General features: G+C 39.0%; 10 protein-coding genes across 18 annotated transcripts; 4 read left to right on the forward strand and 6 right to left on the reverse strand.

The window, feature by feature from the left end:
- Positions 1-3,331: 3,331 nt before the first annotated feature.
- Positions 3,332-195,493, reverse strand: FBXL13 (F-box and leucine rich repeat protein 13; the record flags this gene model as incomplete). The annotated part of the gene is given in 25 exon segments (XM_081244099.1): positions 3,332-3,365; positions 3,367-3,441; positions 9,512-9,675; positions 14,816-14,950; positions 26,587-26,624; positions 26,627-26,666; positions 49,141-49,267; positions 50,164-50,283; positions 55,168-55,291; positions 55,294-55,329; positions 55,421-55,538; positions 56,278-56,376; positions 90,177-90,306; positions 101,731-101,831; positions 105,251-105,303; positions 127,948-128,080; positions 130,539-130,634; positions 165,865-166,032; positions 168,281-168,390; positions 169,531-169,645; positions 169,648-169,686; positions 170,801-170,866; positions 177,945-178,035; positions 179,116-179,219; positions 195,419-195,493. Coding segments are annotated over 25 exon segments (2,391 nt in total).
- LRRC17 (leucine rich repeat containing 17) lies at positions 89,771-122,131 on the forward strand. Its single transcript, XM_081244107.1, has 4 exons — positions 89,771-90,236; positions 108,626-109,530; positions 117,607-117,762; positions 121,327-122,131. The coding sequence occupies exons 2-4, from the start codon at positions 108,762-108,764 to the stop codon at positions 121,722-121,724; spliced, it is 1,323 nt and encodes a 440-aa protein (XP_081100233.1). The 5' UTR covers positions 89,771-90,236; positions 108,626-108,761; the 3' UTR covers positions 121,725-122,131.
- A 318-nt stretch (positions 195,494-195,811) lies between the features above and the next one.
- ARMC10 (armadillo repeat containing 10) lies at positions 195,812-230,929 on the forward strand. Its single transcript, XM_081244112.1, has 6 exons — positions 195,812-196,098; positions 216,437-216,585; positions 218,898-219,032; positions 222,379-222,555; positions 227,643-227,714; positions 229,101-230,929. Exons 1-6 carry the CDS (start codon positions 195,960-195,962, stop codon positions 229,350-229,352), a joined length of 924 nt encoding a protein of 307 aa, XP_081100238.1. The 5' UTR covers positions 195,812-195,959; the 3' UTR covers positions 229,353-230,929.
- Positions 230,930-232,988: 2,059 nt separating this feature from the next.
- On the reverse strand, positions 232,989-310,853 carry NAPEPLD (N-acyl phosphatidylethanolamine phospholipase D). Of its 4 annotated transcripts, XM_081244104.1 has the most exons (6): positions 310,685-310,853; positions 310,401-310,487; positions 259,034-259,340; positions 242,430-243,076; positions 238,660-238,774; positions 232,989-233,651 (listed from the first exon to the last, which is right to left on the reverse strand). In XM_081244104.1, the coding sequence occupies exons 3-6, from the start codon at positions 259,322-259,324 to the stop codon at positions 233,523-233,525; spliced, it is 1,182 nt and encodes a 393-aa protein (XP_081100230.1). In that variant the 5' UTR covers positions 259,325-259,340; positions 310,401-310,487; positions 310,685-310,853; the 3' UTR covers positions 232,989-233,522. The 4 variants fall into 4 exon arrangements, with proteins under 4 accessions (XP_081100230.1, XP_081100232.1, XP_081100229.1 ...); XM_081244106.1 differs by lacking the exon at positions 310,401-310,487; XM_081244103.1 differs by lacking the exons at positions 310,401-310,487; positions 310,685-310,853 and adding an exon at positions 275,600-275,975.
- A 40-nt stretch (positions 310,854-310,893) lies between these two features.
- PMPCB (peptidase, mitochondrial processing subunit beta) lies at positions 310,894-326,694 on the forward strand. Its single transcript, XM_081244102.1, has 13 exons — positions 310,894-311,037; positions 312,109-312,249; positions 312,968-313,054; positions 313,416-313,545; positions 318,977-319,175; positions 319,545-319,624; positions 322,194-322,306; positions 323,175-323,318; positions 324,842-325,002; positions 326,011-326,096; positions 326,180-326,268; positions 326,426-326,501; positions 326,591-326,694. Exons 1-13 carry the CDS (start codon positions 310,930-310,932, stop codon positions 326,653-326,655), a joined length of 1,479 nt encoding a protein of 492 aa, XP_081100228.1. The 5' UTR covers positions 310,894-310,929; the 3' UTR covers positions 326,656-326,694.
- Positions 326,695-326,856: 162 nt separating this feature from the next.
- On the reverse strand, positions 326,857-355,622 carry DNAJC2 (DnaJ heat shock protein family (Hsp40) member C2). Of its 2 annotated transcripts, none has more exons than XM_081244100.1 (17): positions 355,396-355,622; positions 353,114-353,304; positions 350,212-350,287; positions 341,656-341,754; positions 340,460-340,601; positions 338,917-338,997; positions 337,732-337,797; positions 337,137-337,228; positions 336,937-337,058; positions 336,377-336,526; positions 333,079-333,167; positions 332,935-333,004; positions 331,086-331,270; positions 330,219-330,319; positions 329,989-330,096; positions 327,276-327,430; positions 326,857-327,010 (listed from the first exon to the last, which is right to left on the reverse strand). In XM_081244100.1, exons 1-17 carry the CDS (start codon positions 355,457-355,459, stop codon positions 326,936-326,938), a joined length of 1,866 nt encoding a protein of 621 aa, XP_081100226.1. In that variant the 5' UTR covers positions 355,460-355,622; the 3' UTR covers positions 326,857-326,935. The 2 variants fall into 2 exon arrangements, with proteins under 2 accessions (XP_081100226.1, XP_081100227.1); XM_081244101.1 differs by having other exon boundaries at positions 353,114-353,215; positions 355,396-355,481.
- A 2,731-nt stretch (positions 355,623-358,353) lies between these two features.
- Positions 358,354-373,159, forward strand: PSMC2 (proteasome 26S subunit, ATPase 2). Its single transcript, XM_081243893.1, has 12 exons — positions 358,354-358,510; positions 360,186-360,223; positions 360,808-360,889; positions 361,604-361,703; positions 367,878-368,009; positions 368,417-368,489; positions 368,867-368,962; positions 369,627-369,791; positions 370,688-370,775; positions 372,360-372,562; positions 372,659-372,755; positions 372,842-373,159. The coding sequence occupies exons 1-12, from the start codon at positions 358,441-358,443 to the stop codon at positions 372,997-372,999; spliced, it is 1,302 nt and encodes a 433-aa protein (XP_081100019.1). The 5' UTR covers positions 358,354-358,440; the 3' UTR covers positions 373,000-373,159.
- A 5,153-nt stretch (positions 373,160-378,312) lies between these two features.
- SLC26A5 (solute carrier family 26 member 5) lies at positions 378,313-408,416 on the reverse strand (the record flags this gene model as incomplete). Of its 5 annotated transcripts, XM_081244632.1 has the most annotated exons (18): positions 378,313-378,827; positions 380,053-380,107; positions 380,712-380,912; positions 381,579-381,686; positions 382,396-382,488; positions 384,101-384,170; positions 388,076-388,182; positions 388,427-388,522; positions 389,203-389,280; positions 390,072-390,185; positions 391,235-391,382; positions 395,625-395,707; positions 398,631-398,783; positions 400,717-400,881; positions 401,428-401,594; positions 402,683-402,793; positions 406,347-406,486; positions 408,259-408,416. In XM_081244632.1, 18 exons carry the CDS (start codon positions 408,408-408,410, stop codon positions 378,643-378,645), a joined length of 2,226 nt encoding a protein of 741 aa, XP_081100758.1. In that variant the 3' UTR covers positions 378,313-378,642. The 5 variants fall into 5 exon arrangements, with proteins under 5 accessions (XP_081100758.1, XP_081100756.1, XP_081100757.1 ...); XM_081244630.1 differs by lacking the exon at positions 402,683-402,793 and having other exon boundaries at positions 408,259-408,410; XM_081244631.1 differs by lacking the exon at positions 388,427-388,522 and having other exon boundaries at positions 408,259-408,410.
- A 26,885-nt stretch (positions 408,417-435,301) lies between these two features.
- Positions 435,302-967,920, reverse strand: RELN (reelin). The gene is made up of 64 exons (XM_081244879.1): positions 967,472-967,920; positions 890,409-890,519; positions 817,588-817,723; positions 740,083-740,153; positions 711,072-711,104; positions 708,322-708,400; positions 691,817-691,913; positions 686,379-686,430; positions 662,684-662,780; positions 659,724-659,964; positions 640,817-640,962; positions 621,090-621,241; positions 614,845-614,957; positions 613,289-613,497; positions 612,404-612,532; positions 611,617-611,726; positions 607,959-608,025; positions 599,096-599,329; positions 598,269-598,430; positions 593,666-593,902; positions 560,709-560,901; positions 559,801-559,913; positions 554,064-554,201; positions 553,010-553,196; positions 546,314-546,519; positions 543,515-543,686; positions 542,826-543,026; positions 537,891-538,123; positions 529,667-529,824; positions 528,245-528,452; positions 526,496-526,572; positions 520,829-520,987; positions 520,454-520,642; positions 519,648-519,921; positions 516,945-517,085; positions 516,662-516,839; positions 512,749-512,833; positions 511,733-511,915; positions 509,095-509,266; positions 508,891-508,993; positions 504,831-505,060; positions 499,611-499,831; positions 497,852-497,999; positions 495,331-495,589; positions 493,994-494,243; positions 490,081-490,249; positions 475,043-475,183; positions 473,366-473,543; positions 470,827-471,020; positions 466,893-467,149; positions 464,323-464,477; positions 463,049-463,263; positions 460,160-460,337; positions 459,290-459,465; positions 459,037-459,143; positions 457,702-457,944; positions 456,923-457,098; positions 453,201-453,274; positions 452,220-452,381; positions 451,322-451,479; positions 449,058-449,277; positions 447,082-447,279; positions 446,314-446,412; positions 435,302-436,409 (listed from the first exon to the last, which is right to left on the reverse strand). Exons 1-64 carry the CDS (start codon positions 967,695-967,697, stop codon positions 436,313-436,315), a joined length of 10,377 nt encoding a protein of 3,458 aa, XP_081101005.1. The 5' UTR covers positions 967,698-967,920; the 3' UTR covers positions 435,302-436,312.
- Positions 967,921-1,074,603: 106,683 nt separating this feature from the next.
- ORC5 (origin recognition complex subunit 5) lies at positions 1,074,604-1,149,172 on the reverse strand. The gene is made up of 14 exons (XM_081244896.1): positions 1,149,022-1,149,172; positions 1,144,829-1,144,921; positions 1,141,114-1,141,314; positions 1,135,738-1,135,812; positions 1,132,126-1,132,237; positions 1,126,616-1,126,746; positions 1,124,046-1,124,094; positions 1,123,868-1,123,958; positions 1,120,575-1,120,627; positions 1,118,699-1,118,811; positions 1,116,927-1,116,974; positions 1,110,827-1,110,937; positions 1,085,003-1,085,115; positions 1,074,604-1,076,926 (listed from the first exon to the last, which is right to left on the reverse strand). Exons 1-14 carry the CDS (start codon positions 1,149,091-1,149,093, stop codon positions 1,076,881-1,076,883), a joined length of 1,308 nt encoding a protein of 435 aa, XP_081101022.1. The 5' UTR covers positions 1,149,094-1,149,172; the 3' UTR covers positions 1,074,604-1,076,880.
- Between the last annotated feature and the right edge of the window lie 4,261 nt (positions 1,149,173-1,153,433).

Consider the following 1,153,433-nt stretch of genomic DNA (forward strand, 5'->3'; position numbering starts at 1 on the left):
TTCCAGGAACGATTCTACAGCTAAATGATACTACCTACTTCAAAAACTTTCAAAACCAACCTAAGAAAGGGGAGAATTACTAAAAGCATTTAGCTGATATCAGAGTACCCTATAATAATACCTTGTAAAATACCTTTTAAAAAAATAAGACCTTTCAAAACTTTTCAAAATAACTTTCATATCTTTTACCTTAAGTTTTATCCTTACTTCACATTTTTGGGTACAAAAGACAGTAACCTCATTTAAGAGATGAATAATGGAGGAAATAGAAAAGTTAAAAGACTGATCTAATATTACCAACATTGTTTGTGGCAGTCAGAACAGATTTCTTCCTTTCCTGGACTCTATAAACATCAGTGTTACATAGTATCAAATAATGATACACTGGCATGTGATAATTTGAATTCTGTTAAAATCCAAAGAGAGTTATCTTTTACCAGAATGGTAAAAATTCATAGGTTAAAGCTTTTAAAAATTAATCTGTAGATACACAATCAGTAACCCATATCTCCTAGCATAAAATTGGGAGCTTTTTTGATATAGCATAGTTTGAAAAATTCTCCCATAGTGCAAATTTGATTAAAAGAAGATCTTTCTGTTTTTTAAGGAGCCTCCATACTGTTCCATAGTGGCTGTACCAATTTACATTTCCACCAACCGTATAGGAGGGTTCCCTTTCTCCACTCCCTCCCCAGCATTTATTACTGTAGCCATTCTGATCAGAGTGAGGTGATACCTCGTTATAATTTTGATTTGCATTTCTCTAATATTTAGCGATGTTGAGCATTTTTTCATGTGCCTGTTGGCCATCTGTATGTCTTTTTTTGGAGAAATGTCTATTTACATCTTCGCCCTTTTTTTTTTTTTTTCGGTACGCGGGCCTCTCACTGCTGTGGCCACTCCTGCTGCAGAACACAGGCTCCGGACATGCAGGCCCAGCGGCCATGGCTCACGGGCCCAGCCACTCCGCGGCATGTGGGATCTTCCCAGACCAGGGCACAAACCCGTATCCCCTGCATCGGCAGGCGGACTCTCAACCACTGCGCCACCAGGGAAGCCCATCTTCTGCCCATTTTTGGATTGGGCTGTTTGGGTTTGTTTGATATTGAGCTATATGAGCTGTTTGTATATGTTGTATATTAATCCCTTGTCTGTTGCATCATTTGCAAATATTTTCTCCCATTCTGTAGGTTGTCTTTTCATTTTGTTTAAGGTTTCCTTTGCTGTGCAAAAGCTTTTATGTTTAATTAGGTCCCATTTGTTTATTTATTTATTTATTTATTTATTTGTGGTACACGGACCTCTCACTGTTGTGGCCTCTCCCGTTGAGGAGCACAGGCTCTGGATGCGCAGGCTCATCGGCCATGGCTCACGGGCCCAGCCGCTCCGCAGCATGTGGGATCTTCCCGGACTGGGGCACGAACCCATGTCCCCTGCATCAGCAGGCGGACTCTCAACCACTTTGCCACCAGAGAAGCCCCCATTTGTTTATTTTTTATTTTATTTCCATTACTCTAGGAGATGGATCCAAAAAGATATTTCTGCAGTTTATGTCAGAGTGTTCTGCCTGTGTTTTCCTCTAGGAGATTTATAGTATTTGGTCTTACATTTAGGTCTTTAATCTACTTCGAGTTTATTTTTGTATATGGTGTTAGAGAATGTTATAATCTCATTCTTTTATATATAGCCGTCCAGTTTTCCCAGCAGCACTTATTAAGGAGACTCTTGTCTCCATTGTATCTTCTTGTCTCCTTTTTCATAGATTAATTGACCATAGGTGTGTGCATTTATTTCTGGGCTTTCTATCCTCTTCCATTGACCTATATTTCTGTTTTTGTGCCAGTACCATACTGTCTTGATTACTGTAGCTTTGTAGTATAGTCTGAAGTCAGAGAGTCTCATTCCTCTTGCTCTGTTTTTCTTTCTCAAGATTGCTTTGGCTATTCAGGATCTATTTTGTTTCCATACAAATTAAAAATTTATTTTTGTTCTAGTTCTGTGGAAAGTGCCATTGGTAAATTGATAGGGATTGCATTGAATCTGTAGATTGCCTTGGGTAGTATAGTCATTTTAAAAAATATTGATTCTTGCAATTCAAGAACACGTTACATCTTTCCATCTGTTTGTGTCATCTTCAATTTCTTTCATATGATCCAGCAATCCCACTCCTGGGCATATATCTGCAGAAAACTATAATTCGAAAAGATACTTGCACCCCAATGTTCATTGAAGCACTATTTGCAATAGCCAAGACATGGAAGCTACCTAAGTGTCCATCGACAGATGAATGGAGAAAGAAGATGTGGGGGGGGTGTGTGTGTGTGTAATGGAATATTACTCTTAAAAATAATGAAGTAATACCATTTGCAGCAACAAGGATGGACCTAGAGATTATCACATTAAGTGAAGTAAGCCAAAGACAAGTATCATATGATATCTCTTATACATGGAATCTAAAAAAAGAAAAGATACAAATGAACTTATTTCCAAAATAAAAATAGACCCACAGACATAGAAAGCAAACTTACGGTTACCAAAGGGGAAAGGTGGTAGGGGGAGGGATAAATTAGGAGTCTGGGATTAACATGTACTGACTACTATATGTAAAATATATAGAGATCCTTAAAGTCATTGCCCTTACTCAAACTCTTACTCTGATTTATATAGCCTTCTGCTTTCTTTTCTAAAGAGAAGCTTCTAAATTCCTTGTCAATAATATCACATCTCTCAGGATTGTTTCATACAACTGTAACCTTAAATTTGATAATCTCATCAAAACGATTGGTTTGATTAAGATAAATTTAAGTGGAAAATTTACATAGTAGCAGTGCTTGATTTGGCTTTTAATCATGACTGTGAGACAGAAGAACTTATAGATGTATTTAGAAACATTTGTAGCTGGAATAAGAACCTGGAGATGATTTGCTGCTTGTTTACACAGTTAAGATCCAGCTAGTAAAAATACTTGGACAAAATGAAGTTGCCAAGTTCTACATTTTTTGTTCTTCCTGCTTGAGGTTGAAGGTCATACTGCTTCCTCTTGACTACTGTATGTTGACTCTTCCGCCATCAACTCTGAATCTTTTTTTTTTTTTTTTTTTTTTTTTTGTGGTACACGGGCCTCTCACTGTTGTGGCCTCTCCCGTTGTGGAGCACAGGCTCCGGACGCGCAGGCTCAGCGGCCATGGCTCACGGGCCCAGTCGCTCCGCGGCATGTGGGATTTCCCCAGACTGGGGCACGAACCCGTGTCCCCTGCATCGGCAGACGGACTCTCAACCACTGCGCCACCAGGGAAGCCCTCAACTCTGAATCTTTAAGTTGTGTTATATCTTATTGCTCTGGAAGAGGCTTGCCTTCGCAATCAGCCAAACCAAAGTGGAGGGTCAGTAGCACTATATTCCTGCTGCTGAACTATAGATGACATTCTCTTAGCTGCTTCCCTGTAATAACAGTGATGAGCATTAGCTAGTTGCAGAAGTAATCACTAGTGCAGAATTTTCAAACTAGATCACAATTTGGAGTTAAAGAACTCACTGTCACAACTTGAATTCCTTTCACATCTCTCTTGCCTTCCTGAGGGGGAGGGTGTGGGTAAATTGTGCTAATAATCAGGATCCCAAAGCTTAAGTAGCTCAATAGTTCTCTGGTTCAGCCAGTTCAGAGATTAACAGATACAGTAAATGGGTAAGGAAACTGCATGGCCGTGGCGTAGGAACACTGAGGGCACTCTATAGCACTGTTAAATGAGCCCTCTGCCTGATATTTCCAGTTTCTTTGATGAGGGAGTATCCTAACCAGCCAACCTGTGAAGGCTGGCTGTGTACCAGAGCAGGAGCTCTTAACCTAGAGTCCGCAGATCCCTGTTGGATACATGGATGAACTTCAGGGAAGCCCATGAACTTCCTGAAAATTCATGCAGTTTTGTATCTACTATGCATTTTTTTGAGGAGAGGGTTTGTGACTTTTCATCAAAGTCTCAAAGGTGTTCCATGGTCAGAATGACTAAAAATATTGTTACTGTCTCTCTTAGGAGGAAGGAAGCAAAGAAGTCATCTAAAAGTTGTTCAGGACCCCAATTCCAACATGGCGGGAGGAGGGCATTCCCGACACCACCAAGCAATTCTCAGATACCAGCTGGATGTCCTATAATTCAACTCAATTCTGAAGCTATCTACCTGGAAATAGCTTTAGATTCCACAAATTAAGGGCTCAGTTCCACAGATCACCCTCCACTTCAGATACCAGGTTGTTAACCTGGGCTTCTGATCTACCAGCTAGAGCTGCTCACAGGACACAGAAACATTTTACTTGCTAGATCACTGGTTTATTAAAGGATATTACTCAAGAACAACCAGGTATCAGAGATGCATAGGGCAAGGTATAGGGAAAGGATGCTGAGCTTCTGTGCTCTCTCCAGGCATACCACTCTCCAGATATATATGAGAAATATATTTTGATCATCTGAATGACCAAATGTATATGTCTTATAAAGCACAATATTGCAGCATCAGAAAAAAAAAGTATATCTAACTTGAAAATAATGTCATTTCCAAGACAGAAGGATTTTCCTAGAAAGTTCGTTTGAATCTTGAGACCAGTACCAAACAGGAAATGAGTAATTGGCAGCTTCCCTAGGATCAGAAATGAGTAATAATGTTTGCCCATGTAGGGGCTACTGTGCCTGTTTTTGCTGTGTATTACGTTGAGTTATTAATTGCAGCAGTTTGGAAACAGTCATTGATATGGAGGCTGGTATTATCATATACTTTGACTTAAGTTTGTGCTCAATGGCTATATGAGTTCTGGTAGGGTAATGAAATCAAAAAGGCTAAGATACATCAGTAGTTTGAAATACTGTTTCACTTGAATCAAATCTTAGGTGTTTTAAAATAACTGTAAGCGGGCTTCCCTGGTGGCACAGTAGTTGAGAGTCTGCCTGCCGATGCGGGGGATGCGGGTTCGTGTCCCGGTCCGGGAAGATCCCACATGCTGCGGAGCGGCTGGGCCCGTGAGCCATGGCCACTGAGCCTGCGTGTCCAGAGCCTGTGCTCCGCAACAGGAGAGGCCACAACAGTGAGAGGCCCATGTACCGCAAAAAAAAAAAAAGTGTGATCCTATGTTTTAAACTTCTTGTATAATCTTTCTATGTCTCTAAGTAGGATATTATTTTTGCATAATGTAAACACAAGCATTTTTTAAAAGTATCAGGAAACTTGAAAATGTAGAAACTGAATGCTCCTGCCAGAAACACGTCTGTCTGTCTGTCTCAGACTCCCTCTGTCTCTTTTTAATAGCTTAATGCTCTAGTATAAATGACAGCTGGGAAATAGTGAAAAGAAAATGTCTACTTAGGAATCACTGTGTGTTCTAAGTTTCTTCAAGTGCATGTGGAATCCTTTGAGTACCTTCTACTCAGGTACTTAGGTCTGAGTGACTCCAAGAACTTTTAGGAAATGATTTGGGAATTGAAGCCGTCTACTGCAGTGGTTAGTCATTACACATTTAACCTGGCGAGAGAGGTTTCTTTGGATCAGTATAGAACAATGATTTTCAAACACGATATGCCACACAGTTGTAAAGTATCATATGGTTAATAATAATGATATTTTGAAGTTTGTGATTTTTGTTTTTTCTAAATTAAAGGGGATTCAATGTTATCCCTGTAATAACGTCACTTGCCCTCACATTTCCTTCTAGTTTCTTGAGTAAGCTAAAAGAAAGGGGAATTTGGAGCCTACACCAAAGACTACTTGTAATCAGCCTCTTATTTATGCATCAGCAAGTAAATTGGGCAAACAGTACTTGTCTCCCCTTATTGATCAAATCTCTTGAATGTTAGAGCTTTAAAAAACTTGAAAACCACTAATCTAAAGATAAAAGAGCAGCATAACAATGATAAGACCTAGGTACAAAGTATGGCTCTGTCTTTTATTTGTATGACTTTGGGTATGTTATTTAAACTGTTTATACCAGTTTCCTTATTCATTTTTATGGTAATAGGGTATTTGTGAGGATTAGATAATAAACATAAAATAGGATTTAGCACAGTACATGGCAAATGATAATTGTTAAGTAATATTATTTGTTCATATTAATAATAAAATTCAGTAGATCCAAATTACAAAGGCCTTTCCACAAAGACCTTTCCGTGAGCTAGAGAGGAGAACTCTGAGTTTTATTTCCTAACAACACAGACCTTAGAGTACCTAGGTAGTAATTTATGCTGCCAGGAACTGCTAAATAAGGTCTTCAAGGAATCTCTATACTGCTGTTTGGGGCTCTGAAGACCACCTAGACTTTCTCTACTCATCTCTCTAAAGTTTAAAGTTTTGGACTCCAGACACAAAAATATCAGAAAGGTTCCTTTGCTCTTTGCTAATTATAGACTTAATGGCTCTTCTGCCTCTGTGGTTCAGACCCTCCTGGGTTGTGGAGACCATTGTTTGGGTCTTTCTCCCTCTTTTCCACTATGCTTTTCTTCATCTCCATTGACTGTCTTGCTTTCCCCACAGAGGTCCATAAATTGAAAGGTTAGTTGAATACAACTGCTTCAAATGTAGACAGCTAGATTTTCCCATCAAATTTATCATCTCAGTTATTATTTCTCCTTGAATTAAAGGAGCCTTATTATGTCTCCACATGAGACTTCTGGAATCACTTCCTGGAATCCCTTCAGGCTCTGGGGTTGTAGAATGACAGCATATCTCATGCTGGAAGCGCTTCAGCCAGTTTGCTCATTGACCAAAAGTTTGCTACTCCCCTAGTTCAGATAGGGTGGGCTGAACAGACCTCTTTGATTTGTAAAGCTGGTGCAGTGTTTTCAGATTCCATTGAATATGGGGGAAATTGTATATAAAACAGTTTCTTCTGAGGGCTATAATTGGATTTTAAGGGCTGCGTCGTACACTTTTATGTTCAAATGGAATCAGATGTGTGGGAATACATTGCTTTGTGATTCAAAGTCGTTGAACCTCTTCCCAAGAAAAATCTCCTATATCCTAACTACCAAATGTTCCTTTTCACCCAGACAAAACAAAGCTCTTGCTGTTGAGGGAGCAGGTGCAAACAACTGTGCTTTTTTAGAGTGAACATAGGTAAGGGATTAGATGTCATCATGAGCTTGTGTCTTGAAGGGTCCACATTATCTGCAGCACTTCCAGTTCCACCCAAGGATCCCATGGATCTAAGTGGAGAAGAAGATGCTCTACAGTCTCTAGAGCTGACCCCAAACAGCAGAATGTGGCCAGGCCTTACCACTTTTCTAATCAAAGTTTTGAAGCCCAAGTATCTTGGGAGCTCTTTGACTGACAAACAGCATCCTCTCCTAGAAGCAGGATGTCAAGACAGATGCTCCTGGAGCCTAACTAGTCTAGCCACCCTGCTGTGGGGATAGCCCTTCTCCATTGCTAGACAAGGATAGAATCAGAGAATTCTAGGCCTCTTTCTTGCTGGATCTTAGCAGGAGTGGAGCTATAAGGGAGACTACAGTGGTTTGGCCTCTTTAGACAATGAGATGGGCAGACAAGCCAGCTCCCTTCTAGGTATCAGGGCCAAGTCTCTGTCTGCTTCTTGCCGATAGGGACAGGCAGGCTTGGTGGTAGAAAACAAAATAGGCCTTTTGGCTGTCCTGGATTAGGTAAAGGAATTTCCCGTAGATTCAGTTAGTTAACTCGAGTTTTGCATTGGGTTTTGGGGGCCAACCCCTAGTAGTAAAATCTTATTTGTTTTATTTTCTTTGCATATTTTTATCTAAGGACCTTGCAAGAGGAGTGGGTAGTCAAAGGCAGGAATTGGAAATTACTAGATATCTTGGGTCTTCTTGACCAAGCACCATATTTATTACACTTTAACATCCCATACCATGATTACATCCACCATGTTTAGGATCAGAGAGGCCCTGGCTAGAAAGTCTTCATTCATTCTACTTAAAATCCTACGTTTTAGAAGTTCAATAATATTACCTCCCCAAAATAATGATTGGCAAAATAAAATCAAAAGATTAGAAGTGCTACACTTGGGCTTCCCTGGTGGCGCAGTGGTTGAGAGTCCGCCTGCCAATTCGGGGGACACGGGTTCGTGTCCCGGTCTGGGGGGATCCCACGTGCCGCGGAGCGGCTGGGCCCGTGGGCCATGGCCGCTGGGCCTGCGTGTCCGGAGCCTGTGCTCCGCAACGGGAGAAGCCACAGCGGTGAGATGCCCGCGTACCACAAAAAAAAAAAAAAAAAGATTAGAAGCTAAACTCCTTTGTGTAATATATTAATTCATTTACTGTCATCTTGACCAAAGTTGGCTGTTTAACGATATGACAGGGTCAGCAGGGACTCGTAGGACCTCATTTCATGGTACACACTTTAAATGAAGTTAATAATATCCATGTCAGTCATCTCCATACCTATCAAGAAGGGCTGAGTCTCCACTCCTCTCCAAACATTTTTAAGAACCTGCCCCCTTTTTTCTGATCCAGCTTCAGTTGGCTGCCCTCCTCCCCGGCAAGCCTGGGCCCAGTGGGAGTGCCTATTTTACAAGTAATAGTTTTGTTTTTGTTTTGTTTTTCATTTCATTTTAGCACACACATCCTTAGATCAGAAATCATTTTCTTCCTCAGGCATCAAGTGACCAGATCTCATGGTTCAGCTCATGCCAGGGCTGCTTAATTAAGAAAGTTCTTCTGTGAAGTCTACGTGCTTAGAACACATTATGTACTTTGTACTTTGATAATATTAATTCTTAGTATTCATTTTTCCAACCTTCAGAAAAGAACCTGACCTTCAGGGATGGGTCAAGAATTCTCATTTGAACACTCCACAGGTTACTTCAAGAGGTCAGTTAAAATACTTGCACATTTTTACTTTCAGTCAATAGGAAACAAAAATGAGCAATGGAGCAAATAACTGCTTTCTATCTAAAAACTCACAGGGTGGACACCCAATACCTTCCACCTTTATAGATTGCTTATTTACCCAACAGTTATTTCACTGGAAACATTTTGTAAATTGAGTAAATAGACATTTGGCCTGTAGCATCAGAATACCTTACTCTGAGCTCTAGATCTTAGTTAAATAACAACTGTTAAACAAATAGCGTTGGGAGAGATGGGGCTCTTAGGATAACTGTTAGTAATTTGTCCATAATTGTGAACTAGTTTAGTCTGATTAGTTTCTTAACCCCTAGAGGAGATTAACTGAATGGAAATATTTTGGGAGAGTAGTAGAGGAAGAGCTAGTGATTATTCTATGAGGAACAGAGTTAAGGCTTTGAGCATCTGCATGGTCAAAGAAGGGGAAGTACTAAGAGTAGAAGGGCTACTGGGAAAGGAATGTGAAGCCACAAAGACTATTTTAGAGGGAGCTTCCCTTGGTTCAGCCCGAAATATTGGCTTCAATTAGTTAAAAAATAAAATGAAACCTTCCTAACTCTGAAAGCCACCATGTATTATGAATGCCGTGGTGACATATTCTGTTTTCTCAGAAAGTAGTTCTCAACGTTTTTCATATTCAGGTACATACTTACTTGGAAATAAGTCTGCAGTATAGCATCTTTAGGATCCGGAGTTGTTTGCAGCCCATCTGAAGGTTCACAAGCATTTGGTCAGTAAGCAGGATACAGCTGGAAACATCCAAAATGTGCAGGTAATGGCATTTTGCCGATAACGTCTCCAATGCTGAGTCAGTGATCTAAACACACAGCCAACGTAACTCTGATGATTCCAACAAACTCCATCTCAGGGAAGAATAGTGTATTGGTCAGTTTGGGCTGCTATGACGAAATACCACGGACTGGATGGTTTCAATCGCATACATTTATTTCCCACAGCTCTAGAGGCTGAGGAGTCCAAGATCACGTTACCCACAGGTTCAGTGTCGGGTGAGGGCCCTCTTCCTGGTTTGCGGACGGCTGCCTTCTGGCTGTAGCCTCACGTGGCCGAGAGTGCGCCCTAGTTTCTTCCGGTTCTTCAGGGACACTGATTCCATCATGGGGGCTCTGCCCTTGCGGCCTCGGTCTAACCCTAATTAGCCCCCAAAGCCCCTCCTCCCAAGACTGTCACATCAGGGATGAGGGTTTCAACATAGGGAGTTTGGAAGGACGTAAACACTCAGTCCATAACAAATAGAATCACAACCCTTGCAGATTCCCTTTAACTAGCGTGTCACGTGATGAGCCTGTATAACTCAAGTTAGTGATTTAAGTCTGTTTCCAGAACAGTAAGATGTCTGTTTCAAGTGGCACTAATAGAATGTGTGATCTTGCTGTTAGTTTCATTGTAGAGTTGTCTGTTTGGCATTGGAAACGTCATCAAAATTTCCCTACTAATACCTGTCACACCAATATGAGCAATTTATGAAATGCTGCAATAATGGGATTTAACTTTAAACTTGAAATCCACTGTAAGGCATCATCAGTTGGAGAAACATAAGTTTAATGACATCACACGTTACAAAACTAGAAAATATAGATATCCACTGAAGTTAACCTGCAGACAGGATCAGATTGCTGTGAGAAGGGATCTGGGCATCGCTGATGATGTGTGTATGGAGTAATTGGCTCTGGAAAGGGACAAGTAGGTAAGACAGATGTTTGTAGGCAGCAGGGGAGAGAAGAGTAGAAGCCACAGAGACTGCATGAATCTCACTCTGAGAATTTCTGTTCAGGGTTCCAGTATCTTGAGAGTTTGCCCAGACGTTCCGCAGAGGTAATTCAACTCCACTTCTTGGATTACTTCACTTACTCAAGGTTTAGCTTTTGAATTTATAGCTGAACTGGGACTTGCTGCAAAATCAACTAGATTACTCTCCCCAAAGGAATTTTTTTCCAACTGGATTTAATTTCTTATTTTAAATGTTTGAACATTCTAAAAAACATGCCATGAGGCTAAGCTCTTGTTTTTAACATAAAATTGAGAGAATTATGCCAAAAAACCCTTCAGTTTGAAATGTATACTTTTTTTTTTTTTGCGGTATGCGGGCCTCTCACTGTTGTGGCCTCTCCCATTGCGGAGCACAGGCTTCGGACGCGCAGGCTCAGCGGCCATGGCTCATGGGCCCAGCCGCTCTGCGGCATGTGGGATCTTCCCAGACCGGGGCACGAACCCGTGTCCCCTGCATCAGCAGGCGGACTCTCAACCACTGCACCACCAGGGAAGCCCGAAATGTATACTTTCTATGTTTCGAAAAATAGATGTCATTATCTAAGCATGCCCTGTTTCCAGAACTTGCTCAGAACCAAGGTTTAACATTGCATCTGATTCTCACAAAAATGCTTCAGACATTCTTGCTATTCTTTGTGGGTCTCTGAGGATCTGATGTCACTGGGGGCGGGGGTTAACTCTCAGAATTGTAGAGAAAAGGAAAGACAATGAGATGATGGAAAAATCCTGGATAGGTAGAGCTCAGAATACTAGGTTTTATTGATACTGTGAGAACTGAAAAGGAGCCCAACATTTCCTGTAGATCAGAATCCCAAATGTTCAGTGACTGAGGTGATGTTTTGGGGACTTATGGGAGCTGGAAACTGGAGGTGAAGATGACTGGCCATGCTCTTAACTCCCAGATACATGGTCTTGATCTCAGTCCTACTGAGCAGAGATTATGTTGTTCTCATTTTAGTGCTGGGTGGGATGAGGTCACAGTACTACTCACTGACCTTGGTGGTGAGCTGGTTGAAGGGACCTTCCAGGAGATGGACAAGATGGCCATTCAAGATTGACCCATGGGCTTTTGGGAAACCTAGCCTAGAATGATGAGCCAGACACTAATGTGTTTCATGGCTCATCAGAAGCAATGGAACTGAAATATATTAGGACCACAGCCTTATGATTTCTGAGGCTGTGAGGAGTGTTCACATTGGCCCAACTTATGGTCACTACATCTTCTGAATCAGGATACTCATTTCACCTGCATAGATGGTAAAGCTAAATCCTTCTCCCTTACATTGAGGTTCTGAAATAACTACTCTCCTTCCTTTTTCTCAGCGTAGATCTTCAGTGTAGGTATTCATTTTATAATATCTCACTTGTGTGATATCCTCCTTAGTTTCTAGGCTGCAAGGCAGTATCCACCGCACGATTTATAGAAGGAACTCTCAGTTTTTCCTTACCAAAAAAAAACCAAAGTGAAATGAAACAACAACAAAAAATTCCCTGCCTCAATTCCTGTTCTCATTGGAGTCTTTCCTTTTCTCATTCTCCTACTTTCCTCCCTTATTAGTGGAGCCTCTTAAAAGCCCAGTCGACATCTGTGCCTGCTTTACAGCCAAGGCAGTTCCCAGTGAGCCATGTGTTACCCATGTGTCCGTGTGCAGTGGAAGCAAGGACCCTGCGAACCATGACTGCTCAAGCTGCAGAGGGTTCATGGTCGGTGCTGCTAGTGTCCTGAGTTCCTTGACCCAGCTCACTTCTAGAAAAAGATGATGTTGACCGGAAAGGCATCTGGTTTCCCTAGTTCTAAACAAGTACACTACTGTACAAAGAGAATTTTACTGTGACTTTTTTAGATTAATGTCATGATTCACCATGTCTTTCCCACCACTGCCTCCTTTTCCTTATTGTGGCACAGTTAATGATGGAGGAATCAGGAGTTCCTAGCATCACTTTCTTAATCTACTCACCACCCAGACTAAACAACTGAGAAGCTGAATTTTTAGACTAGCTAGAATGAAGGCATCTTGAAAGTTCAGGTGTTGCTTTGGTAAACAGAAGCCCATCAGTGTGCACAAGAGAAGAGGACAAGGTTGTTAATAACCTTGCAATTTCTGAGGATTTTTTTAAAGTTTTTTTAGTTTTCTTCCCTCTGAGTATTTTACTTCCTCTAAGTTTTTCCTGTTAATTTGATTTGGTCTTTATCTTCCACTTTAGAGGCTTTTCTCTTAAGTCTAGTCTCTTATGTCCTAGATGTCTGCTCATGATTAATAGTGGAGAGCTAAAAGCTGATTGGAAGGTCTGAGTGCATGATAGGAGCCTTCTCTACATTAAACTTCAATGGTTTGGATGGGTTATTTGTTGGAAAATCCACGTATGTTAGTATTTTTCAATCTTTCATCTTTGGCTAGTCAGAGTCCCCAGAAAAGAGGCTTCCAATCTGCTGCCTGGAGGCAAAGATCTGGCAACCAAATTCTGAATGCTCTGTTGGAAGAGTGCTGAATGTCTCTGTGTTCAGCATTTAGTCACTTAATTCCCATTTTCACTTTTGTACCCAAGCTCTCAATTATACATGAGTCTCCCAGCTCGGCAACCTTCTGTTTTATTATCTAGAGAGCAGATAGTAGAAAGATTTCACTCCCCCGCTCCCAGAGGACATTTAGCAATATCTGGAGACATTTTTTATTGTTATGACTGGATGTGTGGGGGGCTAGGTGCTACTGACATATAGTGGATAGAGGACAAGGATGCTGTTAAACATCCTACAGTACACAGAAAAATCCCCCACTACAAAGAATGATCTTGTCCAAAATATCAATAATGCCAAGGCTGAGAAATCTGGCTGTAGGAAATATATCTCAAATCTGGTGAGAGTGGGGAGGGGCAGTTGCCCAGAGGTATGTAGAGGAGGAGATCTAGAGATCTGTCTACTTCTCAAGAACTTTTAACCCAGTCTTCCTTACTTTAGCCACCCTCTTAACCTAGTTCCAGAGGTACACAGTATTGCCAAGTTTGAAGATTATGGTGTAAATCCACTTTTTTCCCAGCTTTCTCTATGTTGTCTTAGGATTCAAAGCTATCTCTGGTATGCTGAATTAGTCCATCTATTTTCAAGTTTCCAAAATTTCGTTGCTCTTGTCTCCTCTACTGTTTTCCCTATCAAAGTGGCCCCTCACCCTTCTTCTGCAGTTTTGGTAGGGTTTCAAGAGGGAACAAAATTGTATGTGTATATTCAATCTGCCATATTAATCCATAACCAGAGATCTCTATTTCTTGACATGGGGATATATGCATAGTATATTAAGAGAAAAGAAAGTAGGTTACAATGTATTTTAGAAAGTATGATTCTGTTCTTTAAAAAAACAAGACAAAACACAAACCTGTAACTATTTATAATCTCTGTACATAGAAAAGAATTCTAGAAGAATAAGTATAAAATGCAACAGTGGTTGTGTCCTGGTTGGTGGTATGACTTTTGAATTTTTACTTTCTCCTTCACACTTTTATATGTAGTCCAAAGATTTTGCAATGAGTATATATTCCTTTCAGAGACAGATGTCAAGAAAAATTATCCAACACTTGAAAATAAGACAAAAGATGATTGCATATCCTTTCAGTGTCTTACTGGAACACTGTTTTAACAGGTCCAACTGAGAAATTCTGTAAGAAATTATGCTCTTGTTTGACATACTGTTTAGTATTGATTAGGGCCCAAACTCTGTTATATTTTTGCCCAGGAGAGATGCAAATTATTTTTGTCTGGTAGAAACTATAACTCCAAGGTTATGAATTTGTTACCTTGTAGGACATTAACCAATTTTGGATTTAACCTAACAATCATATTCCAACATTCTTTCTTCAGTTCCTATAAATACCCAGTTTGATCAAATGCTCTATGAACTGACTTTACCATTTTGCTGGTTCTCTCATTGAATTAAATAATATTTGACACATTTTTATATTTGTATAAGAGTTGTCTTTAACTTCTTGCAGATTCTACTTTGACACAAATGAAATCATAAAGCTATTTCCAATTTGGGGAAAGAAGAAAACTCTAATGAATACCTCAGACATGGCAAAGAAAACAAGTTCTCTGGTGAGTCCAACTGCTAATTGCTACCCTGCCTGGGTTCTTTGGCAATACTTCAATCTGATATGTCTGAGCTGACTCCTGCACATACCTTTGGACAGCCAGCAATGCTGAGAGATGTGAGATTAATACAATAAATGGCCAGTGCTTTAATAATCTCATCTGACAGCTGGGGGCAATAAGAGACATCCATATGTTCCAAGATCAGTGAGACTTTGCAGAATGCCTGCAAGAAATTCCAAAGTTAAAGGTTTTTTTTCTTTTTCTTTTTCTTAGTCTTTATTCAAATGTTGTGTACATCTATAGCCATCTTACCCATAGCAGTTTACCTAGTATGCATTTCAGTTTCTGAAATATAGATGTGTTACATTTTGTTGCAAACAAAAGCCATTATGTCCAGAATTTCTTTATAACAAAAGACACTCACACACCAATTAACAGTTCAGTAATATTCAAATTCCTGCTAACAGAATTTGGTTTTCCTGAGGTTAGTGCTAATGGAATTTTACCCATGTGGTTAGTAATTATTACAGTTATATTCAGTCCAATGAGTGGAGGAAAAGAAATCTGGAGGTGAGAATTGGAAGGCAAACACTCTGGGGTTGACAGTATAATATAATGGAAAAAGCACAGTCTTTGGAACCAGGCCAACCTGAGTTTTAATTTCATTCTACCACCTTATTTGCTTTGAAACCTTAGCAAGTCACTAATATTTCTGAGCCTCAGTGTCCTCTTCTTCAAATTAGGGAAAATATCTACCCTCCAGCATTGTTCTGAAATGCCAAAATGTTCATCTGAAATTTTTAGGGCTAGAAAAGATCTGGAAATCATGGAAATTCTTCCTTTATCTCAGTAGTTCTTAATTTTCATTCCTACTTTTCAGTAAAAACAAAAAACAAACAAACAAAAAACCTGAGTGATAAGAAGAATCCATGAGGAAATAATGGTCAAATTTTTATAGTTCAGCAGTTACACAAGAACAAAATGATCCGCAGAAGTAAACTAACAGTAACTGTAAAAATATCTTAAGTCAAGATGAGTAGAAATTGGAAACCATGACCAATTCAAGATAACATTAATACTAATAAGAAAAGTCCATCCCCCAAATTACAAGAATTACAACTATCAACATGTGCTCAGTCACTCTAAAGGTTTAGCCTCATTGTGAAGCAGCTCAAATTCTTAGAGTACTAAATTAGAGACTTCGGTATATGATAGTTTACCATTTTTAGTTATAGTTATCAGATTTTAGTAATCCTAGAGGATGACTAGTAAGGCATTCCTTATTTATATGTAAAACTGGATGTCTATCAGACATTTTCCTCTCAGACCTGAGGGAAGGACCTGGGCTGATGGATCAGTAATGGCCATCAGGATGACTCCAGAGGTAAAACCACCAGTGGGCTTCCCTCCCATTGAGTATGCCAATTTCCCCTTATTTTAGCCCTAAGGAAGACTGGAAAGAACTAGTCAGCCACCTGTTTTCTTTAGTAAGTTAATAGAAGAGGGAAGGTTTCCTGGAGGGGCAGTTTAGCACAGTAGATAAGACTAGGACGGTGGCATCAGATATAGTGGGTTTAGAAGCCTTGCTCTGCCACTATGGGTTACTGAAATTCACTGAGCCACAGTGTCTCTTTGGGTAAAGTGCCAATGATAACACCCATATCAAAGTTTAGTTGTGCAGATTATATGAAATAATATACGTACCTGATATGGTTCCTAGAACAAAGTAGATTCTCTAGCTAGCTATAAAATTGTATATACAGTGTTACTTGAGAGACAGTATAACATGCTTGGCATGTAGTAAGCACTCAGTAACTGTTAACTGTTATTGGGATTTGCATATGATACCAGTAATAATAAAGATGCACATTTATATTGTACTTCAGAGAAAACTAAAAGATATTGGTTATTTTACCCTAAATCATCCTTTTCTGACCACAGCAACCAACAGTGATTCCTCTTTCCTTTGACCTCATACAGAACTTGTCTTTTTCAACTGATTCAGCACTTATAGTACTTGACTCATTCCTGTTTTGTGGCAAATTTATATGGAGATTTGTTTCCTCTAGCAACTAAGTGATGTCAGAAATTGGAAGGAGCAGTTTGTCAGGAAATATTGAGGTCCCTGTCACTGGAGATAATCAAGCATAGCGGGCACAACTAGTGTGGTGCAGAGGGAAATCTAGCTTTAAAGGACTGGAATTGGTGGTCTTGAAGCTCAGCTCAGATTCAACAAGTTTTTCAACTAGAATGCAATAAGTCTCTCAGAGGTACTGTCTGGAGCCCTGCTAGTTTTTTATACCCCTTTCACAAGCATCATATTTAGAATACAGTAAGTTCTCAATAAATACTAATTGCTTGCTCAACCCTTTATGGGTATCTTCAAGGATATAAAGAATTGTTTTAATAATACAGGAATTCTTATGTTGCAAGGGGTAGGATAACATTGTTTCCTGCTTAGAGAATGGTTAGAGTTCAAGGAACCAGAGAAAATGTAAAGCAAGAAGGAATATTTAAACAATAAGAATAGTTTATTGAAAGATGAAACAAGCTTCAGAGGGAGATTCAAGGCTCTTGGTGTCTGCAGACCCTTTTCAGTAGCATCTGTCAATATCTTGGACTGCTTGAATCACTTCTGATTTAAGCCTTTTTTAAAGCTCTGATATTTTTTGAAGTTAAACTTTCTCAGAGGTTTTAAATTAAGAATAACTTATAAAAATGATTACAAGGTCTGTGATACATTCATGGTAGCATTCTCACTCATGGAAAATCTGAGGAACAAAGATGAGTCCAAGGCATTATGCTTGGCATAAATCAGGGCAGATCTGAGAAATAAGTCAGAACTTTTCCTCTCTTATAATGCATATTTTCCTTTAGAGACATGTAAGTCGTATTAAGTACTTAAGTCTGCAGGCATGTTTCAACATAATCATTCATGAATTTCCATTTCCCCCCTACTGATAAGATTATTATATGCTCTTCTGGCTACAGTGTTACAGAATCACACATATATCAGTGCTGTTGATTTTCTTTTCTCGGAAAATGTTAGACTGAGATTCTTAATCTTTTATAGTGAAAATGGAGAGAAAGTAAAAAATTACCAAGTTTGACTTCCATCCCATGTATCAACCAATTTTGCTGTGGGTTAACAATCTTGAAGACAACTTCCAAATCACTTAGTGAGTTGAATAATTTCTTCTCTGTATCTTATGAGCTGAGTCACAGTATGGGGGCTTAATGACTGCATTCCTAAGTTGGGTATGTAGAGGAAACTGAGTTTCACTAACATTTACTGACTGTCACAATAATGTGCTTCTCCCAAAATCCTGATTTAAACCACCTCGACAGGTGGCAGCTCCCAGTCTCAAAAAAGCTCACCTCATGGTGCATACTCATAACACCATCTCTTGACTATTTGCCTCATTACATTCTGATTAATTCTGCTACCAACTTCTGTTTGGGGGCGGGGTGGGGTTTCCTGTTGATAATTACAGAAAAATCTTGTGCTACCAAGAACCATTTTCTATAATGAAGACTATTTTGTGCTGCTTCAAAGGCTGAAATATGGGCTTCCCTGGTGGCACAGTGGTTGGGAGTCCGCCTGCCGGTGCTAGGGGACACGGGTTCATGCCCCGGTCCGGGAGGATCCCACATGCCATGGAGCGGCTGGGCCCGTGAGCCATGGCCGGTGAGCCTGTGTGTCCGGAGCCTGTGCTCCGCAACAGGAGAGGCCACGGCAGTGAGAGGCCCGCGTACAGCAGAAGAAAAAAAAAAAAGGCTGAAATACAACTTCCACAATTCTAAGTTATAAACTGAATTCATAACTACGGTATCTCAAATATCCTTTCTGACCACAACACTATGAGACTAGATATCAATTACAGGAAAAAAACCTGTAAAAAATATAAACATATGGAGGCTAAACAATACACTACTAAATAACCAAGAGATCACTGAAGAAATCAAAGAGGAAATCAAAAAATACCTAGAAACTAATGACAATGAAAACACGACGACCCAAAACCTATGGAATGCAGTAAAAGCAGTTCTAAAAAGGAAGTTTATAGCAATACAATCCTACCTCGAGAAACAAGAAACATCTTATGTAAACAACCAAACCTTACACCTAAAGCAATTAGAGAAGGAAGAACCAAAAAACCCCAAAGTTAGCAGACAGAAAGAAATCATAAAAATTAGATCAGAAATAAATGAAGAAGAAAAGAAGGAAACAGTAGCAAAGATCAATAAAACTAAAAGCTGGTTCTTTGAGAAGATAAACAAAATTGATAAACCATTAGCCAGACTCACCAAGATTTTTCTTGAGTCTTGGAGAAGACTCAAATTAATAGAATTAGAAATGAAAAAGGAGAAGTAACAACTGACACTGCAGAAGTACAAAGAATCATGAGAGATTACTACAAGCAACTATAGACCAATAAAATGGACAACCTGGAAGAAATGGACAAATTCTTAGAAATGCACAACCTTCTGAGACTGAACCAGGAAGGAATAGAAAGTATAAACTGACCAATCACAAGCACTGAAATTGAAACTGTGATTAAAAATCTTCCATCAAACAAAAGCCCAGGACCAGATGGCTTCAAGGTGAATTCTATGAAACATTTAGAGAAGAGCAAACACCTATCCTTCTCAGACTCTTCCAAAATATAACAGAGGGAAGAACACTCCCAAACTCATTCTATGAGGCCACCATCACCCTGATACCAAAACCAGACAAAGATGTCACAAAGAGATAAAACTACAAGCCAAAATCACTGATGAATGTAGATGCAAAAATCCTCAACAAAATACTAGCAAACAGAATCCAACAGCACATTAAAAGGATCGTATACCACGATCAAGTGGGCTTTATCCCAGGGATGCAAGGATTCTTCAATACATGCAAATCAATCAATGTGATACACCATATTAACAAATTGGAGGATAAAACCCATATGATCATCTCAATAGATGCAGAAAAAGCCTTCAACAAAATTCAACACTTTTTATGATAAAGTAGGCATAGAGGGAACTTACCTCAACATAATAAAGGCCATATATGACAAACCCATAGCCAATATGGTCCTCAATGGTGAAAAACTGAAACCATTTCCACTAAGATCAGGAACAAGACAAGGTTGCCCACTCTCACCACTGTTATTCAACATAGTTTTGGAAGTTTTAGCCACAGCAATCAGTGAAGACAAAAAAAGAAAAGGAATCCAAATCGGAAAAGAAGAAGTAAAACTGTCACTGTTTGCAGATGACATGATACTATACATGGAGAACCCTAAAGATGCTACCAGAAAACTACTAGAGCTAATCAATGAATTTGGTAAAGTAGCAGGATACAAAATTAATGCACAGAAATCTCTTCCATTCCTATACACTAATGATGAAAAATCTGAAAGAGAAATTAAGGAAACACTCCCATTTACTATTGCAACAAAAAGAATAAAATACCTAGGAATAAACTTACCTAAGGAGACAAAAGACCTGTATGCAGAAAACTGTAAGACACTGATGAAAGAAATTAAAGGTGATACAGACAGATGGAGAGATATACCATGTTCTTGGATTGGAAGAATCAACATTGTGAAAATGACTGTACTACCCAAAGTAATCTACAGATTCAATGCAATCCCTATCGAAGTACCAATGGCATTTTTCACAGAAAAAAATTTCACAATTTGTATGGAAATACAAAAGACCCTGAATAGCCAAATCGATCTGGAAAAAGAAAAACAGAGCCGGAGGAATCAGGCTCCCTGACTTCAGACTATACTACAAAGCTGAAGTAATCAAGACAGTATGGTACTGGCACAAAAACAGAAATATAGTTCAACGGAACAGGATAGAAACCCCAGAGATAACCCCATGCACCTATGTTCACCTTATGTTTGATAAAGGAGGCAAGAATGTACAATGGAGAAAAGACAGCCTCTTCAATAAGTGGTGCTGGGAAAACTGGACAGCTACATGTAAAAGGATGAAATTAGAACACTTCCTAACACCATACACAAAAATAAACTCAAAATGGATTAAAGACCTAAATGTAAGACCGGACACTATCAAACTCTTAGAGGAAAACATATGCAGAACAGTCTATGACATAAATCACAGCAAGATCCTTTTTGACCCACCTCCTAGAGAAATGGAAATAAAGACAAAAATAAACACATGGGACCTAATGAAACTTCAAACCTTTTGCACAGCAAAGGAAACCATAAACAAGAAGAAAAGACAACTCGCAGTATGGGAGAAAATATTTGCAAATGAAGCAACTGACAAAGGATTAATCTCCAAAATTTATAAGCAGCTCATGTAGCTCAATATCAAAAAAAAAACCCAATCCAAAAATGGGCAGAAGACGTAAATAGACATTTCTCCAAAGAAGATATACAGATTACCAACAGACACATGAAAGGATGCTCAACATCACTAATCACTAGAGAAATGCAAATCAAAACTACAATGAGGTATCACCTCACACTGGTCAGAATGGCCATCATCAAAAAGTCTACAAACAATAAATGCTGGAGAGGGTGTGGAGAAAAGGGAACCCTCTTGCAATGTTGGTGGGAATGTAAATTGATACAGCCACTGTGGAGAACGGTATGGAGGTTCCTTGAAAGACTAAAAATAGAACTACTTATGACCCAGCAATCCCACTACTGGGCAAAGACCCTGAGAAAACCATAATTCAAAAAGAGACATAGGGCCTCCCTGGTGGCGCAGTGGTTGAGAGTCCGCCTGCCGATGCAGGGGATACGGGTTCGTGCCCCGGTCCGGGAGGATCCCATATGCCGCGGAGCGGCTGGGCCCGTGAGCCATGGCCGCTGAGCCTGCGCATCCGGAGCCTGTGCTCCGCAACGGGAGAGGCCACAACAGTGAGAGGCCCGCATACCGCAAAAAAAAAAAAAAGAGACATGTACCACAGTGTTCATTGCCGGTCTATTTACAATAGCCAGGACATGGAAGTAACATAAGTGTCCATCGACAGAAGAATGGATAAAGAAGATGTGGCACATATATACAATGGAATATTACTCAGCCATAGAAAGAAATGAAATTGAGTTATTTGCAGTGAGGTGGATGGACCTAGATTCTGTCATACAGAGTGAAATAAGTTGGAAAGAGAAAACTAAATATCATATGCTAACCCATATATATGGAATCTAAAAAAAACAAATGGTTCTGAAGAACCTAGGGGCAGAACAGGAATAAAGACGCAGACGTAGAGGATGGACTTGAGGACACGCAGAGGAGGAAGTGTAAGAAGGGACGAAGTGAGAGAGTAGCACTGACATATAAACATTACCCGATGTAAAATAGATAGCTAGTGGGAAGCAGCCGCCTAGCACAGGGAGATCAGCTCAGTGCTTTGTGACCACCTAGAGGGGTGGGATAGGGATGGTGGGAGGGAGACGCAAGAGGGAGGCATTTTGGGAATATATGTATACGTATAGCTGACTCACTTTGTTATACAGCAGAAACTAACACACCATTGTAAAGCAGTTATACTCCAATAAGGATGTTAAAAGAAAAAAGGAAAAGAAAAAGAATGTATATATAAATTTATCACTGTCATATTGCTGTAAAACAGAAATTCACACAACATTGTAATTCAACTGTACTTCAATAAAATTTTTTTGTTTGTAAAAAAAAATTATTTCTTCTAAGAGCATATTCTGAATTTCCTTACCATAGGAAATAGAGCCTTGCCATTTACATAGATATTTAATTTTTAAAGTTAAAGTATAAACAAAAAGATAATTCTTTAACAAACTAATTTTATTTGTCTTGAATATTGACCATCATTTATTTGGTGTTAGCCCAGAAATAAATAATCTTATAACATCTCTATACACAATTTGGGCATAATAATTTATCCACACACATTGACATATTCAGGTAGTCTAACAACCACTAAGATGTGTACATATATTTAATTTACACACATGTACTAGACAATTAGTTATATACTTACATGTATTTACATGTAAATATATGTAATCTAACGTGCTAAAACTTGTAAATATTTAATTTGCACACATATACTACACATAGGTATACACTTACATACATACTTACAATGTAAACACACACAGGCATATTTTCAGTGCGTACATACATGTGTAAGTCCTTGTGGTGAGACATAACTAAACCTGATTTTCTCCTCTTTAGTGCTGTTTCTTAATCAACTACCTCAACATATGAAAACTGAAATAATAAAAGATTTTTGTCAATCTCCAAGATTTTCACTCTCAAATAACCTGCATAAAGAAAAATATGCACATTCATATGTATGGATATTGCATTAATGTATTTATAGCATACTTCATTCCCCAAAAAAGGGGATGAGAAATAAAAGCTAGATTAAGGGAATGTAAAAAGCAACTAGAGTAAATAATTTTATTTATTCCTTTGGTTCTACCCAAACAACTTAATAAGACAGGGCTTCCAATTTATTTGTATTGTAACATCCCAGTTAGACCAATTTTTTGCCAAACTTGACAGTCTTTTATTTAAATTCGCAAAATGCTCAAGGAAAAAGTTTCTTAAGAAACGCTCAATTATGACTGTATCAAACATTGCTTCCAAAATAAATGTGTCTTTCAAGAGCACCAAATAATTTTAGTTTAACATGATCGTTGAATGCCTAACGTTCTCAGAACAAAACTAAAGTTGGGGAAAGTAATTAAAACCAGATCCTAAAAAGTCAATACATCTGAGGCTCCAGACACTCAAACTGCATGTGCTGTGGTTTCCAGTAAAACTAAAATGAGGTAATTTTTTATTCCTATAATGTTCATGATTCGTGCAAAACCAAATCAGGGTAACAATGCTCATCTCCTCCTTTTTCTCATTAAATCATTATGTAGTTTTCAATGTTTTAAGCTAAAAAGAAAGTCTCCTATAGTTATCTTCTAAAGTAATAAGAAACAATGTCCTGGTAAATTTAGGATAACCTAAACATCTCAGTTTAACCACCTTAGGTTATTCTCTTCCCCCTCTCTTGTAAATCCAGATAAGGAATTGTGAAATTGGCTCAAGTGTCACTTTCACCTCCCCCTTCTTTGTTTCATCTCTTTTGGAACTTAAGTCATTGGGCTGGAGGAGGGAAGGAGGAGGAGGATTACCACATGCCCATAAGTGTGAACCTTGGAAACTTGGAAGAGGTAAAAGGAGGTTAAATGCCACGACACTCGAGTGTGCGCACACACACACACACACACACACACACACTCCAAAAGCAGAGAGGAGAAAAAGAGGGATGATGAGAAAGAGAAAAATTTTTTTTCATGAACTTGAATAGAACAGCTGATCTTATGCAACTAATAATTAAATAATTCTGTATTTCCATATGCTTGTATTCCCCCTGTTTTATTTTAGGTCACTGAAAATCAATACATACCAGTTTTTAAAAGGTTCCTTTTTTTTTTTTTTTTTTTTTTTTTGCAATACGTGGGCCTCTCACTGCTGTGGCCTCTCCCGTTGCGGAGCACAGGCTCCGGACGCGCAGGCTCAGCGGCCATGGCTCACTCACGGGCCCAGCCGCTCCGCGGCATGTGGGATCTTCCCGGACCGGAGCTCGAATCCACGTCCCCTGCATCGGCAGGCAGACTCTCAACCACTGCGCCACCAGGGAAGCCCCAAAAGTTTACATTTTTTAAAACTAGGCCAAACTCAGCTGTATGATCATATTCTTAGCATATGGGTAAACGCTTTAATCTAAAATCTCAGAGCACCTAAAAATAGTTTGATTTTTCAGGCTCCAAAGAATGTAAATAAAAAGGCCTGGAACCTGTAGACTCAAAGATAAATGGCAGAAAGCACTGGCTTCCTGATACGTAGCCTCAGACTTTGGTCAGCCCTCTCTCATCCAAAGAAGCATCTTAAAATTAATAAGTGATGGATATTAAGAGGCCATGTATGTCATCACCATGGTAGCTTTTAATACTTTTGAATGATTTGTAGTTGTTGATCAAATGTGACTGATCACCATATAAGAAATATAACCCAGTATTAGAAATGTTAACACTTAACCGTTTTATTTTAATAAACTTTATTCTATCACTTTGTCAGAGACCTTTTGAAAGCCTGACTAGATCATATTCATGGATAAAGTTTTAGGTAAATGCATGTTTAATCCTTAAATGAACTGCAGTAGGTAAACCATGGTTTAGCCTTACAGGAACCTCTTGACTTTTTCTTCTAGTGGGTTACATGCATTATAACCCCTTTTGTTATTGTAGAGTTACAATCTTGTCCTATATGCAAGTTGTTAGTCCTCTCTGGGATCTTTGTTTTGAAAGATAGTGTTTGTTCTTTTTAACTCTTTATACAATTGAATGTACTACTAGGTAGATTTCTTAGGAACCTGCTAGAACCTTTGGAACCAGGGTCTGAAACTGGGGGAAATTGACATTGCTTGACACTAATGCCTCTAAAAGGAGACTTCTTAATGGTGTTACATTTTCCTCTTAAGTACCAGTACATTGTCCAGATGCAGTGAAATACAGCAAAAATCATTTGAAAACAATTTTTCCCACTGTCATGTTGCCAATCAACCATTTAGAACAGCAATTCTCTACTTCTACTCTTTGTTTCTGTAAAACTAGATGAGTTAGATTAGTTTGCTGAGATGGCATAGGACTTTGGACTAATCATTTAAGACCTCTGGGCCTTAGTTTCCTCACTTGTAAAATTACAGAGTGGTTTAAATGGTTCTAAGATTCCTTGAGCTTCAGAACACTAGAATTCTATGCTGAAGTCTAGGGCACCGTTTGGCCTGGCCCTCTCTATAGCCCACCAGTTCATATAATATTTTAACATTCTCCTATTAGTAATGTTAGAACTTGCAAAGTCCATTTCAAATTCATGGAAGAGAACTTAACTTCAAGTCTGCCATGCTCTGGTGGACTTCTCAGCTATCATTTGCAGTATCTTTCCACATGTGAGATAAATCCTTTTACCTCAATAAGGGTTTCTATTTAAAAAAATTTTTTTCTGAGTTTAGCCCCAGATTTTCATAAATGCTTGGGGTTTTGAACTCTCAGGATACTTTAAACGGAGTTTCTGATGCATTTAACAGTTTCCGCATCCCTAGATTATTGGTTCCCTTTAAGAATGTTATCATCCATTATTTTACTAATAAGTAACCAGATTTTGCCCTAGTTCAATACATGTGTGACATATGATTGTAACTTTTCTTCTTTTAACAGAAAATTGAGTTGCTTAATGTTGTGATAAACATTACATGTGGCTTACTCACAATAGCTACTTTATGACTTCCTATATATCACTCAACACCAGGTCTAGGAAATGTACTTCTCATGAGTTCTTAAAGTACCATTTGAGCACATAATCATTTATCCTATCCAGTTACTTATCTCACGCTTTCCATCCGGGTAAACTATGCTACCAACTATGTTTGAGTAACTTAAGTCCCTAATTGTTAAGTACCTGGTATAGGTTTTCAAAGTCCCCCAATTTTTATGGTTAGATGATATAACACAGAATATCTACAGAACACTTCCATTATATGAGAAGACTTTTACCACATTGCAGTTTATCATTCTACAAGTAAAATGTCAACCTATCCCTAGTTATCCTGTAAGTCTGACATCTGGAAGGGAGAGAGTAGACAAGAAAAGTGGGAAAGCAAACCTCTCAGTCACCTTGGGCTGTGGAGACCTGACTATTGGCAGATGTTGATCTTGGCTCAACCGAGATCACATATGTATTGTTACAGTTCCAATCCACTTCTTTTTTCTGTTGTTACCTACAAAGATTATTTGATTTGTGCTTAATTTTCTATCTTAATTCTTTAACAAAAAACTGTAATTATCTTACCTGAATTCCAATATCGGTGATTTTATCACACTCAGAGAAAGTTCCTTTAATTTTTTATGCCTGGAAAGTGTCATCAAACCCTAAAAATGTTTAATATAAAGATTATTTGATGATTATAATTTAGTATGGAAGGTATATTTCCAATAAGGTAACAATTATGCAAACTAAAAAAATTTAGCTTCTGTCTTCTATTTCTTTACACTTAACAAATCATAAAATCACTTTGGTTAGACAACATTGTTAAATAAAATTTTCAGGTTGTCTCTAATGTTTTACAAAAACTATTAGAAATCCCAGAGCCAGGAAACTTCTTATCTTGCCTTCTGTTTCCAGGTAAATGTTATACGAATCAATATAAAGAAACCTTAAAGACCCCTAAGCTTACAGCTTTGTTTTGAAGACACTTCATGTAGCTAATGAATCTATTTATCAATAAATTCTTTTTTATGCCTAGCCTAAACATCTGAAAATCTTTAGCTCATTTTATTATGTTTAACTGCTTGGAGGGAGAAGAAACATCTTTATATAAAGGCCTATAGACAGATAATCATTCATCAATAGCTCACTTCTTTTTTCAGGCTAAAAGCTTTGTTTCTTTTTATTTAAAAAAAATAGATTGTACTTTTAGCCCTTCATTTTTTTATGTGTGGTTTTGCTGGCCCATTTCTCCATACCTTACCGCCCTAAACTGGCACAACATTCAGATAAGGAACTGACTAATGTGCATTATAGATGCCATCCTCCTGTTTTGCATTCAGGATCATATTACTTTTCAATTTCTGTTAGATATGCTTCCTAGACCATTTTCCTCATTCTATGGTCCCAGAGCTGGCTGGCAGGGAAAATGCCAGAAATGGTATATGATTTGTCCTTTTTACTTTTTTCATTTTTATTTTTTTTTTGTGGTTCGCGGGCCTCTCACTGTTGTGGCCTCTCCCGTTGCGGAGCACAGGCTCCAGACACGCAGACTCAGCGGCCATGGCTCACGGGCCCAGCTGCTCCGCGGCATGTGGGATCTTCCCGGACCAGGGCACGAACCCGTGTCCCCTGCATCGGCAGGCGGACTCTCAACCACTGCGCCACCAGGGAAGCCCTGTCCTTTTTACATTTTATTTGCAGGACTGGTTTACATTTTATTGATCGTAAAAACCACATTTGGATTGTAATTGAAAATGGGTCCTGCAAATATTATATCCCGCTTTTTTCACTGATGTACATATTAGGCCCTTTCATTTTTCAAAAACAAAAGCCAGATCAAGGAGAAAAGTGCTTGAAATTCTGCTTCATTGAAGTCACTGTTTAAATTGCAGTTTCTAATTTCATTTAACAGTCCTGTATACCACACAAAAATAAAATCACTCCATTTATTCTTTTAATTTTATTGCAAATGTGGATTCTTTTGCTAGGAGCACATTATGTTTTCCTGTCTCCTTATTTCAAAACAAAGAATGGTCAAACCCTGTAAAGCCATCACACGTGGTCTGGGTTCCAGATGTGGATGCTGTTTTATTCATGTTAGAAGAATTGGAGTTTAGATACTACCCCAACAGAAACTAAATTGTTTGAACAAAAATATCAAGTAAGAGATGCAAAGTTTTCCTCTTTGCCCTGTACTTGATAATAGCTAAATATGTTTTATTATTCTATGTGGAATTTGTCTTATGAAACTATCTCTGAATAGTTTCTCTGAAGTTTTCACTTTTTTTTGTCTATGTAGCCATGTTAGAATTTTTTAAAGATGAGCTGTAATGAAGTATACTTGCTAAGTATGACATTTAACAGACTATAATATCTTTACCATTTTGTTCAAAATTATTTTAAAATATTATTAATTAGTATTAAAATGGAGTGCCACATTTCATCACTGTGGTTGTTCATTAAAATGTATGGCCTCAAAATTTAATTAGTTAAATATCATTAGCCATTAAGTAAATACAAATCAAAACCACAGTGAGATACTAAATACTACATACCTACTAGGATGGCTATAATTAAAAGGACAGATAATAAGATGCCTTGGCATTTTGAAGCTTATAAATAAATGCTCCAAATTAGAAGGTGAAGCAAGTGATGGTTCCAACATTTTACAGTCTTTCTTTATACCTTAAAGAGTCTTAAATCTCAGGTCTAGGTAAAATTCATTCATTCTTAATTCATCATTCAATAAATATTTATTTAGCATGTATTATATTGTTCAGGCTCTGGGATAGAAGCTGGGAGTATAAAGGTCAATGAGGTGCAGTGTTTACTGTCAAGGAGCCCATAGTCTGGCATTAAAGACAGACATGTACACTAGATCATTACAACCCTGTGAAAGGTAAATACTGGGCACAGTGGTCGAACCAAAGAGGAAAGATGAGGGCACTACTTTGGATTAGAGAAGACTGCATGGAGGAGAGTCGTGAGTGGGGAAGTGTAAATTGCCAAGAAAGCTACAAAGGGAAGGACATTCCAGGCTGAAGGAACAGAATGTGCAAAAGCATTGAGGTATGAAATAGTATGGCATGTGTATGGAACTATATAGCATGGCATGATTAGATTTACATGGATTTTTAAAAAATCTGAAAAGCTGATCTAAGAATTTCTCTTAAGGAAGAAACTGCAGGGTTTTGTTTTTGTTTTGTTTTGTTTAATACCTTGTTAAGTGCTTGCGGGGGAGAAGTCCTGGGGGTTGGCTGTGCCAAGCTTTTACTTCTGGGAGGGATAAAAAGAGGAAAGTGGGAGGACAAGACAAAGAAAGAAGCACAGAGGAGCCAACCAGATGGAGTGACTGGGCCTCAGTGGGGCAAAGAGCAGGTGGGTACTTAAATTTTCAGGGAAGTTGTAGCATCATGAAAATGTAAATCCTCCTTCATCTCCCTCAGAAGTCAGCCAAACTCACGAATGCTTTGCAGGAGAGGTTCTGGTTTATTTTCCCCAAATTTAGAAGGGGCTAAATTTTGTAATCAGGTAAAATACAAAGGAAAGCAGATGGTGTGGTAGCCTGGAGAAGTCACTAGCATTGCAGGTTGTATGAGAATGCGAAGCTCTAGGAATTCATAGGAATCCTGGGGAGCACTTTGCTCCTTCATAGGCCATGGAATTGAGAGACCTGGATCTTAGGGGTCCAGGCGTCCCTAGTGAAAAATTGGCTTATACTGTAGCTCTGGTCCATTGAAGGGAGTGTCAAGACTGAAGACTCAGAAGGAAGCAGGCACCAAGCCATGAGAGCCTCGTACATTATTCTGGAATGTGGATTTTATCCTATGCAACATTGTTAAACAAAACTTTCCCTCTTTAGGGAATAGGTGACAATAATGCAAAAAGAATGAGGATGTGTTTCAAAAGAGGTATAGAGATCACAGGGCAGGGGGTGATTGCTTTTAGTTGGAAGGAATAGGTGACGGTCTAGAAGAGACTTTCACAGAGGAAGAAGAATCTGAATTAAGCCTTAAAGTCTGGGTAAGATTTTGACAAAGGAATAGGAACAGTGTTTCAAGCATGAAACACTGGAAGCAGCATGAACAAAGGCTTCATTTGGAAAGTGTGAGTTGTTTGGAAAATAGTTCAGACTGGGGTCACTGGGAGTAGTGGGTGGGAATACTGCATGCTGCCAGGAACAGATAGACGTACACCAGACAGTTGGGAGCAAACCAATACTTTGAAAGCTATTCTTTTTTTTCCCCCAATTTTACATCTGGAATTGTTCAGCTGATGTAGATAGACATCAGCAATGAACGAGTTACCGAATATTGGAATGGTATGTGTGTCTGTGTGTACTTACTATATGACTGAGTCATACGACGCCAAGCTTAGAATATCACCAACATAAACATCAAACATACTTCCCCCAACTCTTTATTTTGAAAATCTTCAAATCTACAGCCAGGTTCAAAGAATGGTATAATGAACACATATATCCTTTACCTAAATGCACCAATTATAAATACTTCGCCACATTTTGCTTAATTGGTGTGATAGCTTTACTTTTATGGGTGAATATAGTTTTATATGTATATATAATATATTTTTAAAAAATTCATAGGGCCTCCCTGGTGGCGCAGTGGTTGAGGGTCCGCCTGCGGATGCAGGGGATACGCGTTCGTGCCCCGGTCCGGGAGGATCCCATATGCCGCGGAGCGGCTGGGCCCGTGAACCATGGCCGCTGGGCCTGCGCGTCCGGAGCCTGTGCTCCGCAACGGGAGAGGCCACGACAGTGAGAGGCCCGCGTACCGCAAAAACAAAGAAAAAAAAAAAAAAAAAAAAATTCATATGTGTAGTGTGAACCAAATGAAAATAAGTTTCAGCTATCATGATGCTTTACCTCTGAATATTCTATATGCATCTTCCTAGGAATAAGGACATTTTCCTATGTAACTATATAGGATTATGTATATGTAATATGATACTGAAGATTAACAGTACGACCCTACTATATAATATACAGTCAATATTCAAATTTGCTTTTTATCCAGTCCTCAAGAGTTCACACGTTGCATTTGGTTGCATGTCTCTTTAGCCTTTTTTTTTTTTTCTTTAAATGTTGTCTTTCAAGATCCCAGGCCAGCCATTACATAAAATGTCCCACATTCTGGATTTGTCTGACTGTTCCTTATGATTAGATTCTAGGTAAACATTTTCTGTAAAACTACTACCTAGGTGCAGTTTCATTAGAACTGTATTTTTCCTGTTTATTTAATAAATAATCCAAGATGTGATCCTTTGAGACCACGTGAATTCCCTGTTTCCCAACAACGTTTCAGTCAATGATTTGAGCATTAATTGATGATCCTTGCCTAAATCAGTTATTTTGTTGCAAGTTGCAAAATGCTGAGTTTTCTGATTCTATCCTTCCTTCTAAATTTAGAATCTGTTATTTATTTAAACCTTTTTTCCCATCACTCTTTCTCTTATTTCCTGCTGAATAATTTGAGAGGTACTTTGAACAAAAGATTATTTTAGACATAACAACTAGCTGTCCCAGTTAATTTGTTGTGTTACCTATTAACAGTCTTTTTTATTAAGATATAATTAACATACAACATTATATTAGTTTTAGGTGTACATATAGTGATTCAGTATTTGTATATATCGTGAAATGACCGTCACAATAAGCCTGTTTAACATCTGTCAACATATATAGTTACAATTTTTTTTTCTTGTGATGAGAACTTCTAAGATCTCTCTTAGCAACTTTCAGATATACAATACATTATTATTAACTGTAGTCACCATGCTGTACTTTACACCCCATGACTTATTTATTTTATAACTAGAAGTTTGTACCTTTTAGCCCCCTTCACCCATTTTGCCCCCACCCCCCAACTCCACCTCTACCAATTACCAATCTCTTCTATGTGTCTATGAGGTTTTTGGTTTTTTTTAGATTCCACATATAAATGAGATCATTCAGTATTTATCCCTCTGTGTCTGACTTTTTTCACTTGGCATTGTGCCCTCAAGGTCCATCCATGTTGTCACAAATGGCAAGACTTCCTTCATTTTTTTTTTTTTTTTTTGCCTGTGTTGGGTCTTCGTTGCTGCACGTGCGCTCTCTCTAGTTGTGGCGAGCGGGGGCCACCCTTCGTTGCGGTGCGTGAGCTCCTCATTGCAGTGGCTTCTGTCTTTGCAGAGCACTGGCTCTAGGCGCACGGGCTTCAGTAGTTGTGGCTCGCAGGATCCAGAGCGCAGGCTCAGCGGCCATGGCTCACGGGCCCAGCCGCTCCGCGGCACGTGGGATGCTCCCGGACCGGGGCACGAACCCGCGTCCCCTGCATCGGCAGGCAGACTCCCAACCACTGCGCCACCAGGGAAGCCCGATTTCCTTCTTTTTTATGGCTGAATATATATATACACCACATTTTCTTTACGCAGTCATCATCAGTGGACACTTTGGTTGTTCCCATGTCTTGGCTATTGTAAATAATGCTGCAATGAACAGGGGGGTTACATATATCTTTCTAAATTAATGTTTTCATTTCCTTTGGAAATGCTAGATCATATGATAGTTCTATTTTTAATTTTTTGAGGAACCCTCATACTGTTTTCCATAGTGGCTACACCAATTTACATTCCTACCAACAGTGCACAAGCAGTCCCATTTCTCCACATTCTCACAAACACTTGTTATTTCTTATCTTTTTGGTAATAGCCATTCTAACAGGCAACAGTCTTTTAATTTTCCCAAACTCCTGTTAAGTGCATTTACAAAATGGAGTTACTGTTTTGCTTGGTGTAATTATGTTGTTTGTTGGCAAAAGATGACACACTGAGGAAAATAAAAACATCAGTATTTCGCCCTATTATAAGACTAAATATTTGGTCATAATTAAAAAACAAGTTTTATATATTGTTGAGGAAACCTTGTTAATCGGCTTCACAATCTGAAAGATTTAGTCTTTACAACTTGCACGTGGCTTTTCTTCTGAGAGTCTGTGCTTTTAGAAAAAGTCTGGAAGATGGTCTAGGCATTATGGAATACTAACTTCAGAATAAAATACAATGTAGTTTATCTGATAGCCACAAACCATCCTTGTTTATGGTATATTTCAGTTTGGAAACTGTCAACACTTTAATACAGGCACACCAGAACAGTAAATAAGCATAAATAAATTTTATAATCTGTTCTGCATATGACTAAAGAAAGTCTCTTGAAAAATCTGTATAAAATTACATAAGATTGCATAGTTTGTCCAACTTTTAATTCATTTTTTCTTGAATACTCTTTATAAGCAGCAGCTTGTAGGCTTTCAATATTAAAACACTAAAACAAACCTCTCTTCCATAGTCATGACATAAGCCATTGTAAAGTATGGAGAAAATATGAAAATATGACAAATGATTAATAACTACATTATTATAAGGAGTTCATACAAATTGGCAGGAATATTGAGACCCCTCAATATATAAATGACTAAAGAACATAAACAAAATTCACATAAGATAAAATACAATCACAAATATAAACAAATATAGGGGGAAATTAACTGAGAAATCTATAAATATAATCTATACAATTTAGGATATTTAATATTTGAATATAGGCTGTTGGAAAATACATTCTATGAAATAAGATGGAATGAGGTACCCAGGAGTCTAGGATGACTGAGTACTTTGATGTAATTATTGGGGGTGTAGATCATGAGAAATCTAAAAAGAACAAAAGGTCCCTAACAGCAAACATGAGAAGCCTCCTTTCTTGCTGCTTTTTTTTTTTTTTGAGGGTAAAATGGGATATAAGTTGTTGTGATAGAGGGGATACAGTTAGAAGGTGTTGCTGAATATCCTTTGTGTAAATTTTCTGCTTTCAGTAATGCTTAAATTGTAATATATGGAATGCTTATGATTCCTTGTCAAACATACTGAGAAACAAAAGGGAAGATTCTGAAGTCAAATGGGTGTCTGTCTTTTTTGTCAACCAGGACCAAATGAGCTCTTAGTCAGGAGAGGTGTGTCCTGGTACTGGATTGAAACATGTTGAAATGGAATTCAGCATCTTGTGTCCAAGTCCTAATCCTTTTCTTAGGATTCTTTGCCTGGTTAACGGTACCACCATGTCCACAACTGACCAAATAAAAACCTGGATATTATCTGTGTCTACTCCTCTCCCCACTGCTCCCCATATCCAATCAATCACCAAGCCCACCCTATCTATACTACCTCCTAAAAATCTCTTATGCATGCCTCATCTGCCACCATGATCAAAACCTCATTCTTTCTAGTGTCATTGCAATACCTTTCCCATTCTTAAATAGAACCCCCTTACTGTTATGTCTGTGTACACAAATCTGTATGAGTCCTACTCAGAGTTCTTCAGTGGCTCCCACTGCATATAGCACAGTCTGAACCGCTTTGCGAGGCCATACGCATTCTGCCCTCCACCTCTTTCTCCATCCTCATCTCCTGCCACATCCTCTGTCTTCTCAGGCCATGCTATGACAATACAAAGTCACCTGTGGATCCCCCAACATATAACCCTCTGTCATGTCTCTGTGCCTTCCCCCCTGCTTCTTCCTACATTGAGAATGCCCTTCTCTTCTTTACCTCACAAACACCTACTGAAGCTCTTAGCTGCACCTCAAAAGCTGAAGAGCATCTCCTGACTCCTCCACAGAGACAACAGAGACAAAAGCACTCACTTTCCAACTCATCCATGCTGCCAAGATGCAGTGCAGTGCACATATCTCCATAACAGCAGATATACCTCATTATGTCATAATTCCAATAAATTATTGCTAAGATGCATTGAGTGTTTACCGTGTGCCAGACACTTACGTTAAGCAGTTTACAAATCCTCACGACACTATGAGGAAAGTAATATTATAATAACTGTTTTAAAGAGAGGGTAATGGAGGCACAGAGTAACTTGCCTGAACTCTCATAGTGTTGTGACACGAGGAAGGATGTGAAGCCACACTCTGAACTCATGCTTTTAGTAACTTTTAGCCATGTAATGTTGTTACTCTTGTTGTTGTTGTTGTTTTGCCACTAAGCTGTACCTTGAGACCAGGACTGTGTAAGTTTAGTACTCCTATAACCTTGCATAACATTTGACACACAGTTGACAATGAATAAGTATTTGTGAATGAATGAGTAGTCTATAAAATTATTTTTATGGACCCAGTTTTCCCTTATCTTGCTGGCATACTCTCAGAATACTTGGATGAGATCTAGTTCCCTTTGTAATTGTGTGAATCAGTTTTACATTTATATAATGTTTCTTTCTGAAAGATTCGCTCTGTTTGGTGTTGCCTACCACATTCTCTTAGGAGTAAAGAACAAAACTTTTATCAGAAATATGTTTTATCTCAATTAACACATCCTCTTTCTAAAATCATTGATAATGCTATCTTGTACAGTGTCCATGAAAATGTATCTTAACCTCACAAGAGATCTTCCCTCTTATACTCTGGTTAGCAATTACAATTTTATAAAAATAATTTACCTTTTCTTCTTAATTATTTTTATTTATTTTTACTTACTTGATTATTAGTATGAATTTTGTATCATACTTCTTTTTAAAACGTGTCAACCTTTCCACCCTAATTTACCAACCTACAAGTCTAAAGGAAAGCAGGCTTTGGTCAATACACAGAAATTGGTCCTCTATATGTTTATGGAGGGAAGGAAAATAAGCATCTCTGTTACCTGGAAATAGAACAAGTCACCTTGAGTCTACTTGCCTCCTACCTGATGGAGGTTGAGAGGAAAGTTATATCAACCAGATCTTCTCCTTGAGGGAAAAAACAAGCTCAGGTTGGTCACTTCTTTTTGCAATGATTTTAGTAGGCATTTTGCTGGAAACAGGAGAAAATTGACTGGAACTTCTATGAGGAAAACCACTATTGCTAGTGATGGAACCAGCAGACTCATATAAGGCCACTGGCTGGGAAGAAGGTCCTGGAATGGACTAAGGAGAGGTCCAGCTTCATATGAAAAAGTTCAGTAAGGCAGACTTCTAATGTGGTTTTTGTTTTTAATCCAAGGCAAATCCATTTGTCTCTGAGTTACTCTGCTTTCTTTTAACTCCCATTCTTTCTATTTCTTAAATCTCAAGTGATTTCATGTGCTTCCTCCTTTAGGGGTTGTGCTGCACTAAACCTCAGGCTTTATTTGTATGTGTGTTCCATGCAGATGGGTGGTCTCTTGAAAGCATATCATCAGATTAAGACATGCAACTGTAAGCTTTCCCACTCCAGCTCAGATCATAGCTAAGAAAATGTGGAATTTTTAAAAGTCTAAGTGTTTGGTTTATAGGAAGGAAATGGTACCAGATCCATTCATTCCCTCACTCACTGACTCACTGATCAAATATTTTACACGCCTCTATGTACTAAGCATTATGCTGGGCATCCCAAAGATAGGATGATCCAGCCTCTACCCTCAAGAAACTTACAATTTGTAAGGCGACAGACATGGAAAAAATATTAAAATATATTGAGCTGATTGCTTTATTAGAGGCATTATAAAGTACAGCAGAAGCACAAGGTAGGTAGATCCTAAGCCTGCCCAGGAATTCCAGAAGAGCTTCACACAGCTGAAACTTGAGGGATAAGCAAGAATTTACTAGGTGGACAAGAAGAAAGGCTGTTTCAGACAGAGAGATTAACTCACAGAAATGGGAAGGCAAGGAGAGCATGACATGTTTGCGGAGCTGTAGGAGAGTCAGTTCTATGTCTCTGGAGCAAAGATGAAAGGTGGGAGTCATCTGGAAGTGAGGCTGCACAAGTAGGCAGGAACCACTTCAGGAAGGACTTGGCTCTCCACACTAGACTATTTAGACTTTATGCTGAGAGCAACGTAGAGCTCCTGAAGAAGTCTGAGCAAGGAAGTGAAGGGCTCAGATTTGCATGCTGGAAGATCACACCACAGCACAGTGGAGAACAGATTTGAGGACAGTGATACTTAAGGCAAGAGAGGTTAGTAAGGAGAAATGGTGCTTGAACTATGGCAGTGGCAGCAAGGTTGGAGAGGAGGCAGGGGACAGATATAGGAGATATTGTTAAAGTTCTCACATTGGCTTCTTTTTTTTTTTTTGGCTAGAAATATCTGAAACTAAATGACCTTATAACATATACAATTAAAATTAAGATGGAAACCACACGCCAATATTCAGTTAGGATTACTGGGTTTTTTTGTTTGTTTTGCAGTTCAATTTGAAAATAATTTGGGTGCTACCCAAATGAGGCCATCTAAAAGCATAACACCCCTCTAGGGGGCTATGCTGTAATGTGGCAGAGATAAGATACAATATATTAGGAACTAAAGAACGCTTACTTATTTAGGAAACCATCTAAAGTAATTAATCTCACCATGTGATTTATGTTTTCTTAAAGAGAGAATGCATCAATAAAATAAAACCTATTGATATTGCATTGAAATGACGTAGGTTGAGTGTGATTTTTTAAAAATTTTATTTAATTAATTTTTTTATACAGCAGGTTCTTATTAGTTATCGATTTTATACATATTAGTATATACATGTCAATCCCAATCTCCCAATTCATCACACCACCACCGCCATCCCCCCTGCCACTTTCCCCCCTTGGTGTCCATACGTTTGTTCTCTATATCTGTGTCTCAATTTCTGCCCTGCAAACCGGTTCATCTGTACCATTTTTCTAGGTTCCGCATATATGTGGAACAAATGACTCAATTTCATTCCTTTTTATGGCTGAGTAATATTCCATTGTATATATGTACCACATCTTCTTTATCCATTTGTCTGTCGATGGGCATTTAGGTTGCTTCCATGACCTGGCTATTGTAAATAGTGCTGCAATGAACATTGGGGTGCATGCGTCTTTTTGAATTATGGTTTTCTCTGGGTATATGCCCAGTAGTGGGATTGCTGGGTCATATGGTCATTCTATTTTTAGTTTTTTAATGAACTTCCATACTGTTCTCCATAGTGGCTGTATCAATTTACATTCCCACCAACAGTGCAAGAGAGTTCCCTTTTCTCCACACCCTCTCCAGCATTTGTTGTTTGTAGATTTTCTGATGATGCCCATTCTAACTGGTGTGAAGTGATACCTCATTGTACTTTTGATTTGCATTTCTCTAGTAATTAGTCATGTTGAGCAGCTTTTCATGTGCCTCTTGGCCATCTGTATATCTTCTTTGGAGAAATGTCTATTTAGGTCTTCTGCCCATTTTTGGATTGGGTTGTTTGTTTTTTTAATATTGAGCTGCATGAGCTGTTTATATATTTTGGAGATTAATCCTTAGTCCATTGATTCGTTTACAAATATCTTCTCCCATTCTGTGGGTTGTCTTTTCATCTTGTTTGTAGTTTCCTTTGCTGTGCAAAAGCTTTTAAGTTTCATTAGGTCCCATTTGTTTATTTTTGTTTTTATTTCCATTACTCTAGGAGGTGGATCAAAAAAGATCTTGCTGTGATTTATGTCAAAGAGTTATCCATTCTTCCTATGTTTTCCTCTAAGAATTTTACAGTGTCGGTCTTACATATAGATCTCTAATCCATTTTGAGTTTATTTTTGTGTACGGTGATAGGAAGTGTTCTAATTTCATTCCTTTACATGTAGCTGTCCAGTTTTCCCAGCACCACTTATTGAAGAGACTGTCTTTTCTCCATTGTATAACCTTGCCTCCTTTGTCAGAGATTAGTTGAACATAGGTTCGTGGGTTTATCTCTGGGCTTTCTATCCTATTCCTATTGATCTATATTTCTGTTTTTGTGTCAGTACCATATTGTCTTTATTACTGTAGCTTTGTATATAGTCTGAAGGCAGGGAATCTGATTCCTCCAGCTCCGTTTTTTCCCCTCAAGACTGCTTTGGCTATTTGGGGTCTTTTGTGTCTCCATACAAATTTTAAGATTTTTTATTCTAGTACTGTAAAAAATGCCATTGGTAACTTGATAGGGATTGCATTGAATCTGTAGATTACTTTGGGTAGTATAGTCATTTTCACAATATTGATTCTTCCAATCCAAGAACATGGTATATCTCTCCATCTGTTTGTATCATCTTTAATTTCTTTCATCAGTGTCTTATAGTTTTCTGCATACAGGTCTTTTGTCTCCTTAGGTAGGTTTATTCCTAGGTATTTTATTCTTTTTGTTGCAGTGGTAAATGGGAGTGTTTCCTTAATTTCTCTTTCATATTTTGCACCATTAGTGTATAGGAATTCAAGAGATTTCTGTGCATTAATTTTGTATCCTGCAACTTTACCAAATTCATTGATTAGCTCTAGTAGTTTTCTGGTGGCATCTTTAGGATTCTCTATGTATAGTATCATGTCATCTGCAAACAGTGACAGTTTTACTTCTTCTTTTCAATTTGTATTCCTTTTATTTCTTTTTCTTCTCTGGTTGCTGTGGCTAGGACTTCCAAAACTATGTTGAATAATAGTGGTGAAAGTGGACATCCTTGTCTTGTTCCTGATCTTAGAGGAAATGCTTTCAGTTTTTCACCATTGAGAATGATGTTTGCTGTGGGTTTGTTGTATATGGCCTTTATTATGTTGAGGTAAGTTCCCTCTATGCCCACTTTCTGGAGAGTTTTTATCATAAATAGATGTTGAATTTTGTTGAAAGCTTTTTCTGCATCTATTGAGATGATCCTATGGTTTTTATTCTTCAGTTTGTTAATGTGGTGTATCACATTGATTGATTTGCATATATTGAAGAATCCTTGCATCCCTGGGATAAATCCCACTTGATCATGGTGTATGATCCTTTTAATGTGTTGTTGGATTCTGTTTGCTAGTATTTTGTTGAGGATTTTTGCATCTATATTCATGGGTGATATTGGTCTATAATTTTTTTTTGTAGTATCTTTGTCTGGTTTTAGTATCAGGGTGATGGTGGCCTCATAGAATGAGTTTGGGGTGTTCCTTCTGCGATTTTTTGGAAGAGTTTGAGAAGGGTGGGTGTTAGCTCTTCTCTAAATGTTTGATAGAATTCACTTGTGAAGCCATCTGGTCCTGAACTTTTGTTTGTTGGAAGATTTTAAATCACAGTTTCAATTTCATTACTTGTGATTTGTCTGTTCATATTTTCTATTTCTTCCTGGTTCAGTCTTGGAAGGTTATACCTTTCTGAGAATTTGTCCATTTCTTCCAGGTTGTCCATTTTATTGGCATAGAGTTGCTTGTAGTAATCTCTTAGCATGCTTTGTATTTCTGTGGTGTCTGTTGTTACTTCTCCTTTTTCATTTCTAATTTTATTGATTTGAGTCCTCTCCCTCGTTTTCTTGATGAGTATGGCTAATGGTTTATCAATTTTGTTTATCTTCTCAAAGAACCAGCTTTTAGTTTTATTGATCTTTGCTCTTGTGTTCTTTTTTTCTATTTCATTTATTTATGCTCTGATCTTTATGATTTCTTTCCTTCTGCTAACTTTGGGTTTTGTTTGTTCCTCTTTCTCTAGTTCCTTTAGATATAAGGTTAGATTGTTTATTTGAGATATTTGTTGTTTCTTGAGGTAGGCTTGTATTGCTATAAAATTCCCTCTTACAAACTGCTTTTGCTGCATCCCATAGGTTTTGGATCATTGTGTTTTCATTGTCATTTGTCTCTAGGTATTTTTTGATTTTCTCCTTGATTTCTTCAGTGATCTCTTGGTTATTCAGTAATATGCTGTTTAGCCTCCATGTGTTTATGTTTTTTATGGGTTTTTTTCCCTGTAATTGATTTCTAGTCTCATAGTGTTGTGGTCAGAAAAGATGCTTGATATGATTTCAATTTTCTTAAATTTACTGAGGCTTGATTTGTGACCCAAGATTTGATCTTTCTTGGAGAATGTTCCATGTGCACTTGAGAAGAAAGTGTAATCTGCTGTTTTGGGATGGAATGTCCTATAAATATCAATTAAATCTATCTGGTCTATTGTGTCATTTAAAGCTTGTGTTTCCTTATTAATTCTCTGTTTGGACAATCTGTCCATTGGTGTAAGTGAGGTGTTAAAGTCCCCCACTATTATTGTGTTACTGTTGATTTCCTCTTTTATAGCTGTTAGCAGTTACCTTATGTATTGAGGTGTTCCTATGCTGGGTGCATATATATTTATAATTGTTATATCTTTTCTTGGATTGATCCCTTGATCATTGTGTAGTGTCCTTCCTTGTCTCTTGTAACATTCTTTATTTTAAAGTCTGTTTTATCTGATATGAGTATTGCTACTCCAGCTTTCTTTTGATTTCTATTTTGCAAGGAATATCTTTTTCCATCTCCTCACTTTCAGTCTGTATGTGTCCCTAGGTCTGAAGTAGGTCTCTTGTAGACAGCATATGTATGAGTCTTGTTTTTGTATGCATTCAGCGAGCCTGTGTCCTTTGGTTGGAGCATTTAATTCGTTCACTCTTAAGGTACTTATTGATATGTATGTTCCTATTACCATTTTCTTAATTGTTTGGGGTTTGTTTTTGTAGGTCCTTTTCTTCTCTTGTATTTCCCACTTAGAGAAGTTCCTTTAGCAATTGTTGTAGAGCTGGTTTGGTGGTGCTGAATTCTCTTAGCTTTTGCTTGCCTGTAAAGCTTTTGATTTCTCCATCGAATCTGAATGAGATCCTTGCCGGGTAGAGTAATCTTGGTTGTAGCTTCTTCCCTTTCCTCACTTTGAATATGTCATGCCACTCCCTTCTGGCTTGTAGAGTTTCTGGTGAGAAATCAGCTGTTAAGGTTATGGGAGTTCCCTTGTATGTTGTTTGTCATTTTTCCCTTGCTGCTTTCAGTAATTTTTCTTTGTCTTTAATTTTTGCCAAATTGATTACTGTGTGTCTTGATGTGTTTCTCCTTGGGTTTAACCTGCCTCGGACTCTCTGCGCTTCCTGGACTTGGGTGGCTATTTCCTTTCCCTGTTAGGGAAGTTTTCGACTTCCCTAACATGGGAAATATTTTCTCGGGTCTTTCTCTCTCTCTTCTCCTTCTGGGACGCATATAATGCGAATGTTGTTGTGTTTAATGTTGTCCCAGAGGTCTCTTAGGTTATCCTCATTTCTTTTCATTCTTTTTTCTTTATTCTGTTCCGTGGCAGTGAATTCCACCATTCTGTCTTCCAGGTCACTTATCCATTCTTCTGCCTCAGTTATTCTGCTACTGATTCTTTCTAGTGTATTTTTCATTTCAGTTATTTTATTGTTCATCTCTGTTTGTTTTTTCTTTAAATCTTCTAGGTGTTTTTTCTTTAATTCTAGGTCTTTGTTAAACATTTCTTGCATCTTCTTGATCTTTGCCTCCGTTCTTTTTCCGAGGTCCTGGATCATCTTCACTATCATTATTCTGAATTCTTTTTCTGGAAGGTTGCCTATCTCCACTTCATTTAGTTGTTTTTCTGGGGTTTTGTCTTGTTCCTTCATCTGGTACATAGCCCTCTGCGTTTTCATCTTGTCTATCTTTCTGTGAATATGGTTTTTGTTCCACAGGCTGCAGGATTATAGTTCTTCTTGCTTCTGCTGTCTGCCCTCTGGTGGATGAGGCTATCTAAGAGGCTTGTGAGAGTGTGATTTTCTGATCATTACAGATAGCATGCCTAATGTTTAGTATTTATAAAATTATATCCAGAATATCTTAAAAGGCATTATCAGCTTATGTCAAGATGCTACAGCTATTGTCGGGAACATCAGGGATTACTTGCTTAGCATCTACCTACTCAAGCACAAGGATGGGAGGAGGAGCATCCCAAGCAGAAAGTACAATATGTATAAAGATCCTGAGGTAGGAGAGAATTTGGCTTGTTTGAGGAGCTTGAAAGTGGCAGTGGGGCTGGAGTAAAGAGAATGAGAGGAGCAGGCACATGAAATGATATCAGAGGAGTTGGCAGGCATCTGTTTAATTAATGGTAAATGTTCTTTCAAATTTTGGTCTTTCTCCAATTTTATTTTTGTTTCTTGTTTTTTTTTTTTTTTTAGTTTCTGCTTTATAACAAAGTGAATCAGTCATACATATACATCTGTTCCCATATCCCTTCCCTCTTGCGTCTCCCTCCCTCCCACCCACCCTCCCTATCGCACCCCTCCAGGCAGTCACAAAGCACCGAGCTGATCTCCCTGTGCTATGCGGCTGCTTCCCACTAGCTATCTACTTTACGTTTGGTACTGTATATATGTCCATGCCTCTCTCTCTCCCTCAACATTCCACACATGACTACACTCACTTGATTCTCTTACAACATTTTCATCTTCTATCTTTAGTATCCTTCATGGATTCATCTTCTTCCCGTTCTTTAAATATTGATGTTCTATTGTGTTCTTCCTGGGTGCACATATCTCCTTACTCTCTACACTGTCTCTCAAGATCTTGGCCACATTCATACCTCCATGCTGATGACTCCTAAATCTGAGTCTTCCTTCAGGATCTCTCTCCCAAGCCTTTGGCCTGAATATCCCACACATTCTAACTCAGTCTGATAAAACTGAAATCACCTTTCCCTCAAAACCTGTTACTTTTCCTACATTACCTAACTTTCTTTCAGGTAGGACTTTCATCTGCCCAAAGCCAGATTTTGGAATCATTCTTATCCTCCCCCTCACCCCCATGCTCTTATCTTCCACATCTAATCAGTCATCAAGTTCTTTCAATTTTACCTTCTAAGTAGTCTTGAATATGTTCTTTCCATACTACTTCTGTCCTCTGACCTAGTTTATGAACTCCTCATCTCTTTCTTTAACTACTGAAGTAACGCCCACTGGTCTCCCCTCCAGTCTGTCACCCAGAGAATAACCCAAATAATCTAAAATGGGAGGCTGACTCTGACTGTGGCTCCCCTTCTAGATGCTACTTCATCATCCATTGATTCAAGTCCAGGCTCCTTGGGGATAACATGATATTCCCTCAGTGACATCTCCTTTCACAGTATATTCTAGCAGTACTAAGCTACATAAAGTTCCTTGAACAAGCATGCATTTGCATGCTTCTATGTTAGACAGACTGAGTTAATAGATCCTTTTCTCTGCTTCCTCTACCACTACACCATATTTAAATTAGTCACACCCTTCCAAACTGAGCTGCAGGGAACAGATCTTAATCACATTTGGTGCCCTAGAGCTCAGCATTTGTTCCTTCATTCAATGTGTATTTATCAAGTGTCTACTACCCCCAGGGTTCTGGGAAAACAGCAGTGAACAAAACAAAGTCTCAGCCTCATGGATCTCACATTCTAGTGAGGGGACTCCAGGAGATGGCCTACACAGTAGGCACTCATGGCGAAAACTTTTGAAAATCAGGCAAATGAAAGAGTCTTCTTAAACTTCTGACTGAGCATACTGTCTGGAACATTGCTCTGACTCATTTTTCCTTTAAACAAGTATGGTGGTGACTAAAACAGTTTAAGCAACAGATTGAACTGCCCTATCTGTGGATCCTGTGGTCTTCAGCAAATGAGAATTCTCCTAACTAGAGTAGAAAACATTTTCCTGTATACATGGAGATATAACCTTATATTCAAACAATCCTCTGGGGTAAGTAGAGAACAGATAACATCCCACTGAGTTAGACATTAAGAAAAAGTTATAGAAAATTAAAGAATTTTAAAGATAGTTTAAAATACCATCACATTAATAAGCTATTTCCTTCACTTACAAACCCTATCCTGTTTATATTGGAAGAGAAAAATTGATGTTTTTCCTCTTTCTGTAAAATATGCTTATTAGATAACTTCCTAAACAACTTTTATTCATGGATGATGTATGTAATACATTAGTCACTATTCTCCACAAAAGGAATGGCTGAAGACAATAAAATAATTATAAAAAATGTATAAAGTTTGAAATAACTGTGTTCTCTTCTTGGCTTCCCCCATTTAAATTAGCTCTCTCAATTGAACATCTTTTTGGATTTCTAAACATCTATAGTTTTGCCTTTGCTGATTAACTTCCTCATAAGTATCCATGATTTTCTGAACACAATGCCCCATCACCCACTGCAACCCTAGAGAGCTTTTCTACCTCCAAGGAGTAAATTTCACTGATTTCCCTGCTTATTTCCGGAGCTCTTATACATCTCTATAAAGCTGTCTTGCAGGTGACTCAAACTAAACATGCCTATTTTCCCAACCTGTAGCCAACCTGTTCCTCCCTCTATGGCAGGGACACAGCTCAGTAAAGGACACCACCATCTATACAGATGCTCAAGCCAAAAATCTGGCATCATCCGTGATTCCCTCCCTCTCTTCCTTACCCCCATACCCCTTCTATCCCTAGCTCCCGTTGATTCTTTCTTCTAAATGTCCCTCAATCTGCTGTGCCAGCCCTACTATATTCTCCCTGGTTATCGCCCTAATATAGACCCTCATAATTTTTCACCTGGATTACTGCTTTATAATTGGTCACTAGTGCATCTATCATCCCCATGTCTATCCAGCCGATAGAGTGACCTTTTCAAAATGTCAGTCTGACTGTGTTACTGTCTAATTGACAATACTGAATGTCCTTCCATTGCCAACAAGGCAGAGAGCAAATTCTGCACTGTGGCTTCTGGGCCTCTTATGACCTGGCCCCCGCCTACCTCTCAAACATCATCTCTCACCACTCTCCTCCTAATCAAGCTATACCTAAATGTGCAGATTTCCTTGATACGACCATACTTTCAACCCCTTTACCTTTGTGCGAGCTTTTTCTTTGGCTCACCACATACTCTTTCTCCTTCTCTCGTAAAAGATCTTCTCTGACTCTCTGAGCCAGGTTAAGTTTCCCATCTGTTTGTTTCCCACACCCATCATGTTTTGTAACCACTTGTCTCACACCTGTCTTCCACTAGAATGTAAAGGCTAGGAGGAGGGACCCTGTCTGTTTTGTTCATTCCAGTATCCCCAGCACCAAGCACAATGTAATTAGAGTAAATATTTGTTAACTAAGTAAGTAGTGTGATTGTAACTAAAAACTCACTATTGAAAAGAATTGTGAGTGAACATAATTATTAGAAAACATAAATTGTTTTTTTCCCAAAGGCGTAAGTGGTCACATTTGATCTCTGGTGAATATCTGTAACATTCCAGAGTTTAAATCTTGAATGTTAAGTCTACAGTCATATTTGCACTTCATCAGACCTATAATCCAGGCTGGTGTTTAGCTGCCTGAGTTGACATCTGGGCTGACTCATTTTTTTTTTTTTTTTTTTTTTTTTTTTTGCTGTACACGGGCCTCTCACTGCTGTGGCCTCTCCCGTTGCGGAGCACAGGCTCCGGACACACAGGCTCCGCGGCCATGGCTCGCGGGCCCAGCCGCTCCGCGGCATGTGGGATCTTCCCGGACCGGGGCACGAACCCGTGTCCCCTGCATCGGCAGGCGGACTCTCAACCACTGCGCCACCAGGGAAGCCCTATCTGGGCTGACTCGTTTTAATTTGACTGTTTGAGGTTAGCTTCCACAGCTGTCGTAGCACTACGTTGTCAATCATTTGACTTTTAGATCACAATTTAACCTACTTGGAGGAAGAAAACAACAGCCTTCAGTAGACTTATTTCTCAGTCTTTTAGCAGAAAACAACTAGCTTTCTTCTCCATAGGTGCTCTTTCAGATTGTGTGTATTCTTTACAAGAAAATTAAAACAGTGAATGGGACTTCAGGCTATATTCCTAAGTTTTTAACTTTTCCTCAGTTAAAAATTGTAATATATGGTCTTCGAAAATAAAAACTGAGCTTTTCACAAATGCTAAAAACTAGCATAGAGCATCTAAGCCTACCTTCGTTAATTCAACAAATGTTCACCAGATACTTCAGGCTTGTGATGAGTGCTGTGGTGGAATTATATTTTGATGTACTTTGTAATGTGCTTTGATCCTTCTTGTTACCCTGTGACCCTTCAGACCCAACAGCCAGGCCTTCTACTTATATGTGTCAGGGAAGGGTTTTTACAGAACAACACAGGAGAAAAACATCCTAGACTTGTAAGCTTTAAATTCTAAACCCTGAAAGACTTGGAACATGACATTTTTAAAAACCATGTAATCAGTTGGCACATTTCTTCCACCCTCAGATTAGACAAAGAATCTATGCCAAGAGAAGAGATGGGGAGCAAAGAAGAGAAGAGGGGAGAGAAGCAGAGGGGGAAGGAGAAGAGAAAGGAGAGAGAAGGGGGGACGGGGGGGAGGGTGGAGGAGGAAGAGGGGAAGGGAGAGCAGGAGGGAAGCAAAGGAATGAGGTTCTGGGATACAGGGCCCTGTTGCAGACCTCCCTGGACTCTATCTCCTGGTAGGCTTGGGGGTCTAAGAGTACATGAGAACTCATTCTACCTTTCCCTGGTATGGCTGTGCAGAGCAACAAGGCAGGAGAGTTTTCCTGCGCTCATCATTGTACCAGCTAAGATCTAATGAGGAAAATAAAAACAACTCTAATTTCAAACTGAGGAAATTTAGTTGTGAAAGAGAATTGACGACCTAGGTGTTAGAGAACTGAGGAGCCTAATGGAATAATGACAAATCTAGAGATTTAGCAGCAGGAAACCACTACCACCCCTATGCTGGAAGGACAGTGGGAAGCAATGGTGTTTATCAGAGCCCAGAGTCCGAGGTCACGAGGGAACCTAGAACCACAGCAGTTCTGACTAAAGGGACTAGATCACAAAAGACGTGCAGCTGATGGTAATAATGAAAAGAAAGGTGGAGGAAAACCCTGGCCTCTCCCTCCTTCTGACCCTCCCATTGTGCACAAATGCCTCGTAAGCACCAAACCCAACTGGAATCTAACGGACATGAATCAGCCATTCTGTAGGAGAGTGAGAAGGGTGAGGCATGGGTCTGAGGGCAAATACACCCAGATGTAACAGCAGGAAAATGTCTGCAGGGGATGTCTGGGATTGTGGACCTAAGAAGGGCCTCACAGAGTCCCCATGCCCCAGGATGACCCAGAGGGGCCCAGAGCAAGGGCCCCTATGACAAAGGAGCCTGAAGACTTGAAGGGGGTCTTGGAGCCAAGAAAGGGAAGACACATCAGGAATTTACCAGGAAGGAAACCAAGTGGGCCCTCAGACATCTCACTGGATTCCACCTTGGACAAAAGACAGCATTGAGAAGACCAGGCTTGATTCCACCATGAGTTGACTCCATGTAACTGCCCTGAGCTCCCACTCCCATACTACATTTAGACAACACTCCAGGGAAGGAGAGAGGAGACCACCTAGCAGAATGGAGGCTGAATCTAAATTCAGTCTTAGATAAAGAAAGGAAAGAACCTGAACGAATGAACAGACATAGGTATTTAAAAGAGCCCACTGAATATGTAGGGCAGGATGGACATATAACACAGGTATCAGTAATGCAGTGAGAAACAGAAACAGGTCGTGTTAAAGAATGCACTGTGGCTGGAGACGTACATAGAGAAGTTCCTGTACTTGCCTGTAAGGTAGGACTTCTCAGAGAAGGCCTCAGAGACAGGTGATATTTGATGAGCTTGAGGGATGAATAGGGATCTAGCAAGCAGATGGAGGAGAGATCCTCACCTCTGTTGTCTTCTTCTATCCCTCCCAAAGCTCTGATTTTTAAGAGAAGCCAGTACATTCCTTATCTAACTAGAGTCCATTAAAGTCTTTCAGAAACATGACAGATCTCTGGGTTTATCTTCATTTTCATTAGTAAATGGGGCAGTGCTGGAGTGATAGGATAGGTGTGACCTGTGTTTCAACTCTGACGAGTAGCCACAGCAGCTTGCAAGAAATGAGTTTCTTAAAATGTAGCCTCTTATAGATTTGTAGAGGCCATTTCTAGACTTCAGTTTTGAACTAAGGACTTGGATCTCAAGGCACTCAGGTAGTCTTATAGAATATACAATCCACAGGAAAAATATACCTAAGCCATCCAAAATATATCTCCACAATAAGCAAATGTCTATAATTGAAACACGTTTCAGATCTATCACATAAAACTCTGATCTCTCAGGACTTTCCTCAAAATATTGTGTTTTGCCAATTTTTAAAGCAGAGAAACAAGACCATTGATTTACAAATAACCTCACCTATCGCTATTCCAGAAACAATATTCCCAAACTTGCCCTTTATAATCCAATATTCTAAGAAATAAAAATAATTGTTGTTCTCTCCATTGTTTACACAATGGAAAATGATTATATTACAGAAAGCAATAGAAGTCATTGAATTGTTTGAACACTTTTTTTTTTTTACCTCATTAGAGATGTCTGTTCCAGAGAGATCTACTGATACCAAAGAAAAGATGTTTACAATAAATTCAACTCCTAGGTCAGTCAGATGTTCACAATTTCGTAAACTCAAGTAGTTTAAATTAGAGCAGCTGAAAGAAAGTAGCATGAAGAGTTCATTTTAGCTTTTAATCACACTGTCAGTAGAAATTTCTTCATATTAAAAACTACTTGGGGAAAGCAAATGCTATTGAAACAAGGATTTTCCTTTTCTTGTCACAAAAGTAAGCTTAAACGTGTAAATAATTGGGGCTTCCCTGGCTGTCCAGTGGTTAGGACTCCACGCTTCCACTGCACAGGGCGCGGGTTCGATCCCTGGTCGGGAATTAAGATCCCACATGCTGTGGGCAGCACGGCCAAGGAAAAAAAAAAAAAGTGGGAATAATTGACATTACAAAGTTGAATGAAAGAGAGGTGGATTATTTTATAAAACATTCTGTGATTTCATTTCATATTGCAATTTCTAATAAGAAAAAATATATTACATGCATACAAAAACTATCATGTAAATACCACGGTGAATGACCACTAAAAGTGCAAAGTTAAATTTCTCACTTATCTTTACAAGATTGTTACAAGAATTGTACTTAACCTCTTAGTGTACACAAGACCTTTTACAAGTAAACAGGATCAAGAATAAACCCACCAACTAGAATAACCCTTGGGAAACACTGTAAAGGTTTACATAGAGATGATATCCTTGAAAAGTACAGAGAAGTCACCCAGGTATAGTTATTCATAACTTCATGAGTGATTCCATCTCAGACTTTCTCCAAGTTGAAATTTAATTAGAAACGTCTTAGATATAGTCAAAAGATTAATTCATTCCATGACTCCAATGTCTTATTTTGTTTCGCTGAATATTAGACCAGCTTCTGGGCATCCCTTATGTTTTCCAAATGGCTTCAAAAGTCTGTCTCTGATCTGTCCTATTAACAAATATACAATTACTAATAGCATGATGTAAAATATTATTGTTTTATCATACCGCACTGATAGTTTTGCAATGGAGGCATCACCCAGGTGGATACAGTTACTTAAATTTAGCTCTCTTATCTTTGTGCTTGCAGGACCATCAAGAAACTGCTTTAGTCCCATGTCACCAATTCTGTAGGAAAGAGTAAGAAAAGCTCTGCATGTGATTTTATGTATAAATATGTAGAATACTATTAAAATAATAGTTACTAAACCCAATACATTCCAAAACAGCAAGGTGATATCTATATCTGGTATTTTGCCAACATTTGTAAACCAAATTTGATTATATAGCTTTTATTTTAATAGAAAATATATAAATGATAATAATGGGAGAAATATTACTAAAAATGCTATTCCTATTCATTTGTTCATTTAATTAGGTGGCCTAATTATTAATAAAACAGATAGCCTATAAGGTTTCTTCCCTGGGGTTAAAATGTGATCATGTTAAACAGTGCCTGATGCAATCTGCAAAAGAAAAAGACAAAAACATAGGATAGGGAGAACCAAGCCTAACAGTCAAACTACTGTCAAAATCTTGGAGGAATTTCCACTAAGTACAAGTCAATTTAGCTGGACTGGAAACCTAATAAGTTACCTAAAGGTCCTTTCTTTCTGAAGCAGAGAAAATCTGATGCTGTAAGAAGGTCTTGACCTCAGTCTTCCCATACGTTCCTTAATCATAGACACCTATGTGTCAGTGCCATCCCTTCCACCCCTCCCATGTAAGTCCACATTTATAAATGATTCTCTAAATTATAGTCAACCAGAAACACAGTTATAATAAAATGACAACAAAAACAAAGAAAATTGTGCAGTGGTATTAGGTAAAGGTAAATAAAATTAACACAGGGGTGATAGTTTTACATAGAGTTAGAATACTATACTAGTAAAAATATTAAACAAGACTAACAGGGTAATTTTACATTGATTAGGTATCACCCCAATGAAGATAATATGGTTGGGTATAGAATTTGGGGATCATATTCTTTACTGCCATGAAACTGCATACAGTGAAATGGTGTAATGATGTAACAATTTAAAAATATATATATACATGTGTGTGTGTGATCAAAAAAAATCAGACTATCCGTAGAAATTAACACAACATTGTAAATCAATAAAATAATTTTTTTAAAAACTCAGGGTGGTTAAAACTCCATGCTTCCAATGCAGGGGGCACTGGTTCGATCCCTGGTTGGGGAACTAAGATCCCACATGCTGTGCAGTGCAGCCAAAAAAAACCAAAAAACAACCCCCCCAAAAAAAACCCCTAAAAAATCAGGCTGGCCTTGGATTTCTCCTCTGCAACAGAAATACCGAACATAAAAATGTATATATATTATTTAACAATATAAACAATATTAATAAAAATATCAATTATAAATATATTTTCTGTTACAGAAGAGAAATCCAAGGCCAGTCTGGCTCCTTTTTTTTTTTTGGTAATTTTAGTCATGAACTTTTATGCAACATATAATATAGCATAAATCCAAAATGAAAGAAAAATAAAAATTCAAAAAGAACTTAAGATATAATTTTGTATTAGACTTAGCTTTTGACAAACAAAAAAGGGGCCTAAAGTTTAAGTAATATAATTAATGTAATTTAAGTTCCATGGACTATTCATATATATTCAACATGATAAACAACATAACCATCATCTTTTTCACCAGCATTACCCCTAAATAAAGATCCCAAAAGACAGAAGTTGTGCAGGCTGTATTTTTATACCATGATGTCATAAAATGAAAAATAAGTAACAATGATAATTAGATATAAACTACATGGATATCTGAATACATTTTTAATAAATAATTCTTGGGTAGAGAGAAAATCAGATAAGTATTATAAAACTATATATCTTTCCAAAATTTATATATTTAACATAATTTCAATTAATATCTCAATAGGATTTTTTTCTAAAATATGACAAAATTATTCTAAAGTTCACTTGGAAGAATAAACTGGCAAAAATATCTAATAACTTAAAAGAAGACTACTAATAAAGAGAGTCTCATTCTATTAGATATTAAAACATATTATAAAGCAGTAATAATAATAAAGGGTAACATTTCTTGAGTGCTTATTATGTGCCAGACACTATTCTAAGTACATTACATGAATTAACTTATTTGATCCTCACAACAATCCTGAGTATATACTCTTTCTTTTCCCCATTTTACAGATAAAGTACTGTGCAAGATTAGACAGAAAATAGATAAGTGAATGGAACAGAAAAGATAGCCTGAAAACAGACATTTATATACTAACACACACACATATACTGACATGTGTATGTGTATATATATGGATGTGTATATATAGATGTATATATACATTTATATGATAATCCTGGAGGCATAAAAGCCAATAGAAAAGGACTTTTCAGGTAATGGTCCAAGTTAATGGGTTAATGCAGTTAATCCTAAACCTGGCTGTGCATCAGAAGCACCCATGTTGTTTTTTTAAAAATATATAAGCTAGTGTTCCATCCCTAGATATTCAGATTCAGTAGCTCTGGGGTAGGGCTTGGGCATATGTAGTTTTATTCAGCTCTTCAGGTGATTCTGCTGCCCTGGAATTTTCACTTTTAAATCATATATATTTTTGAAATTTATCTTTTTATTACTGATTCCTAATTTAACTGCATTGTAGTTAGAAAATATAGTTTGTTTGTTACCAATACTATGAAAGTTGTGGGAACTTGCTTTAAAACTTCATACATAGGGGCTTCCCTGGTGGCGCAGTGGTTGAGAGTCTGCCTTGCCGATGCGGGGGACGCGGGTTCGTGCCCCGGTCCAGGAGGATCCCACATGCCGCGGAGCGGCTGGGCCCATGAGCCATGGCCGCTGAGCCTGCGCGTCCGGAGCCTGTGCTCCGCAACGGGAGGGGCCACAGCAGTGAGAGGCCCACGTACCGCAAAAGAAAAAAAAAAAAAAGAAAACACAATAAAACTTCATACATAGTCTATTTTTTGAAGGATTGATATGTGGTTGAGAAAAATGTATACTTTGACTCTCAAACTTCCTGTTTTAGGTGTATCTCTTATAGATGAATTTAAACAATCTAATCTGAAACGCTGATATTAAACCTTCTCTGTCTTTTGTTATACTCTATCACATTTTTCTTTTTCTTTTTTCACTCTACTGTCATTTCTTCAGTTATCTTCCAGCTTTGTACTTCTCTCTTCAGTGAGTTCTAATCTGCTGATAAGCAATTCATTTTCTTTATGTCAATAACTATATTTTTTATTTCTAAAAGTTCGTTTTTCAAGTAAACCTAGTTATTTTTATCACATTTTGTTGTCTGCTCATGTTTCTGGTTCCATTATTTATTTCTTCAAATATTTCATACATAGTTACTTAATATTCTCTGATAATTCTAATATATGAATTATGGAAGTTCAAATTTATTTTGCTTCATGGTGACTCATATCTTTGTACATTTGATGGTCTTCAGTTGTGAGCACCTATTTATTTGACTTTAACCTATGGGAACTTTGGATGCCTAAAGAGAAGGTGCTTTCCTTCAGAAAAGCTTTGAGCTAACTTCTTCCAGGGGCCTCGGTACTATCTACCTGAGACCACTTTGTCCCCCTTGAAGAGGTCCAGAGACTGCAGAAGTCTCATCCTGCTTCCCTATCTTGAGTCTCGCTAAAACTGATTGTCTCAATGCCTATGTTGAAATGAACATTTATGCTCATAGCAGCTCTATCTTTTATGTTTGCTTGGTATTCACTGTTCGTCTTAGAGAGTCTACTCATTGAGAAGGTGGTGAAGAATCATGATATTGGATATTGAATATTTCTCGTACTCTTTGTGGGCTCAGCAATGTATTGAAAGTATGTTTCATCCAAGATCTAAATTGTTTGTAGCGAGGAGTCCTTTGAGGTGTTTTGTCAACTATGCTGCTGGACGCAGAAAAACCTCCATTTCTTTTTAAAATTAGGTAACCTGCAGAAGCCTGAGTGAAATATATGAATGCAATTCAATTTTATTTCACATGTTAATACAGATAGGGTTAGCTGTTAGACACACACACACACACACACACACACACACACACATCCTGCTTGCATTATGGTGCCAGCTTGCTCATGCGCTTGCAACCAAGATGCCAGCTGGAACTTTAATCATCCGAAGGACTGACTGAGGGTGGAGGGTCTGCTTCGAAGTTCACTCACATGGCTGTTGACAGGAGGCCTCAGTTCCTTGCTGGCTGTTGACTGGAGGCTTCATTTTGTAATCCAGGTTTTTCCCATTTCAAATCCTGTCTTTACCTCCCCTCCACAACCCATGGTGCCTCCCCATTTTAATAATAGGGAACATGGGTTAAGATTTTGTGTAGCTTAGCTTATTACTCTGACTTGTCTTATGTTTTCCCAAATATTAACCAATTTCATTATAAAGCAAATGCTATTTTGTTATCATCTGGGCCTTTAATATTATAAGAAATTTATACAAGCAAGAGGCTGAGATATCCACCAGGGAAGAAATTTTAGCAAGAATTTGATCCTTGCCCACCTGAGAATACCAGGATAGAAGCCCATTTGTAACCCAGCTAAAGAAAGGGTTTCAGTAAGAACTTGCCATCTGTCCATCTGTGAGCAAACCCACACAGAGGAGAAATATAACTAGTACCCAAGAGGAAACACTTCAGTAAGATTGGTTCTTCATAAGCAAGTTGGAAAGTCCATTTGGGAAAAAGACCTATTAACTGAACTAGCTGTGAGAACCTTCACTAGGAAAGGTAGCCCATAAGTGTTCCAGCAAATTCATTTAATCTTACAAGGGCCTGTGTTCCACATATCCTGAGCATTCCCTGACAATCTCCCCATGCCCCTACATAACTAGTCTGGGTTGGGTGCCCCTCCTTTGTTTTACTGCAGAACTCTGCATTTACCTCCACTTGGACTCCTGACTTTCATGTTTACTCTCCTAACCAATGAGCATCTTGAGGAAGTCTGAAACATTCTAGATAATCAGTGTTTCTTGACTGAATGACTCATTACCTTACACAATTTGCCAGATTCAACACAGTAAGCTGCTTCAGAGCTGAGAGTGACTTGAGGCTACCATCTGTTATTCCCTTGCAGTCCACCATGTAAATGTGACTGATATTTGGAGAATTCTTGTTATAAATTTGAAGCACACATCGGTAATCCTTTTATTTCCTGTTTTTTTTAAAAAAAGAAGTATTGTATTTGAATTGCCACAAGATTAAAAGTAAAAATTAATGCTAAACCACTTTTTAACATCACAGACCTTCAAATCGGATCTTTCTGAGGTCACAAGTAGAAGGAGCTTTGAAAGTACAATTGGAAATATGTGGTGCACCAATGAAAACTACTGATGTAATTCGATGGCATTTTTCAATTAAAGCCTTTAGAAGAAAAAAAAAAAGATTAACCAGAGTATAGAGAACAAGCTTATGAAAGTGATGAGGTTATTTTTTTCCTCTCAATATTTTCAGAAACAGACACATTAACTATTAAATTGTCCTAATTTCAAAGAAAATGGGACGTTTTTTCAATATATTTTAGTACACTTTCATTTGATTAATGCATAGGAATCAACTAAATGATGTTACAAAAGTAAGGGAGGGCTTCTCTGGTGGCGCAGTGGTTGAGAGTCCGCCTGCCAATGCAGGGGACACGGGTTCGTGCCCCGATTCGGGAAGATCCCACATGCCGCGGAGCAGCTGGGCCCGTGAGCCATGCCCGCTGAGCCTGTGTGTCCGGAGCCTGTGCTCCGCAATGGGAGAGGCCACAACAGTGAGAGGCCTGCGTACCGCAAAAAAAAAAAAAAAAAAAGGAAAACATGAGAAAATGGAATGCTGAAAAGAATCACTACATTTAGAAGCTTGACATGTAGAATTAGACTTAAAGTTTATGCTTAAGCTACAATATCACTGAAATAAAAATATCCTAACTGTGAAACGAAGCTTCTCAGGGTATTTAAGGATTCAAATGTTCAAATGTGTGTGTATAAATTTCCTAATGATTTTCTTATATAAAAAGACTAAAATGAAAAACCCATTCATATTTTTCAATAATTCAAGCTGCTAGAAAATGTGCCAACCAAATGAGACTGAAAAGAAAATATAGTTTCCAACTACGTACTTTTACACAGTTGTCCATCAGAGTTGGCATGTCATTGATGGTCAGATGCCTAATCCCACTGCAGCTGTTTGCAATGTTCCTGAAGCCTTGGACTGAAATCTGAATTGTACAGAGTTGGTGAAAATGTGGGAGAACCCATTAGTATGACCTCTAATAAGACCCTAAGATAGTAATAGCCAAAGTTATGTCATGATTTTGCTACTGTGTTTTAAAATTGAAACCATAAAATATTGCAGACATAAAAGGAAACAAAGAATCTAATCTTGATTTCTTTAATTTTATATGTATGTTTTGTGAAATTATCATCACAGTTAGTCTAGTTAACTTGTTATTCTATTTTTTATTGAGGTAAAATTCATATAACATAAAATCAGTCACTAAAAAGGTCATTTAACCATTCATAATTTTGTATAACCACAACTTCTACATAGTTCCAAAACATTTTTATCACCCTAAAAAGAAAGCTTTTACCTATTAAGCAGTTGCTCCCCATACTCACCTTTTCCCAGCCCCTGGCAATCACTAATCTGTTTTCTGTCTCTATGGATTTACCTATTCTAAATATTTCATTTAAGTGGAATTATACAGTATGTGGTCTTTTGTATCTAGTTTCTTTCACTTGCCTTAATATTTTTGAAGTTCATCCACAATGTGGTATATATCAGTACTTTATTCATTTTTTATGGCTGAATAATGTTCTGTTTTATGGATATACCACATTTTGTTTATCCACTCATCTGTTGATAGATATTTTGTATATTTTGAATAGTGCTGCTATGAACATATATGTACATCTATTTGTTTGAGTACCGGTTTTAAATTCTTTTCAGTTTATACTTAAGAGTGAGATTGCCAGATCATACGGCATTTCTATGTTTAACTTTTTAAGGAACGACCAAAGTATTTTCTACACTGGCCGTACTATTTCACATGCTCATCAGCAATCTACAAGGGTTCCAGTTTCTCCACATCTTTGCCAAAACTTATTTTTTATTTTTCCATATTTTCCTTTTTCAAAAAATTTCCTAATGAGTTTGAGGCGGTACCTCATTGTGATTTTGATTTGCATCTCCCTAATGACTAACGAGATTGAACATCTTTTCATGTGCTTATTAGTCATTTGAATGTCTTCTTTAGGGAAATGTCTACTCAAGTCCTTTGACTAATTTTCAATTGGGTCATTTGTCATTTTGTTGAGTTGTAAGAGTTCCTTATATATTCTGGATTCTAGACCCTTAGGTATATGACTTACGAATATTTTCCCCATTCTTTGTCTTTTCACTTTTTAATAATGTCCTTTCATGCACAGTTTTTAATTTTGATGAAGTCCATTTCTCTGTTTTTTTCTTTTGTTGCATATGCTTTTTTTTTAAGCAATGAATTTTTTTTAGCGTTTTTTTTTGAGAATTTTAATTTTTTTAATTAGTTTCTGCTTTATAACAAAGTGAATCAGTCATACATATACATCTGTTCCCCCATCCCTTCCCTCTTGCATCTCCCTCCGTCCCACCCTCCCTATCCCACCCCTCCAGGTGGTCACAAAGCACCGAGCTGATCTCCCTGTGCTATGTGGCTGCTTCCCACTATCTATCTAGCTTACGTTTGGTACTGTATATATGTCCATGCCTCTCTTTCGCTTTGTCACAGCTTACCCTTCCCCCTCCCCATATCCTTAAGTCCATTCTCAAGTAGGTCTGTGTTTTTATTCCTGTTTTACCCCTAGGTTCTTCATCACATTTTTTTTTCTTAAATTCCATATATATGTGTTAGCATACGGTATTTGTCTTTCTCTTTCTGAGTTACTTCACTCTGTATGACAGACTCTAGGTCTATCCACCTCATTACAAATAGCTCAGTTTCGTTTCTTTTTATGGCTGAGTAATATTCCATTGTATATATGTGCCACATCTTCTTTATCCATTCATCCGATGATGGACACTTAGGTTGCTTCCATCTCCGGGCTATTGTGAATAGAGCTGCAATGAACATTTTGGTACATGTTTCTTTTTGAATTATGGTTTTCTCAGGGTATATGCCTAGTAGTGGGATTGCTGGGTCATATGGTAGTTCTATTTGTAGTTTTTTAAGGAACCTCCATACTGTTCTCCATAGAGGCTGTACCAATTCACATTCCCACCAGCAGTGCAAGTGTTCCCTTTTCTCCACACCCTCTCCAGCATTTATTGTTTCTAGATTTCTTGATGATGGCCATTCTGACTGGTGTGAGATGATATCTCATTGTAGTTTTGATTTGCATTTCTCTAATGATTAATGATGTTGAGCATTCTTTCATGTGTTTGTTGGCAGTCTGTATATCTTCTTTGGAGAAATGCCTATTTAAGTCTTCTGCCGATTTTTGGATTGGGTTGTTTGTTTTTTTGCTATTGACCTGCATGAGCTGCTTATAAATTTTGGAGATTAATCCTTTGTCAGTTGCTTCATTTGCAAATATTTTCTCCCATTCTGAGGGTTGTCTTTTGGTCTTGTTTATGGTTTCCTTTGCTGTGCAAAAGCTTTGAAGTTTCATTAGGTCCCATTTGTTTATCTTTGTTTTTATTTCCATTTCTCTAGGAGGTGGGTCCAAAAGGATCTTGCTGTGATTTATGTCATAGAGTGTTCTGCCTATGTTTTCCTCTAAGAGTTTGATAGTTTCTGGCCTTACATTTAGGTCTTTAATCCATTTTGAGCTTATTTTTGTGTATGGTGTTAGGGAGTGATCTAATCTCATACTTTTACATGTCCCTGTCCAGTTTTCCCAGCACCACTTATTGAAGAGGCTGTCCTTTCTCCACTGTACATTCCCGCCTCCTTTATCAAAGGTAAGTTGACCATATGTGCGTGGGTTTATCTCTGGGCTTTCTATCCTGTTCCATTGATCTATCTTTCTGTTTTTGTGCCAGTACCACACTGTCTTGATTACTGTAGCTTTGTAGTATAGTCTGAAGTCAGGGAGCCTGATTCCTCCAGCTCCGTTTTTTGTTCTCAAGATTGCTTTGGCTTTTCGGGGTCTTTTGTTTTTCCAAACAAATTTTGAAATTTTTTGTTCCAGTTCTGTGAAAAATGCCAGTGGTAGTTTGATAGGGATTGCATTGAATCTGTAGATTGCTTTGGGTAGTAGAGTCATTTTCACAATATTGATTCTTCCAATCCAGGAACATGGTATATCTCTCCATCTATTTGTATCATCTTTAATTTCTTTCATCAGTGTCTTATCATTTTCTGCATACAGGTCTTTTGTCTCCTTAGGTAGGTTTATTCCTAGATATTTTATTCTTTTTGTTGCAATGGTAAATGGGAGTGTTTCCTTAATTTCTCTTTCAGATTTTTCATCATTAGTGTACAGGAATGCCAGAGATTTCTGTGCATTAATTTTGTATCCTGCTACTTTACCAGATTCATTGATTAGCTCTAGTAGTTTTCTGGTAGCTTCTTTAGGATTCTTTATGTATAGTATCATGTCATCTGCAAGCAGTGACAGCTTTACTTCTTCTTTTCCGATTTGGATTCCTTTTATTTCCTTTTCTTCTCTGATTGCTGTGGCTAAAACTTCCAAAACTAAGTTGAATAAGAGTGGTGAGAGTGGGCAGCCTTGTCTTGTTCCTGATCTTAGTGGAAATGCTTTCAGTTTTTCACCATTGAGGACGATGTTGGCTGTGGGTTTGTCATATATGGCCTTTATGATGTTGAGGAAAGTTCCCTCTATGCCTACTTTCTGCAGGCTTTTTATCATAAATGGGTGTTGAATTTTGTCGAAAGCTTTCTCTGCATCTATTGAGATGATCATTTGGTTTTTCTTCTTCAATTTGTTAATATGGTGTATCACATTGATTGATTTGCGTATATTGAAGAATCCTTGCATTCCTGGAATAAACCCCACTTGATCATGGTGTATGATCCTTTTAATGTGCTGTTGGATTCTGTTTGCTAGTATTTTGTTGAGGATTTTTGCATCTATGTTCATCAGTGATATTGGCCTGTAGTTTTCTTTCTTTGTGCCATCCTTGTCTGGTTTTGGTATCAAGGTGATGGTGGCCTCCTAGAATGAGTTTGGGAGTGTTCCTCCCTCTGCTATATTTTGGAAGAGTTTGAGAAGGATAGGTGTTAGCTCTTCTCTAAATGCTAGAATTCGCCTGTGAAGCCATCTGGTCCTGGGCTCTTGTTTGTTGGAAGATTTTTAATCACAGTTTCAATTTCAGTGCTTGTGATTGGTCCGTTCATATTTTCTATTTCTTCCTGAGTCAGTCTTGGCAGGTTGTACATTTCTAAGAATTTGTCCATTTCTTCCAGGTTGTCCATTTTATGGGCATAGAGTTGCTTGTAGTAATCTCTTATGATCCTTTGTATTTCTGCAGTGTCAGTTGTTACTTCTCCTTTTTCATTTCTAATTCTATTGATTTGAGTCTTCTCCCTTTTTTTCTTGATGAGTCTGGCTAATGGTTTATCAATTTTGTTTATCTTCTCAAAGAACCAGCTTTTAGTTTTATTGATCTTTGCTATCGTTTCCTTCATTTCTTCTTCATTTATTTCTGATCTGATCTTTATGAGTTCTTTCCTTCTGCTGACTTTGGGGGTTTTTTGTTCTTCTTTCTCTAATTGCTTTAGGTGCAGGGTCAGGTTGTTTACTCGAGATGTTTCCTGTTTCTTAAGGTGGGATTGTATTGCTATAAACTTCCCCCTTAGAACTGCTTTTGCTGCGTCCCATAGGTTTTGGGTCGTCGTGTCTCCTTTGTCATTTGTTTCTAGGGTTTTTTTTTTTTTTTTTGCGGTACGCAGGCCTCTCACTGTTGTGGCCTCTCCCGTTGCGGAGCATAGGCTCCAGATGCGCAGGCTTAGCGGCCATAGCACACGGGCCTAGCTGCTCTGCGGCATGTGGGATCTTCCTGGACCGGGGCACGAACCCGTGTCCCCTGCATCGGCAGGCGGACTCTCAACCACTGCGCCACCAGAGAAGCCCTCTAGGTATTTTTTTATTTCCTCTTTGATTTCTTCAGTGATCACTTCGTTATTGAGTAGTGTATTGTTTAGCCTCCATGTGTTTGTATTTTTTACAGCTCTTTTCCTGTAATTGATGTCTAGTCTCATAGCATTGTGGTCAGAAAAGATACTTGATACAATTTCAATTTTCTTAAATTTATCAAGGCTTGATTTGTGACCCAAGATATGATCTATCCTAGAGAATGTTCCATGAGCACTTGATAGAAACGTGTATTCTGTTGTTTTTGGATGGAAAGTCCTATAAATATCAATTAACTCCATCTTGTTTAATGTATCATTTAAAGCTTGTGTTTCCTTATTTATTTTCATTTTGGATGATCTGTCCATTGGTGAAAGTGGGGTGTTAAAGTCCCCTACTATGATTGTGTTACTGTCGATTTCTCCTTTTATGGCTGTTAGTATTTGCCTTATGTATTGAGGTGCTCCTATGTTGGGTGCATAAATACTTACAATTGTTATATCTTCTTCTTGGATCGATCCCTTGATCATTATGTAGTGTCCTTCTTTGTCTCTTCTAATAGTCTTTATTTTAAAGTCTATTTTGTCTGATATGAGAATTGCTACTCCAGCTTTCTTTTGATTTCCATTTGCATGGAATATCTTTTTCCAACCCCTTACTTTCAATCTGTATGTGTCTCTAGGTCTGAAGTGGGTCTCTTGTAGACAGCATATATATGGGTCTTGTTTTTGTATCCATTCAGCCAATCTGTGTCTTTTGGTGGGAGCATTTAGTCCATTTACATTTAAGGTAATTATCAATATGTATGTTCCTATTCCCATTTCCTTAATTGTTTTGGGTTCGTTATTGTAGGTCTTTTCCTTCTGTTGTGTTTCTTGCATAGAGAAGTTCCTTTAGCATTTGTTGTAAAGCCGGTTTGGTGGTGCTGAACTCTCTCAGCTTTTGCTTGTCTGTAAAGGTTTTAATTTCTCCATCAAATCTGAGATCCTTGCTGGGTAGAGTAATCTTGGTTGCAGGTTTTTCTCCTTCATCACTTTAATTATGTCCTGCCACTCCCTTCTGGCTTGTAGAGTTTCTGCTGAGAGATCAGCTGTTATCCTGATGGGGATTCCCTTGTGTGTTATTTGTTGTTTTTCCCTTGCTGCTTTTAATATGATTTCTTTGTGTTTAATTTTTGACAGTTTGATTAATATGTGTCTTGGCGTATTTCTCCTTGGATTTATTCTGTATGGGACTCTCTGTGCCTCCTGGACTTGATTAACTATTTCCTTTCCTATATTAGGGAAGTTTTCAACTATAATCTCTTCAAATATTTTCTCAGTCCCTTTCTTTTTCTCTTCTTCTTCTGGAACCCCTATAATTCGAATGTTGGTGCGTTTAATGTTGTCCCAGAGGTCTCTGAGACTGTCCTCTGTTCTTCTCATTCTTTTTTCTTTATTTTGCTCTGCATCAGTTATTTCCACTATTTTATCTTCCAGGTCACTTATCCATTCTTCTGCCTCAGTTATTCTGCTATTGATCCCATCTAGAGTATTTTTCATTTCATTTATTGGATTTTTAATTGATGCTTGATTCATCTTTAGTTCTTCTAGGTCCTTGTTAACTGTTTCTTGCATTTTGTCTATTCTATTTCCAAGATTTTGGATCTTGGAAATAGAATCTTGGATCATCTTTACTATCATTATTCTGAATTCTTTTTCAGGTAGACTGCCTATTTCCTCTTCATTTGTTAGGTTTGGTGGGTTTTTATCTTGCTCCTTCTCCTGCTGTGTGTTTTTCTGTCTTCTCATTTTGCTTAGCTTACTGTGTTTGGGGTCTCCTTTTTGCAGGCTGCAGGTTCGTAGTTCCCGTTGTTTTTGGTGTCTGTCCCCAGTGGCTAAGGTTGGTTCAGTGGGTTGTGTAGGCTTCCTGGTGGAGGGGACTAGTGCCTGTGTTCTGGTGGATGAGGCTGGATCTTGTCTTTCTGGTGGACAGGTCCATGTCTGGTGGTGTATTTTGGGGTGTCTGTGGACTTCTTATGATTTTAGGCAGCCTCTCTGCTAATGGGTGGTGTTGTGTTCCTGTCTTGCTAGTTGTTTGGCATAGGGTGTCCAGCACTGTAACTTGCTGGTCGTTGAGTGAAGCTGGGTGTTGGTGTTGAGATGGAGATCTCTGGAAGATTTTCGCCGTTTGATATTATGTGGAACTGGTCTGGGAGGTCTCTTGTGGAACAGTGTCCTGAAGTTGGCTCTCCCACCTCAGAGGCACAGCACTGACTCCTGGCTCCTCAATTTGGCATGATTCGTTGTCTATTCATGTATTCCACAGATGCAGGGTACATCAAGTTGATTGTGGAGCTTTAATCCACTGCTTCTGAGGCTGCTGGGAGAGATTTCCCTTTCTCTTCTTTGTTTTCACAGCTCCCGGGTCTCAGCTTTGGATTTGGCCCCACCTCTCCGTGTAGGTCACCGGAGGGCTTCTGTTCTTCGCTCAGACAGGACAGGGTTAAAGAAGCAGCTGCTTCGGGGACTCTGGCTCACTTAGGCCGGGGGGCAGGGAGGGGCACGGAGTGCGGGTGGAGACTGCAGCGGCAGAGGCCAGCGTGACGCTGCACCAGCCTGAGGCGCATCGTGCGTTCTCCCAGGGAAGCCGTCCCTGGATCCCGGGACCCCCGCAGTGACGGGCTTCACAGGCTCCCTGGAAGGGCGGCGTGGACAGTGACTTGTGCTCGCACACAGGCCTCGCAGCGGCAGCAGCAGCCCCAGCGTCCCACGCCCGTCTCTGGGGTCCATGCTTTCAGCCGCGGCTCGTGCCCGTCTCTGGAGTTCCTCCAAGCAGCGCTCCTAATCCCCTCTCCTCGCGCACCAGGAAACAAAGAGGGAAGAAAAAGTCTCTTCCCTCTTCGGCAGGTCCAAACTTTTTCCCGGACTCCCTCCCGGCTAGCTGTGGCGCACTAGCCCCCTCAGGCTGTGTTCACGCCGCCAACCCCAGTCCTCTCCCTGCGCTCCGACTGAAGCCCGAGCCTCAGCTCCCAGCGCCGCCCACCCTGGCGGGCGAGCAGACAAGCCTCTCGGACTGGTGAGCGCCGGCCAGCACCGATCCCCTGTGCGGGAATCTCTCCACTTTGCCCTACCCAGGTACTTCGGGAGTTTCTTGCCTTTTGGGAGGTCTGAGGTCTTCTGCCAGCATACAATAGGTGTTTTGTAGGAGTTGTTCCACGTGTAGCTTTATTTCTGGTGTATCTGTGGGGAGGAAGGTGATCTCCGCGTCTTACTCTTCCGCCATCTTCCCCGGAAGTCTCCTTTTTAGCATTTTTATTGGAGTATAATTGCTTTACAATGCTGTGTTAGTTTCTGCTTTATAACGAAGTGAATCAGTTATACATATACATATATCCCCATATCTCTTCCCTCTCTCCCACCCTCCCTATCCCACCCTTCTAGCTGGTCACAAAGCACTGAGCTGATCTCCCTGTGCTAGGCGACTGCTTCCCACTAGCTGTCTATTTTACATTTGGTCATGTATATATGTCCATATATACACTACCACTCTCTCACTTTGTCCCAACTTACCCTTCCCCCTCCCCATGTCCTCAAGTCCATTCTCTAGTAGGTCAGCATCTTTATTCCCATCTTGCCCCTAGGTTCTTCATGACCTTTTTTTTTTTTTTTAGATGCCATATATATGTGTTAGCATATGGTATTTGTTTTTCTCTTTCTGACTTACTTCACTCTCTGTGACAGACTCTAGGTCCACCACCTCACTACAAATAACTCAATTTCGTTTCTTTTTATGGCTGAGTAATATTCCATTTATATATGTGCCACATCTTCTTTATCCATTCATCTGTCGATGGACACTTAGGTTGCTTCCATGTCCTGGCTATTGTAAATAGAGCTGCAATGAACATTGTGGTACAAGACTATGCTTTCAGGGATCATTTCTATAGTTCGTTGCATATGCTTTTGATGTCATATCTAATAATCCATTGCCAAATCCAAGGTCATATAGATTTACCCGCAGTATTTTCTTGTAATTTTTATCATTTTAGCTCTTATATTTAGGTCATTGTTCCCTTTTCAGTTGATCTTTATATATGGTGTGAGGTAGGGATCCAATTTCATTTTTTTTTGCATGCATATATCTAGTTGTCCAGCACCAGCTGTTGAAGAGAATATTTTTTCCCCCACTGAATGGTCTTGGCACCTGTGTTGAAAATCAATTGGCCATAACAGTATAGGTTTATTTCTGGACTCTCGATTCTATACATCTGTCTGTATGCCAGTACCACACTGTTTTGATTACTATAGCTTTGTATACTGATTTCTTTCTTTCAACTATCATTATCCACATTAATGGAAGCAGCAGTGGTAGAGTATTCAAAGTAATTACTGATCAAAAGATCAAATATCTTCGCCTATGAATGAATTACCTTAAAATAACATGTTATTTAGGCTCCATTTCCTAACAAATGGTCATGGATGGGAAATGACGTACCGATTCAGTAATGGGAAACTGAGACTCTATCCAGAAACAAACATCAGGGGGATCTCTCCCACAGAGTCATCTTCACAACAGCATGACAGTGAGAACGAGGAACAGCAGTTGTATATATTATGATCTTAATCTTGTTTTAAAAAAGTATGTGTTGGTACTTCCCTGGCAGTTCAGTAGTTAAGACTCCACACTTCCAATGCAGGGGGCATGGGTTCAGTCCCTGGTCAGGGAACTACATGCCACATGGTGCAGCCAAAATTAATAAAAATAAATAAATAAAAAAGGTATGTGTCACAGACAAATGGACAAAAACTAGAAAGACACATTTCAAAATATTGTTTGTTATCTTTGGATGCTAGGAGTATGGGTTATTTTTATTTTCGTTTATGTTTTTAAAATTTTATATAATGAGTGTATAATTCTTCTGTAATCAGAAAGCAATTTATATCAAAGGAAAGAAGGAAATTCAGTCCTCTTCTTCACACAGTAGGCTTGCAGTCACATACCTAAAGAAAGTGCTGCTGAAGTAAGCTGAAAGTGAGCATCTACTGAGAACTTCTGCTCCAGGACATGGTCCTTTTAACTTATTGAAAAGCCAAGACACTGGGTGATACTTGGCCTAAAGGTATCTTGTTAGATGATTTCAAAGACTTCCTGGTAAAGCTCAGGAAAACATCTGTGGAATTCCTCTTCCTCCCACTCCTTAGTCAGTGACTGGAAGAAAAAGTTGCTGATCAGAAGATCCAAAATGTTCTATGAGAGACTGTGGTGAGCTCAGTGAGTCCAGGAGGGTTTATAATAACTACCATTTAAGTAACACTTATTGTGTACCAGATACTCTTTTAGGCAATTTTCATATACTGGTCTGTATGATCCTCACAACCACCTATTGAGAGGTTTTTTTTTTTTTTTTTTTTACAAATGAGAAAAATGAGGCCCAGAGCAGTTAAGTAATGTGTTCAAGGTCATCTAGCTCATAAATAGTGGAGCCAGGATAAGAATCCAGGCAGTCTAGTTCCAATGTAGTCATTAAACTACACTACCTCTTAAGAAGATCAGCTTGCATTACTGTGCTTAAAAGGACACAAAAGACCTTTCTTTTTTTTTGAATTTTATTTAATTAATTTTTTATACAGCAGGTTATTATTAGTTATCCATTTTATACATATGTCAATCCCAATCTCCCAATTCATCATACCGCCACCACCACCATCCCCCAGCCACTTTCCCCCCTCGGTGTCCATACGTTTGTTCTCTATATCTGTGTCTCAATTTCTGCCCTGCAGACTGGTTCATCTGTACCATTTTTCTAGGTTCCACATATATATGTTAATATATGATATTTGTTTTTCTCTTTCTGACTTACTTCACTCTGTATTACAGTCTCTAGATCCATCCACGTCTCTACAAATGACCCAATTTCATTCCTTTTTATGGCTGAGTAATATTCCATTGTATATATGTACCACATCTTCTTTATCCATTTGTCTGTCAGTGGGCATTTAGGTTACTTCCATGACCTGGCTATTGTAAATAGTGCTGCAGTGAACACTGGGATACATGTGTCTTTAAAAGGACACAAAAGACCTTTTGCCACTGGACTCTGAGGGAAACCTGCTGCCTTGTTCCTTCACTTTTGGATCCAGATGCTAATGCTACTGTGTTAGTCAGGGTTCCCCAGAGAAAGAGATCCAATAGGAGATAGATGGATGGATGGATGGATGGATAGATAGATTGGTAGATATATAGGTAGATAGATAGAAACATACATACATACATACATACGTAGATACATAGAGTTATTATAAGGAATTGGCTCATACAACAATAGAGACTAAGAAGTCCCAAGATCTGCAGTTGGTAATCTGGAGGCTCAGATGAGCTGAAGGTATTGTTCCAGTCTGAGTCCAAGTCTGAAGGTAGGAAAAGACCAGTGTTCTAGCTTGAAGACAGTCAGGCAAAGAGAGTGTATTTTCCCTTTCTCAGCCTTTTTGTTCTATTCAGGTCCTCAACAGATTGGATGATACCCCCACACTGGGGAGGGCAATCTGCTTTACTTAGTCTACTGACTTAAATATTGATCTCATCCAGAAACACCCTCACAGACAAACCTAGAAAAATGTTTATCCAAAACACTGGGCACCCCATGGCCCATTCAAGTTGACACACTAAAATTAACATCACAGCTTCCTTGAAGACTCTGGACATTGACTTTTCCTAAGACTCATGGTTGATGCTCTTTTTGCTCTTGCCTGCTTTGTCCTGGCTGATCATCTGAGCTTGCCTGGCCACATTTTTTTTTTTCCAGATTAGCATCTTTGAGACCATTGATCCTATCTGGCACCACTAACTCTCTGAATCACACACAACTGAAAAGAAAGCCCTAAGACCTTATTGTTGACTCACATTTTCAAGTTAAAACAGAAACTCTCTAGCCTTAAAGTTTTAATTCTAAATATTTAATTAAGGAACTTTAGTGTCTTAAAGTTAAATTATGAAATTGGTAGGGTAAAAATTCCATTTTTAATATTTTATTGAAGTATAGTTAATTTACAATGTGTTAATTTCTGCTATACAGCAAAGTGATTCAGTTATACATATATATTCTTTTTCATACTCTTTTCCATTATGGTTTATCACAGGATATTGAATATAATAGTTCCCTGTGCTCTACAGTAGGACCTTGTTTATCCATCCTATATATACTAGTTTGCGTCTGCTAATCCCAAACTCACGATCAAAAATTCAATTTTTAATGCATATGTATGAGTATTATTTAACCTGTGTAGCCTGATTTCATTATTTAAATTGTATAACTTCATTTTTATTATTTAACTTGTGTACCTTTGTGAGAAATCATGTTTTTTCAGCACTGTGAGCGTTCTCACAGAGTACATGTGATTATACCATGTTGTGAAAGGGCTTAGCTCATAACTGACTCCTCACACGTAAAGACATACTATAAAATGGCTGGAGGTGGGAACAGTAGAAGAAGAGACAGGCTATTCTAAGGAGCTTGGACTTCTATAGACCGAGGTAGCCCCAGGAGATAAGGAAATGGAGACTCGGGTCTCTTGATCAATTTTCTCCAGATTACAAATTGATCAGGCAAGAACACAGATGTGCAAACTCTTAATCCAGTACTCCTTCTGATTAACACTCTTCAACAATAACATCTAGTTCAAATGTTCCATTCCAGCTTCCAGAGTTCTTCAAACCTAGTCACTCCAGCCAGAAAGACATCCAACTTCTTCAATACTCAGTGGACCTCTCTGCTCTTTGTCTGACCATCTTACGTTTCCCTGCCTCTTTCTCTTTTCATCTAATCAAGCCTTAACTATTCCTCAGGTTCCAATGACTCCAGCCCTATTCTGCTACCTTCCTTCTCTTTCCCTTACAGGTCTATAAGTATTTTAGCCTATAACTTTCCTATAATCTGTGCATATCTTATTTCCCCCAAGGAGATGATCTTATACTCTTTTTTTTAACTTCTTACTGTGTTGGATAACTATTAGGGGGTGAATGAATTAAATTTAGGAGTAAGACAAAGTCTGGGAAAGAGTACAGAATTTGGCTGAAGACAAGATTGAAAATGATTCCAAGCTGAAAGTAAAGCACAAGCAAAGGCAAAGCAGTGGAAGCACTGGGCTTAAATGAAGTGGCAAGATCACCCTTGAGATGAATAAGAAAACTTAGTAGGTAAAGAGGGAAGGAAAACTAATGGAAGACCCATAAGGCAAAAGTTACGTATTTCATATTGTACTGCCATGGATTCTTGAATAAGTTTTCCATAAATATTCCCAGAGAAAAGTCCAGGGGAGATGAATTAACATTATAAATCTGGAGAACAGAGGAGGGGGAAAGAATGCTGGGCTTGGAGTCAGCAGAGCTGGGTTTGAGTCTGGCACTGCCTCTTTCTCACTTACAACAAAAGGTAACTCAACCTCTCTGATGCTTTATAGATGTTTTCTCATCTATCAAATGGATATAATAATGCTTATTTTAGGAGTTTCTTGAGAAAACAAGTAGAGTAATGTATATAAAAGTGATTAGTTAGCACAATATCTGGCATGTGCTTTGAGAACCAGTTTTCCTGTTACTGTTCTTCTGGGCACATTGTGAGCCCACAGAAAAATAAAGATTCAAGGCCTTGAACGATCATTCTAGTCCATCCCTCACATTGTAAACATAAAGAAAAGGTATTTAGAGACGTTGTGTGATTTGAGAACAGGTTCCTTATCTGTTCCTCACTGTGCATCCCCAGTGCTGGACATAGTGTCATACACAGAGTGGGTGCTCTGTACGTGCTGAATGAATGAAAGTGTTCCTGAGTCACATCGTCGATGACAGAGCCAAGGATAGAGACCATTTCTCTCGTTGTGACTCACAGCTCCAGGGATGGAAACAGTTGTTTTTCACAACATTTCTAAATTCCTCCCCTTTATCTCAGCCCTAGTCTATTACCCTAACACTAGCCTCTCCAATAATGGCTTCCCCAAAACAAGCGAAAACCTTTTTCTGTCTTGCTTTCTTGGAAACATGCTCATGACAAGATTTCTGGAACAAGGGGAAAAAATGAGAGCAGTAATCAGCCACAGCTGAGTGGTTCCTTGCAATGCAGCCAAAAACTGGGTGCTATCAACCAGTAAGATTGTATACAGAAAAGTGGGGGCAGGGAGACTTCTGAGAAAAGCTTTTTAGTTTTGTCCTGGCATGAAACACTTAGTTCTCTACACAGTTTATTTTAGAATATCCAAAGAGTTGCTTGGCTAATATTTCATGACTCAAGTATTCCTGCCAGAATCCTTTGGGGTAACCAACTATTAGTTGTCCTTTCTCTTCACTGAAAGAATGGTGATATAAGCCTGAAATTAAAGATTCCTCTCTAGGAGGAAAAAGCAAACTATTTTACCACGTTAAAATAACGGGTTTCACCACATCTGGTATCTGTGCATTTTCTGTATAGGATTCTTACAAAACTTGGGATCTAATCTCTTGTTGTTCCGTTTTGAGGTGATTTGGGCTTCAGTTTGGGCACCAACTGGAGCCCTGCCACTCTGCTATATTCTGGTTTAAGTTCCCATTGATTTAGGAACTTGGGGAAGTTGGCCACACCAGTGGTGTTCCAGTCTCAAGTCCCAGCAGACTGCTAATGGGGGAGAAACCTTGGTGATCACAGGGAAATTCTCTCCATATGCCTCATGTGTCTCAACCCATCAGCACAACAGGACAGAGCTGTCTGTGTGGGAAATGAGCTATCAGTGAACCATACAAAATGAAGACGAAAGTGCTGTACATCAGGGTCTAGCTCAGATCCCTCCTAGCCACTCCAAAGTGGTAAAAAGAAGGAAGAGACTTACCTCAGTGAGGATGGCATCTTACCAAGCTCCCACTTTCCACTTCTTAACAACAGTGTCTTTGAATCAGTTAGCTCAACAGCACAGAAAAGAGGTATATATAGGGCCAGACCCTCTATGACAGCTAGAAATATCCATCTTAGGTAGACATGGCCCACATTGTGTTCCTGTACCATTTCCAGCTGTTTCTCTCATTCTAACCAGCACTGCAACCAGTGACTAATGTGTAATGTGATGACTTTAGTCATATCCATATATCCTTCATGACTTCTTGGTGACCTCAGAGAAGCCTGGCTTAGCAAGTAGAATGAATTGTTGGAGAGAAAGACAAAGATTTCTCCCAAAACATTATGGAATATTATGTTTTATTCCATTCAAATGTGCCACAAGCTTCAATAGCAACACTTCCCAGGATCTGTGTTAACAGGGCTTGACAGGCTTTCAAATATTGTGTCCTCTGTGGCGACAGGAAGAGAGGTCTAATTATTATCCCTGCCAATCTCTCTCTTTGGATGATGCTGTACTTCCCAGTCTATATATTCTTCATGGCCACCCCCTCCTCTATGTTCACTAATGCACTTCTCCCAGGTAGCCCTGGAAGAAGCTTCAGATAGAGCTGTCTCTTTCTGTTACATCTCAGAGCACCAACGACCAGAGCCCTCACTTTGCATTTTGCATCTTCTGCCTTATATGCACATGTCTAATATCTAAACAGCATCTTATCCCTCATGTCCTTTACAGTACAGCACCGTGCTTAGTGCAAAGTATGATGCAACAACCACTTGTTAGTAGACCAAGTAGTTGTCAAACAAGTTGTTTGTAGAATGTAAATTTGTAGTTCCAAAGTGTGGGGGGGGGGGGCATAGTCAATACGGTCATTTGTTAAAGATTGCCATATATATCTAAAAACACTGAACAGGGCTTCCCTGGTGGCGCAGTGGTTGAGAGTCCGCCTGCCGATGCAGGGGACACGGGTTCGTGCCCCGATCTGGGAAGATCCCACATGCCGCGGAGCGGCTGGGCCCTTGAGCCACGGCCGCTGAGCCTGCGCGTCCGGAGCCTGTGCTCCGCAACGGGAGAGGCCACAACAGTGAGAGGCCCGTGTATCACAAAAAAAAAAAAAAAAAAAAAAAAAAAAAAAGAACCCCAAAACACTGAACAGCCAAACATGAAAAAAAACCTTTCATTTTCCAATGTGAGTAAGGAACTAGAACACAAGATTATTAAAGCTTGCAGATGCCAGGAAGGCAAACATGCGTGCCAACTCTGCATGTACTCACCGCGCAATGACTCAGAGCTGCGATCTGCAGAAGCAGGCTGACCCTTCCTAAACTTTACCGTTCTTGTCTAGAGTATACTATGTTATTCTCTTCCTCACCCACTGGCCAAATTAGTTATAGTTTCCCCTGTATTATAACGGAGCTTTATCTCCTTTTTTTTAAAGATTTTTTTTATGTGGACCATTTTTAAAGTCTTTATTGAATTTGTTACAATATTGCTTCTGTTTTTTATGTTTTGGTTTTTTTGGCTGTGAGGCATGTGGGATCTTAGCTACCCGACCAGGGATCAAATCCTCACCCCCTACACTGGAAGGCGAAGTATTAACCACTAGACCACCAGGGAAGTCCCTATCTCTTTTTTAACCAAGAGAATCACAACTAGAATACTTTATTTTTACAACACAGTGATCCATAGAGCTACTTGGTTTGTCTAGATTTATTGAGCTAGATGGTGGCTTTACAGCTACAATCCTAACTACAGGCTTCAACCAGGTCCAGAGACCTAAGTAGAGTTTTATGATCAGTTCATGAAATTCTGTGTGTAAGTCATTTCCTATGATAGGGAACAGAGGAGAAACTAAAATAAGTATGTTTTTTCAGAAAGCATTAAAATTTTTTTCAAACCTTTTCTCCAGAGGGGTAAATATGATCTTAGTGCCCTGAGACTCATCATTTTGTCTTCTGATTCTTCAAGATCTAAAAATTGTTTCCAGATGTTTTATTTTTTACTACTTAATGTAATAAACATCCTTATACATTTTGGCTACAAAGAGATTGCCTTAATCTATGGATGTTAAACGATGGGTGTTTGTTATATTTCTTTATATTTTATTTTCAATATGGCTAGTATAAAGTTATAGTCAAACTAATAATAACAACCATTTAAACTTCCATGAGTCCTGTCTACAAGAAACGTAAAAAGATGTTAATAACTTCTTCTTATTTTTTTTCCCAACACGGGTTGAAGTGCGATTCAAACAGGACACAAAGCATTCCTTTAACAAAGGGAAACTCAGGCACAAGAACTGACCCAGAAAAGCAGAAATTGCGCTGTGACTTTTCTGATTCATGGCTGCTTTTCCACTAGAACCCCTCCTTATTGATGACACTTAAGACCACATAACATTTTTTTCAGATACGAAATGCAGCAATAATTTTTTACCATACACAGTATATATAGCACTTTATAGTTTTACAGATGATAGTCTAGTGGTTAAGAGCCTGGTCTTCAGAATTAGGTGGATCAAGGTTCTAATCTTGACCCCGACATTTTCTATGTGACCTTAGGCAAGTTACTTCCTCTGTCTTAGCATCATTTTCAGTGGTGTGTGGAGCCAGCTTATACTATCTTGCAAGAGCAGATTGTTAAAATGTTAGGAGCTATGGAAGCCAGTTGTTAAACACAGCTAGTTAAAAGATTAAATCATATAAACTTAAATAAACTATATTAACAAGTGTAGTGAATACCCAAACTCATGACCTTCTAATTATTTTACCACATGTTACCATTATCTATGCTCTTGAAGATATGTATGTTTATTATATCTGTATGGTGACCGTATTACATAAGGCACATTTCTTCCTATCTCTCTGTTCAGTGACCTCTTGTTGTTAGCTTGAAATAGGCCATGGTGAGAGTTTTTACACCATGGAAGTCAACAACCACTGTAACTCCGGGATTTGCATGTTCCTATCCAGTTGTTAGATGTTTACCAACTGACCAGTGTTCAGTTTCCACATCTCAAAAATGGGAATAGTGATACTGACCTCATGTAGTTATTTATAAATATTAAATGAGACAATAAATGTAAAACACTTTCTTCAACACCTAGCTCATAGCCAATACCCAACAAATGGTAGCAGTTATTATTACCATCCATTAAAATACAGAATAAGGGAAAATGTAATCAAATAAATATTAACTGAATGATAATTTTGAATTTGGCTGTTACCAATTTATTTTGGTACAGAACCTGTTCATTCACAACTGGTTTAGCTGGTCACATAACTCTTATTGTTCCGTTTACCTCCTGCTGATAAAGTACCGGATCTGTACCTCCACTCCCAGCTGTGCTCCAAGGACCAGACTTCCACTTTCAATTAGTTCTTGTCATTGACAACCAGGAATATCACAGGAACCTCAAATTCAGCTTTTCCAAAATAACATTCATTATTCTTTTCCCCCAATCTTACTCCTTCTTTAGTTATCTTGGTTAGTCATCATACAGAAACACAAAATCCTAAAGCTGAAAAATATCTCAGAGATCATCTAACTAACCTAGCCATTCTACAGAAGAGAGAACTGAAGCAGAAAAAGCAAGTAAATGTCCAGGGTTGCACAAGTGCTTAGTGGTATAGCAAGGACTAGATCCCGGGTCTCTTAACTTCAGTTTGGGGCTCCTTTCACCATCCCACTGCTTTCTGCTGTATGAGAGAGAGAGTGAGAGAGATTGCTCTGCTTATGCAGTCTCTGTTCCATTTGGCTAATACATTCATCCCTGGATGTGCCTCCGTGGCTTTCTCCCACCTCCACCACAAAGCCCAGGGGTGAATAAGTAAGACCTTCCATGATCTTTGCCTCTCTGAAAGGGGAGGTTGGAATTTATGTAGCCTAGAGAGAACTGAAATGTCCTTAGAATCTTCCAGTTTGCAGTTTACACAGTGTACCTTTAAGATTCATGGGTCCCAGAGAGATTTAATAGTACAGGAACTACTGATAAACCATTATTACTATATTGAGTGTTCCAATCATTTGAACATTTCTGGGATGCTGTCCCTTTTCATTGCTGTTGACTTGTGTAGTAACTGAAAAATAATTGATGAAAACATACTTTCACTTTAGTATTTTGTAGTTTCCTAGGCTCTTTTCTCCCTGTAAATTGAAAGAAATGTCAGACCCAACTCTTACCAAGAAAAGATCATCAGACCTTGCTGTAGCAAGTTGCCAACTTCTCAGATACCTAACAAGCCTCCTGAGCGTCCACCTGAAGAACCTGGCTAGCCATACCCTGAAATTGGCTGCAGTTTCATTCATTCATTCATGAAACATTGATCAAAGTCCTACTATGTGCCAGGTATTTATTATGCACTGAGGATACAGATACAGGTAAATAAGGCACCATCCTGACCATCAAGGAGCTCACAGTGGGGCGGAGAGCAGACAAATTAAGCAGACCATCAAATACATAGAGGATGCTTAGTGGAGGTGGAATGAAGGGATCTTAACCCAGCTTGGGTTAGGGGAAAGGAGGGGTCAGCGAGGGGTTCCTAGAGAAGGTTGTGACTGAGCAGAGCCTCAAAGGGTATGTGAAAGTTAACCTGGTGAATGGAAGAAAGGGAGAGTATGCCGGTGTTTAGTCAGAGGGCAAAAAGTGAGCCTAGTGGAAGTACTTAGGCTGGAAATGAAGAGTACGGGAACAGAGAGGCAGAAACTGTTGTAAGCTCTCTTGCTCTCTGGTTTAACTGAAATCTTAAATCTGAACATGTAAATCTGTACCTTGGCCCAAACTCCCCACTCTTCATCTGGCTCCTTTTCCCACTTCATGTTCAGAGTTACTGGTTTCTGGGCATTTGGGTTTCAACCAGAGATTGGCTTCAGCCTAGCCTTCCTTCCCAGCATAGCTGTGGTTATTCCATGCTTAGCTTCCTACATAATGGTATAACCCACTGCTAAACACAATTGGAGATACATGCATCTCTAGGAAAAGTGGCTACCCAAAGGCAATATCAACATGAGAACCCTTGGAGTTACACACAAACAGAGCAGAGGGTAAAGGAAAAGCATAACCAGGAATCACTGCCCTCCTAATTGGCACTTTCTCATGTACGTGTAAGATAGACTTATCCTTTCCATTAAAACTCTTAATCCTACCCGTATTTTCTTCTTTGAGATTTTGAAAGAAACAAGACCATATGTTAGAGAGCTCTGATATGAACATGGAACTAATATGGATCTCTTTGGAGCATTTTAGCTGATGTATTTTTATCCACTTATTCATTCATTTGGGGATATGTGAGAAAGACTTAAAGGAGGTGAGAAAGCCATACAGGTAGCTGCAGAAAGAGTGTTCCCGGCAAGGAAAACAGCCAGTGCAAAAAAACCCGAAGGCAAGAGCTTGTGTGTTGAAAGAACATCAAGGAAGCCAGTGTGGCTGGAGCAGAGTTGGCAAGAGGAAGAGTAGTAGGAAGTGATGTCAGAGAGACAATGAGGGAAGGAGGCAGATTATATGGGATCCTGAAGGTCCTTCCAAGGCTTTTGTTTTATTGAGTAAATAGGAAGGCTTGCCAGGTATTTGAACTGAGGCAGACCGTTGACTTGGGTTTTCAAAAGACCATTCTAGATGCTACTGTGTTGCGAGGAAACTTAGAGGTTGAAGTGAAAGCACAGAGACCCGTTAGGATCCCAATAATCTGGGCAAGAGATGATGGTGACCTGGACCTGGGTAGTAACTGTGACAGTGGTGAGGGGTGGTCAGATGCTGGAGGGATTCTGAAGTGATAGTCAACTGGACCTCCCGACAGAGTGCCTGTGGAGTGAGAGAGAGAAAGTCAAGAATATTGTAATAGTTGGCTAGGTCTGCTGGAACTAAGTACCACAACCTGGTGGCTGAAACAACAGAATTTTGTTGTCTAACAGTTCTGGAGGCCAAAAGGTCCAAGATCACAGTGTTAGCAGGGTTGGTTCCTTCAATGTGAGGGAAGGATATGGTTCAGGCCTCTCTCATTGGTTTGTAGATGGCTATCTTCATGTTTACATGGCGCTCTCCAGTATGCATGTGTCCCTGTCCAAATTTCCCCTTTTTATGAGGACATCAGTCACATTGGATTAGGGCCCACCCTAATGATCTCATCTTAACTGATTACATCTGTAATGACCTTATTGCCAAACAAGGTCACATTCTAAGATACCAGGGGTTAGGAATTCAACATATTAATTTGGAGCGGATACAATTCAGTCTGTAACAAAGGACTCCAAGACTTTTGGCCTAAGCAGCTGTAAACATGGAGCTGTCATTAACTGAGATAGGAAAGGCCGAAGGTGGAGCAAGGAGTTACATTTTCGAGCAGGGATTTTTTTTTTTTTTTTTTTAAGATTTAAGAGTCTAGGGACTTCATTCGTGGTCCAATGGTAAAGAATCCACCTTGCAATTCAGGGGACGCAGGTTTGATCCCTGGTCAGGGAAGTTAGATCCCACGTGCCGTGGGGCAACTAAGCCCATGTGCCACAACTGCTGAGCTTGCGTGCCTCAACTAGAGCCCTCGTGCTGCAACTAAGACCCGATGCAGCCAAAAATAAATAAAATAAATGAATAAATTTTTTAAAAGATATGAGTCTAAAATTCGAGAGAGAACTCTGGGTTGAAGATATATATTATCTATCATATATATGTGTCTGTGTATGTATACATAATATGTGTATATGTATATATATGTACATGCATGTATACATATATTACTTCTCTCTATATATAACATATATAAGTACTCCTATATACATATATACTCCTATAAACACATATACATGCACATGTATATATGCATATATAAACGTACTCCTATGTGCATACATTACATATATATGTATGTGTATATACGTATGTGAGCATATATTCGTGTGTGTATATTATGCATATACATATGTAATGATTTTATATATACACTATATATTTTTTTATATATATACATATATGAGTGTTGTTGGGTTTTTTCGTCATAATTTTAGATTTATGGAAAATTTGCAAAGATAATACAGAGATTTCCCACATACCTCTTACCCAGCTTCTCCTGATGTTAACATCTAAAATAACCGTGGTACATTTGTCAAAACTAAAAAATTAACATTGTTACAGTGCTATTAACTAAACTACAAATTCTATTCCTGTTTCACCAGTTTTTCTAAAATGTCTTTTTTCCTGTTCTAGAATCTAGTCCAGGATACCATACTACATTTAAAAATTTCTAATTGACATGTGTTGAATTTTTGACATCAGATGGTACAAAACTAGATACAGTCCAGGATTTATATATGATATAAAGCAAGGATTAGCATTCTCTGAGGCCTGTATATTAAAGATTTCTATGATTATGAGGGCTGGTTGGCTGCACCATATTTCCTTCCCTTCCATTTTTAAGTCGCTGTCCATTGCCATACTCTGTAGCCCCAGTTAAAGAACAGGAAATAAAACCATATATCCTACTTTTGAAACGCTAGTGACCTCTGGTCTGAAGACATGCATGGCACAGACCAGTGTCCTCTAAAGAAAGAGGGAAAGTCAAACTGACCACAAGCCAGAGCTGACAGGTCACGTGAGAATGATGGGTTTGTCTGGATATTCACTACTCAGTCTTCTGCTCTCATTGGAACTGCAGATCTTGGCTTTGTAGAGCCCATGGCAACAGTTTTCAGCTAGGGTGCTTCTGTAATTCTCACTACCCACTTTCAATAGGGCACAGCCTTGTTGTCATAAAAGGACCCGAGACACCCACATGAACAGATTCGTTGGTATTGTAGAGTGTCTCTGGGGGAGCATCTCAGACAGGAAGTGGAAAGTTGGACCTTACATTCTGGTCAGGAACCTGTCCTCTGAGCCTTCTCCCAGTGATGGCTGTGTTCCTGATGCTGAGTGCTGCAGCAGAGGTTGCTGGAAGCAGGTGGCTAATTCTGTATGGGTTTCCGGGCTTGTCTGAAGGAGGGGTCCCTGAGGACAGGAGGCTGATGGTTCCTCTCTCACCACGGTTTGTCTAGTCAGGGATTCAGTTCCCTGGCTCCAGCTCTGGTGATAGTATACTGAAATTCCACACCTTTGCCTTACTCTTTTCTGCTAACTCTGCTCATAGCAGTTCACACACTTCCTTTGACTGGCTAGGAAGGCAGAAAAGAAGGAAGCCACTGCCGAAAAAGGTCAACCTGAGCCCTACAGAGAACAGAAAATGAGTATAGATAAAGGAAAATTGTTCTGCTGCTGGAAGGCAGTTGAGAATGAGGACATTATTACTGGACTATCTCTATTGTACCTAGATGCTGTTAATACCTTTTTCACACTGTTGTTGATGGTAATTGTTGGTCTTCCATCTCTACTTTGCTGTGATAACTCTTTATTGGAGTTCTTTTTCTTGATTTAATGTAAGAACGCCTTTGGGTTTCCACTCCAACTTTTTTTTTTTTCTTTTGTACACAGAGGAGTTTCTTCCTATTTCTTCTTTATTAGAACCTGTCTTCCCAAAGTCTCCTGCTTACTGATCCAGTGGTCTTCCCTTTCTCTGTAGATGTCTTGTGGCAAGAAGGAAAGGCCTCCGGAGCGGTGTACAGTAGTGAGAAGGAGCTCACTGACCTCCTTGTGAAGGCGAGTGAGTGCCCAGTACTTGAAGGGAGTGTGTGGCCCTGCCACTTTAGATTACCGCATTTTTTCCTCCTTATTTTTGTAATTAAAAAAAATTACTTAATGAAAGTTTATTGTTAAAATAAAACTAAAGAGGTTTAGAAAGTGTCTCTTTACCCAGACATAGGCGAATATGCGTAATATTGTCAAAGACATCTTCAATCTGTAAAAAAGTAAAATGTTACTTATGTTTCCAGGCTTCATAGACGCCCTGTGTAGAAGGCAGATTTAGATATCTTGTCTTAATGACAAGATATGTTTTGTTGGATCAGAAGAGACAAAGGATGGAAACTGGGTCATAATTTCCTGTACTACCTGAGTCTCAAATCACATGATCTGAGAATGAGCAGTGGTCTCAATTATAATTCAAATAATTCTCATTTTTTGTTGACTTTAAAATTGCCTTTAGCTTTTTCCATTTCTAATCAAATTTATTTTTTAAACCCCACTTTGTCATATAAAATTGGCATTGGACTGCTGGTCTCTAAGGTCTTTGTGTTTGATCATTGTAACTATGAAACTGCCCATACCTTACTAAATATTGTAGGTTTTGCTCAGCTGTATCTTGACATGATACCCGACCTTACTTCTATGCTTAAGAATCTTTCAGTGGCTTCCCATTATCTACAGGACAAAACTCAAGCTGCTTATGCAGCAGGAAATACAAGTCCCTTCGTGAGCCAGCTCCCGTCTATTTTTTTTCAACCATTCCTGTTATTTTCCCACATGCACACTAACTACTGCCTTTCTCTTTACAGAGTATACCTTGCTCCTATGTTGTTTTCCTTTCCCTCCTGTTCTTAATGATGAATTCCTATTCATGTCTCAAGGTTCCACTCAACAGATAACCTCCAGACCACTCAGGATGTTTGTTATTCCCTCTTTAAGGCTCCTTACCCTCATGTACAGATGTACATCTGGTATCGCACTTAAAATAGTTGTTCCAGACACTCTACTAAGTGGTTCACATGCGTTATCTTATTTACTTATGGCTAGAACCCCATCAGGTAGGTACTATGATTATCCCCTTTAGCATATGTGGAAACTGAGCCTTAGAGAGGTTATTTGACCTAAGAATACACAGCTAGAAGTGATAGGTAAAGCTAAGATTTCAAACTGGGTCTGTTTGGTGTTTTAGTCTGTGCTTTTAACCACATTTATACTTCCTCTCTTACCACATTGTAAAATAATTTTTATGCCTGTCTGTCTCCTCCACTATATTTTGATCTTCTTTAGATTAGGGAACATATCTTACCAATTTTCCAGTTTCTACTGTTGTGTCTCATACCTAGAAACTTTTGTTTGTTGCGTGATTCTTTTTTTTTTTTTTTTTTTTGCGGTACGCAGGCCTCTCACTGCTGTGGCCTCTCCCGCCGCGGAGCACAGGCCCCGGACTCGCAGGCCCAGTGGCCATGGCTCACGGGCCCAGCCGCTCCGCGGCATGCGGGCTCCTCCCGGACCGGGGCACGAACCCGCGTCCCCTGCATCGGCAGGCGGACTCTCAACCACTGCGCCACCAGGAAAGTCCACGTGATTCTTTTTTTTATATGAGTGTTTGTTGTTGTAGGTGATATTTAAAGCCATGATCTAGGTAACATCACCAAGTGCGTGATGAGAAGAAAAGGAGACCAAGAACTGAACCTTGGGGCTCTCTATGATTAAGAGATTAAGGGGTTCGAGAGAAGAGGTGACTGAGGCACCTTTAGAAACATTGTCAGAAATAAGAGAAAGAGCCAGAGCTATAGCACAATATCGTTTATGAGGATTAAAACCCACACACAGAACCACAATATAAGAATGCAAGAATACATTGATATATATATTAATATATTCCTTTTTGTTGCTAGAGAAAGACTTTTATGTTTTGCTCATTTTTTGAATTGAAGTATGGTTGAATTACAATATTGTGTTAGTTTCAGATGTACAGCATAGTGACTCAGTTTTTTTGCAGATTATATTCCATTATAGGTTATTATAAGATATTGGGTATAATTCCCTGTGCTATACAGTAAATCCTTGTTGCTTATCTATTTTATGTATAGTAGTTTGTATCTGTTAATCCCATACTCCTAATTTGTCCCTCCCCCTCCCGTTCCCCTTTTGTAACCATAAATTTGTTTTCTATGTCTGTGACTCTGTTTCTCTTTTGTATATACATTTGTTCGTATTATTTTTTAGATTCATATCATATGTCATATCATATAGACTTGTCTTTCACTGTCTGACTTATTTCACTAAGCATAATATTCTCTAGGTCCATCCACATTGCTGCAAATGACAATATTTCCTTTTTTATGGCTGAGTAATATTCCATTGTGTATGTGTGTGTGTATTTGTGTGTGTGTGATATATATGTGTGTAAATATATATATACACACACACAACAGATGATTGGCTTAAGAAAATGTGATATATATATGTGTGTGTATGTATATATATATATATATGTATATATGTATATCTCATCTGTTGATGGGCACTTGGGTTGCTTCTGTGTCTTGACTATTAAATAGTGCCGCTATGATCATTGGGGTACAAGTATCTTTTCAAATGAAAGTTTTAAGAATATATTCGTATATGGGACCACATAAAACAAATTAGAGGGTTTGCTTGTGTAGAGAAAGGGGAACATGAGTGGGAAATGTAGATAAAAGGGAATAAATAAAACAAGAGATCAGCCTTGCATGGACTGATGATGAAAGTGTGCCATGAATTGAGGAGTGTGATTAAATCTGTTACTGGTACCTGAGTTCCAAAATAAGGAAAATAAAATAAATCTAGTATGAAATAAAACAGAAATCCCTGGTTATGTTTCTTCCCTTGAGTACTTTTCCTCTCCTGAAAAATACTGCAGAGAACACACAATATTTTTAAACCTCTCTTCTTATTTTCTTTTATTGAAAGTAGTCACCAGTGATGGATTCTAAATGTTTGATTAAAATAGTTGAAAAGAGGGAAGTTTAATGAAACCGGCTTGCTATGGAAGTGTATATAAGGTGACTTAAATACTTACTGCTAATTTCTGAGAAGGGAAGAGTACTCATCAGCATAGAAGCCCACTCTAGGTTTGAATGTTGTTCTCCTACCTCTCCTGTACTGCACTTTAATAATAGTGTTGCTATGAAAATAAATTATGTGGGTAAATATAGGGAGTAAGTCTGTGGAGCCACAGCATTAGCTTTCTTGCAGAAATCACATCCACATGAGTTTTCTAAATCATAATCATTAGGATTGACACAGCCAATTTAGGAAACTAACGATGATATCAACAAAAGCCAAACATACACGTACTTCACACCCAGCCCATTTGATTCCTATGTGTATACTCAACAGAAATACATTCTGTGTTCACCAAAGGACATGTATATAGCACTTTGTGCACTTTTCTGTATATTACACTTACCCTCAAAAAAGTCATTAGGGAATGCCTTTGCTCAGTATGTCCCAGCTGTCAGTGCCAGCAAAACAGGAAGCAGATTTAATTCGGTTTCTTGGGTGTTAAGGATTGCTTTGTGGTCAGTCACAGGCATGCTCAAAGCAACAAATTCAGGTACATGGTAGAATACAAGCATGTGAAGAGCTATGAGAAACCTTCACAACTTCCTCTCTTGGGCCTTAGTTTTTTCCTTGAGAAAGGCTTTCCATCAAAGTATTCAGTACCCCAACTAAAAGCTAAATAAGAATCACATCCTCAACAGTTGTACCAGTCAGCTTCCTTGAGTCACAATGACCCAACGTAAACTAGCGTAGGTAAAAAGGGAATTGGTGGTATCTCTAACTGAAAGTCCAGCCAAGCAAACATATACCATCTCTCCTTCTCCAATACAGCATCTCTCCCTCTTGAAGGTCAGCCTCTTTGTGATGATTTTATTCTTTCCCACTGCAGACAAATTTCCTCCATGTTCCTGAGCAAGAGAACCACAAACCAGCCTAGACGTACACATTCCAGGCCCTGGAACCTCAGAAAAAACTGAATTTATTTTTCCCAATGTTGAGCACCTAAAAGAGTTCTGAATAGTTCTGCTAAGGTCATGCTCTTCCTGGAAAAATCATAGCCACTGCACATGGAATTTAGGAATGTCTAGGCCTGGGCCAAATGATAGCGGCCCTTGGAAAAATACTAATAGTAATCTAATAATAATAGCTAATGGTGGCTAAGCATTTGCTATATGAAGCCATCATTCTAAGACTCTTTTATGTATCAAATAATTTCATTCACACAACACACTTAGGAAGTTACTAGTATTTTCCCCATTTCATAGATAAGGAAAGTGAGGTATACAGAAAGCTTAAGTAACCTGCCCCTGTCCCATACCTAGTAAATAGCAAACTCAAGATTAAAATGCAGGTGCCCCAGAACCAATGCTTCCAATTACTGTAGTGTGTTGCTTTCAAGGTGCCACGACTGACAGCTCCCCAGAACCACAAGGGAAGGGAGAGGAGTGGTTCCTTGAAGCAGAGTATGAGATGCAAAGGAAAACTACCAACATCTCATACAGTGGTTCATTAGTTTCACTCATTTAACTAAACATTAATCCAAAAATTCAACAAATACCTGACAAACGTCTACCATGAGTTAGGTCACACATCATTCCTTAGAGCATAGAAAAAGATGGATCCATTCACTGTCGCCAAATGTCTCCCAGATTATAGATGACAAAGGAGCACAGGAAAGAGTACCTTCTTTACGTGATAAAACCATTTTGTCTCCAGAGTCTTTCCAAATTGTATTTAAACATGGTTTTTAAAAAATTATTTTATGGCATAAGGTTAGATTTTATAACTTTGAGTAAGTAGCAAATATAAAAGCAAACAAATTAAATTTGTTCAACGGATTCAGCCAGAATCATTTTGTTAAATGAATGTAGATTTTTTTTTCTTCTGAAACTACTATAATGAAAATGTTGCACTCAGGCTCTGAAGAAATTTTTTTAGAGAAATATACTAATAGGTTTTCTTTTTTTATCACCAACTGTGTCAGGCACTTAACTTACATTATCTCCAATATTCCCCAGTTTGAAAGAGATTTTTTAATTAATTTGAAAAATATTTTAACATTGGCGCCCTGTTGGGATAAGAATGCTGTCATTCAACAGATATTTATTAAATGCCTGTGTATGGTTTAACTTTGCCTGGTAATCAAAGAAATACAAATTGAAAATATAAAATATCATATTCAATGTCAAATTGGCAAAATTTTTTTATATATAATATATTTATGAAGAGAACAAACTATTTTACATTTATTGTAAGTGTAAACTGACAATCTTTGTAGGGTATGTATGGCCTTAAAAATAACTATATCCTCTGACCATTTCACTTCTAAAAATTTGTACCAAAAAATTGCATAGACATATGCAAAGATATGGCTACAATAATTTTCCTCACAGGTTATTTATGATAGCAAAAACAATGGTAGGCCAAAAAAAAAGAATTGTAGGCCAATAATGAATGCTTAAATACATATTGGTATTTTGATACAATGAAATACTATATAGCTATTAAAAGTAAGTTACAGGGGGCTTCCCTGGTGGCGCAGTGGTTGAGAGTCCGCTTGCCGATGCAGGGGACACGGGTTCGTGCCCCGGTCCGGGAAGATCCCACATGCCGCAGAGCGGCTGGGCCCGTGAGCCATGGCCGCTGGGCCTGCGCATCCAGAGCCTGTGCTCTGCAACGGGAGAGGCCACAACAGTGAGAGGCCTGCGTACCGCAAAAAAAAAAAAAAAAAAAAAGTCAGTTACAGGAAAAATATTTAATGGAATAAAGAGATATTCACTTTATAAAACATTAAATGAAAGATATGTGTACTATATAATCCATTTCAGTTTTTTAAAAGTCTAGACAGGCATAGAATAAAGACCCTGAATTCTAGTAGTGTTTATTATTTCTGGTGATGAATTTTCAGGTAATTAAAATTTTTTTCCCCTGTTTTTTTTTTTTAATTAATTAATTAATTTATTTATTTATTTTTGGCTGTGTTGGGACTTTGTTGCATACGGGCTTTCTCTAGTTGGGGCGAGCAGGGGCCACTCTTCATTGTGGTGCGCAGGCTTCTCATTGCGGTGGCTTCTCTTGTTGCAGAGCAGGGGCTCTAGGCACGCAGGCTTCCGTAGTTGTGGCACGTGGGCTCAGTAGTTGTGGCTCGCGGGGTCTAGAGCGCAGGCTCAGTAGTTGTGGCGCACGGGCTTAGTTGCTCCGCAGCATCTGGGATCTTCCTGGACAAGGGCTTGAACCCGTGTCCCCTGCAATGGCAGGCGGATTCTTAACCACTGAACCACCAGGGAAGTCCCTTTTTCTCCTTTTTTTCTTGTATTTTTCTGCATTTAGCATGTAATAAGAAAAAAAGCAGGTTTTTTAAAAGTGAAAAAAGAAAACTCAAAGTGGCAAGTATATGAGTCGAAATTTGCAGAGGATAGTGAGAGCTCAGTGGAGCAGCCCTCTCCCAGTTCAGGCCACGTGTGAGCGGAGGCTTTTTCAAGGAGGAGAAACTGGGCATAGGCATCACCTCAACCCCATCCAAGAGGATGACATGCAGGGGAACGTGCAAGTACTGGTCCTCATTAGGAAATCGGTCCTATTACTTCGGGCACCCTACCGTGTTTATCCCATCCCATAAGAATGCAGAATATTTCTAAAACCTATGTAATTGATTTTCACTTTTCTTTGTAGTTCTCCATCATCCACTTATTTATTTTCTCTAACACATATGGTTCACATTCTTTCACAATGCTGTATACATCTCTCCTTTTTCGGGCAGCTGTGACTGCCTGAACATTTAGCCCTTAACATAATTCACTTCTGTTCATCCAGAGCTTCCAAAAGACAGAGATGCTATGTGACTCGTCATTGTGCCCCGTATGCAGCAGGCACTCAGTAAAGACCAGTGTAAAGCATTTAGTTGTACGCTTCTATTCTCAACTTTTTGTTTTCTTAGGGCCTTTTTCCTTGATCAGACACACTCACACATGACTTCATAGTGCAGAATTCCAAACATAAAAAGAAACTACATTTTACTTTCCAAGGGAAGAACCTGAAACCCCTGTGAATAGTCAACCTTCCTTCTTTGAAACCAGTTTATACTGTCGTAGCAACGCGAGTAGGTCTGGAAGGGTGAGACTATTCTCACGCCCAGAGCTAGGGAGGTAGATGGAGCCTCCTCAAAAGACTTATTTAATAAGTCCCTCAGAAGCAGTAACATCCAAGATTCACTGATTCTCTGAAGTTACAACAGCAGCCATTATCAAGATAGCTGTGGTTCATAATGAGCCCGTTTCTTACAAAGTTTCAAATGGTACAGTTTCCAGTGCCGGACACCTAGGGCTAAATCTCTCAAGTAATTAGATTATTATTATTTTTTTTTTTTTTTTTTTTTTTCTTTTTGCGGTACGCGGGCCTCTCACTCTTGTGGCCTCTCCCGTTGCGGAGCACAGGCTCCGGATGCGCAGGCCCAGCGGCCATGGCTCACGGGCCCAGCCGCTCCGCGGCATATGGGATCCTCCCAGACCGGGGCACGAACCCGTATCCCCTGCATCGGCAGGCGGACTCTCAACCACTGTGCCACCAGGGAGGCCCCCTAGTAATTAGATTATTAAATGAACAAATGCAAATGGAAGACGGATGAACAAAAAAAAAAAAAACCTAACATTATTTTGCATAAGGATGTGAAATACTAAATGTCACTGTGGTTTGAGACTTACAAATTAAGGGTCAGTTAGGAAAAGAAATCTATTCTTTAGAAATTCAGACCAAACTCAAATACCTACTGAGGCAGGCAGGCAATGCAGGGAATTGGTAACAGTCCCAGAGTCAGTGCATGTGTGGACGTTACTGAGTGGAGGAGAGGGCGGCATACTGAGGAGGGGGCTCCATCTCAAGGGGGTGAGGCTGACTCAGCTCCAGCCTGTTGTTGCCATGTGGGAAAGCAGGCCCAGTTTTGCTAGTTCTTCTGGTTTTTTAAGAGAAGCTTGAAGTCTAGATTTTTATTTGAAAACTCCAAAATTCCAACTGTTGGCTCAAAATTTAAAGACAGGCTGTGTCTATATGTTTTGCATGTATATCTAGCCAGAGGGTCATCAATTTGAAACCTCTAATTTTGACCTTAGTGTGTCTGAAAATATTTAACCTTAGGACATGTGTATGTGTGTTTGTGTGTCTGTGCATGTGTTATGTGTTTTTGCTACAATAGTTACCTGGTGGAAACTGAGAAGAACAAGGAGGTAAGTCACACTGTACAGACGGTTCTGAAGCGCTGAGGCAAGCTAGGCACGACTGTATGTAAAATAGATAACTAGTAAGGACCTACCGTATAGTACAGGGAGCTCTGCTCAGTACTCTGCAATGGGCTATATGAGAAAAGGATCTAAAAAGGAGCACATATATGTATATGTATAACTGATTCACTTTGCTGGACAGCAGAGACTAACACAACATTGTAAATCAACTAAACTCCAATAAAAATTAATTTTTAAAAAAGTACTGGAGCATGTATCTTTAGGGGAGAGATTGATCAGTTAGATGTGTCAAGCACATTATTTCTGAATTTGAAGGTATTCTTCCTTTGTGATTAGGCCGTCTGTGTTGGCTAATTGACATCCATGTGGAAGTCAGGCTCCCATCCTCCCACAGAGATGGGGAGATACTGATGCTCTCTCTCTTGATGATTACATATTAAAGGCCGGCTCCCAGGTCTTTGAGGAAGACATTCCTGGGTTGTAAAACTGGCAAGAAGCTTCTTAAGGGCTTTACATCTCCGCAGGAGCAGAGAAAGAATGTGCAACCACAAGTTTTCTAAAGTAAACGCTCTAAGAAAAGGGAGGTCAGGGGTCCAGAGTCAAGAAGAAGCCTGTCTGAAGTTTTGTCCATCTGGAGGGAACATTAAGCCCATCTTGGCCACAGAGTGATGGTAGATGTTGATGCTCAGCAAGCTATATCGCAGTAGATTGGATGTTAAACAAATGCAACTTCTAGCCATTTCAGCCCTAGCTTAACGTCCCCCCCCCCTCCCTTACATCCTCTCCACTGAGTGGTGTACCAGGAAACCATGATATACCAGTAGTAGTGCTATGTAAGATTTCTGTCTGTTCAAGAACTTGGAGGAGAAATCTGTTCTGTCCTTGTCTTCCTTCCAGGGAATCTACCTGCTTATAACTGTACCAGTACCATGTGCTTTCACCAGCCGTGCAGCCCTGGGATCCTTGGTCTTTTCATGTCTAACTGGGCATGATAAATACATACTGCACAGCATTTATATGAGCAGTAAATTTGATCTGTATGAAACAGTCAACATGGTGCCTGGCATATAGTAACAGTTCTCATTTGTGTTATTAGTCTCATAGAATGATGAACATTCTATGACACAAATATCAATAAAATACACAGAGAGGTGAAAGAAAAATTAAAAGAATCATGACTGAAATCAAACAAAACAGAGCAGAAGAAACTATCAAGGAGGTAGTAACTGCTTCCGAAGTGCCATGCCCTACCCTCCACAATTCCACTCTTTTCTGCCCAGTTTTCCTTAGTCTTGTTCCTTCAAACTTAAATATTTCCCCATATAGACCTCAAATCGTCATTTAGCCCAAGGATATAATGCAGTTTTTAAAATCATAATCTTTTTGGGCTTCCCTGGTGGTGTGGTTAAGAATCTGTCTGCCAGTGCAGGGGACACGGGTTTGATCCCTGGCCCGGGAAGATCCCACATGCCACAGAGCAACTAAGCCCGTGTGCCACAGCTACTGGGCCTGCACTCTAGAGCCCGCGTGCCACAACTACTGAAGCCTGTGTGCCACAACTACTGAAGCCCGTGTGCCTAGAGCCCGTGCTCTGCAACAAGAGAGACCACTGCAGTGAGAAGCCCGCGCCCTGCAACGAAGAGTAGCCTCCGCTCGCCGCAACTAGAGAAAGCCTGCGCACAACAACAAAGACCCAGCACAGCCAAAAATAAAAACAAATAAAAAATAAATAAATAAAATCATAATCTTTGTGTCTTTCCTTTCATGCATTTATCACTTGTAGCATCTTACCCAATACTATTTACTCTCTGAGAGCCCACGTGAGAGCAAACTGACTTTTCAGGAAGTTCTTTGCAAATTCTCCCCACAAAAGGTTTTTCTTTGTTTGTATCTTGGTATCAATTCTAAAAAGTTTTCAAGATTTGGACTCTGGTATTATAACTGTGCTCAGATTATCTACAGAGAAGTGTTCTGTCTGCTTCATCATCCAGTGAACTCTGCCTGTTAGTGGATGTGGCACTCCAGTGGAAGGAAGCCAAGAGCCTATAGTAGCGATCCTGGGGAAAATTTAAGCAGCTGTGGCCATGTAATTTAAAACCTCCAAAAAGTGTGCTGCGGTCCGTGCACAGCGTTAGTATAACATGAGGGCTGGATATAGCCCGTTCTCATTCTCTGGAGGACTTCTTCGCCTGCTGCAGGAAAGAGAAGGCTGAAAGACAAACCTGGGTGCAGCCGGAAAGGTCCAGATAGATGAGCTTGTGGCATCCATTCCCCAAGTTCAGGTACTGTAAACCTTTGTCTGTAAACTTTCTGCAATAAGCCAAACTAAGATTCTGTAAATTGTGGAAGTACCTGAAAAGACAGGGCGAGAGAAGAGAGGAAGGAAAGTGATTATACTTTCGTTGTTTTCTCACATCTTTGTTAAGCCACTATGACAAAGAGAAGTAAAACTGTAAATTAATCTTTTCTCCTTACAGATATTCAAGAGTTGAACTTTATTGTTAATACTCTTACTGTTAAGTAAAGGAGATTGCAGTAGCATATCAGATAATGCATAATCACATTTCAAATGAAAATAATTAAAGATTTGTCTAGATTTTTAAGAAAGCTGATTGGGATAAAGCTTTGGGGGTGGGGGAGGTTTGTGCATTCCTATTGTTTGGAAGTTAGTGTTTGAAAGCAGTTTCAGAGTTTGTGTTATTGTTGCATTTAGGTTTTATCTTTGGAGCACCAAAATAACATGCAAAATGTCTAGGAGGACAAACCCTTTGTAAACATTTAAGTGGCGATCAACTGTTACATGAGAGTTAGGATTTGGGGCAGAAAGGAGGCAAATTGAACATAACAGGCTCTTAAAATGGACATGGTAAGCAAATGGCTTGAAAAAAAAAGATTTTTTTTTGTAACAGTGCATGATTTTGTATGTAACAGTTTCATTATTATGGATAAAGAAAGACATTGATATACAGAGCTTAAAAATGGGTTAAGAACAGTCTACAAATGAGTGGGCAACATATGAGAGGAATAAAAACTACAATCAGAGGCTATCGATCTCACTGGAGTTGAAACAGATTAAATATGGCATTACCACCGTGACCAAAATGAGTGGACGATTTTCAAAGCCCTCCTAAGCCTGGCATTTTACAAAAGTGCAAGAATTCCCACTACTGCCTGCTCTTGCAATGGAATTAAAAACGTGCTTTTGGTTTGTGATCTGCAACAGTTTAACGGCAAATTAGAAAGCAAAAAGAATGAAAAGTAGGAAGAAAACTCCTCTCTGTGCCTCAAAAGCCCACAAATGACTAATAAAGTTTACCTTCACATAAATGGGAAATTAGATATGCAAGCTTTGACCATTAATCAGATTTATTTCCCAAATCTGAAAAAACACAACTATATGATATGATTCACATTCCATAGCAAATTATTTGACTCAGAACACACATTTCCCTCTGGTAATGGCTGTGTCCATGAGATTCAGGAGAACGGAGAGGGAAGCCTTCTGGATTCCCCAGTGGCTGGGTGGGCAGGGTTCTGAAGGAGAAAGGAGCACTAACATCCCAAAGAACGTCCCTTCTCCTGGGGCCCTTGAGTTAGCTAAGAGCATTGCCAAAGTTTTGGAAATGCTCCATCTTCTTCTCCCTGAAGCATACCCTTGTGATTCAGCTGAGTAAGTACAATTTTCTTGGGGGTTGTCATTCCTAACAACCCTTAACTCTCTAATTTGGAGAAAGGAATAGTGAGGCAGGCAGCATGACACAATGGAAAATACACAAGGGTTTGGAATCTGACGAAATTGGATTTGAATCCCAGTCCTGACACTTACTGCAACTTCTCCTAACCTCTCAGAGATTGTTTCTGCATCTGTTAAGTGGATATTTTAACATTATCTTTTTTTTTTTTAACCCTCACCAACTGTGGGGCCTCCAGCTTTCCTGAACCTCAGTTTACTCATCTGTAACATGGATGTAATCCTATCTGCTCTTTCCTCTTAGAGATGTGACAATTACGTAAGCACATAGATGTCATAGTATTATAATGAGGGTGATCTTTTTTTTTTTACATCTTTATTTGAGTATAATTGATTAACAATGGTGTGTTAGTTTCTGCTTTATAACAAAATGAATCAGTTATACATATACATATGTCCCCATATCCCCTCCCTCTTGCATCTCCCTCCCACCCTCCCTATCCCACCCCTCCAGGCGGTCACAAAGCACCGAGCTGATCTCATGAGGGTGATCTTTGATGATAAATATTAGCAGGGATATGGTAAAACCTTTAAATATATATATATATTGTTATTGTCACTACTACCTCAAATAATAATTACATATGAATTATTCTTATGGAGTTTGTACTATCTTCCTTCCATTGAATGGAATAAGTACTCACCTGACAAGAGTGGTGCATACAACTGATACTAAGAGTTTGGGGGGCCTCATATGCCATCTATACCCTCATTTTGGTCATGGTGGTAATACCATATGTAATCTGTCAACTCTAGCGAGATTGATAGCCTCTGGCATAGTTTCTGTTCCTCCCATGTGTTGCCCACTCATTTGAAGACTGTTCTTCCTAACCTATTTCTAAGCTCTGTATATCAGTCAATCTTTCTTTAGATATAATACTCAAACTGTTACTTATGAAATCATGCATATTCAAATATATTCAAATCTGGTCCAAGCCTATTGTTCAATTTCTTTAAGTGCATGTGGTCAGTTAACAAATACCAAAAATGAGAATTGAGCGAGGAGTTCTTAATAGATACCTATGGATACCTAATAGATACCTTTGTCAGCATAATGTTTTTTTTTTATTGGAGTATAGTTGCTTTGTGATGTTGTATTATCAACATAATGTTTTTGGACAGTAAGGGAAGAGTCTAGACCTTAAGGATATCAAAGACGTGATACGACTAAGTTCAGGATGATACGTCTCGCAGCATAAGGCAGAGCATATTGAAGGGAAGAGAGACCAAGAGTGAACCATCAGGATGCTGCACCAAATGAGGTGCTGAGAGTGCCACCTAGATTGTGGCAATGGGAATAAATGGAGAGGGTTTAATTCAGGAAATATTTAAAAGCAAAAAATGTTTTGGAATGGGCATGAGCTGTGGGCAGCCCTCATTTTCAACTTTAGAAAACTGAGCAAGTTCCCAAAGAAGTGAGGAAAAATATTGAACTAAAAAAGCGGCAAATCACTTTTGCTAAGAAAGGCAAACAGGGGCCTCCCTGGTGGCGCAGTGGTTGGGAGTCCGCCTGCCGATGCAGGGGACACGGGTTCGTGCCCCGGTCCGGGAGGATCCCATATGCCGCGGAGCGGCTGGGCCCATGAGCCATGGCTGCTGAGCCTGCGCATCCGGAGCCTGTGCTCCGCAACGGGAGAGGCCACAACAGTGAGAGGCCCGCTTACCGCAAAAAAAAAAAAAAAAAATTAAAAAAAAAAAAAGAAAGGCAAACAAATTACATTTTTCTTTGGAAGGAAACACTAAAGACACAAGAGAGACAATGAGAACAGCAACAAATAACACATCTCTGATTATTTACAGCTTAACAAATGCTTTTGCATACCCAAGCATATTTGAAACAATAGAAAGCAGAGCAAAAATAGAGAATCGTTATGAAATGTATTTTTATTATAGGTAAGAAAGTCAATGTACATTTTTTTCATATGGCGAAAAACATCAATATCAAGTAGTTTTATCCTAAGTGTTGTCTCAATAGCAAGAACTAGAAGTTAAAATCAAAACAGAATTCTCATTTTGGGTCCTATTTTTCTATCTGTTGCCCACTAAAGGTATAGCTTCATTTGTAAAATAAACGTCCTTAAAAAATTATGCAGAGCTGTAGTGTTATTTTAAATTTCCTAGGAGAAATGTTTATCTCAAACTATGATTGGAAGGGATGTTTTAAGTTAAAACAAAAATTTGTACTGTGATATATGCTACTCCCAAATCATCTACATTGAGAGTTCAGATTTTCACATATGGATTTTTTAATATATATATTTCTCTCTTCCCTCTTCACCCCCCACTCTCTTTCTATCTATAGATACATACACACATACATACATAGACACAGGCACATATATTCTCTCTATATATATAAACACACACATTCATACACATTCATGCACATATATTCATCACATATATATCTTAATATGAAAGGTCTAAAGAAAAGTACTGAGTGATGTTCTATATTGCAGGACAAAGAATCCTACAGAATTCCTGAAACGGTCAGGGGCCCTCCACAGTGGTGCTTCTGGAGCTGGCTTGTACCAGCCCATGAGAACCAACTGTTAGCATCTATTCCCAATTCCACATTCAGTGGCATCACGTTGGTAGCTTAAAGTTGGCCATGATGGAATTATTTATATCACAGAAATCAATAAACCCTACAAATCAAAACACACTTTTAGGGCTTCCCTGGTGGCACAGTGGTTGAGAGTCCGCCTGCCGATGCAGGGGATGCGGGTTCATGCCCCGGTCCGGGAAGATCCCACGTGCCGCGGAGCGGCTGGGCCTGTGAGCCATGGCCGCTGAGCCTGCACGTCCGGAGCCTGTGCTCCACAATGGGAGAGGCCACAACAGTGAGAGGCCTGCGTACCGCAAAAAAACCACAAACAAAACAAAAAAAAACACACCTTTACTCCCTACCCCAGCCAGTTATTAAACATTTATCGGGACACTGCTGTCCTTGGAACACACTTTCAGAACTACTGACATAGAGAATGCAGTATGCTGAGAAATGTATACAGAAATAAAAATGATGAGAGAGAAGATGACAGCTTTGAAGGACAAGAATAAAAATCGATCTAAAAATAAAAGGGGATTCTTAAGATAAAACCTGAACAAATGGAATAGAAGCATTTAAAAAGAAAAATATCCATCAGATAAACCCAAATTGAGGGACATTATATAAAATAAATAATTAAACCGTATTCTTCAAGTGTCGAGGTCATGAAATACAAGGAACTGCTGAGGACTGGCACAGATTTGAGGAGACTAAGGAGAAATGACAACTGAATGCAATATGGAACCCTACATTGGATCCTAGAGCAAAAATAAAAGGACATGAGTGGACAACTTGATGAAATTTGTATAAAGACTTTAATTAATAGAAAAAAAAAAAGAGGGCTTCCCTGGTGGCACAGTGGTTAAGAATCCGCCTGCCAATTCAGGGGACACAGGTTCGAGCTCTGGTCCAGGAAGATCCCACATGCTGTGGAGCAACTAAGCCCTCGAGCCACAACTACTGAGCCCGTGTGCCACAACTACTGAAGCCCACGCACCTAGAGCCTGTGCTCTGCAACAAGAGAAGCCACCACAATGAGAAGCCCACGCACCGCGACGACGAGTAGCCCCCGCTCGCCACAACTAGAGGAAGCCTGTGCGCAGCAATGAAGACCCAACGCAGCCAAAAGTAAATAAATAAATAAATTTATTTTAAAAAAAAAGAAGGAAGGAAGAGAAGAGCACCTTCCTTGGCTGAGAAAAATCTAAGTTTTAATGTTCAGAAGATTTACTATGTTCCAGGAAAAGTTAGTTGAAACAACACAGTTAAGTTTGGAAGATGTTTTTAATTTCTCAGAGAAAAGGAAGTTCATGCCAGCATCTTGGCAGAAAAAAATAGGTTATCAGCAAAGGAAGAGAAAAATCAGGCTGGCTTTAGACTTCTCTTTAACTTGAAATGGTAAAGATTATGGAGCAACATTTGTAGGGTTTTAAGGATAGAGTAAGGGACATGATTCAAGAACCATACACCAAGAGAATTTGTTGTTCATCTTTCAAGACAACAGAAAGTCATCTTCAGAAAGTAATGACTGAAAATCTAATACTTGCACATCTTTCCAGATAAAGAGTTTTTAAAACTATATTTCCAGTCATCCTAGGGTGAATCAAAATCGAAATTAAAGAATAAGGAAATTGTGGAACAAATGGACCATCAATGAATGATAAAACTAGAGTTAGGACTACATAATCATTATAAATATGATTACAATGTTGAGTTCAAACACCAAAAATCAACATTAAAAAGAAAGTTAAATGATTAACAAAAATCACAATTAATAGGTATTTACATATAGGTGAGTGGAAGTAGAAGAACGTCAAGTTCAAGGGAGAATTAAAGTGTATCGTATCTCTTGCCTAACACGGGGGAGCCAAAGTTACTGTTTTATCGTGACTTTGATCATTAGAGAAATGCATGTTTTTAAAAAACATACAAATATCCACTAGCAAGAATACACAAGAGAATATGCATATATCTTTGAAATGCATTCAGATTATAGAAATAACACTTTTTAACACTTTTAACACTTTTGCAAAAGGCAGAAAAGATGAGTACAGTGCAGTAACATAAAAAAAATCTAAAACATAAAGCAAGATGATAAAAATAAGACCATACACTCAGTTTTGACAAGAAATATTAGTCTTTTAAACTTCCCTCTTAAAAAGGCAAAGAGATGGAAATTTTTAAAAATAGAAGTTAGCTATGTGCTGCATGTAAAAGATAAACCTAAAATACAGCAACACAAAGGTTAAAAATATGGGTATACATAAAGTTATTCCACAAAACCACAAAAGAAACCAAAGGTGACTGTATAAATAACAGATTAAAAAGAATTTAAGGCAAAGAAATATCAACCAGGATAAAAAACATAATTTTATGTGAACAAATGCTACAATCTGTAATGAAACATACTACTTATTAATCTTTATGTGTAAAATAAAAAAAATAAATTAATAGAAGCTTTATCATAATAGGCAACTAATATATCACTTATCTATGACATATCAAGAATTTATACCTATATGTGCATATACACCTAGAAATGTTGTTCTCTGAAAGAAACTCTCTTGTTTTAAACATTCATGGATGATTTACTGAAATTGATTATATAAACTAGTCCACCAAGAAATCTCAATAAATTTCAAAAAGTAGAAATAATTCAGTCCACATTTCTTGACGACAGTGTAAGAAACTATAATTAAAAACATAAGCTTAAGAAACTTCAACAATTTGAAACCAAAAATCTTCTTCTAAATAATTATTAGGTCAAAGTGGTAGTCAACATATAATCAAATATACAAGTTTGTTTAGAAAACGAGAACAATATTTATCAAATCTTATACGCTTTGCCTAAGTTCTTCTTTAGAAGTAATTTCATAGCTCTATTTTTTATTTTAAAAGGAAAGAAATCAATTAAATCATACAAATGAAAAGTTTAAAAAGATACATGTACATCATGCCCAAGTCCAAAAGTAACCATTTAGAAAATATAATGAGAAATCATAATCAGAAAGGATACTATTCACAATGGCAATGAAAAAGACACCACAGACTATCCATATGAATAAAACAAAATTTTGAGACATTTAAGAACATTTGAAAGAAGTATACTATGTTCCTGATAGGGAGACTAAATATTATAAAAATATGGATTAGTTCCCAACTTATTTTACCTTTAATTATTGACATACTGGTAAATATCTTACAGCTGGTTCTTCAAAAACATGTATGCATATAAATGTACATATGTTTACTGTAAATTTGTACATCTTACTATTTTCTTAAATACATTTTTTAATTTAATTTTATTTATTTTTGGCTGCATTGGGTCTTCGTTGCGGTGCATAGGCTTATTGCAGTGGCTTCTCTTATTGCAGAGCACGGACTCTAGGTGCACAGGCTTCAGTAGTTGTAGCACGTGGGCCCAGTAGCTGTGGCTCGTGGGCTCTAGAGCGCAGGCTCAGTAGTTGTGGCTCACGGGCTTAGTTGCTCCGCGGCATGTGGGATGTTCCTGGACCAGGGCTGGAACCCGTGTCCCCTGCATTGGCAGGCGGATTCTTACCCACTGCGTGACCAGGGAAGCCCACATCTTACTATTTTACATTAACTATTTTACATATATACAAGATGTACAGCACCCAAATTACAAATAATAACATACACAGTAGTGTTTATTGCTAATTTCATATAGTCAGTTGATTCTCACACAAGGTTTTCATCCATTGACTTTTGCCAAACTCATAAATATAGCTAGTACTTTTGTCTTCTCCTTTGTGCACACAAAGGAAAAATAAAATTGTTCACTCTGATGCATTTCTTTTCTTTAAACAAAAAATAAAAAAAAAGTTCAACAGCTTGAGGAACGGGTATAATTCCAATAGAAATATTTTTATTTATGTTAATGGGTAAGACAAAAGTAAAACCACAAAGATTTATGTCCAGATCTCACTCATCCATCAGTGACGTGACAGTTTTCAAGTACTGAGAAGATATTTCCTCAACTGTTTTGTGCTAAAATCGTAGTGTTGCAGGTACAGACATGACATACTTTTTTTCAGTAGTTTTTATTGAAGTATAGTTGATTTACAATGTTGTGTTAATTTCTGCTGTACGGCAAAATGATTCGCTTATACATATATATACATTCTTTGTTAATATTATTTTCTATTATGGTTTATTATAGGATATTGAATATACTTCTCTGTGCTCTACAGTAGGACCTGGTTGCTTTTCCATTCTATACATAAAAGCTTACCTCTGGGGCTTCCCTGGTGGCGCAGTGGTTGCGAGTCCGCCTGCCGATGTAGGGGACACGGGTTCGTGCCCCGGTCCGGGAAGATCCCACATGCCGCGGAGTGGATAGGCCTGTGACCCATGGCCGCTGGGCCTGCGCGTCCGGAGCCTGTGCTCCGCAACGGGAGAGGCCGCAACGGTGGGAGGCCCGCGTACCGCAAAAAAAAAAAAAAAAAAAAAAAAAGCTTACCTCTGCTCACCCCAACCTCCCACTCCATCCTTCCCCCAACCCCCTGCCCCCTTGGCAACCACAACTCTGTTCTCTATGTCCGTGATTCTGTTTCTGTTTCATAGATAGGTTCATTTGTGTCATATTTTAGATTCCACATATAAGTGATATCATATGGTATTTGTCTTTCTCTTTCTGACTTACTTCACTTAGTATGATCATCTCTGGTTGCATCCATGTTGCTGCAAATGGCTTTATTTCATTCCGTTTTATGGCTGAGTAGTATTACGTTGTATTATGTATCTTCTTTAACCATTCGTCTGTCAATGGACATTTAGGTCGTTTCCATGTCTTGGCTATTGTGAATACTGCTGCTATAAAATAGCGATGCATGTATTTTTTGAATTATAGTTTTCTCTGACTATATGCCCAGGAATGGGATTGTTGGATCATATGGTAATTCTATTTTTAGTTTTCTGAGGAACTTCCATAATGTTTTCCACAGTGGCTGCACCAACTTACACTCTCACCAGCAGTGTAGGAGGGTTCCCTTCTCTCCACACCCTCTCCAGCGTTTGTTATTTGTAGACTTTTTAATGATGACCATGCTGACTGGTGTGAGATGATACCTCGTTGTAGCTTATTTTTTTTAATTGTTGACTTCTGATAGTTACCTTTTTAAAAAATTTTTATTTATTTATTTATTTATCTATTTTTGGCTGTGTGGTGTCTTCATTTCTGTGCATGGGCTTTCTCTAGTTGTGGCAAGCGGGGGCCACTCTTCATCGCGGTGCGTGGGCCTCTCACTGTTGCGGCCTCTCTTGTTGTGGAGCACAGGCTCCAGATGCGCAGGCTCAATAGTTGTGGCTCACGGGCCTAGTTGCCCCGCGGCATGTGGGATCTTCCCAGACCAGGGCTCGAACCCGTGTCCCCTGCATTGGCAGGCAGATTCTCAACCACTGCGCCACCAGGGAAGCACTCATTGTAGTTTTGATTTGCATTTCTGTAATAATTAGTGATGTTGAGCACCTTTTCATGTGCCTATTGGCCATCTGTATTTCTTCTTTGGAGAAATGTGTATTTAGGTCTTCTGCCCGTTTTGGGATTCGGTTGTTTGTTTTTTTTGTTGTTGACTTGTATGAGCTGTTTGTATATTTTGGAAACTAAGCCCTTGTCGGTCACATCGTTTGCAAATATTTTCTCCCATTCTGTAGGTTGCAGACACGACACACTTCTAATCTGCTATCTTGTCTTCTCCAGTCTAAACAATCAACAAAAAAATAAATCAAACCCTAATTTGTATCATATGGCATTTTTCATGGTACGGAGCACTCCCATGTTGGCTGGTTCTGAGCTACCAATGAGAGGTCACTGAACATGGAGTTGGGAAGAGATGCACAGTGCTGTAATATTTTAACCATACAGATACAATGGACATAACCTCTAGAACATAGAGAATAGTAACATGTACAAAAACATTAGAAGGTGATGAGTTTTTAGTATGTACTACCTATATAAAAATTTTAGAGATATAAAGAGGTATCACACATCACTTAAGAAAAGTTTTATTCAATAAATGATGCTGGAATAATTGGTTAGTTATTTAACAACTTTTTTTTTAATTGCTGAAGTATAGTTAATTTACAATGTGTTAGTTTCGGTGTACAGCAAAGTGATTCAGTTATACATACCAGTATACATATATATATTCTTTTTCAGATTCTTTTCCATTATAGGTTATCACAAGATATTGAATAGGGTTCCCTGTGCTATACAGTAGGTCCTTGTTGTTCATCTGTTTTATATATAGTAGTGTGTGTATGTTAATCCCAAACTCGTAATTTATCTCTCCCCCTCCCCTGCCCTGCCCCGCTATCCCCAAGAGTTTAACAACTCTTGATGTGAAAAAAAAATATTCTTAGCTCATGGACTGCACAAAAACAGGCTTTGGGCTGCACAAGTCATAGTTTGATGAACCTGTTAGATCACTGCTTCATTTATCTACCAGAATTAATTCTAGGTTGATTATAAATTTAAATAAAAACAAATCATATAAGAAAAAAAATAAATGTATATCAAATGCCTGGAAGGAGGAAAACCCTCTGTTTTTTAAAAGACTCGAGAAATTTCAAAGGAAATGTTTGATAGATTTGACTGACTAGAATATGGAAAGTCAATTAATGAGATAAAGCAAATATGTTACCACCTTTTTTTAGTCTTGCATATTTCCAGAAAATGGTTAGAGAGAAAAGATAAGGAAAATTACCACCTATAATTTTCTCTGTTTAAGCTTCTCTAAATGCCTCACTGTTATTTTTCGAAGGGTCTCAAAAAAGTTACATTCTCAAAAATGGTTCATTCTTTCACAGTAGTTTGAAAACTGTTTTGAATCTCTCCCAATATGAGCATATACTCTTCCTGATTAGTCTTTCCTTGGTGAAAATAAAGAATAATTGAATGACAAATTTTTGATAAAATTGAATATTCTGTCAACTCTTAGTGATGTCTTATATTCTTTCCCTTCTTCTCCAAAGAAGTGCTGGCTTGTCAACAGTCCATAGATCAAAAAAAACGCAAGCATCAGGTTTCCTGGAGGTGATGGGGGTCCCAACAGGTAACCAGAGCATGGCAACAGGGAACCTGGCTCTGCAGTGCTCAGGGTCTAAGAAGGCAGGATATTGGGGTCCTGTTGTAGAGAAGTCCAAACACTGGACTGGGATTGATGGGCCAGGCTCCAAAGCCCAGGAACGAGGACCAGAAAGAGATAGGCAGAGCCTAACTCAACCTACTGGGCAAACTGCTACAAGAGTGACCCCCAAATACCGGCCAAGGCAAGGCTAAGGAGGGAGAGGTTAGGCACTAGCTTGGGGACTTGAAAGCAGTCCTGTTATCAGAATAGGGGTACCAAGGTGGTGGGGTGTTAGTAAAAGGATCACTGCCTTTGGGGAATACTAGAGCAAGTCAGAGCCTAGAGGAGCATAACTATTTTCAGTGTAATACAGATGACACAAGCATTACCTCGGCAGGAGTCGCATCGTCCTGTTGGTGATAGTTGTGTTAGATAGATTGAGATACAGGACTCCAGGACAGCTCTCAGAGATGTATCTCATTGATTCATCCTGCATAAAAACACAGGGAAGAATCTTATCAAAGTCTAACAGGCTTTGCTCTTTCCCCATTATCTCTCTAGTATCTCACTCCCTGCTCCAAAAAAGTATATGCAAGTCTTGGTCTCTTCATAGTCTTTGTTATCATTTATAAATCAAATTAAGTAGGGCTTCCCTGGTGACACCGTGGTGGAGAGTCCGCCTGCCGATGCAGGGGACACGGGTTCGTGCCCCGGTCCGGGAAGATCCCACATGCCGTGGAGCGGCTGGGCCCGTGAGCCATGGCCGCTGAGCCTGTGCGTCCGGAGCCTGTGCTCCACAGGGAGAGGCCACAACAGTGAGAGGCCCGCGTACCGCAAAAAAAAAAAATTAAGTAGAAGGTGATGGCTTTGCTTGAAGGTTCATTACTCCCTCCCGTTCCCTTTCTTTGGAAATAAAGTCCCATTGCATCACAATGACACTTCATTAAAATCTGAACCCTTGCCAGTTCAACCCTTTAAGCTCGTGCCAAAGTGTCAAACACTACTGACTGGTTAGATACATGAAAATGATTAAAAATGGATCCATTTTTAAATTTACTAAAATCATTCTGAAAGACAGGATGAAACTCTTTCAACTGGACTTCATTAAAAAGTGAGTCCATATTTATACATGTATATTTATACAGAGGTGTGTGTGTGTGATTGTTTCTGTGGTTCTGTTACTGAAGATATTAAAACAGCTAAACAGACTTGCACCAAATTTATGGTAAGTTTGAGATGTCCTGAAGTAAAATATAGGCTGCATACATGTTGGACATGAAATTCAATGCAGAGGGTACTGTAGCGGAGAATATCAAAGATTCAGGGAACCCTCTCCCAGGGAGTTGAAATCTAGTACAAGAGAACAGTATGACTGCAACATGAGAAAGACAGAAAAACAGAGAGTGATTTCAAGCATGAGCCCTAAATTGACATTTACAAGACAGATGTGTTTCAAGCTTTGATTGCAATGGTGTGCTTCTTGTATTGGTAACTATTTATAAAATGTTCTAGAATGAGTAGCAGCGGGTTTGTATTTATTTAATGATTTATGGTTATTTAATGATTTATGAGTCTCCCCAGGAACACTGAAGAAGTCTGCTAGTTTTAAATATTTGTGGTACATTGTCCTGGAAGAATAAGCCTTTGCAGGAAGAGGGAAACTGGCACTAGGCTAGGAGATGAGGTTCGGGGAAGAGTTCTGCATGGTCAATATGGCTTCCCCGAACTCCACTAAGGATGGCAAAGGTTTACTTACAGCAGGCCCATCAATGCCTAACATTCTGTTCCTAGCTACTTCCTGGAATCATGAATATTAAAATAACAAAATCCTGTAGGTCAGAGCATCTTGCACATGGGATAAGAATTGGTTGATTTACAGGGGAAGCAAACCGCACCTTAAAGAGAACACAAGGGTTTTTTTTAAGTTGTAAAACTGTAGTTCTGTTGTCTAAAGGTTCTATGTGCCAATGACGCATGAGAACAAGTGCAGGGCTTTCAATAAACACTGTACTCTTGCCACTGCATTCAAGATACCAGCAATTTTTCTAGACACTCCACCACCAAAATGTAGGATTTGGATATACATGTACAGATTAAAAAGTATACAGTACACTTTTTCCCAGCAGGAATGGAGAGAACAAACATAATGTGTGGCATTATAGTTCAATACAAAGAATCTATCTTCAAAAATGTTCATGGTGTCAATCAACCGTCAAAGTGATTGTGCACCTGGTGGAAGACACCAGCAAAACTGCAAATGAAATGGGACAAGGAGGAAGATAGAAAGCTGGTTTACACCCTAGAGAGGTGGCCACACAGATGAAAATATATGGGAGCCAGCAAGAGGAAGATGAAGTAGGCATTATGTAACATAGAATAATCTGATTTTCCCTTTGAGATGAGGAGGAAGTTCAAAGGAATTTTGTTCTCAATATTTAAAAGAACTCAAATTTCAATCCCCAAATGTTTGAGCACATAAATGCAAAAATTGTTTCAGTGTCTACATTGCAGGATGGTCCATGAATTTGTCCATGATGCACTCAAAATCTTTCCAGATGTAATATATCCATAAGGCAAGCTTCTTAGAAATCAGAGCTTTTTGAATGAATGTTACTCAACTCCTTAAATGTAAGCCTGTCTCTCAGTCTTTGTCTCAAAGGGAAAGACAATAGTAAAATGTAGCTGGATAAAGTTATCAGCCCTGTACATTATTAAACTCTAAAACTGGAAAAGACTTTGATGTTCACAAATTCAACACAGATGGAATTCTTTTGACTTTCCTATTAGAAAGCCAAATTAAAGAATATGATCTTTTATTCAAGTGAGAACTAAAGCTCCCTGAGAGCAAGAACTGAAACTTAATTCATCTTAAATTCCCTATAAAACCTCTATTTTATAACATGTAAGTTCCCTATATATCTTTATATATAAAGATAAATATATCTTTAACATAGTAGGTGCTAAAAATATCCACAGAAAGAATGAAATCGAGTAGAAATCTGAAAGAAAGAACTGTTAATGATGAGTCTGGGTAGGTAGCAAGGAAGAGCCAATTCACAAAGTCTTTCCACCTGTGCCGAGGGGCATGGACTTCATCCTGGAGCTGGTGCTTAATGAGGAGGGGGAAGCAATCAGGCTGTTCATTCTTTTCCCTCCTCTCTCCAAGCAAAGAGCACAGCTGGAGCAAAGGCAAAACAGCAAGAGGAGCTTGGTGCATGCAGGAAAGAAAGCATAGCAGCTTGTGGCTGCTGAAACTTAATGTGCATGTAGGATTTATAAGAAGATGAGGCTGGAAAGGGAGGCAGAGACAAGACGACCGAGGGTCTCCAAGGTACAGTAATGTTAAAGAGCTTTGTCTCTATCCAATAGTGTAGATGATAAGTGTGTGTATAAATGATGGCAGATGGTGGTGAAGTGGTCAGATCTGCCTTTAAGAAGGAATATTCTGCGTCCACAGGGTGTAAGACAGATTGGAAGTAGAGGAAAGCCTGGAGACAGGGACCAGGAAGGAGTTGGCTAGAGTTACATATTCATTTCCATCTTCTTTGGCGCCACAGTTGATAGCCATGAAGACTTATAAATTGAGCCTATTGTCTCTGCTGGGGCCCAATTTTTTCTGTCTCATGCACACATGGCCTTAAACATAAATATAGTTCATTTTTGTCTAATTGTTGAATAGTTTCCACTTTCCAGAGACTCCAACCTTGGACATATCTACAGGAATAATAAGAGCATTACATAAGTTGGATAAAATTTCTTGCCAGTGTCTAACATAGTTTGCTTTTCTCCATATTTAATCCTAAATGAGCACACAGGCATGTATTTTGGCAGAATCTCTGTGTATTAGTGCTCCAGTGGAGCAAGTCTGAATCTATATAAACAACAGTAAAATAAGCTTCTTATACTCACCGTGAGCATTGGACAGTCAGAAACATTCAGCTCTTGCAAGTTTCTACAGAGGCCTAAATCAAACAAGTTACACATTATTAAACACCATATTACAAATGTTTAAAGTTTTTCCATCCTACATTCACTGCTGTGTATTCATCAGAAAACAAACAAAAACCCTGGCAAATAACTTGTTCCAAGTATATGGGTTCCTTTCCCCCCCCAAAAATGATTTATTTTGGCTTTAAAATTAAAAAGTATGCACATGTTTATTATTGTTTGAGGATTAAAGAAGGAAGGAGGAAAGAGAAAACTACTATTTTGGGAAGAAACTGTATATACTTAGAGCTTTCAGCTTTGAAGCACTTGAAGAAAACCAGTCTGCTTTTTTGTGGCATGACTTTTTTGTTAATTTGGGGGATTTTGTTTCCTTTTAACATTCAGACATACAAAAGAGTTGAGAGAATTGAAGAATTGTACAGTGAATGTACCCATCACCCACCCATATTCTACAATTTATATTCTACTATATTTGCTTTATCACATATCCACCTGCACATCCATCTCTCTGTCCCTCAATCCATCTTAATTTTTTATGCATTTTAAAGTTGCAGACATCAGCACACTTCTTCCCCACAAATAATTAAGCATGAATATCATGAATATCATCATGCATAGTAATTAACAAAATATTTCTATTTTAGGTTAGATTTACATACAGTTTACAACGAGTTGCAGATTGAGATGTGGAGAGTCAGAAAGGTCAAGTGCCTGATTAGTTCTGGAACCAGAGACACCTGCACAGCTTGTGATCTGGCAGGGGAAACAAGACTTGTGTTATACAATCAGCTCTCTGGGTCTAGACTAACAGTAAGTAAAACTCCAAATCTGAGACAGAAGAGAAGCAGTGAGGGGAGGGGACACAAAACAGTGAATGGGAGGAATGCTTGGGGCAAAGAAGGGGAAAGGCATTCTAGATGGAGGAGACCTGTACAAGCAGGAAACTCCAGGTAAGGGGGTGATCCTGGCATTCACACGGTTACAATGAATAGGAAACACATCTGCCAGTTATAACCAAAGAGCCCCACAACAATAACAACAGAAATGTTATTAATTATAAATCCATTTTGAATATTTCTGTCTCTGCCAAGAATGAGCTATGTCCTAAGTAATAAGTGCAAACCAAAACCAATTTCAGAATTTTAAAGATGAAAACAATTCTTAAAAATGTACAGCTCTTGACAGCAAAGGAAACCATAAACAAGACAAAAAGACAACCCTCAGAATGGGAGAAAATATTTGCAAACAAAGCAACTGACAAAGGATTAATCTCCAAAATATACACGCAGCAGCAGCTCATAGAGCTCCATATCAAAAAAACAAACAACCCAATCCAAAAATGGGCAGAAGACCTAAATAGACATTTCTCCAAAGAAGACATACAGATTGCCCACAAACACGTGAAAGGATGCTCAACATCACCAATCATTAGAGAAATGCAAATCAAAACTACATTGAGGTATCACCTCACACTGGTCAGAATGACCATCATCAAAAAATCTACAAACAATAAATGCTGGAGAGGGTGTGGAGAAAAGGGAACCCTCTTGCACTGTTGGTGGGAATGTAAATTGATACAGCCACTATGGAGAACAGTATGGAGGTTACTTAAAAAACTAAAAATAGAACTACCATATGACCCAGCAGTCCCACTACTGGGCATATACCCTGAGAAAACCATAATTCAAAAAGAGTCATGTACCACAATGTTCATTGCAGCACTATTTACAATAGCCAGGACATGGAAGTAACCTAAGTGTCCACCGACAGATGAATGGATAAAGAAGATGTGGCACATATATACAATGGAATATTACTCAGCCATAAAAAGAAACGAAATTGAGTTATTTGTAGTGAGGTGGATGGACCTAGGGTATATCATACAGAGTGAAGTGAGTCAGAAAGAGAAAAACAAATACCGTATGCTAACACATATATATGGAATCTAAAAAAAAGAAAAAAAGGTTCTGAAGCACCTAAGGGCAGGACAGGAATAAAGACACAGACGTAGAGAATGGACTTGAGGACAGCACGGGGAGGGAGGAAGGGTGAGCTGGGACGAAGTGAGAGAGTGGCATGGACATATATACACGACCGAATGTAAAATAGATAGCTAGTGGGAAGCAGCCACATAGCACAGGGAGATCATGTCGGTGCTCTGACCACCTAGAGGGGTGGGATAGGGAGGGTGGGAGGGAGACGCAAGAGGGATAAGATATGGGGATATATGTATATGTATAGCTGATTGACTTTGTGATACAGCAGAAACTAACACACCATTGTAAAGCAATTTTACTCCAATAAAGATGTTAAAAAAAAATGTGCAGCTCTTGGAAGTCATCAGTAATACTTAAGGGAATAATAGATACCAAAAAATATAATAACTAAATTTATGAGATTATTAATATTTTTATAGAGTGGTTACCTGAATTCATGCAATTCAACAAATATTTATCAAGAACCTGCTATGTGCTAGAAACTCTACAGGTGCTGGAAATACAGCAGTGAACAAAACAGAGAAAAATATCTGCCCTTACGAAGTTTACATCCTAGTTGAGGGAGAAGGACAATAAACAAAAGAAGCAAAATATCTGTTTTGACAGATGGTGATACGTGCCCTGGAGAGAAATAAAACCAGAAATGGACTAGAGGGCAAACAGCGAGTGGGAAGGGGTACTACTTTTAAATAGAGCAATCAGAGAAGGTTTTGCTGAGAAGGGGACATTTAAGCCAAGATGTGCAGGAAATGACAAGGACAGTTGCAGTTTACCCTGAGCATTTCTGGAGCCCACATTCGACATGATTGGTGATTGGGAGACAGCAAAGGAAAGAAAAAAATAAGCTCAGGAGAACATTCATTGGAGCCCTACTCTTAATTGCGCATCTCAAAGCTGTAAGGAGAATCCCTTTAATTTCTTGAATCCAGTTTCAGTTTTCATAACGCTAAGTCCTAACAGTGTGGAGTACTTCCCCTGGATCAGGCACTGCGAAGGGTCTGATGCACATGAGCCTGTTTCATCTTCCCAGCAATACTAGAGGTATCCTCAGTCCCACTTTACAGATGCTGGAGATGAGGTTAAATAATTAGCCTGAGGTCACACAGTTCAGCAAGTAGAAGAGTCTTGATTCACACTCAGGGCCCAAACATTTAGCCACTAAACCAGGCAAGTAGGAGGGTGTGGAGCCTTCTACAGCACTCTTCTCTACCACTCTTCTGCATGTGCCTTTATTAACGGAATGCCTTTGCTTAAAAATAAAAGTAACTTGAAAACGTGCACTTATTTGTCAATTGAGGTGCTCACAATGGTCTCAATATTTTTTCCTCCTGCAATCTAGGGACTCCACTGTACCTCAGCTGGGTCTCATGGTTCCTGAACTGCGTTAGTTAGGATTACCCAAACGTGGATTTCAAAGGAATACTTTCATTGTTCCATCTGTCACACCAAGTAATTGGGGCCAGCTGGATGTCAGGATGCGCGTGGTTACCATCTTAATCCTGCTCTTCTTTTGTAAAGCCGCTGAGCGCAAAGGAAGCCCTGGGGGTGCGAAAAACCGAGTGAATCACAGCCGGGCTGGTGGGAGCCGGAAAGGCTCCAGCCTGGTCAAACGCTATGCTCCAGGCCTCCCCTGTGAAGTGTACACATACCTTCATGAGAAATACTTAGATTGTCAAGAGAGAAAACAAGTTTATGTGCTGCCGGGCTGGCCTCAGGATTTACTGCACATGCTGTTAGCAAGAAACAAAATCCGCATACTGAAGAACAACATGTTTTCCAAGTTTAAAAAGCTGAAAAGCTTGGATTTGCAACAGAATGAGATCTCCAAAATTGAGAGTGAGGCTTTCTTTGGTTTAAATAAACTTACCACTCTCTTACTGCAGCACAACCAGATCAAAGTCTTGACAGAGGAAGTGTTCATTTACACACCTCTCCTGAGCTACCTGCGTCTTTATGACAATCCCTGGCATTGTACTTGTGAGATGGAAACGCTTATTTCAATGTTGCAGATTCCAAGGAACCGGAATTTGGGGAACTACGCCAAGTGTGAAAGCCCACAAGGACTAAAAAATAAAAAACTGAGACAGATAAAATCTGAACAGTTATGTAATGAAGGAGAAAAGGAACATTTGGATCCGAGACCCCAAGTGTCAGGGAAACCCCCAGTCATCAAGCCCGAGGTGGACTCTTCTCTTTGCCACAACTACGTGTTTCCCATACGAACACTGGACTGCAAAAGAAAAGGTTTGTAAGTTTCTTACTTTTTCATTTTCATGGATGATTAAAAATGCTTTTTGAATCTTAGGAATCTCTGCATCCCACCATGACTTAGAATTTTGGGAGCATTTCCACCAGAAATCTTTCCCCAATGACAATGGAATTTACTCCGAGCTCAAGGTGGTTAGTGATTTGGGGAACATTAGAGGAGGGTAGGAGGTATGCTCAGGAGGGGCAGCCATTTGGGTCCTACTTTTATTTGCTCATCGCAAGCTGTGGCTGTAAGAAATTTCTTTAGTCTTAAATCCAATGTAATTTAACTTATGTAGGTAAACCAGTGGGTATGAAATCAAGTGCCAGTGTGCTGTCCGTATAACCTGATTTACACCAGTTAAATTCAAAACATGGTGTGCATCTGTGGGAAGATAGTAACCTTAAGGAAAACCATGTGCAGAGCAGGACAGGTGAGAACACCACGAGAAGGAAGCCAAGTGGGCTGTAGTGATGGTGTGTCTGTAGTTCTTATAATTTAGTCTCAAGGTTTTCAAAAACACTTGCTACCATCCTGTATCTTAATTGTTCCCAAATTATCCAAAATAAAACATAAGAATATTGAAAAAAAACTAAGTTGAAAGTATCAATCCAAGAACTGTGAGACTAAGAATAGCTTTCTAGAATATTACTTACTTTCTGCAAATCATTACTGGCTTTTACATCACACACAATCTTGGGCTAGTAGTGTGCAGGATTTGTGCATACAGGACAAATTCATGAAATAAGAAAACAGATGGGAGATTTCAGTAAGGCTCTTGACACGTGAAGACATTCTCAAAGTGTGGTCTGGGCACCGCTAATCTACCCTAGGACAACAAGGCATTTGAGTGTCTGTTTCATTTCTGGCATGGGTTAATAACTTATATGTAATATTAAATTAAAGCCAGATGTCATTGAATTAGGGTCATATAGAGCATAGTATCATTCCTTCCAGTTATTTTAGGAGGGTTTGTTTTAAGAACAGAAAGAGGAACATGGAGACTGGCTTCTCTCAAGGAAACCCTAGGCAGGAATAAATTTGTTCATTTATCAGCGAAGCATGCTCAAGACTTGCTCCCTCTCTCTGACTGTGGAAGGTGGCACCTGGTTAGATCACACCACGACTACATGACACCAGAAGGTTTGCTTACGATGACACTCTGTGAATTGTATATCGTTGATGCTACAGTAGAGCAATTACAGTATCATAACCTGGGAGATTCCGTTATGGGATCCTCTGAGTTTGAGAGAAAGTGCTCATTAATTGAGAACCTACTATGCTCCAGGTATTCCACACACATGCTGTCTACAGCTGCCAGCAAGGTAGTATTGATAGTATCCCCATCTACAGTTGAGGAAAATGAGGCTAAGGGAGGTTCAGTCACTTGCTCAAGGTCTCACAGGTAAGCAGCAAAACTAAGATTTGAAACTTGGTCCACCTGAGCCTGCTGGCATCCAGAATTAATCTAACCATGTTCAAACAAGCAGCTGGAACAAGGAAAGCATTAAAGAGTTGCAGAAAAGTCAGTACATGAAGTTTCTCTGTAGCCAGACTGGGTGGAATTTCCCTAACACGGTTAACGGTGGGTACTTGGTGCTTCATGCCAAAGGGCATGTTTTACTAGGATTTCCTTTGTGATGCTTAAACACTTGAATTATATATTTTAAAAACTAATACAAAGCTCCTATTCCTAGACTTGAGTTAGAAAAACTACTTGATATCGCTAAGGTTCTATCCTCAAGCTAAAGTTAATTTGCACTTGCTGCATCAGGTAACAAAGAGAAAATAGTAGAGTTAAGCTCATTAATTATCTGAGAAAAATGCTATTAACACAAAATTGAAGATTTCTACAGCTATGCCACACTGTAATTTAAGAAAAGATAACACAGTAGGAAATAGCTTTCTTTTTTACTGCTTTTCTCCTCTTTGGCCATTCCCTCTCCAGTGAGCCTATTTCTGCCTTTGTCTTTTTTTCCATGATATTTTTCTCTTTTTTCTTGGCAAAAATCAACTTATAAGAATACAAATATATATTTTATTGCTTTCCTTCCTCAAGTTACTGTTGTCTACACACAACCTTCCAGATATGCCCCATAAATTCATTCCTCATGCTTTAAAAACACATGATTTACTGGGAAATGGTATAAATAAAGTTTATATGACATGCACAGTTAGTACATCTATACTAACACTAAAGGACAACTCAAGTTCCTCCACTTGTTAATGACGACGTAAATCAGAGCCTATACTTTTTAGATTATAAAATGAAGGGTAGTTGTGTCTTTTAGTATCATCAATATAAATCACTCTCACTATGGTTGATATCAGTCTATTGATTCAGCTGATAATTTACTTTTCATTTTTTGATATATTGTTGATTCCCATAAGTTTAAAGTCAAAGGTCTTCTCTATTAAATTCCCTTTGGTACTGCCTGGCACAGGGCCATGTTCTTTAGATTGATGATAATAATTGAGCTGCTTTCTTTGCTCTTACAAAGCAGTAATTTAAGCAACTTTTAAACATAAAAATACATAGAAGTTAAAAATCATGGCTGGAATTCAAATATGACACTGAATTTTATCCATTATAGTTTTCCTTATCCCATTCTATAACTAGATAATAAATGTCAAATACTGAGAATAAATGTTCAGCACTGTTCATCTCTAACTCCCTGCCAGAGGGTAGTAATACTTTTGATTGTGCTCACACGTTGGACACTATGGAGGATCCAAAGAAGCCTAAAACATGCCATCAAGAGTGGAACTAGCAGTGATATTCATGAGAGCTGCCATCTAAATGCTCTGTGTGCCTAAGACATAGCAGTTTCATACATTGTCATTTACTCCTCAGAACCTTAAAAGAAATACTAGTATTCTCCTCATTTTAGGAAGGAAGAAGTTGAGGAGTAGAGAAGTTAGGTTGCCCTTTGAAGATCACATAGGCAATCCCTAAGCAGTTCCCAAGCCATTGGCCACCATGCACTGTCCTCTCTTCCTTCAAGATTCTGGTTATGCCTATTAACCAAGAAGAATATATAAGAGCCTTCTGGGTGCTTCCTTCCAGTATTGAACCCTCCTCTTAGGCTCTGTACAATTCATCATGTACATGATCACACTCAAGGAAGCCAAATACAGATTCCCTTAACTCGGGAATTAGTTGTGCCTTTCCCAGCTGACAGATGATGAGTCAGATGGTGTGTGTAGGGTACCTAATACATGCCAATTTGACCACATAGACCTCAGAGATCACTATTTTTGACTTAAACATCTGACAGCAAGAGAAGGAAACAATAGCTTTATTCACTGGGTGACAGGCACTTTGCCAACAAAACTTAGTCTTTCAAAGGGAATAGATGTGAGATTAGTTGAAAGCCATGTTTATGCCATATTGAGATGGATGGATTTGCCAAAAATACATGAGAGAGTTTTAAAACTGCTTTTTAGCTTCACATTTACCAGAATAATTTACCATTTTAAGGATTTATTTTACTTCTAAGATTAGGGCTGGGGAGAATTATGACCATAAATTGCTCCCAGCTGCCTCTGAAGATAATTTCACCATTAGTTTGAACACTAATTAAGAATCTTTTATTTGCAATACACAGGGCCATTTATATCTCTTTACCTACCACTACCAAGCCTTCAGAGTAGTTCTGACATTGCTGACAATCAAGGTAGCCTACTAAATGAGAAATTACATGGAAAAAATTTCCCAACTTCCTCCTCAAAATCAGCAAGGTTTGGTTGGGGGAGAGGCAGTGCTTGTCAGGGGTGATAATCAAGTAAATACGATATTTGTTGAAGGTTTACCAAAAATCTCAGCAGCAAATAACCATGTGGTGCCTGGTCTAGAAATGGGGGCATTGACCAAATTTGACTTCTGGTCTGGGGAAATTTGTATTTGTGTAATATTTATCAAAGACAAACCTACTTCACATCAACATTTGCACTTCTCATTCAAGTTTAAGGTTAAAAACTAAAGAACCGTTTTTACTCATCAATACAACAAATAAGATTTTTCCATGTTTTTCTAAGCCTACTAGTAAAGGCTTTGATTTGCATTTCCTGGTATTACTTGTGGATCCTATTTTTACTCAAGTCTGCTGGTAACAATGCCAAAGTTGATTCTGCAGTTCATATTCCTCTTCCACAGGTCTGCCACATTGCTTAAGCTGGGTTTCAGGGTGTTCTCATAAGCATTTTTTCCTACCCATTTATTTGTGGTTAACCCACTTTAGCTTGTCCTACAGTGGTTGCTTGGGAGGTCTCTGTCATTCACCCTCATGTGCAGCCCAGCAGATGTGGGTTCAGCAAGCAAGTACTGATAAATAGGCTGTTTTCCAGGACCTAGGAGATACTAACTCTGGTGGCAAGCAAGACCTACAGCCCTTAATGGCTTTGTAGGACCTTGGTGAGGACTTGGGCTTTTATTCATAGTGAGATGAGAAGCAAAGGGTTCTGCCATCTGGAGGATGGCAAGCCATCTGGTAAAATGACAGGATCTCACATGTTTTAACATGATCACCTGGGCTTAGGACAATATTGGGATAATCCAGATAAGAGGTGATGGTGGCTTGGACCAATGTGGTAGCAGTGAAGGAAGAGAGGAGAGGTGGGATCCTGGGTATTTTGAAATAAAACTCTATTCCTTTTTTAAAAATCTTCTAAGAAAATGCCACAGCCATTCTCAATAATTATTCCAAATGCTAAATGTCAAGAAATTATTTCTTCTGCCTGTCCTCAAGTGTCTCTGTGGTTTTCAGTTTTTCCTGGGATATCCATCTCCTTGTTTACATGTAGTGCCCAAGAGAGAATATAGATCTCCAGTCAGGGTCTTGCTGGTCCTAAAGGGAGGATTACCTCAGCGTTGCAATATTATAATAAGTTCAAGTCTTAAAACCTTTCACCTTTCTATATGTTGGCAGACACAACTCTAGGTCAAACAAAACAATGTCTTATCAGAGGGTGGAAATAAAATCAATCCAAATTGTCGAAGCATTTTTATTACAAGAGGGCTCAATATTCCTGAATCATTAAACTCAACACATTTAATGAGCTCATTATTTCCCATATGTTAGTTAGATAACTTTGTTGCTGCCTAAGAAACTACCCCAAAACTTTGTGGCTTAAAACAACACACTTTATTATCTCACAGTTTCTGTAGGTCAGGAAACCAGACATGGGTTAGCTGGGTCCTCTACTTGAGGATCTCTCTCACAAGGCTGCAATTAGATGTGGTTTCACCTGAAGGCTCAACTGGAAAAATATCCTCTTCCAAGCTCATATGACTGCTGGTAGGATTCAGTTCCTCAAGGACTGTTGGACTGAGGGCCTGAGTTCCTTGCTGGTTGTTGGCCAGAGGCCAACCTTAATTACTTGCCATGTGAGCCTCTCCAGAATGGCAACTTGCTTCATCAAAGCCAGCAAAAGAGAGTCTGCTAGCCAGACAAAAGTCACAATTTCTTATAACCTAATTATGGAAGTGAGCTCCTATCATATTTGCTGCATTCTATTATTAGAAGCAAGTCACTAGGTTCAGCCCATACTTAAGGGGAAGAGTTTATACAAGGGCATGAATATCAGTAGAGGAGATTGTTGGATGACATTTTAGAAGCTGGCTGCCACATACCACTTATTTATTTAATGATATATTAGGCACTGTTCTAAACTTCTCTCAGGAAGCTTCCATGGCAAGGAGGGTGCAAAAATGAAAAAAATCAGTAAGATGTACACTGTGCCTGATGCTGATAACTGCCATTGAGAAAAAGCAGGAAATGGTATTAGCATTGCTGTTGTTGCCTACTTGAAAGCAGGGAGATGTCATTTTAAATACAGAGCCAGAAAGGTCTTATGGCCATTCCAATATATTGACCCCCACCCCAGTTGCTCCCCAATCCCCACTTAACCCTACGTGACAAGCTTGAGGATTCTAAGCAGAAGGAACAGCATAAGTGAAGCAGAAAGGTACCATGAATAGGCAGCAGAGCATAGTTATTAGAAGCATAGTTCTGGGGGCTAGCATGTCTGTGTTTAAATCCTAGAGTGTGTATTAAACGTAAAATAGATAACTAGTGGGAAGCAGCCACATAGCACAGGGAGACCAGCTTGGTGCTTTGTGACCACCTATATGGGTGGGATAGGGAGGGTGGGAGGGAGGGAGATGCAAGAGGGAGGGGATATGGGGACATACGTATATGTATAACTGATTCACTTTGTTATAAAGCAGAAACTAACACATCATTGTAAAGCAATTATACTCCAATAAAGATGTTAAAAAAAAAACCCACTCAAGGCAGAGATACAGCAGCAAAATTGTCAGCTGCTTCCCTTTATACCTGCTGAGCCTGAGTGTTATTAAAAAAAAAAAAAATCCTAGAGAGTGACTATGGGCAAGTTGTGACTCAGTTTCTTCATCTGTAAAATGGGGATAATGTACTTAGCTCATAGGGTTCTTGTCACATAATACTTGTTAGGGCACCTAGAAAAAGTTCTTGTACATAGGTACTAAGATACCAGATCCTATCAAGAAGAAAAAGCAAATTTAACAGTAATAAGTATACCAAAGAAGGAACTACCAATACCATCCCATTAACCATGGATTCTGAGCTGTTAAAAGAAGGGGGGATATAAGACTGAGTCTTTATGAAAGTAAACATACTATGAGTTAAGAAATCATATATACCAGAAGGGGTTTTAAAAAGATATTTGGAAAAAATTATCAGTAAGTCAATTATTCTTTAGCAAAAAGGGAATTATGGATAAATGGATACCACCTTTCATAAACTTACTGTACCTAGTTCAAGGAATTCCTACTTATTCAGAAAGTCTTTGGGTCATGCTGTTTCTCAGGTGTGAACTAATCTGGACATTTTATTTGTTGCTTCTAATTTTCTTTTGTCTGAACAGCTTTGTTTCTCTTCACAGGCTTCACTTGCCCTACTTAAAATTGAATAAAACCTCTTCAGAATATTTTGCTAAAGCTTAAAAGAAAGGGCAAGTATTATGCTAAAATATAAAATAAACACACTTTATAGTATTTTAAAGCATGATTTAAAGACAAATATAAATAGTAAGAGATAAATTAGGTGAAACTTGATTTCCTATTAACCAATGAAAAATAACCGGACTCCTCTTCCAGAGGCTTTTTTGTAGTAGTAGTCATTGTCGTCTCAGCAGTAGTAGTAGTAGTAGCAGCAGCAGCAGCAGTAGTAGTAGTAGTAGTAGTAGTAGTAGTAGTAGTAGTAGTAGTAGTAGTAGTAGTAGTAGTAGTAATAGCAGCAGCACTATTGTTATTACTGTTTTTCCTGAGGAGTCCAGTTACTTCAGTACCTTGGGAAGAGTCAGGGAGGAGTGGTGGAGTATAAATTAAGTCACAAGGATTCAGGGAATAAGTGGGTGATGAGGAAGCAGGGGGAGCAAATGAGGACTATTCTTCCTGCAATTTTAGCATCCAAGGAAAGGAGAAATAAGGTAACAGCCTGAGGGTCATCAAGGTCGAGGGCTTTTTGTTTCTTTCTTAGGATGGCAAGATCTGAGCTTATTTGTTGACAGAAGGAGTCTGAGGAGAGGGATAAAAGGAAGATGCAACAAAGAGGCAATAATTAATAGTGAAAGCTCTTCAAGGAGTGGGAAGGGAATGGGAGGAGATGCAGGTAGAGTGGTTTGATTTGTGGGTTTCATTTTGTTTCAGCTTTCTGTTTTTAAGAGTGTCCCAGGTGATTCTAACAGGCGGCCAGGCTTGAGCCCCACCACCCCGCCTGATGCCCAGCCAGCTGAGCTGCACTGCCTGCTGTCCTGCTCTTGATTTCTTGCCGCCTCTAGGACGTTTCTCAGAACAGTTCAGCAAGGAGTGATATCTGCTCCTCTAAGTGTGATGCACTTGGTTCTCTGGGCTTTGGTGGAATTTAGCATATTCTGAGGCTTGTTCATATAGTAATGTTCTTCGGCTTTAGATGGGATATCCTTTTCCCCTTCAAGAGCTGACTCTTCAGTCACACACGGATAAGAGTGATAGAGCAAATGGGGGCAAGAGGAGAGCTTGATAACCTGAACATTTTAATTTTTTCCAGAGTTGAAGAAAGTTCCAAACAACATCCCTCCAGACATTGTTAAACTTGACTTGTCACACAACAAAATCAACCAGCTTCGACCCAAGGAGTTTGAAGATGCTCATGAGCTAAAGAAATTAAACCTCAGCAGCAACGGCATTCAATTCATAGATCCCGGTAAGTTCCACAGAATAGCCCTTTAAACAGGTGACAGGTGTTCTCTGTTTTTTTATTATGGCAACATTTATAGTAAATACAATTTAGTTTTTAAAAAACTAGTAAGAAGTTTGAATTTAAATTAAACATGATGCTTATAGTAGAACTTGCTTGGCCCTCAGAAATATTTGCCAAACTGCTGCTTTATGAAGTATGTAATAAGCAACAGTTATTCAGTTGGTCCAAATAAAAGAAGTGTTTTGTAGAATATATTTTAAAAATAAGAGTGTATGGCTAGGGCTTCCCTGGGGCACAGTGGTTAAGAATCCACCTGCCAATGCAGGGGACACGGGTTCGAGCCCTGGTCCAGGAAGATCCCACGTGCCGCGGAGCAGCTAAGCCCCTGAACCACAGCTACTGAGCCTGCGCTCTAGAGCCCACACGCAACAACTACTGAAGCCTGCACACCTAGAGCCCATGCTCCGCCACAAGAGAAGGCACCACAATGAGAAGCCCGCATACTGCAACAAAGAGTAGCCCCGGCTCACCACAACTAAAGAAAACCCGCACGCAGCAATGAAGACCCAAAGCAGCCAAAAAAAAAAAAAAAAAATAGGGTATGTGGCTAGTGGTCAATAATATGCTAAACATGTTGTGATTTTTAAAAGGAAATTCAGATCTGGCATTTTCATTGCTTTTCATTAAGTCCAAACTTATTTAAAATAAGGCTTTAACTTGTTTAAAGTAAATTTGATACAATCTGCTAAGCAGAATAAATTAAGCTCATAAAATTAAGATCTAGTGTGCTCATAAATTAAGATAAAATGTGCTTTAAAAAAAAAAAAAGATAAAATGTGCTCAAACTAGAGCCAGATGGATTTTATCTAATCCTAGATCAAGATCAATTCTCTTTTTCATCCTTCAAATCTCTTCTCCCTTTGCTAAGCAAAGCCTCTGACAAAAATGAGCATGGTAAGTTAACTCACTGAATTTTAGAAAGAACTGAGAATTACTGCAATGTTGATCAGATTTGTAACGTACATGATATTTGTGCCTTCGCAGTGCCTTCATAATTTGAAAAGCTCTGTCTTTAAAAATGTGTATTACTACTATTAATAGTACAATGTTAATGTCATAAACATTTTGAGTACAATTGTTTCTTGTTTTCTCAAAGGTAATTTAATACCATTAACAGAACATTAGGATTTTAACATTGTAGAAGTAAAAACTGAAAATGAATATTCTAGAGCTACCAAGGCATATTTTAGTATTAATAACATTTTTAAGTATTAAGAAATCATAATTTTTAAAAATTTTGAAAGGAACAGCAATATGCTACGCTCATACCTTAGCCTGTACAGATAGTGTAAACTTGGGAGTATCTTCAAATTTTGAGATCAAAAGCAATTTTCATTTTACATTGAATAAGAATACTGTAGAGATACTCTTCTCCCAAATGAAGCGGTCATTGTATTAGTGCTCAGGTCAGTCACTGGTAGTCGGTCTCCACAAAGCCAGGCCACAGGGTGAAGAATCTGGAGGTGGAGATCCTCTTTTGCTCAATGAGAACCAAAGAACTGCAAGACAAGCATGCCTGTCTCGGGTCCCTGGGCAAGTGTCTAATTTCCCCCCGGGCTCGCCTGCATGCAGCAACAAAGACCCAACGCAGCCAAAAATAAATAAATAATTTTTTAAAAAAAAAAGAAAAGAGGGCTTCCCTGGTGGTGCAGTGGTTGAGAGTCCGCCTGCCGATGCAGGGGATGCGGGTTCGTGCCCCAGTCCAGGAAGATCCCACATGCCGCGGAGCGGCTGGGCCCGTGACCCATGGCCGCTGAGCCTGCGTGTCCGGAGCCTGTGCCCCGCAACAGGAGAGGCCACAACAGTGAGAGGCCCGCGTACCGCAAAAAAAAAAAAAAAAAAAAAAAGAAAAAATTGTGAGATCATTAACTCACAAAATGTCAGCAAATCTTTGAAAATGCAGTGTCTTCAGAACTATCATTGCAAGGGCTGACCTTTTGCTCCTCCCCAGCCACCTGCTCCCCTCTCCCAATGACCCAAGTCATTGCATTGCAACAAAATAGACTTCTTTTAGGGGGAATTAAGGGTTTTGTCTGAGAACAAATAATATGAAAATAGTTAATGGTATTAGTTTGAGAGCATATTTTTCAAATTCAAAATAAGGGCAATGAGAAAAAGGTCAATGAGAAAATGTTTGAAACAGAAACAAAATATTTGAAATCAGCATTGACCTGTAAATTCTAGAGTACCTGGTCATTTTACATCAACTGAAGTAGGGATAATTTAGGTTTAGATTTCTTTACTCTCAGAGGGAGGAAAAAAGCTTTTTGTTGTCTTATTTTGTGTTATGTGTTTGATATTTGTTTTAATTATCCACCCTCCAGCAGAATTAAATACATATGAATTCAAAGCTGATAGCTACCATAGCTTGCCAAAATACAACCAGATGTCTTCAAAATGTTGATAAAAATTTTTTTGGTTTTGGGCAATACAAGAATATAATTCCTTCCCCCTGGGAAGGAAACTGGGAAACGGCTATTTTCTAGGCATTTTCAGAGTTATATCCCAGAGAGCTGTCAAATCACCCCCAAACACATTTCTCATTTTTTATGCACTTATGTCTTACATTTGAGATATTTTCCTAATTCATGCCTTTTTTGTGGCATCTTTCCAGTGAGTATTAAAAAATGCACATGAGCACAAAGTACATTTTTAGAAAGCTAACTTCAAACTGATTTTTCAAATAAAATATTGTATTCTAGTCAATTTAATCAAGGGCAAAGCTTTGTCTGAGTAAAAACATATTTCAGAATTTTGCATTTAGACACGTATACTGTTAGGGACATATAATTAAAACCGAAGTCTTCACTCAGCACAGAAATCCTCTCCACCATGGTAATAGAGAAAGAAGATGCTTTTATTATTGAATAAGCATTAAACCAGAATGTGATGTACATCACAGGCAATCTGCTAAGAGATTGCAGAAACAGAAAGAAATCTCACCCTTCGTATAGCCAAGCAGATACAACCTAATACATACGTGTTTTCAGGATAAATAATAACTAGTTCTTAAGTAAGAAGACTTTACAGCACCGTTTGTCAAACATTGTTCATTCTAACCTTACTTCGCAAGAGAGTTGGCATCTGTGTTAGCTAATTGGCTTTATCAAGAGGAAAACAAACTTCTATCTTTGTGACAAGAGGTAATTTTGTGACTTGAAAGAAGGCTCCTATCCCCCCACAGAAGCTGGGAGACAGGTGTTATCTCCCTTGATGTTTCCATTTCAAAGAGATGGCTCCCAGGTTCTTAAGAAGGACGATCCTCAGAAAGCTGAAAAAGGCCTCTTTAGTCTTCTAAAGGATATGTACACATTTCAAAGAGAAGAGAAAGTACTTGCAAGTTTTCTAAAGTAAGAACTCTGAGAAAAAGGAGGGGAGGGAAATCTTTTCCTTTATTTTCAATAGAGAGAATTAAGTCTCTTATTTTTAATTTAAATTTGTCCTTATAAGATACAGTGCACTTAACCCAATTACCCAATTGGTTTAATAAATATTTTCTGTTTCTAGCTGCTTTTTTAGGACTCACGCATTTAGAAGAGTTAGATTTATCAAACAACAGTCTGCAAAACTTTGACTATGGAGTATTAGAAGACTTGTATTTTTTGAAACTCTTGTGGCTCAGAGATAACCCTTGGAGATGTGACTACAACATCCACTACCTCTACTACTGGTTAATGCATCACTACAACGTGCACTATAATGGCCTGGAGTGCAAAATGCCCAGAGAATACAAAGGGTGGTTTGTGGGAAAATACGTTCGGAGTTACTATGAAGAATGCCCCAAAGACAAATTACCAGCGTACCCTGAAACATTTGACCAGGATACAGAAGATGATGAATGGGAAAAAATACATAAGGATCACACAGCAAAGAAACAAAGTGTAAGAATCACTATTGTGGGATAACTTAGAAATTGTTCTGGTTGCAGCTAATTTTGTATTTGCTAAACTGGTGTCGGAAAACCGCATGTTTAGATTTTGATGAACTGTTTTACCTATTTAGGCAAGGTTACCCAGCTGAAGGAAGGTTCCCTTAATTATTATTATTGTTGTCACAGTATAGTAATCGAGGGAATACTCTCATGCTGCTTGCCTGCCTCTTTGCAGAACAGCTTTTGACGGTGACTCCACACTGGTAACCTGCAGGAGTTGGGTCCTAATGATGGCGTTAGGAGGTCATAATGTTCTGTATAAATGTTTTTACTGCTTTTTGAAAATTAAAAAAAACCTGGTTCATTTTTACATGCTTTTCAAGAGCTGCTTGCGTATACCTAAAGATGATCAAAATGAAGAGATACAAATGCTTAGTAATAATAAAATGTAGTTCTCTCCCCTCTGCCCGCCAACTTTTTTTTTTTTCAGTAAGTCAGCTTATGCATTGAATAAATTTCCATTTCTGATTCCTGTGCACTCCAAAATGAGGTCCTGGTAAACCCAAATTCTCAACTACTTTTCACTGATCCTTGCAAAAAACTGTCAAGCTAGACCTGAAGGAGAATTGCCACCGGCAATAAGCCAAGAATCTGAGAATTATATTAGAGACCGCTCAGAAGATGGGACTCTCAGAAGCAGTTGTAGATGATGCGGACATGAGCTCTGAACAGGTATAAACACTAGTAAATGTGGAAACAGCACTGTTTTTTTAACAGAGTTCAGACTAGGAAGCCACCTGTCAGTGGGAAGGATCTGAGAGCCCTTCCGGCTAAACTAATATGTCAAGGAACATAAAACAGGATGAAATTAGGATTCAGGGTCAGGAGCTGGGATGAAAAAGAAGCAAACAAAAAGGGAAGTGATATCAGAAGCAACTGAGGGCAGAGGTGGTACCCAAGAGAAGCCCCATGATTTGCATTGCAGGTTAAAATTAGCTCACCTGGAGAAACAATCACCAGAAAGAGAGGAAGTGTCTGGAGACTGACCCCATCAGTTTGTATTTTGATAGTACTGTACTATTAGAAAAATAAAATGCAAAGAAATACGTACCTATCATTAGAAATACCACTTTTTCCTTTTTATGCAGATTTTCTTTTCACTGAGTTGAATGTATTTCCATTTCTTATATCAAGGTATTCATACAAAGTTTAACAACTGGTCTTATCTGATACTTGTACAAATTTCCAATGTATAGAACATGGTAAATAACAAATAGTATTGAGCATTTCTTTTTTTTTTTTTTTTTTTTGGCTGCACCATGCAGCTTGCAGGCTCTTAGTTCCCCAACCAGGAATTGAACCCAGGCCACAGCAGTGGAAGCACCAAGTCCTAACCACTGGTCCTCCAGGGAATTCCCTTGAACATTTCTTAAACACCTATTAGAGGCCAGACACTGTGCTAAGAGCTTCATGTATTCTATTTCTAATTCTCACAAGATCCCTCTGAAGTACATAATATTATCTGCCTTTTCTAGATGAGGAAACCAAGGCTTAGAATGTAGATAGCCTGGATAGAGCCACAAAGCTGGCAGGTGGCAGAGCCTGGATTCAGGTCCGCCTAAGTCCTTTCTACTGTGCAAGGCTACAGAGCATTCTAAACGTTACCTTTAGTCATGGCTGCCTCACATCAGAACTTCCAGAAACAGACACTAAAAGAATAGTAGGTGCTTTTTCTCCTGAAACACCTATGAGGGCAGGGGATAATCTTTGGGTCATGTCAGTTAATTCTATTAATATGTATAGGAAACCAAGAGGGTGGGAGGCTGGAACAATTGCTGGAGCTGGTGGTTCAGGAAATGATGCTGGATTGTAAGGTCCTAACCGCTATGCGCATTTTGTCAATGGCTTGGGTCAGGGTGGAGACTTAGAAATACTGGTTCTCAATGCAAATTCTCACATTGTTCAACATGAGGTATTGAAGGTAGCTGTTAAGTTTGAAGTGTTACCAGAGAGATGTAATAAATTCACTTATTGTTGATGAGCACTCAGAGTGGAATATTAAAGAAAACCTCCAAGATTTGATGGTGGAGAAAGCCAGGTGGGACCTCAGTGGAAGACAGAGGCACACAATGGGAATGTGAGGGTTCTGGAAAGAAATAAGGGCATTAAATCTGATTCAGAGAAAGGACCCAAGTTACTCTCTGGTTTAATTTTTGGAGGCTAGCTGGGAATTTTATTGGTTTATTTTTATATTCAGGATCATTCCCAGGGATCTATTTGAAAATAAAGCTCTGGAACACATCATGATAGAAATTGATCCAGACCATCCAAAAGTAAGTCATTTAGAATTGCTAATATCTCCCAGGGTCAAAATTTAAATACATTTTTAAAACCTTAAAATTTGCTTTTTTTTTTTGTATCAGAGTTTATATTTTTTCAGGGAAGCATAGTTGATCAGTGATGGAATTAATAATTAGATACCGGGGCTTCCCTGGTGGCGCAGTGGTTGAGAGTCCGCCTGCCGATGCAGGGGACACGGGTTCGTGCCCCGGTCTGGGAAGATCCCACATGCCGCGGAGCGGCTGGGCCCGTGAGCCATGGCCGCTGAGCCTGAGCATCCGGAGCCTGTGCTCCGCAGCAGGAGAGGCCACAACGGTGAGAGGCCCGCGTACTGCAAAAAAAAAAATAATAAAAAAAAAATAATTAGATACCTCCTCTTCTGCTAATTTCTTTTTTTAGTTAATTTTTATTGGAATATAGTTGATCTATAATGTTACGTTAGTTTCTGCTGTACAGCAAAGTGAATCAGTTATACATATACATATATCCACCCTTTCTGCCAATTTCATACTTGATTGATTAATAACTTGCCTTTGCAACTTCCTTCTGTTCAATAGGTGATGAAATTCAAGAGATTTTTTAAAAGTATATTTTATGGTAGTCAAAAATAATACAATCCTGAGATCTACATATTTGAACATAAATGTTTAAATACCACTTGAGTTTTTATCCAAATACCCAAGTGTTTTTTTTTTTCAACTAGTTCTAAGATTCTTTGATTTTTCTGAAGTAAATAAGATTTACTACAAGCTGAGTTCTCCTGAGTCCTAAGCCTGAGTCAGCTCTGACCTAATTTTTGATTATTTGGGAAATATATTTAACATTAAACAGTTCAGATTATTCATTTACTAACCATCCCCTCCTCTGGAGTTAACGCCCTGGATCAATTAAGGTCTGTTTCTGAGAAATCTGAACAAGTCTCCTGCTCTAGCAAATAGAAGCGATTCAGTAATAAGAATCTACTTGCCTAAATTCTGTGAGATGTTGGGGCTTCTTTCTGCAGGAGGTGGAGTGTTGGTGAATGATGGGGAGATGTAATATGTATCAGTCAGCAGTGTAACAAGAGAACTCCTATGAGACCATCAGCTGCCTTTTCAGCAGAAACTCTTCACGCCAGAAGGGAGTGGCATGATATTTTTAAAATGATAAAAGGAAAAAGAATAATCTACTCAAGGCTATCATTCAGATTCAAAGAAAAGATCAAGAGTTTTATAGACAAGCAAAAGCTGAAAGAAACAGGGTTTACAAGAAATGTTAAAGGGACTTCACTAAGTGGAAAAGAAAAGGCCACAACTAGAAATACAAAAATTACAAAAGGAAAAAAATCTCATCGGTAAAGGCAAATATACAGTAAAGATAGCACATCAACCACTTATAAAGCTAGTAGGAAGTTTAAAAGACAAAAGTAGTAAAATCATCTATATCAACAATAAGTAGTTAAGAGATGCACGAAACGAAAGATGTAAACTATGATGTCCAAAACAAACTTGGGGGCTTCCCTGGTGGCGCAGTGGTTGAGAGTCCTTCTGCCAATGCAGGGGACATGGGTTCATGCCCCGGTCCGGGAAGATCCCACATGCCACGGAGCGGCTGGGCCCATGAGCCATGGCCTCTGAGCCTGTGCGTCCGGAGCCTGTGCTCCGCAACGGGAGAGGCCGCAACAGTGAGAGGCCCGCGTACCGCAAAAAAAAAAAAAAAAAACTTGGGGGAGTAAAAATGCAGGGTTGTTAAAATGCATTCAAACTTAAGAGATTAGGAACTTAATCAAATATGTATAAAGATTGCTGTATATACACCTCATGGTAACCACAAACCAAAAATTTATAATAGATACACACACACAAAAAAAGAAAAAAAATCCAAACAAAACACTAAAGATAGTCATCAAATCACAAGGAGAGAGAGCAAAAGAAGAAAAAAGTAACAAATTGGTTTAAGATGGCAGACTAAGCACATGTTTCAGTTTTCCTCTCCTACCTAAATTACAAGAAATAAATGATTTGTAATCTATAATATCCTTGGAAAACAAAAAGGAATGGTCTTGGTGGATCAGAAGTTAATAGTTCCTAAAAATCCAAAGGCAGACATGACCAGATTGAATGAGGAACATGCATAAGATGGCTACTGTAAAAGATGGAGAAGCATTATATCTTTATGAAGCGTGTGTCCCAGAAATTAAAAGATATAATAATATTAACACCATTCTCTTTAACAATATGAGAAAAGGACTCAAGAACAAGACAAGATGGCTACATATCCTTGCTACTGAAAAAAAGAAGTAAAAGATACAAGAATAGGAATGAATGGAAATAAAACTGTTAGTATTTCCAGATGACATGATAGGCCACCTAGAAAACCTAAAAGGTTCAACCAACAAACTTAAAACCAAGAAGATGGTTTAATACATGATCGGGTAAAATAACATCATATATAAAGCTACTGCTTTCTTCAGCACCAGCAATCACCAATTAGAATTATTCCATTTTGTATTTTTTCTTTTTTCAATGAAAAAAATATTACAGTTAACAGTTGAGAACCCTTGTGAACCTCTTCCCCATTTCATTCAACCCTCTCCACCTCAGAGGTAACCACTATCTTGCATTTGGGGTTTTTGATTCCCATGCATGCTTTTTATATTTTACTGTGTGTGTGTGTATGTACAAGTGCCCTTGAATACATAGTATTGAAATTATTTCCACATATAAAGTATATAGTATTATTTTACACATTGAAAAGTTGTATACAAATGGTATTAGATTATATATATCATTCTGCAACTTGCTTTTGCCCATTAATATCTTTAGACTCATCCATGTTGATATTTACATGTGTTTAGGGCATTCTTTCTCATTATCTGAAGTCAACATGGATGTATACTTTTTGAAATCTATTTTTTCTCTCATTTCCAGAAATACATATGGAAACTTAAAAATGTACCTCAAAGGACATAGGGGTTAATGCAATGGGCTGAATGTGTTCCCCCACAATTCATATGTTGGAATCCTAACCCCCAGTGTGATGGTATTAGGAGGTGGGGCCTTTGGGATGTAATTAAGGTGGAACTCTCATGAATAGGATTTGTGCCCTTACACAAGGGATTCCAGAGAGCGCTCTCTCCTGCTCTCTACAATGTGAGGATACAGGGAGAAGACGGAAGTCCATGACCCAGAACAGGGCCCTTACTAGAGCCCAGCCACGTTGGCACCCTGATCTTGGACTTTCAGCCTCTAGAACTATAAGAAATAAGTTTTTGTGGTTTATAAACCACCCAGCCAAAATGGAACTTTATTATAGCAGCCTGAACTAAGACAATTAAATACAGACTTCACAAAACAGCTTGGAAAAAACTGGAAATAACCTCAATGTCCATCAATAGGAAGAAAGTTAAATAAGTTACAGTATAGCCATAGTATGGGAAAATAACTTAGTAGTTCTATATGTACTGACATGAAAAGATTTCCAAGACATAATAGAAAATATAAGTATGATCCCTTTAATGTTAAAAATTAAAATTGTGTGTTTTTAATCACAAATACATAAATGTATTTTAGAAAAACAAAGACTGATAATGTTGAGTACCATGGGGTAAGTGAATGGGTTTGAGGGAGACGAAGGTAGATTTCTGCTTCTACCGTCTATTGTTAGAATTTCTTTAATGAGAAGTTCTTATATTGTGTTTTATTAGTGGATAAACTAATGACATATAGATAGAAAAATGTTAGACAAAAAAAAAAAAAAGCAGTCAATAAGAATGACCAAAGGACCAACTCCCAAGGCATACAATCCAGCAAGAGCTGGCTATATTATAGGACTTTTAAATAGTTTTAATAGGCATTCTTATGGCCTAAGGTGGTAATTGAAGTTTCCATTTTAAAATACAGGAAAGCAAGACAAACAGTTGTAATGAACATACTTACTGATAGATCTCAAAGTTTTCAATCGGAGAACACAACCACGAAAATTCAAGCACAGCACATTTAGACGCCACCTTTGCAAAGTAGACACTATGTGTTTATCTGTGATTATATTTTTTACTGCGGAAAAATCAATCTGAAAAGGATAAACAAAAACATTAAGAAATGAGAGATCTTTTGCATGTAAAACTTTAAAAATATTTTTAAAGCATCAAAGAACTACAATTTCTTCATCTCACCACTCTTTTTTTTTTTTTTTGGTTTGGGTTTTCTGTGGTCATTCCCAGGTTTAATTACAAATAGATTTTTTTTTCATGGTCATTCCTAGGTTTAATTAAAAACAGATTCCAAATGTCCAGTCCAGGTTGACAGCTGGGAGGGCAGGGGTCTCACATCCACCCCTCAACAGAGTCAACTGTCTTAGAGTGGCCTGGATGCCCCCCTATAATTCCAGGTGAGCCCCAAGGCTTCCCCCTTCTTCAGTGTCAGTGAACCCTCCTGGGTTCATCATTAATGTGTGCCTGCTTCTTTTTTCATGAGCACAAACTATACATTGAGTCCTTGACTACGGGAAAGACAATTTAGAGTGTGTGGTCTGTAATGGCCTTTTCATAACTCATAATTTGAAGGGGATAGTTCTAGAGAAAAGGAAAGATGACCTGAGTGTACCTGGCTGATTATATGTAAAACTGAAGAGCACAGAGGTTTAGTGAGCTCCGAATGGCCAGGGCTGGTTGATAAACAATTGCATAGTATTTTTTAAATTGAAGTATAGTTGATAATAATAACATAGTATTAATACTGTCTTTCAGCTAAAAGGTTAAGTATATGAACATTCACTTTCTCATTGCCTTCTGAACAAAACTATTCTTTGTGCTAAAATGTTTGTTATAGTTGCGCCACATTTGAGCACTCACAAATAAAGGAAAAAATAACAGCAAATGAAGGACAACGCATAACTGAGGAAAGAGAAATTTGCTGAACATAAAGCAGCTTAACTTCCTATCCTGGCTTTGTTCTTCACTGCCATATGCTCATATTTTCTTCATCTTTACCCAGTGAAGTCTTGGCAGAAGAGCTGGCTTTTTCTTCCAGTTTTCTGCAAGATTTGTCCTGATTTTAATATTTTACATATTCTTTCTCTTCCAGATCATTTGGATTTATTTATTTTTCTTCTTTATGGGTTTTCCAAAGGAAAAGGTAACACCTAATCTGTCACATAAGTAAGAGATTTATTACTTTAAATCAGTGGTTCTTAGTGTGGTCCTGGGACCAGCAGCATCAGCACCACCCAGGAACTTGTTGGAAATGCAAATTCTCAAGCCCGACCCCAGACCTACTAAGTCAGAAACTCTGGGGGTGGCAACCATCAATCTGTCTTAACAATCCCTTCAGATGATTCTAATGCATTCTAAAGCTTAAGAATCACTGCCTTCAACTAAAAATACATCTACGACAGGAATACTAAATTTGGTAGCTAAGAGGGGTTAACTAAGACAGAAGCACGTTTTCTTATTGCCGTTGCTGCATAAGGTCAGAGTAGAGCAGTATAGCCAAGAATGGGGTGGTGTTCTGATGAGATGTAAAGATTCTGAGTTGACTTACGGAGCTAGAGTCCCTGTACCTTGTCAACTCCTCTTAGTTTCTTTGTCAAAGTTTCTGCAGAATGACCCCGACCACCTATTCATAGATCAGTCTGAGCACATGATATCATTTGTCCTTCACTCAATAGCAATTAAGGAGGGGTGGTGAAGCCAGCTATTGACTGGACTTAGGCAACAAGGAAAATGTTACTACTCCAACATTTGTTGATGGCATAAATGATCACAGTTGTTAAGATTAAATCAATCAACCAAGAAAAAGAAAAGAAAGGTCATCAGGGATAACACATGCTTATTTTCTGTTGTTGGCTAAGACCTACCACCCAATGTCTCTTTGGAATGAAAAATATAAGCTTGTTCTAGTTTATGAGAATAGTACAAAAATAGTGCAATGACAAGAACAGTACAGAGGCATGAGCCTAGGAGTCTGCATTAGAAACTTCCTGAGTGTGTGTGTGTACATGTGCATGCAAATACACTAAGAATTATCAAATAAGCTTTGCTTACATGTTATATATTTTAGCCCTATTTCATGCTCAGTAATTTTTTCCTTTACTCCATATTTTGTGCTGCTTTGTTGTATTTTTTGAACCAACAATAATAGCTAATATTTATTGAGTGCTGCCTACATGCCAGGCTCTACAGTAAGCACCTTGCTTGCATTTTCTCAATATATCTCTGGAGCTCCTTGAGTAAGGCAATGTTAAGCTTAACTCAGATATAATGGAGCTTTGTTTCAATCCAAAAATAATATTCAATTTATTTCTGTCATGTAAATTAGAAAATACTCATATTGAATCTCTTCAAATAACATTTTTTTATCTTGTCCTTCAGTCTTGTGCCTGGACAAAAGAGAAACAAATGCACCTACTTTTTGTGGCCCCATGTTGTGGAGCAGGGAAGAAGGTATTCCCCATTACAGGTGGCTTTATAGCAGTCTCTTCTCCTTTGAGAACTAGAATAAAGACATAGCTTCAGGTCGTGTCTACTTACACCATTCCACAATGAGCTCATTTGTGTCATCAACAACCAGGAGCGATTAACTTGACCACATATTACCACATCTCTTAAACTGAGGTAGGAGAAAACCTAAACACAAAGAAAAACATTCACGATTTTGAAAAAATATGGGAATTTTGATCTAACTCTTTAATTTACCATTTTGTGTGAGTGTGTGTGTGTGTGTGTGTGTATATATAATGGTAATGTAATCTGTATATTGTAGCAGGGGTTTATGTGCTTGAATTTTATCTGAAGTTAGGAATTTTATCTAGAGTTCTAGAACTTATCTGATGCTGCCTTTGATATAATGTGATCAAATTGATAGCTGCAGAAGGATGGTGAGGAAGATAGATAGATTTATTTTATTTTCTGAGTGAAAGTGGTATTCTGCTAGAAAGTGAATAATTTCCCTAAATAGTAGCTGGTACTACATAGAAAGCATTCAATAATTATTTGCTGAACTGGATTCTTTTTAAAGTTATAGGATTCCTGGGAAAGATCAATAAACCCACTTTGGCTTCTATTTCTAGAATACTGGTAGACTAGAAAATCTGGAAATCCTCTTGATACAAAACATCAGTAAATGCTAAAACAAACATTTTTAAAAATATTTCCTTTTTAAATTTTTTAAAATTTCAGCTTTATTGAGGTATATTGACATAAAATTGTAAGATATTTAAAGTGTACATCATAGTGAGTTGATTTATGTACACATTGTAAAAGGATTCCCCCATCTAGTTAAATTAAACATATCCAACATCTCACATACTTATCTTTATTTATTTTTATGAGAACATTTAAATTCTACTCTGTTAGCAAATTTCAATTATACAACACAGTGTTATCAACCATAGTCATTATTTAGATTACTTTTAATCTAAAGTGTATTAGATTATTTATCTCCATGTATTACTTTAGATTCTCAGACCTTATTCATCTTATAGCTGAAAGTTTATACCCTTTTTCCAAACTCCCTATTTCCCCTACCCCATAACCCCTAATAATGACTTTTCTACTCTCTAAAACAAACATTTGTTTTTAAAAAATAACTGAGTTTTCAAGAAAGTAAGGAAAATACCCAGGGCCCCAGTCTTTGTAAACCCAGACGCACACTAAGATATCCATGCCATAGTTGCTTGGGATGGGAGAACGGTGGAGGTGGTTGCTGCTTTTCATAACAAATAAGTTCAGATTTTACTGGCCATGCAGGGACAGAAAAAGTTACCAGGCTTATACAAAGCTGGAGGTCATAACTGAGTCAGAGAGAGAAAGAGAAGGAGACAGAGAAAGGGAGAGAGACAGAGAAATCCAGGATTATAAAAAAGAGAGATGTAAAAACAAAACAAAAAACTGCTATTGACAGGAGAAAAACTAAAGTACCTAGCCTGGGATGAAAAAAATTTCCCAAAGAATTTGTAACCAAAGACCACTTATTGTGTGCATTGGAATTTGAATTTTAATTATTTGTGGAATCTAACGTGAATTTATTACCTTTGTAATTGTATTTGATACATTAACATGAAAAGAGTTTTCAACTTGGTAGTAACTATGGGGCATTTGGCAGAAATGAATACCCTCTCTCTAAAGAAACACACCCTCAAACCTGGCCTTGTAGAATTCCTACAGATTAAGCCACAACAAAATGAGCTCTCAATAAAAATTACAAAACACAGGAAGGAAAAAAAGTCCAATAAGAGTCAACAACAGAAAAACAATAACTTCATGAATAAAATTGTCAGTAATCATGAAAACATTAAGGTGATGAAGACAAAAAAATTCTTGAGAAAAGCTGTTGTTGGGCAGATTTATAAAGAAACCAAATAAAATTCATGGCAGTTAAAAACATAATGATTGAAACTAAAAACTCAACAGATGAGTTAAATAGCAGAAGAAACCCAGCTAATACAAGAAATAGCAAACTGGATGATGTATAATGAAATTACACAGGATAAAGCACAGAGAGATAAAGAGATGGAAAATATAAAGGAGGCTAAGAGACACATTATATAACATAAAAAGGTCCAATATTTTATATATCTTTATAGAACTTCCAGAAGGAAGGAACAGAGCAAATGGAATCAAAGCAAACTCAAAAATATTACAGACAAAAATGCTTTAGAAGTGATGAAAAGCAACAATTCTCAGACTTAAGAAGCACAAGAAATCCCAAACAGGATAATCAAGATACTATGGGTTTGTAGTGAAATTGCAAAAGACCATAAGCAAAGGAAAACCTTAAATGCAGCCGGAGACAGATTACATACAAAAGAATGTCACTTAGCAGTCGCAGAAAGCATAGTCAGCAGAAAATACTTACCAATCTCAGATACCACATGCAAGTAAATTACAACTCAAGGATGAGTATTAAGTAAAGACACTCTATGACAAAGACTGAGAGAGTTTGCCTCCAATAGACCCATCACAAAACAACTTCTAAAGGACACTGAAATCAGAGGAAAGGAGTGAGATGAAATAGTAATGATGGGCAAAGAAATTTAATAAGCATAAGGGTAAACCCAGCAACCTTATAAAAACATATAAGGGGGCTTCCCTGGTGGCGCAGTGGTTAAGAGTCCGCCTGCTGATGCAGGGGACATGGGTTCGTGCCCCGGTCCGGGAGGATCCCACATGCCGCAGAGCGGCTGGGCCTGTGAGCCATGGCTACTGAGTCTGCACGTCTGGAGCCTGTGCTCCGCAACAGGAGAGGCCACAACAGTGAGAGGCCCGCGTACCGCAAAAAAAAAAAACAAACAAAAAAAACATATAAGGATGATGACACGTGGGAGTACAAAAAACAAGGGACAAAACTGCTGGAATATATTCATATTCTAAGACTGGAGAAAGTAATCAGAATTTAAATGTTCTAAATTCCATTAATTAGGAAGAAAATATAGCTATTAATTTACTTTAGGCTTTATTAAGGTAAATGCACATGTCAAAAATATTTAAGAGAAGCCACCGAAATAGTGGAAATAGAATGGATATCTTCTAACACATGAAAATGGGGACAAGGGGGTAGCTTTTAAAATTCAATAAATAAAGGCAGGAAAGGACAAAACAGAAGCACACAAAAGAGAATAAATAATATAAAATAAGATGAGAAAAATGAATCTAAGTATATCTAATAATAATAAATTTAACAAAATTCACTGCTTGGAAGACAAAGATTATCCCTAATAATGCTTTTGCTTTAAAGTTTTCCCCTCTGATATCAATATAGCTATCAAATTTCCTTTCAGTTGTGTTCATCTTGTTCAGTATTGTATTTTAGGTGGATTTTTAAAATTTGTCTGATAAAGAGGGTCACTACATTATAATTAAAGAAAACAATTCAAATAGTTTACTAAATATATATACTAATTCTAAATGAAAGTATCCAGTAGTATAGCTGCAAAGATACAAGGAAAAATTGACAGATCCCAATCATGATGAAAGATTATATCAGAACTCTCAATTGTTGATAAATCAGTGTGAGGAAATAAAAATCTTTCCTAGATTCCTCAATGCTCCTGTAAAAAGCTCTAGCCTCTGGAGACAGAAATCTATATGATAAAAAGGTAATGTTTTGTCTTCACTTCCTCTATAAACATTTTACTTTCCACATACTGTGGAGATTAGATCTGTAGCTTTCTGTCTAGTTAATTTCTCTGATCTAAAAGGATAATAAAACTTCTCTTTTCTCCCCAAGAAGGTCAAATGTGTATAATCTGGCCTAGTTCCCTAGGTCAAGCTCCCAAGATGTCAGGAAGATCCCTAATAATTTACATTCAAGGAGATATGTGTTGCAGGACCTGGGAGACATCTATAGATCATAAAAGCTAGAGACACTGGTGCTTATCTGGCCCTTGGAGAGATGTATTTACAAGGAGTCCTACCTCCCTCTTTTACTTACAAGGACCCTTGTGATTACGTTGGATCCACCCAGATAAACAAGGATAATATCACCATCTCAAGATCTTTAACTTGAGTCTGCAAAGACTTTTGCCATGTATTCACAGGTTCTGAGGATTGGGGTGGGGGTGGGGGGCGGGTAGCACGGGGGACTATTATTCTGCCTATCAAACTATGTAAGGAAATGATAAACATTTAATTTAAGAGAGCAGTTACCTTTTTTTTTTTTAAGATCTTTATTGGAGTATAATTGCTTTACAATGTTGTGTTCGTTTCTGCTGTATCACAAAGTGAGTCAGCTATACATATACATATATCCCCATATCTCCTCCCTCTTGCGTCTTCCTCCCACCCCCCCATCCCACCCCTCTAGGTGGTCATAAAGCACCGAGCTGGTTTCCCTGTGCTATGTGGCTGCTTCCCACTAGCTATCTATTTTACATTTGGTAGTGTATATATGTCCGTGCCACTCTCTCACTTGATCCCAGCTTACCCTTCCCCCTCCCTGTGTCCTCAAGTTCATTCTCTACATCTGTGTCTTTATTCCTGTCCTGCACCTATGTTCTTCAGAACCATTTTTTTTTTTAGATTCCATATATACATGTTGGCATGCAGTATTTGTTTTTCTCTTTCTGACTTACTCTGTATGACAGACTCTAGGTCCATCCACCTCACTACAAATAACTCAATTTCATTTCTTTTTATGGCTGAGAAATATTCCATCGTATATATGTGCCACATCTTCTTTATCCATTCTTCTGTCGATGGACACTTAGGTTACTTCCATGTCCTGGCTATCGTAAATAGAGCTGCAGTGAACATTGTGGTACATGACTCTTATTGAATTATGGTCTTCTCAGGGTATATGCCCAGTAGTGGGATTGCTAGGTCATATGGTAGTTCTATTTGTAGTTTTTTAAGGAACCTCCATACTGTTCTCCATAGTGGCTGTATCAATTTACATTCCCACCAACAGTGCAAGAGGGTTCCCTTTTCTCCACACCCTTTCCAGCATTTACGTGTTTGTAGATTTTTTGATGATGGCCATTCTGACCATTGTGAGGTGATACCTCATTGTAGTTTTGATTTGCATTTCTCTGATGATTAGTGATGTTGAGCATCCTTTCATGTGTTTGTTGGCAGTCTGTATATCTTCTTTGGAGAAATGTCTATTTAGGTCTTCTGCCCATTTTTGGATTGGGTTTTTTGTTTTTTTGATATGGAGCTGCATGAGTTGCTGCTGCTTGTATATTTTGGAGATTAATCCTTTGTCAGTTGCTTCGTTTGCAAATATTTTCTCCCATTCTGAGGGTTGTCTTTTTGTCTTGTTTATGGTTTCCTTTGTTGTGCAAAAGCTTTGAAGTTTCATTAAGTCCCATCTGTTTATTTTTGTTTTTGTTTCCATTGCTCTAGGAGGTGGGTCACGAAAGATCTTGGTGTGATTTATGTCATAGAGTGTTCTGCCTGTGTTTTCCTCTAAGAGTTTTATAGTGTCTGGCCTTACATTTAGGTCTTTAATCCATTTTGAGTTTATTTTTGTGTGTGTAAGAGAGCAGTTACTTCTGAGAGAGGGGGAAAAATGCAGTTAGAGAGGCTTTGATTGTATTTGTTAAGTTTTATTTCTTAAACTGAGTAGTGATTACACATGTTCATTACATTATATTTCTTTTCATGCCTAAAATATTTTATTTTAAAAACCTCACTTTTGAATAAAGTACCCAGGAATAAATTTAACTAAGGAGGTGGAAGACTAGTACACTGAAATTTCTTTCTTTACTGAAAGAAATTAAAGAAGACCTAAATAAATGGAAAAATATCCCAAGTTAATAGATTGGAAGACATAACAACAATAACAATAAAATAAATTTAATTAGACCTTGAAATTTGCCTATGAATAAACACCAAAAACAAACAAACAAACCCACAGGCTCAAAGAGTTTACAAGACTATTCTATCAAATATCCAAGGAATAGGTAATACTAACACGAATAATATTAAGATGTCAGTACTACCCAAAGTGATCTACAAATTCAGTATAATCCCTATCAAAATGCCAGTGGTCCTTTTTTTTTCCCCAGAAACACAGAAAAGCCAATCCTCAAATTCATATGGAATTGCAAGGGGCCCCAAGTAGCTAAAACAATTTTGAAAAAGAAAAGCAAATTTAAAGGAGACACACTTCCCAATTTTGAAACTTATTGCAAAGCTACAGTAATCAAAACTGCATTGTACTGGCATAAGGATAGGTAAATAGACTGTTGTAGTAGAATTAAGAGCATAAAAATAAACCAATACATCTATGGTCAATTGATTTTTGCAAGGATGCCAAGAACATTCAATGTGTCAGGAACAGTCTCTTCAACAAACAGTGCTGGGACAACTGGATATCAAAATGCAGAAGAATAAATTTTGGACCTCCTACCTCACATCATACACAAGATTTACTCAAAATGGATCAATAACCTAAATATAAGGCTAAAATCTATAAAACTCTTAGAAGAGAACATAGGGGTAAATCTCCATGACCTTGGGCTTGGCAATGGACTCTTAGATATGACAACAAAAGCATGAGCAATAAAGGAAAAAATAAGTTAGGATTCATCAAAGTTTAAAACTTCTGTGCATCAAATGACTTTATTAGAAAGTAAAAACTCTACCTATTGTCTGTATGTGCTGCAAAGGGAAAAAATGTGCCACAAATTGTCAGTCATTGAAATGGCCTAGAAGTACTGGAAAGGTATTATGGTCAATCAGATGGCCTGAAAAGTGTACCTGTACAGTTTTGCACATATACTATACTTGAGGAGGTATTATAATAGACAGGGTTTATGCCCAGGGGTAAAAGCAACCTAGAAAAGAGAAGTAGCAGCACAGAATGGCAGTAAAAGTGTAGGGCCAAATTTCTGAGACACTAAGCAATGTGAGAACAAGTGACTTGTGTAAGAGTTGGGTAAGAACAACTTGAAGTAAGAGGGGGCCAGAAAGCAAAGCCCTAAGGGTAGCAAACTGTAATAGAACTAATGAAGACATAAAGTCACTGAAGAGAGCACCTCTGAGTCTCCTCAACACACAAGGAAATGGACACGCCACTGCTCAGGGTGGATTGAGCCTTTATTCCAGAGTCACTGCTACTCCTTGGAAGGTTACTGTCTTAGTTTCCCAAGGCTGCTGTAACAAATTATCACAAACTCTGTGGCTTAAAACAACAGAAAAGGGTACAAGTCTGAAATCACAGTGTTGGCAGGGCCATGCTCCCTCTGAAGGCTCTAGAGGTGGCTCCCTCCTTGCCTCATTCTAGCTTCTGCTGTTTGCTGGCATTCCTTGGCATTCCTTGGCTCATAGCTACATCACTCCCATCTTTTTCACATGGCCTTCTTCCCTCCTGCGTGTTTCTGTGTATCTGGATCTCCCTCTCCTTTCTTTTATGAAGAAACCAGTCATTAGATTTAAGACCCACCCTAATCCAGCGTGATGTTTTCTTAGCTAATTACATCTATTTTCAAACAAGGTCACATTCTGAGGCTCTGGTTGGACATGAATTTTGGAGCGATACTACTCATTTCAATTACCTAACTTCCCTGAGTCCATTTCCATATCTGCAAAATGAGGGTCTTTGATGAGCAAATCTCCCATAGCCTCTTCCATACTGAAAATTTTATGATTACTGTTGTGATTCATGGCCAGATAGTTAAAACTAGACTTCTAATTGTATTGCCATTGTGTGATCTTTAATGTTAAGTTTAAAAGGTTGATTTTTCCCATATCATGTAATTAAATTACTTTTAAATGAGAAATCTAACAGAATATTAATTATAACCAAAAGAAAGTCCATTTCTAACTGGATTGTACCCATCATCCAGGTGCAAATTCTTGCATAAATGGAGACAGACTTTTATATGAAAGGCATTCCTGCATTCTTGTCTACCTAGTAGAAAAGCAAGGGGCTAATAGAAAAAGACCATATAATGCCATTTCCGATATGTGGTATTAATTTATTCACTAGTTCATTTAACACTTATTGTTAAGCACCTGCTCTATGACAATCATACCTCACTAATCCTATAGAACATTACCCAGAAATATTTAAGAGGCAGGTTTTCCACATCTCAGTGTGGAATAAATTTTTGTAAAGAATTTAAGTGCAATTACCATAAACTTACACTTTCTCCTAGGGAGTCATGCCATTGTTGTGCAATACATATTGAGAGTTCTAAAACATTCATATGCGTTTATACTTGGAAAAACGGAAAATAACTCCACAAGGAACAGGGGCTGTTGCCAACATGGAAACCTGGGAAGAACATCAGGGCAGGTGAGTGTGGATTTCTAATTCAATTCCATAGAAAATTATTGTGTGGTTATTCTATGCAAGGGATTCTAACAACAACAGCAAAAAAAACTGACAAGATGTGACAGAGAATAAAAAGCGAAGTTTTAAGAAAACTTAATACCATGAAACTATATATAAGTATCAAGTATGAGGCTATTCAGTCTTCCTATTTTATATGTATCAGTCAGTACCCACTATGTGCCAGGTGGAGTTGGGATCTTTAGGAGAAGAAAGAACATCTAGTGGTCGTGAAAACATAGTGAGGTGAGCTAGAGAAATGAAAGCCCATATCACAAGGGAATTGGAGGGATGTAACAAAGAAGACAAAATAGGAGAGAAGAACCTTGCACCCCTAGTAGGGGGAGAACAAAAGAAAAAGAATTCACAAGTTCAAGGAAGCCTGCTTTGCCCCTAAGAACTCAAAAAACAGGTGCTGGTGGTATATGATCCCAGCTAAGGAATATGGCAGCAGCTGGAAGAAGAGTCTACCTAGAGTCTGAGACCTTTCACACTTAATGCCCACTCCTCACTCCTCCTGACTCATGTGGTAATGAATGACACGTGCAAGAGACCAGGAATGGTTCTTGGGTCGGGGAGACTATGAAATGCTGACAGTAAGCTGAAGCACCAGGTGTACAACAGATATTTTCATTTTGACCTCAAATGATAGAACTAGGATCCCTGGGGGGAAATCAATCGCTGACAGATTTCAGCTTTATGTAAGGAAAGTCCTCTAGGCTAGTCCCTTCTAGCACAAAGACTCTATGGTTTTAGGATTTTATAATTCTCTGCTCTCCCAAGCAAGCAAGTTCCAGAAGAAAAGAATGTATAATGGTCATGGTGAGAATTAAATATATTCTCTAACCCTCTGTGGTGTTCGATTGGTATTGGAACACATATCAGCACATGTGTTCCACATAAGAGCAGGGAGAAGGATCAAGGAAGAGCTGAAGTGAAGTGGGCTGACTAGGAAGGCTGTCTGCTCACTGACTGTGATAGAACATTGAGTGTGTTACCGAGGAGATACTGACTTGGGTAGAGGAGCCTGTTGGAAAAGATGAACTTTAAGTTCCTCCTAGACAAAGATCCTATTATTCTAAGATTTTGTAATTCCTTGCTTTCCAAGACAAGCCAGCTCTTAAAAAAAAAAAAAAAAAAAAAAAAGAACTTCATGAGAATTAAATCTATTCTCTAGTAACACCAGCACTCCCTACTTATTTGTTAGGTTGCCTGGATAGTAATGCATTTCATGTGGCAGTTCTTGCTGTAAGCACAGTGGAAACCAAACAAAAATAAGTCCAGACACTATTGGCACTGGAGGGGGAAAATGTCACAGTATAAATCTTCTAAATCAGACACAATTTATGCATCACAGAATTATGCGACAGTGTGCACCATCAAATAACTGTAGCAAAGCCTCCTGAGCAACTGTATAGCACTCGGTTTACAAAATGCTGTTACGTGCATGCTGGCCAAGTCATTCTGCAAGGCCTGTATATTCAAGTTGCTTGGTAAAGCTGAAGAGGGATTCCCTTCAGGTCAAGATATCTGTATTTCTCGAGGTTTATGAAAGAGAAAAAGTAGAAATGAGAAAAACATGCCTGTGAAAGGCTGATTTCCACTAAGCTAAGTCAGGTACCACTCACTGGTACCTCTATCCAATGACTGAGTAGGTGAGTCTGTCAGTGAGTTCTAAACCAAGAGACCATACCTCAGAGCTGGAGAAATGGAAAAGGTCCTTTCTCTTGATGGAAATAAGATATAATACAAATTAAAGGTTCAGTTTTGGTCCATTACACATAATGTGCCAAAGCCTGTATCACAACCGTCAGGTAGGCCTGGTCCTCTGCCCAGGACTAAAAGAACAAGGGAGGGATGTGAAAACCCGAACCCATCATCTTTCTAAACCTATTACGTGGGACTAACACAGTAGGCCTCTGAGTGGAATGTGAGTAATAGCCACTCCCAGAGGAGGGTGTCCACTTAGGACGGCTACCCAGTGCAGATGTTGGAGCTTCACTGGGGGAGGCGGGCATCCAAGTGAGGCAGGGGTGAGGGGTGAGGGCATAGTGTCGGAGGTGGGGCACCAACAGCATGAGGAAGCTGGCCTGGCGCAGGGCTTAGAGCCCAAGTGCACAGGAAAGGGATCTAGTCAAGCAATGGGGACCCCAGGAGAGATAAGGCAGGTGGTCACCCTGGGGTGGGGGGGTGGGGGGGAGATGGAGCTTGGTGGTGTGAGAAGCACATCGAATCTTGAGATGAGGGACTGGCCTGTGTGGAATGTCAGAACCAGAGGAGTGTAAGGGGGTGGTACTTGCACAGGAAAGGTGGCCGTGACGGTAGGAGATCAGTACATATGGGGAAGAGGTGGATTGATCAAGTAAGTTAAAAGGCTAGGAAATTGGGAGCCGGGTTTCTCCCTCTAGGAGAAGGTAGTTATGAGTGTGGAAAGGAAGAAAACTAGAATGAGCCCTGTGGTGTTACACTGGAATTGGGTGTTGGTGGGAAGTCGTGGTTTTCGATTATACACAACTAGATAAATAGGGGAGGCTAGGAGCAGGAAAATCATCCCCTGAAGCTCATGCAGAGTGGACTCTTGAACCAAATCAAGGTTCTGTTAACAAGAAAGAGGGGAGGGATTGACTATTAAGCAGCATCTTGCCAGTCCACCACCCAACAGATCGTCAAAGTAGGGAGCAAACACCCTTGGCTTCAGGACGCTTTCACCACCTCTTTGATTTCCTGGGTCATACTCACTAACCTATAGTATTTCTAGGTTATTGCTAGACCAGGGGTCAGCAAACATTTTCTAAAAAGGGCCAAAAAGTAAATATTTTGACTTTGTGGGCCAAGAGGAAATGTCCTCAACTCACTGAACAACAAATCACCAAAAGATGAATGGTCTTTTTTATTTTACATCTGAAAATGTAAAAACTATTTTTAGTTAGAAATTCATACAAAAATAGGTGGTGGTGGGCAGGTTTGTCCCATAGGCCACAGTTTGCCACCCTTGCTGTAGACCATCCCCATCCTCAGCACTCCCAAGATGGGCCCAGCTTGGTGGCTCTTCTGGGACTTGACCTAAAAGAGCTGTGGCAAGATCCCTGGGGGCAAGCCAAATTCTTAACCCTATATGTTTCTTGTCACCCCTGTCCTGAGGGCAACCTGTGTCCTGAAACACTCATGTCATCAGAACAAATAGACCCAAATTTAGGGGCAAGAAATGAAAAATCCCCAAAGATCTTTTTTGGCAACACTGCTTTGCCTCAGAAGGGCCAGTTTTCACAATTCCCAGAGATTAAAAATAGAGTTCTGTTAGAATGTGAATATATTTAAACATTCACTAGTAATCGAGGTCATCATTAGGCAGCTTAGGCATAAGTGCTTTTTAAATGTCAGAGTAGTCCTCTTGGGTCCATTCCACCATTGACTGTCTACCAGTGGGATTGTTTAGTATTGGTTTAGTCATGTTTAGTATTGGTAGGCTCATTCACAAACATTATAGTTCACATCAGCTTTATCCCCATTATACAAATCACGAAACTGAAGATCTAAGAGATTAAATTACATGCTGTAGGTTACACAATGTCTCAGTCAGCTCAGGCTACTATAACAAAATACCATAGACTGAGTGGCTTGAACAACAGACATTTATTTCTCACAGTTCTGGAGGCTGGGAAGTCCAATATCAAAGTACTGGCAGATTTGGTTCTTGGTAAGGGCTTTTTTCCTGGCTTGTAGACAACTACCTTCTTGTTGTGTCCTCACATGGTAAAGAAAGGAAGCTCTGGTGTCTCTTTCTCTTCTTCTAAGGGCAGCAATCCCATTATGGGGGATAATTCTAAACCTAATTATCTCCCCAAGATCCTACTTCCTAACCATCTCATTGGGAGTTAATACTTCAATGTATGAATTTGGTAGGGGCACAAACATTCAGTCCATAACACACAGTTATCCAGAGCTCAGATTCATACTTTGACTTTCTACATTTAGGATTCATTTCCCTACACAATTTCCACTGAAACTTTACCCCATTCTAGAATGATATATTGTTCTCACCTGACTGCCACCTGCCTAGAACAGAGTGAGTCATAAAACACCTTTCAGCATAAATTTTAATCCTCACCATATAACCTCTATTTTGAATATTTTTCCGAAGCCTCATAGTTATTGGACATTTTCCAATAATAAACTACTTGACAGTATGAAAAGACTTACATCATTTTGCTGACAAATTGTCCTAACAGGTATTTGTGTCAAAATTCTGCAAACACCCATTTACTTGAAGAAGAAATTTGTTCGAAAGTAAACCTCAATTGTTTAATGAAATCATTCTCCTCATCCAAAATCAAAATGGAACTTTTACCAGTACAAGGTCAAGAGTTTTCTGTTCCCTGTTTAAACTAACCATTCCTTTTTGCACAACATCTAATGTCAAAAAATATAACAACACTTTCCCTTCCAAACAGAGGAAAATTTAACCATATCCCATTAGAAATAGAACTCCCAAGAATAGAACACTTAACAATTAATCTGCTTCCATGGCTAAATTGCATGTTCTATTTTAACTTAATCTTAAAAAAATTTAAATATTATTTCAATTCCTGGACCATTCATAGCAACTATCTTGTTCTGCTTACCCAAAGTAGGACATTCTAGAGAAGTTATTTTTGTTTTTAATGCAGTATTTCTGATGTATAAAATGGTAGATATTCTAAAAACTTAACTGTGAGCTTCTTCTCATGTATATAGAATCTTAAGGAAAAATAAATTAATGTGAGTTTTTCACTCTGTATCTTTCTTCTATTTCTCCCTAACTTAAACTTATTCTCAAAGGAGACATATGCTCTCTAGAAGACAGTATCCTAAAAGCAATTCTATATGATTCCCAAATGCCATTAAAAGTCAAAATATTGTTTTGGATATAATAAGTTCCATATGGGTCTGAACTATGGTTTGGTGGTTATAGCCTGACATTCACGAGTTAGATCCCAGGGACATATAGACCAATATTTCCACAAGTGTTACTTAAAATATTAAAAAATATTTGGTAGGAAAAAATAATTATGTGACCAAATAAGTTTGGGAAGTTCAGATCAAAGCAAAGTAAAATATTATGAAACATTTAAGCATCTAGAGGAAGAAAGAAATTAATAATAAGCACATATCCATTAATCACATTTAACAAATATTACCCTTTTAGAAACTAAAGTCAAGAACTTTTTTCTTTAGGACCTTCTTTTATCTCCAGAAAGACAGTGACGTTAACCACTTACTGTGAACCTCATTTTTGTTTTTTTAATGTAAATTCTCTATTCTCACAGCTTCCAAGATGCCACATGATCCTGGTTTTTCCCTGACTCTCCACCCTGGTTCTCTGCTCTCTCCATTTTTCTATTAGTCTAGGGAAACAATAGGATATATACATATGCGTGCACGCGCGCGCGCGCGCGCACACACACACACACACACACTATAAGGAATTGGCTCCCACAATTATGGAAGCTGAGAAGTCCAAGATCCGCAGTTGGCAAGCTGGCTATTCGGCCTTCAATGGCTTGGATGATACCCACTCACACTGGGGAGGGCCATCTGCTTTACTCAGTGTACTAATTCAAATGTTAATCTCATCCAAAAACATCCTCACAGACACACCCAGAAATAAGGATTAGCTAAATATCTGGGCACCCCATGGCCCATTCAAGTTGACACATAAAATTAACCATAACAGTCCCCAGTTGGCTTCCCTGCCTTTTCTTGAATCATGGGTATTTCCCAAGGCTCACCCTTTGGCACCAGCAAATTTTTAAAAATTCTCTCCCTCAAAGAGTTTGCTCACTCTTACGGCTTATATGATATTTTATTTATGACAACTACCTAATCAAAATTTTAATGCTAGACTTTCAGTAAGAAGGGAAAGAAGCTTGTGTGAATGTGGGAAGGGCATTTACATTTATTGTGCACTTCCTCTGTGCTAGGCGTTTCATTTTAATTCTTAGAAGACCCCTGTTATGTGTCCATTGTTATCCTAGTCTAAAGACAGAGGGACCTAACTCTACACCATTTTCCAGGATTAGGCTTTTTTTTACCTGGATTAGGCTTGCTACATAAAATACAGGATGCCCAATTAAATTTGAATTTACATAAACAACTAATAAATTTTTAGTATAAGTATATGCCACATATTGTACAGGACAAAGTTATACTACAAAGAAAATGAAAACTTTACCTGAAACTTAAATTTAATTGAGCATCCTGTATTTTTACTTGCTAACTCTGGCAACCCTCACCTGAATTGGGGTCCTCCATTGCTTGTTCTGGTCCCTTAGCTCTGTATACAGACTCTCAGTGTCTGCCTGACCACCCGTCCCTCACCACCTGCCTGTTGCCATGGTCACCACATGTAGACAGCTGCCATACCCCGATCCCTGTGTTCTACACACCTGCAGACTCTCACCAGATGGGAATTCTTCCATGCTCACTACCTGGCCTGGCTGTGGCTGTTTGGCCAAATCCTCTGAAGACCATTCTCTACCACAATCAGCTATGGAACAGTCTTCCCCTCACTCCACCCAGAACTAGCACCACCCTGGTGGTCGTGATCCTGGTTAAGTGTCCCACCAGCATATAAACCACGCCCACTTTCCATACAATACAAGGTCTTGTGGGAAGGGGGAAAATATGGATAGAAAACTGATTTTAAAAACACAAAAAAGCAAAGCCAGAGAGGCATCTTACAGCTCAGGGCAGCAGAATGAGCCCCAGAAAGGAAGAGTAGACAGGATTTTTGTTCAACATTTTTTCACCATTGATAAAACTGTAAGCATCATGTTTATCAAAGCAGTGAATTCCACAGGCTGTACGACATAGCTAACTCACTGAATATTGGAATTAGAACCAAAATCAACAAGATGAAATTGAACAGGAATAACAGGAACTGCTGTGTTTAGGTTGAGAATAGCAGTGACATAAGGTAAAACTGCTGGCCAGCAGTTCAGATAAAAAAGACCTCAGCATTTTTGTTCAACACAAGTTCGTTCAAGGATAGGCATTATGATGTAGTAGATGAAAAAACAAGACTTAGATTCAAACATACCCTATCTCAATTCCTGATTTCACCACTTAGGGAAAGAATGGGAGCTTATGGCAGACATCTGTGCTGGATTCCCATGCCAACCCTCCTAAGAGGTGACAGGCCCCGTAATGGGAGCCCTCTTAAGGCCACAGCAACTGACCACTAAAAAGCCTGCCTTGAGCGCCATGGTAAAAATCCCTGTGTCCAAGCTTGGTTCAGAAACTGTGGAGCCTCTTGCCTTCAAGGGACTGAATCAACTTAGGAAGCACAAGTGTGGTGGCCAGCACTGGACTTAGTGGGCTCAAGTCCAGTGCTCTTCTTGGGTACTTGAGCTCTAAGAGACCTTTAAGACTCTTGCACAACCAAGGAGCAGGGGCCAAGGGGGATTAGGATTACATTTCATGATTGAGATTGACTTTACTGGCTGCCAAATGGGTGGGGACATGTAGCAGATGGACCTGACATAGGGGAATAAATAAATATGACATTTATTTTCATCCAAATATTAGGGAGTATAATTCACACTCTACAAAGTTTAAAGGACTTGTTCAGTCAGACAGACTCAGACCAATCCCAACCATACCACTGCGATTTAACCTACTTTCCAAGCATCATTTCATTTATTTGCAAAAAAGAAAAAATAATGCCAAATTCACAAAGCTTTTAGGAGAATTACATGAGATAACTTGTGGTAAAAACCCTAACATATTTCTTAGTGTGGTATGGTTTCATTTTATACAAATATGAATTCTGTGGATTTAACATAGTGCAATAAAAAATATGAGACCCATTACATGGCAAAATTTGAAAAAAACGTGAATCCCATTTTATATTTTTATTCTTATGTGGAAAAACATCTTGAATGGGTATCATTTGCTAATCGCTAATTGGATGTGGAGAATAAAAATAAAAGGGGATGTTTAGGATGACCCTCACAGTTAAGATTTGGGTGACAAGTGATGATGCTGTTTACCAAGAAAGGCCAGGAATATGGAGGGGTGGGGAGAAGTCCCCCAAGGGCAGTAGGGAGGTGATGTTTTTAAGTTGGACAAGCTAGGGGTAGATTCTGTGGAACATTCAGGTAGAGGTGCTCAGCAGGTATTGCTGATAGTGGCCTGGGTGTCAGAAGAGAAAGCTGGCTGGAGATACATAGATTTGAAAGTCAGGAGTAAACAGCATATAACCTAAAGCATATATTTGAAATCACCCAGGGATTGAGGATGGAATGAGAAGATCAAAGAAGCAATGATGTAGCCTTTACAAATACTATCATATAAGAAGTGAATAGGAACACATTATCTCTAGAGGAATCTTAAAAGGAATGTTCAGAGAGGTGGACAGAAAACCAGGAGGGAGTGTTGTCACTGAGGCTGAGTTTAAAGAGAGATTTTTCTTCAGTTTTTTAATTGAAGTATAGTTTTTTTACAATGTTCTGTTAATTTCTGCTGTACAGCAAAGTGATTCACTTATACATATAAATACATTTTTAATATTCTTTTCCATTATGGTTTATCATAGGATATTGAATATAGTTCTCTGTCCTATACAATAGGACCATGTTGTTTATCCATTCTATATAAAATAGTTTACATGTGCTAACCCCAAACTCCCAGTCCATCCCTCCCACACCCTCCTGCCCCTTGGCAACCACAAGTCTGTTCTCTTTGTCCATGATTCTGTTTCTGTTTCATAGATAGGTTCATTTGTGTCATTTAGATTCCACATATAACTGATATCATATGGTGTTTGTCTTTCTCTTTCTGACTTCACTTAGTTGATAATCTCTAGTTGCATCCATGTTGCTGTAAATGGCATTATTTCATTCTTTTTTATGGCTGAGTTGTATTCCACTATATATATGTACCACATCTTCTTTATCCATTCATCTATCAATGGACATTTAGGTTGTTTCCATGTCTTGGCTATTGTGAATAGTGCTGCTATGAACACAGGGGTGCATGCATCTGTTTGAATTACAGTTTTGTCTGCATATATGCCTAGGAAGGACTGCTGGATCATATGGTAATTCTGTTTTTAGTTTTCTGGAGAACCTCCGTACTGTTCTCCATAGTGGCTGCACCATCTCACATTCCCACCAACAGTGTAGGAGGGTTCCCTTTTCTCCACACCCTCCCCAGCATTTGTTATTTGTAGACTTTTTAATGATGGCCATTGTGACTGGTGGTGGTACCTCATTGTAGTTTTGATTTGCATTTACAGAGAGATTTAATGCTAAAGAAGTTGTCATCCATGTCAGGTCACAGAAAGGTCAATAAAGTCATAACATTTTCATCAGCTGTTGAAGGTCAATGGAGAGTCTAGCTAGCACAACTTCAGTGGAAAAGTGGGAGCAAAGATGGGCTTCAGGAATGTCCAATTTAAAGGAGGTGATACTTGCACTGGATGCTGCCCTGATCAAATCACACTTGGAATATTTCTTCTAACTTTGGCACTGTTGAGTGTGAAGTACTGATTGGAGGAGACAGCCATTGCATAGGAGAAGAGAGGCAGGCAGGCATCAAGATTAGGTAGTGAAAGAGAAAAACAAATATCATGTATTAACGCTTATATGTGGAACCTAGAAAAATGGTACAGATGAACTGGTTTGCAGGGCAGAAATAGAGACACAAATGTAGACAACAAACGTATGGACAGCAGGGGGAAAGTGGCGGGGGGTTGGTGGTGGTGTGATGAATTGGGAGATTGGGATTGACATGTACACACTAATATGTATAAAATAGATAACTAATAAGAACCTGCTGTATAAAAAATAAATAAAATTAAAAAAAATTAAGTAGTGAAAATAGAAGATAAATTAGAAGGCTCAGGAAAAACCAAACTGATAAGCCATGTTGTATGGAAATTAGACAAAACGAAGGGGGCAGAGGCAGGAATATGGAGTGATGTATATTTTTTAAGCACAGAAGTAACAGCAGCCAGGAACACAGTGTGGATCAGACCCCATGGGGTTGAAGGTCTCAGCATGGTGCACATTCCACACCCTATGACTCCAGCAAAGGATGCCTTCATGATGCAAACAGCATTATGAGGAAATCCTCAAGCTCTAAATAAACCCATAACTGGTCAGAGCCTTAAATGACCTGGATATCTCTATCTGGGAGATAGAGCTTTCCATATAAAAGGATTAACTTGAACCTGGGTGCATGAGACCCACCCTGGGTGCTGTTACTCCCACTGATTCTCATCTGACTCAGTGTTGAGTAGTACGTCACATGAGTGAATATTCACATTGTCTAGTGTCGTTTTCTCTCACACTGCTACTTGAAGGGAAACCTCAGGACCAGGATAAGGAGGGAGCTGAGTATAAAAGCACAGAGCGATCCAGGCCACCTATTACCTGGAGAGCTCCCCTGTATTTAGAAAGTTGGGCCCATTCAGGGTGGGGAGAAAACATGGTCCATACCACTCTATGAGGGACCTACAAATAGAGAATTCTCAGAAAATGGCAACCAAGCCAGTAGCAGGAGTGGAGGAGGGAAGAGTTGAGACTAGAAACTGTGAGAGAAGAATAGACAGTTGACTGAACTGGGAATTTGTAACCACATAAGTACTAGAAAATAAAATCATAGCTATGTTTAATAATTGACAAATGTGTCCTTATTCCTTGTGGATGCAGCAGAAAGAACTAGGGACAAAGGGTGCTTGAGAAGCTGCTTTCTCTGCTTTGATATGAGAAACAACTTGCTAATTACATACCTACTCCTCCCCAAAAGGGAACAGAATGCGCCCCAAAGTCAACAGCCTCTCAAGCACAGAAAGCGTTAGACCAGAGGCTGGATACACATTACTATTACTGGAGATGCTTCATTTTCTTGGCCTCCTATTCCCGTCTGAAAGCACTTCAGCAACACTCCAGGGCTCTGTCTCCACCCCTCCCATCTCCCCAGGAGAAGAGGAGGGATGTCCCTGACTGGCGACTTTGGGAGAAATAACCAGGCCTACAGTTCAGCTCCCGGTCCAGTCTGCCCTGACTCAAAAGCAAATGCATGCATCGGGGCTTCCCTGGTGGCGCAGTGGTTGAGAGTCCGCCTGCCGATGCAGGGGACACGGGTTCGTGCCCCGGTCTGGGAAGATCCCACATGCCGCGGAGCGGTTGGGCCCGTGAGCCATGGCCGTTGGGCCTGCGCATCCGGAGCCTGTGCTCCGCAACGGGAGAGGCCACAACAGTGAGAGGCCCGCATACAGCAAAAAAAAAAAAAAAAAAAAAAAAGCAAATGCATGCATCCTGGCTTCCCCCGGCAGCCTGAGGGAAGGCTGCGGGCGTCCAGGCTGTGCAGTGACTGAGGGTGAGTCTGTCTGATCCAGGTGTAAAGTACTGGCAAGTCACCTTGGTCAATGCCTTAAGCCCTGGTTTCCCACCATCTGTATCAGATGATATTTAGCGCTCCAGCTGTCTACTTCCCAACTGTTTCCAAACTCAGACAAGGAAGAGGGGGTTATTATATTGTCCCTTAAGACTCTAAGAGTATCTGTGAGGAATACCGTCCTGGGGGAAATGTTAGACCATAGAACTCAGAAGTTGTTCGAAATGTAGGGTTCTGTGACTTAGCGACTTCTCAGATACTTCTACAATCTTCTAACGTAGTGTCCAGTTGACACTAAATTCAAATTCAATGAATCTAAAATTAAATTTCCCTTCCCCCCCACACCAGCTCACTGCCCCAACATTGCAGCACATCAAAAGTACACCTAGGGCTTCCCTGGTGGCACAGTGGTTGAGAGTTTGCCTGCCGATGCAGGGGACACGGGTTCGTGCCCCCGTCCGGGAAGATCCCACATGCCGCGGAGCGGCTGGGCCCGTGAGCCATGGCCGTTGAGCCTGCGCGTCCGGAGCCTGTGCTCCGCAACGGGAGAGGCCACAACAGCGAGAGGCCCGCGTACCGCAAAAAAAAAAAAAAAAAAAAAAAGTACAACTGGCCTCACATTCATTGAGATTTAAAAGGTTAAAGTTCCCAAATGGTAGGGAAGTTGAAAACATCCCTATCATGATTGCAAATCAATACTGACATAACCAAGTGGTGTTTGAAAATCTGTGATTGCCAAGATCTAGTGAGAGTATGGAGAAAAGAGAAGGGGCCAAGGTCAATATCCACAGGTGCTGTGAGGAAGCTGGGGGAGAGGGAAGAGCAAGAAACCTAACATGAGGACAAAGAATTCCCAGAGCAAACGACTAGGACGTGTCATGCTGTAGAACCACCCCCCTCCAAAAAAAGAGCATTTCAAAAAAGAAGCATAATCAAATGCTACTCAAAGAACAGGGAAGAAGTGAGCATAAGCTATTGGATTTGATTATTAAGAAATTCCTGGGAGGGGCTTCCCTGGTGGCGCAGTGGTTGAGAGTCCGCCTGCCAATGCAGGGGACACGGGTTCGTGCCCCGGTCCGGGAAGATCCCACATGCCGTGGAGCAGCTCACCCCATGAGCCATGGCCGCTGAGCCTGCGCATCCGGAGCCTGTGCTCTGCAGCGGGAGAGGCCACAACAGTGAGAGGCCCGCGTACCGCAAAAAAAAAAAAAAAAAAAAATTCCTGGGAATGAGACCAAGTTTGTGGCACTGGGGCTGAAAGGGGAAACATCATTTCCCATTCATTTATTCAACCAACATTTATTGAGCATCTAGGGGTTATGAATTCAAAGCATGTAAGCCACCGTCCCTGTCCTCAAGGCACTTACAGTCCAAGAGGAAAACAGAAAATAGCCAGTTATAACAGACAGTAAGAAATGCTTTAGGGGCTCTGGGAACACATATGAAGAGTAACTAACCAAGACTAGGGCAGAGGACAGAAGATGAAAGGTAGCCTTTCTGGAAAAGATGGCATCTGAGCTGTGCCTAGACAGGAGGGAGCCAGTCAAAGAAGAGAAGGGGACCCTATACAGAAAGGGCATAATGGCTGGAGAGAGTGTCTTACACTTGAGTAGTAGGCTAGGTAACTCAGTATGGCTAGAGCCAGAGAGTCCTGTGGAGAAATGGTGCAGAATGAAGCTGAAAGGTAATGAGGGGGACAGAAAGGGCTTTGTGGGCAATGATAGAGCCGATGGGGAGTCAAGGAGAGATTTTAAGCAGGAAAGTAACACGAATAAATGTGACTTTAGAAAGACATCTCTGGTGGGCAAATGAAGAATGAGTTGGAAGGTCAAGGTCAAGAATAGATGCTGGAAGACCCAACTAAGGGTTGGGTCTTTATACATAGATATAGATATAGATATAGATATCTAGATATATCTAGATATCTATATATATATCACATTTTCTTTTATCCATTCATCTGTCGATGGATACTCAGGTTGTTTCCATGTCTTGGCTAATTGTAAATAATGCTGCAGTGAACACGGGGCATCTTTTTGAGTTAGTGTTTTTGTTCCCTTCAGATAAATCCCCATAAGTGGAATTGCTGAATCATATGGTAGTTCTGTTTTTAATTTTTTGAGGAACTTCGATGTTTTTCATAGTGGCCGCAACAATTTACATCCCCACCTTTGCTTTTGTGGTTCCTTTTAGTAAAGGTGTTCATCTTTTACCCTGATATATTTTCTTCATAGCATTTAATTCTATATGACATGTCCTTGTGTATTTGTTTCCTTGTTTGCTATCTGATTCTTCACACTAAAATATAAGCCCCTTGAGAGCAAGGTATTTGTCTAATCCACCACTATTTCCCCAATACCTGCAACAAAGCCTTGTACATTGTAGGCGTTCAACATAGTTATTAAATAAATAAAATAAAATCTTTATTGAGCACCTGCTTGTGCCAACCTCCTAGGTGCTGAGGATAAAGAAATGTAAACAATCAATAAACAGAAACTTCAATTAAATAGATTTGGGAGACCAGAAAGGAGAGCTCTTACACCTGCAAGGATAGCAGAGCCCAACAGGAAGAACTCTTCTTTCCATGGCAAAGACTCAGGCAGGGAGAAGCCATGGGATCTTTGTTTACTTAGCCCTCCCAACTTCCTTTTCCTTCTTATAAAAGCGCTCTCCTTCCCTTGCCATTGGGGGACTTGCGCTGGACTCATAATGGTTACAGACCTCCAACTGCAATTCTCTTCCGCTCCTGAATAAACACATCTTTGCTGGAGAATTGCCTGACAGTATATTTGTTTTAGGTCAACAGAAGTAATCAAAACAGATGTAATTCCAAAACCCCCAAAGCATATAATTTAGTGGGAGAGACAGACAAAAAAAACAAGAACACTATTAAAAATAATAGTTATGTACAATGAGAAGTGCTATGAAGGAAAAGAATAGGCCTTAGAGCAAGGATTGATTTTAGATTGAGTAATCAGGAGAGGTCTTTCCAATGGGGAACATTCTGAGACGTAAACAGAGACCTAGTCAAACTAACAGCAGATGGAGAAGAGTTCCCTATGGGATATGAGCACGGGCAAAGCCCTCTGTAGGATTTTCTGCGTTCAGTTCTTACATTTTCCTCTACTGGGATGCTTGTTTTCATCCAAGGAAGGGATCCTAGAAGCTATCTAGCCCACCCTCATTTTACAGAAGAAACTACGAACACATACGTACTTTTTGCTGGGAATTTTCAAAGTCTTTAAACTGAGGGCAAGAGAACTTAGATGCCCTGTGGGAGGTCAGCAAGCTGACAGAACCAGCAGGGCTACGATTAGAATCCAGTCTTCCTGACTTTCTCTTCAGTGGCTTCCTGTCATTCAGCCATCTAAATTCAAAAAAAAAAAATTCTCACCAAATCCTCCCAGGTTGGGACATGCAATTGTGAGGGGCATGAGCCTGCTGTTTCCCCCTTTCCCTGGCAAAACAATAAAGCTATTCTTTTCTACTTCAAAAAAAAAAAAATAGTAACTTCTACTGAGAAATTAGGTGTGCTGGGCATTGTTCTAAGCACTTTGTGTGTATTAACTCATTTAATCCTCACAATAGCAAGTGCAGGAGATATTATTATTATCCTTTCATTACAAATGAGACAGCTTAGAAACAAAAAATTAAGCAAGATGCCCAAGGTCATGCAGCTAGTGGTGGAATCAGCTATCCAGACTCCAGAGCACACTCTCAATTTCCATGTAGCTGCCTCTTTCTGTGCTGTAGTTTTTCATCTTACAAATGATGTATCATTTTGCAAGGGTGGTTCCTGCTAAAATTAATGTAGCATCTTCTAATTTAAAAGTCATGAAAACTTTATATCAAAATCATTTGTAAACTTCTTAACTTAGGTAGTGTTACTGATTAGGGCTGAAGTGATGAAAGCCAGGTCTATGGGCACAGCAATCTTATACCCAAAATAAACTGATCCTAAAGCAATTTTTAGATGTTGGGCTTCATCTGCTTTTTCACCCACACCACAGATTGAGCCAACACACACATAGTTCTTTGATGGAGCAGTGTGGTTTTGGAAGCTCCCTTATCTGAAGTTCACGCAGTACATGCCTAAGAAACTTGGAACCACTCTGCTTTAGTGAATTGAGGTCAGACTGACCTCTGAGGTTATCAAAACATAAACTCAAAAAGTCATTGAGACCACTCTTTTGTTTTAGAATTCCAAGTAATTTAATCTAACAGGCCTGAACCATCTGGTTTCTCTCCTGCAACATGGTACAAGTTTTAACGTTTTTCCAGGGACTTTATTCCCCAAGTGAGATGAGTCATCAACACTATAAAATCTGAAGGTGATTTTACAAGTCTTTGCAAGTCCACACACTATTATCTTTCACAAACAAACAAAAAGTTACAGTTGTTTAAAATGAAAGACAGCCCTAAGATACTACTTATATTATTAAACTAATCAAGCACTTTTTCATTTTAGGACAACTGCATTACTTGACTAGATTATTTAGACTTTCCAAATTCATCAGCATAAGGGTTTTCTCTGTATTGCTTGTCAAACTACACACATACAAAAAAAAAAAAAACGTTGCATTTTCATGGAAAATGATCTTTGCCAAACTTCCCAAATAGCTCTGAGTTTGACTGATAGTGTATGAGCTCTACCATCTAACAAAGCAGCCTTTCGTAATGGGTAAATGTTACTAAGGAAACTGATTGTGAAACAGAACCTGACTTGTTTTCATGAGTTGATGCAACTGAACCTAAAAAGCAAGCCTACAGTTTTCCAAGTTAGGTTCAAATTGTATCACAATAATTGAAACTGATTGCTGTTTTCAATTATTCCTTCAAAACATTAGGCAGTCTAAATATACAAATCTCTATTTTGAAAACTAACACTTCCAAACACTTTAAAGTTTAGATCCAACTCACGTTACATTTTTATGTTTTGTTTCTTAAGTCCCTGAGAATTCATTGACCAGAGAAGTCACCAAATTAAATGCCATTTTAAAACTATGATTTAAAAAATTAATTCTGCAAATCTATTGCATTAATAAGCTTAATAAACCCAACTGTTTAAGACAGGAGTGTTAGAATCATTAATTTCCAATTTTATAATATTATATAAATTCACTCTTTTATTACCTATACATCTTAATGGATATTCTTGACAATTTATTTGATTGGGAAAAATTTGAGACTATCTCCAAAAATAATTCTGTGCTTTAGTGTCATGTCAAGATTGAGTAATTTTTAAAAGTTCCTCTTGTATTTTTTTAAGGGTAGTACAACTAAACAGATGTATTGAATATAATGGTTCTTTTTTTTAAACATCTTTATTGGAGTATAATTGCTTTACAATGGTGTGTTAGTTTCTGCTTTATAACAAAGTGTGTCAGCTATACATATACATACATCCCCAAATCTCCTCTCTCTTGCGTCTCCCTCCCACCCTCCCTATCCCACCCTTCTAGGTGGTCGCAAAGAACCCAGCTGATCTCCCTGTGCTGTGCAGCTGCTTCCCACTAGCTATCTATTTTGAATATAATGGTTCTTAATTATTGTTTTTTGTTTCACAATTATTTTACTCATATGTACACATATTATAAATGATTATTTTACATATATCAATATAATTACATATATATGTGTGCGTATATATTCTTATTCTATTTCTTTAGAATTCTCCAAGAGGAAAAACCAGAGTGATATAGAGGCTATAATTTTACCCAAGTAGTCAGTAAAACCAGATTCTGGTCTCAGTTTTGTAGTTGTCTGGCTTTGGGGATGTCATTTAATTTCTCAGATCCTCAGCTGTCCCTCCTGAAAAAGGTCATAGCTCAGCACAAAAATCTCTATGTTCTTTTCTAGATCATGCTGTGGTTTGAGCACTCTGGTAGACTCTATAAATCTGATCCCAAAAGGCCTCAATATCATTCCACAAAGAGGTGGGGGTGAGAATTAGGGTGGAAGGAGGGACAGGAAGGCTGATCATAACCCATGACATGACATCATAAAGAAACATTTAAAATGCAAAAACTGGCAATGATTTTCATTGTCCTGAGCAAAATCCCCAGTAATTCTACATGTTTCCCATATCCTGATATGAGATTTTTCCAAAGTGAATCCAAACGTCAATTAATTCAACATAAACTCGTCTCTGTAAGTTTAGAGTTTTGTCGGGGTGATGAGAATGCGGAAGTCTTAAAAATCAAGGGCCAAGAGGGTTGAAACTGCCCAAGGTCGTATTGCTAGTGAGTAGCTAAGGCAAGATATGAACCTAGTTCTCCTGAGCCCTATGCCTGGACTTTTAATCATATTATCAAACCAAAAGACTTCTTATGAGAAAGCATGCAAGTTCATAGCTCATCATAACTGTTGAAGTTTCCATGTACAAGTTTCTGTTAGGGCCCGGATCACATTATAAAGTGGTTTACTGGCTCTGGGTTCTGTGGTTCTTTATTAGTTGACATTTTTGTTTCTCTGAACTGGAAGACAGAAGAATATTAAACCAGAGTTCCTCTGCAGCAACTATGTAAAACATCTTCTTGTTTCTTATCTGTTGTAATTGCTATTTTGCTTTTTACTGAAACCGACATTTTTTTCTGACAAGGAGGAACGCCCTTTTAAATACTGTCTGATGACTGGCAGTTCAAATGCACCTTCAGTGAGGCTGATTGCCCAATTATCTCACCCAATCCCCCACTCAAAGTCCCCTCCTGCCCACAGCAATCTTGCAGTTAGACCTGGCCTAGTGACAAAGTTCTAACCTAAAGCACGTCACTGAAATTCTTGACTGTGGGGTCTTGGGGAAACTTTGGCTTTCCTAATAAACAAAGGTAGGGAACCATTTGCCTTCTACCACTGTGATTTTCCCCCTTCTCCTGGCCTGGTGAATGAATATGAGGCTGGAAGAGGAGTAGCCATATTGGAACCATGAGACAATAAGCAAGAGGATACTAAGGACTGTGGAGTGAAAAGACAGAAAATTTCCACTTTTATTGGCATTATGGAGAACCAGGCCTGGATTGCCTTCCTCTGGACTTTGTGTTATAGGAGAAAAATAAGCCCTTATTTCTTTAAGCCCCACTATCAGTCAGGTTTTCCTATATTGGTAGGTGAAGGCAGTATAAGCTGATACCTTAGAGAATTACTAGACCCAGAATATTGTGCATAAAATAGCTACTTTGAAGCACACCGAAGTGTCTGCATCCAATCAGCTTCTGAGACTAGGGACTTAAATGTTTTTATGCTCTCCTTAAGTCATCTGTATGGAGGCCCATAAAAAGAAAGGTGCTGTGTTCTTAAGACCTAAAGATCTTTCAGAACCTTACCCCTTTTCTCTTCTGTTTCAATCAGCCCTAGGATTATTTTTCAGTGACTGAAAGCTTACCTTTTATGTCTATTCATCAATAATTGTTTAGAGATTTGACTGTCACAAGCACAAGAAACAGCCTGAGGAAAACTTTGATGTTTTTATTCTAGATCTGCACCATCTTTCTTAACCTTGAATTGGAGCAGCACAGTATAATTTCTTAAATGACATATTCATTCACTTGATAAATATTTAAAAATATTCTGTATGCTTGTAAATCAGGGAATATAATATGAATAAGACATACTCCTAGACATCCAGGAATAATCTAGTATGTGTATACCACTGAGTGCCTTGACTAACAGGCAACAAAACCATGTTGAGAAACTGTGTTGTATTTGAAGTTCATTATGCAACTTTCTGTCGACTACTCCTCACTGACTCAAAACTGATATTAATAACGGCCTGATAATAGCTTTCATCACTACCCATGGCAGAAATTAGAGAAAAACATCTAATATAAATATTCTACATTATATAGGCAAAATGCCCTTAGAACAGAAGAGGAAGCAAAGATGGGCATGGTTGGTACATTTGAAAAGAGGGTAGAGAGATCAGGAGAACAGGATTGAGGAAAGGGGTCAGGAAGTAAGTTGAAGGAGTTCCTACCTGATGGCATGTATTTTCTCAGTGAAGAAAGATGGAAAGTGAAGGTGAAGGTCAGTGAAGTGGGGGATTTAGCATGAAAAACTGAAGAGTGGTCATAGTCTGCTCAGGGTACCATAACAAAATACCATAGATGAGGTGGCTTAAACAACAGAAGTGTATTTCTCATAGTTTTGGATGGTGGGAAGTCCGAGATCAAGATTGTGTCCAGTTTGGTTCCTGGTGGGAGTTCTCTCTTCTCTGCCTTCTTGCTGTGTACTCACATGGCGGAGAGAGAGCGCTGGTGTCTCTGCCTCTTCTTATACAGGCACCCACCCTATTGGATTAGGACCCCAACCTCATGATTTAACCCTAATCATCTCTTCACAGGCCCTATCTCCAAATACAGTCACATTGGAAGTTAGGGCTTCAGCACAGGAATGGGGAGGGGAGGACACAAACATTTAGTCCATAAATAAGAGCTGAAACAGTCTCTGTAAGCAATGGAAGGAAGAGACCCATAGAAGGATAGACAGGCATTGTTTGGAGCGACTGAAGTTAAATACCACTCAGGAAAACCATCAACAGTCTTCCACTTCCAGCCACGATAAGGTAATGGTATGAAACTATCCTTCCCATCATATATAACTAGAGAAATGGACAAAATATGTGAAACAACTGCTTTCAGATGTTGGACAACAGTCATCACAATATTCGGATCTGTGAAAGAAGGAAAATAAATGAGATGAGACTTATGATAGCCCAGGCTTTCTGCATGGAGACATTTTTTGGCTACTTGTGAGAGAAAGAGTGCCAGGCAGTCTCACTAAGCCAAGGAGATAGAACTCCAGTGGGATTCAAGGATGTTGAGGTTGCTGGAATTTATCGGCAAAGTACTGGAAAAGTGGGAGTTACACAGAAAAGATAGCTTGAGAAGTCTGCATAGGGATCCTTGCATCTTTGCATTTTAAACAATGTGTGTGCAGGGGACACTCCATGAGGCTGAACAAAAAAATGACTACTGGGGACAAAACATCTGTGGGGAATCTGTAAGCAGAACAACTACTATAGTTTGTACAGGATTGAAAATTTGCAAATTGAGACAAATCAGAGTACAGACATGCCACAGAACACTTGGGGCATTCAGTAAAGACCCAGGAAGGTCACATGATAGGAGTAAGGAAAAACTAGCCTAGAGTATAAGTTATTCTAGTCTTTCCTTAACAAAGCTTAAGTAAAAGCTGAGAAAAGATGAAGCTTAGGGCTTCCCTGGTGGCTCAGTGGTTAAGAGTCCACCTGCCGATGCAAGGGACACGGGTTCGTGCCCCGGTCCGGGAAGATCCCACATGCCGCAGAGCAGCTGGGCCCGTGAGCCATGACCGCTGAGCCTGCGCGTCCGGAGCCTGTGCTCCGCAATGAGAGAGGCCACAACAGTGAGAGGCCCGCGTACCACAAAAAAAAAAAAAAAAAGATGAATTTTATCTTCAAGTAAGTTAACTGACTACCAAAACCACTTCAACATTCTTAAAAATAACAACATAATATACTCAACAATGTAACTTACTAAACATCCAGCATATAATAAAAAAATTACTATATCTGTAAAGAAGGAAAATCTGACACAACACATAACCAAGAGAAAAATTTAGAATGTAAACACACAGAGAAATTACAGGGATAATAAAACTAGTAAACAAGTTCTTTAAAACAGCTGTTATAAAAATGCTCAAGGATTTCAAAGAAAAATGAGAGAGAAGTGGAGATTTTTTTTAATGAACCACATAAAACTTCTAGAGATGAATACAACATCTATAGTGAAAAAATTCACTGGAATGGCTTAATAGCAGATTAGACACTGACTTTTTTTTTTCCCTAAACAAACACTGTTTAATTATTTTGGAGGGAGGCAGTCAATAAAAACAAAAAAATCCCTACTATAAAACTAGGCAAATGCCACTAACGACCAATGATTTCCTTGCTGTACATTATGAGGAAGTTATCGTTTATTGTGCCCTTCCTCTCTGCATCTTTCTGAGATGTTTCTTAACTCAGAATTGACTCATGCATTTTTATCCCCTTTTAAGGTAGTTGAAGAAAAAGGAGGTTAACAAAAGCTAGTAAGAATTTTAAAATGTGCTGTTCATCTTACTTACAAAATTCAGCAGTATGTTGCAGGCTATCTATTATGCAAATGGTTGGTGCCCTTTTTTTGCCAGTTTTGGTGAGTAATTAAACAGAAGTTAATGGCTTTTTAAAGACAGTTGCATATTTACTGTGCTGAACTTGAAGACATAGCAATAAACACTATTCATAATGAAGCACAGAAAGAAAAAAAAAGGCTTAAAAAATGAACAGGAACTCAATGAAATGTGGGACAATATTAAGTTGTTTAATATATGTGTAATCATTCCAGAAAGAGGAAGAAGACAGAAAAATATTTGAAGAAATAATGGCTGAAAAATATAAACATGTATATCCAAGAGTTCAATGAATTCTAAGAAGGATAAACACAAAGAAAACTACAAGGCATATCAAAATCAGATTGCTAAAGATTCAGTAATAAAAAGAAAAATCTTCAAAGCAACCAGAAAGAAAAAGACACATACATACAAAGGAAGAAAAAAAATATTCCACTGATTCCTCATTTAAAATAATGCAATCCAGGAGACAATGGAATGACATCTTTTAAATAGAATGAATGAAATTTTTAAAAACCTGTCAGTCTAGAAGTCAATGTCTAGAGAAAATCTCTCTCAGAAACAGAGTAAAAATAAAGACTTTTTCAGAGAAATACAAGTTGAGAAAATTAAACACCAACAGACAGACCTGTGCTTCAAGAAATGTTAAAGGAGGTTCTTCATGCTGAAGGAAAATAGTTCCAGATGAAAACTCAAATCTAAACCAAAAGAAAGAAGACCAGAATCAACCTATCTGTGGAAAAATAGAAAATACTTTTTTCTGAGTTTTAAATTTCTTTAAAAGATAATGAACCCAGGGCTTCCCTGGTGGCTCAGTGGCTAAGAATCCACCTGCCAATGCAGGGAACACGGGTTCGAGTCCTGGTCCGGGAAGATCCCACAGGCCACGGAGCAACTAAGCCCGTGCGCCACAACTACTGAGCCTGCGCTCTAGAGCCCACAAGCCACAACTACTGAAGCCTGCTTGCCTAGAGCCCATGCTCCACAACAAGAGAAGCCACCACAATGAGAAGCCTGTGCACCGCAACAAAGAGTAGCCCCCGCTCTCCGCAACTAGAGAAAGCCCGCACACAGCAACGAAGACACAACCCAGACAAAAATAAAAAAAATAAAATAAATTTATATTAAAAAAAAAGATAATGAATCCCTTCCACTACCCTTTCGCTTTCTTCTTTCAATACAATTCAGTCCTAAAGCCATTAGATTGGTCCAAGCAAAGCAGGCATCCATGCCAGGGTAAGGGACGCAGAGGGGGCTCTTTTGGCCTAGAACAGGGCATCAGAACTAGGGTACATAAAGGGGAGCATCCACTCAGTGGAGCAGCCTTCCTTGCACAAAACAGGTGAGGAGGGTGTCCCCAAGGAGGAATGTCCCAGAGGAGACTATCAGAGCCCCAGTGGAAAAAGGAAGACAGATGAGGAAGCATGGCTCACTGTGGGATGCTGGAGCCCAAAGTAGATGGAGCCCAAGAAGAGGACATCTGCCCAGCACAGGCAGTCAGAGAACAAGCAGACTGAGAAGGGCCTTCGTCCACATAGAAGTATAATGTAAGATGTCGAAGTCTGCAAGGAACGAGGAGGAAGTCCCTAAGGAGGGGCAGCCACTGTGGGATGTCAGAACCTGAGCAGGACAAGGAGGGGGAACCAAGGAAGTGAAACCCTGTGTAACATACCAGGAGCTAAGTGGGATGTGGAGAGTGGCTCTACTGGGGGAGGAGGGGGGCATGTGGTGACAGAGCCTATTCAGTATAAGGTGGGCATCCCCAAAGAGGGGCAGCCCATGCATGGAGCGTCAGAGCCTGAGTAGGGTAAGGAGGGCACCTACATAGGAAGGTACTCAGTGCAGGACGTGTTAGCCCAAACAGTTAGAAAGGCAACTACGTAGGAGGAAAAGCAACTGGCATAGGATGTCAGAGCCCAAGCAGCGTGAGGAGGGCCTCTGCATGGCGAGGGATGTCAAAGCCTGAGCAGGATGAGGAAGGTAGCCACACAGGGAGGGAACAGTGGCAGCCACGTGTGTGACTGCTTACACACAGGGGGAGTGATCAAATAAGTAAATACATGAGGAATAATGAGAGCTGGGATTCTTACTGTTGGAGAAGGACATTGCAGATATGTAACAGGAGAAGACTAGTATGAGCCGTGTGGTGCTAAATTGGACCTGGAAGTATCCACATACAGTTTAGGTTTAGTTTAGGTTTTTTTTTTTTTTTTTTTGCGGTACGCAGGCCTCTCACTGTTGTGGCCTCTCCCCGTTGCGCTCCGGCCGTGCAGGCTCAACGGCCATGGCTCACGGGCCCAGCCGTTCAGCGGCATGTGGGATCTTCCCGGACCGGGGCACGAACCCATGTCCCCTGCATCAGCAGGCGGACTCTCAACCACTGCGCCACCAGGGAAGCCCTATTTTAGGTTTTTTAGGTATATAGAGGTACATAGATACGGGGGAAAATATGTATATGTGTGTTCCTACTTACAGTCTCTAGTTCTGTCTACTGAGAAGGCATGGGAGAAGTAACACTTCAATGGTGATGAACACAGATGGAGTTCAAATCTTGGTTCCTATGTGCAATTCTCCATTAAAAAGGATTCAAAATAAATAAATAAATAAAAGGATTCAAAGAGTCCTAGAGAAATGACCTATCCAGGGGGGAGCACGGCAAGTACAAGAGGAGCCTGGGACATCATGCTGTGCTATAAAGTAAGGAAGTGCTCAGAGGGTGATAGTTATACATCAAAGGGACAGAGAAGACAACCTGAAAGGACTCCCACTGAATCTGGAACAATTTGAGCACCAAAATAAACAGTGATAGTAATGGGTTATAACCCATTGAATAAAATAGAAAACCATGAGTCCATACTGATATAAATAAACTAAAAGTTTGATGAGGAATGGGTATATTTGTATAATTGTAAAGTACCTACCCACGAAATGCACATCCATTACAAAGGGGGCAACTGAATAGTGGAGAAGCCTAGCAGACACCACTTTCAACAAGCAGCCACCGTGAAATCACCAATCCTGGGCAAATCCAAATCCTGTGCCACTGATAGGATGCAGTGAGAAGAGCACGGCATGATGTCTGTGGTATTTCCAGCAAAAAGGCAGAACCCGAATCTATTCTTGAGGAAACATAAAACAAGCTCAAATTAAGAGATCTTCTACAGTAAACCTGGCCTGATCTTCATGTCAAGGGAATGAAAATTAAAGAAAGGCAGACTAAAGGAGAGGAAAGGCCATAATAATCAACTGTTCTGTGTGATTCTGGACTGCATCCTTTTACATTATTGGGACAACTGGGGATACCCAGATTAGGTCCGAGGATTTTGATGGCTGACTGTAAGAGGATGCCCTCGGTTTTTTTTTTTGTTTTTTTTTTTTGTTTTTTTTGCGGTACGCGGGCCTCTCACTGTTGTGGCCTCTCCCGTTGCAGAGCACAGGCTCCGGACGCGCAGGCTCAGCGGCCATGGCTCACGGGCCTAGCAGCTCCGCGGCACGTGGGATCCTCCTGGACCGGGGCACGAACCCGCGTCCCCTGCATCAGCAGGCGGACTCTCAACCACTGCGCCACCAGGGAAGCCCGATGCCCTTGTTTATAGTAAATACACCAATAATATTTAGGGGTGATAGGGCATCATGTCAGCAACTTACTCCCAACTAGTTCAGGAAAAAAAGTTCTTTGTGTTGTACTTGCAACTTTTCTGTTTGAGATTGTTAAAAATGAAAAATACATGCTGAATAAAATATAACTGACCGTTTAAAGCAAAAATAAATTCTAATGTAGGGTTTATAAATGCATAGAAATAAAATGCATCAATAATAGCATGAAGCACAGGAGGGGGGCAGTGAAAGCATACTCTTGTTAGGTTCTTACATCCCATGTAAAGGGATAAAAAATTATTCTAAGGCATAATGTGCAATAAATTAAAAATGCAGCTGCTTACAGTGTAAATAAAGAAACAGCAGTCAAAACGTAGGAGTTCAAAGACAAAAAGCAGCTGCATAAGTGTAGGAAGGAGTGTGATATGGCTTAGAAAAATAGCTAAGAATGACATATTAATATGACACAAAAAGAGAAACAATTAGGGAAACAGTAATAGACTCTGTTACTTAAAGCTTTAAAATTTATCTCATCAAAAGACTCCATGGGGGCTTCCCTGGTGGCGCAGTGCTTGAGAGTCCGTCTGCCGATGCAGGAGACACGGGTTCGTGCCCCGGTCCGGGAGGATCCCACATGCCGTGGGGCGGCTGGGCCCGTGAGCCATGGCCGCTGAGCCTGCGCGTCCAGAGCCTGTGCTTCGCCACGGGAGAGGCCACAACAGTGAGAGGCCCGCGTACCGCAAAAAAAAAAAAAAAAAAGACTCCATGGGCAAAATTGAAAGCAAGCATCAAGTGTAGGGGAAAAAATCTCAAATACATTCCAGGCAAAGGGTGAATATTACCAGTATATAAAGAGCTATTATGAACTGTTAGAAAATTATAAGAATTCCAATTTAAAAACAAGCAAGAGATGAGCAGACAATTTATAAAGAGGAAACAGTGGACAAAAATGTCCTCATCCTAACTCTATACCATACATAAAGTGCAAGATTAGATATAAATATAGGTATAGATATCTTGTTTCCCAAAATAACCTGAGGTCAAGTCTCTACATTTAGAAGGATGGATTTAATACATGGAATTTTATAATGTAAATCTGCCATCAACCAGAATAAGACGATATTTTACAACTATTCCACCATTTATCAGGTAGTCCCACAAAGTAGAAATTGCTTATTTATCAAAATAGGAAAGAATATAACCAGTAGTTGGAATTATGGCTTATATTTCAGCGATCAATTCAATGAGTTGTAAGCTATAGATACATGATTCTTGTTGTTATGAACTCATGATCTATGGAAGAAAGATGATAGGCATAAATATTTTAACTAACTGAAAGGTGCAATATGACAAGCCCCATTTATATTCTGGGGTGTAGGTATAATGTAAAGATTAAAAGATTAGGGGGCTTCCCTCATGGCACAGTGGTTGGGAGTCTGCCTGCCAATGCAGGGAACATGGGTTCGTGCCCCGGTCCGCGAAGATCCCACATGCCGTGGAGCGGCTGAGCCCGTGAGCCATGGCTACTGAGCCTGCACGTCTGGAGCCTGTGCTCCGCAAAGGGAGAGGCCACAGCAGTGAGAGACCCACATACCGAAAAACAAACAAACAAACAAACAAAAAAAGATTAAAAGATTAGGGATTAGAGATTAAAAGCTAAGCATTGGGTTATCTAAAATCTATTGTACCTTAAATGACAATATATGCTTGAAGGAGGAAGGAAGGCATTCCTTTCATTCTTATTTACTATAGCTTTAATTTCTCCATTTTTGATTGTTATAACAATTTACCATCCAAATTGATGACTTCCAAAAAATGAAATAGCCCAAAGCTAGTTGTAAAAAATATTTTTCTTCAAAATATGGCTTCCATCATTCATGCAAGGTTCATAAAACCACTCTTTAAACAAACATTGTGAAAATAACTAGTTAAGACATATGAATTCATACGAACCTGTAATACTGTTCTTTTGGGTAACTGTGAAACGTCAAATTCAGTATTCTCACCTACAAGAAAGACTTCAGACACATTTTGTTCAGGAGAAATGTATTCTTCTTTAGAATTTACTCTGAGTTTTAACTTGCTTCTCCATTTTTTTAATTGAAGTTCATGCTTTAACATCTGCCATGAAAATAATTTACAAATTCCATGGAACTCTTGTAAGGATTAAATGAGATGATACATGTAAAACACAATGCTTGATACAATCATAGCACCAAGTAAACATTATTTATTATCATCGTTGTCATTATATAAATTATCATTACATAGCATGTGTAATAATGTGTAGTCTCTGAATCACTATTATAGATCATTTCCACCAGTTGTCATACAACATTGGCATAGGCAGTCACCTTGAAGGTGTGGTCCAGCCTTCTCTTTTAGAGATGAGGAAGCTGAATCCCAGAGAGTCAAGGTTCTGGTAATGCCAGAACTGGTATGTGGGGCATGGAAGGGTGAGGGTTAGCATGGAGCTGTAGAAGGAGAGTTAGGGGAATTCCCCAGTGGTCTGCTGCTTAGGACTCTGTGCTCTCACTGCCTAGAGCCTGGGTTCAATCCCTGGTCAGGGAACTAAGATCCCACAAGCCACATGGTGTAGCCAAAGATGAAAAAAATAAATTAAAAATAAAAATAAATAAATATTTTAAAAACGAGAGAGAGTCAGAAGGAAAGAATTTGGAGAATTGCCTAATCTATCATTACAGGAAGTCCCCATTTTAACTTTCAATACATGCCTTAAAACTGCATAATCAAGAAAACACCCAAAGGGTAAATAAGTGTTGTACCCATACAAACACACACACACACACACACACACAATTTTGGTGTAATATATGGATATATTAGAGCCTAAGGAAGAGCATACATTGGAGAGCTAGCACATACAAGTGTTCCCTGCCTCTCCTCCCAGCAGACACCCGCGATCCTCACTCCACCCTAGTGAATACTGGCCTAGTAATATTGTTAGACCAAGATATCACATAGCTAAAAGAAAATATTTTCTCTAACTATTTAATACATATCTATATTGAGGATATTATTATCATATATATTAATATATATCAACGACTACAAAACATTATGCTCAGTGTATGGGGATGATTAAGAGAACAATACGGCCTGCTCTCAGGGATGTTCAGTTTAAGGGGATGGAAAAGGGGCAGGCTGGTCATGCACAGTTACCTTTTCACCATTAGACAATCAATGACCAGGCTAGGGGCCAGGTCAAAACATTAGCTTAGTACAAAAAGTGGTGGAAAACACAGAACGACCAGACTAAAACAGTGGTACCCAAAGTACAACCATTTAACTGGCAACGTTGAAAATGTAGTCCACAAAAGGCAGGTGCTAGAGGACATCCGGTAAGAACACCAGTTCAATACCAGGGGATGATAAACTTTTAGAGAGCAAGAATGATCAGTGCTTTATGCGTCTCAGTCTCCTCCGCAGACTCTAGCACTGTTTCAAGCATTATGTGAGTAATAAATCTTTTCTTACTCTCTTGGTACATACGTAGTATCGTCAGTGTCAATATCTGAAACAATCTGGGGTGAGAGGCACTGATCTTCCCCTCCACAGGGCAACCATAAAACAGGGGGGTTAATTTCTTCCTATTTTTCTCTTTCCTATTTATCCCAACTTTGTATTTCAAAGAATATTAATAAAACGTTACCTACTAAATAATGTAACTACAAAAAATTCCAGCATGTTTCTATGTCTGTTCCTACTAGTTACTATGAATATTCTAAAACAACATTAAATGATAATATACTGTACTGATAGCTAAAGCAAACTAGAGATACTTTTAAGTTTGGAGGAGTTTGCTTGGATCCTCTGTTTTGATTGATTTAATTCCTAATGGGTGTCCCAGTTAAGAATGATCCTTTAAATTTAGCAATTTAGTAGTTTAAAAAATAATTTAGTATTAAGATTATAATTTATTAAATTGAATGTTGAAAAAGAATAAATAGCAATTTAATCTTATCTAGAAAAGAATAAATTTAGTCTTTATCATTTATTTCTCTGTTATAATCATATCAAACAGTTTCTCTTCCACTTTAGACATCTATATGCACCTAAACACTTGCTTAAACAAAAAATCTTGGTGTCTTTATCAATAAATTTAAACAAAATGTTAAAAAGATTTTTCCTTGATGTTCATAGTTCAAATGAAACAACAAAATTTTTTAGGAAATATTTTGGGTAGCTGAGGTGACATTTAAATTACTAAGTTAAAAGAACAAGGACCCCATTAAAAGTATATAATATTCAGGACTTTAGTGTTTTCCACACAGCATTATTATCTGAGGCAACATCAATGTAACAGCAAAATTCAGTTTCTAAAAAAATTGTTTCCAATATGCCATGCCAGCTCATCGTCTCTCTTTTTATACTTATGTCTTGCTTTATCCCTCCATTTAGTTAGGATAATTATCAGCTTGTAGCAGTAACACATCTGTTGTACCCGCAGTAGTGTATCTGAAGAAAGTGCATTAGATTACTGTATATAGTTAAAGCTGCTCTAAAAAAACAAAGTGTTTAAGACTCTATCATGTTTATAATATGAACCAATGTTGCATCTGATAGTTTTTTATTTTAATTACATATGAAATTACTTTTGACAGCAGTAGATAGTACTCCTGAGACTTTATTAACCTGTAAACATCACCTTTGCCCTTATAAATTAAGATATAATAGATGCAATAAAATGTCAAGATATATATCATTTCTTTTTTAACAAATCTGTTCTTTATAAAACCAGAACTTCCAAATTTATTCATAGAAATACAATCAAGAGGTAGTATTCTGATTTAGTTAAATACCCTATGATTAAATAGATTGTTCCATATATATATATATATATATATTTTTTTTTTTTTTTCCTAACCAGGGGTCCAAAGCTTAAACATAGGAGCCAGGCTGGGAAGGAGGATGATTAAGGCAGGCCCTGGGGACACCACTCTTAGATAATTGTTTCCTCTCAGAAATAGAGACCCACTACCCTTATGTTAAAACCATCAGAGGGTCCACTCTGAGATACCAACAGGAGCCAATCAACAGGAAATGATTCTCTGATTTGCAGCAGCCATAAACAAATCAGTATCTAGTGAGCTGGATAAAATCTCTATTCTTGCTCCTAAGAGCACATACATGCGCTGTCCACTCATTACAACTATCAAGGGTTTAAGTAAAACTTAAACTTATTTTTCTTTAAGTTTTCTTAGGTATTCATTAAATGAAATATCTATAAAGAATGAAGAGCTCTCTACAAAAAATAGTCAGTTTTGATATCTATCTATCTATCTATATGTATACCAGCTCTCTGTTATGTAAAAAAGTTAATAGTAGATCCCTATTTATATTGAAACTTGTATATATATATATCACACAAATACATATAGAATTTTATTTTAAATATGCCTGTTTTCTATTACGCTAAAACCCTTTGAGACATATCTCATTAAATATTTTAAATTAGTGGCTTTATATTTCATGACCATCCTCTAGACATAAAAATAATAAAAAATTCTTTAGTACAAATTATGTTTAACTGTTACGTTTGTTGAAACTTTGGATACATGAAAACAAAAAACCAATTGTTACTATGTAAGGATTTACCTTTAAGTCGTTCTTTTCGACCTTTCACATAAGAGTGCCAGTGATGAAATACACATTTTTTAAGTCTGAAATTGTCATATTCTATTGCTTTTTCCATTTTTTCAGCCAGAAATGTTCATCTTCATTTGTAGGAGGTATTGCTATCTCTCTCCATGTTCTGTAAGGAGAAAATACAGAAACATAATATTTTGATGTTATGGCAATACATTAGTAAATAAATTGAGAGAGAGAAGAAGAAATACACTGGGCTTCCTTTACCTCCTCAAAAACCACAGCATGAAAGAAATTGTTATTTTTATTGTTTTATTTATAGCCAGTCCTTGCATTTCCTTTAAGCTTGCACTTCCCTTGTCTACATTTCTAAAGCCCAGAAAGCTCTGAAATCCAAAAGTTTTTTTTTTTTTCATAACCTATTTAAGGGCAAAGCTAGACCTGACCTAAACTAATTTTGCAACAAAACCTCTCTGAATCTGACACATAGCTGTTCATAGTCTTTCTTCATTTTACTTAGTAAGAATATGCATATATGTTTTACTGTTGAAATACTAATATGTTCAGATATGTTTGGTTCCAACGTGCCATCCCAGACACCACTGAACATGGTATACAGTACACAGTATGTGCAGAGATTTCCTTTCTAAAAATTTTTCTTAGAAAGGGAATCTAGATTCCAAAACATGTTGTCTCCAAGGGCTTCAGATAAGTGGATTGTGGACCTATACTTTCAATTTTGAAGTTCTATTAAAAAAAAAAAGTGACACCTCAAAGAAGTAAAGAACATCTTTTAAGTAAAAACCAATTAAATATAAGAGAAATATATAATACAAAATTGTGGAAACAAGATTAAATAGGTAGGGACTTCTGTGGTGGCACAGTGGTTAAGAATCCGCCTGCCAATGCAGGGGGACACGGGTTCGAGCCCTGGTCCAGGAAGATCCTACATGCCGTGGAGCAACTAAGCCCATGCGCCACAACTACTGAGCCCATGCACCCTAGAGCCCCTGCTCCACAACAAGAGAAGCCACCGCAATGAGAAGCACGTGCACCACAACGAAGAGTAGCCCCCGCTCGCTGCAACTAGAGAAAGCCCACCAGCAGCAATGAAGACCCAATGCAGCCAAAAATAAACACATTAATTAATTAATTTTAAAAAAAGATTAAACAGGTAAAATCAGCACAACTGGCCAAAAGTGATGTTCTTCACATGGAGAATGTCAAGAATAAGAACACAAAGAGGAAGAAATAGTGTATAAAAATCATGTTCTTACTAAAAGTGGGTCTTCAGTAAACGTCCAGTATAAAAAGTACATGCTTTTATCATTAATTCTGGAGTCACCTAAAATAAAGAAATGAAATAACAAGCATTAGAAATAAATGGAATGCACAGGCTACCTCTGGAAGATGTACAAGAGAATGAGAGCGATGGTTGCATTTGGGAAGTAGAATAAGGCAGTAGGGAGACAGGAACAGACTAGAAGAACTACATACCATGTATATATTCTGGAATTTTATTGTGTATGCCTATTACCCATTTTTTTAAGTTAAAATCACAGCTTAAAAATTTCCCATTATATTGCACTTACTTTAAAGCATTTTCAGATAAGTACTATGACATTATTATTATCAAGTATATTGATAGGAAATATTGATAGTTGTGGGTTGGCTGGTCACTATTAAGCTGAATGATTTTGCCTTCTCAAGGGTAGAAAATGAGGGAGGGATAAATTGGGAGATTGGGATTGACATATACACACTACTATATATAAAATAGATAACTAATAAGGACCTACTGTACAGCACAGGGAACTCTACTCAATACTCTGTAATGGCCTATATGGGAAAAGAATCTAAAAAAGAGCAGATATATGTATATGTATAACTAATCCACTTTGCTGTACACCTGAAACTAATACAACATTGTAAATCAACTATACTCCAATAAAAATTTTTAAATAAAAATAAAAATAAATAAATAAAATTAGGGGATGAGCCCAAACTCAAAAAAAAAAAAAAAGAGTAGAAAATGAAATTCTCTGTTTAAAAAAATACAAGAATGCCTCACTTGCCAAGCAGGAATAGGAAAACTATATAAATTAAAAGTCTAAACTGTGGAATATGCTGAAAGAGATGCAGATATCACCTGCAATTATTCACAATAACACACATTAAGGTGGGAATGGCTCACTGAGGATTGCTGAAATCGTCTGTACTTTCTGTACATTCTTTAAAGAGTAAAGATAGTATTATATTAACAGTAGGTTAACATAATATAGGTATCTTTACTCCACCTCAATTGGACATCAAAGCTCTTAGGAAGGCAACAGCAGCAGCACTAAGCCTCCACCTTCAGATGGCTTCACAGGTTTGGGACAGAGACACTTGGATTTCTTGAATTCACACAGGACAGCTTTGAGATTCCCAGAAACAACTGGTTGGAACTTTAAGGAGAAACCAACCTCCTGTGTTACGAAGATAGGGGCTAGAAGCAGTGAAACTTGGGATACTACTATCAACACTGTTACTATCCCAGAATGGTGAGACCTGGGGAAATTTTGTAATAAATGAAAAGCTAATGAAACACCATTTACAAATCATTAATGCTAACTTACAAACAGATAGCGAATTTATGGCTCTTTAATGTCAGTAGTAATTGGTCCCATTACTTTTCTTTTCTTTTTTTTTTTTTTTTTTTTTGGCTGTGATGGTCTTCATTGCTGAGCATTTTCTCTAGTTGCGGAGAGCGGGAGCTACTCTTTGTTGCAGTGTGTGGGCTTCTCATTGCGGTGGCTTCTCTTGTTGCGGAGCACAGGCTCTAGGTGCGTGAACTCAGTAGTTGTGGCTCGCGGGCTCTAGAGCGCAGGCTCAGTAGTTGTGGCACATGGGCTTAGTTGCTCAACAGCATGTGGGATCTTCCTGGACCAGGGATCAAACCCGTGTCCCCTGTATTGGCAGGTGGATTCTTAACCACTGTGCCACCAGGGAAATCCCCCCATTAATTTTTAACTTTGTAAGATACTCATTTTATTATATATGAGAAAATGGATATATTTAAATAATACCTATAGAAAAAAGGTTTTACTTCTATAATACTTGATGTACCTAGTATAGTATAAGTTAATCATTAACTTCAGATTATAATTTTTGGTTTCTGGCATATTATAACATAATTTTTCTTCTGGTGGGCAATTCCTCTTTTTGCTCAGTTAATCCTTGAAACAAGAAATTATATATTAATTGTCTTAACATATCTTACCATATTTTAAAGCACCATGCCTTTGTTTCATTCGTGAGCTTTATTAATATCGCATATAGTATCATTCTAGAATAATGCTAGCAAAATAGTATGGAGTTTGCTATAGATTGAATGTTTGTGTTCCCCAAAATTCATCTGCTGAAACCTAATCCCCAGTGTGATGGTATTTGGAGGTGGGACCTTTTGGAGGTGATTAGGTCATGAGGGTGGAGCTCTCATGAATGAGATTAGTGCCTTTAAAAAAGAGACCCCCAGATGGGCTTCCCTGGTGGCTCAGTGGTTAAGAATCTGCCTGCCAATTCAGCGGACGTGGGTTCGAGCCCTGGTCTGGGAAGATCCCACATGCCGTGGAGCAATTAAGCTCATGTGCCACTGCTACTGAGCCTGCGTTCTAGAGCCTGTGCACCACAGCTACTGAGCCCACGCGCCACAACTACTGAAGCCCACGTGCCTAGAACCCATGTTCTGCAACAAGAGAAGCCACGGAAATGAGAAGCCCACGCACCGCAATGAAGAGTAGCCCCTGCCCGCCGCAACTAGAGAAAGCCCACATGCAGCAACGAAGACCCAACGCAGCCAAAAATAAAATAAATAAATAAACCAAAAGAGACCCCAGAGAGTTCCGTCTCCCCTTCTGCCGTGTAAGACTATAGCAAGAAGATGGCAGTTTATGAACTAGGAAGCAGGCTCTCAAGACATCAAATCTGCCAGCACCTTGATCTTGGACTTCCCAGCCTCCAGAACTGTGAGAAATAAATTTCTCTTGTTTGTAACCACCCAGTCTATGATATTTTCATTATAGCATCCTGAGCAGACTAAGAGTTTGTAAATATGTGTTGAATGCATTAATTTAAATCCCTCCCAACTCTGAATTGTTTATTTTTCATAGGCTATAAAAGCTAATAGTAATAACAACAATAGTAAAAAGAAACCATGTCTTTAATGCAGAGGTGAGCACAGTCTAACATACAGTACCATGGCCTGACATAAGTATTGGATTTTTCATGCTGAGTAGTTTTCTTATTTTTTGACCTTCTGCAAATTATTGACAGACCATTTAATGCTCAAGGAGTTTTTGTGCATGGAGGGAAACACTCACTGCTATTTGTATTTTAGAGCTCTGTTTAATAAACACATAGTTAATTCAGTACAACTTGGAAAAATCAATTTTTCTTAAACATGTAAATGTTTATTGCAAATTTCATTAGGTAAAGTCCCTGAAACAACTTAAACTAAATTAAAAACTTACAAAGACGTTCCTTAGAACTCTCAAATGCCGTACACAGCAGACATACATACATAAATGCTATATCATTAACTATTATTACTTATTTTATATTTAAACTTATCCTAAAGTAAACAATATGAATCTAATTTGTATCTTCACTATTTCTATACTGCATTATTTTTATTCCTTCCAGATTACAGTAACACTTATTTTGATTCCTCCTCAGGAAACAATAATCTACCCAATCTCAAAAGACTACTTTGCAAACCAGCAAGGATATAGGATGTGGTTGTCTTGTTTAGGGCACAAGATCTGTCTGCTTCTCCCAAATTATTAAAACCCCAGCCCCTGGGTTCATGAAGTTAAGTTTCCTTTTCATAGTTAAGCTTTGGTTGTTATATCAGTAAGACTTTTTAAGTCCACATCTTTCATTTAGATTTTAGAGTTTGTTACTCAGTGCTCTCTCTGATAGCATCATTTTAAAAGTCGTATAAGGGAGTGATCTCTAGGACATACTGAGTGAGAAAAGCAAGAAGCAGAAGGCTATATGTAGTCTGCTACTTCTGTGTAGGAAGTCAAGGGGGAGGGGAATACATGTATTTGCTCATATTTTTTCAAAAAAAAAACAATGGAGAGATAAACTAAACGGTACTAAAATTGGTTACCTAGAGAAAAGGATGGAATAGAGTAGATAAAGAGGCAGGAAAGAGAGCAATACTTCTCTGCGAACTCCTCATTTATTGTTTTGATTTTTGCTCTCATGTAATGTTACAAGTAATTGAAAAAGCATAATTATATCAAAGAAAAAAAAGATGACCATCGACACACAAAAAAGTATTATTTTAATGAAAACACTGGGTAAGATATATATATCTTAAAAATCAAAAAGAATTGCATAATTTTCTTAAACTGCTTTCCATAGTTCTTTGGTTAGTGGTCTTGTGGTATTGTTATTTCAAAACCATCATATGGGTGTTGTAGGATGAAACTAATAAGCACTTAGTTAATGTCAGGCAGACCATGGGTGCCTCCTGCTGCGATGCATTAGAAGGAACCCAACATCTCCTCTTCATTATTCTTGTCATCAGAGAAAAAGAAGGAAAAAAGAGCCTGAATATCGAGTTTGTAGATCTAACTGCAAACTTGCAGGAAATACAAGAAACAGAACAAATGAAAGGATTCTAGAGGAAATGAGAATGTGGGACATTTTACATGACAGATGATCTGTTTTCTTCAATAAATAAGTGGCGTGGGAAAAAAGAAGAAAGGAGAACTATTGCAGATGACAAGAGACATTAGATACATAACAACCAAGTGTAATATGCGGACCCTGTATGGATTTCAACTTAACAGAGCCATATGTGAAAAGGCATTTTTGAGGCAATTTGGAAAACCCAAATATGGACTGAATATGGAGTCTATATGTATCTGAATGTAATCATCACTAGATGATATTCAGGAATTATTACTCATTTCATTACATTTCATAGACAATTACCCTGTGCTATGTTCTCTAAAAACACCATTTGTTGTTAAAGATGCACACTGAAGTATTTACTGGTAAAGTAATACAATTCCTGGGATTTACTTTCTAATACTCCAGCAAAAAGGGGGAGGGGAAGATAATTAACAAGATGGGCAAAATGTTGATTATTGTTTAAGCTGAATGAAGGGGGCTCATTATACATTCTCTCTACTTCTGAGTCATATTTAAATTCTTCTGTAATCAAAAGATGTTTTTAATGTTACAGATGCCTTTTCTTCTTGTAATTAGTAGGCCCATCTGGAGATTTCTTTTCCTAAGAAATGAGAATCAAGTCTTTGAATTTAGTTTCCTCCTTACAATGGTTGATTCTTTAATCTTGGAATACACAGTTAAACTGTCTTTCTGTCTACTGTCATGAGAGTAGTTTCTCTCTTTTTGTTTTTTTTTGTAACTGTTTGGCTTACAGTTTCTTGTATTCAATCTTCTCTGTTTGCACAAATAGAAACAAATACATATTTATAAATAGACATGTCCTTGCTGTGGAGGACTTCATAGCGTGAGCCCATAAAAATGACTGCACGCTGAAACCATGCGAAGCAATCTTAATAATCCATGGGGAAAATTACAATTGTTTGTGATCTGTAAAATATTTTATCAAACCATTAAAAACTCTCTGACTGGCAGTTATAACTATAGGAAAGAAAAATGGGGGGTGGGGAGCAAAGCTAATGTTTATTTAGTATACTGTAATTTAAAATATTAGAAACATTGAGGATTAAAGTGTTTTACGTCTTTGTGGGGAAAAAAAAAAACCTTCATTTTTCTCTGAGGGTGAAAGAGAAATGAATTATCTATCCAGCCTAGGTTAAGCCCTCTAAGCAATCCTAGGCACCTAGAGATTTACAATTTGCAAAGTCATATCTAGTTTCTGTTTTTTCTAACTTATGAAGTGGGCAGCCTTTCTATGCCTTGATGAATTGTCATACTCCTTTCTAAATCTGGATCAGCTTCCAATATTTTGTGCTTTTAATGTCATGAAATATCTCTATGAATTCCTTTTCAAATAAAACTTTAGATTTGAAGTAGCTACAGTGTCTCTTAGAATTCTGTGCAAACTTTTAAAGATTCTCTATAGGCTTCTAGCTAGACATTGGACACAATCTGATAGTTTTTTAAGGTCATTTTCAAAATATTGACAATATTTACCCCTCTAGATCAGTGGTTTTTAATAATTTTAGTATCTTATAGCAATGGTTTTCAAGTGTTTTTCATGTGACATTATACTCAGTGCAGTACTATTCTAGAGGATAAGGGGTGAGGAGGGGAGGACCAAGAATCCCATGCCCTGGGGCTTCTCTCCCCAGCTCCTGAGGTTGCCCCCAAACACCTCCAAGAACACAGTTTGCAGATATCTGCACTCCATAGTGGATCAAAATTCTGTGGTTGATAAAGTCGTTAAGACACCCACACACCATGATGCAGATCAACTATGATCAAACATAAGGGTTCTTCCCAGTGTATTGGTGCCTCTGAATCATCCCAGGCTTGGCAGAAATATCCCATCCCTCTATTTCTGTCTCTCTGTCGTAGATCACTGATTAGGATCTGGTGTTACTCTCCACCCATCCTTCTAAATGATGCTTCAGGTTGTTCCTGGCTCTCAGCACCCACCGTGACCTTGGCTTTGATTCTACTTTGCAGTGCCTGATGTCACCAGCAACTAGCCCTGCCTGTGCTCACTGAGACACCAGCCTGGGATCTAGAGGTATGACACATGGTCCCACACACATCTAATTCGTGTTGCCCTTTCTCTCCGCACATGCCTTTTGCTATTTTAGCTTCTCTCAGGTGCACAGTCTTTGTTCTGAAAGTCTCCATATTCTGAATTACTTCCTTCCCCTCTTTACAGGATCAAAACCAGTTGTTGGAGCTGGTTGTTCCTTTCATTAACTTGGTCTGGTTTTTAAGTTAGGTCTCATTAATGTTTCGGCCATATCTTTGCGAGCATAATTCCCAGGCAGATAGCAGAGAGAATGGAGGGGGCGTGGAATACAGAGGAAGTAGATTAGAACGGAAAGAAAATATCCTCCTTTAAAAAGCTTTCCATAATGCTATTTTTGTCATTATAAAGATACAAGAGAGGAGGAGAAGGAGAAAGGGGGAGATTTAGTAGAGAGATTTTGTCAGAAAGAGAAAGAATAACTGCCTGTCCAAACGCTTCTTGGAAATTTGGGGAGGTTTCTATGAGTGTGGCTTTGTGCATATGTGTGTAGGGGAGTGGGGTGGGATGTTTGTATATGTGTATGTGATGTTCTTTCATGTTTCTGAGTGGCCCCAATTTCAAAAACAGTGTGACCTCACACCTCTCATGAAATCTAAAATCTTTTTGAGAGCTTCCATCCAAACTTAAGATGTATAGTGTAGAGTGTTTGGTTAATAATACTTACCAGATGATCATCCAGTCCAAAAAGTTGTTCCACGTAAGTTTCCAACAGTCTCCGAATTTTGGGTTTCATTGATGGATCAATGCACGTATCCCTTTAATAAAATCATAAAATGCAGTCAAAAATTAATTTCATTTCATGGTAATTAGTTCCATAATTAGTGATTTTAATGGGTGGAGGGGAAGGGAAGGGAAGGAAAAATACTTCCTCTTGGGAGAGGCATGTCAGAATCACCTGGAGGGCTTTTTCAAACTACTCCCCCTCAGGATCCTGCTGTGCTCCCCAAGAAGGCATAACCTCCCTGTCCTCATCCTCAACTTGAAATAAACTGCCCTATGAGCACACGTTGATGAGAGTGTGCTATGTTTCTAACTTAAGAACCAGTGGAGAAATTGTTCCTATTGAAGTTTGGGGGACTAAAAAGCCTGTGGAGGGGGACTCCCCTGGTGGCACAGTGGTTAAGAATCCGCCTGCCAATGCAGGGGTCACGGGTTAGATCCCTGGTCCAGGAAGATCACACATGCCGTGGAGCAGCTAAGCCCACAACTACAGAAAGCCCGGGTGCAGCAACGAAGACCCAACACAACCAAAAATAAATAAATAAATAAATTTATATATATATATAAAAAAATAATAGACTGAAAACTACTTGGGGTAACAATGTCCTAGCTCAATAAACAATCATGATGGTCATGAAGAACCTAGGGGTAAAACAGGAATAAAGACACAGACCTACTTGAGAATGGACTTGAGGATATGGGGAGGGGGAAGGGTAAGCTGTGACAAAGCGAAAGAGAGGCATGGACATATATACACTACCAAACGTAAGGTAGATAGATAGTGGGAAGCAGCCGCAGAGCACAGGGAGATCAGCTCGGTGCTTTGTGACCGCCTGGAGGGGTGGGATGGGGAGGGTGGGAGGGAGGGAGATGCATGAGGGAAGGGATGTGGGAACAGATGTATATGTATGACTGATTCACTTTGTTGTAAAGCAGAAACTAATAAAAAAAACAATCATGATGATTATATGTATATATAAAAGCCTACGGAGGGATTCTTGGACAATCTTAAGATTGGAAACATTTATTAGCAAGACCTTTTTTTGATAGTATACAATGAGTGTTTTACCTTCAAAATAAAATATCTCCCTACCATAAATCAAAACAATACTTACCAGAGAAGACTTTCAAGACCATTTTCCATTACAGCAGTGATCATTTCCTCTAAATACCTCAGGGGATCCTCAGGACATGTAACAAGTAGACCACAGAACAGAGCCTGGGAAAATGAAATGGAATCAGTGTTTCTGGATTTGCATGTTCTTACTAAGCAAGAGACTTTCTGTCAGACAAGGTCCAATAATGTGACAGTTTTTAAACTAAACGTGCTTTATAGATACCCCTCTGTATTTATTCAATGTTACCAAATAACCAGAGCAACATGCAGTTTACCTTTACTCCTAAAAATCTTCCATTGTAAATGGCGAGTTGTTGCACAGTGTTTTGCATTATGTGAGGAGTACTTTACAGTCCAATTGGAGAAATAGTTGTGATTACCTTAGATCAATTTTTAAATTGATTTTACCATTTTTAAATATGAGGAACTCCTTTTTTATTGAAGTATAGTTGATTTACAATGTTGTGTTAGTTTCTGTTGTACAGAAAAGTGATTCAGATATAGATATAGATATATTCTTTTTCATTATGGTTTATTATAGGATATTGAATATAATTCCCTGTGCTATACATTAGGACCTTGTGGTTTATCTTTTTTATATATAGTAGTTTGTATCTGCTAATCCCAAACTCCTAATTTATCTTTTCCCCCTCCTCCTTTTCCCTTTGGTAACCATAAGTTTGTTTTCTGTGTCTGTGAGTCTGTTTCTGTTTTGTAAATAAGTTCATTTGTATCATATTTTAGATTCCACATATAAGTGATATCATATGGTATTTGTCTTTCTCTTTCTGGCTTACTTCACTTAGTATAATGATCTCTAGGTCCATCATGTTGCTGCAAATGGCATTATTTCATTCTTTTCTTATGGCTGAGTTGTTTTCCATTATATATATATAATGGAAATTGAATCAGTGATTTTAATGGGTGGAGGGAAAGGACCCTCCACATATATATATATATATATATATATATATATATGTTCCGCACACAGCAACGAAGACCCAATGCAGCCAAAAATAAGTAAATAAAATAAAATAAATTTTAAAAATGTATTGGCGAGTCATATATTGAATACCTCTCCATCTGAGATAGAGAAAAAGATTTACAGCACACATCCCACAGAAACCACCTGGAGTGCTTAGACATTTCTCTTTGCCTCTTTGGTTCACTGGTGGGTCTCCTGGTACAGGTGTGGGGATGTGTATGTGTGTATAGTGGGTGAGGCACTCTCTTTGGCCCTCCCTCCACATAGGGCCTCCTCTTGCTGGCTTTTTTCCTACTCCTCTCTCTCATGAACAAAATAATTCCACCTCTGAGTCATGCAGAGTTCTTCCCACCTACCTCCATGAGCCAAGTGTCAACAGATCCAGGCCTGGGGGTCCTGGGTTTTAGACTCTCAGCAGTTCTCATAGTGTTCCTCCACATAAGAGGATAATTCTCCTGACTGAACCTGCACAACACATTTTCCCATTTGCAGTAGCTCCATGTCCCCCCCCCACCTTAGTGTGCAGCCTGCGGGCTGGGAACCTAGCCCCTAGGGCTATTGCCAAAGGGTAAGACCTCGATGTCTCTCCCTTCCCAGCTCTGCCTGTGATGTAGCCCCACCCCAGCTGCTTACAGTGAGCACTCAGCCATCTGCAGACTAATTTCCTTCTCCCCCAAACCTAAAGAATATAGTGATACAGGAGATCAGTGTTCTCACCAAAGTTGTCAAGCTGGATTTGAATAGTCTTCTATTACCTAAGGCCTGAAGTTGTCTATTCCCTGGAGGCTAGACTTCAGACAGCTCCCTAAATAGCCCTGATGAAAAGCCCATCTGCTTTCTAGCCCTTCTGTGCCTCGATCACTAGAGTACTGAGTTTCTCCACATCCTCCCCTTCATCCTAGTCTGGTACCCAGAGGACATCTGCAGCAGAACAACCTGGGGAGTGAATTGGTCTCAGAGGATGAGGTCTAGGAACCTGCATTTTGATCGGCTCCCCAGTTGATTCCTATCATGCTGAAGCCTTACTGGAATTCAGCTTTAAAGTAAATTATTGAGAAAATTGGGATCTGATAAATGAGTATGAGAAGTTGCTTATTTCTTTATATTTCCAAGCTCCACAGATCAGAAAACTACTTTTCCTGAAAAGTTATCCCGCAGAAATCAAATCAAGTTGAAAGGATAAGTCTATGGAATGCTAATAAAGTCATATGGAACTAGCATAGTTCAAATGTTCAGTTCTTGCATAAGAAATCTCACTGTTCATAGTTTCCCACTGGGCAAAATAAAATATCCTGAGGTTTCACATCTTAATGTGTGAACAGTGCATAGCTCCATGCAAATAGGAAAGCATAGTTCGTGAATCAATAGATTTTTTTTTCTGCTATAAACCATTATTAGCTTGGTCTTTATAAGGAGAGACAAAATATGCAAACATGCCCGCAAAAGGAATGTTTGACTCTCAAAAACAATGAGTAGGGCTTTATTATTGGTAGCCTTCTTAGTAAAAACTTACATGGTCAAGGACAAAAGAAAGACCATGACTTCCTTGGCTTTCTCAGTCTTGTAAATTCACAAAACAATTGTGCAATCCTCCAGTGTCTTTCACTCTGCCTCCCTGATCTCAGTCCAGAATATTTCTCAAATATTCTGAAAAATGTCTGGGTGCTGAGGACAAAGAAGGGTTTATCCAAGACGGTTGCTTCTACTCCTTTCCAGTAACCATCTTACAAGAAGCAAGACAGTGCAGTGAATGGAGGCCTCTGGGTTTAACTCCTGGATCTGTAATTTTCTGGTACGTAACCTCTGACAAGCTACTTCTCTTGTGCTTCTGTTTCCTTAACCATACACGGGATAATAAAGGTATATATGTCATAGGGCTATCATGATAATTAAATGAATTAATATACGTAAAGTACTTTGAATTGTTTTCTAGCACAAATAAGTACTCAATAGATAATAATGAGAGCAAGCCATCATCTTTTTTTTTTTTTTTTTTTTTTGCGGTACACGGGCCTCTCACTGTTGTGGCCTCTCCCGTTGCGGAGCACAGGCTCCAGACGCTCAGGCTCAGCGGCCATGGCTCACGGGCCCAGCTGCTCTGCGGCATGTGGGATCTTCCCGGACCGGGGCACGAACCCGTGTCGCCTGCATCGGCAGGCGGACTCTCAACCACTGCGCCCCCAGGGAAGCCCCATCATCATTTTTTAAATGATTCCACTGCTAATTATCACTTCCATTACAGGAAAAGACTTGGACAAAGAGAAAAGAAATTTTAAAATATTCCCTTGTACCATTCAAAGGCCCGTGTAATGACAGAGAAAGAGAGACTTTATACCAAGTCTATTGGAAGAGATTAAGACCAATGCATTTGGTCTTGGTTAGGAGAGAGAAATGGTTAGGAGAGAGAAGTTAATAGAACAATAGTTTAAATATAAATAGCAAGGTAAGAACTGTATATTAGAACTATGGGTAGATATAAGACACTTGAGAGAGCAAGTCTTGTTTATCTTTTTAGATACTCAGATAAACATAGGAAAAATGCTAAGGGCCTAAATAGCAATATAGAAGATAACTGCTTCATGAGGGCAGAGATAAAAGTGATTACCAAATGCTTGTGGGGTCCTCAGCAGTTGGAGAAACTTTCAACTGATAAGGAGAGGGCAGGAGTCTTCCTCTTGGCAAGAACAGAGCCTCAGGGGCACAGACCAGTTGGGCTGGAATGGAGGATAAATGTAAAAGAGAAGCAGACAAAGTCACTCTGTGACGACGTCAGAATTCCATACCGGGACCCAGGGCTGGATCCTCCTCTAGACACGATAGGCCATTTGTGATCAAACCCCTGCAAGATCAATCACATGGCCAAGGTCACAGATGGCCATACAACAGAGAGTCGCAGCTCAGTGTGTTTCCAAGGTCCCTCTAGGGTTGACCTTGGCTTTTAGAGGGTATATTCTTGCTTCTGGATTTCACAGATGAGGCAAAGAAGGGCCAAGTGATTCACAGAGCCAGCATGTTCTTAAACTACAAACCTAGGACTCCCCTCTGGCCCATACCATGCACTCAAACAAAATTGTGTGCGTGGGGCTTCCCTGGTGGTGCGGTGGTTGGGAGTCTGCCTGCCGATGCAGGGGACATGGGTTCGAGCCCTGGTCTGGGAGGATCCCACATGTGGAGCGGCTGGGCCCATGGGCCACAGCTACTGAGCCTGCGCGTCTGGAGCCTGTGCTCCGCAACAAGAGAGGCTGCGATAGTGAGAGGCCCACGCACCACGATGAAGAGTGGCCCCCACTTGCCGCAACTAGAGAAAGCCCTCGCACAGAAACGAAGACCCAGCACAGCCAAAAATAAATAAATAAATTAATTAATTTAAAAAAAAATTGTGTGCGTGTGTATCTTCCTCCAGAACTCGAGAGGTTTTTTTTCACGTTATCTATTCCAAAATATTTTATTCATATGCCAACCCCCAAACACATTCTTCTTTCAAGTAGACGGTAATCAACATATAGTTTACACCTTGTTTTTTTCCCAAATGAGATTGCTTTTATTTTAATTTTTTTTTTTTTGCGGGTACATGGCTCACGGGCCCAGCCGCTCCATGGCATGTGGGACCTTCCCGGACCGGGGCACAAACCCGCGTCCCCTGCATCGGCAGGCGAACTCTCAACCACTGCGCCACCAGGGAAGCCCGAGATTGCTTTTAAAATTGCAATGTCAGCACCACATAGTAACAGAAACCCCTTTACTTAGGAAGAGGCTTAAGTTTCTAAACATTGTCCAAAGTCCCTTCAACCTCCCTACCCTCCAACCCCTAAAACAAGTCCAAAGTGACATCTCAGAAATGCTCACCATCCCCATCTGTAGTAGAGACGGTGCTGGCATGCTGTAGTTCTAGGTGTCTTAATTTTTTTCTATGGAAGTTAGTAAGTTAAAAATTTGTAAATAAAGGGGGTTCTGTGTCTTGTCAACATTTAAATAGAGGGTGCCAAATTTTTATTTTAGAAACTCTATAACTAAAAAGATATTGAAGATTATCGAAAAGGATCAACTGGATTTAGCCATTAAGGAGGGACCCCAGGGACAGGAAGATGCCCCCAAGGCCAGAACTTGAGGGGTTTTAAGGCAGACTGGACAGGAGAGGAGACGAGATCTTTATGAGGTGCGAGCAAGACAATAAAAGCAGGATCCTAATACCTGTGGGATTGTGCCTGGCCCAGCAGGGAGGTGGTCACCAGCCATGTAATCCCTAGATGAGTAGGTGAATTTTTACTGGAGAAATAATAAGCCTTTGGGGTTGTCATATGCCTTTGGGTTGTTTACGTGTACCATGGGTTTGCCTCTGGAACTGCGTCTATGAAATGGCTGGCTGGGCTAAGGGAACACAGCAAACATAACTGCCCTCAGGGGAAGCCACAACCTTCTAGTCCCAGGGTCCAGCAAAATGAGTTAGTGTGACCAGTTCCTTCTCATCTACATAAGCTTGTGGTCTCTTGCTCATATATGTAGTAATTCCTGATTCTTGCATCTCTGGCAAGTATTTGCAGCTATTAGTCTCTAAAAAAAACTTCTGATAGTAGAGTCTATGTGATTTAGAAATAAATACTTTTTTTTAATACAGATTGGAAACAATCATGAAAGAAACACAAAGCATAAAAACTGCATAAGAATTTTTTAAAACATGTATTTATTTATTAATTTCTAAAAATAGAAAACCTTGCATAAAGATCATGGTTTGTAACTTAAATATGCCCTCTGCTGGGCAGATCTAGTTTTGCAAACTCCTTTAATCTTTCCTATTTGTTAAACCGAAACCTGAGCTAACACTTTCTCACTCGCAGATGCAATCTTTATATGTAGGGACTAAAGAGTTTTGTAGACATTTTACCCTTAACATCTTGCCCATCTTTGGTCCCTATGGGGCAGGCCTTGTTTGTAGACAGTGTGCTGACTTCTGCCTAGTATGTAGAAAATTGAGAGAGAAACAGATTTCTAAATACTTCTGATAACCTACTGTTTGATATTCTACCAATAGGGCTTCATTGTATGGACTCCTAGCTTAGTGATAGCTTTTAAAATACAAATGTCTTTTGGAAGGAATATCTCCAAGGAAAGCGATTCCAACAGTGGTGGGATGAGTATTTCAGAGTTCTCAGAGAGAGAAACAATGAATATAGTGAGAGTGAAGAATTAGAAGGATTAGAAGGCAATATTCAGTTTCCCCACAATTGTATCGAGGCACAGGCTCTCAGTGTCTACATGTAGATAGTTTTTTAAAAAACTTTGAATTTCTGAAATATACTTTTGCCAAATCTTAGAATAATATATAGAAAGTAAATATTTTATTGCCCAAATTCCCAAGTCTTTGATCATTTAGTTCACTTTTTTTTTTCAAATCTAAAATTAAAGTTTAAAACAATACTTGACTCCAAGGTCTAAAAAAAGGTCTCTATGTTTATATCTGTTGTATAAATAATACACCTAGGTTGCATGGCACTGTGCTAGGTGCTGATGGTCTATGAGGTCTACTCACTTGCTGCAACATGGAGGACATGAACCATGAAGGAAGAGATTATTTCCTGTGATTGATCACAGTGGTTTCAAATTTTGTTTTTTAAATCAGAAAAAAAAAATCTTAAAAAAACTCCCAAACTCATGAGAATCGCCAAATATAATCTAGATACTTTCTTAACCTCTAGAGCATCCCCCATAGGAGTCCTTAGAACCCTGGGATTCTGCTAAAAAAGCAAAAAAAAACTTTGGAAATCTATCAGTATGCAATTACTCACACACAGGCATACCTGAAAGCAGAGTGAGAAGATTTTATGAAAGTGCCATCGTAAGCAGGAAAAGAGGCTGACCCATCTAGGAAAGAGGGTGTCCAGGAGATCTCAGCTGGCACAGCAGCCAGAGGAAAAGGGCTCTCATCCCAGGGAGACCAGACACAGGCCTGCAAACTGGCCAGCCAGCTGGTTTCCTAGGATGAGAAACCAGCACTTGCCAGCAATGAGTGTTTTTATGCTTCTTATGCTTTCTTTGTATGTTTTTTTTCTAATTCTCCATCAATAAATTTCACTTGATAATAGTATGGGAAAGCAAAAAAGGAGGCACTTTTCCCTACACATAAGCCTGTTTTTATTATTTTGTTTAAATATATTTTCTGATTATAAATATAGTATATGTTCTATGTAATTTGGAAAGTTGAAAAAAAATACAAAGAAATAAAAAGCAACCATCATCCTGACAACCAGAAATAGCCTCTAATAAAAATTTTAATTTCAGTCTTTCCTCAATACATATATTTTTACAAAATTAAAATTAGGATCATACTACATATAGTTTTTTTTTAAATACATTTATTTATTTTATTTTTGGCTGCGTTGGGTCTTTGCTGCTGCGTGCGGGCTTTCTCTAGTTGTGGTGAGCGGGGGCTACTCTTCATCGCAGTGCATGGGCTTCTCATTGCTGTGGCTTCTCTTTGTTGCGGAGCATGGGCTCTAGGCATGCCAGCTTCAGTAGTTGCAGCATGCAGGCTCAGTAGTTGTGGCTCGTGGGCTCTAGAGCACAGGCTCAGTAGTTGTGGCGCACGGGCTTAGTTGCTCCACAGCATGTAGGATCTTCCTGGACGAGGGCTCGAACCCGTGTCCCCTGCTTTGGCAGGAGGATTCTTAACCACTCTGCCACCAGGGAAGTACCTATATATACCTTCTTTTAGTCCTGGCTAGTTATTACATTGCGAACATTTTTCCATGCCACCAAAAATTCTTCAAAACATCACGTATTGAGGTTGGTTGATAACCTATTGCATAAAATTATACCATAAAAGTTTAAAATTTATAAATGGTTGGGCATTTAGGTGTTTTTAACTTTTTCCCATTATTAAAAATTATATGATATACATATTATCACTACTAATGATGAAATGTACATATCTTCACCTCTATTTCCTTAGAAATAGAATATAGAATCAAAATGTATATTTTGAAGATCTTCATACATTTCTCAAAATTGCTTTTCTAAAAAGATATTATCAGTTTATACTTTCATTGATAGCCAGTGGGAGTGTCCCATTCACCTTGCCAACACTGAGAATTAAAACATTTTTATATTTGTTGATTTGATGAAAATAATTCATTTTCATCTACATTTCGTTTTTTTCAGTACAGTTAAATTAGTTTTCTTACATTTACTAGCTGCTATAGACTGAACCGTGTCCCTGCAAAATTCATATATTGAGGGGCTTCCTTGGTGGCGCAGTGGTTAAGAATCCACCTGCCAATGCAGGGGACACAGGTTCAAGCCCTGGTCCGGGAAGATCCCACATGCCACGGAGCAACTGAGCCCGTGCGCCACTACTACTGAGCCTGCGCTCTAGAGCCCGCGAGCCACAACTACTTAGCCCATGAGTCACAACTACTGAAGCCCGCACACCTAGAGCCCATGTTCCACAAGAGAAGCCACCACAATGAGAAGCCCACACCCTGCAACAAAGAGTAGCCACCGCTCGCTGCAACTAGAGAAAGCCCGCATGCAGCAATGAAGACCAAATGCAGCCAAAAATAACTAAATAAATTTATTTTTTAAAATTCATATTTTGAAACTCTATTCCCCAGTGTGATGGTATTTGGAGATAGGGCCTTTGGGAGATGATTAGGTTTAGATGAGGTCCTGAGGGGAGGATCCTCACGATGGGATTAGCGCCCTCATATAAAGAGACACCAGACAGCTTGCTCTCTTTCTTTCTCTGCCAAGTGAGGACACAGTGAGAAGGCAGCCATCTGCAAGCTAGGAAGGGAGCCATCAACAGAACTCAGCCATGCTGGCACCCTGATCTTAGACTTGCAGCCTCCAGAACTGAGAAAATAAATTTTTGTTATTTAAGCCACCCAGTCTATGGTATTTTATTATAGCAGTCCAAGCCAACCAAGATACTAGCCATCTATGATTTTCTATACATTCGATATGTCATTTTTGGGGACAGGCTTTATTTAGATAAGGATGCAAGATATAACAGTAACCAAAGAGAGAATCTCAAAAGGATGGTAAAATTGAGAAAGATAGCAGGGCCACTTGTTGAATCTCTACTTATGTCCCCCGAAGTCTCCCCTGGAGTCTTTCTCAGCTAAGGGTTTAAAGGGTTTTGTGGTTTGAGACAAGCCATGGCAGCAGTTAGTCCATGACTTACTCTCTGTCTTAGTCCATTTGGACTCCTATAACAGAACACCATAGACTGGGGGACTAATAAACAACAGAAACGTATTTCTCACAGTTCTAGAGACTGGGAAGTCCAAGATCAAAGTGCAGGAAGATTCTGTGTCTGGTGAGCACCACTTCCTGGTTCATAGATGGCCATCTTCTGACAGTGCCCTTACATGATGAAAGGAGCAATGGAGCTCTCTGGACTCTTCACTGTAAGTATTCTAACCCCATCCATGATGGCTCCACCCTCATGACCTAATCACCTCCCAAAGGCCCCACCTCCTGATACCATCACATTGGAGATTGGGGTTTTGTTTTTGGTTTTGGTTTTGTTTTGCGGTACACGGGCCTCTCATTGTTGTGGCCTCTCCCATTGCGGAGCACAGGCTCCGGATGCGCAGGCTCAGCGGCCATGGGTCACGGGCCCAGCCGCTCCGCGGCATGTGGGATCTTCCCGGACCGGGGCACGAACTTGTGTCCCCTGCATCGGCAGGCGGACTCTCAACCGCTGCGCCACCAGGGAAGCCCTGGAGATTGTTTTTTTTTTTTTTTTTTTTTTTTTTTTTGCGGTACGCGGACCTCTCACTGTTGCGGCCTCTCCCGTTGCGGAGCACAGCCTCCGGACGCGCAGGCTCAGCGGCCATGGCTCACGGGCCCAGCCGCTCTGCGGCATGTGGGATCTTCCCGGACCGGGGCACAAACCCGTGTCCCGTGCATCGGCAGGCGGACTCTCAACCACTGCGCCACCAGGGAAGCCCAGAGATTGGGTTTTAACATATGAATTTTGGGGAGACATAAACGTTCAGTCTATAGCATGTTCATATCACTTTGTTCATTTTTCACAATATGAAACTAATCACTGTGATTCCTGAAGATTTGAAAATAGGTATCAATTTATTTCGGTGCATGTGAGAACAACTGTCCCATGTGTGACTCTGATTGCAGGTGACCAACCTGACTAGACAGCCTCTCCACCCTCCCTGTGCCACTCAGACTCTTCCTGAAGTTCCAGAAGCTTGGTGCCTGTGAAAGCAACAACCTTCTCAAAGACACAATGATCATATCTGGGTCAAAGGTAATTTTCTCTGGCTTATTAAATATATTAATGCATTCTAGACCTGCACTAATATGGCAGCTACTAATTTCATGTGGCTGTTGAGCACTTCAAATGTGGCTAGTCCAAATTGAGATGTGCTGCAAGTGTAAACTACACACTCAATTTTGAAGACTTAATATGATTTTATATTGAGTCCATGTTGAAATGATTATAGCCTGGATAGATTGGTTTGTAGAAAATCTATTGTTAAAATTAACTTCGCCTATTTCTTTTCACTTCTTCAGTGTGTCTGTAGGACACCCAAAGGGATAATGCACAGAACACTCAGGAGAAAGTGTGAGCTAGAGACAGCTTCAGAGTCATAGCTGCAAATGGTTGAAGCTGTTTTCTACTAGCACATGGTAGATTCCTGGTAAATGCCTGCTGATGAAATGGTCAAATGTACCCTTCTTAGCTGACCACTCTTGTCATCCCTTCCAAGAAAAAAAGGCTGGCTGGTGTCCAGAGCCTAATCTGTTGTTAAAAGAAAAAAAAAAAAAAAACCTTACTTGAATTGAACATAAAATCCAGCAGATTTTAAGCTGGTGTGCAAACCTCTAGAAGTCCACAAAGGCTTTCCAAGGGATGTGTGAGAGTGAATACTATAAAGGACTCCATTTCCAGGTCCTCACCTTTCCCATGTATTCCTTCCAGAACCTGATTTGCCTCAGGACACATTTTGTGATTTTCTTTTCCCGTTCTTCCCATTCACAATTGCTTTCTCCCACTCTAGAAACTAAAGGCCTGTCTCTCATCCATCTGGAATCTCACTACACAGAAAACTGAGGCAGAGAGATTTAGAAACTTGCTCAAAGTCACACAATTAGTAATTGGCAAAGCCAAGAATCAAACCTAGGCAATCTCGTAATAATAGATAATCCTCTTGTATTGCTTTACACACTTTAGGGTTCAAGTAATAAGCCTCAACTAAACATGGAGTTTATTGGCTCCTACACTAGAAATTCTAAAGGTAGATCATGCTTTGGATGAATTTAACCCAGTGACTTACTGATGTCACTAGAGGCCTGATTTCTTTCCATTTCCTGACTCTACCTTCCTCAGAATCCACTCACCCTAAAACCATCTTTCCTTGTGGACACAGGAGAATTGGCAATCGCTCCCAGGGCTACATGCTTCCCCACAAACATCCAGAGATCCATCCAGATCCATCTCTGTCCCAGCATTCCAACCAAGCAACCTGATCTAAACTGGTTTCGGTCACATCTTGCCCCGTCCCACGATCCTCACCACCACCTGTCATAGTCACAAACGTTGTGGCCAGGGAACTTGAATGTGCTGGTTGTCATAAGCCAATCAGGGTCCAATCCCAGAGATAGGGATAGTCAGTTTCCCTGAAGCATATGGGCTATACGGGGAAGAGGTAGTTTATGGAATAAGAGTGTAAGAAATATTAGGAAGAGGGAAGTAGATGTTGTGTAGGCAACTTGTTAATGTCCAGTATACATCTGCTCCTGGGGAACACAGAAAAGAAAGAAGAAGGGATATTTATAGAAGGGTTGAGACCCACTTACTGGGTGATAGTGTTGTAATCCACATCTTATTCGTTCAGATAATACTTTGAGATCCAACTTGATCCCAGATGCCCCTTGAATGAACAAGCCAGGTATATAGCTGATTGTATTTCCTTAAATGGCCATAACAATATATCCCATCCCATGAGCTCTTTTTGCAATGTGACTTTGATACACTTCCCATCAAGAAGTGGGGTATATGTTCCCTCCTCTTGAATCTAGGTGAAAATAATGTTATGTTGACTTCCGAGCCTAGGTCATAAATGGTGATATAACTTCTACCTAGTTCTCTATGGGGACACCTGCTCTTAGAACTCAGCCACCATACCGTGAGGAAGTCCAAGCAGCCCATGGAGAGGCCCAAGCTCTCCCTAAAAAACCTTGCAAGAATTTCAGATTTTTGAGCAAACTAAATCAGTCATGTTGTTTTAGGCCATGAAGTTTTGCAGTTGTGTTACACAGAAATGAATAATTGATACAGCAAGCTAACAGAAAATGACTACACAGCCAAATCAAGCCTGTCATTTCATCCATCCCTAGCTACATACATTATGAGAAAAAACACCCAGCCATGACTATCATTTATTTTAACTTTTTATTATGGAAAACCTCAAACGTATATAAAGTAAACAATAGTATAATGAACCCCTATGTGCCCATCACCCAGTTTCAACAATTATCACCATTCTGTGATCTTTGTATTATCTACATATTCACCCATTTTTCCACCTGTTCTCAATTATAATTTTTTTAGGTAAAGTTTACATGAATTCAACACAAATCCTAGCTGTATAATTCTGACAATGGATACACCTACACCTCAGTCATTTTCCAACTCCCCAGAAAGTCCCCTGTGTAGCGTTCCACTTAAGCCTTCTGTATCAGTCAGCGTCCAGTCAGGAGACAGAAATCACACCAGTAAGTTGAGTAAAGAACATTTATTCTATTCTAATAACTAAATTCTAATAATTTAATTCAAAGTTATTCATTTTAACAGACAATGGTTTTAAATTAATAATAACTAACATGTTAAAGAAAACAGGAAATGATAGACAAAATGGATGAAAAGATGCAGAATGTTAATTGGTATGTATAAAAAAATCAAATGGACATTCTAGAACTGAAAAATATGCCATCTGAAATTAAGAACTCATTTGATTCATTTGATGTATTTAACAGTAGACGAGACTCAGCATAAAACAGAATCTGTAAACGTGAAGACAATCAATGAAAAATATCCAAACTTAAGCACAGAAAAGAGAATGGGGAAAAAAACAGAATAGAGCAAAAGAGGCATAGACATGTAGGACTAAATTAAAAAAAAAACCCTAACATATTTATGATTGGAGTCCCAGAGGGAGAAGAGAGAATTAGGTAGAAGCAGAATTTGAAAATGACCAAGAATTTTCTAAAACAGATGAAAAATATCAATCAACAGATTCAGTAAGCCCAGTGAATCAAGCAGGATTGAAAAAAAAAATCAGCCTCTATTCAAAAGTTGGCAGGGAAATGATATCCTAAGTAGACAGCCAGGTTTTATTCAGGACAGGTAGGTGGAATTCAGAAGAGGTTAAATATACATAGAAATCTGTGTTGAAAGATGATGTATTCCAAAACTTGCAGAAGATGGGTTTTAGAAGAGTGCTAGGCATGGAAAATTGGGTCAGGCGAATACATGTACAGGGATATGAGACACAATGGGATTCAGCCTGATAGTCTCTTAGGGGAAGCAGGTAACCAGGTTAAGGTGGGTGTCTGAGGCTCTCTCGCACCTGCTGGTAACGTGGTAGCAGAGGTGAGTGAAGGACTCCTCGGAAGACTATCGTCTTAGGCAATGGGGAGCACTTCTAAGGGCCTCTTTTCTCTAGGGGCAAAACAGTATGGTAGGCTGGTGAGGAAGAGGAGCTCCCATCCAGAGGAGGAACCAAGGATGCCTCTTGCAGCCATGTAGTGTTATGGCAAGTGGAGAGCAAGGCAAGGAGAGGTTCCTACTTTCCTGATGTTCCCTGACCCTCACCTTGAGTCCATTTGTGCTGCCTGCTCCATGGCCAACTTGGACTGAGTCATCACTCAGAATGGCTTTAGCCTGAACCTTAAATAGCCTTCTGTATCTGCAGGTTCTTCATTCGTGGATTCAACCAAATGTGGATCCAAAATGTTTGGGGAAGAATTCTATTGTTTCAAAAAGCAAAAGAGTTCACTATGTGCCGGCAACTATTTACATAGCATTTACATTGGATTAGGTCCTATAAGTGATCTAGAGATGATTTATTTAGAGGTGACTTATACAGTGGCATGTATGTATGCAAATACTATGCCATTTTATATAAGGTCCTTGAGCATGCACAGATTTTAGTATCCACGGCGGGTCCTGGAACCAACCCTGAGGATACTGAGGGACAACTGTATTAGGTCCTTTGAGGAGGCTCTTTCTCCCCAGGATAGTTTCACCCCTCCAGGCCTACTTGCATTCATATGATAGTACAAAAATGGTTTCAAAGAGGGAAAATTGATGATCCACAGATTTTTCAGGTTCTCCCCTTGGAAACTAAGTCCATTGCCTTTTTATAAGTTTGGAATTTTGCACTATGAAGTCATGTGTTAATACATCTGACCAAGAAAAAGGTCTAAGGAAACAAAAAGATGAAGATACTGAGAGAGAACTATACAAACATTCCACTTTCTGACCCCCATCTCCTATTTTCCAGCTCCCTCACTCGATTACTCCTTCTACCCCTCTTCATTCTCCTCTTACAAACTTCTGCTTTCTACCCACATATCAGTATTATGTCTTGTTCTCATTCCCTCCCAGTCCTTAGAGTCCTTGGCCCATCACTTCAGGCACTCTCAAAAGCTTAGCTCCCTCACTATTGCCCTTCCATTATATATGTCTGGCAAACTCCTATCCTGGATGAAGTCAACTCTTATTTGTGTACCTGCATCTGATTTACTGAGTGCTGCTTGAGAAAATCATATAACTGGGAAGATGAGTCCCATGCTTTCTACACATTTTCAAATATAATTGTACAGAGGTAAAACATGAATGAAACTCATCATAAAAAAATTAAAACAATACAGACGTATATGGAGTAAAAGATGAGAGTTCTCTCCTAAAACCATTCCCCAAAACATTGCTGTTAAGTTTGCCATATGTTCTATGCATGTATTATTGTCTTAAATATAGATATATATATGCATGTACATATATATACATATAAACACACATATATGCACATATACATACATATATGAAATCAGATAGGTAGCTAGATTGTAGTAGACACTTTGTTAAGCAGTTTGCAGTTTTTTCTTTTCTTTTTAAAATTTAATATGTCACGGAGAGCCCTTCTTCTCAAAAGGTACTGGTGTATTTTATTCTACATAATATCCCATTCCCTTACTTACACTTAGGTAATAACCATTTTCACTATGAACAATGTTATAATGAATAGACTTGTACATCCTTCTGGCTACATGTGCAAATATGTCTCTAAAGTGGATCCTCAGAAGTGGAAATGCTTGGTCAAAGGGTGTTCATATTTAACATTTTAATACATATTTCTAAATTACCGTCCAAAAAGGAGGAGCTATACCGAATTGCCCTCCCACCTGCGTAGGAGAGTTACTACCCCACGCTGGGCTCTCAACACTGCCTGGCTCTCCTTCTCTTTCCTTCCCTAGACTTCTAACTCTCCCTCCTTCTCCGCATAGCTTAACTACTCAAAACCTCTTCTGCACCCTCCATCCCCACCCAAACATACTCATTCTTGGCAAATATTTCACCTAATATGAGCAGAGAAAATGGAAGTCACCAGAAGAGAACTTTGTTGACTTCCTGTCCCCAAACCTACAAAACCTATCCACCCCTTGTCCTCCTTCCCTCCTGTTACAAGGCGGGTGGATGAGGACAGTCCTTCCTCCCGTGTTTAAGTCCTGGTTGTGTCGTCCTTCCCTTCACAAAGGGCTAACTACCTTCCATCTAAAGGTCTCAGCTTCCACTCCTCAGCCAACTTAAATCTATTTTCTGCCTTCATCGCTCTACTGAAAACCCAAACTCACCTTGGGTCAAATCCACTACACCTTTTCAGGTCCTTATCTTAGGTGACACTATTGCCCACTCTCTTCATAAAGCCACACTCTCCTGCTTTTCCTTCTCTGTCTCCACAGCACTTCATTTTCACTCCTCTAGTCTTCAGGCTCCTCTTTCCAAAACTTAAAAGTTGGAGTTTGGGGTTTCTGTCCTGAGGCCCTTTGTTCCTTCTCTCTGGGACATGTCACCCATTCCCCCCTTTCAGCCACTGTCACCCCTCTGTCTTCAACTCTCTGATCTGTATGTTCAGCCCAGACCGCCGACCTGCCCAAATCTGACTTCATCCTTTTCTTTCTCGCTCCTCTGAACCTCCACTCCCTCTCTCCACCAAACCCCAGTCCCTCGTCTGGCAAATCTCCTCCAATTCCTTTCTCTTCTAATTCCGGCGCCACTTGGCTCCAGTACCTCGCAGACCTGAGGAATGTAGTTCTCCTTGAAGTAGTTCCTCAGCCTGGGGCTGGCAAGGCGCAGCGAGGCCATGACCAGAGGCCCTGCTGAAACTCTGCGCTTCCAGCCTGCTCTTCACGCCCCGCGCAGCAGGAGCCGCGCCTGGCTAGGGGCTAGCGCGTCTCGGCGTTGCCCCGGCAACCACGCTGCGTGGAAGGGAGGGGCTAGGCGCTGCGTTACCCCGAGCGCCCACCTTGGGGCCGCGGATTGCCGGGAGGGAGGTGAACCTTGGGCCGGCCTGGGGGAGGCCCCTGGTGTGTGCTCTTGGGGCGTTCAGTCCTTGCAGCTCTTCACCGAGTCTCGCTCTCCTTCACCCGCGCCCCGCCCAGACTCGAGGAAGCCGCCGGGAGGCGTCCGGGCCGACAGGGCGGTTTCCGAGAGGCGGAGCTCAGTCTCCCATTTCCTTTCTCCGTCGGCTAGAACCCGGACGGCGACAGCACCCTCTGGCTTCGGACCATCCTGCGCCAGGCCCAGCGCTGCGCGTGGCCCCAGCGGCAGCATGGGCGGCGCCCGGTATGTGGGCTGGGTGGCGGCGGGCCTGGTCCTAGCGGCCGGCGTCTGCTACTGCTTCTACAGGCTGACGCGGGGCCGGCGGCGAGGCGGCCCCGGGCTACGGCTTCGCCCCTCGCCGTCTGCAGGTGAGACCACGGGGTGCCTGGCAGGTGGGTGGGGACTGGGACTGTGGCTTTCCCAGAGTGGGGGTTGAAGACGCCACAGGTGCTCGTGGCTTTCCAGTGCTGGGAGTAAATAAGGAGCCCAGCCAGGGAGGGAGGCTGATGAGAAGGGCAAAGTCGGGAAGCCCAGGTGCAAAAGACGGGTCTTCCACTTGACTGGGTGAGTGTAGGGTTCACAGCTGGTTCCCTGCCTCCATTTCTTTGTTCAAAATTCCGGGATGAAAAATTGCCCAGACTTTCTTGTCTGAGTCTGACGTCACAGCGGAGGACTGTTTCTCAAAAGCGTGTTGATTGCCTCTCAACGTTAAAGCTTGCTCCCGGCCTTTGTGTTACCAGGGGGATTCTGGGGCGATAGATGAAATTCTGCGTGCAGTTAGCCTGGAAGAAGGGACGCCAGAGGGGGCAGTTCTGAGGGCAGGTACTTTGAAGTCGCCGTGGTCTATATATACATGCAAAGTATGCGAGAGGTCCTGGAGATACAGATATAGCTATGTGTATCAAATTAGAACAATTGTCTACATGGAGGACACCCTCCTGGCGGACAAGTGCATGGTTAGGTTTTGGTCCAAAAATTGATTGCTGCATTCAGGATTCTAACAACTTGTTGAATGTTTTGGCGGGTATTTCAGGTCATGGAAGCTGTTACAGAAATAATTAAAAATAAAATCTCCTGCCAACCAAGAAATTCCTCTCTACAAATGTAGGAAAGAAGTAAATAGCTTTATTAGAGAATAAGCATTAAACCAGATTGCTACGCCCATCACGGGCAATCTGCTAATGGGATTGCAAAGACAGAATTCTCACCCCCTTTATGTATCCAGCCAGATGTAACCTATAACTTATTTCATATTAAGTACATGCCTCAAGATAAACAGTAATTTGTCCTTAAGAGGACTTGACAGAACCCTTTGCTGCACATAGTTCATTCTAAATTCACAGGTAGTTGGGGTAGTATTTGTGTTAGCTAATAGCCGTTATGTAGAAGAAAAATAAGACTTCTCAGTATCTGTGATAACCGCGTAGTTACAACACAGAGCCAAGAACCGAGCTCTGACTCACACAGAGACAAGGAGATGGGGACTCCATCTTCCTTGATGTTTACACTTCAGATGACACCAAAGCCGCTAAGAAAGATTTTTCTTGGGTTTTAAACCGGCAAGAGGCTTACTTAGCTTTTAAAAAGATGTATATTTATATCAAAGGGACAAAGGATTTACAATTACTAGTTTGCTCAAGGAAATGTTCTCAGAAAAGGGAGTGGGTGAAAGGTTTCTTTCCCTTTTGTCACAAGGGGAAAAAAATTCATTTTAAAAAAGATTTGGACTTACCCTTACTTCCAGAGACTACTTAGTTGTCTTTGTGTCAGAGATATTTCTGTATAAGTAGTCAGGTGACCTGAAGTCAGATACCTTCTCGCTTATACTTACTCAACATGATGAACACTGACAAAGTCTTACTACCCCCCGCAAAATCACGAGTACCTTGGCCAGGCAGCTTACAAAATACGTTGCTCACAGCCCCTTCCTGAAGCTACACTTTTTTCTTTGAAGAAGACTCGAGAAATACCCATTTTGTCAGCATCACCCTTATGTTTTGGGGGGTGATTTTTTTTTTTTTTTTTTTTTTTTGCGGTACGCGGGCCTCTCACTGCCGTGGCCTCTCCCGTTGCGGAGCACAGGCTCCGGACGCGCAGGCTCAGCGGCCATGGCTCACGGGCCCAGCCGCTCCGCGGCATGTGGGATCTTCCCGGACCGGGGCACGAACCCGTGTCCCCTGCATCGGCAGGCGTACTCTCAACCACTGCGCCACCAGGGAAGCCCCTCTTTTTTTTTTTTTAATTGAGATAAACACTGTATTAGCTTTAGGTGTACAACATAATGGTTTGATATTTGTATGTATTGCAAAATGATCACCATAGTAAGTTTAGTTGACATCCATCACCACAAATTTTCTTGTGATGAGAACTTTGAAGGTCTACTCTCTTAGCAACTTTCAAGTGTACAATACAGTATTGTTAACTGTAGTCACCAAGCTGTACTTTACACTCCTAGTACTCATTGCCCTTGTAACTGGAAGTTTGTACCCTTTGACCCAGATCTTCCCATTTCCTTCAGCCCCCAGCCCCTGGCAACCACCATGACACTCTTTCTATGAGTTGAGTTTTTTAGATTCCACATAAAAGTGAGATCATTGTGTATTTGTCTTTCATTGTCTGACTTATTTCTCTAGATATGATGCCCTCAGGATCCATCCATGTTGTCACAAATGGCAGGATTTTCTTCTTTTTTATGGCTGAATAACATTCCATTGTGTGTGTGTGTGTGTGTGTGTGTGTTATCACATTTTATTTATACATTCATCCGTCGATTGACACTTAGGTTGTTTCCATGTCTTGGCTATTGTAAATAATGCTGCAGTGAACATGGTGGTGCAAATATCTTTACAAGGTGGTGATTTCATGGAATCACGAAGTGGAATTGCTAGCTCATGTGGTAGTTCTATGTTTTTAGAATTTTTTAAAAGTTTTTTTTGATGTGGACCATTTTAAAAGTCTTTATTGAATTGTTACAATATTGCTTCTGTTTTCTGTTTTGGTTTTTTTGGCCACAAGGCCTGTGGGATCTTAGCTCCCTCACCAGGGATTGAACCTGCACCCCCTGCATTGGAAGGTGAAGTCTTAAATCACTAGACCGCCGGGAAGTCCCTGGTAGTTCTATTTTTAATTTTTTGAGGAACCTCCATATTTTCCATAGTGATTGGAAATTTACATCCTCACCAACAGTGCACAAGGGTTCCCTATTCTCTACATCCTAACCAACACTTGTTATCTATTGTCTTTTTTTTTTTTTTTTGCGTTACGCGGGCCTCTCACTGTTGTGGCCTCTCCCCCTTGCGGAGCACAGGCTCCGGACGCACAGGCCCAGCGGCCATAGCTCACGGGCCCAGCCGCTCCGCGGCATATGGGATCTTCCCAGACCGGGGCACGAACCCGTATCCCCTGCATCGACAGGCGGACTCTCAACCACTGCGCCACCAGGGAAGCCCCTATCTATTGTCTTTTTGAGGCTAGCCATGCTAACAGGTGTGAGGTGATAGCTAATTGTGGTTTTGGTTTGCATTTCCCTGAAGATTAGTGATGTTGAGCCCCTTTTCATGTACTTGTTGGCCATTTGAATGTCTTTGGGGAAAGGTCCATTCAGAGCCTCTGCCCATTTTATAATTAGATTGTGTCTTTTTTTTTTTTTCCTATTGAGTTGCTTGAGGTTTTTACTATATTTTAGATAGTAACCATTTATCAGATATAGGATGTACAAGTACTTTCTCCCATTTCATGGGTTGCCTTTTTATTTTGTTGGTGGCTTCCTTTGCTGTACAGAAGATTTTTTCATGTAGTTCCACTTGTTTATTTTGCTTTTGTTGCTTTTGCTTTGGTCAAATCCAAAAAATCATGTCAAGACCCATGTCAAGGAGCTTACCATTTATTTTTTTTTTAGGAGTTTTAGGTTTCAGGTCTTGTTTTTTCTTTTAAGAATTTATTTATTTATTTATTGGCTGCTTTTGGGTCTTCGTTGCTGCACATGGGCTTTTCTCTAGTTGCGCCAAGTGGGGGCTTCTCTTTGTTGTCGTGCGTGGGCTTCTCACTGCAGTGGCTTCTCATTGTGGAGCATGGGCTCTAGGCGCAGGGGCTTCACTAGTTGTGGCCCGCGGGCTCTAGAGCGCAGGCTTAGTAGTTGTGGTGCACGGGCTTAGTTGCTCCGTGGCATGTGGGATCTTCCCGGACCAGGGCTCGAACCCGTGTCCCCTGCATTGGCAGTCAGATTCTTAACCACTGAGCCACCAGGGAAGCCTCTAGGTTTCAGGTCTTATATTTAAGACTTTAATCCTTTATGAGTTGATTTTTGTGTATTGTGTGAGATAGTGGTTCGGTTTCCTTCTTTTTTGTGTGAATTTTATTTTATTTTTTATACAGCAGGTTCTTATTAGGTACCTATTTTATACATATTAGTGTATATATGTCAATCCCAATCTCCCAATTCATCCCACCACCACCCACTGCTTTCCCCCCTTGGTGTCCATACATTTGTTCTCTACATCTTTGTCTTTATTTCTGCCTTGCAGACTGGTTCATCTGTAGAAAAATGGTACAGATGAACTGGTTTGATTCTTTGGCTTGTAGCTGTCCAGTTTTTCCAACATCATTTATTGATGAGACTCTTCTTTCCCCATTGTATAGTCCTGGCTCCTTTGTCATAAATTAATTGACCATATATGTGTGGGTTTATTTCTGGGCTCTCTGTTCTATTCCACTCATCTATGTGTCTGTTTTTGTGCCGATACCATACTGTTTTGATTACTATAATATAGTTTGAAATCAGGAAGCATGTGAGTTTCTGTTGTGGATTTTTGGTTTGCAGTTACCATCCATGAGGTTTTTTTTTTTTTTGCGGTATGTGGGCCTCTCTCACTGTTGCGGCCTCTCCCATTGCGGAGCACAGGCTCCGGACGCGCAGGCTCAGTGGCCATGGCTCACGGGCCTGGCCGCTCCACGGCATGCGGGATCCTCCCAGACCGGGGCATGAACCCGCATCCCCTGTATCGGCAGGCGGACTCCCAACCACTGCACTACCAGGGAAGCCCCCATGAGGTTTTGATATAGCAGTATATATATATATAAACAAGATAGTTTTGATAGTTTTGAGTTGCTGGTCTCTTAATCTCAAATACATTTCCAGTGTCCTGCATTTCTACTCTCCTCACAGTTGATGTTTTTGATATTTGTGTGTGGATGATTTCCTAACTTTACTGTATGTTTGCCTTTACCAGTGAGCTTTACCCCTTCATAATTTTCTTGTTTTTAGTTTTGGGCTTTTCTTTTTCACCTAGAGAAGTTCCTTTAGCATTTGTTGTAAAGCTGGTTTGGTGATGCTGAATTCCCTTAACTTTTGCTTGTCTGTAAAGCTTTTTGATTTCTCTGTCAAATCCGAACGAGAGCCTTGCTGGGTAGAGTATTCTTTTTTTAAAAAAAAATATTTTATTATTATTTTGTTGTTGTTTTGTTTTGTTTCGTTTTTCACACACACACACACACACACACTGTATTTTATTTTCACAAGAGATAAATAGACTGACACCAAGCATTGTAAATGGATGACCACAACAAAAGCAACAATGGTTGCAATTACCAAACACGAAACACACTCATACTATGTCATAATATTGACATTCAGTCCAGTAATCCTCCACTGTAACAGCTCCGTTACTTTGCAGTGAAAATTGATTGGTATATTTTTTGCCTCTGAGTCCTTGTGGGATTTTTTTTTTTATTCAAACAGAAAGTCACCAAAATTATAATCATCCTCATCAGTTCCCTCAGTCCCGTGTAATTAATTTTTTTTTATTTTGATCTTTTGTTAGCACTTTTATGAGTTCATCAGTTTTCCACTAAAGTTCTGAAAATGCTTATTCATTCAGTTCAGCAGTATAGTCAGTTACCAGAAACCTGTATTTGTCAGAGTCTTTTCCATGAATTCCTTGAAGATGAAACCCTTTTATAGGAACATATTAGCAAAAGCATCAGAGTACACCCAGAACTGTCTGTAAATGACAAAAGACTTAAAAGTGACCACGGTTAAAGATTTGATGAAAGTTCATAATAATGCAGTTGACAAAGAAATTTAGTTCTTTCTGAGATATACATTTTAAAGTAATAACTAGAATTATGACTTATAATACCAGAACATGTAAGATTTTTAGAAATTTCATGTAATGTCTGAAACATTTATATTAACATATTTCCATACAAATAACCCAAAGAAAGTTTAGTATTAGTTGTTTGTTTGTTTTTTTATGCTGCAGGTTCTTATTAGTCATCGATTTTATACACATCAGTGTATACATGTCAAACCCAATTGCGCAATTCAGCACACCACCGTCCCCACCCCCCCAACGACTTTCCCCCCTTGGTGTCCACACGTCTGTTCTCTAAATCTGTGTCTCAACTTCTGCCCTGCAAACTGGCTCATCCGTACCACTTTTCTAGGTTCCACATACGTGTGTTAATATACGATATTTGTTTTTCTCTTTCTGACTTACTTCACTCTGTATGACAGTCGCTAGATCCGTCCGCGTCTCAACAAATGACTCAGTTTCGTTCCTGTATATGGCTGAGTTATATTCCGTTGTATATATGTGCCACAGCTTCTTTATCCATTTGTCTGTCGATGGGCATTTAGGTTGCTTCCATGACCTGGCTATTGTAAATAGTGCTGCAATGAACATTGGGGTGCATGTGTCTTTTTGGATTATGGTTTGCTCTGGGTATATGCCCAGTTGTGGGATTGCTGGATCATATGGTAATTCTACTTTTAGTTTTTTAAGGAACCTCCATACTGTTCTCCGTAGTGGCTGTATCAATTTACATTCCCACCAACAGTGCAAGAGGGTTCCCTTTTCTCCGCACCCTCTCCAGCATTTGTTGTTTGTAGATTTTCTGATGATGCCCATTCTAACTGGTGTGAGGTGGTACCTCATTGTAGTTTTGATTTGCATTTCTCTAATGATTAGTGATGTTGAGCAGCTTTTCATATGCTTCTTAGCCATCTGTATGTATTCTTTGGAGAAATGTCTATTTAGGTCTTCTGCCCATTTTTGGATTGGGTTGTTTGTTTCTTTAATATTGAGCTGCATGAGCTGTTTATATATTTTGGAGATTAATCCTTTGTCTATTGATTCGTTTGCAAATATTTTCTCCCATTCTGAGGGCTGTCTTTTCGTCTTGTTTATGGTTTCCTTTGCTGTGCAAAAGCTTTGAAGTTTCATTAGGTCCCATTTGTTTATTTTTGTTTTTATTTCCATTACTCTAGGAGGTGGATCAAAAAAGATCTTGCTGTGATTTATGTCAAAGAGTGTTCTTCCTATGTTTTCCTCTAAGAGTTTTATAGTGTCTGATCTTACATTTAGGTCTCGAATCCATTTTGAGTTTATTTTTGTGTATGGTGTTAGGGACTGTTCTAATTTCATTCTTCTACATGTAGCTGTCCAGTTTTTCTGGCACCACTTACTGAAGAGACTGTCTTTTCTCCATTGTATATCTTTGCCTCCTTTGTCATAGATTAGTGGACCATAGGTGTGTGGGTTTATCTCTGGGCTTTCTATCTTGTTCCATTGATCTGTGTTTCTGTTTTTGTGCCAGTACCATATTGTCTTGATTACTGTAGCTTTGTAGTATAGTCTGAAGGCAGGGAGTCTGATTCTTCCAGCTCCGTTTTTTTCCCCTGAAGACTGCTTTGGCTATTCGGGGTCTTTTGTGTCTCCATACAAATTTTAAGATGATTTGTTCTAGTTCCGTAAAAAATGCCATTGGTAATTTGATAGGGATTGCATTGAATCTGTAGATTGCTTTGGGTAGTAGAGTCATTTTCACAATATTGATTCTTCCAATTCAAAAACATGGTATATCTCTCCATCTATTTGTATCATCTTTAATTTCTTTCATCAGTGTCTTATAGTTTACTGCATACAGGTCTTTTGTCTCCCTAGGTAGGTTTATTCCTAGATATTTTATTCTTTTTGTTGCAATGGTAAATGGGAGTGTTTCCATAATTTCTCTTTCAGATTTTTCATCATTAGTGTATAGGAATGCAAGAGATTTCTGTGCATTAATTTTGTATCCTGAAACCTTACCAAATTCACTGATTAGCTCTAGTAGTTTTCTGGTGGCATTTTTAGGATTCTCCATGTATAGTATCGTGTCATCAGCAAACAGTGACAGTTTTACTTCTTCTTTTCCAATTTGTATTCCTTTTATTTCTTTTTCTTCTCTGATTGCCATGGCTAGGACTTCCAAAACTATGTTGAATAATAGTGGTGAGAGTGGACATCCTTGTCTCATTCCTGATCTTAGAGGAAATGCTTTCAGTTTTTCACCATTGAGAATGATTTTTGATGTGGGTTTGTCATATATGGCCTTTATTATGTTGAGGTAGATTCCCTCTATGCCCACTTTCTGGAGAGTTTTTATCATAAATGGGTGTTGAATTTTGTCAAAAGCTTTTTCTGCATCTATTGAGATGATCATATGGTTTTTCTTCTTCAATTTGTTAATGTGGTGTATCACATTGATTGATTTGCGTATATTGAAGAATCCTTGCATCCCTGGGATAAATCCCACTTGATCATGGTGTATGATCCTTTTAATGTGTTGTTGGATTCTGTTTGCTAGCATTTTGTTGAGGAGTTTTGCATCTATATTCATGGGTGATACTGGTCTGTAATTTTCTTTTTTTGTAGTATCTTTGTCTGGTTTTGGTATCAGGGTGATGGTGGCCTTATAGAATGAGTTTGGGAGTGTTCCTTCTTCTGCGATTTTTTGGAAGAGTTTGAAAAGGATGGGTGTTAGCTCTTCTCTAAATGTTTGGTAGAATTCACCTGTGAAGCCATCTGGTCCTGGACTTTTGTTTGTTGGAAGGTTTTAAATCATAGTTTCAATTTCATTACTTGTGATTGGTTTGTTCATATTTTCTGTTTCTTCCTGGTTCAGTCTTGGAAGGTTATACCTTTCTAAGAATTTGTCCATTTCTTCCAGGTTGTCCATTTTATTGGCATAGAGTTGCTTGTAGTAGTCTCTTAGGATGCTTTGTATTTCTGTGGTGTCTGTTGTAACTTCTTTTTCACTTTTCCTTTTTGCCTAGAGAAGTTCCTTTAGCATTTGTTGTAACGCGGGTTTGGTGATGCTGGATTCCTTAACTTTTGCTTGTCTGTAAAGCTTTTTGCTTTCTCTGTCAAATCTGAACGAAAGCCTTGCTGGGTAGAGTATTCTTGGTTGTAGGTTTTTCCTTTCATCATTTGAAATACATTGTGCCACTCCCTTCTGGCCTGCAGAGTTTCTGCTGAAAAATCAGCTGATAACCTTATGGGGATTCCCTTGTATGTTATTTGTTGCTTTTCTCTTACTGCTCTTCATGTTTTCTCTTTGTCTTTAATTTTTGTCAGTTTGATTAATATGTGTCTCAGCCTGTTCCTCCTTGGGTTTATCCTATATGGGACTCTTTGAGCTTCCTGGACTTGAGTGTTTCCCTTCCCATGTTAGGGAAATTTTCAGTTACTATCTCTTCAAATATTTTCTCAGGCCCTTTCTCTCTTCTCTTTCTGGGACCCCTATAACGTGAATGTTGGTGCCTTTAATGTCGTTCCAGAAGTCTCTTAGACTGTCCTCGTTTCTTTTGTTTTTTCTTTGTCCTGTTCTGCAGCACTGATTTCCACCAGTCTGTCTTCCAGCTCACTTATTCATTCTTTTGAGCCATTTATTCTGCTACTGATTCCTTCTAGTGTATTTTTCATTTCAGTTATTGTATTGTTCATCTCTGTTCTTTAAATCTTCTAACTCTTTATTTAACATTTCTTGTATCTTCTCAGTGTGTGCCTCCATTGTTTTTCCGAGATCTTGAATCATCTTTACTATCATTGTTCTGAATTCTTTTTCAGGCAGATTGCCTATCTCCACTTCAATTAGTTGTTCTTCTGGGGTTTTATCTTGTTCCTTCGTCTGGAAGATATTTCTCTGCCATTTCATTTTTTTCTAACTTTCTGGGTTTGTGGGCTCTGTTCTGCAGGCTGCAGTATTGTAGTTCTTCTTGCTTCTGATGTCTGCCCTCTGGTGGGTGAGGTTGGTCCGGGAGCTTGTGCAGGCTTCCTCGTGGGAGGGACTCATGTCTGCCCACTGGTGAGTGGAGCTGAGTCTTGTCCTTCTGGTGGACAGTGCCATGTCAAGTGGCATGTCTAGAAGTGGCTCTGGGCTCACGACAACTTTAGGCAGCCTGTCTGCTGATGGGTGGGGCTGTGTTCCCACCCTGTGGGTTGTTTGGCCTGAGGCATCCCAGCACTGGAGTCTGCAGGCTGTTGGGTGGGGCCAGGTCTCAGTGCCAAAATGGTGACCTCCAGGAGAGCTCACACTGAGGAATATTTCCTAGGGGCCTCTGCCACCAGTGACCTTGTCCCTTTATTGGGCCACAACCAACCCCCACCTCCCCAGGAGTCTTTCTAAGATCCGCAGGTAGGTCTGGTCCAGGCCTCTGTGGATTCACTGCTTTACCCTGGGTCCCAGTGTACATGAAACCTTGTGTGCACCCTCTAAGAGTGGAGTCTCTGTTTCCCCCAGTCCTGTGGAGTCCTGCACTAAAGCCTCACTGACCCTCAAAGCCAAGTGCTCTGAAGTCTCCTACTCCCAATTCCAGACCCTCAGGCTGGGGAGCCTCATGTGGGGCTCAGAACCCTAATTCCTGTGGGAGAACCTCTGTGATATAATTATTTTTCAGTTTGTGGGTCACCCACTTGGCAGGTATGGGATTTGATTATATCACGGAAGCACCCCTCCTACTGTCTTATTGTGGCTTCTTCTTTGTTTTTCGGTGCAGAATACCTTTTTTGGTAGGTTCAAGTCTTTTTTTTTTTTTTTTTTTCTGTATGCGGGCCTCTCACTGTTGTGGCCTCTCCCGTTGCGGAGCACAGGCTCCAGATGCGCAGGCTCAGCAGCCATGGCTCATGGACCCAGCCGCTCTGTGGCATGTGGGATCTTCCCGTACCAGGGCACAAACCCGTGTCCCCTGCATCGGCAGGTGGACTCTCAACCACTTCCCTGGCGCCACCAGGGAAGCCCAGTTCAAGTCTTTTTTTTGTCGACTTGAACAAAAAACGTGGTTATTCGGCAGTTAGTTGTGTTTTTGGTGTTTTTGTAAGAGAAGGTGAGCTCAAGTCCTTCTACTCTACCATCTTGTCTCCCATCACCTCTACAAGAATTGTTAAAATGACTATTTTATTTTTATTTTTTTTACAACTTTATCGGAGTATAATTGCTTTACAATGGTGTGTTAGTTTCTGCTTTATAACAAAGTGAATCAGTTATACATATACATCTGTTCCCAAATCCCTTCCCTCTTGCGTCTCCCTCCCTCCCACCCTCCCTACCCCACCCCTCTAGGTGGTCACAAAGCACCGAGCTGATCTCCCTGTGCTAGGCGGCTGCTTCCCACTAGCTATCTATTTTACGTTTGGTAGTGTATGTATGTCCATGCCTCTCTCTCACTTCGTCCCAGCTTACCCTTCCCCCCCCGTATCCTCAACTCCATTCTCTAGTAGGTCTGTGTCTTTATTCCTTTCTTACCCCTAGGTTCTTCATGACACTTTTTTTTCTTAAATTCCATATATATGTGTTAGCATACGGTATTTGTCTTTCTCTTTCTGACTTACTTCACTCTGTACGACAGACTCTAGGTCCATCCACCTCATTACAAATAGCTCAGTTTCATTTCTTTCTATGGCTGAGTAATATTCCATTATATATATGTACCACATCTTCTTTATCCATTCATCCGATGATGGACACTTAGGTTGTTTCCATCTCCAGGCTATTGTAAATAGAGCTGCAATGAACATTTTGGTACATGTCTCTTTTTGAATTATGGTTTTCTCAGGGTATATGCCCAGTACTGGGATTGCTGGGTCATATGGTAGTTCTATTTGTAGTTTTGTTTTTTTTTTTTTTTTTGTGGTACGCGGGCCTCTCACTGTTGTGGCCTCTCCCGTTGCGGCACACAGGCTCCGGACGCACAGGCTCAGCGGCCATGGCTCATGGGCCCAGCCGCTCCGCGGCATGTGGGATCTTCCCAGACCGGGGCACGAACCCGTGTCCCCTGCATCGGCAGGCGGACTCTCAACCACTGCGCCACCAGGGAAGCCCTATTTGTAGTTTTTTAAGGAACCTCCATACTGTTCTCCATAGTGGCTGTACCAATTCACATTTCCACCAGCAGTGCAACAGTGTTCCCTTTTCTCCACACCCTCTCCAGCATTTATTGTTTCTAGATTTTTTGATGATGGCCATTCTGACTGGTGTGAGATGATATCTCATTGTAGTTTTGATTTGCATTTCTCTAATGATTAATGATGTTGAGCATTCTTTCATGTGTTTGTTGGCAGTCTGTGTATCTTCTTTGGAGAAATGTCTATTTAGGTCTTCTGCCCATTTTTGGATTGGGTTGTTTGTTTTTTTGTTATTGAGCTGCATGAGCTGCTTATAAATTTTGGAGATTAATCCTTTGTCAGTTGCTTCATTTGCAAATATTTTCTCCCATTCTGAGGGTTGTCTTTTTGTCTTGTTTATGGTTTCCTGTGCTGTGCAAAAGCTTTGAAGTTTCATTAGGTCCCATGTGTTTATTTTTGTCTTTATTTCCATTTCTCTAGGAGGTGGGTCAAAAAAGATCTTGTTGGGATTTATGTCATACAGTGTTCTGCCTATGTTTTCCTCTAAGAGTTTGATAGTTTCTGGCCTTATATTTAGGTCTTTAATCTATTTTGAGCTTATTTTTGTGTATGGTGTTAGGGAGTGTTCTAATTTCATTCTTTTACATGTAGTTGTCCAGTTTTCCCAGCACCACTTATTGAAGAGGCTGTCCTTTCTCCACTGTACATTCCTGCCTCCTTCATCAAAGATAAGGTGACCATATGTGCATGGGTTTATCTCTGGGCTTTCTATTCTGTTCCATTGATCTATCTCTCTGTTTTTGTGCCAGTACCATACTGTCTTTATTACTGTAGCTTTATAGTATAGTCTGAAGTCAGGGAGCCTGATTCCTCCAGCTCCGTTTTTCATTCTCAAGATTGCTTTGGCTTTTCGGGGTCTTTTGTGTTTCCATACGAATTGTGAATTTTTTGTTCTAGTTCTGTGAAAAATGCCAGTGGTAGTTTGATAGGGATTGCATTGAATCTGTAGATTGCTTTGGGTAGTAGAGTCATTTTCACAATATTGATTCTTCCAATCCAGGAACATGATATATCTCTCCATCTATTTGTATCATCTTTAATTTCTTTCATCAGTGTCTTATAATTTTCTGCATAGAGGTCTTTTGTCTCCTTAGGTAGGTTTATTCGTAGATATTTTATTCTTTTTGTTGCAATGGTAAATGGGCGTGTTTTCTTGATTTCACTTTCAGATTTTTCATCACTGGTGTACAGGAATGCCAGAGATTTCTGTGCATTAATTTTGTATACTGCTGCTTTACGAAATTCATTGACTAGCTCTAGTAGTTTTCTGGTAGCATCTTTAGGATTCTCTATGTATAGTATCATGTCATCTGCAAACAGTGACAGCTTTACTTCTTCTTTTCCGATTTGGATTCCTTTTATTTCCTTTTCTTCTCTGATTGCTGTGGCTAAAACTTCCAAAACTATGTTGAATAAGAGTGGTGAGAGTGGGCAGCCTTGTCTTGTTCCTGATCTTAGTGGAAATGCTTTCAGTTTTTCACCATTGAGGACGATGTTGGCTGTGGGTTTGTCATATATGGCCTTTATTATGTTGAGGAAAGTTCCCTCTATGCCTACTTTCTGCAGGCTTTTTATCATAAATGGGTGTTGAATTTTGTCAAAAGCTTTCTCTGCATCTATTGAGATGATCATATGGTTTTTCTTCTTCAATTTGTTAATATGGTGTATCACATTGATTGATTTGCGTATATTGAAGAATCCTTGCATTCCTGGAATAAACCCCACTTGATCATGGTGTATGATCCTTTTAATGTGCTGTTGGATTCTGTTTGCTAGTATTTTGTTGAGGATTTTTGCATCTATGTTCATCAGTGATATTGGCCTGTAGTTTTCTTTCTTTGTGACATCCTTGTCTGGTTTTGGTATCAAGGTGATGGTGGCCTCCTAGAATGAGTTTGGGAGTGTTCCTCCCTCTGCTATATTTTGGAAGAGTTTGAGAAGGATAGGTGTTAGCTCTTCTCTAAATGCTTGTTAGAATTCGCCTGTGAAGCCATCTGGTCCTGGGCTTTTGTTTGTTGGAAGATTTTTTATCACAGTTTCAATTTCAGTGCTTGTGATTGGTCCGTTCATATTTTCTATTTCTTCCTGATTCAGTGTTGGCAGGTTGTGCATTTCTAAGAATTTGTCCATTTCTTCCAGGTTGTCCATTTTATTGGCATAGAGTTGCTTGTAGTAATCTCTCATGCTCTTTTGTATTTCTGCAGTGTCAGTTGTTACTTCTCCTTTTTCATTTCTAATTCTATTGATTTGAGTCTTCTCCCTTGTTTTCTTGATGAGTCTGGCTAATGGTTTATCAATTTTGTTTATCTTCTCAAAGAAACAGCTTTTAGTTTTATTGATCTTTGCTATCGTTTCCTTCATTTCTTTTTCATTTATTTCTGATCTGATTTTTATGATTTCTTTCCTTCTGCTAACTTTGGGAGTTTTTTGTTCTTCTTTCTCTAATTGCTTTAGGTGCAAGGTCAGGTCGTTTACTTGAGATGTTTCCTGTTTCTTAAGGTGGGATTGTATTGCTATAAACCTCCCTCTTAGAACTGCTTTTGCTGCATCTCATAGGTTTTGGGTCATCGTGTCTCCATTGTCATTTGTTTCTAGGTATTTTTTTATTTCGTCTTTGATTTCTTCAGTGATCACTTTGTTATTAAGTAGTGTATTGTTTAGCCTCCATGTGTTTGTATTTTTTACAGCTCTTTTCCTGTAATTGATATCTAGTCTCATAGCATTGTGGTCGGAAAAGATACTTGATTAAATTTCAATTTTCTTAAATTTACCAAGGCTTGATTTGTGACCCAAGATATGATCTATCCTGGAGAATGTTCCATGAGCACTTGAGAAAAATGTGTATTCTGTTGTTTGGGGATGGAATGTCCTATAAATATCAATTAAGTCCATCTTGTTTAATGTATCATTTAAAGCTTGTGTTTCCTTATTTATTTTCATTTTGGATGATCTGTCCATTGGTGAAAGTGGGGTGTTGAAGTCCCCTACTATTAGTGTGTTACTGTCAATTTCCCCTTTTATGGCTGTTAGTATTTGCCTTATGTATTGAGGTGCTCCTATGTTGGGTGCATAAATGTTTACAATTGTTATATCTTCTTCTTGGATCGATCCCTTGATCATTATGTAGTGTCCTTCTCTGTCTCTTCTAATAGTCTTTATTTTAAAGTCTATTTTGTCTGATATGAGAATTGCTACTCCAGCTTTCTTTCGATTTCCATTTGCATGGAATATCTTTTTCCATCCCCTTACTTTCAGTCCGTATGTGTCTCTAGGTCTGAAGTGGGTCTCTTGTAGACAGCATATATATGGGTCTTGTTTTTGTATCCATTCAGCCAATCTGTGTCTTTTGGTGGGAGCATTTAGTCCATTTACATTTAAGGTAATTATCGATATGTATGTTCCTATTCCCATTTTCTTAATTGTTTTGGGTTTGTTATTGTAGGTCTTTTCCTTCATTGTGTTTCTTGCCTAGAGAAGTTCCTTTAGCATTTGTTGTAAAGCTGGTTTGGTGGTGCTGAACTCTCTCAGCTTTTGCTTGTCTGTAAACGTTTTAATTTCTCCATCAAATCTGAATGAGATCCTTGCTGGGTAGAATAATCTTGGTTGCAGGTTTTTCTCCTTCATCACTTTAAATATGTCCTGCCAGTCCCTTCTGGCTTGTAGAGTTTCTGCTGAAAGATCAGCTGTTAACCTTATGGGGATTCCCTTGTGTGTTAGTTGTTGTTTTTCCCTTGCTGCTTTTAATATGTTTTCTTTATATTTAATTTTTGACAGTTTGATTAATATGTGTCTTGGCGTATTTCTCCTTGGATTCATTCTGTATGGGACTCTCTGTGCCTCCTGGACTTGATTAACTATTTCCTTTCCCATATTAGGGAAGTTTTCAACTATAATCTCTTCAGATATTTTCTCAGTCCCTTTCTTTTTCTCTTCTTCTTATGGAACCCCTATAATTCGAATGTTGGTGCGTTTAATGTTGTCCCAGAGGTCTCTGAGACTGTCCTCTGTTCTTCTCATTCTTTTTTCTTTATTTTGCTCTGCATCAGTTATTTCCACTATTTTATCTTCCAGGTCACTTATCCATTCTTCTGCCTCAGTTATTCTGCTATTGATCCCATCTAGAGTATTTTTCATTTCATTTATTGGATTTTTAATCGATGCTTGATTCATCTTTAGTTCTTCTAGGTCCTTGTTAACTGTTTCTTGCATTTTGTCTATTCTATTTCCAAGATTTTGGATCATCTTTACTATCATTATTCTGAATTCTTTTTCAGGTAGACTGCCTATTTCCTCTTTATTTGTTAGGTCTGGTGGGTGTTTATCTTGCTCCTTCACCTGCTGTGTGTTTTTCCGTCTTCTCATTTTGCTTATCTTACTGTGTTTGGGGGTCTCCTTTTTGCAGGATGCAGGTTCGTAGTTCCCGTTGTTTTTGGTGTCTGTCCCCAGTGGCTAAGGTTGTTTCAGTGGGTTGTGTAGGCTTCCTGGTGGAGGGGACTAGTGCCTGTGTTCTGGTGGATGAGGCTGGATCTTGTCTTTCTGGTGGACAGGTCCACGTCTGGTGGTGTGTTTTGGGGTGCCTGTGGCCTTATTATGTTTTTAGGCAGCCTCTCTGTTAATGGGTGGGTTTGTGTTCCTGCCTTGCTAGTTGCTTGGCGTAGGGTGACCAGCACTGTAGTTTGCTGGTCGTTGACTGAAGCTGGGTGCTGGTGTTGAGATGGAGATCTCTGGGAGATTTTCGCTGCTTGATATTATGTGGAGCTGGGAGGTCTCTTGTGGACCCGTGTCCTGAAGTTGGCTCTCCCTCCTCAGAGGCACAGCACTGACTCCTGGCTGCAGCACCAAGAGCCTTTCATCCACATGGCTGAGGATAAAAGGGAGAAAAATTAGAAAGAATTAATAGAAGAAAGAAAGAAAGAAAGAGAGGGAGGGAGGGTGGAAGGAAGGAAGGAGGAAAGAAGGAAAGAAAGGGAGGGAGGGAGGAAGGAGGGAAGGTAGGAAAAAAGAAAGAGAAGATAAAGTAAAATAGAATAAAAGTATGATAAAATACAATAAAGTTATTAAAATAAAAAATAATTGTTTAAAAAAATTAAGAAAAAATCAGACGGCTAGAACCCTGGGACAAATGGTGGAAGCAAAGCTATACAGACAAAATCTCACACGGAAGCATACACATACACATTCACAAAAAGAGGAAAAGGGGAAAAAATGAAAAATCTTGCTCTCAGAGCCCACCTCCTCAATTTGGGATGATTCGTTGTCTAAAGGAGGGAAGGAAGGAAAGAAAGAAAGAAAGAATATAAAGTAAAATAAAATAAAGATAAAATAAAATAATTTAAAAAAATAATTATTAAGAAAAAAAATTAAAAAACAAAACAAACAAACAAAACGGACGGATAGAACCCTAGGACAAATGGTGGAAGCATAGCTGTACAGACAAAATCTCCCGCAGAAGCATACACATACACACTCACAAAAACAGGAAAAGGGGAAAAAATCATAAATCTTGTTCTCAAAGTCCACCTCCTCAATTTGGGATGATTCGTTGTCTATTCATGTATTCCACAGATGCGGGGTACATCAAGTTGATGTGGAGCTTTAATCCGCTGCTTCTGAGGCTGCTGGGAGAGATTCCCCTTTCTCTTCTTTGTTCTCACAGCTCCTGGGTCTCAGCTTTGGAATTGGCCCCGCCTCTGCGTGTAGGTCGCCGGAGGGCGTCTGTTCTTCGCTCAGACAGGACAGGGTTAAAGGAGCAGCCGCTTAGGGGACTCTGGCTCACTCAGGCCGGGGGGTGGGGGGGAGGGGCACGGAGGCGGGGCGAGCCTGCGATGGCAGAGGCCGGCGTGACGTTGCACCAGCCCGAGGTGCTCCGTGCGCTCTCCCGGGGAAGCCGTCCCTGGGTCCCGGGACCCCGGCAGTGGCGGGCTGCCCAGGCTCCCCGGAAAGGGGTCGTGGACAGTGACCTGCGCTTCCACACAGGCCTCTTGGCGGCAGCAGCAGCAGCCCCAGCGTCCCACGCCCGTCTCTGGGGTCCGCGCTTTTAGCTGCGGCTCGCGCCCGTCTCTGGAGCTCCTTTAAGCAGCGCTCTTAATCCCCTCTCCTCGCGCACCAGCAAACAAAGAGGGAAGAAAAAGTCTCTTGCCTCTTGGGCAGGTCCAGACTTTTTCCCGGACTCCCTCCCGGCCAGCCGTGGCGCATTAACCCCTTCAGGCTGTGTTCACGCCGCCAGTCCCAGTCCTCTCCCTGCGCTCTGACCGAAGCCCGAGCCTCAGCTCCCAGCCCCGCCGGCCCCAGCGGCCGAGCAGACAAGCCTCTGGGGCTGGTGAGTGCTGCACCGATCCTCTGTGCGGGAATCTCTCCGCTTTGCCCTCCGCACCCCTGTTCCTGTGCTCTCCTCCGCTACTCCAAAGCTTCCCCCCTCCGCCACCCCCGTCTCCGCCCGCGAAGGGGCTTCTAGTGTGTGGAAACCGTTCCTCCTTCACGGCTCCCTCCCACTGGTGCAGGTCCCGTCCCTATTCCTTTGTCTCTGTTTTTTCTTTTTTATTTTGCCCTACCCAGGTACGTGGGGAGTTTCTTGCCTTTTGGGGGGTCTGAGGTCTTCTGCCAGTGTTCAGTAGGTGTTCTGTAGGAGTTGTTCCATGTGTAGATGTATTTCTGGTGTATCTGTGGGGAGGAAGGTGCTCTCCGCATCTTACTCTTTCGCCATCTTCCAAAGAGCTTACTTTTAACTTACTTTTACTTTTAACCACATTGCACTTCCTTCCTTCAAGTGAAAAGTGTATGATTTAACAATTTTCCCTGTCAATTTTTATTTGGCTATTTATAAATTATGTATCTATAAAACTTTTTAATGGCCTTGTGGGAAAATGTATAAGGGAGTTATAGGATTTTGAAATGTTTTGGAAGTATGAATGAGTTAAATTTATCCTGTTTTTGTCATGTGTATATGTATAAAATTACACAACTTCAGGGCTGTACAGGAAGTTTTGGAACCAGTTATAGTGTTTGACCAACCTTATTTTACATGTGAGAAGACTGAGACCCAAAAGAGGTTAAGTGGTTGTCTGTAGCTTTGTATTTTCATTTCTCTGGTCTCTGCTACTAACTCCTTTGTGACATTAGGCAAATCCTCAAATGATCCTGGTCTCAGTTTCCTAGTGTGTAAAGTAAGAGGTTTGGATGAACCCCCCAAAAATCTTTCCATTCTAAAAATCTGTGTTTTTGTCATTGTTTCACTTACCTTTTCAAGTATTCTTTGGGTGAAATTCTTTTATAAGGTGTTAATGAGGCAGGTAGTGGATTCAGGCGTAAAAGCATGGTAACGAGGTTCTGATTATAAGACATGGGAGTGAGAATCTGCTGGCTTTTTGGCTTTTAGATTTTCCTAATGATTGATTTCTTGTTTGGCTTCTTCAGGACATCATATCACTTATTGGCTCCCATAATCTAAACTTGTCTGTTTACCTCATATTTGTCTGTGTTTCCTCTTTAAGTAATATACTCAATTATTTTAATAAAGTGTACATATTTACTGTAAAAAAATCAGAAAGTACTCATGAGCACAGGGGTAGAAAATAAGTCATTCATAATCCCAGCATCCAAAGATAACTTTTAATAATTTGAGAGACATTTTTAAAAACAAAAAGCACAGCTGTGACATCATACAGCACCTCTTGTTATAAACTGCCCCCTCAGCCCCACCCTGGGCAATGTACGGTGGACACTTGCACTGTCTGACCTATTCTCATAGTTTAATTTGGAGAGAATCATGTTCTATGTTTATAACACAATTATATCATTATACAAATGGTTTCTGTTTTTCCTGTGGTGATTTCTATAAAGAGGATTTTTTTTTTAAAGGTTAGAGCTATAAATTTCAAATGTTCCTGAGCAGATACAGCATTTGACTACTTGACCTATTCCTCAGAACAACAGCTTTTGTCATCACCCCCAGGTGGACTGCTGTTCTTGCGTCTCGGTCATCATGCCTTGCTCATATAAACCAAACAAAAGCTCCCCAGTAGCAGCATGATTGGGCCACTCCCATAGCTTTTGCTCCAGCCTGAGGCACTCTTAAAACTGTGATCAGAACAGTTCTCCCTAATGCAAATTCTGTTTCTTAATAATCTATGTCTGTAGGGAAGTGTTCCACTGGATGGGTGTACCTGATTTTTAGAAAGGAGAAATAGAAAATGCTGTTGGCATGCAATGCCTTACTAAAAAAGAAATGCTGTTGGCGTGCAGTGCCTTACTAAAAGAGAAAAGTAACCATTGGCTAATTTCTTAACTTCTATAAGCCTCAGTATTCTGTCTGTAAATTGAGAATTATAATAGTATCTTCCAAGGGTCACTTGAAGATTAAATGAGATAAGGCATTTGAAGTGCTTAAAATTGTGCCTGGTATCGGAATATGCATTCAGTATTGTTCCTAAAAGAAATTTGTCTCATTGATTTTAAATGAACTTTAAATGACTTTATTCTTATGCAGAAGACTTAACCAATGACTCATATGATGATATCCTAAATGCTGAACAACTTCAGAAACTCCTTTACCTGCTTGAGTCTACTGAGGATCCTGTCATTATCGAAAGAGCTTTGGTCACTCTGGGTAACAATGCAGCCTTTTCAGTCAACCAAGTGAGTACCCTAGTCTCTGCAAACACGTTCCTCCTATTCTCACACACCAGCACTAATTGTGACCCTGTTAAGTTACTTAACCTCCCAGAGAGCCTCAGTTTTTTCATCTATATAGTATGGCTGTGGATACCTACATAATAACGTTTGTGTACTTCTGAAAAGCACAGCCTAATAGTAATACGATTAGTAATAGGATTCTAGATCAAGATCCCTATGAAGTTGGTCACTGGCATCACATTTGTAATAAGTGTATCTAATCAACACTTAGCATTGCATGACCTTTTTAATTATTTAAAGTTCAGCAGTGCTGCAGTAGAGCAACAAAAGCATCTGACATTTAAGTACATGCTTTACATTGTGCACAGGGCTTATGAGGATGGTTCTGATGCAGGTGCTCCCTAGACCACACGCTGACAACCACGGACCAATGTAAATGGCCTCTGTTTCCTCCCCCCACTACCCATGGAGAAAAGTAAAACAGTTTTTGTCATTATTTTCAGCTAATGCCCTTTCTTAACATTGTCATGCATGCACAGTTTTGAATTTATACTTCATTTTAGTCCGTATTTATCCATCATGTCAAGGTTTACTCTAAAGCTCTAGAGATTTATAGGGAGATACAAGGAATATTTGTCTGTTACTCACATTTCAGTTGTAAATGACAGAACCCAACTTAAATTATTTCAAACCAAAAAGGGAAAATATTGAGCTCAGTTAACTTGGACGTCCAAGGGTATCATTGGTTTCAGGCACAAGTGTGAATATAGTTCAAGGTTACAGAAAGCATTATCAGACCTTCTCTTTCTCTGTCTTTTGGCTGCTTACCCCTGCTTCTTTTTGTGTTTTGATCTCTGTCTCTCTGGCCACAAAGAGGTTTTCTTCACAGGGATGGAAAGAAAGCCACTGGCCTCTCAAGCCTTCATCATTGTAGCTCATGATCTGAAAGGTGGAGTTGCTCTGCTTGGATAAGTGCCAACCCTTTTGACTGATTGTTGGGCCAAAGCACCCTGGACCATGATTAGCAAGGCCTGGCTCACATGTGCATCCTGCAGCCAAAAACAACAGGGATGGGTGTAAACACAATTGACCAGCAGTCCCACCAGGGACTATATAGGATAGAGGAGGTGCTGTGTCTGCCCCATTAGAAAGAGGGGTGCCAGGCAGACAAAAACAACAGATGGTGACTAGCTTATTAGCATGTCTGTATTGGGGTTATTTATGATGCCATAGTTTTATATTCCTCTGAAACAAACTGTAGTCAGAGTGAGTGGGTCAGAAGCCACTGGTGAACAAGTACTTTCTTCAGTAATGGGAGTTGGTGTCCCTCGTCATCTATTATAGTGCCTTCATCTGCTTTAACAGTACAGTTTTTTGTTGTTGTTGTTTTTAAAAGGGCTGTTTTCTAGTAACCACACATTCTTTGGAAGAACCTGGAATTGCAGAGGGAAAACTTCTTTCTCTCTTTTTCTGATAGAACGGCATGTTTTGGCCTGACAGGAATCATTTTCAGCTTATTTTTCTTGTAAGAAATGAAAGTTTATGTCTCTTTCAATGTTGGGACAAAGGCACATAGTATTTAGTGTTGCAATTGATTGTGAGAAATCTCCAGATTATTTTTCCTCTGAAAATTTGGGCACCATTTCCAAACTGTGTGGAACTTTAATACTTCAAGATGTTAATAAGTTTTCTTCCTCTCCCCAACTGAAAAATGATCTTCTTTATGGATAAAGTTTATAGAAGTACTATATTCAATACTCCCCTCTCAGAGATTCCAATGCACACGAACATAGGATTGCATCAAAATAAAGAGACAGGTTTAGTCTTGTTATACCCAGAGTTTCTCAAAGTTACTTATCCATGAAAGCTCCCTTTTTTTTAATGGAGCATCTACTAAAATCTTGAGGGATTAGTGTTCCAAAGTATTCATTTTAGCAAAACACTACTATAGTGTTCTAAATCTTAATGCATTTCCAAATTGGCCTGTAATAGAGATATAACTTATTTCAAAGTAAAATAATTTTGTTTGTAAATTGCTTTGAGATCATCGTAGTAGCTCTTGTAGTAGATATAAATCTTCATTGTATATCTCCATGCTATAGTTTAAATATTACATATATTAATAATTTATTTTCAATTGGTTTCTTTACCTGTAAAATTTGGGTCGTAAACTTTTTAAAAAAATAGGAATTAGAGGTTGTATATGGTAACAGTATTTCCAAAGAGTCATTAGTTTTTATTTGTATTTGTAGATGCAAAGAATATAATGAAGGGGGCTGCATATTGAAGTCATGGTCCTGTTTTTTCCCTCTTAGGTCATGATTCGTGAATTGGGTGGTATTCCAATCATTGGAAGCAAAATCAACAATCCCAACCAGAGTATTAAAGAGAAAGCTTTAAATGCACTGAATAACCTGAGTGTGAATGTTGAAAATCAAATAAAGATAAAGGTAAGTTATCTGAAATCACAAAAGGTAAGGATTTCTGTAAATGAAAGAGAAAAATAACAAAAAGGTAAGTAATGAAATTTTAGTAGGCCATACTTTATAACTTTATAGCCAAGAATTATTTTTTTTCCAGCTTTATTGAGATATAATTGACATAAATATTGTGTAAGTTTAAGGTATACAACATGATGATTTGATACACATACATATTGCAAAATGATTACTGCTACTGTATAGCATTGGCAAACACCTCCGTCACCTCATAATTACCTGTGCATGCATGTGTGTGTGGTGAGAACATTTGAGATCTACTGTCTTAGCAACGTGCAAGTATACAATGTAGTATTGTTAACCAGTCACCTTGCTGTACATTTGATTCCACAACTTATTCACCTGATAACTTGAAGTTTGTCTGCTTTGATCACATCTCCCCATTTCCTTCACCTGAACATTCTCCTCTCTGTTTCTGTGAGTTTGGCTTTTTCAGATCCCACATGTAAATAAGATCATTCATTGTTTGTCTTTGTCAGACTTATTTCACTTAACATAATGCCCTCAAGGTCCGTCCATTTTTCACAAATAGCAGGATTTCCTTCTTTTTTATAGTGAATAATATTCCATTGTATATACACACCACATTTCCTTTATCCATTTGTCCATTGATTGACACTTAGGTTATTTCTATGTCTTGGCTATTGTGACTAACGCTGCAGTGAACATGGGGGTGCAGGTGTCGCTTTGAGATAGTGATTTTGTTTTCTTTGGCTATATACCCAGAAGTGGGATTACTGGATCATATGGTAATTCTATTTTTAATTTTTTGAAGAATATCCATACTGGTTTCCATAGTGGCTGCACCAACCACCAACAGTACACAAGGGTTCCTTTTTCTCCACATCCTTGCCAGCACTTGTTACTTCTTGTCTTTTTGATAACCACTCTACTGGGTGTGAGGTGATATTTCACTGTGGTTTTGATTTGCGTTTCCCTGATGATTAGTGATGTTGAACGTCTTTTCGTGAACCTATTGACCATTTGTATGTCTTTGGAAACATGTCTATTCAGGCCCTCTGCTCATTTTTATGGAGACTAAGTCAGAGGAAGGAGGGACCTGAACCAGCCAATAAGAAGTGCAGTGGACTTTTGAATTTGGGGTTCAGTTTAATCCAAATGTGGTAAAGGAACCAGGCCAAAGTCAGATAACATCAGCAGGAAGACACAATAAATGAGGAAATTATGTTAATTCAACATTTATTGAGCTCCTGCTCTGTGTTACAGAGTTTAGAAATGAACATGATTAGCTCTTGTTTTAAGAAAGCTAGAAGGAGGGATAAGGCAAGTCCACAAATAGTTGTAATTCAAGGCAGAACATGATGAAATACTTTAAGGAAAAATACAAGTAAAATATCGTTGAATACACAGAAAGGAGAGATTTCATTCAGAAGTTTCTGTAAAAGCTAGAGCCCAGGATGGCTCTTAAGACTGTCTAAGCTTTCTACGGGCAGAGTTGGGGAAGGAGGGAATCACAAGAGAAAGGAACAAGGTGAGGTGGGCACGGCTCCAGGAATAACTGAGCTGGCCCATTTCTTGCTAGAACTGAAGTGGAGAAAAGATTCAGAGCTAATAAGGATGTAAATGCTCAGCACATTTTAGGAAATGCTTTGAAAGACATGAGCATCCTGTGAAAATACATGATTTATAATGATTCTAAGGAAATGCCATTTTTTTTTAAAGGATGGATGTATAATGAAATGGTGACCGAGGACAGCCAGATTGATGTGTAAATATCATTTAGATCTTGAAACCAGATTAAAAATTTAATCTCTCTTTGCTTTACTGCCATTAGGTAACATGAATACATTTGGATATTTTTAAAAGTTAATACTGGCTTATGGGACGGTTGGTAATTCCTTGGCATTTTTTTTTTTGGCGGTAGGCGGGCCTCTCACTGTTGTGGCCTCTCCCATTGCAGAGCACAGCCTCCGGATGCGCAGGCTCAGCGGCCATGGCTCACGGGCCCAGCCACTCCGCGGCACGTGGGATCTTCCCGGACCGGGGCACGAACCCGCGTCCCCTGCACCGGCAGGCGGACTCTCAACCACTGTGCCACGAGGGAAGTCCATTAGCATTTTATGTTAGGGAATTTTTCTTACCAATTAGAATGTTTGGTGGAGTTCGGACTTAGGTGAATACCAATTATTTGTGAGACATAATTTTTCCAAGCTGGAGAGATCATGGCCAAACATAGAAAATAGAGTTTCAGAAAAATTTCCATCACCCTGGGTTTAGTTTAGATCTGTCACGTGTGAAATAGGAGTACTACTGGCATTGCATTACTTTTTGCCAGTGGCGGTTTACAAATTACGAAGGAGTAGTTCATATACATATACCTTGGTAAATAAGAACCTTGGGCCAAATAGAGTTTGCCTCTGGTTACTTTTTTTTTTTTTTTTAATTTATTTATGGCTGTGTTGGGTCTTAGTTGCTGCGTGCAGGCTTTTCTCTAGTTGTGGTGAGCGGGGGCTACTCTTCGTTGCTGTGCGCAGGCTTCTCATTGTCGAGGCTTCTCTTGTTGTGGAGCATGGGCTCTAGGTGCGCGGGCTTCAACAGTTGTGGTATGTGGGCTCAGTAGTTGTGATGCGTGGGCTCTAGAGCGCAGGCTCAGTAGTTGAGGCGCACGGGTTTAGTTGCTCCACGGCATGTGGGATCTTCCTGGACGAGGGCTTGAACCCGTGTCCCTTGCATTGGCAGGCGGATTCTTAACCACTGCGCCACCAGGGAAGCCCTCTGCTTACTTTTGAAGAAAAGAACTCTAAAGAAAAGTTCTATTTGACTTTGTGTCCCCCCCCATTCTTTACTTCTAACATGATATCGCCCCTACATCCTACTGTTCAGGTACTTAACCATGGTACACAATGGCCCTACAGGTCTCCCTCCTCATCCTAGTGTGCCCAGACACAGAAAGGCAGACTGGGTTGGGAGGTCCCCCACTGGTGTTGGGAGCATGGTCTCTGGGGTTGGACACTGCTCCACCAGCTCGTTACATTGGGCAGGGGGTCCAAGCTCCTGGAAGAGTTTAAAGTCAGTAAAATGGCCATACTAACACTGCCTCATTAGAGTTGTCTCAGGGCTGAAGTGACGTATATCTGTAAAATGCTCTGTGCCTCTCATTAACAAGGGCAGCTTAAAAGAAAAAGTCACCCAAGTTTGAGGGCTGGATACAAATGCCATCTTTCCTAAGGAGCAAGTCTCATCCTGAACAATCACCCTGTTCTGCTGTGCAGAAAAGTTACAGTTCAATAGAAAAATTCTGGAGATCCTAAGACGCTCACTTTTTCCCTGCCTTCAGGTGTACGTCAGTCAAGTCTGTGAGGATGTCTTCTCCGGCCCCCTGAACTCCGCTGTGCAGCTGGCCGGACTGAGGTTGTTAACAAACATGACAGTGACCAATGACCACCAGCACATGCTTAGCAGTTACATTACAGACCTGTTCCACTTGTTGCTCACGGGAAATGGAAGCACCAAGGTATGAAGGAAGTGGTTGGTCATTACTTGCAGTACAAACAGCTGTTGCATCCAGTTTATTAAGATTGGAATTCAGTTTTCAAGTGACCCGTCTTAAGTTGATACTCCTCAAAAAAGAAAGTTCAAAGTTTACTAAAAACCCTTACATGAGCGCAAGAAAGTATATTATTTTTATACCCTAATATTGAATTTCAAAGTTAACTTGTGAAAATAATCTGTTGTTTCACTTATCAATAGATGGGTATTCATTTGGTTCTCTGAAAATCAGTTTACCTTTTACTGAAGTGAAGTAGCTAGCTTCACCCGCACCAGATACAGGACCATTGTGATTAAAAGAAGTCTTTGAGTGACAGTGCTGGGTAATTGAATTTTTTGCTTACCTCAGGGTTAACAGAACTTTTTTTTTTGATTCGACCATTATGTGTGTAAAATCTTTCCGAAACTTCTAAGTTTCAGTAATGCATGTCTCAGTGCTCCACTTTGACCTGTTATGTATCAATAGATGTAGGAGGCAACAGAGTTGGAGCTGAATTAACTGGGACATCCTGTGAAAACTGCTTGAGTAAACCCCTCATATTGGTGTGCATTCTTATCAAGCACCATTTTTCAAGAAATACCATAAAAACAGAAGGTAGAGTAATCAAAGGTTCTAATTAGTTGAGTCAGTTGTTCATCAGTGTTTTACTGTATCGGTCTGTGTTCTCTGGCACAGTTGAAAAAAATGCATGAGCATTTTAGAAGGACTAAATGTGAAGCCAAACTCCAGATAATCAACTTCACTGAAGTTACTTCTGAGGTTATCAAATTGTGATTACAGCAGAGCCTTACTATAGTCCTTTAAAAATTTGTTCTGAGATGTTTTTATATGGGCTTTCCACATTTCAGGTAGCCAAACTTACTTAGATCTGGTCCAAGAGATACCCGAAGGCATTCAAAATTAAATGTAATAATCATATTAGCAATATTGTAGGAATAATGCTCCATCCATAGGCAATTTCCAAATGCACACACCCGTCAACACCCCTCTCTCCAGGGGAGCAAGGTAACTTCCAGCCCTTGACCCCCATAGAAACTGCATTCTCTCTACCCCATGGCATTGGGGCTGTTGGAAACTCTTCTATTTCTCTCTGCAGCTACTTTGCCCAGAACCTCAGAGGCACGTTGTGTTCAGAGCCAAGCACCTCTGGCCTTGGGGCTGTATATATCTGTCTCAGAGATGGTTTATATTTTATGACATTTTGAAAGTGACTCACACCACAATACTATGTTCATTTTTGGTTTGGTTTGTTTTTCCACTACATTGCCTAGCAGGTATTTCTGGGATAGAAAATTTGCTTTTTTCGTCTGTCTGGGAGGCTAACCACCAATTGTTTCTCCATTAAACAATGACTTTAGGGACTTCCCTGGCAGTCCAGTGGTTAAAACTTCGCCTTCCAATGCAGGGGGTGCGGGTTCGATCCCTGGTCCGGGCCGCTTGGCCAAAAATCCAAAACATAAAACAGATGCAATATTGTAACAAATTCAGTAAAGACTTAAAAAATGGTCCACATCAGAAAAGTCTTTTTAAAAAAATGAGTTTAAAGTTGCAACTTAACTTTCGGATAATAATCCATTTGTAAGTGGAAAAATGTATCCATTTTAGATATTTTCTTAGTAAAAAACCACCAACATGAATTTAAAAAATATTTTTAATAAGTGATCTCACTCTACTATAATAATCTCTTGGGTTCAACAGTGTTTCATAACTAAATACGAATAGTAGAAGGTGAATTTAAATAAACCTTGTGTTTGCTACATCTGCCGTGAGAACAAAAGAAAGTAATGGCTTAAAAGAAATGTTCTAGAGCCACCACAAGATGGCATGTGTGACACAAGAAAAAGTTAGGACTGACCGTGGTTTCAAAACAAAATACATATACGTTAACTGTTTAATCTGTAGTTGTACTCTAACTTTATATATAGTTTTTCTCACCTTTAACACACGAGATGTAAACCCGGGTCACGAGTCTAAAAGCAGGCAGCTGATTTCTATCTTTCTATCTTCATACTTTTTATTTTATATTGGAGTATTGTTGATTTACAATGTTGTGTTAGTTTCAGGTGTACAGCAAAGTGATTCAGGTATACATATACATATTACTTTTCAAATTCTTTTCCCATTTAGATAATAAATACAAAATATTGAGTAGAGTTACCCGTGCTATAGAGTAAGTCCTTCATGGTTATCTATTTTAAATAGTGTTTATATGTTAAACCAAAACTCCTAATTTATCCCTCCCAACACTATTCCCCGGTGGTCACCCTCAGTTTGTTTTTGAAGACTGTGAGTCTGTTTCTGTTTTGTAAATTAGTTCATTTGTATCATTTTTTTTAGATTCCACATACAAGCGATATCATATGATGTTTATCTTTCTCTGTCTGATTGACTTCACTTAGTATGATCATATCCAGGTCCATTCACGTTGCTACAGATGGCATTATTACATTTTTTTAAGGCTGAGTAATATTTCCTTATATATGTACCACATCTTCTTTATCCATCCACCTGTCGATGGACATTTTAGCTGCTTCCATGTCTGGGCTAGTGTAAATAGCCCTGCAAGGAAGGTTGGGGTGTATGTGTCTTTTTGAATTATGGTTTTCTCCAGATATACGCCTACTCCATAGTGGCAGTCACCAATTAACATTCCCACTGACAGTGTAGGAGGGTTCCCTTTTCTCCATGCCCTCTCCAGTGTTTATTGTTTGTAGATTTTTGGATGATGACCATTCTGACTGGTACCCCTTGACACCCCCTCGTGCTTTTTTTTTTCTTTCTATTGGAGTATAATTGCTTTACAATATTGTGTTAGTTTCTGCTGTACAATGAAGTGAATCAGCTATATGTATACCTATATCCCCTCCCTTTTGGTCCTCCCTCCCATCCGCCCATCCCACCCCCCATCCCACCCACCTAGGTCATGTCAGAGCACCGAGGTTAATAACTTCCTGTGTTTTATAGCAGGTACCTGCTAGCTCTCTGTTTTATGCGTGGTGGTGTATATATGTCAGTACTGATCTCCCAGTTCATCCCTCCCTCCGCTTCCCCCACCCCGTGTCCACATGTCCTTTCTCTACGTCTGCATCTCTATTCCTGCCCTGCAAATAGGTTAATGTGTACCATTTTTCTAGATTCCATGTATATGCGTTAATATATAGCGCCTGTTACCAATTTACATTCCCACCGATAGAGTAAGAGGGTTCCTTTTTCTCCATGTGCTCTCCGGTGTTTATTGTTTGTAGATTTAAAGATGATGGCCATTCTGACTGATGGGACATGATGCCTCATTTTATTTTCATTTGCATTTCTCTAGAAATAAGTGATGGTGAGCATCTTTTTTGTTCCTCTTGGCCACATGTATGTCTTCTTTGGAGAAATGTTTATTTAGGTCTTCTCATTGTTTGATTGGGCTATTTTTTTATATTGAGCTTCATGAGCTCTTTGTATATTTTGGAAATTAACCCGTTGGTCACATCATTTGCAAATATCTTCTCCCATCCTGTAGGTTGTCTCATCATTTTTATGGTTTCTTTTGCTGTGCAGAACCCTCCTGCACTCTGAAATTTATCATGAACATGTATTAATTTTATTTAAGTTTTAAATGATAAAAACAGTAAAAGTAGGGAAAGTCATATCTTTCTACTTAAATTAATATGTACAGTGTGATCAAAGGAATGTGTATTAGGATATATATATGAGAAAATACCAAACTTAATGTCATTTCTAGTCATGGAAATGTGAATTTCCTTTTCCTTTCTGCTTTTCTGTAGTTAAAAATAATGTTCTATAGTAAACACATAATGCCTTTGTAATTCAAAAAAGGTTTATATAATAATATCTGGGTCTCTTCCAGGGAGCAATGGAGGGCACATTTGTCACTTTTTCCTGATTTCAGTCTGCTCTCCCTGCTCCTCACGTTCTGCAATTTCAAGTACCTTGTAGAAAGTATACTTTTACATGACTTGCATTTTTTTTTTTTTTTTGGCTGCGTTGGGTCTTCGTTGCTGCGCGCGGGCTTTCTCTAGTTGTGGCGAACCGGGGTTACTCTTCATTGCGGTGCGTGGGCTTCTTATCACGGTGGCTCCTCTTGTTGCAGAGCGCGGGCTCTAGAGCGCTGGCTCAGTAGTTGTGGTGCACGGGCTTAATTGCCCCGCTGCATGTGGGATCGTCCCGGACCAGGGCTCGAACCCTTGTCCCCTGCATTGGCAGGTGGATTCTTTTTTTTTTGAATTTTATCTTTTTATACAGCAAGTTCTTATCAGTTATCTATTTTATACATGTTAGTGTATACATGTCAATCCCAATCTCCCAGTTCATACCACCACCACCATCCCCACCGCCACTTTCCCCCTTTCGTGTCCACACGTTTGTCCTCTGCATCTGTGTGGCAGGCGGATTCTTAACCACTGCACCACCAGTGAAGCGCCACGACTCGCATTTTTAAAGGAAGAATTCCATTTGAATGTTTTCATTACTGACTTTTCAGTTATAAGTGATAAGAGTTCTGATATTTTGGCTAGTCAGCTATAAGGTAACATTTGTTTGCTTATTATTTATGTCACTGCGTAGTTAAATGATTGTAGGTTTTCACATAGAAAAGATAAGCTCCAAGAATCATAGAAACCTAGTATAAAGCACCATATTGTTAGTCTTCATAACCAAACTATCCGCACATTTTCATACTTGAAGTAGAAAGAAACAGCTTTGAGAGATTCCTTTTTTTGTTCTAAAGATCATATTTCACTTAACAGTAATCGTGATAAAGATTATTTATGTAACACATGCTAAACTTACTCTGTGTTAGGTATTTGTGCGCCAGGGGTGGGTAGCTAAGATGTTCATTATTTTCTCCCTGTCTCCCTATCAGTATAATTGGAAAACTAAGGTTTTAAATAAGAGGAATTGAGAAAGCTTCGTGGAATGGAGAAAATTTGAGTCAGACATTGAATAGGCAGGACTTTAAAATGTGGACTTGGTTGGGGGACGGCCTGCCAGGGAGAGAAAACCCACGCTTGCTAGTCTGAAATAAACCAGTGTTCTTATTTCAGGTTCAAGTTTTAAAACTGCTTTTGAATTTGTCGGAAAATCCAGCCATGACAGATGGACTCCTTGGTGCCAAAGTAAGTTCAGTAGCTTACATATTTGTTTTGTCCGTACAAATATATAGATTTGGACAGACAGATCTGGAAGGAAAGGACTTACCTCAAATATTAACAGGGCTTATCTCTGAGGAGCAATATTAGAGGTGGGGTTTTTTTTTTTTTGGTTCTTTTTGCTGATGTGAATTTCCTAAAATTTCTGTAATGAACGTATTTTACTTTTTTTATTTATTTATTTTTTTTTTTTTTGCGGTACGCGGGCCTCTCACTGTTGTGGCCTCTCCCGTTGCGGAGCACAGGCTCCAGACGCACAGGCTCAGCGGCCATGGCTCATGGGCCCAGCTGCTCTGCGGCATGTGGGATCTTCCCGTTCCGGGGCACGAACCCGTGTCCCCTGCATCGGCAGGCGGACTCTCAACCACTGCGCCACCAGGGAAGCCCCGTATTTTACTTTTAAAAATCATTTTGAAAAGCTCTCCCTAGCAATAATGAATTATAATTTTTCTGTCTCTGTCCAATTTGGGGTACTTGTGTATCATCACATCTTATATATTTGACCTGCTTATGTTCAGTGTATCTTAGTATCCACTGAAACACTAGTACTTCTGGAGGTCGCAGTATGTGCCTGATGCTGGGCTGAGTGCCAAGATACACCAGTGAGTCCAGCATTACATGGTGCTTGTCCTCATGAGCTTACAGTCTAGGAGAGGAGACAAAAATATGTAAGAAAGGAGCAGTTAAAAGCTGTGGCATTTTGGGCTTCCCTGGTGGCGCAGTGGTTGAGAGTCTGCCTGCTGATGCAGGGGACACGGGTTCGTGCCCCGGTCCGGGAGGATCCCACATGCCGCGGAGCGGCTGGGCCCGTGAGCCATGGCTGCTGAGCCTGTGCGTCCAGAGCCTGTGCTCCGCAACGGGAGAGGCCACAGCGGTGAGAGGCCCGCGTACCACACACACACACACACAAAAAAAAGCTGTGGTATTTTGAAGGAAGCATAGGTAGTGCTGTGGTAGAATGGACCTCAAGTCCTATAGGAAAGGGACCCTGTCATATTCATCTGCTCAGCTCTATGCCCTGCACACTGTGTGTGCAGTTAGTGTTTGGTGAATTAATGAGTTTCCATGATGACTGTATATGATGGATCTTAAAGAGGAAATGGGTGTTCTTCCGAATGACTACATTCTAGGATTCCAAGGAAATAGTATTTTTTAGCTAAAACACAAAACCTCTTTTTTCCATTAGTATATGATGTAGGAGTGCCTAAGATTTTACACATTTATGTTATGCAGTCTTAGGGATAGTTTTCTATGACAAGATTTCTTAAATGCATTCACTACAGCTTTAAAATGTGAACATACACATGGAAAATGTTTTCGTATATTTTTAGTTCTCATTGTTTCCTACTGCAGGTGGATTCATCATTCCTTTCCCTTTATGATGGCCATGTAGCAAAGGAGATTCTTCTTCGAGTTCTCACACTGTTGCAGAATATAACGACCTGCCTCGAAAAGGACGGCCATCTAGTTATTCAGCCAACTTTCACTGAAGGTTCACTGTTTTACCTGTTATATGGAGAAGAATGTGCCCAGAAAATGAGAGCTTTAGTTTATCACCATGATGCAGATGTGAAGGAAAAGGTAACAATGATACCAAAATTCTAACTGGTTGGTCATATTTTTCCAAAGAGTAATGCAGTCTAGAAATAATACACATAAACTTCTCATTTTTCACCTTCCTTACAAAGGGATTCTTTCAACTGCTGAATTTAAACAAACAGTAAATATCACCTTTCATCATTAACACAGCTACAACTTGCCCTGGTCTCGGATCATTTTATTGATACCAAAAGAATATAAGAGCTTGTTCTGAAACCATTTTCTTTGTTTTTATTTTGCTTTTTGCTAAGCTACTTCAGTTATTTCCTCTACACGGAGTGACAGTGACCTTTTTATGTGTAAGCTACCCTTCCACTGTTGGCAGTGATTTGCAGTTAGTTATTCATCTGGGACAGCAGCAGTATGTTTCATAAGCGCCCTAGGAAGGACCCTGTTCTTTTAGTAGTGATGAGATCGATCCCATACTCCCAAGGCCACCTGCCACTCTTTCAGGTCTGTTCTAATCATTAGAATCTATTCTAGTCCATGAAAACTGTAAACTGTTAGAAATGTTTCCTAGTACTCACCCACTCCCATTCGGTTTGATGTGTATAACATACTGGTATCAATCAAAATCCATCCAAAGGCCAAGGCAACGGGTTAAATCAGTTATATAGTCTTTAAAGAGAATGAAGCAAGTCAATGTGCTGATGTGGAAAGACATCCATGAAATATGGTTGTTTTTCAAAATACATGTTGTAGAAAAATATGACCCCATTTGTGGTTTTTTTAAATCAAAAAAATTATGCTTTATATATGGACAGAACACTTCTATCATTCATATAAAGGCATTTTGGTATATATATCTAGAATGAAAGCCAGACTCCTGAGAATACAATTAGGGAGTAAGGAAATGACTTTTCTATGTACACCTTCTTCTAGTGTTTGAATTTCTTACTCTGGGCATAAATTTCATAATTAAAAAAAATAAATTAGAAAAACGTCACAGGATTATTTTCTCCCCTTAATTGAAAGAAGTTTTATTCATTAATTTTCACCCATATTTTACATGATGAAAATGACAAGATATGAAAAATTCTCAGCAGTTATTTTTAATAGTATTTTTATCCCATAAGCTACTCTAACAATTTATTGATATATTTGAATTCAGCCAGGTTTCCCCCCCCCAGGTTTTTTAATATTCAAGTTCATAACCACCACCATGCTTAATTATTAAGTAAATCAATTTGTAAGCAGAAGCTTTCCTACTCATGTATTTAAGGCAAAGCTTTAAGAGAAGAGTACTTTAAATTTCATTTGTAAATGCATAGATTTTCCATAGGAAGTCACGAATCCTCAAACAGAAAAATGTGCTTTCTAAGGGTTATCCTGATACAGAAATGAAACTTGGGAGACATATTTTTACAATAGAAATATGATGAAAACATGAAAATTCTAAATTAGCTACAGCAGTAATAATGTACATTATGAAGGCTAAGGATCATTTATCAAGTGATGCAAACATAAGTATTAACTCCCTGAAAGGCACATTTCTTTATAACAATTTTGCTTAATCTTCCTCCTTGTTTAATGAAAATATATATTCAAAATGTACACACATTAAAACGAAGATTTGATTTCAATGTGCGGTAACAGCATTGGATTCTAAAACACCCTCTCTTCTTTTCCTCTATTATTAGTTTGAACAAATAACATTTCCTGGAGATCAGAGCATTGAGTTTGAAATGTCAAAATGCTAGAGAAAAGGGGGGAGTCATCCAGAAAAAATTCCACAGGGAAAGTGCACAGTTCGATCTTTACCTATGTAGGTCATGGCACATCTTACCTTTTTTAGGTGGGCTTTCTCCTAATTGATGGTCCCACCCTCTTGGGCAGTGAGTTTCAAAGTGTTCTTCAGTTATCACGGGAGAAAGGGATTTCAATAAAATCTTACATGTTGGTATGGATGCTGGCTAATCAAAGAGGAAAATGAAATTGACTTAGAGGATGAGACAAACGAAAAGGTATGACATGTATTAGACAGAATGGAGGGAACAGAGTGGATTACTCCTATTTTTCAAAATTTGTTTTTGCTTTGTACATAAAACCCTTCAAAATGTAGATAGGAGAGATGAAGCTCAGTGTACTTCCTAATGAACAGAATGCGAATGGTCATAAAAATTACAGCTTGGAGGAAGCCTAGAAAATGAAGCAGGCTCAATTAAGTGGAACTTAGAACATAATTTAAAGTGCTTGGAGACCCCTCAGTTAAACAGTACATGGGAATACAAAATTAATATTAAGGCCACTCAAGGAGAAGAAATAATTAAGCAAGATGTGCTTGGCTTGCTTCATAGAGCAGAGGTAAGAGATGAATTTTCCATCTGGTGTGCAACAGCGAGGAAGGTGACCACAGAACTCTGGCTAGCGTTAGGGCGACCCATGCCAAAGCTAATCCACCATAAGCCAAACATCTCGATTCCCATCTGTTTGCTAAATGTTCCTTTGGAGTGAAAAAGTGTTTTTTTTTTCTTTCCTGAAGGTTTATTTTATGGGGAAATTTTTTGTGCTTTAGTGCCCACGAATCATATACATTTACCTACATTACATATACATTTCCCCTTGACAGAGTTGCATCTTTGTATATAAAAATGCTAAATTTTGATAAATATTATTTACATTTATCTTGGCTATTATTCTCCAAATTTACAAAATGTGGGAGACAAAGTTGTTAGTCCTCAATGTTTAGTGTCCTTATATGCTTGAATATATATGATCAAAAGCATTAGCCTATTTTCCACTTTCAAATCTACTGTATCTGTATTAGGCAGTGATATCTTAAGATATCATTTTCTCCCTTATATTTTCAAACTGTTTTTTAAAAAAAAAGACTTATTCTTCACAGTTTTTGGAGGTAGGTGAAAATCATCCCCTTGTTGCACATGAGGACACTGAGGCACACTGAGCTTAGGTGACTTGTTTTAGGGCACACAGAAAATCCAAGGTGGAAGCAGGATTAAAATTCAGATTAAGTGGCTAACGTGCATATATATGTGAAAATAAATTACAGGGCACTACCTGGGTAGCATTTGGTGTAGGAAACCTATTTTGATTATTTGTATGAATAAAGTTCATTTCACTGAGGCTGGATTGGGAAGACAGAACGGGCCTCGAATCAGCTCTCTCATTTAGGAAGGTTCAGAGTAACGGAGTGCGTGTAGAGCCTGTCTAGGACTAAGACTCAGGGCAGTGGGCTCCCAGAATCACGGTCTTTTTTTTCAACCACTAATATTCCACACTGGCTTAATAAAAGTAGAACCGTGCTTAAGGATCGTGTAATATAAAAATATAAGAGAATCATGTAAAACAGAAAATATTTATAAAGCTCACTGACATACTGGGGTTTGAGCTAAGAAACCAGAAAAAATAATGAGTATACATATAGAGAGAGAAGATGGAATATGGAAAGAATAAAATTTAACTCAAAGTATATGGTCTATTAACATTTAAGATCTGCATTTATCTTTGTAAATTATTTCCTGGCAGCTATATTTGTGCTGAGCAGGTCTGACGTTTAGATTAAAAACAGAACATTTCACAAATCCTGTTCTCATAACCACACTCCCCCTCCTCGGCCCAGCTCAGAGGGCTTTTGATTTGGGGATTGTAGATATGCCACAGAGTATATTATTCCTTTCTTAAAAAAAAAAGGTAACTTAGCCCAAACTCCTATGTTTTTATGTTGAAAAAAATAAATCTCTTAACATTTGGCATATAACCACGTGGGGAATCAATGTCATCATTTGCTCTAACATGACTGTAAGAAATATGTTTCTATGTGCAGGCCTGTGAGAAAATCTGACAGCCTTGACTTACCATGCAGAAGGCCCCTAAGAATAGAAGAACAGAAATGAGTTTTTAAAATCAGTTTTTCATAATCTCAAAACTCTACCACTAAAGTAGAATGCTTTAGTAAAAAAAATTCCATTGCAATGTTTATGTCACTGAGACACGACTTAAAATCCACATTAGCCTTCATTATTTAAATGACCCACCTCTGAAATCTTCTCTGTTTATAAGAACTGGCAATCATGTTAGTAAGCAGGTTACAACATAGAACACAAACCTGCAGAAGTTGTTTCCAAATGTAAAAAATCGTAATATTCATGAATTTCTTAGTCATTTTAGATTTACATCAGATGATGCCTTTTTCATTAAAAGCCCCTGTGCTCATATTTACTCAAAGTTGTCATCATCAGTGTTAAGGTATCTTGACTCTCCATGCTTCAAGACAAAAAACTCTTCAGTCTTAAGTCCGTATCTTTCTAGAGCCTCACTCAGTTTCACTGGAGGTTCTAAGTAATGCTGGCAAAGGGCAGAGAGAAACAAAAATGGAAAAAGATGAAGCATACATATATTTGGGGGGATATGTCAAACAAGAGTTCAAAGTAAAATAACCAACACAGCCTACTTAAAGTAATGCTCTTCCTTTTCACTGAAGCATTAGCAAATGAGTCAATCACACTTTCTAATATAGAATCATTAAGCCAATAGAAATGTCATATTTATCAATCTGTTAACACCATGCATGTCAAATTTGGCCAACTTAGATTGAGCATTATTAGACTGCATGAACTCTGATCACTATTTCCCTACATGAAATCCCAGTCTAAATGGAATCAATGCTAAAGAATTAAGTGTTACCAATATTTGGGGAGAACATAGACACTTAGATTATAAGGAAGAGTATGTGTGTATAAGCAAACGCTAGAGAAAATACTTATGGCTGCAGAAGGGTTGTCATCCCCAAACCCCAACCAAATACCGATTCTGTAGTCTATGGATTGAACAGGGGCCTGAGGAAAAGAGATGTAACAGATGGAGTTACCGTTTGTTTCCTCACCTTTTCATAACTCAAAAAAAAAAAAATAAAGACAGCACACTGTTGAAGAATGTTTCAGCATACTCAAATGTTTACCAAATAAATTGAAACCACTTGAATATGTGTTCTAGTTAAAGAAAGCAAAAGGTATAAAAGCAATCATTTCATCAGTTGTTTCTCTTTCGAGCTAAATCTTTACAGTGTACAGTAGCTATTTTTACAGCAAATAAAGGAAGAAAACGGGTATTACACAAAGGGTTTTTTCCCCAATTTCAATTAGAAAAGCTATAAAATGTTAAAATTAAAGCAGAAATAAAAATCAGACACTCTCTGCTCTGATCGCCGGTGGTAAGTCGGCTTCTACCCTCCATGCAGCAGTGGCTGGTGAGCACCCAGAGAGCGGCCAGGTCCGTGAACTAAATAAAAACCCTTGCCTTCCTAGAGCTTTCATCCCAATACAGAGACAGATAAGAAATAAAGAAAACAGTATCTGAGTGGGTGACATGTTCTGGGGAGAACACAGTTGGTAAGTGTCGGGGGTGGAGGTTTAATTTTAAATACAACCGTCTAAGAAGTCCTCTCGGAGACGGCAACCTTTGAACAAAGACCTGAGGGAGCAGCCTGCACCAGGCTTTGCGGGCAGCTGTGAGGGCTGCGGCTTTGACTGGGAGTGTGATGGAAAGCTGCAGGTCCTTCTGGCACAGGAGTGTCACAGTCTGACCTAAGGGGTACGGTCGCTGCCCTCTGCAGCGTTGAGAACAGACTGTAAGGGGCAGCATGGCATCAGTGACGGGGGTAAGAGGTACTCAAAGTCTAAATACAATCTAAAGGATGAGCTCACTGCAAGTGGGGAAAAGCTGGAGGGAGGATATGAGAGAAAGAGAGTACAGGGTTTGGCCTGAGGAACTGGAAGGAAGGTGTTGCCATTTACTGAGATTAGGAGAAATGAACTTGAGGGAAGATCAGGAAGTTTGGTTTTAGACTGAAGTTTTGGGTACCTGATGGGCATCCAAGTGGAGACGTCAAGTAGGCAGCTGGACACATAAACATGGATTGTAGGGGGAAACCTGGGCTAGAGAGGTACAGTGGATAGATGGTGTTTAAAGCCATAAGACTCATGAGATGCCCAAGGGAGTAACCAACTAGAGAAGAAATGGGGCCCCTGGACTGAGTCCCAAGGCAATCACTGCGGACGAGGAACTAGCAGCAGAGAGTAGGAAGGGCCAGCCAGTGATGTACTAGGAAAACCAGGCATGTTTTCTGTGGCTTCAGATGTACAGATTGCTAACAGTTACTGGCCACACGTGGGTCTTTTCTCCCCGCCTGTTCACTTCTAGGCTTATGGCTATGTTTCGAGGGTCAGGGATGCCTTCCCACTGACTACGGAGTAACTGAGGTTACCTGTGCATTAGTTACCCGGTATTCCTAGAGAGAGCCACTTATTAGTGGGTTAGTTGACAACAGGAATCTACTTTTACTCTTTTTTATGCATATAGGAGATTGCTAATATATCCCCCATGAAATTTAACTATAAATAATAGCCTAAGTCAAGAAGCTTCCCTTGCAAAATTGTTTTTAAGAGATTTCAAAATGACGAAATTCTTTCCCAATGAAAAATAACTGTTCTGTTAAATATTTTCTCCCCTGTGCTCTCTCTTACAAGTCTTGGCCAACAATGCACTTACACAACTGCCCTACACTAATAATGTCTTTCCTAAACTGTAACTTTAGTTATAAGCTATAATTTAGTATGCATTTTGATGTTGCAGTATCTTTCTGAGTTTCTCCATAGGTCAATTCGTGGCTGCTTCAACCATCTAGAAGGGAGCTCTAGAAGTAGGCAAGAAGGCCTCTGGGTGACTGATAGCTAGCTCTTAGTGCAAGCACATTAATCCTGCAGGGAAGGTAAAAAGGCCTAATAGCCATGGGACCAAACAATATGTATAAAGCAAGATAGTAGGTTAGAGACATATATACCATGGAATATTACTCAGCCATAAAAAGGAACAAAACTGAGTCATCTGTAGTGATGTGGATGGCCCTGGAGTCCGTCATACAGAGTAAAGTAAGTCACAAAGAAAAACAGATACCGTGTATTAACGCATATTTATGGAAACTAGAAAAATGGTACTGATGACCCTAGTGGCGGGGCAGGGCTAAAGACGCAGACGTAGAGAACGGACTTGTGGACACAGTGGGGGAAGGGGAGGGTGGGACGAATTGAGAGAAGCATTGACATATATACACTACCATGTGTAAAACAGACAGCTAGTGGGAAGCAGCCGCATAGCACAGGGAGATCAGCTCAGTGCTTTGTGACCACCTAGGGGGGTGTGATGGGGAGGGGATATAGGTATGCGTATACCTGTGCAGCAGAAACTAACACAACATTGTAAAGCAATTTTAATCCAATAAAGATGTGGGAAAAGAAAAAGAGTAAGTGGTGAAAGCAGAAGCTTCCAGCAGTGTGGACCCATTAAGGGCCAGGCAACCCGCCCCAGACAGCTCATACATTCCCTTTCAAAGGGGTCACTGCTTTATGATCTACTGCAACAGAAGAGACTCAAAGACCCTGGTCATTTAAGAAGTTAACATATATTATGTAGTGCCTACAGTTTGTTTCTACCAAAACTAGTCAGTTAAGTTTAAGTGCTTAAATACACCATTTAGGAAATTCACTCATCATTCCTTAGATAAATCAGGTGTTGCCTTACATACAGTTTTAAAGTGTTGCCAAGTCAATAACATCCTTAAGCTGCTTATATTATAGTAAGCAGTTATTACACCTATTTACATGCAAATCATTTAAAAGTGTTTGCAAAGCATAGGCTAAACATCCTCCCCCAAAATTCCATGTACTTTATAATTTCTTTAGCAAACTCGTAGTTCTCAATTTATGCAACTAATGTCAAAAAGACTAAATAAGAGTGTATTTTATATTTCATTAAGAAATAAAGGTGAAGTTTAGATTTAAAACAGGAGTAATTCTGGAAGGCTGAATAACACAATAACTCTTGAAGACTGAAGTTTCCTCTCCTCTCCTCATCTTCCCATCTCAGTCAAGAACACAGCCACCTTCCCAGTTACTCAAGTTAAAAATTTAGGAGTCATCCTTGATTCTTCTCTTTGCAAGGTTTAATAAAATACTATTACTTCATCTAAGTTGCTGAAATATGTTATATATGGAACATAAACATGCATGTATCTAAATTTACCTATATACATATGGAACACACATACACACACACGGAGTAAGACACTGCCTCTAAATAATAGTGGTAACCCAATGGAAACCAGTATCAAACTTCCCCCTTCTCCAAATACACAGACACAGAAACACACACACTCATCATATTCTCCTTCACCCTTCCCACGCCCGTGGACATTCATTTATTGATTCCAATCTGTCCCTCAACAGTGTGGCTCAGGGCCACAGCATTGCGGAATGGGAATTCTGACTACGGGGGAGTCGGCAGGGGGCAGGCAGTGTATTAGTTCTGGAATAAGATGCAACTAGGGAGAGAGCGGGCCAGAAATAGGACAGAGAGGGAGTGCTTAAAACAGCAGGAAAGCACAGGGCTCCTGCAGAGAGGCCCCCGGAATGGGGAAGATGCCACACAGAGCAAAACAGAAGAAGCCAAGTTCAGTCATCTGTTTCTAAATTTTGCTTAGGGCAGGCCCTGGATCGAGGAAAGGAGAGAATGCTTTTTGCTAAGCTTCTGTTTGATGCCACAACCCTGGCCAGTAGCAGAGTTCCAGGGTTCAGCCACCTTAAGGAAAAATAAGCTCTTTACTAGTCTAGGAATAAAACCGCCATTTATCCCAATGCCTGGCACACGGCAGACACCAAGTCAGTGTTTACTGGATGAATAACATACCTCTGGAAACTTCCAAGCTGCCCAGCCTCACCTCCCCCATTGCCCCCCTGTCATCCATACTCTGGCTGAATGGAGTCCTCACTGTTCCCCATGCTGGCTGCCTCCAGTCCCACCCTTCCCTCCCCTTGAAACGCCTTCCTCCTTTTGCCTTTTCACAGCCAAGTTCAAATGTCAACTCTTCCACGAAGCTCTCCCTGATCCTCGCAATTAGTAACAGTCCCTGACTCTGAGACCACTTTATCTGTCCCACTTTACAGCACTCTGAGTAATTATGTGCATGTCTTGTATCTTCTGCCAGAACAAAAGCCTCCCCTGAGGAGGATGACATGATGGTTCACTTTTCTGTTTACTAAGGCTACACACATTTTCGGTTGTATGAACACATGCTTCATTAACTACAGAAATAAGCCAAAAGAACAACATGCAATGAGGATTTTTTTCCACTGTATATAAATATTGTTTTACTAATTTATATGATTTACCACCCTAATTCACTTGATGACCATGCAGGTTCTGATTCTACTTTGGTTTCTGAACACACTGCAGGGTACAGTGATCGATCCTATCATTGGTCAGACACGTAACGAGTTCTTGTTACCACAGTCACACTCACCTCATTCGCTAAGGCAAAAGTTCCCCAGTGAATTGCCACAGATCTCTTCGTCTGCACATCAATGTGAATCTTTACAGCCTCTTCTGGGTCTACATGCTGGTATTTCATAAACCACCTGATAAAACACAATAATTTATTAAATCTGGGCTTTTAAGTATACAATAAATTCTAATTACTGCTTCATGTAATCAACCTTTAACATTCTACACAGGAATAAATCACAGTAGGCAAAACCATCTCACTTCAGTCCACTTTTCTGCTGGAAAAAAAAATCTTTCTTGTACAAACTGCTATACAGTAGATAAGTCTCAAGCAAAACTTCCCTTTGAATAGTAGGATTTTGTTTCACATGTATTTTTATTTTACTGATGATTTATTCTGAAGATATCTTATTACTTTAAAAAGCAGATATTTTGCAATCCTGGTATGAATAAAAGAAATGGAATAATGGGTAAAGCACTAGAAATCAAAACTCCAGTTGCAAATAACCTTGCTGAAACAATTGTTTTTTAACGTGCTAAAGTGAAAAGGAAACGAAAATTAGTGTATAATTTGTAAGATCAGGAGCAAAAAAAATCCAGTTACTATTCAAGGATTTTATTTAAATACCATACAACTGACGAGTGAGGCGCTTGGTTTGGCAAGAAGAAAGGCCCCATCAGGGGAACTAAACAGAGAGAGTTTAGCAACGTGAAAGGCTGCCCCATGCCTGGGAAGAGACAGCTCTGGAGGCAGGGGGCCTGGGCGTGAATCCCAGCTCTGCCAATTCCTGGGAATGCCTTTGGAGCTGCTTCAGTTTCTCCAGCTGCCACTTCCTGGTCTGTGAAATAGAAACGATGCCCACTTCACAAGGGTATTGTGAGGATTAAACAAGACAAAATGTATTCAAAGCATGAAGTACAGCAGCTACTTCATAGAATTCTTCCAAAAGAGTAGGGAGTTGACAAAGCCAGCACTTTCAGGAGAAAGAATTATTTCTGATACAAAAGTAGAATGTACTACATACAGGCAAATCCTTTGCTTGCCCAGCCAGCAGTTTATTTATTTATTTTTATAAATTTATTTTATTTATTTTTGGCTGTGCTGGGTCTTTGTTGCTGCGCACCGGCTTTCTCTAGTTGCATCGAGCAGGGGCTGCTCTTCGTTGAAGTGCGCGGGCTTCTCATTGTGGTGGCTTCTTGTTGCAGAGTGCGAGCTCTAGGCGCGTGGACTTCAGTAGTTGCGGCATGCAGGCTTCAGTAGTTGTGGCTCGCGGGCTCTAGAGCACAGGCTCAGTAGTTGTGGCGCATGAGCTTAGTTGCTCCGCGGCATGTGGGATCTTCCTGGACCAGGGCTCGAACCCGTGTCCCCTGCATTGGCAGGCGGATCCTTAACCACTGTGCCACCAGGGAAGCCGTCCAGCCAGCAGTTTAGAAGAGGAAAAACAACAGTTTCTTCACATTATATATATCCTGGGTCTGCTACTGGCAATGAACACTGCAGTGAAGATGAAGGGATCTGGATTCAGCAGAGGGGCTGCCGCACTTTGTAGAACACGTCATGGAAAAGTTCATCCATCTGCACAGCACAAGGGTTGTTATTTACTGTTAGGAGTTGCCGGGCCTGATGGGAGTCCCAAAACAAAGCCACTGTGTTCTCAACAAGAGATTAGAGAAGCATTTGTTCTGCTTTATCTCCTGACACTTAGAATTCAGGCCAAGATGAAAACAGTTTTGGCTGTTTCTCTCTATTGATTTTTTTTTTTTTTTTTTTTTTTGCGGTACACGGGCCTCTCACTGTTGTGGCCTCTCCCGTTGCGGAGCACAGGCTCCGGACGCGCAGGCTCAGCGGCCATGGCTCACGGGCCCAGCCGCTCCGCGGCATGTGGGATCTTCCCAGACCGGGGCACGAACCCGTGTCCCCTGCATCGGCAGGCGGACTCTCAACCACTGCGCCACCAGGGAAGCCCTCTATTGATTTTTTAAGAACTCCTACTTCAAATCAAAGGGATAGACATATTCCTTTTCATGTCTGAAATAAATTTAAAGTGTTTACTCTGGTATACAAATTAAAATAAAAAGTTAAAATCCTAACCGACTTGGATAGAATGCCCGATGACAGGAGATCCCAAAAGTAAGGGTGAAAACATTCTAAGCAGATTATTAAAAATCGTTTTGGGTGTGATCATCTTACATTTATAGACTACTCTGAAGTTTTGTTGATAACAACATTTCTAAAACTTTAGTACTGGGGCTTCCCTGGTGGTCCAGTGGTTAAGACTCCAGGCTTCCAATGCACGGAGCATGGGTTCGATCCCCGGTCAGTGAACTAAGATCCCATGTGCCGTGCAGCACGGCCAAAAAATAATAAAATAAAAATAAAACTTTAGAACTGACTGGAGCACTGGAATACAGAGTAGAGGCTACTACAATTTAATTCTTTAGAGCAAATACTGTCCTCCCCATCCTTCTCCCATCTTAGTGACAAGACAGCTGCAGTGCAAGCAGCAAGGGGGAATTATGTGAGTGCATTTGCAGACTTCGGCTGTACACATTTTATCATCACCTGTATATGACAAGTCTGTATATTTCTACATGTGAAAATTTTATTTTCACAATTTCACAAAATTTTATTTTCACAGTATATTAGATTTCACAATCTAATATACTAAGAACATATATTGAATAAGGATCAATACCATATAAAATTGATTTGTAAACAGGTCGACTGATGTTTTAAGAGGTTTCATTAGAATTCAGAATTAGAATTATGTGGAAAAGTGAAATTCAAGCACTACTATTGGCTTATAATAATTTTTTAGTAAGGTAAAAATATCTAGTCCCTTAAATGAAGAAACTAGAAAAAAGGGAGAAATAAGCATTAATATACTTAGCAATGAAATGGTTTTGGTGAGCTTAAAAAGTTAATGAAAAGTACGTATAATAATCTGATGGAAACCAGTGATCAGATTTGCTCAATTCATCTATGTATCAGTGTTGTTTGTAGGATCGCCTAAATGAAATGCCATCCTACATACCATTCTGTATGAGTCTGTGCGTGCACTTCAGAAAATAAAACATTTTTTAAATTAGCCCCTACTTTGTTACTTTTAGTATTCATTTTCTCTTAACTTGTACATATCAACCAGAGTTGACTGAAATCTAACTGAATTCTTGGAAATCACTTCTTTTTTCCTTCAATAGGCAGTATTAAGGAAAACAGAGGCAGCGGATGGGTCTCCTGGGTCTCAAACGCTCGTGTGACCTTTATCTGCTCTGTGCTCTGAAGACAGGCAGTCAGTACAGCGAGGTTGCAAGGCAAGTGGTCAGTAGTGCAGCAATGTCTTTAGCAGACTAACCTCAGTGCTGCCTGCAGTAAGACGGTCACAAGGGACTGATGCTATAGGCCAAGCCCTTTTTCTCCACTAAACACAGGACAGGGCGTGGGTGCATTCCACTCACGGAGAAAGAAAGACCGGGAGTCAGGTTTGAGTACTGGCTGACAGGTTTAGCTTTAGCCAGAACAGGACACGGACTTCGGGCTATAGGCAGAGTAACTCTGTAAACTGTCGTCCTTTTTTCTTGGTATTATAATTTCAGTAACTACGATAATTATTCAACTGATATGACTGTAATGAAAGCATTTTAAAATTCAAAGAAAAATCTTAACTGACTCTGGCCCACCAACCCCCCACCCAATGTATAACAAAGTCCACCATTAAAACCACAGATTACTCGGAGTCCAGTTAATTTATCATGTAGCAGGAATGCTTGCTTTAGACATCTACATACCTCGGTTCATACGCTCCAATGGGAATAGCTGCAAGGTCAAAAGGTCCAAATCTTTTTCCTATCTCTTCAAAAGCAGAGCAATAACCAGTGTCTCCTGCGAAAAAAAATCGGTTCCAAGGCCCCAAGACAGACCAGCTGCCCCAGAGAACCCTGTTGTCATCCGTCAGAGTCCTTTTACACCAGTGCTGGGAAGGTGTGAACACAAACGTCACCTTATCGTGGCCGGGGACGCAGTTCTCCTCCCACCAGTCCAGCTCGATCACATTCTCACAGCCACATTTCTGCATCCAGTCCAGGAGCCCCAGAGGCACAAACCACCTCAGCTCGTTACCAAATCGCTCGTTCAGAGCAGTGACGGAACTGTAGTCCAGGTGGTCGTAGTGGTTGTGGCTGATGAGGACCGCGTCTATCTGGGGCAGTTCACCGACGGTGCAAGGGGGACGCCGGAACCGCCTGGGACCCACGTGCTGCGATGGGGAGGCCCGGGCGCTAAAGACGGGATCCGTGAGCAAGATGAGCTCATCCATTTCCACCATCACTGTCGCGTGTCCCAGCCACGTGACCCTTAAGCCAGCTTCCCTCACTCCAGCTTCTTCAGGGTCATCGATAAAATACGGCTTAAGCACTGGGAGTTCTTTATCAAGCTCCTACATATATGAAGAAAGAAAGAAAAGCAGCTATTGAAAAAAAAAAAGGTATTATATGCCATCATAAATACATTTTTGGCCTAAATTATAGAGAGAAGGGTTATTTGGGGAGAACTGAAGTCATTCGATAAATGTGTTATTTTTGCTTTTCTCTTGAAAGTGCATACTTCTTTCTGAATCTGACTCAATAATCACTATATAGTGATGTAAGATGTTACTCCCAAATGCAACCAACAAAGGGAAAATTAAACTTAAAACTTTGAGTACTGCTGACTTTACGAAAGATTTTTCAAGGCTCTCTTCTGTAAGTGCCAGAAGTAGACCAACCGAGATGCAGTCCCTTTGCTACTGCTGTTTACTCAGCTGGTGCATTCGCTGCTGAAAACTGCCTCAGGAGGTCAGCCCCTAGAAATAGTAAAGAAAACTTCTGACCACATATGTGTAGATTGTGGATCTCACATGAACCTGACTTCCTGAGTACACAGAATTCAGAGCAGAGTACTGTGATGACTGCTGGGAAAGTCATGGGCCTAGATGGTTCTCATCGCTTACCTCTGAGGTTTTCTACCACTGATCAAACCAAAGCGCAACACGGTCCCTGCCCATGAGCAGATGATCGCTTTTGGGGGCAAACAGGTGTGAAACAATAACTACAACATAATGTGTTAAGTATTATTCCTTTGTTTATTCTTCATTTTATCCTTGGATTAAGCTGGACCAACAAGAAGCTGTGTTCTAGCATCACAGTCCTGGCTTTTATAAAACTTTCATAAACTGTGCTTTGGTGTTAGGCCATACAGCTGCATGGAGGTGTCTTCCTTGTGAAACTTGCCGGGCATGTACCGTGGGGCTGGCTGTCTTGATGACTGGGTACCGGCCCACACCGACCCCACCTTCCCACACACCCCAGAAACACTGCTCTGGGTTCCCTGTAACAGGAAAAGCTCTTCTGCAGAGCAACTGGCTTTATTCCTTTGACTACCATTGGGAAAACTGACAATCCTGCTTTGACTTTTGCTTTGACAGGAAGTTCAGGGTAAAAGCTGAAGACTCCTCCAGCCCATATGCAGAAGGGAACAGGGCAGGGCACATCGCAGGGAACAATGGAACAGATTTCTATGCTAACCTCTTTCTTGGCTTTATTTTTCTACCCGAATCGTCCATTTGCTCTTGTACGTTTATCCATCTGGTTTTTTTACTGCTACATGTCCTTTTATAAGTTGCTGCAAATCAGTTTTGAAAAGACATGGTATTGACTAATTAAATAAAATACAAGGCATGCTGTAGCCCAGTAAGAAGGAATGAGGAGCCCAGCTGCGGAAGGCATTACAGACACAGTAACTTGTGTGCGTTCCTGAAGGATGGTGAGAAGTTCCTGATGCAGAGGAAAGGGGGAAGGGCATTTCAGGTGGAGAAAATGCCGGAGCACAGGCACAGAGCCACGCAGGAATGTGGCGCTCGGGGGCAGAAGACAAGCTGAAATCTGTAAAGGATCAGGACCCAGTAAAAGCCTGGAATCCCATGCTTCACCCAGACAGTGAGGAAGCATCGATAAGAAAAAAAAGAAAAAAAAAGACATGACCCCATTCATGTTTAGAGAAACCACTTTTCAAGTTTAAATGACAACCTGGGGTGTGTCACAATAGCTGCCAGGAGAGACAAAGAGCTGGACGAAGGAGACAGCAAAGGGCAGAGAGAGAGGGCAGATAGGGGAGATGCAGGTGAAGGGAAACTGAGAGGTCACTGAGCCGGTCCAAACAGGAAATGGGCCCAGAAGGTGGAGAATGACAAGATAGCTCTTAGCCAGCCTAAGCCTTAGTTTCCTCATCTGAAAAATGGGTATAATAATTGCACCTACATGTCATTACTGGGGGCTGAATTAGGAGAGGCTGGCACAGAGTAAGCCCTCTGCAAGTACTGCAAAAGAAGAAGGAAGCACGCCCCAACCCCGACAAGCAATCAGGCACCACCCCTATCGATCCCTTACATATTTACTTGTTTCCTTACTCATAGTTAAGAGTTAAGGTCCGAGTTAAGATCCTAAGTAACATCTAGGCATGTTCAAGTCCTCCTGATGGCTCACCCATCTTCCTTCAACTCATTCCACACACTAGAGCCACTCAAACACTTTTCTTATGGCGTAACTCTCTCCCCTGCTGAAAAATCGTCACTGGTTCTGTACTGCTTGGCAAAGCACGTCTCACCTCCTTAGCCCAGTGGTAAGCCTGTGGGTGGACTGCCGCTCCTCCTTTCCAGCTGTTTCACTCAGTTCCTGCACACGGCTCTGTGTTCCCCCCAACACTGGAACTGCACCTCGCTCCCAGCCTGAGCTTGGGAGCCCGGCATGACACTGACCCTCTTTCTTCTCTCTCTCATCCCTTCGAGACCTTAATCACATCGCACGCCCGTCACGGAGCCATCCCTGAGTCCACAGCCGGCAGTGGTCTCTCCCTCTCCACTCCCATGCCACCCTTTGCACACCGTCTCTGGATGTTCTGCTCGTTACCCTGGTTCACTGCACACAGGATGCAGCCCACGTCTTATTCAACTTGGAGTCATTCACAGTGCCTGCTTCAACGACTGATACACAGCCTGCACGATAAAATTTGTTGAATGGATGAGTGAATGAATTTTTCAACTCGGTTCTCAAAGCTGGTAGTTAGGGTTGGTGAACAAATGCCATACGGTGTGCTGATCAAGAATTATGGAAGAAAGGAGAGGGAATGAGTATCAATTGAGTCCCTAGCATGTGTTAGGCTTCATACGAGGCACACGATGATGATGCAGCATTATCTAATGTATCAAGTACTTTCGTATAACACAAAATACATGCATGGAGTGCTTACCGTGTGCTAGAAACTGTGCTAACTGCTTCATAAAATTTTTTTCATTTAATACCAGAATGCTGGAGGTAGGTGTTATTAACTCTCCCCATTTTACAGACAAAAAAACGGAGAAGTTACAGCATTCACACGAGGGCACGCCGCCTGCCTCCACACATTCTGCCTCACGCCACTAGACTTACTCCCAAGTATTCTCATTTAATACATATTTTTTAAAAACACAAGTACAGGCATACCTTGTTTTATTGCGCTTCACAGATACTGCGGTGTTTTTTTGTTTTGTTTTGTTTGTTTTTTTACAAATTGAAGGTTTGTGGCAACCTTGCATTGTCAGATGATGGTTAGCATTTTTTAGCAATAAAGTATTTTAAATTAACTACAGTATATGCAAACATAACTTTCATACACTGAGAAACCAAAAAATTGGTATGACTGGCTTTCTTGCAGTGGTCTGGAACTGAACCCGCAATATCTCCAGGGTGAGTCCGTAACAGCCTGGCAATCAGGTCGGGGAGAATCAGAGGTGGATTACTGTGGACACAAGGACACTTTTAGAGATGACAGATATGTTCATTTTCTTGATCATGGTGATCATTTTGCAGGTTTATACAGATATCCAAACTTGCCAGGTTTTACTTTTTGAATATGTGGAGCTTCTATTATGTTAATAAAACTATAAAAAATTTAAGTAGCATCATGTTTAAACAGTGCATCAAAACATCTGAAACAAAACTCCCTGAAAATTGTTGCATTTTCTTTTTGCTCTAAGTTTAAAAGTCATTTTAAAGTTTAATATCTGGCATTATCCACTGACAACTGAGAGGAAACGAAACCTTGAGCACCTCTGGCAGCCTCAACTTGTTCTCCAAACGCAGTACTAACAGGTAAAGTGTGGAAAGAAGCCCATCACAAAGGATCATACACTGTGCGCTCCTATTTATATGAAGTTTCCAGAATAAACAAATCCATAGAGACAGAAAATACGTTAGTGATTTCCAGGGGCTGGAGAACTGGGGGGTGATGACTAAGGACACAGGGTTTCTTTTTGGGATAATAAAAATGTATTAGATGTAGTGACGGTTGTACAACTCTGAATGTACTGAAAAACTGCCAAATTGTACACTTTAACCAGGTCAATTGTATAATACGGGAATTATATCTCAACAAAGCTGTTTTTTAAAAAAGGTAAACGTCTGACAAGAGATCTGAATTAAGCAGTCACACTTTTCTTCAAGGTCCTTTCCTCATGCTATATTGTTTCTAAGCCCAGCCATCGCAAAAGAGTAGCTTATTTTAAAGAATTTGATCTCTAACACTACTGGCCCAGAAACTCAAAGAAATAGTGTCTACAATTGAGATTCCAAAAAGAAAAGTTTTTTACTTTTTATCCTAATCAGAGTTTGAAAAAGTATGTAGAGTGGGGAAATTCTTTTTTATTTAAAGAAATCAAGCACCCACTTGGCATTTTTCTTTACTAGATCCAGATTTTTCTTGGCTGGTCCTCCTTTTTTAAAGCTACAAGTGGGAAAATCCCTAAGCCTGTTATTAACCTGTACTCTAGTTAATGTTTCAGTTTTCTTGGGGAAAGGGAAAAATCCCAACATTTATTCAACCACTACTCTGCCAGATGCTTTAAGTACATTGTCATCTAACTCTGTGAAGCAGATGTTACTGCCATTTCACAGAAAACCAGACCAAGGCAGAGGGTCACTAAGACACTTGCCAAGGTCATACAACAAGTAAGTGTCCAATCAGGAGTGGAATCAAGGTCTTCTGACTCTCAAGACCCTCTCTCTTCATTAAACCATAACTCTTTCCATGGCATAGATAATGTTAACTTCCAAACAATGAAACCCACATTCTTGTTAATATACTTATTAAGTGTATGTGTTTGTGTACATGAATGAGAAAGATTCGACAAAAATCTGTTCAAACCATACTTTCTAAAAAAAAAAAATCACTTTTAAAGAGGACTTGAGTTAATCCTTTTCTTCCAACTGAAAGTATTTTTGTACTGTTTTAGGAAACTTTTAATATCTGTACTTTGCAACTCATATTTAAGATTTAAATAAAAAATATTTGTTTTTCATATTTATTTTGATGATATATGTGAACAGTGAATAGAGATTGATTTTACCAAAATACCACCGATTCAATTAAATATGCATGCTAATGTTTCATATTTTTGCCATACTATCCGTATTAGGAGTACAAGATCCATCAAAATGGCTTAATATTTTTAAACTCCTCCTTGATTATAAAAGAAAATGTGCCTTATAAAATATTTGGAAAATATAAAGAAGAGTAGCCATCCATTATATTCATGTGCAGAGATTGTAACCACTGTTAAACATTATGCTATTTTTTTTTTTTTTTTTTTTTGGCTGTGTTGGGTCTCCATTTCTGTGTGAGGGCTTTCTCTAGTTGTGGCAAGCGGGGGCCACTCCTCATCGCGGTGCGTGGACCTCTCACTATCGCGGCCTCTCTTGCTGCGGAGCACAGGCTCCAGACGCGCAGGCTCAGTAGTTGTGGCTCACGGGCCTAGTTGCTCCACGGCATGTGGGATCCTCCCAGACCAGGGCCTGAACCCGTGTCCCCTGCACTAGCAGGCAGACTCTCAACCACTGTGCCACCAGGGGAGCCCCATTATGCTATTTTTATGCACAGTTCTATTTTTATGCATGGTTAAGATCATAGGATATTCATATTTTCTACTCTTTTTTTAAATTTCATATTATGATATTTTCACCCATCACATAAAAAAGTGAAACACATACTGATTTAAAAATGAAACAAATTCTTGAGGAAACCTGTCAGAAAGCAAAACAAAAAAATAAAAAGAAATGAAATACAGGGGAAATAAAGTTACAGAGGGTTAATCTAGGAGATCCAAAATATAATCAGTAGTTGTTTTACAATGAAAAGATGGAGGGAAGGAAATTTTCAAGGAAATAGACAAGAAAATTTCCTAGAACTGAAGGCAACAGATTTTTACATCTAAAGGGCCCACCAGGCATCGAGCATGATAAATAAAGAACCACACGTCATGAAACTTCAGAACATTGATGCCAAAGAGATGATCCTCAGAGTTTCCACAGAGGAAATCAAGGTCCCACACAAAGGATCAAGAAATGGCACTGAACTGCTCTAAAGCAATACTAAAAAGAAGGTCATGGAGGTAATGCTTTCAAATTCTGAGAGAAAACTGTTTGCAAACTAAAATTCCATTACCCACACCATCAATCAATAATGAGAATAAACTCAGCCATAAAAAACGAAATAATGCCATGTGCAGCATCATGGATGCAACCAGAGATTATCATACTAAGTGAAGCAAGTCAGAAAGAGAAACACAAATACCATATGATATCCCTTATATGTGGAATCTAAAATATGGCACAAATGAACCTATCTACAAAACAGAAAAAGACTCACATATATAGAGAACAGACCTGTGGTTACCAAAGGGTAGGCGGGTAGGGGAGCCAAGGACTGGGAGTGTGGGATTAGCAGATGCAAACTATTATATACAGGATGGATAAACAACAAGGTCCTACCGTAGAGCGCAGGGAACTATATTCAGTATCATATGCTAAATCATAATGGAAAATAATATAAAAAAAGAATGTCTCTGTGTATAAATGAGTCACTGCTGTACAGCAGAGATTGGCACAGCATTGTAAACCAACTATACTTTAATTTAAAATAGAGTGAGAATAAAGACATTTTAGACAAGCAAGATCCCAAAAAACTGACGTCCCATGTACCCCCTTCTCAGGAAGCTCATTAAGAGTGCGCTCCACCAAAAGGAGAAAATATCCAAGATGGGGAACAGGTGGGATGCAGGAAACAGGGCCACAGTGAGGAGGGAAAGGGGCCCGGGAGGACGGTGAGGGAGAGCCCGGAAGGAAGCCACAGAGAGCCTGGAGGGCATCAGCCCAGATTAGAGCCTGGTGCTGAAAACCTCCTGAAGGTCTCCCCCTCGGTAAAATGGTCCTGAGAAGCCATGGGAAAGAGGGAAACGATTAGTCATAAACACACAGAAAGTTCAACAGATGAAAAAAGAGGGATCATTAACCTCAGAGGGAAAAGTATGTAAGACAGGAGACATGGCCACACTACATTACTTGGTTCATCAATGAAAAATACTGACATAGTCACAATAATGTAAATAGTAAGGGGAAAGCTCAAGTAGAAGCAGGGGCGAGATGGGGAGGGGTACAGAGTGGGTTACATCTGACAGTAATGTGAAGGCCCACAGAAAAACAAACACTGCGTGATTCCACATATCTGAGGGATCTAAAATAGTCAAACTCATAGAATCAAGGAGTGGAATGGTGGTTGCCAGGGGCTGGGGGGGAGAGGAATGTGGGGAGTTACTATCAGTGGGCACACAGCTTCAGTTCAGCAAGATGGGGAGGCTCCAGGGATCTGCTGTACAACACGGTCCCTGCAGGCAACAATAATGCATTGTACACTGACAAGTTTAAGACGGTAGACAGACCCCATGTTAAGTGTTCATACCACAATAAAAAGAAAAGACATATGAAGACAAACTCCAAAGGAAATAAAGGGGCCTGGGTGGCAGAGGCTGGTTAGGGGACTGGTATTTGTCTTATAAGCCTGTCAGTACTATGATTTTTTTTTAAAAACCTGTATACATGCATTTTTTTCCCCTCGATAAAAATAAAAAAGCAACCTGCTGGCCTACTACAGTACAAATATAAAATAATTGGTACGTATCATTTTTCCACAGGGCATCCTATTCTTCAATATCATACACCTAAAGAATGCATGAGATTTTCAAAGTACTTGCATGTGTCACATGAATCTCAAAACAATCCTCGTCACCGAAACTCTCTTATCCTAACTTCATAGATCCCTCCTCCCCACCCCCCCAAAAAAAGAGTTCCTTGAGGGACTGTGACAGGATTCCTGAGCCTGAGCCTGGTTCCCAGACTCCTGGTGAACCAGGCCATACTGTGCAGCCTCAGTCCCGTGTCTCTCTCCTACTCCAATATGACTGTCCCTCTCACTTCTACAGCAGTAACTGATAAGGACGGCCTCCTTCCACTAATGAAACTCGGAGGTGCCTGCCTCTCTCCCTCTTTGAAGTTCTCCAACCTCCTTTCTCCTAACTATTGGAGACTATCATCAACACTAACAATCAGAGAAGGTCACTGAGCCACTGCAAGAGCACAAAGCACATGAACAACTTGAAGCCTGTGAGCGGGCCCACTGCTCCAATGACCCAGAAAAGGCAAATATCCGGAACGAAGTCCTGTTTTCTAACCAGGCAATGCAATTGTGTAGCTCTGCTAATAGCACATTTTCACGTTGTTTAGAGCTGTTCTATTAGTTATTTTATACTTTAATCACGTTTTTTCTAGAACACTTTCATATTCATATACCTAAACATAACATACTATAATGATGTAAATTCCATTATATATAGTCATCATAACCCTATATATGTCATATTACCCTCTTCTTCCAAAACAATAATTTGAAGATCTGTATTATTAAACTCTAGCGTCCCAATATCTAATTAAAATAATTTCGAGAAATCTGATTAAATTCTGAACTGGCCCAACGATCTGAAGTAAGTATTCTTTACATAGTCTTTAAATTTTTTTAAATGAATAACTCTATCACACTTAGCAGTTCATAAAAATTAATAATCTGGGCAACTTAAAGGGATGAAGTATGGACTTATAGTTATCTACGAAAATAACAGAAGTCAACATGCATTTAATCTAGTTCTAGGCTTTTATTGGAAACAAGGGGAAACAAGATGTAGGTAAATGATAAGAAAGAAGATAAAAATTGGATTAAGGGGACTTCCCTGGTGGTGTAGTGGTTAAGAATCCGCCTGCCAATGCAGGGGACACGGGTTTTAGCCCTGGTATGGGAAGATCCCACATGCCGTGGAGCAGCTAAGCCCGTGCACCACAACTACTGAGCCTGAGCTCTAGAGCCCTCGAGCCACAACTACTGAGCCCGCGTGCCACAACTACTGAAGCCCGAGTGCCTAGAGCCCGTGCTCCGCAGCAAGAGAAGCCACAGCAATGAGAAGCTGCACATTGAAATGAAGAGTAGCCCCCGCTCGCCACAACTAGAGAAAGCCGGCGTGCAGCAACGAAGACCCAACACAGCCAAAAATAAATTTTAAAAAAAAATTGGATTAAGACAAATGAGTCTTCTCTCTTACATGATGCCGCATCTGTTTAAATGCGTTCATATTGAGCCTTCTTTTTGACATTTTCTAAAAAAACTGCCTTAAAAAAAAAGCTTACACTTCATTAAAGAATGCAGTTCTCACCCTTTTCTGCCTTATTCCTCAAAGCACTAATCATCTTCCTTTTCTGCCTTATTATTCCTTTTTCTTCCTTTTCTGCCTTATTATGCCTCAAAGCACTAATCATCTTTCAATATTCTACATCATTTACTTGACTATTGTCTCTCTTCCAATAAACCTAACTTCCAAGGAGGCCAGGTTTCCTTTCTGCCTTGTTCATGGCTGTATCTCTTGCACCTACAACAGTGGAGTTTAAGAACCACTCATAAGCCACAATCACCCTGATACCAAAACCAGAAAAAGATACCACAAAATAGAAAATTACAGGCCAATATCACTGAAAAACATAGTTGCAAAAATCCTCAACAAAATACTATCAAACTGAATCTAACAATCCATTAAAAACTTCACTCAATATGATCAAGTGGTATTTATCCCAGGGATGCAAGGATCTTCAGTATCTCAAATCAATCACTGTGATACACCACATAAACAAACTGAAGAATAAAAACCATATGATCATCTGAATAGATGCAGGAAACGTTTGACAAAATTCAACACCCATTTATGATAAAAACTCTCCAAAAAGTGGTCATAGAGGGAACCTACCTAAACATAATAAAGGCCATATATGACAAACGCACAGCTAATATCATTCTCAACAGTAAAAGCTGAAAGCATTTCCCTCAAGATCAGGAAAAAGACAAGGATGTCAACTCTTGCCACTTTTATTCAACATAGTTTTGGAAGTCCTAACAATGGCAATCAGAAAAGAAAAAGAAATGAATCCAAACTGGAAAAGAAGTACAACTTCCACTGTTTGCAGATGACATGATATCATACATAGAAAATCCTAAAGATGCTACCAGAAAACTACTAGAGCTCATCTATGAATTCAGTAAACTGCAGGATACAAAATTAATACACAGAAATTTCTTGCATTACTAACACTAAAAATGAAAGATCAGAAAGACAAATTAAAGAAACGATCACATTTACCATCGCATCAAAAAGAATAAACTACCTAGGAATAAACCAACCTAAAGAGGCTAAAGACCTGTACTCTAAAAACTATAAGACGTTGATGAAAGAAATCAAAAATGACACAAACAGATGGAAAAATATACCATGTGGTTGGATTAGAACCATCAGTAGTGTCAAAATCACTATAATACCACAGGCAATCTACAGATTCAATACAATCGCAATCAAATTGCCAATGGCATTTTTCACAGAACTTGAACAAAAATTTTTTTAAATTTGTATGGAAACAAAAAAGACGGAGGATACAAAAACCAATCCTTAGAAAGAAAAACAGAGATGGATGAATCAGACTCCCTGACTTCAGACTATACTACAAAGTTACAGTCATCAAAAAAGTATGGTACTAGCACAAAAACAGAAAAATAGAAAAGAAGAGAAAAACCAGAAGTGAACTCAAGCACCAATTAATCTACCAAAGGAGGCAAGACTATACATACAATGGAAAAAAGACAGTCACTTCAATAAGTGGTGCTGGGAAAACTGGAAAACTCTGTGTAAAAGAGTAAAACAAGAACATTCTCTAACACCATACATAAAAAAGAACTCAAGGGGCTTCCCTGGTGGCACAGTGGTTGAGAGTCCGCCTGCCGATGCAGGGGACACGGGTTCGTGCCCCGGTCCGGGAGGATCCCACATGCCGTGGAGCAGCTGGGCCCGTGAGCCATGGCCGCTGAGCCTGCGCATCCGGAGCCTGTGTTCCGCAACAGGAGAGGCCACAATAGTGAGAGGCCCGCGTACCGAAAAAAAAAAAAAAAAAAAAAAAAAGAACTCAAAATAGATTAAAGACCTAAATGTGAGAACAGGCACTATAAAATTCTTAGACATAAACATAGCCAGAATTGTTTGACAAAAATCGGAGCAGTATCTTTCCGGATCCACCTCCTAGAGTAATGAAAATAAACACAAAATAAAAAGGGGGATATAATAAAAGTTAAAAGCTTTTGAATAGCAAAGTAAATCATGAACAAAAAGACAATCCACAGAATGGAAGAAAATATTTGCAAATGAAGTATGAACAAAAGGATTAATCTCCAAAATATACAAAGAGCTCATGAGGCTCTAAATCAAACAAATAACCCAGTCAAAAACAGGGGAAGAAGATCTAAATTTGACAATCTCCAAAGAACACATAGAGATGAACAAAAATCACATGAAAAGATGCCAAAATCCCTAATTATTACAGACATGAAAATCAAAACTACAACAAGGTATCACATACTACCAGGCAAAATGACCATCATCCAAGGTCAATAAACAATACACGCTGAAGAGAGCGTGGAGAAAAGGAAATCCTCCTAGGCTGTTTATGCAAATGTAGCCCAGTAACAGCCACTATGGAGAACAATATAGAGGTTCCATAAAATATTAAATTTGAGGGACCACATGATCCAGCAATCCCACTACTAGGTGTATATCTGGAAAAAACATATTTGAAAAGACACATACACTCCAAAATTCATTGTACCACTATTTAAGATAGCAACGAAATGAAAGCAACCAAAATATCCATTGACAGAGGACTGGATAAAAAAGATGTGGAACATAAAAAGGTTATTACTCACCCATAAAGAGAATGAAATAATGCCATCTGCAGCAACATGGATGGACCTGAAGGTGACAATACTAAGTGAAATAAGCCAGACAGAGAAAGACAAATAGCATATGATATCACCTACAGGTGAGATCTAAAAATTGATACAAATAACCAAATTTACAAAACGGAAACAGACTCGCGGACTTAGAACTAACGAACATATGGTTACCAAAGGGGAAAGGTGGGGCTGGAGGGATACCTTAGGAGGTTGGGATTAACACCTGCATACTAATATCCATAAAATAGATCTACTAATATCCATCAAAGATCTACTGTCTAACACAGGGAACGCTACTCAACAATCTGAAAGAACTTATATAGGAAGGGTCCGAAAAAGAGTACATGTGTGTCTCTGTTTACCTGAATCAAGCTGCTTAAAGATAAAACAAACACAACACTGTAAAGCCACTATACTCCAATATAAACTAAATGTTAAATCAGAAAACAAAAACGAAATGCCCACAACATTCTCCTCGGGCCTTGGGACCCAGGCAGCTTCGCATCCCTGGAGCCCGAGCAGCCTTGGTTTCCAAAGGCTGGATGGCATGGGGGTGAGGGAGCTGGGAAGGATGTGCCAGCTAATGAGCTCTCCTTGGACCTGCAGTGCCTGATCCCTTCGGGATGGACCACAATCTCCAGATCCACGATGGACCTCTGACAGCAAGGCCAAGCCTAGTGCCGCCAAAGGATGGTGGACCCTCTGGGCCGGAGGAGCTCTGAAAAGTCACCTGGTCCCCACGTCTCCTGGTGCTGGGGTTCCCACCTCCAGCCTCCTTCCGCAGAGTCACCCCACCTACAGATGCCAGCACCCTCAGCACAGCGCTTTGGCAGGGATTGGGATTTGTCCCAGGGGGAAAGGGAAGGGGGTGGAAGTATTGAGACACAAGTCCTTGAGTGTCTGTTCTGGCATATTCCACTCATTTAAAACCCAGCAGCAGGACTTTGCCTAAGCCTCTCATTGCCCGAGTAACCAGAGTTGGGCAACCAGAAATGCTGCTGCCTTGTTTCCTGGAATGACGACTTTAAAACCAGTGCTTATGGGCACTTCACATTCACAAGGCCTGTGAACAATGAACAATGCCCTCTAGAAATGTGGTAGGTGATCGAAAGAAAATTCAAAACAGAGCCGGCTTTCAATAAGCCCATTTCAGGAAGTAAATTTTACTCACAAGGTTTTTTCTTGTTTTTTTTTGTTTTTTAAAGCACATAAAAAGATGCTTAACATCACTCATTATCATAGCACATCAAAACTACAAGGAGGTATTACCCTGTACCAGTTACAGTGGACATGATTAAAAAGTCAACAAATAGCAAATCCTCGAGAGTGCGTACAGAAAAGGAATGCTCCTATGCTGTTGGTGGGAACATAAACTGGTAACAACCACTATGCAGATCAGTATGAAGCTTCCTTAAAAAACTAAAATAAATCTACCATATGATCCAGCAATCCCACTCCTGGGCATATATCCAGAGAAAACCGTACTTTGGAAAGACACATGCACCCCAACGTTCATTGCAGGGCTATTTTCAATAGCCAAGTTGTGAAAGCCACCAAATTGTCCACCAGCAGACGAATGCATAAAGAAGATGGGGTACATATATACAAGGGAATATTAGCCATAAAAAAGAATGAAACAACACCATTTGCAGCAACTGGCTGGACCTGGCAATGATCACATCAAGTGAAGTAGCCAGACACAGAAAGACAAATGTCACCTGATATAGCTTGAATAGAGTCTAAGGTGAAAATGATACAAATGAACTTATTTGCAAAACAGAAACATACAGACTTTGAACGCCAACTTATGGTTGCCGGGGGTGGGTGGAAACATGGCTGGTAGGGATAAATTAGGAGTTCACAATTAACATATACCCACTAGTATATAAAATAGATAATCAACAAGGACCTTCTGTTTAGCACAGGGAACTGTACTCGATATTTAGGTAATACCCTAAATGGGAAAAGAATTTGAAAAAGAATAGATACATGTGTATGTACAACTGAATCACTTAGCTGCACATCGGAAACTAACACCACACTGTATATCAACTATACTCCAATATAAAATAAAAATTAAAATAAAAAGCAAAGAAAAACAAAGAACTCCTGCCTTTAAAAAAAGAAAGCTTACACTTCATTAAAGAATTCAGCTCCCACCCCCCAACTTCCTTTTCTGCCTCATTATTCCTCAAAGCACCAATCATCTTTCAGTATCCCACGTCATTTTCTTATCTGTTTATTGTCTCTCTTCCATTAAACCGAAGGCCCAAGGAGGCCGGGCTGTCTTTCTGCTTTTTTTTTTTTTGCGGTACGCAGGCCTCTCACTGTTGTGGCCTCTCCCGCCGCGGAGCACAGGCTCCGGATGCGCAGGCTCAGCGGCCATGGCTCACGGGCCCAGCCGCTCCGCGGCATGTGGGATCCTCCCGGACCGGGGCACGAACCCGTGTCCCCTGCATCGGTAGGCGGACTCTCAACCACTGTGCCACCAGGGAAGCCCTTGTCTTTCTGCTTTTTCATGGCTCTCTCTCTAGCACCTAGAATAGTGGAGTTTAAGAACAACTGGCCTGGTGAGTTCTCAGAAATTGAACCCAGTTTCTTCAATATCTCCAAATCATCAGAGTTCAGAGATGTATTTCCACCTTCATGTGGTCACTCACTTTCTTGTTTGAAATGAAAGAAAACTAAAGACACCATTACTACTTCTGTATCTTTAGAAACTGTGGCCCAAAAACCAGGAAGGAATTTTTACCGAACAGGTAACCTACCCATCTTGGCCTCCTGCCCTAAACCCTTCTACTCACCGCTTGACTCCCTGTTTCCCTTCATACCAGGTTCTCCAGAAGACACAAAATTTTCTTGTTCCTCCCATCCACAAAGTCGAAACATACATTAAGGTTTTATCTATTAATATCCTGACTCATTCTTAAAGAGTGCTGGGAAAATATTATTCACGTTACTCAATTCTGTTAACTAGGATTAATACTACGAACATTCCTTAGCATCAAAGTGACAATATGCGTTTTTGGGTTTTTTTTTTTTTTTTTTTTTGCTGTATGCGGGCCTCTCACTGTTGTGGCCTCTCCCGTTGCGGAGCACAGGCTCCGGACACGCAGGCTCAGCGGCCATGGCTCACGGGCCCAGCCGCTCCGCGGCATGTGGGATCCTCCCGGACCGGGGCACGAACCCGTGTCCCCTGCATCGTCAGGTGGACTCTCAACCACTGCGCCACCAGGGAAGCCCTTTTGGGGGGTTTTAAATCTCATATCCTTTCAAGAAAAATGGACACACTTACTAAGGTAAACGCTCTGACACTACCGCCACCGACCCCCTCCCCAGCCTCCTGCCTTACTGCAGATCAACGCTTCAGGGATACCTCCACTCTTTTCATCCCATCCACTTCCAGTGTCTAGTTCCTTATCTCTCAGTTCCCCACAAGGCGTGGCAGGACAGGGGTTGTTGGAAAAGAGAGGCCAAGCGGGGTAGGAGGTGTAGCGGGGCAAGAAACTAAGAAGGGAGAAAAAAGTGGTACTGCCATTGGGAGCCACCGACTCCCTGCTGAAGTGAAATCTCACTCATCTCATAAACCACAGGCCAAAGGTTAATAGTCCCATCCTAAGTATAACTAGCATATTGAAAGCCCAGTAACCTATTCCCAATTTTTAAAGGAGTGGAAGGTTACCTGACGATTTCTTTTATAACTTTAGCAGCTTTTTCCAAGGATGAAGAGCCAAGCGCTCCAGGCTTAACCCTTATAATTCATATTCCAAAACACAGGTTACTACTTTCTGGAACATGCCATGCACTTGCTCACCTCTGTGACCTTCCTCATGCCCATCATCCACCTGGAAAACCACTACCAAATAGTTTTTATCTTTCTAGGCCCAGCTCAAATATCATCTCCTCTGTAAAGCCATTTCCAATCCCACCAGTCAGAATTAATTGCGTCCTTTCCTATATTTTTAAGGCATCTGTTCCTACTTCTAGTTGCCAGCAGATCAGAGCTGGTTATTCACACATGTACTTTGCTGCTCAACTATGAACTTGAAGGCACCTTATTCATGTCATCTCCCCAGAGGGCTCAATTAGCTAACTGGAGTGTCATAGTACAATTCACAGCAACGTTAAGTAATGCATATATTAAGAGCAAATACACAGCACTCAAAAAGCCAAATGCTACCTCTTTGGAGCATGGAACGCTGCTGTGATCTTTTTCCATCATCAGCCATCTGAGAACATTTGGAATAGAGGGATTTTTCCATGTCGGCCAAGGGTTAACAAATCTCCCATCCTTTCCTTTCTTTGATTTAGTTACATCTTCTTCTAGTCTGTAATCCAGTTTGAAACTCTTCCTGGAAAACCTAGAAGAATCACTTCCTCCAGAATTCCGTGAATTTTGGCGCTTTCTTACTGCTTCTTTAGGATATTGGCAACTTGTCCTCAGGGACTGGTTGCTCTCATTTTCATCCATGTCCTTTCGTGAAGAGCTAAAAAAAAGGCGGAGGAGGAATATACTGAGTTTAACATACAGACATTAAAACATACACATAGTATTATTTCTTAACCAATAAAAATTTCTTCAAACTTATAACAATGTTTCTATTAGGCTCAAACTTTCTTCCTGCAAAATACAATTTTAGAATTGTATTGCTAAATAGAAAAGGTGTTTGCTTTACTTATTACTGCCAAACCTTTAAAAAATTCCTTATGTGGGGCTTCCCTGGTGGCACAGTGGTTGAGAGTCTGCCTGCCGATGCAGGGGACACGGGTTTGTGCCCCGGTCCGGGAGGATCCCACCTGCCGCAGAGCGGCTGGGCCCGTGAGCCATGGCCGCTGAGCCTGCGCTCCGCAACGGGAGAGGCCACAGCAGTGAGAGGCCCACGTACCGCCAAAAAAAAAAAAATTCCTTATGTGCTATAATTCAAAACAAATCTACTCTACCAGCCAGCATTTAAACATATGAAAATTTTCCATTTCAATGACATTCTGTAGAAAAAAGCACCTTCATGAATCTGTAATACTTTCATACCTTCATTTTAAAGTATTATTGTTAATAACATAACATAAATAAGAAGGATCATCTTAGTTCCTCCAAGATACTTCAGTAATTCAGATGACTTACATAGAACCCCATTAGGCCTAGTTATTTTTACTTTGTAGACAATCTGTTACTAATGCCCCCCAAAAAGTACAATGAGTCCAAATCCCCAGAAAGGAGATACACATTAGTTGAGAAACATTTCAATAATGTATTTAAGTGGTTAACAGTACAAATTTGAATTAACTCAGATGTGGAACTGTGCATGTAACCTAGCTCTGTGACCTTAGGCAAGTGTCCTATCCTCTCTGTGCCTTGATTTCTTCATCTGTAAAGTGGAGATAATAATACTACCTGCCTCCAAAGGGTTATTGAGAGGACTGAAAAAGCAAATGCAAGTAAAGCACTTAGAACACGTATGTAACACGTATATAGCACATGTAACATACATGTATGCACATGGTCACGTGCATCACATACATCAGCTCAACGAACGTGAGGGGCTGCTGCTTCCCCTTTCTGTACTGCTCCTACGCCCACTTACACCACGTAACTCAAGGCGCTGAAATCCTTGCTTTTGAACGATACAGGATTCCAGACACGTGAAAGTGAGACACAGTGCAGTAAGAATAGACATTCTTCTTCCATGAATTTCATCTCTTTCCTATTCTGTTAAACAAACGTTTGCTTTCTGTTTAGTCTAAGTGTACTGTGTATACACAATACACAATACTCTTTATAACCCCAAGAAAAATAAGCACAATAACAGAGAAACAAGTATTATTTTTTGACTACAGTGCTGTTTAAATAGAAATATTACCCAGGAAGAGAGGGAAATAACTCAAACCCCAGGATGAGGTACACATACATGTACACTCAACCAGAACTTTTTCTCCCCCAAACTTTCTGGAGTAAATAGTCTATGATCTGGAGAAAAACAGGTGTTAAGAAACCACAGCTCACAAAAGCTGAAGCACCCGCTGCTGCTGAGGCACAGCTGGTAGTGGGACAGCCTGACAACTAAGGCAGTCTAACCAGTTTTATGTCTTGGGCAAATGACGTCACCTTTCTAGTCCTCAACCTCAATTGTCTCATCTGGAAAATACCTACTTACCTCAAGTGGGGCTTCAGAGGATCCAAGGACATAATAATGTACGTAAAACGCTTGCCACTCAGCCAAGGGCTAATTCTTTTTCCTTAAACCATCTAAATTCTTTAAATTCTATTAGAAAGCAATGGATCTGGGAGAGTTATCTCAGTTCCTCTTATAAAATGGCTTTACCTGGGTCATAATTACATTCAGGCCGAGGCCTTTACAAAGGGCAGAAACAAAGGCCAGCCATTTAAAATTTACTTCACTGAACAGATGAAAATACACAGCTTTAGAGAGTTTAAGTCACTTCTGGACAAGATAATGTCCGACGGCAGAGCTGACCTCACACTGCCCCGTGTGATGGTAAACACTTTGTGAGATTGTTTGCATTTGTTACACACAGACATAAATATTCACATACATATAAACACACATATGTAATAATTCTACCAAATATATATAAAGTATTGGCTCATCGTTATAAACAATCAAGAAATAAGGGGGAAAAAAGGAAAGGGCACTCTGATTCAAAACCACACAAAAAAGTCAATGCAGGGTTTTCAGACAACATCTAGTTGTCTAGTGTACCTGGGACATAAGCAAGAGAAGCTTGTGAGAGTCGAGGTGGTAAAGGTGTAAAGGACGGGATGAAAAGGATGGGACTGGACTGCGGGCCTGGGCTGTGACATTAAGGGGGTTTGGCTACACTCAGGCAACGGGGAAATACTAAAGGTACTTAATTAAAAAGGGCATATGTGGGGAAGACAACTCTGGTCACAGGATAAAAACAAAAAGGGAGGGGACTTCCCTGGTGGCTCAGTGGTTAAAAACCCACCTGCCAATGCAGGGGACACAGGTTCGGGCCCTGGGTGGGGAAGATCCCACATGCCGGGGAGCAACTAAGCCTGTGCGTCACAACTACTGAGCCTATGCTCTAGAGCCCGCGAGCCACAACTACTGAAGCCCAGGTACCTAGAGCCCGAGCTCTGCAACGAGAATCCACTGCAGTGAGAAGGCCGCACACTGCAATGAAGAGTAGCCCCCCTTTGCTGCCACCAGAGAAAGCCCGCATGCAGCAACAAAGACCCAACGCAGCCAAAAATTAGTAAATAAAGATTAAAAAAATTAAAAACAAAAACAAAAACAAAAAGGGAATGGCTAAAAACTGGAGCCAGGGACATAAATTAGTAGGAAACAGAAGAAACCCAGAACATCCACTAATAGCGAGGCCGTATGCTACGTGTTTTATATGGTGCATTTAAATTAATGTTCCCAGCAAAATTTCAAGGTAGGTATTATGATCTCATTTTTTAAATGAAAAACTAAGAGGTACATAGCAGCCCAGTCAAAAGATGATGAGGCAAAGACTTCCCTGGTGGTCCAGTGGCTAAGACTCTGCACTCCCAATGCGGAGGGCCCGGGTTCGACCTCACATGCTGCAAGTAAGAGTTCACATGCCACAGCTAAAGATCCCGCACGCCGCAGCTAAAGATCCTGCATGCCGCAACGAAGATCGCATGTTCCGCAACTAAGACCCAGTACAGCCAAATAAATAAGTAAATAAAATATTTTTTTAAAAAAAGATGAGGAGGCAGTGACAGTGAGAAGGGAAAGAATAATTCCAAGAGACAATAAAGCAGCTGAATCCCTAAGAACTGAGAGTCTCTGGATGGCGGCAAACTTTGGCCACTTTGCAGGGCAGGTTGGGGAGGGGGTCAAAGTGGGAGGAGCACCACTAGCCCAGTAAGGGAATTGGGGGAAAGTAAGTGCATATTCGGAGCGTGGAGGAGAAGGCAGATCTCTGCCCCAGCGAGTCTGAGGCGGGGTTTGAGACCACAGGGAAGGAAGGGTCCAAGAGGAAGTGGGCACTGACACCCAGCACAAATGGATGACTCTGGGATCCAGGTTGCTCTGGGGGGTGATGAAAGTGGGACAGCAGAGAGGTTTCCAGGGGCCTGGAGATTGAAAGGACAGTGAAAAATGGGTTTGGTGACTCTTTTCTATCTGGAAGATAAACGTTTTTTAAAGTTGTCTATTCACACGGTCCCCATTTTCTTAACTCCCACTAACTCAGGCTTCCACCCTGGTCAATCCTTGGAAGCAGGTCTGGACCAAAAGCAATCCTTTCTTACATACCCCAGCCGCAACACACACAAAATCCAGACTTCAGGAGTGAGCTTTTTACAGGCAAATCTGATTAAAGAAAAAAAAGGCGGGGGGGGGGGGGCGGGAAACCTCCAGAGGATGGCCTTTACTCTCAGAATGAGGGCAAAGGTAAGATGGCCCATGAGGGTGTGTATTTCTAGACCCGCCCACACTCTCCTCAGTTCCAAACACAGGCCCTTCATCTATTTCTTCAAATGCATCATGCTCCCGCCTCAGGGCCACCTTGCCATCACAGGGCTTTTGCACACGATTTTTTAAAATATCCTTGAGGTGGGAGGAGGGAGTAGCATATGGACGTCGGTACTCACAGGATTATGTATGACCACAAACTGTGTTCAAAACAACACAAAATGCTGGCACTATGGTGCAGCATTTCACACTATGCACTCTAAGTGTGAGATGATGGGAAGGAACCAGAAAGACATAACCTGAACTGCGACAACCTGGACTCATTCTTTTGGAGGAAAAGTACTAGAACTCCGGCTGGTGAATGCGCAACAATGATGGGCTCTGTCAACAGGTGGTCCCATGACCAAGGGAGCATCAGCTCGTGGAGACGTACCAAGCCTGCCTGAGGGCTGGGTCATGAGAAGGCTCCGCATCAAACATCACTCTTCTGGTCACTCCGTAGTGGATACAGCAACAATCTCACAAAGGTCATCCTTAAATACCAAAGATAAAATGACAGGAAAACTAGAACTAAGGAAGACTGGATCCTGCTACGTTAACTAGCTTTCAGCTTTGCCGATTCAGAAAACATACCTAGCTTTACATATCAAGGCTGGAGTTTCCTTATTTAAATGTAGCAGATTTCCCTACTATATCTTGTTATATATCCGTCTCCAAGGTTAACAACGTTAAATGAAAACTCTGCCTTGACTTCAGGCCAACACTAAGCGCGAGGGGAGGGATATACTCATGAGTCCATGTACACCATCAACAACCTGTGCTTCAAAAGGGAGGTTCAGGGGCTTCCCTGGTGGCGCAGTGGTTGGGAGTCCGCCTGCCGATGCGGGGGACGCGGGTTCGTGCCCCGGTCCGGGAGGATCCCACATGCCGCGGAGCGGCTGGGCCCGTGAGCCATGGCTGCTGAGCCTGCGCGTCCGGAGCCTGAACTCCGCAATGGGAGAGGCCACAACAGTGAGAGGCCCACATACAGGAAAAAAAAAAAAAAAAAAAAAAGGGAGGTTCAAAACTTGATGAAGATCTTTACGTTATACTGATGTTCATCCAATTTAAGACACCATGAATTTGTAAGGCAGTTATTTTATGTGCCACTAAGAAAGTTAAAATGTTATCAACTATAATTATGTCATGCACTGTATGATTCATCCTGATATGGGTGGTATTAAAACCAGAATAAAATGTCTGTCTTAAAACTGATGAAATACACCATTTTATAGTGTGCTCCTAGGTACTATGTATTAAGTTTCTGTTTGCTTTGCTTTCCTTTAGCTTTTTAGCAAAACTGGTTGTTAAGTCAATAAACTGAGTTAAAAATGAAATTCACGGAAAAACAAAGCAGTATTTTCTTTGCTGATGCATGTCGTGTACATGACTCCCACAGGACATTCTCTATTATCCAGTGTACTTCCCATGCTTGGGACATATCTGCCCGCCCATCAGTCGCCTAAATGCCTGGGGGGTTAACACCCTTCTCAAGGGAAATCTGTACTGCATGCAAAGGGAGGGGAGGACAGTTTACTTTTAACCTGCAAAGCCCTGTGCAGACATTTCAATGAACTGAAATAGTTCCATTAGCTATGTTATCTAGCAGTGTATTAAAGGACGCTTTTCTTCACTAAAGGTAGGAGAGCAAGTATAAAATCGTGAATTCATAGGCAGGAGACAAGATGGCGGAGCAGAAGGATTTGAGCTCATCTCCCCTCATGAAAACACCAAAATCACAGCGAACTGCTGAACCACCATTGACAAAAAAAGACTCGAACCTACAAAAAAAGATATTCTACACCCAAAGACAAAGAAGAAGCCACAACAAGACGGTAGGAGGGGTACTTTCACAGTATAATCAAATCCCATACCCGCCAGGTGGGCAACCCACAAACTGGAAAATTACTATATCACAGAGGGTCTTCAACAGAAGACAGAGCTCTGAGACCCATGTCAGGCTCCCAAGCCTGGGGGTCTGGCATTGGCAGGAGGAGCCCCCAGAACATTTGGCTTTGAAGGCCAGTGGGGCTTGAGTGCAGGAGCCACACAGTCCCGGGGGAAACAGAGACACTACTCTTCGAGGGTGCACACATGGTTTCATGTGCACTGGGACCCAGGGCAAAGCAGTGACTCCATAGAAGCCTCGGCTAGACCTACCTGAGGGTCTTGGAGGGTCTCCTGGGGAGACGGGGTCAGCTGTGGCTCACTGTGAGGGCAAGGACACTGGTGACAGAGGCCCCAGGAAATATTCATCAGCGTGAGCTCCCGTGGAGGTTTTGGCACGGAGACCTGGCCCCAGCAACAGCCTGCAGGCTCCTGCGCTGGGACGCCTCAGGCCAAACAACCAATAGGGTGGGAACACAGCCCCACCCATCAGCAGACACCTGCTTAAAGTCATCCTGACCCCACAGCCGCCTATAAGCACACCCCTTGACACGGCCCTGCCCCCCAGAGGGACAAGACCCAGCTCCACCCACCAGCAGGCAGGCACCAGTCTCTCCCACCAGGAAGCCTGCACAAGCCCCTGGACCAACTTCACCCACCAGAGGGCAGACACCAGAAGCAAGAAGAACTACAATCCAGATCATCCAGACAGAAAATCAATAAGGAAACAGAGGGCTTAAATGACACATTCGACCAATGTACTTAATTGATACTTATAGAACATTCCATCCAAATGCAGCAGAATACACTTTTTTTTTTTTTTTTTTTTTTGCGGTACGCGGGCCCCTCACCACTGCGGCCTCTCCCACTGCGGAGCACAGGCTCCGGACGCACAGGCCCAGCGGCCATGACCCATGGGCCCAGCCGCTCCGCGGCACGCAGAATCCTCCCGGACCGGGGCACGAACCCGCACCCCCTGCATCGGCAGGCGGACTCTCAACCACTGCGCCACCAGGGAAGCCCAGAATACACATTCTTGAGTGCACATGGAACATTCTCCAGGATTGATCCCATGCTGGGCCACAAAGTGAGCCTCAGTAAATCTGAGAAAATTGAAATCATATCAAGCATCTTCTCTGACCACAATGCTATGAGATTAGAAACTAATCACAAAGAAAGAAAACTGTAAAAAAAAACACGTGGAGGCTAAACAATACATTACTAAACAACCAATGGATCACTGAGGAAATCAAAAAATACCTAGAGACAAATGACAGTGAAAACATGATGATTCAAAACCTATGTGACATAGCAAAAGCAGTTCTAAGAGGGAAGTTATAGCAATACAGTCTTACCTCAGGAAACAAGAAAAATCTCAAATAACCTAACCTTACATCTAAAGCAACTAGAGAAAGAAGAATAAACAAAACCCAAAGTTAGTAGAAGGAAAGAAATCATAAAGATCAGAGCAGAAATAAATAAAATAGAGACAAAGAAAAGAACAGAAAAGATAAAGGACTTTGAAGCTGGTTCTTTGAAAAGATAAACAAAATAGATAAACCTTTAGCCAGACTCATCAAGAAAAAAAGGGAGAGGGCTCAAATCAATAAAATTAGAAATGAAAAAGGAGGAACTTCCCTGGTGGTCCAGTGGTTAAGATGCCGTGCTCCCAATGCAGGGGGCACGGGTTCAATCCCTGGTCGGGGAACTAAGATCCCACATGCTGCATGGTGCAGCCAAAAAAGAAAAAGAAAGAAAAAAAACCAAAAAAGAAGTGAAAAAGGAGAAGTTACAATGGACACTACAGAAATACAAAGGATCATAAGAGACTACTGCAAGCAACTATATGCCAATAAAATGGACAACCTAGGGACTTCCCTCGTGGCACAGTGGTTAGGAATACGCCTGCCAATGCAGGGCACACGGGCTCGAGCCCTGGTCCGGGAAGATCCCACATGCCAGACAGCAACTAAGCCCGATGCCACAACTACTGAAGTCCAGGCACCTAGAGCCCATGCTCTGCAGCGGGAGAGGCCACTGCAATGGGAAGCATGCGCACCTCAACTAGAGAAAGCCCACGTGCAGCAGCGAAGGCCCAACGCAGCCAAAAAAAAAAAAAAGGACAACCTAGAAGAAATGGACAAATTCTTAGAAACATACAATTTTCCAAGACTGAACCAGGAAGAAATAGAAAATATGACCAGACCTATCACAAGTACTGAAATTGAAACTGTGATTTAAAATTTCCAACAAGCAAAAGTCCAAGACCAGATGGCTTCACAGGCGAAGTCTATCAAACATTTACAGAAGAGCTAACACCTATCCTTCTCAAACTATTCCCAAAAATCACAGTGGAAGGAACACTCCCAAGCTCATTCTATGAGGACACCATTACCCTGATACCGAAACCAGACCAAGATACCACACAAAAAAGAAAATTACAGGCCAATATCACTGATTAGCATAGACACAAAAATCTTCAACAAAATACTAGCAGACAGAATCCAACAATACATTTAAAGGATCATACACCATGATCAAGTGGGATTCATCCCAGGGAGGCAAGGATTTTTCAGTATCAACAAAGCAATCAGTACAATACACCACATTAACAAACTGAAGAATAAAAACCATATGATCATCTCAAAAGATGCAGAAAAAGCATCTGACAAAATTCAACACCCATTTATGATAGGGGCTTCCCTGGTGGCGCAGTGGTTGAGAGTCCACCTGCCGATGCAGGGGACACGGGTTCGTGCCCCAGTCCGGGAAGATCCCACATGCTGCGGAGCGGCTGGGCCCGTGAGCCATGGCCGCTGAGCCTGCGCGTCCGGAGCCTGTGCTCCGCAACGAGAGAGGCCACAGCAGTGAGAGGCCTGCGTACTGAAAAAAAAAAAAAAAAAATGAACAGGAGCTTAAATCCTAATCACTCTTCACTGAGACAGAATTAATTGTTTGAGAGAATCTGCTGGGAATAAAATTACAGGAGAAGCAAAAGTAACCAAAGGACAATGAGACCAAATTCAACAAAGGGCATTCTCACTAAGTCTACTAATTATGGAGATAAAAATTGAAAAATCTTAGGGAATACTTCAGTAGTTGAATTCTATGGTGGTAAAGTGGTGACAAAGTGGTAGAGACCAGAAGATGCCTACCATAAAATCTAGTCCCCCTTTTCTCCTCAGTAACAGAATGTCAGTTTTACTTAGGGTAGCTATGCACCAGTTAATGACTACATTTCCACACCTTCCAGCTAGGGATGGCTGATGCGATCGAAGCAGAAGTCTTATATGGGAAAGGGAGGCATTCTGGATTCTTCCTGTGTCCTGCTGCCTGGAGCCATCTTGAGCCATGAGTATCATGGCCACTTCTAGGAATGGCATCGAGAACTAGGACTTCAGACAGAGGCCACGTACCAAGGCTGGACCCTGCAACTCTGGACTTCCCCAAACTAATCCTAACTGATACAATGACCATAACTTGGAAGTTTAGGGAAGCTATAAAAACACACAAGGTAACTATCCAAAAATAGAGCCTTCCTAATCCAAACATGGGTACACACAGCAGCACCCATGACTGCTATAGGTGTATCGTTTATTGAGCACTTATATGGGTCAGACATTTTATACACATTCATTATCTCACTTAATCCTCACAGCATTCCCTCCAGGTAGACAGATATTATCCTCACATCACAGGCGACATACCAGAGGTTCACCGAGGTTAGTAGTTTACCTGAAGTCAAAAAGCTGGTAACAGTCGGACCTGGAAATCCAACCCAAGTTGATCAGACTCCAAAATCCACGCTCTTTCCACTAATCATGTTGAATATGCAAGGAAAATCCAATAAATTTATCTTAAACAGATACCTAGGTTCTAAAGTTAGTTGCATACAGCCAACAGTATGGTCTTACTGACAAGGCTAGCCTTTCTTGCTTTCAACAATGTCTTTTTTCTCCAATGTCTTTTTTCTCCCCTTTCAAAGTAAAAAGCACTTAGTAGACATTCAATAAATACCAGTTCCCTTATTTTTCTTTTTATAAATGTATTTATTTATTTATTATTTTTTTTTTGGCTGTGCTGGGTCTTCGTTGTGGCGAGCGGGGGCTACTCTTCATTGTGGTGAGCGGGCTTCTCATCGCAGTGGCTTCTCTCGTTGCAGAGCACGGGCTGTAGGCGCGTGGGCTTCAGTAGTTGTGGATCGTGGGCTTCTAGAGTCAGGCACAGTAGTTGTGGCGCACAGGCTTAACTGCTCTGTGGCATGTGGGATCTTCCCAGACCAGGGCTCGAACCTGTGTCCCCTGCATTGGCAGGTGGATTCTTAACCACTGCGCCACGAGGGAAGTCCTATAATTGCCCTTTTAATATTACACGGCGATTTCAAATGACGTAACTATCCTATTTAACTGCTAAATTATTTTCGTTTAAAATCACACAGAAAAGAATAATAAATTAGTCCTATATTTCAGTCATATAAACAGAAAATATACATGGGGTCTTGAAGATATTTCCCTTGCCTTGAAAAGATGCCTTTGAGTTCATCCAGCATATTAACCACCTGGCATTTTATCCTTCCAGCTGTAAGAATTTTTAATCAAGTCCAATGAAGAGACACTTTCAGGTAAGAGGATCAACACCTCGGGGCTTTCCCAGTTTTAGCACTGAAAGTCCTGTATCCTGGGAATGCCCTCAGTCCTGGGAAAACCTGAAAGACTGATCACTCTGCAGCCGCAGGGTACCATATATATGCATAGTAATGCCTTCAACAAAATGTATTAAAATGTGGGCAGTGTATACTAAACTGGAGATGAGCTTTATCATAAAGTATGATTTTAAGATATTTGGGCAGCTAAGCAAAAAGAAATTATAAAGCTCTACATATCATGCTCAACCGAGAGAATGTTGCCGAGAACATCAGACGTTTATGTCAAATTCCTCTGTGATCATATTCGATACACGCTCCGGCATTCACATTCACCCAGTTAAAACATGGGCTCCGGGGCTTCCCTGGTGGCGCAGTGGTTGAGAGTCCACCTGCCGATGCAGGGGACACGGGTTCGTGCCCCGGTCTGGGAGGATCCCACATGCCGCGGAGCGGCTGGGCCCGTGAGCCATGGCCGCTGAACCTGCGCGTCCGGAGCCTGTGCTCCGCAACGGGAGAGGCCACAACAGTGAGAGGCCCGTGTACCGCAAAAAAAAACCAAAAAACATGGGCTCCGAAAGGCACGCATACATTTACACACGATGGACAGTTCGTCTACATGTAAAATTGAGACACTATATAAGGAAAGAATAAGAAAGGAATGGACTTTCAAGTAACAACTTTAAAGTACGAACGGTCCCCGACTTACAATGGTCCAACTTATGATTTTTTGACTTTACAATGGTGCAAAAGCGATACGCATTCAGTAGAAACACTACTTCGAACTGTGAATTTCCATCTTTTCCTGGGCTAGTAATATGTGGACCAAAAGATACTCTCTTCCCTTGCTGGGCAGAGGCAGCAAGTCGCAGCTCCTAGTGGGTGACTGGGGTCGCTGGCTAGCAATCACCAGGGTAAACAACCCATACACTTACAACCATTCTGTTTTTCACTTTTACTATATTATTCAGTAAAGTACATGGGATATACAACACTCTCCTGTAAAATAGGCTTTGTGTCAGACTGTGGACTAATGTAAGTGTTCAGAGCATGCTTAAAGTAGGCTAAGCTATGATGTCCGATAGATTCGATGTATTAAATGCATTTTCCAATTATGATATTTTCAACTTCAGTCACGTTTATGAAGATGTAACCCCATCGTAAGTCAGGAAGATCTGTACCTCATCTCTGTGAAATGGTGGAAAAGTCTAATTTGACGTTTCACTTTTGTGGCATCATGAGAGGCTAAAAACTCTTGCAAGAGTAGAAATATGAGAGACTTCCCGAGTGGCACGGTAGTTAACAATCTGCCTGCCAGTGCAGGGGACACAGGTTCGAGCCCTCGTCCGGGAAGATCCCACATGCAGCAGAGCAACTAAGCCCGTGTCCCACAACTACTGAGCCTGTGCTCTAGAGCCCGCGAGCCACAACTACTGAAACCAGCGCGCCCTAGAGCCCGTGCTCCGCAACGAGAAGCCACCGCAATGAGAAGCCCACGCACCACAACGAAGAGTAGCCCCCGCTCGCCGCAACTAGAGAAAGCCTGTGCACAGCAGCAAAGACCCAACGCAGCCAAAAAAAAAAAAAAAAAAAAGTAGAAACAGGAAATCTGTAAGTTAAGGGGTTGGACCAGCCACATACGAAGGTCCTTTCTAACTTGAACACTCCATGACTCAAGTCAACATTCTGTGACCCCTTTCTTTTACAGGAGACGCAAGTCAGGGCAGAGAGGTACATGGCACTCCAAGGGTCCAGCTCTGTCTGGTGATGGAGCCTGGACTGCTGATTAGCCAGATTCTCACCTGAATTATGCCTAGCAACACTTAGAACCAACAGAGCATGTGGTCAGCAAGGGGAGATAAATGATACCTTTCACCTCATGGTGGGTATTTCACTTGCTTTAGCTCATAAACAGATACACTGGCCTCAAGTTTAAAAAAGAACTTCGAGCTCAGAACTTCTTTAAACTATCATTACTTACTTCAATCACAGAACAGCACAATACAGATAGTAGTACTTTGCACGAACTCTCTAAACAAGCCAAAGGAATGAACACAGTAACTTGAAAAGAAATCAAACATCTCTGTAGTTTGAAGGACCTTCAAAATACAGAAAACAACGTTCAGAACAAATGATTGCGGTCGTCCAGTTTTCCTAGCAACAGGATCTTCTGTAAGCAAATCAAGTGTCTGCCCGTTTTAAGGGGTGCCGGAACAATGAGGAAGCTTGGCTTTTCTACATTCTGGCCATTTCATTCTTATAACTGAGAGAGATCACAGAGGAGCACGGACGTCTACAGGCATCTTGTACTGTCCCTTAAATCTGGGAAGGCCCTCCAATTAAATACACAGGAAAATCTGCTGCCCCCGGGGGGAAAGGTGAATTGTTCTAGGTAGTAGGCGTATACTGAGTGGATTTTCAATCATTTCTGAATTTATGCTGATCCATCTAGATGCCAGCCCTGTGCCCCCATAGCCAATGGTAGTTACCATTCACAACCAACAGGTTTAGGGCTGCAACTTATGGCTGTGATGCTGACCAAAGTTTGCTGATCCCAGCCACTCTTACCTTGGCTTCAGTTGGTACCCCCCCTTTCTAATAAGCAGCAGCTGTGTATACGCGTATGGGGCCAAAGGCCAGGGCTGTTGTGCTAAGGAACCCCGAGTAAATTACTAAAATCTCCCAGGCTCTCAGTTTCCTGTTTCCCTCATCGGTGGAAGGGCATTAATAATCTCACATATTGTACGTCTCTAAAACCAAAGTAAATATAAATACATACAAGAATACTTGAAAGAGCTTTGTAAATTATAAAGTTATAATACATTATTTAACCAGCTGAGTTGGCAAAAGACAATCTCTGACATAACAAGACTGCCCCTGGGGATGTATGAGTTCACACATAATCTGTCACAAAAGTCTGTTAATAAAACATTTACTTTGTTATAAGGTAGAAACTAACAAACCATTGTAAAGCAATTATACTCCAATAAAAATGTTAAAAAAAATAAAGTATTAAAAAAATTTAAATACACAATAAATGGTTATTAAATTCAAAAGACAAGTCAAGGAAAGCAGTATAGATATAGATAGGTAGAATTTTTCGGTATTCTAGCAGTTAGAATAGCACATTACTAGACTCTCATGCTGGAAATCACATGGGTGATGTTTTTAATGCCAGTTTTACATATGCCCTCACAGGCCTTCAGGATAAAGGTGCTCGTTAACCATTAATTATGTGCTCAATCCATTTCCCTAGTAATACTTCAACGAAAACATTTTTTACTTGTATGCATTTCAATCTAAAATGCCCAGATCAACACAGTCCTTCAGCTACAGCCATATTCTAATTTACAAAAAAAGAGCAGAATGGAATGGAAAAACCCACTATATCTGTTAGGTAGTTAGACATTAGCAGCAAGGAGGTGACAGTGGCGAAAAGAGGGGACTAGTGGAATTACACCCCGACCATCTGACGACCCTCCCCTGACTCCACTCAGAAAGGGGGAAACTATGGTCGTGTGGCGAGCAATTTATCCTGATAAAGAGGGAGCACAGTAACACAAGGGGACTTGCCCAGGCTGTGCGTGCCCAGACTAGACAGGCGTATAACCTAGAGTAAACCAAACTCATTACACCATCATTACAATAAAATCTGCAGGTGGTTTTGCCGCCCCCCTTGGGCTTTTCTTAGCGAATCAAGGGTAAGCGCATGCGCAATAAGGAACTTGTTACCTAGCTCGGGACTGTCAATCAAATAATGACCCCCTGTCACTCACCCACGATTGCGCCCCGCCTCCTCGCAGAGCGCTCCTTATAAACACCCTTAAATTAAGCCTGCACAGGAGCTCCAGGCTTCACTTCGCAGAAACAGCCCGCTCTCCCTCTGAGAGTATATACCTATGCTTATAGGCTGGTTTCACTTCGCAGAAACAGCCCGCTCTCCCTCTGAGAGTGTAACTATGCTTTAATAAAACTCTGATTTGTGCTTAAGCCCTAAGTGGTAGTCTGCAATCCTTTGCATGCTATCACAAGGACCGAGATTGCTGGTCCGGGTCTTCCGCTGACCTCCTCGGTTGAAGCTATTTTGACACTACCCACGCCAACCCGGTAACATAACTACAGCTATCTACCACTACAATGAAAAAGCAGAATGAAACAACAAAATTAAAGGCAAATAGTACTTTGTCAAACACGGACAACATGTTCTTAAAAATTTCCCCAATTTCCTAAGCCCACTAATACTCAAAGTAACATAATACCCTTTTCATACGGGATGACTGTATCATCTAAAGCATAACCAAAACCAAAACCCGATGACGGAATGCTTATATTAAGATATCAGTCAGTTATAACTGACTAATTTAAAAATTAAATTTTGCAATATGAAATCTGTACAATATAATTTGAAATTGTGAAGGAAAATAAGAGTATGAGAAATACACTATTTTCATCCCTTGGAGACATGAAATTCTTGCAGCAGGAAAGCCAGCAGAGTGTAATGAAATAAAATCTGAAAATTGCGACAATATCTTCAGTTAACTTAAAACAGTTTGAATTGAAATCAATATCTCTCTTACATTTTAAACAGGCCCTAAATTTCTTCTCCAGCAGATCTAAATTTTCTTGCAACAAAATCAGACTACTGTGGGAAATAGGTAATCTTTTTAAAGATTACATAACTTCTTTCTAAATGATATCGACGTCTGCGGCTAAATCAAAACCAGTGAAACTGAAAATAGAAATGGAACTGCTAGATATGCATTCTTAACAAAGATGGAAATTATTTCTTAATTTCCAGAGAGCTGTATCTCAGGAATGACTTTCTCAATAACTTAATCAGAATGATCAAATAGCAAACACTTGGTGCTAATTAGCCAAAGTAAACCAGGTGAGTCATATTACAACATATATAGAACAACTGCAATAAAGACAAGGCCGAAAACCTAGCTACTTTTTGAAGGTTAACTTTTCTCATACTCAGTATTTTCCAGGTTCAACTGAGATGTGATGCATCTCAGACTCAGGAGCCTGTATCAGCGTATTTATCTCAACTACCAGGATTACAGCTGAAAAATAAAAAAACTATCTGAATACCTGGTCTGAAAAGCCTGCGATAATATTCAATTTGAGAAACAAACGACCACCGAAAAGAAAACTCAAGAAAGCGCCGGCTTCCACCACCTCGCCGCACCTTGCTCCAATCTTTCTTCATTTCTATTCCATGGTTAGTTTTCAAGATAAAAGGGGAGAAACCTGGTGGAACGGATTTTTAGAAATAAATACTACAGGTGAAGCAGAAATAAATTGCTCCAAGGAAGTTGTCCACCCACTCATTTACATACAACCAAAAAATACACCCACATGTATTCCAATCGGTGAAGATGCAACCTCGTGATTTGCAGAGGAGATTGGATTTATAACAAATCCCAGAGACGGCTACTCTCCCAAGCGAAAAAAATCATGTGGCTCTTCATCCAGGCAGCCTCAGAGATGCGGGCTCCGCACCTCGTGAGGTGCGGAATTTCAAACGAATCCCTGCCACTCACAAGTGCAGCATCTCCGGGATGAGGCAGGGATCCACCCACATTCCGCTCTACCCCCGGAAGAGTCCAAGCAGCCCCAAGCTGGGGAGTGTGGACCGTTCCACCCAGAGACCGAGAGAAAGCAGGCGGAGCCGGGCGAAGGAAAGGCGCTGGGGAGGGGGGTGGGGGAGGCAGGGAGGCAGGGAGGCGGGCACGGAGCGCGGGCTCACCTGGCGCGATGGTCGGTCAGGCGCGCGCGCCGCCGCCGCCTCTGCTGCTGCTCTTCGGCTATGGGCCACAGCGCCCCGGGACACAGCGCCCCAGCGCAGCGGAAGGGGCGACGGTGGCCAGCGCCCGGGTTCCTCCGCCCCCGGCCCCGCCGCGCCGGCTCCGCCGAGGGCGTTAACAGCTGGAGGCAGCGCCTCAGCGCTCTCCGCTTCACCATCCTGGGGGCGAGCCGGCGCCGCATCCGAGGCCCACCGGGCGCCCCCACGCCGCGCGGAGCCCTGGCCGAGCTAGATTCCGCTCCACGTTGCCCGGTCACTCACTCATTGTGTGCTTCGAATCTGGCAGCCCCGCCAGCGTCAGCCCCGCGCCGGCCGCCGCTCAGGCCTTTACCAAAATGGCCGCCCCCCCTCCCGCCCCCAGGCCCCGGCGCCGAGGCCTTGTTGGTTACAGGAGGCGCCGCGGCACTTTTGCCCTTCCTGGCCGGGCCCATGCTTCTCTCGCACTCTGCGCAAGCCCTTCTGACACCAAACTTGCTTTCCTGTCCTAGACCTAGAAGCTAACTTTCAGATCGCGTGAACACCTTCTAGAACACCCGCCCTAATTGCTAAAATTAAATGGGATCTTGGTGGCCTCTCGTAGCCTGCGCGATCGTAGTAGACCAGCACCTGGTAGCAGGATACTTACAACCTATGGTGCCACGAGCCCCGTAGCGAAGAAACGAAACTGTAATTTGAAGTGTGTACAGTAGGTATTGAATATTCACGGCAAGCATTTCCTTGTCACGGTCTGTGCTCATTAACTATTAAAAAGATGTCACAGCTTCCTGGTATACACAGTTCTCAACTAAATTTGCTTTAAAAAAAAAAAACTCTCAGGATGATGACAACGGAGCACCAAATTATGATTCCCAGCTTTTCCCAGGTTTTCCTTTTTGAACTGCAGGATGAAATTTACCGTTTCAATAAGTAATTTAAGTATAGACAGATGGAAATAGAATTCAACAATGGGTGGTTGGGCAAAGAGATTCCTCTATAAGAGTCCTCGGGGGTGTGTCCACGGGCCAGAAAGAAATGCCCTCTGGGACTAAGAATGCAGATACGACTGGTGGAAGATGCAAACCAAATGCAAACGACTGGTGGGAAATGCAAACCAAACTATTTTGCCATTTGAAAGTGACCGTGCCAGTGAAATAGCGTAGTAATGTAAAGAAGATTATGCCAGGTGTGGACTTTTACCCCCACAGGGTAGCTTGCAGCTGTTGCTGAAACTTATTCGCTGAAGTGTGACTAAGAGCTGCTTGCTTGTGGGCTGGGCTGAGACGGCACTCACTCAGTGGTACCTGAGGTGCAACAGGAAAAAAAAAAAAAAAAAGACAAAGCGCTACAAACCCAAACTGTAAATTGAAGCTACTGTTAGGTAAGGAGGTCTTCACAATGCTCTTGGCTAAGGAACTTTAAAAAGAGGCCCTCTGTTCCCCTCACTCCAATTCTTTATGATGATTTTCAAACCTACAGAAAATAGAGATGCCTTTTTGTTACACCGTTTGAATAAACTGCAGACAACAAAATCAATCACCCCTAAATATTTCAGCCTGCCTCTTCTAAAGAAAGGACATTCGCCTCAATCACAATACCATTAGCACACCTAAGGAAACAATTCCCTGATACCATTTAATGTTCAGTCCAGTTTCAAGTTTGTGTGATTGTCCCAAGAATGTCTTTTATAGCCTTTTTATTTTCTGAACTAGGCTTATTAACTGCCTAGGCTCATGCATGGCATTCGCTTATTATGTTGTTTAAGAAGCAATTTGAAACGTTCGCTTGATAACTCTTGCCTACAAACTTACAGATAAATGGAGACAAATGTTTACAGCTTGTTTTTCACTGAGACCAGGTGCTTTTGATAAGCACATTTATGTAGACCAGGAAAGTCTAGGAGGAATGAATAGTAACCTTTTAGTACAACACAGAGATAATTGAAGCTGTATTAATTAATGTTTATGCTTTCTAAACATAAACTTTTATGTAGTTTACTACATAAACTTTATGGATTGTGTTGTAATTTCTACTTGACTTCCAAAGCTTTATTTTTCTAGACAATGAAAAGCTGTTTAGTAAAACAATTTCTATCACCCCAGGTAAAACCTCTAGCTTGCCCTGCTTCACAGTACAGAGCAGAATGAACGCTGTGCCTCTCACTCATGGTTTAATTTTAGATCCTGACCTGCTGAACTGGGTTTTATTTGTCCTTCCTTCTTATGCCACCCCTAGGAAGTCAGGCATGCAGCAAATAACTGTTTGTCTTTTAAGCTGTCACTGTTAAAACAACAGGCCTAAAATGGAGTCACTTATGCTAAGCTCCACATCACCAAATGGAGACTTAGAATGTCAGCCTCTCCCAGAATAGGAATCTTAAACCGGTCAATCAGGAATCACCTGGTCAGCACTAGTTAATCGGCCTGATAGACACGTGCCATCCCCTAAAGGAAAGTGACCTGTCACAACCAATCCACTTTCTGCTGTTATAACTTCCTGGTCCACTCCCTTCTGCTTGTAAAGGTCTTTCATTTTGTACAACTCCTTGGAGCTTCTTTCTATCTGCTAAATGAGACGCTGCCCAATTCATGTATCATTGAAAAAAGCCTATAAGATCTTTAAAATTTACTCAGTTGAATTTGTTTTAACATTACTTCATTTTTAAATGTTAATTAATGCTGTAAAGAAGATGGGCAAATTTACACAGTTCCATTAAAGTGGCCAAGGTAACGTTTCTGGAGACTAGTATTAAATGAGCTTATTTTATTTAATATATTTTTTAAAGATTTTTTCGATGTGGACCATTTTTTAAAGTCTTAATTGAATTTGTTACAACATTCCTCCTGTTTTATGTTTTGGGTTTTTCTTTTTTTTTTTTTTTGGCTCTGAGACATGTGGGATCCCAGCTCCCCAATCAGGCATCGAACCCACAATCCCTGCACTGGAAGGTGAAATTCCAACCACTGGACTGCCAGGGAAGTCCCAAATGAGCTTATTTTAAATACTTCACAAAATGTTAGTTAAATTACTTCTGGGAAACCAGATGTAAACCAATGTTAGCACAACAGCTCATCTGTAAAGCGAGTTCTGCAATCAGTACGGTCCTTTCTTCTCCCAGCTCCAGGCCTAAAGGCACAGGGGACTAGAGCACAGTGTGACTACTTACTAGAGGGCTTTAATTCAATGTGTATTTATAGCAGCACCTGTGGAATTCAGTTAACTACTGAGTTCACCTCCAGTTAAATCCAAATTTATCTGCATGATCATTAACAATCTATAGATAACTCGGAAAAGCAATAAGGCAGCTAACTTCTACATCAATGCTCTGCCATTAACTACGTCTTCGACCTTGGAAAATACCCGTCCCGCCTCACCAGGCCCCCACTCCTACCCTCCAAAATGACTGAAGTTTCCGTGGCCACTTGCAGTTGTAACATTTGGTGACTCTATAAAAAGGATTTGGGGGGAAAATATGTGAAGACAGCGTGCCGATTACAGGGGGAGTTGGATTACATTAGGCCAATGGTCAGCAAAATTTGACCTGAGGGCCAAATCTCGCCTGCCCCCTGGTTTGTTTTGTTTTTGATTCAAACTATTTTTTTTTTTCAGAATATCAAGTCCTCAACATGTATATTATAGTGATACTTTTTCACTTCTTGTATTGGGGTAAAAAACACATAACATAAAAATGGTTAAGGTGGTAAATTTTAAATGTACAGTTCGGTAGCATTAAGTATATTCACATTGTTGGGAAACAGATCTCCAGAACTTTTTCATCTTGCAAATCTAAAACTCTATACCCATTAAACAATACCCATTCTTCCCCTACCCCCAGGCCTTGGTAACCACCATTCTACTTTCTGTTTATGTGGATTTGACTATTTAAATACCTCATCCAAATGGAATTATCCAGTATTTGTTTTTTTTGTGACTGACTTATTTCTCTTAGCGTCATCTTCTCAAGGTTCATCCATGTTGTATTGCAGCACGTGACAAGATTTTCTTCCTTTCTTTAAGGCTGAATAATATTCCATTTGCCACATTTTATTGATCCATTCATCCATCAATGGACATTTGGGTTGCTTCCACCTCTCAGCTACTGTGAATGGTGCTGCTATGAACATGCGTGTGCAAATCTCTCTTCAAGACCCTGCCTCCCATTTTTCCAAACAGATACCCAGAGGTGGGATTGCTAGATCATATGGCAATCCTATTTTCTGAGGAACCTCAATACTGCTTTATTGATCTGAAACAAATAGACTGCCAGATATTTCTCCAGCAAAGATGGACTTGGTATCAGCAGAGAACTGCAGTTCAGGGTCTGCAACCATGGTGAGCCATGTGCAAGTCTCCGTATAGCAAGGGAAGGAGCACACTTTTATAGAGGAGAGAAGGAAGTTGGGAGGGCTCAGTAAACAAGGAGTCCATGACTTCTCATTGGCTGAATGCTTGTCAGGAAAGTAGAAGAGTCTTTCTTCTTCCTGTTGGGCTCTACCATCATCGCAGGGTGTGAGAGCTCTCCCTTCTGGTCTCCCAACTCTATTGAATGGAGGTTTCCGTTTATTAAATTTTTAATACTTTCCATAGTGGCTACATCAGTTTACAATTCCACCAATCGTGCACAAGTGTTTCAATGTCTCCATATCCTCATCAACACTTGTCATTTTCTGTTTTCTAGATATTAGCTATCCTAATGGGTATGAGGTGATATCTCATTGTGATTTTGATTTGTATTTCTCTGATGATTAGGAATCTTGAACATCTTTTTGTATACTTGTTGGCCATTTATATATCATCTTTAGAGAAATGTCTATTGAAGTCCTTTGCCCATTTTTTTTTAAATTTATTTATTTATTTTTGCTGTGTTGGGTCTTCGTTTCTGGGCGAGGGCTTTCTCTAGTTGTGGCAAGTGGGGGCCACTCTTCATCGCGGTGTGCGGGCCTCTCACTATTGCGGCCTCTCTTGTTGCGGAGCACAGGCTCCAGATGCGCAGGCTCAGTAGTTGTGGCTCGCGGGCCCAGTTGCTCCGCGGCATGTGGGATCTTCCCATACCAGGGCTCGAACCCGTGTCCCCTGCATTAGCAGGCAGATTCTCAATCACTGCGCCACCAGGGAAGCCCCCATTTTTAAATTGAGTTGTTTTTTTGTTGTTGAGCTATATGATTCTTTATATATTCTGGATATTAACCCCTTATCAGATATATGATTTGCAAGTATTTTCTTCCATTCCATCGGTTGCCTTTTCACTCCATTAGCTGTGTCCTTGATGCACTAAAGTTTGTTTGGAATAGACCCATTTGTCTATTTTTACTTTTGTTTCCTGTGCTTTTACTGTCATATCTAAGAAATCATTGCCAAGTCAAATGTCATGTTTTTCTTCTGTTTTCTTCAGTAGTTTTATAGTTTTAGGTTGCCACCTGTTTTTGTGTGGCCTGTGAGCTAAGAATGACTTTTTTACAGTTTTACATGGTTGGGGGAAAAAAATCAAAATCAAAAATAATATTTTGTGATAACTGAAAATTACATAAGGTTCAAATTTCAGGGTTCATAAAAAAGTTTTATTGACATAAAGCCACATGAACTCATTTACATATCACCTGACTACTTCTGCACTAGCGGGGGCAGGGCTGAGTTGTTGCAACAGAGACATATGACCCACAAAGCCTAAAATATTTACTATCTGACCTTTTACCAAAAAATTTGCTGACCTCTGTGTTAGGCTATTTTTAATCATGAAACTTTAGATGCATTTAAAAAGGAAAAGTGAAAGAGGAAACCGAAGTCACCAATACATATGTATTTTGTGATTAAGAAAAATTATTAGATTTCCAGGGTTTTTTTGAACTTTTATATTTGAGTTTATTCTTCATTTAACTTTTAAAACACCAGTTTTAACTTTAAAAACACTGCTTGTGTTGAATATAGACTTCAATTTTTAATCCTTATTAGACTGTCAGGAGGAATCCACTGACAAATTAACCAGAAGAATATGGGAAGACCTGCTGTGGTTTTCTTCAATGAGCGAGGAGCCCTCCTACACCTAAGTGGTTCAAAGAATGTGATTTGAGGGACGTCTTCTTCTGGGCACACCGACTGTGAAATATCACTCATTCTTTGTTCTTGTGCTTTTTTGCTAATGTTATTTTGGGTTTCCATGCAGCTGAATTACACAGTTACAACACAAGATTGGAATTTAGAATATAGAATCAAACATTTTCCAAATCTAAACATCAAAAACTGACTGTTAATGTTGAAGGCATTACACCTTATTTATCCTCTTCACCCTAGCTAACTAAATATTCTATCTTATGAAGGCTGGGCCCTAAGATAGACACTTTCCCTAATGACTTGTTGGATTAATTGAACTTCTTTTTACGTTCAGTTTGCTGCCCAAAGAAACTTGACTTGCTTCCTTCACATTATGATGATGCTTTCATTGCACTGCTTTGTGCAATGTGTGGGGTACCTCTGATTTAGGCATTGCTATTCATAGCAGTGAGTGTAGCTCTGGCCAGACCTACCACTAGCATATACAGAGCCCAAGGCAAGAGTATTAACAAGGGACATAGTCTACATAACTAATGATTTAAAAGTCATAAATCAAGCTGACACTTGGTTAAGTAAAACATATTCGCTCCTCCTACCTTGACAAAATACACCTTCATAAAGACAAGGAAGCCCAGGTTCTTTGGAGTTCTCAGCCTCCCCAGAGTTCTCCACCAGACCCTGGCCACCCGTCTGGGAGAGCTAGCCTTTGGTCCGTGATATCAGCTCCAGAGCTTTGCTCTGTACCGTGATGGCCTGGAGCTTACCCATATGAACCCTTCCCTGTATCTAAGTTCCTTCCATTCCCCAAAGAGCCACCCCTTGGCCACCCATGGGCCTTGGGATGCACACAGCAGTGTGCTGCCTGACCTCAGGAGGATGGACATGGAGAAGAGGTTTGTGCAGGCCCTGGAAGCAAGCTTGGGAGCATTTTGGCAGGACTCCAAATTCCTGGGTACCTGGAGAGCATTTAGACAGGTCCCCGTGGCACACCCGAGGAGAGGTGCAGCCAAAGGAGGCCAGAGTGGGCTCTCAAGCACAGGGCTTTTTACCTGGGTCTGAGGGTAAAAGACTCAGAACAGTCTTCAGCATGTCCAGAAATGTACACACAGCCAATCCAGAATCAAAAACTGTGAACTTCCCGCATCTCTAAAAAAGTTTACTCAGCTAGTCACGTGGCTCTGCCATCAGTGATTTTCAGGAGTCCCTTAACCCTTTTTAAATTGCCAACCACATTTCCAGCACAATGTTAATTCAACTTGCATGGCATTTATTATGGGCAGGGAGAGAAAAGACTTCTTCTTGCCTTCTTCCCCCCAGACCCCTCTGGTATCTGACTGTCCAGAGGCTGAGCAACTAATGAGGGTTACTTGTCCCAGTCTTTCCCATCTACCCCTAAATTCCCAAGTCTCCAGCCACAAAGAGGTGTGTGTCATCTGCTTCCAATTCAAGAACAAAGAATACTGTTCTCTGTGGTAAACTGAAGAATCCTCTCTTCCCCAGAAAATATTCACCTCCTAAGCCCCAGAATCTGTGAATGTTACCTATGTGGCAAAAGAGACGTACACATGTCATCAGGGATCTTAAGATGGGGAGATTAGCCTGGATCATCCAGGTGGGCCCTAAATGTAATCACAAGGGTCCTTAGAAGAGGGAGCGTAGAAGGTCAAAGAGAGAAGTCAAAGCACTTCCCTGGTGGTGCAGTGGTTAAGAATCTGCCTGCCAATGCAGGGGACACGGGTTCGATCCCTGGTCTGGGAAGATCCCACATGCCGCGGAGCAACTAAGCCTGTGCGCCACAACTACTGAGCCTGTGCTCTAGAGCCCGCGAGCCATAACTACTGAGCCCACGCGCTACAACTAGTGAAGCCCACGTGCCTAGAGTCTGGGAAGAGCCCACATGCCATGGAGCAACTAAGCCCATGCGCCACAACTACTGAGCCTTTGTGCCACAACTACTGAAGCCCGCGCACCCAGAGCCCGTGCTCCACAACAAGAGAAGCCACCACAATGATTAGAAGCCTGCACACTGCAGCGAAGAGTAGGCCCCTGTTTGCCTCAACTAGAGAAAGCCTACGCACAACAACAAAGACCCAACGCAGCCAAAAATAAATAATTAATTTAAAAAAAAAGGAAAAAAGAAGGCAATGTGGCAACAGCAGCAGGGATTGGTGTGATGCAGTCACGGCCAAGGAAGGTGGGCAGCCTCTGGAAGAAACCAGCCTTGCTGACACACTGAGTTTTTCCCAGTGAAAATGATTGTGGCTTTTGGCCTCCAGAACCGTAAGAAAATATATAAATGTGTATAAATCACCAAATTTAAGGTACTTTGTTACAGTAGCAATGGAAAACAAACACATTCTCCTTTAAGCAGTCTTTGAAGCGTGGTAACTATATATATATATATATATATATATATATATATATAAAATATTTGTCCATTAGCATAACATTCACGAGTAGACACATAGGTCTAAACTCTATACTGTGACTTCCTGGTTGAGCTCTGAGAGACCCAATTTCCAGGTTTTAGAGGATCAAATTTCCAGGTTGGTGCTAGGAGTCATGGTTGGAAGATTCAGAGAAACGAGCAGAAGTCCTAGTGTTGGGAGGCATTGGTAGGGAAGCAAAATTTACCAAACCAAAATGTGTCTCTTGGCGTGAGGAAGGAACAGAAAACTCGGGAAGTTTCTCTTTGCAACTCTCACTTAACTGCCTAAAAGAATCTAGATAGAGGGCCTATTCCAGGAAAGAGAACTATCATGAGAGGTATCTATAGCATAATATGAACTAGGTGTGGTAGACAAGGGAGGAATCTAGCAAAGTCTATTAAAATTCCCCTTTGTGTCCCATTGTTGGTTTGGCCCAGTAAACATTTATCGATACTAAACATTTGCTCTCTTCATTCTTCCTATGAATTTACTTCTTTACTTTTGAAGTCCCAGACCCCTACTCCCTTCTCCTTGGTCCAGGATGACATATATACCTCATTTTACTTGGTTCCTTGGAATTTCCTGTGTTTATGTGGATTCCCTGTTATGTTCATAATTAAATTTCTTTTTTTTCTCTCCTGTTCATCTGTCTTATGTCATTTTAATTATTCAACCAGCCAAAAGAACTAAAATGGGAAGTGGGAAATGTTTTCCCCTCCCGATAGATTGCTTCTGGTCCTGCCATGAACATGTCATTAAGCTCCCTGAGCCTCTGGGGGGTTGACCTGCACGATCACTAAGATCCCTTCCAATTCTAAAATTCGGAGCTGTAGCAAAACATGGTTTCCCTTTGAACTTCACATTCACATGTTACTGCTGTTACAATTGCTCTCCAGCCAACCTTTCCAGCCTCCCTGTCCACCACGAAGCCTGCATGTCAACCACACACACATCCGAGCTTTTGCACACATTGCTTCTTCTGCTTAAAATTATCTTCCCTGGGACTTCCCTGGTGGTGCAGTGCTTAAGAATCCGCCTGCCAATACAGGGGACATGGGTTCGATCCCTGGTCCGGGAAGATCCCACATGCCACGGAGCAACTAAGCCCGTGTGCCACAACTACCGAGCCTGCGTGGCACAACTACTGAAGCCCGCTTGCCTAGAGTCCGTGCTCTGCAACAAGAGAAGTCACCACAATGAGAAGCATGTGCACTGCAACAAAGACCCAACATAGCCAAAAATAAATTAAATAAAATAAATAAATTTATTTAAAAAAATAAAAAGAATTTATCTTCCCTGGCTTCATCCCTGAGCACTCAGGCTCATCCCTCAACCACTCAAATCAAGAATCACCACCTTTGAGGAGCTCTCCCACCTTCTCAAAGCAGAATGGTCATCTCTGCCTTGGTGCTGTCAGAGAACTATTAAGGCAGGTAGCAAATTATAGTATGACTATTTGTTTCCATTTGTTTCCCAAACCAGAATGTGGGCTACTCATATGGAGACACTCTGCCTGATCCATATGTATACCTCTAGCACCTACTCCTGTGCTTGGCACACAGCAGATACTCCTATTGTGTCTGTGGACTGAATAAATGAATGATGATTCCCTGAATTCTGCAGAGCCTACTTGGGACTGGGCAGGAGTGGGATGTGGGGAGGGATGGAAAGGAAATACAAGAGGACAGGAAATTTATGTTTCTGCAAGACTTCCAGAGCCTTGGAGAAAAAGCTGAGTCTGATGTGTGCAATGATTTAATTCAAGGCTGTCCTCAGATACTCATTGTACATGCAATCTAGCATCTCTCTTGACCTTGCTTCAAAGTCCGTTTTTAAGTGGAGTTATCAGTATAAGCTACCTTGCACAACAATCTGCTGATTAGAAGCTCTTAACTGGGGCGGATGGCAGGCAGCCATGTATGATTTGTCAGCTTTGCATCCTTGTGTGCCCCTAGGCAGAGGCTACAACTTTAGAATTTTATGGTAGCTAGTTAACACCTCTGGCCTTATAGACCATTCTGAGTAACAACTCATAAAACCGTCTACATTCAGTGTTCTTTCTTAAGCATAAGAAATACCCTCCCCCTACTCCTTGAGTGATCTGGATATGTCTTACCATTTTCTTGATACAAAGTACAAAGGACAAACGTACTCAGAAAACCTCCTTAAAGTGGAAATGAGGTTATCATTTCCACACACCTTAGAAAACCCATGAAGTCTTTTCACAATATAGAGACTGATGATAATTTACAATGTGTCTTTGATCATGCATCTCTCTTTATGATGTAGTCATCTCCGTACGTTCCTTTGCTGTTTCATTCCATATATTTGTGTCATTTTAGAATTTTACATTTGAGATTCAGCTTATTATTTAAAGGCACCACTTACTGTACCTTTTTCATGTACCAGACACTATGCTAAGGGCTTTACAAATCTTATTTAATTCTCATAACAAACTCAGGCACTAAGCATTTTTATAGAGGACAAAGCTGAGATTTTTAGAGGCTAATTAACTTTCCCGAGGGCACAAAGCTAGTAGGATGTGGATGCAAGACCCAGGCCTGTGTCTGTTGGAGAGCTCCTCTTCTCTCTGTTTCAATTCTTCTTAAAAAAAATAGTTAATTGATAATAGTATATTAGTTTCAGGTGTACAGCATAGTGATTCAGTATTTTTACAGATTGTACTCCATTAAAAGTTATTAGAAAACAATGGCTATAATTTCCTGTGTTATATATATAAGATATATCCTTGTTACTTACCTACTTTATACATAGTAGTTTTATCAATCCCCTATCTTGCTCCTCCTCCCTCCCCTCTCCCCACTGGTAACTCCTAGTTTGTTTTCTGTCTGTGAGTCTGTTTCTGTTTTGCTATATACATTCATTTGTTTTGTTTGTAGATTCCACATATAAGTGATATCCTATAGTATTTGCCTTTCTGTCTGACTTATTTTGCCAACAGGATATTCTCTAGGTCCACCCACATTGCTACAAATGGGAGAATTTTATTCCTTTTTTATGGCCGAGTAGTATTTCATTGTATGTGTATATACAGACACACAATGTGTGTGTGTGTGTATATATATATATATGCCACATCTTCTTTATCCATTCATCTCTTGATGGACACTTGGATTGCTTCTATATCTTGGCTATTGTAAACAGTGCTGTTATGAACACTGAGGTGCCTGTATCTCTTCAAATTAGTGTTTTCATTTTTCCAGATATATACCCAGGAATGGACTTGCTGGGTCATATGGTAGTTCTATTTTTTAGTTTTTTGAGGAAACGCCAAACTGTCTTCCATAGTGGCCGCACCAATCTATATTCCCACCAACAGTGTACAAGGGTTTCCTTTTCTCCACATCTTCACCAACATTTGTTATTTGTGGTCTTTTTGATGATAGCCATTCTGACAGATGTAAGGTGATATCTCATTGTAGATTTGATTTGCATTTCTCTAATAATTAGTGATATTGAGCATCTTTTCATGTGCCTGTTAGCCATCTGTATGTTTTCTTTGGAAAAATGTCTATTCAGGTCTTCTGCCCATTTCTTTTTTTTTTTTTTTTTGCGGTATGTGGGCCTCTCACTGTTGTGGCCTCTCCCGTTGCGGAGCACAGGCTCCGGACGCGCAGGCTCAGCGGCCATGGCTCACGGGCCCAGCCGCTCCGCGGCATGTGGGATCTTCCCAGACCGGGGCACGAACCCGTTTCCCCTGCATCGGCAGGCGGACTCTTAACCACTGCGCCACCAGGGAAGCCCCTGCCCATTTCTTGATTGGGTTGTTTGTATTTTTGATATTGAGTTGTATGAACTGTTTATGTATTTTGGATATTAACCCCTTATTGGTCGTATCATTTGCAAATATTTTCTCCCACTCCAAAGTTTGTCTTTTCGTTTTATCGATGGTTTCCTTTGCTGTGCAAAAGCTTTTCAGTTTAATTAGGTCCCATTTGTTTCTTTTGGCTTTTATTTCTTTTGTCTTAGGAGACAGATCCAAAAAAGTATTGCTATGATTTATGTGAGAGAGTCTTCAGCCTATGTTCTCTTCTAGGAGTTTTATGGTTTCAGGTCTTACACTGAGGTATTTAATCCATTTAGAGTTTATTTCTGTATATGGTGAGAGGAAATGTTCTAATCTCACTGTTTTACATGTAGTTGTCCAGTTTCCCAGAACCACTTATTGAAAAGACTGTCTTTTCTCCATAGTATATTCTGGCCACCTTTTTCATAGATTAATTGACCATAGGCATAGGAGTTTATTTCTGGGCTCTATTCTGTTCCATTGATCCATGTGTCTGGTTTTGTGCCAGTACCATGCTGTTTTGATTACAATGGCTCTGTAGTAGTCTGAGGCCAGGCAGCATGATTCCCCCAGCTCTGTTCTTTTTTTTCAAAATTGCTTTGGCAATTCTGGGTCTTTTGTGGTTCCATATGAATTTTAGGATTATTCGTCCTAGTTCTGTGAAAAATGTCACAGGTATTTTGATAGGAATTGACTTAAATCTGTAGATTGCTTTGGGTAGTATGGTCATTTTAACAATTTTGATTCTTCCAGTACAAAAGCATGGGACATCTTTTTACTTCTTTGTATCATGTTTACTTTCCTTCATTAGTGTTTTATAGTTTTCAGGGTAAAGGTCTTTCACCCCCTTGGCTAAATTTATTCCTAGGTATTTTACTCTTTTTGATGTGATTTTAAACAGGATTTTTAAAAAACTTTTTCTGATAGTTCATTATCAGGGCAGGTGGGGCCCACATAGACTCTCAGCAGTGTGTGAGCTATGGTCGAGCAATTGCCATCAGAGATTTGGGCTGCTTCTGATGCACGGCTTGAGTTAGCACTAACGAGAGCCACCACTGCCCCACCTAGGCTCTGCCCTGGGTCCGGGTCACATCCGTGTCCCATGATCAAGTCTTCTCCCTGGTTGTGGCCACCCCAGATCCAGTGCTGTGCTGTGGCTTGGAGTGAGCAGGTCACAGAAACCTGGGGGCCATTAGAGCAGACTTCTCTCCACCTGCCTCGAGGGCAAGCCAGCATGCGCGCTCCTCATGGGTGGAGTCGAGGCTTCCCACAGACCATCTGTTAGTCTCGGCAGTCCTCCAACCAGCCAAAGGGGCTCATCTCCCCTTTGTAGGACCCCAGGACCAGTGCATCCAATCTGCGGCTCTCACCACTCACACCCCAGGGCAGGTGTCTGCCTGTGCAATCTCCCTTTTCTTCTGAGTCCCCTCCCAGGGGCATGGATCCTGACACAATTGCTTTTCTTTCCTTCCTACCCGATTACGTGTGGATCTTCTTACAGCCTTGGTTGTACGGGGGTCCTTCTGTTTCTAGTTAGTTTTCAGTGAGAACTGTTCCACACGTAGATGTATTTTTGACTTGTTCGTGGAGGGAGGTGAAATCCACGCCCTCTTCTCCTCCATCTTCATGGATCTCCTCTTTGTTTTAGTTCTTGAAGTCAGAGAGAGCAAAGCTAGAGCCCTAAGGACTGCCTAAATGGATCCAGGCCGGAAATGAAATATAGGTTTATGATGTACATGTAAATGAACATTGAGGGGGACATTAGGGGAAATTACAATGCTTTGTAGAAATTCAGATTAACCTACAGCCCCTGTCATGTTCTGTGCCATCATTAAGGTGAAACTTTGACTGTGGATTAGGTCTTATTTATTCCTTTAAAAAATAAAATAAAAACAAGATCTGTATTATATCCTACAACTTAGTTCTTCTGTGGAAGGATAAGGACTTCTGAGAGGATGTCCAACACAACTGTAGTGAGCTTAGGATTCATGGAATGTCCCGATCTGCAAGGACAGTCTGAGATCCACTCTTGGGTTGGTCTACAGGAAGCTACCCAACTCTCAAGGAGCAAGAATCATAGACTTCAGTGGTTTCCCAGATGTCTATGGATAAGAACAGCTGATTGCATTAAGATCACTGGGAAAGTATGTTTCAAATACAAACAGATAGGCCTCACCCAGGAGAGGTTTTGGTAATAACAACTAACACTAACAGTGTTTAGTATGTCCCGCACACTGTTTTAAGCATTTTACAAGCATTTACTCATTTAACTTGCTTAACAATGCTGTGAGGTAAATACTATTATTGTCATCACCATCTATCAATAATGAAACTGAGGCACAGAGAGGTTAAGGAACTTGCCCAAGGTCACCTAGCCATTCAAGGGCTCAGCCAGACTTGAACATAAGCTGTCTGGCTCCAGATCTGCACTTTTAACCTCTATGCTATATTCTCCATAATCTATATGTTAAAGAGCTGTCCAGGTGATTCTGATGTGCATCAAGCTTGGAAATCCTGACAAACCTTGATGATATCTGAATCTCCTTCTCTTACAACCCTGTCCCCAGCAGTCTCTCAGCTAGGGTTGAAAGCCAACCACCTCAGGACAGCCTATTTTTGAATTTCCAGTCAGTAGCTATAGCAACCTCTACTTCATGGAGACTAAGACATATCCTGGGAAGCAGCATATAGGATGGAGAGAGTGTGAAGATAAGGTGGTGTACTGTACTGGCTCATACGGCTTGGAAGAGCTGTTTGTGTGCATCTCTTCCCAGCACTGTGTTTAATGGCGTTATGTTGGTAGCTTGAAGTCCACCCTGATGGGAGAATTTACACCACCGAAGTCAGCAAGGCTTCTTTATCCCTCAAAGAGCCAATAGTTAAACATTTACCAGCACACCACTGGATTTATGGCCTAATCCCAGCTCAACCACCTATTGGCTACATCACTTCAGGCACATTGTTTAAAACTTTCCAAGCTTCATTTTTCTCATTTGTAAATATGGGAGGAATGACAACTATGGAAATCAAAGGAGGTAAGAAATGTGGAAGCGGGCTTCCCTGGTGGCACAGTGGTTGAGAGCCCGCCTGCCAATGCAGGGGTCACGGGTTCGTGCCCCGGTCCGGGAGGATCCCACATGCCGCGGAGCGGCTGGGCCCGTGAGCCATGGCCGCTGAGCCTGCGCGTCCGGAGCCTGTGCTCCGCAACGGGAGAAGCCACAACAGTGAGAGGCCCGCGTACCGCAAAAAATAAAAAATAAAAAAAAAAAGAAATGTGGAAGCATTGGCACAGTTTTGAAAAGATGAATAAAGAATAGGCGCTTTACAAATAATGTTCCTTTTTCTTCCCATTTCCCAATTGCTCCCCAACAGTGAAAGACATCTGTCAAATTCCTCCATGTCTTCTCTTTCCCAAGCTAAAATTTCTTTCAATTGTTACTCACTTTTCAGTGTTTCCAGATCCTTTTTCATATTGGGATACCACAGACAGAGATCCCAGCTCTAGCTCCCTTTGGGAAGTGTTCTGGCTATTTCTCTGAGTCCCCAAAGAGCACCTGTGCTCTCAGTCTGATCAGCTGCCTTTCCTGGTCCAGCTCGCTCTGCTTGCGGCCCCTCTGCCTGCAGCTTGGCTGCCTGCGCCAGCCATTCTGTCGCTTTCAGTACCATTAGTGGTGCACCAGAGCTCAAGAAAATCACATTTCTGTGGCAAAGGGGGAAGACCACTCCTATTCCCATAGGATTTGGTTGATTATCTTTCATAAGTACCAAGGATGTGCTGCTTAGACCCCAAAGGCCCCAAAGTCTTGAAGATTTTATGAAACTGCTGTTTAGTTGTTTTACTCCCAATCCCTCTCCATAGGAATCAGGTATGAATTTGAAGGGGAGGGATTGCCTGAATCAGGAGCTACATTCAAGGGACAAAACTTAAGCCCACACCACTCCTTGCAACACTTAAGGCTTTGCAACTGGGCCAAGGTTAGCTGTCGGACTCTTTCTTTTGGTTCTGTTCTCTCAAGAGGTTCATTTGTCCATCAACCAGCCAGACAAACCCATGCCAATCTGACTTCCAGTGGTGAGCTCACATAGACTCAGCTTGGGGGCTCCTACAGAATTCCTCATAAAGCATGTACCCAGAGCTGAATACCATATTCCAGGCAGTGTGGATATGCAGCATAGAGAGGGAAGATCCCTTCTCCAGGGTGAAACACTACAGTTTTATAAAAGTTGCCTAAGATGGAATTACTTTTTAAAAAATCATCACACTGTTATTACCTGCTCTATAAAAAATAAAATTAAAAAATCATCACACTGTTTTTAATATCAACTGAACTTGCAGTTTGCAAAAAGATTGTTTTTAGGTTGCAGCTTACTTACATCTTCCACTAATCTCCTATTTGTATGGTTGATTCTTTGAACATAAATGGAGAGCTTTTAAGTTTATACCTATGAAATCTTAATGTATTGCATTAGGCCCATCACCCCAGCCTACTGAGCCTATCATCTTAGGTTACAGTTTGGTCTCTGTCAAATATCCTTTCATGTGGCAAAAACGTGACTAGGGTGATAGGTTTTTACTGAAAGATATAAGAAAAAGGCCTCTTGGACAACCAGACAAATGTTGATCATTTACGACACAGCAGTAACTCTCCTGGCTCAAAACATCTTCGGTAACCCGAGCAATCCAAATGCTAGTGACACTGTTTTGGAGGCCCCAGATCTGTCTTTGTTTCTCTCTCTCTGCTTTTTTATTCACTTTGCTTCTACTGCCCCCTTTGCTGCTGCTGATTTCTACTGCCTTTCCCCTATATCTTGGATTCAAAATGCCCTTAAAGTGAATCTGATGGGGTCTGATAGTCACCACACAATCTGTGGGGCAGATTTCTTATGAGGACCACTCACAGGCCACTGCTCTGTTGTGACTAGCTTAACAGAGGATTTTCGCTAGAATAGCAATTATTAGTCCACTCAGATGTGGCCGACACAATGAAGTCACTTGACAAAAATGTGTTCATTCAACAGATGTTAATTGGTCACTTATTGTGTGCCAACTGTTGTCATAGTGGCTGGTGGTATACACCAAGTCCCTGCTCTCAGGAAGCACTCATAAAAAGAAAGACAGTAATTTGACAAAAATTTAGTGGTAAGTGCCATTATATATATACATAGAAGAGGTAATGAGAGAGACTGGGCTGGGGGAAGGGATTAGAGAGAGTTGACAGGGAAGACCTCTTTGAAACGATAAAATTTAAGCTAAGACTTAAATGATGAGCAGTTACTCTTGTCAAAAATCTCTGTAAGCGTATTCTCACACATTCCAGAGAAGTCTAGCAAAGGTCTGAGTATGGGAATGAGGCTGGTGTCCAGGGACAGAAAGAAGGCCAGTGTGGTAGAACTATGGGGCGTAAGGGGAAGAGAGGCAGAAGATAAAATTGGAAAGGCAGGCAGAGGCCAGATCATTTAGGAGCCACTTAGGAGTTTTAAATACAGAATGTGTGTTGTGGGTGGGAAGCATGATCTGGTTTAAACAAGATGAGAATTTGGCACCATCAGAAGGTACCGCCTGGAGGTATCTTATTCAAGGTGTCCGGCCCTGGCAGGCACTTAGCATTTCATACGTTGTTCAGTCCACTCATCCAGAAATTCCTGTTCCTCCATCTTTCTGTCACTTATGACTTTAAAAAAAAATAAATTTAGGGGCTTCCCTGGTGGCGCAGTTGTTCAGAGTCTGCCTGCCGATGCAGGGGACACGGGTTCGTGCCCCAGTCCGGGAAGATCCCACATGCTGTGGAGCAGCTGGGCCCGTGAGCCATGGCCGTTGAGCCTGCGCGTCCGGAGCCTGTGCTCCGCAATGGGAGAGGCCACAACAGTGAGAGGCCCACATACCGCAAAAAAAATAAATAAATAAATAAATTTATTTATTTATTTTTGGCTGTGTTGGGTCTTCATTGCTGCGTGCGGGCTTCCTCTAGTTGCGGCGAGCGGGGGCTACACTCCTCGTTGCGGTGCGCGGGCTTCTCACTGCAGTGGCTTCTCTTGTTGTGGAGCATGGGCTCTAGGTGCGTGGGCTTCAGTAGTTGTGGCACATGGGCTCAGTAGTTGTGGCTCACGGGCTTAGTTGCTCTGTGGCGTGTGGGATCTTCCTGGACCAGGGCTCAAACCCGCGTCCCCTGCATTGGCAGGCGGATTCTTAACCACTGTGCCACCAGGGAAGTCCCCGCTTATGACTTTATAAGCGTGCTTTTCAATGTTCTCATCCAGGTTATGATATGAACATTGCTTAAGAGAGAGCATCTGAAGGTCGCAGCCATCAATGATAATGGAAAAATCCGAAACCAAGGTCCAGATCCCAGTACAGGAGAGTCAGCTGAATGACCAAGGGGATCGCTCAACTTTCCTCCCCATGCTCTCCCCCACCCCACTGAAAGAGTGAAAACCTGTCTGGAACTAAAAGATTAAAAAAAATCAGCTCAAACTGAAAAAGAAAAAAAGGTGGTAGGGGGGAAAAAGCAGCCCTGCTGCTGGGAGGATGAACACAGAGCCAGCTGCAGAGTTAACAGGAAGCACTGCTCCCCGCCAGTCCTATGGCAGCTGTAAAACGCCACATCCCTCCTCTTTGAATGGCTGCTTCTTTCCTTCCAAGGATGTCCCAACCCACATTATTTCCACATCTTACTGGGGATTCCTAATTGCTAAATAGCCGTCCATTCATGGCAGCGCCCACCCCCTGGTTTACTTCTTCTCTTAAACTCACAGCAGAAACAGCATCCAATACAGAGCTGTTCCTTGCTTCCCTTACACCCCCCCTCAGAATCCTTCGGAAGGAACCTAAGACTTACAGAATGCTTCCCTCCTCCCTCTCTTTAGGGCTCTCCCTCACCGCGCGGGGTCAGTAAACCTGGTTTTGTGGGACCACAGGTTTGTGCCTGGGGATCTTAATACCCTGATCACTCTGACCCCTCCCTGCTTCCTTTCCCCTAGTGACTCTGAAATATGGTCCTGGTGAGGTAGTCATTCAATTTTTAAACCGAGATACTAGAATTTGAAATTATAAATGATAAAGATGCACTCACCTCTCATCTGTGTGCTATTTGATTAGTGGAGTAGGCAGTGATATTGCTAGTTCTGCTACAGAAGAGTGGGTAGGGGACTGTGTCTCGACGTGCTCTCAGAAGCCCATGTCCTCCAATCCCACCAGGATTCCTGTTCCTATTGGCAATTTCCTTCAACATACACTCTTTTAAAAACTACTCTAGGGCTTCCCTGGTGGCGCAGTGGTTGAGAGTCCGCCTGCCGATGCAGGGGACACGGGTTCGTGCCCCGGTCTGGGAGGATCCCACATGCCGCGGAGCGGCTGGGCCCGTGAGCCATGGCCGCTGAGCCTGAGTGTCTGGAGCCTGTGCTCCGCAACGGGAGAGGCCACAATAGTGAGAGGCCCGCGTACCGCAAAAAAAAAAAAAAAAAAAAAAAAGAAACAGAATAACATTTCGAATAGAGAGGTTAATCATAAACTCAGCATGGGAACTTGATTTAAGGGGGACTCAGTTTCCTATATATGTATGTATTTATCTATATACATGTGCATACATATAGCATATGTTTTCCCAAAGAAATTTCCATTTATTTGCTGCAAATAAGTAAGTCATTTTATTTGTCATTCCCCTCATTTTATTTTCAAGGTAGAGAAAGGATTTCATGAATTATTCAAACTGTCTTTTTATGGCTGAGAAAGATCCTGCTATCTTAAAAGCAGCCTGATTTGAGACAATTAAAAACAGGCCTACTTTTTGTGTGACTTTTAAAGTTCTTGGTAGCTAATGTCTAGAAGCAAAAACTGTGTGTAGACATTGCAGCCTGATCCTTCCAGAAGGAAAATCCTAAATCACCAATTTCAAAAGCCTTAGCTTTGCTAATAAGGAACATTGAAATCTGCAGCCATTATGTTTTACTTTAAGCAGATTTCCTTACAATTCAAAAGTACAAAGAATCAATCTCAATGCCCTGAAGGCTCTTCAGGCTACTGCTCAGCTATTAATCATGGGAGAAAAAAAAAAAGCTATTTTCAACTTAATTGGTTGGAAGAAAACCTACAGATATAAAAAATGCAATTTACGGCCCACTAATGAACAGCTATTTAAGAAATGCTCACATTGAAAACATTATTTATATATATTATAAGAAGTGTATAAAGCAGAATACTGCTTAATTCACATAAAATCTTTCTGGTCTTATTTGCTTGCTCTGTTTTTTCAGTTCCTATCTGCTGCTTCAATGAGTGAAAAGAACCTCTAGGCAGAAGCCATTGAAATACTCTTTAAACTCTGTGAGTATTTTCATTATATATTGCTGGCTGAATCATAAACGCTGATGCTGGCAAAGTAGTCACAGTAGAACAAAGGGGATTTTTAGGTGCTTCATCTTCTCAATACCGCTTTATTACTATCGTCATAAAGCTTTGGACAATCAGTTACAGTTTGACCGCCTGTTTAGCCAGCTTTTGTTATATTTTGTTATAGCTCAAAAATCAGTTGAGAAACTCTCTCTCAAGGCTTAGAATGATAGAATTTCAGATTCAGAAGAGATCCTAAATCAGTGAAGCTCCTATCAGAAAACAGAATTCCATGCGAAGGGTTTAACTGAAGATATTTAATGGCAAGTTGATTTATAGGGATGTGGGCAAGGTTAAGGGATCCAAAAAGGGATGAGGAACTGAGGCGGGAGATAGATGGGCCCCAGGCTGAGCAGCTGGAGTTTGTCCCCTGAGGGCAGATACACCAAGATGAAGAGGAAGAGACGCTAAGCCCTGCCCAGATAAGAGACCACATATTTCTCATTCTCGTGGTCAAGGAGACATTCCCGACTACACATGCGCAGAAAGGCTCCTCAGAGGTCAAAAGGGAGGGGGCATCACCTCATAGGAAGGGATGTCAACCTACCCATAGATCTCTTTACTAGAATCCATCTTGGCTAAGAGATGTGCGCGCGCACACACACACGCACACACGCACACACACACACACGGAAGGATCCTGAGATAAACCAAATACTGACTCAGAACCAGGCAAAGCAAGATGATTGGCCAAAGGAAACCTGGAAGAAATGCCCCATAAAAGTGATTCAAACTACCACGAGGGCACGACTCTCTCTCTGAGCCTGCCCGTGTGTGCCCATTCCTCCTAATAAACACTTTACTTGTTTCACTACTTTCCGCCTTTGTGGGAACTCATTTCTACAAAGCCAAGGGGCCAGGGGCCTTGTCACTGGGCCCTGGTGGTCTAGTGGCTAAGACTCAGCACCCTCACTGCCGCAACCTGACTTCAGTCTCTGGCTGGGAACCGAAATCCTGCTTCAAGCCGCTGCAGGCCAAGCCACCCAAGATCAGAACCACCCAGGACTAACAGTGGGGTTGTTACTACCTTGACCGAAAAGGGCAAGGGCGGAAGACAGTGTCGTGAGTGCTGGGAGAGTTAGAACTGTGGAGGGAGGGGCCTGCAGCACTACCCAGAGGAAGACACAAGCGCTGCTGGGACTGACATGCTGGGGCAGGGGAGCAGCAGGAGGAAGGACCTCCATCTCCCGCTCTCCATCCCCGGCAGTGCCTCCTACTGGATGAACCCCAAGGGAAGCCAAAGGCGGGGAGCCTAGATGACGATGTCTGTAAGGCTCAGCTCCCGCTTGGGTACAGAGATCAGGGTAGAGAGCGACAGAATGGATGAAGGGGAGGAGAAGAGAATAACCCAGCAAACCCCTTAGAGGCCCGCAGGTCTAGTGATCCCCAGACATGTGCCGGCAGCAAAGCATGTGGAGATGAGCTTAGCCCTCACACAATAACTTGCGTCTAGCTAACTTTAACTGCACGCCCACCACATGCCAAGCCCTGCTAAAAGCAGGTAAATTTGGAGATGCCTAAAGCATCTCCACATTCAATTCAACAGAATCCTATATAATTGTATATTTACTATTACAATGTAAAATTGTACATTAAAAGACCGTTTAAAAATTCAAGACCTTTATGCAGTGCTATAGAATGATCTGAGATATGTTGTTTTAAAACACAGGAGCACAAGGTTGTATGTAATATGCTGCCATGTATATTTTCAAAAGGGAGAAAAAAGAATATAGAGTATAAATACGTATGTTTGCTTGTACAGTTGAACAACACAGGTTACTACACGACAATCAAAGATGCTGTGAGGGGTGGCAGGGAGTGCAGAAGACTGACTCTAGGTTATACTGGGGTTGTCAACTGCATGGAGGGTCGACGCCCCAACCCGGGTGTTGTTCAAGGGTCAACTGACTGTACTAGTCAGTCTCTCAAAGGAGTCATGAGGAAGTCGTAATGTCGATTGTCTCTATGGAAAGGAAATGGGTGGCCAAAAGAGAGGGTAAAAAGGCATATTGTTTACTTTCTTGAGCTTTCTGAATTTTAAACCATGTGAATATATTATCAATTTAAAAAAATAATGAAAAGTAAAACATTTTTAAGTTAACATAAAAAGGTAACTGCACAGGGCATATGGCACCCACAGGACGGATCTATAGGCTGGTCTGGGGGTGGGGATGGGGTCAGGCCAGGCCTCCTAGAGAACGTGATGCCTGAACTGAACACTGAAAGAAGGCAGAGACTGGCAGGAGGCGCTGAAGCAGCTGAGGTGGTTTAAGCAGGAGCACAGAGGAAACGTGGGAGAAGCTGTGCATGACTGAGCCAAAAGCTGCAGTGGCAAGTGACAGCAAGGGGGGCAGGAGAGCTGGCAGGGCCAGACCGTGGGAGCCTTGTGGACCCTGCTCTGAAGTTTGGAATTCATCCTGAAAACGAAGAGTCATTGCACCAACTTACACTCCCACCAACAATGCAGGAGGGTTCCCTTTTCTCCACACCCTCTCCAGCATTTATTGTTTGTAGACTTTTTAATGATGGCCATTCTGACCGGTGTGAGGCGATACCTCATTGTAGTTTTGATTTGCATTTCTCTAACAATGAGTGATGTTGAGCATCTTTTCGTGTGCCTACTGGCCAGCTGAATGTCTTCTTTGGAGAAATGTCTATTAAGGTCTTCTGCCCGTTTTTGGATTGGGTTGTTCGTTTTTTTGATATTGAGATGCATGAGCTGTTTGTATATTTTGGAGATTAATCCCTTGTCGGTCCCATCACTTGCAAATATTTTCTCCCATTCCATAACTTGACTTTTCTTTTTTTTTGTGGTACGCAGGCCTCTCACTGTTGTGGCCTCTCCCGTTGCGGAGCACAGGCTCCGGACGCGCAGGCTCAGCAGCCATGGCTCATGGGCCCAGCCGCTCCATGGCATGTGGGATCCTCCTGGACCGGGGCACGAACCCGTGTCCCCTGCATCGGTAGGCGGACTCTCAACCACTGTGCCACCAGAGAAGCCCTGTCTTTTCATTTTGTTTGTTGTTTCCTTTGCTGTGCAAAAGCTTGTAAGTTTGATTAGGTCCCATTTGTTTTTTTTTTTTTTTTTTTTTTTTGGCGGTACGCAGGCCTCTCACTGTTGTGGCCTCTCCCGTTGCGGAGCACAGGCTCCGGACCCGCAGGCTCAGTGGCCATGGCTCACGGGCCCAGCCGCTCCGCGGCATGTGGGATCTTCCCGGACGGGGGCACGAACCCGTGTCCCCTGCATCAGCAGGCAGACTCTCAACCACTGCGCCACCAGGGAAGCCCCCATTTGTTTTTTAAGTTAGTGCAGCCACTATGGAAAACAGTATGGAGGTTTCTCAGAAAACTAAAAATATAATTACCATATGATCCAGCAATCCCACTCCTGGGCATACACCTGGACAAAACTGTAATTCAAAAAGATACACGCACTCCTATGTTGATAGCAGTACTATTCACAATAGCCAAAACATGGAAACAACCTAAATGTCCATCGACAGATGGATAAAGAAGATGGGGTACATATCTACAATGGAATATTACTCAGCCATAAAAAAGAACGAAATAATGCCATTTGCAGCAACATGGATGGACCTAGAGATGATCATACTAAGTGAAGTCAGAGAGACAAAGATACCCTATGATATCCATATTTAGATATGGAATCTAAAACATGGCACAAATGAACCTATCTACAAAACAGAAACAGACTCACAGACATAGAAATCAGACTTGTGGTTGCCAAGGGGGAGGCAGGGATGGAGAGGGATGGACTGAGAGTTTGGGGTTGCAAACTATTACATTTAGAATGGATAAACAACAAGGTCCTACTGTATAGCATAGGGAACTATATCCAATCTCCTGTGATTAACCATAGTGGAAAAGAATGTAAAAAAAAAAAGAATGTATACATGTGTACACCTGAGTCGCATCGCTGTACAGCAGAGATTGGCACAGCACTGTAAATCAACTCTACTTCAATAAACAAAAAAAGAGTCATTGTAAACTCTGGGGTTAAGGATGGCTTTGAGGGAGGTGAAACTGCAGATACAGAAGCTATTGTTCCAGTCCTTGAAACACGGGTACACTTTATTCCATCAGGTGACCCTAGAACAACTAGGCCAGCAAGAAATCCAGAAACAAAATCATCTTGAATTACAAAGACGATGTGGCATATATATACAATGTACTATTACTCAGCCACAAAAAAGAATGAAATATGGCCATTTGCAGCAATATGGATGGACCTAGAGAATATCACACTAAGGGAAGTGAGTCAGATAAAGATAATCACTTACATATGATATCACTTATATGTGGAATCTAAAAAGTAACACAAATGAATCTGTATACAAAAGAGAAACAGACTCACAGACATAGAAAACAAACTTATGGTTACCAAAGGGGAAAGGGATGGGGAAGGGATAATTAGGAGTTTAGGATTAACAGACACACACTGCTATATATAAAGCAGATGAACAACAAGGATTTACTATATAGGACAGGGACCTATATTCAATATCTTGTAATAACCTATAATGGAAAAGAATCTGAAATATATATACATAACTGAATCACTTTGCTGTACACCTGAAACCAACACAATACTGTAAATCAACTGTACTTTAATTTTAAAAAATCATCTCCAATCAATTTCCCTTTTTAGTCATGGTGAGATCAATGTTTAACACTTTATAGGTGTTCAATACAGTATCACATATTGACTAATGGTAGTTTATAAGACTAACAGTATTTTAAGATTTATATCTAGTTTTGACATTAACTCAAAGTTCACGTATTTAAACTTTTGCTTATATTTGGTCCAAGATAATTTAGTAAGTTAGTAGGTTGAGAGAGAAGGAAAACCTAGGAGGAGGAAAGCATGGGTTTTAGAGCCAGAAAGCCCTAGATTAGGTTCCCAGCTCAGACTTTGATTCATTTTGTGCCTTGGCAAGTGGCCTAATCCCCTTGAACCTCAGTTTTCTCATCTCTCTAATGTGAATAAAGAAACACCACCACTTGCCATTCTATTTTCTCCCCCCCACCCTCCTCCTCATGAGGCAAGAATGTTAATTAATGAAGCCTAGTTTTCTAAGTGCTTCCACTTAGAAACACATAAAGGAGCAGCACAGAACTTCCAAGGCCTGGTCTAAGGTACAATGTATGCATTACCTCCACTGCCAGCTACACTCATCTTGAAGACAGACACCACAGACATTCATTCATCTATTCAACAACTTATGAGCTCCTCCATGGTACTGGACGTGGTGCTGTTGGGGATGGAGAGGTGGGTGAAACAGGCATGGTCCCCACCCTCACAGAGATCATGGCTAACAGGGAAGCAGGTGAAATTAATCAACCCACAAACAAATATAAAATCGCTACTTGTGAAAAGTGCAGGGAAGGAAAAGAGGATGTACGTGAGACAGTTACGAATGTCATTTCTATTGCGAGCATCTTGGGGCAAGTTCTCTAGAAGTAGAGCCTGAAGTGGGGACACTTGTGCAAGTGATTCATTCAGAGAGTGCTCTCTGGAGAGGCCTCTAAGGGACTGACAGCCGCAGAGTGAGGACGGGGGGAGAATCTGGGTAAAGACGGTTTCAGGAGAACTCTAGCCTCAGCCTGATCCTACCAGGAGCTCTGAAGCTTCCCTTCAGGACCAAATTTGTCTCAGAGGCAAGAGGATTGAGCTGTTTTACCCCCATATCACTTAATAATTGGTTAAGGCCGCCCTCTTCGGGGAGAATAACCTCCTAGGCATCTTTCAGCCAGGCAGTTCCCATCAGCCAAAGGCAATTCTCTATAGAAAGGTGCAGGTGTGAGCAGTTAGCAGCAGCCACACCTGTAGGGGCTAAGGAACGTTCACTACCTGGGTACAGGTGATGATGCGGGGCTTCAATAGCATCTGCTACAGAGCGTCTGGGGAGGCTTCTCTAAAGAAGTGAGTTTTGAGCTAAGACTTGAAGGATGAGTGAGAATTAGCCAAAAAAGTGTATTCCAGCCTCAAGAGATGACATGTGCCTAATGAAAAACAAAAAGATCAGCAGGGCTGGAGAATTGTGCTGTAGAGGAAAGTGGATCAAGATTACTTTGGGGAGAACCCGAGTCATTTTGGATTTTATCCTAAGAACAATGAAAAACCATTGAAAGGCTTTAAGTGGGGAAGAGACATAGTCCTCCCCCCCCAGTGTTTTCATAGCTCCTTGGACTGGTCAGGAAAGAGTGAGAAGAGGGAAAGGGAAGTTGTTGGGAAACTAGATAGGAGGCTGGTTTCTACTCATCTGGGCTATGAGGGATGGTGGTTTCGACTAGGGTGGAATGGGGACTGAAAGGAAAAAATGGACTCAGGATATATTTTGAACGTAGAACCAACAGAATTTGGTAATGAATTGTCTGCAATGGGGAAAGTTTTATATCTCGATGGAGGATCAAAATAAGAATTTATAGTTATACTATTTCCCCTCTTTTGTCTATAGTATGCAAAACACAGGCTCAGAGCCTGGTGTTAAGGGGTGTTTTTTCCCCTGCCTTCCCCTGTTAGCTGATAGGGCATACTGAAAGAGACTGACAATAAAGCAAGGTAACGAAATAGCCACTCTGCAACAGCTAACCAAACATCTAGGGATTAAATTGTGTATGAGCTTTCTACAGCAGCACAAGTTGACACATATTTAGGGGCGTATAACAACACCTATCTATGACCTCACAGGGTCCATGGGTTACGAGGCCGAGCATGGCTTACCTGTGTTCTCTGCTCCAGGGTCTCACAAGACTACAATCTTGCCAGTCAGAGCTGGGGTCTCATCTGGGGCTTGGGGTCCTCTTCCAAGTACACACGGTTGTTGGAAGAATTCATTTCCTTGCGGCTGTAGAACTGCCGACATCTTACTCCTTCAAGACCAGCAGAGGAATGGCTTGCCGCTATACCCTTTTAAAGGGCTCACCTGATAAGGTGAAGTCCCCCCAGGGCTAATTAACTTAAACTCACCTGATTAGGTGCTTTAATTCCATCTGAAAAAATCCCTTCACCTTTTCCATATAATGTAACCTAATTACAGGAATGAGATTCCACAGGGAGGGGATTATATAAGGGCATGGGTCACTGGGGGTCATCTTAGAATTCTGCCCACTGCACGCTGAAACTAAAAAGACATCAATAAAAAAGAGTTTGATGCCAGTTTATGGATTTGGTAGGAATTTAAAAAAATACCTTTATCATTAAATTCTACTTCAGGAGTAGCAATCTCTATACACATTTGGTGAAATCAGCCAGGGTTAAGAAGAGAGGGATGCACACAGGAGATCCAGGTAGATAGATAACCAACTGATGTGACTAGCTTCTCTCCCTGGAAATCTAAAGTACTGAATTGGCAGATCATCATTCCTATAGTTTCTGAATTGCCTATTCTTTTCTCAGATATGAGATAACTGAGCAAATGTTGAAAACAAGTTCAATTCTTACTTCTATAAGAATCTTACACCCATGTCTGAAGAATAGCATCTTGTGACTCAGGTGATTTCATACTCTTGCAAATTTGTTTTGAGACCTTTATAGAAGCTTTCCACACATTAAATTAGATCCTAGACTTTGTCTTCTTCATCCCCTCTCTACCAAGCCTGTTGGAGTCTTCTCGTGAAGATTTAGCAAGTTTAAGTCTACCCTAAAGGTAACCACTGGAGTCACTTAGAGCAGAATATTTGTCTAGAAGGCACTGTAGGTCTTCACTACAGGAAAGGCAGTCTCTAGGAAGGTTTGTGGAGTGAATAGAGCCCAGGGGCAGAAACTTTCGGTACATATCAATCCAGTGGGAGTCAAGGAGCACTGAGTGGATAATCGATGGAGAAGAACAAGATGAAGAGGCAATTCATGATTTAAGAGTCCCAGAAAGACCACTGGGTGTGCAAAGATCATCGCACTTTGGGGTCATCTAGACCAGGAGGAAATGAAGGTGAGGAAGACAGAAAGTCAAATTTTGCTAGCATCATAAATGCTGGACTTAGTCTCCTATAGAAGAGACATGGTGGCCTGAATGGAGGTAAGTGGGAGTTCAGATTGTTCAGAAATTACTTTTCTTCTACTATACTTGATCACAATTGATTCCTAGCTAATAAACACAAACCAGAAGTTTGAGGAATGTGACGTTGTCTGTATAAAGTGCCCAACGTTTTCCTTTGCCTCTGCCCTCAAGGATAAACCAGGTAACCTATAATATTATACACACAGGCATTCACTCAAACTCAGAAGCATTCAAAACATAGAAAGTGCATAAGAAGGACTTTGACAATAGTTATGTGGGGGCCATGAGCTACATTCCCAGGGATTGATTGTGGCCTCTGTTCCCATGGTGATTATACATTCAACTCTGGACTTCCTTCCCACTCAGTGTAACCTCCATTAAGAAGCAAGAAACAAAAGGAAATAAGGCCAAAGCACTTCAATGAGTTCAGACTGGGCACAAAGACTGCCAGCGCCACAGCCAGACTCAGGGAGCTGCTCAAACTGCCACGTTACACATCGCATAGCACACCAATCGCTCCTTCCTCATTAGGCGGCCATTGTAGAAAAGGTTGGATCAGGAAAGCTTTAGGAAACATGCAAAGATTTTTTGCTCCAGTTCATTTGCAGTTCCCTTTATTACCTTATTAGTTATGCCCAGATGAACAATTCTAAATTTCCTTTCCTATGTCAATTTGTAAGAACCTCTGTGACTAATACATCTCTGTGTGTGTGCGTTTGAGTGTGTGACTGTGATAACCCTTTTATGGGTTATGCTTTTGATATCAAGTCTAAAAATTTTTCACCTAGCCCTACATCCCAAAGATTTTATGTTGTGTGTTTTTCTAAAATTTTATAGTTTTATGTTTAAGTCTATGATTCATTTTGAGTTAATTTTTGTATCAGGTGTGAGGTTTAGGCTGAGGTTCATTGAGCGGCAGGGGGCAGGGGACTCTAGGAATATCCAATTTCTCCAGTACCATTTGTGGGAAAAGGTATCCTTCAACCATTGCCTTACTTTTGCATCTTTGCCAAAAATTAGTTGGGCAGATGCGTGTGGGCCTATTTCTGGTTTGAGATAATCACAAAAGATGCAGATGAAAATGACGAAGCTTCAAGAGCCTAGAGAGATGCTAATAAATGTGGAAGACAGATAAAGTATTGTAATTCAGCATAAAGATAACTGTTATCCCCAGTAAAGAATCCACTGAGTGGAATGTCAGATGATGTAAAAAGAGAATTTTCCTAAATGAAGGAAGAAGTGAATCTGCAGATTGAAAGAATATATCATGTTCCCTGAAATTATGACAAAAATCACTGAACACTCGGGAATTCCCTTGCAGCCCGGTGGTTAGGACTCCGTGCTTTCACTGCGGAGGTCTCAGGTTCAATCCTTGGTCAGGGGAACTAAGATCCCGCAAGCCGTGTGGCATGCCCACCACCCACCAAAAAAATCACTGAACACAAAGCTACACAATATTAATATATATCCTTAGTTAAGTTATTAGACTTCAAGAATAAAATAATTTTTTAGGTTTTCAAACAGACAAAGCAAGCCATATTTAAAAGTGGTAAAAAAAAGATATGGTTAGCCTCAGACTTCTCCAAAGCAACATTCAATTCAAGAAAATAATAGTGCTATGGGTTTTTTTTGTTTTTTTGCGGTACGCGGGCCTCTCACTGCTGTGGCCTCTCCCATTGCAGAGCACAGGCTCAGGACACGCAGGCTCAACGGCCATGGCTCACGGGCCTAGCCGCTCCGTGGCATGTGGGATCTTCCCAGACCAGGGCACGAACCCGTGTCCCCTGCATCGGCAGGCGGACTCTCAACCGCTGCGCCACCAGGGAAGCCCTGTTCTTCATTTTTGAAGGATCATTTTACTAGATATAGAATTCTTGACTGACAGTCTTTTCCTTTCAGGACTTCGAATATGTTATCTCAGTACCTTTTGTCCTCCATGGTTTCTGATGAAAAATGAGCTATTAACCTTATTGGATCAAGTGTATGTGACAAATTGCTTTTCTCTTGCTGCTTTTAAGATTTTCTCTTTCTGTAGTTTTATTATTATGATGTCTTGGTGTGGATCTCTTTGAGTTTATTCTACTTGGAATTTGTTCAGATGTTTAGACATGGAGATTTGTGTTTTTCATCAAATTTGGGTGTTTTGGATCATTATCTCTTTAAAGATTCTTTCTCTCCCTAGCTCTCTGTCCTTTCCTTCTGGAACTCCCATTATGTGTATGTTGGGATGCTTGAAGGTATCCCAAAGGATTCTGAGGCTCTGTTCATTTTCCTTCATTCTTTTTTCTTTTAAACCCACAGACTGTTAATCTCAGTTGATTTATTGTCACATTTTCTGGTTCTTTCTTCTACCTGTTCATATCTGCTGTTGAGCCCTTTTAGTGAATTTTTCACTTCATTTATTGTACTTTTTTTTTTTTTTTTTTTTTTTTTTTTTTTGCGGTACGTGGGCCTTTCACTGTTGTGGCCTCTCCCTTTGTGGAGCACAGGCTCCAGATGTGCAGGCTCAGCGGCCATGTCTCATGGGCCTAGCCGCTCTGTGGCATGTGGGATCCTCCCGGACCGGGGCACGAACCCGTGTCCCCTGCATCGGCAGGCGGACTCTCAACCACTGTGCCACCAGGGAAGCCCCTATTGTACTTTTTAATTCCAGGATTTTGATCTAAAAATAATTACTATCTCTTTATTGATATCTTGTATTTGATGAGACATAATTCTCATACCTTCCTTTAGTTTTTTAGACATTGTTTCCTTTAGTTTTGTGAACATTTTAAAAACAGCTTATTTTAAAAAGTTTTTGTCTTTTAAGTCCAATGTCTTGGCTTCCTCAAGAACATTTTCTATTGATTTTTTTTCCTGTGCATGACCATATTTTCTTAGTTCTTTGAATGTCTTGTAATTTTTTTGTTAAGAACTGGACATTTAAAATAATATAATATGTCAATTCTGAATATCAGATTCCACCCCCTCCCAGACTTTGTTGTTGCTGTTTGCTTTTGTTTGTTTAGTGACTTTTCTAAGTAAATTCCTTAAAGTCATGTGTTACCACTGAAGTCTCTGCTCAACTAGCTTAATGTCAGCTAATGATTATACAGATACTTCGATAAATGCCTAGAACCAATGAACTTCTCAGTTGTTTTTGAGGAGCTCTGTGTATGGTATACCTTCAACACTTAGCCAGACAGTTGACAACTGTGCCTTAGCCTTCACTTCCTGCTTTCACAGACCCTCAAAGTCAGTGCCATGGGAGGGTTTAGGGCCTTCTCCGGTCTTTCCTGGGCATGTGTACAGCCCTGGGTATGCACACAGCCCTATACATGTGCATGGCCTTCCAGATTCCCAGGAATATATCTGGGCTTCTCAAAGTCTCTATAGGTATACCTCAGATATATTACAGGTTCCGTTCCAGACCACCACAATAAAGTGAATATTATTGCAATAAAGTGAATCGCATGAATTCTTCAGTTTCTCACTGCATATAAAAGTTACATTTATACTATACTATAGTCTATTGAGTGGGCAGTAGAATTATGTCTAATAAAACAATATACAGACCTTAATTTAAAAGTTATCTCTTGCTAAAAATTGGTACCCATCATGTTGCCCTTAGTAACATTCAAGATCACTGACATCACAGATCATCATAACAAATAAAATAATAATGAAAAAAGTTTGGAATATTGTCAGAATTACCAAAATGTGACACAGAGACACAGAGTGAGCAAATGCTGTTGGGAAAATGGTTCTAATAGGGTTGCCACAAAACTTCAATTTGTAAAAGACAGAATATCTGTGAAGCACAAAAAAGCAAAGCGCAATAAAACGAGGTATCCTGTATAGACAGCTCAGGCCCTAGCTTTTCCTTTTAAGCTTCCTGGTTTGCCTATTGTTTGCTCTTACTGTTATTTACTACCTCCAGGCAGCCACCCAAAGTTAGATAACTGCCTCCAAATCTTTTTGACAAACATCCCCAGAAAAAGCCTTTTTGCTTTGAGTCAGGTCAAATAAAGGCAAACTTGCAAGTGAGATCATCCAGGGAAGCATGAGACAGGTCAAATAATTTCAATTCTCTGGATTTGAGGCCTTGAAGGAACTCCAGCCCAATTTTGCCCCCTCTGGTGGCTGCCAGGCTGCTGATTTTCATCTTGGTTGTGGGATCCTGGTTTTCAAGGCTACCATGGAGTTAGGAGGAAGGGGTTAAGGATAGAGTTAAACACTATAAGTTTAAACACTATAAAGCACTATAAAGCTCCCTTTGCTTATTGCAATTTAGGTGTTTTTATTGGTGTGGGGGAAGAGCTCCCCAGATTACTTCAAGACTTGTTTAACTTCCAGAGTTTTGAAAATGTTGATTCTGGCCATTTTTATTTTGGCCACGCCACATGGTACGTGGGATCTTCATTCCCTGACCAGGGATGGAACCCATGCCCCTTGCAGTGGAAGCATGGAGTCTTAACCACTGGAACGCCAGGGAAGTCCCAGATTCTGGCCATTTTTTTTTTAATTTTTTTAATTTTTATTTTTTGCGGTATACGGGCCTCTCACTGTTGTGGCCTCTCCCGTTGCAGAGCACAGGCTCCGGACACACAGGCCCAGGGGCCATGGCTCACGGGCCCAGCTGCTCCGCGGCATGTGGGATCTTCCCAGACCGGGTCACGAACCCGTGTCCCCTGCATCGGCAGGCGGACTCTCAACCACTGCGCCACCAGGGAAGCCCCCTGGCCATTTTTAAAACCAGTTTTCTCATTTATTTTATGAAAAGCAGGGAGGATTTTCAGAGGTTTTATTCTGTCATTTTCTCTGACGTCTTAAACTAAGTTTGAATTAAGATGTGCTAAAATTTCCCAGGTGCTTCCTGCGATTATACCTAAATATTTTTGTATATATGTATGATGTTTGTATTTTTTTATTAATGTTAAAACACATGTGTTTTAGAAACATGAAGGGATAACCTTGGTTGTCCTTATTATATAATAGGTCCTGTGGGCTGAACCTGTGGTTCATAGCAGAAGGGAGATGTGGAGAGAGATGACTCTGGAAAGATAAGTAGGAGTCAGCTCATGGAGGGACCTATCTTCCATACTAAGGAGGCTTCACTCAATCCTGACCAAGGGAAATTACTGGGGGGTTCTTCATAATGGTACTATCATACTAAAAGTTGCATTCTAAAAAGATCCCTTGGGCTTCCCTGGTGGCGCAGTGGTTGGGAGTCCACCTGCCGATGCAGGGGACACGGGTTCGTGCCCCGGTCCGGGAAGATCCCACATGCCGCGGGGCGGCTGGGCCCGTGAGCCATGGCCGCTAAGCCTGCGCGTCCGGAGCCTGTGCTCCGCAACGGGAGAGGCCACAGCAGTGAGAGGCCCGCGTACTGCTAAAAAAAGAAAAGATCCCTTGGGCCAAAAACTATAGATTCAAGTAGATTCAAGTAGATTCAAAAGGCAGGAAAGGGGTGTATCAATTGGATGTTGCGAGTGGGGGAAAAGGGAGGAGCTGAGGATGAACCTGGGTTTCTGGTTTGGGTGTCTCTGCTGAACAGAGGTAACATTGGCTGTTTTGCATTGAATGTACAGGAATAGACTCCTGGGCAAGACAGTGAAGCGCATTTTGGACAAGTTGATATTGAGGGTCCAATGGGATACTCAAGTGTAGTTGTCTAGTCACTGAGTGGTTAAGGGGGCCTGGAGCTCAAGAGAGGCCTGGTTGGGTAGACAGGAAAGGCCTCAGGTGAAAGTGGAAACCATCAGGGAAAGTGTGCGGTAGAAGAGGCCCAGGCCCAGGTCCAGAACCCTGGGGAACAGCAACTTTCAGGGCAAAATGGTGTGGTGCTGAAGTGCAAAGGCTTTGGAGCCCCACAGCCTGTTATTAGTGTCCTGACCTCAGGGAAGTTATTTACCCCAGTTTCTGCACCTGTAAAATGAGCATACTGAATAGCACAGTTAGAACAGTGCTTGCGATGTTTCGTTTCACTGACATCTGTGGATAAAGAGCTGCCCAAGGAGGTGAAGAAGAAGGAACTAGAAGGAGGAGGAGGAGCTCTGAAGGTGCAATGAGGAAAGACAGCTTCACAGAGGTTTACCTTGTCGAATTCAGCCAAGAGGACTGTACCAGAAGGTCTATAAAGTGTCCATCTTTCAGCAGTTAGTGGCTTCCCCAAGAGCAATTTCTATGGAATGGAATGAGCGCGACTGTAAAGTGTTGAAAAGTGAGTAGCGGTCAACACTGATACTTTCTTGCCTCCCCTCACCGCGCCTCTCTCTCTCCCACTAGAGGCTTCCTTTAAGGACAGTGAGTTATGGATCATAGTCCCCTTTTTCCAATCAATTTCGGCCACCAATGGGATAATACGTTGTACCAGGTTACCTTTCATTCTTCTACTTTTGTGCCTTGCACGTCGTAGGCGATTGAAGTGACTGCTTATACAGGGGCTTCTACAGACTCCTTAATTCGCGTTATTAGACGGCTCGCACCACGTCCAGGTCCATTCCTTCCACGACTGCTTAGAGGAGTGTCATTCCCATCACGGTCACTTGGTGGGGCCCGCCCTCCCGTCTGGGACCTCAGGTCACGACCCCGGAAGCACATCCTTCGCACAGGCCCGAGGGAAGATGATGATGGCGGCGGCGGCGGCGGCCCGAGCGGTGGTGTTTCCCGCGGTGCGGCGGAGGCTCTGCGGTTTCACCGAGAGGCTCCTGGCCGGAGGTGCTGCCGGACGGGTGAGCTTCCCTCCACTTGTTTGGGTGCCGCCGGGACCAGACTAGGCCGGGCCTCTCCCGCAGAACTCCGCGCGGCGAGCCTGAGTCTCGGGCGCCCGGCCGGGTCTCGGGCGCCCGGCCGGGCCGCGGGCGTCGGATCCACATCCCCGCCCCGCAACGGCGGGTCGGGCCTTCCCAGCCGGGAGCCGTGGGGCATCAGGCGGCCGGGGACGCTTATCTCCCGCCGGCGCTGGGCTGGCTTTGGTCCCCCGCAGCGCGTGACCCGCCAGTGACGTGGGGCATGACCCTGGCTTACCGGCCCCCTGCCCTAGTCACTTGGGAGTCATTATAAAGAGTGCGTGGTGATCACTAAAATCGCAGTGGTTGCCATTGGGGGAAATTAAAAAGTGAGGACCCCACCCCGCCCGCCCCGAGTTCTGTGTTTTCTTAAAAGCGAGCGTCATCATCAGCTCTGCTTGCTGTGAACCAAGGGGTAGCTAAAGGAAAAGTGTGTCTGTATATGTATATTCCTCGTGCGAGACTAGCTTTGTCTAGAGGAAAAGAAAAGCTGGGGACAGGCGAATAGTCCGTAGCCAACAAGTCAGTCAGCCAGAGTGTATCGTGAGCACCTGCGCTTCTTCCTGCCTTCTCGTTTTCTGCCTTTTTCAAGACTTTGCTTTTCTTAAACGGTGGACACCTTAAGCATGTCTCCGTTGTGTATAGGTATTTTTATATTCTTCGCTCCCTTTCTTGGTTCCCCCACTCACCCATCCCTGCTTGTGCCCTCTATGGTGAATATTAAACATTTCTAGGAGAAGTATTGAAATAAAAGTAGTTTCTTTCAGGATAATTATACTAACTGTTCATTTGCCTTAAGGAAAGGGCATATGTAGACATGTTGCTGGCTTTAGGAAAGTGGTTGGTTGAGGAATGGTCTCAACATAGGCCAGCCAAGGGGTGGGTCTCAGTGGAATAAAAGTTAAGGAGGAAGGAGTACTTTATAGAGTCTCTTTGGGATAGATTTGGTTTTCTAATCAACATTTCATATTAGAACAGTGATAGGTTTTGCTTCTTCCCTCCACCCCCAACCAGTCACTATATTTTGGAGGAAACAGATTGAGAAGTACACAGGCTGCTACACAAGTTGTTCTGAATGTCCCTGAAACGCGCGTAACCTGTTTGGAGAATGGACTCAGAGTGGCCTCTGAAGACTCTGGGCTCTCAACATGCACAGTAAGTGATTTAGTTTGACCCCTCATCAGGCGAGAGAGCAAACTGTTGATTTTAATTTAAGCTTTTCAGTTGGTTGGCAGGTGGTTGAAAGTAGCAGCAATTATTTTGCCTTGACAAGTGACTGTCACTTGTGAATCTCTTCCTGTGATACTTCCATACCACACAAGTGTCTGCATCTGGTTCTTGTAGCCTGTTGTGTCATGTAGTGTTGATAATAATGAGAGAGATATATTTGCTGGACTACTCTGTGCCAAATGTTTTTACATATATTATTTGATCTTTAAAATAGTTCCTTGTAGCAGGGATCATCATCCATTTTACAGTTGAAAAACGAGATCAGAGAAGTTAAGTGGTTTTGTCCAGGGTCACACAGCTAATACATGACAGAACCAGAATTCGAACCTCGATTTTCTGACAGTCTCTGATGTTCTTTATACTATACTTGTTAATTGACTGTAGTAACACATTGGGCTAAGAATCTGGGTCCTCAGTAAAGCCGGCAAATAGGTATTTGTGGCACCCAGCAGTAGCCTGATGACCAAAATTTTTAAATCTCATAGTTCATAGGGCTGTACTGTCAATCCAGTCAAGAAGACTTTAATGTTAAGGCTGGAAAACATTAGTCAGAAAAAAGAAGAAGACTGCCCCCTACCCCTATCCCATCCCCTCAAAAGAGAGAAGACGATGTCTTATTTAATTCTTACTTGATTGCATTAAGGTTGGGCTCTGGATTGATGCTGGAAGTAGATATGAAAATGAGAAGAATAATGGAACAGCTCACTTTCTGGAGCATATGGCTTTCAAGGCAAGTTGTAAGACTTTTTTTTAATGCATTTTCTTCAAGAGGCAGTAAACACAAAATCTCATTCTCAGGTAAGGAGAACTATAATAGAATAGCATGTTTTACTTTTATTTTTAAAATCTTTTTTTCAGGATAATTACCTGAAATAATTACTGATAATTGCTCTGTAGAGCGAAACAAGGATTTTCTCTTGGGATGTAAGGGTCATCTGAAAGTATGCCACTATTTCTGAAGCCTGATGTACTTTAGAAACCAAATTTGGTCCTTAGATAGGCTTATGTCCTCATATTCATTGTCTGAAGTGTTTAGAACAGATGAGGGATAAAGGAAGAGGTCATATTTTTTTTTTCTTCTTTTATTTCAGGGCACCAAAAAGAGATCCCAGTTAGATCTGGAACTTGAGATTGAAAACATGGGTGCTCATCTCAATGCCTATACCTCCAGAGAGCAGACTGTATATTATGCCAAAGCATTCTCTAAAGATTTGCCAAGAGGTATTGTTATTATTTATACTGCAGATGTGTAATTTCCACAGGAATTCAGAAATAATTTAGTGCTGTTTACATGTTTGTTGAGAAAGAAAATGAAAAAAATGAACCAAACTTTGGGTGAGGGGGCACCTGTTTTTATTTTTTCCTCCAAATATGAGAAACGATAAAAATACTTGTAGGCTGCAGGACTTGTGCAAACCAGGCCCTAACACTTGATTCACATATTACTTCCTCCAGAGCCATACCTGTGTAGTGAACCATTTTTAATTGTTTTATTATTTGTTTACTTTTACTGCCTACTTTTTGTTTTTTCTCTATCCTGTTATCTGAATATTTTATTTCTACAAGTCAGAACAGATTTTCTATCTACTGACTGCTGGGCTTTGTTTTTTTTTGCGGTACGCAGGCCTCTCACTGTTGTGGCCTCTCCCGTTGCGAAGCACAGGCTCTGGACGCACAGGCCCAGCGGCCATGGCTCACAGGCCCAGCCGCTCTGCGGCATGTGGGATCTTCCCGGACCGGGGCACGAGCTCGCGTCCCCTGCATCAGCAGGCGGACTCTCAACCACTGCGCCACCAGGGAAGCCCTGGGCTTTGTTTTTGAACAAAACTTGCTTGCTTCTTTATTGCATTTGCACATTCTGGTTCCTCATCCTGGAGTGCACTTCTTTCTTACTGTCCTTTCCATTAATTTTTTTCAAAATTCAATTTATTTAAGCTAAAAAAAAAAAACAACCAATACAGATCACTGATCCCCCACCCCCCGCCCCAGCAATGATCAGTCTGTTCTCTGTATCTATGAGCTTGGGTGTTTTTTTGTTTTCGACTTTTTTTCCCCACATATAAGAGAGATCATATGATATTTGTTATTTCTCTGACTTTTTCGCTTAGCATAATGCCATTGAAGTTCATCCATGCCATTGCAAATGGCAAGATTTCATTCTTTTTTATGGTTGAGTAATAATACTCCTCTCTTTGTATGTGTGTATTTGTGTATCACAACTTCTTTATCCATTCATTCATTGATGAACACCTAGGTTGTTTCCATATCTTGGCTGTTGTACATAACGCAGTGAACACAGAGGTAGGTCTTTTCAAGTTAGTGTTTTTGTTTTCTTTGGATAAATATGCAGAAGTGGAATTGCTGGATTGTATGGTAGTTCTATTTTTAATTTTTTAAAGAAATGCCATATTGTTTTCTATCGTAGCTGCACCAGTTTACATTCCCACCAACAGTGTACAAGGGTTTCCTTTTCTCCACATCCTTGCTAACCCTTGTCTCTAGTCTTTTTGATAGTAGCCATTCTAACAGTTATGGGGTGATATCTCACTGTCGTTTTGATTTGCACTTTCCTGATGATTAATGATGTTGAGAATCTTTTCATGTACTCGTTGGCCATCTGTGTGTCTTCTTTGGAAAAATGTTTATTTAGATCTTCTGCCCATCTTTTAATCTGATTGTTTGTTTTCTTTCTGTTGGTTTCTATGAGTTCTTCATATATTTTGGATATTCGCTCCTTATCAGATATATGATTTGCAAATATCGTCTTCCATTCAGGAGGTTGCATTTTCATTTTGTTGATGTGCAGAAGCTTTTTAGTTTGTTGTAGTTGTACTTGTTTGTTTTTGCTTTTGATGTCAGGTTCAAAAAATCATCACCAAGACTTACGTCAAGGAGCTGACTACTTCCTCAGATTTCTTCTAGCAGTTTTATGGTTTCAGGCCTTCTGTTCAAGCCTTCAATTAATTTTGAGTTAATTTTTGTGTATAATAGGTATCCAGTTTCATTCTTTTCCATGTGGCCGATTTTCCCAACACCATTTATTGAAGAGACTATCCTTCCTTTGTTGTATATTTTTGGATCTTTGTTGTAAATTAATTGATCATATATGCTTGGGTTTATTCTGGGCTCTCTGTTGTGTTCCACTGATTCAGTACCTGGTTTTATGTACCATACTGTTTTGATTACTATTCTTTGTAATGTTTGAAATCAGGGAGCATGATGCTTTCAGCTTTGTTCTTCTTTCTCAAGATTGCTTTGGCTATTTGGGGTCTTTTGTGGTTCCATACAAATTTTAGGATTGTTCATTATATTTCTGTGAAAAATGCCATTGGAATTTTTTTTTTTTTTTTTTTTTTTTGTGGTACGCGGGCCTCTCACTGCTGTGGCCTCTCCCGTTGTGGAGCACAGGCTCCGGACGCGCAGGCCCAGCGGCCATGGCTCACGGGCCCAGGCGCTCCGCGGCATGTGGGATCTTCCCGGACCGGGGCACGAACCCGCGTCCCCTGCATCGGCAGGAGGACTCTCAACCACTGCGCCACCAGGGAAGCCCCACCATTGGAATTTTGATAGGGATTGCACTGAGTCTGTATATTGCTTTTGGTAGCTTGGACATTTTAAGAACATTAATTCTTCTGATCCATGAGCATGGACTATCTTTCCATTTCCTGTGTTGTCTTCAGTTTATTTCATTGATGTCTTGTAGTTTTCCTCGATTAAATTTATTCCTAAGTATTTTATTCCTTTTGATGCAATTGTAAATGGGATTACTTCTTATTTTCTTTTTCTTATAGTTCATTATTAGTGTATAGGAACACAACAGATTTTTGCTTATTGACTTTGTATCCTGCAACTTCACTGAATTCGTTCATTAGTCCTAACAGTTTTTTTGATGGAGTCTTTGATGTTTTTTATATGTAATATGTCGTCTGCAAAGAGTGATAGTTTTACTTCTTCCTTTCCAATTTGGATGCCTTTGATTTATTTTTCTTGCCTAATTGCTCTGACTAGGAGCAATTTTTTTTATTCCTTTTTTGTTACAAAAACTCTGAAGCAGAATAAGCAAGTGTTCACTTAAACGATTATTGATGATTGTTTTCATAGCAATAAAATAAAATATTTTATTTTTATTTTGTAGAAGTAAAATAATTATTCTGACAGCATAGATACTTTTTTTGTAGTTACCATGTTGTAGAGTGTTTTGGATATCTTAAGGGAAAGTTATTACACAAAACATTTTCCCAATGGGAGAATTAACCAAAAAGTGTAGCAGTTTTAGTGCTAATTGGTGAGACTATTAATCTTTAAGGTCCTTGTATAGTTGTAGCTAATTTCATTACTTTGAAATTTTGGATTCCTAATAGGCTTTCATTAATAATGTTTGAATGCCACTTTACACAAGTACCTTTGTACATATGTAATTTGTGTATATATCATCTCATTTGATCAGCATAGTAATCAGATAAGTGTCTCCACTGTGCAGTTGTGGAAATTGAGGCCCAGCCCAGACTGTGACTTTCCCCGGATCACATAACTTAGTAGCTTACTGTGGACTCAAATGCGTGTCTTCTCACTCAGATTCACTGTGTCAGGTTGCTTTGTCAAAACAACAACAAAACAAAACACCTACCACCTGCAAATAAATAAAGTAAAATTTTCATAACATGGTAGCCTAACTTGTGCATTAAAACCAATGAAAATGAAAACAGTGGAGGGTGTGTTGGTTTGAACTGCAAAAAACATTGGTTAGATTCTTAATGATTTCCCTAGAAACAGTTTTTGCCCCAGGACTAGTTAGGCACTACGAACAGAGGGCTGGGCCAGGCTACTTGAAGGGACCGTTGATTCTAGCCTGTTTCTCTCCTTTATTTACACAGAGAACAGCAAAGAAAGCAAAAAAGAGGACTAGAGAAAGGAAGAGAGAATTTAGAAGACCTTTTTTTTTTCTTCCTGGCTTCTGGCTGGGAAGGACAGAGTCCCTGCCAGTGGGAGTGGAAATGGGAAAGAGAGGCGCTCTTTGAGGAATCCAAAATGGAAGTGCTCTCTGAGGCAGATCCCACTTTGGGAATTTGCTTGAGGCTTTTATACTCTCAGTTGGGTGAAACCTGGTGTGTGAGGTAATAATTAGATGTTTAGACAAGTGGTCTTCAAACTTTTATCATGATCCATTCTTATCAGTAGGAGACTTGAACATATATCCTCAATATAGGTATATGTATAAATTAAGTACATGTACTGCTGTACTAACATATACAGTATTACATATACATTAGAGAGAGAGAAGATTCTGAGTAAAACATAAATATTGGGAAATATGAATCCCCACTTTAGAAGGTACCAGTCTAGACTACTACTTCCACATAAAGGAGGGTCTTCACACAGGATCCCTTGTCCTCCCACCTGTCTTTGGGCTCTTCCTTACCCACCTGGGCCTTTATTTCTCTTGTCTGGATAAGGTTTTTTGTTTGTTTTTGTTTTTAAATTTTATTGGAGCATAGTTGATTTACAACATTGTATTAGACAGAGAGATGGTTTTACAGAAAATTTTTTCTTTTTGCCCAGGATCTCGGTCCCAGCCTATTCTAGCAGTCTGTTTTGTCATGTTCGGTAGTCTGTAGAGGTAATTAATTACAGGAGGTCCTTGGTATTTGAACGTTATTGCTTCTGAGACAAGTCACCTTAAAGTGAACTTAAAACAAGGAACAGAAATTTACAGCAGAGTAACAAAATGAAACTGAAGTTTATAAATTTGTTTTATATTGACTAAAATTTAGATTGTGATTGCAACTATATACTAATTCTTCAAGGATAGTTTAGGTTTTCCTTTTTTGGAGAAGTATGTACTTTTTCTGATAAAATTGCTTAATAGCATGATATATCCTTTAGTTCATTTGTGGCTTTTTGCAAATTAGGGTCATTTTTGTATAAATACTTGAGGGTTTTATCAGTTTTTCCAATGGTCACTTTTAATCCTTTGATAGTCATGTTATCTCTTTTGGGGTACCTATCGTCTTTGTCAAATGTTAACTGCTCCAGCTCTGTTGGATCATCATTTATCAGTGACTTTACTAATTAATGGTCAGAATCTAACCAGCATTGACCAGAATCTAACCAGCATTGACCATTAACTGCAGTTAAGTGGGGAAAGATATTTGAGAGGACACTAATTCTGTAAGTGGTTCATTGGGGGTATATATTAGATTACGATGGTTCTTGGCTTCTTAATATAGTAGCCTCGTTGCTGTGGGATCTTGGGTAGTAGATATTTGGGTGATGTCGGCTCTCTGTGTGTACCTGTGTGCTCTGGATAGATAATTTTCTCCTTACCATTGTCACAGAGAACAATATACAGTTATATGCAGATTTCCATGACCGTTTTGAAGTAGTTGTAGGCAGTCATTACAAGTGTTGTGGGGACTTCTGGCAAATTTAGTTTTCCTCAAGTTCATCTGTACCACAGGGGATTGCATTTCTCATTTTAATTTAGTCCTTTTAGGTATATCAAATTATAGAAACATTTATTTCTTCCCAGTTTAATCATTTAGTCAATATTGAGTGATGGTCACTATCATGGCTTCTGATGCTAATTTAATAGATTTTAAATAGCGAAAATTTAAGATTTTAATGTTTCTTCTTGTGTTTTATTTTCAATAAGCTGTAGAAATTCTTGCTGATATAATACAAAACAGCACATTGGGAGAAGCAGAGATCGAACGTGAACGTGGAGTAATCCTTAGAGAGATGCAGGAAGTTGAAACCAATTTACAAGAAGTTGTTTTTGATTATCTTCATGCCGCAGCTTATCAAAATACTGCACTTGGACGGACAATTTTGGGACCAACTGAAAATATCAAGTAGGTATAATTTTCAGATTTTTTTTTTTTGAGAAAAAATTTGAATTGTGAAAATTAAGATTCACAAACATTCAAAAAGTATGTTTCAAAAAGTAATTTTTTACCCCCAATAATCTGAATGAAATTGTACTTAAGCTACACTTTAGCCCCACCTGTAGCTACTTCTGGAATAAACAAGTGATGGTATTAAATCTTTTTTTTTTTTGATATATAAATGTTGAAATTCTTTGATACTTGTTGCATATATCCTATTTCTGACTTCATTTAACTTAGAATACCTTTAAGGTCCAATTTAATTTCAGGTATATTATGTGAGGATCTGTGCTTTTAAATTTCCTTTTAATATTGCTTTTCTTACTCCATTTACAGATCTATAAATCGTAAGGACTTAGTGGATTATATAACCACACATTATAAGGGGCCAAGAATAGTACTTGCTGCTGCTGGAGGTTAGTTTAAATTTCTGTGACTGTTTTAAACACAGAGTGATGTGCTTATCAGTTTGATGCTATTGGGAGATGTCTTTAGAGTTTTTATTTAGAGAGCAGATTGTTAAATGTGCTGGGTAAGGGCAGTGTGGAGCCCTGGAACCACACTTTCCCTCTGTCTTCTCTTTAGTAGAGTTTTTCTTTTTTTTTCTTTATTTATTTTTGGCTGTGTTGGGTCTTCGTTGCTGCACGTGGGCTTCCTCTCGTTGTGGCGAGCGGGGCCACCCTTCGTTGCAATGTACGGGCTTCTCATTGCGGTGGCTTCTCGTTGCGGAGCATGGGCTCTCGGCACGCGGGCTCAGTAGTTGTGGCTCGCGGGCTCCAGAGCGCCGGCTCAGTAGTTGTAGCGCACGGGCTTAGTTGCTCTGCAGCATATGGGATCTTCCTGGACCAGGGCGCGAACCCGTGTCCCCTGCATTGGCAGGCAGATTCTTAACCACTGGCCACCAGGGAAGCCCGGTAGAGTTTTTCAATGGGAAAACTTAGTGACCCTCCAATATATAAGTGTGCACACATAATGGAATTTACTTGTAAGAAAAGGGCAAATGAGTGAACTGGGAGATAATGAGACTTGGAAGATGGTGTTCTACGGTTTGGGAATCTCTTGAGATTTAAAATTACTTCTTGAGAACCAGCTTCATCCTTGGTCAGGCATGGTATGAGTATGTTATGTTGTTTATTCATTCTTTGACTTGTTCGTTCTTTCAGTAAGATCTGGTAGTTACTGAGAAGGGGAAGTATATCGGGGATTAGGAGAATATTTAATGGGAATCTGAACATGCAAGTGGCATCAGGACGAGGCTTCCTTGTGAGAACATGTTTGAAGCCAGTGAATGAAAGAAAATTCACATTAGATTTTGCTAGACTTCCTGGTAGTCTGAATTTAGGCAAATTGTACATTTTATTGGTTTCCAGTTTTGTGTTCTCTTTCTCTTTTTAGGACAAAGTGAAGATACATGGAATGTTCTTTTGTGTAAATTTAATTTTTCTCTCTTTAGAAATGACAATAAATTAAAATCCTAGTTGCCCTGGATAGACTTTAGGCTCATTACTTGGGAATAATGGAGAAGATGAAAATGAGGGTTAAATATCTTAAAACATGTTACCTTTTTGTGGCAGATAAGTGTGCTCTGAAGTTATCTTGAGTTAGTAACATTGTTTCTAAAATGGCTGGGGTTCAACTGGGGTTCAACAATTGAATCTGCCTTGGAAAGGGGAACACTATTGGTTGGATGGGGCCTCAGCAGCTAAGCTGTCTGGGATGTCTCTGCCATTGTTGGTGGCATATGGATGCAGTGGGTTTTATCACAGTTCATTGGTTCATTTTGACATCACCAGAGTTGGGATATCTTACAATTAATTAATGGCCTATCCTAGATTAATTAGCATTTTGCCTTATTGGTACATAAGTGATGATGTTTCTTATCAACAGTGGCATCTTAACCTCAGTGGAATAGGCCAGACCTAGCTTGATTTAAAAAAAATAAAATTTACCGGCTCCCTGCCTTTTGGATAGAGGTAAGCAGAGGTGGTGCTGGGGCAGGAGCTGAATATCTGGAACATCCAACCAGGAGGGCTATAGGTGAAGGTAGTAAAACAGTGGAAGTGGTTGTTAAGTGCTGAGAACTGTGTGCATGTTTGTGGTTCTACACTCTCTGCTTGTCATCCTTGTATCACCAGGGTCTTCCTACTGTTTTGTCACCCTCTGGATTGATACCTAAGGCGGCTCTCCTACATAGTGATTGTGAAAACGTGTGTAATCATTCACTGTCTTGTTTTATACCAGAGATTTGTTTGGAAAGTATGGGTGTTAAGTAGTGCTTTTATGTTCTAATGGAATGTTTCATTAAAAAAAAATCTTGTGATGATATTTTTTAAGGCACTTACCCATGTTTAAATTTGTCTTGTAAGTTTAGGAATCTTTCACTGACTGAATCTGTTTGGATCCCAAGTTTGGAAAATAAGGGATATAGAATCTAAGTAACTGTTAAGTTTTGGATGGCAAGTAGTGAGTGTTTGAATAGCTATGAATTTATTCAGAAATTTATGAGGTTATTTTTTGTTCCTGTATTTTGATAGCAGAGCTCAGAGAATGAAGCATGTCTTGTATCCAGCTTTCTTTAAATGATACAGTTATTCTTTTCTACTTTAAAAAATTTATTGAAAAGTGACTTTTCCTTGCTAGTTTGCATTCTAGGACTTTTAATTATTTCATATAACATGATTCTGTATGGAAAATGGTATTTTCAAGCTATCTTATTATCCTTATCTGTGAATCCATTGGTATGCTATGAAAACTGATTGTTCTTCAGAATGAGAAAGCTGTGCAGCCCTAAGCCTTACAACCAGGGAAATCGTGTGCTCTGTGAGCTTGCTCTTAAAAAGGCTTTTAGTCAGAGCCAGCAGTCCGTGTGTAACCTGTACCACATTATACCACCTTGAGCTTATTGTAAACAGAAGTCTTGGCAGTTCGTTGTGTGCTTTACGTTGCACTGCTACTGGATATATAACGCATTTTCCTTCCATTTAGGAGTTTCCCATGATGCACTGCTCGAGTTAGCACAGTCTCATTTTGGTGACCCTTTGTCCACACACACAGGGGAAACACCAGCCGTGCCTCCCTGCAGATTCACAGGAAGTGAGGTAGGGCAAGCCCCCTAAGCTAGTGTAAACCCTTGGGGTTCCTTGTGTTGTATGTATGAACGTATGTAGCAAATGTGCCTGTTTCTAACAGTAAAATGGAAGAAGCCAAAGGAGTCCAGCCGAGGATGGACTCAGTTGTTTATATTCTTTCCTGTGCCATATATTTAACCACCTATTTTTCTTTCCTAAAGAAGTAAGGTTTTAAGGAAAACGTAATTTGGTCTTCTTGTGCTTTTTCTTTGATACTATGCCCATTTTCCTATTGTAGGGCATAAAAGTAATCTTTTATTTTAAAAACACCCCAAAATTTGACTTTTAATCAGGTTTATTCTCGGCTAGGTTCTGCCCACAGTACATTTCTGGGGGGGTAGCTGTTAAAGCCAGAACTTGTAGAGAACCTGCTACGTGTCAGCTGTATCTTTAAGCCTCATTAGAAGCTTAGTTTGCCACATTAGGGATGATGCTCATATAGTTGTATCTGGAAAGAAGCCTTATGTTGGCAGTTGCATAACACTGTAGCATTGGCAGTACAAAAATAAGCCTGTTATGTCAAGATTAGCTTCAATTTAGAGAGTCAGAAAAATTCAGACTGACAGAAGATTATTTCTACCAGTGAAATAATGCATCGCTTTTTGACCAGGTAATTATCTGGTGGCTGTGTCTGGACTATTTCAATTGGAGATCTTTCGGTGAAATTCTTCTAGACTAGACTATACAGTGTAAAGAGGCCTAGTTGTTTAAAAAACAAAGGAGTGTCATGGTGAGCATTTTAACTGTGCAATTAATGGAGCTGGTGAGTTTGTTTCTTGTTAAGCATGTTATATAGTGGTAATCTTAACTAGAGCTTTGTATCCTTTATCCTAACTAGATTCGAGTGAGGGATGACAAGATGCCTTTGGCACATCTTGCAATAGCTGTTGAAGCTGTTGGTTGGGCACATCCAGATACAATCTGTCTCATGGTTGCAAACACACTGATTGGCAACTGGGATCGCTCTTTCGGAGGAGGAATGGTAAGGGATTTTAAAAGTAAATTTCCGTAGTAAGTGAGAAGATGAAACTGTACTATGAATTCTGACTCAAAATATAAACTGATCCTGGATTGCATCCTGGGCCAGAAAAAAACAAATTTTTTTTTGCCATATTGGCAAATTTTGAATAAGGATAGAAGGATTTGTTAATAGTAATATATCAGTGTTAATATCCTAATTTTAATAATTGTACTGAGGTTAATATCCTTGTTTTCCAGAAGTGCACATTAAAAAGAATTCAGGGGTAAAAAGGATATCTGCACTGTACTCTCAAACAATTGAAAAATATGCTAAAGAGAATGATAAAGCAAAAAAAAAAATGGTAAAGTAACAGGTGTTAAGGAATTTGGATAAAGGAAATTCTTTGTACTATTTATGTTACTAGTCTGTAGTCTGAAATTACTTCAAAATACAAAGTGTATATATTTATACTCAAAGATTTTGAGAAAATACATGGCATACAAGTGTCTTAGGCTTCACATGCAATATAATTTCAATTTTTTAAGCAAACAGCCCAAAGCTCTACAAATTGGGCTGATAATAGCTAATTATTTTTATTTTAAATTTTTGTTGTTGTTGGCAAAGCATATTGGCATGGGTTATTCAATTTTTTGGTTGATACGGTTATAAATGATTATTAAACAAAGCTGGAACACAGAATTAGAAGTCATAACCATATCTCACATCAATCACTGCTAGAAGTGGAATGCTGGGCTGGATTGACCAAGGGACCCTGTAAACATGCCTGAACTACAACCTGTGAGGTCAACCCATTTTTAATTTTAGGGACAGCTTTGGCCTGATTGGATTTTTCCCTTTTTTTAATTTTAATTTTTATTTTATATTGGAGTATAGTTGATTTACAATGTTGTGTTAGTTTCATGTGTACAGCTAAGTGATTCAGTTATATATACACATACATATCCATTCTTTTTCAGGTTCTTTTCCCATTTAGGTTATTACAGAATATTGAATAGAGTTCCCTGTGCTATACCGTAGGTTCCTTGTTGATTATCTTATACACAGTAGTGTGTATATGTTAATCCCAAACTCCCAATTTATCCCTCCCCCAACCACGTTTCCCCTTTGGTAACCATGAGTTTGTTTTCAAAGTCTGTGAGTCTGTTTCTGTTTTGTAAATAAGTTCATTTGTATCTTTTTTTTTTTTAGATTCCACATGTAAGTGATATCACTGACTTCACTTAGTATGATAATCTCTAGGTCCATCAAAATATATTATTTTAGAAGTGGGTGCAGCTACTAAATTAATTATAAGGATTCACTGCTTTAACATTATGAATTTCTCTGGGGATGATGCATTGGGCTGGTGAGATTACTATAATTCTTAGTTTCAGTGAATTTTAGCTTTATTATTCAGATACTGCTGGATAAAACTGAGAAACTCGGCCTTTTAAGGCAGTCACGATTTTCACATCTCATTTTTCTTTCTGGTAATTTGGACACGTATACCTACAGTTCTCTTGGACAGTTTTTTTCCCTTACAGAATTTATCTAGTAAGCTGGCCCAGCTCACCTGTCATGGCAACCTCTGCCATAGCTTCCAGTCTTTCAACACTTCCTACACAGATACAGGATTATGGGGCATCTATATGGTTTGTGAACCAGCCACTGTTGCAGACATGCTACATGTTGTTCAGAAAGAATGGTGAGAAAAAATTTAAATCATCCTTAGAATTCCCACTTTAGACTAGTTTCTTTTTACACTGTTGATGCTGATTAATTTTTTAGCTTAGAATTCCCGCTTTAGACTAGTTTCTTTTTACACTGTTGATGCTGATTAATTTTTTATGGTGATGTTATTAGCATTTTATTAAGAGAACAAGACTTAAGTAGTAGCAGTTACTGCCATGTTTTTAAAGATCACAGATGTTTCTTTTAAGTCTCATGTGAAGCTGATCTATACTATAGAAAATTCTTAATCATTAAGAAGCAGATTACTTCAGAAAGATCTTAAAAGTTAAAAATGTTTAAATGCCAACTAGAATTCTAGGAAATATTTCTAAAAGTTATCTGGCTTGGAAAGGCTGTTATGAAAATGAACCTGAAGTTGCCATTGCTAAAAGAAAAATGTAGTGTTTTAGTCAAAACTAGTACCTTGAGACAGGCAGAAGGGCCCAAAGCTTCTTGGAAAACTTTTATTTAGCTCTGGTCCCTTTCCTCCACCATTCTTAAATGGCTTACATCTATCTAAGTCTAGTTGGAGTGTAATCATTAATTATTAGGTTTAAGTTAGACTCAACTGGATTCTTTTGAGAAACCAATGACCCACTGACCTATCTATCCCCTAGCAAGTCAGATCCTATCAGATGAGGATTCATGAATTTTCAAAATGACTGTAGCATTTCTCAAAATGCGGTCAGCCTATTTTTATATTGTATTGAATCTCTGCTAACCATATCATTTTTGAGAAATTAACACTACCAGGAAAATAATCAGTATTATTTTAACTTCTGCTTAACTGTTGGGATCATTAGTAATTTCAACTTTTTACTAAATTGAAATCATAATCACTTGTACATTTGTGGTGTAATTCATAGGAATATGGCATCCTTTCTAGGAATATGGCATCCTTTCTTTCTTTAGGTCATTAACTCATGAAACGCATAACATTTTCAAACTACTTTGACATTTGATTTTTCCAAATGGTTTTTAGGATGCGACTCTGTACAAGTGTCACTGAAAGTGAAGTTGCACGAGCCAAGAATCTTCTGAAAACAAACATGTTGCTGCAACTTGATGGTAAAAGAATTAAAGACATAAGTCCTATTTTCACATGGTTGACTTAGGTTCCAGTACTTAGTTTTCCCTTTTCTTTAAAACAGGTTCCACTCCCATCTGTGAAGATATTGGTAGGCAAATGTTATGCTATAATCGAAGAATTCCCATCCCTGAGCTTGAAGCAAGAATTGATGTAAGTAGTCCTTAGATACTATTGGGTCTTGTGTAAAATGATGCTTGTTACAACACCTGGAGATATGCATCATAAATCTTGCTTTAGCTCAAAAACAGGTATAGAATGTCTTCACTACTACAAAAAGGTCTGAATGCTTGTGTCTTCAATTTTTCAGGCTGTAAATGCTGAGATAATTCGAGAAGTGTGTACCAAATATATTTATGATAAGAGCCCAGCTGTTGCTGCCGTTGGTAAGCCTGGCTCCTTTTCTCCTATGCAGAAAGTTGGCTAAGGACTTTCCTTCTATTTAGTTGTAACTGTCTTTTCTTTTAATCTTTAGGTCCTATTGAGCAGCTACCAGATTTTAACCAGATTTGCAGTAACATGTGCTGGCTTCATGATTAAAATGCTCCTAATAAACATATTTTGAACATATATATATATTTATAAAACCGAGACCTGCAAGTCCTAAAGAAAAAAAAAAAATGAACATCTATACTGGTAAATATGAATGAAATAACTATCTCAGATTTTGAAAGAATACCACCACAATGAATGGTAGATCTCTGAGCTCTGAGAAATTATACTGGAACAACACACTCTAAGTGTAGTTTTAAGAATAAAATTTTGTACAGTATTTTCAGTTTTATTATAAAAATGCACACACAACAAAGATTGTCATAAGTCATTTCTTGCCTCTACTTGCGTTCAGCACTTGCTCTTGAGCAGCTTTCTTTGCTTTTACCATTTCGACAAGTTCCTAGGAAGGGAGAAAGATGTTACTTACACCAAGAAGTTGTCAGAATTTGCAGACATTTCTAGTGTTTGGTATAAGTATGTAAAACATCCAGACTGGGGTAAATCTATACTGAAAAGGTTGATCTTTTTTAGTAATGGCCAGAGCTAGAAAGTTTCTAAGGTTGGTTATTTCTAATATTGGCCCCACGACTACTGTGGTATTGAATAAGCACAAAAACATAACTTAAATGATTGATAATGGAATCTATACACTAAAGATCTACAACCTTATATCGTTTCATGCAGTCCTTCTTTGTCCTGCCAGGCACTGCTTCTGCTATTTTTTCCCATCTTTCAGGTGTATTTACTGGGTACGTTTTCAAAGCTTGTTCCAAAAGCTTCTGTTCTTCTGTTGTCCAAGGGGTGAAATCTGTGCTTGGACCTGTTTAAGAAAAAATTTTGTTTGGAAAATTTTATCCTAATTGATAGAAAACTGTCCTGGAACACCTTCCCAGATGAGTCTTTTGGTTCACATCTTGGTAAGTGCCCATTTGAATCTGTGATGTGCAATCTTGAACAGACCAAATTAGACGCACATATATACCTCTAGGTATTAATTAGGGAAAAAGCTTTGGATAGCTCACATCCCAGAAAAATATGAGGCTTTAAAGCACAATATGCTTTGTATTTCTGGTCTATCACAATCTAATCATATATTCACCAGACTTAAAAAAAAATCAGATTTAACATACACAGTTGGACTGTTGGGTTCGAAACCACAATCAAGTCATTTAAGATTTCTGATAAATCTAGTTCCTTATATCATAGGGAAAAGAGCTGCCTCCTACTTAAAAACTTAGCTCGATGAGAGCCTGGAAACCATTCTCGTTTTACACTGGAAGAAACAAGTTTAACAAAGCTAAGCCAAGCTCCCATGGTTTCAATGCTGTAGAGCCAAGGTGAGATTAGATTCCATTTCCAGTGTGGCACTGTCATCACGTCCACTAAAAGCTTGTGGAGCCTACACTGTGCATCTCTACTAAACCAGACCTTTATGTTTGATAGAACACCTCATACATGTATCAGAAACAAATATATTCCTTCCTAAGGATGTAAGAAGTACACATCCCACTTCTGTAGGAAAATGAAAATGTGAAAATGGTTAAAAAGCTGATTTGGTTATTCTAAGTTAATGGATTACTGACAGCTTAGTTATTTCAGATCATGCAGTGAAAACACAGTGGCACCTATCCTACCAGTAGTGAGACTACCTCTTGAAATTGTATCCTGTGAGATCAGGTACAAAGTAAAGCCTAGAAATCTAAGTTATTTCCCAATTAAAAACACACTCACAGACACAGTGAACAAGTTGAATAACAACACACCTTGGAACAAGGCAGAGAACTTGTATTTGAAGACAGATTAAAGACTGAAGCTTTTTTTGAAATCAGCTTTTAAATTCCAGGAACCCCTTAGTGGAATTTCCTTTTATTAGTCTGAAGCCCCATTTAACACCATAGATTTAATTCATTTCCTCTCTCTTGGAAAAAAGATGGAACTGACATATAATTATTATCTGCTGCTTATTATCTGCTGTTATGATCCAGGGACTTCCCAATACCAAAATGAATGAAACATGTAAAATTCCTATAAGAAATCACTATTCCAAAAAATGTGGCCAGCTTGCTGTTTACTGGAGCAGTTGAAGAGACAGGGACCTGCCCATTAAATCCATAAAAAGAGGTAAAGGAGTCAGGCCCAAGTACCATATCACTCCTGCCTTCACAGGGTCACCCATCTGCCAGAAAGCACAACCATCAGTGTCTGCCTCCAGCACGGAAACTAGTCCCACAAGAAAGGGCTGAGAATAACGCAGTGATATCTGAATGTGTCTGATTTTTGTGGACAGCGTAAGGGGCAAGAGAATTACCTCCTTTAGATGTGCCTTCCAAGTGTTCTGAAATTTCTACTTTGTTACTTATCTTTCTGAAAAGAGCCAAAATAATGCCCAGCCTAGACAAAAGTCACCTGATTTTGCAAATGCAACTTGCAAACGCAGAATGATTTTTTCCTCTTTATAGGACATTAAGTCTCTCCTGATATTTTCAAATTGAAATTTTGGGATAATGAACCAGACCAAGAATACAGGAAAAGTGGGACTGTTAAGACAGGGACAGGTCCTCATGAAGAGGCAAGGCTGTCAGTTAATCCCAAAACACACATTTGGCACTCACTGTGATCTGGAACGCATATCCAAGATTAGCTTAGTTTAGGGAGAAAAGGAGTGGTGGCTCACAAATGCATGGAGTGAAAGAGAACTTTTCAAAGTTTCGTCAGCAACTCACAGTAGGAAAAAATTGTCACATCCCAGACACCTATACACATGAACAAAAGTTTCACAAATACCCACTTATGCAATAGGTGTAATGCTCTTGATATTTTCTATTCATGACCCATTAAACTGATTTCATGACCCACTTCTGAGTCATAATTTGCATTTGAAACATACTGGTCCAGAGTAATCAGATTAACTAGAACACCCAAGACATGTCATCACAACGGATTGTGTCTGTACATAACGAGTTCTGAGCCACATAAATTGCGGGCACGCTGCCCCTTTATTCCTGTCTTCCCTTAAAAACAAGGACCTTTCCTTACATACAGTGTATTTTTCAAAATCAGGAAATCAACCTTGATAAAAAATTATCTAGTCTACAGACCTTATTCAAATTTCAGTTGTCCCAATATCCTTTAACACTGATTGTAAAATCTTGTGAACAAAACAAACACAACCCCTTCCCTCACGGCATATGAAATGGAAGAACTGTAATTCTCAATGGTGCTGAAGTAAATCTGTCCTGAAAACATCTGCTTTATACCTTTCAGTCTGCTAAATGCTTTCTATTCCAGTCATTCTGAATGTAGACCGTAGATCTTGTATACTCTCACACAGATACATGGTTAGCATTTTCTACTCATAGAAAAATAAAATTTCATTACCTTCGAATCGTTCTGAAGGTGTTGCATTGTCTGCTTGACACACCACACCATGTTCTTTTTTAAACTTATCAAAAGCCTTTCTGTTTATGTCATCTTTTTGATGAGGGTCTGAAAAGGGGAAAAAACTTTAATACAGATCATCTCATTTAGTCTTTCATTAAATTGCATAGATTATTTTTAAAATATGTATTCAAGGTGGCAAAAAAATTGATTTGGCAAAACTAACTCACCAAGTTTTTGAAGACTCTTTGCTTTGCCAATAACATCTTTGGCGGTTCTCTTGACTCCAGAAGAAGAATGTATGTTCATGTAATTAGCAATCACTTCCCATCTAGAGCAACCAATACAAAAATAACGAAAAACCCCAAACAAAACCCAGAATGATCCCACGTTTTTAATGCAGAAGGGTTAGCTATAACATCTAAAGAATTAGCTCTAAATTGGTGGTCTAATTATTACTACTGCCTGGACTATGGTTTTTGCTTTTCGTATGTTTAAATCAACTGTGTATAATCTTGGTTTCAAGTTTGTACAAAACCTTACTGATTCTGTGTAAAAATCAACAGAAATAGAAGCACACATTTGTGTATACTGCCATTTGGACACATACTTAAGGAGACAGATCATTCTGAAAAGAGAACCTTAGTTTCCTCATATACAGAATAAGGGAGGCTGGATCTCTAAGGTTTCTTTGCGTTCTCAGCTCAGACTCTGCAGTGAGCTCCAGTTTGAGGTTAGAAGCAACAAAGAAGGATTAAGACTGAAAGAGAAACCATGGAGCACAAAACCTAGTGCCTCGTATAAACCAGAATGGAATAAGCCAACATGAGAGTCAAGGTTTATGTCTTATGATCCTTAATTTCCTGAGAAATTGATGAAGCATCCTGCTGTATGTATGGATATATATATGTGTGTTGGTATAAGCTGCTAAGACTAGCAGGTTCAAAATGCACTCTGCTTTTCACACTTTGCACAGAACTTAGTGTCTAGATCCAAGCACATCTCTGGAAGTTTGCTGTAACGTGCTGCTGTTTGGATGTCGACGTTATCCCTAGGCTCCAGTATGTGTTGAAGAGAAGTTTCATTAGAACCAGTACCTTGAGTTTGTTCCAGCAGGGAAGAGATTCACAGCTTTAATTAGTAATTGCAGATCATCTTCTGACCAGTGTTTACTGCCGTTTCCACCTGCGCCAGTTGATTTCTCTGCATTCTTAGATGCTTGTCGCATACGAGCCTCAGCTTCCTCTTTCTCTTTTCTAATTTGCTCATTTATTTCTTCTATCTACACAAATATCATAGGTAAGTCAGGGACTTAAAGCATCTTACTACTCTACACTCCCTTGCCGGCTTGTGGTTCTCGACCCCCAGCATCATCCAGGCAAGGACCCTACACTCCCCCAGGCCTACCCCAAAACCACAATCAGCCTTTTCACTCTGGCTTCCAGGCTGCATATCTCTGCTTGAGGAACAAGAACCAGCCTTGGCCTGACCTACCCTGTATTCCTATCATATCTCTATTTGCCTTGGACACTACTTGTCAAGTCTACAGTCATTGGGTTATTCACCCACAAGGCCATTTCAAAGCTCATACCCACTCTTTCGCAGATAATGTCATTTACTCTCTCCAAAAAGGTAAAAGCACAGCAAAGTGGCCTTTGGTTTATCTTGAAGTTCTACCTTTTACACTGTCACTTCCGGTGTACCTTCAAACACGCACAAGAGGAAAAAATCTTTACTTGATGTTGTTGCTCTGTCGGGTGCTACCTTGGAGTCATCTCTGACTCATTTCCCCACTTCAATCCCTTAGAACCCGTCGCCAAGTCCCAAGACTTCAGTGATTCCCGTTATCACTCACAGTCCAAGTCCTTCCAGTGAGATTCTTACACTAGTCACTTACACTCATCCAATGCCTCTTGTCTACAAATGCCAGGTTAGTAGCACAATGTTAACCCTGTGCTACTCAAAGATCTGTGGTCATGGAAACCGGTCATCTTGGTATTCAAAACCTGCGCAATTTGGCTCCACTCGTCTTTTTTTTTTTTTTTTTTGCGGTACGCGGGCCTCTCACTGCTGTGGCCTCTCCCGTTGCGGGGCACAGGCTCCGGACGCGCAGGCTCAGCGGCCATGGCTCACGGGCCCAGCCGCTCCACGGCATGTGGGATCCTCCCGGACCGGGCCAGGAACCCGTGTCCCCTGCACCGGCAGGCGGACTCCCAACCACTGTGCCACCAGGGAAGCCCCTCTACTCTTCTTAACCAACTTAATCTCCCGCTTCTTCTTCCCCTAACTTTCTACTCCTACCTGTATTTTACGCTGCTCCCCTGACCTTCATTTAACACTGTCGTCCTTCAAAACTGGCTCAAACCCTTCACTAAGCCTCCCTGACCACTCCAACCTGGTGTTGGTACTTCCTCTCTAACCTACAGCGTTTACTGGGGGCCCTCCATCTTTTGGTCCTTAGGCCTTTTCTCTTTAGCATAACTGTCCCTGAACTCCTTTGTGGCAGCAATAGCATTAGGCTTTTCTCCAAATCACCTAGGCACGGGCCTATATATGGTAGGTTCTAACACTTGTTGCACTGAATTGAATTTCTGGGCCTGTTTCTTCATCTGTAAAATAAAAGGTGTAGACTAGACAATAAAACTCTCTTGGTTCTAAATTTATTATCCAACAAAAATGCTCAAGGAATAGTCAACACAATGATTTTTTTCTAACAGTGATTCTGAAAAATCTACGATTAATGTGCTAGATAACCCCAAATCAAACAGCTATATATGGTAACAACTATACACACTTAGATCCGATTTACGTCAACCCAAAGAGAAATGAGACATTCTTTGCCCCTATAGTAACTTACATGTTAGGTGGGGAAACACTGAGGTGAGAACAACACTAAGGCAGAATTAAGTGCTAAACACAGGTAGAAGTGAGGCGTTCTTCCATTACCTGCTTTTCCAGAGCAGCTTTTCCTACTTCTTTTGTAGACGACATGAGTGTTTCATTCAAGCACTGTAAACTTAAAGGAAAAAAGGGGATGAAACTTTATCCTAAGCCCCAAAGAAGACTTCAACAGCAGCTCTACAGTTATACCTCGCTAGTTCAAGCCGATCGCAAAGTTTTTCCACTTCCTCCATCATTTTAACACGTTCTGCCTCATTGTCAGAAAAGTGATTCCAGGTCTAGAAGTATGAACACAAACATTTTCATCATCTCTACTGGCACTTAAGAGTACATCCATAAACACAACTACCAAGCATGAAGTCCTTGAGAGGTTCTTAAGTTGACTGTATGGCCTCTTGGCCACCGACAAGCACATTCCCCGGGCACCATGCGAGGCCTTCCCTGACCAGCCAGCAATAAGGAGGCGTCACTAAATGGATGGAGGCGCAAAACAGAAGCAAGGTGATGGTGCAGGAGGCCTCTGGATGATATAAAACAATGATTCCTCACAGAACCACTGAAGAATCAAGAAATGCTATATAATGACAAGTTAAAATCCCTTCGTTAGGCTGCCTGTTCTGTTTAGTGTGTGCCAAACTGTAAAAAAGACAGTGTGTTAAGAAACAGGAAGTTCAGCAAAACCTGATATAACTAGAGATTATGCTTAGAATGGAATATCGTGATGTGCCTGGGTGAACAAGAATTGGAAAGTGTCGGTACTTCTCGTGCTTTAAGCTGCTGCTGACCCATCTCTCACTCCTCACTTTTCCTTGCTTCCTTAATCCATGCAATCTGGTGCTAAGGTTCCAATGCTTCTTTTACTGTGACACTTCCCTCGGCCTCCAAAAGCCTTACTGATTTTCTTCCTACCTGCTTGGGTCACTCCTTCTCAGGCTCCACTTCCTCCGTCAGTGCCTTAAGTACTGGTGTTTGCCAGTGTCCTGTCTCTACCCTCCTTGCTCTACACTCTCTCCCCTGGGGGATCTCCACTACTTGCCACTGAGATGTAGACGACTCTGTGACGATCCCACTCAACTCCAGACTAGTACATCAAAGTCAAGTTACCTACTGAGCATCTTCATCTGAGTATCTCAATGCACTCAACATGCCCTAAACTGAAATCATTCTTCCCTAGCCTTTTCCTCTTCCTTTGTTTTCTATTTCACTGAATAATGCCATCACCCATCCAGTATTCCACGCGAGAAACCAGGACATGTATTAACCCTTACGCCTCTTCCACCTCCAACATATAATCAATACCCAACAGGCAACAGCCAGTCTTACCTCCTAAATGTTGGTTCATTTAATCTACCTTCTTCTATTCCCACCATCTCTTCTAGGTCAAGGCCCATGCTCTCACCTGGATTATGCAAAAGACTCAATTTGTCTCTGCCTCTAGTGTTCTCTCAGCATCCTGAGCATAAGGGACTCAGGATCAGCGTCACGTTTAAGCTAGCAAGATACATAATGCTCTTCCTTCCTCTGGCTCATTAAACCTCACTTTTCTGGATCTCTACTCTCTCTCAGTGCTCCCTGATCTCTTTCATCTCTAATCCCATACACACACTGCTTCACCTGGCTGAATCCCACTAGATCCAGAAAGCCTTCCTTGACCACCTGTTCGGTACCTTCTTGTCCTAGTACCCATCTTCAAGTGTTTCACTGGCCTGTTTTCTTGTCATTCTCTATCGTTAACCAGCAGATTCTTGAAGGCAAAGACGGTGTCATCATAGAATCAACATCAATTATAACCGCTTGACACATAGTTAAGTGCTCATCAGATATTTGATGAATGAATAAATGAACTCATGCTGGAAAGGAGCTATAATAAGTTACCAAAGGCCAGAACTTTAACCCTCATTTAGGCACCATCTCTAAGAACTATTCAAGTTTTCTGTTTTCTAACTGACCTTTTCAAGTTGTTGATTCAGTTCTCATTATGCCAAATCTAACAAGTGCTACATGTGAATGATCTCATTTTATCTTCACAACTCTATTTCTAGGTATTATTTCAGTTACTGTATAGGTGAGGAAACTGAGACATAAATGGGTTGAGGGAACCTCCTGAGGACCACAGCCAGGACATGGGAAGTGGAAAATTACTTCAAATCTGAGTCCATGCTCTCAACTACTATGATATACTGCATTCTTCTCAGTATAATTTTCTAGGTGAAATCTGAGGAAAATCTTTCATTTTTTCTATTTAGATTTTCCTCTTACTTATCAAAAGCTTAAAGAGACATCCTGTGCTTGTATTTTTTTTTTTTTTTTTTGCGGTACGCGGGCCTCTCACTGCTGTTGCCTCTCCCGTTGCGGAGCACAGGCTCCGGACGTGCAGGCCCAGCGGCCATGGCTCACGGGCCCAGCCGCTCCACGGCATGTGGGATCTTCCCTGACCGGGGCACGAACCCATGTCCCCTGCATCGGCAGGCAGACTCTCAACCACTGCGCCACCAGGGAAGCCCCTGTGCTTGTATTTTTATTAAATGTCTTTCAAAGCCTGCTAATGGGGCAGGTTAATTTCAATTTTATTAACTGAAGATTTAGGATGGCATATATTAGAATACATATACTAGTGTCTAGAGCCTCTGGACAGTACATGAAAAAGTCTTCTATACACAGTAAACATACTTGCTGAATTTAACTACAATGGTGTAGTATACTGTGCAGCAATCTCTACTATAGCTTGGAATTTCATTAATTTATTCATTCGATGCTACTTGATATGGAACAACACTGGTCTCTAACTTTACCAGTTTAAAAAGTAAGACCATCTCTTGGACAAAACTATCTTTGAAAACTTTTGGGGTTTTTTAGTCAATATTTTTTAGTAAAAACTGTACCTGAACACAAACTACCAGTACTCAACTGAATGATATCCCTTTATTTAGATAAAAATGAAAGCTTTTAGATCCTTAAAAACAACCCAAGTTTAACTTCTTAAAGAACTTTTTCTTTGATAAAAATTAATTATACACCATTAAGGAAGTAACCAGTCAAAACCAATTTGTGGCACATTTTCAGAACAAACGATCCGATTTCTCCAACCAGGGGAAGGCGGAGAGATGGTGATGGTAGGGGACCTGCAACAGACACAACCAGGAGACACACAGCGGAAATCTTTGATCTTCTTTAGATAAAAAGACATTGAGATAATCAAGGAGATGTGAATATGGAACAAATATTAGAATAATAACTTTTTTTTTAGGTTTGAAAATGGCAAGATGGTTATGTTAAAAAAAACAAAAACAAAAACACAACCAACCCTATCAGGGTTGCATACTGAATATGCATGTGTGAAATTTTTAAAAAGTGAATTTAAAAACATTTATATTCTGAGATAAAATGTGTATAGTAGTTTATATTTCCATAGTATAGAAATATTTTTAAGCTTAATCAGCAATTTGCTTTACTTGTATGTAGTGCTTGTTCAATCAGTCTGACGTACCTTGCATGAGTTTCGAAGTTTTTGTCTTTCCTTCTTAATGGCTTTTTTCTGGATATCTTTTTCCTTCTTTGCCAATAACGCTTGTTGTCTAACTTCCTCTTCTTCTTTTTCCTTTGCTAACCGAGCAGCTTCTAATTCAGCTTGTCTTTGCTTTAATAATGGAAAATAAAATCATTTAATAAGAAAATTAGAATTCCAAAATGCTCTATAATCTTATTCAAAAAATACAATTTTGAATAACTTAAATTACACAAAGGTAAACATCAACTTATCAAAGACTGAAGGAAAAGCAGATGGTAAAGTTCTATAAAAATTTATTAGAAATGTAAAAAGGACGTATTAGAAGTGAGTGTAGTATTAAGAAATTTATATGACATTATGTTTTTGCTCAATAAGAATTTGCTGGTAAGGAAGATCGTTCTATCAACTGTGCCAAATGTCACAATTCTTTCATAGTAGCACCTAATTCTCTACTGCTAGATTACAGTATTTAAAAATAGATCTGAAGATTGAAGATTTTATGAATATTTAAAATCCAACTTTGTCAAATGTCATCTTACTTTCTCTTTAGCTTCGTGCTCCTTCCGTTTTGCCTCTGCTTTTGCTTTCTTTTCTGCTTCTTTCTTGGCTTTTTCTTCTTCCTTAAATTTTTTTATCCTTGGATCACAGCTATATGCATTATCTACCAGAAAAAAAGTTAATCTTTTGAATTTCTAACATTTAATTACAGAACTTTAAAAAAACCATCAATTATCCTTACCAACTAATGTTCTTATTCTGTTCATTTCTTCTTTTTTCCTTTGGGCCCTTGTTGCTCTGTTCTGCTTTTCAATCCACCTCCTTTCGTCACGACTATAAAATAGGAAATATTGGAAATAAACTAGTGCTTATGGATGGTATGATAGGAAAATGTAATACTTTATAATTTAGCTACAATGCAAATAATGTCTTGAAAGGTTAAAATGCTATGTCATTATTAACATTAAAGGGTAATAGTACTTACTATTATTTTTGGTTAATTTTTTGGGAACATTCATGTCAAAAGAATTTCCCTACACATATAGGGAAAATGAAAAGAAAACTGGTTAAGCAACCAGAAGAAAAAGAATTTGCTGACTTGAGCTTTATTGACAATTACATTCCTTGGCAATTTCTTAAGCTTCATAACCAACTATTGATCTGGCACTATCAAGCTTAATTTGTGAGATAGGATCTCAAAATATCAAAAAAACTCATTTAAAACGGATACACAAAGAGAAAATGCAAAAGAAAATACATGTGGTATATTTTTACATCATCACAAATACCAAAGAACTAAACAAATATCTTCCTTTATTAATGATTTACATACATACCATTCTGCTTTTTCTTTTTCTTCTTCATCTAAATAAGAGAATTCTCTCCAAGAATCAAAATTATACCTAATATAAACAGAAATAAAATAAAATCAAGCCAAAACAAATGAAAAAAAAATCTTCCTTTTAAAATTAAGTTAGGTGCATATAATTTTAAGTAACTTTAATGATAAGTGGATGAGTTCGTTTTAATAGATCCCTATCCCTCCCCTCTCTTTTGATACTGAACTAGCACTACACAAGTCTTTTTCTTCTTCTTTTTAAAATGACATTGTATTTGGTATGAAAGTCTAAAATACTCATCACCCCTAAAAAAAAATCCCAGCTCCCTGCTATCTCTTCTGAATATTAGGTTTCTCTCTTGCCTGGGACTTCATCAAGTTTTCCCTGCCTTCACCTCCACTAGTCTGTCAAGTTTTAAGGGAACCTAGTCGTGATTACTTTATCTGGTTTGTAGAGCTAAATTTTGTCATTTTTGTCTTACAGTGATTTTGTATTTTCATATTTAACAGATACTTAATGAGAAAATACAGCACACATAATATAAAAATGGAAAATGAATACTGTGTATTAAAAATTAATGAATTAGTTATAGAGACAACATCATCTTCATCATATATTCAAGTACTTAAAGAAACAGCTAAATGAAAAATTATTTTTTAATGATTCAAATAACTCCTTATTTTTCATTTTTTACTGCTACAGTGTGCTTGATATCTAGAAATCTGATAAATAGAAAACAGATTGAAAAAATAATCATAAAAGCCTAAATATTACATAGGAGATAATAAAGCATTCTGTGAAAACCTTTTTTTTTTTTTTTTTTTTTTTTTAGCGGTACGCGGGCCTCTCACTGCTGTGGCCTCTCCCGCTGCGGAGCACAGGCTCCGGACGTGCAGGCTCAGCGGCCATGGCTCACGGGCCCAGCCGCTCCGCGGCATGTGGGATCCTCCCGGACCGGGGCACGAACCCGTGTCCCCTGCACTGGCAGGCGGACTCTCAACCACTGCGCCACCAGGGAAGCCCTGTGAAAACCTTTTTGATTTCTAAACACAGTGCTTTTGTTCAGTGAAGGTTCTGCAATTTTCCCACCCCTCAATTAATTTACAGAAGTCAGTCGAGCACTTATTGAATACTTACCTTCTTAAAAAATGAAAGCATGGGAGAAACAGTGTATTCACTCACCAGAAAGAATAAAATGCATCTACATCTCCAAATGATGAATTCATATCACCAAGTTTAGGGACATTTTTTTTATTGGACCATCTGAAATATTGAAAAAAAGAAAAACTCAAAACATTTTGTACAAAAAGTTCAACAAGCTGATTTATTAAAAACAACAGTTTTTACTAGTCCCCTACAATATCCCTCCCCTATGTCCTCCCTGACTAAGAGATGGAACTGGGAAGTCAGCAGTGCAGTGCTGAAAAATGCAGATGCAGTAAAAGGGAGGGCAAGGGGAGAGGGGGTGTGAGGGGGAGAAACCAATGGAACAGTGTTCTAACCCTCAGGTAATCTTCAGTTCTGTAAATTACAGGGGGGTAGCAGCTGCCAAGCTGGCCAGGAAAAACAGGCTCTAACCCCACTTTTCAAGCTCACTTAGTCCTGCCCCTAAACAGGCAGTACGGAAGCGACCGGTAGGCCTTGCATTTAAAAAAATGTGAATACTCACAAATGGAATAGATTTCCACCCTCTCATTGCCACCACTTTCCCCCTAAGAGTCAGACTTGTAGGTTCAGCACTTCACCCACCATCTCTAAAAGGACCCTGAGTTTGCTACTGACCCATGTTTTTCCACTCTGTGAAACCATCCCACAAAAAATATAATACACTATATATATATATATATATAAATTTTTTTTAAACCACCTTCAGCACTGTTACAAAACAAATGTGAGGAGAAAGGGTGGAGGAAATAATTAGTCTGCATCAAACCGCTAATCAAAGTGCTTCTCAAGCTTAGCTGCCCATTAGAATCACCCGGAAGCATTAAAAAAACCTACAGGCATTCCAAACCAATTAAATTAAAATTACAGTTTCTCCAGGTGGAACCCAGGCAGTGGGAACTGTTCAAGCTCTCCAACTGATTCCAATACGCAACTAAGATGCACTCTCAGGAAACCTTCCAATGCAGATGGACCAAAAAATGTAGATTATTGGTTCACACTACTTAAAAACTGATTTTAATGAAATAAATTACATATGCTTTAATCTTAAATATAAATCATCTTTTGTCAGAGAACCTTATGATAATCAGACGCTCAAAAATAGAACAAAAGCTTTCCTAAATGATAATGGGCCAAATGCAGCAGTGTACCCATTAACAAAGGGGAAGGAAAGAATGGGAAATTACTGTCACTTAAGTATCAGCATCACACTACATAAAGTCAAGCATCGTTCCCCCAAAGGAAATTTAAAAGAAAAACATCCCATGAGGTGTAATTTCACCAAGGAAAGGAAGAACTTCCATTTAGAGAGCAAAATAAATTAGTATAGTAAGTTCACCAGAGGCGCTCAATATTGTAGAGGATGAGGAGGACAAACACAAAACTATTACTAGCTATTACTAGAGGAAAAAACCAGAAACTTGGAACTACAAGAAGCCAACCAACAGAGCATCATAGTACAACCAACCTCTGCATTCAGTTCAATTAAAGCTCATTTTTCTAAAAAAAAAAAAAAGCCAGCCAATAGAGCATATGATCACAAGGGGATGCCTTAACGCACCTGGAATTCCTTTCAAACACTGGGGAAAACACTTCAAAGAAATTGTCCTTTGCTTCACTTTTAGAAGGAACTGAGTTATCAAAAGTAGGATCTACACTGTTAAATGCTCGTCTTTTCACTGGATCAGATAACATTTCATAAGCTGAGGAAAAAAATCATAAGGTCACATCACCACAATGCTACATTTTTTTCTTAAAAAAAGTTATTTTTCATATTTAAAAATTTTGTGTGCTTGTGGGGAAGGGAGGATTTAGGTCATAGCTCCAGCACAACTGAACTTAAGAACTTCTTTAAGTACCTCTTCTGGAAGGCAAAGGACAAAACAAACACTCAACCGCTTTTTTTTAAAAAATAATCCTGATGTTTATTTATCAAATTTCACCAGTGGAGTCATCGACCGGCTTTTAAAATAAGGGCAGTTTCATTATAATAGCATACTTGGCAAACCATATAAGTACAGAAACACTCAACCCTTAGGAAAGCATGACTGAGAAAACAGAAATAGCTAGAAGACTAACTGTTAGATCCCAAGGGTGTGAAAGATCAAAGGATCTTTGACATCCTGAGCACTATGTACGAGTGGGCCAACAAAGAATACGTTTGAAAGGTGTGTATACAATTTTTTAAAAATTAGCATCAAACTGTAAAATTACATTTAAGGAAATATTTAGGTATGTGGCTGCCTCTATTAATTCGCTTAATGAGGATATGGCTATTTAAATAGCCATTGATGGCTGGGGGGCATCCCCTTAGTAGGATAGAATCAACTTCTTCATTTAAATCAGCAAAACATCTGAGGAACGGCTTAGCCCCGCAAAGTGTCTGAAATGGGAAAAGATCTTAGTATTCTCATCATTACACATAACCGGTATATGAATCAACTCTAGGATGCGCTTCTCCAAAGAACCACCTGGGGAGTCTTGTTAAAATGCAGACTCCAATTCAGGAGGTCTGGGGCAGGGCCTGAGATGCTGCAGTTCTGACAAGCTACCAGCGTTGCTGATGCTACTGGGTAGGAGAGCCTCACTTTGTGCGGTGAGGCTCTGGGGGAGATTACCAGAAGTAACCAGATGTTAACTAAAGGTGTTTGTAAATGTTACGGTATAAATGAAGTACAACGCATAGGACACCTAGTCCCAGCAATTAATACATAATCTTCACTAACAGGAATTTCTGACTCTAAAGCGATTTCTTACCTTTAGTTATGCAAGTGAAGTAGTCATTATCTCCTTCTTTTATTGGTTCACCAGCTGCTTTCCGTTTGTCTGGGTGATGTTTTAAAACCATTGCTTTATCTACAAAATAAGTCAGATTTAGATAATTTGTCCTTTTAGGCATCAAAGCTAAAAATAAAGATGAGCTAAAAAGAGCCATTTCTAATAGCACAGTATTGGTTTAAAAAATATTTTCTCCTACAGTAAAATATATGCTTATTAAACAGAAATTACAGAGAAACTGAAATAATTATTTTAAGAACTGGCCAAAGTGCCAGCACCCAAAGACAAGTGCCGTTCATATTTTGGTGTATTTCCACACAGACTTCTTCCTCCTTAAGCATATGCTTTCAAAAATGTAGCTATAATCATTTTATATATACCAATTTAAGTTGTGATTTTTTTCAGCTTAACATTACAGCAGCTCCATTTTCCACACTGTTGCAAACTCTCCAAAATTTTTAATGACTACTTAATACAGTATTTCAAGTAGATTTATCATAACTTATGTAACTGTTTCTCTACTGCTGGATATTTAGATTGTTTCCAATTCTTCACTACTGTAAGTTAGTCAATTTGAATCATTTTGTAGAGAAGTATTTTTCCATATTTAGGACTCTTTCTTCTTAGGATATACTCAGAGAAGTGAATTAGTGACTGAAAATGTAGGAACAAGTCCCGTTCTAAAAGTCATACCACTGCACACCCCTATGGGAACATCCTTTTCACCACAACCTCAACACTGGACCCAATTATTTAAAACATGATTATCACTGGTGCTCAACAAATTTTTTGTTGTTCTTTATTTCTACCCTTCATCCTTCATTTATGGAGGGAAGAGAGTCTGTCTCAGTTTTTTCTTCTTAGTTTGTGTGAGTCACTTTACAATGACTAATGGCTGGCTGTTAACATCTACTGAGCATTTAATATTGTGCCAGCATTTTTTTTTTTTTTTTTGCCGTACGCGGGCCTCCCACCGCTGTGGCCTCTCCCGTTGCGGAGCACAGGCTCCGGACGCGCAGGCTCAGCGGCCATGGCTCACGGGCCCAGCCGCTCCGCGGCATGTGGGATCTTCCCGGACCGGGGCACGAACCCGTGTCCCCTGCATCGGCAGGCGGACTCTCAACCACTGCACCACCAGGGAAGCCAGCCAGCACTATTTTTATCAGTTGATCTTCTCAGTAACCTGCTGAGGAAAGTACTATTAGTTTCTCCCTTTTACAGATGAGGAAAATGAGGCACAGAGAGGTGAAATAACCATTAAGCCTCTATGCAACCTGTCCAAAGTCCTGGCCAAGTTGGGCTCCGACCCAAGCAGCCTGACTCCTAAGCCTGTGCTTGTGTGCTGCCTGTCCTAGTCCGTCCTGTTTGATGCTAATGCTTTCCACAACTGCTGTGATTATTCTTGTTTTCAAAAAACATTCAGTTTTTTAATTTCTATTTACTGATCATTTCCTTTATAATTTTATTCCAGTACTTATAAAGGTAGAAGGTCCTTCATTCTGCAAAAGTTTGAGACATATGTTTCTATTTTAATATTTTCTACGGTCGGAATTGAAAAGCTTAGTTTTTTTTCAAAGTCCTAATACCATTTAATAATCCTCCCTTCTCTACTAATTTGTGATGCCTCCTTTATCACAGTAAATTTTCCCAGGGTCTGTTTCTGGTTACCTATTCCTGTCCCAGGATTATCTTTAAAATGACTATAGCTTTCTAATTTGATGGTAACTTCCAAAAACTGTGTATTATTTTTGTGTATTTTTCTTGCATCTGGCTACCTGACTCAGCTCTTTCAGTTTTTAGGTAGATCCTATATTACCTACAAATAATATATTTCTTTCTTTCTTTCTAATAGTTCTCTCTCCTTTAATATCATTAATTCACTGACCCAAACTCCCAAATAGCATAAAAGTAATGGGCAGGTAAGTTTCCCCCATGGGCTTTTATGGGAATATCACTAATGTCACACAGTTAAAAGTTTGTTGGCAGTGAGTCTGAAATACTTATCTAAGTAGGGGATTAACTGCATTTCTTTTCAAAGTTGTATTTACCAAAAAGGAGTGGATATTAAATTATACTATATGTACTTTCACATTCTTCTTAGGACATCATACTGACATATTTCCTAAGAGAAATCTTGTTCATGGGCATTATTCTTTTAATATACTGTTGAATTCAATTTGCTATTTTTTTAATTAATTAATTTTGTTTTATTTATTTATATTTTTGGCTGTGTTGGGTCTTCATTGCTGCACATGGGCTTTTCTCTGGTTGTGGCGAGCAGTGCGCGGGCTTCTCATTGCGGTGGCTTCTCTTGCTGTGGAGCACGGGCTCTAGGCACGCGGGTTCAGTAGTTGTGGCTCGTGGGTTCTACAGCGCAGGCTCAGTAGTTGTGCTGCACGGGCTTAGTTGCTCTGCGGCATGTGGGATCTTCCCAGGCCAGGGACTGAACCCGTGTCCCCTGCGTTGGCAGGAGGATTCTTAACCACTGCGCCACCAGGGAAGCCCTAATTTGCTATTATTTTAACTGGGTGCTTTTTTTTTTGGTATTATATTCATGGGTGATATTTGTAGTTTTTTTAAAAAAGCTCTCTTTGCCAGGTTTTAAAAATTAATTAGAGTCGTTTTAGGTTCACAGAAACATTAAGAGGATGGTTAAGAGATCCATATACCCTCTGCGCCCATACATGCACAGCCTTCCCTCCCTGCCCCTCCTCCTCAACATCCCCCACAAGAGCAGTACACTTGCTACAATTTTGTTTTCATCTAGCTTTTTTTTTTTTTTTTTTTTTTAAATTTGGCTGCACCATGTGCCTTGTGGGATCTTAGTTCCCCGACCAGGGAGGGAACCCAGGCCCCAGCAGTGAAAGCGCTGAGTCCTAACCACTGGACCACCAGGGAATTCCCGCTGTTTGTTAACAATTGATGAACCTACACTGACCCATCATAATCACCCAAAGGCCACAGCTTTCACTCTTGGTGGTATACATTCTGTGGGTTTGGATAAATGTATAATGACATGTATGCATCATAATATATAAAGTAGTTTCACTGCCCTAAAAATCCTCTGTGTTCTACCTGTTCATCCCTCCTCGACGCCCCCAACCCCTGGCAACCATGAACTTTTTAGTGTCTCCATAATTCTGCCTTTCAATGCCAGGTTTTCATACTAGGATGACATTAATGTCACAAAATGAATTGTTCCAAAAACAGTTTACATTCAGCATGAGAATGTTCAATTCCTTAAGCATTTGAAAAAAAATTCATCTAAGAAATCACCTAGGCCTAAAACATTTTTTAGGAGATAATTCTTGGTAACTCTTTACATTTCTTCAATTCCAAAAAAGCCAATTTTATCAAATTTTCAAATTCACTGCATTTAATAGTGGTCTCAGTTAAAAATATCTTCTGTAATTGTTTTCATCCTTTCTGTATTTCACGATTGTTTTTTCTTCTCACAAATCCACTGGAAGATATTGTTTTATCTAGTTTTTCCCTCTACCCTCCTTAGTACTATTCTTTTAAACATTCTAATTGAACGCCCATTTTATTTTTTCCCTCCTTCGAAAAAGGTAACATAGGACTTCCCTGGCAGTCCAGTGGTTCAAGCTCCACGCTTCCACCGCAGGGGGCCCGGGTTCGATTCCTGGTTGGGGAACTAAGATCCCACATGCCACTCAGCGTGGCCAAAAACAAACAAACAAACAAAAAACGTAACACAATAGCTGAAGGCAATGAACTTATTGATGGTACAGATCTAGCTGCCATCCCATATGTTTTGACAGGCAATGATCTTACTTTCATGAAAAGAATCTATTAATATAATTTTTATTTCTGTCTAGGTGCAAAAGAGTATATTTAATTTCCCAAGTGATTTTTTTTGGTTTGTTTAATCAGATCTATTTTATTAAATTGAGAGAAAATTTACACAGAATAAATGTTCAGATTTTAAGTATTCGGTTCAGTAAGTTGTGACAACTGTATACACTCGCTTAACTACCACCCAAAAGAAAATACAGACTATTTCCAGCACTCAGAGTTCCCTTGAACCCCTTTTCCAGTCAACTCCTACCCCCTACCATCTGGGGCAACCTCTTTCTGATTTCTGTCACCACAGATTATGTTCGCTTGTTCTTGAAGTTCATGTAAATGGAATCATACAGTATGTCTTTGTATCTGACATAATGTTTCCAGATTCACCACCTTGTGTATATTAGTAATTTTTTGAAAACTGCTGAGTACTATTCTATTGTATACAGCAGTTTGCTTATCCATCATCCTGTTGGTGAACATCTGGGTGGTTTCCAGTTTTTGGATATCGTGAATAAGGCTGCTATGAATATTTTTGTACAAATCTTTTTATGGGCATATTTAGTTGTTTCTACATATACTGCGAGGGTTCAGAAACTGACAAATACACTTTTGGTTTTTTTTGAGCTCCAAGATTTTTCTTATAGTCAAGTGTATTATCAGTTTCTCCACTAACACTCAAGAGAAGACATTTTCACCTTCTAGCTGGTTTGAGCAGGAAAGGAATTTATTTAAAGGTTATTAGGCGGCTCACAGGAACTGAGCGTCTGACCATCAGGCTTGGAAGCTAAGCAGCCAGGAACAATAATCACAGCATGCCAGACAGTTCAGAGGTGTGATGACCGCACCACTGTTGGGCACGGCAGGACGGAGCACAGGCTCCTCCCACGGCCAGTGCTTGGGGAAAGCCATAGCTCCTCAAGGCGCTGCTCTTCCACCCCTGCTGTCAAAACAGATGCTGTTCAGCTCGGCCTAACTCACATCGGTTCTCCTTTGAGACGCTGAGGAGTAAAACCTAAGTCACATGCCTACAAACATTCTCAATCTCAAGTCGTATCTTTTTATAATAAATCAGGCAACTTTTCTTCTTTATTTGCAATTACTGTCTCTGTTACATTCATTCTGACCTCTTCTTTGGGGAAATCTGACATCTCTTTATTCTTTCCTTCTGAGTCTTGCGAACATTCCTCAAGGCTGTCCTCTGCTTTACTTTGTTTTCTAATTGTACGTCAGCCTTTCGAATTCTAAATGCTGCTCTCCTGTTTCTAGTTTCCAGGCAATTCTACTTTTTTCTCGCTAGTCTCTTTCTGCAGTGCCTGTGCTGCTCCCCCCGCCCCCAAGGCAGTGTCTTCATATCTCACTGACAACGTGGAGCAATTAAGTTTTCTTTTGAACCTGATTATAAAGTCTGAGACAGGTGATGTCTCAGCGTTTTGTTGGATAGTCTCCTCTTATGCTACAGTGTTTTTTTCTTCATTGACTTTTCCACCCAATCACCTCTAGTCATTCATGTACAGTAGGGCATCCTGAGATTCTCCTATATTCTGTCCCAGGGGTGGGGTTGGGAGAGGCAAAAGATGTCACCCAATATTAAAAATAAGGCAATGGAGGCCGAAGAACAGCTGTTGTATATATTTACTGATATTTCAAAGACCTACCTCTCCACCCTTCCCCACCAAAGATAGTTTCTGGGGTGTTTTGAAGGTACATTAGCAAATGGACTTTTATTGTACATTCATACTTCTATTATTATAAAAAGTCTCTATGATTTTTTAAAATATTATAGTTGATTTACAATACTGTGTTAGTTTCAGGTGTACAGCAAAGTGATTCAGTTATATATATATATATATTTTTTCCTGATTCTCTTCCATTACAGATTATTACAAAAAGTCTCTGATTTCAAATTTTTAAGAGGCATAATATGAAAGTTTTCAGTTTAAAACATGGTAAGTATTTTAAGCTAAAATGATTAAATTTAGAAAATTCAAATCAAAGATATTACTTCCATGTAAAGAATAGCAAACCTACATGCATCATTTGCCAGTGTGGCAATTTTTCTTCAAGAAAAAAATTGAAATACCACTGTTAGTACTCAAGTACTTTCTCTTAGCCCATCATTCAACTTTTCTAGTATATTCTTTTCAGATAATGCAGAAAAGGAAAAAAAGACCACTTACTTTATTCACACGTAATTGAATTCCTAATTTTCATGACAGCAATTCAAAATATCAATACACTAAACAAAATTAAAACTTTTTACAAACTATTATGTATAAAATAAGCTGTAAGGATATATTGTACAACACGGAATACAACCAATATTTTATAGTAACTATAAACGGAGTATAACCTTTAAAAATTGTGAATCGCTATATTGTACACCTGGAACTTATATGATATTGTACATCAACTATACTTCAATTTTAAAAATAAATAAATTAAATAAATAAAATGTAAAACCGCCCCCACCAGCCTCCTTTATGTGTCTATTTGTGATAGGATTCAAGAACTAGAAGGATCTCAAATGTCATCAGTCTTACATTATTATTAGGTTTGTCTGTGCTAATGATTATAAATTTGAAAACAATAACTTTGTATTTTTACTTCTGGACAAGATTTCAGAGAGCAGTAAGTAGCAACTGTCTATTTTACAGTGATAGAGGAAAGAGAACAACAGTCTGCTTCTGAATAAATACTGAGAATATTCAGCAAGGTGGCAGAGAGTGAATTGTAAACCCACATATCGTTAATAATCTGTACAGTCAGGGTGCAAAACTTCTGGCAACAGAATATTCAAAAATTAATCTCAGGGCTTCCCTGGTGGCGCAGTGGTTGAGAGTCCACCTGACGATGCAGGGGATGCGGGTCCGTGCCCCGGTCTGGGAAGATCCCACATGCCGTGGAGCGGCTGGGCCCGTGAGCCATGGCCGCTGAGCCTGCGCGTCCGGAGCCTGTGCTCCGCAACGGGAGAGGCCACAACAGTGAGAGGCCCGCGTACCGCAAAAAAAAAAAAAAAAAATTAATCTCTATTATCCCAATAAAACAAACGGACTTAACAGAAGCAAATGGATGTTTCTTTTACAATTATTATACATTTTTTATCTTTAGAGAAAGAAACAATTCCTTCACCTTAAAACACCAACTGCTTTCCTAGCTCTCAATCACTTGTGGTTCTTTCACAAATTATATGTGTCAAGGAATATTTGGTATCTGTATGCTATTCTTTCATATAGTAAGACTTTGCAAATACTTTTCCAGGGCAAATGAATTTTCCTGGCATTCATGTATACTGCAACGACTATTCATACACACTAACATATGCTTAATCTAAAATCATGCCAGCTTTTAAAGAAATCCAATAACAGGTCTAAAATAACCTCATAAATTCCTTCACCTTGTTAAAAAAGTATTTCCTGTGACTTTCCTAAATACAAGCATTAATGAGAAAATTTTGAGTTTATCTACTATACTTAGGCTCAACTAGCATTTTTCAGTGTGAAGTAGGTCTCATTCAGTCATCTTCCTCCAAGTGCAAGACTTTCTCTGTCCCTGATTCCCTCCTCCTTTTCCATATGGCCACAATCTTACCTCCTCTGACCTGAATATCCACTCTCTAGAGTAGAGGGCAGAACACTGTCCTAAGACAAAACAGGAAACTCATCACCTTCACCTCTTTCATGAAACTTCACTCATCAGGTGAACTGAATGGTGTGTAAGGAATTACGTCCACAGGACTGCAAAGGACAGGACAGTTTGACAGTTCAGAGCACTAAGGGGATGGTGTTTCATAAGGCCTATAAAGACTGGGTTGCCAACAATTCCTGCCCCCATCCCCCTGCCCCAATTTTTAACCTTGTCATTGAAAAGAACAATGATATATACACTACCAAACGTAAGGTAGATAGATAGTGGGAAGCAGCGCATAGCACAGGGAGATCAGCTCGGTGCTTTGTGACCGCCTGGAGGGGTGGGATAGGGAGGGTGGGAGGGAGGGAGACGCAAGAGGGAAGGGATGTGGGAACAGATGTATATGTATGACTGATTCACTTTGTTATAAAGCAGAAACTAATAAAAAAAAAAAGAAAAGAACAATGAAACATCAGATAACTTTCTTCCGCATAAGAGACAGGGTGGGGGGCTTCCCTGGTGGCACAGTGGTTGAGAGTCCGCCTGCCAATGCAGGGGACACGGGTTCGTGCCCCGGTCCGGGAGGATCCCACATGCCGGAGAGCGGCTGGGTCCGTGAGCCATGGCCGCTGGGCCTGCGCTCCGCAACGGGAGAGGCCACAGCGGTGAGAGGCCCGCGTACCACCAAAAAAAAAAAAAAAAAGAGACAGGGTGGTATCAACAAAGATGTGACCTAAGATCACAAAAGAATATTGAAAAATCTAAGTAACAAGGCAACTTCCACTAAGTACAGCTGGCCATACTTCCAAGGGGAGGTGAAATATTATTTTTTAAAAGCTTGCTATTGGAAGTGTTCTTTATCCTGTCACAAACACACACACACTCACCCTGATTTCTTGTTCCTAATGAGAAAGTCCATTCATGAGACTGCATTTTTCTGGTTTTGAAGGTAAGAGACTGTGGTTACACATCGTTATACCATAGAACACATGTTAAATCTAGAGTTATGGTTATAGACTGTGATCTTGCATATCTTTTCAAGAGGATAACATTTCCTATACCAGATATTTGATTACTTCAAAATAACTAAGTACTTACGAGCTGCTTTAATCTGTCTCTGTGTAGCTTTGTATCTTACATGGCCGAGTCCAAGTACTGCATAATGATCTTGGTTCTGATAAAGACACAAAATGGGAGTCAAGTTTGAAATGAAGCCATATATCCTATTCCTTGTGTTGGTACCCTAAAACAGTTTCCCAAAGTGAGACTCTCATAACAGAAATCTAGTGAGATGTTCCATATAAAATGGGTTCTGGGACTTCCCTGGTGGTGCAGTGGTTAAGAATCCGCCTGCCAGTGCAGGAGACATGGGTTCCAGCCCTGGTCCGAGGAGATCCCACATGCTGTGGAGCAACTAAGCCTGTGCGCCACAACTACTGAGCCTGTGCTCTAGAGCCCATGAGCCACAACTACTGAAGCCCACACACCTATAGCCCGTGCTCCTCAAGAAAAGCCACCGCAATGAGAAGTCCATGCACCGCAATGAAGAGTAGCCTCAGCTCGCTGCAACTAGAGGAAGCCCATGCGCAGCAACGAAGACCCAATGCAACCAAAAAGTAAGTAAATAAATGAATAAAAATTAAAAAAAAAAACAAAAAACGGGTTCTGAGGTCATGGAAGTTTGGGAAATGTGGAGCATTGTATATAGCCTTCTTAATCATTTGTATGCACAGAAGACAAACAAAGGCTCTGAGAAGTCCTGCAATTAAAACAAGAACAAAAACGAAAACAAGCAGACGGAAACCTATATAGCCCAGCATTTTCCAAAACTTGACCAAAGAACTCTTGGTCTTGTATTTCTCTTAATACATATTAATATGCTATGGTCATCCTTAAATCAAGGTACAGCCAGAAGATTTCAGAACTGAGGGGAGCATATTACAGTAGTCCCAGTAGGTTGGGCCAGTGGCAATGACAGGACAGGAGCCGTGGAGCAAAGAAGGCTGGATGGAAATTTTGAGAAACTGGGGATGAGGCTTCTCTGGATAGGAAGCACCTGCTTTCATTTCTGCTTTGGTTAACATCCTTGCAAATCTAGAGACTGAGGTAGCACCTGAGTGAAGGCTCCTTACCCAAAGGGTGTATCTAGTATTGGAGAATGAGTGGGGAGAAAGAGGGCTTGAGGGCATAACACACAGGAGAAAAAAGTCAAATAGGGTTGATTGGTTTTCCTTTAAATTCAGGATTGCAAACTCCCTAAGGAGGTGCTCCTTTATTATGCCTGGCACTCACACTTTGTTCCAGTTGGTTTGCTTTTCCACTCCCTAAGACTATTATTACATACTTCAGTCCTCTAGCCTTTCCTTAAACCTCACAGACCCTGCTCCACCCTCTCATCAATGGCCTTGCCTCCTGCTTAATGAAAAACTTTAAATTATCCTACTCAAATTCCAGCATCTTTCTGCCATCTTACCTGCACCCGTGCATCTTTCCCTTTCCCTCACCATTGAGAAAGCCCATCCTACCAAGACAAATTACTCCACTCCTCCTGAATACCACCTTCTCTAGGTCTCTCAAATGCTAGCATCTTTCAATTGTCCTCTGAATTTCAACTGGATTATTTTCATCATTGTAAGAAGCAGCTCTGTTATCTCTCATCTTTAAGACCCTCCCATGACGCCACTTCCACTTCTTTGCTGCCCATCAGAATTACACTTCTTGAAAAAGCCACCCACAGAACATTTCTACCCGCCCCCCCCCGCCCCCCAGCATTCGTTTTCAAACCACTCCAATCTAGCTCTGCTCGGTCCATCCTCACCCCCGGGGCTATGAAGCTGCTCTCGTCAGTATCAATTTCCAGCTGTCAAACACAAGATGACCCAGCTGCCTTCACTTTACTTCAACTCTCAGTGGCAGCACAGCTGACTCTTCTCTTGAAACGTTATCTTCCTTTAGTTTCTGTGAATCCACTCTGTTTTCCTCCCGTCTTCCAGTAGCGTTTTTCAGCCATTTTGACTGGCTTCTCGAAGCCCCGCAAAGCTCAGTCCTCGGGTTTCTTTCTCTCTATATACTTTGGTCCAAGGTGACGTGACCAATGCCAGGGCTAGAAGACGGTAGGTGCCCTGTAAATGCTCACAACTCCGCAGTTCACCCTAGCGTGGACTCCTGAGCTCCAGATGCAGAGACACGACGCTCCCCACAAACTACCTTTCCCTGCAACCCTGTGCTGGTGACTGACACCACAGTCTAGCAGGTGACTCAAGCTGGGATGATCACGGGTCTTCCCAATATGTTCCCTTCTCTTGGGCGGCACAGCCCAGGTCTCCAAGACCTGTCAAGTCTACCTCCCCAAAAAGCAAATCTGTCCCTTTGTCCTCAAAATTTGGCTACAAATTTAGTTCAAGCATCAAGCACTCATTCGCAGGCTTGGATTACGGCACTAGCCCCATAACAGCAAACTGTTCCCTTCCCCTCTGGTCCTGCCCTCCCTTTTCAAGCAAGTTTCTGTACTACCAGGAGAATTACTTTTCTAAAATTAGCTCAGAAACTTTTGATGACATCTTACTGCCCCCAAAATAAAATATAAAGCCCTTCCTTGGCATGGCATGAAAAGGACACAACAGAGTGTCATCTCGACTCTGTTTTCAGTCTAATTTCTCTTTGCCACCCCTCAAAACGCTACTCTACCCTTCACCAGTCCCTGAAGAGGCAGTGCATATTCTTTTACTCCTTTGTGTCTTTGCGTATCTATTCCTTCTGCCCGTAACACCTTTTTTCCCTTCTTGTTTCATAAACTGTCACTTAACCTTTTAAGACCAACTCAGACATGGCTTTTTCTGGATTTCTCCAGCAGAGATAGTATCCTAGGGCTACTGCTATCCCACTCAGGGCTTAACAATAAACAGGTGCTCAATCATGATTATTTTGTTGAAGCATCTTAAAACATGGTTTAATAATGGAAAACTGCCATCTGACCGAACAAGATTCAGATATTAAGTACCTTCCAGTCTTTGGGATCAAGTGTTTTCAGCATGGGAAACTCTTCTAACTGCAATTCTTCATCTTCTGACTCCTCTGATAATTCTTTCTTATCCTCCAGTTCCTGAAAAGAGGCAGAAGCATTTCTGTTTCTCCTCTTAACAAAAGCTTCAAACCATCTTCCCACAGGTTCAACTTGACAGAGTGTTGAGGCTGTGATTGAAAGCGTTAAGAGAGGCTTCAATGTATTGCATGGAATAAATCTGTTCCAAGGCAATAAATAAGATCAAAACAGTGACACCATCAGAATATAATTTTAAAACCATCAGCTGAGAAAATAACTGCAGTAATCCAGTTAACATGAGGGCTAGCAATAAATAATCATTTCCTAGTATTTACAGAGAGAGATTCAATCAACCTCTTCCAGCTATCTGACAAAACAAGACATTGAGCAATGTCAACAATAAACCAATACCTTCCTGGGGATATGAAAGGAAGATGAGGAAAAGGGAGAGATGTTGCAATCTGCTTTCTTTTTAGACTTGTAATAAAGCAGTAAATAATTATAAACTGTCAAGAGCCAGCCTCATCAAAAAAATCTAAAAATAACTCAAAATATCTTAATTATTAATACCTGAATTTAGATAGCTTTCAAAAATTTTAGGAATTCACTAGCAATGATTTTTTCTGAAAGACAATTTTCAAGCAGCCACAGGAATTTACTAATGAAACCGTGCTTTAGTGGAACACCTTTGAATCTGAAATTAGAAGCTCTGGATTTCAGTGCAGGTCTGACAATTAGTAGCTATATGAAATGAGTCAACGATGGCTTCAACTGTAAAATGGGAATAATACCTATCTTATCTGGTTCCTTGGAAGGATTGAATGACAAACGATAAAAGCACTTTGAAAGTCACAAAGTGTTAAATAAATGTAAGTCTTTATCATTATTTCTGGGAAGTGGGGTAAGTCATTATATATGTGTACATTAACAATTCAAAAAAGGTAGTTTGGGTCAGGAAAAAAGTGAACATCTTAATTTTAATTTCATATTTCAAATGAAAGCAAAAAGCTTTACTGTCTGGTAAAAATTCAGAGTTAAGGGCTTCCCTGGTGGCACAGTGGTTGAGAGTCCGCCTGCAGATGCAGGGGACACGGGTTCGTGCCCCGGTCCGGGAAGATCCCACATACCACGGAGCAGCTAGGCCCATGAGCCATGGCCGCTGAGCCTGCGCGTCCGGAGCCTGTGCTCCGCAACGGGAGAGGCCACAACAGTGAGAGGCCCGCGTACAACAACAACAAAAAACTCAGATTTAAGTCTTCCCTTGTACCTAAGGGCCACAATTTTGTAAAAATAGCTGACTTTTCATGTTTTGTGTTCGTAAATTAAGATTTCTTCTACCATTCACAGGAGAGCATTCAAAAACACTATATTCAAGAAGTACTACCTGTGTAGTGTGGGTGTGGCTTTCAAGAACATGACCTTTCAAGCCTTTCCCTCTACTTGTGAGATTACACAGAAACTTCTGTAAGCAGGAACACAACACGTCCCGTGAGATACGTCCAAAATCACATACAACAAGCGTCTGTATACGTGGCTATGGTAATCAATGAAATCACTGAAATTAGAGACTCTTTAAGTTTACAATACCATGACTGTCCTGGGCTATAAATCTAAGAACCTACAGCAGCAGGACAAATTTCACCCCCGCCCCTTTTTTTAAAAAAAATTGAAGATAGTTGATTTCCACAGAACAAGCTTCACTTAATGACTGCCTTTAAAAGTCTGTGTACACGGGTCTTAGCACCAGCATACACAGTGGTGTTTTCATACTGAATATGAGGAGCACCGTCTGAGTCGGGACATTTAAAAAACGAAGCCGGAGCAAACGTAAAAGGGGAGAGAGGTGTTTAACTGAGCGCCAGCTGCAAGGCTGTGTAGGGCCCCCGGCACGTGGGGTGCTCGCTGTGGGCAATCTCCTGCCGTAGGCAAGATTCTTATGAGAACCTTCTTAGGGTACTGGAGGGTTCGGTCCCGAACTCCTCCGCCCAATCCATGAGTCAGCAGCCGCGAGACAAGGAAGAAACTGCGGGGGCAGAAGGAAGACGCCCCCCTTCCTCCCTCCTTCCAGTCTGGGGAAGGACTTCTGTATAGCAGGGAGCAAAAAGACACCTGTCACGGCCCCACACTCTATAAGCTAGCTGCCAGGGGCAAGGGTAGAGAGGTTTCGGGGTCGCCAAGGTGGAGGACCGAGGCAGGGGCTGCTGAGGCTAGACTGAGCAGGGGTTTGAGTGGGCACGTACCAGAGGTCAGAGCATGGGTGATGGCGGTGCCCCGGCCGTCCGCAGCGCTTGGCAGGAGCAGCATGATGGCGCCGGAGCCAGCCCCGCGGGCGCAGTAGTTCCCGTCCCAGGCGCAGGGCTCTTAGAGTCCCGCCAGCTCTACCTCCCGTTCCGAGCCTCGCGCCTTGGTTCTACGATGTCCAGGAACCGGCGCATGGAGACGACCAACAACTACTTCCGGGATGAATCTTCCGTGGTGCGTAGGCCAATCCCACCCCCGCCAACGTATGCGGCTGTCTAGGTCCTACTGACTCAGATCCGGGTGGGGACCAAGATTCACGAATGGAAGGTTCCTACGTTTATCAGTTCCCCGGTAAAAAGGATTATTTGCCTCGTCCAGGTGGAATAGGGAATACGTAGGACATGATTTTCTCTAGCAGCTCTCACTATATTCTTTTCCTTTTTAAGTTAATGACTACTTTATTAATTTGAATTGAACCGTTGATTTTAGTTATAGCTGTACTTGTATAAATAGAAAGTGAGATGTGTATGAATTGTATGTATTGTATGTATTGACAATAACTGTCTATACATTCGTAGAGAATTCTGTACATAAACCTGTAATGTGTTTGTGTTTACCTAAATAATAATAGGAGCTAACGTTTGTGCTATTACTAATTTACCTGGGCTATCGCATTTAATACCCATATCCTTTGCAGAAGAAACCCCTCTGTAGTATTAGATTCTAATCCAAGGCCAGCAATCATTTTACCCTGCTCTAGCAGCATGAAGTTTTCTTTCAAGATATTCCCAATTACAGGACTCCACTGTTTAATGTTTAATTGTTTAATAAAATTAATTATACTTCTGCTGTATGATTCCTTCTAGGACTGAGGTCAAATGCAAGAATTAGCAAAAAGAAATCAGTGGGTGGAAATTCACAGACTCCACCTCCCATCCCCCACCCCATACACAGTTATCTGGAATAGGTTGTGCAAAAGAGAAGAATTGATGTGCCACTCTTCTGCAAAGAGAACCAGAAATTAGTAAATTATTATCTAGGAATTACATTTTCACTGTTAAATACATTGAATTTGCCTGTGTATCTGCTGCATGACAAAATTGTTACTTCAAAACTGACATTTCAAAAACTAAGCTAATTATCCCACCCTAAAACTCTTCCTGACCTGTAGCCACTGTTAAAACAAGCTCTAAGGCTCAAGGTAACCTGACTCCACTTTCTTAATAATTTTTTCTCACACTTATCCCAATTATTCTCACCATAACCTCTAAGAGCATGAAGGTTATTTTTTTTAATTGTGGTAAAATACACATAAAATTCTCATCGTAACCACTTGAAACTGTGCAGTTCAGTAGTGCTAAGTACATTCACTCTGTTGTGCAACCAATATCCAGAACTCTTTTCATCTTGCAAAACTGAAACTCTTACATGCGTTAAACACCTCCCCGTTTCCACCGCCCCTCAGTCCCTAGCAACCATCGTTCAACTTTCTACCTCTGTGAATTTGACTACTATAGGCACCTCATATAAGTGGAATCATACACTATTTGTCTTCTTGTCACTGACTTATTCCCTTAGCATAATGTCCTCACAATTGCAGTATGTGCCAGAATTCTTCTTTTTAATATTCCATTGTATGTACATTTTATTTATCCATTCATCTGTTGACTGGGTTGCTTCCACCTTTCGGCTATAGTGAATAATGTTGCTATGAACATGGAGGTACAAATTTCTCTTTGAGACCCTGCTTTCAATTCTTGTGTGTATATACCCAGAACTGGAATTGCTGGGTTATTTGATCATTCTATTTTTAATTTTTTGAGGTACTGCCATACTGTTTTCCACAGTGGTTGCACCATTCTACATTTCCACCAGCAGTACACAAGGTTTCCATTTTCTCCACGTCCTCACCAACACTTTTTTTTTTTTGATAATAGCCATTCTAACAAGTATGAGGTGGTATTTCATGGTTTTGATGTGCATTTCCCCAGGGCCTAGTGAAGCTGAGTGTCTTTCCATGTGCTTCTTGACCATTTGTATAACTTCTTGTGAGAGATGTCCATTCAAGTACATTGTCCAGTTAAAAAATTGGGCTGTGTTTTGTTATTGAGTTTTAGTTCTTTCTTTCTTGGCGGCTCCACAGGCTTGTGGGAACTTAGCTCCCCATCCAGGGACTGAACCTGGGCCCCTGCAGTGAAAGCTCTGAGTTCTAAACTCTGGACCGCCAGGGAATTCCCGAGTTTTAGTTTTTATATATTCTGGATATTAGCCCCTTATAAGATATATGATTTACAAATATTTTATCTCATTCTGTAGGTTGCCTTTTCACTGCTGACTGGGTACAGAAAGGTTAGGCTTTCTTTTTTTTTTTCCCCATTTCTAACTTCTACAATTGTCTAACTGCTCTCTTCCATTCCTCATCTCCCGAATTCATTTCTTTCAAAACCTGCTCTCTTCTCTGGCTCTCCTGTATCTGAAGACGGTACCGCTCTTTGGCCGCAGTGTCAAACATGGAAACCGTTTACCTCCTCATCCCTTGTTAATGTCAAATTAGTGAACAACTTCTATTTACCTTCACTCTATGTATAAATCTAGTCACTACTCATTACGTATCGAATAAGCCAGGTACTTTACAAACATTGCTATTTAATGCATCCAAAATGCTGTGAGGTCAAGGGGGAAATTAAAGCACAGGGATTAAAGAAGTTACCCAAGAGTACAAAGTTTAAATGACTAAAGCAGGATTTACACTCAGCGACCTGGGCCTGAGTTGATCTTGCACTCTGTTGCTCAGGGAACTCGCCACGGTGAGGGGCTAAGGGAGAACGACGTTCCCTCTTAACAGCGAAACCTTCTCACTCCCCTCCGCTGCTCTCCCTCCGCAGCGCGTGTCCTCCGTGGCGTTCTTCCGCCCGTTTCTGGGGCAAAAGGGCCCGCGGAGCCGGCTTTACTTCCGGTGAGGAAGGGAAAGGCGGGGGCGCCACCGGAAGCGAGGAAGGTGCTGTGTAATCAACCAGCAAGCTGAGGTCCTTGGATCTCCTAAAATGCCGGATTACCTCGGTGCAGATCAGCGGAAAACCAAAGAAGAGGAGAAGGAAGACAAGCCCATCCGAGGTCAGTTGACGTAGGCAGGAGCTCCGGGCCGGGGCAGGACCAGTCTTGGCCCGGGGTCCGGGATGGGCGGGGAGGGGTGTTGATTCCTGCTCGGCGCTCTGTCGCTTTTGTGCCGCTAGTGATTTGAGTCTGGTGCGGCAGCCGGGTTGACCGGCCTGTCCTCTCCGTCTCCCTCTACCAGCCCCGCGTCCTGTGTTCATCTCTCGCTGATCGAAATTTTTATTCACATTCAGCTCTCAGGTCTTGAAGGAGTCACGCGCCCCGCTTGGCCTTGCAGGCCTTGAAAAGTTCCCCGCCTGGCGGTGCTTTGTCGCCTGGACCCTCTTTGCTGCCTTTCCTCCCCCTCAAGTGACAGCTTGCTCTTATCACTGTATAGCCAGGATCCTGAGACATAATTTTCTTTTTTAAAAAACATTCCTTTGACTAGATAATTCATTCACATGATTCAAAACACGAAAGGAAAAGATAAATGGAAAAGTGTCTCATCCTTGACCCCGGCCACCTCTTATCCACGGAGGCAACTGATGTTGCCGTTTTGCCTCATCTTTCTAGGCATTTTATGTGTACATTCAAGCAAGTTTGTTTGTATATTCTTTTTTCTTTACATAAATGTAACATGCTGTACATTTAAAAATCTTAATGATATATGTTCATATCATTATGTAGAGTCAGTGTGGTCTGTATAGTATCCCAAATGATTGGGTGTTCAGTAATAATCACTATTGATGGACACTGTAGACCAATGAATAACCTTGTTAATATAACTCTTTACTACATGCACAGACACAAGCTGTAGGGTAAATTTTAGAAATGAAGTTGTAATTTTTATAGACACTGCTGGGTTACTCTCCTTAGAGACTATACCACTTGACCCTTTCCCCGCAGCACGTTCGTTCATGATTTCTTCCCAGTAGCCCCTTTTGTAAAAGCCTCATCTTTATGCTGTTTTCTTTTGTTCCTTATAGGCTATTTTAAAACATTCTTATGGTGGATTTTTGTTGTCTTTCCTTCCTAAACAACTTCAGCCTCTCCTAGCACCCTCTCCTTAATATCCACCCACCCCTCAGAGAAGGAGCATTTCCTCTCCACTTTCATCTCACTCTTTTCCCTTGAAAGAGGTACTCAGTCACCTAGTGTAAAATTTAGTCACAGAGATGTAACATTTCATCTGGGTATTTCTCTGGGTAAGTTATAATTCTATAAACATATTAACAAATTTATCCCTTGGATACACTTATGACTAATGTGTGTAGCATTTTTCTGTGCTTCTTCATCCATGTCTTACTTGATCTTTAGAGCAACACTGAGGCTAACATTTTTCCAGGCGAGAAGACTGATGCTCAGAGAACTTAAATGGTTTTTCCATGGTTACTTAGCAAATGCATGATCTTGCTAGGACTAGTGCTCAGGTCGTTTTGAACCTCAAAGTCTGTTCTTTGGGCTCCGTGTTCTTGTTATGTCATATCACTTTGAAGCTATGTTATGTACTTTTTAAAATCTGCCTTCACCCAGTTAGATAAAAGTTCCTTGAGTCCAGGAACTATTTGATGGTTGTGTTTATATCATTACAACTTTTCACAGTTTTTCTCACTCAGTGCAATCTGAATTGAACAGAAAAGAATTGTAAGCTCTAGTTTCTTTTGTTTGAATTCATGTATTATCTCTTTTCTTTTAGCTCTGGATGAGGGGGATATTGCCTTGCTGAAAACTTATGTAAGTCCTTTCAATGTCTACAAAATATAGATGTTTTGTGTTGAAATAAGGACTCTTGTTGGTATTGGCCTTCCAGAATAGTTGGACGAGACTGTCCAGCTGTTTAATCTTCACTGATAAAAAGTTATCTACCTACAGTTTCTATTTAGAATAGATCAGAGAGTAAATACTCAGTGTGTCTAAGCTTATACATTATCTCTGTACTATTTGTAATTAAAGTGCGGTACTATATTGAAAGATATTTGAAATAATTTACTATATTTAGAAATATTTATTATATTTAAAATGTATGAAAATGAATTAGATCTGAAATGGTAAGTTTTAATGCATAGAAATAGACTTGAATTTTAGATAATTTTAGGCATGATTTTCATTTGTTACCTTGCATAACGGTGTGTTGCCTGTTTAGGGGAATATATTGGTTCAGGAATAGTTCTGAAAATGATAGATTCCCTCTCTCTACCTCATTTCACAAGCTTTAGGACAATAATAGCTATTACAAGTGTAACTGTTAAAAGTTTTTGTTTATAGTTGAATACATTGTCGGTATCGATATTCTAATTAAACTGACCTTTATCTCCTAGGGTCAGAGCACTTACTCTAGGCAAATCAAACAGGTTGAAGATGACATTCAACAACTTCTCAAGAAAATTAATGAGCTCACGGGTATGTATAGTTTTTATTTCTGTCTCTCCTCTTTATGGGTAATGGTTTGATTGTATCAAAGGAGCTGAAATACCAATGTCACTCTTCCATGAATCACAGATTTAAGAAAACTATTATCCTTCCTATCTGTTAAGAAATTGGATCTCATTTAATAATCTCTTTTCATTACCTTTTACAAGAAAGTTTAATGCTTAAGCAATTAAGAAACATCATCCTTTAAGCAAGTATTGTTTCTGTTGGTCAAAGCCAAGTTCAGTTGACTATAATAAACAAGTCAAAATTTCTTATTGAATAAAAATATGATCTCAAATGGTACTGCTTGAAGTAAGCAGGCTATGGCCTAGTAGTCGGAAACTTTTCTTTTTGGGAACTTGAGTGGTGAAGTTTTATATTGATAGTATTTGACTTGCACAAAAAAAAGTCAAATATGGCATCGCATCACATTTTTGGCCTGTGACTACTTTAGGGCCATGGTTTTCAACTGGGGTCATCCCCCTAGGACATTCGGCAGCATCTAGACTCATTGTTGATTCTCCCAACTTAAGGGGGAGGTGGTGCTAGTGACTAGTGGCTAGAGGCCGGGGACGCTCCTAACCATCCTGGAATGCACAGGATGCCCCCCACAGCAAATTATTCAGTCCAGGATGGTAGCGGTGCTGGGGTGAGAAAGCTTGCGTTACAGTCCAGTGAATTTTGTAATCTTTCTTTACGTAGGTATTAAAGAGTCTGACACTGGCCTGGCCCCACCAGCACTCTGGGATTTGGCTGCCGATAAGCAGACACTCCAGAGTGAACAGCCTTTGCAGGTTGCAAGGTATGCATAGTGCTCTGTGGAAATTTATTTTTATCTGTACTTTCAGGTACTTTTTCAAGCCTTGGGTATAATGTAATAGTTCGTAAAGAATTTTTATGCCATATTCCAAGTAAATGCAGCTTTCTCCAGAAGTATCTGGGGTTAAAACTTTATACTTTAGACAGTTATTTAAGAAATAGGTGAAGACATAATCATGTAAAAGATTCAAATGATACAGGAAGATACAGAGCAAACTATGAAACCCTTCTTTCCCATCTAACTACTGAAAATCCTTTGGTCCTCTTAATCGTCCAGTGCGTCTTCACGTATATATTTACATACAAAGAAACATCCTGTTTTCTTTTTAGATATAACTACATATTTTAGAAATCTTTCATTGTCTTTGTTATAGATGTACTTTTTATTTTTTTATTTTTTTATTTTTTATTTTTGGCTGCGCTGGGTCTTCATTGCTGTGCGCAGGCTTTCTCTAGTTGTGGTGAGTGGGGGCTACTCTTCATTGCGGCGCGTGGGCTTCTCACTGCAGTTGCTTCTCTTGTTGTGGAGCACGGCCTCTAGGCGTACGGGCTTCAGTAGTTGCAGCACACGGGCTTCAGTAGTTGTGGCTCGTGGGCTTTAGAGCGCAGGCTCAGTAGTTGTGGCACATGGGGTTAGTTGCTCCTCAGCATGTGGGATCTTCCCGGACCAGGGCTTAAACCCATGTCCCCTGCATTGGCAGGTGGATTCTTAACCACTGTGCCACCAGGGAAGCCCAAATGTACCTTTTTTATTTCTTGTTTCTCTTGTTTTTTAAAAATTACATAATATTCTATAGGTGTTGGGTTGTTTGCAATTTCTGTTATGATACCATTGCTGGACTGAATACGCATGTTAAATATTTCTCTACGTATGTGCATACATTTCTATAGTATAGCTTACTATAAGTGGAATTATGGGGACAGAGGCATTTACCATTTTGAAAATGTGTGAAAACAAAAGTGGTTTGGCCAGTCTACACTCTTTTTTTTTTTCTTTTTTTATTAGTTTCTGCTTTATAACAAAGTGAATCAGTCATACATATACATCTGTTCCCACATCCCTTCCCTCTTGCGTCTCCCTCCCTCCCACCCTCCATATCCCACCCCTCCAGGCGGTCACAAAGCACCGAGCTGATCTCCGAGCTGATCTCCCTGTGCTATGCGGCTGCTTCCCACTGTCTATCTACCTTACGTTTGGTAGTGTATATATGTCCATGCCTCTCTTTCGCTTCAGTCTACACTCTTACCCAAAGGTTTTGAGGGAAATGCCTATTTGCCTGATCAATGTAAGATATGTGATTATTGATTTTTACACTTTTGCCATTTGAGCAAAAAAATTTAAAAAAAAACAATTCACTTTAATTTGTATCATGCTGATCAGTAGTATGATAGCTACTTCTTATACTTATTAAACATTTGTATTTTTTGACCATTCATGTTTTGTTCCATTGGATTGTTTCTTGTTAATTTTTAGGAATGCTTCATATATTGTACATATTAATCTTTTCTTAAATATGTTACAAATATTTTTTCTCAGTCTCTCACTTGACTTTTTTTTTTATTTTTTATTTTTTATAAATTTATTTATTTTATTTATTTTTGGCTGCATTGAGTCTTCATTGCTGCATGCGGGCTTTCTCTAGTTGTGGCAAGTGAGGACTACTCCTTGTTGCGGTGCTCGGGCTTCTCATTGGGGTGGCCTCTCTTGTTGCAGAGTGCGGGCTCAGTAGTTGTGGCACACGGGCTTAGTTGCTCCGCAGCATGTGGGATCTTCCTGGACCAGGGCTCAAACCCGTGTCCCCTGCATTGGCAGGAGGATCTTTTAACCACTGAGCCACCAGGGAAGCCCTCTCACTTGACTTTTAACTTCTCAGTACTTTTTGTTGTACTGTTTTAACTTTTTAGGAGGTAAATAAAATATATTAGCTTTTTCATTATACCTTTTGGGTTTTCATGTTGCTTAGAAAGGCTAGCGCAGTCCAAGATTATAAACATGTTCTCCTGTGTTTTATTCTAATTACTGAAAGTGTTGTTTTAATTCTGCCTCTTTACTACAGTCACAGGTTATTTTTCTTTCGTCTTATCCTCCTTTCCTTTTTGTCTTTCCATGCTTTCATTTATTTGCTTTTTAGTTTTATCATGGTTTCAAAGAGTTAAATAGTTCTATAACAAAAGTTTTTCCTAATTCCTCTTCACTAGAGACACCTATTTTCAAAATTTTTAGGTGGTTATTTTGGTTCCTGCCTTTCTATCTCTAATGGATAGTGTCAAGTTTTGTATATTGTAGATCACTTCTTGATTTTTTAGTTTCAGGTGGTGTTTATTGGCTTTCCCACCATGAAAGATGAGGATTTTGTTTTGCTTTGTTTCCTCTACCTTCATCCCAGAGACATGCGCTTCTCATCCTTACGGCCTCCTAATGTAATTATATTAAAATTTTGGTTAGATCCATATTTAGTGTTTTCATAATTATGGCTAAGTAAACCCTGTTCGCAAAGAGCCGTTAGTAAACTGTGATTACTTTTCCTTTTTTCTGCCACTTTTTGTTTTCCTTGCCCTAACTGTCCCGTTTTTTCATTTGCCTTGTTGTCTATGTATATTACTAACTCAACCCCCCGCCCCCCGGGTTTTCCCGATCATCTCAGTTATTCTTCAGATGCCTTAGGTCCATCAGGTTTTCTCATGTGTACCTCAGGGGCATCAGCTGCATCAGGTATTCTCTCAGGTTCATCTTCCTGAGCAGGCCTTTCCCAGCACTTTCTGACCTGCTTCAGTTTGGACTGGTTGCCTGAACGCCTGCTGAATCACGAGCATCCTGTGACTTCTTACCCTGGAGGTTCCCTTTGACTCTCTCCTGTTGCTCGTGTATCACGAGTTTCTCTTTCTGATTTATTTACACCCTCATTAGGTGGCCTGTATTCTCTGGTAGCTTCCTGAAAGGGTCATTTGGGAGGTACCATCTGAGACCACATATGTCTGGAAGTATCTTGGCTGATAGAAAATTCTTCTTCAGAATTTTGCAGGCATTGTTACATTGTCCTCTGCCTGCCGGTGTTGTTAGTCTGAAGCCATTGCGATTCCCAGTCCTGTGTATGTGACCTGTTCTTCCTCTGAACGTTGTAGGGTCTTCCCTCGTTCTCAGTGTTCTGAGATTCCATGGCTTCGTGCCTTGGTGTTGGTGTGTTTTCAGCTGTGGCGCTGCGCTCTCGTGTCCTTCAGTGTGCACATTTTCTTGAAGCTATTTACTTGTAAATAGTTTCTTTGCATTTTCTTGGTCCTCTGTTCTGGACTACCGTTACGGGGATATTGGACCTCCTGGAAATGCTACTCTTTCTCTCCTGCTTTTCTTTGTTTTTGTTCTCCCTTTTTGTTAGATTTTCTTAACTTTGAGTCTGTGTATTGATGTTTTTCCCTCTCACGTAGGTTTTTGATTTCCAAGAGCTTTTCTTCCTTCCAGTGTGTATGTCGTGTTGTCCTGTTCTCGTATCATGGTCGTCATACACTGACACATCTAAGGACGTTAAGGGTAACTGGAAGGTGTCTGTTGCCTCTAAGATGCTTTTTTCCTCTTTGCTTGCTTGGTGTCTGTCTTTTATGTTCGACGTCTGGTAATCTTACTTTGTGCTTTTGTTTAGTGGGAGACCAAAAAGCTGATAGAAGCTCTAGATTCAATAGTGAGGCATGTCCATCTCAGGCTTCACTGTAGCTTATACGGTGGAGTGTTTAGTTGGGGAGCCTTCAGGGTCATTATCTTTAGATCTTTTCACTTGGATGGTCACTTTTCCCAGAGAAGTTGTCTTCAGTCTCATGTTGTCTCCAATCTCCAATATTTGGGAAGAACAGTGGAGATAGAGGGCTAGGGAATGTCAGTGGCAGGTTCACTTATGTTTAATCACCCTTCCCCTCTCACCTCCACACTCTCATTTTCAGTGAAGTTACCACCACCCTACCCCTTGCCCCAGCATTTCTTGACGCTTTGTTTTACTCTCGAGAATATTTTCATCACCTCCAAAAGAAACCCCGTACCTATTAACTGTCCCTATTCCCTTCCCTCACTGGCCCCTGGCAACCACTCACCTACTTCCTGTCTCTATGGATTTGCCTCTCCTGGACATTTCATATAAATGTTATCATACAAGGCATGACCTTTTTCTGGCTTCTTTAGCTTAGCATAGTGTTTTAAGCTTCATTCATGTTGTAGCTTGTATCAGAACATCTTTTTTTTTAATAGCCAAATTATATTCCAGTCTACTTTCTCTCTTTGTTGATACTCTCTGGTGAGACATTGTTCTCATACCTCCCATTAATTCTTTAGACACGGTTTCCTTTGGTTTTTAAAAAAATATTTATGACACTGCTGAAAGTCTTTGTTTAGTAAGACCAATATCTAGGCTTTCTCAAGGACAGTTTCTATGGACTTTTTCCCCTATGTATGGGCCATATTTTATTTCTTTTTGTGTCTCATAATTTTTTGATAGAAACTGGACATTTTAATTAATGTCAGTTCTGGAACTCAGATTTCCCCTTTCCCCAGGGTTTGTTACTGTTGCTGTTCCTTGCTGTTTTTCCTTTGAAGTTTTTTGGTCAGCCTCTTGTTAGCCCCAACTGGTAAATGCCACCTCAGACAGTTGACGTTAAACAATTGCCACCGATTGTTTCCAGTAAATGTCCTGTGGGCAGGGGGTGTGTAGACAGTGAGCTCTGAGTCCGGTCAAATAAAAGCAAGTCCTGAGAATGGAGCTTTCCAGCTAGCTGCCAGACAGGTCAAATAGTTCTCTGGGGTTGGGCTTTTGGGGAGCTCCAGTTCTTTGTCCCTGCCTTCCCCCAGGAAGGCTGCTTGTTTTCACATCTACCATGGCTGTGAGGCTGTTGGCTTTCAAGTCTTGTGTAGAGCTGGGGAGAGGGCTATGGGATGAAGGTGAATTTAAACGCAGAATGCTCGCTGTTCTTACCAGGATTCAGCCCTTTTCTTTTTTTTTGAATAAACATTCTTTGGATTGTTACAAACCCATAGTTTGAGTTCTGAAAAATGTTGATTTTGAATGTTTTTGCCAGTGTTCTCTTTGCTTTCAAGGATGAGCAGGTTTTCAAAGGTCCTTATTTAACGTTCTGCAAGTTGAGGTCCCTGTATATATACTTTTTCAGCTGAGAATTAAAAAAATCCCTATCTGTGCAACAGTGTTGGCAGGGTCTGTCAGATAAAGTAGTGATAGATACTTTCTATATATAAAATTCTACTTCCCTGGTGGACCTTTTCCAATAACAGAAAATGGAGTCCTGTCCACAATTTATGCTGCAAGGACAAAGAATTCTTTACCTTACTCTTAGCTCTACCTATATGCACACGCCAGAGACTATTTTGTATTTCCCTGTATTTGTTGCTACAGCTTATGATATAAGCTCTTTCCAATATGAGTTCTGTTTTTTGTTTTTGGGTTTCTTCTGTAGGGAGGTAGTATAGAAAATAGGCAGTAGACTACCTTCTACTGTGATGTATGTGGGGTTTCAGATTCGCCTTCACCACAACCCACAGGAAAGGAATATATTTAAGTTAAAAACAGCAACAGTAATAATGGATTTGAAGTATAAACTCAGGAAAGAATGAACATATTTATTACTTGACGTAAGACAAGATGACTGTCTTTTTATGGGAAAAATAAAAAGGAGAATACCTGAAGATATAGAGCAGTATTACTAATAAAGCCATATAGTTATGAAAATCAAGAAAGAACTTTTTTTTGTAGTTGAGCATTTTTTTTAATTTTATTTTTTTATACAGCAGGTTCTTATTAGTTATCTATTTTATACATATTACTGTATATATGTCAATCCCAATCTCCCAATTCATCACACCACCATCCCGCCTCCCCGCCACTTTCCCCCCTTGGTAAAGAGAACTTCTTAATGATGAAATATTTGGGTTTAATTTTCCAGGGGAATGTATCTTTTGAAATTTTTATGGCTTGGCTAAAGTTGAGCAGACCCTTGGGATTGCGCATATTCCGTAGAGAAGGATCCTTAACGGTGGCCCAGTTTCTGCAGTTCTAGTTTACACCTGCTTATTAGTGTACTGCATACCCAGGGGAGAATCTAGTTACTTGAATTCATTATTAGTGGTTCAGGTTCCTTACTCTAATCAAGCCTTTTGCCATGTTAGATGCACAAAGATAATCAATGCTGATTCGGAGGACCCGAAGTACATTATCAATGTGAAGCAGTTTGCCAAGTTTGTGGTGGACCTCAGTGATCAGGTTGCACCTACTGACATTGAAGAAGGGATGAGAGTCGGGTAAGATTTCTATTTGCCGTAAATACTCGTCTTTCACTGAAGATGCCATGTCACGTTCACACCCTTGGCTTGCTTTTGAATGGGTGAACCGGCTGCCATGGAATACCGGGGTAACCTAGGAGAGGGCTGCACTTGGACAGCCTTGCTGCTGCTGCATCTGTTTCCTGACCTCCCCACCCCCACTTGGCCTTTTATGGCCTCAAATGTCATGATCAAACTAAGTATAGAATTGTAGAATTGAGTTTGCCAGTCTGTTTAAGGTAATACGGTGTAGGTGGAGGAAACACTTGCTCTAGGATGGTTATGAGGATTAAGTGAGTTAATGTAAATAATGTATATAGAACACATGATAATTCACTCAGTAAATTTTTTGAATGTATTGGTGAGGCTCTTTTTTACCTCCTTAGCGTGGACAGAAATAAGTATCAGATTCACATTCCACTGCCTCCTAAGATTGACCCAACAGTTACCATGATGCAGGTAAGAAACCACGAGGGAAAAGGAGTGGCATGACTAATTGCATCCATCTCAAAAAAACGTTGAAACTTTTAACTAATAAAATACTAATACGTGGGTATGTTTTGAAGAGTTGCCAAAATTTTTAAAACAATTTTTCAGATGAGAAAGTCTTTATCGGTCTTTATTTTAGTAGTTTGTCTCTCACTTAGTGTCATAACAAGTAATATAGCAAGTGGGTCTGGGACACTGGGCAGTGTATTCCATTTTTATTAAAATTCTTACTTGCTATAAATCTGATTTTTCTTTTAGGGTATTGGGTCTGCTGTACTGGATAGAACAACTGGATTAGTATGCAAAAGTGTGTGGCTCTATGTTGTACATTTTCATCCCTCTCTTAGGTGGAGGAAAAACCTGATGTTACATACAGTGATGTGGGTGGCTGTAAGGAACAGATTGAGAAACTTCGAGAAGTAGTTGAAACCCCACTACTTCATGTAAGTGGTCGAGTCTGTTGCCTTTTAAATTTCTTTGTACAAAGATGTGAGAGCCTTTTGTGTACTGTGCACTAAAATTATGCCTATATATTAGTTTTAAAATTTTATGTTTTCCTAAATGAAAATTTTCGATGGGGTGGAGGGTAAAGGTGTGGAGAACCGGTAAAAGTTCCAGAAGAGAAAGTAAAAGGATGGAGTCGTCAAGCCTATTCAAACACAGAAGAGTCTGCTACTTATAGAGTGACAAGGGAGGGTGAGGCGTAACCTTTAGCGTAGGTTATTGTAGAAGAAACAATGTGTTTTAATGCTATCAAGAAGAAATGGGCTTTAATTGAATCAAATTAAGCCTGGGGGGATAATGGACAAAACTAGAGCATTAAATATGAGATCATACTTTTGTGCTTTACACTGTCGTTTTTTAAAATTAGGGGAAAAAATGTTTTGTTAACCCTGGATAATAGAAATACCTTTAAAAGCCATTCAGCCTTGTGTATTAATATGAGTCTAGTTTAGATCTTATGTCTTATTCATAAGTAAAATTCTTATTTAGATCAAGTATATAAATTGTGGACTGAATAACTTTGGTTTAAATATATTGATGTAGAAGTAGTCTTGTTTTTATTATAGAGAATTGATAAGTGTCAAAATCGTGTCTCCATCACAGCCAGAGAGGTTTGTTAACCTTGGCATTGAGCCTCCTAAGGGTGTGCTGCTCTTTGGTCCACCGGGTACAGGCAAGACACTCTGTGCTCGGGCAGTTGCTAATAGGACTGATGCTTGCTTCATTCGAGTTATTGGATCTGAACTTGTACAGAAGTACGTCGGTGAGGTAAAGTAAATTGATAATAATCAAAGAATATGTAGCTCTGTGAAAGATTTATAAAGCATAGATGAAATTAAAATGGGAATTCCACATTGAAGATTGAGACTTGAAATGTTTTGATTGATGGATTGTAATTAGTAGGTCAGAAGCCCAGAAGCCACCAGCATTCCCGTGTGGTCATTTGGAAGTAAACTGCTTAACTTTTTTAATCAGTATGCTCCCTACTCAGAAGGGTGACATTTTCTACAGATTCGGTTTGTAAGATCAATAACCCAGTAATGCCCAGTGAATGCATTCGAAAGTGTATTCACTTCAGGGGCAGTGTTTTATGTTATTCTGAGAAAGAGAACAGAGATTGTCTATGTGTATGTGCGTGGGTGTATGTACACACATGTATGTACACACACACACATTTTTTTCATTAGAGAGTAAGTCTAGGGCTGAATATATTATATCTGAAACATTAATGATTAGTATGTTTACAATGAGAATTAGAAAAAGGATCTGCATGAGCTGAGATATACTTTTATTCCCTTATCAAAACCTACAAATCAAATTCATTGATCAGAAATGCCAAGTGATGGATCAAATGCTTTTATTTCCTCAAGTTTTATTGATTGAAATGGTGCCTTTATTTTATTTAATCGTGTTAATTTGACCTCTTCAGGTCTTAAAGTTATTGGCTATTTAATAGGTACAGAATCAAGAAATTACTTAATATTGTTTTAAAGCTAGTAAGATTAATTTGATGGAATAGGTAACAAACTTCAGTCTTTCTGAAAAAGCTTTAGGTAATAATGGTTGAGAATAACTGTTAGGAATATTAAAAAGTTTGAAGTATAACTTATTATATTTTTAAAAAATTTTAAAACCGACTCTGAATGAACACTTGTTTTCATCAGGGGGCTCGAATGGTTCGGGAGCTCTTTGAAATGGCCAGAACAAAGAAAGCCTGCCTTATCTTCTTTGATGAAATTGATGCTATTGGAGGTATGAATGGTATCTCAGAGAACTTTACAGCTGGGTTTCGTGAGAATTCTGTAGTAGTATGTGTAAAGTTCCCCTGATACATTAATCTTGTACAGAATTTTAATTCCAACTCTTTTATGAGCTTTAGCACATCAGAGTCACGGATCTAATAAACTTTAGGGCCACACCATAAAGGAAAGAAGCAGCGTTATATAGCATTGGTATTTCTCAAAGTCTTTATCTTTGAACTTTCCCAGTTTCTTTCCTAGGGCACATATTTTCACTTTAGCAACTCCTAACTTGGGATACAGCTTCACTTAATCGGATCAGAAAGCACTGGGGCATAATTTAATTGGTGGTAGTTTTTCATAAAGTGTACATAAAATAACATAATTGGCTTCATAGATTTGATGAAATACAGTATTAGCTGTGCAATCTAGACAAGTTATTTTAACTACCTCTGAGCGCCAGTTTGCTCCTTTTATAAAAGAAATGATAATTCCAGCCTTGTTTATTTCATGGGTTTTTGAGAGGTTTGAAGTCAGTCATAAATGTGATTGACTTGGAAAACTCTATACTGTTCTATAGGCCTTGGCTATTGTTACAGTCTATAAGAGTAATAGTTCCTGTTAGCTGCAGAAGTGTTGTATTACCAGACAGTTGTTATTTAATGAACTCAGTGACAAAAAAATTTCTTAAAAAATATAGCGGATGCTGTAACACTGTTTGGGGACTGTGGTTAGGATACCTAAAGTCTTGCTTTTAGACTGGATGGATGTTGTGGGCTTTGGACATTCTGTAGGTAATGTTCGAGGGCCATAATTTGACCACAGTCTGTAGATGCGGTGTTGTGACCCTGAAGTCATTTTTGTAGTATCATTGGAATAAGCCTTATGATGTCAGGATGCTCTGAAACTGTGGCTTCCAAAATGGATTTTGTATAAAACAGTATTAGGGTGAAGGAAGAAAATACTGGTACTTTTCTTCATATTTAATTTTAATCTCATTTTTTAAATTTCTATTTTTTATTTTATAACGTATGTAATGCATTAATACAACAGTATGTATTTATACAATTTTAAAATGAAAAAATGTATATGGAGGCCTCTTCTTGTGCTATTTTGGTTGAAATGAAGAGTATTGACATTAACCTAGAGTATTCTAATATATCCAAATCAGTGTGATAGTAAGCTGTTACAGTTCTACTGTATTATGGATTTAGCCATATTTTTAAGGACAGTTTTGAGAAATTTAGAAGAGTATGGCATTTTCTTACATATACTCAAATGCCATTATAGTGCTAAACTTTGCATGTATTCTTTTGCCTAGTCCAGGTGTATACTGTGTTGAATGGAGGAGTTCTTGAGTGACTTAAACCAAAATCCTTAAAGAGGATTTAAAAAAGTACTTTAAAGGAACCTATGTTAAATCAACCTATGATGAGTCCTTTTCTCGTTAGTTTTGTGTAAATCAGGCTGTTCTTACAGGATTTGCTTAAAACTGAGAAGTTCCCTTGGGCTGGAGGGTGTGATCTGAACTGAGATTTACTGAGCAGAGTGCTGCTCTGAGTAGGTGTGAAGAGTGTCTTTCCTCCTGTCTTCTCAGGGGCTCGTTTTGACGATGGTGCTGGGGGTGACAATGAAGTGCAGAGGACCATGTTGGAACTGATCAATCAGCTGGATGGGTTTGATCCTCGAGGCAACATTAAAGTTCTGATGGCCACAAACAGACCTGACACTCTGGACCCAGCGCTGATGAGGCCCGGGAGACTGGACAGGAAGATTGAGTTTAGCTTACCTGATCTAGAGGTGGGAACATCATTTCACTGTAGAAAAGGGATTCTTGAAATTTTTTCTTCCTGTGCTGTTTTCCATTTTAATATTTGTCAATTCCCCTATTTTTAGGGTCGGACTCACATTTTTAAGATTCATGCCCGTTCAATGAGCGTTGAAAGAGATATCAGATTTGAATTGTTAGCGCGACTATGTCCAAATAGCACTGGTAGGTAGAAAGGTCTTGCTACTATTTGCTGATCTGTCTATTTGGGCTGCTTTAATTAAGCCTGTTATTTTCTTTTTGTTTGAAAGGTGCTGAGATCAGAAGCGTCTGCACAGAAGCTGGTATGTTTGCCATCCGAGCACGGCGAAAAATTGCTACTGAGAAGGATTTCTTGGAAGCTGTAAATAAGGTCATCAAGTCCTATGCCAAATTCAGTGCTACTCCGCGCTACATGACATACAACTGAGCCGTGGAGGTGTTCGTGAAAACACTTTTCTTTGGAATCCTAACCTTATACAGACTTCTTAATAACCATGTCACACACAAAATAAATGGTTTTCAAAATTGTATGCTTTTTTTTCAGATGTCTTTTCTCTGTGGTACAATAAAGGGTGATATCTAATGCCGTTAAGCAGAAAAGCTGTTTTTTGACTTGCTACCATTTTTAAAGGTTCCAAATTGTGAAGTGCTTGCTTTGACCACATATGTTCTAAGGCATATGCTGGTTGAGTGCTGTACATATATTATCTTATTTTATCTTCCCATCTGCCCAGTGACGTGGATTTAACAGATGCAGGATTTTCCTACCTCGTTTCCTTGTAGCAGAGCTGGGATTCAAGTCCAAGTTTGACAGCTCCATCCCCGATGTCCCGTCCATTATGCTCTTCTGCCCTCATCACAACGGCCCATCCAGGCACATGATCACATGTGTTTCGACAGGTTTTTTCCTACAACGTTGAATAAAGCAGCTTTGGCTAAACTATGTTTAAAGTGTAGGCAGCATCTGATGTAATGTGTTTTGCTTTGCCATTTGAGTTGATTTCAAATTAATCAAGAAGGATTGCTGATTTTAATGACTAGCGAAGTAGTAAAGCAAATAATCTCATTTAGAAAATCCGAAATTGGCTTTATACAGAAAAGTACTTATTTTCATTTTATAAATTAATGGTTTAAAATTTCAGTAAAGCTCCCGTTAGACTTCTGGTCTATAGTGAGGTATTTCTAAAATAAAAGGTTTTATTAGAATCTTAAACAAAGCTCTTTAAAACTATTTCTTGTGCAGCCACCACCAAATTTCCTCCCCTCTTCCACCACAATTACCCCCTTCCAGGCCCCTGCTAAACACTGAGACCCAAACACAATAAAGAATATTTTTATTGTAGTTCAGCATTCACAAGTAATGCAAAATAGTGAGAGATGGATACATTTTAATTCACAAAAGAAAAAGTTGACAACATAGAAAATGCTGTGTTGCACTGAAATATTTAAAATATGAAAGTTTTAAAGCAGAATAAAGCCGTTCATTCATAAAATCCAACCAACATCCTTTCTCTTCTCATTTTTGTGAACTTGATGAGAAAATTTTTTTCTAATCCTGCCCTAGTCTTTCATGAGGTATGAAAGCGAACCATTTCCAGGTTATGCTGATAAGTGAATGACTAAAGATGTCTGTTTTTGTGCTGTTCTGATCAATGTATAAGCATTTAGAACACAGTCCTTCAAGTCTTACCACTTGTTCACATTGCCACATACATCAGATGCACCAATGTGAGACAACTCAAGTTGGTCATATGGGGCTCACTCAGGCCTAACGTGTCACAGGCTGTGAATAATCTTGACATCTCAGTTTCATGATGAAAATCTAACCGGCTACACATCAAATCAACGCACAATGAATTATCTGAAAAATCTGGGTGTTTCTACCCAGGCATATGTATGCAGATAGCATCAACACTATCTAGATTAGCATGTCTGTACCCCATTTAAAAAGAAAAAATACACATTCACTGGTAACTCCCTCCACCTAAAATATGTATGTGTGTGTGCATAAACACATGTATATGTGTGTACAGACATACATGTTTACACATATTAGCGTGCTGATAAATCAATACAAAGGGTTTATGACTTCAGAAAAATACTGTAGCGATCCTTTTAAAAAAACTTTTAAAAAACATTTTAAAAATGTGATTAGATTTATAAAATTTAATTTTCACAAAGCTCAGGTTCATCTGTTACATAAAGCTGAAATGCTATACACCAGTACAATGAAAAACCTGGTAAGCCTTTTTTAAAGGCAAAGTGGGTTTTTGAGATGCTCAAACTTGTTTAAATCCAAGTCAGTAAGCAGGCAGGTTACCTGGTGCAGTCCTGGCTTTTGAACGTTTTGCTGCTGGGATTTGAGGGGTTTCAAAACCACTGCACACATTTTGGTTAGCTATATGTTTGGAGAATTAGAGAACACTTTTATCAGTCCTCAAACCAACTTTTATCAGCACTCAATCCATGTTATCAACAACCTACACCACTGAATCCTAAAAGCATTGCTGAAAAAAAGGACCAACAGCATTTTTGCACTCACTAAAAAAGCATACAGGCTCACACCAAGGAACTTGTGTTTGATTTTAGAATTTGAATTAATTAAAGGGGCAGATGTGATAAAGTCATCTTCACCACATACCCTTCCTTCCCTCAGCCCCACACAAGGGTACCCCCTCGCCCCCCACTCCCCAAACAGGACAACATACCCACCCACTCTGGGGCAGATTCTCTGGGTTTGCTACCCTCTCCACACACTGGAGGGCAGTCTCATTTTCTCAACATGTACCTTTGGAGGCAGGCACCTCCTTTTTCTGTGAAACAGGTAAGGATACAGGATCAAACCACGTGGATATTTTAGATGTTACCTGAAAACTACAAAATGCTTCTCCCAGAGCCTGCAGAGGATTCATACCCTTCACTGTTTCTCTGAGTCCCACTGCAGATGAGATTGGCATTGGGATCCCACTCTCAGCTGCCATATGATTGTACAGTCAGCGTCTATGACCTGAATGAGGAGTTTCCCGGGCCCTGGTTCAAAACTGTTTGCAAACATATTCCATCCAGTCATGAGACAGAGAACAACCATGGTCATGTTGCACAGGATTTGAGAAAGACCACATCACTATATGGGACCTTCCTGGAAATAGGGCTTTCCCATATTCCCATAAAATAAGGCTAGTCTAGTCCCTATATCCATCAGTGTGGATTATGCCCTTTTTGATAGGGCAGTAAGAATCTGAATTTGAACCAGGGCTGAAAAACATAGAAAGGTATATACTAGCAGCTTTTAAGGTCCAGAAAGAAGGAGGTAGAGACAAAACTTGATTGTAAGTAAAAGAATTCAGGAAATTTCCCACTGTAGGAAATAACTCTAAGTAAAACATTCCAAAATATGTACATATAGATAGAATACATTTTGAAATACATTCTTATGATATCAGAGGCATGCCAAAACAAAAACATATTACCCCTCAGTAAGACTTAAACGCTTTTTATGTACATGGTAGAATTCTATTCAAAATAGGTTAAAAATTAAAGGACAGAAAAGTTAAATACAAATTTGTAAGCTACAGACAAGTATTTTTTTTGTATACTGCTTTCAATCTATCAGTAACCAGGACTTGAATATCTGCTGTGTGTAAAGCATTTATTGAAGACTGGTGCTAAAGATTATGCAATAAAATATTTTATAATATTGTTTAAAATCCTTAAGTTCTACTTTCATGGCTGAAATGATACAAGCCCTTTTATAAAAGTTTCTAGTATAAGCTGAGGTCCTATAACTACATGCTCTTTCAGAAGGCAGTCTGTATCAGAATGCAGATGTATCTGATGATTGCAAAGGAAATAACTGACTGCAAATCTAATTTCACTCTAGATCTAGATAAAGTATTGATTAGAAAGGGGCGGGGGTCTACTCTGAACTACATTAGTAAAGTCACTGAGAAACCTGATAAGACTTAAAGCAAACAAGCCATAGGGTTTGGTTTGGACTAGACCCATGCTAACCTACTTCTTTCCTGATGCACTTTTCCCCTGGAAGTGTTTTCTTCGTGAAAACTAAAACAAGGAGCCAAAAAGGAAACACGTAAAACAAAAACAAAAACAACTATTAGCAGGAAATCTTAGCAGATGAGGCTTTAGGCAGGTTGGCTAATACTTGTGCTGTGATTTGGAGTGAGCAGGTGGTTAGAATTACAGGAGCAGGAACTTCTGATGACAAACTGGCTTAAAGGTCTCCCCACTCCTTTTGAACAACTGTAGAGAAAATGCTTCAAACAGCATTTTACTCACTCATCGGCTTAAAACTGAGTTTGACGAAGAATTAACTAACTCTATGGACTTAGAAGGAAGGTATTAAATTATACCCAGGAGTTTTCTAAAATATGTGGTAAATCACTTTTAGCAACAACAACAAAACTTCTAGGGCCTCCTACTGGCCACAGGTGTGACAATTTGAACACCAAAAAGAATAACTATAATGCACTGAAAACTACATTAAATGCATTAAAACTACAACAATTCATGAGTGTATAATTATACGAAAAAGGAAAAATTTAAAAGAACCTAATTCATCACCATCTATTAAACCAACTCCTTACTTTGAAGTTGATAACTAAATGGAAAAAAAAAATTTAACCTGCCCTTCCAGTAAGAACTATATTTAAGGATGACTAAATAATTCAAGTTGAGGGAAAGCTGTAGTTTACACAGAAACACCAACTGATAAATGCAGAAGAAATGAAAGAATTGGAAAAGAAAATTCACACACCTTAATAAAATTGATGCTTTAGGCAAGGATTAACACTAGACGTTAAAACCCCTGGGTGAACGGCTAATGGAGAACTGGGCATTCATTCAATGCCAAAGGAACACCATACAGCTAACTCACTAGTCACAAAGGAGAAAATGTAATTGGGGGATTGGTTGTCATGTTAATCCCAGTGATTTATTTTAGCATCATTAATGGTAGGTCAACTAGCTATTACTTGTTTTCTGTTGTGATGCGATTTGAAGCATGTGTTCATCTATGATATATTCTAGCAAGAAATGTTTTATTCAAATTCATGACGCCTTTAGTTAGACATAACTTCTAGATCATAGGTAGTTCAGGAAATAAAGGGACAAAGTAAATAACACCTTGAAAAAGCGAGTGGACACGCTCACAAGATGGGATTCTACAGGACAACGGCCCCAACTCCCTTTAACAAGTCAAGGTCATCAAAAAAGGGACAGTGCTAGATTAAGACACAGTTATGGGACTTAGAGGGACATGACCATTTGTCGTGTAAGGTCACAGGATAAATACTAGTTTGGATAAACCAACTACAACTGTGGAGACAATTGGGGAAGTCTGAATATGGTCTGAGGTAAACATGTTCTAGAATGAGAAAGCAGAGATGGATGACTGAAAAAGAACAGGTCACACACAGAACACTATGCAGAGTATGATCTTATTTTGATTAAAAGATGTAAATATATATGGATAGAAAAAGATCTGGAAGGACATGCATTAAGGTGTTAGCAATAATCTTTGCTGGTAATGTAATGTTTTTCTTATTTTTGCTTGTCTATATTTTCTAATTTTCTGCAATGTACTTACATTGCTTCTGTAACAATAAATGGTTATTTTAAAAGAAGAACTTCTAGAAAACTGTGGGTTTGCCTCCTCTGTGAGATAACTGATTACAGAAAGTCTGTAGATCAACAAGTACAAAAGCAAAGAACTACTACCCACCTGGTGACAGGGTATCTGATTTGTGGATAAAGTACTTAAATAAATACCTTAAGTTCACAAAGATAATACTAAGAGTAACAGAAATGTCACTACACAATAAATGCAGGCAAGAGGCTAATAATATCTTTGAAATAGTCAATTAAAAAAATACAAGTAAGATACATCTTGCTATGCGTCATTCACCCTCCAAATCAAGCCTTGTATTTACTAGTATTTACCTACTACTAGTATTTACCCTTAGGAAAAAAACATTTAGTGTCTACTATTTAAAGTGTGTAGGTTAGTAATTTCACGAGAAGCTCATACCCCATTGCAGGCTGAGCTCCTCGTCTAAGCTTCCGGAGTGGCGTTGGGCTCAGAGTCCTCCTGCGGAGGAACAGCCGTGGCCTCCTGTTCGGCAAGCGCCTCTCGAACTTGGCTGCCTAAGACTGCGTCGTGAATGCTGTGGAACAGCAGCTCCAGTAAGGCAGGATTTTCAAAGAATTGATTTCGAGTGAGGTCACTCACGACTTGTGCTATAAAAGAAGAAGGGAAAATTAGCCCAGGGACCTCCCTGGTGGTCCAGTGGTAAAGAATCCACCTGCCAATACAGGGGACGTGGTTCAATCCCTGGTCGGGGAACTAAGATCCCACATGCCGCGGGGCAACTAAGCCCGCCCACCAGAACTACTGAGCTGGCGCGCCTCAGCTAGAGAGCCTGCGTGCCACAAACTACAGAGCCCACGTGCCCTGGAGCCTGCACGCCACAACTAGAGAGAAAACCTGCATGCCACAACTAGAGAGAAGCCTGCGCGCTGCAATGAAAGATCCTGCATGCCTCAACAAAGATCCCGCAACTAAGACCTGATGCAGCCAAGAATAAATAAAATAAATCAGTAAATAATAAATAAAAAGAAGAAAATTAGCCCACACTCTGGGTGTCAGTCTTAAACATTAAAAAACGTAACACTTTCATATAGTTTAAATATTAAAATGATATAATAAAAATTATTTTTTACTATACATGGTGTTATTCTATGGTGTAAATGTGCCCTAGTTTATTTAACTGGTCCCTTTTGTTTGACAATTACTTATTTTCTAGTGTTTTGTTCTTAGAGACAGTACTATGATCATTAACCATGTACATGTGTTATTTTGAATGTGTGTAGCATACTGTTGGATTTGCTGGGTTAAAGGTAAATGCATTGTAATTTTGAAAGAAAATGCCTGTCTGCCCTCCACAGAGGCTGCTCCAGTTTGCACTCCCACCAGCAATGTCTGAGGGTTCCTGTCGTCCCACAGTGAGCCTACAGAGCCTGCTGTCAAACATTTTCGATTTTTGCCATTTTGGTAGGTGAAAAGTGATGCCTTTATGTGAATTTCATTTTCAAGCACTGTTTTAGCCAAAATTTATATTAAAACAAAAAGAGCAGGCACTGTCTGGAAAAACCTAAATGATTTTATATAACTATGTTTATAGCAGCCATTACATAAATAATTACTAAAAAATATACCAGCCCTGAACAATGGTTTATTAGCTCCTTTCCTCCAACTCCAGTGCAGGAGGCCTACCACCAAGTAACCCAGGGATGTGAGTGCTGTAAGTGGCAAATTTCAAAGCTAGCTTTAGAGTTTCAGAAGAATAATTTTCATTTTCACCTAAAACTAAAATTAAGGGAAAATACTTCCAAATGCAGTTATTTAAAAAACAGAAACAAAACCAAAAGGTTAAACCTTCTCCCATTCTACAAGTGTACTCACCGCTGCATCCTGCTAAATACACATAAATGCCGACATCTCCATATTCTTTTACAATCTGTAATAACGTTGAAATAAAGTTTAATTTCTCTTGACTCTGTGAGGTGCAAGTTTCTTTCTATCAATACGTATTTAGTGATGTAAGATGCTCTGGTTCATTCACTTGAGCTACTCCACTTCAATAATTATGCATTTTGAACTAATCATTTAAAAATCTGTATTTTGTTTGATTTTTATATCAACAGTGATAATTTGGAACATCAAAGAATTCTTGTCAAATTTTATTCAAGTGTACTAAAGGTATTATGGTAATGGTTTTTAAAAGAATCTTCTCGAAGAGATATATACTGTAATATTTATAGATGACGAGTGGGATGTGCTTCAAAATAAGAGAAGGGGAAAATGGGTGTGGGGATAAATGAAACAAAATTGACCATGAACTGATGATAATAGTTGAATCTGAGTGATAGTTACATGGGGGTTCATTACACTCTGCTCTTTATTTTGTATATTTTCGATATATTCCACAATCAAAAGTTGAAAAACAAAAACAACAACAAACTTTTGAGAGTTGAAAAAGGACCCTAGTTCAATTCTCTGATTTTACTGATGGTGACACTGGGCACAGAGATATTAAAAGACGTGTTGAAGATGATGCTTACCCCTGCCAGAGTTTTTACACCAACGGAATCGATAAAATTGACTTGCGTAAAATCCAGAATGATGGTGTGGACGTTATCCCCTGGCGGCATAAATCTTTGCAGTTCCTCAGGAAGTGTGCTCTTGGTGACTATTGGGGGATATTTTATTTCATTCTCCTCTTCCTCAGGCTTGGTGCCATCTTCTCCATCTACTTCTGCATCCTATGTTAAAAATCAAACCAAACCAGAGTGCTATGAACAACTCATATTTCGGTTCTGAGAAAGATTTATGAGGGAAAACTTAGTCCTCATATGCTCAAGTTTCTGACTATACCAGACCGTTTCCAAAATATCTGCTATATCCTAGCCCTGTAATATGACAAAAAAGGATATGTACACAATATTTAGTGTTAGCTGTTTCTTTTTTTCTTCCTCCTCTTCCTCTTTTTCTTTTGTCCAATGAAATCCACTCTCTTTAGTCATCATATACATTTTCCCCTAACTTCTAAAATAGTCCCATTAACTTCAACATGACAGACCACAGTTATATAAGCCCAAACAGCAAAAACCATTCTGAGGTTTTTTTTTTTTTTTTACTATCAGCTGAATGAATCTCTGACAAAGTAATAGTGGTAACATTTATTAAGATACTGTGTGATTTCTATTTTTTAAAACCATGTTTTCCTGGGCTCCTATCACTACTTATTTCAGAAGCATTCTCATAACTGACCTTACCATGTATCTTTAATATACAAAGGATACTTAGCTTGTTTCTAACCTTTCCTACTTTAGGGACTTTATGCTGTGTTAAAACTTCAATCATGAATAAAGGTGGGGGGCACTGCAGATCAAGTGACAAGGGAAAGTTACAATGAAGGGATCACTCACCACTTTGACGACGGTTGCATTGGCCATGTTGGCATTTCCAACTTCCTTAGCATACTTCTTCATGGCCTTTCTTCTTGCTCCCATTATGAAGGCTGGGTTCACTCCAGTCTTTACAGAAGGGCAATAGATGCAAAAATCACTTCTTGGCTCCCAGGAACCCACCCAAAGCAATTAATCTTCAAATCTCTCCATCTGACTGTTTTCTACGCCCAATCATCACCATAACCCTTGCTCTACCTTTCCCTCAGATGCCCTGAACTGGGTTATCCCTCATTAAAAGAACAGTAGTAACTTTTCTTATTCTTGGTCTTGAAGCTAAATACTAAAGAGAATTTTAAAGGAGTATTTTTCAAACTTAGGTCTCTCAGAGACTCTGTGGGTTGACTGGAAGGTTTTCCTCCTTGCTGGATAGTGTGGGGTGGAGTCCTAATCACGATCAAAGGAACCCAAGAATAAGAAATTTAAAATTAGTTTTTCGCTTTTTTAAAAAAAATTTTTTTGAAAAGGTAATACATGCATATGATAAAAGAGAATGAATAGCGGTGTTGGTTACACAACAATGCGAACGTACTTAATTCCAGCCACTGACGTGTACAGTTCTAAATGGTTAAAATGATAAATTTTAAGTTATGTAAAGAAAAATAAAACAAAAAAGATAAATTTTAAGTTATGTATATTATACCACAATTTAAAAAACAGAGGCGGAGAAAAACAAATAGTGTAAAAGGTAGACCAAGACATTTAAGTGACCTCCCAGGCCTATCAGTCCTCAGATTCCCTCCTCAGAAATAATCACCCTTAGTTTCTTGTGACTCACCTTTCTTTTTAATGCACTGCTGTATAAGTCACTATTTGCATAATAAATTGGGGCATTTATTTGGAATATTTTTATTCCAGGAACTTCTTTCACCTGAGAAATAAAATGTTAGTGAATTTAATATATGGAAATATTTCAGAATTGAAACAGCAATTGCCTCCCTCTTCTAACTTGAAAATTAATACAGAAGTTGCTAAGGGCCCTCTGACAGTGTTTAAATAAAATAATGTCACTCTAGCTGACCTACTCATGCTCTGGAGGAATGCATGCTGAGCAGAACGCTTTTAAAAATGCACATATTTTCATTTCTTTTAAAAGTCTTTCTTTGTTTCATTTTTACCATAAAGTACAAAGAAGAAACTGAAATATGTTAAAAAAAAAAAAAAAAAAAAGAGAAGTGGGTAGGAAAGTCGAAGCTGCCACTCAGACTGTGACAAGCAGCCAAATAAAATGAACAGAGTCTGATATTGGTTGAGTCACAGAACGTAGGCAGGAGTGAAAATGGACCCGAGTGAAACAGAGTGAAAATTTTATCAAGAAGCCTCATGGAACTCTAGAGTGCAGCTGGAAACAAGTAACCCAGCACATAATTCTTTAGGAAGGGGGAAGAAATAGAATCCTAACACCAGTTTGATTTCTTAATATCTTATAGTGAGTTTGAGAATTTCTTCCCAAGCATAAAACAAAACAAACAGATAAAACTAGTTTAAGAAGACTTTGTAAAAGATGATTCCACATAAGAACATTCAAAGTCAAGAATATTTTAAGCCATAATTTTAACGATTAAAAATGAAGCAGGCGGGCTTCCCTGGTGGCACAGTGGTTGAGAGTCCGCCTGCCGATGCAGGGGACACGGGTTCGTGCCCCGGTCTGGGAAGATCCCACATGCCGCGGAGCGGCTGGGCCCGTGAGCCATGGCCGCTGAGTCTGCGCGTCCGGAGCCTGTGCTCCCCAACGGGAGAGGCCACAACAGTGAGAGGCCCACGTACCACCAAAAAAAAAAAAAAAAAAGCAGCAGGGCTTCCCTGGTGGTGCAGTGGTTAAGAATCCGCCTGCCGATGCAGGGGACACGGGTTGGAGCCCCGGTCCAGGAAGATCCCACATGCCGCAGAGCAACTAAGCCTGTGCGCCACAACTACTGAGGCTGCGCTCTAGAGCTCGTGAGCCACAACTACTGAAGTCCGTGCGCCTAGAGCCCGTGCTCCGCGACGAGAAGCCACCACAGTGAGAAGCCCGTGCACTGCAACGAAGACCCAACGTGGCCAAAAATAAATAAAATATAATAGATAAATTTATGTATAAAAAAAATGAAGCAGGAGAATTCCATAGCCCCACCACCTACATTTTACACTGCTAATACTAGTATTTTACCACCAGTTTAAATTCATCAGAAGGAAATCATGCCCATACAGACCACCGTGGCAAGCAGTCTCAGTATTTTGTAAACATATACTTTAAGTCCAAGAATGTATGTTTATCCTCATTAAAAAAAGAGGAAAAATAAATATTAGGAGGTTGTGTAACTGATGTGTAGTATAAACTGTAAAACTGAATCCAGACAGTAAACTGAAGTTCAGGCTTTTCACTTTGACCACCACACCTGCCTGCTCTCCACCCCACTCTTTGTCCTAAGTAAAAATAATATCTAGTTGGCCAGTCACATCACATGCTTACAACCATTTAAAATGATAGAAAAAGGTCCTACCTCCTCATACGCGTCTATGTCAATGTACACATCAGTGTCAGGAAGCTGCCCAAGGACTATGTAGCTCGGACTGAAGACAGAGAAGGAGCGTGTTAAAATACCAATGTGCTGATGTGCAGGACTTGACGGAAACACGAGGTTCTGCACCTTGGATTTGCTAGTGACTTCAGGGATACTTGATCCTTTTATGGTGCCTTTTCAGAAGGGCTCCACATATGTTCACATTCCCAGTGCCATCCCAAGCCTAACACACCCCACATACATCCCCAAGACGTATGCAATATACACACACAACACATACACCTCACAACACACATACCCCCCCCCACAGCACATACGTACACTACGTACATACCCACTACATAACACTACACACATCCTGTATCCTGTATAGCACACACACAACCTGATCAAGACAAAAGACTCAGGCATCTAAAGATGGGGGCAAAAATGAATTGTGCCAGGGACATGTGTGACTCGATCTCATGTTACTGGGTAGACAGAATTATCTTCCTGTTTTAATTCTAAAGCAGGAGAGGGGATTTTCATTTTGTCTCTAATAAGAGTCTCTGACTCATGGAGCAGTGGGCGGGGGGTTAGTCAACAGAAGGTGTGGGGGGAAAAATCTCAAATCAGCATAGAAAGTTTTCTGAAGTCTGGTGTGAATAGATTTTAAACATTATTTTTTAAAAGCACAAATTCCGAATACTTTTTATAGGACAGTCTGGCTCAAATTAGATACTGAAATGATGACAGGTACTACTTCTTAAGCACCTGATATTACCTTATTGTAGCCCATGAAAAACCCTAGTGGGCTTATTTCTGCCATCATGTGGAAGGGAAATCGAAGTCCAGTGGGGTTAGGTGAACAGTTGTTCAAGGTCAGAGAGCTTGGCAGAGCCAGAATATGGCTCAAGGTCTTGTACAGACATTCCATGGTCTCATTACTATGCTCTGGTGTTCTCAGCGCGTATGTGCAAGTGCTTTGTGAGTTAGAATCTATAGCAGAAATGTCAGGGGTCTTTCGAGGTGGATTCCTTCAACAAGCATTCAGGGAACACACACTATATGCTGGTACTGGGCTCTAGGAGCCTCGCGTACACAACCAAGGTGCTCACAGTCTAGTGACGTCTGTGGACAAATATAACACCAACAACTGATACTGGAGATGAGAGGCAAGGTTCTCAGTTGAGTTCCCAATTATGAGAAAACCTTCCATACGAGACTCGAAATGTTGTCCACATGTTGCAATCTAGTGCCAGCGGACGGAGGTGAGCGAGGGGTGGACACAGGGACCACACAAGTACACAAGTAACTGGGAGACATGTGAGGTGCTGGAGGACCACAGTGCTGCTGTGGGCGCACAGGGGAGTTGGGATCTCTCTGGCTTGGTGAGCGGGGTCTAAACTTACATGGATTTCAACAGGCAGATGAGGAAAAGACCTTCCTGACCAGCTGGAGTGTGCTGGAATCCCACTTCCTCGGGTCTAAATACTCCTTGTTTCTTCCCTAGTCACCCCAGGAGCAAGAAAGTCTCTCTTTATGAACTCTGATGGGGTTTTATTTGGCCATGTCTTATGCTTATTATCACTTGTACCTTGCTTACACTTAACCGAAGCAATTACAACTGTGTATTCCAATTTCTTGAAGACGGATTATAAAATGCTGATTAAGAGTTAGCCTCTGGATTCACAAAAACTCACATTTGAATCATTGCCTACCACTTGCTGTGTGATCCAAGTTACTCAATCGATCTAGGCCTCAGTTTCCCCATCTGTGAAACGGGGATGCTAACAGTCACTGGGCAGGAAGGATGAATGACATAAAGCGTGGATCTTTGCACACAGCCAGGCACATAACTAACTACAATAATTTAGTGCCACCATTACTTCATTATCATGATTAGCGTCATCATTATCATTATGTATCTGTCATCCTTAGGAGAGTGCAGCCTTTGTGAAGGGAAGGACCATGTTTTATTTACTGCAATATCCCTAGAGTCTAGTATCTCCCTGGGAACCTAGTAGTCCCCCCAAAAAACTGTCCAAGTAAGATTATAAGATTATAATTATTTTAACATGTTTTGCCCCCGCTTGGGGGCAAAAACTGAATTTCCGTCACATTTATAGCATCACCCACAACGCCTGCACGGAGGAGGCATGAGGAACTATTTGTTGATGAACTGATTGTCCCTTAACCATGTGTGGGCTTTGAGGGAATCTGGGTGTTTGGAAGACAAGCAAAGCCAGTGAAGCACTAGCCCTCTCTGGACAGCATGCCCTAATTACAGAGAAAGAAGCAGCTGAAAATAAACACGTAGCCTTGGTACTGGCTCCCCACACTCTAACCTACAAACACGCAGCACAGTCACCAACAGGGACAGAACATTAAAAATGAACTTTAGTTAATTATTTGGGGGAGAAAAAGCAGTAGTGCATTTAAAAAACAACCTGCCTAACTTTAAATTTTATGATAAGAAATCATAAACTATTATTTGGGTAAAAAAACACCAAAAAGTGAAAAAAAAATCTCCAATTCTATACCATGGCTTGTTAAAGGATATCGATATTTTTAAACCATGATGTTCACTAAAGCTCTGAGATAAAGAACTCTTGCATGTACTAATAACACTCATATAAAAACGGAGGGAAGGGCTTCCCTGGTGGCGCAGTGGCTGAGAGTCCGCCTGCCGATGCAGGGGACACGGGTTCGTGCCCCGGTCTGGGAAGATCCCACATGCTGCGGAGCGGCTGGGCCCGTGAGCCATGGCCGCTGAGCCTGCGCGTCCGGAGCGTGTGCTCCGCAAAGGGAGAGGCCACAACAGTGAGAGGCCTGCGTACCGCAAGAAAAAACAATAAAACAAACAAACAAAAAAAATGGGGGAGAGGGTGAACTTCTTTTACATAAAAGTGGGTGACAGGGTAGAGTTTGTTATTAAAAACAGTGTAATTTTTGAGTTTAGATCCCACATGTTGTTTACATTTCCCTCTATGTCGTTTCTGAGGAGGAAAATGCTCATTTCCTACTCTGTAGAGTGGGGAGCATCCCATCATTTCCATCTAGCGGCCCTTCAATATACCACAGTCAAAACTTTAAGAACTATCGTGTGATTTGCAACTACAGGCAAAATCAGACTAACCTCATTTTCATTCCTCCCGTGTTAAATTTGTTGCGTGCATAGGATGTGTCAGGCACTGTGCCAGGCTCTTCATGTGCATTATTCTCACTTGAACCTTACTGTGACTCTTTGAGGCAGCAAGTACTGGTCTCATTTTATAGAGGCAGAGACGGAGGCTCCAAGAGGTCACGTAAAATCACAGAGCTTATATAGAGTGTGCAGCCAGGACTTGAACCTAAGGTTGTCTCTGACTCCAAAGTCAGGCTATTTGAAAACATAATGTTTCTTTTTTTTTTCTTTATAGTGACTTATTTATTTATCACGAGCAGAGTATTTTTTTAAAGTTATTTTATACCTTCCCCATTGGGCTCAGCTTCGTACTAGGAGAAGAGATGACAGGCGATACTATTTCAGGGTGGAGGAAGGAACAGCTGAAGCCCCACATATGATAACTTGGTGTCAGCGTCTGCTCCATGTTACCAAAACCTATGTCAGCACCCGGTGCCAAAGCAGACTGCAAGAACACACAGTTCATTTACCCTCACAAGAGGGTAAATAAGCCAGGGTGCCACAGGGGCCAGATTGGCAGGAACCATGAGACAAATGAGGCTCTTTTAAGAAAACCACTGATGGAATTATAAACTGTGATAGGGTAGAGCATCTGGCACGATCACATTGAGTTTTTCATTTGGCATTTTGTTTATTTAGTCAACAAGCCCCATGAGTCCTCAGGTCCCTTTCACGCTGACCAGAAGTAACCAAAGAGCTTACTTTGACCAGATCGAGCTGTGATCTACGTTTAAACTCACTGTTGCAGTCTCAGGCAGGACGCACACCCATGCCGTCTGTGCACTCACCTCTGTGTTCTGTAAATCACAGTCATCAGTGCGATGATCACAGCAGTAATCAAGCCATAGTCCAATCCCAGGAACAAGGAGGAAACAAAGGTGGTAAGCCAGATGGTCTAAACAGAAGACAGAGAGCTTCAGGGAGAACCATGTGAAAAATCTCCTAAAAGTTACACAGACACACACACACACACACACAGACACACACACACACACACACACAGAGTACCTAGCCTTGTTGCCTAACTGGATACTGCATATAATAACTGGCCACAGTAACTTATCTTTCTCACATTTTTATCAGCAACAGTACATTTGTTGCTATGGCATATTCACCTAGCAATCACCTTTGTTACTTACCAGCTCTATCTTGCTGGTTCTCCAGAAAAAGGGGAGATCTGAGAATTGCATAAACATTCCTTTCAGGTTGACGATCACAATGGCCGACAGCACAGCCTGAAACACAGCACATTGATGCATGCCTCTCCTCTTATGTCCAGAGACCCCCTTTGCTGGCCCCTCACTGTCCTGCGGCTGCCCTCCCACTGTCCTTTCCCCACTCCCTTCCTACAGGGCAGTGATGGTACATGTGGAGACAAGAACACCTGGATGTTCAGGACTTGGTTAGCTAAAATGGGACTTGAAAACCAGGCTTATAACCTAGTAGCAAACCTGCACGGTGGTCAAGAGGTTCAGAATTAAATGGTACTCAAGGACTTATCTCACCCATGGTCTTCCTGCGTTATGATTTTCTCTGTACTATAGCATTCCTGAGCTCTACTAGATTTAAATGTTCCAGTAACTAAATGTTTTATGAGTGTAGGCCATCTCAACTTTTTAATGGGAGTATAAGGTCATAGCAGATCAAAGAGGGAAGGACCTTGGAGATTAGCCAAACCAAAACCTCCACTTTGCAGATAAAGAAACTGAGAATCAAAGATGCTGAGATGGCTTTCCCTAGGTCCCAGTTGCTGGCAGATTGTGGAACAGGATATTGATCCTAGCCTTGGCCCTTTCTCATACCACCTCACCAGGGTTAGAGTAAAAACCCATGAGACAGCCACAAAAATATAAACAAATAAAATAGCAAAATCTCTATACATGAGAAAACCTCACACCAAGTCCAAGCTACATACCTGGGGTAATGATTCAAAGAGGAATCCAGTGGCTAATATGACCAGCAGAATCATTAATGAGGCCAAACAACCTGCAAGCTGAATGAGAGAAGACACGTGGAAGGGGCTTTTAGGAGACCTGAGTAAGAGGTGGGGCCTAGGTTGGTCTTAGTCTTTTGATAATCACTGTGGGAAGATATGGCTTCACATAAGTCATCCATACCATTACATAAACCTGTAACTCGTTCCCACTCTCTTTCTGAGGTTTTGGTTCCTCATATAGCCTTTAAACAGGAGCTGAAATATTTAAATACCCTGAATGAAATGCCCGTGCCAGGGGTGGGGGAAAGGAGATGTATGGTGCTGACCCAAGACTCACAGGGGTCAGAAGAGTTCAGGTAAGACTCTGCCATCCAAAGTGGTAGCCACTAGCCACATGTGGCTATTTAAATTTTAAAAAGTAAAATGAAATAAAATTAAAAATTCGGGTCTTGGTTGCACGAGCTACATTTCAAGTGCTCAAGAGCTACATGTGGCTAGCGGCTGCCACACTGGACAGTACAAATATCAAACATTTCCATCACAGCAGAAAGGTCTATCGGATGGTGCTGGCATCCTGCCCATACTCACTCTCAGGCTTTCATGACAACATCCTATGTCTGAACTTTGAGGTTTACTGGTAGCAGGGAGTGTTGTTTAATTTTTCGATTTGACTGGCGAATATACCCCTTTTCTGCAGATTCAGTTCCTTGTGATTTGCTTCAACCAATCATGCCTTTCTCTGATTCATACACAGCTCACTGGAGCATGGATCTTCAGGCAGAATACAATCAACAGATTAAAGTTTATCACCCAAATCACCAGACCTTGGAGGCCAGTTGCATACGCACCTGTGTCTTCCCTCCAGTTCCCTCCTGAACAAGGCTTCGAGACAAGGAGCATGAAATTGCAAAAGTCTGGAAGAGTGAGCCAGTGGAATTGCACAGTCCCAGGGCAATGAGCTCCTTTTCCACACGGAAGCAAAGCACAAAAGAGATCAGTTATTCTTCAGGAAGCCAGGCATGATGGCCCATTTAATGCACATTTTCAGCAGTACAGGCTCTCTCTTCATTCTCTTTCCAGATACAAGGATTTGTTTAACATGAGTTCAAAACAGGAATTAATGCATAATTTACGGTGGGAGAGAAACACCTTGAATTTTTATTGTGTTGGAGATAAATGCTGCGCTCACCACCTAGCCCCCTCTTTCCCAAACACACTCTCTACACGGATAATGCTTTTGTTTTTAAAGAAAACTGCAGCAAAACGGACAAAATACTTTTGTTGTTTAAGAGAAAGTTACTGGTGAACAGGACTACTGGCATCTTTTAAATGCCCGGGCTCTTGCTTGTCAAGGAGCCCATGCCAGTGTCCTCTTGGGACCAGTGAGTGAGTCCTGATCTCAGGGCAACTTCCGGTTTTCCTAGATGGATGACTGTGTCTCGTATGAATATGGAGCGTCTAGTCTCCTCTTAGAAATACACAGTGTGAATTTCTAAGATAAACGCACACTGGGTATTTATCTTAGAAATAAATAATGGCTCATGGTATTCAGATTAAATACTTTATCTGTAGCTATCTTATAAAAGGCGGTGGCAAAGAATGTATTGTGGAGTTTAAGTGATGAATCATAAACTCAAAGTTCAGTGAACAAAGAGAAGGCTTTCTTGTGGAGTAAAAATGGTTCTGGAAAAACGTTAGATTCTCAGGCTGTGAGCTTTAAAAATAAGGATAGCGCCTAGAGGAGTATGGTGAACTGTAAACCTCAGAGTGGAGATTGCACCTACTAATGAGGTGAGGTAGGTGTAGGTCTGTACCTCAGGGTTCTGATGAGTTAAGGCACACAAACCACGAAAAAATTGTAGTGTTGAATAAATACATGCTTCAAATACATCCATCACCAAAGTAATTTTTTTTTCTACCAAGATGGAGAAATCCAGTTTATTTGTCTCCTATAGTAGAGCAAGATGATTGTGCCACCAGGAAACATCCGCAGGAAATTAATGATTTTTACCTGATTGCCATCAACCTGGTAGCCATGCTTATTTGCCAAGGTCTTGGCCATTGAGATGGTCACTGAAAATCCAACGATGGCTATGGCAATGGCATCCACGTACACAAGGTGGAAGAGGCTGGTGTCCGGATTGGCCGGAGGTAGCAGCCTGAAAGGTGAAGCTGACTTTAACCTGGGCATTGTGACCACTGGGAAAAACCATGCAGCTAGAGGGGAGCATTGTAGGGGGGCATTATCTGCAGATGAGGTGATCAACACCTGGGAACCTGTTTGGCAAAAAGCAGGGCCCTCTTTGACACACAAGTTCTTTCCAGGCCCCAACCCCAGAGTGCCGGCTTTCTACCTGAATGGGTTATCAGCAGAGATCAAATGCCGTTTTATTTAGAAAAGGAGTAACCTCACACCTCACGGCAGCCTGTATGGCAGGTGTAAGTAAGACTCAGAGCAGGAAGAGGAGAGGGTCAGCGAAGCGCTCAGATGCCACAAGACATTCGAACCAAAAACTGAGGTGAGGAGGGAGGTGGACAGGGCCTGTCATATCAGAGAATTACTGCTGTCCGGGCAACACTAGGTACTCAGTGCTCTCCCCTGCTGTTTGATGTCAGGACCCTGCTTCTCCCCTGGATCCCTTTAGGTGAGTGTCTGACATGGGAAATGAGCAGCAGCAGATTATTCTCCTTGGGTTACCTCTGGGAATCTTAGGAATCTGGAGGGGCCAAAAGTGTGGCTCCTGGAGCTCCCCAATGGGGGACCTAATTTTTGTGGTCCATTCTTATAGTTTGGAACCTTTGTCCTAAAAGAACAGAACAGGTGTTCCCCAGAATGGTATGGGGGAAGGGGCAAGAGAGGTTTTCGAAGGCACGTGCTCCAATGCAGGGCACTGGGCTAAATAATAATATCAGTTAATTGATGTACAATATTATTACTGTTACAGTCATTCATTAGGTGCTTCCTCTTGTGCCAGGTTCTGTGTTTATCTCCAGCAGCACTGTGAGCTAGGTACCATTATAATCCCCATTTTACAGATGAGGAAAATGAGGCACAGTGAGGCCAAGTAACGTGTCCAAGGTCAAACAGCTCATCTATTAAGTACAACAAAAACCACGAAGAACACATCTCTCCACACTATTTCTCATACTGTGTCATATCACAGTGACAAAGGGGCTGTCTCGGGTTCTGAGGTAAGGGAAAGGGAAGGGAGCAAAGGAACCTAACACATGTTAAGCCTAGATTGTGTGCTACATGCTTGATATGTGTCATCTCATTTGCCCTCACAACAATCCTTTTAGAGGGGTGCCATTCTTACCCCAATTTATATGTGAAAAAATGGATGCTTGCAGATGTTAAGTAATCTGCTGAAGATGGAGCAGGGAATCAGACGCAGGGGGTCTGACTACAGAACTCACTGTCTTTTCCTTGATTTGCTTTGACCAACAGAATGTGGTGGGAGTGATGTTGTATGAGTGCTGTAAGCAGCCTGGCAGCTTCTGCTTTTCGGTCCTGTTGCCCTGAGCTGACACATAAAGAACCTGGCTACCCTGCTGGAGACCCGTATGGAGAGAAGATGCCAGCCAGCCCTCAGCTGTTCCAGCCACTGCAGCTGAGCTGTCAGACATGTGAGCGAGGCCTTCTTGGATCCTCCAGCCCTGGTCACCCCTTCAGAGTCTGCAGCTGCCTGAGAGACCCCAAGGGAGACAACCACTCAGCTGAGCCCCACCTACAGTGACAAACTGCGAGCAGATGAACGGACATTGTTATAAGCCACTGTTCTTCGGCGGTGGGACTCACAGATCACTGAAGCAGTATGACTGTTACAGACAGGAAGTTAGGGAGGCACGACTGGTTGCCTGCCTGGTTTTGGGCAAAGTTCCAGAAAGATAAGGTTTCTGGGAAGCCAAGTTTCAAAAAGGTAAAATGTTCTTAGTTTTTAAAAACATGTTTAGCTCTCCTAGAGCCTGCGTGCCACAACTACTGAAGCCCGTGCTCTGCAACAAGAGAAGCCACTGCAACGAGTAGCCCGTGCACTGCAATGCAGAGCAGTCCCCGCTCGCCGCCAACTAGAGAAAGCCTGTGTGCAGCAACGAAGACCCAACACAGCCAAAAATAGATAAATAAAATAAATAAATTTATTTAAAAAAAAGTTTAGCTCTCACACATAGAGGGAAAGCACCATATTTGGGTATGATGCAATAGGGAGAGGAAGGTATTAGGTGGGGATGATGGTGGCATGTGAACTTTTAAAAGGAGAAATCTAAGCGTGAGAATTCACATGTAGATTATTTGTGATTAGCTGTTGAATAGGGTTATCTACTGGATCCAAAGACACATGTTTATCACATGACGAATTACGTCAGTGAGCCAGGTGTGAGGTAGTGGAAAGATCACACAACTGGGTATCAGAAGATTGAGTTCTGGGTCCAGGCTGGGACATACCAAACTGCACTCGTGTCTCTCAAATGTCGCCTTCCTTGATACCCTACCTAAAACAGCAACGCCAGCCCCGCCTATCTCTTACCTGGCTGCCCTTGTCTTCGTAGCATGTCTCACTATCGATGTATTGTCTATCTCTCCTAGTAGAATATAAGTTCCATGAGACCAAAGGCTTTTTTGCTTGCATGTTCACTTTTGTTTTAAACTGCTGTGTCCCTGGCACATAATAGGCACTCAATAAACATATGCTGAATAAATGGGAGTAAATGAACTTTCTTCTCTGTTAAATGAAGATAATATATATCAACAGAGTAATTGTGAGCATCAACGGACATGGCGGGTATAAGAGTACTTAAAAGATGATAAGTGCGAATAGAAAAACAAGGGTTATCCCTGTGTTACACCTTTACACTGAATCACAAGTAACACGTTTCTGACAGCAGTTCGCTGAGTTGAAGGCAGGCTTCTGAACTTTGGCTTAAGGAGCAACTCCTGCTGCCTGTGCTTCCCTGGAGATTCTTAGGTGGTTCCAGGGGCAAGGCCTGATGGAATATACCGGGTCCTGTCAACGTCCAGCATCTGGGCAAATGTCTGACTCTTCTTTTGGAAAGAGAGAACAGAGTGGCAAGGAAGAGACAGTACCAGGGACGGAAAGACAGCGACCCGCAGAGAGGCACAGAGACAGCCAGAGGGTCAGAGAGGGGCAGGGGGAGACCAGGAGAGGCTCGCAGTCACGCTCACTCCTTCAAATATACAAGTAATAGTAACATTTTAAAAATGTAGACTTTGGTGAAAGAAAAACAGAGGAAGCAAAGAAGTAATATATGATTTACAACTAGAAACCTGGTTGAAATGATGAGCCACAGAACTTTCAAGGAACATGTCTTGAACGTGCACTGTGCATGCCAAATGCTACACCGGCCGCTTCAGACACATTGTCTCCTGTAACTCTCACAACCGCTCTTGAGATAGTCATTCATTGCCATGCTTACCTAGCAGGGGAGGAAACTGAGGCTTTGAGAGGATAAGTGACTTGCCCAAGGTCACAAAGCTACGAAGTGGCAGGCTAGATTTAGGTCGTTGTTTTGCTTTTAGCTCCAAAGCTACCCAGGAAGAGATCTAAAAAACCGATAAATGCTAAACAGGAAACAGAACAAAACGAAAAACCACATGCCATAGTTGGTAGGACTGTAGAATGGTGCCACCACTTTGGAAAACATTATGGAGGCTCCTCAAAAAGTTTAAGCAGACTATCATATGATCCAGCAATCCCACTTCTATATGTATGTCCAGAAAAACTGAAAGCACGGCCTTGAAGACACACTTGCACACCCATGCTCACAGCAGGATTATTCACAATAGCTAAGAGGTGGAAGCAACCCAAACGTCCATCGACAGATGAATGCATAAACAAAATGTGGTGTATACATAAGGTGGAATTTTATTCTGCCTTAAAGAGGAAGGAAATCCTGTCACATGCTACAACATGGATGAACCTTGGTATTATGCTAAATGAAATAAGCCAGTCACAAAGAAAGCAAGTAGTGTATGATTCCACTTACGAGTACTAGAGTAATCGGATTCATAGAGATAGAAAGTAGGCGCTGGAGGGAAAGGAGAATGGAGAGTTATTGTTTAACGGTATAGTTTCAGATTTGCAAGATGAAAAAGTTCTGGAGATCTGTTTCACAACAGTGTGAATATACTTAACACTACTGGACTGTACACTTATGAATGGTTAAAATGGTTAAGTTTCATGTTATTTTTTTTTAACCACAATAAACCAACCCCCCCCAACACACAGCCAAAAAAACCAAACTCAAAACCCCCAAACCCTCAGCTATTTGATATGTAGGGAAAAAAAAAAGATTGTTCATTGCAATACTAAAGCAGGAGTTAGAAGCAATAATAGATCCCTTGATTACTCAAGTCACACGGTTACTTGAAACTATTTTCCTACCCCAGAGGAAGTGTCCCAACGACATCCACATTGTACGATTCATGCAGGTTAAACCCAGCTGAAATGCCAGTTCCCATAACCACCTGAAACAGACACAAAACCAAACGTACCTTTAGAAATGAACATTCAAACACCACAAAAATAAGCTTCAAAGAACTTGTTAGCCAAGCCAAATCTATTCTCACTTTCTCGGTTTTTTAAAAAAAGAATTATAGTTAGCTTCCAGCAATTCTAACTTCTCCTAATGACCCTTCTCCGCAAAATTAAAATGGACGCTACAGTCTCCTGTGGCCTGGAATTCTTTTCTCTTTACTTTGTTCTGTTCCATCCTGAGGCATTTGGCTAGTTGGCTACAAAGAAGCCGTAAAACCTTTCAGGAGTTGGTTTTGCCTTTGGGGCAGGTAAAATGAGGCTCTGGCCAAGGTGGCACAAATAGAGGACATGAAATGTGTGTTGGGAGGGCGGTACAGTGACAGGGTATCATTATAACATGTAGGTTTGGATCTACTGCACAATCTTCCTATGGACTCTTGTTTCCAGGACAGCAGCACCAAGGTGGTTAGAGGCCTCCACCAGCACCCCATGGCTATCTTCTCCCATGTCTGTTGCCGAGTCAGGGTCAGGGTGAAACCGCCCATCGCAGAGTGTCCTTGTACGTAAGGTTGCCTGGATTGTCGGGGCACAGATTCAGTCTGTGTGTAAAGTACAAGCCCTAGTGAGCTACAAGGAGAGGAAAAATAACAGAAGGAGAGACAGCGACTTTCTTCATCCCAAAGAACCACTGCTTGTGGAACTTTCGGAGTGGCTTAGCCAGGAGGGAAGGCATACGGCTGGCCAGGGACGGGAGCCAGGCCCCTGCCGGAGGGGGCTGCTGCAGGGAACCAAGAAGAAGGTGGGCTCATTATCAGACACAGCGGCCCGAGAGACCGAGGGCGTGGCTGCTTCTGGCCGCCACGATGAAATGCCCCTTCTCTGTTGGTTTCAATGTCTGTCACCCTTAATTGCATCTGTTGTGCGTCGCAAACTGGGGGAGTGCCCAGAAAATTCAAATCCACAGGACACACATGGCTCAAGTTCCTGGAGCATCAACTTTATGCAGCGATAAATAAATTGAAACCAAAGCTTTCCTACCAACACAAACAGATGCATTGTGAAACAGAATGCAGAACCCCAAACAATTTTATGATAAGAAAGGAACTGTATGTTTAAAGAGAGTCATGAAGATTCTGTCCCAAATTTTCCAGTATGGCTTCCCTCTCCCTTGCTCTGAGGAGCATACAGATAAGACGTTAAAAAAAAACCCAAGGGTTTCCCTGGTGGCGCAGTGGTTGAGAGTCCGCCTGCCGATGCAGGGGACACGGGTTCGTGCCCCGGGCCGGGAAGATCCCACATGCTGAGGAGCGGCTGGGCCCGTGAGCCATGGCTGCTGGGCCTGTGCGTCCGGAGCCTGTGCTCCGCAACGGGAGAGGCCACAGCGGTGAGAGGCCCGCGTAACGCAAAAACAAAACAAAACAAAACAAAACAAAAACCCCAAAAACAAAAAACAGGTTCAACCATAATTATAATGATAGAATTCTGGAGAACCATTGCCCTGGAAAACATGAAGGAAACTTTAAAGGGAATCTGCAAAGTGGACAAAAGTAGGATCTGAAGCCAGGAAAGTCAGTCTCCATCATTTACTTCATGATTAGGGCATGCCTTTCTCCACTGCCATGCGAAGGAGCTGAGAACCTCTTGCTGTTCTCCAAGAGGAAACAGGAACTCTGGGCCCAGCCCCAATGAGGGAACAGGCCTTAAAACAGTGAGAGACAGTCCTATTCAGGTATAGACAAGACGAAAGCAAGGAAAAGGGTCAAAGGGCCTGGCTTCTTTGTGAGCTATACGAGCCAGTGGTTTTTGTGGCTGGAACTTTTTGCTAGATTTGGATCAGACACCTATACTTTTTATTTCTTCTCCTTGTGGCTCCCAAACTATACACCAGACGCAAGAGGGAAGAGATATGGGAACATATGTATAGGTATAACTGATTCACTTTGTTATAAAGCAGAAACTAACACACCATTGTAAAGCAATTATCCTCCAATAAAGATGTTAAAAAAACAAAAAACAACAACAAAAAAACTATACACCGAAGTGCTCCAGGCTCCCAAGGAGAACTCACCAGGACACTGTGGGACATGAGTTTGAAGGAAAACAGTGACACCTGTCAGACACCATGCAAACTTCTAGTTTGAGGTAGTTCACAGTTTCGATATTAGTTCTTACTACATTCCTTTCAGTCACACCACATGTTTGCAAAGCTGGGCATTCAGTGGTCACTGTGATAAAGAAGCAGGTACCATGCAAAAATCAAAGTGAACAGGAAATGATGGTAGTGGGGTCCATCTGATTCCCAGGTTTGAGGGATTGTGAAGTGCCCACCAGCAGCCATATGCATTCATTAATAAATTACTGTGGTGATTTAAGAATGTCATAAAATATATTTTATTTCAATTTATGTGCATTATTTTTACAAACAGTTCTTAAGTTGTTAAACATAAATACGTATGAAGTTGTCTGGACCCTACTACTTAGTAAATGGAACTATTAGTTAGGTATTTCTTTTGGCCTAGGAGTGCCAGGAACCAAGAAAGTTTGGGAACCTTTGTCATTTGCTCTTTTCAGAATGGAAAGAGCTTAATTTTTTCAGGTTATTAAAGTTTATATGTTCATTATAAAACAATTAGACAATAAAAACTTTGAAAAAGAAAAATCTCCATAATGTCATTCAAAGAAAATTTACATTCACATTTTTATGGACAGACTTCAGCTATATTTTAAAAACGATCCATGACTCTGCTTTAATGCTTTTCTTATTTTGTCAGTGTATTTGTAAAAGTTCCCCTTGACAAATTCCAACCTTCTCTTGGAAGAAGTGAGAGAAAAGAGGTTGAATTTCCTCCTCCGGGTCCACTTCTAAACCCCGCACAGAAACAGGTAGGTGTATGCTGCTGGAAGTTGACTTACCGCAAAGAACTCTAAAGGGATGGGCGCTGGCAATTTCTCTTTAAATCTCTCATTAAACTCCTTGCCACCCAGCAGCAAACCAAAGACCATCAGCCCAACGCCTAGGGAACACACGTTGAGGTTTTTAACATTCTGCAACACAGCAACTGTACTCTGCAACACAGTGAACGCCGGATGTTACATCAAGCAAGAGCCCCTGAAGAGACAGAGACAGTCTAGTGCTCTAATTCACACCAGCCAGCCCGTTAGTGGACATTTCTAGCTAAAGGTTCTCAGGCTGAAGTCTCTCTCTCTGCAGCTTTCACCAATTAGGAGTCATTTTTACCCAGTCATACAACTTGGTAGTTGTAATCCTTACCTGACAATCTTATATTACAGTGTTCTTTGCTACGCTAACATCTCAATGTAGAATTGTAAAATTCAGAAAAGTAACCCTGAAGCTGAGTCCTGAGCATTAGGAAAGGATTAGGGGTAATATCAGCAAAAAACATCCAAAGGTAAATACATACAAAAGCTTTTAGGAGCTGAAAGAGGGAGAGAAATCACTGTTAGCAGATGAAAGACGAATCAGGTGAGCTTTGAAGGGACGAGAGTGGCTGAAGCTTGGAAAGAAGCCCAGGAAAGTTAGAGAAGAAAGCCGCTTACTTTTCTCCTAAGGCTGCAGTCTCGGCACCCCAAATGCAGTCAGTACTTATCTGGACCCTGGGAAAGTAGGTTACCACCGAGCCCAGGCTACACACTTTTCCAATCAATGCCTAGGAGCATTCTCTAGTATACTTGTCTGTTCTATTTCCTTTGTGGCAAGGCATTTTGAGAAATCTCAGAGTAAGAAGCATGTTACCAGCTATTACGGGAAACAAAGAATTTAGTAATTTAGGGAATGCTCCCACAGTTGGACTCCATTCTAATCACTGAAGGACTCAATTTAACTGTTACTTCCTCAAAGCGACTTTCCTAGACACCTAATCTAAACGTCTCCCTATTCAACTTTCAGAGCAGCCTGATTTTTTCTTCATAGCACTTAACACAACTTGTACTTAATTACGTATTTATGTGATTAGCAGTTGACTACTTGTCTTCCCACTGGACTGTAAACGCACTGCTCTGCCTAACACAGTGTCTGACACATCAATACCTCCGAAGGCTATAGATCTCTCATTCCAAGGATAGCTTTAGCAGCATCTCAGTTCTGGTATGTAGTACTTACACTGTCATTTGGTTTTAATTATTTCGTAACTTCCTCTTTATCCATGGGTTATTTAAAAATATGTTTTTGGTTTCCAAATGTATGGGGGGTTTAAAGCTATATTTAGTTATTGATTGCTAACTGACTGCACCATGTGAAACAACACTGCATTTTTAGACTTTGTGATCAGTTTTACATGACCACTCTCAACGTGATCAGTTATTACCACTGTTACCTACGTGCTTGCAAATAATTTATATTTTCTCTGAGTTGGGCAGAAGGATCTATGTATACTTTATTAGATTAAACTGGTTAATTGTGATAGTTAAATCCTTTACAGACTTATTTTTTTGCCTGCTTGAGTAAGCAGTTCTTGAGAGAGATCTATTGTCCCATAATGACTTTAAATTATTTGTTAGTTCCCAAAGATAATCTAATTTGGTCTTAAGAAAAAAGCTGTTTCCTTAGCTAACTAGAGTCAAGGTGAAATAACCAAATAAAGACCTAACCAGGGACTTCCCTGGTGGTCCAGTGGTTAAGACTCCACGCTCCCAATGCAGGGGGCCCGGGTTGGATCCCTGGTCGGGGAACTAGATCCTGCATGCCGCAACTAAGACCCAGCACAGCCGAATAAATAAATAAATATTAAAAAAAGACCTAACCAAAAAATTCCTTGTGAGGTAGATAGTATCATATATTAAAGAAATGAGACTTTAAGGTTTAATTTTCCTTGTAGTGTTCTCCTCAGAAAAGCCTTAGAATAACTAAATCTTCTCCATTTTATTGAAATTCTTGGAAATAAGAAAAGTGAGCCTTGAAGGTAAAAGAGATACAGAAGAGAATGGGGAAAAATAAAGAAGGGAAAACAAGTACCAGTAAGTCGGGAAGTTGCTTACTTACATACACCACTGAAAAGATCCCACTGTACCGCTTTGTTTTAACTCCAAACAGGTATTTTAACATGGAGGTGAAGACATGCACAGCTGCCGCAGTGGTAAACCCACGGACCAGGGGCTCCGTGAGATATATGGCCACAAATCCGAACCTACAGACACCTAGGCAAAACTTTTTTTTTTTTTTAATGACAAAGAAACAAATAAATCACATGATAGGTCAGGAAGTTAAAACCAACAGAAAACATTAAAAAGTTCTTTCTGGACCACTTTCTAACACTACAGACTTGCACCTGCAGCAAGTAAGTAGCTAATAAATCAATCACTGGTTATGCAGAAAACAGTGGAAGGTGTGGAAGGGCCTGGAGCCCCACGGAGCAGTGGGCACCCCCGTACTCTCTCTGTCCCTCAGAAGTGGGGGTAGGCTTAGTCATGTCACTTCCTGTTCCCTCCAGGCCCTCTTCCCATTACTAACCCATCCCGCTTCAAGCTAGTCTTGCTTTTGGAATCTCTAAAGTATCCAACTGAAGCTAGCTAGTTCCTATTCAGTATCAATTTAAGTAAGGCATGCAGTGGGACTGGCGTTCCTGAGCTATGAACCCTGGGCTCTGGAGTTTTGCTGGCTGACCCTGTCCACCATGTAGACCAGCCAAGTGTGCTCAACAGATATTTATTAAATGAGCAAATGAGAGCCCATTTCCACATCTGTGAGTCTTACCTGAATGATTCCTGTAAGTAAGGTCACAGACATGGCGACTTTCACTCTCAAAGCATCTCTGGCCTCCGTACCGTTGGTTGCGTTTACTCCTCCTGGAATGACTATATCATCTGGTACTAATCGAACAGCCACGCCGCCTATCATCAGGCTAATAACTGCAAACGGACCTGAAATAAGGAAGCATTCATCAGGGAAATTATGTTCAGTGTGTCTGATGTGGTTGTTTCCAGCACCCCAGGAGACACAGGTGAGGTCAATAAATCCTCCTTGAAATAACACTGCACTGTGACAAAATCTTCGATCCCACACACTCTTCTAGAACCCCGACATTTCCCCATGAAGAGGTGGTCTAATTCCTCTCTCCTTGAATCTGGGTGGACTTGTGACATGCTAGTGATCAAAAGAATGCAGCAGAAGTGATACTGCGTGACTGCTGAGGCCAGGTAACAAAAGGTGGTGCAGCTTCCACCCGAGAGCTGTACTGCTCGCTTGTGATGCAGCCCGACAAGCAAGAAAGCCCAGGTCAGGACCACGTGGAGAGAGGGTGAGGGCGGGAGGTAAGAAGAGATGGAGGGGGAAGTCCAGCCTTCCTGTAGCTGCTCTGGCTCTAGCTCCCGCCTGACCCTTAACTACTTGAGAGACGCGGAGCCTAAACTGCCCAGATGAGCCCATCCCAAATCCTGACCCACAGGAACTGTGAGAGATAATCACATGGTGGTTGTTTTTAGCTGCTAAACTTGGGGGGGTATGTGTTACCCAGCAACGGACAGCTGAGACCTTGTGTGTGCTGGCTGGTGGCAGCCTCAGGCAGCATCAACACTATTATGAAATCCATATAAATCTGATCCTGAATACACTAAAGAGAAACCAAGTACAATTCAGTGCCTAAAATAAGATGAAAATGCATTATATGCCTAGTAATTAGGAACTTGCAGTATCACTAATAAAACAGAGGAAAAATAAACAGATGCAGGCAAATTGTATTATGAACTCAAGCACTTATTTCACAGATTTCAACAATTGCTCTTTTTACACAAGAAAATTGTCTTTTTCTATTACGCCCAGATTTTAAGAAAGCTGTTAGTTCTAGAAATCTTGAGGGGGAGTGTATTCTTTAAAAGCACCTATTGGGTATACAGTAACTAAAGTTGTTACTAAGCAGATGTCCTAATAACAAACATGCTGTTTCTTTGGCACACTGCAAAGCTTGGAAATCCAAAAGGAAAGGTACTAAAATATCAACTATAAGGTTTACCTATGGATATGTGTCTGGAGGTTCCAAAAAAACAATACATGATAACGGGGTAAAATGAAGAGTACAGGCCAAACACCGGAGGCACAGCTGCCAACATTGCAAAGGCTAAACCTGTGGGATTAAAAACCAAACAGAAATGGGGAGCTCATTAGAAAACAGAGGGCTATGTGTGTTTTTCTCTTGGTTCTTTATCTATGATGAACAAGTGAAAATCATGTTAATTTAAGCAGATGTGTTTGAACATGCCCACCCTTCCATCCCACTCTTACATGGAATCCTATATTTGTGTTCAGAGAGTCCAGGCTGAGACAGTTTTCCTTGTTATCTCCTCTTTGCCAGGGGTGGATTTTTTTCTGCTTTATTCTTTCCCAAATTACATAACGGCAGGAAGTCTTACTTGACTGGTGCAGTTGTAATCTGATGTTGATGCCCAAATGCCAGCTGTTTCTCCAATGGGGTGTTTTCAGGGTTCTCTGGAGACCCGTTTTCAGTGAGCAACTCTCATTGTACTATTCCCTGGCCGATGCAATGCCACCCCCCCACCGACCTAGGCCCCTTACAGTTTCCAGTTCTTACACCTCCTCCAGGTTCTTTCTGCTGGCAGCTGCTCATCCTGTAGGCAGACTTCTTGGGCAGGTACCTTTCAAATGAGCCAAGCCTGGTTACCTCCCAGGGCGCCCAGTTATCTGATGCTTTACCCCAGGAAACTGTGCAAGTGCAGGCCATGCCCACAGGAAGGGTCCTCTTCATTTTGCCGTCATAGGCAGTTCACACCCTTTCACCTGTAGATTTATTTTTCTTGCAAGAATTAGGCAATAGTGCCCACAAACTCCAGGGGACACGCGTCCAGTGCTCCAAGTGATTCTCTTGCAGTCCTTCCTTCCTTCCTTAACTTTAAGTGGAGGGGAAATGCATAGGGCTTTTCACCTTTCTCTCAAAAATTCTCTTTCCAAATCTAATATCAGTCTTCTTGTCCCCTTACATCCTGTTGGACTGATGCACTATAAACGATTCACTCATCGTTTTGCATGGATGGCCTGGAATCCCTCTTTAGAGCGTGTAAGCAATAAACACCCTTTGTTCTCAGCTTTGGGCCCTCACCAAGTATCTGGAATAACTACAAAGTTCATGTAATGCATTGTCATGTTGTGGATAAGAACATTTTAGCAAAAGAAGAGTTGGGAAAGCATCCCTATTTCATATGTAATAATATGGTAACTTTAATGTTGCATTAAAATTTTTTTTTTATTTCTAGCAAAGAAACGCATGTCCATAGTATAAAAAGCCAAGCAGTACTAGGGAGGCTGGGAGGAAAAGCCAACACTCTTCTGCCTTGCTCTAGGTTCCAATCCCCAGAAGCACTCACTTCTAACTCTTTCAGCTGTTTTTCTACCATTTACCTCCGTTTTTCTAAATCAGCACTTCCTACATCAGAGGATTCTGCCCACCCCCAGGGGACATCTGGCAGTGTCTGGAGACATGCTTTACTACCGAGCCTGGGGGTGGGCCTGCTGCTGCATCTGGTGGGTAGAAGCCAGGGATGCTGCTACTCATCCTGCAATGCACAGGATGGCCCCCCCCCCCCCAACCAATGTACATGGTACGGGCTGAGAAACCCGTTCTACATAACCTGTTCACGTTGTTACTTCTTGGTTTATCGTTGTAGATATAAACTGTTGACCTTCTGTAATGCCTATTTTTTCAGATTCCTCTAGGTTATGTGACTTTTTTTTCCTTTCTACAGAGTTTTGGGATCTTCTATTTATTCCTGGTATTCTGATATTTTACAATGGTGTGTCTTAAGTTAATTTTTCATTAATTCTGATGGGTACCTGATGGTTGCTCTCAGTCTGAAAACTCACGTATTTCAATTCTGAGGATATTCTTTGTCACTATAGCTCTTTTCTCTGGGGACAGGGGACCATCTGCCTTGTGCTGTAAGTTCTTGCAGGCTCTTTGGAGCTGAACAGGGCAAGGAAGAGCCTTTGTGAGCTCACAGTTCAACGGGTAGATGTTTACATAATGTCTACAGGTCCAAAAAACTTTGTGGAATGGCACGTCAGTGAAAACCCAACTAGGCCAAATTCTGAGGACTTCTTTGCCGTATCCGTTTACATGCGTTCACTGCAGCCATTTCCGGTGGCTCTGTCAGTCCGACTTGACTGAATGTCAGTCTAGCTCCTATTTCCCACTCCAGATGCCCAGCCTCTGTCTGCTCCTCCCCCTGCCCTCACCTCTGCCTTTAAATACATCCCTTTCTCTATCCTTGGGGTGCGGGTGCCAAAATTGTTGTGGAGAATGGTCCTAAACCTGATTTAAGGATTTTGTTTAACCGATTTAATAGATTTGATAACTCAGTCACTTGGAAAATTAAAAACTCAGCTAACTGACCACTGGGGAAAATAATTTTTTTTTTTTTACAAATTGATTGTTCAGTAATTAGTTTTGGGGCAACTGGAGAAGGGAATAGATTTTCTGCCAGCTTACCTAGAGGCTGTTCAAGCCATTGTCACCTTTTGGCCACACTGAGTCACTGTCACCTCTAATTGGTCTCCCTACATTCATCCTGGGGACCTCTCGCCAGCCAAGTCCATTCCCCACACGACAGTCTCAGTGGTCTCTTACTAGAAATACCCAACTGAAAACAGCACGCTGACAGCTTTCATTGCGCTCAGAACGAAATCCAAAGGGGCCCGTCAAGGCTGTGCACACCTGCCACTGCTCGCCTTGCCGGCCGCCGGCCCCTCACTCCCCGCACTCCTAGCACCCTGCCTCTCTCATGATTCTCTAAACACCCGAGTCTCGTCCTGCTAAATGCCTCCACACATGCCATCACTCCGTCCTGAAGTGCACTTCTTCGCATTCTTTACCTCCCTGCTGCTCGTCCTTCAGGTCTCACTTCAACTCAACGTCACCTTCCTAAAGGGGTTTTTGTGACTTACCTGCTTAAATTAGGTCCCCCTAGTGTCACCACGTCAGAGTGCCCTGTATCCTCCTTCACAGTGTTTACCATCATTTGCGATTAAAAACTGATGCGTGCTGTTATGTGCTTCGTGTTTCTCTCCCTGATTGGAGAGTTAGTTCCCTGAAGGTGGGGACGGCCAGGCAGATACTTGACGAATGTGTGTGAACAGATGAACAATCAATGAGTGTTTTCTTAAGTACTTATATCACATATAAAATCACACAAAGGCACAAGAATTCAGTATATCATGGCCCCTTGTAAGAAGAATATGGACTTATAAGTCAAGAACCTGAACAAGGACAACCCCTGAATGAAACAGAACATTGTAAATCAACTATACTTCAATAAAATTTAAAAAGCAACAAAGAAACAAAACAAAAAAAAGGACAACGTCAACAACATGCTCACGGAACGACTGATTAACTTAGCGAGAGGAAGGCCAGGCCCAGCCGGCTCCTAAAGGTGCTGGTCTGTAAAACAGTATTACCACATTCTACAGCTAATATCTCCGGGGCTTTGAAAAGGTCATTTAAGAGGGTTATTTCTGGAGAATTCCTTTAAACAGGTGAAGGTTACTAGAACGATAATGATAAGAACTATGAATTTCCAATCCCGATGAAATTAAACAGAAAAATGGTCAAGCAACGGTTTGAGGAGATGGTAGCAAAGGACGGAAAGGAAGAAATATATTCTACTGACCTTGAGGAAGCTGCAGCACACCTGTGCTTATGCCCGAGACTAAGTCACCCAACACATACTCCTTGAATCTGTATGCAGGCAACCACTTGGTTATGGGGAGGAACATGTAAATGATATTTCGTATTTTCTTAGGAGTACATCTGGAGGACACAGAAATAGATAAAATGAGGACCATTTCTGTAGAATTCACACCAAGGCCTTTTCCCTTTCTCATATCCTGGAGCAGTTAAGGAAGAACTCAAAACTGGGGCCGAGGATGACTCTTCTACACTGCAGAGGTCAGAGACAAGAAGACCTGCTTATTGTTATTAGTATTTTTTAAAAATAGGAACATCTGAGTTGGCTCCACTCTAACGCTCTACAACCGACCATGAAAAAAAAAAATTAGCTTCAAAATAGTTGAGATATCCCAGAAGCTATTATTTCAACAGGTGAAACCCTTAATGTGCTTCCTGTGTTGGTGTAAAGTGAAGTAGGGGAATTAGTTACTGATTGAGTTAACTTTTGGATGTGGAACCAATGACCAGCATCTACCCACTTAGTTTTCCCTTTCCTTGTAAAATGAAGGACATTTACACAGGTATTCTGAGCTTTATGAATATGTGTTCAGTGCTTTAGGGTCTCTGATTAGGTAAAGTCAGAACACCATTTGTCACGGGAGCACTGTAGCTAAGTCTATGTCCGGTTGTCTTGGTTAGGTGAACACCATGCTGAAGAAACCAAGGCTTTGCATTCAATCCCTGGATGGTTTAATTAACCTTGATACACAGACTGTATTCTGGCCCTCAGCCAGTCCTTTTGCCAGTCTATGCCTGTAGTCAAAGACATCAGTGAGAAGAGTATGGACAGATGGGTTCCATCGCTGCTATGACAACCTCAAGTCCTCCTGGTGATGAGGAAGCAACTTACCCCATTTAAAAGGATAAAGCATTACTGCAGCCTGCATGGCATTCTATACAGCGCCTTCCGTGGTGAGGAGTATCTGGTAATTAGATGCAGGAAGATACGGGAAGCAAAATGTGAGGCAACTACGGCAAGAGCAGTGAATTTGAGTGAAAGAAACCAGATTTCATAGCAGTCTCCTGGTTTAGAAAAGTGAGATATTAACAACAGCTGCATTTATATAGTGCTTGCCATGTGCCTTGCACTTTGCATATATTAACAGGTTTTAACCCCAGGAACTCGATGATGTAAGCACTAATTACTATTCCCATTTTACAAAGCAGGAAACTCAAGTGCACAGCTGGTGGGCGGTTGGGACTAGGATCAAAACTCAGAGAGTCTGACTCTAGTGCATATACCTTCCACCTCTTGTGATGTCACACCTACAGCACAGGGTCACTGTGAAGCTTATATGAACCAGCACAGAAGCTGTGGTCTCAAGGGTTCAGAAGGCGGCAATCAGATGGTTTGCAAAATCAGGTGTGTAATCAGGTACACGTCAGGCACATATGTATTACACAGCCATGTTGCTGGCCTGGGAATGGTTAAGTGTCCTAAGACACTGAGTGTCCTTGATAGCTTAGGTTGGGGACTTAAATGCATAGATTCAGGGTGTTGCCACATGGAGTAGAAGTCAAGTGGGAAAAAGAGGGGTTGGAACATTCCTGAGAGACAAATGGAAGAGGTGGATATTATGTAGGTGGGTGGAGAATTGGAAAGTGGGTTGTTTTTATAAACCTTTATACAGACATAAAGCATAGAAGGAATTTAATAAATATGGTGAAATATGTAATGAAGCTTGTGTTCCATCAAATATCTACCACTGAATGAACTGTGTGGACAGCTCTGCAAATCATGAGGGCTCACCATTTGTTTTTTCCTCCACATTGCCAGATTCTCTTTATACATTTGACCTTGCTTCTCTCATACCTGAATGGCAGATTAAAGGAAATAGGTTGAAACAACATACGTGAATGCCTGTTTCAGCTTATCCCCGATGGAATCCGGAATCTTGTCCTTCTTGTGCAGTCTTTCCTGGAGGACCGGATGACTAAAGATAGGTCTTTCCACATAGTACCGCTGGGTTGCTGCAAGGATTTCAGTTTCTTCAACATGATCCATAGTACTCTGAAATTATTCATCAATAGCAGGAGACGAGCATTTCCTGAGTTTCACTAAGGGAGAAAATAAAACTCTATGTCAGATGCCCAAATCCTACTGATGACTGTTCCGATGCATCTCTTCTTGGCGGTATGATTGCAAGTTATTCTGAGGACCTCTTCATCTTTGGACACCCAGAGCACCTAACCTAGTGATCTGGACAGAGTAGGCACTAATAAATGAAAGGAAAGCAAAGTCAGTAAAAAACATGTTGTCTCTCCCAGGGCAACGAGGGGGTAGTGTGCGTACTTTAAACAAAGGATCGTGTTAACTTCAGTGGCTAAATACTGCAGCAAGTTGACTCCAAGTCAATATTAAGGGAACAGGGAATCAGGCTGACCCTAACCATTTACACATCAAAGAAAAAGAAAAAGGAGCAGGATCAGTGCTTAAATTGACCCTAAGTTTCTTGAAGGTACATTAGCCTCCTTTCCAATTCTGTATTCACATTTGGTTACTCCTTATTCTAGGGTTCAGAGCTGAGGCTTGTCTCCACAAGAGCTACAAGTTGAAAACATCAGTGCAATGTTATAATCATTTTGAAGTTTATTGTGTTGTCATGTGTAAGACTCTGTATTTTTATCTATCTATCTATCTACCTACCTACCTACCTATGTACATAATGAATACTACTCATATGAGTAAAAGAAATGATTAAGGAATAAAAACCCAGTATGTTTCTGCACATGGGAATGTGTACAAGGATGTTAATTGCAGCTTTATGACAGTGAAAAGTTGGAAAAAACCCAAATGTCTACCTATATGCAATAAAACATAAATTTTTTATAGTCATAAATTGAACGCTATGCAGTAATTTAAAAAATGAACGAAATCTGTATGTCATCATCAATAAATCTCAAAAACTTAATTTTCAATAAAAATGCAAGGCACAGGTGGGTCCTTCAAGGATGCAATTATTTAAACAAGGTTTAAAAACCTCACCAAGCAATAATGTAGGTTGTTTGTGTACACACATATATGTAGCGAATGTACAAAAGCAAGCATGTCAATGATAAACACTAAGACCATGATGGTGTTACCTCTGGAGAGACGGGGAACGAGACTCGGAAGAGACAGGGAGCTTCAACTAACCGAATCTGCAATGTTCAGTTTGTAGAAAAAGAACTGGCACAAAAAGAGCAAAATGTTAACATTTGACTAAGTCATGTGGTAAGTAAACTAGTGTTTCATACACGACTCTGTCTGTAAATTTGAATGATATATTTTATAAGAAAAATTAAGTGCACAACAACAACTGAAGCCATCAGTCCTAACTGAAGGAAGTTAAAGGCAGAGGAGTTGGGGGTTAGCGTGGGTTAATGGTTAGGGGCCTGTGTGGTGACTGAGAGAAGGTGGGGGATTATCGATGCTGGTCAATCCAATTCCCTTATGGTGAAAGCTTAACATTCACATTGAAATCACGTTCGTGTTTTCAACCAGGAAACATCACGCAAAATAAATGCCTAAGTCCAAGGAGGCTGAAAATTTTAAAGTCTAGAATAAAAGGGAATTCTAGCAGCAAATGCAACTAAGTATCAGGACGGATGATATGAAAAGATAAGCCTGGAGAAAGAGGATTCTGCAGCAGAATCTGACAAAGTAAGATTGTACATCTTTTGTTTTAGAGTTAGCAAGGCTGGTTGGCTCCTCATCTAACTTTTTATTTATTATTCCAGGAACTCATCATAATATCCAAGAATGACAGGGCCAAGGTATGCGGGCGGGGTCTGAAACGCAGCAACACCACCACTCTGCCTTCCCCTGCCCCCAGCTCCTCCAGAACGTCACGCAACAGCATCACAGAACCAGGTGCGATTCAGGCAACCTCCCGCGCTGCTTTAAGCCTCTGTGCCCATGCCCAGAGTTCCACTCACTCTGACAAGAAACCATTTCTTTCCCCTCACTCTCCTTCCATTTTCTCCACACCCCAATCACTGCATCTTTCAAAAGCCAGGTTTTGTCCTTTGCTTTCCTGAGTCTCCTCTCACCTGTAATCCCCCAGGATGTCAGTGTATACTTGCTGCTTCGTATAATTTTCTATTTCTTCCCACTATATAATTATTGGTCTCCTCTTCTAGCTTGCAAATTCCTTGAGGCAATACCATACCCTGAATTCCCAGGACCCCGTTCAGTCCTTGTCTCACTGGTGAACGTACGCAGCCTCTGGACGGGTGCATCACGTTGTTGAGAGTGTATGCCACGCCTCCTCTCTGTTACTTCGTATTACAGAAGATTAAGTCTGCTCTGACATTTTAATTTCATTATTTATGCTTCTGGACACCTCCTCCTTGGTTGTCTTCTGTCCTGCTTTAGAAAGGTCACTTCTTTCTTGATATAGCCACTCAAGGGGAAAAAGACCAGGTAGATCTGAGGGAGGTTTAATAAGAATCCCTGTTGCCAAAACCTACTTTTACCACTGATTTTACTGTTACTCCACATGAATCTGCCCAGTTGTCGCTGGGATGAATTGTGATGACCACGTCTAGGGATGTGTTATCGTAGAAGGCAGCAGTGACCAAAGCTGCCCTCTCGCCACCTGGGGAAGGTTCCAAAGGACTGGAGTCTGGCCTCACTCTGAACCTCCTGAATTAGGGTCCCATAGGTGGGGCCTGGACCGTGGGCACTTACTCTGAGTAGGTGTGGGCACACATCCCTGTACCTGAGTGGCAACCTTCTTTCAAGTTTTCAGAGTAACATGACAGGTTAGGCTGAAGGGTATCAGAAGAAATAAAATATTTCTAAAATATTCGAGATCCTTCTCTTTATTCTCAAAAGCGCTTTGGCCACCCCCCACAGGAATGCCTCACTTACACCCATTACCAGGAAGGCCATTCATCATCCCCTCATTTCTCCTCCTCACAGAACCTGGAAATGATTTCTACCTCGTTAAGCAGGGCAATTCTATGTAAGTTTTAAATTCCTCCAGCAAGATTCAGATGCTCAGCTAGGTAGGAATTTAACATATTTAGAAATACTGGCTTTCAACTCTGCCTAAACACGGAATCTCCTCAGGTGCTTTTGAAAAACAGCAATGCCTGGGCTCTACACCAGACCAATTAGCACAGACCCTCCGAGCAGGGCCTCTGGGAGGTGTGGCCCAGGCATCGTATTTTAGTGCATTCTAAGATGATTCCAATGAGCAGATAAAGTTAAAAATCACTGTTTTATAACCTAAGAGAGAGAAATACATATGAAAAAGACATAGGAAAATCACAAAGAAACACCTGAAAACAAAAACCAATTATAGGCTTTTCCAAAATTAATAATGAATCAGTGACATGATTAAAGCCAGATGAGTTTTTTTAAAAGTAAACTTTATAAAATAACATATGCTATGCTATAATACAATACATATAATATGCTATAATGTAATAATATGCTTACTGAAAAATACATGAAATAAGTTTTGAAGAGGAATATGAAATATAAGGACATGATTTACCAGTAAAAAATGTTTCTTTGCATTTGCCATTTTCATTCAGGGCACTGGTTCTCAGCCCTGGCTGCACACTGGAATCACCTGACGCTACTGCCAGGGATTCTGATTTAATTGGTCTGGGAGGCAGGCAGGGATTGAGAGTTTAAAAGCTCTCCAAGTGATTCAAATGCACAGCCAAGGTTCAAAACCACTGACTTAGGGGTTGGCAGTATACACACTCACATTTACCTACCCGACCAACCAAACAAAAAGAAGAAAACTGAATAGGGTGTAAATAAATTGTGTGCAATGCATTATATTACTGTCTTTGCTTATGTGTATCTTTGAAATATTTAATAAAAACTTAGAAAAGAGAGAATTATCTAGCTTAGGTTTCTCCAGCAAAGTCTTATTTCTATTTGTATATTCTCATAACAAAAGGGAGTTGTGTGTAGGTGGGCAGTGCAACATCCACTACACTTCATGCAAAGGCTGAATAAAACTGAAGTCTTAGTTGTTACAAACATTCCATTCAAGGTTTAAATTAGGATCAAATATTAAAGGAATTTAGACCCCAAGACATGAGATGGACTTAGGAAAGCCTTAGGGTATGCACTCTCTGCAGTGTTGCCAAATAAAATACAGGATGTCCGATTAAATTTGAATGTCAGATAAGCAACAAATAGTTGGTTAGTGTAAGTATGTTCCAAATATTGCATGGGGCATACTTATATGAAAAATTTATTGTTTATCCCAACTTTAACTGAGTATCATATTTTTCTTTGCTAAACCTTGCAACAATAACTCTCTGTAGGTCAGGAAGAGACAGAGAAAAGACGGGATTCTCAAATTTTTGAGGTTTTAGGACCCTGGCTACAATCTATGTCCTCCTTGAGATACCTGGCAGTTCAAAGATGTCTCAACTGGGAAAGAAAAGGACTGCTGAGAAGAGTAAAGGAGAAGAAGATGTTATAATGAAAGGCTGTCCTATTGGGGAACTTTTTATGCTCATCACAATGATTAAATAATTAAAGCCTTGAAGGCTATCAATAACCACCTTATCAGAAGAAGAGAGGCAAAGTAACCAAGGGACCAACGCAGGAGATCAAATGACCAGACGCTTATCTGACAGATAATGAGCTTCCAGTGTGCTGATTGCAATTATAAATCACCAAGTTGTAAGACTAAGTACATGAACCCTCACATGAGAAAAGTCACCTCTCAGATGGCCCAAAGGGACAAGTCTTCTGGCAGGCCCTCCAACGAAAATACTAATAACAGAAAAGCAAATTGATCTAGACATTCAAGCCCTGCTTTCCACAGCTATGAAAGAAGGGATTTAAAAACAGTTTAGAACATCTTTCAACATAGATTTCTAGATCTGAAAGTAATCTTGGAAATCATACAATTTAACTCCCTCACTTTGTGAGAAAAGGAGCTCATCTTCACTCACTTGACTTATCCAAAAATATTCTCAGAATGCAAACCTTGTTTCCTATTCAAAGTAGTCATCAAATATAAAAGGCTCAGATATTTATAAATAAAAAAGTAAAACTACATTTTTATTTATAACAGCAGCAACATTTTAAATTGCTTGACAGTTATGAAGATTCACTATGCTTTTGTGGAAGATGCTCCAAACTGGAGGTTGGGGGTGGGGTCTGGCCCTAGTCCTGCCTCTCAATCATCTGAGCTATTCTATACTGTTATGACAGGATCAACTAGACTGGGAGTCCCCATACTTGGAAGCACATTGGAATCACATGGAGAGCGTCAAAAACCACAGATTTCCAGGCCCTCTAGAAATTCTGATTTAGTAATTCTGGAGTCTCTATTTTTCAAAGCTCACAGAGTAAGATTATAGTCCAGAAAAGAATTACAGTCCAGAAATAATTTTTCTTTCACCTATGACATTACCAGCCTTTCCCTGAAAGCAATTTGAAAAAGCTGCTTCCTCTTTTCTACACTTCTGGGACTTTCAGCATAACCAAGATAAATGCCCTGCTTTTCCTTATTAACAATCATTGATTAATTAAAGAGGCCCAATATGTAGAAAGAGCCAAAGGCCATGCAAAATCCATGCAAACTGGTCCTGAATGTAGACTGTAAGCTCCGTGAGGGGAGGGCCTTTGTCTGAACACCTAGCACACAGTGGCATGCAGCTTGTTGACTGAATGCTCCCGGAGTGTTTTTGAGTGTTGGGGGCCAAGGCTGCTGGAGGATGTAGCCTGGGGCTCTTCCCATCCCTTCCCTCTTCTTTTATAATTATCCACCTCCCCTGAGGAGGAGGCCACCTACCTCCTCAGCCAAAGGATTCTTAGATTAGTATCCAGAGAAGCAACACCATATGGTAGGCTTTGGGTTTGGAGACTGTGTTTGTAGATTGGAACTGGCACTTAATAGGTGTTCTTTGCAAGCCTTCATTTGCTTATCTATAAGTGGAAGTTCAGAGCATAGGCTGTGAAATCACACAGATCTAAGTTCCAGTCCTGGTACTGCCCTCTTGCTAGGACATCTAGCAAGTTACCTGACCTCTCTAAATAGGGTGACCATAAGTCCTGGCTTATGCTTGCTGTCCCAGAGTAATTCTTACTTCCAGAATGTCCTGGATTGGAAAATAAATTATATGTTTCCTTCCGATTCTTCAGCTATACCACTCAGATAAAACCTCGTTATATATCTGTGAAAATAAATTAGAAAATGTTTCTAAAGTACTTACATGGGGTCTGGCACACAGTAAGTGCTCAATAAGTGTGACCATTATTATTACTGCCGTGGAGAGGGTACCTAATTTCCTTCAACCTCGGGTTGCTCATTTGTAAGTGGGGATAATGATTTTCCTTTGTTTTCATTTAATTGTCTTTTTGAATCACTGACATATTCACAAGGCTCAAAAATTCATGTGTAGAAAGAATTAAAGTGAAGTTACACTGCCATTCTGTGGCTGGGAGGCAATCATGGTGTCAGTTTCCTTCCTGTGTGTCTTTCCAGAGATATTTTCTACATAAGCAGATATGAGTCTATGGTCTTCTTCTTATAAACGGTATCATGACTTAACACCATTATACACCTTGCTTTTTTCACTTACGATATCTTGGTGATCTTTCCATATCAGTACAAAAGTTTCCTCATTCTTGTGTTTTTTTAAACAGCTGCATACTGTGCTGTTACGTGGATGTTCCTCAATTTGCTTGGCCAGTTCTAGTAGTGCTACATTGAGGCTTAATGTAAGAATTATGAAGCGCTTAGAATAAGGCACTCAATATTTATTATTTATAATTACTATTACCTTTTAGACGAACCGCACATTTATTTCCTTTCACCTGCTCCATTTCTCGAGGCCTTGGGTCTCCATTTATTCATTGGTTCAATACAAACTTACTTAGTCCCTACTTATACGTTTGGTTGAAACATGCAAGTTGACTGTGCTTACAGATGAATAAACTATGGTTCATGCCCTCAGGGAACTTGTCATCTAATGTCTTTGCAGCAATCTGTATCCTTTTAAGGATGTCTTACAGGTGGCTAGGGGCATATGAAATAATGGAACATACAGGGGAACACAGGAGGTTCTGGGGATGGGAGCAAGAGATCGCTGGTGAGGAAATACAACACTTAGGAAATCAGATCAAGGGGCTTTGATATAAAAATCATGTTACTTTTTTCCTTCTTATTATAAAAATAATATATAAGCACTGTGAAAATTTGGAAATTTTCCATTTTTCTCATGCATAAATGATACATAGTAAATGTATATTGCAAATACATATGTTTGTATGTATATGTAATGTATATTCACATGGCTGAAATAGTCTTAATAGTTTTGCATTAAAATTTTTTTTACCTAATGTTATATCATAAACATTTTGCCATGTCAATAAACAACTTCAGGGACTTCCCTGGTGGCGCAGTGGTTGAGAATTCACCTGCCAATGCAGGGGACACAGGTTCGATCCCTGGTCTGGGAAGATCCCACATGCCGTGGAGCAACTAAGCCCCTGCGCCACAACTACTGAAGCCCATGTGCCTAGACCCTGTGCTCCGCAATGAGAAGCCACCGCAATGAGAAACCCGTACACCGCAACAAAGAGTAGCTCTCACTTGCCTCAACTAAAGAAAGCCCGCGCACAGCAACAAGGACCCAATGCACCAAAAAATAAAGAATAAAATTAAAAAAAATAAACAACTTCAGAAGATATTTTTTAATGATTGTATAATATTTTCTAATATATATGTACCATGATTTCGTTAACCACCTTCCTTATTATTAGACACTTAGGCTACTTCTAATTTTCTGCTATCACAAGGGAGATTTTGTTTTTCGATCTGAGTTTATGTGTGTAATGGTAATAAAATATAGTTCATATTTAAACAACGTTAATGCTCATTTTAAGTAGTGGATAACTTACAAAGTGAGTACATAAAAACTTCAAACTGACTTAAAAAATATTATGAATGATTGACATTTATGTGAGTTTGTCTATACACAATAATTAGTCATTATAGTATCACATTTGTTGAGACTCTGCCATTGAAGAATCACAGTATCTACGTAAGGGAGGAATTACCCACATTTTTCAGAGTGATAACAGCTGGGCTTGGAACTTAGGTCTGTTCACTGTAGAAACCATGCTCTTCTGCTATGCTGCCCCATTAACTGTGCAGCAGATTAATCACGTCAAAATGTTTATCCACTTGTATCAAAATTATATTAATTATAGGCACATGTTGTCACTTGTGATGTGTTGCTTAGGAAGCATGGTGGTCTTAACCAAACTAGAAGCAAGATGAGAGGTCAAGGAAGGTTTAGGAGAGGATACTGCATTGGAAGTAGCTCCTGAGGGATAGAAGGCAAAAAGCGAGGGTGTGAGACTGCACACAGAAGTGAAAGGTAAAAATTAATAGGACCTATTCACAGAATACCAAAAGCACTGGTAACAACTTCGTTTTAGGTAGTTACAGGAAATGAAACTGGAGAGGTCGAATAGGATGAGGTCTTACAGGACCATAAAAGGCAGGCTACACGTTCAAATTTGAAGCCATATGCTCTAGCTATTTGAATGTATTCCCATCCTCCTTTGTCCTTATACAGAACTACTGATTAAAACCACCATACCAGGGACTTCCCTGATGGCACAGTGGTTAAGAATCCACCTGCCAATGCAGGGGACATGGGTTCGAGCCCTGGTCTGGGAAGATTCCACATGCTGCGAAGCAACTAAGCCCGTGTGCTACAACTACTGAGTCTTCCTTCTAGAGCCTGCGGGCCACAACTACTGAGCCCGCGCGCCTAGAGCCTGTGCTCCACGACAAGAGAAGCCACCGCAATGAGAAGCCTGCGCACGGCAACAAAGAGTAGCCTCCGCTCTCCACAACTACAGAATGCCTGCCTGTGGGCAGCAAGGAAGACGTGACGCAGCCAAAAATAAATAAATAAATAAATTTATAAAAACCACCATACCATGGAAAAATTATTCAGTTCCACTAAAGATATTGAATCCCTTCCAGCACTAATTTTCTGTGACTCCTTAAGTTGATAAATTGCAAGATTTATTTTCCAACTAGGAACACATGAAAGATCATTAATAGTCAGAAGATATGCCTCCAGAATCTTCTTTGGGACAAAAAGCTCAGTAATTCATATTGGTGCTTAAGTTTGAATGACAGATATTTTAATAAGAAAGAGTTCTCTAGTTTAAGTGAAAATGAAAGAACTACTGGTTTACCAGTCATTTCTTTTTCTAAAATAATAACTTTAGTCAAAATAATACAGACATGGGCTTCCCTGGTGGTGCAGTGGTTGAGAGTCCGCCTGCCGATGCAGGGGACACGGGTTCGTGCCCCGGTCTGGGAGGATCCCACATGCCACGGAGCGGCTGGGCCCGTGAGCCATGGCCGCTGAGCCTGCGCCTCAGGAGCCTGTGCTCCACAGCGGGAGAGGCCACAACAGTGAGAGGCCCGCGTACCACACACACACACACAAAATAAATAATAATAATAATAATGATACAGACATGATAAAAAATACAAGTGTTATGGAAGGGCTAATCACAAAAATAAACAGTTTTCCATCCCTCTTTCCCCCAACTCCAGCTGTATTCACTGAAGCGACCATTTTCTTAAAACCAGTTTTTGTTTTTAGTTCTTCTTGTGGGCTTATTTTTAACTCTAAATCAGCATTTTCAAAAAGAGTGCTATTAGTATTTTGGGTGGGACTTGTGTGGAACTGTGCTGTGCATTTTGCATTTTCATCTCCGATACTAAATAAATGCTAGTAGTGCCCTCCAGCCACTATGATACATTTCCAAATCTCCTCTAGGATTGAGAACTACTGCTCTAAGTAATATAATTATATGGCTATCTTTTTTTTTAACATCTTTATTGGAGTATAATTACTTTACAATGGTGTGTTAGTTTCTCCTGTATAACAAAGTGAGTCAGCTATACATATACATATATCCCCTCCCTCTTGCGTCACTCTCCCTATCCCACCCCTCTAGGTGGTCACAAAGCACCGAGCTGATCTCCCTGTGCTATGCGGCTGCTTCCCACTAGCTACCTGTTTTACATTTGGTAGTGTATATATGTCCATGCCGCTCTCTTACTTTGTCCCAGCTTACCCTTCCCCCTCCCCGTGTCCTCAAGTCCATTCTCTACATCTGTGTCTTTATTCCTGTCCTGCCCCTAGGTTCTTCAGAACCTTTTTTTTTTAAGATTCCACATACGTGTTAGCATACGGTATTTTTCTCTTTCTGACTTACTTCACTCTGTATGACAGACTCTAGGTGCATCCACCTCACTACAAATAATTCAATTTCGTTTCTTTTCATGGCTGAGTCTATCTTTTGATTTATCGAAATTAGACATTATTTATGAATGCTTACCATGAAAAATGAATATTTAAGTCTCCACACTCCCTGCAATTTTTTGCTAGATTGAATTACTTAAAAAAATATTATTTATTTTTGGCTACACTGGGTCTTCGTGGCTCTGCATGCAGGCTTTCTCTAGTTGTGGTGAGCAGGGGCTACTCTTTGTTGTGGTGCGCGGGCTTCTCATTGCGGTGGCTTCTCTTGTTGCGGAGCACCAGCTCTAAGTGCGTGGGCTTCAGTACTTGTGGCACGCAGGCTCAGTAGTTGTGGTACACGGCTTAGTTGCTCCATGGCATGTGGGATCTTCCCGGACCAGGGATCAAAGCCGGGTCCCCTGCATTGTCAGGGGGATTCTTAACCACTGCACCACCAGGGAAGTCCCTGTATTACCTTTTAATTTGTTTACCTATATAACCAATATAGGCTAAGTCATTCTCTCTATTCTTTCCTTCTGGAATTTCTATTAGACATTCGTTGGAGCGTCTCATTATACCACTGTGTCTTTTAACCTCTGACATTTTCCATCTTTTAACCTCAATGGGTTGATTCTAGGCAATTTTCTCAGATTTGGCTTCCAGGTCACTAATCTACCTTTGGCTCTAATATGTTATTTAGTTAGTACATTAATTTAAAAAAAAAGCCTATATTTTTCGTTTATCTTCTTTTTGAAATATGTTTTGTGCACTGTTTTTTCCTTTATTCTTTTTACCCCTTTAATAATTTTTAACACACTTATGATTTTTTTCACATATTTCTATTATTTTCAATTCTTTGGGATCTGATTCTTCTATTTGTTTTGTTTGCTGAAATTCCCTTATGGTGGTTTGTACGTTTTTAAAATTGTGAGCTCATATTAAATGGGAGGGAGGTGAGAAGAGGTTCCCTGTCTCCTTGGGCCTGAGGTCACGTCTTCCTTCCAGATTTAAATGGCATGATCCCATCCCCACACCCCAGGATCTGTATCCCCCAGAGAAACTGCTATGGTTGTGCTGAGTATAAGCTTGCACTTAGTGCTCTTTCAAACCATTTCCTGCATTCTTCTGGCAGTCTTTATTTTAAAGTTAACTACTTATTTAAACATGTCATTGTGTTTTATTCTTTATTTTTGTATGTTTGTACTAAAGGGAGGTCTGTACGACTCAGTTTAGTTCTCCAGGTTGCTAGATGTCCTGTTATTATAACTGTGAATACAGTTCATTACTGGTTCTATCTGTTGAACAGAAATTACTTAGTTCTTCTTAAAGTCATTCTTCTTGGAGTTTACTGACTACTTGTTTTAATTTGTATCAATTTCTTTCTAAGCCTGGTACAAAGCTGCCAGTCCAGGATTGCATTTGGGGAGTAACACTCTTATTTCACATGTTCCTCCTAAATGTCTTCATTTTACTCTCATTCTTAATAATTTTACTGGCAATAGAATTTTAAGTTCAAAATCATTTTCCCTCATAACTCTGAAGGCATTGCTCCACTGTAGTTTAGTATCCAGTTCAATGACGAGAAGCTTTATTTACATCAATCTTGAGTGACTTTATTTTCTCTTTCAGAAAGTTTTAGGAACCTCTCTGTATCCTTGACTCTGAAATTTTATAATGATTATATCTCTACATAGATATTTTTCCATTCATTTGATGGATCATTTTTTTTTCTTTTTTTTGAGGTACGTGGGCCTCTCACTGTAGTGACCTCTCCCGTTGCGGAGCACAGGCTCCAGATGCGCAGGCCCAGCGGCCATGGCTCACCGGCCCAGCCGCTCCGCGGCACGTGGGATCTTCCCGGACCGGGGCACGAACTCGTGTCCCCTGCATCGGCAGGCGGACTCTCAACCACTGCGCCACCAGGGAAGCCCTGATGGATCATTTTTATCTCATGCTTTTCCTCAACTACAGGAAATCTTTTCCTAGTATTTTTTCGTCAGCTTCTTCCCTTCCATTTTGTTTTCTCTTTCTAGAGCCCCAATAGGCTGAAATTGGACTTAATGGACTGTTTCTCTATGTTTCTTATCTTTTCTAGCATATATATTCTCCATCTCTTTGACATTTCATCGTACATTCCAGGAGATTTCTTAAACTTTATCAGCTGCTCCAATAAACTAATTTTTATTGTAGTAATTACGCTTAAAATTGTCAAGATCCTTTTTTGCCTGTTTTTTGATTATACTTTTTCTTTATAGAATTATGTTTTTGTTGTATGGAAACAATATCTTTGTAATCACTGAGGGTACTCACATTTTTTTAAGCTATTTTATTTCTTTTTTTTTGATAGTCCTTAGATTTTTATTTTATTTTTTTAATTGAAGTATAGCTGATTTACAATGCTGTGTAGCTTGACTTCAGGATGAGGAGGCAAGGGCTGGCCTTCAGGCTAGGGGCACCTCTCTTTTCAAATGCCAGAAACAGAAAGGGTTTACTCTACAAGGCCAAACTCACATCAGAAGCATTGGTTCACCTTAACTAATGCAGACTTGCCACCAGCCCCTCTGCTTTCAGGCCCCCCTGCTCATGCCTGCTGTCTGTCCTTGCTGACTTCATGCTCAGAGCTTCTTTCTAGAGGGTCACTCTCCCTCCCCTGGTGGTCCTTCCTGATCCTGGTCGTGATCCAAATCTTGGTTCTGTTTCATCAGCAACTTGCCTCCAAACATTTCGCTATCCCATTCTCGTCAGAGTTCTTCCTACTATGTGTATCATGTTACAGCCATTTAAAAAGAGTTATAGGACACAGGGAAGGCAAATGCCTGTGCTTACTCTGTCATCTTTCATCTTTAACTTATTATTTTTTTTCATTTCGCAAATTGGGCGATTGTGTGCTAAATTTTACACAGTAAACGTATTTTCAATATAAAGTATATACAGATGTATGGAGAAAAATGTGAAAGCATTTACCACAAAATGGTAAACAGAGGTTATGTTTGGAATTGTGGGTAATTTTATTTTCTTCTTGCCTGTACTTTCTAGGATTTCCACAGTAGATCCTATTATTTTCATAGCAAACATAATAAAAGTAAGTTTTAAGTGCTGATAATAGGAGTGAAAGGTACTTTCTGTTATACTTTCAGAGGAGGAGTCTGCAAACATAGGCGACCCTGACATTTGAGAGGAAAGGTGAGATTTATGTTCAGAGACCTCTGAGAATTCCAGATTTGAGAATACCGCTAATTGAGAGATGGATGGATCCAAGCTGCCAGGTTTATGTTTTTGTTACATGCTTCACATACAACCCGAGGAGGCAGGTAATAATTTCTCCACTGCCAGTGAAGCATTATCAGGCCCTTTCAGATTTCTTCTCCATTGATAACTGAAACCAAAACCACTACTGCAGGAATCACACACCAATACCACCTACAGCAGCCAGGTAGGTAATGACAATGATTGAAGTGAACCAGGTGAGTCTGTGCCAATCTCAAGAGCACAGGCCAAGTCCGAAGTGGTCACTGCTAGTCGGCTCTCACTGAATGCTGGCTTCCATTTTAAACTTTCTTCATATTGAGGTTCGACTGACATATAGTGAACTGCACAGATCAGTGTATGGTTTAATGTGTTTTATCATGCATTTCAGACTACTATGCACAGAACCTTTTCATCATCCAGAATTTCTCCTAGTGGCCCTACCTAGTCAATCCCTGCCACACCCCCATGACAGGGAGCCTCAGTTCCAATTTCCATCATCATAGATTAGTTTTGCTTATTCTAGAACTTCATATAAATAGAACATTCAATTTTCAAAGAGAACTTGAAACTGTATTTTAATGAAAACTTTCTTAATTTTTAAATGTTGGAAACCAACACAAATTTTTATAAAACAATGTGCGGACCCAACAAATCACACAGGCTAAATTCTATTCACTAGCAATGCAACCACTTTGTGTCTGGACTACAGTATAAACCAAGGATAGGGCTTCCCTGGTGGCGCAGTGGTTGAGAGTCCACCTGCCGATGCAGGGGACACGGGTTCGTGCCCCGGTCTGGGAAGATCCCACATGCCGCGGAGCGGCTGGGTCCGTGAGCCATGGCTGCTGAGCCTGCGCGTCCGGAGCCTGTGCTCCGCAAAGGGAGAGGCCACAACAGTGAGACGTCCGCGTACCGCAAAAAAAAAAAACCAAGGATATACATTGTATAAGTTTATTAATTTCTCTCATGATTGTTGGTTTTGGTACTGACAATTTTTGTTTCTTATTGACTAGTGGCACATTCTTTAAAAAGGAAGGGCAAGGGGGCTTCCCTGGTGGCGCAGTGGTTGGGGGTCTGCCTGCCGATGCAGGGGACACGGGTTCGTGCCCCGGTCCGGGAGGATCCCACATGCCACGGAGCGGCTGGGCCCGTGAGCCATGGCCGCTGGGCCTGCGCGTCCGGAGCCTGTGCTCCGCAACGGGAGAGGCCACAACAGTGAGAGGCCCGTGTACCCCACCCCCCCACACACACACAAAAAAAGGAAGGGCAAGCCTCATCTTCAGGGCATCAAGAAAGCAAAGATGGGAAGACTGAACCCCACTCAAGAGCCTTGGGGATAAAGAAACCACAAGGGGAAATATCGGTATCGCCTGATTTGATGGTTGACATCCAGAGGGTGTAACAAAGAAGAAACAGAGATCACAGGGCTTCCGTTGTTTCGGCTAACCAGTAAGAAGCCGCATCTTCATTGCACCGTAGAAGTATCCCATGGAAAAGGCCCTGCAGGATCTTCCCGACCCTCCCAGACTCCAGCACACAGCCGCCCCTTTCTTTGCTGATTTCATCTCCTTCCACTTCCCCCCTCATCGCTCTGCTCCAGCCCCTCGGACCTCCCTGCTGTTTTGTGTATGTGCCAGGCCTACACCTAACCTCAGGGCCACTGTATTGGCTAGAAAGCTCCACTCCCAGAAAGTTACATAACCTACTCTTTTCTTTTCTTTTTTTTGATCATCTTCGGGTCTAGTCTCAGGGTCGCCTTCTCAGGCCAACTTATTTTAAATATTGCCCAACCAACTCCTCCACTGCCTTCCTCCCAGGTTTCTTTTTCTCCACAGCACGTATCACCATCTAACTCACAATGTATTTTACTTCTTTATTTTTTGTCTCCCCTCCTCCCTTCGCAAAAATGAGAGCTACAGGAGGACAGGTGCAAAGCAGAAATTCATTAGACATTTGTTGAATGGGTAAGTGAATCAAGGAAGGAAGGAAGAAACAAAATACCCTGTTAGCTTTGGAGACTGTTGTTAAAAGTGTTCAAGAAAACAGGGACCAGTTAAGAAGATGTTATCATTTCTAATTACCTTGAGGAAGTAAAGATTAAAAAGCAAAGTAATGATAATCCTAAGAACCAGACCAACCCTGATTATACTTACTAGCTTCAAAAATTAGATTTGTGGGAGGACAACCGCTTATATATAAACACATAATTGGGTGTTTGAGTTTAGCAAGAATTAAGTTTTGCATTAGATTTAAAGTTATGATGATAAAACCATCCTTTTCTAGTATTTATTCCTATCTTAATTCATTTTAAGATGTAAAGAATAAACTGTGAAATAACAAAACAGCCTGTGCCCAATACCGCTAAATCTTTGGGAACAATGATCAGCAATAAACATAAAAAACAAATCCAATCTTAGAATTTTTTCTGAGCGCAGCCAGCTCTAGGAGGATGGAGAGTGCGGGGCTGGGCTGAATCTGTGCTCCTCCATCAGATTTTTGACACCAGGTAAGGGCAGCTCCGAGACACAAAAGTAAAGTGCCCCAGAGCCAGTAGCTTTCCACTCCAGAAGAAAATATTCCCCAACCTAAGACATTATTTAGGATTAAGTCAGGCTCTGGGATTGGTCAAGGCTGAATTAGACCAAGCATGTCCAGGCTGCCAATTCACCCATGAAGATACCACTCCACGCACTGTGTATGGAAGATGCAGGGAACACGGAGGGATCATGGGCCACAAGCCCACGTCCACCAACACACAGCCGGTGGGATCCAATTTGCCTAACGTTTAGAAAACTTGAGAATCAATGTGTAGCGGCTCTAAGACCAATAGCAGAGAGACAAGAAATTAAGTGTAGCTCCTTGCAATCCATGAGCCTCCCGAGCCTTGTTTTACGTTTCCATCTTTTGTCAGCTCAGGTCCACTCCCTTTACTGACCTGACAATCACACATGCCCGGTTTTGTTTCTTCTCCTGTAAGTGGTTCGGGACACGAAGGGCAGCGGGAGGAAAAAAAGGGTAGGGTGAGGAGAAATAAATGTCACGGATTACACTTTAATAACTCCTATCTCTAAACTGAAGAATGATTTTCAAAGTGTGAACATGTACAGAATTTACAATGTAATGGCAACAAGATTAGGCCCCAACAACTGATGAAAGTAAACAATGTGCTCCTATCTCAGTTCTGGTAACTCGATAGTCTGCAACTACTTGAGAAGGTGTGAGGATCATTGTTTTATCTCAGTTTGGACACAGGAGCTCACATTTCAGCCACGATCGATGCGATCATCCTTATCCCTTGCTGACACCTTCTCCCCAACCCCAGAAAGTCACAGGTCACCTCTAGGAGAAACTGTCAATAGGCTAGTAAACACTGGCATGGATACCGAGAGAAGAGAGAGAATCGTCTCTGGGGACCTTCAGGAACAGCTAATCATTTTAGATGGGCAGAGTTACACCTAATTCAGTCCATCAAAACGAACGAGGTGCAGAGAACTCGCAAAGCATTGTGGGAATATTGAAATGACGGGAAGGCACAGCATCTTCCCTGAATAAACTTAAATTGCTTGATTTGGACGGCTTCTTAGAAAGGCGTCTTTAGGCTTGGTTACCATGGAGTGGACGTAATGCTGGGCCAAGCTACGCATGAAAGCAGATTTTACTGCTTTTAGGTTACACAACCTTAGAATCAGTTCTTAGCGTTTATTTAACCCAGTGATTCTCAATCTTGGCTGGACATTAGTGCTTCCTGAGGGGGTGGGGGGACTTTTAAAAAACAGACATGTCTGGGCCTGCCCCAGACCAATTAAATCAGAATCTCTGACCCAGTGTATACACATTTTTTAAATAAACTCTCCAGTTCCATCAAATGCATGGAACTACACAGTAGTTGAGAACCACTGATCCCATGACACACACTTTATACATAGAAAAATTAAGGTCCAAATAATTTAATTGATTTGTTACTTAATCAAGATCACATACCTAGTTAAGGAGAGAACTTGGATTAAAACCATGATCTCCATTAATTTGGTGATCCAGTTAATGTCTATCAATGACACTCGAGGGTTGTGACCAGTTACCTAGTTGTCAGTCAAAGATAAGATAAGTTAAAACTGGTTCATATCTAAGGATCAGTTAGGTTGGTCCTGATCCAAGTTAAAAGGAGACAGTAAGCCGTGATGGTTCTGGCATTCTCTTTCTTACCATTTTCTTCCAAATAGTGCTACGTGATATAGGCTTCTGGAAATATTAAGGAATCTTGTAGTGCACGTAAAATTCATCACTGCCTATGACCCACTCTTCCATTTTACTAGTTCCAGGGGCCTCTACTTACCCAGATCCAACGTGCAGCACACAGAGCAGGGGGCAGGGTCCCCAGATGGGAGGTCTAGTGCAGCTCAGTGAAATCTTGATCTGTGAGGCTGAGAGCTGGAGACGGGAGAGCTTGCTCCTTGGCCCTGGGGATAGAAGAAGGAAAGTTAATCCACTGGTTACTGTTTCTTTTTAAAGGAAGTTACGTCCAGAATATTCTTAATGCTGTGCGCTCATTCCTAATACGAACCAACTCTCTCCAAGACACAACCACTGCTATCACAGTGGTTCACGTTGAGTATGGTAATTATATAATATATCTATCTCCTTCCCAAAGGTGAACTACTAGTATGTGTTGTGTGAGAGTGAGCAAGTTCAAATTCTGAACTCAACCATTCCCATATTAGAAAAGTTGGCACGTGATAAACTGTTCTGAATGAGGCATCAGTGCCAAGAGAAAAATCATCTCAGGAACACTTTCCTTGAGAAGAACAAGAAAAATTGAAAAACGAGATTCATGATGTTCAAGATAAAAGCTGATTTTGAGCAACTAAAACATTAATAGGACTAATTTGTCTTCAGTCTTTTACAACTAATACAATTATTACTTCCCATTCACAGAACACTTACTCAAAAGGCCAGGTATTTATTCCATTTGAAGTAAATTAAAATATACCTATAGTCTGTAGATTTACCCATATCCTTGCTTCATTTCCATTTTCTTCCATCTACCCACCTTCTGACTTATTTACTGCTCCTGTTCTTTTTTTGTTTTTTTTTTAATAAATGTATTTATTTATTTATTATTTTTGGCTGTGCTGGGTCTTTGTTGCTGTGCACGGGCTTCTCACTGCGGTGGCTTCTCTTGGTGCACAGCACGGGCTCTAGGTGCACAGGCTCCAGTAGTTGTGGCTCGTGGGCTCTAGAGCACAGGCTCAGTAGTTGTGGCTCGTGGGCTCTAGAGCACAGGCTCAGTAGTTGTGGCTCACGGGCTTAGTTGCTCCGTGGCATGTGGGACCTTCCCGGACCAGGGCTCGAACCTGTGTCCCCTGCATTGGCAGGCAGATTCTTAACCACTGCCCCTGTTCTGAAGCAAGATACCATGAATCCTCCAAAAGATACACAACATTCTAAATGAGTGTGCATTTTTTCTAGGGATAAAGTCCCTAGCTTTGGCCAGATTTTTAAAAAGGCCTGTCCTCTCCCCAAAAGTCCCCTAGAATACAACTGTTTTCAAGGGTAAAATTGGGACGCTGAGGATGATGTTGATGGTTTCTGATATCTACAGTTAAAGGTTTTATGAAGTTGGCCTCTGGAACTATCTTTCAAAAGAAGGCTTGAAAGATTTCATGAAACTGGATCTATCTTCCAAAAGAATGGACTTAGATACAACAGTTTGGAAAGCACCAGAAATTAAATTTATTCATGCTGACTCTGTCTTCTTTTGTGCAAGATTTCACTAGTTTGAGACCAAAGGAAAGGAAAATCATCATCTAATTTTTCTTGTTGATTTTGATTGACTTCATTAACTTAATGGTAATGCAAACGCTAAGGAAAACGTACTTACTTTCTTAAGTTGTATTACTTAGAAAACCTTTTACTTTGGAATTACTAAAATGCAGACCACCTGCAATGGCAGGATAAAATTGCCAAACGATTAAGTTATCAGGGGCTACACGTGGCATTTAGCATGAAGAGAAGCCCAACTGTTTTTGATTTCAAATTGAACAGGCAGTGCACACCTGCACCTACACCTTACAAATCAGTCCACTGTTGTTGTTGTTGTTGTTGTTTTAATTACAAAGTTCCACCATCTTCCATTCTTCTGCAGCTCTTAGCAAAGCACCTCATACAGGAAAGGTGCTCAAATTCTTGTTGGATTGAGTCAATTCTTTTGGTATCACTCATAAATTAATGAGGAACGTGTAACTCTGTATAGTTTCAGAGTAGTTAAAGAGAAAAAAAAAAAAAAGAAAGAAATGCTACGTAACAGAATTGGGGCTTTCGGTGTTACTTAACAGGCTAGAATGCTTTCCAGCAGTGCACTTAAGATATCAGCCATAGCAACCTTACCTAGGAATTCTTCCCCCTGTTTCTTTCTAATGCAAATTGGCTTGAATTTCTCTCTCCTGCCTCCCGTCCCCTGCCTGAAAGTCTTCAGAAACAAAGAAACACTACAGAAATAATTAGAAGGGTTGCCTGGCAAAAACCTATTTCAAATTTCACTTCAGAAAGGCTTATGCATCCTATTGCATGCTCCAAATTCCTCTCCATTTCCAAGCTCACCTTAAATGATACATTTATATAACACTAGAGATTGTTCCCAGTTCTCAAATAAGAAAAAGATGAAGCCGGGCTTCCCAGGTGGCGCAGTGGTTGAGAGTCCGCCTGCCGACACGGGTTCGTGCCCCGGTCCGGGAAGATCCCACATGCCGCGGAGCGGCTGGGCCCGTGAGCCATGGCCGCTGAGCCTGCGCGTCCGGAGCCTGTGCTCCGCAACGGAGAGGCCACGGCAGTGAGAGGCCCGCGTACCGCGAAAAAAAAAAAAGAAGAAAGAAAAACATGAATCTCAGTCCAGCCTCCACCCCGAAATTGCCATTTTTGTTGTAAGTTTCCATTCAGGTTTTGAAAGTTTTAGACTCCACATTGATACACAGTCCTCATCACGGGGAGGAAAAGAATCTCCCCACCTGCCTCACAGCCTGTCTGACCGCTGCTTTGGGGTTTCTATCCTGCTTCCTCGTGGGTCTGGCCCAGAGTGCGCCCCAGCGAGGCAGTCAATGCAAGCGAACTGATTTCCTGATCAACTGTTTTACAAGTCAGGGCTTTCAGAGGCCATCATATCAGGGCGGCTATGACGGTAGAGCGCCCACTGCTTAGGCCGGAGACTTGTCTTAGGCGGGAGGCCACCACTACCAAATTCTAGGGCAGGAAGGCTCTCAGCAAGCCCTCCGCTCAGGGAGAGGCCGGAGACCCGAGGTTCAAACGTCCCCCGGGCGCCGGGAGGAGGCGGGGGGCGGCCCAGTCTCCGAACCACACCTGGGGGAACCAGAGCCGTCCAAGCGACGAGCGCACCCCGGCTCCCGGCTTGGCTGGGGGCGGCGCCGGGCTGCAGGGAGAAGACGAAGGGCAGAGCCGGGCTGGGGTACACGCGGCCTGAGGCTGCGCACAGCAGGGCAGGGCGGAGGGTTCTGGGCGCCTGAGAAGCTACGAAAACAAAACTGTAAAGACCAGAGGGTTGCGTTAGAACCACAGGGACGCACACGTCCAGGGAAGACGCAAACGTCGGGTAAAGAAGCTGTGCGGCCGCGGCCTCGGGGGTGGGGGGCGGGTTGGCAAAGGCAGGCGCTCCTTCAGACTTTATCCTGTCAGGGGTGAGAGACGGCCAAGGCGTGGGCACGCCAAATGTTGAATTCGTTTTAGGAAAGGGGTTTTCGGAGAGGTAGAGAGCCCGAAACACAGAGAGGGGCTAAAGACGCCGGGAGAGGCGACGACGCAGCAAGCCCCGTGGGCCCCCGCGGACCAGGCGGGGGGCGCTCCGCGCGCGCCGCGGCCGCTCCCGCCCCGGCCGCTCCCGCCCCGGCCCCGGCCCCGGCCCCGGCCCGCGCGCACTCACCGGCCGGCGCTGCCCGGCGCTGCCCTGGGCGGAGCCGCCGCCCCGCCGCGCTCCGGAGCCGCTGCCGCCTCGACGCCGCGCCACTGCTCCCTAGACCGGCAGTGGAGGCGCGGCGCCCAGCGCGACCCGTAACCCGAGCCCGCCCCGCCCCCCGCCGCGCCTCGCCGCGCGACCCCTGCGACCCAGAGCCTCCTCTCGAACTTCTAAGGTGGAAGGAAAGCCACACCCCCGCGCGTCCAGCCCCTCAGTGCTGCGCGAGCCACACCCACCCTCGTCTCCCGCGGCCCGCGGACTCCTCAAGATGGGATTCGTGCAGCAAACACAATAGACAAGCGAGAGTATTCAAGCGGGAAACATTGCTTCCTGTCATTTCTCTTTTTAATGAAAATACCCTAACAGATATTTCAAAATACACTCATTATGGAGACTCACACTGACACAGGAACAATGACAATACTGAATTGACAGTGCAGCTGTTTTGTTTTTTAAAGCTTTGACGAATTGCCTCGGATGAACACTACGTGCAAACGTGCGCGACAGATTCTTTCCCAGGCATTCGAGTTAGAATTTACAAATCAGCTTTTGTTTTTTTATTAAGTAATGCAACATAATATGCAGTTTAGGAGAAAGGAATATAAATGGAGGGGAAATGGAGACTGGAACGAAGGAAGTGATAAAAGAAGAAGCAAAGAGGGAAGGGAAGAGCCTGTTTTGTTTTTAGCACCTAGGATAAAAGAGAGCACCGTGGCCAGAGTGCTCGAATCCGAGAAGGTGAGGGGTAGAAATGATTTCAATATAAAAACTTTCCTCTGGCTTTGTCTTAGCAAGGATTATGGTTGGTTCATTAGGGTCATTTTTTTTTCTTTCTGCTTTTGTGCATTTCCAGAGTGCATACTTTCGTGACACATATGACGAGCTAGCTATTTGGGAGCGGGTCTTAAAGCTGAAAAGCGCACCTGGAGACCCAGTGCCTTCTGAGCAGAGGCCGGGTATCACCCTCGCAGCACGCGACGGGAGAGCTGGAAATTTCCTCTCTACTCCACAGGAGGGCACTCTCTTCAAGGGCGCCACACCAGCCTGAGAGTCCTGTGATGAAGTTACTGCTATCTCGGCCTGTGTGTGAAACCAATTTTGCTTTTCTTCAGGCTTTGATCATCTCTGAATAAATCCTAACAGAGTGAGATACTGAGAAGGAATGGGATTCCTGTGACATGACTTTCTGTTGTCGTCCATTTGACACTGGTCTTTGCCATTTTAGGAGATTACCTTGTCACCCACAGGTCCTGCAGCCCAGTACTTAAACTACAATGTACTTGGGAATCACCTGGGATTCTTGTTAAAAATGCAGATTCTCATTCAGTCGGTCTGGGTTGGGCCTGAGATATGCACTTCTAACAAGCTCCTAGGTGGGGCTGGTGGGCCGAATGGAGGACCAAATATTGAGTAGCAACACTGTAGATAGTTGGATTATAAACTATTTTTGGAAGTAGTGCTCAGGTACCTAATATAATAACAATTGTAATAGTAATACTGAGTAACACTTATTCAGTGCTTGGCACACGTGCTTGGCATTGTTCTAAGCACCTTACCTGTATTAACTTATATCACAACTTTGTGAGTTAGTGCTATTGTTTCTAGTTTGGAGATGAGTTTACTTTCAGTTTGGTGGCTTGATTTAATTTTGGAACTTGTAGATTAACATTGACCTCCAAAGTGAAAGCTATACAAAGGTTAATAGTCAGAGAAATGTCTTCCCTCCTTTGTTCCACTCATGCCACCCAATCCCCCCCCGGAGTAACCAGCTTCATGATTTTCTGTCTTATTCTTCCTGGTTTCTCTCCATAATGCTAAGCAGGTATAGCTATGTGTTCTGTTTTCTCTTCTTTCTTAAAGAGTGACTGTAAATGCTCTTTTGTGCTTAGCTTTTTTCACGTCCCAATATCTATGGAAATCACTCCATATCACTTCACGGAGATTATCCTCATTCTTTTTTACAGCTATATAATACTCCATTGTGTATACGTACCACACTGTGTTCAAACACTCATGTATGTTTGGATATTCATGTAGTTTCCAACATTTTATAGTTATAAATATTTTATTATAGTTAGGAAATTTAGAGGAAGACCAAATAATCAACTTCGTATCACCTAAAATATGAACATGAAAGAAATTACATTAAAATTAGGAATGCCTGGGTTTCTTCAGTGTTTAAGGGAGTTGTTTAGTTTTTGTTATGGTGATTGCAGAGGTGGTGAAAAGTGCCTGACTTATCATAGTATGTCTGGTTTCCATGGATAGTAACATTAAGGGATTCTTATAATAATTTTGCTGTAAGTTAGTCTACTGTCTCTAGATTTACTGAGGCAATATTTCTTACAGTTTCTGTGCCTTTTTATTATTCACATGTATATCCATATATTATTCAACCAGTATTCTCTCCATAAAAGTCATGTTTCCAGACTTAAATTTTCTTTCTCTGCTGTATTGACATGGTTTCTGGACACTGGAACCAGGGGCTGGAATAAGGTAATAAGGCCACTGGAGAGAGGCAGACTTTCCCATTGTCATTGCATGGTCTTCCGTGTCTATAAAGACAGCATCCATTTCCATCCATGTTGGGTTTAAAAAATACTGTAAAAATTCATTTATAATAAGCACCCAAAGGACTAAATAGAAGATACAGTTATGATGACAAGCCCCTCTCACCTCTGAACTGGAATTCTTTCAGTAACAGCTATTTTTTTTCTTTGCCTTCTGCACAATAAATAAACACATAGTCACTTTTTGTATTTACTACTATATTTTGTATGTGAAGCAGTTTGTAGTTTCTCTAGAGAAGTATGAATCCTTAGCAACATTCTTATCAGTCAACTTAAAATTATTCCTCAGCTGTTGTCCCAAATCTACCTGTTAATTCCAGTCTCCCAGCTTCTTTCCTTAACTCCGACCCCTCTCCACACTTTGGTCAGAGTGGACTTATCCCGGCGCCTCCTGGGTAAAGCGGAATTTTGTTAGTTTGAGAAAGTGCTCCCCTTCCCTCCCTCCTAAGGCCCCCAGCAACCCTGGACCCTGACATCTCTCCAGGCTGCTCCCCGGCGCCCCTCCTCAAATACAAATGAGCTTTCACTCCCGCAAGGAGCCAAGCTGTTTCCCGCCTTTGCATTTTTGCACATGCTGCTCTATTGCTAGAATATATTTCCCCATTGAATCTGCCTGACAAAGCCTATTTATTCTTTTCTTTTTTTGGCCTTGTCATGCAGCTTGCGGGATATTGAACCCAGGCCCCCAGCAATGTGAGTGACGAGTCCTAACCACTGGACCACCAGGGAATTCCCTATTCTTTTTTTTTTGCTATAATATTTAGATCCTCACATGAGAACAGAAATATGACAAACCCATTTGTATGCACACAACTCATTCAAGTCTTAACATTATATTATCTTTTGACTTTTAAAAAAGAAATAAAATATTTTAGATACAATGTCTTCCACATCCCCCACACTGATCTTATTTCCTCACGCGAAGTAACTATCATCATGCATTTGTATGTATCACTCCCATACATGCTTTTATAGTTTTGCAACGTATGCATGTATTCATAAGCAATATACAGTATTTGTCTGCAAGTTTTAATATTTGATAAATGGCATGATACTACATTTATAATTTTGCAACTTTTGTTGTTATCGTTAATAGGTATACTCTAAGTTTATCCATTTCCACCACCAAACAATGTTCTATTATGCAAATAAATCACAATTTATCCATCCTCTTGTTGATGTACGCTTGGATTGCTTCCCATTATTTGCAAGTACAAATAATGCTGCTGTGAACATTCTTGCACAAATCTCTTTGTGTATACATGTGAGAGTTTTACTATGGTAAATACCCAGAAGTAGCTTCGTCATGCTGTATACACAAATACAATTTTTACTGATATTGTAACCTATTCAATGTTACTGATACTATACTACTCTCTACAAAGATTTGTATTAACCGTATTTTCTTATTTGCAGTATTGTTGATGTCCTAGCATCTGGGGTCTTGCTGACATATACAATTTGCTGTCAAAAATATCAACTGGAAAACATTAAAATGAATGGGTACATGTTTTAAGTGATCCCCTCTAATTATTTCTTTAACCTTGGAACATAAGGAAGAGAGTGCTAGTGACAACCTCAGTGTGGGGCATTTTTAAAGTAATATATGTGTTATTTCTTAGGTAAAAGGTAAAATACGTGTGATATTGAATATATTTAAATTAGATATGAGTGTAGTTTACATTACAATGTACAGTGAAGAAGAGACAACAATGTAGAAACCACGGAAACTCGGCCATACAGATACTTTTTATCGGTTACTAAACTTTGTTTCCTTTAGCAAGATAAGTCAGTTGAGCCAACAATACTTGAATTCCTACTTTAACTATGTTTTCAAATTAAATAAACCAATAGATGTGAGTCCCAACTTACGGTTTTAAAATTTCGAGGAGATGAATTGGTGGGGAGTTCAAATCCTGTTCTGACGGCGAGACACATGGATGGGAGCACTGAAAATATCTCAGCCGTAGTCAGGGGGTAGTTCTATGGCGCATATAAGTTACTTGGAAAGATGAGGCTTTGGGAAAAATTCAACCCCTCGTACCAATGAAAAAAATGAAACAAAAATACCACCAAATGGTGAGCCAGCAGCAGACAATTTGTGAACGAAGAATCAACAATTAAGATACAATATTTAGAAACATTTATGGGCCACATATGCACTGAATTATACAATATGTCATATATTAGGTAGAAAAAAGAAGGCCTTGTATCTCCAAGGCAATGATTTACAATGGATTTGATACCAGACTCAAAATAAAATTTAACTAAACTTCTCAGTGAGATCATCCCTTATCGTTTCAATGAGAAATCCAATGATATCCAATCTCATTGGAGATCATCCAATGAGAAATACTACTGACATTCAGCCCTTTATTACCTGGGTATATTTTTTTAGCCCTCTGGAAAGCCAACAAATTCAACAATATCAACATATTTATTTTTTTGTAGATGTTAAAAACAAGCAGGGAAAATGTCTCAATCAGCATTTTTATCCTCAACACTTAGCACAGTGCCTGTCAAATAGCAAGCACTCAGTAGATATTTGCTGAATGAATGCATGAGTACTTATTATGAGCCAGGCATTATGTCAGCAGCTAACAAAATTTTCAGGAGTTAAATAGTTTTCAAAATTCTCTACTGGCTTTTCTTAGTGTAATTACAGAGTGAAAAATAGAAAAAACCTGAGTAAGAGAAAAATGGCTACATTGAGAGTGTGACTTCATAACTGCTATTATCAATGATGAAACAAAATTAAAAAACCGTAAATATATTTGACACTGTTCTCTCCAAACCTGACCAGGTTTATAAATCCTACAGAAAATTTAATTAACAGTAAATAAAGACAAATGAACTTCAAATGGCTTTTGAACATAATTTTTATTTAAGCATGGTCTTTTGGCATGGTTCACCCTAGAGTGCAACCTTTTCGTTACGTTAATAGAGAGTTCAGGGCTACAGGGCCATTATAATGTTGCTGGTGTTGGTACAACTTCATTAGAAAGGTATGAATATGACCCGCAGGAAAAACAATCCACAAAGAGAACACAATGAAAACATCCACTGTTTTACAAATCACTCTGTTACCACAGACACAAAATGGCAGTTACTGTTAGTAAATCAGCCACAGAACACTTTAAAAGAATCTTTAGACAAGGAAATGGGAATTCCTTTGTGGGAGATAGGGTCTTCATCCACAATTTTTAAGTAGAAAATATTTCAAGGTCAGGCATCTTTCTTATCCACAAAACAACGCTAAGCCAACATACATTTCAAGGGGTATATTAAAGGAGATACAATATCTTTACAACTATCTTCTTGAGTAGGTATTTCAATGAATTTTCTGCAGGATATAAGTAGCCTGAAATTCAGCAGCAAAATATTGCGACATAAGTAAATACAGTGTCAATGTGTTGTTATATTGTAGAAGAGAATACATAAAGGACAAACAATGATAATTTAATCATATAAAACATGATACATAGCTGAAATACAGTCCACTTAAATAGCTTTGTGACCAAGAATGTTAAATACTGTACTAAATGCCATTTTAAACATAAAATCTCTTAAACTTTTGTGCTTAAACTTTTTTTTCTGTTAAACTATTTCTTATTTTCAATACTGCCACTGTAACTGATATTACCACAGATCACAATTTGCACAGACACATCAACATGAAGACATTTACTTATGAGAAAATAAGTCACTTGTCATTAGTTCACAGTGTGGGAAAGTGGTGTATACTCAGTCTGGAGAAGGGCTTTCAGTTAATCACCAAGTCCTTCACAGAAATTTCCTGATATCAGATGCAGTACAAGATTTAAAAGAACGGAAAACAACACATCACAAGTTGGAAGGAAAAATAAACTTTTTGATTCCTCATGGGTATCGTCTAAGTGACCTTCGTCTTCTGTTGTAGAAGTGCCTGAGCCCATGTTGTCGTGAAAAATTCATCATGTAATTTTGTTTGCGAGTGCTGTTAAAATCAGAAAGGACAGAGGCAGGGGAGGGAAAGGAGAAAGAGCATGTAAGTCCCATCATTGAAAGCACAATCTAGAACCTTAGTCTAGGTCCTAAGTTACCCTGATACTTATTTGAAATTTTTCAGGGTTAATAGGTCATGCTGACATTACCACCCCAGGATAGAAGAACTAAAGGTTGACACCTGAATTCACTGCCTTTGGCCTTGAAGAAATTCCCTTCTTTTCATGAGCGAGGCCCGAACCAGAAAAAATGGTAAATTCTCTTGATTCATTGCAAAACTGGACCGAAACTTTTTGGATTTTTAATTTTATTCTTGAACTCTTTCTGAAAACATTTACTTGGATGGAGTTCATTTGAGACAAAGTGCGGGCTGTACCCATTACCTTATTTAAATACATCTTTAACAAGTAGAAAGCATAATCTGATTCTTTCAGCAAACATTTTCATTTAAAGCTTAAAAAGCAAAAACAAAGGGAAAACAAACTTGTTATCTGAATCAGCTTGAGCTTCCTATTTTATGCAGTCTCAGGGGCAAAATAAGGAAGCAAGTTTTTTTCTCAGAAGGTCGGATTCCACTGCCTTCCTCAAACAATAAGCAGCTTGGGTCATATTCTATACACATGGCCTTATGAAGGAGACACCCCACTGAAAAAAGATCACAAAATACTAAGAAAGTGTAATTCAATGTATAGATGTCAATGTATGTGTATATATTCCCTCCATGTATGTACATACACGTTCATGCATACATACTCTACGTGAAGCTGATAAAAATACTGAAAATGGATTTTAGGAGCCTGTAGGAATATGCACGATACTGGTAGAGACAGCTGTTAAAGTTTTGGTGTCAAAATGTAATTTAAAAAGGATCATTATCCATAAGGTCACTGACAAGAATCAGACTCCTTTCACACGTGGACTGGAGTGACAACATGTCTCTATGTAGCATTGAAGTGTGGTTTTTAAGTGTGCGCCTCTTAGTATTGTCCACATTCACTGAGTCTCTTGAATACTGTCTGGCCCTAAAGCCTTTTCCTCCTTAATTTTATGGGAACATAAAATGGGTATGGAGCAGGATAATGTCATGTGAAGTGCTATCACCATGAAGGTCAGTCAATATGACATGAACTTGAGTCACGGTAAAGAGGTGGGAATGGATAATTTTGCACTGAGCAGTGTATTCTTCTGAGTTATTAATGATCAACAGCCCAGGCAAGGTGTAAGATGATACTGTTTTACCTAGGATATTATACTAACACTTGTAACATACAGAAACCTTTAAAATAGGATTTTCTAGATGTTTGATCATGAGAAAAGAAAATTTATAATAAAATCTCTCAAAGGAAAATGCATAAAGCGAACTTCATCAGATATGTTTAATCAAAAAGCAATAGTATCTGTGCTGAAAACTTGATCAAAAGAAGACATCACATTGATATATATTTTGCAAAATAAAGTGCTAATAACTTTTCACCCTGGATTTCTATACTATCAAAATGCTAGAAACTATAGAATGGAAACAAAATATACTCTGAAGACACTGTAGAGAAAAAGAAAAAAATCAGGTTTCGTCTTCAGGTAGCTTGACTATCCTCCTTGCTCCCCTGTGTCAACCAAGTTGACCTGTTTCAATGTCATAGTTGAAGAAGGAAATGAATGCATCCATTATTCATTAGCTGCTATAAGTACTAGTTGCTGCCTACGTAAAGTCTAGTTACAAAAAACGGACAACGACCTCATGTATTGAACTAATCAAGTGTCAGGAGAAAGAAACCTCTCACCTCTTTAGTCACAGAAGATTGGGACTGGCACTAGCTGTCTTCCTGCCAGCATCCTAGGATAACCTGTGGCCCTTTCCCTGAATTTCCCTGAGCTATTACGGTGGCCCCCTAAGCTAGCCTCCACATTCTCTCCCCTTATGAAAGAAACACCACTGAAAAGATACTATGAAATACTAAGAAAGTATCACCGAATGTGTAATTGTATGTATGTGTGTGTGTGCATCTTCCCACGCATACATACAATGAATTTTGCACACCAGTTTCAGTAAACTTTCCCTCAAATGCTGGCTTTATCTTGTTAAAAAAAAAAAACAACAAAACCATTCATAATCCTTGTAAGTCAACTTTGCCAGCTATTTCAAGTCCTCCACATGTTTCACTTACTCTGTTTTTCAAGTCCTTTCATCCGCTACACCTCACACAGACACCTCTATTCAGACTCACCTTGAGCCCCATCCATCTGCCTTATTGGACAATCCCCAACACAGCTTCCTAAAATTCCTACTCATTTTCAAGTATCACATTTTCTTTCTTGCTTACCCCCTGCAGTAGGGATTTCCGCCCCCTCCTGTGAACCCCCATAGTGCTCAGTTTCTGCTTTGCATGGAGATGATTTGTGTTCACCTCTTGGCTCCCCACTGACTAAACTGCGGTGGGTGTCGTGGATGTGCCCCACTCCCTCCAGCCCCACATCAGAGCGCTGAGCCTCCTGCCTGACCCCTGGGGGGTCAAGGCATGTTTGTTGAACTTATGGTGACTTACTGATTGGATTCCTGTTGTAAATCATTACTCTTTAACTATAAGGAATAATTGCAAAGTTAAAGCAATGAAAATATTCCGTTGAAAACACATTTAAAGATATAAGGTACTCAAAGAGAATTTAAAATAGTTAAAATATCTTACACGGTAAAAAGATAAACTCAGAACACTCAAGATATTTAGTTACCTTAATGTGACCGAGATGGACATGAAAGTGACCTCCATATCCGGGAACAAAGGAACATTTAATTTGAACAAAAGTTGATGTGCATGTTTAATGGCTTTAAAGCCACTTCTCCATATAACTATTTACTTATTATGGACTGATTTAAATTCTTCATTTTTGTATGTGAGAAAATAAATATTAACAGGTTGCAGATCTTTTAATACCTTGATAATCGATCAGTCCAGCTTGGAAGCTGACCTCTACTTTAGGAGGCATTTTGATTCACTGGATACCCTTTAATTTTGAATACATTTTCGTATCAGTAGCATATCTTTGGATCTCTGCGAATGTTGATATGCACTCAGCATTTGCTATAGATGTCTAGTGTTTTGTAGTCACATTAGAAATGGCCACATTTTCAAAGCACACTTGAAACTAACTAGTAATTTTGTTATGTAAAGCATAAATATCTCTGGAGACAGTTAAGTTGGAATCTAACAAAGCAGATTTTTCCAGTTCATAACCTTTTGAAAATCAAGCACCATGGGAAGCTATACCAAAGTGCTGCCTGCTTCGAGGGCCATTTAATAAACTGACATGGTTATTAAACTTGTTGTGGCTTCTAAAATGTCTTAAGTTATAGGATTGGGCATTAGGGGAATTTTAAACAAGTTTAAAGATCTCATGCTTATTATCTTTTTTTGTGAAGCAGATCTGAGAGCCTATTTTTGTTTTTGATACATGTAGATGTATAGTTATAGATAAACCTATAACCAAAATAATTAAGGGGTGGTGGAATTTTAAGGATTTAGTTCTTCACTGTGATTATAGGGGAAAGTATTTTTATTATAATTCCAGTGAAATCAGGTAATATTCATCCCAAGGCATATCAACTACAGTACTTATTAATTTGCTTTGATTCTGAATAGAACTAGGTCCATTTATAAACTCCCATTATGAGTTAAGTCATTGAAGGAAGGGAGAATGATGACTTCTTGGAAATGCTAACTTAAATTTCCATTATCACTGAGGGAATTTGGGGACTTTAGACAGCATGTGGAATAATAAAATGCTTCCCTGTTTCTGCATAGGAAATACGGATATTGCAAGTTTTTTCAAGGACTAGTGACTGTGTTCTCTCGAACTGCTCTTCTGCACTGGAGCCACTATCTTAGGTTATTATTATGAAAAAAGTTGACTGATTTTTAATTGATTCTAAAGGAAATGGGGAAGATAGAGACTTGGTAGAAGTAATTTGAACTCACAGAAATTTAGGTATTTTTTCTGTTCAGTAATTTATTTTTCATCAAAACAAAATGATACAATAAATAATATTTTATATCAATGCAAAAATAAGAATCCAGTGACTGCCATTATCTTTCAGAGAAATATTGATGAGAGTAGAATGGGAAGCTGCCACTGAAACTAATCAATGAAACTGCCCTGCATAGAAGAAAAAAAAGTACATTTTACTTTCAAGGCCATGTGTTTTCAGGAGGGCTACATGTAGGTAAGTGTGGGCTCATACATCTCACAAATGTAGAAGGTTTCATTCTTTTCCCTGCTGAATGGGGATAGGAATAATATCTGATATTGTGTGCCTTGGGGAATTGTAAGGATTAAATGAAAGCTTCTAGTAGAATATGCATTTGTTTAATAAATGATAAACATTTTACCTTCTTCCCTAAGTTTAAAGTATCTCCATCAGAGGACCAATGTAAATATATATTAAAGAAGGCCAATCTTACCTAAGGATTCCTTCTTTCCTAAGTTTTAAAGTTTCTCTATTAGAGAGCAAATGTAAATATATATTTAAAAAGGCCAATCTTACCTAAGGATAGCATCTAGAACTCACAAATATTATGAATAAACCCATTCCCTTTTGCCTGTTCATTTATTAACTTAGAATAGAATTAAGAAGTCTAGGCATCCTCACTCATCTCCAGCACAAGAGATCTTTTGAAAGACACTCCATTTAATCAAAGCCCCTAGCTCTTTTCCACACATTTCTATTTTCACTTTCCCCTCATAACAAACTTATAAACTGTTAACGTTTCAAGAGCACCTAACAAAATCCCAGGCACAGAGTCAAACATTCAAATGAAGGAATGCTGATTGGTACTCTGGCCTGTACTCTTGTGCCCCATATTGTATACATCAGAAAATTACCACAATTTGGCTGAACTCCGAGTTTACATGATATAGGTTTCAAGTGTTCCAGTATATTTCAGTATCACATATAACTTTGTTTTCACAGGGTTTTTTTTCAGTTGCAAAGGTCTTCTACAAAACTTCTCAGTTAACGTAGGTAACAGTGACGAAACTATTAGTAAACAGTTCCCCGGAATTAGTAAGAGGACTTACCTTACTCTAGTGGAAAACCAATGACAGCAAATAATGAAATATAACACAAGTTAAAAAATGCCTTTCAACACATGCAGCACTGTGATTAGTCATAAAAGTCTGATCAGGTTTAGATGCGATATAGGATTTTTCATCTCTTTTGAAAATAAAAATTAAAGAAGTTATTTCTTATTCTCCTATACCTAATATATACATGTATTTAACTTTTCTATGTAATGCAACATGCAATATTTGCTCATAACCGTATGTCAAGGTACATGTAGCTATAGTACTACATTTGGCATAAATGTTGCATATAAAGTATAAATATGAAAGTAATCGTTTAATAACTACCATTAATTTTATTATTTGATTTTTCAATTATTTACATTTTAGACCATACTTATTCCTGAATATATTAAGGAATGGGCTCTTAAAAATACGTAAGTCCTCTATATCAAACAACACAATCAAATTTAATAAAGGATAAATATGCTTTGCAACAAATGTAATCTGCTGTTCTCCATGAATCATTTGTGCCAAAACTATGACAGTATCTTGATAATGAATACATGAGGGAATAGCCATGAGGGAACTCGTATTATAAAATCTGATAAGTGCCTTTAAGACCATAGTTAGCAGCATATTCGTTTCCAATTCTCAGCAAATGTGGTAATAATTCACTTTTTCGTACATCGATTCACAAAGGCTGACTCTTTACTGAGCCATTTGCTTTCAAGGGACACATGCAAAAATTGGCCCGCTTCCTTGTACACATGACAGGTTGTGACTTAGACACGTACACAGGAAATGTGATGTGTGAATGAAATGCAGAGGCGGGTGAGGGAGATTCTTAGGGCAGAAGGGTGAGTGCCCAGCAATAAGACAAAGGATTCCCTTTTATCCTAAGAAGAACCCCACCAGCATGGATCTTGTAAGGGATCTGCCCAAATGTATTCAAAAACATTTACTGAAAAACAAATGGTCTACGCTAGCCAATGAATCCAGAGACATTAGGTTTCTGATGCTTGATTGTCAATGACTGTGTTAAGCTGCATCACTCAGACTTTACGGATGAGGACTTCTTGTGAGCTAGTGAGGCTGGAAAAACGCGATCTGTCAATTCAGTTCATCTGTCCTGTGGCAGATTAGCAAAGGCTTATCGTCATGAAGTGCTTCCCATGTGCAGGTTTTATTGAAAAACGTCATCAGAGTGGGGAGAGTACACTCTCAAACAAGCATAAGGCATAAGTGACTTCGCTTGTTAAATGCTAAAACTGTGGTTTTTATCTTTACGGTCTGGGGCTTATTCTGTATATCCATATTTATGAAACTCAAATCCTTCTGGATGGAGTATCTTAGAATTAAACCATTAAATTAAAACTATATTCTCTATCTTGCTCATTTAGGAGGCACTCCTAAACCCTGAAATATTTTCAAAAGTGCTACATTTTTTTCTCATCAAACTCACATATCTTCTTGGTTAATATGGGCAATACTGGGGTTAGACTCAAGATACCACGCGTGACCAGTTTTTCTTTCTAGGAGTTTTTAGCATGTGTTCTTAGTGCACATGCACAAAAGCTAAACTATGGTAATAAAGCTAGATTAGGGCCAATCTTTACTCAGAAAAGAAAATATGTTCTAAAAATGTATACCCCCAACCACTGGTTGCAAAAAACATATTAGTTGCCCTATCTGCGGCATTCAATTAGGCAGGGCTTGTATCTCTTGAGATATGCACCTCAGCCTCCTGTGCCCTCCACACTTAAGGAGTTAACATTATTATTATTATTTTTTTTTGCGGTATGCGGGCCTCTCACCGTTGTGGCCTCTCCCGTTGTGGAGCACAGGCTCCAGACGCGCAGGCTCAGCGGCCATGGCTCACGGGCCCAGCCGCTCCGCGGCATGTGGGATCTTCCCAGACCGGGGCACGAACCCGTGTCCCCTGCATCGGCAGGCGGACTCTCAACCACTGCGCCACCAGGGAAGCCCAGGAGTTAACATTATTAGTTCCTATAACTAAGTGTTATTATACAAAAGTATAGTTAGTTAGGAGGATATTTTGAATTTAATAGGGCTTTATGGGAGTATTCCACCTCTCCATTTCTAAATATACATCTACTGCAGCAAAGTTATAATTAGTAATATTTGTGAATTGTGACATGAACCTTGGCTGGCTTCTTTGTGCTTTACTTGGTTGCAAGACACTTGGAAAAATGATTATATTTTATTTTTCTGAATTATCTGGAACTTCATTTTTAAGCTCATCAAATAAATGAATTAAAGTAACTGTTTTGTAGAGCTACTAAGGGCATATTAACTAGCAAATGCCTTAAAACTTTTTGTGACTCTTCTGAAAATAAGCAGTTTGAAAGAATACAGTGGCATAGAAATATTAAATCCTAAGACAAGAGCAAAACATCAAAAACATGGTTCTGAAAATATAATTTCTTTGTACCGTATTTTTAAAACAACTCATTGATTGAACTCAGCTTTATGAAGTATTTCTTCTTTCCAAAAAAGAAGGAAAACAAAGTGACTCCTTTAGTTTTAACAAATTTTAACATATTATATATATACACACACATATTTATATAAATATATAAAATTTTATGGTAACACGTGTAAAGCTATAATTTAAAATTATTCACCAAAAGAAGACTGAATAAAACTCAAGTCATGCAAGACTCTGCATGTGTGGCAATGCTGTTTTCTCATTTGAAATGTTTTAGTGCCCTGAGACTTTGAAACAATCATGCAGAATAAGAGCAGACAGGTGCCTACGTGCTAAACTCTTCGAAGTCTTAACATTCTGGAGATGGCATAAAAGTGAAGTCTTTATAAATACAGATGATTGCTCCAGAAAAATACCAGAAATGCTAGGTTTCTGGGATCTTATATAGTCTGACCTTGATTCTTGTAATAATATCATGGCTCTGGTTACTGCTTATAAAACTTAATACCAACAGCAGGTATACCAGAAGGTTCCCTGGGGCGCTGTGTGGTGAGAACCTCTGAAGCAGCAGGTCAACTCTGTTCTGCCCCCAAATTGTCAAGGGGTTATTTTATACCACGGAGTATATTTGTGCTTCTGACCCCACCTACTCTTTAATCTTAGTACATGGGAGGGAACTGTGGTGATAATATGCCTTGGAAATCCAAACTGCATAACTGCAATTGCTTGGTTGTATGGGGGGATACGAAATATCCTTTCAAACCCATGACATGTTAACAGTTGTTGTATCTACCCAAGGTCAGTATTAGCATCCTGCCTTCTACTGAGGACTGTCAAGCTTTGAACTTTCCATAAACGTTGGTAATGTTTTGTCAGGCACAGGAAGCCCCATTAAGGTAAACTGTCTTGGCAAGAGACTTGAAAGATAAAAACTGGTTATTGACTCTAAATTTGATTCTCAACCAGTTTATTAGAATGAACTGAGGTGCTTTTACAAAAGACCGATGCTCAGGTCTCACTGAAGATCAATTTAAATCAAGTAATCCGTAGGTATGGGCATGGACATTGGGACACTCATTGATGCTTCCAAAAGCTCCTAAGTGATTCTGATGTTCAATCAGACTGAGAAGCGCTGCTCTGAAAGGAAAGTAGCCAGAGCATAATGGCTAGAGGGTTGGCTTTTGGTCTGTCTGGATATCTCTCTCTCTGAACTTACCATACATCATTCGTTTTAGAGCCCAGGTTAGTCTATTCTCCTGGAATAATGCAGTCTGAGGAAATCAAAATCTAAGTAAAACATCAGCCTCATAATATAGATTCAAGTGAGTCTGGACTGTTACTTTAAACTTCAACTCTATCTTATGGAGGCAGAGCCCAGCAAGTTGTCCAAAGCAGCAGAGCGCACAGTGGGAGCTTGTGTAGGAACCGGGTTGCTCTTGGATTTGGGGATTGATATGGATGCCATGCAAGCAGGTGCCTCAGTGAAAACTAAGACGAGGGCTAACTCAAGACTGAAAAATTCAGCTCATGGCTATGATTGAAAGAAAACAAATCTGGTAGGTTTCCTACCAATTAATCACTTAAATTTGCTTTCAAAATGACTGAAATCAGCCAAGGGACTGATTTCGTTTCCGATTTGGTAAACAGAATGAACATGTGAACCTATCTACCGAGAAGATTCGCCTCTCCTTGCCAACCACTTGGAGCCATCAGTCCGAACCCGTCGAGACATAAGCATTCCAGTTCTACAGGAACTAGATTGTTAGAGAAAAAGCAAGTCATCTCACTGTGGAACAGTCAACCCAGTTAGGTGAGAGCGCTGACAACTTTATTCTATGGGAGAAACCATGGGGGAACACTCTTGACTTCTTAGGCGCTGGGATTGGTCACGAGGAATCTGAAACCATAAATTCTTTCTTCTAGTTTTGACCATGTCATTAAATGAAAGAATGCCCCAGGCATCTGTTGCTAGGACAGGTGTTTGTAATTGGGCACATGTCCTAGTGATACTCTGTACACAGACCAGTACAGATCCTTTTTCTTTTCAGGATGTCATTCCATTTTATAAGGCAACTCAGATCTGGTAGTAGGCATTGTTTCCCATTTACCTGGAGACTTCTGTTCGATCCAATTTAATTAATATTGTCAAACCCTTAAATAAACCTTTGCTTATTGAAGTTTTCTAAGGTGTCTTAAATTATATTTGGGGCTTTGTTATTTCACTGTTGACTAGAGCTGTAGTTTGCAATTGTGGAAGAGTATAAGCCAAAGTGGTCCCATGGGGGTTTCTCATCAGGGACAGTTCTTACTGAATTAAGGGGCATGCCATATCAAAGGAATTTCAAACCTTTCTGAAATGGACATGAGATGCTATGTATCAGATACTCACAGGACGACCTCCACATGGTCCAAAGCCCATTGATCATGACCTGTTCCATTGTGGCGTGGCTGCCACCAGCGCAATAAAACTCCTTTCATCCGTGCCTCCCTGGGTCACAGATAGAAGGACAAAGAGATTAAACACTAGAACACAGAGAACTTTCTGGTAGGTGACTTCCAGACTTCAACTACAATAGTCTAATCTTAATCAACATAACTTTGGGTATGGAATTTAGATTTGCTCAGGTCATAGTATTCTCCTAAGCAGCATCAAGTTTTATTGGCTACTCAAGGATTTGCAATCCTTCTACATCTCTCTCCCTTCTTCCCCTTGCTCCACTAGTACCTGGAAGAGTCACATCTTTAGTCAACAAATGTGACGTGCCTTCTATGTGATGGACACTGTACTAGACGCTGGGGTACCATGCCAGGCAAAACTGACTAAGCTGCCTATCCTCAGCAAATTTTTAAACCAGTGTACCCAGCAGAAGATGAAAAATGTTGTTTCCTAAACGACTAGAAACACTGGTTACTGGGAGGGAAATATGCACAATGCACCCTTGTATTTAATTGTTTTTCTCTCTTCCCTCTTGACCTTATCCTGGCTTCCAGTTGTGCCTGTTGTCCTAATAGAAAACGGTAACACAACTCGGGAGATCTGGATTAGTCTTGGTTCTGCCACCACCTACTTTTGCGGCGTTGGTTCAGTAACTTCACCAAACACTGTTAATTGTTAGGATCATGTGTGACACCATGCTTTTGCTCTCTGACCGCTTACAGGGGAACGTTGTAGGACACCCTCTGAGCCTGCGTGAAGTCCTTCGGCTGGTGCTGCGCGATGACGTGCCAGGTGATCCCGTTGTTGACACTGTACTGCAGCAGCACGGCCTTGTCCACGGCGTGGGGGCCACTCAGGTCGCTGTTGCAGCTGTCTGTCTGCGATGTACTCCCAATTTGCAAAACAAACATGATTTTGCTGAACAAACACAGGGGAAACCACATGTAAACAAACGTCAGGAAGTATTCAAGGAGTTATACGTTCTATTTTTTATCTTTCTCATTCCTAAAGTCCATAATTTTCATGTTCATAATATAGTAAAAGTAGAAGCATCCAGTCTTATGACTAAGTCACATAAATAACAAAATTTATTGAACTTATCTTTTACATCATACATATGAAAAATAAGCCCAGAAGGCTGGTGTTCTACACAGTGAAAATTTTGACTTTCAAAGATCTTTTTTCTTCTTATGATGTTAGAAATCTTGTTAGAGCATTTCTCCTGAAACACCTTCTGTTCTCTGCAAAGTGATATGGGCCAAATAGGCAGCTGAGGACAGAAAATAAAACCACAGTATTTATGCTACATGCTTTTTACAAATAGCTTCAAGCTGAACAGAATCTGGACAAGGATAAATCATCATGTGTATTTTAGGAAAGGATGTCTGGAGATCAGAGCAGAGGGAAAACTGAGTTAGACACACAGGCTCTGGACAATATCTGCTATCGTGTTTGACGTGTCCTCTTGTTTTTCACAGGCATCCTTGCCCTCAGAAGATAGTTTTTAAACATAGGAAATCTATCCTCATAAGATTCCTAGTGATTAACAGGTGGTCAAATAAAGAGCCTGACTTAAACTGGTAAATGCATTAATTAATTTAAAGCAAAGTTACTTGCATGACATGGTGTGCAATCATTAACTAAGTGGCTAGTTGTAGCTATATATGGGGTCAAGGAAGACATCAGGTTGATCTAGATTATGTACATCTTTTTGGTAGGAAAAAAATTGGGGATGGGTGGACACAGCAATTTCTGGCGTCTATGGTTAGTTATATGGTTACTCTACAGGAATTAATTTTTTAATATTTTTATTATTTATCATACTGAAGGCCCCCCAACCCACCTTTCTGCCTCTGAAAATACATTACTAATATTAAGCTTCAAGTAAACATCTACATTCCCACTAACCCAACATTTAATTCTCAAAAATACTCATGCACTTTTCAGCATTCAGTGAGTAGTCTAGTATCTTGCAACCTTTATAAAGCCTTGGAATCTCTTCTTGAGTTACACAGACAATAAGCTGTCTTTGCTCTGGCTAAGGTGGTAGAGCTGGGAAGGGCAGGTGGGGAAGGAACCCTCTCGGGTCTCCTTTTCTCTGTCCTCTCTATTCTGCATTGCCGTGCAGCTCATAAAGCACGTGAACTTGTAAAGTTCCCATCCAGCCAGCCATCGGTCCTCCACTTCCTTTTATAGCTACATATGCTAAATACAGGAATATGTATGTGTGCATTACTACGCATCTTCTTCACATTCACATTTATATTTACATGCTTGCATATGGTCCATATTAAATTATCTATATAGATTATTCATAACCAATTATTTATTTTTGTCAACTTTATTGAGATACAATTGGCCTCTAACATTGTGCAAGTTCACGGTGTTCAACATGTTGATGTGATACACTTATCCATTTCTTATATTGGGCCATTTCTCCAGGCTTATGCCTATGTTACCAACACTCAGCCAGTGTGTGTGAAGAGATACAAGGTAATTCTACACTAAATTTAAGCAAAGCATAATTCTGAGTTGTGAAAACATATAATGCTTTTTCATACCAAATTCAGATGATATTTAGGTTTCCACTGCTTAGTGCCACCTGTGCCATAAAGTTCATGATCATTGCTAACAGCAGACAATGAGGCGCTTCTGACTGATTCTACGTCTGGACTACAACCTGGGAGTTGTATTACCTTGCTCGAGTGAGATCCAGAGGTTTGGTGGCAGCTTGCCTTATTTGACAGCCGTTAAAATAGAGTGAGTCTCCATGGGCATAGGGTGCCAGCTGCCCACAGCCACTTCCTATCACTCCACCTTGAATAGTCTCCCAGTTTGCCTCAGTGACTCTTGCGGACTCAAAATTATCTTTAATATAACTGGGAAGATCATGACTGAAAACAGAGCAATCATCTCCTAGAGGGAAAGGAATAGTTGCAAAAATCAGCTGGAACAAGCAGAATCATCCAAGATTAAGAACGAGCATTCAATTTCAGATTTAATCCAATCAACTTCAGATTTATTGTAAGAATGACAAAATACCAAGCAGATATAGACTCCCAGAAATGCATGTTTCTCTTTTATTTCAGTTGACTTGTGTTGCTGAAAAATACCATTATCTTTGAGTCAATGTTTACTAAAATATGTAGGTGCTAATGTGCTTATTTCTTGTGTAAGCCCATTGTTAAAAAACTACAGCATCTGGTTGGGCCTGTATGTTTACCAATGACGTGTCTCCAGAGGGTGATCTCACCCTGGCATTAGAGACAACCTAATTTCTTGTCCCCTAGCGTGATTTTGTAGCAGAAAATAAGTCATGTTCTTGTTCTCCTTCTAGTTCTTATATTTGATGATGCTTGAGAGCAGAGTCTATATTTTATTCATTGTTGGATCCCAGCACCTAGCACAACATTGAGCACATATAAATGTTGGATCCCAGCACCTAGCACAATACTGAGCACATATAAAATATTCCATCATCAAGCTGGGATAAATACATGAATAAAAAACTGGAAGTGTCTCTGAGAGACCACAGAGCTAAAATATGGGCATTTAAGGAAGGTGCTACTTTAGCTTATGTGTATGTCTTCGCATTTCTCCTTCACTGGAACAGAACAACTCTTCTCAATGTCTACAATAGTTCAAAATCAAAAGGTCATAGCTCTGTTGGATCAGGGAAGAGGGCAAATTCCAGACACCTAGGACTCCTTGTGAGACAGCTGATTTGCTCATTTGCCTAAAGTTCAAATTCTCCAGCTAATATACAAACAGACCCAGTTGGTCTCAGTGGTAATGAGATCAGGGGAAAAAGAGGGCAGCTAAGTAATTTCTAACCTCAGAGATGTGCAGCAGTCTGCATTTACCATACTCATTTCACTTGGAGGCAAGGAAGTAGCATCCACCAAGAAATCTAGATGGATTCTACTCAGTGCAAATCTATGGGCTCTTCCACTGTACCCTTGGGGAAGCTGTATAGTTTGGTTCTCTTTGGGTAACTCTCTCAGCTCTGAGAGACAGCAAGGCTGACTGGAAAGGACAACTTGAGTTCTGGTCTTCTTACTGACATGTCCTTGCTATGTGACCTTAGGCAAGTCACTTAACCTCCCTGAGCCTCAGTTTCTTTACCTGTAAAGTGGGAATAATGATATTAACCATAGCTAATTTATGGGGAATACCATAAATACTAAATGACTCTGCTGAATGTATTGGTGGATACTGTGTAAATGGTAAGGGATAAGGCAGTGTAAGGATTCACTCAAAAAAGATTTACTGTGCATTGCTATTAGGCTCCGAGGGTATAAGGGTAATTAGATAGAGTGAACTTTGTAACATAGAGGCTGAAACCTATGAGAAACATTGCATCAAAAGAAAGTAGGGCTGCAGGCCTTCAAACAGGCCGACAGAGCAATCTCCTGGGATGTTAGGAGTTGACTGAATACTCTGCCCCAAATACACAGTTAGCCTCTAGAAATTCAAGCAGTAGAAGTATATTTTTTTGAGTCATGAAGGTTTTTTCGTATGTGACAGAGTGACCTGGGAAACAGAACATCTTGAATTGTCGGCTCCATCTTGGGAGGACAGTGGCTGCTCCCTGGACCGGGAAAGGTCCAGTATCTAGGGACAGGCAGCCAGGCCAGGCAGGAGAGAGGTCCAGAGTGGAAATCAAGTGTGAAAGGTAGGGGTTGGAGCAGGGAGTTACACGGAAGTTGGAGAATGTGAGGTACTATAGAATAGCCTGGGAGGATAAAATCTGTGTTTTTAAAAATTCAACGAACAGAGCATAAAATGACCCTTGGTAATTCATTCCAAAGGTAAATAACTGTGATCAAAGAGTGTATCAGCTATCTCACATCCCTCAGGCCAGAGTTTCTATCCCTTTCCTAGCAGCCTTTGCACACACGTTGAGATGAGGGGAGCTCCATGGCCTCCTGTGTCAAGATCGACAAAATGGGATTCTGACCTTGGAAACTTTCATCGCAGATGCAGATGGCGCCGGTGGTGCAGTATCCGTGCCCACTGCAGAGCTTGGGACAAGCCTCTCCGATGTACACGTGGTCAATTGCCCAGCTTTGCTTCTCCGTTTCTTCGCCCTTCTGGATCCAGCGAAACTGTGTTGCACTGAAAGTCCCACAGAGAGCAGAAGGGATTCAGGAGGCTGTTATTTTCCATGGCTATGTCCAGCATCCAGCCTCTGGGAATGGGGGCTATTTCTAAGGAAAGGGCTTCCCAAACTTCTCCCCGAAGCATCCAAAGGGTGGAGGTGAGTAAATGTGTACCCCTCCCATTCTAGGAGTCTATACCCCAAAAGCCCTGAAATTTTTATGTGAATTTCCTATTCTGTTCCATAATAGACCTGTCTGTTTTTCCTGTAGTGGTGTATCATGTTCAAATCTTTGAGGAAAATAAATGCTGCTCTAGGAAGACTGTGCTCCATTATATTTATCCTGCAGCTTTGCGTAACCCAACCAGCCTGGCCTAACCCAGAGGGCACTGATTCTGGGAGAAACAGCACAACCTTTGGGGGCACAGAACACTGGGGCAGATACGGTGCCAAGTCCAAGTCTCTGGGCATTTGTGACTCTGGGCCTGTGATTGAGTTTGGTGTGTGCTGTGGTATTTAATCAAAAGAAAATTTGACGTGTGTGAATCATTTACAAACAAGATCCTATTTCTTCTTGGGACATGCAATTGCCATTTAGGGGCATGGGTTGGTGAGAGGAGGGGGAGATGAGGGGAAAGGGTACTAGGGCTGCAACTAAAAGTCTAGCCTCATTGTATCAGGTGCTCTTGCCTCATTGTATGTGCTCTGCAGAGACTGGCAGATGATTCCACAAAGTTTACCTTAGTGTGCAACCTACCTGGAGGAGACATGGTCAGGCAGCTGGATGGTGATTCTCTTCCAGCTGGAGCTGTTGACAGCGTTGTAGATGGTGGCTTCATGGAACTGGAAGGGGGAGCAGCCAATGCTGTTTGAAGAGGAAGGAAGGCACTGGGTCTGAACGAGCTGCCAGGAATCGGACCTGCAGAGACCAAAAAGGCTGCATTAGAAGCTCTTCAGAGAAGTACATGACCTGTCTAATGTCAAGGGAATGCTTTAGGGTTGGGTTAAATTAAGACATTTTTATATAACTTTCCTATTTCCTATATATATTTATAATTACAGATAATAACAAGAAAAATTGAAAACTATCTCGTATGAGATAGATCCTAACTCTTTACAGGCACATTAATATATTCACAGATGACAGAATAAAATGATGGCAGGATCAGTGGCATTCTAGTGACTTCCTCCCACTGATATTGTTACAAGAACTACACCTGGAGTCGACTGACAAAGGTCTCTATCTACCCAAACTTTCTCACTATAATTCATTTTTCAAAGTGGTGGTGAGAGGCAGGCCTGCCAGCACCAACAAGGCAACCTTCCTCTGTCAGACTGATGCTCAGTACTGCTATTATGCTTTAGGAGGTGTGACTCTAGCTAAAGCATGTTCAGACCTTTCATTGTTCTATATTTTTATTAGGGTTGGTTGAGAACACGCAACGTGAATAAAAGAGGGTTCTACTTTGAGGACAAACGTAGTGTCTTCCTTAACTTACAATGTAAAGTTTGTTGGCTGCAGCGTAATATAACATTGATTTTTCTTAGTTTGAAGGAAAAATTTGAAAATAAGATACGTGTGTGAATTTTATACAAATGAAATTTTTACATGTATACACAGGAACTGCCACTTTTAATACATAAGAATGCTCCCCTGTAAGCAGCTGCCTTAAAAGTAGACAAACATTTGAATTGTATATTCACGTTTGGAGGAAATGTAAAACAGTAGTTCACAAACCTTGCGTCCTTAGTGTACTCCAACATTACGGAATGAAGGTCACCACAAGAAGTAGCTTCACAGCCCACCACAATCTAAAACAAGCAAACGATTGATATATGTCAGGCTAGATTAAATAATACCTCTCATTAATTAGAAATCCCATCTCTGTTCATTATGACTCTGAAAAGTAATCAAGAAGTATTCAGAGAAGCTTTTACAGAGCAGCCTGCCAGGACACCAAGAATACATTCTTTTGAGCTTTGTTAAAGTCATGCCATTTTGCAAGGAGATGAGAATTAAGGTTAAAAAAATACTATTTCTATTTACTTAATTAGTATAACATATTAATCATAAATTTGGGGAAGATAAATTGGTCAAAAGGAAAGCAGTATTTGGAGAATTAAAGGAAAGAAACAAAGTATCATTGGTTCAAAACATGTTCATTGATAGCCTATCTTCATTGATGCTACCATTAAATTTTTATTTGTAATTAAAAATAGCAATTTTTAACTACTTAATATTTATTCCTAGTCTTTTTCCATTTCCATGTGAATAAAAGCATTCCATATTATGTGCAATTAAATGCTTGAATCATCAATAATGCATAAATGCTAGAAAAATTTGGTGATTCAAATTTAAGTTCTAATCATCTACTCAATCAATAAGTCCTATGTCAGTGCTGATACTAGGGAAGGTTAATGCTAAAAACTTTAGACTATACGCTTATTCATAAAACAACCCTGGTTTCAGAGGTAGAATAGAAAGTATATTCCAATAGTGGAAATGGAAACCAGAACACATACAAATAAAATGCTGTGGTGCTTCACAGGAAGGAGAGATTGAATCTTATTAAGTGGGTTAGAAAATAGTGCATCAGAAGTGGGAGATCTAAATTATTCCAGCTACAAAAAGAAAAGATAATTACGTGACGTGTACAGGTGCTAATTATCACTATTGTGGCAATCATATTACAATATATAAATGTATCAAATCAACATGTTGTATACCCTAAATTTACACAATGCTATATGTCAAATATATTTCAATTAAAAAAAAGAAAAGAATTCATCAGGTAGAGCGTATGTGAACTGTCCCTGAAGAATGGGAAGAGTCTGAGAGGTAGAGCCAGGAGAAAGACATTTGGGTGGGAAAGCACTGTGGCAAGTCTGGAGTGCAGCGTATGGTGTGTTTTGGTCTAGGTGTAGAGTATGTGGAATATTGGTGGAGGAGGTTGGAAAGATTGGTTGAGTTTGACAGACCATGAGTTGTAGTCAGAGGTGTTTGATCTTAATTTGGTAGGCAGTGGGGAGTCGTGAAGGGTTAATGAGCAGTGGAATGATGGGCTCAAAGCTGTGCTTTGTACGGATCAATCTGACTGTGCTGTTGAAGACGGGTGGGAGTGGAGAGAGATTAGAAAGGAAAGGACTACTCAGTGGCCTACTCATTTAATTAGGGCCAGAATAAAGGTGGTAATAGTGCAAATAGAGGAGATGGGATGGGTGCCAGGAACACTGGGAGTTAGAATTAAAAGGATGTAGTAACTGATTAGATGTGAAAAGTGCAAAGTCAAAGACTAAATTACAATTTAGAGCCAGTGAATAGGTGACAGGCAGTGCCATCAAGAGAAATAGGAAAATCAGAAAGAGAAGTTGGCATGGGGCAGGAAGATATGAAGTTCACTGTTAGACAGCTGAGTTGAAGTGCCAGTAAGACAGAGGTGTAGAAATGTACACAGGCTATTAAAAGTACTGAATTGACTGCTGATGAGCCAGTCAAGGTTGGATATGCAGATCTGGGAGTTGCTCTTAAAGATGGGATATTTGAAGCCAGAGGATGAATGAAGCTTCCAAAGGTGAGAATGTCTGTGAAGAGAGAAGAAAGCCAGGGAGAAGCACTAAGAAATGCTGATATTTACCAGGTTGAGGGAAGAAGAGGAACCAAAAAGGAGACAGACGTGGACATCAAGAAGGTAAGAGGAGAAGCAGCAGAGAACCCAGAGGCCAATAGCAAAGAGAATTTCACGAGCTGGAGAAGACAAGGACAAGAGTGCCAAATAGTACAAAGAAAAGGAAAAACGAGGAATGGGTGAAAGCTGTTGGATATGGTGTTTAGAAAGTCTATGGTGACTTTATGTTTTTATTTTTTAAACTTTTTCTTTTATATATGGGTGTAGCCGATTGACAATGTTGTGACAGTTTCAGGCACACAGCAAAGCGACTCAGCCACACATATACAGGTAACCATTCTATGGTGACTGTAAAAATGCAGATTTAGTGACACTTTAATCATTAAATTTCTGGGGACAAGCTTTTGGTTTTTTTTAAGAAACAAATTGACTTGGCTAGAGAAGAAAATTTCAGTCTCTTCAGTTCTGGGTTGATAGAGGCAGCAAAAGAGGAGGTCCCAACCAACTTAATCAAAAAATGCTCTGATGTGAGCCTGGTAGAGGGAAAGCCTTAAAGGACGTGGCTTGGAATTAGGGGTGGTATAACACTGGACATGACCTTGAGCATCCTTCATGTCACTAAATTAAAGACAGTACTGAGGGAGTGGTAGCATTTGGGGGGCTTGCCTCACGCTCCAGTCTCTGAAGGAGAGTTTAATACAGAGCTGAGGAAACCAGAAAATTTGTTTTTTTTTTTTTTTTGCAACATATCTCTAGGAATTTTTCATCTTGCAAAACTGAAACCCTATACATAGTAAGTCCTCATTTTCCCCTTCTCCCAGCTGTGAATACATTTTTATTATATTGATAAGGATTCTTACTATTGTGATCGTAGCACATCTTTTTTTTTTTTTTTTTTTTTTTTTTGTGGTACGCAGGCCTCTCACTGCCGTGGCCTCTCCTGTTACGGAGCACAGGCTCCGGATGTGCAGGTTCAGCGGCCATGGCTCATGGGCCCAGCCGCTCCACGGCATGTAGGATCTTCCCAGACCGGGGCATGAACCCGCGTTCCCTGCAACGGCAGGTGGACTCCCAACCACTGCGCCACCAGGGAAGCCCTGTAGCACATCTTTTTAAATAAGGGTATTAGAACTGATTTGTCTCTTTAAAATGATCTAGTAATAAACTGCATTTCTGTAATGCCCCTTTTTAGTGTGTTCTGCAGTGAGAAAGACATTAACTGATATTACTTTATCTTTCTAATTGTCTATTAATTACCTCCTATGCCTTCCCTTCCATTCTTCTATATGAATAAAATATGCAATTATAAGAAGTGAGAGTCCTTTTCAAATCTTTGAGGATTTGGTAAGTTCCAACTGGGCTAATGTACAGGTTCGTTTTTGGAAGTCAGAGACAAAAGGAAAATGGAAAGACATAATAAAAAAGGATAGCTAAAGAAGCAAAGTGGCTTGATGTATGAAATAGGCATAAAGAGAAAGTGGTAGAGAAATGGAGGAGAGAGACAGACAGAAAGGGACAGAGACAAAGAAACTAATAAGCAGATGTGCCTATTTGAGCTTTTTATTTCCAAGTTTGGAAAAATGAACTCAGGATTACAAATCTGAGATACAATACAGTTACATTTCTTGCTATGTCCCAGTATACTTAGATTTTAACCTGTGTTCAAATAATCCTACAAGATAAAGGTCTTTGTGAAAGATAACTTCTTTTATTGATAAAGTCTCTTTTAATGAATGAAATCAATCATTTCCTTGGAGTTGTTCAAGTAAGTATTCTCTCTATACCCCCTCCCCCAAATGTAATGCCAGACTCTGGAAGAGCCGCTTCCCCTTACTTTAAACTGCATCATGTATCCTGGCTGTATAATGAGTTCTCTGGAGGAGAGTGCATTGTGAGTCTTGTCCTTCTTTTTATTTGGCCAGTAGAGGTGGAAGGATGGATTGCCACAGAATCCTGCTGTCCTCACTGCATTAGGGTAAAAACTCCAGTTTTCTTCATGGGAAGTGCCTTCTGTTAAGGTAAATTGGAAGCAATATGGCATGTTATTCTCTTGAATTAATTGGTTTAGTGTTGAACTACTTGAATGTCTATGCTCTAGCTCTTTGCTTACTCTTTAAGATTGACTTTTATTTTATTTAATTGGTATAATATATAAATCTAAGATGAGAAATCACATCTAGAAAAGATTATTAAATGCTAGAACAATGATTACTCAACTTTTAATTGCTAGACTGGTAACTTTCACCACTGCAGAATTTTTCCTGGTATACTTTCAAACCAATACAATGTGTATCTTTGCACAGAAATTCCTAAAGAAATGGAAATTATTTTGGGCTACTGAAATTTCAAATTATACTTAGAGCGAGACATTTTGTCTTTAATGAGATTTATTAAAGTCTTAATTGACATTTCAACATAAATTCTTAGTTGACATTTCAACAAGCAGCCAACCTTGAAGATGTATAAACTATTGGGCAAAATAATAGCTAACATTCGTTGATCAGTAAATATGTGCTAGGAACTCATCTAAAGGCTTTTCATATAGTAACTCATGTGAAGACATAAGCAGACAAAAGACTCACAGGAAAGATTTTTCAATGTCTTGTTTCTTACCATCATCAAAAGTGTCGACCAGTTGACTGGGATTGATTTCTGCTCCGCCAATCAAAATGTTGTCTAGTGCCCACTGAGCACGCTCTACCCCAGAGACCACAAGTCCATTGCTGATCACAAAAGGCTGCCACCAGCGAAGTCGAGTTGTGTTGGTGAGGGCATCCTCGGGAAGAAGGATGTAGTCGTGTCTGACAGAAATGTATTTTTGATAATCCATCTCATGGAGCAAAGTCCAAGTAATTCCTATAAAGGAAATACACCAAAAAAGTAACATATCTGGACAAAACAGCACAAACCACCAGTATACTGCAGTTACCATAAATTTCCCAAAGAAATCTTCAGCCAGATAATGAGAACTGATTTCACTGACTTTAATGTAAGTGTTCCCCACTTACACATATTGTTTCAAAATGAGGCTGATGATATAAGGGGAAGGAGGGTATTTAGAAATACTTGGCCACAAATAGAAACACTTAAGTAAAAATTATATACTTTCTGCTTCTAAAATTTTGTTCTCGATTCCTATATGCATTATTTCTCATAAATAATGAGGAACACCCATGTTTTGCATGTTTCTGGACAAGAACTCCTAGTATTTTTAAATATAGCTATTATAATTCTATGCAATTTGTGATTTGTTGCACAAATATGAAGCTTCTGTCATCAACTGATAAAGAGAGCAGGTGGAATGTTTACATTACTTAAGAAAACACTTTGAATATCCTAAAATACTTTAGGGTCATCTATCTATCTGCCAGTTATTAAGAATGATACCTATCTGCTAAAGCTGATTTTCTAAAGACCTCATGGTACTACTGGCCTGGTTTCAGCTACTTCAAAATAATGAAACAGAATCTTCTTAAAAGTGGGACAGGCTCACGAATTGACTATCTTTTTTCACAACTAATGACGTTTTCTTGTAGCTCTTCTATAGCATTTATTACATGCTTGTTCACACAAAAGCTTTTTAAAACACTTTAAAATGTTTTTAAAATTATCTTTTACTTGGAAGACCAAGCAAAAATTTATTTCTTAATTGTATCATTTATAATCAAGCTTCAGCTAAGCATGGTGATTATTTTCTTTATTCATAAAGTTTGGAGTTTATTTTTTTTAATGTGATTTCTCTCTTGTCCTTTTTGGGGTAGATTTTGTATAACACAGAAGTCACACGTATATAGAACGTGTAATGCAACTAAGGTCTGTAGCTTTCTCTTTGTGGCTTTCACTATTTGCACTGCCAGGTCAGCAAAGTTTTGCAGGGACTTTGCTGAGGGGCACTGGATGGAATGTGGCAATCTGCTCCAGGGCGTGGCTTTCACCCCCAAAACGTGCCTCCATCGGTAGAGTAGTCCAACAGCACGCCTTCCTTCCGGCAGATGGGCCGATGGCAGGAGGTCATGTTATTCTCACTACCGATGCGCCCCCAGTATTGCAGGAATCTGAACGCAAGCACATATTATCCGTCAGAACAGTTAATTAGAACAAATCGTCTACTCAAGTCCTGGATAACAGCTTCTTCCACACGCATTCTGGTTCGGGGGCCAATATGCTAAGTTGTGACAAAAATAACAAAAAATTGACTTACTTTGCCCCTCTGAGATCTAAATCTTGGGTAATAGCTTGTCTCACTGTGGATCCCCCAAAATAGAGTGCAGTGTCCTCTGCAAGAATCCCACACTCAGTACAAGTACTTCCACCTTCCAAGGACATCCATAAATCAGGCTTGATTTCTTCACTGTCAAAGCGTTCCTTCAGGAAAGTCTGGAAAAGATTAAGTGGCATGTGTTTAAAAATAACAATTTTAAAGAATAATTACAGAATAGTTAAGACAATACAGAATTACATCTTGGACTTGAAAAAAATTAGAGCTGATTTCAAATGCTTTTCCAAAAGATACTAAAAGAAACCCAGCAGGATACATCCACAGTATTCTTTTCCATCATATATTGAAACTCATTTAAACTGCTTAAATAGTGTTTAATAATTGGAATTTAAAATCTAGAATCTTAAAATAAGACAATTGTAAAGTTGAGTATAGTAATACTCCCACTGGTAAAATGTTACTTAAGCATGTACTCTCAAAATATACTTATTTATTTATATATTATATAAAAATACTTTTGTACTTTATTTTGATTCTATGAAACATGAACAAAAATTGAAAATTTAAAGGAGTAAGATAAAATAAAACAGATGGTTTAGCACTTTTCCCCCCAATATTCCCTGATTGATTGTCTTGTTCTCCCTGGGAGTACGTGCCCTCCACCTCGGAGATTGATTTAGGAATCCAGAACCCTTAAACCTAATGCATATTTTTAAAGTTTCCATACAAAGGATTTATTTACTGGGGGCCCCAAAGAATGTGGTTATAAATTATTAGTCTCACTCTTAAGTTGGTTCTTGATGCACGGTCCGCAATGCGAGTACATGCTTCCTTCAGGGGCTTTAACATTACCTTCAGAGTGTGAGTCAAGTAGCAGTTTGGCCCAGAGTATCCCGGATCACAGATGCACTGTTCCTTTAAGCAGTCCCCATGGCCTCTGCAGTTGTCCAAGCATTCAGGGCCCAGGTAGAAATTGTCAATTGCCCACTGCGTATCCGAGTGCTTCTGATAGAACCTAAACCTTACTGGACTATTGGCAACACAAGAGCAAAGGAGTGAAGAACAAAAGTTAACTTTACTCAGGTCCAGTTTCCTGCGCGTCTATTCAGTAGTCAAGAGAAAAAACATTTAAATCATGCTGACAAGATGAAATGGGTTAATAAAAGATGTCTTCAGAGTACCACTATCTTTCTAGAAATGGAAGTTTAAAGCCAGTTCAATTTACATTTTCAAATACGTGAGTAAACTTGTAAAAACCCCACCAAAACCACAGTGGAATCTCTATTTCAAGCAAAAGGAACATTTAAAAATGCAAATCCGTAACTATCATAAATCAGGGAGCTTATGAACTGGAGTCCAGTGGCTGCGACACAATTTCTATTCATTAATCGTATTCCTGAAATTGTACAGAAGGTGAATCAATCCTTTGACAGAGCCTTGTCAGCATACACACGGCCCTCAGGTGGCTGGGAAACAGCAACTTCTGAATTCCCCAAAGATAAAGAATATTCTCAGAGTAACTGTGCTAATTAGAAAACAATTTTGAAAGGGTTATATATTAAAGGAAAATTTCCCTGAGATTTCAATTTCATCATTGCTCTTCTCTGTCTTCTGGGGAACATACAAGCCTCATAATTAACCTGATATTAAAAGATGCCACCCTATTTTGGTGGAAAGAGTTCACAGTGCATGAGGGAACATTCTGGGACGATGTGAATGTTCTGTATCTTGTTTCATGTGGTGGTTACACGGGTTATACAATGGGAAGAACTCACGGTGAGGAACAATTAAAATGTGTTCATTTTACTGAATGTAAATTATACCTCATTATAAAAAACAGAGTAAAGATAGGAGGGGGAAATGAGGTTGTGGTGGCTCCCCAGCATCCATTTCAGCCCAGATGAGTCACATGAGATAATCACTGTAATATAATGCCCCTCACTATTGACGGAGTCATGAACGGGCATTTTTTTTTTTTTTTTTTTTGGCGATATGCGGGCCTCTCACTGCTGCGGCCTCTCCCGTTGCGGAGCACAGGCTCCAGATGCGCAGGCTCAGCGGCCATGGCTCATGGGCCCAGCCACTAAGCGGCATGTGGGATCCTCCCGGACCAGGGCACGAACCGTGTCCCCTGCATCGGCAGGCAGACTCTCAACCTCTGAGCCACCAGGGAAGCCCCGAGGAACGGGCATTCTTGAACTAATTTGTACCAATGGGATGCAAGGAGGCACTTGCTCCAGCTCTGTTAGAAAGAAAAGCGACTCTCTCTCTCTCCCATTGGACACAGGTAAGGATGCACTGTGCTCCAGCTTTCTGGAAGTCATCTATGTTCACGAGGGGAACCAGCCTGAAGACTGAGTGTGACATCCATGTGTGGACAGTGGAGCGAAGAGTAAGAGTAAGAGAGTAAGAAATAACAATGTCCTTGAAGACACTGTTGAGCTTGTCAATCAACCAATCCTAGAGTCCACTTATCTTTGGGTTTTTTTCATTATAGATATGATACATTTCATCTTCAATTGAGCCACATTTAATTTTAATTTGAATGGAGTTTTCTGTTACCTGCAGCTGAAAGTATCCTGATTGTTTTCTAGCACGTTAATTGACTAAGCCCTTTAGATATGTAGCAGAAAACTGAGTGGTCATGTAATAAATGATCTCTAAGGGACTTTTTTTTTTTTTTTTTTTTTGCCATGTGTAAGCACCTTATTCAAAGGCTCTATAGGTTCTGGTCCTATATCCTAACTCTGTTTCACAAGAAGGTTCTTCATTTAGCCAGAAACTGTGATTCATATGGTAGAAGTATACCTGTCATCTTCTTTAATGTATCTTTTCCCCTAATTTTATAGTTAAAGGGAAATTTTTTTTTTTTTTTTTTTTGCAGTACCCGGGCCTCTCACTGCTGTGGCCTCTCCCGTTGCGGAGCACAGGCTCCGGACGCACAGCCTCAGCAGCCATGGCTCACGGGCCCAGCCGCTCCGCGGCATGTGGGATCTTCCCGGACCGGGGCACGAACCCGTGTCCCCTGCATCGGCAGGCGGACTCCCAACTACTGCGCCACCAGGGAAGCCCGAAGGGAAATTTTAAAAAATATATATATTTATTTATTTATTTGGCTGCATGGGGTCTTAGTTGCAGCATGTGGCATCTTTGGAAATTTTTTGTAATTGCCTAAATTAACTTATCCACATACTTTTCAGAAAACAGGTTAATCATCTTGACTCACTACTGCTCCAGGCTAATTACTTTTCACTGCAGGTGCAGAACATAATGCTTTGATAAGAAAAAAATGAAACCTACCTACAAACTACATTTGTACAAATAGCATGAAGAGTTAGGATTTGTACAAATAGCATGATGAGTTAGGTTTTGTTCTTGGCTCTAACATGGATGGACAAGGCAGTAATGTGCAAAGTGTATGATGTACAGTGGACCACAATTTACAAGGTCCATAAGGTAGCATACATGTTTTCAACTGGCTCCAAGGCCATCACCATTTTCAGACACTGAGGTATGGAAAATGGAAGGGCCTGTCAAGGCCTATCTTGACAAGTCTGAGGATTACAATTTGAGGTCTCCTTAAATTAACTCATCATGGAGGTCACCAGTTAGAGAACCTTTAGAGTTAGGGAGGAAGAGAGCATTTTATCCACAATTACACAATACTTTCAGGCTGACCACAGTGTCCCTAAACCTATTTCTAGTGCTTAGAACTAGGCTTTATTTTAATTTTCTACTTACTTTCCAACTAAACTTTCAGGAAGTAGGTAGGTGATCCTTTTCCATCCTTTAGTTGGAAAGAATACAGATGGTTGAGAAACACTTCCAGAGCATTTTGGGTCTGCAGGTAAGCACTGAGGGACCAGATAATTCCAGCTCACACCAAAGTCAGTAGAGTACTGCACGTGAATTTGATTCTGGGTGACTTTTTCAGATACTTTACATCCAACAGAGATCTAACAAATGGAAATGCAAGGTTATTAAGATATTAAAACCATATTACAGTTTCTGCTCTAAAGACTTGGTAGCCAGAAAGTTGCTGATCACTTGACAGACAACCACACCTGTCCTGTATTTTCAGGTTCATTATTTGCTCTGCTGATAGACGGCGGAGTTGACATGGTTGCCCAAGGTGACAAATTATAGAAAGTGTCACATATATTGTGCAGGGAGTTTGGCGAGAGGCTGAAATCTGTGCTTCTGCCATGGCTGGCTGATTGCCTTGGTAGGCCTGGGCCTACTCTTACAAATTGTTGTTTGTTGTGCTAATGGTCTGGCACTTCTGTTTGGCAGAATGCTCGACCAAGAAGGATTACTAACAGCTTTACCAAGTTTACTGTTTTGTTATACAATTTATGACTCTCAATAAATCACTTTCAACTACAAGTAAGATGCAATGAAGTAATTACAGAAGGTACTTTCAACCCTAACCCTTTGTTGATGGAGATAGTCATAATGCAACATTTGTTGCTAATACAGTGGGATTGAGGTAGACAGAATAAATTGATTGAAATAAAATCTTGGCCAAAATTGATGTTGGCATTAATGCTAATCATGCCTTTGTTTTCTATAATTTTCTTTCTCCAGAAACACTGAAATGCTTTTGTAAAGAAAGTAGGTATAAAAAAAGAAGTAGGTATAACTGCAATAGCTTTAATCTTCTCTTAAAGGAAAAAAATTGCCTAAATCATATAATGATTTAAACTCAGGGAATTGAAATCAGTATCCTACATTTTATTTATCAATATTTTGCTCTATCAGTATTTAATCCCAGACAGAAACACATTTACTCTTATGTAAGTTTCATCTTGAAATAGTTCAAAAATAAAATACTTTAAATCATTAAGTTATATATAGTTGGGATGTATTGATATATTATCTTAATATTAAATTTCATTTTGCAAAGTATGTATTAAGTCAATAAAATACTGTATGATCGTTGTCTCCACAATTTTTTTCATTTTTATATTGCTGGTGTATGGCTATTTATGTAATTGAGGTCATCACATTTTCACCTTGAATTGCATGATCCAGCCTTCAGTGGGGGTCAGGTCATGGGTCACTGCATACACTTCTCTTCCATCGTGACTACCACAAATCATGACACCATCAGGGGAGTCACAGAATCTTTCTACTGTACAATCATCATGGAATAGCCAGTGCTCATTTACTTAAAAAAAGAAAAACAAAAATTTTATGACAGATTTATGACAAAAATACTTTGAAACAAATTTTCACTTTAGGCAAGATCTAGAATTATTTTAAGTAGAAATCTCTCTTATTACATACCATCCATAGACAAAACACTAATGTAAGCACATAGTTTTAGGAACATGGATACTGAGAGATTGAGATATATCAAGTATCCAATACTAGCTAAGTCTACATTTAGAAAGAAAGAGTGTATTGTTTGTGTTACAGATGAAAAGCAAAGGAAAATATATACCCATTTCTTTTTTCTGACAGGTGTTTAACTTTTTAGGCAGAATCTAAAGAAGGAGGAAGATTTTTAGTAACATGATAGCCAAGTGAGTTAGTTATTTCTACTCAAATTTTGGTAGTACCTTCTGGGCAATTAAAAAAATTGTAATAGTAAAACTCATAGAACCAGAGAGTAGAATAGTGGAAGGGGAAAATGGGGACTTGTCACTCAAAGGGCACAAAGTTTTAGTAATGCAAGGCTGAATAAGCTCAGGAGATCTACTGTACAACATGGGGCCTACAGTTAACAATTCTGCATTTCATACTTAAAAATTTGCTAAGAGAGATCTTAATGTTAAGTGCTCTTACCATAACAGAAAAATCAATATTAAAAAAGAGGGGGGCAGGAGGAAACTTTTGGAGGTGATTGATAAATTATGGCCTTTATTGTGGTGACGGTTTCATGGGTGAACACTTATCTCCAAACTCATCAAATTGTATACATTAAATATCTAAAGCTTTTTGTACATCAATTACACCTCAATAAAGTGATTTTTTAAAAAAAGCTTCTAGGAGTCTAAGGAAAATTTAAGCAGCAAGGTTATGATCTGATCAGTGCCGAATAATCCTATTGTCCCTCTCTCTCAAACACACACACACACACACACACACACACACACGTGCATGTGTGCACACATTTGTGTCTGTCACAATTTCCTTTCCCTTTTGGAAGAGGTTTTTTTTTTTTTAATACATTTATTTATTTTTGGCTGTGTTGGGTCTTCACTGCTGGGCGTGGGCTTTCTCTAGTTGCGGCAAGTGGGGGCTACTCTCCGTTCCGGTGCCCGGGCCTCTCATTGCAGTGGCTTCCCCTGCTGCGAAGCACAGGCTCTAGGCACGCGGGCTGCAGCAGTTGTGGCACGCGGGCTCAGCAGCCGTGGCGCACAGGCTTAGTTGCTCCGCGGCATGCGAGATCCTACCGGACCAGGGCACGAACCCTTGTCCCCTGCATGGGCAGGCGGATTCCCAACCACTGTGCCACCAAGGAAGCCTGGAAGAGGTGTTTTAACATAATGATTTTATCCCAGAAAGGTCAGATGTTAAACATATCTGGAAATTTCATCTAATTCCCGATACACTTTGATTTCATAGGTCCAACGTTTCTCTGGCAGTTTCCTGGTTAGCTCCAGCATTCACAGTGAAGATGAATGGGTGCAACTGGAGGCTTGGGTTACTGTGCAAATCACAGAGTTGGCTGGCCTCAGAAGAGTCAGAGAAGAGACCAAACAATTTAATTGACACTGAGCCTTCACTAGTGTTGTGTCTTTTTGATTTTGTCTGAGCATAACATATGTCTGTAGAACAAGCAGTTTATCTCCAGGACTCAAATGGCTACCACAATGCCATTATCTGTTGTTTTCATTCCATGGGATTTGGAGCTACATTTAGTCCTACAGCACAGATACAGGACTCAAGAATCAAAAAGCACAGAAATTTGAATTCCAATAAGAATACCCTGAGTTTATTCTGGGGTACATATTTTATTTTATGCTAGAACTCTGCAATCCTGATGAAAAAGGGCTTACATTAATCAGCTAACACCAACCTCTTCCACAATATCATAAACTACGTATATAAGTAGATATTACACTTTCTAGGAGCACTGTCTTTGCAAGACAAGCAGGAGCTTAATTGTACAACACGAATTAGTCTAAAGTAAAAATCACTATTTTAGGAACTGGAAAAATACATATTTGCTTTTATTCATACAGAAGTTGTACTAAAATTATTCTCTGATCATAAACTCACTTATGTAAACCACTACATAGGGAAAAATAAATAAGTACTTTAGCAAAGTTCTGAATCAGATCTATGTAAGTATGTATCTAGAAATGTATGTATCTATGTATCTAGAAATGAAAAATTTTAAAAAGAAAATTACCCTGTTAATAAAATTATTGAATGCTATTTATTAAAACAAACTTGCTGGCTTGACCGAAAGAAAAGATTTAGTTACAATGTAAACCAGGAAGGTTGAGAGAAGCAAAAGGGTGACACCCTTTTCACTGTTTCTGTACCACTTGAAAATCTGTAAAAGGTTCCACATTCCACTTTTTGGAAAAGACCCAAATGGATTTTCATTTAGCATCAGTGAAAAATTTACCTGAAGTTTTGTCTTCCATAAACATGTCGAAAGCAATTCTTCCCACAGGGCCAGCGTCCGAGGGTGAACGCTCGTGCTGGGGCACTGGGGCGCTGCTGAAGGTGTCCAGCATGACGGTCCTCTGGTCCGCAGACCCTGAGATGAGGACGTTGTCAATGGCCCAGTCGTTCTGGTCCAGGCCGTCGTGTCTCGGCTGCCACCAGCGGAAACGAGTAGCAATCTCTTTAGCGTCAGAGGGGAGAAGGATATTCACGAATCTGAAGAAAATGATGGTTGGGGTGGGGGGGAAAGTCTTGTCAAATATCTCATGCGAGGAAGGGATGTGCAACCAGAGATAAGATATTACATGTCACAGGGAGGATGAGGAGAGGACGTTAGCTAAAATCGTTTTTAAACACCACGATAAACTGTCTTAATTTTACGAAGTCTCACAAATCACTAAATTGGGGAAACAGAATGTGAACAAATTCAAGCATCCTGCAACTACCCCCTTGCTCTAACTGTCCCTGGGCAGGACTAAGAGGGACCCTACAGTTTTCTGCTTGCCTAGAGACCCTCCAGATCGGTATGCATAGGGTATATGCACTTTGGTAGACATAAACCAATACTGACTTTTTTTCTGCCACTCAGGGGTTGGTTTCATCTGTTTCCTTCTCCTGCCACCTTGATTTTATTCCACTCCCATGTGTACCAGAAACTTGCTTGGAATTTGGACACTTAATTGTGGCAGGACATTTGGGTTCTCAGCCTGAGAGTACCAGGATATATGTAATTACTTCATCAGTTGCCTGGTTTGACATCCACTTTATGCTTTATTGAAAACATTATACTTAGAAATGCTGAGTGAGAACCATGGGCTAACAAGCGGAGCAGGCTGTCCCTGACTCAATCACCAAAGACAGACATGGAAACACATGGCTCCACCCTCCAACATGAATCTTTACCAGCTACAAATAAGGTCGGAAATACCCCTTAATCACAATGATGCATTAAAACCCCAGGAAGATATCAAACCCCTTCGAAATGATATTCACAACTCATAAAGTCTGTTGGGGAATATAATTTCCTGAGGTTTACTCTCCTATAAAGTCTCATCTTTTTATCCATGCTAATCTACCTCCCTTTACATTCCAGGGCTGCCTCTGCGTGTTAGCACTGTAGTTCATCCTGGGAAGACCCCTTAAGCTGAGGGCTTCAATATGACCCCTGGGTTTTCGTCTTTCACATGGAAGAGGTTTTGTTATTTTAGTTTTGCCTACATACTATCTCCTAGTTGATTTTATGTTCCCTTCTCCTTCTCTCTTTGATGTCTTCCTTGAAGTATAATGACCAGAAGAGCAGGAAGTATTCCAGATGAGGGGCAACCAAAATCCATTCAAGGCTAGGATGTTATTAGTTGGATTTCCAGTACTTGGATTTTAAATACTTTTTTAAAAATATTTATTTATTTATTTTATTTATTTGGCTGCTCTGGGTCTTAGTCACGGCATGCAGGATCTTTAGTTGCGGCATGTGGACTCTTAGTTGTGGCATGTGGGATCTAGTTCCCTGACCAGGGATTGAACCTGGGCCCCCTGCATTGGGAGTGCAGAGTCTTAGCCACTGGACCACCAGCGAAGTCCCTTAAATACTTTTTTTGATTATGTCCATCATTTTGTGCACCCTTTGGGCCATGATAACTCAGTGGATCTTGGTCTTAGGGAAGGGAAGTGTAGATTGTGAATCCCAGACCCTCAGCTGTGTAGTAACTGGCAGTTTGGAGACCATGAGTCTTTAGGTAAATAATCTTTTCCACAGTTCATTTCCCCATACATCTCAGTTTTGAAGCTCACCTGTGCCCCTCCCTTCCCTCTTTTTTTGTATGCTCACCTTGTAAGATCTTTCTATAATTTTTTTCCTTTGAATTGGCATGTGTAATTAACATTTTAAAAAGTATTAAATAACATCAGAAATCTATCCGTTCCTGGAGGGACACACAATCACACTTCTTTATCCAGAGCAACAATCTTTTATCTTCATTTCTCTTTCCTGATAAATCCTTGACCACATTTTAAAAACCTCTGGAGTGGAAATTTATCCAAGGCTGCCGGAAAGTGTAAATAAATTATGACCACTGTTCCTACCTTGGTGAATTTGTTTCTCCTTCAGAGAACTAAAGTGGATTAGACAGTTATGCTTTTACCCTACAGAAACATAACTTCCTTCTCCCTGTATATAATGCTGTTAAAGTGTTCAGGAACTCATATGTGAGAGTCATTATAACTTTCTCCATAAACAGTTTACTTGCCTTGCCTACTATCTCCTACTAATAGGTGAGCACATTTTTTTGCACTATGACACTGTGTACCACTTAGTTTCTATCTGGAATCCTTTACTGGTGTCCAACTTTAATGCAAGTGCAGTATTTAAAACTTTTGCTTATGGCAGAACTTTTGCTTATGTCCAGACTGCCTTGCATCTGGGTGTGTCTCTGTGACTAAGTTCTGGCTATTAGAATGTGAAAGGAAGTGTGGACAACTGTTAGGAAGTGTCCTTAAAGAGAGCCAGCACACTGCTCTTGCCCCATCCTCCTGCCTGCAGGCTGGAATGGGGGTCCTCTCAGACCAAAGCGTTGAGTGTGGCGGAAGTACCAGTTAGAAGGAACCTGGGTCTCTGGTCCTGGTGGAGCCGCTGTAGCAGCTCTGGGTTACTTCCTTCTGGATCTAACTTACATAAGAGAGGGAAAAAAACACCTTTTACGTTATTTTAGGTTTTCTGTAATTCACAGCTGAACATATCCTTGACCGATCCGTTGAATTTAAATGATCATTTACAAGGCTCTTGATTGTTTTTATTTTACGTAATTTTTAGCTTGTACCTGGTTTGCCATGCACTGAGATTATCTACGTTTCTCCTTTTATTTCTTCTGTTTCTTGACTGGGCTGCGGTCAGCCCTCCCCTCCCCGCTGCTCTGCTCGCCTCCAACCTTCTCTCCTTCTCTCTTTCTCTCCTATACCACCTTCCTCTTCCCCATGCTCCTCCTCCTACTTTAATAAATATACTCTTTTCCTTTGTAACAACCTTGGGACTTTTCTAATCAGCCGCAATTGTTTTTTGCCCTTCAAGAGTATATTCTTTTTTTTTTTTTTTTTTTTTTTATTTTTAAATTTATTTATTTATTTTTGGCTGTGTTGGGTCTTCGTTTCTGTGCGAGGGCTTTCTCCAGTTGTGGCAAGCGGGGGCCACTCTTCATCGCGGTGTGCAGGCCTCTCACTGTCGCGGCCTCTCTTGTTGTGGAGCACAGGCTCCAGACACGCAGGCTCAGTAGTTGTGGCTCATGGGCCCAGTTGCTCCGCGGCATGTGGGATCCTCCCAGACCAGGGCTCGAACCCGTGTCCCCTGCATTGGCAGGCAGACTCTCAACCACCGCGCCACCAGGGAAGCCCCCAAGAGTATATTCTTAAAAATGACCCATACATTGTGTTTCTTCAGGGTTTTTCAATAAGGAATTTAAAAATAGACTCTAGGCTTCTTAAGGATATTTACATTTTGTGTTTATTTTCTAGCCCCCAATTCTCTAAAATGGAGTGAACACTATATAAACAAACGAATAAATTACTTTTCTGTTTCCACTTTCCCAAAATGCTGTTGAAATTAATTATCATATATTCATTAATTTATATGAGTTTTTACAGTGGGTCTATTCATTATTGGCATTGTGATTATATATTTTATTTTATTTGCGGATTCACAAACTAGTTTTTTTTTTAAATAAAAACCCCAAACCAGCTGTTTATGTAGCTCAGAAACCTCGTCTTCGTGTTGGTCTCAGAGGCATCCTCTACTGGTGAGTGTGGTCCAGGTCCCCTGTGGTCCCTGTGATGGATTGCTGGCAGGTCTTACTAAGCATCTTTGCTCAACAAACTAGTTATAAGAGATAAAATAGAATACAAACCCAGGTTTACTGTACTGGTCATAGAAGATTTCCATTAGCAGGTTCCAGGTAACGCCTCCATTGACAGAATACTCCAAGAGGACACCTTGGTTACGGTTGTTTGGTGCGATCAGGCATCCATACATGAAGTAAAATTGGATAAACTCAGAATTAGTGAGGTTTAGATCCACTGTGACCAAAAGCCGACTGCAACCCTAAGGAAAAGAAGCAGAATGCAACAACACGGTGATAAGGAATCATCATTACAGGTTCTAGGTATTCTCTGGCTTCCATCCTTTCTTTTGCAATACAAGTCACACAGTATTGCAATAATGATTTTCTTATCTCTCCTATTATACTAACTCCTACTATGGCCTTTAGCACACAGTAGGTACACAGTAAACATATGCTGAACTTTGAAATTTCAGTATTAGAATTTACTTACAAAGGGCAATGTAGTCTAAAGAGATTCTCTTCTATTTTCTTCTAAGCAATAGGAGGGCTGAAATTAAGTAACTATTCTATATTTTTATTAAATTATTTCTAGCTATTTATAGGTATCCTTTAGATTTTTAAAAAGGTATCAGCTATTAACAAAATAGTACACTGAGATGACTATTTTAATATGAAATTTAAAAATGATGTCCAAAAATGTAATACAACTTAATTATAATTAGCAATATTAGTTGTAAGCTTTTTAAACTTTTATAGTTGATTTTAATGTTTTCTATATTAATTCATTAACAGAGTCATTTCTTAGTTGAAACTATGAAGAAAACTAGGCCTCTTAGAGTTCCATCTAAGCTAGGAGGAGTACTGTGAACACTGCATTCTTTTTTTTTTTTTTAACATCTTTATTGGAGTATAAATGCTTTACAATGGTGTGTTAGTTTCTACTTTATAACAAAGTGAATCAGTTATACATATACATATGTTCCCATATCTCTTCCCTCTTGCGTCTCCCTCCCTCCCACCCTCCCTAACCCACCCCTCTAGGTGGTCACTAAGCACCGAGCTGATCTCCCTGTGCTATGCGGCTGCTTCCCACTAGCTATCTATTTTACTTTTGGTAGTGTATATATGTCCATGCCACTCTCTCACTCCGTCCCAGCTTACCCTTCCCCCTCCCCGTATCCTCAAGTCCATTCTCTAGTAGGTCTGTGTCTTTATTCCCATCTTGCCCCTAGGTTCTTCATGAACTTTTTTTTTTTTCCTTAGATTCCATATATATGTGTGAGCATACGGTATTTGTTTTTCTCTTTCTGACTTACTTCACTCTGTATGACAGACTCTAGGTCTATCCACCTCATTACAAATAACTCAATTTCGTTTCTTTTTATGGCTGAGTAATATTCCATTGTATATATGTGCCACATCTTCTTTATCCATTCATCTGCTGATGGACACTTAGGTTGCTTCCATGTCCTGGCTATTGTAAATAGACCTGCAATGAACATTTTGGTACATGACTTTTTTTGAATTCTGGTTTTCTCAGGGTATATGCCCAGTACTGGGATTGCTGGGCCATATGGTAGTTCTATTTGTAGTTTTTTAAGGAACCTCCATACTGTTCTCCATAGTGGCTGTACCAATTCACATTCCCACCAGCAGTGCAAGAGGGTTCCCTTTTCTCCACATCCTCTCCAGCATTTACTGTTTCTAGATTTCTTGATGATGGCCATTCTGACCGGTGTGAGATGATATCTCACTGTAGTTTTGATTTGCATTTCTCTAATGATTAATGATGCTGAGCATTCTTTCATGAAACACTACGTTCTTAATCACTGTTGATGATTATAAAAATCCAACATAATGTATGTCTTCTTGCTCCTCTTGGGCTACAATACTAGTATATTTCATTGGCACAAACGTAAACTCTAAGGTAGGACGTGGTAGGGCAGTAACGAACTGATAGTGAATTTGTAATTTTTAAAAATTAAATTGCCTGTAAAGGGTATTTAATTATAGTACTGGAGAAAGTCTACTTTTAAACAAGTCACCTTTGGCAGCAGTGCATAATGACTATGAAATTTCTCAAAGCAATTTTCTAACGTTGCTGCTATCATTCATAAAGTAATCTGCTAAAACTACACGTTTAGTCATTACTAACCATTACTCTTTCTTGGATAATTTACATGAGGGAGTAATTATTGTTAATAAATTCCGGAAACTGAAGCTCACTTTCCAGATTTTTGGCTCCCTAAATCCCAAATCCGCTGCAAGCTCAGGAATTTTCGGTGGAAGACCCTCACACATTGTGCAGGCTCTCTCTATCCCAGGGTGGAAGTCCATTGAAGTCCTTTGTAAATGTGCACTGACACATGCCTGTGCTGACACTACGCTGCGTAATTAAACTGTCGCAGCTAATCTGTGATAGGAAAGTGTTGAAAATAATTAGCATTTTCTGATTTGTAGAAAGTTGTGACTTCACATCAGGGTTGTGCATTTAGAGTGTCGAACTCTGCATCCTGATTGGCAAATTAAACGTCAAAAGAGACTTGACTTCTTGGGGGGGAACTCAGAGGATGCAGAAATGAATAAACAGCAGCCAAACACTAACCCCACTGAAATGCAGAGCCATTCCCGAAGCCACAGCTCCACACACAGTACTTAATTTCCCGCCATTCACAGTCAGCCAGTTCTGGTTGGATGGGGCCCGATTGAAGTTGTCTTTGAGTTGGGTTGGAAGGGAGGTCTGGGGCTCATCACAGTACAGGCCACCCCACTGCTCGTCACAGCTGGGAGTGGAGAAAGAGAAAAGAAAAGTCAACATCAAACAAAGCCCCTGCAAGTGTTCTCTCAAATTAGCGAAGCCAACTCCTTTTCCTAGTCCAAGATGATGAAAGGTTATCTTCACAGAGCTTGCTGGAATTCACCTGCTCTCCTTAACAGTGCTTTAGGTTAGAAATAAGCTGTGAATTAACTGCCTCTATGCTTTCCTAAAGTAGTGACTTGGGCTTACAGGTGGAGAGAGAAGCAATTTGAAAGAATTTACTAAAGCCCTGTCCCTGCATGACACAGCTCTGGATGGCTGATAAGTAATTGCAGCTACCAAAGTAAACTGGTTGGTCCTAATAATTTATGAAACTGGTCTTTTTTTTCTGTGTGTGTGGTACGCGGGCTTCTCACTGTTGTGGCCTCTCCCGTTGCGGAGCACATGCTCCGGACGCGCAGGCTCAGCGGCCATGGCTCACGGGCCTAGCCGCTCCGCGGCATGTGGGATCTTCCTGGACTGGGGCACGAACCCGTGTCCCCTGCACCGGCAGGAGGACTCTCAACCACTGCGCCACCAGGGAAGCCCGAAACTGGTCTTTTTAATAGAGGCTTTGAGCCAACCAGGAATCCAAGAGGCCATGTTCCAAACAGCAGAGGGTACTTTGGATAGCATCTGCCATCTCTGACCACAGAAGGGAATTCCCTGTTCAGTGTTGGAGGAAATATGAATATAGGACTGGGAGGCTCCGGGATCTCAGAGGTCATGCTGGATATGGGCTAGAATCATTAATCAAAGGAAAGACTCCCCAGGTGTACAGGGATTAGTGGAGAAGGAACTGAATTCTCTGTCAGCATTTTCATTCATAGTACCCCATCGAACAGCAGAGTCTTTGAAAATAAAGCCCAGAGCCCCGTAGTACACAACACACACACACACACACACACACACACTCTCTCTCTCTCTCTCTCACTCACTCACTCACTCTCTCTCTCTCTCTCTTTATTTAGATCCTTCCAAAGATACTAAGGCTCTCTGAGTAAAATTGTAGGTCTCTCCATCAAATACACCTGGCAAATTGATCAGGCATTTATATACTTCCTTATGCATATACCACAGGAATACCACTGAAACCACAAGTAAGGCATATCACTACATACATTCAGACCTAAGTGAGAAAAATACTTAGGATGTATTAGTTTCAGTCAGAACATATTGAACTCCTGAACTTCTTCTAATGTCTTTTTCAAGGCTCATATCACAGAAACATAGAAGAAAATAAAACAAGTCAATTATAACTCAGCCTTCTCCCTACAAGATAGCTATTGTTCAGTTCCTAATCGCTAAGCAAGAACAAAGACAGCCATAAACTCCATAGTTAGCTCAAGGTCAGATTTCAGGAAAAATGTATCAATATAACCTAAAGCAGCTTGGAAGTGATTAAAAAAACAGTTTCAGAAAAATCTCCTGGCCGGAAGGTGAGTCAGGAACTTTCTGTAAAAGGAAGAAAAAAACCCTACTTACACACAGTTTCCTTGGGTGCACCTTCCATGGCCACTGCACATATCTGTGCAGCCATCCCCGATATAGACATTATCTATTGCCCACGTCTGCTGCTTGTCAAAAGGAGCTGGTTGATGCCAACGGAAACGAGTGGCTTGGGACCTTTGAAGAAAAAGAGAATTATAATGAAGGATGTGGTGGACAAGAGAACATGTTCTGGTATGTTTGAACAAGTGCATGGAGGAGTGTACACAAATGCACGTACGTCCTCACTTGTGTTCCGAAAAATGTACTCATTATGGCCAACTCTTCGCCAAACTTTGATTAAGAAAACCAAACCAAACTGAACTGCAATAGCTTGAGAATATACTGTGTTGGCTGAAAAGTTCATTCGTTTTTTTCCGTGAGATCGCTCTACTACCGCTTAGTTGTCTTTAACGTCATTCGAAACAATTTTGTTAGATTGTATTGGGACAGCTGTCGTATCAGCGTGGCAGAAGGTTGTGGAACAAAACGGTGAATACGTTGTTCAATAAAGTTCTTGGCGAAAATGAAAAAATGTGTCTTTTATTTTTACTTAAAAGCTGAAGGAAATTTGGGGCCAACCCAATATTTTAGGCCAATGAGCGTTCTGAGCCTTGTGAAAACAGACTAAAACAGATACTAAAATGAATGCTAAAATCAGTAGCCTCATGGGACCAGTGAGCCCTAAATTTTGTGTGGAAATCATTGTGGAGGGACAACAGGGCTGCTGCCAAGTTGTATTTGCATTTTAGGAAATGATGTTTGTCCTTGAGCAGCCATAACCCCTCTGCATTTGAGATGGGGAGAGGATTTCAACTCCTATGTGCTCCCTAAGGCCAGACACTTTTGTACAGGAGGCACACTGCTCAGCAATTATGAGGAATTCTCACAGTGAGAGCCTTAGGAAGACTGGGGGTGTATATCAGAAGGATCAGTGAAACCCTAGATAAGATAATTGGACAGAGAAGAGAGAGGATAGTAAGACCAGACTTATATTGATTTAAATGCAATGTAAATAAAACCCAAACAGGGATTCTCCCATTCTGGAGAATATATATTTGCTCATTTGCACAGCTTGGGGGAGAGTCTTGTTCATAAGGACAAATAAACTTATGTGTTTAGGGACACTAGATGGCAGTAAAATCCAAACAATGCCTGAGGCTCAAGTGAGCTTGAACATTCAAAGACCTTGGAGGAAATAATTAGCCAAAGCAACTCTTGTTTTATGGATTTATATACTTTTCTCATTAAGACATATGCTAACCACTTGACTGAAAGATACCTGTTTTAGGCAGGGCCAAAGACCAAATAACAGCAAGGATTTAAAATTTTCCAACTGAACACATTTATAGTAAGTTTAGAAAATAGAAAAGAAACAACAAAACTCAAATCTTCACTCTGAAAATAAATCGTTCAGTTTGATATCTGTTTGCTGAGCATCTATGCACTCATTTCTCCATAACCTGTCTTGCTCGCCAGCTCCCATCTGTTCGTCTCAGCAGAGAAACATCTACCTAATACCCTCCTGTCACTTGCTATTGCATTTAACTTCAATCCCAAGCTCCTCCTTGGCCCACAAGGCTCTGCCGGAGCTGAGCCCTCTCCTCTGGTCCCTCAGCCTCCCTTCTGGAGCCCGGCTCCTCCTCTCAGCTCCTGAAGCTCCTCCAACTCTTCCTTGCCTTCTGCTGGCATGTTTTTCCTTTCTGCCCGGTTAACCTCTGTGTGTCCTTCAGGTCTCAGAGGGAATGTTAGGTCCTCATAGAGAAATATTCTTTCAGATCCCTTTAAAAACTACATTTCTTCCATAGCAAATGGTTCTTTTCCTTTCATAGTATTTATCACAACTGTAGTCATATATTTGTTTGCATATGTATTTCTTAAATGTCTGTCTCTTCCTCAGAAAAGCTGTAAGGGAGCAGGGTGAATCTCTTTTTGTTTAACATTATACACTCAGTGTACAGCACCTAGCACTTAGTAGGTGCTCTAAGGTGCAGGGAGCGGGGATTCTCAGAGTAAGTAATATGAAGATGCCCCTGCTGTGGCTGTGTAACTCAGTGCTCTGATCATCAGTTAATTTTTATAATTTTTAAAGACTAAGTTTATTAATAGCTATGCCTGGTACATGCAGCAACATCTTATAAAAAAAATAGAGGAATATCGTATTTTCCATAGCACATCATTACTTGGATTTTAATAACAAGTCAACACTTAACATACTTATTCTGTCTTTTAGATTATATGTTTCTGAAGGGCAGGAAATATCTCTGTATTCCTTCAAGGAATATTGTTTTATATCTTCAGTGTGCATAGATAGTGGGCAAGTAATAAGATTTCCTTGTTCCCCTAATATTTTATATATGCTCCATTACCTTTAAATTTTTTTAAAATTGAAGTATAGTTGATATACAATGTTTCACGTGTATGCAAAGTGATTCAGTTTATATACATATATTCAGTTATATATATATGTATATTGGGTTGGCCAAAAAATTCGTTTGGGCTTTTCTGTAACATCTTATATGTTCTTTTTCATATTCTTTTCCATTATAGTTTATTATAAGATATTGACTACAGTCTCCTGTGCTATACAGTAGGTACTTTTTTTTTTTTTGCGGTACGCGGGCCTCTCACTGTTGTGGCCTCTCCTGTTGCGGAGCACAGGCTCCGCATGTGCAGGCTCAGCGGCCATGGCTCACAGGCCCAGCCACTCTGCGGCATGTGGGATCTTCCCAGACTGGGGTACGAACCCGTGTTCCTTGCATCGGCAGGTGGACTCTCAACCACTGCACCACCAGGGAAGCCCCGGTAGGTACTTTTAAAAATCTATTTTATACATAGTAGTGTGTATCTGCTACTCCCAAATTCCTAATTTATCTCTCCCCCCTCCCTTTCCCTTTGATAACCATAAATTTGTTTTCTATGTCTGTGAGTTTATTTCTCTTTTGTAAATAAGTTCATTTGTATCATTTTTTAAGATTCCACATATAAGCGATTCCATATGATATTTGTCTTTCTCTTTCTGACATATTTCACTTAGTATGATAACCTTCTGGTCCATCCATGTTGCTGCAAATGGCATTATTTCATTCTTCTTTATGGCTGAGTAATATCCCATTGTATATATATATATCTCACATCTTCTTCATCTATTCATCTGTCAATGAGCACTTAGGTTGCTTCCATGCCTTGGATATTGTAATAGTGCTGTTATGAACATTAGGGTGCACGTATCTTTTTGAATGAGAGTTTTCGTCTTTTCCAGATGTATGCCCAGGAGTGGGATTGCTGGATCACATGGTAGCTCTGTTTTTAGTTTTTTAAGGAAACTCCATACTGTTCTCCATAGTGGCTGCACCAATTTATATTCTGACCAACAGAGTAGGAAGGTTCCCTTTTCTCCACATCCTCTCCAGCATTTATTATTTGTAGACTTTTTGATGATGGCCATTCTGACAAATCCATCACCTTTTATTAAAGCTCTTATCACGTTTTATTTATAAACTATTCATGCATAGTTTCCTCTGTTGGATTATTCTCCTTAATTACCATTTTACTGTTGGTGACTCCTACAGATGGGGCTTCATAAACCTTTACTGAAAGAATGTTTAATTGGCAGCAATAAAGGTGGCCAGAAAGAATCAAATAGGAGACGTCTTGAGAGTGGTCGGGCAGGGGCTGGGGGTCAGTGGTGGAGAGGGCAGTGATTTGATGATTGTTAAAGGCGGGGGAGATCTTCCTAGGAGCGGAGGATGGCGGAGCTGCCTAGCATGTGGTGGCCCTGCTCACCAGAAAGACAAGATCCAGCCCCACCCACTAGAACAAAGGCACCAGTCCCCTACAACAGGAAGCCTACACAAGCCACTGAACCAGCCTCACCCACTGGGGGCAGACACCAAAAACAATGGGAACTATGAACCTGCAGCCTGTGAAAAGGAGACCCCAAACACAGTAAGTTATACAAAATAAGAAGACAGAGAAATGTGCAGCAGATGAAGGAGCAAGGTAAAAACCCACCAGACCAAACAAATGAAGAGGAAATAGGCAGTCTACCGGAAAAAGAATTCAGAGTAATGATAGTAAAGATGATCAAAAATCTTGGAAACAGAATGGAGAAAATACAAGACACATTTAACAAGGACCTAGAAGAACTAAAGAGCAAACAAACAATGATGAACAACACAATAAATGAAATTAAAAATGAAATCAGTAGCAGAATAACTGAGGCAGAAGAACGGAGAAGTGACCTGGAAGATAAAATAGTGGAAATAACTACCGCAGAGCAGAATAAAGAAAAAGGAATGAAAAGAATTGAGGACAGTCTCAGAGACCTCTGGGACAACACTAAATGCACCAACATATTCAAATTATAGGGGTCCCAGAAGAAGAAGAGAAAAAGAAAGTGTCTGAGAAAATATTTTAAGACATTGTAGTTGAAAACTTCCGTAACATGGGAATGGAAATAGTCAAGCAAGTCCAGGAAACGTAGGGAGTCCCATACAGGAAAATCCAAGGAGAAACATGCCAAGACACATATTAATCAAACTATCAAAAATTAAATACAAAGAAAAAATATTAAAAGCAGCAAGGGAAAAGCAACAAATAACATATACGGGAATCCCCAGAACGTTAACAGCTAATCTTTCAGCAGAAAGTCTGCAAGCCAGAAAGGAGTGGCATGACATATTTAAAGAGATGAAAGGGAAAAACCTACAAACAAGATTACCCTACCCAGTCAGGATCTCATTCAGACTTGATGGAGAAATTAAAACCTTTACAGACAAGCAAAAGTTAAGAGACTTTAGCACCATCAAGCCAGCTTTACAACAAATGCTAAAGGAACTTCTGTAGGCAGGAAAGACAAGAGAAGGAAAAGACCTACAAAAACAAACCCAAAACAATTAAGAAAATGGTAACAGGAACATACATGTCAATAATTACCTTAAATGCAAATGGATTAAATGCTCCAACCAAAAGACACAGACTGGCTGAATGGATACAAAAACAAGACCTGTATATATGCTGTCTACAAGAGACTAACTTAAGACTTAGGGACACATACAGGCTGAAAGTGAGGGGATGGAAAAGGATATTCCATGCAAATAGAAATCAAAAGAAATCTGGAGTAGCAATTCTCATATCAGACAAAATAGACTTTAAAATAAAGACTATTACAAGAGACAAAGAAGGACACTACATAATGATCAAGGGATCAATCCAAGAAGAAGATATAACAATTGTAAATATTTATGCACCCAACATAGGAGCACCTCAATACATAAGGCAAATGCTAACAGCCATAAAAGGGGAAATTGACAGTAACATAATCATAGTAGGGGACTTCAACGCCCTACTATCACCAATGGACAGATCATGAAAATAAATAAGGAAACACAAGCTTTAAATGATACACTAAACAAGATGGACTTAACTGATATTTATAGGACATTCCATCCCAAAACAACAGAATAAACTTTCTTCTTAAGTGCTCATGGAACATTCTCCAGGATAGATCATATCTTGGGTCACAAATCAAGCCTTAGTAAATTTAAGAAAATTGAAATCGTATCAAGTATGTTTTCTGACCATAACACTATGAGAGTAGATATCAATTACAGGAAAAAAACTAAAAAATACAAACACACGGAGGTAAACAATATGCTACTAAATAACCAAGAGATCACTGAAGAAATCAAAGAGGAAATCAAAAAATACCTAGAAACAAATGACAATGAAAACATGACGACCCAAAACCTATGGCATGCAGCAAAAGCAGTTCTAAGAGGGAAGTTTATAGCAATACAATCCTACCTCAAGAAACAAGAAAAATCTCAAATAAACAACCTAACCTTACACCTAAAGCAATTAGAGAAACAAACAAACAAAAAACCCCAAAGTCAGCAGAAGGAAAGAAAGCATAAGGATCAGATCAGAAATAAATGAAAAAGAAATGAAGGAAACAATAGCAAAGGTCAATAAAACTAAAAGCTGGTTCTTTGAGAAGATAAACAAAATTAATAAAACTATAAGCTAGACTCCTCAAGAAAAAAAAGGGAGAAGACTCAAATCAACAGAAATAGAAATGAAAAAGGAGAAGTAACAACTGATACTGCAGAAATACAAAGGATCATAAGAGATTACTACAAGCAACTATATGCCAATAAAATGGAAGAAATGGACAGATTCTTAGAAAAGCACAACCTTCCAAGACTGAACCAGGAAGAAATAGAAAATATGAACACACCAATCATAAGTAATGAAGTTGAAACTGTGATTAAAAATCTTCCAACAAACAAGAGCCCAGGACCAGCTGGTTCTACAGGTGAATGTGATCAAATATTTAGAGAAGAGATAACACCTATCTTTCTCAAACTCTTCCAAAATACAGCAGAGGGAGGAACACTCCCAAACTCATTCTACAAGGCCACCATCACCCTGATACCAACACCAGACAAAGATGTCACAAAAAAAGAAAACTACAGGCCAATATCACTGATGAACATAGATGTAAAAATCCTCAACAAAATACTAGCAAACAGAATCCAGCAGCACTTTTAAAGGATCATACACCATGACATGTGGGGTTTATCCCAGGAATGCAAGGATTCTTCAATATACAAATCAATCAGTGTGATAAACCATATAAACAAACTGAAGGATAAAAACCATATGATCATCTCAATGCAGATGCAGAAAAAGCTTTCAACAAAATTCAACACCCATTTATGATAAAAACTCTGCAGAATGTAGGCATAGAGGGAATCTACCTCAACACAATACAGGTCATATATGACAAACCCCCAGCCAACATCATTCTCATTGGTGAAAAACTGAAACCATTTCCACTAAGATCAGGAACAAGACAAGGTTGCCCACTCTCACCGCTATTATTCAACATAGTTTTGGAAGTTTTAGTCACAGCAATCAGAGAAGAAAAAGAAATACACCATTGTAAAGCAATTACACTCCAATAAAGATGTTAAAAAAATAAAATAAAAAAACAAACAAGCAAAAAAACATGGTTCACACCCCCCCCCCCAAAAAGGCATACAAATCAGAAAAGAAGAAGTAAAACTGTCACTGCTTGCAGATGACATGATACTATACATAGAAATCCTAAAGATGCTACCAGAAAACTACTAGAGCTAATCAATGGATTTGGTAAAGTTTCAGGATACAAAATTAATGCACAGAAGTCTCTTGCATTCTTATACACTAATGATGAAAAATCTGAAAGAGAAATGGGGGAAACACTCCCATTTACCATTGCAACAAAAAGAATAAAATACCTAGGAATAAACCTACCAAAGGAGACAAAAGACCTGTATGTAGAAAACTGTAAGAAAGTGATGAAAGAAATTAAAGACGATACAAACAGATGGAGAGATATACCATGTTCTTGGATCGGAAGAATCAACATTGTGAAAATGAGTATACTACCCAAAACAATCTACAGATTCAATGCAATCCCTATCAAACAGCAATGGCATTTTTCATAGAACTAGAACAAAAAAATTTCACAATTTGTATGGAAACACAAAAGACCCCAAATAGCCAAAGTGATCTTGAGAAAGAAAAGTGGAGCTGGAGGAATCAGGCTGAGTTCAGGCTATACTACAAAGCTACAGTAATCAAGACAGTATGGTACTGGCACAAAAACAGAAATATAGGATAAAACAAAAACAAAAACAGGAAAAAAAGCCCAGAGATAAACCTATGCACATATGGTCACCTTACTTTAGATAAAGGAGGCGAGAATATATAATGGAGAAAAGACAGCGTCTTCAATAAGTGGTGCTGGGAAAACTGGACAGCTACATGCAAAAGAATGAAATTAGAACACTCCCTAACACCCTACACAAAAATAAACTCAAACTGGAATAAAGACCTAAATGTAAGGCCAGACACTATAAAACTCTTAGAGGAAAACATAGGCAGAACACTCTATGACATAAATCACAGCAAGATTCTTTTTGACCCACCTCCTTGAGAAACTGAAATAAAGACAAAAATAAATTAATGGTACCTAATGAAACTTTAAGTACTTTTTAAAGTGCTTTTGCACAGCAAAGGAAGCCATAAACAAGATGAAAAGACAACCCTCAGAATGGGAGAGAATATTTGCAAATGAAGCAACTGACAAAGGATTAATCTCTAAAATATACAAGCAGCTCATGCAGCTCAGTATCAAAAAAACAACCCAATCCAAAAATGGGCAGAAGACCTAAATAGACATTCTCCAAAGAAGATATACAGATTGCCAACAAACACATTAAAGAATGCTCAACATCACTAATCATTAGAGAAATGCAAATCAAAACTACAGTGAGGTATCACCTCACACCAGTCAAAATGGCCATCACCAAAAATTCTACAAACAATAAATGCTGGAGAGGGTGTGGAGAAAATGGAACCCTCTTGCACTGCTGGTGGGAATGTAAATTGATACAGCCACTATGGTGAACAGTATGGAAGTTCCTTAAAAAATTAAAAATAGAACTACCATATGACCCAGCAATCCTACTACTGGGCATATACCCTGAGAAATCCCTAATTCAGAAAGAGACATGTACCACAATGTTCATTGCAGCTCTATTTACAATAGCCGGGACATGGCAGCAACCTAAGTGTCCACTGACAGACGAATGGATAAAGAAGATGTGGCACATATATACAATGGAATGTTAGCCATAAAAAGAAATGAAATTGAGTTATTTGTAGTGAGGTGGATGGACCTAGAGTCTGTCATACAGAGTGAAGTAAGTCAGAAAGAGGAAAACAAATACCATATGCTAACACATATATACGGAATCAAAAAAAATGGCTCTCACGAACCTAGGGGTAGGACAGGAATAAAGACACAGATGTAGAGTATGGACTTGAGGACACGGGGAGGGGGAAGGGTAAGCTGGGACAAAGTGAGAGAGTGGCATGGACATATATACACTACCAAATGTAAAATAGATAGCTAGTGGGAAGTAGCTGCATAGCACAGGGACATCAGCTCGGTGCTTTGGGACCACCTAGAGGGGTGGGATAGGGAGGGTGGGAGGGAGACGCAAGAGGGAGGGTATATGGAGATATATGTATATGTACAGCTGATTCACTTTGTTATACAGCAGAAGCTAACACAACATTGTAAAGCAATTATATTCCAATAAAGATGTTGAAAAAAAGACATTATATAACACAGAAGCTGGTGATTCAGTGTGAATTTTCTGTCATTTATCAGCATTTTAACTTTGGAATGTGTTTTTCTTTCTCTCCTTTTGTTAATTAAATAAATGGCTGAAAAAAAAAGAACTTGTAATTCCCTTGACTATTTCTCCATGATTAACCCAATAAATATTATGTTTAGTTATTTGGTTTTCTTAGAATAAAGCCTTTTCTTTGCAGTTTCAGTAGTTGGGAATATCATTGAAAAATATCCTCCTACTCTAAATTTGTTTACGTGCCAAAAGGTACAGACTCCTCCAACCCCATTCCATCACTCCAGTCCTTCCACAATCTTTTTGCCCCTTCCTGAGCTTATCACCATTCCTTTAAACTTCCTGCACACATTGAATGGCTTCTGTGGTGTGGTTAAAACCACCTGGCTTCCACAGTGTAGTAGTTAATCTTTAAAGACAGTGGTATCAGCCAGGTCATTAGGGCCAGTAGAAGAGAATGGATCATTTTCAAACTGTGACTTTAAATAGCCAAGTCACACCTGAGCCTTCCAGTGGCAGCTCCCACACCCCACCTTTCTTGGTGGATTTGGGTTACCTGCCCTTCCACTGCCTCACCCTGGTTCTCAGGTGACATTTCAAGAACGATGCCACTTGAGTCACCTTTTATTTTTAGGTCTGGGGTTAGTAAAGGAGGAGAAGGAGGCATATTCAGAGTAGGGGCTATGAAATTGATTTTGGCATCTTCCTATTTTTTTCAGCCTTTCTCAAGAACGCCTGGCATCCTCCCTTTCTATTTCTTTTCGGACCATATCTCTTAGGCAAGCAATAAAGATGTAGTACTAATACAGTGGTTAAGCCCATGGGCTCTGGCACCAGACAAGCTGTATTTATTTCCAGTATCTCACTGAAACTGTTCTTGTGAAGGTCACTGACTATCTCCCTATTGAAAAGTAAAGTTATTGTGAAACTTTCTTCTTCTTGACTCTATGTAGCATTTGTCACTGATTTGATCTCTCCCTGCTTGATATTCTATTCTCAGTTGGCTTTTGGACACCACGTTATTCTGATTCTCCTACCTCCTTGACTGCATCCTCCTGGTTCCTCTGATAGCTGTTTCTACTCATTCTGCTATTAAATTTAGGGATCCTTTCTTTTTAAATGTTCTCCTCTGGAGAGCTGCTGCAGTTTTACAGCATTGCCCATGACCTCTAATGTTCATGCCTTCAAGGTTTATTATCTTCCCCTGGGCTCCAGTCTTCATAGCTCTGTCAAAAGGATATTTCCATCACATTTAATTCAGCATCTTTTGATTAAATCTGCCATACTGTCCCTCCTGCAATCAGCTTCAGCTCATTCCTCTCTTCTTCTCACCACTTTCTCAGGCTTCAAACTTTAAAGTCGTCTTTTGATGTGTGCAAGGGAGAAGAAGTCAGTGGCTGAGTTTTATCAATTCTTTCTCTGAAATGTCCTATAATATCTACTTCATCCCCCCTCATGTTAGCTGTAGCCCAGACCCTTGTTACCATGTTCAGTCATTATCACAATGCCTTTGTCTTTCTCCTACTTCAGTCTCTCTTTTCTCCCAATTTTTTTTTTCTTGGAAGAATAGTCTCAGCTCAAAACTCACCATAGTTCATTTTCCCTACAAGTCTAAACCCCTTTGCCTTGCTTCAATGCTTACTATAAATTACCCCAACTCTGCTAACAAACAACTTCCCATAACTGCCAGCTATGAGCTCCCTCTTTAATCAGCAACCTCTGTGCTTCTCCAAGGCTCACATGCCCTGTTCACATTGTTCCCTTCATTTAGGATGTTCTTTTCCTTACCCACCTAAGTCCTAGCCATCCTTTGAGGCCAGGGCCCATCTCTTCCCAAATCCCTAACTCTGGCATTCAACACTGTCTCCCATCTCTCAATACCTACAGCATTTCCAGCCCATTCCTCAGTAAAGCTCTAAATTTTACTCAGCATGTATTATTTTTAAGTTGTTTATTTTCCCATAATCAGATTGTAACCTCCTCCAGGGCAGAAACTTAAGATAGCGTCCTACCATTACTACGGGCTCACTCTTGCTAAGTTAACTGAGGCTGACTTCTTAGTCTGACTGAAGTCTGGTGAGACACCTGAGCTGTGGTTAACAAATGTGAGTATGTAGTTAACTCATAAAAGTAAAAACGACTTACATTTCAGTAAATGTTTACAATGTCCCAAACACTTCCAGGCACATTGATTAGTTTTTTTTTTTTTTTTTTTTTTTGCGCTACATGGGCCTCTCACTGTTGTGGCCTCTCCCGTTGCGGAGCACAGGCTCTGGACGCGCAGGCTCAGCGGCCATGGCTCACGGGCCCAGCCACTCCGCGGCATGTGGGATCTTCCCGGACCGGGGCACGAACCCGTGTGCCCTGCATTGGCAGGCAGACTCTCAACCACTGCGCCACCAGGGAAGCCCTGATTAGCTTTTTATATGGTAAAAAATATCTTCATTTTTCAGATAAGGAAACTTAAGCTTAGGGACGTGAAATGACTTGCTTAGAAGCTCACAGGGCTGAAAAGTGGGAGCCCTCCACTAAACTGCAATGCTTTCTGGTCTTTCTCTTTTCTTTCTTTCTTCCTTTCTTTCTTTCATGAAGATCTAACTTCACCAGTGTAAATGGGGAGGATTAGAGACTATGATTCTATCTACCCCAATTTATTTAGGTTTCAACAGAGCAATGTCTGGAGCACAGTGTGATGTATCTTGTGTTTAGTCTCACTGTTGCTTTCCTGATGAAAAGCACCAGCATCCGTTCAGTTTTGCAACTCAGAGACCAGGGAGTCCTCTTCAACACTGCCGTGTCCTTCACTGTCCCACATGCATTTCGTCATTAAGCTCAATTTCATTGCCTCCATTTCTCTTGAACTTCTTCACTTCTCTTCATGTCTGCCACATCTTAGTCTAAGTTACCAGCAGTCACTGTCTCTTTAAGGGCCTCCTTACATCTACTCTTATCCTCCCCAATTTGTTCTCCAGTTAGAATAAGCTTTTCTGAATGCAAATCTGATCATGTCTCCCCATCCCCAAGCATTTTAGCAGGCTTCCAGCATCCACATAACAAACCCCTAAATCATTTTTTAAAATTAATTAATTATTTTTTGGCTGTGTTGGGTCTTCATTGCTACACATGGGCTTTTTCTAGTTGTGGCGAGCGGGGTCTACTCTTTGTTGTGGTGCGCGGGCTTCTCATTGCGGTGGCTTCTCTTGTTGAGGAGCACGGGCTCTAGGTGCGCGGGCTTCCTTTGTTTGTGCCTCACGGGCTCTAGAGAGCAGGCTCAGTAGTTGTGGCGCACAGGTTTAGCTGCTCCACGGCATGTGGGATCTTCCTGGGCTCGAAACTATGTCCCCTGCATTGGCAGGTGGCTTCTTAACCACTGCACCACCAGGGAAGTCCAACAAATCCCTAAATCTTTAGTACGACCGACTCCCCACGGTCTGACACCATCTTACACCTCACTCCACTTTCTCTCTTGGTGTCTGATCCATTCTATCAGCATCTCAAATATGCCTGCTTCCTCCTACTACAGGGTGTTATCTTTACCTGGAACACTCTTCCCCTTACTCTTCTCCTAGTTAACTCGTATCCTTCCTTCACATCACACTACAGTTATTTTCTCAAGAAAGTGTTCCTTGACCTTCTCGACCAAGACAAATCTCTCTATGATGTATAATCTCTTAGCACCATGCAAGTATCCTCCATCACTTATCAGAGTTGCATTTCATATTTACTTCTCTGATTACTAGTGATTTCTGGTTCATACCTCTTTCTCGCACTAGACTAAAATTTCCTTGAGGCGGGGCTAAGTTCAGCCTCTCACACGGACCTAGGTAATAATGAAATACTTAAAAAGTACTTGTTTAATGAATGGCTTAATGCATGAATAATCACTACTGATGACTACTAGTCATTTCAGTTTGGTTAATGGTTTGATGTCAATTTGTGGACACCCAACCTCGGTTGACTGTTTCCACCACTGTGCCAACAATACTGGGAGCCTAGCTCTGTGGTCACATGATAAGTGAGTGGACAAAGTACAATTGGCACATTGTCACAGTGCCTCCTAATTCCTCTTTAGCACATGGCTTTAAGTTGTCAGCATCAGGTTTGTTCATAGTGAAGAACTACAAACTAAAATCCTCAATCTGTCCTGGCAGATGACATAAACACTGATGTCCCAGGATTTTGCAGATGTTAAGGCGGTAAGTTCAACTCAGAATAAGGAAGCACCGCATTTAAAAAGCAACTGGATGAAAGAGCAGATATAGTATAGATCAGCTATCTTCAGTTTGAGACAAAGTGCTCTGAGTCTGGCACATTGTTCTAATGATCTTTGGCACATGGCAAAGCACAGTTAGAAGGGGGTCTGGCTTGGGTTCCAGCCATGCTCATTTCTTTCTGAATTACCCAAAGGGCCTTGTTATAAAGCAGTGTTGCCTTTAAGACCATTGTACAACATGAACTTTGAGGGTAATATAATAAACTGCATATTTTCAATATGATTATAAGATGAAATGCATGCTCCTCAGATTTTTCAAATATCATTCGAAAGGGTCAACATTTTTATGGGTATGTGTAAGAGACAAAAGATAGATTAAAAGATGAGGATTAATTATTTTTCTTGAGTAAAAGACTCAAGGGCATAATGACGAGCTGGAGCATATATTAGAATGTCGTTTGTTTGAACATGCTACCAAGTTGCTGGGTAATAATTCACAGAATTCATAATGACTTAAAAGACTACCACCTTAATAGAGTTTTTTTTTTCTATTTTACTTATTAAGATCGCCTTAATAATTCATGCATGGCAATACCTTTAACGAGCAACAAAATCTCACGTATCTCATTTAAACTTGGCAACTCTGCTGACAGTTGATATAGTCTTGCACCCCTGAGCCAGCAATTGTACAGGAGCCCTAGGCTGTTAGTAAGTGAACCCACCCCATTTATGATAATCCCAGGAAAAGTTAAGCCCTAGATGAATGGCTGAATTTTACGATCATTTGCTAGGAAGATTTATTCATTCTTCATTTGTGGGGAGGTGAGAGAACAATAATGAGCCCAAACTATAACTCCTGTTCCACAGACTGCATTGCTGGCTTTGCTTCTTTCTTAACGGCAGCAACTGATTACCATTTTCTACTTAGATGGTGAAAAAGATGGTGAAAAGAGAGAGAGGCATGTAACACTATCCCACTAGGCAAGGTGAGTTCTCTGCTTTACTCAAGCAGGAGCGCAAATACACAGATAGTTTAGACTTAACTTCTCTACCAGCATCTACCAGGCAGTTTTATTAAGACACTGTCATTTCTTAAAGACACAATGAAGGAGCATTTACAATTGTTTTTCACATAAAAGAACGTTCCAGGTGATAATTCTCAAGATACTGTTCAAAATACAATTTCAAAAGCAGACAGTAATTTTAACACACATTTATATGCTACATCTGTTTATATGATACCACTCACTGCTATATTTACAGTAGTCTGACTGACAGAAAATAGACTCCATTTAAATCCATTAAGACTTGTTCTTGGCATAGTGACTTAAGTTGGAGAAGCTCAGTGAGCTGGCCACTGTTTCCTTTCATATGCCATTTAAAAAAATATCAGAGTTAAAAGTCAGAAAAGGCCTGGATTTAGGGAAAACACAGAACAATGTCACCACAAAAACTGGTTTCTGTTTTACGTATTAAGGTCGCTTTAATAATTCATGCATGGCAATATCATCAACAAGTAACAAAATCTCATGTAACTCATTTAAACTTACTGTGCTGAAATTGGACATGCCAAATTATATCACATTCGGGTTCACTACATGCAGAAACATCCATACCTGGTGTAAGGTGGGAGAGGTAGAGTAATTCTGGTCCATTTGTTGAAAGTATCTGATACCAGGATCCGCTGTAGGTGATAGCGATTGCATTCAACATTGGTAGGCAGACAGTCCCTTACCAATGGGTGCCATGACAATCCAAGGTCTACTGAGTATTCCAACTCAATAGCTGAAACAGGATGCATTATTCTGGTTAGAAATACATATCTGCAGATCCAGGAACCATAATTACTTATGTTTTCATATGTTTTGATTCCAATCAAATATCATTTGATTTTCCCCAAATGTATTTCCTGGTTTTATTTTTTTCCTCTGTATATTACTAGTGATTATTTTTAACTTTCCATATTAAAATAATTTTTCTGTTAAGGGGATATGATCAAGTGAAACATAAAGTAACTTTTCCTGAATCACTTCTTATATTGTGAAATTTTCAGAACAATTCTAACAAATCTATTGCTTCACATGCAGTTAAAGCAATAATAATAATAGTTATAATTTATATATATTTATTATTTAATCTCATAGTTATAGGATATATATTGTATAAATACATTATATAAATTAGATATAATTTATGTATTATAATAACTATATTTGGTCTGTTTATTTAAAGGTTAACATACAAATACAGAATGTAGTAACCATATGTTATAATGACTACTTTTTAAATAGTTAAAAATATTGAGCAGCCTTCTCAAAATTTAAGCATTCTATAGAGATCCTGACCAACTTATGCCAAACTTTCTCTGGTACAGGTGAAACTCCTAAGAAAGTGACAAATCTCTTTTGCTTATATATCCTGCTTTGTTGTGTTATGGAATATACTGGGAAATCAGACAAGCATAAAGAGGGAGCTGAAGGCCATGTAGTTTGTGCCAAAGCAGGCAGTCAGGCTGTGGGTCTTATGGAAAGAGATTTCTTTCTTCCCTTTCTCTTCTTCCAAAACATTCAACCTATACGCTATGTTTTATATTTCTCTCTCTGGTCCCTTCTTAAGACTTTATAAACTACTTCAGCCCATACCTCCTACTGAAACTGCCTAAGACCATGATACTCAGTCTTGGCTGCACACTGAAATCGCCTGGGTACCTTTAGAAACTACTGATGCCAAAGTCCCACCTGCAGAGATTGGGATTTCACTCTTCTGGGGCAGGCCAATGTGTTGGGAGCTTTTAAGTTCCCCAGGGGATTCTCCCATGCAGCCAGCGTGGGACCACTCAACTGGTCCTGGTAGCCTAAGGTTCCTGGTGGCCTTTTCTAGTTAAATACAATGGCCTGTCTCAGTCTTCATTGTTCTTGCCCTCCCTACAGCCTTGGACATTATTGATGACTCCCTGGTTCTTGAAACTTTGCTTTCTTTTGGAGGACATTATTCTGTATCTCCTGTCTTATTTCCCTCTGACTTCTGTGCTAACTAGCCCAGCTATGGGCATCTTTCCAGACTCCATTTCTGGCCTTCTATTCTACACCTATCTTCCTTGGGCTTCAACTGTTATCTCTGTGCCCAAATCTCCCAATTTTACATCTCAAAATTGATTTTATTCATTCAGAAAATATTTATTCAGCCTGGCATTGTCCTGGATGCTGGCAGACCGTGATGCACAGTAGAGACAAAGTTCCTGCTTTCTACACTGCAAGCCCTCTGCACTAAAGGATACCACCACTTGAAACTGTTTTCACCAAACTAGAGAAAGACTCATCATTTTCCCTCATAAATAAACACCTCTTCTTAACTACCAAATGTTATCAGTGACAATGCTTTTGCACTAGTTTTCTGGGTTCAAAATTTAGAAATTATTTTAGAAATTTTACTCCTTTCTTCTTTACCCTCTATGTTCAACATGTCACCTAGTTTTGAGGTTTGCTGCTTCTTTCCTTTTGGTTTGCAGTGTCTCATACTAGTTTTATCCATGCCCTTTCTCTTCATGCCATGTAACTCAGGTTTTCATCACTTCCTACAGAGACAACCACTGACACTTTTTTGTTGGGATTCTTCTCTACCCACCTTCATTGGCTCCTGGGCTAATCTCCCTAAAACCCACCATGCCACTCCCCTGCACTTGTGCCCTCTTTTTGTTTATTTTGCGGTATGTGGGCCTCTCACTGTTGTGGCCTCTCCCATTGCGGAGCACAGGCTCCGGACGCGCAGTCTCAGTGGCCATGGCTCACGGGCCCAGCTGCTCCGCCGCATGTGGGATCTTCCTGGACTGGGGCACGAACCCGTGTCCCCTGCGTCGGCAGGCGGACTCTCATCCACTGTGCCACCAGAGAAGCCCTGTGCCCTCTTATTCATAACCTTGTCTAGCACAAATTCCTGTGCCTGCCTTTTAATGCCCTTCTTAATTTGCTGCCAACTCTTCTTGGCCACTTTCCTCTTTCATTTTTTTATTCAGTTCCATCTTTTCAAGAGGTTTACCCATCCTACAGAAGAAAGCACATGTGACTGGGCTTATGAAGGCAGAGTTTCAGTCCTGGTTCTGCTGCACGCTGACCATGTCATAACTCACCTCCCTGGTCTCTAGCTGACTTCCTATGCTAACGAGGGAATGGGTGTCTAGGACCCTAAAGTCCCTATCTGTTTTCAAAATTAGCACTCTACTCTCCTCCGTTAGATGCAAATATTGTCTGTTCCGGCTGGTCTGCTCATGGTTTACCCATGGACCAGGAGAATCCCCACTTTATGCTGCCAGCCCAGCCTGGGGTGTCCTCTCTTCCCCATTCACCCTTCAAATTCACTCCAACCATCAAGGCCCACCTGAGACTTAGCTTCTTTGTGAAATCTTCCCAAACTTCTTGGACTGGCCATCCATTGGTTATCTCTTCCTCGGCTGAACTCTCATTACATTTTGCATTAGTACCACTCCATACAGCACTGGATTTAGTCATTTATTGGACTCACTTTCTGAAGTATCCCCTCAACTAGACTGTACCTAGTGAAGACAGGCTGTGTACCTTATACTTTTCCAAGTTCCACCTTTACTGACTAGTTTAGTGTTGACTGATTGAGTCTAAAGTAGACAGAGTTCTTCTGGGCTTCCTTCTTAGATCTGCCCATTAAATTCAGAAATATGAAAAATCTGGATTTTGCAGGACCTTGGAAGTAACCAAGTTCTCCAGATTTTGGACCCCAAGAATCTAAAACATTCTAGTGTGAACATTCTAGTTTGGATCTCTTGGAAGAATAGTGATACAGGGTGGTGAAAGACCAGAAGGTCCCCAGAATCCTGACAGATCTGCAAATTCCAGTGAAGCGTCCAAGTATGCAGAGATGTCAGTTTTTAGAGCTCCTAAGATAGGCTCGTGTGTGTGTGTGTGTGTGTGTGTGTGCGCGCGCACGCGCACGCTCGCGTGTAAGGTATGCATAACCTAGAAGATGCAAACTGGTCACAATCACAGTGGTTTAGAATATGCTATGACCCACAGTGGCAGAAAGTATCAGACAAAATAGGAACAACAAAATTTCATGATTCCTGGGAGGTGGAAAGGAGACAATAACTGGACTAATCTAAAGCCCTATGAATTAAAACCCATGTAAATACAAATGTATGTGTAAATCCTATTGCTTATTCTGACATTCTCTATATGACGAGAACCCTTTATTCTGTAAATATGATACTTAAAGAAATCTGGATTTATAAAGAGAGATAAATTGGGGGCTATTGTTTATAAAAAAAGAAGTCTTCATGGACATATGCTTAAAAATAAGCTCACATTCTGAGGCTTTAAAAAATAAACGTCTAAAACTCCATTTACACACAGCATTTTCAAGAATGCAGTTATGTTTTGAGTGAAAGCACACCTGTGTTTTACTTACAGACTTCCTGGAGGCGTAGTATAGTCCTTTGACAGAGGCAGCCTTGGATGCCCATTTACACTTCTCTGTCCCTCTACCGGGAAAGGGAATACTTACCATAACAAGAGTCTGTGACCGAGCAGGAGGCGGCAAAATCTATCTGTAAGAATGAATCCTCATTCACAGCAATGTCTGTGGTGACCACATAACGGGTGCTGGCCTTTTCGATGAAGACTAGGGCATCACCAGTAGAGCCACACACAGGCATCTTGGTGCCTCCGGGGTGAAGCAGCCATTTCCTACTGTCCAGAGTTGTGAAATCATCCTCCAAGACTGTATTACCAGAGATATTTCCCCCAATAAGAATCTGAAATATATTTTTTTAAAAAAAACAACTTTTCAATTTGTTTTCGAGATCGGAGAAAGTTCATTTCTTTTGGTTTGTTTGTTTGTTTTTATCTGTCAGATTGCTCAGAACTGGCATGATACAGCAAAGCATAATGTTAGAGGGCCTTTCAGAATGCTCCTGTTTATGTGGTCTGCTTGCCCACCTGGCAAAAAGCTACGGAAACAAATCGAAAGGCTGACAAAACCATTCACAGCCTTCATGGGCCAAACTGTGCCTTGGGAAACTACACGTACCCAAGCTGGGAACGCAATGTTTGGCTTACATTATTTTCCATGTAAAATTTCTATTTAAGGACAGTTGTACCCTAAGGCATTTCAGTTCCAATTCTTTGCATGGATTCTACCATTTGTTAACAGGTTCTTTGAGTTCTATTTGATATGCATATTATTATGTATGAAGATCCTTTAGAACTGCCCATAAGGATGTTAGAGAGATTTACTTATTTTTTCTTTAAAGGCTACGAAAGGGCTTCCCTGGTGGCGCAGTGGTGGAGAGTCCGCCTGCCGATGCAGGGGACATGGGTTCGTGCCCCGGTCTGGGAAGATCCCACGTGCCGTGGAGCGGCTGGGCCCGTGAGCCGTGGCCGCTGAGCCTGCGCGTCCGGAGCCTGTGCTCCGCAACGGGAGAGGCCACAGCAGTGAGAGGCCCGTGTACCGCAAAAAAAAAAAATAATAAAGGCTACGAAAGAGGATTGGGCAACTACTACATGTGGCACCAATGCTAATTTGCACATTTTCCTTTTCAGAGAATTTATAGCCTTGTATCACGCTGGATAAGGTCCCTCTATCCATATGGCAGAATCCTCTATGAGCAGAACCTGGGCCTTCTGTTGCGTCGTTTGTTTTTATAGGTTCAGGCAGTTGAAGGAATAGAAAAGGAAAGGAACCTAAATGCCACATCTAATCTAGCCGTGTGCCCTTGGGTAGGTCACCCAACTGTGGGTACTGGGCTTCCTCTACTGAGCGAGGGGTTGGACTCACCGCTTTCTAAAGCCATATTTAGCTCAAGTGACAACATTGTAACAGTTAATCCTGAAGGGACTGACCTGGTCGATTACCCAGGGACTGTAGAAGTGCCCATTTTCAGATGGTTGCCACCAGCGGAGACGTGTAGAAGCAGAACGGGCTTTCAAAGGTATCTCCAGGGCTATGTACCTGCCCACGTTGCTGGAGTTGCTGAAAAGGAACTCTTGAAGGAGACTCCACGAGAGGCCACCATTGAGAGAATATTGTAGAAGCACAGGTTGGCTCCTGGGGTCTGGAACACCTTTACCACATCCCAGTCTCATGAAGAACTGCACAAATCTGATACGAGTAAAATCTACTGTAGACTTTTACTTGAGTGAAAATTCACACCACTGACAAAAGACAAGTGCACAGGATCATAGGGGGAATGTACAGCTTTAATGAATATCATGATTTAACGAACGTCCGAAGCAACTGTTTCAAAGCCTGACTTCCCTTTTTAATGTGAAAGGGAGTTAATAAAATGTTAAGTCTGAAAAAGGCTACTCTGTACCCATATTTATATTTAGTACCCCTCCAGAGGGGAGAGTCTGAGGGAAGTGAGCATTCACTGCACCCTCTTGCTCTTCTGTAAGAAGATGGGAGGGGTCCAAAGGCTGTCCAAGTTTGGGAGTGTGTATTGCTATCTATTCAAGATAAATTCGTATCCTTGTCCTTAGTATCTGAAACTGAAAGAATGTAATCAATGTAGTTTATGCCGTTTATTGGCAAAATCATCCATTCCCTGGTTTTACCAGTAGTTTTCCAGATCTCATATTGTTGGTTTTGTGAGACACATTGAAATTCACCAGTTGTAGCACCTCTCTGTGAAAGGCCAGGCATCTTTTGAAAGAGGTGTGTCAAACCTGGGCCTCTTTTCTGTCTTTTGTGCCGGGGGCAGGAGAGCATGAGAGTGGGGTGGTGGTGGTGGTGGGCTGTGCCAGGCTCTGACTGTTGCTGGGTCTGGGATGGATGATACTGGCCATCGAGAACTGTGGCAGTGAGCCAGTGGCAGTCTTCCCAGCTGGCAGGGAGGTGGACAGAGTGGCAGCAACCAGCTGGGGTGCCAGTGAAAACCAGCTCACATGTTACCTTTGGCAGGCGAGCTGCTGGTGCCTGGTCTGGCCGCTGTGCTAGCTGGTGATGCAGAATGAATTTCATATGCAACCCAACACACATACCCAATTATGGATGCATGTCAAACATAGGAAATATATTGGGGCTTACAATAAAAGTTAGCAGTTCCATATATAAAATCATGCACTCTTCATGGGTTCCTCCCCTCCCCCATCTCCACTAACTGGGCATTCACTTACCTCATAACCCTGAGAAAATTGGGATTTTATATGGAGGTCAATATATGCAAATCTTACACAGCATGCTACTGAGATGAGATAAATAATGGAGCTTTTAACATTGGATTAATGACAAAAATACATGGTTAGTGCCTTGTGAAGTTAATATCTATAAAAACAATAATCATTTACAGAGAAACACTTTTAGCACATTGTCTACTTGTATTGGGAAAATGTTTATATTAATTTATAGATAAACCATGTTAGAATTATTTGGAAAAATCTAATAATTTCTAAATTAGAGAACTCAGCTGCCAATGATAAATCTTAAATAAAGAGAAACAAACTACATGTATTAAAATAGGATGGAGATAAATAAAATCTTGCTTTCTATAACGGTAAAATTATTATCTCATAGATAGAGTTGTATTTTCTATGAAGCACGATCAAATTTATAATTCAATAAATGAAAGACTTAGGAGGAAGAAGAGGATAAATATGTCACAGTGTATGTTAAGATACTCTGAAATGTTTCAAAAGATGAAACATGATTTCTTTGTTCACTGGCAAAAGTAGGTCAGGGTTCCATTTTATACATTTTAAACTGTATTTTCTATTTTACTGGCTAAGTTTTTGGCTCATCAAATGATCAAGGGATACACATCTTGACAGGACATAATCCTCTGAGCCAGTTTAAAATGTTTGTTTCTGAGTGACTGTGCTCAATTTAGAAAATGAGTGCTTTGAATGTATGAGCAAATCATTGGAAAGAAATGCTTATAAACAATAAGGCTACACTTTAGATGTTCTTAAATTGCTAGTGGATATAAAATTAACTGAATAATTTGTGGATGTATTGTATTTCAATTAAGCTTTCTCCTAAGAATGGTAAATAACTTCTACATAGTCCAAGTGCTAATGAAAAGTAGTCTGTAGAAGGTGGATAAAGAAGATGTAACATTACTTTCTTGAAGTTAAAGTGAGTTAAACGTTGTCATTTCCTGGTCAGCCACCATGTAGAAGACCAGGTATAAACCTCTGTCCATTTAGCTGCGTTTCATTTCTGATCCAGTTATTGTTCAAATCTCTCTCAGTTTTAGAATGGAAATTATATAAATTGTGTCTTAATGGAGTCTTTGACAAGAGAGAAGCTCAGCATTTACAATGGAAGGCCTTGTCCTCGAGATCTCTGTTTCTTTCAGATTTGATTATGTTCTGCTACTTTATATTACAAGGTGGCTCTTCAACAGCATTTAAAAATGATTACCTAGCATGTGATAAATCCAGATCTCGTGTCATCAACATGCGTAAGCCATCTTCATTGAAAAAGAGGTTGTTTCCACTGGAAAGGATTCCACACTTCCGAGATGGCTTTCCACCACTCATTAATAAGAATCTATCAGATTCTAGCTGACCTGAAAAAAGTGGAAAATGTGGTTTACCTATGACCCCAAATACAGTCATATTATTTTTTTAAAGGAATATAGTAAGTGCTTTGTGCAGTTTTAAAATATGAAGTCATGAATATTGAAGCCATATATTTGGGGGATAAGAAGTCTCTTCAACAGTTTAGCTTGTTTGAACTGTTTCACGTTGGCTGTATGATTTAAGGGTCCACGTGACAGAGGGAGGAGGCTTTTCCTGAGTATCTACGGTCCAGCCAAATTGTTCCCTCCTTCTGTTCCTCTGCACTGCGAAAAAAGACACTGGCTAGTCAGAGTGGTTCAGCCCAAAATTAAAAAAGGGTAATGAGATCTGTCCCCTGGCCTCTTCACTGTGTCCTTGCTACTGAGAGGACAGTATCAGGCCAGTGTTATATAATATTTAAAAAACCACAATTTTAATGGGAGAAATTTCAGTATAATTTAATATTTCCTATTAAATAATGTCTTTCAAAACCAGCTTGCCAATCTCTTTAGATATTCACCTTAGATCTAATTTACTTTTTTGATTGTGGTAAAATGCATATAACATAAATTTTGCCATTTTTGCTATTTTAAAGTTAATGATTCAATGGCTTTCAGTACATTCACAATGTTGTAAAACCACGTTGTGTTGTGCTAACTAGCTCCAGAATTTTTTCATCACCATAAAGAAAACCTTGTACCCATTAAGCAGTTACTGCCCATTTCACCCTCACCCAGCCCCTGGCAACCACTAATCTCCTTTCTGTCTCTATGGATTTGCCTATTTTGAGTGTTTCATAAAAATGGAATCATGGCATGTGGCCTTTTGTGTCTGACTTCTTTCTCTTAGTATAATGTTTTCAAGGTTCATCTATATTATAGTATGTATCAGTATTTCATTCCTTTTTTATGGCTGAATAATATTCCATAGTATTGATATACCTAAACCTAATTCTAAAATATATCTTAAAACCATAGATATATTATAAAAAATTTACAGACAACTTGGGAAAAAGAAAAAATTTTTTAATCCTACTCTCCTAACAGAGATAGCTATTACATTTATTTAAGACTTTCTCTTGTGAGAATGTTTTTCCAGTATTATCAGAAAGCATATCCAATGGATATACAATTAACTATGAATAATTTCAATCATTAGAGCACGTACATTTTTCTACTTTGTCACATATCTTCATACATAATGACATTAGATTCTAGGTATAACTGAGGTGCATAAAGTGACAAAAGGCTGCATAATGAGTTGGTGATAAAGCAATGACAAGAATTTATATTTCTGGAAACTTGCTCCTCCTACCCAAGATTAACCCTCTATAGACATTTTCCAAAATTATCATTGATCAGAAATTACATGTGATAGAAAAAAAGGGCTAAACTAGCCTTAGTTCTTCTCAATTATGGTCTTGTTCACTCTCACTGACCATTGTTTCAAGAATGGAACCCTATGAAATTCAGAACTAAATGAAGGCTTGGGTGGTCCCAAACGTAATGATAAATAATGAAATATCAGAGTAGAACTTAATGATTACTTCTACATTACAAATTGTGCTTAATGTATAAGTTCTTTCACAAAGCTACATAGATTTTATATGAAGAAATTACCTTCAAAATCATCCTTGAGAAAATCAGGGTTTTTGGTGCTTATTTTACAGGTTGGACCTGAGTAGCCAGGATCACATATACACTTGGTTCCATTGATACAACTCCCGTGTCCGTTACACATCTCTTCACATTGGGGACCGATATAAACATTATCAATGGCCCATGTCACTGGCTGAGAGCCAGCAGGATAAAATCCTTGGTACCATCTGAAACGCACAGATCTGGAAAAGAGATACAAGCCCTTCAAAGTCTAATCAACACATTAATCTAAGTAAGCACATCTGATCAATGAGCAGGGGCAGTTACTACCTCTGCACCACACTCAAGAAGTACAAAACATGATTCAACATTTCAGGACCATAAACTCCATTCCTCAAACTCCAGGATTTTGCCAATAAAGTTCCTGCTTTCTATAAGCCCTTTCCAATCCTATCACTATGTCAAAATTCCACTTAAGCTTCCACCTTTTTCAATATTGACTTTTCTTGGTAATGATTTTTCCATTAAATACTGTCTATGTTCTACATAACTAATCTTTTTTTAATGGAGGTAAAATTCACAAAGTATAAAAGTAATAATTAACCATTTAAAGTGTACAATTTGGTGGTGTTTAGTACCTCCACAGTGTTAGCCAGCTCTCACCTCTATCAAGTTCTAAGACACTTTCATCACCCCAAAGGAAACCCTGTGCCCATTAAGTATTCTCCCCTACACCCAGCCCCTGGCAACCACTAATCTGCTTCCTGTCTCTGTGGATTTACCTATTCTGGATATTCCATATAAATGGAATCATATGCTATATGAGCTTTAATGTCTGGTTTTAGTCAGTTATCCTAATGTTTTCAGGGTTTATCCATGTTGTAGCAAGTATAAGAATTTCATCCTTTTTTATGACTGAATAATATTCAATTGTATGGCGATATCAACTTTATTTATCCATTCGTCAGTTGATGGACATTTGTTTTGTTTCCACCTTTTGGCTATTGTGAATAGTGCTTCTGTGAATATTCGTGTACAAGTATTTCTTTGAATACCTGTTTTCAATTTCTTTTTTTTGTAGAATCATAGTGAATTTGCTGGATCATATGGTAAATAACTCATCCTTTAATTTCTCTCTCTTCCATAATTTTGATGGAATTTCCATTATTATAGTTATCACAGCTGGAGGTATTTAGAAGCACACCTATTTGCCTCATTGGTTAGAGCTCCTAGAGGCCAATGCTCATACCTCTTTCTTTTTTACACCCTTTTACGGTGCCCAGTACAGTGTTTCACACATAGCAGATGCTCAATTAATGTTTCTTGAATGTCATTTGTTATGGAAAGCCTTAAAAGCCAAACTAGGGTGTTTTGGATTTTATCCTATTGGCCACAGAAAGTCCCAAAAGATTATTTTAAAGAGAGGAGTGACAAAGTCAGATTTATTTTTAGTTCAATGTCTCTTATTTCTTAATTTCTTTTTAAATGAAACACAGTTTTCCTTTTTACCTGAAAGATGATTGTCCTATCATGTTGCTGACGATAAGTTAGCTCCTTAGAAATAATCTACATATTTAGGTAGCAGGTCAGAAATAGTTGAGTATATTTTATTATGTACAAAACTCAGTTCAAAGAAAATAGACTTTATTTCAGAGGAGCTAGATATAGAGATGGCATGTGCACTCATATTTGTACCCTGTGAATCTATCCAATCTTCAATTATATAGAAACCAAATTCAGAGTAGTTCTTTTTATTTGAGAAACAGAAATTAGAAGTCAGTATTAGAAGCATTTACTAGACTTCTAAAGTTTAGCAGATAGTAAAGCAGATGGAGTCAAGTTCCCACATATAATTTTAACCCTAATTTCATTGTTTATATCAAGACTCCAACTATGTTAAGCTGCCCCCAAAATGCCAGTTCATAATTAACTTTTATTTTCTAATACTTGTCAGAGTTTAGTCTTGACAAGAAGCACTTCCTACCTTTTGAACTTTCGGTCTGCTGAGCTGAGGGAAACGGCTGGAGTTTTCCTTTGAACAAAGCCTACGTCGATTTTGTTTGAACTTCTTATTTATTCAAATGTTGTGAATACAAGTGAACCACCTTGGTTGGATATTTATTATTGTTCACCTGCCTTGACATAGAAACTGCAGGCACTATGATAAATGGACTGACGGGTCTGGTTTCACTGTGGTTCCCAGTCTGCTGAAATCTTATTTTGAAAATTTCTCACTGCCACCCTCCCTGGTGAATGTCAGCATCTGTTCTCCCAAGCCAGTGGTATTCAAAAGAATCTGTTTTCTTAATGTAAACTTAAAATTTCAAGCACACAGCAGTGTTTTCATTAAATAGGGGTTTTGGGTGACTCATTATGAAATTGCATAAAGCAAAAGCAATTAGCAAGTTTTAAAGACAAAAAGACTCTAAATGAAAAAGACACAAGGGTGATGTGAATAAAATTCGATGGAAGCTCAATTCTTATACTTCAAATGTGAATTGACTATATGTAAAGGCAAGAAACAGCCATTTCTGCACCTGAAACATTTAGTATAGTTTTTTGGTACCTAGTGTCCTGTGAGTGCACAGAAAAAGGCAATTTAAACACGGGTAATATATTGTTTTTAGCATGTAGCACTTGTGCCATTATTATGTACCATGCTGAATACAAACCAAGGAATGGTTCACTGAGTTGGAGAAAATTTAACTTTTGCCTTCCAGCAATTCATGCCTGTGTGGGTCTTAAGAAGAGTGCTAATTGTTTTCCTGAAACAAGGACTACACAACACTTCTAAGGCAAATTCTTCTCTTTGCAGAAGCAGTTGAAGGCAGTTTGAAAGGTAGGTTTACACCACTGTGAGAGTGGGCATGCCTCCTTAACAGATTTACTTTCCTTTCATAGAAATGAAAATCACATGGAATGTAAATAACATGATGGTTTAAGTGCTGTACCTTTATAATTAGAGGAGGTATATTTTAAACTGACTCCCAATATACCAGTCAGTGAAAATACAGATGTCTGCATTTCTCTCGTTCAAGTTACATCTCCGTGCCTTAAGTGAAGGCACAGCCTGGTGGACAAAGCCAACTGGTAATGATGCAGGCTCCATGATCCTGGAGCACGGTCCTGGGGTGGGTAGCTTCAGTTAGTACCTCTGGTTGGCAGTGACTGTATATCATACGCCTTTAAATCGGATTATTTTCATGTGGGAACTTGCGGAAGCAAGTCTCAGTTGTGAAGACAATCTAAAATCATGGCCTTCACCCTATCTTTAGGGTTGTTTTCTATTTAATCTAATTCTTAGCTGAGCAACTGGAAGAAATTAGTGGTCCACTAAAAAGGAAACCTGGAGCTTTTCACAGTACCATAATGATCATGGGTATTGGTCAAAGGAGCCGAAGTGATTGTTCATCCAGCCATTTTCCCCTGACTGCACTGCCCATAAGCACAGATTTTTGGCATTTATGTTTCTGTTGCAACGCTTGGCCTTCTGGCTGTAGCTGACTTGCTCAGATTTTCTTTTCTAGAAATGTAGAATTAAGAGTTCCAGAAAATGAGAGCTGGAGTTTGCTGACTGATGTTAAGATAGCACGATAAAAAGGAGGATCACGAACTCCTTTTGCTGATGTCCCCAAACCTCCTGAGTGAAGTCCATGCTCTTCCCCAGTATTTTTCTTTTAAGTTCTTCCACTTTTTCGGTAAGCCTCTTTATATTTCTCGCAACATATGATCTTAAATAACACAACTGATTTTGGATAAAAAGTTTTTCCTCAGCTATTTCCCCCTGCTCAATTCTGCTATAGACAAGTTCACACCCCACCCCCGAACACCCCAATAGCAGCTTTCCAGTTGTGCTGGCTGAGTCTACAGCTCTATTTATTCCTGGTCTTCAGAGATTCTCCTTGCCTCCTCAGCCGTCACTTCTAAAGAATCTTGAGGAGAAGGGATTCCCTGGTGGTGCAGTGGTTGGGGGTCCGCCTGCCGATGCAGGGGACACGGGTTCATGCCCCGGGCCCAGAGGATCCTACGTGCCGCGGAGCGGCTGGGCCCGTGAGCCATGGCCGCTGAGCCTGCGCGTCCGGAGCCTGTGCTCCGCAACGGGAGAGGCCACAACAGTGAGAGGCCCGCGTACCGCAAAAAAAGAAAAAAAAAAAATTTGCTAATGATATGATGAGGAGTGAATGGATTTATGTTCAAAGAGAATGAAAACTTTTGAAGATTCACTTTCACCCTTTTGGAAAAGTACTAGGTGTTAGTAGTTTTGCTTTAAGACTCAAGACTTCTAATTATGCTGAGTTTCACATCAGGAATGTAAATCTACCTCTATTTGAAAGTATGATATTAGTACTTCCTTCTTTTTTTGGCATACCCTTAAGGGTTGTTTTTTTTTTTTTTTTTTTTTTTTGCGGTGACGCACAGGCTCAGTGGCCATGGCTCACGGGCCCAGCCGCTCCGCGGCATGTGGGATCTTCCCGGACCAGGACACGAACCCGTGTCCCCTGCATCGGCAGGCGGACTCTCAACCACTGCACCACCAGGGAAGCCCCTACCCTTAAGTTTTTATTCTGAGAGTAAAGACAAATTCTGAGGCAGACTGCTTTGCTGACTTCCTCTCTTTGTTCACTTATACTGTTAGTTTTATTTTTTTGAACTATACTTTTCATTCCTATTGGAATTGAAGTCCTTTATCTCCAAACAGCTTTTCAACCGAAGAGTCAAATATATGTAACAAGAATGTTGAGAAAGGTTGAAAAAGTAGAAATGCCTGGGGAAAGAGCGCTAACAAATTTTTTTTTTATGAGACACCTGGAATATTCTGTGGGCTTCCATCCTCCATATGTGCCCTCTCCTTGCACGAAAGACTTAGGCAGATGTTCGAAAGTAAAAATTCTAACTGCATTTATATTGTGCGGTAGGGGGCAGAAGGGAGACAGGTTATAACACTAGGGGAAAACCATATTTCTGTTGCTTCCTAACTGATCTAATAAAGACCCATGGGGATATGAACCCCAGGAGGGGGTGCTGCCCAGGGTGTGCTCCTTTAAATCTATCTTCAAACTATGAATTAGTAGTATGTCAGTGCAGTTCGTATGTTTTAAACATCCACTGATCTACTTTCAGTGGAGAACTGAGGAAGAAATGTAAAGTGAAAATTTCCCTGATAAAGTGGCAAGGCAACCATGACATCACAGAGAAAACTGTGAAATGAGAAGAACATGGTGCAAAGCAGCAGGTCCTTACCCGCAAAGGTGCAGCTTCCCAAAGTGCACAACCTCCCTCCTCCAGCCCTGGGTGGTCCCCGCGTAGTAGGTGCTGCTTGGGTGGTGCTCCGTGGAGCACAAAGAGCTGACATGGCTGCTGCTGTGGTAGCAGAGGGGGAGCAGCAGGTGCCAGGTCGCCCCAAAGTCCCTGGAAAATTCCAGTCTGACCGGATCAGCAGAGGAGCTATCAGTTGAGCATCCAACATTGATCTTGGTGAAGAAGAAAAAATGAAACAAATTACCTCAGAGCAACCAGCCTTGAAATGATTCACCACTTCATGATTTTCTCGAGAGTCCATTTTCCTGGGAACTGTCTTGCTGAAATACTTAACACCATGAAATTCTGTTTTGCCTGAGTAATACTGCATATTACTTTTAAATAATACTTTTTCATAAAGAACCTCAAAGGGCCTCATGAAAAATTTACTTTCCCTCATTTTATAAAAAGCTAGGAAGTGAATAAGGCAGAGGTTGGCAGGGAATTCCATATTTTACCTTTAGCCCACTTTCACTGCCAAGCCAAGCAAATCGTAATGAAAAGACTGCTTCCCTAATTCTAACCGTTAGCTTTTTTTCAGACTGCTGGAGGGAAAGAAGACCTTCTACTTTCCTTCTTGTGATACCTTCAAATAATCCCCAAAGTTCTGCACATAGAGAATCTTCAGTATGTTTTCAGTCTTAGAACAAAATACAATTATTGTGCCCGGAGCTGGAAACAACCTAAGTGTCCATCATCGGATGAATGGATAAAGAAGATGTGGCACATATATACAATGGAATATTACTCACCCATAAAAAGAAACGAAACTGAGCTATTTGTAATGAGGTGGATAGACCTAGAGTCTGTCATACAGAGTGAAGTTAGTCAGAAAGAGAAAGACAAATACCGTATGCTAACACATATATACGGAATTAAAAAAAAAAAATGTCATGAAGAACCTAGGGGCAAAACGGGAATGAAGACGCAGACCTACTTGAGAATGGACTTGAGGATATGGGGAGGGGGAAGGGTGGGCTGTGACAAGGCGAAAGAGAGGCATGGACGTGTATACACTACCAAACGTAAGGTAGATAGATAGTGGGAAGCAGCCGCAGAGCACAGGGAGATCAGCTCGGTGCTTTGTGACCGCCTGGAGGGGTGGGATGGGGAGGGTGGGAGGGAGGGAGATGCATGAGGGAAGGGATGTGGGAACAGATGTATATGTATGACTGGTTCACATTGTTATAAAGCAGAAACTAATAAAAAAAATAAATAAATAAACTTAAAAAAAAATGGATAACCAGTGGACCTACTATATAGCACAGGGGACTCTGCTCAATGTTATGTGGCAGCCTGGATGGGAGGGGAGTTTGGGGGAGAATGGGTACATGCATATGTATAGCCGAGTCCCTTTGCTGTGCATCTGAAACTATCACAACATTGTTAATCGGCTATACTCCAATATAAAATAAAAAGTAAAAAAAAAAAAAAAAAAATACAATTATTGTCACTATTTCCCTGGCATAGGGAGAATATTCTCAGAAAGACCTTTTTAACTATTAGGGAAATAACCACCCCATTCCTTTTTCACACTTTCAAGTGAATTAAACTAAAACTTAAATAAAGTAGGTGATCCTTCCTATGAAAAACTTTTCCCACTTCCAACTGGGGTCAACATTTTCTTGCTGTCAGACCAACCAGATATATTTATACAATATTTGTTGTTGTTGAACTTACTCCTCTTACCTTCTCATGAGTAAACTATTGACATTTGATAAACTTTTCAGCTATAGGCATTTTTCTCTACCTAGATTCTTCTGATAACAGAACTCTTGAAAAGGCCACAGGGATTACTTTTTATTAACATTTAAAGCATAAGTGTTAGAAAACATAACAGAAGGTTATATAAGTAACTTAAAATAAAATCAGAAAATATAACAGAAAGCTTACAATAGATAGAGAATAATTTCTCCACTGAGGCATCATTTGGTCTCTGACTTTAAGATGAAAGAAACAACTCTAATTTAGAGGATGCAGACAGTTAATCTAGAGCAAATATTCAAGATTTTTGTTGATGAAATTAGGCACTGTCCAATGGTTGGTATAGATTTCAGCTATGAAACAAGTATCTTCAAAAGTTAATGGGGCCCTCCCGGAAGGCCTCGGGGCACAGCGGTCCCACCCCCTGTGCCCAGAATGGAGCCCGCGTTTCCGCAGAGCTGGAACTCCTGGCTCGGGGTCTCTTCCCTCCGCCGTCACTGAACTGCCCCGGAGCCTGAGGGGAGGGCGGCCTCACTGAGGCTGCCGGCTCTGGAGGGGCCCCAGCAGCCGAAGCCGCAACAGTCCTGGGGACCACGGGCCGGATCACTCATCCTGGGTTAAGCCAGCTGCCATGTCATGAGGACACTCAAGCAGCCCTAAGGAGAGATCCATGTGGCAAGGAACTGAGGCCTGCTACCTACAACCACGTGAGACATGAAAAAATGTTCAACATCAAGAATTATTAGGGACATGCAAATTTAAACTACAAAAAGGTATCACCTCACACTAGCCTGAATTGCCATCAGAAGAAAATGTTTGCAAACAATAAATGCTGAATGGGTTTCCGAGAATGGGTACCCTCCTATGCTGTTGCTGGGATGTAAACTGGTAACAGCCACTAATCAGAACAGAATGAAGTTGCCTTTAAAAGGTAACAATTGAGCTACCATATGATCCTGCCGAACCATTAATGGGCCTATAACCCAAGAAGACCAGAATTCAGAAAGACACAGGCACCCAAACGTGCACTGCAGCGATATTTACAATAGCCAGACATGGATGCAACCAAAATGTCCATCTACAGATGAATGGACAAAGAAGAAGTGGTCCATGTACACAATGGAATATTAGCCATAGAAAAGATGAAACAATGCCATTTGCAGCACCACAGATGAGCCTAGAGATAATCATGCTACGTAAAGTAAGTCAGAAAAAGAAAGACAAATATCCGATGATATCATTTACTAGTGTTATCTAAAAATTGATACCCATGAACATATTTCCACAGAGAAAGGCCCATACAGACTTAGAAAAAGATGAAAGGAATGGAAAAATTAGGATGTTGGGGTTAACATGCATTTAATAATTCATATAAAATATATAATCAAGAAGGACCTACTGGATGCCAAGGGAGGTCTACTCAATGCTCTGTTAATGACCAACATGGGAAAGAGTCTAAACCTGATTAGATATATGTATACGTATGAATGAACCCGATTCTGTACACCTAGAACAAACACAACATTGTAATCAAATTTATTCCGATAAGAAATAAAAATTAAATTAAACAAAAAAAAGAAAAAAAAAAAGTTAATGGGAATTCCCTGGCAGTCCAGTGGTTAGGACTCCCTGCTACCACTGCAGGGGGCATGGGTTCTATCCCTGGTTGGGGAACTAAGATCCCTCATGCCATGTGGCATGGCCAAAAAAAAAAGTTAATACTATAGAACCCTAGCACAACGTACCTTTGGTTCTGCTGATTTTATCTAAGCTTTTGAAATATATAAACGTTTTTCTTTTATACATTATTAGTTTGCTGTCTTGAAAAATATAAGGAGTCCGTGAATATTAATGAAATACCCAGAAATTATAAGAAACAGTATAGTATTATTTTATCTATAAAATTCATGACACCATGATAAATATTATATAAATGTGCTGGCATGGTATAGTTACATTGACCTGGATCCTAAGTAATATATAAAAATTGTGACTATAATAATACTAGAATAGTATGGTCCTTTTCATTTTTATAATGTTTGAAATAATCTATTTTGACAATTTCCCATTGTAGTAGGTGAGGAGATTATGTCATAAATAAAGGACCAAAATTCAGAAATAAACCTTAGTAGGACAATTGGTTCTGCTAGTAAAAGTGAATGATGATGTAAAATCTCTTTTGTCCTTGCACAAAAATGGAAAGTCATCATGCATGAAATCATCTGAGATTTTCCTCCTCTTTCCTAGCTTTTGTTCAAGATAAAATTTAAAGCATTTCTAATAGGACAAAATCAAGTACCTCAAATTGTATGATGGTATTCTCATTCACATTCAGGTCACGAGTGGTAATGGAATGCTCACCAACTTCATTTGAAACAAACACCATAGCTGAATCTTCCTCGCTGTTATACAAGAAAACAACAAGGAATCCATTTAGGCAAAAGATCATTGTGACCTGTATAGAGCAGGGGTTTTATTTTTACCTTCTCAGTTAAGTACTTACGGTGCTCCTTTGGAAGAATATGGGCAATAAAGGCCAATGTTACCACCAGGGTAGAAAAACCAATTGTCTTCTCTGGGCCCAAAGTCAAAAGTATCTAGAAGCATCACAGGGTTGTTTAAATTATTTCCATCGATGATGAAGTCATCAACAATCCAGATTTCTTCTTTCTTACCTAAGGCATTTTTGGATAAAGCAAGTTTTTTCAATGGTGAAAATCAGACGGACATTTTTGCTCATTGGAAGAAAGTAAAGGACAGAAGGAACTCAGTAACAACCAGTTAAACAGATGCCTTCTAGACACAGCAGCACAAACTAGGTAACAGTGTGTTTACACTGATTAAAGTGTGAAAAAATGAAGTTTCAGTGCTATTAAATTGACATTGCATGGAGCAGCTGCACTAATTTCAGAAGGCTGGTAAGAGTCTGCTGTCCTTTCCATCACAGCGGTGCTACGGACCCTCCACCACAAGAGTGGGCTTTGAGTTATGCTTTCACGGTTTAGGGGACTCTGTAAGATACCAGAATCTGTGAGGATGGGTGGTCAGCCTGTGGATTTAGTACTGAGTTACACTAACTAGTCTATTCATGGAGTTAACTCAGGACTTTTTAGAGTCAACCCATGACTTAGAGTCATGCTTCCTTCAGGCTGAAGGATCATGGCCATTGTAACACTGGCTTGATGCACAATTTTATTTAGGTGCTAAAAACTACATGGAAGAAAATATTCTGTGTTATATAATACTTTATTTTCCCCTTAAAGCGTTTCAAAACTTGTATGTTTAGTTGAAGATATGTGGGAACATTAGAAAACTAGGAAAATCACTCCCTAGGCTGTCAGAGAATTTGACTCAGCGACTTAGGCAGAGTGTTTAAGGAAGATATTAGATGAGAAGGGTGAGCTCAGTGCTTTTGTAAAGCATTGCTTGGATTGAACTGGAAACAAGGTGATAAGACCATACCAAGCAGAAACAAGATTCCTGAAGGATGCTTTTTCACTGATTCCTACTTTTAGTAGAATTCTTACAAAATATAAAAAAGGATCTGTAAATAGGAGCCTGTAGAAACAACCTGATGATTTAAATGAAGCCACATGTGCCTCTCCCTCTCTAATCCTATCACTGTTCTAATCCTAGTAGCTTTCTTCCCTTTTCTTATTTTGGAAGCAGTTGGTGAAAACAATGAAAAACAACTGGTGAGCATTCAAACATAACATGAAGACAACTATCCTCTGGACTGTGAAACTGGTTGCATTTCTTTTTTGGACTTTTCCTCAGTGATTATACAAGATTATTTTTTCTGTTCACAGTAAATTAAAATTATTTTTTGACTTACTAGTTATAAAGGAAATATTCATGTTAAATTTTAGAGATGGAAATATATTTTTCTTATCCATTTCTGTGTTACCTCTGCAAAGAATCTGCTTAATATGATGTCTCTGTGCTTACTTAGGCCATTAAATGCATTATTTGGTAGAGTCTGGTCCTTTATAATCAGTAGTTAGTAGAATTACAGGAAGCAATAAAACATTACAAATTTGTAAAATCGTTTTCTGTAACCACCATTTGAAAATACTGTTAAATTATACATTCACGTTAGCTTATCACTGAGGCAAGTGTCTGTGATAAGAATACTTTATCTCAGGCACTATCTGCTTTTTTTTTTTTTTTTGCGGTACGCGGGTCTCTCACTGCTGTGGCCTCTGCTGTTGCGGAGCACAGGCTCCGGATGCACAGGCTCAGCGGCCATGGCTCACGGGCCCAGCCGCTCCACGGCACGTGGGATCTTCCCGGACCGGGGCACGAACCTGTGTCCCCTGCATCGGCAGGTGGACTCTCAACCACTGCGCCACCAGGGAAGCCCTGGCACTATCTGCTTTGTGTCAGTCCCTCTCACTTTGTCGTGGCTTTTGCTGTAATGTTGTTCTATCTCACTAATGAAGTGCCATACTCAGAAGAACTATGGGGACTTCCCTGGTGGTCCAGTGGTAAAGAATCCACCTTCCAATGCAGGGGACACGGGTTTGATCCCTGGTCGGGGAACTAGGTTCCCACATGCCTCAGGGCAGCTAAGCCCATGTGCCACGACTACCGAGCTCGCGTGCCTCAACTAGAGATCCCACGTGCTGCAAACTACAGAGCCCATGTGCTCTGGAACCTGCGTGCCACGACTAGAGAGAGAAAACCTGCACGCCACAACTAGAGCAATGAAAGATCCCACATACTGCAACTAAGACCCGACGCAGCCAAAAAAAAAAACCCCAAAAAACAAAAACACATACATATTAAAAAAAAGAATTATGTATTCCTAAATGAATTCAGTAAAAAATGTAGTTACAACTGATGAGTACCTAATGGTAGAGCTGGATTAAATTTTAAAAACCTTAGCTCTGTGACAGGATTTAGCTGTATTTACATCAAGAGAACTTACGAGTCAAGCCTGAAGATAATACATAGTCAAGTATGAAGATAAAGATATATAAAGCTAAATATTCCTTGAAACTCCTCAAAAGCGAAGCATGTAAAAGGTGCTGTGGACAGCGAAGCCACTCAGCTGACAAACCCTTCCTCCACACCTTAGGAGCAAGCATGCTAACGTGCAGCAGTCAGTTTTGATCATAGGAGAACATGTGCATTTTTACCATTGTTATAAGGTTGCCAGAGTCTGAATCTTGTAGCGTTGGTTTGGGCAGTGTATGATAAGGGAACATTAATGAAAAGTATGTTGGTCATTTGAGGAAAGTAAAATTCATCCATCAGGTGCCAGGTGATTCCCCCATTGGCGGAGAATTGTAATAGAATAGAGTGGGACCTCTCTGGGGTACCTAGAAAGAAGGTAACAGAGGCATGAACACATCATTATGAAAAGGGGGAAATGGTATGATCTTAGACGATTTTTTTGGCATCGATGCATAAGCTGACTTATATTCACATAGACACCTTAGAGTCCAAATGCTTCCGAGGCAACTTAAAGTGATGATGGGTTGGGATTTCTGTATAAATATATCTCAAAACACACACCAAATGTTGCATTTTCACACAATAGTATCTCCCTCTTTTTCTTAGATATGAACACATATCTTTCTGCATTTCATTTAGGAAATATTACATCAAAATTTTTTGATTCTATAGGCATCACAGTTCTACAAAGGGCCAAACATTTAAATCTCAGAATACACGGAAAATCTACTTGAGAATTTATTATATCCAAATGGCATTATTTGTCAAGAAAATCAGTTAGTTAATATGAAAGGTCAGAACGACAGAGTTGACTTTTGGGGTTCACTGTTCACATCTGTGAAAGAAAATCCCAAGTTTCCATAAGTTAAATGTTTTAAATTTAAATTTCTTACAGCTAGAAAGAAGTGGTGGAAAAAAGACTCAGGGACATGATAATAGATTTAACTACCACAGGACTGGTATGATTACTACATCTGTATGAAATTATTATAAAACAAGTAGTTATCTTACCCTTATATTAAAAGGAATATATATTATAGAACATTTGTGAACACTATGTACTCAAATTTATGTTAGCTCTCCCATATAACAAAATTTATAGGCCTCAAATCTGTTACTTCTCTGTGGAGGAGGAATTACACATGGGGAAATTTGCTTGAAGGGAAATAGTGAATTCATGCTCATAGAAATGGCTTACCTTTTGCTATAAATCGAAGTGAAAACTGGACATACATTGTATTGGTACAGTCTAGATCTCTTGAAATGAGCATCCTTAGTCCTTCCTGTAAACAAAAACACATATGTTAGGCAATCTTATTTCATTTGCAGAATTATTTTCCTTTGATTTTATACATCTGACTTACATTAGCTAAATGATACATAATGATCAAGAAGCAATACTTGGTCCAGTTTGGAAGGAAAAATTGATCATTTCCCCTTTCAATGGCTTTCATTCCCTATGCCTAAGTAACAATATTTCATTGTCTCAACTCCAAGTCACACTTTGCTGTGACTTATAGAAAGCAGTGCAAGAATGATAGCATTACACGTCTACAGGCCTTTTTAAAAAACAGCCTCCTTTGATCACAGCATGTTGTGAGGGGAATAACGAGGAAACAGACGGAAAATGTGCCAAGTGCTCCTGCTGGAAGCTGGGAGCTAATAGGTAACTTTTTCAGGGTTCCAAAGAGTCTTAGGAACTTACTCATTTGCGTGCTGTGACGGCCCTGGGAAGCTCTCATTCAGGCTGACACAACACCCTCCAGTTGGTCAAGTTAAATAAGGCATAACTAAGCAAGTCCCCAAGCCCGGGCTGGAACCATTCATGCAGAGAAGCCAAGGAAGGCGGAAAGTGATCATCTTGGCTTTAGTAATTTTTTCTGCTAATTAACTATTTCTGGTTGCCTGGGATTGACAGCTCCATAGCTTGTTTTCTCCATGTGTACACAGGGTTGCGGTGACAGCCAGTAAAACAGAACTTCACTATGCAGATGTCCTAGGTACAAACAGGCCTTTCAGTTTCTCAGGTCTGACTCTGAATCAAGTGGCTCTTTGGTGGTGTGGGGCTGTGTGATACTGAGTGGACACTGTCTATCGATTTCTTAATTATCAACTAACAAATACCGAATGGAATCTTAGGTAGAGAAAGCAAATTCTTCCTCTTCTTCTTAACATTTATTATAGAGTACATTCTTCAATAGCTGAAAAATTTTAAATAGGACTAATTTTGTAATAGTAACCATATATGGAGTGCCTACAACAGGCTGGGTTCTAAAAGAACCACTTTACTCCTTTAAAAAGCACCTATCACTCCTAAGGGAAATATATTATTATCTTCCTGCTGCAGATAAGGAAACAAAATCTGAGAGGGACAGTAACTTGCTCAAGATTGCAAAAGTGATGACAGCAGGATTTGAACCTAGATATGTCAGATTCTGAAACTTATCCTCCACCCTTTAAGATATCATTATTTTGTTTATTAAATTATGTTTTGGTTTGGGGAGAGATATCCAGCTAATGTTAAATTTAGAATTTGAGAGTTATTTGATATGATAATAAAAAAGCAACTGCATTTATACCCATCCTTGAACTTCACAAAGCATAGATTCAAGCTTCCTGGATTAAAGGCTGCTGTGTAAAAGCCTTATATTTCCAGTCTTATTTTTCTTTTATCATAATAACTCACTGCCCTGCTCAGTCCCTGATGCTTGATCACTGCATGTCTTTATGTCCTTACCCTCTGCCTCATACACTTACAAACATAAGACCTTGGATGTTTTAACAGCTTGGTGCCACGTAGAGGTTAAGCTTATGGGGAAAGGTCACTTCTTCATCTTATCAATACAGTGAAAAAGCTTTGAGGTGGGTAGTTAATAGATCCAGTTCATAAATATCGCTTGACAATGTCAAGATAAAGGAATATGATTACCCTTCCCCCTTGATTATGGAATGTGAGTATAAAATTGTTCCCATGGGTCAATATAAGTCAGCCATAAAAGAACCCATTTTATAGTGTATCTTGTAGGAGCAATTTTTTAAAAATTTATTTATTGAATTTATTTTTGGCTGCATCGGGTCTTAGTTGCGGCACACGGGGTCTTTGTTGAGGCAGGTGGGATCTTTCATTGTGGTGCGCTGGCTTCTCTCTATTTGTGGTGTGCGGGTTTTCTCTTCTCTAGTTGTGGTGCGCAGGCTCCAGGGTATGTGGGCTCTGTAGTTGTGGTGCGTGGGTTCTAGTTGAGGTGCGCGAGCTCAGTAGCTGTGGCCTGTGGGCTTAGTTGCCCTGCAGCATGTGGGATCTTAGTTCGCCGACCAGGGATCGAACCTGTGTCTCCTGCATTATAAGGCAGATTCTTTACCACTGGACCAAGGGAAGTCCCTTGTAGGAGCAATTTTGTTGAAAGTTGGCATGATCTGTAATTATGAAAGTATCTTTCTTTCATATTTTAAATTTTGTTTATAGTTAAGCACTTGATATTGATAATTGCCCAGTGGAACTGCCATGCCCAGCTTCTGCATATATTCTAGTTCATACAGATGTTCCTTTTCTCATCCTCTTCCAGATTCAGTAATCCATTGTGCTAAATGTGAAGCTATTTTAATAGTGGATAGCACTCCTGAATCTATAAACATTAAAAAGAGCCTATCATTTCCTTTTTCACAAAAGAATGCCTTTCTAGGTCAAACTACAACCTACTGAATGGCACACGCTGAGCCCTCTCTGCATCTTGCAGAGCTGATAGATAATATGTCCAGCACATATAATGCTTGGCTGCCCTTGCATTTGGATGGCTAAAGGGAACATATAAAAGACTATATGTCTTCCTTGTTTATAGGATCTAGAGACCAGTTTAATTCTACTGCTTAAAATTTTATCACGTAAAGATATTTGAATCACAGGACTTTATCTTTTTTGGTCTTGTCAACTGCTTCAAATAGATAGTGGTAAAGAGAGCTAAAGCCTCAGACAAGACTTAAAAACATACACACAAAAAACCAGCAGTTTCCACCCCGAAATGTCCTGCCTCAATTTTTTTGGCCCCTTATAGCACCCAGGGACTTATAAATCTCTCTGACCTTTAAAGTGTTTTTTCTATCTCATCCAAAACTTGAGAAGAATTCTGGATTCAAACAAGGATGATAGCCAGCATCTATTAGATACAATTGAAAAAGTTCCAGGGTGTCTAATTTTCTAACTGTTAGGTGTTAATTATTAAGGATGTACAGAAACCCATGCAGGTTTTTGTTAAAGATTTCATTTGCACACCTAGATTAGCCGATTTCCCCAGCCGAGTGAGACAGGATGTAGCATGTATTCACATATGAAGATGTGCCGGCTCAGCACTGTTTCACACAATCGCTCAACAACCCTCTAACCAACATCTAGGTTGAAATACAAAAAATACACTAATGATGTTTGAGGATGTTATTTAACTTGGCTTAAATGTTTGGTTTTCTTAAAGTCACCAAATGGTTGTACTGGTAGGAGGAAAAGAAAGAAAGTGAAAGGAAAAAGCAAAGACCTTCCGTAAAATCAATTAAAAAATATTCTAAGTTAGATACTTAATTACACATAAAATGCTACATTCTAGAAGTCAAGATTCTAGAAGCAGTATATATATAATTTTTACATGTATAATTCCAGCAGAGAGTAAAGAAGGTCTGATTACCAAAGCAAAGGAAAAATTTTATGCCTAAGTGATCATAAAAAGTGACGGCAATGAATATAAGAGGAAACATTTGTTGTTGTTGTTGTTGACACGAACATATTCATGTTCCTTATGGAACCTTTTTTACTGAAATATAAATTACATAAAGGAAAGTATCAAATCATGATGGAATTATCACAAAGGAACACAGCTATGTAGTTTCTATACAACTCAGGAAACAGAACATTACCAGCAGTCCAGATGGCCCCTAATCCTCTCTTCCAATTTATACCTCATTTTCTTCTGCCCAAACCACCACTATCCTGACTTCTAAAACCATGATATGTCCTAGAAGACAATAACTATATATAAAATAATACATCATCTGGACAGTAATGCATATGTGTGGAGCAGAGAGTGAAGTAGGGAATTCAGTGGTAGTGAAGAAGAATCTTATCTGACCCCTTTAAAAATGAGCGATGTTCCAGATTTGATGGTTTCACCGTTCAGATTCCCCCTCTCTGCACCATATACTTCAGGCCAAAGGTCGGGATGTAAGTTCCCGTTGAAATCATCTTTAAGAATCGAGGGCAGAGGAACGACAGGAACACAGTAGGTTCCACCAAATCCCCGGTCACACCTAAGAAAAAAATGAGTGGAGAAAAGGCATTATTTGTCGTGAGATCAAGAAGCCATCTTTATCTCTGCATTACAAAGGAAGAAACTGTCAGTTTTATTAACTTACACACAGCGTCCAGCATCACAAATCCCTCGTCCTGAGCACATCCAAGGGCACCCCGAGGCCAGCACAACGTTATCAATAGCCCAGGAGTCAGCCCCCATGGTGTAGTTGGCTTGGATCCATCTGAACCGGGTCCTGGGAGAGCTAAACAAAAACAAACAAACAAAAGGAAATGACCAAAAAAAAAAACAAAACAAAATAAACCACACTTGGTTTGAATGGTAACCTTCAAAGCACAAAAACATTTATTTTAATTCTTTCCCTTTAAAGTGCCCTCTCTGGGTTCCAGGTCCCTCTTTATTTGAGACACTTTGTTTTCATACCAAGTAATGGATGTTGTTTACTCTTGACCCACAAACAGGAGAGTAGAAAACATACTTTAAAAATATTTCACCATTTCTTTCACACAAGAGCCTCTGAACACATGTGAGATGGGAGAGTTACTTTGAACTATCAATTTATTCTGTGTTTGAACTACATGCAGAACCTTAGTTTTTGCTTTCAGGCTTTTACTACTTTTCAGTACTGGGAAAGAGACTGAGGAGGATAAACATGAGTATAAGTTGGAATCTTACAAAGGTCTTGCCATGAGGTCTCTGTTCTACTGTTCCCTAAATGGTTTCTGAGGTAGGAAATGGAAGCCCTATCCAACTTCTGCCTCTATTTTGGTTCCTGAGGGTCTGGCTCCCTTAAAGGTGAGGGCTAGAATGATGTGATGTACTCCCATGTTTTTTATATATTTGCAATCTGTTATTTGGAATATACCGTCAGAAGACCACTTTATCCAGAAATATGTGCAGCCTTACCAAACAGCAGTCTCTCAGTTAGGAACAGATTGCACAGTAGAAATCTGTTAGTTATTTGGAAAGTAGAACACAGTTGACTTGAAGTGGAATTTCAACAGTAAAATCTCAAGTGCTATAGTTTCCCCTACACAAGTTCTCCTTCAGTGCAACACAGCTGCCAGCATGGTGGCTCTGAAACAGAAATCTAGTCACATCAACACTCAGCTTAACACCCTTGAAATGGTTCCCCAACACATGCAATGTCAAGGCCAAACTGCTAATAAATACACGGCCCCTTCATCGTCTGCCCTCTTCCCTTGCCTCATCTTCCCCTATTGCCTCACAATTATATTCTGATAGCATGGAATCCTTGCATTTCCCCATAAACTCATGTTTCTTCTGGCCTCTGGGATTCTATTTCGGTTTACAACAGCACATATCCCCCTGCCCCGCAACGAGCCCTTTTCACTCAGACAAGCTCTACTCACTCATTTAGACTCAGCTCAGGCATCAGCTCCTCCAGAAATCTCCCTCCAATCTCCCCAAACTGAGTTAGGTAGTATCTCCCTGTGTTTCAATAATATCATTGGGTTTTGCTTCTGTTATCATTTTATAACGTAACTGTTTAGATACCTGTTACCCTAAATAATATATTTGGATCCTGGCATCAACTTATTCATTTTGTGTCGGAGATCTAAAACATAATAGATATTCAATAAATGTTTGTTGAATAAAAATAAAGTGAATAAATGAGCTACAAGTTAGCACTCTTTAAAGCTCTGGGGTCCACAGGAAACTATTTTGGGTTATATACTAAAACGCTTTGATTTCCTGTATTTTTTTTTTCTGTCACTTGTTTGTGCCTCTCTGAATCCAAATTGAACCAGGAAAATGGAAACCACTGTAAATATTTAACACAGAGGGAATTTAACACAAGGAATTGGATGCACAGTTCATGGCAGAGCATGGGGGCAGTGAGGAAACCAGAGTTTAACAAAGTCAGGAAGCACTACAAGTCCAAAGATGGAGGGACACAAGAGGAGATGAGGTTAGTGCACAGGGGCCAGTGTCACATGGAAGGACGTCTCGGGGGAGCTGGAGCTGCTGAAGTTGGCCAAGATGCACTTGAGATAGAAAGGGAGGGGAAGGAACACCCTGGTTTAACTTTATTTCCACCCTCCAATTTCTTGCCAGTATCTGCTACTCTCTCAATCTATCAGGAAGCCAGCAAACACATGCAGCTGGCAAATGCAGCTTACAGAGGCCAATCTGCCTACAATTCAGAGCAGAGCAGTGGGAGGGAGATACAGGGATGTGCGGGGAGCAGCCCCAGGATGGTACAATCTCTACCACCCACCATAGTACACACTGGTTCCTAGAAAGATCCCCAAACTATGCAAATGCCTAAACCACAAAAGTGGGAGCCTGCTGTAAGCCCTAATATAACACCTGAATGCGATCTGAAATACTGTGGAGGGGAAGAAAGATGTAAACGGATACGAGCATCCCAAAAGAACGAACCTTTTACTCTTATTCCGGTACTGAGATTAAAAAAAACCCCAAACAACTAAGGATACTCTTCCACATGTGATGATTTCACAAACTGCTTCATGTGGATAAGTATCAGTCTGGTTATTGGGTAGATATTTGTTTTTACAACAGTTTAAAAACTGAATCTGGTGGGCAGCCTTCACGTTGCTGAAGAACAGAAAAGTTCAGCCTTGGCAAACTCTCGGAACTCTTAACCACATTTAAAAATTGTTACCCAAGCACCTTGAACTTTTCTTCCCCCCCCCCCCCGCCGGTATACTCCATGCATGATTAGCATGAAAGAGGAATAGAATTGCCAAGCGGCATCATATTTCCCAATTAGGTGACAGAAAACTGAAGTTCTGACATGTAGCCAAATGACAATTCTCACATGGTGGAGAGTGGAAGGTAGACAGTGATCCGCTTCCAATTCTGGAATCTCTCGGAGGTGTAAATGGAACTTTCTGTGTAATGCAGACAGCCAATGGTTGGAGGAACACACTCTTCGGTGACAAGATGCCAGTCCCTGCCATTGTTCAGAGAATACTGGAGCTGTACACCGTGGGAGTCACTAAAGGGCTTGCTACAGCCCATGCTCATTTCAAACTGCAAGAAAGTTGATGCTGACACATGAAAGTCCCAGGTCTCAGCGTAACGAGGTTTTCCTACAAAAAAGGAAAAGTTTAATGGCAGCACATAATCGTGCTCTTATTTGGTGTTTCTGCTCATCATGCTTTCAGTGGCAAACAAAAATCATGTCTTATCTATAGTGTCTCACATGTGCTTTGGCTTTTCATCTCATGTTGACTATTTTTATCTAGTTAGCATAGACTCAGAAATATGGAAGGCTGCTAACTTGAAAAGCTTTACCACCTTGAGACAGGCTAATAGAGAGTCTGCAAATTGTAATTCTGCAAATTATGAGACATGGGAATGTTTTCAGATAGGTACTTTTGCCCCACTTTTAAGAAACCTTAGTCATATTATGCATGCCATGAAAGACAGTTCCTGCAAAAACTGTTATTGGGCTCAACAAGTTACATTAAAGGACGACACCGGTCTTTACTTCCAAGATCCCCCCCTCAGTACAGGCAGTTATGTACACAGTTTTGCATTAGAGAATCTGCTCTTGGGTTTTAGGTAATTTAATCCTCCAGTTAATTAAATATTCTCCCTTTATCTGGTGAAAATGTATACCTATGTTTTCAGTGAATATCAGAGCAGTATCCATAGAGAGACAGTCCGTATTGACTTGACCTCCTTGGATTCGATACCAGTTGGCTTGCAAATCCAAAGAGCCATCAAATTTGTCTTGAAACCCAGCTTGAGAGCTGTCATTCATTCCTATAAGGACATCATCCAAGGCCCACTGGGCTGAATGCTTCCCTGAAATCAGATGAATAAAGGCAGTTAGGGAAGGTTCATTATATAGCAATATGAATATCTTTATGACTGTGGTTTTCAATCAAATTATCTAGAAATTGACAGCAAGTTAAGAAACACACGGTACAATGTGGCTTTAACTGGATGATCTAAATGCTACCGGGAAACTTGGGGTGAGCAGTAACTTGCCATGTTGGGGTTGCCACCATCGAAAAGCTGTGGCAGGCGTCTTTGCCTCTCGTGGAAGGTCGATGGAAATGATCTGTGGTTCCAGAAATGACATGAAGTCCAGCTCTCGAAGCAAATGCCAGAGTATCCCATTGTCATTTGAATATTGAACAACAAGGCCTGAGTTAAAAGACATAAATCCAGTTACTTAGACAGCTCTCCTAGAGGCAAAAAAGGCAAGGAACAGTATTATTTGAAATGGCAAGACTGCAGGAGAAACTTCAGATTGCATCTCGTAGGATGAGGGCACATTCATCTAACTTCCAAGCAATGAATTAGTAGACCTGAAGGCTCATCAATTTCTTGACAGTTTCTATGCACTGACTCCTAGGAAGTGGACGGGGAAAACACATAAGCTCTTTTAAAGACCACTCAGTTTTGTATGAGTGAAGAGTAGGTTGGTAAGGGGGACATAAAAATCCACTCCAGATTACATATTTGAATTTTAGATTCTGTCCTGAACTTTACAAAGTCTCATATCATTATTATATACTCAGAAAAAATATCTCAATCTCCCAGTACAAAATCAAGAAGTGCTCTTTGCCACCAATGTACCAGATGGGAAGCACAGCCCAATCTGAAATTCTATTAAAGCAGAATAGAATTTTTACTGGCACTTCACCCTTTGTCAGACCTTGGTCACTGAAGACTGAATAAAGACAAATTATTAAATAGCAAAGCAGAGGAACTCACTCCCATCCGATGGTTCTACCTTCCTTTCTCTACCTTTCTACCTTTCTAGTTCTACCTTTCTTTCTCTGTGTCACCTTTCCCCTTCACTTATCCCTTCTACCCCGCCTCCCTCTGCCTGTCACCAGGTGTGATTTAGGGAAATGCACATTAAAGTTTAAGATACTTCGTGTGCTATTCCTGCTACCTATCCCAGAAAAAGTTTTCTTTTAAAAGAGGACACAGGGAAAGGGTAATGTTGAATGCAAAGGAAAAAACTGCTAATGATGAAATGGCAGGAATCAACAGGATATATATATGATCATTAGCAATTAATAAAAAAGTATATTTTACTTGATAGGGGGCCAGAGGGCTTTCTTGGCATCTATCTAATTGCTATTCTATTCCTAAGACCGGCACTGCATATTCATAATTATGACTGGGGATATTGAAGTGCTTTCTGAGTATTCACAGAAAGTATGTTCAATAAAGTTGTATTGGTTATATTAATTTTATTATGTCCTAACCTTTTTGTAATTGTAAGAATTCATGGTTCTTGCAATAACTTTTTAGTTTCCTCATTATTGACTACCCAGAACATCTCAATCCCTCTGTCACGTAGCATAGCAAAGAGTTTACTAAAATTAAGTTTCAAGAAATATTATGATAAAATATAGAACTAAAAGAAAGCCTTTTAAGGTTAATTGATATTACATGGAATTATTGTCGCCACATCTGACAAGGGGTGATGCCAGAAATAATAATGACTAACATGCAAAAAAATTGGAAATCTCAGGAGAATTAATCCTACCATATTTAAAATAGAAGAAATCATCGTGTTTGATGAGAGGATAAAAACAGCTCAAAGAATAGGAACTCTCTGGGGAGGCAGTATGCTGTGTATGCGTGCAGACATGCGCACTTGGAGCTTCAGTGGGTGGAGGTGAGACCCATGTGTTGGAGAAGGGAGAGAACCACACCAAAGTTCATGAAGAAGACTGAAGCTAGGCTCTTTCTCATTTTTATTCTAGTCAAGGTGAGGAGCATCTGAGAAAACTCCAGTCTCCAACCCTCGATGTTTTCTCAAAATATAGTTTTTCTTGTGGATATTAATTTGTTTGATAGGGTTTATATTTAATAACATAGGAGAGAGAGAGAGGGAGAGAAAATGAATAATTTAGATAGTTATCTGGGTGACCTATTCAGAAAGCAGATACAGTACCAGAAATGAAGCATCACAAGACTAAAATCTCACTGGTGGTCCTTTAGCACCTTCTACTCAAAGTATGGTCCAAGGACCAGTGCCTGCATCACCTGGGAAGTGGCTCTACCTGTGGTGTTTCTACATGTCCACAAATTCTTTGACACTCCTCCCATCAAAAAGTGAAGCTTAATTCTCCTCTTTTTGAGTGTGGCTGGACTCAGTAACTTGCTTCTAATAGAATATCGTAGAAGCGACAATGTGTGGCTTCTGAGAGTAGGCCATAAAAGGCGCTTGCACTTCCTTCCCTGCTCTCTCATGGTTGTCTTGCTCTGAAGAAAGTCAGCTGACAGGTAGTAAGGACACTCAAGCAGCCTATGGCTGGGTCCACTGAAAGAAACTGAGGCCTCTTGTCAATAGCCATGTAAGTGAGCATCTTGGAAAGAGATCCTCCAGCCCTGGCTGAGTCTTCAGATGACTGCACCGTCTTGGCTTTTATCTTGTATGCAGTCTCATGAGAGGTCTGGAGCCAGATCCACCCAGCAAAGCTGCTCTTGAATTCCTGACTCACAGAAACTAGAAGATAACAGATGTTGCTTTAGGCCACTCAGTTTTGGAATAATTTGTTACGCAGCATACCACCCAAGTCCTACTGAATCAGAATCTGCATTTGAAAGCCTCCTAAAGGATTCAGATGTACACAAGAATATGAGAAACACAGCTCAAGAGGTCCATACTCCATTTGGTTTCTGCTTGCTGCCTTTCTCCTCATTAACTTTTTCAGGAGTGCCACTTATACCTTCAGGCAGCCACAAGATCTACAGAGATGAGGGCCCCAATTCTGCAGGACAATTAAGTGCCTGGCAGATAAGTATGAAAGAATGGAGAAATGCAAGACAGGGAAACAGCAATATCCATATTTTATATCAATCACTGAGCCTCTTTAGCTGTGTCATCTAAACACTGTCCATCTGAATAAACCAATCCATTTTAGCTCATCTACTGAGTGTTTAAGGAACATAAAACATTTCCCCTTTTAAATTACAATTCCATCTACAATCTTCCCAGTCTTATTGAAAATAGCCTAATTTTGATTTTAATTCCAAATATGTAAATTGAGGCTTCAGCTTGAGTATGTAAAAAATTGTTACTTTCATCACTAGAAGAGATTTGTTCAAGGATTTAGGCAGATTTACATTTTAACAACCAGTTTTCAATAAAAGACTGAGAAATGCCTGTGGGATGTAAATTACACAGGCAGCAGTGAGTTCAAGAAAATGGCTCAGAGTCGTTGAGAAAAAGTTGTGTTCTTAAAGGACTCCTAAGGGAATAAGCCCAACAGGGCAGACAAGAGCATCTGTAATCAGAGGTTAAGTATAAAGCAGAGCTTCAGGTCAGTAAGTGGCTGCTTCCCACTGTACTCTGGCCAGAGTTGGTCTTTTTTTCTCATATACAAAGAGGGGTACAGATTTGTCATGTTCAGAAGAGTCATGCACATATGCACATGCACACAGTTGCTACCCTGGGCCAACCACAGACTATTTCTACATAATAATTTTATTACAAGGGTTAAGGACAACATTAAATGCTCTGCCTCTCCAATCAGTAAGCAATGTCTTGGGACAGGACCCCATCTACCTCTGCATCCCTCAAAGCTCCTGTCTCTGTGTGGGCGGAGAACGTGCCCTAGAAATACTCCTTTGCTTTGAACTACATATTGTTTCTGCAGGGTGATCCTGTAAAAACTTAAATCAGGTTACGTCGCTACCTGACCTAAAAGCCTCCAATTGGTTTCCCCGACAGTGGATTTCCGACCCCACCTCCCTACCACGGCCAGCAAGGTCCTGCCTGACTGGGCCCCTGCCCCTCACCCCCAAGCACTCCTCGAGCTTCACGTGCCCCAGGCCACCTGGCTTTCTTTCTGTTCCTCCAATACCACAACTCTTTTTCACCTCGTGGCCTTTGCTGTTTCTTCTGACTGGAAAACTTCCCCCTGAGTGCCTCCTGTGCTGGCTCCTTTTCACCCTTTAGATTTCAATTGAAATGTCACTTCCTCAGTGAGGCCCCTCCCAGACCATTCTATCGAAATCTGCATCTCCTCCTGCATAAGTTTACTTTCCATCTCATCAGCTTATTTATTTCTGTCTAGCTCATCAATCTAACATCTTGCTTATTTCTTTTCTTTACTGTTGATTTTCTGACTCCTCTGACTAGAATGTAAGTTCCCTTAAGGGCAGGGCTTCTCTCTGCTATGCTCATTATTGCCCCACTAGTTCTTCCCATTCTGGCATGTGGTAGTCTGCATTTCTTGTCCCCTTTACCACACACTCTCTTTCCTTCTGCCACATGGCTGGCAACATCCAGAAGCTCCCCAGCAGCTGTTTCATGATCCTGGGTGCTGGAATGAGGACCTCAGATGACCCATGAGGAAGATGCAGCACAAAGGAGAAATCCTTTTTGTTTTAACCCACAGAGGTTGAGAGGGTTGTTATTGCAGCATAACCTAGCTCATCATGACTGATGCATCCGTCTTTCAGTGACACTGTATCGGTGCCCCCTAGAACTGTGTCTAGCTTAGAGCAGATTCTTAATAAATGTTTTTCAAGAGATTAGGAAATGCAACATAGTCTATATAAGTTTCTAGACTGCTGCTTCAGTAAACAGATTATCTGGATAATTCCTAGACTAAAGTACTGAGATACTTAGAAAAAGTCATGGAAGCTTTCAGTTACTGATGATATGGCCAAGGACATTTAGAATTGATGAACAGAGCTATTGGTAGCTCTATTGACTAACAGGTACTATAGTGTTTAAGCCAATATGTTTTACATAGTCATGCCTGAGAGAATAACAAATTTAGAAGCTGCAAAATTCTTCACATGCTATTCACGAGATCAATGTTTGGAGGAAGACCTATCTGAGAAGCTCATGGATTTTGTACCAGGAACCAACTCATATGCGGGGTCCCTTAAGGAATCCCGTCATATCTGTAGAGCAACTGAAGGCCACCTATGTATGTTTCAAGCCTTATGAATTTCTTTCAGCACTGAATCACGGAGGCGGAAGATGGTATGGATGCCTAGAGAGAGTAGAGTTCTGGGCAAGGAGAGAGGCAGTGTGCATGATGGTTAAGGCATAGGCTCTAGAGCCAGCATGAGTGGTTTGACTCCCTGCTCACCTACATACTGACTGAATGATCTTGGGTAAGTTACTTGACCTCTCTGTGCCTCAGCTTCTACATGTGTAAAATAGGACAGATAATAGTACCTATGGCAAAGAGGTACGGTGAGGATTAAATGCATTAACAGATAGAACACTTGGTACAGTGCCTTGCATATAGTAGGTACCCAGTAAAAGTTCATGTTTATTATTACAAGAACTGCTCCTTCCACCAAAGGATTCCAGTACCCTCAGGATGCTTACGGGCGGGAAGCAGAGTATGATCTGCATTCAGGAATACCCTATGCAAACAAGTTCCTAGACCTACACCGTGCTGAATGTCAAAGTCTCTGCAATTTTGTTTCCTCCCGTGTAAAGTTATAAAGGAACAGGTTTCCCTGTTTACAGGCTTAAGGATCTGGATGAGGAATCTTAGAGACCAAGGCTCTATGTAGTTACCCACTCATTGATGGAGAAGAGAAGAGAAGGAATGATTTAAGGTAGTGTATCAGTTTACAAAATCCCGGCCAAACTTTGGGAGGAGAAAGAACTAATTTGCTAGTAGTAACTGTAATTTCTATGGAAATATAGCAGCTTACCTTCATTTCTAGCTCTTGGTTTGATGCAGGTAATCCCTGAAGTTTTGCTTCCAATTTGTATATAAAACTGAACGAGTCTGGGGGAAAAAATCCCAAAACACTTCAGTTTACTTACAAATAGATGAGCTCAGAAGATTTAGCCCTTTGTATTTTGACACATTAAAAAGTAAAACTCCTATAATTCTTAGGTACTACTTTTAAATTCGAAGGGCATATGACAAACAGAAACTACAAAGATTATATAGTAAGTTAATTCTGTAACCATTTGAAAACGTTAATTAACATGACCGTTAATTTTATTCTGGAATAATTACTGAAACAAAAGGAAACAGTTTAATTCCACTTCATTGTGACAGTCTGATATGATTTAGTGAAATCACTGAAATGGGAATTCCTTTAAATTGAGATGATACTATCCTTGGAAACTCAGGAGGAAAAATCTAACATTAAAAAGTTGAATGCTGGGACCTCCCGGTGGCGCAGTGGTTAAGAATCTGCCTGCCAATGCAGGGTACACGGGTTCAATCCCTGGTCCAGGAAGATCCCACATGCTGCGGAGCAACTAAGCCCGTGTGCCACAACTACTGAGCCTATGCTCTATAGCCCGCGAGCCACAAGTACTGAGCCTGTGTGCCACAACTACTGAAGCCCGCGCGACCTAGAGCCCGGGTGCCGCAAATACTGAGCCCACGCGCCGCAACTACTGAAGCCCGCGTGCTCTAGGGCCCATGTGCCACAGCTACTGAGCCTGCGTGCTGCTACTACTGAAGCCCGTGTGCATAGAGCCCGTGTTCCGCAACAAGAGAAGCCACCACAGTGAGAAGCCCGCGCACCGCAACGAAGAGTAGCCCCTGCTCGCCACAACTAGAGAAAGCCCGCACGTAGCAACGAAGACCCAATGTAGCCAACAATAACAAAAAAAATTGTTAAAAAAAAAAAAGTTGAATGCTGTATTTGTTTAGGGCCAGATAGTTACCTGTATTACTGATTTAGACTCAGATGGTTTAATTTTTCACAACTGACACTCAGTGTGATGTAAACCATGCCTCAGTCCACAGTAAACCAACCTACATGGCAGGCACACCTCTGTGAGAAGGACTCAGAAGGAAGGGAAAGAGATTGGAGGCAGAAAAACTATGACACAGAACCCCGGATTTTAGTGAGAAGAAGGTCTAAAAGTTTCAAACATTTATTTAGTTTCCTTTCTTCCAATTCTAAAATAGTTTGATTAAAAATAAAAACACACAGTTTTATTTTAGGTGTGCTACTATTTCATTTGCCCTTAAAACTAAGCAGTTATTTATTTTACCAGTAGGTGTCAGTGTAGGTATTTTAAATTTCTGGAACAGTTTTTCAATAAGTGAATACAAATAAACTTAGATAAATGGGGGTCATGACATTTTTGGACACAGAATTTAAAGTTGAAAAAAATTCTTTGTTTCTCCTGGAATATATTAAAATTAACACCAAATAGTCTTCATAATAACACAGAACTTTAGAAAACCAAGCTGACATACATTAGACACACAGGCCTTGGTGATGACTGTATGCTGATTAATGAATTGGAGTATAAGTTTTGCAGAAACTGCCTATTTTATTATAAAGTTATGCTTTATTTTTATATATCAGAATCTATATAGAGAAACATTACTATGTAAACCCTCAATAACAGAACAGAGTGTTGTAGGTTAGAACACGTGGCACGGTAAGTACTATGTTCATGGAGAAGTATACCAATTCACTATTCACCTGATATTCCTGGTGTCCAGAGGGATGGTCCTTGCTTCTCTTTTTCCGGGGCCACTGAAGTACAGAGACTTGCCATCGTTAAGTGTTCCACAGCCTGTTCCAATGTGGCCTCCGGTTATCTTGTACCACAACGGGCTGAGCTTCCCCTCAAATCTGTCGAACATCTCACTGTGGTTAGGGACAACAGACACACAGGTTCCTTGTGTGGCTTCCGAGAAAAGAAATACACAGGAGAGAGGTTTTGTTAAAATCCTGAGACATTGGAAGGTACATTCAGTGCATGGGCAAAAGAAGCATTGCCACAGGTGTTAGGGGAAAGAAACCACATCAAAATGTGAATCTCCCAATCATCTGCCTGAAATACAGCCATCACTTCTAACATCAAAAACACTATTCTGCTCCTATAATTTTAAATTTTTAAACAGAGAGACATGAGGAACCACACATTTCCATGATTCTTGTTACTCAGAGGATCTGTGTAAACTGAGAAATAGATTTTGTCCACCACAAAATGGGTTCATTTGTTCTTTGTATTAGTGGATCAATAAGGGGGGTTAATCCCAGATTTACAAGAAACACCCTGAAACCACGAGTGACAGCACTCTCTGCAGAAGGCCTGCACCAACATCTGTTTGTCTTTGGTCATGCACCAGATGAAGAGCAGAGCGCCGAAAGGCTGGGAAGGATCCTTTGAAGTTCCCTCCAGGAAAAACTCTCTAAAAAGATTGCGGAGCTTATAATATTGTCTCCGATTTTACTCTTTAATCTCAGCTTCCTTTTCAGTTTGCTTGTAGCAACATCCAAGGGTGACTGTGGTCAGAAAATACTTCTCGTGTAAAGTGCTCTTTTGGCAGTCTTGGGTTTATCATTTCATAAGTTGATTTTTACTTTAAATGTATACAATTACAGTTTGTATCAAAGCAATGTAAAGAGCACAGGCAGCCAAGTGGTGAAGAGCTCCGCTGCCAGGGTTGGCAGCCTAGCTCCAGCAACTCCTAGCTTTGTGACCTTGGGAGAGTTACTATACCTCTCTGTGTCTCAGTTTCCTCAAGCGTAAACAGGGACAATAACAGTACTACACTATAGGGTTATTTATTGCTACAATTAAATGAGGTGAAATAAAAACACCTACTACAGTGCCTGGGATGAAGTACGGACTCAAGCGACATTAATTAGTTTTACTATTACTAATAAATAAATATACTTTAGGAATGAAATTTGTGTTGTCATGTGTTTCCTTCTTAGGCAGTTCAAAACTACAAAACATCTCTGCACCTCATTTGCCTGGGTTACAAATTCTTACAATTAGGACTTAAAGAAGAATAAACTCAGAATCTATCTCCTTGGAAGAAGTAACATGAAATATAGTAACTAGAGACGAATATTTTACAAACAAATCATCAGACATGTCTGCAGCCTTACCAGTGTACCCCAGGTCACAGAAACACACCCCCGAAACGCAGTCCCCATGGCCACTGCAGTAACTGGGACAAGGCTCTGATATGTACACGCCATCCAAACCAAAGGGAGGCACATTCTTCTGTGAGCTGCTCTCCTGGATCCATCGGAATCTGGTCTTACTGTTGGGAAAAACAGCACAGCTGTTTCTTGTACCAGTATCTCATACCAAAGCACTGAAATACAGAACATTTCAGAAAGACTCAAGAGAGATTTAATATTTCTTTGGAAGTCACATTCACTTGATTGGTCACTTAACCTTCATAAGGTGTCTCTCTCAGATCTTTCTCAAAACTTCTTGATTTTTTCTTCAGCATAAATGTTTCAATATCAGGAAGATCAGATAAAGAAGATTCTGATGGCCAGAAACATAGGTTTTTGCTTGTACGTTTTAAGAAGCTATTTGGTAATCTTTGAAACCATCAAACAGAATGTTCTTTGTTAGGACAAATAAGAGGACTCTGGCTATTTGCCATTCTCAAGATTCTGGGAGGAAAGAGTCAAGTTCGTACTGACAGCTCTATTCCCACCTGTTGCCTTCCTTGCCCTCTTCTTCTTACCTTCAAATCTCCAAGATGCTCATTCTATAAACTCTTAGCAACCAGCTGGGCTGCCAATGGACACTGGTAACTGCCAACAAACAAAAGAGGGACCTGGTCCCAGTGCTTCAAAACCCTGGAACACCAGTGGCCTGGGCTACTGCCCAGTCCTATTTTCCCCACAACAGTTGTGAGGTTGCCAGACTAAAACTTGTCCCAGTTGCTTTCTAATCTTGCCAATCCCTTCAACACATCTCTTTTCTTTTCAAATATATGGAAATCCACACACATCTATAATTTCATACCAAGAAAACACCTCTTCCTTCTCAGTTCCATTAACACTAAAGAGGGAAGATGGATTAGGTTATCTGGATACCAGTTAATTTTGCTGCCAATATTTATAGACTTTTGAGTGAATTCAGTCTCTTAGTAGAATAAAGAATAAAGAATCTTAAAGATTAATGAAGATTGTCAAAGGTAACTGTAGACAAAGGTTCCTTTTCCCCTCTATTATTGTGAAAATAATACAGCAGTATCAGAATGCATTTCTTTCTGGCTCTCCAAATAGCTTTGGTAATTTGGCAACACTGAATCATATCCCTGGCTTTTTTTCATTACTTTAAGTTACCTACTTTTAGCAAATTTGCGAATGTAACCAACAACGTTGTTTACCAGGTTTAACTTAATGCAAGTCTTAACACATTCTTCATTGTGTCAAGAGGAAGGTGAACACATCTTTTATTTACTTTGGAAATAATTCAAAATATGTTGGTCTTATTATTATTATTATTTTTTGTGGTACGCGGGCCTCTCACTGTTGTGGCCTCTCCCGTTGCGGAGCACAGGCTCAGCGGCCATGGCTCACGGGCCCAGCTGCTCCGCGGCATGTGGGATCTTCCCGGACCGGGGCACGAACCCGTGTCCCCTGCATCGGCAGGCGGACTCTCAACCACTGCGCCACCAGGGAAGCCCCTGGTCTTATTTTTTAAGGCAAAAGACAATTGAATTGAAGATTAGAAAAACAGAGCAAAACCAAAAAAACAGAAAGGAAAAGAAAAAATCATGGGCTTTGGGAAAATTCCTCCCAATAAAGTTGTAACATTATTTAGCCTGTGAAGATATTTTTCCTTTCAAAGGAAATCAATGGAATTGATGAACAGCATCTTTTGCCAATTGCTCGTAAGAAAATGGTAAGCCCTCTATGCCCCTTCCAAAAGATAAGCTGCATATCTACGATAAAAGAGGAAAACATACCAATTCCCTGATAGACGTCTTCTTTAATTAGAAGTCATACTTGTCTTTTCTTTTATGTTTCTATAATATCAATAGAACCCAGAGAAACATGGATCTATGATTTCCGCCACATGGAAAGTGAAAAAAGAGGTAAGAATAATGTCTTTTCTTCACCTAGGCTCTCTCACCTGGGCGAGATGAGGGCATCTCTCTATCAACTGTTCTGTTTCATGGAAGAAGCCAGTTCAGACTGAGCCCCAGAAGCATTCAGAAAGTTGAAGAATCCCAACTGTAGGTAGAATTCTAGAAACTTTGGTAATTCGATAGGGAGTGAAGGGTAAGTAAAGCTCTTTGACCCATCTCTGATTCTTGGGGTCCTGCAGTTTTCATTATAAAAATAAAATAATCAAGGTCTGGTCTGGCCAGAGAGATGAGGCACCCTTGTTTGTAGATTCTAAGGCTGCTATAGACCCAAGAAACAGAGTAGGCTGTTAGATACTTGAGAAGGCAAAAGACTTCAGGAGCTCAGTATTAAGGCATCCATATTTAAATAAATTTTAAAAAAAGCAAAATGACTAATCATTTGATGAATAGGGTGTCCAGGACATGTTGAATTAGCAACCAGCTGGGCTGCCAGCTGAGAGTCCTAGCTGGAAGCCCATATTTCAGAGTGAAAGGGCAAGAGATGGCGCCTCTTTTCCTTCTTTTAATTTTTGTTAGTTGGCTTTTAGTTGGAAGGTACAAATCAAAGCAACAAAGATTTCACTGCTCATGACATAAGCAAGCGTTGCTTTATCTCCATTTCTCCAAGTTATGCCTGGTTCCTGATGCCTACTGCTTTTCTGTTCTCTTAGGAGCACAACCTTGGAAATGAGCACAAGTAATTTAGCAACCTTAGGGCTGCTTGAAGAAGAGGAAGAACTAGTAAGGAATTTACAGAAAAACATAATCATAGACCATCGGAGGAAGGGAAGAAATAAGTAGGCCAAAGTTAACTAATAGCATGTCTAGATTCCACATAGTTAATCTTTTTTTTTAATAGAGGAGATGTAGCTTTAAAATGATTAATATTATTAATGAGTGTGCACATGTGTACATGTGCTATTCATATCTTTTCAAGGAGACACAGCAGAATGCAGAACAATGATTTCTTGCTGAGCAGCACTGAATTTATTTTGGAAAACATATTTTAGAAAGGGAGGTGTCTTCAATTAGCTAATCACCTGTTGCGGGTCCTTATTCTTCATTCAACCAGCATTTACAAGTGCCTATAACATGCCAGGCGGTGCCAGGGCTGGGCACATGATGGGGAGCAGAATTCCTGCATGGTTCCTACCTTTACGATGCCCACAGTCGAATGAGAAGACACATTTAATCAAACCCCTGCACAAAGAAATGTAAACGTGCAACTCTGATAACTATCACCATTAAGAAGGGCATAGAGGGCTTCCCTGGTGGCGCAGTGATTGAGAGTCCGCCTGCCGATGCAGGGGACACGGGTTCGTGCCCTGTTCCGGGAAGATCCCACATGCCGCAGAGCGGCTGGGCCCGTGAGCCATGGCCACTAAGCCTGCGCGTCTGGAGCCTGTGCTCCGCAACAGGAGAGGCCACAACAGTGAGAGGCCCGCGCATGGCAAAAAAAAAAAAAAAAAAGAAGGACATAGAGCCAGGAGAGCATGAGTCTTAGAGGTCTTTGACCTGACAGTCAGGAAGCTCTGGGAAGGTGTTATAGGACGTGATGATTGAGGAAAAGACAGAATTTAATCTTATGTAATTTAACTAGAAATAAACCACAGTACAATTCGACTATTCATATCGTTGAACAAAACTTCCCCTTTGCCCTGCATGTTCTAGATAAGGAAGAAATAAAAGGTAAGACTCTCTCTCTCTTTATTCTCTTCCCCAACTGCCACCTTTGTTCAAAGGATGCCTGAGTGACCAGAAGAACCAGTTTCTACCCCTCCCCCTTCCACCACCACACTTCAGAGGGGTGTTGCATCTGCCTCTCAAACCAGGAAGGTGCATGTGCACCTGCTTGTCCTGTGATAGGTGGTGGTGGAGGAGACATTCTGCAGCATAGTAAGCAACAGGGTTTCTAGTCCTTTCCAGAGACGTCGACTTCTTGCATTCTGCGCAGGGAACCTAGAGCAGGCTCAGGGGCATGCTGTGTGGTTGGGGAGACAGTCAGGAGGCATGTACCAGCACATATTTACCACCACCAGTGTCTCTCCTCTGTAGGCAAGAACCAAGAGACTTAACCTGAGCACAAACTGCTCCTTTGAGAAAATCAGCTTCGAAGTATTTGTCAAAGAGCAATGTTCTAGTAACTATTACAAGCATGTTGCCTTGTGGCAAAATAGGTCCAAACTTTAACAATTTTCACACTTAGAATTCTCAGCTTTCCAACACTGCATTTGGAGATATCTGAGTTTAACATATTGCAGAAGAAACAACAACAGCTCATTTACTTGGGTTGAAGTAGAAACATATTTACTGTTCTGTAGCAGAGAGCTCTCCATCACAAATGCCATCCACCAGCAAGCTGGATGGTATTCAAATGAGCCACGAAGCCAGATCCTAATGAACAAGATTTCTTCTTCCAAAAGCTGAGGTCCAAGAAAATATTGATAAATTGGGAGCCTCAAGATTTTGGCTCACTTTGTGATGTTAAGGACAACCTTTTTTTATTTCTCAGATGTGGCTTTACCAACTGGGTGTTTCCACTCAGCATCAAACAAACTGCAGTTTCAGATTCAACTCTGTATTATCTGGCTTTGGGGTATTGCACCAGAGGTGTGCTCCTTGACTCCTGATTCTATTGGCTACTTTCACAGTGATGTCTTCCAGCATCCTGGTACCCTAGTCATTGCATCAAAGATGCAGCCCTTGATGCACTCCAGCTTCATGGCATGTTGCACTTGTCTATTTGGAAGAGATGCGGTTGGGCCACAGTTTCAGAAAAGCATGGGGAAGAGGCAGGCAGGGGTGGAGGAGATAATTACAAGGGCTGTACTGTTACATGCCTAGCTTGAAATGGGCAGAAAGCAGGATGAAAGGGCTATGTAGCTGCAAACACAGATATGTTCTTATGGACAGAGGTCTCAGAGGATGAAGCCTAGAGGGTAGAACCAACAGCTGAGAAGAACAACAGATTAGGGAGCCACTCGTAGGGAGCAGAATTATCTCAATCAAGAAAACTTCCTTATCCTGGACATTGCTCGTGGAGGAGGGAACCCTAGTAACAACAATCTTGCTAGCTTTCAGAATTCCTATGAGCCAGTGGTTGCTATGTGCTTCCCATTCTTTTCTCTCTTTTTGAGTTGGGGTGTCTGTTGTGTTTATCTTGTCATTGTCTCACTGTTGTACGTTGGGTAATGGCTGGGGTGGATAACTTGTTTCTTTAGGTCATAGATCAATGGGTCAAGAGAAGCCATATCCAGGGAACTCCGACTTGATAGAAGTCATGAAATCAGTGACTTAGTACCTGATGCTGTGATGAGATGAGTGTTTGGGGGTTTTGGGAGGAAAGTGAGTACATCTGCCTGGGGGAGACATGTGAGTCATTAGGGCTAGGACAAACTATGGTAGGTTGTTACAATAATGCCCCCCAATGGATCATACTAAATCTTCTTCTACAAGACTTCCCTGCACTTCTTATCAGAAAGGGGAGTCTGTTTTCTCACCCTCTGAATCTGGACTGGTCTTGTGACTTGCTTTGACCACTAGGATGTGGCAAAGAAGACAGGGTCTTGCAGCTTCTACTTTTCTTCTCTTGGAACCACCTAACTGTGGAAACTGTTATGAATACTGGGATGGATACTGGGATGAAGACCACTATAGAGAGAAAAGTCCTACTAATCCCAGACGCTAATCAACCTACCAATTGAATGCAGCTACATTATAAACCTTAGGAGAGACCAGCAGAAGAAATACCCAGCCAATTCCATAAAACCATGAGAAATAATAAACCACTGTTGTCTTAAGCCACTAAGTTTTGGAGAGGGATGTTGCATAGCCATAGGTAACTGTACAAATATTATCCTAGGCTCTACTGAGGAATATAAAAATGGAATAAAGATGATTTTTAAAAAGTAATGCATCTATGCATTCCTGATCTTTTTGCCTTCCACTGGTTAAGAGATGACATGGTCTGGAATAGCTGCCTTGGATCCAGAGATAGAAGTTGCGTGTTCAGAATGGCAGAGACACCCTGTAAACTCTGAAGTCCTCACCTGTGGACCATTATGCAAGAAAGAATGGATTTCTAACTTGTTTAAGTCTTGTTAAGCATTTGTATTTGTTTCTCTGTTATAGTAGCTGGGTCTGTATCCTAACTAAAGCAGAATGCAAGTCAAATTATTAAATTTCACTAAAGAAGGTCAACTCATCAACTCTGCCACATACACATCAAACCATCTGAGTCCCTCTTTGATACATAACAAAGTACACTGGCATGTAAAGACAAAAAAATTACTTATATGTTGACTTGGATCCACTGACTGATAAACCTTTTCTTGGAACAGCTGGCATTTAAACATTAAGTTCCAAAGTTTAGTAGATTACCACACAAACTTATACATCCTGACCATACAAGTTTCTTACCCATTTGGGAAGTCTGTGTACCAAAGTCTATGGTGTAATTTTTGGAGGTATGCACATCTAAGTATTGAGGGAGGCAGATGAACACAAGCAGCATATCCAGCTAGATGCAAATTTGGTGATCAATTAGGTGAAAGATTACAGACAGAATGGTCTCTACAAACATTAGAAGTAAGCCAATCCTATAGATTTTCTAGCTTTTATCACTGTATCAGTCAGGATGAGATAGGTTGCCAGAGTAACATGCAGCCCTTAATCTCAGCGGCTTAACCCAACAAAAGTTTATTTCTTGCTTATGCTATAATGTCCAGTATAGGTTGTAAGAAAGTCTGTTGATTGTAGACACTCAAGGACCCAGACTGACGTAAGCTTCATCTCAAAAGAGGCTTTCATGAAGCAGAGAAGATAGCAAAATGCACATGAACTCTTAAAGTCATATGTTTAATTTCCACTCACATTTCATTAGACAATGCCAAACTTTATTTTTTTATATAAATTTATTCATTTATTTATCTATTTATTTGTTTATTTTTGGCTGCGTTGGGTCTTCGTTGCTGTGCGTGGGCTTTTTCTCTGGTTGCGGCGAGCGGGGGCTACTCTTCATTGCGATGCATGGGCTTCTCATCGCGGTGGCTTCCCTTGTTGTAGAGTACGGGCTCTAGGCGCACAGGCTTCAGTAGCTGCGGCACGCAGGCTCAGTAGTTGTGGATCGTGGGCTTAGTTGCTCCATGGCATGTGGGATCTTCCCAGACCAGGGCTCAAACTCGTGTCCCCTGCATTGGCAGGCGGATTCTTTACCACTGTGCCACCAAGGAAGTCCTGGCAATGCCAAACTTTAAAGGGTGTGGGGAAAGTATAACCCTACCATATTCCAGGAAGGAAGTAAGCTGGAAATATTGATGAATGGCACTAATGAGTATCTCAACCATATATTAATTTACATCACCAGCAGTGCCAGTAGTCTTATTATACCATCTCAGCTCTGCACAGAAATGCTTTGACTGAGTCACAATTGAATGTTATGGTCTAGGATTCAATTAAGAAGTGTCTACTTGAAGAATGCTTCATCTTTTGAAAAATTATAGAGTTAAAACACTGATTTTCATGTTACCTACTCTATCTGACACAAAGATACATATACGTACTATAAAGGTATTCTAGAATACTGAGTGTAGAAAAAAGTAATTTTTATTTTTTTAACAGAATATATGTATTTTCTTTCTTTTTACCCAAAAATGAGAATCAAATGACCCTATCCCCTGACCTCCCACACTATGTCTTAGCTGCCAGGAAGCTAAGAGTTAAATTTGTTGCCCTATTACTGAAACTAATTTGCTTCAAGTTCTTGATCCATTTATCTCATTCTTCTGTCAATTGATTTTAAATCTTTTTATCTATTGTTATAATTATTTATCTCAATGGTCATTTAAAGGGATCTTTTATATTGTAAGATATCTCAAATTGTCTATTTAAGGAGGCATTACATTATCAAAAATCTCTATATAGTGAAAGTCTGATACGATAATGCCTTATAACTCCCTAAGCTTTTAAACATCTTTTGTTCAGGGCTGTAATCCAGTGCCCAGAACAGAACTTGGCACAGGTAGGTGGCTCAATAAATATTTGTTGAATGAATGAATGGAGGAGTGAGTGAGTGAACTTTTTCACAAGTATGAGCGTCATTTCCTCAAGAGTCCTTACAGCTAGAGTTTATGAATTCTCTTAGGTTATTGAGATAAATGAGATGAGGATACTGAGATAAATATATGCTCCTCAGAAATGGCAACTATGGCACATAATAAGAATGGTCACTTTACCTGGATGCAAGAGACCTTGGAATAACAATGGTGATTCTCGTCCATTCTTCAAAGTCCCCTGTGTGATACAGGGTGGGCTCACTCAGTTCTCTGGAGTTTCCTTCACATCCTTTGCCTGCAGAAGCTGGGTAACAGCCTTCTTTTACCAGAAACCAGGACATCCCAGCATCGTGAGAGTACTGAAGAAGTACTGGGGCAGTGCTGCTGAATTGATTGGCACACCCAATGTTTAGCTGTTAAAAGGAAAGACAGAATTATACATGGTTTTGGTTTCAAGTCATCATTTAACAAATTAGGTGCTACAGCCATCAGGGCTCTTTCTACTGAGTTTGCACTAAATTTACAATGATAAGACACGGGCAGCTCAATTCCAATCAAGATCCTTTCAAAGGTTCTGGAAATCTCTGTGTAGGCAAGCAATAGGTGATTTTCAATAGAAAGCGGGACCAGTTGCCCATTTTGTGGATTTCTTGAGATTATAGAAGGGAAGAGAGAAGCACAGATGTGACTGAAGTCTTGGACAAAAGATAAGAAGCCAAGAAACTGCTTTTTTTTGCTTTCCCAGACAGAGGGTATAAACAGAGGGAAGCAGATGATAAAGAGCTGTCCTCTTCAGAACATGAAGGTTACTGAAGCTGTCCTCTGCTTTCAGTGGAACAAGCATTTTTACTCTGGTTTCTTACAAAAGCTCAGTAAGAAATCATTCTCATCTTAGATGAAAGAGCTAAATCCTTGTCACAGCATCAAATGAGCAACATAATCCAGAAATAAAACTATTACTCTTCTGTGTACTTGTGTAGATGATTGTCATCACAGGATTAACAATATTCAAAAAAAATTGTAAAAACATGCAACCTAAATCCCAATGTCCTAGCACAACCATTTTTATTCTTCTGTTTTCTCTTCTAAACTTTATAAAGAAGAATATCAATACCTAGAAGTAGTATTACTGAATCAAAATGCAGAAACACTTTGAATTTCCTATTTATATGTGTTCATTTTTAATCACTTGGGTTCAAATGAATCAGTTTTACACAGCACTCAATATTATTATAATTTTAGACAGTTTCTTTCTAAATTAATAAATATATAAATGATTGTATTACTGTTTTAGTATATATATATTTATTTATTTTATTTCATTTCATTTTATTTTATTTTTTTTGCGGTACACAGGCCTCTCACTGTTGTGGCCTCTCCCGTTGCGGAGCACAGGCTCTGGACGCGCAGGCTCAGTAGTTGTGGCTCACGGGCCTAGCCGCTCCGTGGCATGTGGGATCTTCCCGGACCGGGGCACGAACCCGTGTCCCCTGCATTGGCAGGCAGACTCTCAACCACTGCGCCACCAGGGAAGCCCCTAGTTTATATTTTTTGATAATTGTAAATGTCAAACTCTTTTCCTGGTATTTAATTACATGCTATCTTATATAAATGATCTATTCATATCTTATTTCATTTGTTGGTTGGTGCCACCATAGAATTTTATTGTATAAGACTTTATAACTAAGAATAGTCAAATTTTATAGAAAAAAACTGAAGAACTCAAAAGAACATAATCATGACCAAAAAATAAAGGACGAAGGAAAGGTAGGCCCATAGGCAAATAACATTGGGTCAGAGTTCAAGGGCCAACCAGCTCATCTTTGTGACTATCAGGTAGCTTGAGCCAGTCTTTCAAAAAAAGGAAGACTCCATATTTTCCTTAATTCCATGCTCAGAGCTAGAAAGTGTCTCTCAGAAGGATTGAAAAATGTGGGTAATGGCAATTTTATTGTGATTCATTTCTCCAAGTTTACATAGTTAAACGTCAAGAAAATAAAGACTTGACCCTCTCAGATGCATGATTACCTTTTGTAACACAAACCCTTTTATTATATTACCGGTTAGTAAGCACAGCCTTCGGTTGGCATGTGGTGAGACCATTCACACTGGGCACACAGAGTTAGCTTTCTGTCTTAGACTTATTATCACTGCCACTGTTTCTAAAGTAAGCATGTCGATGGAACTTTCAGTTCTGTGACATCTTTGTGATTTTTTTTTTTTTAAATTGACCTGCCTCTTAACTGTTGATGTCTTCTAGAATGCAGTTCTTGGCTTTCTTATCTTTTTACTCCATACGTGCTTCCTCATCTCATTCACAATCACAATTTCAGATTCCGTCTGAATCCCTATGACTCCCAGATATGGTCTCTCTCAGGTTCTCTGCACAAGGTACAGAACTACTTCCTGTGCATCTGCCCTTCAGCAATCCACAGGCATCCCTAAATCTATATTTGCAATTTCAGTGACTGGAGCCAGAAATGTGGGAGTCATTCTAGCATCCATTCTATCACCCAATAGGTCACCCAAACCTGTAGACTACACACCTTTAACATCTTTCAGACCCATCCATTTCTCTTATAATCCCAGGCTAGGCCTTAATCGAGCCTCCTCATTTCTTACTTGGATGACTGCTCTAGCATCCTCATTTCACTCAACATATGCCCAGCAATCTGAGTACTTCTCTCTGCCTCCTGTGCTATCCCACAGGTCCAAGTTCCCATCAACTATTATTGGGATCACCGCAATAGTTGCCAGCCAGTCTTTCTATCTCTGCCCTTGACTCTGCCAGTGTACTCGCAACACAGTCACCGGAGTGATTCTTTAAACGCCTGAGTCAGGGTATGTCACTCTTCTGCTAGCCATTTTATTTAGAGCAGAAGTCAAAGTCTGACCTCATTTTTTTCTACCTGTCTCCCCTTCCTCACTTTGCTCTAGTCACAGTGGCATCCTTCTGGTTTCTTGGACTCTTCCAAGCACACTCCTACTTCAAGGCTTTTGTCCTTTTCGTTCTCTGTGCCTGGAGTGTTCTTTCCCAGAGAGCTGCATGACGCCCTCCTTCACTTTTCACAGGTCTCAGATTAAAAGTTATTTTATTAGTGAGGCTAATTTGACAACCTTTTACAAAATAGTAATTATCCTCCACCACCCTAGTCAAACTCTCTATTCCTAGTTATTCTCATAGCCTAGAACTGAGCCCGGAACATAGTAGATGCTTTACAAATATTTGCTGAATAAATGAATGAATGTACATTGATTCCAGTTTCCCCTCCTGTTAAGTCAACAGAATGATCTTTCTAAAACACAGGTCTGGTTTTTACATTCAATGGATTAAACATCTTCCATGACTCATCGCTTTTGGGTTAATATCCAAGTGACTTAGAGTATCATAGAAAACCCATTAGGACAAACCTTATCTCTTATTTCTGTGGCAAATACTCCAAACTCCTTAAATTTCTGACATTTCCATTCTCACTTGCACTTTCATGTATTTTCACATATTTGCACATTCTGTTCCCTCTAACTAGAATCTCCCCACCCCCTCCACTTTTCAGCTGGCTAAGTCTCTGTATTTCCAGAAACTACCAATTTCAACTCATCCATCCATCTATCCATCCATCCATCCATTTATTCAACTAACAGATAATTTTGGAGCACCTGCCATATGCCAGGAACTATGTCAGGTACTCCTATAGGATCAGAGCCTCTCTACCACAGCACTTCAGCGACTGTATCGCACCTGTTCACTTTTCTGGCTCACTTGCTAGTTTGTGAGCTCCTTAAAGGCTTGGGCTATATTTCTCATCTCTATATTCCTAGAGCTTAGTGTTGACACATGGCAGGCAGTCACAAAAACTTTACCAGCACCGTGCCTTTTGTAAAAATAACACCAAGTTCTTATTACAGATCCCAAATATACATTAATTATCAATCCCCAAATCACTCATATTACATACCTATTATCAACTGATAGCCACAAATCAACAGTTTTCTGCTGGTGTGATTTGAGAATTGAGACTTTTCTTAGGCATTATGCATTGTTGCTGGTTGTTTAAGTACTTGAAACATTTAATAATGTTTTCTCTATTTAGATTTCTAAACTTCAGAATACCACCTTGCAGAGTTCAACACCTACACTATCATGATTTTGTGACTAATTAATTAGAAAACGTGCAAGATGAGAAAGAGCATATTATTCTGGCAGTGTATTTGCTATTGCTGTTATTTTGTTCCCATTTTAGGCAGTACCAACAAATTAATATAGAGTCATATACTGTTATTAGTGTTCTTTCCATGGCAATTTAGCATCAAACTCTAAACAGAGAAGGACAACATTTCACTAATCATCTCATTTATGACTGACATGTTTATAGACCTCTGGAAATTATATTTGAAGAGCTTCCTATAAACATCTGATCTCTTTAATAATTCCATTTGTAACTTATTTAGCATCTGCATCCTGCTAGTATGTAAGGACCATGTAGTTGTGCTGGCTCATTGAAACTGCATTACTTTCGACCCCAGAATTCACCAATGGGATTTTATTATAAACACAATGAAATTTTGATTAGGGTTCTGAAAAAGGCGCTTGTCAAAGTAAATACTTGTTATACATATTGACATGTTATCACAGCACAGAAAACAAGCAGCTTTTAAGAGAACAATGAAAATTAAAGTAAAAATTTACTCAATCAAAGGAAGAGAAATTGTTTGAGAACCCCATAGTAAAAACATAAAATTACTCATGAGTCCAAAAAGCACTAGTAAGCTGAAAAGGAGAGCTTATCCATTACCATTCAGAAGCATGGGATTTATTAAGTCACAATCAGATTGAAATCCTCAAAGTCATCTTTCTTTTTAATTCTGGTAGAGTTCCATGAGCCCTTAAAGAAATACAATGACATAGCCACAACTCCTGGGGCTCATTAAAAACTGACAAGCTGTTTTCCTTATGGGTAGAGCTAAGAAGCTTTGTCATTCTAAGATTGTTGGCAACTTTGTTCAGATGAGTCCCTACTTTACTAGAATATGAATATTTTGTGTTCTTTGTGAATTTCATTTATAAATCTGGAAGAGGGTTGCTCCTTAACCTGCAAGAAGTTTGTGCATCAATACCTTAAACTGCAGCACATATCCAGGCTTCAGCGTCAAATCTCGAGTTACTGCAAATCGATCCCCATCTGATTTTCCAAACACCATGGCTGATGGCGTGGCAGAGCAGAAGGTTTCATTTTTAACCATTCCTTCGTTAGCCAACATCAACCACACACTCATTTGATTCATAGGGTAATCAAAAGCCGGCTTCTCATAAAAGTTCTAATAGGAACAACAACACAAACAACACAGAAAGGCAATTTGGTAGCTTTGAAAACAAGAAAGGAATTTTCGGTTCATGGCATGCAGGGCCATGTACTATTTGTATTTCTAGGAAAATACAGCAGACTCTCTAAATTAACTTTTTTTTTTTTAAGCTGCCATGAACTTTTTCTCCTGATTATTTAACAACTGGATATATTTTGCCACTGTGTATCTAATCATTTCATAAACACACTAATAATCATAATTAATGACTTGGCCAAACTTTCTAGTCTTGTTTTTTGTTTTGTTTTGTTTTGTTTTTTTAACATCTAAATAATCTATGAACTAGTAGCATAGAGAGGTAAAAAAGTTAAGTGCAAACACAGAAAACTAAATTACATGTTCAAGTGTCAAGCACCAAATCCTTCGGGGAGTGAGTAGTTATTTGATCCCATCCTCTTTTACCATTCTATGTCTTCTTGGAGTTCAGACCTAATGAGAAGTACCTGGGGTAAAGTTGGGTTGACAACTGGGATGATTTGTTTTTGCTTCTCGGACAGAATGATGATGTCATCGACTGCCCACTGGTCATAGTCCTCCCCTGAGAACACAGGCTGCCACCAGCGGAAACTGGTGCAAGGGGTCTTGGCAGCAGCTGGCAGCTCCAGATAGACAAATCTGCATAAAAGCAAATCATTTAGCGTTGGGAAAGGAAAAGCTGTGTTTTTCTTAGCAGCTGTTAAAATAACATGAGTAGCAACAAGAGAAAGTTATGTTTTGTTTGATCTCTTGGTATTTTTGTAAAGTTTCTAAGTTTAGACAGATCAGACAAGAGGTTTAAAGTTGTAAGCAAGTTTAGTCCTGATCCTGGTTTTTCCATTTGGAATTGTATCTTTTGGAGGCAAATATTTCAACTGAGTTTGATTCATTGAACGTCTTTTGACTACTATGACAATGGCCATAATTTTTTAAAGAAATCCTTAGAAAAAGCTGTTCCTTTGTATGTTATTGCATTAAAATAGCATTAAAATTTTTTCAAGGCAGTTCTTACTTATTGGGGGAAAACATAAATAAGCATTAAAAATGAAACATAAATCACCCATAAGCTACCACAGGGGGTTGGCCTCTGTTAACAATTTGATGTATATCATTAAAGTATGTGATCTTTTACATAGGTGAGATATATGTATAATTCGGTATCTTACAGTTTGAAACTTAACATTATATCATAAGCACATTCTCATGTCAGTAAAATCAGTTCTTAAGATCATTTTACCGTTTATATAATTTTTCATCACACAGACGTGCTAGTATTTATTTCACTTTTCCTTATTATAAATAATTCTATGATGAAAAATCTTTATGCATAAAGCTTTATGTATACCTCAGTTTATTTATTTAGGGAAGATTCTTAGAAATGGAATTACCAGGTCAAATAAACTGGTCATGTTTAAGGCTCTGGATTTTTCCAAATTCCTTTCTGGGAGGGTCATGATGGTTTGCAGGATGACATGAGAGTGCCTGTCTTGCTGCTCCATGTGGAGAGAGCACTTGGTGTTATCATTAAAAAATGACCATTTGACTGTTGAAAAGTGGTATCTTTTTTATTGCAACAGAGGTTGGATATTAATCATATTTTATTAAACATATGTCTTCCCTGTTGTGTAACATCTACTCACTCCTTTTACCCATTTTTCTATTGGGATCTTAGAGTTTTTCTTGATAATTTGTATAAGCTCTTTACAGGAACACTGATCCTCTATTTCTCATATTTGTTGCATATGTTTTCTCAGTTTGCTTTCTTTCTTTTCATGTTTTTTCTGTTTTCCTTGAAATGTATGTGTTACATGTGTATGTAGTTTTACATCTGTATGTAGTATATTTCTGTGTAAGCAGTCCTTTTCTTTGTTAATTCTTGCGTTGAACTTATGTTTAGAAAGTTCAGGTCTTTTTCCAAGATCAGATAGCAACCTAAGTGTTTAAATCTTTAACCAGTCTTTAACAGTTTTTGCTGATGTAAGGTGATAATCTAAATAGATATATTTTCCCAAGAGCCTACCCATTTTTTTCTAACACCATTTGATTGAATAACCATTTCTTTATCACTGATAGTTGATGTGTCTTTTTTTCATATATAAGTTTGTACAGATATCTGAGTCAATTTCTGGGTCATCTATTTGGCTTGATTGTTCTATCCATGAACCGGTATCATTCCACTCTAATACTGTAGCTTATACAATATGTTTTAATATTGTGCAGGGCATCCCTCTATATTTTGTCAAAAGTTTAAACTATTTTTGCCAGTTTATATTTCCAGATATAAAGCTCCCCCCCAAAAAAAATACCACTAAGATTTTGATTGGAATAGCATTAAATGCAAATTAAGAGATTTCTTCATATCACAATGTTCAGTTTTCCTATCCAGGGATGCTGTATTATTTTCCATTTATTTGTTTTCTTTTATATCTCTGAAGGAAGTTTTGAAGTTTTATTATTTCCTTTACAGAGATTCTCAGTATTGTTTCTTAAACTTATATTTATTTATGTATTTGCCATCATGGGGTCTTCTGATTTCTTCCAACTCAGAATTTCTTAACTATTTTAGTGTCATAGAACTCTTTGAGAATGTGATGAAATAGTTAGCCGCTAAAGAAAAACTCCCTTAAATAAAAATGGAATATCTCTGGAATTTGAAAAAGCTAGTGAATTTTTGTTTGTCTATATAGTACTCTAGTTGCTTTACTGAATTCTCAGTAATTTCCAGATTGACAATGCTATTACTTGGAAAAAATAATTTGAATAGTTTCAAACTGTTGTTTAAACCAGTTTGGCCCCAATTATCAATTCCCATATCAATACTGTATGGGGGGAATCTCACCAGGCTCCATCTCCCACCCACCATCCCTGACTCTCTCCCTGGATGTTATGACTCTTGTTAGACCTAGTTGCCTCTTCTCTGTTTCCACCTCTCCCCCTGTGTGCCTTAGAAGAAATGCTTTTGGTTGGTCTGTCTGCATATCTAATTGTGTTATATTATGGAGAGTTATGTCACCTTGAAATAACTCAATGTTTTAAAACAACAAACTTATGAACCTTCAATCTACAAAATAGCTCTATTGTAAGTATTATATCTAAAATATATTTAATTTGTAAGAATTGGATCTACATATTTTTCAATAATTTTTTTCCAATAAAATAAGGTTCAGTTGTAAAATGCAAAACAGGGATATTAGTATGGTAAGGCTTCATAATAATCAAGGAGATAATTATTATTATCGCACTGGAAGGAGACTGGGGCTGGTTACCTGGGTTTGCTGAAGTCTGAGAAGTACATCTCTGCCAGCAGATGCCACTGGATGCCCCCATTGTTGCTGTACTGGAGGAGGATGCCCTCCTCTCTGCTGTCGGGCTTGTTGCACGCAGCACTCTCTCCACCGATCTGCATGTAGAATTGGACAAAGTCCACCCAGGAAGTATCCAGATCCCAGCTCACCAACCGTCTTTTTCCAGCCTTTCGGAAGAACAGAAAAATCACAGATTGAATTATCTGGGAGCAATTAGTTGTTTCCGTGTCAAATTCATATGAGCATCCTAGCACTATGTGGAGATGATCTTATTCTCATTTATTGTTGAGAGGAGCAGGTTATGCCGTTCAACTGCTCCTGGATCCATTCTATTAGTCTCTACATCGCTGACTGCCAGATTCGGTTATGGGATCCTTGAGAACTGCTAATTCCACCAAAGGGTACTCAAAAGCAAAATTCATTTTAATGAAAACACTCCCAGCATTTGCTTTGGAGATTTCCTCCAGGCAGAGTCATGGAGAAGAAAGACCACATACATACTTTGAAATCAGTTGGAGCTGGGTTTGAATCTCAGCCCATGATTCATGCTGTTCACTAGCTGTGTGACCTTTCTGAGCTTTTATTTTCCTCAAAGTTATAACATGGGTAATAATACCTTCCTTACAGGGTGTTGTGACAACTAGATGAAATAATATTGTTACATAACTTGCCTAGCACACGGCATCTCTTCCTGAGGGGACAATCTCTCAATAGATATGCCCCGGCCCTCCTCCTCCCTGGGAATTGAGGTAAAACAGGCAAGACAGAAACTTCTTGACAAAAAGAGAGTACTGAAGTCTCTTGGGCTCCCAGTCAGTCTATTTCTTGGAAATAGAGAGGGTGGGAGGGATCATTAAATAAGTTTTTGCAACCATTAAATGGTCTCTTTGTGTCTTAAAAATGTTAAAAACTTCCTCAAATCCAGCAACTTGCTTCTTTTGCTTAGTGCATCCCCTGCCTCTCACAGTTCTGTTGTGAGGTATTAGATACAAATCGACAAGGTTTGTCATCATTTCTGTTGTCTGTAAACGGTTTCATGCTAACAGGATTGAAAAAAAAGTTGCTGATAAGATTCTTTCACCCAAACTGATTCTGCCAAAGCTAATCCATGGACTGCACTGAGTGGTCTTAGAGAGTTTCCGAGGAGTTCAATTAAAATTTGGGAAGAAAACCTGAGACAGAATACACAGTATAGAGAAAAGCACCCCTCACACTTATAATTTAAACCCTACTCTAATCCACTAAGTTAATTAAGAAAGGGTTTCAGTTATTAGAAGTCACAGGGGAAATACTTGGGGATAATTATAGGAGTACACTGTTACTGATAAATCTAAAGCCAATTAAGAGATTCCAAAATAGACAAGGGTGCCAGCAAAAAGGGAACTGAGGTTAGTCCTGAGACAGAGACTCATTTTTTGGAACTCTCAATTTTATGTATGTATTAGAAGAAATCTTAAAATATGCATTTTCAACGTGTTAAATGTGCTTTTCATTTTTCTTGCTGTTGATTTGAAACAGTGTTAAGTGGAAACACCTCAGAGATTATTATAATCTGACCTAGAATTTTCGTGCCTCAGGATCAGTACAGGAAGAATGAATTTGAGAAGAACCTAGCTGGTTAATTCCCACCCAGCAAACTTCTATGAAAACCCTGGCATGTGGAAAAGAGCCAGAAGGATAAAGATCTAAGGGGAGGAGAATGATAAAAATCCAATTATCACAATTAAATGGTTGGAATGATTGGTCAATTGTGAAATTCACAGAACAGTGTTGTTCTTCCAGGAGACTACGGTGTTGCTCTATAGAGATTTTGAGAGTGTTTTGTGCGGTATTTTTAAATGGTGAAAAATATCATACAAATGCTTGGTTTGGCACTGAAGATGTTTTTTCCTAGAGAGTAGTACAAGTCATTTTCTTTTGTTTGGTGACCTGAAATGCTGAACATTATTTTAAAGGGGGAAAAGAGAGAAAAAGGAAATGGCTCAGGGCAAACTATTTTGTCAGAATTTAGAATTAGATGTTAACACACGGTTTGCAGTTTTTCTACTATACTATGATCAATGTATTTATGTATATGTGTAGATATATATAAACATGTAATATGCATATACGTGTGTTGGAGTAATAGATTAAGGACCTCCTCATTCCTAGAGTGTGGAAAATACCCTCCAATTTCCCCCAACATTCTAGGTTAAAATGTCTTCAGTGTTTAGATAAAATAATACAGAATTTAAAGGTAATGTCTACAGAATCTAGAGCCTTTATAACAAAACCTCTAAAATGCTTTATAAAAACTTTACCTTTTGACTTCCATTAAAATCTTCTTTAATCAAAATGCCAGTAGAAAAAAAGTCTACTATATTTATTTGAAAATAACCATTTCTTTACAACTTTCTGTTGTTTTCCAATTTTCTTTCATTCATTCATTGATTTCTTTCTTCAGCAAATAATTACCAGTTGCCAGTTATACCAAGCTCAATACCACGTGTTATAAAAACAAACTTGAAAGGAGAGTTCACAGATACGTGCAGGGAGAGTAATGACAACTTAGGGCTGCAGACCAAGTTCTATCCCTTGTTAAATCCCATTTGGTCATATGATTAATTATCAATGCTCCAATCTATTCAGTCTCAAGGGTATTTATTGATATGTAAATGCCTAACACAAGGCATGCATTTCTGAGTTGAACATCTTATCTAGAAGTTTGGCTCAGTCAGTAAGACTGTGCATTTTGCTGGGTACTGTGAGAATAAAAATAAAAATATGATCTATATATGTAAGGAACACAATGAGAGGGGCAGTCAAAGAAAGGAAAGATCAGTGTACTCTGCCCTAGTCCCAGAAAGCCCCATGGAAGTGAAACCGAGCAGGACCCTGTGGGGCTTCTGGGTACAAAAGCCTTTCCGTGTCCCCCACTCCTTGTTTGTAGGGAATAGACTCCAGCCTCTATGACCTTCCCTGAGTCCTAAAGGGCAGATTCAAACACTTGTCAACCGGAAGGGAGGGTATGCAGAGAAACAATAATGCAGAAACAATAATGCAGCCTTAGGGCAGGGTTGTGGTTCTGCCTCAAGGGATACACATTAACAATATCTTTTGAGCTCTTTATAGAACTAAAACCCAACAAGTGGCAGATGTCAGCATTCTTCATACCAGAGAAGACCACCTGAGGCCAGATTAAAGGAACCAGAGAAGCCTATCAAGAGATCACCTGAGATGAGATTAAAAGAGTGCAGGCCCTGCCCACACCCTGATCTTATCAGCAACCCCACCCTTGAACTATTGCTATAAAACTCCTCACCAAATCCTCCTGGGCTGGGAAACAGTTTTTCAGGGCAGGAGCCCACTGTGTCCCCCTTTGCCTGTCAAAGCAATAAAGCTATTTTTTTCTACTTCACCCAAAATTCTGTCTCTGAGATTCAATTTGGCACCAGTATGCAGAGGCCAAGCTTTCGATGTCAGAAGCAGCAGGATTTGGGCAAAACACTGCAAGGTTTATATGGATGTGAGAGGCCGTGGAAGGCATAACGGAAAGCAGTGGAGGCTGAGCAAAATCTGGGATGATGAGGAGAGCTTCCTGTTTGGAGCAGAGGACGCATGTTTGGAAAAAGAAAATAAGTTCTGTAGTTAGGGCAGCAGTATTGGAGACTGTCCTGAACACTGGTGATGGAAGAGTGACAGGACAGAAGCATGATTTTAGAGAAATTAATCTAGGGTGGTTTGCAAAGGTCTAAGGAACCCTTCCTTTGGGTTATTACCCCTTCTTTACTTCAATTATGCTGGCTGGTGGCAGGTGCCAAACTGTGTATCCCACCTCTCTGCCAAAGGAGTGAGTACATAACTCTGGCCATGTGAATCATATTACGCCATTCCCCGGACACGTGACTGGCCAGTCAGAAACCTTTCCCACATTTTCCTATGGAGTTGCTTATAGAGCTCTGTGGCCATGGTTTCACTCTCACGACAGCTGACCTGAAAATAGAGCCTCCTCTTAAGAAGAGAGTTCTGTGGGCATCTGAGTTTCCAGCTCCATGTATCTGAGTCAGGTTTCATCTAAGCCCTCCCTGTTTTGATTCAAGAACCAAATTTCCTTCTTTTTTGCTTAAGCTAGTTTCTCTCACTTAGAATTCAAAACAGATCTGACTGATACAAGAGAAAAAAATAAAAATATGATCCTTAGATATTTTGACAAAAATTTAGGGAGAAAGCTGGTTTCCGAGAGGAAGAGAATGATTTTATTTTTGAAATGCTGATTTTGTTAGTGGTAGGGCGTACACATGGAAATATTCAATGATACCAGTTTGAAATTTACTTTCATAAAATGTAATTATGATAGCTAACACTTATAAGGCTATTTCTGTATGCCCAACACTATCCTTTATTCTTTACCTGCATTAACTCACCCCCAACATCCTACTTTACAGTCGAGAAAACTGTGACACAGAAAGGTGTTATAACTCTGCAAGGTGAACCAATTAATTAGTTTTGGAGCCCAGGTATAAAGCCAGGTAGCTTGACTCCAGACATAATCTTGAATTAAGTGTTAGAAATATTGATATGTAACCTTTATATGTTTAAAGTATCTGTGTGTATGCACACATGTTTACTGGGTGTTTGGGTAAATAATGGTTAAGGATTCATAATCTTTTAAAATTGATGGTTATGGGAGACACAATCTTTTCATTTCTGCACAATTATACAGTGTACCCAGATCTATGCAATGAATATTGGTCACTTATTGACTATTATCTCTAAGAATAATGACATGGGGATCTTAGATGTCAATGAATAAGAAATATCATTATTTCTTATTTCCATCCCTGATTTTCTGTCATTTTCCATCTTGTTTACTTTGTTATTTACATTTTCTTGTTTACATTTTCTATCTTGTTTACATTTTCTATCTGATTCTTTGTTCTGCACAAAAGCTGTACCTATTTTTGCATTTGCATACATTAACTTGTTTTGGATTTCTGCCCAAACAGGTTCTGCAACACATCAGCCCTATGGTATAACACCCACCTTTGTGTACTTGCTATATGATGTGGAATGGGACATTTTCAGTTGTCCTAGAATTGGTGGCTATAGTCCCTGCTGGAAATAAGTGGTGCTGGTCACCGCACATTCTAAAGAGAGCTGCCAATAATTAGGGTTGAACACATTGCTCAGGTTGGAGAGCTGGACCTGCTCCCCTCTGCAGTCCTTTCGAAAACTATATGAAGAGATGAATTGGAGGAGGCAGGAAGAAAAGAATGTCCTGTCTGGACTGTGGCAAGGGAGGAGAGAAAGGTGGTTCTCTCAGCCGCATCCCTCACCAAGCAACACGGGTTAGGAGTGTTCCAAGAGAATCAGCCTTGGGGATTCTGGCTGGCACCTCAGTCCCTAGTTGGTATGTACTGACCTGTCTGCTTCCACTGGGAAAGCTGAACCCTGCAAGAAAACCTTCTACTCAAGAGTCCCTGTTATGGGGTGCCCCCAAATTCATATGTTGAAAGGCTAACCCTTAAAGGGATGGTATTAGGAGGTGGGGCCTTTGGAAGGTAATTAAATTATGGAGGTGGAGTCCTCGTGATGGGATTAGTGCCCTTATAAGAAGAGACAGGAGAAGGCCTGCTTTCTCCCTCTCTGCTCTCTCTCTCTCCACCATGTGAGGATACAATGCACAGACGGTCGTCCTGCAAATGTGGGAGCAGGCCCTCACTAGACATTGGATCTGCTAGTGCCTTGATCTTGGACTTTCCAGCTTTCAGAACTGTGAGAAAAAAACATTTGCTGTTGAAGCCACCCACTCTATGGTATTTTGTTATAGTAGCCCAAGTTGACCAGGATGGTCCCACATCAGCCGATGCCACCAGCAGCCAACAAACTGAGCTGAAATAGGACCCGAGATGCCTGCTCTTGATGTGGAGCTGGTCAGTACCCTGGGAATGGCTTTGCACACCCCTACCCTCACCTTTATTCCTCCTTCCTCCAATCATATCCTTGGGATTAATGGATTGACAAATTTAATAAACATTTCTAGAAATGTTTTCTACATGTTAGGTACTGTTCCACATGATTTACAAGTACTAACTCATTTAACCTGCATAATAACCTGAATGAGGTAGATACTCTTTTACAAACGAGGAAGCCAAGTCACAAAGAGGTTAAGGTATTTGTTCCAAGTCACACAGCTAGGAAGTGGCAGAATCAGACTGAAACAGGCAGTCTGGCTCCAGAGTTGCTGTTGTTAACTTCTAAACTCCACCACCTCCACCACCACTCACGTCCTCACCCCCAGGCCCACGTGCTCACACACCCTCCAAAGCCTGGTATGAGAAGGGGCCAAGACCCTGCCCCACTCAAAGCCCCCCAAGACACAAGCCTGGCTGGCACTGGAGGAAAGGAAAGCAATGAGCTTTAAACCAGGTCCAAGAAGGGCAGGAATTTTAAACCGGCCTATCTGGATCTGTACTAAGCAAAGACAAGCATAAAACTATGAGTTTCCCAAATGGAGTTAAGGCATAGAAATTTGACAAAGTCCAGTCAAAAGCAGGGAATGTAGGGAAAAATAAAACTGCATCATATTTGTACCTTCTGAGTTCAGACGGCTCCCACATCAGTCACATATTGAAATAGCCGCTGTCCTGATCACTTACTCCCGGCTCTTAGTCCTACCTTGCTGAAATACAGAGATGATCCAGAAGAGATGACTCCACACCCTTCTTCTGGTTTTACAATTTCTCCCCCAATAACTTCTTGCCAGTCAGACTCCCAAGTATTTGGGTTCTCAAAGTCCGACATGATCGTAGAAGGAAGGTCAGCTTCTGGGTGGCACTCGGTGCCTTGGTAACCCTGGTCACACCTACGAGAGAGGAGGGCCGAGTGAACACGTGATGGACTCCTGTGTGAATGCCACAGCCATCTGACCTGCAACATTTCCTACATCTCACTTTTGTTCGGGTATTAGCATCTGTACTAGACTTTTCTCTACAGTGTAATCTTTGAATATGGTGGTAGCAACCTTCAGTTTTTCACAAGGGGGAAAAAAGGGATAGAATCCATTCTTAAAACAAATAGTGCTGTAACCGTAGAGATGAGGCATCAAGTAGTAATGAAGAAGGATACAGGCGTGTGTGCACCTGTGTGATGGGGGGAGGGGAAGGATCGTGAGATCTTCCCGTAGGCTTAAAAAGTCACATATAAATGTTGGTCTGCTCACCCAACATTTAATTGTGGCCGTGTTTTATAGTTCCTCTTTCTGATTAGATTATGTCTCTTTTAGAGTCTTTAAGTATTCAAGTGTGCTCCTATCTCATCCTCATTAGGGATAGTCACCATCTCCCACTGTACACAACCTTGAGCTTCGGGCGAAGTGCTGTAGGAAAGCGTGTAGCAGCTGTTTGACGAGGGCTTTAAGACTATCAAGGGGAGGAAGGGGGAAGCAATATCAAGGCTCTGTTAACTAACAAAGAGGACTTTGGGGCTAATTGATAAACTCTGAAATTGAAACCCAGGAGGTTACATTTTAAGGTGTACAATCTATGGCTTTATACTTATTGAAATGCAACAATATCTTTTACGTCTAGAATAAAGACAGAAAGGAGGACTGTTTCCTTTGGCGATCTCATTATTTATCAGGTGATCCCTATAACTGATGACAGCTGCTGTGGTACGGCTATCAACACACATCCGGAAAAGCAGAGTCAACCAGGCCTCCTGACGCACGTACCTGCACACGCCGTGGTCGCAGGAGCCGTGCCCACTGCACATGTTTGGGCACTGCTGCCCAATGTAAATGCTGTCTAATGCCCACTCGTCTTGGGCTGTGTAATAGCTCTGACTCCAGCGGAAGCGGGTGGCGCTGGACCTAGAAACAAGGCACAGTAACAAAACAGTATTTTAACTGACACGGGATCGTATAGACAAAGAACGTCGGAGCTCAAAATCCTTCAGAGAACGAACTCTCTGGAACTTGAATTTAGCTGCTAATCATCCACCATGAAGGAAAGCCTATTTTGTATATACCTCAATCTTAATTTATTTGAGACTAAATTTAATTAATTAATTTGTATTTTAAAGAAAAACACAATATCAGATTATTGTTGTTGTTGCACAGGGATTTGATGCTCGGAAAAGAAAGGAAGTAAGACGATATTTTTTAAAAATAAAAATTTATAAGAAACTCTCTTTCACAGATGAAAATGTGCAGTGTTTAACTTAGAGTAATGCAGTTTCTTAAAATAAACATATCAGTAGTTATTGGAAGACTTCCAGTTAGCTCTCAATTTAAAACAAAAGTTTTGTTTGGAGGTATTGTTTTGGGGTTGAGGGGATGGGCTACAATGTACTACTATTTTACAAGTAAGAACATCTGGGTGCTAAATGCTGCTTCTTATTTCTGAAACATTAACTTGCTTAGGTTTCACGGACAAGCTGATGTTAAGTGGAGATAAAAACTTTAAACAGTCCATTACACATAGAGAAACACTTGGGACCCTGATTCATCTAAACTACATATAAAGTCTAAAGAAGAGGATGTTTTGAGAGCAGTGCCAGGAAGGTTTTCATTCACTGAATACCATAAAAAAGTTCTTTTAAAATCACATCATACTTTTCACCTCTAGGAACTTTCAGGGATCCATGATTAGTTCTTTCTGGTCAAAGCACACACACAAAAAAGAAAACAAAAAGAATTTGCAGAATTAATGTGCATGCTCAGTTCCATTAATTAAACCCTCCCCAAGTACACTATCTACAGATACACTTGATCTTAATGGCTCTGAATGATCCATTAAAGTCTACTACATCAATTACCCACATATTGAATACTCCCTAAATACATAACAGGCTGTCAAAATCCAGACTAAGCCTTTACTGTTTATTTTACTAACGATCTGTGGCTAATAGGTTGCATTTTTATTCCTAGTAGGATGATTCCAGGATTCACTGAGGTGCATCCAGTAGACACAGGTTAGCGAGATATCAGTGCTCTTCACGGTACATACAATGAGAGAGATGCACCTCTTCTATGGTAATAGTTTATATTTGTAATCTAACAGTCATCACAATTTTCACAGTCCCATTAAGAAATGCTTTTTAGAAAAGCCTACTATAAAAGTAGGTACATTATCTTAGAGCCCCACAGAAAACAAATAAATTAAGATGCATGCACCACTGTCATTTAAAGGAGAGATGACTATATTTCTTTTAAGATTGATTACAATCTGAGTCAAGTCTAGGGTCACAGGTATCTAGACTGTGAACTCCTTTGGGGACAGGGATATGTTTTTGTCTCAGTAGTTTGCACAGGAACAGAATAAATTAAGTGTACAAAAATAGTCTGCTAAAAAATGAGCCGATGAGTGGATGGACAAGGCCAGGAAAGGGCAGTCTGTTTCTGACTTCTGCAGCTAACAGTGTGAAGAAAGTGCTAGGAGTCAGGCAACCATGCCCCAGGACGCGGGCTCTGCAATTTATCAGCTGTGTGATCTTTAGTGGGAAATTTAAGCCTTCAGGGGCTTCTAGTTCCTCACCTCTCAAATGAATAGATGGGGCAATCTGATTTCTAAGATCCCTTCCAGCTCAAAAATTTAATGATTGCTCTGGTGGTTTGTTGACCAAGGCGATAGTTTATTTTCTTTAGAGTCACATGCTTACATGAAACCCATGGCATACATTATTTTGAAGTTTTGATGTTTCAAACATTAAAATGGGGTTGGAAGGTTTCAGAACCTGACCTAGATTTCTCAGTTTATTTATGCTTCTAAACAGTCACATGTAAACACTCTCCAAATTCTTTTTCTAAGTAAATTAATCCTTACATGTACCTATGAACTCTTGAAAAGATATTTCCTTGAGATAAAAAGCTTAAAAAGTGAATTATTCCATTTAAAGTGACAATCCACAGTTTCACGTGCTGATGTTAATTAACAGAAAAGAAAGCAAAAGAGGTTGAATATTGGCTTCATTTTTAGTGAGAAAAAAAAATGAGTTGTGTGAGCAATCTCCAGCTGGTCATATGTGAGAACACAAGGTGTGATCTCACTGATTTGCAGCTGCATCACTGCTAAATATCGCCCTCAATACAAATATTTAATTTGCCAATTTTCTCTTTTTCTCTCTCCCTTCCTCTTTCTCCCTGCCTCTGTCTCTTTCTCAAAACTAAGTATTCTTAGGAGGAAAATCTTGTGTACTTTGGATTGAGTCTGGAAATAGCACTACTGTTGTATGGATCATGAAATGAAGTTGACCTACATTTAAAATTCAAACTATGGATTCTCAAAGGCAACAAAACTTGACAGTCTTTTCTTGATTTGATTTTTTTCCTCTTATAAACTTCTAGACTGAAATAAAACACCATTGAGTTATCTCTCGATAGTTAGGTAACTGAGGAATCAAGGTAAATGAAGCCTGGCTAAATTGTATTTTCTACCTTCAGAGTGACTGTAATTACATTTACCCAAATATTCTGAAACTCATTCAGTCATTAGGTGTTGATTTGTTCATGAAGTCAGCAACTGACAGCTGTTTGGGTCTCTTTAGGCCCTGTTCTTATGTAAATGTCTTTCACAAAACAAAAATTAATTTTCATTGGGTAACAAATGTTCAGTTCATATACAAAATAATTTCTCTGAGCAGGTGTATACATGTTCAATATTCCACTCTAAGTTGTCCTATCTAGCATTATCTTCTAAAGTTAACAGATCTTTGACAGTGCAGACCACATTTGCTTGTCTACGTTCAATTTATAGTTGCATACGCTTGACAATCAAAACAGCAGAAGAGAGATTCACCAAAAGGAATATTGCTTCCCACTAAACTGTACTTCCTTACCCAATGCTTGGGAAAAACATGCAATTTGAAAAAGTTTGAAATGCATATAATAAAGTTATCAAGAATGCCAAAGAGAATAAATGTACTTTATCTTTATAGCAGAGCTTTAAAGCATTACAGATCTAAAAACAATGATAATAACCAGTTGAACACTATTTTTTTGAAATACTATAGCAATAATGTTTAGCTTACGTATTAGTCAGTAGAAATGTTAAAATAAATATCCTATCGGGTGGTTGTTTTTAAGAAATATGTTTACTTTCTTTACCCAGGGCTTTGAAGGAAATCTGGAAAAGCAGAATTCAATTATTTACCTACATGTACTTAAAGGCAAATTATCAGAGGAATGATCTAGTAGATTTTTTTTTCAGTTTGTAAAAAGAGATGGTTTGTAATAAAACATCTCTTTAGTTCATCAAGGCACACTGAATTGAAATTTATTTAATTTCCCAACATTTAATGAGCACCCCTACAACATGACAGGCTCTGTGTTAAAACTAGAGTTTAAGGATCAATATATTTCCTCTCAAGTGCTGAATAAACATTGACAAGAACCAGACCTTTTCTTACTATACTAAAACTTTCAACCCAGTGGTACTATCTTTTAAGCTAAGAAAATAATAATGCTACATACAATCTCAGTGTAAAATAACATGCAAAGGCCTTTTCGATAAAGGACGATACTTTTTGGATATTGCCTAAACTATATTAATTAAGAATAATAATTTAAAACATTTCTGGGAACAAAAGGACATCTCTAAAATACACTATAAGTATTATCTTGTCATCATAATTTTGAAATTGTACCCCACATGTCAATGAATAAAAATCAGTCTTTTTTAAAATAATGAGGGTAATATACTTAATGGCAAAATAATGGGGGCAAATTAAATAAAAGCAGCTCAGTAGCTTTGCACCAAGTATGACCAGTATTTCAATTGTTTGATGTGTCACTTTTTATAATCTTGATAGATACGCTTGGAATATCATTGAAATTAAATAAAAATCTTGATTATATTCCCAGCAGTAGATATAAAAAAGTAGGATGTTAGAAAAAGTAGCAACTTGTTATACAAAGCATTAATATAGTATCTAGGAAATGGCTCACAGTTGGATATAAAAAAATCTGTGGAAATCAAATTTCAAGCATTTTGTTCCAACCGACATAATGATGAATCCTTAAAAATAATCAAGGAGGCATTCTTCTATAATGTAGTAATTCAATCTTCAACTAAAGGAGGTATAATAATAATTCTAGGTAGTTATCTAACCAATTGTTTTTTTGTACAGCCTAACTTACATAGAATAGTCTGAGAAGGGTTGATTTAGTAATTTTCTTTACAAAAGGGGTCCTGGAAGGCAGATACCACAGAAAAATATAATTTTTGTCTCTTTTATGCTTTTTCTGCTACACAAATCACAGAATCTTAGAATTCCAGAACTGCCAGGGACCTTTTAAGATTGTCTAATTCAACCTCTTCATCATACACATAAGGAGTCACGTTTGAAGAGGCTGTGAATGGCTAAAGCATGTAGTCAATCAGTAGAGATATACTGAGAACTCAGCCCTTCTAATTTCTAGTCAAAGGTTGTTTCCTGGGCAAGCTCATCCTATCCCAGGGTTTAAATAGGACTCATAGTATTTAACTTTTTAACCCAAACCTCTTTTCTGAGCTCCAGATTCATAAGTCCAATTGGCTTCTTGACATTTCTGCTTGAGTAGATAAGTATCTCAAACTTCACATTACAAAACCTAAGAAGCACTATGTCTCTTAATTCTCTGCCCTAAATCCACTCCTCCAATCTCTCCCATCTCAGTCAGTGGTATTACCGTCCAACAATGTTCCCAGGCCCAGACTTTAGAAACTGCTTTTGATTCTTCCATTTCTACTTCAGCCCCCATCTGGTCCATCAACAAGCCCTATTTGATTAAAATACATTTCACAAAAGATGTCTCTTTCCACGTTGTTACTATCATACTCCAAGCCACCTAAACATCTAATGCCTGGACCTCCCCCCTCCCCCCTCCCCCCTGGAACTGGTCTCCCTGTCTTCACTCTTTATCCTACAATCTATTCCTCACACAGGCCTCAGAGTGATCAGTCTAACATGAAACAATGTAATATTTGGGGAAAATGTGCTTTTCTCTTTCATATTATCGAATGTTTAACTTTCTCCCTAGTTACTGAGGCTTCTGCTTCCTGGGGGATGATTTCCATTGTTACTGAAAGAATGTGAATAGAGAAAAAGTGTATATTAAGTTTTTAAAAGAAAAAGAAGGGCTTTGAACCAAGAAAACAGCCTTGCAATCCAAACTGTCTTGACATAAGAGTCTTTAGATTCCTGTATCATTCTCTTTTATATGTCAAACCCAAAGGAACTGGCTCATTGAATTTTCCCATAAACAGAAAAGTTGAGGCAAAAGGGAGATGAGAAAAAGCCAGGACAGTTTGGAAACCAAACTTTCATTGGCTCCATTTTTCATATATCCTAGGTATAAAAGAAAGATCTTTTGATGCTGAAAAAAAAGAATGCATCTTGCCACCTTGTGCTTAATTCTTCTTCATATTCATCATGCTAAAAGAGAAAGAAAAGTTAAAGTGACAGCCATATCTGAAGATGTCATCTCTCACCAAGTTTTCTGGGGAAGAAGCACTATGACTCTTCTCCAATGTGTGAACTCACTGGCATGGTAAATACTTGCTGATGTAAATTCCTGACAACTCGGCATACTTGGAAGGCATTCCTAAAAGAGAATCATACAAAAATTCAGCTCAGCTTCTATTTCCTCCAGGGCAATATGTTTACTCTCTCAACGCAAGGGAAAAAGACCTTGGAGAAATCTAATGTTACAATCTTAACCATTTGCAACATGAATGCAATCTATAATTTGTCCTTCTGTGAAGCTAAAATATTTGGGAAATAATTTAAATGAGATCCCACAGTGGAATTAAATGTCTTCCAATTCTCACATGGAAAAACAGAAAATGGATTAGGATCCATTTTTTGGTCTGTTAGCATAACATTGGCATTTGGTAAAATTATCCTATTCACTACGTATTTATGCATTTATTGCAATATCAGAACACCAGTATGTATATTTAAAGAAGTACATTTTATTCCAAGAAACTGGAATTATGTATTTCTTTTTTATTTTTTAAAACAAGAGATACCATATTCTTAATATGATCTATCTGCAGGTGAAGAGACTTAGAAAAGAACAGATGAAGACATGCTATAGGGAAAGAAGAAAGAGACATTTATTGAAAAAGAGAGCTAGAGAAAATAATGTTGAAAACACCATCCCAGTATATCTAGTCCTGAAGTTATTCCCATTTTTAAAAAATTTCAATTGCCCTTTAGTATCTGATAATGCAGAATGTGGCATCCTTGTAATCCACTGCTGACTTGATGTCAATTCTGTTACAAATAACATTGTTCCTTTTCAACCAAAACTAAACTTTTAGAATTGCAATTCTTTGCTTCCTGTGTTAAAATGTGAAGGCTACCTATCACAAACTTTAGAAAAAAATAGACTTACCTCTTGTACAAGGTGCCAGGTGAGGCCATGGTTGGTTGAATACTCTAGTTTCACCTGGTTGTCCATGTGTGGAGTGTATTTCTGGCCACAGCCCATCACCAAGCTGAACTGAATCATGTAGGATGCTCCTATCTGCATTGATTGTGTTTCCACATAGCGCATACTTGAGGCAAGTTTAGAATCTCCTGTAAAACTGAAAGACAGAGGTGGAAATCAGAAAATTAAAAACAGCAATATATTAGGGAAAAATTAAGCTCTTCGTTTCATATCATACATCAAAATAGTTTCATTTTACCTATTTAAACCTTGCCAAGCTCTAGAATGGATTTTAGTTAACCTAAGAAAGGCAATTTGAGGGCTTCCCTGGTGGCACAGTGGCTAAGAATCCGCCTGCCAATGTAGGACACATGGTTCGAGCCCTGGTTGGGGAAGACCCCACATGCCGTGGAGCAACTAAGCCCGTGCGCCACAACTACTTAGCCTGCCCTCTAGAGCCCACGAGCCACAACTACTGAGCCCACGCACGCCTAGAGCCCGTGCTCCGCAACAAGAGAAGCTGCTGCAATGAGAAGCCCACACACCACGACGAAGAGTAGCCCCGGCAACTAGAGGAAGCCTGTGTGCAGCAATGAAGACCCAATGCAGCCAAAAATAAATAAATAAATTTATTAAAAAAAAACTTTAAAAAGGCAATTTAAAACAATCTGCCTATCAAGGAAGCAATATTTTCTTTTAAGTTAATACCTACAGTTGTCAAATATATTTGAAAATGGGTACTCACTCATATACTGGTCATGAGTATAAACCCTTTGACTCATTTCTTGGAACCTATCCTAAGGAAATAGTCCTAAATTCAAAAATAATTTTATAAAATATGATGAATACTGCAGGCTTACTCACAGTAGTAACTGGCAACCATTTAAATGTCAAACTATAGGGAAAATGGAATGCTTTAGTAAATTGGTATAGTCACGACAGATTGTCCATATTTCAAATATTTATGAAGGTTATATAATCAAATTAACATGTATGTGAAAAAGTAAGTTTAAAAAAAATCCACAAAATGATGAATGAAGGAAATTCACCAGAATGTTTGCAGGGGCTGTGTTTGATGGTAGGAAATAGGACAATTTAAAACCTCATTTTTCTTATTTTCCAGATAGTCTTTAATGCTCAGCCATTAAATACTGAAAACATGATAATGTAGCTCTAATAGTTGCACCTCAACTTAAAAATTCCCATGTTTTACTCGTCTCAATTGAGTACTACGTGATTATAAATTGCTTGAAGGCAGGCACAATTACTTTTTCAGAGAAAAGTGCTGAAGGAATTTATAACCTACCAGAGGAGATTAAAATATGGACATGTTTCACTGTAGTTAATATGGGTCAATGTAAATATTCCCAGGGCCAACCACACTGGGGTTTGTCTGCCACAGTACTTGGTACTGCCATTCTGAAGCAGGTCAAGTACCACTGTTCAACGGTAAGGGGGCTTAGCTGGCATAGACAAAGGAGATAATGCAATACTCCATGCAATCTTTGAGGCATTTAATATTTTTTCTTAATTCCCCTTTGCTGAATCAGCAAAATAAGAAGTTATTACTCTGACTTGCTTCTTGCAGAGTTTGAGATGTTATTTTTTATTTATTTATTTATTTTTTGCAGTACACGGGCCTCTCACTGTTGTGGCCTCTCCCGTTGCGGGGCACAGGCTCCGGATGCGCAGGCTCAGCGGCCATGGCTCACAGGCCCAGCCGCTCCACGGCACGTGGGATCTTCCCGGACCGGGGCACAAACCCGTGTCCCCTGCATCGGCAGGTGGACTCTCTACCACTGCGCCACCAGGGAAGCCCTAAGATGTTATTTAAAGATGGAATTTTGTCCATATGGAGAATCATCATGGGTTTGGGCTCAAGGTTATAAAATTTAAGAAGCTTTTTCCACACAATGACTAATTACTATTTAACTAAATTTTAAACACTTGAACAACAAATAGGGTAATAAAATGTAAGAGCCCCAATCTCTGCTTTAGTGTACTATTCATAAATGAAGGGAAAAGTCTTATTTAGTACTGCTAGGCTTACAAATCCAGTGCTACAACTTGTTTGTTGCTATTATAAAGATGCCTACCAGTTGCTGAGTTAGGCCTATATCCTAAGACAGTGCTAAGCACAATACCCATATTATAATACATCCTTACAATAACTCTATGAAGTAGAAACAATTACCTCTAGTTAACAAATAAGGAAATGGGGACAGTAAATGGTAGAGACTCGATGAGAAATCAGCTTTGCCTTACTCCAAAACCTCTCAACCAACACACCATCTCTTTGTCCTTCTATTACTCTAAGATGGAGAAGAAAACACTGTAGTTTTGAATAATTTTCATTTATACTTAATTTAAAAATCATTAACTTTCTGTTACTATGCAATGATGTTCCGATGTTAGAGATGTCAAACCATGATTGCTGCTATGTGTTAGGGCATACAGGATGTGATCTAGAAAATATGAAGCTGTAGGATACAGTTTTTAGCAATATTACAAAATAAATCAACATAGAGCAAAAATAATAGTAAGCTATATAGGCACAAACTCGTCTATATAAATTCCAGAGTCTTTAAAACAGGCAAAAAAATCCCAAATGCTTCTCCCTGTGAGAAATGAATGCTGCTTTTTGCTTCAAGGGTTATATGCTTTTTACTACCCTTTATGAGAAAGGCAATCAGAGGCAGCCGACTAGGGTTCATTTAACTTTCTACTTTAAAGGCACATATTCCTTGGGCATCTGGTAAAAAACCACAGAGTGCATGGAAGCACATGGGCTGAATGGTCTACAGGCCACACAGAGGCACTAAAACTTTCTCACTCGTGTCATGTACATTGTCTCTCTACCCCAGCATTTCTGAAATAATTTAAGATTATTTTCACAATCAGCTCCTTTTAAATTCCTCCCTTCTGAGATGGTTTAGTGTCCTGGCAATTCTACATAGATTCAGAAAGAAGTTCTATGTTTTGTAAATAGTGCCTGCACCCAAATTTTGCATAGTAACAAATTAACCATGAACTTGGTTGGAGAGAGGAAGCATTCAGACCTGAGAAGTGTGTGCTCTGTGAGCTACCCTGATGATAACGGCTTTTAAAGGTGCCAAGACACCAAGAAAGAAACAAGACAAAAAGTATATAAAAGGACAAGTTAAGAGGCTAAATGAGGAAAGTTAAACAGTGACAATAAGATTCTTATTTAGCATGAATATTTGTTCCACTGGTAGCTGTGGGCAGATATTGTTGGGTAGGCTGATCAGCTGCCATCCACAGCCCCTCTCTTCCCCAGTCACCTTGTAGTGACTGGTCTGGGGGGTGTCCACGTCCATCATAAGTCTCACCAATGAGACGTAAGTGAAAGATGCTAGGTGGGTATACTCACTCAGCTTTAATATAAGTTTTTAAAAAAGAGACAGATGGAGTTGGCTGGCATCTCTTTGGCCTGCTGCTCCTACTGTTTTCCTTCCTCCCTAACAGGGCAGCAGTCAGCCTAGGAACAAATATTCAGTTGGAGCTCTTTGCTGAGATGGTGGAGTAAAAGGATGAAGAGAACATGGGTCCCTGATGGCCTTGTTAAGCTGCTTACCAGCCTGGATTGCCAGTCCTAGGATTGCTTGTCACAAACGACAAATAAGCCTCTTCACTTTTGCTTATGCCACGGTCAGTCTTTTCTGGTTGTTTTTGTTACAACCTAGAGCTGAATGCATTTCTTTTTTTTTTTTTTTTTTGCGGTACGCGGGCCTCTCACTGTTGTGGCCTCTCCCGTTGAGGAGCACAGGCTCCGGACGCGCAGGCTCAGCGGCCATGGCTCATGGGCCTAGCCGCTCCACGGCATGTGGGATCTTCCCAGACCGGGGCACGAACCCGTGTCCCCTGCATCGGCAGGCAGACTCTCAACCACTGCGCCACCAGGGAGGCCCTAAATGTATTTCTGATACACCTGCCATACTTCATGGTATTGCAGGATACCTCTCCTGATGTCTTAATCTGAAGCAAAATAACCCAAGAAGATCACAGATGTCTGTGCCTTAAAATCTTTTTCTTTTTTTTTGTGCCTTTAAATCTTAACCATTCATAGAACAAGTTCACTTGATTGTTTATGATTTATTCAAGACTGGCTGAAAGCCAAGTGATATTAGGTCTGACTTTTTCCTCCTGAATATTCTGATGTTTATACACAGATGGAATTTTAGGGGAGAGAACTTGAAAGACTGCAATCCTTTAATTTACAAAACTGCTCCTCTTTGCTGCTTGTCTAAGTCAAGATACATTTATAAAGGCAAAACTGAAACTGAACTTCTCTGCTGCAATCATAGAAACAGAAAAAAATAGTCCACATCAGCATTTTGGGGAGAAATTCCAGAGACAGAATGTCTTGGGAATCGGAGGCTCAGTTCTACTCATGTTGAGTGCCTCAAAAATAAAGGAACAGGGGCTTTCCTGGTGGCGCGGTGGTTGAGAGTCCGCCTGCCGATGCCAGGGACACGGGTTCGTGCCCCAGTCCGGGAAGATCCCACATGCCACGGAGTGGCTGGGCCCGTGAGCCATGGTCGCTGAGCCTGCGCGTCCGGAGCCTCTGCTCCGCAACGGGAGAGGCCACAACAGTGAGAGGCCTGCGTACCGCAAAAATAAATAAATAAATAAATAAAGGAACAATAAATAAAAGTCCTGCATCTAATTACAAGATTTAATGAGAAAATAGGGATAACACTTTCCATTAGGACAAGCTTACCTCCCTGTGCCTTTTCATTTCCACCCCTTAGAAGGCTAGTAGGCTTTCTGTTATGACACTGGTAAGTGGACGACACCATAATGTAACTCAAGCCTCCTTAGTCGTATCTTAGTCCAGAGTATAGGTCCTTTGCCTCCCCCTTCCTTGCTGAATCTCCGGTACTGCTAAGGATCTATTTTCCTGACCAGGCTGGAAGCCTCTCTGCAGGGAGAGGTCACATCTTGTTCATCTCTACATCCCTCACAGCACTCAGAGCCTCGTGCACCTCAAGAAGCACCTGGTGTTAGTGCACGACATCGTGGTTTTCTAGCAGCTGGATTATTTCATTTGACCTCTGAGTCAAGACCATTTGGGAGATATCAGGGATCCTCAACACTGTATTACAGAGAAAGAAAACCGGGGGGTTGAGCTGTTGGCCTCCAGGGTCACACAGTTACTAAAAAGCTAGAAACCAGGTCTTCTGACTTCTACTTTGATGTCCTTTCCACTATGTCACGCCTATCAAAGGCATGTAAAGAATGTTAAATAAAATGAGCACATGAGTGAGGTGTCTCGATGGGAGAGAAGGCAAGTTTTCCAAAACCACAGTTACTTAAAGGCTGTAATGAACACAGACAAGGTTTTGAGGTTATCCTCACTTAAAGAAATTGCTCCTTCTGTGTTTCCCTAGAGCCTCATTCCCATCTCCAGAAAAAAGGCTCTTTTATATGAAAGGCAGATACATCTAACTAAACTGAACAGGAGAATACTCAGGCCACCAAGTTCTTTAAAAGCAAATTCATGTAAAACAGCCAAATGACCTAGCGACTGAGCCATTTTTGACAACTGATCCATCTCTTTCAGAACAGCTTGGTAAGTAAACGATGTGGCTGTAGTGTCACTACCCGTGGGCCACAAGAGAAGACAACGCACCAATATTTACATTTCTTAGAAATCTAAGCAGTATTCTATCATTTTCAAGAGCCCCACGGAATAGAACAGCTCTGCAGAACTCATTTTCAGAGAAGCAGAAGACCAACACAAAGCTGTTTTCAGTCTGATACTATTCGGAAGTTATATTAATTTGCAGAAGGACATGTGAATGAATTTAAGCCTCTCCATCATCCTTTTTTGGGGGGGGTTGTTCTTGTAATCATCAAAAAATGTTTACTAGAGTTGACAGAAAAACTTGCTGATACTGTGGAATTAAAGGTGGTATTTAAACTCATTTGTTATTTCTATAATATTATGTCTCAAAACAGAAATAACCATGATTTTAGTGGATTATATAAGTTTTACACTTATTGGAAAAAAAAATCTGACATTATAGAAGCATTTTTTTAAAAACTAAAAATTCACAATTCTACCTAGAGATGACCACTGCTAACATTTTAGTGTAAGTACTTCCAGACTTTCTTATGTTTACACACACACAAATACACACACATACTCATTTTTCTTTCTTTTAAAAAAATTATAGAATTGTAATCGTCCTGTTTTCTTTCTACAAACTGTTTCATTGCCGTCTTTCCAGATCGAAAAATATGGTAAGACACTGTCATTTTTAATGAATAAAGCCAATCTCCAATTATGGAAATCTTTGGAGGTTGTTTCCATTTTTCACTGTTATAAACAATGCTTCTATAATATGCATGCTTGTATATTTTTGTGTACTTGTCCAATTATTTTCTTAGGATAAATTCCTAGAAGCAGACTTACTTGGTCAAAGCAAAATTTAAAAGTTAGCACTTATGGCTAAGTTGCCCTTCAAAAAGGTTGTACAAAGTTACAATTACCAAAAATATTAACGACGGACGGAGCTGCTGATTCTCACCACATATCAACACTGAACATGCACAGTATTTTTCATTTCAGCTACTCTATGCAGTCTTTTAATCTACATTTATTTGATTACTAGAGAAGTTAACATGCTGTTTATGTTAACTATTCATTGCCTATTTGTAGTTTTTGGGGGTTGCCTTTTCATGTACTTTGCCCATTTTTACAGTTGGCATTTATCTTTTCCTTACTTATTTGTACACATTCTTCACAAATTTGGGATAAATAGTCTGTCATATACATTGCAAATAGCCCCTTGCTCCCAATTTCTTGTCATGTTTTGTTTAGAGGGAGGTCACCCCCCTGTCCACAAAAACAAATTTAAAAATTTCAAGTGCTGGAATATGTGACCTTAATGGGCCCTGCTTTTGGTGTCATGCTTTATTGGTATCTATTAAGTCAGCCTCAGAGCCTAGTTCATAATCATTTTTTGCAAATGTCTAATGGACACATGAAAGGGATTTGTATTTTTTATTTGTAGGGTACAATTTTTTTTCTTTATCGATTAAACCACCCTTGTTATTTACCTCTCATACATTTCTCTAGGTCCTCACCTATTTTTTGTTTGCTTCATCCATCAAGGACTCAAACAAAATATTAACATCACATTCTGGATTACGGTTGTTGTAATTTTCCCCCTGTGATTCTAATGGGTTTTGCATTATGCTCACCATTCTGGGGTATTCAGGGTGTGGAGGCCCCTGACTTTTCATATTCCTGTGGACATCTATCCCTCATAGCATCGCCTGTGTTACTGGTCTCTAGTCCCAGCTTCAGCCTTGAAGAGTTTAGTGGGGCCAGGTGCAACGGTCCACCCAACATTTTTTTTTTTTAACATCTTTATTGGAGTATAATTATTTAAAATGTTGTGTTAGTTTCTGCTGTATAACAAAGAAAATCAGCTGTATGTATACATATATCTGCATATCCCCTCCCTCTTGCATCTCCCTCCCACCCTCCGTATCCCACCCCTCTAGGTGGACACAAAGCACTGAGCTGACCTCCCTGAGCTATGCAGCTACTTCCCACTAGCTATCTATTTTACGTTTGGTAGTGTATATATGTCCATGCCACTCTCTCACTTGATGCCAGCTTACCCTTCCCCCTCCCCGTGTCCTCAAGTCCATTCTCTATGCCTGCATCTTTATTCCTGTCCTGCCCTGAGGTTAATCAGAACCTTTTTTTTTTTTTTTTACATTCCATATATATGTGTTGGCATATGGTATTTGTTTTTCTCTTTCTGACTTACTTCACTCTGCATGACAGTCTCTAGGTCCATCCACCTCACTACAAATAACTCAATTTCGTTTCTTTTTATGGCTAACATTCCGTTGTATATATGTGCCGCATCTTCTTTATCCATTCATCTGTCGATGGACACTTAGGTTGCTTCCATGTCCTGGCTATTGTAAATAGAGCTGCAATGAACATTTTGGTACATGACTCTTTTTGAATTATGGTTTTCTCAGGGTATATGCCCAGTAGTGGGATTGTTGGGTCGTATGGTAGTTCTAAGGAACCTCCATACTATTCTCCATAGTGGCTGTATCAATTTACATTCCCACCAACAGTGCAAGAGGGTTCCATTTTCTCCACACCCTCTCCAGCATTTATTGTTTGTAGATTTTTTGGTGATGGCCAGTCTGACTGGTGTGAGGTGATACCTCATGATAGTTCTGATTTGCATTTCTCTAAGGATTAGTGATGTAGAGCATCCTTTCATGTGTTTGTTGGCAATCTGTATATCTTCTTTGGAGAAATGTCTATTTAGGTCTTTTGCCCATTTTTGGATTGGGTTGTTTTTTTGATACTGAGCTGCATGAGCTGCTTGTAAATTTTGGAGATTAATCCTTTGTCAGTTGCTTCATTTGCAAATATTTTCTCCCATTCTGAGGGTTGTCTTTTCATCTTGTTTATGGTTTCCTTTGCTGTGCAAAAGCTTTTAAGTTTCATTAGGTCCCATTTGTTTATTTTTGTTTTTATTTCCATTTCTCTAGGAGGTGGGTCCAAAAGGATCTTGCTGTGATTTATGTCATAGAGTGTTCTGCCTATGTTTTCCTCTAAGAGTTTGATAGTGTCTGGCCTTACATTTAGGTCTTTAATCCATTTTGAGTTTATTTCTTTGTATGGTGTTAGGGAGTGCTCTAATTTCATTCTTTTACATGTAGCTGTCTAGTTTTCCCAGCACCACTTATTGAACAGGCTGTCTTTTCTCCATTGTACATTCTTGCCCCCTTTATCAAAAATAAGGGGACCATATGTTCATGGGTTTATCTCTGGGCTTTCTGTCCTGTTCCATTGATCTATATTTCTGTTTTTGTGCCAGTACCATACTGCCTTCATTACTATAGCTTTGCAGTATAGTCTGAAGTCCGGGAGCCTGATTCCTCCAGCTCCGTTTTTCGTTCTCAAGATTGCTTTGGCTATTTGGGGTATTTTGGGATTCTATACAAATTGTGAAATTTTTTTATTCTAGTTCTGTGAAAAATGCCATTGGTAGTTTGATAGGGATTGCATCGAATCTGTAGATTACTTTGGGTAGTATAGTCATTTTCACATTGTTGACTCTTCCAATCCAAGAACATGGTATATCTCTCCATCTGTTTGTATCATCTTTAATTTCTTTCATCAGTGTCTTATAGTTTTCTGCATACAGGTCTTTTGTCTCCTTAGGTAGGTTTATTCCTAGGTGTTTTATTCTTTTTGTTGCAATGGTAAATGGGAGTGTTTCCTTAATTTCTCTTTCAGATTTTTCATCATTAGTGTATAGGAATGCAAGAGATTTCTGTGCATTAATTTTGTATTCTGCTACTTTACAAAACTCATTGATTAGTTCTAGTAGTTTTTTGGTAGCATCTTTAGGATTCTCTATGTATAGTATCAAGTCATCTGCAAACAGTGACAGCTTAACTTCTTTCCCGATTTGTATTCATTTCTTTTTCTTATCTGACTGCTGTGGCTAAAACTTCCAAAACTATGTTGAATAATCATGGTGAGAGTGGACAACCTTGTCTTATTCCTGATCTTAGAGGAAATGGTTTCACCATTGAGAATGATGTCGGCTGTGGGTTTGTCATATTTGGCCTTTATTATGTTGAGGTAAGTTCCCTCTATACTTACTTTCTGGAGGGTTTTTATCATAAATGGGTGTTGAATTTTGTCGAAAGCTTTTTCTGCATCTATTGAGATGATAATATGGTTTTTCTCCTTCAATTTGTATATGGTTTATTACACTGATTGATTTGTGGATATTGAAGAATCCTTGCATTCCTGGAATAAACCCCACTTGATCATGGTGTATGATCTTTTTAATGCGCTGTTGGATTCTGTTTGCTAGTATTTTGTTGAGGATTTTTGCATCTATGTTCATCAGTGATATTGGCCTGTAGTTTTCTTTCTTTGTGACATCTTTGTCTGGTTTTGGTATCAGGGTGATGGTGGCCTCGTAGAATGAGTTTGGGAGTGTTCCTCCCTCTGCTGTATTTTAGAAGAGTTTGAGAAGGATAGGTGTTAGCTCTTCTCTAAATGTTTGATAGAATTCACCTGTGAAGCCATCTGGTCCTGGGCTTTTGTTTGTTGGAAGATTTTTAATTAGTCTCAATTTCAGTGCTTGTGATTGGTCTGTTTATATTTTCTATTTCTTCGTGATTCAGTCTTGGAAGTTTGTGCTTTTCTAAGAATTTGTCCATTTCTTCCAGGTTGTCCAATTTATTGGCATATAGTTGCTGTAGTAATCTCTCATGATCCTTTGTATTTCTGCAGTGTCAGTTGTTACTCCTTTTTCATGTCTAATTCTATTGATTTGAGGGTTCTCCAAGACTCAAGAAAAATCTTGATGAGTCTGGCTAATGGTTTATCAATTTTGTTTATCTTCTCAAAGAAGCAGCTTTTAGTTTTATTGATCTTTGCTATCATTTCCTTCATTTCTTTTTCATTTATTTCTGATCTGATGCTTATGATTGCTTTCCTTCTTCTAACTTTGGGGTTTTTGTTCTTCTTTCTCTAACTGCTTAGGTGTAAGGTTAGGTTGTTTATTTGAGATGTTTCTTGTTTCTTGAGGTAGGATTGTATTGCTATAAACTTCCCTCTTAGAACTGCTTTTGCTGCCTCCCATAGGTTTTGGGTCTTCGTGTTTTCTTGTCATTTGTTTCTAGGTATTGTTTGATTTCCTCTTTGATATCTTCAGTGATCTCTTGCTTATTTAGCAGCATATTGTTTAGCCTCCATGTGTTTGTATTTTTTACAGACTTTTTCCTGTAATTAATATCTAGTCTCATAGCATTGTCATCAGAAAAGATACTTGATACAATTTCAAGTTTCTCAAATTTACCAAGGTTTGATATGTGACCCAATATATGATCTATCCTGGAGAATGTTTCATGAGCACTTAAGAAGAAAGTGTATTCTGTTGTTTTGGGATGGAATGTCTTATAAATATCAATTAAGTCCATCTTGTTTAATGTATCATTTAAAGCTTGTGTTTCCTTATTTATTTTCATTTTGGATGATCTGTCCATTGGTGAAAGTGGGGTGTTAAAGGCCCCTACTATTATTGTGTTACTGTCAATTTTCCCTTTTATGGCTGTTAGCATTTGCCTTATGTATTGAGGTGCTCCTATACTGGGTGCCTAAATATTTACAATTGTTCTATCTTCTTCTTGGATTGATCCCATGATCATTATGCAGTGTCCTTCTTTGTCTCTTGTAATAGTTTTTATTTTAAAGTCTATTTTGTCTGATATGAGAATTGCTACTCCAGCTTTCTTTTGATTTCCATTTGCATGGTATATCTTTTTGCATCTCCTCACTTTCAGTCTGTATGTGTCCCTAGGTCTGAAGTGGGTCTCTTGTAGACAGCATATATACAGGTCTTGTTTTTGTATCCATTCAGCCAATCTATGTCTTTTGGTGGGAACATTTAATCCATTTACATTGAAGTTACTTATTGATATGTATGTTCCTATTACCATTTTCACTGTTTTGGGTTTGTCATGGTAGGTCTTTTCTTTCTCTTGTCTTTCCTGCCTACAGAAGTTCCTTTAGCATTTGTTGTAAAGCTGGTTTGCTGGTGCTGAATTCTCTTAACTTTTGTTTGTCTGTAAAGGTTTTAATTTCTCCATCAAGTCTAAATGAGATCCTTGCTAGTTAGAGTAATCTTGGTTGTAGGTTTTTCCCTTTCATCACTATAAATATGTCCTGCCACTCCCTTCTGGCTTGCAGAGTTTCTTCTGAAAGACCAGCTGTTAACCTTATGGGGATTCCCTTGTATGTTATTTGTTGCTTTTCCCTTGCTGCTTTTAATATTTTGTTTGTATTCAATTTTTGATAGTTTGATTAGTATGTGTCTTGGTGTGTTTCTCCTTGGATTTTCCTGTATAGGACTCTCTACACTTCCTGGACTTGCTTGACTATTTCTATTCCCATGTTAGGGAAGTTTTCAACTATAATCTCTTCAAATATTTTCTCAGACACTTTCTTTTTCTCTTCTTCTTCTTGGACCCCTATAATTTGAATATGTTGGTGCATTTAGTGTTGTCCCAGAGGTCTCTGAGACTGTCCTCAATTCTTTTCATTCTTTTTTCTTTATTCTGCTCTGCAGTAGTTATTTCCACTATTTTATCTTCCAGGTCACTTATCCGTTCTTCTGCCTCAGTTATTCTGCTACTGATTTCATTTTTAATTTCATTTATTGTGTTGTTCATCATTGTTTGTTTGCTCTTTAGTTCTTCTAGGTCCTTGTTAAATGTTTCTTGTATTTTCTCCATTCTATTTACAAGATTTTGGATCATCTTTACTATCATTTCTCTGAATTCTTTTTCAGGTAGACTGCCTATTTCCTCTTCATTTGTTTGGTCTCGTGGGGTTTTAACTTGCCTCTTCATCTGCTGTGTGTTTCTCTGTCTTCTCATTTGCTTAACTTACTGTGTTTGGAGTCTCCTTTTCCCAGGTTGCATGTTCGTAGTTCCCGTTGTTTTTGGTGTCTGCCCCCAGTGGATAAGGCCATTTCAGTGGCTTGTGTAGGCTTCCTGGTGGAGGGGACTGGTGCCTGTATTGTGGTGGGTGAGGCTGGATCTTGCCTTTCTCGTGGGCAGGGTCGTGTCTGGTGGTGTGTTTTGGGGTGTCTGTGAGCTTAGTATGATTTTAGGCAGCCTCTCTGCTAATGGGTGAGGTTGTATTCCTGTCTTGCCAGTTGTTTGGCATGGGGTGTCCAGCACTGGAGCTTGCTGGCTGTTGGGTGGAGCTGGGTCTCTGGGAGAGCTTTTGCCAATTGATATTACGTGGGGCCTGGAGGTCTCTGGTCGTCCAATGTCCTGAACTTGGCTCTCCCACCTCAGAGGCTCAGGCCTGACACCCAGCTGGAGCACCAAGACCCTGTCAGCCACACGGCTCTTGATGTCTGTTTTCCTTCCTGCTACTTTCCTTCTCCCCCTCGCTTAGAATCCTTGGGCAGCCATCCTGTCACGGAGTCACCTGAGGGCTGGGTGTTGGGTCTGAGTCATGCGGGGCACTGGGTGCTCCCCTTCTCTCCTCCAGAGCGCAGCGTCAGTGGTCTCGAGTGGCATCTGAGGCCCAGGTTATGGATTCCACCCAGATTTACATCTGGGCCCCCCATGCAACTTTCACTCCACTCTCATCAACAAACTTTCCTCCCACACCCCACTTCTTCCAGAAGCTCATTCAAGTTTCAAATTCCAAAAATGGTTCAGCATGTTCTCTGTTACATTGCCTCGATCACTTCAATGAGGAGCTTAGAGAAAGAGTATGTAAAACATGTGGGGTTAACATATTGTATTCATATGACAGTCTGATTTATTAATTTTCCCCTTGTTTTCCTGACTACATTCTTTCCACCAGTTTCTCAACTGGAGTAATTCTCCATATAAGAAATTTCTAGATACAAATTTATTTTATGACAATCTTTTTTTTTTAAAATAAATTTATTTATTTAAGTTTGGCTCTGTTGGGTCTTTGTTGCTACGCACAGGCTTCCTCTAGCTGCGGTAAGCAGGGTCTACTTTCGTTGCGGTGCGTGGGCTTCTCACTGCAGTGGCTTCTCTTGTTGAGGAGCATGGGCTCTAGGCATGCGGGCTTCACTAGTTGTGGCTTGTGGGCTCAGTAGTTGTGGCTCATGGGCTCTAGAACACAGGCTCAGTAGTTGTGGCACACAGGCTTAGTTGCTCCACTGTATGTGGGATCTTCCCAGACCAGGGCTCATACTTGTGTCCCCTTCATTGGCAGGCAGATTCTTAACCACTGTGCCACCAGGGAAGTCTCTGATAATCTTTTATACTTACTTCAATCTATAGCTTTGAACAAATTTGAAATTTCTACATATAATGCATTTTGTCATGTATTTACTCAATACTTCTTTTAAAAAATCCTTATGGATTTCTAAGTGACTAAACCACTCTATTTATCTTGTTAGGCTGAATTGGCAATAGAAGATATTTTGGAATACATGTGCTTTTCAGCATGTATTTCAGGCTCCTTTTATACTTCTGTTCCTAGCATCTGCTTTATTTTGCTTATTGTTACCATTCCTACTTAAAGTACATAGTTTATATTCTTTAGCTTCTTCAGTGTCATTTCCATTTTCTCAGTTTGGAAATTTACACATGGTTCTTCAAGTTAGGACTAACATTTTACTTTAAGCTATATGATGCTTAAATTGAGCGGCTTGGTTGCTGTTTCTTCAGCTTTTACAGAAAGCAGCCTCTTGGCAAACAAAACTCAGGAAAAATTGGAGACTTAGTAGCAGTTTTGTCTCAAGGACCAGATAACTTTCTGTGTGGGAGATAGAATAGGGGGGAATATGTCACCTAGGTTAGACATTCAGGCTGTTGTACACAGTGGCTGTTACCACAGTACTCTCTTTGTAACCAGGTTGCACGCACCTACATGGGTGCTACGTGAGATTGGAGGGTGACTCACCTTTGTTGGGAGTCCGGAGGTCCATCTGCACCCCAGTCACCCACCTTTGTCTCCTGTGAAACTAGCTCAACTCTCCCAAACCCTACATGCCAGCAGCTAATTCCAATAACTTTAAAAAAAAATCTAGTTTTAACATTTATAGAAATTTTAAAAGTTTACAGAAATTTGTTGGTGAGGTAATGCTTTCAAAGATTTCTGTCGAGTCTCAGCTGAATCTTCTTTTTGTCCACCTCACAGCAGTTTTAGGAAATGTTCAGCAGCTGGAAGTAAACTGCGGCAGAAAAAGAGAAATGTCTGCCACAGTCATTTCCCTTAAAAGTCAGAGGGGGAGTCAGCATGAAGCACAGCCTGGGCTTCGGCCCCCAAAGAGAAGCAGAGAGAGAGAGGGAGACCGAGGGCCAGAAAGGGGACAGACTATCAGAGAGCGGGGAGATCAAGGACCCAGGGGAAAATAGCTCCTCTCAACTCTCGTAATGCCTGCCAGTCTCTTGCCAGGAACCTGTGGGTGTGTGAGTAGTGAAGTTGTCAGGGACCCAACAAGACTTTCCTCCTCTTCTGGCGGGAGGAGAGGAATCAGAGAAGCTTTAGCTGTTTCCAGCCTCTGTTAATAACTTCACCTCATCTCAGATCTTTGGCTATCCAGAACCTCCTTCCTCCTGTTATTCTTACATTGCATCCATACTAAGTCCAGAACCAATTTGGTTGAAGTGAACTTACCCAATCCATATTTACACTGCTTATGATTAGGGCTTGCCTTTTCAACTCAATCCTGTTGTCTCTGTCATCCCTTTCCTGTTTCCTCTTGCACCTCACTTCCTTTCAGGAAGGAACACACTGGCCCATGTAGTTAGGCCTGAGAGCCCTGAATGAAAATGTTTAGCTTGGAGGGAAGAGGTGAGGCAAGAGAGAAAGATACATGAGGAATCTTTGAAATTCTCTCTTTCTTTATCCTTCCAACTATGTGCAGCCATATAGCATGTACTAACTTAGTTAGTACTGAAGCAGGACCATTTTAAGACTTTCATAGGACTCACACTTTTAATTTTGGAAACTCCATCACACATCATGGCAAACATATCAAAATGCACCCATATCTCACATTACATATGTATTTTTGTTGCAAAAATCTTCAAGTGGATTTTATAATTTTGCCTTTAAATTTTATTTTGGCTACTGGTAATGCATGGAATATACATTTGCCTATGATTTCTCAACATACTCAGGAATCTGACCAAAAAATTATTTCTAATAGCATCAAATTTCATGAATATTTAAATTAAGCAATTAATGGGTTTGGCATATGTTGTGTTTTGTAGATATTTAATTTACATTTATTAATTTTAGTTTTGCAATTTTCTTATCATATTTTTGAAACAATATTCATTTTCCAAGCCTCTGGACTTCTTCCAGTTCTCTGGAAAACTTGGAGGCCTGGCACTGAGACTAATGAAAGAACTTCCTAGGAAGAGGCATAGGCAATGCAAAGGTGCTGGGAGAAGAAACAGCTTGGCTTGTTGGGGCAGAGTAGGAAGAACGATGTGGTTGGGCAGGATTGAGTGAAAGGCAGGTAGGCAGGAGAGGCTGACCAGGTCAGGCCACCCAAGGCCTACCACGAAGCTTTGTGAACCACTGTCCGTAGAAAGTAACTACCTCAGCCTATTACATTTCTTTTTCAATGAGCCAGACATACCTTGAATCTAGATCATTGAAAGGCAGATTTCTGTTATTAATTTGTTTAGTGGTACGTTCTCCTACTTCTGAAATCTTACTTAGCCACTTAGTCCAAAGGGAGATTTTTAGGAAAATCTAACTTTGGAGAAATAAATGACTCAAAAGTCAATCGTTTGGACATGAATCTGGGAACATGGCCATTTTATTCATTCCTTTGGCAGGTCCTAAGCCTTTGTTCTCCAATATATATTTTCAAGTGGTCCATCAGCCTGTTCCTTGCAACATTGTAAGCATATGTGGATGACACTACTGGCCGCTGAGCTGAGCTCCTTCTACTATTACCCTTACCATCTATGCTCACACAGCAGTTACAATTATATTAAAAATATGATTACATCACTCCCTTGCTTCAAATTATTTACTGGATTCCCGTAACACTTAAAATAAAATCCAGAGTCTCTCTGTTGCTCTATAAGGCCCTAACATAATCTATCAATAGTTCCTTGCTTGCCTCAGGACCTTTGCTCTTGCTGCTTCTGCCTGTAATGATTTCCTTGCACACTTTCACATCAGTGTTTCTTTCTCATTATTCTGGTCTCTACACTCTCAGGAGTGTTTCCCTAAACATCTTACCTAAAATAGTCTCACTCTCCACTTACGTCATCTAACATTCCATTCCTTTATCCTCACAGCAATTACCACTATCTGGAATATTATTACAAATTTGTTTACTTGCTCACTTTTGATTTTCTCCTCTAGAAAATAAGCTCCACAAACAAAGGGCTTTTCTCTCTTCACCTTTAGTACCAAGTGCTATACCTTCAGGACAAACAGCACTTGTAGTGCAATCAATAAACAGTTGAATGTATAAATTAGCCTATCAACTAATGAAAAATTTCATGTAATGAAACTCTTAGGATGAAAAAGCCTAATAAATAGGATTTATTTTAGAAAGTCATTTATAAATTTATTTGGGGGTATATTCAATTATATTACCAATTTTATAGAGGCACTGATTCCCCTGGGTACTGAAAATACTTTCTTCATAGCTGTTGAAAATAATAGTGACTTTTCAGTTTGTCACTCAATGTATTTACCTTATCTATTTGCTAAGCTTCCTAATCACTTACTGAGAAATGGTAGTTGAAGTGGCTCTTGGGAGCCAGTTCACCCCAACTGACTTTCTTCAGCAGCACAATTTGAGTTGATTTATTATTCTTTCTAATAGTTTTTGTAAAAAATTATCCCAAGAATACTCTAGGCTTACTAATAAACAATTTAAGCTGACAAAATTTCTATGTAAATTATGGGTTGATGTTCAATGAAAGAAAAATCCTAAAGACATTTACTTGGCTATCATTTTTATTCTATAAGCAAATTCATTTTATAAAGGGATAGTTATAAATTTGTTTCTCTTGTGACCTAAGGGATGAAGGCTGTCCGAAGTTTCAACAGGGCACTAATCCAACCTCTCCTTTGTCAATGTTTACCAATGACACATTCCTTGTATTAGTATCAGGCAACCTCCTTCACTATTTTTATGAGACCAGTCCAAAGGAATAAAGATCTGTATGTAGCAAAGACTCTTGACCCTTAACCCCTGCAAATACATATTCCTATTTTTAAAAATAAACCAAAAGGTAGCAGAAGAAAAGGTAGATCTCATTAAAAAGTGTTTCACCCACTGCTTGCTAAATGTGTATTAGATCTGCCTGTGGGTTTGACAGTCCCCACAAATGCATGTCAGGTTTGTGCAAGCATGAGCTCTGAAGGGATTTTTCTAGGTCAGTTAGGAAATCTTTTTGTGTTATCCATTACTACACATGACTGTTGATTCTTAAAATCTGGAAGTACCTTAACAACTACTTTATAGCTCCTCTTGTACAGCTTAAAACACATTCCACTCATTGTTCAGTTCTGCTATATTATTATATGACTATTATATAATGCTAAATTATTGATTTTCTTTAATTGGTAATAGAGCCACAGTACTATTTCCTACCTTTTATTGCAAGTGAATTGTGTTTAATTTGTATTATGAGATAAACAGGCTTTTAGGATCCTTTTAGTCTGAGATTTTCCCCTAGGCAACTCTTGCTTCTCATAAAATATACAAATTCTTTTTTGTTGTACATGTTTATAGATGCACCATGAGATATGAACATACATTTATTGAATCCAGTTTTATTGAGATATAATTGCCATATGCCATTGTATTAGGTATACAACACAACGATCTGATATATGTATATGCTGGAAAATGATCACTGCAATAAGTTTAGCTAACATTTATCACCTCACATAGTTACAAAATTTTTTTCTTGTGGTGAGAACTTTTAAGATCTACTCTCTTAGCAACTTTCAAATATAAAATACAGTATTGTTAATTACAGTCATAATGCTGTACATTACATCCCCAGAACTTATTAATCTTGTAAGTGAAAAGTTTGTGTCTTTTGACTCACTTCACCCATTTTGCCCATCTTCCACCCCTCATCTCTGGCAACCACCAATCTCTCTCTGCATCTATGAGTTTGTATTTTTTCAAGGTCCATTCATGTTGTCACAAATGGTAGAATTTCCTTCTTTTTTATGGATGAAAATACTCCATTGTATGTATCACACTGTCTTTATCATACATTCACACATCGATGGACACTCTTGCTATCTCCGTGTCTTGGCTATTGTAAATAATGCTGCCACAAACATGGGGGGGAGGAACAAATATATTTTCAAGATAGTGGTTTCATTTCTTTCAGATATATATGCAGAAGCAGAATTGCTGGATCGTATTTTTAATTTTTTGAGGAACCTCCATAAAGTTTTCCATAATGGCTGCACCAATTTACATTCCCACCAACAGTGCACAAGGATCCCCTTTCGCCACATCCTCGCCAATACTTGTTATTTCTTGTTTTTTTGATAATAGCCACTCTAACATGTGTGAGGTGATATCTCATTGTGGTTTTGATTTGCATTTCCCTGATGATTAGTGATGGTGAGCATCTTTCCATGTACCTGTTGGTCATCTGTACGTCTTCTTTGGTAAAATGTCTCTTTAGATCCTTTGCCCTTTTTTTTTTTTTTTTTTTTTTTTGTGGTACGCGGGCCTCTCACTGTTGTGGCCTCTCCCATTGCGGAGCACAGGCTCCGGACACGCAGGCTCAGTGGCCATGGCTCACGGGCCTAGCCGCTCTGTGGCATGTGGGATCTTCCTGGACCGGGGCATGAATCCGTGTCCCCTGCATCGGCAGGCGGACTCTCAACCATTGTGCCACCAGGGAAGCCCCCATTAAAAAAAATTAATAATAATTAATTAATTTTTGGCCGTGTTGGGTCTTCGTTTCTGTGCAAGGGCTTTCTCTAGTTGCGGCAAGTGGGGGCCACTCTTCATTGCGGTGCGTGGGCCTCTCACTATTGCAGCCTCTCTTGCTGTGGAGCACAGGCTCCAGGTGCACAGGCTCAGTAGTTGTGGCTTACGGGCCTAGTTGCTCCACGGTATGTGGGATCTTCCCAGACCAGGGCTCGAACCCGTGTCCCCTGCATTGGCAGGCAGATTCTCAACCACTGCGCCACCAGGGAAGCCCTGCCCATTTTTAAAATTAGATTGTTTAGGGTTTTTTTTGGCTAGTGAGTTGTTTGAGTTCTTTATATATTTTAGATATTAACACCTTATCAGATACAGGATTTGTAAATATTTTCTCCCACTCTGTAGGTTCCCTTTCCATTTTGTTGACAGTTTTCTTTGCTGTGCATAAGCTTTTTAGTTTAATGTAGTCCCACTTGTGATTTTTTGCTTTCATGACCTTTGCTTTTGGTGTCAAATGCAAAAAAATAACTGCCAAGACCGATGTAAAGGAGCTTACTGCCTATGTTTTCTTCTAAGAGTTTTATGGCTTCAGGTCTTATGTTCAAGTCTTTGATCCATTTTGAGTTAATTTTTGTGTATGGTTTTGTGTAGTCCAATTTTTTTCTTGTGTTTGGCTGTTCAGTTTTCCAAACACCATTTATTGAAGAGAGTCCTTTCCCTATTGTATATTCTTGGTTCTTTTGTCAAAAATTAATTGATCATATATGGATTGGTTTATTTATGGGCTCTCTTTTCTGTTCTCTATTGATCAACATGTCTGTTTTTATGCCAATACCATACTGTTTTGATTACTATAGCTTTGTAATATAGTTTGAAACCAGGGAGTATTATGCTTCCTGCTTTATTCTTCTTTCTCAAGATTGTGTTGCCTATTTGAGGGTCTTTTGTGGTTTTTATACAACTATTTGGATTGTTTCTTCTATTTTTGTGAAAAATGCCACTGGAATTTTGATAGGGATTGCACTGAATCTGTAGATTACTTTGGGTAGTATGGACATTATACCAATATTAATCATCCCAATCCATGAGCACTGATTATATTTCCATTTTTCTGTGACTTCTTCAATTTTTTTCATCCACGTCTTACTGTCTTCAGTGTACAGATCTTTCACTTCCTTGGTCAAATTTATTGCTAGGCATTTTATTCTTTCTGATGCAACTGTAAATGGAATTGTTTTTTTAATTTTTCTTTCTGGTAGTTCATTGTTAACATATAGAAATGCTATTGATTTTTTCTGTATTGATTTTGTATCCTGCAACTTTGCTGAACCTGTTTACTAGTTCTAGCAGTTTCCGTGGAGTCTTTAGTTTTTCTATCTATAATGATATAATATCACATCATCTGCAAATAAAGACTGTTTTACTTCCTCCTTTCTATTTTAGAGACTTTTGTCTTTCTTGCCTAATTGCTCTGGCTAGGACTTTCAGGACTATGTTGAATAAAAGTGGTGAGAGTGGGCATCCTTGGCTTGTTCCTGATCTTAGAGCAAATGCATTAAGCCTTTCATCATTGAGTGGGCTTGTCATAGATGGCCTTAATTATGTTGAGGTATGTTCCCTTTATATGTACTATATTAAGAGTTTATATCATAAATAGATTTTGAAGTTTGTCAAATGCTTTTTCTGCCTCTATTGAGATGATCATATAATTTTTATCTTTTATTTTTTTAAATTTATTTATTTTTCTACAGCAGGTTCTTATTAGTTATCTATTTTATACATATTAGTGTATATATGTCATTCCCCATTTCCCATTTCGTCCAACCACCACCAATGCCCCCGCCACTTTCCCCCCTTTGTGTACATATGTTTGTTCTCTATGTCTGTGTCTCTATTTCTGCCCTGCAAACCACTTCATCTGTACCATTTTTCTAGGTTCCACATATATGCGTTAATATATGATATTTGTTTTTCTCTTCCTGACTTACTTCACTCTGTATGACAGTCTCTAGATCCATCCACATCTCTAAAATGACCCAATTTTGTTCCTTTTTATGGCTGAGTAATATTCCATTGTATATATGTACCACATCTTCTTTATCCATTCATCTGTGGATGGGCATTTAGGTTGCTTCTGTAACCTGGCTATTGAAAATAGTGCTGCAATGAACTTTGGGGCGCATGTGTCTTTTTGAATTATGGTTTTCTCTGGGTATATACCCATAGTGGGATTGCTGGATCATATGGTAATTCTATTTTTAGTTTTTTAAGGAACTTCCATACTGTTCTCCATAGTGGCTGTATCAATTTACATTCCCACCAACAGTGCAAGAAGGTTTCCTTTTCTCCACACCCTCTCCAGCATTTGTTGTTTGTAGATTTTCTGATGATGCCCATTCTAACTGGTGTGAGGTGATACCTCATTGTAGTTTTGATTTGCATTTCTCTAATAATTAGTGATGTTGAGCAGCTTTCCATGTGCTTCTTGGCCATCTGTATGTATTCTTTGGAGAGATGTCTATTTAGGTCCTCTGCTCATTTTTTGATTGGGTTGTTTGTTTTTCTAATATTGAGCTGAATGAGCTGTTTGTATATTTTGGAGATTAATCCTTTGTTTGTTGATTCATTTGCAAATAGTTTCTCCCATTCTGAGGGTTGTCTTTTTGTCTTGTTTGTAGTTTCCTTTGCTTTTCAAAAGCTTTTAAGTTTCATTAGGTCCCATTTGTTTATTTTTGGTTTTATTTCCATTACTCTAGGAGGTGGATCAAAAAAGATCTTGCTGTGATTTATGTCAAAGAGTGTTCTTCCTATGTTTTCCTCTAAGAGTTTTATAGTGTCTGATCTTACATTTAGGTCTCGAATCCATTTTGAGTTTATTTTTGTGTATGGTGTTAGGGACTGTTCTAATTTCATTCTTCTACATGTAGCTGTCCAGTTTTCCTGGCACCACTTACTGAAGAGACTGTCTTTTCTCCATTGTATATCTTTGCCTCCTTTGTCATAGATTAGTTGACCATAGGTGCATGGGTTTATCTCTGGGCTTTCTATCTTGTTCCATTGATCTATATTTCTGTTTTTGTGCCAGTACCATATTGTCTTGATTCCTGTAGCTTTGTAGTATAGTCTGAAGTCAGGGAGTCTGATTCCTCCACCTCCGTTTTTTTCCCTCAAGCCTGCTTTGGCTATTCAGGGTCTTTTGTGTCTCCACACAAATTTTATGATTTTATGTTCTAGTTTTTTAAAAAATGCCACTGGTAATTTGATAGGGATTGCATTGAATCTGTAGATTGCTTTGGGTAGTATAGTCATTTTCACAATATTGATTCTTCCAATATAAGAACACAGTATATGTCTCCATCTGTTTGTGTCATCTTTGATTTCTTTCATCAGTGTCTTATACTTTTCTGAGTAGAGGTCTTTTGTCTCCCTTGGTAGGTTTAATCCTAGGTATTTTATTCTTTTTGTTGCAGTGGTAAATGGGAGTGTTTCCTTCATTTCTCTTTCAGATTTTTCATCATTAGTGTATAGGAATGCAAGAGATTTCTGTGCATTAATTTTGTATCCTGTAACTTTACCAAATTCATTGATTAGCTCTAGTAGTTTTCTGGTGGCATCTTTACGATTCTCTATGTATAGTATCATGTCATCTGCAAACAGTGATAGTTTTACTTTTTTTCCATTTGTATTCATTTTATTTCTTTTTCTTCCCTGATTGCCATGGTAAGGACTTCCAAAACTATGTTGAATAATAGTGGCGAGAGTGGACATCCTTCTCTTGTTCCTGATCTTAGGGGAAATGCTTTCAGTTTTTCACCATCGAGAATGATGTTTGCTGTGGGTTTGTCATATATGGCCTTTATTATGTTGAGGTAGGTTCCCTCTATGCTCACTTTCTGGAGTTTTTATCATAAATGGGTGTTGAATTTTGTCAAAAGCTTTTTCTGCATCTATTGAGATGATCATATGGTTTTTATTCTTCAATTTGTTAATATGGTGTGTCACATTGATTGATTTGCATATATTGAAGAATCCTTTCATCCCTGCAAATAATCCCACTTGATCAGGGTGTATGATCCTTTTAATGTGTTGTTGGACTCTGTTTGTTAGTATTTTGTTGAGGATTTTTGCATCTATATTCATCAGAGATATTGGTCCGTATTTTTCTTTTTTCTAGTATCTTTGTCTGGTTTTGGTATCAGGGTGATGATGGTCTCACAGAATGAGTTTGGGAGTGTTCCTTCCTCTGCAATATTTTGGAAGAGTTTGAGAAGGACGGGTGCTAGCTCTTCTCTAAATGTTTGATAGAATTCACCTGTGAAGCCATCTGATCCTGGACTTTTGTTTGTTGGAAGATTTTTAATCACAGTTTCAATTTTACTACTTGTGATTGGTCTGTTCATATATTCTAGTTCTTCCTGGTTCAGTCTTGGAGGGGTATACCTTTCTAAGAATTTGTCCATTTCTTCCAGGTTGTCTATTTTACTGGCATAGAGTTGCTTGTAGTAGTCTCTTAGGATGCTTCGCATTTCTGCGGTGTCCATTGAAACTTCTTTTCATTTCTAATTTTATTGATTCCTCTCCATCTTTTTCTTGATGAGTCTGACTAAAGGTTTACCAATTTTGTTTATCTTCTCAAAGAAGCAGCATTTAGTTTTATTGATCTTTGCTACTGTTTTGTTTGTTTCTATTTCATTTATTTCTGCTCTGATGTTCATGATTTCTTTCCTTCTACTAACTTTGGTTTTGTTTGTTCTTCTTTCTCTAGTTCCTTTAGGTGTAATGTTAGATTGCTTATTTGAGATGTTTCTTGTTTCTTGAGGTAGGCTTGTATTGCCATAAACTTCCCTGTTAGAACTGCTTTTGCTGCATCCCGTAGGTTTTGGATCATCGTGTTTTCATTGTCATTTGTCTCTAGGTATTTTCTGATTTCCTCTTTGATTTCCTCAGTGATCTCTTGGTTATTTAGTAACGTACTGTGTGTAGCATCCATGTGTTTGTGGTTTTGGTTTTTTTTTAGTTTTTTTCCCTGTAATTGATTTCTAATCTCATAGCATTGTGGTTGGAAAAGATGCTTGATATGATTTCAGTTTTCTTAAATTTACTGAGGCTTGATTTGTGACCCAAGAGGTGATCTATCCTGGAGAATGTTCCATGTGCACTTGAGAAGAAAGTGTAATCTGCTGTTTTTGGATGGAATGTCCTATAAATATCAATTAAATCTATCTGGACTATTGTGTCATTTAAAGCTTGTGTTTCCTTACTAATTTCTGTTTGGATGATCTGTCTATTGGGTTAAGTGAGGTGTTAAAGTTCCCCACTATTATTGTGTTACTGTCGATTTCTTCTTTTATAACTGTGAGCAGTTGCTTTATGTACTGAGGTACTCCTATGTTGGGTGCATATATATTTATATCTGTTATATCTTTTTCTTGGATTGATCCTTTGATCATTATGCAGTTTCCTTCCTTGTCCCTTGTAACATTCTTTATTATAAAGTCTATTTTATCTGATATGAGTATTGCTACTCCAGCTTTCTTTTGATTTCCATTTGCATGGAATATCTTTTTCCATCCCCTAACTTTCAGTCTGTATGTGCCCCTAGGTCTGAAGTGGGTCTCTTGTAGACAGCATATATATGGGTCTTGTTTTTGTATCCATTCAGTGAGCCTGTGTCTTTTGGTTGGAGCATTTAATCCATTCATGTTTAAGGTAATTATCAGTATGTATGTTCCTATTACCATTTTCTTAATTGTTATGGGTTTGTTTTTGTAGGTCCTTTTCTTCTCTTGTGTTTCCCACTTAGAGAAGTTCCTTTAGCATTTGTTGTAGAGCTGGTTTGGTGGTGCTGAATTCTCTTAGCTTTTGCTTGTCTGTAAAGCTTTTGATTTCTCCATTGAATCTGAATCAGATCCTTGCCGGGTAGAGGAATCTTGGTTGTAGGTTCTTCCCTTTCATCACTTTAAATATGTCATGCCCTCCCTTCTGGCTTGTAGAGTTTCTGCTGAGAAATCAGCTGTTAACGTTATGGGAGTTCCCTTGTATGTTATTTATCATTTTTCCCTTGCTGGTTTCAATAATTTTTCTGCCTTTTGTTTTTGCCAAATTGATTACTATGTGTCTTGGCGTGTTTCTCCTTGGGTTTATCCTGTATGGGAATCTCTGTGTTTCCTGGACTTGGGTGGCTATTTCCTTTCCCATGTCAGGCAAGTTTTTGACAATAATCTCTTCAAATATTTTCTCTGGTCCTTTCTCTCTCTCTTCTCCTTCTGGGACCCCTGTAATGCGAATATTGTTGTGTTTAAGTGGTCTCTTAGGCTGTCTTCATTTCTTTTCATTCTTTTTTCTTTATTCTGTTCCACAGCAGTGAATTCCACCATTCTGTCTTCCAGGTCACTTATCCGTTCTTCTGCCTCAGTTATTCTGCTATTGATTCCTTCTAGTGTAGTTTTCATTTCAGTTATTGTATTGTTCATCTCTGTTTGTTTGTTCTTTAATTCTTCTAGGTCTTTGTTAAACATTTCTTGCATCTCCTCGATCTTTGCCTTCATTCTTTTTCCGAGGTCCTGGATCATCTTCACTATCATTATTCTGAATTCCTTTTCTGGAAGGTTGCATACCTCCACTTCATTTAGTTGTTTTTCTGGGGTTTTATCTTGTTCCTTCATCTGGTACATAGCCCTCTGCCTTTTCATCTTGTCTATCTTTCTGTGAATGTGGGCTTTGATCCACAGGCTGCAGGACTGTAGTTCTTCTTGCTTCTGCTGTCTGCCCTCTGGTGGATGAGGCTATCTAAGAGGCTTGTGCAAGTTTCCTGTTGGGAGGGAATGGTGGTGGGTAGAGCTGGCTGTTTCTCTGGTAGGCAGAGCTCAGTAAAACTTTAATTCACTTGTCTGGTGATGGGTGGGGCTGGGTTCCCTCCCTGTTGGTTGCTTTGCCTGAGGCGACCCAACACTGGAGCCCTACCTGGGCTATTTCGTGGGGCTAATGGTGGACTCTGGGAGGGCTCATGCCAAGAAGTACTTCCCAGAGCTTCTGCTGCCTGTGTCCTTGTCCTCATGGTGAGACACAGCCACCCCCTGCCTCTGCAGGAGACCCTCCAACACTAGCAGGTAGGTCTGGTTCAGTCTCCTTTGGGGTCACTGCTCCTTCCCTTGGGTCCTCATGTGTACAGTACTTTGTGTGTGCCCTCGGAAGAGTGCAGTCTCTGTTTCCCCCAGTCTGGTGAAAGTCCTGCAATCAAATCCCACTAGCCTTCAAAGTCTGATTCTCTAGGGATTCTTCCTCCTGTTGCTGGACCCCCAGGTTGGGAAGCCTGACATGGGGCTCAGAACCTTCACACCAGTGGGTGGACTTCTGTGGTATAAGTGTTCTCCAGTTTGTGAGTCACCCACCTAGCAGCTACGGGATTTGATTTTATTGTGATTGCACCCTCTCCTACCATTTCATTGTGGGTTCTCCTTTGTCTTTGGATGTGGGGTATCTTTTTTGGTAAATTCCAGTGTCTTCCTGTCGATGACTGTTCAGTTAGTTGTGATTCTGGTGTTCTTGCATGAGGGAGTGAGCACACGTCCTTCTACTCGGCCATCTTGAACCAATCTTTCTCTATCTTTCATTTTATTAATGTGGTGTCTCACTTGACTGATTTTCACATGTGGAATCACCCTTGTATCCCAGGAATAAATCCCACTTGATCATGGTACATATTCTTTTAATGTGTTGTTGAATTAGATTTGCTAGTATTTTGCTGAGGATTTTTGTTATCTATGTTCATCAGGAATCTTGGTCTGTAATTTTCTTTTCTCATGACACCCTTGCTTAGTTTTGGTGTCAGAGTAATGCTGGCCTTGTAAAATGGGTTTGGAAGTATTCCTCTCTCTTCTATACTTTTTGGAGGAGTTTGAGACGAACTGGTATTAAATCTTAGAATGTCTAGTAAAATTCACCAGTGAAGCCCTCTGATCATAGGCTTTTGTTTTCTGTGAGGTTTTTGATTACTAATTCAATCTCATTACTAGTAATCAGTCTGTTCAGATTTCCAATTTCTTTATGATGCAGTCTTGGTAGGTCGTATATTTCTAGGAATTTATCCATTTCTTCTAGGTTGTCCAATTTGTTGGCATATAATTGTTCATAGTATCCTCTTATGATCCTTTATTTTTCTGTGGTATCAGTTGTAATTCTCCTTTTTCATCTCTGATTTTATTTATTTGAGTCTTCTGTTTTTTTCTTGGTATGTCTAGCTAAAAGTTCGTCTATTTTGTTTAGTTTTTAAAAAAACCAGTTCTTACATTCACTGATCTTTTCAATTATCTTTTTTTTTTTTTTTTGCGGTACGCGGGCCTCTCACTGTTGTGGCCTCTCCCGTTGCGGAGCACAGGCTCCGGATGCACAGGCTCAGCGGCCATGGCTCACGGGCCCAGCCACTCCGCGGCATATGGGATCCTCCCGGACCGGGGCACAAACCCGTATCCCCTGCATCGGCAGGCGGACTCTCAACCACTGCGCCACCAGGGAGGCCCTCAATTATCTTTTAAGTCTCTATTTCATTTATTTCCACTCTGATATTTGTTATTTCCTTCCTTCTATTAACTTTGGAATTATTTTGCCCTTCTTTATCTAGTTCCTTGAAGTGTAAAGCTAGGTTTCTTAATGTAGGTATTTATTACTATGAACTTCTCTCTTAGAACTGCTTTGGCTCCATCTCATATGTTTTTTTTTTTTTTTTTTTTTTTTTTGCCACTCTGCGTGGCTTGCTGGATCTCAGTTCCCCGACCAGGAATTAAACCTGCGCCCTCGACAGTGAAAGCACAGAGTCCTAACCATTGGACTACCAGGGAATTCCCATCCCATATACTTTGTTATGTTGTATTTCCATTTTCATTTGTCTCAAGATATTCTTTGATTTCTTGACCTGTTTGGTTGTTCAGTATCACATTGTTTAATCTCCACGTTTGTGGATTTTCTAGTTTTCTTCTAATCGATTTCTAGTTTCATACCATTGTGGTTAGAAAAGTTGCTTGATGTGATTTCAGTCTTCTTAAATTTGTTAAGACTTGTTTTGCGGCTTAACATATGATATATCCTGGAGAATGATCCATGTGCACTTGAGAAGAATATGTATTCTGTTGCTTTTGGATGTAATGTTTTATAAATGTCTGTTAAGTCCATCTGGTCTAACTTGTCTTTTAAGTTCAGTGTTTTCTTATTGATATTCTGTATGATTCCATTATTGAAAGTAGGGTACTGAGTCCATTCCGATTACTGTATTGCTGTTGATTTCTCCCTTCAGGTCTGTTAACATTTGCTTTGTATATTTAGGTGCTCTTATGTTGGGGTGCATAAATATTTACAAATGTTATATTGTCTTGTTGGACAGACACTTTTATCATTATGTAATGCCCTTCTTTATCTCTTATTACAATCTTTGTCTTAAAGTCTATTTTGTCTGATACAGGTATAGCTACTCCTACTTTCTTCTGGCTTTTGTATGTATGGAATATCTTTTCCCATCCCTTTACTTTGAGTTTGTGTGTGGTCTTAAAGCTGAAGTGAGACTCTTGGAGGCAGCATACAGTTGGGTCTTATTTGTTTATCCATTCAGCCACTCTATGACTTTTGATTGGAGAATTCAGTCCATTTATATTTAAAGTAATTTTTGATCAGTGTGGACTTACTATTGCCATTTTGTTCATTGTTTTCTGGCTGTTTTGTGATTCCTTTTTTCCTTTCTTCTCTAACTCTTTTCCTTTGTGATCTGATGATCTTCCGCAGTGGTATGCTTAGATTCCCTTCTCTTTATCTTTTGTGTATCTACTCTGGGTTTTTACTTTGTGGATACCATGAGGTTTATATAAAACATCTTACATTTGTAACAGTCTACTTTAAATTGATAACAACTTAAGTCAAATGCACACTAAAGCTCTACATTTTTACCCCCTCCACCGTGTTTCATGTTTTAGGCGTCATAATTTACATCTTTTTTATCTTGTCTATCTGTTAACAAATTATTACAGTTACAGCTATTTTTTTTTTACTATTTTTGTCTTTTAACCTTCATACTAGATTTATAAGTCATTTACTCACTACTACTACATGAGAGTATTTTGAATTTAACTATGTATTTACCTTTAGCAGTGAGATTTACACTTTTATATCTGTCCCTGTTACTAACTAGAGCCCTTCTGTTTCAGCTTGAAGACTGTCCTTTATCACATTTCTTGTGAAGCCCGTCTAGTGGTGCTGAACTCCTTTAGCCTTTGCTTGTCTGGAAAACTCCTTATCTCTGCTACTAAAACGAACTGCCAATTCTAATATGCTATGATGACCATACCCTCATAGTTTTACACATTTTGAAACCAAAACTCTAGATAATATGACAGCAATGTCCTTTCCACCTGTATGCTTAGCTAGTCTACTAGATACGACAGAAGAATGTAAATGTCCCTTGGTATTATCACTAATAGTATTAGTCAAATAATCTTTAATAAATCTCAATTAAAATAATTCCCTTAGTGATCTTAAAATACATGGAAGAGGCTTTAAAGACTATTTTTAGAACATAAAGCAGACAGAGGTTCTGATTTCGGATACTATGTATGGAAGAAAGGAAAGTACTACAAATAATTAAAGGCAATTCATTTCCCCATGGAAAAATGTGCTCTAAGATGACATATTGTAAAGTGATTTATAGCATATTGACTGTAGTTCTTCTAATGAAAAAACAATTGTCCAAGTTTTCCCTGGAGAACACTCTCAGTAACAACAATCCATGCTCATGGAAAGCCATGAGTTAGAAAATGAGAACCAAATGAACTCTCAGCTGGCAAAAGCCAACAATAATTAATTTAACACCAGTCATTTGTAGAGAACATGTATACATTTCAAAATTTCCCTTGAGAAGAACAGGTCATTGAACGGCAGAGGCCACATATTTGAATATGTTCAAAGAATTTTTACTTAATAAGATAACAAGCTCCAAAGGTTTTACTTTAAAAAAAAAAACTTGTTTTTAGGACTAGGTAGTTATCATAAATAGTTTGGTCAATATCATCATTTGAATTTCAATATTGTAATAAGTATTTCTGAAAAACATCACTAAAGTGAGTTCACATTGAACTTGGAACTTGGACAATATATTCTTAAACAGCAGCAGAGAGAAAACGGTGTCATTAAATGGGGCTTTATTCTGATTCATTGGCTAAGAAAATGGGAACAGTTTGAAATCTTCTATGTTGTTTCATTTTAATGAGCAGAGAGCATTTTTCATGTCCTTATTAAAGCGGCTAATGTGTTTCTCTAGTCTCATTATCACCACCAGAGTACACTCTCTGTTGTTTCATAACCAAGACAACTCCTTTTCGTTTCAGAGAAGTCAAATTTGATTGCTCACACGTGGTTGTTAATAAAACTCCTGTGGCGCTGCTCAAGGTGTCCATGGGGATTGTACAATTATTTATATTTTCTTATGGTTTTCTATAATTATTGTGATTGTACTTTCACAGAGTAAATGTATCTCAACCAATTAAAGCAGTGGTGGGTTAAGAATATTCATCAGACTTGTGTGAAAGGATATTGTTCTTAGGGTTTTGCAAAGCACAGAAATTAAACTGCTGTTATCATGTATTCAACCCAAGTGTTAAAATTAAAATGCTCAGCAACTTTGGAGTTTATCTGAGCAGATGTTAACTATTTACGAAAAAATAAACATTACACAGGACTTGCATTCATGATATGATTCTTTGTTGTATTCAAAGTGCTGGAAAGAAAAACTGCTACACAAACTTGGAGGATAGTTTATGGTATATGACCAATTTGGATTATTGTTAATTCAGGTCAATTTAAAATTGCAGAATCATAAAATTCCAAGAAATCTCATTTTGCTTTACATCTTTGTTCTTATTTGCTTCACCCCTTTATTTTCTTTGAAGACTCCAGGACTAAGAACAGCATGCATAAAAACAAGCATCTGAGGCTATCAACTAGAAAACACACAATATAACCTTTCATATTTTGTCATAGAGAAATTTCATTCTATCTAGTTTGACAGTGCTTGCAGCAAAGTGATCAGCTGTACTTCCATGACATCAGCTGTCATTTTGATGCTAGAATTTTAGCCTGCTGTGTGTGAGATGTGACTGTCCATGCACAATTCCCATCAAAGGTAATTTTATGTGCAATGGTGTGTAAAATTTACCTCTAATTATGATAAGGTCACTGATGGGTCATTTATGATATGCTCTCAGGAGACAATTGCAGTGAATAGCTTTTGGCAAGATTCATCTGGAGAAATTAAACTGGTCTGACCATGACTCAATAGAAAGTAAAAGACTCTTAGAAAATTATTCCTCAATCATGTTTAAAGTTCTAAAGGAACCCAAAGAGGGGCAGTTTGCACAGTGGGGAAGGTTGTGAGTTTTGAAATTATACAGACCTGAGACTTAACCTAGGATCTCTATGCCTAGAAAGTTCTATCTGATCTGGCTTCTGCATATCTCTTGGCTTCTATTTCTGACATTTGCTCCCTCGTTACCTGGGCTCCAGCACCATTGGCCTCCTTCCTGGTTTTTGAACATGTCATGCTCACTCATGCTTTGGCAGTCTTTGTACCACAGAGTTTCCTGTAGTTGTATGCTCTTCCTTCAGATCTTCATGTGCCTGGAACTTCCTGCTCTTTTACTTTCCAATTAGTAGAATGTGTTGTATCCACTCTCTGAACTACCCAAACACAGTCTCCTCCTCTCTATCTAAAGTTGCCACCTCCTAACTAGGTAATTGCTATTGTGTCATCCTACTGATGTTCTTGAAGTACTAATCATAGTCTTAAGTTATTTATTTACTGCTTAATGTATAATTCAGTTTGCATATGATGATAGGGAGGAAAAAAATCTAAGAATGAAAGGTGTCTTGACTAGGAAATCCCACACTCTTGAAACCCCACTGACATTAACTATACAAGTCACTGGTCCAATATTGCTTGATAAAATGGACTAAAAATATTATCTTTGGGTTGGAGAAACTTCTTGGACTTTATGTAAGACAGCATGAAAATAAAACATGTGATGAGAAATTTTATTAAAATAGTCATTAGAGTGATTTCACTTTTCACTATGATCATGATGGACCTCCATGAAGGGAGAATATGTTAGTCACTTTAGTTGTTAACACTTCTTGAAGAGGGTTTTTATATGTAATGGTGGGAAAATGAAAATTTGAGATGGATAAATATAGTGAAATTTTATATTTATTTAAATCTATCAGTGTTTTGTTTTTAGTCTTCTTTCCCAAGATAACTTACTTATAGACATAACAGTGACTTTTCAAATGGTTCATGTTCAGCTAATATTTGTCAACAAATGACTAAGTGCTGGATGGACTGGAAGATCATCTTTGGGTTTCAATCCTTAATGCAAATTGTAACAATAACAATAAGAACAAAGATGAAATCCTTACCAAAGGGTCCAGTCGTGGCCACAGTATGGCTGAACATTTCCAAGGTAGAATCCCAGAGATTGAGTGACCTCCACAAGATTGGTAAAGTCAAGACTAATGCTGTTGAAAAGTACAGATGTCATGATAATCTCATCAATAGCCCATACATCCTCTCCCTGGGAAGAATGATATGGTTGCCACCATCTGAACTGAATTCCAAACTGTCTTGCATCATCTGGTAATTCTACAGAGATTATTCTAAAGGAGAAAATAAAAGTAAAAATTCAAATTACTTTGATTATCTTAAAATACAAACATTTATAGCAGGATCTTTTCTTCCTACAGTATAATATTTGAAAAAAATAATTCTCCCACTATGACAAACATTCTTGAGATTTCCAATTTCCTGTCTGACTCCAACAAAGTCTTCTCAACCCATCTAAAACTGTGACTTTGCTTGCACTCAGCTGCTCTCAGAAAAGCTAACTCAATAAAACATAGTTGTCAATGTGGCAGGATTTGCCTAAGTCTGGTAAAGGATCTTGGGCAGCTTGTTACACACATTATAGTTTTGGGCTGGTTGGAACCATGGCACTTCCTCATTCCCATGAGTTCAGCATAGTGTGCGAGGTCACTTGCTGTGTCATGGTGGCTACGACAGTAAACCTGTATCTGACAAATGGGGAAGAAAATTAAGAATAATATCTAATTTCCAGGAGCAATCATTGTACACAGCAGCAGGAACTATATATTAATTGCCACTGCAATGACATCTGCTTGAAAGCTCCATAAATCATAGTACCATACTGCTCAAATCCGTACACAAGGTGCGATGTGAAACAAATGGCAAATGGAACATTTATCTCCATCAGTGTACAATTATACACCAGGAGAGGTGTTTGCAGTAAACGTACACTGAAGGGACTGAACCTTCTTCCTAGTGAGCAAAGAAAAACTCCCTAAGACAGGTGACTAGCTGGATAACTTAGAAATAAATTATTTAAAAACTTCAATGTCTAAGGCTGGATTTACTGAGAAATTAGATTGATTTTCATATTTGTATTATGTTCATCTTTAGTTATTACACAAAGAAACATTAACTCACATCTTGAAAATGTAATTTTTTGCATACTGAAAGTTATTAAAAATAATATCTATTTTTACTTTAAATAATCTGCATATGAAAATATGGGGTGGAATAATATGATTATCACCATTGATTATATAAACAGTAAAAAATTGGTAGGACTTTTTGTAATGTGAGAAAACATACTTTTTAAATGATGAGAAATCAATGTTCAAATACAGAAATATAAATTAAAAAACATTTCTTAAACTAAAAAGACATAGCTATAACAGGTTTATGATTTTTTAAGTACTTTCCATGATCTGCTGAATTTTTTAACCAATGTGAGTTTATTAAAAGAAAAGTACTTATTAAATACTTAATTATATTATTTCAGTAATTTTCACTTTAATTTTCTAAATATTTATTTATTTATTAAATAATTAAATAATATTTATGTTAACATATCAAATATAGAATAAAATAAACTATATTCAAACTGGCTCAACAATGAAAACACACATTAATTTAATAATTTAATTTGATTAGCATTATGTTATTAGAAAATTATAATTTTCTTTTAATATTAATAATTTTAAAAGCAGTTACTGGTCTCTCTGATGAAAATAAATATAATATTAAAAATTAACAAATGAGAAGTAGAATTTTTCGGGCAACTTTAAAGGAAAATAAAGTGCATATGTGTGTGAGAACAGTAACTGAAGTGACTAATATTTTCCCCAGCAGAGATGTGAAGACTGTTACTCTGTAGTCAGACTCTTGGGTTAAAGTATGCACTTTGTCACCTCATGGTTGGTAACTTTGCAGCTGCAGGGAAGGTATTTAACTTCTATGTGCCTTAGCATCTTCATCTGTGAAACTGGGATAATAATATCTTTATGGCAAAGTCAGAGACTTTTTTCTATTTTTCACTATTGTATCTTAGCACCTAGAATAGTGTCTGGCATATAAAAAGAATAACTTCTTGCTGCATAGATGAAGTACATATTATCAGTATACCCTGACAGAGATTCAAACACAGGCATAAGGAAATTAAAGATTTTCTTTTAGGTTAAGCAGCTTTTAACTGACAATGCCAGGCTATGGACCTAGGGAACATGGCTCTAAAGTCTGCATCCTTTACCTCTATGTTATATCTTGGAGTGGGGTGGAAGTCTCTGCTTTACCACTCTATGCATAGTACAGTGTCTGGTTAGAATGGCTATGGAGCCATTTGATCAGAATATTCCTAGATGAGAACCCAGGGACTTAGGTCAACTTTCTGTCTCAAACTTCCTTTTTTGGATAGGTACTAAGCTCATGGATTTCCTGTAGTCACATTCAATAATCAAGACAAAAATAAAATATAATTAAACTTCATAATAATTTTAGAATAAGAAACCAAGCCCTATAATTAAGAAAAATCTAGAATAATTTGTCTCACCAAAAATATATAGTTTTATATTAATAAGAATGCCAATTAGTTCACAAGGCAGTCTAGTCAGTTAGAATTAAAAGATTAACTTAGATATATTTACGGACTTTAACTTTTATAAATATCAAGCAGATAGAGTTCTTTCACTTACTGAGTGAATTATAGGTAAGGAAATTATTAGAAATCAGCTAGGAATAACAGTAGTTAGCCAACTATCATATCTAATTTATGGATCACACTTCATTTTCGAACAACCATGGCAGAAAGGAACAATATGGAGTTCACAGCAATTACAGACAGCAATTTATACTGAAGAAAACACAGCAAATGGCTAAAGGCATCAATAATTAACTGTCTCATGGAGAGTTTACATGGTTTGTACTATTTCTCATATAAAACATAATTTAGTGCCTAGAATATATCAAATTCTACTTCTGCTATGTCACCTTTTATTAATATTTATAAGAAGGAGGGGGAAGGTTCTCTTGGACAGAGGCAATATATATAAAATGAAAGTGTTCTTGGTTCCACTACTACGTTCTCCTTTTAAAATAATCTCCCCTCTGATCTTAATCCTTCAAGCTGTGCACATACCTAATGCTGAAAAGCCACCTTGGTTCTGCTTAGAAGAAAAATGTTGCTGTCAAATGGCAGACAAGATTAAACATACCTTTGCAATAGTACATTAAATGTATAATTTATTTTCATATCAACAAAGATTAATTAAATTTCATGCTACAAATTGATTACTGAATTTTGAAGCTGTCCATCCTTGTTAGAAAAAATTGTGTTTTGGGCCAATTTAACTTAGGACAATGATATTTTCTTCATGCTTTCATCATTTTTATTATCATCTTGATTTTTGCTTAATTTTCTTTTAATGCTTATTATGGAGATCTATGAAATGTTTCTTTAGGATTCATATGTCTCTACTGAGTGAGAAAGTTGAGTTTAGTCTTACATTTACCCTTATAGGGAAAAGACTCAACACATCTGGTGCATTCTCTTAAATTTTACAACATATAGTATTTACCACTCATAATAGTTGTTAACTATTATCTCTGTTACATGCTACTCATCTTCTGATGAAAATAGAAGTTCTCATCTATTTGCAAATACTTAAATGAAGGGATAGCTCGAGGCAGAATTTTAAAATATATAAACTCTATCATCATTGCCCCTGTCCTTTTGCCATGGTGCCAATGCACACTTCAGTGCCCAAAGTCCTCACTCTTTTTCACATCTTTCCATGATCAACATGTATGTACTTCCAGGAAGGTAAACTGTATTAGCTCTTTATATCTGAAAGTGAATGTAAGTCACAGTGATACCTCCTCTAGTGCTATTTTAACTTTCCCATCCTTCTCTTCTCCTGCTATTTTAAAGGAATTTCAGTGAGCAAGTCAATAAGTGTTCTAGAAAAGGAGAGGACTCTTTGGACTCTTCCGAAATCATATCACAAATGGTGATTACCACTCTCCCAAACTGAAGGATGGCCCTACTTCAAGTAAAACTTAAATCTCACAATTGTGACTATATATTATGAAATATATAAGCCAAAGAAAAATAGAAGTGGCCTGAAGAAAGGGCTTTAAATACAGCCTCCACTCCATCTTTGCCAGGGACTCTATACATTCTAGAAAAACTTCTTTATACTCATTACTTAATTATATTACATGCAAATTTAAAAAACATATTGGTCATCAGATTTTATGAGTTATTATCTCATATAATTTATTATAATATATTATCACATATTGCTAAAAATATTTATCAACAGCATTTATAATTTAGTACCATATTAAAATCGTACCTAATAGTTTGCACTATAGTTGAATAAGGAAAGTAGTGTTAGTTATTTTTCTCTTTCCTAGGTATCAAAATATTTCCCTTAGATGCACATTTCAGAATATGAGAATAAATTTCTTCAAATTACCAGAAGTCAGTAGGGCAAATGAATTACAAGAATGCAGCTTTCTAGCTTTTCATTGCAAGAGGCATCAATCTTTGTCCTCACCATCTCTCAATGCAAAAGCATCTGGACTCTTACACCACTTGAATGATGATTTCCCCAGGAAGGAGATATCACCCTTACCATTTTTTCTAAGTGTTTTCCAACATACCTGGGCTCATGATAGTTGAGATATGAATAATGCTCCAAGAGTTTCCAAGTTATCCCATTATCATAAGAATAATGCAATAGAACACCTTCACCAGGCTGGTCAGGGGCTTTGCATGTGCTCAGAACAGACTTGCTCCCCAGTCTCAACGTGAACTGGAGAAACCTAGAAATGAATTGTCTATAATTAGTGTACATAAACATTTGAAACCATAATATTCATTTTGGCTTTTAAAGAATTTTGAACAAATTTAAATAAACTACTCAAAAGCTGTAGGTTTCCACTCATCCCTCTTCTATAAAATGTAAGTAATTTCACTGTGAGATGTATGAATATATGTAGAAGATCAGGTCACTGCATGTGTTTTGTAGACAGATATATCTATACAAATATAATGGTATGTTTATACATATTTGTATACTACATACTTGTGTACATACAGTTAAAACGCCAATCATTCTTTTGCTGCATTATTTATTAAGCACTGGGGGAAGGAAAGATGTAGAGTAAATCTAATCAGCCTCTGCAAGCTGTCAAATAAATAAAACTACATAAATAATTAACTAGCCCTTGGCTTAAGAACAGTTCTGATGCTAACAGTTCATATTTTAAAAAATCTAGTCAGTCGTTAGTATCTTAACGTCATGAGTGAGCCTTTTAATTTGTTAAAAACTAGGGCAAATTAACTCTATATAAACTATAAGCTTCCTCTCATCCTGGTTGAAAATCAGAAGATATATATTAGTAAACAAGAAAAAAATTGAAAATTAATAGATCTGAATTCAATTGTTATCTTGTTTCTGTATGTATTCCACCCTGCTTTAACTCACCTGGATTGTGAGCTGTCAAGGAAAGATGTAACTAGCTGACGCCTCCCATCTTTGTTGAAAACCAGGGCCTTACCACTGGCTAAGACACCACAGCCAAAGCTGACTTCAGCACCACGGATAGAGTAAAAGTTATGGTAAGAGGAGAGCCTGGAACTGCCAAAGCTTTCAGAAATAAACATTGGGAATGTCTGGGATGCCATCTCACAAGCTGGGCCAGAAAATCCAGGGTCACACCTGAAAAAGAAACCATGATATTAAATCTTAAACTGTTGGCCCTTTCAGGGATTCCTTTATCTACTTTGGGGATGAGGAAGTCCAGAGGCCAGGACTGGATTGAATGGTAACCAAGGCTCATTCGTTTTTGGAGAATACTGAATGTGAAGACTTGATATGGGAGAAGTAATTGTAAATATCCCAGAAGAATACAGCCTTTGCACAGTCCTGCTGTAAAAAAAAGCTTATGATTAAAACAATAATTCAGCACTCACCTTCAACCAATGCCAGTAATTTACCTGCAAATGCATCTATGCTTGTGCACATTTCCAATTTAAAATCTTTGTAAAAGGTATATTATATGTATGTAATTTTATTCACAATGATGTTCATTAAATTTGTAAAAGAAACAACATAAATAAAATACTTCTATAAGATATCTAGAATAAATTTCCTTTAAGAACAAATGTAAAAATACACACTCTGTTTTTGACAGTAATTACTGGAAATATTTGGAAAAGATTGGAAACTAGATTGGCATTATAAGGGGAATGTATACACCCTTGACCTAGATAGATGTCCTTAGCAGAACTGTGTTGTCTCTCAGTGGAATTCCACATTAGCGGTTCTTCAAGAAACACACACACACACACACACAAACACACACACACCAGCCTGCCTGCTGCCATGTAAGGATGTGCCGTATTTATTTTAGCTGACTAGAATATATATGGAGCTCCCTGAGTCATCTATCAGTGAGAAAACTCATCACAGAGGACTTAACAATTGAATATCAGAAACTTTCTATATTTTAAGGAGTTTGCTCATCAGGAATTAGTTTCAAATTCTTTATTTTTATTGCACTATTTCTTTCTCACTATATTTACTATGTTTCCCATTATAAAATTAAATTGGTGTCTTTTTGGGTGGGTGGCAGGGCTCTCATCTAAGCATTCAAAACTTTCTAAAATTTGAAGCAAGGCTTTTATTTTTATTTATTTATTTTTAATTTTTTATTGAAGTACAGTTGATTTATAATGTGTTAGTTTCTGGTATACAGCAAAGTGATTCAGTTATACATACATATATTCTTTTTCATATTCTTTTCCATTATGGTTTATTACAAGATATTGAATATAGTTCTCTGTGTTATACAGTAGGTCCTAGTTGTTTATCTATTATATATATAGTAGTGTGTATCTGCTAATTCCAAACTCCTAATTTATCCTTCTACCACCCCTTTCCCCCTTTGGTAACCATAAGTTTGTTTTCTATGTCTGTGAGTCTGTGAAACAAGCCTTTTATAAAGCAAGTGGACCGATGAAGTGATATTATGGCACAACTCATAAGGTTACTTCTTTAGCACTAGTGCAGAAACTGGGATCTATGCTGGCCTCACAGAGGGTCCATGGAGTGTGTGAATGTCCTGAAATCAAATGCCAAATTTTATGTGTACTGGATATTCTTGGGGGGGTTTATAGTTACCATCATTTTATCAAAAAGGTTGCATCCTAGAATGCCAAGAACTACTGTAGCATGAAGTTGAGGTTGTCTTGGCGTTAGGGATGGGAGTGGGAAAGAAAACCAATATTTACAGAGCAGGTAAATAAGCCTCAAACAGTTCACTTCTTTCACATGTTACCTCCTTGACTTAGGCCAACTCTGAAGAGCCAAACAGTTTCTAAAAAGGATAAAAAGTCAGCTAAAGAGGACACATTTTAACATTCGAAAACAATATAGTTTATCATGGCCACAAATTGGAATTAATGTCCCCCAATAACACTATCTATTGCCAGAGTGCTTTTCAGGGCAAATGAGTATCTGTGTATTAAATGTGTCTTCTTCAGCCTACTGACTGGGGGAAACTGGTGATCATTTAAAGAAGACTCACACTGGAGTCAGTTCCCATTTTGAAAGTATACTTTTAAACAAAAGTTACATAATTGGGATAAAATGCTGGTAAGGATTTCACTCATATACATTTATAATACTTTTGTAGCCTTTGTTTTGCAGCAAAATAGTAGGCTGGCACACACAGGGGATTTCAGGAATGACCAGAGGCTCTTCTGACTCCAAATATGTCCCCTACTGGTTCATCTACCCACCCTTAAATGTGGCATTATGGTCACCCTGCATGTCAGGGGAAAAGGCTCCATTGTTAAGACACATGGATAACACTTGTGTAGGAAGGTTTCTAGTACTCTCTGTCCTTCTCACTAGCATCTCTAACAGAAATGAGCTTAACAGGATAATAAGTTGTCAGTTTAGAAAATCAGGCCCGGGGATTGTACACAGGCAAGAAAGTGTTAGAAAGCAGGAAAGATGGAATCCTGTTGGCAAACAATGGTAGTGACTAAGGGAGCAAAATGGGGAGAAAAAGAGCTGCAGAGGCCCAAATTCAAGGATCTGTTTAAAGGAAATAAGTGGTATTGAATATGAATTACGTTTCTGTGGAATTCTGCTCAAAATTGAAAGGTGTATATTGCTGGAAAAAGAGGTAGTGGCCAAACATTTAGCCCAGTCACAAATGAACAAAGCCAATGAATATTACATCAAACTTTGTCACAAATAGGGGAAAAACTAAAGTTCCAACTGGTGACAATATTTTGCAAAACCTCAGCAGGAAGAAAAGGCCATTATTATTCAGGATAATGTATAGTATCAAAAAAAATGCCCAGAAGGCATAAAACTGCCATTCAGATTTCTGTTGCATCCATCGTGGGTGAAACAGATGGTTGCCTAACAAAAGCATTTAATGCTAACAGAGATATTGTACACAAAATAATGAAGTGCAAAGTATAACTGTTATAATTATAGATAGGTATTTTAGAAATAGCACTTTCTATTTTCATTAATAAAAGCAGCTGTCATTTTAGATAATTTGTTTTCAAAACTTTTCAGAACAACTTCAGGAATTACAAAAATGTCTGGCTTCTCTGTGTTAATTTTATTTGAAATGCACTAAACAAGAGAATGATCTGGTTATGGATAATGAATGAAGATAAACTTGAGGCAAACACCAGCTGATGTTTCATAGATCTAACAAGTCAGTGTTTCTGGGCAGGAGCTGGTGGTTTTATTAAAAAGGGCAGAGATGCTTATTCTATTTTGAGATACAAGTGGGAACTTTTCAATTCTTTACGTACATTTCCATTATAAACATTTCCATTGCACAGAGTGATATCTCTGTTAACTAAATTCATTGAAATACACTTAGAAAGTTAACCTGAGGCTCAAGATGGCAGAGTGAGAGGACGTGGGGCTCACCTCCCCCCACCCACAAACACATCAAAAATATACCAATATGTGGAACAATTCTCATGGAAAACTAACGGGAAACCGGCAGAAGAACTCCTATACAGCCAAGGCTGCAAAGAAAGATGGCCATGTAACCAGGCAGGGTGGGAAAAAAAGGCATCAGTTTGGGACCTGTACCTCTGGGAGGGGTCTAAGAGGAAAGGAAGGACTGCATGGTTGGACCCTCACCCTGGGAAGTGAGCCACAGATTGGGCGTCCCAGTCCTGGGGTCCTACATGGAGGAGACAAGCCCCCTTGGCTGCTGGGAGAACAGCTGGGACAGAGAGAAGGGCTGGAGAAGCCTAGACTCCACGCGCAAGGAACGCACGGGTGCTGGCTTGCCAACAGACAGTGCAGAGCGAGCTCTGGACCAGTGGCTGCTACCTCGCCGTGCTCCCCAATCCAGGCTAGGTGAACAGTCCGGTCCTGCTCACTCTGCAACATGGCTTGGCATGGGATCTAGGGCAACCAGGACCTGGGAAAAGACTCCATCTAAGGACGCAGAAATGGCCTGGGGTGTGGTCTCGGTAGGGCAGCGGCCATTGTTGCTTCTTACTAAACAGCGCTTCTGAGGCAGCCCAGACCTCCGGTGACAACACAGCTCCTCCAGCCCCCACCATCAACACACTGTGATCCCCATTCCCAGCTGAACAAATGCTCCAACCCTGCCCACTCCACATCACAGCTTGGCATTGGATCTAGAGCTGCCAGGTCCTGGGAGAAAACTTGATATAGGGGCACAGGAGCAGCCTGGGGGGCCTGGGGTTTGGGAGGGGCAGTGCAGCTTACTCTGGCAGCACCATGAAAGCAGCACAGACCCCTGATGGCAGTGCAGCTGCTGAAGCCCCTGTGACTGGCTCCCAGCCAAGCAAATGCTCCAGCCCTGCCCACTCCATGCCACAGCTTGGTGCTCGATTTGGGGAAGACGGGTCCTGGGAGAAAACTCGATCTAGGGACAAAGAGGAGGCTTGGGGGCTTGGGGTGTGGTCCATGTGGGGCGGCGGCGGCCACTGTTGCGCTTACACCCCCCAGAAGCAACCCAGACCTCTGATGGCGGCTCAGCCGCTTCAATTCCTGCAACCACAAGCACCGACCCCCAGTCCCAGCTGAGCAAACTCTCTGGCTCCGCTCACTCCATGCCACAACCTTGCACTAGATCTAGGAAATGACAACAGGCAAAGGATGCAAACTTGGGTTGCATCTGAGCAGAGCTGCAGATACCTACACAAGCAGCACATCAGACTTCTGTAAGGGCAGTAGCCTCACTTACTTCAGCACTCTCCTCCACTGGGGCAAAGGCCCCAGTGCCAGGAGAAGGCATAACGCACACTTAAAGGGAACAGAGCCAGCTGGGGCCCAACCCTCAGGTCTTCCCCTCCAGCAATTGTAGAGCAGACCCCACCCCTGACATGGCTCCAACACTCATGGAGCAGAGAGGAAGTCCCGCCTCACACCTTGCACTGGCTCTAGCTCCTCCAGCATCAACCACACCCCCTATCAAGGTGATAGTGGCCAGCAGACCCTGAGGAAAGATGTGGCTGGCATCCTCGTCCAATCCAGTCCTCACACCAAAGACACTGGGCCCATGCAGTCTACATGGGGATGCTCTCACATAAAAACACCCCCTTAGGCTTCCCTGGTGGTGCAGTGGTTAAGAATCCACCTGCCAATGCAGGGGACACAGGTTCGAGCCCTGGTCTAGGACAATCCCACATGTCGCGGAGCAACTAAGCCCGTGAACTACAACTACTGAGCCTGTACACCACAACTACTGAAACCTGCACACCTAGAGCCTGTGCTCCACAAGAAGAGAAGCCACCGCAATGAGAAGCCCACGCACCGCAATGAAGAGTGGCCCCCACTCACCACAATTAGAGAAAGCCCAGGCAGAGCAATGAAGACCCAGTGCAGCCAAACAAAAAACCTTCAAGGCCACAATAGATAACTGTTTTACCTAAATTCATAAAGACAGATAAAGTTAAGTAAAATGAAAAGGCAGAGTAACTACTCCCAATAGAAAGAGCAAGAGAAAACCCCTGAAAAAAATAATGGAACAGAGATAATTAGTCTACCAGACACAGATTCAAAAATTTGGTAATAGGGACTTCCCTGGCAGTCCAGTGGTTAAGACTCTGCGCTTCCTTGTGACCGCCTGGAGGGGTGGGATAGGGAGGGTGGGAGGGAGATGCAAAAGGGAGGGGATATGGGAACATATGTATATGTATAACTGATTAAATTTGTTATAAAGCAAAAAAAAAAAAAAAAGACTCTGCGCTTCCAATGCAGAGGGCATGGATTCGATCCCTGGTCAGGGAACTAAGATCCAACGTGCCATGTGGTACAGCCAAAAAAAATTTATAAAAGACGAGAAAATTCTTAAAAGTCAAATCACAACTCTCACGTTGTATATTTTTTAAAAAAGTTGGTAATATAAATGCTAACTGAATTAAGAAAGACTATCAATATAAATGCAGATCATCTTAACAAGGAACTAGAAACTATAGAGATGACCCAATCAAAAACAGATAATTCAATTTCTGAGATAAAAAACACTGTAGAAGCAATGAATAGCTAAATAAATAATACAGAATAATGCATAAATGGTCTGGAAGATAGAATAATGGAAATTAATCAGAACAGCAGACAGAAAAACAAATGAAAAAAATGAAAGCAACATATGAGATCTATGGGATAATATAAAACATGCCAACATATGCATAATGGGTTCCAGAAGGAGAAGAGAGAGAAGGGGATTAAAAACGTATTTGGAGAAATTACGGCTGAAAACTTCCCCACCCTAAAGAAGGAAACATTCAGGTGCAGGAAGCACAGAGGGTCCCAAACAAGATGAACCCAAAGAGACCCACACTAAGACATATAATAAAAATGGCAAAAGTTGAAGATAGAGAATTCTAAAGGCAGCAAGAGAAAAACAGTCATACACAAGGGAAACCCTATAAGGCTATCGGTTGATTTCTCTGCAGAAACTTTTCAGGCCAGAAGGGAGTGGCATGGTATATTCAAAGTCCTGAAAGGGAGAATCTGCAACCTAGGATACTCTACCCAGCAAGATTATCATTTTAAACAGAAGGAGAGACAAAGAACTTCTCAGAGAAGCAAAAACTAAAAGAATTCAGCAATACTAAACCTACCCTAAAATAAATATTGAAGGGTCTCCTCTAAATGGTAAAAGAAGCAAGAACCTATAGCAAAGGGAAAATCCCAATAGGAAAGGAAAATATATAGTGAGGACTGAAGATCACTTAAATAAGCCAGTATGTAGATTAAAAAACAGAAAAATTATAAAAGCAACCATAACTACAATAAACAGTATAGGGATAAGCATGAAGATGTAAAAAATGACAGCCAAAACACAAAATGTGGGTGAGGAGAGTAAAAAATGTAGGTTTTTTAGAATGTATTTGAACTTAAATTATCAGTTTTATCAGTTTAAAGCAAGTAGATATAATTATGGGTCAACATATATGAAGCCACAAATAAAACATATAAAAGAGATACACAAAAATCAAAAAGAAAGAAATTCAAGCATACTACAAAAGAAAATCATCAAGCTACAATAGGAAAAACAAAAAGACAAAGAAATGAACAAAGAAGAACTATAAAAACAACTGGAAAACAGGAAATAAAATGGCAATAAGTACATACCTGTCAATAATTTTGGAGAGGATGTGGAGAAAAGGGAACTCTTGTACACCTTTGGTGGGAATGTAAATTGGTGCAGCTACTTGGAAAAGAGTATGGAGGTTCCTTAAAAAACTAAAAACAGAACTACCATATGATCCAACAATTCCACTGCTGGGTATATATCCGGAAAAAACAAAAACTCTAATTCAAAAAGATACGTGCACCCCAATGTTCATAGCAGTACTATTTATAATAGCCAAGATATAGAAGCAACCCAAGTGCCCATTAACAGATGATTTACCTTAGAGGATGTGGTATATGTAATATATAAAATGGAATATTACTCAGACATAAAGAAGAATGAAATGCTGCCATTTGCAGCAATGTGGATGGACCTAGAGAATATTATGCTTTTTGAAATAAGTCAGAAAGAGAAAAACAAATATTATATGATATCACTTATATGTGGAATCTAAAAAATAATACAAATTAATGTATATAGCAAAACAGAAACAGATTCACAGACACAGAAAACAAACTTTTTATGGTTTGGAAGGGGAGAGGGAGAGGAGAGAGACAAATTAGGGGTAGGGGATTAACAGATACAAACTACTATATATAAAATAGATAAGCAACAAAGATTTACTGTATAGCACAGGGAACTATATAACCTATAAAGAAATATAACCTGCAAAAATACTAAATCACTATGATGTACACCTGAAACTAACACAATATTGTAAAGCAAGCATACTTCAATTAAATAACAAAGTTAACCCGACACTCTAATCTCAGTGGTGACCAATGTCTTGCCTCATACATATAATTTCTAAATGATCAGGTTCAAAGCACTTTTATGATTTTTCCATTAATTAATTATTTAACTGGCTAATTAATTAATGACTCTTTTCTGTTTGGAGGACAAGAAGAGAGACTAGATGACCCATTGTTGAAAACTTATCTGTATAAAAAAGACTGTGGTTTCAGTAATTCTCAGGATATCTTATAATTAAATATTATAGGTGAATGACATAATGACTATCCATTCTTGCTATAAATAAATATAATGCAATGCTCTGATGGTGACTGGATATTAAGCTATTTATGTGTAATTTCATACTTCATATTCAACATCATTATTATATAAAATTCTTTATATATCATTTTGAAGACTCAAAAGATTTTCAAAAGTAAGCAAGATTTGAAGTTACATTTAGAGATGAATTTTCTTATCAAATCTGTTAATTTGGCCCACTCCAGTTTCCTTGAACATTGGGTCTGTGGGTCATTATTGATTTTTATAATTCATTTACAAAGCATGCCAGGAATTAAAATATGACTCATGAACACCAGAACAAGTTTATGGGGAAATACCATACTAAAGAAACTAAAGTTGGAAAAGGCAGCCATCAAACTATGAAGAATTCAAATTTGTTCATAAATTTACATATTTACATTTACATTCACAAATTTACATTTGTTCACAATTTAGCCTAAGAGAAAATTTATTTATTAAGCAACTTCCACTTACAAAATACATTTAATATTCTATTACACTTAAATTCCATTTGGAGTATGCTACTTTTAGTCTTGCAAAGACCTTAAAAGCCTAAAAAGGAAATTAAAACAAACTAATATGACCCATGGTTTCAGTATATAAAGCACATATCAAAAAAGAGAAGTATAGATATTACTCAGAACTGCTTACTTGCAACCATGTCGAGTGCACTGTCCTCTGCCAGAACAGAATTTGAGACACGATGGACCAACATAAACTGCAGGGCAAAAGAGAGCATGTGAAAGATGGCAAAATCACTGGAAAGACAACTAAGAACGCCATCAGCATGTGAAACAATTTTGTGAAGCAATACCCATGAAATCTCGTTCCTTGTATGTATGTTGTGCACAGGAATCCAGATGACATATAGAGTGCTGCGTGACAAGGTAAGTGCTTAGTTACAAATCTGCCAGAACTCTTTTAACTTAAATAATCCTTTCAAGATTTTAATCATTCATAGCAGAGAAAGTAGGGCCATATGACTTGGGTTCCTTAATGGAATCTCTTCAGCTAACATGATTTCAGGCAGAATATTAGTGCTTCTGTTTTGAACTCTCCACAAAGTTTATATTCTTCAGGTGGAAATAAAGAATTTAGAAAGGATCAATCTGATATATCAAAAAATAAATAGATTATAATTTAATTTAAAAAACTATAATTTCATGTTCATCTGAGGAAAATCTATACCACTGCAGATGATTGTTATATGTATTTCTAAACATTAATTCATCCTTCCTGAAGTGGGGAGTTAAAATCTGTGGTTGAGCATAAAGTCTTCTCTACAATGCAGACCTTTTTTTAAATGGTGGGCTGGACAGATAATGATATTACAAACCTAAATTCTAACCTTGGGAATGCTGAGAAAAGGGCCCCTGACTGTCGAATGGTAGGTTCTGAGATACTCAGACTCAAATACATGTAAAGATATTAAACCTTTTGATAATCAGTACAATCAGTAACGCACCAAATAGTGTGAAAGTGGGACAAACCAATGAGGAATTAGAGACGCAATAGTTACCAAGACCTCACGTATTCAATTTCAGGCACAAACAAACTTACTATTCATTATCATTTTCTCCTCTGTCTTGTAATCACATCAAAAGAGTTAAGCAATTTTATTTTTTAAAAAAACTTTCCTGTGGTCTATGCTTCTACAAGCATTTAATCCCTGGAAGTCAATTAACAGGTGCAGCTGTTAGGGAAATGAGAGCTAATGAGATGCAAAGCAGGCCAGTGAAAAAACTCTTTCTCAAGGAAACTGTTGGTTTAGGAAGAGATTAGATAGCAGGCTCAGTTGTTCAAAAGGTATTGGTTTTAGGTGTCAAAAAACCCTGGATTCAAATTTTGGCTTCACCTGGGAAACTGTGGATAAGTGATTTATCCTGTCTAAGCCTCGGTGTCCCTATCCTTTAAAGTGGGATAATATTCCTTGAGGAAAGAATAAATTAAATGTTTCATGCCTGGAACCTGGCACCATATGGTTATGAGCATCATCTCATACTGGAGTCAAGTATCCTTTGCCACCTTCCTGCCCCACCTGCTTTGATGGCTCCACTGGACACTGAGTGCTGAGGAATCAGAAAGGGGCTTCATCCTTCTTTAACATGGAAGATTGTATGGATTGTTTTCCCAGCGCTCTTGATTTTATGGCTGCTGTAGGATTTGCTCTAAGTCCTGTAAGCGGTTCATTGCATTCTGCGAGGCTGCCCTATAGTGTACCAATGTCATACATCAAAGAGTCCCCATCATTAAAAAAAACTCAACAGTAGAATAAGACTTTCCAAGTCAATGAAAAAATTGGAAATAAGAATTTTGTTGTCATCTTTCCCTGCTAATGATGAAGTCATTAGGACTTGCAGTTTGAGTAAATTTACAGGCTCTGTTTTTCTAAGAGTGTGGAAAAGACAGTTTTCTTCACTATTATCATTGATGCAATCAAGTTTAAAAAATTAAAAAGTGGTAATAAACATATTGGGCTCTAGGATCTTCCATTTTGCTAAGAATTTCAGGATAATTTCCAATATTGATCTGTTTTTTTCTGTTTGTTTTCTTTGATATGATTCTGAAATTCCATAGTGAAATGAAGGAGACTTCAAGGGTTCTTTGGCAAGTTGACACACATTTCCCTTGGGAAGGAGTGACAGTGTGTCCTCCTCTTGCCTTTCGAAGAAACCAGAGAGCAGGTTCTGCTTCTGAGAAAGCCTCATGTATAGAATAATATCAGAATTTAAGAGATTCTGCCTCTAGTTCTGCATTCGACCCACACTCCTAACCATGCCTATTCCATGTATTTTTATCTTTTCTCATTCTACTCAAAGCTTGATGTTGGGAACTCAGGATGTTATAGCAAACACTTTCTGACTTAGAATCATGTTGTACTAGCCTTCTTTAGGAAATTTAGATATTCTTTTCACAGGCTTATATGACTTCATTTGTGCTCTTAGTTTCCTTATATGCTTTATTTCATTACTGATTTTCCAATTTCTTTTATGATTATTTAAAGTAATCTAAGTTCATTATAGGACCATTGAAAAGTATGACAGCAGGAAAATGTCATCCATATCCCATAATCCAGAGGCACATACTCATTCCCTAGAGCTAATTAACAGGTGTAGTAATTCAAATACTATGCAAAATAGTCTACCAATGGAGAAATTCCATTTTAACAAATTCATCCTTAGACATTTTTGCAAATACACTATGTTTGTGTCCATATGTTTATATCCATACAGCTCATATGGTCTTTGAAGTCTGGGTCTTTTATTGGTCTTCTTTGAATACAGATTGTTTAAAAAATTTACATTGGCTCATCAGCAAATTATCTTGCCTGAGTTACTCCTGAGTTTCAAGAATGTAAAACTTATTGAATTATGTATCGATTTTTAAATTTTCAAAAATAACAAAAATATTATTAAGAGATGGAAAATCAGCATGAAACAACAGTGTAGGCTTTTCCTTCATAAAACGGACACAAGTCAGTGGCTATACTACTACATTTGCTTAAGTATTGATATTTTGTCCTTCCTTCCTTCCCTCCACTTCATTGTAGTATAACTCTTTAGTCAGATTTATATACTCTCTGAAAATAGGGAATCTATGAATCTGCCTGCAATGAGAATTATTAAAAGAGTTGGCTATTAATTAAAAAATATAAGAAATTTACGGTCATGCACTCCAATAGATTAAATATTATCTTTTCTCAAGTGTACTTGTCATAAGTGATATTGGCTTTAATGTAATGCAACAACATTGTTTATCAACAATTCACTTAAAAATTAAAGATAACATAGGATATTTTATGTATTTCTGAATTTTCCTTTTATACTGTTTTCTGAAAAAGAGGTAAAAGTTTCACTTCAGAAGTTTCATTTTAGAGATGATGTTTCCTGATGTGTGGTGTCTGCATCTACAGGAGAAGCATTCCAGATGTTGTGGTAGCTACTAAGAGAAGAATGGGTCTTATTTTAATACATGCAGGATGGTATGTATGTTAATTTTGTAGAAAACATTCAGGGAAAATCTTAGGATATCCCTTGTCATCAACTGCAAGTCTGAGTTTCATGACTTTATGCATTTTAAAATAATGTATGTTGAAACATTCTAGCCTCTAATATTGCTGACTCCGCTGTCTTTTTTTCTGATTGTGCATCCCTGGGCTTCTAACAGAATGCAAAGGAGAAAGGGAAGAAAGGGTATTTAATGAATCGCGAGACCATGACTTAGAAGGGTGATTAAGTCTGTGCTGATGAACAGAAGCACAGGAAGATGCTACATTAATGGCATGTGATTATGACAGACATAAACTAACCATTATCAATTGCCCACATGTTTCCAAGGATTGGTCCCGTTTGTCTCCAGCAAATTCTGGTATCCCGGGTTAGTGCTGCGTTAGGAAGGGGAATCGTTATTCGGTTCCACCTGCAAGAAATTTAGCACAAAAGAGCTTCTTAGCACAAAACAGCTTCACATCCATGTTCACATCTTTTGAATCTATTTTACGTGCTTTTGATGTTCTAGTCTCTGTATGCTTGAGATAGCACTTAAGTTTGGCAATGAACTCTTTAAATTCACCTGTGGAGTTTGTTGATCTAATTATCTAGTGCTTATCCTGTGAAGTGGCAAGTATTTTACATAGTCATCTTTAATTCTCTTAACAGTCCTTAAGGGGGTCAATCATTGTCGTTAATTTAGAGTAAATAGCATTACACAAGTATCAATAGCCAGCAGAACCAGGATTTGAGCCCAGGTTCAATTCCAAAGCTTGACTTTCTTCCACTTGTCTACGTTGCATCTTTTCTTAAGTAAGTATTTTGGCAATAAGCCCTTTGGCAGTAACTATAGGGTCACTTAAATTTATGTAATCCAAAATATAAAAGCCAAATACCTAAAGAATGAATGACTCTACAAATTGTGATCTTGCATCAGATTTACCAAAGTTACTGTCTGTTTTAAAAATGAGATCATTACTAAATCAGCTGAAAAAGAGAAGGCAGCTTCCTTACCTGTTATGCCCAAAACACTAATCTCAGGCTTACTCATCGACTATGAGTCTGCAACATGGATTCAGATCTCTTGCTACGTTAGAATGCACTCACCCACTGTAGTTTTCCGAGGAGTAGATCGTGCTGTGGGGAAGGTGCGGTCCAGCACAGATCTCAGGCAAACATTCAGTGTGGAGCAGGGACCAGGAACGCCCATGGTTGGTAGAAAACTCTAAGCTGACACTGATAACACCAGACCAAGCACAACAAAAAAGGGGCAAAGAAAACAAATATAATAAAATGACTCACCTCTGGCGAGGTACATTACACATCTGTAGAACTACTGTAAAAATTAAGAGGCTGTTTCCAAAGTGATTGTTTTCCCCTCTACTGAAGTCTGACCAGCTTTCAAAGGGCAAGCAGTTAAATTACTGCTATAGAAACAAAATATGTTTTAAAGACAGCAAATGAGAACTTGAGTTTGTGCTCCTGAATCTGATAGATGGCAAGGCAATTACCATGTCTCACACTGCCGCTTCATCCTGTGAATGACAGACTGACAAAATCCTTAGGAAGGACAAGGGCGACACTTCAGCAAGTGAAACCGAGAAGTCATAGCTCTTGAAGTGCTAATTGATTTCCGTGCCTATTATTACGGGGTCACTAACCAACTGGGGTCAAGCTTTTCTTTGGTTGTTTTTTCTGCTCTCTCAGCAATCTGTGGGAATGGATGACTGCCACAGCTCCTCCAAACACCTCTGATACCTAAAACCAAGCTCTTAGAATAAAGCCATTGCTAATCAAAATCTATCTAATCATACTCTACATATTAATTGCAGAACTTTTTTCTGCAATTTTGAGGGAAAGTGTGTATTTTGTTAATGGATATTTTATTAAAAATTCAGTTGAAAACCTACTGAGAAGTTGCTCTGATTTAACAGCCAAGTCCATGTGTTCATTGTTAATTTGTCCACAGGCGCACAGAATGCGGCTTCCTACCTGTTCCCAGGTTGCTGTGTTCCACATCCCAGATTAATGGAAAACTGTATCATGTGAGACATTGTAGAAGGGAGAACAGGTAAGACGTGGAAAAAATCTATGGCCCAGACATTCCTATTATGTCCTTGATGGTTCTTTTGTTTGAGACAAAATCTGGTAGCAGGAGTCTGAAGTTCAGGATTGATGACTACAGAAACCAAAGATGGAACCTTCAAAACAAAGGAAACCAAAATCACTCATAACCTTCCCTACGGGAGTCTGTGAATTCTCCTAAATTCAATCTTGCAATTACTATGTACATAACTGCCATTGATTAAGCACCAAGCAATATTCTGTATATTCCATTTGTTATTTCATGTAGAAGATGCTGTCCTCATGGGGCACTCATTTTAGTCACTCAGAATTCCTCCTTTGCAGACACCTGGAACTCCCTGTGTGTGACTGATCAGGCCCTCTCTACCTGAAGATAAACTGGTTTAAGGTCTTTAAAAGCTATCAAAGCATATGTATCCATTTTATCTACCTTAGCACAAGATAAAAGCAACTTGACATTTACATTTCATCATCAGTCTTTTTTTAAAGTGTATATATATAATATGAATTCTTTGCCAAACTAGGTATTCTGAAAATAGGACTCTAAGCAGAAACAGCCAGAACAAAGAGTTAATCCTCGATAACTGACATATTGATTTGGTCTGAGGCATGCAGCTGACCAGAGCAGGTGTAACCCTACCTAGTCACAGCTGCAAGTGGTCCATTATGAAATCCCAAATGGTATAACTTGGGTGACCGTAGCATGTGGAGTGTACTGGATACTTTCTTTGGTTGTTCCCTATTCTAGCCTTGATGTTTATCTCCTGTCTTCCTAACTGAAGCTATGAGATGCTAGAGGCTGGCTGTGTTCAAGCTTTTTAAAGTCCCGAAGGTGCCATCAACGTGGAGGGAAGGCTGACTAATAATGAATGTGTGAGTGTACTCTCAGCACAAATACATCTACTATTAGAAAAGGATAATTTTATACCTTATGATAAGCGTCACATAATTTTGAAGATGTTTGCAAATAACCAGAGCCAACATCTGTCCTAAATCCAAAGGGCAAATCTCTGGCTCCAAAAAGACTCAATCTCTGGCTCAAATTATCAAAGAAAAAAGCAAAGGCAATAACAATCTGTACTTTTACAATGTCTTCTGCCTAGGAAACCTCAAATGCTAAATTAATACTCACTATGCCTGATGCCAAGTCTGTGAAGCTGCAGAGTTAGAGCCAGTTTTAGGGCTTTCTTAGGGACAAGAATAATTGTCAGAGTATTGGGCTCCTCCTTATTGTCTCTAATGGGCTGTAATTCACTCTTCCTGATGAAACCTCACTTTTTGTTTATATCAGGAAAAAAAACTGAACGCTAAAATAACGTCCATGTCACTGTTTTAAAGAAATGTGGCAACTTTCTGGGCTGCCAGAAGAGAGATTTATCCTCTAACACGGCATCTAGCATGGTCTTCATGGTTTTGACCTGGACTGGGGTGGGGCCATCTGACACACAGATTGGCATGGGTACCTTGTATGAGGAATAGGAAAGGGTATCCAGTGTAATGTGCTCTTTTCTTCCTTCAGTCTTTGCATACAGGATGATATCATTTTCATGAGACTCTCCAGGGTCACAAATCCCTCCTGCACAAAAAATTTTAAGTATTAGTACCAACTTGCATCCATTAACCAGTAAAACATAGTATTAAATTTCAGGATAAAAAATAATTATGAAACCCAGATGCCACTTAAGAATGACCCTAAACAAAGGTAACCAGACCCAAAGAAAACATTTATGAAGATAGTTCAGATAGGCCATGCTAAAGATCAAAGACTTGACATTTGTGAAGGCCAAAGTAACTATTTACTTAATGACATTACTCAAATAAGAGTCTGCAACAAACTGTGACTACCTGTCCATATTTTAACTCTCATTAAAGAAGTGTGCTCTGCTTTTTAATAAACCATTACTTCCTTATATTTGAGGTCTTTATGGCCGAAGTTCAGAACCTATTGATTATGGTTTGAAAAAAAATTGTGGTGACTCACTGAATCAAGGACTTCCGAAGCAGTATGTTACTTAAACTGTTGTATGTAGTATCTTTAATATTTTAGCACATATTAGGTATTTGTATTTTTTTTTTTAGTACTTAGGAAAAAAAATTTTTTTAACATCTTTATTGGGGTATTTGTATTTTAGATGCAGTTCATTTTACATTTTTACTTTTGGTACTTCATTTGATTCATGGAAGGTATATAGAGTAGTTTACTCCTTATCACACTACTTTATAGTCATATGAAATGATATAAAGTTAGAACTGAGAGGTAGTTAAGATCATCCTGATGATGCAACTGAATAACAGAGCAAGTATATGAAACTGAAGATAATTTAACCAGTTGGTGGAAGAGCCAGGAGTTGATGTTATGTCTTAGCCTTTGACCCTCTATTCTACCGCATTCGGCCAATAATCCTTATTACTGCTGGCTTCTATCAATTGTCTGCTTAACCTGGATTTTAAAGGATTACATGTCTAACCAGAAACCTCTCCCCACCCACCATTATCCTTCGTAACAGCACCAAACATAATAGCAGGAGTGGCGATATGTACATGGATTTCCTGGCAAATATTCTACTCCTAAGGTCCAAAATTTATAATATTAACTTTTTATTATTATCTTTCAAAAAAACCCTCTTCCAGTTCTTAAATCAACCACCACCAATGTTAATTTTTATCTACTGGCAATTTTTGTTGCTAATACTCTACGGTGACAAAAAAGCAACCTCAAAAACTCTAGAATAAAGTTACCCTTTAAGAGTTAACCTAGTAAAATCAATAAATAATGCCTCAGACTCACCATCTGTATAAAAAAATAAAGTGTCAATTATTGCAAGTGTCTGGCTTAAACTCGATCTGGGTAACTGGGGTCTGATCCTGGGAAGAAACTACTGAAATGTGATGTTAAGTAAGAAAGCTAGAACCTGACCAGTACAAGAAAGACCATGATAACAGAAGTAACTTGGATGGTGGTATTTGTGAAATCTGGCATGTTACATCTGTCAGACATATGTAACTTGGCATATAATAAATATTTATTGAGTTAAGTAATCTGAACTGAGAATAGAGAAGCCAGATATAGGGATAATGTAGACCTCATCCTAAAAGATGTTTATTGTTCAACGGCAGCAACTTGTCGAGAAAAATCTCATGATTTTGACAACTGATATCATATTTTTAGCATTTCATTACACACTTTAAGATTATAGTAAATAGAGCAAGTAAAGCCATGCAAAATGACAGTCTGGTACGGGGGGAGAGGTGGGGGAAAGACCTCCATGAAAATTAAATTCTCTTTTTTAAAATGTAACTTTTAAGAATTGGCTATTGAGCCCATATGAAAGACTTACCAAAACAGAACAAAAAAAGGTGAAAGGTCACAGGCAGTGTGGGTTTAAAGCACCACATCCAGAGACATACGAACTGAACCATCAATTCTCTCTAATTTCATTAAAATTTGTTCCCTGTAAATCCTCTCTGCTCTCTCAAGAACAGTTCGTGAACTGCACCTGAGTTTCAGAGAGAACAGAAACCCACATGGGAGGCTCATCCAGCCCAGAATGACAGAAGAAGAAAGTCCAAAAGGAGCCAAGACTTTAAAATGATGACAGACTTTATCTGAAAGATCCCTCTTGGGGCAATTTATCAGTTCTGTGAAGTTTCAGTGACGGCAGCTCCTACAGAAAGACACGGATTCTTCTTCAGCTTCATGCACTTTGACGTATTGTGGAAAGGTATGACTCAAAGGGCGTTTTGTACAGCAATTAAGGTACAGAAAATTTCAATAGAAACTAGATGGACAGTTAGTTTTAAAGTATTTTAAATCCTGTTTTAAGTAGATTTAAGACACTTATTTATATTAAGAAAGTGACTTTTTTTTACTGACTATGTGCGGGACATTGGGCCTAAAGGGGAGATAAGCCCTACCTCAAAAAGTTTGTAATTTAGCAAGTAACTAATACATATGTCTAATATACATGAAAGAATGATGATTAGCAGTAAACTGTGTTGTGTTGCCATAACTGCAGTCAAAATTCAGAGAAAAGAGATACAAGTGTAGGCTAAAAGGGCTGGGTATATAGGAGATGCTAAGTAAATATCTGTTGAAGGAATAATAAAGAAAACAAACCAAAAACCCCAAATGAATGATGTATATTATGTTACTTTTGTCATGTTCACTGCATTCTGGCTCTAAGAACAGTGCTGGATACTAGTCCTCAAATAATTTGTGTTGTATAAATGAAAATGTGTGAATGAAGGAAATAGAACTTGAACCAAACTTTGAAAGTTGAGCAAATTTTCCAGAAATGGTAGTCACAGCAGATTGATAAGAACCAAAGGATGAAACCAGGAAGGACACGTAGGCAGTGTCTAAGAAGAAAGGAGTGTGATCTGGTCTAGGTTAACAATCAGTCACTGATTTTCCTAAGGCACCATACTTAGTGAGGGGTTACTTATAAACTGTCTATCATATCTTAAACCTCTTCCCATATTGTTTTCTTTTCTATCAGCTACCAAAGTTTTGAAGTCTTTTCTGTAGAATCCAGTCTTATCCTACCTTATCCTACTGTCATCCTGTCCTAGCCTAGCCTAGCCTAGCCTAGCCTAGCCTAGCCTAGCCTAAAAACACCTTTGCTGGATTCTGCTTTCTCCTCAAGGTCAGACCCCATTTCTTTCCTTGTTTACTGGTGAACTTCCTGAAAGAGCAGTTCTCAGTCAGTGCCATGTCTCCATTTCTTTTAACTCTATGCTCTTTGGCTTCCCAGGCACCACACCATGGGGAGTCACGGGTGGGCTCTCAGCCCTGTCCTGGTTGACCTCTGACAGATTCTGTCTCTGTGGCCTTTCTATACTGCTGATCAACCCCCTGTCATCCCACCCCTGAACCACTCTCTTCCTTTCCCTCTTTAGCATAGAACCATGCCCTCCTCCTGCATTTCCTTATGCCCTTTCTCAGAATCCTTTGTCTACTCCTTTTCCTTCTACCTATACTTAGGTGAGGGTTCTCCTTAAGGCGTTTTCATGTCCTTTGCTTACTCTGTCTCCTGCTTGGGAGAACACAGCAACTTTAGTGGCTCCGGTTATCACCTGTAGGCTGACAACTTTCAAATCCGATTCAGGCCCTGAGTAGAATTTCTGCCTTCATGTGGCCTTTCAGAACCCTCAACCTCAACAAATCTAATATCAAAATCCTCCACTGCACACCTGCTCTTTATTGTGATCATACTTATTTTTGACATTTCCTATTTTGGGAAATGGCACCATTCTTCCAAACACCCAGGAGAGAAATGTGTCCTCTCAAGACTGTTCTCATAGTCCCTAGTCAGTTGGGTGTGAACTTCAGTTGGTTCCTTCTCCAGTTATTCTATCTTTGTCCCCTCCTGCACATTATTGCCACCATCATTGCCCTAATTCCTTTGTTGCTTGGACCAGTGCAATAGCTTCTCTAACTTAGGGTTGCCAGCTAAAATACATTGCATGACCAATACTTATACAAAAAATTATTTGCTGTTTATCTGAAATTTAAATTTAAATAAGTCCCCCCCACCACTCACTAAATCTGTCAACCCTATCCTACCTGGTCTTCTATCCTCTAATTTCTGATTATTTCAGTCTTTCCTTCACACTATGCCAGAATTATCTTTCTAAAACAAAGATGAGAATATATTATAGAACTGACAGAAATCATCTGACGGTTCCATGTTGCCTAGAGTAGGAGAATCCAAATTCCTCAGTATGATGTTAAAGAAAGTCACTCACTACTCTGGCTTCAGTTCACTTTTCTAGTTCCAGTTTATGTCTTTCCTTTCAACTATACTGGGAAAATCACCCAGCCCCAAACATGTCATATACTTTTATACTTGTGTTTTTTCTCAAAACGCTGGCTTAGCTTGAACCTTCAAGGCCAGTTCAAATACCATCTCCTTCGTGAAACTTTACCCTAATCCCTCCACTACAACACCCAGAGCTTCCTCTGCGCTTCCATAACATTTTCATTCCATTACAGCCCAACTGCAATCTCTTTTATAGTTAAGTGTTACTTGTGGGCAAGGGCTCTTAAGTAATTTTTATACATAAAAAACCGAAGATATATTGAGTCTTAAGTATTTATTAGACACCATTTTGAAGGCTTTGCATGTATTAACTCATTGATCAGCAACTCTGCGATGGAGGTGTCCTTATTTCCCCCAGTTGTAGTCTCTATATATGCTAGCTCGGTGCTCTACAGTCAATAGGAATTAATTAATGTTTTTAATCGAATGGAGATGCTTTTATTTGGGATGAGGTACTTTGGGTCTATTCAAGTGAATGTTTTCCTCAGAGTCAATATAATTTTAATTGATTCATTAATAATCTGCTTTGCTCTAGAAAGAATTAAAGATGACTGAATCTCTTATATAGAGATGACAATCTCTTATATAAAGGCATCGAACGGTTTGATTTACCGTAATTTACTACTAAAAAATGAAGAATTCAAATATATTTTGTGAAAAATGAAAAAAAGGGAAAATACTTAAACTAGACAGGCATATTAAATGTTTATTACAATTTGCCAGGGGGTGAGGGCAGTTCTTAAAGTTTCCCAAGGAATCACTCTTAATAAAATGAGAGCCAGTTTGAATTCTAATTATTTAAAGGAATTGAGGTCTGGGTCTTTAAATATACAACTCATTTCAGAGTTAAGGTGAGGATATCCTTATGGCAGGAAGGTTACATTATTATATTTTATATCCACAACTTCCCTGTTACCAAACAGATCATTATTGAAAATAAGGTAGCATCACATAGGCAATGTATTTGAGAGCATGATACAATCCGAAGTTTGCTTTGCCACTCTGAGCTGTAGGAGGTGAGGAATGTGAGAGAAATAATAGGCACTGCAGAAGCCTAGACTTGGAAGGTCTGTTTGTCCTGATGAATTGACATCTTTGCTAGTAAGGTCAAAGGTGGACAATGTTTATTTCCTGTTTCACTTCCAGGTGTTGCCTGTGCTTTTCCAGTCATTTAACAAAAAAAGGCATGTGACAACTACTCACATTTCTGGAATGACATCCAGTGAAAGAGTATGTAACTGTGGCTCTTGCTGACGAAAATGATAAATTTCAGAGGACACCCATTTCAACCCCCTAATTCCTCCTTGGGTATTTTTCTAAACTTTTAACTATTTATTTGCTCTGCAGTCATTTGAAGAAAAATAACATCTTATAAGCACTTTTTTCCTTTACGTGTTTGCCAACATATTAGAAAGTAGAGAATAGTATTAAAGCATTAAAAAGTATAAGAAATCTGTTTCTTTCTTAGCTTCCCACAACGAAAGAGTTATGCAATGATGAGATATCCATGAAAACAAATGATTCGCCTTGATGATTGTATTTTGGGGAGGCTAGAGGCTTTGGACAAAGGAGTTACTTTGTTCTTAGCTTCTCTCTCATTGTCTTTTCAGCTATGACCATTGTAGGAAAGGTGGAAGGAAGTTCTAAAGGCATTTTGTCTTTAGGCCTAGTCATGCAAGAACAAGACTAGCTCTTGAACAGGATGGTTCCAGCAAGGCTGGTGTGAGGCAGGTGTGAGCACCACAGACTTTTGCTCAACCAGTAGAACTCATAGTTCATGAGTTTTAATTTTATATTGTAGACAACAAACAATCTTACTTCCTCAGGAATAGGTGCTCATCTAGAATTTGCCCTAGGTCAATAAAATTTGTTCAAAATGTACCTACCCATAACAAAGTAAAACCTCAGGTTCCCGTAACCAGTTGTGTCCAGGTAAGGAGTGCATATTTTCCTCTCTCCATCTTTGAGGAAGACCATTGATAAACCTGATTCTATTGTTCCACATTCTGTACCAATGACAGCTCCCAAGATGTCCCACCTTTAAAAAATGACAATCACTAAGAGTTAAAATAGTAAATCAAAACTTTATAGAGTATAACATTTTATTTTTAATGAGGAACATATACTTAGTAATGAATAATTCTGAAATAAAGATGTGGTACTACAGGGACTTCTGGTGGTGTTGTGGTTGAGAATCCGCCTGCCAATGCAGGGGACATGGGTTCGATCCCCGGTCCAGGAAGATCCCACATGCTGCAGAGCAACTAACCCTGTGCACCGCGACTACTGAGCCTGCGCTCTAGAGCTCACGAGCCACAACTACTGAGCCCGTGTGCCACAACTACTGAAGCCTGTATGCCTAGAGCCCATGCTCTGCAACAAGAGAAGCCACCGCAATGGGAGGCCCATGCACTGCAACGAAGAATTGCCCTCGCTTCCCGCAACTAGAGAAAGCCTGAGCATCAATGAAGACCCAATGCAGCAAAAAATTTAAAAATTAAAAAAAATAAGATGCGGTACTACAGATGTTGGGTAATGAACAAAGTTTAAAACACATTCCATTCACAATTACAGTTTTTCTGTAGAGGATAAGTTTAATCAATACTATGTATAGTGTGTCTACTACATGATAGACTTTATTCTCAAAGCACTTAACAGTTGAGGTGGGGAATCAAATTTGAACTAAGGAAAAAGGAAATCATAAAAGATAGTGTCATAATATCATAAATACTTGTATGCTGTTTTGCACATTAAAAATAGTTATAGGATGAAAAGTCATACAAACTGGCAAGAATCTAGCAAGTTTTCAAAAAGGGGACGGGATTTAAACTGTCAAATAGGTATTTGAATATTTGTCAATAGGTATTTGAAATAGGTATTGAATATTTCAATATTGAATATTGAAAATTCAAGTAGGAAAATAAAAATATCTAATATATAAAAACTCTTATATCTCCTTGGTATTTATCTCTGCTCATGTCTAATTTGGCCACCGCTTTTCACACAACTAACTTGCTTACAGACAGAGGAAACTGGGACACACAGAGGTAAGTGGCTTGCCTAAGGCCAACTGCCTGTTTGGTTTTAAATTGAGATCTTCTGTTTCTTAGTTCACTGTTATTTTAGTAGTTACAGTTCTAAAGAGGACACTGTGCCAGGACAATTACGTTGAACCGGTTGAGACCAAGATGTTTAGGAAATGCTTAACTTTTTGTCTTTTAAAAGATTATTATCGGGCTTCCCTGGTGGCGCAGTGGTTGAGAGTCTGCCTGCCGATGCAGGGGACACGGGTTCGTGCCCCGGTCCGGGAAGATCCCACATGCCGCGGAGCGGCTGGGCCCGTGAGCCATGGCCACTGAGCCTGCGCGTCCGGAGCCTGTGCTCCGCAACGGGAGAGGCCACAACAGTGAGAGGCCCGCGTACCACAAAAAAAAAAAAAAAAAAAAAATTATTATCAATCATTCAAGGAGAAGCAGCTCTTTTACTTTTTCTTCTTTCAAAAAACTCTCCTTGTGTTACAGTCTTTCAGATTTATCATTTCTTTTCTTTTTTCTTTAATTGGAGTAAAATTGCTTTACCATGTTGTGTTCGTTTCTGCTGTAAAATGAAGTGAATCAGCTATTCAAGGAGAAGCAGCTCTTAATAGTACTGGACGACTGTAAATACCAGGAACCTCTCTCGACTCATACAAGAAAATTTCACACTGGTTCATTGGTCTTTCACTTGCTCCATTTATCCCAATAAAGCCACTCAGCCTACTGCTCCATAAAGCAAGTTAAGGTTATAAATGATGCATATGATGACTCCTTTTATGCATCCATCTGCTTTAGGGTATTTTTAAAATGAAAAATTAAATTGGAAAAGATCACATTGTCATGGACTGAAAGAACGTTTTATTCAAGTGAGAAATGAGCTTAGTAGTCTTTTTCTCTTATTAGTTGTAAACGATTAACTCTTTTAGATTAATCTAAAGAAATTATTTTCATTGACTTCTACCACAGAGAGGGCTATATGAGATATGATCCAGGCTATACATTTTTTTAAATCTTTATTTTAAAGTCCAACATATTCAATTTTACTCCAGTCTTCATTTATCCCCCTGTAACTACTGGAAGATAACAAAAGTGAGGTTATTTTCTTTAGAAACCCAAATATTTAAAATCAAAGGAAATGGAAAGTTTAGTTGGCTCTGAAGAGAAAAAAGCAGAGAGGAATCTGAAAATCATTTTGTTGAAGTCTCATTGCTTTAAATAAATTATCTTGCATTTATTAAAAATTCAGTAGGAGCTTCTTGTAGCACAAGCTCATTCTTCGTGAATTTGTATAAACACTGGCTCGAGCTTAGTTGGAGGCAAAGTATCCTTGAGGGGATCCCAGAGCTGCATCAACTACTGAGGGACCTCAGAGAAGCCCTTCCACCTGCCTGGACTTCAGAATTCCTCTCTGTAAGGTTGTAAAGTTGTGGTCTTTTCCAATTACAAAAGTGTCATGGTCTCTGACTCTCTCTTAATATAATAATTACATGAAGTAAAATTATAGCACAACCAAATCTTTGAGGCCAGCGGTGGTATTTAAAGAGCTCTATAGTTTTGGCAATATCTTGGATGGCACCACAATTTCCCTGAAAAGGAGTGTTACTTTTCTATGGTTTAAATTATGTTTTCTCCAAGGACATGTGGTTCTTTGTGAACTGTATCTGAAGGAATGTCTGCTAGAGGGGAAAACTCTCTGCAACATAGCAATTTATATTTATCTTTGATGGTTAATTCTAAAAAAAGATCCTTTACATTATTTATTATAAATACATTGGTATCTATTATTTATAATAGAGTGGGGCGAAGTTGGAACACACACAGAAAGTTTAATAATCAATAAAATGCCCTAAGGCATCTTTGTTCCTTAGAGGTAGAAAGGTCACAATAATATTTAATTTATATTTTAAAGTATGTTCTTCTACTTTCTGTGTCAAAAAGAGAGTTCTTTTTGTAAGCAAACATAATTTAAAGAAGTTTCTTAGCTGGAAAGCTGATGATACTCCCTATCAGCTGCTTTGGAATGCTTTGAGAATAAAATTAATTATGTTTTAATTAGCTTATACTTTAATAGTTTTAAGAATGATATGAGAGTATATGTATAACCGATTCACTTTGCTGTACACCTGAAACTAACACAACATTGTAAATCAACTACACTCCAATAAAAATTTTTAAAAAAGGATGATATGAGAGAGTAAAACTTAAATGTTCTCACCAAAAAACCCCCCAAACAAACAAACAAACAAAAACAGATAAATATGTGAGGTGACGGATATGTTAACTAGATGGAGGGACTCCTTTTACAATGTGTATGTATATCAAATCACCACAATGTACACTTTAAATATCTTACAACTTTATATGTCAATTGTATCTCAATAAAGCTGAAATTAAGAATATTTTCTTCACAAGCTTAAAAAAAGAATGATGCATATACTTTGAAGGGCAATCTGACAGTAACTATCAAAATGAAATTATATACATACATATATATGTATATGTACACATACATGTCTGATTCTCTAATTTTCTTTTAGGAATTTCTCTTTCAGAAATACTTTAACAAGTATACAAAAATTTTATCATAATATTCTTTGTCTATCAATAGAGGTTTAGTTAGATAAACTGGCATAGTGCCTTTCTGAAATAATGATATATATTTACTGGCAGAAGAGACATTCATAATATATTGTTAAGTTTTAAAAAAAACAAGTTGTGGGACTTCCTGGTGGCACAGTGGTTAAGAATCCACCTGCCAATGCAGGGGACACAGGTCCCAGCCCTGGTCTGCGAAGATCCCACATGCCGTGGAGCAACTAAGCCCGTGCACCACAACTACTGAGCCTGCACGCCACAACTACTGAAACCCGCAGCCTAGAGCCTGGGCTCCACAGCAAGAGAAGCCACCACAATGAGAAGCCCGTGCACTGCAACAAAGAGTAGCCCCCGCTCGCCACAACTAGAGAAAGCCCGCGTACAGCAACGAAGATACAACGCAGTCAAAAATAAATAAATTTATAAAAAAATAAAATAAAATAAAAAATCAAGTTGAGTATAGTAAGGAAAATGTGACTCTAGTGGTTTTTTTGTATAGCCAGCAAAATTTCTGAATGATATATGCCAGAATATATGCCTACATTTCAACAGCGTGGAGTGGGATTAGTATTGGAGGACTTTTAATTTTCACTTTACACATTTTTTTTTTTGCAAAAGGAAAATCATTTTCAGAAAAAAGAAAAGTATTCAATTTATAATTCAGAATGAAAACTTAAATGATCTCATCATAGGTTGATGAACTTACTAAGAATATGAACATAGGCAATAGAGGTCTTACATTTTAATCGCTATTTTTCCTACAAATATTGTCATAAAAGGCTCTAAAGGGTAGTGGAACCTTTCACATTATCTATGAAAATTTATTGGTTTATTTATTTATTTATTTTTTGTGGTACGCGGGCTTCTCACTGTTGTGGCCTCTCCCGTTGCGGAGCACAGGCTCCGGACGCGCAGGCTCAACGGCCATGGCTCACGGGCCTAGCCACTCCACGGCATGTGGGATCTTCCCGGACCGGGGCACGAACCCATGTCCAGTGCATTGACAGGCGGACTCTCAACCACTGCACCACCAGGGAAGCCAAAATGTTTTTATTATATTTCCCAGAATATATTAAACCACCTAAAGTTGGTGACTTTTGGTTTGAACTACGATATAGAATGGAGCCTCGCTATAAGATCCTGCATTTACCAAATTCGTAAGGTTTTTTATCTACTAGATATTCTCTGAGGTTGAATAAGTTCATTACACCCATAAGGTCTCTATTTGGGATGAATTCTCTGATATTTAATATGGGATGTGCCATAGGAAAAGACCCTCCACATTCCTTTATATTCATGAGGTTTATCTCTAGCATGAGTCCTGTGAAGTCATTTTGACTAAAGGCTTCTCCACCTTCATTGCATTTCCAGGTTTTTCCTTCAGCATGACAGCTTAGGTGAAGGTAAAGGATAAGCTCTATTTGAAGGCTTTCCTACATGCACTGCATTTCAAAAATTCTTTTCTTCAATCGCTTCCCCTATATTTCACTCAAATTCAATTTTGCCTTAGGTTTTTATTACATGCATTGTATTTATTTACACTCTTGCTGGAATAACATTAATAAAGAATATTGGCTTCAGAATGGTAGAAAGCACGTAGCTTTCTCACCAATAAGACAGAAATATGACCTAGACTGAGGATGTTTAGAGAAAATGATGTACTGCCTGGCATATTACAGTTTCAATAAATGTTAGTTTCCTTTTCTCCCCCTTTAAAATGTAGTACTATTTTTTTTTTTTTTTTGCGGTACGCGGGCCTCTCACTGTTGTGGCCTCTCCCGTTGCGGAGCACAGGCTCCGGATGCGCAGGCCCATCGGCCATGGCTCACGGGCCCAGCCGCTCCATGGCATGTGGGATTCTCCCAGACCGGGGCACGAACTCGTGTCCCCTGCATCGGCAGGCGGACTCTCAAACCACTGCACCACCAGGGAAGCCCTGTAGTACTATTTTTGTTTTAAAATAAGTGAAAGTGGCAATTCAAATGAACTTCTAAATTATAATGAGTATTTTTATTTTTTTCACACTAGATTAGCAGAGCAGCAATCTTAGACAAAGTTGTAGTACAATATGCAAAGGGTAATTGCTTAAACAATTTAAGCAAGGGGATACTTAGCTGAAAGAAAAACTGTATTTTCTATCCGTGGGTTTTTTGTACAGTTTAAGATTTTGGCTACAAATCTATTGGGGTGCTTAAATTTATTACTTATGTGATCTAAATGGTCAAGTGGGTTTTACTTTAATAATAACGAACATGCCTGTAAAAAAAAAAAGACCCACTTAATACAGTGTTAACTCAGCCTGTCAGTCTATGTTAAATTCACTTACCCTGAATTATAAGCTTAAATAAAATGCCAGAGGTAACATAATTCTTCTGGGTAGGATAGAGGGAAGAACTGTAGAAAATAGCAAGAAGATGCTCAAACTGTTCTGAAGAATTCTATGTAATTTTAAAGCCAATTTTTAATAAAAGCATCAACTGACATTGAAGGGGCTATAATGGAGATTGTTCTTGTTGGTCCATACGCAGTTTTGGTTTTCAAGGTATATGTAACATTCTTTGGAACTATCCCCTCAGAACAAGGAAGCCAATATAAATTTGTTTTATTGAGTTTATATTGCTTTTTTCTTGGTTTTATTCCAGTGGATAGCATTGAAATTTAAGAAAGACATTTTGAGTCAGTTTCAGGACTGACCCTCTTTTCTAAGCAATGCCATTAAAAAACATAACTAATACTTGTATTCTGGCCTCTTTATAGTAAATCACCTATCAGAGAGTAAGTCATGGCTGACCTGAGGAAAACATTACCTGTGCTCAAATTTTTTTCTATAATCTTAGATGAGCTGTTTTAAAATATATTTCTTGAAAGAGCTTCTTCAGAACAAATTTATAAAGCAGTTAATAGGGTGTGATGGTAGCAGAGCAGGATTGTTAGGACTGGAGGTTGGAGAGAACTGGAAATAGTCAGGTCAGCAGTCCAGAGACTAATCTCTCTGACCATTTGATAAGTCCTGTTTGCCCTCTGGCATCTTTTCTATGTCTTGCTGGTATGTGGGAGAATTCTGGGTATTCCATCTATTTGTCTTCTAGTATGATAGCAATATTCTCATTATTGGAAAATTGGAAAATAGAAAGAGTAGAAGAAAAAAATCACCCATAACCATACTACCCCAGAGACAAGAACAATTTATATTTTACTCTATTTATTTCTAATATTTTATATGTATATTTCCAAGCGGTCATGATAATATTATAAGATGGTTTTGTATTTTGCCCTTTTTCATTTACATTAGTAATATACACATTTTCCAGGTTACTATTAACTCTTTATAAATGTGTCACATAATATTTTATTACATATATGCCAAACTAGTCATTATGTCGTTGTCATGTTTCAAAATACAAAGCTAAATAATTATACTACTTAGCATACTTTATGGGGCTGAGGAATTAAATTCTCAATTTCCTAATGCTCCTGAATATGTTCTAGATAACCCTGAGCTATGTTTTGTGAGGTGTCAGAGTTCTGCTTTTCCTTCTTATAAACTCCTACATATTCAGGACTGCCTTGTGGTCAGTGTGGAGCAGGTGAACTACTGAGGAAAGACTACAGAAAATGAAACATGCTGAAGAAGTGGGCATCTGAACATTTCAGTGCCAGCAGCCTCCTCTAAAGCCTTCTACAGAAAAATCCTATCACGGGCGAGTGTTATGCCAAGCTGTGAGGAATTAAATCACTTTGGGAGGATTCAGATTTCACTCTCTTATTTCTGTGACTTCAGTAAAGAGCGTCCTCTCTTGAAGAGGGAGTGAGTTGCTGTATTCTGGTTGCTCACATGGACAGCTGGTTTGGAGAGGGGAAGGGGTTATTAACCAACTCAAGAATGGCAGTGCCAAGAGCAAAGACGTACACATGCTGCAAATTAAAGAAGGGTTTAAATTTTCTATGAAGGAATTCCAGAACAATTTTAGCATACTTAATCATATGAACTTATTTTATTAATATCTGAAAATTTACTGTCTATGTTTCAAAACAGAAAAACAATCTGTGTAAATAGAAAGCAATTTTAGAACCCACATCAGAAGCAAACCAGAACAAGCAAGGAGTCTTTTAACAGCTTGCAACAAGTTTACTCTGATCCACTTTAGCACTTCCATGGTTTTAAAATATATCCAATTATCATTTTAACTAATACTGTCTTTTTTAAAATGACATTTCATTGGTTTATTTAGAGAATCCAATGTAGGTTTCATTGGACTATTCAACTTTGTGTTTCTTTTCATATCTTATTAGTTACTATGAATATAATTTTTCTTTGAGTACCACTTTGGTCAAATCCCATTACCTATAGTAAGCATAGTTGGACTAACAACCAATTTTTAAGTCTTTTGATTGCTTATTATATGTCATGCATTGTGCAAAGTGTTCTTCATATACAGTTCCATAGGAAATTGAGTCATTTGTGGTGATGTGGGTGGACATAGAGGCTGTCATACAGAGTGAAGTAAGTCAGAAAGAAAAAAACAAACACCGTATATTAATGCATGTATATGGAATCTAGAAAAATGGTACTGATGGACCTAGTGGCAAGGCAGGAATAGTGACACAGATGTAGAGAACAGACTCGTGGACACAGTGGGGTAAGGGGAGGGTGGGACGAATTGAGAGAGTAGCACTGACATATATACACTACTATGTGTAAAATAGATAGTTAGTGGGAAGCTGCTGTATAGCACAGCGAGATCAGCTCGGTGCTTTGTGACCACCTAGAGGGGCGAGAGGGGGAGGGTGGAAGGGAGGCCCAAGAGGGAGGGGATATAGGTATACATATAGCTGATTCACTGTGTTGTACAGCAGAAACTAACACAACATTGTAAAGCAATTATAATCTAATAAAGATGTAAAAAAAAAGCCACACACACAAAAATACTCCTTTTTAGCCCTTTTAATGCTTAAATCTGAATTCTACTTTATCTGATTTGAATATCTGATATTAATATGCCTCCTTGCTTCTTTTGCTGCATTTATCTGGTATATTAGTTTCTCTTCTTTGACTTTCAACTTCTTGTGTTGTTCTAGTTTGAGGCTCTCATAAATAGCAAACGTATAGCTGATTTTTAAAAGCCTACTGTGAAAATCTCACTTAATAAATGAATATATCTCACTCAAATTTATTGTGTACTGATATGTTCAGATTGTACTGATATGTTCCTGCCAAATTGTTTTCTGTTTTCTATTTACCCTGTTTTTTATTGTTTACTTTTTGTCACTTTCCTGGCATTTGTTGGACTAAGTCCTCTTTGTTTTATGTTAACCTAATGCTTTAGAAGTTATGTAGCCTATAAATGGCTAATTTCTTTTTTTTGAATTTTTGTATTTTATTTATTTATTTATACAGCAGGTTCTTATTAGTTATCCATTTTATACATGTTAGTGTATATATGTTAATCCCAATCTCCCAATGCATGACACCAACACTTTCCCCCCCTTGGTGTCCATATGTTTGTTCTCTACATCTGTGTCTCTATTTCTCCCCTGCAAACTGGTTCATCTGTACCATTTTTCTAGGTTCCATATATATGCATTAAAATACGATATTTGTTTTTCTCTTTCTGACTTACTTCACTCTGTATGACAGTCTCTAGATCCATCCACGTCTCTACAAATGACCCAATATCATTCCTTTTTATGGCTGAGTAATATTGCATTGTATATATGTACCACATTTTCTTTATCCATTCATCTGTCAATGGGCATTTAGGTTGCTTCCATGACCTGGCTATTGTAAATAGTGCTGCAATGAATGATCTGGCTATTTGGGGTCTTTTGTGTCTCCATACAAATTTTAAGATTTTTTTTGTTTTAGTTCTGTGAAAAATGCCATTGGTAATTTGATAGGGATTGCATTGAACCTGTTGATTGCTCTGGGTAGTATAGTCATTTTCACAATGTTGATTCTTCCAATCCAAGAACATGGTATATCTCTCCAACTGTTTGTATCATCTTTAATTTCTTTCATCAGTGTCTTATAGTTTTCTGCATACAGGTCTTTTATCTCCCTTGGTAGGTTTATTCCTAGGTATTTTATTCTTTTGTTGCAATGGTAAATGGAAGTGTTTCCTTCATTTCTCTTTCAGATTTTTCATCTTTAGTGTATAGGAATGCAAGAGATTTCTATGCATTAATTTTGTATCCTGCTACTTTACCAAATTCATTGCTTAGCTCTAGTAGTTTTCTGGTGGCATTTTTAGGATTCTCTATGTATAGTATCATGTCATCTGCAAACAGTGACAGTTTTACTTCTTCTTTTCCAATATGTATTCCTTTTATTTCTTTGTCTTCTCTGATTGTCGTGGCTAGGACCTCCAAAACTATGTGGAATAATAGTGGCGAGAGTGGACATCCTTGTCTTGTTCCTGACCTTAGAGGAAATGCTTTCAGTTTTTCACCATTGAGAATGATGTTGGCTGTGGGTTTGTCATATATGGCCTTTATTATGTTTACCTATCGTAAATAGGTGTTGAATTTTGTCAAAAGCTTTTTCTGCATCTATTGAGATGATCATATGGTTTTTCTCCTTTAATTTATTAATATGGTGTATCACATTGATTGATTTGCATATATTGAAGAATCCTTGCATCCCTGGGATAAATCCCACTTGATCATGGTGTATGATCCTTTTAATGTGTTGTTGGATTCTGTTTGCTAGTATCCTGTTGAGGATTTCTGCATCTATATTCATCAGTGATAGGGGTCTGTAATTTTCTTTTTTTGTAGCATCTTTGTCTGGTTTTGGTATCAGGGCGATGGTGGCCTCATAGAATGAGTTTGGGAGTGTTCCTTCCTCTGCAATTTTTTTGGAAGAGTTTGAGAAGGGTGGGTGTTAGCTCTTCTCTAAATGTTTGATAGAAATCACCTATGAAACCATCTGGTCCTGGACTTGTTTGTTGGAAGATTTTTAATCACAGTTTCAATTTCATTACTTGTGATTGGTCTGTTCATATTTTCTGTTCCTTCTTGTTTCAGTCTTGTAAGGGTATACCTTACTAAGGATTTGTCCATATCTTCCACGTTGTCCATTTTATTGGCATAGAGTTCCTTGTAGTAGTCTCTTAGAATGCTTTGTATTTCTATGGTGTCTGTTGTAACTTCTCCTTTTTCGTTTCTAATTTTATTGATTTGAGTCCCCTCCCTCTTTTTCTTGATGAGTCTGGCTAATGGTTTATCAATTTTGTTTATCTTCTCAAAGAACCAGCTTTTAGTTTTATTGATCTCTGCTACTGTTTTCTTTGCTTCTATTTCATTTATTTCTGCTCTGATGTTCATGATTTCTTTCCTTCTACTAACTTTGGGTTTTGTTTGTTCTTCTTTCTCTAGTTCCTTTAGGTGTAACGTTAGATTGTTTATTTGAGATGTTTCTTGTTTCTTAAGGTAGGCTTGTATTGCTATAAACTTCCCTCTTAGAACTGCTTTTGCTGCATCCCATAGGTTTTGGATTGTCGTGTTTTCGTTGTAATTTGTCTCTAGGTATTTTTTGATTTCCTCTTGGATTTTTCAGTGATCTCTTGGTTATTTAGTAACGTATTGTTTAGCCTCCATGTGTTTGTGTTTTTTACGTTTTTTCCCTGTAATTGATTTTTAATCTCATAGCATTGTGGTCATAAAAGATGCTTGATATGATTTCAATTTTCTTAAATTTACTGAGGCTTGATTTGTGACCCAAGATGTGATCTATCCTGGAGAATGTTCCATATGCACTGAGAAGAAAGTGTAATCTGCTGTTTTCGGATGGAATGTCCTACAAATATCAGTTAAATCTATCTGGTCTATTGTGTCATTTAAAGCTTGTGTTTCCTTATTAGTTTTCTGTCTGGATGATTTGTCCATTGGTGTAAGTGAGGTGTTGAAGTCTCCCACCTTTATTGTGTTACTATTTCCTTTTATAGCTGTTCATATTTGCCTTATGTATTGAGGTGCTCCTATGTCGGGTGCATGTATATTTATAATTGTTATATCTTCCTCTTGGATTGATTCCTTGATCAATATATAGTGTCCTTCCTTGTCTCTTGTAACATTCCTTTTTTTAAAGTCTATTTTATCTTCTATGAGTATTGCTACTCCAGCTTTCTTTTGATTTGCATTTGCATGAAATATCTTTTTCCATCCCCTCAGTTTAAGTCTGTATGCAACCCTAGGTGTGAAGTGGGTCTCTTGTGGACAGCATATATATATATATATATATATAGTCTTGTTTTTGTATCCATTCAGCAAGCCTGTGTCTTTGGGTAGGAGCATTTAACCCATTCACATTTAAGGTAATTATCGATATGTATGTTCCTATTACTATTTTCTTAATTGTTGTGGGTTTGTTTTTGTAGGTCCTTTTCTTCTCTTGTGTCTCCCTCTTAGAGAAGCTCCTTTAGCATTTGATGTAGAGCTGGTTTGGTGGTGTTGAACTTTGTTAGCTTTTTCTTGTCTGTAAAGCTTTTGATTTCTCTGTCAAATCTGAATGAGATCCTTACCCGGTAGAGTAATCTTGTTTGTAGGTTCTTCCCTTTCATCATTTTAAATATATCGTGCCACTCCCTTCTGGCTTGTAGAGTTTCTGCTGGGAAATCAGCTGTTAACCTTATGGGAGTTTCCTTGTATGTTATTTGTCATTTTTCCCTTGTTGCTTTCAGTAACTTTTCTTTGTTTTTAATTTTGTCAGTTTGATTACTATGTGTCTCAGTGTGTTTCCCCTTGGGTTTATCCTGCCTGGGACTCTCTGCACTTCCTGGACTTGGGTGGCTATTTCCTTTCCCATGTTAGGGAAGTTTTTGACTATTATCTCTTCAAATATTTTCTCTAGTCCTTTCTCTCTCTCTTCTCCTTCTGGGACCCCTGTAATGCGAATGTTGTTGCGTTTAATGTTGTCCCAGATGTCTCTCAGGCTGTCTTCATTTCTTTTCTTTCTTTTTTCTTTATTCTGTTCCATGGCAGTGAATTCCACCATTCTGTCTTCCAGGTCACTTATCCATTCTTCTGCCTCAGTTATTCTGCTATTGATTCCTTCTAGTGTAGTTTTCATTTCAGTTATTGTATTGTTCATCTCTGTTTGTTTGTTCTTTAATTTTTCTAGGTGTTTGTTCAACATTTCTTGCATCTTCTCGATCTTTGCCTTCATTCTTTTTCCGAGGTCCTGGATCATCTTCACTATCATTACTCTGAATTCTTTTTCTGGAAGGTTTCCTATCTCCACTTCATTTATTTGTTTTTCTGGGGTTTTGTCTTGTTCCATCATCTGGTACATAGCCCTCTGCCTTTTCATCTTGTCTATCTTTCTGTGAATGTGGTTTTTGTTCCACAGGCTGCAGGAATGTAGTTCTTCTTGCTTCTGCTGTCTGCCCTCTGGTCTAATCTATTTTCTTTAGCACACATATTTACCCTTAAAGTTTTCTATTAACATTAAGAGTTACCCAAGATCTATATCCTCACTCCAAGCAAGTTAAGAACTTTGGCAGTATTTTAATTCCTTTTTCTCGTCTTGTCAGTCTCCCTCTGTACCTCTCATATTGAGGTCATCTGGGCTTTAATTCCAATTTTTTATTAAAAATTTTCAATAATCAATACTTTTTTCAGTCTGAACTACAAGCTTTACTTTTTTCCTTGCTCACTCCTCTTTCTTGAATCTATCATATTCCTCTTGGATTAATTTCCAGGTATACATCTTCTAGTAATTCTTTCAGAAAGCATTCAGGAGTAGTAAACTTTCTGAACCCTGTGTGTCTGAAAATTTTTATTTTTCCCCAATACTTGAATGATATTTGACTGGAGGAGAAAGTTATGTTCCAAATAATTTTCTCTCAGAACATTAAGATAACTGCCTCATTTTATAAAATTATGCTTAGTGTTACTAAGGAAAGTATTATACAGTGAATCTCATCTAGAAGCTTTTAGCATTTCATCTTTTATCTGCATTCTAAAGTTTCTCCCTGATGGTCTAGGACTGGATATTTTTCCATCCACCTTGCTAAACATTTTCATTCATAGGAACTATGTCTTTTTCTTTCTTCTTCTTTTTCAAGTCTTGGGAACTTGTCTTCAATTATATTTTTGAATATTTCATTCCACATATTCCCTCTGACCCTTCCTCCTTTTGGAATTCCTATTATTTCTAATGTTAGAAGTGCCAATCTCCCCCCTACACTTTACATTTCTTTTTCTTACATTCAATAACCCTAAGTTTTGGAAAGATTTCAAGACTCAAATTTCCAGCTCATTAATTTGTTCTTCAGCTATACTTATGCTCATATTCAGAGGGAAAAAATCCATTAAATTTGTTTCAACAATCATATATTTTCATTTCTCACATCTCTATTTTTTCCTCACAAAATCTGTTTTAATTTTACAAATGCAGTATTGTCTCTTATCTCTCTGAGGGTATCAATTATACTTTTTATAAAATCTCCATTTGTTTATTCTGCTACTTCTATTTTCTCAGCTCTTAGTTCTCTAGTTTGATGAATTTTTTTTAATGGAGTGGATTTTCCTCAGATTTGATGATTCTAGATCATTTGCTTAGATTTGTATCTGCTATTCTTCCTTAGTTTTGGTGTAAAAATGCCCACCAATGGGAGCAGATGTGCCCTTGGGTGGGGGGTACCATAGGGGTCCTTGAGGTTTTCAGTTTCCTGGCATTGCCCTGCTTCTCCATTCCAAGTGTCTGCATTCATTGCTTGTTCCTAGGGGCAGACATGCCTGCACAGAAGTGTGTGTAGTCAAAGACTCACCTACTTAGCAATCCTGACAGCAGGACCCCAGAGACCCATCTGATTCCTGTGTCCAATACCTAGGACCCTTTTGTAGTGTGGCATTCAATATATGTTTTGGGTTATAGTTTCCTCCTTCCATCAGATCCTTTTCTTCTCTCTCTTTCTCTTTTTTTTTTTTTTTTTTTTTTGTGTGTGTGTGTAACACTTCATAATTCCTGACTCAATTAGGGCACACTCTGTTGTCATTATAGATTCATTTGCTTGTTTTCTGTAGTTTCCAAGGATTTGGGGCAGGTGGAGAAGACTAGAGCATGCTGTGTTGATTCAATAGTTTAATATTCAATTATACAGCCATAAAAAATAATGAGATAATGCCATTTGCAGCAACATGGATGGACCTAGAGATTATTACACTAAGTGAAGTAAGTCATAGACAAATGTCATATGATATAACTTATATGTGGAACCTAAAAAAATGATACAAATGAACTTATTTACAAAACAGAAATAGACTCACAGACATAGAAAACAAACTTACGGTTACCAAAGGGGAAAGGTGGGGAGGGAGAAATTAGGAGTTTGGGATTAGCAGTTACAATATACTATATATAGAGACTGCCCTGGCAGTCCAGTGGTTGAGACTTTGCCTGCCAGTGCAGGGAGTGTGGGTTCAATCCCTAGTCGGGGAGCTAAGATCCCACATGCCTTGTGGCCAAAAAACCAAACCATAAAACAGAAACAATATTGTAACAAATTAAATAAAGACTTTAAAAATGGTCCACGTCAAAAAAATCTTTTAAAAATACTATATATAGAATAGATAAACAATAAGGTCCTACTGTATAGCAGAGGGAACTATATTCAATATCTTGTAATAACCTATAATGGAAAAGAATCTGGAAAGAGAAAAAGAAAAAAAAAAGGATCTGAAAAAAGAATATATATATACATATATATATGTATAACTGAATCACTTTGCTGTACACCTGAACCTAATACAACATTGTAAATCAACTACACTTCAAAAAAATAGTTTAATATTTGTTACATGTGTGGAGCTTCTCTAACACGAATACTTTGGTGACAGCAAAAAAACAGATATTTTTTAAAGTTATCTGAATAGTTAAAAACATACAATGTTTTCATTTGGGATGAAAGACAAGTATACAAATTCCATATTCTAGTAATGTGTTTTTCTACAAAGCCCCCTCCCACCCAAAGACAGCCTCAGATGGGTGAGATATGGTAGTTGCTAACTAAGTGATGTGTTTGTGAGGTTAAGCCAAAGTTCAGAAAGGCTCACATAAATTAACAGTGTATCTGTTTAAGTTTCTCTCTTGCTGAAGTAACAGATGTGTCTTTAGGAAAAAGAAAAGAAACTTTAAAATCCCACTTAAAATAAACCTATCAACATACAGCTTTATGATGTAAAAGGCAAACAGCTTTTGCATCCTTGCGATCTGAGATCAAATAATTTGACTCAAATGGAAAGAAAACAGGAATATTTGGAAAGTGGTTTCCAAAAAAGTCATAATGACACTGGCTTTTTTTTCTTGCCATTCATATGAAATGTTTTGAAGCTATTATTAGAGAGGACTGCATATTCTTTTTTCTCTCTCATAATTCTTATGGGAGAAAAATATAGTTAAACGAGATGAAAATATTATATCTGTATTAATAATTTAATTTTTCTGTCTTAAAAGAAAGTGACCTCAAAGCTACAATCCAATCAATTTAATTGGTTACTCTTGAATAGAGTGGGGATTTACCACCTATGTTTTATGTCTATTTTAGCAGGTGAGCTTATGATGATAAATTCTGTGGGTGGTGATGGCTGAGGGGAGGAATGAGACAAATATTCAGTAAATCTGGCTGATAAAACACAACAAGAATTTCACTACCAAGTTCCTAATCTGTGTTTCTTTGTCAGCTCATACCCTAGGTAAAAATGCTTCACGTTAATTTGATTGTGACAGGATTTTTTCCCTGGAGCTTTGATTATAAATTATTGTAACAGCGTTCTTTCTCAGATCAATAAAGCATCGTTTGGGAGTGGGTGGATGTGGAGAGGGGGCACACACACACACATTCACATACAACGCTATGGATTAAAGCAGCATTTTACCATCCTCCCCAAACAGAGAAAATACTGGATAGTCTCATTATCCTTTTATACCTTTTTTAATAATATAATGCCAATGTGGATAAATGGTTCACCAGATGAGAGCATAAATGAGGTAGTTCTGAGTGGGGGCGGTGTGGTCTGATATTCTAGGGGAAAAGCTACAAATAAACCTAAGGTGTGGTTGCTAGAATAATTAAGCTGCTTTTAGAATTAAGGTGAATTAATTGTGTTCTAATTAGAGTGGCACAGGTGCTTTTGTCGAGCACATTATTCTACGTTATTGGAACAGAAATCTGCTGACAATGTCACAGCCCGAAAGTATCAGCCTCTTATCTGTGACCAAAACCTGATATATCTCAGTACTGAGAAGTGGCCAAAGAAACCACCTGAGTCACTGAGAGAATGGAATTTGCTCTGATGTTCCTCTGTATCTGTGTTGAATTTAGCTCTTTTTTTAAGCATAAATACTTTTAGTTCATTTTGTTTGTTTTGGGAGATGAATATTTTGGTTTAGCCACAAATTCTCACATCAGTAGTGCTCTGAGATAGCAGAATGTCTGATCTGTTCATTGGAATATATTTTTTGCCAGCAATTTTTCTGGATTAGTACATTAATTTCCTAAAATGTGCTTGGTTTCTTCTAATATCAAATCTATTCCTTTCTAAGCTTAATTCATAAAGGGTTTTTTTGTGTGTTTGTACTAAGTCTCCACTAATGTTAGCAGCAGAGAGCTGTATGGACCATTAATCCATCCAGTAAGCATTCTTTTGTTCTTTTATAGATGCTTTTTGATAATACAACAAGCTAAAATAAAGAAGAGGGCATTCTAGGAGAGGGAATATGTGGATATGAAGGCCATAGGTAAAAATAAATTGTATCTCTTCCCAAAATAATAAGAGGACATTAGGACTTCGAGGAAAGAGATAGCTTGGTAACTAGCTAGCCAGCTAGCTACATAAATAACAGGAAAGGGTTTACACATGTATCAGAATGGTACCACTGGAGACTTGTGTTTCTCTCTCTGCTTTAGTGGGATGGAGACTGGGTATCTGGACAACACTGTGGCATCATTTGTGTCCCTAGAGGATGTAGGTGTCACAAGAAAATGACCTACAACTGCTGCATAGGTGGTATTAGCTTGGAGAGGTGAAGAAGTGGAGGTCACGAGTCTCTGGTGCTTCAAAATTTGGGACCCTCTCAAAGGCAGTTAAGCTCCATCATCAGGAAAGGGATTTGAATTGGTCTTTTATACCAGGAGTCAGAAAGAAAGAACTGATACGGTGATGTAAAGCCGGTGATGGATCTTTTATCTCTAGAAGGTAGGTAAAGAAGACTTGGCATGCATTGTCAAAGTTCTAGACCCCATCAAAGCCCACGGGTCTGTGAGGGGAGTGGAATGAGCCCTATGTAGTATAAGGGTTACAAAGGAAAGCAGCCAGATTCCTGGGGAGATCCTGGACACAAGAAAGAGGAACAATGGTTGCTGGTCCCTCAAGGAGACACCACAGCCACACTGGACATGGGACTTCAAGGGTGACAGGAACCTTGAAAGAGAAGGACTCTGTGGACTGAAGGGCTTGAGCATCACTGCTAGGCTTGGAAAGGTCAATAGTACACCCTGGAGGGGGTGGGGTCCCTCAAAGCGTCAATCTCCTTCAGAGGCTTCCCACAGCTGGACCTCCCTGAGGTGGGGGAGAGCAGGGCTGGGTCAGCTGCTGTAGAAATCTAGCTTTCAACAGTGAGAGACCCTGATGTGGCAGCAGAATGTCAAGCAGCAGTAGTAGTGGCTTAGGCTGCTGGTCAGATTTTCCTCTTATTGGGTCCAAATGCATAGGAAGTGGGGAACCCAAGAGGTCATCAATAGTGGCCTTCTCGCCCCTCAGACACTTAGAATCCCATCCAATTTTGATTGAATTTGTTGAGATCAGAGGGATGTGACTAACTCAAATGTTGTGTTCTGGGAAAGTTCCTCGTAGTTAAGCATTAAATTATTGCTATTTCATATCCATCATGAAATTACACTTTATGTTAATTTCACTCATCTTCATCATAGTCTTAGAAAACATACACTAAACAGCAGTAAGGACCTGGTGTTATGATTACAAGTGTATACTGAAAAAAAAAAAAAAAGCCAGGTGCAAACCAGAGAATTTCTAGAATTTCCTTCCAATTCATACTACCTTATGAATTTTGTTTCTCTGAACCTATTTTTTTCAACTTGAATTTCTGAAAGTGCTACTCAATTAATAGGAAATATCTTAGGGCCACTGGACCCAGAAGAAGGCACATAGCTCAGAATGGCCAGAAAATACTACCACCAAACCATCCTCATTGTTTCAACCTCAACCCCATATTCTTTCTTTAAAAATCTCTCAGGGACTTCCCTGGTGGTCCAGTGGTTAAGAATCCCCCTTCCAATGCAGGGGACGCAGGTTTGATCCCTGGTCAGGGAACTAAGATCCCACATGCTGCAGGGCAACTAAGCCCACACGCCACAACTAGAGAGCCTGCACGCTACAACTAGAGAGCCCATGTGCCACAACTACAGAGCCCATGCACTCTGGAGCCTGCACACCACAACTAAGAGAAGCCCACACACCTCACCTAAGACCCGACACAGCCAAAAATAAAAAAATTAAAAAATATTTTTTAAAAAATCTCTCAAAGATTAAATTTTACCCCCTAAAACAATTTTTACAGATCACAGCCACACTCCACTGAAAATCAGGTAACAGCATCTATAAATCTCAGACCCCAGGAAGACAACTGAAAGTCTCAATATAAAAGTGGTGGGAAGATTTTATATTCTATACTCATTGAAAAATAAAACACATTTTCCCAGTAAAAGCTGAATAAACAAAGATGATATATAAGTGATTCAACTGAAGTTAAAAGGTATTTGCAATCACAAAAATTAGTATGCATAAAAATAGTTGATTACTTAATAAAGAATGTTTAACATAAGTGTACCCCTTTTGGCTTGTCTATGATAAGGATCACCAGTATTAAGTATATTTTTGCTATTTAACAATATGCATTTAAAATATTTCCAGTGGAATAAATGTAAGTGCTATACACGGCATGGGAGATAACAATTACTTACCCTGTAGGCTGGCTCTCAAATTCTTCTGACCACTGCTCTTGAATATCCTCTGTAGAAAGATCTACATCCCGGGTGGTGGCAAAATTGAACTCACTGCCTTCATTTCCATGGAAATAAATGGAGTTCCCATCTGACTGACAGCTATGCTGTAGATAAAAAGAGAGCATGGGGTATCTGTTGAATTGGTTTTGTAGCTATATCTGTTTTACTCACGTATAATTAGAGTTTTTAGAAAACTCATTATGTTATTCCCTCTATGGTGGACTCTGAGATCAAAAGAAATTGTTACCTCTTTTTTTTTTTGGCCTTGTTTAATTCAATTACAGTTTCTTTCTAGCTTATTAAGTTATCACAAAAAAAGGAGTCAAGAGGCCATTTGAGCTTTGCCACTTCAGCCTTCAGTACGAAACAAGGATATTTTAATTGGAATAATTTCCCATCTTTACCACAGTCCTTGTTGTGGGAATTAAGTGTGATAATGACTTGTCATATATTTTCAATACTGTGGTTACAGGCTAAATCACATTGACCTTTTCAATATTCCATATATTTCTGGCTTGCCATTCAAGCCTTTCACAATTTGTCTATAAATGGGATATGAACTGAATAGCTTGCTAATCAAAACATGGAATACAGAAAAGGTCAAAGTAATCCCTGATATGATCGTATATTCTCAGCCAGCTTTTGAGTAAAAGTGTCTGACCAGACCTAGGAAGTGCATGATGTCCCCAGTGAGAAGCTCGTAAACAACAAACTTTGTTATTCTCCAAAAGAACACCAGGCTTACAAAGAATAAAGAAAAATAATTTTTTGTGATGCGTTTTTTTTTAACCTACAGTTTTTCAGCTTAAAGTGAATAGTCAAAGGCAAGATCCAACTCTGGAGCTGAGTAAACTGAGTATTTAGTTTTAAAAAATATGATAAGTTTTTGCATTAATCATTTTTTGGTAATGTCACACATAGAGAAATGCTAATAAATGAAAGACCAAACATTCTTTTAAGTTTTATATACTCTTAAAATACGAATGAAGAAAAATAACTGGACAGAGAGTATCAGTTGGGCCCAGTGACTGTAAGTTCTGCAGGGCAGGGACCATGTCCCTGTATTCCAGGTTTTAGCACGGTGCTTGGCATATGGTAGGAATTCAAAAATATTTGTTGAGTAATTCAATAAATGAATAAATGAGTGATATGGTTATGCCTTTCAGGTAACTAATCTGTTACGGAGAACTCATGATGTAGTAAGCATTAAGGAAGGTACTGGAGGGAAGGGGTTTATAAGAGTATAATAATATCTAACCTTTGCTCTAAAAAATTACAGTCTAGTTGATATTTATCAAAGGCAGCATATGGAAAGCTAATGAGTGAAGGAAGGTAGGAATCACTGTGTCCAGGGCTGGTCTAGATGAGCAGGCTTCATGTATGAGCAGGTCTTCAATTGGCTTTAAAGGAGTGAGAAAAATCCAAGTTGGATGACAAATATGAATAAATTACATAGGTGATAAGTAGGCATAATTTTGAGAATTAGACTGGAGCCTGACTATAAAGAATCTTAAATGGTAATCTAAGAGATCTCTACAATATGCCATCAGCAGCGATGTTCTAAAATAGAGCAGTGATGTGTGCAAAGAAATGTTTTATGACTATTAAACTAATTATGGCAGGTAAAATCAATGGGGAGGGAAATCAGACTTCTATACTGAAAGAGTAAAAAAGCTTCCAGAAGCTTCCAGAAGTTCAAGAGAATTGGAGCATATGATCTTGGAGGAGTCATTTCACAGCACTAAGATATAAGGCATATACCCACTGGGCCTGCCATCAGCTTAGATAATACTGTAGTGTGTGGCAGGCTTCACCTGCCTGAGGCTCTTCTTCACACCACAATGAGTACAGCTTATTCACAGATGTTAAGTCGAGCTCATTATATATGATCCTTAACCCACATACATTGATCAAAACTAGGATTCAGTTTATTTAGACAATAGATTTTAGAAGTTTCACTACAAAAAGAAAAGTTGTAACTATGTGAAGTGATGGATATGTTAACTAACATTATTGTGGTAATTATTCTGCATTAAATACATCTATCAAAAAACCCCAAAAAACAGGGCTTCCCTGGTGGTGCAGTGGTTGAGAGTCCGCCTGCCAATGCAGGAGACATGGGTTCGTGCCCTGGTCTGGGAAGATCCCACATGCCGCGGAGCGGCTGGGCCCGTGAGCCATGGCCGCTGAGCCTGCGCGTCTGGAGCCTGTGTTCCGCAACGGGAGAGGCCACAACAGTGAGAGGCCCGCGTACCGCAAAAAACAAAAAACAAAAAACAAAAAACAAAAAACAAAAAACAAAACAGTAAATAGAAACTGTCAATCAATGACAAACCCAAGGATCCTCTACTACAATGCACTCTGTAAAGATAATGAATGCTAACTAGAATGACAAAGATTACTTTCCTAATAATAAATCCACCGAGCTCTAAATAGTGGTTTTCACAGTTATCTTCCCATTCTGGAATCCTGAACAACTATGGGCTGTATTTATTTAGAATTAATATAAGGAGTCTGACACTGATGCAAATGAGATTAGGTCACTGTCCAAGGAAAGGGCATATATGAAATATATATACATGTGAAAACAGAATAATTTATATTACAATTTAAAAGGATATATTTGTGTAATGAAAAGGGTGACTTGCTTAACATAAAATCTTGGTCATTTTTGGCTAAACATCAATTTAATTATTTCCACTTTGATTCTGTTTACCTCAGAATTGTTTGTTAATATTTTAAGACTCTGTGTTATACATAACTATGCTTTGCTACTCTTCCAAGATTTATATTATTAACATATTTGATGCATATTTTAATTTAGTTGAGATAGAAAATTTATGTAAAGAAACACATCATTATGAAACTGAATACCATACTGTTAAACTCACTTCACAAAATTAAAATGAGTTGGTGTTTTAGAAAAATTGAAGTTTTTTTTTAAGATTTATTTATTATTTATTTATTTTTGGCTGCATTGGGTCTTAGTTGTGACACACAGGATCGTCGTTGCGGTACGTGGGCTTCTCTCTAGTTGTGGCATGCATTTTTTCCCTTCTCCAGTTGTGGAACGCAGGCTCCAGGGTGCATGGGCTCTGTAGTTTGTGGCACTTGGGCTCTCTAGTTGAGGCGTGCGGGCTCAGTAGTGTGGTGCATGGTCTTAGTTGCCCCGCGGCATGTGGGATCTTAGTTCCCCAACCAGGGATCGAACCTGCGTCCCCTGCATTGGAAGGCAGATTCTTTACCACTGGACCACCAGGGAAGTCCCTGAAGTATATTTTAAAGCATCTTTTTGTTAGTTATTTGGCTGTTACCAAATACATTTGGTAGTTTAGTAGAGCATTTGTAATTATACAACTATTAAAAACTGGCTCAAAAATATATTTTTTATATTTAATATTGTATCTATATGAAATGATGGATGTTCACTAAACACTGTGTTAATCATTTCATGTATGTTAGTCAAATCATTATGCTGTACACCTTAAACTTCTACGGTGTTGTATATCAATTATATCTCAATAAAACTGGAAGAAAAAAATTAGCTATCAATATACCTTTCTGTCATTATAACTGCTAGCGCCAGCGTATGAAATACAAGTAATATTTACCATAACAAGTATGAAGAAATCAACCTGAAAAAAATGAACACTCACTTTGAGTTTTAACCAGTTTTCATAATTGCAGAATCTAAAAACTAGTAGGATCTGTCTTTGCCAAGTTTCCACGAAGGACAGCATGGTATAGTTTTTTACATAGTTTATTTTTATAGGGAAGGAGCTGTTCTTCACCAATTGGCAGTAAAAGGACAACACTCGAAGTCTAAATTCAAACAAACAGGGCAGTGGTTTATAACAGTCAGTGCCGGACTTGCACTGAAACAGCTTAACCCTGTCTGTCGAGTTTAGGGGAAGATTCATAGTCCACTCTATTCTCTCTTCCCGAATGGGCCCAATGCCCTTTTGGGTGTGGAGGGGGAAAAGTATTGCTCTTTGAATGTTTTCTTCGTCATAGTCTTAGTACATCAACACATTGCTAAAGAAAGTTTGTGACAGACCCAAAGTGCACAGCCACAGCTCGGCGTGAAGTGAATCAACTCCCCCTGTCTCTCAGCAGGATGGGGCTGCCAATTTCTGGGCAGCAGGGCCAGGAGATGCACTGAATGCACACACTACAGTGGATGGCTTGCTCCACTCCCCACCATGCTAAGGAGATCAGGACATAATTTCTGCCTCAGCCACTATGAGCAGAACACATGTTTTCAAGGTTTGGAGTAAGGGTCATATAAGCCAGCTGGGTACTATTGGGACTATAAAATAGGGGAGAGTCTGTGCAAAACTGGTGAATTACTGAGCCATTTGAGCAGGAATGGGCCTACCGAGAAGTTGATTATGTATAATCCTTATATTTAGGAATCCTGGGAAAGATAGGGGGCCAGTCAGGGTTCTCATTCTGAGCATTCCTACATCAATTACAAGGCTAGTTAGAGTTTTACATTAATTCGACTTTAGAACTGGTCACAGGGGGCTCAGTGTCTTAGCATTGTTTCCAGATGCTCTCCAAACTAAGAATTTATGCCTGACTACATTCAGATTGAGATAGAGCCCCTGTGCCTCTGCTTGTTTGAGATTGCCTCTCTGCCTCTGAATGGAAATCCACCACCTGTGTGGGTAGGGGTGCTTGAACTTTCCCCTAGAACCCAATTCAATTAATTCAGCACTTACATGAGCTGAGGTGATTAAGGTTAGAAAAAAACCCAAAATACTGGAAACCAAAAACATTCTTGACAAGGAATGGAAACTCAGTTACTGTCCATCCTCAAGGAGTTTGGGGATTGGAATCAGAAGGCATGTTCCGATGCATTTTCTCTACTGAATGGCTACATGGTTTCGCACAACTCATTTAACCCATCTAGGCCTGTTTCTCAGGCTGTGGAATGGGACCAATAATATCTATTTCCTAGAGACACTGTTAGAAGCACAAATTATATTATATGTGGAAGTGTTTTTTTTTAAATCTCTAAGTGGTATAAAATAATTGTTATTTTATATCTAAATATGCACTTTTCCAAAAATTTCTAAATATGTACTATTATATTCCCTTTGTAGTATATACCCTTGGCAGTAGGTTATAGAGAAATAGAATATTTAAATCTATTTTAAATTGTTTCTCATTAGACTAGTCACTAAAATTCTTCAGATCAACTTAAAACCTTTAGTAAAATGTAAAAGAATATGTTGTACAATACAATATGGTAAAATACTACAAACATTCATTCATTTTCAGGGCGTACTGAGCCATCAATTAGAACTTTAAAAGTTCTCCAAATTTTGGCAGATTACCAAACATTTTCCTTAGGAAAACTTAATAATGCAAGATGTCTGTCGCCATTTTTCTTACAGATGAAATGTATAAAATCTATGTATTTATGTTAAAGATCCAAACAAAATGTGAACTGAAAGTATGAAAAGAATTTCAGAAAATTGCTCTCAGTGATTTTAATACCCAGCTGTTTTTGTTCAGCATCTATTCAAACTCATGTCATTTGTGAGACAATTAAAATCTAAACAACTTTGTAAGACAGTTAAATGTTTAACTCTGTGAGATACATGAGCTTTAATATGATAAGAATACTTTGGAATTCAGGGCTACTTTATTTTGAGTATGCTAAAAATATAGCAGGTTTTCTTGAGTAAATGATTACAAATAACATGTGACCTCCTGAGTCTTAGCTTTTTTTTTTTACTGTTGAATTGGAGACAGTTTTAATAACTGAAACGTCCAGCATAAATGAGGGTACAAGAAAACAAGACTCTATTGGTTAGGATATAAATTGACAGGATTATTTTGGTTGAATAATTTGGCAGTATCTATTTTAAAATTTTAGTGTTTCATGCAACCTTACCCAGAAATTCCACTTCTAGGTATCTATGCTACAGACAAAAATAGCATGAGTGCTTGAAAATATATGTACAAGGCTGTTTACCACAGCATTTCTTGTTTTAGGAAAAAAAGAGGACAAATTTCCATAAATAAGGAATACTTAAATGAATTATAGTAGAGCCACATGGTGAAATACTACACAGCCATGAAAAAGAACAAAATTGATCTGGAAGGTGGATGAGCTGCTATCTTAAGTGGAAAACACAATTAACAGAACATATTATCATGTAAGTCTTAGCTTTTGACTGACTTATGGTGAGTATATATCAGGTAATTAAGAATTTATTTTTGGTAAAATAAAGGTATAAATTCTGCAGATGGCTCTATATATTTGTTTCTATCCCTAGCCTTCCTAATTACATTAATGATGATGTTAATTATCATTATTTTTACTTCATTATTTTAGCATTGACCAATGACAGTTTTTAAAATCACTTAAATATCATCCTTATTTGTTTCCATCTGTCAATCAAAAATATTTTTCTACTTTGCTGTTAAGTGGGTTTCCTTTACTTGAAAAGCAGGACACACTGTAACTGACAAGAATTTGCCATTCAGAAAAGCATCAACAGGAAACATCAGTGAAAATTCCTCAATATAACAAGTCTTTGGCCACAATTCAGGATAGCATTTTTCTAAGGCTGCTCCCTGTACGCTGCTGGAAATGTTAATGACTTCACCTCTGTACTTGTAAAAGTACTTACAATTGCCTTCACCATAGTTTAATTAGGTTTTCATCAAAGATGAACACTGAGGCACCTCTTAATATTATCTCCCTGGGGTCTAATGGCCCTGATGATTCTTTCAGACATCTGTAGCCTTACAATTTAGTTTTGACGATATCCTTTTAGTTGGAATGAGTATATTGGGCATTTGGGCAATGCCAGCTTGCAGAGAGCTGGTGGCAGATGGAATGAAATCTGCCTGGTATGCCTTCCCCTCCACATGAGCAGAGAGCCATCCATTTCCTCCATTAAGGAGTTGTCACTCAGCCCACCCAGCTGGAAGACCATTTTTGATAGCCAAGCTGGCTGGTGGCAGACAATTCAGATACAAAGCACACTTTAAAAGGATCTAAAACATCATTTGTAGGAAAATTGAAAATGCACGGCTTCCACCACAGCCAATTTTTCAATGACTGTAATATTTTAAGTGATTATTTTTGCCACTTCAGATTGCTCCTTAGAGAGGAGAGGTTTTTAAATTAAAATCTAGGCAACGCATAACAGTTGAGATATGAGGAGCAGAGGAAAGAGAAATAAGATGAATAAAATTAATTAAAATGGCATTGTTGGCAGAGCCATAAATTAGCCACTGGTTGGAAATAAAATATATTGGTATAGGAGTTTCTGGATTAAACTGGTATGTATGACTGAGTGACTAGAAATGGACTGACCTACAGCCTACAAATCATTGTGTTTCCTAAGCCTTTCACCATGCTATAGCTATTATCATAGAGAAATATATATATATTTCCTACAACCTGGTTCAATGGTCTTTAATGGTACAGACTTTCATGCTTATAAAAAAAATAGGAAGAGAATGATTTCTCTCATGAGGTGAAATGAATTTCTGTCATTTTCCACACATTCAATTTCTAGGTAATTTAATGCCAGTTAAAAAACTGAAAACTTGGCTATAAACACAGTCCAGGTGCAGGAGGGCTGAAGTGCATTTTCTCTAGTCAACACAATAGATTCAACCACAGTGAGCAAATTTTAGGGAGCTTAAAAAGTGTTTCTTTCTCATTATTTTATGGGTTCATTAAGCATTTGAACCACCTTGTACTACGATTCATAAAGATTCAATTCATGGTATATTTTGTAACAAGTGTGTAATTATTTGGCAATAGTTATGACAACTCTAAAATGGCAATAGTGACAGATTTGAATTGGAGTAATGAGAGGAAGAATAACAATGTAAAATTCCATAGGGCAGTTGTTAATCTTGTCTGTAGGGATCAACTTAACTTTCACAGCATCTGAAGTTTTCAGACTGGGCTCCTCAAATTAAGGCCAAAAATGCCAGGCACAATGTGGGAGGCTGCAAGATACTGAGGAACAAAAGGGCTGGGGCTTTATAATACAACGTAGTTGGCTTTGAAAATCAAAGCTGTTTGATCTTGGAGAAGCCACTTAACCTCTCTGAGCCTCTATATTTTCATCTGTGAAATGGGGCAATTGTGAGGATTAGATGAGATAGTGTTAAGTAACATGCTTATTCTAAAGACTGATGAATCTTAGGAAATCAGTAAATGCTAATTCCCTTCCTTCTTTCGTCCCCTATCTTCATTCATTTATTTAAAAAAACTTTACCTTAATGAGTGCCGCTATACAAATAATTGGGCTATGTGCTGTGCTAAGTACAAAGATGATGGGTAATGTTACTATGTTTTGGATGTTCAGACAGAATAAAATAAATTTCACATTGAATAATGTATTAACTTAATTAGTGATTAAATGTGTCAGCTTCAGACCATAAACAAACAAGAAAAGGGTGCATAGTCAAGGAGGCTCTGGGGATTTGTTTGAATGGTTATTTTTAGCAGAATTTATTGAAATTATTTGTTTCTGTGTTACTGCCACTCTTGTCATGGTGATTTGGCTCAATTCCATGTTTCACTAATGCTATTCCACATTAATTACTGTACAAATAGGCCGCATTGGGGGGAAATTGTGAAAAGCACACTACTTACGTTTAACCCTTCATCCCCAAAGTACTCTTATTAGCTTAAAATATATTCTGGCTCATTCTACAATATCATGTAACCACCTCTTGGGGGAAACATGACAATAAGAGCAATGCAATCCAAAGTGAAGAACATCCCAAGCAAAGGGAATTTACAGAGACAGCATGCAATTAACCAAGCTGGAATCTGGCCAGAAAATCATAGGTAACATTCCGATTCTTAATGGAAAAAGACGTGGGAACATGGTCTCGCCACAAGTCTTACTGAGCTCAGGTTTATCCTCATTAGAAAGCCGGTACTCAAATCCCTCAAGTTACAGACCAGATAGTTTCCAGTACAGCGATTTGCAAAGCACATTTCTGGAAAGCATATCTGATTTCTTCCTGTTTGTCCTTACATTCTAAAAAGGAAAATCACTGAATGGATTTTTGAAACCTTTTTCTGGGTTGCCCAATTCATGGAAGACAAGTTAGGCATTATAGTAGGCAGATACTGCTCTGCCAGGGGATTATATTCCCAAAGAGCACATTTAAAAATAAATTCTGCTTTGAATGTGATCATCCCTTTCACCATTTGTCTTTGACTTTCTTCACTAGCCTCGACTTGTGTTAAGACTACATTTTCAGACAAATAAATATACATTTTTTTCATAATTTGGATATTATAACCTTTATTCTCCATTAATGATTCCACAGTTTGTGGCAATAGTATTAGACAGGTGACAGCAGAATTCCAGAATGAAAGCTCCAATTTTTATTCAGGACTGGAGATCTGCCTAGTGTTCACTGGGACAAGGAATTTGGCAAATGCATAATGTACAAGAGCTATAAGAAAATTAATAGACTCTCTTGCTCTGACTTAATTCTTCTCCTTAGTGGGTTGTTGATTCACCTGATGGCTGTTGTCTTCATTAGGGCCTTTTGGTGTTTGTTCAACTAGGAAAATTGATACTATCATTGGATATTTATCAACAGTAAATGGAGGAGAGAGGAAGCAGTCTAACTGGAAGTAGAAATACTTCTAAATTCTGTATACTTAGTTACTCCCAACCCTTGGCACACATCTGCAAAATTTAATAATTTACTTTTTAAGAAAATTTCTTTTAAATACATTTGAGCGCAGCCTATTCTAAAGGACAAACCTTCACAACAGAATCTGTGACATTTAGTACTGATCTACTTCTCAACACAAGTTGACATAAAAGTGTAAAAGGAGTAATCTGGAATTCTTTGCTATCCATACAATGAACTAGGGTAATAAACAGAAAAAGATTGGCAGGTGCAGGCACAGCAATCAGAGTGGGAAGATTCCTTAAAAATAAAAAATACGAGGAATGGCACATATCTCCTAGTGATCTGCACTTAATCTGTGGGTCAATTCCAGAGTTGACAGAAGCCAGTGATTTATACCTTTGCAAGCTGAGGGTAACCAGGCTAGCTGAGCAGATATAAACATTTATTAACAGTGAGTGAGCCAAGTGTGCTCTCTTTCTCTCTCTCTCTCACACACATACAGATATCAAGGAGTTGTGGATGATTTCTGCTTTCAAAATACAAATTGTGGCTGCCACCAAAGATGGGGGTGAACAAACAAACAAAATGAAGCAGCTGCTTGACCAATATTTACCTCCATGGCATATTGATCCATCTGGAAATTCTGCTTCATTGGGTACTATTGAAAGATGAAGAAAACAGAAAAAAACAAAAAAGAAAAAATCTGCTCATAGCTCTGTCCAAATCATTTGCTCCTGGGTTCTCCTCTGAGTACTTTCCTGACCTTTGCAGCTCTTCTCTCTAAGGGTGAGTTACAGAAAGCAGGTAGCTGTAGCAGCTCCAGGCTGACCCTTTAAAATCTTACATGTAGTGTTTTTCTTTGAACTTGAAATTAAGGACGTTTTCAGATTGCAGGATGTGTTTTTGAGGAGTTGGGAAGAGATGACTTTGATGGATTTGTCCAGATGTTTCAAGAATGACTAAGGACAATTAAGCACTAAGTACTCAGGGCCTTCACAGACATGCAATGTTCCCCTACTACAGATATAAAACTTGGAGGATAAGGCCTTCCTCATAGTGCTGGCACCTACAGATGATTCATGAAATGTCACCATTACTACTTCTGCTGCTGCTACTACTACTTATAATTATGGTTGTTATTATTATTATTTATTATCCAGTATCCACGCTACTCAGTGGAGGTGGATATGAGAATCCTACCCAAGGTGAAACATTGATTCTTGATTCAATATGTCTTAAATGGAAGGGGCTAAAACATTCATTTCCCTTAAACCTTGATGACAAAACCAAGACCATTTGCAAACAGTTGGAGCACCAGAAGTTACCCTGAGATTAATCATTCCCCCATTTCAGGCAGGAAGAACGTGCCTCCCACTATTAAATGTGGCAAAACACCCACAGCCATCTGATAGAGAGCCGTGCTGTCAGGGGATGGCAGCTGTGGCAGCAACAGCCAATTCTAGCAACTGCAAATGATGGACTAACAGAGTATATTCCGTATCTTTAGAATAGACACAACTGACACAAATAATTCTTGATTAGTTTAGAAATTGTATACAAAAGTCATTTTAAAAAAGGATGCAATATTCTGTAAAAGAAGGAAATACCATCGTAACTAATAATTAAGGCAGATGTTTCACTATCAAGTGGGTTCAGGCTCCTTGCCTTGCTGAGTCCACAATGGACTTGCTGTGGAGATTGCTAATGAGGCTGGTGCTCTGGCTAGCTTTCTGACTTGCCGTACTAGATTTATTGGCATTCAGACCCCCACCTATTTGGTTGTGAACAGAGGCCTGCTTAGGGATTCATGGGAAATAAAAAAATTATGATGGTAATTAGAAGCACGATAAGAATGTGGTGCCCCTTTTCTTCCACATGGGCAGGTTCTCTGGAAAAACACTGGAAGCTGAGTCAGGCAAGGCCATGACCTTGTAAAGAGAATGGAGGAGAAACACAGACGGCTGTCTAGGAAGAACATATTAATTCTGTAACCTCTTACAGTCCTCTTCAGCTTACCAATACAAATAAAAAAGTGCAACAAACATAAGGTCGGGTTCTACATTAAAAGTCGATACTGTTAGCCATCTACTTCATATTAATTACTAAAGAGCCAACAGATGGTAATGGCCTTCTACCAGCCCAGGGCAGATTTAAACTGGTGACCTATAATTGCAGTTCTCCAGATCACATAACTCCTTAAGTTAATTACTCCATTTGGTCTTCTATCGTTCTGGCCTACTTGAGATACACAAGGACAGGCTCAGATGAAATGAATTAAATAGTACCAAAGAAATTGAAAAAACCATCTGAAGAAGATAAGGAGGAATATGTACTATGAATGTCAGTGACTCATTTTTATATTTCCTATTTGACCTGCCACCCTCAAACATTATTTTCAACATCAACTGGACAGTTTACATACTCACTACTCTCTATTACCTTATTTTATGAATGGTAGCACTTAAAAAATCACTTGTTGCTAATAAAGAAAACTACTATTAATATTATAATTACATGAATGTCATTTCAACTTAATTCCAGTGGAAACTATTTCTTATTTTGATTGCCAAAGTTACACCTACTGGCAACACTTGTGTCCAACCTAATCAATTTACTGCATTTGATTTTGATATTATTTAAATGATATAAGGATGACATAATTTGTGAGTTTTGTATTTTTTCTATCATATCTCCCCCCATTGTAGCTACCAGCTCAATCCTTTGCCTTTTACATATTTTTCTCCATATTCACTTCCCTGTAGAGTTTATTTGTTCTCAAAGTTGTCAATGAAGAGGACACATACTTATTAGCCCTTTATATATGCCAGGCACTGCTCTAAGGGTTTTACATGTATCTTCTTATTTAATTATCACAACATGAGATGGATACTACTACTATCCCTGTTACAGGTGAGGACACCAAGGAACCAAGAGGTTAAATAACTTGCCCAAAACCACATGGCTAATAAACTGTGAAACCAAGATTTGAACCCAGTTAAGCCCATTTTCTTAACAGTTGTGCTATATCCAGTCCCATTCACAATATTTTTAGCTGCCTGCATGTCATCGCTGAATATAAAATTTATTTTCTTTCCCCACAAACTAGATCTTGATATTTTTTTCAGCTTTTCATTCATTCAATTAGCACAATGTATCATGTACCAACACTGGAGATTCCAAAATGGTAGAAACAGTTCCTGAGCTTACGAAGCTAACACGCTGACCAGGGAGACAGAAACAAAACTACAAAGCAATGTTGTAAACACTCTCATAGATGTATATTTACGGCATAACAGAATGTTGAAATGGAACTAGTTTAGTGTTGGATTTGGTTAAGGTGCCAAGAAAATAGGTAGCAACTGCTCCACTTTCCAAAGAGAGGTGATGGACCAATTATAAGGACTTAGCAAAAGAGGCGGTAAAACGGCTTAGCCACTTACTCAAATTGAGGGCACACAAGCCTGAAGCTGAAGTATGTAGGCAGCCGGAAAGCAGAGACATGATTCCTTTAGAGAGGGTTGTTAGTGAACTGTGGGTCACACCCATGCCCTTGTCAGGGGAGGAGGGTACCTTCCCCTTGCCTCAAGCCTGGTGCTCAGGACTTTAAGAACACCCCTTGGAAGGGATGCTCTAAAGGCTTAGACTAGTGCCTGGGGCTGCCTGGCAGGTAGCTGGGTAACAAGAGGGCTGCACTTCAAAGTAATTAACTTCTCTTCTTCCAATGATGGATTCAAGGTGAATGTTTACCATAGACTAGAATCAGGCCCATGCACACAAGAGGCAGTCTGGTTTGTCTAAGATCATGCCCCCAAGGTCTTCCTGGAGGGGCAAGGAGCCCTTAGCAGAAAGAGGCTGAGGTCATGGGTCAGAGGCCCAGTGGCTAGGAGTGGAAGTAGACATGACCTGAGAGATGCATTGGGGAGCTACAGGTGAGAAATTCCCAGTTCTGGTGAAAAGTAGGGGCATTTCCAAAGAGCTTTTTGGTAGAACCAAGAGAAAGCCAGCTTCGATCACTTGCCAGACCAAGGGATCAATAATTCCAGCTTACAGCGTCTGCCTCTTGATTCTTCTCCTGCCTCCTGACCCAGCCCTGGATGGTTCAGAGGCTAAAACTCATGGCGGTTAGCGAGGAGGGAGAAGGAGCTGACCTCTATCTCTGTCCCTACTCAGCAGACCTAAGCTGGAGGAGAGGAGAAGCTATGGGCGAAGCTTGGAGTTTGCATTATTACGGTGAACTGTGTGGTATTTGTTATGGAACGGAGGCTGGGGACTAAAGTGCTTGATTGCTTTTTTGGTCTAACAGTAGTCTTGGGACCTGCCTTAGGTTTGTGCAAAAAGGATAGAGATTAAAAAAGCTGTCTGAGTGAAAGTGAATGGTCACTAGTGAGGAAGAAAGAATGTTTTTTTGTAGCCAGTCTCCAACCTCAAGTCCTGCTTATTCAATCTCATGGTTATAGCAGCACAGAGAGGAGCCAGATGTTAACTATGCAAAACTTCACCCAGACAATGACATCTGAACTGGGCCCTGAAAGACGCTGGGGGATGACTAGGCATAGAAAAAAGAAAGGTGGAAAAGCATGTCTGAAGGGGTGGGAGTGTGAAATTCTGTGTTGTGTTTGTGAGGCTGGTGCACAGGGAAGCAGGAGATGAGGATGAAAAGTTAGGCTGGGCCGAGATTGGAAATCGCCTTGAATTATATGTTAGGGAGTTTGGCTTGTCTCCTCTAGGCCTACACAGGAAGCCATCAATGGTCTTGAGTATGGAGGGTGCATGACGTCATTTCTTTTAAGGAATGACCGTGTCACTTTTTGTCAGTGGCATCCCTTTGTATGATCCTTGGCTCCAACATCCTCGTCACAGGAAGTCTGCTACCATAAGACTGTTGATTTCCCTTTCTTTAGTGTCCCCCTGTTCTCACTCTATTTCACCTTCCCTATAGGTTACTGCAAATGCCTCCTACCTCCATATGGAAAATATTTTAATACTCCTTTCTCCTTAAGTTCACTTTAGGTCAGCAGTGGTGGACCAGTAACTATGATTGTGAAAATAATATCAGCTGTTGTAGTGTGGAAGAAAAGGAAGCAACCAGTGCTTGGCCTGAACTTACTAAATTCTGATGTATCAAAATCTGTCACCAGAGAAAGGAATATGTAGTACAAATGGAATAAAGCTGGAGCAAGATCAAGAAATACGAGAAAAACAAGAAGCTTTCAGCCTATAGCCGGAGTGATGGTGAAGAAAATAGGCAGATAAATTAACAAATAGATGATGGGAAGAAACACAGGACCAATAGGGGGCATGTCAGTTTATATTTACTACTTGTAAGAGCAAAGATACGTGGAGCTGAGAGCAAGAGTTCTGAAGTCGGATTCCTGTATTTGAACCCTGGCTCTGCCACTGGAAAAGGGGCATTCTGGACAAGTTACTCAACACCCCCATGTCCACTTTCCACATCTGTAAAATGGGGCTAATAGAGCACATTTTTATAGGTTTATAAAGATCAACTATATGAGATTATATATAATCTCACACACACATCTGGAATAGCAAGTCCCTAGAATAATAAGTGAACGATAAAAAGTAGCTGTTCGGACTTCCCAGGTGGCACAGAATCTGCCTGCCAATGCAGGGGACACAGGTTCGATCCCTGGTCTGGGAAGATCCCACATGCCGGGGAGCAACTGAGCCCCTGTGCCACAACTACTGAGCCTGCTCTCTAGAGCCCGCGAGCCACAACTACTGAAACCCACACACCTAGAGCCCGTGCTTCACAACAAGAGAAGCCACTGCAATGAGAAGTCTGCGCATCACAATGAAGAGTAGCCCCCGCTCGCCGCAACTAGAGAAAGCCCGCGTGCAGCAATGAAGACCCAACGCAGCCAAATAAATAAATGAGGAAATCGTTCACGTTCAGAGCAATTAAAAAAAAAAGTAGCTATTATTATTATTATTATTTTTTGCGGTACGCAGGCCTCTCACTGCTGTGGCCTCTCCCGTCGCGGAGCACAGGCTCCGGATGCGCAGGCTCAGCAGCCATGGCTCACGGGCCCAGCCGCTCCGCGGCATGTGGGATCTTCCCGGACCGGGGCACAAACCCGTGTTCCCTGCATCGGCAGGCGGACTCTCAACCACTGTGCCACCAGGGAAGCCCAGCTATTATTATTTAACCAAAGGGTATCCTATCTGTGCTTGGACACTTTTCCTTGAATAAACTCTACTTTGTAATGATGCACACTTTCTTGATTGCTGTTAGACTTGATCTTCGATTTAGTTAAGATGTAAACATCTTGGAGAGTTTTAATGAATATAGAAAAGATAATGTATAGGTTGAACAAACAAACACCCTCAAAACTAAAAAGTCCAAAATAAAGCAATGTTCAAAACATGTCCTATGACCAATGGGAACATCGAGATATGCCTTCTAATTGGTTGTATTCAGTTTTCATCTCAAAGGCCACCCAGTAAAGGAACAATATTTGGTGGAGAAATTGCATACAATTTAAATGAACAATTTTTATTTCTAGAACTCCAGATCACTTGGCAAAAGCAATTTTTTCATGCTTAGATGTTTGAGCCAAAAAGCAAAAGGTTGGTCATGCAAATGAGTTAAAATGACAAACTCTTAGATTTTATCATTGCACTTATTTGAAATTTTAAAAAGAAATATCAGAGGGACTTCCCTGGTGGCCCAGTGGTTAAGAATCCACCTTCCAATGCAGGGGACGTGGGTTCGATCCCTGGTCGGGGAACTAAGATCCCACATGCCGTGGGCCAACTAAGCCTGCACACCACAACTACTGAGCCTGCACGCTCTAGAGCCCGTGTGCCACAACTAGAGAGTCCGTAAGCCACAACTACTGAGCCCACACGCCACAACTAGAGAGAAACCTGCGCATTGCAACGAAGAGCCCTCCTGCCACAACGAAAGATCCTTCATGCCGCAACTACGACCTGATGAAGCCAAATAAATGAATTAATTTTTAAAAAAAAGAAACATCAGAGAAAAGTTTCTACCTGATAGCCAAAGACCCTGGTACTACAATGACTTTTTTCTTAGTAGGCCTAAGTAACTAGGCAAGTCTCAAACGTGTGATTAGTAAGCTTATGAGTAAGATGAGAGACCACAAAGCAAAAGTATACTCCACACAAAGTTGTAATTTAAGTAACCATTACTATGAAGCAAAACCACACTTCATGCATTTTTATCATGGGTGGTACCAAAGTACAGTGCATTAAGGCACCAAAAAGCTAATTAGATTAGTATAATGAGTACAAAACATATAATTAGTATAATATATACAAAACAAGGCACAAAAAGTACATTTATATAATAAAGGGAACTGAGACCAAATAATCACCAATGATTATCACGGGAAAAGGATGTGAATCCCAGGCCCTGAGGTCTCCATGTGTTTCCTGGGTTTCTTCTTGCCAATGCTGAACAGTGACAACAGAAATCCTTCTCTTAATCAAGTAGTAGTGGGATATGACATGGGATATCCTTACAAAGGTTCTTTTCCATACCCATATGAAAGGCATCCATGGACTCTCTTTAAAGGAACCAAAGTTTTAGAGTCTTTGTCAAAACAAATTTCTATAAGGTTTCCTGGGTGTTTTCTCATGCTGAGCAAAGATGATGCCTGTTCCTAATGCTAGTCAACTGGTGTAATTTCATCAACTTAAAACAAAACACCTAGAGTTTGATTTGTTAAGCAACAAGTTATTGTGTCAGGGGAGTTTCCTGAAAAGGTGAAGGTTTTCTAAATAATCTGGAACCATTTTGAACCATGTTTCTAGAATTCAAATAAATTATTAGAAGGAGATGAGCATCTTAGATCTTTATATTTTGCTTGGGACTCCTCCTGTGACCTCACCCCCATGCAGCACAGGATTTTTTTTGTACCAGTGAGTCACATTTTAAAAAATTCTCCAATCTGCATCTGTACTTTATTTGTATATACTGGAAACTTGAGAGAGCCCAGTTGAGGGTCTAATGGTATTTTTAAATATTGCCTAGACACAATTTCTTACTCTACACACTCTCTGGACAGACAAGCTCATGATTTCAATTTTCATTCAAAAGGTTGATAATTGCCAATTTTGGATCTTCCTCTGAGTTCCTGATCCATACATCTAACCTCCCACCAGATGCTTCTTCTTGCCTGCCCCCAGGATTATCAAAATCAACATGTCCAAGGTGAATTCAGCTCCTGTAATCCTGTTCCTCTTCCTGTTTCCTGTTTCAACAAATGGCATTGTTGTTGAAACAATGATGCCCAAACCTTGCCCTTGACATCTCCCACTCCATCATCATCTCAGTCAGTCCCCAATCTTCTCCATTTCCTCCTAAAAATCCCTGAATCCATCCATATTTTCCCATCATCTCTCCCCTACTTCTGGTCAATGTGATCGCCCATCGGACTACTGTTTGCAGCCTTCTATTTGGTTTTCCTGTATGCACTCTCTCCCTTCCATTCTCTCCTCCATCCTCGAAGGGATATTTCAAAACTCAGATCTAATTATCTGACTCTTATTCAGAGTACTTCAGTGACTCCCTATCAACTTCAGGATAAAGTTCAAACCCTACAGCAGCTTTCAAGAGCCTTAAGGTTTCATCACTGGCCATATCTTCAGACTTTATCACAAGTCTCAACTCAAAATCTATTAGACAAGTATTTGGAACATTGTCCAAGGCCTCTGCTTTGTGCTATCACCTTCCAGCCTTTATGTATGTGATTTATGATTCTAGAAACACTATTTCTCCCTCCTGGCCAATTTGAAATTAGCTTTCATTCTCTGCTTGTATCCCTATTCTCTTGGATAGTCTTCCTAATCCCTCAAGTCTGGATTTGGTACTGTATGTTGTATTTCCACAGCACTCTAAACTTTCCCAGCAAATCAACAATGATGCCATTTTGCACATGCATGTTGACATGTCTAACTCCCCCACTAAACTGACAGCCAATGAAGGGAAGAGACATATCTGCCTTTTTGTGTTTATATTCTCTAGGTTCAGCCCAGTACATGGCACCATGGATTCTCATAAATACTTGTTAAAGGGATGAATAAATGAATGATTTTCCATGCTTACAAGGGAGGGTAAAGTAATATTACCTATTCTTTTAAGAGTGGCTTTAGTAAAACTGTCATCTTTGTACAATTTGGTTTACTGAGCTTTAGGTTTGAGAGGAGAGGAGAAGGAACAAAAGAGAGATCAAACCTTTACTGTAGCTCCTGGGAAGAAAAGCCAGTTGCCCGTGTCTATTGGATCCAGATTATCTTCTAAAACAACTTGTCTGTGAGCTGAGTTGATGACCAGGACGTTATCTAAAGCCCAGCAGGCTTCATATACTTCACCTACTCGGACATTTTCCTGCTTCCACTGAAACTGGACGTTCTCCCCTTTGGCGTCTTCAGGAAGGTAGAGGATATGGATGATTGTGCTGACATTGGAAGGGGCTCTGGAGAGACGAGAATTGGTGTCACAATAAAGTTCAACAGTGTCCACTTTGCTTTTCTTATAGATCCTCTTTGTTTCTTTATTAAGACTGTGGTTTTCTTATCTTAAAAATATTGTACTCATTACAGATTAAATACTTACAATCCCATACCCCTTAAATCTTTTAATACATGCTGATTATTAAGATGTTCGTATTGAGTGATGAAAGTTTAAATATTAACTGTCTTAATGAGCTTTATGTTTAACACAAGGCAGGCAGTAAGCATATTCAGGCAAGCCAGTAAAGGGATAATTGAAGAGAAAATGGTACACAATTGCCATGGCTCCTGTAAAAAATCAAAGTGTATCCAGCACAGTTTTTTGTGAATGGTAGACACTCAATCTAAAACCATATACTTGGGACTTCCCTGGTGGTCCAGTAGTTAAGACTCTGTGCCTCCATTGCAGGGGGCACACGTTCAATCCCTGGTCGGTGAACTAAGATCCCGCATGCCGCGAGGCCAAAATAAATAAATAAAATAAATAAAAGCGCTTTAAAAAATAAATAAAAATAAAACCATATATTTTTTGATACTGAGAAGAAAAAAAGAAAAACTATAAAATTATCTTAATTTTAATTCTTACTTTGAAATTTTGCATCTATTAGAGATCATTGTATGCTATATGTTTCATAATCAGTCTTTATGTAATAGTTATTTTATTTCCAGTAACCAGATACATTTTTGTTTTGAAAATGTCAGATTTGCCATGAGAATTAAATGCCCTCATTTAGAATTCTTTAGAATTCCATGCAGACCAGTCTTTAAAAACATGATATAATTTAACATGATTTTTATATTACATCTGTTACATCTAGGTCCTTTTCTATATAATATTTTTATTAAACATTTTATTCTACCAAAGTAGAAATCTGCTACAGTAAAAATGATGGCTTTAGCCAAGATTAAAAGTAGTACTAAAATACAAACCAGTAGTACCCAGGGCTTACTATAAATTAGCTTTGAAAGGACTAGAGAAAAGCCATATTTTTCACTCACCAATGAAGCACATAGAAATCCGTAGAACTGTCTGTGTAGGTTATGAATGGTGTACCTTACCTTTGGGGGTAATCAATTCCCCTTTCCTTTAAAATATTTAATGATGACTATGTTTTTAACTTCAAAAGGAATTTAAACTAATGAAGATACTACATTTTAGTTTTAGGAAGTGATTGAAAATATGTCCACTCTGATCATTAATGGTAAATTTGCATTAAATGAGTATGATAGTTTGGTGCCTGGACTAAAATTGAAAGTCTCATTTAGTGAAAAATAAATGGAATCAGCTGAGTGTGATCTTTATATCTTGTAATTAAATGTGTACACTCACTATCTGTCATATCAAAACCATGTAGCTGAGCATTCAGCAAGAAACGGCACTACAATTTATCTAAACTATGGTGTATAACTATTAGAGAAAAAATGGAGGCATGAGTAAAACTTCCAATACTTATGCTGCTTTGCTTAAAGCCATTTATATAAATCAGTATTTAATATGAATGCATTTTCATAATAACTACTAGAAATTAGAAGGAAGAGCAAAATGCTCTGTTATAAAATTGGCAACTGGCACAGAATGTCAGAGCTTGGCTTGTACCAGGTGTCTATAAATAATATCTTATCCTGCCACAGAGGGAGACAATCTATTAAAATCCATGAGTTAGAATCATTTTTCTCAGTTTTTGGTTAGACTAGAGCTTGAACGTGTGAGACTTTTATTTTTATTTGAAATACTACTAGAAACTTTGGACAGATTGGTTTAATATTAAAGACTAAGAACCTAATATTTATTCTTCTCCCTGAAATAAATCACAATTCTTTCAATATGGAAAAATGGTAAGGAAAATAGCGTGAGAAAAAAGAAAACTGTCACAGAACTGATGGAAAATGTTCTACGTGAGTCATGCTAATTTAAGAACTAAACTGATCAGAATAACCACTTAATAAAATTTCAAGGTATTTTTTCCTTTAAATACCTCACCATATCTGAAATTAAGCACCCATTTTGAATTTTATTTTATGATTTAAACTACACAGAAATAGTTAACATAGTTTGAGTTTTGCTAAATTTAATCAAATATTTTCAACCTGAATGAGCTTCTCCCTCTTTAAGCATCAACCTAATTTTCTTTTTTCGAAGGGATTTTTTTTAAATAAAGAAAATGTAATAAATGATTACAAGTTGCATCACAATTATGATAATAGAATTTTAGAACTGGCCTTAGGGAAGTTAGAAGGAAAATGACAGAACTAGAGATTAGATCCAAAAGGCTATTAACTCATTATCATCACAGACTGGAAGGAATTTAGGTGGTAATCTGATATATTCCTAGGCCTATAAACCAGGCCACAGCCAGGCCACCTAAAGAGATGGGTGGTGATGTTATTTTGTGGAGAATTCCATCAGAAACGTTACTATCTTAAATGTACTTTTACCCAAAATAAATAGTTTGTTATAGCTACTACTGACAGTGGTAAGTATTGAATGGAAAATGACACTTTTAACAATACCTTGTTCAAACAGAGCAGGTAATAATATGTGCATCAATGTAATTCAGCATAATTAACAACCAGAGTACTTTTAACCATGAGGAATAAAGCCAGTGGTAGAATGAAGGTAAACAGGGAAGCAGAAATCCACCTACATCAAAATTTATGAAGATACTTTAAATGATAACAAACCTAATTTTCTCAAGCTGAATCCAGTCCACAGTATTATTCTTGGCATATGACACAATGATGCAAGGGTCTGAATAACTAAAGCGACATGAACCTGAACCTGTAAATAGCAATAACAATAAATTTCAAAGTTAATACAGTGTAATTACATATTATCTTTCCTGATAAATATGCTAGATAATTTTCTAACCACTTAGATAGTTATCTGATCATTTCCCCATTCTTCTAATTATGATAAAATTTCTTGTAATCTGTTCTGATAAACATTATTTGATAAATAATTTTAAGAGTTGAAAAAAGGTAAATTTCAGGTCTCTTTAGAAATACATGGACTTCTAAATTAAATTACAATATAAGCATTCAGTTCTATGCCAAGAAATATCCAAATATTATAGAATGATTAATATGGATCTTACAAGTTAATATCAATAATGATTTCATTTAATGGCATGTAAGTCATTCAGTTGTATGAAGAATAAAAATAGCATTCTTCCATGTGTGTGTTATTTAAATGAGGAGGCAGTATATGAGAAACTAAAATACTGTAAAGTAAATTCAAGTACTAAATGAATGAGAGCTATTAGAGATATGATTGATATTATTCTACTACAGCCCAACATTAAAGATTTAAAAGAGAGACATTATGTCCCATTGTGGATATCCGGTCATTGTTTTTCACTATTATTCTCAATACTGGAGATATGACTACCAAAGAAAGTTTTAAAACTCTGATAAGAATTTGTTTTTACATGTTCAATGAATACATACAAGAAAGCACAATTTGACTGTAATATCAAAGATCTTCATAGATTCCGAAACCAGCCATGAAACATAAGCCAGGAGTTTATTGTAACTCAATAGCAGGGTTTTTTATACTATATTAAAAACAAATGAACCAAAATAAAAAGAAATAGCGCAATTTATTTTTAACTTTCATCCATCTGCTAGAGGAGCCTTGGTTTCAGCAAATGGCATCTGTTGACGGTTTTTACATTTGTAGTACTCAGGAGTTCCAAGCTTTAATCAAACTCATTTATTTTATTTCAGTGGTGTTTAGTACAACACCAGTTAGTGTGCAATTGCCAAAGCTGGCAGTGTGCTAAAAAGGCCAAACAGCAGTTTTCCTAGATTTACTCGCACAGCTAAAATGTAGATGAAAAAGCATGAGAGAAGGCTACTGAAAGGAAAGTTACACAGCAACCCTGAGCTCAAACAGAAACCTACTTTATGCCATTTTGATCATTGCTAAGTTCCACCTTTCTTAAGCAGCTGCTTAAAATAAATATCAAACTGTGGCACCGGAAATGGAAACAGCCAGGATTATGTGAGACAAACTTCAACACAAAGAAATATGAGGTCTGGCAGACAATCTGTTTTTTCAAAAGACAGTTCAAACTAGCCTAAAGAATGTAAATGGTATTTATGTGCTTTCTTCGTGTTTTATACACTATAAGTACTTAAAAGCAAATGTATAAGGTGAATCCCAAAAAAGGAAAGGATAGAACAAATGATAACCAAAAAATGTTCCTTACAGAAGCAATTCAGTGGAAATTATTTACAAATTGAAAAAAGAGAAGGAAAGCTGATAAACATGAAAATAAAAATGTGTCTAAATATGACCCTGATGACCAATATGACCCCTTTCCTGTCTATTTTCTTATGTTACCATCTCAGTGTTGCGAGAATAAGTTTACTATGCACCCATAAAACAAAAAAGGCACCTGGCCGGTGACTCACTTTTCCTTAGTCATTAAACTCTTTTTTTTTTTTTTTTTTTTTTTTTTGCTGTACGCGGGCCTCTCACTGCTGGGGCCTCTCCCGTTGCGGAGCACAGGCTCCGGACACGCAGGCTCAGCGGCCATGGCTCACAGGCCCAGCCGCTCCGCGGCATGTGGGATCCTCCCAGACCGGGGCCCGAACCCGTGTCCCCTGCATCGGCAGGCGGACTCGCAACCACTGCACCACCAGGGAAGCCCCATTAAACTCTTTTGTACCTAAACTATTAATATCTTCTGAACTCATCTCCTCCTCACTATTGTCAATGGACTCTCAGTAGCTCTTGCCAAAACTTTTTAATAGTGATTAGCTGGTCTCCCTGTCTTCAGCCTTACATGTCCTCACCCAGCCCCACTCTTGCCAGTGCTCTTCCTACAAGTGAACTGAATTGTTACCTCCCTGCTTATAATCCTTCAACAATTTTTCAGTCCCTTCAGGAGAAAGCAGTACTTCTACCCCAGTGAGCTAAAGGCGCACAGTTTCTAGAGACCAAATGTGTACCCTGGAAACAGAACTAGCCCAGGGTTCCCATGTGAAAAGATAGCTCAAAAGCCACAGGGACTCCCAACAAAGGAGTGGATAACTAGAAGACCAGGACTGAGGTGTGCGGTACGAATGGACAGCCAGAGGAGAGGTACTGCCCATGCCAAGGGAACTTCCCCTCCCGGAAGAAGCTCCACCCAAGAGAACCAGTCGGCTTTGGATAGCTGCCTCCCTCTGGGACCACTTCCCATCAAACTACCATCCCAAATGGTGCCAAGCCAGTGAATAAATGATTCTCCATGCCCACTCCTAATACAGTTGTTCCACATAGACTGGGTGAATTTCTTCTTCACATAAGCCCTTCTGAATTGCAGCCCCACTGTCACATAGCCTTCTGTCCACAGAATAAGATTTCCCCTTGCCCAGGTTGACAACGGTTGCTTGATTCTGTCTGTGATAAAGGGAGGAAAGAGTTAACTTATGTCCACGTGCCCAGGTGCCTAACGCCACCCCCAACTCCCTGCTCCCAGATCTGGTGGTGCAGAGCTATCACATACCTCAAAGCACCTCGGATGCAGTGACGAGACAATAATAAGCAGGTGCCACCTACAACAGGTACTTCTTTCTTTCCCCTCTTAAATCGAAGATCTTTAATTGCCAAAGCTGATATTTAAAACCAGAAAGGAAAGACAAACCTAAGTGAAAAATGCAAAATATCCTCTCACTTGCAGATCCATTTTCTCTCCTTCAGATCACTTCCAATGTAATTGTAATCCTTCACTCTAAAGTAGTAATTTTGCAAGGATTTAAACAATTGCTAAAGGAGGGAAGATAATTTAGAACCATGTTTATAAAAGTATGGCCTGAGAACCATGATGAACTTAACCAGGTCTAAAAATTCAAACTCTTTCTTTGGTTCTTACCGACAAATGAGGAAATTCCATATATTTTCATTTTTACCCACATCAAGGATACAAGTAGCCTACAAAGTGATTAAGGGTTCCTAAAGTTTGATACTCGTAGATAAAACTGATGAACTTCTAGAACTTACTGAGGACCCCCATCTAACAGTCTAGGATATCTGGCTCCAGTGTAGAGCTACAAACACCAGGATTACTGCAATATCCCCAGTTTGGGGGAGGACAGGATATTTTGTGTTAAAGGTATCTCATGAATGTTGTTTCCAGTTGGTCTTGGTTGTCAATTCTTGATTTTAAATTGACAAATAAATTGATAAATGATAAAGATAAACCTACATTAATTTACTGTAACTGTCATTTATATTATTATTGATTATTTAGTCAACCCCACAGTACATAGTGATGGATACTTTTTCCAGCAGCATTTCTGGCCTATTATTGGTTTACAGTTTGTCCTATGGCTGAAGACATACATGCATTGCAATATAACTACAAGCCATCTCTACTCCTCTGCTAAAGCAGATATCTACATAATGCCTTGAAACTATCTTGCAACAAAACCACCTTTCACTGAATTTGTGCTATTGAATTTGTGCCTATGAATTTATGCTATTTTAATAACTTGCTTTTTAATAACTTGCTCTGCATTATCAAATTATGTATAAAAATACTGGGTTATTTTTTAAATTTTTGGATTTTTTTTTTTTTTTTTTTTTTTTTTTTTTTTTCTTTTTGCGGTATGCGGGCCTCTCACTGTTGTGGCCTCTCCCGTTGCGGAGCACAGGCTCCGGACGCGCAGGCCCAGCGGCCATGGCTCATGGGCCCAGCCGCTCCGCGGCATATGGGATCCTCCCAGACCGGGGCACGAACCCGTATCCCCTGCATCGGCAGGCGGACTCTCAACCACTGCGCCACCAGGGAGGCCCAATTTTTGGAATTTTAACATACAATCATATGTCTAAGTTCATTCTTATTAGGTTAACAATGCACCATGTATAGTTAAGAAAAACAGAGACCCAGACAGTAATGCCCTCATCTTTTCAACCACTGCACCAGTGTTTTCTGCCTTCCTCCTGTTATAGTGGATGAAGTGTTTCTGTTCTTCCCAATGGTGAACCTTCTCATGTGGTCTAGATCCCATCTTCTCTTGTTCTTTAAGATTTCCCCTCTTTCTCTTGTATCACCAATTTCTCCCAGTGAGTTTCCTGGATCATTCCTATTGTCATACAAACATCACAGAAACATACAAAGCATCTCCCATCTTAAAAAAGTTTTGTTTGATGTCACACCCCTAACTTCTGTTCCTTCCAATCCTATTTTCGTTTCCCTTTATAGCAAGACTTCTCAGAAGGGCTGTCCAGTGATTGCCTCCACTTCGTCACATCCTCCGATTCCCTTTCCCTTCCACCCTGAAACTGCTCTTGGTTAGGTGGCTGGGGAGTCTGTGTTGCCAAATCAACAGATCATTTCCTCATATTCAGGTTACTGGACTTCTCAGCAGGATTTGTCACAGTGCATCCCTCCTTTTTTCTTGGATACTTTCTTCTATCTTCTACCACCTTCTTGATTTTTCTCCTGCTTCACTGACTGCCGCCTCTCAGTCTCCTTTGTTGCCCTTTTCTTTCTTGATCTCAAATTGTTTTGGTAGCTTTCTCTTCTCTTATCTACATTGCCTCCTTTTACTTTGAAGCTTTAAATAATATCTATAACAGATAATACCCAGAATTATATTTTCCATGAGATCAACACTTATAGATCCAACTGCTACTCACCATCTCAATGGACAACTCAGACTCTTTTTCTTTTTTTTACAACTTTATTGCAGTATAATTGCTTCACAATGGTGTATTAGTTTCTGCTTTATAACAAAGTGAATCAGTTATACATATACATCTGTTCCCATATCCCTTCCCTCTTGCGTCTCCCTCCCTCCCACCCTCCCTACCCCACCCCTCCAGGCGGTCACAAAGCACCGAGCTGATCTCCCTGTGCTATGCGGCTGCTTCCCACTAGCTATCTACGTTTGGTAGTGTATATATGTCCATGCCTCTCTCTCGCTTTCTCACAGCTTACCCTTCCCCCTCCCCATATCCTCAAGTCCATTCTCAAGTAGGTCTGTGTCTTTATTCCTGTTTTACCCCTAGGTTCTTCATGACATGTTTTTTCTTAAATTCCATATATATGTGTTAGCATACGGTATTTGTCTTTCTCTTTCTGACTTACTTCACTCTGTATGACAGACTCTAGGTCTATCCATCTCATTACAAATAGCTCAATTTCATTTCTTTTTATGGCTGAGCAATATTCCATTGTATATATGTGCCATATCTTCTTTATCCATTCATCCGATGATGGACACTTAGGTTGTTTCCAGCTCCGGGCTATTGTGAATAGAGCTGCAATGAACATTTTGGTACATGTCTCTTTTTGAATTCTGGTTTTCTCAGGGTATATGCCCAGTAGTGGGATTGCTGGATCATATGGTAGTTCTATTTTTAGTTTTTTAAGGAACCTCCATACTGTCCTCCATAGTGGCTGTACCAATTCACATTCCCACCAGCAGTGCAAGAGTGTTCCCTTTTCTCCACACCCTCTCCAGCATTTATTGTTTCTAGATTTTGACAACTCAGACTCTTTAAGTCAAAATTAGAATTATTGGCTTTCCACCCCCCAAATATCTAGGATACCCTTTTCATTTCAAATGACACCACCCCAGATGCTCAAACAAAGCACTAGGTGTCACCTTTGGTTCCTCCCTTTGCTTCATTGCCCACTTCCAACCCATCAGCCTGGGAGTTCTGACTCCAAAATATTGTTCAGCTTCTATTCCTCTCTACTGCTACCACCTTAGTCAAGTCAGGGTCATGTCTCGGTGGTTTTCTTACTCCCTTTTTTATCCTCCTGTAATCCATTCTCCACACAGCAGTAAGAGGCCTTTCAAAAACAGAGGAATCTTTTAAATTGTTTTAGCGATCATGCCATTCACTCCTGGCTTAACACCCTCTCAAGGCTTCTCAGCCCACTAGGAATAAAAGGTTGAGCTCCCTCCGTGACTTAGAGCTTCCCTTGTACCACTCTTCTCGTTTACTGTGCTCCAGACACTCCATCTCAGGGCTTCCATGCCCCTTCTCTCTGCCTACAACTACACTGATTATGTCAATTTCCTCATACTCTATTCTCTCCTCATTCCATTCATATCTTTCCCCACAGACCACCCCTTGGCTGGGTCCATCTTCTCTCTTGGGGTTCTGTGCAAACATCACCTGCTCAAAGAAGCCTTCCCTGTGTATTCAATCTAAAGAACTCCACCCCCCAGTGTCCAATCATCCTCCATCTTATCACTCCATCTTAAGTTATTCATAGTACTTATCACTATCTAAATTTACCTTGTTTATTTACTTGTTTACTTGCTCATTGCCCATCTCCTGTTAGAAAGCTCCATTGAAGGAGGAACCGTGTCTGTCTTGTTTACTACTTGTGTCCTTGGTACCCAGAATAGTGCCTGGTGCACGACAGAAGCTCAATAAACTCTGGCTGGATCACAAATAAGTTTGCTGTAATTTGCTTATTTTAATTTCTCCATGTCTTTGTTTTTACTGTGTTATATTTATACTAGAAAGGGGAACTATAACCGTAGATCGATGGGACTTAAGGACTTTCGATTTGCCTGAATTGGGTCAAAGTGAAAAGGCATCTGAGAGCCGTGCTGTAGAATATCTGGACTGTATGTATCCTTACCACAGATTAACTTTGGTACTGTTATATAGTCAACAGGGCAATAATTCCCCCATGTTAATTAGAAACTGCCCTTAGATGACTTAGATGGTTACATAATCCAGTCTGCTTTTAGAATAAAAATATCAGAGACAGATTACATGAGTAATTATGGTACATTTTTTATCAGCTAGATAAAGTAATGTGAGGAATAATGATAGCCAGATGAATTATTTTACTTATTAGTAAAGTCATATTATAATGGCCCAGCATAATTAAAAATAAGCAATTTGCAAAGTCATACAAAGTACTCAAAAGCCACATAGAATATCGTCCCCAAGGCACATGTTCTGACCTCTCCATCAGGAATCATTTTCTACTGCATTAAAAAAAAAAGAAAGTTTCTCAAATGTAATGTCTTCTTAATAGTAAGACATTATCTTGTCCTATCAAGTTGATTTATTTTGTGTCTGTTTGAATATTTAACTAGATTAACACACTGTTCTAAGGGAGAAACCCCACTTTTACGTCTAGGAAGAAACCTAATAAAATTGTAACCTTATAGAAAAATGTTACTCTAAATTGTAATGTTATAAAATCTTTGATGATAGGTACATCTTATCATCATATAACCTTATCATCACATAGCCTTAAATAGATCTTATTTAATTTTTCTCATATGAAGGAATTCTATATGGTAATAAATTCAATGCTTGTTAGTATTACTGATAATTCTATATAATTTTTTAAACTTCAGTTTTTAGAGTGAAATTCCCTCTGATATAAGTTATCTTCCAGAGAGAAAGTATGTGTAGGGGTTAGGAGAGTGAATGGTGGGGGCAGGCTGCCAGGTTTGCAATCTGGGCTCTGACACTTTTTAGCTGTATGACCTTGGACAAGTCACTTATCTTTTCTGTGTCTAGTTTCTACATTGGTCAAATGTGAATAATAATAGCAATCACTTCACAGAACTGTTGTGAAGATTAAGGCATTAACGCATTAAAAGTGCCTAGAAAACAAATCTTGGTCCACGTTAAGAGGTTTCAGGTATGATTCGGTATTTTTGTTTCATTTCATAAATTCATTTATCCCAGAAAAAGGAGGAAACATTTGTTTATGGGCTAAATATTAAGTTGAATTACTGCTCATCAAAGAACTTATGGCACATTTTTCCCCCCATCAATTCTTTCGTTTGGGGCTATTTTCCAGCTCTTTAATGGAAACGCTGTAAGTTCAACCTGGAGATGAAAACTGAGACCCAAATGAGTAATCTACCTGTTTGTTAGCATCACTGTAAATGTGTTAGAGGGGAAGAAAGTTGTCTACTTGATAAGAAAAAGAAGGCCCTTTGAGATCAGTATAATGAAATATACTTTATAAGGTCTTTACAATTGCTGGAGTGGAAATTTGATTTTGCAGTTCCTAGCATCCAAAGAAAACAGAAAATCTGATCAAAGTTTTAGTAGTATCCACATAGAAAAGAAAATTCTAGTAACTCAAGAGAACAATTAAGGTTTCTATGAGCAGAGAGGTACTACTCTGTGCATGTCCACTTTATAGATAAGGGCACGGAGGCAAAGAGAGGTTAAGTGATTTACTCTAGACCCAAATGGGATTCAGAATTGGGTAGACCAGAACCCATGCCTTCAACTACTTCACTATACTCCTTCTGGTGCATAAAGCACACTTTTAAAAAAACAGACAAACAGTGCTTCATTTTCACATGGTCAGAACATGTTGGGACAGGCTTTTGTGCTTCTACTCAGGCTCCTGACTTGAGCCAGATGGTCCTTTTTTGGGTAAAACCTAAAGGACTGAACCACCTCTAGCCTCAATATCAGGTTTACTTGGGCATCACTTTCTCTGCAGGTTCCCTGCCCATTCCCCTCCTTTCCCTGCCCCCATAGCCGGTCACCCAAATCTGCAGACCCTCCTCCTGCAAATTTATTGAATCTATGCCTTTATTTTACCTTCACCACCACCTCCTGAGACCATCTCTCACCCAGATCAGTGTGATAACCTCCTATCTAGGCACTCAGAACAAACACAAAAGGTATTGTAAAGAACATTTTTTTGTCATTTGCTTTAAAAATCTATAGAAGGGCATTTAAAAGAGATTTTAAAGAATAGTCGTATTCCAAAGAAGTAAATCCTAACACCTCCCAACTCAGAAAATTTTAATTATGTGGAAAGCATTAACCTGATATATTACAATCAGGATTAAATTTAAGATAACAGTATAATCCACATTTGTATCCTAAATAACACATTCCATAATGTCTTGTAAATCTGTATCTGAAATAATCATTTTACTATAAGGAAACAATTAATATTTACAAATGTAAAACAGTGCCTAGTACTTCTTATTTAAAAATAAAGAAATAAGAAGAATGGTAAAGCTTATTTCTAAAAGGTTGCTTCCTTTTACTGTTAGAGAGACTCATCACGATGATTCTAAGAAATTTTTTTTTGTAATCTCAGTTTGATCTTTGAACCACCTATTCAATTTAAAATTGCAACTAGGGCTTCCCTGGTGGCACAGTTGTTGAGAGTCCGCCTGCCGATGCAGGGGACGCGGGTTCATGCCCCAGTCTGGGAAGATCCCACATGCCGCGGAGCGGCTGGGCCCATGTGACATGGCCGCTGAGCCTGCGCGTCCGGAGCCTGTGCTCCACAACTGGAGAGGTTGCAACAGTGAGAGGCCCGCGTACAGCAAAATAAATAAATAAATAAATAAAATAAAATAAAATTGCAACTAAAATTGGTATCAACTTTTACCCCCAGTTCTATTTAAACAGTATCATCCCTAGTATAATTTAGAAAACAATAGATAAGTAACTTTCCACTTTTTTTACAGGGAGTCAGGCCAAGATGATCAGTCTAACAGTCAATCAATCAATCAGTGAGTCAACCAATTATTTAAAATATTTCTTATTTCTGAGGTACTCAGAAGCCTAGTTATTTTCTCGTGATTCAGTCCCACTTCTCTTGACTTTGGCTGTCATTCAGGAAAAACGAGGAAATGTATACACTTTGAATAGCCTTTCCCACTTAAGAAGTAAAATATCATTTAGAACTGACATTTACATAAGCTGTGTGGTGACCCGTTAGCAGTCCACATGCCTGTTATGTTGGCCGTTCCTTCTGCCGGGCTACGTCTCCGACACAATTCAAGCCTTTGATCAATGGTTACATCCTCAGTGGCTGCCCCCTGGCTGCCTCCAACAAAATGCTACTCCTCATTTGCTGACCCCTGATTAATTTTCTTCATTGCATTCATTATTCCCTGACATTCATTTGTTTGATATTCATCAGCATGTCAGCCCTATCAGAGCAAAGATTTTGATTTGTGAATCCTGTCTCCCCAGTGCCTTGAGAGCTACTTCACACAGAATAGGAGCTCAGTGAATAGTTGTTGAATGAACAAACGAATGAATGAATGAATGAAATTTAGGAAGCACTTTAAACTCTAGGAAGAAAGTCTTTTGGAAATGCAATAATACCATTATTATTATTGTTGTTGTTACTGGCTCTTTTGTAGCATTTCTTTTCAGCAGGATAAGGAAATGGAGGTGATTTATAGCCTCTGTCCACCAGCACAGAGACTGTCACTCTTCTGGGAAAGCTAGAGGGGCAGCACATTTGTTCTCCGATGCTGAGAATTGTTAGGGTAACAACACTGCACGGTTTGGCTGATGCTGCTTTTCTGTTCCTTTACTTAATATCTTTCTCTGATGGCACAACAGGCTACAAGTATAAATTAGCTACAAGTGGATGAATAAAGGTATCAAAGGCAACTACTGTGATATTTCTTGTGGGGCCCCCCTGAACTAAAACAGACAACATCATTACCATATTTTCAGACAAAATGTTTTCCTGGTTAACTCATAGTTCATTCTTGTCACCCAGTTCTAGGATTTAGGACTACAGTGGGAAGACATTTAAGAGATCATGAAGATGTACACTCTCACTTTACAAACAAGTTGTCAGGGGTCCACACAGGCTCCACCACTTCCCCAAGGTTACACGACAAGGCCACTTGGCAGAGAAAGGACGATATGGCCCGACTCCCAATCCAGTGCTCTTTTCCCTTCCCCATTTATATCAACAACAAAAGTTGTTTATCAACAAAAATGAGTCACAAAGACATGGAAATATTCTCAATGAAAAAATACATGGCTTAAAATATCTACATTGAAAAAAATTTTTTCTTATTTTGCATTAATGACTATTATTTACAGGGAATCAGAATACTAGGTGGAGCAGTGTATAGAAAGCTCCATGATTCCTACATATGACTACTGAGATAGGCAAAAGTAATAGAATATTAAATAAAGGGAAGGTGATAGGATGTGATTGGTCTTTGGAAGGGAAGTTGAGGCTTTCCCATGAAAGAAGTGTGAACATGACACTAAGTTTATTATAAGAATGTAAACACATCTTTATCAGTATAACATCTATAAATATAATGCTCAATTCTAACATGTTAGTGTAGACAGTGGACAGGGTAGACAGAAGTGGATTTACCATGAAGCTCATGACGCTTAAGCTGCAGGGCTCTGCACTTGGATGAGCACCTTCCAAGGCTCTGGGAGGAACTCTAGCAATGTGTTCACATGACCATGTTTTATAACATTTGCCACCGATTGAGACGGCTGCCTCCTTTCTTGACTACTGCCTTACCATGTTACCCTCATGCCAGGTGGCGTTGGAGTGGCCATGGCGGCTTTTGGGATCCAGTTAAGGGGAAGTTGAGTTGGAGGTATGTTATGTGTGTGTGATACAGTTACATAGTTATGCAGGTCACTTCTATTCCGTAGTGCAGTCATCCTCAGCGTAGAAAGAGCTTCTAGGAACATGCCTACCACCCACTGTGATGAAGTACCTATGTCATCATGACTCAAGAACAGTGGTAATAAACTGTTCAGTGAGTGACATCAATTCAGAGTTGCTAAGATTGGTCACTGTGCAAGAGAAGTCAAAATGCCCTGCAGTCTTGTAGTTCATACATGAAAGAAATTAAGACAAGAGATTTTTAAAATTTGCTAATGATCCTAAAAACGTACATGATATATCAGTAAGGAATTGTGAAGGTAAGATGTTAAATAAATGAAAAAAAGAAACTCTGATCCACCAAGCTAGAGGCAGAATTATTTTTCTAGTCTCTAAATAAAAATATTATAGAATTGTCATATGCAGAGGCAGTTTAAGAATATGCACTCAAAAGTTGTAAGAAAAGAGTATTTCAGGTAGTGAACAAAGACGTTATGTTATATTTTTGGATTTTGTGATACTTGTGGTATCGTCAACTTCTAAAGATTTGTAATTTGTTGTGATTTCTTTTCTCATTCTAAATAAATATTCAGATTTGTACCTAATTTTGAATGTGTAATTTTGTATTCTTTTCCTTAAAGACAACCTAGCCCTCAACCAAACTGTGTAAGGTTCAAACATGGACCCACAAAACCTAGATCCACCCCTGTACAGAGCATGCCCTGAAGCATGTTCCTGCACATTTCACGAATGTCTTAACTCACATGGGAGCACCAAGGTCCAGATTACATGGTTCACTTTCCACTTTGCTTAACATGGCACATTGAGTGACAAATGTATTGTAATGCAGGACAACAATAAAAAGAGAATGAGAAGATATGATTCTTGAAATTATTTTCCTTCTTTATTACTTCAGGCAGATCTGGCTCACTTAAAATATTCTTAAAAGGAAACTATCACATTACAACTAGATTAGGATGGATGAAATGACTTGTAAGTAATTGTTTGCTTACATAAGAAACATGCCATTCATTTTTGGACTGTGTTGGAGACTACCTGAGTGAACCTCAGGAGCTCAACAAAAGCCAGTGAGAACCTGTACCTTCCCGGACTTACTAAGTGGAGTGTTTCTGTGCAGTGCTGGCTGAGAGGCTCTTAAAGGGCTGTTAGAGTTTATAATGCCAAGAATACACAAGAACATGAACAAGTACCAATTATGTGCTAATCAATGAAGCCCATATTAAGCACACTGAAAACCTGTTCATTGTGCAGTAGCCCATTAACCATAATGTACACGCCCAGAGGAGACCCTAGGGAACTTCCTAGAGTCAGCAAATTTCCCAAAATTCACAAATAAACTTCTTCCTTTCTTCTCATCTCTCTTGGGCGGTTGCCATAAAAATAAACAACTTAAAAAATAGCTTGATTTAGTATAAAATCAAGACTACTTAAAAATAGATATATTAGTCATTAATTCTATTAAGAATTCAAGAGTTACTCCCTTTCTCAAAATAACAGTCATACAAGTCCAAAATCCCTTAAGGTAAGATAAGCTTCAGGATCCAAATTACTTACTTATTTACTTAATTTACAGATTTCAGAAAGGTAACATGGTAAATATACCATATGTTATGCAACATCCCCAGCAAGGTCCGAGGCAATACCCTATAATGAAACATATTAATATTTCTATAGTGAAATACATGAAGATTCACATAAGTAGTATAAATAAAGATTATAAATAGCCTTAAATCATTTCAAGTCAGGTCTGGCTGCCAAATGAATTCAGGTCATGGGAGGCTTTGCCATCACATAAATATTTTTTAAAAAAAGGTTTGTGGGTTTTCCGAGAGTTTTTGTATTGTAATATGGAATTAGAGATTAGGAATTGTGAGCCTGTGTCTCCAGTAGCCCTCTCTATTTCTTTATTTCTTTTTACTTTTATAGTAAAGGGATAAATCAATTGGTTTGAGTCTCCCAAGCCCAGGGTAGTTTTATTCTTATTTGGTTATGCCCTTCTTCACAAAGCCCCAGACTTTTCAAAGTAAATCAGAACAGAAACAATAGAAGAGCTATTGCCTCTTGGGGGTTCGGTAGTGGTTGCCGGGAGCAGGTTCTTTCCTCAAAGCTCTGCCTGAAAAACAAGCTGCCTTTTTAAATGTGGCACAGGGCCACAGAAGGAGAGAAGTGATCTCGCAGAATTTATAGATGGGGAAAAGCACTGCCAGAAATCATGCCTCTAGATAGTGGAGCGGGACCCATAAATACTGAAGGCTCGAGGAGTATCTGGACAGAGCCCTGTTGAGGATTCTTGCAACCCAAGTGCTTCTGCTGCCATTCCTCAAAACTCAGACCTCAGAGACAAGCAGGATGCCCAGAGCTGCATGTAAACAGCAGCATTTGATATAGAAAGATCATAAAGTGATGAAATCGATGTAATCAGGCTACTCAGAACTCCCTGCTAGGACTGGAGCAAATCTTAGCAGAATCAACACATCCTTTCATCTTTTCAAGGTAGATAAATGGAGGACAGGGCCATTAACTAGAGGTTGTAGTGAATGGAAAGAGAGAAAGAGATGAATGGGGAACTTTTAGAGAAGCTTTTAAAAGCCAGACACTGTCACTCCCAGGGGATATTACATGTTACTGTAGGCTAAGGCATTCAACAAAGGGACTTGCCTCATTCTATATAGTGAAAAATGTGATGAGCAACATGAAGATATTGGTATAATAAGCAGTTCTGGCAATTATCTATATTTTTTTTCCCCCAGAGAGATTTTTAAGGACAGTACTACTCACTATGGAGAAAAGGCTCATTGTATCCAAAAGCACTGAGAAACACAGTAAAAGCTTATTTGCCACCGGGCAATTCTTCTTCTTCTAAGTAATTCTGCCACAAGCAAGTCATGGACCATTATTATACAGATGATCAATATTTTGATAGTTTCACAAACTTCTGCTCAAATATTTCACTGGAGGCAGCTGTGCATGTTTATTTTCCAGTAACAACAATGATGTAGAACAATGATTATACTATACTTAGGTTTTTATTTCCTTCATTACCAAGCCGGCCAGAAAAATCCTAAGGGCGTTAGTTCTCTCAGCCCGTGACATCAAAACAACCTACCATAAGTAGAGCAAAATCTTTGTAATATGGCCAGTCTAGAAGTACTACCTAATGCACGGGACCTAAACTGCGACTGCCTGTTTTAAGCAGATAATGCTGTAATTTCCAGGATAACCAGTTTTATATATTTCTTAGTTTTCATGTTTGTTTTATTCCTCTCCTAGTAGAAAAACCTAAACTTGATAAGATTTTATGTACCTGTTCATACTATTTTGTAATGTGGCACATCTGTATAAATCTGTTTCATTAGTTTATAAATTTTGTAAAAACTGTAAGCAAGTTTGTCCTCTAGCTGTGAGTTAGCTTCTTGCCTGGTGTACCCTTTGAAGCCAGTTGTTTTGGTTACTTATTACCCTCATGTACCCCAGGTATCCACAGAGTACTTGGATGCTGTTCTTGGCTGAGCACCAGTCTCCCTGGCTCCTCTGAGGCATTCTAGTAGCTGCTGTCCCCACGTCTAACCCTGCCCACATATCCTGCCATGCAGCACTGCTTCAGGCTCTCATAAAATACAGGCTCAATTCGCCTGGCCTGTGCCTGCACAGAGACAGCCACTCATGCCTTGATGAAGTCCAGAGACCGTAGCCAAAGGGGAAGCAGTCTGATTTGTGGGTAAGAGGCAGGGAAGGAAAAAATGGTTACTGTATCAGATAATGCTTTGTGGCAGCCCAGGCAGGACTGCATCCTGGGGCTTCTCAGTCCCAAATGACAGGGATGGGAATTGTGAGTGAAAGGAGCCCACAGATATTACTTTAATTAAGAACAGTTCCATTCCGCACAAGAGGAAATTCTCGAATTACTCTTGGATCTGTCAAGAGCAAGTGAATTCAATTTTGGTAAAATATGATGACCGAAGTTGAGATAAATCAGTATTTTATTAATAGAAATTGTCGGTTTAGAGAAATCAACATGTCCAAAATCTACGGCTGCCCCAAAAGATCAATTAAGCAATTATTTGAATATGAAAATCCAGAATTTATGTCTATAAATCTGCTTTGCCCACCAAAAAATACCTTTGGGGGGAATTTAGCATATTTTTAAATGAAGAAACATATTTCAAGGATAGCGTTGTAAAAAGGACCATTATATGAAAGTAAAATTTCCATTTTAAGCATCTACTAAAAACTGATATTAAGGATTAAGAGAGGTCAAATAAAGTAACAGTAAAAAAATCCTCACAAATATTCTACATTTATGCCATACATATGCTAAAAACACGCTACCTTGAATGAAACTCAAAAAACCTCTCTCATAAAATATAGAAAAAGAGCCAGGTTTTAAAAGCAACTCTTCTTCCCCTTATGTTTTATATTTATTTTTAAAATGAGGTTACTAGTAATAATTTTTGTTTTGACTTACTTTATTAGCAAACAGGCTATTAGATCTGCAAGGCTTTCCTTCTGAATAAATGTGACAGTATGTGATTTATTGTACTTAATATTTTGCTCCTTAGTCACTTCCTTGGCTGAAATTCCCAAACCTCATTAGGTGACTTCTTTCAGTTTACGGCAGATGGACAATGACCACAGGATATAAAATGAACAGCTGTCCTCCTCCCCTTTGTACCTTTCTCCCTTTCATTCCTATTCTCCATTCCCTCACTTCCAAAATATTTGTATTTTTTCCTTTTTCCTGCCACTCCTATAAGAGAGAAAGTGACCAATTCCCTCCTGCGTTATGGAATGCCATGCCATTTCCAACCAATTTCAGGTGCCCAGCCCTTTGCAAGTTCCCTCCCAAGTCCACAACATGGAGGTTTCATCAGATCTTATGTTGAGAAAAACACAAGGAAGACAAATGCAAAATGTGTCAGGCTTTGCCAGGTTCCCTGCTGAGCAGCCCTCTGTTCCCTGGAGTGGAGGCCATAAACCAAGCCCTAGTGCTCAGGCCTGGCTCATTTTCTAGGAGGACTGATCCCTACCTTTGGCAGCAGGTGTTAAGTAACGTCCCTCTCCACCCCCCAGCAATCTGGAGACTCAGCATTACCATCCTTGTTGCAGTTCGGGCTTTGACCTTGGTCTCAAGGTCTTAGAATGGCCACTGCCTTATTTCCCTGAAGGGAGCCATTGCTCTAACCTTCCTTGTGATGCTGAGTCTCTGGGGCGGTACCACACCTGCTCTTGTCAGTCTCCCTCCCAAATGATAAAGTCCTGCCTTTGGATCTCCCTCTTTCCTGGACTTTCCAACAGGCTGCCCTCTCAACCTCCTCTGTGGTCTGCACCCCTCCGTTTCTTCTCCCACATGGACTTCCCCTCCCCAACCTCCACCTACTTGATAATAAACTCCTGGAAGGCTGGGCAGTTTCTTAGATTTTGCTTTCCCTAAAGTGGATGTATTCACATCCTAAAGATCTGTGATAAAAGAATCCTTGATCAAGAGTCCTTGATTGATAAGAAAGTGAAAACTGCTGGCTCAGACCAGGTTTTAATATTGCCCATGGATTTCATTCAGCACACTCCCTTGCCTCAGCAGTCAAGAAGGGTCTAGTATTGAGCACCAACGTGGAACCTCACTAAATCTCTTTCCCAACCTAAGAATAGAATTCAATTCAGTTCATATCTATTTAGTTCTAGTCATGAGTAAAATTCTGCCTTAAATACAAAGAGGGATCCTTGTACACTCCTTAGTCCTCACGGAACATTTAAGCTATAAAGGGTGAAAGTGGATGTGCATAAATGGCCAGAGTATAAATCAACACAGAGTGAAGTAGGCATCATAAGATAAATACAGAGGAAGTAGGGATTCAGAGATATGAGGGTGTGGCAATGAGATGAGTTTTCATGGAGGAAAGACCATTTAATCTATATCAATTTCTTCTCATCCTATTGTTCACTGTTTTATCCCTTCTACTAGAACAGCCTTCAATAAATATTAGTGAAACATATTTATGAATGAATTATTAATATTTATTTTTAAGCCTCATCAAGATGAGTGACAATGAAATAAATATTTCAAAAGAGAAAGGGTACAGTATCTTTCAAACTGTATTTTAATTCACGTAAAGACAACTCTTTAGTTATCAGTTTCAATAATACAAAGACATAATTAATCTCAACAATCTTTGCCAGAACCTTATACTTAGTAGCATCTTACAATATTTCAGAATATTCCCCTTTATTACGTAAGATAGGACTTAAGAACTTGGGGTGAGGTGGATTTGAAAAATGTATAAAGCTCATATAAACTGGTCTTTTAAATATACATTCCCTAAAAAGGTCAACTCCAGGATGAAGAAGGATAACCTGAATTAAAATCAGTTCCAAACTTTAATTATTAAATAGATAACCCAGAAGTGTTCCATATATAAATATTTCAATTTTTGTGTTAATATAGATTCCTGAAGATCTAAAAATCAAGTAATAAATCTTATTTTAATATCCTTTATATCCAAGAATCTTAAACTCAAAACATGTATTTAACCTTAAAAGCACATGTGTTAAGCTAATTTTACCATTAAAATTTTCTAAACTTCTGTTTTTATTTATGTATGTTTTGAGCTCAAGTCACCAGAGATTTTGTTAGCCTCATACTCAGAGATTCCCGTGTTTTCAAAAGAGTTTTTCACGGCTTCATAATAAATTCCCCAAGGTCTTACTTACTTACCAAGGAAAGTGACTCTTAAAAAAAAAAAGAGAGTCTGATTTAGAAATATATCTCAGGATATTCACAGAGGAAATAAGCAATAATTCCTACCAAGATATAAGAGGGCTCAATTTCTCCTCCTTCTGAATTAGCTGTTCCAAGAGTTGAGGGACAGTTTCTCTACCGAATCAAGTTCTAAGTAATTAAGATGTTTGTGAATCAGGCTTGAGGGAAAAACTTCCCTCATGCTAAATGCAATATAATACCTCTTATAAGTGGCATTTTATTCATTACATCTATTTGAGAAAAAGATCTCTTTTCTTTTACAAAGCAATCTTCCAATTCAGCAATGAATACCTCTAACTTTGTAATTTTCTAGTTTTTATTTTTCAAAATACAAAATGAGTAGCTCTCATTTATCTCAGAGACTCTGTAGCATGTACAGCACGAAGGAGAATAATTCAGGCCTAAGGACATTTTTATATCTTAATCTGTAAATATAAAACATTTATGATATAATGCCTTTCCTCTGTTTGAGGTGATTAAAAACAAACAAAAAAGCAGTGAAAAAAAACCAAAACAAAACTACACAGGACTTCCCTAGCGGTCCAGTGGTTAAGACTCCACGCTTCCAATGCAGGGGGCCTGGGTTCGATTCCTGGTCAGGGAACTAAGATCCCACATACCGCAACTAAGGCTGTGCACCACAACTACTGAGCCTGTGCACTCTAGAGCCCGTGCGCCGCAACTAGAGAAGCCCGCATACCTCAGCGAAGACCCAGTGCAGCCAAAACAAATAAATAAAAAACACACGCACACATACCCACAAAACCCAAAATCTTTAGGATATTTATAAGTAAAACCAAAGAAAAAAGATACTAACTCTATAAATTATGAACAAATAAAAGATTCTAGCTAGTTCAATAATAGCAAACTGATAAACACATGGATATGTATTTTCATCTACTGGCTTCACTAAAAGCATAGTTTATTGGTGATTCTCTGTTTCCTTCTGGGTCATCTTTTCCATTGATTGGGGTCCTCAGATCACCTCCCCCAAATTTCTTGGGGTGAAATGTCTGCATCATACCAATTTAGCACTTGGCTACATAATATTACAGATGTCTCTGTAATAGTTACTTGTCACTCAGGTAAGAAATATTTATGAGCATCTACTAATTTTGAGTCCCTAGGCTAGGGGCTGAGAATAGCATGATGGACAAGACAGAATTACCTCCCATAGCAAACCGTTCTTCACAATGTATGTTTTTAAATGCTTTACTTTCAATCCCCATTTAGCCAATGGATTCTATTAATCTGAAAAAAAGAGCTGGGCTAAATTGAACAAGCATATTACTTGGCAAGTTCTTGTTGAGTGAATCAATGCCGATTTACATTAAGGAAGGGACAAATCCATTCTTAACACAACTTATCTTTCTTAAGGAAGATCACACACACATTAAGAATTAATTTCATTGTATTTCTCTATTGCTCAAGAGAGAAAGAGGTCCTTTTTCTGACCTCTATTTCCTACTTAAAACTCCCAGCTGATGCAGATTAGCTCTTCAGATGGACACAGATACTGTGACATTGCTCACAGCCACCCCAGGCACTCCTCCTGCTCTAGGAGAGCACTCATGTTCCCATTTTAAGCCTTGCTTATGTCACTCTATCTCCTCAACTGGAAAAACTTTGTCCTTTCCACTGACTCATGCTGTTGACTTTCAGGGATTCTCCTCTCTAAGAAGCCTTCCTGAATTGCTGTACTCTGCAGGACCTAACACCGGGGGACCTGTACACACGTCCATCTATGTTTATAACAGTCTGGCCATTCTCTAGACGTTTCATGCTCCATATGCATCCAGAGCCTTCTACCACACCACTAAACACTGTAAAAATGTTGCTTTCTCACTTTTTTGTCTTTCCATAGTTAACGTGGGCTCAGAAAAGCCTAAGCAGACAACAAATAGTCAGTGAAATTTTGTTAGGTGAATAATGGATCCACAGCACTACCAGCACTTCCCTTGGACCAAGGACCCTGCCTGGGAAAACAGAGTTTGGAGGCATCTGTAAGATAGTGGTTGACGAGGGCATCTTCTCAAGTTTTTCTTCCTGTCCCAGAGGAAATCTAAAGGAAATGGGTAAATGCCCCTAAGCTTACAACCATAAATTCCACAACTTGAATCTAATGAATCAAGTGAGGATTGTAGCAGATCGATGCCTCAGCACAGAAATGGATATGAGATCTTTCACTGGAATGGAAAAATGAAAAGTTGTTCTAAGAATATCTTAGGACATCTTTCAAGATGATTTAGCTGTTGGTAACCTAGTACATTTCAACTTGCAGAACTGTGTTTTCAAGATGCTTTAACTTTAAAATTCATTGGGTTAAGATAGTCTGTATATTTATATATGTGTGTGTGTGTGTGTGTGTGTGTATTTAGAAAGAGCTGGGATAGCATTGGTGCTACACATTGGCATGACAGAGTTTATCTGAGACCCTCCTTAGTAATTCAAGACATTTCTATATGGACTATCTTGGATAATGCTTGTGATGAAATTAAAATGTTTATAAGAGCAATATAAAAATACCAAGGCAATAATTTATTCAATTGTGGTTATATAGCCATAATTATGAACATACTTATGATTGAGGCCATAAATAATGACAGAATCCCCTAGAAAATGGTCTATATTACATCTGAATCATCATGATATACAATGAACATTTAACATCCCAGAGGACTCCTTAAGGAGTGACTCTAAATCTGACTGACCATATTTAACCACACTATTTGAATAGATTTGGAAAGTGCCACAAGACACAAATAAATATAAATGTTCAACTGTCTATACACAGTGTTTTTTTTTAACACACTCAGTATAATTTTTGAAGAGAATATAAATTCAGTGGCTACTTGTCTGCGACTGCTACTTTGGGTATTGTGGGGCTTGTAAAGCTCAGGATGAATATACACAATTATGACGTTTCTGGAATTTGTGTACATGCCCCAGTCTAGTCCTCACACCATACATACAAACAGAAGAATACGACTCCAAGTACTCATCATGAGATACACAAAACCATTTCTGGAAAGTTCTGAACACTATGCCTATTTACCATACAATACCATACAGCTAATGGTTTGCCACTACAGTGTTTCTCAGCCACTTTAATACTTCTTAGTTCCCAAGAATTTTTATTCTCAAAAGGCAGTAAGCAAATTCCCCAATGAAGTCGCTAGGCAGTAAATTATAATTTCTTTAACTAAATATTTTGTTTCATTCCCAAACAATGACATGTTAAAATTTCACTTTTTATTCTAAACCTCCCACTCAGAAAAGATTTCTAAGTGTATTTTTTAGTTATAAACTTGACATAACTATCTATCCATCCAACCATCTTTTTGCAACTCTCTGATTCAGTTACTCTTCCAGTCTTCTAACCTGGGATTCAAATCCATGCTTTGTATAATACAAGCAACTCTCTGGCTCACTGAGCTGCAGCCCTCTGGCTTGTGGGGAAATCAAGGATTCTTGCTAAGTCACATTTTTGGGTCTAGTCTCAAGCCTTTGGGCATGGTGCTTGCTCTGGGTTTTGGGTCTCAGGCACCAAACCGTACATTCTCTGATAAACACCCCTACTTGGCCCTCTTTCATCAGCTCTACTGTTGATGGTAGGGTGCTACTGAAAGGTGAGGAAATAAAATCTATGCCAGCTCCACAGTATACTATTTACAAAAATAGATTTTTTTTTTCCTTTAAGGAAGGATAATTTAATTGGTGCTGGATCTCTGCTACCATGACTAAAATTTAAATATAGTAGAATTGTGAGGCATATATTTTAAAGAGGATTCTCTTGTGTTCTTTAATTGCATAAAGATATTATCTGAAATTAATATTCAAATAAATACTCAGAATACAGATAAATAAAAAATCTAGCTTATATTTTATATTAATAGCATAATGAATTTAAACACATTTGTTCTGGTTAAGAACCTCTAAGTTACACTAGCCCGTCATGCTAGAGTTTTAAAAATCTGTTTTTGTTGCACCACAACTTTTTAAAAATGAGCTTTTTTTTCTGATTATAGAAGTATTACATGCTCATTATAGAAAATTTAGGATACACTTGTTAATAGATCAAAATTTAGGATACACTTGTTAATAGATCAAAGAAAATCGTCTTAGCAAAAAACTCATTATTTTGTTTTTGCCAATGCTTTTCTTATGACCACATATGGACTTCTGAATAGTTTGTAAATTGTTATAGGTAATGCTATCAATGTTAGAAGAAGAGTCCAAACCGTAGTCAGGCAGGTTCACATTTTTACTTACAGAAGCTGAAAGGGGGCAACCTGAGGAAAAAGTGACAACTACAATACATGACTTGAAGAAAATTGTTCTTAGGTACAGTCAACCACAGTGGGCTGTGGGAGCACTGATTTGCAGTTAGAACTAGAAGGCTAGTGAGGGAAACAGTCTTTTTGCTAATGGGGGATGCCCAAAGATATGAGGGTGAAGACAGTGGAAAGTGGAGGATGCTTTCTCAGGGGCATGGCTGCTAGCAGTCCTCATGTCATGGGGAGAGGACAGGAGGTTTCCATGTTATGAGACCAAGACCAATAAACTAGCCCCCATCTAGAAAGCAACATCTTTCTTTACCTAGAACATTCCCTTTGGAAACTTGTGTTATTTATTAATATACACCTTTGAAAATTCAAATGGAAAATAATATAATAGACAGCAAAACTATAAACACTTGATCAAAAGATACCTGATTTTACTGAAAGCTTTGGGTAGAAATTTTTAGCTCTAATACAAAGGCACTTAAAAGAAATACTGCCAGATACAGTCATTTTAAAATTATCTGTGTCTGAATTAAACATAGATTATTTACATCAAGTATGAAGCCTTAATTGGTTTCTCTGAGCCACCAATAATTACCTTTTTCACTGCCATTCAGTAAGAATGCAGGAAATTTAACAGATTTCAATCTAAATCTGAGGAAACATTACTCATAAGGTAATTCTGTGTAATATAATAATCCAATACATTCAAAATCCACATGTAAATACCTTTAAGATGTTTCGGATTATTTGGATTATTTTTAAATACCACTGGCTGCCAGAGAGAAGTGAGAACAGGATGTAGTATTTACAATTTTTAAAATTTCACTTCAAAAATGTTTTAAATTATTTACTGCAGTGTTAAGACTTACTCTGCTCTAAATCTAAAAGTATTGGGCACCATAATCCTGCTTATACACTATGATTAAAACAAACACTTCCAAGTTAAATTGCTTAACTGCTAAAAAACTTACCAATGGAAAACTGGAGGACAGAAGCTGTTGTTGTATTAAGGCCTGAGGTAATCTAGAAAAAGGAATATAACAAAATAAGACAAGATAGAAAGAGAGGAGGAGAAAGAGCAGAAGAGTCAGGAGGAGGGAGAGTGTAAAGGATAGAAAGGAACCATAAACAGAGGTTATGTTTATCCAGTGGTTAGCCAACTTCTATCGACGTGTCAGAACACAGATGTATTTCTCTGTGAGATCCTCACTTAGGCACTGCTGGTACATTTCTCAGGGTCCTATCGAAAACCCTTTTATAGTATAATTTACCAGGCACGTAACGCAGTCCCCTCCACACACCCCACCACCTCCCCCCTGTCCTCCTCAACAGACCTGGGGCCCAAGAGAATACCATAAAAAGTGACCAAACAAAAACTGGGACCAAAATTAAGAGCAAATGAGAAGAGTAAGAACGTTTTGAAAAATAAATAGAATTACAACAGGTAGAAGGTGCAGGATATCTTTGGGGGATGATGAAAATGTGATAAAACTGATTGTGGTAATGGTTGCTTAATTTTGTGAATAAAGTAAAAACCTTGAACTGTATACTTTAAATGAATGAAGTGTAGAATATGAAGATTATTTCTCAATAAAACTGTTACTTCCCCCCAAAGTAATCAAATTATGGGCCTAGAAATACTCTTCCAACACATTTCTATTATTTTCCCTTAGTTTCATGAAGAAGCATGTCTAAATAGTTTTCCGCCCTTTAAAAAAAGGAATGGTACCTTATTTAATTTTAAATAAATTAAAATTAAAAAAAATTTTTTTATTAATTAATTCTTTTGTTCATTCATTCATTCTATGGAGTAGTGACTTTGACCCATACCAGCTTAAGTAAGATGGGAAATAAGGTTCTCATTTTCAATGACTCTCTTGTTGGGTTTCTGACCCCATAAGGTAAGGTATAGGATGCCTCCCATGACTGCACCTTATAAAACAAAAAGTGTATAACTGTGTTTTCAACATGGTAGAAGCAGTAGACTTCTTAAATGTCATAATAACATCCTTAGACTTGTCCCTGCACTGTGTTAGCCCCCATGTGATGGAGCCCACAATGCAGAAGAGTCAAGAGATAGCCAGTTCATGAATCGCCATGGGAATTCGTGGACAAACAGTGAGGAAGCATCTTGAAGTGCTAGAATTCAGCTGAGATGTGAATATCAAAAAGTTGAATTGCACTTCCCATTTCTACAACACAATTTGGAAACATGACTGAGCATGTGTTTTAAATATGTGGCTTTAAAGTTCATGAAGAAACAGAAAAGGTAATAGAGGGGAGGGCAAGACAGCCCATTTTGTAAGTTGTCTAGATATCAGTATAGGTATCAGCTCCTAATTGATTTTAACTATAGCAAAGATCACTGGTGTCAGGATGTCAGGTGAAATTCTCTATTTAAATCTCTCATTATCACAGAATATTTAAGAGAAAGCTGGCCCACCATGCTCGGAACTGTTTCCTACTTCCTTCCTCTCACCAGAGTCATTAGGGAAAAATGCACTAATAGAATTTTCTTTAAATAACAAAAATACTAGCTCCTTTTCAAGATTCCTTTAGAAAAGGTTAGCAGACATTTGGTGCTGTCCAAAATGCCCAAAAGACATTTGGTCCACTACAAAAAGTCCTTGATATTTGGTCCTGTCCAAAACCATTTGATGTGGACCAAACAAGCTCATGGATGTTTTGGATTGACCAAACTTCAAGGACCCTTTGGTGTGGACCAAATGTCTTATGAACCAAATGTCTCATGGATGTTTTAGACAGAACCAAATGTCCTGCGAGGTTAAAAGAAATCTGTTTTTTTTTCCCTCATAACTTTTAAAGTAAGTTCAACTACTTATCCTCATGGGTGTTCCACTTGGAAATTTTGATCTTAAAGTCCAAAGAGACACATGGAAATTTTTAAAATTTTTCACAAAATTGAACGAATGATCTTTTCCCCCTCTGATTTTATGTAACTGAGTAGATTCCCAGATGAGTTATGAAACACTCCTGAATATAAGTTATTTGAAACAATAGTATGGTATTATATAAGTTAAAAGCACCACGGCTATTGCTATTGCTAGTGCATTAAACAGACCAGAGAGTCTTTGATACTTATGCTGGGGGTGTAATAAATGATGCTTGTGTCACCTGGGTGATCAAGTTTCACAGCTGTGACGTCTGCTAGCAAACAGTAAATCACTTGAAATAGTGGCAAATTTCAATTACATGTGCTAACTGAGGGTGACCCTAGACTTCATTTAGTCATTGATTCCACATTTTTTTCTTCACCAGGGAAGCTAAGGACTGTTGACTCCCATTCTTTTACCTTAACCCATTTAGTTTATTAGTAAAATTGTCATCTACGAGAAAGAACAGGAAAGATGAAGAGAAAAAAAACAATGAAGCATTGCCTATAAAATCTATTCACCTATATTTACATTTGAGTATTATAAATTATTTATTATTCTTGAGTTCAAATATATGATTTCAGTCTGCAAAGTTATTAAGTCTTTACATGGGACATTCTGAAAACTAAAGGACCTCTTAAAGAGATTTTGATAAATATTATAGCGACTATGAATGTCTGAGAGAGAACTTTTCCCTACCAAATCTCACTGCTCTTAAATTATCAGATAAACTCCAAATTATAGAAAATTAATATGCTGACTAAATGAATCTGAATATTTCATTGCAGGCTGAGGCTGTTCATTCTACACTTCTTCCCTGCACATTTTTACTGGGTTTAATCCTGTTTTAGCCCAAACTCCTCCTTGTAACTAAAATGCATTTCCAAATATGAGAGAATAATTGAGCAAATATTTTATTTTTAAAAAATGAAGAGTAACATGACTACTTTTGTTTTAAGCTCTGAGAGAGCACATTTTCTCTTAAAGGAGTGGGTAAATGAGTTCCTCATTACCTTCATTTCAGACTAGCAAAATGAATCAAGTTAGGTGCCACCCCCTGAAATATGGAGACTTCCCTGAAGTAGTGAAACGTGTGAGGGCTGCACAGCAGAGCAGCAGTGGAAACAGAAATGCATGGTGTGCCCATGTGTAAGCGGGTACCGCCTCTCACTGGCTCTGGGTTTTATTGAAATGAAATAGCCATTTGACTAAATTCACAAAATGGAAATGCTCTTTTAGGCATTTTAAAAAATAAAGCATTAACCTACTAAGGTTCTTTACCTGTGGTCGGTGGTTCTTTGTTTCACAACTTCAGTAAGAACTGGATTTATGAAAAATTTTTAAGTATATTTTTTAAAAAAGTGATGTTTGGGGCTGATAACTTTCATCAGTTCTCACGCACAACTGTTTTAACTGGATTCAGTTTTGAAGTGCCGTGCAAATATTTGAATTTTAGTGGACAACAGCATGTTTACTGACCACTGAATTCATCACTTTTCTTTCGATTGATTTTTCTCCTGTAAACATAACTTGGGTACAATATATATTTCTGCTCCTGGGACACCAATACGGTATAAAAATTATTGGAAATTAGAAGTTGCTAGTGTGTAAAATGTAGATGTCACCCTTATTTTTGTTAATGTATCTTCATTCTATTACCTTTGAGTCTACAACATAATTCATCCTAGGAAAATACTTATGACGAAATATAAATCTGTGTATGTTTTTTCCTTTCTTGGATAAAGATAATTATTTTGAATATTTTCCTTTTTAGTTGAAAGGCTGATCTCACATTAATTATATAACACAATTCAGAACTAGCCCGCTGGGTGTATAAACTCTAATGCTAAATAAACTGGGATACAGTGAAACCTTCAGGATTAAATATATTACATGGGATAAAATAAACTAGATACTTCAGTTTCTATGCTACAGAAATATGAATTCTGGCATTATATTCATAGATATGTTTATTTCTTATTAATCAGAAACAAAAAAGAATTTACCAAGCATTTCCAGAAATATTACTGAATGGGTGAACATTCTAAAATAGGCATTTATTCTAAGCTTGATTAACTATGACAAAAATTTAATTTTGTTTTAAGGTTTATAGATAATTAATTCAGTCATGGTACATTATTTAAGATGTACTAACAAATCTATTTTTTCAAGAAGAACTTCACTACAGACTCATATCTGTCTGCAGGAATGTTATAATATCTTGTTAAGACTTGAATTATGAGCACCTATTATTTTAATTTGCATCCAATTAATTCTGTTTGTGTTATAATTTCAACTGAAAACTCTTCAATTTATCAGTGTTCTGAAGCTTGTATGTTTAATAAATTAAATATATCTGTTGCCATGAAAGGGGTATTCAAGCAGCATAAAATAAGAACCATGTTATAAAAGAACAATGTTATATAAGAACCATGTTATAAAAACTAATTGACTTTCACAATTTGATAACTAAATCTTATTTTAATTACCTAGCAAGGTTTTTTCCTCCTTTTTACTGTGGAAGCCAGTCTTTTGGCCACTTTTTAAATTAATGAATTGGAAACATAACGTGTGATGGAGGGGTGAAAAACACAACTTTGTTACTAAAAGCTCCATCATAAGGAGGATGTGGGAGAAAAAAGGAGAGGCATTGAAATTCAAGTCAAAAAGCAGAAAAGCAAAGCATAAGAGATGTTGCGAAAAGAAAATTAGATGCAAAGAAATTGAGCTAGAAGTACAACACAACAATTGCTTTTATATCCTTTTTCAAGAATGTGAAATGAAGGTAGTCTTGGTGCCAGAAAGAAGTACCAAGTGACAACAAAAGGCTCACTAGCCACATGCTGATGGCTAGTGATTTTATTGCTTTCAATTTAGAATGCTCATGTTTCATTTTACATATGATCCAAGGACTTACCTTTGGCAAGCAAAATCTAATCATCTAAATTAAAGTAACCTACTACTGAACAATTTGGCATAAACCAAAATTTTTTAAAAACTGGTTTATTCAGTGTGCTCTTTCATTTAAAAAAAATTCATTAAAGTTCCTAGGTGGTTAGGAAACAAAGTTTAAAAATAATGTGATAAAATTGCTCATCTAATATTTTTGGTTTGCAAGGAGAAAATAAGAAGTGTAAAAGTAAAGCTTTATACAAGAACTTATAAAGTCACAAATTATTTAGATATGATATATATATATATATATATGTGTCATGTATATCATATGTCATGCCTGTCATACCCGTATTTTTAAAAAGGCATATAATCACAAAGATGCACCATGTTTAATGAGATCCATTGATGCTGCCAATTTTATTACTGCATTCTTTATTTTTTACATTTGAAAATAAATTATAAAGTCACTGCTCCTAATTTTGAGATATTTGCAATAGGACTCATAAATAATACTGCAAATTTTCACCTGAACTGGAATTGCATAGGAAAACCTTTTGTTGGCAAAAAGTTCAGTAAAGACAATGTATTTGGAATAATGTACATAAATAGCACATACTTACCAATTCTCTTGGACCATATGGCTCACAGAAGGTGACAGCATTGCCATGCATAATTGCACCACACTGTTCTCCAGTCTCACAGTTGTTACATTCAACCCTGTGGGAACACAGAACACAACCTCAGGCTGTGAACTAAGTAGCACAATGTGGTTTATCACTCAGGTAAAGAAAGATGTAATAGTTGTTGTTATTCAGTTGAAATCAACATTTCGAGGAAAATAATGGTATTTTGTATTGTGACATGTTAAAGAAACATAAAAACAGAAAGATTTGAACTTCAATCCCAATTCTTTCAGTTACTCGCAATGGTGGGCAAGTTACTTAACCTCCCAAAGTTTCAGTTTTCTCATCTGTAAAATGAGGAAAATAATATTGATCTAAATATCACATAGTTATCATGAGGATTAAATGAGAGAGTGTATATAAAACAGAGTACAGAATCAATCTCACAGTAGGAACTTAATGGCCATTGGTATTATTATCAATCATTACATAATATACTATGCCCAATACAAGTATTTTGCTAATATGAAAGATAAGCAAAGTAATATACACTTATATAATGAACTAAAACCATATATCTCTGAAATCAAAAGGTGTTTTACAAATTTTAAACCTTTTTCTTTTGAGTTATGATTAATGTCAATGTTTAAAGTAACTGTCCTCAAATAGATTTGCATGTCTACGAAATATACTATGTAAAAAATAATGGAATCAGATTGTACTTAATCCACATAGTAATATGAAATAAACACAAATTCTAATTCAAGCAAATTTTGGAGACTGAGTTAATGTTAACCTTGTAAATAATTTAATTAGTTGCTTTATTACTATAAAGTGAAGTGGCTAATAAAACCTCAGAACAGAATCTCAAAAATAAATATATCCATGTCTTCATTATAAATTGACAATATGAATATTTTGGATTTGACTTTGCATATTTACAATGACATTGACAATGATTTGCATCATGATACTTCAACCTAGAATCATTACATGTACAAAGAAAGAATTATGTTTCCTCAGTCTGAACCTCAAAGCACATGAGAGCTGTATTTCATGCAGAAAGGACATTTTCAAAGACTTTCACATTCTAGGTGCCAAACATTATGCAAAGGGCACCATGCCCTTTGTTTTTGAAGATCATTGTATCAGGCCCTTTCAGCTGTTTGCTAATCTCAGAGAAAAAAGGGAGCAGGAAGCCCTATTCAAATAGGAAGAAGACAAAAGTGTGAAAAGATACCAGGTAGCCCATAAAGCCAAGAGGCAGAAGCACAATAAGTAAGTAAAAACGTGGCAAAAAAATAGAAGTATTTCCTATATATGTATTGCATGGAATAAATTATTCTAATCTTTTGAGCTGTGTTCCTATACAAAGGAGATCAACAATGTCAAGAAGCTTTGCTTTTTAAAGCATAAACAGAGAACAACTTCTGATATGGAATTTTAAAAGGTAGTATCTCAAATCTTAGTAGGAGATTTAAATCTTCTCTTGATTACTGTGAAGCAAGATTCTAATAAAATGTCCTTGACATTAGAAGAGGCATAGTAGTAGCTTCATAAAGGCAACAAATGTGTCTCTTGTTCACCATTTTATGCCTGGCATGTTGTATTCCATAAATATTTGTTGAATGAGTGAATAAATATAAGGCAACTTCATAAACAGAACTATTATTAGGGCCTGAGATCTAAAGCACTTCAAATAGAGCCTGGCATACTTCAAATAGAGCAAGCATGATGTAATCATTAGCATAAGTGTTAGCTATTATTATTATTATGGATTTCTACCATTGTCATCCAGAACAGGTATATTAGTTTTTTCCCCCACAGGGAACCTACTACATGAACTTCTTACTACTATTTTTCTGTTCTTAAAACTATACATTAGGGCTTCCCTGGTGGCGCAGTGGTTGAGAGTCTGCCTGCCAATGCAGGGGACACGGGTTCGTGCCCCGGTCTGGGAAGATCCCACATGCCGCGGAGCGGCTGGGCCCGTGAGCCATGGCTGCTGAGCCTGCGCGTCCGGAGCCTGTGCTTCGCAACGGGAGAGGCCACAACAATGAGAGGCCCACATACCGCAAAAAAACCCACAAAAAAACAAAAACAAAAAACTATACATTAATTTTTCCCAAGGAGTGTGATTATGATAAAAGTACAGAGAAGTAGCACTGAAATTATAGTGTGCTTCTTACTTATTGATAGATGAGGATTATTTGGCCTCCAAGGCATTGTGAAATGGCTCAAAAGAAATATAAGCTTTGATAGAGAGAAATTAAAAGATTGTTCAACCCTCACAATGACTATCTGCCATTTTCCTCCAGTGATTCTAAACTAAAAGCATCATTGTTGATGTGAAGTCCGAGGTCTGATATTTGAATTCTCATAGCAATCATTCTATCTATAAATATTGATCAGCACTCCCCAAATCAACTGTATATCAGAAAAACTGTATCTGTATAAATACATGTATTACAAGTCTCCATCACCTACAGTTTTTTTTTTTTTTTTTTTTGCGGTATGCGGGCCTCTCACTGTTGTGGCCTCTCCCGTTGCGGAGCACAGGCTCTGCACGCGCAGGCTCAGCGGCCATGGCTCACGGGCCCAGCCGCTCCGTGGCAGGTGGGATCTTCCTGGACCCGGGCACGAACCCACGTCCCCTGCATCGGCAGGCGGACTCTCAACCACTGCGCCACCAGGGAAGCCCTGTAATTTATTTTGAAAGCACATCCCTCTGGGTGGTCAAATCCAACCCACTCTTAGATGCCAATGGTGTTATTTATTCATTTATCATTCATTCATTCATTCTTACAATTAACAAGCATATGTTGAGAACCTACAGGCATTATGATGAGCTTTAGTGGTACAAAGACCAAAACAAAGAACAGTATTATTTTCTTCCAGGAGTTTACACTCCAGAAGGAATGGCAGGGAAACAAGCACACAATTAAAATACAGGGTGCCAATGCAATGATAGCTATTTACTGCATCCTATGATGTGCCAGATATTCTAAAGCCTATTTGAATCTCTCAACTTCTCTATAAGATAGTCATTAGTGTCCTCGTTTTACTAATAAGAAAACTGAGCTTCAAAGAAGTTAAGCATTTGCTCGAATCCTACAGCTGTGAAGTTGACAGACTGGCAGTCTGGACCCAGGACTTGCTAATTCCAACAGCCATCACGTTTTCCATCGCTCCTCACTCCTTAAAATAGGAGTTCGCGCTGGCTGTGATGGTACCTAACTTAGACTAAGGAAGTAAGGGAGAGCTCCCAAAGGAGGTGGTCCCAGAACTGGTCCTGAATGAGAAATAGGAGTTAATCAAAGAAGAAAGGTGATGGTGTCATAGGGCACAAGGAATGCAGAGATTATGATACAAGTAAAACTGCTACTTCAGTGTGTTAGTGTGCCTGGAACCACACTGGTACATGAAGAGGGTGGCAAAGGATGGGGCTGGAAAGTGGCAGCCAGTTCATGGAAGGTCTCATGCGCCATTTACCAAGTGATAGATACTGCACTAGGAACTCTACAAACAATGCCTCAATTAATTCCTATACCCCGCCTTTATTTTTGTCCACATTTAGAGGATGCTAAAACTGAGATTTAGAGTCATTAAATGATTGTCCAAGGTTACACAGATTGAAAATTATAGAACTGGGATTCAAACTCCTACTATTCTGTTTCCAATAGAACTGGGATTCAAACTCCCACTATTCTGTTTCCAAAGTCATGATACAATCCAACTTTTAGGAAAATTACTCTAACAAATAATGGATTAGCGGTAGAAAAGACTGGACTGTTGATATAACACAGGTAGGACACAACAGTGCCTTGAAATAAGGTGGAGATGAAGAAAAGAGTGCCACTTTTTAATAGAAACATAATACGATCCACATATGTAATTTTCAACTTTCTAATGGCTACATTAAAAATAAAAAAAGAAAGGTAAAATTAAGTTTAATAATATGTTTTATTTAACCCAGTATACTCAAATTATATTTTAACATATAATTATACAAAATTATTAATGATATAGTTTACATTCTTTTTTCATAAAAAGTCTTCAAATTTTGGGGTGTATTTACACTTACAGCACCTCTCAATTCAGACTAACCACAGTTCAGGTGATTAATAGCTGCATGTGACTAGTGGCTACCATACTGGACAGCTCAACTCTAGGGAATTACAGGGCTTGGAAACTGACTGCTTTTCTGGTTATGCTGACAACTGGAGATGACCAGCTGACAATGATTATATGTACTTGAACTTCAGGGAAAGGAGATTAGCACTGACAGGACAATTTAAGATATAGTTGAAATCATAGGAGTGCATATTATTGGGGGCCAGAGGGAGAGGGGAGGATATACTAAGTGAGGAAAGTAGAGGTCCAAGAATGGATCCCTGGGGAACAACTATATACTTAGTCTGGTTTCTGGAAAGCTCCAACCATCATCGTGACCCTTCAGTGTGTATCCATCTGAGGCTAGCCCTGCATACTTTTCCATGATTATTGGCAGTGGGTTCATTTCTGTTCATGTTCCTAACAATCCTAATATTTCTGTGCTGCCCATCAAGGTGACTTTTCTAACAGTGAGTCTATAACATGACCTTCCTAATATTTTTTCTACCATTAAAGTTAAGCATTGTACAACCACTTACATGAGTGCCATCGTCATAAAGGAAAAGAAAAATCACAAGTTCATGATGAACACAATGACTCTGATGGAGGCCAACTAGTACAAAGGGCAACTAGGAGTCATGGCTTCCCAGAAGGAAACAGTGATCCATTTCAGAAAAACAAGGTAAGTTTTAAAAACCTACAGATGTAAATAAGCATCCAAATTTCAAGAACAGGAATTCTTGGCTCATCCCAGAATCTAAAGCAATGCTTATGTGCTCTGAGTGTCTGAGTTCTTCCCTCCTGTCTTTCTCAGAAAGCCCCTGTGTCTAACAAGTTAACTTGGTTGGGTGGGGTTGGTACCTAACCCCAATGGGTGCTCCCTGTGAATAATACTAGTAGTCCAAAATTCTACTCTTCCCTTATGAGTTGTTCCTAAGAATAAGGGTTCAATTTGCTGGATAATGAGCAGTCCAATTTTCTTTAGGCTCGGAGCAAAAAAAAAAGTGCTATTTATTTCTAACATTTAAACTGTGGTCTCCCAACCGAATTTTCTCAAGAAAATGATGGGCTCTGTAAAGTTAGGTAACATATTCTTCAGAGATTGGTGGGAAGAAGAAGTTTTAAATAATCCCAGTTAAATAGACTTTTATTTTTCAATTTAAAAAGGAATGTGACCTCCCGGGCTAAGGATTAGAAATGAATTGCTTCTCTGCTTAAGAGTAAAAGTAATACCGAATATTTCTCTAATCTAAGAAAACTTGCCCCCTCTTTTTCTTTTTCTCAATATGAAAAATAGAACATAAGAATCTGACTAATGCCACAGCACATCATACGAATCGCCCAGCTCAAAATATAATCTGCCATGAACAGTATGATTAAAAGACAATTTAAGGGAAATGCTTGCTATCCCCGAAGACCAGGCAAAGCCTGAATATATTGAGCCCTCTCTGAACCTATTTATCACACGCTTAGGTACCACATGAATCTCACCTATTACTACAGTTCACAGATCATTGGTCGTTCGAGTTAGAGGGCATCTGAAGTATCACCGAGTCTCATCACCCCCTCATTTTACAAATGACAGAACAGGACTAGAGGCTAGATTCCCTGACTCCTTGTCTAATATTCTTCCTACTCCACTCTAATGCAGCCAAGAAGAGAATTCTACAAAACTCATGAGCATTTCAAAAACGTTTGTCATCATTTTTACTGTCAGAGTTTATCTGGAAGAGCTATAATGTCTTTTCCTAAAAGTTCTTTTTTTCATTTATAGGATAAGGGATTTTGCTTTGCTAATGAAAATGTACAAAAATAAGAGAAATGTCAATGGACTTCACAGAAAATGTTCAGAATGAATTCACTGGACTGAAGTACATAATCAAATTCAATATTCCTTTGGTTATGTACATCCTTACATAATTCATCCCTATTTTATATACACACTATTACAGTACCGTTTTTTCACTAACAAAAACATAAAGGAATCAGTAAGGATGAAGGCAGGTACTTGTTGACCAGCACGTCTAGGGTCCAACTGGAAACATAAAAGAAAAAGAAATGTTTTGAACCAAGATTTGTTTTTCACTCTAACAAGCTCCTTGGCAGTTTGAAACTTGTTATTTTGGTGTCAATTCTTTGTCTTTGTTTTTTATCAATTAGGTGGCTGTTTCTGTTTAGGAATTATATGCAATGTGCATTTGTGCTGTAGAGAGCACACTTCTGAAGGTATAATTCTGTTTTTAATCATGACTTTAAAATTAATAGGCTGGAAACCACGCCAAAGCCCCTGTTCAGGAGGCACAGAGGAAGCTGGAGTGAAATGTCCCTGGAGTGCCCTGCAGTCCCCATGTCCTGCAGTGACTCACACAGGACTTTCCGGACACAGGAAAGCGGAGGAGGATTAATGAGAAAATTGGGCTCCTTCGCACAACCATAGATTTATGAATGGTTGGTGGTGACATCATCCTGATAACAATAACTAAATAACTAAAATATTATCTTCTCAAGAGCAGTCTCATTACGCAGCTCATTCTTCTTTTTAGATCAGAGTGAAATCACTCAGCCTTTAGTCAGTCACTCTGCTGAAACAAGTTAATAACCTGGAAACTCAGTGACAATCAGTTATCATCAAATTCTCATTTGAGATACATGCCGTTTGTCCCCAAGACCGAGGACATCGTATTATCTATCCATAATTTATTGCCTCTGAAGGATTCAGTGCCTGGTATTCTATGAGTCGGAACTGTCTATTCACCAGCATTTCTGAACAGAGATATTAAAATAATTTTAATATTTGATCTGATTATAAAAAGTACATTAAAAATGAAAAGAGAAAAGAGAAATCTCTTATAATTTCCTGACCCAAAGATAACAAGTCTCTTCCTCCAGTTACAGCTCACAAGGCATGTGCTGACACCATCTGATGTGTGGGCTTGCATGACAAGGCCAGATCAGGGACTGGTGAATCCACCAAAGTAAATAGGACCCTGCCAGCCCTGTGGGAGCTGGGCAGTCAGCTGACTTCTGGAGATGACGGAGCTCCTTGTAATTTCCACTCAAACCTCAACAAGGAATCAACTATACTCCAATAAAAATTAAAAAAAAAAAACCTCAACAAGCAGAACACTCAACTTTTGACCATATTTTTTAGCAAAGAGACAATGTTTTATAGTAAAAAGGCATGACTATTGTGAAAGATCAAGCTTAAAAAAAAAACCCTTGTAAAATCCTCTTCTCTTTGTAAATGTGGAATATTTTTAGAAAAACAGCAAGGAAAGTTCACTCTATAAGACTGAGAATAATATCACTTTCAACGATGTCATGTCTTTTTTCTAAGGAGCTAACACTCTAAATGTGAAAATGACGAACTCCATTTATAGCTCATTCTTTCTCATTACTTCTCACTGAGGAAGGTAAGAGAACTCTTCTTATTTCACCAGGGAGTTTAAAATTTTGATCTATCCTTTGCTAACAGGTATAATGGCAAATATTATTTGGATTAAAAATAACCCTTCTATACCCTACTACTGCATGCAATATTCTGACCTCCTACTATGCTGAATTCCACTACATACTGCTTGAGGAAATATTTTCTCATTTGTTTCAAATGTACTTGACATTTAATTCCATTGAGTGAGTTCTTATTTCTGTCATATAAAACAGAGATTAAAGAAGGAAATAATAAGCCTCCAGATTCACACCTTATTTTATGAGTAGGACACCTCCTGGTTAACCTTTCTATTGTAGATGAAGTTTTCCCCAGAGCAATTACATCATGGTAAGAGGAAGGAGAGGGAGGAAGCAAGAGACAAAGGTTAGAGGAGAGTTTAATAATAAGAGAAAAAAGTTATTAACAAAAGAGAGGAGAGAGTGAGAGACAGTAGAAAAAGGTGAAGTCAAGAGGGAAAAGATGAGACAAAAAGTAGGAAAAGATGAACGTAAGATCCAAATATTGGACCATTAAACCCTAAAAATCAAATTATAATTCCACAACCCCAAATACAGTGATAGATTAGAAGTTCTGGCAAAGGTGTGTCATCCGATGAAATATTTAGTTTGCCAGACTTTTCTCACCTACTCAAGATCTCCCATAGCCACCTGGTCTTGAAAACGTGTAAGGTGTATGTTCCATGTTACATGGGTAAGCCTATTAGGTGATATGTCTTCCAAGTGATCATCATTACAAGAAAATCCCTTGGACATCCTTCAGCAGTGATGTGGAGCCTTTGATGCCCATGGTTCGTGCTCCCCTGCACTCAACACTGTCTTCCAAGTCTTACTGCCCATTGGCCTGGTGGACATTGAGCAAAGTGGATGCACTTTTATCCAGTTTTTTCCCAGTGACATTGTTCATCAGACTTATTAATACTTTGTTCTGATTACTTGGAAACTCCATTTACATTGTGGTTCTCATACTTGGCTACTAAATGGAGTCCCCTCTGCTGTAGTTCTCGATGGGGGCTCCAAGATACTAAGGAACTTTGAAGGAGTTTTACTCTTCACTTGACTTCTTCTCTTTTATGGGCTAATCTACTAATCACTGAATAAATAAAGCTCCAGCCAGAATAACTCACCCCCAAACTAAAATTTCAGTCTTTTTAGAGTCTTTGTTCAGATAATTATTTTTCTCAAAGCAAATAAACTTTAATAAGCCAAGTCACCAAACTTTTTGCTCCACTTCTGAATAATTTCTCCAATAAATTTGTATTTTCAAGAAAATATTACATGCAGCAGAGTCTGTGATCTCAACTTCTCTAGTCCTGTAGTATGATCTTTTACATATAAAAATGGAGATGTCCTAGTCTTTTCTTGATTCAAGCAACCCTATGCAATGCCAGTCACAGCTTTAGCTTCCTTAGCAGTAAATTGTGGGGCTTTCTGTATGATAAGCCAATTGACAGACGTCTTCATTTGCCATAGGATCTGAGACAACTTCATTTGTGTCTTTCTTCTTGATGTCTCATATCCCTGTCAGCATCACAACTTATTCATCTAAGATGCTTCTTCTGACGAGTGACTCTTGTTCTTCCCTGATCTCTGCTGAATAGGACATCTCTGCTATTATTATTGTGCTGGAGGGGAAACATCTGTTGTCTTCTAGTTGCTATTTGTCATCATGTTTTCTAACAGTCCCAACATTTCCCACTAGAACATCAGAGCCTAGTGATATTATAGCTCTGGATGCCTTCTGTGATCTTCAGAAAACAAGCATTAAAGGGATAATCTGTTAAGCAAAACAAAGATTCCTTCTAGATTTTGTAAGTGCTTAGAGAGTAAAGACACCTCTTAAGAAAACTTAAAATGTTTTTAAAAATTCATTCACTTTTTTTAGTTCCTTTAACTCTCTCTCTCCCTCTCTTTGAACTCTTCTTAACCCAAGTTATGAATCAGAAATGTCTCCTATTTCTTAAGTTTTCTCACTGTTTTTTTTATTACTGTTGAAATTTTTTAAAATTAGTTTATTTTATTTTTTTGGCTGTGTTGGGTCTTGGTTGCTGCGTGTGGGCTTTCTTGTGGGGCAAGAGGGGGCTACTCTTCATTGCGGTGGCTTCTCTTGTTGCAGAGTATGGGCTGTAAGCACGGGCTTCAGCAGTTGTGGTGCATGGGCTCAGTGGTTGTAGCTCTCGGGCTCTAGAGCAAGGCTTTGTAGTTGTGGCACATGGGCTTAGTTGCTCCGAGGCATGTGGGATCTTCCCGGACCAGGGTTCAAATCCGTGTCCCCTGCATTGGCAGGCGGATTCTTAACCACTGCACCACCAGGGAAGGCCCTGCAATCTTTTATTGAGGTAAATTTGTACACAGTGTAATATATGGATCTCAAGTTTTGACAAAGGTATACATCTATGTAACCCATGCTCCCTCAAGATTATATATAATGTATTAATCACCCCAGAAAGTTCCTCATGCCCCTTCCCAGTCAATTCCCCATCCCTGAAATAATCACTAACCTAATTTCTAGCACTTTAGATAATTTTGTCTATTATAGATTTCATATAAGTAAAATCATACAGTAAGAACTATTTTGGGTCTGCCCTTTTCCATTCAACATAATATTTTAAAAATCCAATCATGTTGTTTCAACTATCAATAATTCATTCCTTTTCATTGCTGAGTAGTAGGCTACTGAATGGATGTATCATTGTTTATCCATTCTCCTGTTTATGGGTACCTGGGATGTTCCCAGTTTTGGGCTAAGAGGTGTATTTCTTTTTAATAAAAAAATCAAGATTTCTCTCCATTCATATGGAATACTGGCAGTGTTTATATCATACTAAAATAGTTAATACATAAAAAGAAACTATGGGGACTTCCCTGACAGTCCAGTGGTTGGGATTTCGCCTTCCAATGCAAGGGGTGCAGGTTCAATCCCTGGTTGGGGAGCTAAGATCCCACATGCTTTGGGGCCAAAAAACCAAAACATGAAAAAAACAAAGGCAATATTATAACAAATTCAATAAAGATTTTTTAAAAACTATAAAAATGTAGCTGAGACACAAGTAGTAGATGCTTAAGTGAAATGTTGAGATAGAGCACATTTGTAGGTTCTTACTTTCCTTCTAAATTTAGTTATATGAGGTTTTTCTTCCTACCTTTTTTTCTTTTTGGTTGTGGGGCTGTCTCTATAGGAACAAGACCCTACTGATCCCCCTCCATCTTCAGGAGTGTAATCACACTGAGCACACTTGATAATGGAGAATTGTCAGTAGTGCTGATAAGTCGGTGTTGCTCCATCCACTCTCTCTCTCACCCCCTTGGGTTCAATGGTACATTTGAACAGAAGAAGTTACTATTGTGGTTCAGAGGTCTACCTGCATGCAGCCCAGCATCAGGGCAAAGTTAAAGTGGAGAAGCCTCACTCTCATCAAGCCTAAGGTGCCACTATATTCCCATGAAGGGGTTTTGCTGTTGTCTTCATTTGTAACTTTATTTCTCATCTTTCATTCATACAAAGCAATCAGAAGTGGCTTAGAGAATGGGAGATAAAAGGTCACTTCTCTGGCAGAGCCCCAAAGAGATCTGGGGTCAAAGAGCAGAAGGATCCTATACTCTACATCTCAGGGAGGCAAAAGGACCATAGCGGCATGAGAGCACATCAGAGCATCACAAAGACATCCACAGTCCAGGCCCAGGAGCAGCAGAAGTTTTCATGCCCTCAAGCAGGGCTCAAAACAGAGCAATTGCCATGAAGGAGTGGTTAGGACAGGTGTGAAGGCTACCTGTGTGGACCAGTCACCAAAAACTGGATGAGATAGGGAAGACTCAGTGAGCACCTGCAGGAACAGAGGACTGGGGGACCAGAGGTGCATCCCCACCCTACCCCTTGCTTTTGAACTAATAAGTTTTCTGAAACTTAGCTACAACACCAAAAAAATGGGAGAGGGCAAGCCAAAGTTGACTGAAATTAAAGTTTTCACCACTGGTAAAAGGGGGAGAGTGAAAAGAAATTAAGTTGGATTATAAAAAAAATAAAGTTTTATTTCTCTGATACCCAAGTTTGTAGACAGAATTCATAACTGTGACACCTGTGTAAGCCTAAACAATTTCTGGAAGGACTGGCAGAAACTGGTAACAATTCATGCCTCTAGAGGGAGGGAATATAGATCTAGTGTAGGAAGGTTTATTTTTATTATTTTTTAATACTATTGAAATTTTCACCAAGTATATTTAATTTTTAAATCAAATCTAATATTTAAACTAAGCAGAGAGACAGTACATTCAATATTGAGTTGGTGTAAAAAAGTTTCTTGGCTCTATTCCAACTGCCGTCATAAACTTGGAATAATAACTTGGTTGTTACGTTCATTCATAATAATAATAATATTGTTTTATGTTCCTTGTTTTTTGTGTACAGTCATTTGTACAGAAGATAAGAAATTTGCATATCAAAAGTTACATGAAATGAAGTGGAAAAAAAGTTGATTTCATTAGATGAAGTCAATGGAAGCAAATACGCTGTGCGTGATTAACTTTTAAACTGATCTCTCTCCCCATCACTGCACAGACGGGACTTTAGTTTCATAATTTCTCCCTTTGCTTGTCCTTAAAAATTACAAGTTAAATAATGCATATGATGCTTTTCAAATTCCATGGAAGAAATATGCTCATAAAAGCATGTTTTTCTCTTGTAGCAAATTATTGAGTGATTATTGAGTCTCGGGAATTTGTCCAAAAGCAGCACACCAGGCCTCATGCTTCTTTCTATCTGGTGGTGAGTGGTTGTGGCAAAGAGTTATAAGTTGTCAGCAAGGATTCTCCTTTTCAGTTGCCACAAAGCTGCCCAGTGGTTTCTAATTCCATGGGGTAAAAAAATCAAAGACAATATCATAAGGGACAAAATTCACATGTCAATATGTATACCAAGAGAGCAGAGATGTCAGCAGAGTGAAAACTGCCTCTGAGATTCCAAAACAACATAGGACTTTGTTACTTTATTGGAAAAATTTCACTGGAATATTTGATTGTATTTGTTTCTAACTTTAGGGAGCTTATGTCTATTTTAAGGGGGCTTAAGCATCTAATACCTTCATTTTCCCCTTCTCTCTGACTCTGCTATACTGTCATTAATATATATTCCATATATTATATAATACAGATATATTTAATTTGAAGTCTGTTTTTCATCCAAATACAATGAGGGAAGACTTGGGGACTCATTTACATAAATTGGCTGAAGAGTATTTTAATAATAATGATTTGGGGTCATATCTGGGCTTAGGGGAGGCATGTAGACCAATGTGCAGATATTCCACAGGAGGAAGAAAGAAAGGGAAAAAGGGAGGGAGAGAGGGAGGGAAGAAGACAGAAAGGCAGGGAAGGAGAGAGAGAGAGAAAGAGAGGCGGGGAGGGAACTGATTTGTACTGAGCAGCGTCAATACACCAGGCGAGGTGCCAGACCTTTTCAGGCTCATCAGACTTAAAAACAATGCTGTTTCATTAGGTCCCATTTGTTTATTTTTGTTTTTATTTCCATTTCTCTAGGAGGTGGGTCAAAAAGGATATTGCTGTGATTTATGTCATAGAGTGTTCTGCCTATGTTTTCCTCTAAGAGTTTGATAGTTTCTGGCCTTACATTTAGAAAATGAAGCAACTGACAAAGGATTAATCTCCAAAATTTATAAGCAGCTCATGCAGCTCAATAACAAAAAAAACAAACAAGCCAATCCAAAAATGGGCAGAAGACCTAAATAGACATTTCTCCAAGGAAGATATACAGCCTGTCAACAAACACATGAAAGAATGCTCAACATCATTAATCATTAGAGAAATGCAAATCAAAACTACAATGAGATATCATCTCACACCAGTCAGAATGGCCATCCTCAAAAACTCTAGAAACAATAAATGCTGGAAGAGGGTGTGGAGAAAAGGGAACACTCTTGCACTGCTGGTGGGAATGTGAATTGGTACAGCCACTATGGAGAACAGTATGGAGGTTCCTTAAAAAAGTACAAATAGAACTACCCAGCAATCCCACTACTGGGCATATACCCTGAGAAAACCATAATTTAAAAAGAGTCATGTACCAAAATGTTCATTGCAGCTCTATTTACAATAGCCCAGAGATGGAAACAACCGAAGTGTCCATCATCAGATGAATGGATAAAGAAGATGTGGCACATATATACAATGGAATATTACTCAGCCATAAAAAGAAACGAAATTGAGCTATTTGTAATGAGGTGGATAGACCTAGAGTCTGTCATACAGAGTGAAGTAAGTCAGAAAGAGAAAGACAAATACCGTATGCTAACACATATATATGGAATTTAAGAAAAAAATGTCATGAAGAATCTAGGGGTAAGACAGGAATAAAGACACAGACCTACTAGAGAATAGAATTGAGGATATGGGGAGGGGGAAGGGTAAGCTGTGACAAAGTGAGAGAGTGGCATGGACATGTATACACTACCAAACGTAAGGTAGATAGATAGTGGGAAGCAGCCGCATAGCACAGGGAGATCAGCTCTGTGCTCTGTGACCACCTAAAGGGGTGGGATAGAGAGGGTGGGAGGGAGGGAGACGCAAGAGGGAAGAGATATGGGAACATATGTATATGTATAACTGATTCACTTTGTTATAAAGCAGAAACTAACACACCATTGTAAAGCAATTATACTCCAATAAAGATGTAAAAACAAACAAACAAACAATGCTGTTACGACAGTATTTGGCTCACTTTTACTGACAAGGAAACGGAGTTCAGAGTGGTAAAGCAAGCTTTTTGCTTTTCTCAGATACCCAGCTGGCAAGTGGTTAGCTCAAGAGTCAAACCAGACCAGCCTGATCTCAAAACCCCTGCCACCTTTGTTCAACAAAGCCATCTCTCAAATGATGAGAGCTTCATGGTTTTTATTTGTTTGTTTTTTGTTTTGTTTTTTTAATCTTAAAGAGGCTAGATGAAGGAGATTGTGGGCAATAAGGGATAAAGTAAAATTACTCTGAAGCACATTTGATAGAAGACAGAGGTATGTGGCTTTTTAAAGTAAATAAAAGTTTTTTTAAACATTAGGAAAAACCATAGCTTAAGTAAAAGGGACATAAAATCCATAACTTCGGTCAAGAAAGCATCTATCAGATCAGTCATGAAAATGGGTGAAGCAAAATCAATCATGTTTTATTGATTTTAAAAACAGCAGAATTTGGACCACATAAAAGTCACATTTTGTATTTGTCAAGAAAACTCACTGAAGAAAATGAATTAGCTTGACAGAGATGAACTTGCCTTGAAAGAAACAAATCATCTGATAACATTTACACTAGTGGGATATAAAAAAGCCAAATGTGAGGAGAACTAGAGAATTTTTCTTGGGTAAAACTAGTGCTTAGAAAGTTCTTTTTTTTTTTGGCTTTTTCTTAAAAAAGATTTTCAATTTATTTTAGGAAATTTATATTTAGGATATGTTCAGAGGGAAGTGAAATTTTGTTGATAAATTATTTCTTTAAATGGCATATCAATTTTAAGACTTTATATCTCTGTCTAGTCTGATTTTTTTGTGTATTTACATTCTCTAGATCTATATTTCTTTCTAGAAAAGACATAAAAAGTTTCTCTGTCTATATTTAGGCACCAACACTCTCTAAATCTTTATGTCATCTTCAACTGTCAGGTCAAGGACCACTTTCTCCAAGAAACTCTCACCAGAGTCATCCCTCCTTTTTCAGAACTGCAGTATGCTATTTGTAATCCTCTATTACACTTAAGGATTTCTATCCTGGATTATAAACTTTTTAAAAATATGTTTTTAGTGTCTCCTCTACAGAATTATAAGCTATTTGAGAGAAGGAACCACATCCCTTTTTAATGTACTATATAAATAAAATAATTACTGCTTGATATTTGTTAAACAATGAAAATAAGGAAAAGCAAATGAATATCATACTCTGACATTTGAGGACGAAATGGTTTTATTCTCTTTCTAGTCTTGAGTATTGCTTGGATTTTGGTTGCAACTTGATTACATTAGAGTTTCTAATTTATCTTGAACTCTTAATCATGTACACAAAAACATTTAGCACCACAGAAAATCCACATTCATATATTCTCTCAAATTACGCAGACTATAGGTCTGGGTGGATAGACGCATTTCTTCAAAATCAGCAAAAATACAACAAACTGCCAACAAATTTGTGTATCCATTTATGTGTTCAACAAGTTTCTAATGAATGCATTTTGGTTCATTATTTCTTTACCCTCCAAAATCCCATGGAGTTGCCTCTAAACGGTCTTGGAAGGAAAGACTGGAGTATAAATGAGGTAACCCAATAACATAGAAGCTATTTGGAAGTATGACTCAAATCATCTGTCATTTTCAGATAAACCATTTCCCTTCTTTCGTTTGGCAAAATGCAATTATTAGACATAGTAAAGCATAATGTTTTCTATGTAAAGAACTTGTACAACTGAAAAACAATACTGATCACACCCATGGCTTTGAGGGGCACCTAGATTCAGTTCTTAAAGAAGTCAAGAAATAGACATTCTTCAGCTAGGTGCTTTGTGACCACCTAGAGGGGTGGGATAGGGAGGGTGGGAGGGAGACGCAAGAGGGAGGAGATATGGGGATATATGTATATGTATAGCTGATACACTTTGTTATAAAGCAGAAACTAACACACCATTGTAAAGCAATTACACTCCAATAAAGATGTTAAAAAAATAAAATAAAATAAAATCACCATGCTGAATTGGAAAAAAAAATATAAAAAAAGAAATAGACAATCTGCAGGTGACAGTAAGCCCAGTTCCCTAGTTGAGCAATTCTCACTGATACCTTAGAGCTAAAGAGCAATTTCGTTTTATGTAACTACCCCAAAGGAGCAGTCAGAATCATTTAAAAAAATTTTTTTGCATTATACAGACCAAAGTGAGGCATGTTCGTATAACTTACCATATGTTTGGATTCAATTCCTTTTGGTGATAGGAGTCAAAGTCATCTCGTAGGATAATACTGTCGCTATGAATTTCAGCTAAAAGAAGAACAAAAATTTAGAAAAGGATTATACTAAACAATAGATTTAGCTACACAAAAGAGTCAACATGCTGCATTTATGAGGAATAACCGTATTTTAAATTAAAACTGGATTTTAAATGAGCAGATGATTATATTTGCTTTGTCCCTAAACTACTAAGTGAAAGAGTAACTCTGTTGTTTAGAAGTCTGGAAACCAGAGCCCCCAAAAAGAACCCTACCAAGGTGTCACCAGGCTGCAGAGGTGGGAAGACCAAGGTCGGCACTAACCTACAAGGAGATGTCACTCAAGACTTGCCCCTCATAGCTCGACACACCCAGAACAAGGTCAGTGTCTAACTCATTTTAGAGCATTGAAGGGAACAGAACATTGTGACTATTTATCGTCAGCTAACATTGCTGGTATTTACTAACCCATTTCTTCTTCTCTTTCCTACTATCCCTCTTGCCCTGGCTTGCTTTCTCTCATTCCCTATATTCACTCATTTTTTATTTAATGTGTTTCAAATTGTTAACATTTTTCCCCCTTAGAGCTGCACAGGAGAAATTATCTACATGAATAAGTAAAACTCCCAAATAAAGTCATGTTAGAAGTCAGGAAGAATGCCAGGGAACCATCCATAGTCTTAAATATATTATCATTACACTTGAGATTGTATTAAATACTTATCTTTAAGCTACAGAAGAATTCGAGTCATGCCAAAAGCAAAGAATGTTTTCATAAACTGTAGAGTATGTGATATTTCCACTGAACAGAGGGTGGACAAGTAAAAACAATTTCATGACCAACTACAATGTAAGTAGGCTCATTTTTAAGGTTGTATGAGGAATGATAATTATTTCTACTCGAGTTGTAAAAAATGAATTTAGTGCTCAAAAACCTCCTCATCTGATTCCCATGGTTTGCTTGGGAAATTTGTTTCAGCTTATATAAATTCTCTGGGTCTGTATAAATTTGTTTGGACTAGTTTACACATGCTTTTTGGGAAAATTAAAATCATATGATCTGATTAATAAAACAACCAAAATTTTTTATTTTTTTCAAAAGTGACATTTTACCCTTTTTGGGGGGCTCACTTGAATATAATTCACTGAAATCACTGGGTAATTAAAATCACCTCCAAATATCAGGAAGCACACTTCTAAATTCTCTTTGCTACCTGCAGCCGTCCTCGCCCTCTGTATACCGGGTATGCCAGCAGGTAAGCACATAACGAAGACTGGGAAACCAGTGAATCAGCATGTATTGAGAGAAATGGCTGTTCACACTCGAAGCCTTAGGCCTGACAACAGGGAGGATATGGATTTACACTGGAGAGAACACTGTGATGTCTTCTGTGCGTGGGAGTGATTTAATGACTCCTCTGAGCAATTAGATGCGGTGCCTGAAATGCCTACAGGGTACCGCTCTCTCAAATACCGAACCTGGTCGAGGCTCAGCTGGGCCACTGCGGGTCACCAGCCTGCCTCGGCTGCTAGAAGGCATGCTTCTAAGTGCTTGCGTTCATCTGCCAAAGAAGAGGAGCCCCAAGCTGTAGCATTACATAAAAGTAGGGCTTCTCAAGGCAGATTTTCCAAAGAGAAAAATAAATTAATTGGGTTTATAGGTTGAAAGAGAAAGCCCAAGAGACAAATACTGACCCATCTGTAAGTCCCACAGTGAGAGACATCTGAAAAAGCTGGAGCCAGCTAGGATGACTTCTTTTCATTTTTATTAAATAGTGTGTGTAGGAAACTGCTTTTAAAATAAGTCTTCACTGTCACCTATGAGAAATTTAACTCTTAAAGATTATTTGCTTTCTAGAGGTATTTTTAAAAAGGCATGGGTAAGCCTCTATGGTTATTTGTTCATGTATTTATTTCTTTACAAACATTATTATATCATTGACTATATACTTTACAAATATGAATTCATTTAATCCTCATAACAACCATAGGAGGTAGGTACTATTATGACTTCCATTTTATAGATGGGGAAACTGAGGCACAGAGAGGTTAAATAACCTGCCCAATATCACGTTGCTAGCAAGTGGTGAAAGTGAGATAAATCCAGTTGGTTTGGCTTCAAATCTGTGCTATTAACCACTATACAACCCTGCCTCAAGAACTGTGGCCCACTAAGTACATGTGAATGAAAAGATCATGAGAAAAATGAGAGGTGGAAACTTTACATGGTGCCATTAAAAAAAGCATTTATTTAAACAACCTCATTTTAATTTTTGAAGAAATGGCCAAATTATTTCTCTTTTTACAACCCAATACTACTTTGAGCAGATATCTCAGACCTGAAAGGATCTCAACTCCTCCATACTCATAGCTCCTTGCCCATTGCCTCCATGCTCTACTGTTTATGATGGGTAGGGGCTGTGGGGAAATTTCAGCATTAGAACACTGTGTAAAAAGATCACACTCAACAGGATCCCAAGGATAAATGTACTAACAGGTTCAAAAGTCCCCCCATTAGCCCCAGCTGGGCAGCTGGATCACCTCATAAGGTGAGGTCCCGGGTTCAAGCATAATCTGGACCTGAGCCTGATTTCAGTGAATGATCAGCGAATCAGAGAGGGCAGAGAGTTTCCTCACCTCTGTATCACCTGCTCACATGGCAGAGGACTGAAACAAGTAGATCTAGTACTAAGGTCAGTGACATCGGGGTCTCAAACACTTACCTAGATGCGGGTGCATACTGGCCTCTGTTGGAGCTGGACCGAGAGAGAAAAAGGGAAAGATGATTGATTAGCAACAAGAGCAAAATCCATTAATAAACAACCACAAATACAGTTACAAAACTTAGTCATACTAAACAAATTAAATGGCTAGATAGAACCTTCTTAGAGGAGTAAGAAGAAAATGCCAACTAACACCCTAAAATAAGAGGGCCAACTCACTATTCATTATATTTAAAAGTCAAAGTGAAAAGTAGAACCCCTTACATACAGGGCAGTTATTTATTATGCAAGTTTAGTCAGGTATCCCTTGAAACACACAATATAAATGTGATGTGAGCACCCATTACATGCCATGGGCTGCTGTGGGTGTGAGGTATAGAGACAAAAAGCACCATCCTTGCCCTCAAAGAGCTTACCATCTGGTGGAGACAACTACAATATAGTGTAATAAGTGCTACAGGAGAGTGTTCAGAGGTCCTGGGGTGAAAAGGGGGAAAAGAGAGGGATACTAATTTGAGGCTGCCCAGGAGAAGAGGGTTGTTAGGAGAGGCTGCTGAGTTTTTGTGTTTTTTTTGCGGTACGCGGGCCTCTCACTGTTGTGGCCTCTCCTGTTGCGGAGCACAGGACCCGGACGCGCAGGCTCAGCAGCCATGGCTCACGGGCCCAGCCGCTCCACGGCATGTGGGATCCTCCCGGACCGGGGCACGAACCCGTGTCCCCTGCATCAGCAGATGGACTCTCAACCACTGCGCCACCAGGGAAGCCGTAGGAGAGGCTGCTGAGTTTTGAAAGACTAGCAGGAGGAAGATAGGTGGGGGTAAGGGAGGGGAGATGTGCTTCTTTCTGGAGTGAAAGTGAAATGGCATTGAGAGGTAAAAGAGAATGGCCTTTCACAAGAACCACAACAATTTCAGCATGACTAGAAGGAAGTTTAAGAGGAGGGGGTGGAAAAGTGAAGTTGGTAAGATTGGGAGGCCAAGATCATGGAATTGAATGTTAAGGAATTTGGATTTTACCATGGAAGCATGATGATCTCCTGAACTTTTATCAGCAAAGGAGTGCATGTTCAAATATGCATTTTACAAATGGGCACTCTGATAAGAGTTAGGAAATAAGGGACACTGGCCAATTAATACTTTGGTTATGTTTTTTTCTCAAAGGACTTCCAAATCTATGAAGAAATATTGCCAATTCACTATCTAAAAATTAGAACTCATGACAGATACTTTAAAATCTTTTACATTCATTAAAGAAGAACTTCAGCTGGATATTAAAAAAATTAGTTTCTATCATGATGGTCAGTGCTTCAGTTATGTTAGATGAAAAATCCAGAGTTAAGAGCATTTTAAAACTAGAGACTGATGTTTGTCTTACTGCTGCATACCAACATATTATATATATTGAAAATACTTGTGCTCAGTTGTATGAAGTAGATTCTGTGGAAAGTGTCATAGATACAGTTGTTAGAATACACATGCAAATGCTCTGAATCATTACTAGTTTACAGAAAACAAACAAACAAACAAAACCAGAAAAAGAATTTAATGATTTTGTGTTTTATGCTAAAGGTTATTGGTTATGAGGAGTTTTACAAAGATTCACTGAACTGTTAAATCTACGATTTTTTTGAAACAAAATGAATAATTGCCAATTATCCAATAACCAATGACAAAAACAAGGCACGTGATGCACATTCCCTCACTAATATCACACTACGTATGAGTGAACTGAACTTGAAGCCTCAAGGAAAGCAAGAGTTTACTTGCAAGGTAGTTGGAAAACTTAAGAGAATTCATGTTGAAATTGAAACCTCCAACACACAAATAAATAATGATTTTACATATTTTCCTAATATGATCAATATGCAGATTTTAATTGCAATTGACAATTTTCTAAATTGTCTGCAAAAAACTCCAAAAATATTTGAAGAATTTCTCATTGATAATGATAATTTTGCAGTTGTTTTTCAACTTATGTAATAACCCTGTGAATCCCATGTTAATAATACTAGGCTGACACAAGAGTAAATGAATTTACTTGGACAGACATAGTTTTCAAACTGACATGTTTTTGTACTAAAGTTAAATCAGCTCTTCTGAAAAAAGATGGACAAATAATTTTTTTATATTCGACTCAGTTATTGGAAGACCTTTAAGTAGATATGGAATACTTTGATACGTCAATCCAGTTTTCAAAGGTAAAACTTACAAAATCTTAATACAGGGCTCCCCTGGTGGTGCAGTGGTTAAGAATCCGCCTGCCAATGCAGGGTACATGGGTTCGAGCCCTGGTCTGGGAAGATCCCACATGCCGTGGAGCAACTAAGCCCGTGCACCACAACTACTGAGCCTGTGCTCTAGAGCCCGTGAGCCACAACTACAGAGCCCACTTGCCAAAATTACTGAAGCCCGCATGCCTAGAGGCCATGCTCTGCAACAAGAGAAGCCACCACAATAAGAAGCCCACACACCACAACCAAGAGAGCCCCTGCTCGCCGCAACTAGAGAAAGCCCTCGCGCAGCAGTTAAGACCCAACACAACCACAAATAAATAAATAAATTTATTTATTTATGTATTTATAAAAAGATCTTAATACAGACCAAGTATTCCAATACTTAAGATGTGCTGTAACAATACCATATATAAAATAGATCCTACTGTAGAGGATAAAACAAGGTCCTACTGTATAGCACAGAGAACTATAGTCAGTATCCTGTAATAACCTATAATGGAAAATAATCTGAAAAAGAGTGTGTATGTATATATATGTGTGTGTATATATATATGTGTGTGTATATATACGTGTGTGTGTGTGTGTGTATATATATATATATATATGTATATATATATATATATATATATGTATATATATATATATATATGTATATATACATATATATATATATATGTATATATATATGGAACTGAATCACTCTTGTACACCAGAAACTAATACAACATTGTAAATCAACTATACTTCCATTTAAAAATGTGCTTTAAGTGTAAAATACAGACCAGATTTCAGATAATTAATACAAAACTGTAAAATATCTCAATTTTATATTGATTATATTACATTGAAATACTTAGTATTTATGTATTCTGTGTGAATTAAACTGCATTATTAAATTTACCTTTTTTTTTGGTTTCGTTTTTTAAATGTGGCTTCTAGAATATTTAAAATTACACCTGTGGCTCACATTATACTTCTACTGGACAGTTCCAAGCAAGAGCTAGGAGGGAGATCTGTACTGTTCATCAATTAAGGAAGCATTATCACGCAGGAGGTGGTGAAGTCATGGAAGCAGACCAGCATGTCACTCAGAGAGAGCATAGGAAAAAAAAAAAAAGAGTGAAATGAAGAGGTAAATGTGCATTTCAGGGACTGGTAGAACAGGAGCTAGCAAAGGAGACCAAGAAGGAGCATTTCATTATGGATATAAAGAAAAGAGAGAGTTTTAAGAGAGAAGAGGGTTAAAGGAGAGGCCAAAATAATCCTAATAAAGCTGGTATCTACTGAGAACATCCTGTTACCAAGGCACAGTGTTAAGCAGGGTCTGTAGATGAACCCAGGGAATTTGGCCTCAGTGACAACTCTCTCAACTACTGTACAAACTACTTTTTCAAGAAGGTTCACTGCAAAGACAAGAAATGAGATTTTGTAGCACCTAACAAGGGACTTGGACTAAAGGGATGTTTTTTTGTTTGCTGTGTTTCTTAGGATATCATAGTATTTTACCATGTCCAATATTAACTACCTTACCAAAGGGGGTCTCTGTATTCATGGGATAAATTGTTAAGATGGGCAGGAAATAATACTGATATTTGTAAAATATGTAACTTGAAAAAAACTGGGAAATAAGTTAGTTAAATTAAGTATAAAATTTATGGCAGGGCTTCCCTGGTGGCACAGTGGTTGAGAGTCGGTCTGCCAATGCAGGGGACACGGGTTCGTGCCCCGGTCCGGGAAGATCCCACATACCGCGGAGTGGCTGGGCCCGTGAGCCATGGCCACTGAGCCTGCACGTCTGGAACCTGTGCTCCGCAACGGGAGAGGCCACAACAGTCAGAGGCCTGCGTACCGCAAAAAAAAAAAAAAAAAGGCAACCTTCTATGACTTCATTGGTATGAGTTAAAAAAAATTTATGGCAATTATCAGAAATATTTTCTAGCCAGTACAATGGGCAGATAAGTGTAACAAAATGTCTGCAAAGGCATCAATTAAATTACCTACTTGACTTTAAATGACTCTGGTGACTAAGGCCTGGATGCAATAAAGAGAATGTTATGTTTTAGTGTACTTTAATCTAGGGAGTCTACCCAAATTGATATCTCCCTTTCCGAAATTTTGGCACATGGCATCTTTCACTGAACCACCTCCAATCTAATCATCAGGGAGGGGCCATTTAGAAATGATCTCTGAATCAGAATCTCTGAGAATGGAAACTCAGAATTTGTATTTTTAAAAACCTCCTCAGCTGATTCTGATAAAAAGCCAGCTTCAAAAACCATTGTCTTAATCCCCATAAGGTTAACAGCTGATTTCTCAGCAGAAACTCTACAAGCCAGAAGGGAGTGGCAAGACATATTTAAAGTGACGAAAGGGAAAAACCTACAACCAAGATTATTCTACCCAGCAAGGATCTCATTCAGATTCAATGGAGAAATCAAAAGCTATACAGACAAGCAAAAACTATGAGAATTCAGCACCACCAAAACAGCTTTACAACAAATGCTAAAGGAACTTCTCTAAGCAGGACACAAAAGAGAAGAAAAAGACCCACAAAAACAAACCGAAATCAATTAAGAAAATGATAATAGGAACATACATATTGAAAATCACCTTGAATGCAAAGGGATTAAATACACCAACCGAAAGACACAGACTAGCTGAATGGATACAAAAACAAGACCCTTATATATGCTGTCTACAAGAGACCCATTTCAGACCTAGGGACACATACAGACTGAAGGTGAGGGGATGGAAAAAGATATTCCATGCAAATGGAAATAATAAGAAAGCTGGAGTGGCAATACTAATATCAGATAAAATAGACTTTAAAATAAAGACTGTTACAAGAGATAAGGAAGGACACTACATAATGATCAAGGGACTGATCCAAGAAGAAAACATAACAATTGTAAATATTTATGCACCCAACATAGAAGCACCTCAATACATAAAGCAAATGCTAACAGCCATAAAAGGAGAAATCGACAGTAACACAATAATAGTGGGGGACATTAACACCCCACTTACACCAATATTCAGATCATCCAGACAGAAAATAAATAAGGAAACACAAGCTTTAAATGACACAACAGACCAGATAGACTTAATTGATATTTTTAGGCCATTCCACCTGAAAGTGAAGAATACACTTTCTCCTCAAGTGCACATGGAACATTCTCCAGAATAGATCACATTTTGGGTCACAAATCAAACCTTGGAAAATTTAAGAAAACTGAAATCGTATCAAGCATCTTTTCTGACCACAACGCTATGAGATTAGATACCAATTACAGGGAAAAAACAGTAAAAATCACAAATACATGGAGGCTAAACAGTGTGCTGCAAAATAACCAAGAGATCACTGAAGAAATCAAAGAGGAAATCAAAAAATACCTAGAAACAAATGACAATGATAAAATGATGATCCGAAACCTATGGGATGCAGCAAAAGCAGTTCTAAGAGGAAACTTCATAGCAATTCAAGCTCACCTCAAGAAACAAGAAAAACCTCAAATAAACAATCTAAGGTTACACCTAAAGCAACTAGAAAAATAAGAACAAAGAAAACCCAAAATTAGTAGAAGGGAAGAAATCATAAAGATCAGAGCAGAAATAAATGAAATAGAAACAAAGAAAACAATAGCAAAGATCAATAAAACTAAAAGCTGGTTCTTTGATAAACCTTTAGCCAGACTCATCAAGAAAAAAAGGGAGAGGACACAAATCAATAGAATTAGACATGAAAAAGGAGAGATTACAACTGACACCGCAGAAATACAAAAAGATCGTAAGAGACTACTACAAGCAATTCTATGCCAATAAAATGGATAACCTCAAAGAAATGGAAAAATTCTTGGAAAAGCACAACCTTCCAAGATTGAATCAGGAAGAATTAGAAAATCAAACAGATCAATCACAGGTAATGAAATTGAAACTATAATTAAAAATCTTCCAACAAACAGCAGTCCAGAACCAGATGGCTTCACAGGGGAATTCTGTCAAACATTTAGAGAAGAGTTAACATCTATCCTTCTCAAACTCTTCCAAAATACTGAGGAGGGAGAAACACTCTCAAACTCGTTCTACAAGGCCACGATCAGATACCAAAAGCAGACAAAGACATCACACACACACACACAAAATTATAGACCAATATCACTGATGAATATAGACACAAAAATCTTCAACAAAATACTAGCAAACAGAATCCAACAACACATTAAAAGGATCATACACCATGATCAAGTGGGATTTATCCCAGGGATGCAAGGATTCTTCAATATATGCAAAACAATCAATATGATATACCATATTAACAAATTAAAGAATAAAAACCATATGATCATCTCAATAGATGCAGGAAAAAGGAAACACAAGCTTTAAATGACACAATAGACAGATAGACTTAATTGATATTTTTAGGCCATTCCACCTGAAAGTGAAGAATACACTTTCTTCTCAAGTGCACATGGAACATTCTCCAGAATAGACCACATAGAACTTTGAACAAAGTTCAACACCCATTTATGATAAAAAGTCTCCAGAAAGTGGGCATAGAGGGAGCCTACCTCAACATAATAAAAGCCATATACGACAAACCCACGGCAAACATCATTCTCAATGGTGAAAAACTGAAAGCATTTCCTTTAAGATCAGGAACAAGACAAGGATATCCACTCTCTCCACTATTACTTAACATAGTATTGGAAGTGCTAGCCACAGCAATCAGAGAAGAAAAAGAAATAAAAGGAATACAGATTGGAAAAGAAGAAGTAAAACTCTCACTGTTTGCCAATGACATCATACTTTACATAGAAAATCCTAAAGATGCCACCAGGAAAGTACTAGAGCTAACCAATGAATTTGGTAAGGCTGCAGGATACAAAATTAATGCACAGAAATCTCTTGCATTCTTATACTCTTAACAACGAAAGATCAGAAAGAAAAATTAAGGCAACAATCCCATTTACCACTGCAACAAAAAGAATCAAATACCTAGGAATAACCCTACATAAGGAGGCAAAAGACCTGAACTCAGAAAACTGTAAAACACTGATGAAAGAAATCAAAGATAATATAAACAGATGGAGAGATATACCATGCTCCTGGATTGGAAGAATCAATATTGTGAAAATGACTATACTACCCAAAGCAATCTACAGGTTCAATGTAATCCCTATCAAATTACCAATGGCATTTTTCACAGAACTAGAACAAGAAATATTACAATTTGTATGGAAACACAAGAGACCCCAAATAGCCAAAGCAATCTTGAGAAAGAAAAATGGAGCTAGAGGAATCGGGCTCCCTGACTTCAGACTATAGTACAAAGCTACAGTAATCAAGACAGTATGGTACTGGCACAAAAACAGAAATATAGATCAATGGAACAGGATAGAAAGCCCAGAGATAAACCCATGCACATATGGTCACCTTATCTTTGATAAAGGAGGCAAGAATATACAATGGAGAAAAGACAGCCTCTCCAATAAGTGGTGCTGGAAAAAATGGACAGCTACATGTAAAAGAATGAAATTAGAACACACCCTAATACCATACACAAAAATAAACTAAAAATGGATTAAATACCTAAATGTAAGGCCTGGCACTATAAAACTCTTAGTGGAAAACATAGGCAGAACACTCTCTTGACATAAATCACAACAAAGGATTTGACCCACCTCCTAGAGTAAGGGAAATAAAAACAAAAATAAACAAATGGGACCTAATGAAACTTAGTTTTATGCAGCAAGGGAACCCATAAACCAGATGAAAAGACAACCCTCAGAATGGGAGAGAATATTTGCAAATGAAACAACTGACAAAGGATTAATCTCCAAAATATACAAGCAAAACATGCAGCTCAATATCACAACAACAGACAATCTAGTCCAAATATGGGCAGAAGACCTAAATAGACATTTCAGCAAAGAAGACATACAGATGGCCAAGAGGCACATAAAAGATTCTCCACATCACTACTTTAAGAGAAACGCAAAACAAAACTACAATGAGGTGTCACCTCACACCGGTCAGAATGGCCATCATCAAAAAATCTACAAACAATATATGCTGGAGAGGGTGTGGAGAAAAGGGAACCCTCCTGTAGTGTTGGTGGGAATGTAAATTGATACAGTCACTATGGAGAACAGTATGGAGGTTTCTTAAAAAACTCAAAATAGAACTACCACATGACCCAGCAATCCCACTACTGGGCATATGCCCTGAAAAAACCATAATTCAAAAGGAGACATGTTCCACAATGTTCATTGCAGCACTATTGACAATAGCCAGGACATGGAAGTAACCTAAATGTCCATCAACAGATGACTGGATAAAGAAGATGTGGCACATATATATAATGGAATATTACTCAGCCATAAAAAGGAACAAAATTGAGTTATTTGTAGTGAGGTGGATGGACCTAGAGTTTGTCATACAGAGTGAAGTAAGTCAGAAAGAGAAAAACAAATACCGTATGCTAACACAACTATATGGAATTTAAAAAAGCAGTACGGATGAACCTAATGGCAGGGCAGGAATAAAGATGTAGACGTAGAGAACAGACTTGAGGGCACAGGGATGGGGGAAGGGGAAGCTGGGATGCAGTGAGAGCATAGCACTGATGTATATACACGACCAAATGTAAAGTGGATGGCTAGTGGGAAGTTGCTGCATAGTTTCTAAGAATGAGAAACAACAATAACGTTCCTAAAGAAGTAGGCTTTGGCTTTGGGGAAAATAGGATACAACACACCTGTAACAGAAGTAAAGGTTTCTTCCAGATGTCTCTGCATTGTGATAAGAAGACCAGGTCAGAGGATGACCACAGATAGACACAGGGGAGGATGCACTGGCAGTGAGGGCCCTGGTAGTTGTCAGAGGGGATTGAACTAGAGAGAGGGGAAGATAGCTTGGAGTGGTTCTGTACCCAGAGAGGTGACTGAGGGGAAGTTTCATAATATGGTCCTGATTTAGCTTCACTGGTGAGACCCATAAGACTATATATAAAGGCTCGACAGAACTTTACACTGTGAGGGCACTCACTTTTTATTCTAACACCGAGCTGTTAACAAATCTGGGTATTTCTAGATTCACAAAAACAATCAGTTGTACATCCTACATTATAGAAAAAATTCACTTCTGAGAAAAATACCAGGATTTCATTTTGGTTTACACAAACCATTGATTACTTATGAAATCATTTACCTTCCCATAAATGTTGGGGCAATTCAGATTAATATGAAGTTTCTACCAATAACTTGTAAACTCTCATAAACAATGCACTGGTTAGAGGTGAAACTTTCAGTGGTGTTTTAGAATTAAAGTACAATGATCATGGGATACCATATCTTGCAGTTGGATTTCACTGATCACTCCAAGGAGCTCCATGAGTATTGGCAATGGATAAACAAATCCAACTCATAATTTTGAATATCTATTTATTTTTACTAATCCTAGGCAAGATGACAACATCTATGTTAACAGATGACATAACATAAAGAGTAAATAGATTCATGTTTTAAAGAACTCTAGATCTCATTCAAAATATTAGCTCATCTTTGTAATCTTTACCCACAAAGTTAATGTCATTGAAATCCACAAAAATGTAAAAACTATGTCCTTTGTAAAGCTTGACAACTTCAAGTAACCGGACTAAACTGGAAATTGAAATTAAGTTGTATCCTGATAATTTAAGGAGTATGCCAATGTCATCAAAATGAATCAACTTAGTCAAAACCACAGATATAATATGAAATGCTAAACAGGCAAATTAAAATGAAGATTCTACTTTGCTTAAAAAAATAAAGTAAAAGCAAGCCAACAGAATGTAAGAATCATGATGGCAATCTCACTAAAGCCTCCATGTTTTTTAAAAGCATGTTTCCAGCAAAGCATTAGCAATGAAAGCATGGCATACTCTGACTTGGTTTTAGTTGAAAAAGCCAAACACCTTTAAAACTTTAAAATTATCAACACAAATTGGTAGCAATTTTCCCAGGAAAGCATTAAAACATGAGGATCTATGTGATTTCATTAGTCAAATATCTCCTGAAAGCAGGTAAACAAGAAAAAAAATGGGGAAACTTTTAATGTTTTAAGCAAATACAGTCCTTTCATACTAGATAGGTAATAAATGTTCTTAAGAGTCAAAATCACTCATAACTGTGCACTAACAATTTATTTTTCCAGATTCCTTTCAGTGTTTGTGATGGTGCCACTTAAAAGTTATTTGGGCGCAGTGGTTAAGAATCCACCTGCCAATGCAGGGGACACGGGTTCAATCCCTGGTCTGGGAAGATCACACATGCCGAGGAGCAACTAAGCCCATGTGCCACAAGTACTGAGCCTGCGCGCCACAACTACTGAAGCCCGCGCACCCTAGAGCCTGTGAGCCACAATTACTGAGCCCACGTGCTGCAACTATTGAAGCCCGTGTGCCTAGAGCCCGTGCTCCGCAACAAAGAGTAGCCCCCACTCGCTGCAACTAGAGAAAGCCCACACACAGCGATGAAGACCCAACGCAGCCAAAAAAAATTTTAATTAATTAATTAATTAATTAATTAATTATTAAAAAGTTATTTGTCCTCCAAATTCTGTAGTAGGACCTATCCAGGTTATTTGTTTTGGTAAAATACAAAGGTTTACATCAATAATGAATATGCTAGGTCTTTGCTTAGTCAAACATTTTCCTAGATGCTAGGGTATTATTAAGTGACCTGACTATTAGGTATATAATTTCACTAACGTTTCATGGGCTATGTAAAGAAGACAAGAATGGATCTTTTTAATTGATAAGCTAATACAGTTGAAAATAAAAGAAACCTAAATCATTATTTTCAGAAGATACTTTAAAATTTCTTTGAAAAAATATATTCCTTGGAGAGCTTCCCTTTTACTCAGCTGTGCTATTCTTGAAATGGTTTATTAATCTCCATGTGTTATAAGAAAAAGACTGGAATTGCCTTGAATGAATACAAGAACTCATACTAATGCAAATTTGATAACTATAATTATGCCAGGAATAGTGAATGTGAATGATTATTATGTGAAACAACTGTAAAGAGACCCCACTTACAAACAAGACAGTCAATTCACGTCATAGAGATTGAGGAGGTCTAACCTGAAAAAAAGTAAATTCGGTAGCAAAGTTTTCAAAGAAAAATATGCTTCCTGGTCTCTTTAAACAAGACTATTATTTATCTGTTTAAAATACAAGTACAAAAAGCATGTACTGACACTTCGTTGAGTAAATGAAAAAAAGCACTCAGCCCACATATGTTAACACACCTTTGTGCTGGTGCTGGTTCTAGAGTTGGCAAGAGCTGAAGTTACTAAGGAATATGTTTACTTTTTTGGAGGGTGAGATATATTTTTAAAAGCTCATTATTTTCCACTCACTGTAAATTAATCTGACCTTCACTACAATATGAAAATAACCAGCAATCAATCCCTTTCCAAATTTTTAAACACAACTAATGTTAAATATCTATTGTTTGGCACTAGATAGTTACTCTGTCAATACTGCCTTTCATTTACTAAATATATTTTCTCTATTATCTCCAATTATTTGGAGAATCTCACAGATGATAATTAATAATTTGTCCTTATGACACTAGCAACAGAGCACTTGCTGAACTTTGCAGATGGTCAAGTTCAATGGAAGATCAGAAAATTTCTGTAAACTTCAACAGGAAGCAATTGATTTCATTTGGATCTTAGAGCTCACAGCCATCCTTTTCTTAATTACATTCTAACAGGTTAAATCTTTGGGTGTTTTTAGAAAATATCACAAACATGGATCATTATATGGTTTCTCAATATTAAATTGAAGCAGAAATTCTTCCTATCATCAATTCAATTTGTCCAAGAGACAAATTACATGCTGAAAGTAAAGAAAAGCTTCATTTCTTAAAAAGCATCTCTGTGTTTATGCTCTTTCAAAGGTTGAGGTCACCAGCATCTCATGAGGTCACAGCAACCTAAAATAAGCAAAAGAATGGGGTTGCGTTTAACTCCTCCAAAGGCTGTTCTTTTGACAAAAGTGTTTTTCTTTGAAATGCCTTATTTTGGAGGAAACTTCTGAGTAATCTTGTGACTCCAAAATATATTTTGGCCAATTTGTTCAATAAATTATTCACTGCAAAGGATGGAGATTTCAATATGCTGGGCAGAAAAAGAAAGGAATGTCTGGAAACAAACTGAGGGAGTGGTTAATGAGCTTTGTGTTAATATTACTGACTATTTTTTTAAAAAGCCTTTGAGTCAGGCAAGCACTATATGGCTGATGATAGGCATTTCTTACAAATATAGGTATTATGTTATGGGAACTATAGCTCCTGAATCATTTTAGAATTCAAAGGCCCTAGGTAGTTTTGCCTCAGGTATCTCTTCATCTAATTTGAAATTCAAATGTATGAAACTTCCAAAGCTAAATATGACAAGTTAGACACAGTCTGTGAAGTTACCATTTAATGAGCTATGAACCTAGACTTTCATCTCCCCAGGAATAATTTCTTTATTACTCTTTGTATTTTATTGCAATAAAGTACCATTTGACCTTCAAGTATGATAATTAAGCTTCCAAAAATGTTATAAATTTAGAGTGAGAATACTTCTCCCTGAGTTCAGGAATATACTTATGATCAGTATAAAAGATTACTTAATATTTAAAGACAGCTAAATTATACACAGAACCAGCAATATTAGAAAGCATTTTTCTCTTCCCTTCCTCTCCTATATCCCATCTCAATTTGAATTGTGTCTCATAACAACTTATCATCACTCATATTCTAAAATATATGGAATAGGTGCAAAACTAAAATATAGTTTTATAACCTACAACTGGGGGAACAGAGAACTCTTTCAGGTAAGACTTAGTCTACTAGGAGCTGTCAATAGTGAGATCTTAAACACTAAAACTTGTGACTCATTGTCTTGCCATGCTCGTGCCTTCACCTTTTCTAGGGGAGATATTCATATATTTTTTCAAAACTTTGCCTATGTTATGAATAAAATCTTAAGTGAAAAATCAGAAGGTAAAACAATATATCATCTGAATTGTTTGTGAAGAGATGGAGATGATATATTCAAGATGAACTTGAAGAGATGAAGTTCATAGATGGGGCAGAGAAGAGGAAGTGCAGCTATAAATTGATCTGTAGCCTGAGCATATATGGCCTTTAAATAGCTTTCAGAGGTGGGAAGAAAAATCATTAGGATCATCATCATCACCAAATAATAATAATAACGACAACAGCAATATTCATACTACTACTAAGAAGAACAGGAACAAGAAGAAACCTTGTTGCTAATGTTAGCAGAAATTTGTTAGCGGTCTACCAATATCTATTCTCCCCTTCTTTTTTTCTCACTGGACTGTGGCCCCCAGTTAGAGGTATATTTCTCGGTATCCCCTGCAGCTCCTGAGACAAAGGAATCAAGTTCTGCCCATAGGGAGGTGAGCAGAAGTGACCTGGGTCACTTTCAGAGCTGGGTCATGCCCTTTAAAGGAAACAGGCATGATTCCTGGCCCTCTACCCTTCCTGCTACTAGGACACGGCCCCTAGATATGGAAGCTATGTGTTGTACACAGTAGAGCCACTCCACCAGCCCTGGACCATCTACCCCCAGACTGGTTTATGACTGAGAAATAAACACATTTCTAGCCATTTAAGCGACCTGCAGTTTGAGGCACATGCCAAAGAAGCTTAGTCTATATTCTAAGTAAAAGAGTTATTTCTTGTGGGCTGGGGAATGGGTCCCTATTGGGGAAGGGTATCCTCTCTTATCTCAGTCATAATCCTAAAGGCCAGAGTGTAATTTAGAGCTGATAAAACTGTGAGTTCCTGTGAGTAGAGACTTCAATTTCTGTATCTCTGCACCCCCATGCCTAGCACAATGTCTGGCACACAGCTGCTCCAAAAATGTTAGTTGATTGGTTAGTGATAACATCAGTAAGATATTATTGTTAAAACCATTGCTGCTAGAAAATTCTAATGTTCTAATGTTCTCCTCTGTTCCCTCCCCTCTTTGTTACTTGTACATATGTTATCGTCTTCATTTTACCTTTTCACTTTCCTTTATGTACTTAAGGATAAACTGTACAATTCGCCTTTTTCTAAAATAGATGTAAGGCAGCTAACAAAGAAAGGCAATCGAGCAAGACAATAACGTGGGAAAAGAGGATAACAAATCAGGGTTGGAAAAATATATCCAGTGGAGATAAATATGCAAGATGCATGCTCTGACATTTTAAGTTTGGCTCTGAAGCTCTAAAGTTACAGAAACTGAAGAGTTGAAAACATGAAAAGCACACATATTGCTCAGGAGAAGCGTGGCTATTTCAGATGCTGAGACTTAAGAGAAGCTTCTCCTGCGGTTTCTTACAAAGGGGACACTGAGCAGTGCAATGAACATCATTTAAAATAACATCCATCTAACTGTGAATTTTATAGGGCTATTCCTAATAAAGTCCATCAAAGCAAAGGGAGTGCATAATGTTTAAGTATGATTGTAAAAACAGTTACGAGGATATAGGAGGTGAAGGTTGTCTGGCAATTAAAGAAACAATATTGGGTTGGCCAAAAAGTACCTTCAGTTTTTAAGTAAAAATAAAAGACACATTTTTCATTTTCCCCAAGAACTTTATTGAACAACGTATTCACCATTTTGTTCCACTACCTTCTGTCATTTTTCAGGCAACTTCATAATTCCATCATCCCAAAACTTTTTATCTTTTTGAGCAAAGACCAGGTGCCTTTTACAGTCTTCCAGGGAATTGAAATTTTTTTCCATTAAGAGAATTTTGTAAAGACCGAAATAAATGGAAATCAGAAGGTGCAATGTCTAGTGACTACAGGGGATGAGTCAGAACTTCCCAGCCAAGCTGTAACAGTTTTTGCCTTGTCATCAAAGAAACATGCAGTCTCGTGTTATCCTGATGGAAGATTATGCATTTTCTGTTGACTAATTCTGGATGCTTTTTGTCGAATGTTGTTTTCATTTGGTCTAATTGGGAGCAGTACTTGTTGGAAATTAATCGTCTGGTTTTCCAGAAGGAGCTCATAATAGAGGACTCCCTTCCAATCCCACCATACACACAACATCACCTTCTTTGGATGATGACCAGCCTTTGGTGTGGCTGGTGGCGGTTCATTTCACTTGCCCCATGATCTCTCCCGTTCCACATTATTGTACAGTATCCACTTTTCATCGCCCATCACGATTTGTTTTAAAAATGGAACATATTCGTTACGTGTAAGTAGAGAATCGCAGGTAGAAATATGGTCAAGAAGGTGTTTTTCGCTTAACTTACGTGGAACCCAAACATCGAAGTGATGAACATAACCAAGCTGGTGCAAATGATTTTCAGTGCTTGATTTGGATATTTTGAGTATGTCAGCTATCTCCCACGTGGTATAAGGTTGATTGTTCTCAATTAATGTCTCAATTTGATCGCTATCAACTTCAACTGGTCTACCCAACCATGGAGCATTGTCCAGCAAGAAAATTACAGCACGAAACTTCGCAAACCACTTTTGACACGGTCAATCAGTCACAGCACCTTCTCCATACACTGCACAAATCTTTTTTTGTGTTTCAGTTGCATTTTTACCTTTCTTGAAATAATAAAGCATCATATGCTGAAAATGTTGTTTTCTTCCATCTTCAATATTAAAATGGCTACACAAAAATTCATCAATTTTGATGTCTTTTTTAAAATGCATGCTGGTATGACAGCTGCCACATACAGTCTAACAGAATTGTTTCGGATAAAGTTAAAGACAACTAAGTGCTACCAGAGCCATCTTACAGAAAAAAAAGAACGAACCTTTTGGCCAACCCAATAGTAATTAGACAATTTGTGATAGGTATACCTGCTCTATATGGTTCATCCATTCCTTCAACTAATAGTTGAGTACCTACTAAGTGCCAGACACTGCCAGATTCTGGGAATGTAAAAATGATCCAATATCTGCTTGATCAAGGGTTTCAAAGGGCAGGAGGAAATACATGTAGAAGTTAACACATGACAATGCAATAAGATAAACTGACTTCAATTTGTAATATAAGGTGGATTAGGGTTAAAAATACAAATGATGGAGGAGGAGATATTTGAACTGGATCTTTAAGGATGAGTGCAACTTCATCAGTAATATGGAGAAGCAGGTAATGTGGAGTGTATTCCAGGGAAAGAAACTGGCATATATATAAGCTACAGAGATAGGGGACAGGACAGCATGTTTGATGAAGTCAGTGCTTTTTACGGCTGAAGTAGAGAGCTTGGTATGAGGTGAGGGTGGGGAGTATGGAGAGAGCCTACATGCAATGAGGTTGGAGAGAGAGGCAGCGTCAGATCATGGAGGGCCTTGAAAGCAGGCTAACCTGGGCAAATGGAGGCAGTTATAGGGTTTGAGGCTGGGAGGAAAAAGAATGAGGTTTGTGTTGAAGAACATTTTGATAGATGTGTGGAAGGCTTGAACCAAACATATGGCTGTAGATGCAGAAATAAAAGAATTTGTTTAGGAGATATTGAGAAGATAAAATAAATTGGTCTTAGAGACACTGAGTAGACATGGAAGAAAGAAAGGAATGAGGAAAGAAATATTACCTAGATCTCTGTTTACTGACTGGGTCGAATATGTCAGTGACTATAACTGCAATGAAGGGGACCAGTCTGGGGGAAATGTCAAGTTCACTTTAGAATATATTGAGTTCAAGGTACCTAAAGAATCCAAATGTCAGTGCCCAGTAATAATAATGATAGCTAACACTTATAGAGTATTTGTGTGCTAGCCACAGTGCTATGCACATCATTATTGCACTTAATTCTCACAAGTTCACTAGGTTTCTTCTGGGCATAGAATATTGTGCCAGGCTCTTGGGAATGGTATGGGATGACCAGAAAAGTAGGTACAATTATTTTCCCTATTTTACAGTTAGGTAATTGAGACTTTGAAAGATTACATAGCTAGAAAGTATCAAATTAGAAACTGGAGACTTCCCTGGTGGCACAGTGGTTAAGAATCCACCTGCCAAGGCAGGGGACATGGGCTCGAGCCCTGGTCCGGGAAGATCCCACATGCCGCAGAGCAACTGGGCCTGTGCACCACAACTGCTGAGCCTGTGCTCTAGAGCCTGCGAGCCACAACTAGTGAAGCCTGTATGCCTGGAGCCCATGATCTGCAACAAAGAGAAGACACCGCAATGAGAAGCCCGCGCACCTCAACTAAAGAAAGCCCACGTGCAGCAACTAAGGCCCAATGCAGCCAAAAATAAATAAATTAATTTAAAAAATAAAAGAAATTGGAACCCAGGGGCATATAGCTCCAAACTCTATTCTCTCAACCACTTTGCATTACTGACTCAGTAAGCATGAAGCAAATGGACAGAGTTCAGGAGATGAAAATCAAAGGTGTGAGTGAGATCTCCAGGGACAATATAAAAAGTCTAAAAGAAGCTGCAGGACAGAATCACTGCCAATCCCAGATTGTATCCAGAGGAAGCTCAGGAACTCATTAAGGAAACTGAGAAGGAGTAGTGAAGTCAGGTAGGTGAGGACCAGAGTCCTTTGGATTGGTTGGCACCTACTGGGTTACTGATGACCTGAGGATGACTGGTTCCATAGATTACGGGCAGTAGAGGTCAGATGGTGGGGTTAGGAGTGAAGCCTGACAACACACAGGACTCTTTCAAGAAGCTGGAGTGTGAGGGAGAAGGATGGCCAGAGGAGTACTCACAGTCAAAGACAGCGTTCCTGCTCAGAGTTGCAGTGGCTTTGGCATGTTTAAACCCTGAGGAGGAGGGGATGGTGAAGAGGAAGAAGCTGACGATATGGGAAAGAGAGGGCGAAACTGTTGACCAAGGCCTCAGAGGAGATGGGGGGAATGCCATTCCACTGAGTTTATGTTTTTCCTGTAAATGTATTTTGGACTTTCTCTTCTAGGTTTGGACCAATATATAAACTATTTATGAACAGGATGTGAAACTGCCTTATATTGCCACACATTCCCATGCATCTGGTATAATGTTCCACATATACCCATAGGGGACACAGCATAATATGTGTTAATTAATATTAATGAATTCTAGCTCTTACAAACATGAGTATGAAAATCTGTACTAATTATTACATTAAACAATTGAATCTTCAAATGTAAAACTACGGTTGGATTAATTGGCTGCATGAAATAATATTTCACAAGAGCCAAAGTAAAGCTGTAATTTACGTGTGTTTACAACAGCTTTGCTCTCCCCCAAGTAATTATACAGATGCAAACCTAGGCTTTGTCCTCCAAAATGGGGGGGAATCCAGCAGATTACACACCACCTTGAGTAGAAAGTGTACTTCTATGGGTATCCAAAAGAAGTCAATGTCAAATTCTTCTCAGGCATAAATCTTGGTGTTTTGACTCTGGACTAGATAAAGCTGTCAAGGGGGAATGTATATAGCCCTGAGAACTGAAAAGAAGCCTGTTTATATCTGTGTTCAATCATCTTAGAATAAACAGCACCAGTCCAAAACACTATTCTTTAGGAAATTAAAAAAGTAGTCAGACCCACCTAGAGCCATTAGCAAGGAATTTTATTGTGGCCCTATGAGTCAGCTCTTCATCATTCCCCTTAATCTTGTCTGTTGTCAAGATCACTTAGGGACACTTTTTGCCAGCCACTGCCCCAGGAGGGCTTCAGTTCCTTCCCCTGTTGGGTAGTTTGTGAGACCCTGAAGCAAGACTGGGGGTTCCTGGATGATTTTACCAGAGCATCCTAATTCAGCTCTCTTTGTTTGTAAATTACAAAACACAGAATGTCAGGAACAGCAGTTGCAACTGCTACACTGAAATGTAAATGACAAAAGAGCCACAGGGAAACAGATGGGTTTTTTTTTTTTTTTTGGCTGCATTGGGTCTTCGTTGCTGTGCATGGGCTTTCTCCAGTTGTGGTGAGCCGGGGCTACTCTTCGTTGCGGTGCACGGGCTTCTCATTGTGGTGGCTTCTCTTGTTGTGGAGCACGGACTCTAGGCGTGCAGGCTTCAGTAGCTGTGGCACGTGGGCTCAGCAGTTGTGGCTCACGGGCTCTAGAGTACACGTTCAGTAGTTGTGGCACACGGGCTTAGCTGTTCCACGGCATGTGGAATCTTCTCGGACCAGGGATCGAACCCACGTCCCCTGCATTGGCAGGCAGATTCTTAACCACTGTGCCACCAGGGAAGTCCCAAAACAGATGTCTTTAGCTAGCAAAAGTTTTATCAATGGGCACATTCAAGTGAAACACATCATTCATTATTTTTCACTTCATCAGTTAAAGTGGATATGGTAAAACCCAATTTGACGCTTAGTCAGTTTTGACTTCTTTAGTCTGAATTAAGAAAAAATTTACCTTTCAGGATACTGGAAAGACATTTAGTAATACAAGTTACTAAGCATTCAAGGATAGCCAAGGGAAGTTCCTCGTAGATGTGACCTACAATTTATACAATATTTGGGTATAAAAGGTATTCTTTATTTTTCACCAGCTTTACTGAGATATAACTGAAAAATAAAAATTGTATATATTTAAGGTATTCAGGAGGATGCTTTGATGTATATACATATACATTGTGAAATAATTACCACTATCAAGCTAATTAACATATCCATCTCGTCACATTAAAAGGCATTCTTACTGGACAGCTACGTGTAAAAGAATGAAATTAGAACACTCCCTAACACCATACACAAAAATAAACTCAAAATGGTTTAAAGGCCTAAATGTAAAGCCAGACACTATAAAACCCTTAGAGGAAAACATAGGCAGAACACTCTATCACATAAATCACAGCAAGATCCTTTTTGACCCACCTCCTAGAGAAATGGAAATAAAAACAAAAATAAACAGATGGGACCTAATGAAACTTAAAAGCTTTTGCACAGCAAAGGAAACCATAAACAAGATGAAAAGACAACCCTCAGAATGGGAGAAAATATTTGCAAATGAAGCAACTCACAAAGGATTGATCTCCAAAATATACAAGCAGCTCATGCAGCTCAATAACAAAAACACAAGCCAATCCAAAAATGGGCAGAAGACCTAAATAGACATTTCTCCAAAGAAAACATACAGACGACCAAGAAGCACATGAAAAGCTGCTCAACATCACTAATTATTAGAGAAATGCAAATCAAAACTACAATGAGGTATCACCTCACACCAGTCAGAATGGCCATCATCAAAAAATCTACAAACAGTAAATGCTGGAGAGGGTGTGGTGAAAAGGGAACCCTCTTGCACTGTTGGTGGGAATGTAAATTGATACAGCCACTATGGAGAACAGTATGGAGGTTCCTTAAAAAACTACAAATAGAACTACCATATGGCCCAGCAATCCCACTACTCGGTATATACCCTGAGAAAACCAGAATTCAGAAAGAGTCATGTACCACAATGTTCACTGCAGCTCTATTTACAATAGCCAGGACATGGAAGCAACCTAAGTGTCCACTGACAGATGAATGGATAAAGAAGATGTGGCACATATATACAATGGAATATTACTCAGCCATAAAAAGAAACGAAATTGAGTTATTTGTAGTCGGGTGGATGGACCTAGAGACTGTCATACAGAGTGAAGTAAGTCAGAAAGAGAAAAACAAATACCGTATGCTAACACATATACATGGAATCTAAAAAAAAAAAAAAAAAAAAGGTTCTGAAGAACCTAGGGGCAGGACAGGAATAAAGACACAGACATAGAGCATGGACTTGAGGACACACGGAGGGGGAAGGGTAAGCTGGGACAAAGTGAGAGAGTGGCATGGACATATATACACCACCAAATGTAAAACAGATAGCTAGTGGGAAGCAGCCGCATAGCACAGGGAGATCAGCTCGGTGCTTTGTGACCACCTAGAGGGGTGGGATAGGGAGGGTGGGAGGGAGACGCAAGAGGGAGGAGATATGGGGATATATGTATACATATAGCTGATTCACTTTGTTATAAAGCAGAAACTAACACACCATTGTAAAGCAGTTATACTCCAATAAAGATGTTTAAAAAAAAAGCATTCTTAATGTGCTAAAGAAAAATTTAGGTAGGTTAAACACCTCATTCACTTTATGGACTTGCTTACTGAACTTTTTTTTTCCCTCCATCTCACAGTTTAAATAAACTTTCACCAATCCTTAATACAAAGGATTAAAGAATTTCTAAGGGTCTGGGTCTGAATGAAATAAATACACTATCCACCATGATTCAACGGCCCTTGGAGAACACAGTCACAATTTCTACCTCTCACTGAGGGTGATGAACAGCAGAAAAACTGCTAAGCCTGGCACAAGGCAGTCAAGGTTTACTGCTCCAACCTAAGCCTGACCCCTTTCCTCCTGACATAGAACATTTGCTTTTGGTTATATCCACTTCCATCAGTCCAACAACAGAGAATTCCAGCATGGTTTATAAATGGCATACACCCTTTGGAGGCACTATAGGGCACGATTACTGGTGGTCGGTAAGCCTGCCATCTGACCTTGCTAAATAATCGATGTGTGTGTTTGAAGAGGTTATGCCAAGCAGCTCACAGGCCAATGAGTATACGCCCCCTCCTGCCCGTGCCTCCACCGTGATCTGTGCACACTGCGGCACCAGCAGTGGCCACGCTCGATACACTCACATCTGCTTGACACTTGCCACCTTTGTCTTACAAGGGCTCAAAAGTGTGTGTTCTCTCCTGGGTATTCAGGGAATTAAGGCAGCAGTGGTGATCTTGTTTATTGAAGTTGTAATTCCTAAGGCTTTTTAATGTTGGATTTTTAAAATTTAAGCATCTATTTGGTAAAATGGAACCCACCTTGGGCTGTGAGTCCAGCCAGAGATTTGGATTCTAATCCTGTCACTTGTAAGTGGTGTACAGTTTTGCAAAGTTAACCTTCCTGGCTTCGTTGCTAATCTACACATAAGGCAACTACAGATCTAGGATCAAGGGCAAACATTCAAATATTATTCCTCATCCTCAGTCTATACATACCACATTCATTAACATTTTCAGCAGAAACTCTGTTTACATGATTCTGAGGAATATGGATTAGGTCTGCAGCTCTTTCTAGACTATTGGACAATAATAATTCTTGCAAAAGACTGACTTCTTCTAGTTCCTTTCAGGTTTTCAGTCAATTCTGAAATTGCCTCAGTCCTTTGCTTTGATCACCTCTAACAGTAGTTCACAAAACACTACCACAAAAAAAAAAAAAAAAAAAAGGTCATGAAGAACCTAGGGGCAGGATGGGAATAAAGATGCAGACCTACTAGAGAATGGACTTGAGGACATGGGAAGGGGGAAGGGTAAGCTGGGACAAAGTGAGAGAGTGACATGGACGTATATACACTACCAGATGTAAAATAGAGAGCTAGTGGGAAGCAGCCCTATAGCACAGGGAGATCAGCTCAGTGCTTTGTGACCACCTAGAGGGGTGGGTTAGGGAGGGTGGGAGGGAGGGAGACGCAAGAGGGAAGAGATATGGGGACATACGTATAAGTATAACTGATTCACCTTGTTATAAAGCAGAAACGAACACACCACTGTAAAGCAATGATACTCCAATAAAGATGTTAAAAAAAACAAAAACAAAAACAAAAAAACCCACTATCACATCTGTCTTTAAAATCACCTAATGACATTTTGGACAATCCCACAGATACCTTCTTGGTCTTTGCTATGTTACTTCCCACTGAGGCCTGCCTGACTTACCTGCCACCCTATTTAAAATTGCAAACTGCCTTTCCCCCCCTCTACTCAACTGTGTAATTTTACCCTGCCCTATTTTGAGGTCTTTTTTTTTCCCTACAGCACTTGCCACCTTCTAACATGGTATCACATTTACTCATTTATTATATCTCATATTAATTGTCTATCTTCTCCACTACAATGTAAGCTCCAGTAAAGCAGGGATCTTTGCTCTGTTCACTACCATATCCCAAGATCTAGCTTAGCCTGGCCCATGGCAGGCATTCAACAATCCTTTGTTGAGTACTGAATGTTAAATGAATTCACTTCTTTATTCTCTACTGCTGGTGAATGAACCTAAGCATCTTCCGCTTTCAAAACAATTGGGAGTATACAACCTGGCACCTGCCTACCCCACACCAGACTGGAGATGAGAAAACTCTGCCTCCTCGTCTGTACTACGTTGTCAGCAGAATTCAGCTGGATATGTGTTTATAATTACTTAGGACCTCAAGATTCAAGGTGAAGATACAAAATCCCCAAACCTGATTTATGTCCCAAGAGCATTCAGGGGACTCATTAGTGTTCAGATGGAAATCTGGGAATAGTTTTCTGATTTCTTAACGCAACGATTCATCATTTTTCAACCTGAGGTCAGTGTAGAGAACACTGCTTTGGTGACAGCCACACTGCCTCATGGTGTTCCGCAGCAAAAGTTCAGGGTTAAAGAAGACTTTTTCAGGAAAGACAGAGATTTTTCAAATGTATAATGTTTAAGGTGATATTCAGCAAATATCTAGAGAGTGTCTGTTTTATGCCAAGCATTGTTAGATGTTAAGAAAAACAAAAAATTAAGTCATGGTTGCTGGGCTCAAGAAGCCTCAAGTCGGGGTGATGGGGTGGGCATGAGTATTTAAACAAATAATTATGACAACATAGACCAATTACGTTAAGGGAGCCAGGCAAGACCTCACACAGGAGGAGACATGGGAGTTGTAATTCAGAATTTTCCTTCAGTTCTTAGAAGTGATTTATTCCACCTGCTTTAGCGGAGTTGTCCCTCCTTCTTCATAAGTATAACCTTATATTTGTTGTGTTTGGGGGAAACATATATTATAACCCAAATAATATAAGCTCACTGTAAAAAAAATTAGAAAATACAGATAAGTTCAAAGAAAAAAATTAAATATCCATAATCTCACCACACTGATCTACTTAGTCTTTTTATTTCCTCCTGGCTGACCTTGAATAAAATTTTGCTCCAGCAAGATGCCTTCTCTTATCATTTACTGAGCTTGTACTTTGTGCTAGGGATTCTGGAGAGTATGGTCACACAAAGCCTGGATCCAGACCTACTTCTCTATGATTCAAAAGTCCTCGTAAAGGTTAAATCCAAAAGGAAATGACTGCCTCTTAGCATCATTCTCCCCTCAGGCCTCAAGAAAGGAAAAGCAGCTCCTGACATCCAGGAGCTGGCCTGGCACTCACAGCTGGGCCTTGGTGCTCTTCCGGTGAATAGAAACAATTTCGCAGAACATCAGCTTCAGACAAAGCCACTCTGTGATCATGATGGGTCAAGACAGACAAAGGACCACTTTATAATCACATCTGAATGCAAGCACAACCAGAACACTGTCCAACTCACAATATACCATGCATCCTTCTCTCCTGGCTGATAGAAGTGACTGCTGCTTCTTTATCAGTTACAGCCTTAGCCTGGCTCTCTGCTCTGCCCTCCCTATGGATAAGATTTATTGAGATCCCCAACCATAGAATACCCACACGTGCTGATAGCATCCAATCCAGAGCAAAGCCCCACCTCCTTAAACCTGAGCCCAAATCACAAAATATAGGCCCAAATATCATAATGATTCCTTTTATAATTTCCACTTACTGACCCACACCATGGTTCCCAATGATGTGCCTTTTCCTATTCTGGAATGAGCACTAAACCCCATCTGTTCAACTCTACGTGTGTGCCTGATGGTCTTTGTCTACAAGGCAGTGAAAGTCTATAAATACTTTATGTGTGTGTGAGAGAGAGAGAGAGAGAATGAACCAATCTTTCCCTTGAACCTGCCTTCCACTCGGGCTGCCCTTTCTCTCCTTCCCTTTAATCCTAGATTTTTTTCAAAGCCTCAACTTTAAATACTTCTCAACGCACAACAATTTGTCTCCCCTTGACTGTCTGACTCCAAACCCTGGGCAAGAGCTTTCCAACCTGTAAGGCTTTAACATGCTCAGATGCTCATGTAGTCTGGCCTCTCGCGAAACCATCCTCACATATAAATTGCCAATGACCTGTTAACTGAAAAACCCTTTAGCATTTTTCTTGTTCTCCTCACCATTCTTTTGGAAGCCTCTGGCCCTTTTGAACGCCTCTTCCATGTTGAAATGTCCTCCCTAGTACCCCCATTTCTGAAGCTTGCCCCTTCTCCCAGAGTTCCCTCTTCCGTCCCTGCAATGGCTAGCATTCCACACTGGGCCCCTTCCTCCCTTCTCTGGGGAACTCCCTGGATGAGTACATTGCCTCCTCAGCATCTATATCCTGATGTCTCTCCAACCTGCCTCTCTACTCAGCAGGCTGCTGGAGAGCCCTGTGGGATGGAAAGCAGCTTCCTCAGGCCAACACGTTGAAATCAACCACTGTACTCCAACTACACGTTCATTCAATAACATTTATTGGGTGCACACTATGCACTGGACATCGTGGAAGGCTTTAGAGATTCAGTGATAAAGAGCACAGTCCCTACCCTCAAGGAGCTTATAGTGAACAGCAGACAAGGCACGTGCGTTAACGTTCTTATTACAACACACAATGAACAGTTATCAAATGAACGAATGCATGCTTAAGGAAGGGATTTCTTTGAAAGGCAATGTAATATGAATGCTAATACCATGGGCTACTGGCCAAACTGCCTGGGATCCAATCCCAGCTTGGTCAATTTCTAGCTGTGTGACCTTAAGTTATTCTCACTGTGCCTTTGTTTCCTCATCTGTCAAGTGCAGACGATAACAGTTCATTCTTCAGGGGCCTGCAGTAAAGATTAAACGAGTCCACGTTTGTGGAGTGCTTAGGGTGCAGTCGGGCACATAGTAGTGCTGACAGTGTTTCCATTTGCATTATTACTGTGCCTTCGGAGTGATGTCACCATGCACGAGAGTCGCCAAGACCAGATCGAGGAGGACTGTGAGGGGGATCAGAGACTTTTTTTTATCAGGTGGAGGTAATACCAAAGCAGGGTCTGAAAGCCTGAGCTAGACGAAGAAGATGAGAAGATGAAGACGGGTCGTCTGGGCAAAGAAGACAGGGAGGGTATAGAGTGCCAATAACACTGGTGATCGATGGACACGCATGCCAGGAATTTTAAGGAGAAAGGAAAGGATGACAAGAAATGAGGCAGGGAGGAAAACTGAAGCCAGGTTGTACAGGACTTTCCTCGGATAGCAGTAGGGATTCTACTCTGGAGATAAACTATTGCCTCCAATTGAGATATTGAAGGGTTGGAAGCAGGGAAATGGTAGAATCCTATTTCCATTTTAGCAGCTCTGTATAGAGCACAGAGGAACTGGGAGCAGGGAGACTAGGGAAGAGGCTAGTAAGCAATTCCCCAAGGAGGGGATGGGTCCTCATCTAAGGCGGGTCAGTAGCAATGGGAAGGATGAGAGAGATGGAATCTTCTCTCCTATTTTTTCTTAAACTGTGTCTGACCCTTCAGGACTTGATCCTCAGGATGTCTTTCCTAACCACCCCAGGCGAATCTAGCTACCTCTGTGATCCACTGACCTGCCATTTACAGTCCAGCCTTCAAGAACAGGAAATGGCTGTTTTTACTTTTATATCCATATTTAGCACTGTGCACTAGGACAGGGGCTTGCAGGTGCTGGATACATGTCTGCAGAATAAAATCCTTCACTGAATGTCTTTGAAGGAAGGGGATCAAGATTACATGCCATCTAAGACCTCGTTAGTATGTTTTCTGATTCTTTTACTTTTTTAATATGCTTAGATGCAAACTATTATATATAGGATGGATAAACAACAAAGTCCTATTGTATAGCACAGGGAACTGTATTCAATATCCTGGGATAAACCATAATGGAAAAGAATATAAAAAAGAATGTATATATATGTATAACTGAATCACTTTGCTGTACAGCAGAAATTAACACAACATAGTAAATCAACTATACTTCAATAAAAAAAATAGTTGATATGCTTAGCCAGCAATCATCTTGTAATAATAGTTATCCTCAAGCTCCACAAGCAAAATTTGTTTTGTTTAAATTCCTTAATTTAATTAAAATCAACAAACCTACCAAGTACGTTGTGACTGAAAGGCATTGTCCTGTAGCAGGTATATAGAGACTGTCATTTTACTCTCTTTAATACTTATATTAGATATTCCTCATCCAATGCATAGGATATTATTACATGTTAAATTTATGTTATTTTATTTGAGGAGATAATTAATGTTTTAATTAAAAGTGGAGAGGGCCAAAATAAATATATGTTTTATAGCACCAATTATTTCCCTTATTATTCCTGACAGCAGGAAGCAATCATTCCTGTTAGTATCCTTTCCACCCTATCTTGGATGGATTGATATAATTTCAATTGGTTAGGTGCTGTTGAAAAAGCTCAATGTTTTCCTCTGGTCCTGGGCTGAATAGAATTTTTAATAACATCCCAGTCTACCATCATGTAAATCATGGTCGTGTGTAACATTACTATTATGTAAGGCATTTTTTTCCCTCACTGGTTGAGAATTTTTTCCCACTGATTTTTCTTTGTTTTTTCTTTTCATTTCAAATGAACCCAATCCCAACAATTCATTTATAACAGAAGAGACTCAAAAATTCAAGGCTTAAAAGAAATCAGCTTTTAGGCAATGATAAATGTCAGTAAAATTAGACATGTCATTTCCTGACACTATGCAGTTTTCAGGATATTAACGTTCACTGCTATATGGTGTTCTATATTTTCAGTAATGCGAACATTTTTATAGTCTGGAAAAAGATTTACATTGTGGTAGATTTCTTGAGCCTACACAAAGGCTATCACATTTTTGCATTCTCAAAAGTCACAGAATACAAATCTGTTCAAATAAACTAAGAACACTGATAACATATGTGAAACTAGAATTAGAATGGGGTTTTCTGATTCAAGAGTTATTAGGTAAACAATCAGAAGTTTGCCAGTAATCGTCATCAAGTGTCTCATTACTTAGATAAAGCCATATTGGTGATACATATGACTATAAATAATAAATGGTACTTTCTTAAGCCTTTCAAAAACCCACATAATTTTCCTAATTTCTGTCTTAAACCCATTAGAGTCTCCTTAGCAGAGAGATAATTTCCTTTACATTCAATAATGTAATTCTTAAGTTAACAAGTTTCCCCCAAAATAGAACTCTGTAAACAAAAATTGATAATATGCCTATGATGATGGTGAAAATGGGATGACATTTTTTCATTGTGTGCATGTGCATACATTCACATATGTGCATCTATGAGACTTTGGCATGGGTGAGACTCTGGATGTGTATGAGGCAGTCACAAAGCTTAATGTGACTACTTAATGTACACTTAACATATGTAAAATTATGTTGCATCTGAAATTAATAGTGCACACAGTTGAAACAAGCATATAGATACTACATACACGATCATCTATAACACACTCAAATATTAAAAGCTATAAACAAATATTTTCAACAAAGTTAACATGAAATTTAAGTGGTAAATTATGCAGGTGTGTTTTTGTAAAATTCTAAAATTAGTAAGATTTATATTTCCAGGACAACTAAATATAACTCATTAGAAAAAAACACTGAAAAGAATATAAATTTTGTCTTGGTTTATTTCACTCACACTTAGTATCTTCAGAACTCTACAGATCTTCACCAATAAGTAGTAACTAAATAATTATTAGAGATATTAAGGGGTCAATAATTCCATTTTTAAAGTGCCATGATCAAGTAATAGTCATGAAATGCTTACTCAGTACATAGGACCTACCATGAATAATTTTGACACAACCAATACGAAGAAGTCAAAGATGATTCTTACCTCCTTGTTCACACAATTGCTGGGCTAAAGCATCTTTGAAGATAACCTGGCCTTTGTGTGTTGCTGTAGCCCTGGAAATGAACAGAAAAAGGTTAATACAAATCTTGTAATATGTTTGGTGATAACAATGTATTTTTTAAACTTTTTTAAAACCCCATTTTTAAATGTTATGTGGATATGATTTTTTTTTTTAAAAAGTGCCTCTGAACAGAGATAAAAATGAACAATAGAGTCAAGGCTTAAACCAAGACACCCGGGTTGAGAATTATCTTCTGATTGGTTTTACTTTGTAAAGATACTGTAACATTTGTGGGCTTATTCTGAAAACTGCAGATGTGAGCAAATCTTGGGTAGAAGAAAAAGTATGGAAAGGATGTTTATTAAAATTTATTCTTCAGGAGACCTTGATATAAAATGTTTTGTGGTGCAATAATGATATTAGCACTGGAGGAAGATGCTCTTAATGTACTTTTTTCTGAAATCAACAGTCACCATAACACCATAACAGATTTGAGATGGAGAATTACATTTTTAAAGTGTTTTTTTTTAAAGAGGCCTATTTGGAGCTTTCATAATTACAAAGTCTGTCATAATAAAATACACCTTTTCCCCACTGGGTCTAATTCACCACTTGAAGGAGATGTGCATCTTTTACCTCCTCTAATCAGAGCTGTGCACATGGACTGGTGAAAAAAATAACATCCTTGCAGCAGATGTGTTATTCAATGGTTATAATAGGAACTGTCTTATTAAAGGAAGAATTATTTATGCTTTATATTTGAAGTGTTTTTCCTTAAAAAAGATTCTTTTCTGGCACAAAAGGTATTATTTAAATGAATTTAAAACAGGAAATCATGCCTCTTTAAAAATTTTGATTTCAGAAAATAAGCCATACAAAATCTTTTTAATAACTAAAATATATTAACATTAAACCTCAAGTTTAGTTCTAGCCAAAACCAGCCTAGGACAAAAATAATCTGATTCAGCCATCACTTACTGAAGATGGATTATGTACAAGGCACTGGGCTAGGTCACAAAAGGCAACTTTTGGCCTCTGCATTTCCCCTCCATATGTGCACCCCTCAGTCAACATCTTGCCCTTTGTCCAGCCCAACAGGACCTCATGGTTGCCCACATCCCCACTCTGGTCTCCAGGTGGATGCACACTCCTCCTCCATGCTGTATACCTTTCTGATTTCTATCCCCCACTGCATTGTTACAAGGGTCAGTCCCCCAGGACTTGAGTCTCTGGAAGTAGTCTGATAGACTAAGCCATGATGAAGTGTTAATGGGTGACATTGCTCCAAGCTAACATATTTCAGCTATGAAACTGAAAATATTATACTTTAACACACACACACACACACACACACACACAATGACACAGTAGTGAGAGTTTTGAATGGTGGGAGGGAAATATAATTGAAGAGAAAAATCACTGGGCAGCCTTCAACTCACATTATATGTGAAGTTTATAAGGGTAATCAGCCCTTGTTGTTGCATATTAATCATTATTGAAATTACAGATAAACAGATGCTACCACTCTCCCTATATATTCACATATGTTTATAGGTTTTCCATTGCTTTTAGCAAGGTGAATATGAGAGGGGCTAAATTTAGGGCCAATCTAAGCCATAAACATGACCCACAGACTCATCAATTACAAGCTTTATTTCCAGAGAGAACATGGAAACTTGATTTACCTAAATACATTTCATTATTCAAATCTCAATCAAGACAAGAGCTTTTTTTTTTTTGCGGTATGTGGGCCTCTCACTGCCACGGCCTCTCCCGTCACGGAGCACAGGCTCTGGACGCGGAGGCTCAGCGTCCATGGCTCACGGGCCCAGCCGCTCCGCGGCATGTGGGATCTTCCCGGACTGGGGCACGAACCCGCGTTCCCTGCATCGGCAGGCGGACTCTCAACCACTGCGCCACCATGGAAGCCCAAGTCAAGAGCTTGTGAGCTCACATATACTTCTGATAGCGACACGGCAATCATAAATGTATAATTTTAATTTGACATTTACTTTGGAAGGGATATATTTTCTGAAACCACTAACCACCAAGAAAAGTCCTGCAACATACAATGTTTAAATAATTGTTCATTTTAGTTGTCTTCAGATTTTAAGTATATACTATTCCTACAGTAATATTTCTCGTTGATCCACAAACTTATTATCATTGTGCCAGTGTATGCTCCCATGAACACAAAAAACCCAAAGTATCCAAATAAAATTCATGTCACAGAGGTTTTGCTTTTTCCCTGGATATCAGAGATACTGATATATATCGGTCACTGCACAGCACCTTGTGAATAGTCCATACTGCTTCCCCTATTACTCAGTTTCTTCAGATTTAGAATTTCATTCATGCTCTTACTTCTTCTACTGTGGTTCAATGAGTGAATTTCTGAGAACTAGAGAATAACTGAAACTGAAGAAACTTTTATCATCTAGTCAAAATTTCTCTAGCAGTGGTACTCATTCTTCAAGCAAATATTACAGAACTCCTACATATGAACAGGGGAGCCCTGTTGGAAGTTGCTGGATTCCCTCTCCTCACCCAGCATGCTCCCTACCACCCACTCCCCAAAAGGTCCTGGTGCACTTCTCTGGAACACTTAGGAGTTTGAAGTGGAAGAGTTTGAAAACCGTTGAACTAGTCTAACTCTTTACAGTGTATGGATCAGGAAACAGAGGCTCAGGGAACACCTGCTGAAGGTCACACAGCCTGTTAATGGCAGATGGAACCTGATTCCAGGTCTTGATGCCAAGCCTTGGATTCTTCCCACCACATCAGCAGTTTTCAAAATGTGCTCCATAGTGGTACCCAGGGGTCTCCATGGGAGTCAGAGGGATGGGCAGCAGGGAATGCTTCAGGCACCATTAATTCAACCAGAGCACCTGGTTCTAATGCTTGTTCTAAGTATTTAATGTTGTTTGAAGGAAGGGCTCAGCAGTTCAAAACTGGATTGAGAAGCATACTATGTGCTCAGTGTCATTCTCTGAAGTCTTTTGCTTCTGAAAAATAAAAGTAGTAATAATAATAATAATGTGACTGGTAGAGGTATATATAAGGCATATATATATGTGTCATGTATATATATAAACCATGCATATATGGTTATTACTATTATAACACATATTACGAATTGAAATTGACCCCCTGCTAGGCACTGTTGTAAGGGCTCTACATAAATTAACTCAATTAATCTTGACAACAACCCTACTAGGTAGATACTATTACCCTCATTTTCCTGGGACATAGATCTATTGCTTGATTTGCCTAATGTCATGTAAGTGGTGCTAGGCCAGGATTCAAACCCAGGCAGTCTGAGTGCAGAGTCCTCACTTTTAACTGTTAACATTAAATTGCCATTGATCTGGTTCAAAGATGGGATGGTAGCTTGTGATGTCTTTTCAGAGGGAGAGCCTGCCCTCCAGGCCTGATCTTTAAATTCATGCTTCCTTGAGACTGTGCTCTCGACTCCAACTTTTCAGTACATTTCTCTTGATCGCTTCTCCTACAGTGTCTGAGTCCTTGGGCTTCTAGTCAGCTCACTGCAGTTCCCTTTCAACTCTACCACATTTCCTCTATCAGCCCCCACATCCCTTGCATCGCTCCTTTTCTCCACCAAATATAAGAGCGCTGGATGCTAACCTCATCAACATTGCTGCGAAAACCCTGGAAGGATACACACACACACACACACACACGTGTTGACAGATAATCATCATGTACATCACCTTCTTTACAAACCTTTAAATCCCTCAGATCACAGTTTAATATAAAAATGCCCAACCCTACAGTAAGTGCATGGTTAGTGATTTTAAGGGTCTGCTTATTAGCACCTTATCTTTGAGGGAAGAAAGAGCAGAAGCCCAGGTGACCACTAAGAACATAAGTACCATTGCTTTTAGCCATGAATGTGTCTGCTCTACATGCCCCAGGGTGTGACATGTCAATAATGGCTACTTTGAACACATTTAGAGCTAGAAATAATTCATGGTGGTTTACTTACAGAAGCACAGTACTTACTTCAAATATTCTACAGAAATATATATTTATATAAATATATATTTAAATATAATATGTAAATATATAGTTAAAATATAAACATATAAACATAAATATATACATTTAAATATAAATATAAAAATATATTTATGTATTCAAAAATTGCTAAAGTCACAGTAACTCAGAGTCAAAAGCCCCTAGAGGTCAGGTCCTCCAATTTTTAACCCATAATATATTTTTCTTTTGTTATAATAAGATACAGCTATGATATATGGTGGCAGGCCTTATTTGTTATCAGAATTATATTACACAATTTATAGCTCTCTTTTAGGAGGAGGTCTATCAAATTTGTGGTGCTAATAACTATGTTGGTACTACTGGTACTTAATTTTCCATAATTACCAGTAATTTTTCAGAAGAGTTCAGAAGCTATCCTCACTGTTCACTGTCCTGGGGAGTAGACCAAATTTCTTAAATAAGCTTCTAATAAGTACTTATCTTCTTGGGAGATGCATAGGTTTCTAGAGCAAGTTTGCCAACAAGAATCCCTATTACATAAGTAATTTTAAAAGTTAGGGGGGCTGTTATGATCTATCATTTGAAAAGCTCCATAGATTCTGCCAAATGAAGAAAGTTCATTATGATCACCATATTCAGAGCTTGCAATAGCCTGAATTTAAAAGAACACGCCATATTCTAGTTTTTACTGAACTCCTAGAGCAACTGTTTGCCCAAGCCATTTAACAATAAGTATGTATTTTAATGAGGCACAAAGCTGAAGCTCACAGTCCCTGGAATCAGAAAGACCAGTGCGTGACCACAGTGAGCTGCCGCTAACAAGCTATCTGTCTTCATATTTCTTTATTCACTTGAGGCTTCAGATTCTCTATATGAGGATAGGGTTAATAATAACAGTTATTATTTAAAGACAATAATATTCACTCTTCTGATACTTAAAGTCTCTCTACCTAAACAGATTTCAAGCTTCTGGAATAGTAGGAATAATTAAAATTATCTCCCACCAAGGCACCTGTCATAATGATTTGAACATATAAGGGAGTCAAAACTATATTTTTTCAGCTCACAATTTGCTTCTATTGTGCAATATTGCCATCCAGTTTCCAAAACAGGAGTAAAAAGGGGTTTAAATGTAGTTGCTACAATGCCTACCCAAGTGTACTGTTTCGTTACTTCATCAATCAATTTGCTCACAGATTAACCTAAAGAATCATTTTTAAACCTAGGACGATGTGCTTTACATCTCCAGTGGTGGGTTACTTTCCCACTTTTCTCCCTGATTTACCAGTGAGGTCTGATATGTTACTGTGTCTCGTCCATTGACAATTGTAAAGGCATTCATCTGTCAGCAACGTGACGTTAATCTAGTGTAATATCAGCGTGCCTGTGCCGACTACCCTCCAGGAAATGTCAACAAATATGTGGAACATGGGAAAAGAGAGAGGCAGTCCAAGTTTGGTCAATTTGATCTTCAAAGGAATCAATTCACTTACAAAGATTCCTGACCCCTTTTCATGAGCACATTACTGTACCTTCTAATTAGCTTGAGGATTTAGCTTGACCATTATTAAAACAAGAAAAAAATACCAAATTATTTAAAATATGTAAAAAGGAGTAATGAATAACTTCAGGGAGAAATTATTTTTATATTAAACTCTCAACTTAAACCACGTCAAGGCCATTGCAAGATGATAAAAAATTGTAGATGTTTTCGTAATGCTTTGCTTTTCAAAGCTTTACTGGGCTCTTTGTTTTTATAATTACATCTTTTATTCCTAAGTCATAGCGTTTTCCTTCTGTTAAATGTATAAATACTTTCTCTCCCTCCAAATACAAATTTCAGCCTTAATGTTTTTATGTGCTTATCCAATAATCACAAAGTTTCCATGTTCTTAAAAATCACCAAATATATGAATTTATGATATTTTCTGATCATGGTATAATTTTCATCAGTAAAACAAAGAACATATAAATAAAATAATTCAAATAGGGCTAGTAAGTTAATGGTTAATGGCAACCATAATGGTTAATCCCTTTCAAGAGGCTCAGCAGAGCTAACTACTCAAATTAAGATGTAGCATGTTGGGCTTCCCTGGTGGCGCAGTGGTTGGGAGTCCACCTACTGATGCAGGGGACGCGGGTTCGTGCCCCAGTCAGGGAAGATCCCACATGCCGCGGAGCGGCTGGGCCCATGAGCTATGGCCGCTGAGCCTGCGCGTCCGGAGCCTGTGCTCCGCAACGGGAGAGGCCACAACAGTGAGAGGCCCGCATACCGCAAAAAAAAAAGATGTAGCGTGTTTATCAAAATAAAACCAGCTAGTTCTATTACTTTGGGAGGTAACTTAACCTCTCCTGATTAATTTCCTGATTTGTTTAAAAAAATAGTAACAGATGATCTTCAAAGTTCCTATAAGTTCTAAACCTCTATGATTCCATGATTCAAGATTAAGTGAGCATATATGAGCACGTACACACACACAGACACACACACACACATGCTAGCTGCAGCCTCTATCGAGAGGAGTGCTTCCCAAAATCACGTGGCACAGGTCACAGGTAATGGTGTGCTACAGCAAGCTTGCATCGCCTCATGAGAGCTTGTTTTTTAAACAGTTATCTTTTTATTTTAATGTGCAATTTAATATATTTGTGTGTGTATAAATGGGTTTTGCATGTATATAATATAACTACTGCAGCTATATCCCGTAACTCATGGAAAAATATAAACTTTACCCTAGTCATTCAAGTCAAAAAAGTGAGTCACAGACTTAACCTCCTCATTCATCAGCAAATTCTGTCAATTTTATTTATTTACTCTCCAGTGTACCCTTTTTCTCCATCTCCACAGCCATGTTTTAATTCAGTACTTAATAATTTGTCATCTGATAAGCTGCAACACTCTCTTGATTGGACTCTCCCTCCAGATTCACCCCCATGCCAATGCAGCTTTCACATTGTGCCAGTTTTCTTTCTAAGATTGCTAGAAATCCTTCTGCAGCTCTCCAACACTTAAAGGAGTCTGTCAAATTCCTTAGAATGGCCTAAAAGGTTCTTCAGGTTCTGGTCCCTGCCTGTGTATCCAGCCTCACCTCCCACTGCACCCTGCAATTGAGCCACAGAGTGGTCTTCACGGGTTCTAGAATGCACGATTTATTTCATGCCCACCAAATTTTTTATGTCCTGTCCCCTGTGTGTCAAAGTCTCTTGCCAAAAATCTTTTATTCATACTCTAAAATTTATCCAGGAATCTCTTCCCCTTACAAAACCTTCTTAGATCTCTCAGGTAGCATTAGACACCTTCTCCAAGGATAGCACAGCCTATTTCCTTAGCTCTGACATAGAAGCTTCCTAATTTAAGGTGATCTGACTTGCAGCCCAGCCCTCTCTTTTCACAGTCATTCTTATCATAAATTGAAACAACATGGTAAGTAGCAAACTCGTATTCGTGACTGCCTAACAACCTCAACTAACACAAAATCAACGTTGATGCCTTCCAAATCCACCAAGACTAAGCCTCTACCATCCATAGTGAAAGGTTAATACTATGGAAAATTAATCAGATTAAAAAGGAATTGATTGCCTGAGTATATGATAAGATGCTATGAATCCACATATCTCTGAACCTGGCAAGAATTTGGTCAAAGGCATTGTCTGAAGGAGCTTTCAGTGCAACAAAGGATGCTTTTATCTATTCAAGGAGAGAAGTAGTTGGTCTATAGTCAGATTTCTGGGATGCAGCACTAGCACTGATATATAAGAATGAAATATTTTTCCAGAAAATTTAACAGGAAACCATTGAAAAGAAAGATTGTTGTATATAATAGGAGTTTAACTTCCATTAAAAAGTGAGCAAGGCAGGGCTTCCCTGCTGCAGAGCTGCTGGGCCCGTGAGCCATGGCCGCTGAGCCTGCATGTCCGGAGCCTGTGCTCCGCAGCGGGAGAGACCACAACAGTGAGAGGCCCGCGTACCGCAAAAAAAAAAAAAAAAAAAAAGTGAGCAAGGCATAACTAAAAAAGATTCCATGAATGATCTTCCTTATCCAACATTTATCATTCAAAGACTTTCAGAAGCATTCTGCATATTGAATCAATAATGGGAATTCTCCAAAGAGTGAATTGCAACTTTAAATGTAGTTTGAAGTTCCTTGGGAAAAAAAAAGAAAGGAAGGAAGGAAGGAGGGGGGGAAAGAAAAGAAAGAGATAGGAAAAGAAAAAGAAAGGAAAAACAAGAAAAGGGAAAAAGAAAAAGGGAAAAAAAGTCTGGGCTTACAAGAAAAAAGCCATTTTCTCTAAAACTAACATTAGATTTAGCCCAGGACAAAAAATTCTCCTAAAGGATATTTACAATATAGATTTTAGATGCTTTGCTTTTATACATAGTATTTTTCAAGGTATGCATTTGTATTTTATTTCTATACACAATTTTGATATTTTTAGTGTGTGAAAAGAGATTTCAGGAATGAAAACCCAACTGATAAACTTAGGAGTTTGAATTGAGATAGTCTGACATGAGACCAGGCCTAAAATCCTAACACCTTTCCTCCTTTTGATGACTTTTCCACAACAATTTTATGTTTCTGATATCTGGGAGCATCTTATTATACACATCAGAAGAAATTCATCAGCTTCCCAGAAGAGATGTGGGTTGTGACGTGACCACCGCTGCCTGCACATGTGGGAATTTGGAAAACATAGATGGTCTACATTCATCTGGCAGTTATGTTCATCTATGGTGTTGTATGCACTCAACCAAATGTAATTGAAACCCTGATTTTCACTTAAAGTATTTTCAATAACACTGCTATGTGATACTGCATTGAAATAAAGAATAATCATTTTGGTGAAAAAGCACTGATAGTTGCAGGATATATAACACTAAAGAGAAGCAAACATTTATCACTGGCAGAGTTTTATCCTTTGTTTGCTTTGTAAATCAACAGCAAAGTGGATTTAGGGAGGGAAGATAACCTCTGAGCAGACAAAACTATGTTTTGTTTTGTCAGTGTGCAAAAGGATTGCTCTCAACAACTATTAAAAGAAGCAGAGATGCCAAGCTTCTCAGGATTGATCACAGAATTCTAAAGTAAGGGAAGGCTGATAGGACTGATTCATGTAGCAAGAAGGATTATACCCAGGTGCCAAACATCTTCCAAAGCTCCCAACTCACATGCCACTTTTTAAAAACTGAATGGAGGAGTGCTGTACACCAAAATGAAGGACTTTTTATTGTCTAAATTCTAAATAGCTTGAGGTTAATCAAGAATTGTTCTGGTTTAGAAAACCACAAGTACAACAAGAAAAGACGTACAACTTTTGTTAATAAAAAGATCATGTTCTGTCTGCCTCCACTAAATAATTATTCACAAACCCTTAAGGATTATGAATTTGATGAGGTGCTAAGGTAACAGCCTGCTTTAGGTGCTCACATTTCTTAGTCTGGCCCCGTTGACATACGATAGGTGCTCAGCAAATATCTTTTGAGTTAATTTGAATTGTGTCTTCTACAGTAGGCTATGTGTACACTAGGCACAGGAATTTGTCTATTTATTTTCTTTATATTGTGTTCAGTGCTTGACATATGGTAGCCATGCAGTAAATTTTCATGGAATACATGAATGATTAGCTTGCATTATGATTACTATACAATGTTAAATGCTTTAATAAGTAACCATAAATTATTGCATAAGAAATACTTTGAGAAAGATGGTTAGGTGATAATAATAGATCGTCAAGATAAACTTTATTATAAGCAAGATTTATCCCAGAAATCAGTTAACAGCAAGAGCAATAAAAGTAAATAGGCTAATGTATTTGTTTTACTATTGCAACATGCTTTCATGATGTAACATCTTCCAGAGTATTCTTAAATCACTTGTAATCCAGAAATGCCTTCTAAAACTTCAAAACAAAAATGCTTTTCATACCACCTTTTAAAATCCCTAAAACTCATCAAAGAAAAGTGTTTGAGTGGCTTTGCTGCTTTAAACACCTTTTAACTAAGTAAGTCTGTGTCAACTTGCTTCAGAGGCATCCTTAGGCAATGCAAAGACTAAACTGGTAAAATAATAAACCAATTCTAAGAAAACCTTAGTAAAAATTATGCTATCCATTGGAGAGTGAATTAAGGAGTCTGTATATTTGTTGAAACATTCATGCTAAGTATTTAGGTCTCACCTCCGAGGGGACAGATAGAAAAAGTACTAGTTGCAGATACAGAAGAGGAGATTGTTCTAGGTCTGGCACCCATTATCTCCATGAATTAGGCTGTATCACTTAGCTTCTGTGTGTCTCATTTTTTTAACCTATGAAATAAACTGACTGGACTGGATAATTTCTAAAGTTCAAACAGTAGATCTGGAATCAGAAGATGTGGGTTGGCACCACAACTCAATGGTTTATGCTGACCCTAGACGAATGTTATTTTTTGAGAGAGGACTTAAAAACTTGCACTACTTCTTGTTCAGGGCTGTGGTGAAAATCAGAAGAAATCAACTCCATGAAAAGACTGTAAAAAATGTGAGGAATTATGATGATGAGGTTCTGTCATTTTGGAAAATATTGGCACAAAATTGAAAAAGAATTACGAAACATACAGCCCATAGGAAAAGTCACCCCATTATCCTCCAAAAAAAAAAGGGCTGTAAACTCTAAAATGTATTATGGCTGTGAGAAAGCTGATGAAAGCTCTAATGAAGCACAGGATTTCTAACCTAGTTAATTAATCATAATGAATTAGAACAATATTGGTGTATTGATATAATACTGATATTCTTGTAAAATCCTGCCAAATTACATACAATGGTTACTTTGGAGGAAACAAGTTATATAAGGCAAGCCTCTATCATAGGCAAGAGTATTTAGTATCTTTTTCTGTTCTAAAAATAATTTCTGTGTATTATGAAAATTTTAAAATACAGGAAAGTATTAATGTGAAAATAAAATTACTCATATTCATGCCTAGGAGAGATAATCACTATTAACATTTCAGTAAACTATATATACTCTTCCAGTTTTAAAAATTAGTTTATGGGGGCTTCCCTGGTGGTGCAGTGGTTGACGGTCTGCCTGCCGATGCAGGGGACACGGGTTTGTGCCCCGGTCCGGGAGGATCCCACATGCCGCGGAGCGGCTGGGCCCGTGAGCCACGGCCGCTGGGCCTGCGCATCCGGAGCCTGTGCTCCGCAATGGGAGAGGCCGCAACAGTGAGAGGCCATGAAAAAAAAAAAATTAGTTTATGAATATAAAGATTTTTAGAAAATTACTTGCCTAAAAAGTAGTTTTCTATTCCTTTATACTTAATATTTATTATAAATAGTTACTATATCATTAAATATTTTTAGAACAAGATGTTGATAGGCTAAATAATATTCCACTGTATGGCTATATCATAATTTATTTATTATACTATTGTTGGAATTTTGTTTCTGTTTTTTAATATTTTAAATAATAAAATAAATAACCTTTGATCACATCTTTTATTTTTACCTCCCATTTTACTGAGATATAATTGACATGTAACATTGTATAAGTTTAAGAATGTGAAAGGTATTAATTTGATACATTTATATATCGCAAAATGATTACCATTAGCGCATTAGCTAACACATCCATCCTGTCCATAATTATCATTTCTTTTTTATGGTGAGGACATTTAAGATCTACTCTCTTGGCAACATTCAAGTATATGATACAGTATTGTTAGCCATAATTGCCATGCTATACAAAGACCCCCAGAACTTGTTAATTTTGTAACTGGAAGTTTGTATACCTTGACAAATATTTCCCCATTTCCCCTACTCCCCAAACCCCTTGTAACCACCATTCTACTGTTTCTCTGAGTTTGACATTTTTAGATCTGGAATAGAAGATATGCAAGCATATCTTGCATTTTAAGATGGATTTCCAAGACTGGGAAAACTAAATTAAGGGCATAAACATGAAAGCCATAATTCCAAATAGCATTTAAGAAAAGGTACATGTCCCCATCAGCGTCCTAGAGAGCACCCATCCCACAATACCTCTGATGGCAATGAGCATTATCAGTCTATCAGTTTTCATTTCAAAGGTGTCACGTTACTTTTAATTTCCATCCCACTGATTATTAGTGAGGATACTTTGCATGTTTGTTGGTTACCTTTTTCAGCTTTGAGAATTATATATTCACGTCCTTGCCAATTTTGCTATGGGTTTTGTTTTGTTTTGTTTTGTTTAATTTTTTGGCCACTCCACATGGCACGTGGAATCTTAGTTCCCTGACCAGGGATCAAACCTGCACCACCTGCAATGGAAGCGTGGATTCTTACCCACTGGACTGCCAGGGAAGTCCCTTCTCTGGGTTTTAATGTTTTTCTAATTGATTTACAAGAGCTCTTAAACGTTAAGGCTATTAATTCCATGCTATATTTGTTGCCAATATTTTTTATGCAGTTTATAGTTAGTCTTTTACTGTCTTTATGGTTTTTTATTTTTAAAAGTTTAAAAATTTTGTGTAATCAAATCTTTCAACCTATTGCCATCTAATTTCTTCCAGTGTTTTCATGCTTAGAAGCTCTTTCCCATTCTAAACTCAGTTAAATAGATGCTTGCATCCATTTTCTTTTGGGAATTCTTTCTACTCATCTGGAGTTTATTTTAGTATACAGCCATTCAGTGGGGATTAAAATTTTTTTTCATTTATTTAAAAATGTCTTTGCATATTTTACTGAATAACCTTTGATCAACCTATTTATTATGGAACCTTTTCTATATTGTGTTTTCAGCATATATCAGAGTTATTTTCTGAAATATCTATATAGTTCCATTGATGTGAAAGCCTTTGACAATTTTCCACACTAAATAATTTCCACACTAAACTCAATTACATGGATAGACTAATCAGGGACTTAGGAATAATGTATTCTCATGATTTCTGACTTGATCAGAAATACACAATGCTTTTATTAGCCATAATTATAATCATGAAAAGGAAATGCACAGTGAAAATTTCAAATCCACAGATTATGCTTATTTCTAGTTGTTAAATATCAGTTGATTCAGATAATTATAGGGAATAATTCCTATGGCAGTCTGAGAATACAGACTTGTCAGTTGAGCATTTATGTGGGTGAAAAGGAATTAATTTGAGGAAAATTTAATAAATCTGAGTCTTATTCTCTAGAAATATTGTATCAGAGAGTGTCTAGAATTTAGACATAAGGTATAATATAGGGGGCTGAAAAGAGGAAGATGGAGAGAAACGTCTGGCATGAAGAATTGGACTGCCAACTATTTCCTTTACTTTATACACATTATCAAGAAACTGAAAACCAACAAGGCTAAAGAGAGGATCCTGAAAGCTTCCAGAGAAAGGAAATAAAAGAACTTTCAAAATAAGAGAAAAATTGCATCATTTTCATGCATTCAATTACAGCACTAGAAGCTTTCAAAATTTTCAGAGAATATTACTTTTAATCTGCAATTCTATTTCTAGCCAATCTGTCATCAAAAATAAGGAATCAAACATTGTACCTCCCATGTATACTTTCTCAGGAAGAAACAGAGAAAGTGCTCCAGAAAAAATGCAGAGTAAATTAAGAAAGAGAAAAAATCATTAATCCAGGAAAAATGAAAAGTTGTTCAAGAAAGAAAAAAAATTATAATATACCACTTGGTTCTGCAGTGAATAATATTTATATAATTATTGACTGAAACACTGATGACTGATTTTATGAACTATGTGATATATTTATACTGAGAGGATGTGGGGGATAAAGTTGTGTGTTTGGGGGGTAATGATGTAAAAGATGTATATCTTCACCTAGCACAATGTGAAGTAACTTGATTTAAGTATAATATTTTAAAATATAGATATGAATACCAGAAGGAGCAGCAAAAAATGATTACAATGACTTATTCTGGGAGCGCTACCAGGAGGAGTAGAGAAGAAAAGTCTTCCTTTTTATTATCAGCCTTTTCCTATTACATAATACTTAAAACTTTTTTTGTCAAAATAAAAGTTAATTTAAAAAGAAATTAGGGGCTTCCCTGGCAGCTCAGTGATTAAGAATCTGCCTGCCAATGCAGGGGATATGGGTTCAAGCCCTGGTCTGGGAAGATCCCACATGCCATGGAGCAACTAAGCTCATGCACCACAACTACTAAGCCTGCTCTCTAGAGCCCGCGAGCCACAACTACTGAGCCTGCGAACCACAACTACCGAAGCCCGCGTGCCTAGAGCCTGTGCTCCGCAACAAGAGAAGCCCCTGCGATGAGAAGCCCACGTGCAGCAACCAAGACCCAATGCAATCAAAAAAAAAAGAAAGAAAGAAAGGAATTAGTATCAAAGCAAGCAGAAGGAAGAAAATAATGATTAGAGCAAAAAATGAATGAAAAATAGAATAGAAAAACAAAAGAAAAAATCAATGAAACCAAAAGTTGGTTCACTGAAAAGAACAACAAAATTGACAAACCTTTAGCTATACTAATCAAGAAAAAGAGAGAGACAGAAAACAATTTACTAAAATCAATAATGAAAGAGGGGACACTACTATTGACTACAGAAATAAAAGAATTATAAGAAAACACTATGAATAATTAATATCAACAAACTAGATAACCAAGATGAAATGGCAAACTCCTAGAAAGACATAAAGTACTGAAACTGACACAAGAATAAATTGAAAATCTGAATAGACCTCTAACAAGTAAACAACTGAATTGGTAATCAAAACTTCCCACAAAGAAAATCCCAGGTCCAGATGGCTTCACTGGTGAATTCTATAAAATGTTTAAAGAATAATTAACACCAATCCTTCACAAACTCTTCCAAAAAATAGATGAGGAGGGAATACTTTTCAAAACATTCTTCAAGGCCAGTGTACCAAAACTAGACAAATACATCACAATAAATACAAACTACACAAATATTACTTATGAATATGGACACAAAAACTGTCAACAAAATACTAGCAGATTGGAATCCAGCAACATATTAAAAGGATTATATGCTAAGACCAAGCCAGATTTAACCCAGGAAGGCAAGGTTGGTTCAATATACACAAATCATTCAGTATAATACACCACATTAACAGAAAAAAGACCAAAAAATGCGTGATCATCTCAATAGATGCAGTAAGATAACCTGACAACTTCTAACATCTTTTGATGATAAAAATCATCCAACAGGGCTTCCCTGGTGGCGTAGTGGTTGAGAATCTGCCTGCTAATGCAGGGGACACAGGTTCGAGCCCTGGTCTGGGAGGATCCCACATGCCGTGGAGCAACTAGGCCCGTGAGCCACAACTATGGAGCCTGCGCGTCGGGAGCCTGTGCTCCGCAACAAGAGAGGCCGCGATAGTGAGAGGCCCACGCACCACGATGATGAGTGGACCCCACTTGCCACAACTAGAGAAAGCCCTCACACAGAAACGAAGACCCAACACAGCAAAAATAAATAAATTAATTAATAAACTCCTACCCCCAACATCTTCTTTAAAAAAAAAAATCATCCAACAAACTAGGAATACAAGGGAACATCTTCAACCTGATAAATGTCATCTGTGAAGACTAAGAGGTAATGTCATACTTATTGGAAAAAATGAAAGTCTGTCCTCTAAGATTATGAACAAGACAAGAATTCTGTTCTTACCACTTTTATTCAACACTGTAATGGAGGTTCTAGCCTGGATAATCAGGCAAGAAAACAAAATACAAGGGATCCAGATTGAAAAAGAAGAAGTAATGTCATTGTGAATGACATAATCTTGTGTACAGAAAATCCTAAGGAATCCACAAGGAAATTATTAGAATTAATAAATAAGTCCAGCAAGGTTGCAGAATAAAAGACCAATATACAAAAATAAGTTGTTTTTCTACTCATTCTTAATGAGTAACCTGAAAGTAAAATTAAAAAAACAATTCCATGTACAGGAGCATCAAAAACCCCAGAATACTTAGGAAGAAATTTAGCAAAGTAAGTGCAAGTCTTGCACATGACAAGATACAAAACATTGTTGTTAAAAACCAAAGAAGACCTAAATAAATGCAAAGAAATCCCATGGTCATTGATCAGAAGACTTAATATTGTTAAGATGGCAATAATAACCAAATGAATCTAAAGATTCAACACAATACCTATCACAATTCCAACGTGGTGTTTCCTAAAAATTTTGCAAGCGGATACTAAAATTCAAGCAGAAATGCAAAGAACTGGGAGAGTCAAAATAATCTTGATAAAAATAACAAAACTGGAGGACTTGTACTTCCTGATTTGAAAACTTACTATAACCTTACACTAATCAAGACAGTGTACTATTGCCATAAGAAGCAACATACGAATCAGTGGAATAGAACTGAGAGTCCAGAAATAAACTTTCACATTATGGTTAACTGATGTTTGACAAAGGAGCCAGGACAATTCAATGAGGGAAGAGGTCTTCTCAACAAATGGTGTTCAGTCAACTGGATATCGACTTGTAAGAGAATGAAGTTGGACCCCTACCTCACACCATATTAAAAAAATTAACTCAAAATGGAATAGAGACTTAAATGTAATAGCTAAAACTATAAAACTCTTAAAAGAAAGCATAGAGGTAAATCTTTCCTGACCTTATATTTGGCAATGCTTTTTAAAATACAACATGGAAAGTGCAAGCAAAATAAGAAAATAAATAAATTGGACTTCATCAAAATTAAAAATTTTGTGCAACAAAAGATACCATCAAGAAAGTAAAAAGACAACCTACAGAATGGGAGAAAATATTCACGAATCCTATATCTGATCAGAGATTTGTATCCAGTATATACACAGAACTCTTAAAATAGTAAAAAGTAAAAAAAATTTTTAAATGGGCAAAGGATTTGAATAAACATTTATCCAAAGAAGACATCCAAATAGCCAATAAGCACATGAAAAGATGCTCAATACCATTCTCCATTAGGGAAAAAAAAAAAAACCCAAATTGGGTTACCCTAGACCTACAATAGGATGGTTAAAATAAGAAAGACAGACAACAATATGTGTTAATGAAGATGTGGAGAAATTGAAACCTCATGTATGCTGGTGAGAATATAAAGTGCTGTAGCCATTTTGGAAAACAGTTTGTCATTTCCTCAAAATGTTAAATATTGATTTACTGGATGACACAGCAATTCCATTTGTAAATGTATACCCAGGAGAATCGAAAACATATGTTCACACAAAAATATGTACACAAATGTTCCTAGGAACATTATTCACAATAGGTCAAAGGGGAAACAACCCAAATGACCACCAACAGGTGGATGGCTAAATAAAACATGGTATATACATATGATAGAATATCATTGAGCCATAAATAGGGATAAGGTGCTGTTGCTATAACATGAACCTTTCAAGGGTGAACCCTGAAAATGTGGTAAGTTTAAAAAGCCAGCCACAAAAAGCTAGATGTTGTATGATTCTATTTATATGAAATATCCAGGATAGGCAGGCATATCCATAGAGACAGGAAGTAAATTAGTGGTTTCTAGGGGATGGGGAGATGGGGAATGACTGCTATGGATGCATGGTGTCTTTCTGGGGTGATGAAAAGGTTCTGAAATTTTTGATGATGATTGCACAACTCTGAGAATATACTAAAGCCACTTAATTGTATACTTTAAAGGGATGAATTTTATGGTATGTAAATTATATCTCAATGAAGCTCTTATTAAAAAATAAAATCGAAATATATTCTAGAAGGTAGACAAGCTAATAATAGATAGGCATATAATCATTATTAAGGACAATCATGAGCGTTTGGGGGTTACTTCTATTTTCTTGAGAATGATGTTTTAATGGACAAAAAGAAGTGTTTTGTTGCTTGAAACAACCAGAGAACAGAGGTAAATTAGTACTTTTTTTAATGCTGCCATCCTTCAATGCTTCATTAAAAAGAATACAATAGGTGGCGCAAGGCCTCAAACTGCAACCAAATTTCAATTAAACCACAGTTTAATTTCTGCATATTATATGCAACTTTGAGCCCAGGGAGAGAATAATTTTTCTCTTCCAAGGTATAAGTAGTACCTCTCTTACCTGCCTCAGTACACATTTAGATGAAAGAAAAACACATTAAATTATTGATGTAATGATTAGTTGAAAGTCCCCTTAATTGTCTAGCATACTTACAGCAAAGCCCTTTGGCCCGATTCAGGCAAAACTACAACTCTTACAAGTACATTCAAAAGCAGTCATGTGTACCATTTTAAAAAATGAATTATACTATTGAAGTAAGCACAATGAATGCTTAGGATGTTGTCTGGATGAAGGCTGATTTTTTTCTGTGCCCTTCTCACCTAGAAATACACTCCTTTAGGTCAATAAAGAACCATATTTGGACTGAATCTCCTAAGTGTTTCAAGTAAATTCCAGTACTGCTGGGTTGCTGGGTGGAGTGTCCAAGTGGGATTCCTGGTGATGTCAACAGTTCTGTTACTAGTGGGCCTGATTTTGGAATAGCACAAATTTCAGCACAAATCTAACAAGAACCATTTACTAGCCTAATCAGAAACAGTCAGTGGCCCCAGTGAGAAATATAAAATCACTGTCAAGTGTAAGACTCAGGCAGGTGCATTTTTAGGGCAAGCAAGGGGAACGGGAGATGGGAATGCACAGTAAGAATGGTAGTGGTCATCATGGGTAGGACAAATGAAATCTTGCTAGACAGATAATTTTTTTTTTATTTTAAGGGTGTTTAAAAGGCTGATTCTAAACCATCTAGATTACTGCTTTCAGAAATCGGAAGCATTAAAAATATACAGGGCTTCCCTGGTGGCGTAGTGGTTGAGAATCTGCCTGCCAATGCAGGGGACACGGGTTCGAGCCCTGGTCTGGGAAGATCCCACATGTTGCGGAGTAACTGGGCCCGTGAGCCACAGCTACTGAGCCTGCGCGTCTGGAGCCTGTGCTCCGCAAGAAGAGAGGCCGCGACAGTGAGAGGCCTGCGCACAGCGATGAAGAGTGGCCCCTGCTCGCCCCAACTAGAGAAAGCCCTCGCACAGAAATGAAGACCCAACACAGCCAAATAAATAAATAAAATTTAAAATATACAGATTACCAGGTCCCATCCAAAAATTAAAAAATAAAATAGATAACCAACAAGGACCTACTGTATAGCACAAGGAACTCTGCTTAATATTCTGTAATAACCTAAATGAGAGACGAATTTGAGAAAGAATAGATTCATGTAATATATGTATAACTGAATCACTCTGCTATACACCTGAAACTAACACAACATTGTAAATCAACTATACCACAATATAAAATTAAAATTTTCAAAAAAATTTATTCAGAATTTCTGGGCAGAGGGCTCAGGCACAGGTGATTCTACTTGTAGCCAGGCTTTAAAACTACTGGTCTGAACAGTCACACTGCTGTACATTTTTCCTTATGAGTCAGAAATGTTTCGCTCTCCCTCTTAGTAACATCTTGCACTGCGGTAACAGCCATCACTATCAGCAAATTATTTTATTCCGTCTTTCTCCAACCAAAGACCCTTTAGTAAGGATTAAAATGTATCCTGCTGATCCCGGCAGGACACTGCCCCTCATTTCCCCTCCATTTTTCAATGTCTTTGGTTTATGGGAATCACATGTATATTTCACTCACAACATTAGCCAGAAAGAGTAATTTTTCAGTGAAGAGGGATTCCCCTATTAACCTAAAACTGTATGAAATGCTGTATTTTTAGAGTTGTTTCCAGTATAGTCATTCACAAGCTGGTGTATAGGCAGGATTTCTCAATGTCAGTACTACTGACACTTGAGCTGGACAATTCTTTGCTGTAGGGGGCTGTTCTGTGCATGGTAGAATATTTAGTAGCATCCCTGGACTCTAACTACTAGATGCCAGGTATGACAAAAAAAAGTCTTCAGACATTGTCAAGTGTCCCCTGGGAGCACAGGCAAAATTGCCCCAGTTGAGAATCACTGGTGTATAGGTTTGTAAGAACTCAGCCCATATCAAAATTACAATATTCACACTGAACCTTCTGTTTACCACATTGAATATCATCCATTTTGACATTTATACAAAGAAAAATATTTCAGATTTGGCTTATGTCTAGGAGTTTAATTATATATAATATCCCCTAATGCCAAATAGAATTTTCTATTGAAGTCAATTTCTGTGGAACAGTCATAACTGGTTTCCTCCATTGCTCTGGGCAAAAGAGAAAAGTAAGATCCGACACACATTCTGCAGTAGATGTCTGTGTAAATGGTCTTTGCTGGCTCAAACTAAGTCTCAGTTCTAGGAAAATTGTTCTGTCTGACTCACATTTTCTGTGACTTTACTCTTTGATTAACACAGCCCTTGGGGTTGGGGAAGTTGAAGTGTGTAGTGTTTTTGTTTAAAAGCCCTTTCCTGGAATTGAACACAATGTTGTTAGAGAAAACCCAGTGTGGATAAAAGAGAGTTCATGAAAACGTAAGGCATAAACATTAAAGTTCAAAGTCAAGAACATACCACAAAGGCCAAGGATTCCCTAACAGAGCAAATGTAATTGAGTAAATTAATCAGAAAATCAGGTATTTTCCAGTGGAATTACATGAGTCAGCATATTTTTCCTCCCTTTGCTAGGAAGACATGAACAAATCATCTAATTTCAGGAACTTAAGCTAAAAGAAAGCCTTCACTGCAAACAAAGGCAGAGCCAGTATAGTCAAAAGTGAAAAGTAAGTCATGGAAAATGAATATATTAAAATTCCTCTGGAATTACAAGGCACTGCCCCCTGACTAATAGCACAAAAATGATGGCCCATCATAATTTTGCCCACTATTTGAATTACATTCTGGGTAAAGTGGCAACAAGAAAGACCATTTTGACACAGCTTGGGTTCTTATAATGTCATTCTCTGCCTTCCTGTGAATATTCATTTTTGTATAATGCTGAAGAAATCACATTTTCATTTTTCTATAGTTCATTATGGCTCATTGCTGTAGCAACTGCCACACCAGTCAATTTGTACAAATAATAGAACAAGCTTCCATTGTCTCTCATCTGACACAGCGCCAACTAGTCGGGCTACCTTTTCCAAAAGGGAAATCATGTTTTTAAACTCTTTATCTAATTTTAATGTCCCTGGAGTTATACACGGTAAATTCTTTTGGAACACTGAACTGAGCGTTATGTACTCAAGCACTTACCCCTTTAAATTAGGTCATATAAAGACTACTGATTTCCATGTTGCCATTATACAAAGCCCTATATGAGTATTTGAAAGCCCAAGTGAATTTGTTTTCCTTCTGATATTTTAAAACAGTGGCAATTTAGTGACCTTGGTTTTTCTAAATTATTCATCTCCCAGCACATCAATTAGTGTTTGCTTAATTCAGATTTCTGGAATCAATCACCCTTCCCTGAAGAGGAAAAAAATGGCTGTGTGCTTCTTTGTTTTGCAACTTTAATTCTCAGCTTGGTTTTTGTCTTTTAGCATCATTTATTGCAGTGAGAAGAATAGAATCAATCCTCTTACACTGGATACAAGTCATAGCATCCAAAATGTACAAAATAGAAACATTCAATGGTTAAATAAGCTAAGGGTCTGTAGAAAGCAAATGGGTACACAGCTATAGGGGCATCCTTACATACCTATATGATATGACCTGCATGCCTGAAATTCTTAAATAGAGATTTATTCCTTTGAATAGTAATTGATCTCTCTATAAGGTCCCTCTACTTTAAATGTTTTATATGGGGATTACTTTAGACTTATGGAAAAGTGGCCAACATAGTACAAAAGAGTTCCCATACACTCTTCTCTCAACTTCCCCTAAATGCTAACTCCTCACATAATCCCGGTACATTTGTCAATACTTAGAAATTAGCATTCAGATTTAACCAGTTGTTCTGATAATGTCCTCCTCCCACCCCATAAGAATCCAATCCAGGATACCACATCATATTTGGTAAGATCTCTTGTAAATATAAAAATTTCCAGGCAGTGTAATTTATTAAATTACTAACCAACTCTATTATGAACTCATTTATTATATAAATTTTCTTCTGGAGGGAAAAGATAAGGGCAGCATAAAAATCCTGGGCATGTGAGGATACATAAAGGAATTGTGAAAGGAAGGAAACGCTGCCAAGAAAGGAGGAAACAAATCAAAGCCAAAGCCATTCAATTTTGCCTGGGGCAGGCCCCGCGCAGCTATGTGTAATTATCGTCCTCGATTACTACATCTGACAAACTAATTTTCATTTGAGAGAAAACAACAAATCATTAATTATGGTAATAAGTCATGGATTAAAATCTTTGTGTGCGTGGGCCTCCCTGGTGGCGCAGTGGTTGAGAGTCCGCCTGCCGATGCAGGGGATACGGGTTCGTGCCCCGGTTTGGGAGGATCCCATGTGCCGCGGAGCGGCTGGGCCCGTGGGCCATGGCCGCTGGGCCTGCGCGTCCGGAGCCTGTGCTCCGCAGCGGGAGAGGCCACAACGGTGAGAGGCCCGCATACCGCAAAAAGAAAAAAAAAAAAAAAAATCTTTGTGTGCGGATTCTACATGCTCTGTGATTTGTGCCCTTGGTCAGCCACCATTCTGCTCCCTTAGCCTTTCCAGCTCTTCACTCCTGGGAGGCCTGTGTGAAGACATCTCTGATTGCCCAGCCCTGGACAGCACTGCTCACTGACTCTGCAGAACCAGTTCAGAAGGAACTCTGCTACTGGGCAGAGCAAACCCTCCCTGTGATGCCCTTAGTGGCTCCAGTCTTTGTTTTGACAGCTACTTGAAAGCAGAGATGTACTTTAAGAAGCAGCAAAGTGTTGTGATTAAGTGCCTGAGCTTTGGAGTCAAATTTGGGTTCAAATCTTAGCTACCACTCAATAGACTTAATCTTGGGCAAATTAAATAACCTCCCCATACCTAGATTTACTCATTTATAAAATAGGAGCAATAATAGAACCTAGCTATCTTTTGGGGGGGACGAAATGAGAAGATCCCCATGAGTATGTAGTCATCCCTGATACCCATAAGGTCTATTTCATCCCTGTTCTTAAAGCCAATCCTGGAGTTAGGCAGGACAAAGGACATTGTTTCAGAAGTGGGGTCTCAGGGAACAGCCCTGATTCTTGGGAACCCGTGTTGTCCTCTATATCTCCTTCACTGTCAGGCAGATCCGGGACCCCTTCCTCACAGGAACATCCCCCCTTCTCTCGCTTCCACACTGACTCAGTGGACTTCAGACTTCCACCTAGGCACATGCTCTAAGACCTCCTGGTTGTAACGCCAGACACTATTCCAGGCACCAGGGATAAAGCAATGAACAAAAGATGTTTTGTGCCCTCAAGAAGTTTACATCATAGTCTCCACAGCTAGAGTTCCAGATGCAAACCATCCTTTCTCTAGGTTCTCAGGGTTGGCTGCCCAGATTTGTCATTGGGCTCCAATTAAGGGAAACTCCAACGTTCGTGTCCCTTGGTCTGTGCTGTGCCCTGCCTGACGTAGAACTTCTGGCTAGTCTCTGCCATAGGGTCAGGGTCCTGAGCTTTGGTGTCAGACCTATCTCCTCCTTTCTACTTGCTTTCCACATGTCATGGGTTGCTGTGACCACCACACCTAGTACAGAGTTGCAGTTTATAAGAGCAATAAAAACATCCATGGGACTACAACCTTACTATTAATAATAAACAGTGTCAGAATTATCCACCTTAAGTAAATGGTTTATAGATTTAAATACTTTGTACCTCCAGGTTTCTTCAATCTTGAATGGGAAACACTTGGGGAATGGCATAGTTGATGATATTTCTACTTTTAAATCATGCATTGTCTATCAATAGTATCCATTTTAAATGAATATATCTGATTACATATAAAGCAACTATAATTAGAACTATGGCAAAGTTATATTGTTGAACAAATTGTGCCTCTGTGGGGAGAGACCACTGCTTCTGGAGTACATGCTGCTCTATCAATATTCCTTTATTACCTATCACATTTACAGCCTAAGGTCTGCTTTTAGTTCCTCTAACCACCTAACCATTTCCTACCTCAGGACATTGGCATGTGCTGTGCAATTACCTTTGGGGAATTCTGTTCCACAGGCTCAATCCTAGTCATCCCGGAGGTCTCACCTTTAACGCCTTCCTCAGAAGAGGCCTTCATTACCTCCCCGACTAAATCAAATTCCTTGTTATAGCTGCTCATTATAGCTTTCGCTTCTCCTTTGTGGCATCTGTCACAACTATAATTATTTTATCTGTGGGACGTATAGTAGAGTGGTCAAGAGAACTGAATGCCTGATTTAAATCTGATATCAGTACTTATTGGGGTAAATCACATGAATAAATGACAATTTCTCTGTGCCTCACCAATAACAGTACCTACCTTACAGAGTTGTGGTTAATTGTTAGCTACACTAATTATGATTTAATATAACAACAACAACGACCACAGTAATAATACAAGTTCTATGGCAGAGACCAATTTTGTTTGTTCACTCGTATACTTCTAGGGTTTGGCATAATCTATGGCACATAGTAGATGGTCAATAAACATCTGATGAGTTACTGAATGGATGAGAAACAAAATAAATAAAAATCAAGTTTCTTCTTGGTCAGGGTTTACTGTTTAGAGGGAAAAGTTGGTCATGCATGAAATTAAGTAAGAAAACAAAGGCAAGAGCAACATGAGAGATCAATAACTTTCACAAATTCAGGGAGAAAAAAAATAAAAGAAACAATTTATCCCACTCAAAATTTAGTCACAGGTTCTTGAAAAAATATTTAGAGAGAAAAAAGAAACAAAAATGATCATGTGAACAAAATTATCATTTTCAGTAAAAAAAAGTATAATGAGATATGATCAAATAAACAAGTAACATTAATATTTGCCTTATATGATGTTATGCATACATTCCTTAACACGTATATGAGGGTGTTCAAATATTAAGAGCACAGAGGAAGACTGCTAGTTAAAGGATTACTATTGTAAAATAAATCACAATCCTCTAATTGGTCTTTTTCTATAAACTTGGATTTTCACATATTGGATTTAGTCTTAGACCAAAGTTCACCAGAATTTAAATTAATTTAAATATGCAAGTGCTATAAAAGTCACATAAATTTAAGATACCCAAATGTAAAATTTTGAGAAGCATTTTGTTTAGTAGCAAAGGATAATATTAGCACTGTGCATTAAATCCCTAGGAAAATAAACTAAGCTTCTAAGTACCAACATAATTGCAAGTCTTCTTAGGAAATCAGAGTGCCAGTTCTATTTAAATGCTTGGATTAGCTTCAGGAATAGGTATATAACTACATCTGAAATATCCAAGCAGGGATTTTGAAAAAGTGTATACATATAAAGTGTAGATACAAGAATTCCTGCAATGCTTGTTTTACTGAACAAAAATAAAGCCTCCAAAGTAACCATGGTCACGATAAAGCTATTTTAGGAATGCTGGCACTTTTTAAAATGAAGTAAACCAACAGCATTTGTTTCACATGGTAATATATCCTATAATGAGTTATTTTCATATTTTTAATCAATATGTAGGAAGAACATTCCCAGGCCCACTTTCCAAGTGAGTTTAAATTTGGGTCAAAATGGAACCATCCACATAGATATATGAACACCAAAGTTTTGAGTCTCTCTTGTGGGTCAAAAAAAAGCTCACTTTTTTCCTAAAACCCTTTCCAGATTTATGATTATAGTACTAAAACACTCCATCTTCATTCCTACTCAAACTCACACTTATAAACACATTCCCAATTTCTGCTTTTTCACCTGCTATTTCACTAAAGGTATTTACCTTTTGTCCATACCAATGACTCACAATGATAATGATTAAAACACCTATTAATATATCTAGCACTTTTAAATACATCTTGCCGCGGAGCGGCTGGGCCCGTGAGCCATGGCCGCTGAGCCTGCGCGTCCGGAGCCTGTGCTCCACAAGGGGAGAGGCCACAGCAGTGAGAGGCCCGTGTACCGCAAAAAAAAAAAAAAAAAACATCTTAACTCTTTACTTATTCCATTCATTGCCTTCACTTAATGCCTCTTCATATGCTAGGTGTCTTTAATATACTTAGTGTTCTTTCCTCATATAATAAACTCTTATATGTTGAGGTGATTAACACTATGAGATAATAAAAGGCACCTGACAGGAGTGATGATAATTGAAAAATTATGAGAATAACTCCATGACTTTGCCTAGTGCTCCAATAGTTGATTCCAAAAATATTTATTCTTTAGCACCTTCTAGATGTAAGGCTTTATGCTACATTCTGTGGGGGATAGATACACAAACCTTGTTAAATTGCTTTGAGATTGCAGCTCGATATCCAGCTTCTAAGGCTAGAAGGAACTTAGAGACATGTACAATTTTACAGGAACTTCTGCAAATTATAATGGGTGAAGATCATTATGAGACTTGACGACAACTTTGACTCTTATCCAGGACGACAGGAAGATGCAAGATTATAGATCTTAGGATGCTGTCAGTTTTTTCTTCTGCTCCTCTCCTAGCAACAGATGCAGTTATGGGAAATGCTTTAGATATTGGGGTTCACTAGCTGTTTTAAAAGGTGGAACCTTTTATACAGGGGGAAAATTTCACCCCAAAATATCTCAAGGCTATGAAAACCATTGACAATCTGTGAGTTCTGTGTCTTGGGGGGAAACTGCACCCAAAAATATCTCAAGGCTATGAAAACCATTGAGAATCTTTGAGTTCTGTGTCTAAGATCTTCAAATGATGTGTAATCAGAAAGAAGCCCTCCATCACGTACTTAGCTTTACCTTCACTCCTGCCGAGGGAGACAGAGTCTATCACTCCCATTTATTTCCCCTTCTTGTACGGGAAAAAATTTCCTGCTGTTGGAATATTTTTAAAGTGTTCATGTCTTTATCTTTGAGACTTGTGTCTGTTTACTGACAGTCTTGCAAAACTTGATTCCGTTTGGGGGTTAAGAGAAAGGTTATTTCAAGGACATAAAAGAATAATTCTAAATTATGTCTAACTCAACCATCATGATTGATAATGGAGGAAAATATTAATGAGGCAAAATCTCAAATTTCATCAGAAGTTGCTAGACAGCTTTTCTATTTCAAATGGAATGTCACTAAATAGTCATCTGAAAAGAATCCCATAATTTATGCTCTGAATCCCTGACAAATTAGGGGTAATGCCTGACACACTATGCAGGTCACAGCCTGTCAGGTAAGCATTTCTTACTGTGTGGCAGCGACAATGTATATATTAGCTATGTAAATGTGAAATCTACACACAATTTCCAGGTTAGAATATATTTAAAGCATATGGTCATAGATAATGTGTAGTAATACCAACCCTGATTCTGCAATGTCTGGGCATCCATGAAGTACTTACAAGGAATAAGAGGCAAATCTTTTAGACAGATCTAATGAACTAATACATGACATCACTAAGAAATAATGTAGAAACTAGTGATAGGATATTTCTTGCTAACAAATGAAACTCCTAAATCTTAAATATTAGTTGCAAAAACAAGTTAGAAAACAGCATCCTAAGTTATTCAGTGCAGAGTGGCTTTGCATAACGCATTTTCTCTCCATTCTTTTATGAAAGTCACATCCAGCCAAGATAGTTTTAATTTGGGGGAGTGAACAAATGGTCATGGATGAAAGAGCAAGTGTTGCTGATCCAGAGGTCTAGCAGGGACTTGGCTTTCATGATAGAATTTAAGGTTGAGTAAAATAATACCTCAGGGTCAAGGAGTAATTCAAGGTCTAAGGAAAAAAAAACTAGACTCTGCTCTTGCTTTTGTAGCTAATAGTCTGGGCGAATGAATCTGGGCAAGTAGTATAACTTGTCCAAGCACCAGTCTTCATCTGTAAAATGGGAGCAATAGCTGGCCTGCCTATTTCACAGGTTGAGATGGGTATCAAATAAGGCAAACGATATGAAAGTGTTTTGTAAGCAGTAGAAGCCTCAATACATGTAGAAAAGTAAAATCTAAATCCCCAAGAATCAATGTTTTTTCCAACTCTAGATACATGAGTGTGCATAGCATGTGAATACATAAGTGTGGGCACACATGCATAAAAACAAACAAAAGGCATATGTGCTATCAACTTTCAAATTTGTAAAATAGTCATCAATATTTGAATGCTACCTCCATTTTCAATGTTCTACTCCTCTGGTCTAAGTATTTAAAACAATGTACCATGGTGTGTGTCAGAGGAAAGAGTGGGTCCACCCCCCAAATCCTTCTGAATATGCCATCTAACTTCCAGCAATTTGGATTTTTTTAACCATTTTTTAAAAATTTAAAGTATAGTTAATTTACAATGTTGTGTTAGTTTCAGGTATACAGCAAAGTGATTCAGATATATATGTGTGTGTGTGTGTGTGTATATATATATATACGTATATATATATATATATTTATTTATTTATTTATTTATTCTTTTTCACTACAGGTTATTACAAGATAAAGAATATAGTTCCCAGGGGCTTCCATGGTGGTGCAGTGGTTGAGAGTCCACCTGCCGATGCAGGGGACGCGGGTTCGTGCCCCGGTCCGGGAAGATCCCACATGCTGTGGAGTGGCTGGGCCCGTGAGCCATGGCCGCTGAGCCTGCGCGTCCGGAGCCTGTGCTCCGCAACGGAAGAGGCCACAGCGGTGGGAGGCCCGTGTACCGCAAAAAAAAAAAAAAAAAAAGAATAAGTTCCCTGTGCTATACAGTAGGTCCTTGTTGTTTATCTATTTTACATATAGTTGTGTGTATATGTTAATCCCAAACTCCTAATATATCTCCTCTCCCATCCCCTTTGGTAACCAAAGTTTGTTTTCTATGTCTGTGAGTCTATTTCTCTTCTGTAAATAAGTTCATTTGTATCATTTTTTAAGATTCCCTATATAAGTGATCATATGATAGTTGTCTTTCCCTGTCTGACTTCACTTAATATGATAATCTCTAGGTCTAACCTAAGGGTTTTTCTAGTAGCCATTGGTCTGATGATGGCTTAATCTTGGGGGTGTGAAGATTGTTCGCATTTTCCTAGGTCACAGGCTCTTTTAACTTATCAAAATGTGCTTTAATTGGTCACACAGCCACTTTTAAAATGAAGAATAAGCCAAAATGGTTGGTTTTTTACTTAAGGGACATGAGGATATGGTCACAGAGGTGTCTAGAAAAATGCTGGACAAACAAGGAGGAGCTGGAAGGGACATGGAATGTCTTCCCAAGTGTTTTTCTTATCAGATACTCCATGGGGATGAACACTGACTCACTATAGTTTATAAAACTTTTTATTTTTCAGCTCAAAAGAGAAAATATGTGGAAGAGAACATATGGATTCTGAGTTGCTGAATAAGGAAGAATCAAGAGTATATATCTTCAGGGAAATTTTACCCATCTTGAAAAAAATGCCCTATTATTGATAAAGAAAATATAGTATGTATTTTTAGAGAAATTTAAATAAAGTCATGCTAGTTTTTCGAATGAGGTCATAATACTACAGTATGTTTTAAAAAATAGAGAAAGAACCGAACATTTTGCTAACATCTGAGGTAAGTGCTAGATAACCAGTGTATCTATAGTTACTGAAGAGAAGGAAAAGGGGACTTCAGTTAAGTCCACTGGTTAAAGTAATAATCCTTGGTATCAAGAGAGAATAGAGCTCCCTGTAAGTACTTTCTTAACGACAGCCATAAAATATAATTTGCCTCTTTCACATTCTAAAAAAAGAAGAAAAACAAACAGTGATTGAGTAACCATCAAGAGAATCCTAAAAATAATCTCTTTTTTTTTAAAAACACAAAAATCAGTTTGTCTTTTTCTTGGCCTTAAAAATCAAGTACCACTGCAGCCAAAGCCTTAAGAGTCAGTATAATCTCGTCAGGATAGATTTAAGTCAGGAAAAGTGTCTCTTCCTTAGTACCCTAAGATCCATGCTCATCCATTCAGTTAATAAGTATTTCCTGGCATCTACTGTGTTACAGGCTCCAGCAAGTGCTAGAGATAGACAAACAGTAGGCAGCTTTCAAGTGAAAGACCTCACAGACTAATGGAGAGAGACACATGAAATGACAATTATAACGGAATGAGGTAAGTGCGAGGGCAGCACACAACAAGCACTTTTAATCTGAATGGGGACACTGAGAGGTGGTAGCTGAGCTTAGTTTTAAGTGGTAACTGAGAAGTCGTCAGGTTTTAAAGATGGTGGATTGAATGCAAACATCAACTTCCTCTCCTTCCTGAAACCTCGCTAAAATACAGTACAAGATTTTAGAAAAAGGCATATAAACCCAAAGAGCCAAAAAGACAGGAGAGGTGATAACAGAATGAAAATTTGGGAAACTGGAAAGCAACTAACCTAGCACACACTGAAACACTGAATCCGAAGCCAGCGTGGGGTAGGCTGAAAGAGACGCGGAAATTAGCAGCACTAGAGGCCTTCTGAAGTTAGAGACTCCTCGCTGAGGTCCTGTTGAAGAAGCTTCCTTTAAGAGCGCCTCTCCTCAGTTCTACATAGCTCAGTGACAGGCCCTCATCATACCAGCCAAAGACTGGAGGTTTACTCTACAGAAACCCTAGGCACCTTTGAGGCCAGAGCACCATGCTGCAAATAGGAATAAATAAGAGTTTACTACTAAGTGAGACCCCCAGCTTTTTTTCCCTTCTTGGCCCCCATAAAGCTGCAGACCAGGTGTATACCCTCCCTCAAGAGACTGGAATCCTTTTTGGAAACTCTGACTTGCCTGAAAGAAAAATCTAAAGATACTAAAATCTGAGACCCTCAGGGAATTAGCCAAGCCAGATAAACCTACAGTGAAGACAACTACCACCACCCTCTCCCACTACCACACCTACCCCTCCTCACTTCCCCCACAGAACTTCTGGGTGATTTTATAAGGTCCTTTAGCCAAAGATCACAGGACTTTTGAGGAAATTCTCCATTATGAAAGAGAGAGCAAACAAACAGGCAGAAAAAAAATAAAGAAAATAGATTACAGACTTCCGGGTAAGATGGCGGAAGAGTAAGACGCGGAGATCACCTTCCTCCCCACGGATACACCAGAAATACAGCTACACGTGGAACAGCTCCTACAGAACACCTACTGAATGCTGGCAGAAGACCCCAGACCTCCCAAAAGGCAAGAAACTCCCCACATACCTGGGTAGGGCAAAGCGGAGAGATTCCCGCACAGAGGATCGGTGCCGAGCGGCACTCACCCGCCCGAGAGGCTTGTCTGCTCGCCCGCCAGGGCGGGCGGCGCTGGAAGCTGAGGCTCGGGCTTCGGTCAGAGCGCAGGGAAAGGACTGGGGCTGGCGGCGAGAACTCAGCCTGAAGGGGGCTAATGTGCCACAGCTAGCCGGCAGGGAGTCAGGGAAACTCTGGAGCTGCCGAAGAGGCAAGAGACTTTTTCTTCCCTCTTGGTTTCCTGGTGCGTGAGGAGAGGGGATTAAGAGCGCTGCTTAAAGGGGCTCCACAGACGGGCGCGAGTCACGACTGAAAGCGCGGAGCCCAGTGACGGGCGTGGGACGCTGGGGCTGCTGCTGCCGCCGCCAAGAAGCCTGTGTGCAAGCGCAGGTCACTGTCCACACCGCCCTTCCGGGAGCCTGTGCAGCCCGCCACTGCCGGGGTCCCGGGATCCAGGGGCGGCTTCCCTGGGAGAACGCACGGCGCGCCTCGGGCTGGTGCAACGTCACGCCGAACTCTGCCGCTGCAGGCTCGCCCCGCACTCCGTGCCCCTCCCTCCCGCCCGGCCTGAGTGAGCCAGAGTCCCCGAAGAGGCTGCTCCTTTAACCCTGTCCTGTCTGAGCGAAGAACAGACGCCCTCCGGTGACCTACACGCAGAGGCGGGGCCAAATCCAAAGCTGAGACCCAGGAGCTGTGAGAACAAAGAAGAGAAAGGGAAACCTCTCCCAGCAGCCTCAGAAGCAGCGGATTAAAGCTCCACAATCAACTTGATGTACCCTGCATCTGTGGAATACATGAATAGACAACAAATCATCCCAAATTGAGGAGCCAGGAGTCAGTGCTGTGCCTCTGAGGTGGGAGAGCCAACTTCAGGACACTGGTCCACAAGAGACCTCCCAGCTCCACATAATATCAAGCGGCGAAAATCTTCCAGAGATCTCCATCTCAACACCAGCACCCAGCTTCACTCAACGACCAGCAAGCTACAGTGCTGGACACCCTATGCCAAACAACTAGCAAGACAGGAACACAACGCCACCCATTAGCAGAGAGGTGGCCTAAAATCATAAAAAGTCTGCAGACACCCCAAAACACACCACCAGACGTGGACCTGCCCACCAGAAAGACAAGATCCAGCTTCATCCATCACAACACAGGCACTAGTACCTTCCACCAGGAAGCCTACACAACCCACTAAACCAACCTTAGCCACTGGGGACAGACACCAAAAACAACGGGAACTACGAACCTGCAGCCTGCAAAAAGGAGACCCCAAACACAGTAACATAAGCAAAATGAGAAGACAGAAAAACACACAGCAGGAGAAGGAACAAGATAAAAACCCACCAGACCTAACAAATGAAGACGTAATAGGCAGTCTACCTGAAAAAGAATTCAGAATAATGATGGTAAAGATGATCCAAGATTCTATTTCCCAGATCCAAAATCTTGGAAATAGAATAGACAAAATGCAAGAAACAGTTATCAAGGACCTAGAAGAACTAAAGATGAATCAAGCATCGATTAAAAACACAATACATGGGGGCCTCCCTGGTGGCGCAGTGGTTGAGAGTCCGCCTGCGGATGCAGGGGATACGGGTTCGTGCCCCGGTCTGGGAGGATCCCATATGCCGCGGAGCGGCTGGGCCCGTGAGCCATGGCCGCTGGGCCTGCGCGTCCGGAGCCTGTGCTCCGCAACGGGAGAGGCCACGACAGTGAGAGGCCCGCATACCGCAAAAAAAAAAAAAAAAAAAAAAAAAAAACACAATACATGAAATAAAAAATACTCTAGATGGGATCAATAGCAGAATAACTGAGGCAGAAGAACGGATAAGTGAGGTGGAAGATAAAATAGTGGAAATAACTGCTGCAGAGCAAAATAAAGAAAAAAGAATGAAAAGAACAGAGGACAGTCTCAGAGACCTCTGGGACAACATTAAACGCACCAACATTCGAATTATAGGGGTTCCAGAAGAAGAAGAGAAAAAGAAAGGGACTGAGAAAATATTTGAAGAGATTATAGTTGAAAACTTCCCTAATATGGGAAAGGAAATAGTTAATCAAGTCCAGGAGGCACAGAGAGTCCCATACAGAATAAATCCAAGGAGAAATACGCCAAGACACATATTAATCAAACTGTCAAAAATTAAACACAAAGAAATCATATTAAAAGCAGCAAGGCAAAAACAACAAATAACACACAAGGGAATCCCCATCAGGATAACAGCTGATCTCTCAGCAGAAACTCTACAAGCCAGAAGGGAGTGGCAGGACATAATTAAAGTGATGAAGGAGAAAAACCTGCAACCAAGATTACTCTACCCAGCAAGGATCTCATTCAGATTTGATGGAGAAATTAAAACCTTTACAGACAAGCAAAAGCTGAGAGAGTTCAGCACCACCAAACCAGCTTTACAACAAATGCTAAAGGAACTTCTCTAGGCAAGAAACACAACAGAAGGAAAAGAACTACAATAACGAACCCAAAACAATTAAGAAAATGGGAATAGGAACATACATATCGATAATTACCTTAAATGTAAATGGACTAAATGCTCCCACCAAAAGACACAGATTGGCTGAATGGATACAAAAACAAGACCCATATATATGCTGTCTACAAGAGACCCACTTCAGACCTAGAGATGCATACAGACTGAAAGTAAGGGGATGGAAAAAGATATTCCATGCAAATGGAAACCAAAAGAAAGCTGGAGTAGCAATTCTCATATCAGACAAAATAGACTTTAAAATAAAGACTACTAGAAGAGACAGAGAAGGACACTACATAATGATCAAGGGATCGATCCAAGAAGAAGATATAACAATTGTAAATATTTATGCACCCAACATAGGAGCACCTCAATACATAAGGCAAATACTAACAGCCATAAAAGGAGAAATCGACAGTAACACAATCATAGTAGGGGACTTTAACACCCCACTTTCACCAATGGACAGATCTTCCAAAATGAAAATAAATAAGGAAACACAAGCTTTAAATGATACATTAAACAAGATGGACTTAATTGATATTTATAGGACATTCCATCCAAAAACAACAGAATACACATTTTTCTCAAGTGCTCATGGAACATTCTCCAGGATAGATCATATCTTGGGTCACAAATCAAGCCTTGGTAAATTTAAGAAAATTGAAATTGTATCAAGTATCTTTTCCGACCACAATGCTATGAGACTAGATATCAATTACAGGAAAAGAGCTGTAAAAAATACAAACACATGGAGGCTAAACAATACACTACTTAATAACGAAGTGATCACTGAAGAAATCAAAGAGGAAATTAAAAAATACCTAGAAACAAATGACAATGGAGACACGACGACCCAAAACCTATGGGATGCAGCAAAAGCAGTTCTAAGAGGGAAGTTTATAGCAATACAATCCCACCTTAAGAAACAGGAAACATCTCGAATAAACAACCTAACCTTGCACCTAAAGCAATTAGAGAAAGAAGAACAAAAACACCCCAAAGTTAGCAGAAGGAAAGAAATCATAAAAATCAGATCAGAAATAAATGAAAAAGAAATGAAGGAAACGATAGCAAAGATCAATAAAACTAAAAGCTGGTTCTTTGAGAAGATAAACAAAATTGATAAACCATTAGCCAGACTCATCAAGAAAAGAAGGGAGAAGACTCAAATCAATAGAATTAGAAATGAAAAAGGAGAAGTAACAACTGACACTGCAGAAATACAAAAGATCATGAGAGATTACTACAAGCAACTCTATGCCCATAAAATGGACAACCTGGAAGAGATGGACAAATTCTTAGAAATGCACAACCTGCCAAGACTGACTCAGGAAGAAATAGAAAATATGAACAGACCAATCACAAGCACTGAAATTGAAACTGTGATTAAAAATCTTCCATCAAACAAAAGCCCAGGACCAGATGGCTTCACAGGCGAATTCTATCAAACATTTAGAGAAGAGCTAACACCCATCCTTCTCAAACTCTTCCAAACAATATCAGAGGAAGGAACACTCCCAAACTCATTCTACGAGGCCACCATCACCTTGATACCAAAACCAGGCAAGGATGTCACAAAGAAAGAAAACTACAGGCCAATATCACTGATGAACATAGATGCAAAAATCCTCCACAAAATACTAGCAAACAGAATCCAACAGCACATTAAAAGGATCATACACCATGATCAAGTGGGGTTTATTCCAGGAATGCAAGGATTCTTCAATATACGCAAATCAATCAATGTGATACACCATATTCACAAGTTGAAGGAGAAAAACCATATGATCATCTCAATAGATGCAGAGAAAGCTTTCGACAAAATTCAACACCCATTTATGATAAAAACCCTGCAGAAAGTAGGCATAGAGGGAACTTTCCTCAACATCATAAAGGCCATATATGACAAACCCACAGCCAACATTGTCCTCAATGGTGAAAAACTGAAACCATTTCCACTAAGATCAGGAACAAGACAAGGCTGCCCACTCTCACCACTCTTATTCAACATAGTTTTGGAAGTTTTAGCCACAGCAATCAGAGAAGAAAAGGAAATAAAAGGAATCCAAATTGGAAAAGAAGAAGTAAAGCTGTCACTGTTTGCAGATGACATGATACTATACATAGAGAATCCTAAAGATGCTACCGAAAAACTACTAGAACTAATCAATGAATTTGGTAAAGTAGCAGGATACAAAATTAATGTACAGAAATCTCTGGCATTCCTGTACACTAATGATGAAAAATCTGAAAATGAAATCAAGAAAACACTCCCATTTACCATTGCAACAAAAAGAATAAAATATCTAGGAATAAACCTACCTAAGGAGACAAAAGACCTGTATGCAGAAAATTATAAGACACTGATGAAAGAAATTAAAGATGATACAAATAGATGGGAGAGATATACCATGCTCCTGGATTGGAAGAATCAATATTGTGAAAATGACTCTACTACCCAAAGCAATCTACAGATTCAATGCAATCCCTATCAAACTACCACTGGCATTTTTCACAGAACTAGAACAAAAAATTTCAAAATTTGTTTGGAAAAACAAAAGACCCCGAATAGCCAAAGCAATCTTGAGAACGAAAAACGGAGCTGGAGGAATCAGGCTCCCTGACTTCAGACTATACTACAAAGCTACAGTAATTAAGACAGTCTGGTACTGGCATAAAAACAGAAAGATAGATCAGTGGATCAGGATAGAAAGCCCAGAGATAAACCCACGCACATATGGCCAACTTATCTTTGATAAAGGAGGCAGGAATGTACAGTGGAGAAAGGACAGCCTCTTCAATAAGTGGTGCTGGGAAAACTGGACAGGGACATGTAAAAGTTTGAGATTAGATCATTCCCTAACACCATACACAAAAATAAGCTCAAAATGGATTAAAGACTTAAATGTAAGGCCAGAAACTATCAAACTCTTAGAGGAAAACATAGGTAGAACACTCTATGACATAAATCACAGCAAGATCCTTTTGGACCCACCTCCTAGAGAAATGGAAATAAAAACAAAGATAAACAAATGGGACCTAATGAAACTTCAAAGCTTTTGCACAGCAAAGGAAACCATAAACAAGACCAAAAGACAACCCTCAGAATGGGAGAAAATATTTGCAAATGAAGCAACTGACAAAGGATTAATCTCCGAAATTTATAAACAGCTCATGCAGCTCAATAGCAAAAAAACAAACAACCCAATCCAAAAATGGGCAGAAGACTTAAATAGGCATTTCTCCAAAGAAGATATACAGACTGCCAACAAACACATGAAAGAATGCTCAACATCATTAATCATTAGAGAAATGCAAATCAAAACTACAATGAGATATCATCTCACACCAGTCAGAATGGCCATCATCAAGAAATCTAGAAACAATAAATGCTGGAGAGGGTGTGGAAAAAAGGGAACACTCTTGCACTGCTGGTGGGAATGTGAATTGGTACAGCCACTATGGAGAACAGTATGGAGGTTCCTTAAAAAACTACAAATAGAACTACCATATGACCCAGCAATCCCACTACTAGGCATATACCCTGAGAAAACCATAATTCCAAAAGAGACATGTACCAAAATGTTCATTGCAGCTCTATTCACAATAGCCCGGAGATGGAAACAACCTAAGTGTCCATCATCGGATGAATGGATAAAGAAGATGTGGCACATATATACAATGGAATATTACTCAGCCATAAAAAGAAACGAAACTGAGCTATTTGTAATGAGGTGGATAGACCTAGAGTCTGTCATACAGAGTGAAGTAAGTCAGAAAGAGAAAGACAAATACCGTATGCTAACACATATATACGGAATTAAAAAAAAAAAAAAGTCATGAAGGACCTAGGGGCAAAACGGGAATAAAGACACAGACCTACTTGAGAATGGACTTGAGGATATGGGGAGGGAGAAGGGTAAGCTGTGACAAAGCGAAAGAGAGGCATGGACATATATACACTACCAAACGTAAGGTAGATAGATAGTGGGAAGCAGCCACAGAGCACAGGGAGATCAGCTCAGTGCTTTGTGACCGCCTGGAGGGGTGGGATGGGGAGGGTGGGAGGGAGGGAGATGCATGAGGGAAGGGATGTGGGAACAGATGTATATGTATGACTGATTCACTTTGTTATAAAGCAGAAACTAATTAAAAAAAAAAAAAAAGAAAATAGATTACACATACCCACAAAAGAAAAAATGGTGCAGTTAAAATATTTCTATAAAAAATGGAAAGATTCAAAAGGAAAAATGTATTAAAAATTTGAAATATTATAGCAGAGCTGAAAGGCCAATAAAAGATTTGGAAGATAAAGCTGAGGAACTCACTCAGAAGGTAGAGCAAAAAGACAAAAAAGATTGAAAATAAGAGCAAAAAGTAAAGAAAACTAGATGATCTGTCCAAAATGTCAAATGTCAGGTAGAGGCACACCAGAAAGACAGTAGAGAATATGGGGATGGGAATGGGACAAATCCTCAGTGACATAATTCAATAGAATTTCCTAGACCTGAAGAGCAAGAATTTGCAGACAGAAGAGCCCAGTGAGGTTCCAGTACAAATGAATAAAAATAGAACCATAACAATCTATATCATCATGAAATTCCACAAACCCTAGCAGTCACACAACTTTATAAAGAAAAACAATTTTTCAAGAAAGGGTCAAGATTCAGAATGGCCTTGGTCTTTTCAAGCTATACTGGGGGCTAGAAGGTACTGAAGTATTGCCTTTCAATTCTGAGGGAAATATTTCCAATTCAGAATTCTATACACAATCAACCTATCAATCAAGAGGTAGGATTAAGACATTTTCAGACCAACAAAATCTCAATACTTTGTTTTTTCCACTCAAGACATTACCAGAGGATGCTCTCTTCCAAACAGCAAAACAACAGTGACAAAAGTGGAGGAGGGCTTGCAGGGAGTATATCAAAAAAGAGGAATATGTAAAATAAAGGAAACCAGAGAAGCAAAGCAAGAGAGAGAAAAAAGAGGAGATCCCAGGGTACTGGCTGTGCAGCCAGCCTAGGGAGTGGCCAGTCTAGATTAGAACAGGCCAGAAGGCTCCAGGAGATTTCTTTGAGAAGTTTAAACTAATGGAAAACCTAATGGGTTTGATTGTGTTGAGAGAAGGTTTCACAACTAGGGAAGAAATAAATACTCAGAAAAGAAAGCAAATAAAAAAGCAAGGAAATTATTAATTCTGGGGAAAACAAAAACTTAAGCTGGAAGGGAAAAGAAATTACAGTACAGCATATGACTCAGCTGTGAACGGTCTTTACATAATCAATATTATAGACCATTACTATTGGTCCAACCAAAATCACAAAATAACAATCCAGTCTCCCAGTGTAGAGAGTCGAGAAATAATGCTTAAAATTGGAAAACCAAGAACTGGCAAAATAAGCATGCTATGTAGAGATATGGAGGAAAGTTCTAAGGAATCAGCTAAAAGAGGATCCCTGTTGTGACCTCAGACAGCAGAAACACACACGTCAGGGAATACGTGACATTAATGACTTCCCCGGTAAGCAAAAACACACTTGTAAAACAAGTCAGGTTTTCTCTTATGTATAGTAAAACCTACTCCTAAATGATACAAGTTCCGGTAGATACTGTTTACAGAAATTTGCTACTTTTAATAAATCCTTAATCTCACAGTTCATACAAGAAGGAACTACCTCGATTATCCTGCTGTTACCAATCCCCCTTCTTTAGTAATTTTCCCCTCTGAGGCACCCTATTCCCCAATTCTCCTGTGCCTACTTTCCTTCCCTTCTGCTGACATGCCCGAGGCCTCCTCTGCTCTCCTGGGTGCATTTACTCTGCCCTTTGCCCCAAGCGTTATGAAATCAATTACTTATTACACTACTAAGTAACAGTCATTTCCTCTCATTCTTTTGTCAGTCGGGCCTTGAAAGCAATAGCTCATCCATCTTCTTTTCAGAGCAAGGCCCAAATAAGTGGACCTTAAAATCATCACGACCTCAAGCTAGGTCTAATCAACTGGAACCAAAGGAAGGAGGGGAAGACATTTGTGTCAGTTTCTTGCATATGTTGGAATTATTTTCTTTGGCAGGAGCATATCATATTCTTTCTTTGTGACAGTCAGCAGAGCTGATTACAGGGCTCCATAGCGGGCCAGTGACGAGGCTCGACAACCTGGCAATCTCGCGATTATCCCAGCGCCCTGTCGCAGCACAGCGGGAGTCAGATTACCCTGCTCTTTGGGAGAAAAAAACCATGTCTTCTGCATGGATTACAGTGCACTCACAGTGTTTGATTCAAAGAATAAATATCGGGCATTGTAGCAAGGATAACAGCAATACCAGTAAAATTCTCCTGACACTATGAGAGTTCACTTTTGTCACCCTCTTTTTTTTTTTTTAGGAAACTGACATATCTTGATTTCTATTTTCTGTATAGTTTGCTTCCAAACAAGCAAGGGACTGACTTTCCTTGCAGTAAACAGTAATATTTTCCTTTTCTTGGGCTGGACTAACAAGGAAAGATAAACAGGCCTATCCTCCCATAGTTAGTTATTTTTTAAATTATTACTGAAAAGAAATTTTAAGGCTTAAAATAAAAAGTATTTTGACACAGCATGAATGTTCAATTATTCTATTTTTTTAAAAACTTGTGTAAAAAAAGACTAAAAAATAAATTGTAGTTATTAATTCACATTGAACTACTTAAAGAATATACAAGAATTACAAACTCAGAGCAACTGTTTTTTCATTATACTTCTCTTAGTGTTACTTTCTAAAACATATCCCACTGGTGGGGCAACAATAGAAACCAGTCATACCTAAATCAAAATAAACTGCATTTATCTGAAAAATGGCATAGTGTAGAGCAACCTATTATTTTTACCTGGTGCATAGAGTCATATGGAAAAGCCTGGGTTTAATCACAAGAAGTACTGTAAAATACATTTGTGACATCCTCTAACCTAACTCATGCCTACATGAGAGATTGGTACATCTTATGAATTAAACATAAGTCCTGATTTATGTTCAGTTATCCCTCATATCAAAAACTACAGTAGCAGAGCTCTGTCACTGTGAATTCATTTAATGATATTGATGAGACAGCCAGCACAGAGACTGAAAAGTAACCGCCAGGGCATAGCACGGCCCTATAAATCACTCCTGAAGAGTGGCTGAGCAATAAATAACAAGTCATTAATTCACTGTAAGTTATGCTAAGAAGCTCAAACTACATATGTGCCAGGCTGTAAATAAATGCCTCTGGTACAATATTCAGAACAGGCAATGTTTGGCATTAAAACAATTTTATAAGAGCAAAAATTCATTGAGCAGAATTAATTCACCGTGAATTTCCCTTAGCAGACATAACAAAGAATTAATAAAATAAAAAAAAGTCAACCCCAAAACTTCTTTCATCCAGAGTGAAACACATTTCAGGTATTAAAATCCAATGGAACTTTTTTTAGTGCCCCAAATTATGAATCTATCCCGTGAGTGATATAATGGTTCTGCCATAAAGCCCCTGAATGAGCTAATAGCATTTCTGTAAATAATAAACTGGTAAGAATGAGGCTAGTTATTCAAATGGTTTGCTTGTTGCCTCTAGAGGACCAGTAGAAAATAGGTAGCTCTTTACCACTTTGCTTTCTTAGGTGAATCAGAAAACGTTCGAGTTCAAGTGACTTTCACTAACCTCTTCCTCACCCACCAGATCCCACCTCGTGAGAGCTCTCCAGCTGCTCTTTCTCCCTAGCCCTCTAGAAACAGGCCCTCAAGCTGCCCAAGGGGACACCATCTGGCCGCACCCGGCCCTTCCGACCTTTGTGCAGACCCCAGGGCCACACAATTGTCTGTCCTGCCTCCTCTACTCAGACTCCTGCCTCTGCCACTTGGCTGCTAAAGAGTCTTTCAAACAAATTCATTTCCAGATTTATTCTTTCCAGGTAATGTGTGGGAACAGTTAGAACAGAAGCCTAACTGAAAGTGGTGGATCTAAAGATGAGAATCTCATGCACTACTGCAGACAGGTAAGGGACATATTTTGAAGGAAAAGAAGCCTTTTTTTTGTAGTTTGTAGCTGCCTAGCACTGGATTTTCTTGGGCTGTAAGATATTTGCATACATATAACAAAGACTAATCTTTCCTTTTTCTTATTGCTTTGTAATCTGTAATCAAGGAACTCTAAATGAGGTCTCATCAGCAAAGACTGTTAATCTGATCCTTTATGCAGAATCTGAATACAAGGGTCCTAGATACAGTAGCATTTTAACTATATTGCATTTCAAGCTGACATCTAATTTTCTGCATAAAATCACCTTAAGGCGATCTTTTATCACCATTGCATTCTAATTCTAACTTATCTAATATCAGTTTTTAAATGACTTCCTCTCTAGATACATCTGCTTGCATTTTTCAGCTTCAATATTGTTGTTGTTATTTCCTGACTATCTCTAACATTCTCTAGGGACCTTTTGAATTTTGTCTTCTCACTGGTATTTAGTTACAAACACTTATCCATTTAGCATCATCTGAGAATTTAATTAACTTGCCATTTTCTCTTGTTTCAGGTCAATAATGAGGATGTTAATATAGATGTGACATTAGTCTCCCTGGAAGGTCACTGGGAACCTGTTCTCTTGCTACACACAGAGCCAATTATCCTCTATGATCCTCTGACCAGTTGTTTTGTTTACTGTTATGTGGTAACATCCATATCCTTGTCAGTTTGAAGTAAAACTGCATGGGAACTGAGAAAAGATAATAGCCTACGGACAAGGCTTCATGTCTTTACGGTTACTGACACCCAGGAATATCAAGGAGGCATACACTGAATCTTTATGATTTTCCCTAAATGAATTAGGAAAATGCTAAATAGAAGTAACTTTGTCTCCAGATAAGGAAACTGAAGCAGAGATGCCAATGACATCAGAACTTTAACAAGTCAATCTGATTACTTTTGTCTTTACTTTTTTTTAAAGGGAGGATACATAGTATTTTTAAAAGCCAGTATATACATGTATACAAAATGCTCCATTATTTAGACAAAGTTGGAAAATTGGATTTTCCACATAAACAAAATTTCCAGATAAGCCCAGAAAACTGAAGCTTATGCCATGAGCATAGCAAGAATATCTGACACTTGGAATACTAGTAATGTATCAGGAAGAAGGTCTTTGAGGAAAGGAGGAAGATTGAAGATCTCCTTTTCCTGTATTTTTCTCATCTTTTTTTCTCTATTTTTCTACCAGTTTTGACTCCTTCAATGAATCAGAAGACCATGTCTTTTCTTGTATTTAAATTTTTTCTTTTCCCTTTTTTCTCCAAATAGTGGTTTACCTAAACACACAAAATAATACTTCTTAATCAATTTATTAACCATTACCATATAAGTAGACTCCAAACTGTAATATTTTAAAGTAAGAGATTTTTTTTTCTTGTTTGTTTGTTCTGCTTTTACATATAGTAATGATCAACTTTGTGTGGTCATTGGAAAAGCATCAGTTAAGGGCCCATATTAGCCCAGGCTAAACCTGAGTTGCAATCCTGCCTCTTACTAGCTATATAAACTAGCTGCGTAATGAGAAAGCTATTTAAGTACGCCAAGTCTCTGACTCCTCATCTGTAAAATGGGGATAATAATACTGCTTATTCCATAAGAGTGCTATGAAGATTAAATAAGAAGAATGAGGTGAAGAGCCTAGCATAGTGGATGGCACATAGAGAGACACCTAGGGAATCATGTATTCTTAAATAAAAATAAAGCTGCATAATTTGACAAAAGATTTTCTTCTGATTTGGAAGTTTATTCTGATTGATATTTAAACAAATGAAGATTAAATTCTATACATTTATGAGTTAGTGCTATATATTTAACAAATGACCTTACTGGAAATAATACAGTTACCTGAAACTGAGCCTGTCCCAGAAAATCCAGAATATAAATCACAGTCTATGTAGATTAATAAATCCAAATAAAATCTCCCCATTTTCATCAGTAATCAGGGATCAGTATTGGGTTTAAGTGTAACTCCTCACTGTCTTTGCTGCGTTGTTAATATGTGAAGGAAAGATGGAGAGTAGAAGGGTGGAGTTCAGCCTGCAATGCCCTCTGAGGGCCCAGAGGACCAATGAGCTGAAAGATCAGCATGGTGTGGTGAAGAGGGAAGGAAGCAGAAGCCTTGGGTCCTACTGCAGGCTGTCATCATCTAGCTTGGTGACACCGAATTAACCTCTCTGGGCCTCAGTTTCCTCACCTTTAAAATGAGAGTTTAGGTCTTTCTAGCTAGTCTTAGAACCTGAAGTTTTTCCATGCTAAGAAAACTCTCCTCTTATCAATAATACAACTTCTTGGCAATGTTTCTAAAAAGGCAGCTTTATCCAAGTTAACTTACACATCTTTAATTATCCAGAGGAATGGCCAGTTGAAAAGGCAATTAGGGATGGAGGAAAATGAGAAAGAAACATAAGCAATCTTTAAGATAATATAGAGATACGTTGGAATCTTTGTTGTCTCTTCCAGGGACTGCTGCCTGTGAGACCATCACTCTCTTCTCAAAGGCACTTGAGAGGCTTCCCAGAATGTGGAGGATCATGGAAACCACAAGAACTCTGTCTGAAGTTGGAGACAGAGTCCACGATTGCTTCTAGGGTCTACCTCTTGGAATAAAACTAATAACTCACATATCATCATTTTGTAATAACAGCTGAAATTCTATTTCCTCTTACATTTCTTTAATTTGTCTGCACATTGATAACAATTTTGTCATTCTTCTGCTCACTCATGTTTACAATATCATCCTGCAATTTATACACATGAAGTCAGCACTTCATTCCCTGGAAGAATCTAGCATACCCATAAACTTGAATATTTCACTGTGAATTCTCACTTCTAGGTGATTTATACGTCCGTGTATTGAGACCAAGGGTAGACAGACATCCAAAGCTGAAGGCCACGGTTCTAAATATGTGGCCAGGCCCTCTCTATTTGATGCAATGCCTTGTTTTTGATATAGCAATTGCAGAGATAAAGGTGAAAAAGGCATTACCCAGATGAAAAAGACATTATTTTACAGATTATTCTACATGGTTAAAGTGGTCAATATTAATCATGCTCACATTTGCGTTTGTATAATAAACTATGATCTCTAAGAATCAGTCTGTAGGATTTCCTTTGGGAAAAGCTCAAGGATATTTATATTAAGAATTTACTTTCTCAGTAAAGACTAATTAGAATATGGAAGAAGGGATAGACAATGACAATGCTATAAAATATACAATTAAGAAATAGAAAAATGTATGTGTCATCACTCATGACAATTTTAAAGGCTCTACTATGGGCCTATAACCATTAAATAATTAAGAATTTAGAAAGTGAATATTTATATAATATAATAAAGCCACTCTCATTTACTAGTGAAATTTACATTCTCTATGTTTTCCTTACACAAGAAAAAATGGGGATGTTACATTCAAATTATACAGATGAAATAAAGATATTTTAAAATATATAAACATCAGACTAAGTGGCTCAGTCACTACCAACAAGTTAGTTGTAAGGCTATGCATTCCAGGGAGCTTTGGGAAAGGGACTGAATATGTTGTTTTCAACTGAATTAGTTTGCTTTATAAAACAGACATTTAAAAGGCATTTAACAATGGAACAAAAAATATTGCAAAGTGAGAGACATGTTTTATTTATTTTTGAGACGATGTTTTCTTAATTAAAGTGATGACTAGATAGAACAATGATAAGGAAAGTGACATTTATCTTAATCTATCAATAACTGTCAAATATTATTCTATAGAACTACTACTGTAAAAGTTGAAAAGTTAACTACCATAAGTCTTTGTGATGCCAGCCTTAGTACAAAAATCATATGATGTTATTTTAATCAGGTTGACTTCATAGCTTAACTTTTCATTGTAATCAAGTTGACTTTACAGTTTAATATGAAAATAATATATTTTCATAATTAGTAGTGTGCAAAGAGCATTAACTATAAGGTTGTTCATCATAAAGCTGTTACAGTAGTGGACACTGGAAACATGCAAAATGTCCATAAATAAGGGATTGATTAAATACATTATAGTACAGCCATATAATAGAATACTATCCTGATAATATTGTAGATGGATGTTTATTAGGAAAACATTTACAGTGTAACGTTAGGTTTAAAACAAAGCTAGATTAGAAAATAGAATGTATGATAGAACCCTAATTTTATAAAAAATAAAATTGAACACATATATAAATCTGGAAAAATATATCCCAATATACTTAGTATTCTTATTTGTGAGGTAGTAGGAGCATGCATATGTGTGTGTGTGTGCATGTGTGTGCACACGCACACACGCATGCAGGGGCACAAGTGTCAAGGTGCATGTATGTGTGTATACAAACATAGGTATTCACCTAGCTGTAGTTTTAAATGTTTTCTTCACTACATGAGCATTGCTTTCACAATTATAGAATAAAATTATTTAAAAAACATTTAAAAAGAAGTAGTTTTTACTGTCAAGTTTAAGAAAAACAAAGCCTGTCTGCAGCATATATTTGTTTACTGTCATTCTTTTAAATTCTAAGTCCAAATCAAGGCATTTTGCATTCTCACTCAAACATAAAATACAGAAAGCCCCAAAAAATTAACTTGACATTTTTACAAAAAACAATGTCTGAAACAAACAATTGGAAGGAAAAAAGCATATATTCCAGCTATAACGCTTGGATTAAAAAATATATCTATTTTTTAAAGTCCGATTTGAAATTACCAAAGTGCAATATGGAGTTGAAATTACAGAATAAATACTCCTTGGGAGAAAACTCTGATTCCCTTTGATTTTCAAAGAGGTCATCTCATGCTCCAAGTGAGCTGTTGAGAAATCTCCCCTTGCTATTTATTTGTATGGGATACCTGATTGCACAACATACCTAAGATCCACTGCACAAAAATTTTAAAACCTATGTTTCAATGGCAAAATATAACATTTTAAAATCAGGAATTATTTCCTTTGCATTGATGATTTACTACAGTTATTTATATTCTCAGTTTCTTCTAATAGATTTCTATTTTCCTGTAAGTCCATAAATATTGCTTTAATTCCCTGTATCCAAGATCTATAAACAGAAGCAGACACTAAACCCATTCTATTTATAAATTCTGATGATATATAGATAACATAGATTCAATTGTTCATCTATAAGGTATACAATATAAAGATCCTTGTAAAACTATCCATTTCAACATATTTTTAAAAACTTCTCTACTGTGGCACTTATTATCAACGAGAAAGTCTGAAAAATATCAAATATTTTAATTTTTAGAGCTAAATGTCACCATTTAAAATGCCCTGAGATATATTTACTTAGATTCTTTATCAAAGTATAAAAATAGTAATAGCATTTAACTTTAACACCAAAAACTAATGAATGTCATGGTTGGTATAATATTTAAAAGACTTTATGTTTTCACCTAATATGATTCTACGTACATTTTTCTGTTCCATTTTTCCCTCCCCCATGCAAAATGATTGCATGCCAAATCCCTTAAATTCCTCTTTTGAAGTTTAAAATTAATTCCCATGGTTACTCTTCTATAATCTCCCATCTTTTTGAAAATGCAAAATATGCTCATACTTTTTGAGAAATCAGATGAAATCCAAAATATCCTATGAGTATGTATTATGCTTTTAAAATGAAAAACCACACACTCATTCTCTAAAAAACTGTTCATCAAGGAATCTAATTCTGTAATTAATACGAACAAGGTAACAATTTGCTTTATGTGTCCATTCATAATGTTAAATCAATGTTAAATTATAAAGAACTTCCATGGAAATACACAAGCACATACATTGATTCTAAATGAAATTCATTATAAGCAGCTCTATTACACTGAATGGCAAATGAATTCTTAGTAATGAGGCACTTGATGTGTTACCGAGAACTGGGATTGACAAGAAAACCACTTAGCTCACTTTCTAATAATATTATAGCAAGTTACTGATAAAGCACCTATATTTTTCAATTTGGAAGAAAAACTTTAAAGAGGATGATGTTTTACCTAACCTTTTTAATATAGTCTATTTCCTGTACAGAGTTTTCAAAGGTTTTGCTCTTTTATAAGCTCATCTTGCCCATATCATCAGAAGTCCATAAGAGCAGATGCTGGAATAATTAAAAACCTATCACTATAGACTCTTCCATCACATCACAGACTAGGAAAATGAATGCGGTTTATGGGTGCCCTTGTCTCACTTTATCCACCTCTTCATGGTTGAGGTGTAAGCTTTAATGTGCATCCTTGCACCTCTCCTCCATCAGGAAGCCTGTCTCTGGGGATCACTTGCAGAAAATAGGACACTGAGTCCATAATTAAAGTAATCTCTTTCCAGGCAGATGCTGCAGTTGGCTCTGTTATCACATATTACAAAAGCCATCTTGAGGGCTATAAAATGAGCAGCAAATAGCTTTGGAGATGAGAAACAGCAATTTTTCATCTAATTTTGATCCACAGACATGTAAGTACTGTGTTGCTACTTTTTGGTTTTGAGCCAAATAACTATTATGGTACTGAGATGAGCCAGGCAGTTACCAAAATTAAAGAATACTTTAGCTTTTATCCTCAAAGTGAGGAAAGCTCTTTTGTAACCATCTTTGCACTTAGTAAATAAGGATGCCATCTCATATCTGAGCTTTAATGCCTGCAAGCAGATTTAGAAGAAAGGCTTATGTAGCTTAGCTTTATAGCCATACTTTCAATATATTTGCTTAAGTTAAAACCAGGGGTTGATTAAGGGACCAACCATCTTAGCTCCTTTGCAACTACAATGTACATTTTTAATTAGAAGCATTTCTACTGTTTATCTTTCGTATAATATTTTAGGGCATTGCTCTTTGAAATACATGTCAGCCCAGATAACTAATATGTTCGTATTATTCATAATCCCTTCTATAAATACCAGGAGTGGAGAAAAATGGAGGAGATTTGACTAACACATTTTTGTTTCCAGCTTACGACTTGTCAGTGTGGGTAACCAAAACCTGATCTCAATAATGTGAGGTGCTAAATGGAGATGGAAATAATTTTGTTTAATATTTATTTCTCAGTGTTACACATGACAACTTCTCAATACGAACTGATTCAATTTTTAAAAAAGGTGATCTTCGAACTCCAGAAAATATGTGGTTTAAATATTTTTATTTCCTCAAACTTTTTTCTTTTAAAAAAATTTTTAACAGCAAAGTTTTATGTAGACTTGGGCCTTTCAAATTAAAATGTCATACCAGGGTATACGCCCAGTAGTGGGATTGCTAGGTCGTATGTTAGTTCTATTTTTAGTCATGTACCACAATGTTCATTGCAGCACTATTTACAATAGCCAGGACATGGAAGCAACCTAAGTGTCCATCGACAGATGAATGGATAAAGAAGATGTGGCACATATATACAATGGAATATTACTCAGCCATAAAAAGAAATGAAATTGAGTTATTCGTAGTGAGGTGGATGGACCTAGAGTCTGTCATACACAGTGAAGTAAGTCAGAAACAGAAAAACAAATACCGTATGTTAACACATATATATGGATTCTAAAAAAGAAAAAGAAAAATGGTTCTGAAGAACCTAGGGGCAGGACAGGAATAAAGATGCAGATGTAGAGAATGGACTTGAGGACATGAGGAGGGGAAAGGGTAGGCTGGGATGAAGTGAGAGAGTGGCATGGACATATATACACTACCAAATGTAAAATAGATAGCTAGTGGGAAGCAGCCACACAGCAAAGGGAGATCAGCTTGGTGCTTTGTGACCACCTAGAGGGGTGGGATAGGGAGGGTGGGAGGGAGGTGCAAGAGGGAGGGGATATGGGGATATATGTATATGTATAGCTGATTCACTTTGTTAATACAGCAGAAACTAACACAACATTATAAAGCAATTATACTCCAATAAAGATGTTAAAAAAAAAAAAGAAAAAAAAAGAAACTATGAAAATAAATAAATAAATAAAATGTCGTAACATAAAGCCACATGCCACCAGTGCATGCCTGGAAGTTTAAATAACACAGTATAAACCCTAATTTTCCAACATGATCTTCTGGTACCTTTGTGCATTAAGGCATTTTTTCATTCGTGTATTCATGCATTCACTCAACCATCCAACAAATAATTTTTAAAGAATTTTTTTGCTCAAATAATTTTATAATACTACTTGCAAGTGAAATATTAGAAAATATGTATTCAGTATTCTGCCACCTGAAAGCCAATTTTCAATTGTGCATGTTTATTTCAGCTCTGTGTATATGCATGTTATTTTGTTTTTAGGTAATTACTTTGTCCCTCGCATTATTAACTTTTGCTTGTTTTGTCTGATATTAATATAGTGACACCTGTAAATCAACTATACTTCAAAAACCAACTTTCTTTTGGTTAATATTTCCCTGGTATGTCCTTTTCCTTCTCTTTCCTTTAAATGCTTTCTTGCCATTATGTTTAGGTTTGTCTCTTGGAAGAAGTACATTGTTGGAATTTTGAAATTGCCTTCTGAAAGTCACAGCATTTTAGTTGGTGAATTTAATCTGTTTACATTTATTGTAAGTATATATGTATGTGTGTATATACACACATATATATATAATACCTACATGTTTATGTTATCTTATATTACATTTCACATTCCTATGCTTTTTATATTTGCCTTTTCCCCTTTCTTCTGGTGGATTAAGTTTTATTTAATCCTTTCCCCATCCCATCCCCTATTTTGGAAGTTACACACTTATTTCTGTTCTATACATTTATGTTTCTAACATTCATCCTTAACTAAGCCTACAGTCTTCTTCCAGAATAACTGGAGGACCTTAAAAAATGTTAATACTGATTTCCCTTATACACTGATGTTGCTTAGTATTTTGGTTATTCTTTGCCTTTAAATTCTATCCTAAAATAGTTATTGCTTTATATTATATATATATATATAAATTTATTTGTATATTCAGTGTTCATTTAGAATTTCTAACATGCTTACCAATGATTATTTATTATTGGGTCACACCATGATTTCATGCATCCTACACCTTCTGAGTTTTTCTTTTTACTAAAGCACACTCTTTTAAAACTTGCTTTAAAATGATCTCTGTGTAGTAAAAACAATTAAACCTTATTTCTTTGAAAATGTCTTTATTTTGTTTTCACACTTGACTGACAATTTATCAAGGTACAGAATTCTGGGAAGATAATTATTTTCCATCCTCACTTTGAAGATACTGTTCCACTGTCATCTGCTGTCTCTTGCTGCTGATGAGAAAACCACTGCCAGACTAAATTTACAGGTTATCTGTTTTTTCTTTTCAGTTGTCTTTGAGATTTTCTCTGTCTTTGACATTCTGAAGGTTCACTATGATCCATATCATTGCTAATTTATTTTATTTATCTTGATTAGATTAAAAAGTTTCATGTCTTCATTAATTCTAGAAAATTCTCCTCCGTGATCTCTTGAAATATGCTAGTCTTCATTCTTTCTATTTTCCCCTTCTAAAACTTCTATTAGATGCTAATTTCTTAACCTGGTGTTCTGTATCAGGTCAAAAATGTAAAATTAGACTCCTCCCAAGCTGAGAGTTTTTGTTTCCCATAAGTGACTTATTTTTACCAAAGGTTCCAGTCAAATGACAAGCTTCTTTGCTGTTTTCCCAGATAGAGTTGGATAATACTTTGAGGCTCTAGGCTTCATGTAATAGGCCCAGTTCCTGCTCCTTCTCCTCTCCCATCTCATGGCAATAGCTACAGGCCCCACTCTGGTTAAAACTCTAGACCTGGGACCTAAATCCAGGTTTAAAACACCCATAGGCCACCACAATGTGGGCTGCCACTTCCTGATCCAACTCTGATAGCTCCCTTTTTTTCCAGAATTGTGTGTTTTCTTTTTCTTTCAAACCAGTTTTTTAATATATTTTAAATGTTTACTCATTTCATCCAAAATTTCTATGTGATTTCAGTGGAAAGAGTTTTTGCCATGCCAGCTCAGGGTTCCACAATGCCAAAAGTCCTCTGCAAACATAATTTTAATGTGCCTGAAGTTGTAAAAATAACTTTTTTATGCTTTTGTCATTTAATATTCTAAGCATCTCCCAGGCTGCTATACTGTCTTCCATAATTACTATTTTAAAAGTGACATAGAGTGGTAATACAGAATGGTAGTTAAAAGGACATGTTTTGGATCAAAACAAACTTGTCTCTGAGCTCTTCAAGTTCTTCCTTCAGTAATGATTCTAGGAGAGGAGAGGAACTTAGTAGGCTGCCTGGTACACAGGTACTCACTAAATGGAAGTTGCTATTTTTACTACTACTATCACTATCATCATCATCTTCATCATATCAAATAGTATTCCAAATTTCATTATCACTCATTTTCCTATTAATGTTGATTAGCCTTCCAGACCAGTTAATTTTAAATATTAGGTACATGGTGGTAATTTTCATGGCATAAGGGCATATTTGAAAAGGCCCAGAACTTAAAACATTATGTCAGGGGATGGGGGGAGTGGGGGGTTGGCAAGGTCAGAGCAGGGGCTGAGGTCCAGGGGTGGGGGCAGGGAGAGCCCAGGGCAGCCAAAGAGTAGCTCTGAGGCCTGAGCTTTGTATGGGAAGGTAGCCAGAGGGAATCCTCACCTGTCACACTTCGCCTACTATTGCCCACAAAGTTAAGGACCACAGAAATTGCTGCACTGACAAACAAAATTAAAATGAACAGTTTGGTAACTAGCTTTCTACATATAACTGCCCTACTTGTCCAGGTTAGCAGTTATGATAATTCAAGTTCATAGGACAACTGCAAAATCTTAGCTTTACTTTACTCCTTCTGTATGTCCTTTGAAGTACATGGTTACATTCTGTAAATATTAAGATAACATTAGAGGAAAAAATAATTCATTGGATCCTCTAAATCAGTGCTGCACACTAGCACTTTCTTATTTTTTTATTACTTTTTTATTTTTTTTACATCTTTATTGGAGTATAATTGCTTTACAATGGTGTGTTAGTTTCTGCTTTATAACAAAGTGAATCAGTCATACATATACACATGTCTCCATATGTCTTCCCTCTTGCATCTCCCTCCCTCCCACCCTCCCTATCCCACCCCTCCAGGTGGTCACAAACCACCGAGCTGATCTCCCTGTGCTATGCGGCTGCTTCCCACCAGCCATCTATTTTACGTTTGGAAGTGTATATATGTCTATGCCACTCTCTCACTTTGTCACAGCTTACCCTTCCCCCACCCCATATCAAGTCCATTCTCTAGTAGGTCTGCGTCTTTATTCCCTTCTTGCCCCTAGGTTCTTCTGCCCAGTTTTTTTTCTTTTTTTTTAGATTCCATGTATATGTGTCAGCATACGGTATTTGTTTTTCTCTTTCTGACTTACTTCACTCTGTATGACAGTCTCTAGGTCCATGCACCTCACTACAAATAACTCAGTTTCGTTCCTTTTTATGGCTGAGTAATATTCCATTGTATATATGTACCACATCTTCTTTATCCACTCGTCTGTCGATGGGCATTTAGGTTGCTTCCATGATCTGGCTATTGTAAATAGTGCTGCAGTTAACATTGGGGTGCATGTGTCTTTTTGAATTGTGGTTTTCTCAGGGTATATGCCCAGTAGTGGGATTGCTGGGTCATATGGTAGTTCTATTTATAGTTTTTTAAGGAACCTCCATACTGTTCTCCATAGTGGCTGTACCAATTTACATTCCCACCAGCAGTGCAAGAGGGTTCCCTTTTCGCCACACCCTCCCCAGCATTTCCTGTGTGTAGATGGTTTGATGACGGCCATTCTGACCGGTGTGAGATGCTAGCACTTTCTATAATGATGGAAATGTGCTAGGTCTGTGCTGTCCAATACAATAGTCACTAGACACATGTGGCTAATGAGAACTTGAAATATGGCCAGTGCAAGTGAAGAACTGTATGTTTAGTTTTATTTGACTTTAATTAATTTAAATTTAAGTAGCCACATATAGTTACCATGTTAGAAAGTACAATTTTAAACAAATTTTAGAATATGTGTGTGTATGTATATGCACATATGTGTATGTATATACATATGTACGTATATACACATATAGCCACGTGTATATATATACACAAATATACATCTGTCTATAAATACACATACAATGTATATTCAAATAAGTCACAGAGGACAAGGCAAGTTCTTTAAAAAATTCTTATCTGGAAGAAGCAATCAAAATTTTATTTCATATTTGTAATAATGTCTTAATATTCAGAGATTTTACTAAAAGCAGAATTAAAATCTTTTTGCTGGTATGTATTATCCAAGTGACTAACTATATTGGCAAACTGTGGAGTTGTTGTTGCCATGAGAAAAGCTTATTTACCTGTTTCCCAGACATTTTTGTCATCACTACTTTTGACTGTGTAGGCAGTTGAAAGAAAAGGAAATAATATCACATTTGCGGTTTCTAAAACTGGTTCCATCAAATTCTACTAATAAAGAAAAAACTCAAATCTCTGCCCATATCTCATTTAGGAAATTTCTGTCAGATATTGAGAACTCCCAATAATTGTAATATGTAAAGCTTTTAGATTTACTGATTTCGATCTTTCTGCTTTCACAAGTGTTCCATGTGTTTTCAAGTAAGAAGTGCCAAGTGGAGTTGTAATCCCATCTAAACCACAAGGCCTTGTAATAAGAAGCATCTCATGGATTCCAAACCTCAGTCCATTTACTTAAGTACCCTCCACAAGTTATGACTCCATTACAGGAATGGAAGGGATGAAGGGAAGGACGGGTTTGCCACAGAGTTTTGTTTTGTTCTGTTTCTAGACTTAACATTAGGAGAAACTACTATGTCTATATAAAAAGAAAAGAAACATAAAAAAAAATCACTAACAACTACTGATATTTACTGTGGGATAGAATTCCATAGATGCAGGTCCATTTTGGGGCCCTAGTTAAAAATACTTGATTACTGAAGTAGACAATTTTCTCACTATAAAGCAGTTCTACTTCTCTGTTGGTCTTAAGATTTTGATGCAAAGAAAAGTGTCATAGTGAGATTCCAGTAGATTTCCCTAATAGAACCAGTGCTGTTTATACAGAGGCTTTTTACAAGAAGGAGACACAGGAAGGGAGAAAGGAGACAGGAAAAAATGAAGGGAATGGTTTTGCTTTTTGAATATCTGTAAATTTTTAAAAAATATGTTGTATAATTAATATAACAAAAATAATTTCTTTACACCTTCCTGGTGATTAATGGATATATTTTATCTCAACATTTTACCATACTCCCTAAAATTAAGGATTAAATCCCCAGGAAGCATCTTGACCTCATTTACCAAAATGTTGATAAATAAGAACACACATTAGTCCCTGAACTTAGATTATCTCCTTGTCCAAGCCTAACTGGCTATTTAACTTTGATGAAAAACAGGCCTATGGGGAAATGAGAACTATCAGGCTTCTAGCCACTCACTTTTAAGGGTAGATAATTTTTTTTTTTATCCTGTCATTCAAAGGTATGTTTTTGAGCAGCACTGAAATCATTTTCTCAAGTTGGGGAATGTCTGTTTAAAAAAAAAACTGGACCATCAGAAAAAATCAACACACTTGTGACTTAGGAGATAGATGAAATTCCTCCTTTGTAAAATAGCATAGCTGGTTTTATCAGTGTGGATATGATCATTTCAGCCTTACATGAGAAGTAATTTATTTTTGCAGTAAGCTATGCATAACCTACAAAGTAAAATAACATTTCTGTGTATCAACTGTTAGCATCCTTATCTATAGGTATGAATGCACTCCCCATAAATGCACCCATGGGGAAGTTCCTGATCTTATTTTAAATGTTTAAGTAACAAGGCAAATATCTCCAATGTTTTCTTCTGATTGATGGGAATAAATGGGCAACCACACTATCTTTCATGGGAATCCTCCAGAAAGACTAGAATGGCTCTCATCAAAAATTAAAGGCATCAGAGATATACTCAAGGCAGCAATTCAAATCTCTGCCTCAGTATTACTTTGAGCCTGTTCAGTGTTCAGAAAGTACCAATGTCTTCAATTCTCTAAAATGATTTTTTGTCTTCTTGTTTAGTGTACTTTTAAAGCCCCTCTAGGAGAATCTTCCTTTAAAATATCAAAAGTTCAAATATGGTCCACCTGTATACCTCTTTGCTGCCTTGAGTTCAATTCTTTGTTGTTGTTTCAGTATCTTAAATAGAACATTGCTTGCTTCATTCTGTTCTCGGTTGTGAAGGAGTTCACTTAAGGTTAAATCAGCATTAATTTAGGCACAAATCTGATCTTTTTTGTTCCATTTTTATTCTAATATTATGCTAGCATCTGTCTAATCAGTTTAACTTAAATCTAACAGTATTCAATTTTGCCTTTAATTCACACATTCTCTCCCTATATGCAATCCCCTTGTGACAAGGGATGGGTATAATCAGCACCCGAAGAATGAACCTACATCATACATATCAAGGTCAGGCCTATGTTTGACATATGAGTCTACTGTCTTCTCCACATTTCAGAAGTTTAGATCAGTGCCTTAGGATATTTGAATGAGTTAGATAATATTATAATATCTCATGTAGAGATAGATTTCAAAATGAGGATAGGAAACACATGTTGCCACGTTAAAAAGTTTGAGAGATTCTTGGAATTCAGAGATTCTTCCCTGGTGGCGCAGTGGTTGAGAGTCCGCCTGCCAATGTATGGGACACGGGTTCGTGCCCCGGTCTGGGAAGATCCCACATGCAGCAGAGCGGCTGGGCCCATGAGCCATGGCCACTGAGCCTGCGCGTCCGGAGCCTGTGCTCCGCAATGGGAGAGGCCACAATGGTGAGAGGCCCGTGTACCGCAAAAAAAAAAAAAAAAGTTTGAGAGATTCTGATACCCCATTAAAAACTCTAATTTTCATCATATCAATATCATGGGTATTTTATCCTATAAAATAGGTAAGTGATGATTTTAGAGGCAAATGTAGTAAAGTGGCAAAAATCACCTGCTTGAAACTGGACTGTCTTCTAAATCCAGGCTGTGTCAATCGCTATGTGAGTTATGTTAGGCGAGTTATATAACATCTCTGTACTTTGATTTACTCATCTGTAAACTGAGAAAATAACAGCACCTTCATAGAATTACTGTGAGAATAAAATGGGTTAAAAGATGTCAACTAAGAACAGTGACTCGTACGTTGTATATCTTCAAAAATATTAATGAATTTTGCAGTTGTTATTTTATAGCCTTTCCTTGTTAGTTTCTCACTAGCTTTTAGGGTTAGATGCCCTGGAGATTTCCTCCCTTCCTTTCTTCCCTCCATCCCTTGCCCCATCCCTACCTTTTCTCTCCTCCTCCTCATCCCCCCCACCCTCTTCTTCTCCTTCCTCTTCCCTCTTTTCTCTCTGTACCACCTCCTGACCCTTGGGAATTTTTTTTTTAACTTACCTCCAAAAACTTCAGATAATTAAGGTTAGTAATCATTAAAGACTAATCAAATACAAAAGTAAATACAAACTTACTGTCGTAAGATCTGCATACTAAGCAGATCTCTGGATGAACCTATCACTTAAAATGTAAATGTCATCAACTGGTGTCAAAAAACTAATGACAAAATAATTTCAGTTATTATTTGATCCATTTGATATATTTGTACCAGTACAACCAGCAACTTTATCCTCAGGCCATCCTCTTCTCTGTGTCTCTCACTTGATTATTTTTAATGAGAAAGGCAGTAAAAAGACAGTCCAGGGAAGACCTTCAAGATGGCAGAGGAGTAAAACGTGGAGATCACCTTCCTCCTCACAAATACATCAAAAAAACATCTACAGGTGGAACAACTCTTACAGAACACCTACTGAACACTGGCAGAAGACCTCAGACTTCTCAAAAGGCAAGAAACTCCCCACATACCTGGGCAGGGCAAAAGAAAAAAGAAAAAACAGAGACAAAAGAATAGGGACGGGACCTGCACCTCTGGGAGGGAGCTGTGAAGGAGGAAAACTTTCCACACAATAGGAAGCCCCTTCACTGCTGGAGACAGGGGATGGGTGGGAGGGAAGCTTCAGAGCCATGGAGGAGAGTGCAGCAACAGGGGTGCACAGGGCAAAGTGGAGAGATTCCCACACAGAGGATCAGTGCCACCAGCACTCACCAGCCCAAAGGCTTGTCTGCTCACCTGCCAGGGCAGGTGGGGGCTGGGGGCTGAGGCTCGGGCTTCGGAGGTCAGATCCCAGGGAGAAGACTGGGGTTGGCTGCGTGAACACAGCCTGAAGGGGGCTAGTGCACCACAGCTAGCTGAGAGGGAGTCTGGGAAAAAACCTGGACCTGCCTAAGAGGCAAGAGACCATTGTTTTGGGGTGTGCAAGGAGAGGGGATTCAGAGCACCACCTAAACAAGCTTCAGAGATGGGTGCAGCCGCGGCTATCAGCGTGGACACCAGACATGGGCATGAAATGCTAAGGCTGCTGCCGCAGCCACCAAGGGACCTGTGTGCAGGCACAGGTCACTATCCACACCTCCCTTCCCGGGAGCCTGTGCAGACTGCCACTGCCAGGGTCCTGTGATCCAGGGACAGCTTCCCCAAGAGAATGCACAGTGCGCCTCAGGCTGTTGCAACGTCACGCCAGCCTCTGCCACTGCAGGCTCACCCCGCATTCTGTACCCCTCCCTCCCCCAAGCCTGAGTGAGCCAGAGCCCCCTAATCACCTGCTCTTTTAACCCTGTCCTGTCTGGGCGGGGAAAAGACGCCCTCAGGTGACCTACACACAGAGGCGGGGACAAATCCAAAGCTGAACCCCAAGAGCTGTGCGAACAAAGAAGAGACAGGGAAATTTCTCCCAGCAGCCTCAGGAGCAGCGGAATAAACCTCCACAATCAACTTGATATACCCTGCATCTGTGGAATACCTGAATAGACAACAAATCATCCCAAAATTGAGTTGGTGGGCCTAGGGAGCAACTGTAGACTTGGGGTTTGCTTTCTGCATCTAATTTGTTTCTGCTTTTATGTTTATCTTAGTTTAGTATTTAGAGCTTATTATCATTGGTAGATTTGTTTATTGATTTGGTTGCTGGCTTCCTTTGTTTTTTTTTAATATATATATTTTTTTCTTTTCTTTTTCCTTTTTCACTTTTTGTGAGTGTGTATGTGTATGTTTCTTTGGGTGATTCTCTCTGTATAGCTTTGCTTTTACCATTTGTCCTAGGGTTCTGTCTGTCCATTCTTTTTTTTTTTTTTAAAGTATAGTTTTTAGTGCTTGTTATCATTGGTGGATTTGTTTTTCAGTTTGTTTGCCCTCTTCTTTCTCTCTTTTTTCTTTTCTTTTTTTTTCTTCAGTACGCGGGCCTCTCACTGTTGTGGCCTCTCCCGTTGCGGAGCACAGGCTCCGGACGCGCAGGCTCAGTGGCCATGGCTCACGGGCCCACCCGCTCTGCGGCATATGGGATCTTCCCGTACCAGGACCCGAACCCGTGTCCCTTGCATCGGCAGGTGGACTCTCAACCACTGCGCCACCAGGGAAGCCCTCTTTTTTCTTTTCTTTATTACTTTTTTATTTTTTTACATTAAATACTTTTTATTTCTTATTAGTTAATAACGTTATTTATTTATTTTATTTTTTCCTTTCTTTCTTTCTTTTACCCCACATATCTTCTGAGCTGTGTGTCTGACAGGGTATTGGTGCTCTGGCCGGGTGTCAGGCCTGAGCCTCTGAGGTGGGAGAGCCGAGTTCAGGACACTGGTCCAGCAGAGACTTCCCAGCCCCACATAATATCAAATGGCGAAAGCTCTCCCAGAGATCTCCATCTCAACGCTAAGACCCAGCTCCACTCAACGACCAGCAAACTACAGTGTTGGACACCCTATGCCAAGCAACTAGCAAGAGAGGAACACAATCCCACCCATGAGCACAGAGGTTGCCTAAAGTCATAATAAGTTCAGAGACACCCCAAAACATACCAGCAGATGCGGTCCTGCCAACCAGAAAGACAAGATCCAGCCTCACCCACCAGAACACAGGCACCACTCCTCTCCACCAGGAAGCCTACACAACACACTGAACTAACCTGACCAACTGGGGGCAGACACCAAAAACAATGGGAACTACGAACATGCAGCCTACAAAAAGGAGACTCCAAACACAGTAAGTTAAGCAAAATGAGAAGACAGAGAAATACACAGCAGATGAAGGAGCAAGGTAAATACCCACCAAACCAAACAAATGAAGAGGAAATATAGGCAGTTGACCTGAAAAAGAATTCAGAGTAATGATAGTAAAGTGATCCAAAATCTTGGAAATAGAATGGAGAAAATACAAGAAACGTTTAACAAGGACCTAGAAGAACTAATGAGCAAACAAACAATGATGAACAACACAATAAATGTAAGTTAAAATTCTCCAGAAGAAATCAGTAGCAGAATAACTGAGGCAGAAGAATGGATAAGTGACCTGGAAGATAAAATACTGGAAATAACTACTGCAGAGTAGAATAAAGACAAAAGAATGAAAAGACTTGAGGACAGTCTCAGAGACCTCCGGGACAACATTAAATGCAACAACATTCGAATTCTAGGGGTCCCAAAAGAAGAAGAGAAATAAAAAAGGGACTGAGAAAATATTTGAAGAGATTATAGTTGAAAACTTCCCTAACATTGGAAAGGAAATAGTCAGTCAAGTCCAGGAAGCACAGAGAGTCCCATGCAGGATAAATCCAAGGAGAAACAAGCCAAGACACATACTAATCAAACTATCAAAAATTAAATGCAAAGAAAAAATATTAAAAGCAGCAAGGGAAAAGTAACATAACATACAGGGGAATCCCCATAAGGTTAACAGCTGATCTTTCAGCAGAAACTCTGCAAGCCTGAAGGGAGTAGCAGGACATATTTAAAGTGATGAAAGGGAAAAAAATACAACCAAGATTACTCCCCAGCAAGGATCTCATTCAGATTTGACAGACAAATTAAAACCTTTATAGACAAGCAAAAGCTAAGAGAATTCAGCACCACCAAACCAGCTTTACAACAAATGCTAAAGGAACTTCTCTAGGCAGGAAATATGAGAGAAGGAAAAGACCTGTAAAAACAAACCCAAAACAATTAAGACAATGGTAATACGAAAATACATATCAATAACTACCTTAAATGTAAATGGATTAAATGCTCCAACCAGAAGACAGAGACTGGCTGAATGGATACAAAAACAAGACCCGTATAAATACTGTCTACAAGAGACCCACTTCAGACCTAGGGACACATACAGACTGAAAGTGAGGGGATGGAAAAAGATATTCCATGCAAATGAAAATCAAAAGATAACTGGAATAGCAATTCTCATATCAGACAAAATAGACTTTAAAATAAAGATTATTGCAAGAGACAAAGAGGGACACTACATAAAGATCAAGGGATCAATCCAAGAAGAAGATATAACAATTGTAAATATTTATGCACTCAACATAGGAGCACCTCAATACAAAAGGCAAATGCTAACAGCCATAAAAGGGGAAATCGACAGTAACACTATCATAGTAGGGGACTTTAACACCCAACTTTCACCAATGGACAGATCATCCAAAATGAAAATAAATAAGGAAACACAAGCTTTAAATGATACATTAAACAAGATGGACTTATTGATATTTATAGGAGATTCCACTCAAAAACAACAGAATACACTTTCTTCTCAAGTGTTCATGGAATGTACTCCAGGATAGATCATATCTTGGGTCACAAATCAAGCCTCGGTAAATTTAAGAAAATTGAAATCCTATCAAGTATTTTTTCCAACCACAACGTCAGGAGGCTAGATATCATTTACAAGGAAAAATATCTAAGAAATACAAACACATGGAGGCTAAACAATACACTACTAAATAACCAAGAGATAACTGAAGAAATTAAAGAGGAAATCAAAAAATACTTAGAAGCAAATGACAATGAAAACATGAAGACACAAAACCTACGGGATGCAGCAAAATCAGTTCTAAGATGGAAGTTTACAGCAATACAATCCTACCTCAAGAAACAAGAAACATCTCAAATAAACAAGCTAAACTTACAACTAAATCAATTAGAGAAACAAGAACAAAAAAACCCCAAAGTTACCAGAAGGAAAGAAATCATAAACATCAGAGCAGAAATAAATGAAATAGAAATGAAGGAAATGATACCAAAGATCAATAAAACTAAAAGCTGGTTCTTTGAGAAGTTAAACAAAATTGATAAACCATTAGCCAGACACATCAAGAAAAAAAAGAGAGAGGACTCAAATCAACAGAATTAGAAATAAAAAAGGAGAGGTGGGCTTCCCTGGTGGCGCAGTGGTTAAGAGTCTGCCTGCCGAAGCAGAGGACACAGGTTCATACCCTGGTCCGGGAAGATCCCATATGCCACGGAGCGGCTATGCCTGTGAGCCATGGCTGCTGAGCCTGAGCGTCTGTAGCCTGTGCTCTGCAATGGGAGAGGCCACAACAGTGAGAGGCCCACATACTGCAAAAAAAAAAAAAAAAGGAGAAGTAACGACTGACATTGCCAAAATACAAAGGATCATGAGAGATTACTAGAAGCAACTATATGCCAGTAAAATGGACAAACTGGAAGAAATGGAAAATTTCCATTTCCTTCCGAGACTGAACCAGGAAGAAATAGAAAATATGAACAGACCAATCACAAGCACTGAAATTGAAACTGTGATTAAAAATATTCCAACAAACAAAAGGCCAGGACCAGATGGCTCTACAGGTGAATGTGATCAAACATTTAGAGAATAGCTAACATCTATCCTTCTCAAACTCTTCCAAAATATAGCACAGGGAGGAACACTCCCAAACTCATTCTATGAGGCCACTATCTCCCTGATACCAAAACCAGACAAACAATCACAAAAAAAGAAAACGACAGGCCAATATCACTGATTAACACAGATGCAATAATCCTCAACAAAATACTAGCAAACAGAATGCAAGGATTCTTCAATATCTGCAAATCAATCAATAGGATACACCATATTAACCAACTGAAGGAGAAAAACCAGATGATCATCTCAATAGATGCAGAAACAGCTATTGACAAAATTCAACACCCATTTATGATAAAAACTCTCCAGAAAGTAGACACAGAGGGAACTTACCTCAACATAAAGAAGCCCATATATGACAAACCCACGGCCAACATTGTTCTCAATGGTGAAAAACTGAAACCATTTCCTCTAAGATCAGGAACAAGACAAGGTTGTCCACTCTCACCACTATTACTCAACATAGTTTTGGAAGTTTTAGCCACAGCAATCAGAGAAGAAAAAGGAATAAAAGGAATCCAAATCGGAAAAGAAGAAGTAAAACTGTCACTGTTTGCAGATGATATGATACTATAGATAGAGAATCCTGAAGATGCCACCAGAAAACTACTAGAGCTAATCAATGAATTTGGTAAAGTAGCAGGATACAAAATTAATGCACAGAAATCTCTTGCATTCCTATACACTAATGATGAAAAATCTGAAAGAGAAATGAAGGAAACACTCTCATTTACCACTGCAACAAAAAGAATAAAATACCTAGGAATAATCCTACCTAAGGATACAAAAGACCTGTATGCAGAAAACTATAAGACACTGATGAAAGAAATTCAAGATGATACAAAGAGATGGAGAGATATACCATGTTTTTGGATTAGAAGAATCAACATTGTGAAAATGACTATACTACCCAAAGCAATCTACAGATTCAATGCAATCCCGATCAAATTACCAATGGCATTTCTAACAGAACTAGAACAAAAAATTTCACAATTTGCATGGAAACACAAAAGACCCTGAATCACCAGCACAATATTGAAACAGAAAAATGGAGCTGGAGGAATCAGACTCCCTGACTTCAGACTATACTACAAAGCTACAGTAATCAAGACAATATGGTACTGGCACAAAAATAGAAATACATATCAATGGAACAGGATAGAAAGCCCAGAGATAAACCCATGCACCTATGGTCAACTAATCTATGACAAAGTAGGCAAGGATATACAATGGAGAAAAGACAGTCTCTTCAATAAGTGATGCTGGGAAAACTGCACAGCTCCATGTAAAAAATGAAATTAGAACAATCCCTAACACTGTACACAAAAATAAACTCAAAATGGATTAAAGACCTAGATGTAAGGCCAGATACTATCAAACTCTTAGAAGAAAACATAGGCAGAACACTCTATGACATAAATCACAGCAAGATCCTTTTTGACCCACCTCCGAGAGAAATGGAAATAAAAACAAAAATAAACACATGGGACTTAATGAAAGTGAAAAGCTTTTGCACAGCAAAGGAAACCATAAATAAGACAAAAAGACAACCCTCAGAATGGGAGAAAATATTTGCAAGCAAAGCAACTGACAAAGGATTAATTTCCAAAATACAGAAGCAGCTCATGCAGCTCCACATCAAAAAAAAAAAAAAAAAAAAAACAAACCCAATCCAAAAATGCGCAGAAGACCTAAATAGACATTTCTCCAAAGAAGATATACAGATTGCCAACAAACACATGAAAGGATGCTCAACATCACTAATTATTAGAGAAATGCAAATCAAACCTACAATGAGGTATCACCTCACACCAATCAGAATGGCCATCACCTAAAAATTGACAAACAATAAATGCTGCAGAGGGTGTGGAGTAAAGGGAACCCTCTTGCACTGTTGGTGGGAATGTAAATTGATACAGCCACTATGGAGAACAGTAGGGAGGTTCCTTTAAAAACTAAAAATAGAACTACCATACGACCCAGCAATCCCACTACTGGGCATATACCCTGAGAAAACCATAATTCAAAAAGAGACATGTACCACAATGTTCACTGCAGCACTATTTACAATAGCCAGGACATGGAAGCAACCTCAGTGTCCATCGACAGATGAATGGATAAAGATGATGTAGCACATATATACAATGGAATATTACTCAGCCATAAAAGGAAACGAAATTGAGTTTTTTGTAGTCGGGTGGATGGACCTAGAGACTGTCATACAGAGTGAAGTAAGTCAGAAACAGAAAAAAAAATACCGTATGCTAACACATATAGATGGAATCTAAAAAAAAAAATGGTTCTGAAGACCTAGGGGCAGGACAGGAATAAAGACGTAGATCTAGAGAATGGAGTTGAGGACACGGGGTGGGACAAGGCTAAGCTGGGACGAAGTGAGAGAGCGGCATGGACATATATACACTACGAAATGTAAAATGGATAGCTAGTGGGCAGCAACCGCATAGCACAGGGACATCAGCTCGGTGCTTTGTGACCACCTAGAGGGGTGGGATAGGGAGGGTGGGAGGGAGGGAGACGCAAGAGAGAAGAGATATGGGGATATATGTATATGTATAACTGATTCACTTTGTTATAAAGCAGAAACTAACACACCACTCACTGTAAAGCAAGTATACTCCAATAAAGATGTTTAAAAAAAAAAAAGAGTCCAAATGACTATGTGGCTAAGTGGTTTTCCAATAAAACCTGGCTTATTCAGACAGCATGCCACTTACTCTTCCCTGAGAAAGGCACACACAGCACATTATATAATTGTTTGGAATTTCATTTCAAATGTTCCATAGTTCTTACAATGAGGTGTTTTAAAAAAGGATTTAAATAGATAACTAGGTTTTTAAAATCACAGAGTTTGCACCATACACTGGCTATACCAATATGAGGTTGCAGAATTGGGTACAGTGTTGATTCAACTGTCAGCTCTAGAGAGACCACATACATGATAAATGATAAATATTAGTTGCTGGATTTCTTCAAATCCAAAACACCATCAATCATAATATTAAGAAGTAAGGGCTTTCTGGTGGTGCAGTGGATAAGAATCTGCCTGCCAGTGCAGGGGACATGGGTTTGATCCCTGGTCTGGGAAGATCCCACATGCCGCGGAGCAACTAAGCCCATGCGCCACCACTACTGAGCCTGTGCTCTAGAGCCCACGAGCCACAACTACTGAAGCCTGCGCGCCTAGAGCCCGTGCTCCACAACAAGAGAAACCACTGCAATGAGAAGCCTGCGCACTGAACGAAGAGTAGCCCCCGCTCTCCACAACTAGAGAGAGCCCGCGTGCAGCAACGAAGACCCAACACAGACAAAAATAAATAAATATATAAATTAAAAAAGTAAAATACATGCTGCAAATTATAATTGTAAGATGCCATCAAATGTAAGACGCAATTTTAGAGATACCAAAATGTAAAAGAAACTTCTGTATTTTAGAATCAATGAAATATGTCATTAGTTATTAAGAAATATTTACTGACTACACTCAATATTTTGTAATAACCTATAATGGAAAAGAATCTGAAAAGGAATATATATGTAATATGTATATATGTATGTATGTATATATATATTTGAACCACTGTGCTGTACACCTGAAACTAACACGATGTTGTAAATCAACTATACCTCAATAAATAAAATAAAATAAAAAATAAAGCAAGAAAAAGTATTTGTTGAGGACTTTCTATTGTCTATAGTTCAGTATTAAGAACTATTAGATATATAAAAATACCTAACACAGTCCCTGACCTTCGGGGATTTCAAACCCATTTAAAAAAGAAAACACACATGTGAAAAATTAAATAATGATATGAATTAACTAATGATATGAAAACGTCATACAAAACACACTACACTACTGGGCATATACCCTGAGAAAACCATAATTCAAAAAGAGACATGTACCAAAATGTTCATAGCAGCCTTATTTACAATAGCCCGGAGATGGAAACAACCTAAGTGTCCATCATCAGATGAATGGGTAAAGAAGATGTGGCACATATATACAATGGAATATTACTCAGCCATAAAAAGAAATGAAATTGAGCTATTTGTAATGAGGTGGATGGACCTAGAGTCTGTCATACAGAGTGAAGTAAGTCAGAAAGAGAAAGACAAATACTGTATGCTGACACATATATATGGAATTTAAGAAAAAAAAATGTCATGAAGAACATAGGGGTAAGACAGGAATAAAGACACAGACCTACTAGAGAATGGACTTGAGGATATGGGGAGGGGGAAGGGTAAGCTGTGACAAAGTGAAAGAGAGGCATGGACATATATACACTACCAAACGTAAGGTAGATAGCTAGTGGGAAGCAGCCGCATAGCATAGGGAGATCAGCTCGGTGCTTTGTGACCGCCTGGAGGGGTGGGATAGGGAGGGTGGGAGGGAGACGCAAAAGGGAGGGGATATGGGAACATATGTATATGTATAACTGATTAAATTTGTTATAAAGCAAAAAATAAAAAAAATTAAAAAAAAACACACTACAAAAGCATATAACTCTGGTTGAAGTTTAATTTCTACAAAGTAATTCTCTCTACCTTAAAAAGTAAAAGCTTTAATTTTGGAAGTTAGTTAGAAAAGAGAGAATCAGAGTATATTTATATTCAAATGCCATAGGTGGTTGTTTTATTTTATCTTTGTGAAATGTTTACATTAATGTTGAACATTAGCAATCTTCTTCAAGTACTACTGGGCACATACTAATTATAGATATTAACTCTTACATATACCTCTACTGAACACATAATAAATACTGTAGTAAGAAACAAAGGTAAGAAATTGCAAGACTTGAGTTCAGAAAATTTCAAATGAATTGTTCAGTGGTCCACGTCCAATCTTCAGTTTTCCTGTACTCTCTCACAAACTAATTAGGAAAAGAGATCAACAAAAACGTCTTGCCCACATAGGAAGCAGCTACTCTATGTAAGATTCAACATAGTCATGGCTTACAATAAACAGAGACTCAAACATTTATTAAGAATGCTAAAAAGTGCAAATTGCATCATCAAAATTTTATTATGAAATACAAGTGAGGGTGTGTAAACCCCTTTGTAATCAGTAAAAATTACTTCTAACCAAGCTGTATTTTTTTACCAACTGCTAATAAAATACTGTTTGGGGCTGACTTAAAATACCTACATTATGCTTGCCAAGTCACTTCTGATTATAATTTGGTTTCTAACATTACTGATACCATAAAGAGGATACCCTAGATGATAGATATTTTTTTTAAAAAACCTGGGAACTAAAAATATATATTTCTCCTCCTACCATAAATCAATACCAGAAAGACAATGTATTAAACTACAATGTTTCTCAGACTTCCCTGGTAAGAATCACCTGGAGTGTGAGTTTAAAAGATAGATCCCCAGACCCCCTCTTCTGGAGAACATGATTCTCTGGGACAGGGAATTTGTATTTTGGCAAATTCCCCAGCTAATTATTGTCAGAGAATGTGTGGGAAAAAACACTAAGGGAATACCTTTCCCGTACCTTGGTTATTTTTTAAAATAAATTAATTTATTAAAAAAGAAGCATTAACAGTTATAAAAGCACTGGGATTTTGAGTACTTAAAACCAGTTGATTTGGAGGAGTGCAAATCAGATATATCAAGTAAAAAAACCAATATTTGTCATTTTCAAGATCCATTTATCTTTTATAGTTAAGAAACTATATGACAAACCTTTTTAAGTATTTAGCAGTGTACTTCTCTGCTCTTTTTTTGTTTATTTATTTATTTATTTTCGTATTAGTCATCCATTCTATACACATCAGTGTATACATGTCAATCCCAATCTCCCAATTCATCACACCACGACCCCCAACCCCACCGCTTTCCCCCCTTGGTGTCCATACGTTTGTTATTTACATCTGTATCTCAATTTCTGCTCTGCAAACCGGATTACCTGTACCATTTTCTAGGTTCAACATATATGCATTAATACACGATATTTGTTTTTCTCTTTCTGACTTAATTCACTCTGTATGACACTCTCTAGATCCATCCACGTCACTACAAATGACCCAACTTCATTCCTTTTCATGGCTGAGTAATATTCCATTGTATATATGTACCACATCGTCTTTATCCATTTGTCTGTTGATGGGCATTTAGGTTGCTTCCATGACCGGGCTATTGTAAATAGTGCTGCAATGAACATTGGGGTGCATGTGTCTTTTTGAATTATGGTTTTCTCAGGGTATATGCCCAGTAGTGGGATTGCTGGGTCATATGGTAATTCTATTTTTAGTTCTTTAAGGAACCTCCATACTGTTCGCCATAGTGGCTGTATCAATTTACATTCCCACCGACAGTGCAAGAGGGTTCCCTTTTGTCCACACCCTCTCCAGCATTTGTTGTTTGTAGATTTTCTGATGATGCCCATTCTAACTGGTGTGAGGTGATACTTCATGGTAGTTTTGATTTGCATTTCTCTAATAATTAGTGATGTTGAGCAGCTTTTCATGTGCTTCTTGGCCATCTGTATGTCTTCTTTGGAGAAAGGTCTATTTAGGTCTTCTGCCCATTTTTGGATTGGGTTGTTTGTTTTTTTAATATTGAGCTGCATGTGCTGTTTATATATTTTGGAGATTAATCCTTCGCTCGATGATTCATTTGCAAATATTTTCTCCCATTCTGAGGGTTATCTTGTTGTCTTGTTTATGGTTTCCTTTGTTGTGCAAAAGCTTTGAAGTTTCATTAGGTCCCATTTGTTTATTTTTGTTTTTATTTCCATTACTCTAGGAGGTGGATCAAAAAATATCTTGCTGTGATTTATGTCAGAGTGTTCTTCCTATGTTTTCCTCTAAGAGTTTTACACTGCCCGGTCTTATATTTAGGTCTCTAATCCATTTTGTTTATTTTTCTGTATGGTGTTAGGGAGTGTTCTAATTTCATTCTTTTACAAGTAGCTATCCAGTTTTCACAGCACCAATTATTGAAAGACTGGCTTTTCTCCATTGTATATCCTTGCCTCCTTTGTCATAGATTAGTTGACCATAGGTGCGTGGGTTTATCTCTGGGCTTTCTATACTGTTCCATTGATCTATATTTCTGTTTTTGTGCCAGTACCATATTGTCTTGATGACTGTAGCTTTGTAGTATAGTCTGAAGTCAGGGAGTCTGATTCTTCCAGCTCCGTTTTTTTCCCTCAAGACTGCCTTGGCTATTCGGGGTCTTTTGAGTCTCCATACAAATTTTAAGATTCCTTGTTCTATTTCTGTGAAAAATGCCATTGGGAATTTGATAGGGATTGCACTGAATCTGTAGATTGCTTTGGGTAGTAGAGTCATTTCCACAATATTGATTCTTCCAATCCAAGAACATGGTATATCTCTCCATCTGTTGGTATCACCTTTAATTTCTTTCATCAGTGTCTTACAGTTTTCTGCATACAGGTTTTTGTACCCCTAGGTAGGTTTATTCCTAGGTATTTTATTCTTTTTGTTGCAATTGTAAATGGGAGTGTTTCCTTCATTTCTCTTTCAGATTTTTCATCCTTAGTGTATAGGAATGCAAGAGATTTCTGTGCATTAATTTTGTATCCTGCTACTTTACCAAATTCATTGATTAGCTCTAGTAGTTTTCTGGTGGCATCTTCAGGATTCTCTATCTATAGTATCATATCATCTGCAAACAGTGACAGTTTTACTACTTCTTTTCCAATTTGTATTCCTTTTATTTCTTTTTCTTCTCTGATTGCCGTGGCTAGGATTTCCAAGACTATGTTGAGTAACAGTGGTAAGAGTGGACATCCTCATCTTGTTCCTGATCTTAGAGGAAATGCTTTCAGTTTTTCACCATTGAGAACGATGTTTACTGTGGGTTTGTCATATATGGCCTTTATTATGTTGAAGTAGATTTCTTCTGTGCCCACTTCCTGGAGAGTTTTTATCATAAATGGGTGTTGAATTTTGTCAAAAGCTTTTTCTGCATCTATTGAGATGATCATATGGTTTTTATTCTTCAATTTGTTAATATGCTGTATCATATTGATTGATTTGTGTATATTGAAGAATCCTTGCAACCCTGGGATAAATCCCACTTGATCATGGTGTATGATCCTTTTAATGTGTTGTTGGACTCTGTTTGCTAGTATTTTGTTGATTTCTGCATCTATATTCATCAGTGATAGTGGTTTGTAGTTTTCTTTTTTGTAGTATCTTGGTCTGGTATTGGTATCAAGGTGATGGTGGCCTCATAGAATGAGTTTGGGAGTGTTTCTTCTGCAATTTTTTGGAAGAGTTTGAGAAGGATGGGTGTTAGCTCTTCTCTAAATGTTTGATAGAACTCACCTGTGAAGCCATCTGGTCCTGGACTTTTGTTTGTTGGAAGATTTTTAATCACAGTTTCAATTTCATTACTTGTGATTGGTCTGTTCATATATTCTATTTCTTAATGGTTCAGTCTTGGAAGGTTATATCTTTCTAAGAATTTGTCCACTTCTTCCAGGTTGTCCATTTTATTGGCATAGAGTTGCTTGTAGTAGTCTCTTAGGATGCTTTGTATTTCTGTGGTGTCTGTTGTAACTTCTCCTTTTTCATTTCTCATTTTATTGATTTGAGTCCTGGCCCTCTTTTTCTTGATGAGTCTGGCTAATGGTTTATCAATTTTGCTTATCTTCTCAAAGAACCAATTTTTAGTTTTATTGATCTTTGCTATTATTTTCTCTGTTTCTATTTCATTTATTTCTGCTCTGATCTTTATGATTTCTTTCTTTCTGCTGACTTTGGGTTTTCTTTGTTCTTCTTTCTCTAGTTCCTTTAGGTGTAACGTTAGATTGTTTATTTGAGATTTTTCTTGTTTCTTGAGGTAGGCTTGTATAGCTATGAACTTCCCTCTTAGAACTGCTTTTGCTGCATCCCATAGGTTTTGGATCATCGTGTTTTCACTGTCATTTGTCTCTAGGTATTTTTTTATTTCCTCTTTGATTTCTTCAGTGATCTCTTGGTTATTTAGTAACATATTGTTTAGCCTCCATGTGTTTGTGTTTTTTACGTTTCTTCCCCCTGTGATTCATTTCTAATCTCATAGCATCGTGGTCAGAAAAGATGCTTGATATGATTTCAATATTCTTAAATTTACTGAGGCTTGATTTGTGACCAAATATGTGATCTATCCTGGAGAATGTTCCTTGCACACTTGAGAAGAAAGTGTATTCTGCTGTTTTTGGATGGAATGTCCTATAAATATCAATTAAATCTATCTGGTCTATTGTGTCATTTAAAGCTTGTGTTTCCTTATTTATTTTCATTTTGGATGATCAGTCCATTGGTGTAAGTGAGGTGTTAAAGTCCCCTACTATTATTGTGTTATTGTCTATTTCCTCTTTTATAGCTGTTAGAGGTTGCCTTATGTATTGAAGTGCTCCTATGTTGGTTGCATATATATTTATAATTATTATATCTATATCTTCTTCTTGGTTTGATCCCTTGATCATTATGTAGTGTCCTTCTTTGTCTCTTATAACAGTCTTTATTTTAAAGTCTATTTTATCTGACATGAGTATTGCTACTCCAGCTTTCTTTTGATTTCCATTTGCACGGAATATCTTTTTCCATCCCTTCACTTTCAGTCTGTATGTGTCCCTAGGTCTGAAGTGGGTCTCTTGTAGGTAGCATATATATGGGTCTTGTTTTTGTATCCATTCAGCAAGCCTGTGTCTTTTGGTTGGAGCATTTAATCCATTCACGTTTAAGGTAATTATCGATATGTATGTTCCTACGACCATTTTCTTAATTGTTTTGGGTTTGTTTTTTTAGGTCCTTTTCTTCTCTTGTGTTTCTCAGTTAGAGAAGTTCCTTTAGCATTTGTTGTAGAGCTGGTTTGGTGGTGCTGAATTCTCTTATCTTTTGCTTGTCTATAAAGCTTTTGATTTCTCCATCGAATCTGAATGAGGTCTCTGCTGGGTAGAGTAATCTGGTTGTAGGTTCTTCCCTTTCATCACTTTAAGTATATCATGCCACTCCCTTCTGGCTTGTAGAGTTTCTGCTGAGAAATCAGCTGTTAACCTTATGGGAGTTCCCTTGTTTGTTATTTGTCGTTTGTCCCTTGCTGCTTTCAATAATGTTCTTTTTTCTTTAATTTTTGCCAATTTTATTACTATGTATCTTGGTGTGTTTCTCCTTGGGTTTACCCTGTGTGGGACTCTCTGCACTTCCTGGACTTGGGTGGCTATTTCCTTTCCCATGTTAGGGAAGTTTTCAACTATAATCTCTTCAAATATTTTCTCAGGTCCTTTCTCTCTCTCTTCTCCTTCTGGGACCCCTATAATGCGAATGTTGTTGCATTTAATGTTGTCCCAGAGGTCTCTTAGGCTGTCTTCATTTCTTTTCATTCTTTTTTCTTTATTCTGTTCTGTTCCACAGCAGTGAATTCCACCATTCTGTCTTCCAGGTCACTTATCCGTTCTTCTGCCTCAGTTATTTTGCTATGGATTCTTTCTACTGTAGTTTTCATTTCAGTTATTGTTTTGTTCATCTCTGTTTGTTTGTTCTTTAAATCTTCTAGATCTTTGTTAAACATTTCTTGCATCTCCTCGATATTTGCCTCCATTTTTTTCCCGAGGTCCTGGATCATCTTCACTATCATTATTCTGAATTCTTTTTCTGGAAGATTGCCTATCTCCCTTTCATTTAGTTGTTTTTCTGGGGTTTTATCTTCTTCCTTCATCTGGTACATAGCCCTCTGCCTTTTCATGTTGTCTATCTTTCTGTGAATGTGGTTTTTGTACCACAGGCTGCAGGATTGTAGTTCTTGCTTCTACTGTCTGCCCTCTGGTGGAGGAGACTATCTAAGAGACTTGTGCAAGTTTCCTGATGGGAGGGACTGGTGGTAGGTAGAGCTGGCTGTTGCTCTGGTGAGCAGAGCTCAGTAAAACTTTAATCCACTTGTCTCATTATGGGTGGGGCTGGGTTCCCTCCCTGTTGGTTGTTTGGCCTGAGGCGACCCAACACTGTAGCCTACCCGGGCTCTTTGGTGGGGCTAATGGTGGACTCTGGGGGGGGGGCTCACACCAAGAAGTACTTCCCAGAACTTCTGCTGCCAGTGTCCTTGTCCCTTGGTGAGCCACAGCTGCCCCCCACCTCTACAGGAGACCCTCCAACACTAGCAGGTAGGTCTGGTTCAGTCTCCCTTGGGGTCACTGCTCCTTCCCCTGGGTCCCGATTCGCACACTACTTTGCGCGTGCCCTCCAAGAGTGGAGTCTCTGTTTCTGCCGGTCTTGTCGAAGTCCTGCAATCAAATCCCGTTAGCCTTCAAAGTCTGATTCTCTAGGAATTCCTCCTCCCGTTGCCGGACCCCAGGTTGGGAAGCCTGATGTGTGGCTCAGAACCTTCACTCCAGTGGGTGGGCTTCTGTGGTATAAGTGTTCTCCCGTTTGTGAGTCACCCACCCAGCAGTTATGGGATTTGGTTTTATTGGGATTGCGCCCCTCCTACTGTCTCATTGCGGCTTCTTCTTTGTCTTTGCATGTGGGGTATCTTTTTCGGTGAGTTCCAGTGTCTTCCTGTCTATGACTATTCAGCAGTTAGTTGTGATTCCAGTGGTTTCGAAAGAGGGAGTGAGAGCATGTCCTTCTACTCCGCCATCTTGAACCAACGTCCAGTTCCTTGGTTATTTATCAGCATCTTCCAATTTTGTTTTTGGTTTGGGGAGTCCCTGATTTGAGGCTGATCACCTCTGAAGACTCTGGACTTCCTGCAAAGCTGAGGACTAGATCCAGGAGTCTGCATGCTCATAAAAACCCTTTTCAGGAAATTATTACTAACCTTATATAATGGGTGGGAAAATGAAGTCTCAGATTCACTTGGCCTATACCATGTATTTTGAGGGCACCCCCAAAACAATATCTACATTATTTATCAGAAGAGAATACAATTTGATATCCCAGCAACAGTGAGGCCATAAGCCATCAAATATCATTTTAAAACAGGTTAAATGAATAACTATATCTATTTGGACATAGGCAGTTCTGTATTGCTGGCATAGATTTAATTTGTGTTCTTTCAAAAAAGTAATTCTTGTTTAAATGAAGAAGTTATGCATGGCAAGAATTTAAATTCCCCTAACAAGTGCCAACATGAGTAAGATAAAGCATGCCGAAAGAGAGAGTCAGAGCTTACTATTAAACTAAAGAAAAAGACAACAGTGTACATCAGATACAGCTGGCTCTCCGTATCCCTGGATTTTGCTTCCATGGTGGGTTGAATCTCTGGATGAAGAAACCACAGATACAGAGGGTCTGCTGTACCATGCCGTTTCACATATGGGACTTGAGCATACATGGGAGGTCCTATAACCAATAACCCCCACCTTCCCAGGATACAGAATTCAAAGGGCATTTTCTGTGAATTCTATGTATAAGTCCTTGAACCAACTGTGGAGGAATCATGAATAAATAAGAATTTGTCCTTATCCAATCTAATCTAATAGAAAAGGCAAGAAATTAACTCAAATAAATATAGAGTAAAATATAGTCAGCATTATAATAGAGTTACAAGCAAAATGTGACAATACACATCACTTCTGTTGCTGATGTCTTAGAAGCTTTACAGAAGATTTTTTAAGAATGCCAGCTTGAAGGAAGAATAGGAATTTAACAATTGAATTTGAGAGAATAAAGCGTTCTAGGCTAAGGGAAAAGCATGGAGAAAGAGAGAAAGTCATGGAATGTATAGGGAATTGTGGGAAGTACTGCCAATTTGTGCCCATCAGGAGGTGCAGGCTATGGGAGACGAGAGAAGGTGATAAACAGCAAGATTTGGAAGAACCTTGAAACCAATGCCCAAGGGCTGGCCTTTAGAAGGAAGTCTTAGGATATCCAAGTTTTGAGCACTTGTGCCTTAGTAAGATTAAATAGACAACAATGTGGAAGATGGACTGGATGGGAAATAGGCTGGAGGTGAACAGACCAGTTAGGAAGCTACTGCAATCATCTTAGCAAGAGGTACTGGAAGGAAAGGGTTCAAGTGTGAAAAACTTTCTGAGGGAGAAAATGATGGGATTAAATGTCAACCACCTGGGTGGGATGAATCTCACGTTTGCAGCCTGAGTAACCCAGAGCAGTGGTCCCCAACCATCTTGGCACCAGGGACCGATTTCGTGGAGGACACGGCGGGGTGGGAGGAGATGGTTCAGGAGGTATGCAAGTGATGGGGAGTGATGGGGAACAGCAGAGAAAGCTTCGCTCCTCGCTCGCTGCTCACTTCCTGCTGTGCAGACTGGTTCTTAACAGGCCGCTATTGGTCTCCGGACTGTGGGGGGGGGGTTGGTGACCCCTGACCCAGAGGATAGGGAGAGAGTATATAATCAGTGATGTGATATAAACCCTTGACAGTCAACAGTGTATTATTAAGGGAGAAGAAAAGGTAGTGGTAAATTTTGGAGTATGCAGGTTTTATGGGATTTTGTTGTCTGAGTAGAAGGTTGGAATAGAACACTATTCAAGATGAATTCCAGCTCTGTTTCACCTGACTGCCCATAGAATAGCTGTTTCTGAATTGCCTTTGACCTTGTTCCATTGGCCTACTCATCCATTCAAGACATATTTAGTAAATGCTTACAGAGACTGTACTAGACAACTGGGGCAAATCAGTGAACAAAATAGAAATGCATTCTTGCCTTCAAGGAACTTGCATTTCAGCAGGAACGGTCACACAATAAATAACATAAATAATTAAATAAATGAAGTATATCATGTGTTAGAAGTGAACAAAGGGCTATGGGGGAAAAAGAGACGACTATGAAAGATGAGGAACAGAGATTGTAAGGCAAGGGTAGGGGAACAGTCTATATTGAGAGATGTCACAAGTCACAGACTTTGAACCGTAGTTCAGAGTTTATCTAAGGATGCTGTTGGGACATTGCTCACTACATTTATCTGTTTCCTCTTAATGAAAGCATAGGAGAGATTCAGTAGGTTTCTATAGAGTTCTGACTTCTTACCACCATGAATCAGCTAACTGATCACATTTTCCTCTTGGCACTAGTGGCTAGAAAGCTAAAAGCTAAATCTCTAATCTGTGGTCTTCTTCTAAACCATGTATGGAGACTCACAGCATTTTTTTGTACCTGTTTTCATCTTATTTTCTGAATATCATTTTCCTATTGCCTTGATTTCTTCACATACTTTTATCTTATTGTGTATTTTAATCAGCTAAAATCCAATTTAGATCTCCTGAGGTATAAATAAATATGCAAAAATAAACTGCTAAAATTACTTTTTTTTTTTTTTTACAGTTTTGGCCTCTTTTGACACCAAAATGAGAGGCTTTAATTAAGGTTAAATCTGTTAAAATAATACATTTAAATAGTGACTGTATATGTAACCTCATGAGAAGTATATTTGTAACCTAGCAGGACCCTATGGGGCCTTCCCAGGACAGACCACCCCATGTCCTACACCTGCCTCTTACTTGTAGAAAAACTTTAGCCTCCTAGGCCTTCCCTGAGTGCCAAAGCATAAATTTAATCAGAGAAGTAAGAAAATGTGGAAACAAAGGCAAACAGCCAAGCAAGACAAAATTATAATAGTTTAGTCATGGACCTTTAGTTCCTCCTCAAGGGCTATAGATAATATTCTGAGACATGTCCTCTGAGCTGCTGTGCAGATACTGAAACCCCCACCAGGTGGTTAACTGTATGCTGCCCACAAACATCTTGACCCCAGACCAGTTGGAACCAGAGGCTGATAATATCAACTCCTGATTACCTTGCCATCAACCAATCAGAAGAATGTCCATGAGCTGATCACATACCCCACAACCCTCTCCCTCACCCTGTCTTTAAAAAACCTTTCCCTGAAAGCCACTGGGATGTTCAGGTCTTTTGAGCACTAGCTGCCTGGACTCCTTGTTTGGTGCCCTGATATAAACACTGTACTTCCCTTCACTACAAGCTGGTGTCCATAGATTGGCTTTACTGTGTGCAGGCGAGTGGACCCAAGTTTGGTTTGGTAACACATTTGCCTTCTGTACCAGTCACAGACATTTTGGGTACTTACATGAAATTCACACAGCCTGTGCCAGCAGGTGGAGCAATCCAGACGAAGCTGAGGTTGGTTGTGGGCAGATGACTCACATGAGAGGCCACCACACTGCACATAAACTGGTTACCAAACTGGTGGTCAGACATGATCCCTGACAAACAGAAAGGAAGGAAAGTTGTTATAAAAACAATAAAACAAAGTCCTTATGATGGCATAATAATATTTTCTGGACATTTTTCTTTTATGTTAAGATTCAACATGCTGTTTGGCTTCCCCATAAGTTACGCAATTTTCCACTTCCTATTGTCAAAAGGAAATGAATTGTTTAAAACATTATTGTTAAGGAGCAATCTACTAAATTATTGCTATAGTATTTGCTTCATTTTGATTTTGTTGACTGGTCTTTGCCCATCAACAAAGACCACCAGGAACACAGTATAACAAGGTTGGATTTATTTGAAGTGTTTGCAGCAATGGAGACCAAATACTATTGGGAACTTGGAGGTATCTCAGTATGAGGATGTTAGGAGGAGCTTGTTAAAATATTTGGGCTTGTGTTAGGTTATTTTAGAGAGTAGGGTGATCAAGCTGGCCCAGGAATTTCCCGATTGTAGTACTGAAAGTCCTGCATCCTGGGGACCCCCTCAGTCTTGTTGGGGAGGTTCCAGGTAAAGATGGTTTTGCTTCTGGATTTGGTACTATCAGAAAGTGGGAGCAATTTTATCACTGAGTATCTTAATTTTTACCTATGAGACATGAGGAATGGAGTAGGGCTAAAGCTGAGATCGATAAAAAAGCAGCGGAGCGTTAATATGGAGAGGTGATGTTGGTCATTTTTGTGGTTTGCACCATGTTCTTGCTTTTGTCTGTGTTCAGGCATGATTACAAGGTGATCTTGTTTTTGCCTCAAACCACAACTGTCTCAGAGTGGATGACCTATGAAACTGCTCATGTTCAACACGAGAACATCATGGCCTAGCTGAATACCAAGTCAGCTCCCAGTTGAGCTATCAGGAGATGCTTTTTTTTTTTAATAAGGTGATTCTCTTATGTTTACCTCAGATATAAAATATTAATAGATAACTCAACACTAAGAAAATGAAAAACTTGATTTTTTAAAGTAGGCAAAAGATCTCACCAAAAAAGATATATAAATGGCAAATAAGCATACAAAAAGATGTTCAACATCATATGTCATTAGAGAATTGCAAATTAAAACAATGAAATGCCTCTACACACCTAATATTCAACCGAAGTCCAAAACACTGACAATTCCAAATGCTGGTAAGGATGTGAAACTACAGTAACTTATTCATTGCTGGTGAGAATGCAAAATGGTATAGCCATTTTGGAAGACAGCTCGGTGTTTTCTTACAAAAATCAACATATTCTTACCACATAATCCAGAAATCACACTCCTTGGTATTCACTCAAATAAACTGAAATTTTATATCCACTCAAAAACCTGCATATGGATGTATATAGCAGTTTTATTCATAACTGTCAAAACTTGGAAATAACCAAGATATCCTTTATTAAGTGAATGGATAAACTGGTACATCCAAACAATAGAATATTTTTCAGAGTTAAAAGGAAATGAGCTACCAAGCCATGAAAAGACATGAATAAATAAGTACATAGTACTAAATGAAAGAAGCCAATATGAAAGAATTACATGTTGTATGATTCCAACTATGTGACATTCTAGAAAAGGTAAAATTCTGGAGACAGTGGTTGCCGGGGTGAGGAGGGAAGGAGGGAGGTATGACTAGGCAGAGCATAGAGGATTTGTAGGTCAGTGAAACTATTCTTTATAATAGTGCAATGGTGAATACACAACACCAAGAACGAAACCTAATGTAAAGTATGGACTTTGAGTGACAATGATGTGTCAATGTAGGTTCATCTGCTGTAACAAAGGTATCACTGTGGTGCAGGATGCCTGGGAGGCTGGGGGGGGGTGGTATATGGAAAAACGTTTTACTCAATTTTGCTGTGACCTAAAACTGCTCTAAAAATAAAGTTTATTAATAAAAAAAAACATTGCCAGGAGTGGGCAGTTAAATAAAAAATTAACTTGTTGGCTTTGTGAACTTGGGCAAATGGCTTACTCTCTCTGAGATCCAGTTTCCCTGTCTTTAAAATGAAAACGCATGTCCACTCCATCCTAAAGTTATTGTGAGAATTAAATGACTCAATACATATGGCAGCATCTGGTACAGTACCCCTGTATTTGGATAGGTGCCCTGCTTACATGTCATCACAGCAGTTCACACATTGCTCCATCATACCCTGGACCATCTTTCCAGGGAGTCTATGAGGGACTAGGTCTTTAATCTTTATATTTGAAGCGACTATCACAATGTCTGGCACATCACAGATACTCAAGAAATATTTTCTAAATAAATACAAGAATAATTTAACTATAAAAATAAAAGACAATGTAAATTATACACATTACATCAACTAATGAAATAGAATCTTCTAGAATAGCAAGTTGTTCAGAATAGGTCATACTGGCTAAAGAAATAGAAGAACAAGTCTATATTTTGACAAATCCTAATGATGTTACTTTTCTCAAGTATATATATATATATATATATATATATATATATATATGGGTATTTTTAAAGCTGTATCTTGAGACAAAAGGATGAAAGTCATCAAGCCAGAGAAACCACAAGGTTAGAGAGGATGACAGACTCCAGACTCCCAAGGAAATCACAGAGTGCTGAAGGAGACTCAGCAGCCGTGACTCAGGAATTGCCACTTCCCTCTGGTCGGGCATAAAGCAGGGATCCAGTGTATGGGAAATGATACATATGCAGGAGTCAGCCTGGCCAAAAATGAAAGCAAAAGTTCCAGCTACAATCATGTGGGAATGGAAATGAATCAAACAAAATAACGTTTCAGGGTCACAGAGTCTTGGTAACAGAATTCATGTTCGAATATCTCCTCACTCCTCAAAGCTCCTCTTAGAAAGTGAGTCATGTCTAGACTGCATATTACTTGACAGAATTTTAAAAGGTAGCTATAGAGTTGCAATTGCCTCATGCCCTTCCCTGGGTAAATACCCTACAGGATGACATTCTTGCAATCCAACCGTCTAGCACAGCAGTTCTCCAACTTGGCTACACAGAAGCATCACCTAAACAGATTGAATAAATACTGGTTCCCAGACATTCTGAGTGAATCAGCAGAAAAAAACAGTATTTACAGAATCCCTGTGTTGCATCAAACATTGGGTTAGGCCCTATGGAGGTACACAGAAGAAATATAGAACATTGTCCCTACCTTGAAATGACTTCAGCTGGGACGAGAAAACTGGAATAAACTAACATTATAAATAGAACAACTAGAAAATAAGTAAGTGCTAACTGGGTGGTATTTGTGAAAAATACAAAAGAGGAGAGAGAGTGATTAATGTGGACAATTGTAATAATGACAACTAATGTTTATTGAGCACTTACTATGGCCTGACACTATTCTAAGCATTTCATGAATATTTACTTGTTTAAGGCTCTTAACAATCCTATGCAGTAGGAGCTGTTATTTTCTCTATTTTACCCATGAGGAAACTAATATGATGAAGACAAATACTTGCTTACAGTTATACAGCAAGGGCAGTATAGCCTGGATTCAAACAAGCATCCTTGCTGCACAGTCAGAAATGGCACTGTAGACAACAAGGTCCTACTGTATAGGGAACTATATTCAATATCTTATAGTAAACTATAATAGAAAAAGAAAAAAATGACTTTGTTGAAGAGGGAGATTGGAATTGAGTTTTGGGGGGAAAACTAAGATTTCCCATATTTGCTTTTATGTACACGAGGCAGGAGAGTATAAGCACGAGATCGTACCCTCAGCTCTGTCACCCGCTGCTGCATGACCTTGGTCAGGGTGCTCCCTCTCAAGCTTCAGTTCCAATATCTATAAACTGCTGGTCCATGATCTCTAAGACTCCTTTCAGTGCCTTAGCTCTCTGAGTACAATTTAAATGAACAGAAGAAAGATGGGAGGACAGCTCACAAAGGCAGACATAATGAGCAGAGGTATGCATACAAAATGAGAACGAGGAGGAGAGCAGTCAGCATCAGCTTCCAGTGTTCTGTGAAACACAATTTACTGCATGTGCCACAGCGATCTTCTTAATGGCTTTTGTGTCATGAAAGACATATGCCATCTAATATATGTGATTTGGAAACCTACTCTTGGATAACTTTAATTTGAATTTGATAATGAATTTAAATTTACGATGGTGCTTTCCCTTGCTGCATGCTGGATAATAGGATATATATATTGAGTTTTAATATTACTTGAAAAAGGGGAAATCAGATCTATGATAAAAGAATTTAATTACACTGTGTATCTCAGGGAGATATATACATATAAAATATATATGTGTGTAGTGTAGCTATAACAAAGATTTTATTTTCATTGTTGTGGCTATATGTAAACTTTCATACAAAAATTTTTTTCTGTGGAATTTCTTCCCCCAAAAAAGAAGCTATTCTTTTCCAAGAGAACTGGACTATGAGAGAAAGAAAGCACTTCAAGAAGTATGGCTCTCTTTGTCTAACTTTGGATGAAGAAGTAAAGGGTATCCTTCAATCTGTGAGGTTCTATGAGACCGATAACTGTCCTGATAGATTTTAAAGCATTTATGTTATAGATACATTTTCCTTTTGAATATTGTGTACACACATTTGAAAAATAGGAATATTGACAATCTAACTATAATTTCTGTATCAAGAAATAACCAAGGTAACTTTTTAATATAACTCTTCCTTTGACAAAGTATGAGTGTTTTAAATTCATTAAATTCTTCAAACCATTGGATAGCTAATTTAAAATTATCTAGCATCTGTCTTCTTAATCAAAGTTGTGGTTAAAGGATAGGAATCTATGCCAGAGTTTCCTTTATCCACATTATACTTCTGCAAGATTAGGCTCACGATGTCTTTAATTGTTCTAAAGTTGCTTCCATGATCCCTTTTAAGACAGTGATACTCATTTCTGTGCCTTCCGGGGTGTCATTTTCCTTGACAAGTCTTCAGTTATTTTAAGTTTGTGACTAAACCTTGTATGAACTCCATTTTCCCTCAGGAATACTCTTCTATGCTTTTAATGTGCATACCTTGAGTCTTCAGAACTTTAACTAGAATTTCTATGATTCCCCCATTTTGAAAATAAAATGTACACATCCTCATAAAAATGTAGGCTATTCGCTTCCAAGAAACACCCTGAAGATGTTATTACCAAAAATAACCAATGTACTAGGAAAATTACACATTCATGTTGGGTTTATTCTATATTTTATAGATTAAAGATGTGGATTATTCAAATCAGTTCAGTTTGTAATTTGCCATAGTTAGTGTTAAAGTGGGTAGAAGCATGTCCTGGTTTTTTCATGTGATTCAAGAACTAAGACATCTGTGGATGGGATATCACGAAATAAAGGGAAAGTACATTAAGATTATAGATTTTTGGTTTGTGATAAATGTAACCTTCATATATAAAAATTATGAAATCTTAAATATTTTATTGTTTCCAACACCTTCAGAACGTATGGCAGAGTATTTTGTCAGGAAGTTTATTAAATTCATTAACTTATGTCTGTATAAAATGTGTAAGAACAGACAAATATTTAAGATGATTTCTGTTTCCTTTTATTTTCATCATTTTTTCTTTGTTTCAAAGGGATATCTAAAGGCTTACATGAGTTAATAAAAAGTAGACTGCTCTGAAAATGTAGTCTGGAAAGTTACTGTTATATTTTAAGTGAAGAGAGAAAGTGAATTATGGAGTTCCTTTATGTCATTCTTTAATCTTTTCATTTGACTCAAATATGAATAACTGTTTACTTGCAGAATTTGACTTGTCTATTATTTGCCTTCTTTGCTAGGTCAATGTACACAAATATTTCAACAAAGCTAAACATGATTTTATATGCTGAAAAGTAGTCACCGAACTTCCCGAAAACATACTTATTGCAGCTTATCTGTGAAGTACCAGTCTGATGAAAATGGATATGAAAATAATAGCTTTCAAGTAGTGATACAAGTTAATGAAAAGTATGGGCACCCACACTCACACATATGCACTGGGTATATTTAACTTTTAAAGCATTGATTTGAAGGCATTTGGTTTCAAATTTAGGTCTAGAAGGAAAAAAGTACGAAAATCTTCTGGAATTGTATGTCTATGGGTATACGTTAGAAATGTATGAGGATCCATGCTATTCCCATACATCCTGTTGGTTATACACAAAGAGCTTATTCTAAGTCAACCTGATTCTTTCCTCACTCATGCAGTTACAAAGGTGAGAATTCTTGCTTTTGCCTTCCCTCTCCATCCCTCTTCAAGCACTACTGTTTATCAAATGCCCTCTCTGTGCCAGGTGTTTTCCCCATGTTATTACCTTACGACTATTATAGAGGCAATAGAGGGGAAAGGTTGAGAGCACAGACCCTGCAGGCAGTCTGCCTGGCTTCAGATCTTTGCTCCACTACCAAGGAATTGTGGAATTTTGGGCAGGTTACTGAAACACTGTTCCCACTTTCCCCTCCAGGAAAATGGAGATAATAATAGGGTGGCTCTGAAGATTAGATGAATATACGCACATAGTTAGCACTATATGTGTTAGCTGTTACTATCATTCCCACTTCAGAGATAAATGAGAATTATCAAGAACCGGTGGATTTAAGTGACTTTCCAACACTTAAACAAGTGTTCATAACAGAGCTAGTGAACAGCACTGGAACGCAGATCCGTCTTCTATCTTACACTGTCCACTGGATTCCTCCCTCCTTGTGTCCATAAGAGGCAGTACCTCAATTCCGGGACAGACCCCTGTGTAGATCCAACCTAAATCCAAATCCAGTGATGAAATGCAAACCATCTGAGAGTGAGCATGAAGAGGGCCCCTGCTCTAGAAACAAGTTCAGGTGCTGTCCTCCCCCCCATTCCAACCCTCTCTCTCCAAAGATGTTAATTTCTTATCAGACAGTTTTTGAATAACTTTTGTCCTCTTGCTAGACACATCCCTGAGTTAGGTACAGGTGTGAGTGAGACATCTTTAGGTCAAAAGTGCTCCCCTAAGGGGCGAAGCCATCCAGTTACACTTAGGTCTATGTGGCCGCTGAGTTTGACAGAGCACATCCTTTCCAAAGAGCTATGTAAAGTCTGCACTGTATTTAACTTAAAAATATGTTTAAATTTAAAAATGTAAACATATTTAATATGTTTCAAAGCATATCTCTGCTGCCTTTCCTCCTAACACTGCATACTCCACCTCCCCTCTTAAAAGTTGCTTGGTGGTAGATAATCGCTACACATTGTCTGCCCCCAGCCTTTCCAAACTAATTGCACCACGCTGGCTATGTGTCCAGACCTATACTCCCCTCCTTTTCACTGTTGCACTTGACTGAACATGGATTTCCCCACACTTGGTCCTCACTTCATATTGCATTCTTCTATATTCAAGTCTCATGAGCGTTGGTCTAGTAGGTGGAAACTAAGTTACATGCCTTCACCCTAGAAAGGAAGTATGAAAATTCTATTTGGGGATGCTGGTACTAACAATATGAGAAACTGTATAGAAATGGTGGCCAATCATAGATGGCTTATGTCTACTTCAGAGGGAAATTTCAAAGTCTATAAAGTTCTGGATTTCTTGATCCAAAAATAGCTAAAATAACTGATAGTCTTAAAAGACCACAGCTTTTAGGACTATTTCCATGAACCTATACATTGAGTTCTTTACCCTTGACCTTGAACAGGCTTTCTGTCACAGGAAAAGTACTGCTCATAGCAGTCAATCTATTTGATGGACAGTAGCAAGAGCTCCCCATACCCTTGCTGCACAGCCTAATAGATTTCCCCAAAAGTCACACAAGCAGAGAAGATGTGCCTCTGGTTTCTGACTCCAGAGGTGTAAATCTGGAATAAATGACAGAGTTCCTGCTAAAGGAGGAACATCAATGAGCCAGCATAATATTTATTATCTCAGCTAAAGTACACTACTTACCTGGTCTTAGAGTCACTCCAATCAATCATCAACTCTTTCTGATGTTACCTCAAAATTTTTTCAACTGTGTCCCCTCTTGCCTACCCTTCCCACCATGGCTTTATTTCAGGCTTTCATTATCTCTTTTTTTGACCAGTGCCAATAGCTCCCAAACTCATCTCTGTATTCAGTTTTGCCTCCTCAGGTTAATTCTCAGTACAGGTATCTTTCTAAAATGCAAATCTGATTTTATCATTCTACTGATTTAAATCCTTCAGTGCAATCCAAACTTGACAAAATTAGTCCTAAGTACTTCAACATGAAATTCTGTCCTCTATCTAACTGGGCTCATCTATCATGACCCTTACTCAAACTTCATACTCTATCAAAACCAAACTGAATATAGTTGTATGTACTTATCTCTGGCTTTGCTCCTGTTCCTTCTGCCTAGACCAGGGGTTAGCAAACTATGACCCACTGGTCAAATCTGGACTATGGCCTGTTTTTGTACAACCACTGAACTAAGAATAGTTTTACATTTTGAAAAGTTGTAAAAAAAAAATGAAAAATATGCAAAAGAGACCTACCGTTATAACCTGAAAAGCCTAAAATGCTAACTATCTGGCCATTTACAGAAAAAGTTTGCTGACCCTTGACCTAAGTGCCCTTTCTTCCTCTGGCTTGGCTAAACCATTACTTTTAACTTAATACACACAAGATCATAAACCATCTCCTCCACGAAATTTTCCTGTACAACTCCTCCTGTATCCAAGGATACTGTTAGGAACATTTGCATGTTCTCATAATACCCAGAGAACCGTTCTGTTATTGAAGTACTCATTGCATTACAGAGAGTTACCTGTCTTCCCCATTAGACAAGTTAGTTATATTATGAATTATTTTATCTCCAAAAATTTATCATATGCACATAATAAATGTTAATGGAATGAACTGTTGCTGCATAAAGGCATTGCAATTGACATCATATGGTATTACAGTAATTTAAATGACAGGAGCTCTCCGTGGTACTGGAGAGACTCTGCCTCCAGCTTCTTCCCATACAATGCCCAGAACCTTTTGTGTTTCTCAGTTACTTTCACCAGCCTCTATCATGACTTCATGACTTTTTCTGCTACTTTCTAGTCAACTTTCCATAGAATCCTAACTAACTCTTGTCCAACTCTCTCCTGCTCCAGTTAATTGTACATAGCTTTTTGGTCAGGGCATTTGGTGTGCACAGATAGCCATATACTCACACACAATTTCTAGCCTCTTTGCAGTTCAAGGGCCCATGTGAATAATTTTGACCAATGGGATATGAACAGAAGTGAAGTGTACTATTTCCTACTTGAAGCACAGAGCAGAGACTGTGAGTCCTCTAGCTTCCTTTATTCCCTTGCCTTGATGGCAATGGAAGCCACACACTGTGATAGTATAGCCACAATATGGAAATACCTTAGATTGCTGAGTCCCTGCATGGAGGACAACTACCCTGAAGAGTCTTCAACTCCTATCAGACTATTGAGTTAAGCTGCAACTTGGGGGTTAATTTGTTACCAAAGCAAAACTGAATTTCCCTGATTAATACATCCTTTTAATATAACTCTTATCACACTTCATTTAATTCTATTTCCTTTATTAAATTTTAAGTTTCTTGAGAAAAGTGGTTTGGTCTTACATTGATTTTGCACAGCATCAGTCAATAATTGTTTGCTAAATGAGCAGACTTCTAAGTCTGCTTTCCTCTTCTCCATAGTATTTCCTACTGTCAAAAAGAACCATAATCTGTTTACTTTACAGCAGTCAAAGGAAAACTTTGATGAATGTAAGCTGTATAGCAGTAGTCAAGAGAAAGGACTCTAGAACCAAACTGCCTGGGTTCACATCCCAGTTCTGCCATATACTAGCTATGTTCTTGTTAAATTATGTAAACCCCCTGTGCCTCAGTTTCATTACATGTGAAATATGGAAAACAAACAATATTACCCATCTCATCAGGTTACATAGTTAACGCATGTAAGTGTATAGAACAATACCTAGCCCATAATAAATACTACATAAATGTTGGCTTCTTCTACATCATTAAAACTTCTTCTTAGGGGCCCTAAATTTCTATCCATGTCCCTAGTAACTTACAGAACAAAGATATAATTTTCTGGTAAAGACATTTCATTCAGTAACTTCAGGCTTTGTTTTCTTACAGAATTAACTAATAAGTTAAAAAATATTAAATCATACAATATAAAAAAATTACAGTTTAAACATGTAAAACATTATAATTATGGCAAGCACTTTATCTATATACATCATAGTGGCAGTTTATGTGCTGTAAGAAAGCACCATCACTTAATGAATGAATTCTGATGATATATATTTCATCATGTTTTCAATTCATCTGATTCCAAATCAGATAAAATAAATATCAATAAATGTTTAAAGACAGACCACAAGGAAATTGTTTTCAAATATGATGTATACTACTTTCATCTAAATTTTGTTAAAATTCATACACCACTGAGGCAATAATGTGAATATTCTATCAGAAAAATGAGTGTTTCATATTCCTCAAGGCTAAATGACTGCAAAGTAGTCTTAGAGATTTAAAACTTCCTTTCATATTTAAAATATATTAGGAGGCGGCAGAGTCAAGATGGCAGCATGGGAAGATGCAGAATTCATGGTCTCCTCACAACTAGGGCACCTGCTGGACGCTGGTGGGGGACCGTGATGCCCAGGGAGATGGGAGGAACCCCCAAGTGAACCACTTGCGGGATCTTGGTTCACGAGCCGGGGGTCAGGCCAAAGCTCCTGCAGTGGGAGCTCTGAGTCTGAACCACTGGACTAACAGAGAACCTCAGACCCCACGGAATATTCATTGGAGTGAGGTCTCCTGGAGGACCTCATCTCGGGACCAAGACGAGCTCTACCCAACAGCCTACAAACTCCAGTGTTGGAAACCTCAGGCCAAACAACCAGTAAGAAAGGAACACAATCCCACCCATAAAAACAAAAAAACAAAAAAAACCAATGAGATGGCAAAAAAGTATCTCACAAATGAAGGAGAAAGGTAAAAACCTAGAAGACAAAATAAATGAAGAGGAAATAGGCAATCTACCTGAAAAAATTCAGAGTAATGATAGTAAAGATGATCCAAAATCTCAGAAATAGAATGCAGGCACAGATTGAGAAAATACAAGAAATGTTTAACAAAGATCTAGAAGAACTAAAGAACAAACAAACAGAGATGAACAATAACTGAAATGAAAAATACACTGGAAGGAAACAGTAACAGAATAACTGAGGCAGAAGAACGGATAAGTGAGCTGGAAGACAGAATGGTGGAAATAACTGCTGAGGAGCAGAATAAAGAAAAAAGAATGAAAAGAATTGAAGACAATCTCAGAGACCTCTGGGAAAACACTAAACACACCAACATTCGAATTATAGGAGTCCCAGAAGGAGAAGAGGAAAAGAAAGGGTCTGAGAAAATATCTGAAGAGATTATAGTGGAAAACTTCCCTAACAAGGGAATGTTCACCTTACATTCAAGGGAATGTAAGGCAAACGTATCAGGGGAGCATAACAGAAACCTGAAATCAGTAGAATGTGTTTCTGATTGGTCTGTTATGGAATTATGATCTACCCTGAAGATGCCAGATTTCTGCCAACAAAAGTTAAAGATTCCTTGAGGGCTTAACACAGTGGAAGACTCATGCACAGATATTGGTAATACAAAGCAAACTACTCTAGGGATCATAAAGAGTCTACATTATTTTGTGAGCCCAAAGGGATAGCAAATGCTCTGGGGACAGAATCAATAAACAATGACAGCAGCCTTTCAGCTTGGTTTTGAAAGGGGAGTATAATTCTGGAGGGGGGCTTGTTGCCAAAGGAACAGCATGCTCGAAGTGGAAAAGTGCTGGTCACACTGAGAGAACAAGGAGAAGTGGGAGTGGTTGGAATACAGTGCTGTGCACAGCAGGCGCAAGGCAGGGGAAGGGGAGGGCTGGAAAGGCAGTCAAGGCCAGAAAAGAAGGCCCTTGAATGCCTCACTTAAAAATTTGCACTGCTGCAGGCACAATGAAGAGGATTACTGGACTTTTGTATACGCAGAAGGAAATATTAAAATGGTAGTGGTGTGTAAAATGGATGGGTGCAAAGCAAACCAAAGAGCATCAAGGACAGTGCCTGGAAAATTACTGCAAGAGATCCAGCAAGGCATGAGAAGGGTTGGAATTCTGGTGTTAAGAGAAAGGTTTTTATCTGAATTCACTGCTTTATGCCTGGTATTAGTGTACTAGGGCTGCTGTAACAAAGTATCACAAGCTGGGTGGCTTAAAACGACAGGAATTTATTGTCTCACAGTTTGGGAGGCAAGAAGTCCAAAATCAAGGTGTCAGCAGGTTGGTTCTTTCTGAGGGCTGTCAGGGAACTTTTGTTGATGCCTTTTTCTTAGCTTCTGGTGGGTCCAGGAGTTCCTTGATCTATAGGTACATCATTCCAATCCTCCACTGTCACATGGCATTCTCCCTGTGCCTCTGTATCTTCTTACAAGAACACCAGTCATATTGGATTAGGAGCCCACCCTATTCCAGTATGACCTCATCTTTACTTAATTAATTATATGTGCAGTGATCTTACTTACAAATAAGGTCCCCTTCTGAGATACTGGGGATTAGGACTTCATAACACAACTCAAATAAATGAAGAGGATCATGAGGAACTGCAGTGCTCTCACTCAGAGAAATATGTTTGCGATTAGTGTTCTGTGACTCATGGTTAGGTATTGAGGCAATGCTTTATTAAGATGCTACCATACAAGAAAAACTCATTTTCTAAATATTGATTGATTTTACAATTTAGACTTGCCTAAAATGCAAAGTATAATAGAATGTAACATCACATAAAATAATGAGGGGTATTACTTAGAAGCGTGGGCAGCAGGAGGGGGAGAGATAATTTACATCAAAAGACAAATATATTGACAAAAAAGTCTAGAAAAAAGTTCTAGATTTGCAATTGGAAACTGCATGCAGGAGTCCACATGACTTTTTGAAATTAATATATAGCTTTACAGAGAGGTAACCCATTGTCATCCATAGAATTTTTTTTTAATATTGAAAATCACTGGCTAACATAAGCTCTAAAAGAACATATAAACAGTTACAGTATAATGATAATTAAACTTTTCATTAAAGACCTTCAGACAGGAAGAAGTCATTTGTACCTAGCAAAAGTTATTAGTAACAACTATCCTAAGTTTACTTACCAACACAATTAATTACACTACCCCCCCCAATACTGCCACCCCACCCAACATGTTATTGATGAGAGCCAAGCAGAGTTCCGGCTTACATGACAATAATATGATTCTTTATAAAGATGTCACAAGAGGTGACATCAAGATCTCTTTCTAAAGACTGGAAATACGACTAACTAAGCTATCATTGAATGTAGACTTCAGGAATTTTTTTTTTAAGCAATGAGAAGTTCTCTATGAAAGACTGAGACTGCATTTCATGAAAGAATGTGGTTGCAAAAAGCCCACCCACACTGTCCAGTTTTTAGAGGAAGTTTATTTGGCCTCTGTTAAGCAGACTGTTTTTTTCCTTTCCATGCAAATTACAGGGGTGTAATAGTCTCACCCGGGGGTATAGGGATTTACAAACACAATCCCAATTACAAGGAACAGGATTTGCCCACGTAAGGGCCTGCTCAGAGAGCTTCTAATTTGCAGTGTCCCCCCACCACCTCTGCCCGAGGCTAAGCATAATTCTGTCCACATATGGAGAGTGTGTGGATGCCTGTGACCAGTGCACCAGGTGGGAGGTTTGGAGCTTGCAGTCAGGGAGGCTGAGCAGATGATTTAGAGCTGACGTCTAAGAGCTCCACAGAGAACCTCCAAGCACTGCACTAAATGCCACCAATCAGACAAACACGGTGGTGGCAAATAGGCTTGGCATTAACAACAGAAATAAAATATGCTAATCAGTTGTTCTGCTCCAGGAAAACAGGTCACCAGGGAAGGGGTGGGAGGGAAGCCACATCTTTAAGGATCTGCAGAAGTTTTTGGTTAAATTTCCACATGTATCTCTAGTCATGACTTCACTAACATTTCTACCTCATTTACGACCTAGTAATGTTTTATGCAACTACCCTCTTCAGCAGTCTCTTTGGAAATCTTCAATTTCTATGGTACCCACAGCTACCATAGCTACCAGCAGCTACAGCAACTGTGGCATTTAAAATACATATATCATGTCTACTTCATTTTAAAATATTCTCTATAGGATGCAGTACAGTGTAACAGTTAAGAACAACAGGGTCAGCACTAGGCAAACTAGGTTCAAATCCTGCCTCTGCCGTTTAATAGCTGTGTGATCTTGGCCAACTTAAAATCTCTAGGCCTCCATTTCCTCACCTATAAAATGGTAATGTAATAATAACTAATTTTTAGAATTACTGAGAGAATTAAATGCGTTACTATAAGCATAGCTCTTGGAATGGTACCTGACACACAGTACTCAACAAACGTTAGCTACTGTAATTCAGTACACCGTCAGTTCACCTTTGACGTGATAATTGCATTCTTAAGTATAATACTATAAAATTTGAGTATTCAAGCCAAATACTTTGATGGCTTATAGTGGGGGCTAGGAGTTAGAAATATGCAGAAATAAGAGGTATTGGAAGCGTTGTGGTTTTTTGTAGTTGTAATTATATAGTTACAGAGCCTAAACATCACGAAAACATAAAGTATTTGATTATACTTAGACTATTCACAAAAGCCTTTCCTCTCTGACCTGAACCAGCACTGTCGTTAGTGTATCCCTTACTGGACATCTTTATTTCATCACCTTGATTACCCATTGCTTTATTACACAAACACAGAAACACTCCAACAATGTAGCAATGGTGCTCCCAAAGCTTTTATTCTTCATTATAGCAAATGTTGATGATGTGACTCAAATTTTATTTACTAATTAACTGATCCTATTATGTCCAACTGGCCTTAGAAATGATTACTAGCCCCCTAGGAAAAAAAATCCCTGCATGTTTTATTACACATAATGAAGACCTGAGCCCAGGCTTGCCAAATAAAATAGAAGACTGGTGATAAAAGGCCTCAATTCTATATTTTCAAGTCTTCACAACTGTGGGGCAGTCATTGAGATTGCAGCAAAAATCTGTGGTGCAGTCACTGAGATTGTAGCAAAAATTTGATCCTTTTAGCTTTAAAACTGAAGGGTAAAAAGAGGGGAGTGGATAGAGGGGAGGGGCAATAGAGGGGTAGGGAATTAAGAGGTATAAACTATTAGGTATAAAATAAGCTACAAGGATATATTTTACAACACAGGCAATGTAGCCAATATTTTATAATAACTATAAATGGAGAATTACCTTCACAAATTGTGAATCACTATATTATACACCTGTAAGTTATATAATATTGTACAGCAACTATACTTCAATTAAAAAAAAAAGCTGAAGGGTGGAAAAAAACTGCCCAGTTGAAAGGATAGAAAAAAGTAGAGAAGACTATAGAAATTATCAGATTAGTTTTAGTGAGAAAAAAATGCATGTTTTGTGCACCTTTTGAGTGTTTGCAAAAAACCCTGACACTAATGCTACTCAAAAATGGCCACTCCAATTTCACCATGATGATGCTCTGCACTTTTGGCACCTTTAAAGGTTTCATATTTAGTCTTACAAATACTGGATTATATATAATGTAAGTATAATGTTAATTGAATTTTTAACATGGAGCACAATGTATCCAATTTTATTTGATTTCCCCTTGTAAAATAACTTTATGGCAACTGAACTTTTTTTCACAAAACCTAGAGTCCTAATCTTGATTTTGTTTCTGTGTCAGATCTATAGCAAGCTTCCCAAAATTGAATAAATGGAGCACAGAACACAGTGACAGAGGTTTCAGGATTTGTCTGACTTGCTTTCAGCTCACTGAGAAAAGATTACAGAGCGAAGATAAGATATCCAATGTTAAGACACTGAGACCACTTCAATTTTTTTAAAATGTGCACAATGAGAACAATTAACATTCCTCAAATCCCCATGAACAAAATGTCAAAGCAATATAAGTAAACCATTAAGCTATATCCTCTAAAGGCATTAGTACACTTATTTTATTGGCTTTAAAGATGCAAGCCAAGCCATGATAAACTGAATTGGACATATGCTGTTCATTATATCATAACTATAAATGGAAATATTTATATTTCCCCAGATGTTTCTACCAACAGCAGAAGGTAATTAATTATGACAAGACTAAAAAAGAATAAGAACAGGGCCTCCCTGGTGGCGCAGTGGTTGAGAGTCCGCCTGCCGATGCAGGGGATACGGGTTCGTGCCCCGGTCTGGGAGGATCCCATATGCCGCGGAGCGGCTGGGCCCGTGAGCCATGGCCGCTGGGCCTGCGCATCCGGAGCCTGTGCTCCGCAACGGGAGAGGCCACAACGGTGAGAGGCCCGCATACCGCAAAAAGAAAAAAAAATAATAATAATAATAATAATAAGAAGAAGAAGAACAAAAAAACACTGAAATAACTTTACACTCCCCTCAAAACAATGAATATGCATCAGATTATGAAATCTGTGAGGCAAATACTTCAACACTTCTTTGCTATATTCCCTAAGGGATTAAGGTATTTAAGTTTTTATTTTAATTATAATGTGTAGCAAGCCAATTATTATATGGAGTAAGTCAGTGAATGGGATCACACTGCTTTATGGGTCCTGTGATAGTACTGAGAACTGAATGTTTAGATGCTGGAAAACAGGTAATGAGGAAAAACCTGTTGAAGGAGTCTCTGAAGTGATAAGAGAGTCTCATTAGGCTAGAAATAATGATAAGAACAGTAAGAGCTACAATTTTTTTTTTTTTTTTTTTTTTTTTTTTGCGGTACGCGGGCCCTCTCACTGTTGTGGCCTCTCCCGTTGTGGAGCACAGGCTCCGGACGCGCAGGCTCAGCCGCATGGCTCATGGACCCAGCCGCTCCGCGGCATGTGGGATCTTCCCGGACCGGGGCACGAACCCGTGTGCCCTGCATCAGCAGGCGGACTCTCAACCACTGCGCCACCAGGGAAGCCCAGAGCTACAATTTATTGATGCTTACTCTATTACCTGCACTTTTTCCCCCCAATAAATCCTCACGACAACTCTATGAAGTGGTAGTGTGGTGTGATGGAGCTGGCTTATACAGGCTACAGAACGCTGCTGATTGAAGCTGAATGTCTCTTCCCAACTCTTCCCAATTCAGTGACATCACACTGGTAGCTTGAAACTGGCCATGGTGTGAGGCTTTACATAACAGAAACTGCCACATGATACAAATCAGGATTTCTTTTCCCCCAGAGAGCTGGTTCTTAAACATTTACCAGCACACCACTGACAATAGTTATGATTATTCCCATGTTACAGAGGAGGCAACTGACACTTAACATGGTTAAGTAACTTGATAAAAGTCACAAAATTCAAGCCTGAGATTTGCCTCAAAACAATCCAGTGGGAAAAGAGAAAATGAGTGAGGATACTGATAAAACAAAATTGGTTCTGAGTTGATGATCGTTGAAACTGGGTGACAGATGCATGGGGGGGTCCTTGGGCTATCATGTCTAGTTTTATACGTGAGTAAAATTTTCTACAATACAAACACATACACACACAATATTGACACTTGAAGTAACAAATCAATTTAACATAATAAGTCACCCACTGAATCAGAAGTTGAAGAGGTAGGATTCAGTAATCTTTTTTAATGTCAAAAGTTGATAAACAGGGCTTCCCTGGTGGCGCAGTGGTTGGGAGTCTGCCTGCCAATGCAGGGGACACGGGTTCGTGCCCCGGTCCGGGAAGATCCCACATGCCGCGGAGCGGCTGGGCCCGTGAGCCATGGCTGCTGAGCCTGCGTGTCCGGAGCCTGTGCTCCGCAACGGGAGAGGCCACAACAGTGAAAGGCCCGTGTACCGCAAAAAAAAAAAAAAAAAAAAAAAAGTTGATAAACACTGCTTTACACTACTATTTATTTACAGGAAAAAAAAAAGCCTAGAACAACCCAAATGACTATTAATAGGGGATGATGAATAGATATGGTACACACAATGAAGTACTATACAGCTATAAAAAAGGAACGACAAATGTGTCTATACATTACTATTGATCGGTGTCCTACAGATATTAATTTTTTAAAACAACATAGATATAGAAATTATGTATGTATATTTATGTTTATTGTTATCATTATTTATCTATGAGGGGGAAGAAGATACACAGATATAGACGTTGATACAGATATACACAAATATAGAGACATTTGTTTATATTATAAAACAAACAAAAAAACCCTATAATTTTTTAAATGATTACATAGAGGGGGAGGAATGAAATACAGGAGAGAAACAAGACTTCTTGGAATAAATCTTGTTTTGTGGATTCTATAGATACTTTTAATCACGTGAATTATTTGTGTAATTCTGAAACAAAATTAAATAAAAAACAATCTCTAATAATCGAAAGTAAAATTAAGCATATTAACTTAACTGTATATTTACTTGGTGGCACAATTACAGAGAAGAACTCTGTAATTTTCTCACACATCCAAGCAATTCTCTGGACACCAGCTGGGTGTCCTACAATTCAACTCAATTTTGACACTATCTACCTGGAGATCGCATCAGATCCCACAGGTTAAGGGTCAGTCCTACAAAGAATGCCTTCACACTGCCCTGACTTCAGATGCCAATCACCTATGCTTATCACCTATGCTTCTGGAACAACCAGCTACAGACTGGAGGTTCCAAGACCCCTCCTTGGACTTCAGACACTGGTCTCAAGTCCAGGTTGTTACCTGTACTTCTCAGTAACTGGCTACAAATCAGAGGTTACCAAGACCCCCTCCTAGGGTTTGATTTAATTGCTAGGGCAGTACAAAACTCAGAGAAACATGTTACTTACTAAATCACCAGTTTATTGTGAAAGGATATAACTCAGCAACAACCAAATGAAAAAGACGCATTGGGCAAGGTATGAGGAAGGGGCACAGAGCTCCCAGGCCCTCTCCAGATGTGCCAAATTTCCACCTGGAAGCTCTCTGAGCCCTTCCTTTTGGTTCTTTTATGAAGAATTCATTACATAGTCACGATTGATTAAATCATTTGCCATTTGTGATGATTCAACCTCCAGCTCCTCTCCCCTCCCGGGAGGTTAGAGGGGTGGGAAGGTTTACTGAAAGTGCCAACCTTCTAATCACATGGTCACCTCTGCTGACTAACAGGCCCCATCCTTAGGTTACCTTTCTAAAAATCACCTTATTAACATAACAAAAGACATTTTAATGGCTCTTATCACAGGAAATTCCAAGGGTTTTAGGAGCTCTGTGCCAGGAACTAAGTCAAGAACAAATATGTATTTCTTATTATAAGTCACAATATCACATATGTAAAAATAAAGTCAGGGGCTTCCCTGGTGGCGCAGTGGTTGAGAGTCCGCCTGCGGATGCAGGGGATGCGGGTTTGTGCCCCGGTCCGGGAAGATCCCGCATGCCGCGGAGCGGCTGGGCCCGTGGGCCATGGCCGCTGAGCCTGCGTGTCCGGAGCCTGTGCTCCGCAATGGGAGAGGCCACAGCAGTGAGAGTCCCGTGTACCGCAAAAAAAAAAAAAAAACAAAAAAAACAAACAACAACAAAAAAACAAACAAAAAACAAACAAAAACACAAAAAAAACAAAAATAAATAAATAAATAAAGTCAGGTTTTGCCAGTAGGGGACTCATAAATTAACTCAGTGGCTACCCCTCAGGTTTAGCTCCCTCTGATTATAACTCTAAACTCTCTTGGATAAGACCAAGATACAGGAAATCCAAGAAGCAAAATTGAATATAACAAGTACAAATTTTCTCACTAAAGAAGGAAAACCTAAGATTTTTCGGGTAGTATAGAAAGGTGATCTTTTTGGGGTTTTTAAAATACCTTTACTGGAGTATAATTGCTTTACGATGTGTACAACAAAGTGAATCAGCTACATGTATACATATATCCCCATAACCCCTCCCTCTTGCTTCTCTCTCCCACCCTCCTTATCCCACCACTCTAAGTGGTCACAAAGCACCAAACGATCTCCCTGTGCAATGCAGGCTCTTCCCACTAGCTATATTTCGTTTGGTAGTGTAGATATGTCAATGCTACTCTTCCACTTCACCCAAGCTTTGCCCTCCCACCCCATGTCCTCAAGTCCATCTTCTATGTCTACCTCTTTATTCCTGCCCTGCAACTAGGTTCATCAGTACATTTTTTTTTTAGATTCCATATATATGTGTCAGTGTATTTGTTTTTCTCTTCCTGACATATTTCATTCTGTATGACAGACTCTAGGTCCATCCACCTCACTACAAATAACTCAATTTCATTTCTTTTTATAGCTGAGTAATATTCCATTGTATATATGTGCCACATCTTCTTTATTCATTCCTCTATCAATGGACACCTAGGTTGCTTCCACATCCTGGCTATTGTAAATAGTGCTGCAATGAACATTGTGGTACATGAGTCTTATTGAATTATGGTTTTCTCGGGTATATGCCCAATATATACTTTCATCAGTAGTAGGATTGCTGGGTCATATGGTAGTTCTATTTTTAGATTTTCAAGGAACTTCCATACTGTTCTCCGTAGTGGCTGTATCAATTTACATTCCCACCAACAGTGCAAGAGGGTTCCCTTTTCTCCACACCCTCTCCAGCATTTATTGTTTGTAGATTTTTTGATCATGGCCATTCTGACTGGTGTGACATGATACCTCATCGTAGTTTTGATTTGCATTACTCTAATGATTAGTGATGTTGAGCATCCTTTCATGTGTTTGTTGGCAATCTGTATATCTTCTTTGGAGAAATGTCTATTTAGGTCTTCTGCCCATTTTTGGATTCGGTTGTTTGTTTTTCTGATATTGAGCTGCATGACCTGCTTGTAAATTTTGTAGATTAATCCTTTGTCAGTTGCCTCATTTGCAAATATTTTCTTCCATTCTGAGGGTTGTCTTTTCATCTTGTATATGGTTTCCTTTGCTGTGCAAAAGCGTTTAAGTTTCATTAGGTCCCATTTGTTTATTTTTGTTTTTATTTCCATTTCTCTTGGAGGTGGGTCAAAAAGGATCTTGCTGTGATTTATGTTATAGAGTGTTCTATGTTTTTCTCTAAGAGTTTGATAGTTTCTGGCCTTACATTTAGGTCTTTCATCCATTTTGAGTTTATTTTTGTATACAGTGTTAGGGATTGTTCTAATTTCATTCTTTTACATGTAGCTGTCCAGTTTTCCCAGCACCACTTATTGAAGAGTGCATATTGTATATTCTTGCCTCCTTTATCAAAGATAAGGTGACCATATGTGTGTGGGTTAATCTCTGGGCTTTCTATCCTGTTCCATTGGTCTATATTTCTGTTTTTGTGCCAGTACCAACTGTCTTGATTACTGTAGCTCTGTAGTATAGTCTGAAGTCAGGGAGCCTGATTCTTCAAGTTCCCTTTTTCTTCCTCAAGATTGCTTTGGCTATTTGGGGTCTTTTGTGTTTCCATACAAACTGTGAAAATTTTTGTTCTTTCTGTGAAAAGTGTCATTGGTAGTTTGATAGGGATTGCATTGAATCTGTAGATTGCTTTGGGTATAGTAATTTTCACAATGTTGACTCTTCCAATCCAAGAACATGGTATATCTCTCCATCTGTTTGTATCGTCTTTGATTTCTTTCATCAGTGTCTTATAGTTTTCTGCATACAGGTCTTTTTTCTCCTTTGGTAGGTTTATTCCTAGGTATTTTATTCCTTTTGCTGCAATGGTAAATGGGGGTTTTCCTTAATTTCTCTTTCAGATTTTTAATCATTAGTGTATAGAAATGCAAGTGATATCTGTGCATTAATTCTGTATCCTGCTACTTTACCAAATTCATTGATTAGCTCTAGTAGTTTTCTGGTAGCGTCTTTAGGATTTTCTATGTATAGTATCATGTCATCTGCAAACAGTGACAGTTGTACATCTTCTTTTCCGATTTAGATTCCTTTTATTTCTTTTTCTTCTTTGATTGCTGGGGCTAAAACTTCCAAAACTATGTTGAATAATACCGGTGAGAGTGGGCAACCTTGTCTTGTTCCTGATCTTAGAGGAAATGGTTTCAGTGTTTCACCACTGAGAATGATGATGGTTGTGGGTTTGTCATATATGGCCTGTATTATGTTGAGGTAAGTTCCCTCTAGGCCTACTTTCTGGAGAGTTTTATCATAAATGGGTGCTGAATTTTGTTGAAAGCTTTTTTTGCATCTATTGAGATGACCATATGGTTTATATCTTTCAGTTTATTAATATGGTTTATCACATTGATTGATTTGCATATATTGAAAAATCCTTGCATTCCTGGGATAAACCCCAGTTAATCATGGTGTATGATCCTTTTAATGTGCTGTTGGATTCTATTTGCTAGAATTTTGCTAGGATTTTTGCATCTATGTTCATCAGTTATATTGGCCTCTAGTTTTATTTTTTTGGGACACGTTTGTCTGGTTTTGGTATCAGGGTGATGGTGGCCTCATAGAATGAGTTTGGGAGTGTTCCTCCCTCTGCTATATTTTGGAAGAGTTTGAGAAGGATGGGTGTTAGCTCTTATCTAAATGTTTGATAGAACATTGGCCTGTGAAGCCATCTAGTCCTGGGCTTTTGTTTGTTGGAAGATTTTTAATCACAGTTTCATTTCAGTACTTGTGATTGGTCTGTTTATATTTTCTATTTCTTCCTGGTTCAATCTCAGAAGGTTGTGCTCTTCTAAGAATTTGTCCATGTCTTCCAGGTTGTCCATTTCATTGGCATAGAGTTGCTTGCAGTAATCTCTCATGATCATTTGTATTTCTGCAGTATCACTTGTTATTTCTCCTTTTACATTTCTAATTCTGTTGATTTGAGTCTTCTCCCTTTTTTTCTTGATGAGTATGGCTAATGGTTTATCAATTTTGTTTAAATTCTCAAAACCCAGCTTTTAGTTTTATTGATGTTTGCTATTGTTTCCTTAATTTCTTTTTCATTTATTTCTGATCTGATGTTTATGATTTCTTTCCTTCTCCTAACTTTGGGGTTTTTTTGTTCTTCTTACTCTAATTGCTTTAGGTGTAAGATTAGGTTGTTTATTTGAGATATTTCTTGTTTCTTGAGGTAGGATTGTATTGCTATAAGCTTCCCTCTTAGAACTGCTTTTGCTGCCTCCCATAGGTTTTGGGTCTTTGTGTTTTCATTGTCATTTGTTTCTAGGTATTTTTTTATTTCCTCTTTGACTTCTTCAGTGATCTCTTGTTTATGCAGTAGTGTATCGTTTAGCCTCCATGTGTTTGTATTTTTTACAGTTTTTTTCCCGGTAATTGATATCTAGTCTCATAGCATTGTGGCCGGAAAAGATACTTGATACGACTTCAATTTTCTGAAATTTACCAAGGCTTGAATTGTGACCCAAGATATGATCTATCCTGGAGAATGTTCCATGAGCACTTGGGAAGAAAGTGTATTCTGCTGGTTTTGGATGGAACATCCTATAAATATCAATTAAATCCACCTTATTTAATGTATCATTTAAAGCTTGTGTTTCCTTATTTATTTTCATTTTGGATGATCTGTCCAAGGTGCAAGTGGGGTGTTAGAGTCCCTACTCTTATTGTGTTACTGTTGATTTCCCCTTTTATGGCTGTTAGCATTTGCCTTATGTATTGAGGTGCTCCGATGTTGGATGAATAAATATTTATAACTGTTATATATTCTTGGATTGATCCCTTGATCGTTATGTAGTGTCCTTCTTTGTCTCTTGTAATAGTCTTCATTTAAAGTCTATTTTGGCTGATATGACAATTGCTACTCCAGTTTTCTTTTGATTTCCATTTGCATGGAATATCTTTTTCCATCTCCTCACTTTCAGTCTTTGTGTGTCCCTAGGTCTGAAGTGGGTCTCTTGTAGACAGCATATATACGTATGGCTCTTTTTTTTGTATCCATTCAGCCAGTCTATGTCTTTTGATTGGAGCATTTAATCCATTTACATTTAAGGTAGTTATCGATATGTATGTTCGTATTACCATTTTCTTAATTGTTTTGGGTTTGTTATCGTAGGTCTTTTCCTTCTCTTGTGTTTCCTGCCTAGAGAAGTTCCTTTAGCATTTGCTGTAAACCTGGTTGGTGGTGTTGAATTCTCTTAGCTTTTGCTTGTCTGTAAAGCATTTTAATTTCTCCGTCAAATCTGAATGAGATCTTTGCTGGGTAGAGTAATCTTGGTTGTAGGTTTTTCCCTTTCATCACTTTAAATATGTCCTGCCACTCCCTTCTGGCTTGCAGAGTTTCTGCTGAATGATCGGCTGTTAATCTTATGGGATTCCCTTGTATGTTATTTCTTGCTTTTCCCTTGTTGCTTTTAATATTTGTTCTTTGTATTTAATTTTTGATAGTTTGATTAATATGTGTCTTGGCGTGTTTCTCCTTGGATTTATCCTGTATGGGACTCTCTGTGCTTCCTGGACTTGACTGACTCTTTCCTTTCCCATGTTAGGGAAGTTTTCAACTATAACCTCTTCAAACATTTCCGCAGACCCTTTGTTTTCCTCTTCTTCTTCTGGGACCCCTATAATTTGAATGTTGTGCATTTAATGTTGTCCCAGAGGTCTCTGAGACTGTTCTCAATTCTTTGCATTCTTTTTCTTTACTACATCTGTGGTAGTTATGTCCACTATTTTATCTTCCAGGTCACTTATCTGTTCTTGTGCCTCAGTTATTCTGCTATTGATTTCTTCTAGAGAATTTTTAATTTAATTTATTGTGTTGTTCATCATTGTTTGTTTGCTCTTTAGTTCTTCTAGGTCCTTGTTAAACATTTCTTGTATTTTCTCCATTCTATTTCCAAGATTTTGGATCATCTTTACTATCATTATGCTGAATTCTCTTTCAGGTAGACTGCCTATTTCCTCTTCATTTGTTTGGTCTGGTAGGTCTTTACCTTGCTCCTTCGTCTCCTGCATATTTCTCTGTCTTCTCATTTTGCTTAACTTACTGTATTTGGAGTCTTCTTTTCGCAGGCTGCAGGTTCATAGTTCCCATTGTTTTTGGTGTCTGCCCCCAGTGGGTGAGGCTGGTTCAGTGGCTTGTGTAGGCTTCCTGGTGGAGGGGACTGGTGCCTTTGTTCTAGTGGGTGGGGCTGGATCTTGTCTTTCTGGTAGGCAAGACCATGTCTGGTGGTGTGTTTTGGGATGTCTGTGAACTTCTTATGATTTTAGGCAGCCTAAAATCATAAGCCTGTTAATGCGTGGGGTTGTGTTCCTGTCTTGCCAGTTGTTTGGCACGGGGCCTCCAGCACTGTAACTTGCTGGCCGTTGAGTGGAGCTGGGTCTTAGAATTGAGATGGAGATCTCTGAGAGAGCTCTTGCCGACTGATATTATGTGGGGCTGGGAGGTCTTTGGTGGTCCAATGTCCTGAACTTGGCCCTCCCACCTCAGAGACTCAGGCCTGACACCAGGCCGGAGCACCAAGACCCTGTCAGCCACATGGCTCAGAAGAAAAGGGAGATAATAAGAAATTAAATAAATAAATAAATGAGTAAATTTTTAACAATTATTAAAATAAAAAAAATATTTTTTAATAATAAGAAAAGGAAAGAAAAAAAAGAAAGAAGAGAGCAACCACACCAATAAACAAATCCACCAATGATAACAAGCACTAAAATGTATACTAAGATAAACATGAAAACCATAAACAAATCAGTCACAGATAGCAAACCCCAAGTCTACAGTTGCTCCCAAATTCCACCACCTGGATTTTGGGATGATTTGTTGTCTATTCAGGTATTCCACAGATGCAGAGTACATCAAGTTGATTGGGGAGATTTAATCTGCTGCTCCTGAGGCTGCTGGGAAAAATTTCCCTTTCTCTTCTTTGTTTGCACAGCTCCTGGGGTTCAGCTTTGGATTTGGCCCTGCCTCTGCATGTTAGTTCCCTTCAGGCATTTGCTTCCTCCCAGACAGGATGGGGTTAAAGCAGCAGCTGATTAGGGGGCTCTGGCTCACTCATGCAGCAGGGAGGAAGTGGTACGGTAGTTATAGTTGAAATCTGAGGCAAGCCTGTGGCAGCAGAGGCCAGTATGACATTGCAATAGCCTAAGGTGCACTGTGTGTTCTCCCGGGGAACTTGTCTCTGGATCATGAGGCCCTGGCAGTGGCGGGCTGCACAGGCTCCCGGGGGTGTGTGGATAGTGACCTGTGCTTGCACACAGGATTCTTGGTGGCTGCAGCAGCAGCATTAGCATTTCATGCCCATCTCTGGGGTCTGAGCTGATAGCTGCAGCTTGTGCCCATCTCTGGAGCTCGTTTAGGTGGTGCTCTGCCTTTTGTGGGCAGACAGGGAAGGAATCCCCTCTCCTCACACACACTCTTGCCTCTCAGGCAGGTCCAGAATTTTTCCCGGACTCCCTCCTGGCTAGCTGTGGTGCACTAGCCCCACAGGCTAGTTCACGCAGGCTGTGTTCACGCAGGCTGTGTTCACGCAGCCAACCCCAGTCCTCTCCCTGGGATCTGACCTCCGAAGCCCGAGCCTCAGCTCCCAGCCCCCACCCGCCTCGGCAGGTGAGCAGATGAGCAGACAAGCCTCTCGGGCTGGTGAGTGCTAGTCAGCACCAATCCTCTGTGTGGGAATCTCTCCACTTTGCCCTCCACACCCCTGTGGCTGCGCTCTCCTCCATGGCTCCGAAGCTTCCCCCCCCCCCGCCCACCCCCCATCTCCGCCAGTGAAGGGGCTTCCGAGTGTGTGGAAACTTTTCCTCCTTCACAGCTCCCTCGCAGAGGTGCAGGTCCCGTCCCTATTCTTTTGTCTGTTTTTTTCTTTTTTCTTTTGCCCTACCGAGGTATGTGGGGAGTTTCTTGCCTTTTGGGAAGTCTGAGGTCTTCTGTCAGCATTCAGTAGGTGTTCTGTAGGAGTCGTTCCACATGTAGATGTATTTTTGATGTATCTGTGGGAAGAAAGGTTATCTCCACATCTTACTCCTCTGCCATCTTGAAGGTCCCCTCCAGAATGGTGATCTTTTGGTGTATGAATGTGAAAATGCTTCGCTGTCAGTAAATGTGAAATATTGCAGCACTGAGTATTTCTACTTGATTATAGCTGATACATAGACTTCAGGAAGATGAAAGGCAGTGATAACTGGAAATTAATTTTAGTTATTGTATCAGTCATCCTACTGTGGTACTGGTCTTCTCCATTTATGCCCTTATCTATTCATCCATCCATCTATCTTTCTATCTATCTACCTCATCTCTCAATCTCTCTTTCCTCCCCCAGGCTGGGCCGTCTCTCTGTCTCTTTCACTCCCATGCCTCTTTCTCTTATTTTTTCCCATTCCTCTTTTATGTTTCCACCTTTCAGGTATCCTAACTTATGGCTCCCATGTTTGGAGCATGGAACATGACAGGTCCTCACTATATTCCTAGTGAAATAAAGAATTAAAGTTTTGCTTTATGAACTCTTCTTCTAAAGTGAAACATGTGATGATTCCTAGATAAGGGACCAAGGATAAAGAGGTTATGACTGAAAGGCAGAAAGGTCAGCAGTAGTGAAACATAAAGTTGAGAAGGAACAGAAATCTAAGCCTTGGGCAGCCCTAGGCATCCAGGATGCTCTGTTCCAGCAGATAGGAGGCAAGAAGCAGATAGTCTAAAGGATGGCAAAAATGTTTATCTGACCCAAAACAGGCAGCAAATCAGAGAATGGGCACGTCTCTTTCCCCCAATTGAGGAATGTAAAGATTTACTTAGGGAGAACCACATATTTGAGTGAACATCTATTCAAGTCCACATCAACACTTACTGGGGAGTGAGAATGTCCAACAGGCTAGGGACCTGAAGAGCTGAAACAGGCCAAACACAGAGAGGGTAAAAGGAAGAAAAGTTTTAAGAACTCAGCCATCTGCTATTCAAATAATAAAGCCCAGCAAAAGAGACTGAAAAGTATAAGCAGCAATGTGGGCCACCTATAATGAACAGTTTGGCAACTATGAAAAAAGAGATGTGTCATTTCGTGGGGCGGGGGGGGACGCCGCAGGGCGTGCGGAATCTTAGCTCCACGATTGAACCCGTGCCCCCTGCAGTGGAAGTAGGAGTCTTAACCACTGGACCACCAGGGAAGTCCCAAGGTGTGTCATTTTGAATGAAGGTATTAAGATGCTTATGACTCTAAGAAGAAAAGACACAAAGCATAAAAGCAAAAGGAATAATAATGATCATTATAGTCTCTACTGAAAAGACAACTGTGACACCACGTACCATGTGAAAGAATCAGAATGTTAGAGCCAGAAGCGAACCTGGAAGCATCTGACTTAATCTTCTCCTTTTACAGATGAGGAAACTTGGGCTCGGGCAGGTAAAATGATATGTCTAAGGACATAGAGATCATGAGCGAGAAATCTGGGGTTAGAACACAGGACTCAGAGGCCCAGATTGCTATTCTGAAAATCACACACCCCTGTAACAAGGGGAATCCTTTTAATGGCCTGACATTTGTGTTCTCTTTAATGGCCTCACATTAGTGTTCTCTTTTCATGGGACACTCACTCTTAGAGTTTTGAAGATTTTTTGAAAAAGCTACAGAATGGGGCTTAAAGTGGGGGCATCTAGAGGGTGGAATACAGAGGGTGGCAGACTGCTCAGTGGGATTAGACTAAATAAAACATTCAATATCTATATATCCTATATCTACAGAGTGATTTTTTTCAAGGTGCTTTTCTGTACATTTCTTCAGCTGAATCTCCTTTGAGACTGGTAAAAGCTCCATTCTTCAATGAGGACATTCCACCCCAAGACAGTACAGTGGAGTCACATCTTACATTTCACATAGGGTAACATCACTTATAATCAATATTTTCCCTTTAAAAGTCCCCTAAGTTGCTCAGCATTGGAAGATATCACTGTTTTGTTGGCTGAGCACTGAATGTGGTAGTTGGCTTACATGAATGTGATATGTTTTGCAAAACACATGTATCCTTAAACAATAAAGTTACACTGAGCCCGGGGGATGTTCACACTACTGAAGCCATGAAGAACTCAGGCAAACTGAAGCAACGGCAGATTCACATCTCGTATTTTGCCTTCCCTCAGAGGTATATGCTGTTTGGATGGGAAGATAGGTAGAATCACTTGCACCATTTATTTTTATTCTTCCTTCTGTCTCTCTCAACTATAGTAGAATTCTCATAACAAACATATATATGACAGTACTCCACTCTAAGTGCCTAACCCAAGGTCACAAGGCTAGTTAGTGTTATTTCAGGCTCTTAGGTATATGATATCCTGAAAAAAGTTAATGAAAAATGTTTATTTTCAAAGGTAGAGTGTGGAAATCCCTGAACTTGCAGTCAAGACACCTTCATTTAGTACCCACATCTGATGTTTGAAAGCCATGGAACCTTAATCAATTTGCCCAACCTCTCCATTTTAGTTTCTTTACCTGGAAAAGGGGTTAATATTACCGATCTTTTACTTATAGTATGTTATATGGATCAAATGGAAAAAAATGTCAGGTAGAATATTTTGTAAACAGAACAGCCATAACAAATGCAAGAATTATTGTTATTTAAAAATATCAGTTGCTGTCTTGGAATTGATCCTGGAAATGTGATAAACTTCTCAGTCTATTATTAGAAGCAAGCAGTGAGTACTATCTCACCCTATGTGAAAGAGCACTACAACTTAAAAAAAAAAAAAAAAAAACATGATTAAAGTTGGCAAAAACATATCAAAACAGATTTGCTTTGTCTTCCTCGTTCTCCCATCGAATCAAGGTTTATTTGAAAGACCCACTTTAGGGCATGTTTGATAGCAGGTGTGGGCTTGCTTCTTTTTAGGAATGGATGTAGCTTAAGTAACCCAATTTATTAAATGTACAATTTATTACATTTTTAAAAACTAGATATTTGTGATTGTACCCCTGAAATCATTTAGACCCCAGTAAATCAATTAGATAACCAAAGTAGATATTACAAAGTAGTTATTTTTCTCTTATTTTCATATCTTAAGTCAAAAAAGAGAAGTGCTGTAATTGAATCAATAATCAGGCATTCCTACCAGTAAAATACTTTTGGAACATGTACCACAGTACTGGGTCTTTATTTTATAAAATATATACACTTATTACTGCACTATTATATTTTACACATTATAAAATACACAAAACTAGAAATTGTAAAAGGATAGGACAATGACAGAACTAACAGTATAGAAACAGAAGTTCTAATATTGTCTTCACATCATCCAGTGGATCATCTTCTCTGCCCCCTATGGCATACGCATAGCCTCCCCCATCCCCTGACATACACACACATTAGGGACACAGAACTAGATTGTTTTTGTTCATTAATTAATTAGAGAAGGAATTATTAGCTATCCCTAATTACTAGTTTAATATGTCAACAAATTTCACCTATTAAACAAAACAAGGTGATACATATAGTTGTATTTTAAAATTAAATAACCCCAACCAAAAATGAGAACTAGTTAACACTGAAATTAGACTGCTTCAACCACACAACTGTACCTGAATAGATGTTAAATATTACATAAGTTCTGCAACAGGTAAGTAAGTGACAGTTAATATTTACTTGAAGCAATTTAACTAAACATTTCTGTGTGGATCTTGTCACAAAATAAACATTATCTTTGTACTCTTATTGTTGCACTGTGTGCATGAGGAAGTGCCTTCATTTAAAAGAGAAACTCGATAAACCAGACCATTCATATTTCCCAGTTTGATAACAGTACCACACAAGGTCAACTCTTAAGAGAAAGACTAGTTCATAATATTGCCTTACTGAAAAAAAAAAAAAAACTCACATACAAGTTTGTTATGTGTCCTTTGGGCATGAAAATATAAAGTCACAGAAGATTCTATGTTACTTTTTTGTTTCGGAACATATATTACAAACCATTTAAAATGTGCTATATCAAAGTGGCTGAGCTTTCTATGCAGCTATCACACTTAAACAAAAAAAAAATACAATTTAACAGAGAATATCTAAAAATATTTCCTAGGAGAAAATCAATATTTATTCCACTGAAATATCTAAATTAATTCTTGGCTCAGAATTCTTACCTTTGAATATGTTATTTAAAAAAAAAATCTTTGGTGCTCTTCCTGATTTGGCATATTTTCCTCTATGTCATCTTGAAATTTAATCTCCTCTTGACTGCACGAGGCTATAGTGTTTAGTAACTATGCAAGTAGATATACTATTGATTTCATTTTACAGAATATCAAGGGGAAAAAAATCAAGGGGAAAACCAATTTTCTTTGTGTGATAAAACAATGTGTACCAATCACAAACTGCCTAATTCATAATCCAAACCAGAACAGACTCCAGGCAACGCTGTGAAGTCAGCCAAATTCATCCACTGTGTCCTCCCACCTCCTTCTTCAACGCCTTTATTCCTCCTGGTGCCAAGTGCTCTCCCGCTCTGTCCAAGTGCTTGACAAAATTCAAAGCACTATTTTAAGAAAAAAATTTGGCCCTACCCAAAGGCACCCCTAAGGTCACCTCCATACACAAGTGGGATGGTGTTCCATATGGATACAGATACAAAGAGAGCGCCTGAATTTTCATAATGAAATGCCACCTGCATCCCTGTAACCTAAAACACGCAGATCTCTTTTTAATCAGAAAATAAGATATCAGGAACCAATTTGAAAATTCAGCCTCTGACTGACCAAGCTAAATGTTTTGCTAAACCATCTGAATTTAAAGAAAGCTTATAAGGGCCATGTTAATATTTTTAGGCATCCTAAACCCTATTCCTGGGTTAAAATAAACTTAAAAAGCAATTGATTAAAGGTATTTTATTAAATTTTATTTTATAGAAAATGTAAAACAAGGAAATGCATTTGAAGATTATTTCTATATCAATTCAGAACCTTAATCCATATGAAAGTGTCCTTAGTTAAGTATCTATATCATGAATCCCTCCCAGAAGTTGGTACCAGAGAGAGTCTGTTCATCCAGATCACGCTCCAGTATCCAGACAGAACTAGTTAACAATTATGTTTCCCTTTTTGCCTGGTATGTTATGGAACTCAGACTGAAAATCTCCCACTATGATTTTGGATTTGACTATTTCTCCCTTAGGTTTTGCAGTTTCATGAATTTTGAGACTCTGTTAAATGGTGTATATATACATATTTAAGATCATTACAACTTCTTACTGAATTGCACCTTTTATCCTCATTAAATGTTCCTATTTATCTTTTGTAATAATCCTTGTCTTGATATTTTGTCTCATATTAACATAACCACACTAGCGTGTTTTTTTTGTTTGTTTTTTTGCAGTATGCGGGCCTCTCCCGTTGCGGAGCACAGGCTCTGGACACGCAGGCTCAGCAGCCATGGCTCACGGGCCTAGCCGCTCCGTGGCATGTGGGATCTCCCCAGACCAGGGCATGAACCCATGTCCCCTGCATTAGCAGGCGGACTCTCAATCACTGCGCCACCAGGGCAGCTCCACACTAGCGTTTTATATGTGCTGTTTGCATAGTATATTTTTTCCATCCTTTACTTTCAATCTGTTCATATTTTTCTATTTAAACTGCACCTTTTGCAACAGGATATATGTGGATCTTAATTTTTATATCCAGTCTAACAATCTCTGCCTTTTAATTAGAGTGTTTAGTCTATTTATATTTAATGTAATTATTGATACAGTTAGGTTTAAGTCTATCATTTTTTCATTTGTCCCTTTTGTTCAGGGGCAAGTAATAACCTTACAAATTTTGTGAGGTGTGGAATGTGAAGTTTAAAGATGTGAAGAAGCCAAAAGTGTGAAAAAGGATGTGTAAAGGGTCAGGTGTGAAGTGGTATAATAAATAAGCATTTGAAACCTCACATTTTAATGTAAAGTTTTTCTTCTTTCTTTTATTTTAGGATATTACAAGGAGAAAAAATCTACCGTATTTTATATTCACCCACTTTTACATCATTTTCAGTTTTGTTCTTTACACCTTCTTTATTTCATACAGATCCAGGTTTCCACCTACTATTATTTCCTCTTAACTGGAACAGTGTCTTTTAGAATCTCCTGCAGTGCAGATCTGATGACAATGAATTAGTTTAGCTGACACTTATCTGAGAATATCTTTTTAAAATTTATTTTGAGGATATCTATATTGTATATAGAGTTCTGGGCTGACAGGTTTCTTTTTTCCTTTCCTCACTTTAATGATGCGATTCAAGTCTCCTGGCTTCCATTATTTCTGATAAAAAGAAAGTAGTCACTCTTACTTATGTCTGAGGTATCTTTTTTCTCTGGCTGCTTTAAAGATTTTCTTTTCATCCTTGGTTTTTAGTTGTTTGACCAGTGTGCTTACATATTAATTTCTTTGTATTTACATCACTTGGAATTTGTTGAGTTTTTTGAATCTGTAAAGTAATGTTTTTCATCAAATTTGGGGAATGTTTGGCAATTATATCTTCAAATATTTTTATGCCCAACTCTCACTCTCTTCTTCTGGAAATCCTATTATTCATATTTTAGACCATTGGCCCACAGGGCCCTGAAGTTTTTCTTCAAACTTTGTCCTATTTGATGTGCCAATTGACTAATTTCTATTTTTGTCTTCAGATTCACTGACTCCTTCTTCTGCTTATCTAATAAGCTGTTAAGCTGAACCAATGAATTTTTCATTTCAGCGGTACTTTTCAGCTCTAGAATTTCCATTTGGCTCTTTTATTCCAATTTATACTTCTCTGTCAAGATTCTATGTTAAATTCACTAAGACCATGTTTTCATTCAATGCTTTAAACATATTTTCCATTACTTCTTTGTACATTTTTATAATAGCTGCTTTAAAGTCTTTGTTAAATCCAACAGCTTGGCAATCTCAGGATTGATTTCTATTGACTGCTTTTTTTCTTAACTGTGGTATGAAGTAAGAAAAGACTAGAATTGAGAAGAGGAGGACAGAAGAGCAAAACAACATTTTAGCAACCGCTATGTCTCTATAATAATATCAGTTCCTCTTTGGAAGGGAGGGTGATCCCTAGCTTTATAGTCTGGCTTCCTCATTTGTATATTTCAACATTTCTACATCACAAGATAGGGCAGTAGTAAGAGGCTTTAAGTAATAGAATCTATGCTAGAAATAATGTATCCATTTTTACCAGTATTAGAAATTAAACCAATGAGATATAATGCTAACTCAACCATTTTTTACTGACACTGACAACAGTATATGAACTTTTTTTTTTTTTTTTTGCGGTACGTGGGCCTCTCACCATCGTGGCCTCTCCCGTTGCGGAGCACAGGCTCCGGACGCGCAGGCTCAGTGGCCATGGCTCATGGGCCTAGCCGCCCCGTGGCATGTGGAATCTTCCCGGACCGGGGCACAAACCCGCGTCCCCTGCATCGGCAGGTGAACTCTCAACCACTGCGCCACCAGGGAAGCCCGAACATATTTTTTAATAGAAATTTCAATTGTCTTAGGAGACCACATTTTGAAATATTGGTCAAATATTAAACACAGGTTGGTTCTATAATTAATAGAGTTTTAATGTGCTACCATGCCAAAAAAATGGTAGATATTAATTGCAATCTAAGCAAACTTACAATGCCTTATTAAAACTACAAAGTGGTTATAAACCTGTGACTTACTTCTTAAACGACTACACCAAAAGAAAATACACACAAGACTTAGAAATTTTTTCCAGGCATAGTCTGGAAATGTCAAAAATTGCAACCAGTTAAAACTCAAAACCCTGAATCTCTCTTTTATAACTGATGGTTGGAAAGCACCTCATGTCCTTCTAAATGAAATTTCCTGGAGTAAGATGATTCTGAAGAGATCCAAGAGACGTAGGGCATAATTCATATTTTAAGTACATGGGAGAGGCAATCCCCAAGAGTCTATGCACCATCACATACAAGCCACTTTCTAGCAAGCATACTTGAAGAAGCATTCTAAAGAGAGCACAACATGAATTCCCACAGTAACCATGATGTTCTTGTTGCAGTGTAGCTATTTCTTTGTTTGATTATGTACTCCTAAGGAACTGTTGATTCTAATTTCTGTCTCTCATTTTCTTTAACAATTGGCTATTACTGATACTTTTTTAGGGTTAACTTGTATAGGAAGACTGGGGAAAAAAAGGCATTTCATTAGGGATTCAACTAACATGAAATGTCAGGATATATCATTTTTTATTCTTCTAAATATATGTTTGCTTCACCTCCTATATACATATAACTATGAAAGGTTGTATGTAAGGGCAAGCCCACACAGGATAAAGATGTGGAGTATTAACTTTGGGATTTACTATACCGCTGAAAGCTCTGAACACAAAGATTTTAAATGACTATTTTCCCTACTCCCAGTTACCTCCTGTCCTTCCAAAAATATTTGACTATAAGCTTTTATTCATGCTTAAATGTATATAGAAGTACAAAATGGTATTTAAGTTATTACTATTATTAAGCTTTTATTGCTTTTGTACCTTTTCTTGACATTAGTAATACTTTATATTATAATTATGCTGAGCATTAAAAGGATAAAGCCTGATGCCTGGTTGATTTTACTTTCACTGTGTGAACTAATCTCTATCTAAAAAGTTTAACAAAGTGCACTCTTTTCAGAAGCATACCATGTGATACTTAATGTTATCTGAAAAAAAATTCTGATTCAAAATATGAAAAGAAAATCAAATCATATGCTAAAATTTTGGCTATTAAAAAAGACTCCTTGGTTAAAAAGAAAAAAAGATTCAGTCTTCAAAATAGAAATTACAGGGTTTCCCTGGTGGCGCAGTGGTTAAGAATCCACCTGCCTGAGCTCACTACTATTGCATATTGGACACTTTCATTTGAATATCCCAACACTGTTTGACTCAACTCATCGTCCTTGATTGTTAGAATACAGATCGTCACCTCCGACCCAGGTCAGAAACCTGAGCGTTAGCTTTGACCCATCACTCACCCTCAGCTCCAGCTTCCTAACCTGTGGATTCTATTTCTCTAAAATCTCCTATAGATGCACTTCTCTCTGTTCCCTCAGTCATCACTGTGGCTTAGCCCCCATTACTTCTCCCATGGGTTACTGCCAAGAATATCTCTCCTCCATTCCTGCCCTTCTCAAAATAACCTCCATATCCTGTGTCCAGAGTGATCTTTCTAAAACGCAAATTGGTCATGTGACTTCCCTCGTAAAACATCCTCAAATCCAGACTCCCCGATATGGCCCATAATGTTCTCTCCTGCCTCCAGAATCAGCCTATGCCACAGCCTGGGATATCCCCCTCCTTCCTGATCCCTCAATTTCACACACACAGTTAAGCAGCCTTCCTGTCTTAGCTAAGAAGAAGCTCTGCCCCTTTTACATGCTCCCTTAACATTTACATGCTCTCTGACCTTTGCAACTCTGCACAGCCAGTTTACCCTCAGATTAGGATTGTGACTTATTCAACACTGTTTCTCTGCTGTCTACTTTGGTAAACATTTATCAAATTGTTGGACGTTTTTCAATTGTTGGTGTTTGCCCCCCTCTTCTCTCAACTTTCAAGTACATACACCTTGAAGCTGCTCCATTCATGAGATATGACTCATGCAGTAACGTGACAGAGATGCCTCTGCCTACTTGGAAAACAAGAGTCGGTAGAGGTCACTAGAGACTCCCACCTGAGGGCAGCCTAGAGGTGGGTGAATGGAGCTCCTCCAACTGCAGTGTCTGGCACACTGATGGGAACACATGACAAAATTTCCTGCTTCAAAAATTTTAGCTCTAGGGCTTCCCTGGTGGCGCAGTGGTTGAGAGTCCGCCTGCCGACGCAGGGGACACGGGTTTGTGCCCCAGTCTGGGAAGAGCCCACGTGCCGCGGAGCAGCTGGGCCCGTGAGCCATGGCCACTGAGCCTGCACGTCCGGAGCCTGTGCTCCGCAACGGGAGAGGCCACAGCAGTGAGAGGCCCACGTACTGCCACACACAAAAAAATTTTTTTAGCTCTAACAGATCATCAAAACTGCAGAATCATTTGTGCCCAGGATGGGAGTGGGATATTCAAATACTAGAATTCAATAAAGTAATAATACTGAACTTATTTTCCTGTCTTCAAGTAAGGTAGATTCACAAAGCCCTTTTAAAAATATAGCCAGGGGCTTCCCTGGTGGCACAGTGGTTAAGAATCCGCCTGCCAATGCAGGGGATACAGGTTCAAGCCCTGGTCTGGGAAGATACCACATGCCGTGGAGCAACTAAGCCTGTGTGCCACACACTACTGAGCCTGTGCTCTAGAGCCTGTGAGCCACAACTACTGAGCCCACGCACCACAACTACTGAAACCCACGCACTCTAGGGCCTGTGTGTCGCAACTACTGAGCCCGCGCACCTACAGCCTGTGCTCTGCAACAAGAGAAGCCACCGCAGTGAGAAGCTCACGCACCTCAACAAAGAGTAGGCCCTGCTCACCACAACTAGAGAAAGCCCATGCACAGCAACGAGGACCCAACGCAGCCAAAAATAATAAAAAATATATATAGCCAATATTTTCTAATAACTATAAATGAAGTATAACCTTTAAAAATTGTTAATCACTATATTGTACACCTATAACTTATATAATATTATACATCAATCATACTTTAATTAAAAAAAAAAATCTGGGGCTTCGGTGGTGGCGCAGTGGTTGAGAGTCCGCCTGCCGATGCAGGGGACACGGGTTCGTGCCCGCGTCCGGGAAGATCCCATATGCCACGGAGCGGTTGGGCCCGTGAGCCATGGCCACTGAGCCTGCGCGTCCGGAGCCTGTGCTCCGCAATGGGAGAGGCCACAACAGTGAGAGGCCCGCGTACTGCAAAAAATAAATAAATAAAATAAAGTAAAATAAAAAAATAAAATAAAAATCTTTCCAAATGTTTGTCTCCACCAGAATATATGCTTCTGATTACAGATTAAACCCAGATTGATTTTCTATTATTTACCTCTTTCCCTACAAGTGGGCAGATGGTCAGGGTTTGACTCTATTATTGGTCAATTTTCAAACACTGGACTTGAAGTCTAGCCATAACTCAGGCTTTTACTAACAAAATGAGCCTTAAGCTGAAACCCCAATGCTCAGCAAGGCAAAAGAAAATAGACATGTCTAAGCTATCTTGAATTTCAAGCCATTTGCAAAATATCATCAACCATATCCTCTTCAGACATGCAAAGTAGTATAACTTTATGGTTAAGAGACTGAGCTCTGCAGTTAGAGACACCCTGAGTCTATGCTCAGCTCATTGTCTGTCTGATTTTGGGCAAGTCACTCAAACACTCCTAGCTTTAATTTTCACACAGATTATATCTTTTGCAAAGCATTTTAAATAGAGTATGAGTAGTTGAGCTCATACATGCAAAGCACTTAGCTACCTTTAGTAAGCTTGCTACCATTCCTTCCTCTTCTCTTTTACAGGTCAGGTCAAGCAGAGATAACTGGAGTTAGTGAGGAGGGGGAAGGGAGAACATCTCTTGGTTTTTCATGTTCTGATATTTGCATTAAGTGCTATGGCATTGGCCACCACAGTGAGGGAACCAAACCATACCTCCCTCTTCCTTTGGAAGGATGGTGCACCGTATGCAGACCTCTGATGTTAAAACATTTGTTTCATTTTGATTCAAAGGGAAGAGAATGACTTGCCAAAACACCAACAACTATACTTCATGCAACACGTGAATTTCTCTGACAGGTGTCTCCATTCCCAACACTGACCAGGCCAACACTAGCTAGAACAGATGGCCCAGCTGGCAGCATATGCATTTGCATCTTTTTGCAGTTTCTCACATGTGTGTGTGTGTGTGTGTGGGGGTAATGCAGTGTTTTCTAATGTTTTGATAACCTTGACTGCTATTTTTCCCATGGGCCAATTTTGTCTTGGACATATTTCTAATTTTAATATTTGACAACTGAAGACACTGAGAGGAAAAATAAAAATGCTTTTCTAGGGCTTCCCTGGTGGCGCAGTGGTTGGGAGTCCGCCTGCCGATGCAGAGGACATGGGTTCGTGCCCCGGTCTGGGAGGATCCCACATGCCGCTGAGTGGCTGGGCCCGTGAGCCATGGCCGCTAAGCCTGCGCGTCCGGAGCCTGTGCTCCGCAACGGGAGAGGCCACAGCAGTGAGAGGCCCGCGTATCGCAAAAAAAAAAAAAATGCTTTTCTAAAAACTGATCCTCCATACATGTTATCACACAGCTGGCTCCTTCCCAGACTTCATTAATTTCCTTTCCCTTGAGCCATTTATCCCACCTACATATCATTGCAATGTTTATCAAAATATCATAAAAACTGCTTCTAAGCATTTTCCACAAGCTGTAGTTTAATACAATAGTGTATTTAAGTAAGACATTCACCCTTTTCTGAAATAAAAAACTATAATAATATATTGCTTCCCAACAGTAGCCCACTTGTTCTTCATCTGTGTTACTTCCAGACTATAAACAGATGGCTGATTTAACAAGTAGGCAATTTTAACATCCACCATCACAAGCAGAAAGGTGGCATAGCACATCTAGGTAGAAAAGCTTACACATCCTAGGTGCAATTTATAAGTAACTTTTATTTAGAACCTGAAAAATGATTTAAAACACAGATTTAGAATTTTATACATGCAAATACTTCACATCTTTTTAAAGCTATTTTTACCTATTCTTTTATTTTTAGCTCAGTTGTGATGTAGATCATGAATCATCACCACTATAAAGCTACTATTTCAAATGTAAGAAAATTAAGACACCAATAATTATAAGCTGCATATATACAATGTCTATTTCATTAGTCAAAATTCAGAGGAAGAATCCTCCCCCTACCATCATTATCACTATCATCGTTGTCATCACCATTATCTTACATAGTGGTTAAGAGCACAACAGTTAAGAGTATGAGCTCTAGAAAGTGAGAACTAGGTTCAAATCCCTTCTCCTTCCCCTCCTAGCTGTGTGACCTGGAAGAAACTGCTTAATTTCTCTGAGCTTCCAATTCTCTCCATCCCCAACTCCCTCTAGCTACTGTTCTCTTCTCCTCCTTCTCAGTTCCTTACTTCCTATTAAGTGCTCAATCTACTGTAATTTGGCTTCTGCTTCTACTAAAAGTGGTCTGAGGTCACCACTACCAGTTCTCATTGCTAAATCTAACAGACACTTCTCATTCCTCATCTTCTTCGACCTCTTGAGACCACTTGATTTTTTGATCATGTTATCCTTCTGAAAACTCCCTCCTTTGATTTCTGTGACAGCCCTCTCTCTTGGTTTTGTTTCCTTCCTTCACTTGCTCCTTCTGATTTCCTATAAATTCCTCCTCCTTAATAGACCCTTAACAATTGGCACCATCAACATTCTCTGCTTTGGACTCTTTCTCATTCAACAAACATGATCCTCTGTAATCTATCCCTCCTGACTTCTGTAGCCTCAGTTCCTACAATTAACCACATACTTTTATTTCTGGCCCCCTTCTTCTGGCCTCTTCATGCTATTGATCTACTTGAAGCTCCCTGAATGCCTCATGTTATATACTATTTCTCAGTCTTCCATATATTATTTCTTCTTTTTTAAAAATGTTTCTTTCTTCTCCCTTCCCTTGCCCTTTGTCCTTCAAGGTTGCTTGTTGGTTCAAGCATCACCTTGTGCTCCAGCCATCCCAGCTAAGGCACCAGATTTGTGAGTGAAAAAGTCAGTTTGGATGTTCCATCCTAAATAGATGTGTCATAGAATAGAGACAAATTTCTCCATTAAGCCCTACCCAAATTACAGAATCATTAACAAATAAACGATGGTTATTATTTAAGCAACTAAGTTTTGGGTGGTTTCTTAGGCAGCAATAGATAAACAAAACACTCCCAACCCACTAAATTAAAAGCTCCTCAAATGCAGAATCATATCTTGTTGATTGTCTTCTAACCAATACATTCCCTGTTTCATGAAGGTCCAATGAATGAATGAATGAATGAACCAATCAATCAATCAACCAACCAACCAACCAACCAACTAACCAACTAACTAACCAGTCAGCCAGTCCATCAATCAAAAGTCCTTAAATTTAGTATTTTTCCTTTGTTTTAATTAAATGTTTCTTTGAACGAAAGCAAAACAAAATGGGGAGAGGGAGAGATAAATGAAAAAAAAAAACTAATGCTACTTAAATTCATACCCATGGAGGACCCTCCCAACTAAACTCTAGCTCTGATCTGCTTCTACAGCTACAGTCTCACTTTTTCTAGTCCTCACTACATAGTTCCACTCGGGTATGTCCCCCTCTGTCACCTCAGATTGGACTTTTACAAACCCTCCAAACCTATTTGATCATTCTGGCTGAATTACAATAATTGTTCATTCTCTAAATATAAAAGTTACCTTTGACTTCTACCTTCATCTCCTCACCAGTATCTCCAGTCTCTAGTTCCCACCAGTTTGGTTTGGCTACTTTTTAAAAATTCATCCCTTTCTTTAAAATCCTTCTGTCTCAGCCTAGTTCTGACTCGCATCATGCCACCTCTCTCACTTATATGTGGAATGTTAAACATAACAACAAGGACAACTAAAAAAAACAAACAAAAAAACCCAAAAACCCTCGTAGAAAAAGAGAACAGACTTGTGGTTATCAGAGGTGGGGACTGGGAGGAGAAGAAATTGGAAGAAGATGGTCAAACTTCCAGTTACCAGATAAATAAGTATTAGGTACGCAATGTACAACATGACGACTATAGCTCACACTGTTGTATGATATACAGGAGAGCTTTTAAGAGAGTAACTCCTAAAAGTGCACATCACAAGGCGAAAAATTTTTTTCCCTTTATTCTTTTCTTCTTTCATTTCTTTGTATTGTATCTATATGAGAAGATGGATGTTAGCTGAACCTATTATGGTAATCATTTCACAATACACGTTGAGTCAAACCATCATGCTGTATGTCTTAAACTTAACACAGTGATGTCTGTCAATTATTTCTCAATAAAACTGGAAAACAATGGTTACCTCACAAGGTGGCACTTGATTAGTGTGACCTAATGTAACATGCGTGCTCCCCCCCAAACCACATTATATGGACAATATTTTATTCTTCTCTAATATGACCTGTAAAGTCTTGAACATTGCTGAATACGTACCAAAAAATACAATGAAATAGTAAAATGCATGGAGAGCCTTATAGGTGCATTTCCAAGTCACAGGTGTGCCTAACGTAAAGGTCTTTCATAAGCTAAACATTTAATGTAAAGCTGATTAGGTCATTTGTTTTTCGGAAGACATGGTGATTATTTCAGTAGCCATCCTGCTCTTGCAAAAACAAATTACATTATTTGCAAGGGTGCAAGTACATAGATCTTAAAAATAATTTCCGTGAAGGGACTCAACACTAGAGCCTATTATTTAATGAGTTTTATTCATGAGCAGTTCTATAAGAATAGGTGATAGATGATGTTTGCAGTGAGGAAGCAATTTAAACTTGGTTTTTGTTTGTTAGTCTTAAAAACCAAAATTAAATCACTAGACAAAAGGAAAGAAAAACAAATGCTGGAAGCCCAGCTCTTTGGTATACACAGCCCCTGTTAATAGCATAGGGAATTCATTATCCATATCAAGAGGAAATGGACAAACATTTTATGCCTGATAAGATTTTTTATTTATGCATTAAATTCTTTAAAAGATACCCAACTGAAGGATATTCTTCATCATGGGAAGTTTGGAGAAGGGATTTATCCATATGCTAAAATCTATCAAAGCTATTTCCTGAGTCTGTACTAACAGACGCTAACCCCAATTAGCCTTTCTCAATCAAGGGATTATCTTTCATATACAAATTAATGCACATCTTGATTTTTAAGCTATGGTGAATTATTTGTTTTGTGGGAACATAAAAGTCATTTTGATATTCAGAACAGCAAAAAAAGTAATTCGAATTAAGCAAATCCTAAAATGTTATAACCTTATCTAGGAAACAGCTATGAAATAAGGATAGCTGTTTATGGACTAACAATTGTGATAACAATTCAGGTCACCTAAACTTACCACTCCCTAATAAAATGTCACATTTCCCTGTCATTGTAAGGATGTATCTCATCACCAGTGACAATTCTATACACACAAGATATCTGTCTTCATATTAGGTGCTATGGAGTTTATACTAGGCAGCTGCCACCCTTGAACAAATTACTAGCAATCTAGTGGCAATATAAAGTGAGCAAGGAGAAATTAAGAATAGGAATAAACAATGTAGCAAAACAATATACCAATAAAAACAAAACAATAAAAAGGACAACGTGAGGACCAGCACTAGGTGATTTTCTGCTTCATGCAAATGTTATTTATGTCCAGATTTCTATTAAGGGATCTTTATTCATTAACAGAATAGTTACACCACAACCTCTAATTGTTCCCATCCCTGGGTCCTGGCAATGATTTAATTGCCAAAGAGAAAGCATATCAGTCATGATACAAGGTAGCCGCTGAAGAGTTGGTGGAACTCAGAATCCACTTCCTCTTCTAACTTCAATATTTGGCACCCCAGAAAACCTCACAGTTTATATGAATATTGGTATTGAATGGTGAATAGTTATACAGAAGTGAGGATTAGCTGAATCCCCTATGACAGGTCTTAGGTGCAACTAGGTGAACAGAAGAACACTGCCTAGCCATTGCACCTAAAATGGAGAATGGAGTCTGATCCTGATACACTGTACAAGAACAAACCAAAAGGTGAGTTGCAAGAGAGCTGGAAGCTTGCATGGATGGGAGAATACTAACTCAAAAATTGACAACTAGAAGGGAAATTACCTAAGGGAGAGCCAAAGTGCTAAGAGAGAGCTACATCTCCTATCCAACAAAAAGTCAAAAGAAAAATAAGTGGAGGGTGTAGCATAATTACGCTTTGTGGTCTACTCTTGTTGTGGCAGTCAGGATGGGAGGAAGGGATGGTGAACTAAGAGTTGGATGCTGTATGATTAAGAGCTTTCTGTGGTCAGACGAGATCAACAGAGTCTAGACAAGAAGACATTCACAGAATGTCATATGCAGAAGAGGTGCTGTGTCTTTGCTCTAATTAAAATGTGTACATGGGTGTCACTGGTGGAAAGGAAGATGAGTGGTTGGATATAATGAAGAAGCACCAGAATTGGGAAAGATCTTCCACTTCCCTACCCTTGCCTTTGACAGTCTCAGAAGAGTTCTAGGAAGAATATAGTCATTTCTCATCTTATACATAGACATAATATGGCAAAATAACTAGGGTTGAATTAGCCCACAGAATTCTGGAGAAAACTTTCAGTGGTATGGATCAACTGTGCTCCTTTTGTTCCAGAAACTAGCGGTAAAACAGTAACTACTCTCAGGCCTCCAGCATTTTCATTGCCTTATCCTACCCTGGAGGGGTTCTCTATTGCTTCCAGATATCCCAGGACATGACGAGAGTTCTAAGCTTACCCTCTGGTCTGTCCCGAAGAAATCTCATACAAATCTTCTTTCCCTTAAATAAAATCTCCTGGTCTCCCAAACTGATTTCTGAAACTGATTTCTGAGCTCTCCTATACCAGCTCATCTAAGAAAAAATATATATAACCTGAGAACCTGGAATCAAACAAGTATTTATGGAATGAGGGTAGAGAGACCTAGAGAGGAATCATAAGGAACTGCTGTGGCTCTTCTCACCTCATTGGGGATTTTCAATAGCCTCTTATCACAGATGGGGCCTTAGAACAGGATCTCTGCGACTCGCCGTTGAAAGCCATAGAGAATCCCAAAAGTTGAAGCAGAAACTGCTTTAGGGTTTACATTTCCTTGATATTACTACGTTGATAATATTTGGCATTGCCCAATCCCACTTAATCACTTAAATTTTCTAGCGACCACTTATTTAACCTCATGCTAAAGAGATGGCCTCATTTTCTTTATCCATCCATCCACTGATGGAAATTTAGGTTGTTTTCATATCTTGACTATTGTGAATAATGCTACAGTGAATATGGGAGTGCAGATATCTCTTTGAGATCCAGATCTCAATTTCTTTGGATATCTACCCAGAAGTGAGATTGCTGTATCAAATGGTAACACTATTTTCAATTTTTTGAGAATCCTCCATACTATTTTCCATAGTGGCTGCACCAATTTATATTCCCACCAACAGTGTATAATGGTTCCCTTTTCTCTATATCCTCACCAACAATTTGTTTTCCTTTTTCTTTTTCTTTTCTTCTTCTTTTTTTTTTAATGATAGCCATACTAACAAGCATGAGGTGATAATTCAGTTTTGAGTTGAAGTTCCCCAATGATTAGTAATGCTGAGCACTTCTTCATACAATGCAATATTATTCAGCTTTAAAAAAGAAGGAGTTATATAGCAGAAACTAACACAACACTGTAAAGCAATTATACTCCAATAAAATATTAAAAAATAAAAAAATAAAAGTTCCAGATTTGGAGGGGAAAAAAAAAGAAGAAGGAAACCCTGTCATTTTGACAACATGGATAGACTGGGAGGACATTGTGCTAGGTGAAATAAGCCAGAGACAGAAAGACAAATACTGCATGATCTCACTTGTATATGAAATCTAACACTCAAATACATAGAAGCAGGGGGTAGAATGATAGTTGTCAGGGGCTGGGAAAGGTGTAAATGGGAGGTGTTGGTCAAAGTTTCAGTTATACAAAATAAATAAGTTCTGGAGATTTACTGTACAAAAAAAAAAAGGTCTGAAAGTATAGTAAGAAGATTCTCTAGCAAAGCCATTGCCACCCTACTCTTGGCCTCTGCAGAAAGTAGACCGATATCCCCTCCAGATGCATGAAGCCCCATAGCCCCACAGCATGATAATCCACAGGTGCTTTGTCCTGGAAGACTAGGTCCTGCACCAAAGCACAAAAACCTGGCAAGCACAACAGAAGCCAGATTTCAGCCCTACTTAGCAAGAGGCTTTGGGTAAAGTACAGACTGCTCAGCCGCTGTTCACAGCAGCTCTGTTCCCCACTTTCCAGCCACTTGTCTTACGTCTCTTGTGACTCTTACTGACCCACCCTTATCATTCTGGCTTTCTGGTTCTCAGACCCCCAGGGACTCCTGATGTTCTCATTTGGCCTGCTGGCCACCGACCCGCAAGCCATGACCTCAGCGTGCCGAGGACTCATGAGTTGCAGTTCCTTCTTCTGATCCCCTGTCACCCAGCCCTGATTATGTCAAGAGACAAAAGGCAGAGGCCAAAACAGCCAATTACACAAGCTTATATTTATCGAGGGTGATAATGTCTGGAGCAGAGAGACAGTTTATACCATCGTTTAACTATTCTAAGCATGAAGATCCCAGTCTGCGTTAGAAGGTGAAAACAATCTATACTTCATGTCATGTAAGTAAGTAAAACACTCTTGCTTTCTGACCTCACACCTTTAGGAGGTGATTAGCTTTGCTGGCCACTCTTGAGCTACATGGGAATGCTGCTAGCGAGAAGGTAGCTGATTCCACCCAAGGAGAGCACTAATGACAGAGGACTGAGGGCCATCACCCTTATTTCTCTTTTGAGAATGCTGCCAAGAATCGAACATGTAACTTATGAGCTAAAGTGCACAACTTTAGTATGAAAAGTATGAAAAGCCATATAAGAGTTTATATTTCTGAACATCAAGAGGGTTTAGTGAAGAAAGACCTGGTGAAGGAGGCCCTTTTTGCTTTTCTCATTCTTCAGTCATTATTGACAGGATTAGGCTTAAACGGAGTCAGAGCCTCCCCCCAAAGGCAGTACATCTTTCCAGGAGTTATCTTATTCTCTCCACCTCATGGAGACAGATTAAGAGAGAAAGAAAGAGAGAGGAAGACAGACAGAGGGAGGCAGGCAGGCAGACACAGACAACAAATGGGGATGACTTTCTAAAAATTGGTGAAGGTTCTTTCAAATGGGTACGTTTTCTGCAGCTATCTACAAAGACTCAAGTGCTTCCTCGTTGGAGAGGAATGAGGCACTATTAGAGGCACTAACCCCCAAATCCTTGTCTAACGGCCTGGCATAAGAAACATTTTCCCAGCCTTCTCCAAGTAGGTAGGACAGCACAGAGTTCGTGCCAGCGAAAAACGTGACCTTTCTAACACTGACTTAGCTGGCACTTTTAGGGTGGGCTTCTCTAAGCTCTGGCCTAGAAGTTACCACAATTCAATTCTATTTTCAATTCTATAACCTTTTTGTTGATGTACCCTTCAATTCTCTTCTGTTTCCTTGACTTTACTCCAGTCCCTTCCATGGCACTTCTGGCAATAGTTTGTGCACTCTGCTGGCCCCTGTGCCTCTGGTTTTCCTCTCCCCGTGTTTTTTATGCACTGCAGCTGTACCCATGTCTTGGATCTGCTTGGGCACAGTGGGTGGCACTCAGAACGTTTTTTTAATCGTTTTTCTTTCTAGTTAAATGAGACTCTGTCATTTTATCTCATTGTAGCTTTAGCACAATATGTCTATCAACCTGTAGAGGACTGTCCTTGGGATCCACACTGTGAGACTGTGTTATGGGGAGACCAAGACCCTTTTGGTATTTAAGCAATCAAGCTCCCTAAAGAGAGAACTAAACACTACAGAAAATGGTATGATCCTTGAGTCCCATTCTCTCTCCGAATCAAGAAATGGATAGTAGCAACTGAAAGTGAAATTCCATCAAAGTCTTTATTTGTTTGAGAAGAAATTAACCACTGATCTAACTGGGCCATCCTTCATGTGGCTCTAAAAAGTCTTCCTTAGCCACTCTGCCTGAGTTTGAATAAGAAGTTCTCTTGCATCTTGAAAACAACACTGTATTCAGTTGAGACACTTTCCAGCTTATGTTAATGGGATTATGTGCCTGACACTGGTTTGCATATTGTAGCATATCCTACAAATGTGCTGATTGGGATGGTGATTCTCATCTCAGTGTTCTATATGTGGTAATTAATGTTGCTGGTGAGGCAGGAGACTTATCTGCAATGGGTGTCCAGTGACTGTGCATCAGGCTCAGTAGTCTTCCCTCTAGCACTACACCTTACAGCCTTTCCTCCCAGCTCTACAGTGAACTCAACGCCAGTCACTCCATGTCAGCAGTACTTCAAAGGATACACTGGACCTTTTCCTCACCTGGAACTATTCTACTTGTGAAGTGTTAGCTCCTCACATCCCAACTCTGACCAAATGCTCCTCTTCTTCCAGTTCGTACTACTTGACCCCTACCTTGCTGTTTATTCATTAGTCATTTATTCAACAAATACCTAATGTCTTTACAACCTCATCCAGCCCTCTGATTCCTTTCCTTCTCTTGCTAATGCCCATGTTTAGGACCCTCCAGGTCTCAGTTGCTTTCTCAACCAGTTCAGACCCACTGTGCATCACGTCATCTGAACCGTGGACACTCTCAAGCTTCCCTTGCTTCAACCCAGAGGAACAGAGTGAACGAGAGGAAGGCAGAATACAGTGTGGTGGAGTAAAGGGTAAGGAGCATCTCACTGTCCACCAAGAGTCATGCTCCCCCGACACAAAACAGAATTGTGGCTGAGAAGCAGCTGCCCCATCTAGAACTACGTCTTCCAGTATGCCTCCTGCTAACCCCATCGTATCCAGGTGAAGCCATATGACTAGTTTTCACTCAGGGAATGTGAGTAGAAGTGATGTATCATTCCTGGGCCAAGGCAGTTAAGTAACTGTACCTTCTTTACTCTGCTTTCTCTCTTCTATCAGCTGGAAACTGATGCCCAAGGTAACCTTAGAAGCCTTATGAAGATAACAGAGCCTCTGTCAGTCATTCAGGTCTGAAGGAGTCTGTGGAGCAAACCCTCCATATTGACCAGAAACACCCACCATGGACCGATACACAAGTTAGGAAATAAATTCTCTAGTTTTAAGCCACTAATATTTTGCGGGTATATATGACAGAACCTAGTAATTCACTAGCAAATTTAAAGGGTGAAAGCAGAGATGGGAAAACAGTCATTGAGAGTACATGTTATATACTAGGTAGTTTTTCTCTATAATTACACTCAGTTTTCACCACAGCCATGTGAAGATTCATTTTCTAGATGTGTATTAGGGAACTGGGGTAACTCTTTATAAGATCACAACCAACTCTGCTCAGGTTTGTTTTGAAGTCTTTAAAAATTATAGAGGACTAACACATTTGTGATATTTTGTACTTTGGAATTCATAAGGTATCTCAAATATTTGAAAGAAAAATTAGGAACAAGGAGCATAAAACCTTATTCAATAGTTTTAAATATACTTTAAAATATACTTTTATATTTGTTATTTTAAAATGTACTTTAAAGTATACTTTTTTTTCCACATTATGACCAATCACCTGACAAGGTCTCACAATTCCAGCCTTTCACCTAGGGCTGCCACTTCTCTGCATTCTTCTTGATGTGCCTTCATAAACTGCTCTGCCCCTGACATGCTGTAAATATAGGCCACGCTCTGCTTGATTATGAAAAAAAAGCCAGGAACCTAAATACTATCACTCTGGACAGTCCACGTGAGTAAATGCTGCTTACATAATGAGGGAGGGGATGAGGGGACAAGAGAAGAAAGTGAGCTCATGCCAACATAAAAGATACACTGAAGAGAGGAAGAAAAGTGGGGGCAGGGAGGAAAGAAGAGAAATACAAGATTAAAGGAAGGATAAAAAGGAACAGAGAATTGAAAGAAATGAGCAACCACTTAGAAGCCGAAGCAGAGAAAATAAGTAAAAGCACTGAAAAGGGGGACTAAAAGGAAACCATCAACAAAATGAAAAGGCAACTCACTGAATGGGATAAAATATTTGCAAATGTGGTAAGGAGTCAATACCAAAAAATATATAAGGAATTTATACAACTCAATAGCAAAAACAAAAACAAAGAAAAAAACCCGATCTGATTTAGAAATGGGCAGAGGATCTGAATAGACATTTTTCCAAAGAAGACATGCAGACGGCCAACAGGTACATGACAAGATGCTCAACATCACTAATCATCAGGGAAATGCAAATCAAAACCACAATGAGATATCACCTCACACCTGTCAGAATGGCTATCATCAAAAAGACAAGAAAGAAAAAGTATTGGTGAGGATGTGGAGAAAAGGAAACCCTTGTACACTGTTGTGGGGATGTAAATTGGGGCAGCCACGATGGAAAACAGTGGAGACGTTCCTCAAAAAATTAAGAATAGAACAACTGTATGATCCAGAAATTCCACTTCTGGGTATGGAAAATGGAAACACTAACTTGAAAAGATATGCACAACCCTATGTTCATTATAGCATCACTCACAATAGCCAAGATATGGCAACAACCTAAGTGTCCATCGATGAATGAATGAATACAGAAGATGTGATACATATCATATATATATAGTTATTATTATTTAGCCATAAATACATATATATACATATAAATATGTTATTTATCCATAAAAAAAGAATGAATCTTGCCATTTGCAGCAACATAGAAGGTCCTTGAGGGCATTATACTAAGTGAAATAAGTCAGACAGAGAAAGACAAATACTGCATGATCTCATTTACATATGAAATCTAACAGACAAACAAACCATAGATGCTGAGAATAGATCGGTGGTTACCAGAGGCAGGGAGGCAGGAGTCAGAGAAATGAGCATTTCTGCCATGAATGTTAAATTGCAAATCTGGGGAAATGTAGTCAACCTATCAAGAGTGCAGTATTTCATTACCCTCCTTGTTCTAGAAGCCAAAACCTTTCCATCCTTACAGAGAAACAAAGCGTCTATGTTGAGATACATGTTTTTTGTTCAATTAATTTGAGATCATCCTAAATACTTTATACTATATTTTCACATGCACAAATCTACCCATTAGTGCTTTCTGGAGAGGGATGGGGGGTGGGGAAGTGCAAAATAAAGACTATTGGCTATTTCCTTTAAAAAAATGGGGCAAAATGGGTGAAGGGAGTCAAAAGGTACAAAGTTCGAGCTATAAAATAAATAAGTCATGGGACGTAAGTTACAGCATGGTGACTACAGTTAATAATACTGTATTGTGTATTTGAAAGTTGCTAAGAGAGTGATCTTAGAAGTCCTCACCACAAGAAAAAAAATTGTGTAACTACGTATGGTGACAGATATTAACTAAACTTACTGTGGTGATCATTTTACAATATATATAAATATCAAATCATCATGTTGTACATCTGCAACTAGTATACTGTTATGTCAATTATACCTCAATAAAAAAGTAAATAAAAAACAAATGAGTAGCCACCTAGAAGCAGAGGGAGAGAAAATAAGTAAAAGCACTGAAGAGGGACTAAAAATAGGAGATAAAAAAAGAAGTGGGACAGGGCAGAAATTTGAAATGGGAGAAAAAAGAATATAAAAGGAAAAGTAAGGAGTACCAATAAAAGTCATCATGCCTCTCATAAGCCTGGTGTAATCCTTCCACCAGTGGTTAAATATCGTGCTCTCCCTCCACTGTCCCTCCTCTCTGCCCCAGAATCCTGTCAATTCCCCAGGGATTCATATCATGCAGAAACTCAGGGTGGGGAAGAGGAGTGTCAACATATCCATTTCTGAGATAGTCCTTTTTCCTACATAAGAACTGTATTAATGTTTCAATTATTCACAAGGTAATTTAAGATTTAAATTTTTTAAATTTCTTGGACCAAACCATTTTTTAAAAATTTAGGTTCAATCACATACCCTGTTTTTTAAAAAATGACTGCAGTTCAAAAGACCAGTGCATCCCTTCAAAACTGTAATTCATTTTGCTTATTTTTTTCATGCCCTAGCATATAAATCAGTGCCTAGTTTAAAACGAAAATCACTAGGTCTTGCCAGCATAATACTCCCTTTTCTAATACAGACTCATACTACCATTCAGAAACTAAGATCAATTTAGAAAATTCCTCTATGTCTACAGGAAATAATATAGTTCAGAATATACCCGCAATCAATCACTAATCTATATGTTAGATGTATAACAGGAAAGCTGATGTCTTAGCCAAAAGGGTCTTTAGTTCTGAGTCCAATATAGGAGTTTCCAAAGAGAAGAATGACTCTGAGGAAGGTTTCCGAGTCTCACAATGTAGAAAGAGCCTTGAAGAGAGGCCAGAAGGATCCCTCTGCACAGCCCAATTGCATGCGCAGAGGAGAGAAAGACAATGCACAGGGCGTAAAGAAAGAAATGAAGATTTCCCCTTCCTGCTCCCAAAAGCTGTGTTCGCAGGTGACTCCATTTGAGGATGGAATATAAGGATGCCAGCATGCAGCTAGAGATGAGCCAGACCCCGCAGATATCCCTACAGGATGCAGGGCCCTCAAGTGGGGCCTGTAAAGGACCCCAAGAATGTGAGCATCCAGGCTGAGACTCTTCTCTTTCCCTTCATGTTCATCTCTAGCTCAAATGGCTGACCTCCTTTGTAGGGCAATTTTCACAAGGGAATAAAAGTTCTTATTCCTGCCATACTGAATGAGAACAATCAGAGAAACACAAAAATGCATTGAAATATGAATACTGAGTGGCTACTCACCAAGTCTTGAAATGTGTATCATTCAAATTTGTGCTCTAGATGAATAACATGTTATTACATGGTCTTCTTCTCTGAGGAGGCTTACTAGCCATCGAAACTACAAATGTTAAATCTTATACGCCAAAGATCTAATGTATATAAATATCTGAACACAAATGCACACAGACTTAAGCAACCACAGTGTTGGAAACCACAGTGTTTGAAAAGCAGCGAGTGCTTTTCAAACTTCTATAATACCACAACCCAGCAGAGAATAGACTTTTTACTTTGCAGCCAAGGACACACAAATATATGCTCAAAAAACAAACAAACGAACAAAGGAAAATCATGAAACAATATGTACCTTTGTCATGATGTGTTGAAACATTAACTAAAGAATATTACATATCTCAAGGCTGAAGATCATTAAGTTATGAGAATATGTATAATTGATAAGTAAATTGGTTAAGTGATTCCCCATCATCAGAGAAGACAAATCAAAAGAAGTAAAACAGTCACTGATTCTCCTTCCTTCATTCTCTGAAGAGAGACTACTTTTAGTATGACTGAGCTCTAAATATAAGGGAATACACCATAACATTAAAATTCCTATTTCAATAACACTTTCAGTGTTAAATGTAAGTGTGTGTACAAGGATTAAAATGTTCCTACTACCAAGTTTTCTTTATTCACTTTCATTTATTTCAGAAGAAATTAGCAAAAATATTCTTTACTTCCATCATAATCTATGAAATCATAGTTTTACCAAGGGTTCTATCATCTTTTGAACAATTCAACACTTTATTATTTACAGAACTTCTAAGTTCTAAAATTTGTGTGTGTGTGTGTGTGGTACGCGGGCCTCTCACTGCCGTGGCCTCTCCCGTTGCAGAGCACAGGCTCTGGATGCGCAGGCTCAGCGGCCATGGCTCATGGGCCCAGCCGCTCCGCGGCATGTGGGATCCTCCCGGACCAGGGCATGAACCCGTGTCCCCTGCACCGTTAGGCAGACTCCCAACCACTGCGCCACCAGGGAAGCCCTAAAATATTTTTTATATACAGTACACTCTTCACTGCAGTAAAGATTTTGAAAAAAATTTAATAAAATATATGCATTCATAAATCATTAATTTTTAGTTTTTGCCCAGTGATTAAAAGACTCCCTCAACAAATGGAATTTTAAAACACTTAAATCTTAAGCAGTGTGTATTAAATACTTGATTCACTAGTCTAAACGAAAAAACTTAAAACATATTTAAAAGCATGATACTATTTAATAAAAATATTAACTTTCAAAAAAACGGGTTAATCTATGTATTTTTGAATTATTTTGAAGAGTAACACAATGGTAACTTCTGCGTTAACAAAAACAAAGACAATTGGGAGTCAAGTTTTTATTTTCTTCTTGGTGAATCTCCAGCTAACCATTTCATGCACTCAAGTTCTAACTCTAATAAGCCGAAAAACACAGAGGAAGCTGTGGCCCAACTTCATGAGGAATTTAAAGGCTGAGAAAGCCCAGGCAATTATTAGGGTCAAGAGAAAAGCACATTAATGAAGCTTCAAATCTTATGTGTCTGCAGCAGAATAGCAACCAGCAGTTGGTGTTTTTAATATTTAGAGCCAAAGAAGCTAATTCTTTAATGTAATGACAGTCCGCCTTAAGCACCGTAATGCTAAGCCAAACGCACAGTTTTAACTCCACTCATGCTCTCTCTGTCTCAGCGATGTAATCTTTACAGACTGTGTATATTTATTTATTTATTTTACAAGAGGAGTTTATCTGTAAACTTTCTTGACCAACCTTGACTTGGCACCAACTCATCAGTTAATTAACTGTTAACAGATTCTTCTAGACATGGCTGCTACACAGATATTTTATCTTCCTGTTAATTAGTAATTATGCACTGGCAAGAAAAACAGTGTTTCTTTCCAATTATCCCAGAACTCAGTGATTATTTAAACTTGGCTAATTAGCATTAGAGGGCTGTACAGCTTCTGGGCAAATTGTGTTTGATAATCCCTATTAAAATATACATGGTGGTTGTTGACTTGTAACAAGAAAAAAAAGTGGCAGTTCAAAGGGTATTAGATACAGGACCAGGCAAACAGGGGCCCATTAAAATTTCCCCAACTGCTCTAATGAGAATGCCAAGGGTCATTTCTGCCTAGTTTACCATCTGTTTGGTTTCTGGCATGTGTCTCTGGTGTGAAAGGAGTGTCCTGAAGCCCATTTGGCTTATCACAGTGTAATCCGGAAGTCTGAAGCAATTTCAGTTGTTTATAAAGTGGCATATTAAAATCAGAAGGCTACACACATGAATGGAAAACTTTTAAGTATAAAAATGCTGCCACATAATGGAAAGTGTCCTGATTTTTTTTTAAATACAAGCAGGCAACAGTTACAAGAGAAACTTTTAGACAGATTCTACATGAATTCTGGTATCTGCTCTCTACTCACCCAAAGGTTATGATGATAAAACATCTACTTTTAGGCTCCATCATTTGGAACACACATTTTAAAAGGTTAGATTTGCATTAGGGCAGGCAATAGGTCCCTAGACAAGACACAGAAAGCAATAACCATAAAAGAAAAAATCAACAAATCAGAGTTCATCAAAATTTTAAATGTCTCCTCGTCATAAGATACCATTGAGAAGATAACAGGCAAGCCACAGATGGGAAAATACATTCACAAAACATACCTCTGATAAAGGACTGGTACCCCAGGATGTATTAAAACTCCTATAACTCAATAATAAAAAACAACTCCATTTTTTTAAAGGAGCATAAGACTTGAACTTGACAAAAGCAGCCAACGAGCACATGAGAAAGTGCTCAACATCAGTAGTCAGCTAGAAAATGCAAATTAAAACTACAACCACCATATACCTACAAACATGGCTAAAACTATAAAAACACTGACAACGCTTAATATAGGTGAGGATGCAGAGCAACTGCAACTCTACCACTAATGTGGTGAGAGTGTAAGAAAGGTAGAGCCGTTCTGGAGAAGGTCCGGCAGCTTCTTGTAAAACAAGAGCCATACATCACTAAGTAGTTACCCAATAAAAATGAAAGCATACATTCACAAAAAGACTTGTACAGGTATATCCATAGGCTGCTGTATGCACAACAACCAAAAGCTGTACGCATAACAACCAGGTGTCGGGACTTCCCTGGCAGTCCAGTGGTTAAGAATCCGCCTTCCAATGCAGGGGACGTGGGTTCAATCCCTGGTCGGGGAACTAAGATCCCACATGCTGCGGGGCAACTAAGAGCCCCGGGGCACCAACGAAGAGCCTGCACGCCGCAACAAAAGATCCCGCATGCCACAACTAAGACCCAACGCAACCAAAAAAAAAAAAAAAAAAAAAAAAAACCAGGTGTCTAATAATAAAAGAACAAAAAACAAAGGAATACTACTCAGCAATAAAAAAGAATAAGCTACTGATGGACACAACATGAATAATTCTCACAAATATTACGTCTAGTGAAAGAAGCCTTATACAAAAGAGTACATACTGAATGACAGCATTTATAACAGTTCTAGAACAGGCAAAAGGCATGTATGGTGGTGGAATAAAATCGAAATGATGGCTGCCTCTGGGAAATGGGAGTAAAAGTTAATGAAGGAGGGCTTCCCTGGTGGCGCAGTGGTTGAGAATCTGCCTGCCGATGCAGGGGACACGGGTTTGTGCCCCGGTCCGGGAAGATCCCATATGCTGCGGAGCAGCTGGGCCCGTGAGCCATGGCCGCTGAGCCTGCGCGTCCGGAGCCTGTGCTCCTCAACGGGAGAGGCCACAAAAGTGAGAGGCCTGTGTACTGCAAAACAACAACAACAACAACAAAATCTCTTCTCATGTATACTTAAGATTTGTGCATTTCATTGTATACAAACTTTACCCAGGTAGTGGGTACTCATTGTAAAATTCTTTCAACTTTGATGTATGTGTGAAAATTTTCATAATAAAATGTTAAAAGTAGATTGAGATTACTTCAATCAAATCCCTATTAAATTAATTTTTAAAACAGTATCGTTTCATTAGATGAGTACCTACACATATTATAAAACCATGTAAATATAACTGTGATAGCATGTGTTTCACCAATTGCTTTGGTCACATCAGGCTTGCACACGGGGGAGTAGGCACCTCCGCTTTTGTGTTTGATTTTTGTGCTTCCACCAATGTGCTTATCTGGTGTATTCTCCCCCCTCCCCACCCCTCCAGCAACCCTTTCCCCTTTGGTAACCATAAGTTTGTTTTCTATGTCTGTGAGTCTATTTCTGTTTTGTAAATAAGTTCATTTGTATCAACTTTTTAGATTCCACATATAAGTTATATCATAAGATATTTGTCTTTCTCTGTCCAACTTCACTTAGTATGATCATCTCTAGGTCCATCCATGTTGCTGCAAATTGCATTATTTCATTCTTTTTCATGGCTGAGTAATATTCCATTGTATATACACGCCACATCTTCTTTATCCATTCATCTGTTGATGGGCATTTAGGTTGTTTCCATATCTTGGCTATTGTAAATAGTGCTGCTATGAACATAAAGGTGCATGTATCTTTCTGAATTAGAGTTTTCTCCAGATATATACCCAGCAGTGGGATTGCTGGATCATATGATAGCTTTATTTTTAGTTTTTTGAGGAACCTCCATACTCTTCTTCACAGTGGCTACACCAACTTACATTCCCACTAACAGTGTAGGATGCTGTGTTCTTATATTTGTACTTATCTAGTGTGTGCCCCCAAATCTTTTTATTACATTTGAACCTGTTATTATCCTAATTTCATTAAATGCTATGTAAACTAATGAAAAATGAATACCCTTAAGAGAGAGCTCTGCTGTTTCTATACAAACTAATTTTTGAATGCTTCGAACAGACAGACTTCATAAAAAGAAGCTAAAGAAATGCTGCTTTCAAATTATGGTGGAAAGGTACCAAAACAAAGATGGCAAAACAAAAATCATAAATACTTAGAATTCCGCACTCAGACTTCACAATTCTGTTTATGTTCTTGCTCCATTTTAAAGAAACTAAAACTGGAAATATGGTTTATGTAAAAAACCAATGTCTTAACAAACAAAAATCAGTGAAACTCCAATCAGTGGACTCATATTTAAAGAACAGCCCTTAGTTGACATCTTAAAATTGGCAAATTTATTACATGACCATCGTATTTAATATCAAAACCCACACAAGTACTATGATTCATCCTCTCCCTAGTCCATGCCCTCTGCATGGGACTGACTGCCTTTTAACAAACTATGTTGTTTAGTCATTCATAGAAAATAAACAATAAACATATCTAACCAATTTCTTTTAGCTGACTTAATACCTGTACTGATAATGTCAAACAATAGGGTTTCTATAGTTTCTTTCATAGGCACGTGTACATGTGTTAAGTATTGGAGGAAGCAAGGTGAACACTCAAACTGTGTGTGTATATGTATGTGTATATATAATCCACATACAAATATATATGTATACATACAGATACATATATAGTCATTTCAGTTATCCTGTAACCATTTTCTCATGCCATTAAATATTACACAAAAATAGAATTTTAATGGCAGCATATTATTCCCATTAATACTCTAACATATTTCATCATTCCCATGTTATTGGGCATTTAAACTACTTTCAAATTTTTTCTATCAAATAATGTTTCGGTGAACAATCATATACATCAAGCTTTGTCTACATTTCTGGTTTTTTAAAATTTATAATAGATTTCCCCAAACTAAAAGAACTATGTCAAAGTATATGAACATTTTAATGGTTCTGTTTACATATTGCCACTAACCCAGTATACACCAACATCAACAATAAATAGCTATTTTCCAGCATTGGTGTCAAAATTAAATATATATGAGTTTAAACATCTTTGCCAAATTAAGAAATATACCTCAGAATTGCTTTAATAATGTATTTTGAAAGGTATGCTCTATTTTTATTTATTTATTTATTTGCTATATACTCTATTTTTCTCAGCTGTGCTGTGCGGCATTTGGGATCTTAGTGCCCCAACCAGGGACAGAACCCATGCCCCCTGCATTGGAAGCATGGAGTCTTAACCACTGGACTACCAGGGAAGTCCTTAATAATGCATTTTTATTAGAAGTGAGTTGAATATTTTGCTCACATTTATTCTTCTTTTGCAAATGGTATGAGTTTGTTGTTTGTTTTCTTTTGGTTGCCTTTACCACTAGGGCAAAATGTTTGTTCATTTTTTCATCTTTAAAAATTAGCATTTTTATCACACAAGCAGTTCTTAGCTTTCAGACAATTAGAAAGCAGAAAGGAAACACATTAGATGTTCTAAGATTATACCATCCTTACAGTCCTGGGATTTAAAAAACCCACTCAGTCACGATGCTCTATTCTTTAAAACAGTGCTTCCCAAACTGTCCCATGCAAAACTAGCTCTGAAAGATGTAAACAGATATCCTTTGGGAAAAAAAAAACTCCATGCTAACATAAATTTTTAAAAGAAAGCTTATTATATGCTGTTCTTGAAAATTCACAGTGTGATAAAGTTCATTAGACTTAACAATGTGACAATAAAAATACTGATAATCCAATTCTTAAAATGGGTCAAGGCCTTGAATAGACATTTTTTCAAAAATATATAAATGACCAATAAACACGTGAAAAGATGTTTAACATTATTCGTCATTAAGGAAATAAAAAATCAAACCACGAGATACCACTTCATATCTACTCTAAAAAGAAAATAAGCATTGTCAAAGATATAGAGAAATTGAGACCTCATATATTGCTACTGGGCCTGTAAAATGGTGCAGCTGCTATGGAGAACAGTTTAGCAGTTCCTTAAAAAATTAAACATAGAATTACCATATGACCCAACAGTTCCACTCCTAAGTGGAATTTTAAAAGAATTTAAAATATGTGTTCATACAAGAAACTTGTATATGAATGTTTATAGGAGTATTATTCATAATAGCCAAAAGTGCCAAAAATGGAAACAATCCAAATGTCCAACAGATAAATGAATAAATAAAATATGGAATATCCATGCAATGAACTATTATCTAGCCATAAATAAGAATGAAGTACTTCATCCTTTAATATGGTTCAATATGGATGAACTTGAAAACATGTTAAGTAAAAGAAGCCAGTAACAAAAGGTCACATATCATTATTTCATTTATATAAAACATCCAGAACAGGCAAAGCTATAGAGATAGGAATTAGATTAGTGGTTGCCAGGGGATAGGAGGAGGGGGGATTTGGGACTGACTGCTAATGGGTATAGGGTTCTTTCTGGGGTGATGAAAATGTTTTCAAGTTAGTGGTGACGGATGCAGAACACAGTGAATATGCTAAGAATCACTGAAGTGTACACTTTTAAATGGAAAGTTTTATATTATGTGAATTATAGCTCAAAAAGAAAAAACAAACAAAAGCACATTAAAGATTTTAAGAAGTACTGTAACTTTCTTTAACCAGCCATATTCCAAGCTTTTTTACTCTTTTTCCACATAAGACCTATTAACATACCATGAGACACTAATGCTTTCAAGAAACAGTGTGGGAAAAGCTGCTATTAACACAACATTTTAAAATTCATTCTAAGATGTGGCTATCATCTCCTTGTTAAAAAGCGAACAACAGCAAGAAAGAGAAAACGGAGGGGAAGGCTAGGGGCTTAAGGGATAGACTTCATCAACCTCATCATTATTCTAGAGCTGGTCATTTGTCACATTCTCCAGAAGCAGAAAGCCAAATCCCAATTGAATTCTTTTATTAGTAACAGATTTCTCTCCATTTTTATTATTATTGTTAGAAATGCTATTGGATCATTGAGGTTAAAAGTCAGGTTAAAACAGAATCGTCTCATAATGCAAATAATTATTTTAAAAAGAAAACAATTAAGGATAAATAAAACATCTTTCCAGAGCCTGATGTCTGATAGCTCCATTTATTTTACTTTTAACTTGCTATTTACTAGAGTTCATGTGGAGAGGAACTTTCTGAAAGAGAACCAGAAATAACAAAATTAACTAGATAATAACAACAACATGGTTCTGATGTATGAAAACACATAGGAAGAAAAGCAGGAGGGGAGCTCGGTCTGAACTTTTACCAAAATATTAACAATTTTTGCTATTCTGTTTTCCAAAATGGCAACTCCCACACTATCAAGTATCTTTCCATTCAGACATTTAGAGTCCTGAAAACAGTAATTTAGTTGTGTGCTTGCTTCAGAGAGCAGCCTACATGTCTATGAGGCTACATGCAAAACTCAGCATCAGAGGGTTGAATACAAACCACAACAGAAGACAAGAGTGAAAACAGAACTGGCATTTGGTGAAATGCCTTTACTGGACTCCTACATCTGTTTTCAGATTCACATGTTGCACCCAGAACTATTTTCTAAGCAATGCCCAGAATTTACTTTCACTTTTTTTAATACTTCAAAGATAATTATCAGAATTAGTTCTAGGAAGCAAGAACACCGTAAAATTATTTTAAGTTGTTCTCAAATTTAACTGCCAGGAAAGAAGAGGCCAACCTTACTCACGAGTATTTATAAACCAATTACTGTGAACATGGAACATAAACTCATTTATCATGACCCGGATACCTCAAAAAAGGACTGGAAAACCTGAAGAGGAAACTACATTACAAGCAAAACGACCACTAGACCAGTTGTTTTCAAGTTTATTCCCTTAAGCATATACTCAATCTTGTCTCCGGTTAAAGTGGACAGCATACTTGGAAAAGCCTCACTCTTACAGAAAACAGTTATCTCTTATGAGCAAAGACTCAGGATTCCTAAGTGCTTTTAAAAATTATTATTTAAGAAAAAGAGAGAAAAGTATTTCCGATTCTGCTTTTATCTGGTGAGGGGTAAGACCTCATTTACAGAAACTTATTTTCCAGAATTATTCTTAAAAACTTGAGCATTTGAGAAAGTACCCCATGACCTAGAGTACTAATGACCAGTGCTCCATCCTTTTCGTTAGGTGCTCAGTCTTCAGAGCAAATATCTTCTTTAATAACAAAAATTAGGTTACACTTGCCAAGGCAGAGGAGTCTCTTTGCCAATAATTTCTTAACACTAACAGGCAAAATTATAACAGAACAATTCGAAATTCATAACTTATACAGCATAGTGGCAACTTCTATTAGAATCTGCTCTAAAAATGTGACTTTACTGATGTTCTTATTTATGAGAGCCAGTTTACTCTGTTCCTGAGCACATGGATTTGAGTAAGAATAAGAAAGAGAATGGAGCTACAAGAACTCCTCTTCTTTAGGGATACATTTTTAAAGTAACTGCAGTGGTTTCTGGGCACATATTTTATCAGGGCTGAATTCCTCTACCTAGAATCTGTGGACTGTCCAGGGAAAATAGACAAGTAAATTATTCAGGAGCTATGAAATGGATTGAATCATAGGTCAAGTGTTGGGTTTCTTTTAGGTTTTTTGTTTGTTAGGTTTTTTGTTTGTTTGGTTTTTTGTTGTCATTTGTTTGCTGTTTGCCTAAAGGAAAGAAAACAAGTGACTTAATAACTTTTAAACTAACATCTACCATTTTCAATTATATAAAAAATTATGTAAAAAAAAGTGTTAAAGTTATGCAAAGGATTACACATATATACCAGAAAACCTTCCTTAATCATCTCACTTGATGTACTCTTAGACTATATTCCCAAGAAATTACAGAATCACCATTTTTTGTAAAGATCTAAGAGATAAAATTAGAACTTAGCTGTCATATATCATTCAGACATTGACTTGCCCTATGATATGAAGATGAACTGGATGATCTCTTGACATTCTTTCTACTCTCTTGATCCTATAGAAGGCACTTAATCAATCACTCTCCTATCTGAAGGCACTGGTGCCTGCCACTTCCAGGAGAGAAAGGAACAAAGTAGTAGGCAGGATAATAAATTTCTCCAGGATCTCTGATGATACATATACATTCATTCCTTTAGTCTTAAATGTCTGTCCAGATGTACAGACTTATATATACATATACAGATTCAGAAATACACTCAAACTTAAAGACAGTAATATTCTCTCTCTCTTATCCATACCTGCCCACTTGTGCACATACATGCATTTACTAATGTCAATGCTAGTAAAATACCCGATGAAGCCTCAAAGATTTTTCTTGGTTTATTCATTCAATAAATATTTATTGAGCACTTGTTATATGCCATGAGAGTGAAGGTAATAACAAGACCATCTCTCGTTCTCAAAGAGGTATAAAGGTTTTTTAAACAAGTAAATTCAGTAGATTGTTAGAGATATCTGGTAAAGGTCACAGAGTGTAGCATGGAGGAAGGAGCAGAGAGTTCCATGAGGTGGGGACCAGGGAGGAACAGAGAGGAGGTGAGTCAGGACAGAGGCCCTAAAAGATGGCAGGATGCTTGCCCAGCAGATAGAGCCAGAAGGAATTCTAAGCAGTATAAACAAGGTCTAAAGCAGCTGGGATTTTGAAACTGTGTGTGGGTTACTACGATTGCTACACAGGTGTGTGTGTGTGTGTGTGTATGGTGAGAGTAGGTGACTGGAAAGGAATAGAAGGAGGCTGGGAAGAGATGGGGGTTAGGGACACACAGGGCTAAAGCAGAGAGGGCCTTTTTTTAGTCAAGGTTTTTTTGGTTGTAATAGAAACCAACTCAAGCTGGCTTGGTCTGTAAGTGGAGTTTAATGAGAGGCTATAGACCCGGGTTTGGATTATGGCTTTGCTACTAACTCCCTGTGTGTGACCCTGGGCAAGTTACCTGCCCACTCTGTACCTTAGGTTCTTTACCAACAAGATGAGCATAATTATAGTAGGATTTTTGTTAGGATCAAAAGAGTTAATACCTGCAACACACCTGGCTCATAGCAAGTGCTTGATAAATGTTAACTATTTTTAATTGTTTCTTAGAGCCCAAGACTATCTGAGCCTGGTGGGAAGAAAGCCTAAAATAAGAGCCTGGAAAGCTCTGATACCCCAGGCAGCATTCTGTCTCTCTCTTCTTCTCCTTTCTCTGCACGACCTTCCTCTGAGCCACTGTGGAGGAGGGCTGCACAGAGCTCCCAAATAGTTCCATGTGCCTTGATCCAGCTCATGAATTGTTGAACTGTGATTGATGAGTCTTAATTCCAAATTCCTGTACTAGTAAATTTGAATGACTCAGCTTAGCTTGTGTATCCCGTGGTTTAAACTGAGGCCAAAGGGTTAGGATAAAAACATGCCACAGTGGCCTATCTCCCTTAAATGGGAGAAAGGAGGGCAAAGGAGTCATTTATCTTGATTTCTAGCTATTTTCTGGTCTGAACCATAGAACAGGTGAAGCAATTTGCATCTTCAGAGTTGTCAGAGCTGCTGATGAGCTACTTAAGGATTCTGGTGGTACTTCAGTTTGCAACCTCCTTGAACTTTTCCCATTTGCACAGCCCTAACTCCTTTTAAGAATCTGGACACTACCAAATATAGTATATCACTTAAAGCTGTAGTATATCCATACAATGGAATATGATTTAGCCATAAAAAGGAATGGAGTACTGATATATGCTACAACATGGATGAACCCTGAAAACATCATGCTAAGTAAAAGAAGCCAGACACAAAGGGCCACATATTATATGATTCTGTCTACTTGAAATGTCTAAACAGGCAAGTCCATAGAGACAGAATGTAGATCAGTAGTTGTCAGAGACTAGGGGAGGAAGGAATAGGGAGTGGCTGCTAACAGGGATGGGGTTTCCTTTGGAGGTGACGAAATGTTCTGGAATCGGATAGTGGTGTTCGTTGCACAACCTTGTGAATGTACTAGAAATCACTGAAAAGTACACTTCAAATGGTAAATTTATAGTACGTGAATTGTATTTTTTTAAAAAGTATCTGAGACTGTATATGACGTCAGAACACCTGGTTTTAGTCTTCACACCTACACTCTCTCTCTTGCAGAGTCACCACTTGCCCTTCCTAAGCCCTGCCTCCTTACCTATACATTGGGGCAGGGGCTGAGCCAGGCTCTACCCAAGGTACATTTCAGCTCCAAGTTCCATGGGTAAGAAATTGGGTGCAGGACTTCCCTGGTGGCACAGTGGTTAAGAATCCGCCTGCCAATGCAGGGGACACGGGTTTGATCCCTGGTCTGGGAAGATCCCACATGCCGCGGAGCAACTAAGCCCATGTGCCACAACTACTGAGCCTGCACTCTAGAGCCCATGAGCCACAACTACTGAACCTGCATGCTGCAACTACTGAGCCACCATGTTGCAACTACTTAAGCCCGTGCGCCTAGAGCCCGTGCTCCACAACAAGAGAAGTCACCGCAATGAGAAGCCCGCACACCGCAACGAAGAGTAGCCCCCACTCGCCGCAACTAGAGAAAGCCCGTGCAGCAACGAAGACCCAATGCAGCTGATTAATTAATTAATTATTTTTAAAAATTGGGTGTATTTCCCCCACTCCAAATTAATGTCACCTCCCACTTTCATAACTTCTGCCACTTGAAGCATCTTGTCATTCTGTTTCCTACTTCAAAGAAAGAATTCTCACTTCTTTCTGAGTGTTTAAAAAAAACACCTATTTTGAGCATATATACAAGGCAGTTGAATAGATAATCTCACTTAACCCACCTAACAACTTTGTGAACTGGCCTTTCTTATCAACCTCATTTTACAAATGCAGACACTGAAGCTCAGGGAAGGAAAGTATGTGGTCCAAGGTAGGAAGAGGCAGGGCCGGGCATATAGCTGGAGCTGCCTCACTCCAGAGCTCACGTCATGACCCCTGCACTGAGCTGCCTTTCTCCACTAACTCCTCCGCTTGGCCCAAATCTCATGCCCCTCAACATTTTCTCTAGCAATTTTGTCGATTGATGAATCCAACAGTTTTATTCATCATGCCCATTACTCTAGCAAGTGATTCTTTTTAGTGATTCTTTTTAGATTTAGGAACTGGGAAATATCCCTGAATTCTTTGTCATATGTCAAATGCAAACTATATAACAGTATTTCTTAATCAAGGTAATGCTCGCATACCCAGATGGAATGAATAAAGAACAAACTTAGTCTAATACCTTATAAAGAGGAAAAATTAACGGCAATTTCATCTTTTGTCAACTATGCTCTTTGTACTATTGACTACAGTAATTTGTTTAATTAAACTAGAGTCTTCTTGTTAATTATAGACCATTTACCATACCCAATAAAAGGTCCTGCTTCCAATCCCTCAATGTGTTTAAAATTCCTCAAGTATGTTACAAAGCGGTTCTCTGTAAAGAGACAGACAAAATAAATTTAACAAGATCATCTGAGTAATTAAACTTAATTGCAGCCAATAAATAAAGACCACTACTATACAGGATGTTATTTAATGAAGTTGCTAGTGGCTGCTCCTTCTTTACAGATATTATGGCCTAAATATGTGTATGTATTCATAACACGTGTATGTCTCAGCCACACAAACAGGATACCTAAGACTGAACTATAGTTAATGTCCAGGGATGCAGCGGTCCTGGTGATACTTAGTAAAGTTGTAAAAAGTTCTAGTTAGTTTTAATGTGAAGGATATCCAAAAATTAGCTTAAATAGACCCTATATTTTTATTCTTAGTGACAGTAAAACAAAGTAGTAACAAAAACTTGCATTCTAGGGCTTCCCTGGTGGCGCAGTGGTTGAGAGTCCGCCTGCCGATGCAGGGGACACGGGTTCGTGCCCGGTCCAGGAAGATCCCACGTGCCGCGGAGCGGCTGGGCCCGTGAGCCATGGCCGCTGAGCCTGCGCGTCCGGAGCCTGTGCTCCGCAACGGGAGAGGCCACAACACTGAGAGGCCCGCGTACCACCAAACAAACAAACAAACAAACAAAAAAACTTGCATTCTGGAAATGAAAGATTAACATACAATCTAAATCTACTGGTAAAGTACACATTCTTATCAACTAGTGACCAATATAAGATTTACTAAAATTTGAAATCTTAAAATATTTACTTTGCTTTGTAAATCTATCCCTATTCATCTAAAGTTAGAGTGTCATATCACACTGGAAAAAAAATCAGATCATTAAGTTCAAAAGTTCTAATACTGTGCTTCAAAGATAATGCTGAAAATATTAAATTTTTATGGTAGTTGCTTAATCTACTAAAAACATGACAGGATTGACTGAATCCAAGAACATATCTTGGATCTGTTTACTACATTTTCTCCCCAAACTTAGATTCCATCAAGTCTTGCCATTTTAAGAGTTTTATAAATTAACAAATGATTGACTCTCGAATGGCTAATTATTACAGAAAAAATAAATGAAACACATAGGCGATTATAAAGGTTTATGTGAAAAACTGCTAAAATGGCTGATGTATTAGCTGAGTAAAATTATCTAGGAATTGCAAAGCAATTTACGCAAGGTCTAACAAAAGTTTAATTTATGCATGGTCTAACAATTTGAAGTGTGGCAGCTACCCATCAGACGTGCAAACCTGATTCTCAGGTTTTAGAGAGCCAGAATACCAAAAACTGAGTAACATGCTTTTAGAGCCAGAATACTAAATATTGAGTAAAATATATTTCAGTGTCTGGAAAAGGAACAATTTTGTATGAAAGGATATTCAAATAGCATTTCATTGAGCAACCACAATAAGCCTTGAAGATTTACATGACTGAGCTGGAATTCAGTGCCAAAGACAAGAGGGAAGCATTTTTTTTCTGGGATACACAAAGAGATACCCATAATTAAACATCACACTTCCCTAGAGCAGCATGTTTTCTTATACTGACAAGCAAAATGAGGTATTTAAAATCATGCATTGCTGGCATACAGTCATCTTTTGCATAGCTATTGTCTTAATGTATTTCTGGCTATTAGGCATTTGTCTATTTTTGGTCAGTGAGGTATGATTTAAAGAATTCTGGTTTCGCAGAAAAGGCTGTAGTTCTGTTAGTGGAATTACATTTATACCACAGTATCTTAAGGATAATTATGGCCTTATTTTGGCTGGTCTTACATACATTTTATATTCAAAAGAGAGTGGCTATAACTTTAGTGTAATCAGTACGATTAAACTTAACTATAAGCAGAAAAGACTTTCCGAAGTACCTTTTTAGACTCAACTATGTGTTTTACTTTGCCTTATTTATCACAGCTAGTTAAACATATCACACACTAATTCCACAACATATTGGGAAAATGGCAAACAAGTCATGTTTGCTTAACAGTCCATCAATTAAGTCAGAGCCTAATGATAGATTATGTATTCAATAATTCTTCTGTTCTAGATCAAAGAATGCCACACTACTTCAGCCTGATCCTACTATAACTACTAAACTATCAAGAAGCAGCAATTCTGTTACATTTTCTCTAAGTCTTCTATAAGACTTTTTCTCTACTTTCTCACCTATACCCTACTCAAATTGAATTTTTTCTATTTTATTTAAATTATAAAGAATATATTAAACTTAAATACCCAAAAATTAATGTGCTTTTCTTTCCAAAAATGACCATTTACCTACAAAGACATTTAATCTTCTGCTTTCTATTCTATTACTTATGAAGGTTAACTGTTTAACAATATTCACGTATATTATTTTATTTTATATTTTAACATCTTTATTGGAGTATAATTGCTTTACAATGGTATGTTAGTTTCTGCTGTACAACAAAGTGAATCAGCTGTACATATACATATATCCCCATATCTCCTCCCTCTTGCGTCTCCCTCCCACCCTCCCTATCCCACCCCTCTAGGTGGTCACAAAGCACCGAGCTGATATCCCTGTGCTATGTGGCTGCTTCCCACTAGTTATCCATTTTACATTTGGTAGTGGATATATGTCCATGCCACTCTCTCACTTCATCCCAGCTTCCCCTTCCCCCTCCCCGTGTCCTCAAGTCCATTCTCTTCGTCGGTGTTTTTATTCCTGTCCTGCCCCTAGGTTCTTCAGAGTTTAATAAACTCAAAATGGATTAAAGACCTAAATGTAAGGCCAGACACTATAAAACTCTTAGAGAAAAACATAGGCATAATACTCTATGACATGCATCACAGCAAAATCCTTTCTGACCCACCTCCTAGAGAAATGGAAATAAAAACAAAAATAAACAAATGGGACCTAATGAAATTTAAAAGCTTTTGCACAGCAAAGGAAACCATAAAAAAGACAAAAAGACAACCCTCAGAATGGGAGAAAATATCTGCAAACGAAGCAACAGACAAAAGATTAATCTCCAAAATATACAAGTAGCTCATGCAGCTCAATATCAAAAAAACAAACAACCCAATCCAAAAATGGGCAGAAGATCTAAATACACATTTATCCAAAGAAGACATACAGATTGCCAACAAACACATACATGAAAGGATGCTCAACATCACTAATCATTAGAGAAATACAAATCATAACTACAATGAGGTATCACCTCACACCAGTCAGAATGGCCATCATCAAAAATCTACAAACAATAAATGCTGCAGAGGGTGTGGAGAAAAGGGAACCCTCTTGCACTGCTGGTGGGAATGTAAATTTATACAGCCACTATGGAGAACAGTATGGAGGTTCCTTAAAAAACTAAAAATAGAACTACCATACGACCCAGCAATCCCAGTACTGGGCATATACCCTGCGAAAACCATAATTCAAAAAAGATTCATATACCACAATGTTCACTTCAGCTCTATTTACAATAGCCAGGACATGGAAGCAACCTAAGTGTCCATCGACAGATGAATGGATAAAGAAGATGTGGCACATATATACAATGGAATATTACTCAGCCATAAAAAGAAACGAAATTGAGTTATTTGCGGTGAGGTGGATGGACCTAGAGACTGTCATACAGAGTGAAGTAAGTCAGAAAGAGAAAAACAAATACCATATGCTAACACATATATATGGAATCTAAAAAAAAAATGGTTCTGAAGAAACTAGGGGCAGGACAGGAATAAAAACGCAGACGTAGAGAATGGACTAGAGGACACAGGGAGGGGGAATGGTAAGCTGGGACGAAGTGAGAGAGTAGCATTGACATATATACACTACCAGATGTAAAACAGATAGCTAGTGGGAAGCAGCTGCATTGTACAGGGAGATCAGCTCAGCTTGGTGCCTTGTGACCACCTAGAGGGGTGGGATAGGGAGGGTGGGAGGGAGACGCAAGAGAGAAGAGATATGGGGAGGAGATATGGGGACATATATATGTATACATATAGCTGATTCACTTTGTTATACAGCAGAAACTAACACAACATTGTAAAGCAATTATACTCCAATAAAGATGTTAAAAAGAAATGCCAAGTGACCAGTGGGAGACCTGAGAGTTTGATTATGGAGGTCAAACTACCATCAATGAGCTTCAAGTTCAGAAGCCTCTTCAGACTCTGTATCCTAGGGCTGGTGGTCATGGGAAGACTACATGCAACTTAGGCTAATCAAAATACATTCTAATTCAAGTGAAACTGCCTTTTTACAGCTTTCAAAGTCACAACAGAAAATGTCTTAAAGCCTAAAAGCCTTAAAGAAAGTGTCTTTAAATCATTTCTAACAATTTTCAATTGTTAGTTTTTTGTTTGGTTACTAGCTAAAATCTGAGGCAGTATGATACATGCCTTTTATATGTTCTTTCAAAATGTGTTTATAATATACTACAAATGATATTTAATGATTTTTCTCATTTAAAGGCTCCAACTTGGTAAATGATGGTTACTTCATGCAGCCAAGTCCTCTCAAACCATCTGGGTCTAAAAACTTCAGAAAAATTCCACCTGAGACCTGTTTGTGTGTGTGTGCTTCCTCCTCACTCCCACCAAAGGAAGTATATGCAAGTCCTGGAATGAGACTTCAGGTCTCAGGTCAGACTTCAGCAGCAGCTGCTTCAGGTATCAAGATTTATAATTTTGGAACACCTAGTTTTACTGAGTATTTTGCCATTGTCATCAGCATTTCATAGATGAGGAACTTAAGCTTAGAGAATTTAAGCAACGTGGCTGAGGCCCATGACTAACGAAGGTCGGGGTATGGAGCTGCAAGCAGGTCTGCCTGACTGCACGGCCCACACTCTTATCCCCCCCTGATATGTTCCTTCCGGTCCAGGCTTGGCCGATGCCAGCCTGCACCTGAACTCCCTCCATGCCTTGTCACATCAGACCTTTAACCACAGAACAGTCTTTCTGCATCCACTGCTGACCCGACAGTTTGTTCTCCACACTGACACCAGAGTGACCTCCTCAGCCCAAAACCCTCCCTGGCACTCTCTGCTTAAGATCCTGAATGATCTGGCCCTGGTGTCCTATCCAGCCTTACCTCTTGCCCTCTTGTTCCAGGTCAGCCACTCCAAGGTGTTCTTGCCATTCCTAGAACACAGCCAGCCTCTTCCCATCCTGAGGCCTTTGCATCTACTGTTCTCTCCTTCAGGTATGCTGTGTCCCACATTCCACAGACCTTTAGCGAACTAATTCCTCCTCATCCTTCACATCTCAGCTCAACATCACTGCCCCAGGAAAGCCTTTCCAAACTACATGTCATTTTACTCCAGACTAGATCTCCTTTCTCTGTCACGCCCTTTCCCAGCACTCAGTACATTTCCCGCCTAGCCCCTAGCAAGATGTACTATTACATATTTACATGGTTATTTAAATAATGTCCCTCCCATTTAACTAATGTAGATGAGTGGTTCTTAAAATTTAGTGTGTATCAAAATCACCTGGAGTCCCTATTAAAAAGTGATCACTGCATCTCACCCCCCAGAGTATCTGATTCTCTGAGTCTGGAGTAAGGCCAGGAACTCAATATTTACAAGTTCCCAGGGATGCTGAAGATGCTGGACCCTGGACTGATCCAGTACAGTGGTTCTCAACTCTGGGTAAACATTAGAATCACCTGGGGAGCCAATGCCAAGCCGGGCTCCCAGAGGTTTTGATTTAATTGGGTTAAGGTAGAACCCAGGACATCTTATCCCAAATACTGCATACTTATCCTAAAAATGTTTTTATCTAAAATTTAAATGTAACCAATGTCTTGTACATTTTTATTTATTAAATCTGGTAACCCTACTTGGAAATCCTATTGTAACATAACACGTAGTATGTCATATATTTATGTACACATATTATATATATGATTGTAAGCTGACCTTTCACTTTTACAGAGTACAGAAAGGGTGAGGCTAAAAGAGTGGAATTTTTAGACTTAAATTTTTTTCCTTAAGGATTAGACCTTATAAGTAGTTACCAACAGATTATAAAAGCTTATTTGGTATCTAAAATGGGGCAAATCCTCAATGTCAAATAATTTTAACAGGATTATTAAATGACTTCTAGGTTCCTTTAAGCCCTGAGGCTGTGAACCTCATCTTGGGCCAGTAGGGTAACAATGCAGCCTCAATATTATTGCTCTGACATCAAGCAGTGAGTCATCTGGGCAGAGCTCTGCTGGGACTCAACATAGAGGAGATGTTCTTTCGTACATCAAAAGTAGGTAAAATTTATTCATGTAATAAGTATCCCAGAAAAAGTAAAATGGTGAACACGTGGCTGCTTTAGATAATGCAATTTTGTCTTTCTCACATCAATGGAGGAAGTCTTGTGCAGTTTTCTAACCTTAGAGTAGGATCAGCGATTTCATGTCTTATATAAATTGATATGTTAAATTTGCATTTTTGATGCTGTAAAGGGTCTACTTAATTCCAGCTCGGCATGTTTATCGAGTTATGGGTAAACTCTAGATTTCCAAATCGAGAATCCTCTGTGATCAGTGGCCATCATGTAGCCTTCGGCCTCTCCACTTAAGTAACCTTCCAGGTCTCTGGTTTAAGGACAAAGACTCCATATAAGTATTTCAAATATTAAATCACATTATTTCATGAATACTCACAGAATGTAATCATTTCAACAATCATTGCTATCTTCCACTGTGTGCGATGCTTACTTGCCAAACAATGTGACACTTTTCATCTATTCAGGATTTTAAGAACTGTTTATAAAAACAGGTTACTGAATAAATGCATGGGCATCAGAATGAATTCCAATTCCAGCAACCTAAATGACAGAACACAGGAATCTACTCAAACCCCACAGGACCAAGTGTAATAGCAGTAGTACACGGAGAGGGATAGAAAGACCGTAACACCAAGCTCATGGTTGGTTGCATATTTACATGATCTATTTCAATTCACCTAACTTCAAGCAAACACACAAAAATCACTTCAGATTATTTTTTCTGAAATAATAAATGTCAAATACTTTTAAAACAGATATTCCAAAAAATAAGACCTGTAACTCTATAAAATGTAGACAGTCATGGGTTTCTTATGTCAGGATAGCTTACCAAATCCAAAAGCACTGGACCCTCTGATGCTCTGTGAAGCCTGAACACTTGTAGATGTGTATAGTCCTGTCACCAGTAAGCCATCAAAGAAGGTGCTTGTTGAAATTGTCACTGAAATACAGGGGAAAAAAAGAAACCTTAATTAATACAGTCAGAATAATGAGATACATTTCTGAAGTGTCAGACATTGTCAAAACCATCTTTACTCATTATTAACAAATTATTTTTATACTATCCCTACTTAGTATTTTCTTTATATTAGAAATTACAGAGGAGGAAAAAGAAAAAAAAACAAAAGCTCAGAACTCCAATGTCTGTAATTGCTGGTCCTAAATTTAGTACATCAGTCCCACCTTTCTTCATTCATTTACACTTTCCCTAGCTATGTGCAAAATCATCGGAAAATAATATAGTACTGAATAGTCAGTTTCCCCACCTCCATCACCAGCCCTGAAGGCAGTCAAAGGCATTGCTGGAGTTTTGGCATTGTGATGAAACACTCTTATTTTTTTTAATATTCAATATTGTGGGAAACAATCTTACATCAGCTGAAAGCCGAATAGTAAGCTGCACTGCATTTCTTATTGTTACTCTATGTTTCATAGATGAGTCCCCTGGAGTCTTTCAACAAAAGTAGACTAATTTGCATGAAGACAGTCAGCCCTTCTCCCTTTGAGAACAGGAAAGGAGACCACTACATGCTTTAAGTTTTAGTACAAAGTCTACAAGAGGAGTCCAGATGGTTTTACAACCAGAAAATCAGGCTGTTCCTGGGGAAAAAAGGGTCAAATTAAGTGTATCTGTACACTACTCAGGTTTGGCTTATTAAAAAATTGTATCTTGCTCACCACCCTAAAAGTTGATCCTAATTTCCTCCTTGACATAATAATTTTTTCTCCTGCATTGCCTTTATTACATCAGGATGAAGGCATTTGTAGGAAGCAGCCAGGAGAAGGTAATACTATTTTGGTAGTACGCAGTGCAAGGCTGTCATAAATGCTTGCTGGCAATAAGGAGACTGACCAGAGTTACATTAACTGTGATGAGAATGTTTAAATTAAACTCCAGGAAATCCAGTGAGTAGAGTGGAATGGTTTTAAACATCCATATTATAAAACATAAATAAGACACATGTATCAACAGAACAGCCGGACATCATGCTACCCCCAAAATGGCATTGGATGTTGGAATAAATCATCTCCGTATCCTTTAATAAGATAATAGCTAGTATTTTGAGTGCTGGCATATAAACCACATGAAAACCATTCAGCAGGGCACTGAGATAAGTAGTTTACATGTATTATCTCATTTCATTAACAAAACATCTCTATAAAGGGGGTACTGTAACCATTCTCAGGATACAAGTGAGGAATCTGTGACACAGAGCAATTAAGAACTTTGTCCAGGACCATGTGATAACATCTAAAACTTGTTGATGCTGTTTACCTGGCTTATCTCCCATTTTCTCCCTGACCTACACCTACCAGCCCCCACCAAATCCCAAAGTGGCAAAGTGGCCGTGGCCAAATTTTTGTTTAATAACCTCTTTCCCACATTATTCACATGCATTAGGAGTATTTGGAAAGCAAAACGAAAGCTACAGGAGTCACTATCACTGTTACTAGCAAGGAAGAGGGCCCAAGGCAGCCAGGAGGTGTCACCTATGGCACGGTGGGTGAAGCCCTAGGCCAGATAAGGGATGAGATCTGGTACTGGGCCCTCATCTACTGCTCCCTGTTCTCCAGCAAAACCACCTCACCTCTCAGAGTCTAAAGTTCCTCGTCTGTAGAATAACACCCTAGTCGTCGGCCCCCTGTTCTGCTCACCCCAGATTCCCACAGTTGGTTGTATTGCTGCCTTCATCCTTTGGTTCAGTGAGGTAAAAAGTGCTTAAACTGCTTCTGTGCCCCATCCGGGAGGTTTAGAATTAGGTTACTTCCTGTTAAGTTGCCTATACTAACCACTGAACTCAAGTGCTGTGTCTCAGATTGTCCTTCACAGCAAATCAGACGCAACCTGCAGAGTCTTGCTGTGGACCCACGGGACCTTGCTTTTACCTACTTCCTCTCAATCCACTCCAGTCTACTCCAGCAAGATCGCACCAATCCCACGTTCATGCACAAATGCAGCCCCTGGGGACTCCTCTGCATTCCTTTATGCTTCTACTCTGGTTCCTATTTCCAAGATTCTGAAAAATGTAAGGGTTTATGTGTTTGGGATTGAGGCAAAACTGAATCTGAGTCTCACCTCTTTCTACCTTTGTCCAGGGTGTGACCTTAGCGTGAGTCATAGACTCCCCATATACAAAAGGGAATCATAACACTATCAGGTCTACTGTAAGAAATAAAGACAAATACGTATTATCTATCAATGTATCTAGATCCTTAACACACTATCATGCACACAGTAATGAAATCAATAAAAGTCAGTTACCTTTCCCTGCCCTTTTTCAGACCTGGAAGCCCTGCTTTGCTCCTCCCTTCCTGAGAACTGGGGTCCTGTACAGACCTCCTGGCAGCTCCCTCGCCAGATGCCTGGGTATGTCCAATCATTGGACTACCCACATCTGAGTCCTACTGCCTGCCAGGATTCTCCATGTACCCTTCCCACCCACTACTTCATTTCCGACCACAGTCCACTCAAGTCTGAGCTGTGATCTCAAATGGGCCCAAGATAAATGAGCATCCCCAGCTTGTTATTAGTTTCACTGTCTTTCCAAAAGATACTCTTCAAGCATCTGCTCAATGTTAATTTAAAACAGACGCTAAACACTCTGGGAGAAGTGGCTGAGAAAGAAAAGAACCATGCATGGCAGCTCTCAATCTTTCTTCTACTCAGCTATTCAGCTCTGGCCTCAAACAGCTATGTCCCTCCCAGCGAAACATAAGCCCTGCCATGTCTACCGTGACAATTGATAAATTCAATTTATTGGTGGCTTGTACATATCTAGGGAAGTTTCAATAGCTTAGAGATGTACATCTAGTAAGCTATCTGGGTGGCCTGTGACTCATTTGGAAACTGAGCATGGCTAAGGTCTACTGTGCCCCTTAGATATCCAACCAGACTGTTAATCCTTTCCAGACCTCCCCTCTCACCTACCACCCAGTGCCTCTCCAGACCCAGAGGATGAAGCAAATTCTATCTTAATTCTTCCACACACCGTAAGAGGAGCCTGCTTCAGATCAGTTCTCTTCTTTACTTAGATTCTTGGGTGCTGAAGCAGCAAGGTCTAGTGAAAACAGCCCATGAATAAGAGAACTGGACTTCATTCCCAATATTATTAATTTGCTATGTCAGACTGAGCAAGGTTTTCTCTCTGCTTGGTTCTATTCCTAGTAGTGATGTGAGTACCTATTATCTGATAACCTCAAGGGTAGGTGGGCTTACATATGCGAGAAATCGTTTCTAAACATTAAATGACTTGAAAAAAAAAAGAAATTCGTAAGAAAAACCCTTACTACTCTTAGAGACTCTTGGCTTTAAATACCATCCATAAGCTAACTACTCTCAAATTTCTTTCTCCAGTCCAGACCTCTTTATAAATACACTCCAGATATATATGAAGCTTCTGCTCAACACCCCCGTTTAGACGTCCACGAGACGTCTCAACTTCAACACGACCAAAACTGAACACCCAGCCCACCCTGCAAACCTGCGTCTCCTGCAGCCTTCCCCAACTCTGCTGATGGCAGCACCGTTGTTCCTGCTGCTCAGGCCGAAAACCTCTAAGTCAAGTTTGGAATCACCTTCTCCCATACCCTGAATGCAGAGTCCATCAGCAAGTCCTGCCGGCCCTACCTTCAGATCATATCCAGAATCGGACCACTTACCACACTGTTCTGAGCTACCATCATCTCTCCCGTTGTTGCATTAGACATCAATCTGGTCTTCCTGGTTCTACCCTCTCTCTGCAGCCTAATCTCAGTGTAAGAGTCAGAGGAATTCTTTTTAGACATCCAACCATGTCACTCCCCTGCTTACAGCTCTCCGACGCTCTCAAAGTCTTTACAGTGGCCAACAAGGTCCTATGTGATCTGCCTCCGTGCCATCTCTGTTCCCATGACCTTCTGCTTTCCCCCTGACTCACCCCACTCCAGGCACACAGGCCTCCTTGCTGTTATTCAGATATGCCAAGCCTTTGCACTAGCTCTTTCCTCTCTGCCTGGGACTCTCTTTCTGCAGATATGTGAAGGGTCAATTCCCTCACCTCTTTCAAGTCAACTCAGATGTCACCCTCTCAATGAGGCCTGCCTTAACCACAGTATTTAAAATCACAAACAGGCCCCAGCCCCCGGTCTCTGCAATATCCACATTTCCAATGCCCCATACTTTGTTCTAACTTCCCCATCCCCACTTTTTTTCTATAATTATCACCTTCTAATACTGATATATTATACCGATATATTTACTTAAAGTATTTTTTGTTGATTATGTTTATTGTCATTCTCATTCTGTAGAATGTAAACTCCATCAAAGCAGGCATCTTGAGTGTTTCTTTCAGTAACGTATCTCAAGTACCTGAAACAATTCCTGACACTTTTGGGTGTTCAATAAATATGCATGGAAATATTTATTCATGAATAGCTCATTCATAGAAAAGTAGAGCCAGGTTGTCTTATCTTCAACTTGTTTCTAGAGGAAAAGTAGATTATGAATCCCAGACTGTCAGTCAGATGAATCCCACTTGGAGAAGCCACATGGGGAAAAGAAAGAAAACAGAGAAACGTTGGCTATTTCTATATTTAAGACATTTTCCAGAGTGCAAGACAGATCAATGCAGACAGAAACTGACTCAGAGACCAGCCAAAGACATTTGTTAAAACGGCAAACGAACTTCAGTATACATACGTTCTCAGATACTGTATGTTTATAGACATCAACTAAAGAAAGAGTTCCCTGTTAAAAATGAATTGATTATCATCTATTTTTCTGCCTGCTGGAGTTGGGAATTTACTTTTTAGGGAAAAAATGAGATTTGCCTTTGGAAAAATGCTCCACTGTTGACACTGTGGAACAAGCATTCCCTTTCCTCCTCTAAACAGATGTAATGCATAATCCATACATGAACTGGTTGGTAACTGGTCTCTGTTTTCACAAAAGAGGAAATGTTGCTCAGACTCTTACAAAATTAAAGTGATATCTTCTGGGCACCAGGTCCCTTTTACTTAAGAAGATAATCGGTCTAATTTCTGTATTTAAGAAACACCTGACACAGTTTTGATTCCCTGCTCTTTTGTAGGAAACGTCAGAATGTCTGCAGCCCACATGTTTATGTCGACGAGAGCATTGGAGCAAATCCATGAGCAATCTGAGCAAGACAACAAAAACTTTACACCAAGGCACTTTGACTTTGAAACAATGTGAGGGACATCCTTCTCTTTGCCCTATTCTTTCCCTTTCATCAAATGTTTCCTCTTATCTCTACCTGTAGCCCCTGGTTAGTCTGTCAGCGTTGTTAAATTCAACCATACAATATCCAAAAGAAACAAAAATACTTATTTGAAAAGATACATGCACCCTAGTGTTTCTAGCAGCATTATTTACAATTGCCAACACACGGAGACAACCTAAGTGACCACTGACAGATGAATGGATAAAGAAGCTGTGGTATATATATATACAATGGAATACTACTCATCCATAAAAAAGAATGAAATTTTGCCATTTGCAGCAACATAGATGGACTTAGAGGGCATTATGCTAAGTGAAATAAGTCAGACAGAGAAAGATAAATACTGTATGATATCGCTTATATGTGGAATCTAAAAAAATACAACAAACTAGTACATATAACATAAAAGAAGCAGACTCACAGATATATAGAACAAACTGGTGGTTACCAGTGGGGGAGGGGGAGGGGCAATATAGGGATGGGGAGGTGGAAGGTACAAACTGCTGAGTGTAAGTTAGGCTCAAGGATGTATTATACAACAGGAAAATATAGCCAATATTTTGTAATAACTGTAAATGGAAAGTAACCTTTAAAATTGTATAAAAATTTAAAAATTAAATAAATAATTTTTAGAAACTCAACCATACAGAAATGTTTGTTACAACACAAAATAACATAAAAATAAAATATCACTGAGAATGTAGTATAGCCAATGTAACTAAAAGTGTAAAATCTCTATCTCTTCTACTGAAAAAAGGGACCACTGTTATTCATTGAGGAAAGTGAAAATAGAGGTTTCTCCTGAATGGAAGCAAAAATAAAAATTAATGCAGTATTTTTATTGTAGTGCTCAAAAATCAGAAATATCTAAGAAAATTTTTGTTGAATTTTACATTTAACCATAAGAGTGATTCTTTTGCATATATGTACTTTGTGTGTGAATATATATATGTGTATATATATATACATATTTTATGTACATACCAAAGTAATTTGATAATTTTGTCACTAAGACACCCTTATCCTCACTCTGAAGCTACTCTGCTGTTTCCTCAAATAAAAAATAAGAAGGGATCAAAAGGCTGAGGAGGTTGTACATATCTCTCCCACATCTGTGTTAAACTGGCAATGAGCTTAGCACTGGGAGTCTATGAATATGGATCGCTGGGTTGTGACAGCTCAATGAAAACATGATGTAGCCTTACAATTCAATTCTTATCAGTGGCTCAAAGAGTACCTCTGTCTTGAAATGACTAATTACAGAGTCAGTTATTATCTATTACAGCTTCTATTAACTGTTCCCAACAAGACCCTAATACCATTCTTCCAGAAAATCACTGTAAGATGAAAGTCTGGAAGAAGATAAATTTAGACATTTAATGCTGTTTGCATTTCATCCTAAAGCTTCTGGCTTACAAATACTCTATGGGCAATTAAATTTTGATCACTTCAAGCATACTCCATTACTACTTTATATAAAAGACCTTTAATATGCGCAGAAAAGAAACATATTTTATAATAATTGAAATGTTTCCATCGTTTTCAAGATGACAAACATCAGAGGACAGCAAATTGCAAAAATGTTGAAATTAAGTATTAGTGATGATGCACCTATTGCAAAGAGTTTCCATTTCTTATTTTTATATATTTTGAAAATGAAAAGCACCAGAACTAATGCTGTCAATATTAAAAAAAAATGTTGCCGCATTTTGCCTTATGAACAGAAACTCATTTGTGTTTGAATACAGAACAGATTAAAGAGCCTGAGGAACAAACATAGTACTCTGAAAATGAAATCAACTGAGTTTATTTGCCACAAAATTTCATCAACAAGGTGTGTTCAACTACTGACTCTTCCTTAGTTAAAGTGCCACTAGCCCTGGTACCAAATAGAGACCATCTAAAAATACATTATAATTTACATTCAAAATCTCTATAAGAACACAATCCTCGAACTACTTCTCATTACATATATTAATTCCATTAGGACACGGTTTTATGTGGTTTTCAAATATTAAGCCAGCCATTTCAATAATATCCCCAAACCAACAATAGCTGAGAAAAAAAAATCCCAGTAAATATGTAAAAGAAATGACTGCAGGTCAGGATTCACTGAGGGAGTGCATGAATAAGTAGCAGTGAACTAAACACACAGATCTTAAATAATGAGACCACAAACAAATAGACTCCAGTTAGCCCTTTGTGAAGGGTAGAGAGAGATCACCCATGCCTTACCTATGTGCTCTAACAGCTACTCAAAAAAGGCATGATGAGGAAGGATATGGCTGCCCACCTAGTGTCAGTCTCTAGAGAAGCACTGCTAAATGAACCTCACTCACCCTTTCCTGCTTCCCTAAGTCTCTACTAGATGGCTGACCTAGAGCATCTCTAAGAGCATTTTACCCTCAGATTTAAGTCACCTCCATCCTCTTCCTCCTCCTCCTCCTCATCATCATCATCCTCATCATCACAGCTACACAATATTTGAGCACTATATGCCAGGTACTGTTGTAAGTCTTATAAGAATTAACTTATTTGATCATTTCAATATCCCTAAGAAATAATTACTATTAATATACCCTTTTACCCATGAGAAAGCTTAAACAAAGTGGGGGTGGGTTAAGAACCGCACCTTACGTGGCATGTAAAAGGTGGCTCTAAAAAATGGAAGCCATGCTCCTTTTATCCTGGACACACTGCATTCAACTCCTGGAAGATCTGACACAGTGGCAGGGGCTTGACCTTCTCTTGGAAGGCACTGCTACGGTGGTACTCCCAAGCCCCAGGTGCATGGGTGTAGTCTCCTGGGAGTATGCCCAGCAGGCTGATCTATGGAATGCATTTAACCTGACATCTGCTGTACCAATCATCACAGCCCTTTTCAAAAAATTATTATTATTACTCCTTTTTTTCATTTTATATGGCTTTGGACTGTTCCTTGGGGGACAAAGGAGGCAGAAAGAATGGCCTCCCCAGAGGACTAAATAAATGCAGGGTGATGGAGGACTAAGCTAAAGATCACAGTAAAAAGGTCAAAGAGCCCTGGATCAGCCCACCTCTGAAAACAGGGGGAGCACGCCCTGGCAAATGCCCTCCCACCTTTGTCTCCATCTGAAAGGAGAGGAAAAAGTGAGTATGATCTGGGAATTGTGACAGGTGCAGGGAACCCATTATATGAAAAATTTAATGATGTACTAAAACATTTTCGAGGGTCTGTAAAAATGCTCTTTGCTAGCTGGAAGAGGGATCCAGCATCTCTGTGGAAGACTATTATGATATATTTATTACAGATTCAGAGATTCAGCTGAACCACATGTAGTCTCTAAGTCTTATCTTCCGGCACCACCAGTAATAAAAGGAGAGCCACTGAGGTTTTTCCCTCTTTTAAATTCTTCCTAGGAGATAAAACAGATGTAGTCAAATGTGTTTGTGAATTTATTATTTTAAAATTAAGCCCTTTGGAAGTAAGTTTAAATGACAGCATTTGGTGAATGTAAATCTTTTGTTTCTCCATCCCTCCACATTGCCTTTCTCTCTCCTTTATGCCCCAGGGCTGTCTGTCTCTCTCTTCCTCTGTCTCTCCCTGTCTCTGTCTCTCTGTCTCTTCTCTCTCTCTCTCCCCCCCCCACCCCTCCCCCCCCACACACACTGAGCATTTCCAAAAACACTAACAATCAGGGTAGAATCTTACATATCTTATTTAGGTGAAAACCCTTCCTGAGACTTGGAGACCTAGGTCAGAATAAACACCTGAGATGAGGTCCTGAACAGTATTTTTGAAATCTCCTTAAAACTCTTCAATCTATGCTAAACACAAATTCTTAATTAGTGATCTTAAATATAAAGAAGAAAAATATAATTTTACATTGATTTACCCTACTTTTAGTCCCAATTGAAGTTAAAGCAGTAATGATTTCTTTTTGTCATCCATTTTTGCCTTTCATAATGTAATTCTGAAGTTTTAAAAATTTCTACAAATAATGATAAAATTCTTTAGTTTCTAGAACCAAAAATACTTATTTTTTCTTTATAACTAGCACTTTATTATTATAATTTAGAGAGCTGTTGCCAAGAATTACTGGTATTTGTGATTTATCTTTGCCCTTATTTTTCATGTATTACTTTTATATGAGGCTGGATGATACTTATACATGAAAATTTCATATTGTTGGCCCTGCACTCGATAAATTATTAAAGTGATGTGAACAGGAACGTGGTGTTCAGATTTTCAGCAATTTTTATCCTTTTGTTCTTTCTTTTTTAAAAGAAAGACTACCTTGTCTATAACTCATCGTAACTTTTTAAAATTTAAGCAAAGATTAACCTTAAAAGAAAGCACTTTGGGGGACTTATTATCCCCAACCTTCTCAAAGAAGTTCTTAGAAATTTTTTCTTTGACATATGGATGTTAATTAGTTTTTCCAGGCTAGAAAAAATAAGCCTAGTAATTCTCCTAAGCACATATACAGGTAAATATGTTACAATAAAATGCACAGATGCTTAGGGAATAAACACATGTGTAATTTTTTTCCCAATATAATCAGGTGTTTAAAGCCTTTACACAATTAAAAAGCCCTGTAGTTATTTTGTTTTTATTACTCTATCTTAGATTTTTTTTCTTTTTATCATGAAGTGCTCCCCAATTCCTCCAAACTGTGGTTTTGATTGAGCGTAACTAAAGAAAATTTGAACTCATGTAACAAATTACAGAGTGACTCCTATTAGTGCCCCCAAGGTGTCCAAAACATAAATATATATTTTTATTTGCAACTCAACATATTGATAATATATTACAAATTTTCAACATGGTACTCATGTGTAATGTATCTTTATATGTTATGTGACAGAGATGTATCATACATCTCTTATGCTTGTAAACTGACAAAATCAACATTAATAACCAATAATTAATAGAACTCCTTATAGGCATAGTTAAACTAAATGTAGCTGTAAAATTACTGCATATTTTTAAATGGCATTTCCAGAGTACTCTCGTTTGGCACTTCTGTATGTTCATTTCAATTCACTTAGCTAATTACAAGCAACTGTGCTAACATCAAAGCATCCATTTAAATACATGCTGAGTTTATTACACATATGACACACATATGGAAAAAATAAACTCTAAAACTCTACAATTAACTTAGGACAAATAGAAAACTCTCATTTATAGTCAGACCTTGTGTGTGTGTGTGTGTGTGTGTGTGTGTGCGTGTGTGTGTCTGGCCCAACTCATTCATTCATTCATTAAACAAATATTTATAAAGTGCTACTACTTGATATAATATGAACCATCTGTATGTTTATAAAAACATTTGAATAACTGTTCTTGTCCGTTTGCAGAATAATCTTTATTCCATATTTCAAAATCCAAATCACAAAATCCAAAACTGCTAGCATTGAAATTCACAAAATAATGTTAGGTAAATGATGTGAAAGAGAAATGTTCATGTACAGGCACAGCTAGTTGCTCTTCTAATAAGCTACAACTAAACGCTTTTCTAAGAATTTTAGATAAGGATAATAACTAAGTAAGAAAATAACTTAAATGGCATTTACATTGATAGATGGTATCTGATAGTTCTTTGATAAATTATAAAAGGAATAAATGCATAACTAATTTATATAACATCAAATTGTAATTACATATAATATTTCTCTTATGTGTAAAATGGAAAATGTCACACTTTATATTTTACAACATGGCAATTAGTATTGTGAGTCTTAAAATCCTTCTTAAAATAATAAAATCTCTTGTACTTTAGCATAAATTTGCATTTTCAATACAACCATAAGACAGTTTTTCCAAAGATGAAGATAAAGAAAAACTCCAAGTGTGAATAATTATTAAGAAACGTCTTAAGGCTTAGGAATACAGGAAAAAGTTAAGTGATTAGTTATGTAAAATTGTTTAAATGACAGGAGTCTGCAAAGGACTAAATGTGTTTTGCACCTGTGGTATTCCTTATTTTCTGATGTAGGATTTCTAAAAAAATCTTAATCTAGCCTTAGCGCATACTTGTTTTTGATCTGTTGGGGTGTTTTTCGTGAGAAAATTATCTAAATTCTTAAGTTAAAGACTTGCCATAAAAAACTAGAGTTGGATGAAAGACAAGCTTGCATATAGATACATTTTTATAAACTTGTACATCTTGTTGGCAAGTATTTGTATACAGAAAGGCTTATCTAAGATAGAATTCCAAACAGAATTTAAAATATCAGTTACAATATCTATTCAACACGGATGGACCCATATTCTACAAGTGCTAACTAATAAAATTACTACTTTTTAGTCAAATAATTGAGCATTTGGTAGAGCCATGAGCCAAACTAAATTCTCCCAAAGATTATTTTACTTTATTAACTAAAACTTTCAATCACCTGAGAAGCTTGCTAAAATTCAGATTCCTAGGTCTCCTTCCTTCCCCCACTTGACTCCCCCAGGGACTCTGATTCTGTAGGATTGATATAAAGCCCAGGAATTAGCATGTTTAACAAGTATTCAGCCTGGGTAAATTCTGTGTAGGTGGTCCTAAAATAGATCAATTACAGTGATATGAAAAGTTCCAGATTAGAACAGAATCTCCAGTGAAGGCTATTCACAGGACTAAAAATTATAAGTGAATTGAATTGAAACTACATTAAGAATTCCACTACACTAAAAAGTTACTTTGCCTTTTATTATACTGCAGTTTTCTCCTAGTGCAAATGATGTTTAACAAAATGAGGATATAATGGAACACCTGTTCTTAGCTCTCATGGGTGCCAGTGACTTCTCTCTCACTGATAAGGATAGAAACAAATCCAGAATTAGGATTAGCAGCCAAGGCAGTAGATTAGTGATGAGGACTGAAGAGCAATGTCAGAGCCTGTGGCCACATATGTGGTAAATGGAGACCCCGCTGTATGTCCTGACTGAATTAGTAATAAAGAAAAGCTATTTCCTGAATTTGGCAGGTATACCTTTAGAGAACATTTATTTACCCAATGTTACATAGGTTAAGAATTCAATACCAACAAAAATCAGGGGGGAGAAGGTAGGGAAGGTTCAGTAAGTGTATCTTGTTGTAGGAAACCCTTTCTGGGTACTATGGTGCACCCTCTCTTTTCTGATTGCTAGTAGGTCATTAGAATTTCTAGAATTTACTAATGGAGTAACATGAGGTTAAAGGTCTATGGTTGCTGGAATCCTTACCATCAGAAGTAGTCACAGTACTTTTGTTATCCATGAGACAGAGAAGTAGTGGCTCAGGAACCACATGTGTACGTTTTTTGGTACCACAGCTGGAGAACTGAGCCCATGTCCAGTGTTAGGTGATCTCACTGCCTCTTTATCTACCTTGAGCTTCAACTCTTCTCTAAAGGTATGTGGGTTCTACATTTTTCATTTGGAATAAACTTCTTGGTGGAAAAGGTGAAAACATAATTTGGATAGCTACACTTTCCCACCATTTTCCAACATCATACAGTTGATTCTTGTAATTTATGTTCTAGAAAGACACCACAAACACTGAATTAGCAAATACTGAGCCACTGCTCCCAGGGGACAGACAGGGTTAGGTTTCTTTGAGCCTCAGGTCACAACATTTTCATCAACTCATAATTACATAACCTTGCTTTATGTATGCTTCTGTTTAAAGACCACCTTATTTAATAGGTATTATTGATTCATTAACATTTAACTTAGGGCCAACACACTAGGACTCATACCTGAGTGAAACTTACCTAACACATATTTTCCCTACATCACAACTTCCAGCACTTTGGTACTACCACTTGGGAACCGTTTTAAACAGCAAAATTGCCAAGAAAAAGCACAAAAATGAAAAAGATGGCACTAAATAGACTGTAAAAAGGACACTCGTTTACCGTATGAGGGCTGAAACAAGATGACAGAGCATTCAACCTCAGCTGGGAAAATGCAAGCCTGGCAGCTCTGAGAATGTCTGCAAATGACTGCAAAAGTGCTCCAAGCATGGAATTGGGGGATTACAAATAAATTTCGGCAACTAGGTAAAGTTGCAAATATGGAACCTGCAAAAAATAAATACTGACTATATCATCTGCCCCAAGCCAAGGGCCATCCCACTGCTTATTCCTGCCATACAAAGTACCACAGACTGGGCGGGTTAAACAACAGACATGCATTTCCTCACAGTTCTGGAGCCTGGAAGCCCAAGATCAAGATGTCAGTAGGTTTTGTCTCTTCTGGTCCCTCTCCTTGGCTTGCAGATGGCCACCTTCTCACTGTGTTCTCCTTTGCACATATACATCTGTGTCCAAACTTCCTCTTCTGATAATGACATCAGTCATATTGGAGTAGGTCCCACACAGAAGACCTCATTTTAAGTTAAGAACCTTTTTAAAGACCTTTCTCCAAATACAGTCTCATTCTGAGGCGCTGGGAATTAGGACTTCAACATATTAATTTGGAGGGGGACACTATTCAGCCCATAATACCATCAACGCCTCTCTAACACACATCACTTTTCTCCAAGCTTCAGTTCACTGCAGCCTTGGACTTCTCAAAAGCATTCTTCAGGGTACGCGTCCTTGTGTGTATCTCTCTTTTGACTTTTTTCAATGCTTTTTGAAATCTGAGCTGATCAGGCTGTCTCCCTTTTATTCCTCATTATAACAAGTTATAATTTATCATCAGAATTGACAGTCTAGAGACCCCTGTCCCTCTTGGGTCTTATAAAATTCCCTTTTGGAGTCTGTGCCCAAGGGATCAGACTCCTTAAACAGTTTCTCTGCATCCTGAACACTTATTATATTAGGAGGTATACCAAGAATTCACCAGAATTCCATCCAGGCAACCACAACCTGCCTATAAACTGCGTCTCCAGGCTTTCCTACAACTCCAGGCTCCTGGATACCTCTGTATTTCCAAGAATGTGAACACAAGGATTGTTTTCCCAGTTTCAGGCCTTTGTTCTCACCGTTCTCTTCACCCACAACTCCTTTCCTCTCCATCTCTCCCTGCTGAAATGCCTCCAGTTCCTCAAGGCCTCATCTAAATACCCCTGCTTCAGGATGCTCCTACGATTCTGATCACCAATTCCAATGTGTGTGGGCATTTTCTCAGGCCACCAAGCAATTCTCCGACACCACACCAACTGGGTGCCCTATAGTTCAACTCAATTCTGATCTGTATGCCCAAAGACAGCATCAGATTCCACAGGCTAAGGGCTCAGTCCCACAAGACTGCCTCCCACTTCAGATGCCAATCACAGGCCCAGGCTGTCACCTGTGCTTCTGACCAAAGTACATATCCAGGCATTATACATCCAAGGTCCCCACAACCCCCCTCCTTGGGTTTGATTAATTTGCTAGAGAGGCTCACAGAACTCAAGGGAACATTTTACTAACTATTGATAGATAGCTGGTATATTACAAAGGATATTAAAGGATACGAATCAACAGCCCGATGGAAGAGATGCTGAGAATGAAGTACATGGAAGGGACATGGAGCTTCCATGCTCTCCAAGTGTCCCACTCTCCCCAAATCTCCACATGTTCGCCAACCTGAAAGCTCTCCAAACCCCATCCTTTGGGGTTTTTTATGGAGGCTCAATATGTAGGTATGATTAATGAAATCATTGGCCATATGTGATTGAGCTCAATCTTCAGCCCCTTTCCCCTCCCTGGAGGTGCTGGGGGTGGAGGGGAGACTGAAAGTTTCACCCCTTAATCATGTTGTTGGCTCCACTGGTAACCTGTCCCCATCCTTAGGTGCCTTCTAAAGTCACCTCACTGTAATAACAAAAGACACACTTATGGCTCTCATCATTTAGGAAATTCCAAGAATTTTAGTAGCTGTGTGTCAGAAATGGGGATGATGAACAAATATATATTTCTTATTATAAATCACAATATCATCTCATGCCTAATAGAATGGCTATTATCATAAAGGCAAAAAATAACAAGTGTTGGCCAGGATGTAGAGAAAAGACAACCTCTACGCACCATTGCTGGGAAAATAAATTGGTGCAGTCACTATGGAAAACAGTATGGAGACTCCCCAAATAATTAAGAATAGAACTGCCATATGATCCAGTTATCCCACTTCTGTGTATTTATCCAAAGAAAACAAAAACACTAACTGAAAGAGATATATGCAGCCCTATGTTCATCACGGCATTATTTACAATAGCCAAGATATGGAAACAATCTAACTGCCTATGAACAAATGAATGGATAAAGATATATATATGGAATAGCTATTAAACCATAAAAAGATGAGATCATGTATGAACCTTGAGGGTATTATGTTAAGTGCAATAAATCAGATAGAGAAGGACAAATATGATTTCACTCATGTGTAGAAGACAAAAACAAACAAAAAAACAAAATAAATGAACAAAAATAAACGAAACAAAAACAAACACATAGATACAGAGAACAGAGTAGCAGCCACCAGAGGGGAAGGGGTGTGTGGGCGTACAAATGGATAAAGGGGGCCAACTGTATGGTGACAGATGGAAACTAAATTTTTGGTGATGAGCATGCTGTGGTGTATACAGAAATAGAAATATAATGTCATACACATGAAACATATAATGTACAAACCAATGTTACCTTAATAAAAAACAAAATTTAAAAAAATCACAATACCACATTCTGCATCCATTCAAGCCTTCATTCTCCCTCCCGAGAGCTGCGATCACTCTCAGCTATGTGAAGCTTGCCACCTTCTACCTTGAAATATTTATGTGTATACACCTTATATCCCTTGATAGGTTATAAGCTTCTTGGAACTAGTGGCAGTGATTCATCACATCCCCATACCACTGAGCACAATCCCTAATAGATTAAGAGCAAGTGTTTTTTAGTAAAAATGCTCTGCTTTAAGTAAAAATTTGAATTAGAATTAGGTGAATACAGTTGAAGTCCCCCATGACTCCTCTATCTTGCTTTTCTGCCAGCTATGAGAACATCACCACCCATGTCTGCCATCTGGATGGTTTACTGTTGATTCTCACAGGATACCACACCTCTGCTTCTTCCCCTGATCCTACCCCAAAGTTCTCCAATATGCTCCCACCTTCCACACAGCACTACTCCCCTCCCTTTTACACAGCTCTCTCAGAAGTGGTCCCTGAGGCAAGGTAGAGGGACAGAAGTGAAACGAAGTGATACAGGGAAGGGAGGGCAGCCAACAGAAAGCACATATGAAATAAGCTGTCATTGTGGGCAACTGAAACTTAATCCTGTGGGAAAATTTGGGGACATAGTATCCAATACTTGCTTCAACATTATCCCCCTTGAGGGTGAAGGGAGCTGGGGTACTTATACACCGATTCCTGTTATTCACTGGAAGGGCTGCTCCTGGGGGAGTCTGTTCCTGCCTGCAGTGCACATGGGCAAGAGCGAAGTGACCTTCCAGAAAAAGTCTTCTGGCTCAGAGATGCAGATTTTGCAGTTAGAAGCATGCTGGAGCACAATGAAATGGCAAGGTTTAAGGATATGGACAGTGGTGTGCTGCTAAATGTGTGACAACTGCTTCTCTGGGGCAAAAAAGACCCTGGTGTTTTATTATAAACATTACAAACTCCCACCATGGCTGATGTCAAGGTACCAGCTGCTACCTTACTGAGCGCTGAATTGGGAAGGGAAACAGCAGCACACCGTTACTCCACCATTGGGTATTTTCCCCATAGAGATGCAAGAGACATAAACAATAGTAAAATGTAGTAAAGCAATTAGGAAGTGATGAGATTTGAGTATATATTACTATTGTTTTTCATATTATTTACATATTGATAATTCTACAAAATTTAATTTTTAATAATCACTGTGCTTAACACCTGGCTCACAGAATTCCTGAAAATGTAACACATGGCATTTGTGAGGGGATGGTTTGGGAGGGCACTAAAGTCTCACTTGCAGTCTGTTCTTTTTGAACAAAATATACCCTTTCCATACTGTATTCCAACCATGCATTTTATTCTACCTGTAGGGCAATGAGCAGAATTGTTTAAAAATCCAGGTGGCCTGGGAGCTAGCTGGAGATGGGTCCTCCTCTCCCCAGCAGGAGAGGCTGCACTCAAGCCCAGATTCCCATAGGATGGGGGGCTTCCTCCCCCATTGGGAGCTACAATACTCCATGAACCCCAGTGATTTCAGAGGCTGGACAGGTACCTTTCCAGACAACTCTGGCTTCTGACTGCCTGGCCTCAAGCAGACTGATTATTCCGCCATTGGCAAGATTGCTTTTTTACTCTCTTGCTCTATAAAAAGGGAAAACCACAAGGGAGGGGAGGATTCCTCCACTGAAATACAGACCCTGGTCCCTGCCTACATCTTCTTGGGATGATGAGAGACAGCACAAACTTTCTACCTGTGGCTCTTTGTCCTTTAAGCTTTCTCAGTAATGCCTATTTATTAATCCAAAGCATCAATCACATTGTAGAATTTGTCCCAAACCCTTCAGGATAGTTGGTGATCACAAAGGGATCCACCTTGCAGGACACTTCCAAATCTCAATATAGCTAGGAAATAAACTGTTGTGTAGTATAAAAATTTCATGTTCACTCTGTGTATCTTTTCCACTGTGGTTCTTTCTACTTCACACCTGGTTAAAATGGTAAAATCTATCTTTGGGTTTTTTTTACTTTTCAGATTTATGTAAGCATTTGTCTCCCACTTCCTCATATTCAATGAAAATCACACACCTGCTAGACACATTATTTCTTGTCTCCATGAGATATACTTTATCCTTTGCCAGGAGCCCATTATTCTCATAGCTTAACCATAGGCAGAAGCCCAAATCCTGTTTTTCAATACTTATCTATGTAGCCAGATGATCATATCCTATATTCCTCTTTCTCTTCCAAATTCAGCTTCCCAGCTCAGAATCACAACTTCCAAAGGTGATGTGGAGGGTACGTGTAATCAGTGCGTCCATCAAGCACCTGGAGTTGGAATATATAATATTGTGCCCACACACTGACAGACATCAGCCTCTCCTCCTGTTGCTAGGCAACCATGCTGACTGGCGGCACATGCGTGCTCCTACTATTCCACCTGGTGGCGGTGGCAGCACTCATTCACTGGCTCTGGGGTCAGAATAGCTGGCAGCCGCAGAAAGCACTTCACTAACCTGGGACTCCCACTAAACTCAGACATAAAGGGATTTCAGGATGGTAATGAGAAGAATGTTCACCACACCTGCACCTAAGGAGAAGCACAATCTCTGAAGAAGCAACCATCCTGGGAGGGATCCCATACAGAACAGCATTTTCACCTATTTGCTTTTAACACATAACCACCAGTGGCTGAAATGCAGAGCTATACACATCTCCAATCACAATGGCTACACAAGAAGAGAAAAGCCATCAGCATGACTCGTTTATTTCTCCAGCCTGACACACAAGAGTGCTCAGTAAATGTTTGGTTCTAAGTGAATGAAATTTCTCTCTCTCCTAAGTATGTATGTTAAAGTATATTCTAGTTTCCCTAGTTCCTGGGTTTTTAGTTGGTCTATAACCATATTTCATAAGTGATCAAATGTCCTCATCTTTTGCCTCTGAACTACTTGCCTCTCTTCCTTCACTTCCTACTCACTCTTCAATTAACTGCAATCTAGCTTCCACCTCATGTGCTCCACTAGAACAGCTCTCCCTAAAGTAACTGCTGACCTCCACGTTGCTAAATCCAATGGCATTTCCAGTTCCCATCTTACCTGACTCCTCTGTACTACCCCACCTTTTGTTCCTTCTCTCTCTCTGAGCCTCATTTGTTGTTTTTCTCCTGCTTAACTGGAAATTTCTTCTCATACTTTTTTGGCCAACTGTTCCCAACCTCTAAAGGAATATACTTTAAGGTTCTATCCTAGGCCCTCTCCAATTCTTATTCTATCTCCTATGCCGTGGCAACATCAGTATCTTCTATCATCCACACATCAGTGGATCCCAAGCCTTCCTCCTCTAAGCTCCAGGAGATCCCCCTAAGTCCAGACAGCTACTTGGCATCACCACTTGAATGTCTCAAAGACATTCAAACTCAACCTGTCCAAAACTGAATGCATAATTGATTTATGTAACACATATTTAGTGAGGACCTACTATGTGCCAGGCACTGTTCTGGAGCTGAGGGACTTCACTGAATGAGACTGAGCCCCTGACCTCTCCATTCTGCCATCTCCAATTGGAGCCTTTCTCAGTGTTCCCCACATTCCTGAATGGTACAGCCGTACAACCAGATGCAAAATACAAGGACTGGAATCATTTTTAACATCTCTATCTCTCTCTCGGCTCCCCACACACCCAGCTCCAATACTGCCAATTTTCTCTCTTCGATGTATCTGAAGTCTGTCCATATCTCAGCTCTGGTCCTCTCTACTACCTCCCTCTTCCAAGCTTCTATCATACTCACATTTATTGCTTCAACCACTTCTTAACTGCTCTTTCAGCGTTCACTCTAGCTCACCTATCTACACAGCAGCCAGAGGGGTCTCTTCAAAAGGTAGATGTGATCGTGGGACCCACTCATACCCCCGGTTTAAAACTTCTCTTTAGCTTCTTTTTTTTTCATTGGATACAGGAAAAAACCATAAGCAGTGGTCTACAAATCCTTGCTTTAAATGCTAAGCCTCATCTTGAGAACAATATATCCCTTCCCTGTCTGTTCTAACCGCACTTAATTTCCCTTCCTCCCATCACAGTATCAGTGTGCCTGGTGCTGCTCCCTTTACTGGGAACCTTCTTTCACACACATACACATAGCCTCTAAAGGGTAAAATTCTATTTCTTCTGCAAACTTAGCAGATAAATCTTCCCGAATTTTCCCTATGTTCATTCAGTTTACAACTATATTCTTGCTCTGAACTATTTCCATGGTTATCTGTCAACCAATGAAGGTCATCAAAGGTCAGCAGAGGATACTTACAATCTTATGTTCCATTTTTGCCCTTAAAAAAAGTTAGCTACCATGTTCCATCTCAGGCTTTTTCTAATATTTTTAAGATAATTGTTCTAATTATTCCCTTTCTCCCCTGTGGTTTTCAATATCTTTTTCATCTTTATTTTATCCTCCTTGCAGATATGTTAATTGTGTATCTATTGTCCTTAACCTCAAATCTGGTTTTGTAAGGAAATGACATGTACATAATAAATAAACATATGAAAATGTCTGGTGGAAGTGAGCACTGAAGAGATATTTAATTAATCAATTAATTGGAAGTCAGAAAACCTGGTCTCTAATCCCTGCTCACACTAACTTCACTAGGAAGACCAATTCTTTTTTTTTTTTAAGATTTTTTTGATGTGGACCATTTTTAAAGTCTTTATTGCATTTGTTACAATATTGCTTCTGTTTTATGTTGTGGTTTTTTTTGGCCGCGAGGCACGTGGGATCTTAGCTCCCGACCAGGGATCGAACCCGCACCCCCTGCACCGGAAGGCGAAGTCTTAACCACTGGGCCGCCAGGGAAGTCCCTATTTTTAAAATAAGAAGATTCTAGAGAGACTACAAACTGGACACCTGCAGGCCAAATATGGCCATGGATATGTTTTGTTAGCACAGCAGTGTTTGAATAAATTTTTGAACTTGGTGCCTTTAGGTGGGGCTTATACCCTCTAGTTTGCACAGTAACCATCGCTTCCTTTCACCCTAACCCTGATAACTTCACATAGGTACTGCTGGCCCTGGAACACCAGTTTGAGAACCCAAAAGACTATATGATTTCTAAAGTCCCTTCCAACTGTAAAAAATCATTTAGGCCCTTATTATACAGGAAATATTTATGAAATAATGAGAACAATTGAATTTGGTTTACATCAAAATGTAGAGCAAAGATAAACAACAGGTAAAGCTCAAATTTAACATCCAGGTACTCAGAGATACAAAAAATATTCTTCCAAATTATTTCCAAAAGAGGAGAGAATGGCTTAAGGCTTATAACACCTGGAGATCAGAATTTGAGCACAGGGATTAAGACACACATGTTAAAATGACCTCATCCTAACAGGCTTGGAGCCGCAGGTTATTTGTCCATGTTACATAAAACACAGCACAATCTGCCAGTCCCCATAGCCTCTGCTCAGTAACAAGGCTCAGAACAGAACCAGAGGCAAATGAAGATACATTTGGCAATGAGAAACAGACCTCTCACCTCACCCCCACTGACCCTCACTTTTGTGAACGGATTCTTTCTTAGTTTATTAAAATTCCACTGCTTTCATGCAAAAGCTACTTTAGAAAATCCTTAGTTCCTGAAATTATAAAAACTTTGTCTCCCAGATATGGTAACAAACAAAATCAAAGGTATCTTTAAAGGCCGAAAGAGCCAACTATAGCCTTTGATATGTATAATTTTGATTCCAATTTACTTACAATCCTCCTTAAATTTCAGGAATGGACACAGATTTTTCTCTAAAAGAGTTATATGGATGCTTTGAAAAAGTAATAAAAGAAAACTTATATCATCACTTTCCCAAATTTTTATGAGCTAAAAAACACATTATCCTTAAGTTTTATAAGCTTTAATGTCCCAAAGAAATTTGAAAAAAATAAATAAGGAGTAATTTTGTAGTTTTATCTTAATTTCTATATAAAATAAATAGAAAAATAAATTACCATGTCCAATAAACATATGAAAACATTAACCTCGTTAATAAAGAAAACCTAAACAGTGGTCAGATATCAATTTCTGTCTACCAAGAAGGCAAAGATACACACATACACACACACACACACACACACACACACAGACGAAGAAAACACCCAATATTGGAATGTGGGCACTCAATAAACTCTGGTGGACTGGTATAACCATTCTGTGGAGTTATTTGTCAATGTGTATCAAGAGCTTTAGAACATTCATGCTCTTTGATCTAGCAATTACACATCTAGAAATGTATCCTAAGGAAATAATCAAAGATGCAGTCAGAGATTTATGTTCAATACTATCACCTACAATGCTATTCATAATAATGAAAAACTGAAACAGCATAAATGTCCAATATTCAAAGAATGGTTATATAAATTATTGTACACCCACCTGAAGATCTGTCATGCAGCCATTAAAAAGCTTGTTTTTGAGGAATATGTAGTAACATGGGAAATACTTGGCAATAAAATGTTAAGTGGAAAAAGCAGGATGGCAATCTCTAGATATAACAGCAGGGTCGCAATCTGTTTAAAAGTATATTTATAAAGGCTCTGCTTGCTGATCTGGGTGAAAGCTATACAGGTGTGTTCAGTTTGTGAAAACTCAATAAGCTATACATTTATGTTATTCCTTATTTTTTTGGGAGGCATGATATACATCATTAAAATATTTGTTAAATGTTGATTTATTATGTTTTATACAAATGCCAGCCAAAAAAACGGAAGGAAATTCAAAAAAAATATTTTAATCTCCTCAGTATTTGCCTTGGTAATTTACTGGGGTTGGAAGAAGGCCTACCTAGAAAGCAAAAAGGAGCTATAGCAATTAAATAATTTATATGAATTTTTTTAGAAAACTATATGGCACATGTTATGCATTCAAAACTGTTAGAATCATTATTTAACCTTTAAAACTACCATTGAATAGGACTTGAATTCTTACTGAGAAGGAGGTTATTGAAAGCAATCGCTAAAAACTCAGATTTGGAGAGGATACTATGCTACCGTTCCCAGCCCCTGCTCCACGGTTAGCACTACTTACCAGCAGCTGCTATCATTCCCACACTCATCTCCTGATGTGGGTCCCCCAACCTCTCATTCCTTACAGCACCCCATAAAGTTCTAGGGCTAAGCCTGGGAGTACCCTGAGGCATAAACTCTCATCTGATCCCTGATGAGATAACCAAATCTTAAACCTTAAGGATAACCAAATTGCTTTAATTTGTCTCCAGATTCACTTGGTGATGGGTGTCTGGGGGATAGATTAGATAATGGGTTTAGAGAAGAGATATCTGAAACCAAAAATTTCCACAGTTGATTTTGTTAATAAAGTAATCTTACAGGATATCAGCTGTGGGTAATGTTTCCTTCCTTTGTAAAGCTCTTATTTATTATCTACACTTTGATGGGCGCTTTGGATTCAATCCTAGCCAGGAAACTTCATTGCTAAATTAATAGTAACCCCTTTTTCCAAAGGTCAAGAATGAATTAAAGTTAGCTTCTACTCAATAAACATTCAAGGCCCAAATCTTCATCTCTGGGAAACACTACTCCCTTGGTCGCCTCCCCTTCCCCTTCCCCTCCTGCCCCCATACCATCAGGTCAAAACTATCCCCTCAGAAGAGATGAGCCTTCCATAGCTGTCACCTTGGAAGAGTTCTCATACAGCCGAAAAGGAGAAAGACACACTGAAATTTCTACTGCATTTACTCTGACCATAAATCTCAGACCCTCCTGTGTTTCCTCTAAATGGTAAACTAAAACAATTTTAGATACTCTGGAACTTATTAAGACAAATACATGTTGTCAAGATTGTCCAAAGGGCATGGAAGAATTAAAGCTGTTTCTTTCCTTTTAAAGGGGATTGATTGGCTTTTTCCTCCTTTAGGCAAACTCACAAGTAAAAACCCCATCTAGAGCTAATTGATTTCTTCTCTTATCTGGAGTGCCTTTCCATTTTATTTATTTTTTATTCCATTTATTATTTTTAGTCTCTATCTCCAACCATATCTAGTCAGATGAAAATTATTTTCCACTTATTAAAACTAAATTATAGGGCTTCCCTGGTGGCGCAGTGGTTGGGAGTCCGCCTGCCGATGCAGGGGACACGGGTTCGTGCCCCGGTCCAGGAGGATCCCGCGTGCCGCAGAGCGGCTGGGCCCGTGAGCCATGGCCGCTGGGCCTGCGCGTCCGGAGCCTGTGCTCTGCAAAGGGAGAGGCCATGGCAGTGAGAGGCCTGCGTACCGCAAAACAAAAACAAAAAACAAACAAAAAAAACCTAAATTATACTTTTTTCTAATTAATAATGCAATGCCTACTTATTCAAACCTTTGAAATTAAAAAAAAATGTTTTAAAAAATATTAAGTCACCTGAGGGACTTCCCTCATGGTCCAGTGGGTAAGACTCTGCGCTCCCAATGCAGGGGGCCTGGGTTCGATCCCTGGTTGGGGAACTAGATCCCGCATGCATGCCGCAACTAAGAAGCCTGTATGCTGCAACTAAAAGATCCCGCATGCCGCAAATAAGACCTGGTGCAGCCAAAATAAATAAATTAATTAATCAATTAATTAATTTTAAAATTAAGTCACCTGAAATACCATTACCCAGAAATCAACACTGTCAACATTTTGTTCCAGGCATGTATAGAGGGCCCACTATACTATGCCATTTTATAAAGGGACTTCAGCATTTGCAGATTTTGGAATCCATGGTGGTGGTGGGGGGGAACCAATCAGATACTGAAGGGTGACTTTATGTACAATTATAACATTTAACCGAAGGACATTTGTCCACTATTTCTCTGATAACCAAAGAGCTCATAACCATCTTAAAGCTAAAAAATTACAAACAAAGCTGTGAATTTACTGATGATGCTACCGATTGTTTCAAGCATTCATAGAACACTAGGCCAATAGCACAAAGAGAGAAAACTTGCCAGGCCAGAGTGTCTCTTTAAGTAAAGTGGTGTGTGCACATCATAATTTAAAAATATAACTATACAGAGAGAGTATCTGGCTTAAATAGCATAGTTAAGGCTTAAAATACAATTTGGGGCTTTCCTGGTGGCGCAGTGGTAGAGAGTCTGCCTGCCGATGCAGGGGACACGGGTTCGTGCCCCGGTCCGGGAAGACCCCACATGCCGCGGAGCGGCTGGGCCCGTGAGCCATGGCCGCTGAGCCTGCGCGTCCGGAGCCTGTGCTCCGCAACGGGAGAGGCCACAACAGTGAGAGGCCCGCGTACCGCAAAAAAAAAAAAAAAAAAAAAAAACAATTTGATTTACTACATGTAAGTTACATAAACATTCTAAGCATAAGTCTATTCTAAAAAGCAAAAACTAAATTAGTATCTTATTAAGGGACACATTTGTTAACCCAGTGATTCTCAAAATTTTCTCTATAGAATACAACCTATCTAAAAATCATCTAGGGGCTATGGAAGTAATGCAGATTTTCAACCCTTATCAAAGAGCCAAGAAAACAGAATTTCTAAGCACTAAGTGGGTGGCAGGGAGGAAGACCTGGGGAATCTGCATGTTTAATAGGTACTCCAAATAATTCTTAAAAGTGATAAAGCTGAAGAACCGCTGCTTTGTCTCTTAATTAATAGAAGTGACAACTACAGTTGTTTTGAGAATCAAACAGATTTACATTTTTTGGTATACTTATAAAATATTAATAAACAGAAACCCCAATTAAATAGAGTCAGGAGACCAGAAGGGGGAGCTCTTATGTCCTGCGATCACAGCAGAACCTAAGAAGAAGAGGAAAGATGTCTGTTCTTCCTGGCAATAACTCTGCCAAAGAAAAGCCATGGACTCTGTTTAGGGCAGCCCTCCCAACTTCCTTTTCCCCTCTACGAAAGAACTTTCCTCTCCATTTTTGCTGGGGACTTGCACAAGGCTTGCCACGGATGCAGACCCCAAATTGTAATTCTCTGCTCATCCCAAATAAACCTATTTTTGCTGGAGAAATAACTTGCAGTCTATTTGTTTTAGGTCAACACACTTTACAGACTTGGCCAGTGATAACTGCACACTTAATATGATTTATTTATGACAGTAACTTTCTCCTAAATAGAATGCAATAAATAATATGTGATGAGATCAAAAGAATCCTATCACTGAAATCCTAATTTTCCCCTTTCAAAAGAGAAAGACTTCTCTCTGCTAGAAAGAAGGCAGGTTTAACCTTGGTCATGACGGATATTAGAAGGGTGGGTACCAAATGGGAGATAAGATGGCACACTGAACACAACCTGGATTAAAACTGTGAAAGGTGCCCTGAGCCACAAATCCCTTTCCTTCCTCAACACCAGCTTGCTCACATAACCATGCAAAGCTTTCTGCATGAGATTTCACAAAGGGGAAGCCATGATGTTTAGTGGCACAACAATGGAGATTCAATGAGATCTTCTGAGGCTAGTCAGTACTCAAGTTAGAAGTGCACATTTTGGGAGAATATAGTTAGTCCTTAAGACTAATTATACCAGCTGTAGCACTAAGTGCTTTGTGAGTACCAAAAACTGAGGAAGTCTTAAAAAGTTCCTTTCAGAAGTGATAAATTGAAAATTACTGCCCACCCCCATTTCCATAAACAATGGCTTCCTTAAAATTCAGAATCTTTTCTAGATGGCAAGATACTGTTGGACCCAGTCAGACTAGTTTAAGGCTTCAGTGCCACACACTAGCCAAGTCCAGACCCTGGGGATTGGATGCTTCTGTGATCAAGCAAGCGTTGGAACTCCTGAGACAGACCAACTGCCTCCAGACACTTGAGAAACTCTCTTTTTTTTTTATCTTTGTAAATAAATTTTTTTGAATTTTATTTATTTTTTTATACAGCAGGTTCTTATTAGTTATCCATTTTATACATATTAGTGCATACATGTCAATCCCACTCTCCCAATTCATCACACCACCACCATCCCCCAACCGCCGCTTTTCCCCCTTGGTGTCCATACGTTTGTTCTCTACATCTGTATCTCTATTACTGCCCTACAAACCAGCTCATCTGTAGAGAAACTCTTACTGCAAGAGATTGGAGGTAAACTGTGCTAAGTCAGGCCAGTGACCCTGTGGTTTTAGTACTAATTAATGGCAGTAATTCTTATTAGTAAATTAATTTATAATTCTTAGTAAAAACTCTGATTTTTCTGCCAAGAATTACAAAAGTGTGGTAGACAGCAGGTGGACAGTGACTAGGAGCCTTAGGTCACATCTATAACTTCACTGAGCATAGGCTGGGAGGCGTGCTCTGACCCCAGGTTCGCTCAAGGATAAATACTACAGCAAGTCATCTGCCAAGGGGTGGCACACCAAGACTTGGAGCCCAGAAACAACCAAGTCCAATTCAATTAAGGGTTGATTTAAGTCAGGAATTAACACTCTACTTGGATTACATCATGACCATCAAGGAGTCCCCTGAATTCTCACTGGTGGTGGTGCTACTCAGGGCTGAGAAGGAAAGGGAGGGCACTTTAGTGACCATCTTTCAAGTGAGGACTTGAGGAAGTCAGATGTGATACAGCTAGGGCTCAGTTCCTTGAAAATGAATCCCTGAGTGGTACAGATTTGCAGGTTCTCAGGCAATGGGCTGAGCGGGCTTTCCATATGGCAAGGTGGCCATAAGTGAGAACCTTTAGCCACTCACCCCTGGGGTTTGCAGACTCTGGTATGAGCAAATAAACACTAAAGACCTTGACACTAGCCAAGCTTTGGGTGTTGGAAATGGCCCCAAGCTTGTTTCAGTTTGGAATAATAGGGCCCTATGACCTTTTTATTAAAGGCAATGGAAGGAGAGTCCTCCATGGTTGTTTCCTGGGAAGTCGAAATTCCCAGCCCCCAGATATTTTCTCAAAAACCTATGGATCCCCCTGTAGTGCCTATGGTGCCTGGCAGTGCCTCCAGTTCACCCCTAAAATAGAAGTGCAAGAATTCTGTTAGGAGTTAAGCACACTCACAGAAAGAGAAGACGAGCTGCAAATAGCAAGGATCTCTGCACTACACTCAAATATGAGGAGCTCCCAGGGTGCTGGGGAGCTCTCAAATGGCTGAGCAGGGGAAAGTACACAGGGCAGAACTGACTGATGTGAGAAAGTTCTTCCCCACCGCCAACCCTGCCTAAGAAATCCTATAATTGTATTACTTTACTAGGATCAGTCTTGATCATAAATACTCATAATCCATCATCTCAAATTGAGGTTACACAACTACAGACCTCTCAGACATTTCCCAACAGTTAGTCCTAATCTACAGAGAAAACAAGTTCTCATACATAATATCACTTCGGACCTCAAACCTGATTCTGTTTCCCCCTTCCAAAGGCTCATGGGCCTCAAGGCTGTCATGTGTGGTACCCTCTCTCCAAAATGCTCTCTCTTCCAGCCCTTCCCTGGGCCAACGGTTGCTCTGCCTGCAAGTCATATCATAGCTGCTTTTCCTCAAGGAAGTTTCCCTAATTGTCTCTGACAAGGTTGCAAGCTCCATTAAATATTCCCACAAAAACTCACACTCCTCCAGCTTAGCACTTACCACATTGTAATTAAATTGTTTGAGTAGTTATTTGTTTAATCTCTATTCTACAACAGACCATGGGCTTCATGAAGCCATGAGAGTATCTTATTGCTGACTGTTATACCAGTGTTGAGCATATAATAGCTGCTGAATAGTATCTAATAAATGAATAAAAGAGGAACTAAAAATTAAAATCAAGGTAAAGTTATCACTACAATACTTTCACATTATTAAGACTATGCAAACTTAACCTCAACTATTACTTTTAAAGATAATTAGGCTTAAAATGTTTAAAAGATACTGTTAACCTTTAATTTTTCATTCTGCTCTGGCTTGTGAAACAGCAAACAAAAAAATGGTGAGAAGTTCAAAATAATATTTACCTAAAATAAAATGAATTATTTTGTAAACTGGGCCTGCAAATAAAAATGGTAACTAAACTGCCCTAGGGTGACCATGGTTCCAGTTAAATAATATCCAATGAAGGCAAGATATGGGTATTAAACATTCATAAGCTGCTCAGAATATTATGAATTAATCAGTGCTTCCTCATTTAAATATTTAATATTTAATGCTAGTGCTTCTACAGTCTCTTGAAATTATTATACTTTATTATGTCTTATAACTGAATAACAATAGAGTTGATATATAATATCTGAGAATTCTGGTTATGGAATCCATAGTACATTAAAGAAAAGCATGGTTGTAGTGCATTAAGCTTTTGATGAAATTCTCAACACATGTACCTCAGATGCAAAGAGATAATAATGACAACAAAAACACTCGTGGTAAGCAACAGCAAGTGCTTATGGGATGTGACTGCCTTGCATCCATGATGAATTATTTGTAGACGCTTACTAAAAATCTGGCTTTCATGAACTCCCCTAGACAAATGTAAGTGGTAGGCTAAAGGCATTTTAGATAATACAAAGTATTCGTGCTTGCCATGTTAGTCTAGCAAATCTTCTAAACACTAGCTGTGGCAATAGAATAATAATCCCCAAAATCCCCAAGTCCTCTCAGCCATCTTAAAAGTAATGTCAGCATTTAAAAACTCAAGGTAATAGCCATAAAGTTTTATTCTTATATATACTCTATCACTCAGAAATCTCAAGGACAGTAACTATGACTCACTGTATCTTACAACACAGTCAGTTCCTTTAACCCTATCAGACAAGCCTCTTTGTGCATCAAAACAAAACAATTGTGACTGTTACGGGTGAACCTGTGTACGTGCCTCCCTGCCGCCCCTGCCCAGTTCGTATATTGAAGTCCTAACTCCCAGAACCTCATACTGCATCCTTATTCAGAGACACGATCTTTACAGAGGTAATCAATCTGAAGTGAGGTCATGAGTGTGGGCCCTGATTCACGATGACTGGTGTCCTTACAAAGAGAGGAAATTTGGAAACAGAACCAGACATGCAAAGAGGGAGCACAGTGTGAGGAAACACATGCAGAAGACAGCCGTGAACAAGCCAAGGAGAGAGGTCTGGAACAGATTCTTCCCTCACAGTCCTCAGAAGGAACCAATCCCGCCCTGGGGATCTCAGACTTTTAGCCTCCAGAACTGTGAGACAATATACACCTATTGTTTTAAGTCACCTAGTTTACGGTACTTTGTTACAGCAGATCTAGAAAACAAACACAGTGACATAAGTAAAATATTGTGTATTACAACAGAAATATTTCATTCATAAAATATAAAAATTGAATTTCCCAGTGAAGCTGCAATTTGACTCTAGTGCATATCTTAACATGAGATCTCAGCATATATTACATATTATTAAATATTACTGCTTACAGTGTCATGTTAGTGGGGAGAGTTATAATTGTTATGGCATTTGTTCCTCTGAAATTCCGTTTTCCACACTGATATAGATTTTTACCATGACATTGTCTTCATTCTTTTCCAAAATAAACTATTTAATTTCTGTCTATATATCTATAGCAAAGCTAACTACAGCAAAGAACAAAGTATAAAATACGGCCATTTTCACCAGATGAATAACACCACTTTTCACTGAGTAAAGCAAATTTAGAACAGATACTCAAATGCATTAATAAGTATATCTACAAGTACACTAATGCCTAGCACTGTTGATGCCCATGACCATTATAATCATTAATGCAATAAGAATATTCAATAAGGGACTTCCCTAGTGGTGCAGTGGTTAAGAATCCGCCTGCCAATGCTGGGGACACAGGTTTGAGCCCTGGTATGGGAAGATCCCACATGCCGCAGAGCAACTAAGCCCATGCGCCACAACTACTGAGCCTGCTCTCTAGAGCTCGAGAGCCACAACTACTGAAGCCCACACACCTAGAGCCCGTGCTCTGCAACAAGAGAAGCCAAAGCCACTGCAATGAGAAGCGCGTGCACCGCAACGAAGAGTAGCCCCCACTTGCCGCAACTAGATAAAGCCCACGCACAGCAACGAAGACCCAACACAGCCAAAAATAAATTAATTTAAGAAAAAAGAATATTCATTAAAACATTTGAAACATTTTAAAACTTTTAATATCTGCATTATTTTGTTTGGATGCCTTACACTAAAACTACATTTTTGTGACTGGAATCACATTCTCGGTATTCTAAGGAGTCTTCTATGTAAAGAAATACTTGAGGAATATACATACCCATATATATACATGTATATATACACACATATATATGTATATATATGGGTATGTATATGGTATATATATATATATATATATATATATATATATATATATATATACACACACACACACTTCCTTCTTTATATTATGTGTGTGCATATATATTTAAGTTCATTCTACATCAACTGATCTTTTAAAAATAATTTGGGCATTTCATGTCAAGTTTGCATAAGCTGGAATGTATTAATACATTCATTTTAGTTAGTTTAATAAGTTTTAATTCTCAAAATGCCTGTGTATGAAAAATCCAAAACAGGAGCATTATTTACAATTAAGAAATCTCCACTGAGTGAAAATTAATTTCCCCAAGATCGCATTTCAAAGGTCAAATCTGGGACTAGCCTGTTCATATGTGAGGAAGAAGGCCAGAGATATTCTAGATTACAACCATTCCTTACATTATTAGTGGACAAATTAACTAGTGTTATTTTAAAAATATAAATTTGAAAAGAATATTTTCTTTGCGCCTCTCACATACTCTGTATCTAACAGTTAGCCACAGATGCAGACATTCTGTGGGCTACATTTATACTTCTGTATCAAAATGCTAAGCAAAGAGAGTTATATCAAGCTTTCAGCTCACATGTTTTAAAGGAAATGTTCTCAAGACATTGTCAGATTTACAATTAACAGTATAGTTTACTAAGATCCTATAATACATACCATATTCTAAAATAAAATTTCAAGAAATGTATGGAAAAGTAAAACTACTAATAAATTAAGTCATGATAAATTATTCATGATAAACTAAGACATGAGAAAATTTAGCAATATGAATTTAGTTATCCCCAAAAAAGGCACGTAGAACAATGAATCTAGATATGTTTTTTTAAAGTGGCTCTTGAGCGTTTGCCCCATATTTATGCGAACATATAAGCTTTTAAAGTAAATACCAAACATTTCAATCAAATATTACTAAATGATTTTAACCTCTGCTTCATCTAGTTATTTGAAGATATTTCCTAGTGCCTTCTACTACCAAAAAAAATTGTTAATCTTTTTTTTTTTTTTTTTTTACTAAAAACTCTTGATAAATGCTTTTGGCTCTTAAAGGACAGTTATCATGAAAACATTTCGTTTCCTACACTGTATACTGCCATGATGATCTATTCCTGTTTCTGTATTAAAGAGGCTGCTAAACGTTATTGAAAATACAATTTGGGTAAATAATATTGAAATGGTGATGTTCTGCAAACAAAGAATCTCCAACGCTCTGTCACTATAATTGCAGCTGATTTTTTAAACCAGTGGGTTTCCCAGTCCTATTCCAAGTCAAGCAGCAATCAAATCTATTAAAAATCTCACACCACCTGCACCTTTGTCAGCTTACCAACTATTAAAAGTCAAATACCTTTAACTGTAAGCAAATAACATCTATTTCAATACATTGTCTTTGGATTATATGTAAATGAAATAAAGAGGGAGGAATAATATCCTAGAGAGTAAACATGGTATTTTTGAGGGGAAATAAAGTACTATGTTCTTTAATTTAAATCTTGTAACTGCCTTATCATTATATAATCACTACTTTGAATACTGCACGTATTGCCAAACCACAGTCCTAATAAGACAGACTTGGCAGGGTGGGAGTTAGGTTCATCTCAATTTTTCTACAGCAGCCTGCTCTAAGGAGACATATCCTTCACTGGAGTACTTAGCCTGAACTTGCCTCATCAAATCCTCCAACACTCCTTACCATGAAAACATGCTCATTATCTCCTCTTGGGTGTGTTTATGTGATTTAGCTCTCATAAGCATCTGTATTCTAGGCCCTTTTTGACTTTTGAGCCCCTAAATTTAAAAATCTAATGCACTTACATACACACGTTCAGACACCAGTTCCAATCTGGCTAGTGAAACATCCTTTCATTGTAACAATTGTCAAGTTAATCTGAAAGAAAATAATTTAGATTTGGTATTATTACTATTTATTGTTTTTCCTGGGCTTGTTTAAAACCAGGGGTTTTGTTGTTGTTCTGTTTTGTTTTGATTTTAATTATTTCATGAATTTTAAGGCAGTTAAAGGGTTGAGTACAAGAAGTAGTGAGAACCTCAAGTCTGATTCTTCACTTCATCCTACAGTCTATTTGCAAAGTCAGGAAATATAAGAAACAGATTTTTTAAAGTATGTTAACTATATACAACTCCCTACAATTCTTTTTTTAATGTCTGAATTTTAGTTTGTTTTGCTTTTCATTTTTTACTGAGGTATAGCTGATGAACAATATTATATAAGTTTCAGGTGTACAACATGGTGATTCACAATTTTTTAAACTTATTTATTTTATTAATCTTTGGCTGCATTGGGTCTTCGTTGCTACGCATGGGCTTTCTCTAGTTGCGGTGAGCAGGGGCTACGCTTTGTTGTGGTTGCGTGGGCTTCTCATTGCAGTGGCTTCTCTTGTTGCAGAGCACAGCCTCTAGGAGCACAGACTTCAGTAGTTGTAGCAGTGGGCTCAGTAGTTGTGGCTCATGGGCTCTAGAGCGCAGGCTCAGTAGCTGTGGCACATGGGCCTATAGTTGCTCTGCGGCATGTGGCATCTTCCTGGACCAGGGCTCGAACCCGTGTCCCCTGCACTGGCAGGTGGATTCTTAACCACTGCACAATCGGGGGAGCCCAATTCACAATTTTTAAAGGTTATACTTCATTTATAGTTATTATTATTATAAAATATTGGCTATATTCCCTGTGCTGTACATTAATCCTTGTAGCATATTTATTTTATACATAGTTTGTACCTCTTAATCCATTCCCCTATATTGCCCTTTCCCCATTCCATCTCCCTACTGGTAACCACTAGTTTCCCTATGATTCTTGACTTTGCAAACACACTGCATAATACTCATTTTAAAATAAATTTTAAAATAAAATTATTTTAGTGAAAATTTTTAAATAAATTTTAAAATAGAATAAATTTACTTAAATTTTAAAATAACTTTACTTAAATTTATTTAAAACTTTACTGCTTTGGTTCTTAAACAATTATCATGAGTTAACAACTCGTTCTCAGCCCTTTTCCAGTTTCCAACTAAAATGAATATTTCTCCTGATATATTTCTATAAGTCTTTCTTTAAACACATTCTCTGTGTCTCTGTCCCTCTCTCTTTCTCTCTCTCTTCTGATGTAAACTCAACACTATAAGAAAGTCTCTGGGGTCTTGAAATAATGTCACTAGAGATGACCCCAAATGCATAAATGGAAACATGAGGAACTAGTATCATTTCTATATAAAGCTTAGGGAGATATGTACTAAAAAAGCATACGCAGTAGCTGTTTGCATTCAAAAGTTCAGGAAATGTTTTAGAAGTCATTATATTATTGAAAAGTAAAGATGATGAGCAATATCATAGTGTCTCTGACACTTACACAGAAGAATGAAAGAAACAGTCTGATAAAATACCTTTTTGCCTTTAAAAAATTTTCACCCTCAGTAACTGGGAAAATGGTATTTTAACATGGAAATGGGTTCTGGCCTTAGTTTAAGGTGTCTTCCCCTGCGAACCCTTCGTTAGATGAAGCCACACCCCTCTATGATGTCACAGCCATCACTACATCCACTTTCCAGTGGGCCTTCTGGTGGAGACCAATCACCAAAGCCTGGTTTCTCCCTTTCCCTTTCTCATTCTGTGTGATGAGCCAAGTTCCAAGATTCCTGCTGACTTCAAAGGGAGATGTGCTCCAAGATCAGCACCATAGGGGAAAAAGTCAGTGCAAGAAAAAGCTCCCAAATAAAGACAAACTTGAAAGTATCCTAAACTCACATTATTGCAAACAGTTTACTGAAAAAGTTAAAATATTGCCCTACCTAAAGCTCACAATAATGATTTGGAGGGTTATCATTTTTTGTTTGGTTTTGAATCCACATGCATAGTTTATTGCACTTTGCCATAAAGCATCAACAGGGCTCAGGGCAACTTAGACAATGAGATTCAATAACTAGCAACGGATAGTTTTCTCCACCATTTCACTAAAAGCAGTTTGGATGTGCTCTTGCCAAACCATGTTTTGGCAGTGCAGATATTTTTGAGGCATTGCTTGGGGGAAACATACACAGAGAATTTTATATAAAAATACTAAATATATCGATCTAAATATCTAATGGGGATGTAATCTCAACTAGCAGCTACAGTGAATTTGTTCTGGTAAAAATAAATGATCAAAACCCACTAGCTTTATTTAATTTATATCCTACTCGTATCTCTTCTAATTGTTACATACAGTTGCCAAGGATACTATGGTGATAGGCACCTAACCGAACACTTTGGAAGAGAATGATGTGAGTGTGTATGTGTGTGTGTGTGTGTTTGTGAACAAGTGTGTGTGTAGGTGTGTGTACATGTGCGCATGCGTGACTTATTTACTCCCACTTTCCTTTATTGGGAAAAAAGGATGTTCTTCATATGTTCTTTCTGGCAATCTACCGACAATCATTTTCCAACTATAGGCTATCAGAATTAAAGTGTGAACTGATACAGAACAAAACACACACAAGATACTAGAATTCCTACATACTCTTGAGACCAAGTTCTGACATGGACTATATAAAATGAACAATTAGACTTAAAGTCAATATTGCATAAACAGATTTTATAATTAGATTATCAAAGTGGTAAAATCTGGATAGGCAAGAACCAATTTTTATTTTCTGGTAAACTAAAACAGAAATGACAAGGAGTTATTAATCTGGATGTAGGCTAAATCATCATTATTTCAAAAGCACACAGACAAAAGTGTTGTCACGTATATTTAAGCTGATTTTTTTTTAAGGACAGTAATTTCAAGAGCCTCAGAAAACAAAATCAGCAAGATTGAGGAGGGAAAAAAAAGCTTTTTTAGCTGAAGAAAAAGCTAAAGGCTATCTTTTATAAAAGAGGTTTTAGCTAATGGCAGATCATTCTGCTCATCAAACACAGGAAAGGATGCCAGCCAGCAGCTGTGGCCTGGTGTTCGGACCTTAAAGGTATCAGCAGTTCTATTTTTTGAATAGCATATTATTTGATTCAATCTTAACTGGGTTCCAGTCCTATCTTTGCATAGCTATGATACCTTGAGTAATCCAACCAATTTTTCTGGACCTCGAATGATTTAATAAACATAAAACAGAAGTAGATTCAATGACATACAAAATGTTTTCCAGCTCAAAATCTTGTATGACTCTCTGCAGTTCTTATGAAATATATTAATATATTACCATGAACAGTTACTGAATTCCTTTCTCTAGAAATTAAAACTGAGTAAAAATAATCAAATGTCTTTCTGCTCGAACTTAAGGTGATTTTCTCCACCAGCAGAAGAACAGATATGACTTGGTAATTCCTTATGATTCTCTACCTTCCAAAGTAATCCTACTCAGTGATATTCAGTGTGTACTTTCAACCTGAGGACTCAAAACTTTCTCCAATTTTAGAAAACTCTCTGCCATTATCCCTTTGAATATTGCATCTGCCTCATTTGCTGCACTCTCTCCTTCTGGAACTCCTGTTAGACGTAGGATAGTGCTGTTGCTACATTCTTGGCTCAGGTTCCTGCAACTGGTAGAGATTCAGGCCCCTATCTACATGTACGGCAAGCTTTAGCTTCTGTTTCCGCTCAGGCAACCTCTTTTCTCCCCCAAGAACCAGGATAAGATGCTCACTTCCATGTCAAATGTCAAATCTAAAGGGTGGGCAGAGATTTTGGGGTACTAATGTGGAACAGGAAAACCACATCCCAGCTTTGGGCCTTATACTGAAAGCTCAGGTCGATCTTTCTTTTGTGGTTAGAGACGTTGACTCAGAGCTAAAAATCTCCGCACCTAAGGCATGTGTTAGGTCCAGATAACCTTGTGGCCTCCAGTAGCTTCTGTTCTTTCTAACTACTGTGTCTATGGGTCCTTTCTTGTTTCTGGCACCTGAAGATATCCCGTAGTTTGCTTTAGAGCTCAACTATGTACTTTAAACTTTTTTCTGTCATATTTTATCCAGCATTTAATATGTTTGGAATAGCATCAGGGTTTTGCCAGGTTAATTCACCCTCTACCTGTTGCTATAACTACATTCTACACAGACAGTAAGGTGCTATATCCCTGGTGGTCCCTCAGGCACATTAAAACATCCAGTTGCACTGTCAGTTCTACTTACTACATTGCTGTTAGTCATCAGTCAACCTTGTATCTAGAAGAGCCACTACCTGAAATGAATAGATTTCCCGAAAGACAGGAGACCATGGTAAAACTGATTTTAATGTTAGTTCAGTAAGAAAAACAAGGTCCCAATGTTGCTGAATCAACCTCCTGCAAAAGAAAGGAAAGGCCAGGATAAGGCCAAACACAATTTAAGAAGTTTGACAAAAACTGTGAGCTTTAATCAGCAAGACATAAAAGTATATCCGTACAGAATGCTTTTTGGGTATAATAATAATTAATCTTACGAGAAAAATCTCTCCTTTGGGCTAGTTTTCAAAACTTTTTAATTAGGAATCATACTGACATATTATAATCTTTGGATAGAAGCTTGGTTAACAAGGAGAAGGCAGGAAAGTGTGTTAGACTAAAACACCGTGTGTACACCTTCTCCCAAAAGGGATCATTAGTAAGGATTTAAGAAGGCTTAGCAGTGCTAAAATTTCAATGTAGACTTGAAAAGGAGCTAGAGGCTAAGGCTGAAACTGTAGAGGGCAAGAACTGTTGGACTGAACCAAAAGAAAGAAGAATGGGATCACTGGAATGTTAAAAGAGAACTCTCCTGGCAACTTTACAACTTGTGCTTAGAAATGACAAAGAAGAACATGGAAAGAAAAACATAGGGGAGGGGATGAATGGATGTTCTTGGTGTCTTGGGATTCTCTAAGCCAGAGAGAAAATTAACACTTCATATCTGGAGCTGGAAGCGGAAGCATAAACACAGGTAACAGGAGACTAAGAAATTTGCCACAAAGCAGGAAAGAAAACTGGCAGTGTGCAGGAAAGGATAAATGACTCATGTTGCTGAGGTATAACTGGAGGGGCACTGGGCTGTTTGCCTTGGCTTCATCAAGCCATTCTCATTGGAAATATCTCTGGAATTCAGTTCCCTTGAGTTAAAAAAAAAAAAAAAAAAAGCGTTCTACACTGAATCTGTCTCAAGTGAAATAATATTTTTTCAAACTTTTCTCAGCACTCCAGTAGACAATTAATACATAAAGGAAAACAAATTCTTCTTTTTATATATAGTTTACTGAACAAAAGTGAATGGAGTTACAAAAATTATCTCAGGGATTAAAACTAAGAGAATGAGTCCTTGGTTTTTAACCATAATAAAAAGTTATCTAATTCTAAGAAGGTCGATTCAACCATAATAACAGTCCTTTACATGTGTGTAACACATCATAAAATACTGTCACATGAATAATTTAACTTCCCTAGGAATCTTGCAATATAGGGAAAGTGGAGATTACCTGAACTCTTTTGCCCTTTTGTGTAGCAAGGCCCAAGGAAATCAAATCACTCACCCTGGTTGCATGCTAGTGCAGGGGTCCCCAACCCCCGGGCCGCCGACTGGCACCGGTCCGTGGCCTGTTAGGAACCGGGCCACAGAGCAGGAGGTGAGCGGCAGGCTAGCGAGCGAAGCTTCATCTGTATTTACAGCCGCTTCCCATCGCTCTCATTACCGCCTGAGCTCCGCCTCCTGTCAGCATTATGGTGAGTTGTATAATTATTTCATTATATATTACAATGTAATAATAATAGAAATAAAGTGCACAATAAATGTAATGTGCTTGAATCATCCCGAAATCACCCACCACCAGTCCATGGAAATACTGTCTTCCACAAAACCGGTCCCTGGTGCCAAAAAGTTTGGGGACCGCTGTGTTAGTGCACACAAGTATGAAAATGTGCAGATACATCACACACACACACACACACAGAGCAGGGCCTTGGTGTGATGCCTGTTCATCCCACTTTTATCCCAGGCCCTTTGTACTCCCCTACAGGGTCCCTTCCTCTCCTGAATGCATCTGTATTAGTTTTATACATCTTTGAATATTTCCAGATGGGTCTTTTTAGATTACACAGTCATTCCTGAATGTTGGCGTGACAGAGGGGAAATATATTAAATCTGCAGAAAATCCACCTGAAGGCAAAATATGTACCTTAATGTAGATTTGGCAAAGCTTTAGTAATAGTCTGAAGGATAATAACATATAGCCCAGCTGTCCCCTGAGTATTGGAAACACTAGACACACACACTGGTCAAGTACCAACACAGACTTGGACCCCTTCAGATTCTCCTAGGAAGACCCCACCACTCCTAAATTTGGTTCTCCTGACCTACACACTGTAAGAATACAATGTGTGTCTGGGAGGCCCCAGAGGGCTGTATGAGCCTAACTCCTAAATTTACTGGCCCTACTGATGTAGCCCAAGGCAAGCAATTTAAGCTATTTGTGCCCCAGGTCCTCACCAACACAATGGATAGAATAGTATCTACTGCACTATGTTCATATAAGGATTAACTAAATCAAGATAATACACATGAAGCACCCAGCAGTGTCCACGATTAAGAAGTCAATGAATATTCCCCTCCCCTAAGAATAAGTCACTTTTCACTGGCAATTTATCAAGGGCATCAGTCCTGTCACAAATGGGACCCGGTGTCAGTCATTGTTCCAGAAACTTTCAAAACCTTGTGTAGATTTGGTACATGGCTTCCACTATTTCGAGGAGAGATAGTAAGATCCATGGGCTGAGACTCCTGAAATAAAAGGTAAAGTCTGATTTGTGACTGATTTTCTGCAAGTTTAAAGAAAATTCCCATACCACAGAATGCTTCTGTCCAACATGAATGGAGCAGCTTCATAGGTAGTTTCCTACCGTTCCCTGTTCTCTCAGCCACCCAACCATCCCCCCACTCAGCAAAGATCACATAGTGGGAAAATCTCCACTGTTGTGAAGGTCTCAGTGAGTTTGATATTTCATTGAATATCTGTGTGAGTGTGTATGTGTGTGTGTGTGTGTGCGTTCATCTAAGTGGGGAGGTATGAAAGATCAAACTGATAGAGATGATCAGAATGTGTGTCTGTGTGGGTGAGTGAGTGTGTACTTTGGGTCAGATATTATGTTTGGACAAATGAAGGACTAGGGTCAGAAATAGTGTCTGTGATTAGCCATACACAAGGGACTCACTATGCAGTGGCTCTCAAAATAATCCTACCGAATCAAAGCTAAAGTATCTGAGCTTCTCCACTGCCAAACTGAAAATTGAAAAAAATCAGGAACAGTAGACTTTGTATTTTAGAAATAACCAGAGCCCTAGAGATATCTAGTCCAAGAAAGGGATATCTGAGCCTATTTACTTCCCCATTCTAAAGACAAGAAAATTGAGTCTGATTCAGAGATGTGTTCAAAGTTCACAAACCTCCAAACATCAGCCCAGTTATTTTTCCATTAAATCACGTGCTTCTCCTCTCCTTCCTGCATTACTTACAGAGAACTCCTATGGACTTCTTCTAACCACACTCACACCTTATGATCCCATTTACATGCAGATGGCACCAATATTTATATTCCCAGCCCAGACCCCTTCCCTGAATTCCACTTTTGCATCCTACTGCCTATTAGAAATCCTCACATGTGTGGCCAGTAGTTCCAAACTTAATGTATCCTAAACTGAACTCCTGATACGATGCCCAAACCTCCTCTTCCTGAAGTCTTCTCCATCTCAATAAACGACAACTCCATTCCCTGAGTTGCTCAAGCCACTACTCTTCAGGACATCCTGAAGTCTCTCTCTCTCTCTCTCTCCCCCCACACACAAGTTATCCTCAACAAATTAAACTACAGTACTACTCTGGTCCAACTCATCATCATTTAACAACTGTATCGTTACAACAGCCTCCCAACTGGTCCCTGCTTCCATTCATGCCCCTCTGCAGTTCAATTTCAATTCAGCAGCCCAGCAGCTCAGAATGATCCTTTTGAAAGACAGTAATTAGATGGTATTGCTCCTTGGCTCAAAACCCTCCAAAAGGTCTCCATACGTTCAAGTCCTCACAAAAGTCCATGAAACTCTATAGTATTGGCTCTGTCCTTTCCCCATTTTACCAACCTCCCTCTACTATCCACTCCCCAGACACACTATCTACCCTTGCTGTGACTCAAATACAGAGGCAGGCTCCTATGTCCTTACTGTCGTTTCTGCCTGGAAAGCTCTTCCTCTAGACAGCTGCAGAGCTCACGCCCTCATCTCCTTCAAATCTTTTCTCAAAAGTCAGCTTCTCAGGGAAAGCCTTCCTCCCCACCCCTACCTTCAAAGGTTCCCTAGCCCCCTTCCCTGCCTTTTCTTCTCCTGAGCTTTATTTTCCTCATCTATATTTTTCCATTTACATATCTTCTTATTTTCTGACTCTCCCATCTTGGCTATTACCTCCATAAGGTTAGAAAGTTTCTGGTGTATTAGATGAAGAAATGAATAAATCAATGAATGAAACAGTAAAATCTTCTCTAAATAAAACTGGTTCCCAAAGCAGGACCAGAGTGACCAACTGCTAAGAAAAAACTAAAGCATATATTAGATGTGCCTATATATCTTCATTTATATTTGTGCATGAGAATGTCTATGCCAGTATATGTGCATGTGTGTGTTTACTGTGAAGATTCCTATGAATAAGCAATGTTAACACTCTGATCTGGCCCCCAAAATCCTTGTGTATATATATAGAAAAAAGTACTGTAAGTTGTTTCCCAAAGATGAGAAATGGTAGAGCCAATGTAACTAATAAAGAACACTGCTTTAAGGTGTCTTCCTCAAATATAGGCTCATTTTACTCTTCAGAAATCACTAACAAGCTTGGGCAAGCTTTTATGGATAGCTGGTATTTTGGAGCTAAGTGAACACAAGAGGGATATGTAAATTGTTAGGGAAGATGAATTTCTTTAAGCATGAATGTGGACTACATATTTGGTCAGCAAAGTGCAAATGAACAGGGGAATTTAAAATGCTGCTTGTGCAGGAAATACAAGATAGAAAATATGTCTGATTATAGACGCTTGTGTTCTCTGCTAACTAAGATAAACATAATTTTGAGAGAATACAGAAGAAAGAAAGATATTCTACAACTGTTCCAGGTCCTGATGAAGAACTAACCCATTTTTTTCCCAAACTGTATTTTTTCAATATACTTTAAATGTTAAGGAACTGAAAAGTCATCTTTAAAATTTACAGTTGGCAATAGCTATCTCAAAAATATTTTGATCTATTTTTCCCTTACCTGTGGAGCAACTAAACTGAGGCCTAGAAATCACAAACTGATGAATTTAGGTCCCCACCCACCAGGTTTTCTATCATTTATATGCTTGTGGCAGCTAATAAACAATACAATGGGCAAGATGAGACCGAAAAAACAGAGAGAAAAGAAAATCTAGCTGATTGGGTAATACATTTACCAGGTGCCAGGTAATTCACTCATTCATAGTGGAAACTGGTGTAGTCTTGCAAGCACAACAGCAAAGCAAACACAAACAGAAGATGCTGCTGAACTAGTTTCTGGGCTTTGTTTTTTTTAACTTTGCTTTGAGATATACACATCAAAAATAATTCAGGATTGTGAGTCCAAGCTCTAGAAATCATTCACCTGGGTTTGAGGACTGCTCTACCACTTAATAGCTCTATGTTCTTCATGCCTCAGTCTCTCCATGTGTAAAATGGACATAAGAGTATCATTTCAAAGAGTTGTGAAAATTAAATGAGATAATGTATATAAAGTACTTAACAAAGTGTCTATAAGTAATAAGCATGAAGTAAATATTAGCTACTTTTTAATAATGGTAGTATTTAAATTCTGAGTCCCCCCAGACATGTCTTTCTAACTGGAAGGGGTCTTTCCATCTCTCTTTTCACCACAACAAAATAAAAGTTCTTATTTTAAATTCTTTGACATAAATCGTAGCAACATTCTTTTGGATCCATCTCCTAAAGCAAAGGAAACAAAAGCAAAAATAAACAAATGGGACCTAAGTAAATTTAAAAGCTTATGCACAGCAAAGAAAACCATTGACAAAATGAAAAGACAACCTACTGAATGGGAGGAAATATTTGCGAATGATATGATAGATAAGGGATTAATACCCAAAATATGTAAACATCTCATACAACTCCTTATCAAAAAAACAAACGACCCAATTTAAAAATGGGCGGAAGATCTGAATAGACATTTTTTCCAAAGCAAACATATGGCCAACAGGCACAAGACACGATGCTCAACATCACTAATCATCAGAGAAATGCAAATCAAAACCACAATGAGGTATCACCTCACACCTGTCAGAATGGCCATCATCAAAAAGACCACAGGGCCTCCCTGGTGGCGCAGTGGTTGAGAGTCCGCCTGCCGATGCAGGGGATACGGGTTCGTGCCCCGGTCCGGGAGGATCCCATATGCCGCGGAGCGGCTGGGCCCGTGAGCCGTGGCCGCTGGGCCTGCGCGTCCGGAGCCTGTGCTCCGCAACGGGAGAGGCCACAACAGTGAGAGGCCCGCATACCACAAAAAGAAAAAAAAAAAAAAAAAAAAGACCACAAACGTTGGTGAGAACATGAAGAAAAGGAAACCCTTGTACACTGTTGGTAGGAATGTAAATTGGTGCAGCCACTGTGGAAAACAATATGGAGATTTTTCAAAAAAAGTAAAAATAGAACTACCATATGACCCAGTAATTCCACTCCTGGGAAAACAAAAACACTGATTTGAAAAGACACATGCACCCCCATGTTCACAGCAGCATTATTTACAATTGCCAAGATATGGAAGCCACCTAAGTAGCCATCAACAGATGAATGGATAAAGAAGATGTGGTACATATATACAATGGAATGTTACTCAGCCATAAAAAAGAATGAAATTTTGCCATTTTGCAACAGCATGCACGGACCTGGAGGGTATTATGTTAAGTGAAATGAGTCGGACAGAGAAAGACAAATACTGTACGATATCACTCGTGTGGACTCTAAAAAGTATAATAAACTAGTGAATATAACAAAAAAGAAACAGACTCACAGATATAGAGAACAAATTAGTGGTTAACAGTTGGGAGAGGGAAGGGGGAGGGGCAAGACAGGGATAGGAGATAGAAGTACAAACAACTGTGTATAAAATAAATAAGCTACAAGGAAATATAGTGCAACACAGAGAATATAGCCAATATTTTATAATAACTTTAAATGGAGTATAATCTATAAAAATTTTGAATCACTATGTTATACACCTGAAATTAATAGGATATTATAAATCAACTGCACCTCAATTAAAAAAACAAAAGTAAGTCTTATTTGAAAACATTTAAGCGGGAGTTGGGTGGGGGGAGACCTTCCCAAAGTTCTCTCTCTTCTTTCTGAAAAACCTCCCTTCCTCCCTCCCTCCCTCTCCTTCTCCCTCTCTTTCTTTCATTTTTCATTTCTGGATTATTTTATTTAATCTCTAATACATTCACTTATCTACAGTTAGTTCTAGAAAGCAATATCCTGTAATAAACAAAACACCTGTAACAAAAGCTACTTCCCTACCGCCCTTTATGAACTCTCATCCTCCTCAGCGCCCACCACTATCCTTCCCCGAAACATCCAAACTATATACTGGCTCCCTCCACTCCTCATACTGGCCCTTACCCCCTAACTCCCTCCCATACATTCCTCTCAACACACACACAAACACCCCTTTACAACTTACCAGGCTCTCTCCGTTCTCCTGTCCCATTACCGTGCCCATCTTCCCCTGCCGCCTCCCTCTCTTCGTTCCTATGCCTTTCCAACCACCACCAAGTGTGGTGTGCCTCTACTCACAGCTCTATGCCACAAACAGGTGGTCTGCCACAAAGTCACTGCCCTGAGGCACCTCACCTCTAGGAGGTTTTAGCTCTGGAGAACACAAAGTGTTCACAGAAACACAAGAGAGAGGAGAGGACACCTCCCAAAAGACATTTCATGGCAGATGTCTTTGGATACTCCATTCCAAAGTGTGTGTATGCATGTGCGTGTGTGTGTGTGTGTGTGTGTGTGCGCACACTAGATGGATTAATGAATTTGTGAGTCTGCCACTACCAAAACATAACAGTACAACTAAGAATTAGGCTGAATGTCACAGAATACACTTTGAAATGATAATCTAATCAGAAAGGGTAAAAAAGTAAATTAGAGTAAAAATTTATAACTGTATTTTTATAATAAAGAAAACTATTATGATTACTTCAGCTGATAGAAAAACTTCTGAATGTGGCCGTGAAAATGAAGCAAAACCAGCAATAATATAAAATTCCTAAGGACATGATACCCTAAACCAGTGAAGACAGCGGGATGAGGCTAAGAAAAGAGTCCAGCTTTGTCAGGTAGGTTAGAGACAGAAACACAGGGAACAGGAGGCAGAACTCAGCCAGTGATGGGAACAATAAGACGATCTGAAGAGAATGAGTGACGCTGCATCTGTCTTACGTAGGATATTTTCTCCCTCTCTCCAAAGCCTTCTGCTTGAGTCCTTTTTTTTCCCTCCCCATTCTCTTTTCTGTTATGTCTGTCTCTCTCTGCTCCTTCTCTTTCCTCTGTCTTTGCTTTACCCTCTATTCCCACCCAGCTTTTTCTCCATAACCAGTGGCAATCATAAGGCAGACCCTAAAACTAGATGATGATGATGATGACAATAATAATAACAGCAACATTGCCCTACATTTCTGTACCACTTTACAAATTACAAAACATTTCCACATAATGATCTGCCACCCTCTCAGGTAAGTAAAGACAATATTTTAATCCCCAATGAATAAACAAAGGCTTAATGAAATTCATGACACAGGTTCTCTAGGTTAGGGGTTTTCATAGACCTTATCTCTTTTTTATTATCAACATAACCTTGTGGATACAAGCCCACTTCAGTACACTGGCTATCCCTAGGCCAGTCAGGTGGGTTGTGGGTGAGAGTAGCATTGGTTGGCAAAAAAGAAGTTTTTTACATCTCTGTTGTTTTATTTCTTTTAAAAATCTAAGCATATGTGGCAAATATTAATATGTGTTATATCTAGGTGGCAGTGCACTGATTGCTTTTTTTTTTTTTTTTTTTTTTGCGGTACGCGGGCCTCTCACTGTTGTGGCCTCTCCCGTTGCGGAGCACAGGCTCCGGACGCGCAGGGTCAGCAGCCATGGCTCACGGGCCCAGCCGCTCCGCGGCATATGGGATCCTCCCAGACCGGGGCACGAACCCGTGTCCCCTGCATCGGCAGGCGGACTCCCAACCACTGCGCCACCAGGGAAGCCCTGATTGCCTTTTTTTTTTAACATCTTTATTGGAATAGAATTGCTTTACAATGGTGTGTTAGTTTCTGCTTTATAACAAAGTGAGTCAGCTATACATATATATATATCCCCATATCTCCTCCCTCTTGCGTCTCCCTCCCACCCTTCCTATCCCACCCCTCTAGGTGGTCACAAAGCACCGAGCTGATCTCCCTGTGCTATGCGGCTGCTTCCCACTAGCTATCTATTTTACGTTCTGTAGTGTATGTATGTCCATTGGTTTGACATCTAGGTCTCAGGTACCAGCACTCACTACTAAGGACTAGTTGGTACTCTGTGAGAAATAACTGAGGAGGAGCAGCAGAATCCACTATGCGACAGCAATGAGTGGCTGGCCCCACTCTCAGATGTCCCAGCACAAAACTAGTGTCAACAGAGCCACCAAAACCCCTTTCCCTGCACAATTATTCAGTCCCTCTAAGATAAGATGGGATCATTGCTCTAAAATGATTTGAATGAAGTCTCTGCAGCTGCAGTGTCATCACTCCTAATGTAGCCAATTCCAAACTGTGCACTTTATTAAGATGAAAAACAAGGAAAAGGTGGGGAGTTGTTTTAAAAATTAAATATATAATGTAAAGAAGAGAGGGGAGAGAAAAAAGGAAATTAAAAGTATGAAATAAATTTAGAAAGGTAAGTAAATGTAAAGGAGAAGAAACTAAATCTCGTCAGTCAAAGATACAACAAGGCAAAGGATATTATTGCTTCCTTGTTCCAATATAATCTAACCATCTAGTAATTCTTTTCACTAAACTATTTATATAATTCACTTGCAGATAAAGAGGCACTAGACTATTAAGAGCCAGTTAGAAGAGCTGGAGATGATCAACCAAAAATACTAAATGATGTCAAATTTTTATATGCTGCTTAAAAGAAGAACTACGTATAAAACCTCACAACATTTAAAAGAAGTTGATATGAGTTGTCATGGTTTTATTGAAATATACAAAGCCAGTCATACCAAATTCAACTAAAATTTCAGAACGATGGAAAATAAGATGACCAATTTAGTTTGACATTTTATAGGTTTCAATACCTCTCTGTACCTCCATTATCCCAATCTTAAATTGAGAATACCAGTACCTACCCCATACAATTCTCCTATGAATAAATGAGTTAATTCCATAAAGGGGTTAAAGAAAAGCCCAGCACATGGTAAGAAGAGTTCAATTAACTCTGGTGTTGTTTTTGCTCATATATGTGAGTATTCCTACCATCCTTGTTCTCCCATCCATAAAATGGAGGCATTTGCACTCACAAAAGAGATGCTTCTAAGATGAATAAGCTGGGGTTTTGAAACCCCTCCAATTCAAGTATTCTAAAATTTCAGTGTTCTATTTATGCCCCAACGACCTGTTGGAAATAAATTTTTTTTCAGCAAGATGGAAAACTAAGTTGTTGTGACCCCTTTCTGGTTTGCATGCCATCTGCCTTTTTCCTTCATCCTGTCTTATTCATTTTCAAATCTTTAAAAATGCTTCCTAAAAATGGAAGAAAATCGACCCCACAAAATATCTGTAAAAACTTTCAGAGAGTTCAATAAGATGCCTACATACAAAATATATAAAAATCAATAACATTCCTATATACTAGAAATGGTTGATGAAAAGATGTACTGTAGGGCTTCCCTGGTGGCACAGTGGTTGAGAGTCCGCCTGCCGATGCAGGGGACACGGGTTCGTGCCCTGGTCCGGGAAGATCCCACATGCCGCGGAGCAGCTGGGCCCATGAGCCATGGCCGCTGAGCCTGCGCATCCGGAGCCTGTGCTCCACAATGGGAGAGGCCACAACAGTGAGAGGCCCACGTACCGGAAAAAAAAAAAAAGATGTACTGTAAAAGATCACTTGTACTATAGAATAAAATACTTAAGAATTTGTGGGAGGAAAATGTTCTATTCAACAAATGGTAGTGGGGAAACTGGCAGAACACATAGGAAAAAATTAAATCAGTATCACTCTTCCCAGACTTGAATGAATTACAACTGATTTGAGAGTTTAATGTAAAAACTAAACTACTAGGAGAGAGAATTTAAGAACGTTTTTGTAATCTGAGGGTTCAGGAAGCTTTTTATATGCATGACACTGAAGGCAGAAATCATACAACAACAATAGCAGGTAACATTCACCAGCTTATTATATACCAAACATACATTATCTCAATATTGTTATGTCTCTATGTAAGTCTTCCCTTTAGATATAAAGAAAGGGGACTTAGAGACGTTAAGTAACTTTCACAACAGTGTATACAGCTGATCTTCATTATCCAGATTCCATATTTGTTAATTCATCTACTCTCTAAAATTTATTTGTAACTCCAAAAGCAATAGTCAAGGCACTTTCACAGTCATTCAAATGCACAGAGTGGCAAAAACTTTGAGTCACCCAACATGCACAGCCCCAGCTGAGGTCAAACAAGGCAAGTCTCTGTCTTCTTATTTCAGCTTTCATACTGTAAACAAGTATCCTTTTCAAGATCTATTTAGCCACATTTTTACATTTCTGTGCTTTTTTTGGTGATTTTGCTGCTTGACATGGCCCCCAAACATAGTGCTGGAATGCTGTCTAGTGCTCTTAAGAGGAAGAAGGCTGTGATGTGCCTTACAGAGAAAATACATTTATGCATGGATTATAGTGCTGCTGGCCATGAGTTCAATGTTAATGAGTCAACAATGTATATCAATAAGGTATCTTTAAACAGAAACACACATAAAACAAGGCTATGTATTGATCAGTTATGAACATGTGACCACAGGCTCACAGGAACCTAACTCTATATTTCCTCTAGGAACCACGGTTTAGTATTTAATTCACTGTGCCTAGAGATGTGATAGATATAACTATCACATATAATGAGAATCAACTGTAAAAAAAAAAAGGTAGCAGAGCCAGGACTAGAATCCAGGCATGTCTGATTCCAGAGACTGCACTACTAACATACTGTCATTCTCTCTCTGAAAACAGAAAACAATGGATTGGCTTGACTACATAAAAATTAACAGATAAAGGACAAACTGGGAAAAAAATACGTGTAACATTTATTACAACGGACTACTAACATCAATAAAAATTTCTTCAAATAAATATGAAAAGGGGGAACTTTATAAAAGAAAAATGAGTAAAGGACCTAACAGATACACACAAAGGATCCACACATACAAATCAGTAATGAGACATAAAAAAAGTATTTGACCTCTCTAATAATCAAAGAAGATAAAATAATTTTAAAATACTACTTTTCAAACATATAGGTTTGTCAAAGACTAAAAAGAATTATAGCACCCAGTATTAGTGTGTGCATACAGACAGACTGCTGTACAAAGTGTAAACTAATATAATCTTTTTGGAGGACAATTTGACAGTAGGTATCAGTATTTTTGTGTTATTAATAATAAATTTTGAACTGGAAATTTCAGTTCTAGTTACTTATACTGTGAAAGTACTTGTTGACATCAGTGAATGATAAACATGAATGAAAAAAAAACGCTCTTTCAATGTTGTATTTATTATCCCAAACTTGAATATTAAAGGAAATTAAGGGGGCAGGGCCTAGGCGGGGTGAAGTTCAAGCACGGAGTGGGCCTCTGCTTATGACCTGGGCAGAAGGGGAGAGGCAGCACATGGAAAGGGGGGCCTCGGGAGTATGGAGCTCCAGAGTTTGGAGAGTATCAGATGAGGAAGTAAGACAAGAATCTAGGTCTGGAAGAGGAACCAAGATGGCGGAGTAGAAGGACGTGCTCTCAGTCCCTCTTGTGAGAACACCAGAATTACAACTAGCTGCTGGACAATCATTGACAAGAAGACATTGGAATTCACCCAAAAAGATACCCCACATCCAAAGACAAAGGAGAAGCCACAATGAGACGGTAGGAGGGGCACAATCACAGTAAAATCAAATCCCATAACTGGTGGGTGGGTGACTCACAGACTGGAGAACACTTATACCACAGAAGTCCACCCACTGGAGTGAAGGTTCTGAGCCCCACATCATGCTTCCCAACCTGGGGGTCCGGCAACGGGAGGAGGAATTCCTAGAGAATCAGACTTTGAAGCCTAGTGGGAATTGATTGCAGGACTTCGACAGGACTGGGGGAAACAAAGACTCCACTCTTGGCGGGCACACACAAAGTAGTGTGTGCATCGGGACCCAGGGGAGACTGAACCACACTACCTGCTAGTGTTGGAGGGTCACCTGCAGAGGCGGTGGGGGTGTGTGTGTGGCTCACTGTGGGGACAAGGACACTGGCACCAGAAGTTCTGGGAAGTACTCCTTGGCATGAGCCCATCCAGAGTCTGTCATTAGCCCCACCAAAGAGCCCAGGTAGACTCAAGTGTTGGGTTGCCTCAGGCCAAACAACCAACAGGGAGGGAACCCAGCCCCACCCATCAACAGTCAAGTGGATTAAAGTTTTACTGAGCTCTGCCCACCAGAGCAACAGTCAGCTCTACCCACCACCAGTCCCTCCCATCAAGCCTCTTAAATAGCCTCATCCACCAGAGGGCACACAGCAGAAGCAAGAAGAACTAAATCCTGCAGCCTGTGGAACAAAAACCACATTCACAGAAAAATAGACAAGATGAAAAGGCAGAGGGCTATATACCAGATGAAGGAACAAGATGAAACCCCAGAAAAAGAACTAAATGAAAGGGAGATAGGCAACCTTCTAGAAAAAATATTCAAAATAATGATAGTGAAGATGATCCAGGACCTCGGAAAAACAATGGAGGCAAAGATCAAGCAGATGCAAGAGATGTTTAACAAAGACCTAGAAGAATTAAAGAACAAACAAACACGGGCTTCCCTGGTGGTGCAGTGGTTGGGAGTCTGCCTGCTGATGCAGGGGACGGGGGTTCATGCCCCGGTCCGGGAGGATCCCACATGCCGCGGAGCGGCTGGGTCCGTGAGCCATGGCCGCTGAGCCTGCGTGTCCAGAGCCAGTGCTCCGCAATGGGAGAGGACACAGCAGTGAGAGGTCTGCGTACCGCAAAAAAAAAAAAAAAAAAAAAAAAAAAAAGAACAAACAGAGATGAACAAAACAATAACGGAAATGAAAACTACACTAGAAGGAATCAATAGCAGAAAAACTGAGGCAGAAGAACAGATAAGTGACCTGCAAGACAGAATGGTGGAATTCACTGCTGCAGAAAAGAATAAAGAAAAAAGAATGAAAAGAAATGAAGACAGCCTAAGAGACCTCTGGGACAACATTAAACGCAACAACATTATAGGGGTCCCAGAAGGAGAACAGAGAGAGAAAGGACCAGAAAAAATATTTGAAGAGATTATAGTTGAAAACTTCCCTAACATGGGAAAGGAAATAGCCACCCAATTCCAGGAAGCACAGCGAGTCCCATACAGGATAAACCCAAGGAGAAACATGCCGCGACACAGTAATCAAATTGGCAAAAATTAAAGGCAAAGAAAAATTATTGAAAGCAGCAAGGGACAAACGACAAATAACATACAAGGGAACTCCCATAAGGTTAACAGCTGATTTCTCAGCAGAAACTCTACAAGCCAGAAGGGAGTGGCATGATATACTTAAAGTGATGAAAGGGAAGAACCTACAACCAAGATTACTCTACCCTGCAAGGATCTCATTCAGATTCAACAGAGAAATCAAAAGCTTTACAGACAAGCAAAAGCTAAGAGAATTCAGCACCACCAAATCAGCTCTACAACAAATGCTAAAGGAACTTCTCTAAGTGGGAAACACAAGAGAAGAAAAGGATCTACAAAAAACAAACCCAAAACAATTAAGAAAATGGTCATAGGAACATACATATCAATAATTACCTTAAACGTGAATGGATTAAATGCTCCAACCAAAAGACAAAGGCTTGCTGAATGGATACAAAACCAAGACCCATATATATGCTGTCCACAAGAGACCCACTTCAGACCTAGGGACACATACACACTGAAAGTGAGGGGATGGAAAAAGATATTCCATGCAAAAGGAAATCAAAAGAAAGCTGGAGTAGCAATACTAATATCAGATGAAACAGACTTTAAAATAAAGAATGTTATAAGAGACAAGGAAGGACACTACATAATGATCAAGTGATCAATCCATGAAGAAGATATAACAATTATAAATATATATGCACCCAATATAGGAGCACCTCAATACATAAGGCAACTGCTAACAGCTATAAAAGAGGAAATTGACAGTAACACAATAATACTGGGGGACTTTAACACCTCACTTACAACAATGGACAGATCATCCAAAATGAAAATAAATAAGGAAAAAGAAGCTTTAAATGACCCAATAGACCAGATAGATTTAATTGATAATTATAGGACATTCCATCCAAAAACAGCAGATTACACTTTCTTCTCAAGTGCGCACAGGACATTCTCCAGGATAGATCACATCTTGGGTCACAAATCAAGCCTCAGTAAATTTAAGAAAATTGAAATCATATCAAGCATCTTTTCTGACCATAACGCTATGAGATTAGAAATGAATTACAGGGAAATAAATGTAAAAAACACAAACACATGGAGGCTAAACAATACATTACTAAATAACCAAGAGATCACTGAAGAAGTCAAAGAGGAAATAAAAAAATACCTGGACACAAATTACAATGAAAACACGACAACCCAAACCTATGGGATGCAGCCAAAGCAGTTCTAAGAGGGAAGTTTATAGCAATACAAGCCTACCTCAAGAAACAAGAAAAATCCCAAGTAAACAATCTAACCTTACACCGAAAGGAACTAGAGAAAGAAGAAAAAAGAAAACCCAAAGTTAGCAGAAGGAAAGAAATCATAAAAATCAGAGCAGAAATAAATGAAATGGAAACAAAGAAAACAATAGCAAAGATCAATAAAACTAAAAGCTGGTTCTTTGAGAAGGTTAACAAAATAGACAAACCATAAGCCAGACTCATCAAGAAAAAGTGGGAGAGGACTCAAATCAATAAATTAGAAATGAAAAAGGAGAAATTACAACAGACATCGCAGAAATACAAAGCATCCTAAGAGACTACGACAAACAACTGTATGCCAATAAAATGGACAACCTGGAAGAAATGGACAAATTTTTAGAAAGGTATAACCTTCCAAGACTGAACCAGGAAAAAACAGAAAATATGAACAGACCAATCACAAGTAATTAAATTGAAACTATGATTTAAAATCTTCCAACAAACAAAAGTCCAGGACCAGATGGCTTCACAGGTGAATTCTACCAAACATTTAGAGAAGAACTAACACTCAGCCTTCTCAAACTCTTCCAAAAAATTGCAGAGGAAGGAACACTCCTCCCAAACTCATTCTATGAGGCCACCATCACCCTGATACCAAAACCAGACAAAGATACTACAAAAAAAGAAAATTACAGACCAATATCACTGATGTATTCATCAATGATATTGGTAATTTGATAGGGATTGCATAGAAGCAAAAATCCTCAACAAAATACTAGCAAACAGAATCCAACAACACATTAAAAGGATCATACACCATGATCAAGTGGGATTTATCCCAGGGATGCAAGGATTCTTCAATATATGCAAATCAATCAATGTGATACAACACATTAACAAACTGAAGAATAAAAACCATATGATCATCTCAATAGATGCAGAAAAAGCTTTTGACAAAATTCAACACCCATTTACGATAAAAACCCTCCAGAAAGTGGGCATAGAGGGAACCTACTTCAACATAATAAAGGCCATATATGACAAACCCACAGCAAACATCATTCTCAATGGTGAAAAACTGAAAGCATTTCCTCTAAGATCAGGAACAAGACAAGGTTGCCCATTCTCACCACTATTATTCAACATAGTTTTGGAAGTCCTAGCCATGGCAATCAGAGAAGAAAAAGAAATAAAAGGAATACAAACTGGAAAAGAAGAAGTAAAACTGTCACTGTTTGCTGATGACATGATACTATACATAGAGAATCCTAAAAATGCCACCAGAATACTAGAGCTAATCAATGAATTTGGTAAAGTTGCAGGATACAAAATTAATGCACAGAAATCTCTTGCATTCCTATACACTAATGATGAAAAATCTGAAAGAGAAATGAAGGAAACACTCCCATTTACCATTGCAACAAAAAGAATAAAATACCTAGGAATAAACTTACCTAGGGAGACAAAACACCTGTATGCAGAAAACTATAAGACACTGATGAAAGAAATTAAAGATGATACCAACAGACGGACAGATATACCATGTTCTTGGATTGGAAGAATCAATATTGTGAAAATGACTATACTACCCAAAGCAATCTACAGGTTCAATGCAATCCCCATCAAATTACCAATGGCATTTTTTATGGAACTAGAACAAATCATCTTAAAATTTGTATGGAGGTGGAGACACAAAAGACCCCAAATAGCCTAAGCAGTCTTGAGGGAAAAAAACGGAGCTGGAGGAATCAGACTCCCTGACTTCAGACTATACTACAAAGCTACAGTAATCAAGACAATATGGTACTGGCACAAAAACAGAAACACAGATCAATGGAACAAGATAGAAAGCCCAGAGATAAACCCACGCACCTATGGTCAACTAATCTATGACAAAGGAGGCAAAGATATACAATGGAGAAAAGACAGTCTCTTCAATAAGTGGCGCGGGGAAAACTGGACAGCTACATGTAAAAGAATAAAATTAGAACACTCCCTAACACCATACACAAAAATAAACTCAAAATGGATTCAAGACCTAAATGTAAGACTGGACACTATAAAACTCTTAGAGGAAAACATAGGAAGAACACTCTCTGACATAAATCATAGCAAGATCTTTTTTGATCCACCTCCTAGAGTGATGGAAATAAAAACAAAAATAAACAAATGTGACCTAATGAAACTTCAAAGCTTTTGCACGGCAAAGGAAACCATAAACAAGACAAAAAGACAACCTCAGAATGGGAAAAAATATTTGCAAACGAATCAATGGACAAAGGATCAATCTCCAAAATATATAAACACCTCATGCAGCTCAATATTAAAGAAACAAACAACCCAATCCAAAAATGGGCAGAAGACCTAAATAGACATTTCCCCAAAGAAGACATACAGGTTCCCAAGAAGCACATGAAAAGCTGCTCAACATCACTAATTATTAGAGAAATGCAAATCAAAACTACAATGAGGTGTCACCTCACACCAGTTAGAATGGGCATCATCAGAAAATCTACAAACAACAAATGCTGGAGAGGGTGTGAAGAAAAGGTAACCCGCTTGCACTGTTGGTGGGAATATAAATTGATACAGCCACTGTGGAGAATAGTATGGAGGTTCCTTAAAAAACTAAAAATAGAATTACCATATGACCCAGCAATCCCACTACTGGGCATATACCCAGAGAAAACCATAATTCAATAAGACACATGCACCCCAATGTTCATTGCAGCACTATTTACAATAGCCAGGACATGGAAGCAACCTAAATGCCCATCGACAAATGAATGGATAAAGAAGATGTGATATATATATACAATGGAATATTACTCAGCCATAAAAAGGAACGAAATTGAGTCATTTGTTGAGATGTGGATAGACCTAGAGTCTGTCATACAGAGTGAAGTAAGTAAAAAAGAGAAAAACAAATATCGTATATTAACGCATGTATGTGGAACCTAGAAAAATGGTACAGATGAACTGGTCTGCAGGGCAGAAGTTGAGACACAGATGTAGAGAACAAACATATGGATACCAAGGGGGGAAAATCGCGCTGGGGTGGGGATGGGATATATTGGGCAATTGGGATTGACATGTATACACTGATGTGTATAAAATTGATGACTAATAAGAACCTGTAGTATAAAAAAACAAAGAAAACAACTAATACTAAACTTTCTTTGGGTTATTTGTATGGAAATATGTTAATATAAATGTTTCAGACATTACATGAAATTTCTAAAAATCTTATATGTTCTGGTATAATGTTATAAGTCATAATTCTAGTTATTACTTTAAAATGTGTATCTCAGAAATAACTAAATTTCCTTGTCAGTTGCATTATTGTGAACTTTCACCCAATCTTTAACCATGGTCATTTAAGTGTTTTGTCATTTACAGACAGTTCTGGGTGTACTCTGATGCTTTTGCAAAAATGTTCCTATAAAAGGGTTTTATCTTCAAGGAATTCATGGAAAAGACTCTTGACAAGTATAGGTTTCTGGTAGCTGACTATACTGCTGAACTGAATGAATAAGCATTTTCAGAACTCTAATGGAAAACTGATGAATTCATAAAAGTGCTAACAAAAGATCAAGATAAAAAAAATTAATTACATGGGAGTGAGTGAACTGATGAGGATGATTATAATTTTTGTGACCTTCTGTTTGAATTAAAAAAAAAAAGAAATCAGGGACAGTGGCTACCTTTGAGGGAGTTGTGCCTGGAAAAGAAACATGAGAGGAACTTCTGTGTTCCTGGCAATGTTTTGTTTCTTCCTCTAGATGTGAAATACACTGTTCATTTTATGAATTTGCAGTGAGTTGTACACCTATGCTAACTTCTCTGTTCTATATTATTTGTCATTAAAAAGCTAAAGAAATGAAAAAAAAAGGAAGGAAATCCCGACATATGCTAGAAAACAGGTGAAAATTAAAGACATGCTAAGTGAAATAAGCCAGGCACAAAAAGACAAATACCATATGATTCCATTTATATGAGGTACCTAGAGTAGTCACATTCCTAGAGACAGAAAGTAGAATAGCAGTTGCCAGAGCCTGGGGACGGTGTGGGGTGGAATGGCGGATGACTGTTTAATGGGTACAGAGTTTCAGTTTTGAAGGATGAAAAAATATTCTGGAGCTGGACGGTAGTGATGGTTGCACAACCATGTGAATGTACTTAAAGCCACTAAACGGTACACTTAAAACTATTAAAAATGTTAAATGTTATGTATATTTTACCATAATTTAAAAAGTATTTAAAAAAAAGAATCTAGGTCTGCCATTTTACAGTGGAGAATTTGGATAATAAAGTTGTGAAAAGAAAAGATTTTGAGAGAAATTCTTTTTTTTTTTTTTTTGGTAAATTCTCAGGCTGTTGCCTGGGGCACTAGAGCAGGCAAAGTCTTAGATTTGCGATGAGTGGGCCCTGGACTGAGGATATATGGACAAAGTAGAATGCAGATTATTTGCGTTTGGACAGTAGTCATGAATAAAAATATGAAAAATAAGTCTCTATGCTAAGTTAAACAGGACAGGTTTGTATGATTTTAGGTGAAAGGAGGTCAGTCCTATCTCCCGTTTGTCCTCAGTCACACAGTGCACTCATCAGAGGGCACTGATTCTTTTTCTAGTTAATTAATTATATAATTTTTATTGGGGTATAGTTGATTTACCATGTTGTGTTAGTTTCAAGTGTACAGCAAAGAGAATCAGTTATACATATACATAGATCCACACTTTTTAAGATTCTTTTCCCATATAGGCCCTTACAGAGGACTGAGTAGAGTTCCCTGTGCTATACAATAGGTCCTTACTGGTTATCTATTTTATATATAGTAGGGCATTGATTCTTGTGTGATCAACAGAGCCATGGGATTTTCCAACGGGGTTTTACATTAAATTTCTATGTTTTAGGACATAATTTTGCTCATGTTATCTCCTAACATTCTATATGCAATATATGTAGTGCTACCCACTGTTTGTTACTTGTTACTGATTTCTGTCATCATTTCATCTAACCTAAATGTTTATATAAGTAAAGAAAAGAAGCTCTATAATATGGGAATGAAATGAGGGAACCTCTACCTGAGGAATGATATGTGTTTCTTAGAAACTATGTGTGTTCATAGAATTTCTAGGTACTAACAACTTAGTAAGTTTCCTGAGTTTGACTTTGATGACCATATTGAAATCCATAATCTTATCCATAATCTTATCATTCTTTTTTCCCCCTTGATTTATCAAAGTGGCATAAAATCACAATTCTAGTGCCAACTGTATTTTGACTTTTTTAAAGGCTGGTACAAACAAGATTTTTTTAGAAATGCAAAAAAAAAGGGGGGCGGGAATTAAGTACAGCTGACCCTTGAACCACAAGGGGTTAGGGGCACAGACTCTCCACTCAGTCGAAAATCCACGTATAACTTTATAGTTGGTCTGCTATATCCATGGTTCTGTATCCGCAGATTCAACCAGCCTCAGAACACGTGGTACTGCAGTACGTATTTGCTGAAAAAACTCCACACACAAGTGGACCCATGCAGTTCAAACCCATGTTGTAGAAGAGTCAACTTTGTACTTGTGTACATCCATACAACACTATATAGCCACCAAACAAAGATGAAGCTCTGCATTTATCACATAATACTGAAAACACAAGCTGAGTGAAGAAAAGCCAACTGCTAGGTATAATTTGATCCCATTTGTGTCTGGATGTACATACCCAGACAAAACACATGATTGATTACAAGTAAGAGATTCGATTTAGAGGTTAGTTTCCTCTCTCACACTGGAAGGGCTCGGTCCTGAGGACCATATCAAAGAGGATTTCATTGGCTCACACACTAAACTTTCTAAATTTTCCCACTGAGTAATCCCTAGAATTACAGGGCAAAGAGGTACAGTACTATCCCACTGAAACGCACTGACAGGACTGAAATGCAGGTGAGGTATGGGCAGATCCCATGTCACAACTGCTGGCATCAGACACCTGACTTCTGTTTAGAATAGAGGGGCCTGACGTTTGACACCACGAGATTTAGGAAAAGAAAAGGCCATGATGAAAGGCAGCATCACTGTCAGACAGAGGCTTACAGAAAACGGGTAAAATGAAGTTTGAGAGGAACAGGAGTCGCTTGAGAGCTAAATTAGAAAGAACAAGAAACTGACACACTTTGCATTTCATATGTGTTCACTTTCTGGCTTATTAATATTTTCTTGGATAAAAAAGGTAGCTGCTTCACACACTGCTAATGTATGTAGGCATAAGATAATATATATGTGGTACAAGATTAGATAGAAGTGCTTTATGAGTGGCACTCAAAAAAGGTACCATCAGCAAAAGAGTAAATTCATGATGCCAGCAATTTCTCTGATCCAGTGGTGGCTCACAACTGAGAATATGAGAATCCCAAAAAGAATTCTATTCAGGAGAGTGAACTAAACTCTGCTGAAAAAAGCAAATGTCCCCTGAAGGCTTAAGTAAAGGCATCTGGCATTTGCACTCAACCACCGCAGTCAGTGGCAATAATTCAATCCATATGATACATGGGACAGCTTTTTCAAGAGCATTTTGAAGAGTGGCTAAGACAAAGCGGGTAATGGCAGAAGGTTACTGTATCAACAGAGAGGGCCTTTGTGGTTCTAGGGGAGCCACTTGATCCACAAGAAAAGAAACATAAACAAATGAGATCAATGCACTAACAATGCATGGAGTTATGATAATCCACAATTTAAAATAAGATAGGGAAAATATTTATGTAAATATTTATCTTATCTTTAAGTAGGAAAAGACTCCCCAAGCACAAAAGTAGTATGAGAGAACAAAGGAAACAAAAATACACCTGTTTTCATAAATTTACTAACATAATCTGCATATAAAAATTCATGACAACCTGAGGGAAAGAATTTTGCCAAATTTGGAAAGATGTATAAAGATATTCACTATAGTGTTTATAACACTGAAAACAAAATGTAAATGACAAAAATGTCAAACATTTACAACTTTATAAATTATGCTATAGCCATTCAATAGAGTATTATGCAGCTCTTAAAATTATATTTTTTTGAAAAATATCAATAAAATGAGCACATAATGTTAAGAGAAAAAAGATTATAAATCCTTGTTTTGTAAATATAGAGCTAGTTACTCACAGGAAAAAAATATCAGCAAGTGTGCGACAATAATAATACCTAACATTATTTTCTGTGCCAGGCACTGTGTTGCTCTTTATAAGCACTGTCTCATTAAAGTTTCATAACAAACCCATGAGCCAGGTACTATCATCACTGCTATTTTTCAGAAGGGAAAACCAAGACACGGAGAGGTGAGGTCACTTGCTCAAGGCCACGTAGCTTGAAAATGCAAAGTCCAGAAACCAACCCAGCTAGTGTGCTGTCCGCCACCACAAATCCCTAAGGGCTAAGTCTCCCCTGATTTCAAAGGCTTATAAATTAAAGTATCCATGTATGTTAGAAATAGAGTGGGGAAAAGACTTTTCAATCTTATCTATAAGAGGAGCAGTTCTCACAACTCCTGGAAACGTTCATGTTGAAATCCGTAAGTACGGAACCTCTGTTGCTGTCAACTTACAAGGTATCAGTGAATAAAATATCATGAAGAGCCAGAATTCTCAGCTGCTGTCCGCTTCATATATTCATCACTGCCCAAATAGATTTCTCTTAAAAGATGAAATCTTTTAAGAGAAGTCTTTTGTTTCCTCTTTTGTGTTTTCTCTAACGTTGGTACTTATCTGTTGAGTACGGAGCCAAGCTATTTCGGTCTCTGTTCTTCCCATTATTTATTCCCATTCAGATGAAAATTTAAATGCAAACTATATACCCATTCATCAAAATTGCTTCAAATTTATTTATGGTACAGCACAGAGGAGCTTCTGGGAATAAGAGCTTCAAGTCTATTATAGTTTCTATTAATAATTCTAGTCACTAATTGCTATGAGAACTTTTCTGGATATGCTAACATATAGTTAAAGCAAAGCCAATCCAACAGACTACTATAAATAAAGTTGCATAGTCTCACAAAAGTCATGAGAATTTTGTAAGTTTGGAGGGTGGGAAAGTAGAAACACAGTTTTTAGATTTTTTTAAACATTGTTATCATGGATTCAAAAGGCCAAATTGTACTCACAAACATATCTTTATAAATTTTCTTCTTGATTGCTTTAATTATTTTGGAATATCACTTTCACATAACAATTTTAAATATAACTGAGATGAGACAGGATTCTCAAGTGCTGTTTTTGCTCACTGATTCATTAAATCAAAATGTTTAATTAAAGTGCCTGCTATGTGCCACGCACTATCCTAGGCACTGGAAATAGAGCAGCAAACAAAAAACAGACAAAAATCCCTGCCTTGTGGAACTTAAAGGCATTATGCTGATGGTCACAGAAAGCAAACGAGGTAAAGAGTAAAATATATAGATGATGATAACACCTATGAAGGAAAACAAAGCAGTCCATGGGGATACGGAATACTGGGGAGAAGAGAGGACAAAGCTTTAAGAGTGTGGACAGGGAAGAACTCATTGAAAAGGGGACATCTGAAGACACACCTGAATCAGGAAGGGAGGGAGCATGGGGCTATCTGGGGAACAGCATGCTAAAAAGGGGAAAAGAAAGTGCAAAGGTTCTGCGATGGGACTGAGCCCCACATGTGTTTGAAGAACAAAAAAGAGGCCTCATGATTTCAGTCGAAGAGTAAGAGGAAAGTAGTAAGATATGAGGTCAGAAAAGTAACAGACGAGGCAGGTGCTACGGTGCTTAAAGGCCACACCAAGTACTTTCTCTTCTTCTTAAGGAGAAGGGGAGCAACATAAAGGATGGATAGAATTACAGAAGATTTTATTGTTCAAATTCAGGCAATATTTTTGGGAAAACAGAGGCAGACCAGAGCTGCTCCAGGCAACTTGGTGGATTGGATGGTTGTCCTAGGTATGGAGCAGGGGGTTGGTTTTAACTGAATCACTCCAGCTGCTGTGTTAGGACTAGAATGAAGGTGACAAGCATTGAAGCAGGAGAAGTGATCGGGAGCCTGCTGTAATCCACGTGAGAGAGGGTGGTGGCATTGGCAGATTCTGGGTGTTTTAATGTAAAGCCAGCTGGACTTAGGGATGGATCGGATGTGGGATGCTAGGGAAAGAAGGTCTGGGGACTGAACAACGGTAAGGACTCAGTTGGCAATAATGGAGTTGAGGAGACTCGAGTAGGAGCTACTTTGGGGGTGGCAGGGTGAGGGAAACAAGAAGCTCATTTGTGGGTATATTCAGTGTGAGATGCCAACGGACATCCAAGTGGAGATGCTGAGTGGAGAGTAAGACACAGGAGTTCAGGGAGTTGTGAGAGAGTCACCAACATGTAGGCTGGCACTTAAGGCATCAGAATGGATGGCATCCCTAGGGAGATAGGGCAGAGGAAAAAGAGAAAAGGAGAAAGGACAGAGCCCTGGGTGCCCCGACACCACAGAGTCAAGGAGGAGAAGAAGAAAGAGCAAAGGAGGACTGAGAGAAGCATTCTGACATCTTCCTAGTGAATACCGGGATGGTTTGTCTACAGTGATGCATGAATGCAGAGACATGTACTCACTAATTTACCTCTAATATTCCCTTGCAGGTCACTGAATGTTAAGATCCCTCGGCATTTGAGGTGAAGAGAAAAGTATACACATCGCAGTGAATATGGGTGTCTTGTACAAGGATAGGCAATCTGTGCAGCTTTGAGAAGAGAATCAGACGCTTTCACAAAAACACAAGAGCATGATAAGTCACTGTGAGGTTGGATCTAGATGCGTAACAAAAAGATAATTCTGCCCTCTGCCCCTCGCTCCCCAAAACATCGCTAAAATCTTCACATCGGATGAAGGGTGCTACAGTACCCCAGAGAGCACTGCTTCTCCACACGGCCTGTGTTGTCAATACCTCGCTATCCCAGAGGCCATTTCACACCTTTTTTTCCTTAAACGTATATTGTGAATATTGTGGCGCTCATCTGTTGTTTCTGCCTGCCTTACACCCACTCTCCCTTCTTTGGGGTACCAACAGCTCCATTTTCCTTCACAGAGAGATACCCCTCTGACCTCAACATCCATCTCACGGGATGGCCATACCCCAGGTCAGCCAATGAGACTTGTGGTCCCAGGAATTAGAAGTCAGTGACACAAGAAAGGAAAGGAGCTGGAGAGGATTCATCCAAACTTTGGGGCCAGAAAAGCTGAAAATCAGAAAAAATGCCAGAAAGTTTTTAAAAGTCAGAAAATCATGGTTCTTACCACCACGATTCCTTTAGCAGTTGACCACTCCCTGCTCCTTGATACACTATTATCATTTCTAAATCTAATGTTTGGATTTTCCTTCCATTCTGCAAGTTAACCCACCTCCTATTAATGAATTCCTTTAGCCCAAGTTAGCCAGAACCGGTTTCTGTGGCTGGCAGCCAGGGTACCCTGGCACACCTGCCACTCTCCAAACTGTACAGCTCTGTGGCAGCTCACAATAAAACGCATAAATCTTCAAGTGGATCCATTTCTCAATGTAAGTAAAAAAGGTTTAGAGGCTATTGTAAGCAAAATAAAAGCTTAAGAAATTGTCTTATTTGGTAATATTCCAATAACCATCTTAAATGCTGGTTGTAAATCTTTCTTTTACTGACAAATCTTTCTAAGGAGAAACATTCTTTTTATTCACTGGAAATACTTATTTGTCTTTAACTAATCAAATAGACTTCTTTGTTTACCAGTTTTTTCTACAGAATGACTATCAAGCATGTACCTCATTCCAGATATCCTACTCTTTTATGTTTGCAGAGACTCCGTGTTTTTCATTATGTTGTAGAAACACACGGGAACCACTGGCATAGCTGGGACAGAACAAACTCTTCTAAGCCGTGCAAAAGTCATTCAGCAGGGCTTCTCTGGTGGCGCAGTGGTTGAGAGTCCGCCTGACGACGCAGGGGACACGGGTTCATGCCCCGGTCTGGGAATATCCCACATGCCGCGGAGCGGCTGGGCCCGTGAGCCATGGCCGCTGGGCCTGCGTGTCCGGAGCCTGTGCTCCGCAGCGGGAGAGGCCACAGCAGTGAGAGGCCACAACAGTGAGAGGCCCGCGTACGGCAAAAAAAAAAAAAAATCATTTAGCAATGAGGGTCAAATCAATGAGTATTACTTTAACAACTGTGAAGCGCTTGATCTCCAGAGCATCTTCATTTTACTTCAATGAATACAGATAGGTATCCCTTGGGTACTCATTAGTGATACCAATTTTGAATTTTAATTTATTGTAGTTTTCTATATGTTTAAAATATTTCACAATTTATTTGGAATTGAAGTGTCTGCCTCACAGTTTCTGTTGAAACGCTGAAATAAAGCACTCATATTTGAGAGAAATAGTCTCAATACTTTAATACCTGCATCAAGTCAGATCACCCTGTAAGCCGCCTCTTGGTTTCCTACACCACCCTGGAGGCTCACAGATTTGCCATTAGAGCTACAGCTAGGCACAGCTCACAGGCAAATGCCAAAGGGAGAGATGATCTGGTTTGTCCAGCCTGAGGAAAGAAATGATCTCTATGTGGACATTCTCTACAGTTTTTGATAATAGCTTTTTAAGGCTACTGTCCTTTTGTTAACGTCCAATGAAGCAAATTTTTCTCTCCTAGTGAAAGCATGGGCCTCCTTCAGGCCCTCTGAGAACCTCCGTGGGTTCCATACAGGAAGCTCCTACTCTGAATCTGTCCTCCACCCTCTGTTTTATTTTCACCAGGGGTCTCTTTTAGCTTCCACCAGGGGTCAGTGGCTCTCAGTTCAGATCTGATGTCAAACTCTGGGATAAACTATAACGGTGACAAATCAGGAAACACTGGTATTACTAACGTAATTCACGTTGCCACCTCACCTGGATGCCAGAAAACCTATGCCTGACCTTTGCCCTCCTTGGCAGGAGGTGAATTAATTTGGGAACAAGGGCAGGAGAGGATGCTTAGCCCTTTTCTTCTCATTCAAATAAGCTCAACAGAAAGTGATTTTTATAAGTCTGATCCACGTATGAAAAATAACCCTACAAAGGCGAGTACAAAACAAACGTTATCCCACTGGTGTCACTATCACTGTGAGAACAGACCTCTGATGAGCGAGGTCAGACACTGCAGGATGATCTGGCTTGTCACCAGGCGTTTCACCGTGTACCCCATCACTCAATTGCACAGGCTCTACCTGCCGACAGATAACACTCACAGGAATTTCCTAAAGAAAGAAATACATTACAAATAGATGAACGTCAATGAAAATCTTTTTAAGTGTCTCTCTGCTTAAATTATAGTTCTCCCCTTGTATTCATGTCCTTCTCAAGTTCTATTAGTGAGTCAAAGAACAAATTTCCTATTTACTTGAAAATCTTCATTAAAATTACATTCATCAAAATGTTAAAAACAAATCTGAGCAAAATTTGCAAATCACTTTCTTATATTTGTATTTGTGGTGATACTTTGAAAGCATGTTAACTCTTTTAGGTCAACAGTATACTAAATGATATCTTTGCTTTGTGCTTCATCTGGAAGGTGATGTCTAGTCAAGAAATATTTAGGACTGTACAATTCTGGCCTCGTTTGGCATGGATATCATCCTTCTGGTTTGATTTTGCAATCTTTATTTTATTTATTTATTTATTTTTGCGGTACGCGGGCCTCTCACTGTTGTGGCCTCTCCCATTGCGGAGCACAGGCTCCGGACGCGCAGGTCAGCGGCCATGGCTCATGGGCCCAGCCGCTCCACGGCATGTGGGATCTTCCTGGACCAGGGCACGAACCCGTGTCCCCTGCATCGGCAGGTGGACTCTCAACCACTGCGCCACCAGGGAAGCCCTGCAATCTTTATTTTAAATAACGAAATTAGCTTTTATTTTTCCTTATTTTCTCTTTCTTCAAATGTCTTTTGTTATTTCTTATTACTATTCCTTTCTTGAAATAATTGTCATTTCTAAAAAGAAATGCATGGGCCTCCCTGGTGGCGCAGTGGTTGAGAGTCCGCCTGCCGATGCAGGGGATACGGGTTCGTGCCCCGGTCTGGGAGGATCCCATATGCCGCGGAGCGGCTGGGCCCGTGAGCCGTGGCCGCTGGGCCTGCGCGTCCGGAGCCTGTGCTCCGCAACGGGAGAGGCCACAACAGTGAGAGGCCCGCATACCACAAAAAGAAAAAAAAAAATAAATAAAAAGAAATGCATACCAGTTAAAAGTATGGATTCTGGAGCAATATGGACTGAGAGCACTCCTGCATGACAGCTTTATGATCTTGGGCAAAATACCTTTCTGTGACTTAGTTTCTACATCCACAAACAAAAAGAGGATAACACTACCTACCTCATGAGGTTGTTGTGAGAATTACATGAATCAATATATGTAAAGCATATAGATCAATACCTGACACATAGTAAGTGCTACTTTAGAGTTTGCTATTGTTAATGTTGTTGTTATTAATTTATTCCTAAGTTCTTGAGTTACCCTTCTAAAAAAATTGTTGATTGTATCAGTGCTTGGAATGGGAATGTAAACCCACTTTTCTAAAAATGCCTAAAACCAACTGATTTTCTTACCTTCCTCCATCACCATCACTGGACCTATAACATTTTTTTGCAGGATGAGGATGCAGGAAGTGTTTACATGAGAAAAGGAAGTAAGAAAAGATCTGGAACCATGATCATAGGATATTTCAACATTCATAACAAAGGTGGCCTAAACAAAAAGATTACATGTTCCTGAAGGTAAAGCTGAGATGCCTGTTTCCTCTGTCAATATGCAGCAAGCAAAAGAAATGACATTATTGGATTTGGTCCTAGAGGCTGAGCCAGACATAACAAACAAGGTTAAGGTTGGGGCAGAGCTCACATTCACAACCATGTCACACATCTAAGTATTTTAAGTGTCAACAGGATTTACATATGGTGATACTGCATTTTAGAGAGATAGGACTGACAGGAAACAAAGTTCATAAACAAACTCACTAGCATAAATTGTCAGTTATAAGAAACTCCAGAAATTGGAGGTCAGGCACAGGTTATCTTCTCAAAACATTACTAAAAAGTTAATATAAAATGCACTATTTTTGCCACCTGCATAAGTAGCACATCTTGAAGGATATTCTGAAAATATATTATCAAAGAGTCTTAGAAAATATCCTAGTTCCATTAAGGTGACCAAAAGCAATTCTATGGGAGAATCAAAGCTTGATACAAGAATTGTGACTGACCTAAAAGAGAATGTAAACTGAGTCATTTGTGTGTTCAGAAGAAATGATTAGGATTGCACTCAGCTGTAAATAACAAGAACCTGACTGATTTTTGTCATGATATGAGAAGTCCAGAAGAGGTATTCCAGGGCTGATACAGCCGCTCGAAGGTATAAATAAAGACCCAGCCTCCTTCAGAACTCCTGGTCCGCCATCCTTAGCATGGGACCATTATCTTCAAGGTCACAAGATGGTTGTACCACACCCTGCCTAGAAGAAATGGGTAAGGGCAGAGCAAAAAGTATTTGCTGAGTCCTTTTAAAAATCATCTTTATTAATTAAAAAAAAATCTTTCTAAAGACTACCCGGTAGACGTCCACTGCATCTCACTAAATTACATGGCAGGGGAGCCTTGGAGGTAAGCTTTTTTTTTTTTTTTTTTTTTTTGCGGTACGCGGGGCTCTCACCGTTGTGGCCTCTCCCATTGCGGAGCACAGGCTCTGGATGCACAGGCTCAGCGGCCATGGCTCATGGGCCCAGCCGCTCCGCTGCATGTGGGATCTTCCCGGACCGGGACACGAACCCGTGTCCCCCACGTCGGCAGGCGGACACTCAACCACTGCGCCACCAGGGAAGCCCGGAGGTAAGCATTTTTAACTAGACACATAGCTGTTCTCAAAATCAGTTAGTAAGAAAGGGCATTTTAGTAATCACTGGGTAGACAACAAGCAATGCATGCCACATAATGAGGCATTATAGAATCTAGAAAGAGGACAGTGTTCCTCCAGTACAATCTAGGGAAAATGCCAACCAGCCCAGCTGACTTGGATTGGATGGAGAAGCTTTCCTAGGTGCTGGAATATGCCACTGAGGTTATCTAACTCCATGCTGCCAAACAGCCTACTAATAGTCATTTGCCCACCCATATAAACTTTGATACAGTGGACAGAATACACTGGTCAGCCAATGCCTTTATCCTGACAAGGATATGTTTTATTGTAAATGAACTAGCCTTCTACTTCACCACCTAACCATGTGTGGATTTGTTTCCTCAGTCAGCCCCTGAAGGGTGAACTATGGGTTCACTATTAAAATCAATTTCTCTCATTTCTAGTTTTGTTGAAACAGTTTTGTATTTTATTTTATTTATTTTATTTTTTTTAATTTATATTTTATTTATTTATTTATTTATTTATTATTTTTATTTGTTTGTTTATTTATTTTTTCTAGTTTTGTTGAAACAGTTTTGTATTTTATTTTATTTTATTTATTTATTTATTTATTTATTTTGCGGTACGCGGGCCTCTCACTGTTGTGGCCTCTCCCGTTGCGGAGCACAAGCTCTGGACGCGCAGGCTCAGCAGCCATGGCTCACGGGCCCAGCCGCTCCGCGGCATGTGGGATCTTCCCGGACCGGGGCACGAACCCATGTCCCCTGCATCGGCAGGCGGACTCTCAACCACTGCGCCACCAGGGAAGCCCCAGTTTTGTATTTTAAAAGTATTTTACATGGGGTTGTAGACACATATATTGTAGGATTTAACAAAATATATTAAACTGATGTTATTTACTTATCTTGGCATCTTTCCTAGACTACCACCTAAATACACAAAGTTTGGTTGTTATCATGGCCATCAACTAAGGAAACATACTCAATTTAGAAACAGGAAGGTCTGACTTCGGAACTGGCTAAGTTAATAAAAGTTTTGGTTAGACTAGAACTACACTAATCAACTGCTTACTTCTAGGCAAGTCATATCTATTTTGGCTGGGAAACACTTTCTGATCATTCATATTTGGTGACAAGGTGACTTTTTTTTTTTTTTTTTACTTTTGTGACCCTCCTTAATATACTCAGTTTGGAATTTCCCTTGAAGTGGGCCACATGTTGACAAGGCACAAAATGGACAGGCACGGGTAAAGAGCTCCTATCTGTATATCCAGTGCTTCAAATATCCTTATCTAATGCTGGGTGACTGTACCAGATGATAATAACTACTATCTAATATATGCATTACCTTGTTTAATAATTGCAACCCCCAAATACGGATACTATTATTTCTACATTAGAAACGAGGAAACTGAGGCTAGGAGAGGGTAGGTAACTTGCTGAAAGCACACAACTAATAAGTGGCGGAGAAAGGAAATAAGCATGGGTCTCTCTGCAGTCAAAGCTTGAACTCTTCCCACTACATCACTGTGCCTCCCTAGACTTTCTTTTTAGTATAAGTCTGAGCTCTCAGCCAAGGAATCTTTGAATTTTTGAGCTGGAATAGACATTAGAGTTCACAGGTACAAAACAGTAAAATAGGTCTTATTGAAGAAAGACTGTGGAACTTACCCCAGAGCAACACACCTCCCTTCTTGACTCCCAATCTAGTGTTCATACCAAGTCCCCCCACCCCCTTTTTCACCTGTTAAGTGCCAGCTACCTAAAAAGGTGTCATCACTATTTCATAGCTATGCAACTGTTACGAGTCTTGGCAAAGAGACCAGCAAGTAAAGGAGATAACTTGAGGTGACTGTGGCGATGACAGAGACAGCCCTCATCCATTTACTAGAAGAGTCTCTATGCACTCAAGCATTCAAGACATCTCAAAATTGAGCTGCCTTTTAGATTCAAGCTAATTCAGTGTGCATTTTTCTAAATTCTACAACTCTCCCTCATGGTGTATATATGTGCTTCCATGCACAGACTTCTGATTCTGCAGTTTGACCCCATAGCTGGCAGTAAGTAGCTAACTCAGAATTAAACAGCTACTGGCTTGAAAGTTCTTCTAAGAGATTTTACAGTATAGGAAGAAAAGCCTACTTTCCCACCAGGAATAACTAACCCATGATTTTTAAAAAGGGCACGTGCATGTCACAGAAAGATAACATTAATTTTTTGAGAGAAATACAAATGCCTACTCACCCACTTTTATTATTGTAAACATCCAATCAGTACAATATATACTAACTATATAATATATACATATATATACACCAATATTTTTCATGTTATAGTTAGAGGGAAAAAAGGGGTAGAGCTGGTGATAGGAAATCTGAAGAGAAGAAAGAAAAAGAGAAAGAACTGAAGGAGCAAAGGAATCAAGTTTTGAGGCAGAAAAGAGGAAGGAAGAGGAGAGGGAAGACAAGGCCCTGTGACATGGAGGAAAGGAGCAAAAGAAGGAAAATGAGAAAACTTAGGAGGAAGAGAGGGGCCATGGGAGAAAGAAGGTGAGATACAGTTGTAAGGAGAGAGGGGCAGATCAGGAAAGGCAGAGAGAGACGATTCTGAGGTGAGGGTAGCACTTACTGGTAAACTATTATCACTCCTTCTTCATGTAACTTGGTATGTGGGCACCGGCGCACATCAATAACCAGGGCTATTCGAAACACTCATGAGTTCTCCTATAGTTTCAAAGAATGCTTTAATCAATCAGATTTATTTTGCTTTCCAAACAAAGTTTTATGTTTCTAAGGAAAGCTAAATTAGCATTAAAAGATAACGTGGGGGTTTCCCTGGTGGCGCAGTGGTTGAGAGTCCGCCTGCCGATGCAGGGGACACAGGTTCGTGCCCTGGTCCGGGAAGATCCCACATGCCGCGGAGCGGCTGGGCCCGTGAGCCATGGCCGCTGAGCCTGCGTGTCTGGAGCCTGTGTTCCGCAACGGGAGAGGCCACAACAGTGAGAGGCCCGCGTACCGCAAAAACAAAGAAACAAACAAAAAAAGGTAACCTGGGTTTTCAATGTTTACTTCAGAACCTCAGAGTTCCTATACCTATCTCTTTGTGGCATTCAAAAGCTATCTAATTACCTTAGCTTTGTTTTCTTGAATGATTAGAGCTGCCTTAAGCCACAAATCAACATCTGTACATGTGTAGTGACCCTTCTGCACACCCCCAAATCCAATTGCTACACTTAGCTCCTACAGGAAATCAAATAAAGAAGGAAAAAATGTGTGTAGTTTTAGAGAAGCACACGTGTTTCTCTAAAATAATTGGTATCCTGTAGGCACAGCATTCAACCCTTCAGAAGCTCTGCCTTCAATGAGATTGGCATGGCAGGTGACCGTGGCGAAAATTACTCTCTCAGCCACACAACTGACACCTAAGTGAGATTACTTCATGTGGAATTTCCTGAGAGCCAAGAATATTTTTTTTTAAACACACCATTCTTGTGCTTGAACAGTCATTATGAAATCTTCATATTTGAAAATTCAATTCCAAGTTCTGAAAATGTGTTTTTAATACTTCTTTGTTTAAGGTTGATAAGATTGAAATTATACAGTTTGGTTATTTTATTCAATATAAATAACTCTAAAATCGGTGGGGTAGGGGTGAGGTGGATTAATCACCCAAATTATTCTTGAAGCCAAAATATTTAGATAAATGAATTTTCCTTTTCATATGTGTGTTATGTCATTACCTAGACATAGTTTAAAGCCCTACATGAACATGTCCATTCTAACCAAATGCACTGAGTGTAGGGCTATCCATTTTTTCTATTTCCATACGGCATAAAGAACTTTTAAAAAAAGAAAGAACTTTAAAAAAAAAAAAGGAAGAACTTTATATTTTTGTGTGAGAATATATACAAGATTTTTTTTTAAATGCCAATGTTCAAAAAGCACCAGTAGCTCAATTTATTTATGCTTGTTTAATGTAAAGGCTATCTGAAATATATTTCAAATATATATGTATCAACAACTATCTGTGAAGATTAAAGACATAATAAATAACTGTCAAAGTGTCATCTGAAGTCATCGGAGGAAAAATTATGGCTTAATATGCAACATATCCTAAATAACTGATAATGTAAGGTTCCCAGGTCATCTATAGAGTTGACCAATTCCAGAGAGGGAAAAAAATAGATCAAAGATAGGTTTTAGATATTGTCTTTTGAATAAAACTAATTTATGAAAAAATTTGAAAGTCAATAGTATTGACTTTAAAATCTTGTGAAAATATCACTCACTTTTAAAGATGAAAAGACAAATTTATTAGAATAAGATGGTTCTGTAAAAAATATACTTGTATGATTACAATGATACAACTTTCTTATTTTACTCTTTAACATTTTTAATGAAATTTAAAATAATAGTTTAAAATAAAGATTCATAAAAATTGGAGGAAAATATTCTAATTAAATAATTTCTAGTAATGTAGTGCTGTGACTGAAGTAAGAATACCTGCCTAAATTAGATGTTTCCAATTATGATTCTAAAGACCTGATTTTTTTAGCGTATGACTGGAATTGAAACTCACACAGGGAATATATATTAAAGCAATATTTTTATGATTTAAGAAATGATCTGAACCACATCAGCAAAATATGTTTGAAATAAATTGTAGAGAGTGAGATGAAATATAAGACAAGTAGAGAAAAATGCTTTAAATGTTCAATTTTCAAAGTCATATGCAAGCAGGACACAGGTGCAGTTCACTTATAAACTGCATTTGACAAATGATTCTGAGTTTAAATATGCTGATTCCAGAATCAGAGACATATAAAAAACAAATATCCACTCACCCAATCAACAAGCCAGTTAGTTACCTTAACAATAGCAGATAACTTTAATTCAAATTTTTTTTAAAAATCATTCCTTTGAAAGGAATTTAATCTAGAGTATATTACCAAAAATAATGTCTTGTACTTGAAAAGTCATTATATTGCAACTGCCTTTGAATGGTGATTTTTAATTAGCAACCAGTTGATTCCAGAACACATGTATGTATAATAGGAATAGTGGAAATTCTTACAACAAAATACCATAAATACTTTATCCTGATTATATCTTTTTTAGGTAAACATTCTGTTTTAGCAGTTGAAATTGATTTCCCCACCCACCCCACAATAGGATTAAATAAATAATAGAATGAAAATGTAGCACAAAAGGACTACCAATAGTGATATTGGATTTACAAAATACAATCAAATCCCCTTTTTAAAGCACCATGCTTTATTAACAATTCAGTTCTGCTTAAGACAATTTTTTTCTCTCAATCAGTATTTTAGAGCATATTCTTCACTGTAATGGAACATTTCCCCCACCTTATGCCACCTTAATAATGAGGATTCTCGTCTTTTTAGAAATTCAGATAAATTGTCTCACCAAAGCTCAAGCACTTTCCACAGACTCATTTACTTATGCTTGGCTTTCACAGTTAATGTTTTCCCTTATGTCTGACCTCTCCTTTTTGATGGTGACTGAATAAAGCCCATCTTGTGAGTAGGTAGGTCCTCATTACAGGATTTCAGGGTTATCTAAAAGTCTTTCTATCTCAAAATATATTATCTGCCTGCTCAGTGATGCCAAAATTCTTTTAAACAAAAAGGGAAAAACATCTTTCCATAGTTGTAATTAAGATTGTGGGAGAATATAACATTGACAAGTCACAGTCACTACAGATTGGTTGGGGGAGGAGTTTTAAACAAAAGCCTGAGGAGTGGGGGTGAGGAAGAGGGATTATCAGGGGAAAGGGAAGGTGCGGACATCAACTCGACCTTTGCATTTTTCACAATACTGCCCCAGTCCTTAGGAGAAGGAGCAGTGAACAGCCAGGTATGGCTGGGAAAGAGAAAGGGCTACCTGACTGGACCATCTGGGTTTCCAGTTCCTATTTTCCCATCATTTGCAACTTTCTACCCCCCCCAAAAAAAAACAGGGCCTGGAAATCATGTTGTGGAAATTGACCATATTTTGGGATTTGTGCAAAAGAGGGAAATTCTAGGAAAAAAATGTTCTGACCCTGAGACTTTTCTAATTCAACATGATATATATATACATATACATATATATAACCTCTTATTGCTGAGCTTCTAAACTGCATTGTACTCATCATGCAAAGACACCATAGTTCATTGTGACCAACGATGTCATCTCAAGAAAGTCATAGACAACAGATTTTAAAAGCTATAGGAAGATGACAACAGAGGTACCAAGTGAACGAGTGATGAGAACTAGCAAAAGTAACCATGCACTGTCTACAGAGTTGCCAAAACTGCAAACAGATGGATATACTACTTAACACTGGAAATATCTGACAATTCTGTAGACACACAAATTTCAAATTCTTCTGTATTATATTTTTGTTGCTTTTTTTTCCAAAAGATTTTCAATAAAAATCTCTAAATAAATATGACACAGAGACCCATGATATTGAACTCTAACATCTGCCTCTCCATTTCATATTCTGTCTCACAACACAAGTCTCAGAGGGCAGCTGACACAGCCTGGTCTACAATCATGTTCTGTGTTAGGTACCACTGTACATCTCAATGCATTCCTTTAGGTAAAAAAGTTAACAGCCATTAGCTGCACCCAAAATCCATTCCCTCAAATGCTGACTTCAATGTAAATCATAGATAAGACTGAGTTTTCCTAACATAAGTGTTACATTTTAGAGATTTGGAAGATTACAGATAAAGTCTCAAGCTAATATTTTACATATTTCTTGGTTTTAAAAAATTTTGGCTGAATAACCTCCTACTTTGGTCTCCTATAAAATGAGCTAACTACCAAAGTATATTAGGTTAAGTTTTCCTATCAACTGTTCAATTCTTAAATAGATGTTACGTAATTAATTTGTAACATTCATTTCCAAAAGTCTAAAAGAAAAGGAGACACATGTAAGCACCGTTTCATTTTTAAACATTTCTTCTACCTGTAGAAAATTTTACAAGGAAAAACTCTTACTGAAGGCCTATAGCTACAGCCAGTTTCAAAATCTAAATATTTGACAAAACAGGTAACAGGAATTTAAAATCTTACAATAACCATTCTCAAAGTTTATAATAATAATTCGATCTTCTTAAACTTACATAATAAAATTTCTCTACCTTTTCTGGTGATAGAAGAGGTAGAAATTGAGACTTTCCCACACAATATGCAACTTGAAGTATCACACTGTATTCTTACTCTCTATCATTCTTTCCTTTCTGACTTAGGATGCGATTATGGTCAGTCTTAAAGGCTGACTTATACTTGCTAGCTTTATAGCAAAAGCAAAGGCTATGTCATATTTTGGTATTTTTAAGTTTTCTAAGCTGGCACCTTACAAAGGATATGGAAAACGGTGGTGGGGGGGAAGGCTACGTGTTATCACAGGTCTTCCATCACAACCTGACAATCACACCTTTTAGCCCAGCCTTGACTCACCTACCACTCTCACTTAGAGCTAATAACGGGCAAGCACCTTTACTAAAGGTCACACTAAGTGACAAGCTCAATCAATCAGTCTTTGGGTGAGGTCTGGGTTGCCATCATATTGGCTGGTCCTTCTCAAAAGATTCTCATGAACTCAGAAAAACACCAGACCGTTCTTGGAAAGAGAATACAATAAGCATTTTAAAAGAAGGGACTAGTTACAGAAATTTAATATCCCAAAGTCTAAAATCCCAACCGAATTAGACTCCTGCTCTACGGACAAGGCTGACACCATGCCACAAGAAAGTTGTAAAAGCACTACTTTCAATCTCTAGAAAGCATTTATTTAGGTTAAACATTTTAAAGCAGATATGAAGGGCTTTTTAAATAGAAAATTTAAGGATTCTTATCATTTTTATATCCATGTTTATCTGAAATGCCAGCTGCTCCGTGGATTATCTCCTGCTATACCAATAACTGTTAGCCTACAAGAGATGGAAACTGTAACAGGAAATCACTAGACAATAGTTGGGTATCAGTATTTTTGCCTTGAAATTCTAATTAAACAGTGCCTGTCACCGCTTTAAAAAAGCTCCATAGAAGTGAAATATTCAGGAGTTCCAGCGGAAGTAATAGAAAATAGACCATATCTTACTTTCCGGAACATACTCGATTTACTAGCTTCAAATATCAAAAACGCACGCACTACAGAAAATTCTCTTGCTTGCACCTAAAACTGTCCTTCTTCGATCATGTTTCATTTTGATGAAGGACTCCAGAATGATCCTTTTTTAAAAGGTACCTTTAAATTATAAGGAACTTCCAGTACCTACCTGGAAATTAAAGCTGTGCAGATTAAAGACATAGTTATTAAGAAACATCACAGACATCATTCTAAAAACAAGTAGCAGGTTACAAGTAAGAGAGGACTCAGAAAAAAGCACCATTTCCTGACATTTTAAAAGCCACTTTTAAAAGAACAGAGCGCTGGAAGCAGCCGCTCCCTGTCAGGAGGGTTGTCTGACACCGAAGGAAACGAGAGGGACCCCTGGCTGGGGAGCAGCGAGAACTTTGCGGCGGGCCGGCGGGCGACGGCGCGGGGCGGCCGCGGGCCGGGGCGCGTCCATCTGTCATCAGCCGGTCCGCAAAGCCCAGCACTCCCCGGATGCCCTTCAGGGGGAACCGGGAACAGGACAAAGGTCTGGAATCCAAGCACTCGGGTTAAGGAAACAAGATGCGCGTTTTCATTCAAGTGTCAGCTGCCAGAACCACGAGGGAGGAGGAAAGACCTCAAGAATTCTCTGGCGTTTCTCACCAGAACCGGCTCCTCACGGGGAGACGCGTGAGGGGAGTGTGTGTGGGGGGGGAGGTGAGGGGGGAATAAATCCCAACTCGCGACTCTATCCCCCGCTAACTTTGTTTTCTCTCCCTCCTCAGAGGTAATGTTGAGGTAAGGGTTGTCACGGTTCTTGGTTAAACGGCCCCTTGGAAGAAGGAAAGGGACACAAAGCTGCGCTGGGCGGCGAGCGCGGAGATGCTGTGGTACCTACCATGGTATTCTTGTCCCGGTACGTAGTAGGTGGGGTGGCCCGCAATGTGCAGGGAAATGAGCACCTCGCCTTGCTCCCCATCCCCTTCCAGCTCCCCGTGGTGGGTGCACAGGAAAAAGAAGGGAGAAAAGCGGGGGTAATAGCCCACCGCGGCGCGCACCCTCAGCGTCGCCCCCACAACCAGCGCCAGGAGGAAAGTCCGCGGCGCCCAGCCACTGCGCTCCATACCGCCGCTGCCGCCGCCGCGCGCCCCGAGCGCCGCTCTCTCATTCAGTTTTGGAGGCTCCGGGACGAAGGAGCCGCGTGGAGAGACGGTGAGAAGGCGGCAGAGGGAGCAGAGAGGGAGCAGAGAGGGATCGGGCGCGGAGCCCCGCCGAGAAGTTCCGCGGGAGACGGCAGCTCCCAAAGTTTCTTTGGGCCGCGGGAGCGCGGGGCCGGGCTGCGGACGCCGAGAGCGCGTCGGCCGGTGCCGCGGTGCGCCGCCCAGCCGCCGCCGCCGCCGCCGCCGCCGCCGCCGCCGCCGCCGCCTGTGCGCGACGCCCCTCCGCCAGGCCTGGGAAAGCGCCCGGCCCACTCCACACCTTCTTAAAGCCCGGGGCGCGGAATCGCCCCCACCGCCGCCACACGTGCCCCGGCCGCTCCCCCGCCCCTGCGCGCCGCGCGGCGCGCGCCCGCCCGGCCCCCGCCCACTCGGGCTCGCTCGCCGCACCTCGCGCGGCGCAGGGCTCACGCCTCCGCGAGGCCCTGCGCCTGAGCCCAGTTCTCACACTGAAGAGCAGATGAGGGATGCGAGTCGGTCGGGTTGGGGGAGGGGGCTCGGGGCCAAGAGGTACGCGAATCTGCAGGCAGCGACTTAAACGCCTCGGAGAGAGAGAGAGAGGAGACCCTACCGCCCAGCTGTCCGGAGGAGCAAAAGGAGAGGACAGTCCCTTTTGCCCCTCAGATTTCCCTCCTTTTTCCTGAGAGGAGGCGAGGGGGAAGTAGAGGGGCGGTGGGGACGGGAGCGGGCGCCGGCTTCTTTGTCTGCGCCGGCTGCGCCCCGCGCCCCTCGGGGCTCGCCCGCCTCGGAGCCCCCGGCGGCCCGCACTTGTTCCGGGGATCCGCCCGCGGCCCCGAAACGCGACGGGCCCCTGCGCTTCTTTCCCACCCAGGCCTCGAGTCTCTCCCTCTGGCCCCCGCCCGGCTCCTCGCCGCAGCGACCGAGCCTCATCTGTAGCTGGATTTAAAATGAGATTAAGCGAAAGTAGAATTGGCAGCCTCCAGTGGTGCCTGGAAATGGTGATTTGTGCTGCTCGGGTGTGGGGAATTGTGTGGCGGGAAGGGCTGGCGGAGCTGAGCCCCGACAGGCGCTCTTCGCTGGACTGTTCTATTATTCATTGCTGCTGGGTTCTTCAGGCGGAGATGGTTGTAATTTTTTAAATCGGTGTTTATTTCCTTTAAATGTCAGCTACGACCAATGTCCCTGAAATGGGGGGAGGGGAAAACGTCTGGAGAGATGCTGGCAGCGGTGATTGAAGTGGGTGGTAATGAGCTGCTGCACAGGAGGCTGCGGGGAAGAGAAATAAAAAGCACGTTTCTAACCGAGGACGGCTGGCAGGAGCCCTGCGGCATCCGGAGATGGGGGAGCGGGGTTGCCAGGTTTTAATGCCTCTCCCCACCCATCCTTGGCTTGCCACCAAGTCCAGATAAACCCGCACGTACAGAAATGAGTAGATTATAAAATTGCAAGGGATGGTGTCCTTGACTGCATTGGGGGCACGGGGCGGGGGAGGGGGACGGGGGGGAGTGCGAAAAGACAAGGGAGTCTTTGCAAGGGGAGACCTCTGTAGTCACTTCGTTGCAAAAGGAAGAGACTGGTTGTTTTCCTCTTACCCAGGCCGAGTTCAGACAGGTAGAAGGGCCACTTCTAGCTGCCTTCAGGTTTCCCTTCATTCAAAATCCGCCAGGGCTCAACTGTTGTATATATTTGATGTAACAATCGTTACCGCTGCAGCTCTGTGCTGGTGCAGGCTTTGGGCCGTAGGTAAGTCATCTCATTTAATCCTCACAACACCCGGAGAGGCAAATGTGACCCCCATTTCACAAGCGAGGAAACAGTAACAAAGGCTGCATGCGAGGCAGCCTGGCTGCTGGCTACAAAGGCTCTCACCGGGACCTGCCTTGCAACCATCCAGGGCAACCCTAGCTAGACTAGGGGAAGCCACCACCACCACCTTTTCCCCGCAGGCAGGCGATGCCGACTCAATTACAAGACACTCGCCGGCAGCTGGCAAGGCTGTTACCACCTCTTCCTGTCCCGTTATGTGACTAAAACCTAAGACAAAATGAATCACTTCTAGAAAGAATCCAAAACTACTGAACATTTTTAGCTAACACTTTTTAAATGTTTACTATATGCCAAGTACTGTCCTAAGTGTTTTACATATATTAACTCCTTTAATCCTCATAACCCTATGGGGAAATTACTGTTAATAGTACATTTTACATACGAAGAAACTGAAGCACAGAGAGGTCAAGTAACATGTCCAAGGTCACACAGCTGTAATTGTGAGAGAGCTGTGACTTTGTCTTATTCCAGAGTCCCTGCACTTAACCATGGCAAACTGCTGTAAGGAATGAATGCCTATTGATGCTGTTAGAGGGATGGGATGAGAATTATTCTTTAATCAGTGTTGGATTACCTCATTTAATTCTTACATTGGCCTGTGAAGTAGGTATAATTATCCTCATTTTTTAGAAGGTAAAGTTGAGATTCATACAAGTTAAATAATTTGTCAAGGGCACTCCATAAGAAGAGGAGCCTGGGATCAAATCTGGCCATGCTTGATCCCAAGGTCGCTGCTTTAAATAAACCGTAAAGTAAAGCAGTAAAGCACTGATACTTGGTCCAGGTCACAATTGCACTTAATTCCCAGAAGGTCCCCAGTTCCCAGGAAGTCCCCCTCTTTTCACTCTGTAAGAAATATTCTCTTGTGAATCTCTCACCATGGCTTTCTTGACATTCAATTTATGTGACCAAGTTTATTTTCCAATCTTCCCCTTTTTTGTGCTTTCTTAACTTTTACAGCATGACTTCACTATGTGCATTTGGGTGACTTTTATACTCTGAACTACGCAGGCTCGAATCTTTGACTACAGCCCTGTGGTTGTTCATTAACAGGCATAGAGACTGTTTAAATAATGCCCTGAGTCATGTTGAGCTGCTTAAGAAGAGGGTAAATGCTTGTACACTCCACTTAGCAGTCCTTTGGACTAGCATGTGTGCCTGTGCCCTTACAGTAATAGAAGCCCAAGTTCACACATCTCTGATACCTTCTTCAGGGAATCCAGTTCAACTAATTATTATTAATACTTTTTAATAATCTTTTATATTTTTTAAATTTATTTATTTATTTATTATTTATTTTTGGTTGCATTGGGTCTTTGTTGCTGTGCGTGGGCTTTCTCTAGTTGCAGCGAGCTGGGGCTGCTCTTCGTTGTGGTGCGCGGGCTTCTCATTGCAGTGGCTTCTCTTGTTGCGGAGCACGGGCTCTAGGTCCACGGGCTCCTTAGTTGTGGCTCGCGGGCTCTAGAGCGCAGGCTCAGTAGTTGTGGCGCATGGGCTTAGTTGCTCTGCGGCATGTGGGATTTTCCTCGACCAGGGCTCGAACCTATGTCCCCTGCATTGGCAGGCAGGTTCTTAACCACTGTGCCACCGGGGAAGCCCAATAATCTTTTTTTAAATGAAGGAAAATTACACAACATGGATATAGAAGCACCTTGAACATGGGGAACAGCATCTTCCTAGTGAGCAGTTCACTCTAAGTCCCTCAGTAATGTGGCAAACTGGGTTACAATTCAAAACTTCCAATTCCCAGCTCGTGTGCTAACCCTTAGATCTTACTTCTGTTTACTGAGCCATAGTAAACATCTTGAGGAATATTTGTCTGGTCCACAAAATCTACAAACCTTTGAACTAATGGAAAAATAGAGACATACTCTTCAAGAAAATTTGGTTTACATCCAAAAAAATCTGCAAAAAAATAGAAGGTGATGTCAGGGTGAAAGTGAGTGAATCTGTGGGAAAGGGAGTTTAAAATGGGGTAAGATCCCTTTTTAATTAAAAGAGCTTTGGAGAAGCAATTAGTCTACCAAAAAATTACGTTTAAGCATACAGACTATAAATTCATTTCTTGCTGATAAGTAGAAATTACTGACCAGCATTTGAATAATCTTAACACAATGGAAATTAAATTATATACTATGAGATCCACAACTTTCAAATCATTGGAAGATGATGACTCTAAATGAAACACAAAAAAAGCCGTTAAATTACATTTTAAAGTTGTAAGCATTCATTCACTGTCTGACTTCACTGATTTTTTGAATCAAAGTATCAAACGTTTTGGTGTGTATGAGAAAATGAATCTCTACTCTTATTTACTATGTAAAAGTCAAATAAAAAGTACATAAAATCAAAAAAGTACATAAATATGGAGACGGTGAAATCAGTCAACTCTATAGGCTCCAAAATGGTAATAAAAGGTCAACTAAAAGAACACCCTTCTTTAGATAGCAGTTAGTAAGCTTATGAAACCTACTACCCATAAGATGTACAATCTGAAGAAACTGAGGCTCTTAAGTGAAAACAAAACAAAACAAAACAAAAAAGTTAACTAAGTCTTTGGGGAATGAAACCACTTGGAAAGGTGGGATATTTGAGGACTGGCTCTGATACGCGTCTTGCCCGCACAAGTTACTTAATGTACCCCAAATTAAAATGCTAAATCATTAAACCATGGGTCAATAAAAAAGCATTAAACCATAAACTTTCTAAAAGAGAAAACAATTCAACGCTACCAATGCCTTTTTTAAAGCTTCTCCACTGGCAGGGATTTGCACATGCTGTTTCCTCACCCAGGCATGTCCCTCGCAGTTCTTGTGCCCTGACCGCACTCCTGCAGCTTTCCCCCCTCACGCACCTCACTCCTCACTTGGGTGCTATGAATTCATCCTCCAAGTCTCAATTTACATGTTTTTGCCCTTGCCCTTTCCTGACCTGCCTCTCCCCCCAACCTAAATTAGTTCCTCTAGAACTAGATCGTTAGAGAGGCCCTAACCACAAGTAGCTATTTAAATTGAAATTAAACTAAATTAAAAGTTAAGAATGGCAAGAAAAAAGAGAACAGTGGAGGCTTAACTGAAAAAGGGGTCAAAGCTAAGACCTCTGTGTAGATACTTTGGTAAAAAGTGGTGGGGAGAAGGAGGGGAAAACATTTCAGGCCAGACAGAGCACCTACGTGGAAGAAGAAGCCTATGTGAAAAGGAAGGTGGCAGATTCGAGTCCTGAAAGAACATCAGTGCAGGTGGAGTAAAGATTATCCAGGGAGACCGGTCTTGCCCTAGCATGGACAGTGGCCAGACTGGGCAGGGCCTTGTCAACCATACTGAGGATTCTGGTCTTTTTCCTGAAAACAATGGTGAGGCATGGAAGGGATTTTGAGCAGGGACATTCCCTGGTCATGGTTTGTTGGTTTGTTTTTAAGGTCATCTTGGTTCCAGAGGGGTGAATGGACTGGAGAGCAGTAGAAGTAGATGCAGCGAGAGGATTAGAAATGTGGTGCAAGGAGCTCAGGTGAGAGATGGTGTTCTGGAGAGGTGATGGAGAGAAGAGGATGGAACTGGGAAGTATTTACAAGACAACTACAGGACTCGCTGATAGACTGGGTTACTGACTGGATAGGGCTGGGGGGAGAGAGAAGGGCTGAAGATGAATAATGCCCAGCTTTCAGTCTTTTGAAGCTTGGTGACTGTTGCTGTGGGATAACCTATTTTTTTAATATTTTTATTTATTATATTTATATACATTATATATTAGTATATTTATATATTTTTAAATATTTTTATTAAGTAAATTTTTAATGAAGTATAACATATGCAGCAAAAAGTGAACAAATCTTAAATGTAGAGCTCAATGCATTTTCACAAGTGGAACATGGCAAGTGAACAGCATTCAGAGAACAAGAGCAGAAGGGCCTATGAGTCTGAGCCATCAGTCTTCCCCAAGGCATGGAAGGGATTTTAGGCAGGGATGTAATATGTCTTCAGGATGGTTAGTGTTGTGAGTTTTAAAACTTTATCTAAATGGAATTATACAATACATACGATTTTATATCTGGCTTCTTTGGCTCAGCATCATGTTTGTAAGAATCATCCACATTGTTGCATGTACCAATAGCTTGTTTGTTCTTATTACTACATAGCGTATGGGGCGAGGGCTATCACAATGTATTTATCATTAATGGAACGGTTGGCTATTTTCAGGTTTTGGCAACTATGAAAAATGCAGTTAAAAATACTCTTGTGCCTGTCTACTGGTAAACATATGCATACATTTCACTTAGGAAAGGGAGCGTTGGATCATGGGGGAACCTCTTTTGACACGTTGCCAAACTAGTGAGACATATAGAGAAATCTTTAGAGGTGAAAACGAAGTGAAAGCAAGAACCCAGAGATAAGCTAATGAGTATCCAACCCACCCAGGACTCTGTGACATCTCCCATTTCAACAGACATTGAACTTCCATTTTGATGGCCAAATGAGGTGTGGAAACAGGAGATAAAGCTTAGGGCCTGCCCAAGGTGGGAAGAATGATAAGACAGTGCTACTCAAAGTGGGGTTTGCAGATTGGTCTACAAATGATCTGTTGCCAGTCCGTGTTGAGATGTGTACAGGAATTGAGAGTGTTTGGAAACTTTTCTAGGGATTTTATAGTGCAGTAACATCCAAGCAATATTCCATTTTTCTTGTAATTAATTTTGATTATATTTTATAAAAAAAAAAAAGGACCTGCCTGTGATGGTTCACAGATAGTTTGTGAGCACTGTGATAGGAAATTCACGCATAAAGCTATGACCTATCCTCAGATAACTAGACCCTCAATGGTAAGGTGAACTAGAAGAAAAATTTCCTCATTTGTCTCAATCTTAGTGGAGAGTAGTGATGTCAGGGGAATTCTCTCACCAAAATGTGAAACCACAATCTGGTTCTCAAGAGTTTGTGGCCCAAATTCATACATCTGTTTTATTTCAAAAACCTCAAGCCAAAAATTAATTTTAAGGTGGTCCTGGGTTGAAACTGCTTCCAGGCCCTAGAAGAAATAAATTTGAATTTGCCCCTAGGAAGAAAAAACCCCATTCCTTTAAGTCAGGCTTCAAAGAATTACAACAGATAAAGATGCATAGGGGACTTCCCTGGTGGCACAGTGGTTAAAAATCTGCCTGTCAGTGCAGGGGACACGGGTTTGATCCCTGATCTGGGAAGATCCCACATGCTGCGGAGCAACTAAACCCACGTGCCGCAACTACTGAATCACATGCACTCTAGGGCCCATGTGCCTCAACTACTGAGCCCGCGTGTTGCAACTACTGAAGCCCGCATGCCTAGAGCCCGTGCTCCACAACGAGAGAAGCCACCACAATGAGAAGCCCCTGCACCACAACAAGGAATAGCCCCCGCTCACTGCAACTAGAGAAAGCCCACGCAAGGCAACTAAAAGACCCAACGCAGCCAAAAATAAAAATAAATAAATAAATAAGAATGCTCATGGCAATATTGCTATTAATAGCAAAACCAAAAAATGGAAACCACCTAAATATCCATTAATAGAATAATAACTAAATGATCTGATCATACAATGGAGCAAAGGTCCTTGCTTTTCTTTAACAGCTTCATTGAGGTTAATTTAAATACCATAAATGCTATTCATTTTAAATGTACAGTTCAATAATTTTTAGTAAATCTACAGAGTTGTACAACATCAACATGATCCAATTTTAAAACATTTCCATTATGTCAAGAAAGATCCCTCGTGCCCATTTGCAGTTAATCCCATCTTCTTCACCCCCAGCTCCAAGAAACCACTAATTTACTTTGTATATATAGATTTGCCTTTTCTGTACATTTCGTATAAATGAAATCATAAAATTTGTAGTGTTTTAGATCTTCCTTCCTTCACTTAGCACATTGTTTTTGAAGGTCATCCATGTTGTAGCCTGTATCAGCAGTTCTTTTTATTCTAAAGTATTATTCTAATGTATGGATAAATCCATTCACTCTTTGGCTATTATGAACAATGCTGCTCTGAACATTAACATACAAGTCTTTGTATGGACATACGTTTTCCTATCTCCTGGGTAGATGCCTAGGAGTAGAATTGCTTGGGAGCAAATGTTCTTAACCTTGTTTGTGCAAAGGACGTCTCTGGCAGTTTAATGAAACCTACAGACCTCTTCTTAGAAAAATATTTTCAAAAATTGAATGCCTTTAAATATAATATATAGGTTTATAAAGAAACAAAGTATATTGAAATATGGTTATTATCAGCATACTAAAAAAGTTATACTAATATATGTATTTTTATTAGCCCATTAAATAATTAGATATAGCAGCAAGATAAGCAACTACCACTGTCAAAAATTAATGGCCTGAGGGTGGAGTCAAGATGGTGGACTAGGAGAATGCAGAATTCATGTCTCTGCAAACTAGGGCACCTACCAGGCACCGGTGGGGGACCACGGACACCTAAGGGGATGGGAGGAACCCCCAGCAACCAGGTCCTAAGAAGAGGCCCCGCCCCATGCTTGAATGTCACCCCCCACCCGCCTGGGTTCCACCCCATCCTAAACCCTGCCCCTGCCTAAGTTCCACCCCCGCCTAAACTCTGCCCCCCATAGCCAAAGCTTTTTTTTTCTTTCTTTTTTCCTTTTTTAGATTGGGGTTCTCTTTTACCTTGTTGATTCATTGTTGTTGATTCATTGATATTTTTATCTTTCCTGATAAATCTTTTATTTTTCTAATTTTATTTTATTCTTTATACTTTGTTACTGTTCTGTTCCTTTTGGCTTGTTCCACCCACATGGCTCCTTTTTTTTTTTTTTTTCTTTACCTTGTTGCAATTGTTTCCATTATATTTTTATTTTTCCTAATATATTTTTTGTATCTTTATAATTTAAATTTGTTTTTTATTCTTTGATAATGTACTGCTCCTTTTTTCTTTCTTTCTTTCTTTTTTACCATGCCATGCAGCTTGCAAGATCTTCGTTCCCAGGCTGGAGGTCAGACCCGAGCTCCTGTGGTGGGAGCTCTAAGTCCAAAGTGCTGGACCAACAGAGAACCTCAGACCCCAAGGAATATTAATTGAATTGAGGCCTCCAAGAAGTCCTAATCTCAGCACCAACACCTGGCTGTATCTAACTGCCTGCAAACTCCAATGCTGGACACCTCAGGCCAAACAACAAATAAGACAGAAATACAGCCCCAGCCATCAAAAAAAAAAGAAATGACAAAAAAAAATGTTATAGACATAGGAGCAAGGGAAAAACCTACAAGACCAAATAAATGAAGAAGAAATAGGCAACCTCGCTGAAAAAGAATTCAGAGTAATGATAGTAAAGATGATCCAACTCTCGGAAACAGAATGGAGAAAATACAAGAACGTTTAACAAGGATCTAGAAGAACTAAAGAGCAAACAAACAGTGATGAACAACACAATAACTGAAATTTAAAATACTCTAGAAGGAATCAATAGCAGAATAACTGAGGCAGAAGAACGGATAAGTGAGCTGGAAGATACAATGGTGGGAATAACTGCCAGGGAGCAGAATAAAGAAAAAACAATGAAAAGAATTGGGGACAGTCTCAGAGACCTCTGGGACAACATTAAACACACCAACATTTGAATTATAGGGATCCGAGAAGAAGAAGAGAAAAAGAAAGGGTCTCAGAAATATTTGAAGAGATTACACTGGAAAACTTCCCAAACATGGGAAAGGAAATAGTCAAGTCCAGGAAGCACAGAGAGTCCCATACAGGATAAACCCAAAGAGAAACACATCAAGACACATATTAATCAAACTATCAAAAATTAAATACAAAGAAAAATATTAAAAGCAGCAAGGGAAAAGCAACAAATAACATACAATGGAATCCCCATAAGGTTAACAGCTGATCTTTCAGCAGAAACTCTGCAAGCCAGAAGGGAGTGGCAGGACATATTTAAAGTGATGAAAGGGAAAAAACCTACAACCAATATTACACTACCCAGCAAGGATCTCATTCAGATTAGATGGAAAAATTAAAACCTTTACAGACAAGCAAAAGTTAAGAGAATTCAGCACCACCAAACCAGCTTTACAACAAATGATGAAGGAACTTCTCTAGGCAGGAAACACAAAAGAGGGAAAAGACCTACAAAAACAAACCCAAAACAATTTAGAAAATGGTAATAGGAAGATACATATCAATAATTACCTTAAATGTAAATGGATTAAATGCTCCAAACAAAAGACACAGACTGGCTGAATGGATATAAAAACAAGACCCATATATATGCTGTCTACAAGAGACTCACTTCAGACCTAGGGACACATACAGACTGAAAGCGAGGGGATGGAAAAAGATATTACATGCAAATGAAAATCAAAAGAAAGCTGGAGTAGCAATGCTCCTATCAGACAAAATAGACTTTAAAATAAAGACTATTACAAGAGACAAAGAAGGACACTACATAATGATCAAGGCATCAATCCAAGAAGAAGATACAGCAATTGTAAGTATTTATGCACCCAATATATGAGCACCTCAATACATAAGGCAAATGCTAACAGCCATAAAAGGGGAAATCAACAGTAACACAATAATAGTAGGGGACCTTAACGCCCCACTTACACCAATGGGCACATCATCCAAAAAGAAAATAAATAAGGAAACAGAAGCTTTAAATGATACATTAAACAAGATGGACTTAATTGATATTTATAGGACATTCCGTCCAAAAACAACAGAATACACTTTCTTTTCAAGTGCTCATGGAACATTCTCCAGGATAGATCATATCTTGGGTCACAAATCAAGCCTTGGTAAATTTAAGAAAATTGAAATTGTATCAAGTATCTTTTCCGACCACAACACTAGGAGACTAGGTGTCAATTACAGGGAAAAAATTGTAAAAAATACAAACACATGGAGGCTAAACAATATGCTACTAAATAAGCAAGAGATCACTGAAGAAATCTAAGAGGAAATCAAAAAGTACCTAGAAACAAATGACAATGAAAACATGATGATCCAAAACCTATGGGATGCAGCAAAAGCAGTTCTAAGACGGAATTTTATAGCAATACAATCCTACCTCAAGAAACAAGAAACATCTCAAATAAACAACCTAACCTTACACCTAAAGCAATTAGAGAAAGAAGAACAAAAAAAACCCAAAGTTAGCAGAAGAAAAGAAATCATAAAGATCAGATCAGAATTTAGTGATAAAGAAATGAAGGAAACAATAGCAAAGATCAATAAAAGTAAAAGCTGGTTCTTTGAGAAGATAAACAAAATTAATAAACCATTAGCAAGACTCATCAAGAAAAAAGGGGAGAAGACTCAAAACAAGAGAATTAGAAATGAAAAAGAAGTAACAATTGACACTGCAGAAATACAAAGGATCATGAGAGATTACTACAAGCCACTATATGCCAATAAAATGGACAACCTGGAAGAAATGGACAAATTCTTAGAAAAGCACAACCTTCTGAGACTGAACCAGGAAGAAATAGAAAATATAAACATACCAATCACAAGTACTAAAGTGAAACTGTGATTAAAAATCTTTCAACAGGGCTTCCCTGGTGGCACAGTGGTTGGGAGTCCGCCTGCCGATGCAGGGGACATGGGTTCGTGTCCCAGTCCAGGAAGATCCCACATGCTTCGGAGTGGCTAGGCCTGTGAGCCATGACCACTGAGCCTGCACGTCTGGAGCCAGTGCTCCGCAATGGGAGAGGCCACAACAGTGAGAGGCCCACATACTGCAAAAAAAAAAAAAAAAAAATCTTTCAACAAACAAAAGCCCAGGACCAGATGGCTTTCACAGGTGAATTCTATCAAACATTTAGAGAAGAGCTAACACCTATCATTCTCCAACTCTTCCAAAACACAGTAGAGGGAGGAAAACTCCCAAACTCATTCTACGAGGTCACATCACAAAACCAGACAAAGATGTCATAAAAAAAGAAAAAGAAAACTACAGCCCAATATCACTGATGAACATAGATGCAAAAATCCTCAACAACATACTAGCAAACAGAATCCAGAAGCACATTAAAAGGATCATACACCATGAGCAAGTGGGGTTTATCCCAGGAATGCAAGGATTCTTCAATATACGCAAATCAATCAATGTGATACACCATATTAACAAATTGAAGGATAAAAACCATATGATAATCTCAATAGATGCAGAAAAAGCTTTTGACAAAATTCAACACCCATTTATAATAAAAACTCTAAGGAAAGTGGGCATAGAGGGAACCTACCTCAACATAATAAAGGCCATATATGACAAACCCACAGCCAACATTGTTCTCAATGGTGAAAACTGAAACCATTTCCTCTAAGAACAGGAACAAGACAAGGTTGCCCACACTCACCACTATTATTCAACACAGTTTTGGAAGGTTTAGCCACAGCAATCAGAGAAGAAAAAGAAATAAAAGGAATCCAAATAAAAGGAATCCAAATAAAAGGAAAAGAAGAAGTAAAACTGTCACTGTTAGCAAATGACCTGTTACTATACATAGAGAATCCTAAAGATGCTACCAGAAAACTACTAGAGCCAATCAATGAGTTTGGTAGAGAAGCAGGATACAAAATTAATGCACAGAAATCTCTTGCATTCCTATACACTAATGATGAAAAATCTGAAAGAGAAATGAAGGAAACACTCATTTACCACTGCAACAAAAAGGATAAAATACCTAGGAATAAACCTGCCTAAGGCGACAAAAAACCTGTATGCATAAAACTATAAGACACTGTTGAAAGAAATTAAAGATGATACAAACAGATGGAGAGATATACCATGTTGTTGGGTTGGAAGAATCAGCATTGTGAAAATGACTATACTACCCAAAGCAATCTACAGATTCAGTGCCATCCCTATCAAGCTACCAATGCCATTTTTCACAGAACTAGAACAAAAAATTTCACAATTTGTATGGAAACACAAAAGACCCCAAATAGCCAAAGCAATCTTGAGAAAGAAAAGCGGAGCTGGAGGAATCAGGCTCCCTGACTTCAGACTATACTACAAAGCTACAGTAATCAAGACACTACGGTACTGTCACAAAAACAGAAATATAGATCAATGGAACAGGATAGAGAGCCCAAAGATAAGCCCATGCACATATGGTCACTTTATCTTTGATAAAGGAGGCAATGGAGAAAAGACAGCCTGTTCAATAAGTGGTGCTGGGAAAACTAGACAGCTACATGTAAAAGAATGAAATTAGAGCACTCCCTAACACCATACAAAGAAATAAACTCAAAATGGATTAAAGACCTAAATGTAAGGCCAGACACTATCAAACTCTTAGAGGAAAACACAGGCAGAACACTCTATGACATAAATCACAGCAAGATCCTTTTGGACCCACCTCCTAGAGAAATGGAAATAAAAATAAACAAATGGGACCTAATGAAACTTAAAAGCTTTTGCACAGCAAAGGAACCCATAAACAAGATGAAAAGACAACCCTCAGAATGGGAGAAAATATTTGCAAATGAAGCAACTGACAAAGGATTAATCTCCAAAATTTACAAGCAGCTCATGCAGCTCAGTATCAAAAAAACAAACAACCCAATCCAAAAATGGGCAAAAGACCTAAACAGACATTTCTCCAAAGAAGATATACAGATTGCCAACAAACACATGAAAGGATGCTCAACATCAGTAATCATTAGAGAAATGCAAATCGAAACTACCATGAGGTATCACCTCACACCAGTCAGAATGGCCATCATCAAAAAATCTACAAACAGTAAATACTGGAGAGGGTGTGGAGAAAAGGGAACCCTCTTGCACTGTTGGTGGGAATATAAATTGATACAGCCACTATGGAGAACAGTATGGAGGTTCCTTCAAAAACTAAAAATAGAACTACCATACGACCCAGCAATCCCACTACTGGGCATATACCCTGAGAAAACCATAATTCAAAAAGAGTCATGTTGCACAATGTTCACTGCAGCACTATTTACAATAGCCAGGACATGGAACCAACCTAAGTGTCCATCAACAGATGAATGGATAAAGAAGATGTGGCACATATATACAATGGAAAAGTATTCATCCATATAAGGAAACAAAAGTGAGTTATTTGTAGTGAGGTGGATGGACCTAGAGTCTGTCATACAGAGTGAAGTAAGTCAGAAAGAGAAAAACAAATACCATATGCTAACACATATATATGGAATCTAAAAAAAAAAAAGTTTATGCTGAACCTAGGGGCAGGACAGGAATAAAGATGCGGTCATAGAGAATGGACACGAGGACACGGGGAGGGGGAAGGGTAAGCTGGGACGAAGTGAGAGGGTAGCATTGACAAATACACACTACCAAATGTAAAATAGGTAGCTAGTGGGAAGGAGATGCATAGCACAGGGTGATCTGCTCGGTGCTTTGTGACCACCTAAATGGGTGGGATAGGCAGGGTGTGAGGGAGATCAAGAGGGAGGGGATATGGGGATATATGTATGCATATAGTGATTCATTTTGTTGTGCAGTGGAATCTAGCACAAAACTGTGAAGCAATTACACTCCAATAAAGATGTTAAAAAAATAAAAATTTTTTTAAATTTAAAAAATAAAAGAATTCACACTACATATTAGACGCTAAAATCAATAAAAGCAAAAAACCCAGGTGACTACAAACTGGAAAAAAAAAAAAAAGATAGAATGGAAAGTAAGACCAGCTATGCCTAGCCTAAACGCAATACATAGATTGTCTCAATGTGTGTATACATACGGTGTGTGTCTTTGTGTATGAAATACACACTTTGGGTGTCTGGATAAGTCACACAAGCCCTTTAGCTCCAATACCTTCCTCTGTAAAGTGGGGAAAATACCTCCCCAGGAGATTACTGGATAGGTATTAGTTATTAAAACACTTTGTAAAGAAAATATCAATGCAAATTTAAAGAAAATATCAATGCAAATTTAAAGTGTTAAGCATTTTAAAAAAATAATTAATGGCCTTACTCTATATTTCAAGGTCTCTATATTAAGCATAAATGTGATATGGAAATATCTGTGATTTCTAATGGTGATCTAGTCACATATTACTATGGTTGGTTGTCTGCTTTATAATTGAGGGAATGCTAAACTTCAGTTATAGGTTGGTGAAAATTCTATTTCATAGATTTCCTCCACCCCCTACTGGGTCCTTAACCTATTAAAAACTTGAAATACAATATTATACTGTAGTGAAAATGAATAAAGGAGAGATACTTATTTCAACATGAATGAATCTCATAAATATAGTGTCTAATTTAAAAAGTAGCTCGAGAATATATATACTATTGTACCACTTACGTAACGCTTAGTTACCTGCTAAATAACACTATTTGTTGTTTGGGCATTCACACATATATGGTAAAGTAGGAAGGAATGCATGGGAATGACAACAAATTCAGAATAGTAATTACCTCTAGGACGGAAAGAGAGGGATTTGTCCAGGGAGGGGAAAAGGGGGCTTCAACTTGCAATGATATATTTCTCAGGGTGACAGGTACATAGATAGGTGCTGGTTATAGTATTTTATATGTTTACATTTTATGTTTCCAGTGTATTTCCATATGTATGAGATATTTCATAATCAATTTTTAAAAGAATAAATTAACTTTTAAAAACATGTAATTGAAGAAAAATTAAAGCCTTTACTTAAATATCAATTACAATATTCAAAATATTAATGCCCCACATATGACTAAAATACTTTGCTATACTCAAAATTGTGAAATTCAAAAATGGAAAGTGAAAATATAATAACTTTTTTCTCACCTATCATTTCCAGTTAAGAATTTGTTTAATTTTTGAAACTAGCTTCAAAATGCTTTTAGTGATGTTTAATATTCTTTCTCTTTATATTTTCTATTATTTGAGCTCCTAGGACTTTCCCAAGACATCTTTTCCAGATAACATTTAAATTTCATTACACTATTATTTGTTGATTAGGGCTGATAGAACCTTTTGATTGTAAGCAATGCAGACCCCAACTCAAATTAGTTTAATCCAAAAAAAGCTATTACTGGTTGAGAAAACGGAAACATCCAAAGGAAGTTCCGGCTCTGCGTACATTTTAAGTAATGCTACCAGGACTCCGTTCACTCTCTGTCTCTCAGCTCTGTTCTTTCCTGCAGAGGTATCACTCTCAGGCAGACCCTCTCAACATGGTAGCCCTTGGCAAGTTCAGACATAGTTTATCATTACAGGATTGAGTCTCATGGATTGGCTTAGGGTTGTGTGCCAGTCCCTGAGCAGTCACTGTGATGGAAATGCTGATGGTCCCTGTCAGTAGAGAGGGTAGAGTCAGGCCCGCCAAACCACACACACCAGGAGAGAGAAAAGGGTGGGTCCCCAAAAGAAAATGTACCAAAAGAGGGAAAGTGAAAGCTAAGCAGAACAAACAACAAATGTCCGCTGCATCAACCGAAATGCCTTCCATTGTCTGGCAGCAGAGGTTCATTCTGGTGTCACGTATTTCTCTAGTAACTACAGCACGTCTGACAATATGTCTGAATGGATTCTTCTGCTTAATGACAAGTGCCGATCAGTCCCGGTTTTCAGGACCAGCATTCGTGGTAAAGTAAATTTTAACTTGATCAAGAAAAATCTGGACCATTGTAAAATAGAGGCCAGGAGTCTCATGTTCCATAAAATTTAATAATAATAACAGTGTTTTCTATATATCAATATAGATAACCTTGACACACCTAGGCTTGTAATCTATAAGCCATATTTTCTGAGCACATGACCTTGTTGGAAACTTTCACCACAAAGAAAAACACATTATCTTAGAATTCAACAGCTATTAGCAGTGCTCATAAAGTAAGTTTTCTCTAACAGAGGGGATACAATTATAGATAATATCTACCCAATTTCTTTTCACAGTATTCAAGGAAATTTTCTAAGGAGATTCTCTACTTATAAATATTCCTCACAAGGAAATAGGTAGCCAGAATATTTCTTTTCAGGGGTTAAACTGAGGGAGATTAATAAATACAGATTCATTAAATATTGTTCACCTACTGTATGCCAAGGAACATGCTAAGTCCTGGGGATATAAGAGTGAAGAGAGACAGTCTAAGCTCTCAAGGAGTTTGTGGTTTAATGGAGGAAACATACAGGCAAGTAATTATAATGCAGTGTTATAAATAGTTTGATAAAATGAATAATTTTCATTGTGGTTTTTAGAATTGAGGTTCAGCAAGAAAAATGATGGAAAAGGATCACAGAGGTGTTGGGAATGCTTCAGTGGGGAATAAATGTCTTAGGAGAGACTTGGGCTAAGTCTTAAGGACAAGTAGAAATTATCCAAGTCCAAGCAGTGGGGGTGGAAAGGGCAACACAAGCAGAGTAAACAGAAATGAGCAAATAAGTAAAGATGTCAGCACTTCCTGGGAGGCCTTGAGAAGTGTACCTACTAAAATGTATCTGTCCACTACCAAACGTAAGGTAGATAGATAGTGGGAAGCAGCCGCAGAGCACAGGGAGATCAGCTCGGTGCTTTGTGACCGCCTGGAGGGGTGGGATGGGGAGGGTGGGAGGGAGGGAGATGCATGAGGGAAGGGATGTGGGAACAGATGTATATGTATGACTGATTCACTTTGTTATAAAGCAGAAACTAATAAAAAAAATAATATTTACCAAAAAAAAAAATGTATCTGTCAAGTACCCACCGAGATTTTATTCATGTAATTGCAATTAATTATGTCTTTAAAACATTTTTAATAGGTTAATATTCCTGGGGGTGGTTATGGAAGAGATATTAGTCATCTGCATGTTAGTGTCAATGAGTTTAATCAGTTTGCTGCCCTAACACTTGGTCTCTATCAGGGGTCAGCAAACTTTAGTGTAAAGGGCCAGATGGTAAATATTTTTGGCTTCTCAAGCTATACGGTTTCTTTTGCAACTACTCAGCAATATAGTCGTATTGTGAGAGCAGCCATAGGCAATACGCGACCAATGGACACGGCTTTGCTCCAACAGAACTTGATTAACCAAGACCAGCGGCTTGTGGTAACAGAGCTGTGAGTTAAACCAAGGGCTTAGGATTCCAAAAATAGTGCCCTTCTCAGCCATGCTGACCCCAACAACAAACTTTGAACTCTGAATATCTGCCTGAACAGACAGCCCTTCCCCCTCTCTTAGTTTTCTCTCCAAGAGCCACCACTCAGAAGCTGTATAAGAAATTCTATCTCAGTTTGGAAGACGGTGCTGAAGAGAGACGGGAAACGCCGCCCATTCCTCCTTGATTCATTCCCCCCCTTGGAGAGGAGGAGGTAGGGATCCTATACAACTAAGTGGCTTCCCTTGTTCCAGGGGTACACCTCCCTTTCAAGTTTATACTGTAAAGTATCAGAGGTCCTCCCCGCCGGCCCGGCCTATGCATGGCACACAGATGTGCTCAGAAGTAATTTTGGCTTTGTGTAGATTACAGTGAACATTCCATTCCAATTCTGAATTTATCTCCCTCTCCTAGCACCCTCCCCCAAATATACTAAATCATAGTTCGGGTTTAAGCCTAAACATAAAAGCCTATTTGACATATTACATAGCTGAAATATAGTACTATTCCACTGCTAAAGTTCTGTTAAGTCTCATGGTCTTGGACCATGAAACTCACTCTGAAAAGAATAAAAATATTGAAGGACTAGGAATCCCAAGCCTTTTGGTAGGGGGAAAAGAAAGAATAAAACTAGCTACCTTTAATAATTTATTTCTCTAATGCTTTATCCTCATTTGAATTTGAGAAAATCTTAAAGGATTCGAGGGGACTTGTTCATGCCAAACAATTTATGAATTCCTTTTTTGTGCACTTCACATGTCAGAGAAACACACAAAATAATGCCACCATTACTTGCCAAGTGCATGAACTTTGATCTCAAATGGGTCATGGGTCAGTTTCAAACAAAGCACTAAATGTGAAATGATAAGCAACTTCCATGCCTATGATATTACGAGATTTTATTTTTCACATAGTGGACACAATGGCATATTTTTGTCTTTATTTTTCAGTTAATGATTATAATGCAGATATTGCTCAAAGCCAGAGAAGGTCTAACAATTTTGTTGGAGACAAACTTCTCAGCATTATACAATCCAGTCTAATATATTTTATTTCCTAATAGTTCAATGGACATTTCATTGTGCATTGATATTAGAGGATTTAATGAGAGAAAGGCCATTGACAAACTTGCCTTATAATTGAAAATCTTAACATTTTAAGAGTTATAAAACCGGTCACTATTAAAACACTGTTTGACAAAGTTGCTGTTGAAGCTGCAGACACTAATGTGAAAAGTAATAAATAATTTTTAAAGCCTTACCTTGGCCAAATTCTCTATCATTTATACACTTCATACAGGAAGTGTTAAATATCACACATTTTACATTAAAATTTGATGTAAGGTATTTATAACAAGACCAATGCCGTAGCTTCAGTATTAAGTAAATGAATCTGGACCCAAAACTAAAGGTGCTCAAATCCAGCTAATTTTGTAAATAACTGAATTGTCCAAATAGTGTGACCATAGCATTAGATTGGGGGATCATAACCAGTTATCTCTAACAAAACCCCCAGTCCTTTTGCATGAACTTCTAGCCTTGTGGTTCTGATTCTTCTAGAGAACTTGTGAGGTTTTTTGTTTGTTTGTTTGTTTTTATGAGAACCCACAAACAGAAATCCAATAATATACTTCTTACCCAATTTAATAAGTCTACTAACTGTAAGTTATACGCTCATTTAAAAGAAATGGTAGTTATGATTATTTTTTAAATATTATTTTAGCACTGTATGAATTATATATATGATAGTTCGGCCCAATTGAAGGCTTTAAAATCATTAGCATTCTTATTATTTTGCACTGGCGTGGGACGCATGAGCAGCAAATGTGTGCAACCATGCCTTAATGGTGATGGGTTTTATAACTCTTAAAGTTAGATTTCTCAATTTTAAGACAGCTTTTGTTAATGACTTTGCTCAGATTATATTCTTTAATAAGAATTTTAATGACATTGTTAATAAGAGATTCTTAATAAGGCATTGTTCCTCCTTTCTGGAAGAACTCCTAGTTGGTTCACCAAACTACTGCCTGCAAGGTGGGTTTACAAGTTTTTAAATTCAGTTGTAAATATTTATTCTAGATAGCCTTTATCTGAAGTGTTTTTGAAATACTGATGATGACAAAAATCTCCTTCCACTTTATAAGAGTTTAGAACTTAAGGTACACACAATAATCACAATAATGTAAACCACTAGCTGCTCATTTTTTTCAGTAAAGGAGGCATTCAAGTCAAAGGTATTCAACAACTTATAACTTTTTTCTGTGCAGTATGATTAATTTTACATCTCTGGGGTGTCACAGGTGGAGAAAGCTGGCAAAAGACTACATTTTATGCTCTTATAATGCATAGTTCTCAGGTATTATGCTGAAATACTCCCAGAGTTATCCATGTTTTAGATTGACCATAATGTGTTATATACAACATAAGGGTTGATTTCCTAACTCTCCCTTACTTTCATGAAAATACAGTCTAGCCGCCCTGCTTTATTTTGCAGAAGCTCCTCCACTGGGTGAGAACTGGTTCTTCCAAGAGTCATTTAGAGTGCCTGAGAGAGGATTTTCACCAAGAATGAGCAGTTCAGAGGTTCCACATGAGGTGAGGTCAGAAAAGCTTCCTGGTCAGAAGGCCCAGAGAGCAGACGCCCCTCAGGGAGGACACCACATGCCCCTCTGTTTAAAAGATCCACGTTCTCTGACCTGGATGGACAAGGTGATCCGTGTACAGGGTGACACAGGCTGGTGAGTTATTGGGATCAAGCAGCTTTGCATGCTGATACTAAAGCCCTAAACTTTGTGTGTCAACAAGCAGCACTTTCTGGGAACTCAGTGATGGGCTTCCCACAGCTCATCTTCCTGCCTCTGTTAATCATTGAACCCTCTTTTTCTGAATTTCAGAATGAGCCATGGTTTTAACTCTAGGGTGGCCTGATAAAGGTCATCAATGGCCTGCCCTGGGATTTCCAGGTCAAAGGAAAAGAAAAAAAGAGGGGAAAATGACAACGACTGCCAACTTAAGAGAGGTCTGTGACAAGTGTTATTATTTGAAAAATAATGTTGACCTCAAAATGACCTTCAGTACAACTGTGCTCCCTGCTCATAGATATACGGAGCCTAGACGAAGCTATAACATCTAACGGTAGGATGGAGCTTCTTTTATCCACCACATTTGAGTTTCGCTAATATTTGATGTACATGACTGGTCTCGATCGGGACAACTATTGTCCTGATCTCTATATAAAGCAACTGGTTCACTGAGATTTAAAGTGAGCATGTGTGACAGATTCTCTAAGAGAGGAAATCACATGTAAATCCTCAGAGACTTTGAAGGCTCTGGCTTAGTGAGTGTACCTCCCAGTATTTACTACTGATAAAACTGGGCATGATTTTATTTTATTGGAGGCATTTATTTTTTTACAGTCATTTTAGGCATCTGAAGGTCAGTATTCTTTGGAGAGCTTGAAGCCAAAATGACGTGTTTTGGGGTTTTTTTTTTCCATAGCCAAATTAGATACAAACAAGGAAATCTGAAGTTAGGGAAGGAGAAAATCACATTTCAAAGATTCAATAATCAGAATAATTTTCCTAATTATCCTGGCAGATGAAATTTTAAGACCTCATATGAGAGCAGAATATGTTAAAACACATGTGTTTTTTATGGTCAAATATACTGGTTGACCTAATTACTAAATTTAAATATATATTTATATATAAGCTTAAGTTCAGAGATGGAGAAAGCCCTGGGGTCACATCTTACCACGTACCAGGCAAACGCTATATGATCACCCAAATTCCAACCAATGAGCTGTCCATTGCTGCTGAATTGTATTTTCTAAGTTGCTTATTATTTAATGTTAAAGTATTATTTCTAAGTTGCTTATTACTGAATGTTAAATTATTAAACAAAGGTCAGGGAAATAAAAACACAATAAGTGTTCAGTAGATGACTTAGCAATCCAACAGCATAGTTTTACTAACATTGGTACTATAGTATCAGGCCATAAATTTTATATTTTCATAACATTCTATGATTGAGAAAACATTTGCACACACAAGCACTCATTTTATTTAGTCCTCAAACTGAACCCATGAGGTTGGTATTACCATTCCATTCCCTAGATGCAGATGATGAGGCTCGGTGAGTTTAAGAGTACTCAGTAGAGACTCACTCATTCCAACAATTATTGGTTGACTGCCTACAATGTGCCAAGCATAGCTAGTAAATTAACTTGGGCCTAAATCTAATAACTAAATCTACTGTCAGAAACATGGTTTCAGTATCTTCCTCAACATAGAAAAGCAGGCAGCAGCTTCCAAACTATTTGAGTTGCCATCTCAGCACTGTGCCAATCTACTACTGACAATCTGATAGCTAGAAAGCAGTGGCTTTATCTAATGCCTAAAGTACAAATTATAGACAAAAATTGTGAGACTGAGATGAGAACCACCTACCCCCTTCCCACCACAGGCCTTTCTCTGGACTTACTCTCCTCTCTGCCTGTGTGCCTGTGTCCTACTTTTTCCACTTCAATTAACTCTTCTTTGAAAAGCAATCTGAAAAAAAAGTAGGTTCTTTAAGAAAAAAAAAAAGATAAACCCAATTTTTAAAAAATACTGAAAGCAAAATATACATGCTTTAAAAAGAGAGATTTAAGCACTGATATGGAAGGATTATGGAAACTGTGGGGGAAATCTATGTAACCCTATGGAAATAAAATTGAAAATAGAGGGGGGGATATAAATAACCAAAGTTAGCCTAAAAAAAGAATGAAAAACTAAACAGAGCAGTAATCATAAAAAATAACTAAAAATATATCATTAAGAAAAGCTACAGACCCAGGTAGTTATACAGATATATTTAGTCTTAAAAAACTAATGATTCATGTCACTAAATGTACTTTAGCTCATAAAAAAATGCATTAATCTCCATTTTATGCAGAAAGCAATGCCTTATTAACAAAACCCAGTGGAGAGTACAAACCAGAAACATATAAATCAGTTTTGCTTATGAACATAGATGAAAAAACCTAAGTATAATATTATTAATCTAATCTAGCATTAAATGAAAAGAGCAACAATTTGAGTTTATTCTAGGCATGCAAGGATAGTTCAATATTCTTTCAAGAAAATTCAGTATAAAAATGAATATTGTTATGAATGTAACAATAGTATATACTAAAATGAGATTTATCAAAATTTACTATCCATTCCTAATTTTAAAAACCTCCAAATAAAAAATAAGTAGAAGGAAATATGATAGAGACTGACACAAACCAAAAGCCAACATCAAACTAAACAGTAAAATGCTAAAGCCATTTCTAATGCTAAAGCCATTTCTATTAAAATCAGGGACAGTGCATAATGTCCACGTCAACATAATTAAACATCACTTTAGAGCTAATGTATTAGATAAGAAAAAAATAATTCATATAAATGTTGGAAAATTTAAAAATTATTCTTTTTTGAAGGATGTGGTTATAGACATAGAAACTCCAAGAAACCAATTTAGTAAGTTATAGTATAAAAAAATGAATGGATTTGAGGTAATATACAAAAGCACTTAGTTTCTCTTTATACTGGCAATAACGAATAGAATAACATAACATAAAATAACAGATACAGGGCTTCCCTGGTGGCGCAGTGGTTGAGAGTCCGCCTGCCGATGCAGGGGACGCGGGTTCGTGCCCCGGTCCGGGAGGATCCCACGTGCCGCGGAGCGGCTGGGCCTGTGAGCCATGGACGCTGGGCCTGCGCGTCCGGAGCCTGTGCTCCGCAACGGGAAAGACCACAACAGTGAGAAGCCCGTGTACCGCAAAAAGAAAAAAAAAAAAAAGAAACAGATACAGACATCATTTATGAGATCATTAATTATGACAAAATATACATGAAGAAAAATATAAAATTGTACTAAAGAACATAAATCAAGACCTGAACAAACTGAATGATATAACCTGATCCTGAATGAGGAGTTTTAACATCATAAAATCTTATATTTCCAAAATTAATATGTAAATTTAATTCAATTCAAATATAGACATTTTAGAGCTGAGTAACATTTTAAAGGTCAATTGAAAGCATCCAAGAATAGCTAAGAAGACTCTGAAAAAGAGAATTGTGATATAGGACTTGCCTTGTCAGACATTAAATGTAATATAATGCTTCTGTAATAAAATAGCGAGTAAAAGAAAAACCGCAAAATATAAATAAATGATAAATGACAAAAGTAGCCTTCCATTCATAAGAGAAAGTAGAGCTTATTTAATATATATAGTGCAAATATAGTAGGCTAGTCATTTAGGAAAAAAATTCAAACTTATTTCCCTATCTCTTTCTATATACAGAAATAAAATATTATTGATTTATTTATCACTAATTATTAAAGACATGCAAATCAAAACTACAATGAGGTATCACTTCACACTGGTCAGAATGGCCAAGATCAAAAAGTCTACAAATAATAAATGCTGGGGAGGGTGTGGAGAAAAGGAACCCTCCTACACTGCTGATGTGAATGTATATGGTGCAGCCACTATGGAAAAGAGTATGGAGGTTCCTTAAAAAACTAAAAATACAGCTACTATACAATCCAGCAATCCCACTTTTGGGCAGATATCTGGAGAAAACCATAATTTGAAAAGGTACATGCACCCCTATGTTCACTGCAGCCCTATTTCAATAGCCAAGACATGGAAGCAACCTAAATGTCCATCAATAGATAAATGGATAAAGAAAATGTGGTATATTTATATAATGGAATATTACTCAGCCATAAAAATGTATGAAATAATGCCATTTGCAGCAACATGGATGGACCTAGAGATGATCATACTAAGTGAAGTAAGCCAGACAGAGAGAGACTAATATCATGTGATATCACTTATATGTGGAATCTAAAAAAAAAAGAGATACAAATGAACTTATATACAAAACAGAAATAGAACCACAGACGTAGAAAACAAACTTATGGTTATCAAAGGGGGAGGGGCGGTGAGGGATAAATTAGGAGTTTGAGATTAACATATATACACTACTATATATAAAATAGTTAACCAACAAGGACCTACTGTAGAGCACAGGAAACTATACTCAATATTTTGTAATAACCTATAAGGCAAAAAGGATCTGAAAAAAAAAATATATACATGTATGTATAACTGAATCACTTTGCTGTACACCTGAAACTAACACAACATTGTAAATCAACTATAATCAATAAAAATTTAAAAAGAAAAAAAAACATGAGAATGTAAGACTACTCTATAAAGATACTTATTATAACATCATAGTTTCAGTTAGTTATGGTATATCCATTCTAAGTAATTTTGTGTAGCTGTTTAAAGAAAAAAGTAAGATTTATATTTGTTATTTTTTAGGAATGTACAAGTAATGTTATGTGAGAAGACAATTGCCAAATAATGTAAAGAGTATCTTATTTTTAAAAATCAGACCTTATAAGGTATTTGCTTTTATCTGGGCATTGAGAAAGGCTGTTAATATGTTTCCTCTGGGAGTGAAATTAAAGAGGTGGGTATAAAGGAAAACAGTATTATCTTTTAAATATATGGATTGTTCCACTTGAAAAAATTTAATTGGAAACTAAATATATATGCAAAGAAAATTTCTGGAAGATACCCAAAAGTGAAATTTGAGTATGCATAAGGGAAAGAAACTTTTCTGTTTGCACCCTTTTGTACTGTTTGAATTTGTTTTTTGAACAAGGAGCATGTATTCATTTTTAAAAATCTGATAAACTAATTCCAGTGATTGAAAGTAGATTAATGTAACCCTTAAAGGAATATTTCAATTTTAATGGATGACTCAGAACTTTTTATCTAGGAAGGATAAGTCTATTTCAAATAGATCACCAGGGCCAATAGGAGAAGAACTCATCAAAACATACCATACAGACCCATTAACTTGGTCTACCTACTCACAACTCCTTTCAAGTATTCTTGAACTTAAAAGCTTTGCTGTCAGGATTCCAAGGAAGCTGGGAGAGGAACATTTAGTATTAGAATAATAATCCATGAAATGTGGAGAAAAGAGGTTAGTAAACATATTACATACAACCATTAACACTATTCATATCACCCCACCACGTCATTTTTGTACCAGGCCGGTTAACAGATTGGAAAGAACCAGAAATCCTTATGTATCAAAATTATTTTTTGTTTACATGTCTCAAGGAAACCTAAAGTTGATGATTGCATTTTACAAGAACGCTGTGAAAAGCCATCTGTAGCTAACTGTATGTGACCAGCAGGAGGTAGATGTTGATCACACAAAGAATAGATGGCAAAACTGAGAGAATAAATATTCTGCTGTTATTCCTGGGTAAGTCCAACAGGCAGAAATTACAATAACTAATAAAAGAAAAAATCAATTACTTTTATAAGTCATGCTATAATATCTGAACTGGTTGGATGTGGGGAAGCACAAAGAAACACTTAAAAGTTATTTATTACTTGTAAGTCCTCAAGTTCAATTTTCCTCTTTACATTGTCTTAATAAATTACACATCAAATAAATACCACTGAAGAAAAAAAAAATAAGTAAAATGAGAGTTGAATGTCAGGTTGAGTAGAGAATTTTAATTGGAGAATAATGGTCCTCGTGATATGGATGACATTTTTAAGTAAAGTTATCACTTCCTTCTCTCTCTCTCTCATCTCAGTCCCCAACACAAAGTGATAATTGCTTTAAAAGCAAAATACTTCTTGATACACTGATAGGTATTTTTTTCCCAAGGACTATAAGTAGCAAATTTCAACACCTGATGAATTGCTATTTCACATCTCACTTAACAAATTCTAATAGGCAGCTAAAAATCTCTTACAGGATATTCATTTATCTCAGTTCAAAATGTTTGAGGTTGAAATCTGGCCCAGAAAATGGAGCAGAAAGATCAGGAAAGGGAAATTATATAACTGTCATCACAAATAATACTCTGTTCTTCTGGAACTGAATCATAGCATTTTCACCATGAATACCTATATTTCCTTCTCAGGAGAAATAATCATCAAAAATTTAGAAATCTAAATAAAATATAGACAAACATTGCACTCCTACATGTAATCATTGTGAAAGAGTTAAAAATATGAAAAAAATACATTACATAAGTTTTTTTATAGAAATGGAATAAACACTTGCAACATTCATACAACAGACAGAAGATAATTGTGGTCAATTATATTATACTCCTACTCCTGAGAAAATATCTCACACTCCAGGAAATGAGTTCTGAGATCCTTCCTGTATGTGGTAATATGTCCCAGTGAGCCTTATTGTCTATTAAATGCTCTACTTTCACACAGTCTAAAAGTGGATATGCATTTTTATTGATTTTTATGTACCACACCTTCAGTTCCAAACAGACTTAAGATAGCTTTAAAAGACACATAAAGTGCAACAAGACCTCATAAATTAAAAGTCTGAGCAAAGAAGAAAGGAAAATATGGATGGGAGTGTGAATGGAACCAGAAATAAGGCCAAAGAAAACATGTTATAATAACATCACTCTTGCTATTCATGGGCCACAGATTTGGTGCTAAACTCTCTAGCAGTGACTGAGAAAAGGAAGACATCAAACTCTAGCATATTCTTATGAAAGGGAAAAGTCCTAATGAACCTTCAGCATTGGCTTAAATTATTTTATTTGTAACAGTAGTAAAAATACAGTAACAGTTAGAGTAGATCTAACTCAGAGTGCTGACTATAATTTCAGGTACAATTCTGAATTCATTATATATATTAAATCATTTAATTCTCATAAAATCTAGTAAAGTAAATAATACTATTACCCCTTTTTTATAGATCAGGAAACTGAGGAACAAAGAAGTTTTTTAATCTTGCCCAAGATCATGTACCTAGTAAGGGATAAAGTGAGATGTTACTTAATGTGTACTTAAACAAGGTAAAAATGCTATGGGCTTATAGTTTTTATATATTCATCCATATGAAACAAATTTGATTAAATATAAACAAAACTACAAAAATAAGACAGCTGACAACGTTAATTTTATATGATAAATGTTCTTTGAAACTGAATCCTGCTTGTAACAGTAATATGGAACTGAGTGCTAAGATGAAAGTTCATTTACATTTGGCATGCTACAAGTTGATGACTCAATTCTCCCTCCATTTCTCTCTAATTACACTACTGAGAAACCTAGTTCATATGGCCTGTTGCGATATTGTTTGGCCTTCCTTTGGTGAGAAGACATCCTCAATGTGTCAAGCACACCAGCGTTCTTTTAACATTCTTGGCAACAATTCAAGAACTACCACTTGGGGCTTCCCCGGTGGTGCAGGGGTTAAGAATCCGCCTGCCAACGCAGGAGACAGGGGTTCGAGCCCTGGTCTGGGAGGATCCCACATGCCTCGGAGCAACTAAGCCCGTGCACCACAACTACTGAGCCCGTGTGCCACAACTACTGAAGCCCACGCGCCTAGAGCCCGTGCTCTACAACAAGAGAAGCCACCGTAACGCGAAGCCCGCGCACCACAAAAAAGAGTAGCCCCCCCTCACCGCAACTAGAGGAAGCCTACGTGCAGCAACAAAGACCCAACGCAGCCAAAAATAAAAATAAATAAATTAAAAAAAAAAAAAGGAACTACCACTTGGCATCAACTCTATTGGGGGCAGTTTTCACTTATAAGATACAAATGATCCAAAATATGCTTATATTAATTTTTTTTCTAGAATGTCATTTAAATAAAAACACAAAATTTAAGTATTCTTGTAAATAACTCTCAAGTTCCCTCTTTTGGGAAACACCGTTTTTGTAGAAACATATTTGACCATGTTCTTAATTTTAAAAATAAACAAATTGCTCATGTATTACTAATTTTCATACTAGACAGTTATTTCTCGTGGGAGGGACAATATAAAGAGGGCAGTATGGAATTAAAATAATAATGCTTTTGGCACTTCTACAAAAAGAAGATAAGGATCTTGAAGTTAGAGTGATGACATCACACTAATGGGAAACTCAATAAAAATAACCATGATGCTCTGGTTTGATTTGAGGATATATTTTTAAATAGAGGGAAGCCAGCTTTGGGGAAAGAAGTTTATGGCAATGAACTCAGAGATGTCAAATACCTGAACTCAGCAATCATATGTTGCTGGTTGAATACAGACCCATAGCCTGTATTTAAGAAGCTCTTGTATAGAAAGCTAAAAAGGCCAATAAGAAACTGAACCTGAAAAGGCACAATCTATCTCTATTCACAGATGGGCTGAGAGAATATTCTTTGGGAGTGTGCCATCCAAGAATGTATATTTTTATAATGTCCTTAAGCTTGGAGATCAACAAAACCTTAAAGGTTGATTATTATTTCGTTTGGTTCCATTTTCAGTACTGTTAACAGTTAGGATACTTTCAAACAGACTTAAACAAATATAAAATGTATTATCTCACATAATAAGAAGTCCAGTGTAGGTAGGGCTTGAGGGTTAGCTGGTTTAGAAGCTGAAAGAAGTCTGGGCCCCATATTCTTTCCATCTTACTGCTTTGCCTTCCACAGTGTGGACTTCTTACAACAGGTCTCCCCAGGGATCACAGTATGGGCGCCAGTAGTAATCAGGGTACACGATTCCTCATTCATATCCAGCAGAGAGCAAATGAGAGTTTCTCCCTCAATTATGCAATAAGGGTACTTCCTTTCAGTCTGACTTGGCCCAACATAGGTCTCATTACCAAAAGAATGCCACGAGCTGATTGCTTAAGCCAGGTTACTTAACCAATTCAGGTAAGAGACATTAGATCACCACAATTGCTTTACACTAGTTAAAGCCCATCTAGGGGCCGGGCTGGGTCTCATACCCTTAAGTCACATGGGTTGCATTTTGTGGATGCCTGCAAAAAATCAGAGTTCCACTGTGAAGGGGGAAGCGGGGATGCGAAGCTAGGTAGCAATCAAACCTTTTCCTAAGAATGTCAAGGCAAAGCATTTAGCATGGTGCCCTGATAGACCTCGCATAGACTATAGGGGACAGTAGTGGCTCAGTTCTCAGTGGATTTCTACCATGCTGTAGTGAGGGACACTTCTCCTGGAGAGGTGTTTTTCTTTAAGAGTCAAATATCACTTGCTATCAGTAAATCATAACTGGTATTTTCATCAGTGAAAATCACAGCTGCTTGGAGTTGAATGCATAGGAATAACGACTTGTTCTTTTTATCGGTATCGCATTATACGGCCTCTCTGCACCTCTGACTTCACTCGCAGAAAACTGTTAGTAAGAACAGTTTATGCATTGGATTAACATATTTTTCCTACCAACCGTTTGCCTGCTATATGCTATAGAATGAGTGAACAGGCAAAAGATACTTCTATGTAAGTATTCTATACAAAGCAGCATGATTAACATTAAACTCAAATGTTAAAAATGTTACAAAGATAAGCTAACAGACACGTAAACTTCTGATTTAATCAGGAAGACCTCTTCGATGAGCTGAACTCTGAGCTTGAGGTGAAGGAAGGACAAGATAGAGGGGGAAGTTTTTCCCGATAAGCAGGCTACAGCGGACAAAGAAAGAATGCTGAGCAGGGTGGTGAGTATTTGGGAAGATAGTAGTGGATGGGAGGAAAAAAGAAAGGACCATGGGACTAGTTCACTGATAACTCACATCAGATTCTGAATTACTGGGTAATGAGAAACCTAATGGAGGACACAGAAATAAAACTAATATTTGTTTGTTGTCTAAAATGTGCCAGACACTCTGTTGGGTGCTTAATATATTTATTTATTTAATCCTCCCAAGAACCTAGCAAAGTTTTATCGTTATCATCTTCTTTCCATGGGTGAGAAAACTGAAGATCAAAGACGTTAAGTAAATTAAGATCACACAGCTAGTAATTGGCAGAAGAATTTTAGTCCAATCTGTTTATTCCAAATCCTGCGCTTTCCCACTGCCTAATGTTTCTCTGAATCTTAGCATTCAGAATTGAGCACAGGCTCTTAGAGGAAGGCCTGGGAGAGGGTACCCCAATAATCTAAAAGAGGAGCGTGGTAGCTAGCAGACAGGGTATGAATGAAATTCTTGATTATGTAGATTTAGATGAAATAATGTACAGGTTACTCACACAAATCTGTGAGGCATAGGATTCTAAAGTAACTCCAGGTTCTGTGCTTGTTTAGTTGGTCAAATGATTCTGCTTCCAACTAAAATACAGAAGACAGAATGTCAGGAGTTGATTGTCACTGCTATCAAGGATAGTGATTGGGCCAAGTAACATTTGAAGGATATTGTTATGTAGCCCCATGGGTTATATTGCACAGACCTCTCTCCCTTTGGGACACAGCTAAATTCAAATTTTCTTAACATGTACTTAGTACCCAACCCACTTAAAATTTGTTCTAATCTGGAAAAGAATTGAGTTGAATCTCCCTTTTTCTTTTATACATTAATGGTATAAGAAAGATATTTAAAAATCTAAATTATCTTAGTCTAACGTTTAGAGTCTAAACAAATGGAGTATTGTTTAAGGTCAACTGACAAAGAAAACAAACTAGAGGGTGAATATTCACACTACAGTATAGCACTCCATGAATTAGCACGTTCTCCTTGTCAACTTTAAATGCACATTCAACTCACATTTTAAACTCATATCCTCTTTTGATTGCATGTTACAGCTGAGGTTGGTTTACAGGTTTGTTTTTCTCAATAGGGAAGCTCATGGCAGAGGTTCTGTTATTTGCCTTTTAAGAAAACTTCTTTAGTCATTTAATTCAAGATGTGCATGGTAAGTGCTTGTTGAATGACAGCATGTTTGTTAAATGCAAATGTAACATTTTAAATTAGTACTATTGGAAAGGAAAGAGCTCCTGGCTTCTTTGCTTTTTTGCTACATGACTCCAAACAAGTACTTTAACACTGAGCGTTTTCAGTGATGCCTGCTGAACAGCACTGCTGTGAAGACAAACATAGTGATGAATGAAAAAACACCTTATAAATATTATTTATTTTATTAAATAAATAAAGTTACAACTGTGCAAATATTTTAGACACCGTGCTGTTCCACACCTTAGCCATGTCAACGAGTCAAACCTTGATAATTTACTCTGAAGGTCTGACAGCAAGTAGAAGACATGTTCTGTAGTCCAATTGTGCTATAAATTCAGACTGGCAACCCTCAGAAGATTCCGTCTTTCTACTGTAATGAAGTTTAATAATAATAAGAAATGAAAAAAGATCCGAGAAACTAATACATGCTTTCTAAAATATCAGAGTTGTTTTTCCCCCGTTCCCTTATCTGTTGACATTCCCTTGAGCAAAGAAGCTGACTATTTTTTTAGATTTTTGCAGTACATCCACTCTGTACAACTCAAGTCAATGATCATGTAACTCCCGAATGAGTAAGTTTTGGACTAAAAACCAATGTCAGTGTTAAAAGCATAAGATATAAAAAAAGATCCCATTGGGGGAAGAACGGGCGGACACAAAGACAAAGAATAATGGGGGTAGCTAAAAACGATTGCTTCAGTCTCAGCTTGTAGGTTGGGAAGGTAGGAGGAAATAGAAAAAATCAGAACGGCCATAATTCTAGAGCATCCAGCAACAGTTCCTATGATGGATTCTAAAAACGTGATCCCCTCAGATGCACATCCTCTTTCAATCCTCCATTCTTCTCAGATCCAATGCAAGAAAGTATGTTGTCCACATTGTCTGCAAGAGCTACTTACTATGGTGCTGGGGAACCAAAAATAAATGTAGCATTAGTCAAAGGTCCACGTTGTTTGCATGCAGGTCCAGGCCACACTACAAAATCCCTACCCATGATCTTGCCCTGAATCCTGACCAATGGACACAGAAAAATATAAAATAAAGGGGGAATTGTGTATCAGAAACCTTTGGCTGCCGTGGTCTTGAGATTGGTAGCTTTTCTACCATTCACAAATGAAGTGGGCAACAAATTCAACTAGACGTTAAAACAATCAAGTTTAATTCAGGGGAAATTTTTGATAACATCTGGGGATTTTATTAAATATTAAAATGGTTCTCTGAAGATGTGTTATTGGACTTTAAAGGCTTGACTGAGGGGCTCCCTCCCACTCTCTACCCCCGCCCTGAGGGTGGTTATTCTGCTCTCAGTTCTTTGGGTAAGGAAATACAACAGACCAGCTGTTCAGAGCTCAAGTCGGGAGTCATACGATCATAGGACTGAATCCGATGTACCTACTTACTAGCTGGTGGTGTTCAGGAAGTTACTTGACCTCTCCATGCCTCAGTTTCCTCATGTATAAATAAACATAATAATAGTTCCTGCCTCACAGAATTATTGGGAGTGTTGCTGAGCTCTGTGAACCATTAATATTAAACATATTCCACGTCAACAGAGTAGGAAATCAGGGGCTACAAGTTTCAGAAAACATACCTTGCCTTGAAATCATACACCAGCGTGTGGAGCACAAAGGAAAGATGTTTGGTGAGTCTCTATCAGGAGTTACTGGGTGGCTTAGATCTGTTAGGGGAAGGAAACAGAAGTGACGGCCCTTCCATTTCCTGAGAAGGGCAGAGAGGACACAGGCTGCCCATATCTGCACCTCCTTGAAAGGATATTTGTCTGAGCAACAGATTGTTTAAAGTTTTTGCTTTTAACTTTTAAAGCTTTTGAAGGACTGCTTCCAAGTGTGCTTTACAAACTCTGGGCCAGCCCTTGCCTTCAGGGGGTTTGAGGGAATGGAGCTTTGGACTTTGGGGCTTAGCAGAGCATTAAAGGGACTGTACATCTCTTTTCTTATGCAGCTCCCAGGCAGGGAGGATCATCTCTCATTTTAAAAAAGCTTTCATTTTTCAGGGGCCCCTTGGCACCTCAGATTCATTTTACATCTGAGTTTTATGGCTGTTACTTATTTTTTTTTTGGTAGTCTACATTTATCTTTTTTATGTTTTTGTTTTGCTCTCTCTTTTCAGGTGTTGGTTTTTGGGAATGCACTTTGGGTTAAGGAGCCAGCTAATACACACTAACGACAAGAATGTCCACTGTGAGCTTTTTAAATTGATGGATAATAGATCAGCAGACTACATTTAAAAGTCTTTTAAAAGACTATTTTAAAAATTATTTTTCACGGGGCTTCCCTGGTGGCATAGTGGTTGAGAGTCCGCCTGCCGATGCAGGGGACACGGGTTCGTGCCCCAGTCCGGGAGGATCCCACATGCCGCGGAGCGGCTAGGCCCGTGAGCCATGGCCGCTGAGCCTGCGCGTCCGGAGCCTGTGCTCCGCAACGGGAGAGGCCACAACAGTGAGAGGCCCGCGTACCTCAAAAAAAAAAAAAAAAAATTATTTTTCTGGGCTTCCCTGGTGGCGCAGTGGTTGAGAGTCCGCCTACCGATGCAGGGGACACGGGTTCGTGCCCCGGTCTGGGAAGATTCCATGCAGGGGACACGGGTTCGTGCCCCGGTCTGGGAAGATTCCACATGCCGCGGAGCAGCTGGGCCCGTGAGCCATGGCCGTTGAGCCTGCATGTCCGGAGCCTGTGCTCTGCAACGGGAGAGGCCACAACAGTGAGAGGCCCACATACCGCAAAAAAAATAAATAAAAATAAATAAAAATAAAAATTATTTTTCAAAGTCAAGGATACTGTACTTTAGTCATTTATTTTAACACATGTAATTTAAGAAATGTCAACACGTGGGTTGTTTTTAAATCCTTTCATCTGAGGCTCTCTAAATAAGCTTTTATTATGGTGAGCCCATGTGTCCAACTTACTATGTCAAAAACAGAGGTTCCAAGAAGCTAACAGAATTACCCAAGGTCATTTAATAAGTTGTAGCCAATCAAGACATGGAGTCCAAAACCTTTGACCAGTGCAGGGTCCTGTGTGTGTAACAGAATGACTGAAAAGTTTTTCAGATATGGAAATTTTCCCATTCCCATGCTGCAAGAGTCCATTTCAGGAATCTGGGAAAGAGTTCAAGGGATATCCATTGTTATACATATTATTTTTAATAATCCTAAGGCTGGTCGTTCACAGACCACACTTCAAAACCTGTATCTTTAAATCCAGTTCAAATCTCTAAGACAGTGAGTCTCAAACTTTGATGTCAGGAACCACTTAAACTTTTTAAAAATATTGAGACTCCCCCAAAGCTTTTGTTTTTGTAGGTCAAATCTATCAACATGTATTGTACTAGAAATTTGAATGGAGATGTTTAAAAAATATTTACATATAAATTCATTTAAAAATCATAATTCCATTACATGTTAACAAACACACTGGTTATGAAAAATAACTATATTTTCCAAAATAAAATAAAAATTAGTGGGAAGAGTTTTACATTTTTGCAAATCTAAGACTGGCTTAGATAGAAAGCAGCTGGATTCTCCTATCAGCTTGTCCATTCATTCTGCTGCCATATGTTGCTTTGGGTTGAAGTATATAAAGAAAATCTGGCCTCATACAGATACTTCGATAGAAAAGGATAGACTAGTTTAGTAACCTTTACATATAATTGTGGATATTCTTCTTTGATACTATAGCAAAATTCAACAGGTGGGAGTTTCTTAAGGGTTGGTTGCAATGTGGAATCTGAAACCCTATCGGTGAACTTTTCATACTCTCTCACATTAAAATCCACTGGTCTCACTTGTACTTTGAATGTCCTTTTACCTATTCTGGATTTTATAACATTATATATTACTTGGAAAATAACATTTGGAAAAAATTGTTTCACAGAGTTATGCAGATCTTCCACATTTTGACATATTTTACTACACATATTTTTTAAAATTCATATTCATTAATATCACCACCAATATTGTCAGAAAAGTCATTAAGTATTGAGAAGCTGTCAAGCTTACAGTGGCAGATATGAATGTTCCAGAATCCTAATTTTCACTTGGAAACTAGAATTTTATCATTGGCAATAAATATCTAAAGTTAGAACCTAGAACCAAGGTTTACTTGGTTCATTTTTGCAAAGTCTAAAAAGCCATATTTTACATGCCAGTTGTTCTTTCACATTAAAATTGTGTTCCATGAAAAAAGGTGGCTAGTTCAGCTCACAAATCAAACGATTGCACTATTGCTTTACCTTGAGACAATCGTTGGACTTTGGTGCTTTATGAGCACTTTCTGTTTTGTCACACAAGTTAAAAAGACATGTTCTCAAAGATCGAGATAGCGTACAATTAATGATTTTTATTGCTTCATCAGGGATGTCCTTAACTGAGACTAGTTTGTTTGTTCATTTGTTTAACTGCAAGTGCTTAATGGTGAAGGATGAGTACTTGTGCAATTTGGTACTATTGCCTTGGTTTAGGCTCAGGTACTAGCAGCTTGCTTTTGCATTATCAAAGCAAATATCAACATTGCAAAAAAAGGCAAAGAACATCTTAGTATTTTTTTGAAACTAGTTTTGACCTTGCAGATCTCTGAAAAGGTCTTGAGGACCCCAGGGTCTGTGGATCACACTTTGAGAACCACTGCTCTAAAAAAACAGTTTGGGGGCTTCCCTGGTGGCGCAGTGGTTAAGAATCCACCTGCCAATGCAGGGGACTCGGGTTCGAGCCCTGGTCTGAAACGATCCCACATGCCACGGAGCAACAAAGCCCGTGCACCACAACTACTGATCCTGTGCTCTAGAGCCCGTGAGCCACAACTACTGAGCCCGCGTGCTGCAATTACTGAAGCCCACGTGCCTAGAGCCTGTGCTCTGCAACAAGAGAAGCCACCACAATGAGAAGCCCGCCCACCACAAGGAAGAGTAGCCCCCACTCGACGCAACTAAAGAAAGCCTGCGTGCAGCAACGAAGACCTAACGCAGCCAAAAATTAATTAATTAATTAATTAAAAACAAAAACAGTTTGTGGGACTTCCCTGGTGGTGCAGTGGTTAAGACTCTGAGCTCCCAATGCAGGGAGCTCGGGTTTGATCCCTGGTCGGGGAACTAGATCCCATATGCATGCTGCAACTGAGATTGCACGCCACAACTAAGGAGCCCACCTGCCACAACTAAGGAGCCCGCCTGCCTCAATTAAGGCCTGGCACAACCAAATAAATAAATATTTTTTAAAAAAACAGTTTGCTATTATTTTATATATAATCCAGCCTGGAAAATAAAAACACAAATTTAGCAGGCTGTTCTTACTTTTATTGGCTCATCTTCCCCCGAAGAGGAGATACAATGATTACCATGAAATACCCTATCATTCCCATGAAGTCATCTTTAAAAATCATGTGTCCTTCTAGAGCTGGCAAGCTAGAAAGTACGTATGCAATGAGATGAAAACTCAACACCATTTACAGAGTGGATGATAACCCAAGTGTCCAATGATGGTTACAATGTATGGAGGGTCCACATGCTATTGTTTTACTCTTGGTCCAATACAAAATGAGGGATTAAAAAGAGTTTGGGGTGAGTTTAGGTCACAGTGGCTCTTGAGGCTAGGTCATCACAAAGGCAAACATATTCCTTAGCTATGCATGCACTGTATACCATAAGCAATAAGGAGAAAAACTTCACCTATTCACATAAGTATTCTGAACATTGTGGGCTAAGGGAATTGTTACAGAAAAGATAATAATAATGTGATGCGGCAGAGAAAAATAACTTTCCCTTTGCCCCTTAGGTGTTCATCTGCCAATGACTGGATGTTACCCTTGGATGCCTTTCTCATTTCAGGCCACAAGATGGAAAGGAGCTTCCAACTCAGAGTAAAATTTGAATAGGCTACACACTGCCTTCTAGCTATAACTTTCTACGTAGCCCGAGCTGCTAAAAGCCTTCCAGTTCCTTCCATCTGGCACAGTTTACCATACCCGGGAAACTTTCATATGTATTTTAGAAATTTCAGGATGCGTAATGGTTTTCCAACTAGTTTTCAGCTATTATTGCCGTCAGTCTGTGGGCCACTGGTTTGGAGAGAAGGTACTGGATAGCAGTGCTTTCTCATCTCCTCATTAACTAGTGTCTGACCTTGAGCAGGTCTCAAGTCTCCCATCTCATATGTATAATGAGGGAGCCTAAACTCTAGCATATGCACAAAATCCTGGAGCTGGAAGGTCTTCGGAGAATAGTGTCTACTTCAATCTTCGCTTTGTTAGAGCAAAAATATCCACGGCTAATTTACCCCTCACTGTAGCCAAGTGTTATCCTAAGTGTTTTGTACATATTCACTCACTTAATAATTAGCTTTAGGAAAGAGACAGTTGTTGATATTATAGTCAGTTCTGCTATAACATGATGCCGGTGCTCCTAAAAATCACCAATCTATACATTGGGGTATAATACACAAAAACTTTTCGGTGGCATATTTTTAAAAAGAGAGAAACCTAACAAAAATGGTAGCACAGTTTTATAGACGTGGAATAGTTAAGAAATACATAATTTTACTACAATAAATACACAGTTATATAGCTGTGCAATAGTTAAGAAATACACAGTTTTACTACAATAAATAGAGCACTTTACCTTGAAAAAGACCTGAAGCTTGCTTGTGGCGGTGAGCGCCTGTACTCTCACCTTGCCACCCTATGTGCAGATAACTAAAGAAATACAGGAAAAGAGTGAGAGAAAAGATAAAGAGAGAAAAAGAACAGAGAGGAAAATACAAACTAGGCTGAGAAGAAAGGGGGAAAATTAACCAGAGGGGACGGTGTCGGACTGTGGACAAGAGAGTGGAGCCAAGTTCTTGTGCCCCGTTCCAGACCTAAAGTTTGCCAGCAACCTGTTTTAACAAGCCCTCAAGGAGATTTTGCACCACCCCAAAGTCTGAGGAGCAACACTGTTAGGAAAGGGATGATCCTAATAGTTAGGCAGAGAAACTCTCAGTACTGGCTACAAAGAGTAAAAGACTGCCTGATCTAAGGAATGTTGGCTGCCAGATGATCAGAAAAAGATCAGTTTAAGCATAAGATCAAACACAGGTCATGTCGATAAAATGTTCTCAGCACAGAGACAGATTACTTGATAAAAATATGTTGGTTATTTGACAATCTACCATTAAAAGCCAATGTTTAAGTGAACATAAGAAAGCAATGATAATAAAATATACCGAGAGGATGATTGAAAACCATGAGTTTATCGTTACTTTGTAGAGTTCTGTGACTGTACAACCCCAGTTTTATCGTAAGATGGCAAGAGTAGTTACAAGCCACACCTGGAACACAGTACTTTCCTACCTCATCCTCCAGCACATCCAGCTGAAATATAAAGCACAAGCAATTCTGAAAACCAATTTGCCCCACATAAACTTAGAATATGGTATCTTTAAATGGGTTATATGGCCTGGATTATCTCTTTTGTGAATACTTTGATTAAATAATTCACTTGCAGAACCTCTTTGAAAGTTTGTTATAGAGAAATACAAAACCTCATCCGTTTTTCTCATATGTGGCTGCTGATTAGTATCATTATCAACATTTTATATCAGAAAGTGCTTTTGGCTGCAAGGGAGAGAAAACCCCAATGCAGAACAGCTTAAGCAGTAAGAAAACCTAACTAGGAGCTCAGAGGTAGGGCATCTCCGAGCTCAGCACCTTAGGGTTCCAGCTCCCTGTGCCCTCCTTTGCGCACTGCCTTCGTCTTCAGGCTGGCAGCAAGATGGCTCCAGCTGTCCCCATGATCACATCCAGGCTTGACAATATCCAAAGGTAGAAGAGGTACCAGCTCTTTCTTGCAGCTCTTTTTTAGTAGTCTCCCAGAAACTCCCCAGCAGACTTCCCCTCTTGTCATACGTCTAGAATTGGGTGACAGGCCAATTGTGGGTCTTATTGACACAATACACACTAGATATCTTCAGCAGATCTCTGGAGATTTATTCTGTTAAGAAGAGTAGACTTTGCCAGATGCATGGAACCTTAGCATTCTAGGTATCCCTGGGGTGTTTGTCAAGTAGAGTTGGCATTTAGGCACTTTTATAAAATTATTGAATATTGTCCCTTTTTCTGTTAATAAAGATACAGTCAGTTACAGTAAGGGTAAGTGTATAACTATTACTAGCTCAGACTAACCCTATGGGGTGGTACAGATGTTGGAAAGTCAACCACTATTATCACTACGAATAACAATCTCCACTAACATTTACTCTGTATACTTTTTATTGTGCTAGGGACTATGCTAAACCCTTTGCATGTATTATATCATTCAAAAATGAATCCAGAAGGTATGTACTTTTATTAATATCATGTTACACCTGAGGAAATTTGGGCTGAGGTTGGTGAATCACTTCAAATTACACACGCAGTAGATGCTGAGCTAGGACACAAGCCTAAAGACTACCCCAAAGCTCAACTCCAAGGACCACTCTGAAGTATGGAAAGAACACATTTAAAATTACTTTGTAAATTTAAATGTACAATTCAAACATCAGCCCTCACACACTGTTTGTGGGAATGTGAATTGGTGCAGCCACTGTGGAAAACAGTGTGGAGGTTTCTCAAAAAACTAAAAATGTAACTGTCATATGACCCAGCAATTCCATTCCTGGTATGCATCCAAAAAAACCAAAAAAACTAATTTGAAAAGATACATGCACCCCAATGTTCATAGCAGCATTATTTACAATTGCCAAGGTATGGAAGCAACTTACGTGTCCATCAACAGATGAATGGATAAAGAAGATGTGGTGTACATGTACAATGGAATATTACTCAGCCGCAAAAAAGAATGAAATTTTGCCATTTGCAACAACATGGATGGACTTGACAGGTATTATGCTAAGTGAAATAAGTCAGAGAGAGAAAGACAAATACTGTATGACAGAAGTCCCCAACCGTTTTGGCACCAGGGACTGGTTTCATGGAAGACAATTCTTCCACTGACTGGGGAGGTGGACGATGGTTCAGGTGGTAATGCAAGCGATGGGGAGCAGCAGATGAAGCTTCGCTCGCTCGTCCGCCACTCACCTCCTGCTGTGTGGCCCGGTTCCTAACAGGCCACAGACCAGGGGTTGGGTACCGCTGCTGCACGATATCACTTATATGTGGAATCTGAAAAATGCTACAGGCTAGTGAATAAAACAAAAAAGAAGCAGACTCACAGACATAGAGAACAAACTACTGGTTACCAATGGCGAGAGGGAAGGGGAGAGAGGGCAAGGTGGGGGAGGAGATTAAGAGGTACAAACTATTGTGTATAAAATAAGCTGCAAGGATACATTGTACAACACAGGGAATATAGCCAATATTTGCTAATAACTATAAATGGAGTATAACCCTTAAAAGTTGTGAATCACTAAATTGTACACCTGTAAATTACATAATATTGTACATAATTATACTTCAATTTAAAAGAGACTACAATATAATTACCAGGCAGAAGTGAAAAAAAAAAGAATATTATCAAGGTAAATATGGCGTAAACCTCAGCAAAAGGGAACGGAAAGATGGAAGAGGAGAAGAGACACCAAGTAAGCTTGCCCTGTTAAATGCATCCATCCTCTCAAGCTCTGAAAGTTTAAAAGAATCTGTGTGACTTTTGTGATGTCACGGATAAGGGCAAAAGTGCCTGAAAACTGGAGAAAAGCAAATGCCTGAATTTTCAAGGAGTGAAAAAGAGTAGAGTGGATTGTGAGCCAAATAATAACAGCTAACATTGATTATTTCTTCTATGCCTGGAATTGTTCCAGCAATTTTACAATGTAGAATTATTATTCTCTGCATGTTATAGATGAAATACTGAACTCATGGGGTTTCTAAAAGGATTAAATAAGTGGTTAAATAAGTAAAGTATTTAGAATAATTCCTGGCACATAGTAAAACCCTCCATAAATGTAGGCTATTATCGTTATGGAGAAATCAAAGTTCTCCTCTCCATGCCTGCAGTGTGTCATCTTTATTTAATCTATATTTATTTAATTTATAACTGTCATCTGCTTTTCTAATCTTTTTATTAGCAATATTTTACAGCAATACTGTGTATCAAAGGCGAGTGCAGTGTTGGTAGATTCATTTTGCAGGTCAAGAAACAGAGGCAAGCAAATTAAGCAACCGATGTGACATTCTTTGGTTTGGTTAGTAGTTGAAGCAAGGTTTAACTACACTAACAATAGGACACAAGGGTGCTTAAAGCTCCTCTCTATGACTCACCAGTGTCAACTACACCTGAATCCAGCCTCTTCAGCAGTCTGGGGCCTGGGAGCTGAATTCCTCAGCCGAGCTTAAATTGCTGATTTGTTATTTACTGAACTATGCTCTTTTTCTTCCCTTTGTGTTTCTGGCCGTTGTCTGCAAGTAGTCATAAAAGTTTCATATAATGACAGGTAAGGGACTAGGAAAAGATGCAGGCATATGAAATCTGAAACTCAGAAGATGTATTTGTCTTGCAACACGCTTCAAACAAGGCATTTTCCTGGGCATTGAAACAATGATAGCGGAAGAAACCCAGCCCCTGCCAATAATGCTAAATTACTTGGCACAAGAGTCATTTTGCCCACCTCATAAAATAGGTGTGAGTTTGGTGATTAGACACACTTTAATAATTCGAGAATGAAAAATTTTGCAAATTCTGAGGTGTGAGGGCAGTGGTTTTATTTATTGATTTGGACCTGAATTTAGATCTCTTTCGTTGTGGGTCTCATTAGCACACAATTCCCACTAGATGGCTGCAACAAATCTCTGGAGATTTATTCTATTAGGAGGAGTGGACCATGCCAGATTCAAGGACTCCTAGCTTCTGCAGGTTTCTCTGGGATGCTTATCAAGTAGAGTTGGCATTTAGTCATTTTTATAAAATTACTGAATATTTTACTTTTTCCTATTGGTTAAGGTATTAATTATGAATTCAATTCCTTTCTCTTCCCCTAATTTTTTTTTTTTTTTTTTTTTTTTTTTTGCGGTATGCGGGCCCCTCACTACTGTGGCCTCTCCCGTTGCGGAGCGCAGGCTCAGCGGCCATGGCTCACGGGTCTAGCCGCTCCGCGGCATGTGGGATCTTCCCGGACCGGGGCACGAACCCGTGTCCCCTGCATCGGCAGGCAGATTCTCAACCACTGAGCCACCAGGGAAGCCCTCTTCCCCTAATTTTAAATCACTCTCATTGTCACCTCAAATGTATTTGTTTACTAACGCAATCGAGAATCATCTGACAAAGCAACCCATACAACTGATCCCCCGATATGTGAATAGTATATGTGTGTAACCATGATCTGTACAACGCAAAATCAAAAGAGGAAAATTTAAATTTCCCCCTGATGTGAATTTATATAATTGAAACCAAGAAAGTAGGTCCTTTGTCAGGGAAGAGACTGTTGGGTGGTCCTACTCGTGGCTCTCTTCACCTCCTGCCCCTCAGACCGGAGGAGTCAAAGAGCTGGCAGGTAATCTGGGAGTGATGGTAAAAGTGACCTACGTACTCCTTCAACCAATCAAATCAAATACAGGCACCAAGTCCCACTGAATGTTATCTATTATTATACCACAGTTAAGTAATATAGTATTCCAACCCACCTAAGGCCCTTGGGGTAGCAAAGGTTTATGACTGACTTTCTTCACCTATTTGTGTTGTCTCTGATTTTTACTTTTAGACACAGGGCCTTACTAGACTCTCAGGTTCTCCTGATGACCTCAGTTATCAGAAAGTGTTCCCCTGGGGCCCTCTCCCTGGGCCTTCTCTTGTCTGCCTCAAAAGTATCACCCGCAAACGACAGACCTCATCTTATGTTCTGCTTCTGCCGATGATTGTAGTCACTCTATGTACCGTCAAGTCCCTCTAACGCCCTAGGGGAGAAAGTGAGCTTCAAATCCTTTGAGTGAATAGAAAGAAGGAAGAGGTATCGAATTGAACTGGTCTAAGAGTGAAAACACCTAGCAAACATTCAAAAAAAAACCCCAAAAAACTCACATCCCAAAGGAGAATTCCCTTTAGGATATCTCCTGCATGCAGCATGATGCATTAGTGTCTGTCTCCTTCCCTTCAGTTACATTACAAATAGCTCCTTTCTATTCCCCCTCCAAGCACTGGAAAGAACCAGGTGCCATGATGGCATAAATAGGGGGATGGATAAAGAGAAAAGATAATTCTTCCTACAATATTATATCACTTTAGGAATCCCTACCTTAATGTGCATCATTGACTACAAAACAATTTGCTTTATTGCAACATTAAATGTATGTTATGTCCTTTTTCTACATATACAAGCACATATGGGACAGAATAGAAGTTTCTGTGTGGGAATATGTGCAGATTTCCTTCCTCCCCTAGTCTACCAAAAACATCCTGTAACTTCCAGGCTATTCCTCATCCCCTTCAGTCTTGTGAAGAGGATGAGTTCTTTCTCACTGTCAGAGATGCTAACTTTATTTACACAACGAAGGGCTTAGAGAGAAGTGAGGTGGTAAGAGAAAGTAAGAACACTTTTTTTTTTTTTTTTTGCAAAGTTCAAAGGAAAAGGTGGCGGAGCAGATGTAAACAGCAAGGGCAATGGGTAGAGAACTATATATTTGTATTCCTTTCAGCCTTCCTTGTCAGAGGCAAGTAAGGAATGGCATTCCTTATAAAGTATTTTTGGCTATTAACTGTGCTTTTTCATTCATATGTTTAAAAACAGCTTTATTGAAATGTAATTCAAATATCATGCATTTCACCATTTTAAAATGCACAATTCAGGGCTGTTTCGTATATTCACAGAGTTCTGCAACATCACCCTTATTTAATTTCAGAATATTTTCATCACCCAAAAAGAAATCCTGTACCCACTAACAGTAACTCCCTATTATCCCCACCCCCAGCCCTTGCAACTAAAATATACTTTCTGTTTCTATGGATATTCTGGACATTTTATATAATGGAATCATACAACATGTGCCTTTTATTACTGGCTTCTTTCCTTAGCATAATAATTTCAAGGTTCATCCATGTGGTAGCGTGGATCGGTACTTCATTCCTTTTTATGACTGAATAATATTTCATTGTGTGGATATAACACATTTTGTTTATCCATCCATCCATTGATGGGCATTTGTTTCCACTTTCTGGCTGTTATGATACTGCTGCTATGAACATTTGTGTACAAGACATATCTTTTCAATTCTCTTGGGTATATATAGCCAGGAGCAGAAATGCTAGGTCATATGTTAACTTTATATTTTGAGAAACTGCCAAACTGTTGCACTATTTTACATTCTTAGCAGCAATATGTGAGGATTCCAATTTTACCTTTTTACTGTCCATTGTTTAGACTATAGACATCCTAATTGGTTCATAGTACTATCTTACTGTGATTTTGATGTGCATTTCCCTTATGTTTAATGATGTTGAGCATCATTTTATTTGTTTGTTGGCCATTTGCATATTTTCTTAGGAGAAATGTCTATTTATATCCTTTGCTTGTTTTTTAATTGGATTATTTGACTTTATATAATCTGGATACAAGTCTCTTATCAGATATATGATTTGCAAGTATTTTCTCCCATTCTGCGGACTGTGAAAAGTTTTCAGCCTTTCACTTTTAAGTATGATGTTAGCTGTGGGTTTTTCATAGATGATTTTCATCAGGTTGAGGAAGTTCCCTTCTATTGTGTGTGTGTGTGTGTGTTTATCATGAAAAGGTGGTGGAATTTGTCAAAAATTTTTTCTGCATCTGTTGAAATGATCATGTGGTTTTTGTCCTTTATTTTATAATATGGTATATTATATTAATTGATTTTTGTATGTTGAACCAGCTTGCATTCCTGGGATAAATATCACTTGGTCATGTTGTATTATCTTTTTATATGGATTTAGTTTGCTAGTGTTTTACATATATATATATGTAAAATCCTCATATATATATGTATATATATATATATATATTCATAAGAGATATTGGTCTGTAGTTTTCTTGTGATATTCATGTAATTTATCAATCAGGACAATACCGACCTCACAGAATAAGTTAAGAAGTGCGTCCCCTCTTCTATTTGTAGGAAGTGTGTGAAGGATCGGTATTAATTCTTCTTTAAACATTTGGTAGAACTGATCAATGAAGCCACCTGGGCCTGGGATTTTCCTGGTGGGAAGTTTTAAAATTACTAATTCAGTCTCTTCACTTGCCACAGATCTCCTCAGATTTTCTATTTATTCTTGAGTCAATCTCAATAATTTATCTTTCTAAGAGATTTTCCATTTCATTTAGGTTATCTAAATTGATGGCATGTCTTTTATATGCCATGCACAGTTTCAGGCTCTAGGAATAGGGATAAGCAAACAAGACACTACCTTGCCCTTATGCAGCAACTATTCTCTCATAAGAGAGGGAGACAAGAAGTAAAAAATAAGTTCTATAATATAAAACATGAGGTCAGGAAGACATTTGATTATAGAGTACAGTTTAATAGACGTCAGCTTACTAACCCATTGGACAGTATATTCCAATCATAAGTTAATACGTTAATAAATGAACATAACATGTTGTTTGGATACCTACAAGGTTAAACAGATTCTCATAATGAATTTCCATTCATATATCAAACCCATATAATGAATAAATTTGCATATGTATTTTATTTTTAAAATTAAAGTGGTCCACAGAGATATTAATTGGTCAATAAGATAATTCATTGAAAGGAGGGACAAATCAAGTCAAAACAGCTGTTTTCTTAAACGGCTAGTTGATTTGGTGGCACTGAATCCCATCATACAGTTTATGTGAAGTAGTTTATCAGTGGTCCCCCTTCAATTTAGTCAAAATGGTGCCCTACATAGATATAGCCTTGCTGAATGGGAGGCCATCCACTTGATAGACTGTATGTACTCTACACTTGTGTCATAACAATCATGATTCAGAGCTCACCTCAGGACCTTGGACAGCACCTGGGTAAGCTCTCTCTCATGTTAGCACATGCAAAAACATTAATTTTAATTACTAAATTATGCTAAATTCTTTATGAACACAATATCATTATCCATAATGACACTGTAAGGTAGATAATATTATTTTCATCTTTTTACAGATGAAGAAACTGAGGCTCTGAGATACAAAGTCTTATAGCTAGTAGGTGGCTGAGATGGAATTTGAACACAGGAAATTTGATTCCAATCCAACATGTTTTACCACTGTATTATCCTCCCTTACAAGTAACAGATTATACATGTAAAAAGTCTTGCTTTGTCAGTTATTTGTGGCTAACCTCACCTCCTTCAAGTTACACTCATTAACAAAGAAAAATGGAGAGAACAAGTCAAAATGGCTATCTTCTATCTAAACCACTTCTTAAACATCTACACACCCTTATCCTTGTTTGCATCCTCAGAGGCAGCATTTGCATAGACTTCATGAGCAGACACATTATGCTAGAACTTGTGATGAACTAGGGTAACCCTGAAAGTAATGGGCAAAGTCAGACATTAGCAATTCCTAGACCTGCAGAAAATCTATGTGAATTCAGTGGTACCCTAACCCTCTTCAACTATCCCAGCATGAAATCATCTGCTTTTTTCCATTAAAACATTTAACAAAAAGATTCAAAATACTGTACTTGGGGCTTCCCTGGTGGCGCAGTGGTTGAGAGTCCGCCTGCCAATGCAGGGGACACGGGTTCGTGCCCCGGTCCGGGAAGATCCCACATGCCGCGGAGCAGCTGGGCCTGTGAGCTATGGCCGCTAAGCCTGCGCGTCCAGAGCCTGTGCTCCGCAATGGAAGAGGCCACAACAGTGAGAGGCACGCGTACCGCAAAAAAAAAAATAAAAACAAAATACTGTACTTAATTATCTACAACATATATAAAATGGAATAAAAGTCTCTCAAGCTATGTGTTTCTAAATATATATATATATATATATATATATATATATATATATATATAGTAGAGTGGTTCACTGCTAGTATTTTGGTCCCTTTGAGTTTCTTAGAAAACAAAGATGGGGTGACTAGAGTATTTCTAGAACAACTATGAACAGCCTTGCTGAATGAAGGCCTGCTCATTTATTGTTGCTCTTTACTTTTAACAAACTCAAGGTCTTTTATAGCAACAGAGAGGAGATTCTTTCTTAAAAATATTGAAAAACAACCCTCAGTACACATCCACCTTCAGACACTACTGGTAAGCAAATGAATCCAACTTCAAACATAAGGACTAAAACAAATTGAACAATCTGATGTCAAGCCACTTCTTGGGATTCTTATGTTGACAGTCTCACTTCTACTTTAAAGCAAATCAAACCCTGTGACTTGGTCAAGTGTATTGTGCTTCCAGTGCCTGTGTAATTCACAATTACCATAATAGGGGCACTCGTTTCTCTGGCTGCATTATGACAAACACATCTGATGAATTTGTGGGGGAATGTTCACAGGCACCATCAGTCATTGTCTGGAGATTTATGATCCACATATAAGATCAACGGTCTGGTGTTCACCGATTATTTTACTGCTGAGCGGCACCACCTGTCTCCACCCAGGAATCTTAAAGATTTCTTGGATAATCTTGCAGGATCATCTTTTAAGAGGCATTATCAATGGCCCTCCAACCCCCCTTTTCTTAAATTTTAAAAAATGTTTATTTATTTATTTATTTTGGGGTGCGTTGGATACTCGTTGCTACACGCGGGCTTTCTTTAGTTGCATCGAGTGGGGGCTACTCCTTGCTGTGGTGTGCAGGCTTGCTGCGGAGCACAGGCTTGCTGCGGAGCACGGGCTCTAGGCACACGGGCTTCAGTAGCTGTGGCACACGGGTTCCAGAGTGCAGGCTCAGTAGTTGTGGTGCACGGGCTTAGCCACTCCGCAGCATGTAGGATCTTTCTGGACCAGGGCTTGAACCCGTGTCCCCTGCATTAGCAGGCGGATTCTTAACCGCTGTGCCACCAGGGAAGCCCTCAACCCCTTTTGACTAAAGCAAAATTGATATAAGAGAGCTATCCAGTGAGTCTCAGAAATTAAAGGACTTACTACAAATAAATATCCTATCCATGAAAATAAGCTTTTACTAATAGGTTTAGCAAAGGAAAAAAAATATATATATATGCTCCACAATATCTGAGGATTAAATTAGACATGCCAATACCTACTCTGCTTATAGATTTAAGGATATAAAATGTAAATTCTGAATGCAGTAGGACTGCCTTGCTAAAATCAACCACCACTGATTTGAAAGATGGCCTGTGAGCTGCACTTAACTACAGTGACAGAGACCATGCTTACCAAATACCCATGTGTTCTCTCTATGGTAGTGCCTTTAAAAATTATGCTGGGTATAGAGTTCTTGGGATACTCTTTTCTAAAGATCAGCCTAGGGACTTCCCTGGTGGTCCAGTGGGTAAGACTCCACACTCTGAATGCAGGGGGCCTGGGTTTGATCCCTGGTCAGAGAACTAGATGCCACATGCATGCTGCAACTAAGAAGTCTGCGTGCTGCAACTAAAAGATCCTGCATGTCACAACTAAGACCCGGCGCAGCCAAAACAAACAAACAAATTAATTAATTAATTAAAACTGGCACAAAGGGCTTCCCTGGTGGCGCAGTGGTTGAGAGTCCGCCTGCCGATGCAGGAGACACGGGTTCGTGCCCCGGTCCGGGAAGATCCCACATGCCGCGGAGCGGCTGGGCCCGTGAGCCATGGCCGCTGAGCCTGCGCATCCGGAGCCTGTGCTCCGCAACGGGAGAGGCCACAACAGTGAGAGGCCCGCGTACCGAAAAAAAAACACAAAAAAAAAAAAAAAAAAAAAAAACTGGCACAAAAACAGAAACATAGATCAATGGAACAAGATAGAAAGCCCAGAGATAAACCCATGCACCTATGGTCAACTAATCTATGACAAAGGAGGCAAGGATATACAATGGAGAAAAGACAGTCTCTTCAATAAGCAGGGCTGGGAAAACTGGACAGCTACATGTAAAAGAATGAAATTAGAACACTCCCTAACACCATACAGAAAAATAAACTCAAAATGGATTAGAGACCTAAATGTAGGACCAGACACTATAAAACTCTTAGAGGAAAACATAGGAAGAACACCCTTTGACATAAATCACAGCAAGATCCACCTCCTAGAGTAATGGAAATAAATACAAAAATAAACAAATGGGACCTAATGAAACTTAAAAGCTTTTGCACAGCAAAGGAAACCATAAACAAGACGAAAAGACAACCCTCAGAATGGGAGAAAATATTTGCAAATGAATCAACAGACAAAGGATTAATCTCCAAAATATATAAACACCTCATGCAGCTCAATATTAAAGAAACAAACAACCCAATCCAAAAATGGGCAGAAGACCTAAACAGACATTTCTCCAAAGAAAACATACAGACGACCAAGAAGCACATGAAAAGCTGCTCAACATCACTAATTATTAGAGAAACGCAAATCAAAACTACAGTGAGGTATCACCTCACACCAGTTAAAATGGGCATCATCAGAAAATCTACAAACAACAAATGCTGGAGAGGGTGTGGAGAAACGGGAACCTTCTTGCACTGTTGGTGGGAATGTAAATTGATACAGTCACTATGGCGAACAGTATGGAGGTTCCTTAAAAAACTAAAAATAGAATTACTGTATGACCCAGCAATCCCACTACTGGGCATATACCCAGAGAAAACCATAATTCAAAAAGACACATGCACCCCAATGTTCATTGCAGCACTATTTACAATAGCCAGGTCATGGAAGCAACCTAAATGCCCATCGACAGACAAATGGATAAAGAAGATGTGGTACATATATACAATGGAATATTACTCAGCCATAAAAAGGAATGAAATTGGGTCATTTGTTGAGATGTGGATGGATCTCGAGACTGTCATACAGAGTGAAGTAAGTCAGAAGGAGAAAAACAAATATCGTATATTAATGCATATATGTGGAACCTAGGAAAATGGTACAGATGAACCGGTTTGCAGGGCAGAAACTGAGACACAGATGTAGAGAACAAACATATGGACACCAATGGGGGAAAGCGGCGGGGGGAGTGGGGGTGGTGGTGTGATGAATTGATCGATTGGGATTGAGACGTATACACTGATGTGTATAAAATTGATGACTAATAAGGACCTGCTGTATAAAATTCAAAAATTAAAGAAAAAGAAAACACCTAAAAAAATAAAGATCAGCCTACACTTTCATTATGTATTTCCCAACCCCCTTTGCAATTAGGTTAGGGCCATATGATTAAATTGACCAGTGGGCTCTGTATGTGTCCCTTCCAGGCAGAGGCATGTAGGAACTGGCATGCCTTCTCCATCACCCTCTTCCCCAGTGGGGGCAACCTTGACGAACATGCACAGGTGTCACAGAAGATGGAGAGCTCCCTGGCCAACACTAGGCTGTGATGAGAGTGCCAAATAAACTTTTATTGTGTTAAACCCCTGAGATTTCAAGGCTGTCTGTTGCAGTTAATTACTCTGAATAATACAGCCACAAATAGATGGCATTGAGAATTCTCACCACTGAGAACAAATCTTATTTTCACTGCCAAATTGGGCATAAATCAAGAAAGAAGTTTTTCTCTTATCAAAGGAGTTAAAGAGTTCTTGCAACTATTCTAGTTCTATGGTATTGCCTTTAAAAATTATGCTGATCACAAGGTTCTTTGGGTACTTTTTTCTAAAGATCAACGTACACCTTAATTACATTGAGAGATATGTAAAATAAAGATTCTGCCCAGGTATTCCAGTCATATTAGTAGGCTTGAAGAACAACATCTAATTCCAATACCCTGGGCTACATGTCTCAGGGGCTTCCAAACTACGGTATGCCATCTCCCCTGCAAGAGCTTTAATGTCAAATACTTCCTTGATCCATCTTTTTGGGCTGGGACCATCATATTAACTGTCTGCTTTCAAATGCAGTATGGAGAGGGTGGCCAAAAAACAAGGGCAGAGGCACCCAAACTTCTAACGAGCTGCCATCCTGAGCTATCTGCCCATAAAGAATGACTTTTATGGAGAAATCTCATTGTTATTCCAGGAGGCATCAGTCTCATTACCTTAGCCACAATGAGTGAAGCACAATGAAGCAATTTTTTGGAAGAAGACCTTGGCCATAAGCTACATTTGGTGACCCAAATGTAGCTTATGTAAGGGTTGTAAAAGACTGTCGTGTAAGTAAGAATACTGCCAGTAACTCATCAAAGGAAATCATACTCCATGAAATACGACTAAGACGTCTTGGTCAAAAATATATGTCAACTTCCTAAACCTACTCCAGATGAAGAAATCTCTATTCTAAAAGATGTCTCAAATTGTTTTCCCATTATTTGCTGAATGTTTTGTGTGTCTTTTCTTCCATGATGACAGCCTTACTGCTGCGTTAGAGTAGACAAAAGGGGACTCCTGATTCTGTATGCGCGGAGGACACACCTAGGCTGGAGGGGGAGGGAACACACGTGACTAAGTATTTCCCCGTCCACAGGTTTCCGTCTTTGTGGAGACACATCCATTGCAAAGCACACCTGGAATCTCTGACCTCCTCTTCATCCCCAGGAAAGGAGGAATTTCTTATCTGCTTGTCTGACTTTAGGAGCAGGGACTGTGGCTCTGCAGCTTAGTCCCTCCTTCCCCTCTTTTCTCTTGCGGTTTGTCTGGTTGCAGAGAAAATGTGCCACAAGGTAAGTTAGTGGCAAAGGCCCTGCCCCTGCCAGGGGAGGTCACTGTTTTCTTGTGCTACCTGCGATGGGTGGATAAGTTGGTCAAATTCTGGGGTTCAGCATTAGGAAATTCTCTCTGGTTACACACCTAAGTTACATCCTCCAACTCAACATTAATCAGCAATAAACCCAATACCTTTATCTTCATTTGCTTGACTCCTTTATCTCACAGTTCAGGACTCAGCATGGGGGAGTTGTATGTCAACCTAAGACCAAAAATCACCATCCGAACTAAGGGGATTTGTCTAGAAGTCAGTTTCAAAGTCCCAAATGGGCCATAAAGTATTCAGATTCTCTGTATTAGTCAACTGAAACCAACTCAAGCTAGAAAGGGGGGTGGGGAGGGAATGGAGTTTTTACGTGAAGATACAGCGATATTTCATTGAACGCAGGACAGGAAAGCTATTGGACCTTAAAAGGGAACAGGAAACAGGAAATGTGAGTCCAGCTGGATTCACTCCACCTCTTATCTTGACATCCCTCAACTTGCTTGCCTTTCTCTTTCTCTGCTTCTCCAGACTGCATGGGGTTTTATATGTGTGTGCATGTCAGGGAGGTGTCCACACTGATCTAATCAATTGCAGTCATGAGGAAAAGAATCATATAGACCAATATGTCTACTGTATCAATAAATCAATAATGTAGTTATCAGCTAAGAGTTAGAAATGGGAAACAGCTGTATGAGGTTTGGGGGCTAAGAATATTGTGTAAAATAGTCAGATGGGAGAGAGGGACTGGAAATTAACTATAACAGCATTGGTAGTTTGTGCTGAGGGTACCTGTGAGATTTGGGGTCCAGTACTTAGAGACCAGTCATCCCAGCCGCAGTTGTGTCCCCAGTCATGAACAGCTGCTGATGTGCAGACAAAGCCTAGGCAGAGAATGGAGTTTAACCTGTACTGTTTTGTCAGGTGAGTCAATCAGAGGAAAAGAGGATGTTGATGGTATTTTCTCTGATATAGGTAACGCTACCACTGTTCCCTTTTGGCTACCACTTAAATACATTCTTGTAGGAGCCCCCTGACTGGCTCTTCTAATTTGGGTCAATTGCTTTCCTGGCCTGCTACAGAATTCTTCTCCTGGGATTTCTTTTATTGTGCACCGGAATTAGTGCCACCATTTCTTGCATCCTACAACTCCTTTTGAATTACTTTTTATCTTATTTTGTCAGAAGAAAATTCTTTAGAAGGAATATTTTATATGTAAATTTTCTGAGGCTTTGTAGATCTAAAATTGTCTTTATGTTATCATCACTGTTAATTGATAATTTGACTGGGTTGTAGAATTCTAGCTTGAAAATTATTTTTCTTAGAATTTTGAAGGCATTACTTCATGCCAGTTTGATTTTTATTCCTTTATATAATGACTTCTTTTTCTTCCATGGAAGTATTTAAGATCTTTTATCTATCCTTGAAGTTCTGAAGTTTCACAATGATATGTTTATTTATGGGTCTTTTTTTCATTCATCCTTCTCAGAATTTGGTGAGTAAATTCATTCTTAATTTAAAATAATTTAGTTCAGATTAATACTAACTTAATTTCAATATTATATAAAACCTTTTCCCCAATATATACATATACCCCTTTTTTCCTCCCTTGGTCTATTATTATCATACAAATTACATCTTTACATGTGTGAGCCCATAAACATAGTTTTATAATTATAGTTTTCTACAGTTGTCTTTTAAAACAGAAGAGAAGAATTAGGAAAAAGATAATTTCAATCCAAAGATTCATGTCCTTTTAGCTCTGAGAAATTTTCTTCTATTATTTCTTTGATAATATCTTTTTTTTCCTTTCATGAACCTCACACTTGTGAGATTTGCCATGTCTTTGTATATTTACTCTTTAATCTCAACTCTTCTATTATTTCATCAATAATGTCTTTACTTTCCAAGAGGGCCTTCATGTACTCTGATTGCTCCTTTTCTATAGTACTTTGTTCTAATTTATGGATCTATTATATTTTATTAATTTAAATACTAACACTTGCTCCTGGGACAAAACTCATTATGTTAAAAAACAAATGGTGACAAGCTCTCTCTCATCCAGTTCCCAGCCCTAGAGACAACCTTGTTATTAATTTTTTATGAATTCTTGAGAGGTATTTCGTGACTTTAAAAAATACAAGTACTCTTTAAAATACATTTTGAATCTCTTTGAAAATATAACTTCGGTTTTACTTTTCTTTTTCCATTCTCTTTCCTAAATTATCTTGTATTTATTGGGGATCAGATATTCTCTTTATCTTGGACTTTTTTTCTTTTTTTTTTTATAAATTTATTTATTTATTTATTTTTGGCTGTGTTGGGTCTTCGTTTCTGTGCGAGGGCTTTCTCTGGTTGTGGTAAGCGGGGGCCACTCTTCATCGCGGTGCACAGGCCTCTCACTGTCGCGGCCTCTCTTGTTGTGGAGCACAGGCTCCAGGCACGCAGGCTCAGTAGTTGTGGCTCACGGGCCCAGTTGCTCCGCAGCATGTGGGATCCTCCCAGACCAGGGCTCGAACCCATATCCCCTGCATTGACAGGCAGATTCTCAACCACTGCGCCATCAGGGAAGCCCCTATCTTGGACTTTTGATTTCATGATTCTGGATTTCTTCATATGATTCATTGTCCATCCACATGTAAACATCGACTAGATTATTCTTTTTTAGGTAGCAGATACGGCTTTTCTCCTGTTGCAAATGTTAGCATATTTTCTTGCTTATTTTCACCCCTGAGTAGAAAAGCTTCCTAGGAGCTATGTTTATGTGTGTTAATGGTGGTAGAGAGGGAGTAGAAGTCATCAATACAACTAGAATAAGTGGTTGAGAGTTGGTCTGTATGCTGATCAGGTGAATGAACCGAGAGGCCAGGCAAGTCTGCTCTATGTATTTACATAGAACCCCAGTTAATGCCATGTTTTCCATCTCCCTTCTCACTCCCACATCTGCCCCTGCCAACTCCAAGTTTAGAGTCCCTCTGGGTTTTGCTTGGGAGCTCAGTTCTTTCCACACTATTGTCCTTCTTTGCATTTACACAGAACTGTTTAGGACCATAGTTCCCACCAATTTTTAGCTGTCATTAATATCTTCCACCAGATGAAATCTCTCATCTGCTAGTGGTTCCCTCTAGTACATTATCCTTGGGAAAAAAATGCAGTTCAAATACACCAATCTAGCCTGTAATGGCATTTGTTTAGTAACATAAAAGTAGAGCCCATGGTGGGGATGGGTACTTCTCTACAGAAGGATATTTTTTAATGTAAGGAGATTGTCAATCTGTTCTTGTGGGTTTAGAGACATGCTTTGGGGGAGCCCTAGAACAGCGAAGGGAGAAGAAATGCTATTTTTATTCATTTGTTCCTGCATCTTCCTCTATTTGCTATCTGGAAGATTGGTGTTTTCCCGAGAGACATCTGGTAGCCCTGTCTGTTCTGGGGTTTCTCCTTAGTATAAACAATAAGGAAAATGCACTGTAGTTATTATTTCTTCCTTATGAATATGGCATCTTGCAATGGCTGCAGCACTTTGGATATTATCATGGTTTCATCTCCTTGGGAATATTTCTCATTTCCTATTTTGAGGTGTATTGTTTTCTTCTTCTGATAGAAGGACCTCACTCATCTAGGCTTCTAGCAACACTATAAAATTAGAAGGAAAAAAACTTCAGAAGTGGCAAAACAGATGATTAACAGCAATGCCGTGGCATTATTAAGTTAAGGATATCATGCTGTTTACCCATTCACACTTGCTTATTGATTTAATGTTTTGCAAATTTAGACCTGTTCAGTCTCAGCTGACATGCAGGTGCATATTCCAACCAGACTGATATTTATGCCATAAGTGAGAAATAACTTGATAATTTATGAGTGGTGAAACCCAAATTCGAACAGGTTTTCCCTCAGGAAAGGAAAAAACACATGTGGCCCATTTTAGACAACTCTTTTCTTCAGCTTTTTCACTTTAAGAAAGTCCACACTGTCTGGTGGGGTTGTCGGCAGGAGAATTGTGCAATTCAGTCAGCCCACGTTTTCTTTTACAAAGAGTCTCTGAGAGAAATGTGCCTGAGTGACGGATTTTTTTTTTTTTTTTTTGCTTGCTTTTTCTCTATGTCTGTGCAGAAGCTGGATCTATGCTAATGAGGGCAGCCTGGGAGTTCAGCGGCCACATTTGGGATGTCCAGGGGTTGTCACTAAGTGACTGGCCCATGGAGATGATATACTGAGGGAATAATTAGTAAAATAGGTCCTGGGCAACATCTGATATGAGCATCTCCCTTTCTTATATGCCCTGCGTTTGACAAAAGAGCTAGAGATATCTGTTTCTTTTTTTTTTTTTTCTTTTAAACTAGGGGTAAGAATTTGGTTACAAAGGGGCAAAGGAAGTTTTTCTATTAGAGAGAAGGGCACGTATCAGTTTGGGGAGGAGAGGTTAGGGGAGAGTTGCTTGAAGGTCATCTTGGAAAGACACCCAAACACACCTGAACACAGGCATACATACACGCTTGCACACATACTCATGCTCTCACATGTGTACTTAATGATGAGAAGGATGGGGAATTCTGAAGGTAAAAAAACGAGGCGCCAGATCGTCAGTCCCCTTCTCCACAACCTTGCTCTTCTTTCGTTTGGAGAAGTCTGTGGCAGCTCAAGTGCACCTGAGCCATAAAACTGATCTAAGCTTGTGTCAAAAGTTGCTTACCCTCACAGCAGCATGGATCCTTCAGAGACCATGGGCTTCAATGCAAGATATAAGCTGCTTTGGCTTTGTTTTGCCACCATCATGGAGACAGGATTGGAAGGCAGGAAGTTGATTCAAAGACTAAAGCTGGAAAAGTGGGGAAATAGAGGCATGCAATAGTCACTGGTCCATAGTAATTCTGGAAAACAGGCAGGCACATGTTAATTTCTTGTGGAAGCCCAGTTCCGCTCCTTGGGAATGATTTTCTGTTGTCTTTGGTTCTTAGTTTAAGCTTACGGTGCTTCCATCAGAACAGTTCTCTTAAATATTCTGTGAGTTCTCCATGAATTCAGTCCTTTTAAGAAAGCCACAACCTCAAATCTCTTTAAGATAAGCTCTCTTCTATCTTAGAGTCTTTATGAAGCTGCTGTGTGACAATCCCTTAAGATTTGAAAAAGCTCCACTGCATAACAAGAGTCTGTAAGGCATGCTTTAAGATCTTTAGAAAAACTTTTGCCTATGTGAAAGAGTCTCTGAGGTGCCATCTTACATCTTCTGAGGTTTTATAAAAGGATCCTAATGGCCCATCCTAGATTTGATCTTTGCCTGGAAGCCGTTTCTTAATTTGAGAGTGGTCTGCCATCTTAACAGATTGAGAAAAGACATCTTTTATGTTCAAATCTAAAAAGGCCTGGCTTCTTTATATTTCTTCCAATTTTCCTTGAAATTGAACAATTGCTGTATTAGTTTTTTATTTCTGTGCAACAAATTATCACAAACTTAGTAGCTTAAAACAACACAGATTTATTATCTCAGAGCATATTTTAGCTGGGTCCTCTGCTCAGGGTCTCACATGGCTAAAATCAGGCAGCTGTTATCTAGAGAAAGATCTGCTGGCAAGCTCCTTGAGGTGATGGCAGAATTCATTTCCTTGAATGGTGACACTGAGGTCTCTATTTCTTCCTGCTTTCATCTCCTAGAGGACACTGTCATGTCCTTACTCTGTGGCCCTTCCAGAGCCTTCTCACACTTCAAATCTCTTCACAGAAAGGGACCACTCCCTTTTAGGGGCTCACCTGGTTAGGTTAATCCCACTAGGATAATCTTCCGTTGATTAACTCAGAGTTAGCTGATTAGGAACTTTAAGCACATCTGTGAAATTCCTTCTGCCACATAATATAACCTAATCACGGGTGCCACACCAGGAGGTGGAGATTATGGAGGGCTGTCTTAGAATTCTCCTTGCCACAGTCATTTTTGGTTCATCTCTCCTCTCCCATGTCACCACAGGTAGCTAAAAATCCAAGCAGAACCATCCATGCTCTTCATGGAAATTTCTTCACTCATCATCAAGTTTATTATATTTTCCATTTTCCACATTCAGTTACTGCATAAAAAGGGCCCCCTTTTCTCCAGCTTCTAGTTATTTTTACTCTTTCCTTTAGCTCTTACTGAAAGTTTCTTTGGGGGGTTTTAGACTTCTGCTAACGCTCTTTTCAAGCCCCTTTAGGTTTTTACTAACATGCTCTTTGTATCCCCTCCAGCTACCATGAACCATGAGATGCCAAAGCTGATGACATGTTTTGGGGTTTTCTTATGGCAGCAGTATCAAAATCAAGTACGACTACCAAACTATGCGTCATTTATCCACAGTTGTATAGCAAGCCACTCTAAAACTTAGCTTAAAGCAACAATCAATCTTTTTTTTTTTTTAAGCTCACAGATCTGCCGGGAGAATTCTAGACATAGGTCTGTGTTTATAAACCAATTAACACATGAGATGAGATTGCTCTGTTAGCTTAAAATTCTCTGGGCTAGGGGTTCTACTTTTTTTTTTTTTTTTTTTTGCGGTAGGCGGGCCTCTCACTGTTGTGGCCTCTCCCCTTGCAGAGCACAGGCTCCGGACGCGCAGGCTCAGCAGCCATGGCTCACGGGCCTAGCCGCTCTGCGGCATGTGGGATCTTCCCAGACCGGGGCACGAACCCGTGTCCCCTGCATCGGCAGGCGGACTCTCAACCACTGCGCCACCAGGGAAGCCCGGGGTTCTACTTTTTAGCCATCAAAAATTAGTTGTTTGGACCAAACTTCCCACTGAGAACTAGGAAAGCTGGAACACACACACACACACCAAGGCAGTAAAAATGTGTGGGGAAACATCTTAGGGAGAGGGAGGAAGCCGAAAGAGGTGAGTCTGGCATTTGGTGCCACTATCCTTTCAAGAGACATGGCATTCTTACAAGCAGTAAATGAGAAGCTGAGCAGAACTTTAAGCAGACATAGGTCTAGGGGGCAAAAACTGAAGCTCAAGGCTTTCTATAGAGCAGGAACCTATTTATAGAGGTGAGTTGGGACCCCAAAGGGATATACACTGGAAGGTACAGCCCTGCCAGATACTGACATCCAACTTCTAAACATGTCAATTTCTGGTTATAAGGTGATCTGGAGGCCCTAGCTCAAGACCAGATTCCAAAAGTAAAAGAAAATTCTCACTGAAGGAAGATAACATTATCTAGAACTTCAACTTCCTCTCCATTTTTTTTTATATACAGTGTCTCACACCCAATCAAAAATATTTCAGCATTTGAGAAGATAGTACTTAACCAAAAGCCAAGATAATAAAACATATGATAGATATTTATTATTTTGCCTGATGGAGTTATCAGACATGAACTTCAAAATAATATGTGCAAAGAACTAAAAGAACAAAACAGAGAATTTCAGCAGAGAAATAAAAAGAATGAAAGAGACACTTTAGCTGGTAAATCCTCATATTAATAGTAACTGATATTAAGAACTTGATGATTAATACACTTGACGCAACTGTCATACATAGAAGAGTGTGCCCAACAACTGTAGCACCATTTATCTAATTGGACATATGCTAGTTCATCAGCTACTCTAACAAATTTCTTAAGATGAAAATTAGAGACTATATTCTCTGACTACAGTAGAAATAAGTTAGATATCCATAATAACACTACCACTGAAGAAAACTAGAAAATTCCCATATGTTTGGAACTTCAACAATATACTTCTAAATAATCCATGTTACCCAGAAGTAATCAAAATGGAAATTAGAAAATACTTGACCTGAATGATAATGAAAATTGAACACAGTAAGGTTTGTGTGATGAAATGAAAGCAGTGCTTCCAGTAAAATATATAAATGTCAACATACATATTAGACAAGCAAAGGGTCTTAAAATCAGCGATTTAAATATCCATCTCAAGAAGTTGCAAAAATAAAATTAAATGAAACCTAAAGTAAGTAAAAGCAGGGAAATTACAAAAGCAGAAATTATTTTAAAAGAAAATAAATATAAAAGAAAAATTAAGAAAGCCAAAAAATTATTCTTCGGAAAGACTATGAACATTGACAATACCTTGGCATGACTAATCCATGAAAAAAGAGAGAAGGCAAAAATAACCAATAATAGAAATGAAAAAGGGATATTATTACTGGTCCTTCTGACAATAAAAAAGATAATATAAGGATATTAGGATTATGATGAGAGATTTGCAATTTTGGGTAAAATGAAAAAATTCCAAGAACACATTACAACTGACACCAAAAGGTAGAAACTGTCCAACTGGTTCTAAAATCTATATGGAAATGGAGAGCGAGGAGGGGGAATTGGATGAAAGCAATCAAAATGTACAAACTCCCAGTTATAAGACAAATAAGTACTAGGGACATGATGTACAACATAATAAATATAATTAACACTCCTGTATGTTATGTATGAAAGTTGTTTAGAGAGTAAATCCTACAAGTTCTCATCACAAAGAAAAAAAATTGTTTTCTTTTTCTTTTATATTGTATCTCTATGAGATGATGGATGTTCACTAAACTTATTGTGGTAATCATTTCATGATGTATACTAGTCAAATCATTATGCTATACACTTAAACTCAAACAGTGCTGTATGTCAATTAAATCTCAAAACTGGAAGGAAGAAAAGGTAGAAATTGACCAACGTGTTCTAAAATCTATAGGGAAACAGGGAGAGCTAATAATAGCTGAGATACTTTTGAAGAAAAAGAACAGAGTTGGGAGGAGGCACACTACTGAATATCAAGACTTGTTCTAAAGCTGTTACAATTGAGATGGTGGTACTGGCACAAGGATATACTAGTAGAGAACTGGAAGAGAAAAAAAATCCAGCAAAAGACCCACCCACATATGACACTTGACTTATGTAAAAGGGGGCACAGCAGAGAAGAAGGGAGAAGATGGTCTTGCAGCAAATGGTGCTGGGGCAATTGGACACCCACATCAAAGAGAAAACTGAAAATAAAATGCAGAAAATAAAATTTGACTGTTCCCATGATCATGACAGGAAAAAACTCTAGAAAAAAACACAGGAGTATATCTTCATGAAGTGAGATTGGTAAAGATTTCCTAAATGGAACACAAAAAGCACTAGCCATAGAAGAAAAGATAAATAAATCAGAATAAATTAAATTTAGGAACTCCTGTTCCTAAAGTAAAAGGAACCAATAAGAGAGTGAAAGGCAAACCTCTTCCACTTTGTGGGAGAGGATGTTTGAAAATCATATAACAGACAAGGGACTTGAATCCAGAATACGTAAAAATAATTTCTATAAATCTATAAGAAAAACATAGATGATCCTACAGAAAGATAATCAGATGGCCAATAAGCATATGAAAAGGTGCTCAATTTTATTACTAAACAGAGAAATATGCAAATCAAAACCCCAATGAGATACCACTACATCCCCACCAGAATGGCTAAAATTACAAAGACTGACAATATCCAGTGTTGGTGAGACTATGGAGCAACTAGAACTCTCATGCCCTCTGGGGAGTGAAATTGGTGCAATCATTCTGGGAAAATGTACATTACATGTATACATATCTTATGACCCAACTAGTCCTCTCCTAGGCTTACACTGAAGAAAAATGCTTGCATATATGAGCCAAAAGACACATATGAGAATATTCACAGCACCATTATCTGTAAGAGCTAAGAATGAAAGAACCATAAAAACCAAAGTCCTGGGCTTCCCTGGTGGCGCAGTGGTTGAGAGTCCGCCTGCCGATGCAGGGGACACGGGTTCGTGCCCCAGTCCGGGAGGATCCCACATACCACGGAGCGGCTGGGCCCGTGGGCCATGGCTGCTGAGCCTGCGCGTCCGGAGCCTGTGCTCCACGACGGGAGAGGCCATAACGGTGAGAGGCCCACGTACCGCAAAAAGTAAAAAAAAACCCCAAAACACCCAAAGTCCTAGGAGCCATCAAATGATACACACCATGTATTTTAATCATATAATAATAAAGAACATGGAGCAATGACAAGGTGCAACTGCCACACATCGTGGATGAACGTCACAAACATAATGTCGGAGCAAACTGTCACCCTCCCCCCAAATATCTATACATATATTGTGTGTGTGTATACCTATATTTTTCACACATGTGTAAGTTGGTACCCAGCCAGAGATGCCAGGGAACCCTCTGCTAATCGCTGGAGATTTCTCTTTACAACGTCCTCCTCTATCATACTCTGCTCCACAAATCCCATGCCATTTTAGCCTGCCAGAACCCACAAGGAAACCTTCAGGCTCTGGTAGGGCTCCCCCTGGAAACAGTTTCCAGGAAGGAAGCTGGGGCAATTGAAGGGTTCACCTCAGTTATTGTCTCCTTCCATGGATAACAGTCTTGCAATGGCCTGTTATCTAAGGTCTAAAAACCAGTTTCATATATTTTCCCCAGTTTTCTAGTTATTTATAGCAGCACCACAGTAATAGAAGTGCAAATATTTGGATTCCACTCCTGGAAATTCTGATTCAAGGTGAGACCCTGCATCTTGAAAAAAGTATATAAAAGTGATTCTACAATGCAGTTCCCCAGTTGTCTACAACGAGAAGAAAGCCATTGTCACTAACTGACAGGCTTACGGTTCCTTATTTGAAATACTGATGGTCACATTTACACACACTAGTTGCATTTAAAAAATAGCATATATTATCATTTCAATTAGTAGGTATTTACATATGTATGTTATTTTAACTCTACTGGGCATTCTGACCCTATGAATTTGAATTCTGAAGTGAAAATATATTCACCATTTTAAAGTATAGAATCAAGCTTGGTTGGCGTGTATGCTTAATTTTTTAAAATCATGTTGGATACCCCTTTAAAAATGACATCTCTGTTCAAGGATTTTTAAAATGTATTGATCTTTTATCATACACCATGATCAAGTGGGGTTTATCCCATGAATGCAAGGATTCTTCAACATATGCAATTCAATCAATGTGATACACCATATTAATAACCTGGAGGATAAAAATCATATGATAATTTCAATAGATGCAGAAAAAGCTTTCTATAAAATTCAACACTTATTTATGATAAAAACTCTCCAGAAAGTAGGCATAGGGGGAACCTACCTCAACATAATAAAGGCCATATATGACAAACCCACAGCCAACATCGTTCTCAATGGTGAAAAACTGAAAGCATTTCCTCTATGATCAGGAACAAGAAAAGGTTGCCCACACTCACCACTGTTATTCAACATAGTTTTGGAAGTTTTAGCCACAGCAACCAGAGAAGAAAAAGAAATAAAAGGAATCCAAATTGGAAAAGAAGAAGTAAAACTGTCACTGTTTGCAGATGACATGATACTATACATACAGAATCCTAAAGATGCTACCAGAAAACTACTAGAGCTAATCAATGAATCTGGCAAAGTAGCAGGATATAAAATTAATGAACAGTAATCTCTAGCATTCTTATACACTAATGATGAAAAATCTGAAAGAGAAATTAAGGAAACACTCCCATTTACCACTGTAACAAAAATAATAAAGTACCTAGCAATAAACCTACCTTAGGAGACAAAAGACCTGTATGCAGAAAACTATAGGACACTGATGAAAGAAATTGAAGATGATACAACCAGATGGAGAGATATACCATGTCCCTGGATTGGAAGAATCAACATGGTGAAAATGACTATACTACCCAAAGCAATCTACAGATTCAATGTAATCCCTATCAAACTACCAATGGCATTTTTCACAGAACTAGAACAAAAAATTTCACAATTTATATGGAAACACAAAAGAACCTGAATAGCCAGCGCAATCTTGAGAAAGAAAAGAGGAGCTGGAGGAATCAGGCTCCCTGACTGCAGACTATATTACAAAGCTAAAGTAATCAAGACAGTATGGTGCTGGCACAAAAACAGAAACATAGATCAAAGGAACAGGATAGAAAGCCCAGAGATAAACCCACACACATATGGTCACCTTATTTTTGATAAAGGAGGCAAGAATATACAATGGAGAAAAGACAGCCACTTCAATAAGTGGTCCTGGGGAAACTGGACAGCTACATGTAAAAGAATGAAATTAGAACACTCCCTAACACCATACACAAAAATAAATTCAAAATGGTTTAAAGGCCTAAATGTAAAGCCAGACACTATGAAACTCTTAGAGGAAAACATAGGCAGAACACTCTCTGACATAAATCACAGCAAGATCCTTTTGGACCCACCTCCTAGAGAAATGGAAATAAAAACAAAAATAAACAAATGGGATCTAATGAAACTTCAAAGCTTTTGCACAGCAAAGGAACCATAAACAAGACCAAAAGACAACCCTCAGAATGGGAGAAAATATTTGCAAATGAAGCAACTGACAAAGGATTAATCTCCAAAATTTACAAGCAGCTCATGCAGCTCAACAGCAAAAAAACAAACACCCCAATCCAAAAATGGGCAGAAGACCTAAATAGACATTTCTCCAAAGAAGATATACAGACTGCCAACAAACACATGAAAGAATGCTCAACATCATTAATCATTAGAGAAAGGCAAATCAAAACTACAATGAGATATCATCTCACACCAGTCAGAATGGCCATCATCAAAAAATCTAGAAACAATAAATGCTGGAGAGGGTGTGGAAAAAAGGGAACACGCTTGCACTGCGGGTGGGAATGTGAATTGGTACAGCCTCTATGGAGAACAGTATGGAGGTTCCTTAAAAAACTAAAAATAGAACTACCATATGACCCAGCAATCCCACTACTAGGCATATACCCTGAGAAAACCATAATTCCAAAAGAGACATGTACCAAAATGTTCATTGCAGCTCTATTCACAATAGCCCGGAGATGGAAACAACCTAAGTGTCTATCATCGGATGAATGGATAAAGAAGATGTGGCACATATATACAATGGAATATTACTCAGCCATAAAAAGAAACGAAATTGAGCTATTTGTAATGAGGTGGATAGACCTAGAGTCTGTCATACAGAGTGAAGTAAGTCAGAAAGAGAAAGACAAATACCATAAGCTAACACATATATATGGAATTTAAGAAAAAAAAATGTCATGAAGAACCTAGGGGTAAAACAGGAATAAAGACACAGACCTACCTGAGAATGGACTTGAGGATATGGGGAGGGGGAAGGCTAAGCTGTGACAAAGCGAGAGAGAGGCATGGACATATATACACTACCAAACGCAGGGTAGATAGATAGTGGGAAGCAGTCACATAGCACAGGGAGATCAGCTCGGTGCTTTGTGACCGCCTGGAGGGGTGGGAGGGAGGGAGACGCAAGAGGGAAGGGATATGGGAATGGATGTATATGTATGACTGATTCACTTTGTTATAAAGCAGAAACTAATTAAAAAAAAAGATATACAGATCACCAACAAACACATGAAAGGATGCTCAACACCTGTAATCATTAGAGAAATGCAAATCAAAACTACAATAAGGTATCATCTCACATCAGTCAGAATGGCCATCGTCAAAAAATCTACAAACAGGGCTTCCCTGGTGGCTCAGTGGTTGAGAGTCTGCCTGCCAATGCAGGGGACACGGTTTCGTGCCCCGGTCCGGGAAGATCCGGCATGCCGCGGAGCAGCTGGGTCCGTGAGCCATGGCTGCTGAGCCTGCGCATCCGGAGCCTGTGCTCCGCAACGGGAGAGGCCATAACAGTGAGAGGCCTGTGTACCGCAAAAAAAAAAAAAAAACTACAAACAATAAATGCTGGAAAGGGTGTGGAGAAAAGGGAACCCTCTTGCACTGTTGGTGGGAATGTAAATTGATACAGCCACTATGGAGAACAGTATGCAGGTTCCTTAAAAAACTAAAAACAGAACTATCATATATGACCCAGCAATCCCACAACTGGCCATATACCCTGAGAAAACCATAATTCAGAAAAAGTCATGTACCACAATGTTCACTGCAGCACTATTTACAATAGCCAGGACATGGAACCAACCTAAGTATCTATCAACAGATGGATGGATAAAGAAGATGTGGCACATATATACAATGGAATATTATTCAGCCATAAAAAGAAACAAAATTGAGTTATTTGTAGTGAGGTGGATGGATCTAGACTCTATCATACAGAGTGAAGTAATTCAGAAAGAGAAATACAAATACCATATGCTAGCATATGTATATGGAATCTAAAAAAAAAAAAAGGTTCTGATGAACATAGGGGCAGGACAGGAATAAAGACCCAGACGTAGAGAATAGACTTGAGGACATGGGGAGGGGGAAGGGTAAGCTGGAGCAAAGTCAGAGAGTAGCACTGACATATATACACTACCAAATGTAAAATAGATAGCTAGTGGGAAGCAGACGCATAGCACAGGGAGATCAACTCGGTGCTTTGTGATGACCTAGAGGGGTGGGATAGGGAGGGTGGGAGGGAGACGCAAGAGGGTGGGGATATGGGGATATATGTATACATATAGCTGATTCACTTTGTTATACAGCAGAAACTAACACAACATTGTAAAGCAATTATACTCCAATAAAGATGTTAATAAATAAATAAATAAAATGATTGATCTTTTTTTTTTTTTTTTTTTTTTTTTTTGCGGTACGCGGGCCTCTCACTGTTGTGGCCTCTCCCGTTACGGAGCTCAGGCTCCGGACGCGCAGGCTCAGCGGCCATGGCTCACGGGCCTAGCCGCTCTGCGGCATGTACAATCCTCCCAGACCAGGGCATGAACCCGCGTCCCCTGCATTGGCAGGCTGACTCTCAACCACTGCGTCACCAGGGAAGCCCTGTATTGATCTTTTAAGAAAACCGCTGAGCTCACTTACATCTGGATTCTGTAATGTGTAGCAGTTTTTAGATTATGCAAACACACACACCATAACTTGCATACACATATATGTTTTTAAATATTACAGTAGCATTAATAGCTAATACTTATTGAGCACTTGTGTGCCAGGTACTGAACTAAATTCTTTATATTGATTATATCCTTTGAATCTCAAAACCACCATAAAACGTAGGTCTTGTCATGATCTCCTTTTATGAGGTTGCTATCTTGCCCAATGTTAGACAATGAAAAGGTGTACGACCACAGGTCAGCTCAAGTGTTTGTGATTTCAAACTCTGCTTGTAAAAACTGCTACAAAATCCAAGTAGAATCAGAAAAATTCCCCCAAATATTTTAAAATAAAGTGAAACGGTGAAGGAATTTTGAGCAAACTTTCTTTTCTCAGATTAATAAGATTTTTAAGTTTTCCTCTTTTATGGAAAGAAGTAGAGTAAAAAATTGGCAAATGGGAATTTTTCTAATGATAACCCTTTTCCTTCAAGTAAGCAATGACCTTTCAAGTCAATATTTACTATTATTGATTGAAATCTAAACATACAGTAAGTTCAACTGAAAAAGGAAGTTTTGCCATATCAAAGAACTTTGATACAGATAAAGAAGAAAATGATTAATCCTGGGGGAATCAGAACTTTGATCCCAGGTTTACCTGCAGGTGAACTGCAGCAGACACTTTATCAAAGAAGAGTCATTAAAAGGAATCAGTAATTTCAGGAATCTCTTGAATCAATGCATAGCTCTCCCCTTGTTTATAAAAGCCCATTTGTCCCTGTGCAGACTGGCTGGGTTGTGTGCAGACATCTCACAGTACCACACATTCTCTGTTCAATAAAGCCATAAAGGCTGAACTCAAACTAGTTCAGCCATCAGGTAAGGTATTGTCCCATCTCCAAAACAAAGTCTCTTTTATTAACTTTCACTAAAAACAATAAGGCAGTCTGTGCATATGTGCATCAGAGACTGCCATAAAAGGAAAGGGCAGGGGATAATTTTCTATTATTTCTGTTTCTGTTCTTTGTGGGTTTTTTAAAGATACCCCACCTTCCTCTCCTTTGCCCTTCCATACCCAAAAACATTTGCTTGTTTCATAAAACTCGGTTTAAAGAAACTTAGGTTAATTGACTCCACATGAACAGAAATGGTATGCAGGTTTCTACAATGAACATTTAGGATTGTTCATCTTCTTCACCTCTTACAGCAGTTGCAAAGTGAGAGACACACCGGCCTGGAAGTCTCAGGAGCACCTGTTTCATTTACTCATGATATAACTCGAGCTGCTGCAAAAATTGTTTTTGCAAAAAAGACGAAAAATGATAACAAGCTCCTGTTCCAAGAGCCATAGTAGCTTATCCATAACTATCACTTCATAAACAGTTTCAATCCAAGTCTCATCTTTTGGTGTCTCAGAGGAAAGCCTTGGAAACATGGTAGGAAAATGCATGCTTTGGCTCAAACTACTTGGACTTGGATCCCAACACAACCACCTACTAGCTGTGTAATCTTGAGCAAGTCACTTCCCCATCCTGCGCCTTACTTTCTTAATGGGGAGTTGGGAACAAAAATAGTACCTGTCTCATGAGTAGGTATTTTTTGGGGGGAAAAATTCAGCCATTTTTTGACTGTTCTCATGGTTATTGTGGTGATGAATTCTCTCAATACATACCAATTTATTTGAAATAGGATAGACACTATCTGATAGTTAAGAAATCTCTAGATCAACCATATTTGCAATATATCCTAGCTAATTTCATCCAGCCTCAAGACTCTTTACAAATCCCTGCTATATACAGACTCTTCCATAACTAGGTCCTTGTCCAAAAGGACCTCATGCGTATTCCTCCAAATTCCAAAATTATTGTCGTTGTTGCCTGGCTCGCTGTTGTGGTTTATCACCTACTGTTTTGTATTCTCAATTATACTTCTTTTTATTTATGAGTTGTCTTCCTGACAAGACTGTGAGCTACTCAAAGGTAGAAACTTTAATAGGTCTCTGATTCCTCTGTTATGCTTAGCAGCAGCAGCAGCACCTTCTCATTATAATATCCCCTCTTATCTCTTCAGCTAAGGCAATCCCCCCACAGGACTGACAGCAGCGGGGGTAACAAACCTTCATTTCTGATGGGGGCCTGGGTGGTACATCAGAACATCCACTATACTATTCAGGACAGTGTGTTACTATAATAACCATAGAAGGTAGGGCCAGACCTTCCTGCACTGGGGCAGGGATTTTCTATCTGTTCTCTGTGAGAGTGTTGGGTGCAGATTTTCCTAGGGAGATGGATTGGGTGACCTCTGACGGTTGACCTTATTTATTATCAGCCTACGTATGGATCGATAGCAGTTGAGAGGCTTCCTTGGGGCAAATAATTATCGCCCTAATGAATCAAAATGTCAATGCTAACAAAACACAAGTATCTGTTTGAGCACCCCTGTTCAATTACAGGTCCAAGGAATCCACCAACGATTCCCTTCCCCCAAACCACACTCAAGAGAAGCTGAAGAAGAGCTCGGAGCTGGCTCTAAACCTCTAAAACACAAAACAAAACAAAATAAAAACTATAAGAAACTCTTGAGAAATAGAAGGTAGTTAGGTCTAGGGTGGGGTAGATGATGAGGCATGCTCTCAAGTCCCAAATGGGGATAGGCTGGCAGGGAATCTTCTAGTTGTGTTCTTTTCTCTTCCCAACATTCCCTGAGCAGAGATCATTGCCTTCTCTACCATAACCACAGAGCCCTTAAGATAATACCTTAGAAGGTCTGGAAGCTGCAGAGATAAAGAATATAAGGTCTCAGTGCAGATGAGCTGGCAAGCACCTGAGCAACCTGCTCTTCCTCAAAGCACCCTCGACAGCTTTAGCAATGGCATCCTTGGGTAAAAGCACTTCCTGAGAAGAGAGACCGAACTCCCAAGGTAGAAAGGATAACGCAAGGGTGACTTCATCCTGGATTTCAGCACGAGGGTCTCTTCACCATGGGTCATTTCCCCAGAATCATTTGGTATAGAACTCACCGTCTTCTAACTCTCTTGAGGAAATGCTAGCCAGGGTCTAATAAGCTTTTGCCCTTCTCTCCAGGTAGACACCACTAGCTGAATATATAAGCCAGGGTTCCAGCAGAAAATGGTGGCATATTCAACCTGATAATTTGAGAAAACTTTAATATTAAACTATTTATAGTTATGTAGGTAGCATATAGTGCTAGCAACAGACCTGAAAGGAGTTAAGAGATATTAGAATCACAAGGAGAAAGTTGGGATTCTGATCTTCAGTCAAGGACACAGCCAACACCATAGGGAGCAAAGTGAGAGAATAAATACACTTGACCTCACATTCTCTCCCCCCCCACCATTCTCCTGATGGTTCTTCCCAGTGGCTGAACCCAGTAGGAAGCCAGAGAGCAAGGGAATCTGTTGATGTTGTCTGTATAGGTCAGCCTTAAGGGATACTGAGCAGGGTGGGAAAAGATGGTGAGTGGATCTGGAGGGATGAACGGAAGACCTCCAGAACACAAAGTTAGCTGATAATCCCAAGGAACAAATAATGAGATGTCTTACAAGGACAAATACTATACAATGAAAACAAATACTGAAAAACTTGCACCAAAAAAGCAGAATTAATGTAACAGACAAATGAATAAAATTCAGAGATATAAGGAGGAATATTAGAAACATGAAGCAGAGGAAAGCAGTTATGAAAAATAGGTAATTGAACATATTGTGATGGAGAATAATACAATAAATGGGTTTAACAGCAGAATGATTATAGTCAAAGAACAAATTAGTGAGGTGGAAGACCTTCCCACAATTTTGGGTGTCCAACCCTTCCTTGGGTCCCATGAGTCAAAGGAAGTTGCCTCTCTGCCTAAGCTAATTCTGTCACTGGCTACCACACTAACATACTTTAACACTGCAAAGCTTACTGTGACTAACAAATGAACGTAGATTATGAAAAAGAAAATAGTACTAAGAGCTAACATTTATGGAGGGCTTACTCTGTATCAGACACCGTTTTAAGTGCTGTAAGTGTCTTAACACAGCCCTCAACAATCTTAGGAGGTAGGCGCTACCCTTATTCCCATTTTACGTATGAAAAAACTGAGACACAGAAAGGCTAAGAAACTTATCCAAGGTCACACAGCTAGTAATTAGCAACGTCAATATTCTTAACCATTGTGACATGTTGCCTTCTATAGAGTAAAACACTATAGGTATGTAGAGCATTATTATCATTTGGAAGAAATTAACATAAGAATTAGTGTCCCTGTTACTGTTATTAAATAACTATTCTGAGATATGGGTTTGTTTTTTTGTAAATCAGTATCTCATATAGAACCTTCCAAAAACTATTCATGACATTTGGTACTTCTAACCTATGATATCAGTTCTTTGACTTTAAATACTTCTATTACCTGAATCCAAATTAACTTTTATAGTGGCCCCAGTTTTTATGGATGATTGCTATCAGTATTTTGGCTTATACAGCTACAGAGCCACATACAGTGTCTGTCTCTCTGTTATGCTCCCAAAGTAAGAAATGTTCATATTCTGATGTTTTATTATCAGGAAAGTCAGTAAATGATCTACACAGAGTTCACACTATATTGATAGAATATGATCGCATCATCTGAAATACATTCAGAGTCTCACTATTGAAGCTGTAAATCAAAAGCACAACACTTGTGCTGCCTGGTTCTCCTTGCAAGAGTACCTCTAAATTCATGTTAAACGTATAAACGACTTTCTCAAGATTAGCAAATCAGATTCTGGTGAATCCCAATGCTTATCGAATTTATTCCCAGCAGAGGTTGGAAAGTTGCAAATTAAGTTTTCCACCCCTTCCTCTTAGCCCTCCCTGCAGAAGAATGAAGGACGTGTCAACTTTTGGTTAAAGGAAGTACTCCAGGGAGAGAGGCTTTTTCCTCCAGGCTATTCACTCCCTGGTGTCTGGTTTCCTACAGAGTGCTAAATATTGGTGAAGACCTGTTAGATGGAGTTTGTGCATTGGGCATCCTTGTACAAGGAACAGGAAATGAAATTACCACGTCATTTCACATAAATATCAAGTTGTCACCAAGAAGGCAACAACCTGTGCCAACATTAGATGTGAACTAGTGACCCCTAAGGAGCATGATGGCTTTCGATTTAAGAAAGGTTATGAGATGTGTGAGGAAACCAAGATGGCCAGAAAATACTTGTTTCTCTTGCAGTATAATATCTGAAATTTCATGGTTGGAGTTTCACTCCTTAGTTTCACATTTTGATAGGTTATTGAATGGCAATTAATCTAAGGAGAGGAGACATTTAAAATATTTTCAATTCTTTATTATCTTATTGGGAATGAGTTGCAGATCCTATGCTGTATGTTTTAGAAATGGAAGCAAAGAATAAGAATGTACCTCTGGAAAGAGCGATGAGGGACAGGAGCTTAGAACACACCCAGTGTTGTCCAACTCCTGTCTTGTACTGCTATGTCTGACTGGTCAGTGTCTCACTGGGTCACTCAGTCACTGAACCAAAGGGGAATCGGAGGGGCCTGGCCACCCCACAGGAGTAATTGGGAAGAATTCTTCCATAAAGAGGAAATCACAGTAGGCCTCAAGTCAAGTGAAAAGGGAAAGGGAGCCCCTCATGACATTGTGTTGTACTTGGTAACAACTAGTGAGATCATAAGCCAACACGTTTGAGCAGCCATAATGAAGTAACTGCTCTGGGCAAAGTTCTACTTGAAGGTGGTGAAGGAAGGAGAATGGAATTAAATAGAAATAGAAGAACTGGTTGCCCTCGTCCTTTGAAACTCCAGTAAGAAAAATCATACAGATACACAAAACAAGGAAGAGCAATTCAAAGCAACATGTCTGTTACTTCAAATTGGTAGAACAAAGGCAAAGAGTATGTAAGTGAAAGTTGGCTCTGAGCAAGGCTGATCAGACACCACTTCCTGCAGAAAAGATCCCAGCCTCACCAACAGGTAATGTCAGACGTAAGGCATCAGGGAAGAGGCCATGCCCAGGTGCTGGTATTTCTTAATAACTGCCCAATATGTACAAATGAGAGTAGACATTGGTTACATGGGCCTCTGGGTTTCAATTACACTGTTAGACTAGAGGCAGTTCTTCAATGAAACAAGCTTCCCACTGTCACTAAAACTACTACTGTTAACTATGGATTGCAGCTATGCAAGGTTGGCCTAAGTCCACCTACCTCTGTAATCTCATAATACCTCATATGTAGCCCTTCCATTGTACTTGCAATATTATAATAATCTGTTTATGGCTGTTTCTCTTAAGAGTTTGAAAGTTCCTCAAGTGCTAGGATCATGTCTTCTTCATCCTAGTAACCCCAATACCTGACATAGGGTATGGTACACGGTTGGCACTCAATAATACTTATTTATTCAATCAATATTAACCGAGCACTTACCTTATGTCAGGTGGCATAGAGAGGTGAACAAGATCAATGGGATTCTTGCTCTGATGGTACATATATGCAAAGCCTGACAGTAAGAGGGTAAATGGATGAAGGAGTAAAGGTTTCCATATTCAGGTGCTGTAGATGTTGCTCTGTAAGGTCTTTCTTACTTCTTGAAAGAGATAAAACTCTGGTTGAAAACTTGCCTTTGTCTGACCAATAAGTGTGTCCACAGAGGTCCAAGTTTTCCCCCTAGGGCAGAAAGCTTTGTTGTTGGAAGGCCAGAAGGAGGCTGTCATGGGTAGATGGCCTGGCAAGGGTGAGAGGGTGCAGGATAACCAGGACCCCAGGGCCTCAGCACCAAGAGGGCTGCTTTACCAGTCCCCTTTTTTTTTTTTTTTTTTTTTGCGGTACGCGGGCCTCTCACTGTTGTGGCCTCTCCCGTTGCGGAGCACAGGCTCCGGACGCGCAGGCTCAGCGGCCATGGCTCACGGGCCCAGCCGCTCCGTGGCATGTGGGATCTTCCCGGACCGGGGCACGAACCCGTGTCCCCTGCATCGGCAGGCAGACTCTCAACCACTGCGCCACCAGGGAAGCCCCAGTCTTTTTTTTTTTTAATAACTTTTTAAAAATTAATTAATTTATTTTTGGCTGCGTTGGATCTTTGTTGCTGTGTGTGGGCTTTCTCTAATTGCGGAGAGTGGGGGCTACTCTTCGTTGCAGTGCACGGGCTTCTCATTGCAGTGGCTTTTCCTGTTGCGGAGCACAGGCTCTAGGCACTTGGGCTTCAGTAGTTGTGGTGCTTGGGCCCAGTAGTTGTGGCTCGCGGGCTCTAGAGCACAGGCTCAGTAGTTGTGGCGCACGGGCTTAGTTGCTCTGCAGTATGTGGTATCTTCCCGGACCAGAGCTCGAACCCGTGTTCCCTGCATTTGCAGGCGGATTCTTAACCACTGCGCCACCAAGGAAGTCCCTGCTTTATCAGTCTTAAGTGGGATTTGTCTATACAATATTTTGCCTACGCTGTCTCTACTTTTCCTAGTTCCAGATTCAGTCAGCTCATCAATCCTATTTACAAAATGTCTACTACTCATTTATGTGCTGTTTCTCTCAAGAATCTCATGCTGTGCATTTCTAGCTAAGTCTAATGTTTCTGTTTTTACTCTCTGAAGACTGTCCTAATAAAAATTTTTCCCCGCAGCTTGGAAAATAAAGTTTGCCATCAAAATAATTGTTGCTAGCTATTATCATCTAATCCTGAGCAGCCCTGAAAGTTTTCTAAAACGCATTTTAATAGGAAAGTAAAGCATGTCTTAAATTTATAAAATAAAATAATGACGGTTGACAATTGACTTATCATAAAATAATGGATTTTTCATTTGTCATAATTGAGTGGTGACAGACATTCCAATCTCTAAAGATGCAGAGTTTTAAAACAGAAATCACTAAATTCTGTATAGCATTTTATAAATTATCTCTTGCTTCTAAAAACCAACCCACAAAGTATTTACTACGTGACAAATAATGAAACTTTAAGGAACGTTTTTTTCTTCTTTTCTCAATTTTATTTCACAAAAAATTTCAAGTAAAATTGAAAAAGAGTATATACTCAGATGCCCCCCACTTAGACTGAACCATTGTTTTGCTAACTTTGCTTTATTTATATATATATATATATATATATATATATATATATATATATAAATATTTCTCTCTTGTTGAACCATTTGAAAATAAGTTGCAAACAGCATAAATTTTATCCTTAAATATTTCAGAATTTGTCAATTTAAAATAATGATATTCTTCTTTTATAGCCATAATATCATTTTCACCCTAAGAAAATTAGAGATTCTTCCCTAATATTGTCTAATATTTAGACCACGTCTAAATTTCCTCAGTTGTCCCATAAAATGTATTTTTTTTGTTTTTTTATTAAGATATAATTCACATACCATAAAATTCACCGTTTCAAAGTGTACTTTTTAGTGGTATTATTATATACCATTATCACTATCTAATTCTAGAATATTTTCATCCCCTCGGGAAAATCCCGTACCCATTAGCAGTCCCTCTTCTTTCTCTACTCCCTCCAGCCCTGCCAACTATTCATCTTTCTGTTTCTATGGATTTGCCTATTCTGGACATTTCATATGAGTAGAACCATACAATATGTAGCCTTTATGTCTGGCTTCTTTCACTTAGCACAATGATTTTAAGGTTCATCCATGTTGTAGAATGTATCAGCACTCCATTTCTTTTCATAGCTGAATAATTCATAGCTGAAAAATAAAACTCCATTGTGAGGATATACATCTTGTTTATCCATTCATCAGTTGACTGGACATTTGGGTTGGTTCTCCGTTTTGGCTGTTATGAATAATGTTGCTATGAACATTAATGTACAAATTTTTGTGGGGACATATGCTTTTAATTCCTTTGAGTCTATATCTAGGAATGTAATTGTTGGGACATATGGTAACTCTAAGTTTAATATTTTCAGAAACGTCCAAACTGTTTCCAAAGCAGCTGAACCATTTCACATACCCACTTGTAATACATGAGGGTTCCAGTTTCTCCACCTCTTCATCAACACTTATGACTGTCCATCTTTTTTATCATAGCCATCCTAACATGTGTGAAATAGTATCTCATTGTGGTTTTGATGTACATTTACCTAATAACAATGATGCTGAGAACCTTTTTACCTAAATATTGACCACTTAAATAGATTCTATGAACACTATCTACTCAAATTCTTTGTTCATTTTAAAATTAGGTTGTCTTTTGTTGTTGAGTTGTAATGTTTATTCTGGATATCAAACTTTTATCAGATATATGATTGGCAAATATTTTCTCCCATTCTGTGGTTGAACTTTCACTTTCCTTTTTTTTTTTTTTTAAACTTTAATCATGAGGAAATTTTCCTTTAAATTTATTTATTTATTCTTGTCTGTGTTGGGTCTTCATTTCTGTGCGAGGGCTTTCTCTAGTGGTGGCAAGCGGGGGCCACTCTTCATTGCGGTGCGCGGGCCTCTCACTATTGCGGCCTCTCTTATTGCGGAGCACAGGCTCCAGATGCGCAGGCTCAGTAGTTGTGGCTCACGGGCCCAGTTGCTCCGCGGCATGTGAGATCTTCCCATACCAGGGCTCGAACCCGTGTCCCCTGCATTAGCAGGCAGATTCTCAACCACTGCACCACCAGGGAAGCCCCTGAACTTTCACTTTCTTGATGCACAAAAGCTCTCATCCTTGATGATGTTCAATCTATTTTGTCTTTTGTTACTTGTTTTTTGGTGTCATTTCTAAGAAACAATTGCCTAATCCAAGGTCACAAAGATTTACCTCTAAGTTTTCTTCTAAGAGTTTCATAGTTTTTGCTCTTACATTTAGGTCTATGATTAATTTTGAATTAAAATTTGTATATGGTGTGAAGTAGGGATATGAATTCATTTTTTTTGTACATGGATATACAGTTGTCATAGCATTATTTGTTGAAAAGACTATCCTTCCCCATTGAATTCTCTTTCACCCTTGTCAAAAATTAGGTGACCATAAATGTATGGGTTTGTTTTTGGACTCTCAATTCAGTTCCATTGCTCTATATGTCTAAACATATGCTAATTTTATGCTAGTCTTGACTACTGTAGCTTTGTAGTAAGTTTTGAAATTGTTGTGTGTGTCCTCCAACTTTGCTCTTCTTTCTCAAGATTGTTTTGGCTATTCTGGGTTCCCTGCATTTCCATATGAATTTTAATATCAGCTTGTCAATTTCTGCCAAAAAGACAGCTATGGTTTTGATAAAGATTGTGTTTAGTATTTTTAAAACTTACAAAGAAAGTGATAGCCAATATGCTTTTCTAAGCAAAGAGGCTTTTTAAGGACAATCACTTTTGACTATTTTAATTGTTTCAAAGGACTAAATGCGGGGTATTTATTCTCATTTTTAAATAACTTCATTCATTTTGAAGAAAAATTACATTAACTACATGCAAAACTGAATTTCAAAGGGTGTTCATGAATAAAGATGTGTGCTGCCGAGTAATCTACAGCACTCTTACCAAGAACTAGTGCTCTTTAATCAGCAACTCTTTTTTTAAAAAAAGATAATTTTGCAAGGGATTTTTTTTCTTTTGAAGAAATCTGATTGCTAATTATTAAAGAGAGTACTACATAACTCCAGACAGCTAAGTGAGGAACAGATTGAAAGATGAATTTTCAGAGAATGAAAATTCAAAAAGCAACCACCACATTTCAATCTTTGGTATAAGCTCTTAAAATGCTACTTCATAGAAGACTGATTGCCTAGGAGTTCAGTTAGCAATACTGTCAAAGAAAAAGATTTAAAAATGCTTCTTCCCCTTATAGGTTTGGTGCTAAACTCGTGCAATTGATTTTTTCACTGCTCTTTATCTTCCTCAATGCCTCCTCATCACTTACCCCACCATCTCTTCACTGAGGGCTTCCTTTTTGGGGGAATTTCAGGTATTGATTTTTTAAAGTATGTTAAAATAAAATTAAAATACATTATTACTTAAAGAATTTATTTTCTTACATCCAGGTCACTGATGACCCATTCTACACCAAGCTCTTGAGTTACATCCTGGAAAAGTAGCAAGGACCTGGCTGGGGAGTGTATGGATCAATTCAGGTGGGTGTGCACATGAATATCAAGGTAGGATGCTATTCACCCTCCACTGACTATACAACAAGACAGACTTAGGTGTAAATTTTCCTAATAATAAAAATGCTTTGGTACTTCTAAGACAAGTTCATCTTCAATAGGACTTAAGCTTGATTAGACAAATTAATTTTTGTTCCTATGGCAGATACTATGTAATAGAAGAAATAATACTCAAATATATATGTCATAACTGTGAATTTTGCCAGCTGCAAAATCTCATATAAGATAGCTTCTTCATGGATTATATGAGGCAAATTTTAATGTCAAAGTGACAATTTTCAATCACTCAGTTTGCTTCTGAGTTACCTACCTTCTGTCAGAAAGTCTATGTTCAGAGAAGGAAATTCATCTTAATACAACTAAACAGGAAATGTACATAGTGAGGTAAATCTAATAAGAAAACTCAAGTAGCATATTCCAAAGCAAATATAAGTGATATTTTTCTTACCTAGTATTTTTTTTTCCTGTGGTACGCGGGCCTCTCACTGTTGTGGCCTCTCCCGTTGCGGAGCACAGGCTCCGGACGCGCAGGCTCAGGGGCTATGGCTCACAGGCCCAGCCGCTCTGCGGCATGTGGGATCTTCCCGGACTGGGCACGAACCCGTGTCCCCTGCATTGGCAGGCGGACTCTCAACCACTGTGCCACCAGGGAAGCCCCTTACCTAGTATTTTTAATTCTCTGATCCACTAGCCTCCATGTATTATCCTAAACTACCAAAAGTTGAACATATGTAGATTTAATGTGTTTGGGCTTCAAAAGGTGATGTGTTAAGTCAAATACCCACTCACACAAAGATACATTCACCCTCACTAGTTTTACTGAAAGGTTTAACCTGCCAGTTGGGTGCAGTTTCTGAGAATGTCTTTGTTTAGTCTGGTTTGAAACAATTCAAGCCTGGGCTCTCCTTGCTTCAAAATCCTTGTAGAAAATTACTGCAATAAAGTATAATTTTCCAAAGAATTGGGATTATAATGCTTCCATATTTTTAACTTGTAATTTGGTATTATTAAAGAATGTATTCTATGAAAGTAGCTTTGAAACTATTTTTTTACTCTGACACATATAAAAAAATACATTTTACACTGCAAATCAGTACACACCCAGGAGTATGTGTATGTGTGTACATGTGTGTGCGTGAAACAACAGAAGTTTTATGAAACAATACTTGCCCTTACTACATGCAATGCATTCTGATATTTTCTATTTAATTTTGTAAAAATGCTGAGTAATCCACCCAACTGATTTCACAATCCAGTAACGGACCCCAACCTTCAGTTTGATAAACACTGTTTAGAGAAAGACAGCCTTATCACATCAACATAATCCAAGAATCGAACCTCAGTTTGTTACCTGATAATCCCAGCTTTGACTCAGCTGCTATCCCACTCTGAGTAACAGAGATGGCTTATATTCTTCCCTGTTTTCTTTCTTCTGTAATAGTCTCAGATGCCACATACTGCAGGCAAATACAAACATGCCAAGAGATAAGACTAAGCAATCATGTGGCATCAGTCGCAGACTTTAAAAAAAATCTCTCATCTTGAACATAAAAATCTATAAAATTGGTGATTATGTAATCAGCAATCAAGGGAAGATGGAGAAATAGTCCCACAAAAGAAAAACACATATAACATTGTACCATCTGCCTCCCTCTAGACTAATCTTTTATCCTCTGTCCTTCCTACTGTCAGATTTTTTGCTCAGTGGGTAGAATACGGTTGCCTTCTTTGCCCTAATGTCTGCTTTCTTTTCCAGAAAGTTGCTTTTTTCTCAGACTCATGGCAGCCTTCCAGGCAGCCTCTCTCCATCCTTCTCTAGCATTCTCTGAATAATGGAAGCTCTTTTATCCAATCCAGGGCACTAGCGTTCACTTGACTCCTCACCCGCTAATCAATCACTCATTGCCCAAGGATTCCCAGTAAACTCTGGCTCCCCTTCCTCCCTGCCAGAACATCTTTTCAGCTTTCATCAAACAAAGGCACATGACTACATAGCCAACCTAGATAAGAACAACACAAAACAAAAGAGGGGTTTGAAACTTTTTTATTTCATTACAGACAACATCGTTGTCTATTGGGTAGATATTAGCCACTGTATCTACCCAGCATAAGATAAAGATTTGATTTGATTTACCCAGGGACTAGGTGGAATTAATTTAGCCATATGGAATTCCCTGCCCCAGCCCTGGCTAGCAAAAAATTCCCTTTAGTGATCTTGGCCTTTCTGTTTAACTGCACTTATCTCCTTGCTAGTGGGGCTGTGTCACCATTAATCTTCCATCTCACCACTTGTGGTTATTGTTAATTATTTGTACTTTTCCTTCAGTGACTCTCTTATTACTCATATGACCAAACTAAATACAAATTAAACTTGTAACCTAGAGTGGAGTAGAACTAGACCACCAACTTTCTGTCCAAAAATGTTGTTTCAGCATCTGCCATCTCATCTTTTTGGAAGTCATATTTTATATCATCCCATCTAAAAAAGATGGACTAGATAACATTTAATGTCAGGTGACAAAGCTCAACAGAGAAATAACCTGCTTGACTCTTTTTACTTTATTGTTTTTCCCTGATTTTAACTAATAGATACCTACATATATATTTTTTCCCCAATATTATATAAAGGTATAAAGATAAAAATGAGAATCAACCATCATTCCACCACCTAGAATAACCACCGACAACACTTTGGTACATATCCATGGAGATGTGATTCTCATAAATATGTCACATACACATTGATACAATATTTAATATTTTAGAAAATCTCAAAAGCAGTTGCTTTGGGGTGGTTGGACGAGGCATAATTTTTTTCTACTTCTTTACCTCTTTCTCTGCTTTGCACATTTTAAAATAATGTCCATGCATTGGTTGCAAATCACAATAAAAGAAAGTAAAAACCTGAAAAGACCAAGCGAGGGGCTACAGTGAGGAGAGATGTCAATGCGGGCAGATGGAGGCTGGGGCAGGCAGGGCTCAGGCATGGGAAAGGCGTGCAGGTGGGACTGGGGACGGGTGTGCAGAGGAAGGAAGCTCCAGCGGATCACACCTAATTCTCAGTTCCTGCTGTTGTTCTCTCAGAACTTTCACACTTGGGCACCTTCACAGTCACTTGCACATATGTTTATATTTCCCAGGACTTCACTAAGAGCTGATAAAAAGAAAATTACCTAGATCTTTTGCCAATGTTAAGAAGTGAGGAATAATTTATATGTTTTCCCTTAACTTCTGCTGTCTGGATCATTATGAAAAACTTTGCTCATAGATAGGATGTAGCTGACAGGAAAGATGTGATGATTATCTGTGCTCTCTCCATCAGGCTTGGAGTGGAGGAAGTGCACACATCTCTGCAGGGCCCGGACTGACTCCCCATAGGCCACTATTGCAATGCAACTCTATTAAATTACACTCCTTCGCCAATTCCAGGAAACTCCCCTCTTTCCCTAATGAAGCATCTATCACCCTTTCCACAGTGAATCTACAGCCCGTTCCCTCTCCTGCACCTTCATATCTCAGCCCCATCCATCTCTTCCCTTTGTTTTACTTTAGGAGGGAGGCATGTTATATATTGCTTCCGTAATGCTTTAATCATGGATTATGGGTTGCTTTACAGCTACCCGAATGCCTTGGCAAAGTCTCTATATAAATAAAAGTATTATTATTAAAGTCAATTAATCAGAGGCACAATTCACTTTTCAGTGTCTGACACCTTACTGATGCAGAAAAGGCTTCTTGTTCGCCTCCAGTGAAACAACATTTTTGGGAATCAGTAATATAGAACGTGGGACTACAGAGGTCCTTAATTAGATTGTGCTTTGCACATACATATGGATGCTTACTTTTTGTTGACCTGTTAAGGATCAGTGATTTATCAGCAGTGAAATAAGACATGCTACTGAGTAATTATGTTTAGGAAGTGCTAGTGAGGCTTGTCACATAATTTGCAAGCTATTTTAATTCATACTCAGCAGAAGAAAGGAGAAGCAGCTCCATGTATAATTAGAAATCTCTCACCCACCTCAATTTCTTTTGATAGATTCTCTGCCTGGAGTAGCTAATTCTTTTATTTTTCTTTTTTAATTTTAGTAAAGTTTTTATTGAAGCATACATATACATACAGAAAAGTGCACAAATCATAAGTGAACAGCTTATTAAATTTCACAATGGAAACCCGAAAACATACTACTCAGCTTGCCATGGGAAGTGGCCTCAGTTCCAGCGAGGGCAGCAGTTCCACCATCAAATACACCCCTGACTCCTCCTCCAGCAGAAAGAGCTATAAGCACTGAAGCCCTGCCTTTGCCTTGGCTCCACAATGTCTCAGGCCCCCTCTCAGCTGCATTGCCCTCTCCTCCAGTTCCTTCTTCTCTCCTGCTTCCTACTTCTTTTACTCCTTGAGTTAGAACTGAAGTTGCTGAGAGCCCTCAGCTCCTCTCTGCCAACACCTATTCCACCTGGGCTTCCACTGCTCACCATCAGAAGGTCACTGCCTGGGTCCTATGCCACAAAGGGGCAACTCCCCCTTGCTTTCCACTGGCCTAGGAATCCCCCATCATACAGGCGCTGGGTCCTCCCTTGCAGTGATCATGAAAGCACAAGTGGCTAGTTCTGTGATGTACAGGGTCTGTATCCCTGTGATGTTTCCTCTGCTCTTTGCCCGCTCTGATTGCTAAATAAAGCAGATTTATAATATTAAAAAAAAGTACTACCCAGCTCAAGTGATAGAACATCATCACTTCTAAAAGGCCCCCTCACACCACCTCCTATTATTACCCTTACTCAAAAATAATCCTGACTCCTGTCCCCAGATTCGTTTTGCCTGTTTTGGATGTTTCTATACATGCAGTCACACAGGATAGAGTCTGTGTCTGCCCAGTGATTTGGTTTTATGGTACTTAGGTTTTTTATTTATTAAGTCCCTGCCATGAGGCAGGAATCGTATTAAGGGCAGGGACTATAAAGACCTATTTGTGGGGGTGGGATGAACTGGGAGATTGGGATTGACATATATATATGCACTAATACGTATAAAATAGATAATAAAAACCTGCTGTATAAAAAAATTAAATTAAAAAAAAAAAGACCTATTAGAGACACTCCTTGCCCTTGACAGCCTTTCCGTTTTGGGGAATGGGGGAAATCAGACCTGCACACAGATGGAGGTGGGTAACTGCCAGTGGGTCTGTGAAGGAAGACAGCGGGGCTCCAGGCGGGTGGGCTTCAGTCCCACCGGGGCCCAGTAGGTAGATTAGAAAGACTTCTCAGACATCTATCTTGATACCGATTTTAAATTTTAAAATTATCTAGGGACTGGAAGACAGAGCAGGACGGCACAGTAGTGGTATTTGGGCAAGTTATTCTGAGGGCCTCCCTGGTGGCTTCTGGGTAGGTAGGGTCCTGCCTTTTTAGTTCATGCCACCCCTCCTCCCTTTCCTAGTTTTTCCACTCCCTGGCCTCCTTAACTTTCACCTCCTCTCAACTCTCCTTCTTCCCTCTTTCTTGGTCTCCCTCCCATCAGAATCTGGAGGATCTTCACCCACATCTGCTCTGGATCTTTCTCTCCTGACTTTACCCTTGCTTCCAGGCTGAGCGGAGACAAAAGATTGGAGCCTCAGCGCTCTTGAGGCCCACAGGTTCTGCCCCCCACCTTCCCACGTAGGCGTCCTTAGGGTTAGTGTGTTCACAGCACTGCTGACAGCTGAGGACTGAGCAGGTGGAAGGAATAGATAAAGGGAAGGATGCATGTAGGTGGAGGATGAACAGAAGGGATGGGAGCAGAACCATTTCAGTCAATTCTCTTTGGTTTCCCACTTTGACTCCTGTGGTCCATCGAATTCAGTTTGGCTGATTGAATATTTATTGTACTCCCTGAACCATCACCAAGCACTATTCAGTTTCAGGTGCTGAGGGGGCACAGTTAGAGTTTTGTTTCATTTTGGCTCCAGCAAATCCATCCTTCTCTCCGAAAACCCAAAAGGTGGTTTGTGGTGATTGCTCATCTACTGGGGGGTTGCTGCTCTTGTGTCTCCTGCCAGAGGGATGTTGCCTGTTCTGTGTCCGTAGGAGACCATTTAAAACACCAGCAAGGGACCTGGACCTCCTGCTCCATTATTATGCCAAGAATCCCCAGCCTGTATTTCTTTTTCATCTGATTCTGACAGGGTGGTTTTTGTATTTTGCCCACTGGCAGCCTAAATTGAAACTTGGCTAAAAATGAACTGGCCGAAGTTCAATCCAGACAAGATGAATGCCCAGGGGTGGTAAACTACAGAAATTGGAAGAGGTACCCCGGTCTCTCTTTACACAGGGTTTTCCACAAGGGGATGTTGGAGTTCCAGAGGAAGGAATGTGACTATCATTTGGCAAGTGTTATGTTGTGTTAAGAGGCAGAGTAGTGGGATGGTGGACATTAAAAGGGCTTTGGATCAAACCATCTGAGTTAAACCCTGGCTGCGTCAACTAGCTGGGTGACGTTAGGCAAGTTGCTTAAACTCAAAGCCTGTTCTCCAGTCTGCCGTTTGGGATGGTAACGCAGGCCTCAAAGGTGAAAGGCTGCAGGCAGCTGGATTATGCACATGGAGGGCCTGGTGTAAAGTCTGGCACAGCTCCACCAGAGAGTTGTGTCTTTACCTCTTCTGGATGGTAAAGGGATTCTGTTTTTAAAACCAGAGGATGCTGATGTCAGGGCCCTAGGCTAAAAGCCAGAGTTTTTTTTTTTTGCGGTACGCAGGCCTCTCACTGTTGTGGCCTCTTCCGTTGCGGAGCACAGGCTCCGGACACACAGGCTCAGCGGTCACGGCTCACGGGCCCAGCCGCTCCGCGGCATGCAGGATCCTCCCAGACCAGGGCACGAACCCGTGTCCCCTGCATCGGCAGGCGGACTCTCAACCACTGCACCACCAGGGAAGCCCAAAGCCAGAGTTTTTGAAGGGGCTAGATTTCAGGTCCGATTGAAGTTAGATTTCAAAAGGGGCATGGTTGAAACTCCAAAAATGTAGCTCTTTGGTTTGCATTTCCGATGAACAAATCTTACAAAATGCCAAATGTCTACCATTCCACTACCTCTACAGCAGAGAGTATGTGTGTGAGGATCTTCTGGTCTTGGTGAGCTGTCACCAGAGTCCAGATCCTGAACGACAAGGGGTACTCCTAAAGAATTATCTTCTTGTGCTTCTTCAAGCTGGGAATTCCAGTAAAACTTGGAAATAATAATTTAACCCATAGAGCAGCTTAAACTGCTTAAACTGCCATTGGGAGGTAAAATCCACCAAATAAGAATCAATGTCATATAGACATTGATATACATATTTAATTGATGGTAAGGTATGATAGCTTGCTGGGATTATTTGTTATTGTCTCAAAGAAAGTATGGGAGAATTACACACATGTATCTTCTGTGTAAATGAAAGTATAATATTTTTATACCATAAAACACTTATTAATAGCCTGTATTATACCTGGAATCATGTCTCATGATAGAGTCAGAGATGGGAAAAGATACAGGCCCATCCCGAAGGAGGCCACAATCCAGTGTTTGAATTCATGGCTCTTCAGTGTAGTTTTTACACACAATAAAGAGAAAAGTTTCTCTGAGGAAGCACAGTTCTGAAGTTATAATGGTAGAAAAAAAGATATGAGACCAAGACAACTGCTTCCTTTTTTCTCTTATGTGCTACATCCCCATAGCTCAGGAAATCTTGTTAGCTCCACCATAAAAGTATATAACTAGACTCTACCGACTTCTCACCATCTCTCTTGCTACCACCCTAGACCAAGTCATCATCGTCTCTCACTGGGAACAGCCTCCTAACTGATCTCCCATCACACTCTATTCTAAACACAGTGGACTGAATAGCCCTTTTAAAGCCCGTCACCCCTACACTCCTGGCTCTATGCTCTGTAGTTTCCTATTTCACTCAGAGTAGAAGCCAAAGTTGCCCCAGAGATCCAGGTTGCCATTCCCTCTCCAGCTTCGTCTCCAATCACCTCCCCTGGAGCACCCTGCTCTAGTACACTGGCCTCCTTGCTGCTCCCTCACCCATCCTCCCAGCTACCCTAGCCCAGGGTCTTTGCACTAGCTCTTCCCTCAGCCTGGACCATTCTTCCCCCATAAAGCGACATGACTAACCCCTCATCATCTTCAAACTTTTACTCAAACGTCACCTTCTCAATGAGGCTTACCCTTACCACAGTATTCTAAATGGTCACACATACACCTCCCAACCCTGGCACTCCTAACTTGCATTTCTATCACTGATTTACTGTTTTACATTTGTGTAATTTGCTTGTTTATTATATTTATTGTTTATTCTTCTCCTTCCACCAGAATGTAAACTCTATTTTTGTTATTTTATTCACTAGTGTATTCTAAGCACCTGGAACATTTAACAATGCATGTTTGTTAAATGAACAATTAATCACATAACCAGGGTAGGAAGGAAGATACCTTAGAAATAATCTGACCTTTCCCATCTGACACCTCAAACTTTCCAGGAATTGTGCATCGAGAACAATCTGAGAACAATCTGTACTTCTATGCTTTAAATGAAGTTCTGCTAAGAGTGCACTCCTTGGCAATGGATTAATTTACACAGTTCAGTTTGATTTCAACCACTGGATCTAAAATTATCTGCAGTGAGGGACCCTTTTTTTTTAATTAAAAAATTTTTTATTGAAATATAGTTGATTTATAATGTGTTAGTTTCAGGTATACAGCAAGGTGATTCAGTTTTATATATATTCTTTTTTAGATTCTTTTCCATTACAGATTATTACAGGATATTGAGGAGAGTTCCCTGTGCTATGCAGTAGGTCCTTGTTGGTTATCTATTTTATATATAGTAGTGTGCATATTTTAATCCCAAACTCCTAATTTATCCCTCCCCTGCCTTTCCCCTTTGGTAACCATAAGTTTGTTTTCTGTGTCTGTGAGTCTACTTCTGGGGGCCTTTTTTTTTAAGAGAAAAAAATACAATCTGCAGTAGACCAATACTTTTAAACATTAAAAAGTATTACAAGAAAAATAAAAAGGATTAAATTAATAATAAAATATAATGTACTACTATTATGTTCAATGGAAATATAATTATCAAAATCCTGAGCACCTATCCTTGTTATTTTTTTTTTGGCTGTGTTGGGTCTTCTTTGGGTCTTCATTGTTGCATGCGGGCTTTCTCTAGTTGTGGTGAGAGGGGGCTACTCTTCATTGCGGTGGGTAGGCTTCTCCTTGCAATGGCTTCTCTTGTTGCAGAGCATGGGTTCTAGGTCGCGGGCTTCAGTAGTTGTGGCACGTGGGCTTCAGTAGTTGTGGCACGTGGGCTCTAGAGCGCAGGCTCAGTAGTTGTGGCTCATGGGCTTAGTTGCTCTGCGGCATGTGGGACCTTCCTGGATCAGGGCTCGAACCCGTGTCCCCTGCATTGGCAGGCGGATTCTTAACCACTGCACCACCAGGGAAGTCCCCCGACCACCTATTCTTAATTTCTATGCTTACACCATGGTTGGCAAGTAAGGACAGCTGGAGAAACATGCTTTGAGAAGCACTGAACTAGACTCTGCTTCAGAGTTCACTCTGCTCTCCTGCCCTCCTGAGGCTCTCAGCATGCCTTTCCCCTTGTGCCCTCAGGTTAACAAGGTTGGCCTATGTGTTTTGCTAACTTTGTCCACAATCTCTCTCCAAGGAAGGCCTCCAGAAGCCTCCTATAGAATCCTTGCACATTCTAGTTTAACAGAAGCCCAGTGAGCTGATCTTTGGAACATACTGATAAAGCCTTATCTTTCTGAAGTCTTTTATTCTTCTGTTGGGGAATAGCAAGGCCACCATTTTCAGTTGATTTTATAGTTGATTATGCTCACTGTTACTAAAAACATATTTCTTAAAATGCAGTATGTTTAATACAGTTTGTATATATGGTACTTGAAAACATCTAAAAATAAATCAAAAATTTTATCCATATTTATGAATGTAGTGGGGCAATATAATCCTTATTTTACAGCAGTTAATAGTCTATTGCCTGGATACAGTAACACTAAGAATTGTATCTATTAAAAAGATGTGACCATTTTAAAACTGCTGAAAAAGCGTTTTGGGGGATGAAGTTGAAATATAATTTGGAAAATAAAAAAGGTAGTAAACTCATATTTTTCTAGACATTTAAAAAATCTGATACATGCAACAGAGTTCACATTTCAGTGTGCAGCAATTTCTTCTCTTAACAATACCCTGATTGAGCTTCTGTAAACTTAACAGGCATTTGTTTTCAGTTTATGTACCAGATTTCTCCATGGAGATACATCCATAACATGAAGGCATTCAACACAGAACATGACATGCAATGCCTTTATTCTGCCAGTTTAATTAATGCCGTGACAACTGCCTGGCAGAGACTGCAGTGCAGAGGAGGCCTCTGTAGGGAACTGCAGGTTATAAGTGGTAAGAAAACCGTCAAACTGTTCCTGAGATCCAGCATATCAAAACTCGAAGCTTTTTTTGCAGCATCACTGGAGATAAATTCCAAGGAGAACAAGCAACTTGAAAAATTGGGTTGTTTAGTCTAACAAAGAAGAAAGTTAGTAATGATACAAGTTGTAATTTTTTACACATTTCAGATTTCTAGAAAATGGTTTCCCCACCTTAAAACAAAATTCTGAAACTAATATAATATTGCAAATCAACTACACTTCAATTACAAAAAAATCCTAATATCCATTCAAGCTATGTAAGTTCTCAATGCCCTGAATACTTTGCTTGAGGAATTCGAGTTTCTTTCCTCCCTTCAAGGGAGATATTGAGCACCAACACGGTGCTGGGTATAGAGGTGAACACGACAAAGTCCCTGCTGCCATGAGTGAGTGGGGGGTGGGCAGAGAGTGAACGAACCATCAGATACAGGATAGGTGGATGATGAATGAAGTGGAGGTGCCATGGCCCACAACAGGGTCAGGGAAGGCCTCTCTGATGTTTGAGCTGAGACTTAAGTAAGGGAGGACTGAGGCCACTAGGGAAAAAGTGTTCCAGGCCATGGGGGCAGCGAGTGCAAAGGGCTGAAGCAGGAGCCTGTTTGCTGGGCTTGAGAAAGAGCAAGAGGCCGGTGTGGTGGAAGCAGAGGGAGCAAGTCCAAAGTGGCTGGAGGTCAGGTGAGCGTGTTAGCCAGAGGCCCATCACTTGTCGAGCCCCATGAGGGCTCGTGAGTCTACGAAACAAAGGCCTCTTTCATATAACAAATGTCTTCAAATGGCCCTTTTACTCTCTTGTAATAAAAACCTGTAGATAATATAGCCTTCACTAATAATTTTTAAAAAGTAATATAATGCCGCAACTCCAGGAAGAAGTAGCAGGCCTACAATAAAATGATTCTTTCCCAGCCATAGCAGAAACTATAATGAGTTAACAGGATCCTTGCACCTATGTATCAGATCACTGTGAATGTGACAATAGACTGATACCAGTGTGTTGGCAACCCAAGGGCACGATGTTGCCGTATAGAGATTTTCTGAAACGGCAAGTACTCTTGAAGAGTTCTGAACAAAACGAAGTACAAACATTCCCTGAGGTATGCAACAGCTGCATTCTTGGATAATTAGGTGTGTGGCAAAAGCCTGTAAAAACTAGTTTGTGTTTATGTGTAAAATGGACTTAGGGTCTAGGCTTGAGTCATAATTAATAGATTTCAGGACTTTCAAAGGTCTTGCTGGATGCAGGACACTTTTGCATTGTGGGAAACTATTCTGAGCATCGTACAATGTCTGGCATTCCTGCCCCACTCACTAAATGCCAGGAGCACCTCCACATACTTCCCATAAGCCCCCCAGTAGACAGTATCATCTCCTTGGAAACCACTGTGATAGTCCATGACAGAGGCTTTGGGTTTTACAAGAAGGTGTTGGGGGTTTTGAGCATGGATACAGACCAGTGCTGTTCCACAGAACTTTATATAATGATGAAAATGCCCTATATGTGCCCTGTCCAATAACATGGTTGCTAGCCACAGGTGGCTACTGAGAGTTTAAAATGTGGCTGGTGCAACTGAGGAACTGAATTTTTACTTTTAATTTATCAATTACTTAAATTTAAATAGGCACATGTGGTTAGTGGTTGCCATGTTGGACAGAACAGTTATAGATGATACAGATTCCTGAAAACCAGTTTTTTCTTTTGTAGCCATCCCTCCCCACCTTACTTTCATGATCATTTCTTTTTTATTCTATGGATATAACCACATTTGAAAACCTAACTCCTTGGAAAAGTTGGACTTGGAGCACTGCACTGACACTTACGTAAGGGCTAATTAAGTAAAAAATAATGGGGCCTGGTACCCAACACCTCGTACCAAACATGGGCTAGCAGCGAGCTGAGCCCTTCCCCCGAATGAAGAATGTCTGACCTGTAAGTGAAATCACCTGAGGGACTAAAGTGTTCTAGGAACCTGAGGTTTAGAGGACAAAGCTATAGCACAGTGAGGACTGAGAATGGGAGAGTAACAGGGGAAATGAAGACAGAGTTAAAGGGGCCAAGAGAGGAAGCAGAATGATGCAAGAGAACAGCTTACCCTGAGGAAGGGGGTGGGGAGCCTTTAAGAAGTGATACAGCATGCTCAAGCCAGGGGGCAGTTATCTCCCTACAGTTGCTGTGAACTGGGTGGTGCGACTCCAGTTAGGTGAACTTCCTTGGCGACTGGACCCTCCTTCACTCTTCCTGAAGAAGAAAGCATTCCTTGTTTCCAGACTTCGCTCAGCTGTTTCCTCGCCTTAAAATCTTACAGGTCGGCAGGGTCCGGGCTACATGCCACCGCCTGCCCTGTATGCTGTGACCACACAGTGGACTGTCTTTAGTTCATGCAGTTGGATGAATCACCTTCCAACTCCTTCACTCTGTGTGCCTCTATCAGAGCATTTACCCCAACCAGGTGAAAAAAGGCCTCCCCTGACTCCCCAAGTGGATGTGACCCTGCCCTCTCCTGAAGCCTTTGACCCTTTCCTTGGTCATAACGTGGTGTGTGTGCATCCTGGTCCCGTCCCCCTCTGCAGAGTGCCTAGCCAAAGTGGGTGCTTGATGAACAGCTGTGAATGGAAATTTAGCTGCTTTTCCCCTTAGCAAAGAAGAGTCCTCAGGTGCTAGGCGTAATAACAGCCCCCCCAAAGGTGTCCACATCCTATTCACCAACACCTGTTAATATGCTGCCTTGCATGGCAAAAGGGACTTTGCAGATATGACTGATTTAAGGATCTGGAGATGGGGAGATTATCCTGGATTATCTGGGTGGGCCCACTGTATTCAGAAGGGTTCATAGGGAAAGGGGGAGGCAGGAGAGGCAGTGAAGGAAATGTGATGACAGAAGAGGAGGTTGGATTCAGAGAGGGATTTGAAGAAGCTATGCTGTTGGCTTTGAAGATGAAGGAAGGTACCAAAGCAAGGAATGCAGAGAGCTTCTAAAGCCTGGAAAAGTCAAAGAAACAGATTCTCCCCTAGAGCCTCCAGATGAACTCAGGTCTGCCAACAGGTGAATTTCAGCCCAGTGAAACCCATGGACTTCTTACCTCCAAAACTGTAAGACAATAGATCTGTGCTGTTTTAAGCCACTAAACTTGTGGTTGTTAACAGCAGTGATAGGAAACTAATACATCCCATCTGCTCTTTAGCTATCAGAGGGCTCTCCCTCCAGGGCGTGTGAGCTCCAGGGCAACTTCAAGGACTACTACTTTGAACTCCACCACTGTCCTCTCAGCAACGAGGCATGCCCACTGCTCGCCCAACCTCACAGGTCCTTGTGAGTGTCTCCAAAGGGGCAGAGACACCTCCCACCCTACCACCACCAAGACCAAGCCTTGCTCACGGAGGAAGGCCCTATTTAAGGAAAGCCTACACTTGAGAATGAACAGTTTGCACTTAATACACTGATAAACCCAGAAATGTTTCCAAACTGTGTGCCCTGAGTCTGGGCAGAGGTGGGACCTTCCTAGCATAGCCTTTGGAGGCATCAGGGAGCTGGCAGCTTCCTGCAGAGGAGCTGGTATCCTGACAGTGCTGTGTGCAGGTTAAGGAGGCTCTCATAGACTTGATGTGCTCCCAGAATTCCCTGACCCCCGTCACAATCTACTGGCATTGCCTGTCCAGTCGCCCTCCTTCCTGCGGAAGCATACGCCTGTGGGTGCAGGGTCCGAGTCTGTCTTATTTGCTGCTGCATCTCCAGGCTAAGCACGTTACCTAGCTCGTAGGGGACACTGTACACCTATGTTGAGTGGATGAAGCCACTACCAGGTGTATTGCCTAGTACCAAAGAACTATCTAGAACCAGCACTCATGGGCAACTCAGAAAGGCACACTAGTGGGGTCTCTTCTCTGGGATGCACCCTTCAAGCCACTGTAATCTGCCTTTACCCCTTTCTAGTCGTTGTGATTTAACAGTTTATATTCTTTCCAGTGGACATTCTCTTCATTGGCATCCATGACCCAAATTTCTCTGGTGTTCACTTGGGCCTTCCTTTTCTTTTCACTATTCCTCTCTGCAGGGTTTGATCCATGGTCAGGACTTCAGCTGCCACCCAGAAACTGATGACTCCCAAATCTACCTCTAGCTTGGAATTTCTCCAGAGACGCTCAGCAACTTAAAAGTGCCTGACAGCGGTAGAATAGTCTTGAACAATACAAAGTAATAGATGACAAGGCCCTAAATCATTCAATAAAGTCAAATGCTTTTCTGGCCTTGTCACCTAACAAGGCTGGATATATTACCCTCATTTTTCAAACAAGTTCCTCACTTGAAACTGGTTACCTTAATTCTATATCTCATTTAGGCTTCTGTGGACATAAACAACAACTGTTAAGTAAGCATCCTCATTTAAAAAATCCTTCATCAAACAATGAGCCAGAAATATAGTCACCGCTTCTCCTAATGTGGGAACAGGTAGAGGAAAATTCTGAAGGAATAGAATCAGCAGGAATAATTACATGTCCTCCATACAGAGCCCCACACCCCGGCCCCAAGCATAACCTACTTGGACAGCTACTGTTCCCCTATGTAATGATAAAGTCAATTATCTGCTCTCCATTACCCAGCACATATTTTGGCATTACAGTTTCCCGGGGCTTCTTGCATTCAACACATAATATTCAGTAGACCTGGTTATAAAGATACTGTCTATAAGCGACATCTCTGAATTCATCAAGGATATGGCTGGATGATCCTTTAAGTAAGTGACTCTGCCAGTTGGAGAAACACTCTGTGATGGATGTTCCCATCTTTGTTTTGTATTTATTAATGTGAATTTGGTTATTTATTGGTATCAGTTATTTTCCACCTGTAATATTTCTCTTCTGTCCATTTATAATTTAAGTTTACTGCTGCTGACACTGATTTATAACCAGAATAATTATCAAATGTCATGAATGCTCCATTAATCCCAAAGAGAACATTTACAAACCTAGTTCACACACGAGTCCTAACCTAAGCCCCAGCCTCCACTGAGCACTCCTCAACCTTCGGTATGCTGCTACTGAATTGCCCTTCTATGGGATTAATATTTTAATCAATATACTTTTGATGTATTAATTTATAATAACTAGTTTGGGAAAGGCTTTATTTCAGATGATTCTTTAAAAAAAATATAGACAGCTAACAATTTTTCTTATTCATTAAGTTTGTGAATCTACAGATACAAGGCTAGGATGTTCAAGAAATAATTTTCAAACCCTTGCTGTGTTCTTAATAAATCCACTACATTGTCTCAGCATTACAAGTCATAGATTTTTTTTTTTTTTTTTTTTTTTGGCTGTGTTGGGTCTTTGTTGCTGTGCAGGGGCTTTCTCTAGTTGTGGCAAGCAGGGGCTACTCTTCATTGTGGTGGCTTCTCTTGTTGTGAAACACGGGCTCTGGGCGCGCGGGCTTCAGTAGTTATGGCACGCGGGCTCTAGAGCGCAGGCTCAGTAGTTGTGGCGCACAGGCTTAGTTGCTCCACAGCATGTGGGATCTTCCCAGACCAGGGCTCGAACCCATGTCCCCTGCATTGGCCCGCGGATTCTTAACCACTGCGCCATCAGGGAAGTCCCAAGTCATAGATTTTTAAAGTAGTAAATTATGCTCAACACATTTTCTTCCTTTCACTCTCAGCATTTCAAACAGTCAGATTCCCATGACAACTTAAGCCCACAGGGTCCCCACTGGCTGCTCATGACTTACTGGAATACTGAAAACCTAGCTGAGATTGACTGTGGGGTCACAAGCTTCGGCAGAGGTCCCTCACCATGACCTAAGTATTTCCAACAGGAAAGAAGACATGCCTGGCTTAAACCTATCAGCACGCTCACCCCCTCCCCGTACATGAAGTTTCTGGATTGCACTCCCCCTCTGAGAGAGTAATCAAGAGCAAAGCTTCAAATGAGAAACAGACTATCTCCTCACCACAAACGTTTTGAGGCCCCTTAGAATACAATGTAATGCAAATATGCTGACTCTGCATTTGGCCAAGATAAACTAAGAGACCCTGAAATTGATGGCTGTGGTGTCTGCAGTCCCATTAACTAGGATTTCAAGGTTTATCTCAAGGATACAACCTGTGACCTATGCAGTTGCTAGAGAACACAGTATTGAAGATATACTGACCAACCTAGCCTCACTAAAAGTGTAGCCATGGTATAATGGCACACTATGGCTTGGGTTTGAAACGTGGCTCTGCATCTTGATTAGCTGTGCCTTGGAAATACCTCTTAATCCCTCCAAAGCTTTGGTTTCCTCATGTACCTCCCTGCGGATTTACTGAAAATATAGCAGGGTTTTTAGAAGTGGCAAATTTAAACCCCTAGCGTTTTCTTTTCCCTCTTTTTAATTTTTGCTTTTATATTAAATTTTTTTCACTTCTACTTTATTTTATTCTGTTCTATTCTATTATTTTATTTTTACCACTGAGCCAGTGATACTCTTTGACTCATGGAGATTACTTATGGTCTAGAACAAAGAATCATTGCTAGATTTGAGGGTGTTTTTTTTCTTTTTGATGTAAAAATAAAAACATAATAGTGAAGTGCATAAACTGCATAACTCTGTAGTGTACAGCTCAATTGAATTTTTCTACACACCAGTGTAACCACCACCACCTGGATCAAGATACAGAATATTTCCATCACTCCAGAAAGTTCTATCATATCCTCTTTCAGTTAACAACACAATAACCACCAGATTTGGAGGTAACCACTATTCAGATGACCATGAATTAGTTTTTTCTGTTTCTGGTTTATTTCACTCAACATAATGTCTATGAGATTTATCCATGCTGCTTTGGGTTCTAAGAACATACAATTTTTAAGTTCTTTCTCCTATTGATAAATATTTGGTCATTTTCAGTTTTGACTATTATGAATAAAGCCACTATGAGCATTCTTATACACATCTTTTGGTGGGCAAATACACTCAGAAGTTTTGAGCATATTGCCTAGGACTGGAATTGTAGTGCCTTAGTCTGGTTTTGGTATCAGGGTAATGGTGACCTCATAGAATGAATTCAGGAGTGTCCAATCCTTTTCAATTTTTTAGCATAGATTGAGGAGGAAAGGTATTAGTTCTCCGTTATGTTTGGTAGAATTCTCCTGTGAAGGTGGCTGATCGTGGACTTTTGTTTGCTGGGAGTTTTTGTTTTTAAATTACAAATTTGGTCTGTTCAAATTGTCTGTTTTTAATTGATCCAGTCCTGGTAGGTTGTTATGTTTCTAGAAATTTGTCCACGTCTTCTAGGTTGTCCAACTTGTTGGCATACAATTACTTGTAGTATGCTCTTATGATTTTTTTTCATCTCTGTAGTACTGGTTGTTATTGCTCCACTATCTTATCTGGGTCCTCTCTCTTTTCTTATTGGTGAGCCTGGCTGAACGTTTATCAATTTTACCTTTTAGAAAAGCCAGACTTTGGTTTCACTGATCTTTTCCCTTTTTTTTTTTTGTCTCTATTGTATTTCTTTCCTCTCTGATCTTTATTACTTCCTTCCTTCTGCTGACTTTAGGCTTTATCTGTCCTTTTTCTAATTCCTTTAGGTTGTGGGTTAGGTTGTTCATTTCAGATTTTTCTTATTTCTTGAGGAAGTCTTGTATCACTATAAATTTCCCTCTTAGAACTGCTTTTGCTACATGCAATGGGTTTTGGAGAATTTTAGTTCCATTTTCATTTGTCTCAAGGTATATTCTGACTTCTTCTTTGATATCTGCATTGACCTATTTATTTCGAAGTAGCATGTTGTTTAGTCTCCATGTTTTTGTTCTTTTCCCTTTTTTCTTTCTGTAATTGATTTCTAGTTTCATACCACTGTAGTCAGAAAAAATGCTTAATTTTTTTTGTGTGTGTGTGGTATGTGGGCCTCTCACTGTTGTGGCCTCTCCCGTTGCGGAGCACAGGCTCCGGACGCACAGGCTCAACGGCCATGGCTCACGGGCCCAACTGCTCCGCGGCATGTGGGATCTTCCCAGACCGGGGCACGAACCCGTGTCCCCTGCATCGGCAGGTGGACTCTCAACCACTGCGCCACCAGGGAAGCCCAAAATGCTTAATTTTTATCCTCTTAAATTTGTTGAGACTTGTTTTGTGGCTTAGCATGTGATCTATCCTAGGGAACATACATGTGCATTTGAAAAGATGTGTATTCTGACGTTTTTAGATGGAATGCCCTGTAGATATCTATTAAGTCCAACTGGGCTATTATGTCATTTAAGAGCACTGTTGCCTTATTAATTTTCTGTCTATGTGATCCGCCCATTGATATCAGTGGGGTGTTAAAGTCCCCCACTGTTACTGTATTATTATCAATATCTCACTTTATGTCTGTTAGTATTTGCTTTATATATTTAGGTGCTCCTGTATTAGGAGCATATATGTCAATGAGTATAATATCCTTCTCTTGTATTAATCCCTTTATCATTATATAATGCCCTTCTTTTTCTTTCATTATAACCTTTGTTTTAAAGTATACTTTAATCTGATATGACTTTGCTACCCCTGCTTGTCATTTCTGTTTACGTGAAATATCTTTTTCCATACCCTTTCACTCTGTGTCTTTAGCTCTGACACCAGTCTCTTGTAGGCGACATATATTATATATGGGTCTTATTTTTTTTAATCCAATCAGCCATCCTATGTCTTTTGATTGGAGCATTTAGTTCATTGACATTTAAAGTAATTATTGATAGGTGTGTACTTACTGCCATTTTGTTACTTGTTTTCTGGTTGCTTTTGTAGTTCTTCACTTTTCATTTCTTCTTTTTGTTCCTTTCCTTGTGGTTTGATGATTTTCTTTAGTAGTATGCTTGTGTTCCCTTCTTTTTAGTTTTCCATTGTGGTTACCATGGGATTCATATATGTTAACCTGTATTTACTTGTTTTAAACTGGTAATCAAATATTTAAGTTCAAACACATTCTAAAAGATCTACATTTTTTACTCCCCTCCCCTACACTTTGTGGTTTTGATGTCATATTATACATCTTTATTTTTATTCCTTAACTGTTTAATTGTAGTTGCTTTTGTAATTTTTTGTCTTTTAATCTCCATACTGCCTTATTGAGGTGGTTGATATGCAGTCCTTATTATATATTTGCCTAAGTGGGATTTTCCCTTTCCTGTAGATTCTTACTTCTTTTCCACTTAGAGAAGACCCTTTAACATTTCCCTGGGCTTCCCTGGTGGCGCAGTGGTTGAGAGTCCACCTGCCGATGCAGGGGACACGGGTTCATGCCCCGGTCCAGGAGGATCCCACATGCCGCAGAGCAGCTGGGCCCGTGAGCCATGGCCGCTGAGCCTGCGCGTCTGGAGCCTGTGCTCCGCAACGGGAGAGGCCACAACAGTGAGAGGCCCGCGTACCGCAAAAAAAAAAAAAAAAAAAAAAAAAAAAATTTCCTTTAGCGTAGGTTTTGTATTGATGAACCATTTTAGTTTTTGCTTATCTAAGAAGTTCCTTATCTCTCTTTTAATTCTAAATCATAATCTTGCTGGGTAGAGCATCTTAGGTTTTTCCCTTTCAGGACTTTGAATATATTATGTCACTCCCTTCTAACCTTCAAGGTTTCTGCAGAGAAATCAGCTGATGGCCTAATGGAGACTTTACTTTTCTCTTGCTGCCTTTAGAATTCTCCCTTTATTTTTAACTTTCGCCATTTTAATTATATGTCTTGGTTTGAGTCTGGGTTCATTTTGTTTGGGACCCTCTGTGTTTCCTGTACCTAGATATGTTTCCTTCTTTAGGTTTGGGAAGCTTTCAGCTATAAATTCATCAAATATATATTCAACCCCTACCTCTCTCTTTCCCTTCTGGGACCCCAATGATGCAAATGTTAGTACGCTTGATGTTGCCCAGAGATCCCTTCAACTGTTCTCATTTTTCCTGTTGTTTTTCGTTTTTTCTCTGAATTCCATTATTCTATTTTCCAGATCACTCACACATTCTTCTGTACCATCTAATGTGCCATTAATTCCTTCTAATGTGTTTTTCATGTTAGTTATTGTATTCTTCAGCTGTTTCTTTTTTATATTTTCTAGTTCCTTGTTAAAATTCTGTGTTCATCTATTCTCCCTAATTTCTTTAGCATTCTTATTACTAATGCTTTGAACTCTTTATCTGGTAAATTGTTCATCTGTTTCATTAGTTGTTTTTTCAGGGGTTTTCTCTTGCTCTGTCAACTAAACAAATTCCTCTGTCTTCTCATTTTGTTTAACTTTCTCTGTGAAATTAGGTGAAACAGTTACCTATTGCAGTCTTGAAGGAGTGTCCTTGTGTGGGAGTGACCCTATACAGTCTGCGTGTGCCCAGTTACTTTTCAGGAAAAGCTGGATCTGATGTGAACACGAGTTGCATCTTTCCCCAGGATGTGCAGGCAGCTATCACCTTGGTAGGAGGGGGTACTGGAGATAGAGGGGCTAAGGCCAGAGGCAGCTGTGAGCCATGACTTCTCCTCTACTCAGTGGCCATCACTGCCCTATCAATGAGAGTTCTCTTTAATTCCTCATTTGCATAGAGGTCTTTTTTTAAATCATAAGTGGATCTTGTCAAATGATTTTCTGCATTAAATTAATCGTGTGGTTTTCTTCTTTAGTCTATTGACATGGTGAATTATATTGATTGATTTCTGAGTGCCAAATCACAATCCTGAGAAAATTCCACTTGGTCATAATGTATTATTATTGATACTTTTATACAGTTGCTGGCTTTGATTCAGTAATAATTTGCTGAGGATTTTTGTGTCTATCTTAATGAAGGATATTGGTCTGCAAGTTTTCTTGTCCTATCTTTGTCTGGTTTTGGTATCAGGGTAACCCTGGCCCTGTAAAATAAGTCAAAAAGTGTTCCTGGGCTTCCCTGGTGGCGCAGTGGTTGAGAGTCCGCCTGCCGATGCAGGGGACATGGGTTCGTGCCCTGGTCCAGGAAGGATCCCACATGCCGCAGAGCGGCTGGGCTTGTGAGTCATGGCTGCTGGGCCTGCAGGTCCGGAGCCTGTGCTCTGCAACGGGAGAGGCCACAACAGTGAGAGGCCTGCGTACTGAAAAAAAAAAAAGTGTTCCTCTTCTATTTTCTGAGTTTGTGTAGAGTAAGTTATTAGAATTCTTTAATGAAGAATATGGCTATTCAGGTTATCTGTTTCTTCTTGAATAAATTTTGGTTGGCTGTGTTTTACAAGGAATTTGTCCAGTTCATTTAAATAATCAAATTCATGGGCATTCAGAATATTATTTTTCAGTGATTACATTCTATCATACAGTAATGTGTGTGTTCTTTTTTTCTTGATTAGCTTGACCAGAGGTATCAATTTTGCTGATCTTTCCCTAGCAATACACAGATTTTTTTCTGTTCCTTTAGCCACTTCTTCCAAGGACTATCAGGGTCTCATCTGCCACTTCACAGCTTTCTCATTGTCTGCTCCTCAAATTTCTCTGCTAAGAGGCATTCTAGTGTCAGCCGTTGAGTGAATATATTTTTTCATACACACTATGTAAGTATTAGAGATAATGTATATGAGTTGTCTATTACAGTGTCAAGCACATAAATGTTCACCTGGTAATTATCACCATTACAATCACATAGTTTTAACAGAAAAGAAAAACAAATTTCCATCTCAAATGGCAATATTTGTCCAGTAATCCCTTGAGCTTTTTTCCTCATCTTCCTTACTCAGGTAGTTCTTATTTACTGTAATGTAATAATGGACCCATATTTATAGTTTTAGTCATTAGGTAGGCCTGTCAGTTTTACTCTGTTCTGCCTCCTACAACTTTCTTACTAATGAATTGTTTATGATGGGGATTAAAAGAGAGTCAGTGCAAACCAATCCAACATCTGGAGCCACAACTCCAAACATGTCCTCTACTGAGCATGATTCAGTGGTGGACTTATCATGATTAGGGTAAAAAAAACACAACATAAGATAGATGGATATTTCCAAGAAAAAAAAAAAGCTACCAAATATCACACACTTAGATATACTTAGAAGGAGCCTTTATTTTAATGATGAAATTCAGCATATTATCTTTTAATTAATTTTTACTTCTGAAATGGAAAGAATGCAAATTCCTAGTGGTAAGAACAGCTCTAAAAGAATGGATTTTGGAAATTAACTAACATACTCAATCTGTGAACTCAGTATTTACAGGTCATTTTGTCTTGGCTGGGCATTGCATAAATTGCTATATCTAAATCTATGACCCATTCACTCCATTCCTGTCATTTTTCTTTTTAATGTTGCGAAGATTTTTTGAAATTTTAGTATTAAAGTTAGTAATTTAGTATTTGCAATTTCAGTATATAAAAAAAGAAAATTTCACTTTTATCATGAATCCCTTCTTCCTATGGAAACAAGTAACTGAAGGTTCCCTACAGTTTAGAAGCAACTCCCCAGGGAGGGGGTTTACCTTCTAGAGGGGCTCTGAACGCTCCTAGGCAGGAGCTCAGTGGGAAGGTAGTTTTCTGACTCAGAAGAGCTGGCCATAATTCCTGCATGTACACATTTCCCTTACACATTCCCATTTAGATACTGACAACCCCTGAATTTTTATCTCCAACCTGGGCTTCTACCCGGAACTCCAGATTTATCTAACTGCCTCCTTGACGTTTCCAATTTGATACCTAACAGAAATCTCCAACTTACCATGTCCACACATGAACTCCTGATCTTATCTCCCCTACACGTTTCCACATGTTCACGTTAAAAACCCTGGAATCATTCCTGACTCTTTCTTTCAAAACTGACACCCAATTAATCAGCAAATCATGCAGACATTTCTTTTAAATTATATCCTAAATCTGACAACATCTCACCACCTCCACTGTTAACACCCTGATCTGAGCCACCATTATCTCTCACTTAGATTTTTAAATAGCCTTCTACTTTTCTTGCTTCCACTCTATTCTCAATATAGGTTCCAGTAACCCTTTTCAAAAAATTCTAAACCAGATCATGTGACTCCTCTGCTCAAAACTCTCCCCATCTCACAAAGAATAAGAACCAAGGTCCTATATCCACTCTATTTTAGATTCTTTTTCCCATAGAGGTCATTATAGAGTATTGAGAAGCGCTGTGTATTACAGTAGATAATACTGTGCTATACAGTAGGTCCTTATTCATTATCTATTTTATATATAGTAGTGTGTATCTGTCAATCCCAGCCTCTCAATTTATCCCTCCTCCCGCCCCTGCTTTCCCCCCTGGTAACCATAAGTCTGTTTTCTACATTTGTGACTCTATTTCTATGTTGTAAATAAGTTCATTTGTACCATTTTTTTAGATTTCACATTTAAGTACTCAAATATATGCCCAGGATCAGGACTGCAGCATCATATGGTAGGCCTATTTTTAGTTTTTTAAGGAACCTCCATACTATTCTCCATAGTGGCCGTATCAATTTACATTTCCACCAACAGTATAGGAGGGTTCCCTTTTCTCCACACCCTCTCCAGCATGTATTGTTTGTAGACTTTTTGATGATGGACACTCTGACTGGTGTGAGATGATACCTCATCGTAATTTTGATTTGGATTTCTCTAATAATTAGTAATGTTGAGCATCTTTTCATGTGCTTTTTGGCCGTCTTTATGTCTTTGGAGAAATGTCTATTTAGATCCTCTGCCCATTTTTTGATTGGGTTGTTTTTTTTTTCATATTGAGCTGAATGAGCTGTTTGTATATTTTGGAGATTAATCCCTTGTCAGTCGCTTGTATGTATAACTGATACACATTGCTGTACAGCAGAAACTAACACAACATTGTAGATCAACTATACTCCAACAAAAATTTTTAAAAAAAGAAACAGTTAAAATATGCAAATGCAATCAAATATTTACAACCTATTAAAAAAAGAACCAAAGTCCTTCAATGCCCTGCAAGGCTACACATGACCTGGCACCCATTACCTCTCTGATCCCATCTCCTACCAAGGTTGTCTTTGCCTCCTGTACTCCAACAATATTGGCCCCCTTGCAGCCAGAGCTCCTGTGCTTTGGAGGAATGGAGAAGAGATGTTTGATGAGGGTATGTGTACAAGAAACAGTCTACCACACTAACTCAAATTTTTAAAGGACATAAAATGTATTCCATCTGCATTCCATATTTTTATTTTCAGCCTATTATGCTGTGTGGTGATTTAAAGGATGCTTGCAAGTTCTGTGACACTCTTTCTATCAAGAGGTGGGTTTAATAATTCCCTTCCCTTTAAATAAAAGGAGGGCTTAATCACTGCCTTAATCACAATACTGCAAAATTGATGCTATGAAACTTCTGAGGCTTGATTAGAAAAGGCCATGCAGCTTCTGCTAGTTTCTCTTGGCATGCTGACTTTTGGAACCTCATCACCATTCCATGAAGTGGAGAGAGCACATGAGAGACCATGTGTAGGTATTCCAGGTAGGAGCCATCAGCCAGTGTCAGCCTCCAGACAAGGGTGAGGAAACCAGCTTTCATGTGATTCAACTCCAGTCTCAAGTTGCCCCAAGGGATACCACTTTGAGCCAAGCTCTGCTCAAACTGCAGATTCATGATCAAAATAAATGACTGGTGGTTTTGCTTTGTCATCCAGATACGGATAATGGAACGTCCTGTTTCCACACCATTTCTGATTTGTATTTCCACAAATTAGCATCTACTTCATTGCCCTCCTCCTTCCATACTTCAACTTTTGTCTCTCTCCCCCCACTTTGGTGCTTCTTTTGTTCTTTCTCCCATTTTATTATTATGACAAGCATTTTAAATAAGCAATTCTACTGAAAGAGACATATTGGCCACACATATTTGAGAATTGGTTTTTGATGTTATAGCTTTGAAATATATTGCTTTTCATTATGTTGATGTGGTTTCACATTTTTATATACTTGGATGTAAGTGATTTACAAAAAAAAAAAAAAAACCGTTGTCACTCTAAACAATTTTGATGAAATACCAAACTTAAGTCCTACCAGTCATGTTGCACAGGCTTCTATGAGAATCATTAATCTTCACCTGATCTGTCCTTTCTTTCTCAATATAAAAGACACAATTACCCCTTCTCTTTAAACTACCAGAACAATATAGTAACTAAAGTAAATATACCAAAACTTTTACTTACAGAGGCTATCTCTCAATGTTGTTAACTGGTGATTTTTACTTCTTCATGATTGCCCCAAATTTCCACAGTAAACATGTGTTCCTTTTATAATAATTAAAAACAGATTTTTAAATTATGTATAACAGCATTATTAAAAACAAATTCTAAATTGTTTTCTCTTTAAACAGGGGTGGGGCTCTTTTCATTTCACATTCTGGTTTTTTTTTTTTTTTACAGTTTAACCCAGAACTTTTATCATAAAGAAATCAGGCAACCAGCCCAGGCTGCAGGGAGCTGTAGGCAGTGTCCTCTTCTGTTCAACATTTCCAAAGTTTTACTCTTACCTAAGCTGGGGAGTTAGCTCTCCTAGTCTAGTAATCTAAGAAAATTTCTTTTTATTGGTACATGTTTTATTTCTCCCACATAACTTTCAGTTACAATATCACAATTTTAAAAAATCGATTTTTTAGATCTACTTATTTTTCTCTGTAGGTCACTTCAGCTTAATTATTATGTTTTTACACTCAGAGGCATTTGTAGCAGCTGCCTGTTTTATCCCTCCTCAAGCCATGTGGCTCTTTCCCATGTCTTTCCATCCTCTCGATGACTAGGCTTTAGTTATCAATATTTTTCAATTAAAAAAAGAAAGATTGATGTAGAAAACAGCAGGGGTTTCTATTTCAGCATCCTTTCTCATGGATGCTTATGGGGTTAGTGCATCTCTGTTCCGCTAAGGCTCTCTTCATTTCCAGCTGGATGAATCCCATGAACTAGGGTGGCTGAATGTTCCTTCCCAGAGAAAGTGAACCTAAAGTGGTTTCGGAAATTCTAGGGCACACATAAGCCAGTGCAATGCCTCTATTATTATGAAAGTTGGTCCAAAGTGATAAAATCATGTGTTTGGATCTAACATTCTCCACAGAACTAAGACGCTAAGTGGGTCTGGTTTTTCCTCTTGGGACCAAATACTAAATGGGACTTAGCCCAGGTCTCTTACTGCCACTTCTTATACTGAAAGGGATGGGGTTTATATGAATAGTGGAGAACTCTTATTTGAAAGAATAAAATTAACCTGCAGTTCTGTGGTGAGTTGATTAGCAATAGCTATGACCACCTTCTTAATTCATTTCAAGATAGTTTCTCCCTCACTATGTCAAGAACAGTTTTCACCTCTATTCTGGTGACCCCTACATTAATGCTTGGCAGTAACTTTGATCTCTAACTAGATCCAGCTACACACTTCACACTCCACTTGGATAAGCACCTCAATGGCACATGTTCAAAACTGAACTCATGATCCTCTTCATCCCACAGACCTAGTCGTTCCCTCAGGACTTCCTATTTCGAGGAACGGCTCTCCCAATGCTGACAGCACCTGTTGTCCAGGACAGAAATCTGTCTCCTTTGTCCACTGCTGTATCTCCTACTCCTACACCCAACACAATGCCTGACACATAGATGGTACTTAGTATTTTTTTTTGATGAATACAGAATAATTTTATGGGAACTCCCATTAAATAGGACTCTCAACTTCCTCAAAGACCAATGAAATGGATTATGGTTTATCCAAAACCCCAAGTGAATCTCTACTGCCTCTAAAATCCAGACTCTTTTCTCATGCCAAAGCTACCACTATTTACTCAAACAGCTGAATGCCTCCTAAAATCCCATCATTATTGTGCATCAACATGCAGTTAAATGAATGAATTGATTATAATTTTCTCCGCTCTACCAAATTTCTACTTCTCAAACTGTGCTTCAAGAATGTGTCACTGCTGGAAAATGAACACTAACTGTGCATTGAGGGCATTTAACAGCAAATTTGAGTGAAATGTTGATATCTTGATAGCAAAGATTTCTTTGAGCTCTACTAAGCGTTTCTGAAAGCAAATTGTGTCAGCAGACTGAAATTACATACAAAATTATCTAAACTATTTTACATATGATACAGTCACACTTTGTAGGAGATAAAGTTTTCAAAATGTAGGGGATGAAGCTGAATAATATCAACCTCTGGTTAATTACCTCCAATCTAAGTCTCTGCTCATGGAAAAAGGCATAAGATGCAACTATGGTACTCAACAGTGTGAGACTTCAGGTAAAAGCAGAGGATGCTATTACAGCCCTGGTCAAATACATGGGCAGTTGTGGCATTTCATCTACTATTTTAGAGACTCTCTGAGTACTTAATGCAATAAGGGATGCATTATTCCTGGACTTGGTCCATTACTTTTCTTTGCATAGTACAAGCAGAGTAGGGCATACCTTGGAGTAACAAAGGAGGCTTCTTCTTATGCTGAGCTTTCCTTGCTCCAGACCACCTTAATTACATTAAACAGTTGTTGGTTAACTAAATCCGTCGGAGGTATACCACTAATTGTACAGCCATCACACCTTGAGGGCAAACAATGTAACTCCTCAGTCACCTGCTCTCTGATTGATCATTCTCAGTTCATGCTTTTGACTATTCAACAAGATCCTGAAACATAAGTAATGAAACCTACATGTGAATTAGAACCCAGTAGAAAATCCTTCAGTTCTAAAAATAAAAATCCAAGGTATTGTGTCCATTTGAATAGTTCAAAAATTTTTAACAAGAAATAAGTATCCTAGATAGGATTAGGTAAGAGTACCTCTTCTCTATTTAGTTGGAATGTTGTCATATTCTGTCACTTAACTCCTTTCGAGGTCACAAATATTTCATAATAATAGCTAACATTTATTGAGCACTTACAAAGTGTCAAGTACCTTACTTAGATCGGGGTTTCTCAACCTTGGCACTACTGATACTTTGGACCAGATAATTCTGTTGTGGGACATGCATTTAGGATGGTCAGGAGCATCCCAGGTCTCTACCCTCCCCTACCCCACACCCAGCTGTGACAACCAAAAATGTCTTCAGAAATTGCTAAATATTCTCTGGCCGGCAAAACTGCCTCCAGTTGAGATCTACCACCTTAAATATATCAACTTATTTATTAATTCTCCAAACAGCTGCATGAGGGAAGTTCTACTTTCCATTGTATCGGTGAGAAAACAAGAGGCACAGAGAGATTCAATAATTTATCTAACATCACACAGCTCCTAGAGATACAGCTGGTATTTGACAAAGGTAGTCTGACTAAAGAGCTCCAGCTCTTAACTGCTGCCCTAGAGACTTGACCCCTTTTTGACTTTTTAGGGCTTAATGAAAAGAGACTTGTTGGATCAGAATCCCTTCCAGAGTTACTGAAACGGAACTGTTTCAGCAATGAAGACTGATTCAGGGATTGAAACTAACTTGAAAATAAGAGGGGGAATAAGGTCTCCACCTTACTATGTATATCTGAGTCATGGTAATGGAAAGAAGACATTTTTTAAATGGAGGATCAACCATGTATAAAAAATCTAAAATCCCACAGCCTGGTAACTGTGTTCTTCTACCACCTAAATCATTTTTAGATCTAGGTAGAATAGATGCTTAATATAATTTAGGCACCTCCTCTTTTAACAGAAATATCTGGCCCACCAGCCAGCATCATTCTCATCATTAGATTCCCTCCCCTAATTGGAGATTTATATCTTCCAATTAGAAAATTCATTTGCAGATGACCCTTGTTAAAATGCTAATATCCACATTAAGCTCTGTTAGTCTCCGTTTAAATAAATTAATCAAGTTAGTTAGTGAGTCATTTAGCAAGCCATTAGTAAGTAAATTACAAAACATAAAGTTCTCATGGCCCAGTCAGAGGCAGGGAAAATCTGGTTACAAGGTGTTTTGCAGGGAAGCCATACATAGGGCTGGTGGCACAGTGTGGGGCAGTACAAGATAAGCAAGGTGCTGGGCGGGGGACAGGTGGCCAGCAGTGAGAAGGCAGGGAGAGTCACATACAGGAAACCTTGCCTCCTTTCTGTCTTCCCCAGTTCCCTATTTGACAATCTCTGTGCCCCCTCATATTCCAGAGTTCTTCCCTCAAAAGGCAGACTGGTCCCAGGCTATCCAAGAGAGCTGCACAGCAGACCTGCCACTTTATAGCAAACTACGAGGGGCTGAAAATCCCCGAAGTGGCATTGCTCTTCCTTGAATCAGCTACTCAAACTGCCTTCTACTTGAATGATACACAGATTTCTACGTGCAGTAAGCCTAAGCCTGAATTTGCAATGCACATGGCTCTTCCCTGGTCCTGGCTTCTACGAACATCTGTGGAACACAAAATTTCACCATTTTCCATGGGACAAGAGACACAGGGTGAGGGTGCTCCCTGCTATCTTGTGTAGGCAGACAAAAAGGAATTTCATTCCTTCTCCCCCTACTCAGGACCTCTAAATAAATGCAAGGAGACAACCACTCGTTTTCTTTGATCCAGAAAGTGCCAGTCACTACATGAAAAGGCTTCCTATTTGGGGTGCCTATTGTGAGAATTTTTCTTCAAAAAAAGAAAGAATAAAATGCAACTGAAATTTAAACTAGGCTCCGTAATTAAGCACTTTAAAGCTGCTCAAAATAATTTTCAAGCATTTACATGCTAACAGAAAATGTCTTAAAAAATATGAATAGACAAGAAAATCAGACCCAAGGTTCATAACTGATATAACAGGCAAAAATTTTATTGTGGAACTATTAAAGGCCAATGGTTAAAAAAAGGAAAGAAAACCATCATGCAGATTAAAAAGCTATGTTGGGTAGTTAATTGCAAAAGTGACCAGATAAACCTCACCTAAGCATACTGCAGTTATCAAAGTAGGCTTAGAGGTGGAAAGCTGCCCTATATCTGATCAAACTACCTTGCCTTTTGAGAAAATCAGGGTGAAAGATAAGCATATACAAACTTGGATCTTAAAAAAAAAAAAAAAAAAACTTCTACTTATTATATTTTGCAACTATGATTTTTTAAAGTGGTGGCCTTAGGAAAATCTGCTTTGGCAAGCAACTGCAGAGGCTCCTGTGGAGAGGAAGTGAAAAGACTGGGCTTATATACAAGGGCTGCTGGCACGTTCAAAGTGCAGGGGATAGTTCACAGAGTAAAATGTAGTCCTAAGTAAATGGGTTTCAGGCAATTTCAGTGTTAAGATAACATCATTAAGAGTAGAACAGATTGTGCTCAAACCCTGCTGTTTATAATTAACACGTTCCTTCCAAATACTCCAGGGTCCCTGGTAAATAGTCTTCTGCTCACATTCACCCAGACCAATCAGAGTATTTTCATCAGATTCCATGCTGGGCCAGCACCTGTCTGGACAAATCCAATAGAGCCAAAGAACTCCTCTCCCTGGCCAACTGAGTAGGTGGATGAACACAGCTTGGCTTAGTCATTGTCACAGTGTCCATATGGCTTTGAAGCTTGTTTTCACAAGAAATCATACAAGTATTTTATTATGTCAAAGTTCACCGTCCTATAAACAAAAACAGATAGTATGTTAGCATCCTTACCGCCTAGACTGCTCAGCTTTGTATGTATGATTCTGAGAATCACATGCAAAATAATTCACAACTATTGCTAAACAATCCTAAGATACTGTCAAAAGCATCATGATAGAATTGACATTATTTTTTTAAATGTCACTAGGAACAGAGTTTCTTTAAAAAGTTTTTTCCCCAACGCATAAAGTTTGCTTTTCTAAAAAAAGGGAACAAAGTTAGAATTATCCAACATTCTGTATTTCAGTTATACTACAGAAAGTTTGGATTTCATCTGAAAGCTATTTGCTTTTTGTCTAATAACCAGAATAAAGTAATTAGAGATGCAGAAGTATTTAAATCTTCTTTGCTTTTGAACATTGTTTATTTTCCAAAACACCTGTTTTCTCATTACATAATGCATAGAGCTCATCTGTCCTCATTTGTAGTTTCCATTCTTTTCAGTCTTTTAACACTGGCTGACCTGTGTGTGTATTGTAACTAAATCTGTATGATACAAGAATACAATACAACAAACAGACGATGTGAATGTATATTTTTGTACTCTGATGGCAGGCAGAATAAAATAGCAGGAAACAGAGACATATAATTATTTTCCTTTCTCTAAACTCATTCTTCACTATAAATATTCAGACTTGGAGGTTTATTATTTGAATAAATGGTCAAAATAATTAGATATAATGATCTAGCACTAAGTATAAAATTAAAGCCTTAAAGTATTCAACTCTACAAAAATAATCATCCATGTGAGAACAGCCTTTAAAGATGCACTAATTGCATGCTCTTATTTATTAAACCATCATCAATTAGTGTTTTTGTCTACCATTTTGTAATACACTTTCTAAAAAAGTTTCTAAGCAAATGACTGACATATCAAATATTTTTAAAAATCTGGAATGGGGAACTATAGATACTGCTTATGAAAACACATTTTAAAATAGCTCAAATGAGATGCTATGGCTATTGTGGTACCTAATGATGGAATGAAGAGTACTTTGTTTCATTACAATAGTGTCTCTTTGAAGAACACTAAAACTTTCCAAATTGTATAAAAACACTGCCAAAACAATTCTGTTATCATTAGCAGTAATAAAACAACTACAAATAGTTACTAAAATAAAAACTTATCTCAGGCATAAAGACACAAAAGGTATGGTTATTATATCATAAAGCTGTTTATTTTTATGTGCTTTTCTTTCATTCAACTCTAGAGCCCCACCAAATTTACTAGTAACAAGGTACCACTAACAAATCATTTTTTTAAAAATCATGAAAAGGTTCTTCATGACTGGTTGAAAAGATCTTTTTTAGAGGATTTTAGAAGGAGACATAGTAGGCTATTTTTACTCATAGGTAAAAAGGAAGGTTGAATTTGTATATCTCTCCAGGCACATTTCCCCACAATGATTTTGGGTCTTAAGGTTATAAACCTAAAGTGACAAGGTAAAGTGAACTTAATGTTAAGTTTTATTGTCTTTTGGATTTTTTTCTTTTTTTTTTTTTTGCATTGAGTGGAAAAGAAAAAGTTTAGAAGAAGCTAATACGAAAACAATTAAAATTCCAACACTATGGGACCAGAAGGCATTATTTGATAGACTATTACAAAGCCATACAAAATGGTCAATATGAAGCCGTAACTACAAAATTAAGAGAGGTAAGGAGAAAAGAGAATTGCAACTATGTTGTGATAGCTACAGAGAAATGTTTGTATAATGGACTAGTACTAGAACATAAACAAATGAAAATACTGTCATTTGTTAGTGGTAGGACTCCTTCATCTTATCTAATAATCTATTTAACACTGCAGCATAATTTATGCAATAAATTTTTCTTTTTAGAATGAATGGACTGACTTAAAAATACTAAGCAATTTACACTAAAAACATTTAAACACTTAAAAACACTAAGCATTTAGAGGTTCACTACATTCCATTTCTCTGCTTTGCTACTGGGAAGTACTCAAGCAAACTGAATCATACAGGTAAGATTTTTGAACTTTTAAAAACACTAAATTAATTGTGAAATGAATATGTAAGATCATTCCTCTAAGAAACATTTACTGCCCAAGATGTATGACTACCTTTCTCTATCATCCTTCCACCCCCCAGTATAAACAGGTGACTTACCCAACTGATCCCCACATATATTATTTTAAGACACAGCAGAATTTGATAGAATAACCACAGGGCAACATTAAAACTTAAATCACACATTCCAAAGATAGTTTTTAAATACTACAGGAGATTCTCTCTCTCATAGGACACAAATAATTATTTTCTAAAGTAAGCATCTAGAAAGAAACAGGATAAACAAAAATAATGTTGGTGGCACTCTGCCTAGGAGGAATTCTTAGACCAGAATTTAGAATACTTTACACTGTTCCTTGGTCAAGAACATTCTCTATGTCCTCCACCTCTTCCATGAATGAATGTTTTTGTTTTCCTCTTCCAGGCTTAACTGAAAGTTGGCTCCCCCCGAAGGACCAAGCCTCTTCTTCAGATCTTTCCAGTGAGGTGAGACTCTACTGCAGCCCACGCAGTCCTGGCAGGTGGGCTCGGTGTCCCAGTGCAAAAAGCTCGGTTCCTCTGAGTCTCAGACCATTCCACTAACCACCCTCTATCCCCTTGTCACCACCTCTTCGTCAGCTAATAATGCAGCACCCCGTTCAGTCTTCCTCTCCATCTCAAGATCTGCCTCAGCTTTAGTGACTTCACGGCACACTATCCCTCTCTCTTACCCTCCAGTGGAGACAACTAGTTCACGAACCTCTCTTCGCTTCCTCCTGATCTACAAGTAATTACTGAGTATTATGTGCCGGGCACTGAACTATTAGCCCTCTACTGGCTTTACTGCCTTCCTTCCCTTCCTAGCCTAACTCCATGGTTTGTCACTTCAAGCATTCATTTGCTAGCATCCGCTGAATTCACCTGGCAAAACCCCAATCCTATGTGATTTCAATTACAGCCCTTTGCTGTCCCAGTACCTGGCATATGGAATGCTGTTGGAGAAGATCACAAGTTTCACAGATTGCTGCCACTGTAAATTCAAGGTCAGGAACCTCAACTGGGCCCTCAACACTAGCATCAAGTTGCTTTCCTTGTCGGCACTTTCTCCCATTCCCCACAGCAGCTATTTCAAATATCCATATTCCTCTCAAACTGCCAGTACTTTTGCCCTTAGTCTCAATATTGCCTCCTCCTTTACAGGCAAAATAGAAAACATCAGATCAGACCTCCTTCAACTTCTTGCCCCCAAATCTCCCAATTCAGCTCCATCTGAATCCACCTGTTCCTCTTATTATAATGCAAAGGGATTCCCCTCTCTAATCTAGGCCTAGTTCTTTAACTAATGTTTCTAAATCCCATGTTTTACACCTTTTCAAGGACTTTGTGCTTTAAATTAATACCTCTCTTTTGTATCATTAACTCTCCTTCTCTACGAGTTCTTTCCTATCAGCATTTAAATATGCTCAGATCTTTAAAAAATAATTACCTGCTCACAACCCCACAACCTGTTTAGTAGGTAACAATCCTCTCTTCCTCTTTACAGCAAAAATATTCTAGAATGTAGGCACATGAGGATAGGATACAAATCTGTTATACTTCTTGCTATATCCCCAAAGCCTAGCATAGGGATTATAATGGACAACACAATAAATCTTAAGTGAATAAAAAGCATTCTATGTACTGCACCAACTTTCTTATAAATACGACTTAAATGCCCTATAACCTGACTTCTACTCCACTGTATCCCGAAAGTGTTCTTGATAAAGTTACAAATGACTGCTTTACCATTAAATCGGATAGACTTGGCCTCATTTCTTGACAAGTTTGACCATTACTCCCTTGCCTTAGGTTTTTCTACCTTTCTTGTATAATATACAACTTTTTATATCACTGTTTTGTCCACTTAAGCTTGTATGATGAATGTTTTCCTGTGTTTTTATCCTTCAAAATTATGATTTTAAATATCCACACAATGGTTTTTTGGTAAGAATATATAATAAATTACTGATCCATTCCCTTACTTTGGATATTTAGGTTGTGTCCTGTGATCTAATTGTTCATTCTCTGCCACGGGTGTCTGGAACTAGGGCTACCTACTTCATCTGTGCTAACTATCCTCGGGATCTCTGATCTCCACCAAACCTCGATTTGGAATGAAACTCTGTCTCCTTAGTAGCTCCCTTCTTCTTGCCGCCCCCAGGGTCAAGTCCACAATTGTTCCCTTTCATCTGACATTTTACTGCTAATCATGATTTTTAAAAAAACATGCAATACTTTGGACATTTGGCATATATTAAGTTTAAAGTCTTGTGCTGCGTTTGAGTAAGGCAATGACCGACACAGTCTCTGCTGTGAGTTTCATGGACTTATACTGCAGGGAGGAAGTTCTAATTACTGAATTAATTATTTACGTAAAATAATGATAAGTCTCAGAAGATAAGGGGACCTGCATAACTGTTTATAGTGTGTGTGTGCAGGCGTGAGCGATGGGAGGTCATTGTATGTTTGAGATGGCTTCTTCAAGGAAGAGACATTTAAACTGAAATCTAAAGGTTACGCAGCAGTTAGCTAGATAAAGGAGAGGAGTTGGGAAGTGCTGCATATGCAATGAATGATGTATATGAAGAACTGAACACAGCCAGAGCGGTTGAAGTGCAAATACCTAGGGGAGAAGATGTGCGGGGCAGGTGTGGATGGGCATAAAGGCCGGGGCCAGGTCACTGGGGCCTCGCCGGCTATTTTAAACATTCTGTCTTTTATCCGAAGAGTTATGGGAAACTATTGATATTAAAGACTTCTAAGTAGGAAGGTGATATGAAATTTTTATAAGATCATTCTGGCAATAGTGTGGACAACAAATTATAAGGGAATAAGAGTAGGCAGAAAACAATTAGGAAGCTACCAGAGAAGAGATGATGGTGGCCTGGTCTAGAGGGCTAACAGAACAAATGACAAAAGTGAATGAATTTGAGATACAACAGGAGGGACCCAACAGGCTCAAAAGGACTAATGCTTGGATACTGCGGGTATGGGAGTGAGAAATGTCAAAAATAACTCCCAGGTTTCAGGCCTGTGCAACACGGCAGACTGCAGTGCTAATCACTGAACCAGGGAACACTGGAGGAAAGCTGCATCACTCCTTTTTTGTTGGCAGGCAGAATCAGAGGTAGGAATTCCTGAGTTCAGTTTTGTAAATACATTGATATAGGTGGGAAACATCCAATAAAGGTCAAGAAAATTAGAAAAAAGGTCTAGCCTTAAAAAACTGGGGAGTACGATTAGTGCACAGATAGTTGTTGAAGCAGGGGTAAAGCTAAAATTACCTAGGAAAAAATATAATATGAAAAGAAAAAAGAGCCAAGTCTCACGGACCTGCTACATTTAAAGGTCAGGTGGAGAGGATATGCTGGCAAATGAGCTTCAGAAGAAACAGCCAAAGAATAAATATGAAAACCAGAAGACTGGAATCATGGGCTCTAGGAGAAGAGAGTTCTGAGAGACAGAGAGAGAGAGAGGTCAACCGTGCTGGGTGCCTGAAACAACAGAACAGATAGTCTGAGGACTGCAAAAGGTTCTGGTAAAAGGGAGGAGATGGAATTCAGAGCAGAAGTGGAAGAATCCACCTTAGACAGTAAGAGGATCCCAACCTGCTGATGCAGGAAAGACAGAAGATGGGCACCAATGTAGGTAGCTGAAGAAGTTCTCAACGGATAGTCTCGATTTAGCTCCGTGAAACAGTGCATGCTGAACTGAGTGAGTACAGACATTAGGACTTGTGGTTTGAATAGAGTCAAGAATCTAGGTTGAAAAGAAACCATGAACCACGTGCTCTACTGTTCAATACATGAGGTGGAATGGCTGGGAGGCTGGTCGAAGATCATCAGTCATAAGGAGAAGAGGAAAATAGAGCCAGACTGCAAGAGTCTCAAAGAAACCCACATTTTCACAAGAAATTGGGGGAAAGTAACAACCTAGAAATGGCAACAAGAAAAAAGGATAGCACTTAAAGAGCATCCAACCCTGAGGGTCTGCGGTTTGAGAAAGTAAGAAGCTACCAGTAGAGATAACTCTAGGGAAAGTAGTATCTCCAGGTAAGAATCAGGTTTTCATTAAGGCAGTGACAAAGAATATTAGGGAAAGATAAAAGGATGGGGGAGGGAGGGAAAAAATGGCAGGTTAAATCATCAGAAAAGAAGTACAAAAACATCACTGGGATGAGAGGGTGGATGAAGGCAGATGTAGAAAGAGGGAGGTGACTATTCTTTGGACACTGCCCATGGAAAGTAAGAAAGAGTAAACACATGTAACAAAGCAAGTTAGAGTTCCCAAGCTCTATGGCAAAATTCCAGGTCTACAATTCCTGCTCCCTTCTGAGGCTGTAAATGGATGTGCACTTCTCTGGATGTGTTTAATATCAATGATGCTGTGGATTAAGCAACACACAGTTCAGTTCGGTTCACTGCATATTCATCATATGGGGCACTCACAAACTTGTCCTGTACATGATTATGATGGCGCACAACACAACACATACACAGTCACGACAAAATCCCTGAAGTAAACATTCAGCATTCAAAAGTTATGCCTTTGACAGAGGCTCTTAAGATACAGAGTTTAAATACCATTATTTAGAAACAGAAAGTTCCTGCTTTATGGTCATGTGGAATGCATTCCAAAAAAGTTTCTGCTCAATTTCCTCAGTGTAAAAGTTTGCCCAGTTTTATCATAACAACACATTTCAAAACCCTCATTTCAAGTTTCAGAGTCTACATGTCATCAAAATGTCTCAATACCTGCTTCATAGTATCACAGAACTTATAACTCAGAAGAGACTTTGGGGCAGAGGCTGCCAACCTGTGGACTGCAGAAACTTTAAGAAACTGTAAAATTCATTAGAGGAGATCTGCAAATCCATACCTATGTCAAGCACTGGTTTTATTTTTAGGCTGAATAATGTTCCATGCCTATATATTATTAATTTTGAAACATACAAAAATACTTCCATGATTTTAAAAGAGTTTTAAAATGGAATCATCATATTCAAAAAGGTTGGGAAGACACTGAGTTACGGCTTGTCTTGTTCCACCTACCAGACTACCCACACACCACCTCTTCTACTACAAGTCTTGACAAACTGTTGCCCAGTTGCAACCATAATGGCTGGAACATTTTGCCTAACAGCAAGTACACCTCTTCATGAGGAAACTCGTTACATTTTTAGATAGCTTTCATTTTGACAGACATACTTTCCTCCCTTGAATTTCTAATGCTCTAGAATTATCAAGAATTCGTTTCATCCATTTTGCACATGACAGCCTCTGAAATACTTGAGGTGGTTACCATATCCTTCCTAAGCCTTTTCTCTCACACCTTGCCCCTCACTCAGGGATGTGACATGGTTCCTCATTCTACTACTCTCCTCCTGCCCCCTCAGCATGTACCCATTCAGTAATGCCCCCTTTTTAAAACTCCAAGCACAGCATAGCATACCACATTTGATCTGCCTATGGCAACACACAGTAGACCTATTATATCGCTTGAACAAGACACCAAGACTTTTAAAACCCTGCAGTCATCTAAAATACTTAGAACTTAAGCCAGGTCTCTTCCATCTTGTTTTAGTACCTATGAGGTTTTTTGTTTTTTGTTCTTTTAATGGAGGTAACAATGGTTTTTAACATTATATAAGTTTCATGTGTAACTGTATTTTGACTTCTGTATACACTACAGTACATACTAGTTTTTTGTAGTCAACTGCCCATTAAATCCTACCTTGCTACTATGTGACCATTATTTCAGTCTGTTAAGGTCTCTCAGAATCTTGATTTTTTGCCATATAACATGTTAGCTAATTCTCCCAATTTTATGTCATTTGTAAATTTGATGAGAGGGTTCATTCTACAGTGAAACTTATGCATTCTTGGCACTAAAATGACCTTTTCTTGCTTAAATGACTAATGACATTACATTAGAAAGATTAATTTTTATATTTAGTATATCATTTACATAATTTGACATTTAGGTTAACAATTATTCTACACTTACCTAGCAATAGCTCTGATGAAGTCTAGAGATACTGTGCATTTGTATTTTGGTCCATCAAGCTGATCGTCATGGCCAACCAGGGTTAATAGCTGAAGAGTCACTAAAGAGGTAATCTAAAAATAAGAAAGCATTTTTATAAGAAAATGGTTTAATCAGATTACATGATGCCCTTGTTTCTGAAATAGTTTATACTTTGATAAAGATATAGAACTGAATTCACAAGAACATCTGCAAAGAATATGACTACTTTGAAATTTGTATATACAAATTTGTACATATGCTTAAAGTCTTAGTTAAACCAATGATCAACCTTTAAGGACTCCACTAAAGACAAATTTATTTCATTTAATGACACACGACTGCTAACCTTTAAAAACTATAAACAAAGGACATTCCTTCTCTCCATAAAAAATTTATGAAGTTTCTACCTAAATAGCTCAGAATAGCAAATCTGGACTCCCTTGAGAATTGAGCAGTTAAAATGTGAAAGTGGGCCTTTTTCAGAGCTGGATAGCTGGTTACGTAAGAAATACATCCTTCAGACCTGGACTTAGTCTTCTTTTAAAACATCACCAACTAGGTAGTCAGGAAAACACCGGGTGGATTAATACTGGCAAAAGCAAAAGTGTATTTTGACAGGTCAAAATCAAAATAACTTCACATGCATAAGGCCAACAAAAGTGTTAAATGCTCTGAAATCCAAGAAAGAAAGCTGACCCAAGAGCTGAAATTCTTTGAGTAGCCCATTCTCTTCTCCCAATTTTTTATTCTCATCTCCTGCAGGCCAACAGAAAAAAGAAACCAGCAATGGCAAGAAGATCTGGAGACTTGGTGACCTGTAACTGCCCGTGGCAATATAAGGGATAACAGTTATAGTATCCGTAATACCTAATCATGTGTCTTAGGAATAAAAAAATGCTCGCTTAACTTGAGATCAATACCTTGAGATGCAGTAAACATTCTGAGTAATAAAAACAGTAATAGTGGTAGTGATTTGCTTCGTACCAAGTACCTATACACAGCATCTCATTTATTCCTCTTGACCCTACAAGGTGGACACTATCATACTCATTTTACGAACGAGCCTTAGAGATGTTAAGTAACTTTCCTCAGATCCCAGAACTGGAGGTGGCTTAACAAGAATTCAAACCTAGAGTGCTTGCTCACCATATTATGCTGCAAAGACTCCACTATGTTTCCCATTACAATTTTTTTTTTTTTTTTTTTTGCGGTACGCGGGCCTCTCACTGTTGTGGCCACTCCTGTTGCGGAGCACAGGCTCCGGACGCGCAGGCTCAGCGGCCATGGCTCACGGACCCAGCTGCTCCGCAGCATGTGGGATCTTCCCGGACCGGGGCATGGACCCGTGTCCCCTGCATTGGCAGGCGGACTCTCAATTTTTTAACTTTATTATTATTATTATTATTTTGGCTGCGCCACGCAGCTTGCAGAATCTGTTCCCTGACCAGGGATCGAACCCGGGCACGGCAGTGAAAGCACCAAATCCTAACCACTAGACCACCAGGGAACTCCCTCCCATTACAATTTCAAAGGGAAAACTGTTACGCAGTGTTCAGTCGGCTGTCATTACTTTATTAACAATTTTTTAAATGAATATATGGATAGATTACCACAGTATTTTATGTATAGAAAATACTACATTTAGCAAATGTAAAACATTTTTTCAATTAGAAAAACATTTTGTATCAATACATCGAAATATGAAGCTGTGCATTCAAAAGGCTAAGACTTTAATTTCTAATATTACAAATTAGATTATGTCTTGAAACATTTATTTTTTTAAGTAAATTTATTTATTTTTGGCTGCACTGGGTCTTCGCTGCTGCGCACAGGCTTTCTCTAGTTGCTGCGAGCGGGGGCTACTCTTCATTGCGATGAGCAGGCTTCTCACTGCGATGGCTTCTCTTGTTGCGGAGCATGGGCTCTAGGTGCACGGGCTTCTGTAGTCGTGGTTCGTGTGCTCTAGAGCAAAGGCTCAGTAGTTGTGGTGCACGGGCTTAGGTGCTCCACGGCATGTGGGATCTTCTCGGACCAGGGCTTGAACCCATGTCCCCTGCACTGGCAGGCAGATTCTTAACCACTGCGCCAACAGGGAAGTCCAGAAACATTTTTTATAGATGTTCTATGCGTTGAAAAGAACATGTATTTTGAAGCTGTTACGCTCTCCATTCTACATATATTAGATCAAGCATGTCTGTGTTGTTGAAATCTTATAAACATCATTTTTTATCTACTTGAGAGAGGTACTAAAATTCTCCCCTTATAATAAGAAGTTTGTCCTTTTCTCTTTATAATTGTTAGTTTTTGCTTTATATTTTTGAATCTATGTTATTTGATGCATACTTTTAAAATTATAATGTTTTGCTGTCAAATTAAACCTTTTCATTATCTTCTTCTTTTCAAAAGTAATGGCTTTGCCTTAAAGTGTGTTTTTTTCTAATATTAATATACCTATATCAGCATTCTTTTAGGTGCTAATCTTCTTTCGTATGTACTTTTCATCATTTTACTTTCAGGTTTTGTCTTTTCTTAACTTTAGATAGTGCTCACATAAACAACATGTAGTGTGATTTTCTTTTTATAGTCAGTCTAACAACAGTCCTTTTGGCTGGACTATATATACTCCATTTGCTTTCACTGTAAAGATATTCTAAAATTTTATTTCTACCATTATGTCAAGCTTTCTATTTCTCCTTCTTCTGTGTCTTTCTTATTCCTTTCTTGCCTTTTATTGAACTGAATTATAATATTTTGAGGACTGCCCTGGTGGTCCAGTGGTTAAGACTCTGTACTTCCAAGGCAGGGGGCATGGGTTTGATCCCTGGTGGGGGAACTAATGTCACATATGCCGTGGGGTGCGGCCAGAAAAAAAAAAATTTAATCCCCACTGAGATGTAGACATTCGAGAAAACACTTGAAAAAGATGGAAAAAAGATATGAATTATAATATTTTTTCATTCTATTGTTTTACTCTATTACCTTGGAAATAGTTTTATACTCTAATTTCCATTTTAATTTTTTCTTTGGCCCCCAAGCTATTTAAGAATTCCTCTTTAATTTTCAACTCATAAAGTTCCTCTAGTATTCTTCTGATTCCTTTTTAAGGGGGGGATATCACAGAATGTAGTCTGTATGCTACCAATCCTTTGAAATTTGATGAGAAAGCTGGATTCTTCAGGGGGAAAGGAGAGGGCACAGGGACACGAATGCCACTGTGGCAGAGTGAAATTGACCACAGTGGTCACTCTGCCTGTCCTGCCTGCCAAGCCCCTTCCCTCTTTGTCCCAAGAATGTCTTCAGCTGATGGCAAATGAGTGAAAAACATGCCCACAAAATGGGATGACCATCATAGGCAAACAAGGTGGAGTGAGACAAGAGTTTTCTCTCTTACTTATACACATACTTATATCCTATCCTCCATTTTGCCTCTTGGACTGCAAAGCCTAAAATATTGACTATGTGGGCCTTTTACTGAAAAAGTTTGCCAACCTCAGCATTTAAAAAATTGCTAGATTCAGATAATTAATTTAACCAATGTAGAAATCGAGATGTTCAGTGACTTGTCCAAAATGATAATGACTAGATAATGACAGAAACTTACTTGACTAGGATTTAGGTCTCCTAACTACAATTCCAAAACTTATGAAAAGCATGACTAAAATGCGATCATAGCTGAGAGCTAACTTCTAATAAGTTGTATTATAATCTTGCCTGAATAAAGAATGTGTTAAAAGAATGAGCATGATCTGTAAAAACGGGAGTGTTCAAGAGAACAGACCTGTCAGTGTGCCTCCAGCCAACAGGACCAAGGGATCCTTACCCATTAACTTGGAAATCTGGTATGTGCTGTAAGTATGTGCTCACCGTGGAGGTGTAGTTGTCCAGCTGTCATTCTGTTAATGATTTTCTTAGTAATGTTTTATATGCACATATGAGTAAAGCTGATGAAAAGGTAAAAAAAAAATGTCAAGTTACTCAACATTTTTATAAATGTGCTCCCATTTACCTAGTTTAGGAGTTAAGTTTAATGAAACAGAAAATTAAGTTGGTTGTTAAAAATGTGTGAAATAGGGCCTCCCTGGTGGCGCAGTGGTTGAGAGTCCGCCTGCCGATGCAGGGGATACGGGTTCGTGCCCCGGTCTGGGAGGATCCCATATGCTGCGGAGCGGCTGGGCCCGTGAGCCATGGCCTCTGGGCCTGCGCGTCCGGAGCCTGTGCTCCGCAACGGGAGAGGCCACAACAGTGAGAGGCCCGCATACCGCAAAAAGAAAAAAAAAAAAAAAAAAAAAAAATGTGTGAAATAGTATTGTGCTCATTAAATGAGGTCATCTGTAAAGCAACTTAACACAGTGCCTGTAACACAGTTAGTATTCAATAATATGAGCTACTATTTATACTATTACCATGTATTAGCACTACTTTTTAATTTCAAATTTAATGACTAGGTTTCTTTTCTAATAGCCCATTAATTTACTGAAAACTCACTGTATTTCATTTGAAAACAGTTTCACATATATATATATATATATATATCCTATTGCTTTCTGAATAATATGCCATGCTTGTTTAGAAAATAAAAAATAAAACTATCTGCAGGTTTAAAATATATGAGATTTATAAATATTGACAACAAACTATTGGTTACCTGTGGGGAGAAAGATGAGGGGAGGGACAAGAGTAGGGAATTAAATGGTAAAAACTACTATGTATAAAATAAATAAATTACAGGATATATTGTACAGCACAAGGAATATAGCAAATATTTTATAATAACTTTAAATGGAGTATAATGCCCCAAAATATTAAATCACCATGTTCTACACCTGAAACTAACATAATATTATAAACCAACTATATTTTAATTTAAAAAATACTTCTGAACAGGTCAAGAAAAGTAATGTGCATATATATAAATTACTTTGGAGAAACACTCAATGTGTCAATTTCACCAGGAAATGAAGTAGATTAAAAAAATGAATTGACCAATAAAACCTGTATGAAAAATATAACAAATTAAAAATTATATGGCAGATTAGACCCAGATGTAGAGAAAATTAAGGAATATGAGGATAGTTCTGAAGAAATGATACAGAATGCAAACTAAAGAGGTGAAAAAAAGAGAAAATATGAAAGAGGTTAAAAAATAGAAAAGACAAAGTGAGAAGATCTAACATATTCCTAATCAAAGATCAAGAAGGAAAAGAGAGATGGAAAGAATAGGCCAGAAGTAATATCTGAAAAGACAATGGATGAAAATTCATTCAAAAAGATTAAAAACACCAAATCACAGAATTAAAGGACCAAATAAATATAAACAAGGAAAAATCAAAAGAAATCCATACCTAGACGCATCATAGTGAAAGTACAGAACACCGAAGATAACGAGTTCTTAAAAGTAGCTAGAGGGCTTCCCTGGTGGCGCAGTGATTGAGAGTCCGCCTGCCGATGCAGGGGACACGGGTTCGTGCCCCGGTCCGGGAAGATCCCACGTGCCGCGGAGCGGCTGGGCCCGTGAGCCATGGCCGCTGAGCCTGCGCGTTCGGAGCCTGTGCTCCGCAACGGGAGAGGCCACAACAGTGAGAGGCCCGTGTACCGCAAAAAAAAAAAAAAAAGAAAAAAAAAAGTAGCTAGAAAAGGAAAAACAGATTATCTTCACAGGACTGGCAACTGGACTGACAGGTGTTTTAAGAACAACGATGACAGATGATAATTGAGAAGCTAATTTAAAAAAACAAAATGGTGCCAGGTATCACAACAGTAACAGAATTTGCTGTTTTCTCAGGTTTTGTTTTTCTACTTTTTTTTTTTAATGGAGTGCGCTGGATGTCTCTATAATTTTGTTCAGATGACTGCAGAAGCTGGAAAAGCTGTTGTTGCTATTCATGCATAACATACTGCTATTGGTCTTTTTATATAAATAAATAAGTCCATCTATCTATATACATATATATATAATTTGAATTTTTGGAAACTTTAGCTGTGCTGTCAACTTTGGAGAAGTATCCCAGTTGTACTGTGTTGGGTTGGCATTGTACAGAAATCAACAGCCATATTGGTCTAGAAATGTTAAACATAATTTTTTCCATTTGTACAGGGGTAACGCACTGTATTAAATATGTAAGGTCTTATCTACATGGGTTTGATTACAGAAACTAATAAAGTTTTTTCTAAATTAGAAAAAAGAATAATGATGAAAGACATAAAATAGTGGTGTATTTTCAACATACTGAAGAAAGTAACTGTTAACTCAGAACCGTATGGCCAGAAAAAACAATCGTTTAAGACTGAGAATGAAATAAAAGGCACATTTCCAAACTAAGAACAACCAAAGGTTTGCTATCAAAAGATTCCTATTCACTCAAATTCCTAAAATGTACCTCCAGGTGAAAGTAAAGGAATCCAAGTTGGAAGGTCTGAAGTGCAAGAAGGAATGAAGAATGAAGAAACTGATAAATGTGATGGTAAATCTAAATTAATTTGCCTGTTTAGGTGACAACAATACTATATTCTGGGTTTAAAAATAGGATTAAAGTGCACAATACCAGTAATACATAACTTGGGAGTGGACAAAATGAAGTTAAAATGTCCAAGGTCCTATGGTATCTGAGAGAATAAAGGTACTCACTAAATTTTGACTTTGATAAGTATGAATGTTATAATATTTATAGTAACAACTAAGAGAACAGAAACAAGTGTATGTACTTTAAATTAGAAGGGGAAACCTGAACTAGAAAAATCAAAAAGAAAGTAAGAAGAAGAAACAAAAATAGGTAAGACAAATATAAAGTATAAAACAAGATAATAGATATAAACAGAATTACATCAGTAATTATATTAAAAGGTAACTAACTTTTACAAATAAAAGGCAAAGATTAAGTGACTGAAAAAATAAATCCAACTATATACTGTTTAGGAGAGATACATCTAAACCAGAAGAATATGGGAAGGTTAAAAGTCAAAGAACAAAATGAGATACATGAAGCAAACTAAAGAGAAAGAAAAATGATGAAGGTGTCTTCATGCTGACAAAAGAGAATTAAAAAGAGATTTAAAGAAGGGTTCACTTAGTAATGACAGAATGCAGGCCCTGAGCTCCTATCTCTCACAAGATGAGTGGCTTGAGACCCTCACTATGAAGGGATGAGACACAGAACAGGATGAGCAGCCAAGGAATAATGGGATCTTTGGGGGAAACTGAGTACTGCTGCACGTCAGGACAAACTCATTTTCCTTCCCAGTTTAGAAACAGGTAGGGATCATGATGAGAAAGTAGGTCTGAAAGTTTAATGAATGGGAGGCTACACAGAAAAGACTTGACATCATCTCCTATGGCAAAATATACTCATTAACTTTGTTCCTTTCTATCTTTCTACAAGGAATTCATTTGCTAAAGTAGGTTAGTAATAGACATTTGAAAATCACAGATTAATCTCCCTTTATTATTAAAAATAGACTTCTTTAGTAGTTCTTTTTCTTTTAACATAGAAGATATTACTTACATTTTACTTTCCCACTGGCATTTCCTTATACTATTTCTTATAACTTCTACTTTCCTGTGATTCAAATACTCTCACATGTTTAATTCAGTTCTTTAATCCAAACTGTATGCTATATTTACTCTTCTTCCATTTTCTTCATAAACACAAAATCTGTCTTTAATCTAGTTAAGTTAGAATTTCAAGAATATCTTCAGACATCTCACTGTCTTATTACTTTTACCATATTAGTTACAGCAAATTACCAAAGGCAATTAAGTTGAAACAGACAGTCCCTTGAATCACTTTCAGTTCTACCAAGATTCCATGATAAATGAATCACATAAGTTACACAAAGGATATAGTACCACTTTAAGATGTAGCAGTCAAAAAGCATTTCCAAAATATTAGTAAGATGACTGCTCAATTTGTTGGGGGGTAGGAGGGTAGGGTCTGATTTAGGAGAAGCTTATACACAAAAAATCTAAACCAAAGTGAAAACAATTAAACTGTAATGTGATTTTTCACATTAAAAAACACTTAACTTCAGAGATCTTTTACTCCTTGAACTTACCATATGAACAAAACCAACATACAAATACATAATTTAGGAGAACGTTACATAAAGCAGGAGTACTTTGCCAGTTTATGAAAATAATGCGGAGTAAAACTGAAAAAATCAAATACAAAGATTAACTTACGGGTTCAACATTCTGAATCTCAAACATATTAATTTATGCCTAGGTGAAAAATTCTGGAAAAAATATATGAAACTTTTGGAAAACTATTTCTATACATGTATAAGCACCAGAATACCCACCTTCCTCTCCATTATTGAATCCTTAAAATTATCTAATTTTTATTTCCCACTGCATATCCATGAAACTCTTGAGGACTTGGTCTAGGTACTGTGCATTCAAAGATGAATAGGATCATGGAAAATACTGATTTACTTCCTTGCCCAATGTTAAATGTTCATGACAAAATGATGAGGTCACATCTGCAGGCTGGCATTAATGCCTAAATATTTTGATACGGTCAGTAGGAATATGGCAAAAGTCTGTCAACAGTAAGGGTACTCAGGACCAGACTCAGTTTTGTATGTGAGCGTGTGCAAACTATCAGAGTCTTTCTCATCTGCTGCAGCAGCCGAGGATTTAGTAACAACGAAAACAGACACACGAGTCACTACTGTTGTTAAGACCCCAAATGAAGGAAGTGATTTAGTTCCAGCAAATTAGAATTAACTGGAATATTTTGCAGGCTATAAAATTGATGTCTTAGAACGATTTAATCTTTGTTGGGGAAAAGCTCTCTAAATAATGGCAAAATATACTTGAATATTTTGAAATCTTTTTTAGCACTGTCCAATTTACAGAATGCTTTTCATCCAATTGAGCTAAAATAACCCTAAAACATATTTCATAAACAAATACTAACAACAAGCCCAGCCAGAAGAAAATGTATTTTAAAAAAAATACAGGAGGACTTCTGGTCCAGATAACATGGCACAGATTCATATTTACAGTTCTTCCCTGCTAAGTCCAACTATAAACCCTGGAAATAACCTAAACAGCAACCAAAGGACTCTGAAAGGTGGAAAGAGGAAGGCAGACTGCTTAAGGACCCAGGAATGGAGGAATAATGTAGAGGCAGGAAGTCTGACGAATCCCCACCCAACAGCACAAGGTGACCCAGGCTCAGCATCTCCTGACACCCAATCCAGAATAGAAAGCTACCCAGGTAGGCTTATTTCTCTCCTGGACTGAACAGGAGTCCTGCCCAAAGGCTGGCAGTTGTACGTTGTGTATCTGGCAAAACTATCCCTCGTGAATGAAGTGGAAATAAAGACATTCTCAAATGAGGGAAAACTAAAGAATCTGTCACTAGTAGACTTACCTTTGAAGCATGGCTAAATGGAGTTCTTTAAACAAAAGGGAAATAATAAAAGAAGGAACCTTGAACATCAAGACAGAATACAGAATGGAAAGAGCAGAAATATGGATAAAGTAGGCTATCTCCTCATGAGTTTTCTAAATCATATTTGATTAAAAACTGACACCATCTGATAATCAAGACAATGATATTTAAAAAGTGGGAAAGTTAAAATAACCTAAACGTAAGTACGGTTATCCTATTTCATTGGAAGTAGTAAAACATTGATACCACTTACAGGACTAAACATGCAATTACCATATTACCCAGAAATTGCACCCTTTGGGCATGTTCACACAAAAACCTGTATATGAACATTCATAGTAGTTTTATTTGTGACAGCCAAAAACTGGAAAGAACCCAGATACCCTTCAATGGGTGAATGGTTAAACAAACTGTATATTCCATATCATGGAATACAACTCAGTAGTAAAAAAGAATGAACTATTGGTACATGCAACAATTTGGATGACTCTCAAAGGAATTAATTATGCTGAGTGAAAAAAAAGCCAATCTCAAATGTTACATACTGTATGATTCCATTTAAACAAACTCTTGAAATGACAAAAATTTTAGAGGTGGAGATTAGTGGTTGCCAGGGATTAGGGGAACAGGCAAGAGAGAGGTGGGTGTGGTTATAAAAGGAGGGGTCCTTGTGATGGTAGAACCGATATATCGACTGTGGAGTGAGATACACAGACCTACACATGGAATAAAATTTCAACTAACCAAATACACACGACATACACAAAAATGAATACATGTAGAAGTGGAAAATTTGATTAAGATCAGTAGATCGCATCAATGGCCATTTCCTGGTTGTGAAACTGGGTAAAGGGCATACAGCAAGAAAGAGCCCTTATTATTTCTTTCAACTGCACATGCATCTACAGCAACTCAAAAAATGTTTTTAATTAAAAAATAACAACACTGCTAAAATACACAAAATATAGAGGGCTTTGAGAAAGACCTTATAAACTGCCAGAAGGCATTTTATCTCAAAATATTTAAGTACCTATGAAGTAGATACTTAAACCTACTCATAGAAATAAAAACATTTTTGACCTTTATTTACAGGGATTTTAAAGAAACTATTTGATAAAATATTGCTCAAAGAGGGTAAGTTTGAGAATATTATTCAATATTGATAGGTCACTGGGGTGAGGCTATATGGGTTTTTAAAAGTTTATAGATTACAGATTTTCCCACTGAAAGCCAGATAATTAGTTGTGACTTGTGGTTCAGCCACAAGGAGGATTTGTAGCTGCTGGTTTCATGCTGTGAGCCCATAAAAATATCACAATGTTGCTCCAAACCTGTGGCTAGTACAACTTATCACATCCTCTAAAGCACAGAAGGATTACAGCAAAATTGCTATTATATAAATCCCAACCTCAGTGTTCTACATTTCCCGAAATTCTACCTTTTATTTCTATTTTTTTCAATGGTGAAAGTTTTGTTTTTGTTTGTTTGGAGGCTATAGCAACCAAATGCACTTCAAAACTTACTAAATACTAAAGTGTTCCGCTATAAAAATTATTATGAAATAAAATTATGAGCTACCCCATCAGGACTGGACTCCTTGGAGATCAATGCCTCATTTCACAGATGAGAAAACAGACATCATAAAAGAATGACTGGCATTATCAGCCCCTAGTCAGTCACCCGTAACAAATTAATATGTTGGACATGTTAGCAGATGTTTCAAATTATTAATCCAAAAGTCCCAATGAAAAAGAATATCACATATATACCATGCAAGAGGTTTACTAGAAAACATTTTAGAGTTGTGACAAACTTTAAATTAAGTACTTAATCCTAAGAATATTTAACATATTAAAAATGCTTAGCCAAAATAATGCCTCACTTTGGGTGTTCATGAATATTAGAAGGTGGTCTGCCAAGACTATGACTACTGTAGTAAAGGCCCCAGTCAGTGCTTTTATCTTTTCTTCTACTGCTCTTCAAAGTTCTTGAGAATGACACATATGTAACTGGCATTCACTCCTGAATGGTCAGTTCTACTGAGTATCAGTGACCATGGGTAATTAGTAGTATAGGGAGTGGAACTTGTTATTGAGTCCAGGCGCTATAGATTAGACATAGGCATCGACAGATCTGTATTTACAGGCTATAGATATAGGCATTGTACTAGGCACTTTATTTTATTTATTTATTTATTTTTAACATCTTTATTGGAGTATAATTGCTTTACAATGTGTACTAGGCACTTTGATTCCTTCAGTCCTCACAACAGCACAGCCACAAGTTAGGCTCTTTTTCGAGAAAAGGAAACATCTTCAGAGAGGTTAGTAAATATTCAAGATCACTGAGCTAATAGTGGTAAGAGTTACATCTGAATTCAAAGCTTATACTCCTTACACTACCCCAAAGGGAGATGCAGAATATAGGGAAGAGATCATCGTATTGAGACAGACTAGGGAAAGCTTTACAGAAGGCACCAATAAGGAAAAGTGAGTAAAAAGACAACTCTGAAAGCATTCCACAGTGAAAGGGGACACTGTGAGTCTGCTGGAGGTTAGAAACCCAGCAGCAAAGGCACTGCAGATAAAACAGAGGAAAAAACGTAAATGAAATTGTAGCAAAAAGGATCAAGAAGTATCTCAACATAGGCAGATGTCCTGCCCCAGGGATACAGGTAAATAGCCTTAAGAATTAACAATCAACAATCCTGTGAACAAAATTATCAGATATGAGAGGTGTGATATTACCAAAGTAATATTAGTGTGGAATTTATTAATCTTATGACACTTAAACTTTTCATAAATCAAATTTCATATTATATTAGACATAAAATTACTGTTTTTAACATTTAATTTTTAAAAGATAAATTAAGGTGGAGGAAAAAGCACCATTTCTTTTTTTTTTTTTTTTTTTTTTTCTTTTTGCGGTATGCGGGCCTCTCACTGTTGTGGCCTCTCCCGTTGCGGAGCACAGGCTCCGGATGCGCAGGCCCAGCGGCCATGGCTCACGGGCCCAGCCGCTCCGCGGCACATGGGATCCTCCCAGACCGGGGCACGAACCCGTATCCCCTGCATCGGCAGGCGGACTCTCAACCACTGCGCCACCAGGGAGGCCCCAGCACCATTTCTTAAAATCTGAAATTATTAGACAACACTGAAAATGGTATCCCAAAGCAAAACTTCCTATACATTTGTGGATTAAAGATAATTTACCAAAAAAGTTCATGACTATAAATCATACAAAATATATAATAGTTGAATAAATTAACAGTTAGGATACACATTAAAAAATTTTAAAGCAAAGATATGAAAAGGTCTTTCCTGAAACACTGGAATAATTGTCAAGAAATACCATTTTAATTACTTAAGTAAATTTAAATCTCTGTGGGGAAATTATTCCTCCCCTTCTTGGCTTCTATCACCTATGAAGACATATTCCTTTGCCAATAATTTTCAGATTTTAGGGAAGTATACACTGTTTTCCACAGCTGTTTTTGTTGTCTATTGTATCAAGCTCAAATTCAAATGAATGGATTAGCCTAGGAAATGGGTTTTCTTTTTCAAAGTGAGGACTTAGATTTTGTGCTAGGAAATACAGAATAAAGTTTTAAAAGAAAGTTGTACAAAAAGTCAGTCACTTTACCTCTAAGTTTTAGCCATGTTTCCACTGATGTTTCTCCTCAAAATATAAATTCTGGTTTTTACTCTTTGGTTTAAAAATAAACAAACAAAACTAAAAATCTGAAGCATCTTACTATCAAAGAGAATAGTATTTCCGTAGTCTTTAAACACACACACACACACACACACACACACATATATAAACACACATATATATACATATATATGTAACATACTGACACTAATTAAAGGATTTTATTTTACTTTAGCTTAAAATAATCAGTCTACCTAATTCAAAAGCCAAAATATTTATTTTTTCCCCTCTGACTAGCACCTATGTCATGACTGAGGCATTCACAAAGAAAAATAAAAGCTAAAAACCTCCTTAAACATAAAATGTTTTAAAATTTACATCTTTAATGGGGTTGTACAATATTTGCTTAGTTAATCTTTGCTCTGTGTACTATTATGTTCTTTGTTCTCATCTATCTAGGGGATGAGCTGATTATTTATGTCTTAACAATAGGAGTTCATGTACCACAGGGAGGATTTTTTTCCTTAATCCGAGAGGCAGTCACTAACAAGCTTCAGCTGGAAGTGCTTGATGTTAGAACAGTGTGAACCTGTTCCTGGGCTAATAAACTATGTTCTTTCTGCCAACAAAAGGAAATCAATTTACAACTGTAATTAAATTTTAACATGCTCATTATTTTTATACTTTCATAGGTTAGTATATATGTCAATTGATTTGTGAAATATCCTATCCTACTTGTTTTGGAAGAGCTTTACCATCTGAAACATTAAATTATTTAAATAAAAAAACTTAACATGTCAGTGTATGAGGTCCACCCAACAAGCAACACATTTGATCTGATTTCAGGCAATGTGATAATTCATGAACATATGGCATATATCAAGAAGAGTTCAACCGACATTTTTATGCATACAAAGGAGAGATAGTGAGTGCAGCAATGGAAGGGAGGGAAATACTCTCTTTTATTTTAACTTATTTTAAGCTAATTCAACTTAAAAATCATCACAGTGGGGCTTCCCCAGTGGCGCAGTGGTTAAGAAACCATCTGCCAATGCAGGGGACACAGTTCGAGCCCTGGTCTGATAAGATCCCACATGCTGCGGAGCAACTAAGCCCGTGAGCCACAACTACTGAAGCCCACGCACCTAGAGCCATGCTCTGCAACGAAAAGTCACCGCAATGAGAAACACGCGCACCGCAACGAAGAGTAGACCCCGCTCACCACAACTAGAGAAAGCCTGTGTGCAGCAACGAAGACCTAATGCAGCCAAAAATAAATAAGTAAATAAATTTATAAAGAAAAAGCATCACCATGAATTTGTATTTAAAAAAAAGGCAGGGAACGGACTGTTACTCTTCAAAACACTCAGATAAACAAAAACTGGCATGAATGTTTATACCTAGAGGAACTAAAGACAGCACCTCTAATCTCTGGAACTTTTTAGCGTACAGATGACTGCAGATCTTTAGTATCCAGAAAGACCCTAACTTCATGCTTAGAAGAATGGGAAGTCATTCATTCAATGAGTGAATCCCATGTTCAAGGCACAGTGCAAGAGACACAAAAATGAAGACAAAGTCTGTGCCCTCAAAGAATTCAGGGTTATCAGGGGAGACAAACATATAATACAATGGCAATAACACAATATGAGTGCTGTACTAGTGATATGGATAAATCCAATTACCTGACTTTAGAAAAGGTAATGACTACTAGGAAGGGAGGCAAAATGTGAATTCATTGAGAAATGGCATTTGGGGGGTGGACCACGAAACGTAAAAGAGAGTTCAACAGTGGGGAGGACAGCACATGTAACAACACAACAAGGAAAACGGGTATGCTTTCAGTGAAGAAAACACCTTACTGTGAATGGTGTACAAGATGAATAAAGACAGTGGCAGAAAACAGTGCCAGTCTCTGAAGGGCCTCACAAGAAATGCTATGAAATGTAGACTTGGTTGTGTAGATCATGCAACTCACTAAAAAAGCGTAAGCAGAAAAATAAGACCATATTTATCTTTTAAGATTTTTGCTGATGACTGTATGCAAAATGAATTTGAAGATGTCAGTGTCAGGGAGACCAGTTAGGACAGTGTTGCAATGGTCTAACTAAGAAATAATGAAGCCGTGGATTTAAGGCAATGGCAGTGGAGGTGGGAAGAAAGGAATAAGTTTGAGACATTTGTGTTTAGGAAGAAAAACAGACTGGGCTTGTTGAACAACTAAGTGAAGTGAACACAAAAGAGGGTTCAGAGACAATTTTTCCATTTAACTAAACTAAACACCAGAAACTGTATTATCCTTGTTTTTCTAGTACCTAACACATTGTGCATGCCACGAAGTATGTGCTTAGTAAAGGATGAACAAGCAGGACTTCCCTGGTGGCGCAGTGGTTGAGAGTCCGCCTGCCGACACAGGGGACACGGGTTCGTGCCCTGGTCCGGGAAGATCCCCATGGGCCCGTGAGCCATGGCCTCTGAGCCTGCGCATCCGGAGCCTGTGCTCCGCAACGGGAGAGGCCCCAACAGTGAGAGGCCCGCGTACCGCAAAAAAAAAAAAAAAAGGATGAACAAGTAAATGACAAGTTTTGAAACTTAGGTAAGGCTGAAACAATCACAGGAAAAGGTTTAGGGAATACTTTGGTTTTGGATATATCAGGTGTTGATAAACATGGCACATTCAGGTCTGATTGTTCTGTTGGCAATCTGGGTCCAGAGACAGAGGAAAAGGACTAGAAATACAGAATTCAAAAGTTATCAGCATAGGATTTCCCTGGTGGTCCAGTGGTTAAGAATTGGTCTTGCAATGCAGGGGATGCCGGTTCGATCCCTGGTCGGGGAACTAAGATCCCACATGCTGCGGGGCAACTGAGCCCGCGTACCACAACTACTGAGTCCGCACGCGTGCCACAACTAGAGAGAAGCCCACACACCGCAACAAAGAGCCCGGGTACCGCAACGAAAAGATTCCGCGTGCCACAACTAAGACCCAACATGACCAAAAAATAAATCAGTAAATAAATATTTTTTAAAAAAAGTGATCAGCATACACATAGCATTTGAAGCCAAGGGAATACATAAGACACTCTCAGAAAACCTAGTTCCCCTTCTTATTCCTAATTATTGGAAATTCAGCTCTCCACCACTATTCAGTGGCCAAGGTGAGAGAACACCTTAGGTTCTAGAGGTGACTTGGGAACAAGGACCTTAATGTCTCATCTAGGGGAAAGGACGAGGACTTGGTGCAGCACCAGCTCATGGGAAGTGTCTACTATGGGTAGATGAGGCCAATATCCTCCAGAGGACTCGGATTAGTTGTGAGCTGACAAGGAATCAGGACAATGTCTCATAGGAAACCCCCTTAAGCATCAACATTTCTTTTAATCAACTTTTTACAGAGTATTTTAAAATGTAGCACACATTTCCATAATGTAGATTTTTTCTACATCATTTAACTCCTAAATTGTTCTTATTAAAACTCTTATCCTCATTAAAACAATCCAGTCATAAATCTCTAAGGTATGCATTTACCTATATAGTCTCTGTATTAACAGATTTACTTGAATAGTCATGTATAAGCACATATCCATATAAACTTTTTTGTACGTGCTTTCAGCAAAATATTTGCAAAGTCAAATAAAATTTATTGGTGTTCAATATTTTTCCCCAAAAACTGTGAATAAAGGGTATATATTTGGTATATTTATTAGAAAGGTAGTCATAAAATATTGCCTACAAAAGTAAGGTTCCAAGATATTATTTTATTCAACAGTTGAAGGCATAATTTATGCAGTATTTCTACCCCTTAGGCAGTATCTTACATGTCACCCTTAAGCAATGGTTCCATTTCTCTAGAGTTCAGTAAACATGCCTACTGCTGGGCTGATATATTCACAAAGGCAAAGTGGTTACACTGAAGAAATTTAACAGCAGATTTAGGGAAGACAGGAGAAAGGTAGGGGTAAACACTGTCCTTCTACAAATGAAAATGAGAAAGATTTTATCCCTGGGCAACATAGTAAAATATACTTGTGCTTTTTATTACCCTTGGTTATACTTAGTGTTCCTTACAACAACAGTGCAGCTGGTGAAAATCTTAGTTCAACTGTACTCTTTCCAAATATGAAGCACGACAAAACGGTTTTTAAAAAGTCCCCTGAAGGGCTTCCCTGGTGGCGCAGTAGTTGGGAGTCCGCCTGCCGATGCAGGGGATGCGGGTTCGTGCCCCAGTCCGGGAAGATCCCACATGCCCTGGAGTGGCTGGGCCCATGAGCCATGGCCGCTGGGCCTGCGCATCCGGAGCCTGTGCTCCGCGGCGGGAGAGGCCACAGCAGTGAGAGGCCCGCGTACCGGAAAAAAAAAAAAAAAAAAAAAGTCTCCTGAAATAGACACCTACTACAGGGTGGTCTGATAGGCAGAATGGTAATACATCCACACCAAGGGTAGTAGGAGATTTCAGAATCTAATTTACTGCAGTGGAGTAAGAGCATCACGATGGTAAGGCTCTTCCCTGCTAGAGAAGAGCCCGCCTCTATCAAACAGCACCCCTGCTGACCTATTCATCAGCAAAGTAGGCATTAAGTAAGGCTCTCGCACTATCTATGGAATGGAATGCCTCACAATTTCAGTTGTGGTTAAGAAAAAAACATAGTAAGATTATTAGAAAATGTTAGCATTTGGGATATTTCCTGTGATTTACATAATTTACCTTAATGGCATCAAGCGTTTCAGTTGTATATTATACAGACACTGGAATGCTGGTACAAGTCAAATGGAACAGCAAAATTGCAAGAGAAGAGCTTTTCACATTTTCTAATGCTCTAGTAACCAGGGAATTCGTTTTTAGGAAAACTGCCCCTTTTGTTCACCAACTTCATTATCTATAAAATAATTCTCATACTTAAATCATTTCATATGAATATCTTATATATAGCTAGATTTTAGGATATTACATTTTATGTTTACAAGGTTCAAATTCTTATCTAAGCAATATATGCAAAGGACACTATTTCATCAACTCTGATTTCTGAAGTTCTGTGATTATCATTTGATAAATATAATTACCTTTTAAAAAATATAAATCAAACTATAGTTTATATAATACACAAACTAATTTTTTAAGATAAAGAGGCTTTATAAGTCTATAAAATGAGTTTATTTGGTTAAAGTGCTTTTGGTTAAAAATCTATAAAAGTAGTTTGAAATACTGCAAAGAGTGACATAATAACTTTTAATCATAAGGTATCTGAAATGTAGCCATGTAACTTTAAGAAAAGCCACTTAGTGTATAATATGCTATGCATAATACACTTATTGTCCATACTTAAGTTTCAAGTTTTAACGGATTGTTTGATACCAATGTCATAATTTAATGACTAACAAAATTTAGTTATGACATAGGCATCAAACAATTGTGCTCCATAACACTAAGTTCAAGGAATGTCTGAATGAAAATTTCAACAAATAGGTTTGTTATTTTACTTAGAAGAAGACATTTAAATATCTATATTATCAAATATCATGGACTACTGAAGTGAAAATCCTATTTTTATATATTCACTTTACAAATTTAAGTATTAGTTTTCACTTCAAGTATTTAAGTATTAGTTCCTTCAGCACGAATTAACTCGTGTATAATCTGGCAGTTGCACACAATACTAAGGAAGGGCAGAGGAAGCCACAGACTGACCATAAGGTCCTTGAGGGCAAGAACTGCATTTTCTTGGCTTTTGTCTTCTCTTTACATATAACACAGAGCATGGAACATAATAGGCCCTTAATAAACCTCTGTTAAATGAAATTTCAAGCAGACAAAGAACACTTTTAATTCCAACTACGGGGAAAAAAGATCAATACTGACTTTGAATCTGAAGCTTGAATTATATTACGTTTAAACATTTTTAATTGAATAAATATGGACAAAATCCCTTCACCTTAAAAAAACCCTGAAAATTATAGAAATGTTCTATATATCTACCTATAGCTGAAGAAAAATGCCAAATCTGTTTTTGGTTGAATAAATAAATGTAACCTGCCCTAAAATTTATAGCAAAAACATCTTCCTACAGCTATAGCAAACTAGAGATTAAGCGTCTACTTCAAAAACTTCCATACGTAAAATAACTAAATCATTTTGCTTTCTGATTAATGATAAATTCATTTCAAAAATACCAAAATAGGGCTTCCCTGGTGGCACAGTGGTTAAGAATCCACCTGCCAATGTAGGGGACACAGGTTCAAGCCCTGGTCTGGGAAGATCCCACATGCTGCGGAGAAGCTAACCCCATGCGCCACAACTACTGAGCCTGCACTCTAGAGCCCGCGAGCCACAACTACTAAAGCCTGCACACTCTAGGGCCCGTGCTCCGCAACAAGAGAAGCCACCGCAATGAGAAGCCTGTGCACCACAATGAAGAGTAGCCTCTGCTTGCCGCAACTAGACAAAGTCTGTGTGCAGTTAACAAAGACCCAACACAACCAGCCAAACAAACAAACAAATAAAATTATTTTAAAACCCCAAAATAATTAGTTTAAATATATCCTTACCATAAACCAACACTTAAATGAGCAAAAATCATAAGGTTAACTAAATGCTACTACAATTAATGCAACACTTGTGGGAAAAGATCAAGTTGATTTATGACTAAAAAGTTAAACTGATACAACAAACGTAAGTCCAAATATATTCCAATATATAGTATCATGATGTGAGTTCAAAAGAAAATGGAAATGTGTATTTTTGAAAAAATATATATATTACTACACTTTGCTCCATAATGCTTTTTATTTATACTCTTGAAAATAAATTTAAAAGGACATTTTAACTTAAATTTTTTTCTTATTAAATTATGCACAACTAAATAGGAAATGATTCAGAAATTAAATATTAATTACTGAAAAATACAACGTCAATTTGGTACACAGAAATAAAGAACTATGCTCCTTTTCTCATTTTTCAGTTGTTTCTTGAAATTAATCCAGAGTGCACTTTCTTACAATAAAAAAGAACTTATTATTTTAAACCTCCCGGACTGTAGAATTACAGCGAACTACCTTCAAAAGTAATTTCTCAAAATGCTAACTGATCAAATAAAATCAATAATAATATGTGATATAAGTATATGTGTAACTGAATGTCCTTAACTTTTTAAAGATAATTTTCCTTTTAAAAGTCACTTTAGAAACCTGTACCAATAATTTCAGAAATAAACTCTTCAGCAATTTTATCCTCTGGGAAAATATACAGCAATATGGCTTAATATTTTATTTTATTTTATTTTTATTTTATTTTATTTATTTACTTATTTTTGGCTGCGTTGGGTCTTCATTGCTGTGCACGGACTTTCTCTAGTTGCGGCGAGTGGGGGCTACTCTTCATTGCGGTGCGCGGGCTTCTCATTGCGGTGGCTCCTCGTTGCGGAGCACAGGCTCTAGGTGCACAGGCTTTAGTAGTTGTGGCGCACGGGCTTAGTTGCTCTGCGGCATGTGGGATCTTCCCGGACTGGGGCTTGAACCCATGTCCCCTGCACTGGCAGGCGGATTCTTAACCACTGCGCTACCAGGAAAATCCCAATATTTTAAAATAAATGATATATCTGACTATCTTAAAGAACTGTTCTCCTACTGCCTTCACCTAACTACAAGAGTATGGAGGGGCACTTAACTACAAGAATATGGAGGGGGTAGGCAAGGTTGAGTAAGAGAAGATACAGAAATATCAAAACAATGAAATAAATCATTCAAAAGTTTCCAAACAATTTATCATTTTTCTTCAAGACAAAAAAAGATAAATTAAAAGCATAATCTGGTTTTAATATACTTTTGAAAAAAGACAATTCAATCATATCTTTTAAAGATAATAAATGGTCTTCAAAAATGTATCTCATAGGGCTTCCCTGGTGGCGCAGTGGTTGAGAGTCCGCCTGCCAATGCAGGGTACATGGGTTCGTGCCCCGGTCCGGGAAGATCCCACATGCGGCGGAGTGGCTAGGCCTGTGGGCCATGGCCACTGAGCCTGTGCGTCCCGAGCCTGTGCTCCGCAATGGGAGAGGCCACAACAGTGAGAGGCCCACGTACCACAAAAAAAAAAAAAAGGAATATCATAACTAACTTTTGAAGGTAATACCTACACAAATTACCATTTCTTGCTTATAAATAAATGGTATTCTATTTACATTCTATTCATGCTGACAGGAGAAAAGAATGAAAACACCAGAATTAATGATTCATCATTCATGAAGTTTAGGTATATATAGAAAGGCTACATTTATTTTATTTGAATGAATTTTTTAAAATGACCCATGATCATGAATGTAAAATTGTATAAGGATTTGGATAAGATAAAATTATCTTAAAGGTCTAAGAAAAATTTCAAAACTATATTTCAGTTCAATAAATTTGAGCATTAACCTATTGTAAAATGTTAAAAGTGCTGTTATTCCTTTACTTTTTTATGAAACTAAAAAGTTAATGAGAATTTTATCTAAAATTTAATAAAGAATAAAGAAATTGAGAAGAATGCCAACTACAATACACTACTATTACTCAACTATTATGAATTTGACTATTATTCTCAATTGGACTTTTAATAATATTAGAGATTCCTTAAGCTACTATTTTTATAACTTTATGACAGAATAGATTTAAATAGATTTAAATGAATGTGATGGAAATAAACTTTTGCTTCAAAAGGATTTTGAATGTATATACCACATTTAATCAATTTATTATATGTGAAAAATTATAAGTAATCATGTAACTGGTAAATGAAGCTATAAAATAACACATTACTGTAAAGCAAATCCTTAAAACAGTTGCAGTTAGACAAAATGAAAAGAAAAATAATACTTTACCATCTCATACAGACATATTATAACCAATAAAAAGCAATTTGGTTCCAGGTGGAAAATATTCATGCAAAACAATTCCTTACCAATTTTATTTACATTTTCATGAAAGTGTAAAAGTGTGAGCGTGAGTACATAACATTAAATATCTTCAGGCAAATTTGTTTTGCAAATAAACTAATGTGTTAAATTAACAAACAGCTCTCTCTAAATATCAAAGACAATATTAACAAGTAAAGCTAGGTTTGTAAAGCTATGTTTTCCTGCTCATTTTAAAGCTAGAATGAAACAATATTGCCATCTAGTGTTCATATCAAGTACTTCCAACACAAATGTCATATTTTTGTTTTGCACTTAAAAAATTGTGTACAGGTTAAATACAAATTGTCATTCCTATGGGCAAGAGTACAGTTTTGATGGATAAATAAAAGGAAATAAATAGAAAAAGTCACTAAGAGATAATGGGAAGAAAAAATATAAGGCACTTGGGAGAAATACCTTTCTTTTGGATGCAATTTCTGCCACATTTTGTTCTTAAACATGGTATATGTTATCTGATTTTCTTTGATACTCTACTGACCAAACAAAAGTAAAGGTAGGGCTTCCCTGGTGGCGCAGTGGTTGAGAGTCCGCCTGCGGATGAAGGGGACACGGGTTCGTGCCCCGGTCCGGGAAGATCCCACATGCCGCGGAGCGGCTGGGCCCGTGAGCCATGGCCGCTGAGCCTGCGTATCCGGAGCCTGTGCTCCGCAACGGGAGAGGCCACAACAGTGAGAGGCCCGCGTACCGCAAAAAAAAAAAAAAAAGTAAAGGTAAACTTCCTAGGGCTAGTTATACAGTCACCCCCCGGTATCTGCTGGGGATTGGTTCCAGGATACCACCCACCACCCCTCCATACCAAAACCCGAGGATGTTCAAGTCCCTTATATAAAACAGCATAGTATTTGCACATAACCTATGCACATCCTCCCATACACTGAAACCTTCTCTAGATTACCTATAGTACCTACTACACTGTAAATGCTATGTAAATAGTTGTAAATGCTATGTAAATAGCTGCCAGTGAGGCAAATTCAAGTTTTGCTTTTTTGAACTTTCTGAACTTTTTTTCTGAATATTTTCAATCTGTGGTTGGTCGAATCTGTGGATGCAGAACCTACGGATATGGAGGGATGACTGTAACTATCACTTTGTACCGCCCCCCGCCCCACCTTTGTATCCCAAATGAAATCACTGAGATCAAGTCCTAAATGATTTCTCATCAAATAAACATAAGTTCATTTAAAGCAGTGTTTTAAATATACAAAATTTATCATTTTGATTACTGCTAGTTAGAAGAGATAAAGAATAAAAAGACTGAGGTTGTTAACGATGAAAAGAATTTAGCTTCATTAAAACATAAAGATACATTTGGGGTTAAATTGTTTCATTACAACATTATAGGCATTATTGAAAACAAAGACTGGTGACATTGTTCATCTATAATCAAAGCCTCAGAGTAGCTAGTAGATCTCTAAATCAGCAGCCTATCATTATTTTTGATTGTCCATCCCTATAAACCTAGACCTGCTGCTAGGAGATGCTCTACCAATGTTAGGTACAATATGTAAGGTGTGACGTGTGGTGGTGGCAGTATTAATACTAGATCAGAACTACAATGACTGCTACTACTGCTACAGTATAACCCCGCTTACTTTCAACTCATCTGCTGTGACACTTCACAACTGTGTCTTGCTTTTTTTTCCTAGTCCCACACCTTTGGTCATATTATCCTCCCTCTTAGAGCTCTATAAATTCTATCCATTGGAAACAAGATGTCAACTAATTTTACTATTATTTTTCCTTTTTTACTCATTTTTGTACAACAAACATGTTGTATATAAATTAGAAATATTTAAAGAAAAAAATCCTACTGATTCTCTATAGCCCGGCCCCATTTTTCACTTTTTCTGTGATACCTTCAAGTTCTCTCCTCTTGTCCAATGCAAAAGTGATCTCTTTCTAAACTTCTCAGCAGCACTATCTAGCATTCACTTACAGCCTTACAATATTACTTCTATGTACGTGTCTTTTTTATCATCCCCCAGAATAAATTATAAGCTCTCTGGAAGAAAGAAATGCACATTTATTATCCTTCTTTGTGTCTCCCACAAACGTAATTTTTGGGCACCCAAGAAATATTAATCACATGTGATACAAACACCTTTCTGCTCTGTTTAGAAGCACTGTCTCCTTCACTTCCCTAGGCTTTAATTCTCAAAGATTTACTCATTTTGTCATAGTGGGAAAATCACTTAATCTCTCTGAGGCTCAATTCCTTACAATAAAGATCATAATACCTGATGTCTATTTCACAGTTATTGCAACAGCAAAAACAAAACAAAAACCTCACGTTACATGTAGAAAGCTACTAATAAAATGTACAGTTTGACTAAAAATTAATTTCAGACAAAAGCATTTAAATATATATATACACATGCATACACACACACATGGCAAAAAAATCCCTGTAATACAGATTAAAACTGAATTAGATTTTTAAAACTATCAGCATTAGGGCTACCATCCACCTACCCATCTAGCTAGTTATTTACATAACCTAATAACTCACTAGACTACCATTCTTCAAAAATGTAATAAATGTAGATATGATTTTCTATAAAATTGACTTATATAAAAATTATCTAACTTTAATGTTGAGCACATTGAGAACATAGCTATTTTTGGTCCCCAAAGACTTCTTTAAATGAAGAATCAAAAGTTACTATCACGCATTAGATTACAAAGTCTCATATCCATTCAGGAACCAAATTTATTTGAAGTGAATTAAAATGTAAATGCTATTATTTACATGTTTTTCAACCTAAAAACATATACATAAAATAAAATGCTCACTGAAACATCTGAGGTGACTTTGCTTTTCAATAAATACTAGTTACATCATTTGGTTTTTCTTCTATCCATTCATACCATGTGCTAAGTGCCATTTTTCTGGACCATTTAAGAAATCTACTGTGACTGTATTTTTAACAAATAAGTTTTTCTTAAATGTCACCTAAAAAAAGAACCTTAGCTACTTTATAAATGTCTTATTTCCTATTTTTATGCTAGTGCTGCCATCTAGTGAAAATTTTAAGAACTTAATCATTTTGGAAAATATCAATATATCATTTTTTTTTAATGCATACTATCAACCTGCAAAGTATATATATGAGGAATAAGAAGATTATGGATTATTTTCTTATAAATACATTTCTAAATTTTTTCATTAAATTATATTTCTATATTATAATTCATCAATTTAATCATGAAGGCACTTTAATCAGCAAGATTATAATCATTTAAAAATTCCTTCATTGAAAAAAAGAATAAGACCAGAAACAACAAGTTGTTTCTGTCATCAAATTATACCTTTAAATATATGCAATTCAGGGCTTCCCTGGTGGCGCAGTGGTTGAGAGTCTGCCTGCCGATGCAGGGGACACGGGTTCGTGCCCCGGTCTGGGAGGATCCCGCATGCCGCGGAGCGACTGGGCCCGTGAGCCAAAATTACTGAGCCTGCGCATCTGGAGCCTGTGCTCCTCAACAGGAGAGGCCGCGATGGTGAGAGGCCCGCGCACCGTGATGAAGAGTGGCCCCCGCTCGCCGCAACTAGAGAGAGCCCTCGCACAGAAACGAAGACCCAACACAGCCAAAAATAAATAAATAAATAAATATATGCAATTCAGTAACACCCTCGAAAATTCTATATTTGGAATTTCAATTACTTACCAAGAACGTTGTTCATTACATAGTTAAATTAGTAACATATGCTGACCAAAAATCTAAATGCCTGGAACTATACTGATCAGATTACCTGAAGGATTCCATAAAGGTAAAGATGATACATAATAACCGATCATTAACATTACCTGGGAGAAGATATTTGCTGTTGGAGCAACTCTGCTATCCACAATACTATATAATATTGCGAGTAATCTGTCTAGTGGAAACGGTTTTGGTCCGAGGAGATGATTGCTTGTCTATAAGAAAAAAAGATCATGGATTTTCTTCTTACAGCAGACCACTCACTTTCTGTACTATAAATTCCAATAACAACTTATTTATATTGTATACAGTTCCCCTAAGAGGCTAATAAATCTAACTTGCAATCTCTAAAACTTTACCTGATATGATCATGATTTATCTTTCAACATTTTCTTCAAGATGTTCTGATTTACATCAACAAATATTAAAGGACTCACAAGTTACCCAGTCTAGGCCCGAACATCACCCCTATTTTGCTGTTGTAACCAGATGTTAAGTGACTTAACCAAGTCATCTGTCGACAGTGTACAACCAAAACAAGGGTCTAGGCCTTAACCCCTAGATTAGAGCTTACTACCAACTCCTCACCATTCCTTTGTGCCACTGCCTGAAAAATGTTATTTGTTCAACACTAATAGTTCTAAAAAGATCAGTTATAGTAAATACTAGCTTAGAAAATGAATGCAGTGTTTCACAGTATGTGAATAAGCTGTCAGTCGGAAACAATAAAATTTATTAAAAATTTTTAAGATTGTAAAATGTTCATACTTGTCTACAAAGTCAATGGTACAATTACTTGTCATTAGAAAACTGCAGTGCTCAAGGGTCTATAGATAATTAGATAATTCTATTAGATAATTTTAGTAGCAATGTAATAATTTAAGTACTCTATATGAGCAAGGACAAATAAAATGAGAAGCTTTATTTACAAGCATGGGAATAACTATTTCTTTAAAAGAATGACTGTAAGTAAAAAAAAAAACCTACTCAGAATTACAAAATGAAGTATTTACCTCAGCTATTTATATCTAAAACATAGTTTAGAAATCATTTTCCAGGTATCAGTTTATATGCTTTTCTTATTAAATACTTTAAACATTTAGAAAAGAGATTCATGAATACCAATGCAACCACCCAATTTTATCACATCCAAACATTATGCAATTTGTGCAAAAAAAGCATCAGATCACATTACAAACTGAAGCTCCCTTGCATCCCTCCCACATACCACTCTCCCCTTCCCTCCCTAGAAGGAACCACCATCCAGAATTTGGTGTTTTTATCATTTTCATGACAATTTTTAAACTACTACTGCTATATATGTGTCCATAAACAATACACAGCGTTGTCTGCATAATCTAATATCTCAAATAAATGATATCATTTTGGACATAGCACTCTACCAAACTTTTTTCCTTCAACATTATGTTTTTGAGATTTATTCATTTTGATACATGTAGCTCTAGTCCATTTTTAAATTATCCTACAGAATTCCATTTCATGACAAATCACTGTCTACCCTAAAAAATTATTCCCTATAATTCATCACAAAGAATACTGTGATGGCCAGTTGTGTACATTTCTCCTTGCACACGTGTGAACTTCTCTGTGGGATTGCTCGATTAAAGTAGGGGGCAGAGAATGCTATGTGTTCATCAACACTGCTTCTTCTTGGGCATGTAGAAAGACTACATGTCTCAGTCTCTCCTGCAGTTAGATGCACGCCATCTGAGTTCTGGCCAACAGAATATGGGTGGCAGCAATGTGAGCTACTACCAAACCTGGCCTTTCAAACCACTGGATCCTTATTCTTCTTTACCTTTGGTGACAACTTAAGAGGCCACCATGTTTCACGAGACGTCACTATACCACCATAAAAAAGCCCACATAATTCATATCCCTCTGTGCCGTGAGCAATATATATATACATATGAGCAATACATAACTTTTATGTTAAGCCACTGAGGGTTAGGGGGTTTGTTTTTCACTACACCACTGTCCAACCTATCCTGACCAATGTAAAGTACGTTCACATATTAACTTTATTAGATATGACCAACCTGTAGAACACGCAGCCTCTTATTCTTCCATATTATCACCAACACTTGGAATCATCAGACATTTTTTTAGTTTTGCCAATCTTAGAGTGTAAAATAATACCTCAGTGTTGTTTAAAGTTGCACTTCTCTCATTAGTGAATGAGGGTGATAATCATGTTATGTTTGTTAGACATTTCCAGTTCCTTTTTGTATCGTTTACCCATTTATCTACTGAATTTTTGCCTTCTTCTTATTAGTTTGTATGAGCTTTAAAAAGCCTAGATACTAATCATTATCAGGTGTATGAGTACAAGAACAGTGGTTAAACATCATGGGAGGCTTTGGATTCAGAAAGTCCTGGAATTGGATGCTGGTTCTACCATATTAACTATGTATTCTTGGGCAAGTTACTAAATTTCTCTTTAATATTCACTTTCCTCATCTAGAAAATAAGAATAATGATAGCAACTACATTATTAGGTCATTGTGAGAATTAAGTAAGATCATATGTGGAGCTTAACAGTGTTTGGCTTATACTGCTCAACAGCTTTTATTATCATCATCCTGATATACTTGTTTATACGTATCTTCTTTTCTACACAAATGCCTTGAACACAGAGGATGTTTTATTTACCTTTTTCATCCCTAGCACTTGGGATTGTTAGTTAAATAAATGAATGGATGAAAGGATAATGAATGAAATGGTATTAGAGGGAAGAAAGGAAAAAATAAAGGTGAATGTTGAGCTATCTAAATGGAACTGGTGTCCCTGTCCTCATTAACACTTAGAAGTGAGTTGAGGTTAGTAAAAATTACCAAATTCCTGAAGTGTTGGGAATAAAGTGGGAAGCAATTCAGGCTGAGAATCACACTGTGAAACGCTGCTGACACTTTTCTGATTTTCACTTTTTATTCTGTGATTAGAAAACACATTTCCAATTTAAAATTAAAGTGTTCTAGTGCCATGGAGGGCATATGACATTTATCTTCTTCACAGAACTGATTTTGTACGCTATAAATGCAAACTGGTTTCCCACCTAGAGAGAAAGTCAAAGTGTGAGAAATACCTCACTAGATTCGCTATAGCTTATTAGACAGAATGAAAGTCTGTACGAATGGAAGAAATAAGCGAAAAAAGAAACCAAATAAATGAGATAAAATGGAATGAAAACTGGTATCAAGTCAAACCAAGAAAAACAGAGATGGGAAAATAAACTTAGAGTTATAGATATTTATACCAGAAAAACTAAAACTAGGAACAATTAAAAGAAGCTTAATTGTGGGGAATGGGACTAGGAGTGAGGAGAGGAAAAATGCTGCTTTTTCACATAAACTAAGTGGCAGATAATCTGGTATCACATACGTGCATTAGGTGAATTGAAAAGCAAAATCTTAAAAAATGAGTGTAACTGAGAATATACAGAGAAAAAGAATTATACAACTGAAGATACATAACAGATTTAAGACAACTGTTATGATTATTATTCGTGTGGTCTGCTTTTAATGTTTGATGCCCTAAACTGAGAACTCCATGAGAGCAGAGACAATGGTTATTTTGTTCTCCACTATGTCCATAGCATCTAGCAGAGTGCACGGCACAGAGTAAGCATTCAATAAGATTTCAAAAAGAGAGGGAACAAAAATACAAAGAAACTACTAAGTGTACACAGGTTTTAGTAACTAGACTCAGATTTTAAAATGACATGAACCAAAGACAAAAGAGGCAAACATCGCAAGAACTAGAGCTCACCTAGGACTAAAGACAACTTCACAATGTCTTTGCTCATATGGTTCCCTCTGTCAAGACTGTCTTCCTAGACTTGTACAAATCCACTCATTCCACAAGGATGGTCTAAAGTGCCAGCTCTTTCACAGTCCTCACTGATCAGCACTCATATATCTCCCTCTTCAACATTCTTAAATAATTTTCTGTCTAAAGAATAAGGCCTAAAATTCTTAGCTTTATGTTCATTCTTCGGTTTCCTTCTTTCATTCATTCAATTTATTCATTTGTGCAATAAACACCCACCAATTACCACCAAGTGCCGAGATAACAGAGGTGAAGAGATGGGCTTTCTTCCCTTAACTGGTCAGTAAGGAAATTCCTCCACAGTTTGGCCTCAATTGATTTTTCTCTGAAACTCACCATACACTCCAGCCAATTTTATTTCATTATTTCTTGTATATACCCTATACTATCTTACCTCTGTTTCTTGGCTCCAATCATTTCCTCAACTGAAATGTCTTCTCCTCCCATCTTTGCATATCTAATCCTCACCATTCCTGAGTGCCCACTCAAAATGCAAGCCCTACTAAACATCCTTCCCTCCCTACCTCAGCCAGAAGTGCTCTCTCCTCCTACCCATCCTTTATGACCCAAAGCAGCTACATACATAAGAAAGAGGGTAAAAAATCAATGACCTGCCTATAGTGGAGAGCCTAATCAGAGATGTCTCGGTGAAAGGGCATACTGGAAAAGTCTTTCCACGCCAAGCAAATGGATTTGGTGAGGAAATCTGCCTGCCAAACTCTAGCTCTGTGTGAATCGAAGAAAAAAGGCTTCCCTGAGACTTTTAACTAGAAGCCAGAGCTAATGCTGATGTGGGGGCAGAATTCACAATAGCTTTGTGGTCTGCCAAGTCCCAGGCTGAGAAATGAATTTCAAATGATCCCAGGTTCCCGGTGTTCACAAGTGCTTGCAGAGAAGTACGTGTAAAACCTTTCAAAGGAACACACCTCAGGCCTCAAAAATTCAAAGATCAAGTTCAGCCAACAATTAAAAATAATAAAATGTTCAGGAAACAGGACATTATGTGCACAAATCAGCAAAAATTAAATAGGTTTTTTTATGTTAAAGAAAAATATGACTAGGAAAAACATTAAAGTGATCAGATAGACTTGAAATGAACCAGTAAAACTTCTGAAGATTACATATAACATTACTGAAATTACAAAATTGATGTAAACAGCAGATCAGACAAAGGTGAAGAGAAAATAAGAACAGAGAACTGAAGAAATTACCCAGAATATAGCACGCAGAGATGAAAGGGAATGAAGAATATAAAGACTTAAAAAACACAGATGATAGATTGAAAAGGTCTATCATAAGCCTAACCAGTGTCTCAGGAAAACATGTCAGAGAGAATGGAGGAGACGCAATATTTGAAAAGTTAATGACTGAGAATTTACCAGAATTAAATACAGGCATCATTATTCAAATTTAGGAAGCAAAACTAATGCCAAGTAAAAAGAAATTCAATCCCAGATACACTACAGAGAAACTGTAAGAAGACTAAAGTAAAAGGAGAAGAGAACTTGAAAGCAGCCAGAGAAAACAGAGGAATAACACAGAAATAAGAGACTCACAGCAGGTTTTTTTTAGCAGTAATAAAGCCAGAAGACAGTAAAACAATGTCCTCAATTCAGAAGTGTATACTGAGCAAAACTGCTTTTAACAATGAGAGTGAGAAGCAAAACTCACAGCTTCTATAGTGCAAAGTCTACAGTTCTAACTTCTCTATCTTCTGCCAGGAGAAACCACAGTGGTTAAGATGTACAAGAGAGCTGAACAGTCTAAATGCTCCTTTTGGAAATTTTGAAATTTTTTGGAAATTTCAACTTGCCCCACACCCCTACATTCAAAGTTGCTTAGTGCTTCTAATTCCTAAGCTTTTCCAGATTCCTTGGGTCAAATCAGCTTGTTTTGGGGGTCAGGTTTCAGCCTTCTCTGATGTGCTTAGTCACCGACATATCTATCTACTAGTCAATTCCAAATTTTATAGATCTCTCATCTGCTTAGTCCTTATTAGTTTAACCTTTCTAATTTCTTCAATGCCATCTCTGTGGTGTTTCAAAGGGGAAAAGAGGAAACTAAGCTATATTTAATTAAAAAGTCCAGGGTGACCTTTTTCATCTATTAATTCACTAGAAAAATTTTGTCAACTCCCTTTTATCTCTAGAACCAGCTCACCTGAATTGTGCCTCCCCAATCACTGTATCCAGCATAACAAAATACTACTACAGCATTATGATGGTACCATATCAATACAAGTAACTTCTTACATCCAAATGACTATGTAAATGCATACAATTATGCATTTACCGACTTCCTATAATATTCTAAATTTGTAAGTTTTTCCCATTAAAGAAATTACCACATAAATACCTTTTCGTGCTTCTTTAGAAAGTTGGTTTTCTTAATTTTCCCATGATGCTGCAATTAAGCAAAATAATTTTTAAGATGAAAGACAGTACTCCACAAAACCAGAAAGCATAATTTGTTTAAAACATGACACACATAAGAGTAACTTACGTATCTTAGGCTTTTTTATTTTATTCTATTTATCACCTAAAACATCACCTTAAAATACCAACATATTTTAGGCTTTTTAAATCAATTTTGATTGTATACAGGATTATTTGTGCATGTAAAGAAAGAGGTTTCAAAATAAAAGTGATATTTCAAAATAAAAGTGATATATTGATTTATTACAGCACATTTATTTCTATAAAAACAAAACTTCCAAAGATAAACGGGTTTTCAATTCATTCTGTAAAGCAGGCTGTCAATTTGCATAAAATTAAGAGCATTTAGTTAAGCACTTGGGATTCAATAGTAGGGAAAAAATATAGATGCAGTCCTTGCCCTCTTGAAACCAAAAACTAGTGGTAGAGATAGGCAAAAGATAGACAAAAATGTATTATATTTAATAATAAATCAAACTGCATATTATTTGTTTTCAAGAAGAAAATTCTAAAATTAGATTTCTCCAACTAATATACATGCAGAGAGCCTCCTGAATGTTCTGGATAATGATGTATGGAGTACATGATACTATAGTAGGAGCTTCAGAACAATAAAGGGGTTACTATCCTTAAAATCATTCCCATCTCTCATATTTTTAACAAAACCTTAGTTACATTTTTTTAAATGTAGAATTATTACCTAAGGTATACCTGAACTCTTCTGTGAAACTACCTACTTCACCCATTCAGGCTGTGATCTTAAAGTGAGAAGTCAAAAATAAATGATTAAAGGGGGAAAAAAAAAGAATAGGTGGAATTTAAGCATGTAGAGATTGGAGAGGAAGGAATTCTAGATGGAGAAACCAATGTAAACAAAAGCTTGGGGAGTCAGGAGGAAAAACAGCTAAGTTCTGGAAACAGAAAAGTTCAGTTTGAATTTTTTTTATTAATCAGCTTGTAACTGGACTTGCTTAGGATGTGTAGCAAAATATATCTGGTTGCAAGGATAATTTGCACCCACTTGACATAATGCCTTGGTAAGAGAGACCGAGTGGTTATAGGGTGGAGACCACACAGACCACCTGAGTTCACTCTGGAGGAGAGTTGGTCTTTGCTTAGGTGGAAGGTGACTGAGGTAATGGCTCACGCATCCTAAAGAAACCCTTTTGGGAAGTTTAAGTGTGAGGAATGCTCCATTGATGGATAAAGTTCTGAGGGCCTCTAGATTTTATTATCAACATTCATTTCAGGAATATTGTTTTTTGCTGTCATTTTCAGACTAATTTGTCTTTCAAAATTCAGCAAGCAATGCTACCCCCTCCATGAAGCCTTCTTTCCTCAACACTTCCCTGCAACTTGTTTATCATATCATGCTTACTAGACACTAATACCACCTCTTTTTTAGCCTGTCTGCTCCACGACTGTCCCCACCCCAAAAGTGGCACTCACTCACCCCCAATATCCTAAAGAAAGTTCTCAAATAACATTGTTGACTGGCAAAGGTAAAGTGGGAAATAAAGAATAAATGATTAAAGGGAAATAAACAAACAAAATCTTTAAAGAATGAGTCCTAAATACATATCTAGGAATCTCTTATTCTAATCTCTATCCCTTACAAATTTACAGGTGTTGAGGAATTTCAAAATATTCCCTAGATCTGCAAAAATAAAGTGAAAAAGAAATAATGATTACCTTAAGGAAAAACCTTTTGTCAGTTCTTGCTGGATTATAAGAAGCGAGGTATGCAGCAATGAGAATAAACTTAGAGTAATATGGAAGTTCCATGTGAGTATATGCCGAGAGACCTAGACAACAAAATACGTTTATGAAGGTATTTAACAGGCTACCATTAGATTTTAAGTATCTCTTACCTTTTCTCACTTATCTTTTGACTTCCATGTGGTACCCTCTAGTCAAAAGATTTCAAAGTGCCCTGAGCTTAACGTGCCACGATAATGATGGTGGTGGGGGAAACATTATCATTAATGATACGCTCTGCTCTTCTGTTATCTTTGTTGGGCTCCACCTCTTCTAAAGTCCTGCCCTTCAAAGCCACACTCTCCATTAAACCTTCCCTGATGCTGCCCTACCACACCAAAAGAGACAATTTGTCTCTACTGTGAATTCTTACTTCATGTATCTTACTTACGGTCCACATAACTTTATACTTTATATAAAGAATTAATTTAACATAAGTGATATTTCTTTTTTTTTTTTTTTTTTGCGGTACGCGGGCCTCTCACTGTTGTGGCCTCTCCCGTTGTGGAGCACAGGCTCCAGAGGCGCAGGCTCCGCGGCATGTGGGATCTCCCCAGACCGGGGCACAAACCCGTGTCCCCTGCATCGGCAGGCGGACTCTCAACCACTGCGCCCTCAGGGAAACCCCATAAGTGATATTTCTTACTAAGCTACAGTGTTCATTGAAGGAGCCAAGTCTACTGTTTCTTTGTGTCCCTACAGTACCTTGTACAAAGGAAATAACTGAATGAATGGATAAATAAAATAATAGAGTCAGTCAAGCAGCAATGACTTTTATGGGAAGGGAAAAAGGAATCTGATATTTACTGAAATATCTAGTATGTGTAAGACACTGTGCTAGGTGCTTTCCTTAAGCATCTCTGAATCTCTGCAGTAACTTAAAAGTAGATATTCTTTCCATTTTAGATAAAGACACTGAGTTGGGCTCAAGGCCACACAGGCAGCAGAGCAAATTACTGCAGATTTTTTTAAACTCTAGTATCTATTTCTTTCCATTATAACACACAACTGAAAATCACTTGTATGGTACTTCAAGCATTTAAAAACCAAAACAGGGACTTCCCTAGTGGTCCAGTGGTAAAGAATCCGCCTTACAATGCAGGGGACACAGGTTCGATCCCTGGTCAGGGAACTAAGATCCCACATGCCACAGGGCAACTAGCCTGCACACCACAACTACTGAGCTTCAACTAGACAGCCTGCGTGCCGCAAACTACAGAGCCCATGCACTCTGGAACCCAAGCGCCACAATTAGAGAGAGAAAACCCAAGCACCACAACTAGAGAGAAGCCCGCGCGCTGAAATGAAAGATCCCACATGCCTCAGTGAAGATCCCGCATTCCACAACTAATTCCTGGCACTGCCAAAAATAAATAAAATAAACAATAAATAAATCTTTTAAAATAAATAAATAAATAAATAAAATTTAAAAATAAAAACCAAAATGGAATCTCAATACCACTTCATTTCATACCACTTCCCCCACTGACCCAACTGGCTACTGACCCAACTTTTAAATAAGAGTATTTTAGATAGTTGCTTTACTTTTTTTTTTAAAGTAAAAGTAAAGTTGACCCATACGGGGTGGGGGAATGTTAGGGGCACAGACACCCATCTCCTACACAGTAGAAAATCTGCATATAACTTTTGACTCCCCAAAAACTTAACTAGTAATTGCCTACTGTTGACTGGAAGCCTACTGATAACAGTCAATTAACACACTATCTTTAGTGTTAACTTTAGTATCTTGATTATTAGTAATTAATTAAAGAAGTGTCTCTGGTAATTGTCTCAACACTTCCTTTGATACCTTTCAGTTGTCCTGGATCTGTGTCATCTTTCTGTAGCTTTTCCCATTGTGAACTGAAAAAAAAAAAAAATGAAAGAGCAATGATGGATTGAAAACATATAAAATCAATGTACTGTACTTAAAACAAAGCCGTAGAAAAACTAAAACTTTTTTACTTGACAAAATACATTTAATTTCCTTATAAATAAGACAAATAACATACACATGTTGGTCCCTCTACAAAATCATTTAGTGTATATTAGAACAATATACTTATATATCAATGCCCAGATGTTAAATTTTTAAAAATTTCTTTTCCTCTGATCATAATTATAAAGCTATCAAAAAGCACCAACAAATAAATAACATCACCTACCATACAATAAAACTCCCAATATTCCAGTTATCATATTAAATACAATTGTTATACACCATTTCTAAACTCCATAACAATTTCTTAAAGTAAGTATCATTACATCAGAAAACTGAGGCCCACAGGTTAAGTTGCCCAAGGACACTCAGCCAGTCAATAACACAAACTCTGCAGGCATGCTACAAGGATTCAGCTCTTAGTTCCACTACCAGGGAACAAGGTTGGAGACTTTTTCATAATTTGTCCGAATTGCTTATAAAAGCTATAAAACCAACATATATTCCCAATAACAGTTTGTTGAGTGAGCATCTAACCTTCTATAGCTTTATTCTCCTTTTCTTTATTCTGCTTATCCCAATTATTTAATCTCAATTAGAAAATATGAAATATGTGATGATTATTATTCTTTAATTTAGTAAAAATTTTATTATACACAGGTGAATGGAGGTTGGGGGTAGCAGGGAAAACAGCTGAGTCATTTACTGTGAAGAAACTTCAAATGGACCAGGAGATATCACCAGGCTTAGAATGCCATTTCTCTACTACACTATTGGAGAGTCTCACTGGTCCTTTATGTCACAGTGTGACAAAAAGGTAACTAAGGGCATTATATATGCTATCATTATAAAGGAACAAAAATGCAAACTGCCCTAAATACCAAAATTTTTTTCAAAAAGACAAAGAAAATAACCACATAGGAAATTCTGAAAATTAATACAACAGTTAGTAAAACATATATATTTCCTATCAATAAGGATAAATGGGTGTACCCCATTAAAGAAAAACGTTTCCAGAATGCCTCGGTAAGGCAGGAAGTCAAATTAGCAATGCATATTTCTGTGTTCTATACCTTTTTGTGAAAGAAACATACTAAAGATTATATATTAATTGCATATATAAAGATGTTATATATGCATACTTGTAAAAGAAGATGAGTACAAATCAGAAATTATATATGTGGTTAGGAAAGGAATGAAAGGAATAATGGGGTGTGAGACTTCTTTGAGTACTTTTTTTTTTTAATAGTTTTAGGTTCTGAATTATTCTGATGCCCTCTTTTACCTATACAGCAAACAATGAGTTTATTCTACTTTGCCCTTTCTCTTTCTCTTCTTCTCCCATTTTTTAACTTTGTAACTGTGTTATTCCCATCCCGTCAAAGTATGTAACATATACATAGTGTTCTTCTACCCTCATTTCCATCTTTTCGTTTTGAGCTAAAATTAATCAAAATGTGGTGCTCATCATTCCTTTTGCTAAAGTTTCCCCAGTCATCTCCATTGCACCAACACTGTCACTAGCAGACTCTTCAGGAAGTGTTTATGAGTACACTGTTCCCTGAGTTCTCACATGTTTAAAACTGTTTTTCTATAGCCACGATACCTGAATGACAGGTTGCCCAGATATAAAATTCCTTGGCTTACACATCCTCTCTCCTTAAGTTTCTTGAAAATGTTGCTCACTTGTTGTCTTGCTTTGTTACAGATTCACTTTCCTTTGTAAGTGACATATTTTTGCCTTAATTTCCACCCCTTGCTTCATTCTTCACCACCAAGCCTCCAGAAGATGCCATGTCCTTCCGAATCACCTCTCCATCTCCCCTCAAAAACAGCACTTTCCCAAACCTGCCTTGTTACTTCTTGTCTACATACTCTTGAAACACTTCCTTCTGATTCTTCAGTAGCCGGTGCTCTAATCCTTCAGGTCTCACTTGTTCTCAGGATTATCCCACTCAGGGTAGGACTCTCTTTCTGGAGGTGATTCGTTTGTATTTCATCACTTCAAGTCGACCCCATCCCCTGTCCCCACTGTCCTCTCCTCTTTTCCTTATAGTCTTTGCTTAACTTTTCACTTCAGCGTAAGCCCCAGAGTTGGCTTTGCTGGCTTCAGTTATTTATTTCACTATTTACATATAAACTGAAGTTTACAGTCAGCTCTGTAGACTCCTAGTCATATTGCAGGCAAGGGTTATAAGTGATTTTATTTGCCTTCCTTACTGACCTTGTGGAGGGAACTTGATTTAGGTGGCCAACACTATCCTATGGGAAACTAGAAGTCCTTGTATTACTAGGTAAGAGTCACTTTAACAAGCATCCAAATTTTTCTATCTTTAAAAGATCAGATCACAAGCTTTTCTATTCTGTGACTTCCAAAAATTCTCATCAATTATTAAAAAGAGGAATAATTGTATCTTTGTAATGTTTCTACTTATTTAGAAACTATTATATTCTTATAATCAGCTAATTAAATCAAGCACAAAGTAAAGTAGTTATAGAATAAGGTATTCGTGAAAGAAAAATGATAACAAAATTGATTAGAAAGTGAAAAAAGACAAAAGCGTTGCCGTTTTTAAATTTCTATGTTGCTTTGTAATGTAGGCTAAACCTAACACCTATAAGGCACTTTATTATTCACACGTCATCTTCACATATATTATTGAAATCTTCTAAGGATTGTTAGAAGAGGGATCCAAGGTCTAGAGGTTTTAGGTGAATTGCTAAGACCTCATAAGGCAGAAAACAGCTAAGCTGGAAATCAAAACTATGCTCTTATCACTACTCTATGTCTGTGCAACCATGTCTCCTAAGCAGCTTCATTACTATGAAAGTCTAATAACAGACAAATGTAGATTTATGACTTGACTCACACATTTCTTTAATGATCAATTTTTTATTATACCATTCAAATATCTAACATAAATATAAAAAACAAAGCTGAAACTGATTTTCCTGTAGCTTTTCAGATTTAAAAAGGTTAGCAATTATTAGTAATATGACTTGTGTAACATACTGGCTAAAAATTGTTTGTCCTTCCCAAAATAATAAGAAATGATTCAAATCACAAGAGTTTTTTCCCAATGTGAAGAAGGTAATGGAAAACATGTACACTTTAGTGAATATCCCAAATATAGAAAAAATACATATACTAAATAGAAAATTACCTTGATATCTCCCTGAGATAAACAGTCTGCATGGCTTTTTTCAAATGAGGTTCAATATTTCTCCAGAGTTTGCGAGTATCACGTTCACTTGCTACTCCAAAGAGAGAAAATTTCAATAATTTAGATATTACAGAAACTTTTTTCAAAAGAAATATTATTATGGAAAAATTATAGTTACCTTCTCCTTTAACAACAGGTTCACAATATTTAGGAAAATTAAGTACTGCCTATAAACAAGAAAAAAAGAGAAAAAAGCACTTATCTACCACAGTTAAATATTATTTTTCAAGTAAAAATTTTATTAGAATTCAGGCAATTTTATTTCAATATAATTGCTCAAGTAAAATGTTATTATAGTTTATTACTACAACAATAAAACCACAATTATCAATAACAACAGTAAAACAATATGTAAAATATTCCTTAACTGGCTAAATCCTGCCTAATGTATCAGCCTCTAGATATAAAGAAATGTAACAATTCCCAAAGCAAATTTAAAAGCACATACATCGGGGCTTCCCTGGTGGCGCAGTGGTTAAGAATCTGTCTGCTAGTGCAGGGGACACAGCTTCGAGCCCTGGTCCGGGAAGATCCCACATGCCACGGAGCAACTAAGCCTGTGTGCCACAACTACTGAGCCTGCACTCTAGAGCCCACGAGCCACTACTGAGCCCGCGCACCTAGAGCCTGTGCTCTGCAACAAGAGAAGCCACCGCAATGAGAAGCCTGTGCACCGCAACAAAGAGTAGCCCCTGCTCGCCACAACTAGAGAAAGCCTGCGTGCAGCAACGAAGACCCAATGCAGCCAAAAATAAAAACATAAATTTATATTTTTAAAAAAGCACATACATAGAAAAGATGCCTAAAAAGAATATTCTGCAGATGATTTATTAAACTCTTAAGAAATATGCCACTTACAAACTTTAAAACAAATAATAGTATCCATTTGAAGGAAAAAGGACAACATATATTTATTATCCTATGTTCTACATACTCAGAAAAATATAGCACTATACTATTTTTTCTCCAATGCTTAAAGATCATTTCTTATATTTATTAGTATTACTAGTAGTAGTAAAGACTTAAACCATACTTCAAGCCTCAAGTTTATGAATGATGTAACAATAACATAAAAAGCTGTAACCTCATCCCTAAATAAAATCATTCCTCAGTGAAATCCAAAGGACTTTATAAAAACCATGATTAAATTTCACATTTTCTTTTCCTACTAATAGTTTCTCTAAATAATTCCTCCTTCTTGTACTTTATAATCTACTTTGAAATGGCTGCCAGCACAGATTCCCACAGGTTTCAAGGACATCAGTGCTAAGGAGTAGAAGCTACAAGTTATTTCCCAGGAAGGACAATGGATGAGTATTTGCTCCTGACTCCATCTCACACTGAGGCCGTGCACTGACCCTCGCTCCTCTCTGTAAGCCCCCCTGTTGTCATTTCCCCTGGGCACCAGGAGTCTCAGACATTCAACTTCCAGAGAGATGTTAGTGAGGAGCTTGAACTAGAACAGCTTGTCTTCTGTTTTTTCCCTACTCAGAAGATGCTTGAAACGTACAACTAAATCAGAAGAGGCCTGAAGTTTAAAAGTTCCAAAAACATACTAAATGTGAACACAATTTTAAATGGTCATTTTCTCCTATATTCTATCTCAAATACACACTGAATCCCTCTAATACTTTTCAGAGCAAAGAAAAGAGCAAAGCAAAGAAAATGTACCAAGAGATATAGAATCTGTTCCTTTGAAAGCAACTGTTTTGTAAGGTAGATAGATAGTGGGAAGCAGCTGCATAGCACAGGGAGATCAGCTCGGTGCTTTGTGACCGCCTGGAGGGGTGGGATAGGGAGGGTGGGAGGGAGGGAGACGCAAGAGGGAAGGGATGGGGGAACAGATGTATATGTATGGCTGATTCACTTTGTTATAAAGCAGAAACTAATAATAAAAAAGAAAAATAAAAAAAAAGAAAGCAACTGTTTTCTAGCCTTAGATATATTACCATTTTCTATTACATGGAGATAAGACCTTAAGTATTAATAAAAGGTTCTAAAAGTGAAACCAGATATTCTTGCCTCCTCCTTTTCAGATCCCCACAACTAAAGTAGAAAGGTAAAAATTAAATTAAATATGAAAATTGAAGTAAATACAATTATTTTCCGAACTGCCTATGAAGTAAAAACAGCTATTCTAATGTTTTTAAAAACTTTTTAAAGTAATCTTTTATATAAATATCCAAAGTATTCCTTTATATAAAGATTACTAACTCAAGGTCAGTGGCTAATGAAACACCTATATAAAGCTTCTGACCATATTCAAATTCATCTAGATTCCAGACCACTATCAATACATACATAAACCTGAAAAAATCTGTTACAAAAAATTAACAAAAAGATATAAAATTGCTTATTAAGTTTTCACACCACCTTTCTGTTAATCTTCATTTTAATTTTAATAAAGTTAAACATTTTCTGCAATTAGAGAAAAGAGAAAGGAGGAAATTAAAAAAACACTCCTAAGGATGTATGAAAAGAAACAACTAAAAATGACTGAAAGGTTTCTGATCAGGTCAAAGTTTGTACTAACCCACAGACTTCTACATTCTTAGGGTGTATTTGCTCCCAAAGGCCATATCCAAATTTCCAGAACAAATTTTCAGCTTCTAGCCTATCTCACACCCTTTCTTTATGGAAAAATATTAAAAGATGTACTTTTTTTTTTTAAACAAAATGAGCACGGACCAGATGCCGGAGCTCCTTCAAATCTCGACAGACGGTGTAGAAAACTCCAAGAAGAATGTTAATGTAGGCAGCATAGAAATCAGCCGAATACTCTGGAGGATGATCATGGGATAGAATCTTTTGAAGGTTACCTGTTCACAGGACACAAATGAGCAGAAATGACTGACCCATCACCCTAGTTATATCTTCTAGCATTTTATAACAAAGGTTTAAACAATAAATACACAGGCTCAATAATTATTAGGAACAATGAAACAGTTACAAGATTAGAATGCAAAAGTAATACAAGTTTTGAAACTGAGGTAAAAGAATTATGAACCTAACATTCTAAAAAAAATTACTAAATTTTACTTAAGACAAATACGAAGCAGTGACACCTAAAGAAAATCACAAGAACCTTATAACAGGCAACATCAATATCAAGGGCAAAAAAATAATATGGATTCCACTTATTTTGCTAACAGTTAAGTAAATCAACTAGATAAAAATAAGCGGTACTACATAAACTACCACCAAACTGGAAAATGCTCATTTTTTGTAAAATGAAAATAACTCATGATTTTTTAATGAAAATCTTCATCTTTACTATGTCATTCCCTTTTTTATAAAATGTGTTTTCTTCCTACAACTTTGGTATCTTTATTTCTCTTCTACCTTAAACTCCTTATACAGTATCACACGTTTAGAGTCCTTAACTTATATTTTATCCTGCTAGAAATATCATATTGTAGAAGCACAGTTAAAACTAAAAAGAAACCACCTATTGTTCAAAATTTCCCAGTCATAGCACATAAATCAGTCATTCATTCATTCCTTACTGCAATTCCCTCTGACTTCTTGATGCAATGGTCTCTTTTAGACTTCTCAGTTAAGAGCTCTTTGAACATGACTAGTACTTTAAGCCTAGTTCCATAGGATTCAAGACTTTCACAATACTTACAAGTGAAAATTCTCATGGGATGTTCTGATCGTGTCAATTTCCTTTTGTCTAAGAATCCCTTTAAGTGAGTATTTTTACCATGGATATGTTCCCATTTACCATCAGCCTTTGATTTTAACTACTGTCTTATTCCTCACAGTCAGTTAGATATAGGTACATAACAATATATATGGCCTATCAACAGATACTAATATACAGAAATTTAGAAATAGCTATATTAATGGGATCTTTTAAACAGGGCAGTTGGCCAAAAACAAAAAAAACAAATAAACAAAGGCCCAAAAAACATTTCAAAGCCTACTCTCATGCCTAGAATGTTATCCTGAAGGAATTTCGGATAGAGGCTGTTACTAGATCTGTATTTTAATATCACAACCACTGAAAAAAAATACATAAAGTCCAAAACTTGACTTTGGAGTCTATGTATTTTTACATGTAATAGCAGTTTTAAATTTATGTTACTAAGCCTTTTAAAACAAATATTTGATACACTAAAAATTTCTAAAGGTGCCTTAAAACTTGGAGATAAAGATATTTATATACTGTGTTGGCCACAGAGTTTGTTTGGGTTTTTCCATAACATGTTACGGAAAAAGCCAGAAAACCCCGAAAGAACTTTCTGGCCAATCCAATAAAAGCTGACAAGTAACTGGATAGATGAAAGAAAGAAGGGAGGGAGGAAAGGAAGAAAGGGATCAACGGTCAGACAGACAAACATACATAGGCAAAAAGGTGGTCTCTAAATGCATGGATGAGGAAACCTGGAAAACAGTTAAGTCTCCAGCTTAGACTGCACTCCTAAGCTTCTCCTGACTCTCTTCTGGATATCCCTTACAGGTGACACTGAGTACCTCAGAAGAGAGTTGATTATATATGACCACTGGCCCATTTCAGTTCTGACTGAAGTCTTCTAAGAATTAGAACTCTCACTGGGTTGCAACAGAAGTAGAACAGCTGCTTAGTTATACAGGCTACAGACAAATTCTCAGAGTACAACTCAACATTAAGGAAGCCATACCAGCTCTAACAGTCAAACTTACTAAAAATCCCATCTCTAACAGAAAGCTGAAAGCAGTGTACTAGCAGGTAATAAATAAAGGGAAGCAGAAAGCACTTGATGGGTCCCCTGCTGTATTAAACTTTCACTATCAAAATATGGTCTAAAACACCAAGAACAACCATTTCTAACATGGAGAGGGACTTCTGCTGCCAGTCATGAGGGAGTAAGAGGGTCCAGAAATACTCTCCTATAAATAACTAAAAACTGGACAAAATATAGAAAACAATTATTTTCAGACATCAAACAACAGGCAACAAAGGACTGTGATACACGAGAAAAGTGAAATGAGGTGAGTTTTACCATCAGCCAGGCTTTCTAACTGAGGTAATTTTAGAACTGTGGTTCTAAAAAGGAGCCCATTAATCTCAGTGAGTTGATAAGACAGAGATGAGAGAAGAGAGAGCTAAGGTAGCTAGAATGTGCAGGGTAGAAAACATGAGAAAAGGAAGCTATGCAGAGAAAGAGCCCCAGAAATCTGCCTACATGTTGCCCTTGATTCTTAGCTGAATACCAGTACTTATATGCCTAGAGTAAAACCTCAAAAGGACAAGCAAGAACAGCTTCTGGGGAAAAAACAATTACTGGAGAGCTGTTAAGTCAAACAATTTCCAGAGTTCAGACAGGGCTATAAAACTGTTCATTTTGCCACCAGTAAGAATGGAGAAACTATACTAAATACATGGCGGCATTCAGCAGAGAACCCAAAAGGACTGTATCTTATAAGTAGAGCTAAAATTAGCCCTGGAAAAGGCTACTCTAGACCCTCTCTCCAAAAGAGCTTAAAAATAACCTCAAAAGGGTCACATATATCTTCAAGTGATTTAAATGCTTAACCAGAAAAGAAGTCCAGCATGCAACAAAAAAGTTAGTATCTGTCATTCAATCAAAAATTACTAAACACATGTGAAAGCATAATGGATACCCATAATAGAGAAAAATTAGTCAATAGAAACATCCCCACAAGGAAAGAGGTAGTGGAATTAGCAGACAAGAACATTAAAACAACGAATATACACATGCTCATATGCTCAAGAATATAACGGAAAACAAAAGCATAATGAGATCGGTAATGAAAATTCCACTGGGTTGGATTAACTGCAAATTAGACACTTGTAGATAAAAAGGTCACTGAACTTGAAGACACAGAAACAAAAGCTATCCCAAATAAAACACTGAGGACAAAAAACGATGTAAAATTTAAATAAATACATAAGAGATTGAGCAGGACAATATCACGAGGTCTAACATTCATGTAACGTGGTCCCAGAAAAAGGTGTGGGGAGCAGAGTGGGAGGGAACGACAGGACACAGATAAAATATTTTTAGAAATAATGGCTGAAACTTTTCCAAAATTAAACAACTATACACTCACATATCCAAAAAGCTCAACAAATCTCCAGCAGGATAAACAATAAAAGATATTTTCCACCTTGCCTTTTTATGTCTGTAAAGTCCAAATAGTAATATATTATAAGGTTTATAATAAATGTATATGTTAAATGTAGGACAAAAATAGCACAAAGGTTGTGAGGTGGGAAATTATAAGTCATTGAGATTTTCAGATTGTTAACTAGAGAATAACTTAACTTATTCTGATTGATTCAATAACTAAACCAAAAACCTGATCAACTGCACTATAATCCACCTGAAGAAAAAAAATAAATCAAAAAAAACAAAGCATTACCAAAAGATGAGCAGTCTGTGTGTGGGAGAGAGAAAACAAGAAATCCAAATCAGGGCCCTAGTGATACTGCTAAGAGGAAAGAGTGTCCTGAACATCAGATACCATATTTCTACAGATGACATATGTACCAAGTTATGGTTGGATGACTTAGACACTAAGATTATCCTTTTGCTCTGGTTCCATGCTTACTTATTCTGGCTATAATTTGGCTTATCAATTAATGCTTCCTTTTTGAACGTTTTTTGTATGATTATGATGCTTTTGAATTATTAAAAAAAACCTAATATGTTAAAGGCTCTAAAATTTAATAATCAGATGAACTTGGCTCCACATTATACTCTTTTCAAAAATCTATTAGATTAGGGCTTCCCTGGTGGCTCAGTGGTTAAGAATCCACCTGCCAATGCAGGGGACATGGGTTCAAGCCCTGGTCGGGGAAGATCCCACATGCTGCGGAGCAATGAAGCCCATGCACCACAACTACTGAGCCTGCGCTCTAGAGCCGCGAGGCACAACTACTAAGCCTGCATGCCACAACTACTGAAGCCCGCGCACTGCAACGAAGAGTAGCCCCCACTTGCCGCAACTAGAGAAAGCCCGCGCCCAGCAACAAAGCAAACATAACCAAAAATAAATAAATAAATTTATTTTTTTTAAATCTATTAGCTTACACTTTCTAAAATTAGCAAGGTCACTTTAATTATTTAATTATGTCCTCAAATTCTCTCCATCTCTGCAGCTTTGTATCCTTATTTTTTATAAAATTTAATCAAATTCTACAATTCATTATAGCATACTTTAATTTCAACTTCACTAGAAAACCACCATTTTTAATAATTTTTCACTAAAATGGGTCATGGAAATCTTTAACATCTAATGGTCATGACATAAGTAGAAAGAAATTCTTTTTATGAAATTCTTTGATTTATTCATTTTCTTCCTACCCTTTTCTCTTCTCCTTGTGATTTTTCATAGAAGAGGAGCTATTAAAAAATTAAGGGTTCCCTTCATCTATTTTGGTTTCCTTTTTGTTATCTCAGTTAATTATCAAAGGCAGGAGGTGTTACCTGATCGCTGTTCTTGTGAAAACAGGCAAAAATGTGTTGATCTTAATAATGAATATTTGTAGCTGATCAGTTCACAGGGATAGTGTTTCGAGGCCAAGGTCAAGGAATGTTATTTTTTCATAGCCTCTAACCAGCTTATGCTTCAGTTATAATCTTTGAATCTGAAGTATATTTGCACAGTAACAGCACAGTATTAATCTACAAAGCTAATCAGCAAAAAAAAAGCTATTGTATTCTTCCAAAGATAAAAATTATTAGGATCTATGAAACTTAAGATTAAACACAAACCAAAAAGGAATAAGAAACACAAGGGCTAGGACAGTTGCTACTGTAAGAGTTACAGTAATGAAAAATGAGATTTATAAAATCAAAAGATACATTCCACATAGTACTTAACTCAAGTACATGGTATATAAAGATTTCGGTACAATTTTAATGTGCTTTGCCAAACTAAACATCTCACTTGTATGGATGTAATAATCCCACTTATATATACACCTTACTGTAGTGACTAAAAAAATGTGAAAATACACCTTCATTTACAAATATGTGAGAACTGCTCTTTCAAAAAAAAGTTAGTAATTATATAAGAACAACCTCTATAAGTGCAGAAATATAACATTTTATTTGAGATTGGCAGCAAACCATAATAGATTAAAACGTCAAAGTATTCCCATTTGAAAATGCTAGCTTAATCTTTCAAACAACAAAAACTATTTTACTGAATATCATTTATCAAAACAATGTTTTCAAATTTACCTATGCTATAATCAGGGAAATACAAGACAAATGGCTCAAAGCATCCAGTATTTGGACGAAACTTTTCCCAAACAATCTCGCTGAGAAAGATAACAGTCACATTTCTGTCAGTCTGTAAAAGAGAGATAAATAAAAATAACGTTGCATTAAAAAATCTTAATCAGAACAGTAATTCCATTTGAATTTTTCTTTCAAAAGAAATCCAGCAAAGTTCCAACATATAACAAATTATTTGCATACTAATAAGCCATATTTAGAAAACCCAATCAAGGAGCTCATCCTTGTATGCAAATTTTCAAACATAATTACTTAGAATTTCCATAGAACTTTTAGGTTAATCGACAATTCAGTTACCCATGAATGCTAGGACAGTCACACAACGACTAATTTTATAGAAATTAAGAAACACATCTGCTTGAATGATTAAGACAAGAACTTTTTATGGGAATTTTCAAAGAAATCACACGCTTTACATCAATAAACTAAAAAAGACAAAACTTAACATCTCTCATTATTAAAATGGCTATAGTACCCAGAGAAAAGAAAATATCAGTTGCATATTTTAATGTATATTCAAGAAGATGTTGAGTATACATTAAAAACACAAACAAGTGTGAGTACCCAAAATACCAATGTTAAGTAAACAGACTTTTGAAATATATGTAGAAATTATAACCACTATTCCAAAAATAACATTAAGAGAACAAGCTCAATGTGTATGTTACCCATCTACAGAGTGGCCACAAATGCTAATTCTAATGCTAGAATTTATCTATAGACACCTGTCATTCTCAACACAAATTTTAATGCTTCCCATGTTCTTTTTTTTTTTTTTTTTTTTGTGGTACGTGGGCCTCTCACTGCCGGGGCCTCTCCCGTTGCGGAGCACAGGCTCCGGACCCGCAGGCCCAGCGGCCATGGCTCCCGGGACCAGCCGCTCCGCGGCATGCGGGATCCTCCCAGACCGGGGCACGAACCCATGTCCCCCGCATCGGCAGGCGGACTCTCAACCACTGCACCACCAGGGAAGCCCCCATGTTCTTTTGAACGTCTCCCAAGTTGACAAAACAAGACATATTTGTTTTGTTCTATAACTATTCTTATGACCCAATCTCATACATAAATTACACTATACTTTGATGGTTATTTACTATTTATTGATTTCTAACTTATGTGTAACCTTATATTCCAATTATCATTATTTAGAGAAATATACTTCTGGCTAACAAAGATAGCTGAGTTCAATAAATTAATAACTCCACAGAAAATGCAGCATCTTTATGAAAGAAAGGAAAAGATTTTTACTTTCAAATGCTCTTTTTGTCTTATTAATTTTTAAGAATCCTTCAATTCATTTCCATAGGGATAAAAAAGCATGCTCTAAACACAATCTTGATTACAAAGCATTGAGTTGTTTTTGCTTTAAAATATGATTACCCAAAAGAATTTTATAAAGTCTGTTAAAAAAAAATACTGAGAGGTTAAAAAAAAAAAGAGGCATTTATCAATCTAAAAGGATTTTAAGGACTTCCCTGGGTGGCTCAGTGGTTAAGAATCCACCTGCAGAGGACACGGGTTCGATCCCTGGTCCATGAAGATCCCACATGCCGCTGAGCAACTAAGCCTGTGCGCCACAACTACTGAGCCTGCACTCTAGAGCCTGCGAGCCATAACTACTGAGCCCACACACCACAACTACTGAGCCCACGTGCTGCAACTACTGAAGCCCGCATACCTAGAGCCCATGTTCCGCAACAAGAGAAGCCACCGCGGTGAGAAGCACGCACACCGCAATGAAGAGTAGCCCCCGCTCGCCACAACTAGAGAAAGCCCACACGCAGCCACAAAGACCCAACACAGCCAAAAATACAAAAAAAAGTATATTAATAATAAATTAAAATATATATATTACAAAATAAATAAATAAAAGGATTTTAAGTTGGGTAATGTTCTCATCTGTTCATCTGAAAGTACTTTCAGTGTCCAGTGATATCTACCATAATTTAAACTTCATTTTAGTCTGATAAGTATTTAATATAAAAAAATGTGAAATGCTTTTGCTATATTTCTCTTAAATGAAATACGCATTTAAAAATCAAGCATGCTTTCAGAAACATCAAAACAACAATTTTCTTTTCTGATGGAGTTGAGCTTACTATGAATTTTTCATTTTCTTCAAATAACTTCCATAATTAAAACTAAAAAATGTGAAAGGCCTAAGTACTGTGACAGGATGCATGATCAAAGGTCTAAGTACTGTGACAAGATAAAAATAGTGGGGTAAGTTTTACTGGAAGGGCGAGAGGACAGCAAGAATGCACTCTGGCTACCAGAGAGGGAGTCCTTGAGCAAAACAATGGGAAATAGTGGATGGATTTATGCAAACAAACCACAAACACAACAAAAAATAAATAAAAAAAGAGAGAAGGAGACCTTTACTCAATGAGGATGGGTCCCTGGTGTCAGTAGTAAAATGCCAAGAGTTAATCAATCTGGGAAAGGCTAGACTGCATGAGGAAACTTCCAGGATAAGTCACCAACAGCTACACTTACTCTTCTCTTGTCCTCTCCACATCTTCCCCTCAAGACTACTACTAAAAGAGGATTTTAGGAGTCGGCCTTAGGCACACAATGATTTCAGTGGCAATCAGTTGACAACTTCTAGCAGTTTCTCAAATTTGAGTAATATACTTAACTTTTCAAAGGTGGTAATGCTCTAGACACTGTCTCCCCAAATATTCACTTAATTTTTATTATAATGTTCCTTAATACTTAAATAATACAGACATAAAACTAAGTAAGTATAAACTATTTATGCTCAAGGTACTTACAAAGTTATAAAACCAAATATTTTTATTTATAAGTTAAATATAAAACTATAAAACCAGTAAAATTTAAATTGACATTATTTGAATATGATGAACATTACTGTTTTGCCTAAACTAAATCTTTGCTCACTTCATGAATATGGTACTAACAGGAAACAGCCACAGTCCTTTTGAGTTTAGCATTCCTATGGTAAAAACTGAATTCTCTCATCAGTTTCCTTTATTCAAACCACTACAAACTACTGCCTGTTGTTGCCATCATATTACTATTTGGCTTTCACCTGACATATACATAGTAAGTCTCTCCCTGTTCTGTTCTCATTAGGCCATGACAATTTCAGTGCCAACACAATTTTAAGTTGAAACACAAAGCTCGTTCCAAAAACTGAGTGGCCATGAGACAGAACATCAGATGATCCAGAACAGACCTATCATTCTTTTTTTAGATTACTGAAATGAAAATTTTAAAATTCTTACAGAGAGTTCAAAGTCTAGCCCATCCCCACCATTTACTCTAGCAAACACCTAAAATCTTTTAATAGAAAGCAGTGTTAGCCACTTCACAATCAAAAATAAAAGCTAAAATAGTTGAAGAATAAGTCTTATCAAATCACAAACTGTTTTAACTTTGAAAAAATCCTCAACTTCACACGTAATAGCGAAATGCATATCAACTTTATATTAAGAGATTATTTCTCACCTATCAAATTGGCAAAATGAAAAAATGTGACAACACAGTTCTACTGATTAGGCCATAGGGGAAAAGGATTCATTCATCACTTACCAATTCTTGTAACCTAAGAAATCCAGGTAAAAGATATGCTTCCATATCTCTTAGATACTCTGCTTTATCAAGAACCTTATGAAAAAAAAAAAAGCAGTGTCCAAATTGATTTAAAAAGCCGTTTAGCAAGACATTTACATAATATAATGCACAATTCAAGATCTGAGCTTCCCATGTTAAAAAACATGGAACTTATGAATTAATTTTTTAAACAGTATTTACATTTGTGGAAGACATTTCAAATTGGTCAAATAAGTTAAAAAATGAACTACTAACAACACATTTCAACCAAGATTTTAGAGAATGGGTCATAGTTATAGTAAAAAAAGTTTGTTTTAAAGATAGACCATCAAAAAGATAATGAATTAAGATGCTCTAAGGACCTTTTCTTATAGGTATACAAGAAATAAAACTATGTGCATTTTTAATTACATTTAGTAAAAGATAAATGTCTACCACATACCAATAATTACAAAGCTTTCTGACCTGAGAGAAGAAAATTCTGTATTTCATCATGTAAAACTTTTCTTGCTTGAACTTTGTAACTCAATACTAAACCCTGTTCAACTAGAAAACCGATCATGTTAAGAAAGATTAAATTTTTGTTCAGTGTTATGATAATGCTACTGGGATTATGTTGCAAATTATAATCATTTAAATCAGGAATAAAATTAAAATGCAGGGAATATATTATTTCCCTGAATAGTCCAAATTGTTTATCTGTTTTATTGATTAATAGACAGCTTGAAACAATGTATGAGAGTAATCAACTTATTTCATTCCTAATTCATTTAGACAAAAAAAAGCTAAAATTATTTACCACTAAAAAGATACAAATTAGTTTCTCCACTATGTATTCTCAATTGCAATTTTCCCATCAATTTCCATTTAAAAACTCTAATACAGGACACAGATTAATTCAAATAAACTGGCCCATTTGTATGCCCATTTTAATGCAAAACACAAAGCTGAAGCAATAAGTTAATAGTTCATTCTTCTGACTGGGTACAATTAACCCACTGTAATTAATGGTTTTATGGTATTTTAATAAATGATCCTTCTTCAAAAGCAATTATCAGTGCCCGCTTCGGCAGCACATATGCTAAAACTGGAACGATACAGAGAAGATTAGCATGGCCCCTGTGCAAGGGTGACACGCAAATTCGTGAAGCGTTCCATATTTTTGCTGATTCACTTTGTTACACAGCAGAAACCAACACACCATTGTAAAGCGATTATACCCTAATAAAGATGTTTAAAAAAAGCAATTATCAAATAACTAATATTCAAAGAAGTTAAAATTTTAATTCAGATTCAAACATTTAAAACATAAATTACCTGAAGGTATTCTAATAGACTCTTGATTTGTAAGCTTGTTTACTGACCAGAAACCATTCTCAGACATCTTTCTGCACTATTTCCTAAGTGCTGAAACTTACCCATTCAGTTATTAGCTAGCTGAACATTCTACGATTTACTCTCAATAACGTTCTATGCTAAACACCTGGACACTGTTCCACCCTAATGTTTCGTCATCTAACAAACGACTCATTGAATGCCTACTTTGATCCACTGGGCCTGGAAAGTGAGTTGGGTCCTACTTACTCCTCCTGGCTCTTTGCAGAATATTGATTCTCCCTCTTCCCTGAAGACACAACTTTGAAACTCTACTTGTTGGAGTCATGCAACACTCTGGGGTCATTCCTGTCTTTAAACTTTATACTTTCTGAGTGTCACATCTCTAATGTAACTCCTGTATTGTTGGATATTTCAAACTCCACATCAATGACCTCCTTCCGATATGGTAGACTCATGTCCTTAAATCCCTCTCTCCACCAGGGATCTTGTTGCCCACACTACCCAGTGAAAGATCAATTTATGTCCTACATCACTGGTTTTTGAAGTGTAGTCTGTGGCCCCCTGTGAGGTGAGGGCGGGGGGGAGGGGGGGGTGCTGTTTCTGATACTCTTTCAGGAAGTTGGTGAGGTCAAAACTATTTTCATAATAATACTAAAAATGTATATGCCTTTTTCATCATGGTGACATTTGCACTAATGGTGCAAAAGCAATGGTGGGTTAAACTAGTCGCCTTAGCATAAATCAAGGTAACAGTGTCAAACTATACTAGCAGATATTCTTCACTACGTACTTGCTCTTAAGAAAAAAAAAAAATTGGACTTTTACTTCTAAGATGGAGTAGATGTACTCTTTCCTCTTCTTCCTAAGTAAAACTAAGAATCTTGAGTATTACAAATAAAACAAATGGGGCTCTGAAAGGTGGAAAGGAGGCAGACCAGCTAGAGACCTCAGGACCAGAAGAATGACAACTCACTTCAGAGGGTGAATTGTCTATTGTCTAAGTTGTCTTTTTGCCTCACATATCCCATTAGTGGAGCTGAAGAAGCCGGCAACACAGGAAGGCCAAGCAGCACAGACCAAAAGAGCCCCAACAAAAAACCTTACTTTCTCTAGCCAAAGGACCAGGAAAGGGGCAGCTTAGAGAGACTTCCAGGACTATGCACTCTCCAAGTTTTCTTTGTAGAGGACATCAGGACATCACTGATTTCTTGTCTCCTCATTTCTTCATCCCTTAAACACTGCAGCACAAGAATACTGGGTCACTGGCCTCACCTCTTTTCTAACTCACTCACTCTCTCGGTGACCTAATCCTGTCTCACAGCTTTAAGTACTACTACTGTATGCTCAGAAGTCCAAAATGGTATCTCCATGTTGGACCTCTCTTGACCTCAGACTCAATCATCCAAGTGCCAACTCAACATCTCTACTTGGACTTAACATGCCCCAAACCAAATTCCTCATCACTCCTTCTCCCCCAGCAAGACCCACCTGCTACAGTTTTCTCCACTCGGATAATGACAACCTTATCCCTTCAAGTGCACAAAAACTTTTTTTTTTTTTGAGTCATGTTTGACTTCTTTCTTTCTCTCCTCCTCCACACTCACTCTATCAGAAGATTCTGTCAACCCTACCTTCAAAATATATCCAGTCCATATCTTACCACATCCATTGCTACTACCCTGGTCTAAGCCAACATGTTGTTTGCCTAGATTAATACAAATGCTTCACAACTAAGTGTATTAGTTTCCTAGGGCTACCATAATAAAGTACCACAAACAGGGTGGCTTAACCAACAGAAATTTATTATCTCACAGTTCTGGAAGCTAAAAGTCCAAGATCAAGTTATTGGCAGGGCCATGCTTCCCATGAAGGTTCTAGAGAAGATCTGTATCAGGTCCCTCTCCTAGCTCCTGGTAATCCCCTGCCTTGTGGCAGCAAAACTCCAATCTTCATGTGGCACCTTCTCTATGTGCGTGTCTGTCTCTAAATTTCTTCTTTTTATCAGGACATCAGTCATATTGGACGAGGGGCCCAATCTACTCTGGTATGACCTCAACTTAACTAATTAGAACTGCAACGACCCCAGTTACAAATAAGGTCATATTCTGAGGTAGTAGGGGTTAGAATTTCAACATACGAAGTTTTGGAGGAAACAAATCAACCCATAACACTAGCCTGCACTAGTGTACTCTTGTACCCTTCGTTTGATTCTCAAATGAAGAATCAAATGTACCTGTACTCTTCATTTGATTCTCAACATTACCCCTCTCTCCCTTACTTAAATATATTCCAGCCAAGATGGCCTCCTTCATATTCTTTGAATACACAGGCATGCTCCAGTCTCCTCTGTACGCTCACGTAAATTCAGATATTTTCATGACTTGCCCCTCGCTTCCTTCAGGTTTCAGCTCAGTTATCATCATCTCAGTGAGATCTTCTCTGCCTTCCCCACTTAGAAATAACTAGCCTCCCCCGCCCAGTGGATTCTCCCTTACTCTAATGTACCACATCTGACATACTACATATTAACTTGCTTACTACCTATCTTCCTCAATTACAGGAATTAGCTATAAGTGGGCAGACACTATTTTGTCCCTGTTCCATCTCCAGTATCTAAAATAGTGCCTGGCACATAAGAAGTACTCAGTAAATATCTGCATAAATAAATGAACAAAATTAAAATGTGGAAGGAACTGTTTTATACATTTAAGGAGATGCAAGAATGCATAAGATGTGGTTCCTTCAGTGAGTATAAACTTAGCCATTATGAGAAGGTATTATATTAAAATTTAATTTCAATTCCAGAGATAATAATTTTTTAAAATAAGGTTAAGGTGTTATAAAATCTCACTAACGTAAAAGACATTATATATTTTCAGTTGTCTGCTAGTCATTTTCACATTGATGTAACAACTAAAACTTAAACTTAGCCAACCTAAAATCAAACAATTCATCTTTCCCAGACCTACCCCATACATAATTGACAAGTTTGACCCTTGCTGTCTCTTCCATTTATTCTTTTCTGCATCTTCTGCCCCAACTCTAGTCCAGGCCCAAATTTCCTCTAATGGAAACAGTTACAAGAGCCTCAAAACCGTCTAGCCTATGTCTTTCAATCCCCCCAAATTCACCTATTCAACACGCCTTCATAGCAGTCTTCCTAAAGCGTGTTTGTTGCTCTAGTCTTCACTACGTCCTTGCCCCTCACTGCCTAAGAAATGAAATAAAGCTCGTTAGTATGGTTTTCAAGACACTCCCTGATCTATCCCCACCCACCTTTCTACTCTTCTTTTTCTTCCTTCATACTTTAAACCCACTAAGACCAGACTATTTGGCATTCCCTGGCCTCCATTCCCATCTGCATGCCTTTGCCTAATTCCCTCCATAGGAAATTCCTCTTCTTCAGTTTCTTCCTAATGATACCCGAATCAGTCTTTTGGATCTATCTCAAATTATCACCTTATGAAGCCATACCAGATGTGCCTGAATCAGTGCCTTTCATATCGTGGTTATTACTAATCACATTCTACATGTAGTCATATGTGAGTACGTCACAGCTTTTCTACTAAACTGAAACTCCCTTTAGATAAGAACTACATCTACAGACTCATAGAAAAGAGAACAAACTAGTGGTCACCAGTGGGGAGAGGGAAGGAAGGAGGGGCAACATAAGGGTTGGGGATTAAGAGGTACAAACTACTACATATAAAATAAATAAGCTACAAGGATACATTGTACAGCACAGGGAATATAGCCAATATTTTATAATAGCTATAAATGGAGTATAACCTTTAAAAATTGTGAATCACTATGCTGTACACCTGAAATTTATCTAATGCTGTACATCAACTATACATACCTCAATTAAAAAACTATACCTCGATTAAAACAAGAAATATATCTAAAACATTTTTATATTGCATAAGCACCTTGTACAATGCACTGTACATAAGTCTCAAAAGAAAAATATGGAAATTGATCTAATAAATCAGTTTTCAAATAAGAGATGATACTTACAATATATACAGTCTGATCCTTGAGACTTTCAGCTTTGGTTATTTGTTTAAATAAGCGAACAAAGTCATTAAATGTTTCACAGGTTATTTGAGTAGAACATTCACCCTCTGAAGAACTAAGATGATTCAGCTTGTTTAAAATTTGTTCCAAAAGCAGCCTCAAGGTAAAGCATTCAACACAATTCACAAAGACATGTGGAAGCTGAAAACAAAAACCAAAAAAGTGTGAATAGAAAACACATATCCACAACAATGGCTCTGCTGGATATCCGCCATTTGCCCTTCTAAATCTATACCCCACCATTCTCCAAACTGTTCTGTGCCCCAGGAGGCTGACCACTACAGACTCCATCGCCCAGACTCATTTTCTGGCTCTTGCTGGATTCAGCCAACGGGAAGAACCAGGAGACAGAAGCAAGGTGGTTAAGAGAAAGAAGTTGAATATTCATTCCCTTGACTCCCACCACCATCCCACAGCTTGACAGTGGCTGCATCTTCTACCAAAGGCTACAGCTCGAGTCGGGCAGCCTCTCATCAAAGGCTACACCTCTTGCTGGGGCCTGATTACAGCTCCTTCCTGTGCCATTCAGGTCTGAGGGAGGTAAAGGCTCTCAGCACATCACCATCCCTTATTGGTTCCCTTAATGTTTCTTCAACCTTTGTAAAATATAACATAACTATATAAATATAAACTATAAAAACTATAAAATTATAAAAACTATATAAATATAACATAATATAACATATAACATAATATAACATAACCTCCATTAAACTCACTTTAATTATTTGAGTTTTCATTTGTTTCCTACAGGGACTGAAAGCAAACCTGTATTTCCCGCTAAAGAATTCTTACAAAGAAACCCAAGAACATGTGAATGTTAAAATTCTTAGTGGGAATCTCTTACTTATAATTTTAAAATAATATTTTTAATCATGGACACACCTAAACCAAAAAAACATTTTTAAGAGTTAAAAACCAGAGTAATCCCCCTATGAGGACTTAGAACTAGCTCTTCATTTAGAGAACTATCAAAACGGAGGTAATTCCAGAAGTAACAAGGGAAAAAAGGATTTATAAATATAGTCTGTTCTCAAAATGAAATCACAGGGCTTCCCTGGTGGCGCAGTGGTTGGGGGTCCGCCTGCCAATGCAGGGGAGGCGGGTTCGTGCCCCGGTCCGGGAAGATCCCACATGCCGCGGAGCGGCTGGGCCCGTGAGCCATGACCGCTGGGTCTGCGCGTCCGGAGCCTGTGCTCCGCAGCGGGAGAGGCCGCGGCAGTGAGAGGCCCACATACCGCAAAAAAAAAAAAAATGAAATCACAAACGCAGTACTGATCACTCAGAGGAAGACAGCTTGTGGCACCTGGCACAAATAATGGAACCTATAACTATTTTTAGTGACATTCTATAAATCTCACCCAATAAAGAGGCTTTTCTTTCTCAGAGTAGCAGTGTAACTAAGGCTACATTATAGTTACTTAGGCACAATTTCACCAGCGTCTTCTGACCTCCTTTACCCCCACTCCTTTATGAACTAGAGTCCACAATAGCTCTGTTAAGACTGTCTTGTTTACTGCTACCTGTGTGCTATCCACGACCTTTAATGGCAGCATATTCTAAATGTCTCTGTGTACCTATAGCAAAAGTGGTGATAATCACCATTACAACGTTTAAGTAGCAGCAAAAATCAAGATACATTAAAAAATGAAATACAGCCCTTAAATATGAAGCTTCCATATTCAGTTTTCATGCTTTTATTCAATATAGATATTTTTGGACACTTCATGCAGGAAGTTCCAAATGCAAATGCCTGAGCCAGGACCTTGTACACAGGTTCTGAAGCCTGGTATGAACCTCAGGCATCTGTATTTTAAAACGCACAGGCAATCTTCAGGATCAAAGGCTAAAATCCCTAAGTTGATATATGCTAAGAACTGTGCTGGGAATAATCTCAAGCAACAGTTTCAAGCCAGGGAAACACAAACATTGATCACAGCTGAAAGGGATAAATATTACGACAGAATTAAGCACAGAGTGCTGAGGCTGCACAACAGAGGGGCATCTAACACAGCCTAGAGGGTCAAAAAAGGCTACCCCAAGTGTAAACACAAGAAAACATAGCAAAACAAATAAGCATTTGCCAAATAATAGGGTAGAAGAGTTGGAGTGAATGAGTACAAGAAAGCCATTCCAAGCAGGATGTGCCAAGGGTTGAAAGTAAGAGACAGCAAGAACTGTAAGTAGTTCAGTATGCCACACAAAACACGCATACTCTGAGCTAGAGTTAGGACCGGGGGTAGCAAACTACAGCCTTTGGGTTAGCAATCTGTTTTGATATATACAGCCATGCCCATTTAGATAGATACTGTCCATGGCTGCTTCCACACTAAGGAGGAGTTGAGTGGTTGTAATATAAAGTACCTGGCCCGCAAGCCTAAAATATTTACTATCTGGCCCATAAGAGAAAGTTTGCCCATCCCTGGCTTAGGATATGAAAGAGGGTGTGGCAATAATCACGAACAATAGCAGCTAAACTTCATTGAGTGCTTACTATATCCTAAGTGTTGTGGTAAGCACTTTTCATGTATTAACTCACTGAATTCTCACAGCAATGCCAAATGTTGTCCCTGTTAGCCCTACTTTTCAGATACGAAAGCACTAAGGGGTGAACCCAGAAGAAGAACATGAGCCTCCCAGACTCTATCTCAAATTCTTAGGCATTCCGTTAAGAAAGATAAACTGATCTCAGCTCACGAAGGGTCTTCTATATCAGGCAAAACACCCGAACGTTTTCCTAAAGATCTTATTTAAGATTTTCATGGACTAGCTGCAGGGTAGAGAACAGACCGCACTTAGGAAACTGTTGTGGAAATACATGGAAGAAATAATGGTAAATGAAACTCAGGTAGCAGCAATGGCTACGATTCAAGCTACATGGAGTCAAGACGTTAATGATACAGAATCAACAGGATGTGTTTACTGTTCAATTTACTGAGAGAGTAAGGATAAAGAAAGAGTAAGGATCAAGTTTAGACAACTGTGCGAATGGTGAAATTCACTGTTAGAGGCAATATGGGAAGAAGGGCGGGGTCAAGGTGACATATTTAGTTTTGTACTTGTGGAGATTCAGACTTATCACTATCCATATTTCAAATATGTACAATAATGGAGAAGAAACAGATTTTAGTTGTTTTTTTGTTTTTTTTTTTTTTAGCTAATTGGGCCTCTCACTGTTGTGGCCTCTCCCGTTGCGGAGCATGGGCTCTGGACGCGCAGGCTCAGCGGCCATGGCTCACGGGCCCAGCCACTCCACGGCATGTGGGATCTTCCCTTACCGGGGTACGAACCCGTGTCCCCTGCATCGGCAGGCGGACTCTCAACCACTGCGCCACCAGGGAAGCCCGTGATTTTAGTATTTTTAAAGAATGTATTATTATGTGTGTTTTCCCCCAAATATTATCGTCCAATGAAAGTTAGAGAGAGTAATTGGGCTCAACTTAAAAAGTATATTCTAACATCAAGGCTCAAGTTATTTAACAATGCCTTCCGAAGCTTATAGTCTTTGAAGGTCTTCAACAAAAAGCTGGTCAGAAATGTTTTATGTAGAAGATATTCCTTCAGAGAAAGGTAAACTAAACATCTCCCAGATCCCTTCTATTTCTAGGAGTCTATGAATAAAAATCAATTAACACTGAGTTTGGGATATTCTTACCTCTAAAGTTTTCAACAAAGTTTGTGTTACATAGGTCTTTCCACTGGCAGTATGTCCATAAATAAAAATGGATGGAAAGCTGAAATGATGTCTCTAGCAGAGAAAAGACAAATATCAGTCTGCACATACAAAACAGAAAATAAACATTCATCAATTTGTGACAAACTTTTCCATGATAAAGTGAATTATTCAATCCAAATGATTTCAACAGTGAGCATTTAGTGGATTCATCATTACACCTCAAACCTACTTGAATTCAACTCTACTCTTTCTCAAAATTTCTGGAAAATCACATTTGGCCTATTTATTATATATGATATATTACTATACATATATATGTTCAACCCTTTTTATTATTATACAGGTTTATATATATAAATGTTGGTATTTTCAAATTTATGAGAGATTTAACAGATTTTTCAAGAATGATTTTGACCATACTTCATTTTTTTCTTAACCCTTTTTTATGGAATCTAAGCCCACAGGCTGCAACTTCAGTCTACATTCTAAAGCTTTTAAACTAAGCATATGTAATCACAGGACTAGAAAGAATTTCAGGAGTCCTCTGTTCTAAGGAAAACTTACAGGATACTTCTGAATTATGCGCACTACATCTCCCTTGGCCTAAATGTGTACATTTCATCATTGTTTTCAATGATCAAATCTACACAGCATATATTTCAAAATACATATTCCCAAGATTCTCCTGAAGTACATTATGAGTCAGCAGCCTAGAGAAAAGTAAAAATTGTCAAACACCCCTATACTGGTCTGGTCAATACTACAAATATGTTTCATTCATTCAATGAACAGTTATTAGACAGCTACTAAATGCTGAAAACCATGATGCACTAAAGAGTACAAAAATCAGTTAGAGATAAAACCTGCTTTGGAGGAATTCACATACACTTAAAAAATAATTATAAGAAAATTGGATGATGCAATTTCCGTGAAAGAATAGAGTCTCTATGATCATCATCTACCACTACAATAATACAGTTGACGCTTGAACAACACAGGTTTTGAACTGCTTGGGTTCATCTATACATGGATTTTTTTCAACAAACATGTTCGAAACAATTTTGGAGATTTGCAACTATTTGAAAAACCTCACAGACGAACCGCGGTGCCTAAACACAGGAAAAATTAAGTATGCCATGAAGCGTAAAATATATGTAGATAATAGTATATCCTTACAAAGGCATAAGGTGAATGATATTTAATATAAAATTAATAATGTGTTAGTTTTCTGTTTTATAACTTTGCTTCCAAAGGATTACATTACCATACATACCATATGGTATGTCTGTGCCTCCCAGCCTCTCCCCTCTTTCTCTCCCTCTCCCTTCCTCCCTTCTTCCTACCCCTCCGTCCTTCCTATAATTGGAGACACTGTGTATTAGCCTATCATCAGAGGTAAGCGGTTTTTCAAAAACTGTAACCATGTGTTTACAATAATGTATTATGAATATGACTGGAATACTGTACGCCATGAAACTTTATAAGGGTTCATTCATTAGTATATAGGTAGGCTACCATGAAGGAATTCTATCCGTAACAGAAGGCTACCATAAAGCAATCATATCGCTGCTTCTTTGTTATCAATGTATGAATCATTATACCTGTAAATAGATATGAATTTTTTTCACATTATCTTTTCATTTTTAATGTCTAGTTAGTAATATGTATAACATGCCCAGTGTTTTGTATTATTAAGACAACACTGATGTAGATATTGACAGACGATTCATCTTATAAACAATGTAAACTAACAGTATTGATAAATACAGTATAGTACTATAAATTATTTCTCTTCCTTATGATTTTCTTAATAACATTTCCTTTCCTCTAGCTTATTTTATTGTAAGAATACAGAATATAATACATATAACATATAAAATATGTGTTAATTGACTGTTTATCAGTAAGGCTATTAGCAGTTAAGTTTGGGGTGAGTCGAAAGTTACACACTGATTTTCAACTCCACGGGGGGTCAGCACCCCCAATTCCCACATTGTTCAAAGGCCAACTGTAGTCACAAACATTTATTACATTCTAGCCACCAAGTTACAAATTTCTTTTTAGCAAGACAAATCAGGAACTCAGATTTATACACAAAAATACTTTCTAATGGCAAATGCCTATGGCAAGAGCAGCCCAACAGATTAAAAATGGATGTTTCATACAGGGATTCTTTTCTTAAGTTTATACATAACACTCTTGTAAATTAACTAGCTCAAAAATTCTGTAACAAGAATTAAACGCACGTTTGCTGAGCATCTCTGCTAATACAATACTATATTTCACCTTGAAAGAGAAGCACATGATATCCTCAGGACATTTTTCCAAGCTACACTAAAACTCTCCTTTCCTGGAATCCCGCCACACTTATCTGCATCCATTATTTGGTGCTTAATAATATTCCACCTTACACCATCTTTTCTACTGTTAACTAGAAGTGTATTGAACTCTTGCACTGTTATTTAACCTTTCATCTTCATAAACCTAACATAAACAGTAATAAGCCAGGACCTGGCACAGTGCCTGGAACAGAGAAGGTGCTTACTAAATATTTATTTGCTGAATACATAAATGAATCTGCTAAGAAATATGAACCAGTTTTTTATAGACCTTTGCATCTCCTACATGCACAGCACCTTACAGAAAAGTGCTATTAAAATTGTTAAATATGATTTCTTCCTGTGATTTACACCAAATCGATACCACTCAGCTCTATTTGCCAACATTCATTTTCAGGAGGACCACTTCTGTTTGTAGTGATCTGGGTTTGTCTACTCCAGGGAAGGAATGCGTAAGGTACAACTAAGAAAATGTTTCAGTGATAATATAGATAACTACAATTAAAAGCATTATAACTGGGCTTCCCTGGTGGTGCCGTGGTTTAGAATCCGCCTGCCAATGCAGGGGACATGGGTTCAAGCCCTGGTCCAGGAAGATCCCACATGCTGCGGAGCAACTAAGTGGCCCGTGCGCCACAACTACTGAGCCTGAGCTCTAGAGCTCTCGTGCCACAGCTACTAAAGGCCGCGCACCTAGAGCCCCTGCTCTGCAACAAAAGAAGCCACCGCAATGAGAAGCCCCGCACTGCAACGAAGAGTAGCCCCCGCTCGCCGCAACTAGAGAAAGCCCGCGCACAGCAACGAAGACCCAACGCAGCCAAAAATAAATAAATAAAGTTTAAAAAGACCCAATGCCTTAAAAAAAAAAATCTGATATTAAAAAAAAAAGCGTTATAACTAGAATACTGACTGAGGGTGTAGTCCCTGACCTCTTAGTTCCCTTACTAATGTGCTCCTTTAGAAGGAGGGTGGTACTTTTCCACTAATACTTCACAGGCCACCCCAGACTGCCACCCAGGTAGTTGGATGAAAGCAGTACTTACGAAAGCAAACCAGAGGTGTGAGGGAAGAACGTGAGTGTGACCCTAAACTCTCACTTACTCTCCTTACAGATGAGATCCAAGTGTGATCAATTCCAAGTCTAATTAATGAGTCTGAAGCAAAAGGCTCACTAAAGGCCACCAGAATATAATCAAAAACAGATTAAGTATGGAATTGATGAATGCTTCCTCCTATGGAAAGGACTCCGTAGCAATGTTCATCCAGAGGAAACACTTAACCTCTTCTCTTAGGCATCACCTGAACTGCTAGTCAAGAAGCCTAGACTAGACCTCTTCTGTGCTTTAACAACGCGGAAAAGCCGCTGACGTTTTAAACCTGAAGCACCGCGTTGGCCCTCACAGGTCTTGACAACTACCCATCCACACAGGACTTACACTAACTACCTCACTGAAACGTGGGGACTCACTTTTGAATAAGTAACACTGGGCAAACACATCTGTTGTATAAAATCCTGTTCAGCTGGGGTAAGAAGCAACTTCGAGTAGCTACTCTGGACTAACACCCTCTCAAAACCGTGGCGTGCGTAAAAGATTACGTCCTGGGCCAAGGAGCCCTAGTGCAGGCCGGTCCTTCCCGTGCAGTTTAAGAGACCGCTCACAAGTTACTCTCGGTGAGGAGTGGGAGAGACCTATAACACCCCCTACCGCAACGCAAAAGACGGCCTACGGCCCCTCAATCCGAACGAAAATTTAAAAATTGGAACATGTCGCAAGACCACGGAATTGTTTGCCTCCGGGATTTGGAAGAGAAAAGATAGCTGGACCACAATACCTCTCCAAACAGGGACTGCAAGGTGGACACTTGGGACTCGCGACAAAGCACCATGTTTTCCAGGTGAGGCATGCTGGCGGGTACCAGAGGACAACAGCCGCGTTCGCAACCGCAGCCTCACCCACGCTCGGGTCTCCGCGCTCCCGCCGGAAACCGGACTCTCGGGCTTGTGGGAGGAGCCGGCGTGCCCGTGCGTCCGCGTGACGTCAGCGCGCAAGAGGAGCGTCGGACCCGCCCTAGTCTTCCACAGCCTGAAGCGGTAGGGCTCTGAGCGCCGTAGAGGGGTTTGTGGAGCCGGCTTTGTGGGGTTGGGCGTCTCGGGCTGCGGCCTTTGCCACCCAAAGGTTGAGAGGGGGGTGCAGGGATGGGCGAACAGAGAAATCACTTGAAGGAGCTAAGGGGGCCCTGTGGGCTCCACTAAGTCGAGAACCTGTGGCTTCGGTTTTCCCGCCTAAAGGCCCCAAATTTAGAAATCGTAAGTGCTGGGGAGCTTTATCGTGTAGCCCCACCCAGGAGGGGGAGGCGGTCGTGGAGCCGAGGCCCGCCTCCTTACAGGGACCTGAGGAAAGCGGGCTCAGATAACCAATATTCTCAAAAGCTGCGGGGTTTTTTTTCCTGAGGAGGGTGTGGAAAATTGGCGTCCGGTGCAAAAAAAAGACTGATGGAGTCGAACAAACAACTTGGAATTACTAGTCTTACTCCAAGCCTGAAAACAGATCTGGAAATGCCTCTCCCTCCTAATGGGAGGAAGTTATAGTGTCAGTTGCTGAGGGCAACAAGAGTGAAAAATAATGCTACCTTTAGCATAAGGCTTTCCGTTTATTTGTTCGTGGAACACCTGCTAGAAACCAGACGCTAGAAGATTCTGGAAATAAACAGATATAGGAGTAGACAGAAATGTATGGTGAAAAGAGGGTTTGGGATCCTGAAGCTGCTGGCTTGGGGCCATTGACTCAACAGAGAGACCTTGGAAGCATCGTTGAACCATTCATTTTGAACTTTAACTTCTTTATCTATAAAAGAGAGATGATAATAGCTGGGTTATTGCTAGGGAAAAAAGATTATATACTTAGTGCCTGATGTACATAGATTTAAGTCATGGGTATCAGAATCAGAATCTTGTATTTGTGATAGCCAAAAGGATCTTTTGGTAATCGTGGTCTCCTACAACTTATCCGCTAGTCAAAATCATATATTGAAAGCAATTCAAGTGCAATTTCCTAAGTACTTTAAGAAAGAATTATAAAGGGTACAATGGCACCATCCATCAAATCTTTTAGTGTTTCTTCCTAAGGGAAGCTATCCCTTGACCACCCTCTCAAGACGGGGTTATACATTCCCATAACATTGTATCTTTATAGCATTCAACAAAATTATAAGTAAATTATCTAAATGTTAGTCTCTGTCTCTAGCTGCTTTGTGAGGGCGGGAAACCTTGTCTTCTTCACAGCTCCATTTTCAGTGTATACTATACTGGCTGGTACATACCTAATTAGCAGTAAGTAATTGTTGACCTGCGAGGAAGTGCCTTACTGCCTGGACAGGTGTAGGGAAGTTTCTCAGAGGAGGGAACTGGGGTGCTGAGACTTAGGAATAAGGGTTCACCTGTGAGACCAACAAAGCAATTCTAAGCAAAAGAACAAAAAGACAAGCTAAAGACATAAAAGGGACAAGTAGGCAATCATACAGGGACTAGCAAGTAATTTTTAAGAATAAACCTAGAGTGGCAGGAGGTCAGGCTGGGGCAAGTGTATGTTATGCTAAGAGGATTGGACTTTATATAGGCCACAGGGAGCCAATGAAGAATTTTAGGCAAAGAAGCAAATGACAAGACTTGACTTTTAGGAAGTTCCTTTTGGCTACAGCATGGAAAATAGAATCAATTTGACTTGTTAAAAAAACTATTGCAGAGTTCTAAACAATAAATGATAATGTCCTAAACCAAAGCAATGGGAAACAAGGTGACAGGGAATGGCAATTAAGGTTTATTAAACATAATGTGGCAGGCACTGTGATAGATACATTATCCCATTTAAACTTTGCAGTATAATAGATTTGCAAATGGAAAATCTAGCTGAAATTTATCTTACAAGTAGTGTATACTCGAACCTAGGTTTGCTTCACTCCAAAGTCCTAAATCTTTCTATTACATCATACTGGGAAGAAGCTGAATCTGAGAGAGATTTAGAAGTACATTTAATAGAAATCAGTGGCTGCTTAAATGAGATGGAGGGGGAAGTCTTTGAGAGTAACGTTTAGGTTTCTGATTTAGCTGATTTTCGGCTTTGCCAGTAATAAAATCAAAAATAAAGTAGGAGCAGGCTTATAGATTTGGTGATATCTATACGGGATTTTGTTTTATCTTTAGGACCGAAGTGAGTTTCTCACATTAAATTTGAAGTGTCTACAGGATAACCAGATAGGTCCAGTGGAAATAGAATCTGAAGCTCCCAAAGAGAGTGGCCTAGAGAAGGAGATACAGAAGTTACCACCACATAGGTAGTTGAGCCAGTCCTTTGGATAAGATTACACACAGAGAATACATGTTTGTTACACGTTAAACCTGCAAATAATCCTTTAAAAAAAATTTAATAGTAGTAGATGAAAGTTGGTGCTCAAGTACCGTAAATTATTTTTTCCACAGAAAGAGTGTGTCTTCAAAAAATATCTCAATAGTAAAAAGCTCACTGAAATCCTTTACAGCATATTTAATAGCTGTAGTTTGGGGCCAGTTGTATTAGAACTCAAGTTTTAGTTGATGGAAAAAATCAGGAGAACCTACAATCACAAGTAGATTGTTTCACTAGGTTTTCCACTTATCAGAATTAGTTTTGTAAACTAAAATTTTGGGTAATATATAAAGCGCTAGTTTAAGGAGTATGAGAAAATAATGTGGGAACGGTTTCCTATAGAAAAAAAGTGAACACATCACAAGCCATGCATCACCAATAGTTATGCACAAGGGATGTTTTAAAGAGTCCTGAAAATTGCCAAGTCTATCAATATGTAAACATAAGGAGCAAAAAGTAGTTTTTATGTGTTAAAAGGGTCTTTAACCATAATTTTAATCTTTTAAAGTTAAAACATTAAGCAAATAACATGAAACAACAGGAAATTTTATTTTTTATAACAAAGCTCAAATAACTTGTTTATAAGTGTTTATGAGCCCAAAAAAGGAACCTAATGAAGCTAACTTTACTACCTTTATTTTTAAATTTTTTAACAATACCTCTGTGCTCTTTTAATCTTTGGTTACTTATTCTGTAGTTTTTAACTTAATGATTTGTTTACTAAACAAACATAGAAGCTTTAATCCTAAAATACTCGGTGATAAAATGGGCTTTCAAGTTAATTGTTTTTCAATGCCATTTTGAAAGTCTGGTTTACATTGTGATGTACTGGCATTCCAGGACTAATAAAATATAAATTGTTTAAAAAGTAATCAAACAGAAAGAAAATCTTTAATAATAGTTGTGGAACTCAGTCATGGCATCAGATAAACTAGCGGTAAACCCAAATATAGATGGAAAATTTCAAGAAGATTTTATTTTAGCAAATTAATCTAATTCTATGAAAGTAATTCCGGTTCATCCCCCTGCTCAAATCCTCATTTCCCCTGCCAGCCAGATCCTCACAATGTACAAGACCCCATAAAACCTGCTCCCCACCTCACCCTTTACTTTGCTCACCTCATGTTTTGCTTCTCCTCCTTAAGCTTGCTCTCTTTCAGCCACACTGGCCTCCTTGCATTCTCTGGACTATGCTGGGCATGCTCCAGCTTCCTGTGACTCTGCTCTTGCTATTCTCCTGAAATCCTTTTCTCAATCTTAATTTGCATGGCTCACTCCTGATCTCCTTTAATCTCTGCTCAAATGTCACCTTACTAAAGCAGCCTTCTTTGACCACTTAAGTCTGTGCTGTCCCCCATTCCCCTTTTTTTCTTTATTTTGATTCACAATACTTATTCACAATACTTATCATCTACATATTTTACTTGTTATTGTCAGTCTCTCACACTAAAATGTAAGGCCTGTGAGGAGCTCTATCAAAAAAAGTTCCTGGTGCATAGTAGGTGCTCAATAAATATTTATTGAATTAATTAATTACTTCACTTATCCCAAATGACTAGCACGAGCTCTGATACAGAGTACGTGTTTAACCACATTTGGTTAATGAAATGAATTACTAAGGAAAAACTACTGAAAAATTAAAACACCAAAAACCCCCCAAAAGTTCTAGTTTTAGTTGCAATGATGATTGTTTTCTGTGTCTTTAAATATGGCATCCCATCCTTATTCAGCAGTCTGATTATTGTAGTTTTAGCCACTTTGAACGCTACCCTAAACCCAAAAGAAAGGGCTTCCCTGGTGGCGCAGTGGTTGAGAGTCCGCCTGCCGATGCAGGGGACGCGG

The sequence above is a fragment of the Mesoplodon bidens genome, assembly GCF_964165515.1.
Source record: "Mesoplodon bidens genome assembly, chromosome: 9".
NCBI lineage: Eukaryota > Metazoa > Chordata > Mammalia > Artiodactyla > Ziphiidae > Mesoplodon > Mesoplodon bidens.

Coding starts and splice junctions, on each gene's coding strand:
- LRRC17 (XM_081244107.1), top strand. CDS start 108,762: ATGCGCGTGGTTACCATCTTAATCCTGCTCTTCTTTTGTAAAGCCGCT. Junction 109,531..117,606: donor ACTGGACTGCAAAAGAAAAG/GTTTGTAAGTTT, acceptor AATTTTTTCCAG/AGTTGAAGAAAGTTCCAAAC. Junction 117,763..121,326: donor CATTCAATTCATAGATCCCG/GTAAGTTCCACA, acceptor TTCTGTTTCTAG/CTGCTTTTTTAGGACTCACG.
- ARMC10 (XM_081244112.1), top strand. CDS start 195,960: ATGGGCGGCGCCCGGTATGTGGGCTGGGTGGCGGCGGGCCTGGTCCTA. Junction 219,033..222,378: donor AAAATCAAATAAAGATAAAG/GTAAGTTATCTG, acceptor CCCTGCCTTCAG/GTGTACGTCAGTCAAGTCTG. Junction 222,556..227,642: donor CGGGAAATGGAAGCACCAAG/GTATGAAGGAAG, acceptor TTCTTATTTCAG/GTTCAAGTTTTAAAACTGCT.
- NAPEPLD (XM_081244103.1), bottom strand. CDS start 275,838: ATGCGGCGCCGGCTCGCCCCCAGGATGGTGAAGCGGAGAGCGCTGAGG. Junction 259,341..275,599: donor CTGACCGACCATCGCGCCAG/GTGAGCCCGCGC, acceptor CCTTTTTTTTAG/CTCTTCACGAAAGGACATGG. Junction 233,652..238,659: donor CTTTTGCCTTAGCGAATGAG/GTGAGTGTGACT, acceptor GCCCTTTGCCAG/CATTACTTAGAACCTCCAGT.
- PMPCB (XM_081244102.1), top strand. CDS start 310,930: ATGATGATGGCGGCGGCGGCGGCGGCCCGAGCGGTGGTGTTTCCCGCG. Junction 313,055..313,415: donor TGGAGCATATGGCTTTCAAG/GCAAGTTGTAAG, acceptor CTTTTATTTCAG/GGCACCAAAAAGAGATCCCA. Junction 322,307..323,174: donor GCAGATTCACAGGAAGTGAG/GTAGGGCAAGCC, acceptor TATCCTAACTAG/ATTCGAGTGAGGGATGACAA.
- DNAJC2 (XM_081244100.1), bottom strand. CDS start 355,459: ATGCTGCTCCTGCCAAGCGCTGCGGACGGCCGGGGCACCGCCATCACC. Junction 333,005..333,078: donor GATCGGCTTGAACTAGCGAG/GTATAACTGTAG, acceptor TTTTCCTTTAAG/TTTACAGTGCTTGAATGAAA. Junction 327,011..327,275: donor ACTGCATGAAACGATATAAG/GTTGTAGATCTT, acceptor CTCCCTTCCTAG/GAACTTGTCGAAATGGTAAA.
- PSMC2 (XM_081243893.1), top strand. CDS start 358,441: ATGCCGGATTACCTCGGTGCAGATCAGCGGAAAACCAAAGAAGAGGAG. Junction 369,792..370,687: donor TACAGAAGTACGTCGGTGAG/GTAAAGTAAATT, acceptor TGTTTTCATCAG/GGGGCTCGAATGGTTCGGGA. Junction 370,776..372,359: donor TGAAATTGATGCTATTGGAG/GTATGAATGGTA, acceptor CTGTCTTCTCAG/GGGCTCGTTTTGACGATGGT.
- RELN (XM_081244879.1), bottom strand. CDS start 967,697: ATGGAGCGCAGTGGCTGGGCGCCGCGGACTTTCCTCCTGGCGCTGGTT. Junction 475,184..490,080: donor CCTCTCCCACCTTACACCAG/GTATGGATGTTT, acceptor TTTTCTTCAAAG/GTCCCAAGCCACTCGTTTCC. Junction 460,338..463,048: donor CCTGAAAGTTTAGTTGGAAA/GTAAGTAGAAAA, acceptor TGTTGCCAATAG/TCCAGTAAGGTTTAGGTTCT.
- ORC5 (XM_081244896.1), bottom strand. CDS start 1,149,093: ATGCCTCACCTGGAAAACATGGTGCTTTGTCGCGAGTCCCAAGTGTCC. Junction 1,144,922..1,149,021: donor TGCAGTCCCTGTTTGGAGAG/GTATTGTGGTCC, acceptor TTTCTCTGCTAG/AGACATCATTTCAGCTTTCC. Junction 1,076,927..1,085,002: donor TTCATCAGAGCTATTGCTAG/GTAAGTGTAGAA, acceptor TTTTGTTTATAG/GACGGTGAACTTTGACATAA.